The sequence below is a fragment of the Filicampus tigris genome, chromosome 6 (genome assembly GCF_054856515.1).
Source record: "Filicampus tigris isolate MCC_2025a chromosome 6, RoL_Ftig_1.0, whole genome shotgun sequence".
Lineage (NCBI taxonomy): Eukaryota > Metazoa > Chordata > Actinopteri > Syngnathiformes > Syngnathidae > Filicampus > Filicampus tigris.
In genome coordinates this window covers 23,311,260-24,360,338 of record NC_141222.1, presented here as the reverse complement: position 1 = coordinate 24,360,338, position 1,049,079 = coordinate 23,311,260, and the positions used below count along the sequence as shown (strand labels likewise).

General features: G+C 41.3%; 44 protein-coding genes and 3 long non-coding RNA genes across 141 annotated transcripts; 20 read left to right on the top strand and 27 right to left on the bottom strand.

Moving 5' to 3' along the window:
* Positions 1 to 4,092: 4,092 nt before the first annotated feature.
* LOC147146365 (stromal interaction molecule 2-like) lies at positions 4,093 to 13,059 on the bottom strand. The gene is made up of 12 exons (XM_086033691.1): positions 12,685 to 13,059; positions 11,254 to 11,384; positions 8,625 to 8,736; positions 8,432 to 8,543; positions 8,215 to 8,330; positions 7,727 to 7,904; positions 7,465 to 7,642; positions 7,222 to 7,383; positions 6,560 to 6,660; positions 6,193 to 6,446; positions 5,632 to 5,815; positions 4,093 to 5,542 (listed from the first exon to the last, which is right to left on the bottom strand). The coding sequence occupies exons 1-12, from the start codon at positions 12,806 to 12,808 to the stop codon at positions 4,093 to 4,095; spliced, it is 3,102 nt and encodes a 1,033-aa protein (XP_085889817.1). The 5' UTR covers positions 12,809 to 13,059.
* A 1,097-nt stretch (positions 13,060 to 14,156) lies between these two features.
* On the bottom strand, positions 14,157 to 20,063 carry LOC147146364 (recombining binding protein suppressor of hairless-like). 2 transcript variants are annotated; one of them, XM_086034515.1, is made up of 11 exons: positions 19,814 to 20,063; positions 19,320 to 19,358; positions 19,043 to 19,138; positions 18,785 to 18,950; positions 18,225 to 18,399; positions 18,006 to 18,143; positions 17,760 to 17,872; positions 16,726 to 16,866; positions 15,825 to 15,980; positions 15,607 to 15,710; positions 14,157 to 15,011 (listed from the first exon to the last, which is right to left on the bottom strand). In XM_086034515.1, the coding sequence occupies exons 1-11, from the start codon at positions 19,831 to 19,833 to the stop codon at positions 14,660 to 14,662; spliced, it is 1,500 nt and encodes a 499-aa protein (XP_085890641.1). In that variant the 5' UTR covers positions 19,834 to 20,063; the 3' UTR covers positions 14,157 to 14,659. The 2 variants fall into 2 exon arrangements, with proteins under 2 accessions (XP_085890641.1, XP_085890642.1); XM_086034516.1 differs by lacking the exon at positions 19,814 to 20,063 and adding an exon at positions 19,640 to 19,677.
* Positions 20,064 to 20,813: 750 nt separating this feature from the next.
* Positions 20,814 to 28,756, bottom strand: hgsnat (heparan-alpha-glucosaminide N-acetyltransferase). 2 transcript variants are annotated; one of them, XM_086033581.1, is made up of 18 exons: positions 28,202 to 28,756; positions 27,295 to 27,413; positions 27,081 to 27,217; positions 26,789 to 26,904; positions 26,637 to 26,706; positions 26,468 to 26,537; positions 25,575 to 25,678; positions 25,283 to 25,359; positions 25,149 to 25,179; positions 24,917 to 25,077; positions 24,726 to 24,841; positions 24,481 to 24,602; positions 24,020 to 24,146; positions 23,827 to 23,913; positions 23,138 to 23,215; positions 22,485 to 22,555; positions 22,296 to 22,408; positions 20,814 to 22,100 (listed from the first exon to the last, which is right to left on the bottom strand). In XM_086033581.1, exons 1-18 carry the CDS (start codon positions 28,374 to 28,376, stop codon positions 21,919 to 21,921), a joined length of 1,956 nt encoding a protein of 651 aa, XP_085889707.1. In that variant the 5' UTR covers positions 28,377 to 28,756; the 3' UTR covers positions 20,814 to 21,918. The 2 variants fall into 2 exon arrangements, with proteins under 2 accessions (XP_085889707.1, XP_085889708.1); XM_086033582.1 differs by lacking the exon at positions 28,202 to 28,756 and adding an exon at positions 27,692 to 27,859.
* On the top strand, positions 28,743 to 31,342 carry dctn6 (dynactin subunit 6). Its single transcript, XM_086033585.1, has 7 exons — positions 28,743 to 28,901; positions 29,096 to 29,160; positions 29,250 to 29,355; positions 29,876 to 29,961; positions 30,062 to 30,109; positions 30,201 to 30,343; positions 30,472 to 31,342. The coding sequence occupies exons 1-7, from the start codon at positions 28,873 to 28,875 to the stop codon at positions 30,562 to 30,564; spliced, it is 570 nt and encodes a 189-aa protein (XP_085889711.1). The 5' UTR covers positions 28,743 to 28,872; the 3' UTR covers positions 30,565 to 31,342.
* On the bottom strand, positions 31,085 to 38,170 carry LOC147146361 (general transcription factor IIE subunit 2-like). 2 transcript variants are annotated; one of them, XM_086033583.1, is made up of 8 exons: positions 37,932 to 38,170; positions 36,250 to 36,418; positions 34,049 to 34,131; positions 33,420 to 33,527; positions 33,121 to 33,303; positions 32,922 to 33,015; positions 32,330 to 32,407; positions 31,085 to 31,676 (listed from the first exon to the last, which is right to left on the bottom strand). In XM_086033583.1, the coding sequence occupies exons 2-8, from the start codon at positions 36,407 to 36,409 to the stop codon at positions 31,345 to 31,347; spliced, it is 1,038 nt and encodes a 345-aa protein (XP_085889709.1). In that variant the 5' UTR covers positions 36,410 to 36,418; positions 37,932 to 38,170; the 3' UTR covers positions 31,085 to 31,344. The 2 variants fall into 2 exon arrangements, with proteins under 2 accessions (XP_085889709.1, XP_085889710.1); XM_086033584.1 differs by having other exon boundaries at positions 31,521 to 31,676; positions 32,292 to 32,407.
* Positions 38,171 to 80,732: 42,562 nt separating this feature from the next.
* Positions 80,733 to 239,702, bottom strand: adgrl3.1 (adhesion G protein-coupled receptor L3.1). Of its 14 annotated transcripts, none has more exons than XM_086033015.1 (27): positions 239,075 to 239,702; positions 216,946 to 217,026; positions 194,913 to 195,036; positions 187,037 to 187,250; positions 166,782 to 166,891; positions 153,724 to 153,738; positions 151,980 to 152,768; positions 133,471 to 133,878; positions 132,971 to 133,074; positions 130,448 to 130,633; positions 128,851 to 128,889; positions 120,385 to 120,568; positions 113,748 to 113,870; positions 113,462 to 113,667; positions 111,750 to 111,926; positions 109,912 to 110,121; positions 104,075 to 104,295; positions 99,755 to 99,821; positions 97,553 to 97,644; positions 93,680 to 93,848; positions 91,032 to 91,208; positions 90,453 to 90,546; positions 87,400 to 87,528; positions 85,175 to 85,192; positions 84,570 to 84,626; positions 84,324 to 84,503; positions 80,733 to 83,280 (listed from the first exon to the last, which is right to left on the bottom strand). In XM_086033015.1, exons 3-27 carry the CDS (start codon positions 194,965 to 194,967, stop codon positions 82,640 to 82,642), a joined length of 4,665 nt encoding a protein of 1,554 aa, XP_085889141.1. In that variant the 5' UTR covers positions 194,968 to 195,036; positions 216,946 to 217,026; positions 239,075 to 239,702; the 3' UTR covers positions 80,733 to 82,639. The 14 variants fall into 14 exon arrangements, with proteins under 14 accessions (XP_085889141.1, XP_085889147.1, XP_085889138.1 ...); XM_086033021.1 differs by having other exon boundaries at positions 87,400 to 87,438; positions 239,075 to 239,701; XM_086033012.1 differs by having other exon boundaries at positions 84,324 to 84,626.
* Positions 239,703 to 240,797: 1,095 nt separating this feature from the next.
* Positions 240,798 to 292,857, top strand: LOC147146359 (multiple PDZ domain protein-like). Of its 13 annotated transcripts, none has more exons than XM_086033654.1 (44): positions 240,798 to 241,072; positions 241,916 to 242,015; positions 243,223 to 243,389; positions 245,100 to 245,321; positions 245,545 to 245,613; positions 245,935 to 246,057; positions 246,769 to 246,813; positions 247,346 to 247,429; positions 247,593 to 247,697; positions 248,216 to 248,318; positions 248,414 to 248,505; positions 252,617 to 252,830; positions 253,146 to 253,220; positions 253,724 to 253,803; positions 254,567 to 254,713; positions 256,948 to 257,133; positions 257,248 to 257,409; positions 257,908 to 258,117; positions 259,890 to 260,045; positions 264,579 to 264,696; positions 268,022 to 268,220; positions 271,409 to 271,642; positions 273,202 to 273,369; positions 275,190 to 275,367; positions 275,553 to 275,663; positions 276,180 to 276,245; positions 276,541 to 276,612; positions 277,077 to 277,176; positions 280,013 to 280,221; positions 281,352 to 281,443; positions 281,535 to 281,664; positions 283,530 to 283,604; positions 283,689 to 283,961; positions 284,097 to 284,180; positions 285,450 to 285,643; positions 288,204 to 288,351; positions 288,435 to 288,506; positions 288,671 to 288,794; positions 288,921 to 288,967; positions 289,157 to 289,279; positions 289,583 to 289,687; positions 290,361 to 290,455; positions 290,597 to 290,720; positions 291,968 to 292,857. In XM_086033654.1, exons 2-44 carry the CDS (start codon positions 242,000 to 242,002, stop codon positions 292,112 to 292,114), a joined length of 5,544 nt encoding a protein of 1,847 aa, XP_085889780.1. In that variant the 5' UTR covers positions 240,798 to 241,072; positions 241,916 to 241,999; the 3' UTR covers positions 292,115 to 292,857. The 13 variants fall into 13 exon arrangements, with proteins under 13 accessions (XP_085889780.1, XP_085889791.1, XP_085889786.1 ...); XM_086033658.1 differs by having other exon boundaries at positions 240,799 to 241,072; positions 288,698 to 288,794; positions 288,924 to 288,967; XM_086033657.1 differs by having other exon boundaries at positions 240,799 to 241,072; positions 288,698 to 288,794.
* A 2,599-nt stretch (positions 292,858 to 295,456) lies between these two features.
* Positions 295,457 to 303,474, bottom strand: tyrp1b (tyrosinase-related protein 1b). Its single transcript, XM_086033886.1, has 9 exons — positions 303,331 to 303,474; positions 302,112 to 302,470; positions 301,112 to 301,220; positions 300,494 to 300,707; positions 299,796 to 300,000; positions 298,026 to 298,193; positions 297,020 to 297,199; positions 295,850 to 295,996; positions 295,457 to 295,775 (listed from the first exon to the last, which is right to left on the bottom strand). Exons 1-9 carry the CDS (start codon positions 303,342 to 303,344, stop codon positions 295,570 to 295,572), a joined length of 1,602 nt encoding a protein of 533 aa, XP_085890012.1. The 5' UTR covers positions 303,345 to 303,474; the 3' UTR covers positions 295,457 to 295,569.
* Positions 303,475 to 304,417: 943 nt separating this feature from the next.
* On the bottom strand, positions 304,418 to 317,583 carry LOC147146357 (uncharacterized). 3 transcript variants are annotated; one of them, XM_086034680.1, is made up of 7 exons: positions 317,550 to 317,583; positions 310,294 to 311,721; positions 309,017 to 310,063; positions 308,345 to 308,626; positions 307,491 to 307,608; positions 306,721 to 306,831; positions 304,418 to 305,104 (listed from the first exon to the last, which is right to left on the bottom strand). In XM_086034680.1, exons 2-7 carry the CDS (start codon positions 310,355 to 310,357, stop codon positions 304,942 to 304,944), a joined length of 1,785 nt encoding a protein of 594 aa, XP_085890806.1. In that variant the 5' UTR covers positions 310,358 to 311,721; positions 317,550 to 317,583; the 3' UTR covers positions 304,418 to 304,941. The 3 variants fall into 3 exon arrangements, with proteins under 3 accessions (XP_085890806.1, XP_085890807.1, XP_085890805.1); XM_086034681.1 differs by lacking the exons at positions 310,294 to 311,721; positions 317,550 to 317,583 and adding an exon at positions 317,219 to 317,284; XM_086034679.1 differs by lacking the exon at positions 317,550 to 317,583 and having other exon boundaries at positions 310,294 to 312,017.
* Positions 317,145 to 514,923, top strand: LOC147146356 (receptor-type tyrosine-protein phosphatase delta-like). 20 transcript variants are annotated; one of them, XM_086034656.1, is made up of 47 exons: positions 317,146 to 317,279; positions 342,457 to 342,583; positions 342,730 to 342,839; positions 377,195 to 377,220; positions 391,806 to 391,881; positions 393,892 to 393,936; positions 441,566 to 441,715; positions 454,951 to 455,096; positions 456,794 to 456,935; positions 464,581 to 464,769; positions 465,860 to 465,868; positions 468,614 to 468,631; positions 470,123 to 470,233; positions 471,721 to 471,732; positions 472,209 to 472,478; positions 473,155 to 473,264; positions 473,555 to 473,752; positions 475,051 to 475,176; positions 475,266 to 475,413; positions 475,491 to 475,636; positions 476,337 to 476,481; positions 477,408 to 477,710; positions 478,693 to 478,886; positions 478,987 to 479,013; positions 480,333 to 480,450; positions 481,083 to 481,670; positions 482,030 to 482,124; positions 482,820 to 483,076; positions 484,021 to 484,114; positions 485,274 to 485,498; positions 485,582 to 485,742; positions 486,294 to 486,305; positions 486,879 to 486,991; positions 487,084 to 487,125; positions 488,188 to 488,285; positions 492,249 to 492,372; positions 494,723 to 494,898; positions 495,818 to 495,841; positions 497,397 to 497,516; positions 499,333 to 499,487; positions 502,036 to 502,321; positions 506,890 to 507,068; positions 507,144 to 507,270; positions 508,731 to 508,856; positions 508,924 to 509,078; positions 509,834 to 509,969; positions 510,065 to 514,923. In XM_086034656.1, exons 7-47 carry the CDS (start codon positions 441,631 to 441,633, stop codon positions 510,131 to 510,133), a joined length of 5,859 nt encoding a protein of 1,952 aa, XP_085890782.1. In that variant the 5' UTR covers positions 317,146 to 317,279; positions 342,457 to 342,583; positions 342,730 to 342,839; positions 377,195 to 377,220; positions 391,806 to 391,881; positions 393,892 to 393,936; positions 441,566 to 441,630; the 3' UTR covers positions 510,134 to 514,923. The 20 variants fall into 20 exon arrangements, with proteins under 20 accessions (XP_085890785.1, XP_085890782.1, XP_085890784.1 ...); XM_086034659.1 differs by lacking the exon at positions 486,294 to 486,305 and having other exon boundaries at positions 317,145 to 317,279; XM_086034658.1 differs by lacking the exon at positions 465,860 to 465,868.
* A 2,792-nt stretch (positions 514,924 to 517,715) lies between these two features.
* Positions 517,716 to 544,349, bottom strand: kdm4c (lysine (K)-specific demethylase 4C). 4 transcript variants are annotated; one of them, XM_086033605.1, is made up of 22 exons: positions 544,208 to 544,349; positions 542,212 to 542,378; positions 541,954 to 542,129; positions 541,595 to 541,709; positions 540,761 to 540,954; positions 538,838 to 538,887; positions 538,451 to 538,554; positions 538,060 to 538,197; positions 537,149 to 537,342; positions 536,760 to 536,998; positions 534,699 to 536,662; positions 533,755 to 533,866; positions 532,643 to 532,833; positions 531,245 to 531,488; positions 528,465 to 528,541; positions 528,069 to 528,124; positions 527,852 to 527,960; positions 521,976 to 522,170; positions 521,132 to 521,302; positions 519,794 to 519,913; positions 519,135 to 519,227; positions 517,716 to 518,719 (listed from the first exon to the last, which is right to left on the bottom strand). In XM_086033605.1, exons 2-22 carry the CDS (start codon positions 542,353 to 542,355, stop codon positions 518,552 to 518,554), a joined length of 4,854 nt encoding a protein of 1,617 aa, XP_085889731.1. In that variant the 5' UTR covers positions 542,356 to 542,378; positions 544,208 to 544,349; the 3' UTR covers positions 517,716 to 518,551. The 4 variants fall into 4 exon arrangements, with proteins under 4 accessions (XP_085889731.1, XP_085889733.1, XP_085889732.1 ...); XM_086033607.1 differs by having other exon boundaries at positions 519,150 to 519,227; XM_086033606.1 differs by having other exon boundaries at positions 534,708 to 536,662.
* Positions 544,350 to 545,650: 1,301 nt separating this feature from the next.
* On the top strand, positions 545,651 to 561,951 carry ecpas (Ecm29 proteasome adaptor and scaffold). Its single transcript, XM_086034194.1, has 49 exons — positions 545,651 to 545,767; positions 546,995 to 547,125; positions 547,453 to 547,569; positions 547,656 to 547,774; positions 548,192 to 548,341; positions 548,463 to 548,643; positions 549,491 to 549,630; positions 549,759 to 549,837; positions 549,935 to 550,054; positions 550,168 to 550,253; positions 550,331 to 550,406; positions 550,492 to 550,541; positions 550,622 to 550,688; positions 550,771 to 550,893; positions 551,004 to 551,107; positions 551,210 to 551,333; positions 551,433 to 551,513; positions 551,594 to 551,810; positions 551,881 to 551,972; positions 552,082 to 552,216; positions 552,293 to 552,452; positions 552,534 to 552,706; positions 552,800 to 552,901; positions 553,016 to 553,139; positions 553,340 to 553,485; positions 553,659 to 553,713; positions 553,820 to 553,934; positions 554,029 to 554,097; positions 554,197 to 554,314; positions 555,144 to 555,311; positions 555,404 to 555,483; positions 555,600 to 555,705; positions 555,921 to 555,968; positions 556,036 to 556,154; positions 556,238 to 556,388; positions 556,501 to 556,566; positions 556,764 to 556,853; positions 557,178 to 557,244; positions 557,322 to 557,413; positions 557,778 to 557,844; positions 557,908 to 558,105; positions 558,786 to 558,997; positions 559,093 to 559,136; positions 559,371 to 559,563; positions 559,673 to 559,820; positions 560,060 to 560,165; positions 560,259 to 560,347; positions 560,436 to 560,507; positions 561,339 to 561,951. The coding sequence occupies exons 1-49, from the start codon at positions 545,746 to 545,748 to the stop codon at positions 561,476 to 561,478; spliced, it is 5,532 nt and encodes a 1,843-aa protein (XP_085890320.1). The 5' UTR covers positions 545,651 to 545,745; the 3' UTR covers positions 561,479 to 561,951.
* A 789-nt stretch (positions 561,952 to 562,740) lies between these two features.
* Positions 562,741 to 574,254, bottom strand: smc2 (structural maintenance of chromosomes 2). Its single transcript, XM_086034614.1, has 25 exons — positions 573,764 to 574,254; positions 573,527 to 573,676; positions 572,963 to 573,085; positions 572,848 to 572,886; positions 572,670 to 572,780; positions 572,541 to 572,585; positions 571,777 to 572,010; positions 571,006 to 571,155; positions 570,645 to 570,878; positions 570,352 to 570,511; positions 570,157 to 570,274; positions 569,261 to 569,399; positions 569,070 to 569,189; positions 568,793 to 568,997; positions 567,605 to 567,740; positions 567,387 to 567,511; positions 567,117 to 567,310; positions 566,884 to 567,027; positions 566,023 to 566,097; positions 565,723 to 565,842; positions 565,439 to 565,639; positions 564,406 to 564,522; positions 563,490 to 563,650; positions 563,255 to 563,402; positions 562,741 to 563,175 (listed from the first exon to the last, which is right to left on the bottom strand). The coding sequence occupies exons 1-25, from the start codon at positions 573,929 to 573,931 to the stop codon at positions 562,993 to 562,995; spliced, it is 3,600 nt and encodes a 1,199-aa protein (XP_085890740.1). The 5' UTR covers positions 573,932 to 574,254; the 3' UTR covers positions 562,741 to 562,992.
* Positions 574,255 to 575,113: 859 nt separating this feature from the next.
* exoc1l (exocyst complex component 1 like) lies at positions 575,114 to 578,467 on the bottom strand. Its single transcript, XM_086033970.1, has 3 exons — positions 578,340 to 578,467; positions 577,804 to 577,985; positions 575,114 to 576,710 (listed from the first exon to the last, which is right to left on the bottom strand). Exons 1-3 carry the CDS (start codon positions 578,458 to 578,460, stop codon positions 576,441 to 576,443), a joined length of 573 nt encoding a protein of 190 aa, XP_085890096.1. The 5' UTR covers positions 578,461 to 578,467; the 3' UTR covers positions 575,114 to 576,440.
* Positions 578,468 to 584,400: 5,933 nt separating this feature from the next.
* Positions 584,401 to 603,333, top strand: clockb (clock circadian regulator b). Of its 4 annotated transcripts, none has more exons than XM_086033357.1 (24): positions 584,401 to 584,533; positions 586,480 to 586,574; positions 586,973 to 587,098; positions 588,654 to 588,742; positions 593,099 to 593,158; positions 593,268 to 593,416; positions 594,152 to 594,243; positions 594,377 to 594,466; positions 594,685 to 594,805; positions 595,115 to 595,228; positions 595,325 to 595,443; positions 595,543 to 595,625; positions 595,735 to 595,841; positions 595,948 to 596,095; positions 596,214 to 596,289; positions 596,676 to 596,814; positions 596,946 to 597,043; positions 597,160 to 597,390; positions 597,522 to 597,680; positions 599,256 to 599,438; positions 600,688 to 600,881; positions 600,962 to 601,091; positions 601,194 to 601,328; positions 601,641 to 603,333. In XM_086033357.1, exons 4-24 carry the CDS (start codon positions 588,726 to 588,728, stop codon positions 601,941 to 601,943), a joined length of 2,748 nt encoding a protein of 915 aa, XP_085889483.1. In that variant the 5' UTR covers positions 584,401 to 584,533; positions 586,480 to 586,574; positions 586,973 to 587,098; positions 588,654 to 588,725; the 3' UTR covers positions 601,944 to 603,333. The 4 variants fall into 4 exon arrangements, with proteins under 4 accessions (XP_085889483.1, XP_085889480.1, XP_085889481.1 ...); XM_086033354.1 differs by having other exon boundaries at positions 601,191 to 601,328; XM_086033355.1 differs by having other exon boundaries at positions 584,408 to 584,533; positions 586,452 to 586,574; positions 601,191 to 601,328.
* Positions 603,334 to 605,791: 2,458 nt separating this feature from the next.
* kitb (KIT proto-oncogene, receptor tyrosine kinase b) lies at positions 605,792 to 625,536 on the bottom strand. Of its 2 annotated transcripts, none has more exons than XM_086033612.1 (21): positions 625,316 to 625,536; positions 621,184 to 621,459; positions 620,785 to 621,069; positions 618,482 to 618,621; positions 617,548 to 617,716; positions 615,957 to 616,146; positions 615,761 to 615,876; positions 615,570 to 615,684; positions 614,279 to 614,466; positions 613,807 to 613,913; positions 612,241 to 612,367; positions 612,043 to 612,147; positions 611,812 to 611,922; positions 611,157 to 611,295; positions 611,002 to 611,069; positions 610,826 to 610,917; positions 610,559 to 610,681; positions 609,480 to 609,591; positions 609,244 to 609,343; positions 608,317 to 608,422; positions 605,792 to 608,131 (listed from the first exon to the last, which is right to left on the bottom strand). In XM_086033612.1, the coding sequence occupies exons 1-21, from the start codon at positions 625,383 to 625,385 to the stop codon at positions 607,988 to 607,990; spliced, it is 2,883 nt and encodes a 960-aa protein (XP_085889738.1). In that variant the 5' UTR covers positions 625,386 to 625,536; the 3' UTR covers positions 605,792 to 607,987. The 2 variants fall into 2 exon arrangements, with proteins under 2 accessions (XP_085889738.1, XP_085889739.1); XM_086033613.1 differs by having other exon boundaries at positions 611,002 to 611,066.
* LOC147146350 (uncharacterized) lies at positions 607,985 to 618,666 on the top strand. Its single transcript, XR_015087139.1, has 5 exons — positions 607,985 to 608,125; positions 611,801 to 611,981; positions 614,261 to 614,452; positions 615,591 to 615,692; positions 617,553 to 618,666. It is a non-coding gene; the product is annotated as an uncharacterized LOC147146350 (long non-coding RNA).
* Positions 625,537 to 633,105: 7,569 nt separating the features above from the next.
* fip1l1b (FIP1 like 1b (S. cerevisiae)) lies at positions 633,106 to 639,838 on the top strand. 5 transcript variants are annotated; one of them, XM_086034504.1, is made up of 16 exons: positions 633,106 to 633,631; positions 633,939 to 633,993; positions 634,186 to 634,252; positions 634,341 to 634,453; positions 634,561 to 634,625; positions 634,735 to 634,845; positions 635,083 to 635,213; positions 635,361 to 635,479; positions 635,709 to 635,762; positions 636,515 to 636,614; positions 636,712 to 636,868; positions 636,963 to 637,044; positions 637,273 to 637,325; positions 637,416 to 637,617; positions 638,880 to 639,026; positions 639,275 to 639,838. In XM_086034504.1, the coding sequence occupies exons 1-16, from the start codon at positions 633,550 to 633,552 to the stop codon at positions 639,414 to 639,416; spliced, it is 1,680 nt and encodes a 559-aa protein (XP_085890630.1). In that variant the 5' UTR covers positions 633,106 to 633,549; the 3' UTR covers positions 639,417 to 639,838. The 5 variants fall into 5 exon arrangements, with proteins under 5 accessions (XP_085890630.1, XP_085890628.1, XP_085890627.1 ...); XM_086034502.1 differs by having other exon boundaries at positions 633,114 to 633,631; positions 639,272 to 639,838; XM_086034501.1 differs by having other exon boundaries at positions 633,116 to 633,631; positions 634,335 to 634,453.
* Positions 639,839 to 641,721: 1,883 nt separating this feature from the next.
* Positions 641,722 to 644,525, top strand: LOC147146347 (uncharacterized). The gene is made up of 6 exons (XM_086033720.1): positions 641,722 to 641,930; positions 642,955 to 643,097; positions 643,173 to 643,234; positions 643,343 to 643,456; positions 644,074 to 644,172; positions 644,269 to 644,525. Exons 1-6 carry the CDS (start codon positions 641,817 to 641,819, stop codon positions 644,391 to 644,393), a joined length of 657 nt encoding a protein of 218 aa, XP_085889846.1. The 5' UTR covers positions 641,722 to 641,816; the 3' UTR covers positions 644,394 to 644,525.
* Positions 644,526 to 656,157: 11,632 nt separating this feature from the next.
* On the top strand, positions 656,158 to 657,836 carry LOC147146346 (uncharacterized). Its single transcript, XM_086033609.1, has 6 exons — positions 656,158 to 656,348; positions 656,428 to 656,567; positions 656,645 to 656,706; positions 656,811 to 656,924; positions 657,140 to 657,238; positions 657,602 to 657,836. Exons 1-6 carry the CDS (start codon positions 656,238 to 656,240, stop codon positions 657,766 to 657,768), a joined length of 693 nt encoding a protein of 230 aa, XP_085889735.1. The 5' UTR covers positions 656,158 to 656,237; the 3' UTR covers positions 657,769 to 657,836.
* Positions 657,837 to 658,509: 673 nt separating this feature from the next.
* Positions 658,510 to 666,603, bottom strand: LOC147146345 (cysteine-rich hydrophobic domain-containing protein 2). 2 transcript variants are annotated; one of them, XM_086032451.1, is made up of 6 exons: positions 666,267 to 666,603; positions 665,025 to 665,079; positions 664,764 to 664,928; positions 664,630 to 664,686; positions 663,041 to 663,100; positions 658,510 to 661,945 (listed from the first exon to the last, which is right to left on the bottom strand). In XM_086032451.1, the coding sequence occupies exons 1-6, from the start codon at positions 666,398 to 666,400 to the stop codon at positions 661,895 to 661,897; spliced, it is 522 nt and encodes a 173-aa protein (XP_085888577.1). In that variant the 5' UTR covers positions 666,401 to 666,603; the 3' UTR covers positions 658,510 to 661,894. The 2 variants fall into 2 exon arrangements, with proteins under 2 accessions (XP_085888577.1, XP_085888578.1); XM_086032452.1 differs by having other exon boundaries at positions 664,773 to 664,928; positions 666,267 to 666,492.
* rhbdd2 (rhomboid domain containing 2) lies at positions 661,779 to 672,328 on the top strand. Of its 2 annotated transcripts, XR_015087041.1 has the most exons (3): positions 661,779 to 661,923; positions 667,012 to 670,807; positions 671,118 to 672,328. XR_015087041.1 is itself a non-coding variant. In XM_086032448.1 (2 exons), the coding sequence occupies exon 2, from the start codon at positions 667,615 to 667,617 to the stop codon at positions 668,566 to 668,568; it is 954 nt and encodes a 317-aa protein (XP_085888574.1). In that variant the 5' UTR covers positions 661,779 to 661,923; positions 667,012 to 667,614; the 3' UTR covers positions 668,569 to 672,328. The 2 variants fall into 2 exon arrangements, 1 of the variants encoding a protein (XP_085888574.1); XM_086032448.1 differs by having other exon boundaries at positions 667,012 to 672,328.
* Positions 668,944 to 672,569, bottom strand: unm_sa25545 (un-named sa25545). The gene is made up of 8 exons (XM_086032449.1): positions 672,378 to 672,569; positions 672,119 to 672,203; positions 670,747 to 670,800; positions 670,605 to 670,652; positions 669,719 to 669,848; positions 669,468 to 669,628; positions 669,156 to 669,317; positions 668,944 to 669,062 (listed from the first exon to the last, which is right to left on the bottom strand). The coding sequence occupies exons 1-8, from the start codon at positions 672,429 to 672,431 to the stop codon at positions 669,025 to 669,027; spliced, it is 732 nt and encodes a 243-aa protein (XP_085888575.1). The 5' UTR covers positions 672,432 to 672,569; the 3' UTR covers positions 668,944 to 669,024.
* A 1,463-nt stretch (positions 672,570 to 674,032) lies between these two features.
* LOC147146342 (sodium-dependent phosphate transport protein 2B-like) lies at positions 674,033 to 682,393 on the top strand. Of its 2 annotated transcripts, XM_086032447.1 has the most exons (13): positions 674,033 to 674,179; positions 675,125 to 675,158; positions 675,239 to 675,352; positions 676,648 to 676,776; positions 676,869 to 677,012; positions 677,107 to 677,218; positions 678,419 to 678,611; positions 679,469 to 679,564; positions 679,686 to 679,806; positions 679,879 to 680,046; positions 680,130 to 680,246; positions 681,275 to 681,399; positions 681,501 to 682,393. In XM_086032447.1, exons 1-13 carry the CDS (start codon positions 674,156 to 674,158, stop codon positions 682,041 to 682,043), a joined length of 1,920 nt encoding a protein of 639 aa, XP_085888573.1. In that variant the 5' UTR covers positions 674,033 to 674,155; the 3' UTR covers positions 682,044 to 682,393. The 2 variants fall into 2 exon arrangements, with proteins under 2 accessions (XP_085888573.1, XP_085888571.1); XM_086032445.1 differs by lacking the exon at positions 674,033 to 674,179 and having other exon boundaries at positions 675,026 to 675,158.
* A 3,222-nt stretch (positions 682,394 to 685,615) lies between these two features.
* On the bottom strand, positions 685,616 to 687,808 carry bglapl (bone gamma-carboxyglutamate (gla) protein, like). The gene is made up of 4 exons (XM_086032450.1): positions 687,549 to 687,808; positions 687,178 to 687,468; positions 686,184 to 686,295; positions 685,616 to 686,106 (listed from the first exon to the last, which is right to left on the bottom strand). Exons 1-4 carry the CDS (start codon positions 687,607 to 687,609, stop codon positions 686,004 to 686,006), a joined length of 567 nt encoding a protein of 188 aa, XP_085888576.1. The 5' UTR covers positions 687,610 to 687,808; the 3' UTR covers positions 685,616 to 686,003.
* A 6,329-nt stretch (positions 687,809 to 694,137) lies between these two features.
* Positions 694,138 to 705,132, bottom strand: erp27 (endoplasmic reticulum protein 27). The gene is made up of 8 exons (XM_086034170.1): positions 704,041 to 705,132; positions 697,777 to 697,969; positions 697,157 to 697,242; positions 696,040 to 696,177; positions 695,853 to 695,969; positions 695,372 to 695,497; positions 694,503 to 694,700; positions 694,138 to 694,244 (listed from the first exon to the last, which is right to left on the bottom strand). The coding sequence occupies exons 2-8, from the start codon at positions 697,832 to 697,834 to the stop codon at positions 694,203 to 694,205; spliced, it is 765 nt and encodes a 254-aa protein (XP_085890296.1). The 5' UTR covers positions 697,835 to 697,969; positions 704,041 to 705,132; the 3' UTR covers positions 694,138 to 694,202.
* On the top strand, positions 702,560 to 704,640 carry LOC147146340 (retinal cone rhodopsin-sensitive cGMP 3',5'-cyclic phosphodiesterase subunit gamma-like). The gene is made up of 3 exons (XM_086034171.1): positions 702,560 to 702,717; positions 703,870 to 703,988; positions 704,071 to 704,640. The coding sequence occupies exons 2-3, from the start codon at positions 703,879 to 703,881 to the stop codon at positions 704,186 to 704,188; spliced, it is 228 nt and encodes a 75-aa protein (XP_085890297.1). The 5' UTR covers positions 702,560 to 702,717; positions 703,870 to 703,878; the 3' UTR covers positions 704,189 to 704,640.
* Positions 705,133 to 706,428: 1,296 nt separating the features above from the next.
* On the bottom strand, positions 706,429 to 745,216 carry rbfox2 (RNA binding fox-1 homolog 2). 5 transcript variants are annotated; one of them, XM_086033138.1, is made up of 13 exons: positions 744,074 to 745,215; positions 736,947 to 736,997; positions 722,491 to 722,697; positions 720,626 to 720,799; positions 720,187 to 720,240; positions 720,010 to 720,102; positions 716,666 to 716,753; positions 716,096 to 716,152; positions 715,848 to 715,998; positions 713,948 to 713,984; positions 710,780 to 710,865; positions 710,108 to 710,180; positions 706,429 to 709,524 (listed from the first exon to the last, which is right to left on the bottom strand). In XM_086033138.1, the coding sequence occupies exons 1-13, from the start codon at positions 744,323 to 744,325 to the stop codon at positions 709,480 to 709,482; spliced, it is 1,368 nt and encodes a 455-aa protein (XP_085889264.1). In that variant the 5' UTR covers positions 744,326 to 745,215; the 3' UTR covers positions 706,429 to 709,479. The 5 variants fall into 5 exon arrangements, 4 of the variants coding, with proteins under 4 accessions (XP_085889264.1, XP_085889263.1, XP_085889262.1 ...); XM_086033137.1 differs by lacking the exon at positions 713,948 to 713,984 and adding an exon at positions 714,323 to 714,368 and having other exon boundaries at positions 720,626 to 720,796; XM_086033136.1 differs by lacking the exon at positions 713,948 to 713,984 and adding an exon at positions 714,323 to 714,368 and having other exon boundaries at positions 744,074 to 745,212.
* A 2,160-nt stretch (positions 745,217 to 747,376) lies between these two features.
* On the bottom strand, positions 747,377 to 755,148 carry LOC147146337 (uncharacterized). The gene is made up of 16 exons (XM_086034692.1): positions 754,816 to 755,148; positions 754,566 to 754,724; positions 753,905 to 754,023; positions 753,659 to 753,830; positions 752,947 to 753,053; positions 751,506 to 752,874; positions 751,124 to 751,251; positions 750,941 to 751,037; positions 750,725 to 750,847; positions 750,276 to 750,448; positions 750,072 to 750,169; positions 748,918 to 749,045; positions 748,563 to 748,743; positions 748,293 to 748,434; positions 747,714 to 747,790; positions 747,377 to 747,544 (listed from the first exon to the last, which is right to left on the bottom strand). Exons 1-15 carry the CDS (start codon positions 755,093 to 755,095, stop codon positions 747,716 to 747,718), a joined length of 3,351 nt encoding a protein of 1,116 aa, XP_085890818.1. The 5' UTR covers positions 755,096 to 755,148; the 3' UTR covers positions 747,377 to 747,544; positions 747,714 to 747,715.
* A 5,653-nt stretch (positions 755,149 to 760,801) lies between these two features.
* emp1a (epithelial membrane protein 1a) lies at positions 760,802 to 766,078 on the top strand. Its single transcript, XM_086034126.1, has 5 exons — positions 760,802 to 760,908; positions 761,684 to 761,767; positions 762,633 to 762,732; positions 762,984 to 763,124; positions 764,754 to 766,078. The coding sequence occupies exons 2-5, from the start codon at positions 761,693 to 761,695 to the stop codon at positions 764,909 to 764,911; spliced, it is 474 nt and encodes a 157-aa protein (XP_085890252.1). The 5' UTR covers positions 760,802 to 760,908; positions 761,684 to 761,692; the 3' UTR covers positions 764,912 to 766,078.
* On the bottom strand, positions 765,772 to 771,354 carry f8a (coagulation factor VIII associated). The gene is made up of 12 exons (XM_086034125.1): positions 771,193 to 771,354; positions 770,791 to 770,837; positions 770,619 to 770,691; positions 769,788 to 769,947; positions 769,604 to 769,672; positions 769,404 to 769,524; positions 769,235 to 769,327; positions 768,506 to 768,570; positions 767,371 to 767,452; positions 767,188 to 767,234; positions 766,812 to 766,867; positions 765,772 to 766,704 (listed from the first exon to the last, which is right to left on the bottom strand). Exons 1-12 carry the CDS (start codon positions 771,249 to 771,251, stop codon positions 766,623 to 766,625), a joined length of 954 nt encoding a protein of 317 aa, XP_085890251.1. The 5' UTR covers positions 771,252 to 771,354; the 3' UTR covers positions 765,772 to 766,622.
* Positions 771,355 to 772,192: 838 nt separating this feature from the next.
* Positions 772,193 to 776,133, bottom strand: nfam1 (NFAT activating protein with ITAM motif 1). Its single transcript, XM_086033713.1, has 6 exons — positions 774,848 to 776,133; positions 774,507 to 774,776; positions 773,003 to 773,124; positions 772,611 to 772,727; positions 772,415 to 772,525; positions 772,193 to 772,340 (listed from the first exon to the last, which is right to left on the bottom strand). The coding sequence occupies exons 1-6, from the start codon at positions 774,936 to 774,938 to the stop codon at positions 772,278 to 772,280; spliced, it is 774 nt and encodes a 257-aa protein (XP_085889839.1). The 5' UTR covers positions 774,939 to 776,133; the 3' UTR covers positions 772,193 to 772,277.
* Positions 776,134 to 777,500: 1,367 nt separating this feature from the next.
* Positions 777,501 to 781,296, top strand: LOC147146333 (uncharacterized). Of its 7 annotated transcripts, none has more exons than XM_086033877.1 (4): positions 777,501 to 777,773; positions 779,140 to 779,271; positions 779,355 to 779,484; positions 780,744 to 781,296. In XM_086033877.1, the coding sequence occupies exons 2-4, from the start codon at positions 779,157 to 779,159 to the stop codon at positions 781,063 to 781,065; spliced, it is 567 nt and encodes a 188-aa protein (XP_085890003.1). In that variant the 5' UTR covers positions 777,501 to 777,773; positions 779,140 to 779,156; the 3' UTR covers positions 781,066 to 781,296. The 7 variants fall into 7 exon arrangements, 6 of the variants coding, with proteins under 6 accessions (XP_085890003.1, XP_085890000.1, XP_085890001.1 ...); XM_086033874.1 differs by lacking the exon at positions 777,501 to 777,773 and adding an exon at positions 777,816 to 777,917; XM_086033875.1 differs by lacking the exon at positions 777,501 to 777,773 and adding an exon at positions 777,831 to 777,870.
* Positions 781,297 to 784,660: 3,364 nt separating this feature from the next.
* On the bottom strand, positions 784,661 to 886,610 carry grin2bb (glutamate receptor, ionotropic, N-methyl D-aspartate 2B, genome duplicate b). 2 transcript variants are annotated; one of them, XM_086032871.1, is made up of 17 exons: positions 886,321 to 886,610; positions 885,996 to 886,007; positions 881,291 to 881,975; positions 859,875 to 860,549; positions 824,913 to 825,056; positions 823,611 to 823,881; positions 821,289 to 821,481; positions 806,893 to 807,007; positions 806,611 to 806,816; positions 805,309 to 805,480; positions 802,970 to 803,123; positions 801,384 to 801,509; positions 798,784 to 799,013; positions 797,681 to 797,841; positions 796,100 to 796,287; positions 794,119 to 794,357; positions 784,661 to 790,807 (listed from the first exon to the last, which is right to left on the bottom strand). In XM_086032871.1, exons 3-17 carry the CDS (start codon positions 881,297 to 881,299, stop codon positions 788,441 to 788,443), a joined length of 5,250 nt encoding a protein of 1,749 aa, XP_085888997.1. In that variant the 5' UTR covers positions 881,300 to 881,975; positions 885,996 to 886,007; positions 886,321 to 886,610; the 3' UTR covers positions 784,661 to 788,440. The 2 variants fall into 2 exon arrangements, with proteins under 2 accessions (XP_085888997.1, XP_085888998.1); XM_086032872.1 differs by lacking the exons at positions 885,996 to 886,007; positions 886,321 to 886,610 and adding an exon at positions 884,997 to 885,167.
* Positions 886,611 to 888,923: 2,313 nt separating this feature from the next.
* On the bottom strand, positions 888,924 to 920,951 carry atf7ip (activating transcription factor 7 interacting protein). Of its 4 annotated transcripts, none has more exons than XM_086033716.1 (13): positions 920,407 to 920,951; positions 901,802 to 902,314; positions 901,354 to 901,726; positions 898,850 to 899,028; positions 898,551 to 898,688; positions 897,733 to 897,804; positions 897,534 to 897,637; positions 895,401 to 895,468; positions 894,064 to 894,708; positions 892,704 to 892,805; positions 892,537 to 892,611; positions 890,770 to 890,849; positions 888,924 to 889,832 (listed from the first exon to the last, which is right to left on the bottom strand). In XM_086033716.1, exons 2-13 carry the CDS (start codon positions 902,306 to 902,308, stop codon positions 889,368 to 889,370), a joined length of 2,808 nt encoding a protein of 935 aa, XP_085889842.1. In that variant the 5' UTR covers positions 902,309 to 902,314; positions 920,407 to 920,951; the 3' UTR covers positions 888,924 to 889,367. The 4 variants fall into 4 exon arrangements, with proteins under 4 accessions (XP_085889842.1, XP_085889841.1, XP_085889844.1 ...); XM_086033715.1 differs by lacking the exon at positions 920,407 to 920,951 and adding an exon at positions 912,489 to 912,645; XM_086033718.1 differs by lacking the exon at positions 920,407 to 920,951 and adding an exon at positions 904,945 to 905,014.
* Positions 920,952 to 927,302: 6,351 nt separating this feature from the next.
* Positions 927,303 to 947,574, bottom strand: septin3 (septin 3). Of its 8 annotated transcripts, XM_086032441.1 has the most exons (14): positions 947,335 to 947,574; positions 943,874 to 946,169; positions 942,852 to 943,106; positions 941,917 to 942,188; positions 940,074 to 940,667; positions 935,348 to 935,731; positions 934,489 to 934,617; positions 932,450 to 932,531; positions 931,535 to 931,672; positions 931,164 to 931,281; positions 929,953 to 930,048; positions 929,767 to 929,863; positions 929,627 to 929,678; positions 927,303 to 928,845 (listed from the first exon to the last, which is right to left on the bottom strand). In XM_086032441.1, exons 3-14 carry the CDS (start codon positions 943,052 to 943,054, stop codon positions 928,725 to 928,727), a joined length of 2,286 nt encoding a protein of 761 aa, XP_085888567.1. In that variant the 5' UTR covers positions 943,055 to 943,106; positions 943,874 to 946,169; positions 947,335 to 947,574; the 3' UTR covers positions 927,303 to 928,724. The 8 variants fall into 8 exon arrangements, 7 of the variants coding, with proteins under 7 accessions (XP_085888567.1, XP_085888561.1, XP_085888562.1 ...); XM_086032435.1 differs by lacking the exons at positions 941,917 to 942,188; positions 942,852 to 943,106; positions 943,874 to 946,169; positions 947,335 to 947,574 and adding an exon at positions 940,835 to 940,945; XM_086032436.1 differs by lacking the exons at positions 941,917 to 942,188; positions 942,852 to 943,106; positions 943,874 to 946,169; positions 947,335 to 947,574 and adding an exon at positions 940,835 to 940,932 and having other exon boundaries at positions 940,074 to 940,662.
* Positions 940,098 to 941,185, top strand: LOC147146330 (uncharacterized). Its single transcript, XR_015087039.1, has 2 exons — positions 940,098 to 940,236; positions 940,367 to 941,185. It is a non-coding gene; the product is annotated as an uncharacterized LOC147146330 (long non-coding RNA).
* A 5,041-nt stretch (positions 947,575 to 952,615) lies between the features above and the next one.
* Positions 952,616 to 959,326, bottom strand: serhl (serine hydrolase like). Of its 2 annotated transcripts, XM_086032442.1 has the most exons (12): positions 959,069 to 959,321; positions 958,619 to 958,756; positions 957,558 to 957,671; positions 957,259 to 957,300; positions 957,145 to 957,164; positions 956,965 to 957,039; positions 956,029 to 956,135; positions 955,870 to 955,949; positions 955,739 to 955,773; positions 955,585 to 955,661; positions 955,392 to 955,479; positions 952,616 to 952,874 (listed from the first exon to the last, which is right to left on the bottom strand). In XM_086032442.1, exons 1-12 carry the CDS (start codon positions 959,124 to 959,126, stop codon positions 952,734 to 952,736), a joined length of 975 nt encoding a protein of 324 aa, XP_085888568.1. In that variant the 5' UTR covers positions 959,127 to 959,321; the 3' UTR covers positions 952,616 to 952,733. The 2 variants fall into 2 exon arrangements, with proteins under 2 accessions (XP_085888568.1, XP_085888569.1); XM_086032443.1 differs by lacking the exon at positions 958,619 to 958,756 and having other exon boundaries at positions 959,069 to 959,326.
* A 1,120-nt stretch (positions 959,327 to 960,446) lies between these two features.
* On the top strand, positions 960,447 to 962,222 carry mb (myoglobin). Its single transcript, XM_086032444.1, has 4 exons — positions 960,447 to 960,671; positions 960,974 to 961,121; positions 961,207 to 961,426; positions 961,938 to 962,222. Exons 2-4 carry the CDS (start codon positions 961,039 to 961,041, stop codon positions 962,076 to 962,078), a joined length of 444 nt encoding a protein of 147 aa, XP_085888570.1. The 5' UTR covers positions 960,447 to 960,671; positions 960,974 to 961,038; the 3' UTR covers positions 962,079 to 962,222.
* A 2,762-nt stretch (positions 962,223 to 964,984) lies between these two features.
* On the bottom strand, positions 964,985 to 970,273 carry cenpm (centromere protein M). Its single transcript, XM_086033804.1, has 6 exons — positions 970,117 to 970,273; positions 968,195 to 968,271; positions 967,606 to 967,704; positions 967,272 to 967,351; positions 967,061 to 967,152; positions 964,985 to 965,404 (listed from the first exon to the last, which is right to left on the bottom strand). The coding sequence occupies exons 1-6, from the start codon at positions 970,171 to 970,173 to the stop codon at positions 965,249 to 965,251; spliced, it is 561 nt and encodes a 186-aa protein (XP_085889930.1). The 5' UTR covers positions 970,174 to 970,273; the 3' UTR covers positions 964,985 to 965,248.
* Positions 970,274 to 970,600: 327 nt separating this feature from the next.
* Positions 970,601 to 977,273, bottom strand: LOC147146325 (putative RNA-binding protein Luc7-like 1). Of its 2 annotated transcripts, none has more exons than XM_086032417.1 (10): positions 976,157 to 977,273; positions 975,300 to 975,394; positions 974,723 to 974,821; positions 973,707 to 973,817; positions 973,480 to 973,623; positions 973,198 to 973,374; positions 972,607 to 972,773; positions 972,498 to 972,527; positions 972,239 to 972,388; positions 970,601 to 971,528 (listed from the first exon to the last, which is right to left on the bottom strand). In XM_086032417.1, the coding sequence occupies exons 1-10, from the start codon at positions 976,215 to 976,217 to the stop codon at positions 971,291 to 971,293; spliced, it is 1,272 nt and encodes a 423-aa protein (XP_085888543.1). In that variant the 5' UTR covers positions 976,218 to 977,273; the 3' UTR covers positions 970,601 to 971,290. The 2 variants fall into 2 exon arrangements, with proteins under 2 accessions (XP_085888543.1, XP_085888542.1); XM_086032416.1 differs by having other exon boundaries at positions 970,601 to 971,531; positions 976,157 to 977,272.
* Positions 977,028 to 978,853, top strand: smdt1b (single-pass membrane protein with aspartate-rich tail 1b). The gene is made up of 3 exons (XM_086032418.1): positions 977,028 to 977,241; positions 978,351 to 978,523; positions 978,608 to 978,853. Exons 1-2 carry the CDS (start codon positions 977,080 to 977,082, stop codon positions 978,486 to 978,488), a joined length of 300 nt encoding a protein of 99 aa, XP_085888544.1. The 5' UTR covers positions 977,028 to 977,079; the 3' UTR covers positions 978,489 to 978,523; positions 978,608 to 978,853.
* Positions 978,854 to 978,936: 83 nt separating this feature from the next.
* On the bottom strand, positions 978,937 to 995,575 carry LOC147146323 (uncharacterized). The gene is given in 20 exon segments (XM_086032420.1): positions 978,937 to 978,988; positions 978,990 to 979,117; positions 979,641 to 979,727; positions 980,766 to 980,870; positions 980,990 to 981,149; positions 981,240 to 981,339; positions 982,063 to 982,297; positions 983,197 to 983,824; positions 984,720 to 984,814; positions 985,028 to 985,117; positions 985,572 to 985,640; positions 985,738 to 985,770; positions 987,301 to 987,378; positions 987,450 to 987,597; positions 988,644 to 988,783; positions 989,221 to 990,290; positions 990,559 to 990,725; positions 991,965 to 992,119; positions 994,371 to 994,527; positions 995,409 to 995,575. Coding segments are annotated over 19 exon segments (3,675 nt in total). The 5' UTR covers positions 994,521 to 994,527; positions 995,409 to 995,575; the 3' UTR covers positions 978,937 to 978,951.
* Positions 995,576 to 995,580: 5 nt separating this feature from the next.
* On the top strand, positions 995,581 to 1,012,598 carry LOC147146322 (ATP-sensitive inward rectifier potassium channel 12-like). Of its 3 annotated transcripts, none has more exons than XM_086032414.1 (4): positions 995,581 to 995,743; positions 1,002,573 to 1,002,809; positions 1,008,363 to 1,008,536; positions 1,009,687 to 1,012,598. In XM_086032414.1, exons 3-4 carry the CDS (start codon positions 1,008,445 to 1,008,447, stop codon positions 1,011,320 to 1,011,322), a joined length of 1,728 nt encoding a protein of 575 aa, XP_085888540.1. In that variant the 5' UTR covers positions 995,581 to 995,743; positions 1,002,573 to 1,002,809; positions 1,008,363 to 1,008,444; the 3' UTR covers positions 1,011,323 to 1,012,598. The 3 variants fall into 3 exon arrangements, with proteins under 3 accessions (XP_085888540.1, XP_085888539.1, XP_085888541.1); XM_086032413.1 differs by lacking the exon at positions 995,581 to 995,743 and adding an exon at positions 999,750 to 1,000,087; XM_086032415.1 differs by lacking the exon at positions 995,581 to 995,743 and adding an exon at positions 1,001,240 to 1,001,258.
* A 35-nt stretch (positions 1,012,599 to 1,012,633) lies between these two features.
* On the top strand, positions 1,012,634 to 1,037,518 carry LOC147146321 (transcription factor Sox-10-like). Of its 4 annotated transcripts, none has more exons than XM_086033382.1 (6): positions 1,012,634 to 1,012,719; positions 1,014,562 to 1,014,636; positions 1,033,543 to 1,033,655; positions 1,033,926 to 1,034,547; positions 1,034,849 to 1,035,120; positions 1,036,572 to 1,037,518. In XM_086033382.1, the coding sequence occupies exons 4-6, from the start codon at positions 1,034,111 to 1,034,113 to the stop codon at positions 1,037,369 to 1,037,371; spliced, it is 1,509 nt and encodes a 502-aa protein (XP_085889508.1). In that variant the 5' UTR covers positions 1,012,634 to 1,012,719; positions 1,014,562 to 1,014,636; positions 1,033,543 to 1,033,655; positions 1,033,926 to 1,034,110; the 3' UTR covers positions 1,037,372 to 1,037,518. The 4 variants fall into 4 exon arrangements, with proteins under 4 accessions (XP_085889508.1, XP_085889510.1, XP_085889511.1 ...); XM_086033384.1 differs by having other exon boundaries at positions 1,012,653 to 1,012,719; positions 1,014,531 to 1,014,636; XM_086033385.1 differs by lacking the exon at positions 1,014,562 to 1,014,636 and having other exon boundaries at positions 1,012,671 to 1,012,719.
* A 2,933-nt stretch (positions 1,037,519 to 1,040,451) lies between these two features.
* Positions 1,040,452 to 1,048,510, top strand: rnaseh2a (ribonuclease H2, subunit A). Of its 3 annotated transcripts, none has more exons than XM_086034227.1 (9): positions 1,040,452 to 1,040,610; positions 1,040,841 to 1,040,972; positions 1,041,253 to 1,041,324; positions 1,041,539 to 1,041,665; positions 1,041,748 to 1,041,835; positions 1,042,023 to 1,042,160; positions 1,043,194 to 1,043,281; positions 1,043,367 to 1,043,490; positions 1,044,679 to 1,044,971. In XM_086034227.1, exons 2-9 carry the CDS (start codon positions 1,040,846 to 1,040,848, stop codon positions 1,044,830 to 1,044,832), a joined length of 918 nt encoding a protein of 305 aa, XP_085890353.1. In that variant the 5' UTR covers positions 1,040,452 to 1,040,610; positions 1,040,841 to 1,040,845; the 3' UTR covers positions 1,044,833 to 1,044,971. The 3 variants fall into 3 exon arrangements, with proteins under 3 accessions (XP_085890353.1, XP_085890352.1, XP_085890351.1); XM_086034226.1 differs by lacking the exon at positions 1,040,452 to 1,040,610 and adding an exon at positions 1,048,363 to 1,048,510 and having other exon boundaries at positions 1,040,825 to 1,040,972; positions 1,044,679 to 1,044,852; XM_086034225.1 differs by lacking the exon at positions 1,040,452 to 1,040,610 and having other exon boundaries at positions 1,040,825 to 1,040,972.
* Positions 1,041,027 to 1,047,614, bottom strand: LOC147146320 (uncharacterized). Of its 2 annotated transcripts, XR_015087247.1 has the most exons (4): positions 1,047,313 to 1,047,488; positions 1,044,638 to 1,046,081; positions 1,044,106 to 1,044,200; positions 1,041,027 to 1,041,041 (listed from the first exon to the last, which is right to left on the bottom strand). It is a non-coding gene; the product is annotated as an uncharacterized LOC147146320 (long non-coding RNA). The 2 variants fall into 2 exon arrangements; XR_015087246.1 differs by lacking the exons at positions 1,041,027 to 1,041,041; positions 1,044,106 to 1,044,200 and having other exon boundaries at positions 1,044,884 to 1,046,081; positions 1,047,313 to 1,047,614.
* Positions 1,048,511 to 1,049,079: the final 569 nt, after the last annotated feature.

Here is a 1,049,079-nt window from a genome sequence, read left to right as displayed (position 1 = left end):
TAATAACCGCAACAAATAACATATTGAAGTGTCAATCAAAGCTGAAAAGGATTTGGATATTAGTAAGCATTGTAAAGCAATTGTTGTATCACTGATTGTGCACGCCATCTTGATTTTGTGGCCCCAGCCAATAACATCGACGCATATAACATCGTGGAGCGAATGTTGAGATTCTACTGTGGTCTTAAGCCTCACCACAAAAAGTAAGATCATCTTTTACACAGTGCATGGGTTTTATTTATTTATTTATTTTTAAAAGTGGCATGTAAACCTCAATTCAGATAAAAGGCTGTTTATATGTCATCGTAACTCAACACCTATATGAGGAAATTATAAACTGTACCAGAACAGGGGTGCCTTTAGATACAATTTAAATTTGCTCCATGACCATGCTTGTTGCACAAAACACATTCAAATCTTAAGTTATCTTTCCCCATTGAAATGGATGTAAATGCCCCCCCCCCAACCCCCGACAAAAAAAGGAACTTTAGTACTATATAATATTGTACTTTATAAGAACATAGAGTAATAAAAGAATCAAATTGAATTTAAAGAAATAAAGAGTTTGTGCATTGTAATTTAATGCTGCAATACAGTTCATTGTGATGCTCCTTCTGGTGTGCTCACCTTGGCCACAGGGAGGCTGTATAATACGAAAGTTATGCAGATACAAATGAAGAAGAATAGTACTTCCTCTTCTACAACCACTCTAAGTTACTCAGTAGGATGCTATAGTAGTCATTTTTCATTACGGATAAAGGATGTATGCCTGTGCGTATTGTTATAGTTGTGGTCTACATGTGTTGCTCCACGATTTGTGTTCAAATGTGCCTTGCTTCTTCAACAGTGATTCTCAGTGCTTAGTGTTAGCGTGTCAATGCCGTTTAGCATTGTTAGTTTTAAGATACTTTCCTAAGGAAAACCTGTGGCTGATTTAAATATACAATTAGTATTTCTCTTGTTTAATGTTCAGTTTTACAGTCAACTTTAATGAGGAGAGCCGATTGATGGCTCGTATTTTGAAAAACTTGTACCTCGGGTCACTCGTATCGCAAGGCACCACTGTATTTATTGTCATTAGCACAATGTCGGTGTGTTGGGGAAGTTGCTCTGAAAGGCCCAGTTCAGCTGCCGTTAAAAATACGGAACCCAAAATGTACAAACAAGTGGAAGGAAACTGACGAATATACAGTAGAAAAATGGCCTCACTTTCCACCTCAACTCTTCTAAAACTAAGCCATGTGTTTAATTTACCCACTGCCTACCGTGGCTTACCGGTTTTAACCTGCATGTTTATTGAATGGCAGAATATGAATCAAAATCATAGTGGACCGAAAGGTTAGACAAGCACCCATTAACAGGTCTCGATAAAGCACTCCTGACCCCTGGTGGTGAAACAATGCGGGACTTATCTTTGAACTGTACTGTAAAGTCCGACTTAATCTATACAGTACATCCCTTTTAAAAGGGAAAAATTGATGGTTTAATATCGAATGAAAAAAAAATGATATCATAATAAAATTATGGTTATTGTGTGTTTCACACAATGTATTTTTATTATTCATTTATTTCTATTATAGGTGACCTTACAAATCGCATTCTCTTATTTTCAGAATTTATACATTTTCACTGTATTACATGTGTACGCTGCAAAACAACACTTGACTCGAAACGGGTTGGAAAAAAATGCACAAGGGGGCAAAATGTAGAACATTCCCAATGTTTAATTACTTTCTTTATTTTAAAGTAAATGTAAGGAATCAGCAATCAATAGCATTCGACAGTTCAATCAAAACTGTAGGGCTCAAATAATGAAACAAAGACCTTAAAATGAAAATAAATGCTTACATCTGTCTCTAAACAATTAATCAATTAAATATCATAGTGACATGTCTCTTAAACATGTATATGAATTAAGATACATTGCTCAAGTTGATAAGTTTGTAAACAATGCGGGTCACATTGATCCTCCAATTACATAACTATTTCAAGTTTCAATCAAACATACAATTATTTAATGTTTATTACATATGGCAAAACATAAATCTCAGTGTGATGACAGAAAATTGTATCTATTACAAAGTGTAGGCAATCATCTTTGCATTCATTTATACGTTCTGGTAAAATGTCCATTTCAGTAGTCATTTTTTTCAGATGAAACACCTCAAAAGTGCTGATGTTATTTAGAAATACACTTGTGTTAAGTTTGAAAAAACATAGTCATCAAATAAGCAACTGTTTGCAGGAAAATATAAAACAGACTGCAGATTCTGTACAAAAGTATTGATCAAACAAAAACATGACGTAAAATTGTGAGCGAATTATGACTGAATGATTTACATAATAGTGTATTCATGTGTCAATATTGTTAAGGGCACCTTTAGATGATTCATCAGATTCATATATGCTGCACATTTCTAAGACTTCTGTGTCATCAAATCTGTTTATTTGTATATCAAACAGCAAATATGTTGTCCCTGTGACTTGATCCCTGATCGACAGCCAGGAAAACAGGTAGAAATGTACAACCAACAACAGTCAACATGTCCAAAAATACTAACGTCACTCAAATAAATACTGTATCACAAAAAATGTGGGATTTTTGCTCTGCCATGAAAAAAAAAAATCTGATGAAGCTTGATCTGTTGAAAAGTGAGACTAGACTGGCCTTAATTTCAATTCTGGTAGTACTACATTTACATGACGAAAGTTTCGCCGGACAAATACTCACTAATTAAGTAACAAACAATCAATATAATTATAATCAACGTAAACATTCACTTCAATGCATTTTCTTTTGGGAAGGGGAGGGGGAAATGCTATGGGTGTAATAAATCCGACTTCTCAAATTTTTATTCTTACTCCTTTGGCTCACAATAAATAATGTATCACTCTAAAGTTAATAAATCATCAAGAAAAATATGTACCCTTCCTATGGTTTGATCCTAACCACGCCTTTGTGTTATAGCCTCACGCACAGCAGTGAAAACTGTAGAAATGTATTCAAATATCAAAACATTCTCAGAGGACCGCTAACAAAAGTTTTACAACATGGCATATTTTATCAACAGCAAAACAATCATTGAAGTATTACAAAATATTGAAAACCCAAACAAAATCCCTCTTTTTCCAATGAAATAGTTCAATTATTCTTCCAAGTGCATTATGTACTAAAAACAAAAAAATACATCTCCTTTTCATACACAATATTATAAGTGCCAGAATGAACTCAAGAACAAACTAAGTGGCGTGTGCTTTCAAATCTGTTGTAAATATGTCGATGATTTAATAGAAATTGGTAATCAAATGAAAGCATAAGCCTTGGAAAACAAAAGAGCGCTGCTAAATGTACCAAAGTATCAACCATAAAAAGAAAGATAAAGAAAAACGGATTCAAGTATATCGTTGATACGCTTCCAAATGAGAACCATTGATTCTTTTGTCTAAAAACATTACACTTTTCTGTCATTTTTAAATATAAATGCAATTTCCTCATGGAGTGACCGCAGCATCTTACTCAAATGCAGAGACTACTGGGTAATCGATTAGAGGTACGCCATTTATTAGGAGTGAGTGGACTGAGGAAGACTGTGCAGAAAAAGCTCCCTGAAACATAGTTAGTGTTTACAGTTCTCTAATACCGTTCTCTGATACCTATGCCACACATGAAATAAGAAAAAATCTAAATACCCTGGTAATCCAGTGTGCACTTTAGATCCTCAAAGTACCCCAGGAGTTCATCTGGGCTCTGTCGGTAACTGGGATCCATGATGTGAACATTACCATCCGTCGATGAAATAACCAATTGAAATGTATCAGACGGTAAAAGTCATTACAGTCAAATCCGTAAAATTTCCTTAAGGCAAAAAAAGGAGGCTTTTGTGGGGGATTAGGTGCTTATGTGTTTCCAATCTCAGCCAATTACTTGGAGGCCGCTATTTGAGACAATATAAGAATTTCTCTTTGATGTTTTGTGAACGGTGACTCAACACATCGGTGCTAAAATAAACGACTTTAAAACGAAACTTTGACTGGATGTTTGGATTTCTGAAAAAAAAAGTAGATTACAGCCAAAATATGCTCAATCAATTGTCAGAGTTTCTGGAGACCGCTTTGTATCTTCTCTGTCGTTGCTTCATTTTTCTTTTTGAAAAGATTTTTCAGCTTCAAAGACTTCTTGCTCTTCTCTTTATCCCTGCTTCTGTCATCTTTAGCTTCAGACGAGGATGGAGTGGATTGGTAGGTTCCCCTTGCTGGTGCCACCAGTGGCTCGGACTCTGCCAGAAGCCTGGGGAAGCTCTGGGGAATATTGGGAGTTGAGGCAGAAATGCTCGTTGGGGTTGCTGCCATGGAGATGCAGGACTTCTCCAGAATTCCATCATAAACAAGTTGGCTCAGTGGACCACCTGCAAACATTTCTGCAGATGATTTCCATGGCATGTCGGAGGTCACTGTAAGGTCTGGCTGCTCAGTTTCATCTGGTGCTGGCTTCAATTCGGAATCTTCGGAAACTTCCCTCACTACTGGAGGATGATGTGTTTCCATAGGTGATTCAACTATGTCCCAGGGGGTATTTTCTTGTGAAAGCTGGTCATCTCTTGGCATTCGAGGTGTTCTCCTTCTTAGAGGTACTTCACACTCCTCTTTACATTGCCTTCTAGTGATTGATGGTTCTGAGCCTAACTCTAGCTTCTCTATTGAAGATGTGTCATGCATATGATGTTCTGTTTCCTCTCTGGGTCCAGCCTTTATGGAAACAGTGTCTGCAAAATACCCCTCTTTAGAGAGTTTTCTTGAGGGTATTGTAGGCATCTCAACCGATTTGTCTTTGGCTATCCCCCTCACAGAGCAATCATGCTGCCTCGAACTTCCATCCAAGGACATCCCCATCGAGTCTCTCGTCATTCTTCTGGATGATAAGTCAAATGGATACTCAGAACCCTCCAGTAGCTTTCGTGAGGCACTGTCTACCGAAGCCCCCATCATAGCTCTTGATAACATCTTGTGGCCAAATTCTGATGCCCCTACTTCATCCCAAACCATCTTCCTGACTTCAAGTGGCAAATCGCCTCGATCTTTAGGAATACTCCTCGACGGATTGTCGGTAGCATCCTCTATTATTTCTCTGTCTATTTTGCTGGGTGGAAATTCTGCATCTAATTCATTGGACGATACCTTTCTAAATAAAAAATCCGGCGCAACTTCATTCCTATCTCTGGATCTCTTCCTGAATGACCCCTCTTTTGAGTTCATCATCGAAGGATTTTCCAAAGAACTGTCCAGAGCTTTATCTTTTGCCAGCTTTCTGCAGGAAATATCTAAAAGAGGTTCAAAGTCTTCCACAGAAAGTTTTCGAACTGGAGCTTCATCATCAGCTTCCAATTCTTTAATCACGGGCTTTGTCACAGACCTTTCTGCAAGAGGTTCTGTTTCATCACGATAGAGCTTTCTATGGGAGACATCCGCAGTGGAACATGGGTACATTTTGCTATGAGGAGGTGAAGTGGAATGGTCAGAATCTGAGAACCTTTCTTGGGAGTCTCTGTTGAAACAAGGAAGCAAATAACAAGGACAGTTTGAATCAAAGCCTTAAAAATATTCTAGTGGAACATGAACGGCCCAGAGACTTACTGTTTCTTTATGGGTTTGCGAAAGACTCCGTCATCCTCATCGAAACAAGGATAGGGAGTTCGAATTGGGATGAGAAGGTCAGGATCTGCCGAGATTAGAGTGGTTGGTGGTTGTGTGACGCCATGTCGACGTGACCGGAGTACAGTCGATGTTCGGGTTCGAGGAGAGTTCTTAATTGGTGCACCTGGACCTATAGTAAGACATTGTGTAAACCGATCAGCAAAACTAATCAGAGAGAGGCACAAAAAAGGAGGGCCACCCCGAACAGCATCAGAACTTTACCTTAACATTAGTACTTACGACTACTACTTAGCACATTCTATTCCCTGCTCTGAACTCATTTGTAAGGACAAAGGTGAGGCAACTTTAGTTGTCACATGTAAAATGTACACGAAAATCACTTCTTTGCATTTAACTTATCCCAAAGGAGCATTGGGGTGCTACAATGTTACTGGTTTCAGAACCTGGTTTACCTGCACTGTTGTGGCCCCTATGGATGCAGCAGTGCTTAGCACTCTGCTCCTTTTCAAAAACAGAAAGGAAAATCTTTCAGTACCTTACCTGGAATTGGAGATAGCATAGCCGTGGGAGACTCTTCCAACAGGTCCTCGATTGACCCATGAACTGAACTGCGGAACAAGCAAGAGGGCTGAGGTACTCTGGGAAAACCCGCAGCAAGTGAGTCTGAGTAGAGCAGAGCAGTGAGGTTCGCCAGGCCAGGATTCCTGATGATGGGGAAGCCACAGATGCGCTCTATCTGTTGCCAGCGATGGAGACGCTCCCGCAGGCATGATGTTACCTCTGACAAGGCGTTCCTTTTGGAGGTAGACAGACATAAGTGCTATCTTTATCTCTTCTTGGAGGGACATATTTATTTTGGGAGACTCAAGTAAAACCTAACTATAGTTACCGGTACTATGCGACTCACTTTGCCTCTAGAATCTTGTGGTCAACCTGATCCAAAGATGAACTGTGGGCAACATGGAGAGTCCCAAACACTGAGCTTCTCTTCTTCTTAATCTTTTCTGCCTGAATAAAAGTATGCAAGAAGATATTTACCGTAGATTAAAATGTTTAGTCACTAATAGTTGATATGATGTATGTCAGAAAGGTCCCGGCACTGGTGTCACAAATATAGCAATCCCTCTGGAATCTAACGAACTCTCCAGGCGCCTTGTAAGGATTCTTCCGAGATCCTCCACGGTTCCGTCGTCATGGCAATTTTGATGTGGTTCACTTCTTCAAAACGGTTCCCCCGATAACCCCTTTGACTTTGGGAAGGAGGCAAAAAAAATCACACAGAGCTAGTTAGGGTGAGTAGGAAAACTACTCCAGCAGGCTGATTTCCTTCTCGGCCAGGAACTGTTGGAGGCTCAGGCACTGTGAGCAGGCGTCTTGTCATGGTGAAGCAGCCATAATCTGTCCTGCAACACTCATCTTTTCCCACGCATCGAGCGATGCAAATGCCTTTGTACAGGTGTTGGTTTATTGTCTGGCCCACATTGAAGTGGAAAAGTTTGTAATTTGGGTTTGAAATGTATCTTTTGTGACAGCAACCCTGGAACCTTTCGGTATTTTTTCATGCATTACCTCTTCTTTAGCAGTGGCAAGCTGTAACTCAGCACTGTGTTTCTTGACATTGTAGTACTGGACCTCAACTTCATGCGTCAACTGGAGCCACTGCTGGAGGACTTCTGAGGCAGTCCAAGTAGCATGCATGTCCTTTTCCGCCTGCCTTAATGCTCCACGGACCTGAGGCGATGATATTTGCCAACTTTAAATTGTTATGAATTTGACCGACCTTTGTACATCTAGCCAATGCACGTGCAGTACCTGCACAAGTTCTTCTTCCGCATATCGTAGGCGGCTTAGTTCACTAACGGCCCCCTGCCTCAGCTCTTGCAGGCGATGGGCTTCCTCTTGTGCCCCCATGATCTCATCCCGCATCTTCTCCTCCAAGTTTTGTTTCTCCTCTGCCACATTACGTTTCTCCTCCTGGGCTCGCTCCAGTCTGAACATGAGACAAGTCACTTTGTCACTCTGATCACGTCAGTTGTCTGCGATGAAGACGATGGAATTTGCCCTGAATCCTTACTGTTCCTGCATGTCTAGGAGGCTTTGTTCAGCCCGCTGCAGACTTTCCAAATCCTTCATCATCTTGTTGATATGGATCTTGCTGCTTTTGTTTTGAACCTGCGCAAACCAGCAGCCCCCGACTCCCATCACCACTGACACGATGAGCAGTAGATCTTTCATGTAATTGTGAGGGGGGCCTGTGAGCAAAAAGAATGGTTATGATTAAATGTAATGTATTTTTCATCTGTCATGGATAAGTGGTTGATTGCTTCTTCGCCACGTCGTAACAATCAATATCAGCTGAAATGAACCATGAATACTAATATAATTTTGCATGCTTGAGTTAGGGGGTCTATTGATCCAGAAACGAATCATTTAAGACTTGCAAAATCTCTGGAGCTCTCAGAGAGTAAAAATTCAATCAGTGTATCATTATTGTCATTAGTTGTCCTTCAAATTTTGAGAAACTTGTGTTAAAAGAGACAAGCATTCACTAATGGTCCTTACGCGTAGGCGGTCCAAACAGCACGACATCCAGAGCTTTAATGTTGAGCTTCTGTTTGTCCCTCTGATCCTGAACTCTCAGCTGGCCACTCAGGAATGAAGGCTCATTGGCTGCAATCCTACAGAAAAGACAAACGGAAACAGTTTTTTTGTTGTTGTTGTTTTATAAATTAAGGTCAGTGTGTTTTCAGACATTTGCTTGGATACGGAATATAATCACCTTGGGAGTGTGTTTCCATTGACTTTGAAGTCTTTAAAGTTCTTCTCATATTGCGGCAACTCGACAAACTCCCTGAGCCAGCGGATAACATCGTCTTGGGTCCAATTATGAACTAGGAAGTGAGACAACAAGTGAGACATGGTAAAGTTTCAAATGTTTGGTTTTGTACACATTTCATCTTGTGGACAAACACCTTCGGATGACTTCCAGCCTTTCCAAAGCTCCTCAACTGTAATGTGCTGGTCTTCTCGATGCAGGTGGCTATGTTTGTTGGTCTGCTGCTGCTTCATGTCTTCAATAATGAACTGCAGGAGTGGAAGAGGGGCACGTAAGTTAACAAAATAAAACAATGCTAAAACGAGTTTGGTGTCAGCAGCAACAGGTTAAAAACACGCTGGAAAAAAAACAAAAAAACACAGTACAGCTGACATCCAAAGTGCTATTCTGATCAGTTTTGTTCGATTGCTAATGTTTTCTTCTTTATGATCACTCATTGTTGTTCACATATGTTTACATACCTGGTAAGTAACATGTGCATGCTCATCAACTGTCTGTCCGAGTCTAACTGTAAAAGTGTATTTCTAATACTCTAGTCTGTGTATATTTAGGTTGAGAATTTGAGTTATGGGAGTAATGTCCCTCCACTTGTCAGCATACATTTACACTTGGCTGGTGAAACATTTTCAAGTTCATTAACTTGAGCAGCACATATGGATCAACACCTTTGTATTTTGCCATTCACGTTAAATCAAGTTTCTGTTGGTTGGTATGCGATATGAATCTGCTCTCTGAGTCCTGTGTTATTAGTCATAATTCGCACACCAATGTTTTGGACAATCAGGAAGCACATTTTACTCACTGCATAAATGTGCTCTCAGCTAAAGAGTTACAAGCCCTTGGACTGAAATTTTAATGTGAGACAGCCTTTTTTTGCACAATTTAGACATTCAGACTTAACTAGTTAGGTCAATGATTTATTGGTTTCATTAGTGGGGGCAGCGGCTTAAGCAGGGAACCCCAGACTTCCCTCTCCCAAGCCACTTCATCCAGCTCTCCCGGAGGGATCCCGAGGCATTACCAGGCCAGCCGGCAGACATCGGTCCCTATTTTTGTTTCGGGCACAAGTCTAGCGTAAGTGTAAGTCGTGTTAGGGTTGAAGTTAGTGTTAGGCATTTAGCATGACAGGCAGTCAAATCAGCCTCTGGCAGGAAGTTTCACACAGGTATGACATTTTGGCAGAACACCGGAACACCTCACCAGGGTGGCGTCCAGAAGGCAACCTAAACAGATGCCAGAGCCACTTCATCTGTCCCCTCTCGCAGCAGAGGGGCAACAACAACAGTCAGAAACCATCGCCTCATCCACATAGAGAGGTGGGGGCTACTCTCTCCTCAACTGGGGTGAACCCCAACTTACGTAACATACATTAAGAAGTATGCCCACACCTGCTCGCCGCCACTCGAGCGAGTAGAAAGGAGTCCACCCCCTCTCAAGAGGACTTATACCAGATACCAGAGCCCAAGCAGTGTGTCGAGGAACTGTCGGAACTTCTCAAACAGGCTCATACCCTGACAGAGTGGTGACATTCCACGTCACTTGAGCCAGCATCTGTAGCCAGGGATCGGACGCAGGTCCCCGCCTATGGCCGTTACGCAAGTTATATTCCAACCAACCTCCTTGGCCCCTCTCACAGGTGGCGAACCCAATGTTACCTCTTCGAACTGTGCCCGGCTGGCCACCAGGTGCTTGCCATCGAGCCCCACGTCTTACGCCTGGCTACACAGGGAGGCCCAGCGACACGCTGATCCAAGGGAAAATAAGGCCCATTCATTTGGCTCGTCATAAGGATTTTGTTTGGTCCCTCACCTAGGACTTGTTTGCCCCGAGTGACCCTGACTGGGGCATAAAGTCCCACCAAATTTAGCTCCTGGGATGATTGGAACACACAGATCCCTCCGCCATCAAAAGGTGACAGCTCAGGGAGACACAATTTTACGATAGGATCATATAATTGTTCAACCTTTCCAAAATAGAGTATACTGTGTGGTGTGCTACGTACTATAGAGAGAAGTAGTCACTCGTTTGATTACGTATTTAAAATAGATGCAGATACTTGTGTGTGCATGTCTTGAAATGTAGCCTTGGATGAACAAAAAGTCTTCATTTGATGACTGAAGACTGCTCTTTGATGAACCCGTGTCATTCCCTCGATGTGTCGACGGCAATCGTAATACGAGGCCTTGTATAATGTAGCTTACAAGTGCATTCTGGAAGGTGAAAGGGCTAGCACTGAAGTCACATAAGCAAACGTGCATGGTGCATCATGAAATTACAAAACTGAGCTGAAATATTATACACCGGCACATTTTACATTACAGTACATGCATGCCTTGCATCAATACCTCGTTAAACCTGTTTCTTTGAAATTGAGATTCACATTTTTGTTTCTTACTAAATATTTTCTCAAAATCAAATACGCAGTTGGGCGTATGGATCTTCTTTGCTTTGTTATGTGGTTTTGGATCATTATCAGTGTGTTTTGCATGAAATAGATTGAGACCTTCGAGTGCAGATGGATCATGTTGCATTTATATGACTGGGTCTATGTTCTGCAATATCCTACTAGTGCAAGTCTATGAGAGCAAACCACATTTGTCCGAGTGCCAAAAGCCAAGTTAAACTGTTGCTATCCTTGAAGTAGCATTTGACGCTTTCTTTAGCCAGAGCACCTGTTGTAAATGGACTGATGATTTTATCCTGTATGTCTCTTGAAACCGATGAGGACATGAACATATTTGAGGAAGAATAATAGAACATTGTACCTCCACACTCTCTTCCACCTCAATCCCTCCATCCTTGTCATCGTCCATCATCTGATGGATGCTCTGCAGGGCCTCCAGGCTGTAACGATCGGCCTCACTTATACACGGGGGAGACACCACCATGCATGGGTCTACATGGGTCCAAAGAACAAATGAATACTGTACAGTATATCCTAATATTACAATCAATACATAAATTCATGCTTTATTGGGAAATTTCAACTTATCCCTACTACTGTCAGTTCTTTGTGTTTTGTACTGCATGTTCAAAGTAAAAAAAAATTTAAAAAAAGATTTTTCAATCAATCACTCTGATTAAATGCAAGTGGACTGTTTCCTTAGTTTAAAAAAAAAAAGTACTGCATTTTTTTATAGTTATTTTCACTGAGACTTGCCTTGCATTTGTTCTTGAAACTATAGTTACAGTATAACTAACAGACACCACTGTTTAAATAATTACTGTGTAGCTCCAACAGAAGGCTATTTCTTGTGTTGTTGTGTATTTTCTTATTATTGAAAAAGAAATATTCTCCATTTTTGTTTGCATTTGTGCCAATGTAAAAAAAATGTACAATACCACTTTTGCTTACTGCTAGAGTCAATGGAGTTCCATCTCCTCAACCCCCAAATAAATAAACAAATAAAGTGAGGGACAAGCTTGTAGGCTTTGTTGTAAAGTAAATATGTATTTGTGAGAACTTAATTTGTGTTCTATATTAAGTTAGGGAAGGGGGTGGTGCTGTTATAAGGTTTTATACTAGTTCTGGAAATTTGTGCTGAATTTTGAATTTTGACCCAGTAAATCCATCAACATATCAAAACAAACTGTTTTGCATTGGCGTTGAACTGTACTACATGTTCCTCAATTTGGAAATTTGGGTCTTAATACAGAAGACCAATGTACTGTACTGGAAAATGACCTACAGCTTACTGTTTTTCAAGGTCTGTTAGTCACGGCCCATTTTTGTCTCTGTGACTCAGACATCTTAGTGCTCTGGGGAGCTAAAGAGAAAAGTTAAAAGCTCTGCTCGTTAAATGAGGGAATGAGTAAGATCCAGAGATGCTTGCCTCTCTGTGCCAATATTACCTTTGTTTTTATGTTGAATTGAAAATAAGCAAATAAAAAAAAGTGTTTCAGAGAGTAAAGATGGACAAACATGAACTTACTGCTCGATGATTTGAAGTTACTTAAGTATATTACTTGCTAAATCGTCTTCCCATCTGTTCATCTGTCCATCATCAGACGAAGTAATGCTTTGTGGTATTAGAAAAGCAAATGTAGTCTGATTCCTTGACTGGAAAACGTAATGCAATAAATTTACTGTTACTCAAAAATGTGTGTATTTGGAGTAATGCGTTACTTAGTAACACTTTACCGGCATTACTGTGCGTGATACAATGGTAGGTGTGTGATTCATTCAGTCAACTTACCCCCTGGATTGAAACCTGTGCCCCCACTTGGGAAGCTGACTTCTTGCGGGTCACCGGCACTTTGTGCGGCGACCAAAAGAGCATCAGGGAAAATGAAGAAAAAAAACAGGAAAGAGGGCTGCATTTTGAAAGTTGAGAAACTCCTGAATAAAAAAAATCAAACGCGGACTGAGGAATTAACAAAATGTTGAAGTAGCAAAGGCAACTAGTAAGTACCTCAAACGTTGCCCAGTGTAATCCCAGAAGAAATATTGGAGTTAAATTCCATAAACCATATTAAAAAGCCTATGATGGCGCATCCAGAAATTGTTCCATCTTGAAGTTCTATAGGGTGATCACACAGCGGCATAACATCCAGTCGATGAAGATGAGCACTTGATGTCTTTTATCCCGTTTAGTGTTCACTTGGTTTCTATTCTGTATGATAAGACAAATCCAGTACTTCAGTCTTCTTTCCCAGCAGTGTAAATACCACAAGACGCTTCTCTCACTTTCTCTCTGTGTGTCTCAGTCCAGTAACAGGGTCTCATCACATTATTAGGTTTCCTCACACACCAACCCCCCATCCCAGATATGTAGACGGTGAAGAAAAAAAAAAGGCCGTAAACAGTTGATGCCCTGACTGCCATGTACAGATTGGATGTTTTTCCTGTCTTTGATTTGTTATAGGATTACAGAATTGATTTAGATGACATTAAAAAAAAAAATCCTCTTTTAAAGCTTTTGCTTGAGATCAGGACAGGAATAGCATGACAGACTCGGATAACGCTATCTTCATAAATCATGCCAATTAACTTTGCCTACATGTTGGTGGTACTGTCTACATGTGCGTGTGTATGATCAAATTAAGCACATATGCTCCACAACCTAGCCTGGCTGTACAACTTAAATGATTATGCAGGAACATTAATAGCGCAAAGGACACACAGACTCACAGCCGCGCACTAACAGTAGCCTAACAAAGTGTAAGGTTTCATTCCAGCGATCTGCTCCCCGTTTAAAAATAGTGGCACAGCTTTGACCTCTAGCCATGCCTAACAGGGCCCCAGCAGCATTGAGCTAAGTAGGGTACACTAGGTTTGAAGAGGAACACAGGCAAAATCTAATTAGACACATTACAAAAGCTGCATCGGTTCTCCCCCTTTCATGAACACTTTATATTATAGGTCAAACTGGTAAGTGATATATATGTGCTTGTGCATTTTCTGCAGTCAATTTGAAATAATGCCCTGTGTTTGTATAACAAAGAAATGGAAATTTAGATACATATATATTTTTTTAAATATGATTAATCAATACATTTTAAAAAAGAACTGACAGATTTATTGATTATTAAAATAGTTAGTGATCAGCACTAATATTAAAAAAAAAATGTGCAGCTAAACCGTGTAATCGGTATCGGAAGGACTCACTCATGGATGATCGGTATCCTTGATCGCCCTTAGTTGAATTAACTGACGCAGAGGTTTCAATGCAACAATACTATGTTTATTATTGTTTATAATGCGCAGTGACTGCATCATACTGAGAGGTTTCTAATATATTGTCCTGCTCGTGTTGCTAAATAATGTAACCAAAGTAACATAGAGCTATAAATTTAAATGAGTGAAATAGCTATGTGAATGGTATGTAAACTGTACCTCAGCAAAAGCTTGTAATAGGAATAAAAATACTAGAGTCAAATCTTTTGTACTCTATCTGCATACAAAAACTGCTGCATCAACAAATCATTACTCCTGAACAATGTCTTTAGCCTTTGCAGTTTTGAAAAGAGCTGAAAGGCACATCCTTGTCTTGATTTCAACATGTAGGCATGTAGGTCCAAAATACTCCACTAGATAGAGCTAGACAGTCATTTTTTTCCCCCCACAACCGCCACAACACTCTTCCATCAAGTGTTCTCAAAGGTCCTCCTTAGAAACACAAACGGATTAGTCATTGTGCATGTTTAAAAATAACACGCTGCCCATGAGCATCATGACGACAACATGGACAGTGTTGATGACCCTGACGTCATGCCTGAGTCGCGACTACGGTAAGCCACCTGGCCGTTAGTGAGTGCGGCCAGTGAGGAGGAAGGTGAAGACGAAGAGGTCTGGGATGCTGATGACGAGGAGGTGGTGTGTGTCCTCAATATGGCCTCGGCAACACTGCAGTGAGGTCGGGGCCCTGGTTCCGAGGTGTAGGTGAAGTTGAGGGAGGTGGCGTAGATGATCCCGTCGTTACGGACCAGCGTGACCGGGACCTGCACCGGCTGCCGGACCCATCGCCAGCCCTCTCTGAAAGCCGAAATGTCCGGCACCACGCACAGGATGCTCTCACCGCATCTTGGAAGACACGTGAACGTCACACAGCTTTCCATATTGAAATCTACACACACACATACAGTGCGCTCCTCAAAAGTAAAGGAGATTGGATTTTTAGGTGAAACTTCAGGAAAAAACTAAAATGTTATTCCAACCTTTATGGGTGAACCTAATTTTGAAACTTTGGAATGTTCATTCCTTAAGTCACATGTGTCAAATTCAAGGCCCGGGGGCCAGATCCGGCCCGTGACATCATTTTGTGCGGCCTGCGAAGGCAAATCATGTGTGTTGACTTGACAGGTTTCTTTGAAATTGTCTTCACTGTTAACACAACATATGAGATAGTTCAAGCATTTGTTACCAATCCTTCCTTTAAAAAGGAAATGTATTGGTCAAAGTCCTGTTTTGAATTTTGCCTTTCAGATTCCTGTAAGAGAACAGCAAATTGTGCCAAAAGGACTGAAACATTGAACAATTCATTCACAAGCTTAAAGAAAGTCAAATGAAGTTCCCCTGTCAAGGTTGCATTTTAGGTTCATTCTGACATTTCAGACAAAAGCCGAAGACCACAAACCTTTTTGTGAGTAGTGTAAATTTGTAAGCACAACGCACATACCTATACATGGTATCAGCCTCCACATCTCCAAACCACACCCTAAGTTTGGGGGTGAAGTTGTGCCCAGTCAGCTCTAACATGGCCACATCTCCTCCACCATTTAACTGAAATGACACAGCCATAAAAAAAATAAATAAAATAAAAATCCAAGTCAACAAAAAGTACATTGTCCAAATTATATTCAGTATATGTGTGTGTGTGTGTGTGTGTGTATGTACCTGCAGGCTCTCCACCACAGGCACCGGAGTAACCGGCGTGGTCACGGGGCCCATGCCCTCATAGAATGTATATTCAGCCTTGTCTGTGCTGATGATTGTCCAGCAGGCGCCGTCGTTAATGATCTCCTTGTTTGCTTCTTTGATGCATGGCGCAGCCTGAAGTAGCGAATCATTTTACACTTACGTTTACAGATAAAAATGGCCCTAATCCAAACTACCAGAATTTAAAGCAAAAAGCCCACAATGTGAAAGAAAGCATCTCTAAGATGACCTCGAAAAGAAAGTTTGAGTAAGTGATTTAAAAAACAAAACAAAAAAAAACTGACAACAAAAAACATTGTACAAACCCCAATTCCAATTGAGCTTTTTTGCAAATATTCACTCATTTTTAAATTGGTGCCTACAAGACATTCTCAAAAAGCCGGTAAATGGGCATGTTTTGATCTGTGTTAGATCACCTTCCTTTCAACAACACTCAATAAGCATTTGTGAAATGAGGGCACTAATTGTTGCTTTGGGAGTGCAATTCTTTTCCACTCTTGCTTAATGTACAACTTCAGCTGCTCAACAGTCCAGGGTTCTCCGTTTGTCGCATTTTGAGTTTCATAATGTGCCACAAATTCTCAATGGGAGATGGGTCTGGACTGCGAGCAGGCCAGTATAGGACTGACATTCTTTTTCCATGAAGCCACGTTGTGGAAACACGTGCATTATGTGTCTTGCTGAAATAAGCATGGACATCCCTGAAAAAGACATTGGCTGGATGGCAGCGCATGTTGCTCCAAAACCCGCATGTACCTTTTAGCATTAATGATGCCTTCACACATGTGCAAGTTAGCAATGCCTTTGGCACTAACACAAACCCCATACCGTCCTGTAGTGCATTGCTTTAGCTGCCTACCTGGTATTGAATTATTCTATCCTGTGAGAGACAGAGGTACATCCGTTCGGTGTCTTTCAGGTAAAAGGCGCACTTATGGAGCTGCGACACCGGGTCATCTGCCTCCCACAATGCTGCCTGCTTATCCACTTTTCGTATGACCTTAGAAATGAATGGGGGGGGGGGGGGGAAGCACACGTGTAGTAGACACACTTGCGAGGAAGCATCATGACACATCAGTAGAACATTGTAGAAACAGAAAATCTCATTAAATACAGTATATGGACAAAAGGATTGTGGTATACGGTATACCTCGTAACCTCTTATTCCTTAATTGGGTCGGGCCCCTTTTGTTCTTGCTGAAATTTAATTTGTTGTACTCCAAGAACATTTTGTACAGTGAAGACCTTTCACTATTGCAGAAAGACCTTACGGAAGGCCAATTAAAAACACACACACACACACAAATATAGTATGGTGAGAAACTATTCAATTAGCCTGAAAAAATAACATTAAAAATCCTCAGTGGATCATGAATGGCAGACTAGTTATTTAACATTGTAATTCTCTCTTGAATCGTCAGCGTCATTCTAATGATACTGCAGGGACAAAACTGCTGGGGTACCAATTAAATGAATTAATCAGTTACAAATTGGAGATACTTGAAACACTTTAGTGCTTAACTCATTCACTGCCAGACATTTTCAGAACCTATTTTACCCTAGCATTTAAAGAAAAACCTCAAATTCCTGGTATTGAATGTCTGGAATGTGAAAACATGAAGAAAAACGTTTTTTGGCAGTGAATGAGTTTTAAATGCACTTCTTTGCAAGATATTTTGTACTAGCTTATAACAATGCACAGAATAGTCTGATGCACAAGAATAGAAATTGTTTCCTCAGTTGGATTTAGGAGACTGGCTGTCTGTGATTGACCTCAGAAATGTTCTTCTAAATGAATTCACAGAAATAACCATGCAGACATATTCCAAATAGATTTGTCTTGCGGAAAGTTGGCCAGGTGACCCAATTGTGTATGTGAAGTCATATGCGTACCAATCTGGGCAGTGCCATGCCAGTTACAGAGCACACCAGTTTGACTGTCTGGCCGTAGTGAATGTAACCGTCCCGCACAGCAAACTCCTCCCCTTCAGATTCGTCATCGTCCACTGAGTAAAATAAGAAAAAGCGTCATTTTGGTGTGAGACATCATGACATAAAATAATTCTAGAAAAGAGCAAGTGGAGACAGGAAATTGAACTAGACAGAACTTGGCAATTATAAGTATATCGTAGGACTCACAGAGGTGGATGTAGAAGGCCCCCCACTGCAAGGAACTCGCATGAAAGTTTCCACCCTCCACATGAAGATACCTGGTGCTGACTGTTTGTGATCGCAGGCGGTTAAATAAAGCTACCTTTGTTCCCGATGCAATACACACTGTGAGACATAGTGGACAAGATCAGGTACTCTATCGAATTCATTCCGAAAACAGCATATTGTGTATGCGTTTATACTCACAGTCTGCATTTTTCAAGGACTGCTTCTTCTTGGAAGGCTTGGAGATTACTTTGATTCTCTTGCTGAGGAAAACTCCAATGGTCGCGCTATTGGCGTACAGCATTTTCACAGACAGCATGAAGTGTTTCCTTTTGTCTGTGTCACTGATATACAAGGTCTTAGCGGCGCAGAAGTTCTATTGCAGGGAGCAAAAAGAACAAAGTTGTTTCAGTAGAAGTGAAACAGAACATGTCATTCTTATTCCCACAGTGGGGCAATTCTGAATTATGAAGTTTGTTTTGGTTCCCTTAAAAAGTACACTCACCATTCACACAATGATGTACCATTTATGTGAATTTAGACTTATAAAATGAAAATAATGCTTTGTTTTCACTTTGCTTCACACTGACAGCTATTAATCTAACTGTTTATTATGTAGGCAGTTTTCAGTAGCATTGAATTGCAATGACATTAATACAATAATTTTATTTATATAGCGGTATATAGTATGCAAATATATTTGTAGTATTTTATATTATATTCATATATTGCACCACCTTCACTGGCACAAGTGTTCTCACCTTCCCCTCTAAATTGAGTTGTTGCATCTCCACTTCACTGTTGCCAATCCCAATGAAAGCGCAAGGCTGAGACTCCTGCTCTGTGCAGCCCTCCTTCTGCATCTTCTCTAGCTTCTTCTTCCAGCCACTGCCCAGTAGATAGACGCATGGTGGAGGGCAGAAAAACCTAAAAAAAACAACAACAACAACAAAACATCAAACACTGCTCAAATGGGCGACATTCTTTGTGAAACCAAGACCGCACACAAACACACACACCTTTTCTCATTGCCATAGGACTTTTGTGCCACTTTCGCATGCAGAATGAGGACTGTTTGATCATCTTTTTCCTTTAAGTACATTCTCATTGCCTCCCTGAAAAGAAGAACACGTTCACGCATATACATTCACCCATCATGTAACTACATGAGGTAGACACAATATTAGCATTGGAAACCGCTCTCAATATTATGCAGTTCAGTTGTACTACATAAGAGCCGAACACAGTAGCAATCATAAATAACACTAATATGTCTTTTTCATTTAATTTGTTTACCTTGTTAAACGTTGAGGTTGACACAGGTCAGAAAACTTCCTGCAAAAGAAAAACAACGCAAGGTGAATGCTGCTAAAAAAATAAAAATAAAGGAGATATTTATTATGCATATTATTTTTTCAAGAAAAAAATACATTCAGGGAATCATGCAAATGTATGTAAATCGGCATAAATGGAAAAACATTGGAGAAATTCTTATTGATATGTACTGTAAAAAGGCTTATACTGTAAACAGGAAAATGTTTTCGCGCAGGGAACCTCAATAAATATTTATGCATTCACGATCCACGTTAGTGTCTCGAAAAACAAGCATTGCTGACATAGTTTGACACTGTGCGTCCATATGCAGCAGGTCCAAAAGCAAAAGTACTGCCGCCAGAACTTTGTTTGAACACCTCTCTGGGACAACAGAACATTTTCTAACGTACGCGAACCAAGAGGTGCTCCACTAGTATAGAGGAAGCAAACATTTACACTATAATATTCCCACTTACCCGGTAACAACGGGCGCCATTTTCCAAAAAACGCCCCCCTCCCTCCCTGAACAATCGCGAGACCCCTCCTGAGGGTACCCCACACCGAGCCCACTATCACCATACCACCAGGGCCAACCGAACCAGACTGGAGGCAGGAGGAGGAGTTCGGTCCAAATTCGGGGTAGACAGGAGGGCAACAAATGGTGAGAAAGAGTGGGGAGGCAGGAGCCGCGACGAGCCGCCCAAAACAACAGGCGTGGGAAAGTTGTAAAGTCGCGCGTGAATAAGAAAATTCTCACAATAGACACCCATTGAGACTGCTCGGTGCTATCGCGAGATCAACAAGCACTCACACATCTGTTTTTTTCCTCTCAAGGACGGTACAGTCTACATTCCCACGCTGTTGAGCAATGAAGCAAGTGTGGAGACGTTGTAACATTGGACGACGGTTAAATATCACGCATACTCACTGGCCACAGCTGTAGAAACACATAAACAAATAAATTAAATGTTAAATTAAAAAAAAAAGACAAATTTTGCTTGAAAGTCTTAATGCAAAGAAAATTACACGATTACTGCACAGTTTGAGGATGGGGGAGGTACAGTCAAGTATAACCAAATTCATTTACATTCGGAAAAGTACAATTTGTTTTAAAATAGAAATACACAACCGCACACTGAAAATGTTTTTTGTTTAATTTACTCGGTTGCACGAAATAAAAGCATATGGATCCTGATATATTTAAGTCGACAATACACCTATTTAAAAATGTATATGGATCAAGATGATTCTATTTTGTGCAACCACTTGACAAAATAACATTTGAGTATTCATTTCCAGTTTAAATGACCATAACATATCACATCAGATGTGGATTTTATCATGCACTCAAGTGTAAGCAACTAACCACAATTCAAGTGTACTTCTAAGTAGTGAATATTCTGGTCAATTTCAGGGTTATTTTGTTAGCATTTTCAGAGGAAATATATTTGGTAATCAATAATGAGACTCTGAAACTCTTATTTACATTATTTATTTTGTTATAAAGACAAAAAAGTCAACATGTTCCACAAAAACTGACCTGCGTTCTCTTACCCAAATTGACAGTCGACAGATACATGATAAATCAAATGTATCCAAACGAAATGCAGTTTCATGTAGACATGCCAAATACATGTAAACAACAGCATAGATATGACCAGTTATTACCGGTATATAAATTCTTCAGCTGTACATTATAAACACACAAGCATTTTTGAAACCCACATTTGAAGTCAACCTCAACAAAATGCAGTTTTTTTTTTTTTTTTTTTAAATAAATATTCTTTTAATAGATGAAAAGTAAAAGTATCGGTTACAAAACTAAATTACTGCATATCATTCACAGCAATTAGTTACAGTTAGGCCTACTTGATTTTTGTGGTAACTATTTTTGGATACCTGAGCAAAATAAAGACGCACATGCATACATCTGTAAAATACAGAACAGGAAAAAGAAAGAAAGAAAGCATGAAAGAAACAAAGAAAGAAAGAAAGAAAAATAAAAGTGAGCTTTAATACCAAAATGACTTCAATGTAGAATTTACTGAGTCACGGAGATCTGAAATAGCACTTGGTTCATCACTATACATTCAAACAATTTCAGTTTTACATGAACAAGAAATATCAAAAGTGGGGCTGAATGTTTGCTGCTGGGTGACGACTGGAAGGAAATCAAGTGGCCTACGAAGGAGCTAGGCAGCTACATGTGATTACTTACATTCTTACAGGCTGTGCAAATTCAGGAATTAAAAATTAGTTCATAGTGTTAAGGACAACAACGATGAAGTCTGACTGTCATCATATTCCCAGTATATCAATCTATTTTGGTCCCAGTTCTTCCTGAGTCACAAGATGTCTAGCACAAGTCAGCTGCTAGAAAGCTATGTCGAAAGTCATTCAGAGTGTCCTTTTTACAGTCTACATGTGAGCAAAATAGCAAAACAACGTTAATAACCAACATCATGAAAACAGAACAGCCATAGAGATTTTGAAATAAAGTCCAGATGTGGTTACATTTTCATTTCCAAGCATTTTCAAAGGTGAATCCAGCAAGGCTGTGAGTGCAAAATGACAGCACCTCTTAAATTTTCCAGAATATCTTTTTCCTGTAGAGCACATAGGAGATGAGAACCCAACAAGAAACAGCTACCAGGTTCTGAGTGAGGTGCTCAGCATGGGACTGAGAGTTGACCATGCGCCAGCGGAAGGGGAAGTAGTCCTCAAACACCTCATGGCCCACATACACAAGGATCGAGTTCATGCCTGGTTTTTAGAAAAAGAAAAAATGTAGAAAGGCAAATTGTGAAACTGTTTACCTTTGGTTTTTTTGTGTTCTTAGTTCCTGAAACACACACCATCTTTGTAAAGGCAGAATGTGTGACACAGCTCTTGTATTGAATTTCATTAGATTGCGCCGGTGTGTCCAATGTTAATGCTTGATAAGTCTAATGTGCTCACCTGGGTAAAAGAAAGGTGCTCCCGACCACCACTTTTTCACATCTATGGTGTAGTAGACCAGAGCAAGCAGTACATAGGCAAAACAGGCGAGTGTTGTCACATAGGACAGAGACCTAGAAATAAAGCGTTAACTGTATTAATGAAGTATTTTAGCAAAAGGCTTGAAAGACCAAAGAACATAATAACTACCATAGATTCTTATTGACAGGAATAAATCCCTGGTCTGTTGAACACTTGGTGAGAACAGCTGAGAGAATGCCCTGCATTTAAGAGAAAATATTGTTATATTATACCAGATTGTCCTGTGGATAGAAATGTGTTCACAGCTATTGTAAAAAAAGCCAATGCGAGATAGATTTACCAACCATAAAATAAGTTTAACCTGGACATTGTAAGATATAATAAACAAATTCCACCTTCAGAGTTACTTACAGTCAATATTGTTGACAATGAGGTAAGTATTGATTTGGTAATGTCATTGACTCTCACATACTGTATAGGTGTATCTTAAGTACTATTTTATTTAAGTACTGTAATTTCTCGAAAAGAATATTATACACCCCCTACTACCCCAAACCCACAAAAAAAAAAGAGAATCCCCCTGCAAAAGCAATTTCAATACAATGTAAAAACCACCACATTATCATATAAAAAAAAATTGAAATGAAATACACTTGTTTATTTGATTATTTTTACAACCCCTAGCTAATGGTTCTGTCACTGCAAGGTAATAGTTATACAGTATTTTTTGTATCCAGATTATGTTACGCTGTTACATGTATTCCGTTACTCCCAAAACGTGCCAGTGAGAATGTACAGTAAATAAAAACAGATGAGCTCACCAAAAAAAGACCCCAAATGAGGAACCTTGATATAATACTTGAATGAAGATCTCTGTAGTGTAAGATTATTTTTCCTGCCTGAGAAAATAAAATTGAGAATGGTTAAAACCTTTTGCAATAGTTCCTCTTTGCTTTACTGAATTACACACATCAGCTAAATTGTTGTTACAATCTTCCATTACGAAAGAAAAACCCACAAATGGTCACTGAAATAACTTGGGATAACAAATGGGAATCAGACATAGCTTTTGAACTGTGGTCCAAAATAATTATTTTAAAACTGGTCCGGACATAAATGTTGTTACACACTCAATTTAATATTTTGTAGCACAACATTTCCAGGTAGTTGATCAGATTTTTGTGACACTCTCGACAGTCTTGAGATTCCATTGTACCTTGCACAAATTCGAGACACCCAATGACGGGTGTCGCAAAACAGCCCCAGAACATAACCGAGCTATGTTTTACACTAGGTTATGGTATTTAACTTGCATGCTTCATGTTTGCGCTTGTAGCTTTGTGGCCTGTCAATGTGCATTTTGTGGCTCGAGAAAAATGCATTTTGGCAAATTCCAATCTTGTCAGTGACCATTGTGAGTCGTTCTCTCTTTAACGGCAGTGTCACAATTATTTGGTCTACCTTGTGTATAACACACAAATTTGGCTCGAACAAAGACAGAAAGATGTACCTGTAGGCCCAAAAAAGCCATAACGATGGAGTTGATGCTGCCAAGAACACCCTCAGGATCGTATGGTATGTCAGTGGCATAAATGACCTTCAATGGATGATAACGTCAGTCAACGAAGTTTGCAATAACAACGTTTCCATGTGTCTGGTATGTGTGCATTTTAGTTAGTCAGTTGTGTGTGTCTCTCACTAACCCTTGCTGAGGGCGTCTGGTAGATGTGGTTTTCTCCAAGCAGCCAGCGGTCAACAAGACCAGCTGCTCCGCCAGTACAATTGGCATACATGCCCATGTCCCCGATCCCACCTGGACCCAGATAGCCACTGTTCCAAAAGAGAGGATGGAGGAAAGTCAAATTCACAATAATACAAAAGCAGTTTTTTTTTTTTCTCAAAACAGTAATGTGACCTATCTTCGTGGGCAAGCCTGGCTTCGACCACATTTGCCCACTATTTACAGAAGCCTTAAAAAAGTGTCAGATTTAGAGTAAATCTTATCTGGACTTTTGCTAAAACTTCATCTGGTTAAGCCACTAACAACCTAACAAGGCAAAACCATAACCGACTGCTTTAGTGGTGGTAATCCATCTGTTCCGCTAATTACATGACAAACATTGTACATTCTGTACACACAAACGCCCCGCCATGTTTGACTTACGTTGGGCAGCCTGGTACAGGAAGCAGAAAAGTGAGGCAGAGCCAAAGGATTTCCAGGAGGAGCACAAAGATCCAGGCTGGCCAGTAGAGCAATACATCAATGCAAGAGGACCACCATGCATCCTGACGAAAAGACATAGCCAAAATTTCCCCATAGACATATTAGCAAAACAATACTCCCGTCAGGATGTAATTAGATGTAACTTATACCTTTAAAGCTCTCGAGTATAAATAAAAGTGGCTAACCGTTGGTAGAATCTCAAGATGACCCCTTGCCACCAACAGATCCAGGCAGGCTGCCACAAGGTAGGACCAGGCGAGGCGCTGCAGCACACCTGGGATCCGCAGATTGTTCCATGACACTGCGGTGTGGAGTACAACTATTTACAGAGCTGAACACAGATGAGGAGCACAAATGCTCACAAGCTCAAACTCACAAAAACCCTGGCAGTAGTTGGGATTGATGACCAGGACGCCAATGATGAAAAGCTGCAGGCTCCTCCACACTACTTTCTTCAGCAGTGAGGTGCGGCTGGAGCCTGAGCGCAGCATGGAATTGATTGAAAGTGCGATAGAAGTCCCCATTATGAAAACAAACCTGAAAAAAGAAATCGTGACAACCAGGAACTGTATGAAAATGGACGTGACGGTTGAAACTTGGATCCTTACCAAGGGAAGACCAAATCTGCAACAGTTAGCCCTGGAATGAAACAAAGAGCAAACAATAGATTTTATGAATAGGAACAGAGGAATAAAGGATCTGTTTTTGAGCAGCATTTAAAGACGATGCAACAAATTCTCACCATTCCAGCTCGCATGTCTGAAGAACCAATATCGCCCTCCTCCATAGTTCACAAACACCATAATAATCAAGGAGATCCTGTCAAGTAAAAACATGACGGCTTGACTCAAATAATTACAACCGCCGCTTCTCTAACTCTGGTTTAAAAAATACAGAACGTGTACTCCTTTGCCAAGCACACCTCTGTCCTGTTAATCGCCACCCTTCACTCAACTGCCAAACCGAAGAAGTCCACCAACAAAGCAAGTACTGTATGGGAGTGGGTCACATGACACAAACTAAGACAGTTTTACCCTCTGAATGTGTCTAGAGATCGCAGCCTCTTGCTGGGATTGGGTGGGGGCGGAAGGATGTTGTCAGTCACCGGCATCACTGTCCTGCCAGGCGAGCCCAGCTCCTGGAGAGAGACATTCAGCTAATAACACCACTGAATACATGCTACCTCAGTCAGTGAGTAAAATAGAGTACACATAAGCCGAGCTTCCATCATTTCCACCCCTGACCCAAAAGCGGGTTTATTTGAGATTTCGAACCTTTTCTGTTTAAAGTTTTCTTTCAATGTGCTTAAACGTTTAGTTGTTTACAAATAAGCACATGACACTACTTGATGTATCACATATACAATACAACACAGTACAATTGTATTTATTTAGCGAATTTCACAACAGCTCCAGCTGTAACAAAGCACTTTACATACAACAACAAAAATAGCCATAATGCAACAAGTGAAATCAATAAAATAACACAAAACGGTGGGATGTAGAAGAGCCACTGGGACAGAACAATATAACTTTTGTTTTTCTTTTCATTGAAATTGAAGAAATTTAGTGACATCCTGCTTTGATGTCCCCTAGGCAGGACAAAAGTGGTTTTAAGTAGAAGGCGTCTTTTTTGCGCAGCGGGACATAGATTTGACAGTCATCCGCATAGCAGTGGAAGGAAATACCATGTTTTCTAAGGATGGAACCCAGGGGCAGCAAATACAACGAGAACAGCAAGGGGCCCAAAATAGAACCCTGTGGAACACCATACGATAGAGGGGCAGAGCGGGACTCAGAGGAACCTAGGCTAACAGAAAAAGTCCTGCCAGCCAAATGGGATCTTTTGAGTACACTTTAAAACGCAAACACCCAATGTGCTTCTTAAGATGACGGTAAGAGCAACATGTACTTGGTTAAATACTCACAGAGTTGATCAGCCTCTCTGTCTCCATGGTACCACCAATTCTGAAGAGGACACCTCTTACCAAATCAAGTCTTTTAAAGAGAAAGGTATTTGGTTATAAAATTCATCTTACAGTCAAAATGATTTAAATCAAGGCCATCATTTCTGTTTCAGATCATATCATGACTTACGCTAATATCGCTCTTCCCAAAGCAGACAATAATCCCAGCCCAGCAAAGACAAGGAACGCTACCAAAATGGCTGCGTAGATTTTAGGACAAAATTTACACATGCATCAACATGTAAAATCATCTTATCAGTACATTTTGTGTGATGGACTTACGTATGTAACTATTTACTGGGTCTGAATCAGTCACAACAGAGCAGTTGACCGCAGAGTTGTTTATCCTTGTTAGCCATAGGGAATAGTTGCCCTGTTCCCCAAAGTGGAACGGAACTCTGCGGATGAAACAGAACTTGATTGTCACATAATGCAGGAAGATCTCAAACAATTGGCGTTAACTATTCTTAAGAAAACACTTATCAGTGAATCTAAAAGGGCTGAAGAGGCCTTAACCAGCAAGATTTAATTTACTGTTCTACTATAAGCAAATATTGTGGTTTCTTCAACTTACGAGCAGAGGTCCAGGATGACAGATGTGCTGTTGACTTGGAGTGTAATTTCATGCTGTGTGCTGACAATGAACTCTTTCGAGCTTGTCTGACCTGGACTTGTTGCAGCAGGGACCACACCAAGTTGTTGATAAAGACACTAACACACCCAAAAAGCAAGAAAAAGTACGTTAGATTAGGACAATTAGGTGCATGTGGGTATTCTAAAGTATTTACCTGATAGCATCGCTGTGACACCCAGGACACTGCCACCTCAGTATCCACTTCATTGATGACTGTCAAAAAAGCTTCATCCATCTTTAGGTTTGGGTGTTGTTTAGATTGAGATAATCCAACTGTAGAGACAAATAGAAGTGCATCATGAGTAATGACATCCACTTTGTGTTTGTGTGCACTAAGTATGCAATGGTGATGAAGTTCCTCCTTTTCTCTTGCAACTGACCGCACCCACATATTCTTTACAACAGGAATATTATATCAATAAAATGTGATCTGAATCACTACATTTGTCACATTAAAACGTGCAGAATCAATTGCGTGTAGCACAAATCAGAGGCTATTTTGGTGTACTAAAACTGATCAGAAACTAGGCTAGAAATGCACTGTAACTTACCTCGCAAAATTGACTTCCTATCAGCATTATTATATTAGTATACCAAATAAGACGGATGTTGAATTTGATGTGAAAAAAAGAGCTCACTGAGAGATGGCACGGTTAATGTTAATGCCTTCCAGAGAGAAGCATGTGAGCTAGTGGGCTGGCTTTGTGACGGCTGCACAGTCACATGCTCATTTAATCCGACAAACCCCACAAGAGGGAATTTTAAAAGTCCAAAGGTCATTTTTTAAGATTTGCGTGAATGCATGGATGGATGGATGGACGCTGCTCAGTTTTAATACCTGAGGCTAAAACTGGCTTCAATGTGTCATTTTTTCACACGTGGTTGAATGAAATACATTACAATTAGTAAATACATGAGACTCAATGAAATAAAAAAGTGTCTGAAGACGGGAATTTGGAGATTGAAGACACGCGGAAAGTGCTGTGATTTAATTAGCCATTAGCTAGAGAGCTAACCTGACCAAGTCATAACGTGAGTTTACTTTTACCTAATATACTTACAGGAAGACAGTTCAGCTTTCAGTGGTGCTACACAAATGGCTATTAGTGAGGCAACAACTGAATAACAAAACATGCTATATTTCTTCGATTCTGCCATTTCCCTCTCTTCTGCCTTTTTAGCCGCGGCGACTGAAGTTGCTTCCTTAATATTTTTGTTTATGTTCCTTTTTGCCATAGCAGACGGATATCACTTCCGATTTGATCCTGTTTTTGGTATTAGTGGAAGCGAGAAGGGTCAAAGTACACAGTCAATGCCAATAAACTGGCATTACTGCTCCATGAAGTGTGTTATATATTGATAGTGTTACACGTCTGTGTTGGTAAATTTATCATTAGGGCAGCACAACGCGATTGGGTAGATAATGTGGAACGCATTTGTTTTCCGTTTTATTGCTTTTGTGACCACGTCCTGGTACTTTTTCTTTTTAAATGTGCTAATCCACAGATAGTGATGTCAAACAAGCATAAAGGCATTGCAGCGTCCGTGTCATCCAAGATGAGCAATGTTTACACAACATAACGAAGAGCGATAAGGAAATCTGTTACAAGCGTAGAAGTGTTAAAATTTGCGCATGCCCCTTTAATGGTAAGGCTGTCAAATCGATTATCGAGTGCTGTTGTACAGTCGAGAGTCGAGTACGGCGACTTCCCTTCTGTTTTTATCCATCACAATGACGGATAAACAAAACTCTCAGAAAAGGTGAGGACAAGGACAACGTACCCCTACACTTTGTTCGACTGCTTTATTTAGTGCTCGGGAGTAACGAAAGGACGAATAAATAGACTCGTCGCTATAACGTGTAGCTAAGTTGGGCGGCTACGTTATATAGCTTGTTAGCAGTGCTAGGATGTTCGCCCCTTTTCGCTAACGTGTTTAATGTGTGCTTTTTCCAGCGTTAAGATTGCAGCAGGAGCTGTGGTGTGTGTTGAAAGTGAGATCAAAGGGGATGTTACTATAGGTACGATGCTTCGCTTCACAAGCAATTTCACTGTTGACAACAAGCAACTACCATCTCCGCTCTGTTTCCTCCCTCCTGCTTTCACTCAGGCCCGAGGACGGTGGTCCACCCAAAAGCACGAATTATTGCAGAAGCGGGACCCATTGTGATCGGAGAAGGCAATTTGATCGAGGAACAAGCTGTCATCATTAACAGGTGACACTGGATGGCAATGACAATTGATGTTTAAAAAATATATATACACAGTATATCTGGCTGTGCTCACAATCACTCCCTGTCCTATACCAAATTCTATCTCAAACTGGAGTTAGGTATTTCCAGTTTATTTCCAGATATCCATTTAGGGGATATACTGTATCTGAATTGTAAACCCCAAACACATGATTGGCAAACGTGATGTGTTGGTGAAATGGACTTTGCAGTAATCTGAAGTGCAATTTGTGGGTAGGAAGAATGCAGATATGAAATATCCAGTTGAGCTGTTATTAAGTGGTAATAAGGCTTGCCATACGCAGCCACCATGATGGAGGTCTCCGCATTGTTTTCTTCTGGTACTTATTGAACGTTTGAATAAATTGATTTGATAACAAATGTCAAAATGTATAGGCATTAAGGAATTAGTGAATGATTCCAAACACCGCCTAGCCTTTTTTTTTGTTCATATCAAAGAATACCCATTTCAGCATCTGTTACACCTTTCTTTGTATTTTAATAGTTACCCAGAAAACATCACACCAGATGTTGAAGTGGAACCAAAGACGATGACCATTGGTATCAATAATGTATTTGAAGTTGGCTGTTGTATCCTTTTCTTTGTAATTACCTTCCTGAATGATAATTTACCTTTGTAAAGCTTTTGGCCTGACCACACATTACACATTTGCCTTAACTGATACTCCAGTGTCACAAGCCCTTAAAATCGGAGACAACAATGTTATAGAATCAAAGGGTGAGTTTTACTTCCACCGATTGGAACTATGAGCCTTGTTTTCACTATGGCTTGTAGTAATTATTCAGTTGTCTTCTATTGTGTTTTCTAGCTGATGTCGGTAGGAACGTCATCCTAACCAGTGGCTGCATCATTGGGGCCTTCTGCCAGCTGAACACTTGTGAGGTCATCCCAGAGAAAACAGTCATTTATGGCTCTGGATGTATGAGGCGGGTGCAGACTGAGAGACCACAGGTACATACATGTGTGCTCATATTGGTAGATGGGTGGGGAGGATTGCCTTAAAAATGTTGGTAAATTTGTTCAAAACAACAGAAAAATCATCCCTCTGCATTCACATTTCTTCTCTTTTTGTCTTGCAGCCACAAACACTTCAGCTAGATTTCTTAATGAAGATTTTGCCCAACTACCATCACCTGAAGAAAACTATTAAAGCCAGCCACACTGCTAGTTAAACACCCAAAGTTGGAATTGTAAATAGCGAAATATGAAGTAACACAACCTGAAATGACGTGTCACTGTACAATAGTCAACTTTGTTTTCATCAGTACTTTTCCTTGCTGGTATTTTCTACTAACCACAACACCTTTAATCCATTGTGCTTACTAATATGATCTGACAAATTAAATATGCTCAGTTATGCACTCACGATGATGTGTTGTACAACTCCTACAACAGGAATTAACTGTTTTCATTTTCAGTGACAAAATGGAGCCCCCAGAGATGGCTAAAAACAGGCTGATTAACTCTTATTCCACAAACGCAATATTTATCAGAATGCTGAGTTTCAACTAGTGGGCTTGCATAGAACATATTCTTGAAAAAAATGTTTGTTGACTTCCCCTTTAAAGAGGTACACCTTACACTTGAAAAATGCTGCTTTGTAACGCAGCACATTTAGCGTATTTAATTCTACAAAACCTACAACGCATCATAGCAGACACAATTTAGAAAACCTTAACAAGAAATGTCAAACAAGTTTGACAATATTTTATTAAACGCAGGATGGAATGGCCCCGCAAAGTTAAACAACTGAAATATTAACACGTTGACATCAAATATGATCCATGCTGGATGACATCTGTGATGCTCAACACAAATCTTTTTTTTTTTTTTTTTTTGGAAAGGGTGAACTATCAGTACATAACTGTATTTAAGAAGCATTGCTGAAAATATCTTCCCTATACACACTTTTGTGTCGAAGTATAATAAAGCAAAAACTATTTACACACATTTCAGCTTGGTTTTGTTTGTAAAGCGGTGTTAGCCCCTTCAAAGATGGCTTTTTCTGAAAGGATCTTAGGTAATTGATATCCTGTCTTCAAGCGTCCTTCTGGCTCAATAGCTAAAATGGATACCACAAAGTAGTCACTATTCACAAGGACCACGAAAGGAGCAAAACAAGCTAATACAGTATTTGAGCCGTCCGTCTTCCAAGTGTTTAATTTCACTTTTTGACTGGCACACCATCTGCATAGTCCTCCAGTACTCCTGCCAAATGGTTGTTGTGGGTCTTGAAGTGTCTCTTTCGCTGACCAGCTTGCTTCTTCCTCTTTTGAACTGGCAACTGCAGAGAGCACATCAACAGTCAGGCTTGGCAGTGATGTTTACAACGAATGTTTTGTTTTTCATTCATTTCCAGTGAAATATGAGAGACAATCGTAGCTTCAGCGGAGAGAAGCTTGGCCGAAGCTTTCGAGGCAGATGGACTCAAACGAATCCATCCTTTCCGAGCTTCGGGACGATTACATTGTGACCCCTCGAAAAATAATGGGGCTAATCAGCATCTTTTAATGTTGGCTACAAATAATTCAGTAATCATTGCGAGTGTGCATTTGCAAATTCCAGTGATTGAACAACAAAGTTCTAATATTGTATTTATGTACACGGTTTCTGTTAGTAGTGTATTGGCTGGCAGGGACCAAAAATTGCAAGTTCCTTGAATATTTTGAAACCCTCACACCAGTTTGACTGTATTCAGGGGTGCACGAAACAATTTTCCTTTGGTGCTCAAAGCCACGATTCCCTGAAACCCCCTCAAAAATCCAAAATGTCTGCCATTTTTTAAGGTTTTTCAAAAGAAGTAATGCAAATAGTTACTTTCTCTGGCAACTAATTCTATTGACAAGGAGTAATTTACTATTTGGAGCTCAAACTAATTAGAAACCAGTAAGATACTGACCACTTTCTTTGGCCCTGATTCCTGCATGGAGGTGATACCTTGCTTTTTTAAGTATTCCTCAATCTTCTCTTCATCCATGGAATCCACTGGAACACTCCTCCATAGTTTCTGAAATTCTACCATGAGGGAATTGAAACGGAAAACACATTTTTGACCGAATTCATAAACTCTTACGTTGATATAACTGAAGCACTGTTAGAGTAGTGTTTACCATTTTGTGGCAGAATGTTGCTTTTTATACGACAGTTATGAAAATATCCGTATTTATACTATATCAAAGTACATTTAATACGGTTTAAAAAACAAAAAAGTGGGAGTGGTGGAAGGCCTACAGAAGAGGAGACTGAAGGGAGAAACTCCAAGAAATAAACAGGAACTGAAAGAGGCTGCAGTAAAGGCCTGGAAAAGCATGTCAAATGAAATTGCATGAATTAATTGTATTTCATTAATTGAATTACTTCGTTTTACTTTAATTGGAAACCCAAATGTCTTCAATATACAACATAAACAAATGTATTTATCTTGCCATTCCGATACTTTTGGAGGAGACTGTATAATCAATACTGCTACTGCCTAAATGAACAAAAACTTGACTGGCAGACACACACAAAGACCCATGTAAACACTGACCTTCATCCATTAGAAATTGGCAGTGTTTATCGTTGTAGAACAGAATCTTCTTCTTATCTGGTCTTGTCACAAATGTGATCTGATCCCCCAAAGCCTAAAAACAACCATTTGAGAATGACTTTCTCCGTAGTATGGGAAAGATGTACTTTGCTGTTAAAGGAAAATTATCAAAATAAAGGGGATGTTTGATTGGACTTACCTTGATGGCCTTAGCCGAGTTGGGCAGCCCCTCCTCGACTTCGTCCAGCAGCACTCCTCCCAGGCCCAGCTGGTCATGTTTGTCCAGCAGCCTCAGTAAAGCTTTTTTGTCCTTCAGGTTGTACTTGGGCTTGAAGCCATATGTGCCATCCCGGACCTCAATTTTGGGATTACTGACCAAAGCCTGCAGTGAGGAGAGAATGCACAGCGTCCAAGATTCGGCAGGAAAAGAGGCACTAGCAGAACACGGCAAAGACAAGCGATGAATGACAATAATTTGGATAATCGTTGTATGCAGACCTCAGTCATGAGCCACTGCTTTTGTTTCATGCTGATGTCGAGAAGTTTGGTCTCATCCAGAATTTCCTCTAATGTCAGGTAGTGCGTGTCGCCATTCTGATGTCTTGTCTGTGAAAACATAACAGATCACCAATCAGTGAAAAATAAAAAATAAAAGTTAAAAAAAAAGTATAAATAAATACAATAACACATCACGGATCTGATCACAGAATGGAGCAATATGTGTATTTAAATAACTTGTTTATTAACTGTACATTTAAAACTGTATTAGGCTTTACACAATCAGGATTATTGAGGATGAACAGTGAATTTAAAAACAACGATAACTGATCACCGATCCGATCACAAAATGGTAGTACGAGCGTGCCTGCTTAGAACATATTCTTGAAAAAAAATGTCTCAAAAGTGTTGACTACCACCTATAAATTAATACCTTTCTTACAATATCAATCAAAATTGTGCAACACTATTACTGCATTTTAATGACGGACAACTTTTGGACAGAATCTCATAGATTGTGTGCACCAAAGTGCACCGAATCCTAATCTTGTGGGTGTGAGTGTATTTGCACCTGAAATAGAGAGTAGCTACATTTAAGGGAGGTCAAATAGTTTCCACCTGAACCTTACCTTCATGTAATTGACTATCTTTGCAAGACAACCAAACTTGTAGCCGGAGCTGGTCTTAATGTTGAAACTGCCATTACTAGACTCTGGAAAGAAATTTGGGAAGATAAATTAGATGAGATGAAATGAAATAAAACGCTATACAATATTAACAACAATAATCTCAAAAGTAGTAACGGTCGTGGTAACAGTAAACACAAGTGACAACCAGTGGCCCTAACATGAAATGAAAATGGTTGACTGAACAATAACAAATGCAGTATAAATCTCATAAAAGAGTAAAGAAATTAGTTCATGTGTATGGAAAAAGCACATCAAATTTGGGATACTACTATGGATAGATATTTATTTATTATTTCAATTAATTTTTAACTAAAGCCCAGCAATAGGCTAAAAAGGATTGGAGAGGAAAAGTTTGTATTTGAATTGTCACTAGTTTCAGAAGAATTGATAAAAAAAAAAGTTATGTGCAAGATCAATCAATCTGACAACTGAATGTTTTGTATTTTTGCGTAATCGAACTCCGGGCAATTGAAGCAAAATGGGAGTAACCAGCAGACGCTCTGAGTCTAAACGAATCTGCGACACTGATAAATAGTTTTGACTCACATAAAAACATTAACTTGATACACTAGAATTGACATTGTGGTTACACCAAATATTTTAGCTAGCAAGAGTATTCTTTTATGTGCAATGAAGTAACTCGAAAATTAGAAATAGAAAATTAGGCCAAGCGTGTTTATCAATGTCTCTTTTCTTAGGCCGAAGCGTATATGGCCTCTTGAACCAACTGCGGCCGCTACCACAGGTCATCATGTAACTGTTTCAGTTAACATGGAAAACGGTACTTTCAGTCACACAAAAAGCATGTTCTCATCCTAATGAAAAACAGGTTTGTCAACATAGGAACCCGCCAAATTCTTTTTTTTTTTTTCATGAATCTTGCTTGAGCAAACTAGGTCAGCTGCAGTACGTGATTTACAATGTCTGAGTGTATGTGTGTCAAGCGTGTATGTGTCTGTCTGAGTGTCTGTATTTCTGTGTGTGTGTGGATTCAGTGTAGATGCTGGCATATTGCTCCCTGAGTATTTTAAACATCAGGCGTTAGCTCAAAAGGAATAACAAAGAGGTCCGAATTAGAGATAGACCGATATGCTTTTTTCTGAGCAGACACGATACCGATTATTAGTAAGTCAAGGAGGCCGATAACCAATATTTGGAGCCAATATTGATATCAATATCAATAAAAGACCAACGTACGTATTGATATTGCGGTTTATGTATCTTGTCGCAAGAGGCAAAATAGAATGCACTCCTTTGCTGCACCCAACACAGGCACTGTTGATTCAGTCTCAAGTAGGTTGTCATCTAATCAACAACGTCCCATGAGCTGACATACAGCCACGGCCATTATTACATATCCTATGGGCAACATTATCCTGCTCATTGCGAAAAAAAAACAGGAATTATCCCAAATTAGCAGATTGCAATTAATTGCAATGTCCATGCGTTGCCTATAATGGGAATGTCGACTTCCCCAACATGGCCGCCACATAGGCGCATCGGTTAGCTGGCAGTGACACTGTGCTGGCATATCTAGTCTTCATCTTCATATCAATGGCTTGTGAAGGATTTTGGCCAACTTGAACATAAAACAAAATGGAACTTAACAACGGTATGTCAATGGTTGCAAGGTTAAGAGAAAAGACAATGAGAGCTTTCGGTTCGCAGATATTTATAGTACAGACCTATTGGGATCTGCACACACCTCTCACCATTGTGACTGCACAAACAAGTTGCCTCATAGCCGTAGATGAGTGCAATTGTAATAGGCCAGCACGTCTTACGACAGCTAATAAGTGGAATTTTGCTTATCTGGTAAGCTTTGGAGAAAAAACTGAAAAGAAAAAAAAAACAACTGCAATTTTGGATTCAGCATGCCAATTTTAGTTTGATTCAGCATGAAAATGTAACAACAGATTTTTTTTTCAAAAATTGTTCCCCGCTGTTATTTCTGATTCAGTTACTGATTTGTTGTGTAACATGTCAGAAAATAGGTAAATTGTTGATAATTGTATGACAACTGGATTGCGTAAATATTTTATGGACAACTGTGGATAATACAAGGAGTAACACTGAGGGTTATAAAAGTTTAAGGCACAATGCAGGAAATGTACTTTCGGTAGGTCTCATGATTCACTCACCAGCACTCTGTTTAGAACCTGATGAGCCCTCCTTTTCTATTCTGGGCTTCTTTTTCTTGTGTGATCCAGAATCTGATGGAGCTGGTCTCTTCTCTACAACCGGCGTGGACAAAGCTCTCTTCTTGAAGAGCTCCCTCTCCCTCAGAAGAGCAGGATCCATTGTGAACAACTGTCAAAATATATGAAGTTCAGAACAAAGTGAAATGCATTCATATTTATTCATACATACACATTTTTCTCATTAGCTCATTAGTAACTGAAGCCTATCCCAGCAGACTCGGTTGAGAGGGCAGAGTACATCCTGGACTGGTCACCAGATCACATATTCGACAAAACAAAATCAAGTCACACGCATTTTCACATGTATGGGCAATTTCAAATTGGCAATTAACCCGACATGCATGTTTTTGAAATAAATCCTTCAGAAATAAAATGCAAATGAATTAGTTGCACAACAATTGAAGAACCCTTTCACGGAGTGAGAAAAGGAAACTAGTAAGCTTTTCCGGTCATTTCTATGATGGTTGATTGTGCTTCAGCTGCACGCTACCTTAGCATCATTCCATCTGCCTACTTCCCCATATCCTGGGTCAAGTCGCAGGGGCAGCAGACTTCACTCTCCAAATTTTGCATTGAGCCACGCATTGTTTGGTATCAAACCCCTGACAACTTAACTTCGATGTAGGATCATTGGGCCACATGATTTTTCCACATTCAGGTTAGGAGATGGGTACCTTCCTTATTGGTAACTTAACATTACAAGGGAAGTGAACTTAAACCATCTCCACAATGACCATATTTTTTTTATTTTAACCCATCACCCTCCACTCTCCAAACCACACTCCAAGTCTAAATACATTTATGGTACACTGCAGGCATCACCAAAATGTTCCCCGCGGGCAAAAAATAGCTCCCTAGGACCTCACGAGTATCTTTTTGGGATGTTGAAATAATAGCACACCGGTTAAGTAATCATGTGAAAATGTTAATAGCAGGGATTTATAGAAATGTCGCATACTGATATTCATCTCACCTACCATGATAAATCATTGTTGATAGTTATTATGAGAAATCGTGAACATGATCAGTGCCTTTAAATACATAAATTATTACCATATAATTCAAGGTATTTTATATTTCATAAGTGTGCATGAAACTGGTAGTTTTTTGCTTGCATCAGTCCCCAAGAAGTAGCGTAGCTCTCACTTTCAAAAAGGTCGGGGACCCTGCTGTGAAGTTTGATAATCAATATAAACTGTACGATTTTAATCATCATATAAAACGCGGGGCACCAATACATTTTACACCATAAAATGCAAATGGTTCATCATTTAATGTTTATGACCCATTGTTGACACACGAATTACTTTGAGTGCATGCAAACAAGAGATCATGTAAATCAGCCGATACATTATACTAATACAAGGTTTCAAAAAAACGCATTTTATGGCAAGATTTGAGCTAAAATATGACAGAGCACTCCGGTTGCATGCTGAGGTTTAGCTAGTTGTAAATGCGTGTTAAATTTTGCGCCATCTAAACCCTCCCAATAACCGTCTAACCGTGTCAGTTTTATAAATGACCAGCAAACAAACAATACGCATTAACCAAGCAAACCATAATGGTTTGTCAGCCACTTTAATATTGTTCTCAGCCCAATGTTAGCAAACTAGTGTGCTTACCAGACAGACACCACTGTTGCTGTCCGGGGTTTAATCCGGGAGGACGGTCGTAAAACGTCGTCCTTTTAAACTCAAAAAGCAATTTGCTACTGAGTCTTTCGTCCCTACTGAAATGTTTGTAAGACTTTACTCAAAAACTTATAAAAGTGATCAATTGTTTTCCTTTGTGGTGCTTCCGTCAATCTTGCTCTCCTTCTTCTTCGGTGCGATTGAAAGGTGACGGTTACCAACTTTTGATGTCATCAGTGCCTCACACTGGTTATGCGTGTGTATTGCAGTACTTATGCTGCATTCGAGGAGGTGGGAAGTCTGACCTCTGACCAGGAAAAGTGTACGAGAACGTCCCTTTGAATTGAACGGAAGAGGAATGGGGCCAGTGGGTGACAAAAAAGGTTGGCAAGATTCTCACTTGTATTTCAGAATGCTGTCTATACAGTATATATATATGACAATACATTGACATTTTTACATCATGTATTTATAAATACTGTAAGTAAGATACTGCAGTGACAACTATACTGTTTCTAAATCATCGGAAATAACGTTTATGGCCAAATGTGTGTAAAAGAATGCTGATATTATTATTATTATTATTATTATTATTATTATTATTATTATTATCAATAATTAATTAAATTATTTCGTTAATTTCTGCTAATATAATGGTAGTGAGACAATTCTGATTAGCTCATAAATGTGTAAATCTGGCTCTAATTAGTGGCTTAATAGCCATCAATCTCACCACACGTCACTGAATAACGTCCATGTATTTTTTTGTATCACCTAAACTGTATATTTTGCAGTTGTAACTCATGTTTAGGCAAGTGACTATAGCACTACAATTTTTAAATACTTCTTTAGACCACTTGTGTGACAAAAAGGCTATTACTCCCCAAAGGATTTATATTCATGTGCCAGTATTGCATCTTTGCCCGTGACATTGACTATAATCATTTCTGCACGTTGATCAGTAAATATGTCGGCAGCTTGCATAATAGCTTACGAACATGTACTGACACGGAGACCCAACGAGCCATAACTTCCACTCTCCAGATATACTGCTGCTGTTGTTAGACTGGGTGCATCAGTGCAGCAAGCTGGAGCTGCTAGTTTGCTGACTGCCAAATGTGCTGCTGGGTAATGAGGTGGGGGAACAGGTGAGATGAGGCCACCGACTATCCAGGTCACTAAAAGCAAATAGAGAGCTGAGCATGTTCAAGCAGCAGAAAGTGAAATATGAGCTGCAGATAGCAGCTGTGTAAAGAGTGGGGAAAGGGACTTAAAAAGCAAATTAGATCTCTGTTTCACAATGCACATATCCAGGCATAGATTTTGTGGCACAGTATATTAACTTTTTTTAAGGGTGCACAAAATGACTGATTACTTCCGGCAATGTTGAAAGCATGAAAAAAACATCACAAAATAAGAAACACTTTAGTGATATAAATGGGCCACAGACATGCTTGATGTAAGTATTGTAAGCAATTAATTTGCAACTAAATTACTGACTTTCAGCTGTTACCCACAGTATATCTGTTTCAATGGTTTTGCTCACCAAATAATCTGTTATTTTGCTACAAATCTTTCCTTCTAAACTCAGAATGAGATCAACATGTAAATACCTGGAAATAAACGCTAATATCTTGATCTCTTGCCTCATATTCATCCTCTTTTTTCAGTAGTCAAAAATAAATGTTTGACGTGATGTCCAATATTTCCCCAACAAAGGAGAGTTTCATCATCTGTCCTGTACAAATTTAATATTTTGAGAGAGTTTGATTCCCAAGGGCAATGGTGGTTCTGCAACCTCAATTTATGGAGCATCTAGACCAAGGGTGTCAAACTCATGTCACATTGTGGGCCACATAAGGCCTCGGTAGATGTCAAATGGGCTGGGCCATTAAAATTATACCATACTCAGCTATAAATAACCAAAATATTATGTATTTCCTCTGTTTTGGTGTAAAGAAACACAAGAACATTAGGAAAATGTTTAAATTTAATGAACATTCCTTTTACAAAACATTTCATGAAACACCTGAGATTTCCTTAGACAAATGTGCAATTTAATTCTATCATTCACATATATGCATTGCAACTGATCCGTGTGTTTGACACCCCTGATCTAGACCATAAAAATGTCAACTTCTGCTATGGCAATCATCCTCCCATTTTACTCAGACTGGTGTCTGGTGCTGATATAAGTGACTATTTTATGTTCAGTCCTTGAAAAACAAGTACGTGCAGATAGATGAGACGAGCTAAACAAGCCTCCATATGTTCCTCCAGTCCAACTTTCACACATGAATGTAGAACAGAGATCAAATTAGCGTCTCTAGAATTCCAAATTAATGTTATTCGACAGGTCAGGCCAAGAAGTTTGAGCACACAAATGATTACGTCTCTGCAGCCTAATTCGGGGCCTAATTCATAATGAATGAAACACTGTAAAATCACTGCATCGACCGTGTATGGGAATGAGGGAGACCATTTTGACATCAGAGAATACCAAGACGTATGAAGTGGCAAACATTAATTATTCTGCATTGGATTGCTGATCCTCATTATTTCAATTGCAGTCACTTTTGGACCACAAAAACTTGGGCTTGTCAAGATACAAGCACTGGCAATTAGAGCGATGATGTAACCAAAGCGGAGAATGAATTCAATTCATTTTCTGTGTCAGCGTGTACTCTTTATTCCCCCGTGGAGGTTGAGTGTTCACTTTGCGTTTCATAGCTACAATTTGCCGTGAAGGGTCAATTCTGAGCAGGCTGTGCACTCTCAAACACATTATGCATTCATGTGTGTTATGAATGAGGGTGGCAGATAGCATGTGTGAACTAAAGGTGAAGATAATATCAAATCGAGATAGAGTTCCATCCATCCCTTTTCCATATATCTTCTCCTAGATTTATGGCTAGCCCACCCATTAGGGTGCGGGGTAAGCTAAAGCCTAACATTGCTACACCTTGTAATGGTCCCCAGACAATTACAGGGCACATACAGACAAACAACCATTCATGCACATGCATGCCTATGGACAATTTAAGTGAACCCAAACATATTTTTTTCCAGAATATGTTCTATGCAAGCCCACTAGTTGAAACAGGGCATTCTGATTAATATTGTGGTTTTGGAATATGAGTTAAGCAGCAAAATACACCCGTTTTTAGCCATCTCCGGGGGTGGCCATTTTGTCACTTCTGTCGATTGAAAATGACATCACAATTGCTCGGGGCTCAGGTAACGACCAATCACGGTTGACCTGTTTTCTGAAGCTGAGCTGTGATTGGTCGTGACCTGAGCCCTGAACAGTTGTGATGTCATTTTCAGTTGATAGAAATGACAAAATTGCCGCCCCCTGAAATGGCTAAAAAGGGGTAGATTTTGCTGCTTAACTATTATTCCACAAATGCAATATTCATCAGAATGCCGTGTTTCAACTAGTGGGCCTGCTGGGAACATATATTTTAAAAAATGTGTTTGGGTTGATTTCCGCTTTAATGTCCTTTTTATGTGGGAGGAAACTGGAGTATCTGGGGGAAAAAAATCACACAAGCACTGGAAAATGTGCAAAATCCACACAATAATGCCTGAAATCGAGATTCACACCCCGAACCTCAGAACTGTGACACTGACGTGCTAGAGTGAGAGAATTGAGGTCGGAAAATTTAAGTCAACCAGAGGCATCCCCGGACACCCCAAAAAAAAAAACAAGTCTCGCGTCTTCAATGCTGCAAATTGAAAATACTATTTTGCAGGGTGACTGTCAGTCATGAGCCCTTAGAATCGTTATCGCCTTTCTCCCCGCTATGACGCCCCTTCAGTCAACTCATGAAATTCTGCATGAAGAAGAAGCGTGAAAGTGACAACTTTCAATAAGAGCGTGTGTGTGTGTGTTACCTGTCAGCACCTCACTGACAGTTCAATATCTCAAGTGAATTTTGGAGTGAAATCACCTGGTGTGTACATAAGGAAGGACACGACCGCACACAAATACTCGACATGATCTGTTTTTTCTTATTAACACATTCTACATTGTTGGCTGTGAGACGTTTTTTGGCTCTAAACCCAAGAATACCAAAAGCCCCTTCTATTTCCTGGAAACTGGTTATCTTCACCAAGGAAGTTATATTTCCGAAACAGTTTGTTAGTTAGCAGAATCATATTTCTCCAACTCTGAGGGTGGACAAATGAAGATACAAATACATTTTGGTGCGGATTTCTGTAAAAGTGCACACGCAGGAATACAGCAGCTAGGCAGCATGAGTTTTATTTGTAAATTTATTTACACCTGTCATAAACTGTCTCAGTTAAAATCCTTTTTAATGTACCTGGTATGGTAAAACGTAATTCTCTTTGCTGTACGTCAAGACTGGTAAAAGGGGGCGTGAGGACAATCACCACCATAGACCTCCGCATCTCCAGCGGGTACCTGATGGGATTCTATAGATCTCCAGCTGTCTGCGAATCGATTCATTACAAGTTGGACCTGATTCACATGGATTGAGTGAGGATGGGGGCCATATAAAGGCAGTACTTACATATTGTGCTTTTCAGCTTTTTTTTACATGAAGAAAACTCAATAGAAATTACTCTTGAATTGGCTTCCACAGGTTTAGTGTGTGTATGTGTATATATATATATATATATATATATATATATATATATATATATATATATATATATATATATATATATATATATGATGTATTTATAACCTGTACAATGCAATTATAAATTAATTAATTAATTAATTAATAAATAATACATACATACTTACATACTTACATACATATTTACGATTTTTGCAAGAGGGCAATATCAAAATAATAACTGAAATAAATAAACAACTGAAATAATGTGGTTTCACAAGGATGCAACTCTCATAACTGGGTATGCGGCTGTTTAGAAATACCAAATCACCCGTGTCAAATGGGTGACTTGTAATGTCTGTAAACACCCGGGATGAAGTTTAGCGGTTCTACTAGGCGTGAGCACTGAAGTCCCCCAGCAAAACAAGGGAGACCCCAGTGGGAGCGTTCCGCAGCACCACCTCCAAGGATTCCGGGAGGGTGGGTACTCTGAGCTACTGATTGGTGCGTAGGCACAAACAACAGTCAGGAAACCTGCCCCACCCAAAGGTGGTGGGATCCTAACCTCAAGAGGACTTATACTGGAGTCCAAGCTGTGCGTCGAGGTGAGCTTGTCTATATCTAGTTTATAAATCTATACAGTACATCTAGCACCAGCTCAGACCCCTTCCCTGCCAGAGAGCTGACATCCACATCCCTAGGGGCATGTTCTGTAGCTGGAGTTTCAGACCGCCAAGGTCACCGCCTCCGGCGTCCACCCTGCTCTCGAAGCATCCAATCCCATTGGCCCCTCCCACGGGTCCATGTGGGGAAGAAGGACCTAAGTTACATATTTGGGTTGTGCCCGGCTGGGCCCGATGGATGTACACCTGGCCACCGGGCACTCGGCTCCGATAAGCAAGGGGAAATAAGGTCAAAATTTTGTGTTCATGATGGGTTTTTTTTAGCTGTGCTTTGTCTGGTCCCTCACGCAGGACCTGTTTGACCTGGGTGACCTCACCAGGGGCATAAAGCTTAACCATGGTAAGGTGACAGCTCAGATAGAGGGACGATTAGAACATCTGAACTTTATTTGGTGTTAATTACAAACATTTTAAATAGGGGCAGATGTGGGATGTTTTACATTTAACATGTTTCATTGTGACTGGTTTATTCAGAACACAGCCACATTATCTCAGCTCTTAGCTTAATTCCATTATCAAAAAGATTATTTTAATTGAGTAGTACATGTTATAGTTTACATCAATGGTGGAAAAAGATTAGAAATGACTGACTTGGGTATTTTTTTTTTTTTTCATCACAAAAAAATGGCATTTGAACATGGGTGTGTAGACTTTTTATACCCACTGCATATAAATAATGAGTCTGGTACCAATATCTTATTAATGAATATATCTTTCACAAGCCATGAGCGGTAATAGTCTCCCTTGGAACCAGGCTGCAGAGACTGATGAGCTCGAGCTGGCTCAGAGTCAGCGTTTTAATTCATGCCAAATATATTCAATGGGTAATACATGGGCCCCTGGAATCCAAGCAGGCCGCAGAGGTTTACCCAAAACAAACTTGGAAAAGTGCTCATTATGGACCTCACTTCGGGCATTATTAGATCACTGTAATTTTACAATAGGGAATGGTCCACACGCCCCTATTGAATGGAATTTCAGATTATTTTGCAGTATTTTGTTCACCCTTAACTGGAAACAAGGTCATCATTACGGACTTCTTCTCTTCCAAATGAAAACTGAATACAAATTCCAGTGTACTCAGAACCTGTATAATCCAGTAAGATTCAACAAAAGCTTTATTGAAAAATTGCCTTTACTAAAACAATTACCATTACCGGTATGTTCAGTTTACTGGTAGCTGGTGAAGGGATATTAAGTTAAGAATAGATGCATGTTGCAGCTTGCAGTAGCGTAGATAGGCACAGCATCATGCTGAGAGTTATATACACGGAGTTGGAAAAGTAGGTATATAGATATAAAAAAAGAGAAAAAATGTACAATACTTATTGTTTTTATTATACAAAACAATACAAATACATTCATCACATATATATATATATATATATATATATATATATATATATATATATATATATATATATATATATATATATATATATATATATATATATATATAAACACACACACACACACACACACACACCCACACACACACACACACACACACACACACACACACAGTATATAAAACACACACACATAATAAAATGTGTATCACTGATGCAAATAGTAAATCAGCTACCTGGTAGATGAGGAGAAAGAAAGTCAGAATAAATATCCCTCTAAACTATGCAGCTAAAATAATTTTAAAAAATCCCCTTCCCAGTGGATTTAGAGCCAAATTTAGATTTAGAACCTGGATGAGTCACTAGTCAGTCACAGGCCACTTTTAGACATATAGAGACAGACACACATCCACTCACATTTTGCACGTCGGCTGAATAGGCTGAATAGGAATGGAAGGCGAGACTACCACTACACCGTCAACAGTATGCTTAATGGTTTATAACGTATCATTAAACAAACATTGCATTCTTCTTTTATGGTAACCAGTTCAGTGCAACACCCAGGTTTTTATTGATCACAGAGATGTGTGAACTGCAAAGTGGATAGATGCTATAGTATTACGACAATACTTACAAATCCATTTCTATACAAATATATTAGGTGAAATACTTTTTGTTTGAATCCCCGAAGTATTTTTATTTTTATTTTAGTTCTTGGGGTTCTTGGAAAATGAGAGGATTTCTATTCTCTCATACTTGCTGTTGGCTGTACTTTAACTTCAGTGACCATTGGGTGGCAGTAGCACAGCATTATAATGAGCTGTAGCAAGCCAAGTGAGTCACAGGTCACAGTGGAGCAGCAGCCACTCAGACAGACGGACAGAGGCGATTAAAAAAAAAAAAAAAAAACAGGCCAACCTGCTCAACTGGCCCGGGTCTCAGAGCAGCAACTCCTCTGCTAACCTTCCAGGATAAAAGCACCGCCTGTCTGCAGCAGAGCATCATCCCGGTTGCATTCGCTCAATAAGAGCAAAACGGATCACAACAAGAGGTATGTTTTATGGAGGAGGCATAAAAGGCCTGATGTGCTATCATCATCCAAAGGTGGCGATCCCCGGCTAAATCGGACAATTTAGAAGTGGGGAAGTGACGCCTCTTATGGATTCCAGGGCAAGCTTGTGAGGTGGCTGGTGAGGCATCATTATGTAAGACAGCACAGGCACTACAAGTACGGCGCAGGGAGAGTTTCTTTGCAAAGGTACTTTTTCCAAGCATTCTGTGCATTCTTTGCTGCAGACAGACTACTCAAGTCCTCACAGGTTCACAGGTATGAATTTGAAAGATGGCGAACATAAATACAGTATTATGGTGTCAATGGGACGCCGTGACTCATTGCCCAACCTGATGATGGTTCAATCCTGAAGCCCTGCGACCATGTCAGTATTCTTGATACTGAACCCCCAGATGGTCTCAACGCTGTGTGATTAATTGGTGAATTTGGGCAAAATTCAAGTATTTTGAGTACCTTGACGGTAGAAAAGGACTGTACAAGTAAAAGCACATTTATGTAACTTGGGGAAATTAGGTTTTCATGAATATACAGCTAGAGTAGCGGAAATGTGTGAGCAATTTTAGTGGCATATCAACCAGTCTTTCTTCCTTTCAAATTAAATTATTCTTTAACAAAAGCAATGCACTGAACCACACAGACAGAACATATCCTTCATGATTACTTAAAAGCACTTAACATATAACAATAACAATTCACCTGTTTTCTGAATGTGATCTATGATTGGTTGTTATCTGAGCCCTGGGCAACTGTGATGTCATTTTCAGTCGACAGAAGTGACAAAATGGCCGCCGGCTGAGATGGCTAAAAACGGATGGATTTCTCACAATCCACACGCAACGCAATATTAATCAGAATGTCATGTTTCAACTAGCGGACCTGCATAGAACATATTCTTGAAAAAAAGTGTGAGTTAGCAGAATCCTACATTTCGGAGGTGTATGTGCATTTACAGTTTTTCTCAGTCGCTTTGGTATATTTATACCGGACTGGTTGTTTCTCGAATCATGCTCGAAACTTGTAAAACAGTCAGACCATTTCTCCCAAAAAAATAAAAATAACAAAAGTACAAATATCAAAACATTAGGAAGTGCCTGCAAACACCAGTCTCTTGCTCAGAGTCCTTAGTGCTCAAAATCCTCAGTGCTCAAAATCCTTAGTTCAGAATCCTCAGTACTCTCAATAGTAAAATCTGTGTCAATGAACATGTCATTGCCATCAGAATGACAAGTCCTTGTGTCGGATAATAGTCACATTTCTTAGCCATGTTGCAGAGCTGTTAATACTCACGCATTCCTGTAAAAGAATCAAGTCAACTGGTGATAAAAGCACGAATAAGCTCTAAATGGGGCCCAAGCATAATGTAGGGAATTCCAGAGAATTTTATGTAATAATTTGCACGGATGTAGCAAAGCATTTGCAACTTGTTCAAAGAAAATGATAAACTGCTTTTTTGATGTGCACGAGTGACAATAATGTGAAGATTGACCAAGTAGATTTGACTATTTCAATTCTAGTCTGAGAAATGTAAAGCGACTGAGAAAAACTGTAATGTAACACCACGGCAACAATCGACTGATAACCTTTGTAAGAAATTGATTATATAAATCTGTTTTACTGAAGAGTGCTGAATTCAAATGTAAACATTGAAAATGGAGTATGTAATGTGTTTTCTAATGTTGTTAAGAATGAAATCTTACCTTCAACAAAGTATGTACGGACTTGGTATCCACTCAACCGTGAAAGCTACATCAGCATGATGACAGCCGTGATTCAAGGTTGGGTAAATGGGGGGGAAAAAAGACTTTGGTCCTCCCACCTTTATTGCAGCTCAAACCACACAGTAATTGATCATTTTTGACACTGGATGTCAACCGAATTCCTCTATTGACACATTCTCGAAAAACAGGAACTTTACTCGTGGACCTCTAACACGACGACAGTGGCCATGTCCAGAAGTATGTGACACTTCGGGACTATAGCAGATGTGCCACTGGACACACATAAACACATGGATGCCGTTTTTTTATTCATATAGTTACTATTTCAATGTTTAGCCTTCATCTGCAAATGCCAAGGCTTTTTATCATTTGCATGCACTGTATACAATGTGCATAAGAGTCTTTTTGCCATATAAGTGTTTGATTTTTATGTGTCTCCACGTGGTGCTGTGTCACTATCGAACTACTTGGTGAAAACGAGCGTGTCGTGTCCAAACCCTGCAGGTGTCATTTAATCCCGGTTCCTGATGTTAATCTGGGTATTGAGTTTCTGTATGGATGTGGGGTGGTCATGCTGACACCTGATGGCACGGAGGTCAAAACCGGGTGAGCGTGTGTGTGCACGTGTGCGCGTGTGAAATGTGTGCGTGTGCGTGCGCGTGTGATGCTTCTTTTGCCCTTTCTAAATGTCAAAGATGGGCTAATTCCTGGGGAGCGGGGCCATAGAGTGGGCCCAACACACGACGCCCGTGTGTGTGTGTGTGTGTGGGGGGGGGTGTGTGTGCGTGCGTGATGTTAATCTGCAGCATCAAACACATAGACACAGTGATGTTTGAGTTTGTATTCATCTGGGTGTGGGTGTGGGTGTGTGTGTGTGTGTGTGTGTGCGCACGCATGGCCAGTGTCTCTCCTCTGCATCCTATTCCCGATTCTCTCAGTGCATCTTTAATAGCGAGCGTGCAGAGTGCAGTTCATGAAAGTTACATTTTGTTTCGAAAGGCAACAACAGAAACCACTGCACTATTGCACACTACTGCGGTATTTCGACATTGAAAATAAGAGTTCAAATAATGTGTCTGGTACACTGGCTTGTAATAAGAACAAAAGTGACTTTATCATTGTCATGGCAACCCGAGCTCACCTACTTATTGGGTCTGTTATGGTTGGACTCGCAACAATTCAAACATTTCTGTTTGTGTGCTGCGTATGTGCAAAGTGCACAATGCAATCATGAGAGTCCTTCTCAAATAATCGGGTACGCCCCCCTGGGGGGTGCAAGGTGCGATGGCCCCCAGGGAACTTGTGTTTTTTTTTTTTTTTCCGTTCTAGAATAAAGTGTAATTGCACATCCACTACAGTAGGTGACAGTGTCGCTGTCATTGTTAGAGCAGATGCTGAAGGGGTATTTGAACGACATGTCAAGTACATGCATGACGTGCGCACTTGATGTCACAATGTGTCCCCTCACGAAAATTGGACTAGGGTGCCCTACGCACTGTGTGTACTCTGCCCTGCCCGTACCTCAATCCAGGTCCCCTTCCACCTACCCTGTTTTGAACAGTTTCTGTTTTGTTTGATGAGACATCGAGATCCAGCTCTGATCTCCTTGTGTCAACCAATCATTTCTCTCCATTCAATTGTGACTTGTCCAGGTGTGCCTTTCCCATTTCTGTTTATTCAGTTCCCAAGTTGTGTTCCCTCATTCCTGGTTCATTGACCCATGTCGCTTGTCCAACGGCCTATCAATCACTGTGGTGACTGCATTCCTTGTGTTTTGTTCTATTTCAATTGTTTTTGGACTTAATAATTACATTTTTAAAATCCATTTTGCCACCTCTTTGTTTTGCATTTCTGTTAATAAATAAATAGATAAATGAATACTCAGAATACCCTGTCTGCTTTCCTGCTCTTGGGTCCACCTGACTTGTTTGCCTGCACACCACCACCATAAAACCCTCAAATAATAATGATAATAATAATAATCACAATATTAATAATAATAATACTATTAATAATAATAATAATATTAATAATGATAATAACACATTCTAAACAATATTACATTATTATTTTGATTTTATTTCTTTGTTTTTATTATTATTGACTCCACAACTGCAGGTGGAGGGGGAAATCCTTATTTTTTCTTCAAGTAAGTCACCTTAATTAGTTTTTTTATTCATATTTCTTGTCAACCATAGCAAATGTTCTATACACTGCTAATAATTTTCAAGTCTTAAAAATGTTCAGAAATCCACATTTTATCATTCACATCTATCCCTTACCGATGTGAATAAAATGCGTGTAAAAAAAAGAAAAAAAAACATGGCGCCGTATGCAGGCTCGGCTTGTCCGCCTACAGTCTGTCACCAGTTGGTCCTTTCTTATTCACTTAAATGAGATCCAAATCCACAATTTTCGCTTGAGGATTGTTGACCATCATTGCCAAATGAAACAGAAAACAGAATATGTCAAGCGTTGCTTTATGATGCTAATGTTTGTTTGTTTTTTATTTTCCATGGGAGATTTTCAGCAACACATCAATTTTTTGTGGCAGCTGGGACTGTATCAAACATAAGACAATGCACAACAGCAAACAAGCCATGCTTGATGTATTCTTTCTCGGCTATCTCCTCTCTCGCTCTATTTCCCCCACTGCTCTCCGAGGCTGATTTCTTTTTGACAAGTTATTATTTGAGTTACAAACACTGATGATTATGCTGTCCAAACACACAGGTAGCCTGTAATAAAATATTGATTATGTCGGCGAGATGTGTTTTTCTCAAAAATTCATCCACATACTACACGTCTCATATCGATAAACACCACTTTTCTAAAATGCACACGTACAAAATGAGGGGTTTTGTACTTTTGAAATGCGGCAATAAAAAGTAGCATATTTACAGCCAATGGAGTCAGACTCTGCAGGAGGTGGCGAGGCCACCAACTGTGGGGTGGGAGGGTTGTGCAAATAAAGGACAAAAAAGCTGGAGAGGTTTTGGAATTGGTTTCTATGACAACAATGACACAACGTGTTGTCTTACTCATGACCAGAACCTCTAATAATGGTGTTCACAAGAATGCGGCAAAAATATTGTCATTACTGGAGCAACAAAACTCCCACCACCACTGCTCAACAGCCAAATTACCGTTAGGCCTACTGGGAGCACAAATATGCAAATTGACAGAGTAAACTAAAAACAGGTTACATCGTTGAAATACTCAAAGAAGATGCAATATGATACATCTGCCTGCATTGCAGCTCAGTGTAGGAATCCAGTCGTCCTTAGCTTCACTATTAGGATATTTATGTTGATTATCAGTATAATATTTTGTTTAAAACATTGTTGATGCTAATGCTAAGAATGCCAGTTAGCATATGAATACACATGTGATGCACTATTACGTCAATAATATTTCATAGATTATTTAAGACTACAATAGTATGCTATCATGCCAGTAGCAAGTTAACATTAGCTAACAGTAAAGTGAAGATGTAATCAGGAGTGCACATAAGTGGTGTGCAGGTGCGCATGTGCACTGAAAACACCAACGACTCATTCAAACGAACAACTCTTTTGAGTGAATATACTGAATGGAATGACTTCATGATCTCATATTTTTCCTTTTTCAGTTCAGTTGAATTCAGCTGCGAGCTGTGTCACAAGAGAAAGTGGTGCATAAACGTGGTAACTCGCGTGTACATACAATAATAATACACTTTTGAATTACTTGCGGTATGGCATCTTTACAATATGTCAAGAAATACTGTCTTTGTTTGTTTTTCTTAAAAACAACTTTATCATTAAACATTATCGTTAAAATTGCCCTTTCAATAATCTTTGTAAAACTGGTTGTCATTTTTATGTTAAGGCGATGCTTTCGGCAGCAACTGAACGTAACTAACACTTGTATGAAGTGACCACTTACAGAAAAGCCTTGTCTTGCTTTTTGAACTTTTAGAAACAAGAGTTTTAAAATCTGCTTCTTTATTTTGTTATTTATTTGTGGTCATTTGGTTCAGTATGTTAAGGCAGTTCTCACGAGTATTAGCTAACGCACGGTTTCAGTTGCATCGCCAATAATAAGAGAAAGGATGGCCTTGCTTTATCACTCTCCTGTCCATAATGTGTTTGCTAAAGCGCTTCTATTGTTTCTAGCCAATTCACAATGATTAACTCCTCTGCTGAGGTTGGACCGTTTTAGCTTTGACCAGCTGGACTGTGTGGTAGCAGATGTCATGGGAACTTGGAGGGTCAGTTTGTGTTTGTGTGCTTCATTTATTCAGGGATTCCCCTGATATCAGATGGCAGCCGTTACTTTCTCAGCCTCTTTCATAATCCTCTTCTCTTCTCATGAGTGATTCCCAGACCAAAATGGAAAACCATTTGAATAATGAGGTTCTATCTGGCACAATATTTCACTTTTTATCCCAATCATCTGTTCCAATAATAAGGCAACCACTGTTTGGGTTTGGACAATATGGCGAATAAAAGGCCGTCCCTTAAGGACATAGTGAAGTCAGGCCGTATCTATCTGCTACTTTGCATTTATGATTTTAACGAATGATATTTTAAGGAGCTATTTGTAAGAAAAAAATGGTTTTGCGCCATTGTGGGTGTGAACGCAGCTGACTTGATTCACAGCAAATCAAAGCAGCTCCACTGATTCCATTTAAGTGCCGTACGCTGATAGTTCTTCACAGATTTGCTTTAGTCCGCAAAGTACATTAAAAAGGAACTGCAAGCAGACCTCCACAAGCAGACCTCCATGGGCGGATGATATGAAGTTGGCCAGGGAGAACACAGCTCTGTGAAGTGAGCACTTGGAGACTGCCTTCCACCCGGATCGTACGTGTCCGTGTGAAGCTGATGCACTAACAAGTCATTCACTGCTGCATTATGTGTGGAAGTGTAAGAGATGAGCACTTCTACTAATGCTCATATACAGGGCCTGAAATATCAATCCAGCTCAGTGGCAAAAATTATTTGACACTTGAGCATCACAGGGAGCCTGTAGCGGAAACATGAAAGCCACATTAGCGTGTTTGTGTTTGTAAGCGCCTGAGATGCCAAAACTCACCGGAAAAAGTATACGCTTGGTAGGAAATATGAATTGCTGCACTTAGGGATGTGTCTGAGTATTAATGGATGTGTATCGTATTCCATCTGGGAAGAAGGATGTCCTTAGGTGTGTAGAAGTTTTGAGGTGGTTTAATGGTGCCACACTGGGTACATTCACTTACTAACAACTTTGCTGATTGGTGATTCTTACCATTGACTAAAGTAACCATGTACAGCAATAAACATTTACCCGACCTACATGAAAAATACAGTAAATTGCTGCAAACAGAAAAATGGAAAAAGTACATTATCAAGAGTGGTATTGATTGTGCATGGAAGGTCAGATCAGGAGCTATACATAAAGTGCAAGTCCAGAGCAAAGTGAATGATAGCTAGATGAACGGACAGATAGACCAAGATATACCTGTAGATGGAAAGCTGGATGGATAGATAGTGGTGGGTGATATACAGAGAACAATTTACTGTAGATAAATAATTGGTCAGACAAATAAAATAAAACGTACAGTTGACTGATGTGATGGATGGACTGATTGAGGCAAATGGAAAGACTGATGGAGAACTAGATGTACTGAAGGACAGACAGACGTATAGATAGTAAGAATGGCCAGTCAGAGAGAGAAAGGTCGTGGCAGCTGTACCGACAGACCCATAGCTATGTGAACGGACGGACAGTCCAATGTTTCGACTGGTGGATGGGACAGGACTATTAAGAGAGAATATGGATGGGCTGACAGAAATGAGGACAGATCAAGAGATGGACGGACAGGCAGATTATAGACAGCTACATTAAAGAACAGAAAGATAGATCAAGCAAAAGATGGATGGACGGACAGATATTTTTTCAGTTGTGGCTATTATTAGTCTCCCTGGAGACACCCGCAAACAAGTTGATTTCCACACAAGGTAACATTAACAGTGAGCTACTGAGATGGGAAATGAATCAGGACTAGCTAATTAACGAAAAAATATTCATCAAGAAGGAGCACTTGAAATCCATGTCCTTTTTATTTAGGGTGCTGTGGCATCCACTACAAACTGTGCTGTTCCACATAAGCTGTCCATAATAGTTTTCAGTGTTTTTGTTTTTGGTATACTTAACAGCCCCCTCATCGCCCCCCAAAAAATAAATAGATAAAAATTAAATAAATAAAAGAGCCAAAATGGGACCACAGGTTAGCTGCTGAAAGGCCGAATGACAAAACCCGCATGCTATTACTGACCTTGATGAATAAGCACAGGCAATCACACTCAGTCACAGAGAATGGAACAAGAGCACAATGATTGAAATTGTGTGTTTGCGCATGTGAGCGTGTGTGTATGTGAGAGCGAGAGAGAGAGAAGGGGGGGGGGGGGGGATACACAATAGCAGAAATCACCTCACACCCAGTTCCCTAATACGTTGACGTTGCAGCCTTCACGACCTGAGGTGTGCGGTTAATTTGTCACAAAGTATGAACTGTTTGCACTATCTCAAAGCCACCATCCTGCTGTGGCCGTAGCCATGATACTGCATTCCCACTGTGAGTCATGTGGCGGTGGCATTGAGATAACCAAAAGACCTCATGCTGGATAGGGTTCAAAGCTTCTACAACACAGGTGTGACAACAGAGGCAGTGCACAATAAGACATTATCAATTAAAGAAAGTGAGATGATCACCCAACATGGCACAGGGACAATGACTGCCAGTCGGGGACCTTGTAATCAAAGTAAAGGGATAGGAGGGGCTGGTTGGCTGGGGTGGTGACGGTGGAGTACATTACTGTTAAAAATGCACTTCCCAAAAAGTGCTGGTGAAACCGGATGTCATTTTTATGTTGAAGTGCCGTTGTTGGCCGCAGCTGAATGTATCTAAAAAGTAACTTATCTAATTTAGTTACTTTTAAAATCAAGTAATGTTTAATTTAGTTAATTTCATGATCAAGTAATCAGTAAAGTAATTCCGTTACTTTTTTAAGGTAAATGTGGCAATATCAAATTATACTGTTGTGGTTCATTTTTATCTTTTCTTTCAGGCTGTCCCCTCTCAAACCTTGTTCAGTCAGACTGCATTTCTCCAAAATATCCATCACAATACAAACGATCACAGAGGGAGTATATCAAATTCCCATGTTACACAGAAAACTGTTGTGGCATAAAAAGGCATACAAGCATCACACTACTGCATAAGCAAGCTGCCAAACAGGGGGGATTCCAGAAGGTGGTTTATGTGAAAAAAAAACTGCATCAAAAATATATTTAGATACATGTAGATATCTCTGATTAAAATTTGCAGTTGACCAGTGTAATATCTAGATAAATAAATTAAATTGAAAACAATCATATCGACTGCAAATTGCAACGAGCAGGGAGGTGAAACTATCGTCGGACTGAAATGCCAATGGAAGACATAAATTAAGGACTGTGACCTTCCAGAGATACTATATGACATCATGGTGGGACCACTCTGTCCATGAACTCCTGTCCAATAAATGGAAAATTTCAATATTTCAGAACCATTAGATGTGGTGAATCTTGCAAATAATATTGCAGGTCATATTTACTGACCAAGTGGCCATTTTCACCATTTAAAGTGGAAGTCAACCGACCAAAAATTCTTTACGGTAATATGTTCTATGCAATCATGGCTCAGATTCAGAAAACAGGTGAGCCGTGATTGTGTGGACATTTTTCTTTGCAATAATATGTTCTAGCACCTCCCTTAGTCTAAACACGACATTCTGATTAATATTGCACTTGTGGAATATGAGTTAAGCAGCAAAATTTACCCATTTTAGCCATCTCTGGGGGCAGCCATTTTGTCACTTATGTCGACTGAAAATGACATCACAATTGCTCAAGTAACGACCAATCACGGCTGACCTGTTTTCTGAGGCTGAGTCGTGATTGGTCGTGACCTGAGCCCTGAGTAATTGTGCTGTCATTTTCAGTCGACAGAAGTGACAAAATGGCCGACCCCGGAGATGGCTAAAAACGGATGGATTTTGCTGCTTAACTCATATTTCACAAACACAATAGTAATCAGATTGCTGAGTTTCAACTAGTGGGCCTGTATAGAATACATTCTTAAAAAAAATATGTTTGGGTTAACTTCCGCTTTAAACACTTGACACACAGCATTCTCCCCAAATCCTTGAATTTCACATGATGCATTTGCTCTTTAAAATAACTTGGCATTCACAGCCATTTTTTTATTTCTATTCACACCATCACTATGGAAACACACAAGCCTAAACTGTGGGTGTGCATACTGTATGCCCACACACAGGGAGCTCTTTCATCTAATGCTGATCAGCTATAGTAGTTAATTACCGTACTGAAGAAAATTGCAGAGAAAAAAACAGCTCTCACTTGGAATTTGACAAGAAACCCGAACAGATAATAGCAAATGTGCTCTTTCGGGTTGGTTTAATGCCACTCAGTGGATTTTAGTTTCACAGATAGGTGAGACATGCTGACTGCACTACAATGCCAAAGACTGAATGACTGGGTGATTACAACTTTGTGAATGTATGGTAAAATTACGGCCTGAATAAGGAACATGATAGAGAATATTTACACTGCATCTTGTGCAATTTGTGTTGGTTTGTTTTCCTAAGACAAAATCTCGGAACCAAGTGAGCCTGATGCATCCACTGTGCATCAAATTCACAACTTCTTGCAACCAGTCGCTCTTCTTTTAACCCTTCCTTTTTTTCTTTGATCACTCCTGCTATCTTCACACTTCTAACGGTGCCATTTCTCACTCTCTCTTGCTCTCTCTTTCGCTCGATCGCTCTCTCTCACAAACACACACAGATGCAAACGCACACCCAATCTTTCATTTCCTCACACTCCTAGCAATCTTTTCAGACTCACTTCCTTGATTCAGATCTTTGATCCCCCCATTTATGAACACTTTATTGAGAAGCAGAGAGGTGGCAGAAGAACAGACGTAATTGCCTAGAGGGATAAGTTATTGGAAAATGGATGAATTGCTTTCATTGGGTAAGGGCTGCGAGAGTGTCAGGAATAAAGCAGGCTCCTTAATAACGCTGAAGGTCAGGTGTGGGGAAGCCATTTCTTAATGCTACTGCAGTATTGAGGTGGTGGCGGTGGGATGAATAAACACAAAGCAGTTTTCTCTCTCTCCACTATCGCGTACGTAATTTATCAGTGAGTCTCTGAGAGTGCGTGTGTTCGAAGGTTCAGGTGTGTTCCGGGACTGCTGATATTGTTCTTCTTCTCAGCGAGGGCTCGGTTGACTAAGGTCACAGCTTCTTTTGATTGCATCATTCCAATTTGTGTCCAAGGTTGCAAACAGAATGTGCAGGTGGTTGCGTTTTTCCGTTATTTTGACCAGTTCAACTAATACTGTGTTTAATTTCAGAAAAATATGACTCATCAAAAGGAAGTGTAAACTTTGCAATGCGGCAGAAAGGAAGAAAAAAAAAACATTGCTGTGTATCTAGTAAGGAGCTTATAAGGGTGTTGAAGTAACAGCATTGGCTCAATTAATTAAGTGTTGTTTCCATTATTTCCATGCCAATTCTTAAATGTGTTAAGTTGAATGTTGTATAATTGCACGTTTTAGATCCTCGGATGATGGGTGGGTCCTTTTACTTTTTTAACTTTTTTTGTTTTGGTCCCTCACAATTACTGTGTCAGCTCATACACTGAAAAATCTTGCATGCTGCAGTCTCACTAAGAATGTGACAGATAGCGTCGAGATGGGAAGCAAATCTGTTACACAGCATGACACGGGGCATCCATTATTTCTGTTTACCGCTACACAACATGTCAAAAACCTGATCTTCGCCCGGTTTTGTAACAGGCCCAGTTTTGATGGATGTTTGGGATGGAAGATTTAGAAAAAAGACTAAAATCTTAAGGCGATACAGTCATGCAGTGTTTGCCTAACAATATTGTGTATAAGTTCCAGACTTTAGTTTTGCTCGGAAAGTCTCACATTGCAGATGGCGTGATAGAGAAAGGGCAGACAGAAAAGACGAAAAGAGACCATTCGGCATCCACAAAGGAGGTCTAGGACACCACTTATCTCCCACCTGCAGCGATGTTCTTTCATCCCAGCCCTAGGAGATTTTGGCCCCTTGAGACTCCCAGGACTCCAACAGCTGTCATTTCCTCTCTGCCTCAGGTGACTGAAACGATTCTCTCAAGGCTGTCATTACAACGGTCGGGAGAACTAATGAACCGAGCTGTAGCAGTGACCTTGATAACGACCCCACGGTGGCTAAACGCCTGGGACTCCCCCGAATCAGTTTAGAGCCAAGAAGGCCCTTGGATGAGCAGCGTATTGTCTTCATGAACGAGCCCTTGATTCGACGGTCCTTGGGGACTTGTGACAGGCAGCACAATGAGCAAATTAAGTTTCCTTGATGGATGAGGCTCATTTTAAAGTAAACAGTTAAATATATATACCGCAGTTGATAACTTGAACTCGTGATGTTTTGAACTGCTCAAGAAAAGAAAAGAAACCGTAACAGATATTACATTGTATCGGACTTTGCTCACAGCCATAGAATGAGTCTATGAACTCTATGACCTTGTCAATACCGACTTCGACATTGTTATGGTGTGCTATTTTTTCCTCCAAAATGTTCAAAGCGTTCACTTTGAGCTTTTCTTCACAAAAATAGTGTAATAATGTTTTGGAAAACCCAAGGCAGGATAAAAGTATTTGCCTATCTTCCACTTTCCAAAAATATGCACATTATGCTTGCTGAAGACTCTAAATAGTCCATAGGAGTGAGTGTGAATGTTTTTTTTGTTTTTTGTTTTTTTTAATCTGTCCAGCAATTAGCTAGGGACTATGCCAGGGTGTACTCCACCATTCAGTCAACTGCGATAGGCCCCAACTTACTTGCAACCCTAACGAGGACAAGCAAAAAATGGATGGATGGATTTGCGGGTAGACAGGTTGGGCGAACTCCCATGCCACTTTGAGAACCCCGCCGAGGTTACTGTATAGAGCTGGTCCACTGTTCCATGGCCACAACGAAAACCACATTGCTCCTCCTGAATCTGATATTGAATGGACCATCCTCTCCAGCACACCATACCAAGGAGTCTGAGGAGTGTGATTCCTATTACTGAAATTCTTTCTTTGGTTTATGAATGTATTTTCATGGGTACAGAGATATTATCGGTGCTGATTTTTTTTGAAAAGATGCTTTAAAAAATAGCCATGCAGAGTTGGACTTAGACGAGATAAGACCCATAATAAGCCCTCTGCAGGAGGTGCTGGGTTGCGGCAATATACTGAAATCATATTCAGATTTTCAAGTGAGATATAGTTGCAGGACACGGTCAAAGGATGCAGTGATAATTACAAACATTACAGGAGAGCCCCACAAAGCCACGTCATTTAACACTTACATGTCACTATGTACATAAGAAAGTTTGCCTTTAGAATCAAGAGTAAAAGCGGCTTCCTGTGAGTGATCTCTCGGGAACAAAAGACATGCAATGACGACTCAGCACGCATCCATCGGCACATACACAGACATCGGAACTCTTGTTCGTTTGTACTCTCATGCATTTTCAAATAAACTCTATGAGAGTTGCTCACTGGGAAAGTAGGACAAAGTGTTCTGGCAGCAGAAATGGAGGAAATCTAAGCATTTGGCAGACAGGGAGGCAAACATGGAGGCTAGCATGCAATTCTAAAGCCGTTTCAGTGGTTGAAAGCGGGTGTCGTCTGGCTGTGGCAAGGTTCTCGTCCTGCATACAGAGGAATGGAGGAGGAAGAAGGGGCTAAATTTGGAGTTTGCCGATGAGAAACTCTTTCCTGGTTGTAACAGGATGTATGGAGGGCAAGCAAGAGACAGTGAAGTGGAAAAGGCAAGTAGGGGAGCTGGAAATAGGATGTTCAGAAGTAAAGAGGATAAGACAAGAGAGCAAGTGTGTGTGTGGGGGGGGATGCTGATAGCGAGGTGGGAAAAAAAGTAACGGGAGGAACTAGTGCAAAGAATCGTTCCCATTTTTTGGCTTTTATTTTTTTCTCACTTTTATTCGATACACCACCCAACAAACATGCGTGCCGCTCTCATGAGAGCTAAGATTGTTTGGTGTGCTTTGTTTGCAAGCGTGTGTGTATTTAAATGTGTATGTGTGCGTGTGGGAGGTGGGAAACTGAGCAGGTGCGTAAAGGATAAAAAAAAAGAGCGTGGAAGATATGTGAGGCAACTATCGCCATAGTGTGTGTACGTGGATATGGGGTGTGTATGCGTTTGGGTGTTCATGCAAAAGAATGGGAGTATAATTAAACTGTTGTGCTTTGGGTGTTTGGAGTGAAATGAGTTGAATGTATGCACCCACAGTCACATGAACACTGAGCATGGGTGCACAGAAATAGCACTGGGCTATGTTGATGTGACAATTCCGACAGGTAGGCCCTACTCAGGAATGCAAATATATAGTCCTGCTTTTAGTTGATGACCTTTTTAAAATCAATCATGTTATAACTGCCACTGCACCGTACCTAATGATATAAGTCTCTTCAAGCAATTTAAAGGACGCAGCACTGTTACAATGTGGCAGCTGTATTATTATGTTCAGTTCTCGGAGTCGAAAAGCACTTTTCACAAACATCAGAGCCTATAGTAAGTGTACAACCACACACACAATTGAATCATTCTGCAGTACGACATTAATGAGGCGCGGCGTGGGCTTATTTTTTTCTCTTGTCCCTTACCTCCTATGACCATAATTCTGCACTTTATTCACTTTAAGCTGCCCACAATGAAAGGCACCGCACTGGATCATGCTCTTAAACTTGTTAAACAAACTCAAATGCAAGATGTATGAGGTTGAAACGGATTTTAACTCTGAAGGGCTCTTCTGAGCTTCTTCAAAACATCAAATCAGGTGTTGATAATCTTTGAACCATACCGATTCCGAAACGTTTCCATTGAAGAGGCTTGTGCGTGGAGATGAAAACAGATTTATTCAGCAACTCTACGTACATTTTGACAAAAACAACCAAAGTGAATTTTCAAACATGCAAGACCCCATGAAACATAAAAGGAGTAAGACAACAGTCATGTTTAATAGTGGTGGCACGAAAACATCCTAAATATTTAGAAGGTTTGTTATTATTGTTACTCTCATTATAACAAGAGACAAATTTGACAGTTAAAAATGTTTTACAGTTCAATTGGATTGTTGTAGATTCATAGACATATGTGAAAATAGTGGGGAGTAATGGGAAAATGAAGCTTCAAAATGCTTCATGAACCAGTTGTTTTGTTTACTGAGCCTTCTAAATGGCACTCTCTGTTCAAAATAAGGCTGAAAGCACACTGACTTGCTATTTTCTAAACCCCTTTTTTTAAACAAATAGTGCCATTTAAAAAATAAAACAAATAAAAAATTCTGTAAAAAATGCGAAAAAACAAAATATGAAAAAACAACAACAACAAAAAAACAGATGGAAATATGCGAATATGCAAACACACAGCGGTGACTGTAGTTTTAAGTTGTAATATTACCATTCACCACTAGATGGCAGAAATGGCTTGGTTGCGCTTACACCAGCTCTTATAGTGCCCAATATCACAGCGTGAGTAGGCCTAATAATTTTAGGTGGATTTAGAAAGATTTGCAGAACAAAGATAGTACTTCAATATTACAATTTTGACTCAGTTGGTTTTTGTCAGGAAAAAATGGCCACCCCAATGAAAAAAAAAAAAAATGGCGACACCCCTGTGGTATGGTATTGACCAGAATTAAGAATTGAATCAGTAATACTGTTTTAACCTGGTTTGGTCTGTTCACTCCAGCCGACTGCATCTGCTCTGGTTTCATCCACTGTCAAAGTCTCTTTCCAAGTCACTCCGCGTGTGAACTGTATGTTAGTCAGACCCTCCAGAGAGATCAACCCTACTCAACTCATTTGCTCTGTGTTTGAATAAATCCACATTTGACTTTAATCTGCTGTATTTCTGTCTATCATTTTACCATTTTTAAAAGTCAATAAACCAATTTATATTGCGTTTCTCAGCAGTCTCTGTATGTGGGTGGTGTTTGCTATCATTTACCTTATGTGCTTGGTGCTTGGATCTGATCCATCTCCATGTTCCACTCAAATTCTGGACACATTCTACTTGATCTCAAGTCTCCATCAGTAGACGTGCCACACGGCTATAAATATCGAGACATTTCAAATAACACTGCATTTATTCCAGCAAAAGAAGTTCAGAGAAATTGGATGATGTCTGCCGATGGGATTAACAGCACCTTTTCCCCTGCCTTGTAGGAAAACAGAATCAGGGCAGATTTGGACAAGGATCAAACTTTTTGAATTAAGTCAACCCAGAGACACATTGGGGCAGACATATATTGCAGGCACTTGCTTGTGGGTGGCTTTCGATAGATAGGGCACTGTTAATAAAATGATACGGGCAATAACTGTCTCAGATCAAATGAGATAGTGAATGCTTTTATTATTAAACTTCCTGTTTGTGTGAGTGTGCACGAGCGTGTGAATTGGTCATATAAAAAAAGCTACAGGATAATGAAAAATCATATACCAAGCCATAAATATGCCATCAGTGATGTGTCAAGTGTAAGTGTCTCAATTCACTTGTGTTCTTAGGGCATTCGGTGCTCCCTACCTGCCTGCATGCTACAACCATGTATGCCCCCTTTCCACTGCAAGATACTCTTAATTTACCACGCTTAAACTTGCTTTTGACACTTTTACATCGGCAAAACCAAGGCACCATTTCTAACTGATCGGTCGAGGGTTATGAGCTTAGGGTATGTGCTGAACAGCTGGTTTGTCTTTCGTTGAGCAGATTGAGAATATATTGCTAGAAATTGCAAAGCCACAACCAAACAAGCTAACATTATCTTATCTAGTTGTTATGCCATTGCTCGGTATCCTGCAGTCTTTTACTCCGCTGGCTCCACTTTATGGCAAGAATCCATTTTTAAGTTGCCCTCCATTTAGGAGCAGATGATTTTTTGTCTGTTAAAAGATAAAACATCACTCTCTTTCCTGCACTATACAGTCACTACTTACTGCATGGTAAAGTCACTGTAATGCTGACTGGGAAGGAGGCGGTTTATGGTTTGGTATGGTTGTTAAGAGGCATGAGTTAATGGATGAAACACTGTTGTTCATGGCTCCATCTAGAGAAAATTTATAATAATTGTATATAATAATTGTATGGAAAATGGGCAGGTACTTACAAAACTGGCAACTATGTACGGTCGCTCGATCTTGACAAGCAGCCATAGAAAAAGACCAATCAACAGAAAAATCAAGAAAAACTTTGACTGCTGTTGTTTGTGCTGCTTTCAATTAAATGCTGTTGTTGAATTTTGTCCAAACAGCGATACTGTGGATGCTGTAATGTCTTAAGGGGTCTGCCTTGTTAAAGTCTTGTAGTAACTATATGAGCTCCACGCTTGGCAAGTCTGGGAGATTTCATTACCTGTATGCATGCACATGACCTCAAAGCGCCAAAGCCTTCATCCTTGTTCCAATAAAACTGAATAAGGTTCCAAATATCTTGTCTCTTGTGGTTTCTAATTTCTCGTGAGTGAACCACAGTGAGTTTATCCGAATGCACATTGAGATTAAATCATATCAGGGGCAGTGGCTGCTTTAAGATTTCACTGTCTTGCGGAGTCTGATGCAGCCCCTCCTACTGTTACAGTAACAGATCAACCATAAAATTGTGATTTTGCTTTTTTATGATGCATTTGTGGTTTAAAAAAAAAAAAGAAAGACAAGAAAAAATAACCCATGCATATTAACAACCGCTAATACCAAGGCCCAGTAACTTGAGACGGGTTTTGTTTTTCAATGGAAAACTTAGTAGAGTAGTAGTGTGACGCCAGGTATATTTCATATGAAACCTATAATTCTTACTACATTTCTTTCTTTGTTCTAATATTTTTTTTTGTTTTACTCTAAGCAAAATTAGACATAACGGAAAAAGAATTTGGTGTTTCTTCGGCAAGGCGAGGCAAGTCAGCTTTATTTATATAGCACATTTCAAGGCAACTCAATGTGCTTCACACAAGCAAAGACAGAACACCTAAAATCATTTACCAACAGAACAGTTAACAACATTCCATACAAACAGAGAAAACAAAAGTACCTTACAAAAATTACTAAATTATTGTACGACAACATTAAAAAACATTTAAAACATTTTAGAAGTAAAGTAAAGAAAGAAAAGTAGATTTGTCAAATTACTACAAGGAAAAAAAAGATAAAAAAATTATTACAAGGCCTTAATCAAAGGTATGGGGAAAAAAGCAGTATGAAAGGCCCACCTCACATCGAGCCACATGGTCAACAATCGTGAAAAAAATACACGTGCACGACAGGTGATTGGCCTACTGATTACTTCAACCTTTGAGCGCCATGTGCGTCATATAATGAAGCCCTGTCCCAATCTTCATTGCTCCCTTGGCGTCATTAGAAGAAAATGTGTCTCTGTACAGTTTTGGAGAACTTTAGAAGAATGGATAAGTGGGCATGAAGGACATTGACAAATAAAGTAAAGAATTAGCTGAGTGATGGAAAGATTATGAAAATCCAAGGTAGAAAATACATACCGCGGTGCGAGTGGGTAGAAGATGAGAGAAGAAGGCAGAAGAGCACAATTCTCCCACCAGCAGTGAGCAGATGTTGGACCCACAGGCCCCCACCAGCATGGAGCCTCTACAGCTGGCCCTGCAGCAAACATACCAAATGTTGGCCAAACCTGTTTCAGTATATTTGGATTTACTTTTTTATTTATTTATTTATTTTTTTTGCAAGCATGTCAGTGCATATACTCTGTCTGAATTACTACAGTGCTTATAATGACATTGCACTAGCTAGCTAAAGATCATTTGAATTTTGTTTCACTTCACGATTGTGTCCCACTTGGTGTTGATTCTTCATCCCAAAAAAAAAAAGGCAAATTTTATATATTCATGTTTGAAGCCTGACATGTGGCAAAGTTTCAAGGGGGGATATTTTCAGATTACTTTTGCAAGCTGCTCTATTTATCTATCTATCTATCTATCTATCTATCTATCTATCTATCTATCTATCTATCTATCTATCTATCTATCTATCTATCTATCTATCTATCTATCTATCTATCCATCAGAGCTAGCAATTAGAGCTAACCTGCTAGGTAGCTAGTCAGCTATAATTGTCAAGTAAAATGAAGCAATTATGCAACCTGACTAAAGTCTGGAGGATCTTCTGTGCAGTTCAATCCTGTGGGACACAATTAGGTTCTCATGCCTCTGTGATCTCAGTTGTTCATCTCGCCCCTTAGATTTTACATATGAGGATTAAATCAAACTGGTTTAGGAAGACAGCAAATAGAAAAGTACATACAAATCATTGTGAGAACTCTGACTTCTACATCAGAAGATCTTTGGGGGTAAATTGAATGTAAACACACACACGCAAACTTGTCCATCAGTTTAAAAAAAATACTCATAGGTGGTTACCATGGTAACGAGAGATAACATATTCTCTTACTAAAAGCCTGAACCTACAACACACTTCTGAATCTCACATTACTGCATACAGCTAATTTAACGTTTGTTCAAACAAAGAGTGCTTGTCAGTGGTGTATAATGCACTCATACATACATTATTATTAGTGTGATAACTGGTAACGTCAACAAAAAGTTTCATTACAACCAGCATAAATGGTGTTCAGGTTTCTTGTTGAACTGAGGTTTTGAAGAGTTATGATATCCTCATTATTCCACCAACGTTCTGCAATGTATAACCATAATAAACACAATACTGATGGTAATTATAGCCAAACAACTCAATATTTTATTCAGGGCCAAGAGAATATTCCTTCAGAACAAGTAAGTGTCCATGTGTTGGGCGGCAAAATTCAGTTAAGCTGTTTTGTTGGCACGAAGAATCTATTATTCAAATCAAGATCGTTAACTGGAACTTGTCAAGTTAATTAAGAGACATATATATAGATATATCTATGTCGCTTTTATCAACCCCTACGCCAAATGAAGGTGTTACTTGTGCAATTATTTTCCAGTCACAAAAATCCAGAACATAGTCAAGACATTTTGTTGTCTTGCCTTTGCGATTGAGCCCAATCTTGTAAGGATATGTGGCATGACTGTTGGTATTCCGCCCAGTAGCCCGAATTGAAGCTGGAGGCACTCAGCCTGGCAGTCAGTCTGCTGCTCCTGACCTGATGAGCTGAGACGGATGTCTGTCCAGATGAGATGGAATCCTTTGTGCTGACCTGATGACGCCGCAATCCCCAGATTGCCTGTCAGCGCCAAGCCCAGCAATTGGCCCAGCTGATATGGATGGCACAAGCAAATGTGTGCTTTGTGCCTACTTTTAGCTTGTATTTATATGACGTGAAATAAAGAAATCAAGTCTAATGCTGTCCCTACTGCTGCCTCTCATGTTGCTTCCTCAACTTTTTGAAATAGATTTCCCTAAAGTCCGGCTTGACCTTTAGAATGGAGGAACAGTTCATAACGATTTGGAATAAGAACTAAATTCCGGGCTCATTTTAAAAGCACTCTTTGAATGATCTAGAACAAGCTAGAGTTGGCCTGTTGTGTCTCGCCCTACCAATTTGCCCCTCAAGAGGTTACAGTGAGTCAATGGAGCATAAAGTAGGTGCGGCCTTATTACGCATGTTCTGGTGGAGCTAACGATCTCTCTCAGAAGTACTTTTCTTGACTGCGATGGGCAAAGGGAAAATGTTCTGTTGATGTAATCTTATTCTGTCAGTCAGTCTTGCTTACATTCACGCCCGTAGGCATAATTATTAAAAATGATGTGCTTTTGATGATGTGGTCTTTCACTGTTCACTTGGTTGCTATGCGTTACTTTACAACACAATGATAGAGCAGTTTTTTGTTACTTTTTTATTTGACTATGAAGTTTATTAAAAACAGACCACCTATTAAATTGCTAAATGAATATGTTGCATCGGTCTGATTTTCTGTTCCTGTCAGCATCTATCGAAGAGTGTCGGAGTGTGTGTGGTACACTTAATTAGCAGAGGTGGGCATTTTTCTCAATTTTTCTGATTCGTCATCTATCAGCGGCCGGGGTGCACGTCCGTTATTCATCAGTCCGTCATTTTTCTTGCCCAACCGAATTATAAAAATCGGTTGGTCAGTCCATCAGTTATTCTGTCAGAGGTCCGTTGGTCCGTCAGTCTAACATGCGGTTAGTGACGATTACTCTGACGGATGAAAATCTACATCTGTCAGTGCGTAGTCCATCATTTTTAAAAGTCTCCCGTCAATCATCAGCAAAACGGGAGCCCGTCAATAACCTAAGGTGACCAGACATCTGAAATTTTTCCTGACACATCCACTTTTTGAGGGTTAAGAACAGTGTTGAGCGGAAGCGTGAGGATTTGCCTTTGGCAATGGTGAACAACATTTACAGTTGTTGAACTTTTTCTGAGCAGATCACTCTTAAAACACACCACAGCACAGGATAATCAGTCAGGATAATCTTTTAGAGACATCTAGTAATTGGATTTTGCTGGAAAAAAATATTCAAATCCTACGATCTGTATATGCGCCTAATCCATTTACTGTACTTATCTGGAGAAATACATCTCCAAAGTTGTATTTTCACGTTGCAAGTTCATCAAGATTGGATCGTGCCTCCTCAGTCTTGAATGAAAGGAAAGGTTGCAATTATATTCATCTGTTATGTTTGGTAATTCCTGGACATGTAATTATTGTTCTTTTAAGGTAAAATAATGAGTAGCAACATGTACTCTGCAAAATATATCATCGTCTGTAACATTCAGTGATGATTATTTTAAATTACTGACTCTAAAATTAAGTTAATGTTTGATTTAGGGGAAAGGTACAAAGGTTCAATTGAAAGTTTGGCATATTAAAATGATATTATCATTTTATTTGTGTTCTTCAGGCATTTAAATCCAATCCATTAAGTAAAATGTCATCAAACCAAACAAGAGCCCTTAACCCTGAAGTTTAAATGACAAAAGAAGAAATTAATTCTGGAGAAATTAATTCTGGAGAAATTAGTTCTGCGAAGCTTGTTAATACAAATTATTGGCATGCCCTCAACCTATTAAGTAATCATTCAGCTGCAACAAGACACTTCATATCCCTTTGATTTTTTAATCTTCATCTTGCCAAGACATTTGAGACAATATGCTTTTAACTTTGAGGCTTCAATTCTGCTTTCGCATGACTGCACCCCAATGCACAATGATAGAATAATCATGAGTTGCAATGTGCAAATATTTTTTCACAGCAAACAGTGGTCCAATCTAAAGAAGCTTCAACATACTTTTTCCCCTTCTTCAGTGTATATTCTGATTTTAAAACAACATCTCTTTCTTGGACCTCTTAACTCACTGCCACACATACACCCACTCGCTCAGATTAGACAGCGAGCAAATGGTCATATAACGATCATCAAAATAATCTAATAAGAGGTATTTTTGCCATATGTTGAAGGAAATTCTAAATTGGATCACAGTTTACCTATTGAGGACCTCTGTTCAATCAGGTCAAACATTCCTTTAACTGGTGTTGTCCAAATGCTTTTCTTTTGTGATATGAAAAACAAGTGAGACAACATAAGTCATTTCAAAACTTCTTCCACCAATAATGTGACCTACTATAACCTCTACAGCACAATCGAAACAAAGGAAAGAAACAAATCTTTTACAGAGAAAAAGTAACCACAACTCAAATCATGCGGTTGCCTGCGTTTGTATAGTGTACTTTCTTAACTGGGAATGTGTCTTTATGTTTAGAACTAACCTATTATATTCAAACCAGCCTGTGGATATTCTCATTTAACCAGGTCATTTCATTCAATCGGTCGCAAGTGCACTGTTCTGTTCCGTCCTCAAATACAACCAGAACAGTCAAGTTGCGATCGATTAAATGCCCTGAGAACATATTGAAACCCGTGTCAAACGCAACTGTCACCACTTTAAGTGCCCCTGATAAACCCCAAATAAAGTTCTGCTGTTGCAGTATAGGCTTTTCTTGATTTGTGGTAGAGGCTGAAAGTTTTGTGCTAACACTGTTTGGTTTTCAAAAGTATTCCTAATTGCCGGCACTTTTACTAAGGCCCCAATTCCAACTGAAGAAACACAGCTCCATAGCATGATGCTGTCACCACCATGTTTCACTGTAGGTATGGTGTTCTTTTGGTGATGATGAGTGTTTGTGTTTGTGCCAAACATACCTTTTGGAATTATGGCCAAAAAGTTCATTTTCCCACAGATCGTAAAACATTTCCCACACGCATCTGGGTTTGGCTGTTTTTTTTTTGTTTTTGTTTCTGTCTTGTCACCCAGACATCTAGATGTGAGATTGTTGTCACATGTACTTAGCAGCCAGTTCTTTCCAGAAATTCCTGCAGCTCTTTCAATGTTGCTGTTAGCCTCTCGGCAGCCTCCCTGATCAGTTTTCCGCTGCAATTTTGAGAGATGTCCAATTTTTGGGTGTGTCAATTTTATACCATATTTTCTGTAGTTGAAGACGACTCTACGCGGGTTTACATGTGACGTGATCTATTCCGATCGGCCGTTTACCTGCGCCGCCCTGTTAATCAGATCAGCCGTGTTACAGCCGTGTGACTTTATTTATAACTCACGCTTTACGTGAGTTAAATAAATCCTTTATGCTCCCCATTCGCCGTGCCAAGAGGGTGTATACAACCACATTGTCTAAGTCGTTTATTTTTGAATCCCCCTCTCTAAAACATTTCCAAGTTAATTGGTCCAATTAATGGTGTAAAACATTGGTGTAAAGCGTTTGTCTTGGTCTCATTTTTTCACATCAATAAAACCTTTAAACTGGGGTGTGTAGACTCTTTATATCCACTGTGTATTGAATTAACACTGGAAAACTGATTTTCCAATGTCATTCGATGTCATTGGCCAGCAAGTCAGTCAAGTGACCCATGAATATGCAGGGGGCTCGTCTTTTCTGGAATGTCTCTCTTGATCCTTTCCTAATATTGTTTGCCACTAAATCAGCCATTGTCCGCAAGCATTACGTTGCTCCTCTTATTCAGAAAGCTGCTGGGATGATTTATAGTATTCAAAGCAATCAAAGGTTGACATGCCCTCAGATTTAAAGCTAGAGAGCACCTGCGTGTGTATGTACATGCGCGTGTACGTGCATGGAAATTAAGGGTAATTGAGGTTCCCGGGCCCGGAGTTTTGATAAGGCCACTAATGGTGCATGCGGTTGTCGTGGAAACCTTTGTTTGAACATGGCAGTACAAGGATCTTCATTCCTGCACTCATACGTGCACCGCTCCTCCTGGCTCACTCTCTGCTGTCATGAGAGCGTACTTTTTTCATCAGTGATTTGAAAAGAGGCATACATAATGAAGAGTCCTTGGATGCTCAAGCAAACCAGTCAACATTTTAAATCCTTTTCCTGCCTCAGGTTTCTGCCAGCATCAGGGCATTCCACTTTGGCCACATTTGGGAATCAGAAAAATTAAAAAAATCACTGAAAACATGCATGCATCTAAATGGAGCAGATTTATACAATAGAAGCCACAAATACACTGCTCGCACCCGGGTGACCTCATGCTGAGAGAGTGTTGGTAATTTGTTAATATTGTGAGGTGCATTGCGGCTTATACATTTGAATGGTTCTTAAATTACATTTTAAATTTAGATGAGGTGTTGCAGTTCGCTGAAAAATGTGTTGTCCTGCTCACTGAGGGAGGGAATGTGCAATTGTTGGTGTGTATTTTATCAGTTGCAGGCGAGGCGGCCAATCAGAATTCCGGATGTGACATTTTCGCTCACCTCACCTGTGCCGAGCATCCTTTTTGACAATGATGTATGTGTGTGCGTGTGTGTGTGTGTGTTAGTTTGGGGAGCTGTATAAAATCAATTAACATCTTTCATTCAGGCACATCCTTTATAGCAGGTAATCATGCCCTCAGAAATGTAATCAAATCGAATGTTTGACGACTATCCTGCAATTTCATGTGCAAACTCCAACATTTACACACCTGCTTCTCACACACAAGTACCTGTTGGTTATTGTCAATACTCCACTAACCCCCCCCCCCCCCCCCCCCAGCTCACCCACTCATTCTATGAAAATAACCATGATCCATGCAAATAATGCAAGTACATGCAGGATGGAAATATGAGCCTGGAAATGTTTGCACCCAATATTCAGCCCCACAACTACTGAGCCAAGCCTTTTGCAGGGACGCTCAGTATTCATGCGGTCGGCGCTTTACGTGAGTTAAATAAATCCTTTATGCTCCCCAAAGCTGACTGGAGTTGTGAAATTTACAGCAGTGGTTCCTTATATACAGTATCTGTAACAGAGAGAGCTCATCACATTTGCTGTCAAGACTGTTTGAGGTTTTTCTTTTGGCCGTTGACATAAAATATTCAGGGCACATAGATGAATTTTCATTGGTCTTAAAAAAATGAAAACAAAAAGTGGAGGTGAGAATCTAGAACTTGATACACTGGTTTATGCAAATTATTTCTATGACCAATGACTCATTTTTTGGGGAGGGAGGGAGGGAGGGGGGGGGGTTCTCTGCCTGTCTTTAACACAGTTACACAATGACACCAGCTCACATTTATAGAAACGTGTGTAGGTAGGCTCATATTGTTCTCATATTGAATTCCAGAAACTGGGAACCTCCAACTAGGAAAAGCGTATTTGGAATGGCACTTTACATTCACATCAGATTCATGATGTCACACAAAAATCCACAGAGACACACAAAAAGTATAAAAGATCTCCTAGTGATGTACCAAAAACATTTAGGATCGGACACTCGGTTTTGATGTAAAAGATGGAGTGCATCGAATCAATCCGAAACAAATTATTTCAATTTAAAATGTACAGTCCTTGAACTCCATATATCAAGATACATATCGAATCGTATTTCATTGGAAAGATACACACCCCTCATATCTGTATTTTTGTTGTTGTTCTGACTAAACGCAGACATTTAATAGAAATTGTCCTGCCTGAAAGTTGTGGTGGAGCTATCACCAAATCATCCTTCCTTCAAAAATGAGTCAGTCTTGCAAAAAAGGCGGGTGACCTTGAATAAAAAAAAAAAAAATTGTTTGTGCGACTGTCAACAGTCCTGACAACAAACCTAATCTTTTTTGGCAGCATGGATTCGAGCAGCTTGTGTTAAATCCCTAATACGACATATAAATGCAGGTAGTTTTAGCATTTTGGCACATCTATGTGTGCCTCTTGAAGAAGATAGGGTTTGTCATTTTTGGGTCGGATCCATTTGCTTCCCCTGAATCTTCTTTTGTTAGTGATACGTGATTCCCAGGGTCGACAAAAATTAGGTGCACGTCGATCGACTGATCAATAATAGATTCATGTGCCCGTTGAGGGGGCATTTAGCATTTTTTTTTTCCACAATATTTGTGGAAACGCTGAATACTCAGCATACCGCATAGAGTAACCTTTAAAAAAAAACAAACATAAAAAGGGCCGTTACTATATTCTTTCTGTAAGACTGATATTCCTTTCAATCGCTGTGAAAGCAAAAATAAACCTGGGAGATGCGGCCTTCAACCTTCACTTGAGTCCTACAACATATGCTTTATTCACAAGACGCTGAGGAGTCAAGAGGCTCTCGGCCACTGACAAAAGAAATAAGTCTCACCAGTCACAATTTTCTCTCCCAAGGTGCATCTGTAAACTGTCATGTAATGTATCCATAGCAACAAGCAGCCAATATGTCCTGATGGGAATGAGAAAAGGCTCTGTGATTCATATCCAAACAAAAGTCAGAGAGTCCAAATATACTGAGGTAAAGCACCACCCCCAGACTGTGAGGCCAACAGCTTGCAGGAGGAGCACGAAGGAGGGTGAAGAAGAAAACAAATATACATTCCTTCGTCATTGTTTGCCTCTAATAATCTCATCCATTTGGACTTCTACTAACACACTTTTGTGTTAACTTATTGCAGCGTGAACGAATCAAGAATAACAACAGATTTGTTTGTGAGTCAGGTACTGTTGATTAAGCACGGGGAATGGGGAGTACATGTCAACTCCAAACAGAAGGGACTCCACTGATTTGTAATTACTTAAAGTGGCGGTTACCTGGTATGTGCGATATGTGCGGCCGCACGGAGCGGCATTTTTGGGGGCGACGCTTGGCAACGCTGCAAGGGGGAACAATCAGGGATGGTTATTATTTAATAGCAAGTGACCGAGAGTACAACGGCCACAACTATTTTATGGCAATATTGCATTAGTCGGAAGCACTTTTAACTAGCTCTGCGCTTTTAAATATTATACTCGCAACGTGCCTACTAGTTTTGGAAAATGGGCAAGGTGTCGCCACACAAAACACCACCCACATTATACAACAAAACAACAGCACAATGAAATCCAACCAAATAGGTAAGTAAAACGCACAGACAACTGCTATTACTGTGGGACAACACAAACAACTTCTAAACATTATTGACACATAATTACCATAAATGTGTGCCAAACAAACAAATGGGTTGTCGCCAAAGAGAGAACACCGCCACTGATTATTTATCATGAGTTCCTTATTTAAGCGCGTTAATCTATTCCCAAATATTATAAGTTTAGTTCTGTTAATAGTCTGTTTTTAAACCAAATCTTTGTGTACATTCTCAACAGCAATGGTAATAACACTGATCCCCGCGGTACCTCAACTGTGATGTTTTTTTTTTTTTTAAACTGAACATTTGTTTTGTAATTACTAGACTGCATTTTACACATGATACACCCTTCTAATTCCACATCTATGTGTATTTTTTTTTATAACACATCACAAATGGCGTGGTCTTCAGATCAATCAATAGCCCTATGGCATATTTTTTCATTTATTGTTGCAGTTGTTATTATGTCGACAAAATTAGTGCATGTTTGCTGTAGTTCTATTGGACCAAAAGCCATGCTTCAGCTCCCACAATATATTGAGTTTTGTGACAAAATCATTATGTCTTCTGTACATTAGTTCCCCAGCATTGTAGCAGTGGAATTAATTAAATAAGTGTATAGTTTCAGTGCACTGTATGATTATCTCCAGAGGTATGATTGTAGCAGATCAGAGAAACCTTCCTGTTTTTAAGGGAAGGTTACTGGTGATAATCCTTTTTGCCGCATGCATCATAATGTCTCTCGTCCAGCTCATTTCAGTGCCATTATTTTGTTTTTTTCTCAAAAATGTTGTCAATGTGTTTTAATATTAATAGATTTTGGTATACTGTTTTTTTTTTTTAATGCATTTTGTATTCTTGTTCCTTTATTCTCCCATTGGTTCTTGAGTACCTTTGTATGTGCCTGAACTGGTGAGCTTTTTGTTGACACATTTTCTTCCGTCCAGACTTCTGACACCCCCACCTGGTTTGATTCATTGACAACGTAAGCGGTCTGGCAGTCATGGATTTTTTTTCTGAGATTTGTGAAAGTCATTGAAATCGATGAAAAAGATAAAGCACACTTTAAATTCGAAAAGTCCTCATGGAGACATGCAACCTCTCAGGCTACAATTGAACTTTGAAGGATAGAATGTTTTTCTTTTTTATTTTGTCTGAAATAAATCCAGCACAATTTTCGAACACAACGTGTGCTTATGACTGATTTCATGCTGAGACATCTATCAGTAAGACCACAATGCTATAGATTACTGAAATCTATTAGATTGTTACTAAAGACTGATAAGTCATGGGGGTCAGTGGTCTTATATATATATATATATACATACCGATATATGTGTGTGTGGGGGGGTGTGGGGGTGCGTGCTAAAGTACATGTGAAGTGGATGTAGCAAAGCTGGAAAGAGAAATGTGAATCATAACAAGCAAGATTGAGATCGCTACATCATCCCCCCAAAAAAGAAAAGTCCCTCGATGCAATGCAGTCATCTTAGTCACATTCGACCTGCTCTTGTCAGCGTTAGCCATCAGCGATGTGCCGGCTGGTGCTGTCCGCTGGAAAGAAGCTGTTCCTCATTACCAATTAGAGAAACAAGGGAGACTAGGGCCCCTGAGAGACACCACTATGGTCTGTTGTGGAGACAAAGAACAGGATGCTCATCCTCACACTGCCTGCTAAGATTCACAGTCACATTATTTCAATTTTACTTGGCAGCAACACATCTTTGTATCCTCTCACTTTGTTTTTCCCTCCTTGACACTACTTTTTTTCCACATCCTTGGAAGGCCAACTTATTTTAAAACATTTGCAGTTCTCTATTTGAACAGCAATCTTTTGGTCTCCCTTCAAAATGAAATTATTATATATGTATCTATCTGTCTCTACTGAATCACGAACGTTAGTCACGTTCACGGCTTTAGGGTGCATGCACAGGTCGGAGTAGAAAGTGTCATTTTTATTTTATGATTATCATATTTGAAGTCCTTAATATGTACAAAAATATACACTTTTGTTCAAATGCTTCCAACAACCCAGTTTTTAATATTGTTTGTTAGTTAATTAGCACAATCACACAATAATGAGGCAGAACCACATACGTAAGGTAAGGTCACTGAAAGCCTTTCTACCCAGATGTTGGAAGTTGAGTTGTTTCATTCTGGGAAACTACCAACTTATTTTGTTATCACTTTACTTCGTTAGCTTCAGATAAAAAAAGAAAAAAATATGCACTCTACTACATAAGTATTGGAACAGTGAGGTAAGTTCCTGTATTTGACAAAATATGAATATGAGGAGACCATTTTTTTTCAGGTTTCATTTCCACGTATCTGATACACCGGTTTTTCATCTGGAGTTGGTCAGAGGTGACTTCAGTCATGGCGAATCCACACGGCTCCTTTCCTTCCCTTTAAATGCGGCACGCCAGTCACGCACTGGAGTCTCAACTGCCCACTTCATGTTGCAGAAGCACATCTGCATCATGAAGTGGGCGCTCGGAGCACCAGACCGCCCTCCACCCTTGATCGTTCATGTATAAATTTAAATCTGATAAATACTATTTTTTATTTGTATTGATTAAATGTGTTTTTAACCTGTTTCCAGTAGATACCATATAAGAAAATTCAATTCCAAACACACCCAAAAATAAAGGAATTTCATGCGGCTGTAAATGCTCTCAACAAAGGCACATTGGCAGTAGGCCAGTGTTTCTACTGTATCTATCATACGCACCAGTGACAAGCCGCACACCTCTTCCTCCCCCTTAGCCACCCGAGCAATAGTCTAAATGTCAGTGTTTTCTGGACTCCTAATGTGTTCCTGAAATAGCATCTCCATTGCTGAGGCGCTGCGAAAAAGGCACGCTGGAGAAAAGGCGTAGTGAGTGTGACTCACAGCAGAGGCAGCAGAAACACTGCCATCCCAAAGCCAATTAAACATGCATGGGGGTGTATGTGACCTCAAAAAAATAAAAAAAACCTAGAGGAGTGATGTCCCCATATACCCCGCATCCCTCCTGAAGCACCCCCCACCCCCAAATGTTTCACCAATTACAGTGAATTATTCAGGGTAGCCCCTCACATACCTGTTAAGTGTTTGTCTTCCATGTGCACTCTGTTGGAAAATTGAGGTGAGGAGACAATGAGCAGTAAGTGTGCGCACACTGAGACAGACACTGGCCAATGCAAGCAGATGAGGTGGCTTGAGGACTAGCTATGTATGCACACAGAGCAGGGGGGCACACTCGGGTCAGGGCATGGAGGCCTGTGTGCATGTTGATGTGATCTCAGAAGTCAAAGGCTAGGCTGGCCATTCTGAAGCAGACTTGATGTGGCTGCGATAAATAGTCATTAGCTTCCGCCCACAGCTAGACACTCGAACCAACAAAGGATTGGCCGCTGTTATGCAAATTACTGTACACGCGTTCCTTGGATGTTAACGGTAAGCTATTTCATGCTGGCTATCTATGCTAGCGTTTCCAAACCTTTATACAGCTAAGGCACTAATTTTATACCGTAAAAAAATCTCACTGTGCACTACAAAAAAAAAAGTCACAAAAAGTATGATTCCTGGAATAGTGATGATCTTGTCTCGCTTTATTCACACTCAGTTTGCTCAATGTGAAAGCTGGGCCTGTAAAATTTAACACTTAGCTGTTACGTATACTAGTAGGAAACCACGTTGTATTTTTCTGACTGTCAATATACGTTGCTGGCATATACAGATTCACAAAGATAAATTTTTGTCATTAATGAATGTGAGAAGCCCTGTGAATATTCACTCTTGATACTTTGATTTCCTGCAAGATTTTAGATGAAGGTTGCATGACAGAGACTCTAGAAACCTATTAAGTTACCGTCCGCTAACGTAAAATACGTAATTCATTGATTTTCTGCAGAAATAATAGATTCCTACATACCTCAGCTCAGTAAGCAACCAAAAGATCTCCATAATAATAGTAAAGATTGACCATAGGACTGATTATTGGTATTTTTGTAATTTAATATCCAAGTATATTATACTCATTTCAAACAAATTAGAAGGTGTCCAGTATCGGAATTGATTGCAACAGATTCCGGTTCCACTCACAATGGGGAAAAATATTCTCTGCATGCTTTTTAGTGCTTAGTGGCACGAATGAGGTAAATGGGATGGAAATTTTGAAATGCCATAGCATATATGAATGGACTGATTTTCTGCATTGAATCAAATTCCAGTTCGGCTTTTAAATGTCATAGTTGCCTTAATTAACAGGGAGAACAATGCCATATTGGCCCCACAATGGGAAGCGCTCGTTACTGTGCCAATCTTTCCACTAACACTGAACTCTGCTGCTCACATACATCGAGGCTTTAAGTAAGTGGCTGTGAGAGAAGAAGTGTGCACTTTGAAGCACAAGTGTTCAATCTTTTCTTACAGACAAAATCCACCCATCCATCTATTCTCTTTACCGCTTATCTTTTCACGGTATTGGAGCCTATCCCAGCTGACTTCCGGCGAACTACATCTTAAACTGGTCGCCAGTCAGTCGCAGGGCACAGGCAATCAGTCAGACTCACTTTAATGCTGTCACTGACTGAGTGGGACATGAACCCACGCTGCCTGCGCCAGAGTTAAGCGAATGTACTACTACACCATCAGTGACTTCCAGACTATATATAAACATGAATGTTATCAGAGGAAACACTAGAAAAAGACTATAAGGAGATATCGCACGCCGCAGACAATCACCATCATTAAACCATGAAAAAATATCTGAAAAACCTTGTCTTAACAAGAATTAGAGGAGTAAAAACAAAAAGACTGTATATTAATTAACTGCATCTAGACACGCGGGCTTCTGTGATTGGTGTGTCTGAGAAAAATGTCACCTTGTAAGACATCCAGAATACATTCCCTTGAAGAAAGGAAACAGAGAAACCAGAAGATAACACAGCCAAGCAGCACTAAACGATCAGAGTGCTCCAGCAGAGATATGACCCACATAGACCAGTACTCATTTAGTCAGTCTGTGACTGGCAGGAAGACAGAGAGGAGAGGTGACAGAGGGAGAATGGCTGTTAGGGGCCTGCAATAACTTTAAAAGACAGCACAGATACATTTATTAAAAACAACCTTTTAATGTTTCATCTTCTCCTTCTCTCCTCATCATTCATTTATGTCCGTTCTTCCATGAAGCGTATCTGGAACCATGCTTTCGCCGAGCGGCACAGTTAGTTAGCAAGTTAGCATATGATGCCTTGCTGCTGTAGTGGTACATGCTGCTGCCTCTCACGTAGATGGCACAGGTATGTTTCCAGCTGATGGGACGACCGAAAGTTCCAAACACAACAGGTTTCTGGATGACCTTTGGCTTAATAGCCAATAATGTCCAAATTCAACCAGTTCTCTGTTAGGATTGACAGATATAGAAGGCACAACTTGCTGCAAGATGCGCTAGTAGGCTTGGACAGATGAAGGGCCTGCATTTTGGATTAGATTAGACAAGCGGAAAGCAGCTACCTACAGAAGGTACAATAAGTTCCTATTCTTGTACCATGAACATCAGCAATCTTTGAAAATAGTACAATAGATGTGCCTTAGATGTTCCATGCACTATTTTTATTTGCTGCTGAACCACCCGAGAATTGTTTTTGAGGAATCAACTATACTATAGCAATCTTTTACCCTCTTGCCCAGAGATGTAGCAATGCAGCCACTACTTCCATGGCTAACCTTAAAAAGTAAGGTGAGGTACCGTAGCTACCCTTAAGGACCACTCAGAGTGCAGACTCAAAACATTAGAGTCTCCCGGGGAAAGTGCTGCAATATCTTACTCGGCAACTGCAACAAAAAGTCTTGCCTTGGAGTCGAGATGGTCCCAGTTGAGCTTGTCATGTCATGTCATTTTCCAAACCGCTTATCCTATACAGGGTCGCGGGGAGTTGCTGGAGCCTATCCCAGCCGTCAACGGGCGAAGGCAGACTACACCCCGGACTGGTCGCCAGCCAGTCGCAGGGCACACTTGAGCTTGTCTAACATCCAAATTATTCCTGCGCACCTCAGCCGGTGTGACCAATACACGACCTGGCTCTTTTATATGGTATATATGTTAAAAGAAGCAGACAAGCCAGAGGCCACTGATGGACCATAGCTCATTTTCCCTGGAGACGAAAGAAGAGCAGCACAAATCATTCCTCCGTCCATTTTACTGGACTGCAGCTTTCATTAGACAGCTGCTTTGTTGCCTGCTTGGTCATAAATAAGCACCAGTGGAGGTGTAAATCACGTTGCAATAGGATTCAGTTTGAAAAAAAAAGTTTCAGTTTACAGTTTTAGGTGCGACATGTCGTACAGCGGCCATAAACACAACTTCCACACTTGTTGACCTTCCACTTCTACTTCCAGAGGAATTTGGCCTCAGTTGAATAGGAATCTATTCAGTGAGCATATATCATAATAATAATATCCACTACTAGACAAGAATTTGCACATAGCTTCTCATTCATTCCTTCTTGAAAAGGTCTGTAGTATATCCATCTATCTATCTATCAATCTATTATCAAGAAGTATAGATGTGTCTCTCCCTTCCTGTGGATGGTTTCTGTGTTGTCTGATGAGTCCAGTGAATTATTGAGCTGCAGCTCGAGGTTTTTTTTTTGGGGGGGGGGGGGTACAGTTTTTAATTATCTGGTTCTATCTCCCATTTATTTGGCGTGTAATTCGACTGTCGACCGCTAGACGGAAGTATACTGGAACACTATAAATTTGAAAGAAGAAACCTAGTTTTTGCTGAAGATTAGTGAACGTCAAGTCCTCTTCATTCCTGCTTTTTACACCTACAGAAAGCCACGGCTGTAGTTTCATTTTACAACGTGCATCTTTGGGCACAGTTGTTGATGTATATCGTGAGATTATAAATTTGTTAGTTTGGAAAAAAAATAGATTGATTAAAATGATTTGTTTATTGTAAACTGGGATCAGTATGCTGTTACTGTCACAAGTGCGGGGTAGAGGACCCAAATGCACGAGCCAAAAATGAAGAGCAATATAAAGTATTTAACTTAAACAAAACAAAAAGGCAAACAAGGTACTGGGATAATACCAAATCAACAAGGACCAAAACAAGCTAAACAAACACTAGGACTTGACTTTGACAGATGACAAACCACAACAAACGAACAAAGACTGAAAGAAAGCGGGGAAATAAATATAGACACGTTGACGATACAACAAGGAACACCTGGACAAGACACAGAGGGTAGGAGGGAGCTGGTTGGCTAACACAAGGGACCGGGATGACAAGCACAGGTGGACTCAATAACTTAACGAGAGAAGAACACAAGAAAAAAGCAACACAAGAAAATACAAGAAACTAAAGTCAAAAACCAATTTCAAAAGACAGACTATGACAGTTATGGTTGTCATCATTTTTGTTGTCCATTGTTCTTGCTCTCTCTCAATATACTATATGTGTTTATTATTTCAAACATGTTTAGTGATAATGGGTAGTAAAATATTTTAAATGACGTAGTACACTCAGCCACCCATAGGGGCACCACGTTTTTTTTTCTTTATTCAATTTAAAAGGCTTAAACAGTTTGATATGTTTTAATTAAACATGTGTTTAAAGACCTTTAAAAAATTAAGTAAGAACAAAAACGTGCCTCGGAAGTGTTTAAATTGAGTATTTCTATTGGACGGATTTCACTTATTCCAGGGGTGGTCTGGAATGAAACCCCTGAGATGTAGTGGGTGATTACCGAAGTCAAATCTTTCATCTTCATACTTGAATGTCATAAAAAAATAGCCGAGCATGAGTGAACACGTTCAGGTGCACTGACAGTGTTTGCATTTCATCCCAAATTTCCATCTCAAGTATGAGAGGTGGAAGAAAAAGCCTCAAAGCTATGTCAGTAATTTATTTGTTGGCAAACAACTTTCACTGTTACAACAAATATTAGTTATGAGATCATTCAACTTGGAACCCATACAAAAAGAATAAATAATCATCAATAATATCATAAGAATCAACATGATCATAATAATTTAAAATAATAACCCCCCCCCCAAAAAAAAATCCCAAAACAACCACCCAGTGCCACTCAATTTACTCCTGCATAAAGTCAGCTCTTTTTCCTCCAAGCTGGTTTTTGCTTTCTTTCAACCAATAAACAGATAAATAAATAATTTCTCTCTCGGGGAACTTGGAAGGGGCTTGTGGGATATATGTGCAAGCTACTCTTAATACACTTTTGAAATTTCCCTCCTAAATAAGTAAACATTGGCTTTAACATTAGCCGGTACTGCAGTGTGCAGAGTTCTTTCAGTACACATCGATGGTGTAAAAAAATCATGGCATTTCTTTCTGGTTTTTACTTCAGAGAAGGACATTTGTTCCCAACATGTTTTCCTGCTCAATGACATGTTGACCAGTACAGCTATGTAATGTCAAATGCTCGAGTATTTGGCAATAAAAACGATATGCTTCATTTATAAGTTGCTCGAAAATACCTGGTGTGTTTTTCTCACCCAGGTGCCCCCCACCCTTCACCCCCCGTGTGTCCCCTCCCCCCCCTTGTGCCTAAAGGAAGGAAATGCGTTATTAAATGAAAATGAAAAACGTCATGGACCCCACCTCCAGTAAACGCGTTCCCAAGGTAACCCCTCCTATATTCCCCAACTACACAAGTGTAAAATATATAGTAACAATTTGCAAAATGTGAGCGTGGAGTCTCTATAAAAGGACCAGAAAGAAGTGTGCGGTAGGGTAAATGCATATTAGTCAGAGTGCGAAAGTCTCGAGCAAAGGTTGTTCTTTATCCACTCTGTTTTCCATCTGTGACCAGAACCAACAGAGACAGTTGCGAACAGTTCCACAGACAACTGACAAATAAGAATTGGTCATATGCAACATTTGACTCTGTATTCTATACAATACATAGAAATGATGTCATCATTTCATTATAATTCTTTGATAACTGAGAACTTTTACAGAAGAAAGAAGAAACAACCCATTGTCAACCCCCCACCCTCCTTTTTTTTTTTTCGTTGTTGTTGTTGTTTTTTTTTGTTTTTTGTTTTATCCTATAGTCTCTTGGATTTACAAGCTCTCTTCTTTGTTATTAGCGAAATAAACAGCAGCCGCAATCACTAGAACTCGCAGGAAGGAACAAATGACACCAGCCTGGACACGACTCCCGTTGAGCAGATATGAACAGGAAGAGAATTGAGAACATCAGAAAACATATGGGTACAGATTGGTTGCTTTTTTTTGTTTTTTTTCCGTTTTTTTTGTTTTAAATGTATGTCCCCCCTTGATTGGCAGGTAGTTGGGCGAGGCTTCGCCCAAAGCCAGTTCATGCCGTTGTTGTTCGATCACTCAAGAATGTTTCTTTTGAGTGAGAGCGGCATACGGGCGCAAGGGCGATTCCTTTCGCCGGGAGGATGGGGGGGGGGATGTCGGTCAACCTCAGTCGTGGTAATAGTGAAGACTATACGATATGCTGGAGGTCCACATTAGAGAACTTTCATGTCTAATCCAAGATTCCAATTAAACACATTGAATTACAGATCCCTCCCCACTCCTCTCCCTTCCAGGTACAAGGTACTAACTCCTGTTTGATATTCACAAAGTGTCTCCTAGAGTCACCTTGTGGTGACAATACATTCAGCCCCTATATTGTCCTGAACCATACACATAAAACGCAGGACTCAGTCCGGGGGCGGACCTGTTCGGCCAGTCAGTCAACAACACATGATTTGGAAGGTTGTGAGAGTGGGCTCAGGGAGGGATAGGAGTCTCTTGGTGAGCTCTATAGACTGGTGACCAGGTGGGAAGGGTCTACAGGGGATTCCTCTGGCGAAGAGTCGGACTCCTCCTTGCTGCCGGACACCATGTATCCATCGCTACCTCCGCGGCCCATGTGGTAGTAGCTCTGCAGCTCGTGAAGGTGGTTCCGGGAACCCAGGTTCGGCATGCTCTTGTAGTAGACGTCATCTAACTCGGGAGCTGTGGCGCTCTTACAGGGCTGCAGTTCGCCGGAGCTGTCTTCCTCGCCGTCCGTTAGACCGTTCATCTGGCCGTCCGGGAGGTCCGTGAGAACCGGCATGCTGGTGTACAGCGAGTCTCTGTGGTTGGGCGAGTGCGTGTGCTCGTCGGTGTGCTCGTTGGTCAGCAGCGGGAAGAAGCTCTCGCTGGTCTCCTGTGGGATGCGGCGCGGCCTCGAGTAGCTGTGCGGGGGAGGCGGCGGCGGGTGGCTGTCGGGCGGAGGGGGGCGCGGCGGCAAGAGGGGAGCGTTGGATTCTTCTCGGATTATCTCCAGACCCAGGTTCTCCTCGTGGGGGAAGGCCGAAGGGTTGTCCAGCACCATGGGACCGACGTCCTCTTTACCATTTCCCATGCAGCCACTGACCCCGCTGCTACTGGAGCTACTGCTGCCTCCTGCCATACTCCCTAAAGGAAAAGATGTGTGGTTAGCATTCAGCGCTTCGTAAGAAAAAATACCTGTTCTGTATCTGTTTTCTATTCAAATATTTCCAGCTTCAATCATTGTTTTATCAGTCGAGTACTTGAAGTTGCAATTCTTTTTCAGTGTAAGACAAACTCAAGAAGAGGCGGGACTAATCATCTCATGATCTAACCTCTTATATCAGTGTTTTTACTATTTTTTTGTTTTGCTATTTACAGTAGCTAACCTCTTTCCAATTATTACACCTTTGTCAATTAAGTTCAGGTTAAGTGTTTTTAAGTCAACCCAAACATATTTTTTTCAAGAATATGTTCTATGCAAGCTCACTAGTTGAAACAAGGTATTCTGATAAATATTGCGTTTGTGGAATAGAGTCATTCCACTCGTTTTTAGCAATCTCTTGGGGCGGCCATTTTATTTTTTCCCCTGAGATGGCTAAAAACGGGTTGATTTTGCTGCTTTAATCATATTCCGCAAATACAACATTAATCAGAATGCCATGTTTCAACTAGTGGGCCCGCTGGGAACATATTCTGGAATAAAATCTGTTTGGGTTGATTTTCACTTCAATATTGACAGTGGCTAACAGATTTTTACTTTACCAGTTCATGCTAGGTGAGGCTGTTAACAAAAACATCAACAGCAGTTAAAATAGTTATTTTTATTTCCAATATTTCCAATGGGAATAATTGGCAGTTGACCAGAATCCTTCAAGGGATTGCGCTCGACCTTTGAGAATACACGGTATGACCTCAATATTGGATTCTCATTAGACACTAAATCAATTGCTTGAAGCTGGGCCCTTACTGAGCGGCGAATGCTTGTGCGGACGTAGAGAATTTGGCGTTTTCGTCAGGGTTCGTAAAAGGTTACAAAGATGTTTGCTGACAGATCGCAAACTGTTTTTCTTACCATCAAGAAATTTTGAACACGTTCAAAATTTTTGCTACACTTTCGTTCTTAGCTATGCTGTTCATATCCTGCCTAGATGACAACATGAAGAGATGAATTCAAAAGACGTGGTCACCTCCGTTGGCCATGCTGCTGTTGACCAGTTTGTTCATCAAGTTGTGACTGCGCTCGCTGGTGCCCCTCTCGTGGTTGTTGAGATAGGAGGGGATGTAATTGGAGGTGAGCTCCTTCAAGATCTTTTTTTCCAGGGTAGTCTCTTTGTGGTTGCTATGGGTGCCGTAGCCGCCGCTCCGGTCTAAAATTTGCACACAGTCACTCAAGTATTCGCCGCTGGCCATGCTGTAGTTGTTGCCATGGTTACCATTAAGGGGAAGTGTGTCCATAACACTGGAGTCTCTTGCGTTGTTCAGGATGCCCTCTGAATTACAAATGGTACAAAGTAAAATATAAAAAAAATGGATTAAAATCTTTTTAATGAAGTAAGGGGATGTCTCAGAGGAAACATGAATTACTGAACAATTAGCGAGTGACATCATAGTTTGCATAGAATTTCGGATTAACAAGAAGCAATGTTATTTCTTTTCCTAAGACGAGAAATAATTACATTTTTTAATTATTGTCATGACAAATGTGATTTTGACAGCAAAATATCTAAGTAACATTGAACGTAATTGAATTAGGAGTCAATTTAAAGGTAAAACCTATTGCATTTTCATTCAAGACACTCAAATGTCCATAAATTAGATCTACAACATATGAGTGGCTTCAGAAAATGCATTAAATGCATTTTCCCAGTGAGCAAATGCTGAGATTCTTTATAAAATCAAATAAACCAATGAAACGATACTTTGCAAAGGCTGACAGCCAAACCAAACTTCTGCTTGGCAGGAGAGAAACAAATTTGCTTCAGAAGCGAGACATGAGAAAAAGAAGTCTGTGTTATTGAAGTATTAATTTAGCCCGTACTTGTGTCTCGGTATGATGCTATTGGACGCATGAAGACGGAGGACGCATGAGAGAAGAGAGAAAAGAGACATAAATGTGAGGTGAGACATCAGAACAACAGATGCTAATTGGAGGCATGGTTAAAACATTTTGTGTTGCTACATTGTTAGCATGTTGCTGTCATATGTTTCATTGATTTACAATAGTTATCACACAGAATAAACTCCACAAAACGCAGTGACAACACTCCACAATACATGCACAGGTCCAAAGTGAGTATGTGATGCATGGTGGCTCCCAAGTATAGTGAATGTGCCATGCAATGTTTAACTGTCGTGTAAAGCAATTCGGAAAGTAAAGTAAGACACTTTCACACTGCACTTAGCATAACATGCCGTCAACCAACCCATTCAATGTGCATGTGCTGCCCTGACGCAAGGGTACAATGCCATCCGGGATGGGCACCTGCGTCCAAATTGAAATATGCTCAATTCGAACGCAAACTCTAAAGGAATCGTTTAACAGTGCAGCGCACTGTTATGACATCTCGATGCATGCAATAGGAGAGATGATGGAGGAGTGATTTCAGAGTGACAACCATAAGATATTTGGGGGTGTTCTACAATGAAAACAGCATGGAGGAGAAAATGGAGGAATCAATAATTAATACGGTGTCTCAGTGTCTGAGCTCCGAGACGAGAGACAGATGTCATGTGTGAAAAAAAAAAAAAAGCACAGTGATGCAGGGAGATCTACTTTGGATGTACCCTGGTTTTTAGTTCCCTGCTCAGCCCGAAGTACACCATGAAGTGCTCTTAATAGGGCTGTAGATAACCAAGGCCATTACAGTTAATGAAAATTAACTCAAACTAAAATTGGAAAAAAAACTATATATATATATATATATATATATATATATATATATATTTGTCATTAATGAAATGAAATAATAAACAAAAATGCTTTCAAAAACAAAAACTAATTGGAACTACATCTTACCTTTATGAAACTAAAACTATAATTACAGTGAAAATGTCCTTCGTTTTCATCTTTGTCAATTAATACAGTTGAGCTTTCAGGCTTCATTTCAAATATATTTATTTCACTATTGCTGACCAGCCATACAGAATCAGGAAGGTCAAAGAGTTGTTTGAGGATTTTAGTTTACTTTATCACACAGTGACTTTCTTTTTAATCTTACACTTCACAAATACTCCTTATATTAAAAAAACTAAATCTAAAAAAGTAAACTAACTGACTAAAACTAATAAATACAAAATTGAAATATTTTCCCCCCAAAAATAAAAACTAATAAAAACCAACAAGCTTGTTATAAAAATAATTAAAACTAACTGAATTCAAAAAACAAAAGTCAAAATGAAATAAAACAAACTATAATGAACAATATAACACTATTATAACTATGTAGCCTTACAAACGAGTCCAACACCCCCAGATAATGCCATGCAATTAGAATCGGATGGACCTATAACCTTCTTTTCGTTGCTGCTCATCTCCTCCTCCTCCTCCTCCTCCTCATTATAAGCAAAGCCTGGGCTTTCTGTTCTTACAGTGACAAATACATACTGCTGAGCTTTGGTCTGCTTTACCTGCAAACCAACGGGAAAAGGCACCGGGCTACTTCCTGCTTGGTCGCTTAGTAACAGGTGCCAAATATGGGCAAGCTTGCGTCATGCAAACTAAACGCAGTGTGTAAGCACCTTTGATGATACAATCATTAGTTATCTCCTCATGTTATTATTGTAAAGTAGGGATAACCATTCAACATTAGATGTACTTGCTTGGGAAAGGAAGGAAGCAGGAGTCTCATCTGTTTAAATATTAATTTTAATGTGACAGGAGAATCACTCTGAAAATTCAAAGCTCCTGTTTCCAAGTTGTACTGAGCAAAATGATGCTGCCCAGAGGAGCTATGTGATAGCTTAGCTCAAGTTGCCTCATATTGTTCTTTTGGACTGCAAAATATTGGAGACTAAGTGAACAGCGTTTTCGTCAATCAACTACTCAGTCCAATTCAACAAGACCAATTATTTTTTGAAATATATTTACACACAATTGCCAATGATCAATTCATAAATTCTTATGCTCATCCCTGTTACAGAGTGATTTCTCAATTATTTCAGTCAAGCCAACGTCACAATAAAACAATCATGCCAAAATGAATTTCATCTACTTTTGTTCATGCATTGCATGCAATACATTAAGAAGAGGAACATCAGGCACACCTTGGGTGTTGTACATGCCCGCGGCAGGGTTGTTATAGACTGCAGAGTCCCCCAGGAGAGTGTTATAAGGATTGTTAGTACCATGGGGACGAAGGAGAGCATTAGTTATAAGATGATTAGCCATGGTTCCTGGTACAGGCAGATAGAGAAAGGAAGGAGGGAGGGAAAAGCAACAGCCGAGTTAAGAGAAGGAAAAAAAAAAACGAGGAGAGAAGCATTTGGAGATTGAAGGCAAGAGAGAGCATGTAGATGTGGCACAGTGGGAGTAAGTACAGCAAGAGTCAGGAAAAGATGAAGAGCGAGTGTGCGGAAGAAAGAGGGAGAGAAGAGGACAAGTGAATCAAACAAGCAAACAAAGTTGAGGAGAAAGCCTGAGAGAAGCAAGTCAAGTCATTCCTGCAGCCATAAATCATGGCAGGGGAGGAGCCACACACACATACAGTGGGCTTTGCATTGCTACGGAAACAGGTTGCTGCCCATTAATATGATTGTGCGGCTTATGTATAGATCAGAGCTGGGCACTTGACCATTTTTTGCCGGTACGGCCGCGACCCTCCACCCTTGACCTGGGTGCCCTTCCGGCCGCGACCCTCCGGCCATATTCATAAACATTGTCGGCTCCTGCCCCATTCTGCCCTCCGACCCCCCCCCCCCCCAAAAAAAAAGCGTCCGTGATTGACGTTGCTGCGGGAGAGACGCTAACGGCAGAGGCTTTTTAAAGATCATTAGTTGGCTAATTTACTATTCGAAACCCGCTGTGGACATGCTTCAAAAGCGCCAGTAGTACTTACCCAACTGCGTGTTTACTTGCATTGAGAGTCCCGGGGTTGGATTTGTCGTATTGTATAATTATTTGGGTCCAACAGGCGGCCAGAAGTCGCAGTCAAGTGACTTATTTATTTTGCACACACACACTACTACAATCCCTATAACAGCAGTTGTCGCTTGCGCAGACGCGGGAGTAGAAAGAAGCCTAAAAAGAAGCCTTTCACCGAGTAGGCTAAGATAATTTTTGGCCGCCTCGCGAGCACGTCACACGCATGAGGGCTGATTAGTGGGCCTAACTAAAATTAACTTCCGGCCATGCTTAGTCCAGCCATGTTTTAAATTTGCCACCCTTCGACCCCTCCGCCCCAAAAATGGACATCCGGCCGGGTCGGAGGGTCCGACCAGTCCGGCCCATGGACGGACTGCCCAGCTCTGGTATAGATGTATAATACAGCAAGTACAGTAAATGCATTCAATTATTTTCAAATCCTAATGTGTCAATATTAAGACATAAGCTGTATAATAATGAAAACAACGAAATATATGTGCACATACTGAAACTAATAATTTGATGAAACACCTTTTGCGACAATTAGTCACTATTATGGGTTGATATTAAACTCATTCAGTGCCAAAAACATTTTTATATGTCTTTTCACAGTCCAGCCATTCAACCCCAGGAACTTATTTATATTTTTTGCAATTTATTTTTAAACGTTAGAGTAAAAGAGGGTCTGAAAATGTCTGGCACTGAATGAGTTAAGTAACTCATCTTTAAAAATATTACATTGCATAATTTAATTTTTACACAGATTAATCTGTGTTTAGAAGTGCATGTTATGGCAGCCTTGTACACAATGGATGACAGCACTGTATATACGATACAGTATGTGCGACGAGGACGAGGAGGAGTACAGTAGATGGGTATGGTAGCGAGGAGGCGCTAGCACTTCCTTCACTAACTGTGCGATAATTCAGACGCCGACACTCCGTGTCTGCTTTAGCATCAATATGTCATACTAACAGCTTATTAGTGGCCTGGAGGAAAAGCGAGCTACACCTCAACTTTGAGACTAACAAATGGAAGTGCGAGTATATTTCACTATTTGGATGACACCCACTTCCTTTGGAGCACTGCTTTGACCTTCACTGGAGCGGCGGCAGTAGATATCACCGAATGCGGTGAACTATACTAGACGTATGTGTTACATGCACTCACTGGACACTTCATTGGGTCGATCTGTACAATACAGAGGTCCAATAAAAGAGCGGCAGTAATGTCTACCTCGACAATGATGACCACAATTTATCCTGCAGGATATTTGAAATGTTCTTATCCATTCTACAAGGGGTTCCAAGTGGTATTCAAGTTTGATAAACCCCTAAAGGTATTTAAACCCTTTCCCAAAATTGAAAAAGAAGCTACCATTTTTGTTTTGTTAAAATAGTAGAGAAATAATGGATACAGCAGAATCTCTCAATTGTAATGCACTTGAAGTCATACAGAGCATTAAGGGATTAACTTTGATTTGACTTTTTCTTTGGCTATTTGGCAACACCGTTTCGAAAAGACATACCAGTGAGACCACTTGAGCAATTGATATATATCAATTCAGCACGTGTCTTTGGCTGTGAAATCTGAACAAGTTGAAGTGACCAATGCCTGCAATAGGTTTTGTAATAATTGAATTGAAATAATATATCGTCGCTGTCCTGTGAAAAACATGCATCTCCAATTATGGAAACTTTTAAAATTTTCATATTGCAATGTCTGTAACGCGGAAAAACCATTCAGGTAAAAAATAAAAAAAAAATAAAAAATTGAGACAAGTGTTTTTCACAGGACAACGACGATATACATTATCAAATATCTGTGAATGTAAATCATTTTTTCAGGCATTATAATCTTTACAACAGAGGAAATCTTGACTTAACTTAATCGGCCAGTGAGTGTAAAATGAACTCAGTTGAAAACAAAAGAAAACTTTCTAGTATAAAAACATTACCCATTTTTTTGAATGCATTCTTAAAATAAACACTTAGAAATTGTGATGGGCGTTCTTCCCAAGAATATTATGCCCGACGAAATTGTCCTTGCTGTTTCATCAAACAATCAAATACAGTATGCACCCTTCCGTTGAAATGAATACAGTGTTATGTTATGAGATGCATGGACTCCTGGCACTTCACTAAATGACAGCTTATGATCGCTGAGCCTTCTGCTACCACTAAAGAGGATACGTTGACAGTGATGGGGATGCAAATGTGCGGTATCACACGGTTACCTCTGTTAAGCGTGGCGGAGCTGTTTATGTCTCCCGTGATGAAGGAAGACTCCTGTTTCCTCACGGTGTCATTCCACATCCGCCTGATTCGACTCTACGCGCATACGGGAGGAAGCCAGACGAAAAAGGGATGAGGAAAAAGAAGGAGAAACCATGATGAGAAAAGGAAGGAAGAAGAGTGCAGGAGAAACGGCGGTGAGTCAAGGTAAAACAAATTTGTGCAAAAAAACAACAAAAAAAACCCAAGAATATGAAAGGGTGTGATGTTCAGAAAAATGGGCAATTAGCATCGGAAGGGCAGCCAAAAAGTCAAAACAACAAGCAACAAAGGGATAATAGGGAGGGGGGGGGGAAAAATAACCACCCGTCTATTCCATTTACACTTCAAAACACTTTGCCAGCATCTACTGTATAGGCACAGCTGTGAGTCAAGGCTGAGGCTAGCTCCACTTTCAACTCAAAGTGAACTGAAAATGTTGCATGTACTTAGCTCAAATGAGTTCAATGTGCCAAATTGGATCCGCAGTTGAAAGTGAAACGCAAAGAGCCCAAATCCCTGCTGGCGTGCAGCTGTCTCACCTGAGATTCTGCTGTGCTGTAGCGTCCAGGTGTGCAGGCAGGTAAGCTCACCTGTGAGCCTGTAGAGTAGCGGCCAGGTGTCCGAGAGGTGGTGGTCTTGGAGGAGGAGATGGAGGTCTCCACGCTTTTGCCGCTGCAGCAGTGAGTACGCAGACACTTGCCGTACTCTTTACGCACCTACAGACGGGCGGGGGGGGATAATAGAAATTGTTATTGGAGTAGATTCATGAATGGAATAATGACTTTATTTCAAATAAGAACCAGTGGCATTTCATATGAAAACCCCCGCAGGAAAATTACAGTACTCTTTCTGTTTCACCTGCTTTCTTCCATCAACATTTGAATAAACAACGAAACAATTTATAAAAGACTAGGCACTGACACAGATTGCTCAGATTTAGATTCCAACCCCCCCCCAAGTCTAGAATTTGTTGAGAAAATCATTTTAGCCCCCCAAAGGCTAATTAATGAAAACGTTAGCATCTGCCAGTCATGCCAAGTAAGCTATTCAGAAGACAAATGAGAGGCTGACACACTCCTTTTGCAGCTCAATCACTATGGCAAGCAAAATGACTCATCTGTTGGATATGGTGGCCCATTGCCGACCGCTCCCGGTGCACTCGCCATTTCTTCTTTTTTTCTTTTTTTTTGTTGCTTTAATTCAATTGATATTGTGTTCCTTCTGTTGTGCATGCCTTGGCCACATGGGAGCAGTATAATACAGACATATGGATATACATTACATAGATATGTCGCGACAGTGATATCAGTAGTTCTTTGCAGAGGATAAACAATATATGCCGGTGAGTATTGTTACATTATCTGTCTACATGTGCTACCTAATGGCCAACACCAATGCTTTTCTTGAGCCCGCCAATTCCATTTTGAAATAATAGGAACATACACACACACACACACACACACACCCACACACACACACACACACACACACACACACACACACACACAATCAGTTTACCGTTGCTTTTTAGCATGAATTAAACCGACTTTCCAAAGGAAAAGCTATATGGTTTGGTTTTCCCCCGAAAAATCAGCCTACCGACACCCGTATCTTGAAAAACTTGGGTCACTCATATCTCACTGCACCACTGTAATTCTATTTCTAATACTTCCAATGAGTGAAAACGTATTCCAAAGTTTAGAGCAGCATCCAGGAGGAAATTAAGGTTCAACTGTATTTCTTTATAAAATTGAGGTCCAAGTCAGCACAGTGGTTAGCAGTGAGGAAGCCCAAATGAAAAATGACCAAATGAGTCTTTCACCGCAGTTACCTCATCATGTACGGTTTGCATGAAAGCCGGAAGATTGACTCATGTGGCTGAGCATTTAAACAAACATTGATGTGACTCTCTGGATTTTCGTTTCTCAAAAGTGTTTTATTTTCACGTTTTTGTCATCAAACAAACCATACATTTAGTAGAACACTGGTTGACAAATGTGCCTCGTGCTCCACTGTCAAGAAAGCGATACAGACTGGAGTGGACTGTGGCCACATCCTGCTGTCTACCCGCAGCTTCGATGGGACGACAATAACGCTGTCTTAATTTAATATACTACCCTGTGAACTGCTTTTCTTGCTGAGGTTTCTTGAACAAACTTGGACTCCATCAAAATGTCGGCGTCAAAGGATTAACTTTATAACTTTCCCCATTAACACAGACCCAACTTTATTACTGCATTTGCAATGGCCATATTCCTCCAGGAGTCATATGATGCACTTGTACACACAAAACATCTGCATTTAGATCCTAATCAAGTTAGAACAAATAGCACCGTAATTGCTTTTTAACAAGCTTGTTGGATTGGCGGCCATGTTTTGCCGCATGCTCTGTTTGAACAGCTGCGTGGTGAGCCACTCCGTGCATCTTGGGAGAAACCATGTTGGGCTGGAGCCAAAGAAAACCTCAGCACGGTTCTAAGGACAGCTCTCTAGACACCTGATCTGATGGCCTAACACATACCTTAAGTGGAGCTCGGACACACACAGACACACGCGCGCACGCCCCCACATACACACAAACAGGCGCGGAAAACCTAAAACCCTCTATGGGACTGACGCCACATTAGAGTGTACTGAGTATTGGATAAATTTTATCGTAATATCTCGCTGCTCTCCTATTCTCCCAGGCAATGACAACGTGTGGGAAGTTGTGGGAATATGACAGGATATGTAGACTCCTCATGGAAAGGCATGTAATTCAAATTTGGGGGAAAACAACAATATACTGAATATTACGGCTGCAACTCACGATTACAATGGTCAGCTGCAAATTTTAACCAGAGATGGCTTTAAGTGTCCCTGAATGTATTTTTCATGCTGATTTAAAAAATGCCTTTTCTTTGTTTGTAGCACATCAAGTTTTAGAGATATTGACGTTTTAGAAAAAAACTCACCTGTAGCTGAAACTAACTCTTAATCCATATGAGTAAATATATTACTATTTTACATAGTTGCGTTAGATATCGCAATATCGAGATCGCAATATTCAACAACCGTATCGCATGTTTTTTCCAATATCGTGCAGCCAGCACTCCTATGTGTTACCGATTGCAGATCAAAGCTCGTAATTTGGCTGTCCTGATCGCTGTGTTCACTCCTATCCCTTTTCATTCTGCATGTTACTCACCTTCTTCTGGAGAATGCAGTGGAAGATGAAGATGAACATGCCCTGCAGCGAGTTGAAGATGGTGAAAAGGTAAGCCATGATGACCGTGCTTTCGTTGATGTACATCAGACCAAAAGCCCAGGTGAGGCCCAACAGACACAGCAGGGCTATGGCCCCGATTACCCAAGATCTGCAAGGAAAGGGAAGATCTGTGAGAAAAGCTTTTTCCCCTTGCGCCGCACTCAACATACCACAGTCTTTGAAAAGAACGATTCTCCTCTTAATGTGTCAAACGTAAAGGTCGGCGGAAGCCATGGATAATGGACACCTATTACGGACAGAGTACTTTTCAGTTTGCGCTACGCTAACCTTATTACTTGCCCTCGATCAGAAATGCTCTTTAGCCTACTGTGATGCATGTGGTACCATAAAGGATGAGAAAGGGGTTAGGACGGGTTCACCAAAATCCCTGACAAAGTTGGATGGAGAAACCCAAAAGAGGTGTTCCTTAAGAGTTTCAAACTCCAACAGGAAGCATCAAACATCACGGACGTGGAGAAAGGTAGGAGAGGCCATGACCTCGCTGATAGCAGCTCTACCGAGAAGACTTTTTCCGAATCCCGAAGTCTTTGGAGGGATCAAATCTTATAGAGGTTTTCAAGTTCAAGTTCAAGCAAATGAATATTCTACATCAATCCGTTTTCGATGCCGCGTTTCTTCATCAGGGTCGCGGGTTACTGGGGCATGTCCTAGCTGACTTAGAATGAGATTTCCACATTTCCACCATGCTGCCCTTTCTTATGTAAACTAGCTTCCAGCAGTCTTATCAAATAAACATTTACCCCCCCCCCCCTATCCCCCAAAAGGCGAATAACAGAGGACAAGGGAAACAAATCAATGGGCAAGCCACAGGGTGCTTTTACACGTCAGTTCTCTTTTTCTGGTCCGAATAAATTGATGGGTTTGTGGTCTTCATTTTGCTGTGCATACAGTACTTTTTTTTTTTTTTTAACTTTTAAGCTTAAAATGGCCTGTTCTAAATTTAGCTATATTGCGTCTTACTTCCTCCTGCTCATTTTTTTTCTTCTACGCGGACATATGGAGGCCAGCCTTATTTTCTGTATAGTACAGATTTTCTTTTACTTTAGCTCAAAATGTTACCGCATTCTTACAGTGCCAAATGTGACTTTACAGCGTGGTCTGTTTAGCCGGCTGTAAATTCCACTCTATTATTCTATGCAAATGCGCAGTACTGACATGGTCATTTCTTCAAATTGGGACTCACTCAGATCCCTTTCCATACAGGATGGAATTTGGTGAATGTTTTTTGCTTCAGATGGTCTTGCTCCAAACTCGGTGACATTTTTCGACGGACCAAACTGCTAGTCAAGCAGTTTAAAGAGTTGTAAAAATCGAGTGTGCCTCCTTAGCATACTCTAGCACACTGCGAGTGTGTCAAAAGGTGTGCGCCAAATAACAGCAGGTTACTCAGAGCATGCGTGCATGCTACCTGTGTGCGGATTCAATGGGCGGTAGGTTGGCGGACATTACGGCCATCAGAAAGTGGCATTTCCCCACAAAAGGTCAACTGTTTTTGGTCCACTTCAGCTTAGATAATGGCCTCAAATGTGATTGGCTGACTGGGCAGTGATCACATCCCATGGAAGGAGTAGACACGTGAGGAAGGGGGGGGGGGGGCACATTGGGAAGGATATTAGCGAGATATTAAGAGAGTCAGGAGGAAGGAGGAGAAAGAAAAGAGGAGAGTGAGTGAGTGCGACTGAGGTGATTGATTTGATGTTGCCCTCCGTGGCACCATTCAGCCGAGACATAAGCGCCAATAAAGCCCGTCTGCCGACCCTCTCCAATAAAGGAGCACACTCATCCCTCTTTTCCTTCCTTCTGTGCCCCCTTCTCTTCCCCCTTGGTGCTCCCTTAAGTCGGCCTCTCAGCTGCTTCCCCTCGCTCACATCTAAGCATTGTAACATTTCGACAGCACGTTGGGCAAGTTATATGGGTCAAAGAAACAGCTCACAAATGTCACACGTGTTCAAGTAATTCATATTCCAGGGAGATGAGTAGAGACGACTGGGTCTATTAAGGAAGGGAAGCGAAAAGGGGGCTGCTTCTACAGACACATAAAACGACAGGCAAACCAATCAAAATGTCTGCGGGGCATCTTGATTGGAGAATGGCCTTACCAAAGACAACGTATGATCTCTTGAAATTAAAGAGACAAAGAAAACAAAAAGGAATGAGACAAAAAAAGGGCACAATTATGATTATGATTAACGAGGAAATGAGACATGACTAATAACGGCAACTAGATGACAATCTATTCAACCTTCAGCATATTCAGAGAAAGAGAGAACGCCATTAAAAAATGTTGAGCGGGTTGGGGGGTGGGGAGAGATCCAAAAGCATCGTCTTCTTTAAAGTACTCTTTGATTTTAATCTATCATCAGGCCTTTTGATTACATGCCCCTGAAAGGCACTGAAGGAAAGATCATGTGGCTGCTCCCTCATTTCGGAAACGCTTCCCTGCGCTGTCGCCGGAGGAGACGGCGGCAGTGGTGTTTATAAGGGAACAACAAATGATCAGACCATCTCGTGATTGACTTTAAACATCGCGCGCCGCATGTCGACAGCGTACCCGCCACTGAGCTGCGGCATATTGTTCAAATTAGACCGAAGCCTTTTGTCTGGCGCGTCGGTGGAATGAGAGAATAACACAGTCGTGATTAGTTAGCGCAAGGCAGACGGAGAAGCGGCGCTCGTTCGGAAATGAAGTCATATTTTCAAGTAACGTTCTCAGAGGGTCATATGCAGACAATAATGATGTGACTTTCAATAAGAGGCCTCTTGAGATGATGTCAGACCAAAATGAGATGTGTTTCATGCAAACATGCTGAATTAAAGAAAGACAATGGGTATTAGATTGGAAGGAAGTGTCACACATTCAGACGTATCTCCCTTTGGGTTTGTACAGTGAATGTGGAGCCAGAATGCAGAAGTGCATTGGCCAAAAAAAAAAGAACAATTCTTCAAATAAACCCACAAAGCTTTCAAGGTGTGTTTTCTAAATAAACATGGGTTGAACCTCCCAAAATATTTAAAAATAATAAAAAAAATATATATATTTTTAAATCTGTGGCTATGCAAATTAGTGGATGCCCAAACCGTGAGTATAAGGGGTCCACTGTATTTATATTGTGTTATTTTTTTTATTTCAAAATCTGTATTATCGTGAACAGTGCCTGGTCCACTGCATTTTAAACTGCTATTTAACTTACCAAATATGTCATTAAACCTTAAATGAATGCCTCACAACTGATCCTTACTATCTCTCGGAAGCAGATTTCATAAAGCTACTGCTGGTACAGGTTACAAGTAACATTAATGGTGAAAAAAGTTTGGATTTGTGTACGTGTACCTAATGTGGTGGCTGATGGGTGTAGTTAACAAAAAATACATACCTTGATTTGCAAGGTGTTGCAATTTCTGGAAAAGCAGGAATCTTTCTCTTTTTTTTTTTGCCTCAATCTTGTTGCTGGGCAACAGCAACAAGTCTAGATGTTGCCCAAAGGAAGCCACTTGTTTCAATAAGTCCATTTTTATGGATCAAGCAGACAGTACATAATGTGTTGATGGGCTTCAAACTGTTGCTAGGTGGATTCAGGGATAGAGCAAGGACAGCTTTTCTCCCTTTATTCATAAAACTAAAAGCGGGATGCTGGCCCCTTTTTATTTGATTTTACGCTTCAAATGAGGATGTCTTAGATTTGTTATCGCACATTCTAAAAGACAAGGCAAAAACGAATGTATTGATGTCCCTTATCTTTATGCACAGGAGTGTGCACCATCAGAAGGTAGCAGGACCCAATGTACACTCACTTGATGTTGTCCAGACATCCGGAATCCGGTTTGAGGATGGCTGTATGGTGGAACATCTTATAGAGAGCAATGCCGAGGAAGATTACATTGAGCTGAAACGCACAGGCAGATACTCGTTAGTTCTTTGTCCCTAATCAAACACACAATTCCCTCTCAAGCAGGGCACAGGCTAACATTAACTATAAGTTCGGTCACACCGTTTCGCTCCAGTTCACACGGGCTGAAATCTAGCAACGTCCTGCAGTTATTATATCCATTCAGGATCACTGTTGGCTGACATATCCGAGTATCGTAGTTGCCGCTGGTGTTTTAATAAAGACGTTTTTGTGCCGCAGCTCCGAGGCTGTCTGGTTAGCAGTGGGTGTAAAGTCTGCACACTACGCTGCCCCCTCTCATAATCTTGGTCAGATCAGCGGTAGAAGGCAGTGACAGCAGGCTGACTTTAAGACAGAGCAAAGCGGCGTGCAGTCTGGCATTCATTAAATTGGGAACATGTTCCGTCGCTACCATTGGCGTTTATGTGTGTATTTTCTATTTTTTCTGCATCTGACAAAAGCTCCAACTCTATTCCCGACTCTGAGTACAAGTTGAAAGTACCACACGGGCTCTTCCTTTCAGAAGAGTCGGCTGACAAATTATGACGGGACAATAATATTCACGCGCTCCCCTTGTTACATTCGCACTCGGCTGGCACTTTATTTAAGAAGCTGTCGGAGTTTGCAAATGTTTGTCGTTGCAGTTCTCTTGTACGGTAAATTACAGAACACAGGGCTGTCGTTGCACGCACGCTCCTCAAAATAATGAACTTGATAAAGCGTCCACAGCGAAGTGTACAAGTACTGAAACCAGCGGAGACATATTACTACCATCCATCTATTTTCAACAGCTTATCCTGTTAAGAACCACAGGGGACCCGAAACCCATCTCAGCTGACCGTGGTCTAAAAGGCAGGCTATCCATCTTATTCCTGAGGGCTCTGATGTCAAAACAATTATGGGCACGACTTACTGTGCGACACCGGAAGTAGCAGTCAGCCATTTCTTTCCTGGGGTGGTTTATTTGAACATTTGTTGTTTCCTTTTCTAAACGATAGTCCCGAAGCACTGAAAAATAGTCTTGCACAGCTTGCGAACTTGTTACACTGTTGGCGGCTGTACTAACAACCAGAAGAAGTTCAACCTGTGGCTACAACAGCAATATTTTGAACATGAACCCCGGACGATGAAAGAAAGAATGTTGTTGTTGTGAGAGTCTGAACAGTTTCCAGCATCTACCTGGGGATGAAGAACGCAGAAGGATGAGGCCGAAAATCTTCATTTAAGGAAAAATCTTAATATTTACAATATTAAGTTGAAGGGTTTGGCTAAATTTGCTTTAATGTAAATAAAACCATGTCCAAACTTTTTCTTAACAAAACACGACCAACTTTATTACTGTTGTAGGTATTGATACGCCTCAGAGCTTTTGAGATTGCTCATCTCTCAAAAACCAGCAGAACCGAACGGGCCTTTTATTTTACTGAGTATTGGGCACATGTGGTCGAAAATCACATTGTTCAGGCTGGAGAATGAATCCTCACATATTGTCAGCTCACTTAACGCTTGTACTTTGACATGCTGTGACGTCACCATATGCAAATGAGCAAAACAATTTTTCTTATTTTGTTTCGATTCTCTGTATCTTTCATCTCACTGTTAGTGGATGAGATAAATAGTTTTACACATAAATTAAAACATGTATAAAGTTTTGTCCTGAAAATGCGAAACTGCAAGGGGGCACAGTGACTCATTTGTAGGGGGGGGGGGGGGGGGGGGCTGCCCATGAATGCCCCCCCATTACATTGATTCTGCAAGCAGATCACCTGGCATGCATATGAGACGTTTGCAGCTCCTTGAGAACAAGGATTGACTTGACTTTTGAAACTAATTTACTTTGTTTATCAAGATACGAATGTTTACAATTTGCATTGGTCGGAACTGGTTTTCCATACCAAATATTTCCATCTTGTTGGACTACAATTTGAGAGATAATCCACATGTACGGAGATTTTAAATTGGTACCTTTCCACAACTTTTGACATACACAGGGAAACCAAGGAGGAGATTTGGCAACACTTCCACGTAACTTGCACAAACAATGTCAGCCAAGCCAAGTGTGCTGGGAGTGAGCATGCATATGTGTGTGTGTGTGTGTGTATCTCACCATTATGATGAGTGTAGCAGGGCCTATAAAGCTCCAGATAAAGTATGTATCCAGTCGCAGCCAGCACCTAAAGAGAGAGGAAAGATGCAGGGGGATTAAAACATGTCTCAGAGGGATGCTGGCTGGCAAAGATTTACCAGCAGATGACAGCTTATGCATCACACACGTACACACACACACACACACACACACGCGCTCTGGAGGGAAGGGGAACAAGTTATTTACATGACTTTCGAATGCATCATGATAGAGGTGTAGGACAAAAGGAATTGTGAGAAATATAGGAATGATGGAATGAAAGAGAGGAAGCACATGGCTCAAACATACATCATCAAAATGGGGGTGAGATGGTGAGAGATGATCACCTGTGATATATACACCTTGACTCCACCCCAGGGGCATGCTTACTGAATATGACACCGCCACATGGTGGGCTGGCGAAACATAACGTAATGTGTTCTTTGAATACAGAGGTTGGAAGACTATTTATGGAGTAGTGTGGAGAATGGAGGAGCACACAAAAACTATCAAGCCGATTTGGTGAGCCGGGGCTGTGGTTTTCAAGCTGGTATCCTCGGACCCCCGGAGGTCTTCGAGTCGTAGCTCGAGGGTCCGCAAACTAAGTTGTAATTAATTATATTGTATTCCCCCCCCAAAAGAAAATTCATACCTATATGTGGAGACTGGCATATAAACCAATTACCCTTCTTTAATATAATAGAGATGTCATCACATCATCATATAAATCTTACATCCCTGCCTGCACACAGTATTTCTTGCTAGCAACGACAGATTAATATTTAGTAATATTTGATTTGGTTAAGTTTCTTTTCGATTAACAGGTCATTAATAAATAGGTTGAAATAAAAAAAAAAATCATTTCTGTAATATTTAGGGGTGCACATGGCAGGTATGGTTAAGTGGCAGTTGGATTATAGGGGGTCCTGCGAAAAAAAATGTCTTTTGAGATTTTGAAAGGTTTAAGAACAAAGATCAAGATAAATGTGTATCAACAATTTTCTTTTTTTTTTTTTTTTTGCCATTTGGAGTCACGATAGGAGCTTAGGTTATCCTCCATGAACCAGAAAGTACTAATATGGCACTATACTTTTTTTTGCATTATTTGAGAAAGTTCCATTTTAGTCCATTAGAACCATTTAATTGCATATGTTGCTGCTACCCTTAAACGTTCCTCATTTGCAGCACATAAGCGAGGAGAAAGTGTACCTTCCACTGGGGGGGTTACAACTCCACGCTTAAAAAGTTTCACTGGAGCAAAATGGCTGACTGATTCACGGCTAGCTGCTTTTGAATTATTAATCTTTCAATTTCCACCACATTAGAGCGCTCCTCCATTACGGGGACCCCGCACTGTGTCACTGTATCTTCCACCATGGCCTCCTGCGTCAAGTCATTGCTTCCCACCTTCATCATGAGACGTGAGCGAGATTTGGGCCGCAGTATGGGGTGGTGTATCATATTTTTGTTAAAAAAGGCAAGAAGCGGTGCCATTTTCAAGGCGGTGGTTGATAAATGAGGCACATAACTCAAGTTTTGCTTTTATAAAAGGTATCCGGTACTATATTTTATTTTTTTTGCTTTCTTGCAGAAGCTTGAAAGTTTTGTCCTAATACTGATACATTTTCCCAAAAGTGTGTGGGAGATTTTAGAATGGTTCGAAGGAACCAAGGTTGAACGTTATAGAGCAATTCCAAAAGGTATGTTTGCCACATACGCAACACTTATCACCCTAAAACCACCTGTGGAAACATAGCAAAAATAAATAAATGAATAAACAAAACTGCACTGATGAGATGTTTGAATGTGATTAGTTAATACTAACCCCCCTTTATATCCTCAGTTCTAAAAGGGCCTGCACACTTGCACAACCACATTATTTCAGTCGTTTATTTTTACTTCTCCTCTCATAAACGCCCCCCCCCCCGCTCCAATTGAGTTGTATGGGTAATACGCCACATTATTGGTGGAAAAGGTTTAAAAATGATTTTTTCTTGGTCTCATTTCTTTACATCACAAAACCCTGTCATTTGAATAGGTTGGGGTGTGTAGACTTTTTATAACAGCGTTCAATGTGATACAGTGTAGCATAGTTTCACATCAGTTTACCACCACAAAAATAAGTATATTTTACCGGTATTTGATGGATCAGTTGCGCCTAATGAAGTGTCCAGTGAATTTTATGAAGCACTTTTGTCAGCACTTCAATGTCAGACATCGTTTTATTTTCATGAAATAATCCTCAATTTAGCTGATAAATGCTGTTCGTCGTTATTGATACTGTCAAAGAATTTTAACTTGTGAAAACAATTACTATTTTGGGCTCGGGCCATGTTTGATTTGGAAGATGAATCGTGGTTTTTGATTTGATTTGATGCTCATGTGAATGGAGGCCTTGTGATAAATTGATAGCTTCAAATATATTATTCTAACAAAGACATGTTTTTGAAACTTGCTGGTTTGTGACAACACTCTGAAATCTATTGTAGTAATTTTGCCTTTTTACTTGCGCGACAAAATTAATTGTCTAAAAAGAGCTCTGTCAGCTGGCCCACAAAAGTACACAAAGTGAACATTCATCTGAAGCCCGGCATGCAGATTCATGTTTTATTGATTATCCAGAGATGAAATATTGAGCTAAGTGGCATCGGTGCACCTTCAACATCAGATTCAACCCTTTCCCACTTGTGCAACTTCTACAGAGTGATGCGCACCTCGTGGATAGCTGAAATTTACAAACGGTCTCCAGAGCAGCAGAGCGAAAATGTGAATCATTTAAGAGCTTCATAATGTGCTGTCATTGTTCACTGCCTGTATGGAAGCACATATTTATAAGACACCCGGGCAAAAGATTTTAAATGTTTAACATGAGTGTGCAAAGTTGGAAAAATGCAACATTCATACACTGTCCTTGTATTTCCCAGTGCATCATTATGAAATACAAGTGGTGCATTTTCAATTCACGTCTTCATTAGGTAATTAGAGGTGTGTATGTTGAAGTTTGAGTGATTTTCCCCCAAAAATGAGGTTTGGTATGAAGTGAAGCCACAACATTAGGTACAGTCTGATGATATCCATTCAAAGAAGTGTACACATGGAATTATACATTGCAGGTGGATGGAGGTCTCCAAGTGTCCACTTCTGTGATCTTCCTAGACAACTTTATATCATCTGCGAGTGAAGGTTTGCTTGCAGTTGCATAGTCGTACTTCATACGCCTCGACCTGCACGGGCAAATCAATTTCTTCCGCCATGTCAAGGTCTATCAGTGCGCCTCTCGCGTGCTGCATTTAAAGGGAATGACAGGAGTCGTTTCAATTGGCGGCAAATAGATGGCTGTGTTCACACCCACAACGGCCCTTTTTTAAATGCGCCGTGCTGTGCCCGCTTGCAGGGGTCTGCGAAAATACCAAATGTTAGTCTAGCACGCCCCTCGCAGATTTAGATCGTGCGTCGTGCAAGGCTTGCGCTGGGCATGAAAACAGAGCTTAGTTTTTAAGAAAAACTTGTGTCCAATCAGTTTAGTGTAGTGTCATTACTGAATCTCTCACATCATATGATATAGTTACATGATGTATGTGGATTTCTAAAATGGTTTGCTGAATTAAGCAGCCTTATAGGTATTTTTTATTTTTTTTATTCAATTATTGATGATCAATTTCAGTAGTCTAACAATGTTTATTATCGGGTTGTAATTTTAGTTTTAGCATTACACCGGAAGCTGTTTGTGATATTTAGTTTTCGTACCGTGACTAAATAAGATCTTTTGTTGTATATTATTACAACGTGCACGTTTATGTAATCTTGTTGCCAGTCAGCGCATGAACACCTATGAATAAAACGGTGACCTGGTTTCCAAGGCATAGGTCACACATGTTCAAACTTTCATGAGATTGACTCTTACACGTGGTGCATGCATATGCTCCATATGAATGAGGTGTTGGCTGCCTTCTCTCTTGGCTTCAGCCCGCGACTCAGTCAAGCATGCGTTAGTATGTCGTCATGCACGTTGACGACAGCGCACCCCCTCCCGGGATTAAATCTGCTGCCCACAAAGAGGCCAAGCTTTCTATTCGCACCCTTTCAATATTCCCACGTTGTTGTGCTCCTGTAGGCAGTCTCGCTTCTCTATGCCCCTATTCCGCCATCCTTCGCTGCTTCTTCCTCATCTCAGCCTCTCCGTAGCGACACTTCTCAAGCGCTTGTAGAGTCCGGTGCCGCAGCCAAAGCGACAGCAGGCACACTCCCTCCATCCCATCCTTCCTTCACACTCCATCATCCCCCCCCCCCCATATTGCTTACACTCGGTCGGTGCCGTAGCTCCTGTAGTCCACTGCAGCGGAGACGGCCACTATGACAGCAGGCACGCCATATCCTGCCAGGTAGAAGTACTTAGTCCGGGAGTGTTCGCTCTCAAACACCTCCACCAGCATGATGTATAGCTGCACCCCTTCCAGGAACATCCAGGTGAATGCTGCCAAGAAGAAGAAATGGAGCAGGGCGGCAAAGACTGCACAAGCAATCTGGTGAGGAAAAAGAGGAGAGGATTTAAATGAATAAAAAAAAACATCACAACACTTATATAATATTCAAACTGATGGCTGTACAGTCTTTTAGAAAGTTTAAAAAGAAGGCAACATAACTTGGGCTGTGACTCAGATTCCTAAAGCACTAGTTTGTCATATTCAAATAAGGGAGGAACTGCAAGGGCTCAGAAATTGGGTTTCCAGGAGCGGAATTGACAGGAGAGTTGAAGGTAGGCTAAATAGAAAAACGGCGCACTCACAATCATCACACATTATAATGACAATTACAGACTATGGAATCACTTCAAGAGAGTACTTAATAGCAAAGCCGTTGCTCAACGTCAACAAGTCCCCAAAGAAGACCAGTGAAATATAAGCGACAAGCTGGCGCCACGGCCGCTGATTTACACTTGATGATGAGACAAGCACACCGTTCAAAAGGGGTCTGCGAGGAAGCGAGGCCAAATTATTTTTATTGACGCTAAAGAGGAACGGAGCGCGCGAAATGGTTTGGATAGTTTAGCAATAAAAAGACAAGAAAGGAAGAAACGACTTCAGTTCATACGTACTTATGTATTGAAATTATAATGGAAACGTATGTATGATATCCTTAGGGAGGAAAATGTATTAACATTCAAAGACAAAATTCCAAAAGTTATATATGTATTTATGTAATATATACTGTATATATGTATATAAACTGTATAATATATATATATATATATATATATATATATATATATATTTAGAGAGGTTATATGTAAAAACGAGAAAGAGAGCAGGTAAGAAGATGAGCACTTGGAAAATGAAAAGAGAAGCGTCAAGCCTAAAACAGCATTAACAATTGAGGCAATAGGGCAGGAAGAAAAGAGTGGTGCTTACGAAAAGAGGCAGAGGGAAGAATGATCTGTGCGATTTGGGCCATCATTTCCATGGCGATCTAAAGAGCCGTTGAATGAAAACGCTCAAACGCTGACTTTTTATAATGAAAGCGCTTGCAGAGGGAGACAATTACCTAATGTCTGACAGACAATGAGTTTAGGGAGCCGGGGAGTCGCTCATTTCCATTTCTAACGACGGCACGTTTTGCCTTACACACACAAAGGTATTTAAAAAAAAAAAAAAAAAGTGTGCTGCTTATGCAGAGTCATTTGGTTTTCCTGATGGATTTACTGGCTTAACCGGCTACAAGCTAAGTGACGCTGAAGATGTTAATGGAGGTCACGAATAGCCACCGGTAATTAACGGGAGAGTGGTCCGCGCACGCACAGCAGCTAGCGTGCATGGAAAGACATACGATCCCTTCCGCACAGCCACAAAGAAGCACACGACTCCAAAAGACGATGTCTAAACACATTGTTCTCCTCTCTGCCGTTGACAATTAGAAGCTTTCCTAACGGACACGTGGTGAGATGCAAAGCTACTCGGTGGAGGCGATGAAGGATGCTGCCAGACGGTGCACAAGACAGGCGGTCCATCAATAAATGTTTCTAAGGCCAAAAAAAAAACAACTGTTACCTACACAGAACTGGAGCAAAACGTTCCAGGATTGGTGACCTTGCTTGGAGGAATTAATCAGGCTTTTGTGCAAATGCCTTCTTTGCGTCACAATCTCCATATAACATTTGCGCCACAAAGTCTGCGAATACCATTTGTTTTCGTCAACTCCCCTTTTTTTTCATGACAATAACGATGACGAAAACGTGATGAGACGTGTCCGTTTTTGATGACGAGACAACATCGTGCGAAAATGTTAATGTCAGAAATTCAAAATTCATGCTCACCATGATGCTCATTTGATGCTAAGATACAACAAGTCCTCTTAACACGTCTTATACATACTGTATCGGGCTCTATTTCCGTGACCGGCATAAATCCTACGTGACAGAACTCTGCGTGGAGGCCGGTTATATGTTGGTAATTTTGAACCCAGGCACAGGCCGGAGGATCTGTGAAAGGGAGAGCTGCGCACCGATGGGAGTGGTACTAGCTGACTTCAATCACGGGCAATCAAAGCGGGTTCATTCATCCCCTTTAAATGCAGCGCACATATGCGCCATTAAGTACACTTGGAGAACTGCCGCGCACGCCTGATCGTTCGTGTTCTCACCCTTCCCGTAGCTGTGCCACCCAGTGGGATGATTGAACAAATATAATACAATGATTTAGAGGGTTTGCTGTTCACATATTCATGAATGAAATATGTCATGGCTGCTGTCTACCCTGCGCTGGTGTTAGACGTGGACTGAGCAGGCATAAGGTTTGGATCGACTTTCAGCCACAAACATGGTCACTCCGCCAGGCGCATCTTCCAGACACTTCTTCTGTTGCACCTGCCACCCAGCTTGGCAGAGACTGGTTTGCCAATTGGCAAACACTGAATACCAATGTTTTAATGTTTGCAATGACAGAAAATCATTTTTGATCATATCATAGAAGACAAGAAAATGTGTGATTGGTGCATTAAAAGCTTAAGTTTTCTTTCTGCACTGCTTTTTTTTTTTTTTTTAGGCTTCAGCTCAGTTCAGATTTTTTTTAACATGTATCTGATTATTTCCTGCAGTGCGTAAACATACAACTGAGATTTTGGGGGGAATCCGACCCGGGCCTAAATCGGATATGTATGCGATGCATCTGCAGTATGAACGCTCATCTGACCTATATGTTATCAAAAGCCAAGTATGCGCTCGGCATGGGCAGGAGAGAGTGCTCGGGAGACTCCCACTTGAAACATGAAGCATAAAGTGGACACTTGTGCTAATAATAGTAATTATAATAATTGTTATAAGAGTAATTCAGCCATGCAGAAAGTGATTTATTTATTACACGTGGCAATGACATGACGTCATCTTTAGCAAACGTCTCCATGAGATGCGGGGATCAAGGAGTGTTTGCTTAATTTCGCCAAAATATTTCTACCTCATCCTGCCTCGGTCCTTTACTAGATGATAAAATGAGCACCTGCACGTGGGACCATATTTAGTTCCGTAAACACTGCGTCACCCGACGTTTTTTTTTTTTTTTTTGCGCAAGTCACTCGATGTTGTGACCCATGCTTGTCACATTACGGACACGTTGCGCTAACAAGAGAAGTAGCAATTCCTTTTGTAATGTGAACAAGTCCTGATAACATAATATGGGAAAATTTGATTTCATTTTGTCATTGATATGTATTGTTTTTATTTTTGCAACTATGTGGCTGATAGAAAATGAAGAACACAAGGGACTTATTTTTGTTTTGCACCTACATCTGCACAGAGTATATACTAATTGACCAGCGAACGTAAAATGGGTGAACATTCGCTACATTCAAGTAGATTCAGTTCATGAGTCAGCAAGCAGGTTGAAAATGTATTTTGATTTTCTCTACGCAGCGGTAAGAAGAAACAAAAGATATGTAATTAGGGTTGGAGAAAACACACTAAATTGACTGGGTTTGACATCCCAAATTAACCTGCAATCTAATTGCCAGTGTCCAAATCATAATGAATGATTGTTTTCAACCAGAAATGATTGGAATCATGTCAGCCTGATCAATTGAGATTAGCGAAGGGACTGGCCAGCCTTGGCTGTCGCTAATCAAGCGTGATGAATATGACCAAGACCATGAAAAGACTCTATTTCACACTGACACAGGGACCCAGAGTAAAATTGCTCAATATTATCCTGTATTATTGGATATGAACCCATATTCTCAGGTTTAATATGAATATAAAAGGACAGGCGTGCTGTGATGTAGGCATCATTTACATATTACATATTTATTTCTTTTACATCCCAAACATATTACATTTACACAATAAAAGAGCAATGGCAAAATGTGTCTGGTTACTGTCTGCGTGTTGAATGTGTCCGTATGGAGCAGCTTGTAAAATGTAGGTTGAACTGAAATTCATGTATTGACATCCTTGGCAGAACCAAATGGATTTTTGGATTAAAAAAAACATCAAATATATTCATAGTAACCTGAGGGTGAATGACTCATGGAAGAAAGTAAAGCAGGACTGAAGTAGCACATTATTAGATTCAAAGCCAGTACATAGTCATAGTCAGTTCTCCAATATGCAATGTACACAATATGGTAGGGATGAAGAGCCTACAGCCCTTTTTTTTTTTCCACAAAATACCATACTGTGGTCCTTAAAAGACAAAACTGAAATGACTCTCTGATAGGAAAAAGCTTCCCCACCACTGTTATATACGAAAAAGAGGTCTTCTGCATTCTGTATAAGACACATCGTCAGTGACACAAAGTTACTTCTGTTACAGTTTTTTTTTTCACTCCACACAATTAAAAAATGTTATGTAATGCTGGTGTGACTACAAAGCCTTTACAAGAAGAGTTTTTTGGTGTGTGTGTGTTTGGGGCAATTATTCTGCGAAAGAATTTGTGGCTAGTGGATCAGGAACAAAATGAAACCTGTTTTATTCAGTTTTTAATTTTAATTTGAGCTGCCTAAGCCATCTTGTACCACACAAATTACTACTGCACATGACGACTGCAGCTCATTTGCAAGGAACTTGGGCTTTGGAACCATAAGGTGACGGTTTGACTTGCTGTGGATAAAATGTCAAATGGAAACTAGCTGTTGGAGGGATAACCCCTGTGGAGATGCCCTTGAGCAAGGCACTGACCCCCCTCCCCTCCTCAAAAGGTACATCACTCTTCACTGTAATGTCTGTATGAGGTGAACTTCCCCTTGCGGCATTATAATGACTAAAAGAGGAAGTCAACCAATACATTTTTTTTTAAAAAGAATATGTTCTATGCAGGCCAATTAGTTGAAGCAAGGCATTCTGATTAATATTGCGCTGGTGGGATATGAGCAAAATGCACCGATTTTTAGCCATCTCTGGGGGCAGCCATTGTGTCACTTCCGTCGACTGAATATGACATCACAGATGCTCAGGGCTCAGGTAACGAACAATCATAGCTCAGCTTCAGAAAACCGGTGAGCCGCAATTGGTCGTTACCCTGAGCAACTTTGATGTCATTTTCAGTCCACAGAAGTGACAAAATGGCTGCCCCTGGAGATGGCAAAAAACGTGCAGATTGACTCTTATTCCACCAACCCAATATTTATCAGAATGCCTTGTCTCAACTAGTGGGCCTCCATAGAACATATTCTTGAAAAAAATATGTTTGGGTTGACTGCCACTTTAAACAAATGAAATGCTTGGTCATTGATGACTGCAGTGTGCCCCCGTGGGAATCTGACAATAGGCAATGATACTGCAAATGAATATCTACCACAATAGCTGTTCAATAAAAATAAAAAAAAGTCAGATCAAATTCAAGCGTCTTTTGAAGGACATAGCCTCATCAAATTTATAGAAAGTGTTCAAATAATTGGCCCAGGCCTGTTCCAAACACCGATAATCATGTCGTCAGTGCAAAACTGTCCGACGACAATAAACCGCTACAAATTTCCATTGGTTAAGTACTAAATCCCCAAGCCCAACCCTTGATTGATTCATTAATTAAGAGGTTAAGCATTTTGTCCATATAATGCATATAGCAGCAGTACTTTCAGCAACGCCAGCAATGATCTTCTCTGTAAAAAAAAAAAAAAATGACGGCCTGGTCCTACCATATTGCACGTCTTTTCTTACCGGCTGGTCTGCTCTGTTGATTCCGACCAGGAAGAGCGACTCAGCAATGAAGAGGCTGATGCAGAGGTTCTTATGGATGGTGTTGCGGTCACTCTGCAGTCCGCGGAAAAAGCAGAAGGTGAAGATGCAGATGAGCAGGCAGACCAGGGACAGCAGGATTCCAACCCAGGTGATTACGTCCAGGAGCAGGTCGTGGATGCTGTCTGCTTTCTGTGAACATTGCAAGAGACAATCACAAATATTGTATAGTTGACCAGAATATGAATCAAACTGTAACATGAAATGAGCCTCCCTGGCGTGAATAATGGCAGTCTCGCTGTGTGTCATTGAGCGTTCAGAGTTAGGGCGTTACACAGTGTTGCACAGGTGTTCCAGCTCTATCTATCAGTGTCCTGCAAGCTGGCAGGCTGATCTGTGTTGAACACAGCAGCGGCATGATCGATATACTGCTCAGAGCCTCACGCTGCATTCACATACGGCCGCCAAGTAAGCGAGCCCTGACAATGACCTCTCTTTGAAACAACATTTGTCCTCTGGCTGAGGGCGTGTGTCCATATGCACAACAGCTGATTTTTAACAGAAGGAAAGACAAGAAGAAAACAACGTCTCTCACACACAGTGCCATAAAGGTTTCGCCCGTGATGCACTTGAAAACATTGTCTGCCCTCGCAGATAAAAGCAAAGGGATATTCGTTGATTTACGACCTGTTTTCTTTATTGCTATGAATTTACAAGTTTTCACCAAAAAAATGGATCCATGCATTTATATATGTCTGCCTATCTACAAGTGGTGGGCATTTACAACCTAAATTTGAATATTTGTAAACATAAAATTGTCCCAATTTCTTGCCAACAGTCAATGGTGTTCATTTCTTGGCGTCGTGTTAGCAATGTGACTTGTTCTTTACGCAATCAAATTTGTCCTCTCGGGGACAGGCCCTGAAGGGTGTCAGCAATTAATCATTGAATTAAACATTCTGCATTTCTTTTGAGTATGATGGGCAGTATATTATTTAACGCTAGGACTCCAGTACGAGGATTTTGAAACTATGAGACTTACCAGAGTCTTACTCGCGATGTTGCACTCTGACAATGACGTCATTAAAGCGGAAGTCAACCCAAACATATTTTTTTTGCAGAATATATTCAATGCAGCCCCACTAGTTGAAATATGAATCCAAGAAATCCACCCGTTTTTAGCTAGCTCAGGTGGCGGCCATTTTGTCACTTAACGACCAATCACGGCTCACCTGTTTTCTGAATCTGAGCCGTGATTGGTCGTTACCTGAGCCCCGAGCAACTGTGATGTCATTTTCAGTCGACGGAAGTGACAAAATGGTTGCCCCAGAGATGGCTGAAAACAGGTGGATTAACTCTTATTCTACAAGCGCAATATTTATCAGAAATCCTTGTTTCAACCCAATGTGCCCGCAAACATATCTTGAAAAAAATATGTTTGGGTTGACTCCCCTTTAAGTCAGTTTAACTCCCTATTGAAAGCTAATGTACCAAAATGCATGGCCTCTACTGTATCTAGATAGTGTACAATTACAAAAAGACTGGAGTCCCTGGTTTTTGATAACTTAAATAGTAACATCTGATATTTTGATCAGGATCTCTTAATAGAGTTTGTCAAATCACTTGTAAAACTTTCCAAAGTATGATAACTAAGTGGTGGAGTCTAGAGAGTTCTAAATCCATTTGCCAGATGTTGTGGTCCCATTCTCTTCCTGTCCTCCAACCCCCTCCTTTTTAAGATGTGTTGCTGCAGCTTTGCTTGCAAATCATGAAACTTTCCAGAAGCATGCTGGCCAGGCCCAACCCAAGTCACAGCCTACCTTGACCTCCACGTGGGCCATGAGCACGGCGAAGCTGGTGAGGTGAGTGCAGGAACAGCTGGTGTGGGTGCGATTGGTGGCCAGCAGACGACAGTCCTGCGTGGACCAGAATCCTGTCATGGTGCGCTTGGAGTAGCTCCAGAAAGAACAGTTGGGATTGAAGTTCTCTTCGGAATGCTGGGGAAGCAGAAACAGAGAGGGGTCGATTTAAAGGTGGGATGAAAAGCAGGAGGCAAGGATGGAGACGATGAGAGAAAAACTGAATTGTGTGAGAAAGCATTTGGAGGGCTCGGTAAAACAAACAGGACGGGGTCGAATAATTAGAGGCAGTCAAAGAGACAAGAGTACAACAAACAGAAGGGACGGGATACGCAGCAACAAATGTCACGTTAAGAGGTGACAGCAAAGACTGTGCTCGTTGTGTGCGAAATTGTGAGTGGTGAGTGTTACTTTCCAAATGAGCACCTCAAAGAACAAGCGTTCTTTTTCTGCCAACAAATTCGATGAGTCTTCGCATGCTGCTGCAAAAAACGGTCAATGGTCATTTGAATCAGGATAAAAAAAAGGAGGATGGTAACCTCGATGCTCTTTGGGGATGAAAACCTACGGTATGTAAAGTTGGATATTATTTGCATGTTATTACCAGGAGCCCACCCAGCCCTTTTCAGATATGGGGTTTCAACCCTTTGACAGCATCCGCTAATGAGATCAGTAGGGATATAACGATTCATTGAAAATCTATTTAATATCGGTGTAAACGGCTTAAAATATGCATCGATGTAAAAAATAAAAGAATCGATATTGAAATTTTGATCACAGAAGGATTTGTCATGATGACAGTCAAATCTATTGCACATGTATTTATTTTCATTCATTTGTTTTCTTTTCTTTTCTTAAGACAAAGAGCTTTTTATATTTATATATAAACCTATAACCTACATATATATATATATATATATATACTGTATAAACTACATATATATATATACTGTATAAACTACATATATATATATATATATATATATATATATATATATATATATATATATATATATATATATATATATATATATATATATATACTGTTTAAAAAGTTCTACAACAGCCGACATGAGAGGACCACACTATTTCGTCCAACTGGATCTTTGGATCTCAGGGACTACAATGACTTTTTAAGGCCTATTAGGATATATCAAAGCGACACATCATAAAGGGAATAATGATTTAAAGTACTAATGCGTTTTGGAGAGTTTAATCACAAATAAGGCCCCGGATTCTCGTTATTACAATTTACTTGTTGAGTGCTGTGTTGGGATTTGCTAGTTAAAAAAAAAAAAAAAAAATCCCTTCCTCGTACGCTTTATGGACAAAAGTATCGGGTCATGCAATTATAAATGAAGGGACCTTTAAAACACTTAGTAGTAGTACTTATTATCATTGTAAGTTGTTTTTTCAAAGTTGTACAGTATTAATGACTTTTTTTTAATCATGTCTAGTGTTTACAAACAAAGTGTACACACCAAATGCCAGGTTTTTGAAATACAAAAAAAAAAAAAAAAATCGACCATCAGACCTATAACCCGAACAAAAAAAAAATCTGTAAGAGAGAGGAATAATAATAAATCAGATCACGTGGTTGACTCGTTGCACGGCCCTGCACACTGCGTCACAGTCCGGCGGCGTTCGTTCGGTGTGCGGTGAGCCTTACTCACCTGTAGATGTTTGACCGTGAAGATGACAGGTTCCGACAGGTAAACCTTGTTGCTCTCCTTGTTGATGGATGCCATAATGACGGGGGAGTTGACAATGACCGAATAGTTCGGGTAGACGGCCTCGCTGCTCAGTCGGACGCTGGCGTTCTCCGTGGAAAGATAGGAGCCCAAGTTCCTGTAGAGAACGAAGGCCATCCTGATCTCACCTGTTGGAAAACAACACAAAGGTGAGCTGGATCACCCCGATGAGGAGTTAGCAGGAGCTAGCGTGAGAATTCCTCCTTACCGTTTCTACCGTGCTGTTTGAGAGTGCTGGCTGACAGCTGGATGGAGTTTCCGTGTAGCTCAGACTGAGGGAATGTCAAGTCGCTGAGGCTCCCATCCGTGCTGAGCCTAGCCACTTCCAGCTCTGGAAAACACACACACACACACACACACACACACACACCCACGCACGCACACACCCACACGCACACACCCGCAAGTCAAGTCGTTGCACAGCATGTTACATCAGGTTTGTTTGTAGCCTCTTGTGCAAACCGTGTTTTCTCACTAAGTGCTTCACAGACGTCGATCCTCAAGCAAGTCTCACTCATACCGTACAAATGAAAATATCAGACGCTCATTAAAGCGCAGTAAATTATATTTTCAAAACTAAATGGGCTAAAGCGTCTTCAGGTAGATAATCCTTACATTGTGGGAATCTAATTTTGCCGGCGGATTTTGTTAGCACATCCTTGATTAGGGATGTGTAATGTAATAGATAAAGATTCTAATTAACAACTAATTAAACCTTTGGTGTATCACTATCTTGGGTTTCGGAGCGATTTGATGATTTGGACACTGCTTTCAGTGTGAAAACAACGCGCAGAGCAAATAAACCACACAAGGACATGCATATTAGATGAAAAGAGGAGGCGTCGGGGTCGGGGGGGAAGTGAGGGTCCGAAAGGAGCTGAAAAGCAGAGACTGTAGTCAGAAGATTGGGACAAATAAAGGGTTGATACCAAATGGGGTGAGATAAGTGGAAGGCATGTAGATAAGACGTGTATAAATAAATGCACTGGTCCCTTATGGCTTACACAGCAAATTAATCTGCAATAGGGTAGTGTATGTGAAAGTATGCTGGAATTTTACCTTCAACAAACCCCTTCTATTGTTGGGACTGAACCTTGGCTTTTAAACGTACTGTAGCGTCACTTGCATCTCCATGGCAACCCACGACTACCTTGAAACGTTGTTGAACCAGCCAGGACAACATTTTTGTTGTGTGCAGTACTTTTCTCATAATTTCACTACATGATGCGATGCCTCTGATTGCTCTATCAGTTAAAAAAAAAAAAAAAAAAAAAAAATGTTGTTGATTATATGAATTGACTACGAAGGCTTAAAAGTGGTCATTGACAGCAAAAAAAAAAAAAGTCCATTAAAGTTACATATTCCAACTTTCAAACCTTTATTTTTAGTTTCAGATGAAAAGCTAAAATCATTAGAAAATTATTCCGCAATATGGTTTTCAGTCGTATGACTTGATGATATGTCTTTAATCTCGAAATTAAAGGGATTGGAATTGAGCAGGTTTCCACCACTAATGATTTATTCATCAATGAAAGACTAAACTAGGCGTGTCCAAACAGCTTCATCTGAGGGCCGTCTACAGAAAAATAAAAAGATGCAAGGCCAGTTTTACTTTAAAATATTAAACACGACAAAACCAATTAATCAATCAGTACGGCTGTGTCAAGGCTTTATGTTTAAACGTGATAAGGCAAATCTTTTGGGATTTTTTTTTTTTTTTTTTTTAGGTTTTGGAGTGAGCCGCAGTTGTATATCCTATAAGAATAGATCCAACCCTCCATTGAGGAGCAGCTGTCTCCACATTCAGAACCAAAACAAGAGCAATCTATACAACCATTAATTTGATATGTTCACATACTGGACCTTGATCCCAAGCACAAAGTGGAGGAAAATATTTTTGTTTCTGAAGCTGAATGACCTTTTTTCTCCACAGTGTTATGAAGAGAAATTCTGTTATTATTTTAGCTGTAAATTTATTCGTGTCCACGCATATCTAGAAAAAATTATCGGTCGTAGTAGTAGTGGGAGTCACCTTTACTCACGTCCCTCGAAAGCTACGCTGTCCACCCACCGCTACATTTTTTTAATAGCATTGTGAGCCATGTCAAAAGTTATTGAAAAGCTGCAAATGGCCCCCGGGGCTGCAGTTTGGACACTACTGCATTAAACAGTTAAATCCAGGGTTGTCATTATTTTGCCATCGTTCACCATCAAACCACACAAACAAATAAAACAATCAATCAATTGTTTTAATTTAACAGCTATTTTGTTCATATACATACACACACACACACACACACACACACACACACGCACACATACATACTAACATCACCTTGGGTGCATGTCAACAAATTCAGGACAACTTTAGCAGGGAGCCTAACACCTTTGTTTTCTTACTGTGACTTGAACAACAAGACCCAGTCACAAACACACGCACACACACCCCCACACACACGCACCCCCCACCCCCTCCACACACACACACACACGCACGCACACATCCATACGCATCACAGCAGGATATCAAAACAAGCTGAGTCTAAGCTAATTAAAGCATCCTTGTCATGACAATCCACTTCATAAGAAACACACTTGTTCATTATTGTTATCACACGTGTGCATGCTGACGCCGCTGTCTTATCCCTTCAAATCACTCTTTTGCTATCACTAATAATTAATTCATCTGCCTATTACTGAAGCGTATAGTCGCACATTCAATAATGCCACACGCTTCTCGGGCTTCTTCTCGGGATGTCTCATTCAGATTCCTGTTGCACGCGTCCGTGAAAGACTCAGAGGGGGAGAAAGCGGGGATAGAAGGGAGAGGAAGTAGAGGAGCACGATGAGAAGTGCGATCAGGCCAGTTATGAATAAAAAGAAGAGATAATCGCAGCGGATCTGCCCACTGGATTAGCTGGGAGGAAAGATTAACGGGACAAAAAAGAGAAATGAGCACACAACAAGATTATTTCCTGTTTTTAGTTCTTTGGAGATGAGCTAGCCTACATTTTGCCGTGTGCTTGGGAGCACGGAGGCAACAGAAAATGGCAGTTTATGGCAATGGAACCTATTTCAACTTAAGTGGGTGAAGTGTAATGTTAGAACCACATTAGGTGAATAGCTGTGATTTCACTGCCTAGTGATGTGAAAGAAAAACTCTCAGAGCATCATGTGACATTCCACCACCGCCATCAGCCTCCGGCACACACTTGCTGTCTTCATTGCTCGTCATCTCTTACTTAATTTCCTTTCCTGCTCCTCCTTTTCACCTCTGATGGTGTAACATACAAGCGGATTGAGTCTTCGCACCAGGGGGCCGCTGGTTGATGTGATGTGAGGGAAACGTAAGATCAAACCGCACAAAGGTGGGGAGGAGGGGGAGTGGGGTGAAGGAGAGAAAAACAAGAATGACACTCCAGGTTGTGGGTACAGATGAAATGAAGGCGAACACACAAACTACAAATTACCGTGTCTTGCTCCTGTGAGGCCATCGCTGATTAGCAGTAAGGAAAGTGTCACTTTAAGGTAGACGGTTAGAAATATAAAAACTACAATGCGCTGAGCTACCTCGACCTTTTGTATTAGATAGATAGATGGATAGATAGATGGATCGTTCAAACTGACACGGGTACGCCCATTGATATACAACAGTCATTTTTGAAAATTTGAGAGACACTGATTGAAAATTGGCCACAAACAATAATCTTTGGTCCGAAGTCTGAAGTCTGGCGACCGACAAGTTCGCAACACTGTAGAAGAGATCAAGCCTTGGCTTGCATAATATAATTTGCTGTATAGGTGTCAAAATGAATCGATTATCAAATTAATCAACATCTATTTTAATAATCAAGTTATCGTTTAGAGCCATTATTGAACTTAATGCTGTCCAAATCCTCTGATTTCATCACTATACAATACCAAGTAAACAGCAATAATTGGTTAACAAACAATAATGGTTTTGAATACACTTTCATGTGAAATAAAATTGTATCCGATTATTAGATTCATTGATGGAATAATCAATAAAATAATTGTTTCTAAAAATATTCGATACTTACAGGCCTAATCAATATCAAACCAATATCTGATATGGGTGTTGAATATTGTGCTATCCTTATCATTGCGATATTGAAGGTACCTAAATAATTGAGCTCTTTGTTACCTAATGAAAGAACTACTTTTTGGGGAAAAATAAACAGGCTCAATTTACAAAGAATTCTTATCTAATTAAGTTATTGAGTATTACTAATGCCCCTAGATACTGTTCTCTAATGGATGGTGATGCACGTTTAAGGTTGCATCTCATCGGTCAAGGTCAGATAAACGCATCCGATTCCAAATTAATTTATCGCACGTTGCTATACGCATATTGCATGAGCCATTATCATGATAATGATATCGTTTCGATATATTGTGCAGGCCTAAATGTACATTATCTTAATATCCACGCACATATTCACAACACAAGTTCATAGGAATAAGCAGCAGCAGTGGAAGGGCAGCCTACTTGCATTAAATCGACTATGAATTTTCTTTTGAAAGCAATACTTAAAATAACATTTCACAGCAGAATGGTTACACATTTTGCTTTGATGCAGTAGAATGCTGAACAGGATGCATTCACCGATCGGATAGTTGACCTAAAAGGCATCTTTGTGTAAGATATCATTCAAAAGAGGTCGTCACTTAAACATACAGCACAGTTCCCTTCATGTTTTGGGTCGATCGCTTACGAAATGGGCAAAGCACCGACAACCAACAGTTACCATAAGCGACTACAAGCAATCTCTGTCATATTCAAGTTTAGCTAGCCCTTCATGGGATTCCACCTTAAATATTAGAACAATAATCCAAGTGGCTAGTGGCTGAAAACTTTACAATGCTGACATGACATCTTCTGCAGGATATGGCGCAGTGGGGACCAAACCCTACACAGTTCCGTCCCTTTACGAGGACGACAATTAAAGGCAGGTTCTGAGCATGGACGCTTTCAGGCTTTTCACCCGGCCATATTTCAGATTTTTTTTTTTTTTTTTTTCCTCTGCAGCCGACTGTTCAGAATGATGGGATCAGTGAGATGCGATGGGGAGAAATGATGGAGGAGCGGGAGGCAGAGGAGCCAAGGTGGTATGCGCAACGCTATAATAACTAGCTTTGTTTTTCTTTGCCTGGAAAAAATGTGCATGTGTGTGTGTTGTGTATGAAGAAAGAAAAAAAGAAAAAAAGAAAAAAAACAGGTGTCTTTGACAAATTCATTCCCTGCTTTGGAAGCCTCAAGGTCATTTTTTTTTCTCTGCGTTGTGTTCACTCAGCCTCGGTCTCAGTGGAGTCAAAGCTTCTCATTGAAGCTCTTCATCCTGCCTTGTCTTTGACAGAAACACGCCTGCTCAGTGTAACACATGTGCACGCATCTTGTAAATTGCCCGCTATCCCCTTGCACATGCTGTGACAAAATTATTTTAGACCAATGTGATAATCACTGTGAAACGCAATTAAAGATCTTTATGAAAGATTTACTTTGATTCCGCAGCGCAGGGCGTACGTATCAAAGCCACAAGTATTGTCGAGCAACTTTTCTATCTTTTCAATTTGTGCTCTAATAATGTTGGCACGTTCTAAGAGCTAAAATTAACAGCATTAAACACCTCACATTTGCCAGAGTTGTTTTTCTAATTAAACGCAGGGCGGCACAATGATACAGTGGAATGCAAATACTACTTGTCACATCATGCCAAATCCTAATGGGCCACTTCCCCTAAATCACATATGTAGATTTGAGAAATGTTTATCCTCGAGCTATTTCATTTCCCCCCCTCCTTGCTAACAGGTTACTATGAGCCGTAAAAACAGGGTGGTATTTTTGTTCGTAAGCACATTGGAGCTTACCACGGAGTACAGTTGGCCAAAGCAACTATCCAGTAATACAATTTTTATTGGTTTGCTGTGTAAACGCAAAATCAAAAAGTATCCATTTAGAAATATGAGAGTCGCCAACGTATTAAATTCTTAGAGTGAAAGATGAACGGTTGAAAGAGTTGGTGCGAGTGAATGGTTTTTGATTTGCTGTTGTTTTTAGTTATTTGTTGTTGTGTTTTGCACTTTCGGGCTGCCGTAGTTGTTGAACCGGCGATTGATGCATCGGCTTTTAAAGGGGAAATCAACCCAAACATATTTTTTTCAATAATATGTTCCCAGCAGGGCCACTTTTTGAAACACTGATTAATATTGCATTTGTGGAATATGAGTTAAGCAGCAAAATCCACCCCTTTTGAGCCGTCTCAGGGGGCGGCCATCTTGTCATTTCTGTCGACTGAAAATGACATCACAACTACTCAGGGATCAGGTAACGACCAATGGTGGCTCGGTTTCAGAAAATAGGTCAGCCGTGATGGGTCGTTACCTGAGCCCTGAGTAGTTGTGATGTCATTTTCAGTCGACAGAAGTGACAAAATGGCCGCCCCCAGAGATGCCTAAAAACGAGTGGATTAACTCATATTCCACAAATGCAATATTTATCAGAATGCCTTGTTCCAACTAGTGGACCTGCATATTCTTGAAAAAAAAAAAAAGTTTGGGTTGACTTCCACTTTAAACAAATGAAATGCAAATGAAAGTAAGTCCAAAGTTTTTGACTAATTGGTAGCAAGCCGCACTTGAAACGCATCTTAGGAGACAAGAATTCATCCAATTCATCCATTGTATACCGCAGAATGAATTTAATATCTAAAGCTTTTGTCCACTGCCGAATGACTTTCCTTTTTGAGAGTCTGCATTCAAGAGCTTTTGTGCACAGAAGAAGAAGAAGAAGAAGAAGAAAAAAAAAAAAAAAAACAACGACTCACGGATGTTGTCAGTAGTCTCCTGTACAGTGTCGGTCTTGAGGAGGTTGTCAGCTAACATAAAAGCGCCGGTCTCCACCGTGTCGAGGAGCAGTGTGGCCGAGTGCAGCTGCTCGCTGGTGGACAGCTCTCGCCACGCTGTCTGGGCTCGCGGCTGCAGCAAATTATTCACCGTCTCCACCATGGCCTGAGGGGCGGCACAAACATTGAAGGAAAACACTTAATAAATGATTCTAACGTGACCAGTTAATGCCAATCCATTAAGGGTGCATGTAACATTAGTGTTCCGTGACAAGTGTAGTCAATAACACAAGACAATGGGAATGTAGCGGCCACTCATTTATCACGTTGATAAATTATGTTGACAAAAATGTAAGGGACGCAAATGCGGCATTCCCATGCAGGCATGGCAAAAGAAATAAAACGACGTTAAAAAGCACATTTTCAAAAATGTGATCCAATCGTTTGCTGCGTTTATGAACTTGTTTACCCCCCCAGGTACAGTTGCCTTCCACTCAGTGGAAAAAAAAAAAAAGAATATCACACCAAACTTTTTCTCTTATTAATCACACGAATGGCCAGTCCAGCAGATGACAGCATACCAATGAAGCTGACTGCATTTTTGCATCTCAAGCAAACGGTTTGCTTGCTATCCTCATACATGCTAATGCAAATTGTTGCTAGGTCACCGTTGCGCCCTTTAAACTATAACCTGATTTTATCAATTTGATCAGAACAAGATCAGATTCCTTCTTCACTGCAAAGGAACCGGACCAGAGTCGCTTTAGGTCCTAACCTATACTGAAAAAGTTGATTTTGGATCCTGCCTCAAAGTTTTCCAATTAAAAGGGACTAAGGTCGCTCGCGCGAAATCGCCATTAAGCATACTTCATCTGTTTGTTCTGAAAATCAAACTCACATAATGAGCTGATGGTGGCTTCATGCGGGGCTATCTTTTATGTTTCAAAACAGACGCTGCTATTTTTGAGATGGCGCTCTACTGGATGGTTCAGAGAAGAAATGATATACGCGGTTGTCTGCTGGGTCACATTCGGCCATGCGTAGCAGCTTCAAATTAAAAATTATTAGCCGGGTAAACGGAAAGGAGTAGAAGAAATATGCTTTCTGAAACAATACTTATTTTGACTCCAGCGTACATTCCTTCATGCTCTTAAGAATTCACCTCCTCAATTTCAGACACATTTTGAAAGACCCAGGGAGAGATAGAGAAACCGAGATTGTGTGCGGGGGTTTCGGTGGACGTGGAAGAGACACGAAGGGAGTCATGGGAGAGCGATAAAACAGTCCAGCGCTTCCACGGTGACAGGCGTCCTCTGGGAGAAGTAGAAGAGCGAATGCAGGTGCTATCATAGGCATACATCGCACCCTCCCATCTGCCTCTCAATTTTTCCTCTATTTCTCAGTCTCGACTTGTAAAGCAAGCTCTCTGCAAACGTCCTGCCATCGCTCACTTGCGTCTCGCTCTTTTTGCTGCCTCTCGAAAAGGAAGCCGGAGGAGAGCAGGTGGCCTTATACAAGCAGAAGGGGTCTCCGGCGAGGAATGGCCAGGGTGGGGGAGCTGAGTGAAATATGTCAGTTTATTGTCGATCTGAAGGGGACCGCAGTGGACACAAAAATAAATGGCACTTAGTCGAGTGGATGCCTGACACAAGGCCGAACGATATGAATTTGGATTAGCACCGGACGGGTACGTTCATTTTCATATGCACCGGTGTTCTGCAGATGATTGAATTTTGACCCCAAGAATCATGCTTGATTGGTTCAAAATGAGTACAATTTTCCATTCCATCAAAAAGTACCATCCCACCCAAAATGATAGGTTTTCACTTTACCTATGCATGTTGGTATTTTTCTACTCAGAAAAAAAAAAAAACTTGTTGGAGATGAAAGCGACAACTGGCACGCATGTTAATGTGCCAAAAGCACACAAGATGGCGGCTAAATTCACTCCATATTGTTTTCTGTTTATTCATGACGGCAAATAATCACGTATGAAATCCGTGATGCTAAAATTATAGTGTGTGATGCCCCGCTCCAGCTAGCAGCTAATTAGCTGTGATGCATGTTGCATGAGTTGGAGATGGCTGCTTGTAAACTAAACTAATTAAGCCAGTGATTCGGCAAACAAGTAGAAGTTGGACATAATATGAAGAGCGCAAACCCGTGCACATGCAAAAACAATAGATGTTCAGGGTTTAGTCAACATCAAGCTTCAGCAAAGCTCCTGGTTGGCAGCTCTACATATTACAATGAAACATCGAATGTCATTCATATTTATTTGTCAAGTTAGCGCATCGCCAAAAAGAAGCAAACGAACAAAAATCAGCCATTTCATGTGACTGTCCTTGAACATGGCCGACATAACGTGGGTTGATAATTGGTCATCCATTGCAGGTGACCCACCCTGAACTTCAGAATGAATTCCCAAGGTCAAAAATCTATTTGCAACAAAGCACGCTGACTCGTATCTCGTAACAAGGCCCTTGATTCAACCTTCCCAGATCCGCAATGATTTCTTTCAATATATCACAAACACTGGATATGACATACATGGCAACACAAGGACAAAAAAACAACCGTGCTGTACGACACCACACAGAAGACACATTTGAAGAGATGTGAGAGGGCACTTGGGCAAGGTACATGGACAGCATAACCTTTTTTTTTAATGAAACTGTAAAGTCAACATTGCAGTTTTTCTTGCGTATTGCTTCTTGGATCGTGTTAGGATTTCGATCATATTTTAATGTTACTATTACTGCTTCTTGATGATTGTTACTAATATTATTCTGTTAAAACAAAATGATTTTAAATACAGTGATTTCATGTTAGAACAGTTGAAAAAAATGGCTAATTATTGACTCTTCATCAAGAGTTGCATTGCTAAAATCTAGCTCATTGTTTCTTCAAATTATTTAAAGTCCGGAGGACTTCTCAGATAATTGTGTATCGTCGCTGTCCGGCAGAAACCTTGTATGTCCAAATATGGTCAAATTCATTTTGTTTGTCGCAAATGCATACTAATGGTTTGTCCCCAGTGCTTTCATCCACTTGGGATATTGGAGCACATTTTTGTCTGTCAACAATCGCGCTTTTCTCGCTGTTAAGAGACGATACATAGTACGCAGTATACATTAGAACAAGTTACAGAATTTCGTTGTGCTTTCTTTGGCGTAGTGAGAACGAAATCTGGCAGAAAACAAAAATGACAAGCTCTGAGAAACAGTGTGTGGCTGCCTTTTTTGTTTAATATGCAAGTTTACAAATGTATGAGATGTGTGCGTACGTGAGTGCGCGTGCATGCGTGTGCCAGCGCACGCACGCACGCACGCACGGCGGGGCTCGAGAGGAGAGGCATTGCAGTGCATCATTCTGCTCCACTTGCTGAGACTATTCTCAGTGCGGTCTCTGTTTTCCATTCGCTCACGCTGTACTTTGATGTGTTTCAGATAACCACCAACTGACACCCACCCTCCCATCTAAGTCTCATTAAACTTCTCATAGCTTTTTATTGAACTTTTGATTATCTTGCATTTTCTATTCCATATAATTTTTTTTTTGCCATTGAAATGTAATTCTCCGGTGCCGAGATTACATCTGCAGAGGAGGAGGACCGGTATCTGAGGAAAAAAGGTATGCGATTTCCTTGAGGTCCAGGCATCTACACATCATAAAAAGTCATGGAGTTGATATTTGTGTGTGTGTGTGTGTGTGTGTGTGTGTGTATATGCCTGAAATCACAGTTGCCTCTGGTGACATCTACACAAGTCTGACGACTCCAGGGCTAAAATTGTGGCCTTTTTTTTCAGGGGTTACTCACTCTGCAGAAACAGATAAGGGTGTTCATTTCTGCACTCGTGTATGCACATAACAGGCATGTGCATGTGCACACCAAACACACACGCCCACACACACACACACACACACACACCAGTAAATGGGGCAGAAGTGAAATCCTTTGAAGCGTTGGGGTAATCCAGCGTAAACAAGAGCGGCAAGACAGACGAGAGGCGGCCTGTTCCACTTCTCGCAGCTACACGGGGGCCGCACGCGCACGCGCGCGAGCGCCAGTGCGCGGACGGCCGTTGTGTACGCTCGCGCACGGCAAGGCGCACTTTTAAACTGACAGCGTTCGGATGTAAAAGTCGAAAAAAAATCTTTTCTTCCTCGCTTGACTGCGCTTGAAGAAAGTGCATGTTTTGGAGAATGTTTTCATCCGAGAAGCAGGCTTTTCTGTCATTTGTTGTTGGACTTTTCTTCTGTCCTTTCTGACAGAACGAGTTTAGAGCTAAATCGGGCTTTACATTCACAGCATGTCATGTTCTGACCCGCCATCCCATAAATAGAGGGCATATTAGACATTGTCATTGAGCAACGCTGTCTCCTCACTGCCCGTTCTGTTCCATTCCGACATACTAACTGATGCTTGGGAATTCAGACAATCGCACGGAACTGATCGTTGAATGGCCAGCAAAGATGATGTCGACTCTGACATCATCAGCTTTTGCTTTCCGAGAAAAAAAAAAAATGAGCAAAATCGAATATTCTCCCATCCCGACTGTTTGCTGACTGTCAAAAGTTTAAATTCAATCAATATTAGGGATGTAACGAGTCGATTTAAAATCAAATTTAAACTGCTTAAAATATGCGTCGTTGCAAAAAATGAAAGAATCGATGCGCAACACCAGGTTGATATAACAAATGCAGGTGTTGAAAGTACAATTTTAATCAAAAAAGATAGATTTGTATTGACAACAGTCAAATCTATTGTACATTTATTTATTTTCATGTTTAGTTCTGGCACTAATTAAACACTGATAACAAGACAAACATGTAGTTAAAACTGTGAAAATGATTAGTTCATTTTCAATTTCTTTGTAAAATCACAAAGAGTCACTGTTTGCAACAAGGACAAAATTCAGATGTTAAAATAAAAACATCTTACGGTTATAAAACGAGTCAATCATTTTGTTAATTTTTTTTTTTTTTTAAATCAGATCGAATCGAATGCGGGAACTGATTGTCAAATCGAATCGGGGCTTAAGTGAATCGTTACATCCTAATCAATATGCTTTACACATTTGTATTGGCTGTTGCTTCTTACTCTCGCGCGCCGTCAAAAACGAATCAACAATCGATCCATTGATTTTCAAATTTTCCCCATGGGCCTTCATAGAAAAGTAGTCAAATGTCTTTCTGTTTAATTTCCGCCACGCACTCTCTCCATCACTCTTTCTCTCTGTCTCTCTTGCTTAGTGCACCTTGCACACGCTACCTCCCTCCATCACCCAGCCTGCAGCATCAAAGCCTCTTCAAATAACCAACTTCATCATGAATAAATTGCCAATTTAGTATACATGAAACGAGTCCCCAGTTCCCCAAACGGAATGTGTGTGTGTGTGTGAGCGTGAGAGAAGAAGAGAGAGAAAGTGGGAAGAGAATTCAATTATTTTTCATCTCTATTAAGAACCCAAACCTCCTGCACGCTCTCCTCACTTGACAATTAGTGCTGCAGATAATTAACGAGGAGAGGGCAGCAACACACCACATCCCTAATCACGCACATTTCTATCTGGCAGAGTGGGGGACTGCTGCTATAATTTTGTTTTGCATTACAGAGGCTAATTATATAATCGATCACTTCCACCCCACCCAGCGCAGAAGGTGTGTGATGCAACGCTCCGAACCCGGAAGCGGCCGCCTGAAGGTGCGGAGCCGATGGACGTGAACGATCGAAGGGAATGCATCAAAAATAGGGCACGCCGCTGTGATGTGACAGTGTAAGATCATCGGGGAGTTGATATTTGTACATGGCGTGTGTGTCGTGTGTGTGTCAGCATGCGTACAGTTACACGCCATGTTCTATGATGTGACATTGCTGACTGGTGCTGACGTGGATAGTTTTTGTAAAGGAGGGGAGGTTGGGAAAAACAGCCTGCATCAGGAGAAAAAGAGCTAGCCCATCAAGGGTGTGTATGAATGCGCGTGTGTGAGCAAAGAGAGCAAAAATGAGACGCCGCAAGCTGTCTCCAGCACACAGATGAGGTAGGTGCCGTGGTGCCTTGTCTTTGTGTTATTACCGCTTCCAAGGGAGTCCGGATTCTAGTGCCGTTCTGGTTTCTTTGTTTGTTAAGAGGATTACACAAAAAGATAGTTCACCAATTTCCCACTGTACTTTCTCGGCGGTTATCGATTGGCTCTTTCAGGTACTAGCATAGCCTCGCTTCCTATCGGGGTGGTCGCTGTGCCATTTCAGAATACGGTGATACAGTTGTGTTCAAAACAGTCAAGCCGAAAGTCACAACTGCCTCAGTAAAAGGAAACACGCCTTGTTGAACGCCTCAGCCACACAATGAGACATACTAAAATTTACTCGTCTGAAAATTTTCAAACGCAGCTAAGGGCTAACTAAAAATTGGTGCCTTTGGGTATTGCTAAGCTACATGTCTGAATGTGTTTCTACAGCGTTTGTGTGTGAATATTCATCGTTTGAACAAATATCACTCCCGAGGTCGATGCTAATTTCCCCTTAGCATGTCAATGGGATTTTACATGACTTTAGCATTAGCATAAGCAATGTTTTAAAATCGAAATATGTTTTGTAGATTAAATATTAAAATATAAAAGTGTTTAGTTTTACAGTAAACTGTAGCATTAAAAATCAATTGAAAACGTTAGAGCACGCTCAGGGACGGCAGAATCACATACGCTACACTATAACGTTTTAACGTTCAAGAGAAGCCAAACTCAAAATCACCATTTATATTTTGATTAATTGCCAAGCCCTACAATGATTGACGAGCAGTGGCCACGGCTCAACTTGTGCACATTAGGTGAGTCGTGATTGATTGATTGAGTGAACGCATTTTCAGTCGACAGCAAGGGGCAAAATGTGTTTTTAAAGGTGTTAATTGTACATGAAAAATTATGAAGGTATCACATTTATTATAGACAAAATATTACATTTTTACTGCTGAAAGTTGCAAAATTGTTTTGTCTGGTTTTGTGATGAAATGATCAGAGGTGGGCATTCCATCAGCGTGACGGACTGGTCCTCAGTGGGACGCCTGTTTTGCTGATGATTGATGAATGATGGGATAGCTTTTCAAAATGACGGACTGACGAATGACGGAAGTGGGTTTTCATACGTGTAATTATAATAAATGAATAAAAGTGTAATCGTCACTAACCGCGTCCATCAGTGACGGTAAGTCAGTCCATCACTGGCGGAAGCCCGTTTTTCTGATGTTTTTTTTGGGAGGATTGACTGACAGACCAGCGGACTTCTGACAAACTACCCGAACGACTTAAATGACGGACTGACTGTTACAATTCAGTTCGTCACGAAATATGGCGGATGATGAATGATGAATGAATGGTAAAATTCCCACATCTGAAAACGGAATCAAAGACCTCCTTATAAAATACTTTTTTCAATAAAAATGTGAATTTTCCAAAATTAGCTTGTTCATTTCTTAATTCATGTTAACTTAGAATATCCTATTTGTTTAGCTTTGACATGGAAACAGAAATAAACAAACAAACTAACACCCAAAAAAAACAAATTTTACTCAAATCACAAAAAAATGAAGATGTCTGATTTTGTGTTTGAACTCTTCATATGAAAGTGAACATTGTGTTTTTTGTTATGTCTGATTAAGGTCTGCACTTGACTGAAAGCCATTTTAGCTACTAGCAATGCTTATTAGCACAAATAAAACCATGTTCAAGTCATGTGGCATTGTGTGTTGCAACTACGATCAACCACGATCCAAAGAGCGACAAGGACATAGAAGCCATTGGACACCGAGCAAACCAGACACATGTTAGTATGATTTTAAAGGAGGACGACCATGATCAAGAACCGGTGTGCATCAAACTATCCATCATTCCACTTCACTTTCCCTGATGCAGCGGTGGCAGCAGAGGCATTTCAATGAATGGAGATGGATAGCGAGTCATTTTGCTTCCCGGCAGGCCGTTTACAACCCAGGACACGGTCTTGCAAAATAGATGAGCTACTATTGATATTGATCATGGTCTCTTATCGTTACCGCTGATTGCAAATAATAAGGGGAAAAAAATGGAAATGAAAACAAAAGAAGCAAACCCTTTGAGGAGATGAAAATACTGTCAACACTCGCAGGAGTCAGGTGATTGATGCTGATGATTTATTATCGTGATGTTCGAGGACATAGTTAAATTACCTCCCTCCTCAAAGGGTTTCAATTCCATTCCTAAAAACCTCTGCTGCAGAGTACTACAAACCAACATAGCGCATCGCAAATGTGTGATATCACACACAGGCTTGCTTGATAAATTACATGCTGAGCGTGAAAGTAAAAAACAAAAAAAACAAAAAAAAAACACACACATAACGCACGCGCACACGCTCACAAAAAGCGGGGTGTGGCAAAGCAATCAACGGATACCAGGAAGCGGAAATACCTGTGTGAAAAACCTGCAGGACCTCTCTCTCTTCTGAAGCTGTAAATTCAAACAATTCAACCGTTAGCGATGTAACACCTCTCAAACTCACACTCGCATGTGGCCTAAGGTAAGCAAACGCACGCACACACAAAGCTGTGTCATTAACATCACTCAAGTAGACTTTGGGGAATGGAAATAGATCATTATTCTTCTCACTCACCTTTGTTTTCAACGCATCTCCCAAAACAACCTCATTTCTCTTCTACTTTGTGTTGTTTGTCTCCTAACTGACACTGTTTGTGACCTCAATCTTAGAGACAAGGCTCGTAAAAATATATTGTGTCCCTCCAATTAAAAATGTCTGTCATATTTTAGTTTGGGAACTTTTTACGGCAGCGTAGTTCATAAAGACACACCATGAATTGCCGTTGTTAGACAGATTTAGGTCAAGAAACGTCAGTCTGTGTATTTAAAGCCGTCGCTGTGTGTTTTATATACAGCAACATGTTGCGAATTTAATATTTTGATATGCTGGAATAAACATGACTTATGTAACTTATTATAATGTTATTCACGTTTGTATTGTGTAGTGTGTGTAGTGAGATACGGCACGATTGCCATTTCTCTTTAGCGTGTTGTTTGTCTGTATGATTGTTATCATCAAACAGAGCATTATATTAATTAAAAAGTCAAAAGCGAACGGGCATTTTCCTAGGGTGGTACGCTCTGCTTTCCATTTTTTCACCAGCACAGATTCTTCCATTCATTTTCTGTATCTGCTTTTGAGTCTATTATGGCTTTTATTGTAATCCACTCAAACATGAATGGTCATCATTTGAACATGCAGTGATTTAATTATGTATTTGGGTCATTAATGAGAGCGAGAGCGCCGCTTTTCCTCTTAGAGTGAGCAATACTCCTGTGGAAATTCAACCTCTAACTAGCCATTTGGTCAACGGTAAAGCACATATTAATGGATTCCACTTGTGCACCAGCTTTGGCGTGTTCATTTCAAAGAACTGAGGAGAAAGGGCACAGGTTGCAGTTAGACAGAAAGGCAAATGGGGAGAGTGTAAATAGGTGCGGGCCCAGTGACTCAGAAAGTCAAGTTACAAAAAAAAAAGAAAAAAAGAAATAGTGAGTGTATAAGAGTTGGCAGCAGCTGCCAGTCTCACTCCCAAAGTCGGCCTATCACTGTTGACCTCAGCAAAGACAATCAAGGAACAGTCTCCCATTAAATGAGTCAGCCAGTCAATTAGGCAGCCAAGGCAGCCAGTCAGCGAGTCCCCAATGACTTGGCTCACTTTAATGAATGCCTACATGAACAAACTACAGAACTAAATTCTTCCTTGTTCACTGACGATAAAACAGATCCTCTGCATACTCAGGATTGAGTTTCCATTCATGCAACCCTACAAGTGAACGCAAAACCTTTTTTATGAGGGGTCTATATATAATACCAGAAGTCTGCATCCGAACGGTGATCTAATCTTTAGTATCATATCCTTCTTTGGAATGTTTTTTTAATTTTTAAATTTTTTTTTATATGTTTCTATACATTCTTCCAATGCTCCCATGTGTAATTATTTTCTGTAATTCCCCTATGACGCAGTACCTTGGTGAGACTGCGGGCGGCGCTGTCCTTGCCCCCGGGGGTGAGGTTACGGAGCTGCACGTCGAGCAGCTCCACCAGCTGGGCCATGGCCCGCACTGTGGAAGGCACGTCGCCAGGACGCAGGAGCCCTTTGGTCTGCTCTGCCAGCTCCCTGGCCACGATGGCTGCCGTCTCGCCCGACCGGAGCTGGATGCAAACAGAGCAACACGGGAGTGGGGGGGCGAGGGGCGTGGGGGGCGGGGGTTGGGCGATAGGGAATGATGGATGGAGTTGGGGACGACGTAGTGGGAGTTGGAGCAAGGAGAAAAAGTTGCAGGGAAAGTTGAGAGCAAAGAGGAGGAAAGGGACATGCAGGAGAGAGGAAAAGGGAAAGAGGGCGTTAGGAGGAAAAGCAAAATGAAAAAAAGTCAGAATTATTCATAGAACACACTCTACACTGTGTTTGCACTTGGGCAATGTCATGATAAACAATTCCATACAGTGGATCCCGAACCAAGCGATGTTTGGATATTTGGGAGTTATTAACGTTTAACGTATATTGATGGAGTTTTTTCTGTGTATTATGTCCCACGTTGTACGCGCTCTTTGAATCCATCACGTCACGTGCGAAATGCGATTGACGTCAATGACTACTCCCGTGATGATCCTCTGTATTTTGACCACAAAGGAAGAGTTTATTACAAATGATAAGACAAATATTCAATTACAAGCGTCCGCCTGGTACGTGGCACGAGTGACCCAAGAATGTTTATAATTTCACATGTACCACTGGATGAAAAACTGCAACGGGCAGGTTGCGCCCCACACCACTGAGTGGGGGCGAGCGAGGAAGTCAGATAAAAATGTGCACACACCGTCCTTTATAAAAAGCAAATAGTGCTAGTTAAATTAGATGGCCGTGAATGTGGCAAAGTACACATAAAAACTCAGACATTTATTTATTTATTCAAGCCATTTCTTACGGCAAGCATTTAATCTGACGCACTTCACGGATGGACCTCCGCCTTCTGTGTGACGGCTGGCGCTTTTGCTTAAGTACCGGTATTTGGAAATGATGGTATTGCATCAGTTTTGTCCCCTAACATTTACAATAAAGTACTGGTACAGGTACTTGGTGCAACACTAGCTTCGGGTCGTTTTAGGTTACAATTTAACATTCTGACTAAGCATACAAGTCTGACGATTTACACGGTGAATGGTGAAACAGTGAGCAGTGAAGCAGTTTTAAAGACATGAGACGGTGATTCACATCACAGGTGTCACTGGCGACGTTTACATGGAAACATTGGAATGAAAATGCTTCAGCTTCATGTGCACAACTCATTCGGAATATTGTGACGAATTTTCGGACGAAACCGTCTTTACCGCGCACGTCTGTGACGTCAGTATACGCGTATCTTTTATTCCCGGAAGTTAGCAGAAGCAGGGCAGACACATGGCGTGCGCAAGACGAACTGGTACATTTGCCGCTCCATTCGGAAGTGTTAACTTAAAAACACGTGAAATAACGCTAACGTTAACGTAGAAATGGACGAGCGATGTTTTGTTGATGTTTTGTTTTGTCTTCTACTACTATTACCAGTTTTATTACTAAAACTATTATTCACTATTTGATGAATCTGCGCATGGAAAAATAATTTGTTCCAATCGAAAGTGTGGTGCATGAACACGCAAGTCCTAAATCGGATCAATATTTTTAGTGTCCATGAAAACAGTGCATCCGGTCATAATTTTAATGCGAACTCTGATCGGATTTAAAAAAAAGTGTCCATGTAGCCACTCGTACATCTTACTTAACATTTTTTATGGTCATGTGTAAAAATACGTTGTTAATAGCAATGAATAAATAGCCACTGTTCACGGTAAAATGATGAGGTATTGCGGCATACGCGGAATAATACTAGTTCACCTCCAAATTTTTCATCCAACTGAAAACACATGTCTAGCATTCAAATTCACATCCAGGTTAGGATTGCCTTTAGAGCTCCTCTCCAACTACCCTACAGGAATCTGCTTGACACAACAATGCATAGTCTACATGCAAATATAACCTAATGGCTGTGAACAAAATGAGTATGTAATTAGAGCATCTTGATTGGATGCATCGCTGCAACTGCTTAATGTTTGACGTCCGTAGCTTACTGACAAAGTCGACGATCGGAGCAGCAGTGTTTGGACTGGGCGAAATAATAGCTTCCCTTTCCAAACAGCGTTTGCTCATCGTGTTTAGCCTCTAGCATGTTTTGTCTCACAGTATTCACACAATATTGGCATCTTGGAGAGAAAACCATCAACACAAATGGTGTCCTTTCTGCAAAACCTGGAGAAATCTGTACTCCCCAACAGCTGTATACAATCTCATCTGTTTCAAGCACTTGTTGGTAGGTTGACAAATGGAGATTGATACATGCGGGATAAATCACTCCCAGTGGTCGTTGTATCTCCATGCGTGAGAAATGATGCCCTGAGAAACTATCATACCACACATCCTCACAAGGGCGGGTGGAAAAAGTCCACACTTACTTTCTGCATGATGTGGTTGACCCAAGGAGACGTGCAGTTGCTGAGGTCAGGGCCTTTCGGATCCCAGTAGCCCAAATGGGCCATGCACATGTATGTGGCCACGCCTGCAAGAGCAGCAAAACTAATAAGGTGAGACAGCGCTGACATTCACCGAAAGACTTGAACACTTTGCGTGGTTCCCGCAGGGGGAGTATGAGAGAGGTCTTTGTCATGTAACCAAATTAACATGAACAATGTATCCCATGGAGGTACACGACTAGTGTGCTATGATGAATGGGCCAACAGTATAAAACACTGGCACTTCACTTTTCATGTTCATCACCTGTTAAAACTTAGTCTTGACCTCCAAGAGGAGTTACACTGTTAAATCTTGATCATTTCCTTGGAACATTTGAACCTTCTCCCAAAAGGGCGTAAAAATCCTCATTAGTCTTAATCAGCAGCAGACACTTTGAACATAAAGATTTCACACAGTGACATCATCCATCGATGTTCCTTACCGAGTGTCCCAACCGGGCACGGTTGCTTGGCGAGCTGGCCTTGCTGGGTGCGAGGCCACGAAATATCAGCCGTCACTCTCGGACTACAAAAGTCCTGGGGAGGCAAGGCAGGGGGATGTGGTGGCGCCGGGGGGACCTGAGCAGGTGGGTAGCGTTCCCCGGCTTTGCGGTTGGTGTCCGGGATCTGATTGGTGTCAGACGGTGAACCGCCGGCCGGATTCATGACAGGCTGGCGAACCGTTGTGGTGGTTCGGTATCGTTGTCCCGGTGAGGTCGTGAGGAGAGGACGCGGGGTGGTGTAGTAGGGGGGAGCGCGAGTGGTGGTAGAACGGCTGGTTGAGGATGAGGAGCCCCCGCCGATTGCACCCCCTCCTCCTCTGTTAGGAGGGATCATGGGCGGGCGAAAGTCTGTGTGGGAAGAAAGGCAACAGAAAGGCAAAAGTTGAGTACAAAGTGTGCAGCTCACCCAGTTGGTCACATTATCATACATGATCCACAACACATTTAAATTAATTAATGGAACATTTATGTTCAATGTTCAACAAAATTCAACAAAAATGATAAGAATAACAACATTACGGATGATTTGCACTATGCACTACATTTCCTTGATCCACAATGGTGGGTATTTTGTTGTCCTTTATTTTTATTAAAGTGATGGTTATTATAGTAAATAAGACCCTACAAAGTTTTAAAATACAATAGTTTCAGATACAAACTGCACTGACGTTACTATACTATACTATACTATGCTATAAAGTGGTGCCTTGAGATATGAGTTTAACTCATTCCATAACCACACATGTAAATCAAAACACTTGTATATCAAATAATCTTTCCCCTATTAAATGAATGGGAATGTCATTAATTTGTTCCAAATTTGAATGACAAGTCAATTCAAAATGTATTGAATGAATTGCAAATTAAATAAAATTCTACCTAAATATATAGTAACTCATTTTCAGACCCTCTTTTACCCTAACATTTGAAAACATGTGAAAAAAATATGAATACATTCCTGGGATTGAATGGCTGGACTGTGAAAAGACAAATAAATACGTCCTTGGCAGTGAATGAGTTAAAAAAAAAAAGTTAAATATTAAAGACAAACTATACTTTACTTAAAAATCGAATAAAACATAACCGTATTAAAAAAAATACTAAAAGTAAAAACTGTACCCTCCTGGATTAACCACCAAAAAGTTTAAACCTGCTGTGTGCATAGCTGCCAAACTTCATTCAAATATATTTAATTGTACTTCATGTTTGAAATAGTTGAACATGATTATTTGCATTTAATTCAGTGATTCATTCATATTTCATTCAGTGATTCTTTTGCATACCACTACAGGGAGTGGAATGTGGTACTCAAACCACAGTTTGAGAATCATTGTTCCATCGTGCTTACAAGGAAATACCATATTATTGGTGTGTTGCCTACTTGGAGTTCTTGAGGTCTGACATCAAAACATCCCCAGTCAAATGTAAACCAAAGTCATGACTGAAAAGTTAGGATTTGTTGATTTTGAAACAGACTGTTTGAATGCCATGCTAAACTAAAGTCCCCTTTACCAAACACATTATGTATCATTTTTTGCAGCATATGTTATGTACTATGTATTCCGAGACTATATATTCTTTCAATTTACATTCTTATACTATAAATACTACGCTATAAGTACTAGACCATACAATGCCATATTACAGTATATTGCTGTGTATTGCATTATTCATGATAAAGTGACATCATGGGAAGCAGCATAGTCCCGTAATGCATGAGAGGCATTTTTAGTGTCAATATTTCATTGTAAAATAATCTTAATTATTCACAGTGAGCTCAGAAGTAAAGAAGGAATGGATGAGATGGCAGGAGTGAAAAGAATGGAACCAGTGTTTCATACACAGCGTCTCCGAAAGTGCACATACTATAGCAGCTTGTCTCATCCTATCTCTGAACTTGCTGCTGCAGCTCCGTGTGGTGCAAATCAATATTGCATTACAGAGTGTTAGATAAAGGGAAATATTTACACATTGCCTTCATAGAGGCCAAGGCAGAGCCTGACCTCACATCTTTAATTAAAAATGCGTTCAAACAAAACCTTTAGTTAGATCTTGGGAGGGCATCTCTGTAATTTTTTATTTCAGAATCAGAATCATCTTTATTGGCCAATAATGTAAAGTACACAAGGAATTTGCCTCTGGTAGGAGGAGCTACAATTTTGAATTTTGATGTTCCTATAATGTTAATAAGGATTCTGTGGATAATTTTTTTCGGATTAAAATCCTGATCGGAATAAAAATTATTGATGCGCACGCCTCATTCGGAATATTATGACCGCATCAAGCCCAATCCGATCAAAGTTTTATTCCGAACAAGAGGGGCGGTTTGTGTTGATTGTTGTTGAAATTTCGGAACAAACCGTCTTTACCGTGCATGTCTGTGACGTCAGTATACACTATTCTGATATTCCTGGAAGCTAATAGAAGCAGAGCGAGCGAAAGACATGGCGGGCGCAAGACTGAACTGGTCATTAGGGAAGTGTTAACTCGACGTAACAGCACAAACAAGAAAAATACGTGAAATAATGCTAACGTTTAAAGTAGAAATGGACGAAGCGAAGTTTTGTTGTCATGGTAGTGGCTACGGCTTCTTCTTCTTCTACTACTATTTCCGGTATATTTGGTCAATCTGCAGAGCTTTATTCCTAACAATTTTCTAGACAAATGATACTATTTATAGTCAAAGAGTTGCGGGGGCTCAAAATTATCGGTGGGGGGCTTATCAGAAAATAACCGAGAATCACTACTTAATAGAGTCTAGTGCTGTGGAATATTAACGACAGTTATATAAATTTGAAGCGATCTGAAGCTACAATGATCGGTCCAGTAATACTGTCACACAGGGATATGCAAAATCGACAAACATTTGCAGAGTGCCACTATGGGATTTTGGGTCAATTCTTGAGGGAATTGATGGCAAGAGGGAAGAAGCTATTGGAATATCTACTGGTTTTAGTGTGCATGGTTCGATAGCGCCTACCATCTTTACGTAACTGCGGGTTCAGTATCTTGCTCAAGGTCACAAGGGCCAGCGATCGAACCCACAACATCTGGGTTATGAGCCGACCACTCTCCCACTTGATCCATGACGCCCCGTTCCGATTAGAACACTCATAATAAGAGCAATCACCTCTCCAATTAAAAACAAAGATCATTCATTTCCCTTAAAAACCCCACAAGTTGTTCCAGGAACTTAAGACAAATGGCCATCTTTTGCTTTTACCACAAAACAACAACAAAACCAACGAGACAAAAAAATACACAGACCTCTCCCCTGGTGCCTTGGTATGAGATTGCTTGTCATGTTTACTGTTGTAATGAGAGTCGGCTAAATGAGCTTTTTTTTGGGGAAGAAATCTGTGTGAGGTCATCGCGTCACCTTCTTTTTTTGCGGCGATGCTTGTTACCGTTGATTTAACGATATTTGCACAGTCCTTTGGGTGTGAATAAAAGAGTTGATGGAATGAGAAGAAGGTCTTTGCGGGTGTTTGCAATGAGGGGGTGTCTATATTATTCATGGTGACCAGAAGTTGACCCTTCTTGTGCACTTTAATGAAAACCACCTTCCTTCTGTGCTTTTCTCTCGCCCGCCTGCTTGACTGACAGCCGTGAAACATCCTGCTGTACAGTTTGTCCATTCGCTCTCTCTCTCTCCATAACTTAATGGAGTGTTTCTCAACCTAAACAGAGCTGCTCCTTGTTCCTGAATTATTGCTGGCCCTGCCTTATGCATTCTCCACGGAACATTGCCATCAATCATGTGTGTCAGCGGTGGCCTAGGGACGAGCTGTCAATCTGTGTGCGTGTGCGTGCGCTCATGACGAAAAAAACAAGCGTGTGTGTGTGTGTGTGGGATGCGCGATTAGGAGCCCTGCCACAACAGTAATGGTGTGAGTGTGTTGGGGTGTGTATGTGTGTGTGTCTGAGGGTGATGTCTGCTGTCATTTGAGTACAAGGCTGAAAACAGGGCTGGCAGCTAGGGGTGAGGCAACATAAAAGCCTGCGAGCATCATAGGCAAGGGGCCACAGCATCTCTGTCTTTTCTTTTCCTCTGCTGCTCTCTTGACATTTTCCACCTGACATTTTCTGACTTGATTGCTCACTCGCAACTTTCTTGTTCACACTTTTATCCCCCCGACTCCGATTTCTGTTCAAACCGCACTCTCATTTGATCGCATTTGTTCCTTTCCCACATCTCTTTTTGGGCGAAAACATACCTTATAAATGCCATGGGTTGTAGTCATTGGGACTACAATTTCATGCACTTAAGCCTTAACTACATGTCTTGAGGCCAGCTAAAATAAAAAATGTCCTCTGTAAACTCTTTGCTTTCTCAATAATGCTATCCAAGCTGTTAGCTTGTTTTGCTCTATGTTGCGCATTACGCCCATAACATCAGCATGAGATATCATTTTCGTTCACTACAATAGCTGCATCTAGACCTGGGCAAATTCATCGGAATTTAATCGTGATTCTGATTTCGGCTTTTCACAATCACCGTGCCGAATGGCTTATTTCCGATGTTCTGAAAGTAGCCTGAACGCACCCCGTTGCCTGTGCAGCAAGCGTGTGACGTGTATGTGGTTCTGTAACTCCCTGAGCATTCTTTAAGGAGGGAAATCAACTCAAACATGTTTTTTTCAAGAATATGTTCCCAGCAGGCCCACTAGTTGAAACACGAGATTCTGATTAATATTGCATTTGTGGAATATGAGTTATGCAGCAAAATCCACCCCTTTTTAGCCCTCTCAGGGGGCGGCCATTTTGTCATTTCTGTCGACTGAAAATGACATCGCAACTGCTCAGGGCTCAGGTAACGACCCATCACGGCTCACCTGTTTTCTGAAGCTGAGCCATGATGGGTCGTTACCTGAGCCCTGAGCAGTTGTGATGTCATTTTCAGTCGACAGAAGTGACAAAATACTCAAAGGCACATGAAGAACGAATTATATTAATAGAGTTAGAACGCAACTTCTACCCTTCTTCTCTGAATGTGAACACACTGCCCCTAAGAGGCCACCACATGCATAACAAGGACAGCCGGTATTTGTTTTTATATATTGATTTTTTTAAATTGCTGTTATTTTAGTATAGCTTTACTTTACTTTGTTTCTAATTTATTTAGTGGTTGCTATTTCAAGTTTTATTTTACAGTAATTTCACTGAGTAAATAGAGGAAAATAAAACATGATGTTGTCCCTCTGGGTGATTCCATATTTGATTACATGGTCAAATTTTGTAACTCTGATGTCATCAGTAATTCTTTTATTCTTACTCTACTTCCGCCTCTTGTCCTCCTCGTCCACACCTTCTTCCTCAGCCTACTCTAATTCTCTCTCTCCTCATCATTCCAGCTCCCTGCATTGCACTCCACATCGACAGCTTACCTGTGTCTTATTTATAGTGCTCCGGTTGTTTACAAAGTGAACTAATTATCCAAAACAGATTTCTCCTGTGACAGTGTGGCAAGACAGTTGGCGGAATAGTGTAAATAATAGCCATGAATGGGTAAAGTTTTGCAAGGTGTGTGTTGATATTTTGGGAAAGGAGTGTAAAAAAGTGAGCTGTGTGTTAAAAAATTACAAACTCGTTGCAAAGCAGTGTTTGTGCTTTTAGTTTTGCCAACTCTGCGAGTGGTTTTGCGATGATCGATAATAATAGTTTCAGAAATTGTGCTACAAGAATCACTGTTGGACTTTAAGCATTCAGAAAAAAAAACTGTGATATCACGAGATTTCTTAATATCACATAGATTAGAAGTTCTTCACATGCCTGGCAAAAATGAAATTAATTAAACTTAAGAGACTCAGACAGCTGAGTAAAATGATGTGATAGGATCAGAACCTTCAGATGGGCGGCTAATTATTTTTGATGAGATTGTTTTTATCAACTATTATGCCGCAGCAAACTCTTTCAAGGAAAGTTGAAAGCGCGGCAGCAATGTTCATATATCGCCCGGGGCTACGTGTTCCAGGATGACAATACCAAACTTTCTTTCGACGGAAATCATAGGCGAGACATAATCGCGCCGGGAGATAATACAACAAAATATCATGAAAATCACCCTTATACACAGGTCAAGATAAGAACTTATATTTTAGATACAATGCCTCATTTGTCAGCAAAAATTGCTCTCTACATGTAACCTATCGCTGAGAGGCAGTGGACAGCAACTGTTTTGTGCTCTGGAACCAAATCCAGATCCTGAAAGGCCCCAAGTCCGGTACTAAGAGGCATTAATGTCAGCAGTGGACTGTGTCTAGTTCCGACTAGCTTGTTACTGCTACACCCATCAGTAAAACAAGTTCCACAGCAAAGACACATTTCAAACAAGTGTTTCAAGTCGGTTCGCAATCGTAGACAAGTCACCTCGCCAAAGGGCTAAAAGTCAGCCTGAAAAAAAAAACATGGCCCCCTCCGACATGTAGACAGACCTGATGTTGGGGTGTGTGTGTGCTGTACAGTATGTTTGTGTAGTGATGTTTCTCCATGCGGCTATAAGGCTGCATATATCTCTGCCCGCGTGCACTTTGTAGTCTGGAGTACTCTTGTTGACTTCTCACTCAATAAACAAAGGACCTGTAAATCGTCAACACCAAAAGGCTGAAGGGGGTGGAAGAAAGAGCAAGAGAGAAGATAAACAAGCCTGGCAGGATTCCCGCATGGTCAAGAAAAGACAGGCAGAAAGACAGGAAATGGGTAAAAAAAAAAAAGAAGAAAAAAAAAGGGGTGCGTTAAGGAAGTGGCGCTACGGGGCTTTACAATATGCAGTATCCTTAAACAGAAATGCCAGATTGTTTTCTGTCTTTCTTTCTCTCTCGCACATATACAGACACACACATACCACTTAAAGGGTGGGGAGGGACGCTTCCAAGGCAAAACCATAATCTAACTGGAGGACACAAAGCATTCGAGGCTGCATGGCAGCACAAACATTGGACGGGGCTGCAGACTGCGATAACACACTGTCCCTATGGCTGGCACAAACACACACACACACACACACACACACAAACACACACACGCACAAACACACGTGTACACAGCTTGTGGCGAGTGGCTCGAGCTTGCTGATAAGACAGAATGGAGCACTTCAAAGCAGCGATGCTTTAGAGATAGAAAGCCACCTCAGCTAATAAAGCCTCCATCCAAATGGCTGGCAGGTCCTGACAAGTTCAACTGCTAATTTTGTATGCACGTTTAATTAATGAATTTGATTTTGCTTTTTCAAACACATCCAACCTGTACTGGATTTTCAGTTACATAAGCACGGCATGCTGAGGTCAGTTGCGGCGTGAGGCCCACCGCTTGTCCAAAAGGTGTATTGGATAAAATATATTTTGTTTTGTTGTTATAATGGTTATTATCTAATTGTGGTCTCCAAGAGAAGGAGAGGAACTCTGCAGTCTGATATCCTTGACAATGGCATGTTTAAAAAATTCGAATCCATCAAGATTGTTTTCCGGTTGTCACGGACAATGAGGCTTAGATTTAGTTTTCATTGCGTCTTTTAAATTTGTTCTCAGCCGCGTTTAGGTTGCCGGCAAGTTAAATAAATGCTGTTTTATCTTCAAAAAGTTGAATACAAAGATTGACCAGAGGCTGCGCAATTTTAAATGACAAATCGTGTTCAACTAAGAACGTGCATGGTCACGGTCAGTCATTGAAGCCACTGTGGCAGCCGGAGATGCGCATCCCGGCAATGTACTTGCGATTGAGAGCACGAATAGGAGCTTTGTGACTGAGGTTCTTTTCTTGGTTAACAAGCACTTTCGTCGCACTGCTGCCGCACACCAATTTCCTTCAGCACATGCTGTGGAAGCTAACACCTAGGATCCTTCAATTTGTGGCACTAACCTCCGAAAGGCTTTTTAATCTCCAACTTTTCTCCTCGAGCCATTCCCAGCGGGTTTTTTGTAAAACACCTTTTTCAATTAATGCTATGTTTTCACCATTTTTAATGAATTTTGCTTCCATTTTATAAGATACACAATCTGTATGAGGATTTGTCGTCACTCAAACACCAGACACGGCCCAGCCTACTCTGCCTCTGAATGGCTAGCGCCGATTGGTTGGAGTCATAGTTTGGATAGAGTTTCTCCTTTGATTCGCTACAGCCGGGTTTCCATGGAGATTTTTTTTGTCATTCTGATTGAAATCATTCCGAATGAAGATTACGTGTGATGTGATCTACACTCTAAAAACAGTTGGATTAAAAATAACATAATTTTGGGTCAAAAATGGACTGATCCACTACTTGGGTCAATTTGACAAAACCTTCTGGGATGTTTTGGCAGAAAACAACCCTAAAAATGGGTAGTTTTGTGCAAAACAACCTTAAAAATTGGGCTGTTTTGTAAAAAACAACGCATGAAGGTGGGTCAAATTGACCCAATCAGTGGATCGGTCCATTTTTGACCCAAAATTGTGTTATTTTTAAGACAACTGTTTTTAGATTGCAAGTACTTTAAAACAAGTTCTCCCATTGCGGAAGAGAGCTGCTATTTTAAAGTGCATATACAACAACATCACAACTCATTTATGTCAAGACAGAGCATGTGCAGACAGGACGCATCTCGGATATTCTGATTGAACTGTTTAAATGATGCTCGTTAGGAATATACCACCCCTGTCAATCTGAACAAAATTCCATTCAGATTTGGCCTTTTTATTCTGAACGAGGTGTTTATATGGAGCATTTTCAGTCGGTTGGGTCATTCGGATTCATTCTAATCGGAATACATGGCTTATGTGAAACGTGCTTATGGTGTGGAAGCACTTCAGCAACACACACACACACCTACACATACACATGGAAGGGCTACTTTAGGCCATGGTTATTCCTCTCTGTAAGTCCGCATTACGGTTACCGGTAATCGGTAAAATATTAATAATAATGTATGTCGGCTGTAACTTTTCTACTCTGTCTTTAGATCTACTCCGTTGTCTTTCATAGAGCTCCCTATTTGTGTAAGTGTCTATTCACTTCCGACAAAACTGTAGGTTTCCCCTCCACCCTGGTGTTCTGGATATGCCAGCCTAATTTGGCACCAGCCGCTCGGTAGATGGAGAAGCGGCGTGGAAGCCAAACACGCACAGGCGGCGTGGCAGGGCCCTTTCAATCGATAAGGACACACCGCAGGCAAAGAACAGGTGTTCCAGACTCTCTAAAGCAAAGTCTCTGGTGAGGAGACTGCGTCGTAATCTGTTGAGTAGAGGAGAGGACGAGTGAAAAAGCAGGGAGAGACGCGATGAATGCAAGTGGAAGACATGAGGAGAGGAGAGTGAGTGTGGAATAAAGCCCCTTAGGAGAGAAGTGAGAGCAGCAGTATTAAGGTGTAAGATTGTGATATCGCACTTTGCATGTTGGTAAAGTTTTGATTTAACAAGATTCACAAATGTTCTCAAAATATGATTTATCACTTTAAAATGTAACCCGCCCCTCCCAACACACACACACACACACACACACACACACACACAACACTTTGGATGAAAAAGAAGTCAGCAGTAGCAGCTCAAGGACACACGGGCACACACACAAACTGGTGTGTGCTGAGGCTCAGAGTAATCAGTGATGTGGTGAAAGAGGGTTCTCCACTCCAGCCATAAACCGGTGTTATTCTCTCCACTTAAGCTTGTTTCCAACATTTCCTGCCATGCTTATCCCTACCGGCTGATTGCAATCAGGAAGGAGAGGTGGACTGGAGGGGGAGAGGGGAGGGGGGGAGTAAACGACAGCAGGAGAGGAGACCTGGGGAAGAGGTAGAACAGGAGAGGAGAGCAGAGGAGAGGACAAGAAGGGAGTAAATAAATGGCCGAGGGTTAAGACAATAGCTACTCCATGCCTGACTTCCCAAGGAAATGGGACACTGTGATCTCAGCCATTAGGGGTTGAGAGGTGAACTTTTAAATTTCCGCTAACTGACAGAGTGGCGAGGAGGGCAAAGTCGAGTTCACCCCTGTATGGCCATCTATTAAACACGATGATTACTCTCTGTGATGGAGGATATCGGTTTTGACAATTTGAACATCTATGCAAAAGGGGATGGCGCTTATTGAGTTTTTGTTTGTTGCTTCAAGAGGTCACCCCTTAGCGCAACACTGCAATCGGGCTGTGGTTTGGTAGTGAGGAAAAAAAGTCGATTCAAACCACCAGTGATTGAAACATGGACAAAAAGTGCCCCATTTTCACAGAAATGTAATGAACGGGTGAAACAATAATTTTTATCAAAATAATACGTGCATTTTTGTTCCCAAATTGTATGTTATACCTTGAAATAAGTAAGCAACTGATCAACTAACTAGTAACTAAATAAGTTAATAAGTAAGTAGTTGGGAAAATATGTAGGCTGGTTAACAGGTAGGTAAGTAAGTGCTTAGGTGGGCAAAAACGTAGGCACAAGTAGCAGGTAGGTATACAAGTAAGTAAGTAAGTAAATAAATACAATGTAAGTGAATAACTGTGTAGGTCAGTAGATACTGTAGATAGGTAAGTAAGGTAATTAGTAATTAAGTCACTCGGAAACTGTGTAGGTCATAGATATGTAGGTACGTAAGTTAGCAAGTAAGTAAGTCTATCAATCAGTCCATCAGTAAGTTACTTGGCACTTACTTACATAGTAATTCATTTCCGGTTCTCGGACCTGTCATTTGTGCGTACTGTACATACCCTTGTACTATTTTCTCTCTTAACAGTTTACCTTTAATTTCATTTTACCTTAATTTCATAACATGTTACCCTCCATTGTAATGTTGTTTTCACGCAGACTTACACTAAAGTGTAGCATACTGTGCCACCGAAGCACTTAGTTTCATTACTCTACGTTTCACAATAGCTTAGCGGTTAGCATGGCTTCTCTGTCTTCTCCCTCCTTCGTCGCATGTTTAGCTCCTTGTCCACCTTTAGATGATGACCAAACTTGTCAGAAGTGTGAAGGCGAGGATTCACAAGGAGTAAATCTGCTCCATGAAAGGACCGTGTTTGACCACGCTAGCTAGCCAGGCACCGAGCATTCCCACGGTGGGTCCAGAGGAGCCGGAAAAACAGAGAGAATGGGATACACCATTTATTTTTTTCACCAGCTTGGAGCTGGTTAAAAGAAATAGTGCTGGCAAGCTCCTCCAGCTCTATTGTCAGCCGTGCTTGAAGCCGTTTTCACACTGAGGCTTGATATGACTTCACCAACAAGCATTTATTTTGATTGGCCGGTAGAGCCCAAATCTATACCAAAGGTAGGCAAAATTTATACCATATACGTCTACCACATATGCCATATACAGTATATTGTCCCACACACCCTTATTGCCTTCCTTTTTAAATGCACGTGCATTCTGTGCAAGCGGCTTCTCGCACCTTATCTTAAATAGAAATGATCAGCATAGTACTGCAGGATCCAGGAAAACAAGTGAAACCAAACTGGGAAAGGATGCAGATGCAACGTGAATTTGTTGGGGAGAAAGAAAAAAAAAAAAAAACAACTTTCCAAAGAGCAAGGCAAAGCAGACTGGATGTGTTAAATTATTCAAATGTTTCATCTGCGCCACGCTGCTTGCGTAGGCTAGGCCTCTACAATATGCATGTAAGAAGACATGATGAAACAAGCCCATAAACACTAGTGAGTTTGCATGGGAATGTTTAGGAGTGCAGGGTGGGGGAGAAGGGCAAAGTCGACAAGTGACTTTGACTTTGGACATTAATGTGCGAGTTGTCCTTCTGAGGACATTCCTGATGTGATCTGGGAAAGAGGCGGGAACAAAAAAAGAGGGCAGATTAAGATGGAGATAAGGAGCAAAGCGCGAGAAAAATAGGGCTGACTAAAAGAAAGATATATGAATAAGGGAAGGGGAAATGTTGAGATTCCTGCCATTGTGAGTGTTTGTGTGCACGATGACGAGTGAGAGAATGGAGGACTCAACAGACAAAGACTAAACACAAACAGACGTGGGACAAAAACGAGCCAGTTCACTTTCTTCTCAAGTGCCAAGAGAGAAAAAAAAAAAATGCATTTCAAACAGCCAAATTGCCACTGCCTACTGCATCAATCTGGTGCATTACATGTGGGTATTTATGTGCCACCTTGTGCTTAGCCCGAGAAGATTTCTTGCCTGTGATATTCAAAGTCTGATACTTAAAGGAAAACCTTCCAGGAGTGTTTTTTTAACGGAGCTGTGCTGCTGTATCGGAGGTAAGCGGGTTGCATATTGATGAGACTTTTAAAGACTCACACTCGCTCTTCCTACCAGAAACAAAATACAACAAAGTAATGGAAACATATCACCGAGACTTAGCAAAACAATTTTAAAGTTTTCTTCAAGCAAGCAGAAACATTTTGAGAAAAGTCAAACATTATGGAAGATTTAAGATATTGTGTAGCCTATACTATTCAACTGTTATCCTGTCAATTATTTAAATTGTGTGGAACCGACTGTTGATAATCAGGTTCTGAATAAGAGACTTCTACACAAGAGTCTTCATTTGCATGCAGGCATACTCACTCTAGGAAATCTAGAATGTGGAAACTAGTGCCTAAGGAAAAATAATGAACTTAATGAAATTAAGTTGATTTATCATTTTTCTCTGTAGTCAATCAAATAAATTCAGTCAAATGCTCATCCCTCCTTGGTGTTGAGTTCAAGCACCCTACAACAAAAACTATGTAACTTCCAGATGCTGGGCATTTTACTAAAAATTGAGCGTCCGTTATTCGTCATTTGTCTGCAGCGTGGGTACCCTCCCGTCATCCGTCATTTGACTTATTTTCTGGAGGGAAAAAATAGTACCCGTCTTTAGGCCGCTCCACCTCTATTTTTAAACGGGCGTCCGTCGGCAAGTCCGACTAAACTTTCAGATTGATGGAATGCCCAGCTCTGGTAACTTCTATAACATTTTGGAAAATCTGCCACAACGGAGGTAATTGGAGAGAAATGAGGACTGATGACCAATTTGTTAAAATGGGAATCGAATCAAGAGTAAACACACAGATGGCCTGGCAGAGTGTTTCTCCATGCAAACATACCACTTACTGAACTTATCTTGAATTTCCCCTCTGGAGATAGATAAGGGATCTTCTCATGAAGGATTATCTTAAACTTTTAAAGCAAAACAGTTTGATCATCGCATATCATTTTGCAGGGCTCGGAGCTAGGGAATGGCTACTTTGGCTTAGGCTCTGAATCAGAATTTTATTTTGGAAAAAAATAAAAAATACTGTTCGTTACATGTGCAGTGCCAGAGTCGAACAGAGTGGCTACAGCTGGGTAAAGTATTCCGAAGAAGTGTTTCTTTAAAGCATAATCAAATGGATATCATAAAGTCTGTTTCGTCAAAGCAGGTCAGAATGACAAAAGAAAAATACTTCATCAGCTACGATATTTCAGGTTTGTGAATCGCAGAGATGGGAAATGAAGGTCCAGAAAGTAAAAACCCTGCCTCAGTTTGTCTTGAGGCACAGGTGCTTTTAATCAACTGAGCTCATTTACCTGCCAGTTGAGTAGAAACACCTGTGGCTAAAGCAGAACTGTGGCAGGGGTGTTACTTTCTGGACCTGGATTTCCCATCTCTGGTTAATTACATTTGAAAGGTGAATGACAACTTAACATTACTGAGCTGTCAATTGGATTTGAGCGAGTGAAGGTGTTAGATTACTCAAAAATTCACATCTTTAATGAATCAATATAAAATCTTAACTTTCACTTCTCTGCGGTGTTTTTTGTCTTTTTTATGATGGTGATAATTTGAAAACTTGCATTTAAAAGTTATCATTCATTAATTGTTTGCGCAACTGTTAAAAATAAAAAAACAAGTTTTTTTTCTTCTTTTTTTTTTACATGGCCCCACTTTTGTCTTGTTTGAAATATCTAAGAAATCCGTATGAGGCAAGACCAAAGTCGAGCCAAATCAGTAATGACATGGAAAACCTTGCATGGCCTCCTTTTCTTGGCCTGTTTCCTGGCCTGAATATGAGAATGTAGGAATACACTAAAGCAGGAACGGTGTCAGTTTGACCACTGTTAGCTTCAAGTATGAGTTCACGATGTTGAAAAAAAAAAAAGAAAGAATTGAATCAAACTCCATAAAAAGTGGAGTAAATCAAACTTAACTATGTCATCACATCAGTCATTTTCTAGGGGATCCTACGTCACTGTGAACGCGCACACACTTGCGGCATTATCCCACTTCACTAGGTGGTATATAAAAGATCCATTGTTATGTGAAGTTGATGTTAGAGAGTCACTTCCGACAGCAACCTGATGCAACAGCTCCAACTCAATTTCTTGGAATGTTTTTCACTGTTGTTTTCGATGCTTCTCCTACAACCCCGAAGAGCTATTACGTCAAAAACATGGAGACATTCAGCAAACCCACCCGGCATACGCAGCAAAGAACGTATCGAGGAGATTTGGAGAGGGGCAAGAGCCGGCACTCAAGTAAAGTAAAGTGAGAGAGAGGACTGAATGGGACAGGAGATTTGAACCCTTTCTTTGATTGATCATAATAGGGAATGTGAGGTTGCTTGCCAACAAACAAACTAACGGCAGAGAGAAAACTGCAGTTGTTTGTTACCATCAACCATCAGCTGCTGTAGTCAACACGATGATACCAGCATGGCGTGCGTCCCAGCGAACAAGAGGGGTTTTGCTATTACTCGCCCCTGAGGCCCCTGACAATTTGGTGACAGAAAGTAGACTAGAGTTGAGACCGGGTGAAACCAGGTTTAAGTTGTGGTGCAGGTGGTGCAATGCGATTTTGGGGGATTTGATCAAGGAGAAGGGAGACAGATTGTACACTCCGCTGATATGTGTGGTGGATGTCATCATATTTCAGTCATAAATATAACATCGCTGTGCATCAAACCCTCTGAATAATTATAGAAATCAATTTAATGAATGCATTATTGTTATAATTATTATCATCTTTTATATAGGTTTAAAAGCACCCCCCCCGACCATATCACAACTGGTGTGTGTGTCCAAGTCCCCACTTCGCATTGGCCAACTTTACATCATCCGCAAGTGGAGGTTTTCTTGCAGTTCCAGATAAATGCCGATCTCCTGCATGGACTCCAGGGAGCGAGTCCGTTATGTTTCCGCCATGTAGACCACACGCCTCACTTGTGCTGAATTGAACTCATTCAGTGCCAGACATTTTCAGGCCCCCTTTAACCCTAACATCTGAAAAATATTTACAAATATAATAATACGTTCCTGGGATTGAATGGCTGGACTGTGAAAAGACAAATAAATATGTCCTTGGCATTGAATGAGTTAAAGGGAACGAGAAGAGCTGCTTCAATTGGCAGAGAATCAAGTCGGCTGTGTTCACTCCCACAAAGCGCAAACGCACATCTCCAGCTACGCCCGTCTACAAAAATACCAAAAGAAAGAAAACTCCACCCATGCACAAAGTTAGACTGCACTTTGCGCAAGAAAAATAGGGCCCCTTAGACTGTAAAAAACTCTGGACTTCTTTGTCCTCTCTTCTCGACCTCGTCACCTTTAGACCGCCAAAGCTGCTGCTGGACCAGCAGGTGGCCAAAAAGTACTGTGAGGGCTGCAGGAGAGTTTCAATGTCACCGACTAGTTTAATGTCTTTAAAGACAAATATTATTATTCAAAAGAATTATTCTCCTTCTTATTCTCATTATTATTATTATTGTGTTTTATGCTCGTTTTTTGTTTACACAGCATTTTTTTCAGCTACGCTTGTTTTTAAAAATGCTCTATAAATGACGTTTGAGTTGAAGTGAGAGTTACGGCTCTAATGCAGCAGTTTTGCGGAATCTCTGTAAAGAGGCTTACTTGTCACCCCATTCTCCCCACAATGAGAAAATCATGCAGTTGAGGTAGCTAATTTATTCCTTGTCTTCATTGAGCGATGGCATCCAGGGAGGCGCAGAGGAAAGCAGCGAGGTCGCATTGATTGTATGTATTTATCTCTCACTGGTCAGCAGTCTGGCTTGTTGATGTGCATTGGAGGTCATTCTCCACACTGAATCGTCATCGATCTCCTCTTTAGAGCCTCCTGACACACTCGGAGCTCCATTATGACAGTGATCATACTCAGATGTACACCGATAAACATGTATGCGCAATCATGAATAGGATAGGAATAGGATAACTACATTACACACGTGATGCACACGATCGCAATTTTTTACAGAACTGATCGGTATAAACCAAATTTGATGCCGCTTCACTCTGTAATTCGCAGTGCTGCGCCTCTTAACTGCATGTAAGAGCCTCCGTTAATTCAGACAACATTTAATAAGACACATAGCCAGACTGTCTTGAGACTCCACTGAAAGTGTTGAAAGAAGATTACACTTGGAAAATAGAACTTATGGCCTCAGGCTTACACACTTACTGTATATGTCCAGACTAGAGGCGATAAGAGTTGGCTCAAACATCACATTACTGTAGAGTATAAAGTGATCTCTCAACTTGATACCACTTGACCCTGGGCTCTCACAAAAACAACCTGCTTCATCCATCAAGGTCGTCCAACCGATTAGGCAACTAACGTATTCATGCATTTTTAAAACCAGATAGCTGTATATTAATATTTGCCTGTTTGTTTTGTTAGCTAAACTTTGAACCAACAGAGACTGAACCTCTTCCCACACCAGAGCCGAAAACAATGCATTGTGCGTAGGTGGCTTATTGTCAGTTGTGTCTGGTAGCGAGAAGAAAACAAATAAATAACACAAATCTAACAGCTGCTTTGTTGCACAAAAATCTGCAGTGAAAAACAAGGGCGAATTGGAAACAAAATCTCAAGTAACAATAACATTGTACATTATCTGGAACGTCAATATGAATACGAGAGCCGTTGGTACCAAAGAAGCCCGCAAGAAAGTACTAACATCACATGAGCCATAACTGCCCCCATTAACATTATGGTAAATACTTGATTCAAGTGTTGTTGAAAATACAACCATAATTCTCGTTTTCAGTCATTACTTTAGTTTTCTAACTGTTCACTAAAGACTTTCATCATAGGTTCTAATCATTACGCTATGGGTTAGTCAAACGTGTGTCTGCAAGGTGTTGGAATGGTTAGCATGCTAATTCTCACTCTTGTAACAATGCTAGTATGCTATTATATGGAAGCGTGGAACTGTCAATGTGGAGTAAACAATTTTGTCTGAGCTATGACAGAACAAACTGCAGTTGTTTGAACGCACTGATAAAGTTGTTGGAGTGTATTGGTAAAATGCTAAAAATATTACATTTTTTACCATAATGCCACGGGGTATTGAGCAAGGTAGTCACTCCCCAGCTGGACAGGACGAAGCTCACCAACCGTGTAAATTAAATAAGTAAACATTGCTAATAGAAAATGCTTCTAATATTGAATTTTGTTTTCTGCATCATTAAATTATTACTGTCAAAAATCAAAGGTACTGGGGATGTCCGTCAGTTTTTTGGCAGTTCCACGCCTCTGTACAATACCCCATGGCATTACGGGAGAAAATTCTGTTTTTGCCATTTGGCTTCCATTTTCCAATATGCACAAATGACTGTATCAATACGATCGAACCACTTTATTCGAACAACTTTACCAATACGTTGGAACGACTTTGCAGTATATTTAAATGACGTAGCCCAGTCAAAACGGTTTACTCCATATTGGGAGTTCCACACTTCTGTACCATTAAGAGGGAAATACTGAAACGTTTTCAATGTTAGCATATAGTATGGCCAACAAACAGTAGCGTTGCCACAGATTTAGGGACTCATGGGAATAAAACAACTCACTTTTGTAAGCTCCATTTCAATGCTGCAGATTGAAAATCATATTTTCTAAGGCCTCTCTCAGCCATACGCACTTATTACCATTATCACTGATTCATCACTCCCCTTACATTAAAAAATTAAGTAACAGCACTTCCGTATGTCATTGTACTATATAATCTGATTCATCTTTTGACAATCTTGGCAATAATCAAGCATTTTTGAGTTGGTGAGTTGTTTCATGAGGCTTGTTTACTACATAAAGATCAGTCAAACATGCATGATTTCTTTCCACTTGCTTTTTGATTAGCATCAAGGAAGGCGGTGCCATCCAACTTTAAAATAATTCACAGGTTTTTCTTTAATCATTAAAAATGCAGATACCACGAGTGGGGTGATGGGGGGGAGTCATAATTAAGAACTATGTAGGCACAGATGGTGATTTTTTTTATCTATCCTCTTTATGGTATTTTTCAGAATTTAATCATTGGAATAAGATTAGTGACTGTGAGTATCCCTTATGTGACTAGAGAAAAAGCAATTGGCATTAAAGTATTAGTCATTACAAAAATGCCAAGGTAATGCTAATGTTAATAAAACAAAAAAACATCCTTACCACGGACTTATTTCTCTTATCGGATGTATCGTGGTACAAAGCTGAAAGCTCGGAAGGGGTGGCACGACAAGTGTTGGGATTTGGATTTGGAACTCACCGTTGTTGCCGAAGTCGAGTGAGTACTTGACCACATGATAGTTATTCCACACGTAGAGGAGGTTGTCTCTCGGGTTGTAATCCACTGCGGCGATGTACTGATACGAGTTTGGGAACGGTATGTTGACGCTCGTCTCCTTGCTCTTGTCTGTGTTGTACATGTAGTCAATCTTGTTCCCCGTCCCTTCGTTGTCATCATCTTCATAGACAGTCTTGACTACGTACAGGACGCCGCAGATCATGAAGGCGTTGGAAGCCGAGCGTTTGTCATAGCTGGTGTCCCAGGAGCCTTCGATGCGTAGGGTGTAAGGATTGAGCTGGCTCACCACGACGCGCCCGTTGTTCTGCTCGGTTGCATAGATCACCCAGAGTCCGTTCTCATCCACCGCCAAGTCAATGTCCGACTTGCCCCCCCAGCGGTAAGGGGAGGTGTCGTGATAGTTGGCATTGGCAATGATGGCCTCACCGCTTTTGATACGTGTGCGCAGGTCAAACTTGACAATGTTGCGCGTGCGCTCTTTGTTGAAGAACAGCGCACCGTCATAAACGACAAAGCCGGTACCGTCCACACGATGCGGCAGTTTGTATGTCGTGGTTGGCCGACCTGCAATGAAGTCTTCCTTGGATGAGTACTCAGTCAATGTGTCTGTGCGGTATGGTGTCCAGGGCATGTAGTAAATCTTGTCTGAGGCCTGCAGTGGGTCTTTGCACCAGGCTCCAGATTGGTGGTCGGACTCAAAGAGATGTTCGCTTTGGTACACTCCTCGCAGAATCCCCGGGCAGAGAAACACTAAAGGATGAATAACACCATATTTACATTTGGGACATTTTTTTTTAATGGAAGCATAAAATGTAAAATGTCAACTAGCCTGACTTTTTCCTGACAAGTACATTAATTTTACATTGTGTTTCAACTTGGCTGAGATTGTGTTGTGATGAGCCGCTATGATTGCAGAGCACAGCAACGGAAAATGCCAGCATATTGTAGCTAAGACAAAATGGTCACATTTGCCCACCCCCTCTTTCTCAGAGTCCCACTTCCCCTCCCTTCCCAGCTCCTCGTTAGTTGCACGGTTCTTTTTTCCTGCCTTTCTCTTTGTCAAGTTTTCCCCCTGCTGTTTCTGCAATTGCTACAACAATTAATTTCCCACTCTGCGTTTGGTATTCCCATCTTGGAATACTGAGGTCATGTTTTATGAGCAATGTGGGGGATGCAGTGAATTGCGGGTGGCTAGTGTGACCGGAATAATGGGGACTTCAGCAATTTAACTGGAACGGTGTCCCCTTTGTACACACAAACTATACCGTATACGTAAACCAGACACAGGAAAAGACATGCCAGATGCTCATTGCGGTTTCCCAATTCTTCTCGATAACATGATTCCATTTCGTATGCGACCGACTGGGAATATTAATTGAACTTTGATTAGGTATTCAAAGCACTGGTGTCATTTTCATATCACACAGGAAGAATCTGAAATATTAAATGTCAAAGCAATCCTCTTTTCATTGGCTCGTCATAAAAAAAATGTGCTTGACCCTTGGAGAGTTTTGTTAAGTGACGCTCCACCCGATACCATGGAATAATATGAAGTGTATCTAATGAGAACCAGTGTTTCTAAATTGCCTTGACATGCTGGGATCAGGCTGTCTTAATATAACCACAATGACAATGAGATGGATGGGCTTTGACCATACGGCACATAATGCTATTTAAGAACTTGGACGATGCATGTTGAGCTTACCTTTTTGTTCGACCTCTGCCGGGGCCATTGATGAAAGTTGAAGGAAAAAACAGACAGGGAAGAAAGAAAGAAAGAAAGAAAGAAAGAAAGAAAGAAAGTGAGAAAGACAGGAGACAAAAATTGATTAACGATGCAATAATAAGAAAATCATGATAATAAAATCTCCGATCTTTATAATTGTGGTCATATTTCATCCTAACCTTGTGAAAGTGCAAGGAGGCTCTCCATGTGCGAGGGCTAATCAGATTACATAAAGGAGGCGGCTGTGCTACAACCTGGAAGTTATCTGACAGTTTTGTCATGTGTTATACTCTCACACACTTAAGATACAGCATCTGTAAATGCTTCAGACACTTAACTACCAAGTACCAGGTGTTTCTTGGAAGGTGGCATTCATTTGACAAGGCGTGCGTAAGGGCGGTGGCGAAGTCCATCAATTGGTCAAAACAGGAATGGAATGTGACTTAATTTCCCCCACTGTATCTATTCACATGTGCTTTATTTTATTTTTTTTAATTCTTATCAAGCATGCAGTACTCAAGGTCACAGATAATAGACTCATCTGCCTAAACAGAGATGTGCAGATGCATTCCAAAGTAGTACGCAACCCATGACGTATGTTTTGTTTTGCACACTGCTAACTCGACATTAACTCATTCACTGCCAGACATTTTCAGACCCTCTTTTACCCTAACGTTTGAAAAAAATATAAATACATTCCTGGGATTGAATGGCCGGACTGTGCAAAAACAAATAAACACGTCAACGGCAGTGAATGAGTTAAGTCTAAATTCTGTGACTGTATGAATGTAAGGAAATCCACTGCTTCCATGAAGTGTAATAAAACAAAAGTTACCAACAAACACTTGCACCATCTGCTATTTTTTTCCCCCTAAGTGTAAAAATGAAGTTGTCAGTTTGGGCAGAGGCCTTTATTTTTTGAGACGCATTTATTTGGTCGAGTAGATTAGACAGGAAGTAAATTATCGCGATCCATTAGTGCAGAGAATTTGAGGATATACTCCATGTTCAACAGGTGTTATTTATACTACAGGATAGGCCATGCATTTGAAATGACCTGAGGATACAAGCTTTTAATGTATACTAATAACCGAGTAAAAGAAAACAGCAAAATTGATGTGATTACTGGGATTCCATTTCAGTGGACTGAAGCCTTAAAAACCCTCTGTGCTGCACGGCGGGCGAGTTAATGCTTTGTGGACGTCACCTCCACTGTCTGATTCTTGTGTATGATTGTTCAGATGTGTGGGATCACACTGATTGTGCTGCTTTGCTCCATTCCCAACAAAGCAATTCCCTCTCTATTATATTCAAAGCACTCTCCTCAGAGCTCTCTTTGGCTGAGGGTTATTCACGTCGCCCCCTCAGTGAAATGTGCACACTTGCTCAGAGCCTTTAAAACATATGAATTCCATTCCACCTTAGTCCCTTGGGGGGATGAGTGGCTTGTGAACATAGCAGAAACCTAATCCTGCAAGCCGTTCCCCTTGTGTCTTTCAAGACCGTTAGCTACCTGCTGAACGGAACCGCTCCCCAGAGAGCAGAAGAGGAGCGGACGCACGGATGATGCTTTCAAGGTAGAACATTTGGAAGGACTTTGGACCCCTATTTTTTTTATATTACGAGGGCACAAAACATCTCTTTGAGGCCATAAATGATTTGACACATTAAAGCCAAAACTCATCAGCACCCACGGACACGTGTGACGCACAGAAACATATGGAAACACACACGCACATTAGCGCTGCTCGATTATGAAAAAAATATGAATCACAATTATTTTTGATTGAAATTTTGATTTAGATTATTATTATAATTGAAATCACGATTATTCAAATGATTATTTATTTTGTTGCTACAAAACAAGGACAGGTTTAAACATGTAAAAAATATTAAGACAAAATTCTTTGAAACGCTATAAAAATTTAAATTCGTTTTGGACCCAACAACATTTATTCAATTGATTATTTAAAAAAAAATAAAATAAAGTGCAAATGTATATATTAAAGTATGGTTTCCTTGTATAAACAAACGAGTTAACTTGCTATGCACTTATAAATTGCCAAAGTAGTAAACTGCTTGGATTAAAATCCCAATTTTGACAGAATAACAGACATGCTATTGATCTATACATTTAGACCTTGTCTGGAGCCTTTTTTGTTTTGTTTTTAAAGTAATATTTACACATAGTAAACAAAGTTAAATTAATTTGCTTCTGATAAATTATAAATTTAATATGCTGATTGGGTCAAATCAATTTAAATGTTGACTGTTGCATACTAGTACGTAATCTATACAATACTTCTAAATTACAGTAGGCCATATATAAACTTTATTACTAGGGGTGTAATGGTACACGTGGGTGTATTAATACGTTTCAAAATGGCATGTTCGGTTCGGTCCACTTGCGTTCGGTTCGGTCCACTTGTAAGCGCGAGCTTACGCACGGGCCCTATTGACTGCATCCGAGAGAGGTGAGTGGCGGCACAAAAGTGAGAGCCAGAAAAGAGCCAGAGCTCGAAGGTCACCCCGTACACTGCGGTCTCCTGTTTGGGAACATTCTGCTTTCCTGTTCCCCATCGCCGATGGGAAAAGGTGCGCGGTTGAGTCCGAAAGTTGTGTGCCGACATTGCTACATGAGATGGGCGGCAGGTAGCACGTCTAACATGCACAGCATCATCCGACTGTGAATGTTTCTTAGACGAGGGAGCAAAATGTCAAAGTTACATAGCGAGATTTATCATATTGTAGCGTCTTCCAGGAACATGCCGTCAGACGTAGTTTAATTATCACGTTTTTATTAATCCGAGTACAACTGCTCGCGCTCTTCCTTCTCCGCTGCTCGACTCGCTTGCCGTACGATGCATTCGTGAACCTCGGAAACATCACAACTCAGCAACACACAAATCCGACCACAACACAGACCCAATTCGTTACAATATGCTGTTGAACATTCAAAGATTTAAATGCCTAAAAAGTGTATGCAATTTCATAAAGACTTTACTGTAAGAGTTACTGTATTTTTTTCATTATACAAATAGTTTTAATATAGTTAGCAATAATTGTAACTGTTATTGTATGTATTTTATTTAATCACAAAAAGTGTATATGTGTACTGTAATGACAACTTGGCTTTAACTTGAATACTTAGCTGTGTCATAGGCTGTTGCAGCTGAGATTTCAGTGTCTTGATAATTACAAAACTAAGAGAGCTTTATTGTTAGTGTATTTTTTATTATGCTGTAATTTCCCAGAATATCACCCGAATGGTTCGCTTTTATTTATTTTTTCGAAAAAAAAGTACAGTTTACTTGTCATCTTTTCAAAATAAACATATTTTTAAAAAAAAGTTTCCCTAAAAACGAAACGAACCGAAACGTGATTTAGCGTACCCATACACCCCTGTGTATTACAATATAATGACCAATAATATGTTTGCAAATTGCATTTGACGCAATTTGAAATAAAAATGAACATAAAAAAAATTGACTTCATATTATGGAGTACACAAGAAATTTAACTTAACTAATAATGTTTAGCATGATTTCTATTTTTGTACTAGTAAAAGTAGTGTGCGGGCTGGCTGGCTGGCTAGCTAGCTAGCTAGCTTGAAGAGGGTGGCGCGGCGGAGTAACTCGTGTGCGCATGCCTCAAAACAACTCAAAATTAGTATTAATAATTATTTTTTTACGATTATGCCAATTTTGTAATCGTGGAGTATAATAATCGAAATCATAATTGAATTTCAATTAATTGCACAACCCTAACGCACATATGCGGTCATTAAATGCAGAGCTCATGAAAAGTGCATGGCAACTAGTGCGGCTAAGCGCAACTCCTGTTAAGCAATCTTCGGTAAAGAGATGGTGTTGAACTTAAAAAAAAGTGGCTGTGTGTGTGTGTGAGAGAGAGAGAGATTTATGGTCAAACAATCATGCAGCCATTATATAACATTTAGCTGTTCAGGCACTTTTATTGTTTTAATATGTAAAAATAAATTGTTTCTATATTCAATTGAAAAAAAATGAGTCACATGATTTATATACACTAAAACTACATTTTAGTTGACGCTTAGTTTGTTTGCTTTATCTACAGAATTTGGTCTTAAAAATAATGGGGAAGAAAAGGCCAAGTAAATGCAACACTCAAGCCCATTTAAAAAAAAAATGTTAGCCTTCTGCGGTATTTGACTTCTGAGGTGCCATTGTCTTCTTGAAGGAGGCGTGAGACAAAGCTGGTGGTCTATGCAAAAAAAAAAGTGGTCGAATAACACATATCCCACACTCTCGGGTGCCCATATAACACCTGCTTGCATACTGTAGATGGGAACTCATGACAGTGAACAAAGACTTCAATTCAACTGAGCTTCCTTCCTAGCCTTCAAAACGTGAGAAATGTGCCTGCTCGAAGGTTGCATTCCACAAATGAAAATCGAGCGTCAGCAACCGGTAGAGCAAATGGCACACCAAATGTCATACAAATGCCGTTCAATTTGTATTGCTATTTCTTGTGTTCCTACATTAGCGGAACCCTCACTGAGCTCATTGCAGGACAATTTGAAGATATCCTTTGCAATTTCAAGGAAAGGGCGGCAAAACATCTCATGAATCACACACTTCCTATTTTAGTGTTCAACGCAAAGTGGATGGATTACACATAAAGGAGACGGTACGTTTTTTTTTTTCAAGATTAAATGCAAAATGAACACTATTTCAAGTAATCCGTCTTTGTGCAAAAACAAAGCATTGATTGGACACAGAGTAATTAAGTACTGTAAACACTTTATCATGCAATTGATTGTTAAGAATTTTACCTCCTTGTGTGTGTGTGTGTGTTACTGATTGTTAATGAATCAGATCTTGAAGCGATTGAGGCAACTTGGAGTGCATTACTCGGCTGCAGCTAGCACAGGCATGTTTGATTCTGGTTTGTATCTAAAGAAAACGCATTATGACGTCAGCTATGGAAAGATCCGCTTCAACGGCACTTGTTATGGCACAGAGTTCAGAGCGTTGCGATAGCCACAAAGATGTTACGATATCCAAATGTCATGATGTCACGATAATATCACGATATGAACCTCATGATACGATCATTATCACGATATTGTGGGGAGGTTGCCGAAATGTATAAAAAGCTTGCGATACTGTCTAAAAGCTCACGATATTGTACAAGAAAAAGGGTATTTAAAAAAACATCACCATATTCAGGTTTTTTTTACATAATAACAACATTCACAAAGAAATCGATGACTTACAATGACTGAACACCTAATATTGAGGCACTTACTTGCTAATGCACGCACACATGGTGAATCGGGTCAATTTGTGAAGGAACTCAAATGTGTTATGTTCTCCTTCATCTGGTGATTAGCGTGGGTCTTAAACATCTATCTATCCATTATTGGTGGCAAAAAATGGCATCAAATTAAACTGCACTAATGAACTAAACACCAGAGGGTGTTGGAACTGCACAAATGCAAGAAAACTTTTAAACAGATTTGTTGCTATTAATATCGTGACATGATGACAACGATATAATGTGGCAATTTTAATATCATCATATCACGATATTGCTGATATTGTGACATTATGAATTAATAATAATACATTTTTGAACGCTGATATTGATACTACTGACCTATTGGGAGCCGCACACACCTCTCACCGCACTGTCTCAATTGTGACTGCAAAAACAACTTGCCATGTAGCTGTAGATGTGTCCAATCGTAATCAGCTCTTCTTACTACAGTTTTACGACAGTTAATCAGTGGAATCTGACGGTAAGCTGCGGAGAAAAAAAACTGACATGATCGAAAAGAAATTACTGCAATTTCGGAATCAGCATGCCAATTTTAGTTTTAATCAACATAAAAATCTAACTCAACAGATTTTTTTTTTTTCAAATTGTTCCCCAGTGTTCTTTGTAAATTTGATACAGCTCTTGGATTGCATAAGCAGATTGGAGCACCTAATAATGCAGTCAGTAAGGGTCAGTAAGGTCTGTATTAGTTTCAAGTGGTGATCTAATTTACCTTGATACTTTTTTTTTTTTTTTCGAAAATAATATAGTTATAAAAGAATAATAACACAATGAATACTTCTAATGCTTGTAGAATATTCTTGCTGAGAAGAACTGCTTGGTTTATTTATGCTTTACTGCTCCTCTTTTCTTTTTGCAAACACACACACACACACACACACACACACACACACACACGCATGGACGCAGCAGGAATGTTCACCTTACTTTGCAGCGGTGCTTAGATAATTAGCATTTTTATTGAAAACTTATGCTTTATTAAGGATGTATCGGACTGGGCAGAAAGACCTGCGTGTCCGTGTGCGCATGTAATGTGTGTGTCATCGCGGGGCACACGCGCGCGTGCATTTGTGTGTTTTCTGGGTGTGTGTCCTTCTGCAGACGAGTGGTGACAGAAGCCTTACTACGATTATCTCTAATCTCCAATCAGCTGCTATAGCCCAAGGTCAATTACTGGCTTTTTTTTTTTTTTTTTTTTTTGTCTTACTTCATTATTATCTCATTTCTTTTCTCGGCCTGCTCCTCCTCACCTGACATTTTGCCATTTCATTCCCTGCTTTTCTACTATTTCTTCCATCCCAGAGCCTGTCCACCTCTCCACGCGTCTTTTATCAGTTAATTCCCTATTTCTGCTCTTTGTCTGCTGGCCTTGTCTAACCTATTTCTCTCTATCGCTGTTTCGGCTGTCACTCTGCCTCCTTTGCTCTCCTTCTGTTCTTTTTCCATCTTCCCTTGGCTGGTCTCGAGAACACACGCTCATGCACGCAAACGCACGCTCACACGGGCGCACACATAAATCGGCCTTCTCATGTCATCATGATGGAGTTCTTCCAAGGGCCCAATTTGACGCAAGTCTTTAATTGGACAGACAAGAAGGTGATTTTATCTTTTAATTAGCTTTCCTTCCGTGTCAATCGCTATTGTTTAAAATAGACAGTGTGGGTATTGCGTAACATATCACTGGCTTTTTCTGATTAATACACTAAATGCGGTAGTAGGCTAATTGCTTCATAACTGCAGTTGGAGAGCCACTGTGTGATGATGATGATGGCGATGAGGAAATGGATAGACGTGATCCCAAGTGTTTTAATGGATGAACATGAGCGAAGCAACGGATATCATTACATAGATGTGAAGCATTTCCTCGCATGGGTGCTGCATAGGAGCAGCATTTTCTCCAATCGTGCCTGCACTGCCGCCAGCCAGTATATACAGTAGAGCTGGCAAATGGCAGCCAAAGCTTTCTGGCTAGGTTGGCATGCGACTGTCAAACACTCATACCGCAGAGAGCTTGGAGAAAGGAAGAGCCAAACAGAGGGAGAGCACTTGATTTTAGCTTTGGAAAAACGCCAAAATCCAGCCGAGCAGTGAAGACCGATGAGGAGTCGAGGAAGTACTTCGAGCCAAAAAAGAGGGGTTGCGATGATGGCGCAAATTTCCCTGAAAACTCAACCGTACATAATGTAATTACCTGTTTTACAACCCTCTTTGAGATTTGCTTACGGCGTCCGCAGAGAGGCGAGCGTACCTGCTGCTACTCTAACCTCGGGAGCGCGGGGAACGTGCGCGCCAGCGTGAAGTGGCGTCTCATTGGAGCGAGGCTCATAATCAAGCTCTGATTAACACCAGATGGTTTCAGAGGTGATCGCCAGGGGTCAAGTGCTCGCGAGCGCTTTCACTGCATTTAATGCAAGGGGGAGGTATGCGCTCCCTCGACACAACTTTGGCTACACGTACCTCGTACAAGCCTCGTGTCCGCCGAGCAGTGGTGGGGTCAATTTAGTTGTTTAGCGGTACAAAGGGATGGGCATAGTCATCAATTAATCAATTCATTGATTGTTAGGATCTATGTCAATTGGATGGAAAGCAATGTTGATTAATCGGGTCTTGACCCAACTAAGGCAAAATGGAGTGCAGTCCTTGGCTGCAATCAGCAGAGGCACGTTGAATCCAGTATCGACTAGTGTGTGGTTTAAAATACAACACTGTATTTTTTCTTTCGGGACAATCCATTTGTTTAGTTGTTAAAACAGAAGATCGGAAAAAGAGATTTGTCCAATGTCTGTAATCGCAATAAATTGCAAAGTGGAATGGGAGCTACCAGACGTGGGCATTTCACCAAATTTTCGTCATTTGCCATCCGTCAGTGGCCTGGGTACCCGCCCGTCATTCGTCAGTCTGTTATTTTTCAAGTCAAAGCGAATTGTAATCGTCATTTGGTCAGTCCGTCGGTTACTGTAAATCAGTAGTCCGTCGGTCCGTCTGTCGACGTCTGTTGTGGCAATTAACGGCTCTTGATTGTATCAATAATGTTCGTCTAGATCCTCAGCCATCCGGGTCATGCTAATCAGCAAAAAGTTGAAGTTGAGGCAATGGGACTTGGCTGTTGCAAATGTTTCCCGCTTTATCGAAAATGCATCTTCAATTCTTCAAACACAGGAGGAGGTTAACGCCATCACTTCTTGTCAGTTTACAAGAAGTCTCCCCCCAAAGAATGTCTCACTGCATGGGTGAAGTGTCAACCAAAGGGCCGTTTTGCTACCAGGCAGGTGAATGACCGTACCACTGTACATGCAAAATGATCATTCACCAGCCAAACGCGGCGACAAAAACAACCCACGAGTGACCACCCACAGGGGACACACCCACCAGAGACATAAAAAGAGGGAACTCCTCACTCAGTCTTTAGAAGGTAAATATTTGTAACAACCAAAAAGGGGGCCCTTTCCAGCCTTAGTATTTGCTGATGTCATTTATAGTGGTGTTGAGCTGCACTGCGTTGTACTGAGAGCTGTTTCTAATATATTTTGATTCATGTGTTTAAATTATAGCTGCATGCATGTATATTGCCGAATTAAGATAACAGTATCTGCAAAACACAATTACCTTTATGAAAGGCCGAATTGTTGATTCAGCGCTTGTGTTGAATTTCATGGGATGCTGAATGAAGCGATCTGCTTTTAGATGTAAATATGACCGCCTGTTGGTTTGCGAGTGTTTTTGAAAGGCGTGAGTCGACTGACACACATTTCACAAAAGGGCTCTCTTCCATTGATCAGTCTTGATTTACAGCAACAATTTGGAGATATTTTACTGCTTAATGTCTCGTAAAATTTATCTCGTCAACAAAGCCGCTGACAACATTGATTTGCTATGTCAAACGCAACGGCTTGATCAAAGACGGCTGGATTTTCGGACGGGAGTATCTTATTCCAGACTTCTGACATTATTGTGCCTTTCAAGGAAAAATTCATTTGATAAATATTTGAAGAGTACAATACGAGGGCTCGTTCTAGGGCATTTGACAGTGAGTCCTGCTAGCTAGAAGTTTTCTTGGGTAGAACAATGTGTGTAAAGCCCGGTTCACACGGCAGGATTTGAAAATTGTCGGCCGACTGCCAAACTTTGAGAGACCCCACACGCGACTGGAAAAAAAATCACGTGTGTTACAGTTTTGAACGTACCGTGTGTGGTGTGCAGCCACACGGCAAGATCAACACATCATACACGAACCGAAAATTAGCGAGAGCTTCAGCGTAAGCCTTTTCGGTTTGTGTTTTTAAATGACTGACCCAAAAAAAGTGTCCTTCATTAGTTCATTCATTCATATTCTTATTTTGATTTGAAATATTTTTTAAAAAAGTTACTTGGAAGTATATTTCCAATCAATCAGAGAAAATTAGCCCACATAACAAGTGTACAGAAATTTCTCTTTTAGTGCTTTACGGTAGTCAAGAAGTGTGGTTGCACTTTCCCCTGATTTACCATTATTTTTCCTGCGCCTTTTTTCATACATCTGATTGGTTAAAATGGCTTTATGGTTAGAGCCAATGGCACCACCTGTTATTTTGGCACATGCTTGACAGCATATGAATGAGTTTCTTCATTGTTTTTTTTTTTATATGCTGGTATGGAATATTTGTTGCTTATTTATGTGTCTCGCAACTAAAATATACTATTCACAGTGTGAGCAGATACATTCAACGGGAACAAGGTGAAGAGCCGAGTAAAAACAACCACATAGCCGCTTTTATAGCTTTGCATGTGTGTGGGGAGCGCCCATGCATGGTAGAGCATTAGGCGGGTATCAGGTTGTGTTTCCATCTGCTCCAGAGAGGACTCTGATAGTCGTATTATTTAATCTGATGGTCATTCTAGATGGCAGGCAAGAGCCGTTTAGCCAGACATAATTGAATGCTTCAGAGTGGGCAATCACCTTGGCCGCTGAAAGGACTTGGGTGTCAAGGCTGGCTCAGAAAAAGACTCTAAAGAAGTATCTGATATCTGTAGCACTTTGGGAAACGTTCAAAGGACACACGTGCATTTGTGGTACACTAATGGCGACATAATGCATTACGACCGCAACCGAATTCTAACCCCAAAACTTAAGTCACCCAAACAGGTGTTTAAATGTGCTCTCATGAAAACCATTTAAATTTACTGGAATAATACAATATTTTTTAAGGTATCTTTTTTATTGTATTGTATTTTTTAGATTTTGTAAGACTCAAATTTGCGCTCAATGTATAAAAGTGGCTGTAGCATAATGGGCTATTGCCACCCAAACATATCCATTTGATTTAAACTGAAAGCAGTTGGGGTTGATCGGTTCGGACATGTTACCGTCTTCTTTGTTTCGTTAATGAAAATAACAATAGCAAATATTTAAATCAACACAAAAAATAAACTTATAAAAACAAATCGCATTAGGTTTTGGACCAAAATCCTATAAAATGCTTGCGATAATGCACTATTTTGTCCAAAGCAAGTGAGGCGGATTTAAATAACTTAAAAGAATGACTGTATGACCCTTGGAATAATTTATAATAAATAATTTTAAAAAACGTGCAAAAATCAGTCATTGATAAATCTTGTCATGAATCAAAATTTTGTGTTTGACATTGAAAGGGAAAAAAAAATGTTTTACCAATGTAATGCTTCGCATGAACATTACAATATAGATCAATTTTCACTCAACATTATGTTTTAAATTCCGCTCTCAAAAACAACAAGAATATGCTTTGCGACTCACTCCTTTTGAATTCAAATTGATGTTGAATTTGTTTATTTAATTGTTCTTGTTCCGACAAAGAATGTCTAACTCCTACCCTAATGTTGCGCCGTTGTCTCGTTTTTGACATATGGCAAAAATCAAATCCATCTGGGATGTGTGAGCTTTTTTTTTAAAAACCTCTTGTGTTAGAAAGTAAAGCATGGATGGAATCCATTCACAATTGCGCCATAAAACTAAAACAGAAGTTGTGGTTATAACTGTGCCCGTCGGACAAACCCTCAAAGCTTAAATGTGACAGGAAACATCAAGGACAAATAGATGTCTTCAAACCACAAGGCTTTCCTTTGAACTCCCAAACATTTGCTGAGCCCAAAGCTGGAACCCAGATTTGGAAGAAAATATGCTGAAAGAAGAAGAATAAGGGGGGGAAAAAGAACGTTCCACACATGTCCCAGGAAGGTTTGACTCCAGTGGATACAACCTCCCAGACTGTTATCACTTGGTCAAAGGTCATGTGGCCATCTGTCATCATTTGACTTCTCCTACTTCCCTCCCTCAGACTTTTCCCAGCGAGCACCAGGCCATCTTCATTGCCCTTCAGCACATGACAAATCCACATTTTCATGAATTAATAGTGGCTGATCTGGACTTTTGGCTTGAGTATTTATGACGGACATTTATTTCACGGATATTTGGATGTTGGCTTATATCTGTACTCAACCACTTGAATATGCTGCGAGAGGTGCCTAAAATTCTGCCTGTATAAAGTGGCTAATGACACATTCAAACCGTCAGAAAGATATTCATTTGATCATAAGTTTTCAATTGTCATATACATACCTGTCAAGTTGTACGCTTTCGACGTCATTTGTACAGGTGGAAAGACCTTTTCAAACATGTACGCCGTACATCGCGAATCTGTACGGCCAATGTTAATTTTATTACGGTTATCCGTTCCTGTTTTTGTTGCCTAACGGCAGTCGGGAGGCGCGCGGGATCTTTCTCCGAGGCCGGGGTTGACTCCCGGATCGCGGCCGTCGTACGTCGTCGAAAACGGGGGCCCAGTAGCCTCACAACACATGTCAGATGGAGACAAGGGGTCACCGCGCTCTTCCTCACGCATGCGCGCAACACACCCACGACAAAAGCTGTCGCAATTGCCACAACATCATCTTTACTTTTTTTTTTTTTTTTTTTTTACTGATTTCCGATCCCGTGACAGCAGCCATTCGAAAAAACGTAATGTGTAAGATTATATACAGATATGTACAGGCAAATTACAACTTTTGTAAGATTCAGTACACCCCGGGGTTGACAGGTATGCTTATATATTATCTTTTTTGTATTAGTTTGCGGTGGTATCAAACTGTAGAGTAACTTGAGCACTCCTTCTAATGTTGTTCCACCTCTCCTGCATGGGCTCAATAACACTGCCGATTGCTAAGAATCTGGGTGAGGGTGTGAAATTTGGTCGATCGAGTGGAAAAGATTGTTGATTGTTGTTGAGACAACAATGAGCGCACTGCTTGGCCACAACTGACAGAAGCACTCTTTGATTCCGTCTCGACTAGTCTGTGGCTTGAAGAAGAACAACATGATGTCAGTTATGGCCTATATCCAAGCGCAATTCCTGGAGTCAGCATGACTTTGATTAGTATGAAATTGGCATGGAAACAGGAGTTCAGAAACATTCAGAGTGCGTTTGTCCTCATACCATGATATGTGTGTGTGTATGTGTGTGTGTATTGTATGCACTGTGTGTGTATGTATATATATATATATATATATATATATATATATATATATATATATATATATATAAAACCCACGCAGGCACGGGGAGAACATGCAAACTCCACACAGGGAGGCCGGAGCCGGGATCGAACCCACGACCTCTGAACTGTGAGGCTGACGTGCTAACCAGTCGACCAGAGTAACAATTGGAAGTGGTAATCTATACTCGGAAAAGAAACATACTTACTGTAAGGAACACATTCATACTGGACCTCCAGGTACTTGTACGTTCCGGGACAAGGATCTGGGAAAACATCTGGGCCGGCCACCACAGCACACTGGGTACGGTTGTTGCATCTAAACACAGAAGCAAACACACACTGCACATGTAAACAAACATACGCAGACCCTCACAAAGTGTTAAATCAAACATATTGCAACCACTCAAACAATACAACACATCAGCAGACACACAGGAAACATGAAAAAAAAAAAAAACTTTAGAATGACAAGAGTGCACTGAAAATGGCTTTGCTGGTTATAAGTGATCGTAACACTCATCATCCAGGTGGTCTACCCCTGGCTCTGAAGGACACTTCTTTTGCTGTGTGTTTGTGCGCACAACCCTTGACATGCCACCTTTATTGTGCGGACATGTCTTTCTTTCTTCAGATGTCGATTTTGGATAGGCCACACAAGGACAATGCTAAGAAGAGCTCCTTTCACCCTGTTAGATTGTGTGTGCGCATGTGTGTGTGTGTTCGCGCAAGCAGTAACGATAAGTTATGGCTTTAAGAGTGTTTTGACACACACGCCAGATAATGAATTCCAATTATCAAGGGGGGGCTCTCTCTCCTCTGACACGAGAAAAGTAAGTATTGCTCTCTCTTATTAACACAGGTTCCAAAACGCAGAGCACACTTGGTATATTTACACGTGTATGCTATAATGTTTTGAATGCTTGTGTTTGTGTCACTCTTGAAACAACATTTTGAAAGGGCAAATATGACCTTTTAAATGCAAATGTTTGAATTCAAACGTTTGCCAGAGCCATTCGTCGCAACCAAGAATGATTTGTAGGCTGGTTGGATTTTATCATGGGTGCACACATCTCAATGGGAACTCCTGGTCTTAAAAAATAATTAGTCAAACTATTTGAAAGGAAAATGTGCACAACTTGGGAGGCACGAAGAAGAAGACGACCTATTTTAAGGCAGATGAGGAGGAATTTCTTTCCTCTAGTGAATATTTTCTTTCAATTAGTACAACTGTTCCATTCCTCAGTCTTTCCCTCCGTGCACCTGTCAAACAGGCGACATTTACATTAAAAACATTCCGATTTCTCCCACTGAGATATTTTTAATGAGCGTGTCAAACCCGCCTCAAGTCTCTTCTGCTACAGTGCCATTGTGTCATTTGCATATAATGAAATATGCATGAAAACTAATTTAATTTGGACTTCAATATTCACGTACAACACACTGAACCATTATCTGGGTATGAGAAATGATGCCGGATCTGGATTGCGTCTCTTGCTGACCGCCGCATCTCCGCTGGCATTATAGCTCTGCAACAGGTCTGAAACTCGATTTGTTGCAATGTCTGTCATATTCTAATAACAATACCCTCCAGTCCTCACGCCGCTCACCCTCCCTTCTTTTGTCTCGCATCTCTGCTTTTTAATTTCTTGCCCCGGTGCCTTCATCATCGGTCACCTGTCACCAGTGCAAGTTGCAGACTGCGCGTGTCTAAGTGTGTATGTGGATAGTGGCGTTGGGGTTTGGCACGCCATCGCAACTTGGCTGAGAAACCGACTGATTGGACGCAAATGATTTGCCCACACGTGTGGAAAAAAAAAAAAAGTCTTGTTTAACGACCTGCAAGCTGAACAAATCCTCCTGTAGTTATGATGGCAGCGATTGCATCGACCTGTTGAGCCTTTTCTCACCAGGTTGATAGCTATTTTCGCCTAAAGTAATGCATTGTATTTTGTAGTATACTGACGTATTATTGGGCTGCGTGATATTGGGAAAAACACACGATATGCAATATGGATGTTGACTATAGCGATATCGATATTATTGCGATATTTAACATGTACCTGAAGAAATTTCGTTTTTTCCTAACGAAAGAATACTTTTTTTTTTTTTCCATGTGGCAAAATAAGCACGATCAATGTGTTCTCCCCAAGATAATGTTGAACTATCAGGTGGCGAAACGCATTTAAGTCAGCATCCGAATGGTCAAATTCAGATAAAGGCATACAATTCCAGATGAAAACGATTGCATGTCTTTGCGATATGCAAATTGCAGATCATCTCAATATCGAGATTTTTTCGAAATATTGTGCAGCCCTTATTTTTAACATTTTGATTGATTTTAAGAAAATTGTATGGCCTCCGCTCTGACATATTGTATATGAGGAGAATTTTCCAATACTGTACCTCAAAATGATCATATTTTCTTCTTCTCTCATTTTATTTATAACGTCCAACTTTTCCAAAGCAAAAACAAGGACAAAACAAAAAAAAATCATATTTTCAACAACACAGCAGGGAAGATCTGTGAAGCATGTAGTGCGCAGGTAGTTTGAAGACGTAGGCTACGCTCACACCGAAGGTGTGATGCCCAATTTAGATTTTTGGCTAAATCCGATCGTTTTATGTAGTCATTTGTTACAACAACAAATGCGAGTTCTACGAAACATCACATGGAACAATGTTTACGGCAGTAAATATGGCCTTGCGTGTAAGGGCTCATCTTATCATTTCATATCGACAGAGGAGCGTGGTGGGAGGTGGTAGAAATATTTGGGGGATTTGAAGCGCCACGCGATCTCCTCATTTCGTGGAGATGTCTACTAAAGATGATGTCACTTTATTGCAACATGTAACAAATGAATTGTTTGCGTGGCTGAATTTCAACTATCGCCCCAAAGGGCCACTTTACGCTTCATTATTTTAAGTGGGATGAATTAAAGTAAAATATAAAATCAGCACTGTTACTCAACTTCGGCGGCAGTGTGCCGAGAACCCTCCCCTGCTCGCGCGGAGCACATATTTGGCTTTCGATGACATGTCGGTCGGATGTTCATGGATGAGCATTCATACTGCAGACCTGTTGCATACATATGCAACTTATATCCAAATACAAAATTGGCCCGGGTCAGATTTGAAAAAAATCGCAATTGCACTGATCTGATCTGATACATATTGCATATGGTCCCCCAAAAAATCTGAATTAAGCTGCAATGTGAACATAGTCAAAGTGCTGATGTATATTTCACCAAGGTATTTTAGAGCAAAGCATTTCACACGGACGAGCACATTTCATGGGTTGTCGAACTTTCTGCCAGCAAAATTGAAAAACCAAAAGCAATATTTGTTTTTCCTCAGATGGCAATCACAGCTGACCCGCATTAAACCAGCAATAATACAGAAGAAATACAAGATGCAAATATCCTTGAAGAGAGCAAAAAGAGAGAAGATTTAGCGTGCATGCGAGCATTTATTTCTGCTTCCTGACAGCTCAGGTCCTCGAACTTTCTCGGCTGAGTCATAAAACACTGAAGGTTTTTGACTACTATTTTAATTAGAGGCTATAGAGCAAAGATTTGACATAATCTTTCCTGCTCGCTCCATCACTCTCTCTGCTATCACTCCTTCCTCCTCTATTTTTGTCTGCGCCATCTTCCTTCATCTCCCTCTTCTCCACATGATGTCTAAGCCAAGATCATAAACCAATTTCGCTCGCTGCCATTGCCTTTATCCTTCCTGCCAGAGAATTATTCTTCTCCCTTCCCTCCTTTGTCTCTCATTCCATCTGTCTGTTTATCAGTCTTAAACTCACTTCGCAGCAGCTTCCGTACCCCGATATGTTTGCTGGACTTCCTATCCCCGGTTTCTTTCGGGCCCCACGGTGCGTCCTCCTTAATATCTTTTGTTTTCCAAATCTCCCCCGGAGCCTCATCTACAGCACCCCCCCCCCCTCCCCCTGCCGCTCCCTCCCTCCCTCCCTCCCTCCATCTTTAGTCAAGCTTGTGCTGACGTCACACTTCAGTCTGAGCCAGCTGTCTGAGTCATATCCAAAAAAGACTCCCTTATGTCCCATGCACCTCCAACACCCCGACCCCCCCCCCCCCCGCTCCTTATCTCCTAATGTGTTCATCCGGCAAAAATTCGCGACTCGTGTTTTGCCCTTGTGATGAATTTCGCGTGCACACATGTATCCGCCTTTCTTCAATGTTCTTTCAACAGTGGAAATGGCTCTATCTGTTTCTCCCGTACTTTGCCTGGTGTTGGCAGAAAAGCTCCCCCCCTTTTTTTTTTTTTTTTTTTTTTTTTAATTAGCATGACCACATCAAAACAAGGCAGTGGCCTGGATACAGCCTTGCCTGCTGGCTTTCTTCCCTGCAACACATACAAACAAACTAGCAACAAAGCTGCGCTGTGGCAGACAGGCGAAGACAGAGCCGCGCTTCTGCAACGGGCACTGCTGTTGTTATCATCTGTGATGTTTTTCACTTTGTTTGGCAGGCCTCCCCTTCACTCCTTCGCTGCCTCGCTTCCTCACATGAACATAACCGACTAATGATTTGATGAGGCTGACGGAGCTGCCGATGGAATGTGCGTACGCGCGTGCGAGTGCGCCCATGTTTGATGCACGCCTGTGTGCGCGCGGGGAGCAGATTCAAAATGGAATAAATATTTGCGAGCGCGCACGCGCGCGTGTTGGTGTCAGCTTGCGAGTGTGCACTGCGCCCGCTTGACTGCAGATGTGTTGAAGAACTATATAATTACAGCCCATGTGAGAGCTGAGAGCTAATCCTCATGAGTAGAAAGAGTTGTCTGAGAGTGAGTGACGCACAAAGTCTCTGGAATCAACATTTAAATAGAACACAGTATGGACATGCTAAACACATAGTATGGAGTGGAGCGATTATATACTAGCTTTGGCTTCTTTTCCACTGTAAAGTATCTGCTCCACTCGGTTACCACTGTGAGCAACTGTGAAAACCAACCCGGATTGAACGCGTCAGTGGGAATGAGACATGCTAGCAAACAACAACAATGGAGAAGAACAAAGGTGTCCTGTATTTACTGACTGTTGGCCATGACTTGAGGACACGTTTTATTTGAGAGGAGCCTCAGGGGAGGAAAAAAAATGGACCTTTACAGAAAGGTAGAGACAGTGGAATGCGAAAGCCCAGCAGGTGACTCAGGTTAAATCTTTTCTGTTTAAATAATTAAGTATCCAAATCTAGATGTGTACTTAGTAACCTAACTATCCGCTTGGAGTCAGCACATTTATTTTGTGCAGTGTGGTACATGTGGAGTTATAAATACTGTTAGGTGCTGTTGTAAAACACCAATGGACGGTTTGGTCTCGAACTATCAAGCGACCGCAAGCTAAAATCCGGAAACGTATAAATTGTGTGTGTGAAAGCGGAAGCGGGATGATGATACTCGAATCACTCGTGCCGTGTAACGGCAGATGTTTGTAATCGAGTATTTGTCTTATCGTATGCCATCTACTCAACCTTTGTGGTTCATCTACGGAATGTGCATCTTAAAGGTGAAGTCTAAAACACAAGAAAATTGATGGGTTTGAAAAAGCTTTGCTGTTTTACTTAATTACAATCAATGGTCCATTTAGTCACTTGTGTTACAATTCAAAATCAAAATCAATCACTGGGCTCAGATTCTCCATTATGCAAGCCCCAGTATTAGTAATAACAAACTATTTTGCACCTTGATACTTTAGATTTTGTACAGTCCTAAATATATATAAAAAAATATCAGTAGTGTGTAACAAAGACATTTTAAACGTCTCGTGTTTTCTTGTTCTTAAGTGTTTAAAAATGTTCAAAAAGTATGTTTCATTTCATCAAAACTATTATAATTATAGTAATTTGGGGAATTATTACAGCAAATCTGAAGTTGTTTAGCTGTCAGCAATTATTTTACTGCTTTTACTGATGTTTTAAGTATTTGCCGTGGTGTCGTTCATTACAGGTATCAAGGTATTTGATGCAGGTATAATATCAAAGTTAAAAGTTTGGCATATCAAAATTGGACTTCAAAACCTTATGGGATCTTTTATTTAGATCAGGACATTTTTGTAGAATGTCCATGCCTATTTAGAACTTTGACTGACTACGTACCCAAAAACTGAACTGAACTGAACTGAAAACTGTGCAGGTATGTGGAATGAGCTTTTGTCAATGGAAAAACGAGCACGTACAGATTTTCTGAAAAGAGGCATTTGTGTTGACATATTAATTTCCCTAATCCAAGCATTTCAAACAACACCCCCAAAATCAAACCACAACTTTCAATGGTCCATTTTTCTTATGGAGCCCACAAATAATTATAGCAAGCACAGAACACCACAATTACAGGAAAGCAAGAACACACAGATTTGTCCATTCACCGATCTTTGTAAAATAGTCTCAAGACTCAATACTTCACTTTATAATGAGCAGGGCAACACCGTGTAATGTATTGCATCCAGAGATTGTTAGCAGGGAGATGTGTAACACAAGCCGACACCCATTACTTGTTTCCCCCCACTGGTGGAATTACCAAGAGCTTTATGTCCCGCTGTTTTTATACACTTTGTATCTGCGCTGTTTGTGTCGTAACTGCTGTTTATATGCTACCATTAAAGCAGTATTATGCAGCAACTGTACCTTCAAACAACATTTTGAATTAGGAAGAATAGTGTTTGACTTGACTTCATAACCGGAGAAAATGATACTGAGCATCCTGCAGAGGCTGATGGTGCTAATGCGAAAAAATTCACTGTTTGGCTGTTGAAATATACACCTCAAAATTCACATTAAAAATGCAGGGAAACAACAAAGTTCCAAACATGCTTATTCAAATGGCACAAAAGGGGAAAAAAATGGTTAGCCAAAATGATGTGAATATTAGTATTAGTGAAATAGTTCTCAAGAGAAAAAATGCTGCAATTATTATTATTATTGTTATTATTATTATTATGTGGGCTGTTAGCAAAATCTCAATGATATATTTGCAATTATAAACAAAGAAATTAAAATGGGGTTCACTTTTTTTTTTTAATTGAATAAATAACAAACGGTGTGAATTATATTTTATGTGAAGCAACCATTGGAAGAAATATAAACATCCCGCCCTGTATTCATCCCGGTTCACGACAGCTGCGGTGCACATATTTACTCTTTATTCTATCGGGCACATTGTGCCACTGCTTTACACGGTATTTTATCAGTTGCTACAATGTAATGTTACAAAGATGGATACATTCAGTTCAAACTATCCACATAACTGCAATAAACGCACTATTGACATCATTCTTTTGTGAAGACTTAAACCATCTCCCAAGGTTAAAATCAAACATAGACTGTGACACATTCTGAAAACAAATGAAGTCACAATCCTCACACTGGGAGACATTAAAGAGTGAGGACAGAGCAGTTGGAAAAACATGAAAACAGAGTGGAGTTGGTGAAAAATAACCAACGGAAGGGGGCAATGTGATTATCCTCAGGATCCTCGGGCCCTTTGGGACTTCAGGGAAGTCATTTGACAGCGGACAGGATATTTACTGTACGTTGCCGCAGAATAAAAATGCAGTTAGGTTGACCATGGACTGGCTTTCTCACACCGATAGAGTGCATACCTCAGATGCTATTACCCTTGTTTCTGCTTTATTACCTCCCTGATGTGGTGTTGTGTTGTTTGGAAATGGCCAAATGGAGTGCTGCATGTCGAATAGGAGCAAAAAAAAAAAAAAAAAACCACAACTGCAGAGGAAGCACTGCAGGTATTGTGATTGGCAGAGGTAAGAAAAGGAGACCGTGGGTGCGTGTGCGTGTGTGTCTAGCAGGGGCTACAGTGAAGCGTCACATTCTTTGCCAGCACCACCAAGCTGTACTTATAAAGGAATGACAGATCTCTCACATTCAGAAACACCAACACACTCCTGTGCGGTCCCAGAATGCAATTCTGTCAGCTTTGGAACAGCCTGTCAGACAAGCCACAGGTAAAATAAAGTTGTTTTTCCCAGTGGGAAACAGCTTTGAAATGTGTTCCATTATTAATGTTTGGCTGGAGGATGTCACTCTCACCCAATTCTCCCTCCTTCTTTCCGAACATGTCATTTTTGACATGCAACAAGCGATGCATTTTAGACTGGGTACGCCACATATGCTCCGATGGTTACAAAGTGTATCCAACGCAGAGCTAGTGCAAATTAGAAGACATTTGAGCACCGTGCATAGCGTCCAAGGAACGTAAACGCTGTGATAGAAATGTATAGGCAAAGTTATTATGGTGTCGGCATCTAATTCAATTTGTGGCGATGCACTCTAATTATGATAATTTGTCAGCAATCTCTAACAGATTGTTTTTCCAATGCCGTAACTAATACAGGGTTGCAAAATGCTTAACAGGTGGGCATATAGCCAAGTGTAGTTTTTTTTTTCCAGCTCCGCCATCCTCCTCGCCTCCTCAAACGGTAACCATGGCAACCTCCTCCTAGTCTGATCCCAGGACATACATAGTTTTCCTTCTCATTCCACCACCTCCACTGACATCCCCATGCCTCTCCTTACATCAGTGTGTCTGGGCGCGTTTGGCTCTGCAAAAACACTTTTTCTCCACGCTTTAATCCGAGACCACCTGCCTGCGCAGACTCTAAATCCCCTTCAAAGCTCAAATAGCGCTAACATGTCAGACGGTGAGGTTGCTCTCTGCAAGGCAAGTAGAACACCAATGCGAGCCAGTGCAGCGTCTTGTGGGATTTTTGTCAACCTGATGCATGAATGTGCATTTGCAATTGTGTGTCCCGACCTGATTTCTCATTTGAGCGTCACAGCAGTCCATCTCCGCCTGTGTTCTTGACTCAGCCTGAATGTGTCAGACGGTCCATACACGCACTATCCTACGCCAATGGGGTCAAAAGATCAAATAATTTTTTTTTTTAAATCTGCTGTCAGATGCGTGACAAGATGGCGCTAATCCCTGCTGATTCCTTTCGTATGGTGAAATTTTGGCCTCATATACAAAAAGCAAAGACCTTCTTGCAAAACTAAAAAGTAATATTTCAGAGCTCATTCAAATTTGCCCCTGAAACAAAATTCCTTGAAGCTATGGAAACATGGAAACAACATATCAACTGTATAAAAGGTAACATTTGTAAAACGATAGTAATATGATATAAGTCGAGACAATTTTGAAATCATAAAACCTTACATATAATTTATCATTCCTTGATTTTCCCTATTTTTCCAGTGGTGTTGAATTGTGGGGATCTGCCCACAAAACTACATTAATGCAATTGTAGTTTTGCAAAAGAGAACAATAGGTATCATTAGTAAGACTTTGATATAATATTGCACTCATATAAATCAACACTTTCTGAAATCAAATGTTATGAAGTAAAACGACTTGTATTATTGTAAAATTATGCAAATAATGTTTAGCGTATCTCTTCCTCACATTATACAAAAGCTCTTTGTAATCTGTCAGTCGCAATATGATTCAAGAGGTGTTTGTAAGTTTATCGTACAAAAAGCTGTTAAAGGAATTAAAAGGAGGTGTGTTTCTGTTGTTGGAGTGAAATATTGGAATGATGCAAATATATATTAGAAAACCTGTTAATCAATTTTGTAAAAAACTTGTTCGCAAACTATTTCTGATAGTTGTAAAGCATAAATTGTCAAAAAATCAATAAATTGGCTATTGTTATTTTTCGCTTTTGTTTTTTGTATTTGCGTACAATGTAAATTGGTAGCTTCAGTGAATATATTACCTTCGTAAGAGGAAAAAAGGCCAAGCTGAAATACGGTTTAGCTTCTGCCTGTGCCATTTTGTCATTAATATTTGACTGTGAATTGTAATATTGGTTATATTGTGGAATGTATAGGATGAATTGTATTGGACAGAATAAACAATGTATATATATATATTTTTTAAAATGTCACATGCTGTATGTTTTGGAGCATAAATTAATGTGTAGACATCACTTTTGTAACTGTAAATAATGTGAAGATTTAGGATTGCACTGTGATACTTGCGTATCCGTAAAAACAATCGTTCAAGGTTCAGTACTGCAAACGTATAGAAACATGAAATTAACGGATGAATTGAAAGTTATTTCCAGCCACATTGGCATATCCAGCAAAATGGTAATGATTTGTGTTGTTTGGGGGCAAGGTGCAGTTACTCCAAGTCACACAATTTACCCCAAAAAGGAAAAAAAACACACCGTTAAAAACGGCATAATACAATTAAGACACTGTGACACACAAACACACACACGCGCGACAGGTGGAAATAAAGCGGTGTGTGTTTGTGTGTGACTGCGTCTGCATTCTATAGTACTGTATGGGCTCTAATTACCATAATGAGCAATTGTTGACAGTAAAGCCCACAGGATGCTCCAGGTCATTTGGTGTCAGCATGGCAGCAATATAGACACACGTACACACTATGTAGGACATTTCCAAATATGACCTCATTTGTTGGTGTGCACAATAGTTAGCAGAGAGAAGACCCTAGACAGCGATGAAATCATAGCGTACTGTCTAGATAATAATAAGAACAGAAAAGAAAGACGGCAAGACGCACACAGTTGCCAGAGCTTCAACTGCAGCGTCAATCATCATGCTTAGAGTCATAATGCAAAGAAAATAAACTAAAAATGTGTAAGAGGTTCTAAACATCCTCTCCCTGAGATGGATTACAGTCAAATGGAGAAGGCAGATGAAGTGCAAGCACATCTGAAAAGAAAATGCCAGACAGGAAGGCTATATAGTCCGCTGCTTGTATATAAAGCGCTGGCAGCCTGCAGCACATGGCTGACGCTATAGCCCCCCCCCCCCCCCCACTTTGATTCAAGTGGTTTTCTAAAATTCAAAGCGTCAAAGGCAGACAACTTCAGAGGGCGCTTTACAGCCTCCCGTTCAAATGTGTGCTAAAACGCCCCAAAATTCACAGTGGCAATACATGAACAAGTAGACCAAATGATGTGTCAACCCGCAGCTCCCCTCCCACCCCCCTCCCCCCCATCCCTCATATTCAGCACAGAAAAAGTGTGGGCATGCATGTGAGAGAAAGCAAGCATGTTTATGCATGAGTGTGCACGCAGCTTGCGTATGGGGGTGTGGTTTTCAAATGCCCCGTAACACTTTAATATTGGGCTTTGGCGTGGGGTCGTGTGTGACCGTAGCCTGGCATATTTGGGAAAGATAAGGCCGAGGCTAAATACAAGCATCGTTCTACACCCATAATAAGCCCCCTGCACTTCAACCTCAAATCTATGTCACCCAGAGAGAGAGGGAGAGAGAGAGGGAAAGCAGAAATGAAAAAAAAAATTCAAACGACCGTGAAAGTAATACACAATTTATTTTCAGGGACAAAATAACTCTTTTTCCAATGTAACTTTCTTCTTATTAAAATATATCAAAATTATGTGTAAATGACTTAGTCTACTATGCTTTTTTTGCTTTTTCATTTTGAATGGTTGAGTGACAGCAGTATGCAGCATTATCATTTTTGTTTCAACACGTAGCCCAAAATGATTTTAGAGCAATACTTTGCCAGAAGAAAGAAAACAACAGTGATTCTTTGCCTTTCTGTGGTAATCATTACAATGTGACAATACAATAATTAAAATAATAATACAATCATGTGAAAATATGAATATCCGCCTTCGTGTCACAAAATGACAGAATAAAAGCAAGCTTTCTGGGTTTGTAGTGATGCTGGAAATAGTCCTTTGGAGAAGGTGTAATTATTTCCCTGCACAATATTGAAGACATTCTAAAAAAACAAAACAAAAAAGCAATTCTCTACACGTTAACATGTTCTATTTGTGATAAGCTAAAGTAGAAAATAAAACTCAATGGAAAGAAATATCATAGATGGAAAGGACACATTTTGCAATGTGTACAATTTGAATCGGAACCTATTTATGAATGATTTCATGATTGTACACAGGTTGATTTCCCTCATCCTCACAATTTCATGATGGTAACATCTTCACCCAAACTATACTGAAATGTTTAGACTCCTTTTTTAAGCAATATAGTTTTTTATTGCATCTGCAATGTCTGTTGGTGAATAGAAAATTCTGTTTTCCTTTCATTTCAATAAGTGTTTATATTTAGAGAACACTGAGAATAGTAACTCAATTGCAAAATGAATGACTATAAAAAAAGCTGAATCGATTAATCGATTTCGATTAATCGTTACATCCCTATTAGTAAGACATAAGAGTCATTTTTAGCATTGGCCCCACCACAAAACACCAATTGATTATTGTATTCGACAGGTCTAAAAAAAAACTTTATCGTCAAAGTTTTCCTGTGAGTTGAGGGATTGCTTGAGGTAGAACAGTGGACGGACGGATGCAAAGAGGAGGGAGGAGGGGCCCGCAAGGTGACAGAAGGTGGGAGAGGCGACGCGGGGCTGAAGAGAGAAAGTCTGTTAGAAGTCCGCAAGTAATTTTCAAAGCCGAGAGCTGTGAGGGAGGTAGCCAAGTGGAGTGCGCGGGGTGTGTATGACTTCGCGTCGGCCATCGTGTCCACACTTTGCGCCTCAAGTGGCTCGTCTTGAGAGAGAGCGAGCGCGCTGAAAGGTGGCCGTGTAGCACTCAAGTATTGGTAAGGGACAAGTGGCGCATTGTGAAGCGTATCCTGAGAAGCCATCATGCTAGTTTTATGTCAACACAACAGCATCACTTGAAGGCATTGCACCATTTCTGCTCACAGCACTCTCCTATAGTGCGGCGCTGAACTGCAGCGAGAATCACACGCCTCCATGCAACTCCCCCTGGAGATACTTTAATGTGCACCCAACCGAACCACGCCGCGGATTTAACCATCATGGCTTTCTTGAAACACGCTGGGATCCTGAATTATAAGGAATAGCGGAAATGGAGGGAACTGAAAAACAACAACAACAAAATGACCAGTAGCCATTTTGAAAGGGCTGCATCAGTAGCCCGGCTCAAGTGACGCCACGGTCGCGCTTAAAACAGATTAGGCGTAACTTTCATGGCCGCCGCTTTGTTTCAACCTTCAACCCACCATTTCCCAGAGGGGAGATAATCTGGGAAATGCCGCGATATCAGGTCCTCTCCGGGTTGCCTGAGAAGCCTTGTGAGACCCTCTGGAGATATGAGGCTTTGATATCAAGACCAATTATGTGGTACGGGCACACACTCACACAACACCCATGCACATAAAACACACACTCACACACACACAAGCTCTTTGGCCTTGGTGAGCTAGAGGAAGAAACAAAGCGAGGATGTGATAGCGAGGAAACACTGGGCAGGCGGAACATGCTCTGATTTTATCATCCAGCCGAGTTGAATTCCAACGACAATACGGTCGCACAATGAAAACCTAGCGGACGAAATGAGGAACAGGCACAATATTTCGATAATCTTGTCTAATTCTGCTTGTTTGTAGTCAGTGATATTAGATCATCATCCATTCCCAATCTGATTCGCAAAAATAAAGGACAATTATTATTGAAACAGTTAATAATGGAATGAAAGGGTAAACATAAAAATAACATGTTCATAGTACTTTACTTTTTAACTATTCAAATGTAAGAGTACTATTGAAAACTTTATAAACGTTCAAAGTTACTTGATTCCTTCCAACTCTACATAAACTTTCAACTTAAAGTAACTTCTTTGTATTCATGTTTTTCAATAACTTACATGTTTTGAGTTGAATATAATTACAATGCAATTTTATTAGGCATTACTTTATTGGTAAAATAATGAGGGAAATATTGAAAAATAAAAAAATGAAAATAACACTCGTCACCAGCAAATTTTAATCAGACATTGCTTTATGTGTCCCTAAAACTATTTTTGACGCTGATTTAAAAAAAATATCTTTACTTTTATTGGAGTACACAAGGTTTTTGAGATATTTAGGTTTTTTGTTTTTAAGTTTGACGTATAAAAGTCCACGCAATACAAAATTTAAATTTGTAATTCATAGCCATGACGTTTCCGAAAAAAATGCCATCCGTTGCTGAACCTAACCAAAAATTCATAAATATTGCCCAATATAATACTGCATATCGTATTGTTGTTATTTTACCATTATTACTATGAAAACCTGATGTGCTAGGGAAAAACGAGGGCGGACTCTGAATCAGCGAAAAAAAAAAAATATCCAGAAAGGTTTACTCTGAAATTTAGTAAAAAATGGTTGAACAGTGTAATTAAATCGCCATGTCAGCAGTCAAGAGGTTTTGGGTTTGAATCCCTTCTGGTTGGAGTTGACATGTTCTCTCCATGCTTAAGTGCCTTTTCTCTGTGTCCTCCAGTCTCATCCCACATTCCAAAAACATACAGTACATGCTATCTTAATCAAATTGCACATACTGTCGGTGTGAATGTGAGTGTGAACGGTTGTCTGTTTATGTGTCATCTGTGATTGGCTGGCAACCAGCCCGGGGCGGACCCGCCTGGATTCCAGAGAGGCTCCGGCTCACCTGTGACCCTGAATAGGATAAGTGGTGTAAAATGAATGAATGAAAACAGAATGTCTATTAGCAGTGTGTCATCAGGAGCACATTTTCCCCAGAAAGTCTCGCGAAAGTGTGGAAAGGAATAATAATAATGTGGAGAGGGAAAAATATGTCATTTAAAATGAAATATAGCACAGAAGAAGGTGTTGTTTGATGATGAATTTTAATACTGACTTGGCAATGCAAACATCTGGAGCATATTAGGGGGGGGAAAAAAACTCCCTTTCTCTTTCGTTTGAGGCTATTTGGAAGTTGCTATCTACGTGGGTGGAAGTGGAAACTTCATTAATGCTAACTTTATTTTGTGGATTAAAATGTCGGACTCATTTTTGTGAATGGGAGCGTAAATGGTTGTCTGTATGTATATGTGCAACTAACTGGTTGGCGACCATGTCCACCTTTCGTCCGGAGTTAGCAAGGATAGGATCCAGCTCATCCATGCCCCGAACGGGTTAAACAGTACAAAAAAATGGATGGTTGAATTTATTATTTTACTTGGGATGTGGTATTTCAATAAAATGAGTTTTTACAAGTCAGGTTGAATACGATTTTTTGTTGTTGTTATGTCTTAGTCTTGTTTCTGTAAATGATCGAGTTTGGCTGACGGCTTCCTTGAATGTGTTTTTTTTGCTGTTGTTGCCATTTGTTTGCATCATTTTACTACAATTTCATGTTCTGTTATTTGATTTATTTATATGATGAATCTTATTAAATTACAACATACTTGAATTTCTTATGTCTTCTTTTCTATTGCACCTGAGCAATTTTGTAATGTTTTGAAAGCCCTATTGTAAAGGCAAATGGTGGCAATCATTGGCAAGTTTCAAGCAAAGCAATTGTTCGTAACACACAACTTGCTGACACAAACACAAAAACACAAATGCAGACGGGGAGTACTGTGTATCTTCTAACGTGTTGTTCTTAGTCTGAGTCACCTCCAACAGAAGATCCCTTAAGATTTAGCTTGGCCTCTGGCTTTGCTAATTGGAGCTTAAAGTCTGGCATAGCCCCTGGGCAGCGAAAGCTGCATGTGACACAACATGAATGTGTGTGTATATGTGTGCAAGTACGGTATATAAATTATGGATGGCAAGTGCAGTAGGAAAAGTGGCCACACAAGCTGCAGCTGCCAGAGCAAGTGGTGAGAGGAAGGCGGCCCAAAACAGTCGCAATCAGGTCACGTGACTAAGACAGGTGGTTTGATAGAGATACATTATGATGTGTGTGTGGCGGGGCGGGGGATTTGGACGGGAGGTGAGGATGAAAGTAGCACAAGTGAAAATAATGGGAGGATGGGACTTGATGTGAGGAAATGAAGTTACTCATGGTGCCATAATGAATTAGTTCTGTCTGGACATCCTCATTTCACAGAGCATTGCTTTTTGTTCCGCTATAATGTTCCAGTTACTTCTCATCAAGCCTCTTGAGCTAGATTTGCACTGCAGGTCTTAATGCCCAATTATGATTTAGTGCCTTTATTTGATTTTTTTTTTCTATTGTCTGATTGCTTCTAACTTCAAGTGGTGCACATCAATTATCGTTTTTCTTATGTTTACCGAACACCGAGCCATTATACAAGCAAAAGTGACAACGTAAAGGTAAACAAACAATGTATTGTAACAAACATTATAGAGTGGGTACGGAAAGTATTCAGACCCCTTGAAAATTTTCACTTTCTGTGTCATTGCAGCCATTTGCCAAAATCAAAAAAGTTCATTTTATTTCCCATTAATGTACACTCAGTACCCCGTCTTGACAGAAAAAATCTGAAATGTAGAAATTTATTAAAACTTGTATTTAAAAAAACCAAAACTGAAATATCGTATGGTCATATAGTCACTTTCCGTCCCCACTGTATATGCTGTAATTTAGTTGTCATATAGTCAAATGAGGGTAAATTCAGCATTGCAAGAATGCATCAGTCAGCCATTTTTTTTCCCCCTAAAAAATTATGACCTCCAAGCTTTCAGTGGTTAAGTTTACATGTGGACATTTATTCAGATTAAAATCCTGATCAGAATAAAAATGCTTCACGTGCACACCCCATTCGGACTATTCTGACCCAATCAAGCACATTCCGATCAAGATTTTATTCTGACTGAGAGGGGTGGTTTATGTCGATTTACAATCTGATCGGCGCGCCTGAAAACACTGATTCTGAAAGTTCGGAACAAACCGTACTTACCGCGCATGTCTGTGACATCAGTATACGTGTTTCTGTTATTCCGAGAAGCGAGTAGAAGCGGAGTGTGCGAAAGGCTCTTAGACATCGCTAGCAAATACAAAAGTGCGGTCTTGAAGGACACATCGCGGCTCCATTAGAAATTGTTAACGCGACGTAACAGCGCAAACGGGAAACATATGCGAAATAACGCTAACGTGTAAAGTAGAAATGGACGGAATTATGTTTTGTTGACGCGGAAGTTGCTCCAGATTCTTCTTCTTCTACTACTATTTCAGGTATATTTTGTCGATCTGGGCATGTCAAAATAATTTGTTCCGATCGAAGGTGTGTTGCATAAACAGGCAAGTCCTAATCGGACCAATATTTTTAGTGTCCATGAAAACAGTGCATCGATCATAATTTTAATCTGAACTCTGATTGGATTAAAGAAATGTTGTCCATGTAAACATAGCCAATGTAGTTTTCATGTTATCTCTGGTGGGCTGTTTGGGTCGACGTCTGTATCTAATGTCATCAATAAACATGTCCCGATGACATCCAGCTCACAATTAGGATACATCCAATGTGTTTGTTTACACTACGCTAATACATAGCATAACATAACAGATTCATACGGAATTTTCAACTCACATTTAATCAAGGTCATACATTGCCATTAAGACGCAGGGAATCATTTAACCATTTTCTTCTAAATCATGTTGATAGGTTTGTAGTTAAAAGACCACATCCCTGAGCTGGAAGGATTTGCAAAGTACAAACATCCACAAAGGCCAAACAATAATAGCACTCAGCGCCATCCTGAAAATTTGTTCTCTTCCCTTTCCACTTAAAGTGAAAAGTGAAAATGGATCAACCCTAAAAATTGGAATAAAAAAGGACAGTTGTGGTCCATAGTCATCAACGACATTCCTTGAGGCATTCATAATCCGTAATTCATCATATCAAGTAACCATTCAAATTGAAGCAGAAGAAAAATATTAGTCACTTTCAATTATCACAACACCTATAATAGCGTTTACTAAATCCATATCAAATTTTAATGGTTTCTTCCTTGGCCAGGGCCAGCACACCAACAAAAAGTGTAGCTCCTTGGCAGAGGTTATTACCAAGCGCTCTATGACTTTAATTCAACTGCAACAAGTGTAATTACATGGCCCACTGCCACTGTCTTCAAGGATGTGTTGCCAAAAGATTTTTATGTTTTGATGCATCCATGGTGCGAATTGGTTTCGGAATAAAAACACCTGCTTTAGTTCAGGGAAAGATGATGAATTGTTCAGATGAGCTCTGCTGTTTATGCCTCCGTATGCACCACTGGCATCTACCAGTGACTCATTTATGGACAACAAAAACAGTGTGGGGAGTGGGGGAAATGATTTGCTTGCAAAAAGGGTGGTAATTCTTCTTAAAATGTGACAAATGGATAAGGTTGTGCAGCAGAGCACCATTTTCTGGGGCTTCTACATCAGAATTTTCCCTTGCCCCCCCCCCCCGCCATTTTACTAGGTGTGACAGGAGTGTTGCCGTGTGGTGACATTTCTATGTTGTGTTTGTTTGCTGTCAACTTCAGTACAGTTAGTTAGCATGTGGGAAGTGTAGAATTTGACACTTATACTTTAAGAGGATGAATATAAAATGAGCAGTTGACAACACGCTCATTTCTCCCGCTCGTATCGGATGGCATTGAGACACCTCTGTCTTTTTTTTTTGTGTTTCTGTTTGTCACATACATTTAAGTAAGCGTTTATTTCCGTAGACATGGGGGAAGTTATCCAAATAATTTGCAACCCTTAGAGTTGTATATTTGCATTTTTTTTCTGCACATTTATAATAGTCAAATAAAAATAAAGCTTCAACATACAGGAAAAAGTCGCAGTGCTTATCTGATAATGCTTGCTTGTATATAAGAATCTATGGAGAAAAAAAAACGTTTCTAGTCATATAGAATTTTATGATACAGCTCTTTTATTTGATCTCATAAAATCTCATAAAACTTTGCTGGTCTACTTTTCACACACTTCTACTGGTTTCATACCTTTAGGAGTGAGAGATAACCCATATCTAATTGAAAATATATGCATTTTGACCTTTTTTTCGACACATACAATGGAAAACTGCATTTTCTTTTAGTTGCTTTAGCTACTTGTAATTTCATATATTTTTTTTTATATGGCCTACAACCGTTGCATCTTACTTGTATTATATCCATCCGTCCTGCCTGACGCTCTGTTTCCCTAATCGGAGTGGTCTGAGCATGCTCCTTTACTCCTGTTTTGTAGAACTCTGAATAACCAAATGGCCAATTCCAACAACGCTCTGAGTTTCTGAGCGGTTGAAGTGGTGCAGAACATGATTGGACTGTATTTCCAATCGCACTGCTAATCTCCTGCTCTGTGCTGTAATTGGTGCAAAAAAAAAACAAAAAACAAAGTACACCCGAGCTAATACTCAATGCGCACACTCTGTCAATGAGAGTGCCACTGCCTCCTACTGTAGTGGATGTGCAATTACACTTTAAGCAGGACACACATAGTACCTGAATAATATGAAAATTCTGAGTGAGTTGACTTTTGTGAAAAAATGCACAAAATGTGTTCTTGTGGTTATTATTCGATAGTTCAAGGCCTTTGTTGTTGAAGGCTGGGTCTTTTATACATGCATCGAGCATCATTTAAGTTGCCCGTCCATGCACTAGACCACAGGTGTCAAACTCAAGGCCCAGGGGTCAGATCAGGCCTGACATATCATTTTATGTGGCCTGCGAAAGCAAATCAAGTACGTCAACTTCCATGAGGCTTGCTAAAATCTGTACCAACATTTAAAATGATCATATGTAATAAATTATAATGTAGAGATATTGCAAGCTTACGTTATTACAGCAACAACAGTTGAACAAACTACTATTCTTGACTTCTGATTTCAAAACTAGTTTTGCATCAATTTGTTGTGTACTGTATATGTAATAATTATGGATACACCGATTATCGGCCGGCCGATTATCGACGCCGATATTCAGTATTTTGATGAATATCGGTATCGGCCGTTTTTAAAAATCCGATGGCCGATAATAAATCAATTTAAAACTGTTAACTTCAAGGAAGTATTTATTTGAATTTTCAGTGAACTTTACTACTGACCCTTGGAACACTATGCACCTTTTTTTTTTATTTGAAATCAATACAATACAATATCTCTTTTTGTTAGAATTTTACAACAAAGATGGCCACACTGAAAAACATTTATAATCATTAAAAAAATCAACATTGTGCAAATCTGAAAAATTGCTCAATAAACATATGCTCCAAGACGATTAAACAAAGTTCAGAGCTTTATTCTTTTATTTTGACGCCACTATTTTAATTTTTAGTGAAAATGAATATCGGCTCCAAATATCGGTTATCGGCCTCCTTGAGTACTAATAATCGGTATCGGTATCGGCCCTGAAAAAAACATATCAGTCTAACTCTAGTAATAACATGAGGAGGTGATTAAACATCTATATTGTTTTACAGTCATATTTGCCCTTCGAGGGAAACTAACTGCAATGTGGTCTGCGACAAAAATGAGTTTAACACCCCTGCACTAGACTGTCGGCATCTTCATTTGGACCGTGTATGGACATGGATTTTTCTTGACCGAGGATGATAATAAGATGTAAGTGTAGACTGATTTCGCATATAAATTCTGGTGTCTAGCTGAGTAGTGTCCAAACGAAAGGCCACATCAGGAGACATCGCACACATCTAGCCATAACTTGGCAGACTCACTGACCTGAGCGACATGATCTTGTAGGCGTCGGGCAAATAGCACCGAGTGTTCTCCATCTGCGCCGGGTCTGAGTCGCAGATCTTGTCGTCGGTGCGGCCGTAGTTGGCGCTTTCAATCATGATGACGTCCGTGCCAGGGCAGCGGAGTTCAATGGGGTAGGATTCACACGACAGCTCCCGGCGCACCACTGCCATGGGGATAGGAGCGCGGCTGGAGGCTGCAACACACATCAGGAGCCATTTGGACTTGCACACTAAATACGACAGTTCTTTTAGCGAGCAAGGGCGTTACAATTTGTTCCTCTGCGCTCTTCTTTTTGGGAGTGATTATCCACTTGAGAAACAGCACAAACAAGAATAAAAACTATTGTCGACGTCCGTTTAATTTTCCGCCAATTAAACAGATTTATAAAAGATAACTCCAAGTTGCCGATGCCTAATTTTGCTCTTTGGCTTTAGATTAAATGCAAACGTCCACTTTCTCAGCGCTTAAATAGGAAACGTGTCACCAATCCCAGTGAGACTGAAAATGACTGATCTGCCCCAGATCTTCTTTGGCTGCTGGTTTTCGCTCCCTTGGTTTTTAAATGAGTTGATCTGATGATGCCCCATTGGCTGACGAAACATCTGCCAGACTGTAAAAAAAAAAAAAACAAGAGAAGAAGAAGAAAGAAGCACTGGTTTGCTGCTGACGTGGTCTGTCTGGATTTAGTTTGACCTGGATTTAATGTGGTTTTTGCCAAGGGGAGAAAAGCATTGTCTGGACCTCCACTAAAAAGAATTGGGTAGGCTTCATAATTGACTAGACATATGCTCAACATAGTCATAGTCAAACTTAAAGTCAAGTCAAATTACTCGGCGGAATCTTTTTCTTTCTGCTCCTTATGTGATGTTGGATTATATTGACGCTGACACTGGAACATTCTTTAATAGTGATGTTGTTCAAATGTTAATAATATGCTGATTCTCTATTTCTGCTCACCCCCCATAAAATAACCTGTAGTAATACTCTTACGATAGATTAACGATGTGGCAAATATCTCAAGCCTGAAACTGATGATGTGTGCCTGAATGTTCCAAGGGGGATTTTGGTTGTTGTGGAATAACTTGGATGTTGTTATTCACTATCCGTTGAGTACAAAGATCCCTGTGAGCACCTGCTATCATCCCTTGATAGATGACGCTGTTGCCGAGCTACTCTGTTTTATCCATGTTACCAATGAGCCTGGACCAGCTGTGCCATTCCATATGAAATATGTATCCAGGTGTCTAGTGATAAATACACTCATCAACCATGCCTGGAGTTGTAGCAAAAAAAAAGTTTGCCGTTAAAAGAGGAAAAATGCTCAGTTTCTTGTGTGGTGTTGAAGTTCTCAAGATCGGTCTTGAGACCAACTTTTAAGGGTCGCGGTCTCGTCTCGGAATCGAAGTTTTTACTCGGTCTTGTCTCGGTCTCGGACAGTGCGGACTCAATATTTTTGATCAAGACCAGGCCTAACATTTTTCATGGCTCATGACTGTGTTTTAAAGAGTATGATTGCATATTTGTAGAAGAAGTTCAATATCAACTTTGCTTATATTTGAGATTTGTTTCATTGCAGTATTTCAAAAACAACAGCAGTATTTGCTTTTAAAGTTTTGGTCTTGTCTCGTCCCGATACTTTCTAGTCGCAATCATGTCTTGGTCTCGTTTGGTGTGGTCTTGACTACAATACTAGTTTCATGCGATGCGAGCAAATCTCAGAATACCTCAGTTGAGCAAAACAGCAATAAAGGTCAATTCGGGGCTTTTACTTTTGCTTTGGCTTTTTGACACATTTTTGAAACAATGGAGCACCTTCATGTAATCTTATACTGAGGAACTTTTGTGTACATGAATAGAAATCGGTTTAGCGAGATTTAGGGATAGCATGGCCGATAAGTGGGAAGCACTCTTGTATTGTTGTTGAACATCTGTTTTGTTGTTGTTGAACACATCCTTTTAAAGGCTTCTACAAATTGATTAATACTCTGCACTCTGCAAAAAATTATAATAATAATACGAAACCAACCCAGTGAGATTCAGCAGCAACTTTCTTGCGTTCCCTTTCCTTGTAACCATAGCAACCTCACCATCCCCGTCCCTGCCATTGGTTGGACGAGCATCAGGGTTACACAGATGCAGCGAAGAATCTGAATGAGCTCAATGACACGCTGCCCCGACTCTAGTTAATGCTGCCCTTCACCACGCACACACGCGCGCACACACAAATACACAAAACGATGACATGTGCGGACATAAATTCTCGGCTTGCGTTGCGCAATATCGCCGTGGCTCTCGAGGGCTCTGCATTGATAATGGCATAAGATGGCTTAGAGATAAGACTGATATATAAATGACATTTACTGGAAAGGTCCTCTCTAATGAACACATTCATGCAGACACACACACACGCACACATGCATAAAGGCCCACCGGCTATCACTCAACCTTCAGAAAAAAACTTCTGAAAAGCGTCTTAGTGGTACCAGAAGCTTTGTGTTTGTGTGTGCATCGTATAGCAGCAGAGTGGGCCAGTGGGTCACGACTGTGTTAATGTGCATTTTCTTGAATGGCTTTATCGTGTCTTGGTGAGCAGGAATGTCAGTTTTGAAGAGAGGGGTTAATTGAAGCGCGCCGGGATCAATACAACCGTATTATGATGCCGTTAGTCTAGACTGGTTTTGCCTTAGATGCGTACCGGTGTTGCCTTGCAGAGTCTCCGCAGGGCATCACGACGCAAACACAGAAAAAGCTCAAAACACATCAGTCTCGAAATTAATCGCAAAGCAGTAAACGCTGTCTATCGGATACGTTTTATATTGGCGGCCGCACCTATAAAAGTATCACCGTGTTTTAACGTGCCTCTCAAAGACTCACTTCTATTGCATATTTGTGTCAGTCGCGCAGCCCTCCTCCATAAAGGAGATCTGCTCCTGGCTAATATTTAGCCGTGCGTCTGAGCACACATGCGCCAAAGTGTGAGTGCATGTTAATGTGTCAGTGCCGGTGTAAGTGGTGACACAAACTTGGCAGCTGCAGATGGCACAGACAATCTTATTTGGACGCTCTCGTCGCCTCGGGGGACTGAAACAAAAGGATATTGATTTTTACATTTGGGCCAAGAACAAGAGAGTGGCAGATGAGGTGAAGAGATGGAAAGGAGAAGGCGAAGGTGAGGGAGAGGAGGAGATGGACTTATAAGGCGATTCCCGCGCTTGAACTGCCAAGTGTTGTTGGCTTTTGTTAATGTTTGAGCAACGGATGCAAACGCCGCAAAAGATATTTTAAGGGATAACGCGGGTGTTAGCGCGCGACCGCTGAGAGAGTCAAGCAATGGCTTTGATGTAGTTCTTAGCGGCAACTCTACAATAGACGGAGAGGGAATGTTTTGGACCTCTCCCCCACATCCAGCCGCCGGCGCTTATACCTCTTCAATATGTGTATTATAACAAACACGGAGAAGTAGTTAAATTAGCACATATTGGCTGAGCTGTCAAATGCAAGGTCATTAACATCAAAAGCAATCTCGGATTCCGTTGCAGTTTGCGGAGGGGAGGTAAAATTATACATTTAGTTCTGACTTTGGCTTGGAAAATGATACTATTGTGCACATGTCATTTAAATCTTTTTGCGATACTTCAATAAAGGATGAGCCTCAATAAAAGGAGTTCAAAGAACAATAATGTGACAAGCGGATCCGTACACATGAAGTAAGCAGCACCCAAATTGCAGTAATTTATGTCACAGTCTGTCTTTTGAGTTTGTTTTTTGACTTTAGTTTAATATTTTTCCTTGCGTTCCTTTTGTCTGTCTCTCGTTAAGTTATTGAGTCCACTTGTGCTTGTCATCCCGGTCCCTTGTGTGAGCAAACCAGCTCCCTCCTACCCGCTGTGTCTGGTCCAGGTGTTCCTCGTTGTGTCATCAACTTGTCTGTATTTAGTTCCCCGCTTTCTTTCAGTCCTGGTTGGTTCGTTGTGGTTTGTCATTTGTCAAAGTCAAGTCAAGTCAAGTTAAGTTAAGTTAAGTTAAGTTAATGTTTCTTTAGTTTTCCCTTTGATCCTTGTTGTGCATTGTTGGCCTTTTTGTTTTTTAGTGAAATACTTTAGACTGCACTTAATTCCTGCCTCCTGTCTCCCTGCGTTTGGGTCCTCCTCTACGTAAATCATGACACATTTGGTTTTATGTTTTACATTCTTTAACGCCTTCTAACGTGCGGGAGAGTCATTCACTGCCAAAAATGTTATGTGTCTTTTCACAGTCCAACCATTCCATCCCAGGAACTTATTTAGATTTTTTTTCTATTTTTTTCAAACTTTACAGTAAAAGAGGGTCTGAAAATGTCAGTTAAAGAGTTAAGAAAGTTAACGTGAAAGATCTGCAATGCAAACCACCTGTGTATCATACCGTTGCCATTATAGTTAATAATGAGTGTTTTATTGTGATTAAGTCTTAAGAGTAATTTTATACTTACATTTTATACTTTAAAGACAAAATGTGTTTGTGGAGTACGAATTAAGCGGCATAATCCACTTGTTTTTATCCATCTCAGGGGGCAGCCATTTTGTTGCTTGCTGTCAACTGAAAATGACGTCATTGTTACCTGAGCCCTGAGCAACTGTGATGTCATTTTCAGTCGACAGCAAGTGACAAAATGTCCGCCCCCTGAGATGGATAAAAACGGGTGGATTTTACATCTTAACTCATATTCCACAAACGTAATTGTAACCAGAATAGACTACAACATACAACATATTATTGTAAAGAAAATTTGGGTGTTAGGAACATTCAAATATTACTTCAAGCATTGCCTACACAATGCAAATGTAAATACTGCCGAGCCACCACGTCAAGGGCGGATGTTCTAAAATTTATCACTCAAAGATCTAAGCACTGACTAAGAATCAAATCAGATTCCTCAGCTCCTATTCTATTGTTCTCTTCTTCTCACAGACTTTAGGCGACATACTGAATTTGCATTGTATCTGACGATTTCTTTGATACGCTGTGACAGACTCATATTATTTTCTTTCTTTGCCATTCTAGCTCAGAGACAGCATCACGGTATTCTCACTCAGTTTTAGATGGAATCAAATTTTCTAGTTCTAGTTTCATTTTATTGTCAGCGAATGAAAAAAACAGCAGTGAGGTGAACCATCTAACAAGAGCTTGTGTGTTCCTCTGTCCTGGACCAGACAATTTATGTGTGCTGCAATCTATCCAGCTATAAAAGTTATAAAAGAATATTTTGGAGCTGAGATGCAACATATTATCGAAAAACCATCCCCACATTCCCTGCCTGTGCACTTTTATAGAGGCGAGACTTTTCTCTTCAGTGGTCCCGAGTGACTGAAATGTTGCCTGGGTTGAGGCAGGAAAAGTGCGCCAGCTTTTCCTTCCATTGTCAAAAAACGACTAAAATCACATAAATCAGCCACCCCCCTACAAACACCCAGAGTGACATTTGGAGGTCACAGAAGTGACCCTCGGTACGCATTACAATTTGTTTTAAATCAGTCCCACATTTACACTACTGATGTAGTCTCCATCCTCGTGCTTATTTAGCATATTACATCTAAAAGTCCTTGGCTTTGGCCAAAAACCGGCACACAGCGCTCCCACTGCGGTGATGTGCCCCCCTTGGACTATTTCAACTCATGTTAGAAAACTTCGATTTATGACGTGGCACAGCAATTGTTCGAACACTTCTGTGTGCAGGAAGGTCACGGTTTAAGTTGTTTGTTGAAGTTGGACAGCCTTCGTGTCACATTTTCACAAATAAACCTGACCTGTTGTTGTTGATCTGGCAATAATGACCTTTTGTTGAAAGAGGTCTTATGGTGGCAATTTGTGACTAGAGATGGAAAACAGATTTACCACCTTTGGTATTACGGTAACCTCTTACACTTCACTATTTCACTAGTTGCAAATTCAACTATTGCTGTTTATTTTTCGTGAAACATATTGCCAGACGGACGGATGAATATTCCGTCAGTCTCAGTAATGGATTTGCGCATTCTTAGTGAATGTTTTTTTTTTTCCCCCCGCTAATTTCATTTGCAGCACATTTCAGGACGAATGCATTGCTTTGTAAGTCACCCACGGCTGAATTTCATGCGGCTGCCGTGGGATCGATTCTCTCTCGGTGACCACTGTTGTGATTGTGAGCATCCTGTGGTTGATTGGCATCCAATTCACGGTGTCATCTGGAATAGGCTACATCTCCCCATGACCCTGAACAGGATAAGTGGTATAAAATGGATGGATGGCATTGTCTGAGTGGGTTGATGGATATTAGAGACCACCAGTTACAGTACTCCTGTTTACTTGAGATCCTTCGATGTATAATTATACAAGTAGTCAGGCTCCAGTAGAAGCAGGAAGAACACTGGGCTGATCTACACGGGTAATGTCAAAGAAGAATGTTCCCCATCATGCATGCATCCCGTGGCTTAATGACAAGCCATGGCTCTGCGGAGAAGCTGCTGTGCGCGTTGCTGTGTGTCCTCAAGCTAAACGGTCTTTGTTTCAACTAATCCTGCTTAAGTATCAACAGCACCATTTGCGCATGTCGACTTATTCTTTAGACATCGATGCAAATACCTTTGACTGAAACTCATCTTGTGACATTAAAGCTAAAAGAAAAAAAAAAAAAAAAAGAAGAAGTATGCCCGTGTACAGCACATTTCATCATTTCCGCACTGTCTGCACTGTTAGTATACATGCGCAGGTGCACGCACTAGAGACCTGTGCATGCGTGTGTGCACATCCACAGCAGCTTTTCCTCACAACGGGGTGATTGACAGAAGCCATTAATGGGATTAAGTCCAAGAGGCCCAGAGCTCCCTCTAGCAGACTTCAAAGTGCAGCAGCAACAGGGGAAAAGACACAGACAAGCGATCGGGGCATCTGTGCACTTGCTTGTGTGCGCATGCAGTAAGTGAAGCCAAAAAGACAAGCATCGACATAGAGATGCAAAATGGCACGCATTGGTAATCCGGCAAATCACTAAAACTTGAAAAGCCCCTAACGTCGTATGGTTTGGAGTTGAAACTATTGTCTTGCACGATGTCACACATATCTGGAGACACTATATTCCTCGGAGATTTGCTGACTGCAGTTCACGGAGATGGAGGATGTTCCAAAGAGAATTATAATAACAACCAGAATATCAACAGAGAGTCTACCTGGTATGTAATGCAAATGATTCACGTGGTTCTAAAATCTCCTTTCTGTCAAGTACAAGATTAATAACTCTTGACTTTAACTCACTGCCATTGACGAATTTAGTTATCTTTTCACAGTCCAGCCATTCAATACCAGGAATTTATATTTTTTTCAAATTTCTTCAAACGTTAGGGTAAAAAGAGTGTCTGAAATGGCAGTGAATAAGTTAATGGAAGATAATAATACAAAATATGGACTCTTAGCCTATTGTATATCCGAGGCAACTTGCATCATCCCTACCTCAACTTTTCACATTCGTTCCCAAGTGCACATCATCTAAGATTAAGTACACATGTGATTGATTTTTGCTTGTATTTATTAACATTGATTACCTTCATTCTAACACAGGCGTGCTGGCCTAGCATGTCATCACCACAGGTTGTGGCTTCATGAATATTGAAATCCAAGATTGTACGATCTAAGGGGCATTTACTTTGGATTATTTTTTACTATCCCACCTGCAGGGGCGTGGTGGCCATCTGGAATTTCGGGAAAATCTGTGAATTTTCCGGAACGCTCCTCACGACCGCCAGCAGCGACGACCCGTCGACGACAAATTTTCAAAGCATGACGGCCGTACGTCCCGCAATTTTTACATTAAAAATACCCTAATAATAGCGCTAGCGAAGCTTACCTATGGCAATGGGAGCAAACAAGGTTGAGAGGAAGAGGAGGCATCTGGTCCACATGACGTTCGGTTGGCCCGGAAGTAGAGGAGGATGTACTTCCTGCTTCTCACAACTTATTAGCACACAGGCCTGAAAAATAACATACAAACATGTCAGACGTCATTCAATGTGTTTATGATTGTGGTTGTCCTATGCAATGGTGTCAAATTGTGTTGGAAATAACAGAAAGAGGTTACAAAACATCTAATGTAATCTCCATCCAAGTAATTGCAAGCTTTGCGGACTTCAAATGAATTTTTATTTGCTAGTCAAAAACTTCCCTTTCCACACGCTTATAATCCACAGAACACACTTGGGAATGGTAAAAGCCTTTTTAATAATGCATCATTAAAAAATAAAAATACTTACATACAAACACTAAACCACCGCTGCCGCTTACTGTGTTCACACATCAACTCCTAGTTTGCTGCTTCATAATCTAATAATAGTGTGCAATATGTTGAATATCAACAGTGTGTGGGGAGCAGATGTTTTAAAGCACACAAATCCGTGAAAAATGAATCAAAATGACTCAGCCGGTCCTGGTATGACATAGTTTAATAAATGTTGCTTCATATTAAGAAGGACTGTGCCTAAATCTCCATTAGGACACACTTCAACTGGTGTTTCTAATCAGCTTTAAAGTATGAACTGTATTGATGCGTGAGTCTAATTGTGCATTCCGCCGTCTAACAACGATAAGCAATTAATCACTGCCAGACATTTTCAGAGCCTCTTTTACCCTAACGTTTGAAAAAAATGTGGGAAAAATATAAATAAATCCCTGGGATTTAATGGCTGGACTGTGAAAAGACAAATAAATACGTCAATGGCAGTGAATGATTTAATGAGAGGATGGCGGCTGCGATTTTTTTTTTTTTTTTTTTTTTTTTTTTAAGCAATACCGTATCGGAAAGCCTCATTTCTTGTACTCCAGCAAACTCAGCAAACAATGAAACATTTTCTTTCTCTGCATCTCTGAATTGCCACCTTCTAACCTTATCGATCTCTCATTCCAGGGAGAAATTTCCATGTTATTCAAATAATATTAGCATTTGTAGGAGCATTTCAACAATAACGGCAGCTCAAAGGCCTCGCAGGGAAGCTGAGCGAAGCACAGGCAGTCGGATGGGACAGATGGAGCAAAGCAGTTAGTCGGAGCCATGGGAAATATATCATGTGTAACAGAGACTATTGATCAGGGTGACCATACAGTTTGGGGCCCAGCAGAGACTAAGAGACAGAGTGCGTCTCCATCATGTCATGCTGTGTAGGCAAATAGCTGCATTGCTTCTGCTGCAACTATTATGTGAATAGCAGGTTTCTATTTCATATATTTAAACTGTCAAGCTGACACACTGACCTTCTGTAAGCACCAGAGACTTGCTGTATATGCATAATGCATCCTGCGAGCAGCCCCAATGACAAAAAGCGTCATGCTGGAGACAGCGCAGAGAGATGTGCACACTTGAGATTGCGGTTCACTGGGAAGACTCACACGAGGCAGATAGGACTCAAGCCGTGTGGTCATCTGGGTTTTTATTGACGCTGTGCTTTCTAAGGGGTCCAAATAAATCCTAGAAATGGAAAATTCACTTCAAATTGTGGTAATAAATTAGAATTAGCACCTAGCAGCTGCATGAGTACCAAACCTGTTGCAGATGGCTGTACATCCATATGAATCTGGAGGCTATACTGTACATGTATGGGGCTACAATATAAGGTGCAGTATAATGTGAACTTTTAACCTTTTGGAAAAAAAAAACCTTGATTAGTTCATTGCTGTTTCTGATAAAAAATAATTGAAAAAAATATACATAAATTCTTGGGATTGAATGGCTGGACTGTGAAAAGACAAGTAAATCCGTCAAAGGCAGTGAATCTGCCGCCCTGGTCTTGTTAGCGTGAGCAAAATTTGAAAAATATTTCGCTGCCGTCACAAATACCTTTTTTTGTACTCTGTTTCACATTTCACATTGAGAGACTGAAGTCCATATTGGCATGCACGGAAGGTTTGTGCTCAAAATAGAGTCTCTTAAATATTGATGCAAATCTATAAACGTCCATTCTACAACTTGCCAACAGCTAAAAGGGAGGAAGGACGAAAGTATAGCAACCTTTTTCCTTGAATCCTTTAAACGTCGGTCGGTAGAAAGCAGACGTAGCTTCTGAATCTTACGCCTAATAATGTACCAACACGCGTCTCATCAACTGCGGCTTTATGTTAAATCATCCTGCGCGTGACCTCAAAGGCTTGCTGACATACTCAAGGTGAGGTTTCTTTTGGGGGCTCATTTCATTTCTCCAGCATCTGACAAATCCCTAATGGCACCAACAATAGACAAGCGCTGTATTCTAGACCCGTTTAAACAAGTCAACAAGCTGCCCCATTTTGATTGATTGCTCTCTAACTCGCTTGAACATGAGCAATCTGACCAGCTGTCCCTCGGTTAGACACAGGCGGTATACGCTGACATATGGCCGGACGCCACCAGCCGCAGCATTCCACTGTTCCATAATTCAAAAGCTATTCTATCACTCCGTATGCCGCGCAGCCACCATCTCCCCCATCAGTTAATTAACCCTCGCATCTCCACCACGCTCGCGCTTGACTTTGCACACAGGAGCAGTTGCGTGACAGCCCCGAGCCAATCTGACTTGAAATCATTCAAGTTCATAATTCACAAGAGTCGCGTTCTTACATATGCCGGGCTAAATATGCGATAGTTGCATTGTCCACATTTGAGCGTCGATGCCTCGGAGCGTTAACGTGTTTTCGTCATTTTTTTTTTTCATCTTACGTGTTGATCGGTTCACATACGATGAGGTAAATGGACAGTAATGGTGCTAATCAGCAGAACATATGTGATGTGTTTACACTCGCAGTCATAAGGTTTGGCAAACATTGTGTGCTCCATCTGAGCCCACTCTGCGTTAAATTGATACAATAACTGCGGTGTATATTACAGATGAGTGCTGTATCATTAACCCTTAACTACTTGGTTATACTGTAGGTTGCAAATTAAAACCTGAAGTGTCAGATGGAAAAAAAAAGAAAAAAGGAAGTTCTAGGTTTCAAACACTTTCACGCTTTCACGAGGTCACGTTTGCCTCAAAAATTAATGGTGGAGTTTAATCCAATCGCGATATTTCTTTCTTATTATTTATGTTATTATTCATTTATTTCTACTCCATAGGTAAGGAGCGATGATATCATTTAGAACGTGCACCGTGCGTGTGTAATTTCATTTTGCGACCGCACGTGGCAGTAGCGATTAGAGACTCAAAATCCTGTGGAGTGCAGCTTTAAGAATGTTGAAATGGTGAAAATATTGCCTATTGTGTTCAGCAACGTTTTATTTTTTATTTTTTATGATGCCTGGAAGCAATGTCTTCACTTTATATTACTTACATTTGTGGAAAAATGGTTTTGGACTTTTCAAAAGTCAACCAGCGTCTCAGTATGGATTGTGTTCAGCTTTGGAGACCTGCTACATTTTTGCCTCTCTTCCACACATCTGTTCAATGCATCTTGAAAAGTAAATGACTAAAACAATGTGTCTGAATTCATAATGCATAACCCACTCCTCAATATATTGCACGCTTTGGAAGAATTAGTATGTATGTCCTGTATGTTCTAGCCCTGAATAATAACTTGTTGCAGGCTGCTGCCAGGGCCACAACACTGACAGGATAGATTGCAACCATCTATGAACTAATTGATGTTGTGCAGATTCTGAGCACCAAGGCGGTCTGACCCTAGCAGCGTGTGTGTGTGTGCGCGCGCGCGCGTGTGTGTGGGTGAGTGCGTGCGCATGTTTGTGTGCACTATCCCCTAACGAGAGAGTCCTGTCTGTCGCAGCACTCCTCATTCAGGGATTCTTTCTTCCACTAATGAGTGCTGACCGGACTAGGCTACCTTGTCAACAGATGTCACATACACACACACACATCCGCACACGCAGACAGTCTGCAACACACATGCTTATCACTAGGAGACCAGATACCCGACCCACCATCCCCCCCTCCCCTCATACACCCGGCCTTCCCCCTCAGCCTTAAGGCAGAAATTCTCAAATGTGCCCGTGCTGTGTTTGCAACCCAGCCTGCATCCGTGCCCTGGAATAATATCGCACGTGTGTGTGCGTGTATGTATGCTTGAGTGAGTGCGTGCGTGTGTGTTAAACAAAGATACAACAAATTCCATAATTTTCTTGTTCATTGTATTTTCCTAATTAGAGTAAAATTAAACAGCGGAATTCAGTTGTGACAGAAAGCATGCGCATAATTAGCAAATTGCAAGTTTCAGAAACAAATGCTAAAAATACTTGATGACAAATTGCTTATTGTAATTAAAGTGCATGAAAGAAAATTACAGAAGCAATATGTGTTGTTTTAATATGTAAAGCCTGTATCGCCATTTGTGCCTTTGCAAAGGAAGTTAAGATCGGTTTTGACTCCCACTGCGGAGATGTATTCATTTAGCAACAAGTTTGTTATTCTGATTGTAGTTTGCATCATACTGAGATGTTTTATTAATATTAAGGTTATGGGAATGTGAGGGAAAAAAATATAACCATGCTTGAAAAAGACCTAAGCGCGATTACGACAAAATAATTGTGTGGAATTGATTGTTGATTAATCATGTCTTGAAAGCAATTAAGGCAAAACGGAGCGCACTTTTTGGCTGCAACCAGCAGAGGCACTGTTGACTGAGTTGCAACTATTTTGCTGCCTAAAGTGAAACAACATGACACAGCAAATTTAGCCACATCCGCCCAGGTCTCTGCTATGGCACTAGTATGGGCCACTCAAGACCATACATACGTTAAAAAAGGAGCTCAGAACACTCAGGGAAAAAAATCCCATTCCATTAACTAATTCACTGCCATTGACGTATTTATTTGTCTTTTCACAGTCCAGCCATTTAATCCCAGGAATTTATTTATATGTTTTCATTTTTTTTTCGAATGTTAGGGTAAAAGAGGGTCTGATAATGTCTGGCAGTGAATGAGTTAATTGAAATATATATTAACAAAATATTAATTAAATTTGATTGGTTGAATGACTGATGCGGTGCACTTCTACCCCAATTCTACGATTGCACTTATTTATAGACATACCGTCAAAGTTTTGTTTTCCTAAAAAGTCCGTCAATCCATACATCAGATCGTGGGTGTATTGACTTTAACATTGTAATGCCTTGCACCTCTGCAAGGGGGTTTTGCTCTTCCTCCACTTCCCGTCTTTCTCGAGACTCTTTTGTGCTCCATTGGAGTGAAAAGTCTGAGCGGAGCAAAGCACAGGGGGGACGTGCACTGTGTTCAGTAAAATGGCATGTGTCTGCCAAGCTATGGTAAATTACCTCCAGTTGGCTCGCTAGGGTGGGTTAAACCACCACGGACCCTTCCTGTGTGTGCGTAATGAGGTTGTGTGGGTGACACAGAGTGAGAGGGCAGTGAAGCACATTATCATCAGCACCAGACTGGTAGACAGGCAGAAATTTGATTAGAGTGACTCACACACTCACACAGGTAGCTAAAAAGACAATTCAGGAAGGGTGGGTGGGTGTTCTTTGCATGGCCTGTAATGAGCGAGACGAGCCCTTGCAAACAAGCATGCACAGTGAAGTGCATCGGATGGATACTGTGTAAATACACCATGCAAACATTTCAACAACCATGAGTGGTTTTGAATGGAGACCCCCTCCCCTTCCATTGTAATTGCCCTCTGCTGATGAAGCCCAAGATAATGATTAACAGCGAGGGGCCCCTGAGAGTGACTGGAGGCTCGCACAGAGACAGCACAACCTGTCAGCTCCCGATGGCATGGATGTCTTGACATGACGGCCTCAACATGCATCCATATTGTTGTTGCGTGTGGCGGCTGTTTTCAGGGAAAAGCCCTCTCGAACAAACTTAAAATCCTAATTAATGTAGAGTCACGCGTGTTGTTTTGTCATGGCTAGATTTAAACTGTATTTAATGTGACAAACAAAAAACGGCAGCTGCGAACTCGTTACATCGTTTTTAATCAGAGATGGCTTTGTGTAGCCATAAACATATTTTTGACATTGATTTAAAAAAACGTATTTATTTTTTTTCTCAAGGTGGAAATATTTTCGTTTTTTTTTGTTTGTAAGTTTGGCTTCTGCGAAAAAAAATTAGGGCAATTAGCGCAAAAAAATCCTTTACAAAAGCCGTAACCTGAGCCCTGAGCAACTGTGATGTCATTTCCAGTTGACAGCAAGTGGCAAAATGGCCGCCCCTGATATGGACAAAAATAGATGGATTTTGCTGCTTAACTCATATTCCACAAATGCCATATTAATCACAATGCCTCATTTTGACTAGTGGAGACGCATAGAACATATTACTGTAAAGACATTTTTGGGCTTGACTTCCGCTTTAAACATTTGACAATGAGCATGGCAGTTTGCCCCTGAAAACTGATTACTGCCGTTTCCATAGTTTCTTCCCCACATTATCTGAACAAATCTGACGTCGACCAGTATCACTAAAGATAATCCATCGTATATATTGGCTTGATGCAGCTTGCTGCAGTATGGCTACACCCATGAGTTGTTTTCTACGCCACAATACAGTACACGCACACGCAATTGGATGGGTGAGGGGGCTGCCTCACTGTAGGAATGTGCACTATTGTCATGGTGCCCTGAAGACAAGTGGCCTGGCTGGCAATTTATAACATACAGTGTGCCTTGTAAATCTTTTGTGCGGCTTCCCAGCAAAGAAGTGTAGAATGCAGGAGTGTGTAGCCTTAGAGCAATAGGTCACCCCTACATCAGTCTGACATACTGTGGTCAGTTTAAAGTCCTCCGAGGCAACGTCTGACTCGTCAAATGTAGCCCGCTATTTATTTTGTAATTCCATTTCCTTCATTCATTTTAATTGATGTTTTATAGCTTTTTTTTTTGGTATTATTGAAATAGCTTCATACGTTTTGAACTGTCATAAATGACTGTGACAGAGAAGGCTGATGTTTGGCCTCCTTGCAATGAGCATAAAAAAAAAAAAATGAATATTTATAATGTGTGAATGCCAAGAGCTTGGATTTCATCCTAAAGCTATTTGCAGCATTCAAATGTTTCTTATTATATTAACATTTATGTTTTATCACCCTTAATATCAGCGCAACATCCAGTGCAGTGAATGCGAGCGAGAATTCATACTAATTATTCTGCAAATCAAACAAAGTTAAATGATTAACAAGAAATGGTATCATTTATGAACAGATTCCAACCCTTCAAAGAACCTAATCGATGATCCTGGGTGATTACTGAACCTTTCAATTCAAAAACAGATTTTGGTTCTGAAATATTAGGGTACAGTTGCCTCTGTTGAGAAATATTGCAACGCAATGACCTGCTAAAAATGGACAAATGGACAAATCAAAAGTAGAAATGGCAACACATGTCCAAAAACAAGTGAACATGCCGTAATATAAATGCTGGGCCAGCAGTTGGTTGTAGAGAAAAACCACAAACATGCGCACAAACTATTTGTCCTTTGTGATGAAGCCTTTGCAAATATGTCTGTGTTTCACCATTATTGGTTTAACTGTGACACTTGGCCAGGCTGAACACAGATGAGCATGTTCTCCATTTTCCCAGTCAGACATGTTTAGCATTTAAATGGAAACGGCGGCACAGTCTTTTTCCTAAAAGAGTTGAAACTGCTGTATTTAAATGTTTTCAGGGATCGGAAAATCATTCCAAAACAACTCATAAATACCGAGCAAAACTCAACTTTGACTAGACCTTCCGTGAGAATGCGTTTGGGGGTTTCTGTGATGTTTTACGACGCATTAACCAGATCATTAGTCTTTCATTTATTTCTGTCTTTATATCTGGCTTTTTGCCTTTGAAACAGGATCTCTCAGCATTCATGGCCAATTAGGAGGGAACAACAATTCCTAGTTAAAGATCTGTCTCTTTAAAAATGATTTCCCCCTACAGAATAGTTCAAAGCTGGGCTCAGCGCCCCCTCCTCTCCCTCCATGTTAGACATTCTATGCCGGTCAAAAAATTTCATCTGAGAGAGTTTCGGCTTTGAGCGAACCACTGCCGTTTCGGCATGGCTGCCCCCAACTGCTCCAAGGATGCGCCCACAAAGCTGATGCGGCCAAAACCACCCTGAAAATCCACAGCCGACGACTTCGTCTTGGATCCTTCACTGCCTGGCGGCGAGAACTGTAGTGTTTCTAACGCTCCCGTCTAATCAGCTGCACGCGCCCCCCTTCCCTCATGAGACTAGACGGCACGGAAGGAGGGAGCAAGGAGGATAAGGGACAGAGATAAAGAATATGAGAGCGGGAGAGAGAGAGAGAGATGAAGGAGATACTGAGGTCAAGAAGGAAATAGGCTGAGGAAAATTGAGATGGAAGTGTGGGATAAAACAGTGACAGAGGGATGGGGGCCGATAGGATGGAGGCAGTTGGCGGGAGGGGGCGTGCCAAAAGCCATCTGAATCAACCAAATGCCATTCCGTACGCTCCCATAATTGGACACATATTCACAAGCTAACACTTTAAGACCAGGACATATTTGGTACACCTGCACAATTCACATATTAGCTTTGCACTAGAAACATAACGTTGAGCGTCAGATGTCAAAAATAATACGACCGGTAAGTAAATCAATCCGCATTGAGCATGTCTTTTTAAAGACAGCTTTATTGATTCTGTTGTTGTAACTGATCTCATTATATGTGGCAAATCTATATGAAACAGTGGAAATGTTAGATATAAAGAAACATTTGGTGTTTGTGTTTTTTAATCAAATAAAAACTATCCCCAGCATGGCTCTTCATGCTTTTTATAAGAGTCATACCACATACCTGTATATAAAGACTTCAATTTTAGTCTGATCTTCACAAAGCTAGACTCAAATGAAATCAAATGTACTTATAGAATGCTTAAAAACAACCATCGCTGCAGTACTGTATACTGAGTTAAAATCAGACATAAAAAAACAAAGAAAGTAAAAACGATAAATTAATAACAGTAAACACCATAAAAAACAAAAACAATGCAGAGTTTTGTGCATAGCGCAAGTCTAGCACAAAACACAGTCTAACAGTACGCATGGGTGGACTTTTCCTTCTTTTGGTAGTTTCTGAGACTAGTGCTGGTAGGAGTGGGCGTTTGCACCACTGTGGGAGCGAACACAGCCCACTCCCGGCCAATTAAAGCGGGTACCCTCATTCCCTTCAAATTCAGCACAGAGAAAGCCGCACGGTATACATAGCATGGAGACGCAGGATATTGGCGCGCTCAAAGTACAGTTAAAAGTAACTGCAAGATTTCCACTTGCGGATGATGTAAAGTTGGCTCCTAAGGATGGGCACTTGCAGACCGGATGACACCCCTGATCATGTGTCGGTGTGTGTACTTTGTGGTATTTGTTGATATTTTAATTATGGTGTTCTATATACAGTTGAGTTATATAGATGAGTTTATACAAAAAGCAAGCAAGTGTGGCTCTAATGTTTTTATTTACTATTTGAACTGGCTGTAATCGTGGGCATTCAACGTTTTCTTAAAGTAGTAATTGAAAAATGTCCCAGTGACGACACATATATTTTAAGATTATCATTATCTATGAATTTGAGGAAAAGGAGTTCATTTTAACTGCTCAATCCAGTTTCAGCTAATAGTATTTTAATTAAGAAAATTAAGAAAAATCATTTATTTTAATCAATTATTCATTGATTAACTGTTTGTTTTGTCATTTCTGATGTTCAGATGAGTGCTCTAAAATATTAATTTCTTGGGACTGAGATGTCAGAAAGATGTGCTTAATAAAATATTTCCCCTCAAGAAGATGGGAAGAAGAAAAAAAATCTATCCACTTTTGGTTTTGCTTGAGTAAAAATAATTTTGTTCGCACAGTCCTTCGATCGCGTTAGGGGAGAGTTAATGGTTTACAAAACTGCCTCTGATACGATCAATTATGTCAACTAGAGATACATTGATGTTGATTCCACTGCCACAGCCATTGTTTTCTTCCCTTTGATTCATCTGCATTCTCCGTCACACACTCGCTCGCTCCCCTCTCTTCCTCTGTCGCTGGGCTCCGAACCCAGTCCTGTCACAGTGTATCCATCAAAGGCCTGCCTTAAAGCCACTGGCGCGCCGAGGCAAAGTTTGTGCGAGTGTGGATGTGTGCGTGTGTGTGGGAGAAAGTTGTCCTGTACAGTAGGGAGAACAGCCACCTCAGCAGTGAGTGATGTCGCACTGAAGTGGAGGCAGACAAACAGGCAGGAAATGACGCATCTGGCCTAGATTTAAACCGCCAGCAAAAGCCAAGGTCTTGGTGATCTTGTTCTGTCCATTTAGCATTTTTCCTGGTGTCCTTATTTCCATTCATTTCATTTCATAAATATAGTGATCCCAATGAAGAGCTGCCAATGTTGTTTTTGTGTCGCGAAAAAAAAAAAAAAAACGGTTGTTGTGCACCTGGCCTTAACATGGCGGAAATTACAATCGTCCTTCAGAAAGTGGCAAGTAGTACTTGCCAAGTACTGCACATGTTCTCATCTGTATTGTGTCTCGTTGATTTGTGAAACGGCTTTTCAAGGAATGTTCCAATTCAAAGTCTGCATACTGATTTTTGAAGATGCTTTAGCTTCTTTTTGCTATAAAAGTTTGTTTTTTTTTCACCAGGAGATTTCTTGTGTGTACTTTGGTTTGCTAACTACAGCTCGATTCATGTTTCCATTGCTGGATAAATAACCTACTGCCTTCTCCATGTCCTTGAAATAATTTTTCTGATAAGTTGGTTTAAATACAATGACTGTAAATTGTTGAAAGATTCATAACTGTTCAATTGCACACGTCCACCACTAAATGAGTCCGATATATCTTCAATCCGGAATCAAAAGGTTGCAATTGTAATACCATGATCTAAACCAGTGCTTTTCAATTATTTTCTGCTGCAACCACCTAGGAAAAAGAAAATATTTTTGGGCCCCCCAACTCTCTCCCTCGTAACTATAAATAGCATACTTTGTCTATGAAATTGTTCTAAGTACACCTCTGCATAGCATTGTATCCTTATTAACCTTAAAGCAAACAGAAAAATACATTTTAATCTGCTGAATAACTTACTATACGTCGCTGTCCTGTGAAAAACACTTATCTCCAATTTTGGAAACTTTTTTTAATTTTCACTTAAATGCGATTTCTGCAACACAGAAACATGATTCAGGTAAAAATAAGAAAATGAAAAAAAATGGAGATAAGTGTTTTTCACATGACAGTGATGTATACTAACGTTGTATACTAACGTTGTTACTCCCTGCGCACGCCACTGCCACCTACTGTAGTGGATGTTCAATCACAGTTTTCTCTAGTAACCAGGAGAAAAACAGGCCTGTTCCCTGGGGTTACATGACCCCGCCCTAGCATCGCACCACACTTCCCCAGGGGGCCCCGCCCCACTATTTGAGAAGGGCTGATTTAACCCAATCAAAATTCAACATAGGCTCGCTGTGTTATCTTTACCTTAATCTCTTTCCATACTTCATGCCTTTTTGTCATCCCACCTCCGCCTCTGTCTTCTCCGTCCTTCAATCCGGCTGTGCCTGATGCTCCGCAAAGAAGATTAAAAATGTCTGCTATCCTCAGGCTTCTTAAATCTATTGTTCTCCCTTTTCATGAAACTTCTAAAGATTCAGATGACCTCGATAAAGTGGGACTGTTTTTACTTTCCCAGAAATTCTGTGACAGATTTGTTCCGAATCAGCACTTTCGAGTTGTAATAGTGTGGATGCAGATTACAGTGATTCAATTAGGAAACAAAATAATTTCTGCTTGAGATGTTATGGTCCATCCCTTGCCACTTTCATGACAGAGCAGGTAGGAACTGGGTAGATAAGGGTATTGAAATATTTATTCAAAAAGGCCCTTTCCAGACCGGGCCCTGTTCATAATTCAATAATGCATGAACACCAACGCTAGTATAAATCATCCACTTAACGTGGGATTGTCTAACTGCTGAGAAAATGGCATCAGAAATATGGAGGAATCCACCTAGGAGGGCTGCTTTCATTTTCCACGTTGTCAACTTGACTCACAAGTAAGAAATTCACCAGTGGGTGCTAGAAAAACATATTTCTATTTAGTGGAGTGACATTAAAACTACCTCTTTTGGAGTCACTTTGACAGCCGTGGAGCTAAGCGCAACCGCATGCATAAAATGCCTCATGACAGATGTCCGCAACGATATTGGGAATAGTTGTCAGCAAACACGTTCGTCAGATATTACATTTTCACGTCTATCCACGCAAACGAATGGAAAGCGAAGAAGCGATTTTCTTCAAAGTATACAGGGACCGAGGCGACGCAGCAGCAGTTATTCAGAAGTGTACCTGGAATATTATCCGACAAAAATCGAGGCATTTATTGTCCCCGCGGAGCTGAAGCTGAGCTTAAGAGCACAGCTTGCAGGCATGTCCTGGGATCGAAGTTCGCGTCTCCATCGCTGTCAAGGCGAGTGTTTCAAATTGTAGTCTCACACTAGTAGACATGTTAAAGTTCTTTTGTTTTTAGACGGCAAAATTCAGTATTGTTCAATTGCATTCCTGTATCAATCAACCTTCCGTGATTGCGAGGACGTGTTATTATTTTCTGCACGAGCACCGACCGCACAAACTGTTGCATTTTTGATAAGCTGCATCCATCACTTTTCCCTAAATAGCACAAAACTGATGATACAATGAGCTCCGGCAGGACATACGGCGAGCGATTTGGAAGCAATCAGCGGAGACAGTAAAGGTAAACACGGACGCTAAATGTCAGCGTGGTGATTGCACTGCTACAATATCACCTCGGGGCGCAGGACCCAAATAACTGAAATCAATAATTGAATCATTTCATATTCAAATCACGCCGGGGAGAGGTGTGGATCCTATTGCAGTCTCATATCCCCCGTGTGCTGATATATTCCAATCAGCAAAGGGGCACCAGCATTGAAAATACTGTAATTCAAACGAATAGATGGAAGATAACTGTTATGAAGGTGCATCCGTCTCCGAGAATAGATTATTTCATGGTTTTTGTCTGCTTTATATTACGCTATAGGTGTAATACATCATACTTTACATGCATATGTGTTATTGTTTCCTCATATCACATTGGGGCGCCAATTTCCTTTCCCTGCAAATATAACACTGGTTGCACTGCTTCAAATGGGTTTTGACAGTAATAGCTACAATGTTGAGTAGATAAGATGAGAGAAAGTATTTAAATTGATGACAATAATACCGGTCAATACGTTACAATTAGTGTTGTCAAATGATTAACATTTTTGAACTACGGGTAATTAATCTCAAAATGTTCCATAATTAATCGTGATTAATCGATTTTTTTAACTACAATTTTTTTACAAAGCTTGGAACCGATATTTACTTCAGTAAAATCTTGAAATTAATATGAAAAAAAGAATTAAGTATATTTTGATCCAAAGACTGTTCTAATAGCTTTCTTTGATCCTTGAATATGATTCTTTTCCAGCTTTTGATCCAACGTGAGACTGAAGGTTTTCTGCTGTTTTCCGGTCTCTATTGTATATAGTGTTTTGTGTTTTAATGTATTGCTTTCACTTGTTATATCATTGCTGTTTTGTTGTTGTAATGTAAAGTGCTTTGTTACAGCTGTAGCTGTTATGAAATGTGCTATAAAAATAAAGTTGTAATGTATTGTACTGTATGTATGATATTTTTTCAAAAAACTCTAACAATAATTTGACGATATTCTACAAAAAAATATTTTAAATCTGCACTTGCTTCACAGACCAATTGTGGATGGACAGCGTTTGTGAACAAAATGTCTTTTAAATTTCTAAATACAGCTTCTGCAAAACATAATGATATTCAAGGACAATATTTAACAATAAAGAACCAACAATTACATTGATTGTTGGGAATATTTATGTCATTTAAAAGTAAGTACCGGTGTACCACTACCAACTACTAAGAAGAATAAGAATAAGAATAAGAAGGCCTTTATTGATGCCACAGTGGGTAAATTTTCAGCGTTACAGCAGCAAAGGTATAGGGCACACAGAGACGGCGGCATAATTTAGCCATTAATGTATAACATTAACAGCAAACATTCTGAATCAAACCTATGTAATATATACGCAGTAATTATGTGTATATACACATGTATCTACACAACAACATACACCTACATATAGAGTAAGTACTAGAGGAATCAGAATGGTAAATAGATGTATTTGATATGTGATTTGTTTGACAGAAGTGTCACGAGACACAGCGAGAGAGAAAAAAGACGTCGTCATGACAACACCCATTCTCATACATTGGCCACCGTATTCAGAATAAAGTTGAGTAACAAGGTGCAATTTACAGAAAAGTGCATTTTCCCACTCATCCATCGCTGCGATATGTTGACTTGTGACTTTATTCATGTTTGGGTGTATCCTGGCGTCACACTAACAAGCCACCGTGTGTTGTGCAACGATAATGTAAAATTACACATTGTGAAAGCAAAATTGACGATGATATCGATGACGATATATATCGCCCACCTCTACGACCATTATTTTTATTCTTTACTCTATTCTTTGTTTTTTACATTATGCACAACTCTCATTTATTTTCTACTTGAGAAATTTCTTCCAGAACCAATTAATTTCGTAAGTAGAGGTACCGTACTGTACTGTACTGTATTGTGACTCTTTTTTTTTTCCTTACAGCCCAAATACACAGAACTGCTGCGCAACAGTATGTACACTCTCTGTTTATCAATGTTTAATTGGGCACGGAATTTGTGATCAAACTTTCAATGCCTGCTCCTCACATCTTTTATGCAGGGAGCCGCTCGGAGGCCTTCAACACTGATTGGCAGTCAGAAGAAGTTCTGAACAGATTCAAGTTTCTAAGAGTGAATTGAATTGAGTCACACATGGATGAGGCTTGTGCCAAGTGCATATCCACTGGATTTTATCATTAAACATGACATAAAAAGACTGGCTTTTGCAGCCATTTTAGAAGAAATAGTCGATCTTACTTTGTAGTCTCAACTCATGATCCTACTTCAACTTCACGTTAGAAATGACTTGCCCCAATTAGCATCAGAACCCAAAGTGCAGCGACACAAAAGGAGGAGAAACAGCAGGGAACAGCAAGCGAAACATGGCAAACTGGCATCACTTGTTTTGTATCACACAGCCACTTCACAAATAAGATGGCATATCCTTCGAGGAATACAGCGATGCTAAATAGATGCTCTTTTTCCAAGTTGTTGACAAAAGCTATCTCTGAAGGCTATTTCCCTGTTGTCAAGGGTGTGTGGGGGTGGGGGTGTGTGTGTCTGCGCACGGGTGAAGGAGCGCTGTGTACCTCACTCAGGTCACAGCGTATTCATGTTTGTAAGTGCCGTATATGTGTGCGTACTACGCCAGCGCATCGCCATGATCCTTGGAGGGAAATTAAGGCTCCACGAGGGACGTGCTGGTATTTTTGGCACAGTCAACAGGATACTGAGAAGATGCAGTCAAGGATCATACATCAGCAGTGAACAAAGCTTCGCGGATCAACACAGGCTGGCCTGCCTGCCACTGACAAGTACTGACTATGAAATACAGCAAATGTTTTATTTTTTTAGTCTGAACTTACTCTTAGACTAGTTCATAAGAAGCGTTGTTAAGAGAGGAAGAACAATTTGTCAATAAGTTAATACTATTTTGTTTTTTTCAATTCTGTTATGGTTGCTTTCGACTTGAATTGTAGGTACAAAGACTAAAATATTTCTAACAACATTGCCTGTACAGTTAATAAATATTTAGTGACAACCATTTTGCCCATGAAATCTATCTGTTTTCCGATACTCTATTATTTTCAAAATCTGAAGAAACTGGCAGTCAACTATAGTGTCCCCAATCAGATAGTCATTGACTCAAAAAGGGGAGCGGGCCCCCTTGGGGGAATCGGGGGGGGGGGGGATTGAGTGAGTGTTGACAAAGACAGAGGGAGAGAGTGTGACGCCAGGGGACTGTACAACTATGCAAGAATAAAGTGTAATTGCACATCCACTACAGTAGGTGGCAGTGGCGTTTCATTGCCAGAGTGTGCATAGGGAGTATATATATATATATATATATATATATATATATATATATATATATATATATATATATATATATATATATATATATATGTATCATAATTAAGCTTTCCACAGTTAACTATGGACATATATTAACTTTAGCACAAGCGGTCAAATTTCCTTTGAAAGATGACTTTGAAAGATGAAAAAGTATTTTCTTCTTCCTGGGAGGTAACAGAAAATAATTGAGAAGCGCTGCTCAAGTTCCAAGGAATATCTTATTTATGCTGTGTATTGTCTGAAGTGATGCATGACTGACATTTGATCTGAAGTTTTGTTTTTTGGAGTCATGATTTTCCTGAAAAAATTTGGCCTGATTTTGAAAAGACCTAAATCGAATTTAGAGCTCCTTTGTATTGTAACTCTACTAAATATTGTAAGCCATTCTAATGATGCTCCATATTACTTAGTCCTGCATTCTGGTTCTGTTAAGATTAAACTCTACGGGAAGGCCATTGTTTGCTTCAGCGGCGAAACAATGAAACTTTTCTTAGACAAAGCGGTTCCACTCTAGTTCTTAGTTATTGTTCTTTCAAAGGTGGATTCATAAGCCAAAAGAGCACATGACTGCATGCTGCCAAGTCATGAGCCTCATTTAAGCCGGCTCAATGACCAAGAGGAAAAAAAGAAATGTTGCATGAATGGCTAAGAGGGGTAGCTTGAGAGGAAGGAAAAGGTTGAATGGCTTTCGCGCACTGAACACAGTCGCACCTGAGAGCTGCTCGGCAAAGCCAACGCTCCCTCACACTGCTGGCCACCAAGATGTTCAGCTGGAACAACTAAAGGTTAAGTGCTGAGAGGTCAAAGCCCTGATGGTGGTTGTTGTGGGATTTCAAGGGCCAAGATTTTCACAGCCACTGTAGTAGTCGGATTCCAAAGCATGACCTTTCAGTCCCAAGCTCATTTCCTGTGAGCCGATATGTTTCCGCGGGTCAATACGAGTCCAAAGAGGCCTAATGTAGAGATGGAGGGCTCAGATACCCAGTCCGATAGATCACAAAACAGCCAATACTGTGTTAACTTGTGGACAATGCGGCATTATCTCACAAACTGAATTCAGTCAAATAAATTCTAAAAAAAAATATATATATATTTTTCCTGCCTGTCATTGTAGGTTGTGGGGGCGACGGCTATGCTGGTGAAAACAAACTCAGCTGACATGGGCGAAATGAATTTAAATTCCAAAACGATTTTTCCTACAGGAAATAAGGATCTGGAAATAATCTTTCCTATATGAAATATAGCGCTAGAAATAATCCACTCCTGAATTGCCCGTTGTTGCAAAAAATCCACAAAAAGACAAAGAAAAAATATGAAAAAAAACGAGTCCGTTGCTTGGGCAGCTGATAGCTGCAGCAGCAATTCTTGGTCGAATTCCTGATTCTTTGACCTTCAGGGCAATTTTGGCGGTTCCACTAAATACTGTAAATAATAAGAATTGCTTCCTAGTTGTGGACAGAGAGCCAGACAAACATCTATTGATTGACTGACTGATTGATTGACTTCTGTTTTGCTTGGGACACTCTCTCTCCCAAGTTTCCACCGCATCACAGTGTCTATCAGGTTTCGTTTTTCAGAGACATCTGCTTTGTGTCCTGCTCTCTAAGTTTGTTTGTGTGCATATCCAAACGCGCGTGCGCGCGCCCGCACGCACGCACACATATGTGCACACTAGGGAAGATGGCTGATTTTAATTGTGCTAGCCCATCTGGTGATTCTTGAGAACAGGCTTGCATCTTACAGAAACAAACAATACAGAAACACACACACACACGCACACGCACACGCTCCACAAGTTCTTTCCTCCAAGCCGTCAACTTGGACCCCGCACAATCTGTACCATTCCTCTAGCAGCTGGAGGGACAGCATTGACTGGCAGGGTTTCCAATATGGACCCCATTGTTTTAGGACAAAGGCCTCTCTACTCAAGGCAAAGGTCATATTCCCGAACAATAAGATTGTATTAATGGGGACTGATGGCAGGGGAACAAAAAAGCATTTACATGTGTGTGTGTGAGAGAGATCCAATAGAACGAGTGTAAGGGCTGATAGAGCCCGGCCTTTGAATTATAATAGCATACAAATGCTAATATACAGTGCACTCACCGACCAAAACATTAGGTTAATTAGAAAGTGCTCTGGGTATGAAGCAGAGCACCAATGCATGCCACAATAATGTACAAATTGTTGATTCATACCTCGCTGACTGTGTTCTGTCAAATACTGAACATTATCTGTTAACTCATTAACTGACAGACTTTGTTTTTTCTTTTACCCTAATGTCTGAAAAAAAAAAAATATAAATAAATTCCTGGGATTGAATGGCTAGACTGTGAAAAGACAAAAAACGTTTTTATATGAATGAGTTTTAATGGCAGAATGTAATTTGTATGGTATACTCATGGCCAGTCTAAATGTATGAATACAATTAAAATTTGGATTATTATTATTACTATTATTCTTATTATTATGGGCAATTTGAATTAAATATTTTGGGGTAATAACAGGTTTTATGTTTTGCTTTTTGAATTGCATATGCAGGTAAACCTACTTAATGCTGTGGCCAATTTGTGTATTTGTCATTCCCTGACATCAAGGTCATATTTAAATAAATGAAATTTATTAAAAAAAAAAAAAAACATTTTTATACTGCACCAAGTGATCATCTTTACATGCAATCATATTCATATATTTACCGAATGAAACGGAGAGTGTTTAAATGTGGCCTCTGACTGCTCATGTATCAAATTAAGTTTTTGCAATTGTGCATGCCGAACGGGAAGCACATTCCCGCCTCACATCCCAACGTGACGACTGATATGTCCCCTTTCCTGTTGTTCTTTCTTTGCTTCATTGTCTTGGTGAAATGAAGCATTTGTATCACAGAATTAGATTTCAAAAGAAGCATTCCGACTCATGTGAGAGCCAGGAAAGGAAACATTAGGGGTGACACACTGACCAGGAAGTTCATAAAGGCATACGCCAACACGTACCCACACAGATATGCAATATTAGGTACACTAGCACCATCCTATTCAGAAGCCACTACAAAATATTTGTTTTTTAAAAAATAATGATCAGTTTTGATAGTCAATGTCAGATAAACTACTTTAAGAATATTAACAACATGATTGTGGGTTTAGGTTTACAGTGGGGGGAAACTGCACCGCATTGTATTGAGGATTGAGAGATGTAGAATTTGTAGAAAAATTTTAGAACATGCGTATGTACGAATATTAAACAATAAATGAACAACTTTCCGACAGTGTCAATCAAAACGGAGCCTAATATTTGTAAGGGCAGTATTACAGCTCCCGTATTATATTGAATTAGATTGTGCAAGTCTACTTAATGAATCGTCTAAGGAGTGTAAATAAATCTATGCTGTTGTAAAAATTATAAACATATTTCGGAAAGTCAAAGTCTAACTTGTCAAATGACATTCATCATAATATAATAACTCCCAGAACCTGTTTTGAGAATAAAATAATTCTAGTGGCATATGTAAGTACAAAAGCATGTTAATAAGGATGGTAAGGCTGTCTGTCGATACCCGGGAACACCATCCTCCTCTTCTGTCAATAAATTGAATGTACAATTCATCAGGCTGACTCCAGAAGACAGTATTTCTAATTAAAAAGGCGCTCGTAAATCCGACATTTTACAGGCCTCGCTCAGCTTGTAAATGCACTGTAAATAAGTTGCACTGAGTGGCTTCATGGACAGATGAAGGCCCGCTTTTGCGCTTTAACTCCTCTTGATGCCTTCAAGCCACGGCGGGCTGACTGAAATGAAACCGATAGCGACGTGTTCTGTAGCATTCGCTCTGGGCCAAACGTGAGCATGCGAGTGCAACTCGATGATGCTCCTCCGCCCGCCATGTGGTCATATTTAGAATGTGGCCTTTACACGGGACATGATACACGCGGTCATTTTGAACCCATCATAACACATCTGCAAACAGGCGCCTCAAACATCTGCCACCAATTAGCATATAGGCTGAGTTACTTCTAAAAACTTAACAACTAATGAACATTTATTGCCTGGCTGTCTAGGCTCCACATGGTGCAGCTTCTGTGTTGTTTTGCTGTTAAGACTTGTTCAACTCGATTTGTTCTTATGTATCATTGCGCCAAAGTTGCTACATTTAGATGAGGTCGAAGCAATTCCAAATGGGAAAAAAAAACATTTGAAAATCTAGACTGTTCTTTTGTATGTAACAAGCTCTGCACATTGCATGCTATTTTGTGTAGTCTCACATCACACTGTCACATCTGATTGCATTACCAGTCTGAGAGGGCACATTTGTCGGGCCAATTAGTGCACTTTTTGGCACAGATGGAGCCCAGAGATCCCCAGAGAGAACAATGGGTCAAATTTGGGTCCTTAAAAAAATATCATCATCGTGCATACAGTAGCTTCTGCCGGAAAAAAAAAAAAAAAACAGCACACCAGGTGCGTGGGTATATTTTTGTGACTATGCCTCCAGCCTATGCTGTGTATGGAAACCCATTGTGACTCATCATCTCGGTGGAGTTTAATATGATGATGGATGGACATATTGTGTGCTCAGCCTGCTGTCACCAAGAATGAGATTTTGCATTCTTTTAATACATAAAATTCTACAATGTATTGAAACCTCACACTGAATGCTTTTGAAGGTCTCATTCTCGTTGTAGCATTTTGAAATTAATGTAATTTTCCTTGAGCACTAGCAGATATTTATTATCCAATATGTGTTTCATTCACTATTTTTTATTCTCAGTGTTTAACATTTGCCCTTCCTCTTACGCTTCAAAAATGAAGGCCGAAAAAAAAAAAGAAAGAAATTCGAGGTGCATCTGTGAGTTGAATTCTTCTGAACTTGTCATTCATTATTAAAATGACAGGAGGGTAAAGAGTGTTTTATTATTTTAATATTTAACTATGACAGTGGTTAACTTACTTTAACGTGTATGCTTAATAGGAGGCATGCACCAAGGGGAGTTCAGAACATTCAGAGAACGATGAGTTTATTTGGCCCTTAGTTGATCAAGGTTTTATGATGGTGACGGTGGGACTAGGAATTTTTTTTTGAACCGCTAGAAAAAGCTATTATTCTATTTTTCTATTAGTGACATTTTAAACGATGATAGCGAATGGGCTGTGTCATTAGCCACACAATCATTTTGTATCATTTTGAGCAAAATAGTATAGCACTGCAATTAGTAGAAAATGTCTTTTTTTTTTTGACTACCTCAAAAAAATAGCCTAATAACAACAATATTCTATTAATTAATGTTAAGAAAATAATATTATCTAAACCAGGGGTGTCAAACTCGTTTTTGCCGCGGCCCACATCACAGTTATGGTGTCCCTCGTAGGGCCATTATGACTGCGAACCCATGTAAACGTAGGGTCACCTTATATTATCCCCAAAAATTCACTCATAACTAGTTTAGAAATCAGAATCCAGTAAATAGTTTTCAATGTATTTCAAAGGAGGGATTGGTAACAAATGTTTGCAAAATATATTTAGTGATACAAGTGAGGACAATTTGACAAAGACATGTCAAGTCAACACACGTGATCTGACTTCACGGGCCACATAATTGATGTCGTGGGCCGGATCTGGCCCCCGGGCCTTGAGTTTGACACGTGTGATCTAAACTAGAGGCTCAATAAAGTCATAGCTTTTTTAATACAGAATTTCTGTCATATTTGTGTTGTGGTAGCACCTTTTAGCAATTATTTGGGGTTCATCCAATGATCATTCTGCTGCTAATTAGTCCAGGAAGGGAGTGCTTAGACTGCCAAACAAAATTCCCATTAAATTCTTCAGCGAACATTCTGTCACATTCCTACCTGTTATAGCACACTTTGCTTTGTCAAAGTGATATGAATGCCCAGGGAATCACATCTCACTGGCAGCTGGACGCCCGAGTCCTGCAGAGAGAGAGAGAGAACGACGATAAAGCAAAGAGATAGTGGGAGGTAGTGGAGGTTATTGGAGCTCACTGAAGTTAAGCTCAAGTCATTTTTCACAACAGAGACAGAAAGTCGTAATGTGAAGTGAATATGGTGTGCACTGTGAGAATAATGGCACCCGCCAGATTGTTTGAATAGCCATAAGCCACTCAAAGACAAGAAGCAGGAGGCCATTTTCACTCCCGATTGCTTGTTTAGGGTTCGCAGGAAAGGGCCTTGTGCGCCTGTATTCCCTGCCATGTAATGATAACTCCTTAAGTGACACGGTATCAAAGTCCATCATGGCGTAATGTTTTATCTCGTGCCAGGACAACTCAGTTAAATGGGCGACATTTCCCTGACAAACACCAGAGTCCATTTTTCAGTCAGTCAAATTGTCAGCTCTATTCCTGGCATACTAAGTAGCATTTATTCAGTTAGGGTTCTTTCATATCTGTAATTCGCTTTCTCTGGTACGGAATCGGATCACTCGCAGGGTTCCAGTCCACCTTGGTCCAATTTGTGATTGTGATCACACAGTTCCACAATTCCAAGCGCACAAATAGTGTCAAGAGAAACCATGCAATGTCGCGCTCTTGTCTTACTGCTCACAAAAGTGTAAACAGGAAGAAGGTTTGCTGCTTTGGCTAGTGAGTGATACGCAAAGAAAGTAACGCAAAATGGAGCCAAAAGATAGCAGGGTGCCAACAAATTGCTGAAGGCACTTAAAAAGCACATCTCAAAACACATTATGGTTATTCCTGTGTGGAAAAATGTGCTGTTATCAGACCTCTAAATAAAAACAATGGAGCAAATGTTGATATGCTGAACCCAAGACACTTCCATTAAATCAATTGTGTAACTTTTTTTTCTTTCTTTTTATGCCATCTTTAAGTGTAGAGCATATCAGAACAACTCACTCGCTGTTGATGCTATCTCGAATTTTGCTGCATTAATACCCGGAACTCGATACAAAGGCGCTTAGGGTGAAAATGAAAGAATTTATATGTAGGCTGTAGCAGACTAAGGCCAAATGGCTTTCGCATCACATGCAAAAGTGTCTATTTGGGACACACCACAGTTTGTGTTGTGCTCACGCCTGTGCAGCTGAACCACACCAGGTGGGAAATTAACTGAAGTTTGAATAAAATGAATGAGAGGCTGCTAGTGTGAATGCACACTTTAGAATCGATTCTTCCATCTTTCCCATCACAACGTGTATCCCATTTGTGCAATTCGAGTGCCACTCTGCTACCCAGCCTTGGTGGCTAAGCTAATGTAAACTCATCTCGCCAAGGTCAAAGTGAGAATGTCTTCAATGAACTGACACACAAAGGCTAGGAATTGCAATTCAAATATTGAGTTTGGTGTGAATGCTGATGCCGAGCCGGAATTAACAGAAAGAAATTGGGTGAGGATCAAAACGCTGCCTATCATAGCGAGCATTGTGGAAACCTTCTAAATATAACACCTAGGCACTGTGACCAGAATAGGGATGACATCAGAGCGGTCTGATTGAACTATTAGTGAATGCTTTGGGGTGATTTGGAGGCAATGCCATGACATCATTGTTACGTTTATTATTCAGTGAGCTTCTCTGAGCTGAACATTGACCATCAAGCAGAAAAGGTCAAATGCAGTATTTCTGAATCAATTTGGCCTTAAAAAAGACATATTCTTACATAATATGTAAAGTTTTGTGTACAAACCCCAATTCCAATGAAGTTGGGACGTTGTATAAAACGTAGTTAAAAACAGACTACGGCGATGTGTGAATCCTTATCAACCTATATTTAATTCAAATCAACACAAACACAAGATATTTATTGTTCAAAAATGAACGTTATCGGTTTTTTTTGTTTTTTTTCTCAAATATTCTCTCATTTGAATTTGATGACTACAACACTTTCCAGAAAAAAAACCCTCGGACAATGGGCAACAAAAGACTGGAAAGTTTGACGAATGCTCAAAAAAACTAGCAAATTCAGCCCTTTGTGTTGAAAATGTGTGATGCATTATGAAATGCACAATATGACAGCGGAGACTGTTGAAAGCCTGAAGTTGAACATCAAGTAAGAGTGGGAAATAATTCACTATCCAAAGCTTCAACAAGTAAGTGCCCAAACACTTACTGAGTGTTATTAAAAGGAAAGGGTTTAACACTTTGGTAAATAAGGCCCAGTGCCAGCTTTTTAGGAATGTGTTAATATTTGCACTCCTAAAAGGAAACAGCAACGGTCATCAGTTTTACACGTTAACTCATTCAGTGCCAAGGACATATTTATTTGTCTTTTCACAGTCCAGCGATTTAATCCCAGGAATTTATTTCTATTTTTTTTTCAGACGTTATGGTAAAAGAGGGTTTGAAAATGACTGGCAGTGAATGAGTTAAATATCATGTCTTTGCAGAGGATTCAATTAAGTTGAAAAAGATTTGCAAGGCACTGCAATTCTGTTTTGATTAGATTTTACGCAATGTCCCAACTTCATCGGATCTGCGGTTTGTACATTTAATCTTTTGAAATGTTTAAGATGAGTTATGGTTCGTAAATCTATCTCAGCTTTTAACAAGAGATAGTTGCTAAAATGATTCAAAGTTGACAAAGCGCATTATGAAATGATATTGTATTAATTGAAATTTGCATAACACATCATTCACTTCAATTTAATGGTGAATATACGCACACCCATTTTTGACATGCACTAATCAGACTTGATTCAGCAGTTCCTCAAGTCATTACTTTTTTTTCAGTCACCTACTCAAAACACCACTATTCAACATATTAGCGAGCCAAAATAAGACACGTTTCCATTGATCGTTTAGAACTGCAGGCGAACACCAAGATTCAAATCCCGTTAAAAACACTCATCGCTAAGCACATAACTGCACACACTTCGACATCGGACAGTGACGGCATCATTATGGTGGTGTGTCAATACTGCACTGTGAGCGATGACAATGGGATATAGTGCCAGATCAATATATTGTCCCATTGCAAGTGAAACTATTTTTAATGGACACAATGCGGACGCGTATCTCTCAGCATTAGCAGACTGTAGCACTCACATGAATAGCCACACAGCACCACTGCCACGACCTCCGTGGAGCTTTCCAGCAGGGTCGTGCAGTAATTGTGTCGATTAGGCGGTACAAGAGGCCATGAGCAATACCTTTATGGTTGAGTGGCCAGAGACTACAACAAAGGATGCCTTCACTGTGTACTATGTTTGTGCAAATGCACACGTACTCCTAAATATACACGTACTGCATGTCCCATGTGTGTATGCATGAATTTGATGATGGAGAAAGTGCCAGGAGCAACAGATCAGCGAAAGAAATAAGTAAGGCGTGAAGCCCCCAGTCCCCCCCCCCCCCCCCTCCTCCTCACTCATGCCCATGCAGCATCTTAATTCGTGTCTGGCCTCTCTCAGAACACAGAATGCATTATTCACACTGAGCTGGTCAACAATGCTGGGATCAATGAATGACGAATGGAGGAACAGAGGTGGAAAGAAACTGATCTAAATGTACAGGTGTGAAAGGAACAGGTTGGTACAAGGCATGAAATGAGATTTTTCATTAGGCCTCGTTTGCATGAAGGGGGGGGGGGGGGAACTCGAATGACTAGATTAAAGCTGCAGCCTCTGCAAAAGTTCATGCATACATTAGCTGTTGCTCTGTTCGCTCCCAGAAGAGAAAGCCTTAAAAACAGTATTTGTTCATATCCCTGAACAGAGAAGTCTAAAAGCCTCCCACAACTGCTTTGTTTCAAGACACATCTCTTTGCCTTTGTCATCTTAACTACCAATGTTGATTGCCAATGTAGGACATAGTTTGTCCTCCATCTGTGGCCATCACATGGCAGATGGGTTTGCAGTGCGTCTGTTTGCTACTGCACACTTGCGGTCAATATACCCCAACTTTAAAAACAATTTATTTTTCCATAACCACAACCTTGCCCTAACCTTAACCTTCATGCACAGTTACTGTAGAAAGAAAGATTAAAACATACATTTCTCCAGAGTTTCTCAATAATAAATCTAAAGGTCAGTTTCTTTAATCAAACCAATGTGAGGATGATACATCGTCTCAATTTTCCCATTGGTCCCATTTGCTTTCCCAAAGGTCAAAGTCCTGTGGTCCAGAAAAAGTAAACAAGTCACACGGTTGAACATTTTCTTCGATTGCTGGCCAGACAGCAAATGGGGAAAAAAAAACATCTACAAATAGTCTCTGTTTTCATTTACCAGAAAACAAGGGCACCTGGTCTTTGGCTCAAGTGACACAATTTAGATTTTTCACTCTCAAGTGGCAACAATCTGTTTATGGGTCATGGAAGCGTGAACAGACTAAAATGCCTGGATCAAATCCATCCTTTCAACGTGCACCTCAAATAATTGGAAAATACCAATTGTGCAGGTCTATACCTCCCCCACACCCCCCCCCCACATGCACACCAAACAACCACTTGTGGGAATGTGAAGCAAACATGTAGTTTTGCTATCAATCTGGTCTTTGTAGAAGATTGTATTGATTTTATTTTTATACTTGAAAATGAGAGGTGTGGAGCATATTGATGACATTCTTCATTTGTGACTCCTCCCTAAACCGTCGTTCTTTTTGTGGTGGAGGAGTGAGTGTGTGTGTCTCATCTAAGGTCACGAGCTTTGGGCCATGACCGAAAGAACAAGATTATGGAAAGACACATTGGAAAGACTACATCTAGCCTTTGTACCCTATGGGATCCACCTGGAAGTCCTGGGACTGGCTGCGGAAAGGGAAGTCTGGGCTTCTCTGTATAATTTACAAACCCCGTGACCTAACCTTGGATAAGTGGAAGAAAATAGATGGATTTTGTCACTGTTCATTAACTTGCAATTTCATTGTTTATATCTAATTACTGTACATTGCAAACTACATATCATATTTGAATCTCTGCTAACAATGTTGACATGTTAATAAAGGTGATGATAGCGTCAGTTTCACCCTGGAACATTTTTTTTTTTTCTCAATTAATTATTTGCTATGAGTAGGATAGTTTGGAAAAGATATTAAATGGGAGGTCAACAAAAAACATGCCACATTTTGTGTCAACCATATAGGTTCTGCTTGTCATAGCCAACCAGCTCCCTCCTACCCTCTGTGTCTCGTCCAGGTGTTCCTCGTTTTATCGTCAACTTGCCTGTATTTAGCTCCCCGCTTTCTTTCAGTCCTTGTTGGTTTGTGTGGTTTGTCATTTGTCAAAGTCATGTCAAGTTAAGTCCTAGTCCTAGTGTTTGTTTTGGTCCTTGTAGTTTTGGTATTATCCCAGTGCCTTGTTTGCCTTTTTTGTTTTTCTTTAAATTAAGTACTTTATATTGCACTTCATTTTTGCCTCCTGCATTTGGCTCTTCTACCCCCGCACTCGTGACACTACTCAATTTGGAAATGTTTCTGCCCCGCACATACCTGATTCAATGAGTTGAAAAAAATATATACAATTGGTGACTCTTTTCTCACAATAAAACAATATTTTTCTTTTACTGGAGGCAAAGGTTGTACTGAAGTCCCATGTCACCCCATTACTCGCAAGCTGGCTGTTTGTAATTAGGATGCCTGTACAGCACATTTGATACACTCATGATACTGTTTTATGTACAGCAGCCTTTGTACTGTAATTATGCCTTTGACAACAGATTGTGGCGTGAGACACCAGAAATGGTGTGGATGCCGATTACAGATTTATGCGGTGCGTTCCTTTAAAGGGCGTGTTCCCATTTATTGTGAGGCCACAACTTTCCCCCTAGACTTGGAGCGAACCGATACGCTAAGGATAAGCAATATGGACGAGTAATGTGTATATGTGGCCTAGCCAAGCGTAAAATTAAAGACTTGTCAGTGTGTCCCACATAAATATGTGAAAGATTGAAAGAGCAAGGGAGGGAGGTATGTGATTAAACTAAAAAGGCTTGATTTGTCCAGTGATTGTGAGTCAGTGAACTGTAATCAACAGCACTCAGCACCAGTACAATGAGACTTTTCAATGCGTGCCCACACACACAATCAAATCAATCCGACCCAGGCAATAAACTATACGGACAACGTTACTGCGACACATCTCTCTATCAATTAATCAATTCATCAGGGGTCAGGCGCGATCTGAATCTTAATGATCAGTTTCACTAGACATTTTGGACAATTATATGATAAGACACAATTAGAAGAGAAGAAGTGTCAATATTAACAGTGAATCTCTAATTTGAATCCCCATCCCCTATGCCATTTTCTCTGGATTCATATTCATACGAGCACCCGAGGGCACACAATTCATTTTAAAGACCTACATATTTAATAAAATATATATAAATAACATTGCCGCCACGGTCGGGTATAACAACACATATTATCCCACAAAAATTGTCAAAGAGTGGTCTTGAATATTGCCTAATCGACAAAATAAAATGCAAACTGTAAAAATTCCATTGTCCCAGATTCAGTTAACGTGTGAGGATTACGATGACTTGGATGACTAGGATGATTAGTTAGCATTTTCCTTTTGCAGCATGACTCTGCCCCAAAAATGTACGCTTATACGGGAGTTCCATTTGGAATGTCTTGAGAGCTCTGATTTCAGTCTCATCAAACAATTTTGGGATTAGGACGGGTATTTGACATCTCATGGTTCCACTAAATAAATTAACAATCAATTCCACATAATAGACACAATTACAGGAAGTCCTCAAATTACGACGTTTCGACTTTACGACGCCCGTGCCTCCTCTTCCATTTTGTCTCCAGCACCATAGTGACTACGGCTTAAAGTCAAAATACCCATTTCTTAACATTCTGAACAACCCGTTTACGTGATTGCGCCGACAGAGTCGCTCCGGCATTTGAATAACCCACTGTGTACGGCGACACACGACGTCATGACTCAAATGGACGTCATTTCCGCTTGTGACTTTCAACCGTCAATAAAACACTTGATATTCATGTCACTCACCACATGAATGAAGCAGCCGGTTTTGCTATTTTTAATGAAGTAGAACCCAAACGGAGGCCTCTAACCTTAAATGTTCTTCTGGATGATTGGAAACAAATTCCCTCTCACACACCCCAAAGTCTTCACAGAAGAACAGAAGCTGCGTAGAACACAATATACACTTGTTTTAGGTTAGCCCCAACAGCCGGCGCACATCCACGTAGTTCATTTTATGCAAATTACACACAAAGGTTGTTTTGAAATACAAAATCAAATTTATCAAAGGCTATTTCAGTGCACCTGCTCTCCAAGGAAAGCACTGGTCCAGTTCCCTCTTGATACATGTGATGGATGCCGTGTCATCGATCATACATAATGCTGAGCAAAAAGCCAATCAGGAGGCTTGGAGCGTGAACGCTCTCCTGGATAAACATGCATGCAATTTCTCACATGGTTAGAATGCACATGGTCCATGCGAGGTACTGCTGCAGGCCTGCAGGCCACAGCGGTGCTCATCCGTCTTGGTGTGACACTATCAGACTCCTTTACAAAAAAAACACTCAGGTGGCGTAAATAATTATATCGCACAAGGCAGAAGATACGTCACAAGGAACTCGACAGGCGCCGGTACGTCCCATGTAAAGGGCCATGCTTGATTTTATCTCGAATGACTGTCCTGTCGTCAGCTGAGACTAGACCGCTGTGCTTATTTAACGTCACCTGCTGCTAAGTATGCTAAAAGTAACCTCGCTGATTTAACCACAGATCTCTGCAGTTATTCAACAGCTAGTCAAAGGGGATTCAACCTTAGTCCCGAGTAGGTGCTATATTTACACTTCACACAAGCACAGGAGGGGCGAAAACAAAACAACAAATGATTATCAAAGCATTGATCATGACTGCATCTGATAATATCTTTGTTCCATCCAGCATGACCGCCTGGCCCTCCTCCTTATCCTCACCCAATCACAGCGCACCATCAAGTAAGCTCCGGATCAATACTCCCTGGCACGTTCTCCCTCTCAAAAGGCAGGGAATAAAAACGCCACCGTGTCGATTTCCATCTCAGCCGTGCTAGCATCCACTAACAAATAAAGGACATTTATTATTTTCTCCAATTTACTTTTAAATGACGTCAACATGAGTTTGAGTTTGCATCTGGGTTAACGCTGAAAAGAACCAGATGTACAGCGAGAAAGAAGATGTATGTAATGCAGTTAGAATAAAAGCCCAGTAAGCAGGACATTTAAGAGGAGCCTGGGGATGATGGTATTACATCAGGCCCTGATTGTGGACTATTTGCTGAAGAAGGAAAAAGACACGGAAAATATCAGAGGATGCATTTGGGTGGATACACAAGAGGCATGTGAACACTAAGAATGGCTTTGCAGCAGTTTGCAATAAAGGTAGCATAACTTTAAGTCACATATAACTGCAGCAGCGTTATCGTATACGTATGCGTGTGATGAGCAGATTTTTTTCTTTTTTTTTTCAAAACTGTTTTAAATGTCATTTTATTCTGCAGCCCTAATACATATATATATGAGGGTCATTCAATAAATAAGGTGAATTTTTCGGTATAAGGACTTCTAATACAGACAGAAGCTTACTTTTTTTTTCTGTTTTACTTCTTTGTCACATGGATTTCATTTCTTTTGCAGATGAAAAAAAACACGGGAGTTTTGGCGATTAAAAAATAGCACGTCCGCCTCACAGTTCAGAGGTTCTGGGTTCGATCCCGGCTCCGGCCTCCCTGTGTGGAGTTTTCATGTTCTCCCCGTGCCTGCGTGGGTTTTCTCCGGGGTACTCCGGTTTCCTCCCACATTCCAAAAACATGCATGGTAAGTTGATTGGACTCTCTAATTTGCCCCTAGGTGTGATTGTGAGTGCGGATGTTTGTCTCTGTGTGCCCTGCGATTGGCTGGCAACCAATTCGGGGTGTCCCCCGCCTACTAGCCGAAGACAGCTGGTATAGGCTCCAGCACGCCCTTGTGAGGATAAGCGGTATCGATGATGGATGGATGGATGGATATATATTCTGATGTCACAATATCACTTAATCGATATTTTGTTGCATCCGTAAAACATGATGGAACCAGTACAAAATCATTCAACAGCCATCGTCTGAAGTCACACGACACAGTCTGTATCTGCAGCGTTGGCAAACAATGCTGTATTTTCTGACTCTTGTTTCCTCCATTGATAAGAGACGCTGCTTTATAACACGGCACCGAGAGATTTATGCCCACAGCCCTGCCGTGACCTCATTGTTCATTGCCCCATAATTCAAATCTGCTCTGCTTTGTTGCATCACATTGTGGATGACTCATTTTCAAGCTAAACAAGGGGGGCCTCCTTAGCATGCAATTGTCAAACGGATGAGCGACACAGCTCGGAATTTCCCCCATCAATACTGTGGCGATGGACCAAAGACACGTGCAAAACACACACTCACACACACACACACACACCCCCACACACCCCCACACACACATCCAGTTTAAATTGACTCAACTGGAAAGAGGGGAGCCGGGCCTAAGTGCTATTGTAAATGATTTCCTGCAGAGTCAAAAATAATCTCCAGACCTTTTGAGTTTGCTTCTTACAATCACTCCAGTCTTGTACACTCATTCTGCATTCAGCTAACACATGCGTATGTGTCTGTGTCACTATATGTACAGCTGCTAGCCATGTCTACAGTGTGTTGCTGTATAGAGCGACGGCAATTGATCTGCACCACATTGATGTGTATATCTCTTGTCTGTAGGAGGAAAGGCATGCGTGTATAATTCTATTGAGCGGTGGCTGTTTACAAAGAAAAAGAGGGAGATGAAGGGCGGACAGAAGAAAAGTAGAGTGAAAAACTTTGGGTGAAAGATGGCTGCATAGCTTCTGAGTGAGTGAGATGGCTTTCAGGAGCAGGCTTTGTTTACTGCAGTAAAAACACAGCCAAACCAAAAAATGTTTAGGGACGATTTGAGTCAGGTTAATAACTTCAGAATCATTTTCTGAATAAAACAGGATTATCACCAACAATAAATGCAAGATGATTTCCCCCTTATTCGAATTTACCATAATTCAACAATTTAAAAATCAATCGTCAAGATTGCATACAAACCATCTTTCCTTTATTACTCCCTTCAACCATTGCATAAAATAACCATCTTTGCAATACACGGCACGTTTTACAATACAAGTACATTAACAATGTGTTTACTTAACTATGAAAAATTATCAATGCTATCGCATTAAAAGGCAGACGTGAAATCAACTCAGGGCTTGATAAGTTCATTAACAATAAAAAAGTGGATTTGGGAATTAGTTTCACAATGACTGATGTTGTGTGATGAAACTAACAATCACGCCAAAGAATATTACCACATTGACAATTGAATATATATCATTTGTATTATACATTACGTATAGGCTACTCATTATATCTGCTATCTCCTTGAGTGACATTTTACGGACATGCTTGTTAATTAGGGCTGGGCATATAATCAAAATGTAATCATGATTTCGATTTTGGCATGATAAACTAAGATAAACAATGAATGTGGTGAACTGCAGGGTAAGTATTTGCAAGTTACTATGTTTTGTAAGCTCCCAGAATGCAAAGTGTGCTTGTGCAGCAAGCGTGGGATGAATGTTATTCAACCCAACCTGGGCATAATTTAAGATGTTTAATGACACCCCAGTTGGAGTTGACTGTAAAACTAAACGCACACCCCCAAATTACACAAATTGTATATTTAAATATGAAACGTCTTAGAAACATTGCAGTGCTAATGCTAACAGTCAACGTAAAATCCCATTGACAGGCTAATAAGCAATTAGCATTGAGTTCCGGGAGTGACAATTAAGAAATAATCACACACAAACACTGTATGAACACATAAAGATATATTCATGTATAAAATTAATAAAGCTCAATCAAACTTTCTTCTTCTACTATTCTTATCTTAATGTAAGCCTGTACTTCATGCATGTATGGCACCACACTGCTCCTATAGCGCGCATAGCAGGAACAGCTGGTATTTATTTCTATTTTGTTTTTGTTTTTTAACTCATTCACTGCCAGACATTTTCAGACCCTCTTTTACCCTAACCTTTGAAAAAATGTGAAAAAAATATAAATAAGTTCCTCGGATTGAACGGCTGTACTGTGAAAAGACAAGTAAATTTGTCAATGGCAGTGAATGAGTTAATCGATCACAACTGGACTCTTCAGGTTGTCTTCAAAAGACCTTTCATCCAAACAGGATCCATCCCTTCGTGTACATCGGCGAGATAGAACAGCTCGAGCCTGAGTGGTGGTGTTGGCACACCCCATCCATGAATAGTATTACTCTTTTCGCCGCTGCCTGTGACAGTTGTTTGGATGGAAGCTCAAAGAAAGCAATTAGAACAGTCTTTGAATCGAAATATACTTTATATGTGATCATTTTACATTACGTCCAAGATTTGACTCAGGTTAATATCCCTTTCAAGATTTGTAAAATATAGTAGTAGTAAAATGTGTGTTAATTAGTTAGAAAATGTTAATCGCTTGACAGCACTCGAAAAATGACATGGATAATAACCGGTGATAGTTTAGCTCATCTAATTATAATTTAAACCTATAATGGTGAATAATATAAGTGTTCAAAGTTTTACAACAAGTAAAGTCATTCAACTAATAATGAATGAAAATTCTAATATAGAGCAATGATGACAGTGGAATGATTTATTTTGGCACTAAAACCCTGCTTTATCTCTTTTATGTGTATTTGATTACATATCTTTCCAAGCATGATTAGTAGATTAAAATCAGTATTAGTGGGTTACATATAGTCATTTGTTTGTCCAGCAAAACATCAATACCGTACTTACACTTGATTGGGCAATGCATCCCCGCAGATGTTGTTTAACAGTGCGATTACAGTTTCCTGCTGAACAATACAACCATTGAGCAGGATTACGACATGTATCACAAGCAGTTGTGCACACACACGCATACTTGTATACGCACAGCTCCACTAGGAGACAGCAAGAGTCTGGCCAACAGTTTACATTCCCTCCAAACAACCCCAAAAGATGGAGTGTTTTTCCAGGCTTCCCAACAGTTGCACACTTTATGCTGACAAAGATATCTTTCACTTTGGGGTCGGCCTTGTCAAGGCCACCGGAGCAATGAGTCAGAATTCTGAGATTAGAAAGCCGGCTACTGAGTCCTGCTCAGCCCTTTAGCCAGGCAGACATCTAATCAGGTTGCAAAGTAGAGGCATCGTGCTCTCACGCTGAGTGAACCTCTAATGGGGTTAAATTATAGACGTGGCTAGCTTCACACGTGCGGAGAGAAGTGAGTTGTCACTAGTCCGAGGTGGGAAAATGTAAGGAGCCGCGGTAGTTCTTTGAGGGGTAATGGATGCTCCAAGGAAGGATGTGTTAACACATGACCGAGTGCTTTGGCTGGGTGAAGACGCTCGTCGAGGCCTCATTAATTCAATACAGCATAGAGATGTCGTTCAGCGCTTGAAAAGGCGGCTTTTGAATTAGGTTAAAGTGGGGTTCAGACTGTGAATGTGAACCATCATCACATTAGGAAGTAAGGCTTTGAAATCCAGCCCTCCTTCTCATTGGCATTTTATATTATAATCACAGCGAGAAGTTGGTGTTTCGCAGCTTAAGCCAAGGGTGACTATTTATTTATGGAGAAAGGTTTGTTGTCTCAATGAGCGAAAATCAAGCTTCGCCCGTTCGCCTATTTGTCTCTGAGGCTCAAACATTTATCTCGACTCGCATGAATTAGCTGAATAAAGCACCGGAGCCTTGGAAGTGTGCATTCTTTAAAAGATTCTTGATAAAAGTGATTTTGTGGAAATCAGCCCCGAGCTTCTTTGTCAACGTATTGGACTTAGCAGCTCTAGCAACCCTTGACTAATAAAATAAAGCTTGGCAAACATTGAGATAGGACTCTTTATCTTCTCATTGATTTATTTGATCTTTTCAAGCTCACAACAATCCCACAGTGCTTTTCCATCTGTCATTCATAGCAGTCGATCTTGCGTGTTAAAGGGGAAGTCAACCCCAAAATTGTCTTTACAATAATATGTTGTATGCGCCCCCACTCGTGTAAACACGGCAATATGAGTTAAGCAGAAAAATCCACCTGTTTTTATCCATCTCGGCGGGTGGCCATTTTGTCACTTTCTGTCGGCTGAAAATGACATCACAGTTGCTCAGGGCTCGGGTAAGGACCAATCACGGCTCACTTGTTTTCTGAAGCTGAGTGATTGGTTGTATATTAATCAGAATACCAGGTTTAGATTAGTGGGGCTGCATAGAACATATTATTGTAAAGAAATTGGAGTTGACTTAACCTTTAAGGGGGAAGTCAACCCAAACTATGTTCTATGCAAGCCAAATAGTTGAAACAAGGCATTCTGATAAATATTGCGTTTGTGGAACAAGAGTTAATCCACCCGTTTTTAGCCATCTCTGGGGGCGGCCATTTTGTCACTTCTGTCAACTGAAAATGACATCACAACTGCTCAGGGCTCAGGTAACGACCAATCACGGCTGACCTGCGTTCTGAAGCTGGGCTCTGATTGGTCGTTATCTGAGCCCTGAGCAGTTGTGATGTCATTTTCAGTCGACAGAAGTGACAAAATGGCCGCCTCCTGAAATGGTTAAAAAGGGGTGGATTTTGCTGCTTAACTCATATTCCATAAACGCAATATTAATCAGAATGCCGTGTTTCAACTAGTGTGCCTGCTGGGAAGATATTCTTGAGAAAAATATGTTTGAGTGAATTTTTTTAACTTAGTGAATGTAACTAGAATAATTTGTCCGAAGTCGCTTACTGCAAAAACATTTAGCCTTTTTCCTGACTACAATTGCAGGGCACCTATACAGAAGACAGTACAACCTCTGATACTGAAGACAATCCATTTCCTGAAGCTGATTGTCCAGACTTTCCCCTAGGAAATAATAGTAATCGAATACCCCATTCCTCGGTCAAACGTGTGTCCTGATTGAACCTTCAATAACAATACAGGCAGTGTTTTTAGGTTACATTTTAACTGTTGATAAAGTGTAAAAAATATGTTAACCACTAGAGCCGTGAAAATTCAGATCTTTCAGAGGGTGTTTGCTAAGGGTTTTTGTGGAAATCAGCTGCAAGGCTCTTTGACAATGCACTGGACGTAGCAGCTCGAGTAAGCCTTGAATAATAAAACAAAGCTCAGCAGGCGCTGAGATACGAGTCTCATGCTTCTTATTGATTTGTTTACTCTTTGTAAGATCACAAAACTAACATTGTGCTTTTTGCATCTTTCATTCATAGCAGTCATTTGCTTGAGTGTGTTTAGTATTTTTTTGCTTTTTCTTTCTTTTTTTTTTTTTATTTTACCTAATGAATTTTAATGAGAATACAATGGCCTGACCCAAAACCCCTCAGTGCAAAACAATAGCCTTTTTATGACTGTAAATACAGTGTTTCCCTTCATAAAAAAAGTATGACCTTTAAAGGGAATTCAAGCCAAAAATCTTCTTTGCAAGAATATGTTCTATGCACTTTAACTAGTCTAAACAGGGCATTCTGATGAATATTGTGTTTGTGGAATATGCGTTCAGAAGCAAAATCCATCCGTTTTTAACCATCCCAGGGGGCGGCCATTTTGCCACTTTCTGTTGACTGAAAATTACATCACGGTTACTCAGGGCTCAGTTAATGTCTAATCATGGCTCACATGTTTTCTGAAGCTGAGCCATGATTCTACATTACCTGATCCCTGAGCAACTGCGACGTTATTTTCAGTTAACAGAAGTGACAAAATGGCCGCCCCCGGAGATGGACAAAAACGGGTGGATTTTACTGCTTAAAGCATATTCCACAAACGCAATATTAATCAGAATGCAGTGTTGAGACTATGAGGCTGCATAGAACATTTTCTTGTAAATCAAATGTTTGTGTCAACTTCCACTTTAAGACCGAGCACTATCAATTTTCTGGCACTGGTTGTTCGGACTTTCCCATTGGAAACAATGTAAATCAAATACACATACTCATTTACGCTTTCAAATTGTTGCCCTCAATAATCATTTAATACCAGTACAGACAATCGTTTATGTAACATCTTCCCTATTATCCAACTGTAAAAATAATTTAATCATTGTTGATATCATAAATATAAAAATAACGCAACACTTTAACGCCCGCGTTTGATAATACTGCATGCCGATGTGCATGACTCTAATATTTCATCAGAGATATGTATGCTGACATGTTGCGTGGTCTCATATTTGACAACATTTTCGAACATCAACATTTTGTGCAACTGCCACTTTCATGCCATGAATTTTAGACGAGGCCTCCATACGTTTTGAGAAAGTGACTGCTGCAAATTACACATGTGCACACCAGGAAAAAGATGGTTTTGACTTTAATACGTCCTTAAAATTTGCTACCTCTCGCTAAATAGTTAGACTTCTGATACCTGATTTTTGACCTTTTATCATCAGCACTACCTATATATAGCCTATTCACATGCCACTCATGTATAATGTGCCACTAACATTCTGCCATTAGCTGACTTTCAGTTTCCGCTCTTGTCACATCCACTTTGCGTCACTTCCAGCATCTAAAGGCAGACTCAAAAGCCGGCCAGGCGATTCAAATTTACATGCAAGCCTTCCCGTCGGCGCATTATTGGCTCCATTGTGGGGTTGTTGTGATCCACAGAATACCAGAATGATGTTATGATCTAGCAGTGGCATCAAGCACATCCTCGATTCCAGACTCTGTAATGTGACGACAATGTGGAGCGAAGAAAAGAAGCAGAAGGAGAAGAGCAAAATGGAGCGTGACAAACTGCACTGCAGCAACTCTCACACTTCACTCTAAGTTAATTTTGAGTTGTCGCTTTTTGACGCACTCCCACGGTACGTCGAGGTCGAAAGCTGTCACCAAATTATTGCGTCAGGGTGAGATTCTGGTCCAGGGTCGGGCCCCACCCAACACTTTTTACAGTTCCTGCGGTGACAAAACATATGGAGGAATCAGGTCGTCCTAAATATGGTCTACAAAATCTTGTGCTTGCTTGATGCTTCTTTAACTTCAGTTTCATGATTCTAAGCTTGAGCTTGCCTTAGTGTATACTCCAGTATTCTGCCTCTTAATACACATCAACCTCCACCAAGATTCAAACCCAGAACCTATCAACTGTGAGGCAGATACATCACTCAACTGACTCCATTAGCTCCAATAGGAAACACATTTTTAAATGACTATTATATATTGTAAATTGGGTTGCAGGTTCACCTGCAAAGATTGTACTGTTCACAAACCAAAAATGTTCAACTGCTCAGCTTCAATCTATTCTGAAGGAAAAAAATGTGTTTTTTGTAGTATTCAGCACCAGCATGTCTGGCTTATGGAGGGCAGTTTATAATGCACAGGCACAGCGACACTCATGATGATAGACAGTTTGACATAAATGTAATACATTGTAGTCAAGCTGGGCAATATGACGATATATATCACACAGACGATTTAATGATTGGTGGAATATAAACCTCCTTAGAATTGTGTATAAAGCTTATCATCAAATTTGACCAAAATGCTTGCAAAAGAGATTTACAAAGAGATAAAGTGCGTACAAATTAAGAGGAACTGTTTTTTTTTTTTTTTTTTCGAAACCAGAATAAGGGGGAAAAAAACATAGGAAAGCTGTATTTCAATCTAAAGCGTCAGTTTGTGGAACAATTTTGTCTCAGTCCATTTGTATTTTCTTGAAATATGTAAAAGCAAAATTACTAAATAAATAAATATATTTATATTTATATCAGGGCTGCACAATATTGGAAAAACATGGGATATGAGATATGGTTGATGAATATAGCGAAATCGAAATTATGAGATATGGTTGATGAATATAGCGAAATCGAAATTATTGCCATGTTTAACATGTTCCTAAAAAAAATTACATTTTTATTATCTAATGAAAGAAATACTTTTTTTTCATGCAGTAAATTAAACGAGCTCTATTAATTCTTGTCTAATTACATTTAATTACCCCAGTTTATGTTGCAAAATTGGGTGGCACATTTAAGATTGCGTCTGACTTGTCAAATTCAGATAAAAGCATACAATTCCATCAGGAAACGATTGCATTCCTTGGCGATGTGCATATTTTGGCCCTTATATATATATATATATATATATATATATATATATATATATATATATATATATATATATATGCACACACACACACATCACAAGGCGGTTTCCAAGTCCCCACTTCACATTACACACAGAACCATATCACAAGTACCCACTTGACCTTGGTCAACTTAACATCATCCACAAGTGGAAATCTTCTAGCAGTTACTTTTTAACATATTTTGCATGTGTCACCTGCGTTGAATTTAAAAGGACTGAAAGGAGCCTGTTCCATTGGCCGGGAATCAAATTCGTTGTGTTCACCCTCACAATGGCGCAAATGCCCGTTTTCTAAATGCACGTGTCTACAAAAATACCAAAAGAAAACTCCACAGTTAGACTGTACTTTGCGCTAGACTTACGCTGGGCACGAAAAAAAGGGCCCTTAATGTTTACAATTGTTAAAAATCGCCACTGCCCACTTGAAATATAATTATAACGTATACACAACTTGCCAGTAATGTCCTGTAGCCATACTGGTGACCTGATACTGTTCAATCAACAAAAGCTCATCTCATCTTTCTCACTTATTACTTTGTAAATTAAATTTAACTCCATTCAGCTCTGTTCTTCTCCGTTGATTGAAACTGAGCCACCAGCATAGCTACAAATGACCTGAATGCACGCCTGCATGTCATCATATCCAAGTATGTATGTATATATAGTGTATATCTTAATGCTGTCGACAAAGGTTGACTTTGGGTTAAATGAGACCATGAGGCATATGACAATGTATATCATTCAAATCACAAGGTGCTTCTATTACCGGATTTAATATCGTTACATCACTCACCACATTGCTAACCAAATATTGTGCCGCGTTAACAGCTCTGAAACAAACAAAGCTATTAGCCACTGAAGTGGAACACTCTGAATGTGCACAACCATCATAATTTGCACAGTTTCCCTCGACAAGCAGCTCCGTCTGCATTGTGAATCACAACAAGTGAAATGAATTAGTGACCTAATTAAAGAAGGATGGTAAGACCAAGAGGAAGAAGAGCAATTCCTGCTTACTGTATTTGCTTGTATGGCTTTTCAGTGCATTGTCCAGTATTTTACAGCGAGTTCTTCACATACATCACTAATGTAACCATTGCCGTTCTGGCCCATGACCGAAGATGCTCGCTGACACGCCTTCACGGTGTGATATGGCACAGACGCTTGCCAAGCCTGTCAGTATTGTAAACGTCAACGGTAAGCACAACAGTAAGGTATGAAAAGAAATAAATGCAAAAAAATGTCAAAAGGTTATATAACCCAGCCGGTCAGACAAAAACAAAGAGTTTCAGGGCGAGGGTGACAAAATCCCCAAAAAACGCTTTGACTTTAATAGATGTGCTAAAGACAGCTATTTCATTCAGAGGTGTCAAAATTAATCAGTTAATCGAGAACTAATCGATGATCATATAATTGAAAATGATTTTAATATTTGCGGAATCATTTAAAGCCATTGTTTAATTTAAAATTGTCCAAATCTCTGATTTCAGCCTCTCAACAGTAATTGTTCTCTGAAAGCATGATTATCTTTTGTGTTTAATCAAAATAGGACATTTGCAAATAAACAATAACCAAACCGGTAACTGAATCAGTTTCAAAATGGCTGCTGAGTACACTATAATCTCTCTTGTGTTTTGTGCATAACTGTTGTTTAGTTCTTTTTTTTTTTTGTTACCAAACAATACCAAATCAAAAAACAATAATTGGTCAAATAATAGAGAAAAATGGTTTTGTAATACACTTGCTGAATAAAATTGTATCCGATTATCATTCTATTAATCTTTGGAATAATTGATCGAATAATCGGTTCTAAAAAGATTTCATAGTGACAGCCCTAATTTTACTGATATTTATCCGATGTTTTCAATAAATTTGATTTGATTGTGAGAAGCTCCAAGGTGTTTTTGCTTGATGATCAAAGTATCCCAAACCAATCCGAGGTAAGAAATCATGTTGCCATGATGCGGCATAGAAGGACACATAACTTAATCGAATTTTATGCAAAAAAGTGTTGCACGGTAACTATTAGAAAACGGACAAATGAAATAAACGCTTTATAAGATTAGCTCACTCACTGGGGAAAGTCAGGATAATTGATGAATTCATTAATTGACCATCTGTCAGTTGTGTGAAATGTATTGTTGGTTAATCGCGACTTGGATCAATTGGGGAAAAATGAAGTTGAGACCCGCTGTTTATTCAGTCGCGACTAGTTTGGTGGCAAGAAATTGTGCTACATCCACTACAGTGCAGTATTATTCTGCTCCGTATGACACTGGCAAGGAAACAGTAAAAATAATGTTTAAAAGAACAGCATTCAAACTATTTTGGCTCCTCCCTCCCATCCCTGATAACACTCGGATAGATATTTCAAGGATATTTCAAGGATATGTTTTTGTGTGAGCACAAACAGCAATGATCTTGTCTTGATTACACATGGATAGTTGTAATCTCAGGAAAATACAGTCGGATTTTGTTCACAGTAAGCTAATCATCACAGGCTTACCTTCACATGAACAGATTGTTTTAGTGATTGCTACGTTATACATTTATTTGATTTTGAGGGCATGCAGTGAGTTGTTCTGTTATATTTTATTTGATTTTGAAGGGATGCAGTCAGTTCTGTGGTTAAAAGAGAGACCCAAACTGGGTGGGATGTGACATCCTGTTGTCAAAATGTAGAATAATACGCCTTTCCCTCACAAGAATGGGCTTTTCACACGTGATCTCCCTCATTGCGGTAGTATGACTCGGTCCGTTCCGGTTCTGAAAAATGCTTTATTCTACACGCTGCGTTCACAATGCTTTCCCAAACCAGTCTGAAATGAACAAAATCAATCTTTTGTAAGGCTCAAACGCTGTGTCCTCGAGACTAATGCGTACACGGCTGTCGTAGTTTGCCACACCGGGTGAGGTTGAACTCTTATCCACAAAGGCTTTGTGAAAAGAGCCAATTTTGCCAGATTTCATTCAAAAATCATTGCACTGTAATTGGTAGACGACAGAGAATTGAAAGTGATACACTGTCGGAAAATGTTTACTTTCAAATGTGCTGATTGTTTCAATGTGCCTGTGTTGCTCTATGCGTTAAAATAGGAGACCAAACTATCACTGAGGTATTACATCACGCTGCCAAGATGTGCCACCGAAGAGCCTTTTGTACAAAAAGCCATGCACGTATAGTAGAAAAAGTAATAAATGAGGGCAAAACATTGTGGGATGACTTTGATGTATGTTTTGATGTCAGATTTTTTTTTTTCAAGACTATCTGTCTTTCATTAGTATTTTTGGGATGTATTAGTGGTCATTGTTTTCGTTTGGGTTGTTCTATAGATGTAAGGAAAATGGACTAGCACTACCCGTGTTGAAATCAAATGGGTGTAATTTTACAGCAAACTCTTCTCAAGGTAAGGTGTTAAAATTTTATCCAAAAAGCACTGTGGTGTAATTAGTAGAAAGTGAAGGCAAATGAAGGCAATGCACTGACTGATCGTCATTCTATGAATTTATCAAAATGAAGTTAGCCCTAATCATAGAAGATTTTTCCTCTGGAAAATTGAGTAAGATGACACACAAAATAGTGCGCTGGAATTAGTGAGTTACAGACAACTGAATGCAACTCACTGTGAGATCACTTTGACTTAAACAGATGTGCTGATGACAGATGTTTTAGTGATATTTATGGCATCCCCGAACATAATGATGTCCTCGGAGACGGACGCTTCAACAGATGCTGCCAAAATGGCAGTGAAGCAAATCTACATAGTTACAACAAAGATACAGAAGAAGACACTGATCATTTCCCCGCCGGCGTTGCTCACCTGACTCTTGTATTCTTTTTTAACTGTTGCAATGACAGATGAGTCAACACATTGTCACCTACTCCAGCACTTGAATCCATGCCGCCTTTGTAACACACACAACGGATTTGCACACATATGTCCAAGCTGAGAGCCATTTGGATGCTGAGTGCGGATCGCCAGTGACTCACGAGGGTCGGTGCAAAAAAAAAAAAAAAAAAAAAACCCACAACAACACTCAAGACACTCTGAGGACAAATTTCCAGTGAGGGTCATACAAGGGTGTTCTTTTGCTTTATCCACATTTTCTGACAGGAAGTGTTCAAGATAACGCAGCAACAATGAGGCATGTAAACGCCTGTTCCGTGCTGATAATAAAGAGCACCTCAACAGGAAAAGACTGGCACGTTTGGTGGTTTTCACCAAGGTCATTTACGACCCAGGGCGCCTCCTCGGTAAATAAGAGCAATAGCTTTCAGTCAGGAATCCGCATGATTGACATATCCCTGTGTACGCTGGCCTGCTGGTTGCTGCTTTGATTACAGAGCGGCTGCTTTGAATCTGGATTTGAAGACTCGCGTGCACGCCAAAAAGCAGACTTATCGCATTCCGATATATTCAAATGACAGCTTGCTAACATGGGAGAAACGCTGAGAAGATGAAGACTGCCTGACATCCATCACGCCACCAAGCAGTGCATATGCACCCTGCAGCGAGGCAGACACATGCGGAACAGAATAATAATGTGAAGGTTCCATCCTTTGCCCGAATACTCTAATGTGATTACATTGCTTAGTTTTTTAACATGGTGGTATCATCATCTGACATCAGTGTGATGCCCATGCAGCCACGCAAGCTACTGGATAGCTATACCATAGCTCCTTTACATTACGTTACACTCTAACCCCCCTCTCTGCATCCAATGGGACCAGTCAAGTGTTGCCTTACAGGCCACATTCCCATGAGCAAGTCAGGGTTGCCATGTCATTTGCATGGATAGATGCACACAGGTTGATTATGAGCAGCCGCATATTGAAAGGAAGAAATCATTTGCTTACCGTGTCACCAGTAGGAGCACATACAAACACATCCAGTGCACACGAGAAGCGAAAAGAAGCCCTCTCTCCTACAGTCCTTAGATGCAAATAGGTGAGGAATGACTGCACTTGACTCCGGCTCTTCAGTTAAAATTAAAAACAATAATAATCGGAAAACGTTGTGATTTTTCTCTCTCTTTTTTTTTTTCTTTTTTTTTTGCAAAGCAGCAGTAAGGTCGCGTGCTTGGTATCCCGAGGCACGCGAGAGGATGGACGGATGGAAGTCCGCTGGAGTGTGCAGGAGAAGGAGGATAGAGGCGTATTTCTTTCCGCCTGTCTCCTCCCGTCCTCCCTCCCTCTCTTTCTCTCTCCTCTCTATCCCTCGTTATCTTCCTTAGACGCCTTTATCGCCTCCACTGACTTTTCTCCACCAGCGCCAAGAAGAGTGCGGTCAACTCACTTGCGGAGGGTCAGCGATGACAAACCAGTTTTGTTTTGTTTTTCCGAGGAGCCAAGTCGACGCTGGGTGGATGAGAGCGCGTAGCCCGGCGACATGAGCCTTGTGTGGCAAGGCGGGCGGGGGTGAGCTCGAGGATGGGTGGGTGGGTGTCTTGTTTTAGGAGGGATGGGGAGGTGGTGATGATTTCTGCCAAGGGGATGCACACAGAAAGAAAGAGCCAGAAGGGAAGAGCGGCGCGATCAAGTGGGTATCTGGTGGAAAACGCGGAACTGGATTCGACTCCGAAATGTCTAGACTAGAGTTAGGGCTCCACCTACCGTGTGTAAACACACAAACAAGGGAAGCGGCTCAAACTTCAGCAGAAAGCGAATGTTCCTCCGCAGAACTCAAATGACCTTGGATTTAGAAATAAATAAATACGTTGTTCGTTCGTGTACTGCTCAGTTTACACACAAGAACACGACTTGTTTCCTTGGAACAGTGTTTGCCAACTTTATTTGAGTCAATTAAGCACACGTTTTACGTTAGAAAAATCTAATGACACATCAACTAAAAAAAAAGTATCGGCTACAACTAACTGGTATAATAATGATCTAGTTTCAGTTTCCTTAGTATTTTTGGTTAAAAAAAAAAAAAAGAACCACTACTTTATTCTGTTACACTGAGCTATTCTGCTTGCTACTTGTGAGTGTATTTGTTTATTTATTTATTTAGTTAGTTAGATTTATTTATCAATGCATTGTTGTTTGTGGTATCTGTCTGTTTGGGTTTGACAGAGCGCCTTTTGCCTTCTGTCTCCTTTTCACCAACCAAATGAAAGCTGCAGACACACGCGGGTTTCAGTTTGTGTGGCCCCGCACAGCCACGTTTCCAAGGTGGAAGTGTCCTGCGCTGTGATCTGTGTCTCCCTAGTAAAAACGTTGACATTTCAGTCTAGAAGACGTCCACTTCAAACCTGAGGAAACCCGTTGGGATTTTCACTTAGTGTTAAACCATTTGTTGCAGTTGAATTTGTCGTAATTATTTTTTATCTTTTTTAGTGAAAGTGATATTGGTGGTCAATAATCCAATTTGCACATTCCCGTTTTATGTAGGTCAATTTGACCTATTCCCATATTGAAAATAATAAATCAAAATAAAGTTACTCACTATAGTTATTCAGTACATGAGTAGTTTTTCATGGAGTAATTAAGTTTTTTTTTTTTTTGCTTCTCAATCTACCTATGCTAAACATTTTGAGAAAGATCTTGTCTGAGCCGTAAAGGTGTACCTAATGTTGTGTCCGATGAGTGTCAGGGTAAAGGATCAGTGGCCGACATGCGCACTGGCGTCCTGTCAAACAAGGCTGCAAAATAAAACACTTGCTCTTTGATCGCAGGTCGTGTACCATTCCATTGTAATCACTTGTTGCTTCTGGAAACTTCGTTTTTTTTGAGTATTTTTCTGGCGCCTGGACAAAGCGTTGCACGTCTACAGTACATCCGGGACCTGTTGCTCTTCCCCCGGCGTGTGTCCATGGATCTTGACGGAGCATCCATGATGACCGTCTGCTCGTCACGGTAATGGACGGAACTAGATGCAGTCTGTATATCTCATGTCAAATTAATAGCTAACGCGCATATTTAATTAGTCTAAATGATGTTCATATTGACGTTGTCTCGTCTGCATCGCCTTATTAAGAGAAAATAAGTTCGAAATAAGCCATGAAGGGCATTTACGATGCAACGTACCTATCCGTTGCCCCCCTAATTAGCTTTTCAATGAGATGTTGTCATTGCCAACTGAAACCATTAGTGCAGTATACACTCGGTGGACACTTCATTAGGTACACGTCCATTCAAATCCAATACAGGATCCGCATCACCAATTCTGGCTTAATAACGATGATAATGCTGCACAACAAATGCTATAGGTAAGTGTTAATTTAACCCTAATGACAAAAAAAAAGTCGAATCTTCATTTCGAAAACTAGATACAACGGATTCAGGCAAATTGATCACACAATTGAGTAACAACAAATAACATAATAAACATTTTTCAAACTGAGCGTGATTGCAACATATTGGTTGGCGTTGTGCAAATGACCAGCGACTGATGGAGAGGCAGTATGTCGCAGTTAATTACCATCGGGGGCTGGTAAACCCTTTTGGAGATTTAAATCCCGCTAAAGAGCATTAGTTGACTAGGCATTCGCTTGTTAAAAAAAAAGAAAAAAAGACAATAATGGCGAGGGAAATTAAGTGTGTTGTAGAACAGATGTGAATGCATATGGGATGCATTTGTTTAATTATGATGGGAAGATGATTCTGTGTGCAGTTGCAATAAATTGCTATAAGACACTTTCAAAGTATGCTGGCTGTTTTTGCACATTAAAGGACTTTTTTTCGAATTATTATTTTTAGGTGTTAAACTCTTCAGGACCAGAAAGAAAATGACATTTAACTGAGACAGGAAGTCACCAAGAAAGTGCTCAACCAAGCAAATCTATGATGGAGATCATGGGTAAGTACATTAAAGACTTCCAGACCAGACACGCATGCTCCATACTGTATATACACATTTACAGGCTAATGGGTCAGGCAAGGTTGTAATAGTGAAGGCTTTCTTGTGCAGGTGATGTAGGGCTCATAGTCAAGACATAGTCGCAACTTTGTTGTGAAGAGTTTACAGCGTCTTAACCCTCTGCCATGTGCCATTACTGAATTTGTGGATCGTGCTCATTAGCTACTTCCTCGCTGAATACAGCTGGCCAACTTGAACCCATGCAACCTTTCAGGGTTTTGTGACCAAACCCCACCACCACCAACAACAACTGTCATTGCTGCTCACAGCTGCCAGTAAAACCCAATGGATTTTGCCAATATAAAGTTTCTATCTGTCCTTTGATTCCACAAAGCTCCCAGAATTAAAAAAGCAATTCCAAAGGAAATAAGTCAAGCAGCAATAACGACTTCCAGAGTCACACTGTCACCCTTATAGACAGTAACTTTATTAAATTTATGTTTTATTAAAAGTTAAGCTTTCTTGATGGCCATATACTGTTAGTGTAAAACTCAGTTAACCACTGTAATGTTGGTATACCCCGAAGTAAAACATTTTTTAAACATATAGTTCATGAAGAATAAGGACTATAATATGAGTAAGTCTCCAAATGTATATATTTGTATTATTATACAGTATATCAACAGTTTAAAAAGAAAGCACCCACTGATTTAAATGTAATGATCAATATTAAAAGCAATAAAACAATGTACCTTTATATCACAGTGACAGCACCAATAGCAAATAGTTTGCTGGTTGGCACATTCTTCTCTAGACATATTGAGTCATTGAAGCAAAAGAACTCCAAAAAGTCACAGAAAAAGCACCACACATGCAAAGAATTGATCATCTAATGAAAAGAGCTCTAGCAAGGTAACGTCTCACAACTTCAATGAAAGTGAGACTGATGACAGTTCAACCTTTTCAGCCTCATTTTTCTTAATCATTTTGGTCAGTTTCACAATTGTACCTTTGCGACGTTTGAATTTCAAGGTTCCACTGTATAGTTCTGATAAATGTAAAGGGCAGGCTTCCATTCATGCTACCGGAATATGCTAGATATAAGTATTAAGGACACACCAGAACTCTAGGGATAAATGCAAAGTCATCCAGGAGAAACCTTGCAGCTGAATGACGGACAAATTAACGATGTACAATTTCCGCGCAGATACTCAGCGTGCCTTGGAGGCTGTGGAGCGACTTCAAGCCAAACTGAAAGAGCGAGGGGAGGCCCCCGCTCAGGAGAAACTCAGCCTGCTGAAGACCGTCCTACGGAGCCCCCTCTTCCTTCATATTCTCAGCTTACAGAAGGCTCAGCGGAAGCCCCCAGCCAAGGTACAGCGTGAGCTCAAGCGTGTGTGGGTGTTTGGTGTACATTGAATGGTGAAGAAGGAGCTGGAATCATTCCCAAAATACTGAATGCAGGAAGCAAACCGGATGAGTAATCAGCTTACCTTGGCTTACCACTAAAGCCTGAAGACAGAGAGAGGGAGTGAGAAGGAGGGGTGAAGGAAGAAGTGGTTGTACTCTATGTAATGTCAAGGAGTTTGCAATAATCGTATATAAGTTTTGGTTCAATTGTTGTTTGTGTGTGGGCTGTGGCCCTGGTGCAAGGGATACTTGAAAATAGTTACTCACACCCATTTGCATCAGATATACAACCTTGTGCTATTTGAAAGAAAAGACACAATCAAGGTTATGTTGTTTGGCAGTGTATCAAGGCTTGGTAAGTGTGATTAAGGCTTAATAGACTAACACTATAAGACCATCACAAGCATTATTACGTTAGAGGAGTAGCATGATGTGTCTTCCAGTTAACTCTCAGGAGACATGGAGATCTATTTCAGTGGTCCCCAACCACCGGACTGGTACCGGGCCATGGCTCATTATATTGATCTACATTTGATGGACTGTTGAATAAAAATATCTAAATGAAAACAATATAGATTTAGTTTTAAAAATGTACTGCCTATGTTAATCAAATGTTGAATTACTCTTTAGTTATCTTTTTTTAAGTGCCAATTCGTTAAAACTGGCAATTTAAAGTGGAAGTCAATGCAAACAAGAAGATGTTCTATGCAAGACCACTAGTTGAAATAGGGCATGCTGATAAATATTGCTTTTGTGGAATAAGTGTTAATCCACTCGTTTTTAGCCATCTCTGGGGGCGGCCATTTTGTCTTTTATTGACTGAAAATGGTATCACAATGCTCACAACGACCAATCACGGCTCAGATTCAGATAATAGGTCAGCTGTGATTGGTTATTGTGAGCAGTTGGGATGTCATTTTCTGTCGACAGAAGACAAAATGGCCGCCCCCAGAGATGGCTAAAAACGAGTGCATTTTTGCTTACCTTATATTCCACAAACGCAAAATTAATCAGAATGCTGTGTTGCAACTAGTGGGCCTGCTAGGCATATATTCTTGAAAAAAATATGTTTGGGTTGACTTCTGCTTTAACTCATTCACTGCCATTGACGAATTTACTTGTCTTTTCACAGTCCAGCCATATAATCCCATGAATTTATTTAGACATATTTTTAAATTTGTTCAAATGTTAGGGTAAAAGAGGGTCTGAATATGTCTGGCAGTGAATGAGTTAAAAGCTATATGAAGTCGATTTTTATTTTTGGGGTCAGGAAAATGTGATGAGTTACCTTGATATGGCTACATCAGCAGATCTGACTTTGACACAATAAACCTTTCTGACGAACACCTTAATGTTCAAGGATACTTAACCTCATTGAATGGCCAAATAAATAAACATCTCTCCTCCTGTGCCTTATCTTATTACAAGTAATTTCTTCCTTCTAGCTCACTCATCCTATCCCTCCTTGTCTCTGTATGTGCTTTCTACAATTAATGTATCCATCTTCACCATCTCCTTATCACCCCCATCCAATCCCTTCTCAATGTTTCCCCTTCTCCCTTACATCGATCAACCCTTCTCTCGTTTATCAGTTCTTTCCCTATCGCACGTTACTTTCCTAAATCATCCCCACTTTCCCCAATCCTTACCGACTACTTCAACAACTTCTTCCAGGGGAAGGGTCTCTCCAAGTCAGTGTCCATGAACTATGGCAAATGCCAAGGTGTGGCGATGGACGCTAAGACGCTCAGCCACAGCGACTCCTACACATGGGCCATAGAGAACCAAAGACCCAGCAGGTCGCTCCACAGGGACGGAAGCGTTTCCTCCCTGGACTCGCAGGATGTGTCCTTCTCAGACATCTACCCAGACAACTGCATTCACACTGAATCCCAGGCAAGTCAAATATGAGTCATAAAAATGAGATTATTCATAGTAATGGGAGCAACTGACTCCCAAGGCACTCACTCAATGGGACGACGCAACGCATTGCCTTTGAAAAATGTCAATTTGTTAGAGAATATCGCTTCAAATGACACAGGCGTTGCTGGGTATAAACTTGTGTGATGCCGCTCGGCTTACTTGATGTTACTTCATGTTTGTTTGTCATTTCTTTTAGTACTGCACACCACCTCGAATATCCAGAACCATGTCTATGGGGAGGAATCTGGCAGCAATTGCGCATGAGGTAAACAAAACTCTCTCTCTCTCTCTCTCTCTCTCTCTCTCTCTCTCTCTCTCTCTCTCTCTCTCTCTCTCTCTCGCAACACACACGTATATATGTATATATATGGACTGGTCCGTCTATCCGTCTTTGGCTGTTTTGCTGATGATTGATGAATTACGGGAAAAAAATGTAAAATTTAAAACAGACGGAAGCCCATGTATTTAATCCGTCTTTTATATACTGTGTATATAATCTATTTTCTATTATATGGGGATTATTTATTTATGTACAGTCATTTGGTTTTTTTTTCTTAGAAACGTCACCTGTTTTTTTTTTTCTTAGAAACGTCACCTGGAGATCATAGAACTGACCAATGATGGGAAGGGGCTTGGCTTTGGCATCATAGGAGGACGGTGCACGGGAGTCATGGTCAAGACCATACTGCCTGGTGGAGCAGCTGGACAGGTAATTTGAAAATGACTTAAATGTTTGAATTCAACATCAATACTACTATCATACAGTATTGGTCAGTGAAGGTTCTCAGGCATAGCTCACAAGTCAATCAAAACAAGTCAAACTCCATCGTTGTTTACAAGTGTAGACAAATATGTGATAACTCTCATTTACCAACAACAGTCACCGCTCAGAAGTTCCCTGAAGTCTAACCCATGTTGCCAGCCTGCTCTGCCACATGTTCATGCGCTCCTGTAAGGAGTCTTACAGGATCCTCCACAGCGTTGTTGTCACGGACATCTTCATCCTCATCTTCACAATAATTTTGATAATCCCCTTGACCTTGGGAAAGAGGGAAAAAAAGATCACATTATTTCAGGTTAGATGAGTAGGGATGTTTTTTCTTGCACGGCGATGTTCTTTTCGGCTAGGAACTGTGGGATGCTCAGGGCAATGTGAGCAGGCGTGTTGTCATGGCAAAGCAGTTAAAGTTGTCCTGCCACAACTCTATCCTTTTACGCCCACTGACCAAAGCAAACGCCACAGAATTTCTTTGTAGACGTTGCGGTTGATCATCTGGCCTTTTGGCAAGAACTCGCATTGGACGATCGCTCTAAAAGTATGCAATCAACATGACTTTGATGATGGACTGCAGCCGTCTTGCTTTCTTTGACCTTGGCAGTGTTATCTCTTCCACTAAAGTCTTGGGCATTTGGTCTTTAGATCGTATTCCAAGATCCAGGATCCAGGAAAGTAACAAGTGAACAGGTACATGTATGATGTAACCAGGAAATAGTTGAAATATGGGTACTGCATCTGCTCGACAGAATTGTTCTTCAATAGAGAGGTTTTATAAGTACTCACGGATCATTATTATTAATGGAAGAATTTAAAAGTTTCAGAAGCTTATAAGACTGTAAGAGAAATGACTGTCCTGTTGCTAGGCTGCAGTGTGCAACCAAGCTAATTGGTTGGAGCCCCACTATTTTCTTCTCCCGTAAAAGACTCACTAAAACAGCTTCCATGCTGTGGGGTGACAGTACTAAATACCGTCCCACTGTGCCAGTAAAAAGCCTCTAAAGCTCACCAATTAAGACCAGGCAAATGAATGTAAGGGTTTGATGTAGCCAGTTATAATGTTGTTCATTCTGATTTAAGCCACCCTTCTGCCGCTTCCTCCTTCTCATTGAATACAGCGTTTTTCTCACCTTATGTTCATTGTTACCCAAATTAACTAGCACTAGCACCTTTAATGAATTAAAAAGGCAAATGTGTTGTGATTAAATTTTGGCACCCCAAGGATAAACGTCTGCACAGTGGGGATCAAATCTTGCGCATTGGAGACACTGATCTGGCTGGCATGAACAGCGAGCAGGTGGCACAGGTGAGTAGATGGATGGATGGATGGATAGATGGATAGATAGATAGATAGATAGATAGATAGATAGATAGATAGATAGATAGATAGATAGATAGATAGATAGATAGATAGATAGATAGATAGATAGATAGATTCATTAATATTCATTGCCCATTTCCTCGCCCAGGTGCTTCGAAATGCTGGTAGCAAGGTAAAACTACTCATCGCGAGGGATATCAACAAGGACAGCCTTTCCTCTCCTGTCCTCAGCCAAGAGTCCTTGGATGGCGAGGTGTGTTCATCCCCAAATTTACTCCAAAAAAAATTAATACAAAATCTGCCCCAAGACAATAATACCAAGGTTTGATTGTGTAAGCAATGTCTTTTTTAATGTCGTTCTAGTTTGCAAGTATTCATGAAAGCTTTTTCTCATATTTTGATGGCCTCATTTACATTTCTCAGTGAAGACAAGAACAGTTTGGGGAAATGTAATGATGATTACGCACGCCAGTGTTTGAATTCTAACGTCATCATCCAACATTTAGCCTGTCTCGACTTTCAGTGGTGTGTACTGATTTAGTGTGTGAGCATTTTGTCACTACATAAGAGGGGCAAACTATTAGCAACAACTCTTACCCCGATAGAGTACAGATAATTAAAATTAACTGCACAATAATGAATACATTGTTATAACAATACCTCTCAAATGATGTCAAAACTGTGCACTATCATTGTTATCTACTTCTTCTTAATAGACTGTGTAGGTGTTACTGTGGGTATATCCAATGTTGTCTTTCTGCTTCTCACCAGCTCTTTGATTTGAATGATGACTATGAGTTCAGTGTGCAGTTCACAAAAAACAGCCGGGGGCTGGGATTCACCGTCTCCAGCTATATAGGCGATCTTAACTCAAGTAATAAAAGATGTTTCATATTTGAAAATCGGAAGAAACACAACCAAAAAAAGATGTGTTGTGTTGAGGTTTTTTTCTTTCTTTATCCTCCTCAGTATACAGTGCTGGCGTGACAGTGAAGACCATTTTGAAGGGCAGCAGTGTCGACCAAGATGGGCACATTCACATTGGCGATATCATCCTCTCAGTAAGTTTGAAAAAAATAAAGCCTTTGTGTTTTTCACCATAAAATTACATGCAGTTTAACTTCTGAGTAAACACAATGTTGATTGATTGATTTCTTTGGGATTTGGAACTCATGTTTCACTTATGAACAATTGCTAAAAGAAATAATAATAATCTGACTAAGACACTTGTACCTCTTCACTAGTTTATTTCTTTTGCTGTCATTACAAAGAAAAAAGCAATTGAATTGTTTGACAGTTGAACCTTTTGAGGCTCAAGGTTTAAGAGACTTAAAGTGGAAGTCAACCCCCAAAAATCTTTGGGTCAGCTTCAGAAAATAGGTCAGCCGTGATTGGTCGTTGCCTGAGCTCTGAGCAGTTGAGATGTCATTTTCAGTCAACAGAAGTGAAAAAATGGCCGCCCGCAGAGATGGCTAAAAATGGGTGGATTAACTCTTATCCCACAAACGCAATATTTATCAGAATGCCTTGTTTCTACTCGTGGGCTTGCATAGAATTCTTTCTTTCTTTCATTCTTGAAAAAAAATATGTTTGGGTTGACTTCCACTTTAAGGGTTTATGTATGAAAAGCATGGCCTTACTACATGGATTGAGATACTGTGGCATGTCATGAATAAAAAAGTGGAGTCAGAGTTGTCTGCATGCAACATATAGGCTGACTAACACATATTTTTAGAAATAGGGAGTTCATTTTTGTCTTAAATACCATCCTAATATGTACCCAAATACTGGGCTTCGGGGTAACTATTTGTTTGGCTATTTGGCTTGTCCCAAACTGTAAAAGTATAGAAGCAAAAAAGCAGTCCTTTTGAAGGCCATTAAGGTCCAATGGTACATTTTCTGGTCCAAGACTGCCTGGTAACTTGAAGAAAAACAACAGTGTTTTTTTTTCCCCTAGCAGTGACATCTATATTTAGTAAGCCTGTCTCTGATGTCTTTGTGACCCTACATTCGCAAAAAAATATTTGTAGAGCACATTTTGTAACGCTAGAAATTGTTTTGTTTTGTTGCAAAAAGTCTGGGAACAATTGGCAATAACAATAAATCTCTCAAACAAGTAGCTCTCATGGCATACAATAGTATCCAAGCTCAAATCCACTTATTTATTTTAATGTCCTCGAACAGTCAGTGGAAGGTTCACACGAAGTCACAAGTTCAGGTCGATCCTTTTTACAGACCAGGATAACAGCAGTGTGGATAAGCCAGAGCCATAAAGGGGATATGTTCTGGGAAAGTGACTTTTCAACTGTTTGTATACAAATAATTATATCTCTGGAGTGCCTTCCCCCATCAAGTGTGAAATTAAACAACCAAGTAAATCTTTTGTTAGCTGCCATTTCTGAAATATGTGTCCTGACCTTAAACAAATTGTATTGTCACAATAATTAAATTAGCTTTTAAATTAGCTAGCGGTGGCTTCACGCAAGTGCAATTTATTTTCACTATTTATGCGGAAGTGTGAGCCCGGAAGGAGTCCCGGGCTCTCCAGAAGTTTACAATAACACCACAAAAAGTGAGTACATTTGCGAGTTACTTTTTATGAAATATAGTCACCAGGGGGCTCGGAAAAGTTGCTACACTGTATTTAGTTGTCAACACTGAATAGCTCTACCTCTGTCGCACTAGTTGTCATGGTAACAAAAGTCATAGAGAGGTTTGCCCCCCCCCCCCCCCGCCCCCCAAGAAATGGATTGATTTAATTGTGACTAGTGGTGGAATTGTGCTTTTCTTCTTTTTTCTTTGTGTATTTTGATGGAAGAATGACAGAGACCTTTTTTGAGACACCTTGAAACTGTTTTAACTAAAAAAAAAATCAGAATATGCCTCTTGTGGGTAGTTTATTTTAAGGAGTATCTTAGGTCTGTGCTGAGCGCTTGTGCATATTTCTCCACAAGAGATTTTGCAATGTCTGTAGAACAACAGGGAAGGGGGAAAAACATTAGGGTGGTCTTATTGGCTATCATTCCTGTTAGGACCCTTTTGAATGTGATGTTTGTGTGTGACACATTCCCATTGCCAAGAGGGAGTCTGAAATATTGATAGGTTGGATGAAAAATGTAATGGGTCCTGCAGCGGGTTGACTGATGTGGGACTAGAGCCAATCAACTGGGAATATGGGAATACTATTTGAAAGTTTTAGCATGTGGGATGCGGTAAAAAAGATTAAAAGTAACTGGTCCTACCACAACCCTCAGGTGGCCACATGTGCGCACCACTAAAACTGTTCGCACTGCTTCATTTTCTTGTCTTTGCTTTGTCTTGCTATCCGCTTGGGACAGCAGTAGCTCCGTTTGTAAGGACTTTTACCACAGGGCCGAAGCCTGGGGAATAAAGTGTCACCGGTTCAAGATCAAAGCGGGGAAGTTGGAAATTGCTGGGGAGATGCCAGTTCATTTCCAACGGGCTTGAGCATTTGACACAGCCCTGTCATTCTCATTACAGAGTTGTAAGTCGCATATGTGCGAGTCAAAAGTAAGTTTCAAGTCTTAACCTTAATCCTAGCATGTGCCAAATTACTGTGGTAAAAATCAAACCAAGTCATCACTTGGTTTGAGCAAGTCTTACGTCAAGTCATATGATATTTCTCAGAAAAACACATATTGGAGTGATGATGGAATAGGTTTTTTTTATTGATTATAACACGCAGTCCGTCATTCGTCATCCGTCAGCAGGTAGGGTACCCGTCCGTCATTTATCAGTCCGTCATTTTTCGTGACGAACTGAATTGGAATTGTCAGTCAGTCCGTCAGTTAAGTCCGTCAGTTAGTCCATCAGAGGTCCGTCGCTCCGTCGGTTGGTCCTCCAAAAAACGCGGTTAGTGATGATAACACTGATGGATGAAGAGCCACTCCCGTCATTTGTCAGTCCATCATTATTAAAAGGTGCCCCGTCATTCGTCGATCATTAGCAAATCCATCAGTGAGGGATTGACAGACCGGTCCGTCAGTCTGATGAATGCCCACCTCTGCAAAAAAGTATATTTACACCTACAAAAGTTGAATGAACATCAACTCAGTATGAAATTAACTTATACTACTTACATTATGGGCGGCACGGTGGTCGACTGGTTAGCACGTCCGCCTCACAGTTCAGAGGTCGTGGGTTCGATCCCGGCTCCGGCCTCCCTGTGTGGAGTTTGCATGTTCTCCCCGTGCCTGCGTGGGTTTTCTCCGGGCACTCCGGTTTCCTCCCACATTCCAAAAACATGCATGGTAAGTTGATTGGATACTCTAAAATTGCCCCTAGGTGTGATTGTGAGTGCGGTTGTTTGTCTCTGTGTGCCCTGCGATTGGCTGGCAACCAGTTCAGGGTGTCCCCCGCCTACTGCCCAAAGACAGCTGGGATAGGCTCCAGCGCGCCCCGCGACCCTTGTGAGGAGAAGCGGTACAGATAATGGATGGATGGATGGATACTTACATTATTTAGAAAAATGCATTTATTATGAGTGTTACTGTTACGTATCCCAGTTACTGTGATGATAACAATTTAAATACATTCTGTAGTAACCATTTACAATCATCAAAAATGACATATGTTGGCTATATTATTTTGTTACCTAGCTGGTTCCCAAATCTATTAACATACCGGTATGTGTTAATGGGAAAAGGAGCGGCATTAACTTTATACACTTTGTAGGTTGTCACTTTATGTATCTCAGTTTCGTTTTATTTATTATACGTATCGCAGCAACAAGTCAAGCCACTCAAGGTGTACCTACGCATATGTCTATTCGAACACATTCACAGTTGCTTCATTTTTTCAAATAGTCCCTTTTCAAATTTTGTTTAGCACTTTGTCTTCCACATAACTGACATGCACAAAGACATTCTACCTTCGTCATTACAGTCAAATCTGTCAAAAAAGTCAAATCTGAGTGTTGTTATTGTATTAATGGTTTATTATCCATAGGAAAGTTATTTTTACTCACTGACTGTTTCTTAAAACATGGTTACTGTACTTAACGACTTTATAATGGCCACAGTTTGAACCTGAAATGAGGACTCATTCTATTTGTTTTTTGTTTTTTATGGGAATAACTACAACCTTCTTCCTTCCTTTTCTTGACTCTTCCTTAATCTCTGTCACCCTTGCTTCCATGTGTCCCTTCGCCAGGTGGATGGGGTGAGCATGCAGGGCTGCAGTGAGCAGCGTGCAATGGAGGTACTGAGGAGGACGGGTCCTGTCGTCAGACTGAGGCTGCTGAGGAAGGCCGTCCGGCTTAGTCACATCTTGCCGCCAGTCCCTCCGCTGCAGCCCCTCCGACACTCCCACAGCTTCCACGAGGGCAATCCCTACAGAGTGGGACTAAACAAGATTTATGAGACAGGTGATATGTGGAAAAAGCATAAGATACTTGGTTTATTTTTCACATTATCGATTTGATTTGTTGGTGACGCACACCCACAGGCCCGACATGCAGCGTCTAGATATTCCTGGGTGCCATGTAAGCTTAGGAGTTGCAATGAGCGCAAAATATCACTTGTTATTACATTGACCCTGTCTGGTTGATATTTGTCTATCCAGAACATGTGATACAGCACTTGCAGTACATCTCATTAAATTGTATGGGTGTCTGGTGAGTGTAAATTTGAGTTTGAGTTTATTCACTGCATGTTTGTTAAAAATCCTTGCTTCCTTCCAGGAATATGCTCGCTGCGTGAAATCTCCCGTCGCGCGGCATACGCCAACAGACGACCCCGACGTGATTCAAGAAGCGGTAAGCTCCCGTTCCCTTATGCTGCACTGCAGTCTGCAAGTGGATGATGAGACTGATACTCTTAAGTAGGCTCGTGGAAGAGCGATGTGGCGGCGAAGCATGCTCTTTGATGAGAGTCTATTTATAGTGTTGTGCAATCATGTGTTTATCCAACTCATTCAGCTCCTTCCAAATGATTTGCCTCTTAGCCTGCCTGCATACAACGGCTTTATTTAGACAGTGATCTTTGGGTTTGATTAGGTCTTGATTGCTGTGAGGCATTCAAAGCTCAAGTACAAGAAAATATTTGTTTGCCAAGAAATCTGATCGTGGGTGTGATAATGCACACTTCAGTGGCTTTTGTGTGTAGGCATCATGCATTGCCCCAAGGTCAGCTATTGCTTTCTCTGTATTAAACAGTTAAAAGATAATGACTCGACGCTCTCTCTCCTAGCCCAATACGAATAGATGGTATATTATCATATTCAACTGTTAAATGTGGACACATGTGTCTGTTATCCTAGGGTTGCAACTGACACCGGGAGAGGAAGAAGACCTTAGGATGAGGTGGCAACATGCAGTTGGACCAAGATATGAAGTCATAGTATGTCCCTTTGCAAATTGAAATGTCGTTCTATTCAGTGCGATTTGCACATACTGTATACAAATTTCAGTTTCCATGTTAACATATTTTGGCTGATATTTTATTGTTTGTACTTGCACTAGATGCTTTAAAATTGAATTTTGCTAGCTGGGCTGTCAAAGGATTACCTTATTTTACCACCTTAAGGACTGTATGGTTGTAGACAACCACAATGTGACTCACTGCGCATTGTACTGTATGTTTACCGGAGGTGAGCATTCCTTCAGACTGCTGGACCTGGTCTTTTAGTCCGTCGCTGACGGACGCCCGTTTTGCTGACGATTGATGAATGATGGGACACTTTTTGAAAATGATGGACGAAGCACTGACGGAAGTGGATTTTCGTCTGTCAGTGTAATCATCGTCCATCAGCCTGTTGTAACTTTTTTTGTTTTTTTGGTGGGTGAGATGACGGACTGACGGACTAACTGATGGATTTAACTGACAATTACAATTCCGTTCGTCACGAAAAATGACAAATGACGAAATTGAGTAAAATGCCCACATTTGATGTTTACAATATTGTATCTATACTATAAGCAATGAGATGCCAATGATAAAGTCAGCAGCTTCCACAATTTGATTGAATGGGTTGCCTTATGAATGACGGAATAGATTTAGGAATAGATAGGAAAATTGTGATACTGTATCTTCTATCATATAAAAAAAAAAAAAAAACGACCAGTGTTGGCCAACAATAATACTTTAACTATTGCTGATTGAGGTTTGTCAGCTGGAGCGCTTCAGCGAGACAAGTGGCCTGGGCATCAGTCTGGAGGCTCGGGCCGGACATCATTACCTGTGCTCCGTTTTACCCGAGGGCCCGATTGGACAAAGTGGCAAGATCTTCACTGGGGACCAGATACTTGAGGTGAGAAACTTGAACTTGTAAATAAACGAATAGTTGATTTCTTAACTGTCCCGCTGGACCAAGAACAGTTTACGCCATTTCGAAAAATGCATCAGTGATTAGCTTGCATGGATCTATCCAGGCAGTACGCGGAGGAAGTAAACATGGTCAAGGCCAATGAAAGTTGTCAGCCTGAAACTGACTTGGGATGCGCTTCTCTCCGAGTTCATGACATTACGATTGCAAGTTTTTTTTATTATTATTATTATGACTAGGAAGATTTCATTTAGGTCAGCTTTTAAGAGCACAGTGTAGTTTAGCAACCAACATTTAGTTTCCCTTAAGGCGGCCAAGTGGTAATAAGAAGGTGGGTGTGAGTGTGCCCTGCATTTCTGCACTTAAGGGGGGGGAGTACGCACTCCCACGGCTACTCTGAGCAAGTTCGCGAACCCGCACATACAAAATTACTCGTCCTTCGTGAAGAGAGGTTTGTCTGTTGAATTTCTAAACCATTTTCGATCAACAAAGCTATGTGAATACTGCAGCCATTTGCAGGCCTCTGCTGTCCTCCTGCAGTCCAAATCTATGTCGCAGTGCCATGCTTTGATCTTCACCTCACGATTCCAGCGTAGCCAAGTTGATTTTCTTCTCCAATTTTAAAACCAACCCCACAATTTCTCAGTGTACTTTGGTTTTAAAGAGAGAGACTGTACTCTCGGACCCAAAGTATGACAGTTACAATATAGGGTAGGAGTAACTCTGATTTCAATTGTATTAAAATGTTTTGCACATAAAAACAGTTTTGATTGTGCATGGAAAATAATGCTTGAACAGCACGTGAGAATTAACTTGAATACATTGCCAATCTGGTACTTTGACTCGCCTCTACTTCACAAAGCTGCACTGCCCAAGATCGAGCACATTCTACGAGGTATGTCAGACCAGTTCCAGGACTGGTATCATGAAAGAAAAATTTAAAATCCAAAGTACACACTGCAGGTTTTCCCCTTCAAAATAATCCCTCTGAAATCGAACGTACTTTTCCTGTGTTTTCGACCACGTCGTTTTGGACTCCTGGCAGGATTTTTCCATTGTCATAGGCATCTTGATGTTGTCTATATCTTTAAAAAGGGTCCCCCCGATAACACCCTTGAGCTTGGAAAAAAAAAAAAAACTATATAGCCAGGTCTGGTACTTGGTACTGGCATGGCAGTGTTCTTCTCAGCCAGTAACTGGCACGCTCAGGGCATTGTGAGCTTGTGCGTTATCATATTGAAGCAGCCACAAATTGTCCTCCTACAACTTCTTGCACACTCAACTAAATAAACGCAGCTGGTTAATTGTCTGGCTATATGGCAAGAATTCACAGCAGACGATGCCCCGTCACATCGAAGAATGTGATCAATATGGCTTTGACGCCTTCCTTTCGTTGGCCTTGGCGATGTCAGACTTTTTTCTGGCATTTACAGGTTGTACACGAAGATCCATGACTCATCACCGGTAATGACTTTCCCTTGCAATTCTAGTCTCATTATCACTCAGACTTGTCATTGCTCGAAAAACTGACACATAGGATAGGTAATGTATGTGAGATCACAGTTATATACCTGAGGGCGATTACACTGAAGGTTAAAACTCGTAGTTTGGGTTTGCAATATATCTTTGGTGACAGCTGTCCCAGAACTTTTCTGGCACACCTTATATTCCAGGACAGTGCTCGATGACTCCAGTTGGTTAGGGTGCGAACAATTTGTTTCATAGGAAAGAATGTAAATCAAATGGGTAAAAACCGTATTGTAAATGTAAAACTAATCAAACACTTAGCTGTTATAAACAGTTACCAGTTAACTGCTAGCAGTCAACGGGTATCACTAGTGGTTAATGTTATCAGTTGGTGTGTGTCTATTGTGTTTCTAAAAATGCAAAGAAAAAGCAAAGAAAATATCCCATGATATCCTGACTGTTAATATCGATGCTGTATTTAAATACCATAATATTATTCATACTTGAGTTACAGTAATACTTCTTAAGACTTTTCCTTTTGGTCAACTTCTAAAAGTGTAAAATGAATCGCCCTTGAATTTGCTAAAGTATGTTTAAAACCAGCAACAGGGGACACAACCAACTAGATACAACCACTGAAATTATTTTGACCAAAAAAAATCCCATTTCCTTCGTTTGCGTGTGATCAGAGGGCCCTTAAATATATGCATTTTGTCTGTGGAAGCACGCCCATATTCTAACCTACCTTGCAGGTGAACGGCATCCCACTCATCGGAGAGACACACAAAGAGGTGGTCAACATCCTCAAGGAGCTGCCCATGTGTGTTTACCTGGTGTGTTCTCGCATCGTGCCCCCTGCCATCCCCGACAGCGATGAGGAAGAAGAGGACGATGGCCAACTCACCCTGAAAGAGCTGCTGGCTGAGTTCAATGACAAGGTGAGTGCACAAATGGGCAGGTGTGTGTTTAGAGGCAAATGAGAATGGAAGGAATGTTCTTTATTGCTTTTCGTACAGCAGGATAAAAGGTTTTTTTTTCTTTTCTTCTCCAAGTTGGACCAGGGCTGCGTTATTCCCTGTCCTACGGCCGAGGACATCACAAAGCGCGGCGTGCCCCCTATGTCCCCTCCTCTGGCCATGTGGGAGAGAGATGCGCAGGTGGTAGAGCTGGAGAAAGGAGAGTCGGGATTGGGCTTCAGCATCCTAGACTACCAGGTAATAGACAAGGCCCCTAGCCTTTCTAAAAATAGATCCGACAGGAATAAGATGCCGTCTCAAAACAACGGCGTCACCTCAGTGAAGAAAATAGAGAAGGCAATCTAGCAGGGCTTGTGTATGTGAAAGTCCAAAAGAGAGTTAATCTGATAAAAAAAAAGTGGTAGAACTTTTCTCGCGAAGAAAAAACAACAAAACTTAAACCCCAGTTGCACAGTTTTTAAAGAAATAGTTTGAGCGAATTTAAAAATATCATGATCAAAACAACCCACCCCAAGTTAGCTATTCCCATACTGCTCCCACAGATAACACAATTAAAAATAAACATATAAGGCGACATTTCCTCTTGAAAATGAAGCCAAAGCTTTTATTATGTATATGTTTGTAAAAAGAACATCAGAGATAAATTGTCTGTCCTAAATTTTAAATAAAACGGTGTTTTCAAGTCGTATGTAGAAATCTTTCATGTGTATCGTCATCCATATGCTTGTCTTGCAGGATCCGGAGGATGCCACTAAAACAGTGCTGGTAATCCGCTCCTTGGTGCCGGGCGGTGTCGCTGACCGAGATGGCCGCCTGCTCCCGGGAGATCGCCTCATGTTTGTTAATGAGACCGACTTGGAAGGCTCCAGCCTGGATTATGCCGTGCACGTGCTGAAGTCCACCGGTTACGGCCCTGTGCACATTGGCGTTGCCAAACCTCTGCCGGTATGTTGGGGGCAAAAGTAGCATGCTTGTATATTTAAGATATATAGTATATTTATATTTATATTTATATATATTTATTCAACACCACAAAATCCTCACACGTGACACTTGGTTGATTTTAATTCTGTAGTTCTGAAAATCCAGTAGTGACTTTCAATCGCCTAGTATCAATAAATTGCTGGATACGTACAGTACAGTATGCACCTGTCTTGAAATAGTAATTATCTGGATATGTTGCCATTTCAATTCAATTAGTGTTGCAGTCGCAGTCTGCTCGCACAGCTGTGTTTTGTGCGTCCTTTTCTTTGTTTCTCATGTTTGTTCCTCAGCGTTATGCACTCAAGATTAGCTCCACGTAGTCTGCCTCGTTTATCTGCATTTCAAACAAAAATCTTGCATTAATTATACTGCAATTGATCATTTTTTAGAAATAATAAGTATTTATGTTTTGATTAGAGACTCGTGGTCTTTTCTACAGTTGTTGTTGTTATCCTTTCGGCTTGTCCCCTCAGGGGTCTCCACAGCGAATCAAGTGCACGCACGATTCGCATTAAGTGATTTTTCAAACCATTTTACGCCGGATGCCCTTCCTGACGCAACAGACAATATAGTGAGATCCAGTACAGGAACTTAAATAGGAAATCAACCCAAACATATAATTTTCAAGAATATGTTCCCAGCAGGCCCACTAGTTGAAACACGGCATTCTGATTAATATTGCGTTTGTGGAATATGAGTTGAGCAGCAAAATCCACCCCTTTTTAACCATCTCAGGGGGCGGCCATTTTGTCACTTCTGTCAACTGAAAATGACATCACAACTGCTCAGGGCTCAGGCAACGACCAATCACGGCTCGGCTTCAGAAAACAGGTCAGCCGTGATTGGTCGTTACCAGAGCCCTGAGCAGTTGTGATGTCATTTTCAGTCGACAGGAGTGACAAAATGGCCGCCCCCAGAGATGGCTAAAAACGGGTGGATTAACTCTTATTCCACAAACGCAATATTTATCAGAATGCCTTGTTTCAACTAGTGGGCCAGCTGAGAACATATTCTTGAAAAAAATATGTTTGGGTTGACTTCCACTTGAAGTAAAACTGTTAGATTTACAAAGATAAAAAAAAAAAACACGTTTTTAATTGACATTGTCAGAGAAGCATTAATTAAATGCAAGGTTACAACTGTGTTTGTTGTGGTTTAGAAATATACAGTCATACTAACAGTTATCATAATGTCAATTCTCAGTTTTGATGTGGCTAAAATAAAAAACAACGATTTCAAACAAGTGGAATAATAATAAGGTAGCTAATAAGTGTGCATATATGTCATCAACTTTTTCAGGTGTGTCCAACGCTGAAAAATATTGTCATTAGAATAGACTATCTATCAAGTATGACATATACATCTTGACCAAACTAGTAGCCCTGTGGGCCTCACACAGTATGTGATATTTTATGATCTAAAATAAGTTAATTACTGAGTGTCCTCTCAAGAACAGTTGTCTTTTGTTGTGGACTGTGGCCTAGTAACAAGGACCACGGGGTCCAGTTACAGCCCGTCTGAATATTTAATGCCCCTCCGAGGTGAACACAAAGCTCAGCCACACCAGAAATGGAGAGGCGAGCCGAGGAGGAGTGACGGGTGTCTAATTTACTGCCACCTTCTCTCGCCTGCTTGCCTCATACGTTGCAATTTTGGCACTTTTCAACACAGCGATACATGGATATTCTTAAAATAAGCTGCTACATTTCAGTTTGCTATCCGTGTGTTGTCAGTTGGAACTTTGCGGCGGCTTGACACCCATCTTGGAAAGGAGCACACGGGCATCCTGCGATGACAGCGAGAGCCACCACAGTCAGGTCACGCTGCTAGCTGAGGAAGCTGAGGCCAACCTGGCGGATAACAACGTCCAACCGTATTACAACAACTCGGTAAGATCTTTGCACAACACAAATTAGCCAATATGGCTCTGGCAACTGTTTTACTTTGATGTAGCTGTATGTGTTTTGTCCATGTTTGTTCCGTACTTTCTACTGCAGGGGTCACCAACCTTTTCAAACTGAGGGGTACTTCTTGTGTATTGGTTATTGTGAACGGTCCCCACTTTGACACACATTTGAAATATATAAACATTTTCTGAATTTAACTTTCATTATGTGGGCTTTATTATTAATCATTAATCCCACAAAACTATTGCGAATAAGCAGTACAGAAAAATGATGGAAGAATGGATATTCTATACATGTTTTTGACATTTTCAGGCCCTCTTTTACCCTAACGTTTGAAAAAAAATGGAAAAAATGTAAGTAAATTCCTGGGATTGAATGGCTGGACTGTGAAAAGCCACTAAATGCATCATTGGTGAAGTGAATGAGTTAACTATTTTAAACAGAGTGGATTTATGAATGATGAATACCTGTAAATAAAACTGTCACTGTTTATTCAAAAATGTTGAATTTATTAGATATTTTACATAACTCATAATTGTTTGTGTTACATTTGACTGGCAAATATACAGCACACACTCCAAAAAAACGTAGGTAAAAAATAACCCAATTTGGGTCAAAAACGGACCGATCCACTCATCTAATCCTATCCACTATCCACTTTCCACTAATCCTTCTTGGGTTTTTTTTGTACAAAACAGCTCAATTTTGGGGTTGTTTTGTACAAATGGACCCAATTTTTGGGTCGTTGTCTGCAAAAAAATAGAGTGGTGTGAAAAATAGTGACCCAAATTGGGTTATTTTTAACACAACTATTTTTAGAGCGCATAAAGTTTATTGGCCTGTTTGTGTTCAATGTTTCGTAATTCAAATGGCTGGAAATGATATACACAATTGAAATACATAAACCTTATGAATTATCCAGAAGAATCTATGTGAGTATTGGTGAAGCCTCACTGTATATTCCTATGTGTCAAACTTTAATCTTGCACATGATTAGGCACACTCAAAACTGATCAGCATTGTCCATAAGAGATGCATTTCACAATCGTATTGCATTTTGTAGTTAGCAATATTGGAAAGCCTGCATGCATCACAGTGCCATATTGCCAAATATTAGAATCAGCTCTACAACACTGCTGCATAAAAAGAAATTGTTCTACTGGTCTTGTGTGGAACTACTATAGTTATATGCAAGTAGTCATAATGTTGGATGTTCAGTGTGTCAGGTCTTGAGACGCAGAATCATCCCTTCCAAGAAGTACTCAAGCATGTCTAAAAGTAGATCACCATGTCTGTTCTCGAGTGTTCTGTTTGTGGAAGCTTAGTATCGGTATCACTGCGTCAGGTGCGGGGAAAGTGCTCCATGTCAACGACTTGTTTCTCTCTTGTAGCAGCCTTTTGTGCTGGACTTTGCTTAATTGCCTGCAATTGTGTCGTGCTGTAAGTGTATGCCTCGTGCACGCTGATGGCACCCGCTGCAGCACAAGAACATGATCTACCCTTGCCTCGCACGTAGATGCACACGCTGAGGTTTCTCATCAAAGGCGTTGCAAAGGTAGCATCTGAACTTCAGTGCTGCCTGTGAAGGTTCAAAGAACTTCTCCTCACTGAACCTTTCTCTTTATGGAAGCATCCACCGGGACCAGAGTAGTCTACCTTTGTTGATGCGCTCCATCCTAGAAGCAATCCCAAGGCCTTCACCCTGCAAAGTTATTACTCTTGAAATTATTTTTTGTCATGCCGTGCTTCCCGTGCTTCTGAGGACACAGTTGGAGTTAAAATCTTGAAGCGAACATGTTTGTCGACAAAAGCAGCTGTATTCCGACACATTTTTTTCCGTGCTATTGTTCCTCATGAGACCTTCCTATTTGCCGAGCAGGCACTTCTGGAGTAAGCCACCGGCTTGGTTATTAATGGCATTGACAAAATCCTCAGATATCTTGGGCAAGGCACAGTTAGCATAATTCTTCAAGCGAAGATTAACGTTCACTGTTTAACCCTTTGTATGACACTCATTATTGTATATACTGTCATGGGTGAACAATAGCCTCTCCTGCTAAAAATCCAATTAGAATAAATGTTGCAATAGTAAATAATGGAACCTGAATTAAGCTGCTCTCAAGTCAAACCACGAGTATTTTGAGTGGAACTGTAACCTTAGAGACTCTGTAAAGTGACAAAAACTTAAATTTGACACACCACGGAGAAGAGTATTGTTAACAAACCTGCCAATTCTGAATGACTAAAATAAATAGTGGAAGAGAGTTTAATGCTATATCACAGTAACTCACTACTAAATTGATCTCAGTCTTTGCTCATGTCTTCAGCGCGTATCTATAAACATATTGAATCTATTTAGAAACAAATAAAAACTGTTACTGTTTACTGTTAATTTAGCTTTTTGATTACCAGCATTCCAAAATGCGTTATTTACCTGTTTTACGTTTTTTGAAGTCCACTGATAGTGTAGTGGTACACACGCCTGAGTTGTGTGCGGGCAGCGTGGGATCGATTCCCGCTCAGTGACAGTGTCTATGTGTGCCCTGCGACTGGCTGGCGACCAGTTCGGGGTGTAGTCTGCCTTCGCCCATTGACGGCTGGGATAGGCTCCAGCAACTCCCCGCGACCCTGTATAGGATAAGCGGTTTGGAAGATGACATGACATGACGTTTTTTGAAGTTGAATACTTTTTTTGAAAGCACTCCTTGCCTTGCCTCCCTGCTTCCCTGCATTTGGGTCCTCCTTACTCTTCCACACAGCCCCTTCATCATAACACAACCACAAGCAATACATTATTCTCTATGTCCATAAACTATGTCAGATACTGTCTGTAAATCGTTCTTTCTTATAGGGTAGGCTTATGCTAAGATAAGGCAAATGAATCACGAATTCATATCAAAGACGGTTTATAAGGTCCCGTGATGTCAAAATCCTTTTTTTTCCCCACCGTTTAATGGATAATATTGGTCAAAATGAGTTTAAGGCACAATTGACCACAGGTATGTGGTTTGCCAGTAGGCTTTGAAAAGAAGAGGCACACAGAAAAAAAGCAGATTTGATTTCGGGATCGTTCTGATGTACATTTGTGATCATTATTCAAGTACGGGCTCACATCGTTAGTGCTACACACCCACTCGGGAAAAATGGCTGAGTGGTGACAATGTGCCTGCGTTGTGTGTCAAGCTAAAACTTTGCATCAGCTGCCAACCTAATGGGTGTTGAGGAATACATGGCTTCAATTTATTTGGGGAGAAACTCGTAAGCAACCCCAATTGTGATGTGTTAGGGCACATTTTGTGAAGGACGGCTTCATCAACGTACGTCTTTACACACCCTGCAAATACATTACCAGGTTCTAAGCGACACAGCCACACATTCACACACATTGGTCAGTCCCCTTTGGCGGGTGTGAGGTCGAGCACCCTGATGGATTGAGCTGAAAAATCAGAGTACAACTGAGAACCAGTTGGAGATTTGCCTCGGGGTGCTTGTTGGGCGGCCGTGAGGTCGCCGAGCATCACCATGTAGGAGAAAAAAACAGAGGAAAACTTTTCGGGCCGTCTCGCTGCCGTGGCCCCCTCAGAATGCACTGTGGCCTGCCACAATACAGCCGACGGCCCACTGAATTTCAATGGAGCCAACACAAAGAAGAGACATGGCAGCCACAAGACTCCCACATATAGGAAACTAACCAATCACAGGAAAGACGTTTTCTATGTAAAGGAGATTAACGAGAACAGCGACCCAATCGGAGCAGAACTTCCTTATATATTGAATACAATTGAATATGAATGAGAAAACTGCTCATTCAGAATCACAGACATTTTCGAAAAGCAAAAATAGCATGAAAAATGCAATTAATCATCAGAGCTGAACACCCTGCTTTGGAAACATATTTTTTCCTGAAAACTTTCGGTGCAAATTGTATCATTTAAATTTAAAATTTGTATCCCTTGAAAGCTGTTTTGAAATGATTTATTGATTTAAAACACCTGCACTACTTCCCAGAGGTGGGCATTTTACTCAATTTTGTTGAGTCATTCGTCATCCGTCAGCGGCCTGGCTACCCGTCCATCATTCGACAGTCCTTCATTTTTCAAGCCGAACCGAATTGTAATCATCAGTGTATTGTATTGTCATCCGTCAATCGTCATCAAAACTAATGTCCGTCAGCGACTGACTGACGTACCGATCCGTCAGTCTGATGGAATGCCCACCTCTGCTAACTTCTTTGGCTGATCTTCACATGTTTTCGTCCATGTGATCATCATTCTTAAAAATCTAATAAGTAAATTACAGGAAAGGCAAATGTGACCATAGTTTTTATGATCACCAAGCTACACTAAGTCAGATTTGACACTTGCTCAGGCTCAAACTGTCACCGTCACAGTGCTATCACTTTTCTCACAGTTGTCAGTCGCTCCTCTTTGAACGGTGCAGAATATTTTGTTTCGTGGCTAGAGAACGAGTTCCATTAATTTTGTCTGAATGATATCTCTGTTTACATCCTTTCAGGAAATCCAGCCGCATTTGCGTTTTGGCGAAGACAACGACATGCAGCCCGCCCCTCATCTGCCCCCGCGCACCAGCTTTGAAAAGACAATCACAGTTGTCCGGGGCAACCGTAGCCTTGGTATGTCCTCCGTCTTACTCATGGTGATGGTGTCTTGGTGTGTGTACATTGCAGGCATGGCCATAATGGCGATAATAGGCAGTGGTGATGATGACCACCCTGAAGAGGAATGGTGAAATGTTGTTGCGCGCATTGGAGTCAAAATATTATATCAGATGAAAAGGAAATGTAAACCAGAGATGGAAAATGTTGGATGTTGACCATAAAGGACATATGTTATCATGACGGCCACTTGTTATTGCCTAAAAAAAAATATACAGATGTTCAAATATAGGCAAAACTACCATGGCATGGCTTTCTTTGACAGAACAAAGAAATAGGCAGAAATTCTCACTTCTCAGACATTTTCAGCATTTAAGCGCGTTTATAGATTTGTTGTCAATGTTAACCACTTCAAATTGGTTGATATTGCATAAAATAATAATAATAATGATGATGATGATATGAAGTGGGAATAGACACGTACTACTATGGTGAAAAGGGCTCGTGCTCTGCCCCTGACACCAGTCTAATGGAGTAGTTATGGACTTAAAAGGAAAAAAGTCAACCCAAAAATATTTTTTTAAGAATATGTTCTATGCAGGCCCACTAGTTGAAATACAGCATTCTGATGAATATTGTGTTTGTGGAAGATGAGTTAAGCAACAAAATCCACCCATGTTTAGCCATCTCTAGGGGCGGCCATTTTGTCACTCTGTCGACTGAAAATGACATCACACACCCTCAGGGCTCAGATAACGCCCAGTCATAGCTCAGCTTCAGAAAACAGGTGAGCCGTGATCGGTTGTTGTCTGAGCCCTATTAATCAACACATTAAATGATATTAATTGTGTTTGTAGCATTTTAAAGTGTGTTTCAAAACCTTTAAACATAAATAAGTGCCATAAAAGCTGTAAAATCATGGGGGTATTTCAATCGTGTATCGCGGATTTCACTTATTGAAGCCGTGGAACGTAACCTTGGAACGTAACCCCTGCGACGGAATGGTGTTTACTGTATCTCTTTTTCCACTATGGCAACGCCGGTCTGAACTGTCAAAGTAAATACAGTCCAGTACAATATTTTGGGTATTTGGGCACAGACTGACAGCCCACCAAATTAATAGTGTAATGTTACGTGAGAAAAACAAAGTTGTTATCCTCGATTATCCTCGTGTGTCAAAGAGCGTGCACTGTTTTCCAACATCACCAGAAGTTCCACTTGCAATTCTATGGTCAACATCACATTTTGTTCCTTATCATCACTGGTACTCCTTTTTGGTGGCGTCACAAAAACACCAAAATCTAAAGAAAAAAGCTAGCCTTATGTCATGCATGATGGGTTTATTCAAAGACATATATTCCCTGAAATTAACAACTGGCAGGATGTTCAACTTTAGAGGTTCCACTATAACCGTACACTGTAAAAAATAAAATAAAATGAAAAGTTGGCTGGACTTAAAATTTCAAGGCAACAAACCGATAAAATTTAAAGTTGGGCAAGTCAATTAAATATTTGTAAGTTTTTCTGTTGTGAAAATTGGCTTTCCGCATTTCACACCAAAGAAATACTATACTGTAAGAGTTTACAAAACTGTTGTCCCTTGTATCGGCCCCCAACTTAAAGATACGAGTAAAAACAACTCAGCAAATTGTTTTGGAGCAAACAACTTGCTTGCCTTGTTGTGTAACTAACATTGTTGCCATAAATGTCAGTAATTTATATTTTAAAGTTTTTACGACTTAAATTATTGTTTTAGCCCCCAAAAATACAAGTTGTGTTTTTTGCAGTGTATGTATGTGTTCAGTGTTTAGCTAAATGCATTTATTGTATCATATCATCATAGAAGACGTTACAGTATATATTTACTGTATATTCTTATCTAACAGGAGAGGTGCAAGATTTGAGTATGGTGGATAATAATACAGTACTTGTTTATGTTATATTGTGATTAGGTGCCCTTTACAGTAAAAGCTGTTATTTAGCGTTGTCAGTTTGTCCATTGTTGGAGATCAGACATACAGTACATTTTTTTTGACAATATATTGTATGGTGGTTTTGAACAGATGGTTATCATAAAAAAAAGATGATAAACTTTTTGTTTAGTCATAGTTTAGGGATGTCACGATATCCAAATGTCACGATAAAATAATACCGCGATATGAACATCATGGCACAATAATTATCATGATATTGTGGGGAGGTTAGCGATGTATAAAAATCTCACGATACTTTATAAAAGCTCACGATATTGGAAAAAAAAGAAGCTCATATTAAAAAAACAGCACAGTATTCTGTTTTTGTACATAATAACAGCATTCACAAAGAAATAGGCTTGGCCGATATTGGGCTCCTGTCGGCGATTAGCGTGAGTCTTAAACATAGGTGGCATCAAATTAAACTGCACTAATAAACTAACCGCTAGAGGGTGCTGAAACTGCCCAAATGGAAAACAACTTGGGTTTTTAAACAGATTTGCTTCTATTGATATTGTGACATGACGACGATGATATAGCGTGGCAATTTGAATATCGCAATATCACGATATTGTGACATCCCTAATGTAGTTGGTCTTGGGGGCGTAAACCTATAAGCCCTATTGTGAGTTTAATCAACTCACAAGGAGTTAAAATTTAACAGCAGTATTATTGTTGGAATACCATCTGTGTCCGTGTTTCATCTCATTAGGATTTTGAGACATTCATGACTTTGTCTTTCACGTGTCACGTCTTTCAAATGTGTCTCCTGTTTTGTCCTGTCGACTTCACTGGCTGGTTATTGTATTCCCATGCACTATGATTGTATTGTAATTTGAATGCAAAATAATAAAATATTTATTTGATCAAAAGTAAGCAGTCATTTCTTTGACCAGCTTCAAATTATGTACGACCATAGTGTGGTGGATGTGCCTTTTATCAGGCAGTGATGAGCGTATATATACCGATATATGTGTGGATGTGTGTGTGTGTGTGCGAGCATGATTTACCCACTCCTGTAATCAGCCTAGCAGACCAACTGATAAAGCCGCAGTCGAGTGTTTGTGCAAACCAGCATGCGTTACCCCTCTGGTCACCTGTGACCTATGACCCCTGTGCGTGTATGTTCTTGAGGCAGGTGCAATTGTGAGGAGTGATGCTGTGCGAATGTCAAGCATGTGTAGCTATAGTCGTGTTTGCGTGCTAATCTGCCTAGTGTCTGTCTTGATTATGCTGATTATGCCACTGTCAGGTGCCTGTTTGGACAACTGTCTGTCTGTTTGGCGTGTGTTCAAAGACGCTTTAGAAAACCCTCCACTCACCGGTGTGTGTGTGTGCGTGTGTGTTTGTGTGCCCATGCACGTTGGCAGGGATGTCGGTGAGTGCTATCAAGGACGGCTCAGGCATGCTGGTGCGCAGTGTGGCCCCCGAGGGCTCTGTCAGTCAAGATGGCAGACTCGGGGTGGGTGACGCAATCTTGGCGATTAACGGCGAATCTACGTCCAACCTGACCAACGCCATGGCCCGGTCAATGCTGCGTAGACACTCTGTTATTGGGCCGGAGCTCAGGTGAAGCATGCATCACACAGCGTTCCATTAAAAAAAATTATTTTATATTCACACCGCACCAAACTTAAGATACATGTTTGCTCCTTAGCGTTAACACTGACATTTCTAACATTGGCCAGAAGTCCAGTAAACAGCATATCGGTCTGAAAAGTGGATCTGTCAACCGGATTTTTGTCTTTACTTGGTAGTCCAAGCTAAACAAATAAAAGGTGACAGGAAAAGGTTGCGGCACAAAGCATAATTCAATATTGACCGCAAGGTTCTGATTCAGACACAGGAAAAGCCTCTTCCGTTTCCACCAGGCACTTCCCTTGAGTCACAGGTACTTTCTTGCAATACTCGCAATACTTTTTTATGGCCGTTGTAAGAAAGAAGCAGGTGGTCACTTCCTCATTTAGTGCTCAAGTTACATCCTGGCATTCACCAGTGGTCACAATAAAATGACCTCAGCCATTAAGGAAGTTTGATTGCATGTGTTTTAACAAGGTGGCTATAATAAACTTTTAACGGGGTCTTCCAGCATCTTCACAGACTTTATGTAGAGTTCTCATCAACAGTTGTAAAATTATACAATAACATAATATGATAAAACAATACTATAATAAAAAAAATATTATTTTTAGTGTTAGTTCACAAACATAAAATTGTGTGGAATAACGTGCAAATAAATGAGGCACTTTAATATTACATGTGTTGATTTGGCCCATAGGTATTAAACCTGAAAATTAGCTTCAAAACACAATGGAAAGTACAATGGATTGAGTTCACTATTAATATTCACTGGAAGAAAAAAAAATATATATATATATATATATATATATATGTATATATAGTTTGTCACCAAGATTTTATTGGTATTGCTGGAAGAACACCTCGTGAGCTTTCATGCTTCATCATCAGTAGGAAATGACTTCCAGTTCTTTGGTTATCCAAACAATCTTCTCTTGTGCCATTACTGGTACCCTTCTGTGCTTGAATTACAAAAAACAAAAACAAATAATGACTAGAAATATCCAAACATGTATTAGCTACATTAGAGAGCAGAGAGCTGTTTTTATATTGTGTATGTAGATATTGTGCCCATCTAACAGCTAGTGTTTAGCTAATTAGCTAATTGGTTTTCAACGCTTCGCTCATACTTTGCCAAGGCACTACAGTCATATTGAATGAACTCAGACAATAACATTTAAGTAGCTCCTAAAGGCGTATTTGGTACGTTTTCGCTTGCAATAGCAGTTGTTGTGGTTCTGATTGAAGATGTCCCTCATCCCCATTGCACCGTGGCCCTGCAAAACACCCACTCACTCATTCCCCTCAACCGCTCTCATTCATGCTTGCTTGTACACACACGTGCAGCCTTTTAATGGCCTAACCTCCCAAAACACCTTTTTCCTGCTACGAGAAAAAAAAAAAAAATATCCCTGAATAATTCATCTCTCATCTCACCTTGAACACAGCTCTCTTCGGAATAAAGGAATGTTTTAAATAGCGAGTCATAGATGTGCAGGAAAGTTGAGCACACACACAGACGCAGACACGCACAGGCTCACACTGCCTCCTCCTGACAGCACTGCAGACAAACTTAGCAGGGAGTGGAGGCAGACGAGCCTTCAAGTAAGACAGACATGCAAGGGTGAGGGCTTGTCATTATAAAAAATGCTTCTGCTGAGACAAGCCAGGCTGTCCACATGGCTCAGTCACAACAGTTTAGTAGCCGCATATTCAATCTGCCATCATGAGTGGAAGCAGGAAATTGGCCCGTTCAGCCGATTCAAACGGCGTGTTTGCTGGCAGAAGGGAGGGAAGTGGGAGGGAGCGTTTAATGTCTCCTTGACACTGGAGTTAAACAAACATGATGCATGTTTGTGCAAGTTAATCTTTTAAAACATTTGGAAATTGTAAAGTGTATCAGAAGTTAATAAGATTGTATAGACTGTTTCAGATTATGTAATATCGTTAAGACACTTACCAACCAAACACTGCGTAAGGTACACCAGCACAATTTAGCGAGAGCCAGTAGACCACCGATATCAAAAAGTCGGTGTTGAACTGTAAAAAAAAAAAAAAAAAAAAAAAAAAAAATCATTTCTACAATTGGCATGTGCCCTCTTTTATCTCATAATCTTATTCTTATTCTTATTCTCCAAATACTTCTGGCCCAGAGTGCATTTGTTCTCTATTACGATTTGTGTCCATATGTAGTGTGTTCTCATGTTGTGATATGTTTTACTGATGAGAAAACGAAGCTTCAAATTTGCTTCATGAACCAGTTGTTGTATTTTTTTGGACTCCTCTAGATGTCACTGTTGGTTTAACCCATTAAGGCCTGAAGCGCCTGGCTCAACAGTTCCTCAGAACCTAAGGTCATCTTTGGAATTACCCTCGAAAACCTCAAGTTTTCCCAGAAATTCAACACCTACAAAATAATTAATATCTCAGCCCCTGAAGCAGATAGAAACATAATTGCAAAAGTATTTGAGAGCTTAGGCGTTTGGATTCAACACAAGCCCGAGTTTATTAATCTTAACTGTTTCAATCGAAGATGTAAAAATAAAGCGAAGCACTATTTTAAATTTTTTTTAAAATAGAGTGGTTATTAACATCCTCTATTCTGTTACAAAGCCGTCGATATTGTCATTGTCTACAAACATATATCTTAACCATATATCACGTTCGACTGGTTCTACTGGTTCAAATTCCACAATCGCGTCGTCTATTTCACTGCCGTTACTCATTTCAGAGCTCTCGCGATCGACGGCGTCCGCCATTATGACTCGAAAGAATTCCGGAACGTCCTCGGCAGGCTCACGACACAATCACGTGTATATTCTGATGCATTTCATTGGTCAAGAAACCGAGAATTGAATTGAATAAAAGAAAATGGCGCGTACGCTCTCCCGGCTTTAAGGGTAGAAAGACACAATAGCACTCCCGGCCGGCTCTAGTGGTCGAAACGCGGTTATGCGCTTTGGGTTGGTAATGGGTTAAAAAAAGGGGTTTAGGAAATGACAAGCCACTACAGCACTATGTTGAACAGAGGGTACAAAAAAAACCACGACAACTGGTTCATGAATCATCTCGAAGCCTCATTTTGCCATTACTAGTTTTTATGTAACTTGTCCACCCATGTACTGCACCTTCCTGTTTGTAACCGGTGTATGTTTTCATCCCACCCTTCATTCCTTTAGTATAAATTATGTGCCAGCACATCAGGTGGATGAGCACCGTACCCGACTGTGTTTGCCCCCACTGGCCTCCGTCCGAGAAGACCCACCTTCCTCCCCCGCACCACTAGAACAATCGTTGGCCAGATCCCCCGTCCAGTGTAAAACCCCGGGTCCAGATGTGACCGCGGGCAAAACGTCGTTCCCATTAGAAGACGCAGCCGTAGACCCTAGTGTGAGTCCAGATCCAGACTCGAGGTAATGCAAGCTCCGCCGGCCCCCAACCTATTATTCATGCTCACCTAATCCCGACCCGGTGCAAGATAAACCTGTCTCAGCTTTATGACTTTATTGGACCGCAAGGCTGCTGTTCTATCACATATTGATATGTTTGCTGCAGAGAGGCTGTGAAATGTGCAGCTATACATTATGGGGAATGTAAATTCTTTAATGTGTTCACCTTAGGAATTTATGAGTGTAACGCATCACACATCTTCACTTTCCCAGCAGCCCTCTCTCGTGCTAATGCGCTGAGTTATTATCTGACACTTTAATTACCCCTATCCATGAGTATGCTCAGTGCCAGTCTCAGTCCATATTTTCTCCTTTCCATCCTTTGTGGCTAGCGTGCGTGCGTGTCTCTCTCGCTCTCTCGCTCTCTCTTTCCCTCTCACGCTCGCCGCCTGCATGTTGAATCGCTTGAGTTATATTTAGCTGTTCGCTTATGGATCTCATTGCTGACTGTCAGCGAAAATGAATTGTTTCGCTTCTGTCTGTCCCCGCTTTCACTCCGTCTCCCCGACCCGTCCTCTCTCTCTCTCTCTCTCTCTCTCTCTCTCTCTCTCCATCCGACACCCCCGCCAGTCCTCACCACCCCCGGCCTCGCTTCCATTTCTCTCCGCAGCCTTTTCTTCATGGCCATCTTTCAATACTTTGTCACTGCGCTTTTTCAAACTCTTTCTCCCGGTCGGCTCTCTCGCCTCATTTTTCCCGCTCCTTCCTGCCTTCATCCTGTCCTCGTGCTCTCCCTTTTGGATGTGCCCCCCTCCCTTCCAGCCCAATCGGAGCTATTTGTTCAGCCTACTTCAGCGTAAGCGAACGGGCTATAGGCTCATGGTGTGCAAATAGCAACACCATCACTCACCTCAACAGGCTTAATACAACCCCTCCACCGTTTAATATATTCATGAAAAAAATCTCTCACACACACAAATACACTACCTCGCTGTGACCTCACTGGCTGAAAATTGAGTGTTTAAGGACTGTTTGAACCGAAAGTACTGTGCCCGCCAAAGATACTTTTTGGCAGGACTTGGTTGGTGCCGCAGTTTAATTTTTTTCCCCCATAATGTGCTTTCTTTATCATGAATAAAACAAAATGAACACAAGTCCAGCAAAGCCCAAAGCAAAACTGATTTCCATCAGTATCAAATTATACACTTTCTTCATATGCTTAAATGTTGTTATTAGGCTGAATAATTTTTCAAACTTTAAACGCAAATTATGTGTTTCAGTCTTTATTGTTATAATGAGCAGTTATGATTGTTTCAATTTCAATACATGTATTATGCCTAAGATAATAGCATTTTTGCATAATGTGATTTATTTTCAAGCCTTTGTATAAAATAGGTTTTATTACATGTGTTATTGTTTTAAAATCTTGAATCGCAAAATTTGACTCTGACTTTTTGGCCTCCTAAAACAGGTTCGGTTAACTGTTAATATTTATGTAGTAAATGCGTTTTCTTTTAATTTTCTTCATAACAAAAGTACAGCAATTATTTCAGCTGTTAAAGTACCAGTGCATTTATCCTCAGTCATCAGCACCCAAAATCTCTACTTCACAAAAAGTGTGAGGAAGAACCAGAGGGCGAAGAGAAAAAGGAGAATGGTGTGGATGGCGAAGTACTGATAAAGGTGGATGCGAACGAAGAGGCAGAAGATCTTCATTCTCGCACCCCTGTGTCTTGGGATCAACCTAGAAGGTCAGTGAATCGCTGATGCCACTTAACGTGTATTTCCAATAGTACGTATTCATATTAATGTACTTCATTTTATTCGCCCTCTTAGCTTCTATCCTTCAATGTGCTCAGGTTATGTTCAAAGCACATTGTAGTCTAAAGACATATTACTAACGCCCATCTCAAGCTCTTCTTATGGTATTTGTGAGTGCATCCCACTTGGATAAATCACATAAGCTGCACTGTGTGCAAAGAGCCGCTTTTGTGCGTCTCCCCTCGGCAGGTATGATATTCTATTGTTTTGACTTAATCTGTAAAACTCAGCCCAAGGCGGCGAATACAGAAAGCTAAAAGGGAGAGAAAATAAATAGCGGTGGATTAATTGTCCTTCCTGTAATTGTTCACTGTACTGTTTCAAGCCAAGTAAGCCTCCATCAGGCAAACAGCAGAAATACATTCACACCATTCCCACGCATGTTTGGCATTCTTGAGTGTTGTCTTTTCAAGGTTTGAATGTTTAATGCCTAACATTTCATAAAGTGCCGGAAATGAAAACATGTTTTTTGAGTAACTTGCTATCTGACACTGACATTAGTTTTAAAGATGGAGGGATAAAATAAAACATCTCGAAAAAATCGATATATACAGAGTAAAATTAGAGAGTAAAATATTCCGCGTAATTTTACGCAGAATATTTTACTCTCAAATTTTACTCTGCAAACCGGGACCAAATATTGTCATCTTAGTGTAAAATGTACTCTACAAAATTTACTGTGTATTAATATTAGCATCTTAGCATCCATCCATCCATTATCTACACCGTTTATCCTCACAAGGGTCGCGGGGAGTGCTGGAGCCTATCCCAGCTGTCTTTGGGCAGTAGGCGGGGGACACCCTGAATTGGTTGCCAGCCAATCGCAGGGCACACAGAGACAAACATCCGCACTCACAATCACACCTATGGGCAATTTAGAGTGTTCAATCAACTTACCTTGCATGTTTTTGGAACGTGGGAGGAAACCGGAGAACCCGGAGAAAACCCACGCAGGCACGGGGAGAACATGCAAACTCCACACAGGGAGGCCAGAGCCAGGATCGAACCCACGACCTCTGAACTGTGAGGCGGACGTGCTAACCAGTTGTCAACCGCGCTGCCCGCATCTTAGCGTATTCATTATTATTATTGTTATTAGCATATAATTAAAATTGTATTGTATTGTATTTATCAGTTTTGTTTTTTTATGTTTTTTGGGTTGTTTTTTTTAAGCAATCGTCTTTTTTTTTTTTCTTGGGGTAAGTGTATGTATAATCACAGACAGAGGGGGGCGCCATAGAAGAACCTTGTCCAGGGCACCACATTGGCTCAGGCCGGCCCTGATTCATGCACATATTTGACAGTTGTTAAAATATACCAAAAACAATTTCCTTTCCTGTAACCTAAAATTTTATGATGACGACAGAGTTACCTTGGAACACATACGGACATTTAGCTTCCATTGTTCCCTATGGCAGATATTGTTTCAAACAATTAGAAAGTCAACTTTTGAGTTTCCAATTTTCTATTATATTACATATGGGCATAAAACTAGAGCACCTGAACATAAAATTTACGTTTTCCCTTCATGCACACCATTCCTTCTCCCTCGGCTATTACAAATCTGAATGTTATTGTGAAAGAAAAATACTGCACTTAAATTGTAAAATAAAACTGATTTTCATATTCATGGGGTTGGATTTGAACTTGGTGAAGGTGGACAAACTCCTGCAGGGTTCCCCATCTTCAATACGGCACCATACTCCTGGTGAATTTGTCACGATTGTGCGTGTGTATTTTACTGTTACAGCGTGCAGCTTACTCGAGCTCCAGGCCAGTCCCTTGGTATTAGCATCATGGGAGGCAAAGGCATGGGCCAGAGGCTGAGTGGTGGCGAGATGATGAGGGGCATCTTCATCAAGCACATCAGCTCTGATAGCCCAGCAGCACATAACAGCACCATCCAGGTTGGAGACAGGATATTGGAGGTAACGCCCGTGTGTGTGAGGTGACTTGCAGGATTCGGTTAAAACGTTATTTATGATTATCTATTATTTTCCTGAGGGCGCATACAGCCCTTGTATATGAGCGCTTTGGAACGTGTATCAGTAATTAACGGTGTCGCCTGTAAGTAGAATTGATTGACAGCAATGCTGTGTGTTTATGGCCAAAGGTGTGCGGTGTGGACTTGAGTGATGCCAGCCATGAGCAGGCGGTGGAGGCTATCCGCAGGGCAGGAGACTGTGTGGACCTGCTAATTCAGTCCAGACAGCAGGGAACACAGGTAGGCTACAGCTTACGATCACCCCCAAAGTACAACACTGTTTGCTTCTTATTAATCTATTAAGTTTATAGCACCCTATGCATGCATCACAGTTGTGTCACAGTTGAGTCCTTTGAGGCTCCGGTTCATACATTTATCATTCCCTTTCCTTTTCTCCGTACATTCGTCCATATTTATCCTATTAATATTAAAACCTGATATCACACTGTCATCTCTACACATATATCTTTACTAATATACAGTAGATGTATTTCTTACTAGTATGTTGATGACCTACTTTATCAAATTTAGCTATCCACAGTAGCTATTCTATCCATCCAGCTATCCAGCGATCCAGCTACCTAACTACCTTTCTAGATAGATGGATGGATGGATGGATGGATGGATAGATGGATAGATGGATGGATGGATAGATAGATAAATAGATAGATAGATATCCAAACTAACACACTCACCAACCAACCCAACCGTCCATCCATCCACCCATCCGATCTTGCTTGTGTTTTTATCCCATAGTCACCTTTGCTTCCCAACCACGAAAGAGCAACTCCAAACTTGCTATCCAACACACACAAGGGCCAGGTAAAAGCTCATTTTGCCAGTGCCATGATGTTTGCCGTGTCTTTAAGACTTTATTGGAATTTTTTTTTTTCAAGGAGGCTGTGATGTAATGTTTCTCCTCCCACACCTTTGTTGGACTGTGGTGTATTGGGACTGCTGTATATAGTGATGAGTCATTCACACCTACGTGGCATTTCTGACAAACGAATATGCTTTGGCGGGGATGCTGTGTTTTTCTTTTTTTTTTTTTTTTTTTTTTTTAATGGTGATGATGCATTTAGAGCTGGCATCTATGTGTCTCCCCTCATGATCATAGGAAGTGCAGCATCTTACCGGTTTGTTCCTTAGTCTCTCCCCTACAAACCCATTCACTCCGACTCCATTTAAGGTTAGTACCTTGTTTCCTGTGTGCATCATTGGGGATAATCAGGATACTAAATAAAAGCAGCTCCGCATTAGCATCTGTGCCGAGCCAATTTTCCCCAAATTTTAATTAACGTATTTGTGGATAGAGCCCTTGTTGTTGAAAGTCCCTCATAGATACCTTGTTTGTTCGAACCCTTTGTTTGCACTCTTTGATGGAGATTCATAACTCGCTAGAATAAACAGTGTGCTCTTTTGAAGTAAGTTTGCATGCATTTGTAAACGGTGTTCAAAAAGTAATGCATGATTTTGGCCATCTTTCATGTTATTTATAGCCTACATTCAAATAGCACACATTAATGCATCGTAGGCATCAGTTTTTCTCCCACAAGCATGCTGAACAGGCCTCAGGGGTAGTCCAACTCATGCCTCAAGGATCCCCCGAGGCATCTCCAACAGCCTGTTCAATAATGCAAAACCTCTCCCAAGGTGCCTCAGCAGACTTCCAATAGAGCAGGTCGGCGAAGCCCCGTGACTGTGAAGACACCAAACATTGCGGCCTCTGATGATCAGGACAACACTGGCAGAAGTAAGCAAACTTTGCTCAGACCGTCTTCTAAAGATGTACAGAACTAGAATTTAACACACATACGTGCATTACGTGATCCGAAGTATTGGGACACATTGCCTTTGCAAAAATGAGAGAAAATGTGGAGCTGCTTTGCACCTCCAACAGCTCGTCTTCTGGAAAGACGTTTTACCAGATTTGGGGATATGTCCGTGACTGTCGAACATTTTGTTCACTCATCCAGGTTTGTGCTAAGACTTTTTATTTTTCGAGTTTTCAATTCAAGTGACAGTGTTGTCAGAGCTAGGGCTGCCATTTTGATAATGATTTAGTCACCAATTATTTTTGCGATTACTCAGCTGATTGCATCATATCGTCGCTGTCCTGTGAAAAACACTTATGTCCAATTTTGGAAAAAAATAAATGTTTATGTTAATGCGATGTCTGTAACACGGAAACACCATTCACATAAAAATAAGAAAATTGAAAAAATGTGTGTTTTTCACAGGACAGTGACTGCTGTAAACGTTTAGTGCATAAAATGGAACCAAAATGTATGCACATAGTTGCACATGAATACTATGTTTAAATACAAGCAAAATTTAACACTCATACTCATACTTAACGCTTCTCAAGCATCAAACATGTTTTAAATGTAGAAGAGCGTGGAAACTGCTACAGTAAAATCAAGAAAATTAAGCACTGCGCTAAAGAACTACAATAAATACTTGCATAGGTTTTGCTTTGCTTCACGTCTATTGAACGTATATTAAACAAATCTAAAAAAAAATCAAATGACGTGGGCACCTGAAACTAAAAATAAATGATCCACAAAAATGTATAGAAGCATATTCTTTTAGCACCAAAATTCAAATGCACATTACTACTCTTGTCCACTTCAACCTGTGAAAATATAAGTGTTTTGCAAAATATTTTCTCTTAAACGTGAGCTCATATGTGGAAAAAAAAACATGATCACCTCCACAAAAGGAAAAAAAACGGTCCCGTCGCTTCTTCACTTACACCGGACACGAGCATGAATGTGCACACAAACCCCGGAGGTGACTGGTTGTAGTTTTCGGCCATTTAGCTACGCTAAAGTTTTGTTAAGTCTCAGGAGCCGCCTGGGCAGCTCCGACAGCCGGTAGCCAAGGAGCCGGCAGCCAGCCAGCTAACAGGAGCCGCTGTGGCGGTGTTAAAAAGTAACAGGCATTGCTCAAGGAGGTAACCGTGCCGTCGAGTACGTTCGCGTCCGCCGCAGCTTGCAGACAATTCATGAAGCCGTCAGCGCCGCGGTGCGAGTGGGCGGCAATTTCGGATGAACACCTCATCGAGCGAGGAGGCCGACTCTACAGCCGAGTGTGGCCGTATTCGACGCAAACCCGTTCGTGTTCAAAGTTGGACATTAAAAAATCCAGCACGCCAGCGCACGACCCTACTGGGGATATGCAGTGCAGAAAATGGATGGATGGATGGACCGACTTTGAAAAATTCAGAGCTCCAAAGCTCCAGCGAGAAGTCCGACTCTACCGCTGAGTGTGGCAACAATGACTTTGAATGTACAAATTGTGATCGGTCCCTGTCGTGACTCCTACCAAAACATGGAGGGAGGCCATATTGCTCATTACCAGGCGCCGTTATCGAAGGTGTCTGTTTTGTATTGATTTCTCCAAAATAAATTGATAAAATTTAAAATGAAAACTAAAATCATTTTCCTGATTTAAAAAAAAAATACATAAACTGAGTTTTTTATGGAAAAATGGAACGTCCTGGCGGCGGCACGGTGGATGCGGTGGACGACTGGCTAGCACGTCTGGCTAGCACGTCCGGCTCGCAGTTCAGAGGTCGTGTGTTCGATCCCGACTCCGGCCTCCCTGTGTGGAGTTTGCATGTTCTCCCCGTGCCTGCGTGGGTTTTCTCCGGGTACTCCGGTTTCCTCCCACATTCCAAAAACATGCAAGGTAAGTTGATTGGACTCTCTAAATTGCCCCTAGGTGTGATTGTGAGTGCGGATGTTTTTCTCTGTGTGCCCTGCGATTGGCTCGCAAACAATTCAGGGTGTCCCCCGCCTACTGCCCGAAGACTGCTGGGATAGGCTCCAGCACGCCCGCGACCCTTGTGAGGATAAGCTCCCAAACCTTTGAGCTCCAATGCCAGTTAGCCATAGCTACTCCTTGTGTGGAAGGAAGTGCAGAAGTAGTTTTGAGAGAGCTCCGAAAAAATAAACCTCAATTAGTAAATTAATCGTCGACAGTTTTGATCTTCAATGTAATCGTGACTCGTCGACTAATCTTAGATGAAACTCTACACGTTTTCAAAACATCCTCCTTGCGCCCCATATTCAAATGTTCCCTTGATGCGAGTTACCCCTTTTACCAAGGATTCAAATATCATTCTCCTTATGAAGGTTTGAGTCAATCTCCCCAAGCAACAAATCATGCAGTTAGTTGAACTTTGTAAATTGAATTCATTAAAACATCATAAAGCCTCAATAAATCCACAAATAAATGACCGTCTACTCTCCTGTGTCTCGTATGTGACTATGATTACAGTGATGAAGTGAACATGCACATCTCTCACATACACATTTGTCATCCTGGATGTGTCTGTGCATTCTGTATTGAACACAGTCATCTTTCAGCACTCCGACAGCATGTCTGACATCATCCCCTCCAGACAAATTGCTGCAACACACACCCACACAAGCCCCTCTGGAGTGTGCCGCTTGCTCGCCACGTGAAGTGTCACTCATTACCTCCAGCATGCTTTGCGTTTTGAGGTTCACCATCGTCTACTCTTCTCCTAACAATCACTTCTTTTTTTTTTTTTTTGCTAACGCTGTCTCTCCACTTTTCAGAAAAGATGCTCCAGCGTTATGGCAGCCTGTCAGGGAAGCTCCATATGATTGAGTTGGAGAAGCGCACAGCAGAACATGGTTTGGGAATCCGCCTTGCAGGCAATAAGGACGGCTCCAGGGCCCGCATGAGCGTCTACGTGGCGGATGTAGACCCTCAAGGACCAGCTGGCTTAGATGGGCGAATATGGGTGGGGGATGAGTTACTAGAGGTAAGAAGGATAGAGAATGGTTGATGCTGGGGTGAAAAAGAGAGCAGAAATGTAGTGTGGAACATCTTTAGGTGAAATACTTATCCAGTCCAGGACACTCTAAAAACAGTTGGGTTAATAATAACACAATTTTGGGTGGATCGATCCACTACTTGGGTCAGTTCGACTCAACTTTTTTTTAGCACAAAACAGCCCAATTTATTTGGGTTGTTTTCTACAAAACTACGCAAGAAAGTGGGTCAAATCGACCCAATTAGCCAAAATGATTATAGTTATTTTCAACCCAACTGTTTTTAGAGTGCGCTCATTGGTCAACATCGGATTTTCAGTTTCATGAGATATTTCTGTGACGCTCACAATTAGGTTCTGATCTTCTGACGTCTTGCATGTACTGCTGTCATGTAAGACGGCAATCCACACTCTAAAAACAGTTGGGTTAAAAATAACCCAATTTTGGGTCAAGAATTAACTAATCCACTACTTGGGTCAATTTGACCCAACTTTCTGGGTTATGTATGCAGAAAACAACCCAAAGAATGGGTAGTTTTGTACAAAACAACCCCTAAAATTGGACTGTTTGTACAAAACAACGCAAGAAAGTGGGTCAAATTGACCCAATTAGTGGATTGGTCCATTTTTGAACCAAAATTGTGTTCTTTTTTACCCAACTGTTTTTAGAGTGCGTTATTTCGATCAGTGTTGTCCAAAAAACAAACAAACAAGCAAAGAGCATCAGACTTATTCCACTAAAGCTCTGAACTGACACCTCGTGAGATATGCTGAGATTGTACGTGATATGCAGGCGTCTCGCGTGATGACAGCAAAGTTTCAGATTTAGAGGAATTTTTCACCCGATTTTCTGATTTGTACGGCCTTGAGATGTTCCACTGTAGAGGTGTCAAAGATGAGAGCGGCAAAAATGGACACAGGACTTAAAAGGAAAAATGACCCCTTGAAGGTTGTTGGTGCAATTTGGAATTCTTGCAATGACTGATGGAGGAGCAGAGATGAGCTGGGGAGAAATGTGTAGGAAGGGAATGAGTGACAAGAAACAGGAGAAGAAGCTGACGGAAATCAGATTCATGTGATGGATGGTATAAAGTGCACCACTGGTTTGTTTTGATTTATAGATCAACGGTCAGATCTTGTATGGACGCAGTCATCAGAATGCCTCCACCATCATTGATAATGCTCCTTCTAAAGTCAAGATCATTCTCATCAGGTGACACCGCACAAACCCTTTCGGAGCCATATACCGTATAAGTCCCAATGAGAATATTACCCTACATAAGTTCTCTATGTTGTTTCCACAGAAATAAAACAGCGAATGAAATGTCCCATAGCTGCCCCATAATGGAGGGTGATGATACTTTAAGCAGCCAGACTGACTCTGAATTTCATAAAGAAATCTCTACAGACATCCAGAATGTCATCCCATCACAGGTATGGTGACTTAATCATTGCGTTTAACTTTTTGGGGTCCCAAATAATTTAACACCTGACATACCGTTGAACAGTAAAGACCATGTAAAGGTCGAAGGGCTTTGTATACTTAACACATTCTTGGCTGAGGTGACCTTGAGCAAGACTCATAGCACCATTAACCCATTAAGGACGGGAGCGCATAACCGCGTTTCTACCACTAGATCCGGGAGCGCTGTTGCGTCATTCTACCTTTAAAGCCGGGAGAGCGGATACGTCGGTGTCTTTTTTTAATCCGATCTCCGTCTCTGAGCCAATTTAATGCATCAGAATGTACACGTGACGGTGTCGCGAGACCGCGTAGGATGTTGTGGAATTTTTTCGAGCCGTAGGTAGGCTAATGGCGGACGAGGTCGATCGCCGGGAGCTCTGATAAGTAACGGCAGTGCTATATAGACGACGCGCACGACCAGTGGAACCAGTCCAACGCGATATGATATGGTTTGTAGACAATGACGATATTGACGTCTTTGTAAGCGTAACAGCTAAATTCTGCTTCACAGTGTTTGCTTTAAACTCTAGACTCCACTAATTGACCTCAGTCTGCAAGACATTACAGACCTACTGGGTGTATATTCCATTAACGTTACTATAATGTAACCGGGACCTAAACCACTGAGCGATTTATAGACAGAAGTTTAAAACCCCTTCTACTGCTCACTGTGAGCCAGTGTAAAGGACAGCATCAAGATGTCGTTTGACGAATTGTCAAATTGTGGCTAAAAATGGTTCTTCCTAAAATAGCAGAATACTAGAACCTAGAACCCTAACGGCACCCCCCGACCCATGTAGCTGTAGCATTCAGTGGGTCCACTATTCAGTAAACAGCCCTTTCGAGCGACCATATTTCGAAGTGAGCCAAACAAAACAAAAATAGCACTGCACAACAAACCTAATCACATTTCTTTGTGGCATTACACATCACTATGTCCATTTCCATATTTACATAATGTAAACATCAGTCTGGGAAGGGAAACCATTACCATAGTCCAGACCTCAGGGACCTTATTGCTGGCTGCTGCAGTGTCCGGGGGGGACTCTTAAGTGGATAAGGGATAAGAGAGGGGGAAGTGAAATGAATAACGGAGAGAAAACAATCAGGAAGAGGCCGTTCAAAATGACAAAACAATGAATTTTAAATGCCCAATAGATTTTAACCTCAGTTCATCTTATCTTTATCCGAATCATTATTTATTAATTAAACCGGTTGCGCATTGTTCCATCAACTTTTTTTTTTTTTTGCTGAAATGAAGCTGTAATTGCCATTTATTACATAGACAAACTGTACAGTACTCAAACACCTCTTCATCCATGAATGAACATTTTAATTAGAGTTTGAGAAATGCCCTTTTATATTCCAGTATGAAGAATCTGAGGATGAAAATATCAGACATAGTGAGCAGGGCCCGCTCTCTGCTCCCACATCAGTGACCTTGGACCTCGCAAATGAACAAATATTCCCACAGACACAACAGTCTTGTTGGAAGAATCTTTTATTGCCATATCCATAATTTATCTTGCTGTAGGGTGTCCCAATACAATACAATAATGAGGACCACGTCAGCGCATAATGTATGCGCCTGTAAAGGCTCTTCCGAGTTCTCTCCTTGCTGTTCCAAGTCCTATTTCCACTAGATCAACCTTGAGTTTGTGGTTTCCATGCCACGCTCATGATGTCATCATACACTAATAAGCTTCCATATTGGGCCCCAGGCTACAGCTATTCAGATATTTGGCCAGAGGGTGTTTGAATTTTAATCTCGCTCCTGTGTGACATAAATTCCCATATATGTTACTTGTCTTCAATGGTTTAACTCTGCTCGCAGCACAACACGGGAAAGGTTGGGGACAGCGTCAAAGCCCCGAATGACGAGCCTGGGACCCACTTGAATGTAGAGAAGGTACATAGCTTCCCTCATTGGAGGATTTCATCAAGTGTATTTAATTATTGACAACTTACTCTTCTTCTCATACTCCAACACCAGCTCGCTGTCAAAGGGTCTGTCAGCTGCCCTGAGGCTGCCTCCTCCTTGTCAAAGCCTCATCAAGTAGCGTGGCCCCTGCCGGACTGCTCCACCTCCATGGCCCTCAGTGCGACGCAGAGCACTCCTAAGGAGCATTGTGATTGGCGTGCAACCACTTCAGCGTCTGACCCTCTTAACTGTCCCGTCGTGGCTGGCAAAGAAAACACCATAGAGATTTTTAAAGGAAACTTGGGCCTGGGTATCAGCATTGTCGGAGGATGTGACACACTACTAGTGAGAGTGATAATTAATAATTAAGTTCTCACCTCTTTCAGAGTGTTCTTTCCCCCTCCTAAATAAGAGACACGTGATGTCTTCACATTCAATTGCAGTAAAGTAGTAAATGTATTTTCTGATTTTATCCACTAGGGGTCAGTAATAATCCATGAGGTGAATGACGGAGGAGCAGCGCAGAGAGATGGAAGGCTGCAGGCTGGGGACCAGATATTTGAGGTACAATCAACAATTACTTGAGATTCTTGAAAGTCAGTCAAGCTAACAAAACTGTGCTCCGAAAAAAAAAAAAAAAAAAATCAAATTGACTTAATTGAAATGTGCCTCTGCTTGTGCAGTTTGTTTGCAGACTTCCAGAATAATGTACATAAATAGTACAGTTGGTCTCACTAGACTGTAGATGCCTGACATCGTTTGCGGCAAGTCTCAGAAAGTACACTGAATTTTGTCTATTGTCCGTATTTAGACCTTTTATATTATTGTTATTGTTTGTATTATACTATATGTATAACCACTGTTATGCACCTATGAAACCAATGTCCTCTATTAAATGGAAAACACATCTAAAATGTTTTCCCAGAAAATGGGACGACAGATCCATATTATATTACCTTTCACCTACTATACATATACCCGTAATAGCCTGGTGTCCCAAAACTGTACAGTGATGCCTTGAGATAAGAGTGACTTGAATGACTTGACAGTTTTTGGAGAAATGTCCAATTTTTTTTGCTTTGACTTGCAAGTACAAACTTGACATATGTGCGCTGTATGGTGGCGGTGAACTCACCTCATCTCACTTCACAACAAGCAGGTGTTTGGCAGATAGTGGTAAAATTCTTGTCTTTGAGCTGTTTATTTCAAAATGTCAAAATATTGTCAAACTGACATAGCTTTGCCATCTGCTGTCTGCTATCTTAATTGCAACACCAAATATTATCTATGTTAAGGTGCTGTAACACTTTAAGCAATGATTGAATGCAAATATGCGTTTAGACACACAGTCATGTTTTTTTGATCCTCTGCAAAGAATGAATAATATTAGTGCCATACTGATGAGCTGAGAGGATTTGAAATTTCACAATGAACGGTATATTCGTTTGTCGGTCTGATACTGCCCCACGGTGGTGAAGACGGGGACACCAGAAAGAGCAGCACAATGGCCAGTCACTTTTTAATTCTCTTTAATCCTATTTAATTATGCCTTTACCGTATGCAGTCTAACAATATTGAACGCTTTTTTTAATCATTAAAATGCTTTTTGGCAAAGGCTGGAAATGAATTTTAATGGGAAAAGATTATTTCAAAGTCAAGTGTTTTAACTACAGTTACAAATGTGGTCAGAGGATGAATTAAATTTAAATGTCAAAGTATCTCAAGGCACCACTGCACTTTGATAGTTCAGGAAGTGAGTGCAAGTTTTTTTTTTTTTTTTTTTAATTCGCAGTGCCGCCGTCCCTCTGTAACGTCCGTCTTTCTTTGCTTCAGGTCAACGGTATCGACCTGAGGCAGGCCACTCACGATGAGGCCATTAGTGTGCTGAGACTCACCACCCAACGCGTTCAGCTATGTGTCTTCAGGCACCAGGTGGCCTACAGAGAGGAGGACCTGTGGGATGTCTTCAGTCTTGTTCTGAGGCCTCATCCTGTCAAAGGCCTGGGCTTCACCACTGTGGGGAAAAGGTACAGTATGCCGATCAGTATCACAACTGCCTCAATAAACTTTAACCCATTAAGGCCGGGAGCGCATAACCGCGTTTCTACCACTAGAGCCGGAAGCGCTGTTGCGTCTTTCTACCTTTAAAGCCGGGAGAGCATATACTGTACGTCTTTTTCTTTTTTTTTTTAAATCCAATTCTCGGTCTCTTAGCCAATGAAATTATAGTGAAAATATAGTAAAAGTTGCCCAGCTCTTCTAATTACCACTCAATGTTGTTTTTTTTTAAATTAAAAATAGTGCTTCTCTTTGATTGAAACGGTAAATAATAATAAACTCAGGCCTCTGTGAGAGCCAGATATCCAAGATCTCAAATTGTTTTGGAATTATGTTGCTATCTGCTACATGAGCTGAGATATCAATCAGTTTGTAGGTGTTGAATTTCTGGGAGACCCTCAGGAGGGTGATTCTAGAGTTGCCCTTAGGTTTTAGGGAGATTTTGAGCCAGGCGCTTTAAGCCTTAATGGGTTAAACATGGTTTATGTCTACGATGGACCATGACTTTTTTCATAATATTCAATGCCATTCAAAACAAAGTAAACCGTTTTCATAAACAATGGCAGGATACCTAATGAGATGTGCTGGGGTAATTTACGGCTACACATTTCTAGTTTGAAATGGCTGTTGTTTATGATATTTGGACTTGATTTCTTGTCTGAAATAGTTTTTTTGCCTTTGACAGTGAGTTTATTGATCCATGAAGGCAGGTGGAGGAAGTTTTCCTGTTGATGCTTTCAGTTGATGGATGAGGGTATCTTTTTCATATATGAGTTACCCGATTATGTCGCATGTGATGTGATGAATGATGGCTCTGACCTGAGAACAGTATTGATGAATGTGTCATCATGCGGAACTGATCCATGTCTGTCAGTGTGCGGCCTCGCTTTGTACTACTGTGCTGTCAACGTACTTCCTTTCTGTATTATATTCGATATCTATTTTAATGATTATTATTTTAAAATTTGGCCTGTCTGTGGTAACTTGCGACCTGCGTCATTTCTGTTTATAGATTCATTCATTTCCATATTTAAGGTAACATAAAACAAAAATAAATGAAGTGTACTCTATTCGCCAGTCTTTACATTTCCACTATTCACCTACAATTTACATATGCTGTGAGGTCCAATTTCAGGTCCGAGACTAAATCAGAATGAAGTCTCTTTTTTATGAGTATGCTGTAAACAGAAGACGGATTTTGTTAATAGCTCTGTCATAAATTCTGGTGAGAGCTTTTATTTTTATACTTTGAAGAAAAAGTATGCAAACTCTTGTATTTTTGCATATACTGTATTGATCATAAAATGCGATCTGATCTCCATCTAAGTGAGAACGATAGACAACCTCAGTCCGCCTTAACTAAAGTCACACAAAAAAAAAAGCACAACAAATCACCACCCAATGAAGTATGGTGGATAGGGCATCACAGTTTGAGACTGCTTTGCTAACTCAGGGCCTGGACGAATTTCTGTCATGCTGAAAAGATGAATTCCCAGGTTTATAGAGACATTAGACTACATATATGCCAGTTGAAGTGGAACAGAAGAAGGGTGATGCAACAGGACAGCGGCCTAATGTACACAAGTAAATAAAGAACGGAATGGCTTCAACAGAAGAAAATACACCTTCTGAAATGGTCCAGTCAGAGTTCTGATCCCAACCAGATTGAGATAATGTTGCCTGACCTCAACAAAAGGATTCCTACCGGACATCTGAAGAATACTGCTCAACTGAAACAGATGTGAACGCGAATGATCCAAACTTCCTCCTGACCACTGGCAGCTATGTTCTGCAATTGAAGCAAAATGATTGTTTGAGGTTATTGCTGCCAAAGGTCGACTAACCAAAAATTAAATCCAAAGGTTCACATTTTTTTTTTTTACTTTAACGTTTGCATGTTGTTTTTAAAAAGCAATGTTGGTCTATTGTTGTGACTTGAAGGTCAGATTGCATTTTATGACCAATTTAAAGATTCTCTTGCAACCATTTTTATGTTTGTTTTTTTTTAAATTATTTTATAAACAACAATGTCAATGCCAGACGAATACCTCTCCTACACGAACCCTGAGCATTTTTGTCTTTATAAAGGTAGATATTGATCTGGATTGTGCAAATGTAAATATTGTCTCGCACCGATTTTTATGTTTTTGAAGTTATTTTACAAACAGCAATGTCGAAGTCCGACGAATACCTCTCCTACGTGAATCCTGAGCATTTTTGTCTTAATAAAAGTAGATATTGATCTGGATTTTGCTGATGTACCTAATATTGTGCCTGCTAGCATGCCATGCATGCCCACAAAATGTATCAGGACATAATGAAATCACACAGGTGCAGCATCCTCTAATAACCATAACAGAGGGAGAGGCAGTTCATAATCACACTGCATCCTCTGGATAAATTAATTTAGACGAATGCACATTTTTTATGGTTCTTCAAGTACCGTAAATGTGACGTTATGCAAAACAGCTTTCAGGTCGCATCGTGTGATCTCTTTGCGCAGCTTTGACCTCTGTTTTCTTCCAACAGTAATGACACCGGCATCTTTGTGTCAGACATCATCAAAGGAGGCGTAACGGATTTGGATGGCAGGTTGTCGCTAGGTGACCAGATTCTGTCAATCAACGGGGAGGACATCCGTGCAGAGTCACAAGACCTTGCGGAGAGACTTCTGCAGGTAAGGCAGATTTCAACTTGCGCACGTGTTTACCTCGGTTTCAAAACGACACTTTTTGTGGGTTCCTCACTTTCATGTAACAGAAATGCAATGGCGTGTTTCACCTGGAGGTGGCTCGTTTTAAAGCCCGACTGCAGTACCCAGACCGGAACCAGGTAAACTGTTTGCATGCCCAACTTTCTGAATCTTATTGAAAAAAACCTATTTTGTGTTATTAAATCATGGAATTATTCAGAATTAACTTTGTAATTTGAAATATGCCTGCAGTTTACACATTATCCTCATGCAATATTTTAACAATGTCACTTTGTGAATGTAGGAGTACTTTAAGTTGTGTTTTATCCAGAGTGAAGACTCAGACGGTTCCACCCTGACACCGCCAAGCGGCTCCAATGCTTCTGCCGGCCAACAGAGGGCGACAGAACACAGAACAGGGAGCCACGGTGAGTACTCGGATATCCTATTTGCCATGATAAATGACAATGATACCTGTCGACTAAAAATGATTTTGAGAAGGTTAGGTAATGAAGAAAGAGCACAATGATAACGTCGCTCACTTTCTGCCCCAGCAGCATTTGAAGACTACCCTGACTACAGAAAAGTAGTTATTAAAAAGGTTAGTGACTCTTTGAATACTCTTTGAATATTTGCAAGTGCTTCATAGTGTACAAGAGAAACTTTAGACACTTTAGAAAGTATATGAGTGTAGTGGAGTCAATAATCAGCTCAATGAAATGAGCCCAACATCCGCATAACGTGCGTGTGTGCGTGCGTGCGTGTGCGTGTGCGTGTGGCATCATCACAGGGTCCACGTGACTCCCTAGGCATCACTTTAGCAGGCGGAGTGGGCAGTCCCCATGGCAACGTACCTCTTTTTATTGCAACCATGGATACCATTGGATCAGCTGCCAAAACACAGCAATTAAAGGTGTGTGTGCGCGTGCGCCTGAGTGTGTGTTTAAACTACTGTATACAGCAGGGAAAGACATCTGTCATTTCCATCAAATCATGAGGACTCATCTGCCAACTTTATTCCTCACAAGACGTGCTACTCATGCATATTTATCAAATTATTGACCAATATTTCAAGCGACACTGGACGTGTTCACAGATGACAAATTGTTTGAAGTGTTTGAAGAAGTTAGAAGTTTCAAGTCATTGAAATGTTCTTATAAAAACGGGAGGGTACATTTTTTTTTTTTTTTTTTTTTGTATACTGTCTTCCCGTCAGCTAGGAGACAGGATCCTCAGTATAAATGACGTATCCATGGAGGGTATGACTCACATCCAGGCTGGAGCCTTGCTTAAGAATGCCATCGGCGCTGTCACCCTGCAGGTAACGTCACAGTTTACTGTGCCACAATGTAACCAACATGATAACCTATATTTACTGAAAATAGAATCGAATAGCTCCATAAGGCTTGCATTTGACAGTGTGTACTGTAGACCTTTCCCAGTCGCGGCTAACTAGATGAATCATGTTCCCTTGATTGCATGTGGTCTTGAATTATTACTGTTCTCGAGCAGCGGGAATAATTGCTGAAAATTGCGACTTATGTAGGTCACAAGGACATATAATCATTTACAAATCAAAGTGATGCAAACAGTCGAAAGACCGTATTCTCCAGACTATAAATCGCATAAGTCGCACCAGCCCCAAAAATAATCAGGTAGAAAAAAAACATAAATAAGTCGCATTGGAGTATAAGTCGCGGGTACTTTATTTTCCAAAATACTAGATCAAAAACAGGCATTTTATCTTGGGAGGCAAGTCATAAGATTAATAAAAGAACAGGCTGAATAGGCATAAGATATACTAACACAATGAAGGTTATTCAGCTACATGAAAAACAATCATGAACAGAAAAAGGTGTCGAGTGTTAATGTAACATAATAAACAGTTTATACGTAACTATAGCTTAATGAACAAAACAAGTTTACCTTTACTTTAATTCATAACTTGAAATCTCCCTAATAAATGTGTAAACGTTTTTGTGTATGTACTGTAGGTGGCAGCTGGACGCTGCCCCCATGAGCCCAGGGGTGTACATGAGCGACCATCAGGCCAGCCTAGTAGCCTGCCGTGCTTTCACAACAACCTCTGGTATGAAGTTTTAGCCTGTAGTGTACTTCACGCCTTTGTAGGGTAATTAGTACCCTATTTTTGAGTAAGCAGTTGTAGTGAGTAGAGCAATTATATATCAGTGGTTTAGAGAAAATTGTGTTTTACATTGTGTGCTCACAGCACTCGGATGTACAAGACTGTCAGTCTGGATCGAGGCACTTCAGGCCTGGGCTTCAGCATCGTGGGAGGTTTTGGAAGCCCACATGGAGACCTGCCCATCTACATCAAAACTATCTTTAACAAGGTCGATCTCTCGGGGGGATGGGTTGCTAGTGGTAGTTTGTCGATTCCATCCAAAAAAAAAAAAAAAAAAAAAGTTTAGTTTGTTGAAGTTGGTAGTCGGAAACGCTAACGGAAGCCTGTTTAAAATGATAGTCGTACCAGCGTATAGGCTATTTGGTCTGGCGGGACAAAATGGAGATAAACGGGCCGCTAATTTTTGGTAAAATGCCCGCCACTGTGTATGTATATATATATATATATATATGCACTGATGGGACATGAAACATGCAAGGTGTCCTGGTTACCAGTTTTAAACTCACAGCCGAACAAAAGTGTCCCAGGAAGTATGAGTTCCTCAATAATGACAATTTTGTTTTCTCAATTTACTTGCAAATGTACTTACTCAGTGTAAAATCTGTGCCTGTTTAATTGAACACAAAGCTGATGTAGTCACAGGAATCCATGACTTATTCTGATGTATGTTTGGCCACAAGTGGAGACACAGGTTTATTATACCATCTGCCACTGATTAACAGAGCAATTGATTGCTCTGCCTGTCGATATATGTCAGTGGTATAGATAGACACACCAGCATATATTATTAATTAACAAATGTGTATGTCATAGCACTCTTGTCGGTAATTATTTAATTGGCTTGTTTTTTTTTTTTTAATTAAGTCGAAGTCAACCCTAAAAATGTCTTTACAACAATTTGTTCTATGCAGCCCCACTAGTCTAAACTAGTGGATTGATATTGTGCTTGTGGAATATGAGATAAGTAGTAAAATCCATTTTTTCACTTGCTGTCGGCTGAAAATGACACCACAGTTGCTCAGGGCTCAGGTAACAACCAATCACAGCTCACCTGTTTTCTGAAGCTGAGTCACGATTGGTCGTTACTTGAGCCCTTAGCAACTGTGATGTCATTTTCAGTCGACAGAAAGTGGCAAGATGGCCTACGGCTGGTGATGAGATGGCTAAAAACAGGTAGGTTTTGCTACTTATAGTTGAAATCAACCCAAAAATATTTTTTTCAAGAATAAGTTCCAAGCAGGCCCACTAGTTGAAACACGGCATTCCGATTAATATTGCGTTTGCGGAATATGAGTTAAGCAGCCAAATCCACCCCTTTTTAGCCATCTCAGGGGGCGGCCATTTTGTCACTTCAGTCGACTGAAAATTGTTGCAACCCTGCATTTCGTCATACTTGTGGACGCAGTTTGTAGCTTGACCACTATGAGGCATCATCCCCATTATTGTGCTCTACAGGGGGCGGCCATCGACGATGGGAGACTGAAACGAGGGGATCAAATCATTGCGGTGAATGGACACTGTCTGGAGGGGGTGACGCACGCTGAAGCTGTTGACCTCCTCAAGAAGACCAAAGGGACTGTGGTTCTCACTGTTCTCTCATGAGTTGGACCAGCAAAGGCCACATGTAGAACCGCCTCACACACACACACTCAGATACTGTCGGTTCTAATCTTGAAAAGGGAGGTCATTTGAATTACTCTGAATGAACTACCTCTTTAGCTTCTAGCACAGCCTGGATATTTTTGAATGTACTCCATAGCTACAATGTAAATGTTCTAATGATATATAAAATTATATCATAATTCGAAAAACACCCTGTTTTATGTTATGAATATTTGGGGGGGGGGGGGGGTGAAAAAGCAAATTGCATTTTACTATGAAAACAACGCTCAAACGATCTTCAATTTAAGAGCCCTCTTAGTTTTGGTTGATGTCCAACGCAATAATGGCTGAACTCTCGAATGTGATTTCCCTTCATCTGAAATATGCCAAGTGCTTTTGCCAATCTTTTGTATGGCATCAAGGTGTGATCAGAATAAATATGTTATGTATTATTTAATGATGACAATGGAAAATCAGTAACACTAACACCTCCGATGAAACACAGCTGGAGTATGAATGGTGTTTTATTGCTAATTTCGTTTTGTTCAGTTCGATTGCATTATGTGTATGATTTTGGAACCATGCCCATGATGAGTGATTGTTTTCTAATGACTGTATTGATGTTCTTATTTTCTGTAACTTACTGCATTTCATGAATGTTCTAGACACACACTTTTGGGAGTTATACAACAACAAAATATGCTGTAAGTGTTCTTAATAAATGATCATTTGTTAGTAAATTACATCATCTGTTCCATGCCTTTGTGTGGAGGGAAACAGCCTTTGTTTAGGATTTTCAATGGCAGTGGTGAACAATTGCTCATGGCTTTTTTTTGTTTTTTGTTTCTTTGTTTGCCCTCATACGAGAAGAATAGCGTCGAAACATTACATCATGGGTATTTTGAAGTTTCAATGTCAAATACGTAACGAATATTTGTTTTCAATGTTATATAGTCTCCAAACTAGGTTGCCACAAAGTTGGTTGAAAGTGGAGTGAAGTCCTTACAAATGAGCTATTACCACACACTTATAGTTTTTTAAAGGTCAACATTTCATGGTAAAAGAAAAAAAAAAAAGGGTCAAATTTGATGCAAATAACAGGTACCATTCAAAAGTTTGGACACGTGTTCTTATGCCACTCAATGAGAAAATATGTATTAGGACAAACACTATAGATCATACTGTAAGTGGAGTTCATTTCAATTTTTCATGCTTTCATCAGAAGGCCTTTTTAGTGCCACATTAAAGAGTGTGTGATGGCAACTCTTGTCACTTTGACTGCAGCAGCCTCAACTTTAAACAGATGTTTACAAGAACAAGTCAGAGAAATACAAAAAGGCCAAGCGAACCTGGGCAGTATTTTATTATTCTTATTTTAATTGCACCGAACTTTGCATTTAATTACCGGAGTCGCTGGTGACAACTTGACATGCAATCCATTTGCACACAAATGTCTCATTTACGAAGTAGGAAGCACCGAGGGAGATCCTGTCTGGGGCTCTCTGCATTCATCAACACCATCTGCTCGCCTCGGCAGTTTTATTGAAAGACAGCCATGACAGTCTGCTTCATCCCTCTCCACATGAACAATTGACTATGAAGAGCCTTTTAAAGTGAATGAATGCCAACATGCTTTATGCATTTAAATGTGGTATAATTTGCTGCATTTGAATGACTGTCAAGGCCAAAATTGGGAACGGATACTGTATGCATGAAGTATCGCATGCACTTTTGATTATGTTCCGTCATGTCCATCCAAATGTTTCTTCTCAATCATTAGGCAACTATTTACAAGGGATAGATGGGGAATTTGACGAAAAACCTCATTAAATCAGTCATAAAATGTGAAGGTGCTACAATAAAATCAATTGTGAGCTCTTGGAATAAAATAGAGGTTAATACCTTGACCCAGACACACACAATTCGCGTTTGACTTCTGTATATGGACAATGTTTATTAACTATTCTAACATACAAGAAAACACTACCATATAGCAAGCCCAAATAAATGAAGAAAAAATAAGAAAACAAATATCGAAATTAACTGGGAGGAAAGGAAAATTAAATTTGCTGAAGTTCACATGATGAGCGAAGAGGGGAAGGACCTTTACTCATTTGCAGATGGAAGAACAACCAAAAAAAAAAGGAAAAATAGAAGAAGGCTGCTGGGAGCGGGACCGAGCTTTGTTGGGTTCTCAGATGACCCGACCGGCCGCGGTGCGGGGTCGGAGGTCCGAACGGGACAGAACCGGCGTGCTGCCTCTGCACAAGGGCCGGAGTCGGGCGCGTCTGCCACGTGTGTGGGGACGAGGCGAAGTCAATTATCACCAATTTAACGTCTTAATTTAAAGCAACACTGTGTCATATGTCAGTTCTTGTTGATTATGGCGGCGCCATGTGGACAAAAGCGGTAGTGTTTTGACAAAAGTCAACCACATTTCCCATGCGTGCCAGCGCGTTGTGTCGTGAAATCCTGAGCTCTCGCTGGCCTGCAATTTAAACTGAATTACATTTCTATTTCCAGTGGCTGTGTGAAAGATGAATAGCGATGAGGTAATGAATCAAATTTTGTTTAATCAATACAATAGCGAAAGGAGGAAGTGAGTATGCCGTAAAGCAATTCAGGACATTTGTATTTTTTTTTTGTGTGCCAGGGTTGCTCCCATCCTCCTCAAAGTTGCTTAGGGCCAGTAAAAACGATATAGACCCCCCCAGGGCATGACAAAATTCCCATTCAACTACTTGTAATTCAATGTTTCATCAAAAGAGTTGTGAAAAAAATTGTATTAAGGTCCAATTCTTGCACAGTGCTGCTTTAAATATGTGACGCACACTCCAAAACATAATGCTATTACTAATGCGCTATGGCCACAACCACAAGAGGGCAGTGTATGTGCTCTTTTCTAAATGAAACTGGCTGTGCTTCTACAAGACTCATCCGTTACAGCTAAATACTATCTAAATGCTCTGATTTGCCTCAGGGCTCAGACGAGCAATTTGGCGCCTGCAGCTATATGTGTTATTCAATTAAGGCCTGTGTTCACAGCCCAGTACATCACATTACTTAAGTGTGAGGTGTCATTTAGGCACCATGCAGTTATTTTACTTCACAGTACACTAATTTAAAGGCAATACATTTGTAACATACCGTACACCTTCAAATATGACAGTGTTCACCCAGAAGTGGAAAAAGTACGGGGAAAGGGGGAATCGACCCAAAAATGTTCTTTACAAGAAAATGCTCTATGCAGCACCACTAGTTTAAACACGGCATTCTGATTAATATTGTGTTAACACCCCATCCACCACCTTCCAGGGCATAGTAAAACAATGACACAGACAATTGAAATTAAGTTAGGTTTATAACTCAGTGACACTTTATTAAAAGACATTGTGGGGCTTTCTTAAAAAAAAAAATGCTTAAACATGTGAGGGCCTCTTCGTAAAGGCGTTGATTTAGACAACAGATTGTGATTTATCCAACCTCCGGTCATCCTCGGAGTATCTCCGGAAGGTTTCCCCCAGCAACGGCTCCAAGGCCTCAGCCGAGCGGTATGATCGAGCTCGCACCGCGCAGGCGATGACTCCGCCCACCACTGCTACGACCAGCACCGCCGCAACGATGGCGATGGTGATGATCTCAGACAGTGTGTAGGCGCGAACTGTGGTGAGACAAAAGGTCAAGGTGGGGCGTTCACTGGATTGTCAAGTGCCTGCATGTTTGTGTGTATCCCACCTGGCCACTGGACCTCGTAGGAGTAGCCCAAGTTTTGAGGGGCGGGCACAAACATCTCTGCGTTTGTGACAGGAGGCCAAAAAGGAACCATGTTGAACTGACGGTTGTGTCCAATCGGCGCATTCTCCTCAGGATAGACTATGTCACCTTTGGGAAAAAATAAAAGAATTAATTCATCCAATTGTTCTTTCTAGGACAGGCAGGCAGACTCAAGGGCTACTTAAATATACATATATATATATATATATATATATATATATATATATATATATATATTTTTTTTTTTTTTTAATTTTTTTTTTTTCTTCCAGTGAATATTAATAGTGAACTCAATCCATTGACTCTTTTTTCATTACTTTCTTTTATATTTTATTTGATTTTGGGGGGGAATTTAAGTCTCTATTAGGCCATTGCAAACCACCCCGCCACACACACTTTTTAAGTGCAAAATGTAGACTAAATACCGAGCTGCTGGATATAGCTGTCTAATTTTCATGGTCTCGGTTTTAGTAAAAGAAATTTCTCCTAAAAAAAAAAAAAAAAAAAAAAAATTGACATTTTTTTTTGACTGGTCCGACTTAGAAGGAGGAAAACTTGCAAGAATACGTGCCAAAGTAGTATGGTAAAACTGTAATACATTAAGTTATGGTCACAAATGAAATAGAAAAAAAATAATCGGATGATTTCCATAGGTAACTCTTGATTAATCACAAATGAATCACAGAGTTTGAATCTAATCAAGATAAAAAATGAATTATATATATAATAGAAAAAAATTATGTTATATCTTCCGGTAGGGTCACTGATGGTGTAGTGGTACACACGCCTGAGTTGTGCGCGGGCAGCGTGGGATCGGTTTCCACTCTGTGACGTTGTCTGTGTGTCCCCTGCGACTGGCTGGCGAGCAGTTCAGGGTTTAGTCTGCTTTTCGCCCATTGTCAGCCGGAATAGGCTCCAGCACCTCCCCGCGACCGTGTACAGGATAAGCGGTTATCTTCCGGTAAGTAATTTTAGATGGAGAAAAAGGCTAAATGAATGGAACGAATATTTGACGCTTGGCAATGTAAATGCTCGGTGGGCCGGATAAAAAATACAAAGTGGTCTGTATCTGCCCCCAGGCCATACTTTTCCTAACCCTTTTCTAGTATGAAACGCTGGATTGAATATTACCTGGTTGGTGCCTACTGAGCCATTCATCAAAGATGGCATCGGTGAAAGTGTGCAGCAGGACGAAGATGGGATCGTTAGGGGAGAGGTGAGTCTGACCGCCTGTGCCGTTGAGGAAAAGGTGGGCCAGGTTGTGGAGACTGCGGATCACCGGATCATACATCCCCTGGGGAGCACTGTAGCCTTAAAAAAAAAGGGGGTGGGGGGGGGGGGGAAGAAAAGCCTTTCAAATGAAGAAAACTATGAAGTGACTTCCAGAAGGTTCTTCACTTTTACTGTGTCAGGCTTTTTGGAAAGGGTTTTTTCCTACTCCCCCTCTGCTTGTTCCAAAATCAAGCACTGATGCCAGTGTGAACATTAAGTCAACCTGAACCAATGGCACACTCAATAAAATGCTGTGTTGAATGTACTCAATTTTATTTCATCAAGTGGTTGCACAAAAATAACATTTTTTTTTAGGTAGACTATACATCTACTTACAGATGATATTACGTTGAGCAACCACTTGACAAAAATAAAAAAAAAGTCAATTCAACTAAAACGTTGTTTCAGTGTACAGTACAGAATGCACCGTTGATCATTCTTTAATTTAGTCTGGACCAGAAAAACAAACAAGTGTGAACACAGCATTACTGTGCGTGTCTATGTGTATCCTTCCGTGATGGATTGTGGGAATTTCAAACTGGGTCCGAAAGTGGTCTTTAATTAATTTAGTGCATCATGTTTAGCCTTGAAACAATAATGATGTGATCCCCTTCTACTCTTACAGATTTTTAAGGTCAAGTATGAAACCACTGGAAGACAATTCTATCCTTTTTTATATATATAATTGAAGTCTTCTCTGGCATTCTATTTCTGACCTTTATGCTCAATAAGTACATGACTCTTGCCTTTAAATATTACTTTCGTGGCGCATGTTTTATGTATCTGAACGTCGCAATGCAAATGAAGTTCACTGTGCTCCACTCGGAGGCTCGGCAAGAAGCGATCGTGCCGCATCGCCGCACACCTTCGATGGAGTTCCTGAAGCTCTCGGAGGAGGTGGAGTAGTAAGGGGGCGTGTCAAAGGTGTTGAGCTGCAGACAATCCAACACGTCCTGGGGCTCGGGCAACCTCTGCACCATTGGCCGTGCCACATTGCCCGCCGGGTTCCTCCTGATGGGGCTGGTCTCGGTGTCTGCGAAGTGTAGAACCCAAGGTCAGAGTTAGCGTTTCCACTGGTGTGCTAACAAGCACAGCGCAAAAGAAAAAAGATGACTACCGTCTAGCTCCAAGCAATAATTGTATTCAAGGATTTTTACAAGGGAGGCACTCAAACTGCGGTTCAGATCCAGGTCAGTTGTCCCAATGGAAATGGAGAGGAAGGGGATGTGATGAGTTATGTTGTATTATTCAACAACTCTCTAATTCTATGTGGGAGAGTAGACTAGTTTGATCAGTCTTTAACTTGACAGCATGGTAATTGTTCACTAAATTCCAACAACAGTGAGTGGGAGCTGTGTGAAGTCTCTTTGCAAGGATGACCTCCTTCTTGTAACCCCCCCCCCCCTCTGTTCTTCCCCTCCATCACACACACAGGGGTGCAATCAGTCGGCTACATAACAAAGTTGTCGGTGTGAAGATGATTCCCACAGATCAAAGTCTGCCAGATTCCCGTCTCTGACAAGCACACACAGAAACGAGACAGCCCCCTGTAACCCAGTTAAGGAGAAGTTGCTTGTCGATGCGGGAAATACCGAGCCTGTCGTGATTCTCCAAAGGGATTAACCTGACACATAAATACTCACGCCTCAGCCACTCGCGCCTCCGAATCCCTCCAATTTTCCTGTACACATTTGCCATCCAACTGAAAGAACCAATTACGGTTATGTTGAAAGTGGATTGACGGTAAGAATTATTCCACAATACAATTCAAAGTTGTATTTTAAAACTGGGAGCCCGGTGGTGATTTGAGGCTTTTAAATCTGGTGCCGGTGTGAGGCTAGCTCCAATCCAAGCAAATCTGATCACCAAAATCTGGTTTATTTCAGTGTCTCACACAATCGCCCGTATTATAGTCTCTAATGCCTCAAACTATTCCGAATGACTGCTTGCAAACAAAGTGTGATGTGTGCCTGAATTGATTCAAATGGTGAACTTTAAAGTTTCTGTGCCTCTTGCAGGTGGTCCTTCATCCAGGTTATGGTAATCTACAAATCCGACCCTGAGAGATTGGGCGGGGAGCTCGGGTCATTCAGAAGAGATTCCTTGGAGAGACAGGAGTCAGCAAAGTTGGTTCTATGTTTCCCGGATGCTGTGCTGGGGAGGTGTTCCGGGCGTGTCCCAAATGGGACGAGACCTTAGGGCAGTATTAAGACACGCTAGAGGGACTACAGTATGTCTCATAGCTGGCCTGGGTACACCTCTGTGGTTTCCAGGGATGGGAAAGTTTGGGCATTCCTGCTTAGACTGCAACTCCTGCGACCCGAATAAGCAAAGGAAAAAGTTGGAGGATGATGTATTTTCCTAAATTCGGGTCCCGGAGAGAACTAACTTGGGATTTGAGCTGCAAACTTTGGGAAACCCCGGCAAAGACTAACTTAACAAATTGAGTTTCTGACAGACGGTAGCAATTGTGAGCAATTTCAAACACAGCACAGCAGCTAGGGGGTAATATTTATAGCAGCTTGTGTCATACATGCTCTATTTATGAGGCGGATGCCCTCATTTTGCTTGCACCAACACAACTCCCTTACATGCTGAGATATCGCAAGCTAGCGAGCGAGAGACTGTTTCTTACTGTTGCAGATGGTGCCAAACGTGTCGTAGTCTTCCACGCTCTCGCAGACCACCCTCCACTGGGAGAACACCGAGTTGGGGCTGATGGAGTTCATGTCGAAGGAGCTCCTGGCTCCCAAGAGGTCGTCCGTGCAGATGTCGCAATCGCTGCCTCCGATGGCAAAGTTCCAATAGGGCAGTGCAAAGGACGAATCACCCAGCATGTCCTGGGTAATGTATGCAAAATGTAGACAGAAGCCTATAATAGTCTGATATTAGGCCCTAATCCAGGTTAGTAGGTAATTTCAACGATGGAATCAAATCTCTTTCTCGGTCTTTCGTACTATATGCTCAGCGGCTGCATTATTACATGCCCTTTCCCAATCTTATGAGACCAAAACAAGAGCTGTGTAAAAACGTAATAAAGATGGTAATGTTCAATTTTGATTGTCACTGTATATTTGTAATTGCGATTTCAATTTGCACATGTGCTTTTTTTAGATCAACAATTGGGGAATCCCCTGTGGCAAATACATTTTGGTTATCTATGACCATGTGTCGGTACTTGTGTTTGTAAATGTAAAATTTTTGATGCGACTCGTGTATTATATCTCATTTGATCCCATTAGATCGATCATTCTAATGTTGCGGTATTATTACCATCCTCTCTCACATATTTTGACTTTCTCTTCTCATGTATTCCGTCTGCAGTCTACCCACTTGCATATCTCTTTCCAGTTGCAGTAGATGAAAGCGATGCCAGGTGACAAAACCGGGGCCCTCGTGGGAAAAGTCGACTCCTCCGAAGCTGGCCTGGCCTGGGCCCAGGAAGGTCTTACTGACAGAGTAGTAATGACTCCACACAAAGTAGTTGTAAATAGTGATGTTCTCAAACTGAGGCGTGTTGCCATCCGGCCCGAATATCTCCTGGTAGCTAAAAATGAGAAAAGCAGTAGGAATGGCAAGTCAGTTTTCCTCTCCAACAACTTCCTTGGATATATTGTTTGGGGCTTTATTATGGTTTTGGTCGTCGCTCAGTGGAGTCTATAAATACATTTTTTTTTTAATCCCCACTGTAGCTGCCAATGAGACATCAAGTGTTAAAAGCCTTTCTGGGTATAGCAGAAAGTCACTTTTGACAAGGAGGTCAAAAGGTTTGCACTTAGCGCACTCGAGAACAGCTTCAAATATTTATGTACTGTTGCTCACAAAATTATTTTACCTGCGGCTTTGTATAGATAAATCTTTTCAGAACAATCTGTTGTTTTCCCCACGATGAAGAATGATGACTTCATTCATGTGTTATGAAAATATAATGAGGTGCATAAGCAAAAATACCGTCTTGTGCAGATGACAAGGTCGGGGTGGATCGTCGTCTTTGCTTGGTCCAGAGCGTTGATAAAGGCTCGCTTCTCAGTTGCGCTCATTTGCATTAAATTTCTCCTCACTGTAGAAATGGTAATGGAGGACAGTGGAGAGTAACATGAAAGAAGAGGAACGATTATTATTTATTATTCGATACGGCTATTCCCTTGCCACGTTTACTGTTTACATTCGCTTGCTTGTTTTCTGATGAAAGACACGATCTCATCAAGTGCGCGATGGGAAATTATCCAGTTTCACATTCAAATGAATTATTTACCACAAATAGCATGTCTTTGGTCAACTGTCTATACCAGCCATGTATAGTGACGGGCAGAATGATTGCTTGCTCTTCCACAAGATGTGACATTTTGGTTATGTGGTTCGCAGTGAAAATAATTGCTGCTTTGTCTCAAAAGTGTCAACATTTTTTTTTTTTTTCAAATCAGCAGCACAAATATTTTAAGGTACACATAAAGCTAACTTTCATCAAAATGTGGTGTTTTTCGCCAGTGACAACCACCTAAAGACGCCATCTACTGTAAAATCCCGTGAATTACACTTTATTCTATATATTTATTAATACGTGTATCACAGCCTTTTATTGTTTTTTATTTATTGTATTGTTTGTAAAGTGCTTTGTTACAGCTCTAGCTGTTATGAAATGCTCTATATAAATACAATTGTATTGTATTTTATTGTACTCTGATAATAAAGAATACCAGCAAATCGGCCGACCGTATTATACACAAGTACGGAGAGAAAAAAAACGCTTTTTAATGAAGGATGATTTGGTTGGAGTGGGGTTATTCTACATCGGTATTCACCGGATTTGATGGTTGTTTTTTAGAAATAAAAAAAGTGGCACTGATTTATTCATGTGGATGACACACCCAGTGATGAATTGGGGCACTTTGCCTTAACTTTAGGAGGAAATGCATTACGTATACATCTAAAATGTTCTTCTTTCTCTTACCCACAGAGATCCTCTGGTCACAGTTTGGTCCAGTCAGTCCATGTCGACATCGTCCACAGTTGTAGCCGCTGAAATTCCCGTTACACTGACAAGAGCGGTTGAAGAATCGCAGAGGCCACCTCTCTCGATCATCGCGCCCCGCATAGGGGTACTGGGGTCCATGGCGCCGGTTGTCTGCCGCAATGGACACACACTGACCCCGTCCCGTGCTGGAGCCACACTCATCCCCCGCTTGGCCTGACAGGGAGGGGCAGCACTGGCCTGTGCGAAGCCCCTCTGGGGTGACGCACTCCCGAGGGAATTGGGCCGCGATCATCGTGACGCTCAAGATCGCCACCAGGAGACTGGCTGTCCAAATGCTTTGACGGGTGAGAGAAAAGACTCATTATGCCGTTGTGATGGGAAACAATGTTTAAACCGGAAAGGCATTAAGTAGATTGCAGATCTCTACCAAGGTTGAACTGTTAACAAAAGTGGGGAAAAAAAATATTCCGTATATCCAGGGAAGTCGTTTCTGCCGCCAGCAGGTATGAGCGAAGGGCCAAAATTGTCAACAATAACAGCAAGCCTGAATCCATAATGTGATAAATGGACGATGGTGTAAGATCACAAGACTGTCTTTTTTTTTTTTAAAGTAACTGATCCTTTCTATAGCATTTGCACAAACAATGTATGGGTTCTTTTTTGAAATTCCACACACCAGTTGTCCTGTGTTTTTTTGTATACAGCTGTAATGCTGGAAAGAAACAGAATAAAGCCTTGGATAGCATTTTTAAGGGCCATTCATCTGTTTAAAGATTACCACTATGTTGTTATAAATTTCAGAGGGATATACGCTGCAATGAAGGCACTTAAAGCCACTCAGCCTTCATTTCAGTTCAACGCTGCTAAATTCCGTGGCAAGAGATTGTTGTCGCTATTCTGAAACTTCCTACTGCAGGCAGTTTGAGCCATTATACATAATTCAAGGGGCAATTAGCTTCCAACTCTCACAAGATCAGAAGCACTTATAAAGGTTGGAAATTATGATTTTTTTTTTTTTATTCAGTGGATCTTTGATAAGAAATGAGTAAGCATCTATCGCAATTGGCTACACTGTACATAATGAGAGAAAACATTCGGGAAAATAATGAAAGGAATAGAGAACTAAATAATGTAATGCCAAATTTAGAGATTACTGTGTTATGATGATATTTTATCCTGCTTTTCCCCCCCTTACCTTTGAGTGTGCATCGTGTTCCTCTTGATATGACCAACTGTAGCCCCCAAAGAATTAGTTCATCTCGCTACTTTGTCTTAAATAGCTGGGGAGCGCATGACTCAAGTATTAGCACAACACCACCCTCCTCACCCAGGCCCTTTGTCTCACACACACACACACACACACATGCGCACACACCGGATACAAATGGATGAGCAGAAAAGGCTTGAATCTTGTGATCATAATTTTGGAGCAGAATGTTTATTTACTTTTTTTATCAGTCAGATCATTTGTAAGAATACGTCTTCTTGTCCGTGGAGTCGAACAATTGGGGATCCAATCATACAAAATCTACTCAGGGGTCAGGGGTCACCAACATTTTTGAAAGTGAAAGCCACTTCATAGGGACTTGTTAATGTGAAGGCAATCAGTTTGATACACACTCATTGCCTTGAATTGAAGACACTGACCATGTTGATGTTCAACACTTTATTTCTAAAAACCTCTGCAAATATTAACATTTTCAAACGATCACTGAACTTCACCCGTGAGCTATTTTTAGAGGAAACGGTCTCTGCTGGCACCAGGTTGGTGACTCCTGCTGTAGATTCATATGTATAAGCTTATGACAATGTTATAAACAGTTTATAAAGCAGTACAATTTATAAATTACTTTTTTATAAAATTTATAAAAAAGAATTATTATTTTTCAACAATTTATGCAGGCTCACTTTTCATCAAGATCTGCTCCTACAGTCACTGTGGACTGAGACATTTACCGCATCACTGGAAAAGTGTAATGAATTCGATTTTTTTTTTGAATGAATATTGACTAAATCTGTCCTCTGCGTGCTGCATTACATTAATCAACACATCAAGCATGCCCTTTCTGACACGCCGATTACACGGGTGACAGTAAATCATAAATTGCTGCTAGCAAAAGAGAATAAAAGTAGATTCAGGTGGCTTCAGTGTGTAAGTGTTAATAAATGTATTAAAACACTTTTATAATGATACCCTTATTGTGATGTAATATTTTTCAAACAATTGGTTGACTGTAGCCAGAGGAAGAGACAAAACAGGAAACATTGCATTTTATTTTTTTTCTTGCGCAACACATGGTGATGGTGATACAAATGTCGACAGTTATGAACAATATACTGTAACTCTCAGTTTTAAATGTTGTACTGTTGTACAGGACAAAGAGAATACTTGAACAGAAATTCTAACGGCACTACATAAATTGTTGAAAAATAATCATTCTTATTATAAGTAATTTATAACGGCCCTTTTTACAGAGAGTCAGACTGGAGTCACGTCACACCATCCTCACGTCTGAGTACTCCCGAGACATGATCACACGTGTAAAACGTGTTCCGACTATTCTCACCCCCCACCGACCCCGCCACGAATTTCCCGAATACTCACACAGACACAAGCATTCGCATGCATTCGATCAAGCACACCGCATACGAACTGAAGTGATAATCTGTTGGAATCAGGTAGTCTGTTTTGATTAGAGTTGGACAATTTCAAAATACTGTACTTCATGAGGTGTCTAGGGTCCATTCGAACAGGGGCGAAGTGGGGCTTTCACTTTAATAGCAACACAAAAATAATCGGACCACCCTAGAGCATGGAAGTCCTGACTTCATGTGAGGAATCAGCATTGGCCAATTCCTCTGCGGCGCCATCTGGGATGTTTGTCATGCTAATCACATGCTCCCCTTTGTGCCCTTTGGTGTTTTGTGCCAGGGTCGTCACTGCATCACATAGGTCTACTGCTGCAATTCTGTCGGTGATAGATACAAAAAAAAAAAAAAACAATAGTTGAAAATAGAGTACTGTATACAATTCAAGGATACTGTATATTGAGTAGATGTAAACTTGTTAGCATATATGCAAAAACATTACGAGTTTTGTGTTTTGTTTTGTTTTGTTTTGTTTTGTATCCTGCTAATACAATGAGTTGGCTCAGTCTACACAACACCATTGCATGGCACGATCTACTTTTTGCTTTCTTTTGTCTCATTTCTAAAAAGAGTTTGTCAAATATAACAACATTTTGGTGATTTAAAGGTCAACCCAAACATATTTTTTTCAAGAATATGTTATATGCAAGCCCACTAGTTGAGACAAGGCGTTCTGATAAATATTGCGTTTGTGGAATAAGAGTTAGTCCACTCGTTTTTAGCCATCTCCGGGGGCGGCCATTTTGTCACTTCTGTCGACTGAAAATGACATCACAACTACTCAGGGCTGACCTGTTTTCTGAAGCTGAGCCGTGATTGGTCGTTATTTTGACAAAAATGACAAAATGTGCCGCCCCCTGAGATGGCTAAAAAGGGGTGTATTTTGCTGCTTAACTCCTATTCCACAAACACAATATTCATCAGAATGCCGTGTTTCAACTAATGGGCCTGCTGGGAACACATTCTTGAGAAAAAAAAGGTTTGGATTGATTTTCGCTTTATTGTATGTAAAATTGACTTTGCAGTGTCTTCTTTGTGTGTGATAAAAGCTTTCCTGCTTGCCGTGAGCACGTCCTCCATGTTGCCCACGCTAGCCCGTTGGCTCGGATAATAAAACACAACAAAACAATCACTGAACAGCCAGTTGTAAAATGCAAGACTACTGGCAAGCTTTTAACTAATCAATAGGTTTCTTGAGCTTACATTGAATAAACGTTCCTAAAGTTTGACATGGATTGAGTTGGCTGATGGAGCTGATAACTGGAGTGTGTGCGTTCTTCCTGAGTTTTTCTTCTCCTCTAGCAGTCATTCCCCAAGCTTTCTTTGACCCATTCATGCAAGTCGACAAGGCATCACATGTGTGGCACACCGAGTAGCCTTTGGAGTGTATGACCTTACAAAACAGCTTGAAGGGAATCAGCTGAGAGGTCCATAATTGGACCTCTGTAAGTTAAGTGGACAGCTGTGCGCACTCATGTTTAGACGTCATTGGACAGTGGGGGGAGTCTGAGGGTCAGTGACGGAAACTAAAATGAAGTGCTTGAAATGGAGTCCACAGGATTTTATTCCTTGGGAGGTGGCCGTGTTCGGAATCACATTCAACCGACCAACAATTCAAGTTAAAGGCATTGGAATTCTCATGGAAGAGCGCCATTAAAAAGTAGACATGACACCGAAAAAAAAAAATGTCCCACCAGGATTGACAACAAGTTTAACATTGTTGTTGTGTTCAAATCTGACAACAGACGTGTGTTCTTCGGTGTGTGTTATCGCGAAGAGTGTCCTGTTATCCCTCTAAAGATAAAGATGTAATATTTATTACAAATGAAGGAGCTGTTAGATTAAATACTGTAGCATAATCCACGATACACCAAACCAAAAGATTCCCTTTAATCATTTGTATTGCATTTGTATATGTGTACGCATACTAACGTACTGTTGAGCATCCCCATTTCCTGCATGGAGTGTGTCGTCACTGCTGTCACCTCCGGTGGTCACCTCTGGCTCAACACACCCTTCCTCACATGAGTGTTGTGTATCCAGGCTGCTGCATGCAAGTACATTCACAGAATATTGTCGGCAAGATGCCCTCAGAACGAGTGTGTTTCACATTTCATCTTTTTGTCGATGGAGAAATGGTAATATACAACGACAGAACCCTACCAACACTGCATTGAGGCACTGAAGTATCAGAAATAAGAACTATAGTATAATCTATCATTTTCTCCTTAAAGTAATATTATTACAAAATACATACAAATGAGTACAAATAAGTAACGTAACGTCCATCCATCCATTATCTGTACCGCTTCTCCTCACAAGGGTCGCGGGGCGTGCTGGAGCCTATCCCAGCTATCTTTGGGCAATAGGCGGGGGACACCCTGAACTGGTTGCCAGCCAATCGCAGGGCACACAGAGACAAACATCCGCACTCACAATCACACCTAGGGGCAATTTAGAGTATCCAATCAACTTACCATGCATGTTTTTGGAATGTGGGAGGAAACCGGAGTGCCCGGAGAAAACCCACGCAGGCACGGGGAGAACATGCAAACTCCACACAGGGAGGCCGGAGCCGGGATCGAACCCACGACCTCTGAACTGTGAGGCGGACGTGCTAACCAGTCGACCACCGTGCCGCCCGTAACGTAACGTGATTGTGAAAATAAATGAACTTATAACAGGGACTAGGGAATCAACTGCTACCTGTTTGTGTTACGACATTTAAAGATATAGACGATGATGACAACCGTCTCCAAAATCAAGAACACTGCAGCGATTGTTGCGCCGATCTTCCACGCCTCCAGGATCATTTCCTTTGTTTCTTAACACGTAGATTCAGACAACAGAGAAGAAAACACAAAGTCAATTCATGTTTATCATGCACAGTCTACCTTTCTAATGACTTTGCCTAATGCATATAAGGAATATCTCGATCAGAAATATCCAGAGGCCCGTATTGGGTCAGACAATCCGTCACTGATGGATGCCCGTTTTGCTGATGATTTACGAATGACGGGACACTTTCTAAAAACGATGGACTAAGGACTGACGGAAGTGGATCACTAACCGCGTCCATCAGTGACGGTCCGTCACTCCGTCACTGACGTTTGCCAGGATGTCGGGGGGGCGGGGATTTGGGATGGAGGAAGAACTGACAGACCAACTGACAGACCGACCGATGGACCGTCCAACAGAGATGGGTACTTTTTACCCTATTTTGCCGGGCCATCCTCCATCATCCCTTCTATCATCATAATTCCATCTTTATTCATAAAAATAATCATCCTCTGACCCCGTCCGTCCTCGTCCTTCCAAAGCGCTTCCGTCCTTACATTCTGTCAGTCCGCCCCCACCCTCCGTGCACACGGTGCAAAATATCCATGCACTCATAAACATGATTTAAATTTCATTAGCTGGCGAATTTTTCATCACTCAAAGAAAAGAAAGAAAAAAAATCAAAAGTGCCAGCAACTTACTTAGGGTTAAACTCACCTCGTCTATCTTTATATAGAAAGACACAAACAAAAGCATTGGAAAATAACATTGTCATTCCTCACCTGGATCCCCAACCGTATCTTCAACCAGCTCTCCTCTTGCCTGAGGGGGAATCGCCAGGACATCCTTCACGAAAAAATCTGGCGTTGCTCGGGCCACGTTGGAGTCACGGGCCAAAAGGTCATCGGTCGGGGAGAGGATCTCATTGCCGTGGTCAGTGAAGACATTCTCTGCAACCTCACTGAGCGCTGTGCAAGGGGTGGCACCACCCTGGTTTTCAGGCCTCTGCTCGATGGAGTCTTCGGCATCATCTTCAGGCTCCGGGGCAGAGATTGCTGTTGTTTCTAGAATGCGGGGTTGATATGTGACACGGAAATGAAAATGAAGCCCAGAGGCCAAGGTTTAAGGTTTGTCGAGTGGATCTATGGAATGTGGAATAATGTCCGCATGTGTTTCATCAAAAGCATCAACATAAATGCTTAATCCAGAACAGGTTCTGTGTTTTGTGACCCGAAACTCTGAGCAAAATATGTTTTTCATGCATCCATCATGTACTTTCTATGATCTTGTCTTATCTTACAATGGTCCTGAGAAATTGAGTGTAAATCTTTGTTTGCTAGTAGGTGGGTGGATACAACCAGATCAGAACCAGACAATTAATAGTTATATTTTTTTCTCCTGATATTTTGGAGTTTACTACTTAAATGTGTCTCAAACCAAACACAATGTCTCACCTGGGTCTTCTTTGAGGTCATTTGAAGTCTGCGATGTAACCTCTTCTACTCCAGCCTGTTGCTCATCCCCACCGTTGACCAACACTTCATATTCTTGCTCAATATTGTCTAGCTGACTCTCTCCACCCTTTGAATCCACCTCCCCACCTTCAATCTCAATAGCTTCGACTTCTTCCTCATCGTGACTTTGTTCCAGATCATCTTGGCGTGGGTCCTTCACTGTGTAGTTCTCCTCGCTAACTGCTAGCTCTTCTACCACAAGTTGTGTTGCCTCAATGTGAGGATTATCAAATGGCGGCGATGGTGTGATCACTTCACCTTCCACCTCCCCTACTGGAGCATCTTCCTCCATCTCCCCTATCGTCCCTATTTGTTCAGCCAGTCGATTTACGACAGAGTCTGCACCAATCTCCCGCACTGGCTCCCGACCAAAGTCTACCTCTTGAACAATCGGAGTTGTTTCTGTTTCGACTCTACCATTTAACATTACAACCTGCTTGTTGCTGTCCTCTACCTTTCCATCGCCTAATGCTACATCTTTGCCCATTTCCTCTAAGCTAGCCACAGTTTCCTCTACAAGTTCCTGACTAACTTTGGCATCTACAGATTGATCAATCACAGCCTCAGTTCCAACCGTGTCTACAAGAACTGTGGACTCTTCCATATTATCAGCAACTGTTTCTCCCTCTCCTTCCTCAGCCTCCGGCTCCTCCTCGCTACCATCCATCCCTACCGCCCTCCGGTCGGACAACTCTACTTCAGACTCATCTTCAACTTCCACCGCATCCTCCCCTGCTCCTTCGTACACCGCTAGCTCATCCCGTTTCCCTTCCAATTGTCCCAGAGCTGCTTCCACCACCCTCTCCAGAAGCTCCTTCAAGACTTCCTCAGCTGCACCGTCATCCACCTTCTCAGAGGCCTCCTGTACTGCTTGTTCCACCTCCTCCAGGCTTGGTGGGGCGACGACTGACACAACTTCTGGTTCATGGGGTGAGGTGTGTGTATCTTCAAGAGTGACCGTGGAAGACTGGGTCGAGGTCGGAAGGCCTACAGACATTAAAAAAAATGTAAGATTTAGAAGGGGGGACAAGAGCGATAAGGCCAGATGGAATGCAATGATAACCGGTTATGTTGTTAATGCATTCAGAATTTCTTTTCCGATCCTTTATACATTTTGTATTTGCTATTTTTAAACCAATATATAAATGAATTTAGATGTGGCCTGCTAAAGCACATGTCTTGTGACGTAGCTGCAATGCTGCATAGTACCAACCTACCGTCAGATGTGCAGTGGACTGTCAATAAAAGCACCAAGAATCCTTTTAAAAAGAAGTACTCCATGGGTTCCAGGGGAAAAAATATAGAGTAGAGGAAAAAACACAATCCCAGTTTGTTTTCATAAAAACCTCTTCACTCTCTTCCTTATGGTTCCTTTTAAATGTCAAGTGTGTGCACACCACCACAAGACATGTACTGAGTGTGTAGGCTCTTGACGCTTGCTTGGACAGTAAATTTGGTCTGGGCAGGGAGGGTGATGTTAGCAGGTAATGCTGAAATGAGGGTGGGTGAGAAAAAAACGAGCAGCGCCATGTTAAATATTGCCGACCCGAGCTGCCTTCGAACCTACAGGTGTCTTAGTGAGGGATGGGCTTGGGCGGGTTTGGGGTTAGTAAAGTCTCACCTCATTGTTAAATGCATTCGGAACCCTGACACGGACCGTGGTGAGGCCCTGGCGGCATGTCGCACACAGAGTGAACTCTGCTGGGGCAATTATAGGTGGGCTGTGAGTTTGTCTATGAGGGATGCTACCATGACTTGATGGAGAACTAGTGAATGTCTGTGGGTGTAACATCAAAAAGCTAACGTTTATAATCACTGAATGAAATCAGGAAAAATATCACCTCATCGGGCCTATTTTGGACTATTATCTGTTTCCATCACATTTGACCAGTGTGTATTTTAGGTATTAGAGAGAATGGACTAGTCTCATGCTCACGTTGCGTGGATGTCAAGCATGTACCCTCTTTATTCGGCCAATGTTACTGCGGGAATAAAGAGAAAGCAGTGGAAGCTATTTAAGTAAATGGGATCTGTTTGGAAAACAATGGTCCACCGTGTGTATTGCCGCAGGCATCGAAAAATCCCCAGATGGCTTTGAGAGGAGCAGATTATTTACATTCGCATCCAGGTGAGCATCAAGGAGACTTCCTTCGGGAACACAGCATACGCTCTGAGAGAAATTGTTTGAATTTTCCTCATCAGATACATCTGAAACTATTAGGACTTTCACAGTTACTTCCCAATTAATTTGGAATATAAAAGGGATGCAGTATTATAATGAGACTCACAAAAAAAAAACAAAAAAAAAAACGCTGATTATTGATCGATTCAATGAAATCTAAAAGTCACGATGGGTTAACTTTGTGTCAACTTCTGGAGGATTTTTATCAAATCAGGAGCTGCAAACCAGGCGGCTCCATTGATTCTCATGTCAAAAGACCAGTGTGAGAAAACAATAAGCTCCGAGCCTGAACATCTTGTTTCCTCGCTAGGAATCGTTCCATACTTCTCACAGCTTTCTGTTGAAATGTTCACCGATGTCCTTTTCTTTGTGGTCTTGATGTTATTAAGCAAAATTAGTCACGGGTGCTAAAAATGAAACCTTCTTCAACTTGAATGCTTGATTGAAATCGATGCCAAACCTTCTGAAAGACAAAAACAATTGAGGCCATTAAGGAAAAACACATTTGTTCTTATATGCTCAGTCCTTGCCATTCCCCTTCGAATATGTTTGATAACCACTGATCCTTCTGGCTCTCTTTCATTCGTGACTGCCGGGGATTAGATGGGGAAGGTTAATACAGTCACATGAGCTCCACATTGTGCTTTGTGCTACCAGGCAGTAGCACTACATACAAAGCTTGTGACTGGGTTGGAGCACAGGATTATCTCAATGAAGCTTATTGTGCACATAGACATACTTCACACAGTTCAGCTTCATACCTCAATATACACGAATGGTCATGCACAAGCTTAGGAATGCTTACACACCGTGCGTAATGGGAGAGGTCATCGCAGAGTAACTTTTGGAGTATCATTGTCATATGTTGCAACTTATAATGAAGCGGCGCTTATGTGAAAATTGATATGTGAAAATAAAACATACAATGCATCATGATATTTGCTGAATGCATATATAGTACACACACTGAAAAAAAATTACTCAGTTGACTTTATTTACTTCATGTAGCAGCTGACCTCTGCTCACTTTGCAGCCAAACTTACAGGAGAGCACTGTCGCAAAGACGGACTTTTGCATAGTTTTACTCACGTTGGGGTCAAAAACGACTTTTTTAAGTCAATTCTGGGGTCAATCTGAACCCAACACAATACAAGGGTTAAAACGTTTCTCGATGGTTTATTGGAGAAATTCCAAATAATAGGAACACTTTGAAAAGCCAAATTCAAATACCATATTAGTTGTATGTCTTTGGTGCATCGTTCAACTGTTGTATTTTACAGGAAAAGAATCAAGGATCAAAGAAAGCTATTAGAACAGTCTTTGAATCGAAATATACTTTTATTTTTTTCCACATTAAGTCCAAGATTTTACTCAAGTAAATATTTACTGTTCCGTATTTACTGTAATGTTTACTCGCGGAAATGTGGAGATTAATTAGTGTAAGAATTGTAATCGCTTGACAGCACAAATATATGTGTAAAATTTTACTCAATGCAATTATGAATCATTTATTTAGTCATGTTGTTTGCCGTATGAAATCACAAGACATCATAAGCTAAATACTATGGTGCTGGTTTTTGTTTTTGCATTAAAGGTTTTCCAGCGCTCTAGTGTGCCTAAGTACCTAAGTGTCTGGTTCTCCACCATTTCTTTTTCATAAGCCACGGGGTGATTTTAAAGTGTAATTTTATTCTTTCAAACAGCACGTTTTCAGAAAGGCAGCTCACCAATTAAAGTGAGGTGATTACATGATATAAAGGCCAAGTAATCGTTGGCCAAGTAAAACGGTGTATATGAGAGTAGTGTTTCTGATTCTTTGAGTAAACGACAGAAGCAGCCCGCACAGGAAGGCCATAGGAGTTGCTGCCTGTATTTCGCATGCTATTGTTGGAATTTCAGAGGTGCTCTCCATGAAGCGAGCACACGATGGAGGTGTGTAAAAAAAACACTCAGCATTAATACAGTCCATTGCCCACATCACAACCTACAGTATACAGTAGTTGTTGTTTTGAACAATACCATCCAAAATGTTAAAATGTCTTTTTTTTTTTATGCCATGATCTTGATTGGCGCAAAAAGAGAAGAGGAGTCTTATGAAAATTTTTAACATCAACACGTATGGACCTATCTCAGATCTGCAGTTTTGGAACGTGAAAGGAGCATCAGTCAAGACATACTATAGACGACCTTTATAATTATCAAAAAGTGATAACTACATGAATACAAATGTTTTTATTCATAGTATTTTTTTAATGTAAATGAATGTTTCCAGTCGTGTCATGACAATTAACTACTTAATCAGAGATGAATAATTACAATACTAGTTGTATTTTGATATACAATTAGTTGATTGGTGTAAAATGTGACCACTTCAGCTACAGCCTTGTAGTTGTATAATTAATCACTATTAGCATCATAATCTAAATTATGACCAACCATTCCATTTTTTTTGAAGTCACAGTATCCAAAATTTGACCTTGGCCTGGTCGCAACTGTTTGATCATTTCATCCCCAAGTGGACCTGCAACATTGTGCCAAATGTACCAGAGCCGCTGACAGCATTGAAGCCATTAAAGGGAACGTTCTACCCAGGTTGGTGCAAATGGGAATACAGTATGTGCAGCAGGGGTCACCAACTCCGGTCCTCGAGGGCTCCTATCCTGCATGTTTTAGATGTTTCCCTCCTCTAACACACCTTAGTCAAATGATCAGCATCGTGATCAGGCTTCGACAGAGCTTGCTGGTGAGCTGAACATTTGAATCAGGTGAGTTGGGGGAGCGACACATCTAAAACACGCAGGCTAGAGACCCTCAGAGGACCCGAGTTGTTGACCCCTGATCTGGAGTGTTGACCTGCTGATCCGAGAACGTGTGGCCTACATACGCTCCCGGGTGGTGAGTTCACCTCATCTTCACACTTTTTAACTGTATATATTTAACTCACGGTCTACACATTGAGAGACACCACTCACAGTTTATTCTGTGGTCCCAACAGTCAGCAGTGGCTTACACAAAAGGCTACTTGAGTTTTTAGAACAAGGACTTTCCTCGAGGTGGGGCATGACTGATTTGATGAATTTAGCTGCGGTTTAAATGATGAAAGCCACTGAGGCCAAAGCGGCTTTGGGTTGAGGTCATTATGAATGAAACACCACCAGAGGGGGCTATCCCCTTGAAAGTGGTAGTAGTGTTGACGCATTGCCTTATCTTGGTCATTAGGATCAGCAATTCGTGTAATGATCCAATCGGGCTATCACCATTAGCATTGAGTGACCTCTTTAGCCCGCAGCGGTCACTGTATATCAGCGCATATTACTAGGATAATATAAACCATTACCACAAAGCTTTTTTTTCATAAATCAAAAAAGCTGTCTTCTGCACTTCAATAGGACAAAAAGTACTGCATTTACAATAAGACAATGGAAAAATGACTGATTTATCTTCTTTTTGTACTTTGCTTTGTGTAATACTTACAGGAATATTTAAATACGATGTCCCCCAAATATCTAGGCCATTTTTTGGGTCATAGTTAAAACTTGTGAAGTTACCTTTTTTTTTTCTTTGCATACATGGAGATCTGAGACTTCCTGTTGACACAAACAACAACAACATCCACCAGTGCCAAGCAAGAGAAATAATGTATGCTCTCATTATTATTCCTATTTAGACTACTAATTTATTCGGCCTTAGTGGGGAACAGCCTTTTCAAAGGAAAAGTGGCATGTTGATAAGGCGTGGAAGTTAGGTCGAATTATTCAATCCTCCTCTCATTTTCTCTCGCCCATGAAAACATGAACCCGTAGCCCAACTTGTGCGCATCACTCACACACTGCAAGCCTTGACAATTTACAATTAATTAGAAAGAATTCAAATTTCTGAGCGCGATGATGCTCCTGCAAAGGCTCTGTGATCTAGTCGCTCAAAGCAAAACTGTAAGCATAGGAACTTAAATCAGCTCATCGAACGACGAACTGCACCACTAAACAACTGTGAAAAGCCAAACTATAGTTGTGCAGAAAATAAGGGGAGGAACACAAAGACATGTGTTCACACTTTTGGGCAACATACAAAAGAGATCCTCTTTTTTTTTTAAAAATGTGATGCAAATAAGAAGAAGAAACAATACCTCCATGCCTTGCCTTGTAAATGGAACAATTATATAAAGACAACGTAGTGGATTACATAAATGTTTCAACGTTATCAATATTTCATTCTCTGTGCATTTGATGTGTCTGGTAATTGGATATTTATGTTAAGGTCTCCCACACAGCGATTTGGACATGTATGGACTGTATGTGGCTGTATGGTGATGGTGTATAATATATATCCATTAATAGGCCTATGGTTGAATTGTGCCATGTTCCTCTTTGATTTGTTATAGGACACTGTTGTGTCAAGGATGGGCATGTAAAGGAGAGGGTTTGAAGGTTTGTCTGGTAGTTTGTTGCGGTGTCTCTCAGGCGCAGACGGGGCTGATCGTACTTTGAAGATGGAGAACATGGGCGGAAAAGGAGAGGAGGAGTAGCGTTAGTTTAGAACTCCTTAGTGGGGAAGCCTAATAAATGATTCATGTGTCAGTGTTGTTGTGACATAGGATTTGTCTAAAAGTATCTTGACACAAAATCTCAATAAGGGAACTCCAAGAAAACAACCACCATCGTGTAAATGTCAATTACACTTCCGCTATGTGAACTTGCTCAGCCAGGACAACCTCGTCCTAATAAGTGGAATCTGCAGCGCATATAAACGGTCTCGCCAAGAGTGTGGATAAGATTTGTACTTGCAGCAAGCCACCAGCAGGATTGCTACACACTACTCACTAAAAGTTAGGGCTGTTCGGCTTTCAGGTGAAGCATAAAATACACTCTAATTTAAATGTGAACTTGATTTGTTTTGCTCAAATTTCTGTGATTCAGCTTCAGAAAACAGGTGAGCAGTGATTGGTCCTTATCTGAGCCCTGTGGTCATTTTCACTCAACAGAAGTGATAAAATGGCCGCCCCCTGAGATAGCTAAAAACGGGTGGATTTTGCTGCTTAACTCATATTTCATATTAATCATATTGCCTTGCTTCAACTAGTGGGCCTGCTGGGAACATATTCTTGAGAAAAAAGTACATAAAATATGTACTTTTTAGCCTGTTGTAATTGACATTTGAACAGGTAAGTTGATTCAAAAATAGACGTGGTGGGAATTCTGAAATACAGTAAATCATATAATGACATATCTTACATAACTACATTTCGTTGACTACCTAATTCATTGAGTTTTCAGTTGCTCAGATAAAAGGCACAGCTGGGCTCTTTCAACTGTGAAATGGACAGCATGCTGTACGGATGATGTTTGTTTGCTAGCAAGCTAGCCATTATGCCTTTGGGTAAATTACCCAAAGCCAAACATTTAGAATGTGTGAAAATGTATTTCACAAACACAGTGATTGAGGATTGGTTTAGGAGTAACTCCTGTACCACTGGACAGTCCTGTGATTTTCTGTGTACTATTTTGTGTACGAGAACTATTTATGACGTCCACTCAATTTATACCCCTTACTCACAGGTTCTGCTGAATTTTTAAAGGGGGAAAAAAACCTTTGGGGATTTATCTGGCAATACAATCCCAAATATTTCACATTATGGTCATATATGGTTTCAGTTCAGTTCAGTGTTAGCCATTCACTTTTCTGCCACCTATCCTGCCTCCTATTATTTCCACCATTAGTAAATCGTCTTGAACAAAGGATGTGTGAAGAGTTTTTCCCCCCTTGATTTTAAAAAGTGTAGTTTCCATTTCTGGCCATGTAGAGGCGCTGTTGAGTTTCATTACAATAGTCCCGGAGGATTTGAAGCCTGCCAAAGACAAAAAGGGAAGCTGAGATGACAAAGGAGGAAGTGAGAGTGAACCAGCAACAAGGGAGAAAAGTGGGGAGGAGGAAGGAGCGAAAATAAAGAGTCTGACTTGTACCTTCACAAACCATTACATCACCTCCTCTTGGTAGAAGACTCCTCTCGGGCTTACGTCAGTGGTAAGGACTCCAATGCATCATTTAGAAAAGCAACACTTTCATGCGTGCATCAACAAACACAGTCCTAAAGCTTTGAGCTTTGTGCGAAATGTACAACACGTTCTTTGGCTCCAATCAGACTTGGACGATGTGACATCCCAGTTCACGCTAGTGTCAAGCATGAAGGAGAATGCTGAGAGGCACAACGCTCCTCGTAGCAACTGTAGACAGCTTTACTGCTCATCAACCTAACAGCACCTTTGCCCCTCTGATGCTGATGTGTCTGCTTACCTGCTTGCCTCTTCAGCACAAAGTAGTCGGAAAGTACACAAGAGAAGGAGGCGGCGCACAAGAGGTTTTTTTTTTTTGGGCACTCATGGGAAATTCGGAATATTTAGCTCAGGCTGACGTATGTGGGTGTGTGTGTGTGGACGTGTGTATGTGTGTGTGTGTGTGTGTGAGATGGGGTCCTAATGGTCCAGAGCACTCCTTCTCCACCATGTGAAAAGCAGCTCAGTGCCTGCAGGTCCCAGATAACCTGTTTGGGCCGTTTCTGCTGCGGATGCGAATATTGCGGCCTCATCATCAATCATTAGACTTTTCTCATTGGCTCTTTGAATCAGGTTGAGCTGGCTGTGAACACATTTAGTGTAACAGGATCTGTGTGGGCGTGTGTGTGGGTTTGTGCGAGGGTACGCATGTGTGCACGGCCCTCTGCGAACGCACATGCAGCAACACTCAGGCACCGGACATGAGAGTGAGAATGCGCAGAAGGATGATGATGTTGATGAGGGAGAAGAGTGGATTGAGTATTCATGTCAGTTGGCAACAAAAGGGGGTGGGTGGGTAGTTGCAAACATGCACAACTATATGATTACACGTAAAGTGATGTATTATCCAGGTGCAGTGGGAGGCGTCTGCTTGTGATGAAGCAGCAACTCCAGGGCAAAAATAGGTCAGAGAGCCTCGGGGTCTCTAGAGTCAGCTGGTCCTCTGCTTTGTTTTTGCTTTTAGTATGCAGATTTGTAACGATGCTTTCAAGTGGTGTTTTGTACACTTGCTGGTTACTTCTTTAGGCACACCTGCACAATCTCTCAAATTGTCTGATTTGAATGAAGCTGATAATTACAGTTTTTCTCGGTCGCTTCGGTACATTTCACAGATCAGAATTAACGTTTGCAAAAACAGTAGGTGCGTTTCTGAAAACTATTCATACAAATAGCAAAACGTCGTGGTACCCCGGCAAAATCCATTTTCTTTCTCAAAATCTTCAGTTCATCTCTCACAAATAAATATTTGAGTCACTGAACATGTGCCATCGGAACGACAAGTCTTTGTGTCCTTGTGTACGGATAAGACAGTCACAATGTATTTTGGAGGGATGTTCTGATGTAAACTGTGGCTAAAGTTTTGATGACACTTCTAAATTGTAGGTTACATCTTTGTCCGTATATGGAAGATTGACTGCAAGAGAGTGGACACGATTCATATTTCACTCTTACTGTTTGCACTTATTTGTTGAAAAAACATCCCATTGTTCTACAGAAAGGAAAAGACAGCGCTGTCCAGCACAAAGAATTAAATCTATTCAAAAAAGTAGAAATGGGAACATGGGAAAGTCTCCTGATGTAAAATTGTACATTCAACACCATAGGACTTAAAAAAAGAAAATCGAATATATATGTATAGAAATATGGCTGACATTGTATCACATATTTGTTTAACAATTTTGTATGGTAAGACTACGATGCACGAATGCCAATATTGTCAGACGATTCAACAGAGGCATTGTCATACATTTTGATCAACAAGACAAAAGCAATCAATAATGTCGGAAACAGCACAGAATGGTAGGTAATTCTGTAATAATTTGCATTTGCACTTCTGCACAAAGCTTCACGTAGCTATCTAGCTAGCTAGCAATCTAGCTAGCTAGCAATCTAGATAGATAGATAGATAGATAGATAGATAGATAGATAGATAGGATAAAGGGTTTTATTAAAAATGCCATTTGTTTTCATGATGTGTTTTTGTAGACCCAATCCCGGTAAAACTTTTGTTGACAATGTGTAAGCAGGATAGAAGTTGGATGGATGGATGCTCTTTCACTGCAATTAAACAATGTGAAAGCTTTGCAGTTGTAGTAGTAATGGATGAATGGCAGCTGGAACATTACTAGCTTTGCTGCTAGATAAACAATGGACTTGTTTGCCAACATGATAGGCCTACATGAAAATACATCTGTTAGTGGAACGTGTCACTTTCATTGTCACGTTTTGCCACGCTGAGTTCCAGGCACACATTTACATCCTTTACTACCTGTGAAGATGCTCAACGACAAGGGAGTTAGCGTCTTCTTTTTGACCTCACATCACCCTGCAGGCCACATGCCCGCTGCTAAACCACAACGATGAAGCCGAAAAGATATTGGATTTCGGTGCATTAGAACCTTCAAACTTGCGGCCTCCTTTACAAACAGGAGACTCCTGTGGCTTTATTTCATAAAGCTCAGGATGCGCCAGAACGAGAGAGCCAATGTCCTGCTGAATCCATAGACAAGAAATCATTGGATCCCTTTCATTTGCTATGCGCTCTGTGTCTTCACAATCACACCGCGGGGATGCGGGAAAGGGGGTTTTCCTCCATCTTGTTTTCCAACGCAACATTTTGCAGCCGATGCAAGCACACATCAGTGCCACCGCGGGAGCAGGTGGACGCTCTCCTGCCTTACAGCATAGAGCAGAAAAAGTACTGGCAGGACAAATAAACAATGTGCCGCTCTCTTTCTCTTCTTCTGTTCCGACCGTGGCCATGAAACCCTGGGCTGTCTTCCCAGATTCACAAACAGATATCGGGAAAGCTACCCTGGCTATCACTAGAGGTGTAGCCCAAAAATGATGGCAGACAATAGTGTGGAGCAATATTTAGCTTCACAGGAACCAGCAGGTGTAAATCAGAGCCAGGCGGCAAGATGATTCCACAGGAGATCTCTGTTCAAGTGGAAGTCATCCCAAAAATTTCCTTTACAAGAATATGTTCTATGCAGCCCCATGCAGCATTCTGATTAATATTGTGTTTGTGGGAAATGATTTTTCGCAGGGGGTGGCCATTTTGTAACTTGCTGTCATCTGAAAATGACCCCCCCAGTTTCTCAGGGCTCAGATAACGACCAAGCATGGCCCGGCTTTGGAAAACATGTGAGCTGACAGAAGTCGACAGAAGTGACAAAATGGACGCCCCCTGAGATACAATACAATACAATACAATTTTATTTATATTGCGCATTTCATAACAGCTAGAGCTGTAACAAAGCACTTTACAAACAATACAATAAATAGAACAAAAACAACAAAAGGCTGTGATACATGTATTGATGAATATAGACATAAATAATATATAAATATAAATAAAATATAAATAATGAAGCCAATAAATTGACATAAAACACTATATACAATTTACACCGGAAAAGAGCAGAACATTTCAGGTCTGATCAAAAGCCAGAGAAAAGAAATGTGTCTTCAACCGGGTTTTAAAAATGGACAGAGAGGGGGCTTGCCTAACAGATGGCTAAAAACGGGTGGATTTTGCTGCTTAATTTATATCCCAGAAACGCAATATTAATCGAAATGCCACGTTGAGACTAGTGAAGGCGCAGAGAATATAATATTGCAAATAATTTAAGGCAGGAATACGTGAACAAGGTCACTTGATCACGGTGGCATTTTTCATCCCATTCACACCAAAGACCACTTTTGTTTGTCACATACGTATTTTGTATATAAGTAGCGCTTTAGTCCACTTTTGGTCCATTTTCCAAGCATCTGACTTACTTTTAACACGGGCGACCCGCCACAAATGTACTTAGAGTTGAGTTATCGCCACCTGAGTTATTACCTGCTGACGGAAGGCTTTGAATTTACTCTCCATGTTTTATGCGGGTGTCGTATAACCAGGTCCAAACAAAATAAAAACAAGCACAAAAAGTCTGCCAACTCCTCTTTCTCTCTTTGCAGTTCCTTCTACATTCCTAATCTGTATCTGGATGCGGGATTAGTGGCCATGGCCGAGGTGTGGGAATGGGGTTTACCTGCAAGTGGGAGCCTCGTCCTGAGTCCCTCAGAGGAGGAGGGGGAGAAGATAAACACGCTACCAAGGATTAATGAATGCATGTAATGGTGGATTACTGGAAACATGTATATTTATACAGTTGTATGTGCTTTAAAAAAAAAGAAAGCTTCTTAAAGATTACTTACAGTGAAGTTACTGTGAACCTCATGGAAATTGACTGGATGAAGATTAGTTGGCAAATCTAAATACAGTGGAACCATAAAGGTCGAATTAATCTGTTTTCGACTTTGGTTGGTCTCAGATTCATTTGGGATTAGAATATTTTTTTTGCCAAATGAATTGTGATTTATAGTTTCGTCGTCGTGAAACATTCCTGTATAGGTAATGTTTTCGTAGCTCACAGTTCAGAGCTGAGTTCTAGCATTCTGTGTAGAGTTTTCATGTTCTCTCCATACTTGTGGGGATTTTCTCTGGGTACCCCATTCCAAAAATAAGCATGTTTGGATAACCGAAGACTCAAATTTGCACTCTTGCCTAAAATCACCTGGGATTGGCTCCAACTCACTCTAATGAGAACAGACAGTGTCGAAAATGGCTAGAGAGATGGCTTAGCCTGTATTGAAACTTGAAAGCATCCTGCGGGGCATCGCTGCTTGCGCCTGGGTGTTCATTTTATTCACATAAACACTAATTACCTTTATCATTGATTTAGACTTATTATCAATTTGCCCACTCTAGTACTTAGAAGCCAGGACAGAGATGTGCGTTGCGAGTTCAATATCTGGTTCTATGTTTAGCATCATCATTCTCAAGTGTCATCAGAAGAAAAAGCCAAACATGGTTATTGAGTTACAGGTAATCCATCACTAAACCGAAGTCTCGCAAGATCCGCTGATGCAAGACATTCATGATGACGTTTTAAAAACGTCTGGAGCAGTTGCGCTTTATAAAGACACGTGATTGCTAGGCTACATTTCCCTCCATTTTGGGATTCATGTCGTGTTGTTTACATACACAGACGGCGTCAGTCAGTTGGTGGCTGTTTGTTTTCGCCAATCAATATTGGTATTTTTATTCTGTTTACCTGTAGGTTCCGTCCAGTCACTGAGTTGGCAGCTATTTGTTTGTCCCAAATCAATATTTTTGTTACATCCTCACCTGTTAAGCAAAACAGCTGCCATTGCAGGAAAAAAAAAACAAAACAAAAAAAAACAGCTTATGTAACTGCACACACAGTCCGCCAAAATGAGCCCCTGACTTATTGCGCGGGGGGGAAAAAAGCTGTTTTGTAGACGTATATGTGCTGCGCTTGCATGCACATTGCCGAGGTTTGTTTTCATTCTCGCGGAAGCTAAATCAGGGAAGGGCAGTGATTCGCAGTGCCTCATTTGAAGAGCAACTTGGAGATGTAATTGGTCTCCTGACACATGAAGTCGCTCAAAGACACAAACACACACACACACACGCGCACACGTTCCCTCGCTTGTCTCACGTTCTCATTCTATGTTTCCCAGGCCTTTGAACCCATCAGAATGCATTACGCAGAGAACAAAGACTGTGTACACTAGATGATGTTGATTAGCTCACCATACGCAAGATGATAAGAAAACGCTTATAGAGCTGAGCTCATGAATATAATACCTCATTATGTCCCACTACTTCCTCTTTTCAAAGGGGTCTTCCTCTATTTAGAGCACCACATTTAAATAACACACTTTGTCGTGGCAAGTGTCAATCACGCAGCTACTTTAAGCAAATGAGGAAATGATTTGTCGCAGTTTTGATACGTATTTGGAACAATTATTAAATTATGTCATGATATGAAGCATTGCGAGCGAATGATGTGTTGACGTTTTTCCGTACAATGTAGTCACCTGCTCAGTGCTCCGTCCGGAGTGCCTTGAGATGATGTTTGTTGTGGATTACGACTTTCGAAATCAAAATGACCTAAATTCAGTGACCATTATATTGTGTGATTATTGTGATGCTTGTAACTTAATATTATCAAAACATCATCTGTACAGTTCATTAAGGTTTGTTTTAATAGCAGAAGTTTGACTCTGGATGTAATACTGCACTATACATCCAAAAATGGTAGGGGAATCCAAAGAATGCATTGACAGGCCATTAAGTTGTACTATACAGTGGCTAGTTGAAGTGGAAGTTAACCCAAACATATTTATTAAGAATATGTTCGACGCAAACCCACTAGTTGAAAAAAGGCAATATGATTAATACGAAATATTAGTTAAGCAGCAAAATCCACCTGTTTTCAGCCATCTTAGGGGGCGGCCACATTCTGTCACTTCTGTCGACTGAAAATGACATCACAGACCCTCAGGGCTCAGATAACGACCAATCACGGCTCACCTGTTTTCTGAAGCTGAGCTATGAGGGTCGTTATCTGAGCCCTGCGGGTGTGTGATGTCATTTTCAGTCGACAGAATGACAAAATGGCCGCCCCCAGAGATGACTAAAAATGGGTGGTCTTTGTTGCTTAACGTTTGTGTTTATAGAAACACAATATTAATCAGAATGCTGTGTTTCAACTAGTGGGCCTGCATAGAACATATCATATTCTTAAAAAAATATGTTTGGGTTGACTCCCCTTTAATTATGTTAAAACAAAAAAAGTATCCACCGCATGTTGTTTGTCTCATAACCGAGAACAGGGATTTTCAAACTATGAGGCGGGAGCATTTGCAGCCCACCGTGTGTGTGTGTATATATATATATATATATATATATATATATATATATAGTTTTTTTAATTTATTTTTTGTGGCCAGCAGCATATTGATGGGAAAATGAAGCTTCAAATTCGCTTTATGAACCACTTGTTGTATTTTTGACTCCTGACATTGGGCTGAAAACAGACTGACTTGCCATTTCATAAACCTCTTTATTTAAACCAAATTCCTCATGGAAATTAGGAATTTCCTCATGACAAAATGGGGGGGGGGGGACCTCATTTAAAGTAAAATCTCACACAAGCTCCCAAATTTCAAAATGAGATCATCTCTCCCATGAATCTTCTCTTCAGTTCCGCGTATCTTGATTGGCTGTCAAATATTAGGTCAGAGTTTTCAGAGGAGGTTTCTTCTTTTGGGGTTGAGGGAGGCATGAAGGATGTTCTTGTGCTCGCTGCCAAATTCAAAGCTGCATTACAGCAGCAACGTGCACAAACAAAGCGTGTTTCATCTGCACTTTTAAGAGAACCTACTTCCTATTTATATCCCATTGCCAGCAGAGGAGAGATGACATCTTTCTCGCCTTTCGCTTGCTCTCCCGCTAGCATTCCTCTGAAGAAATTAAGCAATCACTCACTTTCCCTTCACTGTCGTGGAACATTGGCACCGGTTTGTTCACGTATGAATGAGCGTGTGTCACCATCACCAAACATCTTGTGTTTGACTTATGTGTCCCCTGCACTTCATCTGTATATAAAAAGCGAAGAACCAGCTAATTTGCAGTCAGCGGTAGCTGACAAGCTCCAGCATATCAAAGGCATGTCACAATTGTTTCTTTGTAAAATACGTTTGACATAAAGTCTTCAGTTAAAGTAAAAAGAAAAATAATGGTGATGTGAGAAAGCCCAGCAAAAGGTGCTATAAAGAAGTGATAGAAGAGGGATAATATATTGCATTCAATCAGTTTTTTTTTTCTAGCAGAAGAAGCTGAACAATCATATTTATGTGAGATAGAAGAACCCATTTTAACATCGAGGTGCCTGCTCTCATGAGGATGTTTCAAGTATTTGTGCAAAAAGCAAAACACTATAATTAGTAGAAAAAACATTACTTGATCAAGCTATGTTCTTCTTTTAATCAGTGGGTGTTTGGAAAATAACAACGCTTTATCAGTGTATACGTACAACCCTGCCCCCAGAGCAATATCATTTTTGAAAATTGGTCATTTATGACAATGGTGCTAAACATGTTGTGGCGATGGCAGAAAAAAACACCTAAAATGCCAATGCATTTTATGCATATTCTATAAAGGTTGTCCTTATTAGGGTTGCGGGTGATTAAGAACCTTTGCAAGTTGATTTTGGCTGAGTGCATCTAAATTGCATCTAAATTGTACCCAGGTGTGAAGGGTTTATGTCTGTGCTCTGTGATTGGCTTCTGTAGACCAATCCAGGGTATTCCCTGCCTGTTGCCCAGGATAGGTTCCAGCTCACCTGCGACCGTAACGTGGCGTACACAAAAACTAGCCATGCTTTTGTCAGGGATAAATTATAAATATAGACAGATTATTTGGTCACGTTTGTCCAGCGTTTCCATTAAAGAATAATTCGACAAACATCAGTCAAAACCGAACAAAAAATATACAAAGTGATACGGCAAAAATAGCACACAAAGGGCAGTTTGTTCATGCCAATTATCAGGATTTCTGTCCAATAAGTGTAACACATCCTAATCTAATGGGATTCTTCATAATTGCACCACTTTCTGCTTGTTGTCTCGCCTCGAGTGTTGAGTCCTCGCCTTCTTTCTTGCCTCCAGAAGCCCCGTGGATGTAACGATTAGAGAACCTGAGGAACATTTTAATGGGTGCCCAAACGAGCATCTCTTCAGGCAACAGCTCAAGTTTCAAACTGTCCTGGAGCAGTACATGCTACATACCAAGTAATCGCTATTTCTGTTCAGCCGTGTCTCATCTCCTTCCACCTGTAGATGTGAAATGTGTCTCCTTTTAAACCACTTTGTACCATAAAGTGGAATTACATCTCAGTAAAACTATCCATCCATTTTCTGTACAGCTTATCGTCCATATGGTCACGGGTGCGCTGGGGCCCATCCCATTAACTGACTTTGGGCGTTAGGTGATGCAGATCCCTCACACATATTCACACCTAAGGACAATTTAGAGTCTTCAGTTAACCTAACATGCATGTTTTGGGAAGGTGGGAAGAAGCGCCAATACATTTCAAGCCATCAAGTCATTACTTGGTTGAAGAAAGTCTTTCAGTCTTACAATCTTGCTCAGTCACAACATATATTGGGGTGATAAAATATTTTTTTGCTGATCATAACACTAAAAAGCACATTTATCGCTCTAAATGACCACATAAAAAAGTACATTTACATCTGTAAAAATTAAATGAACAACTCTCAGTGGACTCTATGTATGTCAATACTTACATTGCAATTGATTTTTTTTTTTTTTTATGGTATTGTTTCAAGATTACAGACTCCACAATGTCCAACCTATCACTTTATTGTCTTCTAAGTTAATTGCATCCCTGACATGAAGTTCAGTTAATATTTGACCAGCTATTGGTTATCTTAACTGTCAAGCTAACTTAGCTAGCTTGGATTCACACAGCTAGCATACCTCACTTACTAAACATTGTACACATTGTGTCTCTTATGTTCGAGTTACAAATGTTGCATGTTGCTATTATCTTATTCCCGGTTTCATTAAAAAGATAATCACTGAATCCAAATGTATTTACCTACGGAATCCACTCTGTGACACTTGCCCACTCATCGAGTCAGCCAGTTGCCGAAGTAGCCAGATTGGTGGCACGCACGACACAAAAGATAATAACTTTTCTTTCAAAAACAACAGGCACACTATATTCAAAAATATATTTTCAAATGTAAACATGTCATTAATTTTACACTTGTGTGACAATTAAGAATATTACAGTGTTCTTTGCTATTGTCTTTCTCATCTCAAGAAAAATGTGTTTCTATCAAACTATTGCAAAAACGTGGAATACTAAGTGGTTTTAGGAGAAACTCAGTATGAGTTCCGGGCAATACATTCTAAAACATGAAAGCCTCTATGTAAGCGCAGGTGAAGCCCAATATGTAGAAAAAACGCATTCATATTAGGAGCCTGTCGATGTTTGTGTGCACAGATGATGAGACAGTTCTGGGCCAAGGCTGCACGGTGAGATGTATGCATGTGGTCTGGAAGACTTCATGACCGAGTTTCATTCCCTCATAAAACTTGCTGATTTGTTTCAGCTAAAATATGGCAGATTGTTCACTATGCATTAAAACGACTTTGCATGATTGCTGATCTGAAAGATTTATCATCAAGTATTGATTCGTCATTCATTTTTAAATGGGATCCATCCATTTGAATATGCAGAGATCATGGAAGACACTGTTATTCTCCACAATTAAATCTTCATTTCGTGACAATTTATATTTATTTAACATAGCAGTTCACGATGAGGCGCAGGCCAACTGTAAAAAGTTGGGCCTATACTAATGTGAGCATGATAACATCAGCACAGGCAGTAGAAAGTAGCACGGAACTTCAGTTTTAATGTGCCGACTTAGCAGTCTGGAAACCTTGTTCAATTCAATGCAGTATAATAATATAATATTGCATATTATATTATTATTAGTAAGATAATATTGCGTATATTATTATTACTATTGGTTACATTTTAGATGAAAATGAAATGATCATGTAAAATAACTGTAATGTTATTTTTGACATTTTAAAACATATCGCTGGCGTCGATGCCGGAGCCTCCTATATCACAATTTAGTACATTTCGTATTTTTTCACAAATGTATACAATCGGTCAGTCCACACGCGTGGGTGTTACTGTTACAAATGATTCAATCTAAATTGTTGAAAATGCCTTGCTCTCTTTGACGATGCAATATTAATGGCTGAACAAACAGTTTTGGAGCCTCCTCGAAAAGTGATGATTTTGGAGGTACGAGGATTCCGCCGGATGTCAACGATCTGCTGTTTCAACAAACCAAATTTCTCACATAAAAGTGTTATATTGTAAGTGCCTTCATAATTGATATTTGTATACAGATTTATGCCAAGCCACCAATTAATAATGTCCTTATTTTCCCGTTCCTTCAGGCAGGATACACAGCATTGTTAAATGTGACCACTCAGTCTCACACAATGGGGGCATGAATCTCAAGAGATGCTTCATCTTCAGATAAGACGGAGACTGTTGTGCTCCTCTTCCTCGAAAGTTTGGAGGCTTTTATCATTATGATGAACACAGCTGAAAAGAGAACGTTAGTCAAAGTCCTCAAAGGTTACGGTCATTCATTTAAAGCGTCTGCTAGTCATTGTATTGTTGTTCGACAATTTATTCCTAGACACCGTGATTTCCACCTAGATGAATGTCTTTATAAGTTTTCCGCGGACATGTTCCCATTTTAAAAGATGCAAATCCATATCCATATCTTTCATTATCACTTTGCTCTTTTTTCTTTTCTTATTCAAAACATTTCCATTCATACAGCAAAACAGTATGTTGCTCGCGCAGCAATCATGTTTCAACAGCTTGTATTTGCTTGCAAATGAAGTGTATGTTGAAGTAAATATATTTTGGAGACGCAGACTGCATATCAAATGCTATCAGATTCAGAACATGTTTTTTCCCCCCCTATCATTGGGATCATTTTTCAAATGATTAATTAATACATGCACCGCATATAACACACAGCCTTGTCGATGGAGTTTCCATTAACAATCCGACCATGTTGTTACCACAATATTGGTACTGCTGTCAATGTGTAAACATAGATGAGGCACCCTTGATGAGCTATTAGGAAAAAAAAAAAAAAGTATATATATATATATATATATATATATATATATATATATATATATATATATATATATATAGTATGTATATATACATTATATATATGCAATATATATATTTTTATCGGGGCTGGGACGATACAGCTTCGTCCAAACCCGATACGGAACCCGATACTTGGGGTGCGATCCGATACGTATTCGATACTTAAATATTATTAAACAATGTATTTTAAAAAAAACTAAGGCATGTGTTTCCATTTGATTATTCAAGTTTTATGATTGAAAAGTGCATAAACTGTTCCAGTAACTGTTCCTGATACACAGGAGTGCAATAAATGAAATTCACAAAGCTGCACTTTAAGGACCTCAAATGTTCCAAAAGTACGTTATAGAACGTGCAAAACATAACATAGCATAAGGTAGCTGTTATTATTATTTGTTGTTATTATAAGCCTGGTTCATCTACACAGGAAGTGATTCATAGGCAGCTCTTGTATAATAGCTCATTATGTTGTGCAGGTGTACTTCATGCTGTACAGTAGCTGGTGATCATGCTACCAGGCTTCCAGCATTTTCTTTAACTCATTTCTTAATGAAAACAAATGGCAAATTCACGTGTCTGAGAAACCTTCTCATAACCTTTTCATGCTTCTAAGAACGCATCAGATGTAAGCAAACTCCAACTTTTCTATTTCTTGCAGATATTTTTGCACGACCTTGCCTTACACAAGGACGCATCGGACGTTCTTTGAAGGTTCACCACAATCGCATTTCCCCAAAGTTATACGCATTCAATCTGAGCTTGTTTCAATTCACAAGTGGACATTTGAATATGCAAATAACGCACCGCACATTTAAAAGCCACACTGAAAACAGTATATCTCTGTCATTAATTCAAGATTAACCTTTCCACATGGTATACTGCACTTTAAACATTTCAAACAAATTGTCGAGCTTGACGAACATGCGCGATGAAATAAAAGCGGAACACATTAACGATTATCCAACGCAAAAGAAAAAAATAATCAGCAGTTTTTTGACATTTTGAACGGTTAGTGTATTTGCATTAAACCACTGTATACGCCACTCATCCTTTCTATTTTTAGTTCTTATTTCATTCTTTATTTTGGGGGGTTTTATATTCAAGCATTATTTTGTCTTAGGTTAGCTGTTTTACGTTTTGATGAGCACGTTTTCTTTCTGATTTGCAATTCGCCTCGGGTTTTATTTAGAGAGTGCTGCTAAGATGCATTTCGCTGAATGTTCTCTGACAATAAACGATTGTGTCTTTATGTCCTGTCGTGTCTTTTCTTAAATACTACCACTGATATAAAACAAACATATTTGAAGAATATTATGCTCATTAAAGCATCACGGCATATCGTAGCCGTATCCATAAATCTAAAAGAGTACAGTGCTCATATCAGACAATTTGACTGAATAATTGTCATCATTGCTGTATGCAATTGCAGAATGGGAATGTCTCGCTCCCTCGTGTGAGAGCTTGTTCTGTGATGACCACTAAAGGAGATTTTTCATTGCGACCCCGCGCACATACCGATCCCGCCACCCCCCGCAGCCACCTGCTTGCCATGAACAGCGTCTTTGTGATTGACACAACGACCTCATCGGCCTTCTCCTCACGATCAGCAAACACCGTGGCCAAAAAAAGCAATGACCCGGTCTGTTTGATGGCGAACAGATCATAAAGTTGATTTTAAAGTGGTTCCCGAAACTGCGTTTTAAACTCGAGAGGAGGTTGACCCTGACACACAGCACGTGTGAATAAGTAGAATGGGGCTTTCTTGTCGTTGTCGCCTTATTTAGAACCCTACAGTCATCTCACAGTCCGCTGGGTTTCTCTATTAGAAACAAGTAGAGAATAAAGCAAGTTTTAATCAGAGATGGCTTTATGTGTCCTTAAACATATTTTTGACGCTGATTTAAAAAATGTCTTTACTTGTTTTCTAGCACATCAGGTTATTGGGATATTTTTTTTTTTTTTTTTTTAGTTTGACCTATAAAAGCTTTTTGCAATACGTATTTTACCGTGCAATGTAATTCATAGCTATGAAAAAAGAAATCACCTGTTGCCACCCTTATTCATAAATATTTTTCTGTCGACTGAAAATGACATCACAAATTCTCAGGCTTCAGAAAACAGGTGAGCTGTGATTGGTTGTTACCTGAGCCCTGAGCAACTCTGATGTCATTTTTAGTCAACAGAAGTGACAAAATGGCCGCCCCAGGAGATGGCTAAAAACGGGTGGATTTTGTTGCTTAACTCATATTGCACAATATTAATCAGAATGCTGTGTTTCAACTAGTGGGCCTGCATAGAACATACTATTTAAAAAAAAATGTTTGGATTGACTTTCTCTTCGCATGTTGGGGAAGGGCCGACTCATGGCCGCAAGCCCAATTGCATCATTGCGTTTCGTTCTAGCAATGCCCCAAAAATACGGTTCTCAGTCTTTGCGTGTTCTCCCCGTGCCTGCGTGGGTTTTCTCCGGGTGCTCCGGTTTCCTCCCACATTCCAAAAACATGCTTGGTAGGTTAATTAGACACTCTAAATTGCCCCTAGGTGTGATTGTGAGTGCGGTTGTTTGTGCCTGTGTGCGCTGCGATTGGCTGGCAACCAATTCAGGGTGTCCCCCGCCTACTGCCCGAAAACAGCTGGGATGGGCTCCAGCACGCCCCGCGACCCTTGTGAGGATAAGGGATATCGATAATGGATGGATGGATGTATTTAAGCCACACGTTCACAACTCAAGCTGTAGATGAAGTGACGCATCAATCCACCACCTCCCACCATCTACGGCTAACCCCCCCCACCCCACCACCGTCACCGCCACCTGCCCTGATTCCTCTGCCTTCATTTCCTCTCTCCACTCTTTGAAACCTTCAAGTCCATCTCCACTTTTTCTTCCTTTCTTGTGGAAATTCCCCCTTTATCTCCTTCCCTCCCTGCCGACTTCCGCGTCTTTCCCTATCTCCACTACACCCCCACCGCCCCCTCCGCATGTACAGTGTGTGAAATGTAAATGTGCAGACAGCTGCTCTCATTCTGCAAGTTTTTATTCAGCCATTGGCTTAATTAACGCCTGCGAACTGTGACTCATCTCCAACTAGGTGAGAGCATCTCTGTGGGCCAATGGGCACGCTCATTCTTCTCTCTGTATGGTTCCATGTGTGTCACACACTAAGGTTTTCTCGCTCCTCAACTGCATCCAGGCTCTGAGTTAATGCTAAAACAAGAGGTGAGCTCCCAGTGGCCGCCCAGCAAATTGTTTTTCAGTTCACTGCTGTTTTTAAGTCTTTGTCCCACATTTTATCCTCCTAGTTTTAATTTATTTATTCTAACTAGTACAACCTGCAGCAACTTCTCTGCAATTCGTCCCAGTCTTCCTTCCTGGAGCTTACTTATCTTCTTTAATTGGGATATCAATAAATAGGCAGAAGTTGTATCACAAGGCCCTTTGAGGATTCACAAATTTCAAACACAACATTCCAAACCACATTGAAGGGCCACTTGTGAACATTGCTCCCAGTCCTGTGTTTCCTGTACTTTCTTAGATTAGTCTTAAAGAGGAAAGTCAACGCAAACATTTTTTTTTTTCCGAGAATATGTTCTATGCAAGCCCACTAGTTGAAACGGGGGCATTCTGATAAATATTGCGTTTGTGGAATAAGTGTTAGTCACGGCTCAGATTCAGAAAACAAGTCAGCCGTGATTGGTCGTTGTGAGCAGTCGTGGTGTCATTTTCAATCGACTGAAGACAAAATGGCCGCTCCCGGAGATGGCAATAAAAATGAGTGCATTTTGCTGCTTAACTTATATTCCACAAACGCAAAATTAATCGGAATGCCGTGTTTCAACTAGTGGGCCTGCTGGGAACATATTCTTGAAAAAAATATGTTTGGTTTGACTTCCGCATTAATTTGTTCCTTAGGGTAGAGTGGAATGAATCATTGTCTCTGAAATCTCCCATTGTCCTTGGCCACTCGCTATTTATGCACAAGCAGTGTTTTTTTTTTTTTTTTTTTAATAAGTTGGCAGGGTTGGAGAGTGACAGCACGGCAGCCTCAGATATTTGACTGTGGTAATGACCCAGAGATTTGTGCAGGGGATCACAGTATGACAAACAAACAACCCAAGCACCCCCAAAAACAAACAAACAAAAAAGGGTGGTAGTGGGGGCTTCTCATTGCAATGCTCTGCAGCAAAGAGAGAAAACTGGTAGGGTTGATTTACAAAATATGGGACTGAGATGAGCTTTTGACCACAAATACTTCAAGTGTATTTGATTGGTACCAGTCAAAATGAATAGAAACGGTGTACTGGTTTAGGAAAATACAGTCAAACTTCGAAGGTAGAGAAGCCGATGTACCACTGCTAGTATATGTTGATATTTTGAACTAAAAACAATCACTTAGTAAATCATGGAAATGGAAAATACACCATGCAGGGTCAAACTGTCACCATCATCACGGTCCGGTGGTTGAGGACAAATGCCCTCAACGACTAATTGATTATCAAAATAGCCGTCGATTAATTTGGTAATCAATTAGTTGTCGATTAATTGTTATGTTGTGGGTTTATTCCCTGCATTTCTATGTTACTTTGAACCTTGTTTTTAGGATTTTGTTCATTTAGTATTTTGTTTCTCCCATCGTCTTGTCTGGCTTTTTACTTTTGAAAATAAATGATTATTTAGGAAATCTTGCTTCACCTCATTGCGATTGGGTCCTCCGACCCTTGCCTCCACACTTCACCATGTGAAGCCGGCATTTGTGACAATAGGAAGCACATGGTCACAGTGGGCCAAACAAATGGCACATGGCTTACTACTTTGAATCTGAATCCACTTGAATTCACTTCCGATGTATATTCTTTTAATTAAGAGAAATCTTGTGCCTACATAATCCCTTAAATTCTCAATTAGTTCAAAATAAAATAACCGTGACCAGTACAAAGGAGTGATAGAACATGCGTGGATTTGATTTTTGACCTAGATAGCTTGAAAATACTGCATCTAATATCCATTAAGTTCAATGTTGTATTGCATGGACAAACGATTGAGAAAAAACGATTCATAGCAATGTACAGGACCTGCTGATCTGACGCGCTGGTATGATTAATGCTCCATTGGTGCACCAACTAAAAATAACCTTGCTTCCTGAAAACTGGGTTCTGACTATTTTTATTTAATGAATGAATGTATCTGCCATATCAAGAAAGTTCATGCAAAAATATGTTTGTAAAATGTTCACGGACAGCATTTAATTGGTCTCCCTACAATAAGCACTCTTCCGGGACAATTTAATAAAATGTAAAGTGTGATAAATGCCTCTGAATTTTGCTGTTATATGCTAATGCAGTCGCAGAATGGATAAAAAGTAAGGAGCAAAACTTGTTTATCGTACTAAAAAGCCACTAAATAAAGTAGAAACGCTTGTGTTGATTTTGTTAATTTGAGTGAAATGATCTTTTTAGAAACTGTGCCCGAAGCAATTTGTTTTCCTGCAGTGTAAAACGAAAAGAAAATGATTTGTCTTATCTGTGAAATGCAGAAGAGAAAGAAAGAGCAAGCCAGTCAAGACAACAATTCAGACAAAACAATACATTTCAAACACAGCACAGCTGTTCTCCATGTTTTCTCGGCACAAGTGAAGTAACAATAAATGTATTCAACGTATGTCCTTATGTCCGGTATATTCTTTCTGACACCTTGAAAAGCAAACTACATAGATACACGAGAAAGAGGGGCCTGTGCGACTCAGCATCTTGAATGACACCCCCCCCCCCCCCCTTGAATGATGACAAAATATTCTCTTTCATCACCATTGTCCAACAAATTGCCCTGACCCCACATTGTGCGGTTATGTGATGCTTCTATTTTCCGCTGTGTTGGGCCCTGGCAACAATGCGTGAATAGAAAAAGATTTCAGTGGGGGGTTAACCCATCAAGGCAGAAGTGGATATACTGTAGACTAATACATATGAGATTATTGATGGTCCCAGGAATCTTGGAAAAGAAACATTTCAATGTCACTTTGTCTTGACACCACTATGGTTTGTTGAGCAACACTCCAGCGGGTGGGTACGTTGCAATTTGATGGTGATGTTCGGCAGAGCTGGGCGTCGTCCCTCCGTCCCCGAGTTTGCGTCCTGCATATTTAATCGAGCCGAGAACTTCAGGTCGTGGTGGAGGGGCGGCGACTGTTTTTAACTCATTCAGTGCCAGACGTTTTCAGACCCTCTTTTACCCTAACATTTAAAGAAAATTGGGAAAAAAATTAAATAAGTTCCTGTGGTTGAATGGCTGGACTGTGAAAAGACATACAAAAACGTTTTTGGCACTGAATGAGTGTTACAAACAATTTTTATTATAAACAGTGTATTTTTGCCACATTCACCAGGTTTGAGGGCACTTTCTTTGAAATTGCCTGTGCCGTCCCTGTGCTCTGTGCTTTCATATACCATCCTCCCAAACACCCAGGAGTTTCTGAATTACTTTTCAAATCTTCTTGTTGAAATCATGCTGCTATATGATCGCATCCTGTTTATGGGGGACCATGCTAGTGAGCGCCGGCGCCAGGTTTTTAACCCCCTCACTGCTAGTTGGTTCTCCGATGCCTTTGATCGGCTTTATATTCCCGCTTCAAACACAGAGGAACTCAGCACTTGGTTCCATTCATCTTGCCTTAACATCCTGGACTCTGTGACTCCATTAAAAAACATGCGGCCAAAAGTTAGACCGGAGCCATGGTTTAATGAGAGTACTCGTGCAGCTAGACAGGAATACCGCAGAGCTGAAGGTAGGTGGAAAAGAGACAGGCTGCAGGTCTCTTATCAAATCCTAAAGGACTGCCGGTGTCGTTACCAAAGAAAGGGTGAAGGAGTCCAACAGGGAACAGTTCTCAAGTCTCATTCAGGCAAATCGAGAAAAAAACAATTGATTCTGAACTTAAGCCCCGTCAGTCAATTTGCATGGACTAGTCCCCTGAAATGTGCGATAGATTTTTGCAATTTTTCGTTGACAAGGTTGCTACAGCTAGGGCTCCCGTTTCGAACGCCACATTTTTGACCCCTCTGTCCACATCCTTTGTTCTGCAGTGTTGAATTCCTTTGAGGCGATTTCCTTGGCATTTTTTGGAGGATGTGGTTTGCCATATTATGACTCCGTTCCTCCTCACTTCTTTAAGGAGGTTCCCCCGAGTATTGGTGAATCGGTTTTGGCCTTTATCAATAGCGGTCCGTCTTCTGGTGTAGTCCCCCAACATTTTAAACATGGTGTATTGCAACCCCTGCCTAAGAAACCTGGCCTTGATCAAGGTGTGCTGTCAAATTTTTAGACCCATTTCCAAGATGCCTTTTATTTCTAAAAATTCAGGAAAAAGTGGTGCACTCACAGTTAAAATCGTTCTTGGATGGACATAATGTCATGGAGGTTTTCCAGTCAGGTTTCGATTTGATGCCTAGCACAGAGTCAGTTTTAATGATATCCTCCTGGCAAATGACACTGGAGACAATGTATGTCTTGTTTTGGTGGATTTGTCTGCAGCATTCGATACGGTGCGCGTCCGTCACTGGCGGATAGACGGACCGTTCCGTCGACTCGGCGGAATGCCCAGCTCTGCAAATGTTATTATTTGTAATTCAAAGGCTGACATCATTTTACTGGTCGCTATGATTTGCAGCCAGCACCGAAACTGATTAAATAAGTTAGAACCTCTGACGTGCTCAACTGTGTTAGTGTAACTGTCACCTCTGTGATCAAATTAAAGGCAAACCCGAGCCGATCCCATTCGTATCCATTATACTTTGAAATGGATCAATGGCGAGAAGGTGTGGGGCTCATCGCTCTGGGCCTGTCAGCGAGGCGAGCCGTGAGCGAGAAGAAAATGAGCGGGCACCAGATGAAGCTGGGCGAACGTCGTGCACACGAAATGTTGATGTTTATCAATCCTGGAAAGAATTTATGATCATATGCATTTGATGAAGCGTTTCTGGGAAAATATGCTCTATCCAATGGCAACGATGTCTTTGCGCATGTGTGTGTTGTCCTTTTTCACTCCTTATGTGTTTGAAGCACTTTTTTTCCCTTATTTAAACCATGTTGCTGATGTACCCCCTGAGCCTTGAAACCCCTGGGTGGTCGGTATGGCCTACTTTTTGAATTTCCTGCTGCACAGAAAACAACCAACACACGCACAATGCACAGTCAGCCCAACTTACACGCGCAAACACACGCAATAGAGACCCTGTAAGCACATCAACGCAATGTGAATGAAAGCACTTTTTCCTTCATATCTTATTGAGGACAAGAAATAGGAGTAAGGATGACAGAAGGGAAAAGCGGAATGAGGAGGAGGGTGCGGGGGGGGGGGGGGGGGCATGGTGGGGACAAGAAAGAGGCTTTAAAAAAAAAAAAAAAATGGCGCGCCCACAAGTGATACTATGTCAGTGTATGGTGCAGAGCCAAGACACACACTGTGAATAATATGCAGCGCTTTTCTGCTGAGCTGGTTTGTCGTCGCGTTAAAAATATAGCACCAAACAAGTTCCACCGGCGAGCCTTAATGATGACAGCCCAAGGGATGGATAATTAAGACAGAGAGAAGAAGAATCGGCCTCACTGCAACATTAATTGTTTTCCAATGTAATGGCTGCAATCAAACGTTCACTGCTGTATGGATACGTTCTTTGCTGAGCTCAGTAGCCAATCAGCTATGACGATATATACAGTAGGAAAGCAAGCTCTAATAGCTCACTATTTGGCAGCATCTTCTATGCAGAGCACATTAAACAAACATGCAAACGTGCTTTCCAATTTGCTCCTTCCCTTTCTTCACCTTCTTTAACTGTTTGATGCTACCATGTAAAATACTAATGTCCCGTTATAGTTTGATTTGATGAGACAAATCATTTGGGGCCCAGAAATCTGATGAATAACAAGAAATAATAATTGACTCAAGTGTTACCGTACTTTTTGTGAGATCCGTACGCAGGATGCTGGTCGGGCTGATGCAGTTATAGAAGCAAGTGCGTCACCATCATTTTAAGACAGACAATTAAAGAATCTCGAAAAAAGCCGAGCGTAATAGGCAAAGTAATGACATCTCCTCCGCCTGCCCTTACTGCTCACAAGGAGAAGTAAGAATGATGTGATTGATTAAGCACTTCTGAAAATGGCCAAGTTGACTCATTGATCCATGCACAGCGGGGGCAAGTCTGTTATTTTGCTTCCCTCGTTGTTTCTTTCACATGGATGGGACACAACACATGGATGCTCCAGTAGGTGGACTACTGGTCTGCGCTTTATTTAGTCCCAGGTGAGTTGCCCACATGTCTGTAAACCCAAGCAAGATTACTGTTAATTTTGGAGGAGGGGCGTTCGGTGGGGGGGGGGGGGTTGGGCATCTGAATCCAGATTTAAGATTAAGTTGTAGTTTACAGTGGTGTAGAAGTGCACTGCATGACACTCAGACCTTGTTCTAATATTTTGATTGCCTTATTTAACTGCATGAGAGAGGTCAACTATTAGAAACTGGCATGAACTCAAAGCGAGAAAGTGTTCCAAAAACACACAAAAAAACAAATGAAAAAAAAAACAAAACAGGCTGGGTTCAGTACACGGTTAAGCATCAGGCAACACTATTGAAATTGCTGGGCAAAAAGACATGGTAAAAAAAAAAAGAGATCAGGGTTAATACTTCAGTGGCATTGGTATAAGTGCTAGAAGAGTGACGATGAGGTACAACAAACTGGCGACGAGACGGAATGAGACACGAGATTGAATGAATATATACAGGATATATACTGTATATATAAAGAGCTGGGCAGTCCGTCCCTGGGCCGGACCGGTCGGACCCTCCGGCCCGGCCGGATGACCAATAATGCATTCAAAAAAAATTCACTCAGTTAACTCAGTTTTATTTACTTCCTGTGGCAGCTTCCCTCTATTCACTTTGTAGCCAAACTTAGAGCTGAGTCACTGTCAAAAAAAAGTTGAACGATGGCTCATTGGGAGAAATCCAAAATAATTTGCCCACTTTGCAAATATATATATATATATATTGTATATATATATATATATATATATATATATATACACATTGTACAAATGTGGGAAAAGCACAATCAGCGCCAGGTCACAGGTGAACATTAGACAAGGGAAAGGGCAGGCAGGACACTAACACACACACACACCCCAACAGACATGTCTGAAACGGCTTTCTGTATCAATGCAGCTTTACAAAATTAAAATGAAACAAGCAAAAAATGGCAATTGTTATCTTTGAGAGGGCTCCAGAATTTGTATTAAATTAAATTGTGCTGGTGTACTTAATGCTGTGGCCAATTGGTGAGTCTATTTACGGCAGGAGTACAAAAGGGGGCTGCACACATGCCAAAAGGAACACACACACACGCATGCACGCACACACGCACGCACGCACGCACCATCCCACATGGTCTGTAAATAGAGAGCAGGATGTTGTGGACGCCAGTTCACATGAACAATCGCGATGCTCCTGGAAAGAGAGCGAGACAGATGGAGAGAACAGTACCAAAAAGCATGGAAACCTGCGAGATAAAAGGTCGAGTGACACAGTGAATGAAGATGGCGAGGGAGAGAGAGGGAGAGAGAGAGAGAGAGAGAGAGAGAGAGAGAGAGAGAGAGAGAGAGAGAGAGCAAAATAGAGAGGCGAGGTGGACAGAACATACAAGTGAGTCAGGAATGAGATATGAAAAGACCCAGTGTTTGGATTTCTCCACCTCCTCTTTCTCCTCCAAGTTCTCCTTCTATCTATGGATACAAGAAGCTACACTTGGAGCTCACCCTGAACTTGGACCTTTTGTCACTTGCGCCATCTATCTTCCAACCTATGTCTCCTGTCCAACCTATTTATACTACTTGTGATAAAGGGGATGCAGGACGTGCATTCTCAGGTATCAGATTATTGCAGCATTGTAAAACATCGAATCAAAATGGCGGAAAAATATAACAAAATATGAAGCATTCAGCAGCTTGTTGTTTCTCATGCCAAGTGTGAATGCAGTGGAACCTCTCATTTTAAACACAATCTGTTTCTGATTTATTTATATTTCCAAACACGTTTCCCTTAGTAAATATTTAAAATTGAAATAATCTGTTCCGGAGTCAAATTAGCGAGCGCCATATATTTTTCATAAAGTGTACTGGTGTGTTTGAGCTACAGTATGTTTACCGTATGGTGAGCCACAGTCAGGTTTGACAAATGTTTGGATATGGCTTGAAAGCGTCTGTCAATAGTTTAAGACGTAAAAACCGTAAAGCCACCCATCCATTCTTTGTGTCCCTTAGCCTTACTAGGGTCACGGGTGTGTTGTTGCCTCGCCCAAGCTGACTTTGGGGTACACCCTGAACTGGTATAAGCAAACAACCATAACGCCTACGAACAATTGAGAATCTTGAATTAACTTATCATTCATGTTTTCGGGATCGTGGAGGAAAACTGACTACTTCTTGGCGTCTGGGGAACCCACTTATACACAGACAAAAAAAAAGTTAAAAAATCAGGGAAGCATTTTGCTTTATTTACTGCCGCTTCCTTGTCAGGATGCTTCTTTCATTGCCTGAATTTGGTTTACGTCACAGTTCACAGATTCATTGACTTGGGTAGACAAAGGCTTTCCTCACACAAATGAAAATCTTTGGTCGTAAATTGAACACGTTCAATATTTAAGACTGTCAACCCGTTTCGGACCCTAATATCTGGACAAATCCACGTATAGGGAGGTGGTACTTTTTAAGTTGTTCATTGGCTGTTGTGGACCTGGTGACAGGGTAAACATTTGGTTATTGGATCAAATGAGGTGTCAAACACCAAGGACCTGCTTATGTTTTGATATCTCGCGTGGCTAATCCGTTCAAACTAATTCAATCTACGATCAAAAATATATCCAAAATATACAAAAATATAAATAACAAATGGATATTTGTAACGTTTACAGCAGCAAATAACGTAGCTTTATGGATGTAAGGCTTGGTGTGGACTAACTATTTTACTGGAATACTTTTATTGGACCCCTATCAAGGTAATAGGACAATTTTTGATGGATTATGACATTGTCTTGGAAATGTATGAGACTGAAATGGTGAGTTCCGTATCTTTTGTGTGTTTGCGAGTGTCTGACTTAAGTGCTCACTGAGCCTGCAGATATGATTGTATCTTAAAATGGTGGGCGTTATTCAAATCTCCACGAACTCTGTTTTTTAACGGTGTATCACATGCCCGGGCAAGTTTCCAGCTGGTGACGTAAATTCCCTTGGGTTTTTCTATACAGAGCAACTGTCCCACATACGGGACACTGGAACGGTAACAGTTTTTTTGGCAGATTTTCAGCCCCGACCCGTCTCGGACCCTAATATCTGGACAAATCTACTCTTAATATATCCCCGCACAAACGATAAACTTATAAGACAATCTTATACGACATAAGATGGTCGGGTGTTTGACATCCTAGATCGCGAAAGGGCAAAATCAGGACAAAAACAGTCCGATTGTCATAGTGTAGCAAGTTCAAGACTTAAAGACAGTAAAACACAACGAGTTGTTAGAGTCTACTTTATGTAACTTCTGTTTTTATGTTCTTTCTTGTTCTTGTCTTTTCACAATGTTCTTCTTTTAACACCCTTTGTTGAGGATTATCCTTCAATGGTTCAGTTCAGCAGTTACCCCAAATGTTGGTTGCAAAAGGAATTGTACAGTTATTTTATGTTTCAGTGAATGGTCAAGAGTCATACCATATTTAGTTTGGCTGGTGGGGACGATGACTTGCTCAAGGGAACCACGACAGTAGCCAGCAAGCAAACTAGCATCTCTCCAACAAACAACCAGTTGTCAGTTTTACAGTTATTATGTTCCAAAATTCTCTGAGACATCTTCATTAACAGAAATGTATGATATAAATAAAGGAGGGATTCCAACCTTGACACAAGAATAAATTGTATTTACAATTACTACCTTAGAGGAATTGAAACTTCCAACATGGCGGTTCCCCGGACATTCAGATTGTCAGATTAATGCAATGTTCCGTACCTCTTGAGATGACACAGACCATAATTTCCACCCTGACTTGTGTGTCACTATTGGGGGGTGTACGGGGTTGTAATTTACATTAATGTTGAAGTCACATTAAAACAAAATGTCACGTTCAAATTCAAGCTCCCGAAATGGTGGCTTAATACTTTGCACTGAGCAATTTTTTTTTTTTCAACTTTTTGCAACAGTCAGTATTCTACATATAAAATGATCAGAAAACAACATAATTAAACTCAATATTAGAGCCGTGTTAACAATTCTACCTTTACAACGACGCATGCTTTTGGTTTAATTTATTTATTCAGCCCGCAGTGTACTTGCACCACATATCCACATAGTTTACTTTGTGATTCATATATTTTCTCAGCTTGAGCAACTTTTACGTGATTTATGTTCACTGCGCCTCTCTCTCTCCCTCACTCTCTCGCTCTCTGTCTCTCTCTCTCTCTCTCTCTCTCTCTCTCTCTCTCTCCGCTCACCCTTACAGTGTGCTTATCTCGGTACACATCGTCAGCTCCAGTGTGAAGTGAAGTCTGACAGCTGCCGCCTGGCCCGGTGCACTTGCCGCTTCTCTGGTCCATCTCACCCCACGGATATCAATTAGCACGCTAAACGTGTGTAATTATGGATGCAATTTAATTTCTTTTTATTTTTTTCCTCATTGTTTTGTACTTGTGTGTTTGCCGCCGAGGCTGCGGTGTGTCTTCCTCTCACCTTTTCCCCCTCTTCCTTCCTTCTCCCCTCCTCGTCTCTTTTGCAGTTGCTTCGGGACTGTGGGAGCGCTGCTTGTCTTCAACTTGAGGGCAAAGAAAGACGGTTGAAAACTCCTCGGAATTTCTCCGCGCATCGTTCGCGCGTTGGCACTCTCCGGTGAGCACACTTTCTTTTACTTTGTATTTTTTTAGAATTATTATTCGGACGGCTCGGCTTCTATGGAAAAGTAATCCACGTGCCGTGTTTGTGATTGTTCCGCGCGTAAATTGGACGTGTTTAAAACGCGTCAGTCAAATCATCGAGAATGTGACGACGAATAGAGCTGCGAAAAATGTGTGTCAAGTGTTTTCCTAAAAGCGTGGTAACTTCCAGTTAATGTTTATTATACAAAATAATTTCAATGTTGTCTGGTTAGTGTTCCACATTTGGAGGGCGGGGGAGATGAAAGGAACATTTTTTTGGGATGCCTCAGGGAAGTTGCCTTTTTATTGGGCCCGTTGTTAATTGGCTCCACAATTATGACATTGTCTTGTATTAGCATGAGTGTACAAAGTCCAGCCCGTGGGCCATGTGCGAACACAGCTTGCTTTAATGGCATATTCCTACTACAACATTAAGCACGCTGTAATACAATTTTACAAATGAGTACAGTTTGTGAGCCACATTGGAGAGAAAAAAAAGTGCATTAGAAAAAAAAATGAAATGTTACACTCATGTCATATGAATTCAAATAACACTATACACCATTCCCTTTTCACCTAAACCTCAAATATGAGTTGTAGAATATATATATATATATATATATATATATATATATATATATATATATGTGTGTATGTTTATGTTTTTGCTCAATCTAATTCTAATATGCTCTTCACTCCATGTTTGCAATGTGTAGTGTAGCATAGTAGGATTTTGGGGGGCACACTCGTCTTCTGCTTATCAATTACACTTGTCTATTATGGCGATCTCACACTTCCTCAAAGCTAAAACATTCCTCTCCCACACACCATCCGCCGGCATCGCACCTCCCACATAGCCACACTTGCTGTCCACAGCCGATTAGCTGGTGATGTGCCACCGTTTGCACTAATAAGAGGGGCCTTCCTCAACTTTAATGGCGACTCATGGTTCTTGTCAGGCCAGGGGGCCGCTTAAAGTCTCATGAGCAAAGTCATCAAGCAGAGATGGAGAGGTCATAAAGGCACACAGGAAGGAGATGGGCAGAGTAATCTGATGATGTCTTTTATGCTGCATATACAGTGTAGGGCGTCACTGTGAACCGTGTACCGAAGAAACGTGCACGTGTGTGTGTGTGTGTGTGTGTGCGTGTGGGTGCTCCTGCTCACATATTCGATGCAAGAAAAAGTGAGTCGAAAGAGGAGAGTGAGATTATGCAAACTCAGAAGTATGGCAGGAAGTGGAAAACCCATGTAAGCAGTTTTTCTTTTATATTATTATTTAGCTGTCAGGGCCTTCGCTTGACGGACTCCTTGGGCTGTGACGTGCTTGTCACCATCTTGAGGTTCATGCGGATGGCTTATTTTAGCCCGGCATATGCAGGGATGGAGTACTCTACTATTTGGACTCAAGCACGGGGAAACACTGAGCAATCATTTCATTAATCAATCACAGTTCTATTGGTTTCCTTCACACTAAATTGTTCATCGTATCAAGACGTTGTGGAATACTGCGCACTTCCCACTTTGTAGGGAATCCACCGTTTGAGGATGATTCTTTTCCGTTCCCAATGCACAGAGCAAGGCTCAGAAAGACATCTTTGATTGAGTTTAGTGTAGAAGAGGCCCATTACACACTTTTGTGATGGGCTACAACAGATAATGCATATAAATTAGGAGGATGAATGGACAAAAGTTCCAGCAGATGTGCTCCAAAATATTGGAAAAAGTTTTCCAAGAGAGGAATCAGCTGCAAAGGAAGGGCTGACTCCTTATACTGATAGCGGATGCCCCTGAGGATGTACACATTTGGAAGTCGACCATTTCCAGAAAAATGTACCGGTACTTCGAAAGTGGCACATGACGTAAGCTCATGAGAGACCTCTGTATAAAATACACCTTATATTTTTTTGTCATAAAACCATAAGTTGGACAAAATTTAAAATATAGCTTTATGACATTAATGGCAATGATGTAGAGCAACAAAGCTAACAAGTTGTTTTTACTTATCTCCGAGTTGGAGTTCCATTAACGGGACAATCGTTCTGTCAACTCTCATTTCTTTGTTGTCAAACGCAGGAAAGCTTGTTGCTGTGAAATTTTGCCCAGCATTTTTTGCAGCCTTATCGCTCGTTCATAAAGTTTTATTTGCATTTTTACAGTGGTTAAAAATGTTTGTAGAATGAGACGTCAGGTGCGTCAACAAAGTCACTCAACCGTGCATTTCGTCTTTGCGGATAGTAAATAAAATTGAGAATCTGTATTGTTTTCTCATCTTAAAGTGGGAAACCAACCCAAACAATTTTTTTCAAGAATATGTTCTATGCAGGCCCACTAGTTGAAACACGCCATTCTGAATAATATTGTGTTTGTGGAATATGAATTAAGCAGCAAAATCCACCCGTTTTTAACCATCTCAGAGAGCGGCCATTTTGTCGCTTCCGTCGACTGAAAATGACATCGCAACTGCTCAGGGCTCATGTAATGACCAATCACGGTTAACCTGTTTTCTGAAGCTGAGGCAGGATTGGTCGTTACCTGATCCCTGAGCAGTTGTGATGTCATTTTCAGTCGACAGGAATGACAAAATGGCCGCCCCTAGAGATGGCTAAAAACGGGTGGATTAACTCATATTCCACAAACGCAATATTTATCAGAAGCCTTGTTTCAACTAGTGGGCTTGCATGGAACATATTCTTGACAAAAAATCTGTTTGGGTTGACTTCCACATTAATATTAACTGTGGCTATCTTAATTTTACGCATATATGGCGGTTATGATTGTTTATGTGTTGCCTGTACAGGTAAAGGTTTTATAATAGGGATAGCTTGACACTGGATAAGGGTCAACATTTTCAATATTTCATGATTTTTTTGTAATATTGTAATATTACTAATATTGTAATATTTCAATATTACAACGAGAAAAACTGTTTCGAGCTCTAAAAAATTGGGAGTTCAAACAGCATCCCAGAATGGATTGTATTTATTCTGTTTTCATCTGTTGATATAGCGGTCAGGCGTCTCTTTGTACATGCGGTTCAGTGGTCACAGTGACCTTGTTCAGTGATGATGGAGGCCTTCAGCATTGCGCCCACCATTTCATTCGAATCCATGTGGGGCAAAGCTAACATAACAATCACTCATTGTTTACTTCCCTTTCATGGCTCAAACCTTGCTGATGTTTTTCATTTTTATGTCCGTGCGGGTCGGCCTTCATCGACCCTTTTTGGGGTCTGTCAGGAGAAAATGAGACGATGTATTTTAAGGTGATGCGCTGACGTGGCGCTGCCAACGTGGCGTTGATGTGATTAGCATCAATATCGCAAAAGCGGGAGCGGCACGTTCGTTACATAATGGCGAGATCTGCTGAAACGCGACAAATAAGATCCAAGTGACGTTATTTCGGCAGCGCGGAGGCAAACACGGGGTTAAAGCGCTAAGTGCCAAATTGTGACACTGACAGCATGAAAGAAAGAATGAAAGAAAGAAAGAATGGGCCGCTTGTGTTTGGTGTTGCTGGGAAGATGGCAGGCTGGCAGAGTCATCACAGCCTGAAGAACATGACAGTCCATGCAGAATGTTTGGCATACAAAGCTATATCAGGTTTTTTTTCTCTCCAAGTGACAGATTGTGTGTGTGTGTGTGTGTGTGTGTTTGCATGCTCTTGCGCACGTCCGTGTATGTGCATGAGCGTGTGTGCGCTCGCTCTTTCCTCCAGTTGTTGTTTGTTCTTGAGATGCATACTTGTGACATCACGCATTGCAGCACCATCCATACCCCTGTTCCTGTTATGGACAAAACACATTTGGAGACTTCATCCCAAATGTGTTTGATTTGATTGGTTGAAATTCAGGACTCTCACATTCTGGCGAGCAAAATCATCCAGGCATGGCTTTATTGACTTTGTGTTGTGCATTGGGAACAGAAAAGCACCACCTCAAAACTGCCTACACCAAGTTGGAAACATAGAATTATACATAACTTGTAAGATGAATAATGAATCATTTAGGATTTAGGGGATATTAAACGTTCTCTTTCTATCTGTTGTTGATTGATTTTGAGTATCAAACTATTGCTATTTACTCAAACAAAAAAAAGATACAATCAAAAAACCAGACACATACACACATGCAAACTAAAAAACACACAAAACAACTGCAAAACAAAAAAAGCAAGTAATAAGTGCTGCAAACGGCCAAACGCTGCAAACACAGGAATGATACAAACAAAAAACATAAATGCAAAAAAAAACAAAACAACAAAAAACACACAAATGTAAGAAAGAAATGCTGCAATAACAGCAACAAAGTGGAAGCAAACATTACAAACCGCAAAACAAATCCCCCAAAAATACAAATTCGCTCCGGAAATCTAAAACACCAACTCAAAAGCCACGGCAAGAAAAACATGATGCAAGTTCACGCCTCGAAACGGAAGGGTTTTTTTGGACCACTATGGCAACAGCCATAAAATGCAGAATAGAGAAGAAAAAAACATATATAAGTCGCACTGGAGTATAAGTCGCATTTTGGGAGGAAATGTATTTGATAAAATCCAACACCAAGAACAGACATGTCATTTAAAATTTAAATGACGAACAATTTAAAATAAAAATAGAATAGAGGCAACAACAGGCTGAACTGTATGCTTACGTTACATTATACAACGCCCCCACCACCCCCTCTCGGAAGCCAAGTTGTCTCTGTCGCGTGAGGCTAATAAATGTGTCCATATAAATCAGATTAATAAACTTAGTACACATCATTTCCACCGATCTACGATGGTAAAATTTAGCTAACATCCACACATGTAGGATTACAAGAAAGTTACGGCAAGATCACTTTAAACTCACCAAAATTTTCATAGATTGATTAAATAAGTTTTTCTTTTTTTAGTGCCAACCATGTAGAATGTTTCTCCAAAAGTATTTTTGTATTCGGTCGTAATTATCTCTTTGTTCGTCTCCTCCGCTCCATGCGTGTGTGTGTGTGTGTGTGTGTGTGTGGCTGGCTGATGATGCAATACCACAGCCAAGCACGGCACATTTAAAGGAACAGTACACTATTTTGTATAGATGGATTGATAGACAGTCAAATTGTCTTTTTATCATACTATTTTAATTACTTATTTAACAAAATATTAGATTTTAACCGTTTAAATTCTTCATGCATTTTGATAGCTTTTAGGATTTATATCTATGTTTCTTTATGTGGGTTAAAATAACATATGAAATGATATACAGGTAATAATGTGTTAATAATTTCACACATAAGTCGCTCCAGAGTATAAGTCGCACCGGCCAAACTATGAAAAAATACTGCGACTAGTCCGGAAAATACGCTATTTAAGATTGGACAGCCCTAGTGAGCAGGCACTTCACCAACCCCAATAACGAGGTTGATGTTAGTAAGAATTTTAGCTCACGAGTCAACCTCCTAACCACTTTTCCAACCTGATTTATCCCAAAATGAGATATTTTCCCAAGAGTGGGGGCTGAAAAACACCCACACACACACACTCCCCTTCGTTTCGCTCTCCTCTCTCCATCTTGCCAACAGTTAAGCTCTAGCCCCCTTCTCCTATTGCTCTCATCCGCTGGCACACTATCTGTTTCACACCCTGTTCCTCCCGCCCGCTCTCTCACATCTCTCTCTTCTCACCTCCCCTGGCACCTCAATGTGTTTCTCTTTTAATTGAGATGCATTTCAATGTGGTGCAAATTAGCTTTCTGCAGCTCCAGTCTGAACCTGTGCGTGTGTGTTTTTGGTGTGTGCATGACATACACGCGTTTGCTTATAAGGGTGAAAAGAATTCCCACAGCTAAGTGAAGGCGCTACCTTCCTGTTTGCACCTCCAACGCGACTTTTGTCCCACAAAAGTATATTTTTAGTGTGGCATTCGCAACATACTTGTTTGGAGGGCCCTGATTGGCAGGAAGAATCCAGCTGTGGTTTTCCTCCTTCCTCGTGAGTTTAAGAGAGAAGTAAGACCATACAGCGTATAGCAGCTCATTAGACTTATATGACACGTTATGTACAGTGGAAACGCTAACGTTAAAAAATGAGTTTTTTGTGGGACATATAAAATGTCGTCTTTGGAAATATAATGGTTACTTAAAGGTGAAATTAACGCAAACATTTTTTTTTCAATAATATGTTCTATGCAAGCGCACTAGTTGAAACATCGCAATCTGATAATTATTGCGTTTGTGGAATAAGTGTTAACCCACTTCAGCCATCTTTGGGGGCGGCCATTTTGTCTTCTGTCGACCGAAAATGACATCACAACTGCTCACAACAACCAATCACGGCTCAGATTCAGAAAACAGGTCAGCCATGATTGTTCATTATGAGCAGTTGTGATGTCATTTTCAGTCGACAGAAGACAAAATAGCCGCCCCCAGAGATGGCTAAAATCGAGTGCATTTTGCTGCTTAACTTATATTCCACAAACGCAAAATTAATCAGAATGCCGAGTTTCAACTAATGGGCCTGCTGGGAACATATTCTTGAAAAAAAATATGTTTGGGTTGACTTCAGCTTTAATTAATTTGTTCCAGGCTCAGACAGTCGCCACCATAAAACTTTTATTAACTGCATGGGCAATGTTTCAAGTAGTATTTTAACAGTAACTTCAGTAAAAATAAGTTTAACACTGTTAGTAGTATCACATGAAAGCACAATCACCACAACCCGTAACTATATTCAGGGCCGCCCTTACCTGGGCTTGAGCCCAGGGCCCTACGAATTCTGATTCTGATTCTGTGAGAGGGTCACTTGCTGCTGCAGTACACGAAGCCCGCTCTAGGGGGCCTACCGGAAGGCATTCAATTCCACATCATTTTGTCATTTGTTTACGTGTCAGTCAATCATGTCATCATGGCATCGGCGGACCAATCACACATCTGTACGATATACTATGGCAATTTTCAGTCACTCCCCATGTTGAGGTAGTCCCCGTTACAGAGCTCCAGACATATGTGACTGATCCCCGATCAATTTGTCTTGGATCCAAGAATAAGATTTCCTTCCATCCATCCATCCATCCATCCACCCAGCACTAAAATATGAAGTTGTGAATGTGAAATAATGTCCTCCTCGATGAATTTCAATCCTAGCCCAGATGTACAATGTTGATCAGATTAGCAACCGTACTATTCAGGATGCAGTTGAAGTGCGTCGTGTCGTTTCACTTAAATGCCGAAAGAGACATGACGTCGTTTAACGTGAGGTTTTTCAACTACTGACATACTGATTTACATTCCATTTGCGGTAAAAGAAGCATGTCATTGCCACTTGATTGTTCAAAGTGAGTTATCCCCTCTTTATGAAACTTAAAAATGACAGAGAAAGTAGAACGTGGTTTCTAAATCTGAGCGTGAAGAGACCCTTTGGGCTTGTGCGCAGCACACATTCAGTTTGTTGACTCTTGTCTCATCTTTTCCCTCATTTTGAAAAAGTTATTCCTTTATTTCCGCCTGTGAAACAGTGGGTAGTTGCAACTCTTCAGACCTCTAAAAACTCTTAGTCTTGAGGAAGGGAAGTGCGCGAAACTCACAGAAGCATGCAGCCTCCGGCAAGGGGAAACAACTAGACAGCGCTTGGCTTTATAGAGACGCTTCCAATGCCAAAATGCAACAAAACGAAGGCTTCACCTCTCGGTTTCAAGAGACAAGAGGAGGTGTCACATTTTCACACTTAAAGGCATACTCCGGCACGGTGCGCTCGGGCGTTTCTCCCCGGGGTGGCCGCCGCCTGTGTCCGTGGGTCTTTTGTGCGTATATGCATGTGCACACGTATGCATGCGATGGAGCGAGAGGGGTCGTTAGGGAGAGTGATGCTGACAGTGGGGTGACCTTGGGGCTCCCTGTCTTCCTCCTGTCGATGAAGGGGATGACTTAGTGGCTCCCTTCGCACCCATGATGGCTCATTTATTATCATTAGGCACACAGTCAAAAGATGCTGCTCAGGCCCTCAAGACAAAGCGCACCGCTGAAAGTGAGCGAAAACACAACCCAAACACAAATGGAAGCCTTTTCTTTCCTAATACCGTAAGAGTGGCACACTCGAGCATATGTAGCTGTCAGCCTGTGTTTATCGCCTCGGTGTTGCCTTCTCAAGCGTGGGTTTATCTTTAGTTCCATGGCAAGACAAGCAACTTGTCATGACACAGCTACCACCTCCCCCTCTACCTGCTTATCCTGCAATTTACATAGCGCTTCATGTCATAATCTCACCTTAAGTCACCTCAGACAGCCGGGGAGGATATATATGGCGGCGCATATATATATATATATATATATATATATATATATATATATGGCGGCAACCTCAGGGCGGCGTCCCTACCGTCATTTCTCAGCGTGATGGATGGAGACTTCTGCGGGCCAGTCAATACCCAATCTGAGCCCCACTGTCCTGATTTAAGATACAGCGGCACCCAGGTGACACACTCCGAAGCGAGCCCACTTTAATCACTCCAAGCATCAACTCTACAGTGTCGAGATCAGAGTGTGTGTGGGGCTGTTTTAGTGCGTGTGTGTGGGTGCCTTTGTGGTATCTCACTCAGTCAGCTGCAATCAGTCAGTGATCAGCGCACACTTCTGACTTTGGAGTTGACTTTCCTGTCACGTAAATAAACAACATATAAATATTGTGTATAGGGGGAGAGGATTTAGTATTTGTCTAGCTGGCGGCCTTTCTGTATTAGCTAGAGAGAAAGACAAAAGTATCGGGACACTTGATGATTACACTGATAGTAATTGATAATGGACAGTAATAACGATATGGCATTCCAGGTTGTTTTTTCCTTCGGGAAAACTTTCTAGTGTCTGTGATTTTTGGTAAATTTACCTAATTACTGATGTTGGAGCCGATTTAAGATTTGCTTCACAAATCTTATTCATTTCCAAGTTGTTTGGAATGGAACTAAACTCAGCTGCCTTGAACAAGCTCAAGCCCATGGCTTTATGTGTGCTGCCAGGCTTCGTAAGCCTACCGGAAAAAAAAACAACAAAAAAAAAAACAATTGTTTGTTGAAACTGTATATCGCGTGGAAACATTTCAATATCAATGATCCACAAAAAAAAAAAAAAAAAGTTTAATATCTGCTTGAATAGATGGTTTCTGTGATGGAGCATGTGCAAAGCCTGTGAGGGAGGTTGCACCTGGTGCAATGATTTGAGAGCCAAGTTTCAAAGGAGGAAAGTAATATACAGGAGGATACAAGTAGTAATGATTCTTGTAGGTTTAAGGTTTTTTTCAGACAGTGTCTTCTTATTTCAGTGAAGAGAAGCTCTCTGCACTCTAAAAACAGTCGGGTTAAAAATAACACAATTTTGGGTCGAAAATGGACCGATCCACTATTTGGGTCAATATGACCCACTTTCTTGTGTGTTGTTTTATACAAAACAAAAAACAGTCACATTTTTGGGGTTGTTTTGTTCAAAGCTATGCATTTTGGGGGTTGTTGTCTGAAAAAAAACCAAAAAAACTGAAAATTTGGTCAAATTGATCCAAGTAGTGGGTGGGGGGGTCGGTCCATTTTTGACCCAAAATTGTGTCATTTTTAACCCAACTGTCTTTAGAGGGTACCTTGCTGAATTGTTTCGGCTGTCACCTCAGCCTTCATCGGAGCTGTCACTGCTTCCTTGTGTCGTGTCTAAAAACAGCTGACCGGGTCAGGGAAACCTTCAAAATAAGGCTCCCCGACACGATCAAGGCTGTGCTCCAACCCCGTTGGAGGATGGTGTGCCAGGTGTGTGGGAGCATGTAAGCCCCCTCGTCCCTGTTGATGATGCCCACTTCTGCGTATAAGCATGCCACAAACAAACAAAGGGGATGTGGCTGATATTTTCCACACTCAGAATCCCCAAAGAAAGAAAACTCCACCGGCATGCACAGTTCGACTTACACTTTGGACTTTGGACTTGCACTGGGCACGATAAACTTTGATTTGGTTTTGCTCACTTTTGCAATGTGGCAAAGTACAGTGATCCTAAAGGGACAAAAGACAGCTTGTGTTGTTGCGCGTTAGGGTGACTGCAAATTGATTTGAGCGCTGGACATTCACGCTGTGTTATTTGGACATAGAACGTTTCAGGGGTTGGGGAGGTTTTAAGACAATGTAGCTATGGAAATCTGGGATCCGAGGTTTTTCCACACCAAATTCACCCAAGCGTGCCATTATGCTCTGTGCACTGCGGCACAGGCGTACGTGGACAGAAAAGGGCCTTATCCAAGTTGTTGCCATAAAGTTGGAGGCATACAGTTGTCCAAAATGGGAATACATACAGAATAATGAAATCCTGTCTTCTAAAAGGCAGCCTGCTTTTGATTTCTTTTTGTCTTTTTTTTTTCGCGTTAACCTTTAATACCTGAACTTTCAAGCAGACTGTGGCACAGTTCACTAATTTGCAACTCTGGGTTCTCTATAATTAAACTGACTGGACTGGAGTGTGAGGTGTGCTTGGATCTGTCCTCATCTACCACATGTTAAGACATTTTGTGTAGCAAGTGGAAGTTTTCATGAGGAGAGAAGTTGGTGGGGGCTGACTTATAATTAAACTTAATCTGAAAAAGAAAATTGCAGGTGTTTTTTTTTTTTTTCCTCTTTGAAAGCAGTCTTCACGCAGCACCTTTCGATTGCTTTAGGTAACCGTGTATAACGCTTGTGAGGTTCATGGATTATATATGTGATCTTACTTCGATATACACTGATGCGATTCAGAACCAATCTGAGCCCTTGGTGTAGATAGCAATGGTGGATGTGGTTTACAAGTATTGCAAGTGAGAGGCCCTCGAGATTAATTTGCAAGTTTCCATAACAGAGGTTTTATCATAGGTGAACGTTAATTCGTTAAAACGTGAGTGTGGAACAGCAGTGAAGGCGTTTCCTGATGGAAAAGATGTTATCACCCTTTTCTTTGGCTACTCATCAAGTGCTATGTTACTTTGGAGAATGCTTGGAGTGTTCTTTGGGGGGGGCAGGGGGGGTTGGGGCTGCTCTTTTCAAACAGTTTCTATCAGTTGCTTAACCACAAAGTTGTTAGGAAAATTAACCATCTGGAATGTTGTGAACAAATCACGAGCCCCTTCTTAAACTTCAGCTTCAAGGCAGCTTTTAAGATACCTTTGAAATGTTAGCTTTGCTTTCTTGTCGGTGGCAGATGTTGGGAGAAATCAGTATGGACATGTTGGAGTACACAGTAAGCAATGTACTTCTAACAAAGGCCCGGCCGATATGGATTTTTTGTTTTTTTTGATTACGGTATTCGGCAGAATAAAATTGTGACGACCGAATAATCGTCCGATTAATGAAAAAATACACAATGAATAAAATAACTTTATTTTTGCTCACTTAACACAGAGTTTTCCAACCAGGTATACGTGAACAAGTTGCAGGGGGTACCTGGAAACTTTTAACTCATTCACTGCCATTGGCGAATGTACTCGTCTTTCCACAGTCCGGCCATTCAATCGCAGGAATTTATTCATATTTTTTTCAAATTTTTTCAAACGTTAGGGTAAAGGAGGGTTTGAAAATGACTGGCAGTGAATGAGTTAATAATCTATTTTCAAGATGAAAAGTCAATATTTTCAGTGATTTCATAAGTCCGTCAATAAAATGTGCACTGCAACTTGTTTCCCCGGAGACAATAACCTACCGCGGCGCCAAAATCACAACAGCCGTGTATGAGCTGTATGAGTGTCTCATTAAAGCTCAGATGACTGATGAGAAGAGAGTAAAACTGCTGTACTGGTTCTGAACATTATTCTTGTTAAGTGTTTTGTTTCTGATATTTAAAATTTAAATGCCTGTTAAAAGGTGACTTTATTCAAAGGCGTCAGTTTTATTGTGGTAAATATTTCATTTCTGGTTTTATATATAAAAAATAGGCAGGTTCATCAGTTATTTTTACTTTGTATATGTATTTTTGAATTTATATTATTTGTTTATTAACACAACACGGTCTACATGACGGAAGCATCACGGACTCGCTGGAGCCGCATTCAACACCCAACCCGGTCCCCCACAACTTCCCGAAGACGATAAACTGGACTTGCACAAAAACGAATATGTGACAGTTTTTACACCGCATGTGCACCTGCCTAAGAAAATAGAGCCCCATATACTCGTACATCTTTGTGGCAAATACGTTCTTCTTTCACCAGTGCAAACGTGAGAATATATCGCCGAAATAAAATACATGGCAACTGACATTCGACATCTTCGGCGTGTTGGGTGTCCCTGCTGTTTCCGTTTATACCGCGGCCGAATACGCTCGGCTACGTGCGGCAATCACAGCGAGATTGTGTTTGTGCCAACGAGTGATTCGATATCGCTACTTTATCAGACAGTAATCTGTTGGTGCTGGCCCAAATGGCTCCCCTCTTGACATGTCATCATTCACATACATGCGCATGTGAACACATCTTCACAAGGCGGCGTGCACACATTTTACAGCCCCTCCACTCGGGCTGTTAGTCTAATTTATGAGGTGCCGTTAATTTGGCCTAAACGCTCGTTGCGAGACCTCCCTCCTCTCCTCATCTCCGCAACCCTCCTTCTCGCCCTCACGCTCATCAGTCACTCGGCAGAGTAAATCAGAGGGGAGGTATTGCACAGCAGGCAATACGTAGACTGGACACCTTGACTAATATACCGCTGTCCTTCTCCCTCCTCTGTCTGAATCTCAACTCCCCCCCCCGCCCCCCCCCCAAACACACACTTCTCTCCCCCGTATAGCGCTGCCTAAATCAAATTTGGCTCCTCTCTTCATAAATTGGGCTCTTCCTCGTCCCCACTTCGCACTTCTTGCCCTGTCTGGCGTGCTTCTTCCTGACGCACTTCCCCTCCACTCGTCCCCTGGCGCCTCCACCCACCATCTTCTGGCCTACGCTGCTGGTTTTTCCCTCTCCACCCGTCCTTCCTCACTCCCTTACCTCGCCTTCCTACCTCCGCCTTACCTTACCTCCTCCCCCATTCTCCTGTTCTCATGTTAGGTGTAAATTTAGAACAGAAGGCATGAGGGGATGCTTTGTCGATGTGTGTGTGTGTGTGTGTGTGTGTTTGGGAGAGAGAGAAAATACATGAAAGCTTCTCACAGTCCCTGTACAGCACTCAGATGGGTTGTGATTAAGAACCCAAGCCTTGGTTTTCACACACACATGTGCACACACTCGCTCTTAAGTCGCACGTTTAACGAGGCACAAACTGGCATGAAAGTAGAAACTCATCTGCCACTTCATTAGGAAAAGGTGCAGTTCTACAACAGCAAACTGCGGTACAACCACTCAATCAACGTTTTGTTAAGCTAATACCTCTCAGATTGTGTTTTTTTTTTTCTGATACGGTTCTATCGGATCTTATTTTAACCGCGTAGGCATACCTAATGTTGTGGTAGGTGCGTGTACAAACATGTCTTCTCTACAGCATCTTATTACCTAGCCCTTTTTTTCCCCCGACATGTTAGAAGTGAACAGTAAGCATCTCCCACTTGGGTCGATGGCGCATTGTTCTCTTTAATTCTATTCACATTGCACACAAGAGAGTAACCCGGTGTGATGTCACTGCACAGGCCTGCCCAGCTCGCTTATCCATGACGGTCCGTCTTCCCAGGACTGTGTCTTTTCGACCCTCCCCTTAAGTTCACCCAAGTCCTAAGTCTATTTATTGTCTTTCTTTCCCTTCTCATTGCTCAATGCACACTAAACCTTCTCCCTAGAGCATCTACCTGTCGTTGTCTCCTTGCACCCTCTTGACTCTTCCAAATTCCCACGGCTCAAAAGCTACTTTCAATGAGTCTAATGACATCCCAGCCTTGCCGTTCCAGGCCATGCACATTCTGCCTTCTCGAGTAGGCCTCTGACTGGAGTCCGTACTTAATGTCACAAGATGACGCATGCTTGCCTTGTTCTTTTTCCATTGTGTTTTTTTTCGGGGTAAAACTTCGAGAAATTATTTTAATTTAGGTGACATAATGGTATTTCGAGAAGGTCATTGTCTAGATGGTTATTATGAATGCATCTTAAGGGGCAGAATCCATCCGCAGTGCCACCCACCTCTGAATGAAATAACATTAAATAATCATTATTAGTATTATGAAGTACTTTTCTGTTTTATTCACGGGGATTATAACTCCAATTAAAGTACCAGTGTGTACACACGCATATATAAAAAACATGTATTTTATTTATATTTAAAGGGGAAGGCAATCCAAAATTTTCTTCACAATTATGTTCCATGTAGCCCAACTAGTCTAAATGCAGCATTCTGATTCATTTTACATTTGTAGAATATGAGTAATATCCACTCATTTTTGTCCATCTCGGGGGGGGCGGCCATTTTGTCACTTGCCTTTGGCTGAAAATGACATCACAGTTGCTCAGGGGTCAGGTAACAACCAATCACGGCTCACCTGATTTCTGAAGCTGAGCCATGCTCCGTTGTTACCTGAGCCCTGAAAAACTGTGATGTCATTTTCAGTTGACAGCAAGTGGCAAAATGGCCGCCCCGTGAGATGGACAAAAACAGGTGGATTTTACTACTTAGCTCATGGTCCACAAATACAAATACAATATCAATCAAAATGCCGTGTTTGGACTAGTGTGGCTGCATATAAAATTTTCTCGGCAAGAAAATTTTTGTTTGAGTAAATGGATGTTCATGCAGCAGAACAAAGACAAAAAATGTATTTCGTAGTGGCTAAATCAATTTATTGTAACATTTACAGATTGGGCTGTGCAATTTAGTGGCACCTACAGGTGGGTTTACACATTGCAGCCAGCCCACCTGTACCTTTTCCTTTTCCCCAGCGAGCCGCACAACCCTCCGTGGCCTTCAGCTGTTATCACAGTATAACGTAAATCACTGGCTGGGAAAAGTCGGCGACCCTACTGTTAGCGCGCTGCCAGCGATGTCAGAAGTGATAAATCCTGATTTATGCTGCTGATCCTCTAGAACATGACCGGAATGTGCTCACAGGTGGATTTAGTTCACAAGTCAGGCAGGAGCTCCCACAGAAAAATAACCAATTGGTTTCTGTTGCATGTACTGCTGCATTCTCTTTTCTTTCGTTTTGTTTGCTTCTGTTTTCTCTTTTTCCTCTTAGTTTTTTTTTTTGCTCAGTGTTGTATCAGAATGACTGAACAACAGCTGTGCTCATACCAAAGCTGCAAAGAAGACGTAATTAAAAAAAATCAAAATAATAAATACATAAATAAAGAACATTGTTTGCTAAACACCCCTTGAATCGGACAGAGCTTGGGGAAAAAAAGTGGACGTTAGATGAGTTTTGATTGCTGACAACCAAACAATTCATTTTCTGCAAGACAAATCTAATCCCGGCTGGGAGGCATGACAATGGTCGCGTCATCATTTGCTTTTGCCTCTGCTCCAGGATGACACGCTATCACATCTGAATTCCACCACACCAGTCTGCGGCGAAAGACACCAAGCTGCGCATAGAGCAGATTAAACATCAAGGCAACTACCGTAAAATGTCACGCGGTGGTTAAAGCCGATGTTTTATGAGGAAGAATAGGATAGAATACATCATGAGATGAACACACGGGGCTTGTAAGCATCTACTGGAATGTTTTGGTTGAAGTTATAGCTGCAGACGGATTTACATGTGCACAATTTTTGACCAGCGATAGACCAGAAAAGATACTGTATACTTTGTGTTCAATAGGAAGGAACATCCATGCGGTATCGATTGCAGAAACAACTGAAATTTGAGCTCAGATGATCTGTGGGATCAGAAGCCTGAATCTGGGTTGAACCGATTCTGACATTGCTGCCAAGCCTAGAAGCCAACTTGAGGCATTTTGGAAAGTGCACAAAAGTGCTTGAATAGGTGAGTTTGCGAGGAGTGGATAGTAAATAGATGGGCAACACTGTATTCCAAATATTATCTATTTTCCACATTCTGGTTTGAAAATGGACTAAATTAAAATCCAAACACCGTTGCAGCAAAATGGCAGACGTCCTTTTAAAGCGCTACCATCCATGCATTCTGTCGGGCCGCACCCCTGCCGCGCAAAAAAAAAAAACTCTGTGCACTCATAAACATAATTTAAAGCTGGAAAATTTCCTGCGAACTTCCACTTAGCGGCTGGGAGTATCGTGAGTGGATTGAATTGTTTACCAAGATAGCATTTAGATGTAACACAAGACCGTCGTGATGAAATTAAGATGATGATGATGCCGACTGGAGCAAGCCAGGGTACATCAGGAGAATATTTAAGATTGAGCAATAACGCAATACAATTGCGTTTTATTGCAAAACTTTTAAATTTCAACGCAAGACGTTTTCAGTTTTTATGAAATAATTATTGCAAAATAACGCAAGGTTATTTGAAGAGGAAACAAAGACTTCCACTTCCGGGTCGTTTAAATGTATACGCTTGTAGAGATTTTTACGGTCTAAAGATGTCCCACACAAGGACGTACTTCGCATGGAAAGAGATAAGGAACTAAATGTTAACAGTCAGTTAACAAAACAAAATCGCTATCCCGGATTACACACACAAGAAAGGCTGGGCGTGTTTCTAAATGGCGTCCTGACTCCTGTGGCATTATCCATGGTATTGCACATGTTGAACCACTAGAGGGCAAAATATGCAAGTGCAATGTGACTAAAGCGCTGTGCGGGCAATTAATGAAGGCGGCCCCGTAGAAGAAAACATACAAAACAAACTTGCTTTTTAAAAGAACCCAACACAAAACGTTCAGTCGGGTCTTGACCCAGGTAGGGCCGAAAAGAGGGACGGACGAAAACCCGCTTCCGTCCTTGCTTAGTCTGTCCTTTTTTCAAAGACTTCTCATCCTCCGTCCTTCCATCCACAAAATGGCCGTCCGTCCGTCCGTTCCGTCCCTGGGACGGAATGCCCGGCTCTGGTATCTGTAACTGCACACGTTCACACACTGTACATGCACGCACACACGCAGGAATGCATCTTAATCCCTGAGCGCTGAGTGGCGATCCACTAACGGGCCGAGAAGGATGCGTTGGGGCCTCTGGGGAACTCTTAATCATGTTGCTCATCTCGCCGTCGTTACGCGCGTGCGTTTTGACAGAGCGTGCATGTGAGTTATGTGGAAGCTTGTGTCTTTATCGCCCTTCCCCTTCTGTCTCTTTGCCTCCATCGCTCTTTTAGCACCTCCATCACCGTCTGCCTGTTCCGTCGGCTCGTCCCCGGGTCTCAGGACTTATGTCTGTTTGCCTTTTTCGTATCTCGTTGTCTTTTCGTTCTTTTCCTCAACAATCTCGAACCCAACGCCCACATCTCCCTTCTTCCGTCACCCACCTTGTCTTCACTTTCTCTCTCTCTCTCTCTCTCTCTTTCGCCCTCATACTTTTCTGCTTTGCGGTGAGAACGACGGTGGATGTGCTTGAGGAGATTTACGGCTGGATCCCATCTCTATCAGGTGTGGAGACGAAAGGAAAGCGATGAAAGGGGGAAACAGATGGAAGATGGAACAGGGCACAGAGAGATGAAAAAGAGGGGAGGGGAAGAGAATCAGAGAATGTGTGAGAAGGAAACAGTAAAGGATATTTTGGACATTCAGGAAAGACAACAAGGAGAGTTACAAGAATGCAGGCCGGCTCAATATTTATCAGTGACGCTTACAAAGTTTTAATTAAGACGAATCACTGCCTTGCATGCATTTAATAAGACAATAATTTTACCATCAAAGTTAAACAGCCTTAAAATATGGCAAGCAATTAACAGTAGTGCTGAAGAATGAGTAGAATTCAAATTGACATGCAATTTTCAAATTGCAAAGAATGCAACGGGAGAAAAAAAACAAAGGTCGGTCAGTAGGCTATATTTTATCTATATATACTGTATTTATTTATTTATTTGTATAATTTCTAGATTCAGTGGTCAAGAAGTGCAGTCTTACCGTTTACAAACCATTGTTTCATGAAACAAGTGTGTTTGTATTATTGGTAGATTCCGATTTCTGATGTTTACGACACACTTGTTTGTTAGACGTGAAGTTTTCGTATTGAACGCTTCAAAGATTGAAAATCAATGTGTTTAGTAAGTAAACATCTCTAATTGAAGTAGATGAATAATCTGTCTTTCATGTTAATTCACGGTTCATTTGCTGTTTTTTTTTTTTTTTTAATTTTCCATAAAACCAACACATGTATTTGTAATTCAGATTGTAATTCAGATGAATTATTAATAATTGTATTTAATTAGACTCTGACTGCGGGGCCTATAAGAAAGAATGATGCACGCACGCATGCACGGCTTTTCCTGGCCGTTCCTCACTGAGGTGTTGTTTCACCCTGGCCACCCCACTGCAAATTGTCTTGCTATTGTCAGTCGAGTTTCATAGCGCAAAACATTTCATAACTAAATCATGAGTCTAGGACAAAGAGGAAAAGAAATATACATTTGTGCCTTGCCACTGAGTGGGCACTCACATATTACTAACACATCAACTCAAGCTGTCCGGCGAGAGCTCGGCCCGTAGCAAATGGAGCCGTGTTACGATCTTGTTTAAAACTCTCAGCCGTAAAACGCTGGACAATTTTTACGACTTCAACGCGCAGCCAAGTTGGGTTGCAGTGAATATGTTTAACCCTCTAATAGATTATTGACACAGTTTTATGGCCCCAAGAGGTAACATCCATCTTTAAAGACTGACTGCCTTAAGTACAGTTTGCACACATCATTCGTCTTCTACTTTGCAGCGGTTTCGCTGCTGTCTATAAATAAACACTTGACTTCAACAGGATATAACTGCATATGCCTGCACAGAATTTTTAAATATTTCAATTGGGTGGCAATCGATGATGCGTTAGCAGTTTTGAGACAGTTCTTGAAATAATTTAGTAGGACTTGATGCAAAAGGTAATGTAGAGAAAAAATCGCTAACCTAGTGTAGGAGATACTTTGGATGCTTTTTTTCTTACAAAAACAAAGAAAGGTAGAAAACAGCTTTGAAATTATATAGTGGAATTATGCAGTGGAACTAAAAGGTCAAACACATTTCGGAGGAAATAGTGTAAAACCTGTTCAAGGATCAAATCGTTACCGTCATAAAACCTTTCAATGTTTTGAGTAGCATTGGAACATTTCTAACGCTATGAGACTGATCGCATTGCTTGTATTGTACATTCAATTTGTTGTGTTTCATGACAGGTGTGATTCAGCAGATTGCGTACCTCACAAAGAACTCCTTTCAAATGGATTCAGCTTGTATTCAAAATTAGAATCGGCTGCGTATTTTTAGCAGAGCGGAGCAGGAAGACCCCTCTTCAACGCTTCTAAAAGTGTACTTGCCTGGCACTTGAGGACGTTTATCCGCATATTAAATAACATTATTGGGAAGAACGTGCTCTCTAAAACAACACTGCGCCTCCAGTTCTATAATGATTAACATATAAAAATGTTTTATAGCTGTGTTGGAAAAAAAACCCAAAAAAAACCGACCTGCTCATTAAATGCTATACATCTTGCCACTCTAAAAATAACTTGAGAATGCATAAGAAAGGACACATGAGGTTGCACGTGTGCACGTGTGCCACTGATTGAGGTACAAATGTCGAAGCTCAGAATCTGAAGACGAAGCAAAGCATTGCACAGTAATATTCGTTTATGGCAGGATTTCTCAACTTCGGACAGGCAGTCTACTTTGTCAGTCAAAATGTGGCCAAATACTAATGAGGTTAACAGCGGAATTCAAGATACCTAATCTAGATCACGCTTTACTTTCTTTCCAAAGTGCAACACTACTGGCACCAGCACAACAGGGGTGTCAAACTCATTTTTGTCGCGGGCCACTTTGTACTTACAGTTTCCCTCGGAGGGCCATCGTGACTGTGACAGAACTAATGGATGGAAAACTAGTTTTGAAATCAGGAGTCAAGATTTATAGTTTGCCCAACTATTGTTCAAGTTACTCAAGAAAATGCGTGCAATATCTCTATTATTTATTACATATCGTCGCTGTCCTGCGAAAAACACTTATGTACAGTTTTTTTAATTTTCTTATTTTTAGGTGAATGGTGTTTACGTGTTACAGACCTTCTCATTAACGTGAAAATTAAAACATTTTCCAAAATTGGACATAAGCGTTTTTCACAGGACAGCGCCGATATGACAGAATTGAAATTTTAGTACAGAGCTTGGCAAGCATCAACATAAAAGGATGTGGCGGGCCAGATCTGGCCCCCGGGCCTTGATTTTGACACCCGTGCGCGAGGCAAAAAACACAACGGCTTCTCCTACAAAATATTGCTAACGAGCACGAGCATGATGCCTTCTCCGCGCTGCAAACGCTGTTGGCATGATCAGGGTTCCACAGAGGAGTGCCAAATTTACACCAGCTTTCTCAAGACGCTATTTGCTTCACTCACTGCGTATGGCTGTTAGCGCTGGTGTGTGTGAACTAGATGATCTGTTTGCTCCATTTTTACTGGTTAGCAGCACCACGTAAAAGCTACGCCTGACAGCGATAACGAAAAAAAATCACGAGCAGTGCAAGCCATTCCAAAAGACAAAACATGAGACAAAACCAAATAAAAATCTAAACAACAAAAACTCATGACAAAGCTTTGAAGATCGTTATCTATAGTAATATGTCGTTTTGGCATTTTTGTCTTGTTAAAGGTCATCAACTGTCATCATAATTGATAGTGATGGTCGTCCTTACCCGAATCCTGTCAGCAGCTTTCTATAATGCCTTGGTTTATTAAGCTTCTGATCATCCATCTTGTTGTTTGAATTTCACATTTACAACTGTCAATTTTTATTTTATGCCGTGGCATTTCATCTTATCAATCAACCTATTCCAGCCTTACATCTCATGTTTGACAATATGTTTATTTGGTGTCACACCGGGTTGTTTTGCAAAAAACGGTACAGTTAGAATAGATATGTTTTTCTGTTTGACAGTTTAAAATCGGTGACGAATTCAGTTATACTGTGGACAAGGTAAACGTGTATGAATCTAAAAGAACATTTCTATTGAGGAGAAAACAAAAGAATGGTGGCATTTCCACTTGGCAGCAGTAAATAAGGACTTTATCCTCCCATCTGTCAAGCAAATGGAGCAGAAACATGGCTAAAAGACTGTCAGCCTTCATCCTTTAGTGAAACATTTTGAATACCTATACGAACCTACGAATAACCTGGTTGTTTTTACTTTTAAAAAAAAATCACATTATGCATTACTCGTTATATAAAGTATGTGTGTGTGTTTGCATGCATATGCATGTATGTGTGCAAAGCGCACAGGCTGATTGGCTTTTACCAATGATAGAGTAATCATGTTTATTACAGTATTCATGAAACGTAATTTCAAAGGTAGCCTTTTAATGGCTACAGGAACCATAATTGGTAACATAAGTGGATGTTCAAACTGGACCTCAAAAGCCCTACTGAGATAAATGACGTGATTAAATAATAATGGCATGAGTGTAAATCTTAAGTCTCAAATCGTGAATGGCCTTCAGCACACGTCAATGCTGAACACACCTGTGCTGTGGGTGGCAATGGATGTCCGTGGATCAGAGTTTTGAAAATAATAAATAAGGGAAAAAATGGATCCCCACCAAGATGTAATGTTTTTTACCTTGGCCTCCGCAGAGTTTGGTAGAAGTAGTTTTTGAGTTATGATGGTAACATGCCAGCAAGTGCCCTTGCCTTACACTTGGTTGAGGTAGAAAAATATATGTAGACAGAATTTTATTGTAATGGTTCTAATAAAATTTGAATTAAATCTTGCCATAGTTTGCAATATAAGTATTTCAGTTGATGCAGCATAAAGCAGAGCTTCCCAACTTATTTTTTGGTCCAAATTTGAAAGTTTCAAAATCACATAATCCATACCATAACATCAACATATAAGGAACCATTAAGAATAAATATTTCAACAGACACGAGTGCATTACAACACACTTTCACAATAAAAACAGCCCTTTACCTTAGTACATTTTCTAAATCATTAAAATAGCTTATACTGTACAACTTCACACAGACACCGAGCCACCTAATAAGAACTCATTTCTGACCGTACAGTACATTTTGGAAAGGCTGCTGTAAAAGGTTAACAAAATACTCTTGGCTCCTACTAGCCCACCTACTGTACATTGTCAACCCGACTTGAGAGAACACTTGCCAAAAGCAGTGCAATGCAGACACTTGTGGACGTAGCAGAACCGTCTGAGAGACACAGACACTCCAAAAGGGGTCACGGTAGAGCGCGAGACAGGAGCAAGGGAGTGAAAGACAGAAAAGAAGGAGGAGAGAATGACAGCGTGCTCCTGCGAGGGATAGTGTGTGTCTTTGTGGGGGGGGTGTGAGAGCAATGGCGGCTAACCTGTCTGTCAGTCGCAATCTGTGATTGGCACCTTGGGGTCCGTTGGCCCTCACTTCGCCCACTGGTTCCTCCTGTCAGGATTTGGGGCACGGGGTCACACGCACACACGCGCACACATGCAATCGAACAGGATCTCACCGAGGCAGTTTCCTCATGTGGATCAGGCAGAGCAGAAATTTCTGCTCTGTAAATTTGGAACGACAACATATGTGCCACATATGAAAGCCAGCCAAACACCGAGCAATGCAACCGAGCACCGATGTCGACCATCATAACAAAATTACAGAATGAATTCATTAGAAATTTAATTTGCCGTACACCAAACAATTTAGCACTCAACAAAACTGTGACGCTATATTGAATTTTGAGGCTCCGCATACAGTACTCAGTGATGTATTTTTTTTTTATAGAACTACAAAAACATTGTTAACTCCGTCAACGGTATTTTTTTAATGTTAATGGTCGAAGGACGTGTTGGCCAACCCTTGTTTGATCAATAAGATGGGAAAGTGGGGGAAAGACACGAACTATGGCCAGCAGATGGCAGCATTCGGTCTCTGCTGGATGAGATCACCATTTATCAAAATAATGTGGACACTTGTGAACATGACGAATCTCTGGAAATTTGACTGTTACGACAAGCTTGTGATTAATCAAAGTGTTTGACACGTTTAATCTAAAAGAGTATCACAAACGAGACAAAAGATGACGGCGATTATTTAAATTTAGAAATAGAAGCGATGATGTAATGTACTTGTACATACAGTACATACGCACACATACACAGACACATGCATGGCACGATGTATGCACACACACTACTAAATACAACTACTACTACTACTACTACTTTGTAGATAGCATACAAATACTTTGTAAAGTTTGTTAAATGTAAAATTGTTACACTGCCGGTATATGAAAATACATTATTTTGACATCAAAAGCGCATGTTCCTTGTTGCTATTGGTATTTAAGAAAATGATTGTTCAGATGTTTGAGGCGTCACTAAAGGAAAAATGATTAGCATAAAAGTCACTGTTGTTCATAAAATATGTATTTTCGCAAAACGCATGTTTGCTGTGTTTTTAAAATGGCTGACATTGAAAGAGTTAAGGAAGAAGCAGATTGTCACCAAAAGAGGAAACGGGCGGCAATAAAAGAGTGTGCATATTTTCAGAGACTGTTGGCAATGATCGATTCACTGGCTGCACCCATGCATTTCACCGACAGAGACTCTCCATGCTTTGCTTTCTAGCCACAGGTACATATTGAATTATAATGATTAGTTTGAGTACTATCATAAAACACAAGATAGACATACTGTATATATTGTATTATTAAGGCTTGGCGGTACTGCGGCGGCCACCGGCCGTCTGTCTTGCTTATGCTTAGAAAACAAAACCTTTTTGTTTGTGAACGCTCATGTGCATTTTTGATCGACTGTTAACATCTGCTACCCTGCAACGTTGTTCACCAGCGATTAAAATTTGAATCACATCAAAACCACCGCCCAAAAGTTTGCCACGCTTGAAAATGAGTTGCTGGACCATGCACACTGTGTAACAGTCCAGTCGGTTTTGACTGCCTCACTCTGTATGCGGCGAGCCTAAAACAGAAAGACAAAAGCACGGCACACATGCACACTCACACGCGCGCACATATATTCTATGGACACGGCAAAGACACTGTGTGAGCAGAGGTGAGGTCTCTTGCGAGATCCACTCTTGCTGACTGGAATTTAACCTTTGACTTTTGACTTGACATTTTACACTCTCAGCAATATGGCTTCCCACTCACCCAGTCCTCCACACCACTCTGTATTTGTGTATACGCTTGTGGTTATATTTATGTCAGTGTCATCTTTATAATTTTGTAGCGTTGTTAAAGCGATGGCAAACTAATCACTTTACTCTGTGTCTGGTCCATGTCCCCACATACCTCACACACATCTAATTTTACATAAGGCAAGATGGATCAAAGCTCCAGAGCAGTGTCCTCTATTGGACAGACGTTAAAAAAATGTGTTTGGATGACTGAGCATGCATGCTGAAACATTGTGTTGTGTACAAAAAAGAACTATGTGATTAACGCTACTATAGAGGGCATTTGAATGTTTCCTCCTGAGAGAATCCATGAAGCACGGTGATTCATAAAGTTATCAAAAATGAAAGCGGGATGTCATCCGCCAGCATTAATTTTGACGTTAATAGCAAATAAACAAAAGGATTGTACATCATTTGGTCAAAGGCACCAATTCAAGTGAATGATTGCCCTTGTTTACTAAACATACACAATAGCTGTTGTAGGGGAAAGTATCAATATTGCTATGTATCATGTATCATCTTACAGTAGAGTATCAAGACACTGGTGTCAACTCAATTATCATTGTTGTTGCTGTCCAGTTATCAAGCAGTTGGACATTTTTGTGTTATATGGCCCGACGACCCTGAACAGGATAAATGGGATAAAAAATGGATGTATGAATGAATATAACATAGTAGCCGCACTGTGCAACCGTGGTTACCACGTCCGCCTCACAGTCAAGATGTTTTGCGTTAGAATCTCGGTTCAGGCCCCCCTTTGTGGAGTTGGCCCAAACTGTAGATTCATTTTCACAAAAACATTGACTTGGCCTCAAATTTGCCAATGGCAAACAGTAAATGTTATTTTTTTCCAATTTTTACATTCTAATCAATACAGCTTAACACCTTCATTAGCGGAGCTTTGTCCATGCAGCGTTTGGTAATTACACCAGAGGAAACAGGTACATTTGTTGGCGTGTGTGTTCACATGCACATTAATGAGCACAGGTGTCCGTGGGTGCGTACGTGTGTGCAAAGTGTGTGTATACACCAGTAGGGGGTTTTGGCTAATGGAGCCATAATTGATGCTGAGTCTGGATCACTGCTGATTGCTATGGTTGGATGCCGACCTAACGAGGGCAGAGGCATGCACACAAGCACACACATGCGCGTTTCATTCCTCTCAGACTTTCACTGTGGTACCAATGCACATAACCCCCTTTAATTAATATTCAGTCGTCACTTCCCCAGACATCTCTCTCTTGACCTACATCATATACAGTATGCTTATCTCGAAAACATTTTTTTTTTTTTTAAACTGTCAATTATATACGATATCCGTTTTGATAACTTGGCACAATAAAATCGAAAACTTCTGCCAACTGTCTTTCTGTCTTTTATTCAGTTGCTCATGCTGGGAAGAAAAGACAATCACTGGAAACCGAAAGCTAAATTCTGACAGGCTAGCATGTACTGAACTGTCAACGGGTCCTGCATGAGCAAAACAAAACGACATACAAAATACAGCTAATGATAATAGTAAATTGCTTCTCCCATTTCTTGCCACAGTCAATGCTCCCTGTTTCACGTTTCTCCATTGTTGCTTCTCCTTTTTGTGACACCTTACAAGTCCCCAAGAAATCAATCAATCAATCAATCAATCAAGATCCCAACGCATCCCTCAAACATCTTTTTTATATTGCGTTGTTATTCACAAGCCTATTTGAAAGTAAAAGCAGTCAAAAATAAATACTCAAGTAAAAATACTTGAAAAAAAAAAAAAAAAGTTTAGTAACAATGTATTATCCACCGCTGCGATTATGGGGAATATTCGTAACAACATATCCAATATGGTTGGCAAAACACAAAAACACAAAGATGTGTACTTGCTTATATGTTTACTAAGCGCTATCCCTGCTTTCACACCACTTAAATTATACACTAAAACTATTCATTCTCAATAACAAGTCCATGGGGTGGAAAGCTGGAGAGTTCATGTAGTGAGTGCGTGCCCGTGTATGTGTTGCGTGTGTCTCTCGTGTGTCTGTGGTTCTACAATGTTCAGTGTCCCTGAAAGCTACTGAAGTTTCTAAATCAAGTCTTTTATGAAGTTCTGCTGCTCTGGGCACACCATTAACATTTCATGTCACCCCGACTCCCTCTCTGACGTAGTCCCATGGGTGCCACGCAGAAAGCACCTCTTTCAATAATACACTCTGCAAAAGTGCACCGTATTTGATATATTTGGATGAGACCCGATATTATTTTTATGTGAGAAACACCGTTACGAGCGAGTGGCTGCCGACCTTGAACCTGCAAGGATTCCAACACTTCTTGTTCATTTTGGCCAGTAATGCCTTAAATCTCCTCTTGGGGAGCAGGTTTTGTTTTTAATCAGAGCAGTGCCGTAGGGTGGAACTTTTCTTTTTTTTTTTTTCCTTAAGTTTCATCACTTCTCCCAGACTCTTTTTCTATCAGTGTGTCCTCCTCACTCACTCAACACTCTACTCCCACTTGTCAGTTTTGACGTGCGGCTCGACTTAAGTATCGGGATCGGGCACGTAAGCTCATCTCATTATCTCCCCGTTTGGGTGTTTGTACGAATGGGCGAGCGAGCGAGTGAGTGAGTGATGGGTGGAGTGGGTAAGCCCTCTCTCCCCCGCCCTTCTCCCCACCTCAAGTCTCCAGCGCACTGTTTGAAATAAAGCGACAGATAATCGCAGGGCTCTGGTGAAGTGAGCTCATCTGAGCGCCAATCGATACGAGCGCCATAGCTTCAAAGCGAGTCTTCAAAGGGGAGAGGAATAGCCATATGCTCGACGTGCTTTCTGTGCGTGGAAGTGTATGAGAGTGAATGAGAGACGGGAGGTGGGGGCGCGCCAGCAAATGTGTGGAGGGAGACTGATATCAAGATCACAATAACAAAAGTGGGCGCGAAGGAACCAGGGAGTGGATAGTCTTCATTTGGTGGCCAGCATCACCGCGAAAGTGTTACAGTCACACTAAGACTGAGCCGAGGCACATATTTGACATTTTTTCAAAAATCTGACGGCACACCACCAATCAAAAATGGAACTAAAAGGAATTTCAATTTACTCTCAAATATGTTTGCCCAGTGTGAAATATGGGCCTGTTTAGTTGAACATATAGCTGATAGACTTGTGGAAAGCCTCAAGTATTTTTTTTTTTTTCTGTTGATGAATGGCAACAGGATAGACGGGTATAGATAGATGAACAAAGATACATTACTTTTTAAAATGACAGACTGATGAATGACTGATGAAGTGGGTTTTCATTCGCCACTAACCGCATTCGTCAGTGGTGGTCCGTCACTAGGGGACACCCGTTTTTCTGACGTTTTTTAGGGGGACCCGCTTCACTGCCCGCTGCCACTCCAGTTTGTCAGTTAACATCCACCTTTTATTGCTCTACTCCCGCATACCAACTAATGCATAGCCTAGTGCATAGCACCCTTGCCAGTTGAACTTCTCCACCTGCAGTCAAATCCTGTTAATGGCAATTGTATTGTATCGTATTGTGATTCCCTAACGCCCCTAGCGGTGGAAGAAAGATCCACACAATAATCGCATCTTTATATAAGTCGCATGGTTCAAAATCTAGCATCTTATAGTCCGGAAAATCCGATACATACACACATACATACATACATACATACATACATACATACATACATACATACATACGTACATACATACGTACATGGATACATACATGATATTTCATTTCTTAAGTGTAGCTCAGTACTCCTTCATATCGTCAGTTAACAATTGACGCTCTGAAGTGCTTGTGATCTCTTTGGTGTCGCTCCACCAGTTGGACAAAATGACTGTTTCGTGAGCCGCTAATCTCCTGATATTGCGACTGTCATCTTTTATTCAGCAAACCGGCAGCAGCTGTGGCCTTTGTTGAGGAAAATGGGCTAGGAGAGCGCACACACACACACACACACACACACACAGGCATACATGCGTATATGCGTGCACACACACGTGAACAATATAATACAAATACACAATAGACTGTAAAGGCATATGGTGAGAGCCTGCGAAGTGAAGGAAGGCGTGAGTGACAAAGGAGGTATAGGTGAACGTGTACAGGTGAGAGCAAAAAGAGGCTTTGTTTAGAAGTGCATTCACACCTTTCACAGAATGAGAACTTGTTTTTCTGTGTGTGCAGGTCTGTGATTAGCTGAGAGTCTGAGACAAGCAGGTGTAAAACTAATTAATGACATAACTCACTGACTTCATTATCTGCGTGCCCATCTGAAAAAACACACCCACTTACACACACGTGTACACAGCCAAGTGATCACAAAATTGTACAGCATGATAACCAAAATGCCTTAAAGCAGCAAAGTATTGCAATTAACTCCGCTAAGGACTGTTTTGATTGGTCTGGGTTTGTGGATTGTCAATGCTTTTGTCTGCATTTTTTTTTTTTTTAAACTCTGGTCCCGAATTACTAAGATCCAAAAGAATTTACGGTAAATGGTGTGTTCACAGATTGCTGTTGTTGGGTGTGTTGCGCGTGATCTACTAAGATTGGAGTGTTTTACTAAGATCCCGAATAGTGTTTGCAAAATTGCATGATCGCTCGAACAGATTATGCATACTTTTGGTAAAATGTCGGCCTTAAGTAACTCCATGGAAAATTACTTACAGAGCACTGTAAACGCAAAATGAATTTTGAAGTGAAGGAATTGGAATTGTGGAATTGGAACACAAACTAACATCTGACTGAGTTACGCAAAATAGATCGCTCCAATAATTTGGGGTAAGCCAAACTGCATAAATGTTTTGTTTGATTCAACTTACCTTGAGTATGTGGCTGTTGGATGTATGCTGTGTAAGATACCATTTAAAACTTTGGACAGCTCACCCGGGTAGCTGCTTTTGAAAAAGCTAGCACCAATTGTCTCAATGTGCACAAATGCAGAGGCGATGTGGCATGACTCCTTCTTGTGACTGGCTTCAGGATCATTCACAAGGTTTAGCATTGCTGATTAGATGATATATTTCACAATCATTTTTGTTTCTGGCATTTCAAAAATGTTTACATGGGCGGAAAGGTTGTCTCCACCGCTGGAACCACTGTGCATGCTCATCCGCACCCGATAAATCGGTTTGTACTTTGATTAATCGATTAATGAATCTTTTTACAAAACCTCTCTCAGAACAAGAAAAATGGGCTGCCTGGCAAATTGGGCATTCAGGCAGACACAAACTCGGTTGCAACCAGTTAGGAGATCAGCTATCACATCTGTTTTCACATGCAAATATTTAGTAAATCAGGCCAGGCATCTTTTTTGAGAAAAAAAATGTTGGGAAGTGATGGAAGTATGTCTCACCATAACATTTTTGGTGAGAATCCGGGCATTGACAAATGTATAATTATAAATTATTAATTCGAACATGTCATTGTCTGCTTCATAGTCAAGAGGTTTGAGTTGCCTTTTCTGCAGGGACACTAGTTACCTAATAAATTCTTTTTTAAATGCATGGTAGGTTGATTAAGGACTCTAAATTGCCCATAGCCGTGAATGTGAGTGTAAATGGTTATTTGTCTAGAAAAGAGACACCTAATCCATAGTCATTTTGGATAAGCTTCATCTCACCCTCAACCCTGAACAGGAAAAGCTTTGAAAAAGAAAAACAATGATTGTTTGGGTTTTTTAAAACTTCTTATTTTTAAAGTATGATTCCACCAAATCCCCATCACTTAATATGAAACATTTTCATTTGTCTGTCAAATCTTAGTAGACCATCGGAGTGCACTTCTTTGACTTTGAAATACTCGTGTCAACCTCATGTTGAAGGTACACTGGCTTGTAATTGGAAGAGTAGCATCTCTGTTATTGCCATGGCAAGTTCAGTTCCATATCGATGATTGAAAAAAATGGATTTAGAGGCATATAATAGGTGTGCTCATAAGTGTTGCGCAAGTGTGCATGTGCACTGTGAATATTAAAAGTGCACCTGGTTCAAGTGTTTCACTGCCCATTTATGTACCAAGCGTTTTTGCAGTTTGCAGTTTTCTTGGATTAATTAACATGAGGTCAATTGAATGGCACAGGACAGAGTAGATGCTAATGTTTGACACTTCTGATTTAGCTCAGTAGAAGACATAATTGGTGTCAGTAAGTATGCAGTAAAGTAGCCGCTGTCAAGGCAGAAGGTTACAATGTTGTCATCTCCGTGTCACTTGGTGGATGTCAGGGGTTCCCTTATGATTATTCTGTGCACATCCCACACTATACCTGGGCAGCACACAAAACGAATGGAAAATGTATGTATATTTTTTGGAGCGGAGCATTTACTCATTCAAACAAACCTTTCGCGTGAACGCACGAATGGAGTCACTTCATGAACTGATTTGCTCCTTTCTCAGTTTAGCTGAGCTCAGTCGCAAGCGTGCGCCACACAAGAATCTCCACCGCAAATGGTGGAGGGGCCTCCGATGAGGCGGCAGGCTACACGGGCATCTCGTTCTCCCTGCGCAGCGGCAGGCCGAGCATCTCATTAATTACTGTACACTCTAAACACAGTTGGGTTAAGAATAACACAATTTGGGGTAAAAAAATTGACCGATCCACTATTTGGGTCAATTTGACGATACGTTTTCTGCAAAACAACCACAAAAAATTGGTAGTTTTGTACAAAACAAACCAAAAAATGGGTAGTTTTGGACAAAACAACAGAAGAAAGTGGGTCGAATTGACGCAATTAATGGATCGGTCCATTTTTGACCCCAAATTGTGTTATTTTTAACCCAACTGTTTTTAGAGTGATAGTGGTTCATTGAATGCTTACTTATTTGTTTCTTTGCCTGAACCCACTTCATGGTGCAAAAAAGGGTGCGGACCGCTATCCGAGACAACTGAACAAAATCAGCTGTTCAAAATGAAATAAAAGAAAAAATCAAAATAAGAAAATATTAGCACCAAGCAACAACCTTGGGTGCTCCTTTGAGTTATGTGCACCCCTGATTATAGTTTAATTATGCTAAATTCACTGATGTTTGTCATAGCGAATAAAAGGCAATGAATATAAGTTGAGATTTTTAAAAATTGCTGTGGATAGAACCTAAATTTTACGACGTGACATTTCTTCATCTCAATGAAGTTGCGGTACACCGACATTCGGAGTCGTGTACAATATAAACTTAAGCACACATCAATGATCAATGCTTATTAAAAGACGTAATGTGGTAAAAGTTGTGTTAGCATTTAACACATGGCCCGTCTGGACTTCTTTAGCTTCTGACCCTATGTTTTTCAATCCCATCAGTTTTTTTTTGTTGTTTTTTTTTCATCACTCTGTATTTATTTACCACGGTGGTCGAAAGGAAAATACACTTAACTACTATTGCTTGAAGCCCTGGAGCAAATGAAGTCCAACAATAATTCCGTACTCTTTTAGTACCAGACTGTAGTGTTAGACTTAGCAGTGGACGCTATCATGATGCATGCAGCCATTGGGCCACTCAGACTCTCATTTCACTCCTAAATGCACTCATCGCTAATGAATCACAAGCTGCTTTAGCGCAGGCTGAGCACACAGTAAATCCTTGGCCGTGTCCCAGTGTGCAACACACACTGGCTTTGACAGAGATTGAGAGTGTGTGTCCAAGAGCCCCAATTACCTTCACATCCAATGTAAGACAACAAGCTGCAAAGCTAATTACAAGGCCGCCACATGGAGATGGGAAACACTGGAGCACGCACACGAGCTAGCGCCACTTTACACACTTTCTAGTCTCTTGATTGTTTGTTTACAGCACATTCATCATAGGAATTAGAGCCGTTGTTATATTATTAGCATAAATGATGATTACAACCTCTGAGCCGGTGATCTTTATTGAGTCATCAATAAAGACTGTGATTGCCGTGTTGGCCAGATTGATTTGCACTTCACTCCTCCTGCCAGGAGATCAAATGATACGAGATACCCCCACGTGCACTACGTTGTCATTCGGTAAATCTCCTGAATTCATTTTATTTACCACGTCAAGGCTATCAATCAGTTGGTGGCAATCCTGGGCATAAATATCACTGACGGTGGCTTCTGGTTGGCTGCTAGTGATTGGACGGCGTAATTGGACCTAATGAATATGCCAACAGCCTGCTTCTTTCGCTCTCCATTAAACACAACTGGATTAGATTTACAGTGCTTACTTTAACAACTTAAAGACTCCATCAGTAGCGTACTCACTTTATTCACACTTATACGCGTACACACGCACACGAGCGCGCGGAATAGCTTAGCTCAGTAGATCAATGGCCTCTTGGTCAATGTCTCCTTTGGGAGGGTTATCTATCTGCACCTCACTAATGAAACACTCTGATCTCCTCAAGTGTGTGAGTGCGTGTTCGTGTGTGTGTGTGTGTGTGTGTGTGTGTGTGTGCTTGAATGAAACGGTACATGTCCAGCATCGTTTATTGATATGTTGTAATTCTGTTTGTTTGTCAGTTAATTACAGATTAGTTCTATTTGCAGCAAGAGGCACCCGATTTAATTAAATTCTCATATTATTCTCACAAAGAACCCAATTACGTGATAATCATTTTTCTTATTGAGACACTTTCATTTTATATTTGTGCCCTTATTCTGCATATTTTACAATGTGCCATGTTGTTCTACTTCCTTATATGGCAATGCTGAGAAACATTTCGTCAAAAGGTCTGGAATGTTTGTTTAGGGAAACAATGAAGCCAATTATAGATCGTTCTTATCCTTACCTCGTTCAATACCATTGACAAATTTGCTTGTCTTTTCATAGTCCAGCCATTCAGTCCCAGGAATTTATCAATGTTTTTTATGTTTTATCAATTAACCTGATACCAGCCTTATTTCAAGGCATCAGGTACTCACAATGGCCTCTTGCGGCCATTTTATCAGGAAATAAAAAACATGCATGGCTAACAAAAACATTTTCTCAGTAAACTGTATCCGTCTGTAAACTAACTCACATATATGACCTGCAATGGAAATGGAGAAAAGATCGTAGAAAATCGCCATTAATTTCTTGCTATTTTGAGGAATAATGCTATGGAGGGATTCATTATTTATATTCTTTATAAAATTAACTTTCATTGGTTTAACAAAAACGTTATGTATCAAAAGTACTCGTGGTATCGGTACTTGGTATCGGTATCTGTGACTGGTCAAAGAGTTGACGCCTCGTACTGGTATGGGTCGTACAAAAAGTGGCAACGAACACCCCTATTAACTTATGTTGAGGGTAGCAGTCTTACAGCACTCTACTGCATTGTTATTTTAACGTCTGGCACGAGAAAATAAAGAAGAAGGAGAGCGCACAGTGCACCAGCACGATCGCCCCACTTCCAGCCTTGCTCTGCTGGGGTTTTAGCGGAATAAATATTGTACAGGTTCCAGGGATTCATCAAATGAAGGCTGTTTTTCTGGAGTATTTGTGTGTGTTTATTTGTTTAAATTCCGCAAGTTCTCCCATGGACTCAAGCATCTTTCGTAGCAGCCTCTTTTATGACTATTTCATGACATCCGTATCAAATGGTTTTCATTGGTGCAGCTTTGTACTAATTCTGTCTGCATCTGCATCATTCCCGGTTGAAACATTCAACTTGCAAGTGGTGCTTTGGTGCAGTAAGGGGCTTCCCTCTTAGTTAGAGAACTGTAAGATCTGGTGAGGCTGGATGATGTCTTGAACTCCCTTGTTCCCTACGCACGATGATCTAGCATTTTCTGTATGATTTGAACTTCTTAAACGCTGGCTTCCAAAATTATTCGCGTTTTTGAATGGCACCCACTGTGAGTCTCTACTCACAAGCCTGTGAACCTCTTTGGACTGGTCACCACGTGATTACTGCTCAAAAGTGCAACTAACCTGCATTAATGTGGGCCGGTCTTAATATTGGAATTCTGCTGTACATGTGTAAAATAAATGTCTGACATGATTTCATACGCAAGTAACATAACTAACAGTAACCATGAACTAAAAACGGAGGGCCCTATTTTCATGCCCATGTATCAACTCAACATGCCTCCTTGTGCTTGTGCAATTAAATCTACCAGCCACCTTTTTGGAATCAGCCGCAATCTTTTTTGTATCCATGCCGACATTTCAATTAAAACCTATTTTCTCCCTCCCCCACCTGTCTCTTTCCTTTTCTCTCTTCACAGTTTGACGTTTTGAAGTGCTTCTTAAGGTAAGAGAGAGTCTCATTATTTCCTGATTTATTTTCACCCTCCCCACATAGCCAAAACACAGCACGCTGTCCCTTGTCCTGTGACAAGGCAATCTACATTGGCAAATGATGTGGAGCTCACTGCACATTGTGCTCACATAAAAGAAGAGAAATGAAAGACTGCACACCTGCTGAAGTTGGGTTTGTGAACGCACATTAGCTTAGCATACACAAACCAGGGGCCTTCGTGCACTAAGGGCGCGTATGCGCAAAAACGGGGCGTTTTCCACGTTCACGTTCGGATGTATCAAGCATGAAATGACCGTGGAAATGTTCGGTGCTCCACGGCAACTACTTTTCTTGGGTCAGAGTCGTTGGAGAGTCGTAGCGATGACGTTTGGCAGTGGAAGGTGCAGCGGCGGGCCAAGTACAGTAGATACCCGAGCCAAACAACGGTTTCAATCCCTCGGTAAACTATTTTTGTCGACGAGTGGGAGCAAGGTTGCATTTTTACGATTGTAGCGTCCACCAAACTCGGGCATCGAACTCACGTGGACACCACGTTTGGGAGCCCAGAACGCTGCCCGCTGAGCTAAATGTCTGGGCTGCCATCACTGCAAATATGGTGAAGTTCTTATTTCCACCGGCAGACACCGTTATACTAATTTGCATATTTATATAAGGGAGAGGGAAGAGTCTATCACTGTGGAGCTAAGTAACCGATGTATAGTGGTGCCTTGACTTATGAGCTTAAGTCATTTCAAGGCCAAGCTTGTAACTCAGTTTACATTTCATGAACATTCCTCATTGAAAATAATTGAAATGCCAATAATCTGATAATAAGTTGAGTTACAAAATCAAATGATCTCATGTTGTATGTGTGCCTTGAAGGGGCGCGGTCTAACGAGTTACGTCGCATAGGCAGTAAGTTTACATTTAAGCGTCTGGACATGAGTTTTGACCTACTATAGCTGATTTCGTTTTGTATTCGTAAACTCACTTGACTCGAGCGGTCACATATCTGAAGTTTGGTCTTAATCAAGTTTTTGCTGACAACACAAAGAAAAAAAAAATCGACCTAGTGACAGCTTGTAATTTAAAACCTCGTCAAGTCGGGGCACTCAGAACTCAAGGTAACCACTGCAATTTGCTCCACAGTTCCTGGCTGCGCAGAGTATCCCGTCCTTCTAAGTCTATCACCACTTTTACACCTGTTGCCAACAATGTGCACAATCTGTTAACAATCAATTAATACACGATTTAGCAAAAAAAAAAAAAAGCAAGTCGCAATATCAATAAATGACGCGGAAAATTCCTTCCAACAGCGCATACAATGTAAACATGCGATTTAGTACCCACTATTTGGGAACTTAGTAAATCAGGCCCCAAGTGAGTAGTTGTTGTTGGTTTCTGAAAACGTCATTGAAGAATCGTCGACCACTTAAACTGTCACTTTGAGAACATGAGATTTAATGAAAGAGCTGTGTTATTGCATTGTACGGTTCACGCACAAACAATAATGATAACATACAGGGCAACAAATCCTCGTCCCACTGTTCTTCCTGACTGCCACAAACTGTTAGTCATAAACGCCTCCAACTTTTACCGAGCACATCCGCTGTTATTATTTATTTGCGGATCAGGGGTTGCAGCTTGAGTGTATCTCGAGCTTATTACTCTCAGGCAGAGATGATGACTTGTAATAGTCGACTTGAATACTTGTTGCGAAAGTTGAGAAAAAATATATATCATGTACCAGCGACAAAACAAAGCTCTAGTAAGATTTTTTTTTTTTTTTTTACGGATGTCTGTGCATGGCGGAGTTCTTGCTGTTCGTGGTCAATATGCTAAAACGCAACGGCTAATGCTACCTAAGACTTTTGCATGCTACTGTACAGTACGTAGCCTACTGCATCACCCCGAATCGCAACCATCCCTTTCAATTGTCGCGATGACCAATTCATCGCTGCTTTCATCATTCACTCAAGATGAATGCGCACCTCCATCACTGCCATTCCACAAAGAATACTCGGCATCAACGTCATACATCTAGCATGTACACAATCGTGAGAATGTTACATAAACATCTATATTCAGTCGCTAATTAATTCAACGAAAACAAGCCAAGCCCATGAGGCTCATCAATACTATTAGACTGCATCCTAGCTTAAATACTACGCTAGCAAGAACTGCACATAAGCAAGCACATAAATGCATGCACTTCACACCAACTGTATTAAGTCATGAGACTCACCTTGTGGCATTCTCACACATTTTAATACATGTAAATATATGTATGTAAATTTCTGTAAATGTATGTGGAATACAGATCAATTGTAACGTAGTGTAAATTACACTACACCGGCTATTATCAGCAGCAATAAAATACTAAAGACGATCTCACATAGCAAAATGGTGTGTATAACTTTTAGTTGTGTTGCAATGGGCTCTCATATATATATATAAAACGACCAATCATAGCTCAGCTTCAGAAATCAGGTGAGCCGCGTTTGGTCGTTATCTGAGCCCTGAGGGTCTGTGATGTCATTTTCAGTCGACAGAAGTGACAAAAGAGAGGGCTAAAAACGGGTAGATTTTGCTACTTCAAGATCATTTTCCGTCGACAGAAATGACAAAATGGCTGCCCCCGGAGATGTCTAAAAACGGGTGGATTAACTCTTATTCCACAAACGCAATATTAATCAGAATGCCTTGTTTCAACTACTGTGCCGCATAGAACATATTCCTGAAAAAAATATGTTTGGGTTGACTTCCCCTTTAAATGTCTAACTAAATGAGACTGCCAAGCAATACCATGTTAGTGTACCCCTTGGTGTTTTATTTGCTTTGATGCTCAAGGTTGTTTTTAAGTGTGTGTGTGTGTGTGTGTGTGTGTGTGTGTAGGTGTTTTTGCGTATGTGTCTGTGTGTGACTGTGTGTTCCAGCTCAGCCTCACTCCCGCAGTGTGTGTCTGGTCACCACTTTTTGGAGTGGGCTCGGTTGGAGTTACGAGTAGAACCTCATTAGTGGCTAAGCTTTGGCAAGTCCTCGTCCACTAAACGCACTTGAGGGCACAAAGGCGCTTGTTTCACTTGCGTTGCTCCATCTGTCACGTTGGCCCCAATTTGAGACTTTTTCATGTGTGGACATTCATCTTGGTAAGAAGAGGTAGAAAATAAATCAGTATAGCATCGAGCCCCCAAGTGTTGTTTATCTCGTTTCGATGTATGCTATTTCTGATATAATAAATTAAACTTAAGCGCCCTCATCACATCATTGTATTCTTCTCTACTTGTGTTCATGTTCCTTCTTATTGAAGCCGGTCCTCAAAAAAGACAAAGATAAAGCAATACCCGTGGTCAGAGTTTTCTGAACAGTGCGACCTCATCGGCCTTAGACTAGTATCGAGTTTTCAATGTAAGTTTTGGGTCGTGAATAACAAAATAAATAGTCATAAAATGTATTGCTAAACCTAATGAGTGAAATGCAATCGGTAACTTTTAGGAAAGATTTCCTGAGGAAAAAAAATGCAAGAACAAGATGTTTAATTATGTTTGTTGCATTTGGTGTATTACTGAGACGTTTTACACGTGATGAAAGTGATGAAAGGGTAATGCTATATTTAGTTGTATAGAACATTACACACGGACTTGGAACAATGCCCTCTGCACAATGCGGTAGGCAATGTCATTGAATGTGTTCAACAGCTCTTAACAAAGCAACTTGTGTTATGGTTTATGATCGTGACAAAACCCCTTTACAGTCGTAGTTTTAATAGCTCGGCTCAGCAGGAGAAAGGTTAATTACCACATCCTGCTGCACTCGCACACATACACACTCGGTGGGAAGCGCGCAAGTCGATCAAAGACGCTGTTCTGTGTGGGTGGGTGTGTGTGTGGGCGGGCTGTGCGCGCGCGTGTGTGTGTGTGTGTGTGTGTCATATAAAGATGTAATCTAGCATCCAGGGATGTTCGATTTTGCTTAATGACAAAATCACGACTATTCAAACCCGATTTTACGATTACGATTTCTTTGTAAAATGGTGAAAAATGAAGTATTTTGCATGTCTTTTATATAAACGTAATTTTTCTTTCTTTGAACTCAAAATGCCAGTCAATTTAACTTAATACACACAGAACAATCCATTGGGATTAACAGCATTTTACTTACACTATAGATTTCAGATCTGTTCTTAATTAAACCAATAATGAAAGAAGAAAGTGCATATACCATCTGAAACGGCGTCATCAACATGTGAGAAGGTAGACAGTCAATTCTGTAAACCAAACAGTCTGTCAGCAAGTCATTTTGCCAACCAGCTAGTGACTAGCCTTTCTCCCTAGTCTTACTTAAACATAAATCAATGATTAGGGCAAAACTGTCACTCAATAATACAATGTACTGTCAAGAGTAAGTACGGATGCATAGTCCGGCTGGACCAGAGGTCCGTTGTAGAGGAGAAAAAAAAGGGACGACTTTCCGACGTTGAGTTACTTGCTCACGGGTTGTATTGTACATGCGGGGCACACGCTACGTTTTTAACATCGTTTTATCCAGAAAATTCGGTTAGGGTTCGAAATCGCTTAATCGAGCAGCCCTACGAGCATCTGTTTGTCCTGGTTTCCCTCATCACTTGGCTGAAGCTTTGCTTGTAGTCGCTTTGCCTAAATTCACTAAATTCAATCCGAGCGCCTATCGTGGCGGAGAATGCCAAAATTCCCCTCGGATCATATTTCTTACACTTTCGTAGCATGCGCGAATTGGGCAGGTCTCAAAAAGTGGGGCGCAATTTGAGAAGAAATGACAACTGAGCGGACAGAGGTGTGAAGTGGGTGTGATTCAGTGAATGATTGCTGTTTTGCTGCCTTGGAGCCAAACACGCACGCAAACGCGCGCACCCCCTCACACACACACACACACACACACGGACACCGCAAAGGAATATGTCTCCGTTCTGAACAAATGTCCGATCATGAACCTTTCGCAATGTTCGTTTTATTCTTTCCGCTTATTTGCCTTTACTTCTCCACACTGACTCCATCGCCGGTCTAGACGTCTGCAGCAGCAGGTGCCGAAACTGGGGAAGGGTGAGAAAAATGGGGTGAGGAGGAGGAGGAGGAGGAGAGAAGAAGTGTCAAGGGAGGAAAGGAGCTGAGGGGATAAGGAAGACGGACGGAGAGACATAGAGAGATTAATAGATCAAGCGGTGGGGCGTATGCTGAAAGTTTAGAGAAGAACGGAGAGAGAGAGACGAGAGGAAAGGAGAGAAGGATGTGAGGTCAAGCTATAGGCTTGGAGTGGAGAGAAAGCGGCAGAAGTTGCGGGGGAAGAGAACAGAGGTTTTAAAGCGAGGGGAGGAATCGGGTTCTGCGGGCGGGGAGGGAAGAAAACAGGACGAGATGGGATGAAAGGTGCAAAATGCAGAAGGGGGAAAAGGAGGAGAAGTAGTCTGAGGTAAATGTCTGGGCTAAGATTGAATTGATTTGTGGATAGGAAGGATGATTTTTTTTTTTTTTTTTTATGGGATAAGGTGGGGGGGCTGAGAGGTCGGGACGATAAAACCATAACACTTGCCTCCACACTGTGTGCGTGTTTGTGTTTGTGTGCCTGCGTGTGCGCGAGTGTGTTTGCCTATCTGTGTGTGTCCTCTCACTGGAGGATTTTTTTCACCAGTGGAACAACAGCAAGTGCTATAGAGTGAACACACACACTATTGTATGGTAGCTGTCGTGTGAAAAACACTTGTGTCCATTTTTTTCATTTTTCTTATTTTTGCGGGAATGTTGTTTACGCGTTACGGACGTCGCATTAACGTGAACATTTTTTTTTTTTTAATCCCAAACCTCCTCAAACGGTGTTGGTGATGAAGCGGAAGCAGTGGCAATTTGTAAAAAGTGAAAGGTTTGCCCTTTCTGACTGTTGATTAACAGATCCACCATTTTGTGTTGTCTTTTAAATACAACACTCCACCAAATTCCATCAAACTGGTCATTTTTTTTTTTTTTTCAAAGAGACCAACAGACGCTAGTAAAAAAAAAAAAAAACCTTCTAGGTGGTAATTACGCCACATCAAAACTGATTGGTTGCATTATTCATCATCATTCAGCATTACTCAGTGATCAAAGGTGCTTTTCAAACCACTTCAAAGTATCCATATTTATTGGAGCATCTTTTGTGTTGCATCCATGAAAAATCAAACAAGGCAACAACATTAGCCCTATTGATTACAAACACCTCTACATTTGTACTGAGTTCTGTCCACTCTCGTCCAAATGCTCTCAAATGATACTAAAAAAATGTGATAGAAGTCACAACTATTTGTGAAGCAGTAGCTCGGTACACAGATACAAAAACAAATCTCAGCCTGACCTAATTTATATTGGAATCTTAGTATTACATTCCAAGGCTTGAAAAAGCGTATCTTCTTTATGGATTAGTTTTGCTAATCAATGACTTCATTTGAGGAGCTACCTTCTCATTTTGAAGAGAATTTTTTTGCAGGTTAATCCCAAGGACCTGAAGCAAGTGACAATATAATAAATGAACAATTTTGATGCAAATGAGGGATGCAGCCTGGATTGGCTGGGAAAAGACACAATATAACTTACTTGGGACAATGACAAAATACATTTGTAAGAAAGTATATTAAGAATGTTGTCACTTTCCTGTGAAAAACACTTATGTCCATTTCATTTTTTTTTTTTTTATGTTAACAGGGTATTACAGACATCCCATTAACATGAAAATTTTAAACAAAGAAGAAGAGCAAAAAACAGACATGTGTTTTTCACAGGACATTGACGATATACTAAAATAATAGCACTTGAAAAAACAAAAACGAATACCGGCTAGTCCTGCACGCATTGGCCTCTTTGGCGCACACACTGCCAACAGAAGAAAGTTCCGATTGAACTCCATTAATAAAACTCGTTTTCACAGGTTGGGAAGAATTTGTGCGGTGAATTTAAGTAATGTTGTCTTACCTATGCGCATGTGTTATTTGTTAATTGAAGGAATATCACGCCCAAAGCCGTTGCTAATTTGCCGGTTAGCATTTCAACGGGATTTTACATTGACTTGTTTCACATTAGCGGCTAGCGATGGTTTGAAAACAAAGCACGTTTTGTATTTAACTACACAATGTGTGTAATTATTTTTGTTTTGTGTTTAATCTTACCACAAATTCCACGTGGAGTGTCATTAAATATCCAAGGACGCTTAGGGACTGCAAAACCACATACACAACACGCTTGCTACTCAAGCAACATGATGCATTCAGGGTACTTCCACAACGTCGGGAATTTGTGTAATGGACTGCTCCGTTCTGCACGTGAATCATTTTAATTCGATTATTACGTTTTCAAGATCGAGAGAAGCCAAAATCGAAATCACAATTAAAGTTTGATTAATCGTCCATCCCTAATACATACTGTATTGTGTTTTACAACAACACCTAACAATATTTATCATTCCACATGTAAGACTGGATGAAATCGATAAGTGTGCCATCTGCATTGCTAAAATGCACCGAGCGTGCAGGTAGCGCCACACTTCCATAAATAGGCAAGACCAAGGAGACCATCAAACACTCAGTCCTTCCTTTATAAAAAGCAAATAGTGCTAGTTAGGTGAGATGGCCGCAAACGTGGCACATCCAGTACACATCCAGACTTGGATATTTGATATCTCAGCCCCTGTAGCAGACAGAAACATAATCCCAAAATAATTTGAGTTCTTAGAGGTGGCTTTTACACAGGATCGAGTTGATTAATCTTTACTGTTTCAATCGAAGATGTAAAAATAAAGTGTCAGCGCAAGAGAAGCACTATTTTTAATTTAAAAAAAAAAATCTAAAAATTGATAACTACCATCGTCCATTCTGTTACAAAAACATCGATATTGTCATTGTCTGCAAACATATATTTTAACCATAGATCATGTTCGACTGGTTCCACTGGTTCAAAGTCCACAAACGCGTCGCCTACATCACTGCCGTTATTTATTTCAGAGCTCCCGCGAACGTCTGCGCGTCCACCATCACGGCCAAATTCCGCGACATCCTCCGAAGGGTCTCGACACCGTCACGTCTGTATTCTGATGAATTTAATTGGCTAGGAGACCGATTATTGGATTAAATAAAGAAAATGACGTAAACGCTCTCCCGGATTTAGTGGTAGAAACGCGGTTATGCGTACCCGGTCTTAATCAGTTAAACTCTGTTGCTTGTTGTTGTGTCATAGGTATGAGAATAATCCTTCTTGCAGCTTGAAATGATGATGTATTGGCTTTTTTTTTTTTTTTCTTACCTCTGAATTTTGAGGAAACGTCTCTTCAGAATTCCTACGCTTCGTCTCATAATGCCGTTACGAATTTGAAAGCTTTATCACAGCTACTGCATAGCCTCCTAGCATATTTAGCACTTTGGTCCTGGTACTCTCTGCAGTTGATTAAATGAGAAAAGGGAAATTTAATTATTCCCTCAGTAGTGGCACCATGAAATGATTTGAGTTAAAAAGTAGAAGGACAGACGGTTATGTCATCAACTCAATCTCATTTTTCGGCCTTTGAAATGAAAGTTCATTTGTGCTGTTGTCATTTCCATGGTGACATTTCCTGCCACCGATGCAGACTGACCCCCCCTCAGACTCCTCACCCACTCGAGTCCAAGTAATCCTGAGGAGTCGAGGACTAATGGTTTGGAAAAATTGAATATAAGAATCGTGACCTGTCATTTTTGCCTGTTTTAATTAAATTTATGTATATTCTCGACCGGTGAAGCATTTAGGGCAGCTGCATCAATGGTAGGAGAGGAAGAAGAGAAAGGGAAGATAGAAAATGGGTCACTTTGGCGCAGGTTCTGTGAGGCTTCATTAGGAAATCCTTTGCAGTCATTCTTGGGGCTTCTTCTAATTCTGCTTAGTATTCCTGCACTGGTGGGATTCCAATATCAGTTTAACATCTGTAACCTCATCCAAAGTAAAAAAAAATTAAAAAAAAATACAAGGTGTCGGTGTCGCGTCATGCCGCTCTCACACAATAACACCAGCGTGATGTTTTTTGCCATGTTTTTTTCTGTTAATTCCGCTGAAATTAATCCTCACCTGCCATGGTGCGAGAAATATCACATGTTCCTTATCAACCGGTAACTAAAAACTTTGCCGGTCAGATTTAATAAACAGTGAGAGAACAGTGGAGCTGGTAAATTTTTATTGAAATTATACAGTACAATACAATTTTATTTATATAGCGCATTTCACAACAGCTGCACTTTACATACAACAACAAAATAGTCATAATGTGCTAGCAGTAAATTGTGCAAAAGAAGTAAATTTACCCAACTGCAATTTTGCTCTGGCACGTCCTCCCTCTCATACTTAATTTGCACTTCCTCATTTGCGCTCTTGATCTGCCTTCCTCGGTGTCATTGCATTACACTTGCTCATTATTCTTGCGTCGCGTCTAGATTGGAGACACTTTCTTGAATGTCGCTTGCAAGCTCACTCTTTCGTTTCTCTGGCCTCGAGCTCAGTAGTGTCGAATACGTCTTAAGAAGTAGGACGCCGCTGAGTAATTTGTTGCCACACCAAATGACGATTCACAATTGTCGCCATATATCTGGGACTCTGGGGGCACCCCAAGCACGTCTGCTCTGTCATTGTCACTTCTTGATTTGAATTTAATTCTCGGAAATTGCCTTCTTTTTAACTGTAATCGAAGATAAAGATATGGGAACTCCGCATACAATTGACACCCTTGAAATGGAAAAAAATAACCGCATAAAGTCTTCAAAAACTCAATAACAGTTAATATGTGTTTTCTATGAAAAAACGGGGAGGGGGGGAATGGGTAAGGATACCCCCCCACCCCCCTAAAAAGATATATATTGAAAGATTTATCGGGGAAAAAAATCCACGAATATGTGGGCTCCACCGTATAACTCTTACCCCAAATATAACACAAAAAAAATGTTGCTCTTTTGAATACTGCAAGTCTCCTTTCGACCGGTATTTAAACTTTAATATCAGAAAAAAAATACACTTAATATGGATAATATTAACAAGTATAATGTTCAGACCCACCATAGCAGTTTTTGTCGTCTGAGACATTTGAGCTCAGACATGGCTGCATCTGTGTCAAAGATTATTTTTTTTCCCCAAAGGAACACGTTTTAGCGCACATATATAATATTGTTGACAGGCTTATGAAACGACTGAAAATATATATTGTACTTATCATCTCTGAAATAAATTATTAATCATTTCCACGTACGTACTGCAATGTGCAAACATTGTTTTTCAGTATGTCCCTTCCAATTGTGCTACATGTCCATTTGTCCACAAATGAGCAGTTACTTCCTCTTATAGTGCTGTCAAAAAAAAAAAAAAAAAAAAATCCATAAAGCCCTTGCTTGAAAAGACAGCACATCTGCTGCCCTGCTTACCCACTTTCCTTGATGTTGAGGCCAGTTGACAGAACCCTAAGAAGAATGTTTCACACATGCTGAGTGACTGAAGATCCGCTGATTTGACCTGCTTGGGGTTACATATCAAAAGAGTTTTTCTGGGACGCTGCTTTTCAGAAATTGTTTGGTTCATAGAATTAACTTTGTAAGTTTTCTTTTTACTTTGTCGCTTTTCATGAGGGATTTCCTGTGGGCTTCCCTTTGGGGAATCCAAGCCCCAGAAACCTTAAAGCTGCCATAATGGATAATTATGACCATTTTAAACAGGAATTTAAGCATTGATTCTTCCATTAAAATGTATGCACCATTATGTTATTTTATAGACCATAAAGCCGATGATTGGAAGTCACCATGGCAATGACCATGATGCTGTTCTTGGTATTACAAGCGGGCGTCCCAAGTCCAAGATTATTTTTGAAGCAGTTATTTTCAGGTCAGCTCACAGCATATTTCTGCTTTAAAGTATTTCACTTCCTATCACAGGTTAATCCAGCAATTCAAAGGGGAGTCAACGTGTTCTTTTGATGGGGATTGGGCAGGATGAGAAAGGGCTTAAATAACTTCACATTATTGCTTTAAACTGTTTTTAGGCTTCAACCGTGAGAGAAACTGAAAACTACAACAGCAACAAAAACTTATTTCACAGGTTAGTCAAACTATAAATGCCAGCTTTGACACAAGCCTCCCAGATGATCTAGTTTCTCCTCTTCCCAACAAGGCTGCTGATGTCTTAATTACTTGTGTTGGCCCTGCACAGGTAGGATTAACAAGATTGTTTTCCACCTTGGGACAAGTGAAAGCCCACAGGAAAAAAAATCAAATAAAATTCCCAAAGCGTTAACTTAATCTGTTCTGTGGTGCTGGTTGACATTGAAGTTGTTCAAACTGGGAGAGCAAAAGCCCTGTAGGAATTCATGTAAAATAAAGTTACAGGCGTAAATTGTCTCCATCATTTAAAGGGCAGTCGACCCCCAAATATTATTTACAAAATTATTTTCTATGTAGTCCCACTAGTCTAAATTCTGATTGATATTACATTTGTGGAATATGAGTTAAGTAGTACAATCCACCCACTTTTGTCCATCTCAGGGGGCAGCCATTTTGTCATTTGCTGTCAATTGAAAATGACATCACACTTGCTCAGGGCTCAGGTAACAACCAATCATGGCTCATCTTCAGAAAACAGCTGAGCCGTGATGAGCCGTGACCTGAGCCCTGAGCGCCTGTGATGTCATTTTCAGTCGACAGAAGAAGACGAAATGGCAGCCCTCTGAGATGGATACAAATGTTGGGATTTTGCTGCTTAACTCATATCCAAATGCAATATTAATCAGAATGCCGTCTTTAGACTATTGGAGGCACACAGAACATATTGCTGGCGTCGGAGCTTGAGGCTCCAAAATAGTCACTTTTCAGGAGACCCCAAAAATGGCAAGTTTGTTCAACCGTCAGTCTTGCATTGTGAAAGAGAGCAAGTCATTTTCAACACTTTAAATAAGTGTAAAGGTAAATAATGTGTAACAATAACACCCACACGTGTGGACTGACCAGTAGTATATATTTTTAAGAAATATTTGGGGTGGACTTCCTCTTTAAAAAAAAAAAAAAAAAAAAAAAGTTTACTCTACAGCCAATCTTTAAAAATGCTTGGTTGTGATGTCACCTACTGATGTTTTGTTTGCTTTTTTTTTTTAAACGAATTAGCATATGTATTTGACAGAAAGCAAAAGAATCACATGTTCTGCACTAAAAAAAACGTTTTGTTGATTTTACTCAATTTTATTTTGTCAAGTGGTTGCACAAAATAAAATCATCTGGATCGATTTACATTTTTTTTAAGTAGACTATACATCTACTTCATCTGCCAGATGATCTTACTTCGTGCAACCACTTGACAAAATAAAATTCAGTAAATTCAACACAGCATTTTTTCCAGTGTGTTTAAATTATTGAATATATTACATTGCAAATTGCATTGCTCATTTTAGCATGTCCAGCTCACACTTCTAAGGTCGGGGGTTCGATCCAGGCTCCAGCCTTACTGTGTGGGCCCAAACACTCCCCTTTTTTTTTCTGCGGGTACTCTGGTTTCCTCCCACTTTCCAAAAACATGGTTCAAATGCATTGTTCAATAAATACATCTCTGACAGTGCTACAAAATGAGCATCATGAATAGTAAACTTAATACAACTCTTTGATGGGACTGGTGTTTACATTTCCTCATTCCTTGCACATCTCACACACGTGTCACATATCTGCCATCCTCATTTTTACATTTTGAAAAAAATCATGTGTTAGGTCAGGAAATGCTACGCAATGATAGCAAGTGTCTTAGATTTAATTTGCATTGCAGTCACATGTGATCTTTACATCAGGCAATAATATATGCTGCCATCATCATCTGCCCTTATTTAGTAAGTCGGTCACAGAGCAGAAATGCAGGTATGGTATAACAGCACCGACTAGTGGTAGATATGTGTTATGGCAGCTTGCTCCAGTTGCAAATGAAACATGACTGTGTTAACTGAAGTTGTTTGGCTTTACAACGTCATGGTTGGAATTGAAGTTGAAGGTACATGTGACATGACTATATTTCAAATGTGTTTTTTTAAGGAAGACCTTTATGTTTTCTCAATGTATTCTGAAAATGTCTGCTCAGGCTTTCCTGTTTAGATTCTGCATGTTCTTGCCTGTTCTTTGCATGTTTTTTGGGGGTTTTATTTCAGGTATTCCGGTTTTCTCGCAGGCAATTTACAGAAAAGCTGACATTTTAGAATTTCAGTGGTTTGATCTATATGTGCCCTCCAGGGTGTACCCCACCTCTCGCCCAAAGTCAGCTGGGATAAGCTCCAGCACACCATGTCCCAAATGAGCACAAGCGTAATAGACTATAAATGAATTTACGAAATTAAAACATTTCTAATCTTTAGTCCCTGACAGATTCAACTTTGTGTTTTAATACTCTGCACAGGTGACACCATCAGTGTCTTTTTTTTTTTTTTCAAAATACCTTTATTGTCACAAAAAAAAAGATGTAATAACAATGATACGTATACTGCGTCTTTTGTTGCTTTTATTCCCAAACTTGAACATGCAAATTAACAGTAACACATCTGTTCGATGAACAGGTACAAATACGTATTATGCATATACACAAACAAATGAAAGCAACAACCCCCACACCCCGCCTCGGCTCGACCTAACATGGTCAGCGTGATAAATTGACTATACAGAATTAGAAACGTAAAACAAAATACATTTTTAAAAAAATGAATCAAAACAGGCACGCATCTAAGGGGTAATAGCTTCAATTCCTTGAAGTAAGCTATTAGGGGCTTCCATTTTTAAAGAAAAAAAACCCCTCTCAAAGTGTATTTAATCTTCTCAAGTTTCAAGAAACGCATGGTGTGTTCGAGCCTCAAAGAGATAGACGGAATCTAAGGGGACTTCCAATGCAAAGATAAACAACGTCTTGCCAGTAAAGAAGTGAAAGCTATAATATCCTTTTGAAAGGCACTTAATGCAAGAGAGGCATCGGGTACACCAAATATAGCAACCAATAGGGAAGGCTGCAAATTCACCTGGAGTACAGCAGTGTCATTTTAATCGCAAACCACGAGGGGTTCACATTTTGAATGTGCAAATGCACACGGCGCCCCCGCTGCTTACGTTACACGCACGTCCGTGTCAGTATTCACATGCGTGTCCTAATGCAACCCCTTTGATCCGCCAGAATGTGTGCTAATCATACAGAGGTGCCGGCATGCTGTTCCCACACTGACTTCCCTGGCCACACGCACACGCGCGCAAACGCGCGGCCCATTTGGCTGCCAAGGAGAGGCTAGCCTTTTAAAAGCCTTAAAAAGCCCCCCAGTGTGGGAGCGCCGAAGCGGGGCTGGCCGTTTGACCCGTATGCTTTTAGAACTCGGCTGTAGCAGTTGAACTCAGGATGCACGCCGGTTACTACGATCCAAACGCCGTGGCATAAACACCGCGCACGCACACACCCATGTGAGCACCAGAGGGAACTCGGCCCAAAGCCCGAGTTGCTTTTAAGAGCGTTGCGTTTTGAAAGTCGAAGGCTCTCTGTCCTAATCTCCTCATCCCCTTTCCCACCCCTTCCCGCTCTCCCTCTGTGTTGCAGGAGAATTCTGGGGAGATTTCTGACTCTTTCTATCCTCAAAGATGAAGCAGCACTGGGGACCTGCTCACTGAGGCGGGTAAGAGCTCACTGCTTCGATGACCTCCAAATGCAAACGTTTTCACATGAAGCCTCGAAAGATTCATTGCGGGCTGGATTGCAGTTGGATGTAGGTTGTTAGAAGTTTTTTTTTTTTTTTTTTTTTTTTGCCATGTTTACGCACAGAGAGGATTTGGGCCATGGGAAAATAGCGCAGGGGTACACACATAGCGATTTTTTTGGGGTGTGTGAGAGGCCCCGCATATTTACTGTCTGCGGTGTACCCGAGATAACACAGCACACCGCACAAATGACGATATCGCCATGGCGAGGGTCATAGTGCCGAGACTGACCTGTGAGAGGTAGCAAGGCGCCACAGGGAAGACTTCCATAAAACCCAAAGCATAAAGAAAAAGTAGTAAAGAAAAGTGCAAAGGGCTTTCTTGCATAAAAATTACCATTCAAGGATGGCACAAAACCGCTGAACAAGAGACTGCCCTGAAAGTGAAGTCAACCGAAACATTTTTTTTCAAGAATATGTTCTATGCAGGCCCACTCGTTGAAACAAGGCAATATGATTAATATGAAATATGAGTTAAGCAGCAAAATTCACCCGTTTTTAGCTATCTCAGATAATCACGGCTCACCTGTTTTTTGAAGCTGAGCGACATAATTTTATTATAATTTATTTGGGGTTTTTTTTCAATATTTTAAGGTGTTATTATATAGATGTTGATTCGGTACATTCTTGTAATCATGCCACAGCAACGATGTAATTGATGATGATGTCAGGCTAATCAGAGTCGGAAATGCTCGAACACAGCCCGTTTTTGGCGGTATGTGTACAACCTGCCTACGTGACTCCCGAGGGACAAAAATATGAACATTTAACCAACATCCGCTACAGAGTGGACAGACTCGCAAAAGAAGCAGACAAGACGGAGTGGCAGTCCTCGTCTCTTTTTAAAAGGCCACCTCTTATACATTATTGACTATATAGCTCTCTAACGCTTCGCTGAGCTTTTCCTCATGTCGACTTTTGCATGGCGTCACCGTTCTAAATATAAAGCATGTGCTCACCCCTTTCTGCCTTGTTAAAAGATGCAGCAGAGTCTGTGTGTGCACGACTCTCCGGTGCCATTTCCGTCCTCCTTATTCTGAGCGTGAAAACTTGCATGAAAATCATCGTTTCCTTATCATTATTTGAAAGGAAAGTCTTTCAGAAAAAAAATGGAGGAAGTCGCATGTAATTAGCAAGATAGCTTTGGAAGGTTCTTAAATTTAAAAAAATCAAAAAATCAAAAAAGAAAGAAGGAAAGTAACTGAGTTTTAACTCTGAAGTCAGCTTGACCACAGTTGGTGTAGTATTCAATCTTGTCTCCAGGTGGCAGCGCAGCAGCATGCCCAACGGGTATGTTCCTGTTTTGCAACCTTTTTCCCAAATATGGAGCCCAAATCATCAGTTTTCTGGGTCAATGTAAACTTTTTTTAAAAATTTTTAATCATCAAGTCCCGCCACATTATTAGTTTTGCTTTGGCAACAAACAAACAAACACTTCTGATTATATCTACAACATTTTTCAACATTGTATTTGTACTTATATAAAACAGATTTGTTAGGTTCATGTACTATTTCATTTTGTGTTGCTTGAAAAAGATTGCTTCTATCACTCCGGCATTTTTTCTTTAAATGTCATATCAATTGAAAATTCATTCAAAGCCTATTCATTAAACACTTAAAAAAAAGACGTTTTAGTTTAAAGTGGAAGAAAAGCACAATCAGAATGACATGATACATTTGAGCAGCATTAGGACGAAGCACCGCCTTTTTTCGAATGTGGGTCTTGAAAAAGTTTATGAACCCCCCCGGCTGTTGAGGAATTGATTGGCCCAATTTGGCATCCAGGGCAAGCCCCACTTCATTTGTCTTCATCAAACCGACAAGCTTATCAGGCAAATGACGCTTCCCGGGCGACAAGAAGTGAAAGGCTCTGTGGATTGATCAAGTTTACACAACGTTTTACACTCTTCTCTTTGTATTATATTTCAGCTCTCACTTCGAAGCATCCTGCTCGGCGATGAACCATGACTAAAGGTAATGCGCGCGCGTGCCTGAGTACGTGTGTGACTGTACGCTGCCAGGTAGAGAGAGAGAGAGAGAGAGAGAGAGAGAGAGAGAGAGAGAGAGAGAGAGTCGGGTGTCGGGAGTCGGGAGGTGTGCCTCTTGCTGTTGATTTTATTACTTATGTTGTAAATGGCTGCCAAGATCAGTGTGTGAGGTTGCTATGGTAACGGTGCACATCAGTGCTGGGAGGAGGCCTGAGTGGGATACGAGGGGTGGGCAGGGGTGAGGAGAGGGGGTGGAATTGGAAATTAAGTGCCTCCAGCCGATGTATGTGTGTGTGTGTGTGTGTGTGTGTGTGTGTGTGTGTGCGTGCGCATGTGTGCATTGATGCTTATGCATACAGTATATGTCTTGAAAGGAATGTGATAGGGATAGGAATTTTTTTTGACACACATACACGCATACACATACGCTGTGTCTGCGAAGGAGCCAACACAGCGTAGGTTGTGAATAACCTGCACGTCTGCCTCACAGACCAACAAGTGACATCATGAGTGGGTTGTGTTTGGTATCACTTCCATTGCCGCATCAGCGGGGAGACATTTAATGTCAAGTTAGGTCATATTTTGGGCTGTGGCGGCCGTTGCAGTTATTGCCAACGTGTTGTGTCCTGATATGTGGAATAGTACATTGCGGCTGTTTGATGAAAACTGCTATTATGGAGCAATAAAGACGCGTAAACAAAAAATATAAAAACACAGCCAACCAACTGCTATCAGAATGGAGTGCTCTAGGATTTTTTTTTTTTTTTTTTTTTTTTTGCTTTTAATAATTGGTTCACCTTAGCGGCTCTTTGCTCCAAATGAGGACTGGTTGTGGTTGTTTGTTTATTAGTTTGCAGGACTACACAAAAACGACTTTGTGCAATCTTATGGGCGGAAGGCACAGGCCGAAAATGAAGGTATTTGTTTACATTGCCCTTTTTCTTGTTTACGACCTGTCACGGCTCACCTGTTTTCTGAAGCTGAGCCATGAGCAACTGTGATTTTCATTTTCAGTCGGCAAACAGTGTCAAAAAGGCCGCCTGAACTGGACAAAAATGAGTGGATATTACTGCTTAACCCATATTCCACAAACACAAAATTAATCAGAAAGCCACATTTAGACTAGTTGGGCTACATAGAATATAATATTGTAAAGAATTGCTTTGTGATGAAGTGCCTTTAATGAATGAATGATTTTGTTTGTATCAGATGGGCAGATTGTGTTTTTCTCAAAACAAAAGGTGTCTTCTGCCCCCTTGTGGCTCTTCTCTGCATTTTAGCCTTAAAAGGAGACTGAATTCTATCAAACCTGTGTGACCTTAAACCACTCCATTATATCGGACTCAAGCAGAGGTCAATCTCATGACGGTTAAAGGAAGCATTTCTAGGGAACGCAAATGAAGAATTTTCCGGTTATGTAATACAGCAGCTGCGGTGAAACATTCTCAGACCTCCACACGAAAAAGAAACACCGCTGAATCATCTGCCGTTTAACTCGAAGCTGCATTGAAAATGATCCTTTTTAATATCATTAGACAAGGATTTAAATTAATTCAGCCTGGAACATCAAGATTATGTTCCGGCAACATTCCGTGCAAGGCAGAAACAGCGCTTCTCCCTTGTTACTGTGCTTCTCTCGAGCTCATTGCTATGCGCCAATGTCACCCTGTTGGCACACTCGTTCAGCTAAATGAAGGCAATGTTGAAATCATTTCAGTGCTATTTAAATAGTGCTCAAGTTATCTCATTTTTTTATTGCTTCCCCTTTTTAATCATACGCAGCGCTGAGGGGAATGTTGCTGGAACAGTCGATTGCGATGACATTTTGCATTTCCGTCACATTGCAGGGCATTTTCACGTCCATTGTTTGCGATTCCTGCGACGATTTGGGTGGCCACAACAAGTTGTCGTCAAGGCACAGCAGCGTTTTGGTGTTCATTGTGCACATGATGTTTGCACATGTTGATGAACAAATATCAAATCATCAATCAACTATAAGGCGCTTGACGTGTCACGGAGTTTTCCGCAAGCTGCTTATGAGGACGTGCTGGAGGCCTCGACGGCGTGTTTTTCATCGATTGTTATTGTTGCTGTAGCGTTTTTTTTCTTTTGTTTATATTAAAAAATATATGTGTATACATTTTTTAATATTATAATAATATAATTCAAAAATGTATATTAGAAATTATGGCTTCTTTCACTAATCTAAAAAATAAATTAGCAAAAGGAGCAAAATGTCTAAAAAAATTATAAAAAAAATAATATATAATATTAAAAAATATTTTTTTTTTACTACTTACTAATGCTATTTCACCAATTACTACTACCACTACTACTCTCCCCCCCAAAAAAATAAAAAAATAATATATATATATAAATCAAGTCATTTCCTTAGAAAATGTCATACTTGAACATTGGTCATTAAACAAATGACAAAAATGATGACATTTTTCGATAATTTAGACTTCAGAGACTTGCTTTCATTGCCTTTGTGCGGACAAAGCCGTGACATTTCATTGCTCGTGCTGATGCTGAGGTGTGCAGTGGAGAAAATGCGATTTAGTCTGCTGTCAAAAGTAGAAGATATGTGTTTTAAATCTTTAATTGCTTAAAGACTATTTCCTAAAGACTGGGGCTAAAAACGACAACAACAACCTGCCGTGACTTTCAGGGGGAGGAACGAGGATAAACCGGCCTGACGTGAACCTTTCATTTTAGATGACATTTTAAAGTAGCCTTCAGTCGTCAAGCCCAACCAAGCAACCGCACACACTTACACGCTCTTTGTCTCCCGTATTTGCACAATGTGCAGCCTGCTGTGTGTTCTAGCCCATCCTGCACCTTGCAAGACTTGGCTCCACACAGCGATTACACCTCCGCGAATTCTTCAAAAGAGAATTTAGCATCGGCAAAATCGGGCTTAATCTGGCCGTGCGGAATGGGACCTCGGCCCTGTGGAGCCTTGGCCAGATATGACAGAGAACAAAGAGTGGGCAGATTATTTGGTCACGAGGAAGAGGTCGGCGCCTGACAAGGCCGTCTCTTGGCGGCTCCTCCCAAATCTCTCCACTCTCCCTAATGAAGTCTGGAGTTAGACATCATCCCCCTGGTGTCTTTTTGACTTTCTCTTTGCCGAGCGCCGTCCGCTTCCCTTCCTGTGAGGTGAGCATGTGGGCGAGAGGAGAGGAAGACTTGTGCGTCTTATCGCTTCATTGGCCCGTGGATTTCTGGGTCACTCGTAGCCTTGTTCCCACTGTCTCACGCGCTGTAATTAACCTCGCATGAGTCACACCACATCATTAGGATGGCCCCGGACCCGCTGAGTGGGGCCCACACGCGACAAATAGATAAATGTTGGTTTTAGCATGCGGCACAATTCTAATGAGATTATGTTGGATGAGAATCCCGCTCACAATTAATCATCGGGTACATGACTTCAAATTTTCTTTTAATCAATTGTATTTTTCCATCAGCGGATGGGCTAGATAGACCCCTTAGTTCTCCCTAAATCGAAATATTTCCATCGTAATTCTTACGTGTTGTAGCATGTCTGTGCCCCAGTACGCCAAGCACGGTTCATAAAGGCATGCTTGGATTAGTTTGCTGCGAAAGAGCCTGAGAACCGCGACCTCAACCCCAACAAACACCTCTTGTGCTGGGACAGACACTGTGAGCCAACATTTGCGGTCTTTGAATTTAAAAATAGCCTTCTGGATGAACGGACCAAGATTCCCACAGTTCCCCTGGTACAGTGGTCAGATGTCCAAATAATTTTGTCTATGTAGTACTAGTAGCAACCATGTTTACGATCGAATAAAAATATACTGGTCAAAATTCATCGATTCGTCGACAACTATTTGAATAATCGAGTAATCGTAACACGAGATTGGTCTGCGGCGCAACTATGCTGAAAAAGGTATATCGTAAATGTTTTGACTTCAACTCGACTTTGATCGCAATATCGACAACTGCCAAAAAGTTGCTCAAACCCCTGCACACGGGTTAATTGTACCGTCAGCCATCTAGTGGAAGAGCATTTACAGCAAGTATTCTGCCCGTCACTACACATCGCTGGCATAGATAGATGAACAAAGATACATTATTGGTCGGAAATGAATAATAATAATAATTTTGGGACCAGTTCAATGAAATGTAGTGATTTACCACTCTCGGTGCATAGTAGTATCAGGATCACGGGTGAGCTGGAGCCTATCCTAGCTGACTTTGGCTAAGAAGCTAGCATACACCCTGAAGTGGTTGCCAGCCAATCACAGGGACCGGTGGCTGAGGTTTAGGGGCTCCACTTTCTGTGCCGTATTGTTCTGCTGCCCACAGACAGCCGAATGAAAGTGCTTGCCAGGTTTTAACAGGTGCTTCTGTGCTAGTTACTGCCAAAATAGGCAACAAGACTTCGCTAATAAAATGAGTAAAGTGACGTTCGACTTGTTGTCTTTATTGTATTAGAGACAACATAAATCTGCACTTGGTTGTAAAAAGTAGCCATTGTACAAATTCTATCTTGTCATCCATTCTCTCGGTGATAAATAATAAATGCTTTCCGGCAGTGTTACATAAAAACGGTTTCTCTTTTGTTTTCATCATCTCTCGTCCCTCAAAACGTTTCAATTTGAGTCTACTGACTGAACAGTTAACGGAAATACTGACAACTCAGCGCGAAGAGTCTCTGTCCATTGTGTTGGGGGGAATCTATGGTATTACGTACATGTAGTGGGTAAGTCGTGGGAAAGAGGCCCTGAAAGCTTAAATACCGAGACACCCACACACACACACACACACACACACACACACACACACACGCACACACAACCCCTACACACAGGGGCGATGGATTAGGGTGGGGATTACGGAAGCATCCCATAGCTGCAAATCAGGCCGAGACAGATCACTGTCATTCTTCATAAACATAAAGACTGGACAAGTGTTAAGAGTGTACAGTAAGTCAGGATGGATTTGGATGTCTTGATGACTTAATCAAATTTAAAATGAGGCAAGCAAAAAATATTTCTGGTGAATATATTGTGAAGAAATATATTCACTTGCATTTAACATGTTCAATTTTGAACATTGCCAGTAATCATCTCTTATTTGTAGGGATGTAACGATTCACTCAAGCCAATTTGATTTTCGATTTTCAGTTCCTGATTTATCAGTTCCCGATTTTCGATTACATTTTTTTAATAATTGCTACCGTGCTTGTCTCTGTGCACTAGTGTGGTTCCGCAGCCATCCACAAACGCAATACGCAATGATGTTTGGCGCAAAATCTACACGTTCAAAATGTGCTATGCATCTGGAATGAAAAAAACGTTTCAAGACATCAGTTTCTAGATTAATTTAATCAACCCGGTATCCGATTCATCGAATCGATTTTGAATCGATTTTCGATTGATCGTTACATCCGTAATTGTTTGTGTATAGGCCTGCATGGTTTTATGGTTTCATATTCACGACTAGTGAAACATTTGTGCCATACTTTGTCCTGGCTTCTGTCTTCAATTGTACGAGAAACGATGTTCATACATTTAACTTTTATGTATATTGTATAAATATAAATGAGTACTGTATATAAATGCACACTGTACTTTGATGCATCCGTTTTTGGCCACTGCATTTTTACACCAGTGGATGGCAGTCATGAATTTAAGGTTGAAAAGATTTTATTTTATTTTTCATCTGCAACTTTTAAATCCGATCCATCCGATCTCTTTATGTACTACAAAAACGAATGCGAATTCTAATGTGACGGAACTCATCTGTGATGTAAAGTACGACGTCGAGTGCCACACACACCAAAAAATGACATCGCGTGGCACAGTGTTTGCGGAAGTAAAAGTGGTCCCGCGTATAGTGACCGAGGAGCAAGGCGGGAGGAGGTAGAAATATTTTGGGGAAAATGAGAAGACGCTCCTCGACCTCCTCATTTCTACTAAAGCTGACGTCAAGTCATTGCGGCACGTGGCAAATGAACCATCTGCGTGGATGAATTACTACTATCGCAACAAACTTTAAGTTTATGCTTCATGTTTCATTTTTTTTGCCCTTAAACACGGCGTTGTGGATGAGTTTTTTAATCGTGTTTGGTGTTTTGGTTGTTTTAATGAGATCTCTTCTGAAACGCTGTCGTGGGGGGTTTCAGCCTTGCTGCGGTTTGTTGTCATGGACTTGTGTGTTGTTATTCACAATGCGGTGCTTTCTATCAGTCTGACATTTTGCAGAATATGAGATCCTTTGTGTGCTCTTGGCCACCGTCGCGCATTCTAGACACTTTGATATGGTGTTTTGAAAATCCAGCCACATAGCGCTCGGTCATATCCTGCTCATCCATGATGGAACACTCGTCATTCGCTGACTGAGTTGCTCAGTCTGTGGTGAGCCCCGCTTCGGCTTGGCCGCGTCTCGCATGTCTGGGGCCACCAGACATCTGTCATCAGCACGCAACTCACTGGAGGTCTGCGGCTCCCTATGAGGTCGTCTTTTCGACCATTGTCGAATACAATCAGCCTCTTCATGCCCTTATTTTTTTTTTTATTTTCATTTCACTCGACGTGTTTCTTCCTGGCCTCCTCCAACTCATTGACATATCTCCTCCCCTTCCTTCGGCGTGTTGTCATACATAGCCAGCAATTTGCCAATCACGCCCATGATGACACCCACGTCTACGGATACACACACACACACACACACACACACACACGAGGCATACAGACCACAAGAGCTGCTGTGGTGTATAATAACACATAATTGGCTATTGCGGGTTGGCAAAGGGAACCAATCACAGTGACGACCACTTTGCGGGGACCTGTGTGAATGTGTCTGCTCGCATGAATTATACACACTTTTCAAGAACCGGGCCAATCCTAAGTGCACATCCCTTGTATGTTTACATCCCGGTCATGGTTACATTGAAGTCAAAATACGCTATTTGACTGCGCCATAAGCATTCCAGGGGAGGTTTGTGTCTTGCGGCGTGACAAAATGCAGCCGTGCACTTTTTCACTAATATGGTCGCCGCTCAGCTTGTCACTCGTCACCCATTTGGAGGGAGTCAGCAACAATGGTTAATGGGCTGTCGTCTTGCCAGGGAGCCCGATGACTCCAATTGCTCCAAACTTCCAACACAATGTTGTTCTTTCGTGGGGGTAGTGGATACAGAGTTCAGAAAAAAAAATCAAATTGCCCAGCCGGAATTTAGTAGGATTTCAGAGGAAAATTGCAGTAGAACCTCTAAGGTCAAACATAATCATTTTCTACACGCTGGTGCAATTTCTTTTGGTTTTGCTTTTTCCCTAGAAAATTCTTCTTTGAAGTAACATTTGTACCGACTGAACCAACATTTCAAAAGAAAGGAGTGACTGTTAAAGGGGGAGTTTGTGGCGTTAAAAACTGCGAGCAAGATTTGAATGTAGTGTCTCTTCATTAATCGTGATCCCTCGCCACACAGATCATCTGACTAAAACCACGCCCCTGACCAACATCCAGGAATGTGATTATCAAACATGGTCATTCATAATGGCCGGCATGCCATTACGAAAGTGCACAGTCATGAATAAAAAGACAGAGAACGCTGCTGTTCGGCTTCAACAAAATAGCAGCGCCGGCAATACTAAAATAGCATTAGCGCTGTAAAAATGCCAACGTAAACCACAGCTGCTATGTTGGTAGCATCACTTACTTACTTACTATAGCAGAGTTGGGCAATTAAAAAAAAAAAAAAAAGGGCCACGTGAGAAATTGAAACGCTTGCCGAGGGCCAAGCCAACATGCTAACCTGAATTTTGTCTATATTATATTTTTAATGTATTCAGAAAAAGCAGATTGTTTTGTTTCAATAAATTGCTTCGTGTGTAGATATGTATTGTTATAATTGGGAAATAACAATTTCAAATCAATTATAAGCGGTCATTAAAAATATTATTATTCATCTTTACACTTTAAAAATGCTGATATTAGTTTTGTGCACCAACTGCCAACTCGTATTAGCCGTTCCTAGTCAGGACGTCTATAGATAAGTGAGAAGTGGAATATTATTGACGGTGATGTATAATGATACACTGATGACTTATACTACGCAAGATACGTACTGTCGATTTGCGTACAGAATTATCAGGCTAAATCTTCTTGGCCCTCTTACAATACAATACAAATGTTAATAAAGTTCGGACCACTGCTGTCATCTTTGCTAGTCTCTTTTGGGAAAAATATTTGCTTGGAAAAGTTGCTAAATATTGCGAAAACATTGTTAAGACGGTAACATTGATATTGGTGGATATCGATTACACAGCCCTTGTAAACAGTGCAATAACGTTGAGAATCGATACTCTCCCTAACGGGGCCCCCTACTAAGGCTTTTTGGTCATTATTTGTCATTTTACATTACATCCATTATTTAATCAAATATATATTTGCTTATCCGCTATCCTGGTTTCGATTTTTGTTTGTTTTGGATGGAGGCTCTACAAATGCTCCTGCTTCACTTGTACTGTACATTCTATTCTTAACATTCCTTGTTGAGGCTGATTCTTTGTTTTGGTACCGCAGAAAAGAAAATGCAAAACACGTGTCGGGCTCACTCAGCCTCGCCGCTTGCTCAACTGACGTCTCGTGCGGAGTCTCTCATGATTGCCGTTCAAATACTGAGGTTTTATTGCGACTTTAGGCGCTTTCCCCCCGCAAACTATTTGATTTCCCAATTGTACAGCGTCAAGGGCTTTCAACTTTCCTCCGAGTTTCATCTGTAACTCACTGTTATTATCCGAGAACAGATTTTTGGTGTGTTTACATAAACGCAACTAATGTTGTGAAAATAATGTGCCTTGAAACTATGGAATGGTGGAAAATATTATGTTTCTAGCTATGGCACATCAAGCATGTTTGTTGAATGTGTCCAGTCCATCATGTATAGGATCTCTGTAGATGTTTCCGTGGCTGGAATAATGTTCGGTTCTGCTTCAACATGGGATTGCACTTTTTCGTATGAATTCCCTTGAAAACACATCAAGCCACACCAGCTACAGTCATGTGGCAGGATGACTCATTTTCTACCCATGCTCACTTTTTGCATTGTTTTTCTTTCAACTTTCGCCAAGTTTTGTCATTCATTTTCCTCACTTTACATGGCGTGTCTCTTTCACCTCTTCCTCACTCACTTTTTCCCCCCTTCGTCCTCTCTGCATTTTCATTCTCTTCCAACGCATACACAGACTACCCATTATTTATACAGCGTGCGTGTGCGTACAATATACTCTGCAAATATGATTCCCCCCCCCCCCCCCCCCCCCCTCTCAATTGCTAATAGGTGCGACCATGAAGATGTGCACGTCGGCGCGCATACTTCATCTTCCCAACCAGCTCAATATGCCCAAATGCAATTTTCTCCATGTGAAAAGAGCAAGCTGGATGTTCATCATCCTGTGGTCCCCTCTTAGTTTTTAATAAAAGCTTCTTCACGCTTGCTAGGCTGCTTTCTCTTGTGCCCCCCCCCCCCAGTCATTTTCAGTCCTTTGTCACTAATACACACACATACACACCCACACTCCAGGGTCATACCTTCCTGCCTCGTGCAGCTCTGACGTAGTCGATCCATCTCTCGTACGTGATTAAAGTGCGTATCACAGCTCGTCCCTGACAGTTGCTTTGCGGCGCTGCTTTACATTCCGAGCTGGTAACGCCACCAGGCAGTCCAACCAAGCGTGTCTTGTGTTTGTGTTTGCAAAAAAAAAAAATCACTCAGACAATGAAGATTACAGCGCTTTTATAAAATGAAGTAACAGGCTTTAGCGCCCGCTTCTGCGAGTTGATCAATTTGCGTTTTAAAAGATCACATTCACCCTGTTTTCTCTGCGGCCAAGCCAGTGCAAGGTCCGCTATTGTGTTTACCATGTTTACAACGGGAGTCCAAAGTGGTGCCTTTTAACTGCACAATAGAGACGTCACATAAAGAAGAGTCTGTGTGCTGCAAAGTGGAACCTTAAAGACTCTGCCATTGTGTTATTGTTGTCTCGTTTATTGTGCTTATATAATCCATATCATAATGACAAAGATGTCTTAGGTCCTGAGCGAAAAGAAAAAAAAACAGGAGAATACAGTCATACTACTATACAAATGAAGGTGAAATATTAAGTGAATACGGTTGTAACTATCAAAAAAAAAGTATATTTTACATACAATTGCATCATTTTAAAATCGAAAGTTATCCCTCTGTTAAGTTGAGGACTTTTGAGGATACTGTCAAGGGACAAGTGACTTCGTTTGTTGGGTTTGTTCAATCATCAACTTGAAGCCTATTCAAGTAATATTTAACTATATTTCCAGCTTCAGCATTTCCTCTTCAGTTTATTCACATAATAAAACAAGTTGTCCTCCAAATAAAAAAAATTATAAAATAAAATAACATTTTATTTTTGTAAATGTACAACTTTATTCTTGTAAATGCACAACTTTACTTTCCAAACATTACAGCTTAATTGTCGTGAATTTTACAACTTTAGTCACGGCATTTCTCCTCTGTTCAGTGAATGGATATTTGCCTCAAGTTTTTTTTTTTTTTTTTTTTTTTTTTCTTCATGGAGGGTGGAGCGTCCAGGTTTTTGGCAGCACCATTACTCATTAACCGTCAGCGGTTGAGGCCAGTTGTGTGACTGTGCAAATGGAAGGCGCTGCGGCTGTAAGCTATGATACTGACATTAATTCAAATGTCATGGCTTTAATGGCCATTCCGCTCTGCACCTTCCTCATAAGTCACAAGCTGAACTTTCAAGGTGACACAACAAGATTTGCCCGGCCTCCCTTTCTTTTATAAACATTTTGTTAATCCTCTTGTTCATTGTTAAAGTGGCTTTGCAGTTTGTGCTAATTCAATTTCCAGGACTTGATTTTTTTTTGTGTTGCCGCAAAGTAGCGTAGATGTGGACATGCACTTTAACTATGGTGACTATGACAAATAGAGAAGCATGTAGGATTTCCTAGACACTCCCTTAAAGAGGAAGTCAACCAAAACTTTTTTTTTTCAAAATGTTTGGTTTGAGCTGGTTGGGGCGTCCATTTTGTCACTTCTGTCGACAGTAAATGACATCAATGGTAACTACCAATCAAGGCTCAGGTTTCAGGGCTCACGAAACAACCAACCATGGCTCAGCTTCAAAAAACAGGGGACAGCAAGTGACAAAATGGCCGCCCCCTGAGATGGCTAAAATGGATTTTGCTGCTTAACTCATATTCCACAAATGCAATATTAATGAGAATGCCGTGTTTCGACCAGTGGAGGCGCATCGTTCCTTCCTCTTTAAAACCACAAGTGCACAGAATATTTCTAGATTATGAAAAGCACATAATTGACAACGGTTTCCATGACTTGTTTTAAGAGCCAAGAAGTATTTAGCCCCCTTCAGTTTGCCGACTGCAGTCTCGGGCAGTCTCCAATAATGCGACTCGTCAATGTCAAGATCGCTGTACGATAGCGAGATGAGATGCAGGCTTTTACAGACGCTGATCAAGTGAGCTAGTTTATTGTGACGGTGACTCGAAATGTCAGGAAAAGGCACAATTCATGCACGACTACAACCACTGACAACCGATAAATTAGTTGATGGTATGTGTGGTGTGCCCCGAGGGAGTAAGTAAAACTGGTTTGTGTGTGTATGTCTTTAAGGTTCCGTGCGTTAAAACAGCTGCAGTACGTGCCGAATCTTTGAATTCCGAACCCGTACCTTGATAAATATTCATCAGTAAGCTCCTTGATTATGTGATGGGGAGCTGCTAGGAAGCGTAGATTTCTGTTTGCGCAGTCAGGGGTGCGAGTTGACTGACGCGATGTCTGATGAAAAGGCACGGCAAGTATTTAGCAGAGGTCTGTGCGATAAACACGGCGATGCCTCGCAGCTCCGTGCCGCCGGTGCATTGTTGGGGGCTGCGGCAAGAAGGCCCATCAAATGCAGCTCGACGTCCTATTTCATCCGCTGAAGTTATCTTGATAGCAAGACCCTTATCTTTAATGTGCCGAGTTATTATCTTTTGAGTGCGGCTGTGTGCGTGCGTGCGTGTGTGTGATTGGAACTTTGCACGGCTGTGTTTGTGCACGCTAAGGAGCCTACCGTGCATATCCGTGCATTTTACCGTCGTATAAGTAGAGTAGTAAGTAATAATATTCATTTTGATTTTGGTATATTACAGAAGTGTTCATTTACCAATTTGTTTATTTCTATGGGCGAAGTGGTGCGGGGTAGGAGTGCGAATCGTAGGCAACACCCGACGTGATGCCAGTGATGGAGTGACAGTGGCTACGCTGACACGGACACATTTATTCGGATTAAAAGCATGATCGGAATAAAAATGCTTAATGTACACACACCCCATTGAGAATATTCTGACCCGACCCATTCGGGTCAAGATTTTATTCCAAAGGGGAGGGGTGGTTCATGTCGATTGGTAATCCAATCGGCGCGTGTGAAAACACTTATTCCGAAATATCGGTACAAACCGTCTTTACTGCTCTGTAACGTCAGTATACGCGTTTCTGTTATCCACGGAAGCTAGTAGAAGCAGAGCGAGCGAAAGATATGACGGGCGCAAGACTCAACTGTTATATTTGCACCTCCGCTAGGAAGGCTTAATTCCATGTAACAGCGCAAATGGGAAAAATATGCATAATAACGTTTAAAGTAGAAATAGACGGAGCGATGTTTTGTTGAGACGGAAGTCGCTTCGGCTTCATCTTCTACTATTTCCGGTAAATTTGGTCAGTGTGTGCATGTCCAAATAATTTGTTCCGATCGAAAGCATGATGGATGAACGCACAACTCCCAATCGGATCACCATTTTTAGTGCCATGAATACAGTGCATCCGATCATAATTGTAATCTGAACTCTGATCGGATTAAAGTAATATTGCCCATGTAAACGGAACCAGTACGTGATCATCAATATACGGTGTGCGCATGGGTGGAATTATTTGTTTGATGCTCTCTGAACTAACATTTAAATGTTTTTTCTTGTGTTTGCATTTTCCTGGTCAAATTCTGAATTGGAGGCTTTTCACTTCAGAGGTCTGAAACTGTCAGTCAACACTGAGCGTTATTATCTTTGTAAAGTCTTAAACACAGCTCGTACTTTGGCACTCATAAAAGTAATTGGTAAGTTTAAGGAAAGAATACAACTTTATAGTTCCCTCCGCTAAGCTTTTTCCACTTATGCTGCTGAAATGTGCTGCCCTTTAGCACAAATTGATCTGTCTGCACCCCAACCAAACTTGTTTAGCGGACTACCCAAAATGTATTGAAACATTCAATTAAATCCAACTCATCTTGACTTGAGACATACTCTGCTCAGTGTTTAGGTTGCGACGTAAGCGTTTTTTTTTTTTTTTACACAACATAGGTTAACATGATGAATAAAACTTAGGTACAGTTTGGATGCATATCACTGATATGAGGCATGTTATGCAATAACATAATCACGCATTAAAAAAACGATAACACTTCAGTCAAAATACCTCCAACCTCAAGAATTGCAGGACACTTTTCACCCCTCTTTTTAAGGCCGTCAGGGGCGGTCCTGTCTTATGCAAATGAGGCCCTTTTGAACCCTGCCACCTCCCTGTGGTACCATAATGACGAGATCTGCGGATCTGAATTTGACTTTCAACAAAATAAGACCCTCGCCAAGACAATAAAACCATCAATTGCCTTTTCACTCCCGTCAGTGGCACACAAAAAAACTTGAGTAACTGTAACTCTATCTCAGTTTGCAGACACAATTCACACGAGACGTTGAAAGGGTTGAGCCCTGCAACTCTTTCGCTAACCCCACAGCTAACAAAAACAGTATCATAAACGGTCTCGGATTCATTAAAGTGCGGAGATTTGCCATGCGTACTTTGTCTAGACTTACCAAAAAAAAAAAAAAAAAAATAGAGTTTGAACAAATCAAGGTCCTCCCCCCCATTTGCAGTTCAATAAATTTGTCAACAACCCTGACTGCGATTTGCAGAAATGCAATGACATGAAATACGCTCTTGTAAACAGACATGGCCAGCCAATTTTGGGACTTTGTGTATGTACAATACTTTTTTCTTTTTCTTTTTTTTTTCTGGCCAAGATTGTTGTAATTTCCATTGTAAGTGATTGCTTCTATTCAAAATGAGCTGATAATAATTTCACTCGCAGAGTGTTTGCCGTCTTTTTATTCAGTGTGTGAGGGCTTTCAAGCCTGACGGCGAGTGTGCGCGCGTGCTCGCGCCTGTGTGTGCGGTCCAGCCTGAGGTTGTGTTATCTTGTATCCACTGAGCTGAAGAGTTTCTGCAACAAAAGCGCGTTTATGCTCCTCCATCTCATTTACATCGCTCTAATGGGAATCTGCTGCACCACTGATTATATTTGGTGTTCAAGGTCAGCACACCCAGATTAGTGTGTGTGTGTGTGTGTGTGTCAGTGTGCGTGCGTGCGTGTCTCTCTGGATGTCGTCTTGTGCACCGACATTCTTTTGTTTAGAATTCCGGCTCCCATTTATCCCTTATGCAAACAGTCGTGTTAAGACGCTCACAAGCGTCTGCAGAAGTTTGCGGTTTCAATTTTGCTCACCCCGACTGTTGTTGGTTATCCCCCATGCGGCGAAAATCGTTCCCCGTATCGTTCATTTGATAAAATTGCAGCGCTTGCCAGGATAACGCCTTTGAAGTGAGTCCTTTGGCAAACAAGATGAATACTGTACATAAAGTTGACTGATGCATCAACATTTCAACACGCGCTTCTTGTTTGAGTGATCAACACGGATCAACAGAGGACGCGACTTCTCATTTCAACGCTCAGAGCCGCTAAAAGGATCTGGTAGGGGGTTGAATTCAGCATTAGTGTTTTTGGAACACGGCCGTTAAATGAAGGTTGTTTTTTTTTTTCCGCAGATTTGCCAGGTCAAGTTGTGTTTTTGTGTTTTTAGCCACACAATAGCTTGTGAAAGGCCCGACAAGGAGAGCGGAGGAATACTAGGAACGGAAAAGGACAATTGTTGCAACACAGACCAAGAAAAAACATTTCAGAGAATGTCAGTACCCTTGAGCAAATGAAGGCAAGCTAAGAAAATCACTTGTGATTCAGCAAAAAACATTAATAAGCGCTCTTCGCGACTGCCTTCGTGATTGTTTACGCCAAGAGGAATGCTAAGATGAAAAATAAGCTCTGACTCTCTGCTATCTGGAAAAGTACAGGAAATAATCTTTGATGTCTGATTTTGTCTGAAATTGTCGGGTGATAAATACAACTCTTGCCACCCTGTGGTAACTACTGTAGGCCAGAGTCATATTATTAGGGATGGCTGGCGAAAGGATGGGCACAAGAATCGGTTCATTGATTATTAAAAAGTGTTTTGATCACATAGATAACTTACTGTTAAGTATTCTTTCATATCATCAAGCAATTGAGGGAAAACGGAGTGCATTACATGGCTGCAACCAGCAGGGGCGCCGTTGCTTCGTTCAACTCGACTTCAGCTATGAGACGTTTGATGACGTCCACACAGGCCTCTGCTCAGTACAACACTGGCATGGGAACAGGAGTTCGGAACATTCAGAGGGAACAAGATCCTCATATCTTGTTAAAAAAAAAAAAAATACCATTGAAAATAACTGTTGAATAATCGTTTTTGAGGGCATTTTGTCACATGTCCATCCTAAGTATGAATTGTTTTTTTTTTTCCATCAAAAATTTCATTTCAATCTGTAACTTTAGCTGACCTAATTTTTCGAACCTCATAGTTTCATCAAACGATTGTATGGTACAAATACAATATTATAAACAAGATACTTGGTGTTTCCCTTGTTATCTGGGGTTCAAAACACCAGATTAAAATGATTTACCCACCTATGTTTAATTATAAGGTTATGTGAGTAAACAATCGTTTTTGAAACTGGGCTGCAGGTTTTGGACCATACATAATAGTGAAATTAAGTGGTTTCATAGGACCCTCTATGTTGAGAAACTAAATGACTGTAAGCCTGGATTTTAAGCGGAAAATAATCAAGCGGCGATGAAGGAAGGCTGGCGGAGAGTCGCCGTGGCTTCCTGCAGAATCGAACCCCCCTAAAAGCGGACTGTGCACGACATCTACGTAACCCAACTTCACTCCACCAAACCGTCAATATGACATCTGCCTTTCCCGCGTCGCGTTCACACTGGGCAGGAAATTATTGGAGCGAGAGAGAGCGTGATTGAGCGCGAGACCCAGAAAGAGCGAGCGAGAGCGAGGGAGAGAGAGAGAGAGAGAGAGAGCGCGTGTGTGAGGGGGTGGGAGGAGAGAGAGAGGAAGAGAGGGAGGGAGGCAAAAGAGGCGCGGGCTGGATCATTTGGGCAGAGCGGCTGCAGCCACGGTGGATGTTAACGCGAGGCGGGCAAACGGACGGACAGCTTCAGTCTGCTCACGTTGACTTTTCCCCCCCCCCCCAAACGCGGGCAGGATGCTGATACGGTGAGTCCGTTTTCGTGCGTCCAATTGTCTGCCATCAACTTCTAGCGATAAGCGGCCGAAGGTGAACGGCTCGCGTCCAGTCGGCGGTGTGCGTCCCGGACCTCGGATGACTGACACCTCAGCCTTCCTCTTCGGGTTGTTTGGCAACAGCCGGGGAATGCCTTCGATTGAGGTCCTGATCGTTATACTTCTCTCTTGGGAATTGCCGTTCAATCGTGTGAGCCGGCTCTTCCTCCATCAGTTGACGGATGAAGATCTTTACGTCAACAGTCGCGCACGATCGATTCGAGGAGCATTGTTGTTTTTGCCTGGCCAATTCCCGACCGACTCCACAAATGGGCTTTTGCAGCCTCGTGCTTGTGATGGCTTCGCTATTTGCTCGGTGCCCGTCTGCTTCTCGGTACTCCCGCCCCGAAGCTCCTCATGGGGCTTTTGCCGAGAGTCCCCGGGTCGCTTCATGTATAGACCCAATGGGAATTTGGAGAACTGGATGAGAACATAAATGAATGTGTGCAAAACTGCGCGGACAATTTCGGCTCAGGGGGATACGGTGGATTACTGGGGAGTATTGTCCTCCACCAACCTCTTTCCAATCAAATTAGAAACACCGTGATTACCGCTGATGAGGCACATCATGCACCATCTTATCTGATTTCGGGATCTCATCTCACCTATCAGGTGTCGTTTCGCTCTCGTGGCCATGCGTGGCATTTCCATTTGGATTATTTACATCACATGCTTTCTCTTGCCAACACTATAACTGAGTGGCTGCAATGTGCCGTAGCGGCGAGCGTTTACGTGCGTGCATATCGTCAGCAGTCTCGCGCCAACGTTATGGCGGCATTACGGCCCCCGCTGGCTGGCAATCAGTCATGCAAGTACTTTTGCAGCAATTAGGCTCAAGTATGTGAGGCAGATGTGGCTGAGAGCACACGGTGCATATATGCAGGTGTATTGTGTTTGTACTCTGTGTATATACGGCTGATGAATGTGCTAGCGTGATGTTTATGCAAAGGATTTTCACGACTAAATGGCTTTATGGTCCTGTAAAATAGAAACACACACATTTGGAACATGTACAGAATACGAAATGAGCATACACATACTTTCATGCACATAGCCTATTTGACATTTCCATGGCAACTATTAAGTATAAACAGGGTTTCTCAATCTTAGATGAAACATTTCTATTCCCTAATTGTCAGAGTCAAATATTATGATTATTCATCACAAAGCACACACGGGCTATGGTTACATGGACGCATTTATTCGGGTTTAAAAGCCTGATCGGAATAAAAACGCTCCATGTGCGCACCCCTTTCGGAATGTTCGGACCCGATCAAGACCATTCCGATCGAGATTTTATTCGGAACAATAGGGGTGGTTTAAATCGATTGGTAACTCAATCGAATGAAAACACTTATTCCGAAATTTCAGAACACACCGTTTTTACGGCGCATGTCTGTGACGTCAGCGTACGCGTTTCTGCTAGTCGGAGCAGAGCGAGCGAAAGACATGGCGGGCGCAAGACCGAACTGGTCATTAGGAAGTGCTAACTCGACGTAACTGCGCGAACGGGAAAAAATATGCGAAATAACGCTAACGTTTCAAGTAGAATTGGACGGAGTAATATTTTGTTGACACGGAAGTCACTATGGCTTCTTCTTCTTCTACCATTTCCGTTAAATTTGGTCAGTCTGCACGTCGGAATATTTTGTTCCGATCAAAAGTGGGATGCATGAACACGCAAGTCCTAATCGGATCAATATTTTTAGTGTCCATGAAAACAGTGCATCCAATCAAAATTTTAATCCAAACTCTGATCGGATTAAAGACATTTTGTCCACGTAAACGTAGCCCATTATTTCTTCTTGCTCTGTGGTTCATGTTTGGTGTAATATATTCACATCTGTTGTGGTCTGTATCTGTATTTGTTCAACTCTATATGACGATTTTGTGGCAACACGCAATGATGAGTACATGCTGTTTTCTAAACGTGGCTATCACGGAGGAAACACATTTTTTAGAATGGGTCTTGAGGTCAAATAGTTTAGGAAAAGTTGGTCCATCAAATAGATAGACAGATCTGATTTTGTCAGGGCCGATCCCGATACTGATTATTAGTAGTCAAGGAGTCCGATAACCAATATTTGCAGCCGATTTTTATTTTCAGCGAAAAGGAAAATATTGGCATCAAAATCTAAAAAAAAAATTAAAACTCTTAACTTTATTGAAACGTCTTTGATCATATGTTTATTGAACAATTTTTCAGAATTGCATAATGTCGATTTTTTTTTTTTTTTTTAATCAGTGTTATTACAATAAATTTTGGACGATTTACATCTTTATCAAATTCTAACAAAAAGTTCAGGGAGCAGGCCGGGTCATCAGCCGTCTTCCAAACTTACATGAAAACTGAAACAATAGCTCCATGTAGTTTTCGACAGTAAGTAAAGCCCTCCAAAATTTCAAAATGACAGAAATGTTCAACTTTCAAATATCTTTGTTTTGATTCCAACACACTTTTAAATTCATTTATTATCGGCCATCAGATTTTTAACAAAGGCCGATGCCGACATTCGTCAAAAAGATGAATATCGGCGCCGATAATCAGCCCGGCCGATAATCGGCCCGGCCGATAATCGGCCCGGCCGATAATCGGTCTATCCCTAGTCGATAATATTGGTGGAGCCACCAGGACGCCTCTCATGTTGTGTTTTCAGACAATGTCGATCTTGATTTATTTACACTTACCACTGTTTAAAACTAAATTGAGCTTCACAACTGACGGAGTTAGCCTTGGGACAAAAGCCCAAATTAATGAACACTGTTTCTTGAACAGCACAGGTGTTTTCCCGCGTATGCAATTTTTGGAACAATAAATCGTGATTTTAAGTCCTGTTTGGTTTGGGGAGCCATTGTGACAGCTGGTAAAAGTGTAGCACCCCCTTAGATGGACATGGCTCTTTAAGCAAGGGGACTACAACCTGTTTTATGGGCCCTGCCAGCGACTCCCGGGTCAAGAGGTGCTTTGTCATGTGCCGGTTTGTGACAGGTCCTTGCTCTAGCCCAGCTGATCTTTCGCTGGGCTACTGCCCCACGTGCGTGTGCGTGTGTGTGTGCGTGTGTGTGTGTGTGTGCTTGCACACACGTGCGTGCCAGTGCAGCTGTTCCTCCTTTCGGAGAGATTAAGTTTCACAAGATGTGATGGATGCCAGTGTCTGCAGAGCCAACTGTGTGTGCATGTGTGCAAGTGTGTGTGTGTGTGTGTGTGTGTGTGTGTGTGTGTGCGTGTCAGCGCATTTCTACATATTTGTGTGTGGGGAGCCATGGCGCTGCGCCTGCGCATGTTTGCATATATGTGTCGTAAGTGTTGTGTCATTACACCAAATGCTGGGTCGGGTTAAGGGAGGTGACACTGAGGTCACGCATGTTACGAGTCGGCCTGGTAATTATAGTGACAGTCACTTTGGGTCTCACAAACCAGACCAACGCAGTCTAAACTAGGGAACGCACAAGTGGGCCAACAAGCTGCTGCCTGAAACAAACAAAGATGCCAGCCAAGAAAGGATGTGACAACTTTGAATTAGAGTGGAACTCTATTTAGCATTTCATAAAATGTTGACTATAAGGCAGGGGCGGAGCCATGGGTGGGCCTGAGTGTGCACAGGCCCACCCAGATTAATAGACTGCCCACCCAGTGAGATTTCATGAGAAAATATATTTAAAAAAATACTATTAATGTTTAATTAATGTTATTTGCATTTTATTGAATTATTTTATTTTATTGAATATTAAGAACGACATAATCTAAGGAAGACCTGACCTTCATATTATTCAGTTTGCCATTGTATTTGAATATACGATGTGTCGGGGCAAGAGGATTGTGGTCAATGAGAGAAATATTCAGGCCCACCCTAATTTTTCCAGGCCCACTCATTAGCCACGTTCTGGCTCCGCCCCTGCTAGAAGCACTTCTAATATTACACGTAGTTCCTCAAAATTGGAGGTACAAAAATGAATCGACAAATGAAATGAATCGATTAATCGTTTTCAGATCCCGTTCAATTTAAAATTGCCGAATCCTTGGAATTCCCGCTTCTCAACAGTAAATATTCTCCGACTTCTGTAGCCCTCCACGAACGCAGACTGATTGTCTTTGCGTTGAATCACAATAAGACATTTGCAAACATCTGCTTTATATTGCCTATTTTCGAACCAAACCAGTAACTGAATCATAATCAATTTATGATGGGTGTATCAAAACTCCATTTGAATTCGAAAAATCGGTTTTGATTTGATGAACCAAACCTAATCATTACATCCTTGAATCATACATCGGTTTGACATTGCTGATGATTTGTTGTTTCTCTGAATTTAATTAACTTGGATGATTTGGGCTTTGGAGAGCTCTTTCATGTTGTTGCATATTAATAAACATGACAAAAGCAACATCGAGTCGTAATCTGACTGAATGGCACCAAATCGAATCGCTACATTTTAAAATCGTTACATCCTTTAATCCTTGTATCGTATCCCTTGTATCGGGAACCGTATCCAATCGTCTTTTGCGGAAGGACGCACACCCCTCGAGGTTAGGCTCCATTTCTTGTTCCGGGGCACCGCAGCAATAGTCGGGGATTCAGACTAGTATCTCTCCAACAACTAGTTACTTTGTGTTGCATCAGTGAAATTTATTAACTTTTCAAAATTGTGCTGAACCTAAAAGGCTCCACTGGACCATAAGAAAACTCAAGTAAGTAGTGAAAGAACAATAAAAGACTGACAAGTGCATTTTGGGACTGCCTTGTGCCAAAGGCCAAAATAAGAGGATTAAATCACAAAGACATGGAAGGCCGCCAAGTCAAGTGAACAGCATTAAATATTCTGTCTCCTCAAACGTTGCAGTCAATGCTGGATGACAGTCTTATCTGTGGATCTATCGTCTTAAAGCGCTCGGTGTCAGCAATTTTACAGACATCATATACGCTCCACCCTGAGGGGAGAACCGTGATTAAAGATTACCTTAATAAAGTTCGGCATCGGAGCCTGTCCTCACAAGAAATTTGGTGGGCGGAGCTTAGCATCTGCGTGGAACATTTTCCAATTTTCAAGCCCAGTATTTGCGTCCAGATTTTGCCGTATTTTTTTACTGCATCACTTTAGGGCATGTGCGTGCAAATGGAACTCAAGCAGAGGAGTGATCATACATTTCTATTTTAATAGCGATTCGCTTTTTTTTTGTGATGATTTGATTATGATTTGCTACTAATTTATTACCTGCGCGATCATTGATTTTAAGCCGTGTGGTTGCGTTGTTGCAGTTTGCAGCGCATCATACCGAGTCTTAACAAGCTTAGCAAAAAACGTGGCAGAATTGCGCACGTCCAACGTCCTTAGCGGTCGTACGTAAAGAGGTGTCCGGTAAGTGTCGTCGAAAGGGAACAAGAAGCGATGTGGAAGTCCTGCAGCTGTGCCACCGCTAAATCCCCCCCCCCCCCTCTTCCAGAGCAGATTAAAGCGTACAGTGGCAAGGATGGGTGAGGAGGAGAAGGAAAAAAAAAAAAAAAAAGGAAAACGGGAGCGGAGCGAAAATAAGACTTTGTGGTCTGGCGCCAGTTTGCTATGTAAAACCAGGATGCGTGCCGGAGGGATTGAGGCTGGAGCGGTGCAGCACGGATGAGCAGGAAGACAGCACAGTGATAATAATTAAGGACGAGGACAAACGTTTAAGAGGACTCAAAAGGCAGGCCGAGGTGGGAAACTGTTAATCCTTGCAGAAAAAGCACAACGTGTTTGGCTCAGATTATGTGCGCAAGAGTGAGTTTAAGCAGTAGGGTTGGAAAATGGAATTGTTGTGGCTGCGCCTGGTTTGCTCTGATTGGGCTGGCGAGGAAGAGAAGCCCCCCATTAAAGGGGGGAAAAAAAAAACTAGCGCTGAATATCTCCTTCCCTAATTTCTGTCTGATCTTCATATCGTTTCCATTCTTATTCTGGGAGAGAGCCGGCGATGCGGAGCAGGCACATGGAGCACGTGTAATAATAATAAATATGGAAATGTGATGGCAGCACGTCTTTGCTGTGGAACAGTCAGTTACAGTAAAACAGCTGAAAATATCCGCCTTGCCCCAAAAAATGTTTCGCCGCCTTGAGCAACATTAAAAAAAAAAACAAAGTGAATTGGGAACGGGAACAGCACTATTTATTTTAACTCATTCACTGCCGGACATTTTCAGAGCCTCTTTTACGCTAACGTTTGAAAAAAATTGAAAATTGAATGGATTGAATGGCTGGACTGTGAAAAGACAAGTAAATTTGTCAATGGCGATGAATGAGTTCATATTAAAATAAGTATCATGTTTGTATTGTATTTAGTGTAGCAACTAACAATTATAGTCAATTCATCGATGAATCGGATTGAAAAAAAAAAACGTTTTTTATTTCCATGGAGTTATTCAGAAAAGAAGACATTATTTCAGATGGACAGAAATCAATTAATTATGATTCAGTTACTGGTTTGGTCCATAATATGTCAGAAAATTGGCAAAAGTAGTGATAATTGTTTTCCAAACTAAAGGCTGATGTTTGCAAATGTTTTTGAAAAACACAAAGGTAACACTAGTCAACACATTTTTACTGATTTCTTTTTTGAATCAGACATGCAAGTACTTTTCTAGATGATTTTTTTTTTTTTGCGTTGATTCCAAATCTACTCCTATTTTTTCTCTAGCACATCCTGTTTTCATAATGCGAACAATCATAAAATATTCAATAAAGTGATATTCATCAATTAAGGATTAGGTTCGGCAGCAGGTGTCTTTTTTTTTTAAACATCATCGCTACGAATTACAGCACACAGTCAAATCCATATTACGCAAGCTTTTATAGGTCAAACTCTCCAAAACCTGACGTGCTAGAAAATAAGAGAAGACTTTTTTATTTAACTGTGCATCAAAAATACATTTACTGACCCATCAAGCCTTTTATGGATGTCTTAATCGTTCTCCCTGTCAAACTGTACTTGTTCGAGAAAAGGACGAAAAAGGCAAAAGAAGGAGTGACAAGATGGACAGATGAAGGGGAGGCTGAGACGTGTCGGAAGCCGCCCTCCCTTCCCTTCTGGCTGTCTGTTAAATCGATAATATCACTGCGCCTCCTGTGCTCCGAGCCGCTCGACTTCCTATCAAGGAGCAGCACAGCTGGATCCTGGCAATGTGCAGCCTACTTGCCTGCCAAATCCTCCTTAAGGCTGTAGCTCAAAATAACCTCTTTAAAAAAAAAAAAAAAAAACGGAGTCCAACTTTGCTTCTTCGGAGGTAACCGTTTTGGTTTGAATTTTTCACGTAATTTTGGGGAGCGGTAGGAGGACCCCGTTATATCTTGACGATGATCTGCATAGACAAGGGTCAAGGACTTAAATGTTGCATTGTGAAAACTCCAATTCGACAGTTGTAAGTTTTCAAGCAGTTTCGTAATCTGCACTTCTGCCACCTACAGGACTGGAGTGAAACAGTTCAGACTTCAGACTGCTTTTATTTATGTATTTATTTATTGAGGGTGATCGGTGAAGAGTTGTTTAACATTATTAATAATGTCATACCGTACAACTAGAACTCAGGACTAATTCGTAAGATTTATGTATACTAATTGCATATGAAATTTCCATCCATCTAATTGAATTACTTACAATTTAATACAAACAGGCCAATAAACTTGATGTGTTGTATATTTGCCGGTCAAATGTCAACGAAACACTATCTATGGACCCAACCTGGGAAAAAGAATTCAATCCCAGCCTGTTAAGACACCATATACGCAAAAGATTATACACGTGCGCTGAATATGACAGAAAAAGGATGCCGAAGTCAGCTGAGGTTGGCTCCAGCTCACCCGCGACCCTCGTGAGGTGGGCCCTGTTGAAGATGGATGGGTATGAAAGACTGTTGTCTTGTATCAGTCAACAATGGAAAAGCAGAAGTGACGTTTTTATGGACGCTTCACGGATGGCTACTTCAGGCTACAGCCAGGAATTTTCCAGTCCATTATACGAGCAGAGAGTGTTTGCTCTGCGTCCTCAGCGGGAGTCTGCCGTGGCAGAGCTTCAGCCCTCGCCGCCTCTTGCACAAACTCCCCATTCGCATCCAAGTGGCACCCCAACACCTCAAAATGTCTGCCACCAGCCCTGAAGTTGCCGAGCTCAGACCGGCAACACTTTAGTTCAAAAGTTTGAATAACGATAAGCAATTTTACCCTGATTACGTAGTCTATCAATCAAAAATAGCTTACAATTCCCTTCAATGACATTCACATTGAATATGATGAAAAAAAAAAACAATTTACAATTGAATATGCTTACAAGATGATGATTAGTGTTTATTTGAACAAGTCTTGGAACATCAAGAGTTAAATAGGGCAAAAGTATCCATAACATCGGATAAGACATTTTACACTTAACAAGGCCGATTTATCAAATCGTCGCTGTCCTGTGAAAAATAGTTATGTCCATTTTTTTGAATGTTGAATGTTGTGAACGGTGTTTCCACGTTACAGACATCGCATTAACGTGAAAATTTTTTAAAAAATCAAAAATTGGACAAAAGTGTTTTAAAACCTATTCACACCACTTCCAGTGCACTACTTAGCCGCCTGACTCTAACTTTACGACCGCCGCAGTAATCGGAGGAGGCTTTCCCGTCACGCTTTGCTGCCGTTAAAAGTAACTCTTGTGATTGATCTATGCCTCTTGAATGTGTCTATTTGTACTGATAGGATGTGATATAGTTACAGTGCTGTTGTTTTTAGCCAAATGATTGTGACTAAGAGACTGGGAGACCCCCTCAGTAACAAAGGTAGGCAGCCATTGTTACATATAATCTCATGGCCAAGGGTACGATAAGGTGATACTTGGGGGAAGGCAATTATATTTGCTGATTTCAAAATGGATCCGCCGGTCGGAAGGAATTAATGTGCACACTGTAAGAAACTGATGTCCGTTCGAGAGTGGCGGCGTATATTACAGCCCGTCCCGGCGGGAATAAAACCGAACGTACGATCGCTCACTCCTGGCACGATTGCCGCCGATCCTCCTCCTCCACTTCTAATTAATCTGCATCTTTAGGATTAGCGACCTGGGTTGGAAATGTGTAATTATTGACTTTGTTTATTTCGTTTGTTTTTCACCAACGGAATGCGGATAAGACTGATGAGCTCCCGTATTTCTTTTGTCCGTCTCTTTAGCCTTCATCCTGTTGTCATTCGCTTGCCTTCGCCCTCTCTTTGGCGGACTGAGGGTTTGGCGGCGCAAATCCCATTTCCTCTTGTTCGTGTTCAGGAATTATGTGCTGCCCCTTCATTTCCCTCGGAGTCCCTAAGGCACCTGGGATTAAACGCGTGTGTCTGTCTGTGCCGGCGTGTGCGTGAGTGCGCGTGTCTGCCCTTTCCCTCATCATTCACCATGAGTCGGGATTGCGCGAGGGCTTTCACTGTGTAACAATCATGGTAAAGACAGACCTGAGATGAGGTTTAAAGGTTTACAGAATGCTAAGTATTGCTGCGCCATGTGGGATGTGCAATCTAGTGCGTGTGCGTGTGGTGTGTCGGTGTGCAAGGCCCCATGTGGATGAATAATCTCTTCACAAGCACCAAACATTCAAAATTGCTAGACGTGCTCTGACCTCACAAGAGAGAACGCCACGGGCTTGAATTCGAACCTGACCTGAAATGTCCCGCGGGATGTTCGGGATGTTGTGTGTTTTGTGGGGACGCTGCCAGTTTGCATGTGTGTAATAGCAAAATGTGTTGTTAGAAATTTCATTGGCTATGTTTACACGGCCAGGAATAACCCCTAAAGATGCCCTTATGAGCAGTGGTGGGCAATTTTCATTCGTCATTTTTCGTGACAAACCTAAAAATTTTAATCGTCAGTCCGTCACTGACGGATGCGCTTGGAATCGTCACTGACGGACGGGGTTAGTGGGGATGTCACAATTTCCAAATGTCACGATATGATAATATCACGATATGAACCTCACAATATGATAACTATCACGATATTGTGGAGAGGTTGGCGATACACAAAAAGATCACAATATTGTACAACAAAAAAAAAGAGCTTTTATCTAAAAAAAAACCATCACAATATTCTGTTTTTGTACATAACAGCAATCACATAGAAATAGGCTTGGACAGTCATGCATCAAAATTCAACTGCACTAATAAACTAACCACCAGAGGGTGCTGGAACTGCACAAATGGAAAACAACTTGAGCTTTTGAACAAATTCGCAGCTATTAATTTCGCGACATGAGGACGACGATATATTGTGTCAATTTGAATATTGCGATATCACGATATTGCCGATATTGTGACATCGCTATTGTGACGATTACTCTGACGGACGAAAATCCACTCCCGCCAGTGGTTCGTCCGTCATTTTTAGAAAGTGTCCCATCATTCGTCAATCGTCAGCAAAATGGGCATCAGTCAGGTCAGTGATGGACTCACGGACCAGCCCGTTAGTCTGACGGAATTCCCACCTCTGCTTAGGAGGTTAAGTGAAATTGGTGGATTCATATCCAACCCACACAAAAAAATGAAGACATAAAATGCATCTGCAAAGTGACTCACCTTCTCATAATGTCTTTGTCATTTGTCAATAAAGTTGAGTGTTCCATAAAGAACTTTAGAGGTTCCACTGTATTGTGTTGCAATTCCTGTTTAGGCAATTTAGTCAGAATCTACAATAAATCAATGTTATTTTTCTTACCTGATGAAATAGCCTGCTATAAAATGTTGCTGAAATGCTGACATTAAATTAGCATTACATACAAAATACTGTTTATACCTCAGTACAGTGTAAATGCTTTTAAATCCTGGTTGAAAACTACCGGTATGCTCTTTTTTTATGAGGTCTTTCAACGCATTTTTAAAAGCGTTTTCTCCAAAATCTTGTTCTTACACTGTACATTCTTTTAGTCATTTTTGTAAGCTATGTTTTATTTCTTTACTTTAGATGTCTTTGTGATGCAGATTACGTTACCTTGTGTTTGGAATGTGCAGTATAAATAAAGCTGCCTAGCCTTGCCTTACAGTTATCGCTTCTGTTATACGCCCTTCATTAATTATAGTCATTCCGAAATTGGGGTGGTCTTTATGTTAATATCACTTTTTCACTGTCTTTTTCTCAGTAGTGCCTTAATACTTGACTATAATGATGGATGGAAACAACCTGTCAGGGGGGCAATCGCTGGAAATGAAGACAAAAAAAAACCAAAAAAAAAACCAGACACCTATTGTATTATGCTACCATATTAGTGCTCTCCTCCGTTCTTTGCACACACCCTAATGTATCCCAAACCCCTCGACTCAGCAACCACTCCATTCGTGGACAGCCCTCAGACACAGGAAGTGCCTCAGCAGGTCTCCCGATATTAAATTTGAACCGTCATTTAATACTCCACCGCCCCCCCCCTCAGTGAAGGGATTGGCATCGCTTTTCCGCGCGCATCCTCTGAATGTCTCCGCTAAAGCGACGAGACACCTAACAAACTGCCGGCCTCCCCCGTGCCTCCCACGAGGAGCTCCTTTAATAGATTATTGAAAATAACAAGGTTGTCTCCTAGAGTTACAGATTCCGTCTCGGCCTGGACGTCAATAAACCGTGGAGGATTTTGTAGCTTCAATAAGGTAATGATTGTATCTTGTCGTTGGTGTAAACAGCTTGCCAACAAATGTGTGTAGGAAACATTCGAGTGAGTACAGAACAAACGGTGCCGATTCTAAAAAAAAAAAAAGAAAACGGCACAAAACAAATTGCTTTACATCTGCTCCTTTGGTGTTTCCCTCAAAATGGTAAGAGCTTAATTAAAGTATTGCTTTCATGTGAGGCGTTTAAGAGCACCAAGAGAGTTTATTAAGCTGTTTCTCATCATCAAATAGCTTCATTATATAAATATAATTGGCCTTCAGTTGCCGCTGCACAGCCTCACTTCAGGTTCACAATGAACTGGTTGCTCTTGGTGTTGCTTGTGTGTGTGTGTGCGCACAAGCAACTCTTTTGGCATGTGTGGTGTTTCTCTTTTTTTGGACGGACATAATAAGGTGTTGTCAACGCCAAGTTAAGGGCACTAAAATGCAGGATTATAACCTAATCTGACGTTTCTTGGCTGATATGATGAGTCACCGATTAGAAACCAGTCTGCCGCGCCAGCAGCATATGTGTGTGTCTGTGTGACAACAAGAGACGCGATGTACGATAATGTGTTTGCGCAATGATGTGTTTGCGTGTGTGTTAGTAGCGGTGGCGGCGGGGATTTATTTGCAGGCGAGCTTAACGTATGCCGCCTGCTCGACGACATGAAAGAGAACAATCATCCGAATGAGAATCGCAAAGCCGCATATTTCAAACTGTCAACCGCTGTATTGGCATCCACACACGCACACGCTCCGTCACCCTCGCACACATAGGCGCAGCATGGCAGTTTGCGATAAGCTGGCGCACTCCAGACGGGGCCGCCCGTGTCCGCGGAAGCCGCCACGCAAGCGGCGCAGGTTCGCTCGACAAATTTGCGTGCGCGCTCTGGAGTGCGCTGATACGTTTGCCGGCGTGTTGTTTTGTGTCGCGTTTGTTGTCGCTCGCGGCAAGCAGCCCGCCGGTGTTCATACGCTCTTTAGCCTCTTCTCTTCGGTGCTGGGTGGCAGCCAGCAAAATGGTGGCGCTTGTTGTGGCTGCCATTGATTTGCTCCAGCAGGTCTCTGGGATGGAGTCTGCATGCGTGCAAGGTTTAGTGACTGCTCTCTTGTTTAAATCCTTGGAGAAGCACAACTTGTTCTCGTGAAAACCTAAGATACACACTAAAAGTTTTATAGTAGTTGTGGTTGTAAATAACATGCTCTTCGGGCTGTACTGTTGGATACTGTGGGGAAAATAGCCGTCTTTCCTATAGAAAGTGCTTTTATAAAGAAATTTGAACATATCAGATTTAACAAATTAAATTTAAAGTGGACGTCAACCCAAACATATTTTTTTTTTCCCAGAATATGTTCCCAGCAGGCCCACTAGTTGAAACGCGGCATTCCTGATTAATTTTGCGTTTGTGGAATATAAGTTAAGCAGCAAAATGCACTGGTTTTTAGCCATCTCTGGGGGCGGCCATTTTGTCTTCTGTCGACTGAAACTGACATCACAACTGCTCACAATGACCAATCACGGCTGACCTGTTTTCTGAATCTGAGCCATGATTGGTCGTTGTGAGCAGTTGTGATGTCAGTTTCAGTCGACAAAAGACAAAATGGCCGCTGCCAGAGATGGCTAAAAATGAGTTGATTAACACTTGCACAAACGCAATATTTATCAGAATGCCCTGTTTCAACTGGTGGGCTTGCATAGAACATATTCTTGAAAAAAAAAATATTTGCGTTGACTTTCACTTTAAGGTTGAAATGAGTCCTCAAGGGCCTGCACGGTGGACGACTGGTTAGCACGTCCGCCTCACAGTTCAGAGGTCGTGGGTTTGATCCCGGCTCCGGCCTCCCTGTGTGGAGTTTGCATGCTGGCAACCAATTCAGAGTGTCCCCCGCCTACTGCCCAAAGACAGCTGGGATAGGCTCCAGCACGCCCGCGACCCTTGTGAGGAGAAGCAGTATAGATAATCGATGGATGGATGAGTCCTCAAGTAATTTGAGTACCTCGATTACAAAAAATTGATTGAGGAATTTTTTCCGTTTATTTTGTGTGCACCGTCAGGAAGTAAATCAAGTCAGCTGCAGCAACATGCGCCAATGTGGCGAGAAGGCCAACTTCAAAATAGAATTTTAGAACAATTTATTTTATTTATTTATTATTTTATTTTGAAGTTGTTCCTACTGATCCATTTTTAATAAATCAGGCTTACTCAAACGTGCTGTTTTAGCCGCCAAAATCGCTCTTATGGTTCTGATGTCACTTCGTCCCATCGCCCAAAATCTCACACGTTTCTAAAGAAGAAAATGTAAGAAATAAATTAAATGGTAAAAAACGGTATCTAATCATGAAAAGGTATTTTTAAAGTTATTATTCAGTGAAATATGTTATTTTCTCTTTTGTATTCATAATTGTTCTGTAACCAAGCGAAAGCATGTTTTTTAAATACAATCAGAATAGTCGATTATTCTACAGAATTTTCAGGAGGTGTCCTAATACCAAAATATTCGATAGTTGCAGCCCTAATGAAATCTCTTCCAGTAGATGTATGTGAGAGTAGAAATCAGCCCGGCATGTTGCATCACAACGTGGTACTTCTGTACCCGTATTCTGTAAAAAATAAATAAATACAATTTGAAAAAACGGATTACTTAAACACGTGCAATATTGCGGTGTACAAACGATGAATCGCGATATCGCTGGGATTCACTGTAAATAACTTGATGGAAAATGGTCAAAACCATCAGGAATGTTGTATCCAATATTTATTCAAACAGACACCCAAGAATTAAACGCTTTCCCGTAAATAATTCTTATATTTTTTTATCATTTATATCCGCCCTGCACGTTTCATTATTATTCCTTTTGTTTTCCCACCGTTCAACGCCTAAGACAAGCTTTGCAAAACAAACAAAAGGAAAGCCAGCATTGAACTATAAATAATGCGGGGACACAAATTGGGGTCAAATGCTTTAGATTCCACAACGCATACCTCAGGATGGGAGTGCACGCACACACATACGCAGTTTCCTTTACCGTCTCAGCGATATTCCTTCCCTAGTGAGCAATCAGCGAGATGATGAAGCATACGCCAAGCTCTCGTGTATACAGTTTCATATGCACACGCGGCTGTCATCAATGGGTATTTCCCCGCCTCCTTGTCCCTCACTGAAAAAGCATTCCGAGCGTTTTGGGGGAATTTAGGTCTACCTGGCGCAGCGATTGTGTGCGCAGGCCCCTGAACCCCACAACGTCTTTCCCCTCATCCTTTCGGAACTCCGACAAGGACGAGTTGGCCTCCTTTCCCCGATTCATCTTCACGCTTTAACCTGATGCCGCCATGTGATGGATTACTTTTCTTCCGTTGACGTATTGGCCTATCAGATTTTGAAGAAGTGACAGATTGCATCATTATGTCCGTTTATGATAGATGTATCCTGATGTGGATGTTTGTATGCTAAAGTTTTCCGGGTTACAATGGAAGTCACCCGCCCTGTTTGTTTCGGTGCCAGTTGCATAAGATTAAAAGTTTATGCCAATCTGTCACGAATACACATTTGTATTGTTTTTCATTTCCACTGAGAGATATTTTTTCCACATATGAGCATTTGCTTTCTAAAGTTAAAGAGAAATAACTGAGAAAATGAACAACCGAGCGATTGAGGATGATACTCAAAGTACATGGTGTAGAGTAGCTTCAACATACCTTCGCTAGAAGTGTGCCTAATAACGGGGGTGACTTTTGTGCACCTATGCAAAACTGTCTGTCATATGTTTTTAATATCAGGCCTTTAATGGGCATCCTTTAAACAGTCTTTAAGAGTGTGGAGCGATGCTTTCAAATGAAAATCACTGTTCCTCTACTGTGTTCTTCAAACAACCTTCTTCCGCCGAAAGACAAAACATTACTATGAATAATTTCCTGGTCGCAAATTACCTGGGAATGCTTTAAATTCCTTTAATGGCTGACGCAGGGACAATCTTACGAGGGTATAAAAGAAAATCTGTGATTCCATAACACAGTTTTATGGTCGGGGAAAAAAAAAAAAAAATCATTATTGTATTAAAATCACATAACACCACAAGATGAAATATTTGGCCTACATATTATTTCCTCATGGACATCCCAAATCTGCTCAAGAATAATGAATCAAAGTTGCATCGTGGATATCTCTCAGCGCGTTTTACAGTGAGCAAGCGGGCATGCATTTTATTAATCCTGAGGCTGATCTAGTTGATGCAATAGTGATGTATGATTTTTTTTTTTTTTTTTTTTATATATGTAATTTATCTGCGCCATATTTATCTGCTTCTCTTTGGCGGTCTACTAATCTTGTGCATGTAATAGATCAAAATTGTGGATGGTCATGCTCTAAGAGGCTTTGAATTTTGATGCCGGTGCCTTTACTGGATGTATTTAAAACTAGAACACTATCTAGCTAAGATACCGAATTCTAACATGTTTGCGTTTCTGTCTATCTCTCAGCAAACGCATTAGAAATGCTTCAACATGACAGGATGCGGCATCCATACATAAACCGGGCATTGTCAGCCTAACCCTGAAATCAACTGCAAAAATGACGCGGTCAATATTTTTACAAGCTGCTGGGCTTAAGAAGCGTACCTGTGCAATGTTTTCATTCAGCCTAAAGGCATTTCCCCTGACCCATAGCTCTCTAAATCCCCACAGCATTATGATTGATGACGTCATTACCGACATCAGTGACACGCGAAAACGAGAGCTCGCATTGATAGACGGCCACTCGTCCTCATCCATCATCCTCGCGGACTGCCCGTGTTAGGACTCTGAATCTCCTTCATATCGGAGACATGCCTCCGTATTCCTGCTATGAGCAGTCAAAATGTCTCCTTCCCACACAGTACGTCATACCGCATATAAGTGTGTGTGAGCAATACACCCACCCGACCTTCTTCGGTATTCTCTTCATGCTCCGTGGACTTGTCTACTGTAAGAAAAGTTCTGCATTGCCGTCAAAAGGCGTTATAAAATATAGTCGTAGAGGGCTGCTCTCCTCTGAGGTCCGCAGATCAAACGCACGCACACACACAGCACACTATTTGTGCTCCATGAAAGGCGCAGCTGCACATATGGCCTATTACTGCGTGCACCAATCGTGCGCTAATCTGCCTCTTTAGTTTGCCTGAAGGGGAGTTTTCCTTCGTCCTGCGCTTTGCAGAAACACACACGATGATGATAAGGGACAACTTTACATGACACTTTATGTGACAACTCGTACGACACGTTCTGACACAATTTTGAATTTTTTTTTTTTTTTGCACTGAAAAGCAATCCCTCAGATTCCATCAAGTTCAAAAGTTGCTCAGACAAGAATTCAGCAGTGATGCACATACAGGCGCAATTACATAACGTGTCACATAAATACGGGATATTTCGGGGGGTTGAAGTAAAAAAAACAATAAAAAAAAAAAAAAAATCCTTGACAAGTTGAAAGATCCTTGAATTGAATCCCTCATATGATGTCAAGCATACGCCACAGGAACTGGTGTCACTGTAACTCCTAACAAAATAAGGCAATTTTAGCCAATTAGATGCTTGAAGAAAGTCATTTCCCGAAAAAGGCACGATAACATCAATGGCAACTCAAGAAAATGAGGAATTGCACACATGGATTGGTCGAGTTTGAATTACAATCAAAGTACAAACGTATGTTTACGACCAATATTAGTGCTCTTCTACACACAAAAGTCACAATTCTTCGGAAAGTTGACCAAAATACAAACTTTAGCAACTCCGTGGCTCCTGATATACTTTAGTCGCCACACCATTCACTACCAATCTTAATTCAATAATCACATGTTGCTGTAACCGTTTTCTATCAGAGCACAATTTGCCAAAATGCCTTTTGACACTTTAAGGCCACCATATACTTCATATATACACATATATATATATATATATATATATATATATATATATATATATATATATATATATATATATATATATATATATATATATATATATACACACGATATTGAAATGCCACGATACGATATGAACCTTGCGATCCGTGTTTTTGAGCTTTAGAATACCAATCCCATCTTTCCTTCTTCGTACAGGACACACACACACGTTCTAGCCCCGCGATCTTCTAACTTATTGCTTAATGACATCAATGGTGTCCCCAGCAGCAGCAGCAAGTCGAGGGCGAGCGGGCGGAGCTTCCGGCGCTCAAGCTCCCACGTCTGATTTGATTGACCCTGACAACCGAGCAGCATTTGGGAGTCTTGTCACCACGGCAACTCCTATCACAACATTCTGGGCGATTTTTTTTTTTTCAACAGGGCCGGTCAAAGTCGGTGTTCTTTGCATTCATTTTTAATAGCCAGTGTACTTAGTGGCTCTTCCCGAGGCGCTCTCCCCGCGGCCTCATCTCCAAGAAGAATAGGCAGGCGCTCTTTGTGGAAAAAGCCCCCATTACGTATTTATTGTCCGTAGTCTTAATTATTGAGCTAGAAGGGATGTGGGTTCTCACTCACTCTTCCTTTCTATCCCACTGTCCTTAAAAGCTATGGCCCTCCATATCCATATAAAGCGAGCACCAGTGGAAAATGTGATGTTTAGCGTGTGCTCCGCTCAAGAGGCTCGTGTGATGGAAAGTTTCACGCACCGCACAAGCATTCCAGCCAAAACCAGAAGAATTTGCCTATGCGACAAGTCCTAAATGCTCTTCCCATCTGCGCACCCCCTTTGCAGTGCACGATGACACTGACATTTGTAAAGCCGCGCTTGTGAACTGCTGTTAACCCATACAAACACTTTTCCATGTTCTTTCTGAACCGTTTCCCCCTTTCAGTATTTTACTAACCGTACAGACAATCTTTTAATGTTAATATCTAGCCATCTATGTTCTGTATGGCTTTGCCTCATTTGGGTGGCGGGTGAGCTGGAGCCTATCCCAGCCCACTTTGGGCCCACCCTGGAATGGTCACCAGCCAATCACAGAGCATTAAAAGAAACATATGACTTTTTTTTTTTTTTTTCAAAACATTCTTTAGTTCTTTAATAAAAGATCTGTGATATGTTTACGACAAAATACATGTATCCCAAGGATCGAGAATTACATCCCTGTTGGAATCAGTTAATATAGCAGGCGCATTCCTTTATCATGCTAATGAGCCACTGATCCACTCTCCACCCTCTAATGCGCGGTGTGCAATGAAAAGAATGGATTTGTGTTACCATGATTACTGGAGGAGCGGCTATTTTAAGCCCAAGATCGTAAAGCCCTCATAAAAACAATAAAAGCATCAATTGTATTTTCACTAGTGGAGGCAGCACTTCATCGCCAAGCCGCTGGATTGCACTTCCAAATGCAAATCCATACATGCGGCGCATGCTGTAGACACATTCTCCAAATGCTACCAGAACTTTACGGGCAACCTTTTCTGAAAGATTCTGGGCCAATTCCAAATTACCCCAAAAAAAAAAAACAAAAAAAAAAAGTTATTATTAACTCATACCCAGCCATTTTCAGACCCTCTTTTACCCTAACATTTGAAAAAAATCTAAATAAATTCCTTGGACTGAATGGCTGGACAAGTAAATTCCTCAATGTCACTGAATGAGTTAATGTGAAAAATCTGTCAATTTCCTACAAATTTTGTACATACATTCTTCTCAGAGGACGTGCTTGTTTGAGATATAATGCTAGAGAGTGTGAAACCTTCTCAAAGCCGTTAGCGGATCTCCTCTTTGCAATTCCCTGCATGTTATTTTGAATGTTGCTCGTGTACGCTCATGGTGGGGCTGGCCAAAATCAATGGTGGGGAAAAGGTTATGTAACCCCACCCGTCTCTTTCAGTCGTTATAACATGTCATCGGAGAAGATTGATCAAGAAGTGTATTTTTGGACTCAATTGTCCGCCGCCTCTCCTTTGACCTTCATGGGGATGGCTGAGCGTTACCAATACAGTGTATTGGTTAGCTCACATTCTTTATTTTTTCAATGGACTTGTCAGATCCACTAAGTCTCTATGTCGGGTGTGTTTGTAGCGTGTCTTGTTTTCCCTCCAGATGTGTAAACATTCCTCTGGTTATTCTGAACTTGCATCAGAGAGAAGCCGCGTTGTGTTTGGCTCACGCCACATGAAACGCCTTTAAAGTGGGCACGGAGCGAGTGCGGCTCCGTTTTCTGACACAGTCGCTCTTGGTGGAGTCGGCTTTGACAATAGAGGCGCTCTCTTGACTTGCGGTGTGACCCGGAATTCAGTGAATGCATGAAGGAAATGGAGGGGGGGGGGGGGGATCTCTCATCGTCCTCTTGTGAGGCTCCTACGGTCATTGGGATGCGCGTGATGTCATTTGTGACATTTTCGACGAACGGGTGGACAAGTGAGTCCATTCCTGTAGGAAGGTATAGACTAGGTGGCTTATAAAGGGAGCCGACTGTGGATGAAAGGTTCAGCCATTGAAGGGTCGTGGGCACCAGGCAATCCATATTTTATTTGACGCCGGAGCCGCTGAAAGGCCCTGTAAATCACCACTGCTGTTTTCCACCTGCTTGCGGAGGTCAGCCAGTCATCCCGATGGCCAGGTGAGCCGCGCGGGGCCGTTTGCGCTCGCGTGTGCGTCCGTGCGCGTTTCGCGGACGTGCCGCCGGCCCGCAGAGCAGCGGCGCTGTCACCGTAGCGCATGCTCATCCATCCGTACTGTAGCTCCATCCGACCCTCCATCCATCCATGTAATAAAACACATTACATAGGTGACTGCCTCAGATGGGCCATTTTCCTCCCAGCACGAAAGGCTCACCACCGTATGCAGCTGTGAGCCAGAGGGAGCGTGTCGCAACACAATGGAACGCACACGTGCGTGTACACTGTACTTTCTTGCACTGATGTTTGTGTTGTGCTGTGCGTACTGTATTAGTACGATTACAGATATATTTTTAGTTCTCATATTGCACTTATAAGTTAAGCGTGTAATAACTTGACTCGTGAATGTAACCCACGTTAGACAAAAACGTCATACGGGTGCCAGAGTAGTGGTCACAATGCCGCGGCTGTGCAGTGAATCGGGTCACCGTTTGCAGCGGATGCACGTTTTGCACGCGTTTTTGCATTGCACAAACGGTAAGGGATATTTTGAAAATCATTTGTGGCGAACTGGCTATGGCAATGGTAACCGTCGATCACCTACTCAAGGGATGGTCGATTGGCGGCCCACCGTTTTGTTTTTGTTTTCGTTTCGTTTCTGTTTTTGTTTTTGTTTTTACAAACCCCCAAAATTCTTCCAAAAACACTGATAAACATTCAGTATACATTTTCCACGAAGAATGGGCGAAGAAATGAGGGGAAAAATACTGGAAAAAACAAGGAAAAAAAGAAATAAAACTAAATGTTTTTTTTGGGGGGGGGGAATCCGTTAATTTGCGGAACTGTGGGCGCCGAACAGCGAGTATGCAAGGGGTCAACTGTAGTTTTAAGTTGTAATATCACCATTGACCACTAGATGGCAGAGATGGCTTAGTTGTGCATACACGAGGTCTGCCTTATCCTGCATTGTGAGTAGGCCAAATAATTTTTGCGTATTTGAAATGCTAGTAACTCAATAACTCAATACTAACATTTTTAGTGGATTTTTGTGAAAAAATGCACAACATGACTTCTTCTTCTTCTTCAGCGGTAGCACTGATGTAAAATTGTGGCCCCCTCCAGCATTTAAGTTGCCCATTTGTAGACCAGCCAGTACACATCTAATGTTCTGTTACCACTAGCATATGGGCCATTCTTTCTTTTCTTATTAACAAAAAAGCATGTTTACCACAATTGAATTTGTGTTTACCTAGGGTGACCGTTACTATCTTAATAGAATGGCAACAAGATGACAATGCCCCCCCCCAAAAAAAAATAAAGACATTTAATATGCCTGCTTTCCATTGAAATTGTCTTTTACCAAATAATAACCATTCACTTTATAGCCACAGATTAAAATCGAATTAAAAAATCATCAAAAACTAAGTAGCTACAAGCAATTAACGTTCAGTCCTGCTGGTGTGCTTTGGTTTTCCTGCACTGCTCTTAAAACAAATAAAAACATTAAGTTGCCAGACGTGTGCTGATGTAAACAAGCATAGTACGTACACTGGTGTGGACACTAATCGTTTTCGCGAGCTGAAGCTACAGTTGAAGCTGTCATGACTGACGAATAAAAGCAGCAATCAAGACGTGGTGGCACAACCAACAAATCACGAGTGATGTGTGATGATTGACACAACTCATGTTCAAAAGATCTGCCAAACGCTGTGTAGAGTCGAAAAAAAGCAGACAAAGGGAAAAGGCACCGTGTACCACATCATTTAGCATATCACAACTGTGCTACTACTGCATTTTCAAATGATAACATGTATTTTAAAGTTTAGCTCCCCGAACGACAACTGTTATTGCTTGTCCTTGGAAAAGTACTTTTTTTTTTTTTTTTTTTGTTGCCTTTGCCGTTTAGTACGATTTGCATTAAATAGCGCACGGCTGCTCCAAAGTTTGACATTCGCGAATACTTTTCCACGCCACCTCCCGTCTTTGTCTCGTGCTATCTGTCATTCCCGCTCACTGCCCCCTTCATCTCAATGTCTTCTTTTTTAGCCTCTTTGCCCCCGCGCTGGTGCTCGTCCATCATCGCTCTCTCGCTCCCTCCGACCAGGCCTCGCTCTGTCGTTTACGAGACTCACACTAATGCTCAATTAGCCTTCAATGAGGTCTCCACTGAAAGCTGGGTAAATAGGTAATTACATGTTGTCGTCTCCCCACCTCCTGCTAATCCACTCAACTTTACTCTACCTCTCTCGCCCGCTCTCTCTCTCTCTCTCTCTCTCTCTCTCTCTCTCTCCACTTCTCGTTCCCTTCTGCCAGAGATGGCCCAGTGGAGGCCCAGCGTGGGCCCGTTAGTCACAGCTGGCTTAAACCTTCGATTGGACACTTTCACCATTCTGCTTAGTGGGCACTTTTTCTTTTCTTTGCTCGCTGCTCTTGAGACGCAACAGCAGGGACACTTTATCATTAGAATTGGACAATTGGCGGCACCGCTCGGGCTAAATGCTGATGTAATGCGCAGCTGCTAATAGAGACGGATCAATGTGTCCTAAACGCTTGGGATACTTTGTCAGAACGCACCAGACATTTGTCAATCGACAATCGTCCAGAAGCAGCGTTTCTTATTGTATCATTTAGCGTCACTTCTTCGCCAGCGGAAGGGTGGCTTTTTTCTGTCTGGTTTGTCTGCTACTTCATCAGGGACAATGCAATCAACATCATCCATCTGTTATGGAAGCCACTAGTGACAAGCACTAATATGCAAATGGTAGAAGGCAGCGCAAAGAATTGACGGTGATTTTGTCGTTTGTCTGCGCCTTTAGAGATAGAAATGTGTCAAGCACAAGATGGAAATGAGTAAGACTGGAAATGGTTGAATAGTACAGGGAGAGGGGAAGGAGGATGCAAAGGAAGTGATAAGTTGAGTAATGCCAGACAGCCTGAATCCTCCTCTCAATCAATCACATTTTCCCTTCCTCTCCTCTCATTTTGTCCTATTGATTTCTTGTTTTGGCCACTGCGCTGAAAGCAAGGCTCAAATGACTTCTGCGAGTTTTCAAGGCCTTCGTCTCCGAGGCAAAACTGCTATTTGCTCGTTTCAAAATAGGAGGAATTGCAACATGCTGAAGCTAGTTTAATGAAACTTTGTGTAAAGAGAACTTTTGGTAAAGGCGGAAGTTTATGAGTCAGAGATCTGTCCTGGTAGTGCACTTTCATTTCGTTTCAGTGTAACGGGAGAAAGAAATAACAAATGAATGGAGTTTTTTATTCATTCTGAACCAACAAAAAACTATGGCGTAGAGGCCAAAATATTCTAAAAAAAAATAAACAAAAATGCTAATTTAATGCTGGAAGTATTATTTTGTGACTTACCTGTACTCAGTTTATGTTTTTTTCTAAATCTTCCTAGAGCTTAAAGTTAGAGGCCATCAGAGGGTTTTTAAAAAAACGATTACCGATCACTAATGCGATCAGAAGATGGACCAATCTATCCACATTTAAAAAACGTAACATTTGCGTGGGATTGGGAACAATCCGGTCCATGAATAGGCAAAATTCACGTATAATTGAAGCCCATTTAGATACAATGGGGACAAATAATAACAATTAAACCCTAAAAAATCAACTAAAAAGGGCCGACAAACTTCTCAGGTTTGACCAATCCAATTTGCACGTGCTATGTTAATCACCTTATATGTATATGCTCCTCCCACAACATGTCAAATGAACTGTGCTGCAATTTAGCACTTTTAGCAGACACAATCTTGGTTGTGCCCCGTTAGTAGATCAGCTTCCAAATGTGCTTACATGTGCAGTCAAGTTAGCAAACCTAAGTGAGCTACGGGTGACATGGCAATGATGCTGTCCTACAGCAGCAAGCTACAAGCTAACTAAAGCTAATTTTTTGCGTGTATATAGCGTAAAAGTGGTTTTGTACACCTCAGGTGTCAAGTGAATCCAGCAAAATCAGAATGTAATCACTGCCGCTGCTTTTATTTTTTTTGGGGGGGGGGGACTAACTGTGATGAGAGAGAATGCATTATCATACATTATAAATTGGGTGTTTGAAGCCGCGGCAGTCAAAAGAAACAACACTTTCCTGACAACCCCTTCATAAACCCTTTGAAACATGACACTCTTTAATGTACACTGTAACCGGGCACCGCAGTACAATTCTCACCATCTGTTCTGTAACTTTTGACTGTTTTTTTTTTTTTTTTTAACTATCATCCATGCTGTGAATTCCATTGCTCTCTTCCAGACGACGCGTTAGACAGGCCGTGCTCTCGACCATGTTCGTTCTTTTCGAAAGAAAGAGCCCATTTGGCCAACCCGCCAGACTATTTCTATTTCTACCTGCCAGTTCAAGCCACCTGAGAGCAATGCAGTGGTGCTTGCTGTGGGTGCAAAGGGAAAGTAAGTCACCCCTGCATGGAGGCAATTAAAAGCTGTCACAAGGTGATGTAATCAGCTGACATCCCCACAGACTTTGACATTGGCTTGTGTGCCTCGAAAGATCAATGCTTTGCTCTTGACTTGCTCAGGGGCTGCTCCAAGTCTGCGTGTGTGTGTGTGTGTCGTGTGCGTGCATGTGTGTGTGTGTGTAAGGAGAGTTGACAGGTTATCAGCATTCAGCATGCGTCATGTGTACTGCATATGTAATATCCGTCAGTGGCGTCTTCGATTGCAGCTTGTATTATTCCAGTTATTGAATGATCCAACAAATGTGTTCATCAAATTTTTGACACACCAAACACCGTAAATGATTTAAGGTTCACCGTTTTCGCTCTTTAGGCTGTAATTGCCAAATGGCCAATGGATTGAATTATTTTTTTCTTTTAATCACTAGCAAAATACTCATTTAGAATGAACGATATAGATATCCCTGATGCGGAAAAAATATATAAAGTAACGCAATCTTTTGAAAATAGGATGTCCATGACATCTGCCACAACTACATTTTATATAATTAAAATATATAAAATAACGGCTTTGAATGTTCAAAGGTTTAGCATGATATTTTTCTTGTGCAAATGAGACTTTTCTTTTATTTTATAATACCTTTCCGAAGATACTGTTGTCAAGGCTACGAAAGACGATCTTTGAATTTTGACAGATTTTCATTTTGGGGAAATCTTTTCACATTACTAATGCGGCCCCCTTGCCTCCACTTGCATTCAACCACAGAGTTACAGACTGAAAAGCAACAAAACAAAGCCACCTTTTCCAAAAACAATCACAACAAATCGCAACCGGCCAGCATTCACAATCATGTGATCACGCGGCACAAACATAAGGAGGGTGCTCGCATTTGTCCGCAGATTTGTTTACTTCCTGGGTTCAGCAAGGGATGGCAGAAAGCAGCGTACCGTGCGCTGTCTTGACTAAAGAAGCTTATTACGATTTGCAAAACTCAAGAAGCAACGCATGAGGAGTAATTGTAAAAAGGATGGGAGAAATATGACCCACGACCATCGGGACATAGACACTTCCTGCTTCTGCAACGTCATGGTGAACGAATAGGGTAAATATTCACTCATCACGTTCGTTTCAATGGAAGATCAGCCCCGGAGATTTCCTGTTTCCTGTTGTGATGCAACAAATCCAAATTGTCATCACATTGACATTTCTGCCAGTCAGCCACTGTTCCAACATGGCGAATAGCATAAGTTAATAAGTGTGTCTAATTGCATTCGATGTCTCAGCCTTGCTTTAGCAAATCAAATTATGATGCTGAGTGTTGTTTTTCCGCGGCGCGCGCTTTGCCTTAAGCTACGCTTTTCAGGATCGGCCTTTTGTCTGAGTCTCTATCTTTGTCGGCCGCCGTTGCAGCTGCGCTCCGCCGTCGCGTTCCCAGCCGAATCGCACACTGCTTCCAATCACCCGCCCACGCTTTCTTTTTCTTTACCCTCCCCTCTCCGGTTTCGTCTTTAAAGTCGTTTTTAATTGCACTTATGTCATTGTAATCTTGCACCGGTCGACGGAAAACTGAATCCAATACGCTTCGGTTTGGTACATATAAAAGCAGCTTGTGATTGCTTACAAGCAAAATCACAGATGAAAGGCATATGAGAAGAAATTTCTTTGGATGTCGAGTGGGATTTTCAGTGTTAAATGCCAAGTCTAAATGAGATCTATATGAATTGGTTTGGTTTGATTCCAAAAGAAGTTAAGCACTTTCCAACCGCAATTACATCTGGATGTGGATTCAGAAATCTTTCATTGATCACTGAGAAACGTGTCCGTGAACATTAACAGCACGCACAAGACAAAGGTGTTCAATCTTGGAAGAGGTCGGTGCTTGACTACGTCATTTATGCTGGTAACATCCTTGAAAGAAAACCGAGCGATCGTAGCAAAACCAACGTTGATAGACCAAAAACTGGAGACACGCAGCTGCAAACAAACAAACCACGCAGTTGTTGTCCAATAACAGCCGTGTAGGCCACTTTTCTTTTTTTTTACGTCGAGGTAGTGGCCGAGAAGTTCGCCTCGCATTCGGCCTTCCTGAATGGAATCAACCCAAACATATTTTTTTCAAGAATATGTTCCCATCAGGCCCACTAGTTGAAACACGGCATTCTGATTAATATTGTGTTTGTGGAATATGAGTTAAGCAACAAAATACACCCCTCTTTAGCCATCTGAGCTGACGGCCATTTTGTCACTTCTGTCGACTGAAAATGACATCACAAGGGCTCAGATAACGACCAATCACGGATCAGCTTCAGAAAACAGGTCAGCCGCGATTGGTCGTTACCTGAGCCCTGAGTAGCTGTGATGTCATTTTCAGTCGACAAAAGTGACAAAATGGCCGCCCCCACAGATGGCTAGAAACGGGTGGATTAACTCTTATTCCACAAACGCAATATTTATCCGAATGCCTTGTTGAATTCCGCTTTAAGCTGCACACTCAACAGCTCTGTCACAAACACAGAGAAGACTGACGAGGCTATCATCGGACAGCCGCGCCAATTTGCCGTTTGTGATAATAGTCAAAGGGATTTCATTTGACATCCTGACAAACATTTTCCATTAGTGTGAATGTTACTTGTCTTCTACTTTTTGCACAATATTGTCTCATCCGTCTCTCCTCCTCCCATTTCTCCTCTCAACATGTGTTTAACTGTCATTGGGCCAGTCTTTGTTCCGTCACAAGCCATCGCCTAGATAAGTGTGACTGATGGCTGCAGGCTCGGCCAGACAGACAGTGTATATAATTGAGCGATAGGGACTAATGTAAGTGAGTGGTTGAGCACGACTGCGATCCACAAGCTTAGACGCAGCGGGAGGCTTTCTGTTAGAACCTCGGTAATGAACAACAACCACACAGACTACCATCTGGCCACTACCTGGCTGATTCTTTTTTCTTCTTTTTCTGTCTTCTTTCAAGCCGACATTGCCTCTTTGTGCGGCCGTTTGCCATTTTACGTCGACTGCTCTCTCTCTTTCTCTCTCTCCGTTTTTCTCCCTCTCTTTCCATTTGTCTCTCGCCCTCTGTTATCTCAAGCTCTTTAATTAACGTGCCACGCTGTGAAGTGAGATACTAAATAATGCAGACTTTTCCAGTGACATTAAATCAGCCGGCGTGATTAGCGGCCACACACACAAACACAAAGATGTTGGTCTTTTGTCTGCTTTCATTTTGCAGAAGATAATGGGGACTGTAATTAGAGAAAATATACTTTCAAATGACAGTGGATAATCAAAAAAGTATTTCTAACAACCCTGGCATTTGTTCCATGGAATTGCGTTTGTAAAGTTTCAAATTAGCTTTTGAAACTTGTGAACAACACACACTGGGAAAAAAATGTGTTTTGAATTTCCTCGTCATTTATTCGTCAAGTGGTTTCACAAAATAAAATCATCGGGAGCCATATGCATTTTTTTAAGTAGACTACGCATCTACTTAAAAAAAATGTATCAGGATCCAGATCCATCTGTGAGTAGAATCTGCTGAAAAATTTATCTGGATCCAAAGTATTTTATTTTGTGCAACCACTTGAATAGATTGAGTAAATTCAACAAAAATCTTTACCAGTGCATTTTCAACTAGCTTTTTCTCAATAATAGCAATATTAACTGAATCCTGTACCAATTTTTACTAAAAGGGGAAGTCAACCCAAACATATTTCTTTCAAGAATATGTTCTAGGAAGGCCCACTAGTTGAAATACGGCATTCTGATTAATATTGCGTTTGTGCAATATAAGTTAAACAACAAAATGCACCCACTTTTATTTCAGTGGGCGGCCGTTTTGTCACCTGTGTCGACTGAAGATGACATTGAAGTTACTCAGGGCTCAGATAACGACCAACCATGGCTCAGCTTCAGAAAACAGGTGAGCCATGATTGGTTGTTATCTGAGCCCTGAAAGAAGTGACAAAATGGCCGCCCCCTGAGCTAGCTAAAAACGGGCGAATTTCTCACATTCCGCAAATGCAGTTTTAATCAGAATGACATCTTTAGGCTAGTGGGCTTGCATTGAACATATTCAGAAAAAAATATATTTGGGTTGACTTTGTCTTTTAGTATCACTACATACTTATTAATATAGCATTAATGGATTATGCGAGTAGCCAACAATTATCACCAAATTTGCGTGTGTTTTCAACAACTCTTGTGTACTGATATAATAATACTGATGCTTTACTAATTTCCAACTCAGTCATTAAAATATCATCAGATAACAAATTTGAATTGCAGGATTGTACCGGAGTCCCTTTTGTTGTCGATCCAGGCTCTTTTTCCTAGGCAAAACCTCCAGTGTAAATTCAAAATGACCCTTTTTGGAAGATTCATCTTGGATGGATGTGCTGGTCTAGTGAAGACATCACTCCATTGGCAGACAATCCGGTGACATGCTTTTCCGGCTCATAACGAAGCACAAATGCATGTCTGTGACCGTGCACCATCATAATTCTGCTGTGGTAGTGTAGTAGTACTACAATCCAGGATGACTCAATCTGTGTAGGTGGGGATCTAGGTTATCCCAAAGCAATTGTTTCAGAGCAAACCTAATGGAAAATCCAGTTTGTTGCGTTGGCTTGCAGGGAGGTTGAGAGATTTAGGCTCCTGCTCTGATCTCTTCCCTGCCCCCTTTTCTCTCTTTTTTTTTTTTTTTTTTTTTTTAATCAGAAAGCTTGTAGAGGAGGGGATAGAATTCGGAGCGCCGTTGCTGTTTCTGCAGTTAAAGATGATGGTCCCTTCTTGGACACACATTCCCATATGTTCCTGAAATTCGAGTGCGCACAAATTGTGTTTTCATGCAGGTGTGCCGTAAGAGACAATAGTCGTGACACTCAGCTGCCAGAATAAATCTAGTTAAACTTTTGTTACAGTTCAGTGTAAACAACAATGCATACAGATGCCCCAATTTATAACTTCATTCCACTATAAAAACAGCTGGGTTAACAATAACACAATTTGGGGTCAAAAATGGTCCCATCCACCACTTGGTTCAATTTGACCCAACTTTCTACCCCAAAATATGGGTAATTTTGTACAAAGCAACTCAAAAAATCGGGCTGTTTTGTACAAAACAGCACAAGGAAGTGGGTCAATTTAACCCAATTAGTGGATCGGTTCATTTTTGACCCCAAATGTTGTTATTCTTTTACTGTTTTTAGAGCGTACTGAGGGGAGAAACGCATAAACATGCATAAATCAAGATATATTTTGTTCTTTTTTGCTCACTCTCTCTTGACTCTCGCTTCAATGCTGTCGTCTTTTGGAGAGGAACACTCATCCGTCATGTCGCATCGCGTCATGCGATTTGAGCTTGTGACAGTCAAGACGTCGCCCGTCTCGACTGATGCCAGACAGTCGCAGACGACTTTGTTGATAGCGGACAGACTGACTGACTGACTGAGGGATAATGCGATCGAGGGCATCACTTGGATGCGTTTAAATATGTGATGCAGGAAAGCCAGAGTCACAGCAACACCGACTTGTGTGTGACGAAAAGGATGATTGCAAAAAAAAAAAAAAAAGCAGGCCCCGCTTCGAATCCAATACGCACGACATAATCGGTCTCCTTGCCAGCATGCGTCCCTCCCACTCGGCATCCTCTGTTCCTTTTCATCAATCAGATTGTTTTGACCGAAATGTGGTATGTTGTGCTGCTTGTGAAGCAGGTAAACCCGCCGCAAACAAATTGAGGCTTTTTCTCGCGAGCTAGCTGGATGAGTGATGTTTTGAAGCAGAATGTTGGCTGTTGGTTGAAGTTCAGCGGCTATTTTGCAAACGCACACACACACACACACACACGCGCACACACAGGCTAGCACACACCTCGGGCAATGTAAGGTCCTGATAAAGTGCGAAGAGGAAGGCAGCTGCATAACTGGAGTGTGAGGCCTAGAGGGAAACCACACACTTTCAAAAGTATGTGCGCGCTAGGGTGGGGAATCTACGGGTACTTCACGATTTGATCCGATTCAGAAGCCCACGAATCGATTCAGTTCCGATTCAGAGGCCTATGATTCGATTCCGATTCCGACGCATCACTACATTTTATAGTCCTTGCAAAACATTGGTACCTTTTTAAAAGAACAAAAACTCAAGAAAGAGCGATGATTTATATTCCACACGTTGACTTCGCCGCGCTCGTATGAGGTTTTGCTTGTTCCGCCATCTTGTCACGTATTAGCTTAGCCTAGCACAGACATCTGACGTGCAAACGCACTTAATCACTTGCGCATGCTTTTAGTTTTCTTATTGAAACTTTTAAATTCCTAATCTTTTCAATACGCGGAACGATGCATCGAAAACCGATTATCGTTCCCACCCCTAGTGCGCGCGCTCCCACATTATATTCCCTGTCAAAATTTGTGTTTGAGAAAACAATCCTAATGAGTGCATTCTCTCCTTTGTTTTCCCCCCCATGCAGGTTGTGAGGACTTGTCTCCATCGTCCTGTTGTACAGTGAGGCAGTGAGCTCACGGAGGATACAGCATGCATGTGTCGACATATCCCACAATGCACTCTGCCAGCCCGGGTCTGCTCCTCCTCAGTTTCCTCTTCCTCGCCGATGCTGACTGTGAGTGCTCTCAAATTCGCAACACATCCTCGTGTTGGCTCACGGGTACAGCGTGTCAAAAATTCATATGTATGAATCTGGCCCGAATGAACGCATTTGCTTCTGATATTACATCCGCGCGATTCAAGTGTGTGCTTATCTGTATATGTTGGCAAGCAGGCTTGATGCGAGGCCAGCTGTTTTTGTCCATCCCGGTATTACTTGGCACGGATAGTCAGACCACATATGGCAGATCAGATAATTTCGCCGCCGCTTGTGTGATTGCGTTGATACGCGTGTTTGTGAGAGATCCGCCTGTTCATGTCCGACCAACATGCTTTTTTTTTTTTTTTTTTGCTAAGGCAACCCAGTTATTAGTTTCATGCATGTTTCCATGTTCAAGTATTAGGATGTGATGTCGACACGCTACCTCAAGTAACCAAGTTATTCATCTCCCAGGAGAAAGATTATCCTCAAATTTGAGCATCATCTAAACAAGATCACTGTGTTTTTTTTGGGTTTTTTTTACTTGCATGACTCTAGTTTTACATACACTTTATTTTAAGATTACTGTATATTAAAAATGTTTTGGTGATTTTGGTTTACTTTTGAGTTGCTTTGGTCACATTCCAAGGGTTTACCATTTCTATTTGCAGTGCTGGTCATTTTTAGCAGGTTTCTAGTCAACTGTTTCTCAACCTTTATTGAGCCAAGGCAAATATTTCACATCGAAAAAAAAATCTCACTGCACAACACTGAGTAAAACGATTCACAAAAAGTTGCTATACGGGGTCATTATTAGTGGAACATTTCAATGTTTTGCCTGTTACGATACATGTTTGGCATGAATAAATTAGCAAAACTGTGATTTTAATTAGAAAAGAGATATTTTTCGTCCAAAAAATTGACATTGGATAATTTCCCACGGCGCACCTGATGATCTGTCACGGCACATGACTGTGCCACGGCACACTGGTTGAGACTCACTGTTCTAATCTTAAAAGCTGGTGTACAAACTGTTATCATTGGTCAAAATTCATATCTTTATGCAAGGCTTATCTTACATGTGCAGTACCTGACTCGTTCATTTACCTTTTTAAGAACGTCATCATGTAACTATTTAGTTATCAAATCCTTTCAAGAAAGAGACGATAAAGGTGGTCAGAAAGTGCGTGAGATACTTTGGGAAGAAGGGAACGTGCCATCTTGAAAAGCGCCCAATGTCAGGAGAAAAACAAAAATCTCCTTTCCATCTTGAACTCATTCACCGCCAGACATTTTCAGACCCTCTTTTAGCCTAACGTTTTAAAAAAATAGAAAAAAAAAAATAATAATAATAAATAAGTTCCCGGGACTGAGTGGCTTGACTGTGAAAAGACAAATAAATTCGTCAATGGCAGTGAATGAGTTAACGAGGAAATGTGATTAAATTCCAGCCAAACTGCTGCTCAACTTTTTTCTCTGCCCTCCCGCTCTATGCGTATTAGTTTTAAAAAGATGGACAATGTTTTTTAGGGTCTCTGAAATGAACACACCAGCATTCTGTAAAGTACAAGTGTTACAAAACGAAAGCAATTGCAAAAGGAGATGCGCCGCTTGAAAACATCGCATTGCCTACAGGCGACGCTTTGATAGACACGATGTCAGCGAGTCAGGTTGAAGATTAGCTGTGAGGATTCCTCCCTTGTAATCTTAGCGATATAACGGATTGACTGATTTGGGTTGAGACCTCGGATGAAAAAAATGAAGACGTAAAAGAAGCAATAGAGATATGAGGAGAGGTGCAGTCGGGGGATGCAGAAGACAGTACGGGAAGAGACAAATGGATGAATGAACATCTGGGAACTATCCCTGCATCTGAAATAATGCTAAAGCTACAGCTTCTGTTAGCGTAATTGTAACGTGTGATAATCGTTGAAGGCAATGTAGTAAAAGGAAATGTACAAACAAAAGTCAGTGGGACAGTGCCCCACCAGTTCGTCAGATGGCACAGTAGTGAAGTTTTTTTTGTTGTTTTTTTTCAATGTTACGTTATTGTAGCATTGTGGTTGAGTTGTAAAATGTTAGTGGTCTTATAATCCTATTGCTATTTTTGTAACCCCCTAATGCAATTTACCAAGGGAAATGTTTCTTCTTTTGCTTTTATCTATACAGTACAATTCAAATTAGCCTGTTTTATAATGAACCACTAATGACTACTTAGCGTATGCCATTTCGATTATCACCATTGGAAGTTCCAAAAAAGAAAATACATTCATCTATAAGAGTCCAGTTTTCCTGTAGTCTAACCTAAGCGGTTTGTGCTTCTGTTTTTTTGGGGTTTTTTTTGTTGTATATTGTTAAAAATAAATGGGCTTGAGACAGTGTTAGGATTGCACGGTCACCCAGAGCACAGTAAAAGCACACCCATCAACAAACACTCTTGTTTTCCCCTTGCCCTTTTGTCCCGTGTGTAAGTTGCCGGGTCGGCCTGTAACGGTCCGGTCATCCATCAAAACGGTGATGGTCCCAGACTTCTTTCGGCGAGGGCGAGAGGAGATTCCAGCAGGGCGGGAAGCGTTTGTACCTGGTCTCCTCGTTTACCTTTTCCTTTAACCCTCCTCTCATTCGCCATCACTTTCTTCGCTGCTCTACGCTGGCTTCTTGCCACGTCCTCATAATGTGGCGAGATAGGAAGGACAGAGGTTTGGGGGTTTCTCCCATCTCTTTATTCTCACTGTGTGTGTGACGTGCCGTGCCTGCTTTAATATCAACAGCGGGGGGCTCTGAGGCTGTGTTGAGAGTTGAGGCGTAGACTGTCACTGCCGGGATGCTTGTGTCAACATGTTTTGGAAATGTTAAAACGCTGCCTGACAAAATCTCCGACGTAACGGAAACGAATGGAAGACGATAGACAGTATTTCTGTAAAGGATCTTAATCTTTTTTCTCTTTTTTGCGAGCGCCGTCTCATGCTTGGTACACAAGCTGCACTCACTGTACACGCTCACGGACTAAGGGTATTAAGATGCAATCAGATGGAAGTGCATCCCGTGGAAATGTTGCATGACACTGGACCACGTGTGTGCCCATTGTACCACTACGTTGGAATGCATGTATCGATTTTTTTTATTGATCCTCTTTTCACATTTCCTGATTTTACTTTCTGTCTTTCACTTCCCACCATTTTGGGTTTCTCAGTGCTGTTTGCCGGCGTGTGTATGCAAATGTCATCTATCTGGTGGATTAAGAGTAATGCCCTGATCCTGTCGCAAACTAGGCCACTGCACCATGTACGCGGCGAGATGCCCTTTGTGAGAAACGCCATCTCTCCGTCTGTCGTTCAGGCAAACGGGCACAATGGACACATATTATTTCTTGTGAGCCTATTTTGCGTCACAACAAACAACCTGTTGTGACAATTTAGAACAGGGATGTCCAAACTTTTCCGTTTGAGGGCCACATTAAAAAAAATGGATGCAAGAGGCAATTTAAATTAGTTAAGTTAAAATCAGTCAAGGAAGCAATTATATATTGTTTATATTTTCTAGTTATTTTGAAAAACTGTGAACAGCTTTCTGTTGAATCTGATGAGGCAAATTGTTTCGGATTTTTTAATGTTCGTGGGTGGCCTACGGCCCTGTATCCCATTTCACTAGATCCACCCCTGCAATGAGCAATAGCCAAAACCCATCTCCACAATCAGAACCAAAACAAAAGCTAACTGTAGTAAGATGACCAATTTTTGAAACAGTTACTTGAGGATGTTTCATAAATCGGGCCTTGACACAGCAGAATGCGAAAGAAACACATTTTTCTTGTAAAATTGAATTATATTTATTTCCCAGTATTTTGCAGCAAAATTGTGTTTTTATTTTAGTCTTAAATATAAATAAGTTTATTTGTATCTTTGCATATCTAGAAAAGCTGTCCACTATGTGAACCACACCCTCCTTTATCACTCTGCCCTCCTCCTCTAGCCTTATGGGCCATGTCAAATGTCATTTTTCGGATAAGCCGCGGGCCACCGGAAAGTGGATTGTGGGCCGCAAATGGCCCCCGTGCTGCAGTTTGGCCACTCCTACTTGAGACAGCTTTCCTGGAACTATGACTCCTAATTTTTTCCCCTTTTGAGTCATTGCAAAAAATTGCAGAGTGCTATAATAAGCAGACTGTGCCTTTTAAAGCAAACAAGTGGCATACGTTTTGGAGAATCTTTTTGATTCATGCGAAACTCAGTTTTTCTGATTCAAGAGAAGAGCAACCGTTTAGCAGTCCCGGAGAGAGGATATTAAAATCGCACACTGTTTTTGAACCTTCTGAACGCACATATCATAGACATACATTTGCGTGCCACAATATCAGTGATATGTTATGATCAACTGGACTTCAAGCAGCCACTGTCCATTTCATTCATTTTTTACATCTTTATACGTTATATAATCTGCTGTAATCTTCTTCTATATAAATCATACCTAAGTTCATTGACGAAATAGAATTTGCACTCATAGTGGCTGATTGACCTGTCAGGATTCAAGCAAGACCACCGGAACTCGATGACGTGGTGGTTGACCGGGAGCTGAAAGGTTTTGGGGTCAGTTGTCCACAGTGACTGAACCATTACCTGCCAAAGCTGAGGAGCCCTGGAGCGAAGCAGCAAATAATAGCTGCTTTGACAGGAGCCTTCTGAGGTGGCCTTTGAGTTTGTGACGCTTTTATCCCTTGAGCACTTTGTTCAGTGGTCTGATTTACAACACAAAATATGTGTGTATTTTTGAGCTGCGGAAATACGTGGGTAGAATGTTGGCTAGTGGTGACTGTAATGACTCTTATGAACTACAGTGGAACCTCTTAGGTAGAGAACAGTCCGCAATTTTTCACAATGGAGGTTCAAACTGCCACCATCATAACTTTGTAAAACCAACGTTTTGAATAACATTTTTACTTTAAAACTACAGAAATTGGAGAATACGTACTGTTGAGAGGCTTAAATTCTGTCGATTCTGACTGCGGAAGTTAAACAAGGGCTCTAAACGATGCATCATTTGCTGAAGTAGTTGTTGATTAATTTGAGAATCGATTAGTTATCGATTAATTGTTGCACCTCTGTTTAGCAGTATAATGCCAAGACCTTGTATTTAATCAATGAAAACAGAAATAAGAACAAATAACGTCAATATTTTGTCACTTAAAACTATTCAAAGCAAGAAGATATTTTAAAAACAGAATGAATATCTTAATGTTGTTGAGAGCCTTTCTGGTGGAGCGTTTGTTGTTTTGACTGAGATGCAAATGTTCTTGGCAACATCAAAACGTTCCAGACAAAATATCCAGAATGTTCCTGAGATGTGATGATAGGGGTTGGCACATCTACCTTCCTCACGGTTTTCCTCTTTGCCATCACAACTCAGAAATGCAAAAGTAAACTTTTTTTTAATTTTTTTTTTTATAATCATTGAGTTGAAGTATCAAGAGTCGTGCTTCTATATGGGCTCCTGTACTGACATCTATGAAAATGATCACACTCAAAAAGAAATTCAGATTTTCGAAACACCATAGTAGAACAAAATGACCACTGATATTTCATCAATCGACTCATCAATCAAATGACAGCATGGCAATGTAGGCCCACAACACAATATTCTCTATCGTGCATGTTGTTGTGTTTAAATGACATATGAATGAGTTCGTGTGAGTATGTTTGGAGTACTCCATACATGAACACGTGTAGTTGTTCCAGTAGACAAGAGATTAGATTTCAATAAGTATCTTGTTACGTGCAAGTGTCTTCTCGGCTGATAGATGAAGACTATCAGGGTCACACAGATCACCGGGTCCTGCCCTCAGGGATTAGATGAAGGGTGTGAAACACATGCCCGTGTTTGAGCCGTGTTTCTGTGTATCAATCATGTATGTCGCACAAATACTGGTGGTATTTCTGATACAGACAATACATCTAATGTAGTAAATATGCCAAACCAAGTCAAGGAAATCTTGTTTTTTGCTAACAATGATAATCATCAACCGATGGTGTGTTTTGTATCACATTAGAGATGCCCTTTTTGCCAATTTAGGCTCTTTCTTACACTTTTCTTTGTAACATGACACAAAAATTTGACATGAATGCCTGTCTTGATAAAAGTAAATAAATGTCCACAAAAAACCTTTGGTGTGGCACAAAAAAAGTGTTTTTGTCATATTGTACATCAATAAAACTATTTGAATCCTTATCTAAATAATAATTTTGCAAGCTTGACAACCTCACTTCAAGTAAAAAGTAAAAGCGTTTTATTATTAGCAGAGTGTAAAACTGGCAGACTGGGCAGAGTCAAGAACAGCCCATGTTGAGAACTTGAACGTAAATTTTTAAAACAGTTTTCAGCAAAGTTGCTGCGTCTGCTAGAAGCTAGCATAGGTGTGCGTCCGGCCATGAGTAACAGGAACTGACTGATGCTATCTTACGGTTATCGTAGCAGGTGCGCCATTCTGTCAAGCGCCCTGTTTAGCGTTAGCTTAGTTTAGCCGGGCGCCCGTGTGTGAGTAATGCGCTCTGACCACAAACTCCTCTGTTCTTCTTTATGGGAAGCCAGGAGTGACCCCAGTAAAGTTGGGTACCAAGCGGGCCAGCCCATGTGTTTCTAATGACCTATGTAGTGGAAAAGAAAACCACATTTGACTAAATCCCCCCCCTTGTGTTTCTACCAAATTAACCCTGATTAATTTGGCACTAGCCAGACCCAGGGGCAGTTACAGCGGGTAAGTGGCATGCTAATTAGATGTACATTACTACCAGCAGTAGCAAGATTGTGTTATTTATGGCATTGTTAAAGTAATTATTGTTACATCAACTGGAAGTTGTACAAACATGCATGCAAACAAGCAAGCAAGCACACGTAGATTTGAAACCAGTCGTGTTTAAAATAAGTATTCGGCGTCGGTTTGAGACACAGCCGAGCGGCACTGTCCAACGATATCTTTGATTTGAAATGTATCAAAAATTGTAGCAATTTTCCTAGCAGTTAGGTTGTATTTTATAAATTCATTTTCACTGCCTAAACAGCCTGTTTTGGCAAATGTTTTCAAACGCATTTGAGCACTGCTGGGGGATAATAGTTGTCTCTCCGTGTTTAATGGCTCCAGCCATCCAATTTCATTTCTAGGACGAACGCGAGCAGCTGATAATTTGCTCTTAATGTGTCGGCTTGATGTTAATATGTTATGCTTCTGGCTAGCCTCCCGCCCACTCTTGGGGCCCACTATCATGGCCATGGCTCGAGCTCCACGTTTGGCCTCGTTCCTCAACTTGTCTGACAAGCCTGACTCACTTCTCATTTGCGGAGTCATCCGCTAACCGCCCACCGCCACATGCAGCACAGTGCACTGGGATCTTCCCTGGCAAGGGTTGTAAATGACTCATTACATGCTTAACGATCGACGAGAACACACACGTACAAGGGTACGTGGGGGTGCAGGCACAGATGCTTGGCAAGTTGCACTTGCATCTAAAGCAGCCTTTTCAGATGGAATCAAAACACCCAATGCAGAGGCATAACAAGTCCCAAATGCTATTTAAATTCCACTTAAAAGGGAAACAACAAGGATCTTGTCCAAACATGAGGATGTGCTTGATATCGACCTGATCAGAAAGTTCAATAAACAATTATCTCCCTCATCCTCTGAGGGATGATCCAGCATTCCACCTGTGAGCAGTAACAACCGGCACACATTCTGGATTAGCGCCTATAAATATTTGGACCCTGCAGCTCCTTATAACCAAAGAAAATGAAATGCTTGACTATATTCTTGAAAGCGGAGGGTTCTAATGTTCAATTTGTAGCTTTGTTACAAACCGGATCAGGCAGCTTGAGTCGATTTTATGCTGCTGGGCCCATTGATCTGATTTGTTCGGATAGGACTCTCTGCTTTATACCTTTTTGAGTCAGATCTGCAAAGTGACTTGGACAACAAACCACACGACTCGGGGAGCAATTGAATTGCAACATTTATCCGATTTTTCGTTAAGACGCGCATTGCTGTTTTTTTTTAGGGGGGAGGTAATATTAAGAGATGCAGTGAGTAGAATCTCGCTTAGATTTTAGAATAGCGGTGGTTTGTGGCTTCCATAGCTGACTTTGGTGCATCTGGCATGGGATTCAATCTCTCTTAATGCTTTGTTCACCTCACCCAGTCCATGACTGACAATCAGACCAGTACCGACCTCCGTCCTAAAGGCCTCTACACACCAATCCGACGTCGACCGTCGTGGCCTAACCGTCACATTGGCCTAAACGTCTGATTGGTGTGTAAAGGCCTTAAATCAGTTGGATTATACTAGAATTCCCATTACCAGGTGGTATGTCTGACCCTTCATCTGTCATAGTTCTTCATCCGTCTGTCAGTTGATCCGTGTTCCGCTTCTTATCAATGTCTGGGTGGAGGGCACAGCAGTCTAATGAGGGATTCCCAGAGGGAAGCTTGTCCACCTTCTCCAGTTGCTCCGAGAGGACGCTGGGGCGTTGCAAAGTAAGCCGCAAAACAAATAGTCCCTCTGACATGTCTATTTTCTACTGGGTGGACATGCCTGGATCACCTCGCAAGGGACTCACCCATGAGGAATATCTCCCACAGAACCCTGTAAGGGTCCGCAAGGATCTGCTAAGCACACGTGGAAAGCACCTACAGTCTCATAGTAAGTGTATAAAGCTGGCCCAGTGTTCTACGACCGCAACGACAACCACATTGTACCAACCTCGACTAACAAACCAGTCCCAACAAATACTGCGACGTGAGCATTTCCATGAAAGGCTGAGGAGTATAATCTCCCTATAGTTGGAACATTTCCTCTGATCCCGCTCTTTTCAATCACCCTTATCTTCATTTCCATCTTTGCTCTTATTTTTTCAATAATAAATCCAAGTTCTTGTATATCATACACCCTACAGATTTTGTGCTTCCTTCTGCAAATCTCAAGACATGGCCCCATCGGGTTAAGAAAGTGTTTTTCAGCTACAGTATGTTTGTACACATTGCCCTTAGCTTAAATTAATCTTGTTCCTGGTTCTTTGGAAGCTGTGCGCTGTGGAATCTTTATCATCCCTGTGCAGTGTGCAGGTTATCTCACGGGGAGTTTCTCCAAATGTTATATTTGTCACAGTTTACTGAATTAAAAGCAAGAAAAAAATAGCTATAAGGAAGGAAGAGCCGCCACACATCGTACTCAGCTTTAATGCAGTAGCTGACCTTTTGGAGCTTCTTAGTGGGAAAGAGCAACTGAAGATATGTCCTCATTTATGGATCCTCATTTATAGATCCTCATTCGTCAATTAAGCGTTGTGACCGTCCAGCAGGTGATACTCCTACCAGAGATTTACATTTGATTTAGTTTTTGCATCAAGAAATTTAGAACTTAGTATTGAATGAAAAGTTAAACTTCTTCAACAAGTCCAGTCGCCTTCTACATTCAAGTTTTGCAGATATTGAGCAGAAAACCCCAGATTTCCGTCTCCCAAGCCACTGTGTCATAAGTCTAAGGTCCAAGTCGGGTTTGGAAGCATTCCTTGTGTTGCCAAGCCTTAGCACTCACACTGCGTAATGCGTCAAGCCACACGTGCATTGACAAATTGGTACAGGACAACGCACATTGATGCAATTAACACAGGCGTGCACACAAACGCAACAAACACTCCTGTTATTGCATAAAATTATTGTTGAAGTATAGTCGCAATTCAATGTGAATATAATTGTTTTACTTATTGCTGACTTGGTCAGTGTTGATGACTGTCATTAAGCACTCATTAAGAAAAATGCAATCACCACATCTTTCAGACTGATTTTGCATTTCCTTTCAAAAAAATTCTTAGTTTTCACCAAACCCGTAACAATATTGTTATTGTAACGTTATCGAGATATCTTACATGAATATCAAGATACTATATGGAATTTTGTCAATATCATCCGGTCCTTACCCCTAGAGACCGGTAAACGTCTAAACAATGTGCCAAATATTCATTATTTTTTTCCATAAACCTGTGTATAATACACCCCCTCGTTTTGAATAATGTATTAAAGAAAAAAAAAAATCTTGTGTTTATCTCAGTCAATTGTGGCACTTGTACTTGGCCTTAAACTCCATAAGAATACCAAATGACAATTTTCTACCTCGGGATCAAAGTTTATCAAACATCTTTACTTAAAAAAAAAAAGTTGTCCAGTGCAGGGAGCTGACTCTGTAATCCCCGCCATCTGCTGTGTAGATCAGATCCCCACTATATGCCGACCTTTATGTAGGCCAGCCGACCGTTGAGCACACACAAAAATGCGCACGCATACACAGACACACACACACACACACACACAAAGCGGGGAAGATTGGCACCGTCTAATTCCATCTAAATCTCTCGCTGCGGTACCACTCAGTAATTTCCCCCTCATTTCCATCTTGGGTCAAACCGAGGCGATAGATTCTCACTGCGAAACCTTCAACTTCCTCTTTCAAGTTTTCGCTTGTCAGGCCAGCTACTCATTTGACATCACTGAAATATTAAAACTGCAGCCCTTCCGCATACACGGTAAATCCCATCACTTAACATGAGACATCATCGCTACCGAATGGGCGAAAAAGATGGTAACCGAAGGGAAATGAAGAAGATGTTGAACAAAGTGTGGGTTGGAGGGAAGTAAAAGTGGATGGGTGAATTGAGACAAGAGCATACGGTTACACACCCCCTCCCCTCATTAAGTCAGTCAGTGTGACAGGAGGACTTACATAACACCCCAGAGATGGAGAGAGGAGATGAAGAAAGAGTAACGAGGAGGAGGATGAAAGAGGTAGCAGCTGCGGAGCGAGGAGGACACGATGGAGTGACGAAGAATCGGCTGTACGCGCACTTCGAAAAGACACCTCTGAGGGGAGACTCCGACGATCAAACATGAGCTCGAGTATTTGAGTGAAGGGCAGTGGGAATGCGGGGGGGTCAAATAAAACATACATTGAAACGATCTGCCGTTCCTTTTAGTGTGCCTCGACTGGCTTTGCACTTTTCATTTGTTTTGTGGGGGAGAGATTAGCAAGAGGATTAAGAGGGCGACTCTACCGCTCCTCATCCTTTCTCTTCTCTCTCGTTTGCTACCTCTCAGATGGGAGCACACGCATTTGCTCACTCGCTCATGCATCCCAGGAAATTAATGCACAGTTTGCGCGCAGGATGCTCGGGGCTGCAGCTAACCATTATTGTTTTTTTGTTTTTTTTTTCCCCCCTACCGAGTCAATCTGTTGTATCGTTTCAGGCGAGTGGGTGAATTTTGAATTAGAGATGGATTTGGCAGTTTCTTTAAGACCAGCGTGATGTCTTAATGGTGCTTGTATAGTAACGGGCAAATCATTGAGAATGGTATCATATTGAAAAAAAACATTTGCGTTGCTGAAATCGGCAGTAGTATTCCAGCCACCGCACTAATCTGCTGTAGGTAATGAAAACAAGTCTGTTTTCCATAGCGCATTATTTCGTATGGAATCATACAAAATGATCATGATCAGCTTCTATGTGTGTTTCGGCTTCCAATTGACAAAAAAAGTTATCTTTTTAAGCAACACTGCAATCTACAACCATTAATATTAAACATATTGCTCAATTACTCCCACTCACTGTCATTTTCAACACGAAATATCGTACTGTAATCAGCATCTTTGTCAAGAGAAGTTGTAATGGAATTGTTACCCCCGCCCCAGAATGCAAATGGTTGTGTCCTATCTGTCACTCTCCGTTCTCTAAACAAGAAAGTAACCTTATTATTGCATTACTATTTTACGGGAGTTGATTTCTGTCTGGTTTCTCGTCCAGCAGTTTGTGCCATCCTTGAATGGTCATTTTTATGAAAGAAAGTAGAAAAAATATAGTATGTGGTTATTCTGTTGTTTGCTTCAAACCATTTGCTGTTGGGTTAGTATATTGGATCTTTTATAGATGCATTGAAAAATGTATAATCAAAAATGAAATATATTAAGAGCATGTATTATTCACGTATTTTGTCGATATTTATATTTGCATTTTTGTCAGAAAATCCACTTAGGAAGTAAATGGTCCTGTGCGTCCCGCAGTGGCATTGATGACATATTGTGACACAATCCAGCGTTTCAGATCATTTTTGTTTGTGACATTTTAGAACTTCTCCCCACCAGATTCAGAAGTCAAAAATGCTCCAGTTTGTATCCTTGTTGTGCTATCCTAGTTGTAAACTAAACTGCAACTGGGTGCAAGTTCAGTATTTGAATTTGATCCAGGTGACTGGGCATTCGCCATTTTCTCCCTCCCTCCTCTCGCTTCCCACTTGTCGTAGCCAGACGCTCTCCGCCTCGATTCGCTTCTCCATCTGTCCCGCTCATCTTTCCCTTTATCTCAGCCATTCTCCTCTTCTGTCCTCCCCACACTTCCAACACTCTCTGCGAAGCTTAGCCACTCTGCCTCCTTCCTTTTAAACAGCAAAAAGCAATTCCTCTCCCTTTGTCAGGGCAGTTGGCACTAAGCCCTTAAGTAGGGATTTTCTGGTTTGGCGGGAATGCCATTAGGCAAGCGGCCGATGACGTGCCGTGACTGACGTGCCGAATCTTTTTGATGTCGTGATGTCACAATCCCGCCGAGGCAGTGGTTATGATATTGTTGGCGTCCCTAGAATGAGGGGGCTTTAGTGGTCATGTCAGAAGTAAGTCTTCGTAAATCCTTTATGGCACAGAAATATTAAGCTTCTTTGGTGGTGCAGGGGCAGCAAGAGGAACATGGCGGAATACAGTGGAACGTGAACACAAAGAAATAAATAAGACACTTGCCGACACAAAGCCACCCAAACGTACTGTACACACCACACACACAAGAGTTTTCGTTAGCAGCCAGAGGCGGACTGCAGGAGCCGGGTTAAAACTTCTTGTTTCATTTTTCAAGACTCGTTTTAAATCTGAAGGAGTGGACGTGAGCGAATCATTGCAGGCTCTGATTTAAATGGCCTTCACCTCTCTTTTTATTAGCGCAGTCATTCAAACGTAAGTGCTGCAGATGTGCAAATCAAAGATTATGGCAGTACATCAGTAGTATGTCAGGATATTTGGTGCCTGAGTGCATTTTAAAAATACAATAATCCACTAAAGGATCTATGTGTAAATACGCAATAGCGGTGTAGTAATGCATACCGAAATGTCCATCACAACTGCCCTAGTTAGATCACACAGACATGCACACGCACACACACAGGCACTTATCTTGATTTTTTCATGTTTCTTTTCACACAGCTCCTCCACGGTTTACCCGAACCCCAGAAGACCAGACAGGAGTCCAAGGCGGAGTGGCATCGTTTGTGTGCCAGGCCGCCGGTGAGCCGCAACCCAAGATTGTGTGGAACAAGAAAGGCAAAAAAGTCAGCAACCAGAGATTTGAGGTATGATCCTGCCTTGGAGGCTACTGGGAGTCTGCGAAGTTGTTTTGAGTAACAGCGTTAGCTTTATATTCGACTTCAATTGAATTCCACTTCAAACATGAAGCATGAAGTTCGCATATGTGGCGATCGTCGTAATTCAGCCACGCGGACGGTTCATTTGTTACACGCAGCAATGATGACGTGACGTCATGTTTAGTAGACATCTCTATAAAAATGAGGAGAAGCGTCGCCTCATTTCCGCAAAATATTTCTACCTCCTCCCGCATCACTACTCCTGCGATATGAGATGAGCCCCTACCATATTTACTTCCGGAAACACTGCGCCACATGACGTCATGTTTTGGGTGCACGTCGCTTAACATCGTGCTTTGTGCAGACGCGTTGTAGTTGCATTTGTTTTTGTAATTTAACAAAAAATCTAAATTTGGACATCACGCATTGCAGTCTGAACATAGCCTCTGTCTTGTGGTCAGTTATAGCGTAAAAGCACTGTTGTACTCTTTCACTTGATTATTTGGGATTCAGTGTATAGGATTTGTGTATGATCGTTATTAGTTTCCCAGAGGCTTTAACCTTAGCTGCCCCTACAAGTCAACCTCAGAAGGAAACGCTGAACCTGCCTCTCTCGGATTATCGGCGTTATAAGTCTATTTTCCTTCCTGCTGTCTACTTATTTGTAATTAAATCACTGAATTGTTTTCTTTTTAATCGGGCATACATAAACCTACCATATATTATTGGATCGGTCCTGTCTATTGGGAGTGACTGTGGGAATTTTTGATTTATTGGATTTTAGTCAGCGGGAGCCTTCTGAGAATTCAAAATCCTGATCTCTCACATTGCATGTACTAATCATATTCAAGGGCATTTTAATCCAAGTACAGTACACCAAAAGGTATTACACATCCCGTACACATTGCATGAAAATGACATCAGATTTCGGAATACTTTTTGTCATTACGGGCAGGCCAAAGTTGTTTTTTGGGCTGCTAGCTGGGAACCATTCAGACTAGATCCCTGAATGGAGTAGTGGCGAATCTATTACTCATGGGCTTATTCATTGGCTTTACTGCTTTGACACACTCACCTAATTAAAAATAGGCATAGACGTGTATTAGGGCTACCATTATCGAATCCTTTTAGAATTTTTTCCTATCGATTCCATCAAATAATCAAGTAATCAGATGGATTTGCACCCCTGTCGGACGGATCTTTTTGTTCACCGGCAAAAGCTGGCCGAGTATTTAACAACGCTGCTTTTGAACACACGGGGCTCTGTTTTCGTAGACAGGCGCACGTGCCCTTGCTGTAAAAACTGTGAATTCAATGAATGCATTACTGATATTATCATCTATTATCATCTATTATCCATACCACGTATCCTCACAAGGGTCGCAGGCGTGCTGGAGCCTATCCCAGCTGTCTTTGAGCGATAGGTAGGGTACACCCTGTACTGGTCGCCAGCCAATAGGGCACACGTAGACGAACAAGCATTCACAGTTACAATCACACCTATGGACAATTTAGAGCTATTATTATCATCTTTAGTATATTTTAAAAAGCACCACCCTGACCGCGGCGCAATATGTAGGTGTGTGGACGTGTGTGTGTTTGTGTAGTCCTTTGTCACTTTGATTAATAAATAGATTTTATTTTATCAGCGTCAATAGTATATCTTCTTATTGTCTTTTACACAGGTAATTGAATTTGATGACGGGTCTGGCTCTGTCCTGAGAATCCAGCCTCTTAGGACCCCCAGAGATGAGGCTATTTACGAATGCCACGCCTCTAACTCAGCAGGAGAGCTCACGGCCTCCACCAGACTAAGTGTGCTACGAGGTCAGTGGCGTTACACGCACAAACAAGCTGGGTTTGCGTACAGTCGCCAAGCACAGTTTTCCAAATCCAAAGGCTTGGATATGAGTCAAAAAGCTTACGTGAAAAACACAACTTCTCTTTTGATTTTCTATTTGAACTTTTGTCTCAGTATCTGTACTAGTAATACGGATAGGATTTTGTTCATTCTCAGGATATGTGTTTTTTTTAAATAGAGAATGATGTACTCATAAGGCCGCTTGCACAATCCGTGCAGTGAGATACAATACAAGAGTTTCCATTTTTCATATTTCACTACACCATCAGACCCAAGACGCAATACAAGAGTTGCATTATGAATGCTTCCTTGACAAAGATAATAATGCAGTTTTGATATTATTTGATTATTTAGTTGATATTCACTCAGCTGAATATCTGCATAGAAAATTTGATTTGGATAAGATTTCACATACTGTACATAAATGTATTTTCGATGTCATTTATTTCACATACACAGAGGTTTTGCTCATTAATTAAAGGGAATTCAACCCAAACATATTTTTTTCAAGAATATGTTCTATATAAGCCCACTAGTTGTAACAGGGCATTCTGATAAATATTGCGTTTGTGGAATAAGAGTTAATCCACCCGTTTTAAGATAAATCTCCGGGAGCGGCCATTTTGTCACTTCTGTCGACTGAAAATGACATCACAAATGCTCAGGGCTCAGGTAACAACCAATCACGGCTTAGCTTCAGAAAACAGGTCATCCAGGTCAGTCGACAGAAGTGACAAAATGGCCGCCCCCTGAGATGGCTGAAAAGGGGTGTATTTTGCTGCTTAACTCATATTCCACAAACGCAATATTAATCAGAATGCCATGTTTCAACTAGTGGGCCTGCTGGGAACATATTCTGGAAAAAATATGCCCCCTTTAAAATTCATTTGTTTTTTCCATCCTCAACATGTTGATTCTCACCAAAAGGTAATGGGACCATCCTGCGAAAATAATTACCCATCCAAACCATATTAAAATTTAGATGATTTCTTGTAACGCATCATACATCCATTACCTGGTCCTCACTCAGAATTCAGAGTATAGTGTGTTATACTTTTCATTTCCATTGTTGTACTCATAGATTGTAAATTAGAAATATTAATGCTGACAACGCGGAAAGCATCGGAAGAGGCGTCTCTTTAGAAGTCAATAAGTGTAAAGGCTATGTCCGCTGCACTACGTGCTTTTGTTAGTGTTAGCAGCAGTCCATTAATGCAGATGGTGATGTTAGCGTTAGTGGAGTCCATTAGGAGAACATTATGCACCGGTAGTTGGAAGCTCAAGAGTGTCTTAGTGAGTGAAGCCGCTCAAGTGTGGATAATCACACCGGCTGCCTTTATAGTCCACGCTTGTGGGGGGGAAAGGACGATCGGCCTATTGTTTCTATCCTCTCATCTCTCTCTCTTGTCTTTCTGAAGTGCTGTGTACAGAGTCTACATGTTGTTGTTTTTTTTTGTTTTTTGTTTTGATCTGAACTGCTCTTACTTTACTTCACTCTTTCTCACTCTCATCTCTCGCTCCACATGCTCTTCCACACAACGTCTAAATTATTCACATCAGATGGCTCTATGCATCTTCTGTGCTGTTCACCATCATGGCATGCTGTGTGTGTGTGTGGGATCACTGGTGCATGCACATCTGTATGCGCTCCCTTGATGGGAGCCTTTTGTCCAATCTTCATCTAGAGCATGCGCAATCACATATGCACACGCCCACAAGCGCAGACGTTCATACTCAGTCTAAGATTGTTGTTCTTAACGTTAGGGTGAATTTCTGTCGTCACTACCGAGGAGTCGTAATTGTTTTTGTTGTTGGTTTGTGAGCGGCCACATCAGAAGTGGCTTTCAGTTCAAAACGGCAGTTAGATTGTGCACACCCAATCACACACACACACACACAAACAGAAGCACAAATGTGTCAGTCATGTGTCCCCCCCCCCTCCCACCTCTGTCCAGCGACGGAGTGTCTGACTGGAGGGATGTGATGCTAAGGTCAGCCGGCTTAATTACTGAGGATTACAACCATTCCGGTTGAAATCTTGGCCTTCTGTAATGGCTGTGATTGGCAAAGGCTGAAAAAAAATAATGAAGTGGAGAGCAGTCATTTACGGGTCTTATGCTGAGTCGAAAGCCAAAGAATACATTTTTGAGATGGAATTCTTGAAGGAGGACTGGCTGACTCCAAAATAAAGTGCATTACAGTAATCCAGCCGAGATGTAACAAAGGTATGGATTACTGTTTTTCAGTCAATTTCAAAGGCCTTTCTGAACTTGTGACCTTTGTCATTCATCAGTTTCGCAAACGACTTACCCTCATTAGTGAAGGTGTGAGCTGTGACCTATCCTGGTTGACCTTGAAGGCGGCGTACACCCTAGACTGATTGCTAGCCAAGGTCAGGGTCATTATATAAATATTGAATTAATAAGGGACTAATACAACGCCTTCAAAATCATGTACTTGTATATTTTCCCAATCGTGAGGTGAATGCGTTAACCACTCTTTCCTCGTGCCACCGCTCACCTAGTGAAAAAAAAAAAAAAAAAAAAAAATCTTTTCTTTTAATGCGATACAGTCAAGCGAAGTCTGTGATCTAAATATGCAACTACCAAGGACTATTGCCATTCATTATATTCATCGGTCAAGGTTTCTATTCATAAAAGTGTTCCATCTCTGAAATATAATGTAGAAATCTAATGAAAATATTTGAAGACTCTTATTCCTACTCAAAATTCAGTGATATGACGGTAAGGCGATAGGTCAGAATCAAAGAAATACAAGTGCAGGTTTCATGTAACAGATTTCTTCTTGCCACGTGTGACTTGACAAGTGAAATTTATTACCTTTGTCCAACGTATTGTATATTCAGTAGCCTGCGCACTTTCGCCTAAACTCATTCAATCCCGTGGGTGTGCTAAAATGTCAAAGACAAATTCAACGGTGTTGTGAAGTATTGCAGTTGTAAATTGTCAAACTTGCTGCGATGAGATCTGATATTCGCCCCGTTATGTTATTGTGTCAACCCGCATGCTGTTTAGCGTGTCGTGAACGGCCGAGGCAGTCAGGAGAACGTATTCCACTCGGGCCTTCTGATGCTTTTGTTCCCACAGCCGCGGTCTTTCACATTTACAGTCGACAAATCCAGCGAGCAAATGTGCGCACATTTCATTTTGGATCGGCTATAAAGCAGATGCAGCAGTTTGCGCGGCAGTTCCCATGACTGTGAGGCTGGCTTTGTCTATGAGCTGTGAAATTATCTGGACTATGCTCAGTGGAAACAGTCAAGTGAGAGCACATCCAAATGAAACAGTGGGAGGCTGCGTCAACACGGTAGCGTTGGGTTACTCGTCTGCTCTGACCTCAAGGAGAAGCAGCGTTACCCTGAAAACACTTTGGTGTTGCTTTACACTTGTCCCGATGATGGATGACAAATAGCTTGTGTTAAACATGTGCTAATGTCCTCTTCCTTATGCAGGACATTTTTTTTCTAGCAAAACAAAACAAAATGTTACAAGAGGACAATATGTTCATCTCGAGACAAAACGTTTGCTTTTTGGTTGGGTTTGGCAAGTAGTGGTTAGGACCTATATGACAATAAATCAATAAAATGTCGACCTACCGAAACAGGGATGGCAAATTAATAGCGTTTAGCATGTTAACTGTTCTTTGCAGTGACATTTCACAGGACAAGCTAGCATTTTAGCATGTTAGCATTTACTGGATTAAGGTCTGGTGAAGGTTTTTCAACCAATATAGGAAACTGCTTAAAAGGTTTTGTCCATCACTATCAGTGTTTAACTGAGTTGTGCTTCGATATTTCAAGCTATGTTAAGCTTTTCCGTCCCTTAAAAACTGATCATTCATAAGATAATTCACCAATGTGAATACAATCAATATGGATCATGAAAATAATCCAAAATATGTAATAGCACATCAAATTTGGATTGCAGTTTGGAGATTGCAGTGTTTTAAATGTACAGTTATTTTAAGTGGTAGAATATCACAAAGTAGAATTCTTGAATGCACTCATACTACACTTCACAATTTTAACCCTTAAAATGATGGTTGACCTTAGTAGATGTTGAAATAATTATCATTGCATTCATCATATTAGTATAGGAATAACATATTTTTCTTTTCTCTGTATTCATTTTTTTCAAAGTTCATTATTATGAACAGAGATGGGCATTTTACATGACAAATTGCTGGTCCGTCATTCGTTATCCGTCAGCGGCCAGGGTACCCGCCCGTCATTCGTCAGTCCGTCATTTTTCATGACAAATTGAATTGTAATCGTCAATCCGTCAGTCAGTCCATCATTTAAGTCCATCAGTTAGTCCGTCAGAAGTCCGTTGGTCCTTCAGTCGGCCCCACCAAAAAAACGTCGGAAAAACGGGCGGCCGCCTGTGCCGGACTGACGGACCATGACTGACGGACGCGGTTAGTGACGATTACATTGACGAATGAAAACTGACTTCCATCATTCGTTAGTCTGTCTATTTTAAAAGGTGTCCCTTCATTCTTCAAACATCAACAAAACAGGCATCCGTCAGGTGACGGACTGCGGACGGAATCCCCACCTCTGATAATTACTCTAGGTTTGAAAGGAACATATGATGTAGGGACAAATAATAGTAGGACAAAGAAAAAAAAGTATTGAAACCGTTTTTTCGTCCCGTTACACGCTTTCATTCCATTGTAACAGGGAAGTGCCCCATCTATGTCAACCACTTAGCAAACAGCTGTAGGTTTAGCTCCACCCCTCACAAATGATCCAGATGAACCGTAGTCCAATTATTATGTCTGCATTTTACATCACAAGTTGATTTCCTGCCACTCTACCACTATTGCGCAAGCATGAAAACTGTATTATGGTAAATGGGCCGTCACTCGTAGCGTTTTTCTACCTTTGGAACTCAATGAATAAAACATTTTCAAAACGTGGTATTTCTGCATTTAAAAGGAGGTCAGATAGTCACATTGAAAATCACTTTATAATGTTGCACCTGTTGACATTCAAATTTAATGAAGCATTTTTGTCCAAACAAGTGTGTTTGAGCACCTCTATCTACCGACACCAACACATGATTGTGACAGGGAGCAGCTTTTTGAGGCACGCGTCACAGCATTGACCAAAGTGTCCCACCCCAGGTAGATGAAATAGAATGAATTATAGCTGCCGACGAGGGGCTTCCTTTGAAGTAAGTGTTTGCATAATGAAAGCGGGGAGAATCACGATTGTTATGCCACGTTCCCTCCCTTGTGCTCCCTCTCTCTTCATGTCTATCTGTTCTTTCTTTCTTTCTTTTTGGGGGCCGTGTTTTGCTCCCTTTGTCTCGCTATTCAATATCACTTTTATTTTATTTATTTCCTTCTTTCCTTTTGGGGGCTTTGTTTTGCTCGCTTTGTCTCGCTATTGAATTTCACTTTTATTTTTGCAAATGCAGCTGTTTTCTATCCACCCACACACTGGCACGTGCTGGCCGTCACCCCGACACCTCATCCTGTTCGCTTTGGTTTATGATGTCCGTGTTTCCATTTGCCGGTGTTATGATTGATTGAAACCGGAGCTGTTAAAAGGCCACACACATATGCGCTTTCAAAGCTACTGTCTCACGACCCGCTGGCTACGGTTCGATGGGTTAGTACCAAAATTAGCATCTCCTTGGCGAGGTTCAGTGCTAGGATTTCCCGTTAATGAGGCTCGGTGTGGTTGAAAGGGATCACATGGGATGCTGGATTTTGTTTCTTTTAAACAAGGAGAGAGAGTGGAGGGGCAAAAGTTAAAATGCCTTTAAGATCAAACACGTCTTTTTCCTTTTCTGTTTTGGCCATGGATCACTCATCAGTCTGTTTACTTATTGTAACCCACCAGGGGATATATTAGAAACATGATGGTCCAGCCACGCTTTATTTACGTAGAACCCAGGTCACTGTTTTATTTGCATCACATTCAAATTTTATGTGTAAGTAAAAGTCCTTGAGATATCAACATGGGCCAAAAATATGTCTTTCATCTTTTTTTTTTTTAGTTATGTTTTTTTTTTTCTTACAGATTAAATTTTAGTTTCTTGGAGCTGCCCTTATTTTGGAAACATGACTGTTGAAGAATTTACTGTATCATAAAACAACTGGAGAATGTCCGCTTGAATAAATTATGGTAATCTCCAACAATTTTCTAGTTTTGAAAGGGAGAAACTTTTGTTACCGAACAAAAGAATATTTGTCTCAAAATGAACCTTAGCTATATCCCAACTGTATTTTACCAATCTAATATTTTTTTTACAACAATTACTAAGAACTAATGATTTCTCATAAAAGTTGATTTATCATTGATGAATGATGTATGAAAGGTTGTCCCACATATCAAATGTCAGGAGGAGCCAGTAAGACTCTCTAAAAAAAACAAACACAACATCCAAAGACAAACAAATGGCGCAGTTGATGCAATAATTAATGGGGTGGTTTGACATTTTGAGTTTGGTTTTAAAAATGAACTTGCATAACTTGAACAATAACACACCCAAGAAAGCAAGGAAAAACTGCATTTCCTTTTGAAAACGCTAGCTGTGCATAATGTGGATGGCCTGAGGCCGGACTGAATGTCACCTAGTAGAGCTATTTAGCATGTTACTTTGCTACCAAACCTTCAGCACTACTACATTATTATTATTGCTATTATTATTATTATTATCCAAAAGTACAGTAATCTCTATATGCTATTACATCATGATCATCTGAATACTTCATTTTGTGTGTTTTCATAACAGGCGAGTTGCGCAAAACAATTTGTCATTGTTGACCATTCTCCAAAAAATTCTCCTGTTATGTGTGCATCAAACAAAATGTCCCAGATTTTGAACCACACCATACAGAATGCATTAATGGACTGATCCTTTTTTACCACTACATGTTTTTTCCTTCTTTTGGGAATTGGGTCCCTCAATTTTTCCACCTTGCATGACTGCACCCACTGAGCTCTCCCAACGCTACTCCGCATGAAAAATATGTGTTACAGTTATCAGTGATGAAAAAACAATAACCGATCCCGATCGGTTATTGTTTTTTCATCACTGATAAGAAGATCGAACAATCTATCCGCTCTCTTTAAACAACATGTTTATTTAATGAACAGTCAACCCATGCTATTCACGCGGGAATGGGACTGACGCAGAGCATGAATAACCAAAATGTACGTGTAAGTGAGGCTCATTGAAATACATTGGTGGAAAAATATGACGTCAATGATTCCATTGAGCGATCGCGAAATCATGACATTTCCACCGATCACCGATTTTGCATAAAATTCATGACGAGGTCTAATGGGAATACTGGTAATTAAGGGAATACCTCATTGAGCTGTAGTAAATTTAAAAGCCAGCATGACAATGTGATGTCATGATGTCAGGACAATCCCCCCGCACAATCCCCCGCTGTGTGTGAAATTTCCCTATGGATGAAGCCATTACATCTCCATCCACATTTGATCCTGCTTTATCCTTCATGTGATGCAATGCTTTTTAATCCTAATACATTTGGATGCTCTGCGGGCTTATATGAACAGGTAAAAACACCATGCATCTCTGTCCTCACACTTGTCTGTAATCCTTGCAGAGGACCAGCTGCCTTCGGGGTTCCCCACCATAGATATGGGTCCCCAGCTGAAAGTGGTCGAGCGCTCTCGGACCGCCACCATGCTCTGCGCGGCGAGCGGAAACCCTGACCCGGAAATTACTTGGTTCAAGGATTTCCTTCCAGTCAACACATCCAATAACAATGGACGAATCAAACAGCTGCGCTCAGGTAACGAATGTCTCAGTCCTGTAGCTCTTGTCCCTTCCTCAAATCCCACATTTAGTTCCACCTCAAGAGCTTTGATAGTCCCCAATCCTTTCTTTATATTTCCGTTGGCCTTTTGTGAACCTTGCCCCGATTGCCGTTTCACACACTTCCCGCCGTGGTAACTGGCCGTGTTCTTCTGCTGTCCCTCTCCGCCGCCGCTGCTGCTGCTGCTATGAGTTGCCTTGGATGGTTGCCAATCCCCGTAAACTCTTCTTGGACTTCCAAAGTGAAAACGCCCAACTTTCTCCGCTTTGCTCCAAACACTCTGAGGCCTTCCTGTACAAATCACCATTACGACACGGTTTGTTTGACTAAAGTAGCTATAAAGTTTGTCGGTACAATTTATTCTTTTGACAAACTTCAAAATATATAACCCAGGTAATGGTGGCATGTTCTAAGGGAATTGCCTCTTCCAAGCAATCTCACTGCTGTGACTAATCAAATCGATAAAATAACTCTCTTTGTCCTTTTTTTTTCTTAGAAAATCAGAGTGACAATTTGCGGAACTCAAAAACAAAAAAAATGGCCTCACAATTCTCTCTCATTATGTTTTTTTTTTTTTTTTTTGTATAGCCACAGTAGTGTGAAAACCCCCAATGAGTCTTCTCAGTCCCTTCCTGCTACTTACTTCCAGGGATCAACTCTGGACACAAAACCCTCTCTTGTGATTGATCTCCCAACTTTTTGCTTCTTTGTGGATAAAACCAACCTCTACGCTTCCATACCTGCTTGTTTAACTAGCTGGCTCAACCCAAAGCCCTTGCTCAGAGTTCCCTTATACCTTTTATTTTCCCAAATGAGAAAAAAAAAGACATTTTTGAAATAAGTGCAAAGCTACATCTTGAATGAAAAATAATCTGACAGATTACTCTTATCGTTTGAATTCATTCATATATAAACATAATGTTTCATGTCATAGATTAAATATACTTTTCTATTTGACATTTTTGGGGGTGGGGCTTCCAGTGTTTGTCGAGGTGTGTAATCAATGGACCGATTGTAATGCCATGTCTATGCTGTTTCTTTTCTCTTTGTATCTTTTTAACCACAGAGTCCTTTGGTAAGTGCTTTTGTCCCGAGGTCCACAGCCTCACTGTCCACTCTTCTTTATACCTTTCACTAATGTTGCTGCTCTTCCTACCGCTGCTCACCTTTTACAACATTAAGGCGTTATTAAAACGCATGGCATGCACTGTACTAACAGCCACACCGAACACAGATAGCGGACGCTAGCTTGCAACCTCATGGTTTAAAATGAAACACAGAATATGATGACACGCATACACGCACATCAAAAGTGCATTCACAGCTATAACAGTCTACGTATTTCTGTCACGCCAGACAACACTGTACATGTACCGGTAGTTGGCCTCACATTCACCTGTGCACCTGCAGCCTTTCCACACCCAGGGAATGATAAAAAAAAAATCTCTCCTCACACTTGCCAATTTACTTTTTCCACTCCTTCACTTATTTAATTATTCCTTCCCTCACTCACTCTGTCATTCACTCACCTACTTACTTCCCCCCTGCTCCACCTTATAGAGTTACCACTCAATAAGTCATCAACTCTAGATGTCTGTTAGGTAGGCCTTGAGCGGAGCCACTGTAAGAAAATCAATGGCTACTCGATTTCAGACTTCTAGACAGTCACTGTACAGTGTAGCATGTATATAGCTAACCTTGTTACCGCTGGTTTTCTATACCAGTGCAAGACAAATACGGCAAGTAAAGAAAAAAAAAACATTATTTCTTGAATTAATTTAAAAAAAAAAAACGGAGTGATTCCATGCAGTTCACAGAATTTGTTACCTCTAAATACGCCAGGGATACTTACTTGTACAATACTTATGTGTTCTATCTTTGCGACGTCATAATTACAATAAATATTACCGTATTTTCCGGACTATAAGCCACACCTTTATATAAGCCGCACCCACTCTTTTTTTTTCAAAATAATGAAAAAGAAAACATATATAAGCCGCATCTTTATATAAGCCGCACCTATCTATGTTGAAAAATTTGATATTTATTGCATTTACAGAATTACTGGCAACTTTGTTGATTAAAACGGAACAGAACCCAAAGAAAATAAACAGTACTTATCTTCATTTCACTACCCGCTGTCACTCCAGTTTGCTGTTACGTCTAACTTTTATTGCTGCGCTTCCGCATACCACCTAATTCCTAATAGTGCATAGCGCCCTCGCCTGTTGAAGTCCTCCACCTGCAGTCACATCCTGTTAATGGCAATCGTATTGTATTGTAATTCCAGTTAGAGCACCCCGTAGCAGTGGTGGAAAAATCCACAGAATAGCGACATATTAATATAAGACGCGTGGTTCAAAACCTAGGAAAAAAATAGTGGCTTATATTCCGGAAAATACGGTAGTATGAAAAACACACTTCTAGGCCAATATAAAACAATCAAATGAAAACCAGTAAGTGCGCTGGTAAGTGAGCATTTGTGCCACGTGACGACGAGCCAATGTTCCGACTGACCCCAAATACCAGTGCAACAGCGTGTAACCCATCATTAAATCAGTCCAAGAGATATTGTGCTGCATGTTTACATTATTCGTAAACCAGAAATACAATGTGGTTTACTCTATCCGGTAGTACAGGCTCAGCTCTGCTTGCCTTGTTTTGAGTGTGTCAGGTATCCAATTAGAAATAGTTTGGTGGGAAACTGAAAACCACTCCACGTCAAAAACATCCATTGGAACGAGACATGCTAACAAGCAACATCGTTACTTCTCAGGATGTGGCAGTTGGCCACATGAAGGAGAAACATTTTTATTTAAGACTGAGAGCAGCAAGAAAACAGACAGCTGCAACAAAGTAGAGGCTGTGGAGTATAATATGCAGCGTCTAGAACTAAAGCGTAGTTGTCAGGGTAGCCGATGTTAGCATACATGTTTATTTTATCATTTCAAGCCACGTATCCTCAAATTTTGCCGACAAATGGTCATCCATGTGATCTGATTAGTGAGCAGCATGTTTAGAACCCCGACCAATGAAGAGGAGGTACCATGTAGTGGACAAAGGGCATACGAAATGAGGTTAGCGAACAGTTGACTCACTATTGTCTCTTGGGGACGCATTTGGTATTACATGATTCATTTCAGATGTACTAGGTTTTTCGGGCAAAATGGATCACAAAATATCTATCAACTAGTAAGAAATTGAATAGGTTATGACATCTTCAATTAAACGATTCACATTTTTTTTCGGGTCTGCACAGTTGCGCTCAGATTCCGTGGAGCTTCAGTTTGACATTTACAGCTGAGGTTTCAGATCGTTACAAATGTCTTTGATGTCAGAACCTCTTGCGGTCACTCCAGCAACACTTTTGCCCGATGGTACATCGTGTGCCTAATGGTGTCAACACTGTTGGCGGGCGGATTCCCCCCACACCGCCACCTTAGAAAAAAAAAATCATAGCACTGATTTTGAGCCACAAAGGGGGGCATGTGTAGCTTAATACCGAAATGTATTCAGAGTCTAGAGACTGAGCACAGCCACGTGTACTACCCTGCTGAAAATCAATGACGCCCACTCGATAACCCATCTCCTTATAGCTCTGTCACTCTGTCTTTCTACAATCTGTCTCTTTGAGCTTATTCTTTCCTGAGTTACATTTTTCGGCTCTTTCTTGCTTTTCCTCTCTAATTTGGTTCTTCTTTCCAAGTTAGTCCCCCAGTTCTGTCAGTATCCCTCCCTTGACCCCCTTCCCCCTTTCTGTGGCACTAACATTTTCTTCTTCTTCTCCCTCTCTAATCTCGTGCATTCATTGCCCACTCAGGTGGCACGCCCATACGAGGTAAGACTGCTGGGAGGAGCAACGCGACACAGTGGCCTGATTCCATTCCAACCCTCGGCTTCCTCTTGCACCGGCGTAGGAAGCAGCTCAGGATGAGTGAATCTGTGTTGCCGTAGCGGTAACCTCTCATCCCAGCTGCTTCGCATCCGCAGTGGGGAGAGGAGCAAGAGGACGGGTGGGGGGTTGGAATTGAGCGAGCAATTCATTATACTATGACTTTTAATCACCTTCCCTCTCCTCATCTTTTCATTATCTGCTCATCTGTTCATTTTACCATGTCAGCCCCACACTCGTTAACGTAATTCCATTGCTTCCTTAATCATCATATAGTGATCCCTCTTTTGTATCCATCACTTTAATATCAATTAGCTTCTAACATTGTCCCTACCTTCAAACGTAAGCATGGTGTGTTTTTATGTTCCTCAGTTTAGGGTGACGATGATCACATTTTAAAAGTCTTTTTTTTTTGTTTTTTTTTGTTTGTTTGGTGATCTGATTTCCTTCTTTTCGGGGGGAGTGGTCTTGACCTAAGGGTGACCCCACCCCCTTTCGTTCTACCTTATCTATATTTACCCAATCAAACGTCCCAGTTTTGTTTTCCCTCCCAGCTGTTATTCGCTCAACCCGAAATGTCCAGATGGCGAAGACACACTGTCAGACATTAGTGTGCTCGCATACACACACACACATTTCTTCATGAGTGTTTTTTTTTTTTTTTTTTTTAATCCAACCATTGCTTTCTCTCTTCTCTCTCATTACTGATAAAAAGCCCCAAACAACCACTTTTTTGATAAAGTTTTTATGGGCGCTTTTTTGCCTTCCAACACCATCAAAAAAAACCTCTGGTTGACTTTTTTGACAGTTTTTCTATTTTCAGGGAGTGAGAAAGCATCGGCCCCTTCCAAAGGCTTTGCGTATGTTGTTTAATTTTTTTTTTTTTTTTTTGTCTGTTGGCCTTGACAAAGGTCAGTTGATTTCGTTACCACTTTTATTGGGTGTGCATTTAATGACATCACACTCCTGATCCCATTGGTGGATCCGAGAAAGTCAGGGTTGTGTTATTGCCATGGCAATGGTTTTGAAAATTAATGTAACTACAACTCAATTTTCAGACAGCTTTCAAAAGGCTATTTGTGACTGGATTTCTCAACATGTTGACTGCTTGTCTTATTTATTTCTGTCTTGCATGAAGAACCATATTCCCTCTTATGGACTTTTGTTTCCCTCCCATTTCTAAATCAGGATGCTGACCTTTGTTTTGAGGAGATTTTTGCTGACATTGACAGAAATGTGTCCCCATCGAACGGGCTCTTTTTTAGCCCTCTTCTCCACCGAGTTCACTTTTTGCTGATATTCAAACTCATTTGTCCTTTATAATAATATTAAATGTTCTGCACCAGATTATGATGCGTTTGATAACCGTTGATTCAATGTTTTTTTTGTTTCTGTCCTCCTCTCTGTATATTTTCATTTCCTCATTCCTGCATCCAGGTGCACTGCAGATTGAAATGAGCGAAGAGTCTGACCAGGGCAAGTATGAGTGTGTTGCCACCAACAGCGATGGAACTCGCTATTCCACCCCAGCCAACCTCTACGTCCGAGGTAAGAGGAGATCTTGAAGGGCACTGAGGGACCACATGGGAAATTTTATATATATATATATATATATATATATATATATATATATATATATATATATATATATATATATATATATATATATATATATATATATATATATATATATATGTACATGTATATTATATGTGTATTGTCTCTAGAGCAGTAAAATGCAAATGTCACGGGTCGTCTGCCCTGACCACTTGGATTCGTTTGGAGAAAGATCGATAGATTTGGGGTGGCGGGAAAGAACAACGGACATGGTGATATATACAATTAGTTGTATTTTATATTTAGTTGTATAATAGTAGTAATAAAATATTATATTACGGAACTTAATCAGGATCACTTCATTTTTGGTGCATTTTCTGCAATGTCAAAAATAATTTCCTGTTTTTCAATAAAGGCATGGAAATTAAAGAGCATTTCTTTTCAAATCCCATTCATCAAATAATCAAAATATGTTGACAGAAAAATCTGTACAGTAAAATAATGGCTTTTAGCTACCTTACAGTGGACAGGTCTGAGGCATGCGCAGTTAAGGTAATACCAGAACAAACTATGAAAATATTGTAACCTAGACTGTATGAATTATGTACAAGGAAGTGTATTTTTTAATTTGTTTTATTACCAGGGGTGTGTGTTAATCAATTTATATATGTTATTGTACTTGTATAATATTATGCATAACACCATCTCGTTTAACTTATTTCATTTCCAAGTCATAAAAGAGAAGGCTTCCAAAACAAAGCTCGTCTTTTCTTTCCACACAGTTAACGCAGGCCTGAGTGTTTTTACCGAGGCTGTTAATCTCTCTGCCCTCCCTTCTTAGCCTTTAGACCTTCAAGAGAAAACAAATCATCGTCTGGTTAGGACTTTTCGTGTCTCTAGCCAAAATCTGACAGGAGCCTTACCTCTTCGGGCACTTTAAACGCACGCGTTCTCACACACGCCCGACCAATGTTTGAGTCTTGAAGACATTTTTAATCCGGAGGCCTTTTGCTCTGTTGCCACCACAACCAACTCAGAAAAGGAAGGAGAAAAAAAAGGCAACCTTTAAACAGCCTGATTGTTGCTCGCTCCAGGGAATTACAAACACGCACAACTAGATGCACAATTTGAAACGCATAAATGTCATAGACTAACAGATATATGTTTATGCACACACACAAAAAAAAAAAAACAGAGTCAATGATGTGTGTCTAGTACTTGCAGACTCACAAAAACATTGTAGCGCATTCAAGTGAGTGTTTGACGGGCTGTGACGGGTTTTCACCGACACACTGGCCCGCCACAGCTTCTGTTTTATTTCCGGCTTTTTCTTTTGAGCTTCCCCTCTTGTCTTTTGCCACACTCCTGTCTAACGTGTTCTCTCTCCCTGTCTCTTCTCTGATATTGGCCATTTTCCTCTTTGCCCCCCTCCTCCTCTTCCACTCACCGCCCCCGCTCTGTCCTTACTCCCTCGGCAGAGCTCCGAGAAGGTTGGTACTGTGAAGACAGTGTGACTCTATTGAATCTCTGTGTTGAGTGTTTCTTCTGGTCGATTAAGATACCATTTGTGCTGGTGTTTACTGCCTGGTTTATGTGCTGTGCAGTTTTTTTTGTTTTTTTTCCATGAGTGTACGTGCATTTTGCTGTGCTTTTTTTTTTTTTTAATTTTTTTCTGTGGGTGTCATTTGTGTTTTCATGCATAAAATATTTATTTCCCGGTGCTAACACCATGAATAAAACATTTCCATATCACATGCGGCCAAGTGGTGACTTACCTTACTGTCGGAATGTTTGCTGTCTTTTCTGATTGCCACGAAACGTCTTTTGAAAGCACGTGGCGCCCTGAAAAGACACGCGCAGTTTGCTTTTGTCACCCACCGCGCTGCACTTTACTCAACAGCACACTCATAAATGTCTAATGGTGCTTCCTTTCTTGTCTTTCTGCTTTTATTGCTCCGCGGTCCAGTGCGTCGTGTCCCCCCTCGCTTCTCTATTCCCCCGGCGGACAGCGAGATCATGCCAGGGGGCAACGTCAACATCACCTGCGTGGCAGTGGGCTCGCCCATGCCCTATGTGAAGTGGATGCTTGGAGCGGAGGACCTGACCCCGGAGGATGATATGCCCATCGGCCGTAATGTCCTTGAACTGACGGATGTGCGGCAGTCCAACAATTACACCTGTGTTGCCATGTCAACACTTGGCGTGATTGAGGCTGTGGCGCAGATTATTGTGAAAGGTGAGTTTATCAACATATGGGGGGGGGGGGGGGAGAAGCTTCTGGTTGTGCAGAGAAAATGTAACCGAGTAAGAACGGAGGCGAGGGTTTGACCTTGTATCTAATAAGTCTTTTATTCCGTTCCATTCTACTTTTCATTTTTTCTTTATGCCGGACTGGGCACACTATAAACATCACCTTTCCATGGAAAACACAAGAATGGAAGCCAAAGCCTCATGTAAAGTCAGTGCTCCATGAGAAATAATTAGTGCTGTCAAGCGATTACATTTTTTTAAAGAATTAATCGCAGCATTTTCCATAATTGATCGCGGTTCATTTTATTTTTCAACTACAATTTTTTTTACGGAGCTTGGAACCGATATTTACTTGAGTAAAATCTTGGTATTAATGTGGAAAAAAAATAAAAGAATATTTCGATTCAAAGACGATTCTAATAGCTCTCTTTCATCCTTGAATAGGATTCTTTTCCTGTACAATACAACTGTTGAACGATACACCAAAGACGTACAACTAATATGGTATTTGAATTTGCCTTTGCAAAGTCGCCAAATTATTTTGAGCCGTCCAGCAACTTTTTGGATTATTTTCCTTATCCATTGATTGTATTCACTGATGAATTATCTTTCAATGATCCGTTTTTGAGGGACAACAAAGCTTAACACTGTCATCCCTTCAGCTCTCCCAAAGGCTCCTGGCACACCCGTGGTGACGGAAAGGACTGCAACAAGCATCACTCTCACCTGGGATTCTGGCAACCCTGAACCTGTCTCCTATTATATCATACAAGTAAGTGACAGTCACACAAACGCACCAACATGCGCAAGTCACTGCATCGGCTCAAGCAAAACTGAATACATATATGTAAATGACACATAATAATAATAATAGTTCACACTATTAAAAAAAAAAAAAAGCTTCCAATTTCCCCTTGCTGGCATTTATTTGTGTAATGTTGTGTGACCAAACACTCGATCCACAGATCATCCCTCGTCCTGTGTCGCAAATCATAGAGTGCGTTGGTTTAATGCCGGCGTGTTATTGTGTCTTATATCTCGACGCGCTCTCTGTTGCTGCAGCACCGTTCCAGAGGCTCCGAGGACCCCTATAAAGAGATTGATGGCATCGCCACCACTCGCTACAGTGTGGGTGGTCTGAGCCCTTACTCCCATTATGACTTCCGCGTGGCAGCTGTTAACACCATCGGCCAGGGTCCCTCCAGCGAAGTGGTGGAGGCTCGCACAGCAGAGCAGGCGCCCTCCTCGCCTCCCCGACAAGTAAGCGCAACGCCTTGAACATACAAAGCGACTTGTCAGGCATCATGAACATAATGCTCTGATGTTCATTTTGTCTTCTTTTAGTTCAAATAGATTTAAGGTTTCTTTTTTCAGGCAATGTTTTTTTTTTTTTTTTCCCCATGAAGAGAAAAAGAAACCTTAAACCTATCATAAATATCATGTTATATGTTAATCTTGGCCTAGTTAGAATGTGGTATTCAAAAAGTATGAAGGGTACATTGTATTCTTGGTAATCTGTTTGCTACAGAGGTTCTATTGTTCACAGATCATATTTAGGGGGGATTTTTTTTTTTCCAATTTTGTGTGTTTGTGGCAGTCCTTCAGATCTTGACATGGGCCAAAAATGGTATTTCTTACTTCAATTATGATGAAAGGATAGCTGTCATAGTTGTTATTTATATTTAACATAAGATGGCCTTGATGTTGGAATCTGGTTTTGTTCCATTTGATTCACTATCATGATCAACTGGAAGATTCCCAGTCTTCGACCAGAAAAAAATACTTAAAGGGAAAGTCAACCCCAAAATTTTCTTACAATAACATGTTCTATGCTCCTCCATTAGTCTAAGCACGGCATTCTGCTAGATATTGTGTTGATGGAATATGAGTTAAGTAGTAAAATCTGTTTATGTCCATCTCGGGGGGTGGCCATTTTATCTTGCTATCAACTGGAAATGACATCACAGTTGTTCAGGGCTCAGGTAACAACCAATCATGGCTCACCTTCAGAAAAGAGGTGAGTTGCGATTGGTCGTTACATGAGCCCTGAGCAACTGTGATGTCATTTTCAGTCGACAGAAGTGATGGCCGCCCCCTAAAATGGCTGAAAACGGTGGATTTTGCTGCTTAACTCATATTCCACAAATGCAATATTAATCAGAATGCCATGTTTAGACTAGTGGAGGAGCGTAGAGCATATTATTGTAAAGAAACAATTTTGGGTTGACTTCCACTTTAAAGATCCCATGCCACATTTAAAAAAAAAAAAAATTCCACAATAACTGCTCCATTGTTTTTAACGTCACTGGAAGCTGCGATAAACCTGAGGCTCACTCGTAACTCAAGTCATTGCTCGCAAGTGATGGCCAAAAAAAAAAAAAAAAAGAAGCACACGAGCGACGGCTCCTATCACCTAAAAAAAACCTCCTAAATCAAGACACTCGTAATCGCTGTATTTAAATTTAATGAGGAGTTTTCCTTATTTGCATAAACTGCACTTTCACTTTAATTAGAGGTAGCAGAACCCCAATCTTGAATAATTGCTATTTGACTCGCAGGTCAGAGGTCGCATGCTGAGCACCACAACGGCAATCATCCACTGGGATGAGCCGGAGGAACCAAACGGGCAAGTAGTGGGCTACAGGGTGTACTACACCTCAGACAACACACTGCCAGTGAACCAGGTATTTGTCCATAGTGTGAGCCTGAACACTTGCCTACTGTGTGTCAACGCTTGTGCTCATCCCTTGCATTGTGTATGGATGCTATGCAGTGGGAGAAGCAAATGGTGCGCAGTGCCAACTTCATCACCATTCAGGGCCTTACTCCCAACAAGACATATTACATCAGAGTGTTGGCTTTCACCTCCGTTGGAGATGGCCCTCTTTCCCAGGACCTGCAGATTATTGCCAAGACTGGCGGTAAGACACTGGAATATGTCAGCCCTCACAAATACCAGCAAATACGTTTAGAATGACCTTGGGCTTTATCGCTTCAGTCCCATCCCAGCCTTCCGAGTTCAAAGGAGAGGCCAAATCTGAGACGAGTATCCTGTTGTCGTGGGTAGCGCCGCCACAGGGCGGCCCCGACAACCAGATCGCAGGGTATGAACTGGTTTATCGACGAGCAGACGATACAGAGGAGGTGAGCATTGAAGATGAGAAGGTTTGCTCATTGATTGTTGGTTGGAATGGGCTGGTCAACCGTCGATCACAGGGCGCATATAGGCATCCATTCAAATTCAAACTGATAGGCGATTAAAGTCTCTGATTAACTTTCAGTGTTTGCTTTGTTGCATGTTTTAGGAGTGCCTTTTAAAGAGGAATTCAACCCAAACATATTTTTTTCCGGAGTAAGTTCTATGAAGGCCCACTAGTCTAAACACGGCATTCTGATTTGTGGATGAGAAATCCACCTACATCTACCCGTTTTAAGCTAGCTCAGGAGGCGGCCATTTTGTCACTTCTGTCGACTGAAGGAACATCGAAGTCGCGCGGGGCTCACATAACGACCAATCACGGCTCACCGGTTTTCTAAAGCTGAGCCATGATTGGTCGTTCTCTGAGCCCTGAGCAACTTCGGTCGACAGAAGTGACAAAATGGCCGCCTCCTGAGATGGCTAAAAGTGGGTGCATTTTGCTGCTTAACTTATATCCCACAAACACATATTCACATTTCATATTAATCACATTGCCTTGTTTCAACTAGCGGGCCTGCATAGAACATATTCTGGAAAAAAAAATTCGGTTGACTTCCGCTTTAATGGAATTTGTATTATGGTTATCCACATTTACAAAGTCTTAAGCGACGGACGCTAAAGTCTATATCTTCATGTTCCCTTCAGAAGAAAGTAAGCTTTGAGCCGACAACCTCCTACCTGTTGAAGAACCTCAAGCCTTTCTCAGCCTACACTTTCCAACTGGCTGCGCGTAGCAAACACGGCATTGGTGCATATACCAACGAGATTTCCATTGACACGCCGCAGACGCGTAAGTTCAGCTGCCTATTGTAAAGTGTGAATGGGGTGCGAGAAAAGTCAGGCTTTATTTGGACAATGCAAAAATAGCATCGATATCACTTGAATGGCACTCAATAGAGTGCCAACGACCACCAAGGCCAGCATGGAGTCTATATTATATCTCAATTTTGTCAACAATCATTCGCTTTCCTTTGCTCCTGGAAAATGTTAGCATATCCTTCAAACAAACAATCCATCCAAGAGCAATGTAAACATAACTTCAAAGGGGGACAGAAATGTTCGTTACATTGTCACAATTATAAGCATTCTGAGTTTGCATTGTTACAAATAGGGCCAAGCTGAATTGCGGCTTACATTGACCTCGGGTTTGATGTTTAACAAATGTCAAATGTGAGCTCCAATAACCTGGCCTTCTTTGCCGATTGGCATAACACGGTCAAAAGTCACAGCTATTGTTGGATATCAATGTGAGGTCTGTAAGAGATTCAGTATAAGCATGGGTGTACAAGTCCGAAGTTTGTAAATGGAGTTGTGATCTCCATCATGGATCAAGCGCTCAGACTTGAGTAGGACAAGTAAGTCTCAGGCAGGTATGTCTGTGTGTTCTAAGCTCTAGCCAGTCTATTTTGTGTCGCGTCTCCTCGAAGTCATTCTCTCTCTTTTCATCAGTCAAACAGAAGTCGACACCCATCATTCAGTATCTTTGTTCAGTCATCTTGCTTTCTAGTCAGAGGGCCATTTTTTTTCTTTCTTGATAGCTTCTGTTCTCCAGTGTTTTGTTTTCATTTTATGTTTCTTTGTCTTCTGTTCTCTGTCTTGTGTCTACTCCATTCCATCCCCATTCCTCCACCTCACCCCAATAACAACTTACACACATCACCAACTCACACTTACCCAAAACAATTCCAACCGTGCCTCCTCAAACGGGCCAATCAGTTCCTTCAGCGCCTCCCCAGGACATAACATGCACCAGCCCTACTTCTACCAGTATCCTGGTAAGTTGGGCACCGCCACCTGTGGAGTTTCAGAACGGCGTCATGACGGGATACACCATCCAGTACTCCACTACCGGGGTCAACAAAACATCCAAAAGGATTGACGGCGTTCCTACGGAAGGTTCGCCGTATCTCTTGGAAAACCTAGAGAAATGGACTGAGTACGGAATAACAGTGCGGGCACTGACGGAAGCCGGCGACGGACCTGAGAGTTTACAGCTGATTATCCGCACCGAGGAAGATGGTATGTTTCCAAACAGTCTCTCAGGATTTTCCGCCCTGCTGTCACTGGCTACCGCTACCCCACTAATACGACTAATGAGCTCCAAGCACCTGTGACTAACTTATTCGACAATGCGTTTGAGAAAATTTGGAAACCATCCCTTTTATCCCTCCCAACCACCCAAATCGGAAAAACTCCCTTTTCTCTACCCTTGCCACCGCTTTCTCTCCATCTGCAGCAACCCTTTTTTTCCATGCTGCTTTTTTTTTTGTTTTTTTTTTTTTGTTTAATCCGCTCTCTTTTTACTGCTTTTTGCCCTTTTCGTCTCAAATCCGAATGTTGGGATTTCCCTTTCTTGGAATAACAAATACCCCTCAATAACTTTGGCTGAACCTTGGCCTCCCCTCACTCCTAACAGCCCTGCCAAATCCCTTACACCTTGACAGCTGTTTTTAATGTGTTTTAGCCACGTTTCATCAATGTGTTTGCTTAATTTTGTCATATTTTCAGCGATATTTTGGCTATTTCTACTTAATGGCTGATACTCGCAGCGTTCCACCAATAACACCGACTCCAGTGTTGTGGGGGAGAAGTGTATTTCTTGGCAGCGCAAGAGCTTTTTTTTTTTCTTGATAACAGTATTTTCTCTTTGACTGTCTGCCACTGTTTATCTGCCCGTGGCGACAAATCCTTTTCTATCTGCCATTCTTATCTTTCTCTACATTTGCTTCTTATCCGTCACTGCTTTTTCCTCCATGTTTTTCCTCGAGCACCCACATGTTTTTTTTTTTTTTTTTTTTTTTTACTATTTTGACCTTTTTTCCCCAGACATCACTGAAAATTTAGACTTTTTTGATGGCTGTATTTTTACATCCGTTTTTTTTAGTGTATTTTTCTGCCCCCCCCCCCCAATCTATTTTTAATTAGAAAGAACACTTCCGCGCTGACGGTTAAGTGCCCATCATCGGTGACCCTTGACCTCTATCCCGAAATGCATTTATAGTTCCGAGTGGTCCTCCTCGAGGGGTGGACGCAGAGACAGTGAACGCCTCAGCCATTAGGGTGAAATGGCGAGCGCCAGCCCCTGAGCTGCAGCACGGTCAGATCCGAGGCTACCAAGTCCACTACGTCAGGATGAACTACGGCGAGCCTCAGGGCCAGCCCTCCATCAAGGACATCCTTATAGAGGACTCGCAGGTAACTCTCCCAAATGGAATTCTATGGATGAATTTGTTATCATTTTATATTAATGCTTGCATCTTTTCTGTGCTCCTTCTTTTTTTTTATCAACACTCAGTGGGAATATGACCAGTCAGCTCAATATGTGAGTAAATATTTCTTTAAGCTTGTTACATAATGACAGTACTAAAGCATGAGATGTAAATCAGTCGTGTTCTTGGTATTGTAGTCTTCAATGTTCTCCAATTACCGCAAGGCCTTAAAACTGTCAGTAGGTGGAGGTCTCTTTGGATGGTTGCGACGATGATCACAAAATATATATTCCCCTCGATACATATTGGAGCAGTGAATCTCTTTCCTGTATTTTTGCTTTAGACTGAACACATAGCACATCAAAAAAAAAAAATAATATGAAAGAGTAGAACAACATGTTGACATCAGAGAATGACATTCCAATTGATTGGCATTTTGCGCTTTTGTGAAAAACAATGTCGTAGTCAAATGAAAAATCCAATTTTATCAAAATTAGATAATGGTTAATGGAGTGCACTTACATAGCTCTTTATCTACACCCTGCGGTGTCCAAAGCGCTTTACAACGCTTCCTATTCATTTATTTGAAAGTGTATCTAGTGAAACAAAGTCTACACTAGCGCGACAACCCATAGGAAAAAAAATACTTTTTAATTTAACCACCAGGATCCCTCGCTGCACACAGGCCAATGGTTAGAAGGCAGTTCTTTTTTTTTTGTGCTTTTGGTCCCATTTCAAATCCATCTGACGTAGCTACCAGCTTCATCCTAGCTAACGCTAGCTAGCTGGGAAGTTCGTCTCTCCCGTTCTTCGTCCAAGTTTGTAAACTCCCTTCGTTCGTTGTTAATGACGGCGTGAGAGGCCAACAGAGAAGTAACGAGAGGTGTTGATACACACATTTCCGGGATCTCGCTCGAGCAGCCCGCCTGCCTTCATGTGACGCATGCGCAATCCCCACATACATACGTCACACACACAGAGTTGCCATTCAGTCTGTGCGACAAGGCGAAAAAAATGAATCTTTCGTTCCGAATGGAAACCAAAAATTCACAGATTCGTGCACAGCCTAAAGTTCCAGACAAGGAGCAGATACACTTAAATATAAATGCAGATCACACCTTTTGTTTGAACCCACCACCGTATTTCAGGCGAGCAGAAGTATTTCAACATGTGATTGACAGTTGTGTTTTGTTGCCCTGGTGTGTCCAATTACATTCACACTGTAAATATACTGCTATCATCCCGATGTGTATCAGATCCACATGTGCAGTAAATATCGTGGAACTAAAAGCTGAACTGTTAATCACTTAAACTATTCATCTTTTAACGTCAAACCCAAATGAGCAGCGAGGTGAAGAATCAAAGCAAAAAATATTTCGAGGAGCCAACATCGGCAAAATTTGCAGCTGACCGGCCGCTTATTGTCTTGCAGGAGGCGCTTCTTGGAGACTTGAAGGCAGACACTTCCTACTCTATCTCAGTAGGAGCGTATACTGCCAAGGGAGACGGTGCCCGCAGCAAACCAATCGCCATCTGCACTGCTCTGCCACGTAAGTTACGGAACTGTATTAATTAAATAATAGCGTAAGCATGCTCAACTGCAATGAATGATTTTTGAGGCCTTATAATTTGTAACAACTTTTCTTTTGGGCGCCTTTCAGATTCAGCCGTCTGCCATGTTTTTCTTTCTTTTGCGCGGAACAAATAGTTCAAACACCAACCGTCTTCCTTAGGAATAGAAAGATGTGCAAATGTAATTCAGGCGTCCTGTTTGGAATGGGACACATAAGTACCAATTCCTGTCCAATGAACGGTCATCACCATGTATAGCTCCACCCTTAGGCAAACATCTGCACAAATAATGGCCGCCTCTCAAATTGCCCGTTGATTGCACATGAGATTTTGTCAATGTGCACACTAACAAACTCATGTCATGTTGTTACAAAAACACTTCAAGCGAAGCAAAAAAAAAAAAAAAAAAAAAGAATTTTAACCACAGTTCTGAAAATGGTTCATGGATTATATCACGTTTACTTGGCAAAGTACTAACATGTTACATACTGTGAGTTCTCCCACCACCTGTTTTTTAATTATACAAATCAGCTTTATCCGTAACAATTTTCGCAGTTTAGTCAGTGTTTGGTTTTCCTCACCCTCTTTTCTCCTAATTCCTTTTTTGTAGTGCCAGAAAAACCCAAACTAATGGCGAGCGCAACTGACTCGGGCACCGCTCTGCTTCAGTGGTACCCGTCGCCGAATCCCCCCACTCCACTGCTGGGTTACCGCCTCACCTTTGGCCGCGTCGACGTCCTTCCCTTCACAGTCGTGGAGTTCCCCGCCAAGGAGAATCGCTACGCAGCTCAGGACATCCACAAGGGGGCCGACTACGTATTCAGACTGTCCGCCCGGAACAAAATGGGCTACGGAGAAGAGGCAGTTAAAGAAGTGACCACGCCTGAAGGCGCCCCAACCGGATACCCAGAAAATATAATCTCAGAGGAGATGTCTGCCAACTCCCTTCGCTTGACGTGGAAATCAGTGCCACTCGTTGAGCAAAACGGAAAAATTGTCAAGTATTCGGTGCTGTACAAGGATATAAACAGTCGGGGCAATTCCTCGGAAGTCGTGGTGCCCACCCCGGGGTCAAGTGTTTTGTTGGAGGGTCTGAGTGCCGATACTGTGTATGATGTCAGGGTGTGCGCGTTCACGGCTGTCGGGTCCGGTCCGTACAGCCCCGGTGTCCAGTTTAGGACGCAGCGGCTAGACCAAGGTAGGACTCACACTCACTCCCTAACAACTCATCTTCATCGTTCAGGACACCAGAAACACTTCCTAACTTAGTGCCAACATGCATACAATCACACACACACACACACACACACACACATCTGGTGACATCCTAAGTGTCCTTTTTCATTGTCTTGTCGCTGTACTCTTAGACAAAACATCCTTTTCCCAAAGCAAGGTAAGCTCCTTGGGTATGTCCAGTCACTCTGACTGAATGCTGACCCAAGCAAATACGAGTAGATGGCTTGTATTAGAGACTAGTACACAGGTATATCCTTTATAAGAGTTCGCCCATCAAGTTGATCTCATTTATTTTGTTTCTGTCTCTGTTTTTCACCTTAGTTTTTGCCACCAACTTCAGAGTGAAGGCCGCCATGAAGAATTCTGTTCTGCTGTCCTGGGAGGTCCGAGACAAGAATCCTACCCAGCCGTTTACTGTAAGTATTAGGGGTGTGCGTCTCATCCAATAAAATACTATTGGATATGTATCATGATACACGGGGTGCGGTGACACACACGGATGGCTCATTTTAACGTGATTCGGTTTAATTGGATTCTTCTGGCTTCAAAAAGTGGGGTGAAAGGGAGCAAAATGTGAAATGAGATACAGTAATTTCCTAGAGTACATTTTAGTCTAAAAAGACAATATTTGGGCCCAGTAAAATTTGAGAGTAAAATATTCAGCATAAAATTTACTCTGAGGATTTTAGGCTAAAATATTCAGCAAAAAATGTACTATGAGGATTTTTTTTCTCAAATTTTACTCTTGTTTACTGGGACCAAATATAGTCTTTTTAGAGTAAAATGTACTCTGCAAAGGCACTGGCATGGTCTGACATTACAGCATGTGATGCCACCAAATTTAGATTAATCAGATCAGATTATAGAAGTGTATTTTTTTTTATATTTTGTATATTTTTAAGGATTTCACCACATTTAATGGAAAATAAAGGCTTTTGAAGTATATTGGTATTAAAGGTATTTCAAGAGTACCTTTATTTGAAAAGGCCACGTTGAGCAAAGAAAAAGAAGCATGCCACAAAAAAATATATATATATAGAACAATATCCTACATTTTAATGTGTTGGCCTGCTGATTAAAAAAAAAATTCAATGTCCTTCTCCATATTCAGATCCTGTACGGAAAGGGCCAGTCTGTGGAGGTGGACGGGAAGCAGACACAGAAGCTGATCACCGGTTTGCAACCGGACACCCTGTACTCTTTCTTGCTTACCAACCGGGCCAACAGCGCCGGGGGCCTCCAGCACCGCGTCACCGCCACTACCGCTCCGGACATCCTGAAAAGCAAGCCCGTCGTGGTGGGAAAGACCAATGCTGATGGCATGGTGACTGTACAGCTTCCATCTGTGCAGACGGCAGCTAAAGTCAAGTAAGGAAAGCACATTCGAGAGACACGGATGTGATTTAATACAACAGAGATACTCCAATTACGTTATAATAGAATTAACGTCTCTATTGGCCCTTTGAGCTAATTCCGCCATCCCCCCCCAAGCCCCCCCCCCCCCCCCCCCCCCGTGCATCCTGTCTTACATTTATTAGCCAAACAGGAGGGATCTCTCTCTTCGAGTCGGCGGCCTTGCAATTCTTCCAACTCCCACAGCAGACGGGGCAAAAGCACAAAGCTCGTAATCTCTTTCAAACCCAGAATAAATATAGAGAACCAGTGCACGCCTTAGAACTCCACTGTAAATCGCTGCATGAGTCATTCCACTGCAACACCCACACCGGGTTGTAGTTGGCCTTCGTCCTGTCACTTTTTTTTTTTTTTTGCTCTCTTTTACACTCGTTGCGTTTCGATAAAAGATGTCGACAAACCGTACGTAATCAGCTGCGCGTTTCGTTTGGACTAAAATACATCATCAGCATTTCCACTCACTGGGAGCGTATCTGTTCTTCTTTCCGCTGCAAATTCAACTTTTCATCACATTTGATGTAATGCCAGTTATGTTATTAAGTGAGAGCAGCAAGCGGCGGAGTGAGTCATGCACTGGGGACGCATTTATCATTTTAGTGCGAGTGCCCTCATGGCTTGCCGGAAGCTATTGGTGCTCCATCTGATAAAAAAAAAAAAAAAAATGCACTTTTACTCTCGTTCTCTGACAGAGATTTGGACACTTCATTAGGTACACCTACGCATCAAATCCACTACAAGAGCTGCATTGTACTTTTACAAGGAGAATAAGCGGCCATTTTGACTCACACTATCAGACGGTTTTAATTTAAAGATAGATTGTAGATTTGTTGAACTCTACAAAAATCGCCTTATCTGGTTCTGGGTCTGTTGATTTGAATTCAACACATCCTGCCTTTCAGGGGTTATTACGTGGTGGTGGTGCCGCTGAAGAAACAACGAGGAGGGAAGTTCTCGAATCCCTGGGAGGACCCGGACCAGATGAACTTAGATGAGGTTGGTCATTCCAGTGTTGCAGTAATTTGGGATTGAAAAAGGTCATCTGTTTTGCTTTTCATCGAAGCTGCTGCCCTTTTCATTTTGAATGATATCCGACTCAAGGGCACCGCATCGAAAGCATTTTGCTGAAAATGGATGTTCTACGCCGGAGCTGGACTTATTCCGGCAACACAGCGCAACATCATTCAAATAACAGTCAATGTGCACCATACTTGCCGGGAACTTTCAGTCACGGGGATAGTGTTATTTACAGTTGATACAGAGAATGAATACACAGGCTCTAGGTTTTTCTCAACTAAAACGAATTAGCCCTCAAAAAAGCACTTAGTCTTACAATTCTAGTTTGCTATGATATAAGAGGAAATGTTGATTGTTCGATAAGCTACATGTCTCAAAATATTTGGCCCTAATGATTTCACTTAGTGGGAACGCCTTTCATGTCCGCTGTCTGCATGGTTAAATTTGATTACAATTCTGACGATGATGTATTCACCTCCGTGATATTCCCTGAAGAGACCTTTGATACTTTGATGATGATTTGTTCGATGCTAGTGGGCTATTGGCTTCTGGTTCTACTCTTTAAAGAGACCGCTGATACTTTGATAATGGTTTGTGGGATCCTAGAGAGTTTATATTTGGGAAATTACGGTTTGCAGTGAGCATCATAGTTGACCGGTGAGCAGCCAGCCTTCCCGTGTGGTCTCCCCGTGGGTGTAGTCCAACTTTGTCTCACATCCGCAAAAGCCTGTAGTTGGTGGTTTAATTGAAGATTTTGTCTTGTCAATAAGTGTGAATGTGTGTTTGTCTGTCTGCCCTCCAATTGGGTGTTGTCAACTGAAAATGACATCACAGTTGCTCAGGGCTCAGGTAACAACCAATCACAGCCGACCTGTTTTCTGACGGTGATTGGTTAACAGAGCCCTGAGCAACTGTGATGTCATTTTCAGTCGACAGAAAGTGGCAAAATGGTGGATTTTGAGGTGGCTAAAAACCGGTGGATTATACTGCTTAACTCATATTCCACAAGCGCCACATTAATCAGAATGCCGTGTTTCGGCTGCATGGAACGTTTCTTTTCAAATTTTGGGTTGACTTCCAGTTTAAATCTCAAACCTCGCTAATTGTCCCCGCCTGCTGTGCTGTCCTCCCGCACCAGTTGCTGAGAGAGATCAACAGAACCAGCGCGAGCCGAGCCCTGCGTATCCGCAGACAGGCCGGCCAGTCAGATCCCAGAGCTTACGTCAGCGCCCACTTTAAAACCCTCCCCCCGGAGTTCACGCTCGGCGACGGGCAAAGCTACGGCGACTTCCGTAACCGCCCGCTGCAGAACGGCCAGGAATATGTGTTCTTTGTGCTCGCCCTGCTTGACCTTTCGGAGAACGTAAGCTACGAGCCCACCCTCAAAGTTGCTCGACATGTTTTAGTTATGAGCGTTCGCATCCTACCGCGCCCGCTCTCCCGCAGACCATGTTCTCCACGAGCCCGTATTCCGATCCCGTGACGTCATCGGGTGTGGACCCGCAGCCAATCGTTGATGAGGAGGAGGGTCTCTTGTGGGTCGTTGGTCCTGTGTTGGCCGTTATCTTCATCGTGTGCATCGTCATCGCCATCCTTCTCTTCAAAAGGTAAGCGCAGAAAGAAATGAGGTATGCTTCCAGGAACTCTTTGTTCCATTTAAGGCTTGGTCCTGGAAAAAAAATCAAATAAAATCCTTTTAATTTGCTTTTCGGTTTGCAAACGGTGAGAGAGATTGTTTTGCCAAATGAATGGGAGGTAGATACATTTATCAAACATTATCACTGTTTATGATAATTATCAGGCCCTCCCGGCTGAAGCTTTGTTAACGCACATGAATAATTGCTGCAGCAGATGCGGCATGGGGAAATGAATATCCATGATGCTAATGATCTAAACGTTCAGGATGATCTCCGGACATTAGCGAGCACCTTGAAGCTGAGCTGCGCCCGTGCAGGGTGATGTTTTAAATATACATGCACCCATCTGAGATGCTTTTATAAGAGAATGATAGGATGGTGGATTCATATTGTTGCCTCCTGTTGTTTAATAATAAATAATCGTAAAACAGAGGAGGAAGTGCGGTAATAGAAAACAGATAATAATGTTGTCAATCCTTGTCTATTCCTTTTTCTGCTCCTCTTCTCCCGTCTGGATCCAGCAAACCTGACAGGTAACAAACTCTAAGGTTTTGTCTACCTCTTTTTTTTAAGGGGGGTGGGGGGTCAATAATATTGAAATGAACATGTCAGTTCTGTGAATGTGCGTGTGAACGCTGACAGATGTTTTCACCAATTTACAAAATGCCAAAGAAAGAAATAGATGAACCACAAACAGTTGAGCTCAGCTCAGCATATCACAGCGCTCCAAGTTTGCCTGTAGCTATCATTTTGGCTCGACAGTAAGTGGCGCAGACAATACCTCCCAACAATGCAATTGTCTAACTTTTTCCATTTCTTTTCGCCATTATCTTTTGACAGTTTAAGTCCAGTAATTGCTGTAAAAATAATTGCTCACCTCATCTTGTCATTCGAATGAGTGAGTGAGCTGCTATTAAATATGCTTGAGAACAAGTACAAAAGTAATACAATGACTTTTTTTTTTTTTTTTTTTTTTTTTTACTGTTTTAGTCTCTTAGCATTCACACAACAAAAATCCTGCAACAGTTGGAGAACTGAGTTGAGTATTAAGTGCTAAAGTGAATCAAGTTAAGCGGCATGTAAAACCTGTCTGATGCGATTCCCAGGAAACGAGCCGAGGCCGAGGGCAGGAAGGGCAGTTTCCCCTGCAGCAAAGCCATGTCGTCACACCATCCCACTGATCCTGTGGAGCTGCGTAGAATCAACTTCCAGACTCCAGGTAAGCATATCTGCGCAGACACGCCACTCTCAGCGCAGTTTGTCGTCCTTTTTATTTGGTTTGTTTTAACGATGGTATTGTTTCCTTTTCAGCCTACCGCGTATCAGTGTACCGTGGTTATCGGCGTTTGTCAAGTTAGTTGGTCTTACAATCCACCAAAGACTTGCTGTCATCGTTTTCCTCCTCACCAGTTATTCTCATTCTTTCGATTTGTCTGTGTTCCTTGTAGACGTTCATGCTAACTAACTTTCATCCCTCGTAGGATGAAGCTACTTGAATTGACAGCATATCGTCAATAAGCTTTTGTTATGCAGTGGAACTTCTAAGGTTGAATGCACTTTTTTTCCAGCACGCCGGTCGACTTTTGTATTGTTTGTATCTGGAAATTATTATTCCCGTAGAAAATAATCTGTTAGCTGGTCAACTCGTTAATTAAACAGGCAACGCAACACGGTCATTGTTAAGTAAAAAGGCGTTACGCTTGTAAAAGAAAATGTTAAAAACAATCGTGTTCTCAGCGTTAACGTTACTGACGAACTGCAGACCAAAAAAGCAACAAAGAAAAAAAAACAGGCATATTTTGTTGTTCTCGCGAAGCAAAAGTCTTGATGCATGTTTTTACGAAAAAATGTGGACCAGAAAAACAAAAAGTCAAAAACAGTCCAAAATATTAGAAACACTTTTCTGTATGCAGTTCTAAACGACAAGTACAGTGTCAATCGAAACTGATTATTATGCTTGTGAAAGTGATTTTTACATGAAACATACTTGCTTGATGCTCTTATTCGACTTCAGGGGCAATCGAATTTAGCGGTTCCACTGTATTTTATTAAAAGTGCTTTCACCCCCCTCCCCCGATGTTAAATTTTTAACCGTCTGTGTCAAAGTCTTTTTTTAATCTCCACCAGCCGTGTTGCATCGACTCAAAGGACATGTTATTGTGCCCCAGTAACTTTCCAAAAACACACATTGTTCTTTCTGTCTGCTTTGGAGCGAGAATGGCCACTTAACAAAGAAACACTTCCATTCGCTTTCTCCACTGTGACTGTGGTCACACTAAAAAAAAAAAAAAAAAGAAAAAAAAGAACTCTGAGGATCTTCTTAACTCTCTTAACATTTTCCTTTCCAAAAACAAGTGGAGTTGTACATGTTCCAAAATGGCCTCTGTTTTTTTTTCCCCTCCTTGTGCTCGGCAGGCATGGCAAGTCACCCACCCGTCCCAATCTCGGAGCTGGCAGATAACATTGAGCGCCTCAAAGCAAACGACAATCTCAAGTTCTCACAAGAGTACGAGGTAGGAATGCCAATCATTTGCCCCCTGAGAAGCTAAAACTTGAGGGGTTTGTCTGGTCTACATCCATGTTAAATCGGGGCCATCATTTCTTGCCCAGTTTTAGTAACTTTGGATAGAATTCTCTCAGCATTTCCTTGCATTCTAATTTCTGTGTAGCCTACTAGACAGACAAACTCTCAGTAGGCGCGTCTTTAATTGGGCGATGTGGGAGCAGTAATAGCCCTTGGCGTTGCAGGTTTAAGTTTCATTCATTCAATCATTTATTCATTGTCGACTACTTTTCCTGTTCAGGGTTGTGATTGAGCTCTCGGCTGACTTTGGGCCGCTACACCCTGGACTTTTCGTCAGTGAATCGCAATTAACAGACGTCCGATGACGATTGACGGGGCACTTCATAAAAATGACGGACTACGCACTGACGGAAGTGGATTTTCAAATAATCGTCACTAACCATATCAATGACGGTCTGTCACTGATGGATGCACGCTTTGATGGGGGGGGGGGGGGGCTGACTGACGGACTTCTGGCGGACTGACTGACGGATTTAATTGACGGACTGACCAGCTGATCATTGCAATTCGGTTCGTCACGAAAAACGACGGACCTGACGGATGACAGACCAGCAAAATTTACTAAAAGGCCTCTGACAGTCAAACCTATCATGCATATTATTATAAAGTGGACGTAAGACGCGCTAAACATATCTGTCACCACGCCTGTGGACACACTGAGGAAAATAAGGAAGTTGGACAAACCATGATCAAACATCCCGAGAACTAGGAAGAGCCCTTGACCAAGGCTCAAAACCTTTAAATCTCGTGCCATCCCATTACTCTTGACATTTTTGTGTCAAAAGTATTTCCTCTCAGGGATCATTCAAGTATGGCTGAATAAATATTTACGCATCAGCTGGGTTTGACCCCTCATTTCCCCCCTCAAAATCTGAATTCATCATTTTACCAAGATATTTTGGACAATCGTATGCTTCCAAAATTGTGGGAACCATTCGGGGAACGCCGTTTTATGTTGCCACTGCATGAAGCAAGGTACATAGAGGAATGCTTGACTGAGTTTGGTGTGGAAGAAGTAACGACCTCTAACCTCACGTGTTCTTCTGGATGAACGGAACATGATCCAAAATGTTGCGGCGAGTATTCCCAAAAGAGTGGGAATTGCGAATGGGAAACGACTGCATGTTTTGTAATGGCCGGCCGTCCCATTACTTTTGCCCTTCCGGCATACTGTATATTGATCAAAGCCATGCAAGATTGAGCACATTTCCCATTCTGCTGCCGTGCTCTTATCCACACAGCCCAAAGATGGAAATTGAAAATGCAAGGCTCAAGGAAAGTTTGCTTACAGCCAGATTGTTATCCGGTCCACTGGTGCAGAAAGAGGAGAGGCAGATAGAAATATAAAGGCACTGCAGCCTCACCACGAGAACACGTAAAGCCAGTCGGCGTGTGCTCGGCCGAGGTTTTTCTCGCACCACAGTCGATGTCCGTCGCGAAAAGGCTCCCCAAAATACTGGCAGTTTAGCAAACCGAGCTAGCATCACAATTAGCTCCGCCGAGAGATATTAACCAGGGTTTTTGGATCGGGGGCCGGAATGAGTGATGGAGACGTGAGCCTCTAATTGGCTCCCACACGAGAGGGATCAATGGTGTGTGGCGGTCGTATGGAGGAAGACAAGGGCACATTATAGAAACGAGTCGAGAACCCGCTTGAGGATGTTTGAAATGCTTTTGGGAGAGGCCACGGAGAAGGATGGAGCAGCCGGTGTAGGAAGCGGCCGTGCGGTTTGAGCCTCCTGGCTTTCTCTCTGCATGACTGTGTGCTTTGTTCGCTAGCGAGCCCCTAACGAGCGAGCGGGAGAGATGGATGGCGAAGGCATTGAGGGGGAGAGCCGAAATGATTGCGGCGAAATAATCAGACACACATGATATTGGGCCGAGCAACCGGGATCGGTCTGAAACGCACCCACCGTACCACCCCTGTCCATTTTCCCCCAACCAAACCATAATTACGTGTCGTATAATATTCACAATTGCTAAATTGCTCTGGCTGGCTCGTCCTCATCTCTCTCCATTGACAGCTCCATAATGACCTCATGTCTGCCGCTCCCTGCTTGCAGAGATGCTTACACTGTAATTACCCTCCAGGAACTTAATGTGTTGGTCTAACACAACTATCCTCTCTTTCCCGGAGGAATCTTTTTGAGCGTGTATCGTCTTTCCCTGCTAGCTCTCCTCTCTGTAGACAGCGGAAAGTCCCGACATCATTTCTGTTCAATTTCTTGAAACTCAAGGTCCCGTTTGGCCTGCATTTCTTTCAGTGTTCATTTTGTACTTGATTCGGAATGGTCGGTGGTGCATTGCAATTGGCCCAAATGAAACTTCACTGTGCTCGGCCATCGACTGCCGACCGGTCCAGGGTGCGCGCCACCTGTCGCTCAAAGTCAGCCGGGATCGGCTCCTGCCAACCCGCAACTCTCACGACGACAAGAATAGTAAATGGATGGAGGGAAACAGCATAAAAGATCACCAGCCACATTTTTTGGATTCTTAGATTTCTTAGATTTGAATCTTTGAAGGATTCATTTGTCTCTCTCGACTTATTTTTAGGAGTGATGGTGGTGTTTTTACATTATTACTTCATTGAACACATATTCAGTATAGCTATTTTTAAAATATCACTGGGTCCTAGCAGAATCCACAACACTTCCAAAATCTTCAGTTTTCAGGAGGCATTAAAAACTGCCTTTTTTTTTTTTTGCCATTACCATTGCATCGTCAAAGAGAGCAAGCCATTTTCAACACTTTCTATTGGTCCAAAATTTGTCACCCACACACATGTGGACTAACCGATATTATATTTTGGTGAGGAAATTTAGATATTTATCAAATTCTGACATGGGAGTTTTCGGCCCAACGGCAGCGATATATTAAAGAATTACAAAAAGTACTAAATACAGTAAATAATTCAAAAAGCATTCAAATGTACTTGAGAATGGTCTTTAAAGATGAAAAGAAATTGAATTTGTCGGAATGGTATTTGATTAGCGACATGTTAAGAATTTCCAAAAAATGGCAATCCGTCAAATTGTTGAGTCCGGTTATAATGGCCACTTCAGCCCCAGTATAACAAACACACTAAGAATTTTGAAAATTTGATGATAGGTTCTGGTTTTATGTGTTGGGGGGAAAAAAGTGCCTTTTTGGGGTACTTTTTTGCGTAATGTTGTCTATAGAAAATCTGGTCAAAACTGCCTTCAATCGTAGTGAAACCGTTGAAATAAATTATTTCTCAGCATATGTCCGCAAGCCATTGATTTCATTTGCTTCTCAGGGAACGTTTTCTCTGACTGGTTGACAAGTTTCAGTTGCAAATATGCGTCAATCAACTCTTTCAAATTCCGATCAGTTCTCCACGTCAAGTCCAAATGATCATGTTTCAAACGGTGTCTTGCCCTAAAAGTTTGTCTTAAATAGCGCAATTTATTTTTGTGGGTGGAGAAAAGCAGTGTCGGCAGGAAAATAAATAGTTTATATCATCAGCTGAATTTATTTATGAATGATTTTAGAGGTGTTTGAAGTGTTCATTCGATGTTTTTTTGTTTTTTTTTTCATGGACAGGAAGCACATTTCGTTAACACTCAAGAACACTTTAAGCTCCAGTACATGAAACATTGCCATTCTGGCTCCTCTACATGCCGCTCCAGATGTCATTTCTACATTTTCCTTCAAATCACAGCGCCCAAACATCCACGGTGTGGTGATTTGTCAGACTAGTGCAGCTGCCAGACCATATGCAGAAAGAACCATTTCAAAAACAATCTTTCATTTTGAGTCAAAACACTGCCAAGTGCCAACGTGCCTGTGAACACCATCCAAAACAAGCACGAGTCCCGACGTTTGTTCCCTGGCTCTCGACGCTAACTTTTGGTCTTTCTGTGCCTTGCAGTCTGTTGACCCCGGTCAGCAGTTCACGTGGGAGAACTCCAACTTGGAGGTCAACAAACCAAAGAACCGCTACGCTAACGTCATTGCCTACGACCACTCCAGGGTGATACTCTCTGGCATCGAGGGTAAGACATGTTGCCTAGCGCGTTGGTGTGTGGGCGTTACTCTTCTCTCAGTTAAGTGGGGAAGGGAAAAAAAACAACAACAAAAAAACGCAGTTTAGGTTCAGAGCTCAGAACTTAACCAGAACAAGTTTTGTCATTTATTTACAACCTTCTATTTATCCTCCGTATTTATCCGTCACGTGTCTAGGGGCACATTCAGCCACCTCAGGTGCGATAAACCCGAGTCTGAGAAACTGGCAGCCCCCATATTCATATTGAGAGAGGGAGGAAGTGGTAGGCCAAGCCCAAACAGATGAGCCTTATCTGGGCAGAGCATGTGCGAGGAGCCCCCAGCCCGACCCCCGTCGGTTCTTCAGCGCTGTCTTCCTGTCTGTGTCCCTACATAAAACTCTCTATACGTCTATATGCGCACACAGCTACGCATAAATATAATCATGGCGAAGTTGTGCACAGCAACGGATATCAACACTCTCTCTCTCTCTGGCGCACACAAAAACACTTCCTGGGAAGCTTCCTCAGCTGCCAAGTGACTCTCATGGCAGTGCGTGTCAATGTGTGTGTGTGTTTATATCCGCGGCGTCCGCTGTCAGCCCACAGCACTAAAGTTGTAGCATATCAAAGCTTTTAGCTAAGCTGCCTTTTACAGACTTTTGATGAACGCCGAGTAGCACATGTGCTGTCTGCCCTGATCCCGCCCCTTTCCAAGACGCAAACACTGCGCAGTCTTCCGCCATGATGGCCCTCAAATGCCGCGTGGGTCTAATTGGTGTGAAATAACAACGGGGCTTTTTTTCCTCTCAAGATCCCTATTACCGTCGACAGATAGTTTAAGGGCAGCGAGAGGGAGCCTCACGGGACACCGACAAAGTTGGAATTAAGTAATTGTGACATACGAGTAGACCTCAGCCAACCGATACACTTCCACAGTCGCGCAAAAATTCAAAGGTGGACCCGTCGTCATATTTGAGTTCAGTGAGCGGCTAAAGTAAGCAGGCTGCGTATGGCCCGGGGGACACACACAGCCCCGCTTTGTTGTGTAATCCGGTCCACCGAAGATTTACATCATCAAAAGTCGTGTATTATTTGTTGCAGTGCGTTTGCTGTGTGTTTCCTAAAATTGGATCATCAAAATGTATTTATGCCATTTTGATTTTTGTGAAGTAATGCATTTATCTCGTTAAATAATTGTTTCAATTATTCCTTGCAAATCGTACAATAAAAAAACGTCAGCGGGATAATGAATTTTAGCACTTAATTGTAATTCAACAAATGATGCAAATGTTAAGCGATGATCATTATTTTATTATTAAAAGAAACTATTTTACATACTTAGAATATGAATTTCAACTGGTCCATCATTTTAAAAATCAAGTTTTGACCACCACTGCTCTGAAGGATGCTTTTTCCTTTTTTTTGTGTGTTTTGTGTGTGATTTCGCAACAGTAGGGTACCAATAATCCTCAAAAGGGAAAGTGTGAGCATAACCATAGATCTGGGAATAGAATTTACTGCAATTTATTGGGGAAAATATTTTGGAGAAATGGTGTTCATTCACCCTTTAGAATTGCAGATAAATGAAAAACTGTACAGACTTCATTTACTTCATCCATCACCTGTCTGTATTTTGTAACTGTTAATGTAAATTACCATCAAAAGACGCAGAGAAAAAAAAAAAAAACACATTTGTGTGCCCCACTTTGGCATAATCAGGTCACTGCTAACTGCGTGCGTGTGTTTGTGCGTGTGTGTTTTTCGAGTGTGTATTTCTTGTGTATGCTTGTTTGTTTGAGCTATGACTCAGTGATTTTGGGGATTATGGTATTAGGCCCCAGATGAGCAGGACTGATCCGAAAAAATCAAACACACACAGATGGCCTCTCGCATCACGCACACGCACCCACACACTCGCACGTGCACGCGTACACGCGCACGCACAATCCCTCCCAGGACACAAGCAGCGTCCGCCTCGTCTTACACACAAGCGGCCTTACGGTCATATCGCCATTCAAAACCGCACACCAGAGTATGCTCAGATTAGACACGTGATCGTCTTAGCATGTATTATAAAACAAGACGACTGAACAATCCAACACCAAAGGACCGTGCCCTGTGAAAACATTAATCGTCCTGCCACAACGCGCGGTTGATCCACATCCTTCATTATTGGGACATAAAGCTGCTTTCATGCTTTTTAACTGGGAATAATCCACCGGTATATAGATTGATTCACAGGAAATCTGAGTAACAGTCAGGTTTATTGGCAAAGAAAATGGCTTTAAAATGTTTCTCACATGCCTGACGTCCCTTTTCTCTTCATGCAGCCTTCATAACACGTATTGTTGGTGCGCAGGTGTCCCGGGGAGTGACTACATCAACGCTAACTATATCGATGGGTACCGGCGTCAGAATGCCTACATCGCCACACAGGGTTCCCTTCCAGAGACCTTTGGGGACTTCTGGAGGATGGTGTGGGAGCAGCATACAGCCAACATTATCATGATGACCAAGCTGGAGGAGAAGTCAAGGGTAAGACATAGCGGATGAAATAGCAAAGACAGACCAGGCTGGCGAACAGGATCAAATTGAAAAGCATGAAATATATTAGCCGCAAAGGGAAACTATGACATATTGTCAAGGGTAATATTATACTGGCAGAGGAAAATATTCATATACATATATATATATATATATATATATATATATATATATATATATATATATATACACACACACACACACACACAGTGTGTTGTCTGATTTCTAGTGGATAGCTATGTTGGCAAGCCATTCGCTTGCATCAGCGATAGAAGTTGGTCGTGGTTTTATCTACTTTGTTAGGCTGCAATTTGCGAGGAAATATCATGGAACATTTAGAGGTTCATACGTTTAAAATTAGAACCAGATCCTCCGGCAACAATGCCTAAAACCTATTATTCCAGTCAAATTCACGAGTGGCCGTTGGAATAATTCCACGTATAGTCTTAAACGGACATAATGAGGAGGGAGGTTCGAAAGTTAGGAGACTGGGGATTGTTAAAAACTCGATCGAAGAGCCAGGATGTTTTATTGTGAGTAGAAAGGAAATTCCATTAAGGAAAAGCAGAAGGGCACTTTGTGATGCTGTGACATGGAATGAGAGTCTATAGGTAATGGAGGGGGGTTACAGGCATATCAAATTGAGTAATGAATTTGAAAATATTCAGCTTCAAGGCATTCGTTTTGTTCATTTGAGTGTAGTGTAAAAATCAAAATGAACTAAAAACTGGCTCGGGGTAAAAAAAAAAAAAATAAAGAAATAATAAATCATGCTCATATGTGTTTTGTAGCAAATGACCCTCTCCTCTCATCGTTGCTTCTTTTCCTATTATTAACCTGTGCATTGTGTCCAAGCTGTTTCCTTTCCAACCTTCTCCAACTGTCTCTGTTGTGTCTCTTTGACCCTCAGATGCCCTCTTATTTCTTCTCTAAGGCAAGATCTCGCTTTCTCTCCTTTGCTAATCCCTTTTCAAATGCACCCTCTCCTCACATGGTTTTCTCCTTACCCTCCCCTCTCTTTTCAGTACCTCTTTTTTTTTTTTTTTTTTTTTTTTGCCGTTCCCCCCCCCTGTGCAATAGCCAAATGCGATGAGTTGAACTATTTTCAAAGCACCACAAGGCACCCGCAGTCAATGAGGACCGACTCCGGGTGTCTTGTTACCACTGAAGTTCAGAAACAGTGCACATTAGTGTCTACACTTGCATGATCACACCTACAAATGTGCTTTCTGTCTCGGCGCGGTTCAGTGAAGTGCGTAGCATTCAATTTCATACCGCGAGGCCTTTAAAGGACAAATTTATAGCATTGGTAAGAATGAACTCTGTGGCATATTTGCTGTAAAGAACATCAACTGCCTCGTAAAAGATGATGAATTTGCGTCTTCTGAATATTTGCCCGGCCCTTTAGTGTTTGGAATGCTTACTATAAACCTACCTTTCTCCACTGGGGTTGGAGACTTTGCTGTGGGGAATGATTTAATCACACTTAACACCCATCCGCGTTAGACTATTATGTGTTTATGTATTACCAACACCGATGATCGCAGATGGGATCAGTCGGGATTCGTCCTTTAAGCGAATCGCACGGCAGCACAGTGCTGCTGGTGGCCCGCGCAACGCAGTACGGCGTCCGCACGAGACGTGTGCTGTCTGCATATACGGTGAGTACTTAAGTGTGGTTTTCAGCCCCCCCCCCACACCCCCCACCCACCCACCATGGTAGACCGTTCTTGTCCTGATAGTGTCTGAAGGTCTGGTGGGAACACGGTGGAAAAGCTGTAATTACAGCCCGAACGTCCCAGGCCAAAATGCTTAATCCTGAGTCTGGAGCAGCGGAATGCGGAGCGAGCTGAGCCGAGCTCCGTTCCGTCTTTGATGTGAGGACCGGAGGGATCAGCGAGCAGCGTTTGCTTTGGCCTGATTCTGCCAATGCTCTAGTACGCCCCTCCCGCTCCGCTGGGATGCATCCCTCTCTTGTGGTCTCTGAGGCCGGAGCTGAAGAACTACAAGTACGGTCGCGTGATGCGGGGAATTTCAAGGTGTTTTGGGCGGCGAGGCGCGCACATGTCGTCTTTCAGGGATTTGCGAGGTCGGAGCGTTAGGGCCACGTCGAGTCAAGTGATACTCAAGTCAACTTTTCCAGCTCTGCGGTGGATCCCTGCGAGCGCTTGCCAGACGTACGGAAGCTTCCCGGTGCACAGTTTTAGGCTATTGGACACTACTAGCGCAGGATCACACACATTGTAAAAAGCTATCACTCCTCACATGCACTAAAACCTCTTTTTGGTTTGACTCAATAAGCACAGTTTTATTCCAACACTTCTGTTAGAATTTTGCAAAGTCTCACTAATCTGTGTTAATCGGCCAGCCCTTTTTTTTTTTTTTTTTTTTTTTTTTTTTCTTTACACCAAAGTACACACTGTGCTCATGTAGATTCTTTTTCAAAAAACAAGCACTTCATGTCTCACGTTCTCCATCTTGGTTTTTAGGTGAAGTGCGACCAGTATTGGCCAACACGAGGCACGGAAACCTACGGCCTCATCCAGGTCACTCTACTGGACACGGTGGAGCTGGCCACCTACTCTGTCAGGACCTTTGCGCTTTACAAGGTAACATGACATGTGCTGTCAACCGCGACGCAGTTTACCAGTGCGTATTGATCCCTTCAAATATTTATGCTGCGTGTGTATTGATGCGCACTTGCTGCGATGTGACAGTCGCCTCTCGCGCGTGCTGTTCATTACGTCGCTCACGCAACCTGAGCACTTTTTCTTTCTTATTCTGTCGCTAAACGAGGTAACTGGGGTTTTTTTTCTCCGTTTTTTAAATTATCAAAAATGATCTAAACTAATTGAGTTGCTGCTTTTTACAGGGGCTTGAGACCCTGCCACACAGAAACTCAAGTGATGCCCCACAAAATGTTTATAATTGTCTTTATTAATAGTTGAAACTATAAATGTTCCACAAACTTTGATCTCAAACGGTTTAATACCATTTCAAACTCATCATACAGGATTTTCCTTTTAAAAATATTTCATATGATTATGAGAAAAATGTACATGCACATGTGGTATAGACTATTCATAACTCCCCCTAACAACCCAGGCTAAACTTAGCTCCTCACTGGCTTCCAAAAGATCTTTGTTTAAAGATTTAGATCTTCAACAATGTTTGTCTGACACCAATGTCTACTTTCCTATTATCCCGGGTTTTAGCACCACCTTGTGGCATTTTTAGGCATTATAGAAAGTAGGTGCTGCTCCCACACGAGACGTGTCGTCTGCATATATGGTGAGTTTTTCAAGAATATGTTCCCAGCAGGCCCACTAGTTGAAACACGGAATTCTGATAAATATTGCGTTTGTGAAATGAGTTAAGCAGCAAAATCCACCCCTTTTTAGCCATCTCAGGATGCGGCCATTTTGTCACTTCTGTCGACTGAAAATGACATCCAGAACTGCTCAGGGCTCAGGTAACGACCAATCACGGCTCAGCTGCAGAAAACAGGCCAGCCGTGATTGGTCGTTACCTTGAGCAGTTGTGATGTCATTTTCAGTCGACAGAAGTGACAAAATGGCCGCCCCCAGAGATGGCTAAAAAAGGGTGGATTAACTCTTATTCCACAAACACAATTTTTATCGGAATGCCTTGTTTCAACTAGTGGGCTTGCGTACGTAGAACATATTCTTGGAAAAAAAAAATTGATACCACTTTTATATTATCTTGTGGCTCCAGATTGGCTCATGAGTTGTACCTAATGTTTAGTGTAGTCCACATTGCAAACGGGCCAAGCAACTTGTTAAATTAATCACTATGAACACCACCGCCAACATCAGTATGGTCATTTATTTCCAGTCAATACACCCTCCAGCTGCTGTTAATAAACCCCCTATCATCCAGTGTGAATTAATCAGCCAATGCTCCATTTTCTGCTATGTGAATTAAAATTGAAATGACAGAACATGGGACTAGTGACCCACTTTGAAAGATGGGTCACTTGACCACTGGACCATGTGAATCATTTGATGGCATCAGGGAGGACCAAAAACACGTTTGGTTGTAAGCCGTATTTCAGTAGTCATGTTAAGAAGCAACAAGTAAAACCACATGAACTTCATAACTAGCATTAATTATTTGTTAAGCTAAATAAAATGACTACGCTAAATCCCTGTTGCATATGGTAATACACTTCTATGCCATCTTTGTTATGGATTAAAATGAGTTATAAAATGATACATGAAGTTCTAATAATCACATTATGGCACACATTATTGAAACAAGTTTTTATTTAGTATTTATAAACAAGACGACATGCTAACCATTAGCCCACCACGCTAGCCTGTTACAGGACAACGAAATTGTTTTCAAATCACATTATTACATTGCACAACACAAATCTAATTTTTTGGCTTTGTGTGTTTCCAGAGTGGCTCCAATGAGAAGCGTGAGGTTCGTCACTTCCAATTCACAGCCTGGCCAGACCACGGAGTACCCGAGCACCCCACTCCGTTCCTGGCCTTCCTGCGAAGGGTCAAGGCCTGCAACCCTGCAGATGCAGGGCCCATGATCGTCCACTGCAGGTGAGTGACACTCTGTCCTTTTTTTTTTTTTCAAATGTCCTATTTTTACATCAATCAGACTTTTATTCACAGCGACCAAGAAGAATCTAGCACTGCTATCGCCCAAATAATGTAGGATTATTCATCTGGATTTGTCTGCAAGCACAACACAAAGGAGGCTCGTTAAATTGGCAATCGGAGTGTATAATTAACCGTAGTGGTGGTGGTTCTTCACTCTACAGCCTCATTTTATAAATCCAGTCCAATCCAACTGTGAGCGCTAATGGTTCCTGACCCAAACCACAATTGGACCTTCTGTTACGTAAAACCTTTGCGTTCCTCCCTCAGTAAACGTCTTCTCAAAGCTGCCTGTTTGCCGACCTTATTTTGCATAAGCAGCGTTTTACTGCTGACCACTCGAGCCGGTATGCGTTCACAAGTTTATATTCAAATACTGTCAGATCAAGAGAAGGACGAATTTTCGGAAGACTCGTCATTACCGAGAGCTGAAAGGAGGCTGTTATTTGCACAAAACCGGCATGGGAAGACGATAGAAGGTTGCTGAGGGAATATGGGCCAGAGACTCCCGAGAGGAAGAATTAGTGCGGCGAGATGCAGAAGGGAAAAAGGGGGATCGAGACAATGATTGAGAGGAAGAGTTAGCAGGGGACTGGGAGTTAAATGATGAGATATGAGCAGAAAGAGAGTAGCGGAGGGAGCAAGGGGAAATAGGCGAGGTCAAACTGTGGACACGGAGAATGGAAGTGGTGAATTAAAGAAGAGGGAAGGCGCTGAGAAAACGAAGGCTGATGGCAGAGTGTGTGAAAGGTACTTAGAGGGAAAACGAAGAGGGAGGGCGGTCAAGGCGAGAAGGGGGTGAAAAGGTTGTCGGAAGAGAAGCTCCTCCTAATCTTTGCTCGCAGTCGGATGGAGTATCTAACGGGATTAGCAGGCAAATTTAATTATCTCGCCAAGCCTCCGTCATAATGTGCCTTAATGTATCAAGAAGCAGCATGGGAATCAAACAATGGGCCCAAATCTCATTCCGGCGCAGTCAATCTCACACCCCAATATTCATTCTGCCGTTTAAAGAGGTTTTCATTCAGTTATGGGAACCTGCTTGCTAAGGATGTTTTACCAATTCGGTACCAGCACAGCAGAAATGGAAAGGAATTTAGAGTAGTTCATATTTGGCCTGCGTGTAGACAGGGGAGTATGTACAGAATTCATAATGCTAGTGCTGACTGGTATCAATTTTTCTGCGCAAACTTTGCATGTATTGACACTTCAGCTAAGAATTTTTTGCTATGAGGTAGACTATTCTATACCCTCATGCTATGTCATAACAAAAGTTATTTCTGGATTGTTTAACTGTGAGCAGGTTTAGAGTCACTCTCCTTACATACTTAACACACCCCGTTGCAAATGTTTTGACAGAGGCAGGCAAAAATTCCATCCTCGTGTGACAATTTGAATAGAGGCAGAGATATAGAGTACAGTATACAATTAGGAATAGCGGTGCCAATGGCAATAGGAGTAGTCGACTCAGCATCATCTTAGCCCTAACTCTGGGCTTGATGAAAAATGTTCCCGCGAGACAAACATGACAGAGGAAGTTCCACATTTGTGGATTCTTCAAACTGCGCACACGTGCCAACGCTCCTGATTTCCCCAGGCTGCCCAGGAGGATGCAATCAGGACAACTCCTGACATTACGGACGTCCAAGAGATCCATGCGATAATAAATACAATGCGTCCTCTCTTGACACTCTGTGGGCACAGATTCGATCTACGGGGATAGTGTAAATTGCGAATGAAGGACGCACTCGCACTGGGCCAAGTTATGAGTTATGACACATGACGTTTATAGGCTCATTTCTGTACCCGGTACTGTACGTTAACAAAAAGAGAGGCATGTGTTTTAAAGATCACTCCTTTGTAACCAAAAAAGGGGGGTCAAATTGGAGGGGGTGAATCAGGCGGTGGTGGTCTCAAACACTTCAAAGCATTTCCATAGTAAATGATTCATGATACCCATCAATTTTCTACAGCACTCGTCCTCATTAGCGGCGGCGGTGAGCTGGAGCTTGTCCTAGCTGACATTGGGCCAGAAGCTGTGGTTCACCCTATACCGGTTGCCAGCCAATCGAAGGACACATATAGACAAACAATCCATCACTCTCACATGCACACCGTTTGACAGTTTCGAGTTTTCAATTAACCTGACATCAGAACTTGGGGGAAGTTTGATGTCTTAACCTTCAAGTTTCAATCAAGTCCCAAGTTCATGTGGCCAAAATCAAGCAAGTCCCCGCTAAATTTCAAGCACGTCGATTACTTGGGTTTAGCAAGATGGAAGTCAAGTCGTGTAAACTCCCCCACCGCTGCCTGATGTGACTTTTTTGCATCGTTGGCGTAAACTAGAGAGAAAACCCACTCAAACACAGAGAGAAGACGCGTTCCACACAGGAGGGCCCGAGCCGAGATTCAAACCCTAAACTACTGGACTATTAGAACATTTGGAGGGTTTAAAGCGACATGAAACTAACTTCAACTTTTACCCATTCAGCGCCGGAGTGGGCCGGACGGGTTGCTTCATCGTGATCGACGCCATGGCGGAACGTATCAAGCACGAGAAGACGTTGGACATCTACGGCCACGTTACGCTTATGCGCTCCCAGAGGAACTACATGGTCCAGACGGAGGACCAGTATATCTTCATCTACGACGCGCTGCTGGAGGCCGTGACCTGCGGGAACACGGAGGTCCCCGCCAGGAACCTGTATTCATACATCCAGAGGCTGACGCAGATAGAACCTGGCGACAATGTCACCGGCATGGAGCTGGAGTTCAAGGTGAGCAGTGAAATCCACGACTCTGCTGCTTCCCCGTTGGCACTGCGGCGCCCCCTATAATTTGAAGTTAAACTTACTTTTAATAGTTATAACTCGTGAAGCACTTCGACAATTAAATAAGACACACGCAGACAGAAGCTTAATGATCCCTGAACTTTATATCCAAGCCTAATTGAGAAATTGCAACATAAAATAAATTATGGAGAACGTCAAATGACTTTAATGAGAGGAAAAAGCCTTTTGTCCTTGGAATGATTAGTCACCAAACTAGCCACTCTTCATATTGTGGCTTTTTATTGGAAAATCTGCGTGGGGAGACATCTTCGCAAGGGCAAAACGTACGCATGAGCGTGGATTTTCTCTGACAGCATCTTTCCTGAGGCAGTTAGAGGCTCTGCTAGTTCCAGGCAACCCTGCTCCGAGAGTCTTCATATAGTTCAGACGGATGGCCGAAATCGAAAAGGATTATGGGGTTTCACCTTTTGATTCAAAGGAAAAGACGGTTTTACTGACGAGTGTGGAGAGCCAATGTAAAAAAAAAAAAAAAACAACAGGTAATGTTGTCCCAGAAGTTGAGTTCTTAGTAAAAGGTCAAATCGTCATCCACTCAAATAAAGCCGGTTTCAGCGATCTCCTCCATTGATGCCCCAGAATTCCTATCCTGGCAGCGGCAGTCTCCGAGGAATGACAATGAACTCTGCGCCCTCCGAGCTGTCTTTCCAGTCTTGTATTGATGGAAAACACGTGGCTGGGTTGCTTCATTCATCAGATTCCATCTCAGTGTTACTGGGCACCGTGGACGAACACATGGAAATACACTTTCCATCGCTGGAGTTGTAAATCTGACATGGACGGCGTGAATCTCTAAGAACACAATTCTGTTCCAGCAAGTACACTGCTGATGTCAGGGAAGTACAATTGAGTAATTAAATGGTTGCAATTTGATGCGTTAGGGTTTCTTGTGGTCAGACATGTTTATGGTAAATATGTCAGACGTAGAGTGTTTATTTTTGTTTTGTAAAAAGAGGTTTTCTCACCATGCTAACGGTTTTGATTGTCATGAGACACCTCGCTAGCTTGCGGCTTCTGAGCTGTCGTAACAAAAAGGAAGAAGAAAAAAGTTACGGGAAGGCGCCGAGTGTCTCCAAAGACGACGGAGCGTTGTATAAATGGCGGTGTGGTGAAAAGTACTTGCTTTTGAAAATGCTTCTTGCCAGCTCTCGAATCGACTTTTATACAAAACACAACATCGCGTAAGGACACGATTTTTATTCACGCAGTTTACTTGTTCCCCTGACCCGACCCACATATCCGCTCACGAGGCTGTCGTGATTCTGGGTGAGAAGAGGAAATTATGTTATTAAAAAGGGAAGTCAACCCAAACATATTTTTTTCAAGACTATGTTCTACGCAGGCCCACTAGTTGAAACAAGGCAATATGATTAATATGATATATGAATCAAGCAGTAAAATCCATCCGTTTTTAGCAATCTCAGGGGGCGGCCATTTTGTCACTTCTGTCGCCTGAAAATGACATCACAGAACCTCAGTGCTCAGACAACGACCATTGACGGCTCACTTGTTTTCTGACGCTGAGCCATGATTGGTCGTTACCTGAGCATCCGTGATGTCATTTTCAGTCGACAGAAGTGACAAAATGGCCGCCCCCAGAGTTGGCTAAAAACGGGTGGATTTTGTTGCTCATTCCACAAACAGAATATTAGTCAGAATGCTGTGTTTCAACTAGTGGGCTAGCATAAAACATATTCTTAGAAATATATATGTTTGGGTTGACTTCCACTTTAAATATCAATTTGTAACATGATACATTACATATCATATTGGACTTAAAAAACACCTCATCACAAACACTACTTACTGGTCAACGTCAATATAACGTGATGAATTTTCATCATTCTGCGTGTACTCGTGTATAATACACCCTCTCAATTTTGGATGAATGTTATTCTCAAGAAATTACAAAAACTGGAATCTTCCCCGCATGACGGCAGTTTTGTGTGACTTCGGGGCGTATTTTTCCCGAAACTTCTATCCAAATCCCTCAACGTTTCAACTTTACCAGGGTTCCACTGAAGTTAAGGAGCCTCACTTCACATGAGGATTATCTTTCCTTCTGGTTGCCAACTGGGCATGATTTTATCCGGACAAGCTGAAAATAATGACATGTTTTCAGGATATACAATGGTCTGTTTGTCCCGGATTGTCTTGATAAGACCATCTTGATTGTTGATGATCAAAACCAGACTAAAGAGTACCAAAATAAACGGCATCTAAACTTGTGGCTTTTTTTTTTTCGGGGGGGGATTTTCCTGCTTTGTTCCGTCTTAAAGAAAATAAAATAGGTCTGTTTCTCCCACAGCATTCCCATAGCCACCAATATTGGAAGCTTACTTTGTGAGACCGTATTGTTACCAAGCGAGGAGTATTGTTTCATTCCCCCTGGAGTCTGTGGTTTCCCTCCGCCTGGTCTCTGTTGTTCTCCCTCGTTTTGAGACGTCATGCATTGGTCAAGTGTGAGACAATTGTGTGTGTGTGTGTGTGTGTGTGTGTGTGCGCGTGTGTGCGTGTTCCGGGGCTACGGGATCAGTTGAGGGTCACACATGTCCAGTGAGACAACACGGGGCCTTGTGGTTTTCTGCCCCCCCAAATTTGGATTCTCTTGCCGTTTCTCTCATTTGTCTTTTTTTGTGTGCCTCCTCCCATTGCCTTTCAATGCCCCCATCCCATAATATTCTCTTGTTTATTCACTTGTCTGAATGTATACCCTGAGGCAGGCCAGTAAATCGGATTTTTCTCATTTGGCTTGTGCACCGCGCCAGAAAAGTTGCACGAAGAGACATTTCAGTGAGGCTCTGTCTGCGCTGCTTTTCGGCCTTCCGTTCTTTTCCCTCCATTCTTCTCGTGTTGTATTTGCGCTGGGAGTAATGATGTTTTTTTTTGTTGGTACGCTGTAATGTCAGGCTTTGCTAATATCTTTTTTTTTTTTTTTTTTTTTTTAAGATTTTCCTTGTAACAATCTCAGAAACCTGAGTTACACTGCATCTTAACCTTGTGGTGACCGTCTGGTGTGGTTTCACTTTTTGCAACCTATCAAATGTTTTTTTTTTTTTCAATTTCTCTGTCAGGCCAGCACTTTAATCAAAGTGTGACTGTTTTCTGTTTAATCGCATCTGCCTTCATGGGTTGTCTTTTTGGCTTTTCAGTCACTGGTGCTACATTATTGGACGAAACAGGCATCAATCGATATAGCGCTACCACTGAATGGTATTCACATATTAAGAATCAGTAGTAAGTTAAATTGTTTTTTTTCCCCATTATGCCGCAAGTTTGTGATATTGAATAGAGAGGGTCTTTTTTGTTGTTGTTTCTTTCTATAAAACTTTAGAAATATTTTATTTTGTGGAAAATGCAACAAATGTATCCTTGTAATTTGTTTTGGGAAATTGTTGTATAGAGTAGGTCTTTATTAGTCCCACAATGGGTAAATTCCATTTTTGCAGTAGCAAAGTGGACATTTGCAACACACAAGAATAATCGTGTAAAAAGGAATTCAATGTTTTTGCACATTTTCAGTACCCTGCAATGATGCCAAGCAGAATGACAGCAACAGTCTATAGTACAACTGTTTGTTAATAATAAATATTATATCCTCATACTGTCAAAATGACAACTTTACAAGAAAAAAAAAATACCCAAAAAACGCCAGCTTGTTTATGTTCCCAGGCACCGCTTCATTCAAGTTGCATTATATCTTGTATTGCTATTGCAGACTTATATCAACATAATCCTACCTAAAAAAAAAAAACATTTAATCAATAATTGAATGCTGGCATTGATTAAGATAAGGACAAACATGAAACCGGCAGCAGTCGAGTACTTCAAAGTCCGTGATCGTGTGAAGCCCCCACCGTGCGAAAAGCCTTTGAAAGCGCCCTACAACATCTTCACAAACATCTTCTTTAAGGTCTAAAGCAAAAAAAAATGTGGGGAAAAAATGAATTTGTGAATTTGACCATATGAGATTTCCACTGGACAGCGACGATATGCAGATGTGAATGTCAAAGTGTAAGAGTACGCATATATAAATGCTATATATCGTCGCTGTCATGTGAAAAACACTTATCGCCGTTTTTTTTTTTTTCATTTTCTTATTTTTACATGAATCATGTTTCCGCGTTACAGACACCGCATTAAAGTGAAAATTTTAAAAGTTTCCAAAATTGGAGATAAGTGTTTTTCACAGGACAGCGACGATATGCACAACTGCAAAGTCAGCATATAAACAGATAAGAATTGAGTAAACACACAAAATATGATGCCACGTAAATGAGAAAATGATATCCAAAAAAGTATACTCAAATGGAAATGCCGTACTTGAGAATTCTGCTGTTTTGGTGACTAACACAGAAGTAACAATTGAACCACAACGAACGACTCTCCGGAGACGTTGACTTGGAATATATTACATTTTGAAAATGTATTTCCTGATGCTGTGAAACGTGCCCTTGCCCGCAACTCATCTATGACGTTCACCTTTTCCTTGCCAGCGTCTGGCCAGTGCCAAGGCCCACACGTCGCGCTTCGTCAGCGCCAACCTGCCATGCAACAAGTTCAAGAACAGGCTCGTCAACATCATGCCCTACGAGACCACGCGCGTGCCCCTGCAGCCAATCAGAGGGGTGGAGGGGTCGGACTACATCAACGCCAGCTTCATCGACGGCTACAGGTCAGCCGCAGCCCACGCGCATGTTCTTGGGTGACTTAGTTGTGTCCTTGTTTGTAACACCGAGTGTGCTCCCAGGCAACAGAAGGCCTACATAGCGACACAAGGCCCGTTGGCGGAGACCACAGAGGACTACTGGAGGATGCTGTGGGAGCACAACTCAACCATCGTTGTCATGCTCACCAAACTGAGGGAGATGGGGCGGGTAAGACGAAAAAGTCGCCGCCGTGTGCCGGTTGATCCACTTTGTCAGAGCGAGGACCTTGTTGTCTTGTTTGCCCGGATTATTTTCAGGTGAAAAACTCAGATTTGAAGGCTGTACTTTTGGTCACGTCGGGCCTGTTGTTTTCACCAATTATTGACCAAGCTAAACCCAAAGGAAAATGGCTGGCTTCCTTCGGCGATGCAATGTTTATGGCTAAAAAAAAAATGACTTTTTTTTTTTTTTTTTTTCCTGAAATGTGATGATTTTGGAGTTGCAAGGATTCTACCTATTTTTAACTTTGACTTTATCTATCAATGAACTGTCCCCATTTGTACGATTTCAAATTTAAAGTGAAAGTCAACCCAAACATATTTTTTTTCATGAATATGTTCTATGCAGGCCCACTAGTTGAAACAAGGCAATATCATTAATATAAAATATGAGTTAAGCAGCAAAATCCACCCGTTTTTAGACATCTTGGGGGCGGCCATTTTGTTACTTCTGTTGACTGAAAATGACATCACAACTACTAAGGGCTTGGGTAACGACCAATCACGGCTGACCTGTTTTCTGAAGCTGAGCCGTGATTGGTCGTTACTTGAGCCCTGAGTAGTTGTGATGTCATTTTCAGTCGACAGAAAGTGACAAAATGGCCGCCTCCAGAGATGGCTAAAAACGGGTGGATTTTGTTACTTAACTCATATTCCACGAACGCAATATTAATCAGAACGTTGTTTCAACTAGTGGGCCTGCTGGGAACATATTCTTGAAAAAAAAGTGTTTCGGTTGATTTTCACTTTAGATATGGTCCTTGAGCACAAAGGTTTTCCCACCACTGTTATGCGCATTAAACTTAATGTTGTTTCGTTTTCTTTTCTGCCAACTTTCCTCAAGCTGTAATATGTTAGTCCAAAAGGTGCTATTGATTTTGAAATCTATACCGTTTTGAATAATATACAATCCTATATGCCTATATTAGTTTCGACGTTTTTTTTCTCTTTTTTTTATTTGACATGCAAGACATCTGCTATTGCTTTTGCCTGTTTAATTGGGTAAAGATGGACTCAAAGGATTATGGCTCGGAAAATGTTCAAAAATGAATCTTTAATTGCCTTGTTATTGTCTTTTTTAAGTGAGAGACACACTTGATTTGATTTCATCGGGTCCACATTTTTCTTTGGACTCAATAATGAGGGGAAAATGATGTTTGTTGTGAATAAATGTTGTTTGCGGTATTGAGAAAAGTGGGTACAACCAACTATTTGATTTGTCATCAACAAATTTCAGACACGTTGCAAGACCAACCGATCAGCAAACGGTAGCGCTTTGAAAGTCAAGTAATATCCTGTACTGTAGGAATATTGACCAAAATACCACGGCAAGACAAAATGAAATCCCTCCAGGGGTTATGCTGAGTCCAGCACACGTGATGTAGTCTTTTGCGTGTTGTGCCCGTGCAGGAGAAATGTCACCAGTATTGGCCCGCAGAGCGCTCAGCTCGGTACCAGTACTTCGTTGTGGATCCCATGGCTGAGTACAACATGCCCCAATACATCCTCCGAGAATTCAAAGTCACCGACGCCAGAGTAAGTCATGCCGAATGAAGCGCCTAAAGGTCCGAGAGGAATAAGCCATGTGCTTTCTTTCCTCCAGGATGGCCAATCGCGGACTGTTCGTCAATTCCAGTTCACCGATTGGCCGGAACAAGGAGTGCCAAAGTCAGGGGAGGGATTCATTGATTTCATTGGACAAGTACATAAAACTAAAGAACAGTTTGGCCAGGACGGACCAATTACTGTGCACTGCAGGTAAAAACAATTAAATAAAAATGTCTGGTTGATATTCCTACAAGTATATTTCCATACTGACTTCCTCTTTAAAGAGGGGAAATCAACCCAAATATATTTTTTTCAAGAATATGTTCCCAGCTGGCCCACTAGTTGAAACAAGGCATTCTGATAAATATTGCGTTTGTGGAATGAGAGTTAATCCACTCGTTTTTAGCCATCTCTAGGGGCGGCCATTTTGTGGTTTCCGTCGACTGAAAATGACATCACAACTGCCCAGGGCTCAGGGAACGACCGATCACGGCTCAGCTTTAGAAAACAGGCGAGCTGTGATTGGCCGCCGGAGTAGTTGTGATGTCATTTTCAGTCGACAGAAGTGACAAAATGGCCGCCCCCGGAGATGGCTAAATGAGTGGATTAACTCTCTTTAAGCATTTATAATCAGTTTCACTGTCAGTAATTCGAAAAAGCTACTTTTTTATTTCTTTACTTGGCTTTTAAATGCCTTTAAATCTTTTTTTTTTTGTAAATGTGTTTTAGTGTTGTCATCGTAGGTTATTTCCATCATTATTTGAATGTCTTTAGCAGTTTGTTTGTTTTTTTAGGTGCCGTGCTATTGGTTGTGCGAAGCACGTTGTGTACAAAATGCGCCATGTAAATAAAACTGGCCTGCTTTTGCCTTCCATGTGGAGATTTTCCAAAAGTCCTGAAAGCATTCCCGCATTTTCCCACCTCGCACTGGGGCCTTACTGAACTGCAAACTTGTCTCCCACCAGTGCTGGAGTGGGCCGGACGGGCGTGTTCATCACGCTGAGCATCGTGCTGGAGAGGATGCGGTACGAGGGCGTGGTGGACATCTTCCAAACGGTCAAGATGCTGCGCACGCAGAGACCTGCCACCGTTCAAACGGAGGTCAGCCCTCATCCACGTGTCGCTTTTTTCTCTCTCTCTCTCTCTCTCTCGCTTTCTTTTTCGCAATTCTCATTGGCGCATTGTGCCTCCTCCAGGACCAGTACCAGTTCTGCTACCGCGCCAGTCTGGAGTATCTCGGAAGCTTTGATCACTATGCAACATAAATGTATCGCGGCACGTCCCGCCGAATCCACTGGCTTGTGGATGAGCGCGCCAGGCGGCGACGTGTCTGTGAAGAGAGCGCCACCAACATGCAGAGTGAAGCGGCGGGAGTCCTGCGTACCCACAAAGAGCACCTCTAACTGAGCCATAGCAACCTGCTTGACAAAGGGGTCTCCGCCCGCCCTTTGACCCAAACACGCCCATCGGTCAGTCCGAAGAAGCAACTGGCTCCGATACTTGATCAGAATCTCCGTTGTCTCTGTTTCGTTTCAGTCAGTGCTATTTTCCGAGGCAACCGGGTTGCTTTACATTGTTCGGGTGTGGAACTGTTCACCTCATCCACCACCAGTGTAGCATCACCAACCTTGATTGATAGACTGTCACAGGACGTTTGATTTTTCTATCTTTAGACGAACTCGAAGGCATCCATCATATGGACGTCTCGTGAACGGACACAAAGTGGGACTTTGGAGCACGGGAGAATTGCCAACAGGAGAGTGGAAACTCACCGAGCACACAGTATTAATGATACACAGACCCGCAATGGACACCAAGAAGTGTTCCCCCCCGCCCCCCTTTTTTTGTTGTTGTTTTTAGAGAAGCAGACTATTGTTTCCTATAAACAAAGAGGACATTTCAATCACATAGTAATAAAAAAAAAAAAAGCACCAGTTCAACTTACTTCCTCACAGTTTAAGATAAGGAAATTGTGAGAGGTTTAAAAAGCACCGCCGCCACAAACAAAATAGCAACTTGTGACTCATTAAAAAAAAAAAAAAAAAAAAAAGTGGGCTCTCTAAAGCTACAGTCACCCATTTGTTTTTTATACTTTCTGTTTCTCGTGCATTTTTTTATGTTTTCAAATATTTTTATTCAAAGAAATACAATCAGAAGTCGCGGGGCTTTGCAGTTTCTCAGAAAAGTTCCACCGTTAACTGTTCTATAATCACTTTTATTTGCATGAGCAAATCAATGAAGTCTTTGCCTGCCCAATACTTGATGATTTAACTTTAGGGTTCGGGATAAGGGTTACATTTCGGGATTAGAGCGTCCAGTTAGGTTCAGGATTAGGGCACTGGATTATGTTATTTCTGATTTATTGTCAGGTAGGGATGTAGCGTTTAATCTAAAATCGATTCGCCCCGATTAATCGAAAATCAAGTTGATTAAATTAATCTAGAAATGATGTCTTGAAACGTTTTTTTCATTCCACACAGCACATTTTAAATGTGTAGATCAAATTAAGATTTTACGCCAAACATCATTGCGTATTGCGTTTGTGGATGGCTGCAGAACCGCACTAGTGCACAGAAACAAGCATGGTAGCATTTTTTTTTTAAATCGAATCGAATCAAAATTCGGGAATTGATTAATGGAATAGAATCGGGGCTTGAGTGAATCGTTACATCCCTATTGTCAGGGATAAGGTGCAGGACCTAGGGTTATGGTTTCGGGTTGGGGTTTAGTAGTATTTTGGGTCCAAGGTTACGGATGGGCTGCTATTTGCTGGCAACCAGTCGAGGGTGTAACTCACCTCTTTCCCAAAATCAACCGGGATAGGCTCCAGATCACCCACAACCCTAATGTGAACGAACACTATAGAAAATGGCTGGTTTGGTTTTGAAGCCGAAGCATCAAATTCACAATTTGGCGTGTAAACAGACGGAGAGAGTCCGTCGAGTGTGCACTTTTTTTTTTTGGGGGGGGTTGGGGGGTTGTATATGAACAACTTTAAATTTAAATTTAAATGAAAAACTTCACCTAGATTTTAGAACAACAATTGTGGAAATGTGTCGAGACGACGTTCTCACCGGAATGCTCACCACTGACTCGTGTGACTGTCTGATTCCGTGTGCAATAAGTAGATGTATTATATATATTTTTATGTCCACTTATTTACTGCAGTCACATGCCATGATGATGATGATGATGATGATGAAGAGAAAATACTAACGATGGTGCATCATGTCCCAGACACGAGGATGTTAAGCATTCGATTCCTCGTATCACACCGCCACCCCAAGTAGACCATGTCGTCGTCACGGTAACCCGGGAAACTAACAAATGATTGCAACTCCCAATGAATAGTTTTAAGTTTAGATTTCTAGTGCCTTATATTACACGCCTATTTTGATAAAGTTACGTTTAAGGGTTCTTGTGTATTTTACGTATGCACACTTATGTATGTTTGTGTCGTGTGTGTGTGTGTGTGTGTGTGAGAGAGAGAGACAGAGAGAGAGCGAGAATGTGTATAATTTTATGTTCCACTATGTGAAAATTGCTGGTGTATTCTGTTGTTTTTCTACGGTAGGCTGGCTCATCATCGACATCACTTTAAAAGGAATGCAGTCATATCGCTTTGAAGGAGAACAAATGAGCACAACCGAGACTCAACTGCAGTACAACAAATGTTGATTTCAAAAGTATGAGCTACGAATGAAATGATGATTTTCGGTGAGAAAAATGACTGCGGCGATATAAAGGCAGACTTTCTATGACGGTGTTTCCTCAAATAGTGGCCTCCGCTTTCGTTAATCGCAGCCTGCGTTACACCCCACGTAGACTCTTTTGTATTTTCCCGTCAAGGTTTTTCTTGGCGGTTTTCCTGGATTTATTCCATTCAAGATGAAGGCCACTAATACCAAAATAGAATGGTGCCTTGAGATATTGGTTTAATTATTTTTACGTGACCACACGAGTAACCTCGATTGAGCCATCGAAATGAATGGAAATGCCATTCAGCCCTCCCTTAAAAAAAAAAAAAAAAAAAGCAGACGCACAAACATTTGTTTTTAATAAGGAAAAATAACTCATGTTGCACTTTATAAAAACATAGAGTATCAACACAATTAGATTAAATGTCAAGAGTTAAAATGGCTTGCGCATGATGATTAAATGCGGCAATTCGGTTTATTGTCCTGCTCCTTCTGGTGAGCCTATCTTGCACTCGAAAAACAGTTGGGTTAAAAATAACACAATTTTGAGTCAAAAAAGGACCGATCCACTCCTTGAGTCAATTTGACCCAACTTTCTGGGAATGTTTTCTGCAAAAACAACCACAAAAATGGGTAGTTTTGTACAAAACAACCCCAAAAACTGGGCTTTTTTTGTACAAATCAATGCAAGAAGGTGGGTCAAATTGACCTAATTTGTGGGTTGGTCCATTTTTGACCCCAAATTTTGTTATTTTTAACCCAACTGTTTTTAGAATGTGGCCACCGGATGCCGTATAATACGTCCATGCAGACACAAAAGAAGAATACTCCTTATACTGCTGCTGTAAGTGACTCAATAAGATGCTCTCATAAGTCGTATTTTGTAGAGGATAAAGAATATGTGCCTGTGAGTATTGTTATATTATCTGTCTACATGTGTTGCGCCACCATTGCTAAACAGGCCATTCTAAAACTATTGATGCTAACCGTTAGCATGTCAATGACATTTTCCATTATGTGTTAAGCTAACAGAGGCGCTCCTAAGGCAAAGTCACTTTGATGTAAAAAGTATTACTCTCTTTGTTTTATGGTTGGATTAACAGTAAACTTGACGTGGGTGTGGCATTAAACAGCTTGAGGCCTCTTCGCCGCTTAGCAAAGTTCACTTCACTGCCAATGCGCAGCACTCGTCTAAAGTTTATACTCGCAAGTTAAAGCAAAAAAAAAATAATAATAATAATAATAACAGCCGGATGACGGCTTGTATGTGAAAAAAATGTCACTTGTATCTCAAGGCACCCCATTTAAAGGATTGACATAATTAACCCTCGTTATCTGTGGAAAAAAATATTGGAAATGACAAATAATAGGATTTGAAAACCCCCATGCACCTGCGGGTGAGTGAATAAACACCATCTGGCCACTATATGAGGCAATCAAAGCCGAAGAGGCATTTTTATTGTCAAATTAAAGAGAGAAAAAAAAAAAAAGAAAAATGGCGACATTTGCGCATACAGGAGTCAATTCCGCAGCCAACGGTGTTCCTTGTCCTGCCCTCCTCTTTTCCATGTTGATCTCTTCATGACGCCATTCCCTGGTGTTGTTTTTTTGTATGCATGGTACCACTTTGGAGATGCCCCGTTGGTCGCACCTGTAATGGGAAGAAGACTTGCACTTTCTCTCTTGTACTATGCACTAAATCCTCTTATCTCTGTTAGCCCACCCCCAACCCCCCTCCAAAAAACTAAAATTCAAAAAAAAAAAAAAAAAAAAGTTTTACTTGAACTAGCTCAACATGGACCCTGTAATGCTTCACGCAGTTGTGTATATGTAAATAACACCGAACACAGAGACAAATTGAAATTCTTAAATGATTAAGATGAAGAGTAATAGTGAACTATAGCAGATATACAGAGTTGATATAACAAAAAGATTGCACCAGAAATCACCGTTTATGACACAGAACTGTGTGCAATACATCACCTCGTGGCTTTGTTGCACCACAAATGAGTTTCACCATAAAAATGTTCTATTTTAACCTCCCCAATGTATCATGTAGATGGATAAAAACTGGAATTTATAAATTGTATAAAAACGAAAATAATGGTGTGTTGCTTGGATCAGTGCCGTCAAACTGGTCTGTATATGTAAAGTTTTTGTTTGTTTGTCTGTTTTTCATTTTCTGCTCCGGGTCAACAAGTGCTTTTTTTATTTTCTTACATTGGTTCTTGGAGTGTGTGCTTGAGGATGGGGAAAAAAAAACACACACACGGGTCTGTATGGATTTCTGTTCTTTGTTGACACAAGTTTTATTTGTTACAAATAAACTCAAGTGAAATAAAAGACACCGAACCTGTGTTCTGGCTCTGTACCATTACTGTATATTTTGGTGGGCAAATTTTGTTCGTACGTATGCATAATAAAGTAATAATTTGTTTTACATTTTAGAAGGAAAGTATCCCAATAAAAAAAAAATTCCGCGGAGAAAAAAATGGTACCCGTCTATAGGCCGGTCCGCCTCTATTTTTAAACGGACGTCCGTCGGCGAGTCCGACTAAACTTAACATTTTTGAGGGCCTAAACATGAGCAAAATCTCATGGTGCTTTGCACATACATCGGGCCTGGCGAAAAAATTTGATATTTTAACATTGTCATACAGCAGTACAAAAAAAAAAAGTGTCTGTAGCAACCCCGACAGAGGTTTGACGGAGGGCTACAAAAATTGGGAGGCACGTGTAGCACCCCGAGGCGTGCAAAAACGTCTTTGATAGCCATACCCTAAAATGTACAGGAAGCAAGCTATTTGAATGTACAATTTTACAGGGGTCATACTTTTGCCACCTTGCCCTAGAAGGTTAACCCGACTTGTACTTTTCCAATGCTGCAAAGTCACGCTGGGACAAACAAACAAACAAAGCAAAGACGTGATAAGAGTTCCAAGAAGAGGCCGTGAACGTAGAACAACCTGCAGAGAAATGATGACTAAACACAAATACACACAAGTATTCAGGATTCAACCACATCCAATGCAAAAACCATATGTGCTCCATTGCACATCTGGTAGATGTGAAAGTTGGTGAATTGAAAACATCTGGATGAGGATCTTCACTTGCACCTTCATAGGATTTTCGTTTTGTTTTTTTTTCCGAGTGGAGAACTGCTCAGAGATTAGGAATGTCAAATCCAAGTAGGCCAAAAATTACTCTGATGTTATCTTGTGTGAAACACTTAATTCTTTCCTTCGAATGGGAGAAAGTCAGATTCCCTCAAGGGAATAAGATCATGTATCAGAAGGATTCGCGTTGGAGGAAAATGAAGCATCAGGGTGACGGGCAAATTATTGTCGTGTCAGCAGAAATGAAGGCCAAGGGGGGTATAGAAGGCGACAAAAACCCGAAGGCGACAAAAACCCGAAGGCGACGGTATCAGTTTACCACTTGATCTCGCGCTGACGTCCTTACCTGCCCTCACAAGTTTTGGGAAGAGATAGACGTGAAAAGGCTGTTAATCAAAGGGTAACAAAGTACAAATACCGAGTAAAGATACTCGAGAAATCTACTTAGGTACAAATAACTAAATTATTATATATAGGTACTGTACTTGAGTATAGTGTTGCCCTGAGCTGTACTGTACTTGAGTATAGTGTTGCCCTGAGCTGCTCAGCCATTTTTTTTAGCCATCTCCGGGGGCGGCCATTTTGTCTTCTGTCGACTGAAAATGACATCACAGCAGCTCACAACGACCAATCACGGTTCAGATTCAGAAAACAGGTCAACCGTGATTGGTCGTTGTGAGCAGTTGTGATGTCATTTTCAGTCGACAGTGGACAAAATGGCCGCCCCGGAGATGGCTAAAAACAAATGCATTTTGCTGCATAATTTATATTCCACAAACGCAAAATTAATCAGAATGCCGTGTTTCAACTAGTGGGCCTGCTGGAAACATACTCTTGAAAAAAATATGTTTGGGTTGACTTCTGCTTTAATTACATGGATTTAGAACACCTCGGGATTTGCTCATTCACTCTTAAAGAAGATGTTTCAGTTGATGGCAGTTACTAGAGAACGGAGTGAAAATACCCTGAGGATAGGAGCATTATACCTACCATCTGACATCCTAGAGCTGATAATTGAATAGGAGATTTCTGACATCTCAGTTTCCATTTTGATGCCCTTAAGCTGTGCTTTAACTGAAGATCTTCGACTACTCTCTGCTTCGTCAAGTCTATTCATCCTTCATGGAGAGCAGTGTTTTCCCAACCTTTATTGAGCCAAGACACATATTTTACACGTGAAACCCCACGGCACACCACCAAACTAAAATGTCATAAAACGATTAGACGCGGCCACACCAGTCTATACGGCATTCTGATTACCGTAATATTGCGTTTGTGGAATACGGGTTCAATAGCCAAAGCGCCCACTCTCATCCATCTCAAGGGCTTGCGAACGTTACATGACCAAACCTAGAAAACGAGTGAGCCGTGGCGTTTTTTTTCCCGAGAGACTGTGATGTCATTTTCAATCAACAGCAAGCGGCAAAATGGCCGCCCCCTGAGATGGATAAAAACAGGATGGTTTTGCTGCTTAATTCATATTACACAATCACAAAATTATTCTGAATGCCATGTGGGGGCGCATAGAAGAAATGTTTGGGCTTGACTTCTTTAAAAATATTAATGCAACAAATCTAAATATTACAGGAGTTGTGAACAGAATGTGTCTTCAGTGCCGGGGTATGATACCCAAGTGACCCACTAAGTGTTCCCTTTTTATTTTCTCTGCAAATGTGAAAAGCAATATCCCGCTTCACTGGGTTCTGTGTAAAAGGAAACGGTGGCAAAGATTATCTTGAGGGATGTCAGCATTAAAAGGCTGTACGGTGATTAGTTGGCTTTTCAGTCACTTCATGCAGTCTCACGTCAATTATCAAAAGCAGCGCCAATAATGAGTCGCAATGTCACTGAAAGGAAATTACTGTGCGAGCCTGATATGCATATCTACCTGAGCCATACTGCCGCTGAATGTGTGGATTTAGGTGATCGTTGGTTGCTTGGGCAAACGGCCGTGAGTGAATGTGCTGATTAAGAAAGTAAACAAGTTATTCCTTGTGTCCAGTCCGAGTTCCCAAAAAAAATGGTATGTTCACTGGCAATTAAAAAAACATTTTATTTTGCTTTCCTTACAGCAGTTAGCAATAGTTCAACTATAGCAAGCACAAAAATAAATACAAATTTAAATAATTTCAACAGTGAGTTTCATTCAACGGAGTAGCATTTCACGTTTAATCAGACGCACGCGGGCATGGCTTCCTGTCTTGTCAACAATGACTACTTTTTTTTTTTTTTCTTTAAATAATTCATAATCTCAATGCTCATGTATTTTTGTCAATCGGAAAGAAACCATTATTGAAGTGACAAACGAGCAGAGAGGAAGCCATGGTGGCGCAGCTAAGCGACAGTGTTAAACATGCGGGGGGGGGGGGAGATATTGACACACAAGGGAAAAACTACAAGCAAGGTGCAGAAATGATCCAGATCAAAACTTCGACCTCCACAAACCTACCATGGGCAAGCTGTTTAGGAAAACCATTTTACATTTCTCATGTAAAAAGAAAAAACTTGTGACAAATGTAAAGTCACAGTTCGCTTTTTGTTTTTGTTTTGTTTTTTTTCTCCCTGACGGATGTGAAAGGACAAGGGGGCAACTGAGGAGACGACATCCTCAAGTATCCCTTTCCTTAAGAGTCCAACTGGCCAATCACAACGCTCCTCGCACAATCGTTGATGTAAAATTTACAAATGCATCCCCTCTTTCTTTCTGCCCCCTTAGCTGGTTACAAGGAAATCTGGGAAATCATTTACAGTCCAAAAAATATAATCTCAAGCACACACGCAACACACACACACACACACACACACGCCTTTGCTTCGACTGTGACCTCAGTGCATTCATTTGTCTCTGTCAGGCCCCCCCTCCCACCCATCACTTTTCTTTCCCTTTGTGTTGCTCCCATGTGCTTTTGGCAGTGGCACGGAGGTCCGGCAGGGCCACGTAGTCCTTCTGGAAGCGAGAATTGGGAGTTCGCTGCCGTTTCCTCTCCCCTTGCGTGGTGAAGAAAGCGTCCTGGAAACGCATGCTGGAGGCGGTGGACTGGCAATGGAAGATATGGAAGGGAGGCTTTCATTAACCGCTCATGTCTTCAAACACAAAATTCAGTTGAACCTCTGAGGTCAAACACAGTCTGTTCCTCAACTACCAACATCCGTTTTCCCCAACAGAAACAACAAAAGAAACATATCATGCATTTTTTTTTTTTTTTAAAGTGATAAAAGTGACTTTTATCACGCCGCATCTACAATGCTAATGTTGTTATTGTTTGGACCGGCGGCGGAGCTACTGGATTGAACGGAAGTGGCTTTTACTTGCGAAAATGGAGCCGAGACTTTTTTGAAAAAAAAAAAAAAAAAAAAAAAAAAAAACCACAAGCGGCCACTAAAACTTCTCATTGTGTTTGACTCCACAGGTTCCACTGCATCGTATCGCGCAGTGGAAATATAATACTTACAAGTCGGCGCTTCACCTTTTTAGGCAGGTCTTCGTCCAACGTATAGACGTCGTCCCTTTTTGCCAGCACCTGAGAACCGTCCTCAAACTCCACCTGACGCACGCACGCACGCACACACGGATCAAAGTAGTGGTCATTCAGCGGCGACCCAGTGAGAGATGGGGGAAAAAGACAAATGTGAAACAACGCGGCACTAAAAAGCAGTCCTTCAACAAACTTCTTTAGACGAATCTCAACTTATGCGAGCGAGTGCGTCACGGATGCATTAGTGCATAGCTAACGTTTGACGCCCAGCTGGACTAAATAAAGCTTTAAGTGGGGGGCCGCACGACTCGGAGCCTGGTGAATATTTCAGCGAGTTTGAATAATGCAGCACGTCACATCCTTCTCATCCCGGGCTCCCTCTTCCCATCAGCGCTCGCTAGCGCGGCGGCTTTAGCGCTCGCGCTCCTAGTTGCGGCGCCTGGTGTCTTTTCTCTCCCTTGCAGCTATTCTCACGCGGACGCGAACATGTCGACGGAGTCACGATGGCTCCCACGTCGAGGGAGTTCGACTAGTTCGCAGGCACTCCCCGGACTCCGCGCAAGACACAACTTTCGCATTTGCAGAGGAAGAAGGGGAAGGTAAGTGTGTTAGTGGGTCACTTGACTGCATCATACCTGGCACATGTAGGACACGTTGGATCCCAAATATTTGGCACCGTAGAAGAGCCCATCGGGCCATTTGACTTGAACGGCTTCGCCGACTTCGGGTGGGCCCAAGTTGACACAATCTCTGCTCTAAAAGTATAGACACGAGTAAGAGTCAGTCTGTGCGAGTGCACGCAATAAGACGCAGGAACGTTTGGAGTGAACATCTGACTGAAAAAGGCTCATCCGGGAGATGTTCTGGGTTGGACGAGAATTCGCCACTTTGGCACAACTGTCATTTTCAAAACTTTACGCAATGAGGGAACCTACAGTGGAAACTCCAAAGTTCATTTGTTTTCTGAAGTTGAGCCGTGATTGGTTGTTACCTGAGCCCTGAGCAACTGTGATGTCATTTTCAGTCGACACCAAAGTGACAAAATGGCCGCCCCTTGAGATGGACAAAAACGGGTGGATTTTGCTGCTTAAAGCGGAAGTCAACCCAAACATATTTTTATCAAGAATATGTTCTATGCTAGCCCACTAGTTGAAACAAGGCATTCTGATAAAAATTGCGTTTGTGGAATGAGAGTTAATCCACTCGTTTTTAGCCATCTCTAGGGGCGGCCATTTTATCACTTCTGTCGACTGAAAATGACATCACAACTACACCAGGGCTCGGGTAACGATCAATCACGGCTCAGCTTTAGAAAACAGGCGAGCTGTGATTGCTCGTTACCTGAGCCCTGAGTAGTTGTGATGTCATTTTCAGTTGACAGAAATGACAAAATGGCCGCCCCCTGAGATGGCTAAAAAGGGGTGGATTTTGCTGCTTAACTCACATTCCACAAACACAATATTAATCAGAATGTTGTGTTTCAACTAGTGGGACTGCTGGGAACATATTCTTGAAAAAAATATGTTTGGGTTGATTTCCCCCCCCCCTTTAACTCATATTCCACAAATGCAATATTTATAAGAATACAGTGTTTAGACTAGTGGGGGCGAATAGAACATAAGTAAAGAAATGTATTGGGTTGACATACCTTAAAGACTATAAGGTTAAAAAATACTGAGAAAAATCGCCTGCAAAGTCAATAAGCTTTTTTTAACGGTGACGGTTTCACCATAAAATAGATTCATTCTATTTCCTATTCCTAAATATGAACAAATTGGATGTAGACCCAGATTTTACCTTAAAATATTCCACAGGAGTGTAGGAGCCCATATTGGACTACATGCCCACACGAGGCTAAATGCAAGCAGAGATCTTCTGCAAGAAGTCTCACTTTGATATTCTTGTAAAATCTTATAGTTTGTAGACGAGGGTGGGAATCTTTCCGATGTGGACTTAATTAAACACATCCTCACCACTATGTCCTCGGGGTAGGTATCATTGGAGAAGGAGCCGTCATCAAACATGACCTCGTAGAACATCTGGGAGGTGATCTCTGTGACCTTGGAGCTGTAGTAGCGCAGGTTCTTGTGCTTGGAGATGACTGTCTGGCCCAGCGCGATGGACGCTTGAGACGCCCGCTGTTTCTAATTAAAAAAAAAAAAAAAAAAAAAAGAAGCAATTAGTGAATAAATGGACGACTAGAGTATCTTGAAAAGTAAAGTTTTATAGCTTTGCTATTCTGCAACTCTTTTGCGTTTAAAGCGGAAGTCAACCCAAAGATATTTTTTTTCAAGAATATGTTCCCAGCAGGCCCACTAGTTGAAATACGGCATTCTGATTCATTTTGCGTTTGTGGAATATAAGTTAAGCAGCAAAATGCACTCGTTTTTAGCCATCTCCGGGGGCGGCCATTTTGTCTTCTATCGACTGAAAATGACATCACAACTGCTCACAACCACCAATCATGGCTCAGATTCAGAACACAGGTTGACTTCCGCTTTAAAGGATCAATACTGGGTTTCATTTTTTTGTTTTTGTTTCAATAGTCATTTGTGTGAACTGACCCTTAAGAGATAAATCATGAAAATGACTTAATCAGTGTAAATATTCTTATGAACCTCTCCCCAAAAGTGAACTTTTAAAGCTGACCAACTGCATACTTTTCTTACATTTTCAGTCCCTTTAGCTAAAATGTAGTCATGTCCCAATACTTTTGTCCGTTCAGTGTTCATGTGGTTCATCAGACTGCTGGATTAGGTTTGTGTTGCCGCGCCCGCGATAAACGAGCAGCGACTTACGAGCTGTCCTATAACTTACGGCCGAAGAGCTCCGCGACTGGTGTCTATGGCAGGTGATTGACACCACGTACGGCCAATCGTCGGGCTCCATGACAACCCCGGCGGCATGGCCACAGGTCACATGAAAAGAGGTGGGACAGCGGCCACACGAGCACTGGATGCACGCACCCGCCTGCCGCTTCCCCGCCCAGCGCTTACGACAATAGATGCACTTCTGTGAAAACACAGACCACAGCAGGCTGTCAACACCGGACGCTGACTGACGCTGACCAGCTCATTCCGTATTATCGTATATCCCATGAAAAAAAAAAAAAAAAAAAATGCATTAGGTCAGCCAATGAAAATATTCCTGCCTCAGTGTCAAATCGACAGTAACCTGAGGGTTTTTAATGACATTTTTCACTGCGGTAGAAGCACTGATATAGGCTGCAATAATGCTAAAAATATAATATACTTCAACAAAACCTTCTAGAGGGGTGTAAATGGGCCAAGGACAAAAAGGTGCAGATGTAGGAATGTTGCTCAAAATCATCCATAAAATTTGCGCTGTGAATATTTTTCACAATCAAAGCATGAAAATGGCAAATATTTTGCTTCTGTTTTTGTCCTTTCTTGACAGAACATGTCTTTAAAGGGGGGAAGTCGACCCGAACATTTTTTTTTTCAAGAATATGTTCTATGCAGGCCCACTAGTTGTAACAAGGCAATATGATTAATATAAAATATGAGTTAAGCGGCAAAACCAGCGTTTTTAGCCATCTCATGAGGTGGCCATTTTGTCACTTCTGTCGACTGAAAATGACAGTTGCTCATGGCTCAGATAACAACCAATCACGGCTCACCTGTTTTCTGAAGCTGAGCTATGATTGGTCGTTACCTGAGCCCTGAGCAGTTGTGATGTCATTTTCAGTCGACAAGAAGTGACAAAATGGCCGCCCTCTGAGATGGCTAAAAACGGGTGGATTTTGTTGCTTTACTCATATTTCACAATATTAATCAGAATGCTGAGTTTCAACTAGTGGGGCCTGCATAGAACATATTCTTAAAAAAAATATATGTTTGGGTTGACTTCTTTAAAGAAAATCATTTGAGAGATTAATAATTTTGAGCTTCCTCCTGGTGGCCAAGAACTGTTGCATATTACTGCGTTAAATTGTTTTAAAAATAGCAATTTTCTAAAGGTTACATTTAATTGAATGTGGACATTGTGGTTTTAGCAAATGTATGACCCAAGTACTCGGAATGCAAACTGAGGAACGTTAGCACGTAATGATACAATCCTCAAAATCTACAATCAGTTCCCTCAAACTAATCAGATTTTCTTTTTGGCAAAACAAACCTGATAAATGTTTCAAACATTCATCAAGCACTAAAGCAAGTTTGTCTGTAATTTGTATTTTTGTTTCATGACTTGCTGAAGAGATGAAGAACACGTTGCATCATTGATGGTGCTTTCCACTAACTTTACTGACAGTCAAAGAGTGTAACTTGCTCTTAAATTAAATTCAGTTTACAACAAAAAAACAGACTGGAACAAAGCATCTCCTCAGTCTTATCTTAAACTCGGTCATCGAGTCCTTGTGTTGCTCCTAAACATCATCAACAGTGCGGTCTTCGGACTGGGCTAAACGCCTGCTTTGCATTTCGTTGGAGAGTGCACGAGAATGAGCAACAGAGACAACAAATTAAAAGACAATAAAGTGAGTCAGCTTGCGGTCGTGCCTTGAACGGCTAACGTCATTTTAAACCACAGTTTACATAAACAAACGGACGGGAAGAGAGTCAAGCGACTTGCTTCCAGCGTTACAATCGAAGGAAAGCCCCAAATAAGAGCAATCAGATGACATCATCTGAGATTACCGCAACCATCCGGCGCGCCGGTGTTTATGCGCGCCAACGCTGCCACCGTGCATATGTGCACAAACGCACTCTCACCTGCTGGCCACTTTCGTGTACTAAACGGCCCATCAATTCCAAACCCTTCGCTGTGGTCGTTTCCGCTTTCCTCAAATCCTCCGCTCTCCCACTACGGGGGGAAAAAAAAATGACGACATCCTGCCATTATAACCCTACTGGCTGCCTCTGTTCGTATGCGTCCTCCTTCAGTCCATTTCGTTCACAACCAACTACACTTCTTTAAGGTATAGCTGCTGTGCCTCAAGGCGCAGTTTTAATATCCCTTGCAATTACTCATTATTTCCAAGGAAGCCTTATATAAATATGCATGTGTTTACAATAAATTAAAGACACACTATATCGACTATGATGAAGTCGGTGGCGTTGATGAGCCAAATGGGAATTAGCTGGCTGGTAAATATGGAAATGTGGCTTCCCTAATGATGCGTCGGGTCGCTTGATCAAATTCATGGGGCTACGCGATCGGCGTCGACGTTCTGCATGCCAGTAGTTTTAAAAAGTACACGGAAACGAAAAAATTTGACGTTACAGAACACTTTTGTTGAGAATTCGTTACAATTACTTCAATGGGAACTACGATAAATTTGGGCAGCAAGCCGGATGAGTGGTTAGCACGCCTTCTTCACAGTTCTGAGCTTCTGCTTTTGATTTTTTTGGCTCCTGCCTTCCTGTCCATTTGCCGAATAAGAGTGTGAATGTCTTGCGTAGGGTCCGGACGATTATTTGAGCAGTTGATATTACCCTAGAATACCGATTATGACGTTTTTGTTGACACATTTCAAAATTATAACACAAGCCAACGACAGGCAAACAACATTTCCTTGTTGTAAAGTTAAATAATAAAGGACGTATTGTTAAATAGTTAAATGTTCTCCCCATAACTCATATCTTTGTTTTAAGCGTTAAGGGACCAAAATGAGCTATGTTATTCATTACATATTTCTTTTATTAATCGGACGATTAATCAGTTATCGGAGAAGAACTAGCCAGAACTAAATTGTGTGTTCACAGTAACAATTGGCAGCATGTATAAAAGTTGCGGCGACAGGATGGAATACTTGGCAGAGCACAGCAAGCACAAAATGAAGTTTGAAGGGATAGACTTGGAAGTGTACGCGGAAGATGCCAACAAACATATTACAGAGTTACGCAAAAGAAATTGATCATTTGAGTTATTTTGGGGAAGCCAGCAATGACATAAAAGTGATGATTTGTTGGATTTAACTCGTCTCATATTCAATGCATCTGCCAATCTAGGGCTGCTCGATTATGAAAAAAATATTAATCGCGATTATTTTGGTAATAATTGAAATCATGATCATTTATTTTTTGGTACAAAACAAGAAAATGTTGAATTAAAAAAATATATATAACGACAAATATATTTCCTTGAACCAATATCATTTATGTAAGTTCCTTTTGGACCAAACAAAATGTATAAAATTAGTTATGACATTTTTTTTTTAAAAGGTGCAAACGTATAAATTCAAGTATGATTTCCTTGTATAACCAAATAGTGTGTTGGATATAAATGTATGTTAATGGTTTAACTTTTTTACGATGCCAATTTTCTAATCGTGGAGTCTAAGGCGTTTGTCACATGTTTAATAATGCATAATCATATTCCACTTTAAAGTAATTTCTCCAGCAGGGCTGCCTTTGCCTTTCTAGTCATCACCTGAGGATCGGAAAGTACTGCATCCAGAAAGAAGAACCCCAAAAATCTTTTTTTTTTTCCCCCTTATGTAAAGGTAGCCCAAAGATTACAGGAATGCTTTACATGAAATGTTCACCTTTCTGCGTTTTTCTTTTTAATTGGGTCTCCTTTGCTTTGCACATCTATCGCTAAACAGAAGGACGTCCGCCGCGTGCCTGCTTGATGACGAACTTGGCCTACATTTCCTCAGGCCTTTTCCCACACCTCCTCCATTATGGACGGCTGTGTGCTAATGCGCTGAAGCGCTGGCCGGAGCGTCTCGTCTACCTATCGAAGCCAGCAGGACAAGATTGTGACTGGCGTGCAAACCAATGACGTGTCTATGAGAGGCCGTATTGGTCTCGGGGGCTAATGTGTGTCAGTGTGAAGTAATTGTTGGAAAAACAATGTGCATGAGACCTCAAAGTTGTGCGAGAACATTAACATCAGCTAATGTTTGTGCATCCACGTAGGAGTCTAACCCACTTTGCGCAATGCCTGTGCCCTCTCTGGGGTGTATTCGGGTGGTTGTGTGGAGCCATGCGTTAAGAACATTCCCACGGTAAATTATGGATGTGTGCGGGTGCGCTCCTGTGAGTGTGTGTTGTGTTACAGTAAATTATGAATGCGGTGGGGCGCTACAGGGGCAACGGGTCCAGTGCTGGCCTCAAAACACATGGAGGACTTGGAATGAACACACTAAACAAAAGGAAGGGATGCCATCTATAATGTCACTAAATTCAATGACACACTAGGTCGTGACATGGCCTTAAAAGAACAACTTCATGTTCAGGTTGCACGGGCTTGTCGTGGCACTTGCGGACAGGATATTGGCATTTGCGCAAGCACTAACATTACGGTTCTTTTGTTGTTATTTTTTTTTTCCATTGTAGCATGGTCTAACCATTGTGCAGTAAGCCTCGAAATTACGCACATTTTGTTATATTTTCTTTCTAATATTACTTCTAACATTACATACATTATTATGATGAGATATGTATAGATGTATAGATATATAAAAAGAGTCTTCTTTTCTTTCGTAGTCGACACAACAGAGTTGATCGACTTTTTTCCCCCAGCTCTACTGTAATGCACTAATTATTTTGGAGTCAGCCAGTCTCCTTCAAGTGTCTCCAGTTGGTCCAAAATGCTGCAGCCCGCCTCCTAAGTGGAGCTTGTAGGAGGAAGCACATAACGCTGGCTTCCTGTCTGATTGCCTACATCCTGTAGAGTTTAAGGTTTTATTTGTTTTTAAATCCTTAAATGGTCTCGTCCCACTTTACCACTCTGAGCTCCTCCGCCCCCACACACCTGCCCGGTGCCTCAGGTCAGCGGACCAGATGCTACTGGAGGTACCCGAGGACGGCTCGGAGGAGATCTAGCTTTGTCCATTTTTTAAATCTCATCTTAAAACGCGTTTCTATTCTCTGGTTTTTCGATTCAGCATGACTCTGCATTGTTTTCGTGTTTTTTAATTTCTTTTCACTTTGTTACGGTATGACGGATTTTCACTCCATGTTCAGCACGTTGTATGCAGCAATAGTTCTTTTAAAGTGCTCCATAAATAAAGTTGATTTGGGTTTGAGTCACGGGGCGCGTGAACACAGCTAGCGCCAGTGCTAACATTACTGTTCTCTTGTATGCAGCGCTTGGGAAAACTTTTAGCAACCGCCTAAAATGATCCAATGATATTATTACCTTACGTGAGTCAATTTTATCGAGGGCGATTAATGAATGCATTTAGGTGAACAGAGATTCGGCATGAACTTCGCCGTGTCCCTCTATTATTGTACAATTGCACTTGCAACCTTAAGATGATCTCCATATACGATAACGCTCCCTTCTGAGACTCTAATCCAAGCGGAAATGAGCAGGCAGGGTTCGTCTTGGTTATCCACTTGAACTGAGGAGAGACCTCGCCACTACTTTTCTTTGTGTGGAGCTATCATGCCCGCCTGGAGCACGGGGCTAACTTTGGTGGCAACATGTCACGTCTGTTGAGACACACTGCGGCTTTCTCATTAAGCAAACACACATACACGCGCAGCAGATGCACGCACACCCAACCCCCCCCCCCACACACACACACACTTACGGACATTTGCACTAACACAAGCCCCGCTCGCACCCACCAGTGGTTAATTATCTCGCTTTGATTGCGGGCATGTTCGTCTCACGTCGTTAATTGGAGCTGTGAACACTTCATTAATTAGACCAAGCCTGTCCTTTAAGGACCTGGGGAATTCCAGAGCTCACTTTGTGTATGCGAGTGAGAGCCTCACCAGTTTGTATCGCTGCATGGGGATCCGACTCGTGTCAATGGGACCCCGCTTGGCTTCGTTGCTGAACCTCGCCTCTGGCAGCGCGACCGCACACATGATGTGGGCCCATCTACACACAGCGCAAACAAATTAAGACACTTGGACGCTTATTGTGTCCGCGCTCTGGGGATCAGAGATGAGTTTGCTGGGCTAATCGCAGAAGCAAAGCTTGTCTCACTTGTCATTTTGGGTCTTCTTCAGTGCCCCGCCTCTGAGGTTACACAAATAGCATTCCTGAGGAGAGACATTAAGAGAGACGAGAAAGCAAAAGAAGGTTTTAACTAGGCTGCTTTCATGTGTGGGCTCTGAGTCTGGTCTATGGAAAAATAATTTGGTGCTGAAAGGAACGATTCACTTTCAAAAGGTTTTAAAGAGTTAGCTTCTTTTCTTCCGCTCATATGAAAAAGGTGCGCTCGGCGTGATTTAAGGCTTATTTTGTCAGGTAGCACGCAGAATAAACACCTTTGCGAAAGGAAAGGTTAGCATTATGAACAAAGGGTTTAGAAATCTCGATTGGAAAACTACAAAGAAAAAGCATCAATGCCGACAAAGTGCCACTGTCAAATACGCTTACCGCTGTGAAGGTGCCCTGCGCACAGCGGTCGCAGGACCACTGCTCGCTGGCGTCGTCTTCTGCAACACCGTAGCAACCTAAAAGGAAGTTGGAATTATTCAATCTTTAGCTCCAAAACATACAACCCATGTGATATTTATCTACTGAGTCAATGTTCCTCTGAAAGGCTGTTCAGCTACTCGAATATAATTTCAGGGGATTTCCCAAAAGACTCCCCTTAATTTGCACTTGGTTAAGGACAAACAATGTCATGCCACAAAGTGGAATATAATGCTTTTAGACAGCTAAATTCCCTCAAATGTTTTTTTTTTTTTTTTAAAACATGACGTTCAGGAGATGGCTGTTGTGATGCAGCCATAACGCCAAACCTGTCGTCGTAATTCCCTTACGGCCCTTTTTCTTTGTTCGGTGTCTGCACTTCCTTATGCTCCTGACTAACTCACTTTTCTGTTTCTAAGTGGAAAATGGAGGAGGGTGGGGGTGTCTACTTTAAAAGCAGAGTTGTGTGAGTCTTTTACAAAGAACTAAACACTTGATAGAGAATGGGAAATCAATTGCCAGACACATTGGCGGAAGAAAATAAGATTGTTTCTGAAGACTTTGAACGGGTATTGCTCTATGCAACAACAACAACAACAACAAAAAAAAAGCTAAGCATGGCAGCCTTAGGGGAACTATGGATCGATGGCATCTAATTGAGAGAATGTTGGCGCAGTTAAAGCAACAATGTGTGGTCATTTTGCTTTAAAATAACACCTTTGTGTTCATTTAGAGGGTAAATTGATTATATTACATCATGCTACTATACCCATCGTCACCTGTTATCTAAGGTTGACTGTGTTATTATATTATACTTTCACATTAGTGGTTAACTTTTCGCATTCGTGCGGCAGACGTGACATCAATTGCATGGTTCGACACTCCACATTTGTCATTTGATTATTTTCATTGTTTTTAAGCTATTAAGACATGAACGTTGAGGTGCTGCTTAAAACACTGCTTATACCCGTCAAGGTTTTAGGATGGTGAAGTGAAAGTGAGAGCTGTGCGATAATATGAGACAAAAAGGTCCCCGCCAATGACCTGAACCGGGCGTAACTGCTTTGTGTTAGGCCAAATGCGGAAAAATCAAACTTCGCACGTTTTAATGTGATAAGCATCGGTTTTCTTCCCTTTTACAAATCAAAGCTACTAGCTATGTAACTAGTAATGCTGTATATAAACCAGGCCAAGTGTTTCAAATGAGTTAATATTCATAAAAAAAGTAAAATAAAATAAAATTTAAAAAAAGACATACATATATACATAGGGCTCTGCCAGTAACCTGAACCGGAAGTAAATGCTAGGTTTTGTTATAGTGAATGCAGAAGCCAAACCTACCTATCATGTTTTAACGTCATAAATTACCGCGCTATTATGTGAAACTTATCACAGTAAGACCGAAAATTCAGCACGTCGTTAATACATGATATTTAGAACTTCTTTCACATCGTTCGCTGAAACACCACAGTCTAGTGCAGCAGAGCCTTCGAAACAGACTAAATGTTGTTCCTCAAGCCCATATCCCACTGAACGGCGAACATTTGCGAGTGTTTGCAAAGGTCGCCAATGTAGCGTTCTCGTTAGGGTTGGTTCAAGGTCACAAACATTCGCCAGACCTTCGCCTGTAATTTTCTTGTCGCAAGGGCAATTTGAACACGTTCAAAATGTCATGTTCAAAAAGAAAAAAACAAATGTTTGCGACTTTGACAAACCCTGATGTAAACGCGCATTTTTTTCTACTTGTCTGCTTGAAATTCAACCAGCAGAGAGGATTTGGACAAGTTATGAGAGCGGCCTTTTATTTGCAATAAAGTTGGCGCGTGACTGTATGTCTGTTCTTTTCCTCGCCTATCCATCACCGAACCACGCGTAACGTCCAGTCTCACCTCTCTTTCCTTCCCACAGATCAAATAACAACAAGAGCGCGAATGATGCATCAACCCCGTCCTTACCGATGGTCTTGAAAGCAAACTTGTGGTTTTGTCATCAGTGTCAAATGACAGAATGCAGTCCCACACTCTTAACCACGCGCATGTGGAGCAACTTAAAATGTGTAGAATACACAGCGTGCAGTCGTTAGCCGCACACAGACACACCGCATAAGTAACACCTACACCCTCTCGGATAAAACATGAAGGGATCAACACTCGTGGCACGGCAGGGATTGAAAGCGACTTAAGGATAAGCTATGTCATTTTTGAGGTAAGGGGGATTCTAGGCCGAGGACCAACATTTATGGGTTTTAAAAGTGTGTGTGTGTGCGTCGACCAAATAAGGGCTTAAGATTTTGGAAGAATGTGTGTGGATTCGAGGAAGAATCGGATGGCAGTTAAATGAATGAATGAAGGATTTGAATAATTACTGTGCCTTGTGTCTCGGTTTCAACATTGGGTACGGAAAGACTCTGGGGGTCTCCTACAGTGCGTGTGAAGGCTTCTGGATCTGACTTGGGAGCTTTCGGGCAGGAAGTATGGGAGGCGCAGGCAGAGGATGCTAACCGATGACTTGGGAAACAATATACTTTTAATCCTCAGAGCGGGGGTGGAATTTTGAGAAGAAATGATTCAGAGCTTAAACCCACTGACCCGCTAAGAAGCAGAAGATGGAGAAACCAAATAACAATGTGTCCCAGTGGAGTAGGTGGCAAGCACACCAAGTTGTCAATCTATTAGCTGAACTTGCAGCACTCGTGACTACCTGAGAGTTTACGGTGCAATCCCGAGCAGGAGGGTACATACTTGCATGTACTTGAAGGCAACATCCCTGGCAGGAGAGCAGCGGGGAGGTGCCATCGTCCTGCAGCAGAGGATTGGTGGGAGTCGGAGGGCAGTTTTGCTCTCTGAATGAAAAGCAGATTTCTGGTATCAGGGGCTTGGATTTCCTCGGACCCCTGTAAGAACCAGCAGAATCCTCCTTGGAAGACGAAGACTCCGATGTGTCTTCTGCTGCTTTTGGGCTACCGTCCTCTGCTTTGTCTTCCCCCTAGGATAAGAAACCGAATTGTGATATTCTTCTGAGTGGTGGATAATGAAAAAAAAAAAACCCTCCATCCTCATATCAAAATGTTATTTTGGAAAGTGGCAGATAACGGGAATGATGATTATCGTCACTGATGTGATGACGAGGATGATAATTATGATTCAGACAGCCGCCATTTGAGTTACGGCTGGGTATTTGGTTAAATTATAATGCATTAATTCTACACCAACAAAGATTTGACAAAAAGCCATTTGATTGGCAAGAATCATCTTAACAAATGATCTAGCAGGTTATTTCAATTTTCTCATTACTCATCACGTGCGTCATCCACACCTCTCCTCAAATAAAGGCCTGAGTTGCTGCCAGCAGGTAGCTACAATTTCCCTTACCACCAGGAAGCAATCATTTCCTTTACGACGGCATCCACCACCATTTGTCTTCCGTTCCTTCTGTCTCATTTGTACAATTATCTCATCATACTGGTAAATACAATATAATATAGCTAGACATTTATTAAGGTTTATTAAAATACATATTGCATTGGAACATAATTATGTGTGAAAACGGTTTAAAGATAAACTACCATATTGGAACATTTAAAATTATATATATGTTTTTAAATAAACAACAGCGGCTTCTCTAATAAAAGCCTGATACTCTCTCAGGTTGCGTAATTAAACCCCCAGTCATTGAGAAATACTTTACTGCGCAAGTGTACATGGCGTGACAATTCGTGGTGTATTTTTGACAAGCCCGAGGCCCAGGAAAGGAAGCAAGCCTTTTATTTTGGTCAATTAGATACTATTAAAACAGTTTCGTACGGGCTCCAATAAGCTGTGTTGATAAGTAATGAGTTCGACATTTAACACTTACCACCCATGCTTTAAAAATGGCTAAAATCTATTGAAGGTAATATGCAACTTTCTGTATAAAATACATCTCCTCTGAATGGAGTTTTTTGGGGGGAACCATTCAATCCGCCACAGTGATCTGTGGATATTGATTCCTCCGTTATCAGCTAAGTGACTAGAAGTCAGAGAGCAGCCATATTTAAGGCGTGTTAATGCATAATGACCATCTTGCGATCAATGCGCATGATAACGGACACACACACACACACACATCAAGAGGACATTTTAGGCACACCATGAGCTCACCTGATAGTAGGGCATAAAGAGTGTGCATACAGCACAATACGGCTCCATGGTGGCGGCATGAGCATTGTATTCCCTCTCCGCTGTGAAGCAGCTCTTCCTGTTTTGCCACAGGTAGATGAGCGGCCTCGCCCACGCTTCAATCTCTGGCTCATCCTCCTCATCCACGAGGCTTAATTCGGGGAGCTCCAGGTCTGGGCATATGGACATTGATCATTGTTTGAGTATTTGTCTATTCAGTTTCAGCCAATGACTTTTTTTGTAAAAAAAAAAAAAAAAAAAAAAGAAAAAAAAAACAGAGAGAAAAAGGCTAAACAGTTTTGCTGCTAAATCACATCTAATCCATCACTTATGCTGACAAATCTTTCCAGACATGGCCCTGTATGAGAAAGAAAATGACAAACAGCTTCCAATGTCATCATAAAACAAGCTTGTCAGTTGTGGTAATTTCACGGTAAAAGTGTTGCGCAGGGATAAACAGTGACGAAGGCGGCTAAATGATTGATCCTTCAATGCTAACATGGAGATGAAGGATGAGATTGTGCGCATATGTGCGTTCACAGTTGATCATCTAGGGCCCTTCGGCTTCCAAACCATGAAAACAAATGGAGTATATATCACAAGGGTATTTTATTATAATGGGACATCGAAGTAAATCTTTTTTTTTTTTTTTGCTTAATGCACACATTGACGTCAGAGGGATCATTTGGGGAGACATAAAATGTGAAAAATGAGGAGAGGCAAGCGGGGAAATGGTTCCGCGGTTGTAAAAAGCAACACAAATGCTACCTGGCATTACTTTGATTTCTTGTTCACCGCATTAAGACAAAGGCTGTTCACAACTGAGGTAATTTCCTTGATAGCCTCACTACCTAAACAAAGGAAATGGTCTGCGCTATTATGTTGTTGATGTTGAATAATCATTTTTGGTCATCAAATCCAACTTGTCTTCCGGCTCACTGCAATGAACTAAGGAAGCCAAATGGTTTCTGGCTTGGGACCACCTTCTATGCAATACAAACCACACATTAAGAATGAGACTAACTCTTGGCTTACATGTCACTGCAAAACCTCAACAGAACCTCGCAATGAACTTGAAGTGTGTGCATACTGACCATCATCACTGGCAGCCTGACGTTTGACCGCAGTGGGTACGGCCCTGGCAGTGGGTTTCCTGAGTGGGTGACGCCAGCTCTTAGTGGTCCTCTTGACTGACAGAGCAGGATACTGGCGTGAACAAGAAGGTGGATGGGAATGAGTAGATGTACATGTTTTGGGTTAAGAGGACTTAAAGGGGAAGTCAATCCAAACAGGCCTCGGCTTCAGAAGACAGGTGAGCCGTGATCGGTTGTTATCTGAGCCCTGAGGGTCTGCGATGTCATTTTTAGTCAAAAGAAGTGACAAAATGGCCGCCCACTGAGATGGCTAAAAACGGGTGGATTTTTGCTGCTTAACTCACATTTGATATTAAATCGTATTGCCTTGTTTCAACTAGTGGGCTTGCAGAGAACATATTCGAGGAATAAAATATGTTTGGGTTGATTTCCTCATTCACGGCTAGACATTTTCAGACTGTCTTTTACCGTAACGTTTGAAAGAAATATAAATAAATTCCTGGGATTGAATGGCTAGACTGTGAAAAGATAAGTAAATCCGCCAATGGCAGTGAATGAGTTAAATCGTAAAATTCAATCAAAATTTTGTCCATATCAGGGGGCGGCCATTTTGGCACTTGCTCTCAACTGAAAATATCACAGTTGCTCAAGGCTCAGGTAACAACCAATCATGGCTCAGCTTCAGAAAACAAGTGAGCTGTGATTGGTTGTTACCGGCGCCCTGAGCAACTGTGACGTCATTTTCTGTCGACAGCAAGTGACAAAATGTCCGCCCCCTTAGATGGCTAACGGGTGGATTTTGCTGCTTATCTCAACCTCCACTAATGTAATATTAATAAGAATGTCGTGTTTGGACAAGTGGAGGCGCATAGAACATATCATTGTAAAGAAAATGTTTGGGTTGACTTCCCCCGTAAATGAGGACTGTTTGCTAAAACACTCACAGCACAAACCTCCCCTGGTTCCAAGCCTGATTCATCACACTCGTAGTTACTTGGATCACTTTCCTCCTCATCAGATGAGTCACTGCTGCTCTCCTCACTGGCACTGCTTTGCTGCTCATCATCCTCGTCAGACTCGTCTTCCTCCTCCATACCAGACATCCCGCCCTGCTCACCTCCTCCCATGACCAAAGGCAACACAGCACCTACGGACGACTGTATCCGCCTTTCTAGCTCCCCGCTTGGAGAGAGTGCTCCATCGGATTCCCCTCCATCGCCGCAAAACTCAACGTCATCCGCGGCGGTGACTGAAAGCAGTGAGGTGGGCTCAAGCTGAGCCCAAGTAAGCGGTCCAGCGTCCCCCTCTTGGCTCTCACGCAATTCTTCTTCGGGGTGTTCCAGATGCGTGACCTCTTTGCACTGGGGTTCGGTCCACACAGTGTATGGTATGGGGTCGTGGGTGAAGTCACAGGAAGGTTCTGGTTGGAGGCTTTGGATGAGCACAGCGGGGCCCTGTGAGTTGAAGTTCCTCCAAATGCTGCTGGAGTCATATTTAGGCTCCATGTGTGCGCTCTGGGATGTACAGTGTGAACGAGAGTGCCGTTCTAATTCTGAGTAATGGTGCTTTGGGATGGAAGGGGACGAGAGATTATCGGTTGAGGTACCAGGCTCAAGGGGGCCAACGCCGCTTTGACTCAATGTCATATTTGTTTGATCTTGGCCTTTGGAGCGATCACTCGTTGCGAACTCGGCTAAGCTGGAATCTTGCTCTACTAGGGGTGCAACGCTCCGTGCTAGCTGGTAGGAGACCTCGTTCTCGCTAAGATTTCCAACCACCGCATGCTTTTCTGCACTTATTTCGGACTTTAAAACACCTTTGTGAACACAATCGGATGTGTTGGCAATGTCATCGCCGTTGAGATGAGCCAGATCCGTTTCTAACCGTTGAATTGCTGCGCTGTGAAAATGATCTGCAGAGTGCAAATGCCAGTCGTGGGTTTGTTCTGTGTGCGAAGAGTCGTTGGGAATCCTTGAATCAGTCTCTTCCTGTTTAATACCGTGGGAGGATGGAGAAGCTCCCGGCATCTCCCGCTGGAGCACAGGTGCAAACTGGTGAGAGTAGGTGCAAGATTTTGAGGGGGCGGGAAGCCCGTCGTCAGCTGGGGTCAGGGAGGGCATCTCTTGGGTCAGTACAGGGGGTAGAGAACTGACTCCAAATGCATCTGCTGGCTCTGGGGTGAGGTGCGGCATATCCACTGCACTCCTTTGTAGCAAAGGGGGGGAAATACTTTGCTCACAACTGCCGTTTTCTACCACGCGGTCGTGGCTTGAAGAAGCAGGAGGGACACTTGATGTGCAACTATCTCCCTCTGCTGGCTTAAGCTCTGAATCGACTACTTTTGTAGTGCATTGTGAGTGGATATGTTTTTGGTCAAAAGTGTTTGATAACTCTGGATTCACATTTGCGCTCGCACAAATTCCAGATGCTTTGTCCGTGCTGCTGTTAGTGTTTGGCTCCGGGCTTGAAGTGTTTCCCGTACTCAATATGTTTGTTGTACGAGCATCAGAATCCGGAGGACACAAGCCCATCTCTGTCTCAGTGGTAGTGCTTGTTGTGCGGCGAGAGGATGTGAGTGCGTTGGTCTCCATAGGAGGGTCCCTGGTAGAACAGTCCTGAGAATTTAAGAGGTCTTGAGGTTCAGAAGGTGACGCGTTCATTCCTAGATGCATTTGAGACGGCTCACACATATCTCTGAGTCCTTCAGAAGTTCTATCATTGATCTCAGGCGTTGAGGGGTCTTGAGGGTCACAAGGAGTGTCAGTTTCTGCCTTCAAGTCGTGCTTTGCCGAGGAGGTCGGGGACGGACTGCAACCGGACCGGGAGTTTGGGAGATCCGCGTTAGAGAATCCCAAAGTGTTGCTCTCTACTCGGTTAACCTTGACTACACACATCTGCCTGCAGCGACCTGTAGATGGACAGGACAGACACACTTTATCACTATAAAAGTGAAAACGGTAGTACTGTCATATCCAAAAGTTTAAAACACCTTGAAAAAGTCTTACCAGAAAGCTGAAGAGAGTTCTGGCTTTGTCTCGTCTCCCTTCTTCCATGTTTCTCCTCCTCTTGATCTTCCGCTGCCTTTTCTGATTTGCAGGGCGATTCTTCCACGGAGCGTCGCACTTTGGGCCCGGGCGGACCGCACAGGCCTTTCCTCTTGCTGCCGCACAGAGAACTGTCATCGAGGCCAACAGGCTCCTCTGTGGTTCGGAGACGTTTTAAGCGCATTCGAGGGTGGCCGCCACTGTTTGCGCAATGAAAATTTAAGAGGAGATAAATGGGTGGGGGGAAAAAAAACATGCAGTTCTATCAAATGGTCAAAAATACAGATAATGAAAAAAAAAAAACAGCATGGCACAAATACCAAGAGTAACAGTGAAAAAGGGAACAATACCTTTTATTGGAGGATTTCATCCTGCAGCGCCTCTGCAACCAGCTTTGCAACTCGGGTGTTGTACTGGGAGTAGCCAGCGTGTGGTCGATGGGCGCTGAATCTTTGCCTAGCATCCAGTTGGCATAGCGGTCGGGCTGAAATCTCTTTACAAAAGGCTCCATTGATATTTTGACCATATCCTTACTGCAAGTACACTAGAGGTGGGAAAACGAGGACACACATTCATTTTGCTTAATATAAAGTTAAAATACACAAAAGAAAAAAAAAACACTCTGTTCAACTGGAAATAGTTCAGTATATTACTCCATAATGACTATTTTTAGTTTTCTTCCCAAACTCCACTGACAATATTGATTAATATCAGTGTTTTTTTAAAGGTTTCTTCCCCAATAGATGTTTTTTGTTGTTGTCTTAAATAAACAAATGCAAGCATAACTGTGCTAACCAGAGAAAAAAAAATCTATGGAGATCTTCGTTTCAGATTTAGATGCAGACTGAAAAAAAAAAAAAAAAAAAAGTTGACACCCCACACCCCCTAAAATGTAAGTGCCTATATTTACAAAACCATAAATATACCACAAACTATAAAAATATTGTAATTAATCATTTTAAGCTCATTTTACAACATTACTCTTAAAAATAAGTGACTTCCAGATGCTTTGAGCTTTTTAATAGCCACTCAGCAGCCAAAACATACAGGGGTGGTGAAAAAAAAAAAAAAAAAAAATCACGACTAAACTCAGCTCCTCCAGTTGAGGATATAACTTTAACACACTTCCTTGACTCAATCACGACTTTCCAAAAAGCAAGGCTTTGGCGCCATTTTGTGGCGTCTTAAAGAAAGCACAAGAACTGTGAATGAGTGAGCTATAACCACTGCAGTTCCATGAAAATCACAGCTGATTGGATACCTGTGTGGCATTTTTGCCGTATTCTATCCACCGTATGGTTGCAAAGTTGGTTGACTCGGCACAATTGAAACCATGATTGAAGCCGGCGTGATAGCCATAAGGGAAGGTGACCATGAACTCTCCAGCCTCCTGCGTGATCTGAAAGTTTCAATGTGGGAGCGGGAAATCGTAAGAGGCGTGCAAGAAAACACAATGCTATATCTTTTTTTTTTTAATGGCAAATGAAAGGAAATAATAAATACAAGAATGAAAATAAAGCCAATGCCAATATCTGCGCTCTGTCAAAAATAGGCATGGCTCATTTCTGGGGCAGGAAAAGCTGTTTTCTAAAGTTTGTGAACAACAATCATTTCAATGGCAAGAAAGGAATGGAACAGAGAGTAATTTTCACCTTATCAAATGGAATGCCATACTTCTTCAGCACAAAGGGTGAGATGAGCGTCATCTTGTGACGGAGAAACGCCTCACACCCCTTGAAGCTATTAGGAAAGAAACCTGAGAATACACACACACGCACAAAATTAAAAGACTAATGAAAACAGAGCTTTGCCGTGCCAGACAATTTAAATTGATATTTGGATTTCAGAGCAGCTACTTTTTGCTGTTTTATTTTTTAAGTGGGAACAAATCACTTTCCAAAATGATGCAAAGTTAATTCAAACATGACAGCTTTTTTTTTTTTTCAACGTTATAAGTAGTGAAACTGTTTTTCAACCTTCACTTAATTAGCCTACCTCAGACATTTATCCTATAAGGAGAATTTAAATTAAAAATTTACCAGTAGCCAAACGTTCCAGTCTCTTCCCATGCTCAGGGGGGATGGCATACCTATCAGGCAAAAGACAGAAAGAGAATTACACGTGACTTTCAAAAAAACTCCATATTTGACTCACTGTTATAGAGCCCGTGTTTTGTACAGCCAGGCCAAAGAGGCATTGTAAATTAAAGACTGCCATCTAGTGGAAAGTAAAGAAGAAAATGCCATCATTTTAGGGTAGCGCCAACTAAAATCGTGTCTAGTGTGAGTGTAAGTGGGGGGTTGGGATCATTATATAATGTTAAAATCTCCCCCCCGGTGTTGTATTGGATATCCATCATCATGTGACTTGTCATCTTAACAGAAGGAAACTTAGTAAGGACATCATGGGCATAGTATAAAGGGGCTTTTGTGAGGCGAGCATATTTAATTGCCCCCATCCTGGGATGAGGCAGTGTGTGCGTGGGTGCGTGCCCGTGACACTGATCCTTGCACAATTGTAGAACCTAATGAGCAGAACTGGGCACAGAGAGGGATATGCTAACATAGAAATGACTAATTATTCCTCATTCACCAACATCACCTGAAATATTTAGCTGTGCTTTAACGTCATCATTTGAACCCGTGTCTTTTTAAAAGCAGCTTTGCTTCTGTTAAAAACGCAGATATGCACAGTGCTCCCTCTAAACTTGAACAATAGTTTAGGTTTGAATGTTACATGAGTACAATTGATTTGACTAGTTAACTTAAAGTGGATGTCAACCCAAACACATGGTTTTCAAGAATATGTTCTATGCGAGCCCACTAGTTGAAACAAGGCATTCTGATGAATATTGCGTTTGTGGAATAAGAGTTAATCCACTCGTTTTTAGCTATCTCCGGGGGCGGCCATTTTGTTACTTCTGTTGACTGAAAATGACATCACAACTACTCAGGGCTTAGGTAACGACCAATCACGGCTGACCGGTTTTCTGAAGCTGAGCCATGATTGGTCGCTACCTGAGCCATGAGCAGTTGTGATGTCATTTTCAGTCGACAGAAGTGACAAAATGGCCGCCCCCCGAGATGGTTAAAAAGGGGTTTCAACTAGTGGGCCTGCTGGGCACATATTTTTGAAAACGATTGTGTTTGGGTTGATTTCCGCTTTAAGGCTCAAGATTTCATGTTTGATTGCTAAATAGAGATTTAACAATGCTGTTGTAGTTTGCACTGATGTTGAAATGCATTGCGTCATACCAAATGTAGTACGTAAAGTATCCACTGAGTGTTTATACAGTCACTAATTGCAGGGAGCCACCTCAACAGTGATCAATTAAACATTAGGAGAGCAAAACCCAAACACTAAAACAGGATGACAAGTACAAGTACAAGTTATACGACGATGGATTACGAAAAATAACATACCATAAATAACTGGGAAATCCACAAATGAAAACAATGAAGGGGGAATATTTAGATAATGAATGAATGGGATTTTACCTCCTTTTCTTGATGCACGAGTCGAAATATTTACAGGGCTTTTCTAAACCTTCCGACACACATTGACCCAATGTTTCTGCCTGAGCAAAGAGCAGCGGCCTGATCAATAGTTATTTATAACATTGCATCAACCTAATCTAAGCTGCATTGGCCTTTGTTGTTTTGATTAGTGACCCTATTTGAATGTAATGGCCTAATTTTATTTACTTGACAGAATTAAACAAGCATTTGCTGTATTCAAATAATTGCGTTGAAAGATCAATGATAAAAAAAACGAGCATTGTGGCTCTACCACCCGGGGCTAAGTAAGCGGTTAGGAAGTTCAAGTGGGGTATACTTTGTTGTGAAGGTTGGAATTGCAGACACTTGGTTGTAAAATCTGTAGTATTGCTTAACTTGATGGCATCCTGTTGTATGAAGCGCTTTTTCGTTTGTCCATCGACTGCACATAAAGCGCACACTAACCAGGACTTAGGCTCGCCAAAGTGAAGGTAGTTGATGCTATACAGGTCCATATCTTCTGTGTGCCAGGAGAAGGTTGTTTTCCACATGCCAAAGTAGAGATACGGAGTGTTGACCCCCTGGATGGACACGCCGCAGTCCTCCTCGATGACGTCCAAGATTGAGTTCAGGTGGCCAATGTTCCATTCCTCCACATCCTACAATATTAAACACAGTGACTCTTTAGAAAAAAAAAAATGTGTGAATGTGATGATTTCAGGTTGTGCATCTCCACAAAAGACAATTCGATACAGTTTTTGATACGTCGGTTTGCGAAACGATTCTAGGACGGATTTGAAAGTGGAACGATTCGGTTCGATATGGTGCAGCTCCGTTCAAGAGGGTATGATGCAATTGCTTTACTATTGTCATTTTACATATCCATTTGAATAAACTTGTCAGTACTGTCACTGTGCCATTTCCTTCTAAGATACTGTATATCTTTCCAATAAATATTTGATAGGCATCTTGATGTATTTAAAAAAAAAAACAACAAAAACATTTCTATTCGATGCACTTGCATCTTTTAAATAAAAAATAATTTTCAAGCTAAAAACTTTTTTTTTGTTACACCACGTAATTAATTTCATTATATTCATTAATAAATTTGGACCGGCCCAGTCGGGCCTGTGTCAGTGTACTTTGATTGGCCTGACACAGTCAAGCGGTGGCCCTGTGCCACTGTTCGGGTGTCTCAGGAAAAAGACAAAATCTGCCAACAGCTAGGGATAGGTTCCACAGGAAATCCATGAATACATAGGGATTATTGCTTTTCTATTTCCAAATAATTCTGCTTACCTCATCATAGAGGCTGCCGCCCACATCTGCACCATATATGGGCGAAACAAACGTCAGGTTCTTCCAGTACTTCCGTTCGAGATCTTCATAGTTCAGGTAACGAGGCGTACAGTACCTGTAGGGGGAAAAAAAAAAAAGAACTTTAACTGAGAACATAATGATCATAGAGTTAAACCTTCACCTCTGCGGGAAAAACTTGGATAAATTAACTCCATTCATTTACTTTTGCTATTGATGACACGTTGATGGATGAGACCATTAAGCTCACACTAAATGTGAACAAGAAAACGCAGTTACTGCATGGTCTTGTGTGACAAGGGACCAGTGCCTTTGGACAATAAGATTGTCGGTATACTCACATGTCGCTGTTTGCTAGTCGCCTGAACTCCTGCACACTGAGTGGCTTCTTCTGAATGTTGTACTGAGTGAAAAGGCCTGACTGGCCGGCCACCATCTGCTGAATGGGAGCGTCGATCATCAAATCGTCTATGTCGTCATAGGTACGACGAGGCTTCCAGCCTTTAGGAGGAATCACCTGGAGAGGAAAAAAAAAAAAAAGAGTAATGATGGACTGTTGCTTTTGGGAAGAGCAATAGGAAATGGGCAAGTCTTCATACCTTGGCAAGACCTGCGCGCTGTGCACCCTGAGACTCCATATAAACTAGATACTTGTTGAAGTCCTTGAATTCCTCCATTGTGGGCCTGAAGGTCATAATCTTGCAGGTGGGGTTTGCAGGGGTGCACACCTCTGCTCCCGCCATCCTGTCGCCTCATCAGATGCAAGCTGGGGAAAAAAATAAAAAACATTACAGGTAGAACGCTCCAAAAGTCCCCCCCAAAACATTCAAATTGCGATCTGCTTTGTTTTGTATGGCAGATCCATAATGACCTTATCAATAAATGTCATTATTTACATTTAAGGATACAAGGTTATGGTAAATGGGCTTTCACTTGTATCGCGCTTCTCTACCTTCAGTACTCAAAACGCTTCACACTGTACCTCACTTACTTACTGATGACACAGCGTCAGGAGCAATTGAGGATTCAGTATCTTGCTCAAGGACACTTCGATATGGTCATAATGGCCGGGGATCGAAACCGATGACCACTCTACCACTGAGCCATGCTGCCCCCGGCATAGATTGATGTGTAATAAATAATACCAGTGTTACCTTGTGTAAAACTATTTACTATTAAGTGACAATCGGCAAATAACGGCCATTTGGCCGATTATTTTGGCTGATGTTTGAATGGCCTTAAAAACCTCTTGTTTTTGATTGACACCTAGGGCATCACTGTATTTTAATGACCGCAAGAAGGAGCTTTTTAAAATATAAATAATAAAGACCCATTTAACGCTTTTGCTCATTAGGGTTGCACGTGAGCTGGAGTGCTCCTCTCGCCTAATTCTAATTACACTACTTACTATGTCTCATCAATTTTGTTGACATTTACTTTCTAATGCCCGGACACACATTTTGATATTCTCAGAAAAAAAAAATCATTTTCACAATTAAGCCTTGACAGGATGTGTCACACATGCAATTTACATTTTCACCACCAGGTGGAAGTAGAGATCCCAATAAAGTGGATTGATGCCTCATATCCTTTCATGATGCCAAACGGGACCCCTCTCGGATTTGTCCCATCCGCCCACCCCACTCCCAAAAGTGAATTCAATCCCACCATAAACAAAGAAACACAACGCGCACGTTTAAAACTTCTGTGGATTTTAAACGTTCGTCAACTCGCGCCGCACAGTAATGGCTTGAGACGTGCTTATATAAGACATCTTCAAGATGAACCGAACTATCTCTCTGGAAGCAGATTTAACTGTTGCTACATTTTGTTTACACTGCTCGCCATTGTCCGCTAGTAACGTGTTACCCCTTATAAAGCGTGCATCGCGTCAGTCGGCACATCATTATATTTAAAAAGCCAATTAGTTAACATCATGGCACGTAACGAAATTACATTTCTCAGTCAACGTCTGTTTATTATTCACCATTAACCAAGTGTAAATGACACGACTGAGCTTTGTTGTCTGCTTAGCTAGCTGACTAGCTACGTTTTGTTTTGATTCCTAGCAATGGCTGAGCAAAATAGCCCAGCTCGCTAGCTCACAAAATAACTCTTTGGCTTAATTGTAAAACAAGCGTTCACTGGCAAAGACGAAGCAGTATTTGCATAGCTGTAAACATCAAATAAAACAAACACGAGCCAACCACTCATTTTACTAACTTGTGAGAACAAGAGAACAGGGGGGGATTTAAATGTCCCACCACTCAAGGTGGCTACACACACAGGCCCACAACTACTACTCTTAGCGACTCTGTGAACTGCAATAAATTCCATTTTAAATCTTCATGACATAAACGCTATTGCAATTATTGCCAAAGTTGTCCAGTAAATGAGTAAACAAAGGAGGGCTCCCAATGCGAGAATCCCACTGGTGTTAACGTGTGCCAACTTATCTAGCTAGCAAGGCTAGCTATTAGCTCTTCGGAGCAAAGGAGTCACGAAACGCACAAAGCATTAGGATATAGAAATACTTGGGCCGCCAAGCGCGATCATCTGCGAAGCCGAGCAAGGGGTGTTAAAAATATGCATTACCTTGAATTCGAAAAAGTGAGCGGCGCTGTTGATTTCCCCTTCCTCGTTCGGCCCAGCTGATTCACATGACAACTGCTCCTGCTGCTCGGTGCCGCGCATGCAGCGTATTCCGGTGTTACGTCGACGACCGTCTAAAAAGTAGAAGCCTCTCGGGAGCGCGCACGCAAATTGAGACCCCTTCTCGTGGTTGTGTGTCATATCTGACCGTATTGCAATTTTTTTATTGTTATGTTTGTGTTGGGATTTTTAAATCAGTCCCACAGTTACCAATTCTTTATAGAGGCGTTCAAAAACGTGTAGGGTCACAAAAGGTTGGAGCCCATTTTTGACTGAAAATGTTCTTTTTAAAACACCATCCCTACATTAAGGGGCGCAAATGTAATGGGACACATTAAATGTCTGAAAATAGATCATTTCTCATAGCCACTTGATTGAAACCCCTTTGCTGGCCATGACTGCCTCAAGCAGGGGTGTTCAAACCTTTTGCAAAGAGGCACAGATTTGCTAAGGTGAAAATTCCGGGGGCGTCCAAGCACATTTTAGTAAACCAGTACGCCTTTTGTTTTTGACTTCTTTAGAATTTAAATTTCAAGATTCTTAAATATTGGTCCATTTGAAACATAACATAGCATTGGCAAATAAATGTTCACAGATTGTTATTATTTATTTATTTATTACTATTTATTTATTTATTACTATTTATTTATTTATTACTAGGTAAGTAATAATAGGTAATAAGTATACAACCCTCTCTAATTTAGGTTGATCTTTGTTTCATGTCCAAAGATTGTTCTTCTAGAACTGTGCTGGATTTCGTAGATGTTTGGTTATTGTTGTTTTAGTGAAGTCTAATCTAGTATTTCTATTCTTGAGGCATAAAAGTGGCTCACGCAGTCTCATCTTTATGGTAAATTAGGAAAATGACACGCCTGCCTTCCGGAGAGAGATTTTACTTGGTTAGCTTTTGGGAAGGGGGTCTTCACTATGGAAATGCTTCTGTGATCATCCACCACTGTTGTTGTCTGTGGACGTCCAGTTGATTTAGAATTTCTGAGTTCACCACTGCTTTCATAACAATAATAAATTTGCTCAAATTTAATTACCTTGGATTATATGTTCATTATTCTTAATTGATTAAGATTCATCTAGGTGAAGACACTGATCAATATAATTCCTCAAAATAATTATTTAACAAGGTAGGAAACTGATAAATATGCAACACTTTGTGTCTATAAACCTTTAGTTTGGCGTGTTCCTGCTCGGACTAGTGGGCAAGGTTCTGAATATGTGTGCATGCAGTGCATTTAATTTCATGAAACCCGACAGTGGGTGGCATGATAAGCAATGACTTATTAATTACAGAGCTGGCCACAAGAATGGAAAAAAAGTAATGTGGATTACTTTTACGAACGCTCTGTTAAATGCGTAGCGTTTCTGTGATCTGTTCGAGCGCATACGATTTGCAGCTGTGGGCCCTCTCACTGTGGGTGTGGTGACACTCTGCGATCTGTAGGAGTCGCTAATGACCCTCTGCAAACATGGCTGCCCAGGATGAACTCAGTAAGTTTCTGTGTGCGTTAACAGTGAGACACATCTCATTTCGTTGACATTTTTATGGTTGTCTAAGGTGTACCTAAGTATTAAAACGATATATGTTAGCCTCCGGTCTAATTTAGACGATTTAGGTCACAGCGCGTTTAGAGATCAATGCAAAAGTGTTAGCATGCTACTTAGCACTTGCTAGCTAACTAACGTCACAAGGCCGTTTGCCCAGTCATGGTCGAATTGAATGTGCCACAAACGTTTTTAATACAGATTACTTGCGTGAGATAATGGGATGGGGCTTTACCAAACGGCAGTGTGTGACATTTAAGCGTATTTGTACACGGTGTCGTGAGTGGGCAAGCTTCGACTAATGTGAGAGAAATATGGAAATGCGTGGATAGTGTGAGCTGTCGCTACTCGGCGAACCATGCCAAGAAACAGCAGGCAGGGCTGGGAAATGGACTCACTCATACATAGCAGCTGACAGGACCAGATTATCACATAAACTTGGATAACATGCATTTTATTGCTCTATATATGCTTGATATTTTTTTTTGTTTTCGTCGGCTCGGGAGGAAGCTGGAGGTGTAAGCCGGTTCGCTGGCAACACCCAAAGTCTTATTCAGCATTGAAGTGCTGTGCAGATGTCAGAGTGATTCATATAGGTCAGGCATAACCAACCTTTCTGAAAGTGAAAGCTACTTGTACTGATTAATGCGAAGGGAAATCAGTTTAATACCTGCTTGTGAAATAACAAATGTGCTCAAATGACCTTTAACAATGTTATTTTATTAATAAATAAATGCTATTTATGCGAAGACACTGCTCATGTTCATGATTTTTCACAATAGTTAGGAAATGTATAAATATCAATATGCAACACTTTATTTCTCCAAATTGCAGCCAGTGTTCATATTTTCAAATGATCACTTCGACAACATACCTAGAAAATCATAGTGTCCCATCACTGGGGAGCTATTTTTAGAACACGCCTGAGGGCTACTCATGTGGTTCTTGGAGGCTACCCGCCTGGACTTTTTTAAAGCCAAAATAAATAGATGAACAAAGATACTTTATTTGTCGTAATTATAATTTTCTGACCAATTAAATGAATGTGGTAAATTTTCCACCACACACTTGAGGGTCAGTGTAAAAATAGTTGGGAATCACTGTTATGGATGGCTCAGATTTTTCCCTGGTGATAACATCAACAAAAGGAATTGATGAATTTATCTTTGACAGATCAACTGGAGCGGGTGTTTCTGCGCCTGGGTCATGCAGAGACTGATGATCAGCTTCAAGACATTATCTCCAAATTTCTCCCGCCCGTTCTCCTCAAACTCTCCAGTGTGCAGGAGGGTGTGCGGAAGAAAGTAAGAAGTTTTGTTTTTGGCTCTAAATATTGCATCCTTCCTTTATTGCTTTTCCAAAGTCCAAATCATTTCAACCCAGACTGTCTCTGAAAGGCAAATTATTTCCACAATATAAGGTGCACCTGCTGCGGAATCTAATGAGATCCATTACCAAAGCTACATCAAAATCTCTCTTTTAAAAAGATGGACGACTGGTTTCGGTCATATACATACCAAGACAATCCGTATTTGGATTACCACCATGTATGACTTTGTGTAGATTGCGCAAGTGTCATAACTGGTGAGTGTCTGATTTTTAAAGTAACAGCAAGTTGTCTCTCGCGCTAGGTAATGGAGCTGCTAGTCCACCTGAACAAGAGGATAAAAAGCAGACCTAAGATTCAGCTACCAGTAGAAACCTTACTGGTCCAGTACCAAGACCCTGCAGCAGCCTCCTTTGTTACGGTATGGTGTCTCATTTTGAAATACGGGCAATTGTACTGAAGGTGGTGGTGGTGGTTTGATTTATTTCTTTTTCCCCTCCCGTTTAGAATTTCACAATCATCTACATAAAAATGGGCTACCCTCGCCTGGAGGTGGGAAAGCAGTGTGAGTTGGCCCCCACCCTTCTGACCGCCATGGAAGGCAAGCCACAACCTCAGCAGGACAGGTAAGAAATGCCATTTTAGTTGGGTTTGGTTTTTTTTTTGCTTTACTTGTACAGTGGAACTTGTGAGGTTGAGTTCAATTTGTTCTAGGATGCTGGTTGAGCTCCTATCTGTTTTGGAATTATTTTCTTTCAACAGACGAACTAACGACTGTTAGAAAACTGCACCTGTTTCTTTACTTGCAACCTTCCTTCAGTTGCTGGCGCTTCAGCCAACGTGTGATCACGAGTTTTTAAAGAATTTCCACATCCCAAGTAGGATGACTTCAAGGCCATTCGAACCTGGAGCTTCCACTGTATATGCATGAAGTTTTTCACCGGATCACGCTTGTATCAATCCTCTTTATTTGACCTGAAGCTTTTTTCCTCCCCTCTCTTGACGGAATTATTATTTTGCATCTCTTCTCCGTCCTCTCTTAGCCTAATGCACCTGCTGATTCCTACTCTTTACCATATGAAATATCCAGCAGACGCCTCCAAGAACGCTTCTCCTTTTAACTTAAGTGAGCGGCCAAAGACAGTGCAGCTCTTGCTCGAGTTCATGTTGGACGTCTTGCTGATGCCTTATGGGTGAGTTGTCGTCCCAGGGGTCTGACTTTTCAAAAATATGGCTCATTAGTTCCTCTTACGTAAGAGCGTTGAAGGCAATCGTTGGTAATGTATAAAAGCTATTGACTTGCTGTCTCTTTAGGTTTGTGCTAAATGAGTCTCCCACTCGCCCATCACCGTCCTCCTCCCAAGGAGCTTCTGCTGATGGGGCTGCCGCGGCTGCATCCGGGCAGAGTCTCCCGCAGGCTCCCCCAGGGATGAATATCTATGCGGCCAAGAGGGTCATTGGAGAGGCCCAGTGGACCTCTGAGCAGCTTGAGCAGGTACAGCCATTTAAAGTTGAAATCAACCCAAACATATTTTTTTTCAAAAATATGTTCTCAGCAGTCCCACTTAGTTGAACCATGGCATTCTGATTAATATTGCGTTTGTGGAATATGAGTTAAGCAGCAAAATCCACCCCTTTTTAGCCATCTCAGGGGGAGGCCATTTTGTCGCTTCTGTCAAATGACATCACAACTGCTCAGGGCTCAGGTAACGACCAATCACGGCTCAGCCCTGAGCAGTTGTGATGTCATTTTCAGTCGAGAGAAGCGACAAAATGGCCGCCCCCTGAGATGGCTAAAAAGGGGTGGATTTTGCTGCTTAACTCATATTCCACAAACGCAATATTTATGCCTGGTTTCAACTAGTGGGTTTGCGTAGAACATCCATCCATTATCGATATCGCTTATCCTCACAAGGGTCGCGGGGCGTGCTGGAGCCTATACCAGCAGTCTTCGGGCAGTAGGCGGGGGACACCCTGAATTGGTTGCCAGCCAATCGCAGGGCACACAGAGACAAACATCCGCACTCACAATCACACCTAGGGGCAATTTAGAGTGTCCACTTAACCTACCAAGCATGTTTTTGGAATGTGGGAGGAAACCGGAGTACCCGGAGAAAACCCACGTAGGCACGGGGAGAACATGCAAACTCCGCACAGGGAGGCCGGAGCCGGGATCGATACCCACGATCTCTGAACTGTGAGGCGGACGTGCTAACCAGTCCGCCACCGTGCCGCCCCTGGCGTAGAACATATTCTTGAAAAAAAATATGTTTGAGTTGCTGCACCAGGCGTTCTGCTTGTCCTTTTTGTATTCTGATTCATTGTGTGTTTGGTCTCTCCAGTGTAAACTAGGCATAGTGAAGTTCATTGAGGCAAAGCAAGTGCCAGAAGTGGAGACCGTGGTGCACCTAGTGGTGGCGTCCAGCGACACGCGACACAGCGTGGCCACTGCAGCTGATCTGGAGCTCAAGAGCAAACAGAGGTAGGTGATCGAAGTTGTAAGACAGACGCGCACCGATTAACTAGAAATGCCGCACACAGTATTTCACATTTTCGACAGATGTGTTGTAAGTCAAAGGATTGATCCGCAAATTTGATTTTGTCTTGCAGCATTGTTGATTGGAATAACGCCTCAATAATTAACAAGATGTACAAGGTGTACTTGGGAGATGTTCCTCTCAAAACAAAGGTTCGTGATCTTGCTGAAGTGCTCGCCGATAGTGTAAGAATCATGTACAAGATTTGAAACTAGTGTGGCATGCATGTTTTTTTTGTTGTTTTTTTAGGGTGGCACTATGAAACATGAGCTGAAGCATGAACCAGTGAGCACGAGAGTCAAGTTAAAGATCCTGCCGCATCTTTTACGCTCACGTCTTGCTGCAGAATGCTTCCCAGCTAATATCCAGGTGCGTTCGATGAGCACCTTATTCCACAAAATACGTCTTTTTGCCGGATTTGATTTGTTTGCATCCCAATTCTTCTCCAGTGGCCTATATCTGCCTTTTGCTCTCCTTCATAGGTTGTTTACGATGGTTTGTTTGGAGCCAACACTAACAACAAATTGCTGTCTCTCACCTTGCAGTTTGTACATCACATCTGTATGGTGTAAGAACTAAACGCCGTTCCTCTCAATACACTTTCATGATGAACACATTTTGAAAATTGAGCTTTCTGTGTTTCAGGTGCCCTGACACGAATAAGCCGTTAGGCCTAATGTTGCTGAATGGCCTTACGAAGCTCATTAATGAATACAAAGAGGTCATTCCTACAACTCCATTAGAATTTGTATCCACTGCATTTTTTGTTTGTTTACTCCTACTAAATGTAGAAAATATGTTCACAGGATCCGAAATTACTATGTGTTGCATATTCCGCTGTTGGAAAGCTCTCAAGGTAGTGATAATACTTTTTTTCTTTTCCCCAGAAACGCAGTTGTCAAGATTTCTAATTTTACATTCATTTTTTTTCCCTAGCCGTATGCCACAGCTCTTCACCAAGGATATTGCGCTGGTGCAGCAATTTTTTGAGTCTATGTGCAAGGTGAGTTCAGCAGACTTCTCAACCACGCATATGGCAGCACATTGTGGAATATGATCCTGAAGTCACGCTTGTTTGTTTTCAGGAGGAGCCTGATGTTCGTCTTGCCATCCAGGAGGCTTTGTCCATGATGGTTGGAGCCTATGCCAACCTACAGGGGGCACTACTAAACCTGATGGAGGCATTGGTGGCCGCGTACATTGTGAAGGTGAGTGTAAGCAGGGCAGTATCTTTTTTTTTACCAGTGTTCCAATAATTGTCAATTCATTACAACAGCCTACTAGCACCATCTTTTATTATTGTTATTGTGTTTTGAAGCCTGAGGTCCAAGTTCGCCAGGTCGCCATGAAGTTTGCCAGTACAGTGTTTGGGCCTGATCATGTGCCATCAAGGTACCTGTTGCTGCTCGCTGCTGGAGATCCGTAAGTACCAACCACCCACTGTCATGGCATGTTGCGTTTGTATGCGTTTCCTTTCTTGAGTCATTTTCCTATCAACAACATGGTTCTGCTGTGTGTTTGTAGGCGTGAAGAGGTGTGTGGGGAGGCTCAGAAGGTGTTGAGGATGTTTCCGACCAAAAGTCCCGAGAAGGAGGGACCCAGGCCGATTCCGTCCTTTCCGGACATGGTGGCTTACATTCAAGAGAAGGTGAGAGACTGTCTATCTTTTTTTTTTTTTTCTTTCTCGAACTACACATCCTGTTGTATGTATTTCAAACTCGTTCCTGTTGTCAAAACGAATCATCAGGCATCCCAGAGAATCAAGACTCCAGCTAAGTACATTGTTGGAACCTCGGTCATTCCTTTCAACCCATCTGCCTTTGCAGAGGTAATTCACAATCCCTCATCTTGACTTAAACTCCTGCCTGTAGTGCAGCGTCCACATATTTTGCCGCCCCCCGCCCTCAGATTGTGCGCTACCTGAGGATGTGTCTGGCGTACAGCGCAGGCGCCACGCCACAGTCCATGCGACTTACAGACATGCAGGATGACGCGCCAGCCATTGGCCGCTACGTCCGCGCGCTTCTGTCTTCGGAGCCTCCATCTTCAGGGTCCAAGGGCGCTGAAACCAATCCCGTTCACATCTACTTGGAATTGCTGCAGCAGCTGCTGTCTGCCGTTGGCGGTAACCAGACTGAGTCGTCCAAGTTAGATCTTTGTATTGTACATGTATTACAAATTCTTTCTCTAAACAGGGATTCCGGTAATGTACTGTCTCTTGGAGGTGGTGTCTGTTTGCCCAGAGAAACTGGCCCCCAAGTTTGTTGATAAAATTGAATGGATTAAGGTCAGTGTTATTCAGATGTGTTAATGGGCAACGTGCACACATGAGTAAGATAATGATTATATGACACAGCTACTTATATTAATCGTATAATGTGTGTTTTTCTCTTCAGAGTCTGATGAACACAAATAAGGAGGACATGAGGGAGCTTGCTGCCCAGCTGTACGCCGTGGTGGTTTCCACCATGACGGGCAATGATCTGCAAGCCGCCGTGCACAACTTGGTCAAGATTACCAAAGACAACCGCGTAAGCCGCTCTCAGTTTTTGATACGCCGAAGTCTCCCCCTGCCTAACTGCGGATGGGTTTTTGTTTAAAACGCAGAGCCCAGAGACCCAGCATGGTGCTATCTTGGCCCTTGGCTACATGGTGGGAAGGTACATGAGCAAAAAGAAGGCTGCTACATGCAGTGAACCTGCCCACAAGCACACCGTCCCCTCACAGGAAGAGGATGACATTGTTTCCATGGCAACAAAGGCAGTTGGTGCGTACACAATTTTGTATTTTGCGTGACTTGCCATTCTGGCTCTTTTATCTTTTAAGTGTTTGTGTGTTCCAATTCAAGGTTCTTTCCTGGACAACAGTAGTGCACTATTGCCGGCAGCAGCGTGCACAGCTCTTGGAGAAATTGGTCGGAATGGCGCCCTGCTGATTCCAGCAGAGGGGGAAGGCCTCACCAAACTGTACATTGTCGAAAACCTGCTCGCTCGCATCCCCTCCGGCAAGGAGAGTGCAAAGGTAAAGTTTGTGAACTCGCCAAAAGAGCTGCTCTTTATGTAATCAACACCGGTTTACCCCTTTCTGTCTGTCCATGCTCTCCACTTGATCTAGATAAAGGAGAGGTCAGTCCAGACTTTGGGCTACCTACCAGTAGGAGATGGAGACTTCCCTTATCAAAAGAAGCTGCTACAGGGACTTATGGACTCAGTAGAGGTGCGCCTCATAATTGGGACTGGGAACTCTCGCCCTTCGCAGTCATCACATTGCTCCATCAAGGTTAATGCTTTGTGTTGATTTCCCCCCCCCCCCCCATTTTTGCTTTCCAAGGCCAAGCAAGTGGAGTTGCAGTTCACAGTGGGAGAAGCAATTACCACAGCTGCTTTAGGCACCTGCTCCGGAGCTGTAAGAGATCCATGGACCTGCACTGAAGACCAGTACAGCCCACCGTCAAGTAAGAAGTGTAGCAGTGGCATATAGTCACACTTTGAGACTTGGGTTCTTCAGAAATTTGGATAAGAAAGTGTCTGAATATAAATTTGGGACTGGATCTTCGAATGGTAGTTGTGTATAATATATTCAAGCGCACACAAACGTTGTCTTGCATTGACAATCAGTGGGCAGCACAGAAGCATGCTTTGCTTTCATTGTCAGATGTCAAAAACAACGACGTGGTTCCCTGGGTCCTCAACTCTGTGTTGTCGAAGTACATTCCGAGCCAGAACCCTCATGTCCGGCAGGCAGCCTGCATCTGGCTTCTCTCCCTGGTTAAGAAACTCAGCCAACACAAAGAAATCAAGGTATGTGCTCTTTTTTTTCCCCCATTAGAGGAAAAAACAGGATATGGAAAATAAATAAAGAGGTTATTTTTCCTTCAATCACTGCTCCATGTTTTTTTTGTATGAAACATTGCAGGCATTGCAAACCACTCCATGGAAACTTTAGTTGTGTCTTGTTTTCTTTTCTCCTCCAGTCCAATTTGAAGGAGATCCAAGTGGCATTCATCTCAGTTCTTTCAGACCCGGATGGTGAGAGACATTTAACCCAACCCGCCAGGCATTGTTGCACCATCGCACGCTTTCCACCACCAGAAAATCTAAACAAAAACAAAAAAAAATCTCTTATTTGATGTAGAGCTGAGTCAGGATGTGGCATCTAAAGGCCTCGGCTTGGTCTATGAGATGGGCGGAGAGGCAGTCCAGCAGGAACTGGTGTCCACCCTGGTGGAAACACTCATGACTGGCAAAAGGTGAGCGGATTCAAATCAAAATAGCCATTTCTGCTGCAGGTTGTGAGAGCTAACGTTCGCTCTACATTAACGTTGCATTTGTCTTTCCAAACAGAATAAAGCATGCCGTTTCAGAAGACACGCAGGTGTTCCAAGGAGAGGGGATTGGCAAAACACCTGATGGGTAACTATAAGAATACTGTTGTTGGATATCATTTGTTATCATTTAGCCTATTCCACGAGTGTGTGTATTGTGCGATATGGTTAACGTTGTGCCCGGCAGCCACAGCTTGTCTACGTATAAAGAGCTCTGCTCGTTGGCGAGCGACCTGAACCAGCCTGATCTCGTGTACAAATTCATGAACCTGGCCAACCATCACGCCATGTGGAACTCCCGAAAGGTGACTGGCTCCTCCCCTCTCCTATTAAGACTGTCAGAGGCAACTATTGAAAATGAGTTCAGCAATTTAGCATGCAGTTTACGGGTGGTTATGAAGCAATGGAGTCTTACTCACTGAGATCACTGCAAAAATGTCGGCATGGTGCCATTTATATAGAGAAGTCCCGAAAAATGCCATCTTTTACCCGGGACGTCACTGTCACCTGATTGGCCGGCAGATGTAGGCGTTTCTTAAGCGATGCTGCGAGGAACTCTGCTGCAGACGCCCATACCCTGGTTTTCAGCGAGCAAGACAGAGCCTTAAACTCGTAACTTTGTTTAAATATATTTAAGCATGTTTATTGGAACATTTTTTTTCCAGATTTGCATAATGTAGATGTTTATTATTATTATTGTTGCTATACATTTTTGACAATGTTCATCTTTGTTCAAAAAAATTCTAACAAAGGTCAAGGAGCTCCCAGGATCATCAGCATGTCTTATAAAGTTAAATGAAAAACCTAAACGATAGCTCCCTATATTTTCGACAGTAAATAAAGTTCTCCAAAATTCCAAAATGACAGCTATGTTAAAATTTCACTTATCTTTTGATTTCAAACAAAAAGGTGCAAAATTCCGCCAGGGTCAGTAGAATCACTTATAAAGTTAACTGAAAATGTACATAAATAGTTCCTTGAAGTTAACACAGTTTTAAATTGATTTATTATCGGCCATTCGATTTTTATTAAAAAGGCCGATACCAATACTCGTCAAAATGCCGTATATCAGCGCCGATAATCGGTCCACCCCTAATATGTTGACAATACAACCTGAGCTCTCCTCCTTTTCAGGGTGCCGCATTTGGCTTTCACATGATTGCCACCAAAGCCGGGGAGCAGCTGGCTCCTTTTCTCCCGCAGCTGGTGCCACGACTGTACCGCTACCAGTTTGACCCCAACCTCAGCATTCGCCAGGCCATGACCAGCATCTGGGATGCCTTAGTTACCGATAAGACCCTGGTAGGAGAAACCGAGTGTCGATCCTAGTGGGAAACATCCTCAGATGTTTTGTGCATGTTCAATTCAGGTGCATTCTTGCCGGTGGGTTTCAGGTGGACAAATATCTGAAGGAGATTCTACATGATGTCATTTCTAACCTCACCAGCAACGCTTGGAGAGTGCGGGAGTCCAGGTCGGTTTTCTTCATTCCGGTTTTTCAACAGCATGCACAAACTGTTAGAGCGAGTGAACTTTTCAGTGCCCACTGTTTGGGATCTTACGACGTTCATAAGCGGCATTTCCTCGCAGCTGTTTGGCCCTCAACGACTTGGTTCGTGGCCGCCAAGCAGATGACATCATCGATCACTTGGCTGAAATGTGGGAGACTCTGTTCAGAGTTCTTGATGATATCAAGGTGAGCAAAATGACACCGAAATATGTCAGTTAACTCCACGGGCGGCGATTGCCAATCGCGATGCTATGAGAGATCATCAAATGTCACCAAGAAGAAGGTTTGTCTGGAAAGCGTTTCTCGACTCCAAATAATGTACGTCGCACCATTATGTGATGCGTTTTTGCAGATTTTATATTCTTTCCTTTGTCGGGCCATGCAATTATTTTGTCTTTCAGGAATCTGTGAGGAAGGCTGCAGATCTAACACTGAAAACGCTCAGTAAGGTAAAGCTTTCAATCGCCCCTTTTCTGGGATTACTGGCTGGAAATGATGACTCGGCTCTCTGTACAGGTGTGCACTCGTATGTGTGAGTCTACTGGTTCTACCGCCCAGAGAACTGTGGCAGCACTTCTGCCCACCTTGCTGGAGAAGGGTATAGTCAGCAATGTCTCGGAGGTTCGCTCGCTCAGGTGATACCATTTATTGTTTGTTTTTTTTCTTTCCATTCTGCGCGGCTTTCATTTCTAAATACTTTTCCTTTCTTGCGGACCAGCATCCAGACCTTGGTAAAGATCAGTAAGACAGCCGGCGCCCGACTCAAGCCTCACGCTTCCAGACTCATCCCAGCCCTCCTGGAGGCCCTGAGCACAATGGAACCTCAGGTCCTCAACTACCTCAGTCTCAGAGCCACCGAGCAGGAGAAGGTAACAGCAGCGCCTCCTGAGCAATCCTCATCGAAGAAGTGCGGCAGCTCGAGAACCCTCAGCAACTTTTAACTTCAGCTTGTCACCCGGATGCTTTTGCTCATTTTGATAGAGTGCCATGGATGCTGCCAGGCTCAGCGCTGCCAAGTCCTCTCCAATGATGGAAACCATTAATATGGTAATAACATTTTGAGACGTGTATGTCCCACAAAGATATGTTTCAAGCCCAAAACTCGAGATCCCGCGGCCTTGGCTTCACTTAATGCGAGAGTTGAGGCGGGGCAACCCCTGACTTTTCGAACACTTCAAATATTCCCGTGACGTTTTTCTACATGGTACAACATGTTTGTATGTATGTGTGTGTGTATCGTCCAGTGTTTGCAGCACCTCGATGTTACAGTGCTGGGGGAGCTGGTTCCCAGGCTATGTGAGCTGCTGAAGAGTGGAGTCGGGCTTGGCACCAAGGTAATGAGCCTTTAAACTAAATGCAGCCTTAACGGATACGATCCCTAAATTACAACACACACACACACACACACGCTCCCCCAAAAAAGGTATTGAATTAGCTATGTTAATAGTTGAAGATGTAAATAAACCACAATGTTATAAGCCCAAAACATACTAAAGTCTCTGAAGGTGTATGGCTTCAACATGGCACTTGACACAGATTACCGCCATCTTGTGGCATTTTAGTGCATTACAGAAAAAGCACAAAAATACAAGAAAAGATGAGATAGTAGCTGAGCTATCTTTCACTTTTGTCCTCACATTTGTATTATCTCTTCACAGGGAGGTTGTGCCAGTGTTATTATTTCCCTTACGGTGCAGTGTCCCCAGGACCTCACGCCATACTCAGGTGACACGCTACCCGCTACTCTTGTGACTGGTTTCTCCTTTTGCACGAAAGACACTGATGGTTTGTGGTGTTCTCAGGTAAGCTGATGAGCGCTCTGCTCAGCGGCATCCATGACAGAAGCGCTGTGGTTCAGAAAGCCTTCGCCTTTGCGCTGGGCCATCTGGTCAGGGTAAGGACACTTACCTACATCGTACTGTGTTGTGTACTTACAGTTCATCAAAGCTTAGTTGAGAATAATTTGGCTTGTCTTTTCGCTGCGGGACTGTGATAACCGTGACAAAGAACATCTCAAATTTGACTACGTGAGCACAATAGTTTTTTGTTCGCGAAACTCCGCTCTGATGATTGTCCGGCAGCCAATGAGAACACTGCAGTGTGGCTAGCTCCACCCTGTTGGTAGCTCAAAGGGAGGCTGCAAAAAAAAGTAGCGGATCCGTTTTCCCAACTTTTGATCTCTTAAAACCGAAATACCTGCCAAATTTGAGCAGCCCTGCGGCTATGTGTTAACAAGCCCTCTTGTTTTGCTCCATCAGACCGCTAAAGACAGCAGCGTGGAGAAGCTACTGCTGAAGCTCAACACCTGGTACCTGGAGAAAGAAGGTGAGGCAGTAGCAAAAGCGACTTGCATTAATATTCAGGAATAATTGTGTGATTTCTTTCCAGAGCCTGTGTACAAGTCCTCTTGCGCCCTGACTGTGCACGCCATCAGCCACTATAGCCCCGATGTGCTGAAGGCCCATGCAGGCGTGGCCCTGCCTCTGGCTTTCCTGGGCATGCACCAGGCGCCTGGCGCTGACGAGGTGAAAGGAGAGAGTCAGGACGCTACCTTGTGGACTGAAGTGTGGCAAGACAATGTGCCCGGTGAGAAACGGTCGCGATTTTTTTTTTTTTATTCCACAGTAATCCCGCAATATAGGCACTTGGGGAGGCAGCAGCAAAAAGACGTCTGAAAAAACTGTCAAAGCAGCAATATACTCACACTTGTATGTGTGTGTTTATATAATACCAATGAGTACAAACAGAGCAGCATTGAGGAGGGATTAAAAGAAATTTAAAAACACTGGGTCATATGTCAGTTTTTGTTGATTATGGCGGCGCCATGTGGACAAAAGCGGTAGTGATTTGACAAGTCAACCACATTTCCCATGCGCGCCAGCGCATCGTGTCGTGACGTTCGAATCGACTTCCGTCCTTATAGCGAAAGGAGTATGCCGTAAAGCAATTCAGGACATTTGTATTTTTTTTTTGTGTGCCAGGGTTGCTCCCATCCTCCTCAAAGCTGCTTAGTGCAAGTAAAAACGATACAGAGCCCCCCCAGGGCATGACAAAAGTCCCATTCAACTAGTTTCATCAAAAGAGTTGTGGGGAAAAAAATGTTTAAGGTCGAATTCTTGCCCAGTGCTGCTTTAGATATAATGCAAACAAGATAAAAAAAAAAAAAAAAAAAAAGAAAATCCATTTATCACGTGTTGGTATATAATTAGTAATAAATGTAGTCTATTTATGGTCACGGTCATGAGAAACGACTTCTTGGCTACCAGGAAGTTTTGGAGGCATCCGACTGTACATGCCGGAGCTCATCGCCATCACCCAGAAGGCCCTGCAGTCCCAATCTTGGAAGATGAAGGCTCAGGGCGCAGCTGCCATGGCAACCGTTGCCAAGGAGCAGACCGGCTCGTTGGTGGCGCCGCACCTGGGCTTGGTGCTGACCGCCTTAATTCAGGGCCTGGCGGGACGCACGTGGGCGGGCAAGGTAATGGCCTCGACCGTAACTGTAGCGTTCTGAAAACACAATGATAGTGAGGGATGGCGTGATTTGGGGTTTTGATTTTTGTTTTTCCCCCCTAGGAGGAGCTACTGAAGGCCATTGCATCAGTTGTGTCCAAGTGCAGGTCTGTCTTTTCACCATTGTTGTAATTCATCCATCTATCTATTCACACCCAATTTTCAAGCGAGTTGACCAGGTTTTAGGTCACGTTAATGGTCGAATAATATTGAAAAACGATGGACGTTGGTCTCGTTGATTTGTATCACAAAAACCTTCCATTTAAACAGGGGTGTGTAGACTTTTTTTTTTTGTATCCACTGTAAGTCACCCTTGCTTTGTTGTTATGTACTGTCTGTAGCACAGAGCTACAGAAGCCTTGCGCCGGGCAGCCCACCACCTCAGAGGTGCTGGAGGTGGTCCTCAAGGAATGTCGCAAGGAGAGTCTGGTGTACAAAATGGCCGCCTTGGGCTGCGCTGGCGACGTGCTTCACAGCAGCCAGGAGGACCGCTTCAGCGACATGACTGACATCCTCTTCCCTCTGATAAAGAAGGTAACGTTGACGTCTTCTGGCTGCTTTTTTTTTTTTTTTTTTTTTGGCAAGGAGCCTCTTGGCGGGACATGTAAATTTTTGGCACTTTTTTTTTTTTTTTTTTTACCAGAGCTGTCCAGAGAGCGGCGCAGCGTCACCGAGGTCACGAGAGGAGGAGGTTGACCTCACCACTAAGGAGAAAGAACTGCAGACTGAACTTGTGCTCTGTGCTTTTGACACCATGGGAAAGACTTGGCCTAAGAACCCCCAAACTCAGTGTGAGTCCATTTGTGATATCTGAACATTTTTCGTAGCGGGCGGCCGTAAAGGTTGTACGTTTTTGCAATGCAACGATTGTATTACAAAAGGAAATGAATGGACACATTTGTGGACATTGATAAAAATAAGGAGGAGATATTTCTCTTATACATTTGACATCCCCAGCGATAAATGGTGCGGTTCAGTGTATTTGCAAGGAATTTTCCTCAACCCAACCGAACTTGTGTTTTTGTGACAGCCCGTTTCCAGGTGGAGGTGTGTAGCCTCATGTGTGAGAAGCTGCAATTGAGCACGTGGAAGGTGCAGCTCGCCGTTCTCCGCTGCATGAAGGCCTATTTCCAGGGGTAAAGACAAAACAAAAACACCTCCAATTACCGTCAATGTGTTACATCGAAATCAATATACCACCCCCCCCCCCCCCTCCCGCCCCCCCCCAGATTATTGTTGCTAGAGAAGAACAGCAGCGACGTGAGCACACTGTCTCGCATCTTAATTGACACCTGTGCTGCTCTCACTCATCCTTTAGGTAAACGTCACACATCACATCGCTGTTATACTCTCGCGTGTGCGTGCACTTCACCCGCATGTGTGGTGTTCCTCTTTTCGTTTACCAGAAAACAAAAGTTATTCATCTGTGAGGACGGAGGCCTTGTCCGTCGTGGAGCTGATTGTGAAGCGAACTGGAGGTAAGAAAGGGGGGGGGGGTGTTGGGGGTGGAACAACTGCAGGCCTAATGTGCTTTTTTTTTTTTCCACGCACATTTCCTTTCAAACATAATTATAAACAACAGAAATAGTGTCTTCATAAGGCTCTATCAAAAATGTTGATATCTGCCAGGTTTCGAGATCATTTTTCCCTGTTGCTTCGATAGAGGTGAATATAGCTCAGACTATGATCCCGAAACACTTTAATTTCATTTCAAATTGATTTTGCAGAATTAAAAAAAAAAAAAAAAAAAAAATTGTCTTACAGAAGACTTTCTTTCAGAAAAAAAGACCCCGGACGTTCGTATGTAACATGCACATACGGTGAGGGCCGTCCGTAACTTCCACTAGCAACCCAGGCTAAATTTAGCTCCTCCTTGACGTGCAAAGCTTGTCCCTGTTGAGACATATCAATTCAACATAATTATTCGACACCAATTGCTATATTATTTAGACAGGGCTTTGGCACCATCTTGAGGTATCGCAGACAGTTTCAGAAAGAACACGGCGAACAGCCGGAGTTGATTTCACTAATGGCGACTAAGTGGATGGTGAACTGAGTATCTGGGAGAATATGAAGGTGGAAACAAAATAAAGTAAACAATTAATGCAACTTTTGTTGGAATTCTGAAAAGTCCTCTAACTTTAAATCCTAAAAGTTTATTGCACATTATAGCGTTATCGTTTGAATTTTTGGATGAGTCCTTACATAAACGCATGGCATTAAATGACTGACATATTGTCAAGTTGCCATCCAGTTGATGTTTATATTACTGATAGCTTTACTTACACGTGTGCGCGTGTGTGTGTCAGAAAGCGAACAGTGGGATTGCGTGTCGGTGAAGAGTCGGGAGCAGCTGCAGCGTTCCCTGTCTACGCTTCAGTCCGACAGCAGACCGGACCTGAGGGACAAAGCCCAAGAGCTGCGCAGGCACATCCAGAGCCAACCCTGAAAACAAAACAAAAACAAAACAAACACTCACTCACACAAGCCAGCCACGCCTACTCTGTGGTAAAAGTAATAAGAAAGTACACATCTTGTTGTCTTTTGTAGTGTCATTTCTATTTGGCTCTTTGGACAGTTGTTCTAATAATAAATTTAAATGTTATGAAGCAGTGTGGTTGACACTAACTATGGCCCCCAAGAGGGGCTTTTACTACTGTTGTGTTTGTCTACTTGTTAAATATCAACAACTCTTTTACCTTGGCGGACTGTTGCCAAAATGTTGAAAGATGACAAATACTGCTATGACTCTTTACTACCTGTGGAGGTGAAAACTTTGGTCAATCTCTTGTTTGCAAGATGAATGAGGTGATTTTTTTCTGTCAGGTCTTGAAACTTAAGTTACAACCCAGTGTAAGTGTGATGCTTTAGTTGTTTCAATTTGTCATAAATGAAATAAAAACAACCTTGTCCCAACAGTGATTATTTGGATCATTTTCTTTGTAAATTTACGTTTGCATTGATCTTGTGTTTTGTGTGTATCATGTTTTAAACGCCGGGAACAATTACAAACGGCAGAAAATGCAGTACTTTGGTGATCAAACATTAACGGTAATGTGTGCATAATGGAAGTCTCACAATTTAGTGCCTACACTAGTGTGGGAAAATGAAGCTTCAAATTTGCTTCATGAACCAGTTGTATTATTTTTTGTTTTACTCCTAAATGTTTCTTTTGGGTTAAATAAAGGGTTTGTGACTGCTTTCAGCCCAATGTTGAATAGAGAGTACATCTAGAGGAGTAACAAAAATACGACTGGTTCGTGAAGCAAATTTGAAGCTTCATTTTCTCATCACTAGCCTGTACATCTATTATCCTTTCCCAGCAAGGAAGACTTTAAATTTGTGTCCAGTGGAGTCACATCACTTGAAAAGGTGATTTGTTTTGCAAAATTGGCCAATTTTATACAATAATCGGTTTATTTGTTGCAAATATAAAAAAAATAGTAAAATTAAGTTTTCATATACTGCAATTTTTTTAAGTAATTTTAGTAAATGCCGTGAATTATTTTTAATAAATATTTATACTCTGAACAGTTTATTAAATTCAAAATAAATCAAAAACAAGTGAATATTTTAACTATTTTACCCAGGTATACAAAAAACATTTTAACTTTCCTTACCTATGAATGAGACCCATCTTTCCATTTTAAAAATCAAATGCAGCATTCAAACACAAAACGAGTCCAGCGTTTGCGAACAAAGCAATAGGTACAAGCTTAAACATTTTATTTACTTAACTCCATTCAGGCATTTGCATAAAAAAAAAACAACATACGTGAAGCAGAAAGGCAAGGGACATACAAGTAAAAGTCCAAACATATTCACAAGTTTTGAAGTAAAAGGTGTCAAGAACAACGGAGCTGATGAGAATGAAACAGCAACGACGATAGCAATGACGATGTCTAGTTGCGCAATCATGCTAGAAAATAGAGCAATGTACAATTTTCTGATGATGTTGATCTATCAAGCGACTTGATTCCCCAGCCTTTTGGCCGCTCCTTGTCGCGCGTGACCTTTGTGGGGCACTTTGGCGTCGCTCTGGCTGAGGGCAGTGCGCGACACCGTGGACATGCCGTCCACAAACTTGGTCTTGAAGAGGACGTTGGCGTTGGTGAACATGCCGTCCTTGAGCGACACCACCACAAACTGTTGGAGGAGAGTGTTGAAATGTTGACAAATGCAACTTTAACGTCACGGCGGAATTCCTTTTAATGCCCGCGCCAACCTGCGAGTGGGTAAAATGGCTTCGGAGCATCTGCCCGATGTTTTGCGTGTGCGAGAGGTCCAGCGCGGCGTCCACCTCGTCTAAGATGTAGATGGGGGCGGGCTTGAAGAGCAGCATGGCGAGGATCAGCGACAAGGCCACCAGAGACCTGAAGGAAGCGTTTTGATGTTATTATCAAAAAAAATAAAATAATGAATAATCATCATAATTTATGAGTTGGAGTTCATGCGCTGACCTTTGCCCCCCGCTCAGCTCAGACAGGTTCTCCTTCCAGGTGCTGCCTAGGGCTACTTTGAACTCCAGACCGTCCAGGACGCCGCAGCCCTGCGGGGGAGCCAGTTTCGCCGAGGCTCCAGGCAACAGGGTGGAGAAAATGGAACCAAAGTCCTTGTTGACCTAGCAAAGCAAACGGTACATGTGAGCAGGGCTGAAGGATTTCAGGAAAAGCTTGAATTTTTATTTTTTCCCCTGACAGAAATTGCAAATTTGACTTACATTTTTTTTTTTTTTTTTTTTTTTAAATTAAGCTTCAGGCCAATATTTACTAATACATATGTACATTAGCGTTTGCAAATATAACAGACACTGACTTCACACTAAATGGTACCTATTGTGATATAAACTTAAATATAAAAAAATAATAATGTAAAAAGCAAATATTTCCTGTTAAAAGAGGCAGAGGGAATCGGATTTATTCTTCTTTCCGCATCTTTTCATTCAAAATGAGCATTTTCATGTCAACATATCTCCAGCCTTCTATGTAATGAAATTGAACAAATAATAGTTCCTTGGCAAAGCTAAATTGATTTATTAAAAAAAAAAAAAAAAAAAGTTATTTTTTTTGTTTTAACAACACAACATAGATGCTATTTAGTGCTAGCATTAACACGTAAATGAAGTTTCCCCACTATTTCGTATCATCGGCATTAAGCTAGTGGACTCAAGTGCGGTTGTTTCAGCTGCTTGTTGTGAAGCTGGTTTGCGAGTGCAAGTCAAAGCAAAAGCGAAACAAAATCGGATTGTATCTCAAAAACCACCAAAGTCAAGTCACTTGTATCTCAAGGCACCACTGCAATTTCCAGCGACTTAGCGTAGATTACTTCTACGGTAACTACGGTGTGTTCTGTACAAACTTGTGTTGGTAGGCACACCTTCTGCCAGGCCATATTGAGAGCCACGTTCTTCTTCTCGTCCAGCTCCTCAATGGTCTGCAGGATCTTGGCCTTGTCGTTCTCCACGATTCGCTTCTTCTTCATCAAGTCATTGTACTGCACACATGGGGGGGGGATACGTCAAATCAACCAGTGATGCTCAAAGTGTGCTACGAGTACCAGGAGTTGCAGACGGGCTCCCTCTAGTGGTACGTAAAGGAAAACATTCAATTCAATGTTCAAACCCTTACAGTGGCTTCAACTATTTTAAGTGCAGCTCTGTTGTATTCAACTTTAAGGCTCAATACATTGACACTTAATCCTTTATAAAGGATTTTCTTTTGGCAAAATAGATATCAGACAGATACCATACAATTAGGGGTGGGAATCGATGATTTGATACGATTCCGATTCAGAGGCCCATGATTCGATTCAATTCCGATTCAGAGGCCCATAATTCGATTCAATTCCGATTACGTTTTCCGTTACCTTTTTTTAAGACAAAAAAAACTCAAGGAAGAGCAAGGATTCATATTTCACACTTTGACTTCGCTCCGCTCGTACACGAGGTTCTGCTTGTTCCGCAACCTTGTCACGTATTAGCTTAGCCTAGCACAGACGTCTGACGTACAAACGGCACGTAATCGCTTGCGCATGATTTTAGCTTTTTTTTCAGTTAAACGTCAAACATCAATTATTAATACCCAGGAATCGATTCAGAATCTCTTTAATACGACGAACGACGCATCGGAAAAACGATGATCGTTCCCACCGTTACATACAATACGTGCAGTATTTTCTTTTCAGCTTATGCTTGCATCTACATGCTCAAACGCGTTGAAAAGTTGTGCTTTTAATAAGTTGAAATGTGATTAAAGCTTGTGCGATGCACAAAACAAAGTTTTATTTATTTATGTATTTTTTTTTTTCAAGGCGATCCCTCTGTAGTGCCATATTGCCTCACCCATACTGAATGGAGGTTTCACTGTATTCCAACGGAACGTTTGGTGCATTTTCCCTCGTGTTGTCTCACCCGTTCCTCGGTCTCGTTGAGCATGTTCATGGCCCGCTTGTTGACGTTCCTCTCCAGCTTGCTCGTGGTCTCCTGCAGCTTCTTGAGGCGCTGGCCGGCCTCGCGGGGGTTGTTGGTTTTGAAGTCGTAGGAGGAGTTGGGCCTCCCAAAGTGCTGGCGCTCGGCCTGGATCCAGTCGTGCTCCTCCAGCATCCGAGCAACCTGTTTTGGAGGGAGAACCGGGCGGGATCAGGAGTTTGCGTGCGCGCTGACGTATTGAATGACGCACGTGAATGTTTGTTTACCGCGCCGGCTGCATCCTGGCTATCTTTTTGGTGTTTACTGACGTTGTGTTCCAATTCTTTCATCTTCAGTTGGGCTTCGTTGTTCTGCTCTCGTATCTTGTCAGCTTCTGTGGTTTTGCCCTAAAACATGCATGAGGCAGGAGCAACCGCTTCGATGAAACGCATTCGGGGCGGCTGCCAGCTTTCACCGATGTAAGAGCGGCGATCGAGACGGTGATTCTTAAGTGGTGGCTTTAGAGCAGCCCTTTCTGCCATTTGACACAAAGCTTCGCAATTGGTGGCCCAAAACCAGATGTTCACCTTGATTTCTTGGAACTGAGCCATGATGGCATCCTTCTGCTTGGAAAGTTCCTCCTGTGCCTTTCGAACCGCCTCCTGCACCACAACAAACAAAATGACCACGTGCTGTGCACCAGATGGATTCAATGTCATCAAATCAGCCATACGCAATGTAAAATGTACAGCAGTGTAGTGGGAAGAGCATGACAAAAGTCGACTATTAATTCTAGGGGTGAAACGAGTACTCGGGTAAATTGGGTACCTTGAAAAATAAAATAAAAAAAAGCTCAGGTTTTTTTTTTTTCTGCTTTGGGTAACCGTTTATTTACTATTTGCGCTGTCAGAAAGGCAAGATGTATCTTCACTTAAGTAGGATACTCAAATACTCGGGATGGAACGATTAATCGAAAATAGATTTAAAATCGATTCGCCCCGATTAATCGAAAAATCGAGCTGCTTAAATTCATCTAGAAAATGATGTCTTGAAACGTTTTGTTTTTTTTTTCATTCCAGATGCATAGCACATTTTGAATGTGTAGATCAAATTATGCTTTTGCGCCAGACATCATTGCGTTTTGCGTTTGTGGATGGCTGCGGAACCACACTAGTGCACAGAGACAAGCACGGTAGCAATCTTAAAAAAATTTTTTTTTTTTTTTTTAAATGGAATCAAATGGAAAAATCGGCAACGGAAAATCGAATCGGGGCTCGAGCGAATCGTTACATCCCTATCAAATACCAAAACATTCGACAGCCGCAACCGCCATTCATCCTACATTTGAATGCGTGGTGCATGCGGAAACATCATGTTGCCTAATCGCTTCGCCTTGCCGCGAAAAGCCCGCCGGAGTAATTCCCGCAGTGCCGTCCGTCCAAGCGTACCTTGTTCTGCGACACAGTGCGCGCCATGCTGTCGATCTGCCCCTTGATGGCTTCGGTGGCCTCGTCCGCAGCTTGAATCTGCTGCTCATAACCCGCCTGCTCCCGCTGCAGCTCCTCCAGCTCCAAGGCCACTGCGTCGAACTCCTAGCGACACGCGGGCACCAACCGGTCGCTCAGAAACCGATTCGGGGCGCTGGGGGGGGAAGGGGGGGGGGGGGGGCGCGTCCGCATACCTGCTGCTTCTGCTTGAGTTTCTTGTTGAAGGCGTCCGCTTTGGCCTTGGCCGCGTTGAGCTTCTGCTGGGCGGCTTTCAGCTCCTTCTCCCTCTCCGCTTCGGCGTTCTTCATCTTGCTCTCCAACACCTTGTACTTCTCCTCCGCCCGCTTCTGCACCTCCTTGGTGACGCGCAGCGTCTCCTCACTCTCCTCTGGTTCCACAACAGACGCGGGCTCAGGGAAAAACACGTCGGGTCGAGCGGCTCGGTCGTTTGAAACCTTTCTGACCGATGGCTTTGCGCAGCCTCCCCAGCTCCTCTTGCTGCTGGTGGAAGGAGCTCTGCTGCAGCTTGGCCTGCAAAATCTGCTCCTCCTCCGCCTTCAACTCATGCTGCTGTTTCAGCTGACGGTATCTGCAGGCATCGGGCGCAAGACGGGAACATTGACGCGACCGATTCCAATTTGAACGCGCGAGAGCGTTGCCGTCTAACGTGGGGTGTCGTTACTTCTCGGCGGTTCCTTTCAAGCAAGCCAGTTGTTGCTCAGTGTCCCTCAACTGGGCTTCCTTGTCATTCAAGTTGCCCCGAACCTCCTTCACCTCCTGCAGGCTGCTCAGGACTGACGCGGACTGCGAACGAGCTCCTGGAAAAGAGAAAGGAACAAAACATTCGGGACGCCTAATCCAGTCAGCTACAATACAAGTTGTATCAAAAAGTCTGCCTTTGGGGAAAAAAAAAACAAAAAAAAAACCAGTTCTTATAAGAGGTATCGATTTAATTGTCCTTCCAAATTGTTCCAAAAGAACCGTCAAGTTTCATACATTGTAATGTATACGATTAGTAAACCAAAAGAACCTCACATGAGCAAGTATTGAAGTAAAAAAAAAAAAACAACGCAGCTCTGCTGGGCCCACGATTTGATTTAATTCCGATTCAGTGGCCTATGATTCGATTCGATTGCGATTCCGATGCATCGCCGCATTGGCTTACATTTTATAGTCCATGTAAAAAAACACTGGTACCTTTTTTAAAACAAAACAAAAAAAATGAAGGAAGAGCAAAGATTTATATTTCACACTTCGACTCCGCTCGTATGAGGTTTTGCTTGTTCCGCCATCTTGTCACGTATTAGCTTAGCCTAGCACAGAAGTCTGACGTACAAACGCATGTAACTGCTTGCGCATGCTTTTAGTTTAGTTTAAACTCAAAATAGCGATTATTAATACGTATGAATGGATTCAGAATCTTTTTAAGATGCCGAACGATGCGTCGAAAAAACGATGGTCGTTCCCACCCCTAGTGGGTAGAGTTCAAGCAATCATTATTTTGATCATTTTTGAATCGCTTTTTTTTTAACTCATTCTATCCCAATGACATATTTTTACGTCATTTCACGATGGGTCTGAAAAAGTCTGGCTCTGAATGAGTTCGTTCAAAATTGTCCAAATGCTCAGAATTTCAGCCCCTCGACAGTAAATACTGTCAAATTTCTGTATTCCCCCATAAAACCGATTATCTTTCTGTCGAATCAAACCGACGAGACCTTTTGCAAACATCTGCTTTTACTTTGGCAAACAGTGATCCGCACGTTTTCCTATTTTCTTAAACCAGGGACTGAACCGCAATCCGTTTGTTTTGTGCCTCGCCTGTACGATCAATTTGAAACAATATCCCGTTTTTCAGCCTCGCTCTCACCTCCGCTCAGCGTTCCTTGCGGGTCGAAGATGTCCCCCCCGAGGGTGACGGTCTTGGTCGTCACCTGTTTATCAAAAGCCACTTTCTTGGCATTGTCCAGAGTGTCGCACACCAGCGTGGAGCCAAACACATACTCCATGGCTTTGCGCAGGTCCGACTCGTAGCCCACCAGGGAAAGAGCCGTGTGCACATTGTCTTCCCCCACCTGAGAGAGGAGACGGACGCTCTCTTAGTACGGACTAGTGGACGACACGGGACAAAGACTCGCTTTGCTCACCAGGCTCTTTGCACAATTGACCACTTTGTCACTCAGCGTCCTGGCAGAGATCTTGTTGAGGGGAATGATGGTGTACCTCCGCTGCAGCTCGCCCTTCTCCAGCAGCTTCTTACCCGTCACCTACAAAAGAAATTCATAGGAGAAGCCGCGCGGCCGGGGCCAAGCGGCGCGCGGCCGGCGCGCGCGCTCACCTCCGTGTCGACGACAATGTTATAAAGTCGCCCGCCGGCGACCACCTCCAGGGCGGTCGCGTAGGAAACGTCGCGGACTGAAATCAAGTTCGCCAGCAGTCCCTTCACTTTACTGCGGTCCCACCCACGTTCGGGGTCTCTGAAAGACATTTTCACATTGTGGGACTGCGAGACAAGTACTGACGACATTTTACAAGGGCCTCACTCTTTGACTTTGAGCATCGAAAAAAAAAAAGTGGTTATTTGGATTGTAAGACATTCATGCGCTAGGTGAGGGAGTTAAAGGTCGAGCTAGGCAGGATTCATCTATTTTAGGATTACATTAGGTAGCTTGAAAGCGGAAATCAACACAAACATTTTTTTTCAAGAATATGTTCCCAGCAGGCTAATTAGTTGAAACACGGCATTCTGATAAATATTGCGTTTGTGGAATACAAGTTAAGCAGCAAAATCCAGTGCCGTCTATGGCGGCGGCCATTTTGTCACGTCTGTCGACTGAAAATGACATCACAACTGCTCAGGGCTCGGGTAACGACCAATCATGGCTCAGCTGGTGAAAACAGATCAGCCGTGATTGGTCGTTACCTGAGCAGTTGTGATGTCATTTTCGGTCGACAGAAGTGACAAAATGGCCGCCTCCAGAGATTGTTAAAAACGAGTGGATTAACTCTTATTCCACAAACGCACTGTTTATCAGAATGCCTTGTTTCAACTAGTGGGCTTGCAAAGAACATATTCTTTGAAAAAAAAAAAAAAGACAGAAGACAAAATCCGACTTTATCTCTTCACACTTCAAGACGTTTCCCGGCAGCGAAACCAAAACAAAAGTCAGCGTTATTGTCTCGAGTGGCATGTCCGTGACCCCTTGTTCTAATTGCACAGCTAAAGTGACTTACTTGTAGTCAAAGCGAAGGTTTGGGAAGCGGGACACAAGCCGCTCGTATTTCTCTTTCAGACTTGCTACCTCTCTGGACAGCTGTCTTTTCCTCTCCAGAAGACTCTCCTCCTTCCCATCTGCATGCAAGCACGCGTTGCCGAAAAGGAACAGCAGCTGCCGAGCTCAACAAGATGCCGAGGCAAAGACGCGGTACCTTCATATTTGAGCTTCGCTAGCTCGGCCTCTAATTTCTCCTTGCTGCTTTTGATAGCCTGCAGACCATCCTGATCCTTCTTGTAGCCGCCGTCCATCTTTTTCACCTCGGCCTGCTTGGTCTTCAGTTCGGCTTGGGCGTGCTTCAGCGTCATTTGGGCCTGAGGGGAAAGGGCAGAGCCCGGCCGTCCGTTTAAGATATCTTGGACAAGGCGACACGAGCTGGATCTTATTTGTTATTATTATTATTATCATCATCGTCATTTCTTTTTGAATGATGCTGAAGTCTCTCACCTGCTTGGCTTCAGTGTCGGCCTTGCTCATGTCATTCTTACAGGCCATCATCTGACCGGCCAGCGTGGCCTCCTCTCCATCCTCGTTGGTGGACAGTCCAGCAGACGCTGCCTTAAAATGCTGCTCGGCAGCCTCGAGGGCGGCGCCGTCCTTTCGGCCTTCCTCTTTTAGAGCCTGAAGCTGCTCCGTCAACTTGGACACCTCTTTTTCTTTCACCACCAGCATCTTCTTGTCCTTTATAAAAAAAAAAAATAAATTTAAAAAAAAATAAAAAAAGAGGTGGAAACAGATGACTCACCTGTTCAATCGTCATTAGCATTACGTGGATGGGGAACATTTAAAATGGTAGCTTGATACCTACCTCCTGCATACTCTTGACAAGCTCCTCCCGCTTCTTGGTTTCATCCTTTAAGTTCTGTTTTTTCAGATCGAAAGCACTCTGAGCTTTCGCGTCCACGCGCTGCACGTCGGCCAGCGTTTCTTCCAGAGATTTTAATACGCTGTTCATCTCCTGAGCGTTAGCAAAACAGGAACGTGTCATTCAGGCAGCTATTTTGAGACGTTCATAATTTAAGGTTGACACGCGCAACGAAATGGGGGATGAGTGAGCCATTCATTTTCTGTGACCAACAACTACAAAATACATTTAAACTAGGGCTGTCAAAATTAAAAGCATTAACTGTGGAGATTAATTTAAATTTCGGAAGGCGCTAAAAAAAAAATTCACTCCGTTAACTCAGTTTTATTACTTCCTGTAGCAGCTGACCTTTGCTCACTGTGCAGCCAAACTTAGAGGAGTCACTGTCACAAATGCCGTATTAGTTGTACATCTTTGTTGTATCGTTCAACTGTTGTATTTTACAGGAAAAGAATCGTATTCGAGGATCAAAGAAAGCTATTACAACAGTTTTTGAATCAAAATGCTGTACACTTGTATTTTTTTCCCCACATTAATTCAAAGATTTTGCTCAAGTAAAATATCGGTTCCAAGCTTCGTAAAAAATTGTACTTGAAAAATACGATTAATCGCGATCAATTCTGGAAAATGTTGCGATTAATTAGTTTAAAAATTTTAATTGTAATTTAAACAGCGGGCATCATTCTCAGAGTGGCAAACTGTCCTTGGGCATACCTGGTCTCTTTTGTCTTTGAGTTCCTGAATCTGCGCAGAGAGCTCACGGACTTTGCTCTCGTTCTCAGCCAGGGCGGCTTGCATCTTAGCGATGTTGTCCTGCATCACTTTCAGGTTCTCGGCGGACTTGAGTTTGGTCTCCTCGGCGCACAAGAACTGCCAGGCCACGTACAGGCGCGACAAGTGCTCGATCTCACGCATCAGTTTCTGGTACTCCAGGTAGGACGAGCGCTCCTGCAGGGTTCATACATACATAGTCGTTCATGTTCAGAGAGATCTTTGCGATTATTCAAGCTTTTAGCACATACCTGGGTAAATACATTCAGCACAAATACACCAGGGCTATAAACAAACAGTTTGAGAGCAAGAGCGCTCGTCTTTTAACAAGCAACAAATTCAATAACGAGCAAGTAGATTCATCAGTGACATAACGAACTATTAATTTTTTGCAAAAAAAAAATAAGAATAAATGAAAGATTACAAAAATGTAGGCCAAAAGACGCCTATGATTTATACAAATATTGGAAGTGGGTCTCAAAGGCAAGCGCCTGGTGGCCAGACCTGCACCCACGGGGCCAAGCCGGCAAGACCAAAAGCATAATGTGAGTCCCCCTTCGCATGGGCTCACCACCTGTGGGAGGGGCCATAGGGGTGTCGGGTTCTCCTCCCTCTGCTTTGTCTTGGGTAGACTGGTCCTGACTGTTTGTGCTCATGCGACAACATCAGTTGTCTAACTTGTGAGTGAGTTGTGTGGGTCAACATACCTCAAGTAGCTTCTGCATGGTTGGAGTAATTTCTTCATCCAAAATCTGAAAAATTGAAAGTGTAAATGACAACACACTTTTTTTGTATTTTAGAGGACACTGTTGTAAAAGTTTTGGGAGCCGACATACAGTGTGGATCTCCTTCAGCTTGGCCTCCTTCTTCTCAATGGTCTTCTGGGCGCTAATCTTTTTGCATTCATACATCCTGGTCCCTGCAGCTTCCTCGATCATGGCGAGGATCTGCAAGTGCACAACAATGTCACTCGTTTACGCCTTAAAGGCAAAACAGCAAGTGTTCAGACAGTACCTCTGGTGGCTTCATATTTAGAACTTTGGTGATCCTTCCCTAAAGATTTAAGCAAAACACAAGTTGATATCTCAACGTAAAGAGAATAAAAGTAAAAAGTGCACAGAAGGCTGACCTGCATGATGAGAAAATGAGGGTTGTTGACATTGAGGCCAACAGAACAGAACAAGTCCTGCACTCTGGTGTTGTTAGCATTGACTCCATTGATGAGATACTTGTTCCGACCACCAATTACAACCTTGAAATAAGAACACGGTTATATACCACTATCCGCAAAGTTGGTAACATTCGACTTCTGGGTGAAATTTCAGGATGAATCTAAATGTAAACCTTTACAGGTGAATTTCCTTTGATTTTCTACACGTCCAAATGTTTCAGTACCCTTTGCAAGAGTGATGTTAAAATGTGAACAGTATGATGAAGAGGACTGTTGAAATATGAACTATAGATGTATTGGTCCAGTCATGGCTCATACCGGCTGGGAACTTTGGTGTTCAACTCCTTTTTGGTGAACAGCAAGTTGGTGCAAAAAGGACTGAACATTCCAACGGTTTAGAGAAAGTCAAATTGAGTTCACCTAATAAGGTCGTAGTGGATTTTAGCTTCACTCTGAAAATTCCAACATTTCAACATTTTATGAGTAGTATGCAGCACTTGCAAGTGTACTCATTTAACCCACCTGTCTGGTGACTGTGATCTCATCGTGTGTTTCAAAGCCCAAAGGACTCTGGCTTTTGTTTGCGTTGTCAAAAGTGATGGACACAGTGGCCTTGGTGATACCTCCTTGTCCATTTTTGTAGACCAGGTCCTGGAGGTTAGAGGCTCGAACCTTTCGAATGAAACCACGTATTCATTAGCACAAAATGCATAAAACGCCACATGGGTAACTTACAGAGGTAACCCAAATTCCACTTACGTGAGTAAGGTTAGTAATGCCCAGGAGAAAACATATGGAATCCAAAATGTTCGACTTGCCGCTACCGTTCAACCCGGTGATGGCGTTGAAGAGCGGGTCGAAGCCGTTGATCTCAGTCCGTTGTGCGTAGGATTTGAATCCTTCGATGATAATTGATTTGATGTGCATCTCTAAGCAGCCCCCGCTATCGTGCACTCAGAAAATTATTTACTGTATTTGAAATCTTAGTCGTACTTTTAGCCCCACTTCGAGGGTTTCGAATGAGTATCAACAACAACGCCGCTCTGCCTGCGTTCTTGTAACTTGAATTTTGGCGGCAGGAATAGAGCTACAAGACACCCTCTCTGCGCCGGTTACAGAAAGAAGAACAGTAAAGAGTTTTAGCTCTCAGAACACGACAGATAAAATTAACAAACCTTTTCGAAATCGAATCTGTAATAAACAGGAGGGAAATGCTTCACTCGTTTACTTGTGGGGGGGTTTTCAACTCGTATTTTTTAGGCATATTTTAGGGCAGCTAATAGTGTCTATTTGGGTGTTGACAGCCTGCTAAACAATGACCGACGTGCTTACACGGCAGCCATGTTGGGTGGGACAACGTTTTATCAAAGGAATTGAATTGACATTGAAATTTAGCCCTTACTTGCATAAAACTGAATCAATTTTCATTACGTTAACTTTTTTCCAATGCCAAAACGTGTGCTATGTACAAATCATCTTTTTTTTTTGTCTTGGCGTCCGTAGTGCGTACACACACTAATAGCATTATACGCTTTGGCCCCAACCACCCTGGCGTGTTTTGTAAATGTTATTATGTTGTATACTATTTCTCATTTAATGTCTGTCATGTTCTGTATACTTGATTTGATTTCTAAATGAAATGTTCAATAGAGATTGTTATTTTAAAAAAAAACTCCCTCCTAGCACTTTGCGTTGCCGTCCGCAGGCAGCTCAAATGGGGCGTGTTGCATCTACGTATTTTCATATTTATGGTGTTGTTGATGCAACATGCGCGATGGTGAATGCATTATGCCTTGTTATGAATTATAATCACTTTCAATGTTTTTACTTAGTTTTTAACCCATCCAAAACAAAAACAAAAAACTATATAGTAATGAAGTATCACTCTTATCCCAAAATGTAAAACAATTTAAACTTTATTGTAAATAAAATTAGTTAATTAGCTCAACACAATTCATCATGAAAAAATAATAACAAGAGCGAACCAACACAGTAATAACTCATGAGGTACTATACTAAGAATATCTAAGAATGCAAATAAATTGTAGTATCATTCCAGTGCTGTAGCATAGTAGGCTGCAAAGTTACAGTACATATGGTGCAGTATGTTGGGCCTCGTGGTTAGGACGTTTGCCTCACAGCTCTGGTTTTCTTGTGTGGGTTCTCCAACGTATCCCTGTGTTCTCGCTGTGCTTGCGACACTTCCTCCCACATTCCAAAAACATGCATGTGAGGTTGGTTCATTCAACATGTTGAAATCAGGGGTCACCAATCTTTTTGAAATTGTTTCTTCTTAGATACTGACAAATGTGAACAACTACCAATTAGATATACACTTCTGAGACAACATATTTGCTCAAATTACCTTGATATATATATTAATTATGATTGGTATTTGTCTTTGTGGTCACTGATCATGTTGATAATCTCACATTAATTATTTATCAACAATTGAACAAGTGGGTGGCATGGTGGAGCACTGGTTAGCATTGCTCCCTCACAGATCAGAGGTCATGTGTTCAAATCCGGGGTGCGGCCTTCCTTTGTGTAGCATGTTCTCCCTATGCTTTGTGGATGCTCCGGTTTCGTCCCATAATTCAAAATCATGCATGTTAGGGTAAAAATTCTAAATTCTATGTTGGTTTGAATGGTCGTTTGTCTATATCGCTGCGTCGGGTCAGAACCTCGTCACAGTTGGTTAAGTTTAATATTTTTTCACAAATCTATACATTGACCAGTCCACACGTGTGGGTGTTATTTTGACAAATTATTGACCAATCTAAACTGTTGAAAAAGACTTGCACTTTTGATGATGAATTTTTAACATACGAATGAACATGTGTTTTGGGGGTCTCCTGAAAAGTGATCATTCTAGAGGTACCGACGTCAGCGATATGTGCCCTGCGATTGGCTGACAACCAACTCAGGGGCTACCCTGACTCTCAACCAGTCTGCTTGGGATGGGCTCTCGCTCACCCATGACCTTAATGAGGATGAGGAAAATGAATGGCTAGAAGGTACAAATACAGTACATATTCCATGCTGATAAACCAAAACAGAAAATGCATTACTATGAATTGTCTTTAAAAAAAAAATACATATGATCAATACAGACTGTACATAATTATTTTAAACAATTTTATAGTCTGAAAACATGACCAAAAACATTCAATTTTTTCCAATATTATACAGTTAATAAAAAATAGGTATTTACAACCTGCATTCACCATGAACATGCATTCAGTATGAATGCAAATAGTAACATATCACCCTTCCCTAGCATCAATAATGCAACACAAGCTCCATTCAATGAATTCTTCTTTCTCAATGCATGTCATGTATGAGCGGTTAACGTGTTAAAGCATTATGACCTAAACACACAAACACACTCAATGACACATACACTCTCACGCAGCCGCATCATTGTGGCTCTCTATTATGCTTCCAGGGGCACAGGACACATGGACAGACATACCAAGTTGAATGCATAGAAGCATATCTGTGATAGTACCACACAGTCTCCTCTGTTGGAGTAGAAGGAAGTGGGCTTGATGTAGGCCCAGTCAAAGTTGTCCAGGTTCAGTGACCTCTGACAATGCTGTTCACTGAGAGCCACCAGAGCGCGCACGAAAGCGTATTTGGCCGAGCAACTGACAGCGCGCACTGTACGCACCTTGTCAAAGTGGAGCAAGAAACACGGGTCGTCCTGAGAGAGAGAGAGAGAGAGAGACAGATACGGATGAAGAATTGCATTTTTTAGACTTAATTTCGATTTTAATTGAATTTAAATTAATTTAAGCCAATTTATAATTAATACACGGCGCATTTATAAAATGATGTTGAAACAGACTGAGGCTGGAGAGTTTCATCATATTCAGGCAAAAGTAATACTTGACACCATAGACAATTTATATAATAACTTATGTAATATTCTGAAGTTGAGCCTTTGCTTTACTTTAATGATCCCATCTGTTACAACATTTTATAAAGAATTTTAACAAGCTGATTCGAATCACATTTCTAATTTGTGGAATTATTAGTGTTAAGTCGTGGATATTAGGTCTGGGAAATAATATAATTTCGCAATGTATAGTGATACTTTTTAGGCCGATACCATGTATCAATACGTTGATGAAGTATCGATACTTTCGATACCATTTGCTATGTTATGTTTTGCATGTTCTATATCATACTTTTGGAACATTTGAGGTCCTTAAAGTTGAGCTTTGTGAATGAAGTTTTATTTATTGCACTCTTGTGTATCAGGAACAGTTACTGGAACGGTTTATGCACTTTTCAATCATGACACTTGGATAAATCAAATGGCACTTAAGTTAAAACTTTGGAAACGCATGCCTCAATTTTATTAAATATGTATTTTTATAATATTTAAGTATAGCATTGCGTATTGGATTGCAACCCATGTATCAGGATCCATAGCGGATTGGGACAAAAGTGTATCGTACCAGCCTTAGAGGATATGATACAATAGTGTCTTTGTTAACGCAGTTCAGCCTTTTGCATTGAAAGGGTTTCTTTTGAATCTGTTTTGTCTGTATTTTTATTGCACGGAAACATCAGCCAAAAGTGTATGAAAACAATTTTATGGATGTTCTACGGTTTGGATTACATTTTCCAACATGCGCATGAGTCATTTAAGGTTTTCACCCAAATCTACCTCAAATTTTAAACAATTCATCAAGCCAATCTTGTCAACTGTGGAAAAATGTCATCAAATACCAACTACCTTTCGTTATATTATTGACTGAAAAGATTCTAGGAGTCATTATAGATATTACCACATCAGGGTCTCGTCCATCCACCAGAGTCAGGTCTTGCAGGGACCAGATTTCTGTTCTGCGGTAGCAATCCTGGATGCTGGAGCGTTTGGTGTGGCCCCTTTTGGATCCAGATTTAAGAGGAGTCTGTGTCATCTGGCACCGCACAATGCATAACTGCACAAGCCTTTTTCTGTTTGCAACTGCAGAAACGTGACAACACATTTTGATTGACATGAGTTGGTCAAACAATTAGCCAAGGTACAAATACAAATATTCCTAAATAAAAACATCTCTGACAGACAAATGTGAACATTATTAGCTTTCATTGGCTGGAATTTTCGATGCGGCACTTTGTATTGGATTGTACGTGTAGTGGCTGTTTGTTACATGGAGCGCAGTCATGAGAGTCCTGAAAATGGATGAGTAATGGCTGTGGAGAAATAAATACAGTATGTATGTGCATTTTATGATCATTCGAATGTCATTCATACAGTAAAGGATAATGTCAAAAATACTGTTACAATTTTGAGCAACAGCAAATAAAAGTTTCTTACCTGAGACGCAGAGGAAATGTCTTCCGATCTCCGGTTCCTCAATCTCAATAAATTCCATCAGTCTCTGTTTTGCAGGTCGGAATAAAACCCTTTGCATCTCCTCCCTCAGAAGAGACGACATCACCGGAGTAGACAGTAGACTACAGTCAAGGCTGAATGAATAAATGTGGGCAGCAATTGTAGAAAGATGAAATGACAGCACCTGATCACAGATGGTGGGGACGACAGGATGCTTTTTTTCCTCTGTGGTTGGTGTGTGAAATGAGTGCTTCCTCAAGAACACACACACGCACACACACGGATACACACACAAACGCACGCATACTGTCCATGCTCCATGCTGCACTAATCAGGTGTGATCATCCATGTCTTGCTGTTATATCATTCTACTATCGTCATAAAAACTTGGGAGGGACTGAGCAGAAAGGGGAGCAATAAAGGCCTAACCCTTTAGCTTTTTATTGTGTCACTTAAGACCCATTACAGTGATAATCCTCATCATCATTACAGTTTTCCTCCAAATATTCAACAGTATAAAGTCTTACTTTTCTAACAAAAATATACAAATGAACAAGCACTCCCAAAATACTACTAATTATTAATACATAATCAAATGATATTAGGAAAATGAAATACACAACATGAAATGAAGCAATATAATTTAAATGAAATATGAAATAAAACCCTTACAGAGCATAAGAACAATGATTATCTAGGGAGGAAGTCAACCCAAACATATTTTGTGTTTTTATGTTCCCAGCAGGACCATTAGTTGAAACAAAGCATTCTGATTAATATTGCATTTGTGGAATTTGTATTAAGCAGCAAAATGCACCCCTTTTTTTTTCATCTCAGGGGACCGCCATTTTGTCACTTCTGTTGACTGAAAATGACATCACAGTTGCTCAGGGCTCAGATAACGACCAATCATGGCTCAGCTTCAGAAAACAGGTCACCTGTAATTGGTCGTTACCTGAGCCCTGAGCAGTTGTGATGTCATTTTCAGTCGACAGAAGTGACAAAATGGCCGCCCCCGGAGATGGCTAAAAACAGGTGGATTAAGTCCTATTCCACAAACACAATATTTATCAGAATGCCTTGTTTCAACTATTGGGCCTGCATAGAACATACTCTTGAAAAAAATATGTTTGGATTCCCCTTAAAAATACAAAAAGTGGAATTTATCAGTGGGTACAAAAATGTGATGATTTTGTTTACAGTATGTAAAACATGGAGAAAATGGCACTTAGAGGACAGTGGTGCACTAGATGTATATTATGTATCTCTATTGAATTGCACTGAAAGTGTTTCCCGCAGGCAGGGTTCAACATTAATAGTGGCACGATGGCCCAGGGCCCTTGTGCCACTGTGTTGGTCCACCACCTACTACCAGAAGGTGGCCTGAATGGGTCAGTACACATTTCTAAGTCATCAAAAATGGCCCAAAAGTGGATTTCTGACATGATTTTGTGATGATGCAAGAAAAAAACTTGATCGGTGTGATTTTGATGGATTAAGAGGCCTGAACCTGGGTTAGCCTCATGTCGCTAGCTTCGGCTAGCTCAATCGTCGCTAGTCTTAATAGTTTCATGCTAGGAAGGAACAAGGACAACGATGCAAAGTGACACTTTGCTGCCAGATTATTATGGCCAGCCATGCGTGGACAACAACCTTGTGCTAACTACAACTTTATTCATCATAGAAGTTGTAATACAACGTGCACCAATACCGACACACGGTACGGCACTGTGTCTTAACTGTCGTAACACTTGTCGGAATACGGCATACGAGCGGTCTCACCGAAGCGTAGAAAATAGTGAGTAATATTTGCATCTAAGCTCATAATGGTCTTCAGGGTGGGGGCCCACCCAAAAAGGCTTAATTTCGGACCCTGCCCACACTGATTGGAACTGTACAGTATTACACAATACTGTATGCGCCATCCTTTTCACACAAGCACTCACTGTAAAGTTCCTCCCCCGGTCTTTCTGTCTCCCCTCCACTCACTCCCATATTGACGTTACTTCATGATATGGCACATTGCCCAGTGTTTCTCTGTGATTAAACGCTAGTTGTGTGGGAAATGGATGTCCCGCAGCACTCTGCGCGCTTCCCATTAACCTCACGAGTCATTGGCTCTCTCCTTGAGCACAGGTGCGGGGTGAAGCACTCCCTTTACAAGCATGTAAATGATGCTACGCTTAACGACGGGGCCGAGAGATGTTGCTCGATAATCAGAGAACACTGCAGAACACATTGATCATTTCTTTAGTTTCACTTTATGAGAAATATGATCCTAAATTGCAGGAGAGCCAGTCCCAGCGGAATGAGCGAGACCAAAGGACTGATTTGATTTGTGGCCTTAAAGCAATGTGGCTCCATTGGATTTGTCACATTTGTGAAAACAAAGACGGGTCGCTCCAGCGCTAAGTGCTTTTATTATTGTTGTTGGTCCTGATGGTTTTTGTTTGAAAGGCTTTTTGCGTCTGAGATGGAAAGATGAGCGGGTACTAGCAGGAAGTAGCCAAGGAGGGAAACATGTGTTGAATCTCATGAATAACACATGAGGTTTATTGTACTTACTTATCAGGAGATTTAACCCCATCAATTCATCCTGTCATTGTTATTTGCATAGAGCAGGGGTGTCAAACTCATTTTTTGTCGTGGGCCACATCATAGTCTTGGTTTCTTTCTGAGGGCTGTTATGACTGTGAACTCAAATAAATGTATTACACGTGTACAAGAAATTGATTAATAACTAGTTTTGAAATGAAAGCCCAGCAAAAAAGGTTTGTTCTAATATTATAGCATTTATTTTAAAATGGGGCATTGTTAGCAAAAAAAGAAATGCTCGCAATATCTTAATGATTCTAAAAGTGAAGAGAATATGCAATTTTAGTATTGCAGGAACATGAAGTCGATGCACTTAATTTGCTTTCGCGGGCCACATAAAATGATGTGGCGGACCGGAACTGGCCCTCTCGCCTTGAATTTGACACCAGTGGCATATCGTTATGGCAGTATACTCTTAACAATAATAGCAGCTGCAGGTACTTGTGTTGAATGGAAACATCTGCTATGAAATAGTTATGGGCATAACAAACAATTTGGCGATTGTTAAAACTTCTGTGTGGGAATCTTATTAATTAGGTATTTAAGGATATATATGGAGCAATTTTTCTGGCAATTCTACTCGAAATGGCACAACCATCATCGCATGTGTTCAGAAAATTCAGAGATGCTATCCGTTTGATAACGTTATGTTTATAAAAACGCAAAATCAAACTCCTCCATTTTCAGATTTGAGAAACTGTAGTCAAATGCCCATCAATACTGTGTAGATTGTTATGCAGTAAGAACAATTTCAAAAAAAAAGATGGCAGATGACAGTTCTATGCTGGAAGTAAAAGAAAACAAAGACATGACCTTTCCTGCTGTTTAGTGCAAGAGGGATTGTGGTTCAATCTTCGACCTCAGCTATTGCATATAGGATACCTTCAAAATCAATTGGATTCATAAAAGCTGGAAGCTGAGGCACTCAAAGTTATTCTGAATTAAAATGCCTTTATTTTAACATGGTCAGTTGGAAAAAATGCCTACGCGTTTCAGCCTTGGTAGGCCTTCATCAGGGCAAGCTTGGCCTGATCTCTTAACACTTTAACAAACAGTAGTTTATTGACTGTAAAATATGCAGCAACAGCACTGAACAACACAGTTCAACAAAGATTCTCTAATTGCGTTTTCTGGTCACATCACATTTCTGCTGCCCCTCGTTACTAGGTAGAATTCAGGACTGGGAAGCCACTTGTCCTAATTTGGGTCACGGGTGAATTGGAGCCTTTCCCAGCTGAATGGCAAAGTGCATGTTTTTGGAATGTGGGACTAATTCAGAGTACCCTGAGAACATTGGGAGAACATGCAAACAACACACAGACTCAAACCCAGAAACTCTAAACTGTGTGGCAGATATGCCATTCACAAGGGCCACCATGCAGCCTAGTATTTATTGTAGCTTTTTTTTTTTGCACTACATTATTGATGACATAATTATTGGATACAATTAAAAAGTACCATTGGATCTACTGCACACTTGCCCCTACTGTAAAATGGAACGGCAGCCAAAAGAGCTCTGCTGGGATTATTTGGAAGGTCACCTGTCATCAGAATCATTTCCTTTTATTCTCACAAAGGAAGGGCAGGATGTTTAACAAATGACTCATTTTTTTACTACATCAATGTGTGTTCAATATGACTCACCTGCTGTTAAATCTGTTTAGATGATCTAAGCATACACAACATAGTAAAATAAGATTTCTCATTTTTCTTTGTCTGACAATGGCCTCACTAAAGGCCTCACTAAAATAATGTCAATGATACAAAAAGTCTCACATGGTATATTGATTAAAAGAGGCAGACGGACAATCAAACAGATTATTCTAAATCAGCCCCATCTGCTTGGTTTTGAGATTATTTTTGATTTGGAGAGTTGCCTACCACATACAATTTCACTGAACCAATAAAAACATAACACAGAATATTTCTTCTTAATATAATCAGTGTATTTAATGTACAGTATATTTTGTTCAGGAAACTTTCTTTGAGGGAAAACTTATAAACATTCGGTACACCTGCGCATCTAATAAAGTGCAATATAAAAGATGGATCATTTATGTTGACTTTCCGAAGATTAGATTACTTAATAATAAATGAATACTATTAAAACCGCAGGGAAATCGAAAATATGAAAAAAATACCGGTACTTAAAAAGGAGAAAAATCTGCGAATATGAAAATCTGTCGGTGCCAGATTGCGAATATGCAGTTGTAATATTACCAATTACCACTAGATGGCAGACATGCCTTAGGTGCGCTTACACCGGGTACACACTTATACAGGACTGCCCTATATTGTACTCCAACGTGAGTAGGCCTCATAATTTTTTGTAGATTTCCAATGATATGCAGGACAAGTATAGTATAGTACCTGAATAACATTTCAATTTCGAGTGAGTGGATTTTTGTGAAAAAATGTACAAAATGAGTTTTTGCACTGAATGTGCGTTTCTTCTTCGGCAGTTTTGTGTCGTCCTTTAATGGTATTTTTTAATGCGAGAGCTCTTTGCACTGGGGGAAAACATTACTGTGGGGTTTTGTTGTTTGCTTCAAACCCTTTGTTGCTGGTTTAGTATAATGGATCGTTTATACTATTCCAAGTCTTGAAAATGTATTATCAAAAATTAAACACATTAAGAATACATGTTTTGCACGTATGCATGTATTTTACATACATATTTAAGATAGCATTTTTGTCATGCATTTGGTTAGGAAGTGCGTGGTCGTATGTTCCCCCCAGTAGCACTGATGAAAAATGATGGCCCCCTCCAGCATTTAAATTTCCCTGAAGTAATACATAAAGCAACACCTTTGTGATAGTGCCAGCAATCAGTTGAATAGCACTATAAATTCTGATACAGTTCTTGTATTGGCTATTATTATGGTGTTCAAATGTACCTTGTATTAATGTGTCTAATGTGTGTTTATAATAAAGGTTGTCTACAGGGGGGGGGGGGGAAATCAATCAAATTTGGTGAGGGGAACCTCGATACAGGATCGGTGCAACGTCACGCCCTATAGAGCTTTTGATTGGTTGTCGATTAAAAGGGGAAACCCCTCTCTCGTCAGGGCCACCCCAACCCCGCCTTGCACGTCAGCCTGGAAACATAACGTCACATCAAAAAATACTAACCTATATAGGTTATATATAACCCATACTCATATATTTGTACTTGTTGTCAAACCTAATTTTTACAGTATACACAGTATTGATTTTGCATGAAAGGTGCCACTGTATTTCATTTTTATATATTCCGTTAGTATGTGAAAACAAATATGGGTTTAAGGTCGTCACTGTAATTATACATATATTTAAAAAAAAGAGTGGAGCAGAAAAACACGCAGTCATTTCCCGCGGTGACGATCCCACAGCGGTCTCCAGCTTGGCTGCTTGTGTACTGTACTTGCCAAATAGTGCGCCCTACTGTCTCTATTGCGCATGACTGTACGGCGTAGTATGAAGTAGGCCTCCTGTTTTTCTCCCCAAGCCGAAGTCCTCTTTGGCCCCCGCCGCCTCCTCTCGATGCAGGGCTACGACTGAGCCGCACAACCGAAGGCTTCGCTCTTCGAACGCTCGGCGAGGTGAGGCTCTTTTGGTGCGGTGGATAGATATCGTTTTATTCGGTTTATGAATGCGTGTGTGTGTGCGAGCGAGAGGAGAGAGGCGCGGAAGCGGTGGGACTGCAGCGGAGGCTCGGGGACTGTTTCCGCACGCTGGAGGGCGAGCAAGGCCCAGTGACCCACATTCTCAGCAGCCTTGTGGAAGTGTCTATGCGCGCGTCCGTTTCCGTGTGTGTGTACGTGCGTGGCCGCTCGCTGGCGCGTGCGCGCGTGTGTATTTAATGTATGTATATACATATATGTATATATATATATATACATATATATGTATGTATATATATATATGTATATATATGTATATATGTATATATATACATATATATGTATATGTGTGTATGTGTATGTGTGTGTGTATGTGTGTGTACATACATCTGCCGCGTAAATATTTCCACCATTGCCATATTGGCATTTTAACGGACGTATATGTTGTTCCCCGGGCGTTAAAAAAATGCATTTAGCGGAGAGCTTGGCGCGCAGTAGTGTTTGCGGTATTTTATGGAATAATTTGGTGCTCAGTTGTTGCGTGACAGCTAGGAGCTCAAAGCCAGTTTTGCTGTGATGTGCTGCCAATATTGCCTTTTTAAAAAAAAAATTGAATACGAATGCGTCATTTGTCGTGTTGGTGCCGTTCGCGAGTGTAACGGGAGGAAGAATCGAGTTAGCTAAATTGGCAGGTTTCGGTAGCAAAGCTTAGTTAGCATGTTAGCTAGCTACAGTATGTGGGTTGCTCTCCCGGTTGTATAACGAACACCTGTGGCACATATGCTTATTCTTTTATTCACTCGATTTCGAGCACTTCGGTGTGGTATGAATGCGGTATTCCGTTGTGCCCTACTGCTTGTTTGAGCGTGCGTTCATTGTAAAGAATGGCTCAATGAAATAAAAGCTTAGCCATGAGGATTACTGTACAGTAGGTCATGGTAGCGCTTCCCAAAGTGGAGCCACTACAGGGTCAAGATGGTTGCTGCAAAACTTCCAGTATTTCGCCAGTGGAGTTGAAATTGTTGCTTGAAAGATTATTTGTTGCCACAGTGTGCACATTTTGACCTTACATAGGACTGCTGCACTGTTATTGATGTCAGGTTTATAAACATGCTATGGCTTTGCGATCGTAGTACAGTAGTAGTAGTAGACATGGTGTGATTGACTGCAAAACGAGAGATTTTAATCGTGAAGGAAATGTATTTCTACCGGAAAGGTTTCAGCATCATCAGCTTTTAAAATGTGAGGATTTTATCAATTTCTCATCAAATTTATTGTCATCATCTTAATTGCCCAAGTCATTTTGAACTTACTAGCTCATTATCAATAAAACCCACTAATGTGCTTGCGAAAGATTGTGTATTACTTTATGTCTGTGTAGATTCTCCGTCATCCAGGCCATAGTAATTGCAAAAGTTCTTGGGCGATTATGCCTTTAGACTTATGTTGTAGTACAATAAATATGTATTAAGATGTTGAGGACTGATTTTTTTTTCTTATTGAGACATTTCTGATTTTATTAAGTCCTGCAAGGGCTACACTACATTAAAAAAAGTTTAACACAATTACATTAAAAAAAAATCTTTTATTATGAATATTTGTGTTGCTTTAGGCTTGTTCAGTTGTTCTTGCTCTGGGCCGAATATTGGCAGAGCTTTTGATCTTTTTTTTTTTTTTTTTTACAGGTCACAAATTGAGTTATTATTTTTCAACAATATAATTTTTTGTATCATATTTTTATGTCAGATATACCAAAAGGTGCAAAACCATTTAGAGGTTACTGAGCTATTTTTTGTAATTTATTTTGGTTGTTTTTGAATAAGTCTAATGTTGGCCTCTACCATTTGCATGCATGTCAAACATTAAGCACAAGTCTCATGGTTTGTTTATTTGACAGGCTTTGTTTGTCTGTGTGTGCGGTGCAGGTGAGGTGTGGCTCAGACAAAAAGAGCTGTAAGCTCTCGGGAGGGTAGCCTCTAAAACAACAGGCTCTGCCTCAAAGGGGCATTCCAGTGACTGAGTAAGTTGACAGTTTTGAATCATCTTTTTTTCATAACTAGGTCACTGAGCTTCAAAGCACTTTCTCAAGAGCACTGTAAAGAAGCATGACAAATGTTTAATTTCCAGCATTAATGTACTGTATACGCATACCTAAAGTCATTTGAGATTTTTTTTTTCTCACTCAAGGTCTAGTTATTCAGTATTTATAAGAAATAAATTACGAGACACAAACATACTATTTGAAGGAAAAAAAATCTTGTCAGGTTTTTCATGTTTATATATTTAATCTAATTTTTACTTGGTGTATAAACTTTTGTCAATGTTTCAGTTACTATATCCGTAGCCTGACGTTTGAACGGTCAGATGAAAGCTGACCCCAGACTGACCCTTAGTGTCTTGCTCTGATTTTTCCAACAGGTTTGGATGACCATCATGGCTTTCCCGTGGTCTGGTGACCCCTGACTCTGACCCCTAACCCTATCCTCTTTAAGCCCCTTGGGGAAAAAAATACATTAACTCACACCTTGCATGAGCTGCAGTGGGGTGAGTGAACACTCAAATGCATAAACACAAAATGCTTAATTTGGAATAATTAGTAAATAGTGGTGACATTTATTCCAAAGAAAGATCAGTCTCAATAAAAGAAAAAAATGGTTCCACTCGATTCTACTCGGTGCCCAACCCTAGTTATCAATGTAGAAGTAATTCTTTTTTGTTTTCGTTTTACAGTGTTTTCCTATATTTTTCATCCGCACTTTTGTGCCAACTATGTGAGATACCTAAGGCCCAACTACAGATGAAAATAAAGACCCCAATCCCCCGCCCCGCCATTAAAAAAAAAATCTTATTTTTAATCAATTTTTATCTTGAAATTAAACGAAAAGGCATATCTCGATGACATTATTCAAATATTGGAGAAAATTTCCCTTTAAACACAACACATAATCCTGACAGTTTACCATCGGTAAATTTAAAAAATATTGCCATTGGGATTAATACTTTATGTAACAACAAATCTGTCACTGAATACAACATAAATACAAGATGCTGCCTTCACATAAAACCAACCTTTGTCTATGAAATGTAAAGAGGATCCTGTATACAGCGTATAGCACTGCAGTTACATTGTATGACAAAAGCTCCTCCCACTACTCAAGTGGATCAGTGACTACTAAATGTCATAAATAAATGACTACTTTTTCAAACGTATAAACTCAACCCAATACATCTCGGACAGTGTTCATTGTGATCGACTTCGTGATTGCCTAGCGGGAGTTTTCCACGTTGTCCTACTCGCTTTGGTTTCAACATTCTTTCAGCATACTATGCAGTGGACGGTTTGTTACGTATTTTCTGACTATGAAAACCCGAACCAATTCCAAATGACTGACAACACTACCTCCTCTCTGTTCGGCACCATGTCTTCAGTGTAAACAATGCAAGCCAGCAGGCTACATAGCCGGCAAAATGGATTTTGTTTCGCCCAGCACTACACCTTAGTATTTCGTCGTCGTCATTAAGACTGAGGTTTTGTTTATGTGTTTTACTATTAACAAGGATTAACTTCTATTTAGACTTTTTTTTTTTTTTTTTTACCGTTAAGAGTGTTTGAATGTGATTTAAAACATTGCCTTGTAAGTGAGCTGGAATTGATTGCATTTGATGATCCTAGAATTTTAATTCTGTACAAGAAATGCACTTACTATCGTGATTAGGTGACTTTTTTTTCTTTTTGTCAGTACCCAAACGGCAAGAAAGGTACATGTGTTTTCGACAAGACAGTGTTGACAATTGTCGACAAACAAATGTTTTTTTAATTTTTTTTATTTTTTATAGCAACTTGACTTGTCATCATTTATTCAGTAAAGAATTGTATCCATCTGGGCTATTCTGGGCAGGCTGCCCAAGTTGAGACAGTTATTCAAAGCTGCTGCTTTACACTTATTGTGTGTTCCTGCTTTTGTGTACAAAACTAAAAGCCCTAGATTGGTTCAATATACATTTGACTGAACTTGTTTCTGCTTTTTAGTCATCCGAATTACATTCTAAGCATTTAGTAATTGTAGGTTGATACTTGTTCCCCTCCATTCCCTTCAAGGTGGACTTCCAAATGCCTACCTCACGCCTAAAGAGCAAGTCACCACAACCACAGCCCTGAGCAGCAGCCACCATGACATCAAGCATAGGGTATGTTGCAGCATACATACACTGTGTAACATTGTGCTGTATTTTCAATGATGCACAACACTACAGTGTTTATATATAATACAGTGCCATGAAAAATTATTTGTCGTCTTCTCAAATTCTTTTTTTTTTTTTTTTGCAATTTCCCCACTTTAATGTTTACCGTATTTTCTTGATATGCATAATATGCACTCGGACATAATATGTCCAGACACATAATTTTTATGTGTAAAGAAAAGTTCTCTTACCTTGCTAACAGTTGTAGCTGTCAACACTCAAGTTCACACATTTAAGAAGAAAAAAAAAAAACAGGCGTGTGTGCTTTGACGGTGAAGTCCATTCATTTTTTTGTCATATGCTCACAGTTACAGTACATGCACTGTTGTTGTCACACCTCATCACAATAACATTGTCCTGACAGCTGGAATATGTAGAAACATTTATTTTGTAGATGCCACTGGAAGTGTTAATTGAATCTTTGCGCCCTGTCTTCCAATCACAATGCACATGATTGGCAGGCGGGAAGGGACAGGGTCTGAATTGACTATTCTGAAACTATCTGTCCAAAAATCGCAGCTGCGTTTGTTGTCACTTCAAATGGAAATGCAATAACGGAGCTAACAGCTGTATTTTTCTTTGCCTAACCCTTACCCTATTTTACCTTATTTTTCTAACCCTTTAATTAATCAATGGAAAAATCGATACAATAATTGATTCTAAATGTATTTAATAGTGACAGCCATATTTTCAAGTTTGCAGTTGATGCATGTAGAGATTATAGCTGGTGCTAATTCTCAACTCCAATCCAGAATGCTAAGTGAGCAGCGAAAAGGATGTTATTGGAGCCGAAGAAGATCGTTATGTCAGACATGGATGCTTTAATTGCTTCGAAGTACTTGTGTACAGTAACTGGAGCAATTTGAAAGATATTATGTCATTTACAGTAATGTCAAGCTAATTCCATCAAACAGTGAGCATACTTTGAAAAGTTGGATATTGTTGTTGTTTATCGCTAGCGTTAGCCCAGCGATCAGAAGTTAGCACGCCGCCATTCCCCAAATGGCGAAATGGTACGTGCTTAGCATCCATTAGGTTGTTGTGGAGCCGAAAAAGGGAGTCATAGGTGTCCTATTACAGTGAACACTTTATTGAATGCACTTCTCAAAACTATGAGAGGCTCGTAGGATAAACAAGGAAGTAGTGTTGTCACGATACCAAAATTTTGACTTCGGTACTATACCTGCACAAAGTACCTCGATACCGATACCGAAACGGTACCTCGACAAAAATCTAAAATCAGCAAAAGCAGCAAAATTATAACTGACAAAAGAACTTCACATTTTAAAAAATGTGTTATTAATTCAAAATATTGGGATATGATTGATCAGAAAATAACATTTTAAACATTGTTAAACACTCATGAACATTTGCACACATGAGGGAGAGTGCGATAAATATATTACACTGTTTCTTTCTGTACTTGATTATTTATATTTTACAGACCACTACATGTAAATAAAACTTTAAGAAAACTAGTTCCCATTTATTTATTTAAACGTCACTAGTAGAAAATGTGCACAGAGGTTTATAGAGCCATTAGTGTGACATCTACTGTAATGCAGTATTGAGCCGGTTATGATCATTTTCTAGGCAGATATGCGGCTGTATAGCCTCTATGGGTTTTGGACACAGAATTAGCCAAGTCTGATTTTAATAACAACATTTTTTTTTAAATATAATGAGATCAATGCCTGCATTTAGATGTTTATGTAAGCATAATGTATACATGTCAATGTATGTACATACAGTATATGAACTTATTCACTATAGGTTTTTACATCACATGCCATATTCTTGACCTATTTGACTGCATTTCATGTCATCCATTGTTGATATTGACAATACACTTGCACTGTTATGGTCAAGCAAATATGTTCATTTAATTGATCATAATGACTCAACCTAATGTTGCTTGCGTGTGTATGTGTCCCCTCTTCTCTAATCTGTTCCCAGCTAGTCGAAAGCCTCGTCAGATTGTTAACAAACTAATTCACACTCTACTTATTTTTGAGGGAAGTGTTGGAAATGTATCACAACCTGTTGCTCTTTAAACTGGTGTGATATGGATGACGGATGCCGGTCAGCGAGGTGCTTGGCCAGATTGGACGTGTTCCCACCTTGAGCCACGGTAGTTTTAAAAGAAGCATCACAGACGGGCTTTGTCATGCGGGTCGGCTTGCCATGGCTGTCGGCCATGTAAGCAAAAAAGTCCCATATAATAATTACACAATTAAGACACTTTGCGCGTCATGCTTTTCATTGATAAGCGGAAGGGCAGCAAGCGCTTCAATGCTTGAGGCCATCTTCCTCACACGCAGAGGAGGCGTGCCTCTTAAGGCCCTGATAGACCAAAAAGACGCTGGCCAACAGTGACAGACGCTTACCCCCTGTGGCGTCCGGCCGGCTGTCGGCACGTCGCGCTGGAGGAACACGCCGCAATGACAGACAGCGACGCTGACCATTAAAAGTACCTTCTGCGCATGCATAAGATGTAATACCCTTCCATACCATCTGCGGCGGTAGTCACCATTTCTCATGGTTAGAAAACTCCAACCGGAAAGCTGTTGGCCGGGGTGCGGATTATAAAAACGTAAACAATGCATTCAGCTATATTCTTCGCTCACGATGAACTCCCACGCGAAGTAAACAATCACGTTCTTGAGACGGTATTGTGGAATACTTACATTGTCAACCCTCGCTCTTGTATTTGTAAGAAGATTAAGGCAGCGGAGGCATGCTCACTGTTTTTCCGCATTTGTCATTTCCCGTTGGTGCTCTGCACGCTGATTTGCTAGCTAACAGCCAATCAGAGTGACCAGATGTCACGACTGGCGACGCCGATGCAACATGCATAAACGCCCCCAAGACGCTTACAGACGGGTTACGACACTACGACGGTGGCCACTACACCAAACAGACGGCGCATTCAGACGCCACGACGCTTCACGATCTCCGACGTCGGTTTGGTCTATCAGGGCCTTAAAAGGCATTTCTCACATGTCAGTAAACAGGCGCCTTTAGCGAATGTATACTTGCCTTTAAGACAGAGTTGGTGAGCTCTGTGCGCTTTTCTTTTTTTTTTTTTTTTTTAAATACTGGTGTTAAAAAAAGGGTATCAAGCCTTTTTCTCTGTACGGTACTGGTACCGGTAAGTCCAGCCCGCCACATGCGTGGAACTAGGGCTGGGCAATATTTCAATATCAATATATGGCGATAGACACTTGATCAATTTCAGTAGAAATTGTACTCAATATATAACATCGATGAAGAAAATCAGGAAGCAAACTCCGACCCCGTCATTCTGCGTGCGGTAGGCAGAGGCAACAGTATGACATTAGATTTGTGCCACAATTTCAGGCACCTAAGCGGAAGTTTGGAGCACAAACACGTTTTACGACCAGATATTTTGAATGGTATTTTTCCTCTTGATGAGTGTCCTCTTGTGTTATATTTAATTTTTATCTCTAATCAATTTCATTCTTTTTAATTTCATCTTTAATAAATGTAATTCTTTTCTTATTTTAAATAGGTAAAAAAAAAAAAAAAAAAAAATCCATAGACTAATATGAAATACGTACATTTTGAATGGCCCGTCCCTAATAAGCACATTATTGCTTAAAAAGATGTTTGTTTAATCTATAAATTGACCAGTTAATTTCACGTTTTCATAGTTGTTTTAACCTCTTACTTGAGGTTAAATATTATATTATAAAATAAAATGTAGCCTTTTTCCTCCGAGTCCTTATTTGCTTTTGGATGATTTTTTTTTTTTTTTTGCAAAAACACGTCTTGTACTCGAGAAATTACGGTAGTTCCTGACATCTGCATTTGATTCTTTGTGTGGTTTATGAAAACATTCCCTCTTTCCAATATATTGGCGAAAGAGTATGTAATGTATGTCTCTTGAGAAACTGCGCCCCTTATGTGTCATGTATGATGACAGTGAAGCCTAATCAGAAACTAAAAGATTCAATTTAATTTTGGTTATAAGCGTGGTAGTCACAAAGCCAAGAAAGGCACGTTGGGTTTTTTTAAATGCTCTGGTAACCTTCTTGGCGAGCACAACACATTCCTTCAGTCTTTCTCTGTCTGCCTTGCTTTCTGTTCGACCCAAAAATAAACCAGCCACTGGCATGTAGGAATTCTCATTAGCCAACATCCTCCATTAGCTATTATTACCAATGCATATCTGCTTTCAAGCCATCCACTAGTGTGTGAACATGCAGGAAAACAAAAGCGCAAGAGCAAGGTATAGTTACTCATTAGAACAAGACAAAACATTTTTTTCTCCTCACACAGGGATGATTGTAGCATCTTTGATGGGTTGATGGAAGAAGATGAAAAGGACAAAGCAAAACGGTAAATTCACTAGGAATACTGTATTAGTTTATTCACAAAATGAAATTCCCACAATGTCACACCGTAATGGTTTTTCAGCTGTTTAACTAACCCTGCCTTTGAAATGTAGCGTTTCCCGAAACAAGTCTGAGAAGAAACGGAGAGACCAGTTCAATGTGCTCATCAAGGAACTTGGCACCATGTTGCCTGGCAACACCAGGAAGATGGACAAGTCCACTATCCTTCAGAAAAGTATCGACTTCCTGTGTAAACACAAAGGTCAGGGCACCTCACTTCCTGTTTCTGTGCATCACATCACAGGGCAAAATATTCCTGCGTCTTAATTGTGTGTTAAATGTCTTCTCTGGTTACTTTCATTATTAGAAATTGCGCCTGTCCTATTCTTATTACAGTGGAACCTCCAGAATCAAGCAGTCCATTTTGTGATGCAAGTTGTCTTAAAGGGGAAGTCAACCCCCCGAAATGATTTACAATATGTTCTTTGCACCTTCACTAGTCTAAAAATGGCATTCTAATTAATATTCCGTTTGTGGAACATGAGTTAAGCAGCAAAATCCACCAGTTTTTTAGCCATCTCAGGGAGTGGCGATTTTGTCACTTTCTGAAAATGACATCACAGTTGCTCAGGGCTCAAGTAACGACTAATCACGGCTCAGAAGTAAAAACAGCTGAATTTTGCTGCTTAACTCATATTCCACAAACGCAATCTTAATCAGAATGCCGCGTTTAGACTCGTGGAAGTGCATAGAACATGTTATTGTAAAGAACACTTTGCGGTTGACTTTCCCCTTTAAAGACGACGACTTTACCCTCACATCATCTCAGTGTTACCTTTAAGCTAGCGATCATCCTGCCTTGTTTTCATTCATCAATACTGTACATTTTCCAAAGATGCCTCTTGTGACACTGCTGGCTTTGTTTTTTGTTGCCTTATATTTCCTATTTCTTTATTGTATGTTCCTACACTCAAAAATATATTTGTTTCCTGATTAGAAATCGCTGCCCAGTCTGAGTCCAGTGAGATCAGACAGGATTGGAAACCGCCATTTCTTAGCAATGAGGAGTTCACCCAGCTCATGTTGGAGGTCAGATATCTCACTTCAGTTTTATTCTAAATAGAGTATGATTATCAAGTTAACAGGACACAACTTACCTACCCGGTAATACCACAGCTGTTGAATAATAGAGTGTGGTTTTGTCTTTTGCTGACATTATCAGGCACTGGATGGCTTCTTCATAGCAATAATGACTGACGGGAATATCCTCTATGTGTCAGAGAGTGTCACCTCATTACTGGAACACCTTCCTGTGAGTATCCCAGGCTATATCCTAAAGTCATTGATAATATTTTCACCCTTGTGCACTAGTTAGCATTAGCAGCCTGTGTTAGCAGCCAGTAACTAGCATGGAGGATCAGCATTTACATTTGACTACGTAGCACAGAACATTTGACTGTTGATTTATGTTGCCAGAATGCGCAGTATAAAAGCATTTGAGCTTTTTTTTTTTCTTTCTTGGCTTGGCAGGCGGACCTGGTGGACCAGAACTTGTTAAACTTCCTGCCAGTTGGCGAGCACTCAGAAGTGTACAAAGCCTTGTCCACACATCCCAACGACCCAGAGAGCCTCACGTCAGATTATTTAAAGAGTCAGTTACACAGAATTAATTTATGTGTAATGTGTTTGTAGCATGATAGGTTTCAGATGTATTTGACCATACAACTTCTTTTGAAATACAAAAAGTTGTATGGTCTGGGAATATAATGTAAAATATAGAACATTTTGCCTGAAGAATATTTGTCCTTTTCGGACTTATTTGCACATCCGTACAGAAAATCTGAGAATGAATGTGGACATTGTAAATCATATAGCAAGACTTTGTCCCCGAAATGTTAATATTAATCATATTGTTTGAGAATTTAGTAGATGTTAACCTGTGGTTTTTTTTTCCCTCCAGGTAAAAACTACATGGAATTTTGTTGTCATATGCTCCGAGGGTCAATTGACCCAAAAGAACAACCCATCTACGAATATGTGAGCTTCATTGGAAATTTCAAGTCGCTCAACAATGGTATGTCACGTATTAGTTGACTACAATTGAAACAGCAGCAGTTTTGTCTGAATGAGCTTGAAGCCCAGATGCTCAGAGCTTGCGGTTCTCTCGTAGTTCCTAACGTGACAAGGAATGGTCTGGCGGGGGTGTTACAGCGCTCTCTACAGCCGGCCTTTGATGACCAAGTGTGCTTCGTGGCTACTGTACGGCTCACTAAACCTCAGTTTATCAAGGTAGTCTCAGATATGTTCACCCTAAAAGCTCTTTAAATGTGGTGAAAAACCTAGAGCACATCTAAGAATGCTAAACTATTATTTTCATTATGTTCATAGGAGATGTGTACAGTGGAAGAGCCCAATGAAGAATTCACCTCTCGGCACAGTTTGGAATGGAAGTTCCTCTTTCTAGACCACAGGTAAACAAACATCTACTGAATGTGTGTATGATTTTTCACTCATCAGATGTCTTACATTATATTACATTAACACTGCACTACTCTTGCATTTTAATTTCCTTTTTCTCAGAGCTCCACCAATTATAGGCTACTTACCATTTGAGGTTCTGGGAACTTCAGGGTACGACTATTACCATGTGGACGACCTGGAGACGCTTGCTAAGTGCCATGAACACTGTGAGGGCTCGCCTGCACATTCACTTTGACTGCATAGCTAAGAATCTTTCCATGTACTTCTTCTCACAGCTCTGCTGTTGGCCCCCTTTGCTTTTCCTTTGCTCAGTGATGCAGTACGGTAAAGGGAAGTCTTGTTACTACCGTTTCCTGACTAAAGGTCAACAGTGGATATGGCTGCAGACGCACTACTACATCACCTATCACCAGTGGAACTCTCGGCCCGAGTTCATTGTCTGCACACACACAGTAGTCAGGTACTACGAGCAAAACAATGCCTCTTGACTTAAAAAAAATGACTCTAACAACGACAAATGTCTGCATATATGGACTATTAAAATCTCTTCCTTCTTTAAAAAACAAATAAATCTGTAGCTATGCAGAAGTGAGGGCAGAACAGCGAAGGGAGCTGGGCATTGAAGAGTCCAAACCAGAGGTCACTATGGACAAGGTGAAATAATGTTTTCTATTCTGCACTCTCATATTTTTTCATGGCACCTCATTCAAGCATGCACATTACATTCAATAAAAGCAAGACAATGAAGTGATAAACCCTCACGTTTGCAAGCAATTTGAGCTTAACTGGTTTACAAACAAATATATTGCGGCAACGCAAAAATCATATTATAAATACAAATCTGTAATATTTGTCTTTACTTCTATGTATGAATACACCGAATTGTAATACACTGCCTCCCACTGCCTGTTTAGCTGAAACATTTAGCTACATAACAGATTTAAGTGGATGCAATATTTCCAATTAAAATAAAATGATACTGTTATGTTTTTGTGGCTTCAAGTCGCATTTTATTTTCCCTTCTTGTGTCCCTGACACAGAGCCAGGACTCTGGTTCGGAGCTCAACACATCCAGCCTCAAGGAGGCATTAGAAAGGTTTGACCGCAGCCGAACACCCTCAACCTCTTCTCGAAGTTCCCGCAAGTCTTCATCGCATGTATCGGACAACACTTGCACTTGTAAGTGAAACACAAGTTATAGCCAGTGTAATCCATAGTCTTTGATGCAAGTAATGTAAACAGTAACCTAAATCTCTTCATTTGTTTTTTATTTTTTTGGTTAATCATTGATTCTGTTTGTGCACCAACAGCCTCCAAGCTACATATGGATACAGCCACGCCTCCGCGACAGTCTCTGGCGTCAACCATGGAGATGACGTCACAGCGTCGCTCATCCATTAGCAGCCAGGTGAGACCAAATGAACTGCAACAGCAAACTGTGTCACTACTTAACCAATCCTAGATTTTTTTTTTTAATACAACGTTAATATAATATCTTTTGTAATTGTTTGCCCATATCTGCAGTCCATGAGCTCTCAGACTACTGGCCAGAGTGTCACTCCAAGTATGATCACTCAGCAGCAACAACAGCAGCAGCAGCAGCAGCAGCAGCAGCAACAACAACAGCAGCAACAACAACAACAACAACAACAACAACAACAGCAGCAGCAGCAGCAGCAACAACAACAACAGCAGCAGCAGCAACAACAACAACAACAACAACAACAACCACAGCAACTCCAGTCAAACGTACAGGCAAGTCACTACGGCCTTCTGTGTTCTTTTCTCGGAGTGGAAAATCATCGATCGATCGTGCAGACATACAGTACAAGCTATCATCAAAACTCTTGTATTATGAACTTGTTTCTTTTCCCCCTCCCCTGCAGCCTGTGATGGAATTCTCAGCCCAGGTGAATGCGATGCAGCATCTGAAGGAGCAGCTAGAGCAACGGACCAGAATGATACAGGCCAACATTCAGCGGCAGCAGGAGGAGCTAAGAAACATCCAGGAGCAGCTGCAGAGGGTCCAGGGCCAGGGTCTCCAGGTACATTAAAACCAATACACTTTATACTGTAACTTATCCTTAAAGCGGAAGTCAACCCAAACATATTTTTTTAAGAATATGTTCTATGCAGGCCCACTAGTTGAAAAAACAGCATTCTGATTAATGTTGTGTTTTTGGAATAAGAGTTAATCCAACCATTTTTAGCCATCTCTGGGGCGGCCATTTTTTCACTTCTGTCGACTGAAAATGACATCACAACTACTCAGGGCTCAGGTAACGACCAATCACAGCTCAGCTTCAGAAAACAGGTGAGCTGTGATTGGTCGTTATCTGAGCCCTGAGGGTCGGTGATGTCATTTTCAGTCAACAGAAATGACAAAATGCCCCCCCCCCCCCGAGATGGCTGAAAACGGTTGGATTTTGCTGCTTAAGTCTTGTTTCATATGAATCATATTGCCTTGTTTCAACTTGTGGGCCTGCATAGAACATTTTCTGCATAGAACATTTTCTTGAAAAACATATGTTTGGGTTGAGTCAACCCCAAAATTTCCTTTACAATGTTCTATGCGCCCTCACTTGTCCAAACACGGCATTCTGATTAATGTTGCGTTTGTGGGTAGCAAAATCCACCCGTTTTTAGCCATCTCAGGGGTCAGCTCTCTAAAAGGCCCTTGCATGAAACTTACACAAACACTACAATGCAGTACATACATTATTTTCTATTCCTTTTTTGCATGCATTTTCCAGTGTTCTAATACTTTTACATTGTGTTTAAAATGTGGGTTTTAATAAGTTTAAGTGTACTTTAATAACTCGTAATCAGTTTCAAGCATGTGGGAGGGGTAAAAACCACCAACTAAAAAATATATTATGGTCTCTCCTTATTGCAGATTTTCACAAATTGTGTGGCAACTTAAAACGTGACTCCTGATTTAGAAATTACTCTCCAAAAAAAAGAGACTCACTACGTTGTAGGGTTGTAACCAGAAGGGTGGAGAAACTGACGTACTCTCCAGCTCATGCAACACACACACACACACGCACGCACACACATTCACAACCAGACCTGCATAATTTAGGCCTGTTAAGTTACCCCTGGAACTAGTTTTAACACGTGACAGCTGGACTGCCACCAGTAAGTAGTGTGCTATATTTGGCAACAGTGATGCCAGCTGAAATTATGCAGCCATAACCTGATTGTCTTCTTCCCCTCAGTTTCTCCTCTGACATGTTTTCACGTGCTTGAGAGTAGCTGCATCACTGTCAGGCTGAGGCGGCAAAACTGGCTCTGCTTCAACCGGCACCTGCCCATTTAAATACCTTGTTCAGCATTTGAACTTTTATCAAATTCAGCGGTTGTGCCCTCTTCAGTATGCATTAAACTCCCGTTCATATTAACAAGGAGAAATTTCTGCCCGCATTTTCCAAATTTGGGAAATGACGTCCTTGAACAAAGCCAGAAAGCATTTGTGCAGTTGCAACTGTCTTCTGTCTTCTGCCCCAGTAGCAGAATCATCCATTATGTATTTGTTCTCTTGGAAGAGCCGTCTCACTAAATCATGTTGTTTTAATCCATTAATGTGCTTACACAAAACAAACGTTTGCTCATTGCAGATGTTGTTGCAGCAGCAGGGCGGAGCGATGAACATGCAGCTCCCCCAGGTGGCGCCGGTCCAGCAGGCGACCTCTCTGAGCAACCAGGTGCCGCAAGCGGCAATCAACCCCGTGCATTCGGGAACACAGCAGCTCACCATCCAGCACCAGGCCCCTCCTCCTCAGCAGAGCCTTCAGCAGCAGGTGGGTCACAAGCATGCGCACACAAATACAACACGTCAACAGCGGACACTCCATTGCTGAACGTACTCGGTCCCGTGATGCTAACTGACCTCTGAGTTTTTCTGGTTTCAAACAATGTTTCCCACTGGAAGGCATGTAAATGGAATGAAGTTGTCCCAGGCTCAAACCGTCACCATCATGAAACCTTAATTAACTGTGTAGGCAATTTAGTCAGTAACGTTAACATGTATTTGTATTTTGTAGACTTTAGGAGTTCCATCGCTTGTTCTATGGTTATCATCACAAGCTTGCTCTTTGCTTTCACCAAAGTTATGTTGGATTGTAGAGGTCAAATTTTTCTTGACAAAGTTAATTAAAGTATTTATTCCAACATTTTGGGGGTCTTTGACGTTCTACCATACATCTTCCTTGGTTTGTACTCAAATATTTTTGTATGTATATCGCATGGGGCAGGTCGCTCGCTGCCCCATGTTCCCGGCTGCCACTTTGCGTATGCACATGTGACAGATGACCAGCCTGTAGCACCAACTGGGCTTGGTGATTTGAAATGTACATAAACCCGAAGCGTTTTGGAATCCCAGCATTTGCGCGGATGTAGATTTTTGTGCCTCGTCTCCTTGTCCTCCCCACATGGACACAATTGTAAGGCTTTGGGTCCTACAGTGCGTGGGTGCAGGGAACGACATAATAAAGTTACACTAGAGTCTGCAGCAATATACTCGGCTGTCACTATTTACAAATAGAAATACAGACGGTGTTTTGCAGTATGAAGTCAGCTCTGTAAACAAATTTTCAGCCGATACCAGTTTGCTGAGAATCACATGATCTGATCGGGAGGGACGTCGTTCCTGAAACACTGTGTCTCTTTGTTTCTGTTCATTTTTATAAATGTCGGTTGTTTGTAGCCTGTGTGCATAGAGCATGCAGTATGTGTTTATGCTGCAAAAAGGAAACAAAGCACATGTTTCTGATTTTTATTTTCCCAAAATGGAACCATGTACATTTTATTTCTCTTTTAAATTCATTGCAAAGCCCGGTCCCACATAGAACCATGCAAAATATGCAGCTGCAAGTCATTTTCTCATTCTGTGGCTTTGAGCTGTCGTATATAATTTGTTGACTGCGTCTCTGACTGTGCATATTGCAACGGAGGGAGATAAGTAAGACATTCCAAAATGCTGAAATTAGATCCAAAACTCCCAAATAGATCTAAATTGTTGTTTCCTTCTTGTCTTTTGCCCCTGTGCAGACTCAACGTCAGTCCCAGCAGCCCCCTCAGGCTCAGCCACAGACCCCGAACTCTGTGCCAACCCAACTGTACAATACCATGATGATCTCCCAGCCGGGTCAGCACAACGTGCTGCAGATCAGCACCAGTCTGCCGCAGAGCAACACGCAGCAAGGCACAACTGTGGCCACCTTCACGCAGGACCGTCAGATCCGGTACATTTGTCCATCCAATCAAGATGTTACAGTTGATATGTGTGGGAATGGAATTGTTCTTATTTTGGTTTCTACATCAGTTTCCCAGCAGGGCAGCAGCTGGTGACCAAACTAGTAACAGCTCCAATGGCGTGCGGTGCTGTCATGGTTCCCACCTCCATGTTCATGGGCCAGGTGGTCACTGCGTACAACCCGTTTGGTGGGCAACAGGTAAGGACGGGCGTTGCTATTTTGCCGTAGGCTGTCGCTCTTCGAGTTCATTTGAATTACTTCCTCTACTTTCCCGTTTTAACGCCTGCACATCCTCAGCAGGGGGGACAAACACAGACACTGACTCTCCAACCAGCGCAAACTCCCCAGGGTCAGACTGACGCCTCTAACCAGACGGCTGTGGTGGCGCAAAGCGGCCAGCAGGGGCAGCAACAGCAACAGCAGCAATTCCTACAGGTACCACGAGATGGCAGCAAATGTGCATGATTTAAATGGTATTGTCTATGAATGGGATTAATTAATTAATTAATTAATTTTATTTATTCACGGATGTAATCTCTTAGTATGTTTTTAAATAGAAAGTGTGTAAGAAATATATATAATGAGTTTTTAATTTTTTAAATTGTTTTACTAAAATAAATGACCTTTTCTTTGCATCCAATTCAATTTATATTTGTTACCCCACTAACTACTAACTTCAAAATGGAAATTTACTGCATCACACTAAAGCTGTGCTAATATTTGTGTCCATTTTATTCTTCCTGTTAGGGCACTCGTCTTCTCCATGGTAACCAATCCACCCAGCTGATTCTGCAGGCAGCTTTCCCACTTCAGCAGCAGGGTACCTTTACCCAGACAGCTCATCAACATCAACAACAACAACAGCAGCAGCAGCAGCAGCAACAACAGCAGCAACAACAGCAGCAACAACAATCACAGCAAAGGCAACAACAGCAACAGCAACAATCGCACCACCAGAGGCATCCGCAGCAACTCAAACCTCAGCCCCAGAAACAGCAGAAAGCGCCGTCATCGCACAGGACTGACAGTGTCAGCAGCCAACCGCAGTAAGGTTTGGAGGGCAGAAACAGCACTTAGACGGAAAAGAAAAACAGAAAGTCCAAGGCCCTGCCACATACATTTGCTTTAGTTGTGTGGCTGGCCGTTCCAGCTGAAAGGTGTGATCACGGGAATGAGGAAATCTGCCACGCCACGAGGATCTCATCAAAGAGCATCACCAGTGACAGCTGGACAAATGAACCCCCGCCAAGCGCCCTGTTTTCCCTTGGAAAAGGGGGATAGTGTGTCTGTGGAATATGACAAAAACACCTCATCGCCACGGTAACAGAAGACTGTTGAAGGTGTGTCAAAGTGGACTAACCTTGTACAAATTTCCTGTATGATATTAAGAAAAAAGTGTAAATATCCAATATAGCCTAACAGGAAATGGAAATGTAGTATTTTATATGATTGCATGGAACGAATAACTGTGTAAGCTTTTATTAGTTGCTTTTAAAAAATTTTTACTTTGTTCAAAGTGTTTCCTGGCGTGTTGACGAAACCCCTCAAATGAACCTCGAGCCCTCCTCACACTTTCTCACAAAGGTCCACAATTAGCTTGTAATAGTCTGGTTGGGGGAAAAAAAGGTGAAGTGAGGTTGTTTTTGTGCAACTCAAGTGTTTCTAAGCACTGTGACATTAGCCCTTTTACACTGCCTGTTAAAGCCACTTTTTAGCCCCCGAGTCGCTTTTATGTATAAAGGGCAAGGCACGGAATGGCGGGGAGGAGGACAAAGTCGACTCCGCGAGTTTCCTGCCTTTGGAAGTAGTATCAGAGCCGTAATAGAGGCGGGATGCCACCTGTGTGGAATTATGCAATGCCATGTTGTGTTGAAAGCAATTGTTGCTGTTCGACAAAGTATTTTATGGCACGCTACAGGCGCTGATGTCACACGTCTAATTGTACAATGCGGGCTGCAGAGTCGCGGCGTGAAAGCTCCAAATAGTACAAGGCAAACGCTGGCCTGGTGTTACGGCTCTGATCTGGCAATTTTGCGGGATCGCGGTGTAAAAGAGGCTACTGACACAAAAATGTCGTGTTGTTGTTTTTTTTTTTGTTGTTGTTGTTTTTTTTTTTTTTTTAACTCTGACAAAAAATATTGATTACAGTCCAACTGAAATGTTTGCGGGATGATCACTGCGCGTATAAGAGGTTTTGTGATTCCAAGTGCCAATTACATAGCTCTGTTTGTTTTAACTCCCAACAGCAAAGGCATACGTACAAAAATCTATATTTTCCAACAAGAGCTAACACCCCTGACAATGCTCACGCGTGCGTGTATATATGTAGAAGGGATTATTTTTGAACAGTCAGAGAGCCCTATACGTAACAAACAGTATATCCTCATGAAACTTTAGCACTTGATGTGGTTGTGTACAGTAAATCACTGTCCGAGACCTAGTCGCTTGTCAACTGTGGCATGACTCTTTGTGTGAGAATTCTATCTTGTGTGCGTGTGTGTGTGTGCGTGTGAGCGAGAGAGCAAGCTTGTTTGGGAGTGTGTGTATGTGTGTTTTACAGTAATTGACTTAGTAAGGGGTTGAAGTTGCCGGATGGTACTTGTACTCTCAGGAATGTGGAAAGTTTTGTTTCTGCCTCAGTCTGGAACCAGACCAGGAAGGGTTAAACTGTGCTGCTGTAAAGACAGAGGCTCGGAGTTTAAAAAAAAAAAAAGTCACACGGAATGTGGTGACTGATGATAATGATGATGATGATATGACCCACATTCTTTAACAGACAAAAGGCAGAGGTCCTCATTTGGACCTGTAAAACTCAACATAGGACATTTGTCTCCTGGTTCATCACAGTTTAACCCTTCTCTTCCTCGTTGGGCCTCAGAAAATAATCATGCAGTTCACTACAATTGCTCCTCAGTTCTCAAGCAGCAGTAAAAAAGCAGGACCAGGTCAATGGGGACCGACTCACTACACTAGTAAGCCATATCAAACGCAAAAGCCTCGGTTTGGAGGAAGTGTTGACATTTGGTAAAGGAGTGATTTTTGTTTCTCTTCCGGAATGCTTCAGTGTAACCTTCAAAGTCGAATTCCACTTGTAAGTTTGGCTCATTTCAAAACGCCCCCCCCCCCACATAAAGAATAATGCAAAGCAAATGGATTTGCTCAAACAGTCGCCATCATAAAACCTTAACTGTATCTCCAAGCCTTTTTAAACTAACGTTCCTAGTTAAGCAATTTATAATAAAACTAATGTTTCATTACAATGTTTTACTCTGAATTTAAAGTCTTCCAACATAACATTTAACAACAACAAGAAGAAGTTTGTTGGCTATCATCTCTTGTTATTGTCATGCTACTCATTTGCTAGTGTGCTTTCAAATGTTATTAACATTTATGCAATTGATATATATTTTCATTTCTGGTTCAATATTTGTCATTACACTTCTGCTCTTTGCTATCACTGGTAATGTGGTAGCATCAAAAAAAAAAATCACAATTAGCTGACGTTAGACATGATGGTTGATGTTTCGACATATTTTTCTTGGAACTTAGTTTGTACTCTACCTGGGGCACTTGACTTTGGAGGTTCCACTGTACATCCTTGAATGCGTGTGTGTGCGTGGTGAATATAGTGTCTCCTGTTCCTGAGTTGTTCTTTGTATTTCTCAGGGGGAACAGTATTGGTTGCCCCTGGCGATAGCCAATCAGTTCTTGCGTTGCAGTATAAAAAAAAAATTGTAATATTCAAGTAACTTTCCTTGCCGGTTGGGCTCAGTGTTCTGGAAGCCCGTGTGTGGGACTGCTCAACTTGAATAAGTGTGTGTCTGTGTGTGTGTGTGTGTGTGTGAGAGGGAGAGAGAGTGAATGTGTGTTTGTGCAAGCATGCTAAACATGTCACTGTCAAATCCTATCCTTTTCATTTGGAAGTCGATGAGTGGGAAAAAAATGGATGTTTGTAGACAATGCAGCACGAGTCCCCTGTCCCCACCTACCTTGCAGAGTTGTCGTTAAATGACTGACAGCCCAACATTTACCACAGTAACACATCAAACTGATCTGTGAATAAATTCTACTTGCAACATTGACCACCCACCACATAGTAGAAATAATGTAGATTATCTTTAGTGTGTGTGTGTGTGTGTATGTGAGTAATCACTCTCAAGCGCAATGCCGACTTGTTCCTTTCTTGAGTGTGTGTCACTGATAAGCCAGCCCAAAGAATGTACAGTAGGCCTAAAAGGTGTTTTTCTTATTTTTAAAAGAGACTAATGGATGTTGGTGATTATGTGAAAGAAGGAAAACATGAGAAGACAAAGTACGTTTCTTGCAAAAAGAAAAGAAAATAGAGTATAATAATGGACAGGTTTAACATTATAAAAGAAGCTCTGAATATTATTATTTTTTTTACTACCCCCAATCAAATTGAGGTGTATGATATTTAATATTTGACAGACAAGACAATGGGCGCCCCTCCTCACACATGACCTACCCACAACACAAATTGGTTAAAATGCTAGTGTAATACTGTACACAAAAGACAACCGTATTCTGTGTAAAACGGTGCTATGCTTTCTTGTACTGTATGTACCCTGTATGTATATCCCTGTGCTCCTTTTATCTATCCCAAAGTCAAATGTAATAATAATCAATATTTTGAAGCAAAAATGCTATTGTTATTATAACCCCCGTCTCCCCTCTTGGTCAATTTGAAAAATAAACACAGCTGCAAATGCGCAACAATGTGAATGACTTTCTCTTTAAAAAAAAAAAAAAAAAACAAGACTGAACAGCATATTTGGTCACACCAACCAAATATGCGGGTTGAGGATCACATTTTTAGATCAATTTTAAATAGAGTCATTTTCGCTGAGCTGACATAAAAAGGACACGTTGTTGCCTCTACCAACACTGGTACTTTCTTTATTACAAGTCAACAAACTGTATCAAAACTGCGGTGGCTTCTTACCAGATCGTGTGCCTTCATGACAATCAGACATAGCCAGTCAAAATCTAAAGGCACATCTCTATTGTATTTACAATGCATACACATGACATCAAATGAAGAACACATACACAAATCAATCAATCACTCAGTCCTGAATACTAAGATTAGGCCTACTCCACAAATACATACAAAGTACATCGGACCTCCCACTTGGCCGGTTAGACTGGTGACTAGTCAAATACACAACTCACATGTAAGAACTGGTAACAGTTTTTTGTTTTTTTTAAACTCTTTTTTTAGGCGGTCTTTAAAAGGAGTTAATGCTTACATGCCGCTTTGACACACTGAAGATAGCACATAGTGGCTCGATTTATTTAAGGTCAATTTGATGATTGTAGTCCCAATGAACAGATGATTTGTAGGGAAACGCTGCACATTAACCACAAAGGTGCATCAAGCAGAACATTCACTCCCCAAAAAGCAGATATTTGAAGGCTTTAAACAACAATGAGCGATTCATTTAGCATGTTTTGCTAAACTACTAAGCTGCATCACCGGTTTTCATGCTAAGGTAGCTAACAAGCCACACTGGTACTAAAGGGGGAATATTTCCAGGCTTCATGCTAAATTGAGGTAGCTACCAAGTGACCGGTTGAAACCAATACAGCTTAAGAGTTCTCTGTGTTACAAGTGTGGTTGTTAAGCTAATGTAGCTTGGCAGATGGCTTTAAAGTGGTCAAAACAGAATCGGTGCTATGCTAAGGTAGCTAACAAGACACTTTCAGGATGAAACAAAAAACAACTCTCCAGCTTTTTTGTTGTAGTTTTTTTTTTGTAATGTTGGTCCAAGATAAAGTAAAGAACAAGGTGCTTCAGTGATCACTGACAAAAATGGTGAGCTTTTTGTATTTCTATTTATACCAAATTAAATTAGCTACCAAACTACATTTTAGATTAAACTGAGATAATGTGAGCATTCTCGGGTTTGGATGTGAAGAAGGTAGCCAGGGAGTTGTTTTTAGTGATGAACAGAATAAGTGCGCTTTCTGCGTTTCTTGTCATGATGCTAGGCTAAGACAGCTATCAAGCAACGGGCTCATGTCTATTTGACAGAAATAAAGATGTAGTCAGCAACAATTGTTTCCCAAATTAAAGCTTAAGATATGATCACAGGCTGGGCATCTCCCTGACCAACGCACCCTGGCGCTGTTTGACACGATGGGTCATTAGCGCTGTAGGCGGCCTTTTGTCTATGTGCAATTGAAAATTGTACCGCACAGATCAATAGGACATTACTGAGAGCAGTGTAGGTTGTATCCAGTGTTTATGGTACATAAGGCCAGTGGTCTACATTTGTTTTTCAGTAAGATTTGGCTTTTTTCTCTTTGGAAATCATACGTGTGAAAACATTGAGAGGTGTCAAACTCATTTTTGTCAAGGGCCACATTATGGTTTCCCTAAGAGGGCCCTTATGAGTCTGAAAACCATATAAATGTATGATTAAATGTATGTATAAATGTATGTCAGACATATTATTTCATCATTGCTCTGGAAATTGATTGTTAACAACAAATTGAATTTGAGAGTAAAAGTTGAATTGTGAAAATTGGTGCTCGTATTTTTAAGTATACAACTGTTCACAACGTTAAGAAGGGATTGGTAATAAGAAATATTTGTAATGTCTGTTAATAGTGAGGAAAATTCAAAATTCTGTACAGATTATCTGCCAAAATTACGCAAACATCTATTCATCATGAAACATGAAGTAGACAAACTATTTGCTTTAGTGGGCCACATTAAGAGATGTTGGCTTGATCTGCCTTGAGTTTGACACCTATGATTTAAATACTGTGGGTATGTGCGTGCATGCAGGGCATTCCTAAAAGAATTTAGTAGGATTCAGTACAAAAGTACTGTTACTAGTATAAAACAAAAAATATTTTATTCATGAAACCTATATGAAACATCTTTAGAAATGATGGCAAAATCTAGAATTTCCGTGGCAAAATATAATAGTTTCAGCACAGCGTGTCGGCCATGTTTGTGGAATGTGTTTTTGCAGGACTCTCTGCGTACATGCATCTGATGACTACTCCAGTTCAAATGTAACGTGTAACCTTTTTGTTTTGATTTTCTTCTTGTGAGGAGTGTTTCAGACATAGTCCATGAAGACATCTGCGGTACTCTGCAGTAAAGGCTGGTTGGGGGCCGTGGTGCTGCACACGGAGCTCAGCCTCCGTGATGGAGCCTTCTGATGGTCCGAGGGACCTGCAGAATTGCTCAGCCTCAGGTAAACCTGAGAAATAAAAGCCATATAAGCTTCAATTTCTTTGGATACCACCCAGCACACCAACAATAAAACACTCACGTTAAACATCCCAACATTCTGAATAAGTTGAAATATAATGAACAAAGCATCATGAGGGAAAGGCATGTGGTTTTACAAGACAATCCAAATCATTCATGGTTTGCTCTACTTACGTTCCGGGTATTTTCCGACAGAAGAAGCTCAGTCCTCTCAACCAGTTTTCTGAAAGAGGGTCTTTTTAAAGGGTCCTGATTCCAGCATGAGAGCATCATGTCATACCTGGAGGGGAACACAGTCCCATATTTATGAGAGTTATATAAACCAATCCTAGAATCCCATTAGATATATTTACTGTACGTCTGCTAATGGAGAACAAAAATTTGGTTGTGTCTGTGCGTGATTATCTCTCTCTCTCTCTCTCTCCCTCTCTCTCTCTCTATATATATCTATATCTATATATATATATATATATATATATATATATATATATATATATATATATATATATATATATATATATATATATATACAGCTGTCAAAATTAAAGCATTAACTAAGGAGATTAATTTAAATTTCATAACCCACTAAAAAAAATTAACTTAGTTAACTCAGTTTTACTTCCTGTAGCAGCTGACCTCTGCTCACTGTGCAGCCAAACTTAGAGGAGAGTCACTGTCACCAAGACAGACTTTTATGTAGTTTTACTTTACTTAACTGGAGAAATCCAAAATAATCTGCACACTTTGCACAGCCAAATTCAAATACCATATTAGTTGTACGTCTTTGGTGTATCGTTCAACTGTGGTATTTTTACAGGAAAAGAATTGTAATCAAGCATCAACAAAAGCTATTAGAACAGTCTTTGAATCGAAATATACTTTTCTATTTATTTTTTCACATTAATTCCAAGATTTTAGCCAAGTAAATAACGGTTCCAAGCTTTGTAAAAAACTGTCGTTGAAAAATACGATTAATCGCGATTAATTACGGAAACATATTTGCGATTAATTAGTTAAAATGTTAATTGTTTTACAGCACTAATATATATATATATATATATATATATATATATATATATATATACACACTCACATACTCACATCTCAATGGGAGCAAACTCAGGCTTGCTCATCCTATGGCCCTCTTGAATCAGTCGATAAAATGCTGAGCCCACTTGCATTCCGGGATATGGACTGTTACCTGCAGCACACACATTCGGTGTGTACACAGTATTGTTTACATGGCATGGGAACACGTCAGTCTATTCACATGGCTAATGATAATGCAGTATCTTCTCAGACATTCTACAACTGAGCCACAGCTCCAAATTGTTTACCCAATGAGAAGATTTCCCATAGCAAGATGCCGTAGGACCACACGTCACTCTCATACGTGTAGACACAATCAAAAATGCTCTCAGGAGACATCCACTTGACTGGAAGACGTGCCTGCATGGACAAAAGGCCACATTATGTTTGCAATATGGAGTGATTTTTTAAAAAATGTTTCCAGTCTAATGATTTCCATAAATCGTTGCAATACAGATTTTTCTTTAGCCCACAACAAAAGAAGAAATGCCCTTTTGTATATTTCTCGTCTTTTTTAAGATTTTACTATTTCTGCTTATTGTAGGCTATATTACTACTGTATTTTTCTTACTTATTTCAACAAAAAGAAGAAAAATAATAGTAGTAGGGAATATTTATGAAGTAAAGAAGAAAAAAAAAGGAGGAAGGATTATTGAAAGAAGTGGATAGTCTGACCACAAGTATCCCAAAAATTGGATTAACATTTCAAAATTGGATTAACATTTTAGTGTGAAATACAGGGTTGCTAAAGTCTGGATAAACAGGAAATATCATCAATATCTACATCATCCACCCATTTACTATACAGCTTGACATAATTAGGGTCACGGTCTAGCTGGAGTCTATTCCATCTGCCTTTGGCCAAGAGTACACCCTGGACTGAAACTATGACCCGTGTTCTATTCGCATAACCTCTCTGAAGGCACGGCAAACAGACAACTATCAACAACCACTAGGGACGTAACGGTGAATCGAAAATCAATTTGAAATCCATTATCTCCCGATTAATCGATTAATCGAAAATCGAGTTGATTAAATCCACCTAGAAAATGATGTCTTTTTCATTGCAGATGCATAGCACGTTTTGAATTCGTAGATCAAATGATGCTTTTGCGCCAAACATCACTGCGGATTGCGTTTGTGGATGCAGAACCACACTAGTGCACAGAGACAAGCATGGTAGTCATTTTTTTTCAAAATCGAATCGAATCAAAAATCAGGAACTGAGAATCGAAAATCGGGGCTTGAGTGAATCGTTACATCCCTAACGACCACGCATCCCATGGTACGGGAAGGAAGGATTAAGAGTATGCAGTGCTGAACTCACATTGCCGCGGAGCACGTAGCTGGAATCGGTGGTGATGTCCCGTGCCAAGCCAAAGTCACAGATCTTGGCCACCCTGCCGTGAGTCAGTAGAACATTTCTGGCTGCCAGGTCCCTGTGGATGCACTGCGCGAACACAAGACAAACACGGGCGTGTGTATATTGACTTTGGAACTGGCTCTGGTAGTGAATGGATCATTAGCTTGTGTAAGTATACCTACTATTGTGGCCAGTGATTAAATCGTTAGTGATGTGCACTAGCAGACTTACATTCTTCGATGTGATGTACTCCATCCCTTTGGCCGCCTGGTAGGAGAAGCTCAAAAGATCTTCTGCACTCAAAGAAAGCTCGTCTGCGTCTTCTAAAAGAAAACGGACATTATATGACTTATAAGCAAGTCACGGTATCCCGTCATTACTGCAATGCATGATGGGAAAAGGTTTACCCGACTGTGAGGACCTTTCTTTATCCGAGGACCGCATGGGCATATATTCTGTACCGGTCACTTCTCTGCTGCACACACATGATACGTTAAGAAGCATCTGTGCAAATATGACACGTATGTTACCAACTGTATTTTGACAGTGAGGGCAAGATGACCTCGCAGGCTCTGTTTGCTTGGAGACGTTGCGATAGTAACCGTCGCCCGTTTGGGAATTTAGGAAGGATTCTCTTTTCCTGCGCAGGAAGTTGAGGAGGTCTCCATAGCAACAGTATTCGGTGATCACTAAAATTGGACCTGGAAGAGTGCAGAGATTTCACAAAATCAATTTGACTGCCAACGCAACTCAAACACGGAGATGCTGTTTGCGACGATAAGTACTTCAATACCGCATCAGTCGACTCGATCGGCGTTTGCACGGACAAAAGCGGGATCACATGAAAGCCGTGTGACAAAACACCGATATTTTTAGTCTAGTCGGTATTCAATAGCTTTAAATGAGGACTTTTCATGCCGAGTGTCTTTCAGCTTATTTGGTATCCATCAAGATGTTGCAGAGTGGTCAATTCCAAGGCCCAGACAGCGAGGTAATGCTCCTTTACTGCACTCAATCAGATTCTTCTCAGGGCTGGCTGCCATTGAGTTGACTGTAGCAATATCTGATTTCTATCAAAAGCATAATAGCTGTCTTACATTGCGGCAAGTCAGTGCTTTTTACGCCGCCTCAGACAACCATAAAGAAATCAATAAGTAAGACGATTAAAGGATCCAACTTGATTCAACTCTTCTCTCTCGTTGTGAGGCTTCGCTCACCTCCGACCGTGCAGGCTCCCAGCAGGTTGACGATGTTCACGTGGTTGCCGAGGTAACTGAGGACCTTCAGCTCCGACATCAGCGCCTCCTTCTCCGTGGCGTGAGCGTTGGCTGCGATGACATCATTGAGGCCTCTTCACCTTGCACGTCACATGTTGCAGCGGGTCGAGGTAAAAAAAAAAAAAAAAAAAAAAAAAAAAAAAAGGAAAAACCGAAAAAAAAGTCACTTACGTTTGAGCATCTTGACGGCGACGGTCGTGACCGTGTCCGCTGAGCACAGGCCGTACGCCGTGGCCCGCACCACTTTTCCAAAAGCTCCAGAACCCAGAGTTTTACCTGTGTGTTCGCACGGGTTAACTGTTAACACCGTCCAGCTTTTACACAACCGGCATGCTTCGAAAAAGCATAAACGCACGTCAATCGTCTTACCAAAGCGTAGCTTCTGCCGAGGAAACTCCCATTTACAGTCGTAGGGAAGCTGGGTGGGGTCAAAGTAAATGTAGTTGTTGCCATGGATGCTCTCGATGACTTTCCACTGGATTTGGAATTTAGGCTTCTGTTGAGGAAGAGATGTGGATTAATATCAACAAAACAGACTTAAGGTTACTTGCGAAATCTCTTTATAAAGACGACATTGCTTATTTTGATTGATACTCTCAGTGAGTCCTTGTTATAAACAATGTCATTATTATTTTCGTGGTAGTTTGCAGTGACTGCATCATACTGAGAACTGTTTTGCATATTTTGGATACTTCATTAAACAATATGAGGGAGACCTTAATACATTTGCAAAGGAGGTATATTTGTCATTTTCATTTGTTTGTTGAATCGATAATTCTTTTGTGAATGTTTTGAAGGATTAGGGCTGTGACATTAATCGACATTCAATTACAATTACGATTATTACACTCCATGATTACAAAATTGGCATAATCTTAAAAAAACGATTATCAATATGCATTTATATCCAATGCACTGTTTACACAAGGCAATCATACTTGAATTTATACATTTGCACCTTTTTTGTTTTATAGCTAATTTGATTTTGTTTGGTCCAAAAGTAGCTTATAGTACTGAGTGTTTCAAAGAAATATATTTGTCCTCTTATTTTTTGTTTAAAAATTGTCATGTTTTACCCCTAAATAAATGATCGTTTGAATAATCGTGATTCCAACTATTACCAAAATAATCATGATTAATATTTTTTTCATAATCGAGCAGCCCTATGAAGCATTTTATTTTAGCATTTTTTTAAGGGCAAACACTTAAAAATATATCATTTGACTACATTACATAACTTGTTCTTACTTTAGTAATGTTATTACAGTAATGATAATTTTTCTATAATATACCACCATTTCATTATATTTAATTACAACTTTTTCATTATGGTCATAACTTTTTTTTGATTAGTTGACATCACGTTGCTACTGTCCTACATGCTTTAAGTCTAAATCACCCCAGCAGTTATCGGAAAATCAGATTATTAATATTATAATTTTTTGTTTTTAATACAAATCTCGTGTTGGATTTCATTATATTGTACCTAATGTTGTAGCGAATTGTAGGTTTGTTTGGTCTCCACGTATCACTACTCCATCCTCACCATGTACAATAATTTGCTCTCTATGTACTTTACATGCTGATGTAAGCCAATGATCTTGGAGGCCTGAGTCACTGCGCTGGAATAAGAGCAAGATGTCACGCTGTTCCAGACGGGCGTCAACTGAATCTCTCTAATGGTTGACTGAGTCATTTCAACTTCATTTAAACACATTCAGAATGTTCAGACAAAAAAAAAGAAAAAAAGATGAAAAAGGCTATCTGCTGACATTAATCACATAAAAAGGGAGTCATTACTCACCAAGGGATGAGTGCAGTTCCTTTACAAGTCATTTTAAAGGCATCTTATATTTAGTGATGCAACACAGCTGATCAAAACCATTCAAATATGGCGTCGTGATGTGGCGTTTTGGGGTGAATTTGCTCTCTTACCTGCATGTACTTATAGAGCAGCACCACCAGGATGAGGCAGAGGAAAGCGCCAGTGGCCACCATGCCAGTTAGAAGCGGGGTGAACAGTTTATGCGGGACGAGTCGCTCTGTTGGAGGAACAAAAGTCGCGATCAGGAGTTACACACACATCTTTACACACAACACAGGGCCTCAGACAACCCCGGCCTCAGGATTAAGACAGGCAGCTGCAGCAGTGGCGTTTGTTTGTGTGTCTTGGATTAGTGCACCGACACCATCTAATCCCAGCCTGCGTCGTCAGCATATGCTAATCTCCTTCAATCTGGAGTCAGTAACCACACACCTGGCCTGCACACACACGCGGGGGTCAAAGAGTTTGTTTGTGTGGATCCTTGCGGTGGGGTTTATGAGATAACGGCCACGCAGCCACAAGTGTGTGTGTGTGTGTGTGTGTGTGTGTGTGTGTGTGTTTCAGATATTAATGATGTGGTACCGCTGATAGAGAAGAGCGTATAAGCTTCCTCCCGCTCTGTGGAGGCCACACACTCCAGTGTATGATAGTTGCCGTTTTCCTTGCTGATGTTCAGTCGGCTCTCCACCTCACTCCTGCTAAAGGTGGACTCTGTCACCATGGCGACATCTGCAGTATCCCATTGGGTGGCATTGGGTAGGTGTGAGCACCTGAGGAGAGGAGATGTGGAAAATCATTCCTGTAATATTGTTCCCCTTTTGGCAAATCATTATCGTTTGTGCAATTGACAGGTCACGGTGGGACTTGCAATGTAGTCATTTTCAATTTTAATTCAGAATTTTGCTATGGGATCAGTAAACCTCTCTACTTAACCTACTTTTCCTAACCTAACCTCACCGAACCACTTATTTTACTTGATCATTTATATTTTTGTGTTCCCTTTTTTTTTTTTTAATGGACAAACAAGCCTGGTCACTAGTCGACGAAAATAAAAGTTAAAATGTGATTTTTAAATCGTTTATTTTAATAATAAAACAATATTTGATTGTCATTTGTATTATTTATACGGTAATTGAGCTTTTAATTAAACAATTATTTATTTAGGTATATAAGTCTCTACTGTATATGTAAAAGTGTACAACTAAATGAATTATCTAATGAGATGAATTACCAAAAAAAAAAAAAAAAAGAATAATGAAGACATTTTAACAACTCATTTAGTACCAGACCTTTTCAGACCCTTTGTGAAAAGGCAATTACTTTGGCAGTTAGCAGTATGGATGCTATTGTTAAATTATTGAACTAGTTACTGAAGGGTGGCCTACTAAACTCGGTTAGCTTGAAACAAAAATATGTGGTTAGCCGTGGCCAAAAGGCATTACTTGGTTAGTTTTAGTTTAGGGTTCAAAACTACCTGTTTAACTTCATGGACCTAAAGTAGCCTACTTCAAAAAACTGAACCAATAAGTTAGTTTTATGGAACTAAGCTACTGGGTACCGCACTAACATTGTTAGCATGAGTAAATAAAACAACTTAGCTAGCCTTCGTTCGCTCTAATTGGTTAGCGTTGTGTTAGCCATAACAACGTCATTAGCTTTTGGCATGATATGATTAATTTTAAGAAACAATTGGTTTGAACCTCACCAAATTTCATTTATGTTACATTTTCAGGGGGATAACATTGATGAAGAAGAACATTAAGACGTAGGCTACGACTGTTAATTGTGGCAGAATATGACACACTTAATTTATATGGAACATACAGAAAATGTTGGTGTGGTTAGTTAATAGTGGATGCAAGCGATGTTATACCTTGTGTGGGGAATGTCACAGATGTACCAGGTGATTTTTGGAACTGGGTGACCGGCGGCGACGCATCGCACCTGACCATCGACTGGCCCTTCCTGGGCGATGATGACCGGCTTGCCTTGCAGAGTGAGTAGACATCATAATCGGATGCTCAAACCCTTAGGAACTGTGTTGATGTAGGAGAATTAACTTACTGTAAACATATACGTGAAATAGATGATCGACGGATGCGTCTTCATGGCTGGCTGAGAATTTATAGACGCCGCCCTCCGAGCCAAGAACCCTCACCAATTTCAGCTCACTAATGAACCTAAATGTAAAGTCACATGAAATTTATGATGGGTGGGTGCTTTCTACTCTGGAATCTGACTACATGGTCCAAAATGGTACCTGTATTTGCGTTGGTGAATAGTAATAACGTGCTCCGTGGTGTTGAGCAGCTGTTTGTCGTTGTAAGACCAAGACAGAATGCCGGGTGACGGATAGGCCTCGAAATCAACCCTGAGATTCAGGCTCTCCCCCTCACGGACGCCAGCCTGGATGGGACTTGGGCGGCTTAACATGGCAATGAAACCCCTGTCTGTACAATATATACAGTATACACACAGAATTGGTCATTTAGCAACAAGGCCTGGATATCTGGTTTGTCGTGTGAATGCTGAGAGACACATATGGTGTCCGTAGCTTTAGTGCTTCAAAATGATTCGTTTGCCCTTTTTGTTTTTAAATATCAGTAGCCTACCATGGCTCAATGGATTTACAGTAAAACGATCAAGCAAAAAAAAAAAAAAAAAAAAAACGCATGGCTTGTTTCTTACAAGCGAACACAGTTATTGATTCCGTAAGGATTTTGTGCTGCGCTAAGATAAATGCTTTAACTTTGCCTTGAAGTGCTTACTATCTGCCAATTTGTCACTTAACAGGACTGGCCACTAGGCTCTAAACGCTTAAGGTTTGGCATTGTCGTTTTTCGGATTCAAAAAAGGACGACGGGAAACTGAAAAACACAGCCCATTGAATGCGACAGGACACATGAAAACAAAAAGGTCATGGTGTCCCAGAAAAACTGCTCCTGCTGTATTGGGAGACCGTTTTTTAGTGTTTGTTCTGTCATTTTATTTGATTGCCATGGTCTTGTCAACAAGTCGTGTCCTAACCTGTCCACAGACTCAGAGGTTGTTATGGGTGCACCTTAAGGAGCATTGAAGTGTGGCGTTGGAAATTCCTTTAGGGCCTTGATTTGCATAGCATGCAAATGAAGGAGAACCTTTAAGGCATTAGGTTTAGTTTAGTTTTTCTAGGTAAGAAGTCTACAGTCTACATGTACAGCATCGAATCCGCGGAGAAGAAGTGTTGGCTGGTGCACAGTTCAGGAACGATCAAGTGGATGACATCATTTGGATGGATGTTTTAACGGCTTCTTTAGCACTGTGAGATTGACCTTTCTATAGGGTTACTGAAGAGGGCAAATTGCTTCAGAGTGGTTTAATGGTTCCATACCGGCGTACAGTATAGTACTGGATATGTTGTATTGTATCAATCATGGTTTTACTGCATATTCCATAACTAGATACAATGATGTCATGCCGTCTCAGTAGACCCACTGTACTGTGTATGTGCTTTAAAGCAGCAGAATCCACCCATTTTTAGCCATCTCTGCGGACGGCCATTTTGTCACTTCTGTCGACTGACAATGACATCACAACTGCTCAGGGCTCGGGTAACGCCCAATTACAGCTCACCTGTTTTCTGAAGCTGAGCCATGATTGCTCGTTAGCTGAGCCCTGAGCAACTGTGATGTCATTTTCAGTCGACAGAAGTGACAAAATGGCCGTCCTCGGAGATGGCTAGGAACGGGTGGATTAACTCTTATTCCGCAAACGCAATATTTATCAGAATGCCTTGTTTCAAGTAGTGGGCGTGCATAGAAAATATTCTTGAAAAAAAATATGTTTGCGTTGACTCCCGCTTTAATTCTTACCGCAGACATCCAGGTGCAGCGCTGTGGAGCTTCCGCCTCTCTCGTTGTGGGCCGAGCAGCGGTACGTCCCCGAGTCTGTTCGCTTTACAGACCCTATCGAGAGCCGGGAGGCCCGTTGATAACCTCGAGAGCCGGACAGGATGTGTGAGGTGTGGGCTTCATTTGGATGCTGCGGGCAGCAAACGACGACAAAGTTAAGTGTTGTTTGGTCATCCACTCACATTTAACGTAATACAAATGTTACCACTGGAAACCTGAGAACGAGTGCTACAGACCACACATCGGTTCGTCTCTTGTCAAGGTTGTTCATCTCCCTCAAATTGTATTACCAAATATGGAGAAAAAAAACTTTTATAGAACTTTGATGGAAATTGACCTTTGGGTCGGAATCCATTGAGTTTGTTGAAGTCTTGGTGCCTGATTGAATGAAATTCCCTTTGGGCGTTCCTGACTTGTCACATTACACGAGAATGTAATGGATGTGACCTTTTATCATCAAAATTGAATCACTCTTGACACTGAATAATGCCTCGAGTCCATTTGAAAAACTCAAAGCATTTTTCCCGGTTGCGGGGACATGAATATGGAACGAAGGGACGTAGCAAAGAGATGCTTTGTGGTTTTGGGGGTTTGTCCAATCAAATTTCGGGCTATGCTGTATAACAAATAGTGTGATCGTACTTCCGTCACAATTTAAAGCGGAAGTCAACCCAAACATATTTTTTTCAAGATGTTCCCAGCAGGGCCACTAGTTGAAACACGGCATTCTGATGCCGATAATTATGCGTTTGCGGAATATAAATTAAGCAGCAAAATCTCAGGAGGGGCGGCCATTTTGTCTTCTGTCGACTGAAAATGACATCACAACTGCTCACAGCGACCAATCGCGGCTGAGCTGTTTTCCGAATCTGAGTCGCGAAGACTCACAACTCACCGCTGTTGATGGATAGTCCCACTTGACATTAAAGTCCGGGTTGACATTGGAGGAGCTACAAGTAAGCTCAAACTTCTCTCCTTTCCGCAAGATAACCTTGTCCCTTTGGGACAATGTGATGACTGGAAGCACCTCCGGAACTGCATAAAGAAGTGCAAAAAGACATAATAACATTAGAAAGGCATTCAAGAAGGAAGTCAACCCAAACATAATTTTTTCAAGACTATGTTCTATGCAGGCCCACTAGTTGAAACAAGGCAATATGATTAATATGAAATATGAGTTAAGCAGCAAAAGCCACCCGTTTTTCGCCATCTCAGGGGGCGGCCATTTTGTCACTTCTGTCCACTGAAAATGACATCACACACCCTCAGGGCTCAGATAACGACCAATCACGGCTGTTTCCCGAAGCTGAGCAATGATTGGTCGTTATCTGATCCCTGAGCAGTTGTGATGTCATTTTCAGTCAACAGAAGTGACAAAATGGCCGCCCCCGGAGATGGCTAAAAATGGTTGGATTAACTCATATTCCAAAAACACAATACTAATCACAATGCTGTGTTTCAACTAGTGAGCCAGCATAGAACATATCTTAAAAAAAAAAATGTTTGGGTTGACTTCCGCTTTAACAAAAGTCATTGGAATTCCTTGGACCTTTCTTTTTAGGCATGTACAATTAATGGGTTGGCTGGATTCATAAACATACCTTGTCTGAATACCGATGAAGAGAATTTTGCAATTAACTAAAAGAGCCTCAAGAGTGTCTTTGCTGTTTGTTTCGTTGGAAAGAAATGAACACACATGCACACGCATGCATACACATTAATATTTGCATATTCATTGCCTTAGACAGACAGAAACTACCTGATTTACTGCTTTCAATAAATGTGACTGACGTCACCGGCGGTTGTGTTTGACAAAGGTTGTCGTAACTCTATCTAGCCCAAATGCCACTGTCATGCACTGTTACAAAGCTTTGTTCAGCATGGCGTTCTGTTAATCTCTGTGTCCTTCACCACAGCTGCGTTTCACTCCCTCTCTCCATCACTCAACAAGGAGACCAATAACTCTGCCCAGCATGTCTTTGTTTGGACATTGCGAAGCTGTGCAGGGATAAATACAAACATGAAGGTCAGCCCTTCGTTTGACAGCTACATTTAGTAAAGGTATACTTAAAGAGGGAAGTCAACGCAAACATTTTTTTTCAAGAATATGTTCTATGCAAGCCCACTAGTTGAAACGGAATTCTGATAAATATTGCATTTTCGGATTAAGTGTTAATCCACTCATTTTTAGTTATCTCTGGGGGCGGCCATTTTGTCTTCTGTTGACTGAAAATGACATCAAAACTGCTCATAATGATCAATCATGGCTCAGACTCAGAAAACAGGTCAGCCGTGATTGGTTGTTGTGAGCAGTTGTGATGTCGTTTTCAGTTGACAGAAGACAAAATGGCCGCCCCCGGAGATGGCTAAAAACGAGTGAATTTTGCTGCTTAACTTATATTCCACAAACGCAAAATTAATCAGAATGCCGTGTTTCAACTAATGGGCCAGCTGGGAACATATTCTTGAAAAAAATATGTTTGGGTTGACTTCCGCTTTTAGAAGTATGTTTTAGATGCTATTCTGGTATCCCGTGAGTAATTTGTAGTCTGTCAATAATGGTCGAGCCCTTCACTTTTATTTCTGATCAAGGTTAAATGGGAAGTCAACCCCAAAATATTTTTTTCAGGAATATGTTCTATGCAAGCCCACTATTTGAAACAAGGCATTCTGATAAATATTTCGTTTGTGGAATAAGAGTTAATCCACCGTCCCTCGCTGAGGTGTTTGCGTCACCCTGCCGACCCCATTGTTAAATTTCTTGCTGGCTGCGCCCCTGATATCTACACATTTGTTACCAGCACAACCAAAAAAAAAAAAATTCTAAAAAAGGTATTTTTCCGTGCTTAATGTCTTTTTACACTTCACATATATTATTGTTAAAAAGCGTGCTATATAAGACATCCCTTCACGTTTGTCCTCATTCGGGTCGCAGGGGATTTGGAGCATGTTCCTTCTGAATTTGGCTGAGATAAACCCTGGACTTGTCATCATCCAATCGCAAGGACATAACAACCATTCTCACCCACATTCACGCCGATGGACAATCAAGAGGCTTTAGTTAACCTAACATGGAATGTAGGTGGAAGCTGGAGTTCATTAGCACCCAAATGACAAATCTAGTACAACCATGTTGACATATTCTAAGGACAGATGAGAAAACCATTAGACGACATTAGAAACTTGGGCAATGTTTACCTAGCCGAACGTCCACGGTGTATTGACTCGATGTCACTTGATCATCTCCGAGCTGTCCCACGCACACGTAGCAGCCTTCAAACTCCTTGCTTGCGTTGCCGATGATGACGCCTTGCTCGTGATGGGTCCAGTAACTCATGGCGGAGGGCAAAGGTCGCCCGTCACACGTCCGCAAAGCCAGCAGCGCGACGTCCGGGTTGGTCACGAGGCAGGGAATGGTGCAGTTCTCGCCGGCGCGCACCAGAATGACGTTAACCATGGTGCGCTGGAAAGCACTGACTGGATCTGTAAAACGTGAACGCAAGTCAAATTCATTTCATGTGGATAGCGCCAAACCATTCGACGGCCGCATCAACCCGAGTAGCAATCCCACGATGACAGCAACAACCCAACACCCACCTTTCACATATACGTAGATGGACGAGCTCTCCAGTGTATTGTTATTGACGCACACGTAGCGGCCCATGTGGTAGGCTTGCGCTGCGGGAACCTTGACAACCGCCACACCGCCCTCCTCCGCCTCCCCCTCCAGTCTGCGAGCGTTCTCCCTCTGCCACCTCAACCTGGATGTGGCGCCAGATGTGCTGGCATTGTCATAGCAATAGAGCTCCAGTTTCCCCCGCTTGGGAACAACGATATGAGGCCCACTGGGGGAGATGATGGGCTTGCACCACCCTGGAATAAAAGACAAAGGAGGAGGCGTTACATGGACACCAGTTTTGGGACACCTGGCCGTTACACCTGCAAGATGTAAAAATTAGGGATGTTCACTCAAGCCCCGATTCGATTCGATTTTTTTAGTTCCCGATTTTCGATTCGATTCGATTTTTAAAAAAATTGCTTCCATGCTTGTTCTCTAGTGCACAAGTGTGCTTCTGCAGCCATCCACAAACGCAATACGCAATGATGGTTGGCGCAAAAGCATAATTTGATCCACACATTCAAAATGTGCTATGCATCTGCAATGAAAAAGACATCATTCTCCAGATGGATTTAATCAACTCGATTTTCGATTAATCGAATCGATTAATCGATTTCGGGGCGAATCGATTTTGAATCGATTTTCGATTCATCGTTACATCCCGAGTAAAAATGGGAAAAAAAGTACGGAGTTAGGCCCACCCTTGGAGCTATAAGAGCTGTCGCTTTCCCGGGAGGACTTTCTACAAAATTGAATTACATTATTTATTTATTTTCAAATGTAATCAGAAGATTCAGAGATGCATAGGGACTGGAAAAGTCACAGAAAGGCAAAGAAATGGACGTCCTTGGAAACATATTGGTGGATCACGTGTTGTGAATTTTGTTGTTCAGCAACAGCAAATTGTGCAAAAATGAGTCAAACGAACTGTTGGATGCGATTTAAAACATTACAAGAAAGTCACATTAAGTTTACCTGCAAAAGATTATAGTGCGTTTTAAGTGTGTCCTAAAATTTCACCTGGGCACCAAACATTTGTGTGAACTTTTTCTGAGTACACCACCAAACAAAAACGCCCGAAAAGTATGAAGACTGAAATAATGATGACCTTGTCTCAATTTACTCACATTTTGTATTTTATATGAAATCTGGACCTGTTGAGAATAATCCTGATATAAATTCAGGAAGCCATGACAAATTCTGTTGTTTGAATGGCAACAGGTAGTTACATACATTGTGTCTTCTGCCAACCTGCGGAAGAGCATTCAATTGTTTTGCTTGTCACTATACATCTCTGGCATAGATAGGTGGACAAATAATTATACAAATTCGTTGTAGTAAATAAATAGTAATTTGAATTAAAATTGGAAAATGTCCTGCAGCACACCTGAAGATCTCTCACTCACTCTTAATTCTTTCGTCAATATAGGACACCGAGGCTATCTGGATTTATTTTGTCATTGCTTTAGCTTAGTGGTTCCCATAACTGTCTTTCATACAGCTGATATGTGATTAATTCCCATTCAATGCGTCACTCACAGTCCTCCTGTAACTGACTATCTTTTAGTCCAGGGTGTAGTCTGCCTTTGGCCCTAAATCAGATGAGATTAGCAGCTTCGGTCCCTGCCAGGACCCTAAACCAGATACTGTAAGTGTTTTAGAAAATGGATGCATTGTTGTCATGATGATTTGTGCAAGAGATGCAATATCTTGACGACAAACGCTGCAATAAATTCATGACAAACTTAATACAAAAAGGAAGTAAGACACATGTATTAAAGAGGGAGTCAAACCAAGCATTGTTTTTCAAGAATATGTTCTATGCAGGCCCACTAGTTGAAACAAGGCATTCTGATAAATATTGCGTTTGTGGAATAAGAGTTAATCCACCTGTTTTTAGCCATCTCTGGGGCGGCCATTTTGTCACTTCTGTCGACTGAAAATGACATCACAACTGCTCAGGTAACGACCAATCACGGCTGACCTGTTTTCTGAAGCTGAGTCGGGATTGGTCGTTACCTGAGCCCTGAGCAGTTGAGATGTCATTTTTAGTCGACAAAACGTGACAAAATGGCCGCCCCCTAAAATGGCTAGAAATGGATGGATTTTGCTGCTTAACTCATATTCCGCAAACGCAATATTAATCAGAATGCCGTGTTTCAACTAGTGGGCCTGCTGGGAACATATTCTTGAAAAAAATTAGGTTTGGGTTGACTTCCGCCTTAAGCAGTGACGTGCATAAGTGGTGCCAAAATTATCTGTTTGTGGGGGGGGGGGAAATACTTTATCTGATTTTGTGCTCATGCCACCCCTCCCTGTCTTTTCTCTGCTGTGTTCTCCTGCTCCGAGTTGCCCAGGAAGGAGCTTAGTATGTGGAGCTTTTAATTTGCCCAGCAACAAGGAGCCATGTGACATGATCAGGAAAAACAAACTGAGCAGTTCTGTGATGTTGTCTGTGTGATGTCTTATGTTGGAATTGGATAAAGAAATGGGAAGCAAAAATGGGAAGCTGTAGTTTTTCTTGGTATGTAGCCTAAGTAAATGCTAACATGTTGCTAAAATGAACAAAGGGCCCAAGAGAACAAAGCAGAATATAAAGACAGGTCTTAATGTGATGATTAAATAGCATGTTTTGATTGGCACACAGCCACGGAAGATATAGTGCTATCTAACCAACCTTGCTCAATGGAATAATCAATAAGTATGCGCTGTCTTCAGCTGAGTAATCATGACCTCGGGCCTCTAAGAGAAATATATGCATCGAACATTTCCATCTTAGTTTGCCGCCAGAGAGATTTTTTTTCTGTCTCTCCCCTGCATGTTGAGCACCTTTTCAAGAACACGATCTTCATGTGACTGTTGTGCCTTCGGGACGAATCAAACCAAGCTCCCGAGGACGCAAACCGGCAACTCTCAGAAATGTCAACATGCACTTTTCTTTCTGGTGAAAAGCAAATGTTTGGCCTTTTTAGAGCAGTCAAAAGTTACGGGACGATGACACTGTGGCTTTGTTTGCGTTCAGAGACGTCCCGTGCGGTTGGGATCTTTGTTTGCCGTGCTCAGTGCATTTCGGTTTTGATGAATAATTGATTGGTTTGTAACTGACAACAAACACACACCTGTTGCCTGGCGGTGAGGAAGACGCAACCCCACCCAAGCCCTCCTCACCCACATTCTTTTTTCTTTTCCTCCATGGTGGTTATGCAAATGGGGACTGATACGATCTGTAAACCTGAGCTCCCAGGTTGAGTTAAACTGCACCGTTAAACTCCAGCAGGTTCCCGGAAACTGTGTTTAATGTTTCCTGGAGGATCCCAAACATTTACATGAATGTGGAAGAGCCAAACCAACGACTGACTACGTTACATTGACAGTGTTCCTACACCGGCTCAAAAGCAATTAAAAAAAAAAAAAAAAAACGTGCCCACAAATGCAAGCGTACGTGCTGTGGTGATGTTTTGTTTCGTAAATCCATATTGTCATTTTCTACTTCTATTTTTACCACATATGGTCCAACTCAAGATCCACGCACCAGGTTACGCACCATTTTATGCGGCCCATAAAGGCCTGGAAATAACGAGTGGCACATTAAATGCACGATTTACCGATTTTTATTTTCGCTCACATTTTTTTCTTGTCAGCTTGCAGGAGTTCTTAAAAGCTACTTAGTTGATTTCCACGACGTAATTTTTGGAGGGGGTCAATATGGGACCAAGAACAACCTTATAAATTTGGTTTATTTTTGGTGAGGCTCCAGATGAAGGTGCAGAGCTATTTTTTTTTTTCACTTTTTCTTAATTCCTCCAGAAATAATAGCTCAATTTTAATGGCACATTTCAGGTATATGCAGGAAAATGGGCATCTATAAGGTGTACGGTTTAATCCAAATGTACGGTATTTATCATTTGGCCATCGACATTATGTTCCATTCTGATCATTTGATCTTAAATATCCATCAGGTCCATTTTATCTCCGAATATTCAATCCCCTAACAAGATTTTACAGCAGCAAAAAGTGCTTCGTATATTCACGGTGTTTAATTGTAATACTCTTAAAAAGTAAGTCAACGGTAAATAAGGCGTTTTTTTTAGCGGCACGTGCGTTCCCTACCTGTCTGTGGGAGGGAAATCAAATGAGATGCAAAAACAATCCACAGGCATGACATGCTGAAGTTTTCCATCTTGGCTCTCTATTCCATGTGCCTCATGACATCCTGCACAGTCACAATCGAACTCCCGACTGGATCCAACGTGGCAAGAACGGATCTACTCTAATGTCATGCGTACATACGGAAGAGCTCTCTTTGATGGATACGCTGGCTATTAACGACAGTGCACAGTACTGAGCCTCTCCTCCTCACAGACTCTCCTCCCTCACTCTGGCACCTCCTCCCTGTCCCGCATTGGCTGGAGGCGCGCCAAAAGTGATGAGAGGCGCATTACTGGAAGTTTTGTTGACAATTTCCAGCCCGTACGCATTATTATGGAAAGAATGAGCAAGAAATGGAATATTTATCAGAATGCCTTGTTTCAACTAGTGGGCTTGTTTCAACTGGTGGGCTTGCATAGAACATTTTCTTGAAAAAATAATGATTGCGTTGACTTCCGCTTTAACGCTGCACTCTAAAAACAGTTGGGTTTAAAAATAAACCAATTCTTTGTCAAAAATGGACCGATCCACTAGTTGGGTCAATAAACCCTAACCCTAAACCAAGTTTCTGAGTTGTTTTTGCAGAAAACAACCCCCCAAAAATTGGTAGTTTTGCACAAAACAACCTCAAAAATTGGGTTGTTTTGTACAAAACAATGCAAGAAAGTGGGTCGAATTGACCCAATTAGTGGATCGGTCCATTTTTGACCCCAAATTGTGTTATTTTTAACCCAACTGTTTTTAGAGTGTGAGAAGTGACAAGTGTTTGGAAACGTCATTTTGCATTGGAAATGTGTTTTCCCTGTGACAGTTTGTGTTTGTTTCCTCAAGGGTAAAGGCTGCGTCTATACCTGTATTTCGGCTCACTTGCATAACATAATGAGATCCAGTACAAGAGCTGCATGACAAATTGCCATTACGAAGGCACTTTTATGGTTGGAGAAGCTGTCGCAATGACAAAAAAAAATCAGCAATATTACAAACAGCCCTGATAATGTCCATCAAAATTAATCAGGAATTTTGGGGCTACAGATTAGTCATTTTTTTGTTTTCTCATGATGTAGCCACTGAATTTCCCTGCTGATTTAATACAATACAATTTTATTTACATAGCGCATTTCATAACAGCTACAGCTGTAACAAAGCACTTTACAAAAACAATAAACAATAAAAAGGCCACAATACACAAGTATTAATCAATAAATTAACATAAAACTCTATATACAATTGACACCGGTTTGATTCCCATTTGCCTTTTCACTGGACAGCACTCGATAAGGTTTCTTTCCTTGAGATCGTCAACTCTTTGTGACTTAATCTGACTCGCACACAATTTTGATTTACGTAGGAACCCGCCCCACTTTTTTTGTCCCACATATTGTCATGAGTGTTCGCTGCAAGACGTGAGATTAATTTGCCGCGAGACGCCAAAGGCATGTGGAGCCTCTTGTTGCGTGTTAATCACAAAGCTAACATCAGTCTCTTGGGCCAAATGAGGTTTTATTGATATGCCGAGCCTCCCAGCGCCGGCATGAAACAGGCACTTTATCCTAAGGTTGCTCGTGAGAAACATGTGAGTGGACAGTGGGACTGTTGTGGGTTGGGTTTTTTTTTTCGTATGCACATGATGAATTTCTCAATGCATCGCCCCATGGCTGTTTGTGTCTTTTTGAGATCAAAAGAGGATTCTAAAAAGCACACAAACACAAACAAAAAATACATCATTGCTTTTGTGGCCACTACGTTGACATATTTCATGTTTGTGGCCACAAAGTCTTCTCATAAGGGCGTTATCTTGTTTTCTGCGAAACAACTCAACCCAGTTTAATGAAGTGGATCGACTAAATTCTCTTTATGTATCCGCTCCATTGCTGAGATAACACCCTTTTTTTTTCCTCCCACAGTACTTCTGCCAAATGGACAGTTTGATGTGGGCAGGGCAACAATGGGATTATGGTCATATAATCTTCCACAAGGGGAACGGGGCTAGTACAAGGGGTCAACAAGGTCAAAGTGGACAATTTTGGAGAAGCTTTACCTGTCATTGCCACGGTGACCCTGGATAACCCAGGTGACACACTTGTCATCTTGCGTTAGCGTTAGCGTCAATGCTAATCCAACTCTTCAGTTATTTGCCGTGCTTGGCAGACACTAAAATGCTCAGGGAAAGTTTTTTTGAAAATGATGCTTGAGATTAGGTCTATATTTAGTTGATGATGGTTTTTTTTTTGGTGTGCTTGAGAAGTATTCAAAAGGAAAGCAGTAGGATTGCTTACAAAGTATTTAGAATTGTAACAGTTTATACCAAACACTTATTACAACTGACTTGAATTTTGACTGGTCAGACTCTGCCTCTTGCATAAAGTCAGCTGGTATAGGCTACAACTCACCGGCTAACCTAGCAAGAACATGTTAGAAAATGGATGGATGGATTGACTTTTTAACATCTTGTATACAAAAGGTTGGGTCTCTGGAGTCCCTGTCCACCTAGAATCTTAAAGCGGAAGTCAACCCAAATATATTTTTTGAAGAATATGTTCTATGCAAGTCCACTAGTTGAAACAAGGCATTCTGTTTGTGGAAAATGAGTTAAGCAGCAAAATCCATCCGTTTCTAGCGATCTTGGGGGGCAGCCATTTTGGCACTTCTGTCGAAAATGACATCACAGATGCTCAGGGCTCAGCTAATGACCAATCATGACTCAGCTTCTGAAAACAGGTGAGCTGTGATTGGTCATTACTTGAACCCTGAGTAATTGTGATGTCATTTTCGGTCGACAGCAAGTGACAAAATGGCCGCCCCAGAGATGGCCAAAAACGGGTGCATTTTACTCATATTCCACGATCGCAATATTAATCAGAATGCCATGTTTACGCTGGAGAAGTCGCATGGAACATATTATTGCAAAGAATTTTTGTTGGTTCACTTCCGCTTTAAATCTTTTATCTGCCTATTTCTCAAAATGTGTCTGTGAGTGAGCCATTCTGCACTCCCTGTTACATCACAGTGGGGCTAATTTACATAACAACAACTGCGCTCAGCAAGTTTCTAGATGTGTGCTTGCACACAGTATCACAAAACCAAAACCTGATAGGATTCTGCCACCGAGCCTTTTTCATCACTATGAATTATAGTCTTATTATTGATAGAACCTATTTTACATCATGGTTGCTACTAAACCCTCGTCATTGTCCAGCTGGACGGCACCTGCTGACTGATGTGCTTCCGAACAAAGGAAAAGGTGTTAAAGTACGATACACCTGAGCTGAGCATGTCTCCGTCAGGATGACACCGCATGTTATTCTTCATTAGCACCGTCCACATGCATCCATTTCCACTGAGTTCACATGTCACTCGAGCTGTTTATTTGCCTGCGCCTATTTCATTATTCATAAGTGAGGTGAACGTCTCTGGGCTGAGTCACCCTGACTTAGCGCGCGCGCGCGTGTGTGTATGAGTCACTCAGCGCTTTTAGACAGATGAGAACGGCAACCTCGTGGAGGACAGCAGAGGTTTTATACTAGAAGAATAGCCACTTCGATTAGATTACGTCACGGCAAACATTCCGCTCCTGATGCCCGACCCCACTCTGTCTCTCTCGCTGCCTTTCACCTTCCTCTCTCCTCTGTCTCTCATTTCTTCTCCCTATACGACACACACACTAACTCAATCACCTACAAATGGAGTTCACACCCTCGGGCGGCCACGTGGAGTCTGCCAGAAAAACACACACACACACACACATTAAAAAAAAAAAAAAATCATACCTCATGGTTTTATGTTTCACTGACTAGCCAAGCTTTTATTACGATGCAATCCAATGCTCTTCCATCTGAACTTGATCCCTCCATCTTCCCCTGCTTGGATACAGTAGGATGTTGCTGTCTTTTCTGTGCCGTTCCGGACCCTGTGGTTGTTAAGAGTCACTTTATGGTTGAATTGTGGTGTTTTATGCCCCTTTTATGACCCACAATAGACTGGACAAAGAGGAGCACCAGGTCAAAAAAACAAACAAAAAAAAACTACGGTACACTGTTGCTGTGCACTGGCCAGTAGAATGTTGCCTGAGGTTGTGAAACAAGCAATTCAAATTTTGCTGAAATATTCTGCCACTCAAGTTGCACATAACTTCTGCCGCCATGCATGACACCACAAATGATTTTTGTGTTGGCAACAATTTGACCTTGAACAGATAGTTTCTACACCCCCGGTAGGAAATATGAAATCAGCAGTGTCGCAGGTACTGGTGGAGCAAGGGGGGGGTTGGGGCTTCGAGGGCACTGCCCCCCAATTTTATTCTTGATTTCTTTTAGTGTTTCTTAAATCCAGACAGTTTCCATTTTAAATTACTTTTGTCTCATGTCGGTGGTCTGCTTCTTTTTTTTTTTTTTACAAATGTAAACAAGTGAATGAACATCCTCTGAGACTGGTGATAACATAATTTTTGCCAGGGGCATTATGTATCCATCTATCTCTCTTGAAAATGTAAATAAGATTTTTTTTTTTTTTTAATTCGGGGTTATAATTGACAACAAGTTGACATGGAATGCCCACGTCAGACATAAAAACAAAAATCTCCAGAAGCTTCTCAATTACGAATTAACTGAAACATTGCCTTGATGAAAATGCACTTCATACGCTATATTGCGAATTGGTCCTACTATACTTCACTTACTTTGTCGAAGTGTGTGGGGGAACACTTAACCAATGCACAATGAATCCTTTAGTAATCTTACAGATATGGGTAGTGCCGATTATTCATAAATTGGATTTCCTGATCACACTCATGGTCTGTTTATTAAGTCAAAATTGCTTAAATTATATGACCTTGTAATACTTCTATGTAAAGCATCTCAAAAGTGACTACCAACCAATCTACAACAACAATTCATAATATGAGAGAAGATTTAACATCGTTTAAGAGAATACGGAAATTTTACATTACCTAAATTTAGAACTGTTCGCAAAAGTTTTTGTGTATCGGTATATGGAGCGAAACTTTGGAACAAGGTTGTTGGATGTACAACGCAAGCAAAGTCGAAATATTCACAGGTTCAAATTGTTGTATAAACATATGGTCTGGTTGAAGTAGTTGGATGTTCATTTTTCTACCCGCATTTCCAGCAGGAAACAAGCTGGCGCTAATCACAGCTCAACAGATGGATCTTTATAGTGCAAAACAAAAAGAGAAACTGCCATGTTAAAACCACAGCGTTGAGCCAACCGTATGCGTAATCCAGGGAGATGATGTGGATTGACAACATGCCAGGCAGGCCTGCGCGTATCTCAGTAAGCTATTATCAGCGTGTATAATTATATTGATAGCCCTGTGATCGTCCCCGGTCAGGATAAACATGATTAGCATCGACTTGGCTGTAAAGCGCCCTAATCCGGCGTAAAGCGAGCGAGAGGGATGCGGGCAGGCGGTGAAGGAGAGGAAGGGGAAAGGAATGCAAAGATGGGGAAGGAAAAGAGAGAGGAAGAAAGTGATGTAGTGTTTTATTGGAAAAATAATATTGACAAATTTGACCGTTGTTGGTGTTTTTCGAACTAGGGTTTGGTTTCTCTTACCTCTTCGGCTTACATTTCCTTTATGCTTACAGGTAGATTTTAGATCATTGCCACCACTACACAAAATCAACTATGTAGAAATGCTGATATGATATTTTGACTCGATTGTTAAAGTGTAACCAAAATATTAGACACGGTTCTCAGTATGCCCGATGAAAAATATTGTTGAATCAAAACAATTGAGACAAACTAATCAGCATTATTACTTGAATACACTTTTTTAAATCCACAGACTAGATCTTGTATGTTATGATGCGGTTGGTTCGTTTACAAGTTGTAGACAGTTGTAGAAGGGATCGGCTATTATAAATCAAGCCCCTTCACATGCATTTCAAATCCAGTAAAATGTCAATGGTAGCATCAATAGCAACAATTCTGAGAAAACATGGCAGTTTTCTGCTCAGTATTTACATATAATTTCATCTCCCATAGTTGCATTTCATGTCCATCCCAAAGTTTGTTTTCCCACAGATTTTGTATTGATTGATTGACTTGTGGTCATGTTTTATGTTTTTGTCAATCAATATTTAACTTAACACACATACATTTCATGTAAGTGTTGAACCAAAAAAAAAGTGGAATTTTGTGAAATAAAACAAAAATGTTATGTAAAGTTAAATATTTTCATTTGTGAGAGTTATTATTCTAAACAGCAGGACTACTAATACATTTCCCATTAGATTGCGTCGGTGTACCTAATGTGGTGTCCAGTGAGCCCATATATCATATTCTCACATCTGCTGTTTGCACGACAGTATAATGTTTCGTTGAGGATCATTAGATTGGGGAGTGTCATCATTTTGTTTTCTGCCTATTCCTCCCTTCTAAATGACCGCGCATCAATCATAAACCTTGCATTCGCTTCATTTGTTTGCGGTTCTTAAATGCTTCATACTGTGCAGTATATTTACATGGGAGTCGAGAAGTATGGGGGGAAAGGGGGAAAGCACAAAAATAGGGATGAGAACAAAAAGGGAAGCGCAAATGAGAAGAAAAAAAACTGCAAAGATTGACGGATGAGAGTGGAGAGACAAAGAGAATGAAATAAATGTAATTTGAGCACTGATCAGTTTAGCTGGGCGACCTTCCTTGCCCCTCCCTCGTTCATTGTGTGTGTCACTGAGATGCACACCGAGTTTCACTGCTAAGTTTATTCCGATGTGGCACGCTATAACCACTGTGTGACAAAGTTGTCTTTGCGTATATCATCTCAGAAAGCAGCACATTAAAACATGTGGGAATGGTAACTGTGTGCAAAATAATCACCACAGCAAAGAGGTGCTAATAGCTAAAGTGTTGGGGGGGGGGACGAGAGAGTGAGAGAATCCACAGATTTCCACTGTCAATTAGTAACATGCTAAAGTGGCCCCTCTTAACTGGTCACAAGCCATAAATGCTTTTACAATGCGTGTTGCATTACTGAGACGACTTCTGGTGCACAACAGAACCCACAACATCAAACACGTGAGACCACTTTATTGTTGACAAGACTAAAGGTTGCTGCATAAACTCACAAAAGACGGATGAAAAGAGAATATTCAAACGCATAAATAAAGATATTAAATGAATTACAAAAATAAAAGTCATTACTTTACATTACCTTAATTACATATTTAATTTGAGGAGGTAAAAATATAATTAATGACATTTCCAGACAGCACGTCTGCCTTACAGTATTGAGGTTCAGGGTTTCAATTTTTGGTCTGTTTGTACAATTCAGATTCTGTACTTTTAAATCTTTTGTTTAAGTACCGTACCAGTTTAATCTATTAACTATTTTACACAAGTATCTGTATTTTTACTGAAGTATAGAGTGTGAGTAATTTTGCCACCTTTGTTTATTCTGCACAAAGTGCATTTTACTACTCCACAGTGGTACCTCATTGTAGGAATTACCGACCTGAGTGACACGTTTCTCGAGATATGAGCTGGTTGGTTTTTTTGTCTTGAGTTGTGAGTTGCCAGTGAACTTCACAAGAAGCAATTTAAATAATGATCAATTCGGGGGGGGGGGGGGGGGGGGGGAGAAGCTAAGTGCTTGTTTTAAGATGAAAATTTCTGACAAATTAAGAAGCTTTAGTCAAACAAAACTAAGACAGCTAAATTGGTATTTATTATTATTATTATTTTATTATTATCATTATAAGAAGCACATTTCATTTTCTTTTATTGGTGTTTTCATGGGGGGCTTGAACGGATGAATGGCATTTCCCTTCAGTTAAATTGGGAAAGATAATTTGTGATACGGGCGTTCTGAGTCACGAGCGTGGCCCGGAACGAATTAAACTGGTAAGTCAAGGTAAAAAGGCACCACTGTATTACACGCTTAACAAACCGGTCAAGTACAGTAGAGCTTAACGCGCATTGGCCGCTAGAGGCACTGTGTTTTCTGACCTACACTAAGCCAGCAAGTCGTTGACCATTACAGAGAGCGTGCCTTGAATTGCTTCCGGTTTCCCCCCCTAGCTCGCCAATGTTGGAGATGAATCTATGAAACATTAATCCCCCCCTCCCCAACACATACACTTGCGTCCTGACTAAAAGGGGGAATCTTATGCGCGCACCTCCACATAGAAGAATTGTTCCGCCCCGCGCCAGTAAAGCTGCTTTAAAGGTTTGCAAACATGTCTGTTGCCGAAGAAGCGGACAAAACGGCTGCTACGGATGCTAGCGCTGGAGACGAGGAGGAAGAATGGCTTTACGGAGGTAAAAGGGCTGTTTTGCACTCTAACATAAATACCTTATGCCAGGAAGGGGCGTTAATTTGAATGGTAACTGAGTGCGTAATACCAACCAGTCACGTTTTCATTATATAGCAAAACAGTGAGGCTGGCATTTAGCTTAGCCCTGCTAGCCAGGCTGCGCTTCTATGGCTAGCTTAGCCGCGTGACACTGGGGAATTTCAATACAAGTTTTTACCACAGTTTAATCAAATCGTCAGCGGTGGATTTATGCTTTCATAGACGTAAATTGCTCCGAGGTTGAAGTAATCACGGCATGACCTTGTTTTCAGATGAAACTGAGAATAAAGAAGAGGACGAAGAATCCAAAGAAACTGCTGCTGACAGGTAACGGACACCTGACGTGCACTTCCAAAAGGGGCCTTTTTATGTCCACGAGAAGACACCCTTGCACAAAAATTGCCATTCAAGGATGGACCAAAATTTCTGAACAAGAAAATGCGCTATACGTATAAAATTGTACTGTATTGTATTAAAATGACAGATTACTCTTCAACGCAAATTTCATTTGATCCACAGTGCTCCTGCTGAGGCCCCGTCTGAGGAAGCTGCAGAACACGCCACAGGAAACGGCGTGGCGTCCGAGGTAGCCAACTTGCACGTTGATTGGCGACAGTGATTGTAATAAATCAAATATTGTCCTGTTTCTCTAATAAAAACGTTGTCAGTCACAGGCCACTGAGGACGCTGCAGGCGATGATGCAGAGAGCGACAGCGACAGCGATGACGACGATGACGATGTCCGCGTCACCATTGGGGACATTAAAACCGGGGCTCCACAATACACGTATGCTTTTGAAATACTGTTTACGTGCACAAATGTCATTAGAATCCATTGTCCAAATACTGCCGTGCCTATTTGACGCATGTTATTTGCTCTTTTTCCTCCTGCAGGTCATATGGCGCCCCACCTGTCAATCTCAACATAAAAACGCCTGGCTCCAGATCTTACGGACAAGGTATCCTTCTTGGCACATCTTTGTTCTGAAGCAGTAACAACCTAAACATTGTTCACAGAGAGCCATACTCAACCGCCTTGACTTTTTTTTGGGGTTTGTTTATTTCTAGTTACCACAAAAGTGAAAGGAGTTGATCTCGAGGCTCCTGGTAACATTAACGGCGTCCCGGTGCTCGAAGCGGATATGGAGTCGTTTGAGGAGAAGCCATGGAGAAAACCGGGTGCGTTTGCATGTATTTGTCCGTCTGCGTGGTCAAGTTCGAATTGTTTGGCCTTCATACTATATTTCTTCATTGACTATCTGCACCTATTAGTTATCATTATAGTAGTGGTCAAGTTTGACATTTGACCTTAAGCTGATTCTTTGACATACTGTTTGTTTTTTCTGCAATAGTTGTGAAAACATTTTCAATTCTTTGCAACCTATTAAAGGATGACGTTCTCTCATGTGTTTGCAGGGGCGGATTTGTCCGACTACTTCAACTATGGCTTTAATGAAGACACATGGAAGGCTTATTGTGAGAAACAAAAGCGATTGCGCATGGGCCTAGAAGTCTCGACTGTAGGCTCTGTGACGAGTAAAATCACCGTAAGTGAGCACGTAGTATTTTTTTTTAGCTTCTTTCTATATCAACGTTCTTTTAATTGTTTTTTTTTTTTTTTGAGAAGGGAATCATTACAATGCAAACAATGTTATCATCTTGTGTCTTTTGTTTGCTCCAAAATTCCTCCCAAGGTCCAACAAGGCAGGACGGGCAACGAGAAGGAGATCTCCAGTCTTGCCCTTCACACTTCCAAATCGGACTTCCCCTCTCCAGTCAGCCTGTACAAGTCTGTCACCAGTCAGGTCCCCAGGTAACCTGTATGCCTTTAACCCTCAATATATGTCAGTCACCATGACAACAGAAAGGTAGAAGCCCTGCTTTGTTTTCCAGTTGGGAAAGGGAGACATAAATGGTGAACATCGGATGCATTAAAACTTGAGAGCGATGTGTTCACAATCCAAAAAAATTGCGTCTCAAAAAAGACGTCTTCCTCTGTGTGTGTTGGTGTCTGTTACTCTCATTTCCTTTACCCCTGGTAGGATCTCCCCCCCTCAGTGGACTGGCCCGCCTGTCCCGGATATGTCCTATTATACGTAAGTGGGCAAGGCCTTGTCCCAATTGGGAAATGATGAAAAAGAAAGGGTGTTTGTTTTTGTTTTTTTAAATGACCACCCCCAAAAAATTCAGTGTGTTGATTTGGTAGTTGAACGCAGATGAATAAGTGTTAAAGTGCCCATTATTTTTGTTTTTGGTTTTTTTTTGAGAGATGAATGAACCCTTTCTCCTCCTCATGCAATGTTGACATGTTGCAAGTAGACAAGGTGACATTCACAATTTGGCTCAAATGTTTTGAAAATGAGGACGTCTGCCTCACAGTAGAGATTCTGGGTTCAAAGCTCACCTTTGTCCTTCCTATGTGGAGTTTGCATTTCCCCCCCCCCCCAGTGCTTGTGTGGGTTTTCTCTGGCTCCCTCGTGTCAAAAACGTGCATATATGGTTAAGTGAAGATTCAGTTGTCCTTAGGTATGAATGTGAGAGTGAATGTTTTTTTTTTCCCCCTCTATCCGTGTGCAAATGTCTCGCAACGAGTGCAGGGCGTAGCCCGCCTCTCGCCCAGAGCCAGCTGGGAAAGACTCCAGCTTATTTGCAACCCTAATAAAGGAGAGGTAGTCTACAAAATGGATGTTTTGAAAATGGCCAGAGTTGTATGATTTTTGCACTCTGGTGCTTTGACGGGGCTGTGTTAAGGATGAAAAAAGCAGCCTGTAAAAATGAAATACGGCACGTTTAGCGGAACCACACTGTGAGCTTGGCGAGTGACTGTGTGCTTGTGTTCTTTTCTCAGGAAGACGAGCGGTACCATCGATGTGATTGGTGGGGGGACAGCCACCATCAGCAGGGTTGAAGGGCGTCGCAGGCACAACCTTGATGGCAATAACATCCAGGTACTCAAGACACATCTGCCACAGAAACATCAATGTATCCTTCACACACTTAAAACAAAGCTTTGTGTCTGTTTTTTTGGGGGGGGCGGTTGTACAGGTGATCTCTGAACACTCCACGTCAGACAACGATCCCGCCGCCACGAAGATGCCCACCTTCTTCCCCCCTGGACCACTGCCTCCAAACATCCCCCCGCCTCCTTTCCTCCCCCCGCCACCCAACGTCAGCTCGGCACCCCCGCTCATCCCGCCGCCTCGTGAGTTCAAAGCTACATTTCCGTTGAGACGCCTCTCGTACTGCATGTGAAAGACTGCTGACCTTCTTTTTTTTTTTTTTTTTGTCCTTCTCAGGGTTGCCCATCACTGTTCCCCCTCCTGGGTTTCCGCCTCCGCCTAGTGGTCCCCCGCCTTCAATCATTCCTACTTTGGATAGGTAACTTATGACAGCATGTGATATTTTTGCTGATGCAAAAAGCTCTCACGGCCATTTCCCATTGGCAAAGCCAGTCAACACCAAGTCGCATTTGTAGTGCCTGAGCGAATGCCATATGGGTGGCGTGTTCCTCTGCTTGTTGACCTTTGGTTGAGCACATTTGTTGACACTGTCTCATTGTCATTTTTGAGAATACACGGCTAGAAGTGACGTAAGTTCTCCCCGCAGCCATGGCGGAGGTTACGACGGACGCCCTATCCCCCCGTATCCCTTCCCTCAAGGTAGACGACTTGAAATCTCATTTTCTGCAGCGTTCGTTTTGTCATGAGCGGTAAAGCCTTTCAACCTTCCCACTGCTGCTTTGTCTCCAGGTGCCTACCCTCCCCCCATGTCTGGAGGTGTGCCTACATCCTGGCCCCCGTTGATGGACAACTCCAAACCATGGGACTACTACTCCCGTCGGGATGACAAGCGAGAGAAGGAGAGAGAGCGGCCCCGAGAGAGGACGCACGAGCGGGAGAGAGAGCGGGAGCGAGAGCGCGATCACAGCCCCGCAGTGATCGGCTACACAAGGTGAGATGGAAATCCTCCTCGTCTCATTTTCACAACATTAAATGCATTTTGGGGGGAAAATGATATGCCAGGAAGTTCGGGCGACACGCCGCAACATTTTTCTCCAGCTTTCAGCAGTCTCTTAAACAAGTCTGCATCTTTTACGGATTTTTCCTGACAAAGGAACTTGACCTTTCCTATTGATTCAGGATGCTAAAATACAACATAATATCCTCCAAAGAAAAGGTGATCAATCTGGCCATCAAAAAAGCAAGCATGTTGCTGAATCATAAGATCCTGCCCCTTATTTTGGTTTTGCGTATTTTATTGTCGCTGTCCGTATTTTTGCCTCTTGTGCAGTTTCTGGTTGGATTATTTCCCACGGCAGTTTTTTCTATTGTGCCCACCCCGAATGTGCAGTGGTCAATTCGGCAGATGCTTAACAGTTATCCAAATGAGAGGCAAAGGGTTCGTGTTTCAAGTTGTTAATTTTTCACCATAAATGTTGATTCCATGTATTTTTAACACAGCGTCACCGTCCGCGAGCTTGATGCTAACATACAATTGGAAAGGCCATAGACAGGTTTACAGAAGCTAGCATTGTTTTTACGGTAAATTCTTCCCAATGGACCAGGTAGAGGAGGTCTCATCTAGGCACATCCTGAAGTTTAGTTTTGTTATAGGCAGGATGCTCGTTGATCATCCGGGGAGTAGGAAGAGCCATTGTGAGGGACAGCAGGCTGGAAAAGAAAAAAAGGTTTTATTTGGGGCAAACATGGAATGTGGGGGAAAGTTTTCTCATTTACAAAATTGGGAGAGTGTGAGAGCCAGAATAAAAAACAAGGTCCAGAAAATTACTATGATTTGTGAATAATTTACATTTTATTGCATGAAATAATTATTTGATACAATAGAAAATTCTAACTAAATATTTGGTACAGTCACCTTAGTTTACAATTACAGAGTTCAAACGTTTCCTGAAGGTAAAAAAAAAAAAAATGGAATTGAACTGCAGTGTGAACATAGCCTAAGTTTGACAAAGTCATAATCTGACGTATCAAAACAGACAGTTGTAACAATTTAACATTAAAAAAGTAAACACAAACACTAAACAGTACTGAGTCGAAAGCCAAAGAACCAAAGTGTTTTAAGAACAAAAAAAATAACTTTCAAAACAAGTTCAGCAACCCGGTCTACCTCAGCTGATTGCACTTCATAGCAAATATTGAGGCCCTCCTGTGTAATGTTTGCCAACTTGAGTCAACACCTTTCCCTCGCTGCAGCGACGAGGAGCGGTACCGTTACCGCGAGTACCAGGAACGCGGTTACGCAGACCGTCATCGTGAGCGGGCGAGCCGCGAGAAGGAAGACCGACACCGGGAGAGGCGGCATCGGGAGAAAGACGAGGGACGCCACAAGTCGTCTCGCAGGTATGCCGAAACCTCCCATCCCGCTCCCCCCCCACTGTCTCGTCTTCCAACCTTGCCGTCATGGCGCCAACATTTGGTTCCCTCGTCCTTTCTCCATTTCTCTCTATTGATATTTTTTTTTTTTTTTTTTTTCTCCCCTCATCTCTTTTTTTTCCCCTCCTGCTCACCTTTTGCACCCTTCAACTGTGCTGCTAACTTTGCACTTACTTGGACCTCCACCCCGGCCGGTTACCTTTCTGCATTAGCAGCAGCAGCAGGAGGAGGCATGACAGTGAAGAGGCAGACAGCCACCGGAGGCACAAACACAAGAAGAGCAAGAGGAGCAAGGAGGGCAAAGAGGCCAGCGAGGACATGGGTGCCGACCAAGAGAACCAGGAGGCCATGGAGTGAACGCCACCTTCTGTTTTTCTTCTCTCCATTTCTCCCGCTCCCTCCCTCTGCCCCCCCCCCCCCCGTCTGTCCGTTAGTTCAACCCCGCTAAAGACGAGAGAGAAAAATGGAGGCCACAGTGACGGATGCATCCTGCCGCTTTTCCAAACATCAATCTCCATTCCCCGATCAATCTGCTGTTTGCCGTCGCTTGCTAGGAAAAAGTGGACGCAGCAGAGGAGGCGGGGAAGGCGGAGCCATTTCGCATCTCTCCACCACTGGATGACCTCATCACCTCAGACTCCTCCCTCCTTTTGTCCTCCCGACATGCTCCTTGTTTCCTTTCTCTTCTTTTGTTTGTCATGAGGGTTCATGTTGTGTATGAAGACAGCCATTAGTTCCAGAGTTTGTCAACTTCAATTAAAGAACACGTTTTTTGATAACTTGTCTCCTTGGATTAAATGTCCTTTGTTTTCGTTTAGTGGTGGGTATGTTTCACACTTGGAGATAAGAATTTCTTTTTTTTTTTTTTGCACGTGAATATGATTTAGTAAATTAGCAGAATTTCATGTGGCAGAACGGCTTTGTTTGTTCTTAAAGGCAGTAAAAATCACTATGAACATAAAAGATATAGTAAAAATGTCAGCGTCAATAAAATCAGACGTAAGTGGGGGGGAACACTTTTCAGTCGGTTTACTTTTAATGTAAACAGACAGGAAATGTAATACCTGGCAGGAGTAGTGCTAATTCCTTTGAATTGTTGAAATTAAAAGGACAAAATGCCATTTTAATATTTTACTCGCAATCACAATGTTTTTTTTGTTGTATAATTCAAAACTAAATGCCATTTTTAAAAATGTCTACTTAATGTTGAACAAGCAGTGTAATGTGCCTCTACAAATTTGTATTTATATATATATATATACAAGTGTATATGTACGTGTGTGTGTATATATTGCATATATGTGTATGTATAAATGTGTGTGTGTATATATATTTGTATATGTACGTCTGTATATGTGTGCATGTATGTATGTAAATGTGTGTATATATATATATATATATACATATATATATATAATGTGTGTGTATATATATATATGTATATTATCGCGGTCCTGTGAAAAACACTTATGTCCAATTTTGGGGAAAATGCGGAAACACCGTAAAAATAAGAAAATTGAAAAAAAAAATGGACATGAGTATTTTTCACAGGACAGCGACAATATATTCGTATATATGTGTATATGTACTGTATATATGTTGAGCTGGGCATTTTACAAAAAAATTGAGCGTCCGTTATTCGTCATCCGTCCGCAGTGTGGGTACCCTTGCGTCGTCCGTCATTAGTCTTATTTTCCGGGGGGGGGCTAAAATAGTAACAACGATAGGCCGGTCCGCCTCTAAATTTAAACGGCCGATTCCGACTAAACTTTCACTCACTTCACTTTCATCTCGAGGGATTTTGCGACATTTTACGTCTGACGTGAGAATATCTGAATTAATGTGGTTCGTGTGTGATGTGTTGATCTTGCCATGTGGCTGCACACCACACACGGTACGTTCATAACTGTAATACGCGTGATTTTTTTTTTTCTAGTCACGTGTGGCTTTTCTCTCCCTCTTTGGAAGTCGGCCGACTTCCTTCCGTGCGAACCGGGCTTTAGTCCTCGGCACCTCCAGTAGAGCCTGGTCCCCAGACCTGAGGCACCGGGAAGGTGCGTAAGGGCGGAGTAGCTCAGAGAGGCACGCCGGGGCGATGCCATTTAAAGATTTGTAGACAAATAGAAACGTCTATTTTAAACTTTTTCCAGTCAATTGGCAACCGTCAGTCAAACGGGCGTCCGTCAGTGACGGATAGACGGACCGATCCATCACATATAATGCCCAGTTCCGTATATACATTGATTGAAATAAATGCTCGGAGCTTTCTTTTCTTTTTTTTTTTTTTTTTTTTTTTTCAGAAATTGCGCACTGGGCCATGGAGAACAGAGCCAACAGAGAAGGGCAGTTAAAACACAAACCCACAAAGGCCTTTTGTCCTAAAAGTGGAATTAGCGGATGAATTCATCAATCAGTCTTCACTTAGTCATCACATCACAAATAACCTCACAGTGTTACCGAAGGAGTTTTGAGCAGTGATGCTAACGCAGGCACCTATCAAACTACTCTGTTACCTGATCCATACTTATCCACCTCGGTACTCTGGGGTTTTTTTTTAGACCTAATGGCGATAATCGCCTCAACAAAGCTGCTCTGTAAAATGCCGATTAGATCGAGATTCCTTCCATTCCTCATATGGGTCAAAGTTCACCCCCTCCCCACCAAACACAAAAACCCATCTGCCTGGTTCTCTTGGCTTCACTAAAGCCCGCAGCTGGAAGCTTCAAAAACATTTTCAAAGAGCCGTCGGATGTGAAGATGAAGAGCGGTGGTGTTGCCGTTCTTTTGTTGGGTCTTCTGTCCGTAGGCCGTGCTGCTCCGCCAATGAGCTGTGACATTCTGTTGAAGCCGATAAGCATCAGCAATGAGCAAGTAAGTGCAAATCTGCAGCCTCACCTGCGATTAAACGGTTCGATTGATTCAAATCCAGTTAACTTTTAAACACTTTATTAGTACACATGGCAAACTCGTTTTATCACTTCATCATATTATTATATTACACAATGAGTTTTAATATCCAAATATTTGGATTATTGTACATTAAAAAAAAAATCGATTTCACATCAATTAATGCAAAAATAGTGGCATGTAAATATTTTAGTATACAACTTGTGTGTAAAACTTATGATCTGGCGTACCACATTTAAAAAAAAAAACAACTCTTGCCTACTACAGCAAATAGTGTCTACTTCATGCTTCTGCAAAATGGATTTCCGATATTCTTTTGGACAGAAAATCTGTCCAAAAATTTCTGTTTGTCATCACTTTAACAGGTTGTGAACGTATTTATTTTCACCTAATCCCTATTTAACAAGAATGAATCGAAATAATATAACTGTGTATCGAAATAATTGCTTGCCATTATTTTTCATTGACCTCTATTTCAATTTTTTTTTCCTATTAAAAAAATGTATAATACCATTGAAATGCAGATGCGAATGTGTACATCTGATGGGATTATACATTTGTCTGGTTGCAGTCATATAACGGCCCACTGAAGAAACCAGAAACGCACATTGACCAATGTCACCATCGTACAAATGTTGCGTAATCTATGTTAAAAAACAAACAAACTTGAAAATAAGTGTACCACAACCTTTTGTACTGTGCAGATTTCAATTGAAATGAAAGTCAGAAACAGAAAATAGACACTATTGACTTTAAGTGCGTCACATATGTGTCGGGCCGAATCAGAAATCAAAAGTTGAATCATCATTTTTTTGCTTTTGTAGACAATAACGCTCAGTTTTGAGGTGATACTACAACGTTAATGTTTAGTTGTCTGCATCATGAATTACTATCCAAGAAAACACTGAAAAGAAAAGTTGCTAACAAGCCTAATCATGGAAAATCTAACACATGAATCATGATATACATTATTATTCTTACAACGCAGATGTTGGGGCGCTGGCTGTACATCGGGGGAAGCTCGGACCTCCCAGGCAGTCGATCCCTGGGACATCTGCTCAGCAGCGTCTGGTTGGACATCCGCGCCACCTCTCTCAGCAACGTGCTAACCATCTTCCAGACGCAGAGGATGTAAACGCACTCAGCTGTGACAAAGTCACAATGAGAACAAACTGTTTACCGGGGTCTCTCCCTCTCTCTCTCCAGCTTCGGCGAGTGTTCCGGTATGATGTACAACGTGACCATGGAAAACAGCACAATGTTGATCGGTGAGTGGACGCGAGTCAAGCTCAGATTTTTTTTTTTTTTTTTTTTTTGGAGGATCCACTATTATCGTTTTTCCAAGAGTTCCACATGTGTCGTTTTTTTTGTGACAGAGCGTCCATTCCATTTGAAGGAAGTGTACCTGCAGAGCGACTGCTCAGACTGTCTGGCGGTCTATGAAGAAGTCAAAACCAGCCAAGACTCTTTTCGGAGCCTCCTGCTTTTCAGTAAGACACACAACTCATGTATTTTCTACGACTGACTTTGGGAGAGAGTTGGGGTACTTGGTTGACTCGGTTGGTGCTCGATGGGATTTTTTACGTGGTTGAGTTTTGTTCTGCTCAACTGTTAATTGGATTGGTTGTCCTGTTGAGTTTTGCCTGGTTGGTGGCTGGTTGATTAGTTGTTTTTGCTTGGTTGATTGTTTGGTTGATTTGTTGGATGGGCGATTGTTTGTCGAATGGATTGTCGTTACTCGGTTAGTTGTTGCTTTATTAATTGCTATCTGGTGTCTCGTTTGATGCTTTTTTTTTTTTTTTTTTTGGTTGATCATTGATTGCTACTCGGTTGATTGTTGCTTGGTGTTTTTTTTTTTTTTTTTGGTCATTTGTTATTTGGTTCATATTTGTGTAGTTTTGATCTGATAGTTGATAGACTTCGTGGGTAGTAGATTGTTCATTGCCTATTTTTTGTTGCGTTGGTGGTTGGTTGACGGGCTTTGTTGATTGTAGCCTCACTGGTGAGTACTGGTGAGTAGTTGATGGATCGCTTGACGGAAAATTATTGGGTTGAGTGTGGCTTGGTTGATTGTAGCCTCACTGATGGTTGCTCGCTTGATTTCCAGGCAGGCAACAGAACGTCTCACCTGCTGACGTGGAGATGCTCAAGATGCAAGCAAAATGTCTCCGGATGCCCTCTCCACTCATGGCAGACCCAAACTATGGTGAGAAGCCTCAGCTAATTTAGACACTTGGTCACCATTGTTCCAGGCAGTATATATTTCCATATATTATGTCTTACATTTACTGTATGTACACAGAACTCTGCCCAGACGACATTTCAACTTCGGATGGACTTGCTGCCTTCAACTCCTTGTTAGAGGCAAAGATGGGACAGCGGGTTGCGAGGCTGCTGGACAAACTTTTCGACTTCTTTATCAACTGATTGAATTGGTGTTGGGGAACACTTTTATAGTGTTCCGCTGTCCACGCAATCTGCTAACGTACGCGTACAAATCAAACCTATTGCAGGTAGCGTGTTGCTCTGATTTGCTATTAAAGTTCACTCACAGAACAATTCTTTGTGTCTTTTCTAAGTGGGGTTTAAAAAGTGAGTTTAGCTTCCAGGCAGTGTGCCCATTTTTAAGTGTGGCTAGCAAACTGAGTTTCATTTCTGAGATAGTCCCAGGACAGGAATCGAGCAAAGAACCTCCACATCCAAAGTCAGGGTTACGAACCACTCAGGTCCAATCATTCAGACTTTCAAAGGAACGTTTAAGGTTTCACGGGCAACCAAGCGGTCACGATTTTTGACGGCTGTCCCAAAGTTCAGATGAAAAACCAGGGTTAGGGTTTCGAAGTAGAGTTTGAAATTAGGGTTAGGGTTTAGAAGTAGGGTTTGAAACTAAGGTTAGGGTTTCAAAGTAGGGTTTAAAACTAGGGTTAGGGTTTGGAAATGGGGTTTAAAACTAGGGTTAGGGTTTCAAAGTAGGGTTTGAAACTTGGGTTAGGGTTTCGAAGTAGGGTTAAAAACTCAGGTTATGGTTTACAGGTAGGGTTTCAAACCAGGGTTAGGGTTTCGAAGTAGGGTTTAAAACTAGGGTTAGGGTTTAGAAATGGGGTTTAAAACTAGGGTTAGGGTTTCAAAGTAGGGTTTGAAACTTGGGTTAGGGTTTCAAAGTAGGGTTTGAAACTGGGGTTAGGGTTTAGAAGCAGGGTTTAAAACTAGGGTTAGGGTTTAGAAGTAGGGTTTCAAACCTGGGTTAGGGTTTCAAAGTAGGGTTTAAAACTAGGGTTAGGGTTTCAAAGTAGGGTTTGAAACTCGGGTTAGGGTTTCAAAGTAGGGTTTGAAACTAGGGTTAGGGTTTAGAAGTGGGGTTTAAAATTCGGGTTAGTGTTTCGAAGTAGGGTTTGAAACTAGGGTTAGGGTTTGGAAATGGGGTTTAAAACTAGGGTTAGGGTTTCAAAGTAGGGTTTGAAACTTGGGTTAGGGTTTCGAAGTAGGGTTTCAAACCTGGGTTAGGGTTTCAAAGTAGGGTTTAAAACTAGGGTTAGGGTTTCAAAGTAGGGTTTGAAACTCGGGTTAGGGTTTCGAAGTAGGGTTTAAAACTAGGGTTAGGGTTTAGAAATGGGGTTTAAAACTAGGGTTAGGGTTTCAAAGTAGGGTTTGAAACTTGGGTTAGGGTTTCGAAGTAGGGTTTAAAACTAGGGTTAGGGTTTAGAAGTAGGGTTTAAAACTAGGGTTAGGGTTTAGAAGTAGGGTTTCAAACCTGGGTTAGGGTTTCAAAGTAGGGTTTAAAACTAGGGTTAGGGTTTGAAAGTAGGGTTTGAAACTCGGGTTAGGGTTTCAAAGTAGGGTTTGAAACTAGGGTTAGGGTTTAGAAGTGGGGTTTAAAATTCGGGTTAGTGTTTCGAAGTAGGGTTTGAAACTCGGGTTAGGGTTTCAAAGTAGGGTTTGAAACTTGGGTTAGGGTTTCAAGGTAGGGTTTGAAACTCGGGTTAGGGTTTCGAAGTAGGGTTTGAAACTAGGGTTAGGGTTTCGAAGTATGGTTTGAAACTTGGGTTAGGGTTTCGAAGTAGGGTTTAAAACTAGGGTTAGGGTTTCGAAGTAGGGTTTAAAACTAGGGTTAGGGTTTCAATGTAGGGTTTGAAACTCGGGTTAGGGTTTCGAAGAAAGGTTTGAAACTCGGGTTAGGGTTTCAAAGTAGGGTTTGAAACTTGGGTTAGGGTTTCGAAGTAGAGTTTGAAACTCGGGTTAGGGTTTCGAAGTAGGGTTTGAAACTTGGGTTAGGGTTTCGAAGTAGGGTTTGAAACTCGGGTTAGGGTTTCAAAGTAGGGTTCGAAACTTGGGTTAGGGTTTCGAAGTAGGGTTTGAAACTCGGGTTAGGGTTTCGAAGTAGGGTTTGAAACTTGGGTTAGGGTTTCAAAGTAGGGTTTGAAACTGGGGTTAGGGTTTCGAAGTAGGGTTTAAAACTAGGGTTAGGGTTTCAAAGTAGGGTTTGAAACTCAGGTTAGGGTTTCGAAGTAGGGTTTAAAACTAGGGTTAGGGTTTCAAAGTAGGGTTTGAAACTCAGGTTATGGTTTACAGGTAGGGTTTCAAACCAGGGTTAGGGTTTCAAAGTAGGGTTTAAAACTAGGGTTAGGGTTTAGAAATGGGGTTTAAAACTAGGGTTAGGGTTTCAAAGTAGGGTTTGAAACTTGGGTTAGGGTTTCAAAGTAGGGTTTGAAACTGGGGTTAGGGTTTCGAAGTAGGGTTTGAAACTAGGGTTAGGGTTTCGAAGTAGGGTTTAAAACTAGGGTTAGGGTTTCAAAGTAGGGTTTGAAACTCAGGTTAGGGTTTCGAAGTAGGGTTTAAAACTAGGGTTAGGGTTTCAAAGTAGGGTTTGAAACTCAGGTTATGGTTCACAGGTAGGGTTTCAAACCAGGGTTAGGGTTTCAAAGTAGGGTTTAAAACTAGGGTTAGGGTTTAGAAATGGGGTTTAAAACTAGGGTTAGGGTTTCAAAGTAGGGTTTGAAACTTGGGTTAGGGTTTCAAAGTAGGGTTTGAAACTGGGGTTAGGGTTTAGAAGTAGGGTTTAAAACTAGGGTTAGGGTTTAGAAGTAGGGTTTGAAACTCGGGTTAGGGTTTCGAAGTAGGGTTTGAAACTCGGGTTAGGGTTTCGAAGTAGGGTTTGAAACTTGGGTTAGGGTTTCGAAGTAGGGTTTGAAACTCGGGTTAGGGTTTCAAAGTAGGGTTCGAAACTTGGGTTAGGGTTTCGAAGTAGGGTTTGAAACTCGGGTTAGGGTTTCGAAGTAGGGTTTGAAACTTGGGTTAGGGTTTCGAAGTAGGGTTTAAAACTAGGGTTAGGGTTTCGAAGTAGGGTTTGAAACTGGGGTTAGGGTTTCGAAGTAGGGTTTGAAACTGGGGTTAGGGTTTCGAAGTAGGGTTTAAAACTAGGGTTAGGGTTTAGAAGTAGGGTTTCAAACCTGGGTTAGGGTTTCAAAGTAGGGTTTAAAACTAGGGTTAGGGTTTCAAAGTAGGGTTTGAAACTAGGGTTAGGGTTTAGAAGTGGGGTTTAAAATTCGGGTTAGTGTTTCGAAGTAGGGTTTGAAACTCGGGTTAGGGTTTCAAAGTAGGGTTTGAAACTTGGGTTAGGGTTTCAAAGTAGGGTTTGAAACTGGGGTTAGGGTTTCGAAGTAGGGTTTGAAACTGGGGTTAGGGTTTCAAAGTAGGGTTTGAAACTAGGGTTAGGGTTTAGAAGTGGGGTTTAAAATTCGGGTTAGTGTTTCGAAGTAGGGTTTGAAACTCGGGTTAGGGTTTCAAAGTAGGGTTTGAAACTTGGGTTAGGGTTTCAAAGTAGGGTTTGAAACTAGGGTTAGGGTTTCGAAGTAGGGTTTGAAACTGGGGTTAGGGTTTCGAAGTAGGGTTTAAAACTAGGGTTAGGGTTTAGAAGTAGGGTTTCAAACCTGGGTTAGGGTTTCAAAGTAGGGTTTAAAACTAGGGTTAGGGTTTCAAAGTAGGGTTTGAAACTAGGGTTAGGGTTTAGAAGTGGGGTTTAAAATTCGGGTTAGTGTTTCGAAGTAGGGTTTGAAACTCGGGTTAGGGTTTCAAAGTAGGGTTTGAAACTTGGGTTAGGGTTTCAAAGTAGGGTTTGAAACTGGGGTTAGGGTTTCGAAGTAGGGTTTGAAACTGGGGTTAGGGTTTCAAAGTAGGGTTTGAAACTAGGGTTAGGGTTTAGAAGTGGGGTTTAAAATTCGGGTTAGTGTTTCGAAGTAGGGTTTGAAACTCGGGTTAGGGTTTCAAAGTAGGGTTTGAAACTTGGGTTAGGGTTTCAAAGTAGGGTTTGAAACTAGGGTTAGGGTTTCGAAGTAGGGTTTGAAACTAGGGTTAGGGTTTCGAAGTATGGTTTGAAACTTGGGTTAGGGTTTCGAAGTAGGGTTTAAAACTAGGGTTAGGGTTTCGAAGTAGGGTTTAAAACTAGGGTTAGGGTTTCAATGTAGGGTTTGAAACTCGGGTTAGGGTTTCGAAGAAAGGTTTGAAACTCGGGTTAGGGTTTCAAAGTAGGGTTTGAAACTTGGGTTAGGGTTTCGAAGTAGGGTTTGAAACTCGGGTTAGGGTTTCGAAGTAGGGTTTGAAACTTGGGTTAGGGTTTCGAAGTAGGGTTTGAAACTCGGGTTAGGGTTTCAAAGTAGGGTTCGAAACTTGGGTTAGGGTTTCGAAGTAGGGTTTCAAACTCGGGTTAGGGTTTCGAAGTAGGGTTTGAAACTTGGGTTAGGGTTTCGAAGTAGGGTTTGAAACTGGGGTTAGGGTTTCGAAGTAGGGTTTAAAACTAGGGTTAGGGTTTCAAAGTAGGGTTTGAAACTCAGGTTAGGGTTTCGAAGTAGGGTTTAAAACTAGGGTTAGGGTTTCAAAGTAGGGTTTGAAACTCAGGTTATGGTTTACAGGTAGGGTTTCAAACCAGGGTTAGGGTTTCAAAGTAGGGTTTAAAACTAGGGTTAGGGTTTAGAAATGGGGTTTAAAACTAGGGTTAGGGTTTCAAAGTAGGGTTTGAAACTTGGGTTAGGGTTTCAAAGTAGGGTTTGAAACTGGGGTTAGGGTTTCGAAGTAGGGTTTGAAACTAGGGTTAGGGTTTCGAAGTAGGGTTTAAAACTAGGGTTAGGGTTTCAAAGTAGGGTTTGAAACTCAGGTTAGGGTTTCGAAGTAGGGTTTAAAACTAGGGTTAGGGTTTCAAAGTAGGGTTTGAAACTCAGGTTATGGTTCACAGGTAGGGTTTCAAACCAGGGTTAGGGTTTCAAAGTAGGGTTTAAAACTAGGGTTAGGGTTTAGAAATGGGGTTTAAAACTAGGGTTAGGGTTTCAAAGTAGGGTTTGAAACTTGGGTTAGGGTTTCAAAGTAGGGTTTGAAACTGGGGTTAGGGTTTAGAAGTAGGGTTTAAAACTAGGGTTAGGGTTTAGAAGTAGGGTTTGAAACTCGGGTTAGGGTTTCGAAGTAGGGTTTGAAACTCGGGTTAGGGTTTCGAAGTAGGGTTTGAAACTTGGGTTAGGGTTTCGAAGTAGGGTTTGAAACTCGGGTTAGGGTTTCAAAGTAGGGTTCGAAACTTGGGTTAGGGTTTCGAAGTAGGGTTTGAAACTCGGGTTAGGGTTTCGAAGTAGGGTTTGAAACTTGGGTTAGGGTTTCGAAGTAGGGTTTAAAACTAGGGTTAGGGTTTCGAAGTAGGGTTTGAAACTGGGGTTAGGGTTTCGAAGTAGGGTTTGAAACTGGGGTTAGGGTTTCGAAGTAGGGTTTAAAACTAGGGTTAGGGTTTAGAAGTAGGGTTTCAAACCTGGGTTAGGGTTTCAAAGTAGGGTTTAAAACTAGGGTTAGGGTTTCAAAGTAGGGTTTGAAACTAGGGTTAGGGTTTAGAAGTGGGGTTTAAAATTCGGGTTAGTGTTTCGAAGTAGGGTTTGAAACTCGGGTTAGGGTTTCAAAGTAGGGTTTGAAACTTGGGTTAGGGTTTCAAAGTAGGGTTTGAAACTGGGGTTAGGGTTTCGAAGTAGGGTTTGAAACTGGGGTTAGGGTTTCAAAGTAGGGTTTGAAACTAGGGTTAGGGTTTAGAAGTGGGGTTTAAAATTCGGGTTAGTGTTTCGAAGTAGGGTTTGAAACTCGGGTTAGGGTTTCAAAGTAGGGTTTGAAACTTGGGTTAGGGTTTCAAAGTAGGGTTTGAAACTAGGGTTAGGGTTTCGAAGTAGGGTTTGAAACTAGGGTTAGGGTTTCGAAGTATGGTTTGAAACTTGGGTTAGGGTTTCGAAGTAGGGTTTAAAACTAGGGTTAGGGTTTCGAAGTAGGGTTTAAAACTAGGGTTAGGGTTTCAATGTAGGGTTTGAAACTCGGGTTAGGGTTTCGAAGAAAGGTTTGAAACTCGGGTTAGGGTTTCAAAGTAGGGTTTGAAACTTGGGTTAGGGTTTCGAAGTAGGGTTTGAAACTCGGGTTAGGGTTTCGAAGTAGGGTTTGAAACTTGGGTTAGGGTTTCGAAGTAGGGTTTGAAACTCGGGTTAGGGTTTCAAAGTAGGGTTCGAAACTTGGGTTAGGGTTTCGAAGTAGGGTTTGAAACTCGGGTTAGGGTTTCGAAGTAGGGTTTGAAACTTGGGTTAGGGTTTCAAAGTAGGGTTTGAAACTGGGGTTAGGGTTTCGAAGTAGGGTTTAAAACTAGGGTTAGGGTTTCAAAGTAGGGTTTGAAACTCAGGTTAGGGTTTCGAAGTAGGGTTTAAAACTAGGGTTAGGGTTTCAAAGTAGGGTTTGAAACTCAGGTTATGGTTTACAGGTAGGGTTTCAAACCAGGGTTAGGGTTTCAAAGTAGGGTTTAAAACTAGGGTTAGGGTTTAGAAATGGGGTTTAAAACTAGGGTTAGGGTTTCAAAGTAGGGTTTGAAACTTGGGTTAGGGTTTCAAAGTAGGGTTTGAAACTGGGGTTAGGGTTTCGAAGTAGGGTTTGAAACTAGGGTTAGGGTTTCGAAGTAGGGTTTAAAACTAGGGTTAGGGTTTCAAAGTAGGGTTTGAAACTCAGGTTAGGGTTTCGAAGTAGGGTTTAAAACTAGGGTTAGGGTTTCAAAGTAGGGTTTGAAACTCAGGTTATGGTTTACAGGTAGGGTTTCAAACCAGGGTTAGGGTTTCAAAGTAGGGTTTAAAACTAGGGTTAGGGTTTAGAAATGGGGTTTAAAACTAGGGTTAGGGTTTCAAAGTAGGGTTTGAAACTTGGGTTAGGGTTTCAAAGTAGGGTTTGAAACTGGGGTTAGGGTTTAGAAGTAGGGTTTGAAACTCGGGTTAGGGTTTCGAAGTAGGGTTTGAAACTCGGGTTAGGGTTTCGAAGTAGGGTTTGAAACTTGGGTTAGGGTTTCGAAGTAGGGTTTGAAACTCGGGTTAGGGTTTCAAAGTAGGGTTTGAAACTCGGGTTAGGGTTTCGAAGTAGGGTTTGAAACTCGGGTTAGGGTTTCGAAGTAGGGTTTGAAACTTGGGTTAGGGTTTCGAAGTAGGGTTTAAAACTAGGGTTAGGGTTTCGAAGTAGGGTTTGAAACTGGGGTTAGGGTTTCGAAGTAGGGTTTGAAACTGGGGTTAGGGTTTCGAAGTAGGGTTTAAAACTAGGGTTAGGGTTTAGAAGTAGGGTTTCAAACCTGGGTTAGGGTTTCAAAGTAGGGTTTAAAACTAGGGTTAGGGTTTCAAAGTAGGGTTTGAAACTAGGGTTAGGGTTTAGAAGTGGGGTTTAAAATTCGGGTTAGTGTTTCGAAGTAGGGTTTGAAACTCGGGTTAGGGTTTCAAAGTAGGGTTTGAAACTTGGGTTAGGGTTTCAAAGTAGGGTTTGAAACTGGGGTTAGGGTTTCGAAGTAGGGTTTGAAACTGGGGTTAGGGTTTCAAAGTAGGGTTTGAAACTAGGGTTAGGGTTTAGAAGTGGGGTTTAAAATTCGGGTTAGTGTTTCGAAGTAGGGTTTGAAACTCGGGTTAGGGTTTCAAAGTAGGGTTTGAAACTTGGGTTAGGGTTTCAAAGTAGGGTTTGAAACTAGGGTTAGGGTTTCGAAGTAGGGTTTGAAACTAGGGTTAGGGTTTCGAAGTATGGTTTGAAACTTGGGTTAGGGTTTCGAAGTAGGGTTTGAAACTCGGGTTAGGGTTTCAAAGTAGGGTTCGAAACTTGGGTTAGGGTTTCGAAGTAGGGTTTGAAACTCGGGTTAGGGTTTCGAAGTAGGGTTTGAAACTTGGGTTAGGGTTTCGAAGTAGGGTTTAAAACTAGGGTTAGGGTTTCGAAGTAGGGTTTGAAACTGGGGTTAGGGTTTCGAAGTAGGGTTTGAAACTGGGGTTAGGGTTTCGAAGTAGGGTTTAAAACTAGGGTTAGGGTTTAGAAGTAGGGTTTCAAACCTGGGTTAGGGTTTCAAAGTAGGGTTTAAAACTAGGGTTAGGGTTTCAAAGTAGGGTTTGAAACTAGGGTTAGGGTTTAGAAGTGGGGTTTAAAATTCGGGTTAGTGTTTCGAAGTAGGGTTTGAAACTCGGGTTAGGGTTTCAAAGTAGGGTTTGAAACTTGGGTTAGGGTTTCAAAGTAGGGTTTGAAACTGGGGTTAGGGTTTCGAAGTAGGGTTTGAAACTGGGGTTAGGGTTTCAAAGTAGGGTTTGAAACTAGGGTTAGGGTTTAGAAGTGGGGTTTAAAATTCGGGTTAGTGTTTCGAAGTAGGGTTTGAAACTCGGGTTAGGGTTTCAAAGTAGGGTTTGAAACTTGGGTTAGGGTTTCAAAGTAGGGTTTGAAACTAGGGTTAGGGTTTCGAAGTAGGGTTTGAAACTAGGGTTAGGGTTTCGAAGTATGGTTTGAAACTTGGGTTAGGGTTTCGAAGTAGGGTTTAAAACTAGGGTTAGGGTTTCGAAGTAGGGTTTAAAACTAGGGTTAGGGTTTCAATGTAGGGTTTGAAACTCGGGTTAGGGTTTCGAAGAAAGGTTTGAAACTCGGGTTAGGGTTTCAAAGTAGGGTTTGAAACTTGGGTTAGGGTTTCGAAGTAGGGTTTGAAACTCGGGTTAGGGTTTCGAAGTAGGGTTTGAAACTTGGGTTAGGGTTTCGAAGTAGGGTTTGAAACTCGGGTTAGGGTTTCAAAGTAGGGTTCGAAACTTGGGTTAGGGTTTCGAAGTAGGGTTTCAAACTCGGGTTAGGGTTTCGAAGTAGGGTTTGAAACTTGGGTTAGGGTTTCGAAGTAGGGTTTAAAACTAGGGTTAGGGTTTCGAAGTAGGGTTTTTTAAAAGTAGGGTTAGGGTTTAGAAATGGGGTTTAAAACTAGGGTTAGGGTTTCAAAGTAGGGTTTGAAACTCGAGTTAGGGTTTCGAAGTAGGGTTTGAAACTAGGGTTAGGGTTTCGAAGTAGGGTTTGAAACTTGGGTTAGGGTTTCGAAGTAGGGTTTAAAACTAGGGTTAGGGTTTCGAAGTAGGGTTTAAAACTAGGGTTAGGGTTCAGAAGTAGGGTTTAAAACTAGGGTTAGGGTTTCAAAGTAGGGTTTGAAACTCGGGTTAGGGTTTAGAAGTAGGGTTTGAAACTTGGGTTAGGGTTTCAAAGTAGGGTTTGAAACTTGGGTTAGGGTTTCGAAGTAGGGTTTGAAACTTGGGTTAGGGTTTCGAAGAAGGGTTTAAAACTAGGGTTAGGGTTTAGAAATGGGGTTTAAAACTAGGGTTAGGGTTTCAAAGTAGGGTTTGAACTTGGGTTAGGGTTTCGAAGTAGGGTTTGAAACTCGGGTTAGGGTTTCGAAGTAGGGTTTGAAACTTGGGTTAGGGTTTCGAAGTAGGGTTTAAAACTAGGGTTAGGGTTTCTAAGTAGGGTTTGAAATTTTGGTTAGGGTTTCAAAGTAGGGTTTGAAACTGGGGTTAGGGTTTCGAAGTAGGGTTTGAAACTGGGGTTAGGGTTTAGAAGTAGGGTTTAAAACTAGGGTTAGGGTTTAGAAATGGGGTTTAAAACTAGGGTTAGTTTTTCGAAGTAGGGTTTGAAACTTGGGTTAGGGTTTCAAAGTAGGGTTTCAAACTTGGGTTAGGGTTTCAAAGTAGGGTTTGAAACTCAGGTTATGGTTTACAGGTAGGGTTTCAAACCAGGGTTAGGGTTTCGAAGTAGGGTTTAAAACTAGGGTTAGGGTTTAGAAATGGGGTTTAAAACTAGGGTTAGGGTTTCAAAGTAGGGTTTGAAACTTGGGTTAGGGTTTCAAAGTAGGGTTTGAAACTCAGGTTATGGTTTAGAAGTAGGGTTTCAAACCAGGGTTATGGTTTCGAAGTAGGGTTTAAAACTAGAGTTAGGGTTCAGAAATGGGGTTTAAAACTAGGGTTAGGGTTTCAAAGTAGGTTTTGAAACTGGGGTTAGGATTTAGAAGTAGGGTTTCAAACCCGGGTTAGGGTTTCAAAGTAGGGTTTGAAACTAGGGTTAGGGTTTAGAAGTAGGGTTTGAAACTAAGGTTAGTGTTTAGAAATAGGGTTTCAAACCAGGGTTAGGGTTTCGAAGTAGGGTTTAAAACTAGGGTTAGGGTTTAGAAATGGGGTTTAAAACTAGGGTTAGGGTTTCAAAGTAGGTTTTGAAACTGGGGTTAGGGTTTAGATGTAGGGTTTCAAACCCGGGTTAGGGTTTCAAAGTAGGGTTTGAAACTAGGGTTAGGGTTTAGAAGTAGGGTTTGAAACTAAGGTTAGTGTTTAGAAGTAGGGTTTCAAACCAGGGTTAGGGTTTCGAAGTAGGGTTTAAAACTAGGGTTAGGGTTTAGAAATGGGGTTTAAAACTAGGGTTAGGGTTTCAAAGTAGGGTTTGAAACTGGGGTTAGGGTTTCGAAGTAGGGTTTCAAACCCGGGTTAGGGTTTCAAAGTAGGGTTTGAAACTAGGGTTAGGGTTTAGAAGTAGGGTTTGAAACTAAGGTTAGTGTTTAGAAGTAGGGTTTGAAATTAAAATTAGGATTTTGAAGTAAGGTTCGAAACTAGGGTTTAGGGTTGGAAGTAGGGTTTCAAACTCAGGTTAGGGTTTAGAAGTAGGGTTTGAAACTAGGGTTAGGGTTTTGAAGTAGGGTTTGAAACTAGGGTTAGGGTTTCAAAGTAGGGTTTGAAACTAGGGTTAGGGTTTAGGAGAAGGGTTTGAAACTGGGGTTAAGGTTTCGAAGTAGGGTTTGAAACTGGGGTTAGGGTTTCGAAGTAGGGTTTAAAACTAGGGTTAGGGTTTAGAAGTAGGGTTTAAAACTAGGGTTAGGGTTTCAAAGTAGGGTTTGAAACTCGGGTTAGGGTTTAGAAGTAGGGTTTGAAACTTGGGTTAGGGTTTCAAAGTAGGGTTTGAAACTGGGGTTAGGGTTTAGAAATGGGGTTTAAAACTAGTGTTAGGGTTTTGAAGTAGGGTTTGAAACTAGGGTTAGGGTTTAGAAGTAGGGTTTGAAACTAAGTTTAGGATTTTGAAGTAAGGTTTGAAACTAGGGTTTAGAAGTAGGGTTTCAAACTAGGGTTAGGGTTTAGAAGTAGGGTTTCAAACCAGGGTTAGGGTTTCAAAGTAGGGTTTAAAACTAGGATTAGCGTTTAGAAATTGGGTTTAAAACTACGGTTAGGGTTTCAAAGTAGGGTTTGAAAATAGGGTTAGGGTTTCGAAGTAGGGTTTGAAACTCGGGTTAGGGTTTCAAAGTAGGGTTTGAAACTGGGGTTAGGGTTTCGAAGTAGGGTTTGAAACTAGGGTTAGGGTTTAGAAATGGGGTTTAAAACTAGTGTTAGGGTTTTGAAGTAGGGTTTGAAACTAGGGTTAGGGTTTAGAAGTAGGGTTTGAAACTAAGTTTAGGATTTTGAAGTAAGGTTTGAAACTAGGGTTTAGAAGTAGGGTTTCAAACTAGGGTTAGGGTTTAGAAGTAGGGTTTGAAAATAGGGTTAGGGTTTAGAAATGGGGTTTGAAACTAGGGTTAGGGATTAGAAGTAGGGTTTCAAACAAAGGTAAAGGTTTCAAACTAGGGTCAGGGTTTAGAAGAACAGTTTCAAACTCGGTTTAGGTTTTAGAAGTAGGGTTTCAAACTAGGGTTAAGGTTTCAAACTAGGGTTATGTGTTTAGAAATAGGGTTTCAAACTAGGGTTAGGGTTTAAAAGTAGGGTTTCAAACAAGGATGAAGGTGTTAAGGTTCCAATCCTGAACAGTTTAGAATTGAGGATTTTTGGCTAAACTTTCCACGCCATTTGAAAACACATGACACAAAACGTGTGTAAACAAATGGCTGAACTTTGTTACATCATGTCCTCGATTGAGCTGGGAGCAGTCGAGGTGACCATTCCAGCCAGCGCAGCTCCGAGATCGCCACGGAAATCGACGTACTGAGCCACCATGTTCTTCTTCTTCATTCTCGCCGCCTCGCTTCTGCCCGCGGGCCTCTCGGCTCCTCTGGCCGACTGCGACGCGCTGACCCGGCAGGTGCAAATCCAAGGTCGCGAACAGGTAAGGTGCCCCCCCCCCCCCCCCCCCGCTGAGACAATACATTGTGTGCGATTGGCGCTTCCGCTTGCGTGCGTTGCAGTTTTTGGGCGTGTGGACGTATGCGGCAGAGAGCACCAACATGCCGGGATCCCTCACCAAGATGTTTGTGGACAACGTGTGGGTGAAAATCTACCCGGCCAATGAGAGTGACTCCATCTTTGTGTTTCAAGTCCAAAAAATGTACGGTAATTATATTTTACATTTTGAATAACCTTACATTGACTGCCAATGTGTTGTTTTGTCGTGTTTTTCAAAAGGTTTCGTCGTTGCTACAGTGTCACTTCTAAGTTGACTTTGGCGAACAACACTCTCCACATGGGTGAGCTGTAAAACATTCCCATCGATCCTGTTCCTGCTCATTTGTGGACTTTGCGCCGACAAAAAGTGCAAACAAATGGTGTCTCTTTTGTGTGTTTGCATTAGTGCATCCCCTCTCTGCTACTGAGGTTCTCATAACGACCAGCTGCCCCGATTGCATCCTTCTTCTGTCCAATTATACATTTGGAGAAAGCACATACAAAGGAGTGCAGCTTCTGAGTAAGACTTTGAACAATGTCTCCGACTGGACAGTTGAGGGCAGGCCGTGCCTCCACTGGCCCCCTGCGTGGTTCCGCTGCCTCTGCTAGCATTTTACACATGGACAAAACACGTGTCCTACGTTCAAAGTATATCTGAGAGGAGATGAGTTGAGTTACCTGGAAGACAAGTGATAAAAGGATATGATGACTGTTGACCTTTTGCTTGTTTACCAGCCAGGAGACCCAAGGTGACAAGTGCTGAGATGGAGGAGTTTAAGAGGCAGGCGGCATGTTTGAACTTACCCTCACCCGCCATCCTGGACTCTGACAAAGGTGAGAACTCTGGACTTTTTCATGAATATGCCGCGGTGGCCTTTCGCTACGCTACATCCCCGAAATGCAGACTGTCCAACCACAATGAGGCACGGGACAGAGGCACAATAATTTCCTGGCCGTTCAATTTAATGATACATGATACATGATTTAAAAAAAAAAAAAAAAAAGAGCTTTCTAATTTCAATTTTCTATATTTCTAACTTGAGACCTAGTTATTATCTGTCAGGCTAGCAAGCCTTGCTAGCGAGCTAGCTTTGGATCCATCAGCTATTACTCTAGGTTTGAAGATTACTGTAGGGTTTAAATCACATTTAAGTCATATCCATGTACTTACTTTTGGATTTTTTTTTTAATTGCCAGGTTTTTGTCCAGATTCATCAGCTTCCAAAGACTCAGAGACTATAGATCTGACATCCGTCCTCAGTCAAACCAACTCATTATACAACTCAGAATACATTAAACTATTGGACAAGCTGCTCAGAAGTCAAAGTGGAATAAAGGCAATCGAGGATGCGATTGCAAACTAAAAAAAAAAAAAAGGTGAAGAGACCACGTAGACCCAGACTTGATTCTCAATAAAAATTATAACAAATTACCTTTTCTTTTTTTTTTTTTTAAACTATTGTATTCTTCAACAACAGGATACATATTTATTGTTCAAATTGATTAATAGTCACATTTATTCATTTACTGGTACTTTTACAAGCTATGGCATTATGTACTACAAGCCGTTCTTAACATTTTGCTAAATTGTTAATCTTATGTATTTGCCCTCATTAGATGGTTAATAATTTACCCAATAAAATCTGAGTTCAACCTAAACCTACGAATTAAATTTAGACACACAAGAGGACATCTGCGGCCTGGTAGTTTATTCACGTACACATACATGTATCGGCATATGGATCATATAGTATATATTTCTCCCCAAAACACACACGCGCACACACACACACACAAAATGATAGATAAGATCTGTGCAGGTTTTAAAATCACAGTCTAAGATCAACAGAGAACATTTGCATATTACACTATCGTGTGTCCACACTGCACAAATCTCTGCATCTCTTACGACCTCAAAAACACTACAGGTCATGACCTCACAATGACATAAAGTCAAGTCCAAAATGATTCAGCTCCTGTACGCATTATGAGTCGGAAGTGAATTTTGTTTAGCTGGAAGTCAAAGTATGTGTGTGTGTGTGTGTGTATATATATATATATATATATATATATATATATATATATATATATATATATAAAGCGTGTATACATATACTATATATATACATATGTGTATATATATATGTATATACATACACATATATATATATATATATATATATATAAATACATATATACAGTGTGTATATATCTATATATAAATAAGGTCCAGGGGTCCGATCCAGCCCATTAAAGCAAAATCATGCATGTCCCATCGTTTCCTGACAAAATCCATACCAAAATTGCAAATGATTTTTACTTTTAATATCATTGTGATATTGCCAACATTTTTTTCATTATCAGACCGCTTCTCCGAACAACGATGGAACACAATATTTTCATTGACTTGCGATTTCAAAATGAGTTTGTTGTGTTTATGTAATATAATGCGCAGATTGTCCAAATGGTTTCAGTTAGAACGGTCCTCTGAGGGAAACTAAAATTACAATGTGGCCCGCCACAAACATTTGATTGACAGCCCTTCTAGATTCTGTTCCAAGTTACCAGGAGCCTTTCAAATAGTGGAAAAATATTGCCAGCATTAGGAACTTCTCTATGTTAAAAAAAAAAAAATCTAACCAATATTGACAACATTTTCCCACCATAAAACAGTTTTTTGCCACTTTCGTGTTTCCTTTCCAGCTAAACACACAAAAAGAGTCACTTTAATTCAACAGATGACCAGGAAATGAATAGTGAATGTGCGGTAGATATAAAACAACACAGGGTGGTTGTATGTGTTTTACTTCTTTCATTAAAGTGGAATAGCTGGAAGGGGAAGGGTGGGGGAAATACACTAAAAAAACAAATATTCAAGTACTGTGGTATAACCATAGAGAATACCCTGACTGTGCTACATTTTTATTAATGATCGATGATGATAATCCCCTGAGTGTGACCCACATTCACACGCTGCTTCGTTCCAAGTAGGGATGGGCATCATTGAAATATAAATCTTAACCCTGTCCACTCTTTGGAATTAATTGTTGACTAATACAATCACATTAAATGTTTGTTCCCCAGAACAATATTAAATGTTGCCCATCCCTGCTTACAAATCTTGTAAAAAGCAAAGCTTTATTCACTAGCGGTACCTCGTCACAAAATGTGTTTAAGCAGGAAGTCTTACTAAACATTTGAATGATAACAGCGATGACCTTTCACGTTTCCAAAATGCAATGAAATAAAATGAAAGGTAAGCCTACGACAGTTGCGGTAATCTATGCTGACTGAGTTGTAAACTACAAATGAAAACAAGCGGCTTGTTACCATGTTAAGCCACTTTTAGTAATTGGCTACTCTTTTTTTTTTTTTTTTTTTTTTAATTCTCTCAATTTCTCATCTGGGCCACACTCACAGCTGTAAACCTCCCTCAGGGTGAGAAAGCAACAAGGACAAGGCCATATGAAGAAACACATCCATAGTGTGCTTTTACAGTTGACACATGACTACACACTAAAAACAGTTGGAAGCTCCAAAGTCGAAAAAATACATTGAAATGTACAATAGGAGCTCAACTTCCACTTGGGCAGATGTCCACAAGCGTTTCACTTTTTATTTGAAGAGGGACGTGGAAAGCCGTTACGCATTTATTCGACGTCATGTGGCCGCAGTTTATGGAAGTAAACTTGTTTGTGTACATTTTGGTGATTGCCAACCAAAGGCATTGATGCGCATATGCCGATCACGTAATTTATCACGGAAACGGGTCGATCGCGATCGGCGACCAATCGATCGGAGCACCGCTTGGTGTAAAGCGTCTTCGTTTCTCCACTGATTGCTTCCTTCGTTCGTCCGTTTTGTCAAACAATTGTGACATTTGTCACCTTTTGATGACGCGTCAAATGAACGCGACCCGCAGTTGCCTTGGATATGTATTGTCGCCCTCCTAAAATAATGGCTCAAGTCAGTCTTTCAGAAAAAAAAAAGAAAAAAAAACAACTAAATTCTGATTAGATTGTATTTATTAATCATTGCATTTCAGGGGTAGAATTAAATTATTCGTTTAACTAAAGATGTAGCCAAATTTAGCAGAGGTGGCTAACATCCTGAGATGTTTAAAGCAAAAAAATATTTTGTCAAAATCTAACCATCGCCATTATTTTTAAGGTGACAATATACGATTTATGCCTATGCTTATATTGCAGGTCAATTACTTCTTTTTTTTTGGTCCAATGTGTCACATATGAGATTTTTTCATAATGTGAAGATTACAATTGCAATTTTTTTTCCAAAGTTGACAAAGGTCTTTTTTGTATGTGGATATAAACAGCAGAGGTGACTGTAGATTGGTTGTTTGAAAAAAATTAATTTGCTTTTGTAAACACAGTGCCACATGACGTAGTGTTTCGCATGCGTGTCACTTCACGGACACTTTCCGTTCACATTTGTGTTTGTAATTTGAATGAGTACAAAAAAAGAAAAGATCCGATTTGGAGTCATACCTTTGCAGTATGAACGTAATTTTAGTCTTTACTCATTATCCATGAGTCAGTCGTTTAACTTCATTTTAGTTTTCTTTTAGAGTTACCTTCCTTCTCTCCGTACTTTTATACCAGTTGAGCATTTAAAAACAATCCTTGCCTTGTAGATTTTAGACACCAAAAAAAAAAAGTTGACAACCGTTCGACTTTGGAGGTTCCGCCCTATTGCAAACATGTTTGTCACACACAAACGAAAAGAAAAAAAACAAACGCCTAAGACGTGTTTGGCAAACGAGAAATTGGGGAAAAAAAACAAAACAGAAGACTGTCTTTCAGAAAGAAACCTTGATCTGTCATGTGATGTCACAAAGTTTTTCCACAACGTTGCTTTGACCAAAATGGTTAAAAAAAAAAAAAAAAAAAAAAAAACACTCACCCCTTTATTGCCTACCTCCTTGTTGCCATGGCAATTTAGGCAGGGCATATGTTGTCCCAGAGTTTGGAGTGCAGTCACGACTGTGTGATTGTCTCTGGGTTCAGGCAAAGCACAGTGAAAAGTGTGCTCAAGTGATGAAAGGCGACCAGAAGGATGTCTGCTGCTTCCTGCTACACACTTGACGCTTCCTGTCCACCTGTCCTCTTCCAAAAGCACTGGGGTGTTTTTGGTGGGTGGCTCGACGCTAGCCGAGCTTCCAGCAGTGTTACCCGTTACCGCGGTCACTCTGTGCTCGAGTCCGGAAACATGGAAGAGTCCCGTTTCCGGCGCCAGCCCCGAAATCCACACCGCCGCCGGATGGGCAGCTTGCCGGCACGCCTGAATTCACTCGTTAGGATGCGGGGCTTGTAAACCAAAAGGCGAAGAAGAGAAGAGACGACGTCCAAAAAAAGACAACTGAGGGCCGATGTTGCCCTGTAAACAAAAAAAAACAAAAAAAACCTTCCGAGTGATTCTGGAGGAAAGTTCGTCGGCAGCTCGGACGGCGACGGTTTGTCAAGATCCCATCGGCTAGTCGGGTCTGAAGATGGGGATCTTCGGTAGGAATTCTATTAGGATTACCTGAGAAATCAGAAGTCATTTTGAAGTTGATTTTTGCAACACTTCGCTGTGCCAGTTTGTTCTGAGTAAATGCCTTAAAAAAATCATTTGAAACATAAGCACTTCTGACCAATGGAAAGCATATTCGGTGGATAACTGCATTGAAGTTGCACGCTGTGCAGCAGTAACATTCACAAATATGACAGAAAATTATATCAGGCCATCAAAACCATAAAAGCAAATAACCTAATTCTAGGAGGCCATTAAAGTGGCTGTGAGTGGGAGCCTGTTGTTTTTTAACTAGTTCAATGAAGGAAGAATTACTACTTGCTGCTATATATGCTGTAAATATGTCATTGTGGGTAATATGGTATGTAAAAATGTGTCACTGTAACACTACCTAATGTGATATAAACTTAAGTGTAAGTATTGAGTTATTTTAATTGGGAAATGTAAATATTTCCTGTTAAGAGGCAGAAAATAGATTTTTTTTTTTTCTCTTGCTTGTTTTCATTCAATTTATGCACTTCCATGTAAAAACGTGCCCGCTTTTTCTTTCATAATGAAATAGATTAAATAATACTAAATACAGTCCCTTAATACATACCGGAAATTTCTATGTTTTATGTTTGGTTTGACCGTAAACTAAACTCGTTTTTTATTTGAAGAATATTTATTAATTCTACTGGACATGGCCATCACAGAGCGCTTGTATCTCAAGTTCGCACTTCAAAATCAAATCAAAGCCCCCCCCCCCCCCCCCCCAAAAAAAAACATCTTTAAATTGGATCATTGATATCTGAGGCCACCTCTGTCCAACTCGATTTTTGAGCAGAACTCGTTTGTATGTTGTGCAGTTAAAAACTGCATGGTTACATAGTTGGACTTTCTTGACAAGCTAATAATGTTAAAATGTTACTGAAGAAAAGTCATTTAAGGTGTTTTATTTTGAATATCTTATATGGGAAATTTCCAACTCTGAACAAATTGGAAGTAAAGCGGTGTCTTGCAATGGAACACGTCAATGTTCTGCTAGATCCGTAAAATGAAATTGCAGACTTTTATTTTTGAAGATGCATGCTTTTCATTGGCCAGTAGTAACAACGCACCACTTACATATTCCATCATGTTGTTGGATTCACACTTTCTTTTGTTCAGTCTCCAATGCAAACACAGCTGCAAATAGATACAAAAAATAATTAAATACATTCCACACACAAAAGCAAAGAGCAGACATCCGCCAATGGCCGACAATCGTGATTGAGTCCTCCCTCTTAGCGTAGCTAGCTAGTATTTTGCTGGATGTAAGCAACAAGGAAGAAACAGCAGAGCTCTGTAAACCTGTTCTGCTCTTAATGTTACACCGACGACTCGTAACTTTTAATTGGGGCACGTGTAAATCAAGGCACCGTTGTATTTTTTTTTTTTTCTTGTTTAGACAACCTAGAACTGGGTTGAAAATAGAGCTGGGCAATTCACCGAAATGTAATCATGATTGCAATTTTCATCAAATCATCAAAGAAAAGCAATGAATGTGCTGAACTGTGCGGTGTGTTTGCTAATTCCCGCATTGTAAAAGCACCCTGAATGCACCGTGTTGCTTGTGAAACCAATGTGTGATTAATGCTACACTGCCTAAAGCACTGTTGGTGTGCTTTAAAGCGAACATCAGTTTTCGTCACAATAATATGTCATATGTGGCATCACTAGTCCAAACACGATATTCTCATTAATATTGCGTTTGTGGAATATGAATGAAGCGCCAAAAATCGACCCATTTTTATCCGTCGTCTCGGGGATCGACTGAAAATGACATCACTGTTGCACAGGTATAGGTTTAGACTAGTGGGGCCACAAAGAACATATTATTGTTAAAAAAAATTGAGTTGACTCTTTCTTCCCCTTTACGATGTTTAATGACACCACAGTTGAAGTTTGCGATAAAACTAAAACAACAAAAGAATTACCGGTATGCAGATTTTATATTTAAATGCAAGAATTGCTTCGTAATCGAAACATCACCAGCACTAACGGTCTAACAGTCAATATAAAATTCCACTGGCAGGATAAAAGAAAATAAGCAAAATAAGCAGGTTCCGGAAGTGAGATTTCAAATAATGAATATTCACACACAAACGCTGGACACAGACAGGCTGGTAATATAATACAATACTCAAATGCATATATTATTCCTAATCTGTGAAAAACGAGATATATTACAACTTTCTTCGTCTGCTATTTTTGTTTTAATGTAAAGATATATTACAACTTTCTTCGTCTGCTATTTTTGTTTTAATGTAAGTGCGTACTCTATGCCTGCATGGCACCACAGTGCCCCTAAGTGGACAAGACGTGCACAGCAGAACAGCCGGTATTTATTGTTATTTATTGTTTAACTCTATTACTTTACAAAGTTATTATTTTACTTTATTACCAATTTATTTTCTGATAGTTCTTTTAAAGTTGAGTTTTGTTAGTTGAATAAATACTAAGTTTAGAAATCAATGAATAATTGTTCATTATTAATGGTGATTTAAATATCAATCAAAATAATTTCATTTTATTTTTTTCCCCCCCATAATCACCCAGCCCTATTTGAAGATCACATTTCCATACAACCATACAGCAAGTGCAAAGTTAAAAGTTGAGTATGAGGTAAAATTCGGAAAAAAAAAAGAAAAAGCAGGGGTATCAACTTTACACACCTTGTGGTAGAGTCTGCTGTTCTCCCACTCTAGAAGTTTCTCTATAGATCTTCTTGTCTGGAAGACAGCAGTGAAAAGTTGGTCTTGGTCAGACCGGCGTGTTGTTAGGGTGCCAGTTGTGCGTGTGCGCGCACATGTATTACCCGCTTGCTGAGACAAATCACGGGCCACAAGCTGAAGCCGAGCGTGCAGCAGCAGCACAGGCAGCCGCACAGCAGCCAGCGCACGTTCACCGGCAGCGTCTTCTTCAGACAGCCGTTTACGCGGTTGATGCTCGCTTTGAACTCCTCAGGTGCGACCTGACAGAGCCACAAGACGCGTGTATATTGTATATTATATTGCCACGCGGGAAATAGGAATACTTAGCAAACAATGCATTGGACATGGGTACTCACCTTTCCTGTAAGCGCTGAAGGAAATTCTGATTCAAATTTGTTGCTGAGTCCAAACCTGTAGTAAATAAAAATATTAGTTGAAGCCTTTAGTTTAAGTCAAACAACGTTTGCGTTAAGAATTGTGCCACTTTTTTGGTTAATATACACTTGAAAGTCAGACAAAAGTTTGGCTTCCGAGGCATCATGCATGACGTCTCGCTGCGAAAGACCTCAGTTCAGTGAACATTTTTAGGATGAAGTGTGGATTGGGGAAGGAGGGGGATTGTTTTTTACGTCTTCGTGTAGAGTCTGTAAACATTATTGGTGGATTATATTCTACTTTTTGCTGCTATTAAGATTGGTCAGGAGTAACCTATGTGGCTTAAAGGTTGTATCAAGGCGCCTTTTCCTAAACATTTTTAGAATTTGAAATACATTTCCTCCAGGTACTCACCTGAATAGGAAAAGAAAGTTTCTAAGCAAAATCCAGGATCCAAAGAGCCCGTCCTTGCGGTGTACTTAGGGTTTCAACAATTAATAAAAGGTTATTATATTCATTTGTAGGGGGTCTTCAATTATTTGCGACAGGCTCACTGTATACAGGAAGATATGGAAAGCAAGATTCCATAACCACACATTTTAAATAACGTGCCAGTACAGTTAGTCAAGATTTCAAGACAGACAATTTAATCCTAGAAATGATTAGTTGTACAGTCTCCATACTATTTATTATTTTTAATTCTTTCGTCCTATTCATTTGCGTTAGCGATACACTTATCAACTTGACTGTGCCCACCCCTTGTCTTTCCATCATTTGTTGGGGGATTTATTTATTTTTACTTTAAGATAAGAAGTATTAAGCAGTCATGTCACAATAAGATTGGTTTAAGGCGAAGAGATCGCCCAACCGTAAAAACAGAAGGATCAAATGAATTGTAAGATCCAGCCTTATCTATCTGATCTCAAAGTATGAAACAAAGTCAAGCCGGCACCATTTAAACTTCTTGACATTAGTATAAACAAACAGAAAGCGCACATATAAGAGCAGCCGTGTGCTTAAAAACATCACAAATATGTGAAAGCAGTTTTTACTTTCAATGTTAGCTCGCGGCTAACAGGCTAAGATCGTCCACAGGCAGATAGATGCTAATCAGTTAGCATCCGGTTATCAACCCTCCGACGCTCGCTCATCGTCACGCGACAACGTTTGAACTCTCCCCCCCCCCCCTCCCTCAATGCCACCCGGTCTCGTCGGCCACTTACACTGTGACGTGTCCGGAGCCTCGCACCACCACCGGATCCGGAGCGTACTTTAGGAGCTGCTCCTCCGCGGCCCTGTCCTCGTCCTCTTCTTCCTCCTCCTCCTCCTCGTAGATTTCGTCAAAGTCCTCCATCATCACACGCACGGCCCCGAGACGAAGCGTCGCGCTTCCCGGTCGAGACGCCACCGGGACGCACGCGATGCCGCTGGCCACACCGAAAAGCGGCTTCCCTCAGGTTACGAATTGGACAAATTGAAAAGCAAGCCAACCCGGAGACGAGAGTTCACATCTCTTGAGTGGCAGGCTCGCAAGCAAAATATCAACATCCGCTGCAGTCGCCATACGACACCGGAAGAGCGAGCGAGGCGAGCTTCAACTTTTTACGCACAGAGCAGAACACCGCTGACAAAAATTGCACTCTTGTATGGGTTATTCGGTGCCTTTTCCTACTCCATTAAATGAATTTTAATCTTTTACCTACAATAAAATAAAAATAAGCTTATTATAAAAACATTTGATCATTGGTTGTGGTCTTCCATCTAACATGAACGCAAAATGTTTTTAAATTACTATTTTTTTAAGAGGGGGCTGCAGATGTCATTTTTTAAATGATGTACCAAAGGCAATTTTTTATATTTGCAACAAAAATGTAAAATGGCCATTTCTACTAATCAACGCCATTCATGCTAAAATTATATGTATAGTCACTAACGCAACTTTTGTGTTGTTCCTCCAACCTTAAACAGGAGGAACAATTACAAAATCAGGAGCAAGAAACAACTTCCCGTGCAGGCTCCACGCTCAGACCAATTGTAGCCAGTACAGGAAAACCCATCGGGACTCTCTGTGGTATTATCTTCAAAATAAAACCAGTATAAAGTAAACACTTGCAGTGGAAGTGAGATTTGTCAAAATGAATACATATCTTAATTTGTGACAGGTACCTGTATACTAACGAAAACAAAAAAACAACCAACAATTCTTTTACACTATCCTGCTATCATTGCACTCTGGCACATTTAATGAATGCGGCGTGAGGAGCATATACCGGAAAGCACTTTAATGCCTTATTTTGAAAATCGTAACCGGAAACTCTTCCGTACACGGACAATTTGGACAATTCGCGTAATGCTTTGGTAATGGTATATTTTTGGGGGATTATATAATTACTGGTATTTTAATTGAATAATAATGCGTAATCTATGTGTACTTTGGCTCGCGATGATCTGTGTATATATATATATATAAAAGTTAATAACTCTACTTCCGGGAGTCTGCCATCATTTCCATAACACTTTCGGTCAAAGCCGCTTAGTTTTTACTTGAGTTTATAATCTCACGACCAAAATATGAGCACGGGCCATTTAAGGACGATCATCCAAGGTTTCAGAGGTGTGGTTCCTGCTATTACGAGCGGGATGTTCCTGATCACCCTCACGTCGTGTGCAGTGTTTGGCCTCCAAACCTACTTGGACTCATCTCAGGGGAGCCTCAGTGTTGGGGCGAGTGTTTTTGTCAAAGGGCATGTGCACACACTCCTCGCATACCCTTTCTACCACAGAAGCCTCACTCAGCTGCTCCTCAGCATCTGCACCATGGTCTTCCTCAGTGGTAGTTTGGAGAAAGGCATCGGCACTGTCCGCTTCCTGTTTGTATGTATCCTGATGTCCACCATGACAGGCTTGTTGTACGCCTTCCTGGATCTCATGCAGGAGAGCAGTGGGCCCACGGAGGGGTTGGTACCTATGGCCCTTGCATGCGTGGCCCTCACCACCATGCACACAAAAATGACCAAAGCGTTCCTCTGTGGGGTCAGTTTCCCGACCATGGCTCTCCCATGGGTGTTTGTCCTCATCACCATCATCCTCATTCCTCACACGAAGCTCCCCTGCAGCATCATCTCCATACTCATCGGGTGGATGCACGGAAGAGGATGGTTCTCCTTCACGGACATCTCAGATGCCAGGGCAGTCCTTGCGGAGAAGACGCCGCCTTTCCGCTTGCTTCGGAGCATCAGCATTGTGACGTTTGTCCCAGCTTGCCCAGAGGCCAGTAGGAAAACACTCCTCCCTCAAATCAACCCAACACCTGGATCCTATCCAGTGCAGGCCTATGCACCAGCGTCAAGCACCAACATGGCGGTTAGTGGCTCAGCCATGATGTATGAAGGTTGGTCGAACGCTGCCAGCGCAGTGTCTGGATCTGCAGCCTTTTCCAATCCTCATGCCTCTGCACCGGGCGTCAGTGGGACAAGTCATGGACACAGCTGCGCACACAGCCATCACACTCACGGCCATCTATAGTTGCCTTTTGTTTTACGCCGTAAACATGCATATTAATGATCATGTAAATAGTCTTATTTTAATGAACTGTGTCAAGGATAGTGCCATTTTTTTTTTTTAATCAAACTAGTCAAGATGAAGGAATCCGAATGCAAAAATACGTTCCCATTTCGCCCTCAAGCTATGATGTGGATTTTCCAAATTTTGAATTCCCGTGCGTAACCTCTCTTCAACTCAGCAAAATCATGTTTATTGTTCTGGATTTTTTTCCACGATCTGCATGCTTGTAGAGCTAAATAAATCCGCACAGAGTGAAGCATTTCGGATCGCGACTCAGATCTGATCTATTCAGGTTTTGAGTGAAAAAAGTTTAAATCACTGATAAACACAGAACACTTCAAGCACTTTGGTTTAATTGACAAGAAAAGACGTCACCTAGTGTCACAAGATCAGTGAAGTACATTTTTTACATAATATTCATTCTTCCCAGGCGTCTCCATAGATATTCTTCTTCACTGAAACAAAGAGAAATTAATGATTGACCTTTTTTTTTTTCATTAAAAACAAAAACAAAAAAACAGCAGTTCTTGACTGTTATTTTTTATTACCGCTTTTTGTTGGTCTTTCTGGCTCCTTTTCAGGGGGAGTTTTGAGCAGCGAGTCTGCCTTCTGGGTGAGTGTGACCTCATAGTTCTCTCGGTTTTTCTGCCGCAGATCCTCATAGAGGATGGATTTCCTCTTGGGTTCGTTCTCTTCCTCATAGGACTGATCTGCAGTATGACACAGGAGGTGGTTATCAACTTGTGTTAAAAAGTTTCCGTTTTGTCTCACGCGTCACACACCTGTGATGCTAATGACAAGATACATCATCGTTTTAACATAAATATGGGCCACGACACAAACGTGATGATCAGTGTTACCTGGTACATTAAAGTCATCTGCCCTTCGTGTGGGAGCGGGCGCTTCTGGATTAAATCCATATCCACGTTCTATGTCGGAAGATGGCGTCTCTGCTGGCTGGAACATGGTGCCAAAGCTTTGACTGTTAGGATCACTCAGCTCTGACTGAGCATCTTTAGGACTAGACAGGAGAATCACACAATGCTATTAGAGGCCTGCTTTTGAGGGTTTTTTTTCTCCTTCCAAGTGTGACGTTGGTGGTAGTACACACAGCTGTGGAGACAGTCCCGTCCTCTGTCTCAGGGCCTCTCCCAGAGGAGAGTTGTCCAGTCTCTTGAACTTCTCCTGACACGTCTTCATGTACGACATCTTCCCTGCCAGGTAGCCACAGAAGCCAGCAACTGGGAGACACAACAAAATACACAGCCATCACAACTAATGCTGCATTCCAGACGGCTAGGAATTTGGAAATACCCTTCTGAAATCTTTTTAAATTCTTAGAAAAATACAAAAATGCCATTTTGCAATATCCATTCTGTGGGCACCATCATTGCTGTGCGATGTCAGATTACAGCAAATTTGCCTTACCTTCCTAAAATAATCAAAAGTATTTATTTTTTTGCCTGAATCCTCTTGTGATGATGGCCACCTCTGCTAAAATCGGCTACATCCTCATTTGAACAAATCATGCAATTTTACTCCTAGAATGAAATTATTAAAATATTTAATTTGGTTCAGTTTCCAAATTTCTTAAAAAAAAAAACAAACAAAAAAAACATCACTTTGACCACTATTGCACAAACGTTTAAGAAATGGCCACTCAACTCATTCACTGCCAGACCTTTTCAGACCCTCTTTTACCCTAACATTTGAAAAAAGTAAAAAAATATATAAATAAATTCCTAGGATTAAATGGCTGAACTGTGAAACGACAAATACATTTGTCTTTGGCAGTACGTAAAGTAGTAGTATGATAGTACGTATCATCCAGATCTTCTGGATTAAAGATAACAAAATGGAAACATTTAGGATGATTTAAATTTCTTTTGGGATCAGGCTTCATTGTTTTTGCTTGAAATTACAACTTTTGAGGGAGCCATTTTAGTGCATTTGTGTTCAACAACAAAATGTTTATACTATCTCGTCTTCAAACTTACAGGCCACTTTGGGAAGCGATCCAAACCTTGGAGATGCAGAGAGAGACCCTAAATGGAAACGGGGGGGAAAAAAGGACAATTCATTAAAACTGCTATCCATTTTTGTTCCATAGGATAGCGCATTTATTGCATGTGATCTTACCTCTGGCAACCAGGGCTTGAGTGATGGCCATGCTCACCACAGAGAATGGCACCGCTGAGAGGTAAGCAGGATTTTTTTTTCTTAATCAAGGAAATGCACACTTACAGGCCATACCATTATAGCACTAAAGTGACAGTCAGAGAGGTATTCGTTCCGCAACATTTAGAGTCCGATTACCAGCTGGCTGGAAGCCCTCTTGGCATCTTTGGTAAAATAGTGCGCTCTAGGTTGACTGCTGGGTGTATTTAAACGGATAATACCAGTGGTGGGAGTACAGTGCCATGCGGAAGTGTTAGCCCCATTTGAACTTTTTAACCTTTTGCACGATTTCAGGCTTCAAACTAAAGTTTTTTTTAATTTTTTTTTTTTAGGAACACAAAGTGGGACACAATCATGAAGTGGAACAATATGTATACAATATTTTTAACCTTTTTTTTTCCAAATCTAAAAAGTGGGAAATGTGAAAAATATTCATACTAATTAGAATACCGTGTTAAGACTAGTGCGGGCGCATAGCATATACAGTATAGGTGCAAAGAAAATGTTTGCCTTTTGGCCACTGTCATAATGCAGAGCTATGAGGTTGTTTAAACGTAATTCTTCTTTTGTATATAGTTTGACAGTAAACTTAAACTTGGAGTGGCATTAAACAGCTTGAAGCCTCTTTTTTGATGAATTGCTCACTATTTGTCAAACTGTTGCTTTTTGTCAAGTGAGTTCAATTGAGTTGACTGCCACCATACAGCGCCCGTTACAAGTTTGCAATCACAAGCCCCCCAAAAAATCTTTCATATGCCCACTTGTATCTCAGTCATGTCAATCATATCAAGACACCATTGTATAATTTATCCCGACATCACTTTTAATTTTTGTTATTGTCACTGTATTGTTATTTATCACTTTTTTTCAAAGTACTCTAGAAATAAAGTCGAGTTGTTTCCATTATCAGCTCATTTGAGTTATTTCACACCATCAGCAAAGCTAAGAGGACGTTTTGATAGCCAACGCTATGTCTTGATTTAAAAAAACGTGTGATGTGTAACAGGATTATTTTTCTTTTTTGTACAAGCACTATAACAGAAGAGGAAAATATTTTGGGTGCAGATTATTTATTTCTTAAACTGTTACTGTATATAATTTTTCCCCTGCTGTGCTCAAGCACATTTTTGAGTATTTACTTTAGTGTAGGAGTTAACCTTTGCTTCTAACAAGTCTTTTTTGTATGTTTGTTTTCACAATTTGAAGCGTTTGTATTTCTCCTTATGTACTAAGCGTTATCAGAATCTTTACAAAAGACTTAGAGCTTGACTACTTTTGCCACTTGTGGAAAATACTTGTGTAGAGTGTTGCAGTAGTCGTTAAGGCAACTTACACCTGTACCAAAAGCTCTCCTTGTTGCACTCCCTAAACACTCTCTTCTCCTCCTCGGTGGGGATATAGTCTGTGCCCACGGGCGCCTGTTGGGAAGCAACCAGACACTTTAAATCTCGTTCCAAACTCAGACAGCATTAATGACAACTGAGCGAGGTTTAAACGCAGTTGATGGGGCAGCTAGTCTTTCTTCGAAGCTAGCAGGCTAAAAGCGTTAGCACATGCGAGGGTCGGATTATGCTCATCGGTGTGCTGCTAACCTGTGCTCTTTGGCTTCGCCGCTCCTCATTAAAACCCGCAGTAGTGGATGACATGTTGAAAATTTAACAAAGGCACGTTTGGTAGCCTTCAATGCATGTGAAATAGTAGAAAAAATAAGTCGCTACAAGAGGACTGGCGTGTGTACTGCTCGGTACAATGTCATCGCTGATTGTGACGTAAGACGGAAATGAAAAGGTGACATTTGGAGATTTGCCTGGCATTGAAAAACCCGATTCACTAATCAAATTCAAATATGTATGAATATATGTGACATAATTTTACTTTTGTACATTGTATTAATTCAATAATTACAAATATTATGTTGTTTTGAATTTCCTGTCGTAGAAATTGTTCACGACTGCCCTCCAGCTGCTGAATTGGTCACTGTAGTCCATTGCTACATTTACATTCATAACTGGTTATCACTTCAACTTAGTAGCATTGTTCCAAACAATAATTAACAGTATATATATATATATATATGTGTGTGTGTGTGTGTGTTTTTTGTTTTGTTTTTTCAAGGGTGAAACATTGATAACAGTCTTAAATGTCAATTTTACTTTTAATTAGGATTTCTTAGAACATGAAAAAACTGAAAATGGATGAATGGATTCATTTTCATTGTAACCTAGTTTTAGCACCTCTGCTTCACAGCCGAGAAGTGTTGTGTTCGAATCTCATCTCTGGCCTTCCTGTGTGAAGTTTGCATGTTCATTCTGTGTTTGCATTGAGTTACTCCCAACCAACTGGCCCATAGGTGTAAATCTGATTGCGAATGACTGGCGACCGGTCCAGTGTGTATGCATAAATACATAAATTCAGATGGGATAGCTCCAGTTTACCAGTGACCTGAATAAAGACACGTGCTATAGAAAATTGATGGATGAAACCCTCACTGCATCTGCACACAATATCAATAACAGTGATGTGGAAAATTGAAATAGACTTTTGCAGTATATTTAGATTTTGGCAACTCATTTGAAATGAGATTCACGTTTGCAATAGCATAGCATGGTGCCTAGATGCTGCTGTTACACTGTGTTTGAAAATAACAAAGTAATTCACAACACTACATCCACAGAACTTTGTACAAGTATAACACAAAAAGGCCAAAGCATCAAATTCAATAATTTCCCCCCTTAATTACATTTATAAACAACAGGGTTAGCCAAATTGCAGTATATTTAATAAAATACATGGGATATAAACAATGGTACAAGAGATGATTAAAAAAACGAAACTGATTTAAACAAAATAAGACAACAGACAGCAATGGGTAGCTCTATAAAGAACAATAGTGTGCAACAATGATCCACTTCCAGATGAAAATAATATCTTATATGAGCCTTTTGGAAACTATGTGCATATCTGCAATTCTCTTGGAGTAAAAGATAGAGATATTCTAGCACCTGGATGACAATTTCATTATACTAATCTAAGAAGAAATATTTAGGTGCAACTGTTTTTTTTCCATTTAAAAGTCTAAATTTAACACACTATGACATTGACCGATGTCTATAAAGATCAATAGTGTGTGACAATGATCCACAGTCACACACACTCTGGCAGCCACACAACCAGCGAGACAGTAACAATGTTGAGTTGGATTGCAACACATGTCACAGCAGTGATTACAAGAAATGTGTGAGTGACCAAGCAAGGTGTGTTCATCTTATCTGCGAGAGCGATGTGAGGACGTCGTCCGACCCTCCTTCAGCTTCACACTCCACCTGTGTGGACTCAGCATTTGACAATCTCAAGGCAGCAGGCAGGCAGCATGGATGCACTCAAGCCACCTGGGGTGAGGACTTTATTATTTTTCTTGCTTTCACAAAATGGACACAATTAAATAAGAGATAAAAACTTTTTTTTTTCTTTCTGTGGCAACACCTCGACCATAAAACAAGTTTGTTAACGAAATTCAAATGAATAATGAAGCTTTAAACTAAATATGAGCTACCTAGTCATATAATTAAACACAACACACTGCTGTACAATTTCCAAACGTAAGTTTTTTGTTTTTTTAATGTATTGGATCATCCCATTAGTCAGTCAATGAATAACAGCAAATATTTCAGGAGCAAACTACTAAGAGAATGCTGTATACAGTAACATTTTTATTTATTTATTTTTAATATGACAGCAAATATTTAAATGTAAAAATATGAATAAACATGCTGTGTGTGTAACATTGGGAAAAAACCCCAACAGAAAATCAATTCAGCTTCATTTCCGTGTCAGAGTTTTGTACTAATGGAATTTTACTGTGGCCAGGATGACACCATGTGACTGTGGGATCAATACCTTGTGGCCTGTGAGTGGGTAAATGCGTGTGATAGTCATTCAATTGATGTGGGTTTTGGAACTGTTTGAAAGTAAAATATTGGCTATTAGTTCATTAAGAATGAACAAGGAAGTAAAACTGAAATGGGGAGGGGGGACATTTTTGTTAATGAAATAAAATGAAAATGTATTCTGCTAAAAAAAAAAAAAAAACTAACAAACTAATTCTTGTTTATACAACTAACTAAAATAATAGCGAAAAAGTCATTTGTTATCATCTTAATCAATATCATAAGCTTTCTGGGTTCATTTTAATTGCATTTATTTCAGTATTCTGGAAGGTCACTTGATTAGCAAAGTCGAAACCAATAATCGCCAAATGTAATGAAAAATCCAGAATTCTATAACTGCAATTGGAATGACTACAAATGAAAAACGACTGTTTGTTTTGATTCGATTTCAGCTCGCAGAGGATCTCGAAAGAAGTGACGGCAAAAGTAAGTTTTGGAATGGGAGACTTATTGTGCAAGCTAACAACGATACCCCAGTAATAGTTAATCTGTAAATGTGCAACTAGTGCAAAAAGGAAGCCCTGCCGACTCTACCCTGGCGCTGGTGGATGATGGGCAGCCAGAGGAGGAAGACCCTTGGGATCTGCCTGAGCTAAAAGACACGGGGGTGCCATGGTCAGGTGAGGAGAAATTTTCACGTGCATTTCTCATCGGTGATCTTGAACGGCACGATGCCAAAAGTGAGGCATCAGTCACTGCTCAATGACTCCCAACATGCATTATACAGTATTATTAGTACACAATTGCCTCGATACAGTTTGTCATAATGTCATAAATAAATCTGCGGTGTACGTTGGGAGTACATTGGGTGTGTTTCCTGCACAGATTTGGTGTCGTATAATGATGAATTGATGATAAGCGCAGCATAAATGTGTTGATAAAAGGGTATGATTAATCAAAGTCATGTGCAGTAAGTCTCGAGTGCAAGGCTGGGATCAGCACATACAACATAAAAAAAAAAAATGCATAGACTTTAAACTGGTGTCAGCCAGATCTGCACAATCATGTCAACATTTAAAAGAACGTGTCACTGTTGGAACGACTTAACCGTGGGTATTTGGGTGGAACCGGTGAAAACAGCATTTGAAGTGAACCAAGACAAGATCCACGGAAAATAAATTTCAGGGATTATTTCAGGGCTTCTTTATCAGCCTCCATCGTTGCACACCACTTTAGAATAAATGTTTTATGTTACTATAGCAGGGGCAGGTTGGGGGTTTGAATCTGGGCTTCGGCCTTCGTTGTGGACGTGACACATTCTCCCCGTTTTCTCTGGGTACTTTGCCATTCTGGCACATTCCAAAAGCATACATGTTAGGTTCATTTCAAATTCACTCTAAATTGTCCAAAAGATGCGACAACAATGAACAATTAATTAAGCACTTAATACAATGGATTTATGGATTTTAGGGGTTTTACGAGAAGCGATTTGAATCAGAAAGTCAGTTTTGATTTAACCGAACTAGAGGTAGAGTAGTTACTTGATTAATCAAGAACTATTTTTAATCAATGATAAATTGCTTAGAGACATTACTCAGTTTAAAATTGTCCCAATCCTTGGAAATTCAGCCTCCTCTCATTTTTCTGTATTGAGAAAAAAAAAAGATGCAAATCAGGTATATACATCGGCATAAATCGTTTTGATGTTGCTGATGATCTATTGTATCTTTGAATTTAATTAACTTGAACTGTTTGGGCTTTGGACTGCGTTTACATGTTGTTACATATTCTCAATCATTCTACTTGAAAAAGTACCGTCAAAAAGTCTTGAATCGAGATACGCGTCAAATCATCTTTTATTGGAAAGATGCATGTCCCGAGTGGATAGCATATTGTACCTATTTTCTATGCATCGATATGAATCATAAAGTGATGGAAATGAGAGTTTCATGTTTTGTTTTCTGTGTTCTACCAGCTTTGGACACAAAAGGGAAGGTGCTGCGCGTGTTGGTGTCAGTGGTGAAATTCGCTGTCCTGCTGGGCCTCCTCTACATGTTCATCTGCTCCCTGGACATCCTCAGCTCAGCTTTCCAGCTTGTTGGAGGTAAGCGTATGACGGTCTGACATGTCGCAATGGCGCATTTGGACAACAACAACAACAACGAAAACAAAATGTCATCCACCTCGTCCACGCAGGCAAAGCAGCAGGCGACATTTTCCAGGACAACGTTGTCTTATCCAACCCTCTGGCTGGTCTGGTCATCGGCGTCCTGGTCACTTTGCTGGTTCAGAGCTCGTCCACTTCGTCCTCCATTGTTGTCAGCATGGTCTCATCTGGATGTGAGCACATCACGCACGTGGCGCGACACCTACGGGCATGAGGAGATGATAGTGAAGCGGAGAGTTTTATTTTTATTTTTATTTTTTGTGGCAGTGCTAACCGTGCAGCTAGCTGTTCCAATCATCATGGGAACCAACATCGGCACCTCGGTCACCAACACATTGGTTGCCATGACGCAGGCCGGGGACCGCAGCGTCTTTCGCAGGTAACTTCTGATGCAGGAGTGGGGAAAATACGGCTTGTCAGAACATCTGAGCAATTCTAAAAGCAAATTAAAAACCTCAGAGAAGCTCTTATAAAAAGGCCCAAATCAATTTGTTCATTTGTTCGATGGGCAACTTTACAGATGCATGGTGTGCAATGGAGTTCCCTTTCTAAGGCAGCAACATATCGTCGCTGTCCTGTGAAAAACACTTACATCCAATTTTGGATTTTTTTTTAAATGTTCACGTTAATGCGATGTCTGTAACGCGGAAACACCATTCACGTAAAAATAAGAGAATTGAAAAAAAAATGGACATAAGTGTTTTTCATAGGACAACAACGATATACCACATCGTAATGTAACGTACGCTAACGCAAAGCCGTACTGTAATTATAGCACATTTATTGAGACCAAGCCCCCCACCGCCATTGCTTTATAATTGCCGATATTTATTTGATTAATAATTTACGTTGCTGCATAACCTAAACTAGCATGTACCCTTGAAACCCAGGGACAGAGAACCTTGACGACCCCTGTAAATTGGAAGTATGGCTTATAACAACTTTTAAAGGGAAATCAATCCAAACATATTTTTTTCAAGAATATGTTCCCGGCAAGCCCACTCGTTGAAACTCGGCATTCTGATAAAATATTGCGTTTGTGGATTATGAGTTAAGTTTTTGCCATCTCAGGGGGCGGCCATTTTGTCTTCTGTCGACTGAAAATGACATCACAACTGCTCACAACGACCAATCACGGCTCAGATTCAGAAAACTGGTCAGCCGTGATTGGTCGTTACCGGAGCCCTGAGCAGTTGTGATGTCACTTTCAGTTGACAGAAGTGACAAAATGGCCGCCTCCAGGAATGGCTAAAAACAAGCGGATTTACTCTTATTCCCCCAATGCAATATTTATCAGAATGCCTTGTTTTAACTAGTGGGTTTGCATATAACATATTCTTGAAAAAAATATGTTTGGGTTGACTTCTCTTTAAAAAAAAAAAAAAAAAAAAAGACTTGTGATAATGTCTCTATTATTGCTGTAGGTGTTCAATAAATCATCTGGCGAGTCATAAAACCGACACAGTAGTCATAATCGCGAGTGATACGCTAATAACACAGTAAAAGCTGCTACCGATAGAAGCGAGCAAAGATCACTCGGCGTGGCGTTCGCCTCAGTTGTCTTTACGACTCTTTTCAGGGCGTTTGCAGGGGCAACGGTGCACGACTTCTTCAACTGGCTGTCGGTTTTGGTGCTGCTGCCTCTGGAGGTCGCCACCGGCTACTTGTACGAGGTCACCAAGCTCATCATCGACTCGTTCCAGATCGAGAGCGGAGAGGCCCCCGACCTGTTGAATGTCATCACTGACGTCCTCACGGATTCCATTATCAAGGTAAAAATTTGCTTTTGTTCAAAACGTTTACAGTTAATTTAGTAGAAATGTGTGTGTGATTTTTGAAGCTTTGTTTTTGAATGAATGAATCGTGGACAGGAGTTATCTGGGGCGTAGCCCGGTGTACACCGGGCCTTGCAGTAGTCGCCAGTCAATCATGGGACACACAGACAAGCATCTACGCTCACATTCACACCTGCGGGCAATGTTTTTTGGCACGTAAGAGAAAGAAAATCCACGTGGATGCACACGGAACACATGCTAACTTATCTATAGCATGTCTCCCATATTTGTTTAGTGTGCTACAGCTGGTCCAATGAATTTGGGGATTTTTATTTATTTTTTTTTTTAGATGAAAAAAAGTTGTAACTGTAGTGCACTGGGATACTCAGGAAAAAAATATAAATATAAATAATGTGTTCCAAGGTCCAACTGTCACGTCATAATTTTTTTTTCCCCAAACAGTAAAACAGTCTTAACTTTAACGATGACCAGAAAAACCCATGTAAAAGCCAAAGAAAAATCAAAATCCTTTGAATGTCGCTTGTGCGTTCAAATTCAACACATGATGGCAATTCAAATTGTAACTGAAGATTTGTTTTGGCCAAAAATCACCTTGAAATTCTTTTTGATAAATTATTTTTTTAAAAGAAGGATATTTGACCAACTACTCAATCGGGTGGAACATCTGCACTCCCAATTCATCCACTTGCGCATACAACAGAAGATATCGGGTGCAGGATATGTTAAATTCTGCATGACTTTGTTGTCAAAACGCATTCATCATTGTTGATAAACAAATGTCTGTTAGGATGACGATTGCACATTTCTGCGTGTTCTGTTTTCATCCGAGACAGCTGGACAAGTCTGTCTTAAGTGAAATAGCCACTGGAGATCCAGCAGCCCGGAATAAAAGTCTCATCAAGAAGTGGTGCCAAACGTATACCAACATGGTAGGATGGCCTCACGTACTGCCCAAAATGAAATAGAAAATTTGACTTTCATGACACCGTATATAAGGTTGAAATGTTTTTTTTTTGTTTTGTTTTTTTTCCAACTATGGCTGATTTTCAGAGCACGGTGAACGTCACCGTTCCTGGTCCAGAGAACTGCACCTCTCCTTCAATGTGCTGGGTTGATGGCAACTACACCTTCACACTCAAGAACATTTCGCAGACGTACAACATCAAGAAATGTGAGCGTGACCTGACGCAAAGTAATTTATCAGTGCGCGTACTTGACATGGCGTCCGCATGTGCGTTGCCAGGTGATCACCTTTTTGTCGACGTGAACTTGTCCGACATGGCCGTGGGTCTGATCCTTCTGGCTCTCTCTCTGCTGGTGTTGTGCTCGTGCCTGTTGCTTATAGTCAAGCTGCTCAACTCCATGCTCAAGGGTCAAGTGGCCATGATCATCAAGAAAATCCTTAACACGGGTGAGTGGCGACGGCAAGGTTTGCGTGTACGCCGCGACCCGTTCCGGGTGTCTTTTGCTAACGCTCTACGTGCATGCGTGCAGATTTCCCATTCCCCTTTGGTTGGGTCACAGGATACATTGCCATTTTAGTCGGCGCCGGAATGACGTTCATCGTGCAGAGCAGCTCTGTTTTTACCTCTGCTATCACTCCACTCGTTGGTGAGGTCACTCATCTCTCCGTCTATTCATCCATCATAAAAAAAAAAAGCACTCCATCATCAACCCTTTTGTCCGTCCGTCCGTTCATCCATCCATCCATCCATCATCCATCACATCTATTCAGAAACCACCCATCATCCACCCAGCCACCCTTCATTAAAAAACAACACTCCATCCATCCATCCATCCATCCCATCTATTCAGAAACCACCCATCGTCCACCCAGCCACCCATCATTCAAAAACAACACTCCATCAACCAGTTCGTCCATCCATCCGTCCATCCATCCGTCCCTGCATCCATCTAGCCAACCGCCCGCCAGCCCACCCAATCCATCCATCCCATCTATTCAAAAACCACCCATTATCCATCCATCCATCCATCCATCCATAAACCATCCATCCATCCATCATTAAAAAAAACACTCCATCATCAACCTTTTTGTCCGTCCGTCCATCCATCCATCTATACATCAATCCATCCATCCGGCTCCCACCCGCTGCCCCCATTCCATCCATCCATCCATCCATCATTTAAAAAAAACACTCCATTATCAACCCTTTTGTCCATACATCCATCAATCAATCCCTCCATCCGTCCAGTCATCTATCAATTTATACAAGCCACTATCCTTCTTTGTATCCACTGGTTCATCCATCCATGCATCCATTCAACTTCCATACAGTTGATGATGTTGTACCACTGAGCCACCCATCCTCGTAATCTCCATACAATCACACAAATCACCATCAATCGCCTGGTCACCTATCACTAGTACCGGCCAATCATCCATCTACTCATCCAACAACCCGTGTATCCTTCCTTCTACCATCCATATACATTGGTGATCTATGGATACAAATTCTGCACGTAAAAAACATGAAAACATACTCTTTGTATTATTTCTACAGTATGTTGGTCTTATCAATCGGAAACAACCATAAAAATCGAAGAAAACACAGTCGGAGCATGATCATCCGAAGCGATGGATTAGATGAAAAAAAATTCTCATATGCACATACCTGTAGGTATTGGCGTCATCAGCATACAGAGAGCCTATCCGTTGTCTCTCGGTTCCAACATTGGCACCACCACCACCGCCATCTTGGCAGCCATGGCCAGTCCAGGCGACACATTGGCCAACGCTCTGCAGGTCAGTCACCTGTCGCGTTACGCAAACACAATATTTCACAAGAAACGTCTTTTTGCTGATTTTACCTGCATGCTAATGAAGCGCATTCATGGCTCCTCCAGATTGCCCTCGTACACTTCCTGTTCAACATCTCTGGCATTATTCTGTGGTATCCGATTCCATTCACCCGATTCCCCATCCGACTGGCCAAAGCCTTGGGCAACATCACGGCCTCCTACCGCTGGTTCGCCGCAGTTTACATCATCTTCTGCTTCTTCCTGCTGCCGCTCCTCGTCTTCAGTCTGTCGCTGGCCGGATGGCAGGTCCTAGTGGGCGTGGCGTGCCCTCTCGTGGCCTTTTTCATCGTCGTCATTGTCATCAACGTGCTGCAGAAGAGGAAGCCCGGGTGTCTGCCAGCAGCATTGCGGTCTTGGGACTTCCTCCCTCTTTGGGCGCATTCTCTGGAACCCTGGGACAAAGTGGTGGGCGTGGTCACTGCCAAATGTTGCTGCTGCTGCAAATGTTGCAACACCGATGAAGATAAAGGACGAGACAACAAGGTAGGGCAGAAAGAAGCCTACGATAACCCTGCAATGTGTGCGGACGCAGACCTGGAAAATGAGATCAAGCTCGAGGTAAACAGTGTGAAAATGACCAAACTTTGAGTTTCCCTTGAGTGCGGAATGCAATGAGGCACAATATTGCACAAGATTAACATATTATTTATGTCTTCACTAGATTATTTAATGTCATGTCAGAGCGACAACGGAGCAACTGTGAGCTGACTATAGCCAATGTCTGACAGTCATGTAAAACTACAGTACAAATGATAATACCATATCGTTGTTGCGACTTTAAATCATACTTTTCATTTCCCACAGTGCTCAATGTTCCTATATTTTCATCAGCCTTCATCATGTGTGTTTTGTAGATTTGCTCACTGTAAAGAAAAAAAGAAAAGCAGCAACCTCGTTGATACATCTTTTTAAGGCGTGAAAAGATTTTGTAATGATAAAAAGTGATTATATTCAAAGAATATGTTGTTTGAAATTAGATGAATGACCATCTTAAAAATAAACTTTTTCAACTTTAATCGTGTGTGTCAAGTTTGGGTTACATGTTTTGTTTCCGCAATATATTTCAACCAAAATTAGTCAATTTACTGCTTCTAATAATAAAACACATCCCCGAAATCCCAGAAAAATACAACTGTCCTGTCACATGTTAGGGAACAATGTGCATGAGCAATATAGTGTGGTTTGCAGTGACTGTGAGTCAGGGCTCACACGCATCAACTGTTTTCTTTCAAGAATATGTTCCCAGCAGGCCCACTAGTTGAAACAGGCATTCTGATTAATATTGCGTTTGTGGAATATGAGTTAAGCAGCAAAATCCACCCCTTTTTAGCCATCTCAGGGGGTGGCCATTTTGTCACTTCTGTCGACTGAAAATGACATCACAAATGCTCAGGGCTCAGGTAACGACCAATCACAGCTCAGCTTCAGAAAACAGGAGAGCCGTGATTGGTTGTTACCTGAACCCTGAGCAGTTGTGATGTCATTTTCAGTCGACAGAAGTAACAAAATGGCTGCCCTCAGAGATGCGTAGAAACAGATGGTTTAACTCTTTATTCCACAAACGCAATATTTATCACAATGCCTTGTTTCACCCAGTGGGCTTGCATAGAACATATTCTAGAAAAAAATATGTTTGGGTTGACTTCCTTTTTAACAGTCTTGTAATTCACTTGATTCTGCCCATGCTCTACAAAGACTGCTAACAGAAAAATAAACTTAACAGTAAGACACAAAAGAGAACCGTGCGTCTCCACAGATCAACACTAACTGAACTGAGTAACCAAGATGGCCACAATGTTCAATAACAAAAATAAAACAATCCCTCCATCCATCCATCCATCCATCTTCTGAACTGCTTATCCTCACTTCTCTTTGTCAATACAGACACACTCACAAGCACACACAAGTACTGTAGGCTACTCACAGGAACAACTTTTGAACATCACTTGTGGGAACGATCCGGAATGCCCGCGCACGTTGGACTTTGCATGGTGGTCTTCTCAGTTGACGATAAGACAGCAGCACGTGCGACTGGAACAGGTGTGCACAGGTTAACCTTGTTGAGGTGAGCATGAAAGAACGAAAAGAACATGCTAATCTTATCTCTTGTCATAATTCAACTTGTTTTAAAGTGTCAAATACATCGGGGTCTGTTAGATCTTCAATTCTTGGTTGAAAGAGGTGAAAGAAACGAATAAAATGCTTCGACATAAACAATTAAAGAACAGGTTGCTGATTATTGCCTTGATCATTTTTTACTAAAACCGTGCTGTATCATTGAATAATTGTTCCCTACGGAGTCAAACAAATCAGATTTTTGATGAAAAATTTTAAAAGAGGCATAAATGATGAGCTGGAAGTGTGCCCTCGTAGTTTGTTAAATGGCCAGCAGAGAGCACTCTTGAGCTTTGCTGTTATTTTGAACGTGACAACAGACGTCCCATGTGTGGACATACAGTAAATGGAGTAAAATATCATGCATTTGTCAAAATATATCTTTTGGTACAGTAACAACAACAACAACAACAACAACAACAAAATCTAATTAAAAAAACATGTCAGTGTGTAGTAATTTATCTTTTTATTATTATTATTTTTTTTTAAAACAATGGTATTCTTATTTTTGATTTCATGACACAGTATGATGTATAAAAACAACCGTATAGTAATGTATGATGAGTCCCAATCTTGGTCAGAATATTTTGGTTACAAGACACAATAAAAAAATACATATTTCCAGGTTGTCAAATGAATGTTAACTTTTTTCCGGTGGTAATTTAAATTTCTCAGTATTTCGCCACACGTCGCACATTATTTTATCTGGAAAGCATTTTGCTTGTGACGAGTACTGATTTCTTAGTTAAACTGTCTATTGTCATGATTCCTTCAAATTGTTTGCAACTGGTGGTATTGTCTTTACTTATAGACAAAACAATGAAACCTACAACAATGTTACAATGAATGAATCAACGTCATGAAAGCCAATTTAAAAATAAAATGTAACCTGAATGAACCTGCTGAACTTGTAGTTTTAAACTAATTATTATACAGTCTTTATCTAACACTGATAGCAAAGGTAATTATTGTGTCATTTGAGAACTCAGTGTTGTTGAGACATTCATAGTTCAGTATTAGAAAACCCCAACCCAATCTTTCTGATCAACAGTGACATCTAGTGGTCGGCACCAAAAACGACTGCAGCTCACTCTGACCCATTGAAAGCTAACAATTGTATATTTTTGATACCCTTCTTAAAGTCCACGTAGTCCATGTCACGGTTCAGCTTCGGAAAACAGGTGAGCCGTGATTGGTCATTACCTGACCAACTGTGCTGTCATTTTCAGTCAACAGAAGTGACAAAATGGCGGCCCCCGGAGATACCTAAAAACGGATGGTTTAACTCTTACTCCACAAATACAATATTTATCAGAATGCCTTGTTTCAACTAGTGGTCTTACATAGAACATATTATTGAAAAAAATATGTTTGGATTGACTTCCACTTTAAAATGATCACCTATTGACTGCTTACTTTTGCTTTTTTGTGAATGTGGAAATCAGCTCAGGGCAGGGGCGGATCAATTCTAGTGGGCTGTGGGCCACCCTGAAATCATGAAAAATGCCAAACGGCCTTATCTCCTTCATTGGTGTTAATGTTAAGAGTAACTAAAACAAAAAAAAAACCCATAGTGTTCCGTCGCAGCATTTTCATTTGAGACCATAACTTGGTGTAATAGCTTGTATTACCCGTGGAAAGTGAGGGAACACTGCAATTCATAATTGCTTTCTTGATTGGTTTTAGCGTGTTTATTGAAGTCGGACAAAGTCAAATGTTCCCTTGCATACTTTGATTTTTCTTTATGCGACCCTCAAAGGAAACAGTTTGGCAACCCCCGGTCTAGTGCTTTACTAGTAGAACTAGTAGCGTTTAGATGTCAACTAGTAACATGTTAGAATCCTACCAGTTTGCTAAAGTTGTGCTATGCTACGAGTGTGCAGAAAATATTACCAGGGAGACTGTTGTTCTACTTGTGCACCCGAATCGTTCTTCTGGTGCGCTGATTTGTATTACAAGGGAGAGAGATCATACTAGTACATGGACCTTGGATATCACGGCTAGACTTCTGCCATTAAAAAACAAAAACACTTGAAGCCACTGTGTTGGACAAAAAAAATCATGTATTTCTTTGAAATCCAGAGGCAATGTGTGGTTACAGCCACGGCAGATAATTCACGTATATTTCACACACTCTGTACACAGCCACTAACACTACTGTACATCTAAGAGCTCGTTACTATAACCGCTGCTGAAGCATGGCATAAATAATTCAATACAATCATCCAAACACACTTTTAGCACCATTCATCGCGTTATACGAAGGAATCGTTTCAACATATATGGGCTGCTGCCTACTTTATGTGCACCTCTGTGGACGTCGCTTGTGCAAAAGTTTGCGACCTGCAAACGGAATGCGTTTGTCTGCTTCCTGTTGAGGGGAGGTGATGCTCTTGAACGAAAGAGACAAAAGCAGTTGGGAGCGACAACCGCTTAGAAGGGAGGGGGACCGTAGTAGGCTGTGTAGGCCGCCACGATGCCCTGCGTCTCCGCCATCTCGTCGCAGCCCGTGTGCAGCTCGCACACCTCTCTCAGGCTGCAGCGGAAGAAAGACGTTTGCGTTATTGACGGGCGGCGAAGTCAAGTGAGAACGATTTTCAAAACAACTCGTACCGCTCCATCTGGTAAAGGGAGAGCGGGGCTTGGCGTCTCGTCCTCAGCAAAACGGAAGCCACGTCTCGTTTCATGACCACGTGAGAGTCTTGAGAGTCTTGAGAGTCCGTCGCTAGAAGGGGGGGAAAGTGGAGCGCATGCGCGCATGAAAAACACGATTTATGCACGTTCTCGAGAGAGTGAGGGGTGCATGCGATGCTGTCTTTGACAGTCGGCCGCAGTTTTCCTACAATTTTCGGTCCTCTGTGGGATTTTGAGAAAAAGTGCTTGGAGACGGCGAAAAGCACGCGAACGTACAGTACGTCGACGGTGTTCCGTATGATTTGCCACTTTTGGATTCATATATCCTCCATTGTTCGCTGAATAACTCATCTACTCTTTGTTTTTGTAATCAGGCCTGTCTAATATAAAATTATTGCTTTGGCCCCATCTTGTGGCATTTTTGTGCCAAGGAACTATATCTTGTAGTGCTTTGTCGCCATCTAGTGACATCGATAAGGAATTATAGATTTTTTTTGGGGGGGGAGAGTGTCAATTCGACAATCTAGCCTACTTTGTTGTTTGAAGGAAAATCCCACCTATTCACTGTTTTTGTACTCTTTCTGAAATGTCCTAAAATGCCACAAGATGGCGCCAAAGTCATGTCTAATAGAAAATTAGGACTACAATGTATGGCTCATATAAATGTAGTTATATGTTTCAACGTGGTGCTATCTTGTGACATATTGTCGCAAAGGAACTATGTTGAAGTGATATTTGGACTGAGAGACAAGCTTTGTATGTCGGGGGACAATTTAGCCGTGGTGGTAGAAGAAGTTATAAGAGATCCGTCATTGCATTACTACGCACTTTGCATTTGGTTGAAATCAAATCTGTAAGCCATTTTTTAATTTTTTTTATTCTCGGTTCAAATGATTAAGACTGTATCGACGATTTTTGGTGTCAATCACACGTTGTTCTGCTTTTTTGCTAGATGACTATATTGATGGCTTACCTTCAGTACTGGCTGACTCAGATGAAGAGGAAGAGGAAGATGAGGAGGCAGAGTCGGAGTCCGAATCGGAGTCGGAGGCCGAGTCGGAATCAGAGTTGGAGTCTGAGTCCGAATCGGACGAGTCTGAGGACGAGTCAGAAGAGTCGGAGGCTGAGGAGTCGGCGTTGTCCCCGGCATCGCCGTTGTCTCCGGCATCGGCGTGGTCACCAACATCGGCGTGGTCACCGACATCGGCAAGGTCGCCGGCGTCTGAGTGGTCAGAGTCGCCATCGTGAGACTCGTATTGGACAACTGTTGAAAGGACATAGAGTCTAAGTTATGAGCAAAGTTTCCTTCGAGCACGGACGGTGATGTTCCGGAACGCTTCTTACCTCCTGTGGCCCAGCACGCTGAGAGGAGAGCGCAGATGGCGAGGAGGCTCAGAGTCTTCATGGTGTCTTGAAGTTGAAGTTTGAGAGTTCTTCACTTTGTCCTTCGGATGTGCTCGTTGCTTTTTGCTTCCATCTCGCCGAAGCCAGCTCCGTTATATACTCTTGTCCCCGACCAGTTTCAGACACTGAGGAGACCCTCTGATTGGCTGGAGAATCATGTGTCAACAACATCTCCTCTTGCACTTGTCAAGGGAGGCCGCCACAAAAAGTCCCACTCTAGCCCGGGACCCACTCCAAGAATTCAGTCACCCCAAAGCACGCTCTCACTCAACCTGAAAAGTTCTTGGCCTGCTTTAGGATGGAATACTTCAAATGTTACATAATCGCTTCATATACTAGCTAGAATTGTGCACAATGGTTGCAATAAATATGGCTAAAATCTTTCCTATCTAAATGAACAATTTGGTCATCACATAAAATAATTTTTGTAAGAAATCACTTTGCAGTCAAGACATGCAAGGACTGAATTCACTTTATTTAAGTAACTTTATTTTGTTGTGCACTTTGAGTTGTCAACATTGTATACTTTTTGGATATGGTTGTCATGTCCAGTCTTAGGAAAGGTCCTGTAAATAAAAGCTATTTTCATATTTTCTCTCTTTTTTTGGGGTGTCAAAAATGCTCCTCGTTCCAAATGATTGATGGTGATGATAATGATTGATAAAGATGATACCCTCTCCCAATATGTATAAGTTGAGTTGAGCTAGATCAGTGGTTCGCCAACGTTTTACACTAAGTACACCACAAATAACACCTAGCTCTCCAAATACCATCATAATGACCAACGTTAAAATTCAGTAGCGTAGTAGGCTCAAGTGTTCATCAAAATCGAGGCAGAGGTTATTTGTAAAAGGTACATTTAATTATTATTATCCACTGAAACATGTATTTGTACCAGCACTTAATTACAGGGGAATGACAAAAAAACAAAAACTACACAGCAAATCTGCTGGTGTTGATTCAACACCATTGGGTGTTAATTCTAACACCATGAAAGTGTCTGTATGATTCCAAACTTCCCGGTGTTAAATTTAGATTTATTAAAGTGTTCAATGTTCAACATCCAAAAGTGTGTCATAGCAACAAAATGTAGTGTTGACAGAGCAGTAATATTGACACTATTGAGTGTTGAGATTAACGCTAGGTATTCAATTCACAAAGCTAAGAAGTAGTTCTACAGTGCATTGGTACAGTTTTGAAATAAACACCTTCGAAAGTGGGTGCTCAAATCTACGACACGTCAGCACAGTTACCATCTAAATAATACATTTCAAACAGCTGCTTTGCTTTTTATTTGGCTTTTGGGGTGTTTTGTGATGCCACCAAAGAAAGTTACCAGTAATGACAAAAATGTATTTTTTTTTATGATAATTGAACATAAAAATAAGAAATTGTGATGTGGGGGTCATGTCTCTGTCCTCTTCACTAAAAAGTGTGCTTCCTTTTGTCATTGTGTGAAAAGACTCAACTCCACGGCACATCTACGTCACACATTTACATTTGAGAAGTGTTTCATTTATTTTACACTTGAAATGCCCCCTCTCCTTAAAGCGGAAGTCAACCCAAACATTTTTTTTTTTCAAGAATATGTTCCCAGCAGGCCCACTAGTTGAAACGCGGCATTCTGATTAATTTTGCGTTTGTGTAATATAAATTAAGCAGCAAAATGCACTCGTTTTTAGGCATCTCCAGGGGCGGCCATTTTGTCTTCTGTCGACTGAAAATGACATCACAACTGCTCACAACGACCAATCACGGCTGACCCGTTTTCTGAATCTGAGCCGTGATCGGTCGTTGTGAGCAGTTGTGATGTCATTTTCAGTCGACAGAAGACAAAATGGCCGCCCCCAGAGATGGCTAAAAACTAGTGGATTAACACTTAATCCACAAAGGAAAATTTATCAGAATGCCCTGTTTGAACTAGTGGGCTTGCATAAAACATATTCTTGAAAAAAAATATGTTTGGGTTGACTTCAAACTTCAAACATCAAACACAGTTTTATTTTTAACAGTGGCTTACTATGCTCATAGAATGTTTCTCAACATGCCTGTTGAGAAAAGAAGCCTTTTTGAGTGTGGCGACCGTTTGACCCCGGAGCGGGTTCATTTTATTTCCATTATGTCCTATGGAAATCTGGATCATCTTCTATCTATCTATGCCGTGTTCCAGAACAGTTTGTGCAGAGTACAGAATGTACAGAGGTTCTCCTGTATATGTTCATTACACTTCATGATGGTCATCAAAGGCATCTTCATTCTGTCAATCAACCATTCAAAATAATTGATGAAAGTGTTGAATCAGCATATGTACGGAATGTGATTGGATGTTAAGATTGAGTGTTGCTTCTGCAGAGGTTCCGCAAGGTATGCCATTGCTCTCATCGTACTGCACTCCCTTTGCCCCACATGCTATATCCCACCCCCGCAAACCCCAAACTACAGTGCGAGAGCACCGCAAGCTTCTAATCGAGTGACACGGAGTGGCGGTCGGGCTCATTATGCGACGGACTTAATTAGAGTGCTACAGCATCCCGCCACAGCCGCGGGCAAGTACTATTTAGGGACGGCAGAATCTGGCACGGGCCAGCGCTTGGCAACACCGAGCGGTGGCCCGAAAGGCGCACGCCTCGCAGCTTTGCACAAAGCTAAATATAAGGAAGGCCTATGTGTTGCTATACGGTGATGTGCATGCAGTTGTGGATGCGAGATATGGTTCGAGTGTGGATGCAGCTGTGGGTGACTTTATAGAAAAAACAAATAATCCGAGCTATACTGCTGCAGCAATTAAATGTTGGTTACATGTGCACATTTTATGGAACCCCTTCAGCGGCCAACAAAGTGTTGTCCATAAGATGTCACCACTAGTGTAGTCTGACCTTGATGCCCTTGTTTCCTATAGTCTGGTGTTATTCCTGGTGTCAGGCGTTTGTCTTGGACGATGAGCTGTGTAATTTAAATGTCTAGCCTTGTGGTTTTTTTCCCTATTGTGTGGATGCAGTTCACTGTACGATTGCCGCGACTTTCTCAAAAAGGTGTAAATCACATTGAACAATAAGACATGACAATTATGAATTAAATGTTATTTTTGGGGGGGAGGTTCCAAATTTGCACAACAGGAACTTGCACATATGTTTATGAGGGCAGATGCTCAGGTCAAAAAAGGAAACCCATGTCCAAAATGATTCACACAATTAAAAAACAAAGAGTAGGATTATGTGCATTCATTTCATTTATATAAATTCATTTATATAACTTATAAAAATTCATTCATTCATTACAGAGAGTATATATATATATATATATATATATATATATATATATATATATATATATATTTCATTTATATAAATTCATTTATATAAATTCATTTATATAACTTGTAAAAATTCATTCATTCATTCAGTATATGCTTATACTGTATATGTTATGTATTGCATTTGAAAAACGTTTTTAGAGCTCATTAGACAGGTGTACCAAATGTTGTGTTGCAATACCAGATATTTAAAAATAGTCCCTTTTGAATTGTTTGAAAAAAAAACAAACCACAATGTTTGACCCATATAGAAGCACATTCCAAAGACTGGCATTATAAAGCCGAATGTATTGCGAAAGTCTTGCACACATATGTACGGTACAACCCCATAATTACAGTATGAGTTACTCGGAGAAAGTGTTTTTCTCTGAAAAGCCACAGAAGTGAACATGTCAGTCTTGAGAATTATTGTTCTGGGTGCTAGAAAGCTAAATAAGCAGTGAAAAGAATAATGGTGAAACTCAAAAGAATAACAAAACAACTATCTTGCCTCATTTAGAAACATAAAGCACATATTTACATGCAGGCAGGGCCTTAAAATTTTGATTTTTCAAATCAATGCAAAAACATACTATTTTAAGCATTTGGTATTACATATGCATATTAGTGTATATTTACTTTATAAAACAAATGGCATTATTTGCTAGTTTAGAAAAAACAGTAACCAAAAGAGCCCCCAGTTTTTATGTAATTTATTTCATTTTCTTGAGTGGAATTGGAAATGTTAATTACATTAATATATAGTAGCAACAAAAAATATGTGAACCAAATCCATTAAGAGGATTTGTAAATACTTATACAGTACATTTTCATTATAAATACATTCAATTACTAGTTAGTACTAGTATTACTTGACATTCCTTAGCCTTCCCCTTTTGGATAAAAACAAAAAACATAAAGCAATGTTTATAGAGAATACATACTAATCTTGAATAATAAAATAAACCATGAATAATTAGATCAATATTAGTGACGTGTGATGTGTGAGCAACTAGTAAAATGTTGTAAGAGGCTCATTAGAATTGAATTGTGATTTTTTTTTTAAATAATCATCTTTGGACCACTAAGCTAGTCACCTCTTTGGGTATGATCATTTTGAACTTTTATTCAAATCTAATCGGATGCAAATCTTGCCTTTATGAGTATTGCGTGAAGACAAGTTCAGTTTCACTGCTTCTCTGATTCAATTGTGACTCACACTGTTCTTAAAAGTGGAATATTGCAATTATGTTTGCCTTTGTGTTATGTCACTTAAACCAAAGCCAAACTCTATCCAAGACTGTCTGGATGCCACCTGTCAGGGTTTCCCAATTCCGCCGGATGCTTCGGCTTGGCAGGACGGCACTGACAATTACAGTATGTTGATCTCCGTCTGGACCTTCAAATTCCCTTCTTGCTCGAGTGGACATTGCTGGGATGATCCCAAATGTTTTCTCTCACAGTGTCTGTATCCAATGTGCTTTTCATTTTGGGCATTTTTTTGTTTTGTTTTTTTTTGTTAACGTAATTACTGAACATTCATCTGAGTACTGTGGAGCCTCTAAAGTCCAACGCTCAGTTTGAAATGGGGCAAAAGCTTTTGGGGAAATTACGCTTTTAAAGTCACACAACATTTAAGAGCTCAAATGGCTGAAAAACATTTGGAGTGATATTTACTTGGAAGTTTTTTTTTCAGTCAGTTTTACAAAGGCGGTTTTTGAGTAAATTTGACTTGCTTAGTATTATTTCAAAAATAAAGAAATAAAAAAAAAAAACTCACGCAAAAAACAAATACAAGTACAGTATATTGGTGATTTCATGAGAAATGCACACAAAACATTAAAAAACACGTCAAAATCGCCCATATATTTGTGGATCTGAAAAACCCCGTGAAAATTACAAATATATTCGTCGAGCTGAAAAACACGGATGTATGTGTGTGAATAATTTTGAGGGGACAACAGCTATATATTAACACACAGTAGGAGTGGCATGGCTCAGGCGCTATATCTCCAAACCTGAAGGATGTGGGTTCACTTTAAAATTATTTTTTTTAAAAACCCAATACGGTGCGAGTAAAATGTACTCCAAAACTCTCTTTGTAAAATTGATTTTGAATTTCTGAGTGTTTCACTCAGAAAAACTCTCCTTGTAAAATTGACTCTTTGTAAAAGTCAATTTTACAAAGAGAGTTTTTGAGTACCTTTTACTTGCACGGTATTAGTATATAGTATATGCACAGTATATAAAACTTTACTCTTTTTTTCAAGTAAATATCACACCAAATATTTTTCAGTGTGCAAGATGCTACATGAGACATCAGTCCATCCATCCATTTGTTTTCTACAGCATATAAGATGAATAGTATATAAATATACCATACTATAATGGTAAATAATGGTGTATGAAATGCATGGATGGATACTATTTGCTGGCTTAAAGCAGAAGTCAACCCAAACATATTTTTTTCAAGAATATGTTTTATCCAAGCCCAATAGTTGAAACAAGGCATTCTGATAAATATTGCGTTTGCGGAATAAGAGTTAATCCACCCGTTCCTAGCCATCTCCGAGGACGGCCATTTTGTCACTTCTGTTGACTGAAAATGACATCACAGTTGCTCAGGTAACGAGCAACCACAGCTCACCTGTTTTCTGAAGCTGAGCCGTGATTGGTAGTTACCTGAGCCCTGAGCAATTGTGATGTCATTTTCAGTCAACAGAAGTGACAAAATGGCCGCCCTCTGAGATGGCTCAAAAGGGGTGGATTTTGCTGCTTAAAGCGGAAGTCAACCCAAACATTTTTTTTTTCAAGAATATGTTCTATGCAAGCCCACTAGTTGAAACAATGCATTCTGATAAATATTGCATTTGCGGAATAAGAACTTTTTAAGATGCGTTCAAATGTATTTACATTCACTTCGTTCTAAAGTAACACGGGGATGACCTTTGACCACTGTCTAGGGCATCCTGTCTTCCTGCTCTGCTGTGTGTCACTCTCAATGAGGCGGTTGTGTTGTGGCCGCGACGGTGACATTTGCGGACAGACTGACAAAGCGTGCCAGCCCGTCTGCAGCTTGTGGCCGCCGACACGCGGTCGGCAAAAGCCGGCCGCAGACGGACTCGCGCTTGCATAAACGGACAAAACAAAACAAGACACACGACGGGTAGACGTGCAGCTGTGCGTGCCGCGAAGGCTCCCGCGCTGCTAGCAACAAAGAAGACGACTCACCGGGAGAACATTTTAAGTTTTTATTGCATTCACTTTACAACAATATGAGTCATTCACATCTTTTAACAGCATTAGAGCTCCGTTTTGGCCTCTGCTCCGGCCTGTTTCGCCTCCTGAAAATACAGCAAATGTCCTTATTACCCACAATTCTTTTCTGACAAATTGTAATCGACTCCGGCTGTAATTTTGTGAGCACGAACATGGGCAGAAGTATCGTGACCCGTTAGGGACTCAAAATGGAAGAAAATATGCCGTTGTCTTGGCCTTTGCAGTTGTTACAACTTCTGCTTAGGCTTTCTACAACACTTTTTTCCACTTTTCAAGGACTCGGTTAAGTCGTTAACTTAAGCTTACTCGGAATGGCAGCTCACCTTCAGTTCCCCTCGCAGGAAAGAGTTGCAGAAGTCTCGCACGCGCTCAGTCGAAATGTCTCCCTCGGGCATCAGCCACTTCATGTCGGAGTCACCATCGTAGATGCCCACTCGCGGGAGGTCCTCAGATTTGAGTCCAAAGTAGCGCAAGGAGCGGAAGTTGGAGTCTTCAGCACCATTGATGAGCACAAACAAGAACTTCAAAGACAGTTTGGTTAGTTTGTTAGGATGATTTTCTCCAGGCATTTGGAGTCATAAAGCACTTGGGCCAAAGTGGAAGCTCAAAAGTGGAACTCCCCTAAAGTTTGGAATTTAATCGTTCATCGCATTCATGGGTGAGCTGGAGACTATCCCAGCTGACTTTGCGGGAGAGGCGGCGTACACCCGGGACTGGTCGGCGGTCAATCGCAGGTCACATATAGACAAACAAGCATTCACACTCACACTTATGGACGATTTTAGAGTATTCAGTGAATCTGACAGGCGTGTTTTTGGGAATGTCGCGGAAGCCCGCACAAGCGCGGGGGGAACATGCAAACAGCACACAGGAGGGCCGCAGCCTGTGATAATAAACATACAACCAGAAATGGAACTTATTGCAAAATAGAGAAGCAGTTCAACCAATTTTGTCTCGGTTGCTCAGCACAATATGGCTTAAGTCAATCAGAAGTAGTTTACTTCTTTTTACCCTTGTATGAATTTTTAAGTGTTGCTTAAAACCTGACCTTTAATAGTCGTCAAAATGTTTTATGATGGTAACAGTTTACATCCATCAAAAACTTTACATTACTGTATTTTCTAAAAGAAGAAATATTTCAAAAATACAAAATGGAGGTCAAACACTCTCTCTGTATTCACTTGATTCTCACCTTGTCCGTGAACTCTGGAGCCAAAGCCGCCAACTGCTCCTTTAGCTCATTAAATTCTTTGCGCCCCTTGTTGGCAAAGAGCAGGAGGTGTGTCTTCACCTCTGAGTTGAAGAGGCCCACAGCTGTCTGAGGAGAGAAAGCGGCATTAGGAAGAGGGGAAAATAGCCAAAGCTTTTTTTCAAGAATATATTCCCAGCGGGCCCACTAGTTGAAACACGACATTCTGATTAATACTGCGTTTGTGGAATATGAGTTAAGCAGCAAAATTCACCCATTTTTAACCATCTCAGGGGGCGGCCATTTTGTCAATTCTGTCGACTGAAAAACGAGCTAAAAACGAGTGGATTAACTCTTATACCACAAATGCAATATTTATCAGAATGCCTTGTTTCAATTAGTGGGTCTGCATAGGACATATTCTTGAAATAAATCTGTTTGGGTTGACTTCCGCTTTAGCACTGCACTGTGCAGGTGGACCCACCACTTGGTTGTATTCTGTCATGTAGCGGACCTCGTTCACAATGATGAAGTTCACAAGACCGTCAGTCTTGAGTTTGTTGGCCTCGGCAATCACAAGGTTCTCTTGATGGTTATCCGCCTGAACAAAACACATCCATGAGCATGGCCACATAATCGCATAATCCACAGTGTTGCGGCCATGTTGGTACCTTTCTGAAAAGGGTGATGGTGTCTGATTTAATGCCATAGTCGGCCCACACCTCTTTCGAACCACAAATGGCCACTGAGACTGAATCCACCTGCTTTGCTGCTGCCACAAGCTCATCGTAGCCATGACTCTCTTCTCCCTACAGTGTCAAAGGTATTGGTTATTTTTTTTTTTTTTTTTCGATTCAACTTGCGAATTGTACAAACACAAATGCAGTGCAACTTTAGTGATTGCAATTTTGAATGACAAACTCTGTCATTCAATAGAAAGTGAACATATGATGAAGGCAGTTTTACTTTATGTTGTAATTGGCTGTTTAAAATTATTGCTAAACTTATGATAGTTTTTTTTTTTTTTTTTTACATCCATCTGGAATCCTCATTTCATTCTCACATGCTGAATCTAAAAAAGGATGGGCGACGAGAGAATTTCTGGACATACTTAAAATTGTCGAAGCCCATCGGAGTCTGTTAAATTCTTTTTCTTCCCTCAAAACCCAAAAGAAAAATGCAACTGGAAACGTGAACGTGGTCGTAACAAAAAGCAAGCGAGGAGGTGAAAAAAAAAAAAAAAAAAAATGCAGGAATGAAAGCAGACATTAAATGGTAGCTATTCTGGAGGCACTATTACACTCTCTGGGAATTCACTTTAAATCCCACGGAAGCCAATAAAAATATGAGTTCATACATGGCTACAAACTATTTTGTTATTCTCTTGAACCCTCGTTACTTTTGTTTACCAGAGACTTAACAGTGCTTCTCCCACAGGCCTTCACATGTGGACTTGCTGTCAAGTGGCCGAGCGTCGTCCCCCGCATTCGGGAGGACAGCCAGAGGGCGCGCAATGTATCAGACGACAAGTCAACCTCTGACCTCACTGCGGCCATGCCAAAGGAGTGGCAACTTGGCAAGGCCCGTGACGTCCCTCTTCCAAGCGTTTTTTTTTTTTTATTTTTTTTTTTTTTTGCCGTCAGACATGCAAACAAACGGCTCAATGTTTGGAGTTCTCGTCGTCTCTTAATTTGGCTCTTCTATGTCTGGTTTGCGGCATGAAAGATATTGTAATACAATGAGTCGTAAAATCGTGCTATTCTGAAATGGCCGTCTCTTTTTACTGACCTCCAGGAATCCAATCACCACCACTTCAGCGGAGTCTATGAAGGCCTCTGCATCTTGGGTGTCGTTTAATCTCGGGAGCGTCACGTCTGAGATGAAAAAAAAAAAATAAAAAATACAATTTCTCTTTACATAAGTCACATCATGCAATTGTTTTATCAATACTGAGCTTTTTTTTTTATGGTTAAAGGGGGAAGTCAACCCAAACATTTTTTTTTTTCAAGAATATGTTCTATGCAGGCCCACTAGTTGACGCAAAAGCAATATGATTCATATGAAATATGAGTTGAGCAGCAAAATCCCCCCGTTTTTAGCCATCTTTGGGTTTCATAACTAATTATAATTAATAAAATAATTACACTCCGGGACCTATTACATAAATTCAAGTGATTCTTTACAAAAAGGCATCTCCGGCTACTGGCCTATCGTGCATTTTAGCTACTAGCTTTTCAGTCACTTTGTAGGTATGCGTTGAGTGAACAGGTGTGAACGTTAAACTTTACAACAACATGAAGATTTTTAAGCCAGTCATTGTCATGTTAATGTCCTATCAGCAGCGAAAAAAAGGTAAAAAAAAAAAAAAAAAAGGTAAAAGCATTGTAGCATTTGGTTTGCAAAATTACCTTTGTCTTTAGCAGTGACGAAAGACACAAGGGTGAAGAAGAACAGCCCAATCAGCATTTTCCCTTTATTTTGGGAGGTCCAGTGGGATTTTCAAAAAACTTTGCAGCCTTTTGACTTGAAGTGTCTCCTCGTGGCTACTGGCGCTGGTGGTGTGCTGTGATAGGAGGTTTCTTGGGAACCAGCCAGCTGTTCCTGATAAGTTTGGGTGCGGGGACATTGGATTACGTGTCGTCGTTGGACAGGAGTGTGAGTTAATAATGATGAGAGTAAGGCATCGCTCTTGCATTTGAATTTTTAACGTACTGTCACGATGTCAATGAAAAATACCCATGAGCTAGCTAAAAAAAATGCGCAGGGTTGGCGGGGGTCAATGTTTTCAGGTCAATGTTGATTTTCACTCATCCAGATCATGGTAACACGTAACACGTGACACGTGAAATCGGGGCCTGTTGAATTGAACACAATTATATTTGATAATAATTGAAATCCCGATTTTTTTTTTTTTCTCCATACAATCATTTATTTTGGGGTGCAAAATAAGAAAATGTTCAAACGTAAAAAATATAAAGACAAATAAATGTAAGTAAGTTACATTTGGACCAAACATAATTTATAAAGTTGGTTATTATAAAATAAAAAAAGGTGCAAATATATAATTTCCTTGTGTAAATAAACGTAGTGCGTTCGATATAAATGCATATTAATAATCGTTTTTTTAAGATTATGCCAATTTTGTAATCATGGAGAGTAATAAAAATGTTTTTGTCGGTTAACAGCAGGAGGCAGTCCTGGATACAATTTCATCTCCTTGAGATGGATGAAAACGGACGGACAAATAATTCTTATTCCACAAATGCAGTATTAATCGGAATACTGTGTTTGGACTAGTGAACATATTGCAAAGAAGATTTTTGACTTAATTTCCACTTTGAGTCACGAATGTGATGCTTTCAACTACATTGCACACCTGGTAAGACCATTTATTTATTTTTTTGCCAGGTTTTATTCAGAATGTCCAATTATGTTGTATAAAGGATAGTTTCACGTAATTATAGTAGTAATTCCCAGAACCATGGATACACGTTGTAATAAAGCAAAAAACAAACTGGCGATCGCGCTCGATGTACTCGAGGGGTGAAAAAAAAAAAGTGGAGCTGAATGTGGCTGACCACAGATCAGCAAAACAGCTGCACTCAACAACAACAACCACTTTAAGGCGAAGTCATCCACATGTTTGGTTTGTAGTCATAAACAGTATCTCTATGACTGCTGTTGCTTCTTAACAGCAGTAAACATGGATTTTGTTCGCCGACAAACACATGGTCACAAGCTGAAGAAACCAAGGCCACCCAAATAGATGCTAATCTCTTACGTCATTTGTTTCTTATGACAACATGTCTTGAGGTAACGTCCAAATCGGGGGCCACCGAGATGCGACCCACACGGGCCTCTCGCTAGCGAACCGGTGATGGGACATTGTGATTTGCGAGGATTGTTGCAGAAGTGATCGTGAAATGAAATGGAAACACTTGTAGGCATTTATAAAAAAAAATATATACATATAGTTCATAGTGTTTTTTTGAGGTACAGGCGACCTGACTTTAATGTCGTTTGGATGGTTTTTTTTAATCTTCATTATTTTGCTTCGCTTTTGCAGTTGTGTTTCAGAGTAGCGACGACGCTGCAGGGATTCCCTGTGTTGGTGCGTTTAATAGTCTCAATCGCAAACCCGACGACAACGGCACAAAACCAAAATGCTCCCGTCAAACGTGGCCATATAACGTGCCCGTGCGCAAATCATATGGCGCAGCAATGAAAACACTTAGACTTGCAAATGAAAACAACATAAGATTCTCCTGCTGCAAAAGTGCTTATACCTCCCCATCAACAGAAAACGGGGAGAGTCAAAGGCACGAACACAACTTAAAAGAGGCAATAACACATTAATGATTAAAGTAGGGGAACACGTCAAAATGATTGTTCCACCCTTTGGCGTTGGAGGATAATAAAAGAGTAAATAATAATAAAAGAACACGTCAGGTATGAAGTCACAAATTTTGTGTGATTATAATGGAGTACAATAAGTACTTCCAAGTTTTCCTGGCCCTGTTACAGATACACATATATATACACATATATACATACATATGACCTACACAGATCAGGCTGGCACATGTCAGCGTGTGAGAAAAGGTCATGATGTAACGCAGGTAAAGCTGGGCTTTTTGGATTACTCTCAATTAGCCGCAGCTATTTTTCCAAGTGTCCCTTATACAATCTAGAACGCCTTAAGTTTACCTTCTGCCGTGTACCAGTAATCCTGAAGCCTGCTCCTGACGCAGCTCGTGCGGGACGCATACATGCAAGTGGAACGTTTGCAGTATGGGTGGGAAACAACATTTTAAAATGGATTTATGGATACCAGTATAACGCGCAGTACTTTTATCTGATTTATAATCATATTCATCACCGACTGAAGTTAAAATTAGCAGCTGGGGTTCTTTGTCCTACAAAGGGGTTGCGGCATTATTAGGATTTGGAAAAACAAGTCCACACTAAAATTGTTTTCGTACTGACCCATCTGGATAAAATCCCAAACCTAATCCTATTATTCAAACCTGCGCGTTGGCAACACAACCAGCACATGACCTGTGAAGAGTTAAACAAACAAAAGCACAGCAGGAGGAGTCATGCTGAGCATTCAAGGACATCAAACGTATTGTTTGAATATTCTGTCATCACTGAGTTGTGACGTGTCTGATTTTCTGCAACAATGATGCCCTTTTTGGAAAACACCAAACATACATTGAATTATGAGTCAGAGTGTGAGTCCTCAATATTTTGTGCATTTATCATATCATCAAACTGTACGACAGTTTGCAAACAATGGGTTTGAATAAAAGTCTTTGCAGTGCAGTTTTTGCATTCACGTCCTTGGTGTGCATCAAGTTTCCAAGGCGGCCATCACTGTATTTATAATGCAAACCCGATTTTGCCCCATGAATTAAACCTATAGGAAGACATTCTAATTTGGTGTATTTTAATATCCTTAACGTTAATTTGCGCAAACTCGTTATTTCACATGTGTGTATCAAACTTCGCATTAACTCATTCACTGCCATTGACGAATTTACTTGTCTCTTCATAGTCAAGCCATTTAATGCCAGGAGTTAATTTATGTAGATTTTTTTTTTTTTTTTTTTTCAAACGTTAGGGTAAAAGAGGGTCTGAAAATGTGTGGCGGTGAAATGAATCAGTGCCAAAATAGTAGCATATCGTCGCTGTCCTGTGAAAAACACGCATGTCCAATTTTGGATTTTTTTTTTTTTTTTTTTCCATTTAATGCGATGTCTAAAAATAAGAAACATTTTTTAAAAAATGGACACAAGTGTTTTTCACAGGACAGCGACGATATGCTCGATTCACTAACGAGGCGATTCAAAAGGTGAATTCTGTTTGAAATTCCTCATTCCTATCAAAAATATTGATAACTGTCTGAAATAGAAAGAGTCCACATTAAAGCAATTCCCCGTTGCTAGATGGCCTCTTCTTGATTTCATGACAGGCCGTCGAATGAATTTGCCCTGCATGTGTGTTAGCCACGTGCAGTGCTGTTGCTCGTGCGTGTGAACAAATGGATCTGCTGTGGGTTGCATGTGGGGTGAGGAACGAAATACAGTACAGGATGATGTCGCAGCATACTGTACTTCCACTGCAGAGTCATTTCAAAACAAGTAATCCCTCTCGTTGTATGGACTGAGGTCACATGGGTTCAGAACTTGTATTGCATGTAAAATGCCAATCCATATTTTTGTACATAATATGAATTAAAAATGAGTAAATGGTTTCTAGCGGCTGCAAATATCAGTTTATCAACTGATTTACATGTAGAGTAATGTCATATAAGAAAAATAAGATGCACTGACGATGATTGATTATTTTGGTGTCAGACCTACTGTGATGATGATTCCAATGAGTTTTTAATTTGTTGTTTAAAGTGAAATTATTTTTGAATATCTCGTAAGAAAAATAATTTATAGGTACAAAACGCTTAAATGGTACAGAAAATGGAAGTAGTTTCTAATATTGACTCTCTTATTGTTGTCAAATTATATTTTAAAATAAATGCTACTTTTGGGCCTTTTTTTTTTTTTAATCAGATTTTTCCCAATGGACACGTTAATAAAAGTGAGTGGTGTTAAAAGCTGTTGTATTATTATGCGTAGGCCACCATATGTTTTTGAAGGTTTGAATTGACTTAAGTTATTCTGAAATTTTGAGCCAGCAGTATTATTAACTAGGGCTGTGCAATTAATCGAAATTCAATTATAACTACGATTATTACACTCCACGATCACAAAATTGCCATAATTGTAAAAAACGATTATTAATATGCATTTATATCCAACGCACTGTGTTTGTTTACACAGGGAAATACATTTGCAACTTATTTCATTTTATAATAACTCATTTGATAAATTTTGTTTGGCACAAAAGGAACTTACATGGTTACAGTGTTTCTAAGAAATGTATTTGTCTTTATATTTTTTACGTTTCAACATTTTCTTGTTTCGTACCAAAAAAAATAAATGATCGTTTGAATAATCGTGATTTCAATTATCACCCAAATAATCATAATGAATATTCTTGGGATAATCGAGCAGCCCTATTATTAACCAACACAAGAACAACAACTTTTTTTTTTTAGTGCCATTCCTGAGTCATGCGTGCTTCCTTATGTAACAGCCATGTTCTCACTTGTTCTGGCCACTAAAATAGCACTGATCCCAATTAGCCATGCCCAATGTGACCACAGAGGTGGATGGTGTACCTGTGCGAGGGGATTAGCAGTTAGCGTATAAAAGAGCTGCTTGGAGAACAAACAGCACTGAAACCCAAAGTGAAGAGCCGAGAAGAAGTGAGACGCTCAGCACCAGCAGGTAAGAAGCAACCTTCTGCTTTACGCGATAGCAAACTTGATAAAATGCCATTTGGACTCTGAAAGGCGACTGTTAAAGTAGTAGCAAACAAATATTTCCTGAGCTGGGTACTTTTTAAAATGTACTTTTTACAATACAATAGGGCTTTCAAAGTTAAAGAATTAACTATGGAGATTAATTAAAATTTTATAACGCATTAAAAAAAAATTAACTCAGTAAATTCAGTTTTATTTACTTCCTGTGGCAGCTGACTTCGGCTCACTTTGCAGCCAAACTCAGAGGAGAGTCACTGTCGCAAAGGCGGACTTTTACATAGTTTTACTTTAAAAAGTTGCTCGATGGCTCATTGGAAAATTACAGAATAATTTGTGCACTTTGCAAAGCCAAATTCAAATACCACATTAGTTTTACATCTTTGGTGTATCGTTCAACAGTTGTATTTTACAGGAAAAGAATTGTATTCAAGGATCAAAGAGAGCTATTAAAACAGTCTTTGAACCGAAATCTACTTTTACTTTTTTTACACATTAATTCTACGATTTTACTCAAGTAAATATTGGTTCCAAGCATTGTAAAAAATTGTAGTTGAAAAATACGATTAATCGCGATCAATTTTGGAAAAGTTTGAGATTAATACATTTTTAAAAATTCATCCCTTGACAGCACTAGTATTTTTTCTTACTGTGTTATTTCTGACTTTAATTTGCCATTTCATTTTATTGTTTTTTAATGTATTGATTTTACCAATAACTATTAGTTTAAGAGTCAATGTCTTAAAATGGGAAGATTTAATTGCCTTATGCTTCATAATAAGATGGAACTTAAAACTGAGAAATCCGGTCAAGCTTCATTCAACATGGCACAATAAAGACCAGAAAACCAGATTAAGTCAGATTTCAATTAGCAGTCTATCATACAAATTACAATATATGCATGTGTGTTTCATTTCAGAATGAGGTAAATTGGAGCTAATATGCCGTTGAGTGTACAATGTGTCACTTGCGGAGTAATCTTTAAAGCCGCCCGGGTGCAAAAATAGATAAATCTGTTTGTGTAACACACATTTAAGACTTAAATCTGCAGGTGAGATCATCCAAGTCTTAGGTCGCTTTGAAGAAAAAAAACTTAACGCCTCTTAAATTGTGCTTCCAGAAATTAACAATGGCAGACGCAGCAGTTGCAACCCCCGCCGACAAGAAGGCACCCCCCAAGTTCAAGCAGAGGACCACTCGCACCTTCAAGAGCAAGGCCCCTAAACCCGGCCAGAAGGGGTGAGTGTATACAATACAGGCCTTACACAGGAAGTGTACCGTGTTTGTGTACCTGTGACGTGACGCCTGCGTGTCCACACAGATTCGGAGACGACATCCCCGGCATGGAGGGTCTGGGCACAGACATCACGGTGGTTTGTCCTTGGGAGGCCTTTGGTGACATGGAGCTCAGTGATCTGGCCAAATACGGAATCGTCTAAAAGGCATCGTCATCTCTTCGGCGCTCCATACCTCACACCTGTTCTCCACTTTCCCCATCACCTCTTGCCCCAAACGACCTGATGTCTTTCTTGTGTTAGGCACAACATGAAACCCTGGGAAACTTTCCAAGTGCCCCAGTGGATCCAAAACCGTTAAAATATGCAAACGTGTTTAAATATGCTTTAACTGAGGACTACCAGGAGGACCACTTTGCACTTATATAAGCACTAACAGCACCTCCCCGCTGCCCATCCTTACCTGCCTTTTAACCCCCTCCCCACTCCACCCTTCTTATTGTACAGCTATTTGTGGAAGAAATATATTTGTATTTTTATGAACTATATGCGAATGGCATATGCGAATGGCAACTTGGACACAGTCTCCTCTGTAGGAATGGGAGTTTCAGTTGAACAGAACTGTCAATAAATGTCCCCAAATAACAAATAACAAATGCGTATGTCTTCTATTCATCTTTCCAATGATATTGGAAGGAATTCCGAGACGAGGCCACCACAGGAGAGGCCCAGGGAAAAAAGTAGACACGGTGGAATTCCCACACCCGGTTCTTTTCATGAATTAGCATTTTAGCATTTGAGTGCATTGCATTAAATATGACAAGTAGAACATACCAAAACTATGGTCGAGAAGAAACAGCGAGTAGAAACTGGGTCGAATCTCCGTCTCCCGTGGGAACAGAAAGTCAGGCAAAGATTAGATAATGGGTTAAAAATCAGTGCCAGACTATGCTATACGATCGAAGCTGCATGCTCTATACGCATGCAACATTGATTCAATTAGTATTTTTTTTTAGCATCGTTCCAGTTGTAATATCCATTACAACTATTTTTTTTAATTATTTCTGCTATTAATCATAAGGTAAGTATCAATCTTAAATTCACAGAAAAGTTCAATTAAATTGAACATTAACGTAGACCACACTAGATGTCATACCATGCCACGATTGCATTGAAGACTAACCAGCGGGTGTCTGCCGCCCCCCAGTGGACAACATTGTCAGTGTTGCCATAAATACCTACCATGCTGGCTCACCGACAGATTGGGGGCCCAGCCAATGACTTTTTTCCCTTTTACTGGTCTTTTGTAAGGATTACCTTTTAACACTCTTAACCATCATACATGTGTGAAAATAAAAGAACCACTATTAATATGGCGTTCATTTTCTGTAGTGCTTGAGCTGGAACGTATTCCCAGTTAATTTGGGTGACTGGCGGGGAATACATACACAACTATGGACAATTTCATTCTTCAAGGAATGTAACATGCATGTTTTTGGAATGTGAGAGGAAGCCAGAGTACCGCAAACTCCGCAGAGGAAGGCTAGAGATGAGATTCAAACCCTGAAACTCACAAGTTGAGGCAGACATGCTGCTCACTAATAACATTAAAACATAAATGATAATAAAACCCAATCTTTAATGACAAAAATAAAATTGGATACGTGAGGTGCATCGGCACATTGTTTAACACTCATTACATACAGTAAGTGAAAAAAGTTAACTACTAAAACTCAAAAATAAAAAATAAAGTACAAACTGTTTTTTATGTCAATTGTAATCTTAATGTCAGTTTAACCGTAGTCCGTAACATCAAGAGTTAATCGTCTTAACGGGGCTGCATGCTACTTTTTGTAGGTGTTGCAAAAAAAAAAAAAAGCAAAAAAAAAAAAAAAAAAAAAGCTGAAACATCCACAGCTAATCATTTGATGCTTGGTGAACAGAGGTCGGACACATCTCATGAAATTGACACCAAAAACCCCAAAATGTGACCTCATGTTTACATAAATGATGATAGGAGTAAAGAATTTTTTTCATCCTACTCCTTTTCAAATATGTACATTTTAACTTGATTTTTACATGATTTTATTTAAATCAAATAATCAGTCAAAATCTGCAAAGACTGAATCGAGGCAACTGGACTTTATTTTTTCGTTTGTTGAAAATGTTTCACCTTTAAACTTCATCTCTAAATGTCTCAAGAGTGGGCCTAACGAGTAGTTTTGCCACCAGTCAAGTAAACAAGTCAGTTTGACAGCAATGACTAAACAGCAACTTTCATATTAAAGGTGAAACATCTTCAACAAATAAGAAAAGTTCAGTTGCCTTAGTATAAGACAACGTCTGGTCTTTGTTAGCATAGCAGGAGTCAATACATTCAGATTTTTTTGCTTTAATTCGTCAATAGAACCCCCCCCCCCCCCAAAAAAAAAAGACAAGGCATATCACAACAAAACAATTTAATATAAAACATTTTAAATGGACAGTCAATAACAACAAAAAAAACAAAAACAAAAGAAAAACAATGGCAGTCAAAGGGGAGAGTGGGGTTGGGGGTTTTGAGTTTCAAGCAATCATGATGAAAGAGGAGCCACTTCTAATTGTTACTAGAATAGAGTGGCAGGAGAACCGTCACTAAATCAAGCTGCCATACTTCTTTTTTTTTTTTTTTTTTCTTTCCTCCAGGTCGCCACACCGTGTTGTATCCACCAACGTCCTAATTGCTAGCTGTCATCGGCCATAGCGTTAATTTAGAACGCGAGGAAAGATGCAAATGTCTCAGATGTCAAATACAAAAGACACAAGTTTCATGCAAAACTTTTTTTTTTTTTGTTAGACTTGACAATTAATCGCTCATGCTGGTTTGTCCATGCCTTGACTGAACACATTTGAGAGCACCTTGCAGTTGGTTAACTAGAATGTGCTGAGGACTCTTGTTAGCATATTTGACTAGTCCTTTTTTTTTTTTTTGTATAGTCCAGAACACATTCTATAGCTGAATGGAGATATTTAATTAATAAAGAAATGACTTCTTTTTTTTTTTTTATGAGCAGCACATACATAAAAAAATGTAATAAGAGAAATCGGCCAGGTTTCACACACAATTTAAAACAACCTGATGTGTGCAGCTTTGCACATTTGAAATGTTCAGAGTCTGCTTTACAAAATGTGACATTGAATTAAACCAAAGTAGTGCTTTCCACCATCTCATTCAAGTCACCTGAAAATGTGGACATAAGGAAAATAACATTCGGTATATTGTGATGTATGGTCAAATATCATGCTAAATAACCCCATAAAAAAAACAACAGTCTGCTAGTGTTACATGCATACCATCAGTTCTCCTCTTAGTATGATTTCCTCAAGACGTTCACTCAGAATTAAAAAAAAAAAAAAAAAAAAAAAAAAGCTTGAAATTTAACTTGCACCTTTTTAGGAGGAACAACACTTGCGGATATAAAAAAAAAAGAACACAAAGTAAATAAAGACAGCAAAAGGATCATCAAGGATTATGACATTAACAAAGATAATATATTTATACATATATTCCAAAAAATGTGCTTTCTACAAATCTTTGGAACAAAAACAAAAAGCCAAAAAAGCCACATTTGGAAATATAGAATACAATAGTATAGAAATATGCACAATAGTATGGTGTTTTGCATTTAAATATTTTTCATTAAATTGACAGGAATCTCTCTCTCTCTCTCTCTCTCACAATTTTGTTTTTAAGGAAGACTTAATCAGCGTTGGTGATGTTGCTCTTTAATTATGGAGCCTGAGGGAAGAATCTACTGTCTACACGATGAATACTTGAAATAGTAGATTCAAAGCAAAACAAAAAACAAAATAGCTACTCCCGAAAAGAGTGCCGTCAGCGTAGTGTTGTACTTTTTGTGTGCCGCGGCACACGCACAGAATGGGGTGACATTCCGTGCCTGACGAGCGAACTGGAGAGATGTGAAATATGGCCAAGAGGGAAAAGATTACTTTGCAGATGCTTATTTTCACTTCTCAAGGTCTCAACATATTCTAATGAGGATTTAGTAGGATCTCATATAAAAACAGAGTGTAATTAGTAGAGGCAAAAATTTAGCTTGCTCGAAAGTTAATTTTTAAATGAGTGATAAAAAAAAAAAAAACACCCCTCTTACACTCTATTATTTGTTCACTCCACTTAAATAGACACCGTGCCCCAATTAATCACAGAAATAATTAATATCTCCTTTCTGCCTTCAGATGGCACCCTTAGGTGGTTGTAATAACCTTAACTATGTACGACTGACACCACCACATATCACGGGAGACATCCTTTCCCCAGCAAACGCCATCTAGTAGGTGGTTTCGCACAGTTAACATTTCGAGTGGAGTTGGCTGCTGCTGTCTGGCCAAGTGGAGCAAAAGCGTTTAACAATGTCCTGAAACACAAACACCCACCTGACGTCCAGCAAATGATAAGAAACGCAGCTTCAACCTTCAACGAGGGAGCCCTGTACGAATTGATATAGTTGCTACAATACATATTTGTTATCACATATATATTTGAATCAGTTATTTGCAGATAAAATGCTTTAAACTTAAAATAATGCAACTGTACAAATAACAAAGCGTTGAACCCTACTATTAGTTGAGACACTAAACCATGTCATGGCCCTTATTTGAGGGTCGAGGGAGTTAGTAAGCTTTTCCGTCATTTCAACAGTTTTTTTTGTTTTTGTTTTTTTTAACCATATCCTACCAAATTCTGGATGAGAACACGTTGGGCCAAAACCTAGCTAGCAAAGTGTAGCTGATGCCAAGAAAAAAGAAAAAAAAATGACTATAGGGATAATAATTCAAATGATTATAAATTTGGTAACTTTGACTCTAAACTAATTTATTTGCATATCATAATTTAAAGGTTCACCGTTTCCATGTCGTGAGAAAACTTGAGGTAAGGACCAGTGCTAAGTAAGCCTCCTCTCCCTCAGCTTTCAGTCGTCTTTCCAAGCTGCCATGTTCAGTCTCTGCGCCCGCCGAGTGGCAATCCGCTCCTTGACTATGGAGTCACAATCCATCAGCGAGCTTTTTTTTTTTTTTTTTTTACTAGCGTCCTACTGCCACAGTCGAGCTTGAGCGTGCATGTCATTCTCAAAGATGTCAGGAAAAAAGATTCAAAGGGAAACGGAAACAGCCTTTGGAAGAACATCTGGGCTCCATCACAAGCCTTGTGCTGCCGATAGCGGAAGGACCGAGAAGGGGGACTATAATACAGCCGTGCAATAAGGGAAGGTGGCTATTTTTGCCTTGTTTTCTCTCTCGGTATATTTCTTTTTAATGGAAAGGCCACCCATCAGTCTTCCTCTATTTCTGTGTATATAAGAAAACACGGGGCGTCTCTGGGGATGGGAACTTGGTGTGGTTGAGTCCAAGCTGGGTGCAGTCCACTTTCACAACAACAGATGGAGCACTTTCAGATTAAGTCGCTGCAAGGGCTCCTGGGAAATGTAGTGTCTTTAATAAGGGGTGAATCTACTGTAGCCCCCCCTGTACAGCGTGGCCTGCGAACAATAACATTTAGTCAATGGAGGAGTTCAGAAAGTAAGGGTTGACACTGTCTGATTTCAAATGCACTTAAATAGGATTTTATTTTGGAAGAAATATATGAACGCATCATTGCCCAAATCTATTTTGAAGGTTTTTCTCAATGCTAAATATATCAACTAATTAACATAACTCTTATAATAATTGAAAGCTGCACATTTCTATTGTTTTTTTTGCTCGAGTCCAAACATTACCTTTCATATATGCACCATCGAAATTCGGCAAGTACAACACCTACTTGCAAGCTAGCTGATTTTACTGACAGGGCTTTTTTTTTTTCTATATACCGTACATAATCTTTTTGGCCAGTGTGTGAACTACAAAAACTGTAGATCCGACCCACCCAACCAATAAATTCATGGAGTCCACGAAAGGAAATCTGTACCAAATTTATAAAACGTTGAGATATTGCTAGCATCTTTGTAATCAAACCCTTTCAAAAATGAAAGACTGGACAAACCATTTTCCTTGACTTCAAAATGAGCTACCCGTCAATTTGATGTGTGCATTTGTAATAATACGATGATGCAAGTGACTTACCATGGCTCCAACACCATAAGCAGCTGGGGCAAGTGCAGCATGGTAGGGGTCAGCTGTGTAGACTCGTCCGTAGCTTCAGGGAGGGGAGGGGGAAGCATGTTTGTTTTTTAATTTAACATTATACAAAAATGAAAACAACACACACTATCAGCAACAGGCTAGGTCCAACAGGAGAATATTTAGAGCAGAACCCCCCCCCCCAAAAAAGTCTTACATTTTCCCTGCTTTGATTTTTTAAAATTGTATTTTTATTCTTTATTTTTTTATATTAGCGACAGAGGCGTTGTGTTTGGTCATTTTCTGTTCCTGCCATCTCTCCCTGACCTTCTTTTCTTTGTAGGGCAGCAGATAATTTCGCCCCAAGTTTCAGACTAAGCAGCATCCCAAAATAGAGTGAGTGTTCCTTTTGCCCAAATTTTGAGAGTATGGCAAGAAACTACAGCATGTTGAGATTTTTTTTTTTTTTTTTATAAATCGACGAATATGTTACAGTCACACCGAATCCATTAGCTGCGCAGTAGCTTTACATTGTCTGATGGGAGCGGTGGAGTGTGATGCAACAGACCCAAATGTAAAGAGAAAAACACAAAGTGTGATGTAGTCCCCAAGTTGGTTGGGATTAAAATGCCAACGAGTAAACGAGTGTGTAAATCAGCAGGTCGGCCCGCTCACCTGTCACTGTAAGCTGCCGCCGCCGCCGCCGCCGCGGGTGTGGCTACGGCTGTCGGCTGGGCGTAACGGTACGCAGCGTAGCCTCCCTGTCACGAGGCAATGAGAAAGGGGAGGAAGACGAGGGTCGGGTGCGGGGTAGAGAAAGACGTTTGTTAAAATCTTGCTCGACGTTGCGCCCGCAAGTAAGAAGCCACCAGCCAACTACAGGGTTGCAGTGTGAGGGAAAGGAGAAAGCTTAACGAGCAGACAGTCAGCAAAAGACTAATCTGGTGCAGCATTCACAAGGATGTAGCTCAGGCTCTGTGTGGCTCTCTCCCTCCATGACTAACCCACGCAAAAAGATCCACAAATTGTGCCTACTGTGTCCTTTTCCTCCCCATTAAGTTGGACATGGAGGGAGAATCGTTCTTAATATGTGACCCTACCAAAAAACATACAGTTAAAGAAAAGCAAACAGATGGAAAGGTGTCATTTGTACACTATGGACACACAAAGACACAACAGGTGTGCATTTCTCGCTCACACACGCATACATAAAAAAACAACCTCAGGTGGCCAAGCGACCAATCACAGACACAGCATGCTTTCCCCCCAAACTCTGATGGGAACAGTTTATTAGATCAAACATCCCTTCCATCAACACAGAAGTGCTGCATTCTAGCCTAAAGATCAGTCACGACCAAATCCCCGCATTCAGGAGCAGCACACACGTTTGCGTCGTATTGGGGTAGACCGGACCCGCCGACGTGAGGGAAAGGAGGGGGCAAGAGAGAATGTGATTTAGGAAGGAGGTGAAGAAGAGGTTAACTGAGGAATAATGAGGGGGGGGGGGAAAAGGATGGTGGATTTGAGAATATTTCCAAAAAGAAATATAAAGAGTGAGGGGGAGGAGGATTTAAGGGTTGGGGTGGGTCAGCCTTATAAGTACGGTACGTGTGCATGCCGACACTGATTTGAGTTAGCATGCCATAAAGTGAAACACACAGGGAGACTCCTGGAAGGGGTCAGAAGCAGCTTAATCACCAAAAATAATAACAGAACACCTCAAATTGTTCCACTCATTTCGTTTCCTGCCGTGTCTTCACTCGTGGATTTTTGTTATCCGGCGTATGCACCTTTATACATCTGTATACTGTGCAATTTTCGCAATTGGCGCTACTTCAACATATAACACTGATGCATTTGTATGCTTAAACATTCTTACTACGAGGGGTGGAAACGATTGGTTGACTAGTCATCTTTAGTACGTCGCTTGAAGTCGACTAATTGCTAATCATGTGTTTTTGACATGCCGTCTTCCAATTGGCCAATTTAAAGGGACTCGCCAGTTAGCTGCCCTCGGCAGACTATAACGCTCCGGTAAGCAGAAAAATGTCCAAGCAACAACAGTCTTCAAACGTCTGTGTGGGTACAAACAAGCTGGTTGTGGAAGAGCGTAGCGGTTAGCCTCGCAACGGTGTGTTAACATAGTAGAAGTAGCCGTAGCAACTTCCGTGTCGATAAAATATCGCTGCGTCTATTTCCACTTTAAACGTTAGCGTTACTTCATGTATTTTTCCCGTTTGCGCTGTTACGTCGCGTTAACACTTCCTAAAGGAAATACAGACCAGTTCAGTCTTGCGCCCACCATGTCTTTCGCTCGCTCTGCTTCTACTAGCTTCCGGGAATAACAGAAACATGTATACAGACGTCAAAGACATGCGCGGTAAAGACGGTTCGTTCCAAACTTTCGGAGTTAGTGTTTTCATGCCGATTATTAATCGACATAAACCTCCACTCTCGTTCGGAACAAAAATCTTGATTGGAGTGTGCTTGATCGGATCAGAATATTCCGATTGACGTGTGTACATGAAGCATTTTTATTCCGATCAGGCTTTTAATAGAAATGCTTACCGGTAATATTTTTATTAGCCTGGCAACGACGTTGCAACGATGGCAACGCTACGCTATGGAACACAAGATGTGACCGGCTAGCTTGTTGAAGAGAAAAACATGCGCACGGCTCCCACCAATTACAACAACTACATTCAGTGCAACGGTGACTTGTATTTTTTAATAATTTGTTTTTATTTTTTTCTATGCCAGCCCGTCAAAATATGTTTTTACGTAAAATCAGTCCATAGCGCAAACAAAGGTTGGCGACTGCTATACTGTACTAAAAAAAGAAAAAAAACCCACCAATGACGTTATTGGTTTTCAGACTTCAACTCTACTATGATTGTGTTTGAAGTCGTTCAACCCTTACTTAGTTACTTTATCATTTAATTATTTTGAGGCAAGGGGTGGAGTACAGTAGCATTTGCACTCACCACTCACTTTATTAGGCACACCTGCCCAGTTTCAAAAGATCAGCAAGAACTACTGTTCAGCTTTGATTGAGACTGCCCACAGGGAATCAATTTAATAATTTCCAATAACACCATTTAACGGTCGATTCCCGCTCAGTGACAGTGTCTATGTGTGCCCTGCGACTGGCTGGCGACCAGTTCGGGGTGTAGTCTGCCTTCGCCCATTGACGGCTGGGATAGGCTCCAGCAATTCCCCGCGACCCTGTATAGGATAAGCGGTTTGGAAGATGACATGACCATTTAACGGGTTATTATGGCAGCTGTAGTTTGCGCTATTGTACTCACTTTCTTTACTATATTACACTGTTTAAAAAAATTACAAACATTACCGTTATTTTTTTGTACTACTTAACAGGTTTCCATGATAGTTTACTTCTATATCAATACAAACTGCAATCACCACGTTATAAAAGGGTTATAAAATAAAACCTGGTAAGAGACGGTAAAAATGTGATTTTTTTTTTTTGTTTGTCTCTCCCTTTTAAAAAATTAAAAATAAAAAAATAAAATAAAGTCGAAAATACTCCCACTACAAAATAACCCATCGAAGCTTTCATTTCATCAGCTATTTTTATCAACGTGAATTTAGTACTCAATATTCCAGTTGGGCTCGCACGCATGTATAATATCCATCTCCTCCCTGGTGCAAAACATTTTCTCCCCCTTCCGCAACTCCACCCTTGTCAGAATTCAGTGAGTTAGTAGAAGAAGACAGAGAAGGCATCTCAATCTCAGATGGTCAAAAAATGTCTAGCAGCACGCAGTCATTGGCGACGAGGAGGATGCACACTGGCTCTCGCGTGGAGAGTGTCAACCCTACCTGAGGCAATCTGCCACTAATGTCCTGAAACACTAGTCTACAGAGAGAACAGAAACAGCTCTTGTCAACCTGTTCGCGCACTCGCACGCACCATTACGCACTCGTAATCGTAATGGTACACAACTCACAAAAGCACAGAGGCAAACCCTACAGGACGACACTCATGAATGTGCAAGCATCTGCACGTTATGTGAAATTTGTTTCATTTGTAATAGTGACTTTTTACGGATTCGGTGTGATGCCGAAAACACTCCGGTACGTGTCTGAGTGGGTTTGGTCTGTGCCATTGTCACACTTGAAAACCTACAGGCAAGAGGGGTCGAAATAATAGGGAGGAAAGGGTGCGGCAGCGGGCGGAGCGACACTTATACTTACATAAAGATCGGTGGCACCGTAAAAACCGTCCTGATAGGCCATCACGCTGAGAGAGAGAGACAGAGAGAGAGAGAGAGAGAGAGAGAGGAGAGCCAAGAAAGGAAAAAATAGCAGTGGTGGGGGTTGGAAACAAACCAGGAAGGGCGTGGGAATAAAAATAAGAGAGGGGGCGGGGGGGTGGTGGATGTGATGTGCCATCATATGGCCAATGTAGGGAAGAAAAAAAAAAATTCCAAACAGGTTGTGAGAGAGAGAAGAGAAAGAAAGGTGAGATTATTACACACCGTGCAACATGCAAGAAAAACAATACCACCTCATTGTACACAAATGCACTAAGAAGTAGGGATGGACCGATTATCGGCCGGGACGATTATCGGCACCGATATCTGCCTTTTTGACAAATATCGGCATCTGCCTTTTTTAAAACTCTGCTGTTCGATAATAAATCAATTTAAAACTGTGGAAATCAAAACAAAGATATGTGAAAGTTTAACATTTCTGTAATTTTGAATTTTTGATATACTGTAGAAAACTACATGGAGCTATTGCTTGTTTTCCTTTATCCTTTTTAAGACATGCTGACAATCGTGGGTTCTCCCAGAACTTTTTGTTAGAATTATATAACAGAGATGTATACTGTCAAAAATGTCTTGAAATAATGATTTAAAAAAATAAAAAATAAAAAAACACCCCGATTATGCAAACCTGAAACATTTTTCAATAAACATGCTTGAAGAGGGAAGTCAACGCAAACATTTTATTTCCCCAAGAATATGTTCTATGCAAGCCCACTAGTTGGAATAGGGCATTCTGATAAATATTGCGTTTGTGGAAAAAGTGTTAATCCACTCGTTTTTAGCCATCTCTGGGGGCGGCCATTTTGTCTTCTGTCGACTGAAAATGACATCACAACTGCTTAAAACGACCAATCATGGCTCAGATTCAGAAAACAGGTCAGCCGTGATTGGTCGTTGTGAGCAGTTGTGATGTCATTTTCAGTCAACAGAAGACAAAATGGCCGCCCCCTGAGATGGCTAAAAACGAGTACATTTTGCTGCTTAACTTATATACCACAAACGCAAAATTAATCAGAAGGCCGTGTTTCAACTAGTGGCCCTGCTGGGAACATATTCTTGAAAAAATTATGTTTGGGTTAACTTCTACTTTAAAAACGTTACAACAAAGTAATTTTTTCTTTAGATTTTGATGCCAATATTTTCCTTTTCACCAAAAATGAATGTGGGCTCCAAATATCGGTTACCGGCCTCCTTGACTACTAATAATTGGTATCGGTATCAGCCCTGAAAAAAGCATATCGGTCTATCCCTACTAAGAAGTTACATCAGCTGCTCACTTTGCTGAAGATCACATTATTACCAGATTGGGGATACAAAGAAATGGTATTTGAGCTCAGCAAAGCCCCAAAGTGTCACATAAACACATAAAACACACAACATTGCACATAGGTGACATTTTGTCCAAACATGCTTTTTAACTGTATGACTAAGCAAAGAGAGGTGTTCACCCAGGGTAGGCGGGGATGGCAGGTTGCGGCACAGCCGCCCTGACCGCACTGTAGACGGGCCGTGCACGACCCCGCAGATGAGCACCGCGGAAGGTCGCCGCGGCCGTGGAGGCGGCCGCTGCCGCTGCGGCTGGGTACGGAAAGCCGGGCACTGATTGAAAAACAAAACACAGGTGCGAGAACAACAATAAACGTCAATCGGGAAATATTTGGACGCATCGACTCATTTCCGAATCTGGTAATCATACCCGTGTAGAGCTCAGGGCTGTACATGGCTCCCATCACAGGACTTAACTTCCAGCCAGCTGAAGACGAACATAAAAGGAAGTAACATTTCAACAAAATCACAGATCAACCACACCGGAGCCAGATTATTATTTTAACATGAACATGCACAATAGAAGAGTAAACAAACACATACATAGGGTATTTTATTTTTCGTTAACACAAACTTTGAGTTCCACCAGTATTTTTCTTTTATCTACGCCATACTGACAACAATTTTATCTAATCTAGTTGTACAACACAGCAAGGTATAAGCCTCATTCACCTTTTCAGACCATCTTTTACCATAACGTTTGAAACAAAAAGAAAAAAATATATAAATAAATTCCTGGGATTGAATGGCTGGACTATGAAAAGGCAAATATGTCCTTGGCAGTGAATGAGACCTAATTATTAAATGAATACCTCTCTGAGTGTCAATCAAAACTGGACATTAATATGTTTGTAAAGGCTGAACGTGTTCAAGAACGTGTGGCTGATCAGTGTAAATGATTCTGTTTTGTGCAATTATAGCGCAAAAAGATTTGCAATACCATATGGTAGAGCTGCAAGACCCTCTCCGTTGGAGTACGGGGTCGTCATCTTCTTGTTGGTCATCACTCTGGCTGTGGCATTGTTAACCTACACAAAGGAGAAACCGCATTGTTCACTCAATATTCAGAAAACCGAGACTAAATCAAGTATTTCAGGTTATCTTAAATTGAATAAGGTTAAGAACTAGCTTATAGCGAGTTGTCGTTATCCCTTCATAATTGTCTCTTGACTTGGTTAATTCTGTTGATGAGCAGCAATGGTATTTGATGCATGCGTTTCTTTTGTAGGAGAGACATTGAAAACAAGGATCCCGTTGAGTAGTCAGGCAGTTTGCACACAAACAATGCAACCAAAAGGCACACAACAAATATTTCAGAAAAAAAAAAAAGGGCATTCAAAAAAGGAAATCCAAGATTATTGCATGGCTATACCTTTGAAAAAAAAGGAGGGGAAAAGAAGGTGAATTAAGCAGCAGAGTCATCAGTTGAACACAATGCAAAAGGAAATTTAAAAAAAATATATTCAAATACAAAAAGTACACACAGCCAATCAAGAGCATCGTACATCAGCATAGGTGAGCACAACGAGCCAATCAGCAAGCATTGAGGCAGCAACAGAGGAATCCAAAAAAAAAAAAAAAAAAAGTCGGCAGCCCTCCCGATCGCATCGTACAGAAAAAAAAAACAGGAAGAGGGGGAGACAGAGAAAGGACAGAAAGACAGAGGGATGCAGGTGGAGGAGCCAGTCCACACGAAAATACACAGAACACATACGATGTGGAGAGAAGAGTGAAACGAGCCATCCGAATGTGCAGACCTTCTCATGAACAGACACACGTACACCGACTAAACATATATGTACACGTGGAAGACAGATCACATGGAGAACGAGGTGAGAAAGAAAGGAAAAGAAAAAAGAAAACGGTGGGGGGGATGCAAATGTCATTCCTGAACATAAAAATAAATAAATAAATAAATAAATAAACCAATAATAAATAGATCAATCAATCAAACCGTTGGTTGTGAAACACTGCCGGGCGTCCCAGTCAGTGGCGCACAGCAGACCTCAAAGCAGCACGCGACTAACGCACACCATCAGAACCAAACTGGTCAAAAAGGCAATCAAGAAGACCAGGGAAAGACAAACTGCTAACTCGTCTATTCGCGGGCCGTTAAATGCCCTTCACTTGCACGTGGACTCAATTTGAACCGCTCGCACCCACTTTTCGTCCGCGCATCATTCTCGATCGTCGTCCCTCTACAACTTGTCTGCAGGGTAGACGCACAAAGTGATGATCGGCCGCTACGTGAAACGCGGCCACGGCATCCTCTCCGCTACAGCTAACATAGCTCTCATGCGTCAGCATGCCGTCCCGCTAACGTACCAAAATGCAACTACTGGCTGCAACATGACAAAGAAACGACACAGAACCATATGATGTCATACAGATGCCAAAAGAGAGAGAGCGAGAGAATAGAGAAAAGAGAGTAAACCATGCAAGGAGACACAGCTCTGGAGTTCAATGCAGTTAGAGAGGTGATTGGAATGAATGCATAAGAAGTGCTGCGGGTCATAATTGTTGCACTTGCAGATAGATGCGGTACATTCAGTTACACAGGTGGCCTTCATTATGCCATGCGTCAATTGCTATTCTCCAAATCGTTTCATTCTCCACCTCCCCAAACAATCACAGAATTAGCCAATCAGGACCTCTCGATCAATCGCCCGTGGCTGTCATTTGGGTGCATTTTCTTTTTTTTTTTTATTGCTCCAATTGGGGCGGATGGGGTGAGGGGAGAGGGGTTTCATTCAAAAGATGATGCCATGTACACAACTTACCGTTGCCGGGGGAACGGCGTGAGGACACGCGAGCAGTTACCGTGGAGACTGACAACAACAACATACAAAAATCATCAGGGAAATAGAGAAAATATGTGTAAGAAAGAAATGATGAGCCAAATTAAAAAAAAAAAAAATAAGGAAAAACATAAAATCGAAAGAACACAACGATAATGATGAATCACCTATAAAGAGGAAGTGATGTCACATGTAAACAGTCGCCTACATAAACCAAGCCAATCCAGCCACTCTAAAACCACGACACGCACGTTAAAATCAAAGAAAGAGTAAACACATGGAAACTGATTTAACGCTACCGGGGAGGAAAACGAGAGGAAAATTTCAAATAAAATGTATTTCTGCTCTCCAGTGTGATTCGGATTATATGGCGGGACAGAAGAAAATACAGAGGTATGTGAGGGCGGGAGGAGGTGCGTTGTGTGTGGGGGGGTACACACAAAGACAAAGTGACAGACAAACTGACTGGCACAGTGAAGAAGAGTGGAGAAAGATGACGGACAGGAGAAGAGAGGGGATGATAACGAGCCGTCCACTTAATCATTCTCCACCCACGCGCGGACAGGAAATAGTGCTGCGCATTCACAATCACAACCATGCAGAGGAGCTCCACTTGCAACAAAAAGAATAAACACAACACGGCAAAATGGCAAAAAGCACAGTGTGCGGTATTTCAGCTTCAACACTACTTGCCACAAAAAAACAAAAAAAAAACCTAGCTCATGCTGGCAAAGGTAAATGAAAAATAAAACCACAATGTGATTTTTTTTTTTTTTTTTTTTTTAAATAAAAGAAGTGGGGGATGCAACAATGAGTGTAAATAATCTTTGGAAGCATCATAAATGACACCACACACCTCTCGGCAGTCTCATTCCCAAACAGTGGCCCTTGAAGGCCACGCCATGCATACGTCCCTTCAAATCTTTGTAATTAACATCATCTGCCGTCACGACCCCATCCATGCAGCATTCACTAAACTCCTAACACCGGCAAGCACTATTTTCACAAAAGGCTAATAACAGGCCCCTGCACTCGACCAGAACACAATAATAGCCACTCATCATGATCAAGGATGGAGTGATGGTGGAAAACTGTGAGGGGGGGGGGGCTTTGGGAGAACAAAACAAAAGTCCTCCATGCTTGTGAGGGAAGCGGATATCGTCAGCCACCGCATCCCCCCCCCCCCCCCCCCGGCCATGCCTGTCCGTGCTCCCACTCCACCCAGCATGCTTTGCAAAGCACACAGCTTTGAAGAAACAACAAGAACAAGAGTAAACATCGACGGGAAGTGGCGACCACGCGGACGCCAGCGTGTGCGCTGATGCACCATGCTCGAGTGAATGCAGACGGACGGGTTAGAGTTGAACACAGAGCAGCCAACCGGAAAACGCCAAATGCCACATTCTCATTGGACATGAAGGGAGAACAAAAGGAGAAAAATGGCCATCTTCAAATGAAATACGAGGAGGTGGAGGGGTTGAGTTACCTCAATCTTACGTCCTTCCACCAGTGTACCATGAAGCTTCTCTCGGGCCCTCTCCGCATCTGCACTCGTCTCGAATGTTACGAAACCGAAGCCCTGGGTGAGGAGGGGGTCACGCTTCTGAATGTAGGGTTTGTTGACATGATTTGAACACGCACATTGTTGCTCCGGCTGTCCTACCTTGGATCCTCTCTCGTTGAAAATGATCTCCACGTCAAGAATCTTGCCGTATTGCTGCGACAAAAGAGGAGACGAGAAAATGAGCATCAGAGAAGCGGCTAGTACCGCATCTCACCACAAGGTGTCAGCACTGTTCAAGCATGGGGAGGATCTGGCAGCGAGCCAGATGGGAGTCATTCCTCCCATATGTCTTCCACATGTGTGCGCCACATTCATGCACATGGACGGATTTGACAAAAAGATCAACCTTGTTTACACGTTTCGATGGCGCAGAGAAAAAAAGAGAGCATGCGGATTTCAAGCGACACAAATGAAGGGCAGTTTGGAAAACAAGGCAGGCAAACGCAGAAGGGCTTTAACGGTCCAAAGTGATTTGTCATGTGATGATTCACGGTGGAAAAGGGGAGCCGAAAAACGGTGAATAATTCAAGCCGCATACCCCAAACATCTGCCGCAGGTCAGGATCTCGGAAGCGGAAGGGAATGTTGGACACGTGGAGGCGTTTGGGTGTCCCCTTGGCGTCTGAATCATCTCCGATGCTCCCCCCGCCGCCGCTCCCTCCTCCTCCTCCTGAGCCCGACTGGCCATCAATCTGCGAGGAGCCATCTGACTGCTGGGCCGCGGGGACGAACCAGGAAGGAAAGAACACACAATGGGAATAAATGTTGTCATTTACCAATGTATTGTTTTGGCCGCCTCATGTGAGGGACGAATGTGACTGAAAGTGAAAAGTGACATTTAATAATGCCAATTAGGAAAATATAGATCAGCCGGTAACAATATGTCTGATTCACACAAGAACATTAATATCAACTCCAGTATTGATGCAGGTTATTTGTTTTGCTTGGGAAACTTAATCTATCATGCGCTAAGAGTTTGGCGCTACTGTGACATGCTACAATACATTAATGCTATTAGCCATCAAAACAATTACTATTGTATTCTGATTGATGTTTTGTGCTTAACTCTTCATACAACACACTCACCGATTAGATGTGGAGTTTCAACAAATTGGAATACTTTTACCCAAGGTCGGTTTAATTATTTTGACTCAGCAGATTGGGTTGAAGATTGGATTTGGGTGCCACTTTGGACAGTTGTGTACCAAAGTTCAAGTGAATTTAGCGCACCATTTATTAGAAAAGCCTGGATAAAAATGGGTTGGTTGTGTCAGGAAGCATCCGCTGTAAAAGCGGTGCCAAACATAACATTCGAGTGACTTGCCGTGGCCACCCATGAGCGGGGAGGGTTGCTTCTGCGTTTAGCTGTTATGCTGCACGCGAATGGAAAAAGCTGCCAACAGAAGCGGTCAGCCCAGAATGTGAATGCTTTTAAATCCAGGTTAAAAACTTTGACCCCAAAAAAATCCCCACCTTTGATTATAAGGACTTTTAGACATTTTTCCATTTTTTTCTTCTAGTCATTTTAGAAACTTACTTTCATTTCTTTCCTAAAAGTAGTAAGTAAACAACAACAAAATCTACAAATAGGTGATTCTAGTGAATTTGCCAAAGCTGAACCACAACTACTGTATGAAGGGGCCCTCTGAATAGCTTTATTCAGTTTATTACAATTATTTTTAAAGCAATATATGTGCTGTCATGCGATTACAATTTTTTAACTAATTGCAAAATTGTTCATAATAGATTGCGATTAATCGCATTTTTTCAACTACAATTTTCTACAAAGCTTGTAACAGATATTTACTTTTTGAATTTGTATGGAAAAAAATTAAATGCATATTTCGATTCAAAGACTGTTCTTGGATCCTTGAATACGATTCTTAGATAGACATAAATACATACACATTTCACTAAATCTTCATTATCATTACCATTCACTGTTGACTGGCTAGGCAAAATCTTACAGCCTACGACAGAGGTCACCCACTCGAGGTTCTCGAGGGCCCATATCCTGCATGTTTTAGATGTTTCCCTCCTTCAACACACCTGATTCAAATGATCCGTATCGTTATCAGGATTCTGAAGAACGTGCTGATGAGCTGATCCTTTGAATCAGATGTGTTAGAGGAGGGAAACATCAAAAACATGCAGCATGCATGAGCCCTGGAGTCGGTGATCTCTGGCCTACAGCCTCACAGTGAGGCATCCATTTAAATTATAGTTAGTTACAAATAAGGCTTATTGCCCTAAAACGGACTAGCTACAGTAACAACACGAATTCTGCATTGCACTATTAGATCAAGCGTGGTTTTTTTTCCCTCTAATTTGATGAGACAGAAAATACCCACAGCATTTTAACATGTCATGGGATGCGGAGAAGAAGAGGGAGGCTGACACTCACTTGGCCACTGAGGCTGTTGACAACATTGACGACACTGTTCACTGCTCCGCCGGCTTCCACGGGGCCCTGCACCGTGCTCGCCGCATACAGGCTGCCACCGTAATCCAGGGCAAGGCCGTTCTGGGGAGGGGGCGGAGGAGGAGGAGGGAAGGCTGCGAAAGGCGGGGGTACGAGTCCCTCCTGACCAGAAGTACTATCCTGGGAACCCTGTTGGAAGGGAAGGGTGAGAAGCTCAGTTGGCAACCTTCCATCGAATCTTCTACCTAACCCGTCACCTGGCCGCAGGCATGCCACTTTTCCATCAGTTGAAGTCATCCATGCGTGATTCAAATATTTGCACACACCCCCCTGCCCCCATATGTGTGCGTGGAAACATGTCTCCACCCAACATCCATCAAATATTCACTGCACACATCTATTATTGAGGGTCACATGCCCCCATGCTCAGTGTTGTACAATCGCGTGTACCGTGCCAGCACACACACTCGCCAACATCTCTACATACAAACCACCTTTGACACGCAAACACCCACACACCTCACGCAAACCCCGCCAACTGTTAGCATGGAAGCCTGCCCAAGTGCCCGTTAGTGGTCCGGAATATACTTGTGCGAGTTACAGTGTGCGCAGGAGAAAAAAAAAAAAAAAAAAAAAAAAGCAGGCACAAAAAAGAAGGCTATGATGAACACACACTCGGAGCTGGTGGCGTTGGGACGGTTACCCTAAATGGTCACAGGCGAAGGACAGAGACTGGGGGAGGGGTACGGAAGGTGATGAGTGACGGAAGAAGGATGGCTGTGCAGTGGTAAAGAGAAAACTTGACTTTTGGGTCTATTTTTAACTAGCCACCACCTATAGCCTAGGCTCATTCCATCCCATTGACATATTTAGATGTCTGGTACTGAATGAGTTATTTGTCCCTCCACAGTTTGGCCATTCAATCCCAAGAACTTATTTCTATTTTTTTCTATTTTTTTTCAAACGTTAGTGTAAAAGAGGGTCTGAAAATGTCTGGCAGTAAATGAGTTACTATACAGCACAGTGGTTAACAATAAGATAGTCTTTGCATCAGTCACTCGCTTTCTTCGGTGCATAACAGGGCCACGACCTTGATCAAGACTAACACATAATCAGTACGCAGCATGGTTAAAATAAAACATACATGAGGTAGTTCAACAGATTTAAGATAATAATGAAAACTATTCACCTCTTAATTATTTTCAACTTAAGGTTGTCACCATTAGGTGCCATTGAGACTTTCCCAAATTGTTGAGATTTTCCTGTCAATTTCGTGTTCATCATATTACCGCAACTACATTTTTAGCTGTTTAAAATGCATATTGGTCAAGAAGGGATGGTGCTATCTGTGTATCCGTAATCTGTGTAGCTCCAGGTATTGGGGCTACACCTGCATTTTATTTGGTATTCTAAAATATTTTTATAAATTATTTTCTCAGTCCCCCTATGTATCAGTCAAGCCCCACCTTTAGCCCCGGGAGAGAAAAAAAAAATCCCGCCGTGCCTGTTGGTCTAGCTCCCACACTTATTTTGTTTTTAAATAAATGAACTGCAAACTGACATGCAAATAGCAAAATAGTGAGCTTTCTAACATGCTAGAGATTGTTGGCTAATGTTAGCAGTTAATAAGCGCAGGGACCTTCACTTAGCAAAAATTCTTTAGCTAGCAAGCAGATTGCGTACTGTATACTTTTGGTTTCTGAAAGGTTTTTATATCAACTGATTAGGACAGAGTGGATACGTTAAGCTTGACAACATTTAATCACACATGCAGCATATGATAAAAATTCCAAAACATTTTCAATATTTATTTTGCGACTATCCAGTGTTTAGCCTCCATTGAAGAGAGACAAAATGCAAAAATCACATACGGTACATCCAATGGAAAAACAAATAATAAAAGGGTCTAAAAGACCATTACAATCGCACTTGGTATGAGTGCAAATGTTCGGCAACTTAAAACCTCAGAGTTTCATTATTCCGCTACATTTTCATGATGACTGAGTGATTCTGATGAGGACACCAAAAGCACTTTAGAGGGATATTTACAGAGTTCATTCCAGGATTCTAGTCAATCTCTGGTAAATTTGCATTTAGAACTAATCTCTAATAAGAAATAACAAATACTGTACAATGCAATGTTCCAAGGTCAAACGGTCCCAATCATAAAATCTGTATTTACTGTACAGGCTGCGTTTAAGTAACACTTAAGGGCACAAGAGTAAAAACTTGACCAGTATGATGTTAAAATCTACAAACAATAAAATAGTCTAACACTAAGGATGTATTGTTATTCGACCTCCGGCAACTCCTTTTCTCACATTTTGATTTGTGCACATTTGTAAAATGTCAAACCAACAATAACACTTGGCACATGGGAGTATTATTAAAAGTATTCAACTTTGTGTTTTCATCCTTGCATTCTGTAGCTGATCTAAGCGCTCGTGAGGTACATTGAAGGTACGCTTGCTGATGTCTTGTGACAATAGCAGGTGGAACTTTCAAGGTTTGTGTGACTTTCACAAAAATTTACATTGACATCAGGAGCGTTGAACTTTTGAGGTAGCACTGTATTTGCCGTGCAAGAATTAAACACTCACAAGCCGCAACCCCTCCTCCTTCATCTCCTTGTAACCTCCATGCGGCCCTCCTACATCTAATTATCCTTCCCATTCACCGCTGTAATGAAATTACACTATCATAAAAAAAGTAGTCCTAATGAGCGTGGCACTGTGGTTAGGTCATTTAGTTAATTGATATTCACTTGCCTTTCACACTAAACATCACCTCCAAAAATGTGCCGTGCTTACCTGACATCTGGTGGGCTACACGGACTTGTGTGTGACAGGCTGCAGTGATGCCCATCTGAGTAGCACAATAGATCTCTGTCCCTTTGGGAGTGTTGAAAGTGTGTGGGAGGGCGTGTACGCACGCGTGTTTGTGTGCGTGCCATCTGTCTCACAGCTTTTGACCTTTCTTGGTGACACACCTGTGTCACAGGCCTTTATTTCAGCGTCAACCAACGGACCTCGGACATACGGCCGTCACGACGGACGACTTTCACTCATCATGTTTCTATTACATATCCTATCTTCTTGTCTCGCTTTTGGCACTAGGACATCAGTTTTCCACTGCACTTATATTACCTCGGTGTGGGTGGTCGTCATGGCGACGCTGCGCGAAACCACTGCGGCATCATTTACAAAGTGGAACATGAGCCTTTTTTTTTCGTGCTAAACAGCAGCAAAAAGTCACTACGCCAGCAGACAACTTGAAATGTTTACAAATTATTTCAGCCTGTACAATCTGCTCCGACTTTGCTTGTGTACTATTCGAATCAGTCCACAAACACAGCACAGTAATCCATTACAACAGGGGTGTCAAACTCATTTTTGTCAAGGGCCACATTATAGTTATGGTTTCCTTCGGAGGGCCGTTATGACCTGTGACCTCAAATAAAAGGTATAATCGCCTCATATTACATATACACAACAAATTGACAAATAGCTCGTTTTGAAATCAGAGGCCAATAAAAACTGGTTTTAAAAATATTGCATTTATATCAAAAGGGGAATGCGTAACAAAACTGCTTGTTAGGGGATTATCAGCCAGGCCGATTCTCTGCCTTTTTTTAGAAATCTGATGGCTGATAATAAATCCATTTAAAACTGCGTTAACTTCTAAGAACTATTTATGTAAATTTTCAGTTAATTTTATAAGAGATTGTACTGACCTTGGCAACATTCTGCACCCTTCTGTTTTTGTTTGAAATCAAAACAAAAAAATAAGTGAAATTTGAACATTTGTATCATTTTGAAATTTTGGAGAACTTTCTTTACTTTTGAAAATATAGGGAGCTATTGTTTAAGTTTTCATTTCACTTTGTAAGACATGCTGATGACCCTGGGAGGGCTCTTTTTGTTAGAATTTTGCAACAAAGATGTATATTGGCAAAAATGTATAATAATAATCAACATTTTGTGAATCTGAAAAAAAATTTTCAATAAGCATACGCTTGAATACATTTAAGCAAAGTTAAGAGTTGTAATTTTTTTTTTATTTTGACGCCAATATTTTCCTGTTTGCTGAAAATGAATATCGGCTCCAAATATCGGTTATCGGGCCTCCTAGGCAACTAATAATCTGTATCGGTATCAGCCCTGAAAATAACATATCCTTCTATCTCTACTGCTTGCAACATCTCGACATTTTTTAAAAAAGATGGCAATTTGCAATTTTGGTATTTTAGCAAGAAACATGAAGTCTATGCATATAATTTGGTTTGGCGGGTCACATAAAATGATGTGGCGGGCCAGATCTGGCCCCCGGGCCTTGAGTTTGACACCAGTGCATTACAATAATCAAAGTGAATACATGTTTCGAATGCACACAAATACTGTCGCCGGGTTTGCGACCAACTCTGCCGCACATGTGCTTTTCCAGAAATCCCCGAAATGATTCCCTGCTGGAACGCAGCACCAGATGAGTACGGTCGCCACATTACGGACCAGCGTATCCAACTTCATTCACATGTTCAGAGAGCAGCTGTGCGCACTAATTTCAACCCTGCGGCTTTACAGACATCTTGCGATTTCACCTCATCGTGGAGCGCATTTTGCCATGATAATCCTAGAAGAATTTACTTTTGACAGATGAAACTCCTAGATACAAGTCAAATAGTCAACATGCATTTCTAACAGTAATTTGGAGGTGAGCTGTAATCATGCTCTCTTAAGATGGAGAGTTTTCAGCCGCAGGGGAAAAGCAAAGCATACATTGCAAATATGATGACCTCATACTGCAACAACTGCAGTCAGCAATTGGGTGAGGGATGAAAATGATAGCGGGCGACATGCATGATTGTGGGTGACCCGGTGAGAACTAGCCTAGGTGATAAATACAAAGAAACTAGAGCTGCTCCTGTGTCTTAGTAGAAAGGGAAAGTTGATCACCTGGCTCGGGTCGGACGATGAAACATGTTGACGGCATCAATGAAGGACAAGCACGAGTATATCAAGTATCATGTAAGTATGTACTGGGATGTTTACATTCATTTGAGTTAGGAATGACTTCTAACATCTTTTCGGTTCTACTAAGACTGATTCACTGTTTTGGTCTTAAATATAATGGTGCTATATTTATACCTGTATGACAGTTCAAAGTGATGAAATGTTAATTAAAAATGTTTGGAGAAACAGAGTGTTATCATTTTTTGGGTTGTTTGGGGGGGGGGGGGGGGGGGGGTTTCTTTGAAGTACAAACAAATGGGAGGCCACCCAGATTCCCAGAATGGATTGTGCTGTGATGGATTGTGCTGTGGTCGAAACAGAGGACTCAAAGTATAGCATTAGCATAATAAAAAAAATGATCCAGTTTGGCATCTGTCCTGTGAAAAACACATGTACAATTTTGTCATTTATAAAAAAATAAAATAAAAAAAAAATTTAAATCACGTTATCGGGATGTCTATAACGCAGAAACCCCATTAACGTAAACATTGTAAAAATGAAAAAAAAATGGACGTGTTTCACAGGACAGTGACGATGTACTGAGTTGGAGGAGGGTTGAAGATCCATGTGTGAACCAATTCACTTCCACACCTACCGGTTCAGGGCACATTGTACAAAAACCGGCGGACACTGTCCAATTTGTTGGTAAAACCACCCTCGGAGAGACTGTGGCGATGACTCACAACTCACTTGACTAATAATGACTCAAACTTGGGCAACCTGTGATGCAACTCAGACGGGCAGTCATTTCAGGACTTCATGCTTTCATGTCTTGGCCAAAAAACTAATGCATTATCGGATGGCATGATAAGGGGTTTTAGAAAGCTGTTGCGCAAACATAAATCAACAGTCTTGGCTGGGAGAATGAACAGCCCAGGCTATGGATGTTCTTTTAGAAAACCAAAATAGAAGCGGCAAGACAAGCCAAAGAAAGCCTTGTGTTTTTTGTCCTGCGATCGGCCTTGTCGGATGACAAGCATTTTAGCTGCATCTCAGCAGCTTTTTTTTTATTACCTGAAGCACAAAGTAAACATCCCACGAGCCATAAAAATAGTATATGCCTGCGTATGGCTCATGAAAGAAACGCCGTTGACCCATCAAGGTACAGGCGGGCCTTTTTATGGCTGTGAACGGCCTTTGTGATTCACGTCTATTGAATAAAGACATACTATACTAGATGGCAGGATAAAAAGTGAGAGGGGGCATTCTTGTGGGGAATTTTAGCATCTGTGTCAGCACTCAGATTTGTGCATGCTTTGTTTGTGTCCATCTTGGGTGCATATCGGCGTGCGCATACGCTCCTCCGGCGTTAGGGCATTAAGGCTTGTTTAAGCGCACGCCCTGGTTTGGCTAAGCAAAAGCGGCTCAGAGCGGTAGCTCGAGCTGGCTTACTTTCGGGTCAGTTAGCAGCGGCAAGTGTGTCTGAGGAGGCATGTTATAAAATACGCTCGTGCACAGGAGTCGGCGGCGGAGAGGCTGACACGGCAAAGAGAGGGCAGCGCCGGGTCATTTCATGTGAAGACTGGCGTTTGGCGGTCTTACTTGGCTGGGCCATTAGTGTACATCCTAATTCAACTTGATGGCAGATTCGATTTCAATGTGAATTGCAAATTACATCTCAATAGGCGCATCTAAATAAAATTGTTTAAATAGGAAGTCAACCCAAACATTTTTTTCAAGAACATATGCAGGCCTACTAGTTGAAACAAGACATTCTGATAAATATTGCGTTTGTGGAATAAGAGTTAATCTACTTCCTTTTCGCCGTCTCTGGGGGCGGCCATTCTGTCACTTCTGTCGATTGAAAATGACATCACAGTTGCTCAGGGCTCAGGTAACGATCAATCACAGCTCACCTGTTTTATGAAGCTGAGCCATGATTGGACGATATCTGAGTATCTGTGATGTCATTTACAGTCGACAGAAGTGACAAAATGGCCGCCCCCAGAGATGGCTAAAAACGGGTGGATTTTGCTGCTAAACTCATATTCCACAAACGCAATTAATCAGAATGCCGTGTTTCAAGTAGTGGGCCTGCATAGAACATATTCTTTAAAAATATATATTTGGGTTGACTTCCGCTTTAAAACAGAGTGGAAAACTATTTCATCAGCCCAAAAATGAAACTCAGATTTACCACACAGTGAAATATTTGACTGACAATTAGATTTTTTTTAATTCTCCAACTATAGCTGACAGCAAAAAATATATATAATTCAACACCTTTAAAAAAAAAAAAAGATCAAATAATCAAAATGATTTTAAATACAAAAATTAGGTATGTATTGGCTTTATGAAAAGACTGTTTTACATTTTGAATTAAACAACTGAACTAAATGAACCTTTCTATAACATTCTACTGTGCCTGATATGCATTTGCAAGTGTCCGCTGGCGGAAAGCGAATAAAGTTCCACAAGCTGTAAAATAATAGTCTTCAGTCTGAATACTGTACATGCCTGTAATTATCTTTTGTTGAAATGTTGAATTTCATGTCAGTGGTTTAACTTCCCATTTTGCCCTTTGGCTCCACGGTGTTGCTACCAAAGCTGCAAACAGCTGGAAAACCATTTCCAACGTGTCTGCAGCATACCGATGAGCCAGGAGACACCCTCTTATTTAATTATTCCATCCCACATCACCCCCATCCTACATCGCTCTTTCTCCTCCTCCCCCCTTCATGCCGCTGTTCTCCCTTTCCTCCCACTCGCCGATTCGATTCTTTACGCTTCATAAAATCCAGACGGGACCCTCGCATACGTGCCGTCCCCATTCGAGTCAATCGAGCTCATTTGCCTCATAGCAACAGCATTTTAGCGACATCCTGGCCCGCCCTTCCACAGGCTTGTCCGTCTCCTTATAGGGTAACATGTCTGCTCGTCAAACAAACCCCTCCCTATCCGCCCCCGATTTTTTTTTTTTCCTTTTATGGTTTTAAGTCTGGAGACACCCCCTTCTTCTACTGTAAATGTGTGCAGGCCTGTACACACCTCATCACTGACTTCAGCTGCCCCCGCCTCTATCTGCATCAATGGTCGGCTGGGCTCCGCTGCCGCAACGTATAAAGGGTAAACAACAAAATTAAAAAAAAAAAAAAAGCCACTGACATTATTTGTCTTCTTTTAATCCTTATTAACAGCTGCGTGCCACCTCAAAAGAAACAAGCGCAGGTGAACAAACAAACGCTGACATCATTGCTCGCCTTTTTCAATACAGTAATATACATAGTCTTATGTCGACGGCATAATGTCAGCAGGTGGTTTCAAATAGGTACACAAACGAGCGACAGGGCAGTGTTCTCACTGGCACCATGCGGCAAGTCAGCGAGGGCAACCCCCGATCCATTTCAAAGGCGCGCAGATGCCTCACTGCGAGCGCTTTCGGAGCAATTAAGGGAGCAAATTGCTGCAAAGGAGGCATAAGCGTTTATGCTGCACCGTGAAAACCTGAGCCAATTCCCTCTCCTTTCAAAAAAAAAAAAAAAAAAAATTGAGGCAAAGAGCAAAGGTGTTTATCTAACATAGCGGTGAGATCGACGGTCTCCCTCACGCCTCGAACCATCTAACAATCTGTGCAAAATGAATGACTCATCCCAGTTGCTACGGCAACACAGCTCATTGGGATCATTTAAAGACCGTTATTGTTAACCCTGCGAAGAATCGATAAGAAGATTTGGAGGTGGAGGAAGTCTGTGTGTTTGCATGTGCGTGCGTGTGTGTGTGTGTGTGTGTAGGGGGCGTGTTGATGTACGCTTGGCTGTGTGTGTTTGCAGCAGGTAGGAGGCTCTCCCTTGCTTGAGGGCATAGGTGGGGCTTGAGAAAATATTTCAGCAGTGCAGCCAGTCACCTACTTAAACTTTGTCAGGCTCAAAAAAGGCAAAAAAAATAAAGAATCACATTTTGTTGGATTGCGTTGGTAAATTACAAACTTGCAAAGTCAGCATAACACAAAAATAACTCTCAAAAGGAGCTTCTGGCCCACTGTATCCCGAACAAGTCATCCCTGCATAATGTTAGCCTCATCATCCGGCAGGCTTCCCTTGCCGGGGGTGTCCCGTCACCTTTTCCCAAATAATCCATTTCTATTCTTCCTCTCTTATTCTCTTCTCCGTGTGCCCCATCCCCCTCTTCCAGGGGCTCTAAAAGGAAAACATTGAGATAACAGCTGCCAGGGCCCCGGGGAGAGCAGGAGGAGGGAGAAAGGAGGTCAAACAGTAAAGAGAGCAAGGTAGAGCTGAAAGAGGAGCACACACGCGATGAGAAACTGAATTAGGAAACACACACACGGTTCCAACTCATCTCGAATGAAATATGAACAGTTCCAACTTTTTTTTTTTTTTTTTTTTTACGTAAAGTGCGCACTGCTCACGTTATTGAAGATGTGTCGAGAGCCAGTAGAGGAGTGTAAGAAGGGAAAGCAACTGTTCTGTGGACACCTGTCCCTTTTGCTCATAGGCAAGAGTGATGTACGCAGACAGCTGCAGGGGCAATAAAGAGCACTTTTACACCCCCCTTCCACCCCCCCCCCCCCCCCGTATTGCTTTGAGAGCCCAGCAGCCATGTGGCGAGTTTATCAGCGAGGAGAACCGCAGCATCCAGCCAACTGCACTGTACCGATCGCATAGATATCTCTGAGCATACATAATACATGGCAGAATAATTTCTGGCAGGAACTGCTCTGATGTTCACATTGCGTGCGCTTCTGGCTCCGGGCGGAAGAACAGATGCCACAACAACAGCGTTACCATCCATCGCCACTCGAGCGTTTGGCCCTCGCAAATATATCAAACGGCAACTTTGGACGTTCAACACAGGGGGGGGGGGGGGGGGGGGGGGGAAATAAAACGAGCGGAGCGCTGGAGTGAAAGGGTCAAGTGGAGTCCTCCCCACCCCCCGTTAGTCATTAATCAGCGCGTCATGCTTGATGACAGTCCTGCGAGACTGTGGCGGACTGGCACGCGGAGCCTTCGCAAAGAGAGTCATCGAGCATCCACACACGGGCGCAAGGCGGCGGGGAGGATAAACACTCACCGACAACACGGAAGGATAGTAGAGTCCCATCATCGTATTGTGAGCAACACCGCACTGTCGTCTCTCCTCCTCCTCTCTCACTCCGTTCCTCTTGTCACGCCGCCTCGCTCGCTCGCTCTCCCTCTACTGAGCTCGTGTCACCTCACCAGCTCCGTCTCTTCTTGTCTGTCTCATAGATTCAAAATCTCCCTCTCTCTGCCCCCGCTCGCCGGGTCTGCCCTGACAGCTTCCCCCCGCCTCCTCCTTCACTGCCTCCTCCTCTTCCGCCAGCCGCCGTCCCTGTCACTTTCTCTGCCTCGCTTCGCTTTCTCTCTTCCCCTTGTCTTTCTCTCTCCCACTCGCGCCCTCTTTTCGCTCGACACGCAGCCGTCTGTTTTGCCGCTGTGCCCTTGCCTGCTCATCTTTTCTGTCTCCTCTCTCACCCAGAGACAACCTAGCCGCCCCTAAAACAACCCCACCCCCTGACTCTGTCACACCTGCACACTCGCCCCTCCCCTCCGCTTTCCATCGTAGTCCCACTAACCTCTCTCTCTCTTTTGCTCACTCTACGAACATTCTCCTTCCCCATGTAGGTGAGTTAACTGGGACTGATGGCACTCGTGGGAGAGAGACGCCTCTCCTCTCTCTCTCTCCGCAAACCAGACCCCAAAACAAAACTTGAAAAGCAGCATCTATCAGCTAAAGTAAAAAAAATATTTAGTATAACACTAATCGCAATATATTAAAGGTTAGTGATGTCTTAACACCATGCAAAGGCTGTCCCACTTGCAATACGTCTTCAAATGCAGGCCCTATGTTTTATTTTTCCAGTAGCAGCGGATATAGTGCTACTAAGTTGGCATACTGTACACAATATTTTTATTTTTTTTAACCACTGCTAAGCATTGCAAAGAATTTCAATGTAGTGACAAAGTGGAGAGTGCACTACTCAGTTGCAACCAACAATGGCGCTGTTGCTCTTTTTTTTTTTTAAATAGTTTTTTGCAGTATACTGGCAAGTCCGAATTTAGAGTTGCGCATCTTCAGTGTAGTACCACGTTGTGCCTCAACATGCCTAGCAGTTGTTTACATGGTCTCTGAACATAGATTTTCCATCTATTGCACATGGGTCTGGAATGTATTACCTGTAGTAAACTTAGAGAGAAAAAGAAAAGAAAAGAAAAAAAAAAAATTGGGAATAGTTGAACAAGGAAATTCATTCAAACAAACAACCCTCGGATAACATGTTGCCACCAAGCATTGTGACATAAGGGTTAGGGTAGAAACCCCAATTTTCCCAAAGTCAAGTCAAGTCAGATTTAGTTATATAGGCCTTAATCACAAGAAAGTCTCAAAGGGCTTCACATGCCCATAGTTGTCAAATATTAACGACATTCCCTGATCTTAACCACCAACGCTCTAGCCTTTCCTTATAACAAGGATTTCAAAAAAAGCAGAAAAACAACAACTCATAGCGCTGATGGAAAGTTTTTGTGGGTTTGAAACAGATCTTTTTTTTTTTAAAACCACGGGATACCTTGAAAATGCTAACTGGCTCATGCCTAAAAAAAAACTTTTTTTTTTTTTTTTTTTTTTTTTTTTTTTTTTTAAATCAAGGACACGTTGTCTTTCTTGAGGTATTATTTTAAAAAAAAATTAAATTAAATAAAAAAAAAATCTTGCTCCTCTGCCTCACCTACAAAACATATGGGCATCAATGCCATGCTTTTACTTGGCAATGCAATTTGGGTCCTGCTCAGCATTTGGTTAACCTGAATCATAAGGTACAATCCAAGATGGATTTAAAAAAAAAAAAAAAAGCATGTCTTTACCAAGATGAACCATTTTCCTTGACTGTCAGAGAGCTATTAATTTAATAAGTTTATCATTGCAGTTGCAGTCGTGTATTACTCCACTGCATGCTCGCTCAATTGTTTAATACAAAAACTATCAATCTGAAGTGACTCAGCTGTCATTTACAACTTACAGTATAAATTCCCTGCCAAGCACTTATGCCAACAGACAATAAATCAAAGCTGCATCATTCTTCTCTCCATTATTTCAGGGGTCTGACAAAGACGATCACATCTTTCAGGTAGTCTATTAAACTGTTACATGAAAAAGTTGGTCCCATATTGAAATATTTTAAAATCTCCTGTACCAGCGAATCAACCACAGATGCCTCAAATTTAAATAATTCAGCTCACATGCAAATGAGAATTCTATCATGCTTAAATAAAGCCATTAACAGTGCATGGATGTAATGGAGGAGTTAAGCGTCGCCAATTTCATTAAGCAGGCAGAGCACGTCTTTCTTCACACATTGAGCTTCTGATGCTCCCCAGGCTCTTCCTTCAGGAGTCTTTGATCACATCACCTTCACACCACTGTTGACAGTTTAGCACCTCTGCAATGTGGGAACATCTTCTACACGCCATCCTTGTCTTCCTCCCAGCCTTTTGTCCCCATCAACGGCTAGTTGGCACTTCAGTGTCCCAAAAGTAAATTGGTCTGACTGGCTTTAAGGTCAAGTAAAGGAAAGCCCAAGATAGTTGTGAGGTTTTTCTTTTTTAATTGCAGGCAACATTAAAAAAATAATCTCCGGTCAACAAAAATACACATGAGTCAATGTCATTCACGTTGATGCATGTGAATCCGTGGCGGGCGGATTGATTGGCGTCAAGAATGTCGTTACTATGTCACACACAAAAAACACCTACAAGGCATCATATGCAGGTAGAATGGTAGAATGGACAAAATTGTGTTTGGAAATTAATACATTAATATTAATACACTTTCAGAGTAATGCACAGGCGTCAAGAGTAAATTTCCGTACGCGATCCTAATGTTCATGGTGTTGGTTTTAAAACAAATTTCTCCTCCTCCAAAAAAATTTTAAAAAATAAAATTCTTGACTGGTCCAACTTAGAAGAAAAATAGCAAGATAAAAAAGGCAAAATAGCAGGGATAAAACTGCAGTAAATGAAGTTATGGTCCCAAACGAAAATCCGCAATAGAGAAGGGAACTGCAAAGTAGCAAGGGAACACTGAATATGTATAACTTTGGCACATATTCCACACTAAGTTAATTACATTTGTCAATACGCTGAGGCAACGATCATTATTTCAGGATATTTACATTTTGGGGCATTTGCTGGTATCTATCTAATGTAAAATATGTGGCTTTGCTCAATAAAGGTTGGGAAACTGAATTAGACAATTAGTACAAATAAATGACAGTACACTGCTGTGTGTTTATCCATTTTGTTTTCTTGCCATTCCACTCAGAGATGAGTTCAGCTCTACCCTACACACATGAAAACATAGAACATCCAAAAGTGCAGCGGGGGCTTATATTTTACAATTGAAAAGCTAAAAGAAATCAAACTTTTTGCTTGTTGGAAATGTAACACTTGTCCAGGAACATCTACTGGCACAAATAACAGCCCTGCAAGTCTACCATTTTTGTTTTGGTTCTGACATACAGTACTAGTCCCTACATGTCCGCCATATTCGCATAGCCGGAGCCATTTACATTTTTAAACTGTGTCATGGTTGTCGGAAGAACATTTGCATTTTGATATGTCTTCCATTGGTGTTTTTTGCTTGTAATTCACATCCAGTTGCTACTCTGTGCTGCGTGGATGCCACAGTTTCTCCACTTATTTATTCATGATTTTCCATAATTTATCACACGTATGTAGTTCGCAGCAGGCAACTCTTTTGCCTTCATGATTATTCTCATTCGAACATCATCATTAGGGTGGAAATGGTTCAAAGCAGTATCATCTCATCACTATGCAGCAAAAATGAAAAGTGGCTAATTGGCTGCCAGCCATGTGAATAATCCGAGCAGCCCCAGAGAGAAATCATACAAACCAGAAGGTTTCGCGTAAAAGCTTAAGATGAGGATGAAGTGCAGCCAGAGGTTTGGCAGGATAGCAAAGGGAGGGGGGGCGGGGGGGAGAGGATTACGGGTAGAGACATCAGAGGATGAGTGGATGAATGGCGGACGATCGAAGGATTAACCATATCAACTGAGCAGTCTAATAACAGTCAGCGGGCTAATATGAACACAAGGAAACAGACTGCTGCTTTACAAGCACAAACACAAACACACTCGTCAATAATTTGCCTGCTGTGGTTCTTTTCAGAGTACTCAAGGATGCTTTATAACCAAATGTTGTTGAATATAGGTATAGAAAAGTCAAATAAAACTAGAGGACAACAATGGGGATTGTTTTTGTTTTGGCCATTACGAGGGAAAGACGGGAAATACAATATATCTTCGCTTACGCTCGTCACATTCTACTTTGCATCTTGAGGTTTAGAGTTTTAATCAAGTTGTACTAATGCTACGCATGACTTTCAGTTCACAAGAAAGGTTTATTTTAGCTTGTTTGATTTAAATGAGATCCTTACCTGGCCGTGAGATGGGTATCCATGGTAACCAAGGGTCAGTGGGTCATTATTCTGAAAGAAACAAGATCAGCCATTTCAAAAATCTATGAAAAAATTAATTCCATCTAAATTTATTGATATGCAGCGGAATCTTGACAACTGTTCCACATGATCTGCATGCATTTTTTTTTTTTTTTATTAACTTGAGAGGAGACTGCAAGCCTGGACGGCCGACGTTGTCGTTGTGTGCGCCCCATGGGGCATTTTTGTTTGGGCTATAAGGTTATCTTGGTCATTTCTTTTCACTTTGCTTCTCATTTGCAATCCACCATGCTGTTATATTTCTGCTGGCATGTGACAATGAGGTTACAGAACAGCGGCCCTCGAGGACCGAAGCTAGCCACCCTTGAGCGAATTGATGAATCAATACACTTCTAACTGCAACGATTTGATGTAGGTAAATAATGCCACTGCTCCGGTCGCAGTATCAACACAATAAATACTTGCACGTAATGAAATACTGGCACATAACTGCCCTGAAAATGAATTCTCTCCGTTTTTACAGACTACTTTATTAAGAATTTAAAGATGAGTGGTAATAGTGTAAGCATCTACTTTGAGACCAACAGGCTCTAAAATGACATTGTCAAGTAAATAAATGTTTCAAATGTAACTTGTGTTTTCACTTTCAGCTTCCCAGTTTACACAGAGTAAAATTTACACTTAGGAGTAAAATATTCTGTTTTTACTGAAAGTGCGTATTCATTGCAAAAATAAGTTACTAACATTTTACACTCCAAGTGCAGAGATTTTAATCCATTCTGAAGATTTACTCTCGCTCTAGTAGCCGGGGGAGGCAATTGTACTCCAAAATTGTGAAATTTGTAACTTGGTAAAAAATAATGTGCCAATTTTACTGTATAGTTGTTGATTTTTTTTAATCATTGAAATTGGCAGGGATGATAACAACATTCTTTCTGTGGTGTGTCAAATTTACAAGACATGTTTATTTTCCCTTCAAATTTCATAGAGTCCTCGAAATGTCCATTAAACTTTGATACTCCACCCACCTAGATGGGATAGGCAAATTCTCTCACACACAGTAAAAATAGTTGGAGTAAAATTCACTCTGAATATTTTACTCTCTTCTAACTAAAATGTAAATTTTATTCTGTTTACACTAGGACCAAAGATAAAGTTTCTAGAGTAAAGGTTGTGAAGTCTATTGGCGTGAGATGGTAGTGATCGGCGAAAAAAAAAAAAAAAAAAAAGACTCCACCACGGTCTCTGCTCTTGCTTTTGCATATACGGCACACAGATCATGCACAAACAGTACAGCTGACTTTGCACCACTACCATTACTGATTCCGCCTATAGGTCATATTATCGATTTCCTTATTGACTGCAGATCAATTTTCTTCTCAGCTCAACTGTGCGGCACTAATGATACCCCTACGATAACAAGTCTTTATCCGTGTAAGGAATTTAAGGGAAGAAAGCAGATCCAATGGATTGAGCACCCAACAGAAAACTGGGCAGGATCTCAATCAATCCTACAGACATTAGGAAGTCATTTTATTCAACCCTCATAACACTGTTCTGGCTTTTATGCTAATGTACATCACTAAAAAGGCAGACATTACAACAATACTTTGGAGGGAAAAACTGACTTTCTTCATTTTGTTAGATTAAAAGACAATCATTCCTTTCCTCTGTCATCTTTCTTTCTGGAACTAATGTCCCTTTGCCTGCTTTGCCCCAGGGGAAACACTTCGCTCCGTGCGCATCACAGCTTGAGTTGGTCTGATTAGTACTGTAGCCATCTCACACCGAACCCCCAAGGGGCCATTTCACTAAAACTGAGCACGACTTTCCCAATGCAGGAGCTTCAGCTGGTGAAACAGGAAGTGGCTCTGTGACTGAAAAAAAAATGACAGACAATCCAAGAGCCAAAAACGCACTTAGTGAACTGGCTTCAGGAGGTAGAAGCCCTAAATAATGAAACACCTTTTAGAGGCTTGAATATCATGAATAAAGTATAACCTTATTTTGAAGGAAGGCCAAAAAAAAAAAAAAAAAAAAATCGAAATAAGAATACAGATTACAAATAATGAAAGGACCAATTGGGATTTATGAGTTAGTGGATAATATATTGTCAAAAGACTCAGCATTTGGAATTGAAATGAGACAACTTGAACTAGAAATACAAGAGGAAACTGAGGGGAGAAAAACAATGACTCATACATGAGTGGAGTCATGTGCTTGATTTCCAGGAGGAATGAGGAGGGGGGCTACATGGGGGGGGGGGTGTATCAGCGTCAGTCCCACAAACAGTTGCTCGCAAATGACACAAGAAAAATACATTATACTTATTGTAGTTATGCTATTGCGAAGCAGCTTGAAAAAGGATTGTATTCTTTCACTCGGTGAAATGTCAAGCATTACGTAGATGATTCCGTTTTCCACTGACCAAATTGATGCCATATCATTAGTTGGCAGGGCAACGAACATAGAACTTCAACACACGAACACACAACCACGCTCAAGTGCTATTTTATGTTATCAGTTAGTTTAGCTACCAACATAGACTGACAATGATATTTAGGAAAGAGAAATTGATTTATTGGCAGACGTATGTCTTTCTCCATCACCATATGTGGCACTGTGACCTCTTTTCAACATTTGAGGACCGTTGTCAAAACACACTGGAGAATTTGTTTTTAGCTAACAGGTTTTAGCTAACATGAGCAAGGAGTAAGCACTTGGAATAAATAATATCTATAGTAATCTTAGCACGAGGATCATTGTCTTGAGAATTAATGGGTTTAGACTAGTGTTGTGACTCATACGCAGCTAGCTCACATTTTGAGGCCTAGCTTTTGTCCTTCCCACCATCTTTTCTCCTAACTTCACCAACGCCTTGAACACATGACCCCTGTACCTCTCAGGTGGTTGCTGAGCAAATGCCTGCGAAGCATCTAATTTGGTCATGGAGCTCGTATCTATTCCTATCGTGTCTTGGGAATGCTACTCTTAAGAACTATATTTGACTGTTCTGACAGTCATCCTGCATCACTGCTAAAGCGGGCCATGCCACACACTCGACAGAGGGAAGGAACGCGCATGTGTTTTATCCACAAGAGCACTTATCTGCTAAGCCTACAAACAGCAACCTCAAGTTTATTTTACTTAGTCTAAACCGCATACTTTTGACGTTATCACAACAAACACACTTTCACTCACTGCTTGGAGAAAATGTTGGAAGAATCTTAAGTAGATTTTGGCAGCTGCTAGACGTAAACCGTTTAGAACCAAATCTAATTCCCAAAACATGATGTTTAGTGGATATCACGGTACTAAACCTAAAAGGTGGTTACTTGACTTTTAGGATGACTATTGTACTCAATATTGAAAATAAGAGAGGGGAAAAAAGAACTACATTTGTTGCCGGGCGCCTGTTTTACTGAGGGTTGACAAATAATGGGAAACATTTTATAATAGACAGGTTAAGCATAGTCGGAAGCTCCTTTATTTAATCCGTCATTCGGCTGTATTCCGTCATTAGTCTATTTTGCGGTGGGGCTTCGATGGCCGCGGCGAGGAATAATAGTGAGTTGTAGTTGCCTGGGGGACAGATTTGAGTGATGGACCAGGCTGAAAGTTTAGTCGGAATCACAGACGGAAGCCCGTTTAAAAGCTGTTAAAAGGCGAATGACGGCTGACGGAAGGGTACCCACGCTGCAAACGGATTAGGAATAACGGACACTCCATTTTTAGTAGAATGCCCAGCTCTGCATATTTCAAACCACAGTTGGGCTGAAGATTTTCATAGACATCCAGCAAAACAAGAAACGATTAGATTAACTGCGTTTTACGACTAATCAAATTAGTCAGTAAGAAGTGAACTACTTGAATGTAACCAGAAGCGGCGCTGTCGATTCAGCCTCAATTAGTAATGTGGATTTAAGAACAGCGTGTCAGCTAAGGCCAAGATCCATGCAGCATGAAAACACTCGATGTGACACTGACTTAGAAACGTGAGCTCAGAGCGAGCATTCAGAGAGATATAACAATAGTTAACTTTCAAATTTGTCTATTCAAATGACATCTGATCTCTGTCAGCTATTAATATCATAAAAATTAAAAAAAGAAAATGCAACTTTAATGCATAGCGAGGCTATATTGTATTTCTCTTGCTGAGCCTGCCAAGATGAGAATACAGAGGGGTGATCAGTGTACATTAATGTCGCAGTCAAATCATTTGTCCTCAGCGCTGTCAACCCGGGCAAGACCTTATTATGTTAGGGAGAGAGGGAGAGAGAGAGAGAAAGCATGTACGGCCCAATTCCTTTGCAGTGACAACAAACATGGGGCGTTCAGCATCATGCTGGATGGACATTGAAAATGACAACCTCATCTCAACATTGCCCTGGTCGGGATGCAGATGCAGGGTGGTGTTATGATTATGAATACCGTTAAGGAGATGTAAATAACAAGACTTCCCTGTTGTTGCAGTGGAAAACAACATTGACCGGAATAGCACTGTGTCCAAATATTTTAAATTAATTCAACCCATTAATTAAGGCCTAAAGCCCCTTTCGCAACAGCTAACCAAAACCTAAGGTCGACTTTGGAATTACCCTTGAAAACCTGGAGTTCTCCCAGAAATTCAACACTTACAAAATGATTAATATCTCAGCCCCTGTAGCAGACAGAAACATAATTCCAAAAGAATTACAGATCTTAGACATGTGGCTTTCACACAGGCAGAATTTATTATTATTTACTGTTTCAATCGAAGATGTAAAAATAACGTGTCAGTGCAAGAGAAGCACTATTTGAATTTTTTGTAAAAATCGAGTGGTAATTACCATCCTCTATTCTCTTACAAAGACGTCAATATCGTAATTGTCCACAAACCATATCATGTCACGTTCGACTGGTTACACCGGTCGTGCACGTCGACTATATATCACTGCCGTTACTTTAATCAGAGCTCCCGGAGATCGATGGAGTCTGCCATTAGCCTAACTACGGCTCGAAAAAATTCCACGACATCCTCCGCGGTCTCGCGACACCATCACATGTATATTCTGATGCATTAAGTTGGTTAAGAGACGGAGAATTGGATTAAAAAAGGACAGTGACGTATTCGCTCTCCCGGTTTGAAAGGTAGAAAGACGCAGCAGCGCTCCCGGCTCTAGTGTAGAAACGCGGTTATGCGCTCCCGTGTTTAATGGGTTAAGGTTTCTTGGGTAAGTTTAGGACTCCTGAAACATATGCAGCATTTATTTAAGCAAAGCAAAGTATTGCATTGACTTGATGTAGCATTGCCACCCACACGGCAAAATGACATCAACCCTTTTCTAACGAATAAGCCAACCAGTGCCGGTAACAGTCCCATTATTGTAGAAGGCCAAATAGATTGCTCTTCACCTCAACCACATCCAATTGCGTTGGCTTCACTTTGAGGTTAGAGTTCAATCCTGACTTGTACGTGCCAGCAATAAATAGTTTTAAAAAATGGGGCATCTGAAAGGAATGCAAGAAGGAGAGGGATAGTCAGCAAGTACAGTTTGGAGCTTCAGGGTAATAGTTAGGACTCTCTAAATTCCTTAGATGTTTAGCTTTGCAGAACTACTAGTCTGCATTTTATTGCCGTTTCCTGGACTTTGATGTGCTTGAATTACGAATGACAGGAAAACTGAAAATGTTCAACCCAATTTGAGTTTTGAATATTAATAAAACAGCTTTAGACAATGAGGCTATGTGTTCATTTGTTAGCAGGATAAACACTGCCAAAATAAATTCAATTAAATAGTCCGCACACTAAAAGTGTGCCGCTGTGCAGTATGCACACACTGGTAAAGGACGAAGACTGCAGTGGAAGATGCGTGTAATAGCTGGCATGAATTTGGTGCACAAATCACTTATTTTGTGTACCACAGTACGAGTGTTGTGTGAATGCTCTGCCTTAGATAAGGATTTCAAGGATCAGTGTGGTTATAAAGCCCCCTCTACTATGAGTTGTGATCCCATTAGCTAGAAACAAAGCCTCTTTACTGCCAGTGATAGGGAAAATCTGTTCAGAGAGATGAAGCTATGGAGGGTGGCCTTCTCTTGCCCCCCTCCCTCCCCCCCTATCTCTCTCGAGTCTCCACCCCGCAGACCCCCACCCCTCTCATTTCCGGACTGTCCAACAAGCTCACGTTCAATACATTTTAGAGACTAAAGCTATTGATCTGTGCTTCTCTGCTCTCCCACAGACAAACACATTCTCATCCACACGCATCTACGTACTTTAAAGTGCGTTTATGTTACTGACAGCACTCACTGGCGGCAGGTCTGCATGGAACACCAGTCATTTAGTTCTCCAAGCAAGAGCAAACAGACCACTTCACTTCAATTACAGCTGTTTCCAATGCCAGACAAATAGCTTTCTCCAACCTCATGGAGCACTCCAACATACATAATATACCACAATGTTGAGCAAAGCATCCTCTCGCTCTCCTGCAAACCTCTATCAGAGGCATATTTGACAATTTCACAGTACAAATTGACAATACGCTGACACCATGGGAAAATAGGTCAATGACATTTGCTGATCAGAGCAGCACAGGAGTGTAGTGAAAAGCGTAGCAATGGGTCAAAACGTGTTGGAGAATCAAGTGTACTACAGTGATGTCCCTGACCACCCGAAAAAGTGGAGGGTCTTTGTTTACCGCCAATATTCCCACCTGCTCACCAGCCCCACCAGATCACAAACAAACATTGACGTGAATTTAGTCTCCAGAGCAAATGTCCACACTGTCATGCCAAGAGTTTTGATTACATTGAGAGCGGAGATTTCATTGTCATACATTCCAAGCTCTGGTCGAACTCAGGTTGTTATATAAACAATGCCATTAGAATGCCAATTTAGCAGTAAATGTCTGCTCACTGAGCATAGTTTATACATTAATCTGTGGAAATGGTGGGTTCTGCGCCGGGTCATTTTGAAATTCCCCAGCAACACATGTGGAGGAGTTTCCAGCTTTGTTGTTAGGGAACTACTGTAGGCCCATTTGTGACCCCTTACATGCGACACAAACAAAAGCACTACCGAGCAAAAGAACCAATACAGGCCTGTTTTCGAGCGTCTTCCTCACCTGTCCAACCTCGCCTATCCCTCCCGAGCCATCCATTCGGGGGCGCTTGCACTCCGCCCCTGTCGAGTCGATCAGCGAGGCCGCTGTCGAACCATCGGGCTCCGGGTCTCCTCGCTTCATTCCCCGGACAGCTGAGGGAGCGCCGCCGGCGTTGGGATGCACTCCGGCCAGGGCGTCAAGATCTCTATCCCGCTCCATAAGTCCACGGGACACGGGTAGCATGATAGATGCAACGTCGGTCGACATTAACATTTAAAAACAATGGTTCTTATTTCTCCCCTATTGAGGTTATCAGAGGACCCAGGGTTGTTTTCACACTTTGTGCTTGTAACTGGAGGGTAAATTAATTACTTAAAAATACATAGGCCTTTCAATGAGCCCCTGCCAAACACGGACAAAATAAAGGTGCGTTTACACGGTAAAGATATTTAAATATTAGCGCCTTCTATTTACGGCGACGCCGCCTTTAAAAGAGGCCTATGCTACGTCTGATTATAACAAACCAAGTAATTCAGCAGCGATCACAACAAATGGCTGCCTAGCGCCAAAATGTCCATTTGGAATATACCTCTTTTTTTCCTTCGGTTTACAGTGAGGGCCGCTCGTTTAAGAGAGACAACATCCTACCGCAAGCTCAAGACGAAAAAGCCCCTCAACATGTCGCCTATGTTTCCTCGTAGACTTGAACCACAAGAGCGGCGGTTCACGGCAAGTCGAGCCCGGTCAGGAGCGCTCTCTTGCCCCCATAATAGTCCGCAAGTGTCCCCCTGCACGGAAGAAAGGCTGACGACGGACACGGTTGTTTTTCCTTCGCGGTTGTGTTCCTGCCTGCGTCAAGAGTGTTTTCTCTCTCTCTCTCTCTCTCTCTCCCGGTGTGTTCTAGCGGCATGTGCTCGGGGAAAAGGAAACCGACCTCCCCTCCCTCTTGGCAAGTCTTCCCCTCCTCCCGTCTTCCGCTCTCCCTTTGAACGCAGAGCCACGCAGCCCGCAAGTGTGCGCAATGTGCCGCAGTGCCTCCATACATTTGTGCGAGGGGCGGAGGGGGTCGAACCTAATGGTCCAAAGACAAAGATGTTCATACTGTAAGCCCTCTCCTCTCTAGCTTCGTTTCCCTTTCCACTCCTGCGCTTTTCTCATTTTATTGCTTACAGTTGTTTTTTTTTAACGCCCCGTGGTTCTTCTCTTGAAAATACAATTCCCCAAGTTCTTACACAACCGAGGACCTAGGCCCGGTGTTGGGTAATGCAGCATGGAGCCTTGCCTTGTACTGCTCTGGTATTTTTATTGCTTGGACGACACCCAGTGGTCAAAGGCTACATGAGACGCCAATGATTGTGCAGCAAAATCTCAGTTCAGGACTTTCCAAAATGATCTACTGGATCTCTGCTTGTTCTTTGTTCGCAATTTAGACATTTGGGCGTAAAAATTTGCAAAGCAAGTTTAAATAGGCCTCGGCATTAAGCAAACTGTATGTCTACCACAGCGCTCACGGATGTTTTAAGTTGGATGAGTTGCTCTCGGAAGTCTCTTGGTGTACTCGTACGTCCTGCTGGCTTCAATGCAGGCAGACCAGTGAGGGTGTGAATGTGAGTACAAATTGTTTGTCTCTAGGTGTGCTCTGTGACTGGCGAGTGGCGACCAAGGCCAGGGTGTAGTCTGCCTTTTGCTCGAAGTCAGCTGGGATAGGCTTCAAAACCCTGTGACCCTGAACAAGATAAGCGGTGTCAAGAATGGATGGATGAGTTACCTACTTATTTTTATGAGAGGGGCGTCATGGAGTTAGATAACTGGCTTCATATTCAGACTGGAAAAAATATGAATTGAGAACCACTCAACACTTGGAGTGACTGTTATAAAAATAATTTATCAAATTTATGTGGGCCCACACACATCTCTATCTACACTATGGATGTACAACCTTTTTCCTATGGGGGATTGTAGTTTTTTTTTTTTTTTTTTAGTTCTTTAGTGGTCACTACTAATATTTAAAAAAAAAAAAAAATGTTCCACACCGTAGTCCATCAACACAGTCTCCCAGTCACAACTGAACACAAGATGTCTCCAATACTTAACAAGTTTCCCCCCTGGAGACATTCATGTGTTGCTTGAAAACCTTTCCTGAACCTCACCCAACTCCTAATTGTCTCATAATGTTGGTGCACACCCAAGGATCGTGGTCCATGGCCCTCCCATTCATGAATTTGAAAACAAAAGGCTGTTAAGGATAATCAGTACAGAAGTTTAGCACAGTGACTCCTGAAAGCATCCAGTGGAATGCACAGGAAATTATTTACGAGTGGAGGGACTGCTTCAAATTCTCCATTGTTTACCTGGCACCGGCATGCGGGCGGGGGGCTCGTGAGGCCAACAGGCCCTGTACAAATCATCATGCAGAAGAAGAGTAGACATCTAGGCCCAGTTAAAGGCCACAGACATCTTACACTTTGGCAAAAGTACAGCAGTGAGTTATAGTATGATTCAGACAGGCAAGGTCTAGTAGAAATATATCTCTGGCGACAGTATCAGAAAATAGCGAGGTTATGCTAAATGAGGCCCTGTGAGTTTAGTTGGTGGCAAGATTTTAGCTATTTTCTAGAATCTGCACTGCTTGAAGTGGAAATCAACCCAAACACATTTTTTTTCAAGAATATGTTCAATAGGCCCACTAGTTAAAACACGGCATTCTGATTAATATTGCGTTTGTGGAATACGAGTTAAGCAGTAAAATACAAACCTTTTTGAGCCATCTCAGGGGGCGGCCATTTTGTTACTTCTGTCGACTGAAAATGACATCACAACTGCTCAGGGAACGACCAATCGCCTTGTTCAGAAAACAGGTCAGCCGTGATTGGTCGTTACCTCAGACACAAGTGACAAAATGGCCGCCCGCTGAGATGGCTAAAAACAGGTGGAATAACTGTTATTCCACAAACACAATATTTGACAGAATGCCTTGTTTCAACTAGTGGGCTTGCAATGAACATATTCTTAAAAAAATTATGTTTGGGTTGACTATTCCTTTAATATTTATGAGCAGCCAGTTAAAGGTGGACCTTGAGGCTACGTCCTACGGATGGAACACAAACCCAACATGAAGTAAGTCACTAAAAGGAATAGTTTACTTTAATAGTTGTGACCCCACCTCAAATGCATGTAAAAAAGCAACTAAGTTTTCCTGTTAAACTTTTGACAGCATCACATGCACAAAGGTGCTTGTGAATGCCTCACTCTTTGGTCGAGTACCACTTCCAGTTTCAACACAGGCTGGTGGCGATCTTAACAGACACTTACACACCCCTCATGTCCTTGGAGAGCTTTTATTGGTGGTTAAGTGACTAATATCTTCTGACTGAAAGAGAGAACAGAAGATACGTGACCAGGTTGAAGAAATACTCATGTCTTTCTAACAAACGCTGTTAGGGCATCTTGCCAGGTTGTTGCAGTTAACTTCAAGTGTCGTCCATGCCTTAACTGTAAGAACAGGAAATGGATCAGTCTTGATAAATTATTCACAGCTCTCATTACTAAATCATTGTCCATCTGTCATACATAAGAGCAAACGTGGTTGGCCCTCTTGTCTTTTTCAGCCAAGATTAAGAGGGTTTGTTCAGGGTCGACGGGGTGCGACCATTTTACTCACCATCACTGACCAAAACAGCCCTCGACACACGTGCTGTCAAGTTGCGGGCAGACTTCAGTTGCACACATGAAGTAAACCTGAAATAAAGCTCACAGTGATAGCACGCCAATCACCAGTATGCCGTGCTAACATTTTAGCTTGTAGTTCATAACAATTTACACGATTCACATACTAAACCATCTTCAAAATATGGTTTAGTATTTGTAAATATCGATATACAAAATACTAGCAAAAATATACTCAGTATTTTCATTTGACTTTTTTTTTTTTTTTACATATGAGTAAGCATTAGCCAACAGAATTCTGAACTAAAAGTAAGGCTGGATTGAAACTCATGCACACTATTACTTAAAGATAACATTTATTACCACCTGTTACTTGGTAAGTGGTGACACTACATTTGGGGTGGCCAGATCTAGCAGAGAGGTCAGCCGTAATAGGTTGCCATTAAATAGCCCAGTTGGCCTTTGGGGTAGCACAAATGAACGCTCCCACAAATTCTCCTTGACAACTAGCAGCTGCAAAACCTGAGATTGAAAAAGGACTATCAGGGAATGAGAAACCAAACACACTCCTCACCTCCTCATTCAGGTCTTTGATCTCTCCTTCAGGAAGGAACTGGAAGGTTGTCATGGTGAAGCGACGCGTTTGAGCATCAGGGGAGTGATGTTGAGGATCCGACAGCACAACCTGGGAGGTTGGATCCAAGGGGTTGGGGCATCTTGGTACAGGTAAACGATATTCCAAATAAAGCTCGGTCTTTATGTCGGGGAAACCATTCGGCGCAATTCCGTTTTTGTTCTGTCAGGCTGTCTCACTGAACACTCAAGCAGAGACACTCAAACATACCCGTTGTAAAGCAGCACCCAAACGGAACTCCCGGAGCGCGAGTAGGCCACACAGTAGTGCACCAGCAGCCGCAAATTGGGATCCGGGGCGTTGAGCAACCTCACTTCCAGGTAAAGGGGTTTCCCCAGCAGCATCTGCAGGGGCTGGTGATACTGTGGGTAGTAGCTCGTGTACTGAGCATCTGAGAGGGAGGAGATTCAAATGATTTGTTACCCTCACAAATCTCAGTTCTGCTATAGCGGATTCAAAAGCAATACGGTCTGAGGCACTCGTCCACATTCCGAAAGCATTAAAAATGCTGTAAATATTTACCACACATTCCTTTGTTGGATGATGATATACATTTGCTGCCTACCTTTGGCCAGGCGGAGTTGGACGCCAAACACCCCCTGGGTCTGGACCGCTGGCCCCAGGGTGGGAGTTTTAACCAAGTAGCTAACTGTTAAAGCACTGCCTGGTACGTACCTGCACTCCACGAGTAACCTGCCAGTGAGTAAAGACACAGGAATATGTATCCAATGACAATTCAACTTCAATTAAATGAAGGGCAATGTATTAGTTGCTTGTAAGCAAGCAAGCATGGAAAAACAAATTGGGTCATTGCAACAGTTGGAGGTGATGAACCAACAATGGTGTTCCTGACTGAATTGACTTCCTTAGAAAAATCCAAGTTAGTAGTATAAACTAGGGCTCGAGTGATATTTTTTTGGAGGCCAATGCAGTTTCAGATATTGTGCAGAACAAAAAATACATATATAATGAATGAAAGTATTTACTTGTTAATCCCACTGTTACAAAGACATAAATTACAGGCAGAACATGTTCATGCTTTGCAATACTTTCTCCTTCAGTATTTGCTTAAAGAGGAATTTCAAGAACAAAAATGTTAATAAATACAAAAAAAAAAAGCATGAACTGATGAATATAGCATTAGATTCAGGCCATAAATGTATGCAGCAACCTAAATCAAGTCACTGTCAAAACATGATTTATGCATGGTGCCGTTTATTGTTCGATCACATAATTTTTCTTACACGCCATTATTTTCTTTGCCATGGAGAGATGATTTTAAAAAAAAACATACGTTTTTCTCATGTTAAAACATGTCATCTTTGACAGAGTGGCAACATAATATAATCGAGATAATCATCAAGATATAATCGGCCACCCGGTTAATGGGTCAAGCCATAGTAAAAGTATAAGCTCTACATCTACTGTATATAATATAGTCTTGTCTTTGCTTCTTATATTGCCTAGCTTATAGCATAATGGGTTAACATTATAATTGCCATCTAAAGAAGCCAAATATAATTCCCTAAAATTGTGAAATGCTATCACTTTACTTTGTTTGCTCCCAGTGATTTCACAACATAAAGTATATTCCCAAAATAATCTTTCTGTTTTACAGTCACTTATAGTAGCCTTCACAAACATTCCTGAATAAAAGCAAAGTTGTATCGTTCCGTCCACGTGCAACAGCTAAATAAATAAAAAGCAACTTGTTCTGACCTGACTGGAGAATCTCTCGTGATGGTGCCATAATTGAGGCTGATAGTCTGAATTATGTTGACAACTTCCACCATATAGATCAAAGTTTTCCCAACTTCCTGCGAGGGCAGAGAAAGGGCACACACTTTTTACCACAACCATTCCGGCATCAAAAAAACAGCCTGTCCTTAATATTCAAAGGATGTTCCACCCAATAAAAGTCACCATTCTGCGTGCCCCGCAGCCATCCATGGGGAGCTTGAACAATGCATACTCATAAGTCACTTTCACTGGTTTACAGGTGGAGTTGTTGGCAACCCCCAATAGGCCAGGGGAGAGAGGGGGCTCCGTGATGGATGCAGGCACGGAGAAAACAAAGTGGCGGTCAACTGTGCACTCTGCAAGAGAGCAACGACACACAAGAATACACTGGAGCGCACGCATGGTTATGTAAAGGTCAGGCGAACGAAAGGTCACATCGCTCAGGGGGCCCTTGATAAGACCCGAGGTCTTTTACACCTTTTACACATTCTGTGTTGCTGCCAGTCTGCTTCCCTGATTGTGCCGCTACAAAGGCGGCAGCTGTTGTGCTTACATTTTTGCACCCAAAAGAACTCAGGTATTCTCCGCAAAGTGGCATGAAAATGCTGGTGGGGACACAGACGCAAACGCACCGTCCATGCGGTAGTAGCAGGCAGGGGGATGCTTGTTGAAGCAGCAGCCCAGGGAGAGACATGACGCCTGCGATAGCGGGCCTTTTTCGCAGGGGAGCCATTGGTCCTTGGGAAGGTTGCAATCTTGGAAAATTGAAATCATGGTAAAAGGTTATTTTTCACAGGTGAAATAAACTCTAAATGCCATTAAATAGCTTTTAGGGAGCGCACAGGTACCTTGTCCAGATGAAGAGGTGGCAGCCGGACAGTAAAACCGAGCCTCCGTCCTGCCACTTTGAGTCATATAGGTGACACTAATGATGTACATGTTATCCTTTGAGACAAAATGTTTATAAACAAGTTAATGATCAATTATACAAAAGGTTGTGCGCTCAGTGTGAAATCCGAGTCAATACTTGCCTTCACACTCATGTGACAGCGTGTGTGTAACTGGAGGCTAAAATGGATTTTGCCATCTTTTCCTATGCTGGTAGAATACCCACAGTGCTTTGGAGCATGCTGGATACTCATCTCATTCCCTTTTGCATCTGAAAAATTAGCGAGAAAAAAAAAAAAAAAGAAGCTTTTTTTTTTTGTGTGCATGCTCAAACTGGCAAATGCACTGTATATATATCTCCTTATACTGGATCACCACCAACACTTTTCCCTTCCCCCATTGAAATGTACACCAGAGCAGCTCACTTGAAGCAACTTAAACTCACGCAGAGCTGATTGTAACCATATGCATTTCATACATACTGTATACTCTACTGTACATACCGGGGTCAGAGCACATGCGCACCTTTAACAATAATTCCAGAGATTGGACCAGGTGGGAGCTGAATAAGCATCTGATTGGAGGAACAGAAGACTTTGGGCTTCGGAACAACAGCGGGGCTAATGGAAGTCTTGGCAAGCACAGGCGTTTGTGTAGGTGACTCCGTTGGATACTGGGGGGCAGGGGTGTGTACTGCTGAGTAGGGTGGATAGCTATCACGATGAGGGTACTGGTGGGAGCCACAAGGTGTGTGAGAGTAAGGGGGACAGTTGGCTTGCTGATGTTCCTCACCTGGAGGTGAAAGGAAGTAAATGGGGTCTTGGGGGTAAGGATAGCTGGGTATAGTAGAAGTGGAAGGAGGCAGGAGATTGTGATCTTTTTGGGGGTAGAAAAAGTGTTCATATGGATTGTAAAAGCCATATAGATTGGATGGGAGCTGGTAATGTGGCTTTGGTGGTTGTTTTGGTGGACTAGAAGTGGGAGGAAGTGGTCCTGGCATCGAAGCAGTAGGTAGAGGATGAGTAGGTATCTGAAGGTAATCCAGAATTGTGGGTGGGCGGGGAGCTGGAGGAGCAGCTGGTTGAGGGGGATTGGTAAACTCGGAGGCAGGAGGATAGACTTGGGGAAAATGAGGGGGCAGAAACTTAGGGTAAGCATTATGGTAAGTATCCCGAAATTGAACCATCTGATCCTGTGTTGGAGGTGCAGGGGGAGGAGGTGGTAAAGGAATTTGGGGGTTTTGGAACTGATGAGGCAGGGCTTCAGGTCCACGGTCTTGAGAGAAATGAGGGAGACTGCCAGACTTTGAGCCAGGGGGGTAGACCTGGGGAAATCTGGGTGATAGAAACCCAGGGTATGCAAATTGGGGATAATCAGGAATCTGAGCAATCTGATCCTGGCTTGAAAATCCAGGCACGGGAGGTATAGTATTTGAGGGGGCGCTAGGAGCACTGTCAGGGGGCAACCATGGGATGGCTGGCTTTGAGTCAGGGGGGTAGACCTGGGGAAATGTGGGCGATAGAAAGCCAGGGTATGCAAATTGGGGATAATCAGGAAGCCGGGCAATCTGATCATGAGCTGAGGATCCAGGTGCATCGGGTAGAGCAGTTGAGGGGTAGCCCCCTGGAGAATACCAAGACCGAATGTCAGGCCAAAGACCTGGAGAGGGGAGCTGCGGAATTTGAGTGAATGGCAAGTCAGTGTCGGAAGCGTGGCGGTAATCAGGAAGCTGAGCAATCGGCTCTTGGTCTGAAGATGGAGGCGGAGTCGAAGGATTATTTGGGTATGGCACAGTTTCACCAGGAGACTGAGGTAAGTAAGATGGTGGAGCATGGGGAGTACAGGAGAGGATGATTTCTTGCGTATCAAAAACAAGCTGGAGTTCTAGTCCATCCTGAAAAGACATGCACAGAACATATTTAGTTTCAAGCGTTTGTTGCCAGTCAGTTAAAATTAGACAACTTACTCTGAGACAAGAAGCAACGAATGGGACGAAGAAGATAAGCTCATCTGGTTGGGAGTCAACATGGTACGCACATTCGGCAGAAACAAATGGAGCCCAACCTCCATTTACTGAAAAATACATTGTGCGTTCATTAAGTCAGTCAAGAAAACGTAAAATTTTGACAAAGGTGATGGGCGATTATATTTAGATATATTTTTTTCACAGCATTTAGTTGGAATCTTTTTTTCTCTGTGCACAGTGCATCAGCATTTTATACTGAGTCACAACAAATAAAAGTTATACTTTATGGTATAAAAACAAGTATATAATAGAACCAAACACATGGTAAATTCTTAATAAAGATGGAAGTAAAGCCAGTAAATGAGTTTCGTCAATGCCTTGGCAATGTGTTAAATTCATAAAAATGAAGAAATTATTTTTGGTTCATGTTAAGAACAACGCTGGCGTCGGGCGGAATCCTTGTACCTCCAAAACCACTTTTCAGGAGACAGATTGGTCAATTTGTAAAAAGAACACCCACACGTGTGGATTGACCAGTAGTATAGATTTGTGGAAAAAATATCAAATTCACCAAATTTTGACATTCTGGCCCGACACCAGTGACACAATCCAGGGTTGTAGGATTTGTGCAATCTTCCTCTGACAAGAAAACATTTGCAGCAAATGACTAGGCAGAAACGTAACCCATTGGGATACAACGAAATGAAAGTACCGAGAACTCCCGGCACTGGTAGACCGCTCTCTTGCTGATATAGATGCACCGCCATGCCGTAAGGGGAGCAGAGGACGACGGGGATTAACGATGCAGCTGTAGGCATGTGCACAGGGCAAGAGAGCTTCAGTGGGATGCCCCACCAAAGCATGGGGAGCACGTAACTCCCGTTCTGTGGGAGCAGAGGAGCAGGTTTTTGGTCAAGGACACAGTGAGCGAGGTGAGGAATGATTGCGTGAAGAATACCTCCTGGGTTATGTAGCATGCATCATACGGCACCACCAAGTGAAGGTCACTCCATGATGTCCTCACTGTGTAACCACAATATAGAGAAAGATGGAACAGAGGGACGGGAGAAGCTTCCCCTGTTGAGAGAAATGGAAATAGTTAACCTGGATGGGAGTTATGGTAACATCCTTTAGTTTGAGGACACTAGGCAATTTGCCAAAATTTGATAGCATATTGTGAATGACTACTCAATTTCACAAGAACAATGAGTTTTGAGTGTGATCAACAAATGTCACGTGCATTCAGAACAGAGAAAGTATTTGAATTCACGAGCTACTTGGAAGTGATGCAATAGCTTATTGCATAGTTTAACAATTGCAAAAATCCCCTTCTAGTTAAAATCCTTAACTATTTGCATTTGGGATGCACCGTTTTATGCCGCCGTGATATTGGACAATAGTGGCCTTGTTTTCAGCGACAAAGATGTGCTGGTGGCAAACGTTTCTGCAATGCTCATTCTAGGAGCACTCCGAATGATAGGTGACTGTTTATTAAAAAAAATATTTAAAAAAATAAAAAAAACAGTGAAATAGCAGAGATGCAGAGAGGCAACCCAAACAAACGACACTAGTCAATTTTAAGCCTTGATAACTACAGGAATACATTTAATATATTTGACCTTTGTCCACCAAGAGTTGTGAGAATCCTTGTCCTGAAGCTGTGAAGCTCATGAAATTGTGATCACACAGAAGTACGGGCTTCATCGCCAGCCATTCAGATGCGTGTGGAATGGAGTCAGATGATGAAACCAAGACTTTTCCCGGAACACCAGAAAACCCTAGTACATAATCGAATTTATAGTACATTAGAAAGAAAATCTGTAAAATGGACAGGGATCATGCCAGCAGTTGAGTCCATAGAAACCTTACCTGTGAAATCACTTTGATATCCATCTTCGGTGTCGGACAAGCTTTGTGATCTGATGGCTTTACCTTTAGTCCAAGTCCATGACAAGCTCTTATCAAGGTTCCCTTTCGGGACATCTTGTTTAACACTTCCCCCTTCGGTTAAAGTTGAGGCTTGGGCTTCGTGCGCGGAACTACTGCTCTCCCGTGGGGCTGGTGGTACAGAACCACAGAGGTGAAACAAGTCAATCGTTACTATAAATAAATACAAGATGTACGTTGTCCTTTTTCCGTGGCAATACATCTCTAGTTTGTTGACGCTTCTGCTTGCGTGTCCCCAGGAGGTTACGTGCAGGTGAGGCTAATTAAGTGGCATTAAGTTTGGACCAATCAGGGAACATAAACTTATGACGTTGACGTTGACGTCATAATTAAGTGACAGTTGTCCTAACCCTTTTTCTCTATAAAACTGATTGTGTGTACAGTAATCTCTCCAAAATGTCTATAAAATGAAAAGAAATGAAAAGCTCACGAACGCTAAAGTGAGTTATGGTGTGGTATCTGTATGTGCATCTGATGAGTTTGAACTACGCTATCAGACTGCTCACATAATACATGATAAAAAACAAATAAATAATAAAAGTCACAAGTCTAGACTTTCAGAGTAGAATTTTCCGTAATATATTAAATAATATTATCATTAATAATAATATATATATTGCACCAGGGCGGCACGGTGGTCGACTGGTTAGCACGTCCGTCTCACAGTTCAGAGGTCGTGGGTTCGATCCCGGCTCCGGCCTCCCTGTGTGGAGTTTGCATGTTCTCCCCGTGCCTGCGTGGGTTTTCTCCGGGTACTCCGGTTTCCTCCCACATTCCAAAAACATGCATGGTAAGTTGATTGGATACTCTAAAATTGCCCTTAGGTGTGATTGTGAGTGCGGATGTTTGTCTCTGTGTGCCCTGCGATTGGCTGGCAACCAGTTCAGGGTGTCCCCCGCCTACTGCCCAAAGACAGCTGGGATAGGCTCCAGCACGCCCCGTGACCCTTGTGAGGATAAGCGGTACAGATAATGGATGGATATTGCACCAGCTCATATGAGTACTGGTCACTATTGGTATTATATGCCTATATGTCTAGATTATATGCATTATTTGTACTCCTTGTGATAAACATTGTACATCAGCTGATAATTGAAAAAACAAAAACAAAGGCGGGGCTATGGCATGTCAGTAGACGACAGAATCTGTTATTTGTCCTTCCTGTTATACATTCCAACATTATAGTTGTATGACTAGAGCATTTGGGCATTCTGTGAAACATGGACTTCATTGCATAGATGGGCAATTTACCCTTTTTTTGCAGGTCCGTCCTCCATCCTCGTCCTTTTAAAGCTCTTCTGTCCTCCGTCCTTACATTCCTTCACAACATCACACATCAGCCGGTACTTGACCCGAATAGGGACGATTAGAGGGACGGACGAAAACCTACCTGCGTCCTTGCATGGTCCGTCCTTTATAAAAGAGTTCTCGTCCTTCGTCCGACCGTTCACAAAATGGGCATCTGTCCCTGCGACTGAATTCCCATCTCTGCTTGATTGTCTGTTATTTAGGATACTTTAGCTAGTTATGATGAAAGTGAGGCGACAGTCACAGCAGGATTTTATAGCCATCTGGAGGGATAAAAAGTGAGGACATCTGCTTGATTAAGTCATGTGTTGGGCGAGTACTTTCTTGTGTTGCTGTAAGTGATGCTGCTCCAGATGAGATCGTAATATACTGCCGTGTTTTGGGGGTGGGGGGAACCTCTGGAACTCATTTGGAATGTTCAAATGTGGCGTGCTGCACTACTTAAAATTTGTATTGAAGTGTGTGGAAATTGGTTGGATGCAAGGAGGAATGTGAAGAGGCCTTTCAAACGAAAGATAGGACGAATAGTTCAATTGAAAGCCTAATTGAGAAATACACTTGAAGAGAAATAAATGGATTTGCTTTGGGGGAACACATTATCGTTGTAAAGGGGCCCACGCTCAAAGAAAATGAAGCGTGTTCCCATCATGAAGCACACGAGGAGGCTATGGAATGTGTCAATGGCAGTATTTGAACTTGCAATCTTGCTACACTGGGAAAAAATTGCTGGTATGTTCACGGTTTAAAAGAAGACTTTTCAGGCACGACAGCTGCTGCTCTGTAATATCTTCCGAATAAGCAGTCTCTGCACAATGGCTGTTATGAGAAGGTCTATGTCGAGGCCCACATGTTGGGACACGAATAAAAAACGCCACTGACTCAGAATTGGTGTTTAAGAGGTAGCAGTAGACTTTCCCGCTCTCACAAGATATATAAGCAAAATCTGCATCAGCCATTCCTTTGGCTGCCATGACCGCTACCCTGCTGCCCCTGTGTGACTTTTGAGGCATATTTTTCCCTAAAACTTTGGTTGATTTTCTGAAGTGGACAACCTTTCGGAGTGCCTTACTTGCCTGTGAGTGTTTGCACATTTTCATTCAGTTACAGTTAACAGTTAGAGTCCTTTCAAGTATGTTATAAGAACCCAAAAAATGTCTTTACAATGATATGTTGTATGCACCCCCACTATAGTCTAAAAATGGCATTGAGATTAATATAACGTTTGTAGAAAATGGACAGACTAAAATGAGAGTTAAGATAGTTTAGAAACAGTCAATACAATGTAAAACAGTCAAGACAATTGAAAAAAAAGTGCATACCTTGCAGATAAGACAAAGACAGTTGACAAATAAAAACAAAGAAACACAGGCTAATGAATAGCTGCCTGTTGGCAATAATTAAATGGATGTCCTTCAAATTCCACTATGGCTTTGGTCTTTTAGAGGACCTGCTTTTCAAAAACACCCATCAGAGGAGTCTGTGAGGCAGTGATGACTTTGCTAGCCACCTTCCCACCCCAGCGCTGCCATACATACCAGGCCATAAAGGCAAAAGTAAGAACAGACTGGTTTCCTGTCTACATTAAAATATAGTCATTTAGCTTCCTCAGGATGTACAGACGTTGCTTGCCTCTTCCTGCAGATAGCCTCAGACAGTTGTGTTGATCATCAAAATGGATGTTGTGCTCTTTAATATAAGTCTACCGTTAGTCAACAATGCTTTAAAGTAGAAGTCAACCCAAATATATTTTTTTCAAGAATATGTTCCCAGCAGGCCCACTAGTTGAAACACGGCATTCTGGTTGATTTTGCGTTTGTGGAATATAAGTTAAGCAGCAAAATGCACTCGATTTTAGCCATCTCTGGGGGTGGCCATTTTGTCTTCTGTCGACTGAAAATGACATCACAACTGCTCACAACGACCAATCACGGCTGACCTGTTTTCTGAATCTGAGCCGCGATTGGTCGGTGTGAGCAGTTGTGATGTCATTTTCAGTTGACAGAAGACAAAATGGCCGCCCCCAGAGATGGCTGAAAACGAGTGGATTAAAATGTATTCCACAAACGCAATATTTATCAGAATGCCCTGTTTCAACTAGTGGGCTTGCATATAACATATTCTTAAAAAAAAATGTTTGCGTTGACTTCCCTTCTTTAAAGAGTCACAGTTCAGCTAAGATGAAGAAGAAATGTGAATTAGTGATGCAATCTACTTCATCCGAACCAGAATAAAAACCCGCCCCTTTCTGTTATTGGGTGATCCAGAATGTGGAGGATGCCGATCTATTCCCAGGTTGAGAAGCTCACATTGCCAAGTCAAAAAAACACTGTCAGCAAATGAAGGCGTGGCAAATGTAAAAGTAGAGGAAGTGGTTATTATGTTATCTGTCTTCATCCCAACTCCAGAAGCACAAAGCTGCCATTGTTGGCCTGGGATGAGGACGACCGCCATCCGTGTGGGCCCCCGAAAGATCTCTCAGGCCTGAGGGCAGAGATGAGCTAAGCCTTCTTTCAAAACATGCTTTTGTCGTAAGAAGACCCAAACTCACTTGAGCTTTTCACTCATCCGACACAGGTAGTAAAAAGCTTTAGTGGATATGCGCTGGCTGACTGGTGGTGAGCCTCTAAAATCATGGAATTATTTTTTTTTAAAAAAACAGTGGAACAAGAACCAGCGGCCTCACACTCACTCACTCCAGCGCTATAGTCACAGGCTTTGCTTGAACAATAACATGATTAAATAGAAGTCAGTCGTGCCAGTTATTTTGTAAACACCAGCGTCTATACAGGCCTTAACTGCAGATCGAGGTTGCCACGGTGATGCTCGCTGCTTTCACTCACGCTGCAATTTGCTGTCAGCTGGATTTTTGTGTGCTGGTGTCAGTCGGTGAGGTTCCCCCGTTTGTTTTCTTCCTGTAAATCTGAACTTCATGTTACACTGTGTTTTCAGAAATAATATATATTATTGTAACTTTACAAAGAGTTTTGCCACAAGAGAGCTACCCTCAAAACGGCGGCTTTTATACCGTTAAAATATAGCTTGGGAACACGTTCAATGGAACCTGAAAAGTCCTGCTGTCAAAGTGACAGTAGTTTGTAGTTGGACCAAAATCTCTGTGGACAAAATGCCTCTGTAGTTGAACAAAATCTGTGTTCAAAAATCTGTAGCACATATTGTTTTTTTGTGGCTTTTTTTTCAGATATTTTGCTGCAATTTTACTGAGCAGCATCAAAGCATACACTGACAGGACATGCAAAACAATAAGACTCAGGTTTGCAGTGTTTTACTGTAAGTAAAGAAACTTAGGCGTGAAACCCTACCTGTGTGATGTCATAGCCTCGCTGTGGAATTCAATGTTCAACGAACTGTGCATTTCGTACAAACTGTGACTCAAAAAGACGCAAATGTGTCAGCGAATGTAGTAATTGAGAACAGATGGATGGTAGTGACAGCAGAGTGCAGACATTTACTGATACAGCAAAAAACTTGAGCGCATATTGCTTCACGTGGGATGTAACCACATTTTTTTTTTTTTTTTTGCTGAGCATTTACATACTGTTATTTCACCCTGCATCATCACATGGGCTGAGGATAATAAAAGTATACCGCATGCTCAATCTGTATTTGGGGTGATTACGGAAACATTAGGAAACTAATCTCTCCAGTAGTGTCAATCAAAACGGAACATGATCTTTGTAGTGATTTAAAAAAAAAAAAAATGGCAAAGGGAGAGTATGTTGCTACAATGACGGCTGATGGTAAATCAGTGAGTGCATTGCCTGGCAGGCTCTGGATAATCAATTCTAAGCTTTTCATTATTGATTTGAACCAATATCAGACTCCAGACTTTCAGCCCTGTGCTCCACACTGCATGCACTTACTGCACATGCCAATAGTACATTCATGAATCCAGATGAGGCAAAAGTTCATCATGGTAAAAGCAAACAAATAAACAAATGCAGGTAGGTAGTCAAGTGGTGCCCTTTGAAGCATATTTTTCATGGAAATATTGGTGAAATCCTGTCCTCAGACATAACAGCATTCAACTTTAGAGCTTCCGCGCTTTAATTGGTATGATGTGTGATAGCAGTACAACAGGATTTGCGGTTAGTTGGCAGCTACACAACTACAGTATTACTTTCCATACCCCTAAGGCACATATTTGCATGATATCTGGGGAATACTACAGTTGATGGTAATATTACCAGGATTACAATGCTTCATTTATTTTTTTTCCTTTGGCGTTTCAGAGTCCATTCATTCATTCATTCATTCATTCCAAATTCTGAAGTAACTGCAATTATTAGAATGTGGGCGTGATAGTGTGCTGCAACTACATTCAAATAAAGGAAAGTACATTCATATACAGTATTATCTCATAGTCATGCAGAAAAACAACATGCTACGTTGACTGTTTATTAAAATATATATTTTGAGAAACACTCCAAACAAGGGTGAAGGAATAAACGTTTTAAAACTTTTTTTTTTTTTTTTTTTTTTTGTGGAAAGCATGCAGAGTAGCTTTTGGTGAGTGTGGACATTTCATTGAGGAGGAAAAAATGTGAAACTTTCTGGGTGGGGCTTGCACAAGGGGAAGAGAGGGAAAACAGGCCGATGTGTGTGCGTCCAAGTCAGAGCTGGGTGGGTCTTCTACTGCCGTTCACATTTTCCAAATAACTCCCGGGCCGTGCGTTCGAGCGCTTTCAGGTAATACTTTTATTATCCCCGATTGCATTCTTACTCCTAATCATTCCTCTCGGTCAAATGAGTGAAAGGCGCGTTTTTTGGGGTGGTTTTGTGGTGACTTAAAGTGCAGGAAAGCGAGATTCACGGCGTAGCCCAAACTTTCAAAGTAGCTTGGAAGGGTTGAAAAGTTGCGAGCGTAAAAGGCGCGCATTGGATAGCATTCAATGTCGATCGGTAACCGTCATAAATGACGATATCCGTGAGCCGAAACTCTTCTTATTATTATCATCATTATAATTATGGTCAAGCGTCGTGTTCTCGCGCTCTTTTCAAAGTTGTTGACGGCATTGTACAGTAGAGGGCCTGCGTGTGTAATTTGGGAATGTCCGGACACCGTCGCAACAAATGCGCCTTTCTCGTCGACGGAAATACTTTCCAAGCCCTGAATTCGAGTACTTAGGCAGCACAAATAACTTTTTTATTCATCCAGCGATGTGCGACAATAGATGTCTGAAAAGGTTATTACATCGGCGTGGGGGAATTTAGGAGGTCGGGGGGTGGGGGGTGTGGGGGGGGGGGGGACACATCTGTCTGCGGGCCTTTTGGGGGCGTTTTTGGGGGGCCCTCTGTCTGTCAGCTCCCATTCGCAGTGTTTTATCTGGGACAGCTGTGAGGGGCTTTCAGTAAGGGGGAGGTTGACTTAAATACAGTAAATGCTTTGCATCCTCCTACACACGGGCGCGCGCACACACCCCGCAGTCCCTCCAAATCACTTTTCCGGTATTTCTTTTGCCAGAGGTTCACGATGTTGATGCTGGCTGGAATCGTTGTTGTGCATCTCACCGCCATTATCCTGCTCCTCGTTGCTACCATTGATAATGTAAGTATTGTGGTTTTGCTCTTTATTCATACAACGGCAAAAATTACTATGTTTGTTTTACCCAAATAAAAACATGGGGCGGAAGTTGGGTCAAGCAGGTGTTATTTTACCAATTTTATGACAGTTTTTTGTGGGTTAGGGTTAGTGTTTTACCACCCACATTGCGTCTACATCCTGTGTATTTTTAACAGCCAATGCATGAGGTACAACTGCTTGGATGGATGTAGATCTTAAAAGTTATGAGTTGTATCCTGAGAGAGACCAAAAATATAATAACATTATAGAATATTTCCTTTTTTTCCAAACTATAATGTGATCCATATGAAAATAAAGTAATGGGGTGGGGATAATGGGTGGGTCACACTCGGGACATAAAACTCACTGGAAAATCTGCAGGGTGGCTATGATCAGTAGATGCCCTCACAACAATTGGAGCACTTCTTTAAGGAAAAGAGAAATGTTATTACTTAAACGCTGTCAAGGGTTTTCAAATTATTCATTCCATTTCATATCATGAAAGGGTAGGGGTGTATTTGTTTCTTTCATGACGTTACAAATATAGGTTTTCAGTTTTTGGGGGAATTGTTGTAGTGTAGAATTGCACTTCATTATAGGCATTTCTGATATGTCTCCCCCATTGGTAGCCAAACAAAAACTGAGACATGACATAAAAATGATTTGGTACGGTTCTTGTATTGGATCGTGTCTACCTTGCTCTGGAGGATCAACAGGTCGCTAAACTGTGTACTGGCGTTAGAAATGGATACAAACTTGGTTATGAAACAAATCTCCCTCAATTCAATACATACCGTATCTCTCACAGCAAAATAACGTGCCATGTACTTGTACCTTTGTGTCTCTGTAGGCCTGGTGGACCACCGATGTGTTGTCAACTGACTTGTGGGGAAGATGGGAGCTGGTCAACTCAGCTTGGCATTACACTAGCCTGAAAGACTACCCAGAAGGTAAATACTATACAAAATTTGCTCACCTGACAGATGCTGTTTTGTCTCCCACTGCAGTGAATAAGCTACGGTAGCAGGTATTAAGTGTCAGTCAGTATATGGCCAGGGGGCAGATGTCATGTGCACATAACAGCCAGTACCCTCTTGTTAGCAAATGATTAGTGTTTGCAATTGCTTTGCTGTTTAAAAAGCACTGTACAAATTGTCTTGTGTTTTTTCATTCCTTTACTGTGTATGTGTTGCTGCTGCAGATTACCTTCAGGCGGTACAGGCGACTTCAGTGCTGGCATGCATCTTCGCCATCCTAGCCCTGTTTGTCTTTGTGGCTCAGCTCTTCACTCTGCCCAAAGGCCAGCGCTTCACCTTCACCGGCGTTTTACAGTTGCTTGCCTGTGAGTAATAACAGCCTTGTTTTCATCAGCCAGAGGGAACCTTTCACTCCCCTCTATTAGATGACGTGGTTAAATGTTTTTAGAATGCATGAGCTAATCGTCCGATTAAGCGCATATTCACATACTGTAAAGAGGGGAGGGTCATTGCAAATCCATAATGATGGGGTGGGATCGATTAATGCTGCGAGTCTATTTGCTGGTAGCCACAGGCAGGGTTCAATCACGGCACATTTATTTGTTCTGCATGATACAATTGAGACAAAGGTTGTGTGTTCGCTTGTCTTAAGAATCTGCTGGGTTAAAATGCACAAGACTAATGGAATGTCATGCACAAAAACCACTGACCCAGATAAGCACCAAATTGTACACATATCAATAGCCATAGAGTTAAATAGCAGGACAGAAATGATATTTTTCTTGGAAAAAAAACGAATTCAAAGTGGGAGTCCCACCTCCCCTAGGGGGTGCCAGAGGATCTCAGGGGAAGTGCAGTTTCTTGAGAAAAATAAAGAAGAAACAAATTTCCGCTAAACTAACTACAGCTACATGCTAAACGCAAATTGGGTTCATGTTTAGTTCCAACGGTGAAGGGTGAGAATCAACTAAACGGCTACGGTTATTTTAAAGTTAAATAATAAATAGGGTTGTAAACAGCCCTGGATTTTATGGTGACTTTAGAATATTCGTTTGATGGTTTTGGAAGAAGGTTATATTCTACATGAGATATGATATCTTTCTGTTGCTACATCTGCCTTAGGGCGTTTCACTCACTTCCCAACATAATGGACACTCAGAAGTGAGCAGAAAAGTGAGTCATGCGAATCCTTTTGATGGGTCATGATTTTCTGCTCTAAATATTTGTAACACTCATTGTCATATCTATTAAAAATAGATTTCACAGTCTGATTCTTATTGGATTCTCAGTGGGTGATAGACAGATTGATACAATGTTTCACCACATGCTTTCATCTCATTTCACATTATTTGACGAGTACTCTAATACGTTCCGGCCACTCATGATTTTGATTAAAATTCTATATTTCCTCTCATTGTGGCCTTTGCTTCCATGCACCAATGAGTCATGGGGTGTGTCGTCTGCATGAATAATAAACGGTGCTTCGTGGGAAATCTTAAAAATAACAGTGACTATATACCGCCATGCATTACCACAATATACACTGCACGTAGAGCTGATATGGCATCTGTAAAGCTGTCAATCAAGAGCAGACACAGCATCTGTGAAGCTGTCAATCGTAATTAAAAAGAAAGTGCTGATGCACGCAGCATGAGGCATTCTGGAGCAAAAGTTTCAAATCGTCAACATTTACCCAGAAAGAATTACGGATTGGAAGAAGCCAAAACTCATAAACGCAGTCTCATCAACAATCTTATTTCTTACGTTAAAAAGCGAGCAAAAAACGTTGTCTGGAGAAAAAAAAATGATAAGAATGAAATGTATTCCGTGCATATGATTCACACATCATAGATCCCGAGTACTCTATGTAGGTAAGAAAGCACAACCCCAGCCGGTACATGAGGAAATTGTTGTTCAGTTGATTGTTATTATCGGCATATGGAGTGACCAGTTATGAGTACAAATTGTCTTGAGTGTTCACTTCTCGCCCGCAGGTCTGTGTATAATGATAGCTGCCTCAATCTACACCGCCAAGTTCCACGCCGAGGAAAACGGAGCATACGGACACTCCTACATCCTGGCCTGGATCTCATTTGTCCTCACACTGCTCTTAGCCATCACCTATCTCGTGCTGCGGAAAAAGAGCGAGTGAGTGGAAAGAGAGGAGGCCGGGATCTGGGAATCACATTCCTTCTTATTTGGGACGTTTAAGAAGTATCCTCCAAATTTGTGACAAATATTTGTTGTTGGGAGTAAAACACGGGAATATTGCTCAATTACTTTAAAAAAAAAAAAAAAAAAAGCCACTTAAAAAAAAATACTTGTGATAAGCCTAACTCATTTAGCATAATATTGGGCAGATTTACATTCTCCCAATTGATTTGATGGTATGGCCTATATGGGTGTAAAGTGACTGAAATTTGTATGGCAAGCTAATTTACATCATTACTATAAAAAAGTCAAATTTGTTACAATAGCAAGTTACAATGATGTAAAATAACACTACTTTTAACATCTAGTGGCAAGTTAGGCATATGTCAACTGTGACTCTACTAGCTTGCTGCTAGTTAGCGTAGCATAGAATTAGGGAGAAGTGGGAGAGAGACATGTCTTTTTTTTCATGTCTTTTTTTAAATATAGTTTACACAAAAGAAGTTTAGAAGGTCTTACATGTGGATTTTGTTACCGTTGAATGATGTAGCCTCTATGGTAAGCTAACCCAAACTACAGCCAGACATGGCTTCATGCATTTACTGTGCAAACAGGAGTGTAGCATCTCTGTGCCTTAAGTCTCACACTGTTGGCTCTTTTGAAATAAAGCCATCAGTCAAGATTATTTTGGAAGCGGGGTCTTGATAAGAAGTCTAAGTGCTGAACCCCGAATCAAACTGAGGCTTCCAGCAACCACCCACAAGAAGTGAACATTTTGTGTAAAGTTACAGCATGTTCGCAACACTACACCTTCCCTGTTGCAGTACTTGAACAATTAAACAAGCCTTAATTGAAAATAAGTAGTTTTAAGTCATGTATCTTTATTTTATGATTGAAGTATAGTGTATCCTTGTTTTATCCATGTACATTGTAACCATTATATTTTTGTAACATTTTGTAATGTACCTTTACTTTTCAATCTTTTGCATTTTGTTTGTAGTGGGCTGCTATCTTAAAAAAAAAAGTACAACAATTTGTACATGTGAACCAGGTATGGAGGACGACAGTGTTTCATTTGATCATGTTTCTAAACAATGCATTAGAAGGTTTGTAATTACATTGGAGTGAAGCCATATACTATAATCAATAAAACAATTAGTAACAAACACATCTTTACGTTTCGTTCATCACATCAAAATCAACAATATCAAATGGATGGATAAATACTGTATGTTATGTATGAATAGGTACTATTTCAGCAACCTAACGGCTAACTGTTCTGGGTTCAAATCTTCGCGTATTCTCTCCATGAGTTTACTCTGGCTTCATCCCACAATGCAAAAATGTGCATGTTAAATTCACTTAAAAACCTCTTAATTGTCCATAGGTGTGAATGTAAGTATGAACGTTTTTTTATTTGACTATATGTACCCTGGCGGGTCACACCCAAAGTCCGCCAGAACTGCCTACAGCTCACCCGCAACTCTGAGGACAAGCGCTATAGAAAATGGATGGAAGTCCCGTTCTGGGTAAAAGCACAAAATAATAACGTTAACTTCATTTCACAAATGTTTTTTTTCACGGTTTTACATTTCGTATTTCTCTCAGTGCAAGCGTTTCTTGAGGTCTTACAACAGACCCAGTCACAAGCAGGAATGTTTCCATGATGTTCGCTATCGTTCCCAGAGGAAGCGGATGAGAACAGGACGCTACTAAATGCCTTGGCCAGACGGTGTGATGCGCTCTTGAACCACTAGGTGGAGGAGGTGATTCTGCTCGGCGGTCAGCAGGGGCCTGAGTTGGGAAACACAAATATATAACACTGTAAATGAAAAATGTCAAATCTACCATGGGAGGCAACAAACTGCTCATGATGGAGACAAATATTTTGGAATGCTTACCATAGCTCAGTCTGAAGCGACTTCAGGGACTCTGTGTCTTTCTCCTGGCATGCCATCTGTGAAACACATTGGCTTTTATATTCTGCAAATAAATTCAGATGGCCTTGACATGTGACGTGACTCTGTGCTTGTTCATAAATTCAGTTGATATTCCATTATAGACTCTACTTTTTGATACAGCTTCATCAAGAAACAGTACTATTATCGCTCCTTTGAGGACACGTCTACAAATGGTGCGGATTAAAACGGGAAAACTGAGATCCATTCAAAAAGGCAGGGCCGATCCAAGCACATTTATCGCCGCTCTGCAAAAGGCCCCGAGGAGAAGACCAGGAAATCCTGTCAAGTGCAAAAGTATGCGGCTGATGAAACTCACCACCACCGACTGGAGGAGCAGGAAAACATTCTCGGGTAGGAAGGTCACTGGAAGAGAACGCGAGCACTGACTCAGTGGACTTCAAATAATTGTTAATTGTAGAAAGCCACCGACTTCTAAATACAACAAAGAAGGCGGGAAAGGATCTTAACGGTTTTCCTAAGAAATGAAAAGCGTCTCCACCTTGGCTGTGTGGGTCAAAGGACTCCCATGCGTATCTCTCCAGCGTTTGCGCGTGTTCTGGTAGCAGCTTCTGAGGCGGAGGCTGCACAGAAAAGTGATCGGATTCAAACCACTAAAGAGACTTCGTGATTTACAATATGGGATTTTCAGGGGTGTAACAACCAACGTTGTGCTTGGTTATTGACTCTCATTGCGAAGGCTTTTCCTTCCGTTCACTAGACCTTTAAATCCCATCTGCGTTTTGCAATTTGATGGCCGCACGCCACTGAAATTTGGGACTTTATTCATGCAGCTCATCGGAACAACGCTCCTGCGCAATGATCTACTGTGCAGCATTTTCACTTTCAATTTCATTCTCATAAACCTGAAATACACGCTTGTGGACAACAATGTATCCCTATCCCGTCAGATATCCTGCGATTGTTGTCCATGTAACCTAAAAGTCAGAATGGACACGTCTTTTGTTTTGGCAACCAGTTTGTGATTTGCAGTACGATAGTTGTGTGACGCAAAATGGTCATAGTAGGTGTAGTATGGTTATCATTGTTGGCCACAGGGCGGCAGCATACGGCCATAATTTTAATTTATACGTGTCGCTACAATACACATTATGAACTTTGGGGGCAAACTGTTCTAAAACAAAAGACAAACTATTCTTTTCAACCTTAACTGCCATGAAAAGTCGTAAGATAATTCTTGTGTCTGGAGTGGAATAATATGTATAATCCCGCAAGTAGCCACTAAACTATGTAAACTTAGTGCTTGATTGCAGACTATTTGTCTTCACTATTGTCCACCACATACTCATTTTTCAGATACTACTCAAATCACTTCTGGAGGGAGGCTTTAAAAACTCACATCCACATGCTATATAGCTACTCAATATTCCAACCACGAAACATTAATCAGAATGCCTTGTTTCAACTACTGGGCCTGCATAGAACATATTCTTGAAAAAAAACATTTGACTTGACCCCTTTAAATACTCTCTACAGTGATTTTTGTGAATTGTTTTCTCAAAGATATAGAGCTTATTGCTGACAATGTTGAAAGTCTGAGAGCGATGTATTACTCACTTGTGGAGCACTGCTGACCGGCACACAGTACAGTATTTGTATAAAAACATGGATTCTACCTCAAGCAGCATCAGCAGTAGTACTCTGGAGATCTCACATCTTGCCACAATGTCCAGAAAAGCACCTGTAAGACAAGTTCAACAATAAATAAATAAAAATCACATCAGTGTCAAACATACTGTGAGCAACAGCTAAACAATAGAACAGGATGGGAGAGGACAGGACAGGGCAGGAAAGGACAAGTCAGGGGTAGTGAGCCTGACAGTGCTATCAGCGTATAGTGCGAGTACCTATGCGGTGCCAAAAGACCTGCAGCACAGTCCGGTGAGTTGATGTAATCATCAAGGCTGTGTCATTGTGAGTGGCCACATGTATGTATGTGGCACATTTAGAACTATGCGGGATAGCTGAGGTGGGCCAAAGGGGGGGCAGGAATGCCAAGACACCAAGCCTGGTTTCCTCTCAGGCACAATCCCGCTCGCCCGTAATGATGAGTGTATAATGCATTAAAAATCAGGGGACCAGCAAGGCAGCAGAGGAGCTGAGCAGCTGGACCAGTGGACAGCATAACTGTGTTGTAACCAGATCTGCCGGCCCACTCCCCATGCCCTACCCCAGTCCCCCTGTGGAAGCCTGAGTGCGGGAATTTCTGCTCATTGATATAATGGTACATTGGATGTTTATTTTAAAATTGCTGTTTTATCACCTTCGGCAAGTATTATGGGTTTGTCAATCTTTTATGGATAGATTCAAGTGGCCAAAGCCTGGGAACTGCAAATGAGCCTCACCAACAGGGGTGCTTGTGCCTGGAAGTTGCAGTCCTCTCTCCTGGCAAGTGAGCTGCATTTCTGTAAACACTGACAAGGCGCCATCATAGTCACCTACGAAAAAAGACCAATCACATAATTACACAACGTCAAAGATCTGGTAGCACACCTCCTGGTTGATTAAACTCACGTGTGAGAATTTTACATGAAGCCATTTCTCCCATTGATAGAAGAGCTTCCACTGGCATCTGTGTCTGCAGCTCTGCTGCCCTCTGGTAATGAACAATAGCTTCTCCTGGTCGGTTCATCTCCTATTGAAAATGAAGCGTCATATCAAATGACATACAGTATGCAACCCATATAATGTACCACATGCTCACAACAGCTTACTTTGAGCGCACTGCCAAGTTCTAAACACAGACTGGCTGCCATCACAGGCTGGTTCATTTCAACATACACCTGTAAAAAGAAAAAAATTATCTGACAGTCACTGGATACATTTGGCAAAATAAACAGCAAAATAAACAGATTTTCACACTCCCCCAAAACAGAAAAAAAAGGCATCACAGTGAACCTTGATGGCAAAACTGTAGCAGTTGAGGGCAGCCTGTAGGTGCTCGTCAAAGCCTGGTGCCTGCAGAGCGCGATTCTCTTTCTCAGAGGAAAGAAAAAGGCGAGCAGCATCAGTTAGCGCCAGAGCTTCTCCAGGAGCGTTGAATAGGGTCTGCTCACACCTGCAGGGGACACAATCATAACATGATAATATATCACGGTCAAACACTGCTACAGCCGGACAGTTTGGAATAAGAGTGCGACGATAGCTCGAGTTTGACTAACGGAGCAAATCATTTCCCGGCACATCATTTTGTATTCAAATGTTTCAATATCGGTTGACTCTTCACTATATAGTAATCCCACGTTTATCGCGGTTAATGGGGACCAGAACTGCCCGCGATAGGTGAAAAAACGCAAAGTAGAGGTTGACTTTATTATAATTATTATTTTTTTAATTTTGTATTATATTTATTTTAAAGTTTTATTTTGGGGGGATTTACGCCACTTTTACACTGTTGAAAACCTGTGATCCACTGAGGCCGCAAAACTTGAACCGGGAAGTGGCAACTGTATTTAGTCTAATGAGGTAGACTGCAAATCAAAAGCAGTAAATTGTGATGTACTATTGTACTTATTATATTGACGCTCATCCAGACCAAAAATAGAAATATAGAATATGTCATTCATATATGTGATCAGGAAGTTTCCATCCTAAATCTTGAATCTGGAAGCACAAATTTGTTTGTATAATCTCTGTGTGAGAGGTTGCCTACTTGGAACTAAGGTCTGGTCAGTGCCACATCCATTTGGGCAAACAACTCAGCAGAAATGATTTGTGCATGAGTCTTACCGGGCCATGGCCAGGTTGCAGAAGGCGGCATACTGCAGACAGTCCTGCTGCTTGAGCTCCTTTGCTAGCTGGCCTGAAATAACAAACATTGCTGGATGTAAGATGCGCAAGAAATGGTAAAGGGAGAAGCTAAACTGGAGCACTGTGCACATCTGATTTGCTCAAAACTTACCAAACTGCTCACTGGCCTCCGCGACATTTGGCTTCCGAAGAAAACGTCTGCAACGAGGACAAAACAATGTTGTCAACTTACACAACAAGCAAAATGTTACTGTGTTATCATGAATTGATGTCGAGCAAGTGTTAGCAAGCTCACGGCTTCATCAAACGTCACTGCACTATCGTGTGGCGCTGATGATGTGATTTGACGATGCCGCTAGCTACTAAATAGCAGACTTATGTCCTTGTTTAGAAACATTTTCACGAAACATCAATTTGTGAGATGCAGTAATAGCGGGCAGGTACCCACTCATAAATAGGACATCCCTCTGTCAGTCGAGAGAAGCTAACAAATTCTAGCTAGCCTGCTAGACAGCAACATAATTACTTCTGGAACCCCATCTCCAACACTTACTTTTTAAGCTTATTCGATACAGCACGGTATCTCGCCAAGAAGTCACTTTCTGCAGCCATGTTCACCGTAGGTAAACACAAAAACAACCCAGAAATGCCGCAACTGACAGCAGTGTTGTGATTGGCTTCGTCTTCCTCTATTGGCTAATTCTTAGCGGTTGGCAAACAGAATAATAGCGCATTACCGCTCCCCACTGGTATGGAGTGTGCATCTTGATTTTACTCAGGGAAGAACTATATACAGTACTGGATATATAATTCTCTTAAATATTGCAATGATATCTTATATTCTTTACTTTCCGAATTTCTTCTCTCAAACACATACCTTTCACACTCAAATAAGACAACCGTTTTTAATCCCCCAGTACCGTATCATGCTTGCCCATCCTAATTAATGTGCTTATGGAAGTTTGGCAAAATCTCATTCTTGATGTTATTCTTTCTTCTCTTCTGTTTTTCCTTGCTTTCCTCATTTAACAAACTTTAATTTGCATTCTGTAATATCATCTTCCTTTCCTCTCTTCATCCCATTGCTTTTGCCACTTTACCTTAATTTTACGATATTAGCTTTCATATGTAAATTTAATTGAACTCTGACTCTGTGTTAACATGCCTTGCACCCCCTTTATCCCCTTTGTCTGCTAACTGATAACCCCCCCAGGTTACTCTTTTTGCTACTTCTGTATTAAATACTGGACTGACAAATGCTACTCCTATTTGACCTGTTTCAGTCCTCGACTTGTTAGCGTAAATCTTAATGTAACCACAGTAATTGTCTATGTATTATTGATGTACAGTATTTTTGCTATTTTGTGTGACCCCATGAACACAATGTTATGCAGCGGTGCACTTTCAACACTTTGAACAATTTCATAGACAAACAATACTATTTATCTGTAAAGATATATATTGTATTGTATTTTCATAGTGGACAGTTGTGGGGGTGAATTATTTTTCTTTTTCCGAGAGGGGCTTAACAGAAAAGCGCTGGAATACATACATGTGTTTTTACAGTTTATACAGTATATAATTTATTTATTTATGGGTTACAATGTCAGCCAGGGTTGACTCAGGGCTCTTTATGATTCAGAAATTCTCGTAGACAGACTCAAATACCACTTCCTCTTGCGCTTGCTTGCTTTCTTCCCCCTGAGGAGAGAAATTGAAGTTTGTTTATCTTGTCTTACATGTATGTGATAAGGCAGTTAAGCGTCCACACCAACCGGTTTCTGGCTGGTTTTTGGCTTGAGAGGAGGCTTCCTCTGCTGTGACTCTGTGCTGACAGCTGAGCGGTCAAGCACATCATAAATGGACCGTGGTCGTGGCTCAAGACTCTAAAACATTGTTTCTTATCAGTTGAAAAGAGATAAGCGACAACAATAATGACATGAATGTGCCTACACTCACGGGCGTACTTACAGCATAGAGGGATGTGGAAGAAGCTATTATTACATCCTCAGGTTTTTCTGATTGCGTTCGCTCTTTGTTCTGCTTTCGATCGGTCCTTGGATTGCCACACACGGGGATTTGTTTTTTCTAACATTTGAAGGGAAAAAACACACTTTTGCAACAAAATAAATTAATAAATAGATGAACAACTCCAAAGATTTGCAAAGTCGTATTGTAGACCTTTTAAAATTGTGGCCTGTTGACTAGTAGTAGCCACGGGTGATGGGGTTGAATTTAACTTCAGACACAATTATTTGGCTTTATTGATAAGAATGTAAGACAAACACTGCTCAGCTGAATGTGTCAAACAGCTCCGTTATTGCAACGTGCTACACTACTACGGCAGGTGAGGGACATCTTACCCAAGTTCCTCTGAAGACATACACAGAGCTGAGCACACTAAAAACCAGCAACACGCCGCTGAAGAAGGCCACCACTATGAAGTCTGTGTAGTCCGCCATAGCGACATCCCTGTAGCCTTCATCTGCAAGAACACAACTTTCATGACATATTTAGAAGACAGATTTACAGTACGTGGATTATAATGCAAGCAGAAAAAAAAAGTTACATTTTTACCAATGATTGCATGATTGCTTTACTTTATTCATGACATTAAATAACTGACACAATTAAAGAGAAATCAACCCAAACATATTTTTTTTCAAGGATAAACACGGCATTCTGATGCGTTTGTGGAATATGTGTCAAGCAGCAAAATCCACCCCTTTTTCGCCATCTCAGGGGCCGGCCATTTTGTCACTTGTCGACTGAAAATGACATCACACCTGCTCATGGATCAGGTAACGACCAATCACAGCTCAGCTTCAGTAAACAGGTCAGCTGTGATTGGTCGTTACCTGAGCCCTGAGCAATTGTGATGTCACTTTCAGTCGACAGAAGTGACAAAATGGCCGCACCCAGAGATGGCTAAAAACAAGTGCATTAACTCTTATTCCACAAACACAATATTAATCAGAATGCCGTTTTTCAACTAGTGGGCCTGCATAGCACAAATTCTTGAAAAAAATATGTTTGGGTTGACTTCCGCTTTAAGAAGGTAGATTGTATTGGATCTCATTAGATGGAGCAGGTGTACTTTACCCTCAGTGTTACGTTCATAATCCCTCCAAGGCAAGACAGTAATTATTTAACAATGGTAACAACAACAACAACAACAAAAGTTATTTTGGTCAGTTAAGGGAACAAAACAGTCCAGTGAAATTGGCGAGAAACCCGCTCCTGCCACAACTCTGATTTACATCAGAACATTCCATGCTGGGAAAAAAAGGCCTCTTCTGTCGCGTGCTTTCCATTGTCTGCCCTTGTGGATATAAAGTAGCTTTCAGGCAAATGCCACGCCATTTGCTCAGTTAAAAGGGTTTAATGTCTGGCATACTTTACGATCCGTGAAGCTATGTTCTGTCAATTCTGTCTATGTGAACAATTAAGGCATTGTTCTGTCTTTTCCCAGTGACTGTGCTTCTTAGGTATGACTTAAATAAATGAACCAGATTCAATATGCAACTTGCCCGTTTTGCATATCGGCTGTCACCAAGCAAAAGAAACAGAATGACAAAAGCAAACAAACGCCAAAGAAAAAGTTGCCCTTTATTGAAGATTCATTCCAGTTGTTATGTGTGCATTTATTATCATGAAACCCTGAATGTGGGTGGTATGATAAACAATGACTTCACAGCCATGTTCAGAGTTTTGTAAGATTGACCTGACAACTACTGGCTTGTGAAAAGTGCAGGTGTGGTGACTAAACCATCCAACAGTTAAACGCACATTTTACCACTTGTGCAGTGTAGCTTCATGTAAACAAGTGACAACGGCATGTTCTTTCTTTCACTTATCTGTACTCACCTCTCAGTCGTAGAAAGCAGTACGCTTTGGCCACCTTATACTGGCAATAATATTCTCCTGAACTCATTAGCTTTTTCAGTTGAAGCACGGCCTTTTTGGTCACTGCATGGTCTCGAGTTGCATGAACTTCGTGTTTAAAAATTAGCTGGTTGTAGGGGTCAAAGCACCTCAATAAGTCTTCACTTTGGTTTGCCGGGATGGTCAGCTCATAATGAACGTAGAGATCTTCATCCGTGAAAGCCACAAAGGCGGTGTCGAAAAATATTAATCCTGTGGGCACAAAGCAAAATACAACATACATGTATAATATTATATATGATGTATATTTGTGGGTGGCTTACTCGGATCCCCTGTCCCTGCGCATAAAGGAAGGAGCATTTTGAAAATCCAAATCAGCGCAGGAAAAAGATGACGGTGTTGTTGTGATGCCATGTTTTTAAAAATTGTTCGCGCTCCTCTATTTATCCTCTTCTTTTCAGCTAGCCGGTGTTATTAAACTAACAAATGGGACTTCCTGTTTCTGGCACGTGCACTTCCTCAAAATATGAGTCGCTCTATGGGAACTCATAGGGGACAGGAAATAGACTTCATGATGTTGATCATTTTAAAGCATTTCACTTCGCAAAAATGCAGGAAATGAATACTAAACCATTCTGAGCAACTGTGCATCAAGGGGCCTATTTTGACCCCCGGCGCAAGTCTAGAGCAAAGCACAGTAGTACTGTGCGCATGAGTGGAATTTTCTTTCCTTTGATATTTCTCAAGGCTAGCACAGATAGAAGGGGGAGTTTGCGCCGTTGTGGGAGGGAACCCAGCCGACTCGCCAATCGTAGTGGCATGCCTCATTTGCATTAAAATCAAGGCGGTGGAATCGCACACCCCTGACACACATTGCGGAAACAGAAATAGCCTTGCTGAGTTCTGTGTATAAAATTGCCGTGCGGAAAGGCCGTTCATACAGGTAAACTGCAAGATCTCCCCTTGTGGATGATGTAGTTGGCCACGCGTGGAAACTGCCTTGTGCCATGTGGTCAGGGGGCTTCTATTACAATATTTTAATATGATAATGATTATATGTTCAACGAATTGATTTCTACAATGATTCAGAGGGATTTCCCACACTGTCATATTTATGAACGAAATATGGTTACATCCACCAAACATGTCCGCAGAGAGAAAAATCGGTCTATCTGTGCCTCGATCAAATACGCCAAAGTCACGTTTACATGACCTGTGCTTCCATTTAGGCTTGCTAAAAATGTGTCTAATTTTTCAACAAATTGGCAGGTGTGCCGGGGGAGTATAATAGAAAATGCCCTTGGTCTGCCGAATTGCCTAGCAACGCGCAGCGCGGTCAAACAAATTCACAAAAACGCTAAACTAGACTTGCCCTGGCAGTACAGAGTACAGTCTACTTTCTATGACAAATTATCAGGTGCGTCGGGGGTGCGGTGTGTTTTTCTGAGAGAGGATAAGCACTGTATAAATCACAGCAATCAAAGTCAAGGCTGGGGGGGCACATCCGGCCCGCCAAAGTACTCTAAATCATGGGGGTCTACTTCATGTTCCTCACTAAAACCGGTATCAAGTACAGTTTCTAAAAGAAGTTACTACATGTAGTGGAGAAAATACAGCTTGTTACTTGTACCCACCTTTGAGACACACTGCGGATGTGTGTGTGTGTGTCTGTGAAGAATTCCACACAGGGTGACAAATGGCCTGTCACTAACGCAGACCAGCTGTGAACCGTGGCAAGATTCCGTCACCACAACCATTTTCTTTGAGGCGTGGAAGTGCGTTCCTGCCTTTTCTCTTTTCCTTTCCTCCAGTGACATTGTGCTCCTCTTTGTAGGTTGATATTCCACTTGACTCTTTCCACTAAATTTCTCTGTGGACGTGTGTGTGTGTGTGTGTGTGTTGGTGGCCAACTGTGATCTCACCTCAGCCTGAACACCACGAAAACACACACAAACACACACATCAAACGCTTCAGTAACATCTGGCTGCCAGTTAGATGCGAATTAGTCATGCAATTTTATACTACACATCAACTGTGCAAAACATGAACACCCTGAAAAGGCTTGAACAGAAACGTCACAACTTAAAATCTTATTAGGTCTTACTCTCTTACTTTGGTCTCTCCACATTAGCAAAAACAGAGCCTACTTTATGGCGTAAGTTCATTCTTCATTTATGAATGATGTCAACTTGACCACATTATAGCCAGGACTGAGATTTATATAACATCAATTATGGCTATCATCACATTTTCTCTGTCACCATCACTGGCACGGATCTAGGGTGACATTACATAAACACACAAAAAGTCAAATAAAAAGCAAAACTTCCTTTCAATGCTCACGGATCTGAAGACTTTGGAGATTTGTCAATTAAGCCCCTTTTTGAGGCATAGGCTTTTAAAGAGACAATGTGTAGAATGTTTTATTTTTCAGTGATCATTCATTTTTAAAAATCCAATATTCGTTTCAACAATATGCAAAAAATATGCTGTATCATATAAATGTAATTATTTAGATATAATCGTAGGTTAAGTAATCTCTAAAATGATATTACATGTAATACCCGACCTCCCCTACAGGAGGCTGCCATGTTTCGCTGCCATCTTCGTGCTACGGATAGTCGAAGGAGACGAACTTAGTGAACGTAGTCCCTAAGCATCATGTCTACTGCATGTGTTACAAATGCATTGCACTTACTTCATGACTTGAGGGAATACTAGACGTAGATAGTGATGACATTTTTCTTGCACCTCTGCTGAAGAAACTCTTGGTAGGCTTGTGACGCGTGGGCTCTCGGAGGCACCGTAGTGCGCGTGCTTCAAAATGCACGCGCTTCCGTTTTAGATCATTGCATTCTATTAGTTGACCACTAGATGGCCCTCAATTCTACACATTGTCCTTTTAAAGACATTTTGGTTAGATTCCAAACTGTCCATCAGACATTATTCCTATTGAGCTGCCCGGCTATGGCGTCGTAATGAACTAGTTCAAAAATAAATGTTGTATATTTCTTTGTGAAGGTTGATTTTAAAAATGATTTAATTTAATGTTAATATGAACGGATATGCTAACATTACACATTTTTTCACCAGTTTTAATTTTAATAATTTAATTTTGTAATTAAAACAACATATACCAAGGCCGCACAAGCGGCAGCTTATTAAAACAATACAATTTACAGCTTTATAAAAGGCATTAAAGTCATAGCACAATTGAGTTAGCATGTTGGTGTGAACAACCATTACCGGTAATTGCAATGTTAGAAATGCTATTTCTTTTGTAAGCGTATGCAAATTGTCGATGCTGGGGGACACCAAATAATATCTGTGACATTGGCAAGGACGGTGGGTATTGTCTTCAGTGGCTCTGTTCTTCCATAGAAGGAGGTGCGGTAAGTTAATAAGATGAGGATGGTCTCAGTGATCGTTACGTAGAGAGAGGGAGTGAAAGTTGGGAGGCCTCAGCAGAAACGTTTTCCAAGCATAATTGAAGCCGCTCATGAAAAGAAAGGAAGGCAAGGAATTGAAAGACGGAGGGAAAACAAAGGAAAGAAACGATAATTTGATGAGAAATTGTGAGTATGTCTTCTTATCTTTCTTAACAGCATCAGAACCCGAGCTCACTCCTGGCTGCAAATGTGTTACATACAGAACGAACGCATTTATATGTATTAATCTGCAAGGCAAACATTTGAAGAAGGCACATGCAGATGTGACGATGTTTTGGCCAGATATGAAACATTCTGCCCCAGATGACTGTTTACCTCTCGTTTTCACTCTATTTTCTCTTCACCTTCATGACGTATTTCTATAAATCCGTTCTAATACCTAAACAGTGAGTCAGTGGCTTACTATGATCCAGTGTGATTAACACTCCATGTTATGAGGATTCATGCACTACCTTCTGCAGATGTGCAGTGATTTTTTGTTGTTGTTGCTGTTGCCGAATTGAGCTCAATGAAAGGGTCACAATATTACAAACAGTTTTCAGTGTGATGCGCTCCAGCTGCAAAACACTGCAAACAACAACGTACCAAATGGAAATGATGAACACCTTTCTGACAGTGTCAATCAAAAGCGAGCATTATCTTCTTTGTGAAGGATGATACAGGTACTCCTGTGTTACATCACGTTAGATTGCGTTGCTGGGCCTAATATTATGGACATTATGGTCAAACTACAATCCGCAAGGATTGAACTTCAAGAAAATGACCATATTTCCTCCTATTGACTCGCTCTAATAGATGCCATGCTCCAATTTCTTGCTGGGTGAGTCATCCACTTGAACAAGTTGAGTGAGAGCAGATATGCTGTAAAACAAGGGGGAATAATGATATATTTGTCAGTACTGTGTTATCAATGAAATTCTGACTATGAATATAATATCACGACAAACATTCACTGGTGATGCAGAGGTTTAATTCACTTGCCTTCCTCTCAGTTTCATTGTGAATGTGAATGGTGGTCTGTTTGTCAATTTGTGATTGACTGGCGACCAGTCCAGGGTTTTTTTCTTTCCCCCTAAATCATCTGGGATTAACTCCGGTTCACACTCATTAAGTTGATTTGATTCATACGAAACCTGCTCTGCTCTTTTGCTTTCATCTCTCGAAGTCTACTGTCTGCCGGTCATGAATCCTCACTTGCTGTTGATGGTGCTGATGGTGGATGCCATGGCAACAGGGGCCCATTCAAATACGGCGGAGAACGAAATGGATTATGGACACTGGAACTACAGAGAAGGAGGTAAAACATCACCAAAACAAGTCAGATTGAGTGTTTTTAGGGAGATGTAATTATCTTCAAGTCCAAGTGTGTGTTTGTGTCAGCCGACAGAGTGAATGTGGCGTCAGTGCGCAGTTTGACCAAAGTTTTGGATGCGTGGGGGAAAGGTATTTTCAAGGAAATCAAGACTTTGCTGCATTCCAAACCCACCACACTGCTCCCTGACTACTCCAGGTAATTTTAAATCCCAGAACCCCCAGTGGGCTGATTTAAAAAAATATAATACAATGGTTCATAGGGTTTGACGCTCCCGCACTTCACATATTTATGAATACAATACTGTACGTCGGACATGGACTACACGTCAGCGGAGCTTGGAATGTGCCGTTCGCGGCCCGATCGAATTCACCGAAATCGCATTAGAACAGCTGCTCAAGTATTCAGACGTGGTCTGAGCATACATAAGTTTCGACCGATTATCACTCCGCCAGGCACGTCTCCAAGAACAGACTCTCGCTGCACTAGAACACCCAGCATGGCACAGTTTGGTCTGCCAAATTGGCAAACACATGCAGCGAGTTGTGAGCTGATACAAAAATCAGGAGACAATCATTTGCACCACGGCACAGCTGCAACCATCTATGAAGATAGAGTCCTAAAGTGTAAATTGTCCATAAGTGTGAATGGTTGCTTGTGTATGTGCACTGGCCACAGTATTTCATGGTTCAGGGTTAACACGAGGATGGAGTTAGGACCCGAATAGAGGGAAGAAGGCAGGTGTGCTCGCAAAAAAAAAAAAAGAAAAAAGAAAAAACAGGCACTTTGGAAGAATCACAAAAACAAAAGTCCAAAAACAAGACTCGAAGGAACAAACCAAAATTGGGGGTAAACTAAAGGTAACAACACCGAACTCCAGGAAGACATGACTCAGCGACAGGAACAGATGCAGCAAACACAAACAATGGACGGACCAAGACAGAAATAAAACAGAAAACTAAATACAAGCCAACTGACAAAAATGAGGAACACCTGGACAAACCATGAGTGGCTGAACGAGCCGATTGGAAGACACGTGGTTGGCAATCACAAGTGGAAACATGACACCTAACAAACACGACAAGACAAGAAGCACGAGAAAAGAAGACAGAACATGAAACCAAACCAAACACTTCCCGAAACAAAAACACTGATGATGACACACTGGACCCATCCTCTCTCCCAAAATCAGATGGTATATTCTTGAACTGACCTCAAACTCTAATGAGGAGAGTTGCTATTGAAAATGAACGAATATTCACTTAGTATATTGGTTCACATAGCTGACTTCAGTTGGATCCACTCCAACTCAGAGATCAAAACTGCCCTGGTACCGACTCCAGGAGTGTAGACCCCCCCTGGACGGCAAAAGCGTTTAATCTGACCTGCCGGGCATTTATAAAAATCAAACCTCAGAGCAACGATTATTTCACCCATCTCGGCTCTTCTTTCTGCAGGGTGCGTCCTCTATCGGAAACTATCAACGACCTGTTCAGAGAAGTCTCCATGCTGCGTCAGCGTATCACAGAGCTCTCCCATCGCCTAGCAACCGTGGAACCGTTCCTCCGTCGCCATGGCTACGGCGAGGAGAGGCTCGGGGATGACCTGTCTTTGGCGCGTCAGAGGCTGACAGGTGAGGAGGCGAGCCTGGCCCGCCACAAAACAAGCCCAAAGAGGGCGAGCCGGCTGGTGACGAGGCGGCGGGTGAAGGTGTCCAACGACGACGACGGGACAGTCGTGCACAGTGACAGCTCGTGTCCAAATTGTGGAAAAGTTTGAGAATTTCCAAACATGTTTTAGTTTTATGATGTCATTGTATTATTTTCAGAAGTATTGACCCTGCTCATCCTGCAAAATAAATGGTCTCATATCTTCATAAAGAACCTCGTGATATAATTTCAATTTTGTTTCATTACAACTGTTTACTCAACCGGAAGTACACAAACATTTAGAGCTGTCTAATTTTGTGGTTACTAATCCATGACAATACGGTTTAGACAACAGCATTATTGCTCTGGCTATGGATATGTTTCATATTCAGTTGTAGCAGTCTGGATAGGAAAGGAATAAAGTTGATTAATAAATTGAATTGATGAACTCATCTGACCTGTCTGCTTTTTGTGTATGACAATATAACAAAATGAAATCGGAATTGTACAAAGCAATTTACCAATAGCATGGGTTCAGTTCACACTCAGTGATGGGGTGAATGTGAGCGTGAATGCTTTCTTGAAGACCTGTCCAGGGTGTAGTCTGCCTTTCGCTCAAAGTCAGCCGCGATAGGCTCCAGGTTCTTGAAGCCATAATTAGGACAACAGGTATTAAAAATGGAAGAATAAATATTTTATGGGAAAAAAACGACACGTCATTTAACTCTCCTGTCAAGATTCTAGCTTTTGCAAAACGGATGGATGAATGTTAAAAAAAATAAGAGTGAAATAAAATCTAAAAAAGTGACCTACAATTGACATTTGACCAGTCTAGGGTGTAATCTGCCTTTCAACTGTGACTCAAAGAAAATGTTTTTGAATCCTACTAAATCAAAAATCATGATTTCACAGATTAATCCAGATTGGAGCCTTTGCTATGCCACATGTTGCCACAAGGTGGCAGCGATCACTTGGAAAGTAGCCACAAGCATTGACGAGCAAGTTTTGACACCAGGACAGGTTGCGCCACAGGAGAGTTCTTTAAACTGCTTTGGACTAAGATACTTGAAAACATCTTGGCGAGAATTGTGTTCTCATCGCATTTTAATACATACTCTTCAATATTGTGAAGTGAGCTCTTGTCAGGTGTGGCGCAGGAACTTATCCAATGTCAATTATTTTGAAGGAAAACCTTTTTTTTCAGATTTTAAAAAGCGGTTTTAACAGGCAAAACAACCAATTGGTCTATCAATAGATGACATAAGGTACATAATTATATCTATATATATATATATATATATTAATTAATTATAATTGAGATTTTTTTTTCCTGATGTGAAATATGCGCCTTTGCTCAATAAACGTTGGAGAACACTCTTCTATCTTGACATATTCAGCAGGCGCCTATTTTCTGTTTATACTATGAAAGTGGAAACACACACGCACGCACACACAACCTGTGGTCTCCATAAAACTTTTGTCACGGCAAGCCTTTCCCCTCTAACTCCGCATTTCCACTCGTGGCCCATTTCTTACCTTCTTTCTTTTAAAATGTGCCCCTTTCTACGCTACACGTCCTCATGTATTAACCCTTACATGATGCATGCAGCATCCTCATGCAGCAACCTCACTTCTTCCTCCTCCTCTCTCTCCTGTGCGCACTGACACATGTGGGCGTTAAGATCAGGCTGTGCTTTCCATTTTGGTTTTGCTATTGTCAATGCATTGTTGCATCCGATCCAGTTAAGATGCTGTGGGAATACTGTTTAAATCTCTCTTTCTCTCCACCGCCCTCCACCACTTCCACTGCCATCTCTGGAAAAAGAGCCAGTTGCTAGGTAACAGTTAATTGTCAAGAAGTAGTTACATGTGTTGCAATGCACGCCGAGCTTGTCGGCCTGATGATGTTGGGAGAGAACAAGTGATCAGAATAAGACGCTCATGGAGAGATTGCTACTTCAAAAAAAAAAAAAAAAAAAGTAAACTGATAAGGGATTAGTTCGGTGAGCGTGTTGGGCGCCAGTAGATGTAAAGATCTGCCCACATAAAGGAGGCATTGACACACGTTAAAACCTGCTGCTTCTTTATATATCCCCTGTTGCTGGACAAGGCTTTCAGAAGAAAGAACATCAGAGGAACAAGGGGGTGTTTTTGGAGCGCTACGATGTCAGCATCGTTTCCCTCGATATGTATTTTTTACAACGGTATTACAAATTCTGAAACTGTACTGTATTTTTGAGGTTAGGGTTAATTATATCTAATCTCACTTGGTTTTGGATGAATAACAAAAGAAAAAGAGGTATGGATTGGATTTATAAAACAAACATATCGTGACCCTACTAATTTCTTTGGTATTTGAATGGACACGAATAGTTAGAAACGAGGGTTTGCGCCATTGTGGGAGTGAACACGGCCGAATTGAATCTGCTCCAATCGAAGCGGCTCTTCTCATTCGCTTTAAATTCAGTGCAGGAGATGCATGCGGTCAAGATGGTGGAGGCATATACACACTCACAGGAGTCCATGCAGGATATCAACGCGTGCAAAGTACATTTATAAGGAACAGCTAAAAGATCTCCACTTGCTGATAACGTGTTCATGTGTGACTACGCACACTCACGCTCTCCTCCCCTAACACAAACAGCTGTTCTGCAGCCAGGGCAGAGGGTGCTTTTAAAATAAATTAAATATGGTAATAGAAATAGCAATGTGTTCAATTAATTGTTTTCTACAATGGTTCAGAGAGTCTGATGCATGCTGTTGTCATATTTATGCCGGACATATACAATACAATATAATATTATTTGTATAGTGTATGGTGAAATCCACCACACACGTCCGTGGAGAACAGAAATCTGTCTGCCTTCACTTTGATCTAATCCACCAAAATCGTGTTACACTACCTGCGCCACAACTTAGACCTGCTTTTATCTGGTCTAAAGATTAGTCTATTTTCTGCCACCAAATTGTCAGATGTACAGGGAGGGGGAGTGTACAAGAAAATGCCCTCGATTCGCCGGAGCGCCCAACATGGCGTGGCCAAATTCCCAACAACGAAAAAGGAAGTTTGCACCTGCACAAATATCAAGAGGCGGCAGTTTTTACACACATGCGCTGTGTGGAAAAATAGAGCTCATCATATTTAAACATGAATGGTGACACGCATGTACTTTGAGTATCACATTAAAATTATACTTACTCATCATCATCTGAGATACTGTAGACACATCCAAATCAAGAAAACAAAGACTTCACCAGAAGTCCATACCCCAGACCTAAATTCAATTTAAAAAAACCCAAAAAATAACAGTGGGGGTAGTGCCAAATAACACATTTGGAGCAAGTTGAAACGTATCCCTTGTTGATATAATTCTACTCAAAGTAATTGAATTCTCATTATGATTATTAGCCTAAGCGGCTTCCAAATTAGGGTGTGCAAACAGCCTGCATTTTCCTATTTGTTTTTTTCTATTATTGTTTAAATGCTTTTATTTAAAATCATTTTATTGATTTGATGTACAGTTCAGTTCATATTATGTAATTATACATTTCATTATAAGTTTTGAAAATATGTATTGGTCTCATTTTTGTTTTACATAAAAACTTACTAGGGGTGTGTACACTTTTCATATCCATTGTACAGCTATATTAAGGAGCATGAATATTAACAAAAATGCTATTTAGAAATAAAGTCAAAAATGGTGAAATGAGATGACAAGCATGTGTGAGATTTCACTTTTTTTTTTTTTTTTTATTATTAATACTCAACACTTTTATTCCAAAGAGACAGAAGAATAATATTTCTCAGCACTTATTTGCACATCGACTGTGTGTTTTAATCTCATTGTTCAAATATTACTAAATATTCCATCAAATCTGAAATACTTTCTTCACACAAGTAATTAATTTGCATACAAAAAAGTGAGGGTGAACAAGAGTTGGAGTCGTATGTACATTTTTTCACAATCTGTACAGCTCTGGGATGGTGTTTGATCGTCTGAGGCCCAAACAGAAGAGGAACAAAAGCGGAACGACATTGTGCTTCCCATGGACCGGTTGGTGCAGACGTTCTCCAAACTGAGCAAACGTGCACTTTCTGTCATTATAAACAATTGCACATTAACGTGTCCTGAAGTAGTTACAAAACAATTTTGCAAGGGGGCACCTACGAATCCAAAATTTATCCCAAATAGACCTTTTTCTTTTGCCATTTTGTACAATTTTTTTTTTATATCAAAAATCCATGAGTGCCTCTATTTACATGGAATTGTATAGTACACATATAAAAGAAGTGTGTATTCCTCACTCACGCTGTGTCTCGCACACACAGAGGTAATCAAGCTTACAAATTCAGGCACGTATGACAACAGAAATCATGTATTAAGATTTTTTTTCTTTTAAAAAGGAGAAAAAGAGGAAAAGTATGAAAAAGGCTTCTTCAGTGACTGTGAGCAAAATCCCCAAACTTGTTCAAGAACATTTAGCCAACACAACCATTAATCAATTTTGTAGAGCATTGAATGTCTTGGTGACTTGGCAGTATTCATTTTTAATTCTGGTGTTAGATTAGTGTTTTCTCTTGCAAGGACAAGCACGCGCACGCACACACACCTACACTAACACTGATCCAGTACCAATGACATTTCTAAAAGGTAAGCTTTTCGAAAACACTCAGTTGTTGGCCTAAAAGTTAAAATTGTAAAAACAGAAAGAAAGAAAAGTGTATTCATGCAAACGCTTATTATCATACATACTGACTTGTCAACCAAGGTTAATAAAGTTGCTGTCAATTTTGAAATGGGGTGGACAAGGAACCACTCACTTGATTGTGTGCGCCAAATGTAAATTTGCCATGAAAAAAATAGCATTTTGGAGGGATTCAATTAGTCCATCGGGAACGGGAATAATTTTCGAAAGTGACGTCACTCATGCAAAAATCAAAGGAAGTTGAACATGAAGATAAAAAAAAAAAAAAAAGAGGATTAAACATAGTGGAACTATCAAAGTCAAACTCCCTTTGATGTTGAATACTAAACTGGCAGATGAGGGAAGCTTTTATTTGTCCGAATGCATTTTGGGGAAATTAAACAATATTACTAGTAATATTTTAAGTAGCAAAAAAAGGACAAGTCACCGACATGAGCAAACTAATTAGCTCTGAGGGCTCTATTTTTTGTGAAATACATAAATCCTGCACTATGTTGGTCAGAGACTGGCGGATCTGGGAGAGGGAGGGCTGCACCCTTGCGGGAGTGGTCATGGCTGACTTTAATCACGGACAATCAAAGCGGCTTTTCTCAGTCTCAACATGGCGCTGCAAACAGCTGTGCTACCAAGGGGGAACTTGGACACCGCCATCCACACCTGATCGTTCGTGTGCCCGTCCCGTAGCTGTGCCGCCCACTGGGATGATTTAAAAAAACGTAATGGCTGGATTGTCACTCCGCCAGGCCCATCTTTAATGACACGCCCTATGCTGCGCCGCCACGCCGGGTTTGGCGAGAGCAGCCTGCCAAATTGGCAAACGTGCAGCGAGCCTTGCACTGGTCAGAAAATCAAGATCCGCTGGCCTTTACGTCCCGCTACAGATGTACTGTCAACAAAACACAGAGCCCCAATTGTGTTTTTTCCAGAAATGGAATCCCAACACTGGAAAGGGGACCAGTGTGACAGAGTGGATTGTTTGACTTTGGAAGTTCCACCGTACTAAAATTGGAACAATTTCACGATGGAAACTGCTCAAATTTTTAGGGGGGGAAAAAAAATATGGAAAAATATTGTTAACAGTTTCTACAAAGACATTGTTTTACCCCCCATTTTTTTTCATTTAAATGTGTCAAATTTATTCTCTAAGAGATGGATTGACTTCTTTACAGTTTTCTCAGGAAACTGGATTAGCGTCATATTTGGAGTACTGTAACAAAAAAAAAAAGCTTTTTTTTACAGTTTATAGCTGTACTCAAATTTTAGTCCTTTTGCAGAACAATTTTAAATCATGGCGTTATTCATGTATTTATTTTAAATCAAAATGTCAAAATATGTTTTTTTAAAAAAAATGTTATGGCTCACAACAATCCTCTGTTGGTCACTTAGGACCAAAAGAAATATTTTATAGAAGTAGAATTCTTCACATCACTCATTATGTTAGTTCACTCGAATGCAAATAAAGTAGGCCTTGTTATATCTTTAAATATAAAATAAAATTGCATGCAGAGCTGCTCACTCAGAGTGTATTTGGTCCTGAACACCACAAGTGCCATGGTCAGTGAATGTAAAAGCAGCGAGCAGGTGATCAGTTATGCTAAAATTAATCTGACGATATCAATAACAGTGTTGGTTTAGCGGCAGTGAGGAATGTTAATTTTTTTCTGGCACACTGCCTCATAAATCATAACTACCATTTTACCGTTTTGGGGCTTCAGTGTAAAAAAGGCTCTCTACTGCGACATTTCTCTATTTGTCTTTAGAAACAACGTCTGACATCTTAGTTTAACCTCGACTGCCTGAAACGTAATCGTCACAGCCTTCATTGTGACTCCTGCGATGAAAGTTCCAACAGATTTTTTTTTTTGCCCTGAACTTAAGGAACCAATCGTCTGGAGGTGAAACGTCAACAATAACCCTTTTAAGGCACATCCAGCTCGAAATGTGAGACTCATTTGGTGCTGCTGAGCAGAAAGCAAGAAAGCGAGATGGGAAGGGCAAATCAGTGTGATGATGTAGGCTTCCGCAGCTGAGAAAAGACCTTTGAAAAAAGTTAACCAATAAGTACATTGTACTTAGCAAGTCATGCCTTTTTGTCACATACACGTCACGATACGCAAAGGTTTTGAAAAGTAAACAAAGAAAGAAATCAATCAATCGAATATGAAGAAATAATTCATTTGCAAAGAAGAATCCAAAATGACAGGAGCACCCAAAAATATTCAAAGTGGTCCACGCGTCTCCCGTGGAGTCGGTACGCTAAGAAACAATCAACATCATACAAACACGACTTGAATAAATAAAATTGAAAAACAAACCAATCGTCTTGAAACACTTGAGTAATATTCAGTAATAATATTAACACTAATGGTACAATTATTGTTAATTTACCCTGTTACTTCAGCAGTGTTGATTTCGCATTCATGATTGTAATACCGTCGTGAAAGCAAACAATTTTCGTTTTGGAACAATGAGCTCATCCGGAGAGCAGCTCCTCCGTCTGTCTTTCCCTACCTCCTTCCCAGCACCGCAAGCCTCCCTTGCCGTTGACAACTCGCCGTCCGTGGGACTCGACCACAGTCTGGCGCCGAGCGGCCGCCGCGCTTCGTCCGCGCTGTCGCGTTATGAGAGCGAAACCCACTCGTGGCGTCGCCTTCCCTTCGCGCAAAGCGGGCCATTGCGCTGCGCTGTTTTTCCGTTCTCCGTTTTCCTCATTTGTCTTCACCCGCTTTGTCGCTTTCCCACGCCCCGCAAACAACCGCCCCCCCCCCCCCCCCCCGCCCAACCCCACCCGCCCCCCTTCAGACGTCCGACTCTATGCTGGAGAGCTTCTCATAGACGTGTCCGTTGCTCGCACCATTGAAGGGTCTTTGCCCCAAACCTAACGTGTCCCGGCTCCCGGGCATGAGCTTGTTGACCCCGAGGTGGTTGCCCATGGGACCGCCCACCCCTCCCAGACACAGATCTTTGGGGAACCTGGGGGCTACATTGGACATCACCCCGGCCGTGGCCGACGCAGGCAAATAAGAAGTCGCCCCCATGGAGCCCCGGAAGTCCCCTCCTCCTCGGCTGTTGTTGAGTAGCTGCTGCTGCTGTTGCTGCGTCTGTGGCTTTTTCATGTAGTACGGTTTGGCACCGTGTAAAAGACACTGGTCATCGCCGAAGGTTGGGATGAAGGGGTTCTGGTTCACCTTATCTGGGTAGAGAGATTTAGACAAGGAGTAAGTCCCGGCGCCTCTGCTCCCGCCACCGCCGCTCCCGCCTCCCATCGTAGCCCTGTCCCTGTCTCGTAGGTCTCGCTCGCCCACGGACCGCCGATGCAACCCACCTTCGCCTCCGCGAAACAGGCTAAAGGAGGAGCCTCCTTTAGCCCTATCGCCGCCTACTCCTCCAAACATGGGCGACTCTCTTTCCCCCGCGTACCTCTCGAACATCTGAGCGTAAGGGCTGGGGCCCTCCATGTAGCGGTCTTTGTCTTTAAGGCTGACGCTTCGGGGCTGGGCAAACTGTCCGCCGACGCCCCCGCCAACCCCACCCATACGACCTGAGCCCTCCCTCTGCAGGTCTACGAACGTGTCGTAAGAATGCTGCCTCCGTAGGACCCGCCCACCCGGCCCGAGCTTCCTGCTCTGAGTCGGCGTTTGGCCCGCTCCCATGTTGCTCTTGGCCGCGGCGAACACTACGTTGTTATCCTCGCTGATGTTGTAGAGGTTGCTCGGCTGAATCTTACACGAGTCGCAGCGCTTGCAGCTAGCGGAGCCGGGGCGAACGCCGCTCGCCCCGATTCCGCTAGCTGGGCACGAGCCCCCCGCCCCTCCGCCGTGGTGACACACACCGTGGCAGTTCCGACACTCCCAGTCACCTCCGGCTATGCCGCCTCCTCCCAGTCCGGGAACGCCCTTCTCCCAGCAGGTATGGGCCTGCTGCCCCGCCGACGCTGAGCCGAGCCCACCTTTCGAATCCTGCTTCCTGCATTTACCTTTGAGGAAGTCTTCCACGGGAACTAAGCTTTTGCAGATACCACCACCGCTACCGACGCCCACACCACTTCCTCCACTTCCACCCTCGTGCTCCCACTTGCCCTCCTTAGAGCGGAATTGCTCCGCGTAGAATTCCCTCAAGTTCTCTTTGTCTTTGCGGAATAAGTAAGGCGAAGCGTTACCCCCTCCTCGCTTCCGCTCCAGGGGAGGTGAGATGGTGCGGTGCGCCAGTGGCCCGTGAGGGAAGTGGTGGTGGACGGTGTGGTGGTGGGGTCTCCTCCTGAAGCCGCTCAGCTCTATCTCGTCCTGCTCCCGTCTGCACTTGGCCGAGGCCGGCCTCTTTTTCAGGCTGTCCCTGTACTGCTTATGCCGCTTGGCGTTGCCCTCCAGGTTGCCGTAGGTGACCGTGTGAGTGGAGATATCCGACACGTCGGAGCGGATGTTTCCATCGTCACCCCCCGAGCCGCCGCCCCCGCCCCCGCCTCCGCCGCAGTACCTCTCGTGACCCCCGATGAGCCCCGTGCTGGATGCACCTCCTTTGAACGAAAACCTCCCGTACACGTTGCTTCCCTTGAACCCAACTTGGTCGGAATCCGCAGGGGGGTGACCTGCGATCAGGTCGAACTTATTGGTATTCCTGTGAGTCATGGAGGGGCGGGGCTGGGTGGTGAAGATGGGTGCTACTCCTCCCCCTAAGCTTTCGCAATCGAACATGCCCCCTTCCAATGAGCTAGCGCTGCCTAAGCTACGCGGCCTATTCGGTGGGGGGCCGGACATACCCAAAGCCGAGACCGGGTGGTGATGCCGGTAATGGTCCTGGTACAAGTTGTTGTCCTTCAGGGGCAAATTCCCAAAAGTCCTCTCCACCTCGCTGATGTAGTCAGTGAACATGTTGTCCTCTTGTACGTAGGGCGGCGCCGACTTGCAGTCTGCAGGGTGCCCGACCAGGCTGCGTCGGTGCTCCTGAATGTCATAAATGGCTGATTCGCGGCCACCGTGGTTGTACTCCAGGGCGGCGTGCGGAGAGCCATTGACGCCCGGCACTGCAGTCATGTCTTTGGCGGTGCGCAGCAACCTCAAGATGTTCGAGTGGGTATTGTTCATGTTCTTCTTTATGCTCGATGAAGGTGAGTCTATGGTTGATTTGTTTTCCTCAATTTGTACTCCATGTATGCAGCTGTAGATACCCTGGAGTATGGAAGTGGCAAGTGAGCAGGCGGGTCAAGGGAGACGGGAAGGGTAAGAGAGATGAAGTGGGAGGAGAAGGAAGAAAAGTGAGAACAATAAAAGGTATGAGCAGGAAAAAAATGGAGTCTAGTACCAAAGGCTTCATAATTTAGACAGGGATTAGTGAAAGTGCCTGTCATGACTGCTTGGTTAAATCTTAATTCCTAAGAAGTGCAAGCAGTTGAGCGTGAAGTCAAGTGTAGGAGAGAATTTGCAGCTCTGTCGGGGCCATTTATACATCAGTTTTTGTTGAAATGTTTTTCTCACAAACGGGGATTTTCGCCATTCTTTTTGCATGTTCAGAACATGATGGAGGATGTTTTTTTTTTGGTAGAATGGGACTTCTGAAAATGACAATGGTTCCCATGTAAACACTTGAAACAGAAACCAATGCAAGTGTTTAATTTGGTTTTGGACAGCAGTAGTATCTGTCATGGTTCGGCAGTCAGCCAGCTGAGTTGTGGGCGTGTCCTTCGACGCCGCACTTGCTCTGCATCGCAATCAAGGATTTTAAAAGACAGCAGTGCCCAAAACCTGTTGTCGGATTATTCTACCTTGCTTGCTCTCGTTGCTCCAAGTGTGATTTTTTTGACCAAGATAACTTTGATTCTCCGGTTCGCGTCTTTTTTCCGAGTTTAGTGTTTTGTTTGTTTTTTTTCGTACGGCGTGCTTTGTTTGTTTCTTTTCAATTGGAGTTTTCCTGATCCCCGCGGTGGCAGGTAATTTTGCGTTCATCCTTTCCTCGCCTTGTTTTGCAAGCGTTGTCCGTTATCCCATTTTTCCTGGCGTGTTTCCAGCGACTTTTGTTGTACTTTGGATGGTAGTAAAATTTTGCCAGTACATTTTTGTTTGACAACTTCTCTCTGTCTCCGTTTGTGGAATCCACCCTTTCCCGGTTCCAATGGAACTGCAACAGTATCACGGAGAAAACGCTTCTCCACCAAAGTGCACATTTACTACACTGCTACCGTGTCCTCTCATTCAGTCTCATATACAATATTGAAGAGTAATCATGAATGGTTTTGGATTAGCTGCAGCTGTTGCGTATGCGTCTTTCAAAGGGATGTCGCCAACTACTGGCCTGGCATGCACATCACGCCACTAACCGGCAGACGTTTCACTTGGACAACTGGTTGCCTGCATGCAAAACAGTTTGAAAATGTTCCTGATAGTCCTGTTAACTACTCGCTGTCAAATCGGAGCTGTCAAAGGCTAGCAACCCACAAGCCAGAACCAGACGTCTTTCCTCAAAGGCATTTCACTATTTGCGAGTGAGCTATTGTAAGCGACAGAATGTACATGTATACGAGTAGTCTACATCGATCAGTAAAACCTGACATCGGCACAGTTTTCTTGATTCTTCCTGTGTCTGTTTTATCTCTGTTTCGGGGTGCTTGGGTGAACGGCATCTGCCCTAGTGGGAATGTTTGTTCTCTCTCAATATCTACGGCTACTATGGCTGCTTTGAAAAAGTTTTTTTCCCAGCCAACTCTGTCCTGCTAGTATTTCCATTTTTCACCCTTCATCGTTTTTGTCAGAAAAACCACGTATGGATGAAGACTACAGTAAACACATGTGTTTTTCAAAAGGGATATTAGGCAAGATGACCCACTAAAAATCAAATCTGGTTTAGAGCATACATAAAAGCCCATCAGGGAATACTCGAAAAATATCAGACTTTAAAAAGCAATCAAGGCCGATTTGTGTCTTCACACCGCAGACGGCCACCAGACAAAAGAAATTGTTCAAGTGCTTAATGCCAGTTCTGACTCGTAAGGTCATTATCAGGTCAGTGTGAGCGGGCGTTAAACAAAGTGACGATTAGAAACTACTTCAGCTTGCTCACAAACACCGGTGTCCTTTTGTTTGACAAACGATAGCTGAGACCATTTACGTGCAACAACCCTCTTGCTGAAAAAGGTAACATTATGCTAACGAATTACCTCTCAAATGACTATTTCTGGGGAACGAAACAGCCTGCAATAACACTAAGACACCTTGTTAAATGACCCGTCAAAGAAACACTGTAAAGTACTCGAAACTCTTCCGACAAACTTTTTTTTTTAGATCACTAGCTGCAAACGTACCACATAGCGAGCAAATTTCGTTTCAACGTTTACTTGATTAATCGTTCATTTCTGTCATGACCAGAAAGATCTGCCGTCATTTTTGTTCGGGAATGTGTGTAGTGCTCATATGTAGACATATTCTAACAGATATGTGAATTTTTCTTGAATTCTTTAGCTTCTAATCGTGTCTTTGTCACTTAAACGTATGGAGCCAGGGAGAAACATAAGTCTGAATTTAATAATAAAACTACAACGGCATCGAGTAGAGCACGAACCTGCCCCAAGGCAGAACAATAATGCTAGATGTTAGATGCTAGTGCTAGAATGCTTTCCACTGCCTTAGTGTGAAATTTGATACATAAGTGGATTAGTTCAAGTGGTTTTTAAATTTCTTTGGTGGGTTAGGTTTATATATTAGGGCTCTACCCCTAGGGCACTGATTTCACAAAACCTCTTTTTATATGTTTTTTTTTTTTTTCCAAAAAAGAGGATCTTTAAAAATATACATTTTTACTGCCCGAAGACAGCTGGGATAGGCTCCAGCACGCCCGCGACCCTTGTGAGGACAAGCGGTATCGATAATGGATGGATGGATTTTATACCCAAAAAAATCCAACTTTTTTTTTTTTTAAAATAAAATACCTTTTCAAATGTCTTGGTCACATTCCAATTTTCCTTTCACAATTGGAGCATCAGCCAGAAAAATAAATAAATAAATAAAATAAAATAAAATAAATAAATAAATATATATATATATATATATATATATATATATATATATATATACATATGGTTAGGTTTAAAAAGAAGAGGAAGAAAAAAAGGGGAAAATAGGTAGAATTAATCAAAAGGAAGGAAACAAGAAAAGAAAAAAAAAAGAAAAACGGGGAAGAGAAAAATAAATATTGAGAATTAAAAAAGAAAGTGTTGTGGGGGGGGGACCAATAAAATGGTACAGGATTTTGTGGAACCATTTAGGATGAAAATATGCATATCCCACTGAACAGAACGGTACTGCCTGGATTTTGCAATCAACTCAACTTGATCACTTGTCAAATCAAAACCTGCCAGCCAAGCCATCAGTGTATTTTCCCTGAGTGACGTGCTCCGTCTCAACCGCAGTCAGTAATCTCCACACAACTATTGCCGGGATCTCACTATCAGGTCGAGGTCAAATCCAAAATAACACACATGTACACTCACCCTGCTAATCGAGAAGGTGACCCCAGGCTTTCCGGAACACACGCCCATGAAACAGAAGCGCAGCTGCCAGTAGAACAAATGTTCACAGATGAAGGTGATAAGTGACAGAACCATGGCAGCCCCGAGCATGTAGAAGACCCCCGCCATGTTGTCCACATCCAGCTGACTGCTCATAACCTCGTTCTTCTCATTGTGGCAGATACCTGTCAGCCACAAAGCCTCGAACTCCTCCATCTCACCTGGAGAGAGGAGAAGAGATACAGTATGTTTGCGGGGAGTGATCGCAATATGTGAGATCTTCGGGGAGTTTTCCCTCAGGTGACTCCGCATGAAAGTGCGAGTGGGGAAGAAGGACATCTTTTTTCGGGTGGCTAGTTGTTGCCAAAAACAGCTCAGGTCTCATGTATGGGGAACAAATGTCACGTTGCATTATTTTAACCGAACGCCCCACAGAAAATCATCCTCATTAAGGATTGCTTATGCAAGCCTGATCATTCTTTGTTGAGAGGAAAAAAAAAAAACAATTGCCTACTGGCACTTGACAATCCTCCGGGAGGAAGTTTGCATGGTCATGTGAGAAGTATTTCCACCCTAAAATCTTATTTCCATATCCCTGGGGGCTGCCAAGGGGGGAGGACACGTCCAGAGAGATTTGCTGGATTTGCCCCCATGGTTTTTTTTTTGGAGTATGTGTGAGAGAGAGAGTGAAAGAGAGAGGGAGCAAGAGAGAAAGAGAGATGCCTTTGCTTGCCTAATACGATAATATTGTTTGTGCAAATGAGCATGAATGAGTCAATTTTAGAGAGGTGTTAATTTATTTAATCTGAGACCCTTTTATCTAATTGAACTGTCATTTGGATTACTTTGAGATGGATGGCTTTGCCATTTTTATCTTGAGCATGAATAAAATGAGTTTGCCTACACGTGCATCATAGCAACTAGAACTAGTGACTAGGTGACTTGGTTATCATGGGAAAACGGTCCATATGTCAGACATTACAGGCAGCTCTAGTGATTGGGAGGTCATGTGACATCTTCATTGCTCAGTCTAAGGGTTCTATTTTATTTCAAAAGAAATCCTGCATGGCCTATCTCGGTGCCGAGGCGGGTTATACTCAACGTTGGTAATTTCGCAGATGAGTGCAGGCTTGTGGACCTGTGACGGGGAGGACTGCGCCGCTGTGGGAGTGGTCACAGCCGACTTCAATCAAAGTGGCTCCTTTCATTCCTTTTAAATGCGGCGTGCTAGTCACGTACTAAAGTTTCGGCACGGCAGAAGGACATCTATACCGTGAAGTGGGCACTTGGAAACCGCCCCCACCCACGATCGGATGTGTGCCCCCCCCAAAATGCGCTACATTTCTCATTATCTATTAGAATGAATTTGCCGGATTTTGACTAAATTAGTTTCCATCCATCCAACCATCCAGTACCTATACCGCTTATCCTCACAAGGGCCGCGGGGCGTGCTGGAGCCTATCCCAGCAGTCTTCGGGCAGTAGGCCGGGGGACACCCTGAATTGGTTGCCAGCCAATCGCAGGGCACACAGAGACAAACAAACAACCGCACTCACAATCACACCTAGGGGCAATTAAGAGTGTCCAATCAACTTACCAAGCATGTTTTTTGGAATGTGGGAGGAAACCGGAGTACCCGGAGAAAACCCACGCAGGCACGGGGAGAACATGCAAACTCCACACAGGGAGGCCGGAGCCGGGATCGAACCCACGACCTCTGAACTGCGAGGCGGACGTGCTCAAATGAGTTTCCATAAAAGAGTGTTTTCATATCTGGTTCTCCTGCAGCTGCAGCTGCAAAGTAACGACGGTTACACTTTGCCGACCCGGCTCACAATGACTCGTAGCTGTGATGGCATCGCTGCCTTTTGGAATCTTCCAGCAGCTTGCCGTCGCAACTAAACATTTACGTACGCACCACGTATTGAAACGAGCGAGAACATATGGTCATTCGAGGCCTTACCGTCTCCAAACAACATGAGGATGGCAAGGTCCACAGCTCGTTTCCAGCCCGAGTCTTTCTGGATGGCGATGCCGTAACCAGTGGAGGCAAACACCTTGCCGCTGCCAATAGTGACCAGTTTGCAGCCCTCATCCCTTCCTGCCATGTAGTTAAGCACTGCAGCGTCATAGATGAAGGCGTCCAGTTTGCTGCCGAGCACAACAGAAAAGTGGACGAATGAAGCAAATGTTAACTTGTGTATACCTTTCTGCCCATCAATTTTCTACATCTTTTGGACTTATTACAGGTAGACCCTATCTGAATTTGGGGCAAGAAGGGGATGGCACCCCGGAGTGGTTGCCAGTCAATCGCAGGGCCTTATTTTTCTTTAATTGTAATTTTCATTACTATTGTTACACTATTCACTGATTGGCTGGGAGAAATCATAGGAATCTACTTGTAGTGAGAGTCAGTAGCTGAGCCAGAACGTGGCTAATGGGGGTGGGGGGTGGGGGTTGGGACCTGGAAAATTCAGGGTGGGCTTGAATATTTCTCACATTGAGCACAGTCCTCCTGTCCAAACACAACATATATTCAAATATTCAATATTCAGATCTTAGACACTCACATTTATGCCATTCTTAATATTCAATGAAATATATATATTTTTTTAAAAACGCAAATTAAAAAATAATTTAATAATAATCTAAAAATGTTTTTTTTTTTCCAAGTATCTCACTGGGTGGGCAGTCTGTCAATCTGGGTGGGCCTATGCACACCCAGGGCCACCCATAGCTCCGCCTCTGGTGATAGGTGTGGCCTTTCTACTTTGTTTTACTAACCAAACATGGTTGCTTTCAAAACAAGTCCCAAAATTCATCTGTTCCAATTGTTTTGTTAAATATTATGTTGAGGTCATATATGAACTTTAATTAGGTATTCCCAATTGAGGTGGCCCGAAACATTTTTGTGTTTTTATCAGGTGGCAAATTGTCAGGCACACATTTTCTTGCCAAAGGGCTTTCTGGTTAATTCTGTTGTAATAGACACGCGTATTCACTCTTTATTATTAGCTTCCTTGAATCTACTGATTTTATGACAACACTTTTTTGATACAGTGATTTAAATGTGGGTTTTGAACTTAAGCGATAATAGCAAATAATGATGACAAGATGGAGCCACTCCGTGAGCCTTCCTGATTTAACCAAATCAACTCTGAGTGATTTGACATCTCATTGACGAGACGCTTTCCAACTTGCCAGCTAACGATGCCTTTGGGCTCGAGCAATTCAGCATGATCTCGAGTGGAGGGTCACTGTCACATCAAATTTGCACTTTCAATATAAACACTGGGTGAGTTATTAGTTAGCTTTGAGAGGCAGTCACCGTAACTTCAGCTTGTTACTGTGCTTTATGTTAGTGCCCACCCACACTGCTCGGAACACTCGCTCTTTCTCTATCTTGCTCCTCTATGTCCTTCATCATTTTTTCCTCTGATTGCATCATTAGAGAAACTCTTTTTCTTTTCTCCTCCCTTTCATCCCCATGTTGGTCCCTCCATTCATCCTCCCCTCTGAAGCCGCTCCCCTGGCCCCTCCTCACCCGGTCTTGAGACTGTACAGGGCCTCGTCCACATTTTTCTGGTGGAAGCTAGTCATGTAGGTGTGCATGTCCCGGTAGTTGTTGCGGATGTTGCGCTCGGTGCTCCCGTTGGGCACGGTGCCAAAGCGGAACGGCGGTGAGAACTCGTTAGGCTTCTGGAACTGTTGTTGTTGAAGTGGGGGGGGTTGGGGGGCGGGGGGTGGGGGGTGGCGGGTGGGGGAGGTTTCCGGAAAAGAAACCGCAAAGAGAAAATGACAGAGGAGTGCTCGTTAGCATAGAAAAGGCACTGAGACGCATCAAATAGCCTTTAATGCACTGGTGAGCAAAGGACAGAACGATGCTTTGGGAAGCCTAAATTAGCTAAATGTTTGGAGCCGTGATAAGAAGGGCTGACGTACATGGGAAAATCTCAAGGACTAACACACTGTGTTAAAAAAAAATAAAAAAAATCAACTCTACAGTATTCTGCAGCTCATTAAACCAAGTTTACCCATTCCTAAAAAGCCTCGAAAATGAAGAATTGATCCATTTCAGCATCTGCTTTTAGAAATAGGTATGCCGCTTAATTCCTTTGACCAGTTTAAACTTCTTAATTGACAGTCTCAGCAAGGTTATTAAGAGTACAATATGTGAAGAGATGAAGAACAGTTCAGTAAAGGCGACAAACTCACATTTGAAAAAGGAAGAGTCCAGCATTGTCACATAAATCACCACTTACTATCAAAGCAAAGTACGGATTTTATTATGAAACTTGATTTTTATGTAATATGGAATATCAGCATCTGGGAAACAAATGACCTTTGTATCTAACTCTAACAGCAAAGACTGCATGTATTGTTTTTGTTTTACTCACAACTATTATTTGTATGACAATAGTAACAGTGTAACCAAGAAAATGATTTTTTTCTCTCTCTCTCTGTGACCAGCTAGCGTTCAGCCTTACAAATTCGGCTCTTAAGAGAAAACCTCCACTGAAATACTAAGGAATTGACAAAAATAACAAACATAACCTCCTCCTCCAATGAGGTCCTATTCTCCACTTGCGGCACATTTAGATTCTGTTCCAGCACCCCAGAAACTCTCTGCCTAGCGTGCGTTCCCACCTTTTTGTCTGACAGGCCCGACACCTGGTCCACATACTCCTCCTGGATCATGAAGGCTGCCAGGTTGGCAGTGTAGGAAGCCAGGAAGATGACAGCAAAAAAGGCCCACACTGATACCATGATCTTACTGGTGGTACCTTTGGGATTCTGCACCGGAACAGAGTTGTTAAACACCAGACCCCAAAGCAACCAGATGGCCTTTCCGATGGTGAAGGAGGGACCGCCGGGTTCTGGCAAGCAGGAGGAGAAAAAAACATGGCGGATGAGGAAATGAAGGCGGGAGGGAGCCACAATGCTGATGGAAGTACTGGTGTAGATTCACATTTTTAGTTTGTTGGCGATTGTAAACTTTCCGCTCACTTTATTAGTCTAGTATTGAGCCACATTTGACATTCGAAAAATCTTATCGCACACCAAACAAAAAGTCACAAAAAGGTATTCAACTGTATAGTGAAATTATTAAAAAGGAAGTCAACCCAAACATATTTTTTCAAGAATATGTTCTATGCAAGCCCATTAGTTGAAACAAGACATTTTGATTAATATTGTGTTTGTGGAATAAGTGTTACTCCATTCGTTTTGTCCATCTCTGGAGGCGGCCATTTTGTCACTTTTGTCGAGTGAAAATGACATCACAACTGCAAGGGCTCAGGCAACGAACAAACATGGCTCACCTATTTTCTGAAGCTGAGCCGTGATTGGTCGTTACCTGAGCCCTGAGCAGTTGTGATGTCATATTCAGTCGACAGATGTGACAAAATGGCCACCCCCTGAGATGGCTAAAACGGCGTGGATTTTGCACCTTAACTCATATTCCACAAACGCAATATTAATCAGAATGCCTTGTTTCAACTAGTGGGCCCGCATAGAACATATTCTTGAAAAAAATATCTTTGGGTTGACTTCACAAATGTACGCACTAAATATGAAATATGGCCAGTTCAGTTGAACAAAAAGCTAATGTGCTCATAGGAAGCCATGACTTACTCTATTGTGTGAATGGCAACAGGTGGCTACGCAAGTTAACTGTACCCTCTGTCATCTGGTGGAGGAGCATTTAATCATCCTGCCTGTCACTATACATCACTGGTATAGACAGATAAACACACATACAAACATATGTGTGATTTGCATTAAATAGATTATTGCATCAGATGTATGAAAAACAAATCTTTTCAAACGATAGTCATCGTCAGTTTTGATTGACACGCTTGCAGAGGGTTTAGTGACCTCGGCCAATGAGGTTATGTTTTTGCGACTGATAGTTTGCATTTGCGGCAAAGGAAGAACCCAGATTGTGATAAAATTTAAAAATTGCCCAAAATCCCAAATTAGTATTGACGCTACAAGATACATATTGTTCTAAAATGCTACTTTGAACATTTCTTGTATAGTCCCCTTAATTTGAATAAATTGCTATTTACTTTCCATATCGGAGAATCCCATTGCGTGAGGCTATCAAGTTCCCGTACACGGCTGATCAGTTTGATGCAATGCATTTCCACACTAGAGCAAACGACATCCACAAAAACAAGCATACTGTGTTTTGTTAAAGGAAAAACCTCCATGACAGTGCCAAGAGATTTAGCAGGCACACCCACCGTGTTATTGTGACTGTACGATAGCTGTGCAAGCATCAACCTTAACCTTTAGAGACTCTTCTGCCCATGTATGTATGCGCATGTGTGTGCGTGTGAAGGTAGGGAGGCAGGTATGACAAGCTGGGAGAGGGAGGAAAAAAGGAGGGGGCGGGGCTAGATGTGCTACGGTTGTCAGCATCTGGAGCAGGAATATGCCCGGGATGACAGCCTTACATAACCTAGTGTTTTCGCCCAACATAGGATGCACAAACAATGGAGTATTTCCCTCAGCCAGGAAACATTTTGAAAAGACTACATGAGGAATCGTTACTCCAACTTAAATACTCATTTCACCCCCTAGAGCAAAAAAAAACAAACAAAAAAAACGGCTGTGAACAGCGATAAAACACTTTTTACAGATGACAAATTTGATCTTGAGTGGCTGCTGTTGCACCGGGCCAATTCAATCCTGACAGTCTGGGTCTATCAAACCTACAGGAAAAGAAATAAAACCTAAGAAATCGAATTTGTTGACTTTGATGGGAAAATGGATTGAAACTGGGCCTGCTGCCTCGGACTGCGTTTGACACCCAGCGGCCGGTGGCGCTACGTTCTGCCACGCATTGTTCAAAATGACAAATATTTTCAATGCACGGTAATGGAAGCGCTTTGAGTGCATGCGGCCTTTTTACAAACCGGGAGGAAAAAGGTGGCGTAACGCTGGTGTAATACTTGAGAGCGGCACAGTAAGAGTGGTGTTGGAGTGGGAACAGAGGATCCTTTGGCTCAGTCTTTGACACTTGTCTGATTGTGTTAAACAAACCTTTTCATTATTAAAAAAAAAAAAAAAAAAAAAAGACCTCAAGTGAGTGGCGATGGCAGTAAAATGCTCCATGAGTAGAAACTCGCAGCTCTCCACATGGGCGATAATACAAAAATGGAAAATTCAAGGTAACTCAATGGGGCGCCAAATGACTCAGCGCAAATATGTGCGCGCGTGTTTGCGCAAGCCACTCTCACCTCTGCCGTCTGCCAGGCAGCGATTGTAACCCACCGGGCTGAAGTACTCAAACACAAACACGGCTACGGCGGACACGATCAGCAGCATCACAAACATCATCACCCACACGTCAGCGCTGAAGGGCTCTGCAACACAAGGGCAGTGTTAGGTTAGGTGTTGACTTAACGTTTATACAACTCACAGGGAACCACATTGCGACAGCTGCACAAACCAGTGACAGCCAACACGAGAGTTTGGCGCGTGTTTTGCAACCAAACGGAAATATCACCGAAAAAAAGTCGACTTTACGCCGATCTGATCGGCCTTATCGGATGGGCTGATATTAATATTTGCGTTTTATGCACATTTTGTTATCGGCTGTCTTTATTCACCAATCCGATCGATGATGTCACCAATCATTGATTGGACAGTAAACGAACAACTTGTTTAAATATATACAATATTATATATACATTATATATACAATAAATACATATTGCTCCATCTTGTGATCGTATCGTTTATCTGTTTATTTAAACTTGTCGATTGGTGATCGCCGCCCAAAATTCGGACTAACAAAAAGTTGATATTCTGATGCAATGATGATCTTGAGTCAAAAATCGATTTACTCGGTGTAAAAGGCAGACATCTGTCGGCCATTCAGCTGATGGTGATGTCACGTCTACATTCTAGAAGCAGGTTGGAAGAGGTTTTGAGGAATGGTTCCAGCGGCCCCAAAATAGTGTAATGGACAAGCCACACCACAGGGCGGAACCGTGGTCAGAAAAACAGACGTCGCCATTGACAGACTAACGGTCCGTCGGTGACGGACTGATGAACCGTCACTGATGGACAAGGTTAGTGACGATTACATTGACGAGTGAAAACCCGTCATTCGTCAGCCCGTCATTTTTAAAAGAAGTCACGTCATCCGTCAATAATCAGCAAAACGGGCGTCCATCAGTCTGACGTAATGCCCACCTCTGGTCACTGGCATAGAGAGTTAAACAAAAATGCATTATTTGTTTCCAATAAATCATCATTTTCAGACCAGTTAAGTGAAATTGGATCATTTTCGGGCAGCGCAGTGGACTAATGGTTAGCACATCTGCCTCGTAGGCATAGACTCTAGCTGACCGGTGGCCTGAATAAGAATGAGCAATTTAGTTAATGAATGGATGGATGGATATTTAAAAAAAAAAAAAAAAAAAAAAATCAATAATTGTGTTAAATTAATACTTGTCTGTCAGTCTCAATCAAAAGAGAGAATTATCACCTCAACAAGAACATACCGTGAATCGCAACAATTTGCCTTAGCACAAATAGTAGCTATTTGTAATTGACACTTGTCCATTAAGGTTTGTAATTACCTAAAGATGTCACAAGATGGCAGCAAAGCACTTGGTTGTATGAGACAAGGTCATGGCATGGCGCATGAAGCTCCTTCCCTCAATTCAACACAGTTCCTTGGCCAAAAGATGGCGCCAAAGCAATATTTTTATTAGACATGGCTTTGGCTCGAGCACAAAACAGCGACTAGGTGAGTTTTCATTAAATAAAGCACAGGTTACCCCAAAATCATCTTCTCTCTCAAGTGTCTTCTCACCTAAGAAGGCGGAGGGTGAGACGGTCCCGTTACTACGGGAAACCATGACGCTAATTCCCGTCTCGATGAAGGGCACAGAGAAGTCGATGACCTCGGACCGCTCCTCGTTGATGGTGAGCGAGCCCACCGCCATGTGAGCGTTCTTAAGCACCACCTGACACACGCACACACACAGACCCGGGCGGGGAGGCGGTCAGTGAACGCAACGTGAAGTAGAAGAATTCGATGTGAGGAATAACCACAGAAGCCCCCCCCCCTAAAAAATAAATAGATTGTCCTCCTTGTTCAGGTATATTCAGCCTGAAGTTCTATTACATAAGTCTACGAATAAAAATGTAAAATAGATATGCAGGAATTCTACGTGCCGTTTTATTTTTTCCTTCTCACCCATTATCATCTTCTGTGGTCGTTAGCCGTTTAGGTCATTGGTGCACTTTCCATCAGCATAACCTCAGTACCTTATAGAAATATTACAACATCACGTATAGTAGGCTAGGGGTTATTAATTTGATATCATATCGCACAGATGAACCCATTCCTGTTAGAATGATACGAACGTCACCAGTACTTTTCCATGATCAATGAAGTGGCACGTCAGATTGATTCTTAATGTCTTGATAACGCCTCAAGTTGTGCGTGATTTAACACACAAGCACAGTTTCCCTCTCCATCTCCCATCAGCAGCCTCAGTGTGCCCCACCCGAGGTTGTGTGGAGCTGACGACTCGCGTCCCCTCAGGCCAGGTGGAGGGGGGGGGGAAACATGCGCTCGATGATGTGAAATAGGCAGAAAGCCTTTCAGTTGATTTAATTAGGCCTATCTAAAATGTACATTCCTGCGGGCACAGTGACAAACTCTTCCTGGCTGTGATATCAACAACAAACATCTGGAAAGGGAGCGATTGACGATACAGAATGATAAATTACAAGACAATCCGGAAAACGGCACTGTAATTACGACACTTGCTGATACATCGCTTTTAATTAAAAAAAACAAAAAACAACAAAAAAAAAAACATGCCAATGATTGCGCAAGTCCGATAAATTAGTTAATTTCAGTCTGTAGATGTTTGTTAGGAACGGACAAATCTTGTCTCACTGTTCATACTGATGCTGTTGTGACAAAGCATCGACTAAAATTTCATTGTTTCCAACAGAGACTAAAGTATGACCACATCCTCAACACAGGTGTCTTTATGACCACAACATTGCACAATTATTTTAAGTTCCAGGACTGGAGTCACACAAGACATATTATATTTCAAACACAAACTACAAGTTTTCCCCTTCAATGTGGCAGATGAACAACCAGCAAGTCTGCCGAGGGATCCTGCAGCGTTTGTTTTGTTCAGTGCGCGAGAAGAGGTGAAAGATGTGGCAGGTTAACAATGCTGTTGGCACCTGACAATTTCTGGTCGAGAAGAACATCAGCGTAACTGGGGCAACCTCCCTACTCATGCAACCTGGCTCAGTGTGATTGTTTTTTTGTTTTTTTTTCATTTTTACCAAACTTTAAGGGGTCATCAAGGTTTTGGAGGTATGGATTACATCAAGGTGGCCGTTATGACGGAGCTGCGTAGCATCCCTGAAATAATCTTTCCATGAGGGCGCGGCAAAGAAGGCTGGGAAAATGCATTACATTCTACAGGGTTTATTTAAAGGGGAAAACATTTGTGCTTTGGATTTGAAATATTTCTTTTGTGACATTAGTTCGTTTTCACCATTTGGAGGAAATTCTATAAAAAGAAACCAAGTGGGAAGCAGATTTTGCCAGAAAAATTAAAAGAGGACACTGCAAAAAAGGAAATGTGTGACATCTCGCATCTTGAAATTTTAAAAAATTTGTGAGCCTATTTAATTCTATTTGACTAGGACAGGTAGTTACTCGGATATTCAAAATATCCATTGATGTATATTGTAAAAATAAAATCTGTACATACATTTTTCTCATACTACAAATGTGTTCTATTAAAATTCCAACTTGACTTGCGATATTGTAACTTTAGTCACTGAAAAGTGAATAAGTGAAAAAAGGTGATAACTTTTTTCGTATTACCACTTTCGACAAGAAGGCCTATCTAATCACATTATTCATTATTTTAGTTATTCTCATCATTTTACAACTACATTCTCTTAAAAATATTGTAAACCACAGCGTTCTGATTTTTTTTTATTGTAACGTGAGTCATAGTACATTATAATTGGAAAATACACATTACATACACTTTATGTTACTCACTTTTCAGATATATTAACACGTTAACATAATTTTTGCATTTTTTTTTTTTTTTTGGTTTGACTTTGACTTTACTCTGATAACATATTATGAAAAATCCTCACCTCTCCGACCATTCCATTCCACGTGCCGTTCACCTTCTTGCCGTGTTTACCGTTAGTGACCAGGTAGAGGTCGTAGGTGAACTTAACCGCCTTGGCGATCTTCTTCAGGATGTCGATGCAAAAACCTTTGCAACAGCGCTTGATGTAGATGCCAGAATCGCCCGTTTGGTTGCTGACGGGGTGAAGATGGAGGAGAAATTTAATGTTAAAATATGTCCAACTGCAAGAGTGGTGCTATTCATTTAAATAACAGCATCGAAAAAATAAGTAGAGAGAGTGAGATCACGTCCACAGAACAGTGAACACATTTCACTGCGGGGTGTGATGCAGCAATGTGGTAATAAATAGAAAATGTTAAGAGCCAGGTGACTGTTAAGTAGGGCAAAATAGTGGCTCAAGTAGTCATACAAATGCAAAGCAGCGCTGCAAAGCAATGCTTCTTTTTAAAGGTAATGCTTTATGTACTGTATGTCACTACAAACAGATGTCAAAGAAAGGGCAAAGCATGTTTGATTGTGCTCTTAAAAGACGAAATAAACATTTTTTTTCAGGATTATGTTCTATGCGAGTCCTCTAGTTGAAACAAGGCATTCTGATAAATATTTCGTTTGTGGAATAAGAGTTAATCCACTCGTTTTTAGCCATCTCCGGGGGCGGCCATTTTGTCACTTCTGTCGACTGAAAATGACATCACAGTTGCTCAGGGCTCAGGTAACGACCAATCACGGCTCACCTGTTTTCTGAAGCCGAGTCATTATTGGTCCTTATCTGAGCCCTGAGCGTTTGTGATGTCATTTTTAGTCGACGGAAGTGACAAAATGGCCGCCCCCCGCAAATGGCTAAAAATGGTTGGATTTTGCTGCTCAACTCATATTCCACAAATGCAATATTAATCAGAATCCGGTGTTTCAAGTAGTGAGCCTGTATAGAACATATTCTTGAAGAAAATATGTTTGGGTTGATTTCCACTTATAAGTGAAATGAATGTGCAAAGGCACCTCCACAAGTAGAATGTCACAGGGTTGTGAATTCATATCATACATTTGAGCCACCTTTATGATGACTGAGGCACTTGAATATATTCCATTAATTATGCAATAATGACAACACAGGGGCGTCTGTGACCCAGGCTGCGACCACATGCGTATCAAGGCGCGTGAATGTTTTATCCCTCAATTTACACACCGTAGTTTAATTAGGTCACGGAAAAGTCAACATACTGTAGCTCAGTTCACTTGAAAATCTATTTTCGAAATATTTCGAAATACACTCAGGACCACTTGTAACAATGTCCTCCCTCACCTGAGTTTGAGTTGTTTACGACAAGGCACGGTGTTCCTCATGCAGGTGCCGCTCAGCGGGTCCACGTCCTCCACGATAACAAAAGGCGCCTCCTCCAGCGTGACGATGGACAGGTGGTCCTCGTGCTCCTCCGTCGCCGAGTAGAGCTCGAAGCGAGGCCACACGTGGTACTTCATGGCCAGAGAGCCCTTCTCCCACTTGCCCACCTGCGCGACAAAGAGGCCCCGTGTCGGCCGGAAGATTTTCGGAGCCGAGAGCCGCAACGCCGACGCCGTCTTTTACCCTGTCCCACTGTCTGTCCTTGTCGAGCAGGATGATGACCAGTTTGGGGAAAATCTGGTGGCCCTCCTCGCTGAACGACAGGTTCCGCCCCTCAAACGTCACATTCATGATGTACCTGGCAATTAGATTGCAATCCCGAATGTCAGAACGCGTGCGTGGGATTGAAAACAAAGGATGGCGTTTATTCCAGCACGGTGAACTAGGCGTAATCGCCAGATGCTTCAACATACGGGACACGCTGCGGTATCAGGAGCAGCAGCAGCTTGGTCTCAAGCGAGTGCGTATGTGGGAAATATCACCATCTGAATTCTACACCATGTTCACCTACGAGGCTCTGTTGTCAGTCTGTTTGAGATGTGGACAGGCAGAACAGAAAGAAAAGAAAAAAAAAAAAAAAAAGAAGCAGCCTGCCAAAAAAAGATGAGGTCCGTGGACCAAAATTGTAGCAACGTTCAAACCATAACAGTGGCATAAAAGACACTAAAACCATGTAGACGGAGGATTTGTCACGATGGGGACTCGGATACGACTTCTCTAATGTTTTGAATGTCAAAAGTGTGTACTCGCTGATTACCGATTGGGAGGATTATTGCTATTCTTTCCATTCAGAATCTTAACATATCACCATATCTGTCCATATCATTTCTCTCACTTATTTTTTGCTTACTTTGTGATGCACATAAGCTGAGAAAATCCTCCATCCCTGATATTTTTTCACAAAACAAAGGATTAACACAATAGTCAAGATAACCAAATCAAAGTAGAATGTGAATGCACAACTATTCAAAGCGTAAGCCCTACATTTGAATGCCCATAAGATGGTGCAATCAGAATTCAACTCCAAGTTTCAGTTAAGTCAGCTATAATGTCATGTGAAATGTTATCACATGATGTGTGACCTCACATCAGAGAAAGGATTACTGCTGTATGTTTTATTTTCCATTTTCAAAATGCCTGATTAATGAAGAAGCATTGTACTGAGTTTTGTTTTGTTTAAAGCGGAAGTCAACCCAAAAATGTTCTTGACAACAATATGTTGTATGCGCACCCGCTAGTCTGAACACGGCATTCTGATTATAAGCAGTTTTTATCCATCTCAGGGGACGGCCATTTTGTCATTTGCCGTCGGGTGAAAATGACATCACAGTTGCTCAGGGCTCAGGTAACAACCAATCGCGGCTCACCTGTTTTCTGAAGCTGAGCCCTGATTGGTTGTTACCTGAGCCCTGAGCAGTTCTGATGTCATTTTCAGTCGACAGAAGTGACAAAATGGCCGCCCCCTGAGATGGCTAAAAACGGGTGGATTTTGCTGCTTAATTCATATTCCACAAACGCAATATTAATCCGAATACCGACTTTAGACTAGTGGGGCTGCATAGAACATATTGTAAAGAAAATTGTTGGCTTGACTTCCTCTTTAAGTGTTGAACTGACTTGAACTGACTGTGATGGGTATATACAGTATGACGATTAAGAAGGTTGAACTACACGGGATGTGAGGTGTATGTGCACCATGACTCACTTTTGCAGTTCATTTAAGAGTGTTTGTTGTTCTAACTTATCCATCCATCCATCCATCCGTTTTCTATGCCAGTCTGCATTTGTAGGTACGCAATCTTTAAACGGTCTGGCACAATGATTTTGTGAACCCCCCCCGAGCTACAGCTCGTAGACCCTCGGGGGTCCCCGGGCCAAGAACAGAACAAAACATTCATGTAAAGGTCACACATGCGAAACAGCGCACAGCTAGCACTACATAAATAATACATTTCTTCTCAAATTTAGTTTGTTCTGGACAAAAAAAAAAAAAAATTCCAATTTTGTGCTTCTTTCATGTTGACCTTGACACTTGACAGGAGGTTAAACGTGCTGAGCTCTCTGTGAAGGTTAGATAAAGGAACAATGCAGGATGGTGGTCAAGAAGAGTGGCGGAGGGTGAAGAAAGGAGAAATAGCTCAAGGACATGGCTCCATTTAATGATTTCATGGAAAGAAAAGATGCTGCCTGCCAAGCGACCGTCCCAGCTTTTTGATTGCTCTCCTGCTGACAAGGATGAGGAGGCCAGAGGAGCCGAGGGCAAAAGGTGAACACTGAAAGAGAGGCCAAGCGCCTGAACCTCCTGCGAGGACTCGCAAACGTGTCTCAACAAGTGCGCATATCGTTCTTTTTCCCTCTCCCCCGCCGCCTCTTTCCCTCAGTCTTCCTCGTCGCAAACTGTGGGCCGCCGTCACCATGGAGACGTTCTGCCTCGGAACACAATCCACCGGAGAAATAAATATCTCGTCTGCATACGAGGAGTACTAAATGTATGAGCCCATCATCTTCAAGTGTGAAAAGACAAACACAAGACAATAAATCTATTAAGAAGAGATGAGCAAAGGGCCAAAGATTTAATCACAAGTACCTCCCACTGGAACACTGAGTGGCTCTGAGTAAGATGTCTGTGGCTGTATTAATAACACACCTCTATTTCACGCACGCACACACGGCGGAGCGGAGGCTTCACACTTTGCTGTGCCAACACAATTACTGGTTGCAGCATGCTATTGTGCACGCATGATGGAATAAGCCAGTGTTTTTCAAACTTTTTTTGAGTCAAGGCACATTCATTTCATTGAAAAAAAATCCCGCGGCACACCGTAAAGACATGATTACGCTGCCAGGCACTGGACCGCACAGGCACACAAATTAGATCATTTCCCATGGCACACCTGACGATATCTCGGCACGCAGTTTGAAAAACGCAGTTTCAACAAATATGAAAATATTATTATTAATATGATAATATTAAAATATTAATCAAATACGCATAAGGACAACGAGTCAAAAATGACACATATAGTAATTAATTACTTAATATTAATATATCAATATTAGTATTATTCTAACTAATATGAATATTCCTATTCATATATGAATATTAGTATTATTTTAGCTAATAAAATATTAATATTTTAATACTAGTTAAAGTAATACTAATATATTAATACTAATATTTTTATATTAATAGTATTAGTTTAACTAATCCTAAAATATTAATATTTATATTAGTATTAATATTTCCATACTAATATTGGTATTATTCTAACTAAAATTAAAATATTAATATTAACATTAGTATTATTTTAATTAATATATTAAGGCTAATTAAAATACTACTATTAATATGTTAATATTGAAATATTACCACTAAAATATTCATATTAAACTATTAATATTTATATGAGTCCTATTTTATACTAATATTAGTACTATTAAAATATTAAGATTAATATTAGCATTATTTTAATTATTATTATTATTGTTAATATGTTAGAATTAGTATTATTAAATACTAGGCTAAAAAATGGTTTGACATCTAACTCAATGCCCAAAAAGACAACTTGTCATGGCCCACAGACGAGAATTATCTGTAATTAACTGGAGGAGGACATATCGCAAGATGGGGACACGTGACATGACGACTGTATACACACAGCCAGCCCTCCTCAGCTTCTTATTGGAGGCGCACACCCACAAAGCTATTCTGTAGATTGAATGCATCGCGCGTTAATTCCTCCGGCCCACGTAGAACGCAGATTATTTGTGCCTTGATTGAATGAAATCATTCCCTGTTGACATAGCCGGATTCCTCGTGTGATGGTGCTTTCCAGCGCGGGTGCAAGTAATGTATGGCTCCTGTCACGTTTGGGAAACCGTTGTTTCATTTCGGCTTTTGGGTGATGTCTGAATAGTCGTTCCATCTGTACTTTGAGTGTTCTACCGCAAGGTTTTGTGCGTACACATGGTCAGAGCAGTGGGTACATTTCCGCACGTCTTCATGTACAAGTCCAAACTGATGAATCCCATTATTTGCGTAGTAATAATGTTTGTACACACACTGGAGGCACACTTTTGTGCGTACACACGCTTGCTAAACGAGGCTCTTGGTATGCGCACAATCACAACGCAAGAGAAGGGAGGGCTCGTATACCTCAGCATAATGCCATATAATACGTTGCCATAGCACCCACAAACATCATCTGTGTTGCCATGGGAACAGTCATCCCAGCGGATGAGAGGCATATATGTTTTTTATTGTATATAAACCGGAGTGTTTACTTGCTATCTCTCGAATTCTCTCACTGACAGATCAATGCCTGCGATTCACCTTGAGAGGTGCCGCAAATCACTCATCAATAGGATTCAAGGCCATTCCGTTTGCGTTTCTCCTGCCACGTCAGAGTTTGGACGTGGATGGTATCGATTGCACTTCTGCACTTTCGCCTTCGAATCTACCTCACCTGCGCGTTGCGTTTTTACTCTTTTTAATTTTTGGAGACTATTTTTATCTTATTTTTTATTTATTTAAATTTTTGTTAATCTCTGGGTCGCTTGATCTCGCGGACTAGCATACAGCTAGCGTGAGACGGAAACGGGCTAGCTTGGGGCTAGCTTGGAGCTAGTGTATTAAAATGCCTTCAGACGACAGCGACGAACACAATGGCCTGCTGGAGAAGGCAAATAAGACAATCTCTGACCTAAGAAGGGATATTCGTCGTCTCTCAGAGGAGCTCCATGAGAAGGAATCGGTCATCTCTTGCTTCGCGACCCGTTTCCCCGAACTCTCCGCGGTGGTCATGAGAAGGCGCGCTCGTGAAATCCTGTCGGCGACAATGACGGCTGAGGCGGCTGGCCTCTCGGACACGGCGAAGTGGGATCCAATTGCCTGCCCGGGGCCATCCTGCTCGACACCGTTGCAGAGTGACACCTGGGTCAAGGTGGTGTCCCGCGGCCGGAGGGCCGGGGAGCAACCCCACCGCCCCCAACTGGTCCTGGGGAATCGGTTCGCCGCCCTGGCGAGTGAGTCTCCTGTTCCCATCACTGCACTACAGCAGTCGGAGACACCGACTGCTGCGTCCGACGCTGGGGCTGTGCTCCCAGGGGCTCCCTCGGATTCCCCGCCACCCACGGCGACGACCTCGGCCGGGAACCCCATGTTGGGCGGGTCCGCCGGTGACACGGCCGTCCACTCACGCGTCGGGCTGCTCCGGGACGCGGTGTCCCGGTACAAGGGTGGTCGTCATCACCAGCATCATCGGCGACACTCATCGGTGTCATCCACCGTCTTCACTCGGCCTCGGCGGAGCCATCCTGGACAGTGGGGTCGTGAATCTTCCGCCGGTGGTGAGTCCCTTGGCGTTCCCTCCTCACGTCACCCACCGACCACCGTTATAATTGGCGACAGCACCATTAGACGTACTCACTATCCCGGCTGCGTCACCCGCTGTTTTCCCGGAGCGAAAGTCATGGACATAGTTAACATCCTGCCGGGTGTTCTTGACTCTCTGCCATCATCCATTACCCGGCTCATCGTTCACGTTGGGACAAACGAGACAATACGCCGACAGTCTGAGCAGACGAAGAGAGACTTTCACGCCCTCTTTGCCTTGTTAAGAACCTGCGATCTCTCGGTCTGGGTGAGTGGCATTTTGCCGGCATTGTCTCGCGGAGCCGAGCGCTTCAGCCGCCTTTTAAGCTTGAACACGTGGCTCCTACGCACTTGTGGCCACCTTGACTTTGCTTTTATTGACAACTTTAACCTATTCTGGAATCGCCCGTCTTTTTACCAGCCGGATGGTGTTCATCCGAACTCTCTTGGTAGCAAGATTTTAGCCGCTAACATCCACCATGTCGTAACCAATTCCACTCCCAGCTGACTCTTGTTTACCAATCATACTTCTTCTTCTACTCATAAACGCTGCAATGACAATGTCACTACCATCACTTACAGGCCAATACCAGCTGCTCACAGTACCACCACCCTCACTAGCTCCCCCTGCAGGCCCTCATTATCATTACCACTATCGGACAATTTTCCCATTGAAACCATCACCGGCAGACGCTTCCCTTGCACACACAAACAACGTGGTTTTAACAGTGGTAATCTAGTATATGTTAATACTGCTCATTCGTACCACCATGAGCGCACGTCCAGCACAATAATTAATCTGGCCGTGCTGAACGTGCGCTCCCTTTTAAACAAAACTTTTATCATAAACGACCTGATTTTAGACAATAATTTACATGGTATACTTTTGTCTGAGACATGGCTTGGTACAGATGCTCCAGTTGCTCTCAACGAGGCTTGCCCACCGAATTTTAACTTTTTATTTTCTACAAGGGATGGCAAAAGAGGAGGCGGGACTGCATCAATTTTTATTAATACTCTTTTATCAAAGGAGATCATTTTTAGCAGCTATTTATCGTTTGAACACCATGCCTTTGTTTTTAGCAGTCCCCCTATTCTCTGCATTACCGTCTATAGACCTCCCCATCATTCCACTTCTTTTATTACAGAATTTTCAGAATTCTTATCCATTTTATATTCCAGTTATAACAGAATATTAATAACTGGCGATTTTAATATACACATGGACAACATCTCGGACCCACTATCCAGAGATTTTTCAAACCTTTTAAACTGCTTGGATTTTAAACAGCACGTCTTGCAGCCAACTCACAACAGAGGACACACCCTGGATTTGGTTATAACCTATGGCTTGTCTGCTGGTGTGTCCTCTGTTGTTGACTTGGCAGTGTCAGACCACTACTGTGTCTATTTTAACATCGCCAGTTTTAACCATCTAGCAGTCCCGGTCAGAACAGTGAAGAAACGCTACCTATCTTCTGAGGTGGCAGCAAATTTTATCGAGATCTTAAAAAACACTCCTGCTGACATTTTACCTGCACCCTGTGATCTTATTGTTGACAATTTTAACCTACATCTTAAATCATCATTAGATTCAGTAGCTCCACTTTTAATTAAAACAACAAAAACAAAGACTGTACCCCCGTGGAGAAACAATGCTATCAAAATATCAAAGAGAAAATGCAGGAGTGCAGAGAGGAGGTGGAGAAAAAGTAAACTTACAGTACACTATGAAATTTTATGCGAACAACTGAAATCTTACAATAAAACAGTAAAACTGGCAAGATCTTCCTATTTCTCAAACCTCATTACAGTCAATAAAAACAACCCCAGGGTTCTCTTCTCCACCTTTGAACTTTTAACTAGTTCTGATTTTAATAAGTCCCCACAGAGACCAACAGATGCTCTCTGTGAGGACTTTGCAGACCACTTCAGAAGTAAAATCGATGACATAAGATCCAGTCTTTTAGCCCGTCAAAACACAAGTTTTAATAAACCCGGACAATCATATTTACATGAGGAAACACTGGAAAGTTTTGCCCTGGTTGATGCAAGGACACTTGTTCGAGTTTTCTCCCAGGTAAACCCAACAACCTGCCTTTTGGATCCAATTCCCACATTTCTTTTTAAGACATTTTATGGATTTTTTGAAGAACAAATTTTAAATATAGTCAATTGCTCTCTTCAGACAGGCGTCTTCCCAGCTGCCTTTAAAACGGCGGTGGTGAAGCCCCTTCTGAAGAAGAGCGGTTCTGACCCGAGCGTTTTTAATAACTACAGACCCGTATCCAACTTACCGTTTTTAAGTAAGATTTTAGAAAAACTGGTTTTCATCCAGTTGAATCATTTTTTAAATACAAATAATATTTTGGAGAAATATCAATCTGGTTTTAGGATGAACCACAGTACGGAGACTGCTCTTTTAAGGATCTTAAATGATATTAGGTGCACTGCAGACGTGAGAAAACTCACAGTCTTGGTGCTACTGGATCTAAGCGCTGCTTTTGATACAGTAGATCACCAAATTTTATTAAATAGACTTAAAAATCTAGTGGGCATCTCTGGTACTGTTTTTGACTGGTTTTATTCCTATCTCACAGACCGATATTTCTTTGTAAGTATGGATACTTGTTCCTCTAAAACTCATGAAATTAAATGTGGGGTTCCTCAAGGTTCGATTTTAGGCCCCTTACTTTTTAATCTTTATATGCTTCCCCTCGGGGATGTCATCAGGGGACACGGCATCAGCTTTCACAGCTATGCTGATGACACGCAGCTGTATATTGCCGTGTCTCCTGATGACACAGGACCCATTGATACCCTTTTAAATTGCATTTTAGATATCAAGTCATGGATGGCAGATAATTTCCTACAGCTCAATGAGGACAAGACTGAGGTCTTAGTTATCGGTCCCGAAGGTCAGAGAGAGAAGCTTTTACCAAAACTACACATTTTTAATCCCTCACACTGTGTGAAGAACCTTGGCGTCATTTTTGACTCTGAGCTCAGTTTTATTCCTCATATTAAAAATGTAACCAAGATTGGTTTTTATCACCTTAAGAATATCGCCAGAGTCCGCCCGTTTCTCTCTCAGGCTAACACGGAAGTGCTGATGCATGCCTTTATTTCCTGTCGTTTAGATTACTGTAATGCCCTGCTCTCTGGCCTCCCGAAAAAGAGCATTTCACCACTGCAACTACTGCAGAATTCAGCCGCTCGGGTGCTGACGAGAACCAGAGGGCGGGAGCACATTACGCCAGTTTTGAAATTGCTGCATTGGCTCCCTGTGTGTTTCAGGATCGATTTTAAAGTACTTTTATTAGTTTATAAATGTGTTAATGGTCTTGGGCCATCTTATTTATCTGATTTGCTTTTATCATACCAGCCCTCGCGGATCCTGAGGTCCTCTGGCGCCGGCCTTTTATTTATTCCAAGGGTGAGGACCAAAATGCATGGCGAGGCTGCATTCAGCCATTTTGGTCCTCACCTTTGGAATAGCCTGCCAGAGGATGTCAGGTCTGCAGAGACTGTTGATATTTTTAAGAGGAAGCTCAAGACACACCTTTTTAGTTTGGCTTTCGACAACTTTTAAATAATTTATCTTTTCTTTTGATTGAAGATAATTCTATGTTTTGCTTTGAATGTTTTAAAGCACTTTGAGTTGCATTTTTATGTATGAAAAGTGCTATATAAATAAAATGTGATTGATTGATTGTTGAACCAGCGCCTTTACTGATGCATGCTGGGAGTTGGAGAGCAGCACGGGCCGGCTTGCCTTGTTTTTAATGTTTGGAGCCCATACTATCGACGAGGCTTTTATGAGCTGTTTGATCCCTTCTCATGTCGGTGTTCCCCTCTGACTTGACTGGAAATAGAAATAGGAGGAAAAAAAGGCAACTGGGAGGAGCTACTGAGAGAATCTCACGCAGCTCAATCGCAGTCACGCGCCATGTTTGCGCGCGCTTCACCCACCAACTGTTCACTGCGTGGCTGTGAGGGGAATAGAGACAACCTTACAGCTTAAATATCTTTAGCAGGGTGACTCATGTTGATTCCTGCCTTTTATTGCAGACTGCTTCTAAAAAAAAAAAGCATCACAGTCTGTCGCTGCAATGCAGGGATGTTGAAGTGGCACAGTATACACATATACATATACACAGTATACATATACATATACGTATATACGTATATACGTATATATGTATATATATATATACATATATATATATACATATACATATATATGTATATATATATATATATATATACATACATATATACATACATATATATGTATATATATATATACATATATATATATACATATATATATATACATATACATATATATGTATATATATATATATATATATATATATATACATACATATATACATACATATATATACATACATATACATACATATATACCTATATATATATATACACATATATATACATACGTATATACATATATATACATACATATACATACATATATACCTATATATATATACACATATATATACATACGTATATACATATATATATATACATACATATATACATATATACATACATACATCTATATGAGGGGAAAAAAGTATCGGTGTTGAATGTTTGAATGCCATTACCTTTGTCTTAGGTTGTAATGTAATGCGAAATAAATAAATATGCAAAAAAAGCTAATACTGTCTGATTAAAAAAAAAAAGTTGTTTAAAGCTGCAGCCGACACTTGAGTTCAAAGTGTGGAAAAACTACAGGTTGTAATACTTTAACCAAGGAGCATCAAATCAGCTTTTATCACAGCCAAGGCTAAAATTGAAAAAACGAAATGAAAAGAACTGAAATATTTCATGATGCGCCGCATAAATTGCTTAGCGATGGAAAGCACGACGTCCAGTTGGGAGCCTTTAATAAGAGTCCACTGGTGCGACATGTCGGTTGTGGGGCCCAGTTGAGCTGCAGCCATCAAACAGCAACCTGTGGTGTGAACAGGCGTACTGGTGTAACGCGGGCTCCTCGCTCATTTCAAACTGAGCCAGGATTTAACATGCCAACACGCACCTTCCGCAGCATACCAGCATCAAATATTCATACCGTCTATTTTAAGTCATCACCTGAAATTCAAATGACTCTGCGTCTCTTTTAAAGCGCAAAAACCTTTGACTAAATTCCTAAAAAGGCTCCACTAATTGCTGCTACTGGCAGCACATTTCTACACCAAGAATACTTAAACATGCTTTGAGACACTTACATTTGCGCGTACGTGACGGCAAAAGTAGTGCGTGCTTTGAATTTTACCGTACAATACATCACAAATGTGTGAAAATGGAAGCAAGGAAAGGTGACTGAAAGTAGTGTAAAGTGATAAATACGTGACGCGTCAACGACTTGGCTGCACCTTACAGCACACTTGCTGCCGCGGGCGTCATTAGAATAGAATAGAAGATGAACTGTAATAGAGGCAATAATAAAAAAAACAATGGTCTTGACTATGCGCGTAGGTCAAACCTGGATGGCTAAATTTTGCATTTGCATGAATTATTCTGATGTAACTTGTAAGTATTCATTCATCACGGGCGTCCATTTACTCATATTGTATGTCCTCACTGAACTCGCACACCAATGTTCTTATCAACCTACGTTTTGAAAGATGTACATAATTTGTCAAACTCTGCTGTAAAACAAATGTTTTTACGAAAAGACAAACACTTTCGTTAACGAAAAGCTAATGTCGATTTTTTTTTTTTTCCATAAGCAATAAAGACGTTTTCTTTAGCCCTTATAAATCCCGGTGGCTCTTACTCTGCTCCAAAATAATAATACACTTTCAGAGTTGTGGGGAAAAAAAAAAAATCTATAAAAACAGTCAAAGGTGCAATAACGCACACGTGAATCCATCACTCATGCAATAAGTGAAGAAATACCAGTAAAGGCCACATGAACAACTGATCTGTTCATTTGGTGGCATCGAAGGCACCTCATGAGGATTTGTCCAGAAGCTTCAATGAGCACCACTCAAATGCACAATAATCCATGCCTCTAATAAATGTATAGATATGTATTTATAGAATGGAAGGACGGTTGAAGTGACGTGCGGCGGCTTACTGATTTCCGCATCATTAAAAGGAGCTTTATAAAGAGTCCCGCACTTCCATCCTTCCATCCATCGTCTTTCCGCTTAGCTGGTCATGCAAAATGGGAAAACACTAAGAGACCCAAAAATGGGAAAAATGAGATTGAAAGTGTGTAGCCGTTCCAAAAAAAAAAAAAAAAAAAATCAAATTGATCCTTTGACCTACTTGCATGTCAGAAAAGACTCTGAATACATCAGTGGGACTCCGCATGGCCAAAAAGCACAATGCTTTGGCTTGCTGGCTCACTAATAAAGAGAGGCAGGATTTATCAGACAGCCACTTTTATTGTGGCCATTGAGGAATGCAATAACGCTGCCATGCTGCAGCCGCCGCAGGAGGATATACTTTAAGAGGTGACACAAGCGGAGACTCGCACTAGAGAGGCGGCGCACGCTTCTCGTGGCCCGCAGTGAAGACTGTCTTCTTAGCTTTAAGCTCGCAGCCAGTTTGTGCACGCAGACAGTGGGGGCAAAAAAAAAAAAGCGGCCAAGCTGTCTACTTCTGTGAATATACGGGGTGTCATAAAGAACTCATTTATTACAAAAGCAAATGAACACACAAATCTGAGGAAATCGTTAGAAAACAAGGAGTAGATAGACTCTCGGTTATTTGATTTCATTATTATTACAGTATCGGTATTTTTTTTTTTTTTTTATCATTTAATACACCTCTGTCTGAGCACCATTATTTGTACAAAACTCATCAAGACGTACTTGATTTCCTGCCATGTTCACTGCAGCCACCGCCGGGTGAAGATTTTCCATGGTAGCAAGTCTGTCTCTCTCTCTCTCTCTCTCTCTCTCTCTCTCTCTCTCTCTCTATCTATGTATCATGAAAATGCTTTTCATTTTTTTACGGGCATGTTTTTTTTTTTTTTCCCCACACACTTCGCTCCACTTCCTCAAGTAGCAATCACGTTCCTGATCGAACCCCTACACTGAAAAAAAAAAAAAAAAAGATCCTTTGGATTTACTTAACATAAGAAACTCTTTATGAAAATAAAAATGACTTCTTCAGGCATCCCTGGGCAAAAGTCGCTTTCTAAGCTCGTAAACTGTGTTTGTTTGGTGCGAATGACCAATGTGAATTCAAGTAGTCAAGAGTTGTCAAATAAACATGCAAATCGATCTACAAGTAGGCCCACTGTAAATGCATTAAGCAAGCAAGCCGAACGCACCAATCGGCGACAAAATATGAATCATCACATCTGGATGTTAATGTGTCAGCAGTCACATCAACGTACACGCACGGCATCAACTAATTACCAGAATAATAACATATTCCCCGGAAACTTCCTCTCAAAGAAAGCCCTTAGCGCCTCATCCAAAAACCACTTGGAGCACATTTTCTTATTTCATCCATCTCTCTGTCGGCCCCGAGATAACATCAGATCTCTCGGTTATTTGATTTCATTATTATCACAGTATCGGTATTTAACAAGGATATGTTGGAGCGTGCGACCGGCTCGCTCCGTGAGTATTTAGTGCGTGTGTGTGTGTGTGTGTGTGTGTGCGATGTGTGCCCCGATAAGGTCAAGCAGCCCCCTAAACTCATTTGAGCGCATGACTCACAGGGGCCTCCCATCCCCGTCCATCACCGCTGACAGGATGGCATGTTAATACGCTCTGCATGCAGCCCACTCTGGCCCGTAGCTATCCTCCTGCACCGTGCACAGACATATGGCCTTATTATTGCTTTTGTCTCTCGGGGTGGTTGTGTGTCTACGCGCTCGTGTGCGAGCGGTCGGTGTGGCGCAACCCTGGAAATGCCATTCTTAGTGCATGCGCACGGGAAGCGCACGATTAAGCTAACGCTAGCGCCTTTATCTCCATTAGATTGTGTGTGTGGAATGTGTGTGGAATAGTGCCCCCCCCCCACACACACACACACACACGAGATCAAAATTCTAAACCTTCATTCAGTCTACTTGAGAAAAACCAAACAGTTGACAAACCGCATTGTTTGTTCCCTTACATCCACACACACACGCGCGCGCGCGCAAATAAGGATGATTGAGCGCTCACCCCAAGTCGCGCGGTCCCCTTTGGGGACTGAAATATTCATGTTTGTTTATTGTTATCTCAGTACAGCTGTGAGAGGATGCTGTGACAGTGTGTACCAATGCTCGTGTTATTACAAGGGGGGAAACGTGGGGGAAATTTACAATAATACATCAAGCTCAACATGCGTGCACTGGGGGCATTGGAAGTTTGATCTTTTTTTTTTTTTTTTTTTTTGCGCTTCTCCGCATTTGCAAAACTACAGTGGCGGCAAGCAAAATGAGGAAACGCGGGATGAAAGACAGCAGTGAAGTTTTAAAAGGCAAACCGGCTGAAAAATGGCATCAGTGAGTCTATGCGTTGGTTTAAAAAAAAAAAAAAAAAAACGGCCTTGTGGAAAGGCCGTGCTAAAACCTAATTCCATGAATGTGTTGGTTTGAATCTCCATTTGGTCTTCGCTGACAAATGTGCATGTCCGACGGTGGAAGGTGGAAAGAGTGTTCAACGCGAAGACGAAAAACACTGGCCATGAATTTAAACCGGGATGAATTATTGAACAGCAGTGCTCCTGCTCTTCTGTAATGTGCCAAAAGGCAAAACAAGGATGTTCACGGGAGGAGAACAAAGAATGCTTTTTGTCTCTCAGTAAGTGTTTCTCTATCTGCAGTTAAAAGGTTTCATTGTCCTGCTTAACACACTCTCCTTGGGTGTGGCGTCCATGTGTGGGTGTGTGTGTGTGTGTGTGTGTGTATTCAAGCTCTTGGCGAAGCGCATGCGCGTTGCCGCTGCACTGCATCGACTGTTTGTCGGCTTCAGGCAATGAAAGTCCGACCATGATTTCGTTCTGCTGGACTTGGACTCCAATTCTTAAGATTTCCCCTGTTATTGATCAACTTACATTCTAGCTGCGTGCAAGACAACATGATTTTTGAACTCAAAAACTACAGTTCACAAAAGGCTCGATCCTTCACCGGGCTCCAGCTCAGTAGATAAAGAATCCCCACATTTTAGCAGCATAGTAAGTGGAGATGATGGCGATGCATTCTAATCAAATCCTTGCCCACCTGAGTATTTCCTTCGAGTGGCCAGTGTTGATGTTCTTCTTGTCGGGGGTCCCGAAGCAGCTGGATTTCATCAGGGTGTGAGGCCCCCGATCCAGTATCATGGTGGACGTCGCCGTGGCAATGACGGCGACGGCATCCCGCACCCGGGCTTCAATGTTGTAATCCCACTCGTCGTATGACACCGAGATCAGCCCTGAGTGGGGAAAGGGCATGATCGAAGAGGAAATGAGAGGCTTGGATTCTTGCGTGAAAATAATTGACGCCCCCACCAAAAAAGAAAACGTTTATAATTGCCTATATTCATAGTTTGAATTGTTAATATCCTACAACTATGATCCCAAAACACACTTGAAACACGTTGTTCAACATTACGCCATTACTTTTCGAGCGGCCAAGTTTTTTTTTTTTTAAAGATGAAAGCTCAGGATGGATTCCAGAGAAAAAAATAAATAAATAGGTGCATTTGTGAATAGCAAAGCTTGGTGGGGTCCACTATAATTGTCATTCAAATGGAATGAAATACATATCAATGGCTCAAAAACAACCAGCTAAATTATAATACAGCTGATTGGACAGATGCAGCAGGTTGATTTTGAGGAGAGACGGAACAGACGTATACAAACAATGCAGCAAGGGTCCCTGGAAATCTTAAACGAGAGTCTAGGAAGAAGTGTAACGACAGGAATTTAATGAAAATCTGTGTACTGCACTCAGCGGAACCAAAGCTTCAATACGTTATTACGTTTTTAAGATGCTTATATGTATGTATACGTGTAGATCTTTGTTTCCCTCAAGAGGAACACATGAATGAAAAAGTCTGTGAACACGGAGACCGTGGTTCTGCCCTCAGCTCATTTTGTTATGCTCGGCTATCCAAGCGTGAGGAAGCACTGATGTCTGCATGCATTTCTCTCACCCATAAACCGGAGCATTTTGGGGGTTATGGTCCTTGGCTGGTTTGCGTTTTATTCCCACCTTTCAAATTCGGCGGAAACAGATGCACTTGGCGCTCGCTTGTTGTCAGGGCTGACTTCACAGCTGTCAATGGCTGCTTGTCTGTCTATGTTTTACTTGTCCAGGAAATTATAATTAATTGGTAAAGGAAGAAAGGAAGAAAGAAAGAAAGAAAGAAGGAAAGAAAGAAAGAGAGAAAAAGAAGGAGAAAAAAGGAAACAGAGGGAAAGAAAGAAAAAGAAAAAAAGGTGGGCAGAAAGAAAGAAAAGGAAAGAGAGACAAGGAAAGCGAGAGAAAGAAAGAAAGAAATAGAGAAAAGGAAACAGAGAGAAAGAAAGAGAGAGAGCGAGAAAGAACAAAAGAAAGAAAGGAAAGCAAGAAAAAGAAATACAGAGAAAGAAAGAAAAAGAGAGAAGAAAGAGAGAAAAAGAACGAGAGTGAGAAAGAACGAAAGAGAACTAAAGCAAGAAAGACAGAAATAAAAAAAGGAAAAGAAAAAGAAAGAAAAAGAAACAAAAAAGAAAAAAGAAAGAAAGAAAAGGAAACTGGAAGAGAGAAAAAGAAAGAGAGAAAAGGAAACAGAGAGAAAGAAAGAAAAGAAAGAAAGAAGAAAGAGAGAGAAAAAGAAAAAGAATGAGAGTGAGAAAGAACGAAAGAAAGAACAAAAGAATGAAAGAGAAATAAAGAAAGAAAGAAAACAAAAGAACGAAAGGAAGAAAGAAAGAAAGAAAGAAAGAGAAAGAAAGAAAGAAAGAAAAAAGAAAAGAAAGAGAAAGAAAGAAAGAAAGAAAAGACTCAAGAGTGTGGTCACGGGCCGCATCCGGCCCGCGGGTCGCCCGTTGCCTACCGCTGGTCCGAGCTAACTCTGTTTAATTGAATCCCAGTTGACCTCCCTGGTTTTGCCAGTGGAAAAGCTTCAATAGTGAGTAAAGATGTGCTGAGGCATGTAGGGAGTGTGCAATTAATAGATAAGGCCCGTGAGTGTGGCCAGCAGCAGAGTTAAGAGCGCCAACAAGGAATGTAAATTAATGAAGCCCCGACTTCTGTGAAAACCTCACTCAACTTTCTCTTGCCTCTTTGATTCTCTTTTCAATGTTTGGACAAATTGGTACATAGCGCATTGTCGCTTTTTCCAACCATAACGTTATCGCAGAGTCACAGTTGTCTTCGCTTGATTCTTTCTTGACTTTATTACATGTATCCGATTCAACGCCATCGGAGATGATTTGAATGAGGCTCATCTAAAAATATACAAGGTAGTGTGATCGCTGTTTTCATTTGCTTCGCCACCCGAGTGAAAAATGCAACGGAAGCCATCCGTGTCCAAAGACGATAGTTGAGCGATCACGATCGGGGGCGTACGCTTACCCGTAGGGAAAACAGCGGGCACGTGGTCGGCGTCCCCGGCCACCAATGAGGGCACGATCCATGTGAAGCCGTAACCGGTGAGACCCACAGAATGAGCCACCTCGAAGATGGTGCTGGCCTCCTCCTTTGTGCAGTAGAGCAGGATGACCGGACTCTGCAGTTTCTTCAGTTGGTTCTGGATTTTGGAGTCACCGTCGTCCACTGACATGTCCAGCAGGAGGACTTCCTCCAGCTCCCAGCCCACAAAGCTATTGTCGATGGTACTGCGGACCTTGACGGATACGAGAGATGAACACTTTGGATGCCCTCCTGATCGTACAACTTTTGGCCACCGGGTTGAATCACGAGAGATATACATTTTGATGGTTTGATTACGACTCAAATTCTTTGTCAGCAAATTACTTAATATTGCCGGAGGAACTAAGTGAGCGATTTTCTCATGACCTGTTGGCAGCTTACGGTTCGCAGTCGCAGAGAGAGTATAGCGGTCCGCTTTTTCCTTTAACGTTGAAAGTTTCGAATCGGTGGGACGGTTGCTGACTTTGTCAAAATAGTCCACGCGGGAAGTTGTATTGTGCATATTTTTATTTTTGTGTTCTGCGAGAATCGTGTGTATGGCTGGTGTTGCGCATTGCTCGGTGTCTCATAGCATCGCCTTGAAAGAGTCTTTGCTCGGCCCGGGAGATAAGCAGCCTCCAGCCTCAGTGAGCAGCTCCATTTAAAAAAAAAAAAAGAAGAAAAAGAAATATTCAGCGTGTCTGCTTTTACCATTACAGCAATCAGAAAAATGGTGCGCGCGGCCCATTTCCATCAGAGTCTGCCAACCTTATCTTTTTTAAAAGCTTGAAATTATGGTTTGAACCCAAATGATCAAATCCTCCGCTTTGGCTGCCTTTGTAAGGAACCACTTCAACATTTATATATTTCATTTATACATTACAAAATAGGGGGGGAACGGTGAAAAATAGCACACGCATTTACACACATCAGCAGATTCTACAGCTGAGGGGAAACACATTAAGTGAAAGCGCTCCTGTAATGTGCTTCAAAGCGACAGATAATAACAGCTAAGTGAATCCCTTAGTTCAAAAGCGACTGTTCTATCGATGAAAAAAAATATTCCTCACTGACCTCAACTTGTCCTGAACTGATGTTCATTTCCAAAGGCAGGGTATTCGCTGTGATGATAATGCAGCAGACAGGTGGCATAGCCGCCTACTGTGTTTGCGCCTCATGCTTCGAATAACCACGGCACATACTGTACGCAACACAGGCACTAGCGTGCTACTACTGTTTAGTCACCTTATTGACAAAGTCCTGGTAGCCCGGGTAATACGTGGTCACTATGGAGAAGATGTACCAGTCATACTCCTCCATGATATTCAACATGACCGAGGCCTGCTGCTCGATCGACGGGCCGAACTGGAAAAACATGGAGTTGTCGTCCTGGAAACGAGAGAAAGAGAGCCAATTAGCCAGCAAAGTCAAAGAGCGCGAGAGGCGAAGTAGAAGACAGATAATTATGACACATGCACAGTGACTCTACGCCTTGGAAACAAATGTAGGGTCCTATTTGTAGTCATCATTTCAAAATGTATTTGCCGTTATTCATATTAAAGCGGACGCCGCACCGTCGTGTTTCCAAAACTTGATTGATCCGAGGCACATATTCGACTTAAAGTAGAAGTCAACCCAAACTTTTTTTTTTTTTTTCCCAAGAATACGATCTATGCAGGCTCACGAGTTAAAACAAGGCATTCTGATAAATATTTGTGGAATAAGTTAATCCACCTGTTTTTAGCCCTCTACGGGGGCGGCCATTTTGCCGCTTCTGTCGAGTGAAAACGACATCACAACTGCTCAGGTAACGACCAATCACGGCTCACCTGTTTTCTAAAGCCGAGTCATTATTGGTCCTTATCTGAGCCCCGAGCGTTTTTTATGTCATTTTCAGCGGACAGAAGTGACAAAATGGCCGTCCCCTGAGATGGCTAAAAATGGGTGTATTTCGCTGCTTAACTCGTATTCCACAAACGCAACATTAATCAGAATGCCGTGTTTCAACTAGTGGGCATGCACAGAACATATTCTCGAAAAAAAAAATATGTTTGCGTTTTTATCGCACTGGATAACAAAAAGTGGTATCGAGCCATCCCAAGTTTACAGAAGTAAACTTGGCTCCGCATGTATGTGTAATGGCTCATTTTATCATCTCATATCACCAGAGTAGCGAGTCGGGAGGAGGTAGAAATATTTTGGGGATATGAGGCAACGCTCCTCGATCTCTTTTTAATGGAAACATCTACCAGATGACGTCACGTCATTGACGCGCGTCAATAAATGAACTGTCTGCATGGCTGAATTACAACTATCACAACAAATGTCCACTTTATGCTTCATGTTTCACGTGGGATTAAATTAAAGTCGAATGTAAAGACAAGAACTTTGCAGATTCGTGGTCGACGTCAGTCGTCTCCTGAGCACTCTCTCCCCTGCTGGGCTTTTCATGACGTATCGGTCAGATGTGCGTGGATGAGCGATCACACTCCAGATGCACTGCATACATATCCGATTTACAGCCACATATGAAAGGCACCCAAAGGCACCCAGGTTGGATTTGAAAGATTAAAAAAAAAAAAAAAAAAAAAAAATCGGAATTGAACTTTTCACACTGCTTGAAAAATGTACGCAGCTCTTGTCATTCACAAAACGGTTTGTCAAAAAATGGGGAGCTAAAGTGCTTCTGGTAGGTACCCTTGTATCCTCTGCTACTATTGGAAGGGTTAAATATTCAACACAAAGCGGATGGAGATAATTCCAGGTCCGGGCACTCAGTTGGATTCTGGAAATGTAAAAAGTTGTTATTTAATAGTGCTCAAAACATTACAAACAACTGCCCAGCAGCCTTCATTGGGTTTTTCTAACAAACATTATTATGGAGAGGCAATTACTGTATAATGCCATTGACACTAGATGTGTCGTTTCTGTCACTTGCAACATTTCCACTGGGGCAGAAATTCAAATAATCCCCAATTGCGTCACTGTCAGCAGCAGTTAAAACAAGACAAATATGGATTTTTAACAAGACCAAAAAAATGATTTGAAACACTGGATATATCACCAATACCAACATTCTTTTTGACCCAACTCTCATTGAATTTGACATGATATTGCATGAACCACCCGGGATTAGTCTAAGGGGGCATATACTACGGTATACTTTTTGTGATTTTTTTTTTTTTTTTTGCTGGTGGACCATGAAACCTTTCTAATGTAATATACAGTAAGTGCCTTGGCTCAGTAAAGTTTGGGAAACACCGTCTTAGCAAGTCTGAATCTTTGTCCTAACCACCGCATGTGCCATTCCACAAAATATAATTTCATTTACAAGCTCCCCTCATATTTTTTTTGCTGTTCCCTAAAGGTAATTCAAAGTGTGACACCAACAAATACAAGTTCAGAACTAAAATAGGCACAAATGCCCGAGCACAACATGAGATGCCCTGGCCGCTCCACCCCAAAAAAGTAAAGTCGGTGCTCTGTTGTTGTCATCGCCAAGGCAATGACAGAGTATTTGCATCACTGAAACTACTATTCTTAGGATCAAATCACGCCGTATTGTCAACACAGCCATTACAAGTATTACAACGGGCATCAGTGAGGGCTTTCTCCAAGGAGAGAGTGTGAGAAGACGGAAGCACCGTTTGGTGCTTTGAATCAGGGCAGGGTCAGCCATCCATGTCAAAAGCGCCAAGCGACTCATCAGGACGCGGGGCTCGAGATGGATTATTCATGAGGTGTAAGTGACTGGAGGCGACATGGCACAGGGGCTGTAATGAGAGCGGCATCATGTCAGGGGTCCTCTGTGTGACAGAGGGTGACGACTGGAGCGACAACACCGACTGCTGTTTTTTTTTTTGCTGTTCGGCACACGGCTTCTCTGTGGCGTGTGCTTATGAAGACGTACTCCGCATACTGTATATGTACAGTGGAGGGGTGCACATACTTATGTATGCATCCACTCCAATATAAAGGACGGGAAATGAAGCGCCTTCAAAAAATATGTTTGGGTTGATTTTCCGCTTTAAAGTTCGACGCGGGCCCACTGATTGAAATATTTTGTTGGTGGAATATGAGTTAAGCAGCAATATCCACGAGTTTTTAGCCACCTGCGGGGGCGGCCATTTTGTCACTTCTGTGGACTGAAAACGACATCACAGTGCCAAAGGGCTCAGATAGTCATAGCTCAGCTTCAGAAAACAGGCGAGCCGCGATTGGTCGTTATCTGAGCCCTGAGCGTCTGTGATGTCATTTTCAGTCGACAGAAGTAACAAAATGGCCGTCCCCTGAGATGGCTAAAAACAGGTAGATCTTGCTGCTTAACTCCTATTTTATATTAATCATAGTGGCTTGTTTCAACTAGCAGGCCTGCATGGAACATATTCTTGAAAAAAAATATGTTTGGGTTGACTTCACCTTTAAGGATTCCAAGAAGCACGTTAAAAATAAAATGAAGTGTTAAGATGAATTCAACAACTCCAGCCCTCCTGGAAAATTGAAAATCGAGAGAATTACCACGCGTATTTGCCCCAAGCTCATATGCAGCACTTCACTGAACACTTCATTAGGTCGACCTGCACAATTTAATGGCATTCGGTATTCTTTCTCAGGTAGCCTAATGAGGTAAATTGATACATTTCTGAGTGCCAATCAAAACGGTACTTTTAACAATATAAGTTGGAATTGATCTCCGTGATTGTCCATTTTGATAAGTCTGTGACTTCTGACCAGTCCATTACCCCAAATCAGCTGGGATAGGCTTCGACTCATCCATGAAATGCTCCAGAAAATTAATGGATGGATGGATGGAAGTCAGACCAACAGCGACAAGGGCAAAGAAAGCATTCAGTTAAAAGACAAACATATTTTTATTTATGTTTTTTTTTTTTTTTTTTTTTTTTAAGTTTCCACTCAAGCTGCGTGAAAATGTTTCCAATTTTTGGTTACGGGGCTGCAAAATCAGAGTATAAGCATCTTAAAACATCCATCGGTTGAAGACTCATGTTATCGTGACTGATAAGTCAAATGTGAGCAAAATGCTTCCTTCTTGGTGAGGTGGCAAAAGAAAAACATGGTGACACCAAAGCTTACGTACCCAGAGACAGCCAATCATTTTGTTTTCATTGTGAGGCTGGGATACAACTCTTTGTTTTCCGTTTGTGCCAAATTCGACTGACAGACAACCAATGAAAGTTTCTTTTGAAATGTCTTTTTCTTTTGATCACACCTGATCGTCATCATCGCCTTCGTAGCACTTAATTTGCAACGGTGAACGATCGCCTCGATGTACGCGCGCGTCTGCACACAACATACATGCGCAATAAAATGTTGATGTTCATGCATGCACGTGCGCACAGCCACGTGGGCAGTCGCTCGTACGTGTGAATCATGCAGGAGAGTGAGTGCTCATCAGGCACAATACATCACGTCGGACCCCCTTACCTCCTGTTTTTTTTTTTTTTCCCCCCTTTTCTGCCACGGGGACAGAAATGATCTCTGCTACCTACTTTTCACAGTAATGAGGCGCCAACACTGCAGTGTCAAGAGAGGGTGAAAGGATTGGCAGCGTGGAAAGAAAGGTGGTGGGGGTTGTTCGAGCAGATTGAGGGAGAGTTAATGCACGATTTGCATTTACTGCCGGATTACTTTTCTCCGTTGTGTTTGAGACTTTCGTTATTGTGGCTTTTGTCCTGGAATAAAACCAAGGAGTCTTCCAAGAGGCGTTTGCCATGGGCCAAGAAGCACGTTTGTTCATGTAAAGTAATATTCTCTCATGGTTTCCGCCCTGCACACCACCAACTCCTTGCCTATAGTAGGCGCTGTCGAGCAATGCATTTCAATTCCTTTTTCCCTTCGCCATTGATTTCTTAAACGACACTCGTGGTTCCATTGTGCAATTATTTTGCCGTGCAATTATTACTGTAGTCACCACTGTCACACTGTGTCATTTGCGTAATTCTGTTGTTGATCACTGTTACCACACATTCAGACAACTTGTAATTCTTAAAGTGAAAGTGAACTCAAACATATTTTTTCAGGAATAGGTTCTATGCAGGCCCACTAGTCAGGGGCGGAGCCAGACCGTGGCCAATGGGAGGGCCTGGAAAAATCAGGGCGGGCCTGAATATTTCTCTCACCGAGCACAATTCTCCTATCTCGACACAGCGTATATTCAAATATAATGATCAACTGAATAATATGAAGTTCAGATCTTCCTTAGACAACCACAATTGTGCCATTCTTAATATTCTATCAAATAAAATAAAAAAACAAATTCAAAAATTATTTAATAATTTACAAAAAAATTTCAAAGTATATATTTTTTTCATGAATCTCATTGGGTAGGTAGTCTGTCAATCTGGGTGGGCCCGTGCACACCCAGACCCAACCATGGCTCCGCCCATGCCACTAGTTGAAACAAGGCATTCTGATAAATATTACGTTTGTGGAATAAGAGTCAATCCACCCGTTTTTAGCCATCTCAGGGGGCAGCCATTTTGTCACTTCTGTCGACTGAAAATGACATCACAACTACCTGTTTTCTGAAGCTGAGCCATGATTGGTCGTTATCTGAGCCCTGAGCATCTGTGATGTCATTTTCAGTCGACAGAAGAGACTAAAATGGCCGCCCCCGAGATGGCTAAAAACGAGTGGATTTCGCTGTTTAATTCATATTCCACAAACGCAATATCAATCAGAATGCCGTGTTCCAACTAGTGGGCCTGCATACAACATATTCTTGACCAAAATATGTTTGGATTGACTTCAGCATTAAGGAAAATGGATGGATGCCGGTACAAGCCGATAAAATGCGTTTTGGGTACAAGCGCACGATCGCGTGTCCATTTGTCACTGCATGTCTATCCAGTTTGCGCCACAGCACTTTCTGAACTTCCTCACTGTGATTTAGCCATTGCAATTCTCCTGCGGGATCAATAGACTTGTCACAGGCGACCTTTATGTATTTTCTCTCGGTGACATGTTGAGCCAGAGTGACATTACGCACGCGCGCGCACACACCAGCTTCAATTACTCGGCTGCCTTTTCATTTCCTCTCGCCTACTAACTTACTCTCTCCATTACAGCTCAGCTGCTTCAGTCCTCACTGTTTTCTTACTATCGCTTTTTTTTTTTTTTTTCCCTGATTGTCTAAAAGGAGAGCTGAGAGGTGTAATAACTCCTGAGAGCAAAACCTGTGATTCAGTGGGATCATAAGGGCGCCACTTACTTCATCTGCTTTTTTTCTCAGATTACAATTTATCATCTTGTTCTGCTTTTCTTCCTTTCAAACCTCATTATTGCCGTTTAAGTCATAGACACTAGTCAAATGGCATCAGTGACACGTTTCTCCCTTTGGTACTTTTGACCCTCTCCTCTATTCCTACTCTCCATCTGCTCTGGATGCTCAATTTTTGCATCATTTTCTGCAGCTTCATCAGTTCGCGTCGCGAATGCGCGAATCGTATACGTTAGCGTTAGAGCCCTTCCAGCGTAGCGTCGCTTTATGTTTTGTGAGCGTGAATAGCGGGTTGACATTGTGCTAAAAGACAGCTTTGCAAGTGGCTGATGAATGGGACATGGAAAGAAAGAAAAGCAATTGTTCTGGCCGTGCAGTTTGCAGCTAGTTAGTCTTCGATTCACGGGCGCACTTGATCCTGCGCGTCCTTTTCATCAGCACATCAAAGACCGGGACTGTGATAGCAATCTGTTCCATGCACGCTTTTTAATGCACTCCTTCGTCTCATCCTGACCGGATTAGTGCTCTTTCGTGAGTTTGAGCCTGCCATGCTCTAAAGTCTCCCGATGGTTCAGTGTGACAGATTGATATACAACAATTTTGTGTGTGTGTGTGTGTGTGTAAATATTCTGATACCAACTGCACCTGCTTAGACAAGTTAAAAGGACCCAAATGAGTGTTTGACCTCATTTGCCTCCACAGCACGTTGAGTATATCAGCACTTTGAATCAGCACCAGCACAATTCTTCCAAACTGAAAATTGTGTTTGACACAACAAAACCACGCAGAAAACAGACATTGCAGAATATAGACATCAAAACGCTCATGTTCAGTTGTACCTTGCGATACGGGCTCACTCTGTTCCTCCGCCATGCTCGTAACCGAAAACACTCGCATCTCAAATCATCGTTCCCAAATTTAAATGAATGGAAACATCATTCATTTGTTCCTGCTCCCCCCCCCAAAAAAAAAACCTAAAATGCCTGTAAGGTGTTTTTTTTTTTTTCAAAGAGGAAAAATTGCAATCTATGATATTGTACTATACAATATACAATAAGGACATAACGAAATAGAATATAAAGAAATAAATACTTTGTGCATCATGATTTTTCATTTCAACTTCTCCGGGTTTGTGCGACATGGTCGTCTTTTGGAGATGGGTTTCACTCGCCTCTGCCTTGCGGGCAAGAGACAGCATAGCTCCCTCCCGTCTGACCTCAGCCGGAGCTATTCCGATCAGATCTTCCTTAAACAACCACAACTATGGCATTCTTAATATTCAATATAATTAAAAACGCAACAAAATGCAAATTTTAAAATATATATATATATATTTTTTTTTTTTCATGAATCTCCCTGGGTGGGCAGTCTGTCAATCTTGCCTGTGCACGGCCTACCCATAGCTCCGCCCCTGTTAAGGGCTCAGGCACAAATGTCTGAGGACCCGATTGAAATTTCTTTATTAGGTCATATTACTCTAGCATTTGAATCGCCTTTCCAAGCACCATGGCACAGACAAACACTCACCAAATTGACTTCTGTTTTCATATTTTACTCCCAGCCTCCGCCTATATGTGCTATATGTCAAACATCACTGCTATGTGAAGCGTATTTGTGTTGGTTGAAAACGTGGGTTTCAAAACAGCACTGAAAAACCGTTTATATCTACTGCTTTAGTATTTTGCGGGATGGCAGGTCAGAGGTCAGAAGAAGGGCGGTGCCACTGGTGTACTTTCAAGTCTACGCTTCCATGGAGCAGGTTGTGACCAATTAAAGTTCTGTCACTTTCACTGGTTCCCGCTGATAAAAATTCCCTTACATCTTGCCACCACTTCATTCTCACGTCTTAACAAGTGACATCAAACGTGGCTTTTAAGTTTCAACACGCTCAAAATAGTCTTGACGTGCTGAATATGCAAACATTACACCGTACACCAATCATCACTCTGGGAGGCATTATTCAACTTTTGTGCGGATGCTGTGCGGCCAAGCACGGTTGGCTTAGTGACCCAAACCTCGGGGTCTCATCGCCGCTCTCTGAGGTACACCACTGCTGGTGTAATCCCCTCGACATTGTTTCCGCACACGTATAAACAGCTGCAGTGAAACCAGGACGATTTCAAGCAAACACACCCGTTTGATTAAATAAAACAAAGTTTGGTCTTCCATCAGACAGACTGTTCCCCTTCTTCGACAAACAATTCCCTCCACGTACTGCATTTTGCCTTCTTGAAAACTGGGGAGTTCAAACCACTGAGTCCTCAATACAACTGACTGCTACTCAAAGTCAACTTTTCAAAGTTTGAACTGTAGACTCTAAACTGAATTCAGAGATTTGTTTCCAACTACGGTAGAATATTACTGAAAATGTACTAAGGCTGGGAACTACATATTACACAACTGTGGAGATAGAGGACTCTATTTTCGTAAGAACAGGCGCATGTTGATTTTTGCGCCGGCGCAAGCCTATTTTAGCGTGTTTGAGAATTTGGCAGACCGTGCTGCGCCACGTTGTGCGTTCCGGCGGACCGATCGTATTTTCTTTTACACACTCCCATGCACTTGACAATTTGGTGGCTGAAAGTAGACTCAACTTTAGACCAGCTGAAAGCAGGTCTAAGTTGTGGCGCAGGTGATGTAACGCGATTTTGGTAAATTTGATCGAGGTGCAGGCAGACGGCTGCATGGATATGCATGGTGGATGTCATCGTATTTCATTCGTAAATATGACAACAGTGTGCTGATGCAGACTGTAAACTTACCCTCTGGATAATTGTAGCAATCAATTCATTGACCGCATTATCATTAGCCTCATCTTTATGCTATTGTGGTGGTGTGGTTGGGATCAGGGTGGAAGGTGGTCTGCAAATGCCCACTTCACAGCAATGATCTGTGATCGCCCTGGCCAACTTTACACGACCACATCCGTGTAGGTCTGCTTTCAGTTCCTTCTAAAAGTATTTTGCTTCGATCTTCCGCATGGACTTCAGCGAGCCTATTTCTGCTTCTGCAATGTCAGGCTGTGACTTTGCACCTCTCGTGCGCTGATTTTAAAGGGAATGAGAGGAGTCGCTTTCATTTGACGGGAAGCTAGTCAGCTGTGTTCATACCCACAACAGCGCAAACGCTAGTTTCTAACTATACATTGATTTTCATGCTCGAGATAGTCATGTATTATTTTATATATTTGTATTTTTATTGCAATTGATGGCAAAATACTTTGCACATTTTGTTTAAAAAGGCATTCATTTTATTTTCAGTTTGTGTATTTGTATTTTTCATAGTCGTCTTGATTTGTGTTGATTAAAGGTTAGATATTGTATTGCAAAATAAAATAACCCCAATTGAGACTTTTGTCCCTATTTTGGGCCCTATTTTGAATTTAAAAAAAAAATCAATTACCTGCTTACCTGTTTTCTGAATCCAAGCCATGATTGGTCGTTATCTGAGCCCAGAGCAACTGTGATGTCATTTTCAGTCGACAGAAGAGACAAAATGGCCGCCCCCGGAGAGGGCCAAAAACAGGTAGATTGACTCTTATTCCACAAACACAATATTTATAAGAATGCCTTGTTTCAACTAGTGGGCCTGCATTGAGCATATTTTGGAAAAAAAAACAACAACAAATGTTTGGGTTGACTTCCGCTTTAAGGTTGGACTTTACAAGCTCTACTTCCCAGTTCTTTTGAACGCAGCATAGAGCCATTAAGACTGTCAGGGATCGTCCTGCTGCGTCAGTGTACAGTGCCGAGGGCCTGAAAGGATTTGGCAACTCATCTCCATGTCATGCCAATGAAAGCCTGTCTCCAATTAGATTTTCTGGGGAAGAGCAACGCATCAGCCCGACGCTCAGCAAGCTCTGGTGGGAGAGGATTGGGAGAGAGAGAGAGAGAGAGAGAGAGAGAGAGAGAGAGAGAGAGAGAGAGAGAGAGAGAGAGAGAGAGAGAGAGCGAGAGCGAGAGCGAGAGCGAGAGAGGGAGAGGGAGAGGGAGAGAGCGAGAGCGAGAGTCTAACTTGACAAAACAGGCAAAAGCTAAGAAGTAACACACGCGCACGCATCGTGACACACAAAACGGCAGCGCGCGCATAGCGCCCGGCAACAATCAGCTTTTCCACTTCATCACACTCGTCTTTCGCCTCCTTTCATCTTCCTCCCTCTATCTTCCCGCCTCACAGTCAGCGCACTGCCGTTGCTGTCAATCTCTCCCAGCGTGAACGCGCCACCATGTTTCAAATCAAACACGCACACACTGTTAATTAATCTCATATTCAGCTGTTTAATTATCAATGACCCCTTTTCAAAAGACTCCCAGCTTCATTTGCCCGATTTTAAACATCCTATAATGTCCTGTTTGAATGACACGTTGCTATTTATGTCCAGGAAATGATTGGAGGAGTGGCGGAATATGATTCACTCCCGCAGTGGGACCTTTTCTTGAGCCTGTGCGCGTGCGCGCGCGCGCGTGTGGCTGCATTGAAATACGATAGAGAAAAAAAAATAAAAAATTGGACATGGTGGGTGTGCAACTTTTTCGTGTTTGTGTGTGAGTCAACGTCATTACTAATTATTTTAATTTAGGTAAAGATATTTCATGCTCCAGCACTCAATTGCAGTTGAGGTTCTTTGTTTGCCTGTTCATTAGTGAAGCCTGAATAATCCTGATACTTTATGCAGACAAGATACAAGAACAACATTAAGCATTTAGATGCAGGACAGGAAGGCGTTTTAAATAGTCACTACCTTTGAGGAAAGAGATTATTCGATCAACCATTGAAAATTGGATTGAAACGAAAGACAGCCATTATAATGGATCCATTGATTGAGAAGTTGGTCAACTGTAACATAATTGTTGATTTTAATGACATTTCAAAACAATTCAGTCAAATTGTAGTGCACTACTTGGTTGTAACCAGCAGAGGCGCTGTTGAGGGGGTTATTAAATAGTTTGCTGTTTAATAACTACAACAACCACAGTATGCTGACTGCATATCGTCAGCTAGGGGCTACATCCACAAAGCTGCGGCAAAACTCCCCCAGTCAGCATTATTCTGATGACTGATAGGAGTTCAGAACATCAGGAGTGACAGTCTACACACACCATTAAAAATCATTTCATTTTAATTCATTTTCGACTTTTTTGTGTATGCGTTTTACTCATAATGCCTCAAAAGTTTGTAATAACTCAATGCCCAATTGCCCCAGCTTTTGAAAAATAATTTCTTAGTAAGACAGTCTTTTGATCGGTCAAGTGGAACATTTTAGCGATATCGCAATCGCACAACTAGGGCTGAAAGAGTCATCAAATTCAAATTGACATCGCAATGTCTTAAAATGCAATTTTCAAATCACAAAAGCTGAAATTTTGGGGGAAAAAAAAGAACAAAACAAAAATAAAACTTTATCAGTCTGCCAGTAGGATTTATGTTTTCATATAACGGTTTTATGAAACGCGAAAAGTTCAAGTGATAAAGCCACAGATTTGTTTGCCTTATAGTTATAATCTGATTTATGACTTATTACTATGTTTACACCACATTTATTTGGTAGAATTTTATAACGTCTTAGTGAACGCTTAAAAGACTGCAAGTCAGTGTGAAAAAAAAACCTCTTTCAATTATAACTCATGGTTCATTTGACTTTATTTTAGCGCAAGACTAACCTATAAACCTATAACACCTGTAATACAGATCAATTTATTGCTTGTGTTTTCGGTTAATAATAGCAATAATATTTGGGCGGATCTTCCCAGTTCGGGTCCAAAACTCAAAATATCAGACACAAGCAAATAAATCCTTTGTGAAGATATGTGGGTTAGAAATTATTCATTCAAAATTATTTGTATCAATAATTCACAATCACAATGTTCTGCCTGCGCACGGAGTGATTCGCAAATCTAACCCACTTTTAAAAGCACAGGAGACGACAGAAGAAGGAGATATTTCCAAAATCATCCATTCACGAGACGCTGGCCATCGAGACTGCAGTTGTCCAATCACTCGGATACACTTTAAACCGTTTAATTCCTTATTCTACTGTACTCACAAAACAAAAACAAAAAGAATACGAAATTGCATCATGCATTTTATGCAGTTTTTATCTTTGGCATTTCTGAAAGTCTCTGCCATTATTTACCTCTCCAAAAGAACCCAGGACGTCTTCTATTGTGCGCCACCGGCTACTGGCTTGTAATCAACTGACTGTCTAATGAGTGCTAATGAATCTCTTTGTCTTGAAACCGTGTCAGCCTCATTTACAAACATGCAATGCCCAGCGAACACTCACTTCAATTGGCACTGTGAGCCACCACAAGAAGGAAGCAATTAAGTGCCCTATCCAATCGTCCATTGTTACACTGGATGCCCAGGACACTCCTGACACCATGTCGTTCAAGCCCAAAATGTTGCACGGGGAAGTAAAGCTTGTTAACTGGAACCAGTTGAAATGAATACAAAAAACACAACTCTACTTTTGGTTACGGTTAACAAGGCGGCCTTAGCTGGACCATTTTTTTCTTTTTTTAGAGGTCATTTCAAATTGCACTCATCTTTTCTCGTGATTCCACTATGTTCCTAAACTGTAGTGAAAAAGGAGTTAAACGGTTCTCAGGAGCCCTTCGGGGAAATGGAACATGGTAAAGAACAGATTCCTTACTGGAAGAGAGGCTACTCATTTCAGTCGCAACAATCTTCTTCTTTTAACTAAAATATAGAACTTGCCCAAAAATGGTGAATGTCAATGTACTTAACACTACTATGGAGCCAAAGTAGAAAGAAATACAGTACGGCTAACACACTCATGTTCACTGAGATTCAACCATTTCAAATAGCGCTCATTTAACTTGTCATTTTTGGGTGTTCTCTTCCCAAAGTTCCCTCATTTAGAGGGACAGGAAACAGGGGCGGAGCCATGGGTGGGCTTGAGTGTGCACACGCCCACCCAGATTGACAGACTGGCCACCCAGTGAGATTCATGAAAAAATATATACTTTTACATTTGTAGTAAATGACTATTAAATTATTTTTGAATTCGTGTTTCCTTGTGTGTTTTTTATTTTTATTTTATTGAATATTAAGAATGGCATGATTGTGGTTGTCTGAGGAAGATCTGAACTTCATATTATTCAGTTTGTCATTTTATTTGAATATACGACGTGTCGGGGCAGGAGGATTGCGCTCTATGAGAGAAATATTCAGGCCCACCCTGATTTTTCCAGGCCATGTTCTGGCTCCGCCCCTGACAGGAACTCAACCCCTGAACAAATTAATTGATCATAATTTATCAGGTAAATCCCCATCCAGATACTATAATGTACTCAGGTGTTGTGAGAAACAGTGCGATGACATCAGCACAATCTCATTGGACGCTTAGTAAGTACTTTGATCTTTCGGCGAGGGTGTGACATCATTGCATCGTCGAGCGAGACGACAAAAGACTTCAAAAATGTTGAGATTTAAATTAGATAACCTTTATTAATCCCACAATAGGGAAATGTGCATCGTCTCAGTAGCACTGGAGATTACAAGACGCAAAAAAGAAAAAAGAAAGAGCCAGCAAGGACGAGACAGAAATGTAGGCTACCAATTGTATGCGCTCAAGTACATCAATGCAACATCCAAATGATCCAATTTCACTTAGTTGGTCTGAAAATGATCAGTTATTTACTTGGAAAAGGGAATCTTTGTTCATCTATTCATGCCAAAAACAGACCGAACACTTCAATGCTCTTGGACTAGATCAGTGCTTCTCAAATAGTGGGGCGGGACCCCCCTGGGGGGGCGCGGTGCGATTCCCCCGTGTGACCCTGTGGAACATACTTTTTTTCCGCCGTATTGGAATAACGTGTAATTGCACATCCACTCCAGCAGTTGGCAGTGGTGCTCTAATTGCCCATCGTGCGCAGCGAGTATTAACTCCACGGTGTAGGTTCGCTTTGCAACGAGCTGGCGATGTGAAAGTGCAGTAAACGCGCCCTTAGACAACATGAAGACATTTTTAACAGGAATGGAAAGAAAGGTGGAGAGCAACGAAGATAGTGGTTCAAAAGAAAGTCACCCGAAAGCAAAGACGCGCAAATGTGACGAAGCATATGTAGCGACTGGCTTCACTGTGACTACGGTGGGAGGCGACGAAAGACCGTTTGTGTTTGCTGTGTCTAAAAATGCTGGCAGCGGACAGCATGAAGCCAAATAAATGAAGGTGCTGTTGCTGCACTGAAGACCAAGTGCAGGTCTCGGCTAAACATTGAGCAGGAGCTTGAGAGTTGCAGTATCATGCTTCGAACCTCGCTTTGAGAAGCTGTGCGATGCAAAACGTGCTCATTGTAGCGATTAATTTTGGCTTCCTTATTTTGATTAAAAAAAAAAAAGAAAAATCAGCACAAATTGTTTTATTCATTTTTGTTTTGGAGGTTAAAAGTGTTTTATATATTGTGCTCCGGAGTTAATGTTGCTTAGGTTAATTTGAATTTGTTATTATTTATTCGATTGTGTTTGATTTTATTTACAATAAGTCTGTCAAAAATGTTTACAGCTTAAACAAGGATATTATTATTTTATGAATTTGAGGCAAACTGATGCACTTAAAAAAATATCTTCTTTTACAAATAAACACTGTTAATAAGGTCATTCTTGCAAGTCGAACTATATCTCTTTCTTTTTGTTTTCTTTATGTTAACAAGGATACGATGTTATGCAGAGGTGTACCTAGAACTATTTTATAGACAAATGCTATTATTTATAGTTGCGGCGGAGACTGGGTGGTGGGGTGGGGGTCGCAAATTGTTTTCCTCTTGCTAGGGGGGGCGTAACAGAAAATAATTGAGAAGCACTGGACTAGATGGCTGAAGGTACAATGAACTTGTGCATCGAGCTGTTGCCATTCATACAAAACAACACGAGCTTTGTGTGCAACTGAACAGACCCACATTTTAGAAATGAATGTCAGTAAATGGAGATGAAATCATAATCATGTCAGTATGTACTGTACACTTTTTGTCTTAAAACAAAACTTGACAAACTAATGTAAAATATGTGTCTTGGCCCAATAAAAGTTGTGAAACGCTGCCCGACTGTATGTATGGTCTACCACACAGTTTGCCATATATTTCCTGTGCTTGCCCCTCCCCCATGGGAATAAAAAAGGTGACTGAAACGAACATTCCCTTCAAAAAGAGCAAGCCCTGCTGAGACAAGTGGAGGAGTCAATTTGGCGTTGCCCTTGGCCCCGCCAGTTAATGGAAAGCGCCTCCATGAGGAGTTGATTATGCTCGTTTGCACTGGCGGCAATGCAGGTAATTAATCACTGACACATGGGAGCCGCGTGTACTGATTGGGCAAGATGGCGCCAATCGAAAGTAGCCCAACAACCAATTAGCTGTGACCCGCGCAACCCGGCTGCGCGCAAAGGTGTATGTGTCAGAAAAAAAAAACATAAATGGAACACAGAAAAAAAAAAAAAAACTTTGATAAATAGATATTATCTACATTAACTTTTCTTCGTACATGTCGTATGTCTTACCTCATGTAGCGAAAAGCCTCTCAAACGAAAATAATCGCTTCAGGGTAACAATAGAGCCGTGTGAACTTGAAGCACTTTGATTTGGTTCTCGAACTCGCCCCATCGCGCGACCGCTGCCGGAACGCTGGCGTGCTTTTCCAAACGGATGCAGATGAGTCATCCTTCTCTGCTACAGAGTCCAAATATGTGCAGCGAGGAGGATAGCTCCCACATGGAACTCGTTCCCTGCTTTGCTCTCAGTAGTGAAGGTGAGCTTGTCACACAGTCAGAGACGATGGCACCGCTTTACACGGCCCGCTTCTATTCAAGCGTGTCCAAATCACCCCCGTCAACAGTTTGGATAACAGTTAGTCACACGTGAAATCAAAACCAACGCTCTCAACACTATAGTGCAACTGCACTTGGACGTGAAAGTGTCCTATACACACATGCTGGTATTTTGTCCTAACGTCTGTTTTCCCCACTTCTGTACCAACAGCAATTTAAACCAATGAATGAACAATAATAGTAAAAAAAATAAAAATGTACATTTTCACATGAAACTGTATTTGAAAGATTTTAAATCAACAGGCAGGGCCGTGAATCATTTAGCCAATCAGACGCCTGAATAGAGTCTGGTATTGATAGCAGAGATATTCATACGAAGTAAATATCAAAGGTGGGCATTCAGTCAGTGTGACGGACCGATCCGTCAGTCCGTCGCTGACGAGTGACGGGACGCTTTTTAAAAATGACGGACTTGTGGATTTTCGTCCGTCAGTGTAATCGTCACTAACTGCCAGAGGTGGGCATTTTACGACATTTTGCTGATACGTCATTTGTCATCCGTCAGCGGCCAGAGTTTGCGTCCGTCATTCATCAGTGCGTCAGTTAGTCCATCCGTAGTCCGTTGGTCTTTCAGTCGTTGCCCTGAAAAAAACGTCAGAAAAACAGGCGTCCGCCAGTGACGGACTAACGGTCTGTCCGTGACGGTCCTTCAGACCTGACGGGCGCAAGTGGTGACGATTACACTGACAGATGAAAACCCGCTTCCGTCATTCATCAGTCAGTCATTTACATTATTTTTTTTAAAAAGATGTCCCGTCATTCGTCAGCAAATTGGTGTCTGTCAGTCTGACGAAATGCCTACCTCTGCTAACCGCGTCCAGCAGTGACGAACCTCTCAGTCGCCCGTTGACATCACAACTGCTCAGGGCTCAGGTAACGGCCACTCACTGCTCAGCTTCAGAAAACAGGTGTGCTGATTGGTCGTTACCTGAGCAACTGTGATGTCATTTTCAGTCGACAGAAGCGACAAAATGGCCGCCCCCAGAGACGGCTAAAAACGGGTGGATTAACTCTTATTCCACAAACGCAATATTTATCAGAATGCCTTGTTTCAACTGGTGGGCTTGCATAGAACATATTCTTAATAAAAATATGTTTGGGTTGACTTCCACTTTAAGGCAATAAGGAAAAATAATCCGAACAGATCTGTCCATTTACATCGCTGTATTTTAGTTTAGTCAGCTATTAGTAGTGAGTGTGAATCAATGTTTGGATTTCTAGAAATAAATATTGTCTTAATGATTTCATTTTGAGGGTTTCAGTGCAATCAACACTTCCCACACTTGAGAAGAGAAGCTTAGAAAGTGGTGTAAAGACAAAAAACATTTAAGCGCACTAATCTGTGGACACAAAATATGACAGGCAATGATTTACAAAGTGGTGATAATTAGTCGATGTAACCGTTTCTAACATAAATGAAGGCTTCAGTCTTTATGCAAGTACCTCAGGGCAGTTGGAAAGTTGAGCCTGGTAATATTTTGCATCTAAGCATCAACATTAACATGAAAAAGATGGTAAGTTTCCAAGCATGAAATCATCTTAAATTAGGAGGATTGTGTGATCTCCAATAAGCCAGTTTCACACTGATGCTTCAGGCACTTTGATTCTACAAAAATATGTAAAAACAAAGTAGTTGTGTAAAAATGCCGCCTCTCATTTGTGTCTCGTAGCAGCCTTACCTTGTCACAGTTAAAGTCAAAGAGCCTAAAGCTGTCCCAAGTGCATGAATGTTTTTTTTGTTTTTTTTTAAAATGGGAAGTCAACACCAAATTTTCTTTACAAAAATATGGTCTATGTGGCTCCACTAGTCTAAACATGGCATTCTGATTAATATTACATTTGTGGAACATGAGCAGAATAATCCACCCGTTTTTAGCTATCTCAGGGGGCGGCCATTTTGTCACTTTTGTCAACTGAAAATGGCAACACAGTTTGCTCAGGGCTTAGGGAACGACCAATCACGACACACCTGTTTTCTGAAGCCGAGCCATGATTGGTCGTTACCTGACCGCATGAGCAACTGTGATGTCATTTTCAGTCGACAGCAAGTGGCAAAATGGCCGCCATCTGAGAGGTTGATTTTACCGGTCAACCAATATTCTACAAAAGAAATGTTAACAAATCGTAGCTCAGCTTCAGAAAACAGGTGAGCTATGATTGGTTGTTACCTGAGTCCTGAGCACCTGTGATGTCATTTTCAGTCGACAGAAGTGACAAAATGGCCGCCCCCTGAGATGGCAAAAAACGGGTGGATTTTACTGTTTAACTCATATTTCATATTAATCATATTTTCTTGTTTCAACTAGTGCGTCTGCATAGAACCTATTCTTGAAAAAAATATGTTTGGGTTGACTTAAATGCAAGCGCAGGGAACTAATACTCTCAATTCGACCCCACACTTGCATGGAAAAAATATAATCCAGAGCATTCTCTCCCAAAAACAAACATGTCCTACCCGTTGTGAGATCCAAGTGATCACACTAGGATTTCTTTTGAGATCAGCGATGGAACACAATCTTTATGCGTGTGGTGTTCCGTTTTGAGATTATTATTGCATATACTTGATAGACACATTTTTGCTTACGACATTTCAAATTGTTTACGCAAGCGGAAAGCTTCTCCCTGCCCTAGCAAATCCGGCCTTTAAAGAGTCTTTAACAAAGTGAAGGCAAGTACTTGTCCTCCATCCTCTCTGTTCCTCTCTGCCGTCTATGTCATCCATCTCTCTGAACACCTGAGGCGAGAGGTGCGCGCCGGAGTCAAGTGCAGTGTGCAATTTGAGACACAGGGTTCAAAACCTTGTCATGGCGTGATTTTCTTTCTCCCGTTGCACACGTGTGGACGCCGCTTCCTTTCCCGCCTCTCCCCTCGCGGCGCATCCCTCATGTGCTTCCAGGAATTCATCACCACCCCGGGGGGATGAACGCGATTTTCTCCCAGCTCTCATTTGTACGCTCACCCCGAATAACTCCATTCACTGGTGGCTCCTGCACTTTTTCTACCCTCCTTTCGCTCACTCTCATCTCCTCTGGGCTGCACACACGCAACATAAAACTAAATGAATAGGATCAAATCAGATGGGCCGGATAAGTGTGGCAGGCTTACTGATACGGGAGCGCGAAATTCAATCATCCTTTTCATCAGCGGTCTCCATCCCACCTTGCCATATATGTCGCCCCCCCACACCCCACCCCGCCCCCTTCTCAATCTTCCCGCTCGTCACTTCGTAGGATCCCTTTCGTCATCGTTATCTTTGGAGTGTCATTCAGCGTCTCCTTCCTGTTCCGACGTTTTGCTTTTGATGAAAAAAAAACACACACAAAAAAAAACACCCCAAGCCTCTCACAAGCTTATTTTATGTTCATGGAAAGTACAAATGCAACACAAGTCGTACACTTTCCTCGCATTTCCTCTTTTTTTTTTCCTTGTGGGTGAGGGGGGGGGCGGGGGCGTCTTCCCGAAGTGGTTGTGACTGACAGCAGCTGGCCTGTCAAAGAGGCGCGAGTCAAGATGGCGAAAAGTGAAAAGAGGGACAGACAGGACGGCGTGAGGAGATGGGGGGGGGGGGGGGAGACGTTTCTAATTCAAAGAGACGTGCAGTGTTTCCGTGGCAACTCGGTTCCCCTGGAAACGGCCGTGCTAAAGATGCCATTAGTGTGTGGGGGAAAAAAAAAATATATATATACTTGCACCTCGTTGCACTGTATACGTGTAAAAATATAGTTGCGCGGAAAGACGGCGGCGTTGGCATTTGCGCACATAGGCGGGCTGACACAGAAGAGCACAATTACAGTCAATAACACACCTGAGGTCGACGACGATAGACGCAGCCTGTAATGGACCTATGCTCACTCAATTATACTATTGGTTGGTCCCCCTTTGGGAAAACAAGTGACGCTCCTGTTGCTGATCACAAGCTGCACTCGCGGCTCTGACTTGTGAAAATTTGGCTGCGGGGCGGCAAATTTCTCCGCATGTTTGCTCATCGGTGATGACGTCCTTCAGCCTGGGACCGCCGACATCGACGCGTACACTCCGATGATCACTCTTACGCTGTAAAGAAACGAGCGCGACCTAACCATGGCCGACAGAAGTGGACCGTGCATAAAGTCCTCGCTGTGTTTATTGTGGTGTGGGTGGGGGTCGCAGGGCGGGTGGGGGGATGGGGGGGGGGGTAGATGAGGGATGAGTAACGCGGATTTAAAAGAGTTAACTTCCTGAACATCGCGGGAGCTGCAAAAATAGCAGCCAGCCACACATGTAGCTTCAACACGCATATGAGTACATTCTGTCTGTACGAGCGCGATAGTTATGCAATGATGGCAAGAAACATGCCGTGTGTACCTCGTGCCAGTCAATAAAAACATTGAATGGATTATGTCCTCGGGACGGGTGGGTATTTGCTCCGACGTAACCACAGAGGAAGTGAAGTGAGTGGGCATGGCTATCGATGAATTGATGGGCGAGAATTCTGTCCATTTTGTGGATTCGATTTTTGAGGAATTGTGTCTTAAAGCAGTTGAGGCGAAACGTAGCGCACGGCTTGGGATGTTGAGGATCCACAAAGGCCACGCTGGCATTAAAACAGGAGTTCAGAACATCCGAACGTTTTCAGTCGTTAAATTGTTATCCAATTAAAGAAACATTACAAAACAATAAATCAGTTACTTAATTGTCATTGATTCTTTTCCCTTTTTTATAGCTACCGAATCTCTGGGGAGTGGCTCCAAGATGCTGATGTTTTGGCAGTTTACAAATAGTACTATTATTGTCCCATTAAAGCTCTAATTTAGCTTTCAACGTTATCATGAAATCTAAAGATGGGTACACACATAGTATAACTGGCCCTAATTTGAGCATTTTTCCTCTCTTCTGATCAAAATCAGACAAGGACTGATTCTCTGATGTCTCGGGGGGGGAAAGAAAACAAACTATTGAGCAATTAGTTATCCACAGTGTGGGTTGTGTTCATTTTTCCTCCCGAATCTCCTCAGAAAAGGATAAATCGTAAATGTCAAACCCATTCAATATTTACAATTGCAAATGCTTAACTCATTCACTGCCGTTGACGGATTTATTTGTCTTTTCACAGTCCAGCCATTTAATACCAGGAACTTATTTATATTTTTTTCAAATTTTTTCAAACGTTAGGGTAAAAGAGGGTCTGCAAATGTCTGGCAGTGAATGCGATAAGTACTCTAAGCGATCAAGCTAAGAGTTGGCCAAGCTACGGACGCCGGAATTGTGATGTGAACCTGAACGATAACCAATTCCGAAGCAATCTAAAGCTTGCTTTGCCTGGCTTCTATTTTCTTTTTTTTTTTTGCCACTTTGTATTTTCCTGCAGTCCTCCCTCTCACAGGTCACTCTTTGTATCGCGACAGATTTTTGGAAGGAGACTTGCGATTTATCGTGGCGATATTGTCGATATAGCGTGTCGTCTGCTGCGTCGGTTATCTCAGGGACAACAAACCGTAAGGTAATTAACTGCATGACATGTTTACACTTGACATGTGTGGCGTTTCTTTGATTTTGAAAAATGGTTAAAATTACTGGTCAACAATTTTAATCAGAGATTTGCGCTGATTTCAAAAATCAAAAGTCATATTTTGGAGATTTTATTGAAAACCCGATATAGAGGGAAAAAAAACAAGGGCGGACACGATAGCGCAGAAAATAAATTTTGAAAAAGTTTACTTGCATCTCTGATTAAAAACTTTATCAAAGATTTGTTGACCAGTGATATCAATCCGGTATATGTGAGAATCTCGCTTTAGGTTGTTTATCATTTAAGCATTGATGATCACCTACAGCCAATCTAAATTTGACGTGGTTTTGCCCTCTGGCACTGATTGATTTTCCGACGACAATATGAATCCAAACCATTTTTTATTATATTTTCTTGCGGCAAAGAATATAAGCCGTGTGAGCTTGGCACCTGTCGAGGAGCAGGGCTTACTTAGACGCCGAGCAGGAGGCTAGGGGGTGGGGGGGGTGGGGGGAGAGATTAGAGAGAAGAGCGAGTGCAAAGACAAAGATGTGGCGGATAGATAGAGGAGGAGAAAATGAGAGCGAACAGCGTGGAATCCACAGAAAGAGAACGGAAAATTTAGGACAGCGAGCAGGAAAAAGGGAATCGTGGTGAAAAGCGCTGAGCGTTGACTAAACGTGACTGTGTGTGACACTCTGCGGGGGAGAACAGCTGCAGTGTCACAGCACAACTCAAGACGGCATCGTGCTCTTATCAATCTCTTCGCATTCAGACAAACTGCACTCTGTAAGAACTCAAACAAGCAAAATGAAAAGTCACATTGCTGATCTGCTTCCCTCGGATGACGGGCAGCGTTCCCACGCTATATCGCAACCGTTTTTTGGGTGTTTTTTTTTTTTTTTTTTTTACAGTATAGGCAATTTGCATGAATGAATAATTTAGGGACGTATTCTCCAATCAATTTCTGACGTGCCTTTCTTGCACGCTTTCAAGGTGAGGCGATTTTCCGTTGAGGCTTCTGCGTAACCGGGGAAACCACACACAGCAGCCGAAGATGTGCGACTCGTTGAATTGCGAGTGCGAGTGCCGCCCAATATGTCCATTTGTTTCACTCATTTGCTAGCTTGTGCATTTGATATTAGCGTTAGGCGACGGAGATGCTAGCTTGTACATTTAATATTAGCGTTAGGCGACGGAGATGCTAGCTTGTGCATTTGATATTAGCGTTAGGCGACGGAGATGCTAGCTTGTGCATTTAATATTAGCGTTACGCGACGGAGGTGCTAGCTTGTGCATTTGATATTAGCGTTAGGCGACGGAGATGCTAGCTTGTGCATTTGATATTAGCGTTAGGCGACGGAGATGCTAGCTTGTGCATTTGATATTAGCGTTAGGCGACGGAGATGCTAGCTTGTGCATTTAATATTAGCGTTACGTGACGGAGACAACTTGGCTTACGAGGGGGAGCGGAATTGCCGCGGCCCGGTCCAAAGTGGCCCGCAGCCCTGGTGGTTGGGGGACCCCTGATCTAAAGGCTACTTTGTATGAGCAGGTTTTTTTTTTCTCCATTCACTTTTTAAGAAATCCAATACAAGCAATTTAATCAGAATACCAGGTCAAGACTGAACGCTTAGGAGACGGTGCAAAGCAAGTAAACGTTAACCGGGTTGCCAAGCAACACAATGTGCGTTCCACACATGCGATGAAATATAAAAAAAATCTCACGGCCCATATTGTTACCGTGGTATTATATGTATATGTGACGGAAAGGTCCGTCTAGCCGCCTATGACGCTCGTTTTGCTGACGGTTGACGAATGACGGGAAAAATTTAGAAATAGCATAATCGGAAGCCCATGTATTTATTCGTCTGTAGTCCGTCTTTAGTCTGTTTTTTGCGGCGAGGCTTGGAGTGAGGCAACAGGCTGTGAACAGGCGCAAAGAGTCACTGTGAGTCCCTCTTTCTGTTCAAACATCGGCCAGCAGAGGGGGTGGGTGCTATTTAAGTTTGCAATCGGAATCGCTGACGGAAGCCCGTTTAAAATCAGAGGCGGACCGGCCTATAGGCGGGTACTCTTAAAAAAAAAAGTCGAATGACGGACGGCGGAAGGATACCGGCGCTGCAGATGTATGACGAATAACGGAAAGAACCCCGTCAATTGCTCTGCATTCAAAAGACACCGACCGCGTGGATTAAATTCAGACATCCCAATGTTTAGATTAGTTCCCATATTGTCGTGGGAGTAGAGCAGGAATGAGGTCAGCAAAGTGTGGGTGAAAAGTGCCACTCAATGGGTGTCACTGTCAGCACTTATAATGGCCAGCCAGCTCCATGTGTCAGTCATGCTCAGCAGCTGTCACAAACACATTTCACTTGCCGCGCTCCATCGTTAAAACAAACACACCTTCGAGACGCATGAATATACTTTGGAAGTCAAAGAAGCAAGCTCAACCTATTTTACACTGTAGGTCAGTGGGACTCAAACGCAAACCCTAAAAAGACACAAATGACTTTTTCCAATGAAATCAAATTCAAACAAAATACAATTTTGGTACAGAACCCTGCTAAAATAATAAAATATTTTCGTTTTTTTTCATGTTTTGGTTTGAATTGGATTTTCTTAAGATGAAATGTATCAACACAGTCTTCAGAGGACATGATAAAATTGTCAAAAGTCGAACTTCTCTCATGCCCTTAAATGGTTGTTTCCGCTTCCTCTCTTTTTTTTTTTTTTTTTTTGTTGCACTTTCTCCTTCCCGCAAGTTGGAGTCCCAGCGATGAATGAAAGCAATTGGTCATACTCGCTAGCAACACCACCCTCTTCAATGCATTTAGAGCTAACTTGACCTTTTGGGATTAAATACCCAAAGCCGACTTTCTCCCCATTAAACGGCCCTCACAGCCTGATGCAAAAGCATGAAAACCACCACATTATGAGACTTTTTTTTTTTTTTTTTTTTTAACACCCGTTAGCATCTCTTATCTTTAAATCTTTTATCTGACACTTTCTTTTCATCCTCCGTATTCCCCAAAACCCAAAAGAGCACCACGAGATGACGTTTGTGACCAGTATAAAGTTTCTTTCGGAGTTAACTTTCAACTCATGAGGACATGGAATACTTCAACTTGCAGCCATGTGGACCTTTGTGGAGATACCAAAAGACCTTCAGGGTGGTGACGATTATAAATGCAACCAAATTGCAAAAGTAAATTGCATACCTGAAAGCTCCGACCAGTGAAAAATTATTCTCACTTTCCGTGTACTTCCATTATATCATCCTGCAGGACAAAGTCCGGCCCAGGGGCCAATTGCGGCACATGTTCAAATTTCCAAAAATGGACAACGTGCGGCTCATCAGCACCGTTGACCACAGAAGAAAATACGCATGTACTAAACCGCTATTTTTATATTTCGCCAGAAGATGGCGCCAGACGGCGCTCTCAGCTGCTTTCGCAAAATAGTCGCCGAGCGCGCTCTGCTTCCCTAAACACACCGAACTCAGAGTCGTCAGGCGTCAGGGTGAATTTACAAACGCACCCCTTTGCTGCGTGACCCTTGTGTGGTCCTTTCCCGCCTATTTCTAAAATGGAGATCGTAGCGAAGGAAAGGAACGTTGACAGGTGTTGAAAGTTGGAAACCAGCTTTAATTTCTTCGAGATACAAGTTGCCGCTCGGCTGATATTTTGTCTTGAAATACGGGCGAAACGTTGAGGTACAATTACGCTTCCAGACCCCCACGGCTAGATGACGGCATCAAACTTTGGATTTTAATGCTCCACTCGCATCCTTTTACATGCGAGACTGTGAGTGTGCACCATTTAAAAGGGAGTGAGAGGAGCTGCTTTTCACTGGCGTCGAATGTAGCAGGCTGTGAGCACTCCTGCGGTGGCGCAGCCCGCCCACTGTCAGATCCGCCTCGCTTGCGACCGTCTCCGGATTTACCAACAGCGCTCAAATGCGCCTCTGACGAAAAGAATTTAGAGCTGCAACTTGTCGGAGTCAGCTGTCACCGTTTGGCGATACGTTGGACTCATTTTCGATACATTGGTTACGCGAAACGATGACATTTCGGAGTACAAGTGAGGCAGCGGAAGGCCTTCAATGACGATTTTTCAATCAAACATGTTTAGAGATGTTCAGCCTAATCTACAATCTTATTATGACAAAAGGACTGCTGGGAAAAATGGTCATTAAAACAAGAAAGCTTGACTGTTGTGCATCTAAGTAAGTTGGGAGAAGCCGCGACGCGAGCTCAATATCAAAATGTCGCCCGTAGCGAATGTTCTGAAATGAAATCCTCTAAAAGCCGAGGAAAGGTGGCTGCGCTGCTCCCTTCCTTGGAAGCCAGATTGTCCCCTTCGCCGAGTTATTTCGAAGCGAGATTTCCCTCGGACGACGGGGAAGCAGCCACAAGCTTGACTGACAGGCCTCATAAGTCAGCCGGCCACTAAACGTCCTTACTCAGACTGTAAATGGTATTTATCGCGTGCGACGAGGCTCACTAATCGATATGCGCCGCTTTTGTCTCCAACTAATTGGAAATCAAAAGTCATCGAGCTGACCACTGTCATTTTCCTGTCTGAAAAGCTTGACGTCATTCCCACGTGTAGCCAAATTAATAGGATTAGCGGGATGATTAAGATTCATATGCTGCAATGTTAAAAAGGCCGGGCAACGGTAGGAAGGCGGGGTTAAAAAAGAAAAAAAAAACAAAAAAAACGTACGTGCTGTAACCGAACGCAACGCCGCCTGTGATCTCCCAAATTAGTCAGGCAGACCACGCGCAGCACACCCGCTGATGAAGTGGACTCATAATGGGGTGCGAACGGCGAGGGAGGGGCACACATTTTACTGTCGGAAGTCGAAATGTGTTGAAGCGGAGCGATCATGAATCCAGACGGTGCACAGTTGAAGTGTTTCAGAAAAGGGATGAGGGCAAAGAAAGAACGAACGGATGACTCGCCAAGACGCTGTCCGGTGTTTTTCCTCGTTCTCCCTCCCGCTTTGCTCTCAGAGGTACACAAAGCGGCAAATTACGGATAACTGATTTTATGCACGCGCGCACACACACACACACACACAGAAGAGAAAAACAGAGAATGCCAGAGGGATAGAGATACGCAGAGATAGAGAAAAAGAGAGAGACGGCTCATGGAAAAAAGTAACAGTGATAGAGAGAGCTACATGAGATAATGATAGTGATAAACTAAGAAAAAAAATAAAATAAAAAAGAACTTTATATGTAAACAGGGGGTGTAGGCAGACCAATTAGGGCTCCCCGGCACCTTCATTTCTCAATGGCACGCCGGAACAAAAGTGGTTGCCCCGGTGAGACCGTTTTGAGGGGTAGGGAAGGAAGTCTCCACAATTCTGAAAGCCTCACTTCGGTTCAAGTCTTGGGATGTAACGATTCACCCAAGCCCAGATTCGATTCGATTTTCGGTTCCCGATTTTCGATTCGATTTTTTTTTTTAGAAATCGCTACCATGCTTGCGTCTGTGCGCTAGTGTGGTTCTGCAGCCATCCACAAACGCAACAGATTATGCAATTTATTGAATCGATTAGTCTGGGCTAAATAAGTTTTTTAGCCATCTCGGGGGGGGGGGGGGGGGATTTTGTCACTTGTGTCGACTGAAAATGACATCACAGACCCTCCGGGCTCAGATAACGATCAATCACGGCTCACCTGTTTTCTGAAGATGAGATGATTGGTCGTTATCTGAGCCCTGAGGGTGTGTGATGTCATTTTCAGTCGACAGAAGTGACAAAATGGCTGCCGCCAGAGATGGCGGAAAATGGGTGGATTTTGTTGCTTAACTCAAATTCCACAAAAACATAAAAAATATTAAATCAGAATTCTGTGTTTCAACTAGTGGTCCTGCATAGAACATATTCTTCAAAATATGTTTGGGTTTACTTCCGATTTCAGAAATTCGATGGGACCTCAACATACAAGTAACCCAACTTGAGTTTTTTTTAGATACGAGCTGTCAATCTGCCTTTTTTTTTTTTTTTTTTTTTTTTTCAACATTTGACAACATTCAATCATTTTATTTTCAATTTATCTCCATAAAATCGTTTCTAAATCAAGGTCGCCCAGATTCCCGGAACAGATTGCATCACACCTTAAAGGCCCCACTGCGTTTCAGTTCCAATGTATCATAACACTTACGTTTAAGCAGAGCGTGAATGTAAGACGTGAGAGCGTGGTTAAAACGGATCTTTAAATGGAACAAGACACAAGACAAAAAAAAAAAAAAAAAAAAAAAAAAAAAAAAACCTGCTGTGATGATGCGCACTTGACATATTTCCCTCTTCAGTATACTGACAGAGAACCACCTCAGGCTTTTGCTGATGAAAGATGTCGAAATTACAGTGAGCTTGCTCCCCCCCCCCCCCCCCCCCCCCGCTTTGCCAGAACAATGGCATATACAAACATTTATTAAGAAAAAACACTGAATGATTTGCTTGGAGTTGTTTCTTTTTGAGTCATGCCAAGTGAATTGATACAGACAATACAAAATGACCAATTAAAGTGATTAATAGAAGGCTTTGATCAACTGTGGCGGGATTGTTCACTCCAATTAAACCCGATGCGGAGGTGCTACGCCACTCTCGCAAGCGAGGGCATCAATTCTCTCGTTTTGATTTATGGGGCATCTCTGTCATAATGACAGTGCACAAATAGAGGAGACAGACCCGTCTAGGTGACGTGTGAAATGGATGACAAACGTCTCTTGCATTACAGATGGCCTCTGCTGACAATGATGATTCATTTTCTTGTCTCAATGCCCGATCGCAAGACAACTGATCTTTTAGCATCACTCCTGTTAATGGACCAGCCCAGACCCTCCAGGTGTTATTTCAGAGCACCGTTGTGAGAACTGCACTAAGTGGATTTGATGTTGATTTCAATTTTTTTTTGTTTTTTCTTCACTTTTTGTAGATGACCTTTTTAGCACCAAATCACTTCTTGGCATAAATTGAACCATAGTTGTATACTCGGTTGTAGGATTGTCAAATTAAATTAACTACTTTGTACGATGTGGCCTGCCATGAATGGGTTTGTCACCCCTGCTTTAGCACTAGCATAAGTACTAACATTCAGAAATTAGTTAGCAGACGACAAGATGTTACGTATTGATGCAAATTTGTTTCTGGGGTCAACCGTGCCCGACTCAAACGGCTGGATGTGAACAAGGTCCGTGCTATTGATCAAGTTAAACGATTCATTGGAGTCTATCAATTGTTGAATTGATTTGTTTTTATTGTCTTACGTAGTTCAAAGCATGTCTTTACTGATGTGCAGCGCTTTCACTTAACAACATGGCTGTGAATGGCTAGTTTAGAAAAGCAGAGACAATGTTGCACAATTAATATGGTCGCTAAATTTAGGCTATTTTCAAAAAAACAATTAGCGACTAATTTGCATGAAGAAAGAAAATCGATCATGCTGTAATTGGCAAAGATATGATGCTTTATAGTCATGCACATTCACAGCTCATTTTGTGATGGTAAAAAGTTTAAAATGTTGATTATATTTAGGATCATCCATTTACATACAGGTTTTGACCAAAAAAAGGGACATTTTTTTCCACATTAACTATAAAGACAAAAAAAAAAACCAATCAATTATTTCTAAAAAAAAAATAAAATAAAAAGGGACATTTTTCCCACATGATCTATAAAGACAAAAAATATATTATTTCTATAAATATGTATTTGTTAAATGCTGGGGGAAAAAATGTTTCAACGCTAATTTGGTATAAGGAGAAATAAAGCAAAATGCACAACAGGAAGCACATTTTTTGGCGGGGAGGGGGGGATGTCATTAAAGGTGTCAATATTTAATCAAGAGCATTGATTCACATGGACATTAGGAAAATAAACCGGTTATCTTTACAGAGTTATTGTAGAGTAATTTCCTTGGTGTGTGTCTGTGTCTGTCTGACTTGCTGTTCTTGTCTATAATGTGTCCAGGAGCACAGAGCTGTCAGACGCCTCGTTTGTCATTTAAATATGCTCGTGGGCACGGCCGGTCTATGCCATCTTTTTCATTATGTTATGCGTTTTGCCTAGCAGTAAGTACCTGCTCAAAAATGTTACATAAATCAATGAGCTACATTGCCGGATCTATCAGATAGTTCAAAACTGTTTTTTTTCCACTCGTGAAGTTTCCTACCGAATTAGGGATGGACAGCATAATCGAATCCCCTCGATTGTGTGGAATTGATTGGTAAGTAATCGGCGTCAAAGCAGTGGAGGGCACCAGCAGAGGTGCTGCTGATTCAGTCTCAACTAGTTTTCTGTCTGTTGTCTTTGGTTAGGTGTTGCTGTGTGGGGCTTGTGAGTGCTGAGATATCCGAGTCTGATTCAAATCGATTCTTCGATTAATCGGTTTGAATCGATTTTGAAATCGATTTTCGATTACTCGTCACATCCCTAGAATTTGGAATGAAGAAAAGCAAGAAACGGTATTTCAGTTTTACTGGTATGATTTGGGGCGGAGCGTTGGTCCACTGGTTAGCACGTTCGCCTCACAGTTCAGAGGACGTGGGCTCGATCCCGGCTCCGGCCTCCCTGTGTGGAGTTTGCATGTTCTCCCCGTGCCCGCGTGGGTTTTCTCCGGTTACTCCGGTTTCCTCCCAGATTCCAAAAACAAGCATGGTAAGTTGATTGGAATCTCTAAATTGCCCCTAGGTGTGATTGTGAGTGCGGATGTTTGTCTTTGTGTACCCTGCGATTGGCTGGCAACCAATTCGGGGTGTCCCCCGCCTACTGCCCGAAGACAGCCGGGATAGGCTCCTTCACGCCTTGTGAGGAGAAGCGGTATAGATGATGGATGGATGATATGATTTGAAGTGGTTGGGGCCTGATCATTTTTGTTTTCCTATCAAAAACATTGAATCACCTTTCCCTGCCTATTAGGATGACGCGTGCGTGGCAAAAGAGGAATTTTAATGTCACTTTTAATGAGGATTTTTAATGTCCCAGCCTTTCATTCAGTTGGCCAAATCTCACCTCAGCGCCGACGCCGATTCGCCCCGCGTTCCCTATCGACCGCCTGACAGACACTTTTCCACCCCGTGATGGATTAGTATTTAACATGCAGCAACTGTAAGACCTCCTGCATAATTAAAAGTAACGGCAGTCATTGTTGGGCGGGGAAGCGAAACACTGTACATTAAAAAATAAATAAATAAATAAATGAAACGTGGCGAAAGAAGCTGTGTGGAAAGGGGTCTATTTAGGACAACATTTTTCCGGATGCTATACATCTTTTGACTGTATCTTATGTGTAGCAAAAGCCGTGGCTATAATCTCCCCAAACACAGGCAAAAGGCTATTATCATTCAACAGCAGCAACGAACACACACACACACACACAAAACAAAGACTAGGAACACAGCTTACGTCCCCACAATGCACCTGGAAGACCTCATTAGTCTCCAGAGCTGGAGTCGAGCGCGGGCGCGGGCTGACGCCGTCGCCCTACTCTGCCAATAGCGACGCGCGGACGCGTGTGAATTAATGGCTAAAGGGAAATGTGCAAATTGTTTCGTGCAGATTGGGCCTACCTGCATCTGTCAATGACGCACTTGCTCATTACAAATAGGCGGCCGGCGAGGAAAGTACAGCTAGCCGCTCTATTGTTTACGTGGCCTCGCCTCTCGACAGAGAACGCCAACTGCTGTCTGAGAAAAGGCTATTCAAACACCGCGGAGGCACACGGGCGCAATCAATGTTTTGAAATGGAAATCAAATTGCTGAAATATTGATGAAGACACTGGCTAGCTTTACATAGTAGCCGGCTGAGAAATGACTCGCGAAGAACGTGGAGGTAAATAATGAGTTGGAGAGAATAGTGGTGGCCTGATGAGGAAAGAAAAGCGCATGCATTATTAACTGCTCGACGAGAGTAGGGGAAGACAAATCCGTCCGTTTTCTCGAGCGCTTATCCTCGTTAAGATCGCGGGGGAGTCGGAGCCTATCCCAGTTGACTTTGGCCGAGAGGTGGGGTACGCCCCGGACTGGTTGCCAGCCAATCACAGGACACTGTAATGTACACTAGAAATACACGAAAGTTAAACATTTGACACGGTCAGCATTGTTTGAGTAGAATAACATAGAATGCCTTTTATTGTCACCGTACAGATGCACAATGAGATTAAAAGTAGGTCCTTCGCCAGTGCACACGCGTGTTGACTGCTTTGCGGTAATTAGGGGGAATTTGCAATTTTGAAAAAAAAAAAATCACTTCATCACATTTTGATAAAATACTCATTATGACTTACACAATCTAAAAACAGTTGGGTTAAAAATAAAACAATTTTGGGGCAATAATGGGGGTCAAGTTGACCCAACATTCTGTGTTTTTGGCAGAAAACAACCCCAAAAATGGGTAGTTTTGTACAAAACAACTCAAGAAATGGGGCTGTTTTCTACAAAACACATGAATGTGGTTCAAATTGACCCAATTCGTGGATCGGTCAATTTTTGACGCCAAATTGTTTTATTTTTAACCCAACTGTTTTTAGAATGCAGGGTCTGACATTAATGTATGAAAAAAATCAACCCAAAAACATTTTTGTCAAGAATATGCTCCCAGCGAGCCCACTAGTTGAAACACGGCATTCTGATTAGTATTACCTTTGTGGAATATGAGTTAAGCTGCAAAACCACCACTTCTTAGCAATCTCAGGGGGCGGCCATTTTGTCATTTCTGTCGACTGAAAATGACATCAAAGATGCTCAGGGCTCAGATAACAACCAATCACGACTCAGCTTCAGAAAACAGGTGAGCCATGATTGGTCGTTATACGAGCCCTGAGCAGTTGTGATGTCATTTTCAGTCGACAGAAGTGACAAAATGGCCGCCCCCTTGAGATGGCTAAAAAACGGGTGGATTTTGCTTCTTTGCTTCATATGAAACGTTTTACCTCGTTTCAACTAGTGGGCTTGCATAGAACATATCCTTGGAAAAAACTATGTTTGGGTTGACTTCCCTTTTAAGCCTTAAAAAAAAATCATCCACACTCTCCACTCCCCAGTATATAGATAATGTGATTTAAATCACTCAAATCTTTACCAATTCATAATTACACATGTTGGCCTACCAGTGGATGAATTCGACAAGTCTTAATGGCAAAAATGCATGCAAGTATTTTACGTCGGTGGGTGGTTAAGGCAGCCGCTAAAAATATCCCCACTGGCCACTCCCCAACATGTAGGTAGTGTGATTTAAAACAAGACTTAACAAAATCTATAATTATACACGTAGGCCTGCCTGTGGATGAAATCGTGAAGCGCGTAGATTTAGTGTCCAAAATGCATTCAAGCATAAAAAGAGCACAGATAATGATGATTAATTTCAGCGGATATAGTTCCAAATATTTCATATTAGATGTTAAAAAAAAAAAAAAAAAAGGAAGAACACGTTGATTTCATCTTATGGATTCACGACGTTTGTAACGGCGGCCCTGCCGGGCCACATCGGTTCACTTCAAATGGCCCCGAGCCAGCGGGTCATCATTGACGTCGGGCTCTGCGGTAGCACGTGATAAGAATTATCTGTGAAAAAAAAAATCTGTCACCGACCCCGCCTTGTGCCTCGAATTTGACATACAAGAAACCACCGGGCCCGAGGGAAAACAACTCATCAGTGACCGAAGGCATGGCTTACAAGGTGTCAATCAATTATGATTTTGCATAGAGGCACAGGCGAGTGTATGCACTTGAGTTTCAAAATAAAACTCTGATTTCAAAATAAATAAATAAATAAACGCCTCTGTGCTGCCCTTTTACCAAAATGTCCCACGACGCGGTTGTTGAGAACCCCTGACACAGTGCGGATGTTCATTGTGATTTTCAATCATATTTCCACTTCTCTTTTATGATCCATTTCGATGTAGTCGTTCATCTGATCAAAGACTGATCCCTCCGTTGCCCTGCAGCGATCAAGCTGCTTTTTTTTTTTTTTTTTTTTTTCTTATTTTGCCTTTTTTCTCCTCCAGGCACTGCTTTTGTCAGACCAAGAAATAACATTTCCTTTCTCTTTTCCCCGTAACTACTTTTTATACAGTAGGTCGAAAGAAATGTATAAGAAATGGGTTGCCATGCCAACCGTGCTCACCACATTCATCGGCTATTCTGCGTGCGTGTGTGTAAGAAAGCGTACAAGGCAGGAAAAAAAAAAAAAAAAAGGTTTAACCAAGTAAGGCAAAGTCGACGGTAATCACAGGGTGGCGAAATAAAAGTGTATAAACTGTTGTCCTCTGAGGGGGAGCCTGCCCCCCCCCCCCCCCGCACACACACACACACGCTCACACCCCGTCACCTCTAAAACACTCACACCGCACGGCTGAATGTTCAACGCTTAATCTATGCAATTCATCAAATGACATAATAATACTCAAATAATTTTTCCAATCAGGCTGATTTGAAAGCCTGTAATAAAAGTTGCGAAACATCATTTTGGAACTGGTGTCATGGGAAGAAATTCTTTGGTCACGTTGAAATAAGCAGCAATCGGCTCATGGACTGTACAGGAAGCAAATGGCGTTGAAATGATTCATGCCGGGTGCCATTTTATTTTATTATATTATGAAAAATGTTCATGTATATTGTGCATGAAAATATATATTTAATTTTTTTCTTTATTAACAGCAAAGCAGTTTTACCAAGTTAATGTTAGGCGTGTCACACAAGAATCGATGTGCCCTTGCTGCCTTGAATGGGAGTCCATTTACGTCATGTACGCTAAATCGTTATCGGCGACTCTACGGGCATATTTTTCCTGCACATTTTGGTGGGATTCTGAATGTTACGACCCAGGGGCATTCAATGCCAAAAACTGCATAAATACTTGTTCAATGAATTTTACTGAGTCTGCGCCAAAAAAAAAAAAAATTGATTTCCAACAGACCTATAAAAATGTACTGTGCTGTAAATCACAATTAGTCACATTGAAACAAATTCCACCACTAAACAGATTATGTTGGAGCTGGATTATCGGCCAAACCAATTATCGGTGCCGATATTCTGCATTTTGACAGCCTTTTTTTTTTTTTAATCTGATGGCTGATAATAAATCCATTTAAAACTGTGGTAACTTCGAGGGACCATTTATGTAAATTTTCAGTTAACTTTATAAGCGATTGTACTCACCCTGAAAACATTCTGCACTTTTTTGTTTTTGTTTGAAATCAAAACAAAGATAAGTGAAATTTGAACATTTTGAAACTTTGGAGAACTTTCTTTACTTTTCGAAAATGTGGGGCGCTATTGTTTAAGTTTTCGTTTCAGACATGCTGATGATGCTGGGAGCGCTCTTTTTGTTAGAATTTTGGCAATATATTGATATTGGCAAAAATGTATAATAATAATCAACATTTTGCAAATGTGACAAAAAAATTCAATAAACATACGCTTAAAAACATTTAAACAAAGTTAAGAGTTGTAATTTTTTTTTTTTTTGATGCCTATATCTTCCTTTTTGCTGAAAATGAATATCGGCTCCAAATATCGGTTATCGGGCCTCCTTAACCACAACTACTCGGTATCGGTATCGGCCCTGAAAAAAATATATCGGTCCATCTCTAGTTGGAACGCAAAACTCCGGAGCAGTCCTACCTTGGCTGCCATGACCATTGAGGATCCTCCGCGGATGCCCAAAATGGGAATGTGAGTCTGGGCCGAGATGAAGTCCAGGATCTGAGCGATGGCCTCCTGGTCCGTGTCGTCGCCAAAAACCACGCCTTGCAAAGAGTTCCTCGACATTTGCGTACAGATCCGATTGATGATGCTCTTTGGATCCGTTTCGTTCATGGTGACCACCTCCACCTTTGGGGGGTAGGGGATGTGCAGGAAGTCCTCTTTCTCAAGTCCCGCCCCCAGGGCCACTTCACTAGAGTTCCCGACCAAGATGACGGCGATGCTGAGGGAGCTGATGAGTTTGGGGTTGATCGGCGGAAGAGGCTGAGGCCCGGGGGAGTACTGAGGTGGGATGACAACGCCGCGTTGGGTGCCGCCTCCCCTCGGGCCACCCTGCCCTCCTGGGGCGCCCCCTGGTCCTGAACCCGGACCTCCACCCCTGCCCCGAGCCCCGCAGGCAGGCTGCAGGAGAGCGAAGAAGATGAGGAAGAGCAGGAGCAGATGCGGCCGAACATTGGGGCGACGCGATGTCTGTTTTAGGGGTGCGGCAGGAGGATGATGGGGCCAGGAGGAGGAGAGGAGGTGTGTTTCCCGAGGACAGGCGGGAGACGGGGGGAGGCTGACAAGCATTGTGGAGGAGTGTAAATGCCGTCCCTGCGGGAAGAAGACAAAAAAAAAAAGAGAGCATGTATTAGGACTACAGAATGTAACTCAACACAAAGAGGTGTCAATAACTTTGTTGAAGCAGAAATCTTCAGTAGGTGGACCCAAATGCCTTTCAAAAACCGGCTGACATCCATTATTGGAACATTCTGACGAATATTTGGATTTTTTTTTTTTAATGTTTTATTTTTTATGTTCCCCTGTGCAGACCAATCAAATGCTTACTTCCTCCCGCATGAAATGCCAATTTAATCGCTTATTGAGGGCATCTTTCCGAGTGGAGCGAGTGGGTGTGTGTGTGTGTGAGGCAGGCAAGCGGTGAAGAGAGAGGCACAAGTCCAATAAAGGGTAAACGGATAAAATGATGCTTTAAAACAAGAGAACAGCAAATCGGTTTCGTTGTTAAGACTGTATTAGTTGCAAATGTAGTCACACGCAATGTTTCCTTTCAATTGTTTATTTTGTTATTTTTACAATTGCAGACACTTTAAACTAAAGTTAACCCAAAATCAACCCAAACATATTTGTTTCAAGAATATGTTCTGTGCAAGCCCACAAGTTGAAATAAGGCATTTTGATAAAATCCACCGTTTTTAGCCATCTCAGGGGGCGGCCATTTTGTCACTTCTGTCGACTGAAAATGACATCACAACTACACCGAGCTACTGTGATGTCATTTTCAGTCGACAGAAATGCCAAAATGGCTGCCCCCTGAGATGGCTAAAAACGAGTGGATTTTGTTGCTTAACTCATATTCCACAAACGCAATATTAATCAGAATGCCGTATAAAAATATGTTTGGGTTGATTTCCACTTTAAGGATGCATTACTCAAAACTTTTTAAGATGATGTTTGTAGTGTATTAGTCCTGCCAGTTTAGTGTGAACATCAACAATTGACACTGTTCCAATAGTATAATATTGTATTTGTTTTTATTTAGTCAGTTAGAAAATTGGTGATGAGCAAATAATTTAGGTAAACTCTTATGCTGTGATTAATGGTTAGCATGTCTGCTTCACATTTGAGAGGTTCTGTGGTTGAATGTAGGCTTGCTCAAAAGAAAGTGGGTGCCTTACTAACTCCACCCAATTAATGTTTCGATTATCCTCCTTCACAAGCCTCTAAACCCATTTCCCCCCTCTCAGTTGTTTGCTCCCCCAAGCCTGTCTGAAGTGGAGGACAGACGATTATTTTGTATTATTACAATTATTTACAGCTCCTTTATTAGCCGCCACACAAAAAGCAGCACAGTGGAGCATAAAAGGAGACAAGCGGGAGGGGTTGAGGGCAATGCGAGAGACTTAACTTAAGTGGAGAGGGAGGTGACAGGCAGAGAGAAACACCATTAGTCATAGCTTGTTGGGAACATAATGCTGTGTTGTTGTTTTTTTCTTTACAGCTGCAAGTGTGTCTGCATGCATAAATATGATCACAATATGGATTGGTAGGAGACTAGATTTTCTTGATTGGCTATGAAGAAAACTACTCCGCCGTTTTCTGTCGCGTTTGTCCCATTATGGGAGAGCTGGAGCCTAGCCCGGCTGACAAACAAGCAGCCATACATTCACAACTTTGGGAAATCTTGAGTGAAACGAAATAATATGCATGTTTTTAGAATGAATGGAAGTGCCATTAATCCGTTCAAGCGTTCAAAAAAGAAAAATATCAGCATATCATCTTGTACTTTATAAAAACATATTATGACACTTAAACAGAATTAAAAAGGAATTCAGCTTTTTTTTTGTCAAACACTGTATCAGTTCAAACGGCCACTGCGCTGCTCTTTGTGGTTTGCCTGTCATGGCCACCCGGGGGCAGTATAATACAGACCGGCGGATTTACTGTACACGGAGACCATCTGAGCTCCTCAGTACGGCACCAGTACTTGTTATTCATAGAAAAATATGATGATGCGCACTCCTATAGTGTTTGTCTACATAGTTGCTGTTAGTTTTCACATATACATTGCTGAAAGGGCGATGACAACGCAACATGGCATGTCCAAATTTGTAGGCAGCATACTCCAAAAGCCGAATATGACGGTCATGTGACGTGAATTCCGGCACACCCCAATCGAATCTAGCCTTCGTTTCCATGGAGACGGGCCCGGAGCGAAGGCTGCTTCGGAGCGCACTTTTGAAGCCTACATTGCTCCCTCTTCCTCTACGCTGCTTTTCTTCTACACTCGGTCTCTTCTACCAGCCAAGCACATTGCCGCCATCTTGCGGCGGTACACAAGACAAGTCAAGTGAGAGTCACAAATTCGCCCTGCTTTATGCGGTCCGGGGGGGCTACATGAAGACGAGCCCCGTGTTCAACTTCCAACTGGAAGTGGCATTAAACGTCTTGAAGCCTCTTTTTGAACAATTGTTAACTTATTCCATGTACCAAAAGACTGCTTCTACATTCGCCCCCACACACACCGCTCATATCTCAGGCTTGCGCTTGCAACTGGGTGGATAATTGTTCCAATTGTTCCAAACTGCTCTTTCCAAGTATTGTGCAGCGTTCACAGGCACTTGCATCGCCACTCCACTCCACTCCAGCCGTTTTTCTAAACCTTGAACCTGTTTGTGGACCGACCCCGATCTCTGCCCCTGCCTTTTCTCCCCATATCTACCTGCGACTCTTGCCTGACCTACTTTGTAAGTCCCTCCTGCCTTGCTTATCTGACACTGGAAATTGAATTTGGACTTTTTGATTTTGGACTATTTGAGATGACCTTACACACCCTATTACTGGCTTTGGACCTGGCTTGGAAGTTTGACTTTTATTTGGATTGCGGACCTCTCCCTCCTGAACACTCAATGAGCATCTCCACCTCCTCCAGCCCACCTGCTTGCCGCAGCCACTTCACCCCGCGTCACACTTGGTTGATTTTAAGGAAGCATCATCCGATATAATCTGTGAGTAACATTCATTAACCTGTCGTCACCTGAAACTCATTTGTACTGTCCCCTTAGGAGCTCCAGCCTCCACTTGGGTCCCACCGCTGACTGCCTGTCAAGGATTTGCTTCTTATCATTTTCTGTCAAATAAGTTGTTTGAACTTTGCTGGTTTTTGCGTTCCGGATATGCGTTTGGGTCCATACGCAGTATCCTGACAGCACCAAAGGATGTACATGAGTTCGCTATGCGCAGTATTAAAGATATTATTGATACATTGCCGTCCGTAATTATTGGCACCCCTGGTTAAGATCTATTACTTAAAGTGGAAATCAACCCAAATATTTTTTTTTTTCAAGAATATGTTCCCAGCAGGCCCACTATAAGCTTTCTGATTAATATTGTGTTTGTGGCATATGAGTTGAGCAGCAAAATCCACCCATTTTGAGCTAGCTCAGGGGGCGGCCATTTTGACTCAGACTCAGGTAACGACCAATCACAGCTCACCTGTTTTCTGAAGCTGAGCCGTGATTGGTCGTTACCTGAGCGGTTGCGATGTCATTTTCAGTTGACAGAAGTGACAAAATGGCCGCCCCCAGAGATGGCTAAAAACGGGTGGATTAACTCTTATTTCAGAAACACAATATTCATGATTAACATATACTTGGAAAAAATATGTTTGGGTTGACTTCCACTTTAAAAAGCCTTCACCTAAATTCATTTCTTACTGCAGAAGCTCTGAAACGCTCATATTGAAAATGATAGAAATGGTTCACCAGACACATAATCAAGCTGCGCTAATCATCGCAGTCCCCCAGACCTCAACCCCATTGAAGACCTGTGCAGCGAGCTAAAGAGGAGAGTACGGAGGAGAGGACCCAGGTCACGGAACGAATAAGAGCAGGGGTGCCCAAGTCGGGTCCTTGAGAGCCCCCATTCCGCTTCCACTTCCAACGCACCTTATTCAAATGATCAGGATCGCTATCAGGCTTCTCAGAGCTTGCTGATAAACTGATCGTTTGAGTCAGGTGTGTTGGAGGAGGGAAACATCTAAAAAGCAAGAAAAATAGAAAGAACACCTGCTATGGATGAAGTTATGGTCAGAAATGAAAATCCGCGATAGAGTGAAATCTGTAATAACCGAACCGCCAAGTAGCAAGGGAACAGTCCTGTCCTTTTTATTTTATTTTAAATTCCACTTTCAGTTGATTTTTTTCCTAATACACCACTAACATTGGTTATAAGTCGACACATTTGTACAAATAAAAGCTTCTCCCCTAAGAAATCCCCCCCGGTCAGTTCCATAAATGTTCTTTTACCCTTGAGAAAGAAGTGACGGAGTTATAGAACTTCTGCTGAAGACATTTAGTTACCATTTTGAAGAATTACAAACACACACACACAAATAAAAAAAAACTTTTTTTCCCTAGACAGGATCCCCTCCTCCCCACATTAAAAAAAATTCGTTGAATATTACACGAACAACAAGGCCTGTAAGGTGTACAATTTGGTGTCAAGCCAAATTAAGATTGTGCTTTTTTTTTTTTTTTTTTTTTTTTTTAGGCCTGCGCTCAACGGGGTGCAATTCTAGTTGCTTGTTCCACTCCAAATAAGGCGTGGAGGAGAATTTTGGACGAGGCATAAATGTAAGACTTGCTCACGGAGCACCTTTGTTAATCTTTTATTCATTGAGTAGAGCACAAGTTTAAAGAATAGGAACAAAAGTTGTGAAGGGAAACGGGAGGGGCGGAAAATGGGCAATGCGCGAAGTAGGCTGATGTTTCAGGAGGCAAATGTAGCCCTCAAAGAAGAATGGAGGTCTAATAACTACAGGTTAGTCCGTCTTAATGGTAGGTGCAAATCGTAATTGTAAACTAGCTGAATTCTCCACGAGGACAGAAGCCAAGCGAGGGAAAGAAAAGGAGGAGGAGGAAGCGAGTGGGAGGAAGGCAGAGGAGAGAATAAATAGAGACATCCACAAAAGAGACGGAGGTGGAGGAAGAAATGGCAAGAAGAAACCCAGAAGATGCATCGGCAGGGAGCTGCTGAGGGGCGACACAAAGCACGCGAAAGATTGTCGAAAAGAGGACATGAATAGCATGGTGACGAAGAAGAAGAACTCCAGGTTAAAGGAGGAGGCTCGGATGACTTAAATTAAAAAAAAAAAAAAAAAAAAAAAAAGGATATGCTAGCGGCGTGTGGGGAAAGGATGTGAAATATGCAAAAAGGCAATTGAATCCACAGAGCCAGGTCAAATGAGAGAAACTATTCAATATTAGAAAAAAAAAAAAAAAAAAAAAGTCAAGGCTACAAGTGTGACAAAAACACAGAGCGACAGTCGCCCATTTGAATTCGCATGTGTAACAGTCGTGCTCTGTTGCCATAGTAACAATTCAAATGTGCTTGCGCAACACGGTGACGGACAGGAAGATACAACTTGCGAGCCGCAACGCCTCGCATGCCCTCGCCCGATAAGGCGCCATTTTACTTGTCATTTGAAGTGGCGCTGCGCCGGCACAAATACAAAGCTGGCCGTTAAGAATAGGACAAAACTGTACACACACACACACACACACACACACACTCACACAGTAGGTTAATGCGCTATACTGCAGATAGAGATGAGCCGCCTTTTAGTGTACCTCACATTAAAAATGAATCCCAAAAAGCGCTACAGGCGCGACGGAGGCTGGCAGAGTAGGTGCCGTCGGCCCATTTGGACTAATCAGTACCATACAACATCACCATTGTCATAAAGGGCCCCCTAATTAATACCTTTTAAACGGCGGGTGTCACAAGTGGATCAATTAACTCGCAGACATCCAACCCCGCGGCGAGGGCAAATCGCTTGATGAGCACTGACAGCATTTACGCAGCAATTAGAGCCACATATGCAGCAGCATTCAAAAGTGAGCGGCAGCTGCACAAAAAAAAAAACACCCTCGCGCGTGTACGTAGAACTCGGCCCTTCTCGTCGGCACGCCGATTCATGAGCGCAGCGCAAACGGTCCCATGAAGAAAGGTCAAGCGCCGTTTGCGTCCCCGCCTTTCGACGTTTGAGCGCCCGCGACTGACGCGCGTCGTCTGTTTGCGCGATATGAAGAGAGGATACGTGCTCTTAGGTGCACGTGCGCGCTAGGCAACCATCTGTCTTCCCGCAACTAACATTTGCGGAGAGCATTGATCGAGGGAGCCTGTCAAATGGGCCAAAGCGCCAACGGGATGAGGAGAGCAGGTCTCGCCGGCGACCTGCCGATAAAAATTCTGCATGATCCATCGAGCTATGAATTGTTCGCCTTAGTCAATATAGTGCGCGTTCAACACATTTAGTGTTTACCAAGCTTTGTGGAGCCATGGAAAATATTTTACAGCAGAAAACGATACAGAAATCTATTGGCAATTGGTCAGTCCACACGCGTGGGTGTGCGATTTTTACACATCGCTGACCGATCTAAAGTGTTGAAAATGGCTTGCTCTCTTTCGTGATGCTAACCAGGGGGCGGAGCCACGGGTGGGCCTGGGTGTGCACAGGCCCACCCAGATTGCAGACTGCCCACCCAGTGAGATTCATGACAAAATATCAATTTGAATTTTGTGGTAAATTATTATTAAATTATTTTTTTCAATTCATATTTCGTGGTGTTTTTTTCTATTTTATTGAATATAAAGAATGGCACAATCGTGGTTGTCTAAGGAAGATCTGAACTTCATATTATTCAGTTTGTCATTTTATTTGAATATACGATGTGTCGGGACAGGAGGATTGCGCTCAGTGAGAGAAATATTCAGGCCCACCCTGATTTTTCCAGGCCCACCCATTAGCCACGTTCTGACTCCGCCCCTGGGTTGAAAAAACTTGACATTTTTGGGCTCTCCTGAAAAGCGAGTATTTCAGCAATACGTTACACGACATTAGCAGAAGGATGTACAAAGCCGCAAGACTGCAGGGTCATCACTCCTTACGTTTTATTGAGGTTCTGCCGCACATGTGTGCCCTAACACGTGAACATAGCGCACAAGCTCCAGCAGAATGAGAGGCATAGAGACGGAACGCGCCCCTCAATTTCAAATGCACGTAGGCGCTCGTAATCGGCCTCTACGATGCCCCTCGAGATTTGAGGCAGTGGGCTGCGCTTTACGCTACGGCGCGTGGACGGCAGTGCGGCTAACACAAGCCGACAGGCGTATCTATTAGGGGGGGCCCCCCCATTTACATTAAGTGGGCGGTCAGTTGCAGGTAAAGGCAGCTCGTGTGTCATCTCAGTTTACTGACAACACGCCGCGTAATCTAGATGTAACAACAAATGATTTCAAGGATCCTACAAAGCACTTTGAATAATGTCACATCTCTGATAGAGCCTCAATGAGATCATAAAATAACTGTAAACGAAAGTGTAAACACCCCACCGGAGAGTCAAACGAGCAGACAGCGTTTGACATTTTCACTTTTTGTCGCAACATGTCCTCAATAATTTCGAAACGTTCAGCAGCGCGGCAGCGAAACATTCTTAATAGGTCACTTGTCAGCTGTTGATCATGCCTATTATCATTCCACTAATAAGACACGTTGGTTTGTTTATCATATTGCCCAAGAGGTCCTCATTATGTAGAAGTGCAGAAAATCAGAAATAAGAGGAATTAGGAAAGGGCATAAAAATGGATATGTAGATGCGTTGTTTGGTTCAAGCGTTCGTGCTATTCTTGTTATTAATTGACGGCATTTCCTCGATTATTTATGGGGAAAATCAATTCATTGATGAAACGTTGTCTTAAAGGGGAAGGCAACCCAAACATATTTTTTTCTAGAATATGTTCTATGCAGGCCCAATAGTTGAAACAGTTAAGCAGCAAAATCCACCCATTTTTAGCCAGCTCTGGGGGCGGCCATTTTGTCACTTCTGTCGACTGAAAATGTCATCACAGATGCTAACGACCAATCACGGCTCACCTGTTTTCTGAAGCTGACCTGTGATTGGTCGTTACATGAGCATTTGCGATGTCATTTTCAGTCGACAGAAGTGACAAAATGGCCGCCCCCTGCGATGGCTTAATAGGGGTGGATTTTGCTGCTTAACTCATATTCCACCATATTAATATTATCTGAAATATAAATTAAAATACCATGCTTCAACTAGTGAGCCTGCACAGAACATATTCTTGAAAAAAATATGTTTGGTTGTTTTCCTTTTAATGTATAATCTTTTATGGTATGAATGTTCTGAACTCCATGCAAGTGTCATAATGAGCAAAATAATGCTGCCCGGAGGACCTCATCCGACATGTTTCTTTAGACAGCAAATTAAGATTGAGTCAATAGTGTCTCTGCCGCTTGCAGTCACGTACTCAATTTTGCTTCCGTTGCTTCAAGACACAATTAAATAACGTTCCACTCCAACACAATTGACAGAATACTTTAATACCCGCCAATAATATGAAGCTCATCCCTAAATCTAGATATGAATTTAATTACTACATTTAATTCTCCACAGGTTTGCTGACTAAAAAAAAAAAGTGATGACAAAAAAAAAAAAAAAAGATTCAACCAATGGCACCCCAAAAATCTGATACCATGTTTTGTGAATGACACCGGGTGGCAACTGTCCGTCAAACGTTCGCGACACTTCAGTGCTCAGTCAGGTAATCAGACGTCACGCGGCTGTAATAACTCCCTGCATGTTGAGTGGAAGCCAACACATTTTCTATTTGCAGCCTCTGTAATTAATCAATTCGCAAAGTCAATCTGACAGAACATTTGCCAAAAACCTTGCCCAAAGATGGCCACGTATGCAATAGACCATGACAACTAAATCACAGTGTGGAGAGACATGTTGTCACAAGTGCTAATAAATACTTTCTAATCTAGCTGTCAGCTGAATGTATTAAAAGTCTGTGTGAGGAAAATAAAGAACTGGGGGAATGCATTGGACGCTTACAATTGTAATGCCTCCTGACACAATTTGCAAAGCAGGCCAAAATTCTCTGAAAATAGACCTCGGACGTCACACAAAACCCAGCCGTCGTGTAAGACTTCAGCTCAGTGAGCATCCAGTCAACAAGCCAGTTTGATCTGCTTTTACTGAGACTGTTTTGTACGGAGCATGGAAGTAAAAAAAAAACAACAACAAAAAACGTTGCATTCCCTCGCAAAAATTGTGAGATAACGCAAAGGTTTTTGCGAGGGAACGCATTTTTTAAAAATGCGTGTTGATGTACTTACGGGTCATTTTCCGGGTAAACAAAAGCAACAAAAGGAGCGTTTTCAGCCGTGGGCGGGTTTAATGGAATTGCTTTAAAAATCGCTTGCAATACAAAGACCTAAAATCAGTTTTTGACATTGAGCACGGTTCCTCCATCTCTGACGTACTGTCGTCTCTCAAACAGCCGCGCATTCGAGGCTAGGCTAGGCTAGCTGCTAAACTGACCCGGAAGTACATAAACACTCATTTAAAACAAAATGCGTTCCCTCACAAAAAACCTTGCGTTATCTCGCAATTTTTGCGAGGGAACGCAACGTTTTGTTTTTTTTACTTCCATGTCACCTTAGGGGCTCCGTCGTTTTGTGATGTCATTGACGCCGCCACCGAAGTGTCAAAAATGAATAAACACTGATTGTGATCTTGTAAGCACATTCAATTGTCATTTCAATTTCTGATCAAATACAATGTGAATATCGATGTTTTAATCTATTTTAGACGGACACAAGTAAGGGTACTTTTTTTTTTTTCCATCTTCATTCAAATGTTTTGAACTAAAGTGGGCTGGTCTGAGCCATGAAACTCAAGGGCTGAAAATGTATCCCAGCGTTAATGGACGGAGGAAAGGAGGTTGAGCATCGTCCTGTCACAGACTGTGTTCAACCGATGATCAATGAACAGCCGATATGCAAAACTAATGTAGCAGGTAGCCATAGTCACCCCACTCAACATATTGTCGACAAGCCAGAGCAAGAAAGAAGGGGGAATGTTACTTCATCGACCAAGTTCTTGGTTGTATGATTAAGTGCACTTTTGTCTGGTCAAGAATCTTCTCTTGGCTAATGAGACACACTACACAACTCCACTGTCAAATTGAGGCTGCCTCGGCTCTTTAAATAACACTATACGCTCTCTTCAGCCCGGGCAAATACACACACACACACACGCACACACTTGCATGGATTACAATAGCAGCGTGATAAAAAAAACACACACGTACATATGCCGAGGAAGGAGGGGGGGCTGGGCTGGGTTGAGGACCCATCTATCCCCTGGGGTCTTCATTACCTCATTGAAGTCATTTATTCCACCAAGCTTACAGTATATCTACTGCTCTGGAATTAATTTAGCAGCAGCGAGACGTGTCCCCGCCCCCGCCCCCCCGCGGAAGCACGGGGCGCTTAACCCTCGGAGGGTCCCGGCCATCATTGTTTCAAAGCTAAACAACATGCTGCTGCTTGTATGTTTAGTATGTCATGAGAACCCATGTTGATTTCTAGTCAGGGAGACGCTATTGAAACGTTACGAAAGTTGGTTGGATTTATTTTTAAAAAATTAATTAATTAATTAAAAAAAAAAAAAAAAAAAAAAGGAGCCGAGAGGTTAGTGTTCCTTGAGGCGCAAACGTGGCACTACAAGACTGTAAACAATGGCAGCGCCTGAAGAGATCAGCATGGACTTTTGGATTTTTTTTCCTTGGGAGGGCCATGGATATCTCATGGGGTCCGTAAAAAACAAAACAAAAACAAAAAAAATTTACTAACCCCAAAAATTCTTCAGAAAACACTGATATAAATTCATTATAATGTTCCCTGGTGGGGACGCGGGGAAATGTGTGAAAAAAAATACCTAGAAAATACCCCAAACTCAATAATTATCTGGTCTGGCACCAGGGGGGGGTCCAAGCATATTTCAGGGGGGTGGGGCAGTACCCCTACAACCCCCACCCCCTCCCACTAACTATGCCAGTGAGTACGATGCATTTTTCTTTTTAATAAAAGTGACGCTTACTCTTCGATTACCGGTAGTTGTCATTAAAGTAGAAAAACACACTTTACAGGGAATGTTCTGCTATTAAAGGACCGTTTCACCTGTCTGGTGTGTCAAGTTACTGAGTCATGCGTATTTGTTCTCTTCCTTAAATGCCACAAAATACTGCCTGTCAAAATAGAAAAGTAGGACAATAATTGGATTTGAGGAAGAACCGTACGTTCAAATGATACATCTTGACCTGAGAACCAAGCTTTTGATGTTGGGAATGAAGAATTAATCACAGTCTTGCATGTTAATTTGCCTGAACAAATCATTTTGATTTGAAGATAAAACATGAAAAATACAAAATGTTTCCTCACACACTCAGAAGCAATAACAGTGTCTTGGGCTGATGTGTGACGCCTTTTTGTGTGCCCATTAAATTTTGGGCTCCCGCTCAGAGCAGAGCAGCTGCGGTCTGAATGATGTTTGGCTGAAGAGACGGACAGATTTTTATTCACGGGGACATCACATGTGGTGTGGGACACATCCTGTTCTTTAATACTTGTCATTAGGGGAGAACACCCAGGAACTGTTGCATAACACTTATATTTATTCCAAATCTGCTGCGATGGTAAAATCGATGCTAATTATTTCAGGGGCTGTCACTCAGGACATTTTCACACTTATACCCGCATTTTCATAATAGGAACACTGGCATTGAAACAGGAGACCAGAACACTTAAAAAAAAAAAAGATTCTCCCATTTAAACATTTAAAGTTGAAATCAACCCAAACATATTTTTCAGGAATATGTTCCCAACACCCCCACTTCATTCTTATTAATATTGCATTTGTGGAATATGAGTTAAGCAGCAAAATCCACCTCTTTTTAGCCATCTCGGGGGCGGCCATTTTGTCACTTCTGTCGACTGAAAATGACATCACAACTACTCAGGGCTCAGGTCATGACCAATCATGGCTCAGCTTGAGAAAACAGGTCAGCCGTGATTGGTCATGACCTCAGCCCTGAGTAGTAGTGATGTCATTAGGTCGACAGAAGTGACAAAATGGTTTCCCAGAGATGGCTAAAAACGAGTGGATTAACTCTTATTCCACAAACGCACTATTTATCAGAATGCCTTGTTTCAACTAGTGGGCCTGCATAGAACATATTCTTGAAAAAAAACATGTTTGGGTTGACTTCGACTTTAACATATTTGGTCCAAGCAAAACAAGCACATTCATATTTGGAGTATGTGGAGTCAAAAACAGATTGAGGTTACCTTTGGCACGGAAGCGCAGGATTGTTCTAGTCGGCCGAAGTTTGCAGTCGGAATCGCTAACGGACGCTCCGGATTACAGCCGAAATGTGAGAAGACGAGATCGGTCTAACAAAAAACGAGTTTTTAATTCGTATATTTTTTTTCCCCCCGTACAAAAATTGTTATACGGCGTACACAATTTGAAAGGATCAAAAAACGTATAAAATACGGGGAAAACGCACGTAAAGTTGACAGGTATGGGATTTTCATTTTATGAAACACGCCACATCTTTTGTTGGCATCGTCTCGACCGTGTGCCCATTAAATCGAAAGAGGAGCAGAAAAAAAAAAGCCCTCAATCAAATCGTCATTTTTCTGTTGGTTTACCCATTAGTTCGCTGTAATAGGACCGAGTTCAATTTAAAACGCATGCTTGCCTCCATCTCGTCAAAGGACGCTCACTCAGAATGTAATCAGAGTCTCAAAATTGGCCAGATGAATTTCAGAGATTATAAATGTTCTCACCTCACAAATGCATCTGTCTTGCAAAGTTCTTTTGGACTTTCAGGGGAAAGAACATGTGACACCGTGTGATTTTTTTGCCTACTTTTCACCTTTGTTGCAGTGTTCCAACACTATCGTTAGCGCGCAAGTAAATTAAACTAAAAGTAGAAGTTGGAGGAAGGAGATGTACAATTGTTGATGGATCTCTTTTACTTTACTTGTCAGCACCGATAAATCACGCCACATCGTTCCACCCTCACAATTTCAGTGTCAAAGTCAACCCAAACATCTTTTTTTTTCAAGAATACGTTCTATGGAAGCCCACTAGTTGAAACAAGGCATTCTGATAAATATTGCGTTTGTGGGATAATCGACCAGTTTTAGGCATCTCCGGGGGCGGCCATTTTGTCACTTCTGTCGACTGAAAATGACATCACAACTGCTCAGGTAACGACCAATCGCGGCTGACCTGTTTTCTGAAGTTCAGCCGTGATTGGTCGTTACCTGAGCCCTGAGCAGTTGTAATGTCATTGTGTCAAGTGACAAAATGGCCGCCCCCTAAAATGGCTAGAAATGGGTGGATTTTGCTGCTTAACTCATATTCCACAAACGCAATATTAATCAGAATGTTTCAACTAGTGGGCCTGCTGGGAACATATTCTTGAGAAAAAAAAAGTGTTTGGGTTGATTTCCACTTTAAAGAGAGCGCTGCTCACTTTTAGCTCTTCTTCCTGACCACGGATCCCCTGTGCTCTGCGTCTTCAGGACGCCCAGGAGCTCGCTAACAACTGCCGCGCCTTCCTCCGAAGCTGTGTCACCCCAGCAGGGAGGAGTCGTGTCATTCTCACCTCGGCAGCTTTCTGCCGTCCAAAAATTCCGACTCTTGCGCCACTAATTAGGTGACAACCTCCACGTACCCACTGTGACGCCACACTGTGTGTCTAAGACAGACATATTCACATAAGCAGGTGGTGGCACAGGTAGAGCTGTCCAATTGCATTAGCAAAGATAAGAAATATCAACGCAGAGTAAGAGAATGAGAATTGACTAGCGGCAGCTATCAAACATTTTAGTACCCTGTGACAAATTCTATCAAATACGCACGCATTCGGATCAAATATATCTTTGGCTTGGCTAAAGACAAATTCTGAATAGCAACAAGAGCAAATTAAAGTAAGTAGAATGTTGAGACATCTGTTGCCTAAAGGGTAACGACACCGCCACATGAATGCTAATTGTTAGCCCGTGTGCCTGTGGCGTTTCTTATGGTATGTTAATATTCAGGTAGCGGAGGCTGTATGGCTGCACGATATTGGAAAAACATACACATGGGGGTTGAATATTGACAGGTCGATAGTAGTCCGGTGGTGAGCACGTCAGTCGTCATTCCATCATTATTTCAAGCCGGTCCAGTCCGTCTACCGTCGTTGGCAACAGCCAACCGGCGTCGAGAATGTCCTTACTACTACTAAGAAGACTCCAGTTAAAAAACACAAATAAACTGTGTTGTGTAACTCTCGGTCCCACAGACCGCAATGATATTGTCCCATATTGTTTTTACGTCACCAATCACCATGCTGAGTGTGTGCGTCTGCTGTTTTTTTTTTTTTTGGGGAGCACGTGTGTACACGTGACGTAGTAAGTACGTACATTCTCGAAGCCAATTGGCTGTCGCCGACGACGACCGACAAGGCCTAGATACTGTTCACCTATTGGATGGTGATGCGCATTTGAGGTTGCATCTGATTGGTCAAAGTCAGATAAAAGGATACAATTCCATATGAGACTTTGTGGTACGCATATTACAAGGGCCATTATCGCAATGACAATATTTTTTCGATATATTGTGCAACCCTACTTTGAATGCACAACGTGTAATTCCCTGTTTTTTTAGGGGGCGGCCATAGTTAGACAATAACCCTCCGCTGAGAGTAACAATAAACAGCTGGACGCCTCTTTTTTTTTTTTTTAAGAATATTTACTAATTACATCTGCCAAACTGCCACTTGAATTGAAGTGAGCTTCAACAGCTTCCAACAGGTCAAACAATTGTTGACTGGCATCCTTCACTGGCACGCCATTAAAAGTCAGCTATTGATTGCAATTCACCCAATTACTTTCAGAAGCTTGCAATCAGATCATGTTCCTTCATCTTCGATTCCCACGAGGGAGGCGCGTCTCTAGAGTTCTATGCCTGAAGTTAGATGTTTCCTGTAAATCCTCATATCTTTTTTTTTTTTTTTTTTGTTCAGTGTTTGAGGACTGTGCCATCAAATATTACATTGTCTTGATCGTCAGTCACCCCCAACAGCTTCCTTTCATCTTTGCACCGCAACCCTTTCCTCAGCGCACGCATCTCATCTTTTTCTTTTGTTCTGTCAGCGTGTTTTATCTGTGTGGAAAACCTTCAGAAGGGGCGTTAAAAGACCCCCTTTGGACGTGGCATGAAAAGTGGCAGCTCTTGATGAAATTTGTGATCGTGTTATTCGTTGTCACTCACAACCAGGACGCAAAAAGGCTGCAGCGACTGGGAGAGAGCGAGAGAGAGAGAGAGAGAGAAGGAGAATGAGCGAGCTCATCCAAACGAGGAAGAAAAAAAAAATCACTTGTGTTGCACACATTGCAGATCTGTGCTGCAGATCTGGGGGGCGAGCGCTGTTTGAGCAGCACGCCAAGGAGCGCAGCAGCGTGGGTAGAGGCGGCATCGGGCCCCCTCCTCTCTATTCTTAGCTCTTCCTCCTCCTATCACAGTCACACATGATGAGGTGGAGGGAGGTTGAGGTAGAATTATTTAAAAAAAAAAAAAAAAAAACATAGGATGCGATTCGCAGTTGCTTGTCAGTTTTCACTTTATATTCACCGTTCAAATACACGTTGACTGTTATTAATGTTGCTTCTGCCGGTACTGCAATTGAATTGAATTTGAATTTGTGGTGGTTTACAACTGGAGGGTGTTCTTTTCAATTCAAACACTTACTGCAAGCTCATTGGAAGCTCCTTCAATGTACGTCTAGAGGCACATTGATCAAGATTGCGTCATGAGTTACAATTAGAGAGGCACCTTGCCTTACGTGTTCAGTTTGTGTTGTGACAAGCATGTGTCTCCATTAACTTTTATCAAACCTATGTTTGTTCTGCATTGAAATGAAGTGAAATGCCATTAATCTGTTCCACCCCCACAAAAATTACGACCATTTATATATGTGGTTTTGATAAAGAAAAAAGGGTCTGCAATATATTGAAGCATAAAAGAGAACGTAAAGAAAAAATGGTTTTAAAAACACTCATTATTTTTACTATATTTGCTTGGCGGATGTATTCCTTTAAGTGACGTGGCCTGGTGGGCAAAGTCCAAAATTGAAAATATTGGAGCAATCGTTCTGATTACGGATGGTTATCATTACAATTCAAACAATAAAACTACTCTTAATTAATGATACTGCTTATCGAGCCGGTACTTTATTCTAATCTGTGCTTTTTTTTTGTTTTGAAAAACACCAAACAAATATTAGAATTAAAAATGTTATATGTTTTGAATAAATGAACTTGTCTTGCAACTAAAACAAAATTAATGTAAAATAAATGCATTACTTTTACATTACTGTAACAGTTGCAGATTAGCCGGGTTTATGTGGAGCCATGTATTCCAATTACAAAGGATCCGTATAACCAATCGTAATGAAAATGCTCCATATAAACACCCCAATCGGAATAAAAAGGCGTGGTCCTGTATATTCCTTTTGCCAATCCGAACGAGCGTCATGTAAACAATTCAATCGGAATGGCCAGGCTGCGTCCGGTCTGCGCATGCTCTGTTTTGCCGTAAATTCGTAGTGACGTCGTTGTATACGCACTTTAAAAAGGCAGCGTATTACCAGAGCTCGTCTGCGACGCGAGAACTTGTTTTAAAGTAGTCCTAACTTGTTTTTAAAACAATACGCTGTTGACTAAAAGTGTTAAAACAATAGTGAATACTAAATGGATGAATGAACTCCATCTTGATAGATCACGCTATGTTTACGTCGATCTCCGCGTGTCACACGGCTGATCTGATTAACAGGGCGTCGCAAGTAAACGGCCGATTGGAATACATCGCGTCACATGTAAACAGGTGACCAGAGAGATTCATTTGGAATGAAATCATGTCAAATTCCCTCCATAATTCCCCCCCGCTGACAGGCTCCAGTTCCAGCTGAAGAAAAGCAGCCCCAAAGCATGATGCCGCCACCACCATGCTTCGCTGTAGGAAGGCTGTGCTTTGATGAGCAGTTTACGCCGTTAACATAACTTTTAAAGAAAAACACCCAAAAAAGTTCTATTTTTCATCGGGTCATAAAACATTTTCCCACGTTTGGGAGATTTTGTTGCGCCAAAAATAGTGGCTGTAGACCTATTCCTGAGTCACTCTTTTACCACTTTGCACACGCCCTCCACTCTCCTCTCCCTCCCCTCCCCTAATAGTCAGCTCTCAGTAAACAACAAACACCAGGCTGCTCAACACCTGAAATCCTTCCACGACTCAATCAACATTTGTAAAGCTGCTCACACGCGGCAGCTTGTATCCAAAAGTGACTCATCGGGCCGTGTGCAGCCAACATCTTGTTGCCGCTCGCTCTCCTGGGGTGAGTGCTCCACCTCAGCTGCTGCCACACCGCACACAGTCCGCACACTTAAGCAGGGGAGGACGTGCCTGCTGCCCGCATCACAAGAGAGTCGGTGCCCGGCTCCCGTAATCCCTTCGATACACAAACCAAAAACATGCAACAGCACGACTCGGCAATGTCACGGCCTCCTTGTCGCTCACACTCTCAGAGTGAGAGCGACGCCAGTGCACGAAGCGGTTGGCATCTTGTTCACACATCCTTCAACCGGGAGCATGTCCTCCAAACAGAGCACTGTGAACAGAGTTCACAGTCGGTACGCTGCAATGTCAGTCCACGATAGGTAGTCATACAAAATATCAATATCGCGATGTACAGCTGTTCATCATTCACTCCCTACACTTTTAAAAAGACAATTTTAATGAGTTTTTACAGTGTACGAAAAAGTTTGAATTTAGAGTTGTGCGTATAGTGTGTAGTACCGCGTTGTACCGCAACATGCCGGGCAGCACTGAGGTGTACCGGAAGCAATGCAGCGTAATTAAGAGCAAGAACAAGACGCTTCAGTGTACAGTAGTGCAATAGCAAGATTGCCTTTTTACTGTAGTTGTCTGCTGTCTGTATGTGTTGCTGCTATTGTGTGTTAAAGTATCAGATGCTTGAAAGTTTAAAATTCTCAAAACATCTAAGTAATATTGTGTTATTTGGTCCATGGATAAAATGACATGATTTGGTTGAACATTTTGGCTTTTAAATTAGGGGCGAACAGATGAACCCACCCAAAAGAAGGTGCGATCTCAAATAACGGGAGTGTTAAGAGAATATTCACTGATATACTAAAACGTTCAAATGCTCCCTGTACGGTTAATCGAGTATTTTATGTTAGTGAAACTTTTTACCCTGGAACTGAATATTTCAATTTACAATCTGGCCAACGGGAAATGTTTTTTTCACTGTCATCCTTGAAACAAATTGCATTGTGCGCTGTATCATGAGAGTAGGTTGGTGTTGAAGCTGTTGTGTTTTGTTGCAGGAGGGCCACAGTGTCCCACACCTTCTGTGAGTCATGCTCATGGATCAGAATGAGACGCTTCACCACATTGTGGTGAACGCGCATGTGGGAAAAGCGCCGTTTGGATCTGCTTGTCAAGTTTTTGCTCAAAGCTGAGGGGGTAAGAGACAAAAAGATGGGCAGAGAATGTAATCCGCACAAGGCAGAAAGCCAAAGAGAAATCCCGGACTGCCAGCAGAGGCTGCGCATAGACGCGATTTGACATGTTCTCCATTTCACACACAAGGAAAAAAGAAGCTGTGAAGGTTACACGGTTTGGCCGGCTCTGCGAGCTTTCCAAAGAATTGCCCATTAATGTCCACCGAGTACAGCCTGCTTTTACAGGAATTAACTCATTCACTGCCATTGATGTATTTATTTGTCTTTTCACAGTCCAGCCATTCAATCCCAGGAACTTTTTTTTTTTTTAAGCAAAAAAAATAAAAATAGTGGCACACCTCTGCCGGCATAAATTCCCTCCACTGAAAGCAAACTGTTTAAAGAAGAAGATAACCCCAAATAATCTCTAGCGTAATATGTTCTACGCACCTCCAGTAGTCTAAAAACGGCATTGTGATTAATATCGCATTTGTGGAATATGAGTTAAGCAGCAAGATCCACCCGTTTTTAACCATCTGAGGGGGCGGCCATTTTGTCACTTGCTGTCGACTGAAAATGACATCACAGTTGCTCAGGCAACAACCAATCACGGCTCGACTGTTTTCGGAAGCAGAGTTGCTTCCCACGTGTTCAATGAATCTGTGTACTACATGAGATTCCGCTTTTGTATTAAACCTTTGAAATTAATGAACATTTCTATTATATTCAAATGTATCGAGATATGCCGTAAACCATAATTCAGAGATGATTTCCATTTCTGTCTGAAAAAATAACAGGAACTTTGGTCAGTCTTCTTTGTTTAATTTGTAGTGGTTTTGGTGTTGGAGAATTGTTAATGCGATTTTGCCTTTTGTCTGCAGTGTTTTAAGTTTTCATGCGTACTTAGTACGCTTAATTATTACCATTATCTTGACATGCTGCCGCCATTTTACAATGTTCTTTTCATCCCTCTGAGTCGCTATGAACAAAAAACAAGGGCAAGCGTCTTGTACCATCACGCTTCCTAGTTGCTACCTTTGTACAGTCGTTATTGTCGAGACCCCTTTCCCCGTGTAAAGCCGTGTTCTTATTCAAGTCAGAGCCGTGTTATCGCTTACTTCAATAGTGGGCTCGCTCAAAGAAAAGGCGGAAAAAAAAAAGACTAGACTTGAATAATATGTCAAGCGAGGCTGTCACAGTTTAGTTGATTCTAAATATGACAATAAGTGCTCCAAAAAGACGAATTGTAAGTGCACACTATTTATGGATTCATGCAGCTATCTGATGTGATCTGATTTGACATCAGATACACGCCGGCGGCGGAAACACTCACCGGATCAGGGCAAGGCATTTATTTGTTTAAGACAAAAGGGACGTGCGGTCAGGGCAGGCAGGCAGGCGAGGCAGAGCCTCCCTGACCGCTCCCCTACATGTGAATGTTAAAAAAAAAATCATCTTTTTTTTAAATTTTAATTTTAATTTTTAATTTGCATGTTTCCTGTTCAATTACATGTGCGAGAAGTGCAGCGCAGCTGAGTGGAGGAAAGCAACTACACACACACACACACACACACTAATTGACGCAGGCCGTTATCGGCGCATGCACTCACACAAGAGACATTGCTGTTTTTCTTCTCTCATATACATGTTTTATCAAACATGCACAACACATGTTGACGTTCAACAGTCTGCCTAATATATTAATGAATGTGTGTGACATATTTTGTTTTTGAGAGTGACCAGAAAAGCCACTCACGGTGCACGCTGGAGTCGAGAAAGTACCTTGCCGCTACCGGCATGTGGCAGCGTCGCACTCCATTGACGCAATGCGAAGAAGTGCGGCAATCTCAGAATCAGTAGCGCTGGACGATGTAATTTAAACGATTAGCAATGGGACCGTTTCTTTAATCAATCAGATTTCACATTCGCAGCTAATATTTTTTACTTGGGGCAGCCATGGGAGGGCGGGGGAGGGGCAAGGTTATGTCAGGCAGTCCACAAAGCAAAACAATGTTTAGGTTTAAAAAAAAAAAAAAAAAAAAAAATTCTTCGGAAAACACTGATTAACAGTCATTATATGATCCCTACAAGGGACAGAGGGAAATGTAGAAAAAAAAAAATCCCCCCATAAAAAAAATAAATAAATAAATAAATCAGAAAATACCCCAAAAAATTATCTGGCCTCACACCCGGGGGGGCTCAAGCATATTTCAGCATATTCCCCCACGAGCTCCGCCAGTGGCTAGTTTGCCCACAATAAGGTCAACATTTTTCCATCCTTTCATTGGTCGATGGTGTGATTAAGAGATGGATTAAGTGCCACTGGAGTCACATTCTTGGGAAAGGGCTTAACGTGCAAGTAGTCAGATCGCTGGCCTACCTTGAACATTGCCAGCCCGGATCTCCTCACTGCTCTTCACAACTGGCATGATGGAGTGAGCTGGGATTCGACTCCTCCTCTCATAGCCTCGGATGAAGGGTAGGTGGGCACAGGAAGTCACACGCAGAAAGCCCGAGGGGGGGGGCGGGGGGTTGCTCTGAGGTGAGAGCTGTCTCTGTCTGAGGACCACGAGGCAGTGCGGAGGAATGTCAAGTGCGAGGTGGCATGTGGTTTTGCAAATGCAATTCAATTATGAGTGATGGAAAACTTTGGAATGGTAATAGAAATGAAGTCAACCCCAAGCTGGCGGGAATTTTCACTTGTTAACCAGCAGCTGTAATTTGGGAATTACAAGAAAGTAAAAGATGTGGGCCGAAGGTGATGGAACATCGTGAGGGGATGGTGCTTCATTGGCATTTTTTTTTTTTTTTTTCCCCCCTCCTCTCGCCTGCTCCAACGCTGGCGACAGCTCAGCCAGGTCTCCTCCCAGAAGTCTGTGCGAAACACCGTTGCCGTGGAGATGAGAAGGAGATGAGAAGCAGTGTACCGTATGTATTTATATATACTCCTCTTCTTTCCTCCTGTTCTTTTCCTCGTGGACTTTCTCTGCTCCCGTTGACTTCGGATGCTATCCAGCCGTGTTTATCGCCCTATCGGCTCAATTTTCGCTCTCGTCTTCTTTAGTCTGAGAGAGAAGGAAAAGAAGAGTCACAAAATGATTTGTTCGTGGAAGGATGAGCATCACTTGGCATACACTTCAGTAATCGATGTCAACATGCTGGAGCTTGTTTTTGTAGTTTTGCGGTTCTGTTGGATGACAAGGTACACTAATAGTGCTGTATACAGAGATGCATCTCAAATTAGAATAACGTAGAGGTTCATTGTTTTGTTTTTTTAAATAAAATGTAAAAAAAAAAAAAAAATCTGTATGGGTGGTCATTTGTTGTTTTTAAATATTTTTTAATGATTAATTATTTTTACGCTTTCATGATAAGAGTGCAGAAAAAAGGACGTTTGGCACAATTTTCAACATCATCGTCATTTTCGTACTATATTATGTATTTGACATGATGCAACTTTTTTCCACAGGTAGTCCCCAGAGTGACAGATTAAAGTAATTTGTAATTTCTTTGACGGTGAGTGAATACTACTCTGTCACAGAGCAGTGGCTATAGGTTATAGGTTTGATTTCATATGTGACATGGCATCTCCCTCTGTCCCCGAGTTTCCGTCCTGCATATCTAATCGACCCACGTAGTCCCGGCCCGTCCCTCGTCGGCGACAGCCAATCGGCGTCGAGGACGTAATGACGACATCACATGCAGACACGCCGCCAAACGAAGAAAAAATAGCAAACGAAAACAACTGACACATGCACAGCGTGGTGAACGGTGAAATATAAAGACGATGGGCCACATGTCGTTTGTTGGCCCGCAAGATACACAACACTCTTGTTTTTTTATTTTCTCCTTACTCGACCGCGTGTCAGGAGTGGGGCGCCTGCGTGTGACGTAGATCGGTTAAGTCCCTTCTCGACGCCGGTTGGCTGACTCCGACCGACTGGGACCACGTGGATCGATTGAATATGAAACTCGGGGACGCGGGGAAGATGCCCACCTCTGCCTTTTTTTTAATTAAATGTTTTAGCGTCCATCCATCCATTCATTCATTCATTTTCGATCACTTGTCTTGTTTAGAGTTTCGGGGAAGCTAGCTGCCTGGTGAGAGTCTGTACACCCTGGACTGGTCAATTGCAGGGCGTTTCACTCTGTCTACATTTTAATGTTAACAGTCCTCAGATTAATTTTAGAATTGTATGACAGTTCAGCATGTCAAAGTGTTACTTAAAAGGAACCTGTACAGTTAAAAAGATAAAATGGCAACAGTTTGACTCGGTAACAAATTCTTTTTTTTTTTTCCATTATTGAAACAACCATTTTGAAAGTCAAACAAAGTAGCAGTAGGCCAGCATTGCAAAACAGAACGTGTACCACCGTAGAGGTTCAACCGTATTTGACATCTCAGCTGTTTTGCTGCACTGTTCCTACACTACTGTACTCACAAAAACCAAAATGCACTATAAACTTTACAGGGGAACTTAATTTGACCTTCTCTAAACTTCAGAATGCCAATATTTTCAATAATTTCTGCACAACTTGCTGTTCGACAACACGAAGCTGAACGGCTAAATTAACAACAGATCCATGAATTGACAAAGGACACCCACTTATTGACGTATATACCGCGACACATGAGGGTAATTGCAATCGCTTCTAACACTTACTAGATGTAATATCCAAGCACTGCTTAATGTTGCTGTTGTTGTTGCCGCATGTAATCAGGGATGTTAACAATCCGCACACACACCTAACGACTCCTCTTTTGAACATAAATCCTTCATTAGACTCACACCCAAGGGGTGGTCGTGTCCTTTTAAGCTTTTAGATTTAAACAGCCATGCGCTAGCTGCCTAGCATCTCCTCACCACTCTTGTTTAAATCATTAACACTGTTTGGGCAAAGACTTTTTCACCCTTTAAATCCACTGGAAACTTTTAAAAGTATACAGTGTGGCCAAGCAGGGTGAGCTTGGAAACGGTTTTTTTTTCCCTCAAATATCATGTAATTTAAAGATTCCTAATGTTTTCGATGCACCACGCGCTTTGAGAACTTGTAACATGATCTTTGAATTTAATACAGTAAACATTTTCAGATTAAGTCTAATGTCACTAAATTTGCTCATACTAGATTTAATCTTTGCCAGTGTTTAAAAAAAAATGCTTCAGAAGTCAAACAAAACTTGAATCTCACTTTGTGAGATTTCAGCTCAGTGAGCATTCAAGGCTGCAAGCGTGCTTTGCTTTTTCTTTGGATTTCGGGAGGGGAGGGGGGTGATGCCACCACAGAACGTTACAATCGATGACCATGTGGGAAAGTGTGATGATAACCATAGAACTATCAATGGAACTAATATGGTTTCAGAAAGCGTGCCACTGTTCAGTTTAGCATGAGCAACACAATTCATTAAATGTCAATTCAACACACACATTTAATTTTAAATTCCCAAGTACTAAAATGAATACACAAAATATAACACGAAAAACTGCAGATTTCGGATCTCATACCATCCATGCACGGGTCGTTTTACCATTTAGTTTTATTATACGGTAGATGCCTACAGAGATTTCACATTGTTTGGAAATGAGTAATCCACTGACGTTTCCCTGTTATAAATTTGAGTCGCAATATTGCAACTTTTCCATCAAAACGCACCGTGACGCGCAAAACACCGACGAGCGTAATTGCATAATCGCGATTACATGCGCTTGCACAATACCCGGCACTTAAACGACCGAGGCTACTTATACGTAAACCGAGCGAGCCACTCGGACGCCTTTAAGTACTTTGAGCTGCTTTCTGCCATCAATACGAAAAGGTCAAGGAGTGAGAGGATTTCCTTTTTTCTCTAAAAACCCTCATCGGGTGATGTACGGCTACTTCCGCGCATAATTCACGTAAATGAGGCAGCACGCATACATAGCGACGGGAGACGGATAAAGATCAAAAGCGGGGCCCTGGAAACAACCAATTAGTCACAGCGGGGTGAAAGAGAGGAGCTGCTGACTGAGAAAAAGTTCATGCACAATACATTTCCATGCAGATCAGTCCTACTGCTCATGCTCACTTGTGCTATAGGCTCTACTCACCTAATTAACTCTTTTCTGCCGCACGTAACGTACGGAGCACACTCGAGATGTTTTACAGGGCAGCGCAGTTGAGACACAAAAGCAAAGGCGGAGCAAAAACGTGGAGCCCATTTTGCCGCCCTAAGGGCAGCCTATACACGAAGAGGTGACAGTGTGTCGCCCTGAAGTTGGAAATGGGAAGCGCCCGGAAAAGCCGTTTGAGCAATCGAAACAAAAAAATGAGCGAGAGAAAGTGGCGGCGTTGAGATCGTTTAGTCATGTCTGTTATGGAGACATGTCTTATATCATCTGTCTATCAGTCTGTCTCATTCTATTGAACATTAAGGGGAGCGGGGGGGGGGGATGCAACCTTTGGAGGCTTTAGGTACCGTCAGCAAATAAAAATAGATACACTTAACTGATTCATATTTGGATAGTGGGTGCAGGATGAATAAATATGACATTTGGAATTGGCAAAAACCTAAATAATTCAAAGCATGTTGACTCAATTTTATGAGTGATGTATAATTTATTTTACAAGCCGAAATCGTATTTAAAAAAAAAAAAAAGTTTTTTCCTCATATTCCAACAAAGACAAAGCTTTGTGTTGACAGCAACATGTATAGCAAGGAAGGAAAAAAAAAACTGATGTGGATGTGAACACAGATTGTTCCACAAACTTTCAACTCAAAGATCAAATTAGAAACGTGGGTTCCTCCCACTACACAAACTGCCACGACATTGATAAAACACAAAAGACTGAATTACAACAAATATGAAATCAACCAAGAAAATTAGCTTTACTCTGGCAATCTGATTTAAAAAAAAAAAAATAAGATAAATAAATAAATAAAAAAAGAAAAGAAAAAGATCACTTGCAACCCATTTGGGGGCCCGACCTTGAGTTTGGCCAAACGTGGTTGAGTGCATGTGCGTGATGTGTGTTTTATGCATACGTAGAGCACACACAAATACACACAGACAGACAGATAGACAGACACTAAACGATAGTTAACCTACCTAGAGTAACATCTAAGAATCCCGCAAGAGTGTGGCGCAAAGTAAATGGGTGTGGAGGGGGACCAAAAGAGAAGAAAAAAGGGGGAGAGTCATTCATGGAATTGAATTTTTTTTTTTGAAGTAAAACTGATCCAAATTGGTAAAAGATGACATACAGAGAAAGACATGGAATGACAAAAGAGTGCCAAAGAGGAGAAGAAATGACGATGGCGAGAAAAGTCCACTTTCGTCAGTCATAAAGAGAGAAAATTGTACACCAGGTAGATGGAGAAATAGATGAGGAGGCAGATAATGGACAGAGAGACTATATGAAAAGAAGAAGCACCTCCCAGCACCGCGATGAGGAAGAGGAAAAATATAAAACGAAAGAAAAAATGGAATACTCCAAAGCCTTCCGTGTTTGCTGTTTTTAGTGAGGCAAAGAGTGGGGGGGGGGGGGGGATTTCAGTTTGGACCCCCCGACTCTCTCTGAGTGTCTTCTCCTCTTGCTTTCCTGCTCAAAGAAAGACGCAAGCTTCCCTGTGGATGAGCGCTAAGCCTCCGCCTGCGCAGATGTTGGACATGGCACTCGCAATAAAGTGTGGAGGCGAAAGCACCACTGGTTGGTGTGAGGCGCAACGCTCTACTAGGAGTGTGCTCACTTGCTCTCCTCCAAAGAGAGAGAAAGCGGAGGGGAGAGGGAGAGCTGTGTAGAGGTGGGGTCCCTCATATAGGATTCTCAATGAGACGCTCCAAAAAGGGATGCTGCAACAATTTACAAGAAAGCAAGACTGGCGTTCTGAGAGCAATGACTCCCTCTGTTGGTGGAGTCCAGAAATTCTCATTTAGAAACTGTTGCGCTCTCGTCTGGGGATGGGCAAGTGGCGGCTCTCGCCGCATGAGCGCACTCTGAGTGGCCCCTTGATAAATTCGCACAAAGGAAAGGAAAAAAATCCTTTATTTTTGGGGGGAGATTTTTTTTTTTTTTAACAAAGCCAAACAATTTTCAAAAACACAGATGCATCCAATATGCGTTTTCCAAGCAAACGAACAATGTTGTGAAAGCTCTACACTGTGCTGAAGAATGTGACTACTGAAATTTCAGGAAAATCCTACCAGCTAGTGGCGTGCACAGACATTTTGGGTTGCAAGTGCTCCGGGAAAAAGGGCGCATATGGAATACGTTATAGAAGTGTAATTTTTAAAACAAATATATAAACTTTACACACACACATGAATTGTTCTTTTCGCGTTCCTTCTTAGCCTCGCATTTCTGCTACAATTAGTAAAGAGACCAATTAGTAACCAAACAGACCAAAGGTATGAGAATGAAGAAGACTGACTGTTGTTGTCATGTTTTGGCTCGGTTTCCGCCAGCGGTGGAATTGGGGGGCGTGTCCTACAGTGCCGCACCTGCTGTGCATTGACAACCACAGATTTTAAAAGGACTGCCACGACGACGGGTCTTCGTCGGATTATTCATCCTTGCCTGCACTCATTGCTCCAAGTGATTGTATTTTCTGGACATCTTAGCTCGTGTACCTAGTTATTTCTATTCGCGTGTTTTTTCCCGTGCATAGCTTCATTGGTTCTATTATTCTGACGGTTTTTGTTTATTGCTAATTGGCTTTTTCCTTGTCCCCTGTTTGACAAATGATTTTGTTTCCTCGTTCCCCTTGCATTTTGGCTTTGGCATTTCGTTTTATCCTGGCAGTTTTTCTCCAGCGACTTTTGTTGTACTTAGTGTAAATATTTTTTTTATGAAATACATTTTTCTCTCTACGTTTGTGGGATCCACCTCTTCCAGTCGTCAATACAAGAAGGCAAAAAGTTTTTTTTCGCAGCAATTGACAATTCTGAACACTTGGGCATTTCTGATATTTCCGCAATGCAATTCGATGCAAATGCATCCTCCAAAACAAACAACTGACGACGTATTCTATTGCTTTTGCCTGTGACTACTGACTATAGCATACAAATAAGGCAGCTTTATAGTAGTCAAACGAACTTTCGGCACATTTTGAAATCAAAATAATGCTCACAAGTCAAATTATAACGATGCGAAGTCCAATGCTTTTCAATGCACGGACCACAGAAAGCTTTGTTTCACGGTCATTAATTGTATGTGGTGGTCATCACGTTATCCGTTGATTTGGGGACGTACAGTGTTAAACTAGCCCATCAGGTGGCCAGCCGGCTAGTTTACGCTCAGTTGTTTGCGCTGTACTTCACAACAAAAATAATTACAGGTAGGGCGAATACAATATCACTTGATTCGTGTGTTAGTAAGTTACCTGGCTGGTGACGCAGGGGAGATGTCTGTGTGTGTCCCACTGTCCTTCACTGCGACAGTCTTTCGGTCGCTCCATTGTTGTGCTGCGTTCACGTGGCAAAGCAACAGAGAGGACAGTAGTGGAGCGTGTATGTGCGGAGGGCCTATCGGGGCATTTGTTTCACGCTTTTAATCGTGCACAAAAAAACCCAACTTTCCAAAGTGATTTTTTTTTTTTGATAGAGGGCGAAGTGCTTCAGCATCACCTGAAATCTATGCGTACACGCCACTGGGAAGTGAGAACAGCTCAACTTTATTTGGGGTCCATCGAAGGCACCTTAATTGATGGCAGGTGTGTGCAGACTCCCATTCAACACGAGTTTATATGTGAGTGGTTGATTTTGAACTGGGCCACACCCCCCAATTATGACGGTGTGCAAACATGTGCAACTTCAGTATCTCAGCTGGTCATTTTTACTTCACCTTTTGTATTTTTTCAATTGTTGAATAGGTCACTTTGAAATTATTTACCGGTAGTCTCAAATTTTTTTATACCACAAAAACCTTTCATTTGAACAGGGGTGTGTAGACTTACACCCACTGTATAGTGTTTAAAAGTTAAGAAAAACCCGTATAAAATAATAGCCATTAAAAATGTCCATGAATGAAGAAAAGAGCAGCTTTAATAAAACCTTTTATTGTGGTTGTCACAAGTCTGGTTACCAGACAAAACTTACAAAAGTTATCATTCAGTTCCTACCACACGTATACATTTTTGTGCAATTCTGTTGACAAGACAGTCTTGGCATCGTGTCTCCAGTAAAGCAAACAACACCTGGGCGACTAACATGAGCCAATAACATAAATTATCTGACATGAACTGTGAGAAGGTGGAGAAGTAGTTCACTTATATACAACAGTATCAATCATGAAAAATACGTCAAATACGTCAACCACTGAACTACATAATCTGCTGCTTCAACTTTCCAAGTCAGTCAGAAGTCGACCGAGAAGTATTTACAGATACTCTATGTCAACAATGCACACATTTGGAGCTCCTAAGACATACATTGCTTAAAAGAAGTAACGAACAGTCAAACGCAAATGATTTTCGTAGGTGTTCAATTTGAGCTGGGATTGATAACATTTGTGCACTGGGGTTCGCAGAAGGAGCCAAAGCGCCCATAGATGTCTTTGGCTCGAACTGCAAAATGATATGTGGACCCAGACTGGAACTGGGTCAGGGTGCAGGCCATAGGCAGAGGAAGGGCTTTCACCTCCCCGATCTTCTTCCAGTGCTGCTGACCTGAATTGCTGTTCGAGTTGTCTTGGTGGTAGGCATAGAGGTGATAGCTTTCAACAGCCGCGCACGAGTGATCCGTTTCGGAAACGCACCAGGACAGCACTATGCCGCTTTGACTTGGCACCAGCTTGAGCTGAGGTTGCTGAGGAGGCGAGGTCCGCTGAGCCTCCGGCGATAGGCCTGTGGGCACGGGTGCCACGGGGAGCGCGGGTAGCGTCGTGCCGGAGGTTCGGGCCGGCGTCGGCGTCGTCGTCGAAGGGGTACGGGATTTCACTGAAGAATCCTACAAGACAGCAAAAAGTCTTACGTAAGAACAAGGTTAGCCAGTTGGTTTTGAATTGGAGGGCAGGTTGAACTCAAGCCCTTGGTTAGAAGAGTCCTTTCTGGGTTGCAAAATTACGGGGATTTCAAAGTTTGAAACTTTCTGGCCAAATTGAAGGCTCGTAAATAGGGAGCTTAGATAAAGTTGGGCTAAAGTACATCAGGATCTGATATTAAGCTTTTTTGACAGGGCTATCATGCGCCAAGTTGTATCGCCATTTGCCACAACTCAAGTCCCTTTGGAAACACACGGTAAATATCGGCGCAACATATCCAGTCACGACATTTCTTTGTCGTTTTTGTTACATTATCGCGTGAGATTTCTGTCTCGGAGGACTTTTGTCATGATCAGTGGAGGAGCAGAATCTCTACGTATGTGGTGTTCGGTGTTGTGATTATCGGCGCACAGCATACACAGTACGACCAAAATTGTAAAATGCCTTTTTACCTTCATGTATTGGGTCTGTGACAATCTTTTAAGATCCTTATGTGTACCCGGCCAGAGAGGCGTGACTCCGCCACGGGTTTAGCAATGCTAGCTAGCCAACCGTAGCTAGTAGCTAGCTTCAGATCCAAGACATTTTTTCAGAGGCAGATGCGATGACATCATCAACAGGCATTATCGTCATTGGTCGGTACAGCCCAAATCGATATGGTATGTACGTATTTCTGAAATGTGAACGCTACTGAAATGATAAGTGTAAAGTGTATTAATGTCAGATAATAGTGCTTATGTAAAGAGAAAGTGGATGTGTGTGTATGCCACGTCCAAGTTTTTTTTTTTTTTTTGGGGGGGGGGGGTAATATGTTTGTCACTGCACGGCGACGTTTTAAAAACTATTCGTAAAACTTTACAGAAAAACTTTACACGAAAAAAGAATGCAGTTCTGAATTCTCACCAGTTGGGGGCGGTTTTGCACTGACGGATTACTGCTGGATGTGTTCTGGATGCTTTGTGGGGAAGACCTGGCCCCTGAGCCTGAGGAGAGAGAACACACCAGACAATGAGACATAGCGAGCTTTCATTTAAAATCTTAAAATAATAATAATAATCATTAAAAAAAAACAAAAAAAAAAAACATTAAAAATCCTCCATAACGATAGATCTGCCGGCCGCCAAGCACATGCCAAAGCAGCAGGTGGTGCTATAACTATTTCAGCATTGGAAAAGTGCCGAAGGAGTCTTGAAGAAAGAAATCTTGCCATGAACTACTTTGAACATGTCGCCAGGCGGCACACGAAGGCATGCTCAGTTACTGCTGTACTTACTTATGTGATACTTATTGCTTCTAGGTATTTTTTATACAAATATTGAATGTAATTATGACTTCTTTGAATTATTACTATATAGTACATCATTTCAGCTGTAGTGATTTTGAAGTTAAAGTTGCGTTACTACTGCGTTAGCATAGCCCACAGCTTACATCGCCGCCGTAAAAATGAAATTCTGTTGAAAACCGAAGACCCCTGGTTTTAACAAGTTAATTAAACAATAGAGTAAAATATGACAACAAATACGCACACATATACTGCACACTTGAGTCAGAAAACTGTTAAGATTTTAAGACATTTCCAAAAAGCCTTTCTTGATTACTGTTAATATGGACCTAAGTGTGTGAATGAAACCATTTGTAATGAATTTTTTTTAAAAGGGAGGCACTCTACATTACGCTGTCCTTTAAAACGGAATAATTGTGTCCTGTAGATGGCGCCATTTTGTGTAGTCTTCTGTGGATCGGAGTTTTTGCAAAGAAATTGTTCAATGCACAAAATGCATTTCTGCTTCCTTTCTTCCTTGGCTGATCACACTCCTCCGCAATGTTTTCGAGCAAATCACATAAGTGACAGGGAAAATGGTTTAGTGGTTAGGAAGACTGCCTCACAGTTCTAAGGCTCTGGGGCCTGTTTGGAATTGATATGTTCTCCCTGTAATTGGGTGGGTTTTCTCTGGGTATTCTGGCTTCCTTGCACATTTGAAAAAGATGCATCTGAGGCTCATTGAAGTCGGAAAATTGTCCATAGGTGCGCGTGGTTGTTTGTTTTATATGTGTCCTGGAATTGTCTGGCAGCCAGTACAGGGCGTACTCTGCCTAAAGCCGTCAGCCATTCATCTGCGACTCGTAAGAGAAAAAAGCAATATAGAAAATGGATGGCACTTGAGTGGCACCTTGCCTCGCGCTTTTGGGCTTGCCTAAGTAATGAGAACGGTACCTTCTTTGCCTTGAGAGTTGGTTTTATGATTATCAAAATATGTACAGTAGGCCTGTGCAATTAATTGAAATTCAATTACAATTACGATTATTACACGCCACTATTACAAAATGGGCATAATCGTAAAAAACGATTATCAATATGCATTTATATCCAGTGTTTGTTTACATAAGGAAATCATACATTTGCAGCTTTTTAACGAATTTTATGAATTTTGTTTGGTCCAATAGGAACTTACATAATTATAGTGTTTCAAAGAAATGTATTTGTCTTTATATTTTTTATATTTAAACATTTTCTTGCTTTGTACCAAAAAATAAATGATTGTTTGAATAACCGTGGTTTCAATTATTACCCCAAAAAATTTTGATGAATATTTTTTTCATAATCAAGCATCCATAATGTACATGGAATCCTCAAGAAACGTGTTAAGGAGTATAAAGTGGGACGCTTACTGCTTGGAATGCTGACTGGATGCGGACGCTGAGTCAGGGAGGGACTTGGAACTGTAGCAGCCTTCACTCCGGTCACTGATAAGCAGAACATACTTCTTTAGATACAAAGTTCCTGTATAGAAAATAACTTAATGAATGGTAAAAGATAGGTACCCTATAACTCTTACCCTGCACATCATCATCATCCTCAGTAAGATCAATGACAGCACCTTTGGGACGTGCTACTGGAGTAGCTGCTTTGGATGGAGTAGTTCCTGTGGCTTGGTTGTCTACAAAGAGAGAACAAACAATTCTTAACAAGAAATATGTTACAAACGACAAAAGCTATAATACAGTGTTGAGTGGTGGTCCATTTTTTACACACAAAAAAAAAATTCTCACACACTACCAAACGAAAATGTCACAAAAAGTGTGCTTGGAAGATGTTTTACTTCTCATCCAGATGGAAAACATTTACCGTAAAACCCTGGGAATAACACGCACCCGTGTATAATACGCCTCACCTTAAAAAGCATTTCCTTTCTATGTACTTGTGTATAATACGGTCCACCGATTTGCTGGAATTCTTTATTATCAGAATGAATAGCATCAATGAATAAATATTGAAAACATACCAATAAAGGGTAAATGCTTTTAAACCCATGTTAACAACTATGCACTTTTCCCATACCTATTAAGGTCTTTCAAAGTATTTTTAAAATCATGTTTTCGAAAGTCTTGTTTTATCTTTTTTATTTTGCTTTTTCTCTTTAAAGCGGAAGTCAACCCAAATATATTTTTTCAAGAATAAGTTCCCAGCAGGCCCACTAGTTGAAATACTGCATTCTGATTAATTTTGCGTTTGTGGACTAAATGTAAGCATCTTAAGTTACGTTGTGTACAAAATGTGCAAAAAAAAAATCTGTGATCCTACATATTTTTTTGACAACCCCTAGGTACTACCGAAGTATTGGTACAAGTCTAAATGTAAACAATTTTCATTTCTTATAAAGCCCCCTTATAATCCCCCCTCGATTTGTGATATTTTTTTGCAAAAAATTGAGTATTATTCATGGTATTTTACAGTAATTGTTCTGCCTGACACTATACGTCACAACTGAAAAAAAATATATATTTGTAATAAAAAAAACATTTTTCAGACCTGGTCATTTCTCAAAGCACTACAATGTGTTACAGTATAGCGGTTGGGAATCACAGCCATAATAAAAATGAAAATGACGTGATTTGTGATCCCACGAACAATTATGAACATACAATGCAAACACGTTATCTGCACACAAGAACTCTCGGAGGGGCAAACATTGTAAAAAAAAAAAAAATAAAAAAAAAAAAGTACACCAATGGGCTATAATGTTCAGTTTGCAGAGCTGAGTCGGACGTTTTTGTTTTTTTTGCACACAGTAAGTAGTGTAGAGTAATTCTTTCCAGGACCAAGCTCATAACTCAATCTACTTGCACAGCCAATCAATTTTCCCCATTAAAGTTAATAAAAAAGTAGACTCGAAAGAAGAAACAAAACTACCGCACCTGTTTTAGATGTCAAAGATGTCCCCTGTGGCGGTCCTGGAGCCGCCGAACCTGTTGCTGCTGGACCAGATGTCGCAGACGTGGACGCAGTAGACATCGCTCCGGCGGCGACCGACACAGACGAGAGCAGCGACCTGGCTGGGGTCACAGAAACTCCGGCATTGGGTGTAGTTATCCCCCCGGCGCCGCCTTGGTATACGGCTCGGGTGAGCGAGAGCTGGCCCGAGGACATCTGGCTAGGGGGAGCCTGGAGCGCTGGCACAGTGATCGGGGTCGGAATGGAACCTGCAGCTGTGGTAGTGACAGGAGCGGGCTTGATAATGAAAGTAGTAGTGGAAGCAGTGGTTTTGGGCTTATTGAGCGTGCCCGCCGTAGGCAGAGACGACACGGGGAAGTTGACCAGTGTCCCCGCCTGGCCGTTAGTCATGGATACAGGCAGCTGTATAATGAGTGGCTGTCCGGTCATCACGCTACCCGCGGGCGCCGTCTTCAGCAACAGGGTGCCCGTCGGACTCTGAGTGGTGATGCCGGTAGCCAAGGTGGAGACAGCGTTGGAGGAAGAGGTGATCAGTTTAATGATGGGGGCCTGTGAAACCATGGCTGTAGTGGTGGAGACAGGGGTTGGAACCAGTGGGCCGGATTTTGCTGACAAAGAGAAGACGGCAATCAAAGCGTTACAGCGGCCGCCGGTAAAACATCTTCTTACAGACGCAACTCTACGGACCTACTGTGTCATTAGCTCTTGGGCGTTTTTTTCACATTTAAGTGGGATTAGATGGATGCCAAAGGGATGAAACTACAGCTTCATTTATGAGCAGTTAAGTCCTTTGATCAGAATGTCCTCATACGGGTAACATTGAATTTATTTGACTTTGTAACACATTAAGGTCCCCATTGTTCAACCATGCATATGAACCTTTTCAGAACATTGCAGCGACAACGTTTGCCTACGTTCAAATGTATCTCAATAAATTACAATGTCGTGGAAAACATGATTATTTGGTTCATTCCAGTCGTTCAATTCAAAACGTAAAAGGTATATAAAATCCTCTCTAAAAGTATTGGAACAATGGGGTCAATTTGGGTTTTTTTGTATACTGAAGATATTTTCGTTTCAGATTGAAAGATGAATATTAAATGTTAACTTAATGTCTGTTCCAATACTATTGCTCACTTGTAAAGTGTGTGGTTTCAAACCAAAGGTGCTGTGTCCTGAAGTTGTCTAACACATCTCCGTGTAAAGACAAGGAAATAAAAAGCTGCCTTTCTGAACTTTGGTCTGATACTCATCTTTTGATCTGAAACCTAAATGTCTCCCGTATACAAATGCAACTCACCAGCAGTGTGAGGTAAAGTAACAGCTGTCGTTGGGATCTGCTTCACCTCGATGGGTGTCCGGACTGGCCTGTTTAGAAAGATTTTAAGCTTAGAGTTGATAGGCCTGACGGAAACCAAGCTGCCCACATCAGGAACAACTGACCACACTATGGTTCATTTTACGGTCTTTATTGAGCCATCTTTGAATAACTTGATTCAACAGCTTCATTCTCAAAGCAAATAGTTGTCACTATTAGTCGGCATGTCGGTTTCATCTTTTCAAGTGTGCGGACAGGTCCACAAACATATATACACATATATATATATATACATATACATATATACATATATATATATATATATATATATATATATGTATATACATACACATATATACATACATATATATATACACATATATATATATACATATATATATATATATATATATATACATATACAAATATATATATATACACAAATATATATACTGTATATATACAAATATATATACTGTATATATACAAATATATATACTGTATATATACAAATATATATACTGTATATATACAAATATATATACTGTATATATATCTATATATAAACATATATAGATATATATATAAACATATATATAGATATATATATCATATATACATATATATGTACATTTACATACAACATATATACATATATATATACATATACATATATACATATATATATATATATACACATACATATATACATATACACATACATACATACATATATACATATACACATACATATATACATATATACATATACATATATACATATACACATATACATATACATATATACATATGAATCAGCAAGGATTCAGAATCCTTTTAATATGAAATGTTTTTTACGTACAATTTTGAGAATCCAGCGCTACGACACAACTGTATATGCCACAACTGTATACGCCACAATGACAATTGTCCCAGTATGCTTCTGTTGCTTTAACTCCGGGCTGTTAAAATACAAAGCTATTTCTTTGGTCAAATTGTTGGAAGAATTCGGGTCTCCTCTTCACTCGCAGGAGTTCATTGATAAGGTCACGAATCTCTCTCCAGCAGCCGTTGGGCAGGCCTGGGAATCTACGCTCGATATACGTCCTCATAGTCCTCCTCAGGTTCTTGGGCAGTGCCTGCTTCCCCATTAAGCCCACATAGTTGACCTTGCTCACCCAGTCGCAGTAAATTTCATAAGGGACTAAGTATCGAAATATGTAAGAGGCGTAACGGTCGGGCCGGTGACCGTCCGTGTTTCTTTTGGAGTTGTGGTACAAAACTTTCTCCAAGCGGCCAGGCAGAGGACGGAGTTTAATGTCCGCTTCGCATTTTCCTTCATTGTATTCGGCTAGATCTTTCGCCATGGTGGCGTTGCGTGGCATTTCTTTTTCCTTAGTCTGCCCCTTTTCTTCTTTTCCCTTCTTGCCATAGTGTGCAGGGGTCTTCCCGTCACTGAGCGCCACTTGCTGTCTGGGCGTCTCGGGCTGCGGCTCTACCGCCTGCCGACGGAGCACGCTGTTGGAAGGAGAGGTGCGGTTGTAACTACACTCTGCACGGCCCGGAGAAAGGCTCAGGCGTGATATTGTAGAACGTCACAAGACTCAGGACCAGGACCCAAGCAGGTGTGTTAATACAGACCTGGACATATGTGTCCAAACCAGTCTGAAGAAACGTTTACGTTAAAAGCTGACCCTGATCAACTGAAGACATTGGGGCATGGGAGTGATATGGATTTGGTGGATGAAGGGATTCTTTGGTCTGTCCATTTGTGTACAATTCAGTAATTTACAGATAGCAACCCGGGACAATGTCAACTATTCGCGCTGTGAACAGCTCAGTCCGGTATTGTCACGTTCATACAAGGTTAAAAAATAAAATAAAAAAATTCACACAACGCAAACACTGCAGTTTGCTTTACTATTTAAAATTTGAGTAAATAAATCTAGGATTTATTTTGTCATTAGATGTAAAGTTGATGGAAAAAAGGTCTTTAAAAAAAATAAAATAAATAACCTGTATTGAATTTTTTTTTTTTTTTTTTTAATTAAAAAAAAATTACAAATCAAAATAGCTGTCCGGGATAAGCATTTATTCTCTGTATGGACACTTTACCGTTGAACTTGAGGAGTGTTTGCAACAGATGCTGTCTTGGCGGCAGCAGCAACAGCAGAGGCGGCAGCGGCGGCGGCGGCAATAGCAGAAGAAGCAGCAAGTGACTACAGAAAGTGAGACAGCAGACACTGTGAATACTTCCACACGTCATCACCCGCTGAAAAGATGCGGACAAGAAAGTATCAAAGCCATCGCTCACCTCCTGTTTCCTTTTGTTTTCTGACGCCTGATTGGCTTCCCCAAACTTCTTTGACAGTCGGGCTATCTTGGCCTGAGGAGTAGAAAGGGAAGCTTCACATTTTGCAAAAACGACATCATGTATTCATATTGAATTTTTTTTCGGTATATGTGCAGTGCCAGCAACGTCCGGTAGTATTTGCAATCCCTCTCCTGTAATTGTCCAATGCGGAAAAGCAAGTGCAAATGCAATTGAAGTTTATAATCGTATAATCCAATGATTCCAAACCGGTGTGGCATGAGAGATTATCGATTGTGCCATTGGGGAATTATCCAATTTCATTTAATTGGTGAGAAAAATATTCATCTCCAGAAAATAATGTAGCTTTGTCTATTCCAGAAACATATCCAAAGAGGCAGAACAAATAAATGCTCTTCTACAAGATTACAGAATGTATATAATTAACCTGACTACCACTTTTTGTGATATTCTTTTTATTAGTGGTGTGCCATGAGATTTTTCTTCTAAATGTAAAACATGTGCCTTGGCTAAATAAGGGCTGGAAAACATTTTGACTGATCAGTCACTGTTACACTGGTCAACAGTGTTCATTTTCTACAGCAAAGAATGGTACTGATGTTTCTTATTTTCTGAAAAAAAAAAAAAAAAAAAAAAAAAAAAAAGAAGACCAGTGATGCGAATTTTTGAAATGTTAGATTTTGACGCACATTTTCTTAAACGCCCATTTTCTTAAACATCAAAAATCTTCATAGTTCGTGTTGATATTTTGCAACAGTTGAGAACCGCTGGTTTATATCGATCGGTGATCTTGAACTTACTTGGAGGGTGTGAATGACCACTTGGTGCTTTGTGGTACAGTCGATCTTGTCAACCCTGCCCTTCAACTGCTGGAAATCTTTCTCAAGAATTGTCATCTCCAGGTCCCTCAACCGTTCACCCACCAACTGCTGCACAATCTAAGGAAGTGTGAAGCGGATACATTATTTCGTTTGGGAAAAGTAGCTTACATCTGAAGGGGAAATAAGTCGCGATGACATTGGCAGTTTGGCACAACGGCGCAAATAAAGTCATTCGATTGTTGGAAAAGTGATACGGTATTTTGGAATTGTACGCTTACCTTCTCAAGCTTGTGATGGCTGCCAGCTTTTGCGGTGATTTTGAGTTCCAGCTGAGCCTCCAACTCTCCTCGTTCCATCTTCGGTCTCTTCCCGTCCCGTTTTATAGTCTGCCCCTCTTTGTCAAAGCCCTCTGATAAAGTGCGCTTGATTCCAGAAGTACAATTCTTCTCCTCTGGCACTGTTTGAGAACACAAAGACACGATGAAGATACAGTATGGAATTTAATGAATCACGTCGTAATCTCAAGGCAATCTCAGTTGGAAGACAAACAAACCCCGTTTTTATGTGGCTGCCTAATCTTCCATGACAAGATGATCTGGTTGAGGTCAAAGCAAAGACAGCATTGGTGACCCGTTTTTTACAGTGCTTTGGTGTACGTTTTACATATTTCCAAACAAGCAAAAACAAACTTGCTAAACAAAATATACTTAGCTCATTCGAAAAAAATCCGTTTCCGTTTGATGAGTTACATCAGAAAACAAATCATTCAAATGCAGACGGTTATTTACGAGACATTTTCATGAGATTTCTGCGGTTAACATCTCATTGAATAATTTTGCATAGTATTTGTTCATTCCAATGATGCATTTGAAGGATGTCGTTATTGGAGTTGCTAATGGAAACATTAGGACAAACATCATAGCCAAACAACTGGCCGGTTGAAGAGATTTCGTACACGAAAAATGCTTTTCATTGAGATGGATGACAGTCGCTGACAATTGGACAAAAGTAAATACAAAAATTTAACGTCAAAACATTTCCTACACAACAATAGTGGAGGGTAAAACAAACGACTAGGTTTGCTATTGACGTCTATTAGCTTTCAGCATAATTGACTGTCGTATTTTTCTAACGCTAAACAAGGAGCGAGACATTTCTAACTTCCCGGCAGTCTGGATTCAGCATTTATTTAGAAGGGCACATTTGAGACCTTCATCTCTGGATCTCATTTCTCATAACCGCAATGCGAGTCAGGACACTCCTCAAGGTTCCATGACCCGAACGTTCTTCTTCTGACGCCATATGCAAATCGAGGAGCGGGCATCGAGGGGGTTCGCGGAGCTATAATCGAGGAGCCATTGATGTTTCTTTAGCTTAAGCGTTTTATCGCCTCGGCAGTCACCGTGCACCGGCTGCGTTGCAAATGGAGTGGGGCATAAAAATTAAATTGATGATACCTGTATTTTGGTTTTGTCATTCCTTGCAGAGTATTTACTAACTATACTTAGCAGTACTTAGTAGTGAAACACCTTAATTGTACTTAACTACAATTACAATGTAATTTCATCAAATCCATTTGGTCATATTTTGCTGTGCCTTCATTGTTTTTTGCATTCCGCATAATACACAAGCAGCATATCAACACAAGACATATTTACAAGCTACTATAAATGTGAAGCGTAACAGTGTTGATCATATTTGAATTGAATTGAATTCTTCTCAAAACAAAGCATAAGTGGACACGTGTTGTCATAGTAATAATTCAGCCACGGAGAGACCACTGGTTAAATTATGGCACATGCTAAGCTCCATGACGCCTCCGTGAAAAGACAACATTGAGGAGTGAATGTCTCCCCTCGCTCCTCTGCTCTTCTCTTTATGAGTTCTCAGAGGGATCACTGGTAGGAGGAGCCAACTTTCAAACTGGAGGTTACAATTAAAGAAATGAGATTCAGCCAATGAGAACGCAACAAACATGGCGAATCAGACCGAACCATGCTGCCGTGGATCCGACAGATGTTCAGAATAAGCAGTGAGGATCCCACGCCGGTCATTTGTCAAAAATGATTTGGTTTTGGGTCGCCGTTTCCCCTAGCTGTCAGACGTGAGTATTGCACATGTACAATTTAGGTCACGGGCCTCACAAGCTTTGTTGCTCAGTTTTTCTGGTGACAAATCATACAAGCTTAGTTTGGGGTGGCGGCGGTGGTGGTGGGGGGTTGCATATTTACAATATGAAATGCAAACATATCGGCAGGTCTAGGCTTATCTTTTTCAGGAAAGCGGGAGCCTACCCCCAGCTGCTTTAAGGCAAGAGACAAAGAGACAAGCTAAAACATTGACTAATCCCCAATACATTAGGTCACAATGATAAAGTAATAATACTTCATATTTACAAAATAAAACAGCATGGATCTCTGAGGTTAGCTTGCGGTGTCCTTATCACTGCCGCCGCATTGTACATTTAAGTGCAAAACTTTTTTTTTCGAAACCACCCCCCGCCACTCACACATATAAACATACAAGAGGAAAGCAAGCTTATTTCCACCACTAGTTCATTCGAGGCTAAAGCAAATGCCACCTCATTGTTCCAATTCAGACAAAATGCAAACATTCCAAGTGATTAAATCCTGGTGCTGAGTTCCTTGTCACCTGCCTCGAACCAATCTCCGCATGGGGCTGATGCAAATAAAGTGAGGCTACTTTTTTATTTTTTTTAATTTGCCATCGTTAGAAAAGATTCAGGTCCAAATCCTAACAAGCGATTGCCAGAGCCTCTTACCTGTATGAGATGGAGGCGTGGACGATGGGCGCGATGGCTTCGAAGTCTGCTCGCTGTCAATTTTTTCCTTTTTGGCCTCCACTTTAACAATGGTAACCTCCATCTTGTCTTGTTTTAGCAAGCCTTTCTTAGGCTGATCTTTGAGAGTCCCTTCCTCCACATCCTTTGCCCGTTTTATATCCACAGATGAAGAGGGCGGAGGAATGGAGGAATTGGAACTAGGGGACTGTATTTGGGCCGCGTCCTTGGCCTTGGTAATGTCCGTTTCCATTGGGACAGTGTCATCAGATACGGGAGGTGAAGAAGAAACTGATTCTTTAGCCGAGTCCTTATTGGAATCACTAGCATTGTCCTCTGCTGTGGTTTGGTCCTCCTAAAAGGAGAGAAATTCAGTCATGCCGACAGAAACTTCCATTTTAACCACATCAACATTGACTTAAGTCATTACCTCGGGTTTTTCCGACACCTCGGCGTTCTCCCGCGGCTCTTTGGATTCCTTTGCTGCTGGTTCAGAGGTCTCCTTCAACGAGGGTGACGGCAAGTTAGTCTTTTCCTCCTCCTCCTTTTTCTGTTCGAAGTTTATAGCTTGGAATGGTGACGAAGGGCCTGAAAGGGATTCGTCCTTCTCTTTTGGACTTTGCGACGGCACGGGCGAGGGGGACAGATTAAGCGAAAGGAACGGCGCGGGAGAGCTCAGGGAGGTCATGGAGGCAGGGGATGTAGCGATGGGGGAGTTTGAGTCCTGGTGGCTGTTTTGCTCTGCGTCCTTTTGTCCATCCTCCCTGTGCGAACCGTTCATTAGAGGCGGCGGCGGCGGCGGAGACGCTTCAGACGAACTCGACGCTGCTGTCAACAGAGTGCTGTGAAGAGCTTCCAGTTGCTGCCGATCGCTGATCTTCATGGTTTTCCTGGCACGGAATATTTTCTTCTTCTCCTCCGTCACAACAACTTCCATTGCTGCCTGTGGAGTGACAAGGAGATATTAGAGGCCATTATGAGCCTTTCAGGCTTTATAAAGCCCACGTGGTTAATGGTAAGGGGACTGCATAATCTTTCCGCCTTCGTAGTCTGTGGTTATCATTACATTCTGCATAGGAATATAATCGCTGTAGCTTCTGTAAAGAAACACTAGAGGGCCCTCTTGAGCCCTATGGATGACATGGTTGTATTTTTCCAGAAAGTTCTTTCCGGCATCTGCATACCATCCTAAAGCTGTGTTTTTTTTTTCCTTTTTTCCCTACAACAATTTTCTCAAAGATTCTAAAATAAAGATCTATCTCATAACACATGCACAGCTATGTATTTTCGGTGGAACATGGCCACAGTTAAGGTGGAGCGCAGTGAGCCAGAAGCAGCCTCTCTCATCAGATCATTCCTACTCAAAATCAAAATTTGGGCTAAATTTCCGAAGTCTGTTTACCTTTGTCTTAACTGACGAACGCAAATGACACTGAAGCTTACAACAAGCAGCAGCAACCTAACCTTCCTCCCATCCCCCCACTTTCCCATTGGTTCAATCCTCAGCCAATCAGAGCATATGAATTGAGGCCGGTCTCCCGCAGCAGTACAGAGGTTATGCAAAACATGGAAGACTTTGAGTAGTTTAGAGTGTTCTGCGCATTTTATCTTTGGAGCACTTTCTCAATCTTTATCAGCATTCAAAAGACGTGCTTTTAAATTGCACACAATGACTTCATCTGAGATTTTAAAGTGACTTAGGTGTTTATATGGGAACTATATACATTGAAAATGGAGAGTTGAAAAACAAACACATTTTTAAGGCCATATAAATACAAAATCACAGCCGAACCGAAGTTACTGGCAAAACCACAGCAAAATATTGCATCACTATACAAACCAAATACTAACAAGACCCATTAGAACAAACAGTTTCATGTAAAACAGTGACGATAGCAAGTTGATTTCCAACCACATAATAACATACCCGAGTCTACTTTATGTAGGTTCGTCTTGCTGCATTGCTGACCTAGAAGACTGAAGCTGAAAAGGCTTTTGTTTGTATTTTGGAGTGAGAAAAGTGAAATTCTCATTGAATATGCTGTGTGCAGACGACGTTCATTCATGACACAAAGTCTTCCAGCAGTGGCTCAAAACTCAAAATACCAAGGTGTACCCCAGCAACATATCAAATATAGCATAAACAAGTAAGGAGTGGTGTGAACTACAAACATGATTACCGCAACATTCCAACGTCGGCGCACACTGCGCAGAGCTCAATATCCCCCTCCCCCACCCAGCGGCTTCATTTTCTGCGCCAGGATTCAGCGCAGTAACTCAAAATGGCCGTTGGCTCTGCTGTTTGCTGGCAGGCACGACTCTCCCTAGCTAGCTCAAAGAGGTACCCTGTCCAAAGCATCAGGTTGCAGCAACAATGTTCAGCAAAAAAATATTGGGCGCTTTAGTAAACTAACTGCAAAATTCCAAGTATATTTTATTCCAAGTCTATTGTTATTATTATTGGAAATTTCAACAGAGAGGTTTGGTGAGACTCTTCCGAGTAACCTCAGAAACGCTGCAATGGTTCAATAGTCATGCAGTAGGGATCTATGCACCTAATGTAGGTATGTTACAAAATCCAGATTACCGGCTGCAATTTTCTTTACATTTCACTGTGCCGAATTGATCTTAATTTCTCTTTCTTTTACACAAGGAAATCCTTGTTGTACTGGAAGATGATGTTAGGAAATCCCTTAACCACCTAATTCTTTTAAATTTAGTTGACATTTTCTGTAGTTCGGACAAAGATCAAAATGTTCCCCGATTTTGCCATCCAAAATCACACGTTCATAGGATTTCAACAAGACCGGAAGGTAGGTCAATATGATGACTCTACTAATAAGATCGATAAATTGGCATTTTTCGACCAAAAAGTGAAGGTTTTAGTTACAAATTTCCGACTAATTTACAATGACTTCTGGACAAGTTAATTTGGGCCGATTCACGACATAAAAAGTGGCATAAATCCTTCAGCCTTACTAGATTCTTACAATCTATGACTCATTTTATTCTCTCTATCCAATGATGCACAGGTGATTTTTATGTTGTTGATTGTTGTCGATACTTTAAAAGACAAGTCTAGCTAGCCAGCTGTGGTGAACCACGTAACTCGTACATTTCCTCTAAAATATTTTTAGCAGCCATCCACAACCGAGTCTAAATTCGAAAAACGTTTTAATAACCATACATCAAATGACTCAAACATTAGCATGTGAAACTTATTCAGAATCGCTTCCGGTGACCTTTGGCAGAACCTGCTAACATCCATGAAAGCGTCAAAGTTTATCTGTCACTACATTTTGGTCGCACCTAAGTCTTTTAGAAGAACATTTTTAAAACGAAAAGTAAATGCATGTATGACTGTCGTTCTGCAATTAATCTGAGTTGCTGAAATGCTACACAAAAGGCATAACATTAAGCTACAATGCTAATTCTTGGACTAGCTTAGCATCAAAGAATGACCTTGACAAAATATAAAGCTACACTGAGACTAGTAAAAAGACTGACTAACATATATGCATAGAAGCATCTATGATTGTCGTCTACATGCTTAAAAGTCAAAGATTCGTCAACCTTTTTGCAGGATGTTTGACATTGAGGCTTATGTTGTGGGGGAAGGGAAGGGCTAAGCAGGCCAGCAGCGGAACATAAAAGGAAGGAGGAGGAGGAGCTCTTTTCAGACTAGTCCATTTTGGTCTTACAGGTAGGGGTGAATCATGTGAAAAGGTGTGTATCGTGTCATGTCGCTTCGTGCGCTTAAATTCATTCACTTGCATTAATTCAGTCGAGAAAATTCGGTAGAGAAATCCAGTTATCTCAGTGCAAAAGAAGACAAGACATCTGACAAATATTCTGCTCACATATATAAAGTGAAAACTGTGTAGGGCTGACAGAAGTGCACACTAATCTGTCGTCTATATAATGTTACAGTGCAGTGCAGAGGTTCTCACAAACAATTCTTACAAACTGCATGGATAGACACACGACACTTCTCATAAGAATGTGTCATGTGGTACTGGTAATGTTTCAACAAATATTTAAAATGCTATACTAAAGTCATACCATAATGGTTTTACTACTAATAAACGTGTATTTGGTTAGCATTGCGTAGCAAATGAAATAGCATAAGAAAAATAACCTTGAACCTAACCTAAAAGGGAAATGAAGAGAAAAAGACAATGGACTATAACTAAAATCAACGGTGATGTGTTTGTTAATATTTAAAGTTGGAAATTAGTGTTAAATGTGAGTTTAAAAAAAACAAAAAAGAAAGTCTATCTTTATCAAGACATGTGATCTAGGCCTTTGATGACTGTGGGGGAAGGGAGAGGCTTTGTCGTGCACAGACCTGCAGGAAAACAGGCGGAAGGAGGAGGAGCTCTTCGGGACTAGTCCATCTTGTTCTAAATCGGGGTGCATCCGGTGTTAGGTGTGTGGCCTGATTTACCTTGTAATTTCTGCTAAAACTGAAGGAACTGTCAAGTTTGTCAACATAGATGTTAGCAACCTGATTTTTTTAATCAAATAAAATTTTTTAAAAAAAAATCTGATTAAACATACAGTAAATCCTTTTTGTATATAATTCTGTACAAATCTGATGTGTATAGCATGCTAGGGTACAGCACAGTGATTGTCAAGATCTACCGTAGCTAGCACCGCAGACAGAATGGGAGTAAACTGCACAAGTAGTTGCCAAGCAACACCCCTCCCCCAACCCTAGCACGGACTAGTACACCGTATGGAAAACTACAGCCAGTACGGACTAAACCATTTGGAAAGAGGACAGGGGGAGAAAGGGTAATAGCTTTTGTTGAGGGAAAAATAAATAAAGGTCAAAGACTATATCAGATTATACATCAAATTTATATGTGGATTAAGTTTCTACATAAAAAAATAAAACAACTGAAAAGCTGTTCTCTCACTTTCAGTGACAACCCCCGAGACTGTGTTTTAGTGGTTCCTACAGAAAAAACTAGCTATATATATATATATATATATATATATATATATATATATATATATATATATATATATATATATATATATACACACACACTCACACACGCACACAAACTTTACCCAGGGACCCGACCAAAGACAACATAAAAAGGGGAGGAGCCTACTTCAGACCATACCATTAATTTAAAACTATATTTTTAAAGCCATTAAATCTGCTCTCTGCACACAAAATAATTAAATTGCTGAGAAAATTTGTTTTAAAGAAACAAAAAATAACCCTAAAAAATTATAACAGAGACACAGCACAGACTGCTCCAAATCGCACTCAAGCCATGTGCAGCAGCAACCCTGTTCCCCCACCTTACACAATTGTGCCTCCCTCCCCCATACTAACCCCCCTTCCTTTTCTCATATGGACTGAACCACTGAAATGTTGATGGTGAAATTGTAGCTTGTTCAAAAAAAAGACTAAAGAGTGAAATATTTATGTAATTAAACTATCCTAGTACCATTAAAGGCACCCAAATTAGATCATAGTAAATTTTAATGAGTTGGACATTTTTGCTTACGACGAACGTAAGAAAAGCCGAACAAGCATTTTATGGAAAAACATGAAAACACCAATTCAGATGGAAAACAGAAAAAGTCATTTGCATTAAAGGTTGACATATAACAGGAAATACAACATGAAAAGTGTAGTTAGCGTGGTAGCCTTGCAGCGCATGAAAGCAGAGCACAGTCGGAAAGACTCCAAAGCCTCCATCTGCCCTCTCTCAACCAGAGCAGACAGAGCGGTTGTTGAATGGACTAAACCATTCAAACAGAGGGGTGGTCTCTTAAAAACAAGAAGGTTATAAAGAGAAACAAATGCTTGAATTTGATTTGAACCATACTAAATAATTACTTCTAAATTAAACTTTGCTTTGTTGTTCACAAAATAGATTTAATTGGTGATTTGATCTTTTCTTGGCTAAAAGCACGAGGTATATTTTGGGGTAGCTGAAGTATAAGAAAGAAGTGTCAAATGTGATTCAAATAAAACTTCAGTTGCAACTCTAGCCAGTCTTCTTTAAAAGCCCTGTTTTAAGAAATAAACAAGCTGCATGTCCGTTCTTTGCCCATCCCCCACCCTGTGAGAGTGCAGAAACACAAAATGGCCACCAGTTCTCCTGCGAGCAGCATGCTCTGCTGAGACATGAGCGGATCCTTGAACAGACTCCGCCTACCACCCAGTTAGGAAAAAAACAACAAGGAAAATCTAGCAACAGAAAACTGCATTCTCATGTACGGAACATCATGGAAAAACAGAATGAACTCTTGTGAAAAAATAAATTTGTATTTCCCTTGTTAATGTTGTTTCTAAGAAACCATGTTATTTGATCATTGTTAACTATTTAACTAATGAGTCAAGTGTAGAGAAAAACATCAAGTTTGAATCTTTTTTGGGAATATGTACTGTATTAACCATATTTGTACGTTCAGTAAAATCAAAGGCAAGTCAGTGAGAGCTCAGAGTCTGCATTCCAATAATACTGCGCACGGTGCATATGGTTCCCCTCCCCCCACCCTCACTGTGCTCATCTGGATTCAGTGAAACTCAAAATGGCCACCAGGTCTGCTGGTGCACTGATCCTGCTACCTTGAGCACGTCTTGTGTTACAGCACTTTTTTTTGCATAGTTCTTGTAACGATGTCTAATGAATATCCAAACAGAAAAAGAGTAATGATGACTCAGAAGCTGATTTCGCACAATATTGACAGTAGCGTTAGATAATCTTGCTCTCTTTCTCCACTGGGTCGGCATGGTTTTTAAATGTTGTCCAATAAATATACTGTAAAACTAGAGTAGATAGTAGTAGTTCATTCTTAATAGGCAGAACAACTGTCATATATGTCTACGATTTGTGTCTTTCTCACAATTGATCACATGAAAACCGTAGGCACAGACTATCAATATGAATTCTGATGTTTATTCAAAACTCAGTTGCTAAATCGCACAACCAAAGCTTCAAACTCAGTTAAATGTGCTCAGGTGGACAATCAATTGAAAGCCCAAAAAAAAACCCAGTACAAATAACGTGAAAATTTGCAATCCAAAAGCACCGCCTCCTAGGCTGCCAAACGGGAGTACGCATAATTTGCTCCCCTTTTTTCACAGGCTAACACAGGCTGAGTAGAAGGAAAAAAGGGAAGAAAAGGTGGGGGAGGGTAGAAGCGCCAGTTTTCACTCAGGGCATGTTTGAGTATTCTTTAGCATTATGCTACCACGTAAGTTCATATGCGTACAAAAAAAATATATATATCAGGTTGGTCCATAATGGAAGAGAATAAACAAGACCAGTAACGTGACAAATTAGTGTAACCAAGCTCCAACAAGAGCTTAAAAAAACCCCAAAGATTTCCAGTTAATACGTGTTGCGGTGTTGTTGTTTAATGTTTTTTCATGGAACTAGCACCTTTAAAAAAGACTATTTTGGAAAGTTTTACGGTTGGACTATAGCTAGCCCCAAACTGTCGGGTCTGAAATCAAGTGGCAGACACAGAGCGGCAACACCCCTCCCCCACACTAGCAGTCTGCCTGCTCCAGTTGGAGGTTTTTACAGCCCAGCCCGGACTAAACCATTATAGCAGAAAGGGGGTTTCAACAGACAGCCCTAAAGCAAGGACACGTTGAGCTTAAGCAAGTCTGTTTGAGCTTCACATGTTTTAATGCAAAATGTTGTTTCTATAACCTTTACCTTTAGCTAGCTCTCCATACGAGAGGGAGAGCGTGTTCTTTAGTTGCTAGCACGCATGCGTGTTGAGGTATGAATGTGTCCCAGCTAATTTTTAGTGTCAAAGACAAACAATTATTTTGTAGGGTAGAATCCATCAATTCTGTATTAAAAGCTTATTCTTTTCCATATATGGTCATTCGTAGAGAGCATGGTGTCTGGTACAAAAGAAGCACAACAAACTGCAAACACGCCACGATCTTTAGGACTTAAAACAGTAGAACCACTGGTACTCATGTGAGCAACACGACACTTCCCCTCCCCCACTCCCTGCTTCCCCTTTAGTCGATTGCAGTCAACGCGACGTTCCAAAATGGCTCCTACTGCTCTATGTAGTTACTGCAGAAAAGCTCCCACACCTAGCTCTGCTAGTGTGTCTTCTTGAGAACCATGTTATTGTTCTTTTTTAAAGTTAGGATTGTGAGGTTGTTGTGAAATCTTTCATGTTTACGTGACAGATATATATTTTATTTACTGATGACTACAATTAACAATTCGATTTAGGTCCAATATAAAAAGATGACTACAGAATTCCTAAAAATGACCTGTATCGTGCTATTTTTAAGTTTGCACAGTTAAGTAGAGGCATATATATGATTATGACCTTTGGCATAATGGTGAACTAATTTCTTATGAAATATGAGTTATTTTGGTGGCTATTTTTCTAAATGGAAAGAAGACATGTGGCTCACTAAAACCACGCCTCTCCCTGTGTCTGCCACGCCCCTTTCATGACTTCATCCTAAAGCCGGCTGCAACGTGCAATGGCCACGGAACAATAAATTAGTAATAAAGAAGGAAGAACAATAGCCACAAAAGGTTAGAACATTTGTTATCCGGAAATTCCAAAGGTAGCTTTTGTGTCTTTACCATAGCAAACCTTCAATAGTGAAATGGATTCGAAAGTTCTCTTTCTGGTGTATAAGTACCGTAACAATACGCTTATTTTATGTAGTAAGTACTTTTTTTTTTTGTTCATTATATATTAATATGTCTAACGTATCGTACTTGATAAAGAAGCTAACGTTCGTGCATTGATGCTACTGTTATGTTATCATTTAGCTAGCGGTTTAGTTCTGGCCTCCCCATCAGGTTTGCTTGTGGGAATAGCGCCAGTTTTAAGGTTTAATCTCCAGGGAAATCCATTTAGGTATTGGCCAAGGTTCACCAGGCAGTCATCTGAGATATGTCGCAGACAAAAATAAATTCCAACCATTTCTGGCGAATAGTTTCACCTTTAGGAAGACCGAACAAACTCCTAAACTTCTCAAAGCCAAACAGTCACCACGTGCACATTTTCTAAATTAAAATCACCTAAGACATAAACAGTTCTTGTCCCTAGGCAGACTAGGTGCGAAAACAACAACTTCTTCCCAACTCTGGCGCTTTGGAGAAGGTGGGCGTGTGTTTAGTCTACAGGGGCGGTACGGGGGTTGCTCCCTCAATCTTATACGTATACGATTTTTAAAAAATACTTGATAGTTTTATGCAAAGTGCATCAACTAAATAAGAAATGCAGGTTTAAAATAAAACAGGAAGTTTGGACATCTTGGGTTTAGTTCGTCTTAAAGGTTATGCAAAAGCATTTCAATCAGTTTCAAGTCCCGACTTTCACTAGACCACTCCAAAACCTTCAAAAGTTGACTTGCTGGTGCGTTTGGATCATTGTCCTGCTGTAGAACCAAAGTGTGCTTCAGTTTCGGGTCATGAACTGATGGCTGAACTTCAGTATTTTTTGGTAAGGAGCAGAATTCTTGGCTTCATCAATCTCAGCAAGTCGTCCAGGTCCTGAAGGAGCTGCGGCCCCAGACCATCACACTACCACCGCGTTTGACTATTGGAATAATGTTTTTCATAAAAGCTTTGTTTCATTTGCAGCAGATATAAGAAGACACGCTTCCAAAAGTTCAACTTTCATCTCGCCAGTCCATAGACTGTTCTTCCAAAAGTCCTTCGGACTGTTTTTAAGTAAGACAAGCCTTCGTGTTCTCTTTGGTCAGCAGTGCTTTTCGCCTTGGAACTCTGCCAAGGATATAATTTTTGCCCAGTGTCTTCTTTATTGTTGAGTCATAAACGGTGACCTTAACTGAGGCGAAGGAGAAGCGATAGTTCTTTTGATAGACGAGGGTGGCTCAAACTACCAGAGACAAGTTCCTTGTGGGGTTTTAACATACTTGGCCAATAAAGGTGATTCTGATTCAATGTTGTCCTGGGTTCCTTTGTGACCTCTTGGATGAGTCTTTGCTATGAGCTTAGTGTAATTTCAGGAGGCCGGCCACTCCTGAGAAGGTTCATTACTGTTCCATGTTTTCTTCATTTGTGGATAATGGCTTTCACTGTATTTCGTTGGGAGTCCTAAAGTTTTAGGAATGGCTATGTACCCCTTTCAAGACTGATGGAAGTTCATCCATCCATTATCCAAACCGCTTTGATTTCACATCTGTTTTTGAATTTCTTTGGATCGTGGTGTTTTGTTGCAGCTTCTTGAGATCTTTTGGCTGACTTAATTTTGTCAGACAGTTTCTAATGAAGTTATTTCTCGATTGAACGGGTCAGGAGGTAATCAGACTCAGGTATGGGTAGTGAAAATGAACTCGGCTTTCCTAAAAATGTGATTAGCCACAATTGATTCATGATTTAACAAGGGGGACTGGTATATTTTCCACACAGGGACAGGTAGCTCTGAAAAGGTTTTGATTTCCTTGATAAATAAAATCACAATGTAACGACTTGTAATAATAAAGTGGATAATATATGCAACAAAATAGGAAGTTGATAAGAGGAAAAATACTTTTACACGGCACTGTACTTCTATGGCTAACAACGCTTTTTGATATTCATTTTAAGATTCTCGAAATCATTGGCGTAACGAGCGTCTACTCAGAGGTTGTTCTGTCCACTGAAGGGAAGCGAAAACCTTTTCTTAAATGAGCATTTATTTACTTTGCAATTTTTTAATTTAGGCTACGGATAATGAAAAACAGGAGCCTTGAACATCACCAAACCACCAACACCACTTATTTTTAAACAATTACGCGAGCAGTTTAGCCCTGTTATAAATTTGCCAGTTCACTATAATCTTGTAAACAATCTGGTAAAAAACATTATCTCAAGAGCAGAACATTGATTATTTCCAAATCGTCCCTTATCCGGTGATTCCAATGTATGGTACTGCATCTCTGGTTACATGTTACATATATTAGCTATTTTTAAAATAATCGTCTATTTAAGCCATTAATCCTCCCCCCAAAATTGAAGAAATGTCAGATTTCTTTTTTTATCTAACGCTCATTCATAGAGACCGACTCCCAAGACTTCGTCCCTTGCAGATTTGTATTTTGCCATTACAAGCACTCTTCTTCGAGCAAGATAAGTGTAGCTTGCCTTTATTTTCCTTTCTCCTGGGCTCATCTAATCAGAGGACAGCAGGTGGTTTCCCAAGGAAGTGTTGAAGGCATACCAGCAAGCAGCAACGCAACAACCTGACTACTCGAGATGACATCAAAATACTCTTATCCACACATCGTACATCAGACGCAATGTCAGTCCACTACCCTCTCCACACCCATAGATGGAGTACTTTTATATAAAGAACAAAGCCAGCCAATTTATCTTTCATCTTATGATTCCACAGTTGGGTCATATAGCACCAACCCACTGCCTGTTTTTCGGTGTCCTTTTTTGTCACCACCATTTGAACCACAGCTCAAAGAATCTACGCGACGGGGAGATGTGCCCATTCCTATTCAATGTGAAGTAAGTTATTTCGAATACCGAGGGAGGTTCCCGAATCTGGTGGGTCACTCCCCAATGAGAATAGAGAGTACAAGCTACGCTATTTTACAGTTCTAGCTAACCTATGTGTAACCCCAGTAATCTGGCAGCACCAACTCTGGGGGGCAGTCTATCCCCAGAGAACCAATCAGCAGAGAATTTGATGCTTTTGGTTTAGAGGACAAGGACGACCAAGTTTGTACTGTGGAGCATCGTCTTTGCTTGATTCGCCATTAGTGGTGTAACGATACATTTTTTTGACGGATTGAGATACGTATCGATATAAGGCCTAACGATTTGACGCAAAGCGATAGATCGCTTTTTTTGAACGATACAGTTTGATACGGTAAAGGCGATTTCGAGATATTTTGATGCAGTAACGAGGGTTTTTTTGGTAAATAAAACTATACTGACTAAAGGTAACCCCCCCCCAAAACCCCAATAGAATACCGATTCATTGGATTTTATTTTATAACCAACTCAGATTTGCTCAGCTGCGTTAATATTCTAGCATAAACCCAGTGCAACAGAACAAGATAGTTCTCTTTTTATACACTAACTTAGCTTCTTATCAGAATAAAGTGGTTCTTTTTATGCATTAAAGCATTAATGTAAACAAACCCTTTTAATAAAGTGCTTCATATATCTGGACAATAATCAACATTTTCCTTTACGGAACAAAAAATACATTTTCACCTTAAATTACCCTTTTGCTGTGATTGGTTTGTATAAAGAACAACTGTATGAACATTAAACAGTTTTTGTCAAACGCTTACATATTCTTTTTAAAAAATGTCAGCTGGTCTACATGTCTGGCAGCAAGACACTCTCAATGCTCTCAATGGGCCTCATTTACGAACAGTGCGTACACACCAATTTGTGCATAAAACGTGCATATGCAATAATAAGTCATTCTTTGAGCACAGGGAGATTTATGATCGAGTTTTTGAATAAATAAGGCCGCAATACCTTTTTGGTCCGTCCCACTACCGTGCACGGCAGCCGTCGCCGTTGGTTCACTCAAGTTTGTTGCTGCTTGTGATGCTACGGCGCCAATCGAGACGTGTCGACAAATTGCTACGTTACGATTATATTTCACTCAGCATTTGCAAAGGCCATACTCGGCAATCGTCTTGTCAAGACGATCTCCTTTCTTGCAAAATCCAAAGTGTTTCCACAAACAAACGCATTGCTTTGTCTTAAAAAATCTCCTCTTCCTCATTGCCACGATCCATGTTGCAAGTTTGACGTAAAGCACTGCCGCCGACCGGGAATGACATGCATGAGTGAAAAATGAATAGAAATTGATTAAAAATAACATTCAAACCTGATTAATCAAATCAATCGGAACCAGTGGACAAACATTGGACGTACCCAATACAACCGGCGAGAATGTAAAGAAGAAGAAAGACACCAAGGGTGTACTAAATAACATGTCAAATACGTATATCGAGAAAACCAGAAGCAGTTGATGACGGCCAAAAATCAACAGCCACGTCAGCAAGAACTTCCAGAGGGCTGGAGTGAAGGTATCAAAATCTCGTGATTGCAAAGACTTCAAGAACAAGAAAACACAGATGCAAACCACTCATTAGCAAAAAGAATACCGAAGCCAAGTTGCCCCAAAGTACACATGCCAAAAATTCTGGGACTTAGTTTTACAGTCTGATGATGCAAATATTCATCATCTGAAGCTTCAAGAAACAAAGGATCTTCTCATGATCCCAAACAAGCTCATCTGCAAAACATCTCTTCTATCAGTCACAGGCTTGATACAGGTATTAGTTAAAGAATGCAAATATTTGGTGGTGTTCAATGGGTAACAGACTTGATACAGATAATAGTTGCAAAGATTTTGAAACAAAATATTCAAGTTTCTTGTCGGCCTTTCACACGATTTTACAAGCTTGGACGATCTCACGGGGCATTGTTCGATCAATCATTGAAATGGAAAGACCACTGCAAACCTACTAAGACCTGGCCGGCACTGATCAGAAATGCAACCAAGATGCCCATGATCACTCAGGGTGAACTGCAGATATCCACAGATAAAGTGGAGGAAATGGTCCATAGGACTACTATTAGTCACACTCAGCACAAATCTGGCCTTTATGGAAGGGTGGCAAGAAGATTCAGCAGGGACAGGGAAGATAGTTGAGTTGATGGGAAGATGGATGGAGCCAAATACAGGGCCATTTTTGGAAGAAAACCTGTTGGGAGTCTGCAAAAGCCCTGAGACTGGGACCGAGGTTTACCTACCGACAAGACAACGATCCTAAACATAGAGCAAAATCTACAATGGAAAGTTCAAAACTAAACATATCCAGTTGTTTTGCAAGGAAGAATGGGCTAAAATGTCAGTTTTTAGAAATGCAAAACTGATAGACATACCCCCAAAAGACTTAAAGGTGTAATCGCAGCAAAGGGGGGTGGCTACAAAGTAGTAACTCGGCGTGACTAGATCGGACACAGCCTAGCTATTCCGTATACATGACGTCTGTTTGGATTGGCAAAAGGAATATACCATTCCGGTGAATCCAAATGAAATTCCATTAGGAATCGTCATTTTTATTCTAACTGAGGTGTTATATGCAACATCTTCATTCCATTTGGTCATCCGGTTTCATTATAATAATATAAATATAGTCAACCTTCGCTCTTATACTTGTAAGAAGATTAAGGCGGCAAAGGCGGACTTCTCAAGGCTTTCCATCGCTTACTGTTTATCCGCATTTGTCACTTCCTGTTCTTGCCCCGTGCGCTGATTCGCTAGCTAACAGCCAATCAGAGTGACCAAATGGCACGACTTACGACAATTCAACAGGCTGAAATGGCCACCAGACGCTCCCTGACGGGTTCCGATGTTACGACGGTGCTCGCTACATAAATCAGACGGCGCAATCCGACACCCCGACGCTAATCGGCATCTGACATCGGATTGGTCTATCTAGGCCTTTATAAATGAATTACTACTATCAGCACAAATGTCCTCTTTATGCTTCATGGTTCAATTGGGATTAAATTAGTCAAATGTAACGAGAACAACTTTGCTCAGTTACGCAAAACAAATTTGCAGATTCGCGGACAATGTCAGTTGTCCCGTGAGCACTCTGTCCTACCCGCACCGAGCACATCATGATTGGGCTTTTGATGGCGTATAGGTCGGATGTGTGCAGATGAGCGTTTATACTGCAGACGCGTCGCATAAATGTGCGATTTATATCCACATACGAGGATTCGGAAAAAAAAAAAAAAATCGGAATTGTACTGTTCACATTGCACGAAAAAAAAACCTGATATATGTCGCATATAGGCAAAAAAATCGGAATTGAGCTGCAGTGTGAACATAGCCTAAATTCAAAGAGTGTGAAAACTGCTGGAAACAGCATTATTGGGAAACCTAAACATATTACTATTGAAAAAATAAATCAATAAATCAGGAAGTGATAGCTAAACACAAGAACGGTGCTTGTGATCTCACTGAGTAGTTGGGTTTTTTGCAAATATCCTGTACTTTTGTAATAATAATCAAGTGTGCATAGCACTTTTCTCAAAGCCCAAAGACTCTTAACATGGGTGCACACAAACAGGCAAGTAAAAAAAAAAAAAATTCAAAAAACCTGAAGCCTCGGCGGATTGGTTGCAACGAAGAAGTCCTCCCTCAGCGTAAAGTGAAGTTGCTAGCAAGCCGACGGCTAGCTGGCAGGCTCAAGAAGAAGCCACTGGAAACTCCTGAACTCACAGAGAGGCCAAAGTGCGCCTGGGAGGATTCTTGGTGTAACTTTTACATGTAAATCTCCTTCCGTTGCATTTTAACATGCCGTCATTCCCTGTGTGACTACACGGTCTTGTTTATGTTCACCGTGGATACCGCAAGCCCAAAATGGCTGCCACAGCCCACGATGCAACACAGATCCCTAAGCATATTGTATGCGAAAATACTACACTGCACATTTTCCACTTATTTTTATATCGAACTATTTATTTGTAACTATTTGTTGTATCTAAAACAAGGAAAACATAAGTTTGTGCTGGGGCAACTTTGTTCTGGGGCTGGAACGGATTAATTGTACTTGCATTCATTTCAATGAGAAACAAACATTTGTTAACCGAGTCAAGGAACAAATTCAAATCGTAAACCGAGCTTCCACTGTAGACTGACAGTCTCGACGCTGTCCTCTGAAAAATACTTTAAAATTTTGGAAGAATGTTTAATTTTCACGTTAATGCAATGTCTGTAACGCGGAAACACTATTCACGTAAACATTTTTAAAAATGGGGAAAAAAATGGACATAAGTGCTTTTTCACAGAACAGCGACAATATGGTGTTTCTATGATGAGGTGACAGGATGAACTTGAGGGAAATGTGTTCTTACCTGCTTGGGAATTAGAAGTCTCTCAAAAATTCGACCAACCAAGTCATGTTGTTTCAGAGATGTTTGAAGATGGTCATCATTAGTATATTGACTTGTTGATAGGCTGCAGAATACCTCAAACAGGATGTACTCAGCCAAATTTTAATGATGTTATGCAATATGGTAAATTGGGGGAAAAAAGCAAGAGTTTGATGTGATGAACATTTGATCAAAAAAAATACTGTAAGATAGTTGATGGAACATATTGTAATATCATGTGCAACACGTAATGAATGGAGCAGTTTGAGTCGGGCAAAGTCAACATGTTAAGTTATTTTATTTCTGTATGCGTCGTTTAAAGTAAACATTTTTATGCATCCACGGTGTCTCCAACAACTAACTCCTTATTGGCAGAGAATGCACAATGATATCATTTTCATTGCTAACCTACACACTTATGTCGCGCTTGGTTTTCATTGGAGTTATTCCTTTCATTCCATGGCATTAAAATCAAAGTATGTGCCGAGCGATTAATTAGAGGGCCTAAGGTACAGGATCTCCGCTAAAATCAGCTCTATTCTACACTGTTCCTGTGGCAGACATCTTGCTTCACTCATTCAGGTGCGTGCAACGTGAAATCGCTAGAGTGGCCATGATGTGCATCCACTGGAGCCACTCTTTGCCTGCTCCATTTTAAACAGGCCATATACATTCTTCCCAAATGGAATAACATGAAACTATCATGTCGACAAAGGTCAATTCAGTATGTGTTTTTGAATGTATGAGATGAAATGGATTTAAGATCTCTGTGATTTTGGTACCTTTCACATCTTTTTCTTATTAAAGGTTCTGACAATAATTGGCATGCCATTTGAACAGTCTCAAATACCGCCGTTTTAAAAGTCTCAAAAACTGTAAGCTCGTGAAGCATGAGAATCTGCAGCTATTCAGATGTTAGATTTTGAGTCGCTGTCCTAACTGTGGAATTCGGTGCCCCTTTGCAATGGGCTGAGAAAATGATAGGAAAAAAAAAAAAAAAAAAAAAGAGCCATTTTTACAAAGGCATCGCCTTGGTTCAGAAAATCTGCTCCTGTGAAATATTGTACACAATAGCTCTACAGTACAAATGAATCGGTTATCATAAATGCGGGCAAACCAGACATACTCTGATCAGTGCCAAATTAATCGGCCCTCAAAAGTATGGCTGACATGTGCCCCACGGTTTAAACACAAAAAAAACCCACCACTGGTTACTTATCTATAAATTACTACATCCATGTCAAGTATAACAGATGCATTTTTAAAAGGAATGTTCTGAACTGCTCATGTCTGCCCAGCCGCTGAAATTAAGCCACACCCACATCCAAGGCCAGTGTGGTGCATGGAAAATTACTGGCCTGTACCATTTCAAACCAAGAGGGGGGTTGAATGTAGAATGATTACAGGGAATGCAGCAGCTTGACACTCACCTGTAACAAATTTCTGCTGCCAGAGGCCATAGGACTCTGTTTAACCGAAACCTAATGTAATCTAAAATTATTAAAATGGCTTACATTTTTTATAAACCAAGTTGTGGCACTTACAGTGTCAAATTGAGTTCATTCATTTTCTTGCATTAACGCTCTTTTGTTACACTCACAAACTCGATAACTTCTAAACAAACCTGTTCCCCTCAAACTCTCACCTCTGCAGCATGCTGGGCACGGTGCTCGCTTTAGCTCTAACACAATCTGTTCAATTGAATGGTCTCAAGCATCCATATGTGAGACACCCAAGTATACATTGATCGACACTGACCACTGCGTGTTAAGTAGGAAGAAAATCAGTTATAATCATTGCAAACCGTGGGAGTCCCGGCAGAAAGTATGACGACGGACCAAAAAGCAGTGGTGAGCATAACAATCAAAAACATCTCAACATCAAGTCAGACAACAGACACGGCTGTGATGTAATTCCCTATTCTACTCTCAACCTCTAGGGGAGGCATTTACAATACAAACAGCGTTTTGAGTCCTCAGTCGATTTCTGTTAGGCGTCAAGGCTGTCTGATGACATTTTTCAGCATTGGCGCATTTTTTTTTTTTTTTTTGCACAATCTCAAATAATCCATCCATAGTAAATTTATGCAAAATCAGTAATATCAAAAGCTCCAAAAAAAGATTGATCCTGTTTACGCATTGTGAATCAATTATAAAACATAAAATGACATTTCTGTAAGAATTGTGTGGATGAAAATGTTGTGAAATGTATAATGTATAAAAAAAAAAATTCATTTCTTGCTAATAAAATGAGAAGCGATAAAATGCTAACAGTTGGCATGGTAACATATGGCGTATGGTGCTCCAATCGATAGGCTACCGATCGCCTTCGGTCGATTTCCGTAGTAATGTACGTAAAGCATTGATCAATGCCTTTCATTTCTGATCACAAAAAACGATCACCAGCAGCTCGTACTTTGCATCCTGCAGCTGACTGGAGACCAGCCTATGTGCAGTGTACCATCCCCTCCCCCTTTCCTTTATACTGCATGTGACAGACCAAACCAGTAACTGCATCATATGTTTGTGCATTATCTGCACTGTCAATTTGAAATAATGTCCCTGAAATAATGAATAAAATGGCTTTCAATCAAATCAGATTAAATCAATAAAATAAACAATAAAATAGTACACGATAAATATGGAAAAATAACTGACGGATTATTCGATTACTAAAATAATCGTTAAAGTGCTAAAATTTTGGAAAATGTGCAGCAAATCCATGTGATCGGTATCGGCCGATCTCACTTATCGATGATTGATTTGGTTCTGAAATGTCGAAGTATCGGTAAAATTTTGTCGTGGAAAATGTGGAATTTTAACATTGTTATGTTTTGAATCGTTCAAGCAGCATGGAAGTTTTACTGACAAAGTGAGAAAAATAAAAACAAATATAAAGGTATATTGAAGCCATCACACAATTCCGAAAAGCGAACGCTAACCGAACGCGTCCGGTTAAAAGTACAAAATGTACAACTGTTCAAATCAAACAAAACTGTCCAAATAGTGTAAAAGATGAAATATGTCTACTTGAAGAGCCAATTGTGGAAAAAAGGTGTCTGTGTTTCGATAAAATGCGAAAAAAAAAGTGAATTTTCTTGCATGCTAGCTATAGCCGCAGTACCGTCACTCACCGACAGTGGCGTCGTCAAGCGATGTTCCCACGATTTTCCCCGTGTCGCGAGCGGTCAAAGAAGAAGTCCGTCCGCTCCTTTTTCCACGACTCGGGATGTTGCAGCAACGCTACTTTCTTAAACTCCACTGGCCCGGGGAACGGGTGAGCCGGCAAACCGTGCCACAACGGCGACCAACCAAGAGCGGCGGCGGTGCGGTGCTTGGCTCGCTGTTGTGCTCGCGAACCGACTCCAGTCCTCTCTCAGTCGCCCGGTCGCCTGCAGTCGCTCCTCCTCTTTTCCAACGCACACAAAAAAACACGTCTGAGGCGCGGAGGCGGGAAGAGTGAACTGCTCGTGGAGAAGGAGGAGGAGGAGTGGGAGGGGAGATGGTGGACCCGACCAACCCTCGAGTCCTGGTCCTCAGTTGGTTCGTGTCTTGAACGGTTTGGATGAGAGCTCAACCACAACCTGTGAAAGTCCACAATGGACAGGCTCCTGTTCAGACTAAAGCAGAAGCTGTGCTAAAACAAAGCGGAGGGCCAGACTGTGTACTGACAGAACGTTAACATGGCGGATTGGCGGGGGCCGTGATTAGTTGATTTGAGGGGAGGGATTAAATGGCGGGGGAGGAGTCAGTTCGAAAAACAACTCCAAACAGCACTTTTCAGTAGAAACAACTACATTACACTGCAGCGGCACGCCGCATTAGTGCTTGGCACATTTGCCTCACGGTTCTTAGGCCCGGGGTTTAAATTTTCCAGTGGCTTGCCATATCATCTCATTGCAATATAGAAAACATCATCACAAGCGCGATAGAACAACATGCAATTGCATCATGCACTTCAGGTCAGAATCAATCATTATCTTAAAACATGACCCAGTAAAGTGACTTCATCATACTCACCAGAGAAGCAGATTATTGAATCTATTAATGTGGGCAAATCACTACAGTTGTGTTTTGCTCGTCAAAACTCACTTTCTCAGACCAACCAATCAAAAGACAGATACAATGCTGACGTTAATGTGGGCCAGTTGATGCAAATTTTAAATCTGATCGGTTAAAGAAAAAGCCTCATTGCTAATATGGTTAAAAGTACAGTACATCGGCCAGCATAATTGATTCTAATAGCCATGGGCAGACTCATTCACATGGCAGCACAAAGATGATGAAATCTGATTCCACCAAAAAAAAAAAAATCTAACATGCATACACACTACTGGAACTAGTGTAGCCAAGAGAGACGCTACACACCAAACCACGGGTGAGCAACTGAGGGCCACTGTTCTGCATGCTTTAGATGTCTCCCTCCTCCAACACACCCGACTCCAATGATCAGCTCTACAGCAGCTCTGCAGAAGCTAGATAAAAATCCCGATCATTTGACGCTGGTATGTCGCAACCTTGCAATTACTACTTTCCGAAATATTTAAAGATTTTGACTGCAATACACACTGTCATTTTTTTTTAAAGACATATATCGCAAGCACCCCTATTTTCAGCTCAGCACCTTATGTTGAGCAGCTAGTCATTATCTGCTGATCAGATCACTGACAGTAGCGATCTGGAACGATCACTACATGATCTTGATTATCACCCTGATTTCTTTCCTGCCTGTTGAACCTCTACTGGAATCCTCCATCATACCGCTGTTTGCTGTCAAACCGGCCAGCTATCGGCTTTTGGCCAGTGTTGGCTTAAATGGCATTTAGGTGTCATTTTAGGGCAGACTTTTCCAGCTCCGGTCCTCAAGGGCCGCTTTCCTGCCTGTTTTCCATCTGTCCCTGTGTAACACAACTGATTCAAATGATCAGCTCAACAGCAAGCTGAAGCTTGACAACAATCATGATCTTTCTAATCAAGCAGGGATAGATGGAAAACATCAGTGTTGTATCCGCCACCAACAACAAAAAAAAGCATCCCTTCTACGTATTAAACGTGTCACGATCATAACACTACAGTGACACGTTGCCAATTTCCTCATTCTACTGACATCGTGCAGCTGTCCGCCATTTTGTGGATGTGCCTCAAATGCGCAGTTCTCCAGGCAGCCACAAGGGGGTAAGTCATGCTAATGTAGCAAAGATGGCTCATTGTTTCAGCTGTTGTAATACACTGGCTAAATCCCTTTTGTTGGGAAACTGTTTCAGCTTCAAAAGCCAAATGATGAGGAAGACTTGATAGCTGTAGTTTAGATGTTCTCTCTGGTTCTCACGCACATCACACCTGACCAGTCAGTTAAAAGTTAGGAGACTGTCCTTATACCTTTATGCACAAATAACAACCGGTTTACGATGTAATCCTACAAAACCTATAAAAGTGCAAGATGCCGAATGAGCTTGCATTTCAAGAAATGTAAAATGATCTGAAACGCAAACATTAGTTTCAGGAACACTGGTATACAAGACTTCCTTCACTCACTCACTGTTGTCATTTGACGCATTACACCAGTCGTACTAGACACATATGGTGAACATTTTATTTTCTATCATTCTATATGGGTGATTCTGACGCTCATTAAATTGCAAAAACCACCCCGTAACAAACAAGCTACACATAGTTTGAAATAGTGAACATTTTTCAGAAGTAACTGTACATCTCTGAAATACCTCCAGAGACAAACCCCCTTTCTGTCAAATACTGTCTGTTCACTGAAACATTGTAATCAGGAATATTGCTAACCGTCAAATTCTTCAGTGTCATTACGGTCAATAACAAGGAAACAGATGGCCTTGGTTTAGTGACATCTACTGGTTTTTGGAGGGAAATTCCCTCTTGTTTCTTGTGACTTCCCTTTTTTCTGCAAGGAGGAGGATAAAAGTCGCATTAAAGCCTACCAGGGCCAAATCTTGCTGCCTGGAGAGAATATGAAACCGTTCCACTTGATAATGATCTGGACAAAAGGTACAGGACGGCATCGGTGGGACCGTCCGCTCCAGTGGAGTGACAAGGCACCGCCCATCTGCTCGTGATCTGTGAACCAGGAAGTAGCCCGCTAACGAACAACAAAACCCAAATACTGTACAGGACTACCAATTTTTAAATGTTTATTTTTTGGTAACTTCTGTCTGTTAAGAGTGTCATTCCAGTCACTAATTATAGCATTGCTTTAGCTAGTCTTTTATTAAAGCATTGCTAAAGTAACAAAATGGATGGTGGTGAACAAAACCAAAGTGAGGTTGCATAGAATTTCACTACTGTGATCTGGACAATTCGACTTGTAGATAGGGCAAATCTACGGTCTATATTTCACCAAAGGACTGTTTCTTTGCTACTTACTGTAATCGTATTTCGGTATTTGTATTACAAAGTAAGAAAGTGCCCATGTCACTATTTGGTCTCTCGGTGAACAAGCGGTCGTGAGATGGTGGTAGTGCTTGGCGATATGACTGAAAAGTAAATCACAATGTAAGTGTTTCATATTGGTCATATTGATATATATTGAATTTTTTTTTTCTTTTTTTTAAGTATTGAAAATAATGACCCAGACAAAAATGAATTTATATTATTTTATTTTAAAATAATAGTTCATCTTTAATAAGAGATCAATGACTCTATGAAAGAGTGAAATAAATTGGTTAGTATAAAGATTAAATAAATTCGGGATCATATGTCTGAAAAACGGTGACAATCTAAGTATTTCATATCAGTCAATATTCATAATTATTGATTTTGTTTTAAACTTATTTTTTTTAAAAAACCTAACTGTTTTTGTGTACATCATTATGTTGCGTAATGTGCAGTTTCTACTCCACCAGTGCATTGTAAATGCCTTATTTGCATTAGGTGCTACCCCAAAGCAGTATTGTTGATACAAATTCATTCAATGTTCATACAATGTAAGTGGACTAATACTATATTTGCAGTGCTTACATTATCGCTGACTTACCGTCTTAGGACTACTTAATCATTTTAGCATACTCATTATCGCCATAGTTAATTCATATTTTACTTGTTTGATTTTAACTTGAGTGCTATGCCAAGGGTCGGATATGGCTAACTGGCGCTAGCATGTCAAAGACACGGAACTCCTTTACTTGTACACCACGTTTCCATCCGGAGGTGTTTAATCGGGATATCATGCACAATATCATTTTATTTTTAAGAGTTGTACTGAGTTGACTGGTCATTTATTTGAACGAAGTTACGCCGCTCGACGCAAGTATGGTGCACGGCCGCCGGGCCCGCACGCATGCTCCATTGGATTAGCTGCTTCTTCTTCCTTGGGTTAGCGGCTTCTTCTTCGTTGGTTTAACTTCTTCATTTTGGAGGCGGATGCGGCGCTGTCTACTTCACGCACCGTGCCGTGATCGGGTTCGTGTTGTCATTTTTTTTCTATCGAGCGTTTTCTCGAAGGCATTTTCTATTGATATCGATCGCGTGTCAATCGCGATATATAATGATACTGAATTATTGGTCCAAAATGGTAGTGTTGCTGCCTATCAATTGTATCATTGCTGGCTTAGCCTAAGCATTTTGTCAATAATTCTGGAACTAAGATCCTCCTTCCTTTTTCTCCATCCCTCTGTTGGTGGCAACCATACATTGCTCAGTGATGTGCACTTATCTGCCACTTCTATATTTTCCAGTTAGCAAGGTTGCCAGCTGACATTTAGGGGACGTAAGGGGAAGGATGACAACGGCTTAAGCAGGAGAATCTTACATGAAGACATCCTTAATTTCTTCAGCACTCTCTTTGTTCTGCGGGTCTGCACAAGTTAAATGAGACGACAGCGCTATTATTTTCTGCTTGAGGATGGTGTCAGGGACATTAAAGCGTTAACTCCACTGGGAGGCTTCAAGGTAACAAGCTCCACAACAATCCAGTCTCCTCATTTTTTGTGCTGTCTAATGAAAATCATTGGCATCGACACACAACACATTTTTCACGTGTGCTAAAACCTGATCATCCTGCTCTTTCCGCGTCAGCTTGCCCGGATCAATATTGTCAATATGATAGAACTACAAAGCGTGTGCCATCAGCCAGTTGGTACCAGAACCATAGAAGACAACTGAACATTTGCAAAACTGAAGACTTTAGCATATCTGCCTCACAATTTGGGGGTTTTGGGTTTGAATCATTAATGTTTTCACAGCGCTTGCACATTAAGTTCATTGAAGACTCCAAACTAGTGTGAATGTGAGTGCTTTTCTACAGGTGCCCTGGGATTGGCTAGCTACCGGTCCAGGGTGTATGCCGCGTCTCGCTCGAAGTCATCTGGGATGGGCTCTGCGCGTCAGGGACCCTAATGAGGACAAGCACAATAGGAAATACATGGATGACACACCGGGGGGAACCAAAATCATCCGTCTGCATTGACCTCCTGGGCTTTTTGTGGTCAACGTAAATCGGAAAATATCGACAAAAATAATGGCATGTCTCCCAGTCTCCTAAAATGCAACAGAGCACATTTTTGGGGCCTAATGGGGATGATCCACCAAAATGACACCCAAAGTGTTCAAACTAAAAAATTTATACTGATCGGTGGGTTTGCTTTTCTCCCTAGTGCATGTCTGACCTCTAGTGGCCACACGTAGACACAGCGCATTTTGTATTTGGACCAGTTTAGCGTTAAAAGCCTAGTTTGTACGAAACATATTCGTTTTATCACTGGGCAATTAAAAAAATATATTTCTTTGCACTTATAAAATGTTATATGTTAATTATAACCAGATACATTCTTTTGTTTTAATGTGGGGGGTAAACAAGAAGCTTTTTTTCTCTAGCGCTTTATCACTTCGGCTGATATTGTATAATTACTCTGTGAGTCAAAGAAAGATGTCTGTGGTTGGGCAGGGGGCGGGGGGTAGTTGCATGGGGCAGGTAATAATTGCCTGACCGTTCTTATGACCTCGCCTAAGCAACAGATTCTTCGTAGAAAGCAGCCATCTGGTTGCGTTAGAACTGTCTTCTTGTATGCAAGTTTTTCATGAAATGGTATCTGTCATTATTCTTGCCTACTAAAGGGTTCATCTTTTCGCTTGACAGATCGCAAACCTGAGCAGTGTTGCCCAATCGAATCATTTTGCGTAAAATAGTCCACATAGCTACTGAATAACTTCGGATGTACAGTATAAGAAGTTAGGAACAGAAGTACTTTAATAATTATATCGTTTTTACATCAAATCATTTATCAACCCTTTCATGCAAAGTGGTCACTACAGTGGACAGCTATTTAAAAGTTGCTTTCGCCTATATTGATTAATCTAAAAAATATATTTGTATTTTAAATAATAACATTAAATCATAATTAATGCATGAAAGGGTTAAAAATATATTTTTTTAATTTAGATTAATTACCGCAATATAGGCGAAAGCAACTTTTCCATTGCACTTACAGCCATTTTATGCTTTTCATGGACTTCAACAATTCTGGACATTTTACATTAACCTCCCATCTTTAAAAATATTTACTCCTTTTCTGTAAGTGCATTATTCAAGTCAGGGCCTCAGGGGCAAATGTAATTTCGGTGAGGATAAAGCGCTATACGAGTGCACTCCATTGTTTGCGGCTATTAGCTGCCTTCACTTCTGTCTTCAATGATTCAAATGACATCACAACTACCCAGGGCTCAGGGAACGACCAATCACAGCTCGCCTGTTTTCTAAAGCTGAGCCGTGATTGGTCATTACCTGAGCCATGGGTAGTTGTGATATCATTTTCAGTTGACAGAAAATGACAAAATGGCCGACCCCGGTAGTGACTAAAAACGAGTGAATTAACACTTATTCCACAAACGCAATATCTATCAGAATGCCCTGTTTCAAGTGGGCTTGCATAGAACATATTCTTAAAAAAAAAAAAAAAAAAAAAGTATGTTTGGGGTGATTTCCCTCTTCTTTAAATCAGGTCTGATGTCCGACAAGTATTTCGGCTGTGTAAAGCTTCAATAAAAACACATTCACATTGAAAGATCGCGGGCATGTACATTTATTAATTACATCCCAATAAATAAGACAAACACAAACGCTGAACCAATATTGTTGAATCTCAACAATTGACAGCAACTTTGAGAGGTTATGAATGATTAAGAATGAAAAGGATGAGCAATCTGTCTTACCGTTGGGCTGCCGCCAACTTGGTTGCAAACCGCAGTGCTTCATTGCAGTTACTGCATTTAACGAAATACAACATGTTCGGAAATAGTTGCTGTAACAGTGCAGTGATCGGCTTTAGGCGCACAGACCATTTGGGTTCAAGCATGCACAAGTGAACAGACCAGATAGAGAAGTGATGTCCTACTGTTTCTTTACCTTTCTCCTGACTACTTCAAAATCACAATTAACTGTATGTCTAATTTGCATCAGACGCCTCACATCTTAAGTCAAAAATCACACAAATGTGCATGTTTGCATAAAATAATGACTCATCGTATTAAAAAGAAAAACCCAACAGATTAATAAAAGTGCCTGTAGTTTTGGCATATTTGTGCAAAAGTCCATTGAAGAACACTTACCGGTAAATTGCTTCGGAGTGAGAAAACACTTATCAAGAACCTTGAGTAATACCTCTAAACCCTAAGTGGCGTATGATTTGGTATAACTTAAAAATGATTAATTATCACCTTCTGGACATATTTCTAAACAATAGTCAAAGGCAAAAAACGAAAAATAAAAAAAACTTATTGGAAATTTCTTGCGAGGATCCAGAGATATACTGTAGAAGAGTGGTGCTACCTAGTGGTAGAGAGGAGTATGACAATTGAATGACGTCACTATCGGTCTTTTTCAGGCGCATACAGGTAACTGTGGCTTTAAATTAAATTAATAGCCCTCATCTTGTGTCAGTTGGGTACTAATATATATATTAAAATGAGTTAAACATGTTGCTGTTGTTGCGTAATCCTGGCTGAGCTCTTCCTGTTGCTTTGTCTGTACATCTTCCATATCTTAAACTGCAGTTTCGTGCATGTAAACAGTTTTGAAATAAAATAATTACGAATGTGTTTTTTTTTTTTTTTTCCTATGCGACACACAAACAAATCAATTGCGATTAAAGTAATCAAAAGATCCTATACGTCCATCAGTCACAAAAACATACAGTATGTACTAAAGCAAATATCACGACAAACCTTAACATTCTCACCGACTAAACTACAAACATTGTCCAGGCATTGGCAGTCTTTCGCATCATGGCACCAAGACAAAGGATGGCACACCCAAATATTTACTTACTTGGACAAGCAAGGGGGGGGGGGGTTATAAAAAAATAACATGAAATGACACTGATATGCACACACCGAAGTGTGTTTCAAGCATGCAGTGATGCCAGTCATGATCATATAATGTGGAGCGCATCCATCAGCATCACTGAAGTCGTACGACAACACTGACTGATTACAGGTTGCTTTCCTGGGTGTCAACGGGATGCAGGCCTCCGTTCTCGTGGAGTCTCTTGGCACGGTACGTTTCGTAGTGAATGTTATGAGTCACCTCCTTCAGATCCTGTAAGTGAGACCTGTGCAAACAAAGAGGAGTTCAAATGCAGTAAATTCAGATCAACCTTACAAATGTCGCGTATTCCATCATATAGTGGCCCGGGTGCGCTTTATTTACAGAAGCGCAGAGAGTAGTAGTAGTACTAGAGAGGTTTTATTCTCTTATGTTGTGATGTGCCTGCTCATTTGCTCAATATACAGTGCTGTATTTGTATATCCGAATCAGAATAAGCTTTCGTGGCCAGGTGTGTTAAAAACCAGAGGTGGGCGTTGTACTAAATTTAGTGCTACCGGTACTCCATTTTCATCATCCGTCATTTATCAACATGCGTCATTTTTCACTAACGGTTTGTCAATGACGGACGCGGTTGGTGACGGATTACTCTGACGGGTGGAAAAAAAATCCACCTTCGTCAGTGCTCAATCCGCCATTTTTTAAAAAGTGTCCCGTCAATCGTCAGCAAAAAGGGCATCCGTCAGTGTTAAAAAACATACAAGGAATTTATCACCGGTCATTTACAATTGTGCAAACGGTGCGAGGGGTTCTCAAGCACTTCAAAGTGCCCAGTAGTGATGGTAATACCGATGAACAACAGTTAGGCAAATAAGGCAGGGTGATGAGGCTAAAACAAGAATTACGCATTATATATATATTATGCGCAAGCTAACTCTTCATGTCAATATTCAGTTGGCCAAGGTGCATGAACTGATGAAGCCTGCTTGGATGAGAGGCAAAACATCTCCTAAGTGAACCATTATTTTATTGCCCTATTTCAATGCCCTAAGAATTTTTTTTTTTACCTGATGATGAAGTCTCTCAGCTGGGCAAACTCGCAGTGATTCATATTTTCAACTGCAACAAAAACAACAACCAAAAACAGAAGCCGTCAATATCGTCTCTGTGGCCGAGGCTGGAAAGTTTGGAAGAAACGACCGCTCACCTTCGACTATTCCCCATGCAGTCTTCCTCCCCAAAACCCGCTTGCCATTCACTTGATATTCTTTGTCGCTGCCCACCACGGCAAAGGGCATGGCCTCCTGTGGACGCGAGGCATTGCCATGAGATTGAACCGGACCGCCGCGAGGGAGCTTTGGCGGGTGTCGCGTGGAAACGCCAAATCACTTACTCTGATCTTGTCGTTGTCGCTCTTGTCCTCCATGTCGTCGTCAAATTCTTTCTGCGGGTAAAACTCAATGCCGTTCATCTCCAGCTCCTTCTTCACCTGCAACACAAAGTACGGAGAACACGACAGTATAAAGACACGCATTTGTCTTTAACTCCGCGCTCGACACTTTTTTTAAATTTTTTTTTTTTTTTTTTTCTGGTAATGGAGTTGTATGGTAGGCCCTTCAAATGGTATGCAAAAAATATCAATGGCTAAGTGTTGTTCAGTTGAATTTAACTTTTAAGCTCTATTTCTATACTTGCATTAAATCTTTAAGAAATGTTTGTGGTAAAACATTTATTTAGCTTGTTTTTTTTTGTTTGTAACTTAGATGCAATCTGTTTCAATATATCATTCAATCAGGCAGTTCTTTTCCATGATAAGCTCCTATCTCACCGTTTGTGAGTGTTTTGCAAACGTAGTGAATGTTGATTTTTCGCCAGGGTTCGTTCAAGGTCGCAAAGACATTCGCAAACAGTTTTAGCGGTCGCAAACAGTTTTTCCTGTCGTCATGAAATTTTGAATATGTCGCAACTTTCGTTCGAACATTTCGCTACCTTCGCCGCTCAGTGGGATATGCGCTTTTTAGCCTATTTAAATGCAATGTTAATATTCAAATTGCGTAACGTTACAGTGACATACAATAGTATCCTGTATACTTTTAAGGAATAAAACCTTTTTCTCCTTCACGATGAACAATTACGCCTACTACGCTACTGTCTTTTTCCCCTTTGGCTCCGCTGCCTTGCAGTCGATACATTTTGAAGACCCACTTATGTAACCATATCGGGATCCTGCAAAATAATCGTTGGCGACGGGCTAAAACTTCCAAAGTCACAATTAAATTGGTACATTTCATAGTTTTCACAAATCTACACTATTGATCAATCCACACAAGTGGGTGTTGTTGCTGTTGTTTTTTTTTTTTTACAAATATAAGTGTTGATGTGTTGGCATGCTTTATTTGATGATGCAACGGTACTGCTCGAAGAAACGTTTTTTTGGGGGGTCTCCTGAAAAGTGCTGACTTTTATTTCATTCCTTAGATGCCATAGTTTGCAAGTGCAAAATACTTTCTCATCTTAGTGTAACCGTTTATGACAACAAGAACGTTGACCGTAAAAGGCCGCAATAAGCAAAAAGGTCTGCGCTTTCAACGAAGCGCCACTCACCCGCTGTTTGAACTCCTGCCTCTCATCGGGGGTCATGGTGTCAGCCTTGGCTATCACAGGAATGATGTTGACGGAGTGACTCAAGCGCTTCATGAACTCCACGTCGAGCTGCCGCAGTCTGCCGCGCGCAGCCGATAAACGAGAGACGAGAGAGTCGGTTGGGAGGGGAGCTGTCACTCTCCATGAACGCACAAGTGCCGATGATCAGAATGGCAGACGGAGGCGCGGGGAAATTAACTTGTCGCGCCTCATCGGTCTCATTGACCTTCACCGCTCTGAGAATAGGAGGTTCTCTCGGTCGCAGTTTGACGACGTGGACTAAAGGTTGAATACGGCGAGGGCAATTTCAGCCATGACGAAGCTCCACTTACGAATGCCCAGTCGGGGAGATGAAATAGAGACAGCAGTGCACTCTGGTATCTGGGATGCGCTTCTTCCTGGTGATATTCACCTCCTCTTTGAGGAACTTCTCATACTGCTCGTTGATGTACTTGCAAATCGGCTCCCAGCTGCGGACACAAATGAAAAAGTGGAATTGAGCAGATAAAAAAATAAAATAAAATAAAAAAAATGTGTAGGACTAAACAGTTTGGCTTGGTGGTAATTCGGTGTTATGAGCTCAAAGAGGAAGTCAACCAAATTTTTTTTTTTTTAGAATAATATGTTCCATGCAACTTCTCTAATCTAAACATGGCATTTTGATAAATATTGCGTTTGTGGAATATGTGTTCAGCAGCAAAATCCACCTGTTTTTAGCCATCTCAGGGGGCGGCCATTTTGTCACTTCTGTCTACTGAAAATGACATCACAACTGCTCAGGGCTCAGGTAACGACCAATGATGGCTCAGTTTCAGAAAACAGGTGAGCTGTGATTGGTCATTTCCTGAGCAACTGTGATGTCATTTTCAGTTGACAGGAATGACAAAATGGCCGCCCCCAGAGATGGCTAAAAACGGGTGGATTAACTCTTATTCCACAAACGCAATATTTATCAGAATGCCTTGTTTCAACTAGTGGGCTTGCATAGAACATATTCTTGAAAAAAAAATGGGGGGTTTTGGTTGATTTCCCCTTTAAGCAGCAAAATTTACCCATTTTTAGCAATCTCGGGGCGGCCATTTTGTCACTTCCGTCGACTGAAAATGACATCACAGTTGCTCAGGGCTCAGGTAACGACCAATCACGGCTCACCTGTTTGCTGAAAGCCGAGCCATGATCGGTCGTTAGCTGAGCCCTGAGCAGCTGTGATGTCATTCCCAGTCGACAGCAAGTGGAAAACCACCCACCAGTTGTCGTTATTGATGAGGTCCCCAAAGCCGGGAGTGTCGACAACAGTCAGCTTCATTTTCACGCCGCCCTCCTCAATAACTGCATACAAGGAAGCATAAAAACAATGAAAATACGACACATTACTCAGTTTGATGGATAGCCGTCTTCAATGCTGTCCTACGCAAATCAAATAAGATAGAAAGCAGTGCACTGTAATTATTAGGTGACAAAAAAAAAAACAATTCGGGTTTTTATTAGTAAATGTGGGCAGCATGGTGAAATAGTGGCTTGCGTGCCACATCCCAATCATAGTTTTATGGTTGCCTTGCGATTGGCTGGCAACCGGCCCAGGGTGTACCCCGCCTGCCGCCCAAATTCAGCTGGGAGGAAAGGCTCCTAATTAGGACAAGCGGTTAAGAAAATGGTTGGATGAATTAATGAATGTTTTAATTTATTGCAGAATAATTTACGCGTCCTCTGCCGCTGCAGACACGGCCGTAAAAATGGACCACCCAAGCAGCTTATTGCCGATTTATCACCTCTAACTCCCTGCTGCTCTAAATCATGGAGGACATTGTACAGTGTTTATCCTCATGCCTGTGCAGTTTTACCAGAAATGTCTGGCTTAGAGGAATGAGAAAAGCATTGGCGCGATACATCTTCAGTAGGCCTCGAAGCAAATGTCATAAGTGTCAACATCACCGTCTGCTCCAAACATTCCCGGGGGGGGGGGTTCAAGGAAAGGGATACAGTCGAGGACAATCTACGATAGCTGATGGCTAAGTAACATTTGTCAAGTTGAAGCTATAGTCATAAATAGGCATGGAGAAATAAGGTCAAGCTTTTCATCAATGACGATACACAACAACAACGCTTGTGTTACATGATATGTTTTTTTTTTGTTTGTTTTTTTATACCAGATGGTGATTTCACTTTAACTCATTCACTGCCATTGATGTATTTTTTTGTCTTTTCACAGTCCACCCATTCACTCCCAAGGAATGCATTTATATTTTTCTAATTTTTTCAAACGTTAAGGTAAAAGAGGGTATGAAAATATCTGGCAGTTAATGAGTTAATAGTCACCAGGGTTGTTCTGATGCCAATTGTTTCATCTTTTTCCCTTTTTCACGGCCCTCAGGATCCTACAACAATCCCGTATTATGAATTCAGCAAAAATAAACAACAGAGGCATGAGAGTTCACCACAAACCAGCGGACCATTGTTGTCTCACAATATTCCAAATAGAGTAAACGCAATAAAATATATCCAACTATAGCCATACACCACATTTATGATGAAATTGTCTGCCGGAATGGCTTTTCCTCATTGGCTCACTCTGTGTGCTTGTTATGTCTTTATTACGCTCAAGGGACCACTCAGCGATCCACCAGTTGCTCATCCCTGACATAATGCCATTGATACCAAAGTAAATATATACAATTTGTGAAATAAATTGATAACTTAATGATAAAAATGATGGCAAACAAACCGGGGTAATGGGAAAATGGAATGCTAAAAAGGTTAAATAAAGATATCAGATATGAAAACAAGGTACCGTATTTTCCAGACTATACGTCGCTCCGGAGTACAAGTCGCACCGGCCATAAAATACATAATACAGAAGAAAAAAACATATAAGTCGCACTGGAGTATAAGTCGGTGTATTGTTTGCTGACCTTGAAAAGGAAAGGGATACGATATAATGTGTTAATAATTTCACACATAAGTCACTCCAGAGTATAAGTCGCCCCCCCCCCCCGGCCAAACTATGAAAAAAAAAAAACTGCGACTTATAGTCCGGAAAACAAGGCAGTCAGAAAGAAATAAAGTTCGACTAAACTGCCTTTTAAAACTATCAACGCTCTCTAATGCCCTGAATTGTTTAAATATGGATCAACGTGTTGGCTATGTGTCAGAATCCTCTTGAGTTCCCCTGTTAGATAGGACGATGGAAGCCTCCCATATAAACAACCTGCATGAGAATGAGTTGGCAAGTGCGTTATTTCATTTCTAAAAATAGAAACGCTGAGTGTGTGTCGCTGCGTGTACTCACCGTGAGACACAGATTTGATCTCAACGGTTTTGGGGATCTTGTCATCACGGGACCATCCTGCGCTCCTCCTGCTCACCTGCGACTTAAACAAGGTGTTCACCAGAGTCGACTTCCCGAGACCGCTGTGACCTGATGGTGAAAAGAGTCTGAAGAAGAGGCCTGAAAAATACACTGTTTGTGCCCTAGCTTAAAGAATGGGAATGCAGTACAGTAAACTAGTATTTATAGTGAAAAAATATCAATGATAAATGTGTACTGAAGATTAACTCACCATATCTTTAATCACTGGCAGAGCTCGGATTTTTTTCCTTGGGTGGCCAAGGATATATCGGGGGTCCGCACAACCATTTAAAAAATTTTTTTTTTTTACAAACCCCCAAAATCTTTAAAAAACGATTTAAAAATATCATCATATGTTCACTATGGGGAACAAGGGAAAATGTTGAAAAAAATTCCAGGGAAAAAAAAAAAAAAAAATGAAAATCAAAACCAAACCAAAAGTCAATTATCTGGTCTGGCACCTGGAGGGTACAAGCATATTTTGGGAAGGTGATGGGGGGGGGGGGGGCAGTGCCCTTGCGGCCCCCCTAGCTCCGCCAGTGTCTTTAATATTTAAAAACATACAGAACGACGTTATATTTATATGTATTATTTGCAATGAAATATAACATCTTATTCAGTTAAATGCATAGAAAAATACATGACAAATAAAATAAATGCATTTAAACATCAATTTTAAGAACTATATGGTTCAAATGAATGCAGCAGATATTAAATGACTCTTGATAATAAATGCTTAGTGGGCCGTACGTGGCTTGCGGGCCAAACGAGTCGGCAGGCTCCTGACGGTCACACTCACCGACAACCATGATGTTAAAGTCAAAGCCCGTCTTCATGGTCTTCTTCCTCATCTGCTCGATGATGGTGTCGATACCGATGTACCCCAGCAGAGTGGACCCCCCGCCGGTGCTATTGGAGATGCTGTGACCATGGCCGCCAATGTGGGCTGCGGCGTGACCCGCCCCGTGGCTCACGTTTTGGCCTACGCCGTGAGAGGCCCCGTGGCTCGGGCCGTGACTCCCGATGGGCACGGGGATGGCGCTGGGAGGCGGCGCCGACATTCCACCCATGCCCGGCCCTTGAGGCGGGAAGGGGCTGGAGGGGGAGGGAGCGCCCACATTGGGGGGTTTAGCGGGGACAGCCGGTTTGGGTCTCACTTCTGGAGGAACTATGTCCGACATGTCTGTAGAGGAATACAAATATGAGTCTTCATCCAGAAAGTCTGTCTGTCACATGTGTAAGAAGTAGGCCAGTGGAGTAGCTGGGTCGCCTGCTCCTTTCTCCCTGCAGCTGGGTCGCCTACTCCTTCGACACTAGGGATGGGCAAAGTACGGCTCATGGGCCAGAATTGGCCCGCTCTAATCTTTAATCCGACCTAATGAGGTTTTTTTGTTGAGGGAATTTTTCAGTTTTTCCACCTGACAAATTGGTTTATAAAATATAATTTTGCTAATTGATTTATTGGAAGTACTAAAATATTAGTAGTATAAAAAAATATATTTTTATATATGAATTTTGAATTAATTGTTAACGTAAACAATGCATTTGTTCCATTCGTTTAGCCCTTTTGTCCTGTAGGGTTAGTTTATTGAAATTCATTTATTCTTTTTCTGTATTGAGTATTCATGTTTCTCATGATATAATTTAATTGATTTACTATATTTATATTTGCTTTTGAATGTATTTCATGTATTTTAAAATGTGGTTGATTGCAGTAATTATAATAAAATTGCTTATAATACATTTTTAAATGGATGTTAATTATATGTATATTTTTTTTATTTAAAAAAAACTATTTTACTGGACACACAAATTTTAATTATTATTATTTTCATATTTTACCTCAAATGATCTGGCCCATCTGTTCAATTTCAAGATCAAATATGGCCCTTGAGCACAAAAGCTGTTCTACATGCAAAACCGACTCAACGTTGATCTAGACCAGGGGTCACCAACCTTTTTGAATCTGAGAGCTAGCTTGTCTCTCGGTTTGGTCACCACTATGATAATGACCTTTGAACTTTTTTTTTTTTTTTTTTTAAACAAATTAATATAAATATTTTTAATTTTGACCAATGTTACTGTGATTTCAAAGTCAATAGAAAAAAGAAAAAAAGCATCTTACTGGTGAGCTAGTTTCACACCAGGCTCAGGGGGCTGCTTATGTGGCCCTTGCAGGCAACCTGGGCACCATGTTGGTGACCCCTGATCTAAACTTATCCATCCGTTGTCTATAGCACCTTATCCTCATTTTGATCACGGTTGAGCTAGAGTTCATCTGACTTTGAGCAAGCGATGACGTACACCCTGCACTGATCGACAGTCAATCATAGGGCACATGGAGATCAGGTACCGATGCAATTTTTTGCGACATTGTCATCAGGAGTTACAATAACGTTTTGCTTGTCAAATTTAAAGAGCTTTTGGTGACAAGACAGGATTTGCGGATGGCCAGTGGCTCAGATTCTGATGGTGATAAGCTAGCAGCCCACATTCAGAATCAAAGCTGACAAGTTTTATAGGGGTGTTCCACTTGAAAAGGATTAGTCTCATTAGACAGTACAGTGTAATACTGGTGAGCACATCCGCATCACACTTGGGAGGTTCTGGGTTTGAATCCCCGGCTTTCTCGCGTCGGGTTTAAAAGTCACCAAAGTGAGATGCAGCCCACCCGTGACTTTAATGAGGACAAGCAGGACAGAAAATGAATGGATGGATGTGGAGATGAGCTTCGGCCGCCTCAAAAAAAAATCATGACAATATTTAATTGCTTAGCATACTCTGACCTATATTGGATTATTTTTAGCATGTTTGATAATCTAAAGGTGAAGAGGATTCAACATTCGCTGTCCTGCCTAATTAGAGTCATCTTCAAGTACAGCACATGACGTGCATGTTTTGTTTTGGGAATGCGGGAGGAAGTTGGAATACTCTTGAGAAAAACCCACACAAGTTTGAGCCTCAGAACTGTGAGGCAGACATGTTAACCACTAGGAAACCGCGCTGCCCTACTTTTATTACAAATGTCATTTCATCGGGGTCATGATCATGCAACATTTGATCCAGAATGTCGGGGGAAAAAAAAAAAAAAGTCCCGAAAGTCTGGACACAAACAGTTTAAGGCAATGTGGAGTAAGTACGTTGGGTTCACGTGAATCTTGTAATCACTAATGTTGAAAATCATATTGAAGATGACATTTGTTAAGATTCCAATTGAATAAAATGCAACTTTTTGAAAATTTGCTTTTTTTTTTTGCCAGCGTGTTACCATAGAAACCCTGGTAAAAGCACAGCTGAACTGTCATAAAAAGCCCTAAAATATTTGAACCACAGTATCTGACAGTACCAGAAAATAAAACACTTGTTCGGAATTTAGTAAGGAACAAAAGGGAAAGGAATAAGGATCCTCACCACTGTAGTACACCCAGACACCGTTATAAATGTTTAAATACGCAGACAGGGGTGAGTGTGACACCACTTGAGGTGTTAAAAAAAAAAAAAAGCACATATGTCTGAATCAAGCAGTGCTAAGCTGACAGATGGTAAATAATAATAATAACAACAGATAAAAGACAAGTGAGGTCCCAGCCTGCAGGCTTTGTGCACATGGAGCTGCCTGCTTCCTTTCAGTGCAGCCCGGTCCACATGAAGCAGGTCACCCTGGCTGTCACTACACATTTCACAACATGCACAAGCCATGCAGTGCCCTGTGCTGCCATTTGACACACATGCATGCACACTGTCACAGCAGTGCATGCTGAGACGAATAAGAGCGACTCCCCACGTTATGGTGATGGATGGCGTCAAAATTGCCAACTGTTTCTCTTCATTAAACACACATTTCTATGTGTGGGGTTGATAATAAAAGAAAAGATCACGTTTAGCGCCTTTGTCTTCCTGTTCCAAACGACAAAATCATCCTATAGCGGGCTGTGTCGGCCCCTATTGTGTCTCGCGGAGGAGGGCTAGCGGCTAATAGGAGCCACGCGCAACTATGCTAACAACTGCTTCGTCACTAACCTGTCGACGCGACGACGTCTCTTCAGGAGGCCGCTAATCTCGCCTAATTTCAACAAAGCAGTTTCAGACACGGCGGTGGCGAGATGAGCAGATTGTTCTGTTCTGGGTACCTCTTTTCCTCTCCTCTCCTTCCCTCTGGCTCCCACCCCTCCCTCCTTTTCTTTTCCTCCGTTACCAAGGCGACACGAGAGGAAAGAGGGCGTGGGACGATACGGCGCGCATGCGCAATACGACCACACCTCAATTTTCGCCAGATATTTTCTATATGGTTTGTCCTCAATCGAGGTGGGGTACACCGTGGGCTGGTTGCCAGTCAAACGCAGGACACTTTGACAAACATCGGCCGGACAATTTTCAAAGTCTTCAATGGACCTAACATGCATGTTTTCTGAACGTGAGAGGAAGCAAGCACGGGGACGTCACACAGGGAAGCCAAGATTGGAACCCCGAACCTATTTAAAATGAAACATATTTAAATACAGTGCTCAAATGCCATTCTTAACTTCCAGCTGCCCCCCCCCCCAAAAAAAAAAACATGATTGTAATGTTTATTTTTATGAGGGAAAACACCACTCCATTATATTCTATGTAATTAAAACGTACAGCAATGACACAGTAAGAATTAAAACGTTTTTGTCACACTGCAGTGATTGAATGGTCATGGCGCTGCCCTTTCTGGTATGCCTGCCTTGGCCACCTGAGGGCAGTATAAGACAAACAGATTGAGACGTCTCAAATTTTCTCATCAGCTCAGCACTAATATTACTATATTATATAGTATATCTGAAATTTAAGAAATTGAGATATGTACACTTTCTGAAGTGGCATTAAAAATGCATTCCAATTATATAATCTATTTAATTATAAATATCTTGGTCATCAGCGAATTGCAGAGCACATGTTGCATTAATTTAGCAGTGTTTTACTAAAATATGTTATTCAAAATGCTTTATTTTTCTATTATTTTTTATTCATTCATCTTATTAAATAATTGGCTGATTGAGTTATTCTAAATAATAACATGTACAGTAGTTATTGGTCAAATCTATCATTTTACATACTGTATACATTTAAATGTGTTGTATTCATTTGATTAAATAATTGGTTAATTGTAATTGAATTATTAAATAAACAAATGAGACTGAATTATACTTCATAATTGAAAGGAAGATCTGTAATAGACACTTTTTTTTTCACCCCATCTAGGAATAACATTTTAAAAATACACCTTGTCCGCCCACGAAGGTTGGTAAAACTACAACATACGTGCAGTTGCTGCAATTATGTACATCACCTGAACGGATCTCATCTCATCCTCCTTCCATTCTTCCTTGGCTCTTCTTCACGTTTATGTGCGCCACATTGAAACGCGAAACTAACCAATGTTTTTCTTTATTAATCAACATGTCTGCTACTGTACTGATAAGCAGCGACATCTGAATGTGCTCACGCCCCCCAACAGCCTGAAAGGGCCTTCGGTCCTCTCTCGACTGCTCTGCACTCACCCTCATACACAGCATCCGGGTAATAAATGCTGACGTAATAGGGATCCTCCGGTTCCTCCCCTGGAAGGCGAGTCCTTTTAGGGCATTCGGGTGCAGACGGCCTGTCAAAGAGCTCCTCCTCGAGGTTTGAAGGATGACGCAGTTTGCTAGTAGCTTCGAGACGGTAGGCTCCTGGTAGAAAATCGCTTACTTCACTGACATTTGGTGATGCGATTCCAGCGTGCGGTACAGGAGATTTTTGCACAGGACGCACCAGACATGTCTTAAATTTTGTTCCTCCGTACGTCCACCAGGGGGCCTGCATTGCTCCGGCTTTGTCGCTTGATTGGCAGTTGTGTTCCTGATCAACCTCATCATCCGTCCAAGGCTTCGACCAGAATCTTTGCTTCTCTCTGGATTCTACGTTGACTGATGTGTTGGATAATATACTTCTAGTATCTTCTTTGGGATGCCACCTGAGTTCAGTGACGCGGGGATCCTCCCTCCAACGCGTTCTCAAGGCCGCAGACTTTTCAGGAGTCGTCCGCCCATCTGTTTGGTTCTCAGAGTGCATTTTCTCATATCCAAACTGAGGATACGGCTGCAAAATCTGGGCTTAAAGAAACAAGACAAAAAGCAATGAAAATGAACATGACTTAATTTCAAAATAATTTGTCAATTGAACAGGAAAATTTCACGCTAACATTTTTAAAACAAATAAACAAAGCTAGCTTCAAGCTACAAATATTTCTTGCATTAAACTAAACTTAAGCTCGTATCACCTGAGCGGCACAGGTTTGCGAGTGTGTGCGCACTTAGCGAATGTTTTTTTTTTTTTCTTTTCTTTTCTCAGCATGTCTGTGCCTGTCTGGTCAATGATTATTGTCTCCAGCTTTGTCCATTCCGCTCCCTCCTACCTTGTCTCGTCCAGGTGTTTCTCGTTGTCTCATCAGCATGCCTGTATTTAAGTTAATATTTTTCGTTCAGTCCTGGTCGGGTTGTTGTCGCTGTCATGTGTTTTGTTTCTCCTGGTGTTGTGTTTTGTTCTCTGGTGTTTCTTTGCTACTTTGAGTTTTGGATTTTTCAAAATTAGTTTATGCTGTTTTTTTTGGTAATAAATATTTTCATCAGTACGCCCTGCTTCTCCTGCCTCCCTGCATTTGGGTCCTCTATCCCGCAACCATGACAGAATGTTGTTTTTTCATCAGGGTTCGTTCAAGGTCGCAAACAGTCGCAAAGACGTTCGCAACAGTTTGAACGGTCGCAAACAGTTTTTCTCGTCGCAACGAAATGGCAGCACGTTAACGGCGGTATGTACCACTGCAAGCAAGGTCGCAGTGAAAACATGGATTGGTTTTGTACTAATAAGGACGTATTCCATTTAGTGCTATGGACTGGGTAATGACACACGACAAGTGCCGTCTACCTTATACTAGGAAGATAAGGGCTTTTTTGGTAAAATAATACCCCCAAAAATCTTGTTTTAATTAATTTTTTTAATACAACCAAATTATTTAGTGGGGCTTAAGAACATTCCAGGGAGGCTTTGGCCCCCCTAAAATAGGCTAATGACGCCACTGGATGGTACTCTATTTTTTATACATATTTTTTTTTAAGATAAACTTACTCATGAAGTAATCAAATCTTACAAATACCTTTTCATGATTTTTAAGGGGGAAAATTTGCTCAAAGCAAGTGAAACGCTTACAAAAAAGCTGCCTGCTAAGTACCAATTAATATTTTGGCAGATAAAGAGCACGCCTTGTTTGCAGATTTTTCCTGTGAGAAGCTACCCTCTCATGTTGGTGTTTATTTGTCGTCTTGGAGTATTTTTCTCATCAGTTGTACTCAGTCCATGTTTTACCTCTACTGGGGAAGTCCAGCAGCGCTTTCTGATCGTGCCGATCCCGCCTGGCTTGGGGCTCGGTCTGGTCCAGAAATGCGTAGCGAACGCGGGTATGAAGTGAAAGGCTCGGTTTTAGTTGAAGCTGATCAGAGGCCGAGGCGTTCGTCTTTGGAGAAAAGGTGACGGAGGTCTTTGCAGGATGCTTTACAGTTTTTTCTCCTTCATTACGCTGAAGATGCTGACAGTGTTTACTCCAAGGAGGACACTTAGCAGGTCCAAAACAGGTGGAGCTGTAGAGAGGGGTGAAAATGTTAAATGTTAAAAGGGATGTATTATGGCATGCGCTTTAATACCACTCACGATATAATACAAGAGATGGATAATGCAGAAATATTGTACAGCGCACCAATCTCTCTATGTGTTTGCAGTAACAAATTACGTTTTTTTCCCCAAACTAACAAATGTATCATCTGACTATATACTGTACAATACATCAATAATCATCCCCAAGGATGTACATTATAAAATTAACCTACAGCCGTTGCTATATTATGGCTTTAAAAAAAACAGCGGATGACGTTCAATAAGTTTCAACAGAAACTAGGCTCTGCTGATAACATCGCACTTTTTAAACTTAACAAACTTATCATCTCACACTATACGCCAGTAATATAATTAAACTAAATAGCCGACGATATCTTGAACAAGATTGCGGCAAATGACATTCAATAACTTTCAAAAGAAAAAAAAAGGCTGTTGATAACTTCTTGCGCTTTCAAATTTACAGTCGCAAAGTAAATTGTGTGCTGCGATCTTGTGGACATGAGTGGAATTACACCCTAACGAGGCCCAAAATGTTTTTAACTGAACCTAAACAATAAAATAAAATAAAATACGATCAAATAAATTAGTTTTTTTAATGACCCACAATAAAAGCTCCATTGTTCTATTACCTGTCAGCACCCGAGTGCATCTTTTGATTTCTTTCGTAGGTGACATGCTCGAGCCTAACGTCAATCCCTTTCCTTTTGACGGGAGCAGATACAGGAGCGGATGCAGAATGAGGAGGAAGAGGAAGATGAGGATGGTCTTTTGGTTGTTTGGAGGACACCGACAGCCGAGGGAGTAAAGGTGACAGGCGGTCAAATACGCTCATTCTTCTTTGGACCGCTGCTTCTTACAGTGGGGAAATTAGATCGGTATGCAACCTGGTGAAGAATGGAATAAAGAAACATTTGTGGGAGGCTTACAATTCCTTCTGGAAAAAAAAAGGCAACCAACAAAACAAAACAAATTTAGGTGTACAAATATAGACCCATCCATCCATTCAGTTTTAGAGATAGACCAGCATTAACACTCACATTCACACTGTCACTGAGTGCAAAGTGAACCTACACTGATTGCAATGTAGTCAGGCGAGTGTAACTCTGTGACTAGGCCATCACAAATAGACATTTCTCAACATTTTAGCATTGTAACTCAACTCAATTTTATTCGTATCACAAGTGAATAGTGACACAAGTAGCATACGGTAAGTGTCTTCAAGAAGGAAGGTCAAACAGTGGGTTGAGAATTTTAGTTTACTTTAATCATTACACAATACTTTGTGATCTTTTTTTGTCTTGGATTCGACAAATACGCCATATATTAAAAAAGTAAAACTCATACTAAAATTAATAAAAGCTCAAATAAAATAACACATTTTTTGGGGGAAAAAAAATCCTTCGATCTAACAAACCTGCTCCAACAGCTAATTAAAACTAACGGAATTCCCCCCACAATAAATGAAAAAATAATTAAATAACTAGATAAACAAACAAATAAATAAATAAATGGAATCCAAACTAACTACAATGAAATACCCCAAAATAACCCTGTTTGGCAGTATTTAAACAAAATCAAATCTGTACGTTTGAAACAATGATAATGATGATTTAAAAAAAAAAAAAAAAAAGTGATTACAAAAGTTACTAACCCGCACGTGTAGGCTGTTGTCTGGCTGTTGTCAAACTTGAGTGAGTCAAGGAGACAAACAACATGACGAGGAAAGACACAGTGGGCGACGTGGGCGGACGGCCGCCATTCTCGTGATTCCTGCACACTGAGGCTGCACTATTGTTTGGCACCCACGCTGCATCCTTGCCCGGAGCTTCGTCCTGCTCTTGACATCACAAATACTCATCACCAATACAGACCATGCTTTTATTTTGGGGGTGAAAAGATAAAGGAAGCGCACGATAGTGGCGTGACTCACCCACAGTCAGTACAACAAAAGATCTCTCTTGATGCCATTAGCTGTCATCTATGAACACACATCTGCTGCTTTAATTAGACACATTGTACTACAGTCACTACTACACGGTGGCACAAACCATCCATATGCGTCCCAGCATCTGTTGTTGTGCCAACGATGCCAGGGAGAGGAGGAACACACCCACTTCCTGGATAATTCGATACATTTACAGCAGGGGTGGGCAAATATTTGTGCTCAAGGGTCCCATTTTATTTGGAAACAGTTACAGACAGATGGGCCAGGTCATTTATAGATAAGGTTGGGCAAAAGATTTTTTTTTTTTTTTCAAAATATTTCTATATTTTTAATGATGTACTTATAATTATTTACCAGTTATGTTAATGAAATACTTTTGGAATGTAAATTAGTTCATTTTAATATATTAACTTATCCTGAGCAACGAAGCCCCAAATATTTAATGTATAAAATATATCAATGAAAAAATAAAGTCATTAAATAATTTTAGCAAAAAAAAATTTGGCTACTGCGACAAGTTGAACATGTAAATGCTTGGCCCACATGCTGTACTTTGCCCACCCCGATTTTCAGCGTCAACGGCCACAACATTAGGTACACCTGACATTGCAATCAATACAAAAGTCGTCCTTTACAAAGATAATCATGCACAGTTTTAATTGGTTGGTTTTGCAGTGGTTATAAAATGCTGTTTGTAACATTTGATCTTATGAAGCTAAATAAGAGAACCAAAATATTAAAAACACCACAACAGTTTGACACTACTGCAACCGCCATGATACACATATGGGGTTGTCATACGGAACAAGAGACGCGTGGTCTGAAACAATTGCAATGTGTCCTTTTGGATAACCTCCAGTTGTTTATGATACATAGAAAAGCACACATTTATTGATAGTCTAATTTTGAATTGAATTTGTATCTATTCAATGGGTATTGATTTTTTTTTCTGAAAATTACATGAAACATGTTAAAGCAGCACTGGGCAAGAATTTGACATCAATAAAAAAAAATTTACAACTCTTTTGATGAAACATTGACTTATAAGTAGTTGAATGAGTCTTTTGTCATGCCCTGGCGGGGTCTGTATTGTTTTTACTGGCACTAAGCAACTTTGAGGAGGATGGGAGCAACCCTGGCACACAAAAAAAAAAATACAAATGTCCTGAATTGCTTTACGGCATACTCACTTCCTCCTTTCGCTACACGGACGGAAGTTGATTCGAACGTCTACGCGCCATCATGGCAGAAGCCCCAAAACAAACAAAAAAACAAAAGTATTGTTTAAACAAAATTAGATTCATTACCTCATCGCTATTCATCTTTCACACAGCCACTGGAAATAGAAATGTAATTCAGTCCAACTTGCAGGCCAGCGAGAGCTCAGGATTTCATGACATTATGCAGGGTTACCTGATGTGTCCGGTATTATATTATATGCCACTTGAACAATATGAAAAATGAATACATAAGTCAACACCATTATACAGTACACTTGAAATGGTAGCCAAAATACAAAAACAACACCGCATGTTAAAAAATTGGCACAGGTGTACAATGGCACAAAAGTTGACATCAAGCTCTTCCAAGGCCATCATGTCCCCTCACAATCTCGTTCTGGCATCAATTACAGTTGAACCCATTTGCTTCACTTTGGTCTGATTCACCCCGGGGGGAAAAAAAAATTACAATATGCTTGGGATCAGAGAAAAGTTGGTGTGATGGGATAAGGCTCCCATGGGATCATATGAGAGCATCCGTGTCATCATCTCTGCAGTTCACGCTGGCCACCAGCGGGCGATGCCGGGCGCTTTTGTTGCTCCACATGTGTGTGTCGTGCAGCCCGGGCTCCAGGAAGTACAGGCACGCTCCGAAGCCCGCTAGTACCAGGACTGAAACCAGCAGGTAGAGTGGCACAAACCAGTCCAAGAACAACCACGACATCACTGGGGGAGTTCGGAGGTGGGGTAGGTCCCAAATGAATGAGGAGGAAGAAGGGAGTCTTGATGTTGGGAGAGAGGAGAAGAAGACACGAGTTATTTTGTTGTACTAAAACGATAACAACAAAATTATAATGTGTTTTCTAATCGTGGAAAATGGCACGCTATGGTATTACTTTTGAAATACAAAGACTGACAATATAATTGGAATGTAAAGAATCAAAGAGTTTGTGCATCATGATTTATTGTGCTGCTCCCTCTGATTTGCCCACCTTGGCCACCCGGGGGCAGTATAATACAGACGTCATACAGACGAAGAAGAGCCACGACTATTCTCAGTGATTCAACAATCTTAAAAGGGAAGTCAACCCATATATATATTTATATATTTTTTTTCAAGACTATGTTCTATGCAAGTCCACTAGTTGAAACAAGACATTCTGATAAATATTGCGTTTGTGGAACAAGGGTTAATCCATCCGTTTTTAGCCATCTTGGGGGCAGCCATTTTGTCACTTCTGTCAACTGAAAATGACATCACAGCTCATCTGGTTTCTGAAGCTGAGCCCTGATTGGTCGTTATCTGAGCCCTGAGCATTTTGTCAATGTCATTTTCAGTCGACAGAAGTGGCAAAATGGCCACCCCCAGAGATGGCTAAAAAGGGGCTTTGGGGGGGGATTTTGCTGCTTAACTCATATTCCACAAACGCAATATTAATCAGAATGCAGTGTTTCAATTAGTGGACCTGCCGGGAACATATTCTTGAAAAAAATATGTTTGGGTTGATTTCAGCTTTAAATCAGGGGTTCCCAAGTCGGATCCTCGAGAGTTCCTATCCAGCCTGTTGTAGATGTCTCCCTCCAACACACCTGATTTAAATGATCAGGATCATTAGCAGGCTTCTCAAAGATTGCTGGGGAGATGATCATTGGGCATCCCTGATGCCTTAAATAATATGTACGTTATGTTCATTGATGACTGAAAATTACGGCGGAAATGAGTTTTGAAATGAGAAATTACGATCACGGAACACATTGAGGTTCCACTGTATTGAGCGAGTCATGCATGTATCGTCAAATATGTTTCCACAAATCTTAGCCATGTGGAATTCAACATAGAGAAGAGGACAAAGGCCGTGCATGTACTTATATCTGGTACCAAAAATCAGTTGCATGCTTTTCACAGACATCTTTCAAACAACAGCGACCGAAGACACAAGCGCTCACCTGTGCACGCAGCCGGACCAGCGCGTGAAGGTGTGCGACTCGGGTCGGCAATCAAATCCGTCCACGCGGGGCGAGACGTTCCGTCGCGGCTCTCAGAGTGCCACGCAAACCGAAGCGAAGTCCAAAAAGATGACAGGTGCTCTCCGAGAAGCACAAGAGACAGATGCTGCATGCAGCTACATCCTCCGAGCTCATGCCTCTGACGTTCAAAGGAGGGGTGGGGTTGCTATGACAACACCCCTGCTCATGGCAGAGAGGAAGGAGGGAGTGGGAGGGAAACTTATATAACTATCATCTTTTTGTGTGCGTGTGTGTGTGTGTGTGTGTGTGTGTAGGCGTGATGGGTGCAAGCCCTTCAGATGTCTTCAGCTTGCCGTGTAAAATCAATTCCATTCAATTTAACAACAAGGGCCAACGCGCAGTTTCTGTGACAAAAAGAAGGTGGGGGGGGGGGTTGGTTAGGCTGTCTTATCGACGATGACTGAAAGCGGCCAAAATGATGTTTAAGAGTAAAAGCTGATTTATTATTATTATTGCTCACAATAAAAAAAAAGGCAAAAGCTCAGCACAAACAAGTTTGGTGGCTATTTTTAGCCAAAGGGAGAGGGGGGATTCATAAAAAGCAGCCGGATGACGGGAAGGTCATAACGATGTCATTTACAAGCAAGAAATGATGATGTGACACTTTTAAGGCGACAAGAAAGGTTGTGTTTTCTTCAGCATCTTGACGTTCTAAAATGCCAAGCACTTTTTAAAGGCCACTGTAAAACAGCAGCTTTACAGATGCCGGGTCTGCTCCACAAGTGAGGTGCGTTGTAGTACGCATTTAGTCATTACGGCCGACTGTTATTATATTTCCGGATGTTTACAAATTGGAAATGATAATGGGGAGTGACATTTTAAGCGTATGTTTGCATGTCAACCAAATTTTACTTTTGTGGCTTCAAAGCACAGTAATCGAACAACAAAAACAACACTTGTATGTGGCATTATCCATGGTATTACATGTGTTGAACCACTAGGGGGAAGAATATCATCGCTGGCCTGTGAAAAACACTTAGGTCTATTTTATTATTTTTACGTGAATGGGGTTTCCACATTAACGTGAATTTTTTTTTAAATTCCAAAATTAGACATAAGTGTTTTTCACAGGACAGCGACGATATGCATGTGCAATGTGACTACTGGCGCATGAAAAGTGTTGTGCAGGCAATTAATGAAGGCAGCGCCGTAGAAGAGAACATGCAGTGGTCTTGCTTTTTAAAAGAACCCAACACAACACGTTCAGTCGGTACTTGGCACAGTTAGGGACGAATAAACCCATTTCCGTCCATGCTTAGTTCATACTTAAAAAAAAAAACTTCTGGTCCTCTGTCCTCTGTCCAGAACGTGGCTCATGGGTGGGCCTGGAAAAATCTGGGTGGTCCTAAATATTTGTCTCATATAGTCAAATAAAATGACAAACTGAATATGAAGTTCAGATCTTCCTAAGACAACCACAATTATGCCATTCTAAATATTCAATAAAAAAAAAAAAAAAAAAAAAAATTAAAATAAAAATAAAAAGATAATTTAATAATAATTAACAATAATAATAAAAATCATGAATCTCACAGGGTGGGCAGTCTGAGGCCCACCCCATGGCTCCGCCCCTGCCGCCGGGACCCATTTCACCCATTTTATGGACGGACGGACCGTTCCGTCCCTGGGACGGAATGGCCAGCTCTAATACATGTAAACACAGGGCACATGTGGAATACATGATGGAAGGAAAGTAAAAGTAAACAATAATGAAAGTAAAGTGAGATGTGGGCGTAAACCCGTAGATGGTGTGATGTAACAGCTGGAAAATGACCTACTTGGTCATGGTTACGATCTCAATCCAAAAGAATGAATGCCCAGTGAGGCCTGATAAAAACAACTACAGTATAAAGGAAACTCGTATATTTGATGGTGTCTCCAGCCTCCAAAGTGTTGTGGCCGACAACAAAAAGACACTTGGCCTGTTGGGGCCCAAATGTTAGGCTTCATTTTTAAAAAGGGATGAACAGCGACTCACAGAATGCATCCACCGCTCTCTGGGGAGGGGAAGACAAATCCTGCCAAAAGAGATGCACACGAGGGCAAAGGAAGCGAGATTATTTCCTGTGAGAGGGCGAGAAGAGATAAAAAAACAAATTCAGCCATTTCCCATTTTATGAGCCCCTCCATCTAGAGCAGCGTTAAACTGGAAGCCTTCACCGCAAACGAAAAGATGCCTGCGACCAGAATGATGACACATCAGTGTGTCCGATTTGATTTCATTTTCACGACTTCAGCACTCTGCAATTTAGCCTAAAGTGTCCCACATAATAGGATGATTGCTGCCGCCAAAGAAGTTGGGTTTTTTTTTAATTCGCCGCTCACAGCAGAAGGGCAACACTCAAATGCAAATATTTGTATTACGAATTCATCAGTTAAACAAATACCCCACGCCATCACAATAAATGTAATTCAAATTGTATGTTCAACACCTGCAGAATCCGGCACACTTTAACCTTACAAAATAAAAACGTATAAAAAAAAAAACCTAGAAAATAAAGTGACGCAAACTGCACAAAGGTAACCAGAAATGAGATTCAAACATTCTAACCACTAAAACCACTGTGATATTTATATTTAGGTCATATAGCCCTTAAAACCTTTAAAGCGCAAGTCAAGTCTAATATTTTCTTTACAAATTCGATGCACCCCCACTCGCATTCTGGTTGATATTGTGGAATATGAATTAAGCAGCAAAATCCACCTGTTTTTGTACATCTCAGGTATGACCTAACCCGAAGCGCTTGGTGCAAAATAATTCAAACAGAATAGAGCACAATAAAAGCCAAAGTTCAAAGACTGGTTGAGCATTCCAACCAGCATGCACCCTGACATTTATAATGCTTCTTTTTCACCTGAAACAAAGACGTGAGAGTCACATTGAAAAATGGGCCCCCCCACACGCACAACATTTATGCACTCTTGTGAGATTAGCGAGAGAAAAGACACAATTAGGGGAGAAGCGCTACATCCCGCTTTGTTTTCTAATTGATTGCAGCTCTAATGACATCCCGGTGTCTTACTACTGACTGATTGGATGTGATGAGAACCAAGTGGTTCCCCTTAACACCTGAGGAGGGTGCGAAAAAGACGCGTCAGCATAAATCAGGCGGACTATTTACATGTCATCAGTGCGGCGTGCGCGTGCAGTTTTCGACTCACCCAGGCTGTGAGCCACGCGTTGCTCCACTGAGACCTGTTATGAGAGATGATCGAGGAAACACGGTAACCTTTAAAACAACAATGTCACACAGAAGCAAGTGACTTTTCCACTACGGTGTAACGAACACTTGTTGGTGCTTTTGTTCATTCCATTATCCAACAGCAATGGACTGCTTCGGAGTATGCAAGTGAGATCATATTTTAGTGCAGCGAATATGAATCACTGGCTCTTATGTTTCTGTTTGCGGTTAGTTGACCTGTGCAAGACCATTTGTTGCTAGGCAGAATTTGCAGCGCACAATCATTTGCAACCCAAAGACAGTCATTACAATCATCCATTCACATCATCATAATTTTACAATACTGCTATATTTCACATTTCTTTGTACAGTTAATAATTATTTTGGCCTAACGCTAGTTTATATTGGGTGTAATTCCACTTCCGACCACTAGATGGTGTCACACTATTTAGTTTGAGACTGTAAATTTGAAAGAACGAAAAACAGGAAGTATTTCAGTACAGCCTTGTTTTGGGGGGAAATTATTGAATGTATCCTCTGTAATCCTGTTTTTTACACCTACAGAAAGAAACGGCTGTAGGTTTTTTTTTCATAATGTACGTCTTTTGGGCATGATTACTGGTGATTATTGTGAGATAAGTACACTGTTAATTCAGACACACACTACAAAGGAAATTATTGAGTTAATACAGTATGTCCTCCTTACCTTACGATGGACAGAGTGCTGTTTGGTCGGGTGTCTCAGCGGCTTTATTTACCAGCGCTGACTCCACTCACAATATGGACATAACGGCCACAACAGCGGCTGAGCCCGCCGGGGATCGTGAAGGGTTGAGACAAAGCAGATCCTCCCTCAGGCAGTTAAGCTCATCTCCCACTCCTTGGTTGTTAAAAATACTCGGCACTGTATTTGTTTTTAATGTCCCCTGCGCCCGGAAATGTTCACTTATACATGCGCGCATGTCTGCCTATTCTTGTGTACACGTGGGCTGGACAAAACTTGCGTAAGTACACTTTTTGTAAAAATTGTGGAATAACTTGTTTGCTGTTTCTGGTCAACCCCTTGCAAATTTTTGCTATCCATTATGGTAATTGTTTTTTCTTTTAGTCCTCCTTGTCCATTGTGTGTCTATTGTCCAGCAGTAAATTACACACGTTGCATCTCCGCGGACCCAACATGGACGCACCGTGTTGAAATGTTGCCATAAAAGTGAAATATATCAATATAGTGGTGTATTTTTCAGCTTTGATGCATTTTTCCAAGCTAAACTAATTTCTACCAGTCAAGCCATACGTAAAATAAAAGAAACCTTCCTTTAATCTAAAATGCATCCTTTTGATCCCCAAGGTGCTTTAGCATTGCCGACTGCCGGCATTACACGCACATTACAGTGTTTTCAGACATTTTTATATTGATGCATGGAAGCTTTTTACGTTAAATAATAAACCCGAAACACAATTCCTCAAACGCATTGGGACATTTAACTGCAGTCTTTAAAGCCTCGTAAGGCGAGAGAAGCGGAATTCAAGGATGCAAAAATGCTTGCGATGCAAATTAGAAATCCTCCACAGACCAGAGCAGCCGGACCACCTTACTAATATGCAGCCCCTGAGCTGCTGTGGTGCTGCTGCTTTCCTCTGCTAGTTGCCTTTTGATTTATTCATGCAACCTTTGAAATATTAATGGCAGGAGACTTCAAAGTCAGTGATTTAAAGGGTTGCTCAAAGGCAGCGGGGTAGCAGGTGATATAGCAACGGCTGTCAGATTCTGCACCACTGAGTCCACTGGCCAGACCAAAAAAAAAAAGAAATGAATTAAGCAACCAGAAAGAAAAACAAACAAACATCACCAGAGACGCGAAGAAGTTGCTTCCCATTATCGACTGAAGCCGAAGCGCCTAAAATGTGAAACTGTGTTTTTCCCCACAGTGTCAGGAAGAGTCTATGGAATTTTACCCCGAGGGCAGCATAGATTCAGTAACAAGCCTGAAGCCAGGGGAAAAAAAAAAAAGTGTGGCAACAACACATTTATATTTATTACAAATATGCAGAATGGTTCGCTTCAAGTAACATGGCAACTTGGATTAAGAATGTTGAAATGAGTAGTGTACTTTAACGCGTGCGATGTGTTTCTTCCTACATCTTAGCACCCAGTCCGTCCGCTCTGACCGCCGACGATAAGACTTTGCTCTGGAGGAATTCGCACACTAACGGAGCGACCGCCTTGGGGTTGTTCAGATGGACATGATGGCCGCCGGGTACCTTCACCACCGAATGCTGAGTGGAAGGAAACAGGAGACAAGTGGAGGAAACCTCAAGATACACCCCTTTTCCACCGTCAAACATTATTTATCTGAGCTGCGTAGCATCAGCCTCATTAGCAGAACTTGACCACATTCCATTATGTAGGTCACTTGATGAAACATTCACAATGCTGCTTTAGCATCACTGCAGCGGCGGCTTTCCATTTGTATGCCTACGGGCTTGTCTTAAAGGGAAGTCAACCCAAACATATTTTTTTTCAAGAATATGTTCTATGCAGGCTCGCTGATAAATTGTGCGTTTGTGGAATAAGAGTTAATCCACCCGTTTTTAGCCATCTCCGGGGGCGGCCATTTTGTCACTTCCGTCGACTGAAAATGTCATCACAGTGCCTCAAGGTTCAGGTAACGACCAATCACGGCTCACCTGTTTTCTGAAGCAGAGCCGTGATTGGTCGTGACCTGAACCTTTAGACACTGTGATGTAGGGGTGGGCGATATGACGATATTAGAGCGTTAAGGCCTTTAACGTGTTGACGATCTCATAAAGCCGAAAGATCGTTTGATCGTCTACAGAGCACATTCTATACAGTTTAGCTCTATGGCGGCTCGAAGCCGCTGACGCATACCCGACCAACCAATCACAGCACGCACAGTGCACCGTACGTGACACTCCCCGCCTCCCTGTTTGTTTGTATAGCGGGAAGTCACCACGAACAGAGTTGGTCCCGAAAAGAAACTCCACATCCACAGTGTCGATTTCGTTTGGCTTTTCCTCGGCGGAGAGAGCGCAAACCAGTTATTTGCAAAGTTTGCAGGGACTCGGCTTGGACGCCAGATTGCAACGCGACAAACAATGAAGATAATGGTCAAAAATGTGAAAATTAGTCTAAAAAAAAACGATGTAAAAAAAGAATCATGATAAAATCATGATTGTGATTTTATTTTTTTTAAATCGTGATGTGATATTTTTGGCCCACCGCTACTGTTATGTCATTTTCAGTGGACAGAAGTAACAAAATGGCCGCCCGCTGAGATGGCTAAAGGCTGGATTTTGTTGCTTAACTCATATTTCACAAACACAATATTAATCAGAATGCCGTGTTTCAACTAGTGGGCCTGCATAGAACATATTCTTGAAAAAAATATGTTTGGGTTGACTTCCGCTTTAATATCAGTCTGCCAGTCTTTCAGAGTCTTTGGGCCTATTTGCGTTAATGCAGACTTTTTGGTGTTCTGTCATTTTCTCTGCGTATTCCCGTCTGACTGTCAGTCAGTCAGTTGGTCGGTTTGTTTGTCTGTTGGATTGACAAAAGTGTTGTTCAATCAGTGTCAATGTGAGGGTCGATGGTTCTGTCTCTCTGCAATTGCGGCTGTCTGGGAGTGGGCCTGTCTCACTCTCTATTGGACGGGTGAGTCCGATGACGTTGGTCCGTCAAAAGACTTTTATTTTCTATTTTTACTGTCTCCTTTTTGTTCAGTCAATCTGTCTGTACTGTTTGTAATTCTGTCTGTCTGCAAAGCCTTGACACCTCTTTGCTGTTTTGGAGGGCTGTCTGTTTTTCTTTTGGTCAGCATATCGATCAGTGTTTTTTGTCTTTTTGAACTCATTCACTGCCAGACATTTTCGGACCTTTAACACTGTTTGAAAAAAAATTGAAAAAAAATGTAAATAAATTCCTGGGATTGAATGGCTGGACTGTGAAAACACAAATGAATTCGAAATGAAGTCAAATGAATTTTGACCTTAAGCACCTCGTTCTGGCTGACATAACTAATTCATTTCTGTTTTGGGGTTATTTTCTCTCTAGACAATGATTTAATGTACTAATTTGCTGTTCATAGCTGGCTGCTCTCCACTTTGACGTGGTTCCAGTGGACTATGAAAAGTGCTGTACACAAAGGCACTTTTTCTGTACACAAAGGCACTTTTTCTGGTGTGCGGCGACACAACATTAGCTTAGCGATTAGCATGGGCTTTGTAAGTTCTCTCTTGCTCGGTTTTGCAATGCGTCGCTATTTACTGCATGTTTACATCTGTAAACACTGTGCCACATGATTTTTTTTATTTTTTATTTTTTTTGGGGGGACGTCACTCCACGCCGTGCTTTGTGCTCATGCCCGTCATATCACGGATGTGTTGCGTTCACATTAGAAGTCGCACGTTTTTGTAATGCAAACGAGTACATAAAAGATTGGCTCAGACAAAAAAATCGGACTCGGCCATCAGTGTGAACATAGCCTTAGGTCTGACTAAATGATCAGACAGGTCAATTGGCCTGTTTGTTGTCCTGTTTCTTTGTCCTTCTGTCAGAATGTCGATAGCTGTCTGTTGTTCTGACTGGCTGACTGTCATCAGTTGAGGCTGCGAGTAGGCCTGTTTGTCTATCATTTAGACGGTCGGTCTGTTCCCTGCATCGGTCAGCTGTTTGGTCTGTTTTTTTGGTCTGACTGCCTCACTCTGTCTGTACCTTTACCCACTATAAATATAACAGCATCTACAAGCACACTTACTCTGCATGAGCACACTTACATTTTTGTGTCTATAGCCCTGCAGAAGCGCTGATGTAAATTTCTTTTGGTCCGGTTCTGCAAATATTTTCTCAAAGCCTTCATCAGCACTGGGGGGGAAAAAAAAAAAAAAGATGAGCTGTAGAATTCCAATTCTTAAGTGCAGCAAAAGAGTGCATCCATTATTATATGTGGCTGATAAATGAATAACTCACAGAACCACTAGAACGGATGCTTGTATCCTGGAGAGCAGCTCCAGACTCTGCTCCAAGCTGATACGAGCTATGTTTTTCTTCATGCAAAAAAAAAAAAAAAAACATTGTTAATGCATGCGACGTCTTGGAGATAAAACGTACAACAGGAACCTACCAAATTGATACGGAAGTCACGTGAGAAGACAACTCCTACATGACAAGATCACAGTGAATTTACAGAAGAAAACAAAATTTGGGATTGTTACGAGCGAGGAGCATGAGAGCAGAGAAAATGCGAAAACAAACCTCCTTCAACTTGAACAAGGCCGCGTTCTAAAAGGTGGCACGCAGACGCCTCAGACAGAGCTGGGTTTGCTGCCAACAACCTGAGACAAAAAGAAAGAAAATCAATAGGCAGATGCTAAATGGAGTAGTCTAAAAGACAAAAACAAGACTGTGCTGTACCTCTCAACTGCTTTCTCATAAGTGTAAACTCGCTCAGTCTTTTCAGGCTTCTTTTCAAACTGAAGCATGTCATCCATTCCCTGCCGAATTATTTTAGGCATTTCTTTCTGTGAACAAAACCATATTGTGAGACGTCAATGTGCTGTGGGGGATTCGGGTGAATTTTATCATTTGAAATGTATCCAAATTATGATTTATTTATTTTTTGCAAGCATGTGACACTTATCCAAAACTCTGTAGCCATAATTAAAAATAATTTTGTGGAAACTTATCATTCATCGGAAAAAAAAAAAAATCACAATTTCCTGTCAATGTGCCGATTGCTTTAACCTCCTACCAGCCATCCTGAAATATTTCTGAACCTTACACACTTTGTAGTAGCGTGGTTTTCCCAAGGGAAAGACTGGCCCACATTTCTGGCGTGGTAATGCATCTGAGATTGTGTTCCTGAACCAATTGTAGTTTTTCTCTTTGAATGCGAGTACGTGTTTTGAGGGATTAAACAGAAAGTTGAGGCATAACAACTCCAAAATAATGCTCAGTGAGAAGAGCAATTGACATTTTAATAAGCTCAGGGTGTGTATTCACTCAAAGATCATGTGAGATGATCCACCCAAGTATAATGTCATGTTAATGAGCTTTTACTGTATGTTGTTAGTATTGTATATAAAAATATTGGTTTAGGCTTAATAATGTTTAAACAACACTCAAGGGTCATACAAACATTTTAAAAAATGGATGTGCTGAAAAACAACATACATTTGGAAATGATATTTGAAATGAATAGTGGTTTTCCGTGAAAATATAACAAGAAACTCTGAGTAGTCTGAAAATGAGATGACATTCTTCAATTGTGACCACAAGAGAGGTGACAAGGAACTGTAATTCCAAAACAGCGGGGTTCTCGGGAAAGAGAAATCATTCTTTTAAGTTTACCGGATCAGTGGGTAAGAATCCATACGAGTCCAGCATTACACAAGCTTCCACCATCTCAGGGAAAAGAGCACTGAACTGCATCAAACACAAGGCGGATCGAAGTCAGCACTGATCACGACGACTGTCAAATGGCGGCTAAAAATAATGACACAGGTGAAACGACACACTTGCACATCTTACCATTCCAGCAATATTACCCCCTGAAAAAAAAAAAAAAAAAAAAAAGAGGAAGATGAGAACATTTACCAAGGAGCAGTATTCAAATGGATGTGCCTAATGCAAGGCTATGCTCACCCATACTGTGGCCCAGGATGGAGAACCTGCGCCAGCGGAGGGCTGTGGGAGTTAATTTCACAGATCATCAGGCAGCTACTGCATCTCATCATAATAGTACACATCACATTGGTTTTACTTGTCATAGAACATCAGGGCTTGGTGAGCACCGATGGCCAATGTGATTGAAATCAACAAGGGCCTTTTTTTTTTTTTTAACTACCGGTAAGCAGCCTATATCAAATGATAGCAGGCGTATGCAAATTAGATTAACACAACAACATGCTATCAAAGCCGACGAGAAAATAAAATGCACTTACTGTCAACAACTCTCTGAATATCAGCCACATATGAAGTAAAGGCGTAAAAGACGCCAGGGGGACGGTGTGAGGACAGACCGTGACCTGCCAGGTCCACCGCCACGTATCTGCACTCTGAGAGGAAGAGATGAGAGATGACTGACAAACAGACAGCTAATGATGCTATTATAATTTGTTCCCCCCTTGAATACGCAAGTGCTTGAAAGGATCTCCGCCATTATTAAGTCCAGGCTTACAAAACTGAACAAAGATATTTTTATGTTACCATAATTTCATGAGAATAACACACACTTGAATATTATACACCTCCTTCAATAGCAATTACTGTATATCTCTGGATATAATATGATACGGTCTCACGATTTGCTGGGCACCCGCGGCCTGATTTCATATGCGCCCTAAAACATTTTGCATTATAAAGCATAAGCGATGGCCACGATCGCTTCTTATCAAATCAACAGAGGGGAACCACTAAATCCTTTTGATATTAAAATTGAGGGTAACACTACATATAACATTTTTTTGTTGGTTATTTTTTGGAGGGGACGGGGCGGGGGCGTGCTGGGGTTCCTCTATTTAAAAAAAAAAACAGTGTGTTGCCAATATGAAATCAATGAGCCGCTACAGAACGTAAGTACATGACAACTGACTCGTTTCCTCTATTTTTCGTGATGACATTTTTGTGTGATCACATCGCGCAGGTAATTAAAAAAAATTAATTCATGTCTTTAACTAATGATCTATAATTGATATATAATACATACTATAATGAGGGGAAAAGCCGAAAGGATAACAACAACTGTATGATTGATTGGCTTGTGAAATCAAACACTTTCTTCTGGTGCATAATCTTTATAATTCAGTCCACACTTGAGGAAACCTTGAGGCTTCAAGATCTCAGCTTCATTCTTTTCTTGAAAACTGGTCACATGCTATTTCATGGTCAACGGGGGGAGAATTGCTGACAGTGACTGAATACCCACCTGCCTCATTTGGATTTGTATTATTTATTGGACAAACAACAGTAAACCTTTATATGTATGTGGAATGTTTTTATTTACCTTGAGGTAGAAGGGGAATAAGAGTGTTGAAGGTACCACAGTTGTCAGCCCAGCCGTGCAGGCACAGCACCGGACGGCCATCCTCAGGACCCCAAATTTTCCCTCTGATCTCTCCCCAGGGAACTGATACTGATAGTTCTGGCACAGGAGGTTTATGATAATGACCACAAACCTGACCTGATACATCCTACATAACATACATAATCATATACCTACTTATGAGGTACAGTGAGGTTTGAAGGTTACATTACACATACAATACTTAGTCTGTCAAATTATTATATTAGATGGAAGAGTTGAGCCTTTGACTATTTGTAGTAGTAATATCCCTTTTATATGTTTTTAGTTCGTTGTTTATGTGATTAGTCTATTTATGATGGAATTGGGTACAGTACAAAAATGTAACACAAATGAAACAGTCATTCAAGGGAAAAAATTAACAGACGTTACCTGTTTGTTTCATTGGCACCGTGGACAGGTTTCTAATGTTTTTTAAAACTCGTATCATCGAAGAACGCGTGAAGTTCTGGTTAATTAAATGAAAAAAAGTTTAGATTACTTTAGACTTTCTGATTGCTTGGGTTAAAAAGAAACCAGGAGATAGATGTTATCTTTGGGAAACGATTCTAGTTTGGCCGACTACTGGTATAGTTTTCCGGGTTTGTTACGCCACGTGATTAAAACAGAAGAAGCGATTGGACAAACACGGATGTTGGAGCTACGGCGTGACCAATGACCGTTCAGAGAAAGTGTGTGCGCGTGTTTGTGTAACCTTTCACCAGTAATTTCAAGTGCAGTGGTTGTATTCAAACTTTTTACACTATCACACTAATAATGATTTAGCTCTACAAATTTCAAAAAGAAAAAAAAAAGCTCTACACATTAATGAACGAGAAAACGAGACAATGACTTGATGCCGAAAATGTATTATTAAAGTGGAAGTAAACCCGTCAAAACTTTATTTTATAGATGTGCGAAATGAAACTATAATATTTTTTCTTTTTCATCCAAGTATCCCCTTACCAGCGCAAAGCGTTTTTGGATGGAAAAGAAAGACAGAGTGCATTGTCTGATTTCTTAAACTTTGGTACTCCATTTGTAGTGGTATCTCTAGAACTATTTGGACATAAAAAGATATAACTAGATAAAAAGAAAGAAAGAATTAACTTAATCACAAATAAAGATTTGCGCACACACTTGGTCTTGTGCTAGCTTCATTGAGGATCTTTGTCATTTTTAGTAGTAGGGAGTCAACTCTTTTTTTTTTCCATTGATGCTACTTTTTAAATCTATTATAAAACTCATGTACCCCCTGAATTGCCTTTGCATACTCCCATTAGAGAACCACTGTTTTAGACTACTATGCAAATATTTGATACGAATTAAGGAAGAAAACTCTTCCCAATCTGCATTTGCCTTTACAAAACATACATTTGAATAATTGTTGGATGTAGCACTGCAAAACTAGAATCACAATGATAAGCAAATTGAAAAAAAAAAACATGTTTAGGTTGTCAGTCCCAATTAAGTGATCACTAATATTGTATTATTCAAGCTATTTACTACTTAATTTAATCTAAATGGAAGATCATAGAAACGTGACTATGCACTTTGCTGTTGGACTGCTTTTTCTGGAAGTCATTCAGTGCTATCTGGTGCTCGAAATAACAGCTAAAGGCTGCAAGTTTGGGATCCAATTAACAGCAGCATTAGGCCTTGGAAAAATCAATGCTGTATCCCCTGTATTTTTTAGTTTGAAGTGTTGCTTTTCTGCAGTTCAGGGTAACGCTAATACACCACACGCACATTCTATGAGGACAGTGTTTGACTGTGCATCATTCTGCTAATGACCCTGTTTATCTAGATTCCTGAGTGGCAGCCTTATGCGTGGCGTTGAGGTGTTGAAGCCATTTGGAGAAATGTGATGGCAGGAGTCGGGGCTGGGATATTTTGGTGATGGGACACAGGGAGGGAATATAAAAGGTTTCGGATGGATGAGAGGTCATACCAAGAAGAATTGGATAAAGTAGCAGGATCGTTTATATTTTCACAGGTAGGTTTTGCTATTTTACCGGCTGCATCATTTTATTTGAAAATTGCATTTTATTGGCTGAAGTGAAGGACTTGACTAAGATTGTATGACAATTTGTCTTTGGGATTCCAAAATAAACATGCATATGTTTTAAGAAAATGCCACACAATGCCGCTTCAATGAGGGCGAAGCTTAGGTAATGTATTCATAATGACTTTCATGCAACGCCTAATGGCTGCTGGCCATCAAATGTAATACTGGAACAAAAGGATAATAGTCTGGGTTTTTCCTCCTCCTTTCCCTTTGAATTTCTCTCCAATTAGCTTTGTATTCCCCAGTGTTCTCTAATCTTCTCCCCGCACAGTTTCTTCAAACATATCCTTAAGTCATGGCTGACTTTGACACAATTCTGAAGTTTTGGGCGCCAGTTGAGGCGGACTTCAACACCTACGGAGGTCTGGTTCTAACTCGGTCAGTTGCTTTTGGGATAAGATACAGTACGAGACAAAAAGGGTAATTGATAAAAGCCAGCAACCAGAGTACTTTCTCTTCACAGTTTATTCACTGAGCACCCTGAGACCCAGAAGCTGTTCCCCAAGTTTGCAGGAATCGCCCAAGGTGACCTGGCCGGAAACTCGGACATTTCTGCCCACGGTGTCACAGTGCTTAAGAAATTGGGGGAGCTGCTGAAAGCGAAAGGCAATCACGCCGGCGTCCTCAAACCTCTGTCCAAGACCCACGCCACAAAACATAAGATAGCACTCATCAATTTCAAGGTCAAATTGAAATATGTTCCAGGACTGGTGTCACAAAAGATATATTTCAAATCCAAACCACAAATGTTCCTCCTCAAAATCATTCTGCTGGGGTTAAATTACACTTTCACAGTTTTCTCTCTCTCTGGAAGGATTATTCTGGGATCTTCTGCAGCTCTGTTGTCACAATTTCAAATCTGGTCTCCTTGATGATCCCCTCAGGCTTAAGAAAGAGGTTAAAAAAAAATTGCAGCGCCAGGTAAAGAGGGAGGCTGCTCCAGCACGTTGATGCACTTCTCGTCAGGAACTGTCAGATGCTCGAGGCATTGCGAAGAAGCATCGAGTTGCTCTGCCACATGTCTCGTCTCATCTCGAGCACCGAATGAAGCAAACGATGCAGGATTTCTGTGCTGTTTGGGTTTGAAATCTCTTTCACGGCACGAGTCCTGGAATCTTTCTGACACATATTTTAGTCCTCTCTGATCGTGTGTCGGTAATATGCGGTCTTATCTGCTGTTTGGCTCTTTTACAGCTGATCACAGAAGTCATCGCAAAGGTTTTGGAGGAGAAGGCAGGTCTGGACAGCGCTGGGAAGCAGGCTTTGAATAACGCGATGGACGTCGTCATTGCCGACATTGACGCCGACTACAAAGAGCTGGGCTTTGCCGGCTGATGCTATCTTGCAGAAAGAAATATGGCTATTTGAAAATGTGTCAACTTTTAGATCTGATATTTTTGAATGAAGATTGTAAGTAGTAAAATAGTTAAATATTACCAATTGTAGAGCATTCAGTGCATTGGATAAATATTGCACAAATCTGTGATACATAGAATAAAATGTTTTATTTTGTGCAGATTTGTAACTGCTTGATCAGTAATAAAAACGAGGAAATAATCAAGCCTGACTGTATTGACTAACAGGATGCAAATTTAAACCCAATCTGCGGAATGGTTTAAGAAAGCCAAATTCAAGATTTTTAAAGACATTTTTAAAGGACACTTAGGCCACATTTAAAGGGGACGTTAAGTCAAAGAAATTCTTGAGAATAATGTGGTATGTGCCCCCACTAGTCTATACGGCATTCTGATGAATATTTCATTTGTGAAATGTGAATTCCGCACCAAAATCTACACGTTTTTATCCATCTCCCAAATTTTTAGAAAGCCATTTTGTGTTTTTTATTGATATTGTGACAAAAATTTAAAACTTTGTCAATTACTACTTAGGCTACTGATTTGTTTTTTTTATTGCGGACCAACAAAACCCAACTGACCTATTTTGGGAAAATCAGCTTTAGACTCTCAGTCTTTAGCTATTTCCATTGTTAGCTAATCAGTGTTGAATGATTTACACATAAAACAAAAACGTTGTGATGTCAGCCACAATTCCAGACATTAAAGCGGAAGTCAACCCAAACATATTTGTTCCCAGCAGGCCCACTAGTTGAAACAAGGCATTCGGATCAATATTGCGTTTGTGGAATAAGAGTTAATCCACACGTTTTTAGCCATCTCGGGGAGCGGCCATTTTGTCACCTCTGTCAAGTAAAAATGACATCACAGCGTCTCAGGGTTCAGCTAATGACCAATTACGGCTCACCTGTTTTCTGAAGCTGAAGCCATGAGTGGTCGTTATCTGAGCCCTCAGACACTGTGCTGTCATTTTCAGTCGACAGAAGTGACAAAATGGCCGCCCCCTCAGATGGCTAAAACCGGGTGGATTTTGCTGCTTAACTCTTATTCGACAAACGCAATATAAATCAGAATGCCTTGTCTCAACTTGTGGGCCCGCACAGAATATTCTGGAAATAAAATGTTTGGGTTGACTTCCGCTTTATGGAGCGTGTTTTGTTTATATTTTGCTTTTTGGGCCAATAATAAACAGCTACCTTCAAGGCGCCTGTTGGAAACAGGTGACTTGGTAAAACTCCGGGCATGTTTTGGATCATTTCTAAAGAGCATCAACGCTGACACCATCAGCAACATTCCGCAAGCACTCTTGTCCCCCCCGACCATGTCTAGCTCCACGTACGTGAGCTTGAATTATGGATAATTGCCATGATCATAAGCTATTAATAGTGGATGTGCACGTGCTTCATGCAGTGTAGGAGGCAGACGTGACATCTGGCACAACCATCCCACTCGTGGGTCCTCACTCACTAACTACACTTCAGTTCAATATCTGATGCCATTCAAACATTTTTGGATATATGCTACAACTTCCAAATCCGAAAAATTCCAACATCAGTATTTAACTCACTCTGGACAGTCTTCACATTCCCCCACTTTTACCAGAACGCCATCTTCCACTGCATCTTGCTTTATTAGTACGTTAGCTATTAGCATGTTAGCATCTGGCTTTATGAGTACGTTAGCTATTAGCATGTTAGCATTTAAGCCCAACTCTTCGAAATTCGTGTCTATGAAAAAACGGTGTTGATAATGCCAAAATATCATCTAAATACCATATTATGTTGCTTGGAAGAGTGACAATTTTAAACATTTGGGGAATCCATCCCATAGGCGTGTAAATATGGGATATTTTGTAGGGGGGAAAAAGGCCAACAGTATTGGTAAGAAGAACAAACTACCAAACCCAAACCTTTTCTTTTAAGTTTCATCCAGCAAACTTTGGCAGACTGGAGATATTGGTACCACTGTGAATGCAGCTATTGCACACGATGAATTCACATAAACACATTCGTATCATAAAGGACAAGCCTAATTTGAGCAAAAGGACATTATGCCGCCGCCCCTGTGTGACCTATATCTTTGCTACTGTAACAACGAAAATTTCCCCACTGTGGGATCAATAAAGGCATTCTTATCTTATCTTAAATACTTTACATTGACATTTATAAGAGCAGCTTGACCAATACTGCAGTAATCTCATTGAGTCAGTTATTTTTAATTATTTGCCGCTAAGTTCACCATCCTATCGTTATCAGAATTTATGTTCTCACCTTTTCATTTTCACCTTTCATGACATTTCGGTTGTAATATTCTATCTTTGTGCAGATTCACAAGACACTGCATTTTTGGTTATTATTAAATGTGAGGGAATAGGATAGTTTTACGTGAATCAGTTCCACTTTACAGTAAACAGAAGCCTGCTCTTTAAAATTCAATTTTTAAAACACCTTTTTTTTTCCCTTTTCTTTTGATCAGTCAAATGTTCACCATGAAAGTGCAATTAAAGAAACTACGGAGCAAAGATTCTGAAATTACCTCTAAAATTCCTCATCCCCCTTGTGTGCCACCATTGTCTTGCGCCATGCTGCAAAAACGCACATGAACATGAATGACGGATAATTGCCATGATGACAACCTATTAATAGTAAGTGCGCACATGCATCAATGCGGGATGAAGACGTGACACAGGGCACAAAGTCTGCCATCAACAAGCCCCCTCGGGCTCCTCTGCCACTGCACTGCGGTTAAATATTTGACACCATTTACAGCCTCTTTCACCGGAAGAAATCCATTTGTGTGGAAATATGATCTTACACGTTCTATTTAACCGCCGGATACAGATTGGACAGAAATACATAGACTACACAAGCTTTTTTGGGAAAGGCATTGCATTAGACGATGAGGTGTTTTTAATGGTTTGACATTTAGCTCAACAAGGTAACCAAGTAGAAAGCGCTCACAGTATGATGAGTGCAGTTTATTTGTATGGGACTGTGAAAGTTTGCCTACTATTGCCAGATTCGAACAAGATATGTATATATATAAAAAAAAAATTTAAAAAAAATCCTAGATGAGAAGAGGGGACACTGTAAATAAATACCAGAACACCAATGGCAGAGTACAACTACAGAGAACATACACATGTAAAAGTCATAGATCATGCTGGTCCAGTTCATTAGTGTCTGGGGGCATGGTGCACATTGTCAAGTTGGACAGATAGAGCGCCGTCGTCATGGGAACGAGACCGGCCGCCACCTTCAGGATGGTCAGCAGTCTCTCAGAGGCATTGGTCGCACCATCTGCTGTCTGCAGGGGACATATGAAGGCTGGGGTCACAGCAGAGAAACTGAGCACAACATGTTTTTTTGTTTTTTGTTTTTTTAAAGCTCTCTTCCTTTTGGGAATAGTCTCTTTGTTTCCCCTTTTCTTGTTATTTGGAGGCTCCATCTTCAGCAATCTTCAAATATCGTGCAATACCCAATATTCCCCACTACTGTAATACCGTGCAATACTCAACATTCCCCACTACTGTTAGTCTAGTTTTATTTTTATCCAATGCTGTTCCTTACATTTCACTACAGCACTGCAGCACTGTCACTTAGAGTATTTTTTCCTCTGTACTATGTACAGGCCGAAATGAGTGTTCCTCATATTTTTTATGTAGATGTAGGTTGGTGTGTATACACATGTGTATATACACATGTTACTGCGTATATCTACATAGGTTTGATTCTAAATGTTTGCCGTCAATGTTATACATTAATGGCCACATTATGCCGCCGCCCCTGTGTGACCTATATCCTTGCTACTGTAACAACGAAAATTTCCCCACTGTGGGATCAATAAAGGCATTCTTATCTTATCTTAAAAAGCTACTTACAAATTCAGGGGCTGCACCTGTAAGCCTATGTGTTCTAAAGAAGAGGTAGCCTCTGAGCCACTTGAAGCTGCATTAAATCTTGTTTGAAAAAAAAAAAAAAAAAAGGAGAGTTGAGCTTTTGCTTTTGGAAAACTTCCTGCCTACGCTCCCCTCATGTCAAGATACTAGATACTAAATGTTAGCAATACTAATATCCCAAACATATTGCATAGAATATGTTCTATGCAGGCCCACTAGTCGAAATACAGCATTCTGATTAATATTGCGTTTGTGGAATATGAGTTGAGCAGTAAAATCCACCCGAGGCGGCCATTTTCTGTCAGCTGAAAATGACATCACAGTTACTCAGGGCTCAGGTAACAACCAATCATGGCTGAGCTTCAGAAAACAGATGAGCTGTGATGTCATTTTCAGTTGACAGAAGTGACAAAATGGCTGACCCCAGAGATGGCTAAAAACGAGTGCATTAACTCTTATTCCACAAACGCAATATTTATCAGAATGTCTTGTTTCAACTAGCGGGTTTGCATGGAACATATTCTTCTTCTTCTTCTTCTTCAAAAAAAAAGTTTCCATATCCAGCGGAGGCCATTTTGCCACTTACTGTCGACTGAAAATGACATCACAGTTACTCGGGGCTCAGGTAACAACCAATCATGGCTCACCTTCAGAAAACAGGTGAGCCGTGACTGGTAAAGAACTTTTATTGGGTTGACCTCCCCTTTAAATATACTGTATGCGCGCCAAACTTTTACATTAGTATTGATTTCAAATTCACTTTATTGTTCACAATATATATCGGAACAATCAAATGCAGGGGCAATTGTGAACATGTGATACTATGATGTGGTGATGATGGTTTTCAGTCCTAAAAGCCCTTTGAGGGAAACCACAACTATGGCTTCGTTCACACTGCAGCTCAATTCTGATTCCTTTGCCCATTTAATACATGTACACAATTTGCCGTTTTAATCGCTTTAAAATAGCGTGACAGGACCGACTGTGTTCCGCTTGTAAGGCCGCATTTATTTTTCCAGGATTGAGTAGACATGCTAAAAAAAAGTTTCAAAGTTGCCACCCACCTGATCCTCAGCAAAGAGCAGCGTGCAGTGTAAAGACGCAGCCAGATCTCGGAGGGTGTCCAGGCGCTCTTGGGGGACGGTGGCGTTGCGCGCTACGAGTCACAAAAGAGACACATAGCAGAAGGTTTCGCTTCAAAAACAACTATACAGAAACGCGAGGTACTGTAAACGGTGACGAGCCCAGATGAGTTGTATCCTCCCTTTGACGTACCGTTGGTAGCCATGAAGCAGACTTTTCCAAGGAAATATCCCGGGTCCAAATACTTGAGGGAAGCTTGGGCAGACTGGAGACTGTGACAAAAATAAAGAAAAGGAAACCAGTGAAGGCCACCACCGCAAGCTTGGTTTAAATTATGCACAACGCGATCAATAAAAAACACTGGATTTGGCTGCTTAATTCATATTCCACAAATGCAATATTAATCAGAATGCCGTGTTTAGACTAGCGGAGGCACATAGAACATATTATTGTCAAGAATATTTTGGGGATGACTTCCCCTATAAACAGAGACTCTAAGTCAGACCTGGCCAACGACGTACAGTACCTGAGTTCAGAGGTGAGGTTGATGATAAAAACCACCAAGTCTATCCTGGGGCGCTCGTGTTGGTTCTCGAAAGGCAGAGGCAGACTCCTTGCCAGTCTCCTGTTTTAAAATCAAACATTGATAAGTGTGACTTCAGACTGCAAAATAAACAATATTAAACGCAACTTACATTGCTCCTCAGACCTCCAACATTGACCGATACAGAGCCACTAGACAATTCATTAGGTATTACTAGGGCCACAGCTCAGGAGGTGGAGGAGGAGAGAGTGTCTTAACGTGCCCTTGAACAAGACATTGAGAACTCCTAATTACGCGCAATGGGGCACTTTGCAGTGTACATTTGCAAGCTGCCATGAGCCAGGATCATATAAAGTGGCTCCACTGCTGCTAAGGAGCCATATAAATACAGTCCATTGGGCAGGATAGAACTAATGCAGCATAAAACAATTAGTTCCTTGTGAAGGCGATGATGGTTCGTTTTATTGAATCGGAACACTGTCACAGCTCGGTAATCCAGAGACTCCAAAACGGCTATTAAAATACATTTTTCTAGTAATATCAGCAGTTTGGGGGATGAAGCACAACTCACACATTCAACGTGACTGCCGTCTCCTCCACCAGAACTTCAGCTAATCTCTGCTGGAACTCTTCTTCTCTCTCCACCAGCTGAATTTAGGGAAGAAGAGGGGGAAAAGAAAAAGCATGAAACATCTTTCCCTAAATTGCTTTCCCAAAGTTAAAGTTTTATTTTGATTCAACACAAAGAAAACACTGGTCAAGGCGATGGAGTTTTGCAAGGGATTTGGGGTCATTTGGGGGCGCTGAATCTGAATCTGGTGTTAGTTTTTGCTAACTATATCATGTTTAGAAATATGAAAACATGTTTTTGAATTGATATTTTATGCTGAAAGTTAAAAAATGTACAGTCTAAGGAATAATGTTTGCAATGGAAGGCAGCTACTTTCTTATGAATTAATGCATTTCCAAAACGACTTTTATGCTTGCACCCTTTCTGAGCATTATTAACCACAGTATACAAACACTGACTATTACTTTCTTACCAATGGTCTTCGTAAGCTCTACTATACCAGTAGCATAAAAAAAATATGAATATTTGGTGTGACATCATCGTTGTCCCAATAGGACATTCACGTTTTTCAAATCCATGCAGATCAACCACTAGTAATATTTTCGGTTCTCTCCAAACCATTGCCACACCAAATTTTAGCTAAGCATTCTTTCCTTGAGACCAGGATCCGAGTCTTTCAACACAATTGTGCAAACTTGGGCCCAGTTTTTATCCTGATCACCAAGTGGTAATCCTGCTGATTAATCGTTGCACGCACCTCTATACGTAAATTTTTAATAATTGTAGTCAACAGAAACATTTTTTTTTTAAGAATATGTTCTATGCAGTTTTCAGTCGAAAAAAGTCTCAAAATGGCCACCCCCTGAGATGGATAAAAAGGGGTGGATTTAGCTGCTTAACTCATATTTCATATTAATCATAGTCCCTTGTTTCAATTAGTGGGCCTTCATAGAACATATTCTTGAAAAAAAATATGTTTGGGTTGACCTCCTCTTCAAGACTGATTTTGTTAACAATTTCTCAGAATAATGAGGAAACAGATAAACATCCTATGAAACACTTTCTTTTCACAAATCTCTGCAGTGTTTACATTTTGAAATAATCACTTCTACAACATTCCTAGAAAATTACAATGTCCCTGTCGGGTTCATCAGATAGACATTTATGAAAACCACACAAAATAAAGAGATGAAGACACTCTTTGGATTGTATGCTTGCAAGGAGAACGGAGAAGAACTGTACAATTCTTACAGGCGTTTAAAAAAAAAAAAGTCTCCCCGTCTCCCTTCTTTTTATTCTCACATCCCTACATAAATGGGCGTTCCAACTCTAAAGGATGGGGTGAGCAAAAGAGCAGTTGAAACGTCTTGTACTTGTCTGTCTATGTGTCTGCATGTAGGTGGAAAATTACTCAATACATGTGTGGTAAGACATGAGTAGAGAAATCAACAATGTGGCATGAAATTTCAGCAATCACCTTCATATTAGCCATCGTTAGCGTGACTTCACCTGACCTCCTCGCGGATAGTTTATGAAAGCATCATGAGCAGCAAATGTATGATTATGAAATGATTGGAATTATTATATCGATAATTATTCCCACAGTCCCATCACTGGCGAGCTATTTTTAGAACAGACCCGCGGGCTGCTCATGTGGTCGTCGCAGGCTACCTGGTGCCCACACACCAGGTAGGTGACCCACTGATAAAGACATTAGCTTTACTTGTTAACTGCAGACAGTGTGCGTTCTCAAGGCATTTGGACACTTTGAAGACTGTGACGCTCAATGACAATAATAGCGCTTCATTCTTTCATTCTCAAAACACGTTTGGATTTGACTCGCGCCTGTAGACTCAACGCACTTATTTACACAAATATAGTTTTGATCTTAGCCGTAAATAAAGCTCTAAAACAAGACTTACCAATATACTAGCGGTGTTCAAAGCAGGCGGCCTGCTAAACGGTTTCAGTAACGACATGGTGAGCCAAATGTCTTAAAGGACGTTACTGAAGGCCTTTAGTTTAGTGTTTTGCTGTTGCGTCTTCCTTGCGCCATTTTTCCTCCTTTGCGCGCTTCTTTTCCAAATACACGTGACGTCATGACGTTTCCCCTAGGTTTTAAGATCGCACTACCACCCAGTGGCCAAAAAGAGCACTACAGCATCAACATCGTGCGCCCTTATCACACTTAGTGCTGTAATTTTGGACGACGAAATGTACTTTATTTCACTTTCCTCAACTCATGTGACAAATGCCACAACCCGACAGTTAGAAAATCAGTCCATTTCAAATTCTTTCAATAAATCCATGTTTTAGTTGACCCATTTTAAATTCCCTACAAAGCTGTAGTTTAAACATACACAAGTAGAATGGTCCGTTGAAATAAAAAGTGCAGAAAAACGGAAGTATGTGTAACACATTGCATATCAAGCAGAACGTTTATTACACTTTATGGCAGCACAGCAAAATAGAAGCCCCCTCACCACCCCTAGCAGACAGCTCGCCTCAGCCTCATGTTTGGATGTAAACATGCATGTCATGTCATACATTACTGAGCAGTGGCAGTTTGATGACTCCTGAAGTTTAAATTTCAAGCATCTTTAATCAAAGGCCAATTTTCAATGCCATAACCAGATTTTCCAAAAGACTTGAAGTCAGTAAACAAAAGGACAGAAGTGTCTTGTGTCATTCTTTTCCCAGATCAAAATGTACTGTAGTGGGGTTATGCATCATTAATATTTTCAAACCCTGTACAATGAGCCACACCTACTGTAACTTAAAGGAGTCCTAATGGGAAAAAAGAGAAACCTTGAAAGTTGAATTAATGACTAAAAAGAAATACGCACGTTGTGAGAAAAAGTTAAGCAGACCTCCCCTCATTGTCAAAACAACCTGGCATAAACAAATTCAATTCTAAGTTGTATAAAAGTTGCTCTGCCTATTAAATTGACAACATCCCTTCAATCCCGCATTGACTTTCCAACCTGCTAATGTACACTTGCCACTTTGAACATGAACTTCTTTCTCGATAATCCTTGAACAATACAATGGATTGACATCAAGAGACATGCTGCGTCCTGCCCCTTTCTGTCCTCTTCAAATCTCTCCCGACTCCCGCTCCTCGGAGCTGGAATGTCGGTCCCGCTCCAGGGACAGGGATCGCTCCCTCTCCCGCTCCCTCCCCATGTCTGGGGAGGTGGACCTCTCCCGGTCTTCCCAGTCTTTGTACTCTGCCCTGTTGTTACGCCACTCCTCCAAGGCGCCCTCCTGACTCCGCTCCTGGGGCAGTGAGGGCTCCACGTCACGGGTGTGCGATGATCTTTCTCTGGACGACCTGCTGGAAGACGAGCACTTTTAGGGACACGTTTACAAAGCGCAATCATATCTCGCGCCCCCGCAATTCAACTATGCCTATTTCACCTGCATAGCTGTCTCGGTAAACATCTGCTTTTACTTAGGAAGACAATGATCAACATTTTTCCCTATTTTCTCATGTTATAGACAAAACCAGTAAGAGAATCACAATATGTTTAATCATTTGAAAAAATTTCCCTTTTTTCTATAATAAAGGATGGAAATGTGGAAATAATGTTTCACCTAAAGATGAAGTCAATTCAAAAGAATTCTTTACAAACGGTAAAATCCATCTCAGGGGAGGCCATTTTGCCACTTGCTGTCGACTGAAAATGACATCACAGTTGCTCAGGGCTCAGAGCGACCAATCGTGGCTCAGCTTCAGAAAACAGGTGAGCTGTGATTGGTTGTTACATGAGCAACTGTGATGTCATTTTCAGGCAACAGAAGTGATAAAAATGGCTAAAAAGAGATGGATTTTATTTCTTAACTCACATTCCACAAACGTAATATTAATCAGAATGCCAAGTTTAGACTAGTGAAGGTGCATATTAAACTTCACCATTGCAAATAATTTTGGGGGGTCCACTTCTCTTTAAATCGGATTCATTATTTTTAACTATGGTTCCAGTGTTAAAGGCAGAATTGCCAATCGGCAAGGAAATGTTTTTGTTTCGGTGGTTGTCTCACCTCTTTCTCTTGTGCCTGTGAGAGTGCGAGTGTGAGCGGTGTCTGTCCTTGTGTCGATGCCTCCTCTCTCGCTCCCGATCCCCACCCTCCTCTCTAGAACGAGAGGAGCGGTGGCGTCTTGATCGGTGGGAGGATGAACTACCGCCGTCCCTGCGTTTGCGCATCAGAAAATTGATCAGACTTCTCATGGTGCCATTAGCATTTGCCTAATAGAATTCTCCAAAAACACAACTGATTGCACGTAAAAACACAGTAGTACCTATATCTGTCTCCGCTTCTGGATCGTGACCTGGAGGGGAACACATAATCATAAAAGACGTTATTGTATCTGATGGCAGGACGGAATAAGGCAGCTGGGGACCTCTTACCTCCTGCGTTCCCGTTCCCGCTCCCATTCTCGCTCTCTCTCTCTCTCCCGCTCCCTTTCTCGTTCCCGTTCCCGTTCCACCTCCCATTGCCTATCCCGTTCGTCATCTCGTTCTCGTTCCTCTCTGCGTCTGGTTCGCATTTTTTCTTGTTTCTCTACAACTGCTTTCTGCGTTAAAAATGGGATCAGGAATAGATCATCACTGTTCAGGAACACTGAACACAAACAAGAAACATGCAGTTTTTGATGGAAATTTGGATTGGTTGCGCAACGTGGCGATGTCGCAAATTATAGCCAATCAAAATGCACGCAAGCTTTCACACATGCAAAAAAATACATTTCTGGGTTTTAAGCGAGCAGGACCCAGCTGGCCAGCGCACCCTGTCAAGCCATAGAAATACGGAATGTACGGTCAGGTTGGGCAGTATTCAAATTTTGACACCGTCTCCTCATTACAGTGGATACCGTCGCTAATTTTAGATTTATTTTGTAGCTTGTGCCGACCATCGCGGGTCTGTCTAGTTTAGGCTGGACTTGATATTTGTTTGCCTTTGAACCTTTTGGTCTCAAAAACTCCAGTCAAGTACCTTACCCTGAGCTTTTCCAGTTTCTCGCGAATTTCAATGAAGCCCAGGTGAAGTTTGCCCCCAAAGTGGTCAGCAAGACGCCGATCGTTGTCATGGAGACCCAAGTAGGCCGAGCACACTTCACACACCCGCAGCTTTTGCTGCTGAAAACTGGAGGCTGGCATTGAGTTTCTGTAAATATCCTGGAAGAAATCAAAGGAGATAAGAGAGCATTGGATCGCAATTGTAATGGAGAAGCACCTCAACATTCCCATTAAGAGTTAAAAGCAGCCATCCTGTCTTCTAACCTCTGCTTCTTTCTTCAACATGCGGGTCTTCTCCACCTTTTCAAGCAACTGTTGGGCCTCATCTACGTTGCCCTCGCCTCCGAGTTGCTCGGCGCTAGCAAGCAGCTTCCCGATCTCCTCGTTCAACTCGTGGACACGTTCAGCCTAAGCAAAACAGACGATGTAGAGTTGCAATGAAGAGAGATTAATTGGTTGGTTTCGATGCGTGCGCCACAATTGTCACCCACCTTTGCTGTTACTTCAGCACTGATCTCATCTTGAGTCTCTGCTAATCTCTTCTTGGCCAGCTCAGTCCTGCGGTCACAGTCGGCGATAAAAGACTGAAGGTGCTCAGCAGCCTGAAAATCGACACGCAAGATATTGGTAGGTAAATATGTGTCACTATGGGTTTTTTTTTTACTTTGACGAAAGTGCATTCTATAGCTGTAAAGTACAGTGTAACCTATAAAGTCACATACAAGCTGTAGGAATACTTACTTAACTTGTGCATAGGCTTTGAGATACTAAAAACTTTAATGAGTAAAATCAATGTAAAATTATATTCGATGTCCCTCGTTTGATGACGAGTCAACAAACGCGTCTTTTTTGGCAGGTAGCAAGCCAAGCTAGCTTGAAAGGCTTCGACGTACAGCAAGAGGTTTATCTGGACACCAACGATTTAATGAACAGCGTTTTACACCATTAAAGTAGTGACGATGTACTGTGTCAACCAAAAGTAACGTACCGTACTTTTGCTGTCACGAGACAAAGATCGTTGTGTTGAATGTAGCCAAGTTAGCCAACATCATCATTCCAGACACAAAGTACTAAGAGGCTCTTGACAGCATCAAAGTACTCCCCAAGTGTAGGCACTCTTCTTTACAATCAAATAATTTACGATGTTGTGATAGCTCACTTCGGGGAACAAAGTGGCTTCATTTGACGATTTTGGAAGTACATACGGATCTTTCCATTCAACCTGCTTGTTTTCTACATAATGACTTCGAACGACTGACTCCAAAGTGTCAATGATGGGTATTCTAATAGGGACCTTTTTTCACGAAACTAAACATAAGTAGACCAATAATACCAACAATAATAAGAGAAGGCTTGTCTTCTTGTTGTCCTTTTGCATGCGTGCCCTTAAACATGACTGGAAACTAAGCATTGTGGGTAAAGTGACATCAGTGATAAGGGTCTATACTAAGTGTTAATAGCAGGTCATTTTCATTTGTATTTCTGATAATCCCACAGTAGGACTCACATCAAGCTCAAAAAAGTATTCATGCTCCTTGGAGGCAATCTCGAAGTCTGCTCTGAGGGCCAGGTCATGGACTTTCACACACTCTCCAAGGTCCATTCTCTACAGGGTCAGAACAAATAAGTGCATGAAAAACAGTGTTGACACAAGCTCATTAGATACAGCACAGGTGCAATGGTGTACATATTTGCTAACCTAAGGCCAATATGACTTGTGAAATTATTTGGTATGCTAGTCTGCTAGAAAGAGTTTCATTTTTATCTTTGAAAAATTAAGGGGCTATATGAAATGCAAGACTGCTGGAGGACTTGGGTGTTTAGCTTTTAAAGAAAAAATAAGTCTATTCCGTGGAATATACAGGAGTATGTAGGCTTGCCAAATTGAACTTGAAATTGAAACATCTGTTCAACAAACAAAGAAAAGACAGGTCCTGCTCTCCAACTTTGGCATCAACTTTTCAGTTCACTTCCACAGGGCTGCAGCAAAAAAACTAAGAAAAACACCTGCCTAAAACAGTGTCAGAATGATAATTAATGACAGGAGCATTCATGTTTGCGGTGTGTGTGTGAGAGATACTCACAGTGCCTGACAGAATGTCATGAGGGCATGAATCCAAAAGGTGACTTTTGCACACCCGGTCATCTGAGAATTTGATTCTCTGCCTCATGGAGTCTCCTATTAAAAGACATAAATAAACACTTAACTGTAAAGCATGTCATGACATCACTGTCAATATTATACTCACCCATTTATTGCATAAAAAATACTTTGCATAATTTGACCATATTACCCTTTACCAACATCCATCTGCATGTTCCATTATAGATCACTGTAATTGTTTTCTCACTTTGCCTTAATTGTACAAATATTGTTGAAGCATATTTAGACCGCATGCAACATCTAACAACTTTTTATTTGAATTTTTTTCTTTTTATCTAAATTTATGTTAATACATCCTCAATGCTACGCTTTGTTTTTATTTGCTCTACATTACTTATACGAGTGTTTATGTGTCAACTAAACATTGCTGAGCAATTAAATTTCTCTCACGGGAGGGCTCAAATGTCTCTCAATCTAAGTGCAGACCGTTGAGCCACGCACAAGCATAATTACCGTGTAGGACCCTGCTAAAAATGAATGAAAACCCCTAACAGAGCCGTGATAAAAAAACGTTTCGACGATATTTCAAAACACACTATAATACTAAACTTGGCATGTGAACAACAGGTAGCTAACTAGCCTCACGAGTGGCACAGCATGAGAGCCCTAGTTTAGCAATCGAGCTAATGCTAGCACCAACACAAACTCCATTGCAGGCAGGCTAATGTTAGCACACCACATAAACTCCCATAGCACGCAGGCTAATGTTAGCACACAACATAAACTCCTGTGGCTTTAAGAGACTATTTGACGACACATAAAAACGGTCAAGCTTACCGTCTCTCCCCGTCCCCATGAGCTGGTCCAGCATCGCTCGCATCTGAGCCTGGGCCGACATGTTTGTGGCGAGTGAGTCGCTGCTCGGCCGCGATCTTCACACATGTAACCCGCCTCGGTCGCCTAGGCCTCGGTCGCCAACTTTCCCCTTCCACAAGTTGAAACTTTTAGCCAGGAAGCTGAGAGTGTGCTGGTATATTTCAGTATACGTGGACGTCGTTGGAAAACACCCCACTATAAAAAAGTGACTTTGTGACCGGGTTGAAGGAAGACGGAGTGCCTGTTTGAAAACTGGCGGAGTCACCGGGTCGTGTGGAGAAATGATAGAGCGGTGACTGCAAGTCAACGCGGGCTAGGGAGGCTTTGGTTCAGCACACTAAGTCGATGCTCAGAATAAGCCACAACTCGTTTTTTAACATAGTGTATAATTCTCTGCCGTCGGCTAAAAGTTGGCAAGTTTAGCTTCCGCGTCCTTTCTTCCGTCTTTCGACTTCTCGTCCGCGCGCGTTCTCGCGGAGAGACAGCGCGCGCTGCTGCTGCTTCCTCCTCGAGGTACTGCTGCTGCTAGTTTAGCTATAGAAATCGTTTTTTTCCGTATTTTGCGGAAAGGTTTGATAGTTTGTCTACACAAATGCGATCTATACACTATTTACAAAATTTCCTCTCTACTGGAGTTAAACATGACTACGCTATAAAACAGTTCATAATGCACGGGAAGAGCCTTATATATATTCATTAATTGTGATCGGTGACGACACTGTGTGTATTACTGAATTCGAATATCTTGATTTAACAGCATTTAAAAAGTCATTCAACTTCGACCTCGTGTATGATAAAGGCTGCTAATGAAACCCGACGTCATCAAAAGGATACACCCAAAACGTCATTTAGTGACACCGCCCACAGTTTTGACAGTGGGAAAAATGGCGACGAGTGTTTTACGGTTCTCCCTGCGACCCAACGTCAGGAATGTTGGGCTAATGGGTCGTAACAACGCTTCGAAAACATCATATCTAAACAGGACGACGCAAACTCGAAGTGCGGTTTCGTCGTCGTCGGGGGCAATCCTACCGAAACCAGATAAAGTAAGTGTTTTGGGAGGTCGTCTTGTCAAGGCGAAAAAACATGACTAACCAGGTGGGCGGAACCTAACTCTGTATAACATATAGTTTGGCCAATCGCCGTGCGGATATGGGTCTGCAATAGTCAAATGAACCAATGAACGTGTGTTTATTCAAATTAGAGGAAATATCAGGAAGTCTTTTTTTCCTCCTCTATAATAAAAGGTATTTACATTAGCGGATAATTAAATGAACAACTTCCGGGGGGTTCATTAAATTGTCGTAGGTTTAATGATTAAAATTATTCTTGTCGAGCGCTTAAAGGCATTTTGCCCGCTGCGAAAATTTCCATTCTAAATGAAACGCATTCCGAACACACGATCGACCATTACTGTATATATCGTCATCGTCCAGTCAATAATCTCAATATTTATTCATTTCACCCCTTGTGCTTTCAACTGATAGAAGGTTGCACATTACTGTTGGTTAATTCATATGAACCTTCATCCATTTGATTTGAATTATTATATTTTGTTCTGAGTAATCCGATTAGCGCTCAAATACGCATTAAAAACTCCACGGTAATTATAGGTTAACAAAATATTCAGGCAGTCAAACATGAGCATTGTATGTACAGTATGTTCTAACTTCTAGTGCACAGGTGACAAACTCCGGTGCTCGCGGGCTCCTATCCTTCATGTTTTGGATGCTTCTCTCTTTTAACGCACCTGATGTCATTTTTCAACTGCTGCAGAGCTTGTTGATGGTCTGATCATGTGAAGCAGGAATGTTGTTGGAGGGAAACATCATAAGCAACAATATAGCAGCCATCATTGACCGGAGTTTGACACCTATGTTCTAGTGGAAAAAGCATTTAATTGTTCTACTTGTCACTGTACGTTGTTGGTTTGGATAGATGACCAAAGAAAAATGCATAATTTGTAATAAATAAATAAATAAATTTCTGGCGGCACACCAGATGATTTCTCATGACACACTAATGCGCTGTGGAACACTGGTTAGGAATCACTGTTTGAATAGAGTAACCTAATGTCTGTGACGGAGTTTGGGATTTTATCATGTGCTCCACCTTTTAAATTCTAACATCCATATTTCCTCTTTGTTCCCTTTAGACGCCCTTCGGTCTCATCCGAATGACTGCAGTGGTGGTGCCATTCCTCTATGTGGGAACTCTGATCAGCAAGAACTTTGCGGCTCTCTTGGAGGAGCACGACATCTTCGTCCCAGAGGATGATGATGACGATGACTGAATTGACTTAAGACACACTGACTTACGTGACCTTATGTAAGTCACGCACAATTTGTGCTATTTTAGCTCATGGCATTGTATGTTACAAAACTTGCCCTAACTGTTTTTTATTACATACAGGGTGCATTATTGAGTGGAAGAATATCATAAGGCAAAAGGAAAATGAGGAAGATGAGGCACTTGTCCTTCCTTCCATCCATCTACCTCTGCCCATCTCCTTCCTCTGTCCTCCGCTCTTTATCCGTCACCTAAACATATTTGATTAACTCTCATATCATGTGAAGCTTACGTAATGAAAAGCATTCACTCTTGTTTGCATGTTTGCATCTTGTGAACTCAATAAAGTGAGTCATTACAATATGAAAATGTGTCCTTGTCTTTGCATGGTGCCGTCACAAATTTGGTTGCATGACAGTTGTTTTGCGTGGAATTTGCTTTATTTGTCTTTTTAAGTTGAATTTCTACTAGTTAGCTTCATTGGTCGCAGGCTTCCCTCGCTCTCTCCTGTCGCGCCACTTTGACCAATCTCAAGTGTTCATTGAGAGAATCCATCTCCAACCTGCTTCGGCCCTTCAAGTCACTTAGCTCGACGTAAGCCTCCTTGTAGCGCTCATAGGCTGCCTCCTTCTCCTAAAGGAAAAACATTTGAACAGTGGTTTAGCTACTCCACGCTACTAGAATGGAGCGTATGTTCGTATGCATTGGCCACACCATAAGGTACAGCTGCACTACCGAAAGCAAATTTCTGCTTTTAAAACATTCTTCAGTTCTGTCATTTACGCTTAGTTCAATATGTTACTTGAATCATTTTCAGTGGCCAATTATGTTAAAAAAAAATTGCATTGTCTGTAGTTGGAGTCACTCCATCACTATAGCAATAAAAATATATCAAAATGTATATTTGAGGAAAAAAGTACACAGTCCTGCAATATACGGTGTGCAATAGTGCAGTTGATACTGATCAACTATTATGACACCGCCGAATGGTTACTATTATGGAGTGCAAATTTACTCCAAATGCATAAATGAAAAAATGCATTATTATCATTTAAAAGGAACAATTTCTTTTACAGCTCTTGTTTTGGTTCTCATTTCATTAGGTTGTGCACATGTACCAATGCTGGCATCAGTGGTGTGTCGTTTATATCCATACCTTAGCGAGAGACTGGACTTCACTTTGTAGGCAGGTGACCTGCTTCTTAAGAGACTGCACTTCATTTTCTTTGGCTCTCAGCAGCGTCTGAGAGGCGAAATGTTAAAGGAGCTTGAATGTGTTTCAGACTGTGGATGTGTAACAGAAAAAAAAAAAAATTGTGGTCTTTGACAGCTACTTTACATTTATACACTAGATTTACGAGTTGTTTTTATATATCCAGCTGAACAAAGTAGCTAATACTTGCACCAGCTTTTCTAAAAACTACAAATATACTCATATTTTAAGTCTGTCCTTGCTGCAATATTTTACTGCCGTCAGAACAGCCAAAGAGTTCAATTGGACACTACACGCCTCATTATGATTTTCCCCAGCTAATTACCAAGACAAGTCATGCAAATGGAAAAGTACATTACATTGGTGTTATAAAATTACTGTGACGTGCTACGACAATCATTTCTCAGGTTCATAAGCATTTCAACGAGTGCCCTATAAATGGTTAATAAAACAAGTTCACCTTAATGAATATTCATAGCCACTTGTATGCATGAAGAGAATCTGGCTAGAACAGAGGTGTGCAATTCGGCTCCTCGAGGGCTGGTATCCTGATACAAATGATCAGTATCGTTATCCAGCTTCTGCAGACCTTGCTGACTATATGATCATTTGAATCAGGTGTGTTGCAGCTGGGAGACATAGAAAACATGCAGGGATACCGGTCCCAAGGACCAGAATCGCCCACTCCATAAACCCACCCGTGGCTTTCCATTCTAGGGAGCTCTGCTGGTCAACCAGTAGATGGCAGTGTGTGCTGCTCAATGGAACCGAACATGGGAGACTAACAAGGCCGTGATGAAGAAAGGATTGGTATGATAATGATGCTTCAGGGACTCATTACTAGGATGGACGACAACACATTAAGCAAACTTGCTCTAACAACTTGTCTCTTTAAATTGGGTCCAAAATCCCTCAAGCACATGTCTGCCAAATCCAATTTCAGGTACAATTAAAAAAAAAAAAATTAAAAACGGGCCCGGATGCGGCGGGCTGGTCATATTTCCCTACAGGTTTTTATGTAAGAGTTGTATTGGTTTGAATTTAGCCACAGATTACTGCTGTCACTACCTCAACTTCTGATGCCACGTTGCCAAGGGACATAACGTCTGGCCTCTGGCCTGTGGTGAAATAACGCATGCGGCTAATCTCTTCTGCCAGCTTGACTTTAAGATCCTGAAAAAAAAAAGTAAATTACATGCTTTGATTGATGAGGTACAGTAATCTTGCACAATCAAATGGGGCAAATATAACTGAAATTGTTTAGTGTGCTATATGGAGTTATGGTGATTGACCTGATTCTCTCTCCAAAGCTGTCGCAACTCTTTCTCTTTGCATTCCATATCACGTTCTCTCCTTTGGCTGCTCTGCTCGGTGAGGCTCAGCTGCAGACATTTCTCGGAGAAACGCTCAGACAACACGTCCAACTCACTGTGCCACACGTCCACCGGAGGCCTTACGAGCATAAATACAGTATACGGCACAGGACAGTTATTTGTGCGGTGAATTGCAATGCATGAAAATCGAAAACATATGATTGCTTACACGTGCCCTCTACAAGATGCCTCCATGTGCGCGTCCGCCCCAGGCAGCCGCCTGGCCTTCTCCAACTCCTCTCTGTGGGCTGCTCTCAGAGCCTCCATGGCTGTATTAATAAAATTTGCTTGTCAAAAAATGATTCCTGCCTCGTGCAAAAACATCACAAGACACGGCAATACGCAGCTCCCTTACCACCAGATTGTTGTTACCATGGAAGCTGTTATCTTTTTATGACTAAAGTCCTGTCTAGAATTTTTTGATATGTCAACCCAGATTTTATTTTACAATGTACAGTGGTGCCTCGAGATACGAGTGACCTGATTTACAAGGGGTTTGGCATATAGTGAAAAAATGATCAAATAAGAGGCTCTGAGCTTTTTTAATGCCACTTGAAGTTCATGGTCAAAGTAAACATGAAGCAAAGAAAATCATATACTGTGTGTTTAAAAAAAAAAACCACAACTTTGCCTTAATAATGTCCCCCCTAGCTTCATGAAAACACAGATTGAACACAAATGTTGGAACAACACGTGCGCAGAAATGATCACTTGTTTGCTTGTGTCTGGTTAATACTGCCCCCGGTGGCCAAGGAGGGCACACCGGACGGAACAGCACAATGAATTGAAATGAAGCATTAAATCATCATCATGATTTTTTATTTTTTTTTGCTTTTCAGATAATAACTTTGAAAACACACTACAATTGGTTGGCGATCACTCCAGTGTGTACAAAACTCTGATTAAAAACTTGAAAACTGTAACTGGTGTCCGAGCCCCGACAGGAATAAGCAAGCACTATAGAAAATAAATAGATGGTCTTTTGACTCAACCTTTAGCAGAAGCTTGCCGTTCCTCTTCCAGCATCCTGTCTCTTTGTCCCTCTAACTCGCCGATCTCCCTCTCGTGTTTCTCCTGCAGCTCCCGCACTTCTTTCTGATGGAGTGCTTCCATGGCCTCAAGCCGGGCCCCGCAGGGGGCCCCGGGTCCACATGGACTGTCCACTTCTATCACCGTGGCTGCACGCTCTCTCTTAATGCTGTCCATTTGCCTTCTAAGGGACAGCGCCTGCATGATGAAAATTGAGTAGATAAATGGAAATGGGTATGCAAGTACATTTCTCATTCTTATTAGTACAGTGGTCAAGTTAAACGCAAGCCATTCCAGGAAACTGCATAGAGTGGATAAAAGGCAACTTGAATTCTTCTTTGTCGTTGAAGACGTTTCGTCTTTAATCCACAAAAATAGCCGAAGGTGTCTTTTGATTTCAAGGCGAAACATCTGAAACAACCAAGACGTCAATTTGCATCTGTGCATTTCAGGAAGATGTTTGGCCTTCGATAAGTATACACTTCAATCTTCCTAAAGAAATCATGCAAAAAGGATTAAACTGCATATGAAACTTCTCACGGTTTCACCTTCACAAAAATGATAGCAAACGATCCAGAAAATTAAACAGAAATAAATTATAAAAATAACTGATGCTATTATAAAAATAAAACTAGTAGCAAACCTCACCTTTGACGATGCTTTTCTTTATTTGACTGTCAGCGCACGTGTGAGTTTATACGCTTACAAAAAAGGCAGAGGAAACACCTTGAAAAACAAATGAGGACTATAAACTGGGACCAGTGAGGTTGATGCCGAACCACTTCACACGTCACATCTCGTCATGTCATTTTCCTCGCGGCTCTGAATTTTTATAGAATATGTACGTTGTCATATTTGTTCGAATAAACACTGCTCTTGTAAGCACATTCAATTGTAATTAGGATTTTTGATCAAATACGGTACGAATATCGTTAATGGGAATGGTAAGATATTTCAGTGCTAGACACTAGTAAGGGTAAAATTGTATCTCTTCATTCAGACGTTGTCAAGCTGAGTTATGAAACTCCGGGGCTGAAAATGAGTCCCACTCCGGCCCCGCGGGTAAAAGTGTCTCAGTACACATCGCCGTGCCTCACCTCCTTTTGAAGGGCTTCAGCTGTGTTTGTCTGAACAATGTGTGACCCGTTTACAGTTGCGGGAGCCTCCCCTGAGCAGTCACTTGGTGAACCGGTGACAAAGGCTTCACCGGCTTCATCCTTATCAGTGCTTGAGTGACGGGCCTGGGTGTCAACACGGGAATCAGAGGCCTGCCGCGTGATCGTTTGATACGCCTGGACTCCGATGAGTGACTGCGCGCTCATATCCCTAAATGACAACTTCTCAAATTCCGTCCACTTCCTGCTGACCTCTGAGTCCATGGTGTCAATGACGGGCACAGGTACACTCCCCCTCTTCAGCTGCATGCAGTCCCACCGGCTGCCCATCTCGCTGAAGGGGACAGCGCCCTCAAACCACTTGTTCCTCTCCTCCAGCCGCTTGGGCCAATCGCGGTCCCAACCCTCCTCGTGTTCTTCTTTTCTCTGAGGGTCTGAGCTCACCTCCGCGTCTGCTGGTGGACGGAGGCCTTCGCCGCGAGGGGAGTGGGCAGCTGCGCTGTTGGAACCTGCGGGCTCAAAGCCCGAGCAGGTGAAGCGAGCAGCCGGTTGGCATGACGACGGGCCGCGGGAGAGGGGGTTCTCTTTCTCGCTGCCGCTTTGTGATTGGCTGAGGGCAGAATGAGGAAAAGTAGAGGGGCTAATGTTACACATCAGAAGAAAGATAGAAGGGCTTGCCGCAGGCAGACCACCCAAACACATCGCCTGCATCTCTTTGATGGACTTGGCAATCTCCGACTTCTTGCAACATTCCTTTTTTCTTGGACTATATGAGAATTTGACTAAATAATGTAATAAAGCGCTTATGTTGAATTTGGCTGATACTATTTAAAGTCTGACAAAATGATCTACCGGTAATTGGAACTATATTAGAAGTAGTAATACAATAGCAAAAATTATTGTCAGTTTGTGATTAATGTGACAGCACCTTCACTGCAGAGTTGCAGACCCATGTGTCGATGTCAGTCCACTAATATTACATTCCATACAGAAAAGGAACATGTAGAAGTCATAAGAAAGATGAGCAGCAGCTGACAAAACAACAGTGATGCTCTGCCTGGCTAAATCAGTACATATAGGTATTTTTTTCATGACTCGCGGGATGTAAACTCAAAACAAAATGCGGCAAAATGGCAGCAAATTTACCCAAAAATCCGCGAAATACCAGGATTGTAAATCCAGAACCCGCGATGGATGGATTTTTGTTGTATGCATTCTATTTGTCATGCTTTTGTGTATAGATTTTTGTTTCATTGCAACGTGAAAGTGTTTTTGACCCTTTTAAATTGCTTTCTTCTTGTTTGCCAGGATTTACACATGTGTTTCTCCAAATTAGCAAACTATCTTCTCCAATCAACCCCTAAGGGTAAATGATGTATTTTGGGGTCGGAATGTGATCCAAGCCATGTCAGAAAAGGCCTTTTTAGACTTTACAGCCTTTTTCCACAGGCTATTTTGTTTTTTTTTTTCTTTATAGCCAGTTCCCAGTATGGAGCCACACTCACTGCATGTTGTTCTGGATGGCCTGCTTTAGTAACGTCACCCAGTTCCGCCGCAATCTAGAGGTCACTGCAGAGAGAGTGAACACTGCCCTCTTTGTCTAGGAGTGATCAAAAGACCCAGCAAACACGCATACACACATGCACGCACTCACACACGCACACATTGACACAAACGCACACGTCGTTAAACAGGAAGCAGCCAAACATATAATAGACGTGAAACTGAGCAGGGTAATAAACGACGCTGATACCCTGGTACATTGTGTAAGTCAATTAGCCAAGAGGGGAAAAAAAAAAAAAAAGTACAATACTTGAATCTGCAGGCCGTAGTTTTTTTCCACATCGAAGTCTGACACATTGACACAAGTGGATAAGTCAATCTCTCCGTCCACATGATCTGACTATTGCACAAGAAGAAAACAAAGAGCAGTCTATGAATTCATAGATAACCTTCGTTATGAAACTCAAATGAATAAATTAGGCTTCGAATGGGTGTAAAACCCTCAAAAGAATTTGATTGATGTCAAGTACAGAACAATAACAGATATAAGAACGCTTAAAGTCACTGTTGGGCGGAAACCCCCTTTGTCCAAATTTGGTCAATATATATTAATTCTTCTTTTTTCTTTTTCAAATTTTAGACCATTGGTCAGTCCCCATCTGGGTCTGTTATTTATACAAATTATTGACCAATCTAAAATTGGATGAAAATGGTTTGCTCTCTCTTTGTTGCTGCAATATTAATGACTTAACAAACATGCCGTGTTTTTGGTTTCCTGAAAAGTGATGGTTTTGGAGATAAGAGGATTCCGTCTGATGCCAGTGATCAGTGCCCTTTTGTGCCTTATCAAGTACCTCCTCAGCCTCGGGGTCTCTGTAATATTTCAAAGACTCATCATCCAGAACAAACCAGTGTTTCCTCCACTGTGGAGAAACAACAAAATTGTATCCAGTACATTGGTGGCAATTGTACAAAATCAATGAGACATTTCACAAGAAAAGAAAGAAAAAATGTCTTTACCTTGTCGTTTTCATCCAGTCGAGACATCCACCCCTTCAAAGTGAAAGCATCTGCAAGTAGAGCAGTAAAAGGAAGCGTGATTAAGCATTTTGTTGTGGTTTCTGTGTCAGTCATGACAGATAAAACAAAGGAAAACCAAAGTTGAAATAAAAACACACACACACACACACGCGCACACAAAAGCCTCTGACTCGTGTGTGTGCTAACATGACATAACACTTTTAGCATAAGCAGAACAAAGCTTACAAGAACTTAAATACCATATTTCTTCATATGGTGGTTAGGGCGGGTTTGGTCTGTAAGGGATGTAATAATAATAATAATAATAATAATAATAATCATAATCATAATCATAATAATACCAAGCAGCTTGAATAATCGATGGATAATAATTATTATTGTTATTATTATTATTGTGGACTCTACTCAATTGTGTTTGCCCAAATCAAGAGTTCATCTTTACAGATTCCCTGTCTAATCTGCAGGTGGCAAAGTTGTCAATTGTGACACATGCAAATATCACTCATGATAACCATTTGTACAGTGGCCACCAATTGTTTTGTGAGGGGAAAAAAAGGAGGTGTCTATTTTGGTAGCGCTGTTGATTTAAAATGCGTACCTTGGGATTAACTGGGGCATGGAATCTATTACAGCAGAGGCCACTATTTGAGGAAACACTGTATGGTATTGGAGCATTGAAGCATGCAAAACAGAGTGGACTGCAAAGGGTTTTAAAAAATGTGATCCGTCCTATTAAAACTTGAACAAGAGAATGATAAAAGGAAAGATACTCACAAAGTTGATGAGATCCAATGTGAGGGTGGGAATCAATGAAATTGGAGGTGAAAAGAAGTTGTGGTTGTTTTTACCCATTTTCCTTTTAAAATGAATGGCTGTGTTGCTTGAATAATTCTTAAGCACTTCAAACTTTTTATGTGGCTACAAAAAACTTTAGATGGCAATTAATGCGTCTATTTAGGCGATCATCCATCATGCTGTGTGTGTTGCCTCAGCTATTCTGCCATGAGCCTGCAGCACCTCCCCATCTATTAATAAAGACAATAAATCAACTCGCATGGTCTAGAGCAGTGGTGGGTGACACTCCGTGGTCCTAGTTTAATTTTTGAAAACAAGAATGCTTACTGGAGCTTATCAGTGTTAAGTTGCAATAACAGTGTTGACCATTAGATGGCAGCCAACGCTTGAGCGTGCCTACAAACCCAAGATTGGATTCCTGCGGTCCTCGCCAGAAGCAAGGCCCAAATTAAGTCAAGAAAATTGTGTCTTTCAGGTAAAACAGGAAGCAGATTATATGTTCACAGAATTTAAACACAAACCGATCTGCCTAGTGTGCTTAGAGATGCTTTCAGCCGTGATTTTTTTTCAACCTACTGTACGTCGCAACTACAACACTGATCTCAAAGGTACACAGCTATTTTTTTTCCATCTTAAGAATCGTTTGTTTGATGTACATGAGGAGTTACTACATTTGTGACGCACCGGCGATGGTGCAGAGGGGATGAAACGATGCCTGAGGTACTTTAGAGCTTCTTTGGAACTTACCTGTGTCTGTGGACAGTCGGGAAGTGCTTGCTCCTTCACCTTTGCAGATCTATGCTCCCCATTTTGCTTATCTGAACTCTGTGATGGGATGACCACAATGTGAAACAGTCGGTTGATGTTTTGGTTTAAATAAAGTAACAAAAAGACACCTGTGAATGAAGAGATGCTGTCGACTGTCTGTGTGATAATCGACCATGCTCAGAGTCCTTCTCTCTCCTGTCCCTCCCTCGCTCTCTGCCTCTGCCTCTCTCATCCGGCACGAAATTCCAACTGTAGAATTTGGCCTGTGGTTGATGGCTTCAAAACAATTGCAAATAATGGTAATTTAAAAAAAAGGCTCTCTGACAATGTCACTCATATTAAATTTCATTCGTTTTTGTGCTCCCAACGTCATCCATCTTCAACCTAGTTTCAAAAGCAACCTATGAAAAGTTACTTACCGTAGTTAAAATCAATATTTGCTAGTGATATGCTACGAGCTAATTAGCGCAATGGTCGAACATATCTAAACTAATCTCAAATTAACTAGCCTGTGTAAGCTAACGTTTTTATATACCGCACACTATTTAGAGTTACACAATTACAATTACACATGTAAGGCAGGAATTAAAACTGGTCCAGAATTGTGACAAGAAATCTTTCAAAACAAACTACTGTGGTAGTATCTGGCAGCAAACTAGCGAAGGGTGACAGACAGTGATGTAATAATTTAAAAGTACAGTACTTGCTGCGGCGCAGTGCATTCTGGGACTTGTGGTAGTTTGGGTCATGAAACAATATCATGCTCTGCTTTTATTGGTCAACTGAAGGCGCGGGAAAAATATTTGATGCGTCTTCCAGAGAGTAAAAAAGTTGTAATAAACTTAACACGATAGAAAATTGTTGATAATTAATAATTGGAGAATCTACTATAGGCTAAGTATAGAATGTTAGCAAAAAAAAGCACACTTTGAGCAAAGTGTCAACCAGGTGAAACTACATGTGCTTATCTGCTTAATACCTCTAGTTATGCTCCCATTATGCCGTTTATGGTTACCTGATTACTTTATTTGCTAGTTTAGATAGCTGCATCAGAATTCAACTACTGTTTTCAATGCCTGACCAAACTAACCGTACCAAGGAGGAAGTAAAAAAATTAAAATATCATTGGTTTCTTTGTAGAAGTTGGTGTGAAACTAATACATTACCGTAACTACAGTTCCAACTGGTACTTTTTGTTTTTTGGGATGTTAAGATGGCCTAAAATCCCTAATATTTCTGTTCAATTTTTTGCTTTTATAATATTCCACGCCAAACAAGCAAGCATTGTTTGTTTCATGGGACAGCTATGATGTTCCACCAACCTTTGGGTACGGAACCTCTGGTCTCGACAAGGACTTGGACTCTGGTTCCTCCTTCTCAGTCCCGGAAAATCTTCCTCTGACTCTACCTGGATTGTTGGAATGTCAGCCAAAACTATGTAGTCTTCCATTGTCATCCCCACCTCAGATTAAAAGAGTTAGAAAAGCAGGCAAATTAAAGTACGAGCGACTGCTGACATCTTTTGTGGCGTCATGTATGTCCAAGTTTTGTTGGTCTTTTGAGGAAAATTTTACAGACAGTTTGGGCGAACTACACATGTTGACTACATTGGGGCGTTAACCTTAGGAGTCTTCTTTGTACACTCTCTGGCCACAATGTAATACGCAGAGCTAGGCATTTTACAAAAAACTGAGCGTCTGTTATTCGTCATCCGTCTGCAGTGTGGGTACCCTTCCGTCGTCAGTCATTCGCCTTTTTTTCCGGGTCGAAAACATTTCTACCCGTCTATACCGTATATATACCGTATATTATTCTTGACAATACTCTTGTGGGACATACTGTGCAGGGGTGCCTCATTTTGTGGCTGGTGGTGAACTTTGTAAAATGCATGTGATTTACCTCCTCTAGCTCTTGTGCAGCGCTCTTGGGTTCAGAGAGGAGCAAGGCCTCCATGCCTCTCCTCACGCTACTCCTGCTTCTGTCACCACTGATCTTGGAATCCCCCTCATTGAACTTGTCCGGTTCCGTGACTGCAACAAGTGGCGGTGATGCCGCAGGCCCCTGGTGATCCGCGCCATGTTTTGAAGCAGAGGAACCATATGAGATGGGAATGCTGAGTACAGACTGCGAGGATCCCTGCCAGGAGCCAGGGGAGGCGCTCGGTCTGCTGTCTCTGGAGGATGGCTGTCTCTGTGATGTGTGGCTGTGTGAGCCATTTCTGGATAGAGACCCTTCTCTGGTCTGAGGAGATCTTTGGGATCCCTCGTTTGTGTTCTGTTGAAATGTTGAGGAGCGGGAGGCGCGGCGGGAGATGGACTCTAGATTCCTGTAGAGCCTCTCAGAGTCTAAACTCTGTTTGTTGGAAGCTTGTGATGGGCTTTTAGATTCTCGGCTACGTCCTCCCTTTGCTTCATAGCCTCCATTTTGTGAAAAGAAGGAGTCTGTGCGCTTGTGAGAAGGTGTCGCTCTGGATGGTGACACGGTTCGAGAGGCAAAGGAACCCCGTTGACGTGATGGACTGGACCTGCTGGATGTATGCTGAGAAGGTGCACGTGAGGGAAGGTGAGAAGAGGCATGAGATCGAGTCTCACTTCTGGAGAGAGAGCGCATTCGGTGGTCTGATCTCTTGTGTCTGTCTGGGCTCACTGAGGTATGGCGTGTTGGAGAGTTCCTCAATGACTCAGCCCCCCTTCTAAAATTGGAGTGGTATGAATACCTTTGAGGGGATTCACTTCTCCAAGTTTCCTGCATGTACGTTTCAGGGTTTCTCCTCTGGGAGGGAATACCGAGATTGACGTTTCTATATGGTACAGAGGCTTTGGGCTCAGGAACAAAGTTGTTGGGGAGTGGGTGACCCCTCTCGAAGTAACGATAAGACCTTTTGTTGGCATCCTCCGTCAGATGTTCACCATCAGTTCTTCGGTCTGGAGAAAAGTAGCCACTCTCTTGTTCCCTGACTCCTCTGGACTCTGAAATTCAAACAAACTTGAGATCATCAGATTTAAATTACTGGAGTCAGAATGAAGATGCTGCAAATTGGCCTGTAACATTAAACATTTTGGGTAGATAGAAGAGCTCCATTGTGACTCGAACAGTAAAAAGACCCCAAGATAAGTCCAATATCGGCCTCTATCTATTTTGTACCAAAATATAATGGATTCTTGCTCGGCACACGCAACATATATTTTGCTTTTACTATCTTTGCGGTGGAGGTGTTGTGTCCATGTGCAGAGTGACCTGAGGTTCTGCGGGATCTGTCCCTGCCTCTCCTCTCGTCCATCCAGGGACTCCCAGCACTGCGAAGGGGAGAAGGGTCCATCCGGGTCATATCTCCGTGGGCGACACAATTCCTCTCTGAACTCGGGGAGCTGCTTCTGTGTGAACGGTCTGAATTATTTGTAGAGCTGGAAAATGAAGAGAAGGACATTCAAACCAACCACAAAAGTATTGAGATGTATGAATCGCTCTCAATCCAAATAAAGCATTAGAATCAATGTAAAGCCACGGGGCAAACTTTAACACAGCTGCGGTCTTGGATCTCTTTAGATTGTGCTCAAAAGTAAAAGAGTAAATTGAGTGGTTGGTTGCAGCAACTTCAGCCCTGAAGAACAGAATATTACTTCCAAAGAATGGGAAGTACTCCCTCAACTTAAAAATTAGGACGATATAGAGACGCCAACATTTCTTGGAGTGGGATATCCATCCATCCGTCCGTCCGTCCGTCCGTCCGTCCATCCATCCATCCATCCATTTTCTTCCACTTATCTAGGGAACGGTAGGGGGCACAGGGAAGCCCGTACTTCCCTCCCCCAAGCTACTTCATCGAGCTCTTCTGAGGACTTCCCAAGAAGCTCCCAGGCCAGACGAGAGAGACTGTAGTCTCTCCAGCATGTCCGCAGGTTATCCCCAGGGCCTCCTCCCTGTGGGACATGCTCAGAACACCTCACTAGGGAGGCGTCCAGGAGACATCCTAACTAGAAGCCCGAGCAACCTCATTAGAGCAGCAGGTCTATTCTGAGCTCTTCCCGGACGGCCGAGCTTTCCACTCCACGTCTAAGGAAGAGTCCGGACACCCTGTGGATGATATTCATTTCCCCCGCTTGTATCTGCGATCTTGGTCTTTCGGCCACGACCCACAGCTCGTGACCATAGGTGAGGGTGGGAGCGTAGATCGACCGGCAAATAGAGAGTTTTATCTTTCGGCCCAGCTGATTCTTCACCACAACGGACCAATATCAAGTCTGCATCACTGTCGACGTTACGCCCATCTTCCTTTCGATCTGAACAAGAGAACAAGACCTCAAATAATTGAGTTCCTCCACTTGGGGAAGGTTTCTTTCCTGACCCAGAGGGAGCACTCCACCCTTTTCCGACTATGTACCATGGTCTCAGATTCAGAGGTGATGATTCTCATCCCAATCGCTTCACACGAGGGGTTGCCCGTTGCTTTTTTTGTAGAAATTCCAACAAAATTCTCTCATACCTTTCCCTTTAGTAACACCTTTGAGTAGGATCTGTCATCTACTGTAAATGCTAGACCACTGAGGAAAAAAAAAAAACGCAGGACCCTCTCTTTAAATATACAAAGTGTTTGCTGCTGCGGAAGTAAGAAAACAGGCTAAAGGACATATATAACGTGTCACCTAGATTGTGTGTCAGTGTCACAGATATCAAGTTCGCAGTCAGGACTCAAACTGCGGACAAGACTCCACTCGTAGGTCCAAGCATCTCTGATGTCATCACTGCTGGCACTTGAGTTCGACTCAGATAAGACTTGCTCGTCATCATCACCCAATTCCTGAAAAAATGACAAAAACCAGGACACAACCAGTCAACCCAGCCATCAATGCGGAAAAATGATCATGTTTGAACTTCTCCGATTGTAGGAAGAAATTGCGGATTTCATGAACTTGTTATGACTTCAATTAAACCATTTCCAGTTACCTGATTAGTTTTCTTAGAGTAACGTAGCAATTATAGCAATTCCACCAATAATGGCCAGCACAGCAATGTGACACAGCAGAGAAAGATTGATCTTGTAAAGAATGAAGAGCAACTTTACTACACAACATTGAAATAATATTTGTACAACACAACATGACAAGTAGAACTTACTATCGCCACTATCTTTCATCCAAAGCAGCTTTCACCAACTATTATGTCCCTCTTCCTTCGTCTAGCAAAGCTAACCTGTCGACTGCACGCCGGACGTAACACAAGCTAGTCCCTGCTCACCCTCATCATTATTTCATTTCTCTTTTGCATTTCAAGAACCGCCCACATTCTATTCGCGTCCTTACCTTGATCCCTTTTTTGCCTCAACACTAAAGTGGACCTCAAAGGTGAACTTAAGTTTTGATCTCCTCTTAAACCCTCTCCAGATTTTAAGGCCAACCTGCCCTTTTTCTACCTGTTAATGAAATGACTTTCAAGTCACAACTCAATCGTATTCCTTTTGTACTGTAAGTGTTTGCATGTGTCATGTGGCTGTCTCGCGTTACAACAGATTCCCTGTGTTCCCTATGAACTATCATGAATTAATCATACGGATTCAAACGGCACCTTGTTGTTTCTCTTGGTTGATATCATGACCTCAATCAGACCAAGTCAAAATGACTTTTGACCGCATATATCAACCTGCATTGCTGGTATGACAATGCTGTCATACCTGTGATTGAGAAGGGAGGATGATAGGTTGAAAAACACTGGTAAAGTTGTACAGTAAAAGTACATGGGGTCCCAGGTTTACGCCGGAGTTTTGTCTCCACGGCACCAATGTCATGCAAATTTTCACTGTATGTATGCGTTTCACTAACTTACGCTAATGAGGTAGTGTAGTTATATCAGTATGGTTAGAAAAGCACAATCAAGGAGAAAAACACACAAAGGGCTGTATTTTCGCACGTGCTATCGAATGTAAAAACTGGCGCATCGTGATTTTCCAGCAGGTGCATGGCTGCTTTTAGCAAGTTTGAGAATTTGGCAGACCGCACTGCGCCATGCTGGGCGTTCAGGCGGACCAAGTGTGTTTTCTTTTACACGTTCCCGACGTCCCCTGACAATTTGGTGGCTGAGGGTAGAGTAAACTTTAGACCAGTTGAAAGCAGGTCTAAGTTGTGGCGCAGGTGGCTGATACGAGATAAGAAAATGGCCGATATGTCAATGATGCAAGGCAGCATGGCAACACTTTTAAAATACTTTAAAAACACTCAATAAACTACTGCATACTCAACTTACTTTTGCTCACACATTCGTGTTCGAGTTCAGGATATGAGAGGCTGAGAGTAGCGCGGGCAGGTGGTTTTTAACACTAGGACTACGAGAGCCGTCATTTTGACTGTTTCCAAACTTTGATGTGTTGTTACTCTGCGTATATAGAGATAAGATTCTTTTGGCCTCTTGACTTTTCCTAATTCTGTATATCGTCGCTGTCCTGTGAAAAACACTTGTGTCCAATTGTGGAATTTTTTTGAATTTCCACATTAATGCAATGTCTGTAATGCGGAAACACCATTCACGTAAATGATAATAAGAAATTAGGAAAAGAATTGTGGAAAAAAAGGGTTTTTTCACACGATATATTTCATTATCATGGTGCAATTTTATGGACCGAATATTTCTGTTCAAGTAGAAAAAAATGAGGACAAAATTTTCGCCCCCAAAAATTGTCTAAAACCTAATCTTACAAACGTTATGGCATACACAAATCGAGGGTCCGCTGTACAAAAAAAAGTTGTCAGTGTGATAAAGTAAAAACACCTCTGCAAACTCCAACCACAATGGTAAACATGTTGTTAATTTAAAACCTCATTCAAAATGTCAGTCAAAACTGAGCATTAACTCTGTCAAGCCCAGAGCACAACAAAGGTTTTTGCCCATTTCTTGTCTCCAAAACCTAAAACCTAGCAAACAAATGCAAATGTCTGACTAAATCCTCAGAAACTCTCGAGATCAAGTGGATTCTTCCTGAGAGCGGCGTTAAGAGGGCAGATGATGTTTGACAGGCTTGTCACTTTTTGCAGTACATTACAAATTTGTCATGTACACACCCACTCTTGTGTAGCATCTGTTGGTGCGGTGCCAAGGTGCATATGATCCGGCCGCAGGCAGTCACTGCAACGAGACGGGTCAAAGGTGTTGGGCTGGAAACGCCGGCAATAGCAGTCCTCAGGTGCTTGAGACATGTCACCTGTGATCATCCGGCATCTGCCGTTGGGTCATTATTAAAATGTGATTGAGCTTCAGCTTTCAGTTCATGTGTGGATGCTCTTATTTCCCAGGAGACTCTTAGCATAATGAGAATAACAACTATTATTGAAACATTGTAATTAATTCTTGACTCTTGTTGATCAGGCAAGGTATACAATATTAAAGAATACAAATAGAATGACTTCAAAGCCATATTATGAGGTGAACAAGATTGTGGGAATGCAGTGACAGGACATGCACAGAAAAATAATGTTTTTATGGCTGGAACATTGACATTTATTCAATGTCCAATCAGATTGTGCTGTTGATATGACTACTCCCCTTAGGTGGGGTTTTTGTTCAGTATCTTAACCAGCATTAAACTTTGTCCACATGAATTGAATTATATAGCTTTATGTGCCCAGTAACATATTCTTTGACACTGATGAAATTGGTGTCAACAAATATGTCTTTCCTTTTTTTCATGGACATCCGATTTTTGAGATTTTTTTTGTTTTTAACTTTGACCTATAAAAGCTTGCGCAATACAGATTTTGCCATGATAGCTATGATGTTTCAGAAAAAAAATCCAACCTGTTGATTTACCTAACCATTAACTCATAATTATTATTATTAATTATTATTATTATTATTATTATTATTATTATTATTATTATTATTATTATTATTATTGTTATGAAAACCTAATATACTAGAGAAAAAAAACGAGAGTAGATTTGGAATCTTTTGAAAAAAAAAAATCATCTAGAAAGGTTTACTTGCATCTCTGATTTAAAGATTTAGTCAAATTTTCTTGACCAGTGTTATTATACTGAGGATCACACAAAAACATCTAAAACAAGGTCTACGTTATCAATACGTGCGATAGTCTTCTTTACCTTCTTCAAAGCCTTCTTTTCTCTCCAGACCAGTAGCCTTCAGGTTCAAACGGAATACAAGTTGTTCTGGTACTTTGATGCATTGTTCCCCAGTTGAGTTCTTTCAAACTAAAGTTGATTGGTCCTCGCATGGGCCCACATTATGGCTGACTGTGTTGTATCTGATACCATCATCTTTAGAAAATGGACTGACTCCTGACAGCTGTCTTATGGGGAAGGCGAGGTTGCTACACAGATGGTTGCCATGGCAGTGAATCAGCATGGAAGTGAAATAAAAGACAACGGCACCATCTGATCCTCGAACAGAGCAGACCGGTACAAACAGTATAAATTTGGTAAGGTCTTTTGTTTGAGTCTGTGCAATGACTGCCCAGTTACTGCCAAAGTAATTAAGCAGTGTAGCAAGCATTAATATTAGGAATGTCATGCACGATCCACACTATAAATAGCACTTACTTGACATTATACAGTATTACGTACACTACAATGTTGCTCATTTTTGTTTATTATGGTTGCCCTTTGCAGTGCTGTAGAATTGCAGAGAGCAAATATTTGAAACACCAATCGATTATGCAGCTGTGCTCAGTGGATAGTCCTATATGTGTACGTATTTTGTCTGTATGACACTAATAATATGAATGCATTTGGCAATGGTTAGATTTGGAGCCCGCTTAAATCATTGTTTTGGTAGGTCAGCCTTGGCCTGCAAGAAAAATGTAAACTGACATGACACAAAACTCAAATTAAAAATACATTTTGGTGGGATAAAGTGAGGAATCGTTTTTGGAAGTGGCTGAATTGACAAGTTCAACCTAATAAGTAACAGGAGGGTTGGATAATGAAATTATGTACCAACCTGTTCCATCAAGTCAAAGTATTCCAAGTGTTGAAGTCACTTTTCCTTTGGGATTTCAGCCACATGGGGGCGTCTCTGTAGAGCTAACAATACTGCGTGTGCGTGTGTGTCTGTGCAAGAGTGTGCATGAGCACATTTTTTTAAACAAAGCTCTAAAGCCCCTGAGGCAAAGGACTATAATTAAACATGTTGGCAATAGCAATTAACAGACAACTATTTTTACCTTGTGCTGGTTGTTATGCAATCCGTTGCTTAATTGCTAGAGTGTGTTTATATGTAGCAGTTAGCTCAGAAACAACTTCTACTTAAAAGTTTGTCAAATAGTACTTAACTAAACTTGCTATATTTTTGTCATATATTAATTTGGCCTGGAAACAATTTCATACTTTCAGGTTTTACCAACACAATTTGACCTGGGGAGCAAAAAGGCAATACTGTATACTGAGGACTGTAACGAATACTTCTAATACATCATTTTAGAAATCTGCAGATACCATGCCCCGAGACCAGTGATTTACATTCGCTCTCCTGTAGCACTTTAGTATGCGGTAGACAGTCATCAGGTGTGCAGCACGGAATGATCCACTTTATTTGTCCTAAAAATATCACTTACTTACAAATAATGTGTCTCCATTCATCTATCTATCCCAGTGACATATAGTGACCGGCAGAAAAATCATATGGTCCTCCACTAGATGGCAGAAAGTACAATTCAACTATTGCCATTCATGCAACAGAACACGTCGCAGCTTCACGCAACTATATCTGCTTTGTGTTCAACTAAACAGGTGCAGATTTCACACTTAGCAAGTACATTTGTGAGCAAATTGAGACAACATGATAATTATTTCAGGATTCATACTATTTATGACTTTTTGGTCCGATGGCGTACCACAAGATTTTGTAATATAAAATGTGCGCCCTGGCTTGATAAAGGTTGGAATGCACCACTGTGGGGCCTTCCCCAAAGAGTCACCTTGCCTCTTTTTTTTTTATGGTCAATTGGTCTTAGAATTGTTGGACATGTACCGGTACATGGCAGCATACTCCAAGACCATGTAATTACTATAGTCACTCCCAATGAAAAAATATACCACTTCTAATAAGTCATAGAAAGATTCTCAAAGAACGCTGTAAGCCGTGTGACATAATAAGAGCGATCTTAAACTGAGATCACCATCCAGCGTCACCTCAGTGGAGGGTCACTCACCAACACAGCACTCCTAACCCTGTTGCAACACTCAGCCTCGTCCCCCCTAAGGCTGATATTGATCGGGACCAGCGATCATGCTTGGATCCGGAACTCAGTAACTTCAACTCTTCTTTTTTTGTATCCTTTTGAACATGTATGTCATACTTCTGAATGCATAAACATCTTTAATTTTATATATATCACAAAAGGTTTTGTGTGTCCGATTGACCCCAGAAGATTCTTTTCACCATAGCAACTAGCCCTTTGTAAATCTGTCATAATACTGTATGCATTTAGAAGATCTCAACAGTTTCGCATTTTCTTAGAAGCTACAGGATCATTTTTTCTAAAAAGTCACAACTATAAATTGCAACATATGGTAAAATCAGTCAAAACCAAAATTGAAAATTTCTCTCAAAAAAAGATTTGAAAGAAAAAAAAAGGAAAGATATTTTTTAAATCAGCATCAAAATCCATTTCGGGACACATAAAACCATCCCTGATTGAAATTTGCTGTTGGCCAATGTAATTGGAATAAAATAGGTGTGGATGTTCCAGTATCAAAGCCTATTTGCCAAAGAGGAATAGAAATGCCTAATCTTAAAAAGCATGTTTGTGTCATTTCCAGTGAAGTTACATAATTAACCTAAAAATTTAGCTCAAACACAAGCAAATACTGTGTTCTTGATAACACTCAAAATGTGTTTTGCATGATTTGACTTACTAACCACAACATTACATACAGCTGTACAGCCAATACAAGAACTGTGCTGTTCTTATTAAATGTCTAGTAAACCCAATTTAGCTATATGAATCAATCAATCAATCAATCACATTTTATTTATATAGCACTTTTCATACATAAAAATGCAACTCAAAGTGCTTTAAAACATTCAAAGCAAAACATAGAATTATCTTCAATCAAAAGAAAAGATAAATTATTTAAAAGTTGTTGAAAGCCAAACTAAATATGAAGGCACAAGGGATTATATGGAACTCACAGTATGATGCCAGGACATTTCACATGAATCTAAACTACAACCACAATAATAAACATATTCTTGAATGAATTGTTATCCATCTAATAGTGTCACTGAAAACTGAAGAATAACTCTTACTTGATCTTTCCAGATTTACCCTTAAATCCCCTTAAACTGACCATTTTTCCCCTTATCAATATGTAGATGTAATTTATTTATTCTCTGGGAGCTTACATCCCCCCACCTCCCCTTCCCGCACCCCTCGGCCTGCTTTTCTAAAATCATGATGACCTGGATGAGCTCTCAAAGTGAGTAATTGGCTCTCATATCATGTGAGCTTGGGAGTCATCAAGCAGGGCCACAGAGACAGAAAATACACCAACACCCCTCATCATCTGCCTATGAAATCTAAAAATGGAGCAGAGTTACCATGATGCTATTAAGGGCTTCTAGTGGTTAATTCAATAACTGACCTTCTTTGTGAGCTTTGGGTCTGGAAGACTCATGTGTCCAACTGTCCATGTCAAGATTATTGGAGTTAACGAAAACTACAAAAATAACTCAAATTAAAATAGAAAAAAATTATTTTTGTTCACAAAATAAAATAAAAAGCAGAGCACTTAAAAAAAAGATAACTAATTGAAACAAAATTTGACCTTTATAAAACTCAAGGCTCAAAATAATTTGGTTTTCTTTGTGGAGCAGTTTTGCGCATCAATGACTTCATTTAAGGAGCAACTTTCTTCCTTATTTATTTTTTCTGCAGGCTAATCCCAGCGGTCTGAATTTAAGATTTTTTATTTAACAATTAAAAAAGACAATACATTTTCATTTGGTTTTCTTTTTAATATAATCGACAGGATATTTTTTTCTTAAATTCACACCGTGTACTGCAGCAAACTCTATTTTCTTGTAATTTGGAGAACATTATTGTGCAGACCTCAAAAGTCCAAATCAAAACTCGGGACTTTATTGTGAAAACAAACAAATAACATAACTGATATTTATACAAACATTCTTTTAATCTTACAGGCCATTCCTCTGCCTAATGATGGGCATGTCATACAGTAATTCATTTCCGGTTTCCGGTTCAGTTCAGCGTGTAGATTTTCTCCTCACAATCCAGACATTTATTAATTTGCCTGCTATTTTGCTATACAAAGTTGATTATGCTCTACTTTTAATGCGGTTCCAGCCAGACATCTGCGAAAAGTGTACTCAATCACTTAATTCCATTGTTGAACGCCCTAGCTGTCAATCTTACATTAGCTAAAAAATTAGCATGGCTTGTGGTTGACTGGACTGTGCTTCCAGCGGGGGAAGAGGAGGGGCTCTTCCTTCTGCTTCGACAGAAAAATAAAGTTTCAACATTGCTAGTCACTCAAGTGACCAGTGATTGTGTTATGACTTTCAGCAGCTCTCAACAAGTCACTGACCACACGCCAACTTCCTCACCCTCCATTCTCCACTTTTGCTCCTTTTTGGCTCATTGCTCACAGACCGCAATGATATTGCCCAACATTGTTTTTATTTCACCACACTGTGTGTGTGTGTGTGTCTGTCTGTGCTTGTGCTGCTGCGTGGGGCGGAGTAAATAGGACCAACTCTACAACGTAGCCGCATGAGTAGCAAGCTTGGTCCTGGCTAGCTGGTAAGTAGCTACTCGAACCCTCCGACTACCCGCAACAGGTGTTGTGAAAGACGCACCTGCGTCCAGTGAAACGTTTTGGAACAACGGTTCATTGTTAGTTTTGCTATTCAATGTGTTTTGATGAGTTGGAAAATGCAAAATTTTCCTCGCAAACTGCGATGCAACACCGCTTAATTAGAGCTTTGAACTGAAACCAACTAAATATAGCGAAAATATCCGTAGTTTTTGTCTCTGTCAATTAATGTCATACATGACATTTCAAGGTTTATTAGAAATATATTTATTTCATTAGTGCTGTTCGGCCATGCAGAAAGTGGAAGTTGTTTTTTGTTTCCTACTACAGATAGGGTCACTTCCTTGATATGTTTCTACCATCACAGTATGTTGAATAAACAATGACGTGCAACCCACTTTCGTTGCTCCTGTGTAAGTGCTGCACATGTTTTGGAATAACTGATTGTAAAACATTGTGTCTGCGATTGGCTGGCAACCAGTTCAGGGTGTAGCCCGCCTATTGCCCGAAGACAGCAGGGATAGGCTCCAGCATGCCCGCGACCCTTGTGAGGATAAGCGGATTGGATCATGGATGGATGGAAAAACAATGTGTGCATAAATCATCAAGCTGCGAAAAAACAGTAACAACTATTAGCTTCATTCAAACGTGTTACTTGGACATCGTGTTCCTTGGACGGCGAGTTCATCTCAGCCCACTCATTCCTTTTGTCAGCCCACGCGGGCGAACCTCTGACCTCCGGCCCTTAGCCCACGCTTCTGGGCACTGTAATACATAATGCCCCCTATGCACCTAAACGCCCACCAGTTGTTTCACCAAACTAAAAAGAATGCAGTTTTAAAAATAAACTGCGCGGCGGGAGAGTATGTGTATTTATATGCGTGAGAACGGCAAAGATACAGTTCCCATGGAAACTAAAAAGTTTGGTCTGGTTTGCAATAATGTTTCAAAGCAAAACATAGCCTCAAAGCAACGTGTACGTACTGTTCATGACATGGGCTAATCAATTTGTTCATGCAAATTTTTGCACACAGTTGATGTGTTTGTTTGTTTGTTTGGTTGGTTTTTTTGACAGAGTCTAACAACACTGCAGTGCTATGGAGACCTTGCGGACCAGAGAATTACTGTCTCACTCCCCTAAAAAGTGCATGTCCCAAAGTGAGCTCACTCAGTTTCACTTGAAAACCATTAAGATTTGTGTAATCATCAGCACAAATGACTGTTACGTAACCCCCGTTTAATCAGCGCATAATGTCAACTAACTTAATCACTCCTATTGGCACTGGCCTGCATCTGAGGTCAACTTGGGGAGGGCTCACTGTCGTGAAGCAGCAGCTTCTGTGCAGTTATCTTGAAAGTATGGGACAGTCCCAAGAATTGGAATGACGACTTCATGTTATTATTTTTTAATCGATGTTTGAAATGAATTTCTAAATTGGATGCTCGCTTCCCCCTTAGTTGTCACACTCATTTCTGCAGCCACCATCATGAGTTACAGCATCAATAAAGACTTTGAAAGATGAAGTATACAGGCCATATCACAAGATGCAAAAGACTCATCAGCAAAAAGAATCAAAAGGCCAGATTGGGTTTTTCAAAGAAGTACAGAGATGAGCCACAAAGTTTTATGGACCGATGAGGCCAATATTAACCAAATATTGAACTTATTTAGGTAAAGTTTTTATTGAACTTTTATGTGCAGTAAGTACATGGTAATTGAACCTTTACTTTTTTTTTTTTTACATTTTTTTCCCTTAAACTCTTCGATTTTTGCTTTTAGCAGTTTTTCTTACATTTTGACTTCATGCGAATGAATGATTAATGTTTTTCATGCAATATAACGACGTAATTTTTGTTTAATGTATTTTTTTCTCATCGTAAAAACCTTAGTCTCGCATACAATTTTTTTCTTATAATATTTCAACTTTATTCCCTCATTGAATTAAGAATTGTCTTTTTTCGTCTGCTACTACAACACAATACTTCAATCTCTGTTGTTTTTGATAAATATTTAGGTCTACCGCACTCCTGTGCTTTAATGCTGGTTAAAAATGGTACTTGGACAGCCATTTATCTTTTTGTGTATTAGTACAAAACATTCGAGAACCACTGATATAGATAATGGAGAGATGGTAGGTAAAACAAAAAATACAAAAATCTATTCATTTTTTGTGACCACAAACCATTTAGCTTTAAGCTTGCCATACTTCCTCCTTCTGCCTTTCAGCTTGAAGTTTAAATGACTGAAAATATTTAGAATAAAATGGCAAACATCACATTTACTCTCAACTGCTGCATGTGTGTTTTTTCCCTCCAAATCATGACAAAACAAGCCCTCTCAATGTCGGGATTCTTTTATATTTCCATACAATGGGCAAAACAATAGCAAATATAAATAGGAAGATAATCATACCTCTCTCTCTCTCTCTCCCCCCCCCCCCCCCCTCCCCGCACTATCTCACACATACACAGGCGCACAGGCAAGCACAGATCGAGGCAGATGCACAAGCGAGGCAGCAGTGAAACGCTTCACCGCAATGGAGCAACGATGACCAAACTCAGATTGGAGATCTTTACAAGTTTGTGCAAGACCAAGCGCACAAAAAGAAGTTGCGTAAATATTAGAGGGAGGCGAGAAGTGAGCTGCGACCCGACTCAGGATGAAGTCAACGACAGTCTTCCAATGATTCACACTGCCGGCACACCAAGGTGAGTGTCACTGTTTACTTGGCGTCCGGTTGACTTTGAAATATGATCAACATGTTCATGGTAAGATAAATGCTGATTAATTTGCTTTGGCAACAAGAATGTTACCTTGCCTACTTCATTCATCTGACTTTTGATCCAAAGGCAAAACTATACAACCATTTTGAATCCCTATTCAAACTCAAATAATATAACGGAAAGGCTCAGAAACACGCGGATCAATAGTTCAACAAAACGTTCATCTGGCTGAGTAAGTCGACTGTAAAAACATGTGGCCAGTGTAAACATAGTGAGGGGAAAATTTCTGAATGGACGTAATCATTTTCCAGTTTAGGGACGAGTTGGGGCTCGTCAACCAATAACCGCCCCTCCCCTTGGCGCCTGTCGATTGTTCCTGCAGGCCGTGCATTGATTTTCAGCACTGGACAGCTCCTGTGGCCTCAATCAGACCCACATACGTCACACATGCTGCTTGGTCTGCAAGCTGCCTCATCATAACTTGTGCCTGCATACTTTGAGCCATTGATTGCAGTCGATGGTGGAAACTTCGGTGTCATTTTCAACTGTGTCAGTTATGTCAGTTCCAAAACTTCCAGGCAAGGATTCCTAATGAATTACCTGTGTGAGGAAAATGTACTTAAAAAGAAAAAAAAAGTCATCCAAAGACAATTTTTGGAGTCCCACAAAAAGGTATTTTTCCTTTAATGACTTGTTCAAAGATGGCTACTATTGTATTTAGAGAGTATTGAATTAGAATATTGTTCATTTGAACATTTTTAATATGCCAGATTTTGATTGGAGTTCTCCTGCTCTACTTTCTTTGCCCATGTACATGTGGCATACACGCATCTTGGACCACAGCATTAAAACCATTTAAGATGCTTTCAAAGTCACAGTTTGATTGCATAGTTTACAGTAAATGTGCACAACAAAAGTACACTAAGGATGTATTTCTACGATAACGTCATCGATTTAGTTATTTTTGAGGAATTTAATTGTAGCTTGTCCTGGAGTTGGGATGTAGAACACAAAGGAAATGATGCTGTTCTGTATGTTTTATTTTTTTGTGATTATTATCTATTGTTTATGTCAGGGGCATTCTGGGTTTTTAAAAGAATCACAGTGTTGCATAAAGTGATCCAAACTGCTCTGTATTTTGATCCTGCTTTTGAACAAATTGTCTTTTTTCACACTTTCATTCTCTTTTTTTTTTAATTTTTTTTTTTAGTAAATACCATTAGATGCAGTAACATCCTCTGATGTCATAATCTCTTCATCTTAATCTCTATTGTCTTCTTTTCCCCTTTACACTTTGTAAAACCTGCAAACTTTGCTCACAAATGCTCTTTCACTCACATTCTTTTTTGTCTTCAACTCTCCTTCTTCTCTTTGTTTACCCGTCTGATCACGTCATTAGATCTCAGATTGCAGCGCACAGTTCAGGCCGGGTCTTGCGGCAGCCACCTTTCATATTGTTGTTTGGACTGAGAGATTAAGAGGCATAGTAATCTGGTATTCGACCAGGGCTTTCTCCATCTTTTGCCTTGCATGAGATTATGTTGGTTTCGCTGACATGTTTGAATAAGGCTGACGTCAAGCGTGAGGGATCTTCTCCCGGTGAATCTCGATTAGATCACGTGGCTGCCGATTCATGTAATGTGCTGCGGTTTCACTTCTGTTCGGTTTGTTCAGCCACTACTTGCTTTGAATGGATACTGTCCGAATTGGAAAGTTTTTATTCCCGCTCTTCTTTGCAATGCTGTAGAGCTATTTCTAATATTTTACCCTAGATACAAACTCGTATTTAAGCATGTTGTCCAATCAATCAAAGAAAGTATTATTATATTTGGCTGCATTGCTTAATTCATTAGATATTCAAGATTCCGGTAAGAGTTTCTACCTTCCAAAAATGAGTAATACAAGTACACAAACACACCCACAACACAGGCATTTTGCCTCATCAAGGGAAGAGAAATGTTACTATGGCAACGGACAGTACAATAAAGCACAAACACTAATTGCTGAAAATCTCCATGAGGGATCAATTCATGCTTTAAATAATATATGTTTGAATAAACATATGCACATACATAAAGTGTCTTGCCCTGACTTCAACTGAATGAAGCTAAAATGGAACAAATTTGAGATTATTTTCCGGCGATGACAGATACACAGTGTTAAAGTTCATCGGCGGGACAGTAGCTTGACAAAAATGAAGAAACCAGTTCTGAACCCGGTTAGCTAACTTTAGTTGCGTGCTATCGGCAAAATATTTTTTGGTTTGTTTTGAAAGGAGAGTCTAAGTGGAGCAGAAAATACGATTGCGAAAATTCGTTAACACGGGCAGATACTTAAAGTGGAAGTCAACCAAATCATATTTTTTTTCCAAGAATGTGTTCTACGCAAGCCCATTTGTTGAAACAAGGCATTCTGATAAATATTGCACTTGTGGAATAAGAGTTAATCCACCCGTTTTTAGCCATCTCTGGGGGCGGCCCTTTTGTAATTTCTGTCGACTGAAAATGACATTACAACTGCTCAGGGCTCATGTAACGACCAATCACGGCTGACCTGTTTTCTGAAGCTGAGCCGTGATTTGGTTGTTACCTGGGCGCTTATCAGTTGTGATGTCATTTTCAGTCGACAGAAATGACAAAATGGCCGCCCCCGGACATGGCTAAAAACGGGTGGCTTTTGCTGCTTCACATTGGACAAACACAATATTAATCACAATGCTGTGTTTCAACTAGAGGGCGTGCTGGGAACATATTCTTGAAAAAAATATGTTTGGGTTGATTTCCACTTGAATGAATTTACATGTTGATCCCTTTGTTTTTGTTGTATACCGAAGATATTTCGATTTCAGATCAAAAAATGAATATGAGACAAAAATGTAGAATTTCCATCTTTTATTTCCTGGTATTTACATGTAGATGTGTGAAGCAACTCAGTGGCGCCACTCACTTTTCAAGTAAGCGAAATTATTGCAACTAACATTTTTAAATGGACTTAAAGTGAATAACATTTCATATTTGGTGGCATAACCCCAGTAATAAATAACTGCACCAATTCTGACTTCACCGGACTGCTGCATTCTTCATTTGAAAAGATTTTCTAGGCCTTCACTGCAGCCTCTTTCAGTTCTTGTTTATTTCTAGGGGGTTTCTCCCTTCCGTCGCCTCTTCCGGAGGTAAAATGGATGCTCTATTGGGTTAAAGTCTGCTGGTTGACTTGGCCAGTCTCAGACCTTCCATTTTTCCCCCTGATGAAGTCCTTTGTTGTGTTGGCAGTGTGTTTTGCTCATTTTCTTCTTGCGTGATGAAGCTTCTCTCAATTAATTTGGATACATTTTTCTGTAAATTGACAGACAAAATGTTTTTTTTTTTTTTTTTTTTTTTTAAAGATTTCAGAATTCATTCTGCTGCGACCATCATGAGTTACATCATCAATAAAGACTTTGACAGAAGACATATACAAGCCATAAAAAATTTTTCAAACCATTCGGCAAAAAAAAATCGGAAGGCCATATTGGATTTTGCAAAGAAGTATGGAGATGAGCCACAAAAGTTTTATGGACTCATGAGACCAAGATGAACATCAAACAAAGTGATGAAAGGTCCAAAAGTAAAACGTTTGCCTCACAGTTCTGAGGTTGCGGGTTCAATTCTAAGCCTAAAAAAACATGCATGAAAGGTTGAATGAACACTAAATTGTAAATAGGCGTAAATATGATTGTGAGCGGTCTGCTTCAGAAAACAGCTGAGCTATGATTGGTCGTTATCTGAGCCTTGAGGGTCTGTGATGTCATTTTGACCAAATGCCCGCCCCCTGAGATGGCTAAAAACGGGTGGATTTTGCTGCTTAACTCATATTTCATATTAATCATATTGCTTTTTTTCCAACTAGTGGTCCTGCCTGTATAGAACATATTCTTGAAAAAAAATTGTTTGGGTTGACTCCCCCTTTAAGAACTTTGTCAGGAAAATTCATGTAGAGGACATTTTCCTCCAGATGCCCGAGTCGTCGTGTTGACGTCATCCTCCTGTTTCGGGATTATCCTGTTGAAAATCACTCGGGATCCGGCCAATCAGCAGCCAGTTGGCGACATCTGTCCTTGCTGCAACGGGGAAAGAAGTCTGGAAGCGTCACACACATTACATGACACTAAATCCCATCAAGATGTGTACTCGAGAGTCCCTGAATGGTTTTTGCGCGCATCGGAGATTGTTCGCTGTTGATTCCGCGCGGCTATCGAACAAAGGCTTTTCAACTGCAGTCGATGGAAATATTCCCAAGACCATCCATTATCTTGCTTTAACACAACGCACTCATGTCAAAGTGATTCCCAAAGCACCGTTGCCCTTTACGATTGCATGCGATTGACCTGCTATCGGTTACGCAACACGGTGCTTTTTGGTTCTGCTGCTTCTGACATAATAAGCCGAGCAAAATCACCCCGCAACCTTGTCATCGGTCCAACCAGCAGATCAATTGTTCCTCTAACAGTAGATTACCACTGATTCATGTCTTTTTTAGACCTTTGTCCCCAGTGACGCCCAACCCCTGGTTGGCCTGAAGCTCCCTAAGGCTAACCACTAGAAAGAACCTGATCAATATGCTTTCATTACACAAAACTGTCTGCCCCGTGCATTAGCGCAAGGCCAAATGCTTGATTTTTTTTTTTTTTTTTTTGTCATTTGGATGTTTGGATGTTTTGGAAGCCATCAAAAGTGAGACACAAATTGGATTTCCCGCAGGAACATGAGCACAACAGTCCCTGTCTAAGATCCATTCAACTCAATCCATTGCCTTAAACGCAACATTTTGCCATAAAGTAAATCAGGAATATTTATAATAATAGAATATTTCTTTATTTTAAAAAGTGGCCAATTGTCACTCAAAAGATTTCACTCAATTTTTGTACAAAGTTCTACTGAATTCTCATGAGACCAGAGTGAGCATGTTGCGAGGTCATTATAGTTAACCAAAACTAATAACTAAAACTAAAGTTGAAAAAAAGTTCATTAACGAAGTAACTGAAAGTACATGAAAAAACATAACTATTATTATAGCGGGATTTTTTTTTTTTTTTTTGTCTTTGTCAATTCAATATCTCATACATGAGCTTTCAGGGTTTATTTTAATTTATTTTATTCATTTAATTAATTTTATTTTATTCTTTATTTCAGTTCATTTGACTAATTTCGCTATTTGTTTATGTCCGTATAGAACAAGGAAGGTCAAACAGTCATTTAAGAATTGTAGTTTACTTTACTTAATTACACTGCACCCATTGTTACACTCAACAAACTACTCCATACATTAAAAAACTAAAGCTAATACTAAATCTAACAAGAACTCAACTAAAACATAAAAACTAATAAAAACTAACAAACTTGCTATAAAAAAAAAACAATTAAAACTCACTTAATTTTAAAAATCTAAACGAAATAAAAAGAATTTGAAAAATCCCAAATTGTACACCCTGGTATGTTGTGGCAAATTGTGTTGTAATTTATTTATTTATATATTTTTTTGCTTTCTTTGTCTTCTCAGAAAATGTCATGAGAAGATGCTGGTCACAAATGCAAGACCGACCTGAGCTCGTACTGCATCTCAGTCCAGCAACAGTATTTTCATGGTTGGAACTGCCCGTCCCAACCTTCATTACTGCCCTTGCAGACATAGACTGATGATCACCATTGCCATGGGAGCAGTGCGAGTCAACAGGTAAGACAAACTTGAAAAAGTAGAATGGGTACCGGTACTTGTAAAATTCTGATATATTGTTTAGCCTTTTTTTTTTTTTTAATGAGGTGTAATGTAGGGGCTCCAACTTTTTAAGAGTTTTTTTTTTTTTTTCATACAAATATTTACTGTAGTTATGACTACTACTGGATCGAGTTGGAAATACGGGTTAGGTTGCCGTAGGGACAGAGCTGATTGTAGATGTGGAAAGATGCATGTGACACTCACAACCGTGAATGCATACAGCAGTTCATTTTTTTTTCAATAATATGTACTATGCAAGCCCACTAGTTGAAGCAAGGCATTCTGATAAATATTGCGTTTGTGGAATAAGAGTTAAGCCACCCATTTTTAGCCATCTCTGGGGGCGGCCATTTTGTCACTTCTGTCGATTGAAAATGACATCAAAACTGCCTGTTTTCTGAAACTGAGCCGTGATTGGTCGTTACCTGAGCTCTGAGCAGTTGTGATGTCATTTTCAATTGACGGAAATGACAAAATGGCAGCCCCCAGAGATGGCTAAAAATGAGGGAATTTTGCTGCTTAACTCATCTTCCACAAACGCAATATTAATCAGAATGCCGTGTTTCAACTAGTGGGCCTGCTGGGAACATACTCTTGAAAAAAAATATGTTTGGGTTGATTTCCCTCTTTAATGTTAGTTAGCATTAGACGCATATTATCGTTTTACTCACGATTATGACTTCAGTAAAGCTCAGCGCTTTGTGGGCTGTGGCTAGCCGCGGCAGGGATCTCCGGGACACTCCATTACTTCAACACGTCGCGCAGTCTTCTTTGCAAAACACAATCTTATTGCAAGTGTTGCCCTAATGTGACTGTTCATTTATTTTAACAACGATAAGATTTCGTCGGTATCCGGCAGTTTCTTCTTCGGGTCAGCAGACGGAGCATTGAAACGGGCAACCGAAATTTAAAAACGTATTCCGGGAGAATCGGAACGTCAGTCCAGTCGATTCGCAAGCTTTGATGCCCAACTTACTTCGGCTTCAGCTTCCCTATGACAGGATAAGCTGCTGGAAAGTGACGGCAGACTCTTTGCAACACAACGGAAACTTTGGGCGAGACGTTCAAACGTTCAGTGTTCACAAGGATACGCACTCCTGTTTTCCAGATACAGCATTGTTGCCACAGACGAAGATGCCCTGAAGATCTCAGCCTTGGGCCTCCACAATGGCCACAGTCCTCTGACTCAGCAGACCCTGACGGGGTCGTGCACGCAGGCCGAGGACGAAGGAGTCGGAAAATATCCGGCGGGCGAAGAAGGACGGGGGGCTCTCTCCCTCAGAGTGACGGACGACTCAAGGGTCCACAACAGCTGCCGGGCTTCGCCGTCGTGTCGGCACGCCGCCTTCGACCCGGGCACCGGTCGCCCGCGCAGCCGATTTGTGAAGAAGAACGGCCAGTGTAACGTGGTCTTCGATAACATGGAGGATAAGCAACGTCGCTACCTGGCGGACATCTTTACCACCTGCGTGGACATACGCTGGCGCTACCTGCTGCTCATCTTCACCGCCACCTTCCTTTTGTCTTGGTTGTTTTTTGGCCTGGTCTTCTGGGGAGTGGCGCTGGCTCATGGAGACTTTGACCTTCGCTTCCCTGCGAAGGAAGGAGACTCCCAGAGCAAGGCAGAGGACAGGCAGGACAAGTGGCGGCCATGTATCCTGCACATCCAAGGCTTTATCGGGGCATTCCTCTTCTCCATAGAAACACAAACCACCATTGGTTACGGCTTCCGCTGCGTCACCGAAGAATGCCCCGTGGCTGTTTTGACCGTGGTGGTGCAGTCCATCGTGGGCTGTATTATCGACTCCTTCATGATAGGCACCATCATGGCCAAGATGGTGCGTCCCAAGAAACGGGCCCAGACGCTGCTGTTCTCGCATCACGCCGTCGTCGCCTTGCGGGACGGGAAGCTGTGCCTCATGTGGCGCCTGGGGAACATGCGCAAGAGCCACATTGTGGAGGCGCACGTGCGAGCGCAGCTCATTAAGCCCAAAGTGACGGCGGAGGGCGAGTACCTTCCCTTGGAGCAGACGGACATCGACGTGGGCTACGATGACGGCCTGGATCGGTTGTTCCTGGTGTCGCCGCTCGTGGTGGTCCACGAGATCAATAAGACCAGTCCTCTGTATGACCTGAGCAGCGGCGACCTTCAGAAGGAAGACTTTGAGATCGTGGTCATCCTGGAAGGCATGGTCGAGGCCACGGCGATGACCACTCAGGCCCGCAGCTCCTATTTGGCCAAGGAGATCTTGTGGGGTCACCGCTTTGAACCGGTGGTCTTCGAGAAGGGGAACCGCTACCACGTGGACTACTCCCGCTTCCACAAGACATACGAAGTGCCAACGACACCACGCTGCAGCGCCAGGGAGCTGGGTCAAAAGGAAGGGAACGGACGGCCGCCCTCGTCCTCCACTTCCAGTTTCTCGCGGTCGCCATCCCCCTTTGCTCCCAGGGCGGCACGCCACCTCCTCGGCCTGCACTCGCCCAGCGCTTTCTGTTACGAGAACGAGGTTGCGCTTTGTTGCGGCGACGACGACGAAGAGGAAGCGGAGGCGGGCGGCCCGCGGGTTGCATGTGACCGAGCGGCGAGTTTGCAAGACGAACTTGCCGTGGGTTTCAAGGAGACATTCGTAAAGGAGCAGACGGTGGAGATGCTCTGCGTGCTGGACACCGAGAACCAGATGGGTCTGGACAAACTGCAGCCCGGTCTACCTTTATACATCAGTCGGGAGTCTGGGGTCTGAAGCCAATGGCAAGCGAAAGACGAACCTTCTCTTTAAGCGCATCCAACCAAAAGTATTGCACTAATGGTGAATTCAAAGATTCAATTCACTTTTTGAACTTGACATGCGATGATAAGGAAGGGTAGTTTTTCCAGGTGTGTTATACGCTTGTGTCCCGGCTGTCTCCGGTTTCTGGAATTGTACATTTTCACAGGCATTGACTGATTGAGGCATTGATTCACCTCCTCCAACAAGCTCATCTCAAAGACTTCCTTGTTTTAGTCACTACAACCTGTGTTTGATCTATGAGGGAATCAAGCTTTTGTTCTTGATTTCACTTTTTGTAAATATAGTGTGCTTTTATTTCAATATGGAACTGATCAATTTAGTTCAGATTCATACATCAGATACAGATGCTAGAAATATGACGTTAGGGTGCTATCACACCTGTATAGTTCACTTTCTCCTGTGCGAATCAGTCAATGGGTTTGTAAACTCCGTCCTTGGTTTCCCTCCTTTTTCGATTACTTTTCATACGGTAATAAAAAAAAACCTGAATAATTCAAAGCAACTTAAAATACATCACAACAAATCAAGTGACTTCAAGCAAGTTATTTTTTGTTCAGCGGCGGGCACAGGGTTCTAAGCGGGCACAAGGTTCGGTGTGCGTGCTAAAGACGTTTTCAGGAAGTCATCGGTTAACAAGCTCCGCTTAAGTTAGCATTAGCAAACCACGCCGAAGTTTGTATTGCCCGGTTGATTAGTTCCACTCAAGAGTTACCGTGTTCATATTTGAGAAAAGGAACTGCACTGAGGGGTGGGGTAAAAAAGGGCGCTCTGTTGAAAGCAACTATCGTCAAGAGCTATTTCGTCGAAAGTTTGACTGCCAAAATCAGACATTTTTATATAAGTCCTCCACCCATTTCGTGTGGTCTCTGCTTGTTTGACATCCATGGTATCATTCATACTTACATACAACACACATACTATCAAACAAAATCACACCAGAGTTCATTTTTAATGGAACGAAACCTATTTTGTGTTCAAATGTAAACAAGGAAGCATGAAACATTTATTCTCACAGTTTAAACATTATTTCCTTCTTTTAACATCACAAAAAGGAGATGTCATAATTTGCAACAGCAGAAAAAAAATGTTAAGATAATACCTGTAAAACATGTACTGTACAGAAGAGGAAAATGCACTTTATTCTTCTTTTATCAGTAGATACAAACACAGTGTGTTGTTTTGTATGATCAAAAACACCTAATAAAAACAATTTTCACTGTTGCAGTAATTATATGAATTGTCTTTGCTTGCGCATTTTGCACAGCACACTTTCCTACAGGTGGACGGAGCCACTTCATCTGTGTCCACTCCTTGACTTTTCCGTTTGGTTTAAAGATGATTAAATTCAGGTAAGCACTCAAGTGTGTGTACAAGATTTGTTGTCATTTGTGAGGTATTGAAAATCAATCCACACATTTCTATACACCGTTTTGGTCACTGGTCCTTGTTTTGGAATAAAGTGCAGTGAGTGGCATTGCATGTGTGTTGACAAAACGTATTTAAACAGATTTTTTTTTGTAATAAACAAGTGTTCTTTTTACTTAGGTCAGTCACCAAGAAAGATATATCTACAAGAAAGTTATATCTACAGGTCTACTCTTTTATTTAAAGTTTGTCCACAAACACCAAATTGGCAATAGCTAACTTAGCTAGCTAGCTAGCTACCACATATCAGGATATATGGAGAACAAATGTCAAAGATTACACACGCCTCTTCTGTAAAAATAGAGAAAAGTAAATCTTAAGACTACTCTAAAATGTAAGGGTACCATTAAATCTTCTCTAGCTTAGCACGTTAGCATTTCCAAGTAGCTTGTTGTCAACAAGTGTGCGTGTGTTTTTAAGCATTGCCTCATGCTGTTGCTTTTTAATAACTGTTACTTAATATCTTTTCGTTTAATCTTTTCATCCAGTGTACTTTGAGAAATCATTTTCTTTGCGCTGTCATTTTGTTGCACATTTCTGTCAGTCACTTTGATTTTTCCATGAACTCTGTTGCTAGCCACCCACCAGACAAGATGGTGTATAATAAAATGCTACTGATACTTATGTCTATATTGTATCCAAAAGAAACCAGGGCGCTTGAGCTCTGGAGACCCCCAAACCAGGTTGGCATGTTTAGGACAAGAAGGACAAAGAACCAAAATAACTTGTAATAATTCATATTCAAAAGCTACAAATTGAGATGGATATGTAGAACAAGTGCCATCATATAACTCCTGACCCAAAATATGTCCATTCTGCCTGAGGTAAAAGATGAAAATGGAGCAAAAAAGATTGATTGAATACATGAACAAAGTGGGATGAGTAAGATCACAGGAAGGACAGGTGACGTGCTGTGGGAAAAACATTAAGGACAAAATAGACGTGATAAAGATCATGACAGCAAGCAGTGAGTATAGTTAAAGCGCCCCCGTGTGGCCTAAACGTGACAGTGACAGTGAAAACAGAAATCTAATCGATGGAATTTAACATGGCAAAACATGCTTTTTAACATGGTGCTGCATGTTAAGTTTTTTTAATTCATTTTTAGTTAATGCAATAATCCTATTTTTGCTATAAAAAGTTTTTTTTATGCTTATGCACCTTATGCTGAAGTTTTATTTCCCTGCTGTGGTTTAAAATATATATATTACAACAATTATAGTTTGATAATACTTCCTCACATCATTTTTTTTTAAATTATTGCAAATGAATGAAATCTTAAAATTACACCCTGGCCATGACAGCCCTAACTAATATACGAGACAATATTTTTCGAAAAACATTTTTTTTTTGTATTATTTTAAAATATTTGATTTCTTCATTGCTTACAATGATGACAATTCTCTACACCACTGTATGATGGCACCGGATACTCTTTCAAAAACATCCGACAATCGGGGCTTTGCTGACTTTGATCGGACAGGAGTAAAAAAATGCTCAAATTTGGCCCGAGCCAAAGGTTCAGGCAATTCATGTACAGTCGATCACATGTCTGGATTTCTTCCTTTGTGGTCCTAACTGGCATAGCTTGTTGCAGGCGGGTTTCCATGCTGTGTGTAATTAAGTGTGATGCACTAATTCACCTCGGCCTGCTGCTCAATTTATATGCTCTGACAATCATCATATGACCAGAAAAGGTGCTTGGGCATGATTCTCCTCACACTTGTGTCTTAAGGAGGTCCGCCCCTGTTGTGGCTCTGTTGCAGATCACTGAAGTGCTGGCTGACCTCTGTGGCTTCTGTAAGGGCTACTAATGGCTGACGAGAGGTCTACCTAATAAGGTGCTGTCTTCGTCTCTATGCGTGCTTTCATGCGTGTGTGTGGGGGTGTGTGTGTATCTGCTGGCCTTTCTGGCCTCGCTGGTTGGTGGCCGCCTGAGGCTGCGCGACCAGAGCCGGTGACAGTGTGTGTGCTCGGCAGGGGACACTATTTAGGCACTGGGAAGCACGGGGGTGATGGCGGTAATGCTGCTGATGATGGTGGTGGTGGTGGTGGTGGTGGGGGGGGGTGTCTTTGATTCCATAATGAGCTGTTGTGTGCTGCCGATCTGCGAGGCAGCTCGCTGGGGGAACAGAAGAGCTTTTTGTGTGTGTGAGAGCGTGCGCGACTCAGCTCAGCAGAGGCCCGACCGGCCTGGGAAGCACCACAGGGCAAACTCGGTCTGTCCGTCTGCATGCGTGTCTGTTTGACGGTTAGCCTGTCTTGCCTGACTGTTCTCCTTTTTATGTGCAGCAAGCTCGCGTTTAGTTAGATTTCAACACCGATGCTAATATGAATGAATTCATCGAAGTATAAGGCAACCCCGGAATGATCTGTCAGGTTTCAAATAGTGTAACTTTTTCACAACATTCTTTTTGACAATAACAGCAAATAAAATGAATAGTATTCATAATTCAATTCAATTACAGTATATTGTCCAGTATGTACACACCATCACCGATTACCTGCCTCAAAGCAATTAGTATACCTTAATGTAATGTAAGGCATACAGTACATGTCTTATAGGCAAACATTAGCTTTTTGGTTTTATTTTTTACAGTTTTTTGTACAGTAGCTAATTTGATTGAATTCAAGAAAAGATAAACCATACACCACTTACAACTACAGGTGCAATGATAAATCGAAAATTGATTAATCGATTGGATAAATTGTTTGATTCAACATTGTCCAAATGATCTGAATTTCAGCTTCTCAGCAGTAAATATTCTCATATTCCTGAAATTCTCCATGAAAGAAGACTTTTTTTCTTTTCTTCAAATTAAGACATTTGCAAAAATCCCTTTGGAAAACAATTATCAATATTTTGTCCTGTTTTGGAATAAAGGGATGAAACTTAAAACGTGTTTGTTTTTTTCTTTTTTTTTAATCATTCATCGATTAATTGACAAAATAATGACAGATCAACTGATTGTTAAAATAAAATAATTGCGAGTCGCAGCCCGATATAAAAATGCAATAAAAATAATACATTGCTATTTTGTTACAGTGCACAGCCAATTCTGAACCATTTTGGTGAAAATCTGGATGAAGGTACAAATGTAGCAATTTATTTTTTGTTGCCGCTCCAAACCAATACTGTAAAAGTTACACACATTTACCGCACTAATATTCAAAATATACTGGACATAAATTAATGATAAATAACATAAGCGACATTAATTTCTGCCAATAAATGAGCCCTTTGTCATTGCTCTGTGCCTGAGTGATGTCCAATAAAGTAGCTTGCAGCATTTTACTCTTTGTGGCCCAATAAAAAGTGACCCTTGACAAATTTTGGGTCCTGACCCTACGTTTTGGAGAAGCCTAATGGAACTAACAACGCCCCCTCAGAATCTTAATGTCCCCTCCGGAACTCCAGCATCCATGAACCGGGACGTAGTCTGTTGAGCAGCAAGCAGATGGACAAAGAAACTAAATTGGTATTTGAACAATTTGGTTGGAGGTTCTGCTGCTGACGTTGCGAAAACAACAAATTAAAAGGTGACTTTGGCACAGAGCTGTAGAATAATGTTAAACGCCGTGACAGCTATTAGACGTTAATGCTGTTAGCGAAAGCTAATCTGTGCCAATACTGCAGCTTTCCTTACCTTTTGGCTTTGACGTTTACTTCAGTGTAGCCCAGCCGTTGCTTGAAAGTGGCTCTGAATCTTCGCCCATTCCAGCTTCCGGGTCAGGGGCGGAGAAACTCATGGGAGGGGTGGGGTTATGTAAATTAGCTCCAGTTTTACATCACAGTGTGATGGACTTCAGAACAGCCAATTCACAGACATTTTCGGAAATGAGCAAATTACAAAAGATTTTTGGAGGTTGAGCAATTTTGTTGAATTGTCACAAGTTTAGTTTTGCTCAAAGTAGTATATCTCGATATATGATTAAAGGAAAGTTCCATTTTAAGAGGAACGATTCTATTCGATTCGATTGAGGGATTCTGATTCGATATGGTACGGCTTAGTTTGAGAGGTAGGATGCAATTAGTTTCTTGTTGTCATTTTACAAACTTGTCAGTACTGTACATGTGTAATTTCCTTCTCCTCAGAAAAGACGCGTCGATATGTATCTTGATATATTTTAAAGTGGAGTGATTCGATTTGGTCCGATTCCATGCACTCGCATATTTTAAATCAAAACCAATTTTCCGATTCAAATCGGGTTTTTTTTGGGTTTTTTTTTGTTACACCCCTAATTTGAATACAAAACATAAATTCCTTGAATTGTCCCTTTTTATTTATTTAATTTTGGTCATAAGTATTGACAAAAAAAATATTTGTTCTTAATTAAACCTGTTTTTAAAAAGAGGACAAGATGAATGCCGTAGCGCTATCTGTCCGTGTAGAATTGCATTTACAGTAAATATGAATGCAAAAGCGCTGTTTGTGAAGTGAAATGTTCATAAATATCTGTCAAATAGGTGGATGTTTGTGAATATTCTTTTGTGTTACCCCACTTATTTTTACACCTGTATGACAATTAAGAACGTTCAAATATTACGTCAAGGCTTTGTGATGGATTTATTCCGTTATAAGTGATTCTATGGGACATATTTTCCCTTCAATCATGGAACGGATTGAGGACTACTTTGAACATTCCACTGAAGATGATTACAGAGGATGCTTTCCTTTCTTTTTTTTTTTTTTACTTTCTTTTCTTGGTTTCAAATGATTTGGGATGTCACATAGGCATTTATTGGACTATTTGGGCATTTGGTTTGGAAATACAGTGCAGTATGTGTCTTTAAAATAAAAAAAACAAGTTGACAAATCTTCAATTAATTTGGAGAGAGTAGCACAAAACCACAAGCTGTCATTGTCAGTTTTCAGCTTTTTTTTTTTTTTTTTTAAACAAACAAGATTGAGCTGACAAAATAAAACCTTAAGTTGCGTGGAGGCTTAGTTTTCAAAACATTCAACCCTCCAACTACTAATTTGATTTGAATATCTTTAAAACAATTGTGTTGACGTACTGTGACCATTTTTTTGTTTTGTTTTTTGTCGACCTTGCAGTTTTTATTTACTGAGACAAATAAACAAATTTGTCAGGAAAAAAATAAAAAAAAGACAGTAGAAGAAACGGCGAGCTGAAAGAACAGTTGTGTTTTAATCTGCATTTGGTACCAAAATAGGTTCAGCAACAGGTGGAATTTTTTTGGTCATTACAACGCATGGTGAAATCCATATTGCGCAAGTTCTTAGAGGTCTACGGAAGTGTGGAACTGCCAATGTGAAGCAACATTTTTTTACATGCACATACGTTTGAACGTACATTTGTGCGTACTTGCAAATATGTTCGAATGAACTTGTAGGTTTAATGCTACAAACGTAGTGTTTTTTTTTCCCATAATGCCACAGGGTATTGAATCGGCCTACATTATACTAATATGTTCGAAAATGATGTCAGTAAACATTATTTGCACAGGTGGTCATTTTACCAAAGTTTCCTGGTCAGCACGTCCGCCTCACAGTGTAGAGGTCGCGGGTTCGAATCCGGGCCCTGGCCTTCCTGTGTGGAGTTTGCATCTTGCCTGGCAACCAATTGAGGGTGAATCCCGCCTACTGACCAATGACGGCTGGGATAAGCTCCAGGGCCCCCGTGACCCTCGTGAGGATAAGTGGTCTGGATAATGAATGAATGAATGTCTGCAATGCCTTTTTTTTTTTTTTTCCCCGTTCAACATTGTTTCCCATAATGCCACGGGGTATTAACTTCCGCATGCACATACCCTGTGGTATTATGCGGAAAATACAGAACATAAAACATGCACTGCAGACACACTAAAAGCATAAAATTATGAACAGACAATTTTTACTTACTGGGAATTAAATTTCAAACAAATTGATATAACGTTGGCCAATGCTAAAAATGTATTTATTTATTTTTTTAAACTTGCCGCGAGCCAATACTCCACAGCATGTGCTTGCAAGTCGGACATTTTTTTACTCCTATTGGCAGTTCCACGCTTTGGCATAGGCCAAATCCAAAAACAGAAAATGAAATCTCAAAAATCTGATGCGCTAGGAAAAAAGTAAAGACATTTTTCCAAGTTTGTGTCAAAAATACATTCAAGGACACATGAAGCCATCTCTGATTAAAATTAGCTGTTGACCAGCTTTAGTTAGTCAATACACGAAAGAAACTTTTTTTTTTCTTTTTTTTTTTTTGAAGGGCTTCTTAAATATCTGCTAATATTACAAACAATTCCCATGACAATCATGTCAGAAAGTTTGAGATTAGAGATTCAACTGACACACCACACTTCACGCTCCAATTGGATATCTAGAAAAATAAAATTTTATGTGGGTGACATGAACACACAACCCCTGAGTCCAATCCATTACGGCCACTTTGATTCTGCTCTCTGCACGCTTGCCACTCGTCCAACTAGTGTGTGTGTGCGTGCGTGCGTGCGTGTGTGTGTGTGTGTGGAGATGACGATCTTTATGTGCAGCCTGAGATCAATCATGATGAATCTTATGAGGGGCAGCCAGGGACATATTTTTGGATTGCCTCTCACACACACACACACACACACACACACACGCACTACTGAAGTGCTCTCATACACACGAGTGATTTATTTTCTTCCCGCACATACACAAGTGTTAAAAAAAAAAATGCAATTTGTAATTTTCGGAGAAAGTGCAGAGGTAATCCTGAATTCTGTCGCTGATGGCCCCTCATCAAATCTAACATGCAGGCAAACATCTACGCAAAGTACAGCGATACAAAAATGCCCGTCCGCATTTGCACATACAAAGAAAGGACTTTATTGACGAAACAATCGAGAACAAAGAAGAAGAAGAATAAAACAGACACGAGGAAGGCTTTCACAAATTGTCACAAATTTCACTGGCTGGGCCAGATATCTCATCAGTCTCTTTGTCGTGCTGCCTTTCATGTCTTCCCTCTGCGAGGACAACAGAGTCTTTCATGTGGACGTCTTTTCCTCAGCGCCCTCGGGCCCTCTTTTTCCTCTTTCGTTCTCTTTATTTCGCTCAGACAGACTAATTAAATGTTCTCCTGCAAGTCTGCTCCGGTCCTTGCACTTTCTTTTTTTTTTTTTTTTTTTATTATTATTATTTTTGTTTGTTTGTTAACTCTTCAGTGGTGAATATATAAGATGGATGACTAGCAAGCTAGATTCAAGATGGCTGAAAAAAAAAAAAAATCCAAAGAAACCAGGAGCTTGTTTATTTAAGATTGGATATTGTATTGAAATGTAAAGTGTAGAAATGAATTAGTTCGTTTTGTATTCCTCCCTGAAAAATATGATGGCTGAGTAACAAGCTACATTTAAAAAGTAAACATAAAGTTCCATCTGTGTTATACATGAAATATACCAGTGAGAAATGAATGGCTTCTTGTGATTAAAGAAAAATCAAAAAATAAACAATGAGATTATATAGTCGCAAAAATGCCATCTTTCCTCAAAGTTAAAACATTCAACAGGACACCGCTGCATTTCAACAGGTAAAAATACAAACATCTTTTGGTGTAGCACTTGATCTTGAAGACAAAGGACTAGCACATTTTACAGGTGAACTGAGAGGTCGATATAAGAAAATAATAATGACCAATATTTAAATATGACATTTCATAAAATATATATATATATATATAAATCTCGGTCCTGAGAGTAGTAATAAAAACACATGCAGGATAAATTGAAATGTCTCATTTGGCAGTGTGACTTTTACAGCGCAAATATTTAACAACTAATAATTATAGAAGCTTGTGTTTTTAGGACACAAGCGGCAACGGTGATGTTGACTAAAGAACCACAGACAGCAGCAGCGAAAACATGCGAGTAATTTTAGTAGACTTTCTAGTCATGCCAGCTCAACATATCTTGCCTAGTGTTACCTTACCTATAGCAGTATTTCACAGAAAGTGACCATCTTAGTCAAGTATGCGTTGTCTGTCTGCAGCCTCTCATAAGCAGAAGCCGGCTAATTGCTTAATTGGACGCTGATTGAAGTAAAACCTATTTCAAAGAGGCTTGGACTTGAGGGTTCACCTGGGTTCATGTGCTCCGAAATACCCCTTTAATTTATTTGCCTGCAAACTTTTTGACAGCAATAATGTGGAAGCACAAAGCAAACAAACAGGAACTGTCAGAATGATATCATTGTGTTATGTAGGTAGGAAAACAGACGCGCTAAATTTGACGTCCAACGATGCTACCGCTTTACTCGAAAGGGAGCCTTAGAAAAGTTTGATAATTAGTTCAGAAAATAAATTCTGAACTCTGAGCAAATCGATGATGCAGTACTGTAAATGTTGCGTTGTATAATACATAATGCAGCGAAATCTCAATCTAATGCGTCTAAAGTTATGAGTTCCAATAACCCCCCGAAAAATGCCTTTAAAGTCACACTGAGTTTTTTGCTTTTTCGTTGACTTTTTTTTATAATGCACTTCAAATGGAAGTCAAGTCAGATTTTTTTTTTTTTTTTTTTTTTACAATAATATCTTCTTTGTGGCCCCACTAGTCAAAACATAACATTCAGATTAATTTTGCGTTTATGGAATATGAATTAAGCAGCAAAATCCACACATTTGTATCCATCTCAGGGGGGCGGACATTTTGACACTTGCTGACATCACAGTGCCTAAGGGCTCAGCTTGCGATACATAACCAAAGCCAGAAAACAGATGAGGCGTGATTGGTCGTTACCTGATTAACGTCTTTTCACATGTGCATAACAAATGACGAATGAAGCCAACACTCTTAAAAAGTAAAGGTTCCACATAGTACCCAACTATGTGAGTTCTTTGGCTTGTATGCACATAGAAACCACTTTTGGCTAACTATTATTCAAAAGTCCAGTACAGCATTTGGAACACATCAAAATGATTGCCCGCAGGGACGACCTGCTTAGTGAATGTCTCAGGCAACAGAAACCCAGTAACAGAGAAGGAGCCAGATGGACTGTCATGGAAAGACAAGCCCCTGCATGGCATGTACCACTGATAGATTGAAGAAGTGGATGAAATCCACAAAACATACCAGTGGCTGGAAAAGGCTGGACTTAAAGACAGCATGGAGGCATTAATTACAGCACATGAACAGGCCCCAAACATGAGGTCAGTAGAGGCCGGGGTCTACCACATCAGACAGGACCCTAGGTGCAAGCTGTGCAAAGAAGCCCTAGAAGCGGTGCGGCATATTACAGCGGGGTGTAAGATGCTTGCTGGCAAGGCATAACCGACATTATATATATATATATATATATATATATATATATATATATATATATATATATATATATATATATATATATATATATATATAAAAAAAGAATGTTAAGTATAATGTTAAGTATACTGATAAGTACTTCCTTGCCTTTAGTTTCATGAAAGTGGCAATTTTACACTTAAATTCCATTATTTCCTCAGGACAAATTTGTCTTTAAACTCTAATACGTGGAACGAACCTATTCTGCTCCCATGGGACATTTAAAGATTGCTAAATGGAGCCTTATTTGAAAATCTCACAAGAAAAAAACAATTCGAACTGACAGAGTCGAAAAGCGTGAGATCACTATTTGGCAAGCAGAGGGTAATAATTGCTATTACTAAGTCTTCATAAAGTGTTAATTAACAGCCAATGCACAAAGCACATAGAGTACAATCCCTTCTTGTAAAGCGATTCCTTGAGAAAATTTTTATTGAAAGAGTTGAAAAATAATCGGCGTACATACATGACTATTAAGCTGGCATGTGTGGCCGCAGGGCACAAACGTCATAAAGTTGTTGAATGGCGCCATTGTGTGCGTGTACTATCATCCCCATCTTCACCACCGCCATCATATTCTGCTTTGACTCTTGCATGTGAGTCACAGCAAAAAAGATGACCATGTCTCTTTTTTTGGACTGCGTTGAGCTATCCATGTATCATTCGTTCTTTTCATTTACGATTGGCTGTCAAAAAATGAAAAAGAAAAAAAAAATCACATTTTTTTTCTAACAAAAAACGAAGGACTGAGTTTGATCTTGATATTTAACTATATCTAAGCATCCTGGATGTTTAGTAATGGTTATTCGTAGGGATATGTTAGCTTGTTAGCCGCCACAAATCAGTCAACAGAGACATGTAAACACAGTTGCTCGCGTATCATTGAACAATGAAAGGAATGAAATTAATGATGCTGGTGAGGGGATGTGCTCGAAGTCTACTTGTCGACAATTGGTGCTCCACGTGGACATTAATTACCGGTAATTTAAAACAATACAATCAGAGAGATAAAACAGTGGTGAAATGTTTCATGTCAGACGTAATGCACAAAGCCATTAAAAACAAACAGTGGCGATTGAGAACCGTCAGGCCCAGCAAGGCCTTCTCTGCTGGCCTTCCTACTTCCTCAGAAACATAGACACAAATTACAAACCAAATCAAAATATTTGTTCCATAAAATTGTATTAATTTATTCCAAACTGTTTTTTTTTTCTCTTCATTGTGTTTTTTCGAGCTGCGTTGCTTCTAGCATGTGTATTCCAATGATGTTGGGTCGTTGTGTAAAACAAATAAAAACACAACACGATGATTTGCAAATACTTTTTAACTTATATTCAATTGACTACGATACAAAGATATTCGGGGTTCAAACTGATAAACAAATTATTTTGGGTAAATATGCACTCATTTTGAATTTGAACTAAGTCCTCATTGAAGGCCATGGACCATCTGCATGGCCCGCCACTGTAATTAACAAAACAAAATAATCAGTCACTTTTTCAATGATTGATATTTGACTGCCAATTTAAAATGGAACGAACGCATGATATGTTGATTTTGAACCCCCACTCTGCTCTGCTTTACCCCCCCAAATCGTTTCTAAATGCCGTTCTTCATCCACTTGTTGTTCTGTTCCCCTGTCAGAATGAAGTTAGTAGCAAATAGATGCGGGCCTTTCCAAACAATAGTCCATTCATGATGTCCTTGCAATGCAATGATGATCCCGCTCTGGCCTGCACCAGCCTCCACAGCTGCACTGGAATGTAATCCAACAAGTTCTACGATCGCCCCCCCCCCCCCACGCACCCCCTCAAACCCAACATCCAGCCCTCCCTCCGGCTGCCTCCTCCATCGCTACCACGGCCACCACATCACCAGGGCGAACACCATTGCAACCCAAGTCCCCTTCTCTCCCCCCCCCCCCCCCCCCCAAAAAAAAAAGGAGGCAAGAAACTAGGAGGGGGGAGCTGGGAGCGGGGGGGGTGGGGGGTGAGCACAAAGAGAGGATTCATGGTGGGTCACATACACTAGCAGGAAAAAAGAGCGGCACCCATTTAGGAGTGGTGCAGCTGCACTAATTCATTGGGTGAAACTGAGAGGAGGCAAAAAAGGAGGGGCAGAGGTCAGAAAGCAGAATCATTTTTTATTCGTCTCGCTGCATCATCCACAAACACCTGCATCCCTCGCTTCCTTCATGGGTAAAGAGAAAAAAAAAAAAAAAAAAAACGAAGCGAGATCCCGCGCCTGTTTCTTTATCCATGTGTCACCATCTCATGACCCGTTCCCAATGTGACCCTTGTGTTTTTTTCCCAGCACTTTACAGCCCCCGCATCCAGATGACATAAGGCCCTCCGGCCACACAGTCACGGCAACCCCACCGTGTCATCTTCAATCATACGACAACCTCAAAAATCGTTCAAAACTCTGTGTTATGTGTTCTTAACGAGGTGTACAGGAATGTCTGGAACTGGTAGTCCAAGTATTTCAATCACATGATTTTTTTTTTTTTTTTTTCATTTTTAATTGATAGCCGCAGTTTGGAATTCCCCCTGTGCAGACGGACTTCTTCTGGTTCCACACAAGCCCTGAGAGTTCTTTTTTTTTTTTTTTTTTTGCGATTGATCTATGTCCTCTTTGACATTCTGCAAAATTGCGGCATCAGAGCCGTAACAGTAGACTGGTTTTTATCCGCCTGTATCTTTTACGCAAAACTCTCTGAATGGGTGTACAGTATTTCATGTTTTTGACAGATTTGTTTCCAGAAGGCAAGCTTGAATTTAGACTTCTGCGCTTTTAGTGTTGTGCCACATTGTGCTGAAACAAACACTGAGATCTACTGAAAGAGCTCCAATATTGGAAACTTTTTTAATTTTCACTTTAATGCGATGTCTGTAATGCGGAAACACGATTCATGTAAAAATAAGAAAATGGAAAAAAATATGGACATTTTTCACATGACAGCGACGAAATACTAAGATCACACATACATTGATACAACAAACTATAACCTGATCTGAACTTTTAAAGCGGAAGTCAACCCAAACATATTTTTTTCAAGAATATGTTCCCACCAGGCCTACTAGTTGAAACACGGCATTCTGATTAATTTTGTGTTTGTGGAATATAAGTTAAGCAGTAAAATGCACTCATTTTTAGCCATCTCTGACGGCGGCCATTTTGTCTTCTGTCGACTGAAAATGACATCACAACTGCTCACAACTCGCAACTGCTGACCTGTTCTCTGAATCAGAGCCGTGATTGGTCCTTGTGAGCAGTTGTGATGTCATTTTCAGTCGACAGAAGTTAGAAAATGGCCGCCCCCAGAGATGGCTAAAAGCGAGTGGATTAACACTTATTCCACAAACGCAATATTTATCAAAATGCCCTGTTTCAGCTAGTGGGCCTGCGTCAAACATATTCTTGAAAAAAAATATGTTTTGGTTGATAACTCTTATGCTAATGCTTAATTTACCTTTTTCACATTATTATGAGTGCATTATGCTAGCGGGCTTTTTCGTAGATGAAATTGTATTGTTTGGATGCACATTATGCCGTTTAAATACATCCCCTCCGAAATCATCAATTCTTCAATTGTCATTTGTTTCTATGCCAATGCTGTATGTTGAAAAGAATAAGACTGCCCAGAGGAGTTAACATTTCTATGTAGCTCAACTTCCCAGGTTGTTCCCCTTTTTACAGTAAACAAGTTGGGACTGAATCTGCAGTATAGCACCTCAGCTGGTTACAGCTAACTAGTACTTCATTTTGCTTCTGTTGCTTCAAGACACAATTTAACAACCATCTATCCCACACATTCAACAGAATTCTTGACAATCAGTTCATCAACAAATCAATTAGTATGCCTATCCCTACTTCCGAGAGTTTCATACAAGTCAAGTCAAACGACATTCAGAATGCTGGAAAATCTGTATCATTTCAGACCCTTTTGTTACCATTTGGAACAAATGTCAGCATTCTTTTCACCGCAGTGACACGAGAAGGAGGAATGCCTCTCCACCAATTATACATCAATTTCATGCAGAATGTGACCCGGCATGTGAATATTTGACTTCTCCTATCTATGTCCCTTGCTTGCTGTCTACCATTGTCCTCTTTCCCTTTTTTTTTTTTGGGGCCTCAGCCTTTTCTCTCTATCCAACGTCACACATTTCAGGAATTCCCCCCGGACAGTAGGAGAGGGTGTTTTTGTTTTCTGTGCGCACACTAGCAACTTGGCCTTAATGTAAATCAGCGAACACTTACACAATATAACTCAGGATATCGGGATATTTTACCAACGATAACAATATCACAATATGGCAATTATTTTCAATGAATAATGCTATAGAATAGAATAGATATGTTGGTTACCGGTGAGCACGTCAGCCTCGCCGTCGAGAGCTTCTATATTCTACTCTCGATACACTCTAAAAACAGTTGGATTCAAAATAACACAATTTTGGGTCAAAAATGGACCGATCCACAAAATGGGTCAATTTGACCCGCTTTCTTTCTTCCCACAAAAAATTTTGTTTTGTACAAAACCACCCCAAAAATGGGGCTGTATAAAACTACTAATTTTTTGGGTTGTTTTGTGCAAAATAACCCAGAGAGTTGGGTCAAATTGACTCAAGTAGTGGATCGGTCCATTTTTGACCCAAAATTGTGTTATTTTTAACCCAACTGTTTTTAGAGAGTTCAGAAAGTTTGGAGAAACCTCTGCATTAAACCATCTACAAATGCAAGTTAAAACTCTACCAGGCAAAGCGAAATATATCATATCAACAACACCCAGGAACATCGCCGGCTTCTCTGGGCCGGGGCTCAACTGAGATGGACTGACGCAAAGTGGAGCGCTGTGGTCTGACGAGTCCCCGGTTTGCTGCCATCCAAGCAATGTCTTTTTTTAGGGACGTCCTGGCTTATATCAGCAAGACTCTGCCAATCCACATTCTACACATGTCACAACAGCGTGGCTTTGTAGTAAAAGAGGTTGAATACTGGACTGGATTTCAATCAGTCAAGACATGTCTCCCATTGGAAATGCGTGGCACATTAGGAAGCGTAAAATACGACAATGGAGACCCTCAACTGCTAAGCAATTGAAGTTTATACATCAAGCAAGAATGGGAAAGAATTTCGCCCTCGCTTCCCAAACACGCAATGAATGTGTTTTCGTCACTCTTGAAACAATTTATTTGGCAAATCTACTTTTCATTGGACTCGAAAAGTTAATTTCAATTCAGCAATTGGTATCTGTACTTAAAGCGGAAGTCAACCCAAACCTATTTTTTTTCAAGAAAATGAGCAAAATGCACTTGTTTTTAGCCATCTCTGGGGGCAGCCATTTTGTCTTCTGTCGACTGAAAATGACATCACAACTGCTCACAACGACCAATCGAGGCTGACCTGTTTTCTGAATCTGAGCCGTGATTGGTCATTTTCAGTCACACAGAAGGCAAGATGGCCGCCCCCTGAGATGGCTAAAAACAAGTGGATTAACACTTATTCCACAAACGCAATATTTATCAGAATGCCCTGTGGGCTTGCATAAAGCATATTCTTGAAAAAAAATGTTTGCGTTGACTTCCGCTTTAATGTCCTTCAGGCATCATGGCCTTTTGTAGATGTTTTTTTCCCCCAAACCTTTCTTTATGATGGTGTTCTTTATCGACAATGGCAAACGTAACTCAAATTTGTACCTACATAAGATTACAGTAATTATTTGTCTGAAAAATAGTTGTAGCCCATAAATATAAGGCAATCGAACGAAAAATACTATCTAAATGAGTGACTTCTTGTACCACGTGATAAAATATTCTTACACCTCCCGCAGTGCATACACTTTGAAATCTACTACATGAGGCTGTTGTAAACCAAACTCACTGTATATCAATTATCAATAAACATTAACATCCTTGTGAAATCTTACGATAATATTGTGTACATAAGTTACTCTGTAATTCCCATCACTACTATTTACTTTGTTCCTGGCAAAAACAGAATTGACCCATTGTGGGTTGAATAAAACTCAACTGCATTCTATTCTATTCTAAAAATAAATTCCCGCATTCAAACGTTTTTTCTTATCTGCACCAAAATCAAATGAAGTTCCACCCGGCCCCATGCCCAGCCCTCTACAATTTGCGGAAACCAGTTCAAAGACAATTTCTATGATGATAATGCTTGACACTGTATATTTTTCTGCTTCATCAGTGCCGCGTCATTGCATGTCTCATATTTTCTCGATTAATCTCGCTAAATAAGGAAAGACAACCTCATGATGCAGTACAGTTCCACACAACTGAAAGTCACAATAACAAACATATGAAATCCCCGGATGAATCAATCAAAACTGAACATTTGTCGCTTGCAGACAAATCTTCTCTCTTTTATTGATTGGCGTTAGATTGTGAAGCGATACTTAACGTTGTGACCAAAACCTTTTGACGGATTTGATGTGCACCTGAGAAGTGACCTTTTCACCTCCCGACGGATCATGAGACCTTGTCGTCCCATCCTCTTGCCCCCCCCCCCCCCTGCCCCCTTATTCTCCCTGCTCCCAGGAAGAGCTGTGTCTCAGACTCTTGTGACACTGCGGTTAGTGTGTGTGTGTGTGTGTGCGCAGATATGGAGAGGCCCATTATTGCAGTCACATGGCAGGTTAGCACAGGCACTGATGCACCATGTGAGCTCTATTTCCATTTTTTTTGCTTACGGCCACATGCACCACCGCCCCCCCCCCCTCCCCAGGCTCTGACCAACAGGCGCACACAGGAAATGTCACAAAGTGCATGTGGCTGTTTTTTTTTGTTTTTTTTGTAAATATAGTTTATAGATTCAATATCATGTTTACTCGAATGGCAGGTGGACAATGCGCTTTGCAGAGTCTTTCATAGTTGTAAGGGTAAAAGTTATAAGGTTGTTTATTTATTTATTTTTGTCTTTTTAGGCCTTTAAATGGGTTGAGTTACATTATCCACAAATGACTTTGAGTTTGGTGTAAATGGCTCGAGTCAAGATGAGTTGCGTTATGTTACCTGAGTTAAATTGTGTTGAGCTAAGATGAATTATGTTGAAAGTAAATTGGCATTTTTATGTGCGTTTGGTTTCACTGAGTTGAACAAAAATAAGTTCGATTTTTTTTATATTCGCTAAGGTGAATTTAGCTTGGTTTAGTTGGGCTGAACAAAGGTGAGTTTTCATTACGTTTTGTTACGTTTACTTAAACCGTGTTGAGCAAAGATGACATAAATGCGCGTTATGTTTAATTTAACTGAGTTACACTGAGGTGAGTTGAGTTACGTTTTCATTGCAATAAACTATTCTGATTTTCGTTTAATCGGGTTGATTTACGTTAAGTTTAATTTAACTGGGTTGAGTTGAGTTACGTGTTTGGCTAAAATGAGCTGGGTTACATTATTTTATGTTACACTATGTTGAATTAGTTTAGCATAATCAGGTTGCACTAAGATGAGTTACATTGTCACATTATGTTACGGTTGTTTCGGTGCAGCTGGGTGGAGCTAAATGAGTTGGGTTATGTCACGTAACGTTACATTGCCTTCAGTTCGGTTCATTTAGTTCGAGCATTGAGGAGTTTATTTACATTAAGTCAAACTTCAGTTAATTGGATTGAACTAATATGAGTTGGTGTGCATTTTGTTGTTACGTCACACTATATGTTACCAGTACACTACATTTTATTTGATTTGGTTCTATGAAATTGTATACACTTGAAATGAGTCGGATCGGTTTGAAGTTCAAATGAATTAAGATTTTATGTTACGATACTCATTCACGTTACATTTTGTTGAATTTGGTTGAGTTCTATTATGATGAACTAAGAACAGGTTTTTATTTTCTACACGCGCCTGCAGATTTGTAATTGGTTAAGACGAGTCAACTTATAGTATGTCAAGTTACATGATATTAGGGTTAGTTTTATAGTCTTGCTCATATGTTGAGTTGGTTACATTGCTTCACAATATGTTATGTTTAGTTTAGCTAAGTCAAGTTACATCAAGTTTAGGTTGAGTTCCTGGATTTAAATTTGACACTTGAGTCACAAAAAATATTCCGATTTTATTTAAAAAAAAAAAAGAAAGATAATTTTGTCCTCAAATACTCTTATTCTGTTTTTATACCCAAAAAAAAAGACCATTTTGTACTCAAATTCTCTTATAAATTTACAGAATCTGATAACTTGGTCTTGAAGGCCAAGGCCATGAGCCATTATTAAAATCAGAACTCCCATCAATAGATAATCTTTATCTTATGGTCAGTGGTGTGTTTTCCAAGTAAATTTAAACGTGTCATGGATGAATGAAGAAGGCCTGTGTTACAGTTTAAACATGAGAACAACCTGCAGGCGAGGAAAAACAAACCACAAAACATTTGATCAACGTCCTCTTCCAGTTTGCTTCTTTTAATGCTGCCGTGCCGTCGACCAGTTGAAATTAAAAGAACTAAAATGCTTCGGGCCTATTTAAGAAATGTCCTTATGTCTCAATTGAAACAGAAACTTTCTTGTGTGAGTGATGTGTCCGAGTAAAGGAACACATATATCTAAGTAAAAATTAAAAGTCATTCTACTTTTAGCAAGTGGGGGTTGTTCCCTTGAATATTCGAAAGCGTGTGATGATTTATTTTACCTTGGCTTTATTTTTAGGAATTGTCTACCCAGTTGTGGAAAATATGAAGTATTATACTTTCTAAAAGTAAATTTCGAACGATAGCTTTTATTTTAAAACGATGCGTTTTTCTTTTTTTAAAAAAACCCCAAAACAAAACATTTTTAGGACATACCTTTCAGCCGTGCGAAAAACGTTGAAAATGTAACCAAATGGCAATTAATTCATGACGTCTTTAACTTTTTTTTTCAATTAAAATAGCTGCATTTTTCTTTTACATTCATTTCACAACGCAATGGCTTCACTTCGAAACAAAACAAAACAATTCATCCGGCACCCTCAACAATTTGCATTTCCATATATTTAAATATATTGTATTTGTATATTGTGAATAGTGCGCTTGAATTAAAATGCATTTTTGTTAAGTGCAGAAGCCAAACGTAAAAGTTATTACAGTGCAACAACTAAAAACTCCCAAATAAATGAGTTCCACTTTGTTGACGAGTGTAATTACAGCGCGCAGCAGACCCACAGTTCGCTCCCTGGGGGTCGTGCACATCCAAGTGCATTAAGTGAACTTCTCTGCGCAAAACCGCAGTTTCCTCCCTTGTGCGCTGCGCCAACCTAAAGAGCAAACACTTTTTTTTAACACACACTCGCACGCGCGCAACAACAACAACAACAACAAAAATACAACACTCACTTCCAGGCCCGGTCGGACGAGTTGATCAGTGGGGTGCAGGCAGCCTAGAGGTACCCCACCCCACCCCATCTTTTTCCTCCCTCCCTCACCTCCACCACCAAGCACCTTCAACCCCATCCTCATCATCATAAATCCAGAATCTTGCAACGGAAAAAAAAAAAAAAAAAAAAAAAGAAAGGTGTCGCATGCAGAAAGCAAGCAGGCAGAGGCATCCATTCTGCTGAGGAGGAATTTCTCTGTGTGCGCGACTAGTGTCAATGCTCGGACATAAGGGGAGAAAGGACGCACACATCGCTCTCTGTTATCATTTTTTTTCCCCTCCTTTCCTCTCTTCATGTTTGCAGCACAAAACTGCTTTTTGTTCCCCATTTTTTTCATTTACGAGGGTTAATGGATAGAGGCTTGGGCGTTTGATCACATGGCTACAATTCACCTGAGATGCGGACAAAGAGAGCAAAGAGAGACGAGCGAGAGCCATGACAGACACAAGGGTCATTGTTGCGCTCGTACTGCCGGGGACCGTGTGTGTGTGCGTGTGTGTGTGTGTGTGTGAGTGTTGTGTGTGCGTGTGTGTGTGTGTGTGTGCGTGTCCTATCCCAGAGCAGGCCACGCTTATCTGCGCAAATCGCGGCCTTCCAGCGAGTACAGATCCCCCACGTCACGCAAGGCGAGACGCACCGCATCGGTCTCGCTCTGCGTGCAGGAAGAGGAACGTTCGAATTAATTCCCCGACGCAAAAAAAAAAAAAAAAAAAAAAAAAAAAAATGCCCCAGTTGACAAACATGAATGTGAGCCTGTTCTTTCCTTTCAATGGTCGCTTCTTAACAGCGACTGTCCGGTTAAACAACCAACGAGTCTGTTTTAGGATGAACAACTGAGTCAATAGTTTGGATTTTATACAGCACTTTGACCTGCAAGTTCATCAAAAAAATATCAAAGGCAAATTCAAATTCGTTAAAAGTTCGTTTTAATCTACCGTTTTAGTAGTTTTGTTCGTTATTTTTAATTCATTTATAAAAGAATGACAATATGCTCAACAGGAAAAAAATATCTGTAAATGATAATCATTCCTAAATTCATATATATTTTTTAATGATGTAAAACTGGCAAAACCAAGATTGTTATTGACTTGAAACGCTGGAATTGAATCCCCAAACAATGGATTACCATATTCGTTTGCATTCATCCGTTAGAAAAACATAAAACAGTTTAAAAATTGTTGGTCAGGTTGTTGCTCTTTCAATTTGACACTGAGTTTGTTATCGATGTGTGATGTGAATTCTTGTGAATTCATTTAACATACTTTATTTAACTATCACTCGTCTCAAGAAGTTCTATACTGCATTCATGGCTCAGAGCACCATTGTACGTCATTAGTGTTCTTTAGAGGTTCATTCTACATTCTTCTTGTTCTTTTGAAAGGCAAGAATCATTTGATTTGGTGCTATGGGTGTTATGGATAATGTTTGCTTCCATACGACCATATATATATATATATATATATATATATATATATATATATATATATATATATATATATATATATATCTTCTATAATAATTTATAACAAGATTGTGGCACGGAACCTGCGATATGGACACCCCCGCACACCTGTCTAACGCCTTTTTCGTCATTTTCACCAGGATATTTTAATAGTAAAAGCTGTAACTTGACATTTCCTGTATGACACCCAATCAAAGCGGAGAACTCGGCCAATTTGGGCTATTTAGATTTCCCTCCCTTTCTGATTTAATGCGGCCGCAAGATGTAATAAGTCAGTGGATGATTGTTTGTTTGTTTGATGTAGCATGTCAACACTCGCAACAAAGCTGGCCTTCTCCTGTCCTCTAAATGGGCTCACTGTGGACTCGTTTAAAGCGACTCTCGTGTCACATCTCACCTCTTCTCCGTTGGAAACGTTGCAACGGCGCACGTACAGGTCGGTCGTTAACGCCATCCTGCTCTCGTCCAATCAGCTACTGCCGAGGCGAGACGACAGCCAATGGGAGGGCCGGGTTGCGCTGTGGTGGGCGGGGTCAAGTGTGTGTGCTGGAATGCTGCCTCTCTGGGAATGTTTTCCACTTTCAATCTCCCCCTTTTTTTTTTCTCCCTCTCGCAGTCCTTCTCACAAGGCGCTCTTTAAGCTCCGGTGTCGCCACACAGAGCAGCCATTCATCGGCTCCACGGCCAGCCACACGCACTCCCATGTTGAACCACTGTGCGTCTCTACTGGTAAGTTATGTAATTTTTTTTAACAAAAAATAATTATGAACGTCAATGAAACGTTTACCCGATATCGATTTGCTGGATTATTTTTTGGATTGGGTTTTTAGTTGTGATTTTTAATGATATGTTTCATATTTGTTCGATTAATTTTGCGACATGGGATGCCATTGTACACCTTTAATTTTTCAAATGTACTGATCATAAACGACTGTGATGATTTGATTAGAACGTTGAACGTCCGTTTTTATAACTACTCTATCGTATGTTTCCCTGCAGGTGTAGCGGATATCGATGCGTAAAAAAGGATCTGGCAACATTTACGCACCACAATGGCTTCGTATTAAAAGAGTCCACACCATCGCAAACTCCACATAGTCCATTAAAAACTCTTTTAAATTAATTTAAAGTTTTTGTTAAGAGAATTAAAATATATATATATATATATATATTTTTTTTTTAAAATGTCCGGAGAGGAGCACAGCATGTCCGAAGCGGAGCTGAGCCCCGGAGGTTCGGACGACGCTCACTCGCTCTCCCCGAGCCACGCCGGTGCTCCACCCGGCCACGACTCACCTCTGACCGGGCCTCCGCCTCAGCTGACATCGCTTTGCGTGGCGGACGGCTCCGGGGACGACAGGTCCACGATCAAGTCGGAGGAGGACGACGATCGTTTCCCCATCGGCATCCGGGAGGCGGTCAGCCAGGTTCTAGACGGCTACGACTGGACCCTGGTGCCCATGCCGGTGCGCGTCAACAACGGAAACAAAGCCAAGCCTCACGTCAAACGGCCTATGAACGCCTTCATGGTGTGGGCCCAGGCGGCCAGGAGGAAGCTGGCCGACCAGTACCCCCACCTGCACAACGCGGAGCTCAGCAAGACCCTCGGCAAACTGTGGAGGTTTGTATGAAAAACAACACAACGCGCATACAGCAACACTTCATTTCCTGCGCAATTTGCGCCAAAAGGAGGGAAATTAGGAGCACAGATTGGTGGACGCGAAAACGACAAACAGCAACTAAAGCGTGTTGTTTGTCCCAGCGTGTTGAATTTGTGCTTCAAACCACGAAAAGTCATTCGAGCACCCAATTACGAGCGCGTCTCAATTTACGCACGGCGCCAACGCGTGCTATTTGCGCATATTTTAACTTCCACATTAACTTCGGAGAGTAAAAACCGCTCCTTGTTCTCCTTCCCGCAGGCTGCTCAACGAGAGCGACAAGAGGCCATTCATCGAGGAGGCGGAGAGGCTGAGGAAACAGCACAAGAAGGACTACCCGGAGTACAAGTACCAGCCCCGGAGACGCAAGAACGGCAAGCTGACGCCCGCTAATGAGTCGGACAGCCCAGGCGAGGGCGAGGCCAGCCACTCCCAGTCGCACTACAAGAGCCTGCATCTGGAGCACAATGGGGGTGCGGGGTCACCTCTAGGCGACCTGCACCACCATCACCATCACCACCACCACCCTGCGAGTAGGTGGCACTCCCTACCAGTGGCCTAGGACAAAATGTAGAAGGGGGGGGAGGGGGGATGGGGCAGGACAGTATTCGTTTGACGAAAAAGAGGAACATCTAGTAGCAATAGTGTTAGCATAGGTTGGGGCAACATTAATTTTTAATTAAATTTTAATTTTTTTAAAATTTTGATTAAAGACTAAAGCTATACAGCGCAGGGAGAAACACTTTCGGTTGCGCATGATTAAAATGTGGTCAACTGACGTAATGTTTTACACTTTTCCTCAAAAGTATTCAAATTATATATGCTAGTTTACAGAGCTGGGCATGTTACAAAAAATTGAACGTCCGGTATTCGTCATCCGTCTGCAGCGTGGGAACCCTTCCGTCGTCCGTCATTCGCCTTTTTTTCCGGTGGAAAAATAGTACCCGTCTATAGGCTGGTCCGCCTCTAATTTTAAACGGGCGTCCGTCAGCGAGTCCGACGAAACTTTCACTCGCACACAGCATGATGAAATCAAATTAAGCGTCGTGTTAGATGAGGTTAGCTGAGTGTTTCACAACCATTGTTCAGCCAAGGCAGTTATTTTATGTTAGAAATATCTAATAGGAAGACAACAACAAAAAATCACAAGAAGTGGATAATTACGTACCTTGTGCCATCTAGTGGAAGAGCATTTAATTGTTCAGCCTGTCACTATAAATCGCTGGCATAGATGGATGAAGAAAGATCATGTTCATTGTTTGTAGTAAACAAATACAGTAATAATTTGTGTACAAATTAAGTGAAATTAGATCATTTCCTGCAGCACAACGGATGAACTCTCATGGCACAGTAGATGAAGTGGTATGGCTGGGACCACATATTAATATAGTAATATTTGTTGACTTTTTCATTTGAATAGAATGTAATGTCAACAGGGTGCATCCAAAAAGTCAACATATTTTATATTAACTTGTGTTAATATAAAAGAAGGTGTTCTTTTTCCCCAGTATATAATTGATGACATAATCATCTGGATATTATTGATATCGTTTATAAAATGTCAGGAATATTGTGTTGAACAATAGTTCTCAAACGTTTTACATCGCCTAGTACCATCATCATGACAACATGAAAATACAGTGGGGTCATAGGCATGAGAGTTATCCCTAAAAAGTTCATTCTGCACTGGAAGCCAACACTGAACAGAGTTTCAACAGTGGCACTGTGATTTAGGAAAATAAAAATGGTGATTCAATTAAAATTTGTTAAGAATTGTACCAAAATAAATCAAAATTTAATTCAGTGACTCTTTTGCATACCACTAGAGGGCGCTCATGTACAACCAGTGGTACAAATGCCACTCAGAGAATCACATGGTATAGTATATCTGTGAGTTTGATAATCTAAAGATACTTTATTAAGTGATGTACAGTATGTACAATCCTGGTTGTGTTGCGAAACTAAGCATATCTGTCTCTTCCAGGTCAGGGTCACAGCCCCCCCACCCCACCAACCACCCCAAAAACAGATCTCCAGTCAGGCAAACTGTCAGACAGCAAGCGGGAAGGGGCAGCCGGAGGGGCTGGAGGATCTGGGGGCTCCAGGGGACCCCTCGGCGTAGCGGGCGAAGGATCCTCCGGCGGTCCTTCCTCATCCGGCTCCAAGCCCCACATCGATTTCGGCACAATGGACATCGGCGAGATCAGCAACGAGGTGATGTCCAACATCGAGCCTTTCGACGTCAACGAGTTTGACCAGTATTTGCCCCCTAACGGGCACCCCCAGGGCGTCGCCGGAGCCCCCTCTGCGGGGACCTCGTCCTACGCCTACGCCCTGGCTGCCGCCAGCGGCCACTCGGCCTGGCTCTCCAAGCAGCAGCAGCAACAGCAGCAGCAGCAGCAGCCTCAGGGCTCGCCCACGTCCTCCGACCACTCCAAGGCCTCGATCAAAAGCGAGTCCGGGTCCGGGAGCCACTATGCCGACGCCTCGTCGTCGCCCTCCTCGGGCGCGCACGTCACCTACACCCCGCTCAGCCTCCCTCACTACGGCTCCGCTTTCCCCTCGCTCGCCTCCAGAGCTCAGTTTGAATACGGAGATCACCAGGCCCCCGGGGCGTACTACACCCACTCCAGTCAGGCCCCCGGGCTGTACTCAGCCTTCTCCTACATGGGCCCTACACAGAGGCCTCTGTACACCACCATAGGCGACCCCTCTAGCGTGGCCCCCTCCCACAGCCCCACACACTGGGAGCAGCCTGTTTACACCACACTCACAAGACCCTGAGGGCGGAGTCCAGGAATATATGGGAAGCGTGTGAGAGCAACCGTGTACATGCGATCGCTCCTGGGAGTTCGCGTGACGTGTGCGTGTGTTTGTACGTCTACGCCATATTGATGTAATATTAGGGGTGTTTACTTTTTTTAGCTGATAAAATGCATCCAAGGGGGGGGGGGGGGGGGGCGCAGGTGTTCATCGGGGGTCTGCAGCCAATCTAAACGAAACATTCGGAAACCATGTGTGCCATCTGGAATGTATGAGTGAAGATGTACAGCAAGTGGAGAGGAGCCAATAGATTGTTTTATATACACGAATGATAACCCAGGAAAAGTTCACGGACTGACATCATCCCATTTATTAACCAAACTAAAGGAGACTCTTGTTTTTGGATGTTTTTTTTTTTTTTGTTTTTTTTATATGAGTAGTGTCATTGATGTTGATATACTAGAGTAACTTTATTGTGACTGACATGATAATACACTTACACAGCTTCACCACTGCTTCTGGAGCATGTTTCGTTCAAACTTGGCTTGGTTATTTTTGGTAACGGCCACCTTTTTTCTTCGGCGCTAACTCAGTCCGTCTGTGTGTTTCTGTGTCTCTATCCTTTTACTACTTATTTGATCTGAAGCATTTATGGGAATAATAGGAAAAAGAGAGGGAAAGAGCGCTTCTATTTCACATTTTTGCTCCATCTCGGACACTTTACCTCAACTCTCATTGTCATTTTGTGCCAATAGCAGAGGACGCTTTCCACGCCTGCTCGGTTCGAGAAAACGTTGAACTATCTCACTTTTCTTTCTTTGTAACAATTTGCTGAATCAAATCTGATCGCTAACGTGTCGTAATGAGCTGTAGTACAAAGTTCGAACCAGCCCCTTGAGATGATCGGCCAGCTTTGTGTCCCGCTTAAGGATTACTTGGAATCACATGTACAATTGTTCTGCATGTTTTCTACTCCACCGTTTGTTCCTATAGAGCGGCCCACGCAGGCTACCGTACTTCTTCTCTGGCAATGTGAATAATATTAAATACCACGGGCTTTACTTTCCAATATTTGATGCATACTTTCCCATTTTATACTGACCCTTTTTGCCATGCAGTTATTATTTTTTGCTATGCCACAACTTTTGCTTCCTCCATTGTTTTTGTATAATTCTGAATAGTTTTGTAAAGTGTTTGCCAAGTATTTTGCTTCCTTACAAGAAATAGCAATGTCGAAATATTATTGTTGTCATCTATTAAATCAATTTATTTATAAAAAAAAAAAAAAAAATAGTTGTAAGATCATTTTCTTTGCTATTTATGCCAGTACGTGTGAACAAGAACCCATTATGTTGTTATTTTATGCAGCAGTCACATTTGGGATTGAACACATGCGGCACTTAGCAAGTGAAGGCAGAGCAAAGTAAATTATAAACACGCTGCTGACGTGTGAACTGTAATAATAACACAATCAGCGCCCCAGCAGCTTAAGCTGTTTAGTGTGTTTGTATGCACAGTAGGCTAAAATGGACTAGTAATTCCTAGCATTTAATCGGCTGGGGACGGCGTTTTACTGCAAAAAGACAAAGAGAGCCATTGAGCGAGCAAGAGGGATTGAAAGTGAGAGAAGGGGAGGGTGTTAAGAGGCAGGGAGCGGGCCAATTTGAGCCTTTCAGTAATGGCCTTCCTCGCACGCGGCCTTCTCCTCTCCACCTGAATAAATGCATGTTTGACAAAATCAACTTCAAAACGGATTCAATAGGGGCTTCACATTATATGTCCCCCTGTGCCTTGAATGCGCTAAGCCTGTTTCCACCAAGTGATGCCGCATAACATCCAAAGGCAGTTATGTACGTTACTAATTATAATAACACGTTATATTGATCCATTTATTTTTTTTATACAATTTATCTTGTTAAGTCGTACGGTTCACCTGACTTGTCAGTCATATAGAAATAGACAACCGTTCAAACTAGCATTCACACCGTGACTGAGTGTGAACTGAGCTCACATTCAAGTCAGGAGTGTAAGCCAGAGGTGTTAAATGTATTTTTGTCACGGCATGCACTATATTTAGCATTTCTTTCAGAATGTCGTGATGACTGAAAATCATATGAATGTATAACCATCATATTATTACATATAAACATTAGCCGCTACATATACTGTTATATATCAGGGGTCACCAACTCCGGTCCTTGAGGGCCTCTATTCTGCTTATTTTTAACTGTTTCCCTCCCCCAACATACCTGATTCAAATGATCAGCTCATCAGCAAACTTTGCAGAAGCCTGAAAACGATCCTGATCATTAGAATCAGGTGTGTTGGAGGAGGGAAACATCCAAAACATGGAGGACCGAGGCCCTCAAGGACCGGAGTTGGTGACCCCTGTAATATATTGTATATTTTTAATAACAAATTGGATTTGAAATCAGATGTCATGAATAATAGTGGCAACCAAATATTTAAGTATACAACTTCTTTTGAATTTATGATAAGAAATGATTAGGTGACATAAAATGATTGTAATGTATTTTAAAATTTGAACCTTTGATGCAGATTTTCTCCCAAAAATGAAAATAATCAATACATACAATTTAGCAAGAAACACAAGTTTGAAACTTTATTTTCTTTAGTGGGCCACATAAGTGATTTGGCAGGGCAGATCTGGCCCCCAGAATTTGGATATAACACCTGTGTGAGAGCATCAGTGACTACAATACACAAAATAAAAATAATACAAAATATGAATTAGGGAGCTTTATCGGCACAAAGCATACACAACACAACAGCAATACGTCTTAGACTTAAAGGGTCAGTTAAAATGTGAACAAACATTACTGAAAGGGATATTTCAACCAAAAGAGACAAACACATGAGATTAACTGTAATATGATGATTTGACTTTTTTTCCTTAGTTTGTATAGCCTGTGCAAGTGGTTGGCACGTCTGCCTCACGATCAAGAGGTCCTGGTTTCGAACCTCTGCTCGGGTGAAGTATGTAGCGGGCGCAGCGAATCAGAATAACGTGCAAAATACGCAATAAACGAACATGAAGAACCCAGAGGCCTCCTAATTTCAGGCTGCATGTTCCACTCCAGGCCATGGAGTGGCAGAATAAAACATCTGCTGCTGGCGCTTGTGACGTCATTTCGAGGCGCGAATTCTCCTGCTTCAAAGTTTTGTCTTCTCTATTTACACTACACATGCACAAAGCGTAAATATCCAAGCTGGGGAAAGTAGTCATTCTGTCCAATAAGGTAAGAATTTATAAACTTGGTGAGAATAAACTAGCATAAAGTCGCGCGTCACCGGAAGGAATCAGAGTTGAAGTGTTGAATGATGATAACGTGCTAGTGTCATTTGCTAGCAACATTCGCCATCTAGCATAGCGGTTAGCAAACTTGTTGGTAGACATAGCACACAGGTTCAAGACATCTCACGACGCCGTGACAATGTATTAATTCATATGAAATGTCTTCTGGGGCAGCGGTCATGGATACCAGCGCCTTCGACGCCGATAACTCTGTCAGCTGCCGGCTGTCCTCCGTCATCCCTGATGTTTGTAAGACTGAAGACTGCTGCCTGGGCATCGACGAAGCTGGCAGGGGACCGGTGCTGGGTATGCTGCGGGTTGCCTTCATCCGCTCATCTCATTAAGGCGTTACCCCCTAACCAGCGCAAAGCATTTCTGTTTGTTTGGGGGGAAGAGAGAGAGGGAGAGAAACTCGAAACAGAGTGCCATCATTGTCTGATATTGTTCTAAGAAGCCGTAAAAAAATCTCAACCTTTTTGCTCGTAGTAGAGATGATGTTCATAATGCAACTGTATATCATTGTCACATTTCAGTTACGGTAAATCATCAACTCTGTTTTTGTGCTTTTTTCATTTTTTTTAACCAGGCCCAATGGTTTATGGAATATGCTTTTGTCCCATTTCCAAAAAGGAGGATCTAAAGGGCTTGAAAGTGGCAGGTAAATTTTTCTCTTGTACAGATGCTACCTTTTTATTAACCAAGTAACGACAGTTTTATTCATAAAGTGCCAATCCACAGTTGTCGTAAGGCAGTTTCCATATGGAGCAGGTCTAGAATCATGCTAATAAAACAACTAAACCCTGTATGAGCAAGTACTAGGTGACAAAGGCAAGGAATAAATCATCATCATTGTTTGTCTCATCCCTTTCTAGATTCCAAAACTCTGTCAGAGGCAGAAAGAGAGAATCTATTCCAACAACTGGAAGATTCCAAAAGTTTTGTGGGCTGGGCCTTGCGTATTCTCTCCCCCAACACCATCTCCACCAGTATGTTACAGAGGTATTGTTGGCAAATGCTGTGCATTGTGCATGTATTTGTTGTGTGTAAATCAATGTACCAACAGCACGTCTGCTTTTGTTAGGACGAAATGCAACCTGAACACCCTGTCACATGACACGGCCATTGGTTTAGTTCAGTTTGCACTGGACAGTGGCGTACAGCTCAAAGAGGTATGTGAATATGAGTTTTCATACCAAAGCATCCCAAAAGTGGTCCGGTTTGGTGTTTGACCATAATGCAGATATGTGAATGCCAAACTGTGAATGTGTGTCGGTTCCTACTTTGGAGGTTTCACTTGACGCAGCCTCACCAAAATACAATGGAAATGGCCTGAAACGTTGCTCCCCATCTCTGCAGGTGTTTGTGGACACAGTGGGCCCTGCCGAGAAGTACGAGGAGAAGCTCTCCAAGCTTTTCCCAGGCATCAATGTCACAGTGAGGCCAAAGGCGGACTCCCTCTTCCCCATCGTCAGTGCAGCCAGTATCTGTGCCAAGGTCTGTCCCCCTGTTAGCTGTTACACCTTGTTACCTTTTCTTGCATTGCACTTGGTTGACTGCAGGTCCCGTTCACGACCAAGAATTTTGACGTCTGATGATAGCTCCCAGACAAATTGAGGTTTTTATGTCAGGAATAAAATTTACGTTTGGGAACGTTTTTGTGTGATATCGCCTGTAGAAAATCCAGTCAAAGTAGGCGGAAAAGAGTATAACTTCATCATTTCTCCACATGTCACTAAAAAACATCACATATTAATGTAATTGGCAATGCTGAATTCCATCTTAACATAGCTCACAAAGATATGAATTTAAAGGGCCAGAGTACCATAAAAATTTTTTTCAAACCGTTAGTCACTAGTTGTATTTTTTATCCCCAAAGTGAAAAGTAATGAAGCTAAGATATTAAAATTTTGACATATGTAATGCCATAATGACATTTTAAGAACACAACATTTAAAAATGTCAGAATTGGTTACCATGGTAATGGGAATTTTATAATAGAATTACTAGTATACACCAGTAGTGCCATTTTTCAGGAAGTATTCTAGGGATTTGTCTGAAAGTTAGGATCAACCAACTTATAAAGCTATTGTGTGCAACTAGGAAGTTTAGAGAAAAATGTGGTGTGTGTGGGGTAGGGGAGGGGGTGGGGGTTTAGTTGGGGGTGGAATTGTCTTTTTGGGTAACTTTGTGTGCTATTGCCTATAGAATATCCAGTCATAAAACATTTTAAAATTACAGTTAAACGGTAATAGTGATTATTCCTCAACATACCTTCTTGAAACTTTGACGAATTTCAGTTAAAAATATGCTCCAGTAAGCTTGTCCAGGCCCAAATTCTGACAGGGTTGTCAATGTGATGCGATGATGACGTGATGTCACTTGCCCAAAAACGTTACAAAGGATTTTAAGTGAAGTGATTATTTCACGTCTTTAAAAATAACTAAATAAATAAATACAATTCCACAAAGATGGCACCAACTTGTCACGTTGCAAATATTAATGTCTAAAATTACATGTGGCTGGTCAGGTGGCAAGGGACCACGTTGTGAAGAACTGGAACTTCACTGAGGACCTAGGAGACGTGGATACCGAGTATGGCTCCGGATATCCGAATGGTAAAGAAGGGCATGCTTGATGTTGGCCGCCATTGTTTTCATGATTACTGATGTACTGTTTGCAAAATTGTTGTGGCGCTCATAGATCCAAAGACCAAAGCTTGGCTCCTGAAGTACTTGGATCCAGTGTTTGGCTACCCCCAGTTTGTGCGTTTTAGCTGGAGCACGGCCCAAACCTTGATTGACAGCAAGGCTGTGACTGTCCATTGGTAAGTGTTGTAGAAGTTGTTTTTTTTACTTCAAGGAGACACGCATATTTTTCTTAAGTTGAAATAGTTCCCAGGTGTCTTGATAACACACCTGCTTTCGTCAGAATAACCCAAAGGATCAAGCATTACAGCACATCCAGTTTTTTTTTCTCCATCGCTGAAATGAGTCTGTTTTGAGGGGGCTGACTTGTCTTTTGCAAATGAGCCATGGTTCACTTCGGCTGCAATGAGTCCAATGCGGAGTACAACTTTTTGTTGGCATGGTGACTAGCGGCAGAACGAGGGGTTGGCTACTTGTTTAACTTAAAAGTCTTAAAAAAAACCAACAAAAAAAAAAACAGTAAGTGTAAACGGCAAAACAGTATTGGTATTTTCACTTGTGGAGGTAGCACTTCATCACCAAGCTGCCACTTGCCACTGCACAATTAGTGCGGATCTGTGTATAACTGATGCCAGCTTGCGCTTCGCGATTGTACGTTAGTAAAACCTCACTTTTAATTACCACCTGACCACACTGGCAACCCCACCAACCAATCAAGAATGTCGCATTTGTTAATCTAACATTAGCTAGCGTTTATCTGTGCACCCAACAAAACTCAATGCAGCTTTGCTTACCCTTTGGCTTTGAGATTTCAGACAGTGTACTCCGGCCGTTGCTTGCAAGTGGCAGTTCTTTGCTTTGCCGAGGTCCCAAGTCATGGTTGGAGAAACTGGCGACATTCAGAATATTTCACTCACAGACACACTGGATCTTGTCCAGAGACTCATTCATTTATGTACAAGCAATTAAAACATCCGTTTAACCTAATATGAACCTTTAAGTACATAGGATCATTCAGAGATGTAAAGCATATGATTTATTAACCAGAATTAAAAGGTGATTTAGTGTCTCCTTGCCCTTGGTGGTGTACAGTAGTCCATAAAATGTGCAAAAACATGTATCAGCAAAGTCTAAATATTCATGAAAAACAAAGTTAATGGCTCTTCCCATAACCATTTAGATCAAAAGGACAAAAATGCTTTAAAAATTAGCTTTGGTTTGCATTGAGATATTTACATTCCCCTAATGTGTGACGTCCGCAATGTCTTTCATTTCTAGCGTACGCTTAATGCGCCAGACATTTGACCTGAGGAGATGAGCGCTTACCACAGTGTGAAAAATCACACTCGTGTTGTTGAATCTCTCAGGGACGATGACGAGGAGGACGGCGAGAAGGCGGCGCAGCGGCTGGCCAACAGGTCCATGCTGTCCTACTTCAGTGCGCCAGGTGGCGTCAAAAACCAAACGCAGACGCACCGCTTCTTCACAGAGCGCAGGCTGAGGAGTATGGACACTCTCTGAGGACTGGCCTACGTGTAACTGTGAGTTGCTTGCGCACACACAAAGCAGCAGTGCAAGCACCTGGAATATCTTTATTTGTTCAATACGTGTTCATACTAAAATCAAATTTTTACTCATAAAATGTGTTTTATAAAATGTATCCAGAGTTTTTGTTTGAACAGGAGACAGGGCAAAAGATGAGCCACGGTTGCAAAGGGTATTATTTTAATCCCAATTGTGCTCTCTAGTGGCAGTATGGAAAAACTACATTAGTGTTGTTAAAAGAGTGTTCCATGGGTAAAACCCACATTAGTTAACCAAATAAGACAAGAAGGGAAAAAAATCCTTCTGTTCATTCGTGGAAGGTTATACTGTATAATGTTGCATAGTTTTTTTTTTTAATGAAATTTGTTGCCAATACAAAAAAACCCCACTTTCTTGAACAAGAGCAAATGATTGGTAGATGCTTGCATTCAACAACATTGATTCAATTAAACAGTGCCTCAATCGTCATTCAAATAACTTCCAGAAGCAAGTTCATAATTAAAGAAAATAATCATTTAAAGCCGGCTTTAGGCTCTTACGCGTTAGACACGTTTCGAATGATAAAGACTGAGATCTTTGACATCACTCTTGCTTTTCCGACTAACAAGCACACAAACCACAACTATAGAGCTGCTGTATTTACAAGAATCAACCTGAGATAAAGTTATAGGATGAGGCATGAGTATATGAAGACATACGGTTCGCCTCTTTGCAACGTGTTAAGGCTGGTCTTGAGATGGATGCCAAATTTTCCTCTTCCTCTCCTTGTGTCCACATGAAGACACCATTATGTATGATATGATGTCACAAACGCACCGTCCACCTGCAGCCTGTCGTCAGTTGGTATCGGGTTTGTGCCGAGACTCCTGGATCTTTTTCCCGCAGTTCATAGCCAGAGTGGACACGGCGAAGGAGGACAGGATGATAATGGAGCTCCCCACGAAATGAGACGAAGCCCCTCTGGTGGTGGCCCTCAAGGCTTTCTTGGCGAATGACTCCCGGTCGAAGGCTGCGGTGGCCGTCGCGGTCTGGGCAGCGGCTTCCATGGCTGGTTCCACTTTACGAGCTGGTCTTGTGCGTCTTCGATGCCTGGTACGAGGCAGGAGGACAACACCTTGCTGGGTTTAATGTGTCGAGTCCCGTCTGATTCGTCTCCTGATCCCTTCGTTCTTTTATAACCTCCCCTGCCTCCTGTCTCATCCCTCTTAAGAGGCCAGTTCTTCTCCTGCGTCAATGGAATTAAAAATAGTTAGCATGCCCCCTGAGGACTAATGTGGCGATCTATTTCAGATCAAGACTGGCTGCCTTAATGCCATTAGATCAGACTCTCATTGTCCGACAGTATTTAGTGGAGTTCTTTATAAGACAAGGAAATAATGGAAATCGAATGGATTGTTTTGGTGCAGCGGGACGACTGCCCCTGCTTGTGAGCTGACTCTTTTCACATCGACTATGCCCGATTCATTTTGTTATCGATGACTTAAAGCGGAATTCAACCCAAACATATATTTTTTCAAGAATATGGTCTATGCAAGCCCACTAGTTGAAACACGGCATTGTGAGGAATTTTGTCTTTGTGGAATAGGAGTTTAGCAGCAAAGTCCACCTGTTTGTAGCCATCTCAGGGGGCGGCCATTTTGTCACTTCTGTCAGCTGAAAATGACATCACAGATGCTCAGATAACGGCTCAGCTTCAGAAAACAGATCGGCTGTGATTGGTCGTTACCTGAGCCCTGAGCAACTGTGATGTCATTTTCAGTCAACAGAAAGTGACAAAATGGCCGCCCCCGGAGATGGCAACAAATTAAATTAGTGGGCTTGCATAGACCATATTCTTGAAAAAAAAAAATGTTTGCGTTGATTTCCACTTTAAGATTGTCAAATCAGCCTTTTTATTTTATTTGAATCTTGGTAAATGGGCTATCGCTTGTATAGTGCTTTTCTACCTTAAGTACTCAATGCGCTTCACACTGTTACGTAATTTACCTACTGATGACGCAACATCAGGGGCAACCGGGGGTTCAGTATCTTGCTCAAGGACACTTCAACATGGTCGCAATGGCCTCTGTGTTGGGAAACAACCACTCTACCACCGAGCCATACCGCCCCATCAAATGTCTGCACTCTTGTGAATGTCCTTTCATTCAATATTGTGCGCATGTAAATATTGTGGAAAATCATTCTTCCTCATGGCGGTTTAATGTAAGACCCGAATGCACTGTACAGTCTGAGATGAGTTACGCAATAACGGCTGCAGCAATTTCTCAGCAACAGGAATACATTATACACGTTTATGCTTTTAATTAAGCCACCTATTGTGTTTTTACCACTATTGTTTTTTTTTGTCATTTCAATGTATGCCTTGGAGTGACTGACACACAGAACTAGACTACAACCCTGACTATACCCATCAATACTTGTTGTTTTTTTTTTTTTTTTCCCGAAGCACCAAATACCTGATAGTTGAGGTCACGCAGTGTCAGCAGGTCTTGTAATCCTTCATCTTATGACACATAGTCCTAGTTTCTTTTCAGGGCCGCTCTTTAACTACACTAATTGGATTGCGCCGGTTCTCCTGCTACCATTGACACAGAAAGCCTTCATGAAAGACTACGTGTATACTGTTGACTCGCGCAAGGTGAAAACTTGTTTTTTTTTTTACCCTCAGGTTACATAACCGTATTTCAAAACATTCCACCACTAACCATCGTAATAAATGATTAACCACAATGTCTGGCAAAAAGCCATAAGCGTGTTGTGTTTTGACATACTGTGTACCTTGTATTCCCTTACCACACGGTGTCTCCATTTCCCCAAAATGAATTGGCCAGTGGCTTCTGCCAAGTTAATAAATTCAACCGATGACTGAAAGAGAGGAGAGTCACCATCCTAGCAAAGTAGCTGGGAAGGGGAGAAGCATTACATATGTGTCTAAATTTTCCAAATGCTTTTGTCCTGCATAAATGTTCTGTATTTCCACTGATGACCACCTTAGATTTAGTTCTGAACCCGCTTATTCTTAGTTTGCAGCTGCGCTTGAGCAGAAAGCAGCTCCTTTTTGAATGCTAAACCTTTTTTTTTTTTTCCAAAGACCCAAATACATAAGTCTAATGTTTGGACACATGCACGAAAAAATGTAATCAGCAAAGATGCTTCCGTCGCTTCAAAAGACGGAACAAGCAGCAAGTTACGTTTAGAAAAGTGCACTGGTAAAATGGAGTAACATATAGCAACAGATCTTTATGATGTTAGATGTAAATTATGTAAGGAGCAAATACATTTTTCAATCAATGTTTGAACCGCTTACCACCTTCCTAAGAATGATGTACTATAGTCGCAACTGTGTGTCCGTGTCAAGTCACACTACCCCACTTTAAAAGCCACTTAACCCTTCACGCTGCTTATAGATCACTCGGCCTGTTGGAAGTCACCTTTGCTCACGTCTACTCTGCATCTCTGACAGCTCTCTGCGTGTATGACTGCTGATTGCGTGCTGTTTTATTTAGAGGAGCTTCTCTGCAGAGAGGAGGCTTTTTGCACTCCCGCAGTCTGACCCACTTGTGCGCAGACAGAAAGAAAAGAGGGAGAAGGCAGAAGCTTCGAGGACTGGAGGCATCCGGAAGAGATGGCGGGTGACTTGTTAAAAAAAAGTAAGACATACCTTGTCACACCAGAACATGTAGGCTACTCGAAAAATGATGACGGCTAATGTATAGGATTTTTGAACCGCTACCTATTCACGATATGTGACACTTTAAGCCGTCACAAGACGGTGCCAGTGGCAAATTGGACATTTTTAATTGGTGTCAAGGAAGTGAGCTGAAGTGATGCATCTTGACTGAGGGACTCACGTTTCTGTGTGCCAGAGAGGAGCTAAGTTAGGGCTGGGTTGCTAGGGAAGGTTATGGAGGGTCTTTTCTGCATGTACATGCATGCTACTGGAAGCTTTTTTTAAGTCAGTTTTTAAGGGGAATATAAAATGAGTCTGAAATGGCATTAAAGCATAAAAATTACCATTCAAGGACAGCAGAAAACATTAAGTGCAGGATCTCATTATGTGCATTTTTTTTCTACAAAAAAAAAAAAAACTTTTTTTTTTTACATTATTGAAGTACTTTGTTTGTCCTGCATGTCATTCCAAATCTCCCAAAAAATTATTAGGCCCACTCATGTTGTCTTATAGGGCAGCATAGGACTCGGTCATTTAGTAACCTAAGGTGCAA

Bases quoted from the DNA above. Each gene is read 5' to 3' on its own strand.
- LOC147146365 (XM_086033691.1), bottom strand. From the start codon at position 12,808: ATGCAGCCCTCTTTCCTGTTTTTTTTCTTCATTTTCCCTGATGCTCTT. The intron at 8,331-8,431 runs GTGATTATATTC...TCTTTTCTGTAG, and splicing joins AATGGAAACACACTCCCAAG to GATTGCAGCCAATGAGCCTT. The intron at 7,905-8,214 runs GTAAGGACCATT...TTTTGCTCACAG, and splicing joins GCTGTTTGGACCGCCTACGC to GCCCCCCTCACAATTACATG.
- LOC147146364 (XM_086034516.1), bottom strand. From the start codon at position 19,662: ATGGACGCACAGTGTCAAACTAT. The intron at 15,711-15,824 runs GTACATACACAC...GTGTCATTTCAG, and splicing joins CTGTGGTGGAGAGCCTGCAG to TTAAATGGTGGAGGAGATGT. The intron at 15,012-15,606 runs GTATGTGCGTTG...GTGTCTTCCAAG, and splicing joins GAGGCTGATACCATGTATAG to ATGCGGTGAGAGCATCCTGT.
- hgsnat (XM_086033581.1), bottom strand. From the start codon at position 28,376: ATGGCAAAAAGGAACATAAACAAAAATATTAAGGAAGCAACTTCAGTC. The intron at 26,905-27,080 runs GTAAGTTGAAGA...TTTCATCCGCAG, and splicing joins GTCATCCTGGACCTCTGCTC to AGTTCCGTTCCACTTTGGGG. The intron at 26,707-26,788 runs GTAAGTCCATCA...AAATCTACGCAG, and splicing joins CCCAGTAAATAGTTACATAC to CCATTTTGGTAGCGTTCCTT.
- dctn6 (XM_086033585.1), top strand. From the start codon at position 28,873: ATGACGGATAAACAAAACTCTCAGAAAAG. The intron at 28,902-29,095 runs GTGAGGACAAGG...TGCTTTTTCCAG, and splicing joins AAACAAAACTCTCAGAAAAG to CGTTAAGATTGCAGCAGGAG. The intron at 29,356-29,875 runs GTGACACTGGAT...GTATTTTAATAG, and splicing joins CAAGCTGTCATCATTAACAG to TTACCCAGAAAACATCACAC.
- LOC147146361 (XM_086033583.1), bottom strand. From the start codon at position 36,409: ATGGATCCTGCTCTTCTGAGGGAGAGGGAGCTCTTCAAGAAGAGAGCT. The intron at 33,304-33,419 runs GTCTGCATACAA...TCCTCACTGCAG, and splicing joins AGCAGTGGCTCATGACTGAG to GCTTTGGTCAGTAATCCCAA. The intron at 33,016-33,120 runs GTAAGTCCAATC...GGTTGTTTTTAG, and splicing joins ACTCGGCTAAGGCCATCAAG to GCTTTGGGGGATCAGATCAC.
- adgrl3.1 (XM_086033012.1), bottom strand. From the start codon at position 194,967: ATGTGGACCAGATGCCTCCTCTTCCTCTCAACCTTGTTTGCTCCCATT. The intron at 166,892-187,036 runs GTCAGTGAGTCT...TTCTGTGTTTAG, and splicing joins TACAAGATCATGTCGCTCAG to ATGCAACAACCGTACCCAGT. The intron at 83,281-84,323 runs GTGACCACGTCT...CTTTTCCTTTAG, and splicing joins CAGCAGCATGGCCAACGGAG to GGAGTATGGCAGGAGGCAGC.
- LOC147146359 (XM_086033654.1), top strand. The intron at 253,221-253,723 runs GTAAGCTCCCGT...CTGTTATCCTAG, and splicing joins CCGACGTGATTCAAGAAGCG to GGTTGCAACTGACACCGGGA. The intron at 290,456-290,596 runs GTATGAAGTTTT...GTGTGCTCACAG, and splicing joins TGCTTTCACAACAACCTCTG to CACTCGGATGTACAAGACTG.
- tyrp1b (XM_086033886.1), bottom strand. The intron at 300,001-300,493 runs GTGGGTAGACTG...TACATTACCCAG, and splicing joins AACTGGAAAGAGATATGCAA to GACATGCTGGGTGATTCGTC. The intron at 295,776-295,849 runs GTGGGATACACA...GTCTCACCACAG, and splicing joins CTACGAGGTCCAGTGGCCAG to TTCGCGCCTACACACTGTCT.
- LOC147146357 (XM_086034680.1), bottom strand. From the start codon at position 310,357: ATGGAGTACTTCTTTTTAAAAGGATTCTTGGTGCTTTTATTGACAGTC. The intron at 308,627-309,016 runs GTGAGACATTGT...CCCGCATTCTAG, and splicing joins TGACCTCAAAGAAGACCCAG to AAACAACAGCAATCTCTGCC. The intron at 305,105-306,720 runs GTACGTTAGTAT...TATCACCGACAG, and splicing joins GGAAATGGGGATGCTCAACA to AATTGCAGCAGTAGACCTAT.
- LOC147146356 (XM_086034656.1), top strand. From the start codon at position 441,631: ATGCATGTGTCGACATATCCCACAATGCACTCTGCCAGCCCGGGTCTG. The intron at 456,936-464,580 runs GTCAGTGGCGTT...TAATCCTTGCAG, and splicing joins CAGACTAAGTGTGCTACGAG to AGGACCAGCTGCCTTCGGGG. The intron at 487,126-488,187 runs GTTAGTTGGTCT...TGTGCTCGGCAG, and splicing joins TGGTTATCGGCGTTTGTCAA to GCATGGCAAGTCACCCACCC.
- kdm4c (XM_086033605.1), bottom strand. From the start codon at position 542,355: ATGGCGGGAGCAGAGGTGTGCACCCCTGCAAACCCCACCTGCAAGATT. The intron at 537,343-538,059 runs GTATCCAATCAG...TCCCACCTCTAG, and splicing joins ACGGCAAAAATGCCACACAG to TGTACTTGCAGTAAGGATAT. The intron at 533,867-534,698 runs GTGAGTGTTTTA...TGTTCACGCCAG, and splicing joins AACCAGGGGAGGTTTGTGCT to TATCCTGCTCTGTCAGTCAA.
- ecpas (XM_086034194.1), top strand. From the start codon at position 545,746: ATGGCTGCCCAGGATGAACTCA. The intron at 553,140-553,339 runs GTAAGAAGTGTA...TTTCATTGTCAG, and splicing joins CCAGTACAGCCCACCGTCAA to ATGTCAAAAACAACGACGTG. The intron at 556,389-556,500 runs GTAACAGCAGCG...TCATTTTGATAG, and splicing joins GAGCCACCGAGCAGGAGAAG to AGTGCCATGGATGCTGCCAG.
- smc2 (XM_086034614.1), bottom strand. From the start codon at position 573,931: ATGCACATCAAATCAATTATCATCGAAGGATTCAAATCCTACGCACAA. The intron at 573,086-573,526 runs GTGGGTTAAATG...TCTTATTTCAAG, and splicing joins AGATCACAGTCACCAGACAG to GTTGTAATTGGTGGTCGGAA. The intron at 572,781-572,847 runs GTACTGTCTGAA...GTGCACTTGCAG, and splicing joins TAAATATGAAGCCACCAGAG to ATCCTCGCCATGATCGAGGA.
- exoc1l (XM_086033970.1), bottom strand. From the start codon at position 578,460: ATGTCGTCTCTTCTGAGGGAGGAGATGCAAAGGGTTTTATTCCGACCT. The intron at 577,986-578,339 runs GTAAGAAACTTT...ACGTTTCTGCAG, and splicing joins ACATTTCCTCTGCGTCTCAG to TTGCAAACAGAAAAAGGCTT. The intron at 576,711-577,803 runs GTAATATCTATA...TCTCTCTCTCAG, and splicing joins ATGGACGAGACCCTGATGTG to GACGACCCGTGTTTCTTGCT.
- clockb (XM_086033354.1), top strand. The intron at 593,417-594,151 runs GTCAGGGCACCT...TTTCCTGATTAG, and splicing joins CTTCCTGTGTAAACACAAAG to AAATCGCTGCCCAGTCTGAG. The intron at 597,044-597,159 runs GTGAGACCAAAT...CCATATCTGCAG, and splicing joins GCTCATCCATTAGCAGCCAG to TCCATGAGCTCTCAGACTAC.
- kitb (XM_086033612.1), bottom strand. From the start codon at position 625,385: ATGGAAAACTTCAGCATGTCATGCCTGTGGATTGTTTTTGCATCTCAT. The intron at 613,914-614,278 runs GTACCACATCAT...TTCCTCCAACAG, and splicing joins TACGCTCTTCTCTATCAGCG to AGCGACTCGTCCCGCATAAA. The intron at 608,132-608,316 runs GTAAGTAGAGCA...TTTATTTCTCAG, and splicing joins TGTCGGAAAATACCCGGAAC to GTTTACCTGAGGCTGAGCAA.
- fip1l1b (XM_086034499.1), top strand. From the start codon at position 633,550: ATGTCTGTTGCCGAAGAAGCGGACAAAACGGCTGCTACGGATGCTAGC. The intron at 635,763-636,514 runs GTAAGTGGGCAA...TTCTTTTCTCAG, and splicing joins CCGGATATGTCCTATTATAC to GAAGACGAGCGGTACCATCG. The intron at 637,326-637,415 runs GTAGACGACTTG...CTTTGTCTCCAG, and splicing joins CCCGTATCCCTTCCCTCAAG to GTGCCTACCCTCCCCCCATG.
- LOC147146347 (XM_086033720.1), top strand. From the start codon at position 641,817: ATGAAGAGCGGTGGTGTTGCCGTTCTTTTGTTGGGTCTTCTGTCCGTA. The intron at 643,098-643,172 runs GTAAACGCACTC...CTCTCTCTCCAG, and splicing joins ATCTTCCAGACGCAGAGGAT to CTTCGGCGAGTGTTCCGGTA. The intron at 643,235-643,342 runs GTGAGTGGACGC...TTTTTGTGACAG, and splicing joins AAACAGCACAATGTTGATCG to AGCGTCCATTCCATTTGAAG.
- LOC147146346 (XM_086033609.1), top strand. From the start codon at position 656,238: ATGTTCTTCTTCTTCATTCTCGCCGCCTCGCTTCTGCCCGCGGGCCTC. The intron at 656,349-656,427 runs GTAAGGTGCCCC...CGTGCGTTGCAG, and splicing joins AAATCCAAGGTCGCGAACAG to TTTTTGGGCGTGTGGACGTA. The intron at 657,239-657,601 runs GTGAGAACTCTG...TTTAATTGCCAG, and splicing joins CATCCTGGACTCTGACAAAG to GTTTTTGTCCAGATTCATCA.
- LOC147146345 (XM_086032451.1), bottom strand. From the start codon at position 666,400: ATGATGGAGGACTTTGACGAAATCTACGAGGAGGAGGAGGAGGAAGAA. The intron at 664,687-664,763 runs GTGCGCGCACAC...GCTGTCTTCCAG, and splicing joins TCAGCAAGCGGGTAATACAT to ACAAGAAGATCTATAGAGAA. The intron at 663,101-664,629 runs GTGTGTAAAGTT...ATCTATTTGCAG, and splicing joins ACAGCAGACTCTACCACAAG to CTGTGTTTGCATTGGAGACT.
- rhbdd2 (XM_086032448.1), top strand. From the start codon at position 667,615: ATGAGCACGGGCCATTTAAGGACGATCATCCAAGGTTTCAGAGGTGTG.
- unm_sa25545 (XM_086032449.1), bottom strand. From the start codon at position 672,431: ATGTCATCCACTACTGCGGGTTTTAATGAGGAGCGGCGAAGCCAAAGA. The intron at 672,204-672,377 runs GTTAGCAGCACA...GCTTCCCAACAG, and splicing joins GGCGAAGCCAAAGAGCACAG to GCGCCCGTGGGCACAGACTA. The intron at 670,801-672,118 runs GTAAGTTGCCTT...CTTACCTCTCAG, and splicing joins GGAGAGCTTTTGGTACAGGT to CGGTGCCATTCTCTGTGGTG.
- LOC147146342 (XM_086032445.1), top strand. From the start codon at position 675,080: ATGACTACAAATGAAAAACGACTGTTTGTTTTGATTCGATTTCAGCTC. The intron at 678,612-679,468 runs GTAAAAATTTGC...CATCCGAGACAG, and splicing joins TCACGGATTCCATTATCAAG to CTGGACAAGTCTGTCTTAAG. The intron at 680,047-680,129 runs GTGAGTGGCGAC...GCATGCGTGCAG, and splicing joins CAAGAAAATCCTTAACACGG to ATTTCCCATTCCCCTTTGGT.
- bglapl (XM_086032450.1), bottom strand. From the start codon at position 687,609: ATGAAGACTCTGAGCCTCCTCGCCATCTGCGCTCTCCTCTCAGCGTGC. The intron at 687,469-687,548 runs GTAAGAAGCGTT...TCCTTTCAACAG, and splicing joins AGCGTGCTGGGCCACAGGAG to TTGTCCAATACGAGTCTCAC. The intron at 686,296-687,177 runs GTAAGCCATCAA...CCCCCCTTCTAG, and splicing joins TGAGTCAGCCAGTACTGAAG to CGACGGACTCTCAAGACTCT.
- erp27 (XM_086034170.1), bottom strand. From the start codon at position 697,834: ATGCTGATTGGGCTGTTCTTCTTCACCCTTGTGTCTTTCGTCACTGCT. The intron at 697,243-697,776 runs GTAATTTTGCAA...TTTTCATCTCAG, and splicing joins CGTCACTGCTAAAGACAAAG to ACGTGACGCTCCCGAGATTA. The intron at 695,498-695,852 runs GTGGGTCCACCT...TTCTCTCCTCAG, and splicing joins TGACAGAATACAACCAAGTG to ACAGCTGTGGGCCTCTTCAA.
- LOC147146340 (XM_086034171.1), top strand. From the start codon at position 703,879: ATGGCAGACGCAGCAGTTGCAACCCCCGCCGACAAGAAGGCACCCCCC. The intron at 703,989-704,070 runs GTGAGTGTATAC...GTGTCCACACAG, and splicing joins CCTAAACCCGGCCAGAAGGG to ATTCGGAGACGACATCCCCG.
- rbfox2 (XM_086033136.1), bottom strand. From the start codon at position 744,325: ATGTTAATGTCGACCGACGTTGCATCTATCATGCTACCCGTGTCCCGT. The intron at 736,998-744,073 runs GTGAGGAAGACG...TGTTTCTTTCAG, and splicing joins GGATAGGCGAGGTTGGACAG to AATAATGACCCACTGACCCT. The intron at 709,525-710,107 runs GTAAGTCACTTG...TATTGTTCGCAG, and splicing joins CTTATGGTGTTGGAGCCATG to GCCACGCTGTACAGGGGGGG.
- LOC147146337 (XM_086034692.1), bottom strand. From the start codon at position 755,095: ATGTATTGCCACGGAAAAAGGACAACGTACATCTTGTATTTATTTATA. The intron at 748,744-748,917 runs GTAGGCAGCAAA...CCTCCCTCTCAG, and splicing joins CCAACTCCGCCTGGCCAAAG to ATGCTCAGTACACGAGCTAC. The intron at 747,791-748,292 runs GTGAGGAGTGTG...GCTTTATTTCAG, and splicing joins TCAAAGACCTGAATGAGGAG to GTTTACTTCATGTGTGCAAC.
- emp1a (XM_086034126.1), top strand. From the start codon at position 761,693: ATGTTGATGCTGGCTGGAATCGTTGTTGTGCATCTCACCGCCATTATC. The intron at 761,768-762,632 runs GTAAGTATTGTG...GTGTCTCTGTAG, and splicing joins TCGTTGCTACCATTGATAAT to GCCTGGTGGACCACCGATGT. The intron at 763,125-764,753 runs GTGAGTAATAAC...TCTCGCCCGCAG, and splicing joins CGTTTTACAGTTGCTTGCCT to GTCTGTGTATAATGATAGCT.
- f8a (XM_086034125.1), bottom strand. From the start codon at position 771,251: ATGGCTGCAGAAAGTGACTTCTTGGCGAGATACCGTGCTGTATCGAAT. The intron at 768,571-769,234 runs GTGAGGCTCATT...CTTGTCTTACAG, and splicing joins AGGCACAAGCACCCCTGTTG to GTGCTTTTCTGGACATTGTG. The intron at 766,868-767,187 runs GTGAGTTTCATC...TGTGTTTCACAG, and splicing joins TGCTCCTCCAGTCGGTGGTG to ATGGCATGCCAGGAGAAAGA.
- nfam1 (XM_086033713.1), bottom strand. From the start codon at position 774,938: ATGGCATCACAACAACACCGTCATCTTTTTCCTGCGCTGATTTGGATT. The intron at 772,728-773,002 runs GTAAGATGTCCC...TTCAAATGTTAG, and splicing joins ATGTCTTCAGAGGAACTTGG to AAAAAACAAATCCCCGTGTG. The intron at 772,341-772,414 runs GTTGGTGTGGAC...TTCTCTCCTCAG, and splicing joins CAAAAACCAGCCAGAAACCG to GGGGAAGAAAGCAAGCAAGC.
- LOC147146333 (XM_086033872.1), top strand. From the start codon at position 778,025: ATGAAAAGAAAGGAAGGCAAGGAATTGAAAGACGGAGGGAAAACAAAG. The intron at 778,101-779,139 runs GTGAGTATGTCT...CATCTCTCGAAG, and splicing joins CGATAATTTGATGAGAAATT to TCTACTGTCTGCCGGTCATG. The intron at 779,272-779,354 runs GTAAAACATCAC...TGTTTGTGTCAG, and splicing joins CTGGAACTACAGAGAAGGAG to CCGACAGAGTGAATGTGGCG.
- grin2bb (XM_086032871.1), bottom strand. The intron at 807,008-821,288 runs GTGGGCAAGGAT...TCTAATTGCCAG, and splicing joins CACTCGAAGGAAATACTCAG to GTACATCATGAATGTGACGT. The intron at 797,842-798,783 runs GTGGGAACGCAC...CAACAACAACAG, and splicing joins CGGGCCTGTCAGACAAAAAG to TTCCAGAAGCCTAACGAGTT.
- atf7ip (XM_086033715.1), bottom strand. From the start codon at position 912,515: ATGAGCCCAGGAGAAAGGAAAATAAAG. The intron at 899,029-901,353 runs GTAAGAGGCTCT...GTTCTCAAACAG, and splicing joins CACGCCTCCATCTCATACAG to TGCCAGAGGAGAAGAATTGT. The intron at 897,638-897,732 runs GTGAGCGATGGC...CACTTTCTGTAG, and splicing joins AAAACAAAAGGAAACAGGAG to TCACTTGCTGCTTCTTCTGC.
- septin3 (XM_086032441.1), bottom strand. From the start codon at position 943,054: ATGAGCGTATTTGACCGCCTGTCACCTTTACTCCCTCGGCTGTCGGTG. The intron at 931,282-931,534 runs GTAAGTGGAGCT...TGCGCGCGGCAG, and splicing joins ATCTCCCCGACTGGGCATTC to ACTGCGGCAGCTCGACGTGG. The intron at 929,864-929,952 runs GTAAGTGATTTG...TCGCGTCCACAG, and splicing joins GCGACAACGACAAGATCAGA to GAGGCCATGCCCTTTGCCGT.
- serhl (XM_086032442.1), bottom strand. From the start codon at position 959,126: ATGATACGAGTTTTAAAAAACATTAGAAACCTGTCCACGGTGCCAATG. The intron at 957,165-957,258 runs GTGAGCATAGCC...TTTTTTTTTCAG, and splicing joins CATCCTGGGCCACAGTATGG to GGGGTAATATTGCTGGAATG. The intron at 955,950-956,028 runs GTACAGCACAGT...TTTTTGTCTCAG, and splicing joins TATGAGAAAGCAGTTGAGAG to GTTGTTGGCAGCAAACCCAG.
- mb (XM_086032444.1), top strand. From the start codon at position 961,039: ATGGCTGACTTTGACACAATTCTGAAGTTTTGGGCGCCAGTTGAGGCG. The intron at 961,122-961,206 runs GTCAGTTGCTTT...TTCTCTTCACAG, and splicing joins GGAGGTCTGGTTCTAACTCG to TTTATTCACTGAGCACCCTG. The intron at 961,427-961,937 runs GTCAAATTGAAA...GCTCTTTTACAG, and splicing joins TAGCACTCATCAATTTCAAG to CTGATCACAGAAGTCATCGC.
- cenpm (XM_086033804.1), bottom strand. From the start codon at position 970,173: ATGTCGTTACTGAAACCGTTTAGCAGGCCGCCTGCTTTGAACACCGCT. The intron at 967,352-967,605 runs GTACTGTACGTC...TTTTTGTCACAG, and splicing joins AACCTCACCTCTGAACTCAG to TCTCCAGTCTGCCCAAGCTT. The intron at 967,153-967,271 runs GTACGTCAAAGG...TGTGACTCGTAG, and splicing joins CTGCTTCATGGCTACCAACG to CGCGCAACGCCACCGTCCCC.
- LOC147146325 (XM_086032416.1), bottom strand. From the start codon at position 976,217: ATGTCGGCCCAGGCTCAGATGCGAGCGATGCTGGACCAGCTCATGGGG. The intron at 972,774-973,197 runs GTAAGGTACTTG...TTTTTAACGCAG, and splicing joins AGAAACTGGAAAAGCTCAGG to AAAGCAGTTGTAGAGAAACA. The intron at 972,528-972,606 runs GTAAGAGGTCCC...GTTCCCCTCCAG, and splicing joins CGGGAACGGGAACGCAGGAG to GTCACGATCCAGAAGCGGAG.
- smdt1b (XM_086032418.1), top strand. From the start codon at position 977,080: ATGGCGACGAGTGTTTTACGGTTCTCCCTGCGACCCAACGTCAGGAAT. The intron at 977,242-978,350 runs GTAAGTGTTTTG...TGTTCCCTTTAG, and splicing joins TCCTACCGAAACCAGATAAA to ACGCCCTTCGGTCTCATCCG.
- LOC147146322 (XM_086032414.1), top strand. From the start codon at position 1,008,445: ATGGTTGGAACTGCCCGTCCCAACCTTCATTACTGCCCTTGCAGACAT. The intron at 1,008,537-1,009,686 runs GTAAGACAAACT...CCTGTTTTCCAG, and splicing joins GGAGCAGTGCGAGTCAACAG to ATACAGCATTGTTGCCACAG.
- LOC147146321 (XM_086033382.1), top strand. From the start codon at position 1,034,111: ATGTCCGGAGAGGAGCACAGCATGTCCGAAGCGGAGCTGAGCCCCGGA. The intron at 1,034,548-1,034,848 runs GTTTGTATGAAA...TCCTTCCCGCAG, and splicing joins ACCCTCGGCAAACTGTGGAG to GCTGCTCAACGAGAGCGACA. The intron at 1,035,121-1,036,571 runs GTAGGTGGCACT...TGTCTCTTCCAG, and splicing joins TCACCACCACCACCCTGCGA to GTCAGGGTCACAGCCCCCCC.
- rnaseh2a (XM_086034226.1), top strand. From the start codon at position 1,040,825: ATGTCTTCTGGGGCAGCGGTCATGGATACCAGCGCCTTCGACGCCGAT. The intron at 1,041,836-1,042,022 runs GTATGTGAATAT...CCATCTCTGCAG, and splicing joins GTGGCGTACAGCTCAAAGAG to GTGTTTGTGGACACAGTGGG. The intron at 1,043,282-1,043,366 runs GTAAAGAAGGGC...TGGCGCTCATAG, and splicing joins TGGCTCCGGATATCCGAATG to ATCCAAAGACCAAAGCTTGG.